The sequence below is a fragment of the Gambusia affinis genome, linkage group LG08 (assembly GCF_019740435.1).
Source record: "Gambusia affinis linkage group LG08, SWU_Gaff_1.0, whole genome shotgun sequence".
NCBI classification, from domain to species: Eukaryota; Metazoa; Chordata; class Actinopteri; order Cyprinodontiformes; family Poeciliidae; genus Gambusia; species Gambusia affinis.
In genome coordinates, this window is record NC_057875.1 from 20,150,157 (window position 1) to 21,265,155 (window position 1,114,999).

Here is a 1,114,999-nt window from a genome sequence, read left to right on the forward strand (position 1 = left end):
CACAAGTCGCTTTGTGTGACTTTTCCACCAAAAGAGGATTTTTGTTTCTTTTCTGGATTCAGAGTCGGCCCGACGTGTTAACCTTCAGATGATTGTAGAGCTGAATATCGTCTTTATATGTTTTAGTCAGTCAATTAGGAATCACTCTGGTGTTTCTGTAATTAATATTCTAGGCAAAAGTGACTCCAATGTCCCTCTAATCCATTTAAATGTGAACACTTAGTTTTTATGACTTTGTCCACTGTGGCAGATCATTAAGTGAGTCTAAATGGGACACGACTGGGTGAATACAAACAAAACAAAAGGACAAAACAGCTGAAGACGTTTCTGCTAGTTTAAGATAAAACAGGCGGTGGACTAACAGGTACTAACATCAGTGAGAAATCGCAATAGTAGGTTGTAATATTGAACTCGTTTATAGTCACTCGTCAATCCAAAATAAATAAATAAATAAATACATTTACAGTGCTGTGCAAAAGTATTCACACCCCTCGAGGTTTTTCTCACACTTTGCCGCGTCACAACCACGAACCCCGACGTGTTTTCAGAGAATTTAAAATAAAATCAAGGGCAGCTAGCTGGCTTTCGGCTTGAGCTCAGCGTAGATCCAAATGTTTGACGACGGCCTCAGGTGGGAGAAGCTGCTCTTTATGTGGCATGAAGGCAGAAAGTGATTATTATTGAAAGGAAGCTACAGGAATTCCTGTTGTTTTTGTTTGCCATATTTTGTGTTTAGGGGGGTTATGCATACATGATCCGATGAGACCAAGATAAATTTTTGGGCTACAGGTAAAACACTACGTTTGGAGGAAATCGCAGTAGATTACTCTGAATGCACCATCCGTTACAGAGAAACACGGTGGCGGCGTCCACAAGTTCGGCCTTGAGCTATTTTTCAAAAGCATGGGCAAAATATCTTTCGTCCGGATCACAGTTATGAACAACTTTCGGGGTCTTCTACATCTTAAAATCCCCAAAAATCTACATCTGAGGGTGTGATGTAAAAAAAACGTTCAAAATGTCAACATGGTCTGAACACTTTTACAAGGCACTGTATTGTGGTTTTAGGCTTTCGTTTTGTAAAACCAAAAAAAAAAAGAGACTTGAACATAATGGAGGGCATTTTGACTCATACTTTCCAGTAAGTAACTTAAGTCTGAAAGCTCTGATTGGATGCAACTCTCCAGTGCAGTTTCCTTCCACAAAGCGGTGATAATTTAGCTCCTACCAAGCTGACACAGAAATCTTTGGAGACCTTCTCACGAGTCCTTTACTCTGAAACTCGAACACGTCCTTTTCTCCTCCTTCTCCTCTAAGCATACGCGGTCTGCGGTGAGGCGTTTGGGTGATTTCCCCAGTCAGAACCTACTGGATTCATGGCACCAGTTCATCTTTCTGATTAGGCTGCTGTACATTATTGCTGCCAGTGTTGACAGGCCTGGATGGATTTCTTTCTTTCTTTTTTTTCTTTTTAAGTCATGGCTAATTTCTTACAATTATCAATTACCAGCACAGGATACAGAGTGCTCCTTACAAAGGAGCTTACGGTTTATCAATTGCATCATATTGCTAATGAAGCTGCCGCCTGCACAGCTTCAGACGAGTTGTAATATTACAAACTAACCTTAAAAGTATCGGCCTGGCTTTGTTGTTGGTCTGAAGGCTTGTCACCAAGGATTGTGGATGTGTTTAACTTGGCATAAAGCTTCCTGCTGCTGCGAAGCCATCCCTGATCCTCAATAATGTTCTGGGTGAAGAGACAGAACCTTTGGAGGACTTCATGTCAGGACCATGAAACCACCAGAGGACAAACTGTGTGATACTGTGTCTTTGTCACGGAGGAGTTAAAACATTTTCTTATAAGATGTTTGTTTTTTTGTTTTTTTTTAGCATCACTGAGAACACGTTCGTCTGGTTTTAACAAAAAAAAAAGAAACTAAACAAAAAAAATTCTAAGTGAGATGCTTAGCATCAACCTAAGCTGTTATATGTTCAGAAAGTTAGCCACTCATAGAAATTATCCTACTAGTTCACATAAATAATTCACCAAATAGATAATCCACGACTGTGTCTAACTGCTACTGAACACAAGGTGACACAGCGGTGAGATAAACATCTTAAATCTACTGTAGAAAGAGGAGCTGTGACTGGAGGCCGGCGGGGGTTTCGGGTTTCCAGTTCATCGCTCCGGGCCGCGCCGGCTGCTTTTAAAGGATCACCAAAAACCCTCTGAGCATTAAAATGAACCCGTCTCTCCTCTGCTGAGGCTGCAGCTGAAAGAGTCCTCTTTGATCATCTCTTCCTAAAAAACAAAACAAAACCTGCTTCTGTCCATCCTCGGGTGTTTGTGCTCTTTTTACGTGTTGGCAGTAGTCACTACAAACTACTACAGTATGGCCAGGCCGAAGGTGGGTGACGTTTCTGCAGTCCACGCCGCAGAAGGGGTTCTGGGACATCTCCTCTGTTCTGTATAAGGAATCCAGGTGTTGCTACTCTTCAGTTTGTCCACTCAGCACGCAGCATTTTTCTGTTCAAAAGGAGAAAACAACAACAACAACAGCAATGAGGTCAAAATGAACCGAATTCATCTCAGATTAAAACATGACGCAGTTGAGGAATCCGTTGTTTGATCGCCTGCTAATTAAAGAGCTAAAAACAAGGAGCGGTTTATAATTTATTTGCCAGTTCCGGTGGTCTTATTGTGATGTGAAAAGATGTCGTATCAAACAGGAATCGACACGACACACAAAAAAGTAATGTTCGTTTCCTTGTCACAATGTGTTCCAGGTTAAATTGTCAATTTGTATCACAATTGTGAGTCTATCTACTGCCATTTTGTCCCACCTTACTTGCCATTTCCTGTCTGTAAGCAAATCAATTCATGCTCATCTAATTTAACTACATGCATTGTTTGTTTGTTTTTTTACCTTAAATTAAGTCGTTTATTATAAACTGAAAAACATCATGGACAACTGTAACCATCCTCTTAATGAGACTGTCAACAATAGAGCGTCTTCAATCAGAGGCTTCTTCTTATTTGGTGTAATACAGACTGCTGCAGGAGAGCCTTCTGCCCACAGCAACCAGCACCTACAACAAATCTTTGAAGAGACTGAGATAATACGAGTCACAACATTTGGTTTCCTTTCCCTTTTTTCCAATTTAATGGAATTGTTATTATGAATCAAGGGGATTAATTATCATAAAAATCTCTTGCATAACGTATTAAAAAGCCTCTTTATTGCCTGAAAACTGTGTTTTCCGTGTAGCTTTGATCAGCGTTTGTGCCTCTTTCATTTTTAAATTACAAAAACCCATCCAACCAAAACATTTATTTGCCCTCTTGTAGGTAGATAAGACTTAGTGGAGCGATAAAACCATATTTCCATGACTGGTTGCTATAGTAAATCTGAGACGTCCCATTGATGGGTATGAACTGAGCCACGGTTCTTAAAGGATGTCCTGCTTTAAAAGGCAATTGTAGAACCAAAAATATTGGGCATAATGAATACCGAAATTGCAAAAATAAAGAAAAAAATGACAAAAGGGTGAAATTACTAGCAACCAACCGAATGACGAAGGTTTTATTTCTTACAAACAAACCAGACGTCTGACTTGTTGTCTGACTCGTTTTCTGACAAGATTCAATCCTCCGGATCCCAACTCTAAATGTATCTTGTGTGTAAGCAGCTGGCAAACGATATCAGATGCAAGTTATCAGACATTTGCAACAGCTTTGTGCAAAGGTGATCACACTTGGTGTAATATTCAGAAATAGTTGAAACGTAAAATGAACATCCGTCACCGTCATCCATCGGTTTCAAGTTACGCGACAGTTCTTGCCTCATGGAGAGATTTATGATGCCTCACTTTTTTTTTGTTGAGCTTTGAGTGATTGTGGAAAAGGCAGAGATAAGCTCACAGCAGCACGGGCAGAGCCTGCTATTGATCTGAAGGCAGCTGTAGTCGCAGTCACTGGGAAAACAGTGATTGTAAAATCAAAAGTTTGACAGTGATTCAGAAAAGACTTGGTGATCAGATGAGACAAAGAATAGGTTCACTCTGCAGCCTGAAGTGACCCACTTCTGATTTTTTGCTCAAATCGAATTTTTTTCTGCTGTGGCCGTTCACACTGCCAAACATATGCGACCTTGTATGTGTTCTGCAGTGTGAACGGCAAACGATCTGAAAGTGTCCCGCATGCGCAGTAGAGGGCGCGATAACGTCAGCGTTCTCAGTGTTTTGCCATCAAAAAGAAGAAGTGCTCTGTGTTGAGCATGGATGATAACAGTGGAGCATAGCTTACACATTTGAAGTTGTTGTCCAACTGGAGCAGCACATTAACAACAGAGTCCTCGTTATAGTTCACCATGGTTGTTGTTTTTCTTCCTGTCGCACAGAATAGTGAGAACTGTTGAGTATCAGTGACGCTCAGAACGCGACCTGGACGCTTGGTCACATTTGAATCGGATACCCAAGTGGCCCGGGTCGCATAAAAAAAATAAAAAAATCCAACCTGCGTTGTTCAGACTGTCATGAGAAGATCGGATGCAGGTTGCATTACGTCAAATAAATAAATCAGAATTGGGCCACTTCAGGCTGCAGTGTGAACGCAGCCTTAGTTCAAGTGCTTAGGCATGAGCTCAACTGGCCAAGTTTTGGAAGAAGTAATGATTATGGGTTTCTGTTTGAGAAGCTGTTTGAAGAGGCTTTTGTTTTACGTTGGTAAAACAAAAAACGAAGTTCAGATTAGTAAAAAACTAATCCGGTGTGCGTCCGGCTTCACGTCGTTGCGGAGTTGGTGGACGGGGCCGTGCTCAGTGTCTGTGAACCTTCTTTCTTCATCATCACGATGGATGCGGTCGTCCAGCATGTAACCGACCCGCATCACATCATCGACAAAGGAAGACCAACATTGTGGCATGCCCGAGCCAGTCTCTAGATCTCAATCCAACAAAAGAAAATAAAAACCAGTAGGAGGGATCTGGATCTGTAAGCTGCCAAGCAGCTGTTAACGAACTCTTACTGCTGCGCTTGCCAACAAACGCTCCTACAATAAGAACCACGCTATGGTTCGAAAGCGGATAAAAATGTTATTACACTCAATGGCGTGGAAGTCATTTTTTTAACTTTTTTCCCCCCAGATTTTTAAAATTAAGTTACCACAAAAAAAAAAGAAAAAAAAGAAAAAAAGAATGCTGATAACTCCTTTGTGAAAAAACCTACAAAATCAGCAGGAGGTGAATTAATTATTTCCCCTCTTTACAACTTTCTCTCCTCTTAGTACACATTCAGACTGCCATCCCAACAAAGGGAGACGAATAAGCAGCACCCCCGCTGCCTTTGACTCTGAGGCCTCCTCAGGTCTGACATGCTGTCCTCACCAGTGAAAGGCGGACAGCCCCGTTTTAAATTTTCTCCACAAAGAAAAACAAAGCATTCGGATGTAGAGATGTAGAGCAGCTGACAAGATGATTACACGTTGCTGCCCTCGCTAGTCTTCCCCAGAATGACTAATCGGTTAAAGTAATCATATGGGATCGCTGATGATAAAACATTTAATTAACATTCTCAAATTAAATTGCTCATTTAAATGCAAATGAATTTTATTGAATAATGTGGTGCAAATCTGCCCAAGTGAGAGATTTTTTTAAATGGTGGCAGCGTTTCCTCAGGTTTTGGGTTGGAGAATTGGCTTCAGCCTTCAGTTCACAGTCACTATGATAACAAATCAGTTCATGTTAGTAGAACCGGACAGTAGGTATTTATGTTTTGTCTTGTGACATCCCAGCACAAATAACTTATCCAATGTTTCTGAATTCTTAAAGATAACTCAGCAATCACTTTGTCAGTCATAAAGTTTTTCTCAACCAACTTTCCTGGTAAAATGAAGGTGAAGCGAAATAAAACAAAACAGAAATTTCAGATCTATGAACAACAGAAACTGGCCGGTGGATTTTTGTAAACAGGTATCCGTTCATGTTTTGCTCAAAAGCAGTGGTCATCATTGAGCGTTTCCAAAATGTAAGTCTCCAGGACCAAGGCTTGATGGAAAATATAAAGAAATGAAGTTAACAAGAGCCCAGAAATGTGATTTTGCCAGTCTCTTAAAGCAGATCAACGTCTGAGATAAATATCGTTGACCTGAAAATGGGACCTATACGACCCATAATGCCTCAGCATTATGAGGATAAACCATAATGCTGAGGAACACAATGGATCAGATGCAGCGCTGTAAAAATAAGTATTGATACCTCTAGTACTTTTTGCATTTAGACAAATTACAAACACAAACTTCTTGAGATTTAATAGAAGACCGCTCAAAGCCCAGCAGCGAAATGCAATTTGGTTGAAGTGTTAGTTCAATAGCCTGAAAGCAAATGTTCACCACACTGTTCAGATCATGTAAAACCCCAGTATAATCGTTTTCTATATAGAACAAATGTCTGGTTAAATTTCAGCAAAATGTGAAAACACTTGGAGAGCTTGCTTATTTTTGAAGGAAATGAAACCGAAGCTAAAAGTGCCGATTTCAAACAGGACAAAGCCAGCAGCTACTGCTTTTGACTTTCAACAAAATATGGCATAAGTCTTAATTAACATTCAATTAAAAGTTTATTTTCTGTTTAAAACATCTAATAAATTTATGTGGAGTGTCTTAGCAAATCCGGAACGGTTTTAGAGGAAACATATTTCATTCAGTAGCTAATATTCAAAGAATAATATTATTATGGGGAAAATGAATCCATGCATGTATCTCAGTTTATGTGCATGGCTAAATGACCATGACAACTCAGCTGCACGTCAGAGAACAAGCAGAGTCCTCACAGTCAGGCAGATAATTTAAAAAACGCAAAGCTGACGAGACGCTTCTGGATATGCAGTGAAGGTAATTTCAAACAGACTGCAGGCAGATAACAAGCAGATAACTAACGGTGCTTTTTACTCTCCTAAAAGCCGTTTTATTGCTCAGAGGGCACAGGTCTGCATCATTAAATCCCTCCGTCGATACGGAGACGGTTTGGTTCCTACCAAACAACACAGAGAGGCTTTCGCTTTACGGTCGACACCGTCTACGCTTACGAGCTGGTGCGCTTTGAGCCTTTCGGTCAACAATGTTCTTCATATGGAGGGGAAAAAAAAAAAAAAAAAAGCTTATTGGTTTTTAAATTCAGCTCACAGTCAGAGAACAGAAGAACCAATAAAACAGGGCTGCTCTGCTTTTCAAAAAGCAATTAAATTTACAGGAATATTTTAGGAGTCTGTGAGTCTCGTCAGGACTCCAATGAGCGGAGCCACGTGTACGCCGCAGTTGGGAACAAAGAGCTGTCCACCTTTCCGAGAACGGGCTATTTTAGTGTTTTAGGGGGATTCAGTTTAAGCAGTTACAAACTGGTGAATGTAGATATATACTGTAAATAAATCAGAAGATCGTCAAAAGGGCAATTTATTTCAGGAATTCAAACATTGGAAACTCGCATACAGGTTCATCTCACAGTGGGATTTAATTCCCAAATATCCATATTTTGTGTAAAGAAGACAGGCGGTTTGACAAAAGGAGGCAAAGAAGCCATCTACATTAAACATGAAGAAACAAACACCAGGTTTCACTTCTCTGATGCCTACACTGCAGCCTTTTGCCATTTCGAACCAACACCTTGGCATTGTTAGGGTACGTGTTTCACTTACTGAAATGAGCTACATTTTTAATGATTTTTAATTTACTGAGCTGCAAACCTGTACAGACCAAAGTAAAATTTGAAATACTGCAGATATACCACGTGTTTTCATTACTGCAGAAGCTAAATGTAGCGTTTTCAAAGACATAATCCTGCTCGCCCGCTCTCTCCCTTCAACAGAGCTCTGTGTCCGTCTGTCTTTGTAGCATCTATGATGTTAATTAACTCACACCACATGGAGAGCTGCATTAATTGGACAAGGTCTTGGCGTGCTGCTCCGTGGACAGACAGGCCAGGGATAATATTATAATGTACCGTTCCATTATTATCACAGAAAACCAACCGGCGGGTTCAAAAATGGACGCCAATGTGCAGCAGGCAGAGCGAGGCTTTGATCACGCTGTGGAAAAGAAAAGAACAGGAGAAAAAAAAAAGAAAAATGAAGGTAAAATGTTGCTTTAGCTTCCAGAGTCTGAGACTGAGGCAGCTGCTCGGCGTCACTTCCTGCAGAGCAGATGTTGAAGTGCAGGTGTTAGGAAAGCTTAAAGTAAGTGATGTAACACCGCGCAAATGATGGCCACGGTGATAAGATTTACTACACACGGATGGTAACGCTGAGTCACCACAGGGAGCTCTGCTCGCGACGCCTGGTGAGTCAGGTGCGCGCGCCGAATGTGGCCACAGATGTCATCTCGCGCGGACCGGTCTCCACACGGTGAAGCTCAGGCGGCCCACTGAGCGCAGAGCCCAGATCGAGTGGGCGGACATACTGCTGCTTGTCAGTGCGGAGTGGCTTATCAGTCACCAAGGGATTCAATATGGAGCTGTGGCTGATTTTTGCAGCGGTGTCATTTAATGTTGCCCAACACCTTATTCCTTCCCGTTTTATCATTTTTTTTTTTTTTCATATGAGAACCTTATCTGAGCGTCCTGGCAGATGCTCAAATTGAATGAACCCAATAATGAGTCATGCTTTTTTTAAAATCTGCTGCAAAACAAATACGAGGAAAGAAACCTTTAATGTGTCTTATCTTAACGCTCGAGATATTTCTGCAGCACAAACCAAATCCAGTCGGACTTGAATGTCAGCAGCTGATCGGATCATTTTTGCAGAATCTTAGAGTGGAGGCTCTACAAAGAGAATACAGGATGAGTTTTGATCAAGTGCAGGCGATTCTCATCGCCAGCTCCCTTACAGTCTACAGACGGAGGTGAGCTTCGCCGGCGCCTGGAACTTGAAGTGGACAGACTGTCCCGCCTTGACCTTTTTCACATTTTGTCAGACTGCAACGACAAACTTCAAAGCATTTTATCTGATAAACCATTAGAAAACAGTGCAACATTATGAAGTGGTGAGGACGAGGAAAGAAAGTTTTAAAAGTTATTGCGGATACCCGTAGCACTCAACCCAGTCCGACACAATACCTTGCAGCAAAGTAGCTGAGAGCTGCATGGAGGAGCTGCAGAGATCCACAGCTCAGGTGGGAGAATATATTGACAGTATGGCTGACAATAAGAGTGACGAGACACTGGTCAGAAAACAAAAAAAACAAAATGTCTTCAGCAGAGGCAGAGATAATAAGATAGCAGCAGGATAACAAGCAAAAACAGCAAGACTACGATTAAATAGTTTGTATTCCTCTGTTAATGCCTACTCGAAGTCAAGACTTACATAATAATGTGTGAAAATCTCTATATAATTAAGTCTGTAAGAGAAACAGCTGTAATAGCAGTAAAAGGCGCCTTAGCAAAGCGCTGACATAGGTGGGCTGAACACAAATGAAGGCAACATTTTAAGTCATTAATCAATTTCCTTCCACTTAACAACAATTTTGCATTACTTTGTATTAGTCAATCACATAAAACCACACCAAACACTGGAGATTTTATGAAAAAAAAAAAAAAAGTGAAAATGTTCAAATCTGACTAGATTTGTAACATCCTGTCCCGGGTTGTCTCTTCTTTAGCTCCTTGTGGCAAAAGAACATGAAGTGAGTCTGTGGAGCAACGATTCCACAATTATTCAACAAATTCTAACTCGAGGTTTGTGTGTTTCTTTAATTTTCTTTCGGTCTTTCCATTCTGAGAGGAACAAACTGCCTTGATTGAGAATCTTTAGTTTCTGAGACACGCCTTGCTTCACAGACCTGAATAGATCAATCAAACTAGCTGCTCTGATTGTAGGAGTTAGTCGTTTCACTGGCCACGCTGTATGCTAATGCAGAAAGAAAAATCAGATACAAGCTTTAGGGGAAAAAAAATAAAAAATCAATCACCATCTCGGATGTCGTTGCCATTAGGCTTCCCATTACCCTGTGAGTAAACTTCCATCTGCAGGCAATTTCCTGTATGCAAAGAACCGCTCCAATAAAACCAAGATAAACCACAACATCGGGTGGACTCAATATTTTCCCCTTGAACGTAATTTGCTGAAGAGCGAGGAATTGAGTTTTCCATATTTGCTCAAGCCGAAGTGAATATGTTGAATAGCGGAGTTTAATAAACGGTATCCATGGAGAGGAAGTGGAAGCGCTTTCTCAGGCCGCCTACACTGAAAACCCCCAGCAGATCTGCAGCAGTGTAAACCAGCCGGCCCTCTGCTGAACGCCAACCTGCACTTTCTCCGTACGCGGATACTTCGACTGGATCGCCGCGCCGCGCTGGCAGCCATACGGTGCAGAATGTCCAGGTTTCTGTGCGACCGGGGTTTGATTTTAGATGCCGCTCAGCCAGTTTTGGGACTTGACCCACACTCTGTGTATTTACATTTGACCCAGCAGCTGTTAAACCAAGTGGACCCAGTTAGTTTCTGAACCATTTCCCTGAAGTCCCCACAGATAAAACAAAGGGGCCGCCTGATGACGCACTGCGTGGGCCTCCTCCATTGCAGCCCGCTGTCACCCATTTTGGTTGCTTAACACTTTTAAGAAGAAGTGTGAGCATTATCAGCATTCAGAGAGCTTAAACGTGTGAATCTGCAAACGCGCGCTTCTAATCTCGTCCCGAGAAACTGCCTGCGACTGAATTTAGCTCCAAGCATCTGTCATGTCGCTTTACTGATTGTTCAAGAACTGTTTGAGGTTTCAGTAAGGGCCGGCCTGCTGCTTTCTTTCCTCTTCTTTTTCTTTTTTTTTTTTTTTTAAGAAAGCAGAAACTCTTTTTATAGCAACACGTCTCAGACAAGATATGACATCAATCTTGACCAAGTTAGTGTTTGACTTATTTTTTTCTTTAGAGCGTTGACGTTGGCCTCCCTTGTTAAACTAAACAGGCACTGCCTTGTGAAAGTGTTTACACAGCATAAAGTTTTCCAGATTTATCACAGTACAACAACAAACTTCAATGTACTTTACTGGCTTTTTACTTGACATCCCAACACAACGTAGCGTACCTGGTTTTCACAAGTTTTTGTGAAATAAAATCTTTAACGTCGTGCTCCTAACAGACTCCTTCACTTATTATGTCCTAAATAGCTAAAATACAGAAGGCTAGACCGTGTGATGTAATGTTTACAGTGGCCAACCGTCTGGCTGGTGGATTTATGGCAAACGCACTGAAAATCAACCTCTCTTCTGTTTTAATGTTAACAATTTCTTGCCATTAACACACACCCAAAGCAAACAGTGTTTACACACAGATCCCTGGGTTTCAGCCAGTGGTAGTTTCTTCATTACCAAAGATGTAGAACAAAACTGAAAATGCAACACATGCCATTGATGTTTTTACGCAGTACACTTGAAATAAGACAAAAAGAACTTAAAAGTAACTTTTCAGCGAGATACATAGGCTTGTTTTGTAATAATTTGTGAATATATATTTTTTTAAAAGTACTGGTTAAACTGGCAGATTTTTTTTCCCCTCCACTTAAAGTAGGAAAAATGTTTTTCATATTTGCAGAAGAAACCAGACAAAAGTACTTGCAGCGTAACACTCTACAATGTCTGACATTCATTTTATATATAACGCTCATTTTCAGTCCAAGTTCACTTCGGTTCTACGTAGCTGGCTTGATTGAAGCCTGACTTTTGATGCATTATCTGCCAAAAACAGGCTCATATTTGTGCGTTAATGAACTTCTGTTATGTGAAAGAGGCTTTAGTGGTGGCAGCATCATACTGTGGGGGAGGGGAGTTTAGAAGATTCAGAGAATATGATCAGAGTTGATAGGAAGATTAGCTAAATGCAGACCAATAAGTAAACTGTTGGGGTTTTTAAAAATTACATAAATAGGACAACAACCCTAAACATAAAGGCATAAAAAATATTTAATTTAAAGCATTTTTCTGTGCTAGAATGATCCAGTCAAAGTCCACACCTAGATCCAGTTGGAACTCTTTACGATTTCCTTAATTAGTGGAACAGTGAAGCGTGATTGTAACCCAAACCTCACAAAGGAGAAAGTCTGGAAATCTCCCTGTAGATCGGAGGAAAATCACAGAGTCTCTAATAAGAAGAACTAAAGCTGGTAGAGATGCACCAAGAGCTCTGCAGCTGCACTTATAATGAAGTATAGTTCCTCAAATTGAGAGCTAAATACAATTACCCACCACACTTTTCAGATTTAATTTGTAAAACATTTTGATCATTTTCCTTCCGTTTTTTAATTACACACTACTTTGTAATTGTAGATGTGTGCTAATTAAACCGTGCTAAAGCTGCTGAGGATGTAAATACTTTTACAAGGTGACGTGGTTAACAATTTTAGGTCCCCCTTTTAACTTGTTGTATTTCAATACTGTAACACAATCCACCCAAAAGCTGACAAAGAGGCATTAGAGAGGAGCCTCAGCCAGCGTAGGATTGATGAGTCCCATCATCCCAAACAGACTTCGTGTCTAATGAGGAGGCTCTACGGATCTGTTGAGTCTAAGTTAACCACGTTTCCACCGGCAGAGAGGTCTCCAGATCCCCTCTCCAGCATCCCCACTCCTCCGTCTCCGGGTCCACGCAGTCCACACCGCTTCTCCTAGCCATTTGTCAAACCGTCGCAACATTAAATTATCACGGCCCAAGAGACACGTCTACCTCGAGGAAGAGACCGAACCCCAGTCAGAGAGATATGGGCGCGCCGCGTCCGAGACGGAGACCTGGATGAAAAATCGCCTGCGCAAAAGTGGATGTTTGTTCGGGCCGCGCTCCCTCGATTCTGCAGCTTTATCATCAAAGTTTGAACAATGTCTGGCAAGAGAGGAGGAGAAGTTCCCCCCCACCACAAGCCACGGCGCTCCGCGGTTCACTCCGGGTGTCGTAAATCATCTTGTTTTGTCTCAACTCCGCTCACTTGTGGGGCTGACGCACCTTGAGTCCTCCTGACTGCTCTCAAAAGCAATAAAAATAAATACAGAAAGCATGAAGGATGGTGTTTCCCAAAGAAAACTCCACAAAAAAAATAAAAAATGCGTTTTTTTATGTGACCCAGAATACTTTCATTTAGCTTAAAGGAGTTTTTTTTCCAGACCATTCTTTTTCTAAAACAGGCACTGGATGAACTCAAACCAACAGGCATTCACAGACATGGAGGCTAAAAGCTCTGCAGGAAGACATTTATTAGGACAGACGGATGGGAATCTGTGTTCCTGGAAGATGTGTTGATTTTATCTGCGGTTGCCTGTAACGGTTTGTGTGCAATCTGCTTATCTCCATGTTTGCTCTTTAAAAGGAATTCAACTAAATGTTGAGCTGGATGCTGGAGCCCCTGTTGACTCCACAGGAGATACTCTGAAAACACTGTTATTTACGCTGTTAGACTCGTGGCTTCCCCGCCATGTTGCTTTTGAAATAATGAACCACAAACTACAAAGAAAACAAAAAAAATAAAGAATATATACATAAAAGTTATTTTGAAAACAGAGATAAACAACATTTCTGAAGCCAGTCACCTCACTGGTATCCAAACATCTGCTTCATTCACTGCTCTCTTCCAAATGGCAACGGTATCCATGTTGGAAATATGCTTATCAGAGCAGAACAAATCACATTGTGCTGTTTACGTAATGCACCTGTGGATATCTTTTTTCTGTCTGTGTGCAGCAGATATTAACAAATATTAACCACATGTTAGCATTGATTGGTTTTTAGCAGACTGTTTGGACCATTAACCGTAACGAAACCTCCGCTGCATTCAGCCTGCTGTTACCGAGACGCCGCAGCCTCTGAAGGAATATCCAAAGATAGCAACTATATTTATTATGTTTATTACGGACGGGCAGCATAGCTTGTTTTATTGGATAAAACATAAGCATGCTTGCTCTAAAGCTCCCAGTGGGGAGGATCTTGTGGCTGTGAACTGCGTGGTGACATTAACCAGAAGCCTTGCAAAGGTAAAAAAAAAAAAAAAACAAGTAACATGAAGATGTTCGGCTCTGACAAACTATTACACTGTAATGTCTTCTTTTGGGGGGGGGGGGGGGGGCAGGGGGCGGTAAAAGCTAGGAGAGAAAAAAGAAATCCCAGTAGTAGGAGATGTGTTGGAAAGATTTTAAAGCCCTAATTATTTCTCAGCAGCCAGAGGTTACAGAAGCGTTTCACGGCGCTCTTGATTAATAGTTTTGTTATGCTATCAGAAGGTGATTAGCTTTCATTTTGGTATGTTTTTTGCATCTGACTAGAAGAACCTATTTGACAATGTTTAGGCAAAATAAAATAAAATAAAATAAATAAATAACTGATCGTCATTGTTCAACTGATCATCTGTCTGCTGTTTACCAAGACTGCCATTTTTAATCCCAGTGTGATTTTATAGATGACAGTAAAAGCACGATGCTTTTGTAGAGCTAGAGCATCCTCTTCATCAGGCTGTTCTTCAGTCAGAGGCTTCTTTGTGTTCACTGCAACACTGATCACTACAGGATAGCCGTCCTTTCCACAGTCATTACCAGTTCTTTGAAAAAAACCCTCCATAGTATGAATTCTGACAGTAATTAGGACTAATTGTGCTAAGTTATAAGATGCTACAGGCAGTTTAACATGTGACCTATGCAGTCATGGTGACTACACACGCCATGAAATCCCACTTAACTCTGAAAACCTGTGTCATAGTGACTCCTCTCACACACTTGCTGTAACGTTGCCTCTGATCCTGGTATTAATAATCAATCGCAGTTCATCACAGAAAGGCTCCTTAAGTGACACATGCAGCTAAAAGATTTAGTGATGGGGAAATAAAGTTCAAATAAATACCCCCTTGTTAAATTTTTCAGAAACAAGGGATGTGCCACACTTCTTAGGGACGGTTGAGTTCACTTTCATTAGCCTATTTAAAGCCAGACCAAAACAAAACAGAACAATCATACAAACCCGTCTCACAAGTTGGCTGAAAGATATCAAAAGGCGACAGATTATGATTATGACGACCTAAACCCATTCAAAAGCACAAGAAATGGACATCAACGTCTGTTCATTTGGAGTGGGTTACAAAGCAAGTTGTAAAACATTTTGAGCCCAAAGACCCATCTCAAACAAAGAAGTCTTGATCATCAACATATTCTGTGGACTAATGAGATACAACGAGAACTTTCTGAAAAGAGAAAAAGCAACAGAGTACTTCACCTTTTGGACACATTTATTTCTATAATTGATCAGGAATTCTGATTTCTACTCATACAACTTGAAGGAGCATCTCTTGACATCAGTTTGCGATCTTAAACACAAGGTCACATGGGTTATGCAAGCAGGATGATGAGATTGGGAATCAGAGCTTTAATAAAAAATCCACCTCTGGATTGGTAAAAGATTCTGAAGTGGACTAGTCAAAACCCGGAGTCGAATCTGGTTCTCATACTTTAAACCATTAATTAATTCATTTATCACTATTCATGTTGTGGTGCAGCTAAATTAAAACATCCTACAAAGAAGAGTGGATCAAAACTCCTCCACGGTCTTCTAAAAGACTCTCAAAAAACAAACCCTGGTTGGTTGGGATAGCTTTTTTTTTATTCTAAGAAATTAAGCAAACTTTGGAAAACATTTTTGCATTTACTCAGGTAGTCTTTGTGCGAAATTTGAATGTGTTTGATGATCTGAAGAAAGAAAGAATCACCGGAATCCGAAAGAGGGCAAACACCCAAACAGATATTTTAAAAAATTTGTACAACTCTGAAGATTGCAAATCAACTAAAATGTTAACTATAGCACCATATGTCACATCATTGAAGTACGCCTACTCCTCTGCATGTGCCGTGTCAAGACTCACCATGCGGTGGACGTGTTGTAGGGCAGGAGCGTCGGGCTGTGGCTCTCTCCTCTGAGGCTGTGTCTGGGTTGGTAGTGGCTGCTGGGGACCATGGGCTGGGCTTGGGCCTGGACCTCGCTCTCCTCGGGCATGGACCGGTGCCACTGGTTCCGGGCCTTCTTCAGCCAGCGGCCGCCCAGACCCCACTTCTCCAGGTAGATCCGGCACAGCTCGTAGTTTATGGCTGAGTAGTAGAGGAAGTCCAGGGCCAGCAGCACCATGACGAAGAAGCCGTAGATCCACACGCCGACCAGGGCTGTGTAATTACTGCCAGGAGAGAGCGAGAGAGAGGAAGAGAGAGAGAGACGGGGAGCAACAGCACGGCTTTATCTGGGAAAAGATGATGATTAACAGTCTTTACACGCCGAGAGCTTCCATTTTGATATTCTAAAAGCTAAGCTCCCAAATCCCGGAGGCTATGGTGGTGCTGCCAGGTGTGAACGTTCGCTATTCACTTGGCAGGACCAAGATGTTCATCCAATTCTCCCTTGGAAAAAAAACTAACAAACAAAAAAAAAACCCAGATAAATGCATATAAACCTCCATCTGTTCCCTTCGCAGTTTCTTAAAATCAGCTGCACAAATTGGACAAAGAATTTAATTAGCACAAGAGACTTTTTAATCCCCCATCATTCTGGCTTCCACAAAAAATAAATAAAAATAAATAAATAAATAAAAACCATCAACCACCAACAAACATCTCTGCTCTTTTGTTTCACCTCTTACAATTTTTTTTTTCTCCACGCATTACATGATCCAGCTGGATTTATGTGGGTCACATTTGAACTACTTTAGTCTACCAGCATCCATAAAGTCTAACAAGGTAAACGAGCAAAAAAAAAAAAAAAGTTTCAGAAAATAAGCTTCCCAGAGAAGTGGGAGACGAGGCCTTTGAGCAAACAGGGGATATTAAATTATCTCTGAGTGTGACATTTCTGCTCGAGTTGGCACTGAGGGCATTTAGTCAGGGGAATATCCCACAAATGGATGAAAAGAAAGAAGGAGCAGAAAAACCCCCAAAAACTACTCTGACTCAGACGAGGAGCTGACACTCAATATTACTTGAAAATAGAGATTCATTTGGAGGGAAGCAAATTTTATTTGCCTCGCTATCCAATTACAGTAACTGCACTGATTAACTGCGTGATAAACCGTGATGTGAAAATGCTTCTAGATTTAGCAAATCAAGTGAATCCTATTACGTTGTGAAATCTCAGAGCCCTGTGGATATGAATCTGAAGAAACCGCTTCAAATGGATGTGCTGAGCTGCCCGGAGGTGCATTAGGGTAGATGACTGCTGCCTCTGCTCTCAGATCTGCAGCAGTGCATGCTCGCCTCACCTGCATTTTCCCACTTCCGAGTTTGAAACAAACACTTATTAAATCCTGTGTGATGCGTCGAGGGGAAATGTTTACAGTACGGTGCTATATGTGTTCAGGAAGAAATTGTGCTCATTGCTAGGAGGAAATTGTCGACTTGTTATTAGATACGTAAATTTAAATCCCTCCAAGGGTAGATGATGCAATTCATCAGCTATCAACAGCTCTACCTTCCCTGCCTGTTTTTCTTCCCCCAGCATTCATTTTAACGTGACTCCACCAGTTTGCCTCGCAGCAGTCTAGAGGAGCTGCAAATATCCAGAACTCAGAAGAGAGAATCTGTTGACAAGAAAACTGGTTGTGCATCCCATCACTTTGATCTTTATGAGTCAAAAAAAAAACAACACACATTGTTGGAATGAAGTTGTAAGAAGCCATAACTGCAGCAGTTTAAGTCGTATTACATTAATCCATTTAAGGACCCAGTAAAGAACAAGCCTGTACTCTGACCAGATGAAATGGGGATTGAGATGTTGGGATGCTGCCTGAGTTCAAGGCAGAGCTTCACATTCCAGCAGGACAGCATCTCCAAACACACACCCGAAGCTAAAACAGAAGGCTTTCCAGCATGTCCTAGTGTTTGAAGGGCCTATTCAAAGTCCGTACTGATATCCAGTTGAGGCGATGCTTGGAAAACGTCGTTCACAGACACTGACTGTCCAGTCTGACTAAACTCGCTCTATCTTGCAAAGACGAACGAGTGAAAACATCCATCTCTACTGATGTGTATGCCACACTATAAAGGTTTTTTTTTTTTTTTCACTGTTTCAACTGCACTATTTTATGTTGGAGGAGCACATAATACTTCAAAAGTTGTATTTGTAACCACTTTCAAAGTTAATAAAGTCGAAGGGGAGTAAACATTTTTTGTGTTTCCTTTCAGCTCCTGTTTTTACCCAGCGTACCCTGACGACTCCTTCAAAGGTCAAACGCCCTTTGGTGTTCAACACCTGCAGCGCTAAACCTCCAACCTGTAATAACATTTCCACCATGTGGTGTGAGGAGAGAGCAGAGTTGGGGCCAGTTTTTCTTCTTTCTTTTTTTATATAGCTCTGCCAGTGGTAAATATCAAACCTGCAGGCCCATCACCTTTTGAGTCAAGATGAAAGAATTGCTCACTGGGCTTCCCAATGCAAAAACTGAAATACCACGGCCTGCTGGGGGAGGAAGAAGGAGCAGCGCAAATCGGCTGCATACTGGGAGGGCATTAGTACAAAAAGCTGCGGCTTTGCCACCTCAACCTCCCACTGAGAGCTCCCACAGAACGAGAGCCACGGGTTTTCTGAGTCCGTCATGCAGCAGAAATCACCTCAGCCTGCTAGCGAAAAGCCCGTCCTCTAGGCACATCGTACCACGGCTCGCCAGTACGGACCTAACTATTAATCCCTGTACTGTATTTTGATAGAAACTAGAGAGATAAAAAAATAACATAACAGAGGACATAGAGTCGGAGCAGCAATGTTGCGGGCAGGTGGGCCGATCGCCACAAGTGCCTTCAGGATCTGCTCTTCACTTTCATGCTCTTGAATGCCTCTCGGTGAGCTGCGGCTCAATGCCGACGAACCTCTTCAGCGAAAGGGGAACCGTGTCAACGAGCCGGACAGCGAAGAGAAAGTCGGTCCTCTTGCAAAAGTTTCAGTTTAAAACCTTTTGGTCCAACGTAGCCGCAGGTGGAGAGTCGCTGAAGAATCACGGCCTCCACCTTTTTCTCACTAGTCGCTTCAATTAACAGCTCTTATTTATGCCTCCATTTTATATCCATGGTGGGACTCCTTCCTACACACTCTTCATATCAATAAACAAACCATTTGCAAGCCCCAACTTACACTATTGTGTATTGTTTACTTAAAAAAAAAACTATATTAAAACTTTAAAAAATCATTTTAGCAGTTTATCATATTTGTACATGTACATTGATTTCTCAAAAGCGCGCACCTTTTCTTGTCATTTTGGAGGAGTCATAAAACCCCACTTCCCTGCAGTAGACCATAGATAATAGAATATTACTCTAATTGTCTAATTGGTCGGTATGAAAAGTCCAGAATGATCCATTCACTTGAACAGGTACAAAATAACAAAGGAATGAACTGAGCAGCACCCATTTCAGTCACCTAACACCAGCATGAATTGTACATTGTAATGTAATTTGGTGAAAAATGATGAATAAAGATCGGGAATTTGGTGTTTTCTTGACTGAAGTTCTGTTGTGTGTGGGCGTGGGTGTGTGTGTGTGTGTGTGTGGGTGTGTGTGTGTCATATTTAGTAACAGCTGGGATTAGCCAAACCCCCCTCCTGTCACCACGAACAAGATGGCGAGGAGAATGAATAAGTAAATGAATGAATGATGTCGCTACACGATTTATCCATTTGTAGTCTAACAGTGTCTGCTTGCTCGGTCTGAGACGAATTTTCCCGAGACATGACCGTGAAACATATTTACTAAAAAGAAAACAAAAAATCCAGCGTGGATAGTTATTTTATTTTTAGCCCGAATGCTCTGTTGATGTCGTTTGGACGCAATTTGGGTCGCTTTAATCAAACACTGGTGACCCAGTTTGTTTTATTAGAGAAGAGACCAGAAAGTTCCTCGTCGTCCTTCATTTTTAACAAGTTGTACAACGACCAGATCAAACTCCACTGAATCTCTTTAACAAGATGAAATAAGAAGTGTAAGACGGTGAAACAATGCAGATGTCACTGGGTTGTCATAGCAATTCCAGTTCACAACGGAAAATGACTTTGTTCTCTGAATATTATTTGCATCTTGCACACAAGAAGCTAGCAGAAGCTAATGCTAGCTAAGTTCTTCTTTGGCATTTTAACACATTTTAGAGCCGAAAACTCAGCTCCACACATGTGCATAGATCCAATCTCATCTTGTTTTGGTAGTAAATTATGAAACTGGGGCTCTTGAATTTGCAACACGCAAACAGTCTTGCTTGAAGAAATTCACAAAGAAATAATTTTCTTTATTTTAATAAAGAAATATTCCGTTCACGCTGACGGGCGTCCACACTGCGGTGGATGCTGATGGGCATATTTGGAAACCGGGGTCCAAAATAGATTTTTCTAAGGACCTGATACAATACCGGCTCAACTCTGCTCAGTATGCTGCTCCAAAGCCACAGGATTTAATCCTGTGGTATTAAATCAACCCAGTCTGTCTTTGATCTAAGACTATGTTCGCAAATACAACCCTCATGTACAACCCTTTCTTTTTCAAAGGTGTGTGACTTTTCAAAAGTGCCGTAGAGTTTTTGCACAATCACCAAAAGTATGTGAAGATCCCTTTATGTTTCCTTCTGTTGAGGATGATTTAAATGATAAGAGACATTTATTATAACATTTCACCCTGATTAAACTTACGAATCTTTTAAAAAGCCTTACAAGGAAACAGGCAACGAGGCAGTTCAATGCGGACTTACTTGTGTGCGTAACCGTCTGAGGTGGTGGTGAGGTTGACCTGCATGACCGTCTGAAACTCGGTGTCGTTGCAGCAGTACTTGAAGGCCGTGTTGTTGTGGTGACAGCAGAACATGTAGGTCTTGTTGTCTGAGAGGCGCGGGCAGTGGAATCCAAAGTGGTACCGCCCTTTATGGTCGAAGTATGGTTCGCACACCCGGTAATGAGCCGAGAGAGCTGCAGCGTCGGAGGAGAACACGACAAGTCATTGTTGCTGTTTTCAGATCCATCCACTCAGAGCAAATGTAACTCGTGACCTTTGAGGCAGAAAATTGTGTTTATCTCCCGGCTCTGAAACCCCTTATTAGATTTATAGATTGGAATACTGCTCTTAAAGGAAAGGTCTTGCAGCCTGCAGCTGCTGCACTGGAAGACCTCAGAATACTTAATGTTGTTCTTTTTGTTTGGCTGTTTGCTCTGGAAGCTGCTGGACACAGAAAGACTCCGTGTGATAATATGAGGAACGCGAAGGTTTAACTTGCAAAAATAACCAAATTTGAACAGATAAACAGACAAATAATTACCAACAAATTCCAGGATTGTGTTCTGGTAGAAACTGGAAGGACAAAACCTTACAAATTGTTTTTTTTTTAAAAAAAACCCCAACAAACAAAAAGTAAACACTCCCTTTGTTTTATATGAAATCTGAAGGGACAAAGTTAGAAAAGGAGAATCATTATAAAGTTAAAGAAAACCAGACTGAGCATATGGTAATTCTTGCTTATTTGCATTCCTATATTCCAAGTTTCTTCGGCGTCAGAGTGAGATAAATATCTGCATTCTTGCTGTTTACTAGTGAAAGAATAAAATAATGTAGCTTCTGTGGTCGAATCGAGCAGGAAATAACCTTTTTGTTGACATTGAAATCTTGGGAATCATCTTCAACGTGAGCTCAGACTCCATCTGATAGCGGAGCAACTCCATAAGAACAAAGAATGCGACATTAAAACACGCCACAATTCTTACACTTTTATCCTCACTAATCAGCGCTAGCTACTTAGCATTGTCTCATTTTTATTACCAATAATAAGTGCGGGAAAACATATTGCAGCTCGCAGTGAGACAGCTGTGCTGTGGCGGTGTAAAAACTGCACAGAGGACATTTATTCACACACTTAATGAACTCAAGCACTAGCTCTCCGTAAGACTTGTGCATATACTCATAAAGAAAACCGCTGAGGCTGCCTTCGTGTGTATCTCTTTAATAATCTTCAACCTTTGCTTGAACAGAAGGAAAGAGCAGAGAGGAGTTGACACAGAACAACACAGGCCGTAAAGTAGCTCTAAAGGCTGACAGGGAAATAAGGATGTAACCTCGCGAACGTATTAATCAATCAATCAATCAATCAATCAAATTTTATTTGTAGGCCTATAGCACATTTCAGCAGCAAGGCATTTCAAAGTGCTTTACATCAAATCAAACACAAAAACATAATGCCCCATTAATGCCCCATTAATGCCCCATCCTGTCATGTTACGACCCCAAAGTCAGCATCTGATATTCCAACACAAAATAGTGTGTAATTGTGAAGCTTTTTTTTATTTTGTAGTTTTTCCAGATTAATCCTCTTTTTGCAGGACCTGTCACTGAATGGCCACTGAATGCTGGGTTTGAGGAGAGACACCTGAAGCCTGGAATACAGTGTTATATAACCCAACTCTGGTTTATCTTCTCCACAACCTCCTCCCTGACCTCTCTCCCTCTCCCCCTCTCTCTCTCTCTCTCTCTCTCTCCGCTGTGCTCCTTCTTCTGCTCAAATTAGCAAAGTAGTAAGTCAATTCTAGGATTTTTCTCAGGGTTATTAGAGTAAAGGGAACTCAGAACAAGTCCATGAAACGTAAAACAAACAAAAAAAAGATAAATAGTGATTATATGTATTGTTGCAACTTGTTTGTGGATATGCTAATACGACTCTGTGTCTCATAATCATCAGACGAAGCGTGAATAAAAGGACGCCAGTCGACGTGACGTGCTCTCGTGTCACTTCGGGTGTAAGTAACTCGTCTTTGTCTCAGGAAAGCCTAAAAAATCTGCCGCTCCCCACGAAGCTACTGGCACCGTGACACACACCCACCTGCTTAATTTCATTAACACCTCCTGAGGTTCAGGACGCCATTAACAGCTGGGCTCTCCCCGACGCGGTTTGTTTACAAGCTGAACACCACCACGGCTCTTTGCAAGCGGAACAAAAAGCCGCTGAACGTCAGAAAGTGTTCACAGGGCGTTCCTGTTGATCTGTCGCTGCTTTTACATTTACAAGTTTCTTGTCTCTTTTGCTCTGAGGCATTAAAGTTAATGATCTATTTTATTCGACTCTCGTTTAAAAGAAAAGGAAATAGAATAAAGCAACTTCTTATTTCTCAGGATGTGAAATAGTGGCTTAATTTGTCTTTCAATTATGAAAACAGAGAAGTTACTAGCAAAGGCGGCAAAGTCATCACCTCTGACCAATCAACTTTATGGCTACACAGCCTTTCTCTCGCTTACAACAAAGACAAAGTCTTCAGTTTGGAAATATTTCCAATTACAGGACACACAGTGGGTTATGGTGTAGCAATAATAGGAAAGTTTATAAAACTAATTTATAAATAGAGCTGGAAAGCTATGAGCAACATGTCTGATTGCAGGTTTAGCTACCTGAGTTAAAACAAACTGATTAATGTTCAGAGTTCACTAGTTAATTACGTACTTTGAATTTCATGTGGATTTATTGTGACGTTTTACAATTTTGACTGTAAATTATACTTGCAGACTCAAAAAGACATTCTCAAGCTGACAGCTTATAAAGTGGACAACTAAGTCAATGTTTTGGCGAGGCCGTCACAAAGCCCTGATCTCCATCCTACAAAGAGTTTATGGGTGAATCTGGAAAGGCCTTGGTGAGCGAGGCGGCCTACAAACCGGACTCAGCTCCACCAGCTCTGTCAGGAAGACGTTTGTGAAAGAAAACCCAAACGGTTTGACACCAATTCAAACCATTTGAAGGCAACGCTGCCAAATACTCAGTAAATGTATGTTAACTTCTGACTTTGGAGATTTGAACAAACACATTTCTGGCATGGTCTTTCTCTCATTAAGAGACATTTAGCGAACAGAAATCATTTTAGTGATTCAAACTGATGAAGCAAAACATGAAGTTTGGTCTGACTTAACTTCAGACAAAAGGAAAGCCGTTTGTCTTTTTATTTGGTGTATAAACGTCTATCAACTTTATATATGGTTGAAAACATTGAAAGAGCAGCAGATGAATGTTTTAAAATCAATTTGATGTATATAGGCATTCTCTGTTGCTTGTTGATTACAGTTGTTCTTTTTTCAACAAACGTAGCCCCTTTTGTTGGGCTCTTCCTACCAAATACAACAACGTTTTGGCTCTGAACGCAGCATTAGTCCTCACATTGACTCTTCTGACCCTCAGAAATCACCTCCCAGCTTTTTCCGACAAAACGTTTGGACATTTTGCTGTTTTCTCTGCATTTATGTCTCGACATTACAAGTTGTTTTTTTTCTTTTTGTTCCCTGAAACGAGGTCTATCTCTTAGAGCACAGGGATGAAGGTCCCCCGAAGGTCTCACACGGTTTGTCTGCAGACCCCTCTAATGAGACAAACTTTTGAAGGGGGCCAGAAAGGCAGACTCGCTGATGGACACAACCCTGACTTCTACATACCTGCAGTGGACAGCAGGAGGAAGATGACCGTCAGGACATTAAAGGACTGCCGGCTGGTGATAGTCATCTTCTTGTCCTCATACGGGAAGGAGGATGGGAGCAGGTGGGGAGGATGGGGGAGGGGGAGGACCGCTCTGTTTTAGCTGGATGTGGGCATCCTCTGCATGCTGACAGCTCCTCTCACATGGCTGCTGCTGGGAGACAGGACTCCTGATGAGAACAAGACAAGCAGGGAGAGAAAAGATTAAGACATCCGATTCTGGGTTCTGGACGTTCTACCTAAACTGGGCCGACAGCTCGCCTGGCAGCGAACGCTGGCGACGGCGGCTCCCTAACTGTGTCCAAAATCTCGGGTAAAGTAATGGCTCGGCGTCCGGCTTAATTGTAACGAAGAAATTCGACGGCAGCTAAACCGGGTTCTGTGTTCGCCGCTCAGTCCAACTTATAAATATCGGCAACTTCAAGCGATCAGCCGGAACAGACACAAAGACGACAATCTGACAGCTGGATTATTTCAGCAGGTTGCCGCAGTGAATCATCTGTATCCTGACGTCCATCCACATGTCATTTTGACACATTCCTCCTACCTCCAAAGTATTATTTGGGAACATCATCAACAACCCCACCTCACAGTGGTAGCTGCCTCCCCACCTGGAACGACAATAGAGCCAGCAGAACCATAAAACTGATGAAGATGAAGAGTTCCTCAGTACTGGATGCACTTCTTGTTGCCATTCTTCAACAATAGCTAAATTAATCACACGAGACACCAAATCATATGCATTACTTCTCAAAGCAGTTAGTTACTTCTGGAAATCAGAGTAGAAATGTGTGCTACAAAGTATTGTTTTTAAAAATATGGGTAAATCGCCCACAAAATAAAACATATTAATGCTCGTCGTTAAAACTGATGAAATGTAGGAAGGTGTTTGTTCAAAATCTCTATTAGGAATTCACTTCAGTAGGTCCTAATTTTTATTTCTTCAGCAGATTTCCATTTCAAACTACTTTGCGCTGACAAATGTTTTGCTCTCCGCAAAACGCTGAAAACAGGGAGGAAGATTAGGTGTCAAATACATTTTTTATTACAAGTGGTTTCGTCGGCAATGTCTTAAAATTAAACTTTAATCTGTTTCCCCCCACCCCCTTTTTTATGTCAAAGGAAGAAGAGATAAATCAAAACCTAATGCGATTCTGTGACGTCGTCTGAACATGGAAATTGTGCAAGTAATGCAATAAAAATGCAGTGTTATGAGGAAAAAAAGTGCATGTTTGAATCAAATATTTAATAAATTGCAGGGAATCCGCTCCTTCAGCACAGCCTCAAGAGTTTGGATCGTGAAGCTGCTGAGGAGCACGTTGCTTATAAATGATGCATTGTGGGAGGTCATGCATCCCCCTCGTTCCGCCGCTTCCCTTCCCAGTTAGCGTTCGGATCTTCGTCACAGTTCTCTGTCCACTGATGGTAAGTAAGATAAATGAGACACTGGTGCAACCTGCTTAGACACACACCTTCCTTTTCCATTGCAAACGCGTTGCATTAAGAGCACAAGAGGAAAGCACACGTCAACAGCTTCAGTTCGATAACGCTAATTTACTAATTACGTCAGCGATCGAGTAAACACGTTCTCTTTTCTCAGACTAAAATACAATGGATCCAATATGTACCTATAAACATTCATGCGGCAGTAATTTCACAGCTTTGCCGAAGTGTGCCTTCAAAAAGCAACTTCTAAACTTTTCAGCGTTTTACAGCTACAAGTTCACGTAGGGCAGGGGTGTCAAACTCCAGTCCTCAAGGGCCGCTGTCCTGCAGCTTTTAGATGTGCCTCTGCTGCATCACACCTGAATAGAATAATTAGGTCATTAGCAAGACTCTGGAGAACTGATCCACACAAGGTAATTAAGCCGTTTCATTCCAGTGTTTTGTATCCGTGGCACATCTAACAACTGCAGGACAGCGGCCCTCGAGGACTGGAGTTTGAGGCCTGTGACGTAGGGGAAAATTTTAAATCCCCCTCCCACCTCCCTTCCAGTGTGGGTTGCAAGGAGAGAGCGTTGCAAAAAAAAAAAAAGAAGTTGACTACTGAATTATTGACAAGAGAAGGGAATGGTGGCTGCCAGGAGAAAAGAAACCACTCATATGAGCGCAGAAGGCCACCAGTGCAAAACAAAATATATATATATATATATAAAAATAATCGAGGCCCATTTTCAGTTCATTGTTGCATCACCATCCTTTAATGTTGTTTTTCTTCTTTTTTTTTTTCTGGCGCTGTTCAAACTCAGAGTGCAGGATATCCATTTGGAGAGAAATTGGTGAATATTTTTATTGAAGGTATGGTCTGAATTTAATGTTCAGAGGAGAAAGACTGCAGTTCCATTCCGGGTCACTTAAAACAAACAAACAACCTAATCAGGGAATCATCCCCTGTGCTTACATGTGAAATATTTAAGAAACAAGAGACTAGCAGATAATAATACAGCGCACACGTTTACAGTGCTGCGATTAGCAGAACGAAGAATGCCGTTACTCTGCTGCATACTTTATAGACGAGGGGACTATTTTCAAAGATGTAAAGATCTTGAATACTTAAAAACCTTAATGATGAAAGGAGCAATCAGAAAGGTGAAAGTTTTTTTGTTTTGTTTTTTAAATCTAGAGACAGAGCAAAGTTATAACAAAGTCAACATCTTGCATTATTTATGGAGCAGCAGTCGTCTTTTGAAGTGCAGTGATGCTGTGATCACTGATCATCGAAATGATGAGGAAACCAAACAGGCTTTGTGCAAAATACGGCAATAAGCAGCGCAATCAATAAGCACTTTGGCTGGATTCATCATCTGCAAATACTTGCAAAAACTTATTAAGAGCAGTGCATGAGGTGGTCAGCAGTGTAATAAAGCACAGATCATATCTGCCTCAGATCAGATCTCTAAGCTGATGAATCTGGCTCATAAATCCGACTGAAGGTGCTTGAGAAACTCTTGCATTTCTTTTACAAATATTCAGGTGCTGGACTGGAAACAAGTAAAAATACCAGCCAAAGTATGCGAAGTATTAATCAAGGTCATTCAAGGACTGCAAAGACAACTGGCTTAGGCAAAGACTTTTACACGACATTTGGAAATAATGAAGATTTTGTCCAGGTGTTATTCAAAGGAACCAGAAAGTAACAACCTCATAATGAAGTCCTGATTTATTTTTTTTAAACAGACACATCTTTCACTTTCTTGATGTCATTTTATTACATTTTTTTTTACAGTCAACTGGAAAACACAGAAAGTACCTAAGATCTTTTTTTTCAGTTATTTTAAAAGAACACTGCAAGCACAGATTTTTGTTTTTTTCTTCCCCAACAACTTGAGTTCAGAAGAGGCTCATGGCAATTTTCACACTATTCACACTTCAGCACAACTTGGCTGCCAAAGCTGAAATCCTCCTAGCTGCAGGATGTTTGGGGAAAGTTGCTTTAGTTGGGTCCAGCAGATCTTCACAGCACAAGTACTTCTGAGATCCTTTAAAAGTACCCTCAACTCAACGGCTATAAATCCAATTAATTGCCGTAATTTGGGGGAAATGACAATTACCTATAAATGCTCATATGTAGGTTAAGAAGCGTTTTGCTTTAAATGTGTGAGGCAAGAGATGCATGGAGGAATCGGCTGTTTTGAACCAGTTTTAAACTTGATAAAAACTGGTTTTCGATCAGATATATGCTCCACAATACTCTGTGGTGTGGATGTTGTTACTGAATGAAGAAGACGCAAAGCAAGCTAGAGGGAGCATTACTGAGATGCTATCAGAGAAGAAGAAGGAAGCAAAGAGATGTAAGACAGTATTTGACAAATTTCTGATCTCGAAAAAGCAGGGTTTTGTTCTTACAGTTGCAGCATGCAACTTTAGAATAATGTTTTTTTTGGGCTTTTTTTTACATTTGTTAAAACTGCCACGGTGACATGACAGTATGACATGAGACAGATAATCTGTGAACAACTCCAGCTCCTATTGCCATCTGCAGAAATATACAGCTTGGTCAGAAACAGCAAATCAGGAGGAGTATCTTTGAGCTGTCCATCATGCTCATCCACCCGCTGCTCACACCCTACCTCTTGCTCTTTGCTACTCTACTATAGGTTTCCCACACCAGCGCCAGCCATGAATGCTAAGGCTAGTCAGCATGGCCATAACGATGGAGGAAAAGCAGTTTTCCTGTCAAAGTAAGTTGTTTCTCATCCATTAGCACAATCAGCAGCACATACATGAGGTTGATTGACAATGCCAAGACCCTCCCCCCTGACTCTGATTGGTTGCTTTTGACCGGAAGGAGTGCATTTCTACTGATGGCCACCGGGAGGACATGGAGGAGCCTGAGTTTTTCACTAAACATCTGTCTCATACCAAACTGTCACGACATGGTGAGAGTTTAAACAAATATACAAAAGGCATAATTTTTTTAAATAAAAGTTAGATGCTGCAACTTTCACCATGTCTTAGTACTTGAATTTATGTCTGGATAAATAAAGGTTTAACGATAATAATAAGTTCTGATCTTCAAAAACAACACCAGCGTGGTGTGCCACCAGTTGGCAAGAAGCGCAGTGGGCCCTGTAAAAATAGCATTGTCTCATGTAATAAAAATATCATCATGTGACCAGAGCTGCTAAACCCGCAGCCACAGCTGTTCGTCAGCATTAGAGCGAGTTCTCTCCTGACCTGATCCGATTAAACGAATGAGCCCAGAGACCTATGAAGACCTCCTTTTCCAGTCTTGCTCAGTCATCCTTGTTCTGTTTTATGCAAAACCATCTGCTGCCTTTTTACTGCGACTCATCACCACCAGAAATCACATTTTATAGAAAACCTAATGGAGCCTGAGTGGGTAAACAAACATGTCAGAGGAACGCTGCACCTGCCAGAGTTCCTGCTGGTTGTTTTGCTTCCTTCGACTGAAGGCTGCACATGATAACCAAACCAATCCGTGGACTTAATGTGGAGAATGTGTTTGTGGAGCACAGCTCCAGGCTTTGTGTGCTGGATTCTTTAAACACATCTTTGATCAGTGACGCTCTCTCCCTGCTGGAGAGACGCAGGCGGCCGGGGTCCCAAGAGCCTTGTTAGAGTGGCATTTCGTATAGATTTCCCCTTTCTTTTTATTTCCGCTCCGGCTTTAGCGCAGCGTCAGACGCCAATACGTCGGCTTAGGCACGGAATCCCGTTTTTTTTATAGACACGCTTACGTCTGCTGTTGTCTTTCACATGACTTGTACGCCAGGATTTATCTGTTTCACATGGAGTCACAAAATTTACACGGCTACCTGCGCTGTTCAGCCATAAAAGGGTGAAGGTTCAGAGTGCCGCGCTTGTTTGCAAAGAAGAAGTGAGTGTTTGATGGGTTTGTGTAAAGAGTCTGATGGTAGGGAAGCAGAACATGGATTGTAAACACGCAGGAAGGCAAAAACAGCATTGGAGAAAAGAGTAGCGCTTTCTGGGAGGGAAAGTAGAGCAGCAACGCTCATGCAACACAAGATGGCAGCTGTCTATTAACCTTTTATTTTTATTTTTCAAAAGTTCCAAACACAAACATGTAAAAATAAAACCTTTGAATTCATAATTAATCCAAAACCCAAGGAGTTAATTTATGTATCTACGTGCTCCTCACTGCAGCCAAGGAGAAGAAATGAATGTGAAGTGAGCAATTACTGCGGCAACCACTGTGAAACTAACACACTTTTCATCACAACACAGCACAAGACCCAGATCTGTCAGTGGTGTAATGAGGGAATGTGCAGTGGAATATTTTGGGCTATTTGGAGATTAGACACACTGATACACTGGCCATATCTCACGAATGTCCTGCTCCAAGTTTTAGTTTTGGTTGGATGAAAACTTTGAAAACTTAAAAGTATGTGACTTGTTAATATGCTTTCTAAGAAAAAAGATAGATGTGTGGTCTTAAATCTTTTTCTTTTTTAAATCTAAGCATCTTTTAAAGTTACAACTCTTTATTAATAGATTAGAGAAAATACTAAAGCCTCTTATTTTAAGCAACAATGTCCACATTCTTCTCCGTGCTGCTGCCTGTGGTCTTAATACATGTTTATGCGGAGAATCAATCACCACTAAACTCGTGAGCGTGAGGGAGCATTAGGAGTCAGATGCAGGTTAGAGATGGGACTTAATTTTCACATGATGAGTGCCTAGGAGTGGCTCTGCTGATGGGCTTGTGTCCAAGGGCTGATCAGCTGCAATAAGCCCTGCGCTTAATTAGTGCTTCTTCCGACTGTCGTCGTTATAAATTGCCTTTCATTCACTCTGTATGCCATTAGAGCCCCTCTCAAAAGCCCTTCTGAGTTTCGCCGTAACATGAGGCTGTTCTGCGATCTAATTATTGTAATGTGTACAGAGAGCGGACGAACTGTATGGAGAGCAGCTAACGAAGATTGTCAGGAATAGGTGCGGATTTGCTGTCGGCGCACGAAACTTTGCACTTGTCTTGTCAGGATGATGTCGGTGACAGAGTGGCTTCCTTTAGATGCAGCAGATCTACGACACTTGAGAGAGGAGAGCGACACATGTCGCATTTCTTGAGGCCGAGGAGTCGGGGTGTGTGGCTGAGAAGACGTCTTTGTCAACAGTGGCTCTTCATTAGCTTGCGTTCGGGATAACTTGCGTTCGGGATAGCTTGCGTTTAGTCTCCATGGAAACCAGCTCGTTCGCGGGGCGCCAGTATTCTCCACTCCTTCGGTTAGTGCTTTAGGTCAGTTTTTCTCAAACTGTGGTCCGCGGGCGTCCCCTACTGCTACGCAAGGTACTACATGTAAACGACCGTTTATTTGCTCTGCGATACGTGAAGTTAGCTTATCAAAGGATTGTAGTTAAAAATAACAGTGGGTAAGTGACGTAAAACCAGGTCACGTCAACATCTATTATCATTTTTATTTAATTAAAAATGATTTATCGGCAAATAAATACAACATGTAAATACAATTTATAGGAATGGGTGAATAATTGTGCAATAATTTTTGTTTCTGCCAAAGCAACTCAAAATTACTTTTCTTTTATTGTGCTTCGAAATTACAATAGACTTAAGATGAGTTTAATGCATACAACACTTATAGTTAAGAACAAATAGTTTTTTATTTCCATGCATTTTATTGGAAAGCTTACAATCTACACTTTCAGAATTTGTAAATATCTCAAAACTCCCTCAACTTGTTTATGATTTTGTCATGGCCAGTCACATTTATAAAACTTCTCCTTAGTTAAGAGACTAATACTTTAATTTCAGGTTGCATATATTTAGATGTTGGGTTGTAATTTCAAGTTAGGTTGTCTGTGAGTGTTTGCTAAATTGGGCTATGTGGTCCTCAGGCTGTTTGAGAAACACTGCTTTAGGTTATAACTTGGATTTAAATCATAGCTTCAAGACAAATGTTTCACAGTTGACCAACTGCTTTGTCATCTGGATAGTTGATATCTGCCCGTCTGCTAGCTAGTACAGCTAGCTGAATTCAAAGACGTGGCTATGATCAAAACATAAACGCAGCAGACTTGTATTCATCCTGTGTGTACTTGGATTTGTAAATGATCCAACCTGTTATCTAAGGAATAACCATTGGGGGAAAACTGTGTTTTAGTTGTTTCCTGAAATTCTGCTCTAGCATTTACTAGCTAGCAGCCCAGATTTCCAAGCACACTGTATCTCGGGCATCTTCATCTGGCTACCGCATTAGAAGTCGGTCAGGAAGGTTTCTCGTCAATACGTAATCGAAGGTTCTCCTAATCTCCATGGAAACCTCTTCATTGGAGTGCATGGAGCTAACAACAACAACAAAAAAAAAAACAAGGTTACTCTTTCTGGAGAAAGCGAGAACACTGTGAAAGTGTGCACAGCCTTTCTCAAACACACTGAAAAAGGACTTCTTGGGAAATATAAAATACCTGCTCTGAAAAAAACCCTCAATTTCTTTACCCCAAATGTTATATTTGTTGCATGTCTCTTTAAAATTTCTATTTCGTTTTTTAAAATGTAACTGATGGTCTATTTTGTACCGTTAGACTGCACCACCTGCCTCCTTTAGCTCGCTGCTCGTCCTGAAGCGGATGGATTATTTAAGTGTTAGAAATTCAGATTTTAGAAGGTGATTCTCCCTCCCCAATTAATTTGTACTATAATCTTTAAAGGAACACTCATAAATGTGAAGCATAGCAATTATCAGAGGCAGAGCTGTGAATTCAAAACAGCAGAGTTTTGCCTGCTGCATTTATGTTTAATATATGCACTCTGTGAATCAATCAGAAACCAAGAGAGAGATCTGATTCACTTACAACAGTAGTAGTAGTTCTTTAGGACAAGATAACAAATAAAATGAACCCGAAGACATGCAGAAATAATAATAATAATAATAATAATAATAATAATAATAATAATAATAATAATAATAATAATAATAATAATAATCTAAAGCACTAATGTCCAAAAGAAATACCTTTTAGCTACAGTATTTAATACAAATCTCAACAGTGTTTAAATACAGATAAACATGCACATAATTAAATTATTCAGTTAACTTAACAAGGCAATGCATTGAGTGAATCATTTAGAGATGCTAGGCAAAAACACCCCCCAAAAAAACCTCAGTTGTTTTTGACATGCCGTCTCTTTGTTATGAACTGACGAAGCTGGGCTGGAGTAATAGCCGACCCCACAGAGTTCCAGCTGCAGGACTCGACATAAATTTAATAGAAAACACAGAATCAAACAGAAGTAGTTTTTTTGGTGTATATGACACTGAATAAATTGTCCAGATCAAATCTGCTAAATTAAGCCCAGAGGCAGCAGCAGCAGCATGTTTTGCTCGAGTGGATTGATGTCGCCTGGGAGACGTCGACGTCACAGAAGACACAGGGAAGCATGTACCACCTTATAATTAGCTACCACAATGTATTATACAGGAAATTAATATAGTCCATCTTTAAGGGGGGGCTGAAGGAGAGAAACAACAGGGTTGCCATAGCGCTTGTTGGGCAGACTTTGACCTGTTTGGCTGCATGACGAGTTCAACTAGGGTGCATCGCTTCTGCAAAGCTGCATGTGTGGTCTTTTTTCTTATTGTTGTTTCTGATGTGGAAGTTAGATTAACAGAAGAGGAAGAAGATGTGCAGTTCATCTCTAAACTGCAGGAGGTCTGCTCTGTCTCTACCTGAAACATGATGGAAACCATCCTGCTTGGTGTTCAACCTTTACCCTCATTTATTTAGCTCTGCATGCCAGAAAGGAAAAGGTGGCTTGTTCTCCCAGGACCCCCCAAAAAAAGCTAGGCAGAATAATAGCTCAGGTTTTTCACAATAAAGATTTTTCTATAAAAGCCATTTTGAACATTTCTGTTAGCATCTATCAGAAGGTAACTGATCTAAAGGAGTTGATCTCTTCGATTTCAAGGTTGGCAGCAATACGATGCATCACAAATATTTATAAAACTCAAAATCCAAAGTGATTTTAAATATTCAATGTGAAACCTTAAACAGTGGAAAGGGTTAAACGTCCAGTCTTACGCACATTAGATACTTACATAGTGTATAATAACTCGCAAATGTCTGTTATTATGATTTTATGTGATAGATCAACAAAAAGTACTGCAATCATGGCTTGATTTGTGCGACCCAAAATCAGGGTCATGCAGAGGGGAGGGGGCTTGAACAAATGTTTCTCCTTCTCAAAAACGATTGCTTGCTGGAGGCGTTTTACCCAGTCACTTACAGTTTTTATTCCTCTATCCAAATTCAACCTGAGAAATCCAGCTCAATAGGAGAAAACCTAGATGTAGTGCAGAAGAGAGATGAGAATCAGGTGGATTTAGAAAGATGTAGAAAGGCAATGGCCAGGCTAATGGAAAACCAGACATGGCACAATTCGGTAAATAAAAATGTCCCAAAATTGAAAAATATGAAAATTATTTTAAAATTGAGATCTATTTGTCAAATAAATTAATCAATCTTTACCTTCATAAAATATTAAAATACCCATTATGAAGCCTAGGCGAAAATTGAAGCTGGAAGACAAAACACAGCCGTCACACATCAGACACTCACCACGCTCCCGCCGCAGCCAATCAGGACAGGTGCGCCGCACCGCTTCAGCCAATCGTCGTTCACGGATCCCTTCAAAGGACAAGCTTCCCCGGATCTTCTCGCTCGTCAGCCGTGCTTCGACCCACCTCCTCCCCATCTCCACCATCATCCCAGGGACATCTTCCTAGCTCCCTCTCTGCTCCTTCGTTCAAGGCTCCGTTCCACCACCAGTATTCGGACCGGGGGGAAGACTACCCTGAGCTAAACCTGGACCGATCACCTGCCTGGTGATCCTCAGCTCACAAGTCTTCCGCCGGGTTCGAGCGCCAAAGTTTCTGTATCATTAAATCTTCTAACTGCTTCTCTTTCTCTGTGTGAGTCTATCCAGATTGAATTTCCTTTGGCTTATTTGGAATTCCATTAAGGTTTTTACTTCATTACTATGTGGTGAATATATTGTGAAATTATTTTGTCTCTCCACATAAATTTGGCAGAGATGCTAACACCCCCATAGATTCGTAAACTTAGCCCCTCTGAGTTATTTTTTGATCTTTAAAGCATTCTGCAGCAGAGTTGCCATGGAGATTAACCACTCAGATATTAAGATTTACTTAGACATATACCGCAGCACTTTAAATGTTTTCATAATTTACTTCAAAACATTTGCTCAGTCATCGACCGTCTCTCCTGTGTTTTCTTAATGTTTACAGTCTCAGATGAACCGCCCTACCAGCAGCAGCAAAACGGCAACATTGTGCCCCATCGGGTAAAACATAGGCTACTTTTGCTTTCCATTGTCTCGACTCCATAAGTAGATTCAGCTACGGCTGCAGATATACCGAGACTAAATTACTCAGAGATAAAATCTGCTGACGAATTACCTCTGCAGGAAACTGGATTCACTGTAGCTTTATTTAGGTGTTTCAGACATGGAGGGGATATTTTCTCAGACCTTTGCTAGTGGAAGACAAAAAGTAATATTAATAACAATAATTTCCCTTCCACTTGAAGCGTATGCACAGCTGTCATATAAAAGAGAGAGTTGAGAATTGAATCCCAATAAAGGACGTAACGTGACAAATCAGGAAACGTCTATCTGGGTCCAGATTACCACTGGGCTGTTCTTTTATCTGTACTTTTTCCAAGGTGATGAATGTTTGCATGTGGACTGAGAGAGGCAGTTTAAGAGACAGCTACTGGAGTTTAATAAGTTGAACTCATTACACAATCAAGGTCTGGAAGTCAGCTGGGGAATGGGAGTGCTTGGAAGCCAAACTGAAATGATGCAAATCTATAAGGATTTACACTTTTCCTGTGGTGCAGAACACTTCAGCACCAAGCACTACCTTTGCAAGTGATTGGATTTTTAACACTACTTTACATGGATGCCTTCTTTTGTGCCAATCCTGTTGATGAAACAATTTTTTGGGGGCATTTTAATGTCACATTTCAAACGTTTTATTTCCGTTTCTCTCAACCTAACAAGGTGAGTCTTGCTGTGCATCGTACCCTGCTTAATGAGATTCACTGGAATGAGAATTTATTGAACTTTGAGTCTACTTGGGTTTGCTCAATCGGCGGTATCGATTCGTGTCCCACGCTGCAGCAGCATCTTTCACGTGAAGACAATAAAAAGTGTGAATGCCAGGATCTTGATATAAAAAAAATGAGACCATGATAAATCATTTCAGACTCTTTTTATGCCTTCAACGTGACGCATCTCCTGCATTAGTCAGCTGAAAAATAAACAGACTTGTTGAAGGGAGAATCTGGGGGGGAAATAGAAGCAGCAGCTGCGTAATCTTGCTGCATAAGCATTCAGATTTTTGAACTCAACTCCAGTATTCACAGTTCTGGCTCAAAAACTTTCATCAGTTGCAGGGAATCTGATTAATTATGAATATCGGGTGCGTACTTTGCCTTCTGTAGGCAAATCCATAGTTTTTCAGGAGGCTATAGAGGATTTAAACGATCTAATTGCGCAAACATGTCAGTTTGGGAAAGATTGAAATGGTACAGAATTTGTCAGCAAGTGGAAAAGTTTTGGAACAACAATGACATTATAAACACTAAATATTTGTTCACAACTCATAAAAGTTCCCCCACAGGGATGAACAAAAGAGTCGCTTTGGAAGACTGAAGCTCAGCTTCAGTTGTCAAAATGAATGAAATTGAGAAATTTGATATTTGACAAATCAGTGACAATAATGTGTGCAGCACAGAAGTCAAATTTCCACTGTTTGAGTGTCACTGTGTTAGAGAGAGCAAATATTGTGAAGAAATTTGACATTAAACACAGTGCAAGTTGAACATCAGCCTCCTGTTTATCATTTGGTAACAGGCTAACTTGACAAAGACTTTAAATAGAAAGCCATATAGTTTCAGTAACGTAGGTATAGGAAAGAAAATATTGTTATTGGTACCTATTATCAATTTTAGAAGTGAGTTTTAGTATATTGTATATTTACCAAAAATTCAACACTGTGGATCTCCGATAGTTAAGTTTGGTCCAAAACCTCCAGATGTTTGATAGAAAGGTGACTATAAAGAGTATTACTTTGAATCCAAGGATGCTTCCAAATAAACAAAATGATGAGTGAATGGAAGACAATCAAAGTCCAGAACTGAGTCTGAAGGCTGTTGATAAAAATATGTCCACGCAATCTGATCGATTTGCAGAAAAAAAAATCTATCAAATCAAGATTGAGGACAGTTATAGAGGCATATCAAAGACTGAATGGGGAAACTGACTGAAAAGTTGCTTCAGTTGTTTGTACTTATGCAGGTACAGGTTTATTTATTTTCTTCTTTACAGATTTATTAGCTGAATAAATAGGTTTTTTTAAGTACATTAGATTAATGCTGGAAAATGACTTGTAGTTTCTTTTCTTCCACCGTCACACAAACCTGGCATCTCAAACAGCATGTGTGTAAAACTTTGTGTATCGCCGGCTTGTTTCCACAGTTCTGCACCATCCAAAGCCACAGAAAACGTTCCACTGTTTGCTCTGAAGCATCTTCTAGCACTTACACTTCCATCACGGCTCTGAGCGTTCTGCAGGCAGCCGAGGCCTCATCTGGGTCTCTGGCAGCTCACGGTCTGTGACTCATGCAGCAAAACAACTGGACCTATTTTAGCCCCGAAGTTAAGGAGACACGGCGGCACGTCCCCGGACCAAAAAAAAGAAGCCGGCATTGTTTGTCTGACTTTGCTTCAACCACACGCGGAGCTCATCTGGTTTCTCTTGGAAATGTTCCCCGTCATCATCGGCTGACCCCGGGATTTAAAATAGCTCCTACCCAAAGACAAGTAGTCCATGGGGAATTTCAAAAATGTCAGAAAAAAAAAAACAACAACAAAAAAAAAACAAAGTGAGACATGGCAACGCAAAAGAAAATCGCTACAATAGTCAGGCCTTTGTTGTACTGTTACTGGCTGCATAAATATTCATGTTTTAACATCTTCCACCAAAGCAAAGAGGAAACATTTGACTAAAAGCTGGCAATTAGAAAAAAAAAAAAAAAAGAAATCTGTGCAGGACCCAGAAGTAGGGAGGGTTTAAAAAAAATTAAGCCCAAACACAGTAATATGGGGTTTGTTTTTCATTCAGAGCAAGAGTTTCTCATTGTCCTTCATAGAATTCAGTAACAAGAGATCGTCTCTTTTGTGATTCAGAAATTAAATTGGCTAGTCAATGGGATCCTGGGGGACAAAATCAAAGCACTGGAGGCGGCTTAAAAGAAAGCTGCAACAGACACATAGTTTTGTGTTTTTTTTGTCTTTAGCTGGAGATTGGGAGAAAAATGTTTTTGTCACATTAAATCCGCGTACTATCTGAGATAAAAGCGAGACGGAGGAAAGTCTTTTTGAAAACGAAGATGGAACAGAGATAAACCCAAACAGAAGCAGGAACAAGAGGACTGGAGCTCTTAGTGTACTTAACGATAGGGTGCGATCGATATATAAAGGATTTTAAAATTGCCTGAGAACACTGCTGAATAATCCATTAGGAACAGAATGTCACTGAAGAGCTGCTTTGAGGATCCGATCCAACGCTGCAGCCAATCGCTGTAAAAAAACCTGAACTTTTAATCCACAGTGACTTTTACGACGCTATTGGATAGAAAACATTATCACGTCAAGAGAAGGCTTACATACTCCTCGGGCCTGAAAACAGCCACAGCAGATTCAGTGTAGGTCACCTCTAGGGGTCAGAGGTCACACACAAGTCCGTACCACGCAGCCAAGAATACCTTGGATGTGAAAGGATAAAGCTCTCCACTCCTCCTCATCCAAATGCTAATGGTGTTTTGGCAGTCGGCTTAAACAGCCAATAAATAAAAAATAAAAATATCCTAGAAGTTGAGGAACTGTTTGCGTTCTGATCCAGCGATTATTACCGGAGGTGTTGGTTGACTGGCCGTCGCAGTGGGGTCGCACCTCATTAACGAGGCTGTTCTGGTTTTGACCCACCTCACTTTGGTGCGCCGTCAATAATGACTTCCTGTTATGTCCTCAAATGGCCCCCAAATGCCTGGAAGTTCAAACTCTTAGCTCACACGTTCCTGCAGCAAGGCTGCCCTAAACCGAACAGACTGTGGAATCGTTTATTGTTGTTCATTATCATAATGAACAATAGAGTCAGCTATTGCTATTCACCAATAACACGCCAATGTGATTTTGGTGCCTGTTTAAATTCTAAGTAATTATAGTAGAAACGGATTAGAGCAAGCTGTAATATTACACGTTGAATGTGAAATTAGAGTCATTTGAGCCCATAATGACTCATGGATTATAGTGAGGTTTTATTTAGCATATCATCCCTGTTTGCGTGGCGTGTGTGTGTGTGTGTGTGTGTGTGTGCGTGTGCGCGTGTGTGCGTGTGTGTGTGTGTGTGACACAACAGGAAAATATAAAAAGCTTTGCAGCTGTGGCGGCAGACATTTGATTTTGCGTTTACGTGTGCCAGTGGTTGACCTCAACAAACAGAAGTACAACCTCCAGCATCCGGAGCGTTTACGCTTTTCTGTTTTTATGCCATTGCTCTAAGTCCAACAGCAGATAGGGAGAAGACACACTACTACAACAACCTCATTGTCAGAGCAATTATAAAGGCATTAGCAGATCTGAGTCGTAAAAACAAATCCAGAGAATAGAAAATAGATTTTTGGTTCGGATCTTACGCCAGAAACACCTCTGTGACTCATAACCCCACAGACTGACTGGTTATAACCTGGGCGTAGGTTTGTAGCTATTAGCACAGGGAATGCTTCACCAGTAGAGAGAGAAACAAGTTCAATAAACTGTGGGGAAAGGTCTGTAAAGCAGCTGAAGATAAGTAGGGATTGGCTTCGAGAGGGACAGGAAGACTCTAAAGCAATACTTATTTAGGAGCAGTCCAATTAGGGTTTTTCAGCCGATGTGGCAGCATTCTGGATCAGCTGCAGCTGATTGTGTTCTCACTAAAACCAGGAAGATAGAGCACATAACACCAGTTTTAAAGTCCCTCCACTGGCTGCCGGTAGCTCAAAGAATAGACTTTAAAATACTGTTGTTAGTTTATAAATCACTGAATGGTTTAGCACCACAATACATTAAAGATCTGCTGCTGTTGTATCAACTTTCCAGAACTCTCAGGTTCTGGTTCTGGTTCTGCTCTGCACCCCCAGAACCAGAACCAAACGAGGAGAAGCGGCATTTAGCATCTATGCACCAAAAATCTGGAACAAACTTCCAGAAAACTGTAAAACAGCTGAAACACTGACTTCCTTTAAATCTCGACTAAAAACCCATCAGTTTAGGATTGTATTTGAAACGTAATCAATTACAAATTTAATGATGAAACTTGACTTGATGTTGTGTTTTTATTGTTGATTCTATGTTGCATTGTGTTTTTGTGTTTGATTTGGTGTAAAGCCCTTTGAAATGCCTTGCTGCTGAAATGTGCTATACAAATAAATTTTATTGATTGACTGATTTAAATATTAACCATTTCCTGGAACAAATCTGCACTGATCTGCTGCATAAAGATGCAGTAAAACAACACCACCATCAGTATTACGAACTCCTCCCGACAAACTCACACAGACAGCAGACGTCATTATTATTTGTATTGTTTGTATTTCACGTCGGCCACACGTTATGCGACATGCCGCGACAAAACCATGACCAAGTGTCCTCTGGAGCGTTTTGAGTTACTTATAGATCCTGTGCATTCTAAGCTTTCTAATGATGTCAAATACATTTAAATAAAAAGATGGAAGAAGATATGGCCAAAGGAAAGTTGGCACTCAGGAAACCAGATTCCTGAGAAAACGACCCTCAAAGGTTTCAAACACTGAAGAACAACCTGTCTGTTATAACAAAAACTGTTCATTTTGCACTAACCCCGCCCTCCAGTGCTCTCTGTCAACAGGTGTGCAGACACAAGCTCTCATACACCAGCTTTTCTCTGACTTATCAAGCTGAAAATGAATATCTTTTTTTACCTCTCTTGCTCCTGCAAAGGACGTTTTCTGCACTGATCAGCTTTCTAAGGTGCTACATTCATTTTGTTAGTTCTCTGTTCTGATATAAACCGTTGATAATTTGACTATTAAGTAATTTTTTTTTTTACAATGTCACGTATTTGTAGGCAGACAAAGCTTACAGCAAAAGTTGCTGCTGTATTTCAGCTCCTTTCTTGCCCCACACGGACCGACACACGACACAGATTAAACAGAAAACACCAGCAGACGACACAGTGAAAAACAGCGACTGGTTATAGAACCATAAAATATTGTTCACCGCCTGCAATATGCGACCCAAGACTGTAGGTTGTGAGTTCCAAAAGTTTTCAAAACGTTTATGAGCAAAATGTGGCTGCATAGCATTCTGGGGGCGGGGGGAATCCCAGACTATAATAAAAATATAAAAAGTCATTAAATAAATAAATAAATAAAACATCCAGACATAAAATCCCAGACTTCAACACTGATCATTTCAAAATGCCTTCAACCCGCAGTTGAAGTGGAATATGTCATCTCTATTTTAAATATTAAATGTGTCATTTTTGAAGGTTGTACAATCTTTTGTTCTTTTCATAAGTCAGATTAGTACAGATTTTATTTCTAACTACATACTTTAACATACATATATTATTCAATGTGTCTACAGTATGAGGTTATGTAATCAGCTGCAACTATGTAACATCAGAGTTTAACCCTTTCTTCTGATTAAGTACGTCACAGCAGAGCTTTGTTGTTTTTTTTTCTTTTTTCAGTGGGAATATCCTCCTACCACTCTGAAAAAGTTTGTTGATGGGATTTTAAGGAGAGACAAATGCAATTTCCCACCAAAAATGAAAGCTGGCATTATAAAATAAAAACAGCAACTTTCATACAGAGTTGAAATCAAAAGCTCTGTGTTTGAAGATGCAGAGAAAACCCTCCTTCTAACAAATCGGCTCATACATCACCATGTTTATGCACAGTTTTGTTTAGTGTGGGTCTAAAGTACATGTCTCCCTGCTGCTCACTCCAAACAGCTGAAGACAAGCCAGTATGAAATCAAATTTCCATGAGCGGTGACATAAAATGTATTTCTCCTGACAGTCTGAAAGTGCATAGCGGGTCTCTTATCCCGCATCTGACATTCGGTGGCTTTAAATCCACTGCTTGCTTCTGGAAGTGAACGTACAACGTCTTAGCACTTTTTTAAAGCTAGATTTTAAAATCTGAACAGTAAAACCTTGGTACACATTTTAATAATTTCCAACAGTAACCAACACAGCTGTGTGATTAAAAAAACCCACGCAGTGCCGTGCAGAAGCATTCACACTCCTGTGTTTATTCTCAGCATAAACACCGCTGTTCTGTGAAGAACTCCGGTTTGTTACAAAGCCTTTGTGAACAAACAGCATCATCATGTCTGCTGTGAACAAAGAACACGGCAGGACAGGTCAGAGAAACTAGGAAAGTTTAACAGAGGGTGAAATTATGAAAGAAATGAAGCGTCACAAGTAACATACTGTTCACACCATCACCTAAAAATGCAAACAGTACGAAGCGGCAGCTGAAAACCTGCGCAGATAAATAAATCTGGAATAGCTGCAGAGATCCTCACCTCAGGTAGGCGAACATGTTGACAGTACAGCTAACATATTGTCCAGTTTGTCACAAGTCATGACAAACGGCAAACACATGGAAAAGGTTGACCTGGCCATTGATGGAGGCATACATCATTTTCCAATGTTGTTTTCCCATCATTGGAAAACATCAAATTGCATGATCACTCCCACGGTGAAACACGGTGGTGGCAGCATGACACTGTGGGGAATTAAATGATCAGATTAAAACATGTCCATCTGCCTCCAGACCCAGTGTTAATGTTTGTAGATGCTCTCCGTTTAGATCCGGCTGAGTTTAAGACAAAGTTTTCAGAAACTGGTAGACGTTCCTTAAAGAACATGTAGCTGTCTGAAGAATTGACCCAAGAGCACAGACACAAATGCACAACCGTTTTCAAATGTCACGTTTTAGCAGCTGGGTGTCATTTTTTAAATCCTCTTTACCTGGCATAACGCAGAAAATCTCAAAAGAAACCCACTGCCATTTGGGGTTGTAACATTAAAGAAATCAATGGGGAAGAATACTTTTACAATCAACAAATAATAAAATCAAGTTGCACTGATATGAAGCTCTCATGCTTTTTGTTTTTTAAAGTATACTTTGGTGAACTTGTTTATGTTTTAAAAACAATCCAAAGTACCAAATTAGGGTACCTAATGTCATAGATTTTCTTCTGCAGAGCTCCATATTTTCATAAATACCCGTCTGTCCTCCTGTGGCAGATCGTTCAAGTATGATTTAACCATTTCGACTGAGTTAATGCTCAGGGGAGCCAGGGCCATTTTTCTCCTGCTCTGCGCTTCACCGGAGACACAGAAGCACTGAAACACAGAGCAAACACTGCATTAATATTCAAAAATGCCACTGGGCAAACCTTCGTCAGAGTTGCTGCAGCTCGTCTGTCACTTGATTATTCATTTCTGGAGCTGCACAAACAGAGGAAATGCCTCTCTGATCCCCCAAACGCCTACGCCCCCTCGATAAGAAAAAATAAATAAATCTACAGTGAGGAAGCTCAAAGCAACCCACAGAAGATGCAGATGAGGATCATGATGTAATGAAATTCACCTTGTGAATTGAGATGTAGGGATTTAAAACTTCTGAGCTGTTTCAATGGAGCCGTGACATTGTAGGCATGTAAAGAGAGGTGTTGGATGATGCTGGATGCCCAACTTGACGAGGATAGCGGATATTAGCTCTGACGTTGTAAATATCACCGCGGCTTTCTGCTGAGAATCCTTAGGATTGACTAGCAGGGAAGGCGAAACGCCCTGAAAGCTCTGCTAGATTACCGTCTGATCACTGGAGTCTGGTATGGAGGGACAGTTCCCATCATAGGCGATGCCATCTGCCACTGTTGGCCTCCATACAGTATCTCACTAATGCACACATGACACTACAGGCATCCCTTTTTCCAACTTTGCTTTGTCTAACAAAGACTCACACATCTATTTGGAGATAATTCAGCTTAAAGGATCCATTCAAACTGCAATTTTCTCTCTCTCTGAGAGTTAGGCTGAGGACAGGGGAACCCGGTGTGAACCCTCTGGAGCGAGACGTCTGGAAGACGGAGCAGATAAACCAAATAAAAGAAGAGTTTTCAGAAAAACAAGACACCTCCGTGCTCTCTGAGCGGCTGCTGTTTATTTCGGGGGTCTGGAGAATGTAATTATTTGACTGCTGCTGGTGTTTATTAATCGGTTATACTCTCAGTTGGAAATGGTTCAGTGGGATTTTTTTTGGTCTGTTTTTCTTGGAGGGACGGGTGATGGATGGATTACAGGACTCTTAGCAGACCTGATAAACGCAGCTGCTTCTATTAAAATGCGCAAGTGAGATTTGATCAGAAATGTGCTTTATGGCTTTTTAATTATTAATTTTTAACCATTCGGATCTACTTTTGGTCTTTTATTTAAAGTTTCAAACTGAATCACAGTGTAAATCTGCTATTGAACAAATTAATGGATGATTAATAGTTACTGATTCGGAACATGAGCGATAAATTGAACTAACAGAAAATATAACAATGAACAAATGGAAAAGCAACCGATCTACTTCTGCTCATGAATAATTAAACTATTTATTGGATTTATCTCTAATGCAGGGCTCTCGGAGTCCAGTCCTGCAGGTCCAGTGTCCCGCAACTTCTGGAGAGTCTCTCGCTCATCAGAGCCGAATCAATAAACTGGATCGTTAGTTTTTCTCTGTACAACCTGACTGCATGCTGAGGAGGTGATTCAGCTATTTGTCTCAGCTGTGCCAAATTAGGACTATTTCAAAACGTTTGCGGGACAGTCATAATGTTCCTGACTTCATTGAAAAACCCTGAGTGGAAAAGATATCTGCTGTAATCTGATTTTATTTGATCTAATCCCAGACAGAGAGAAAAGAAGAGTGCATGCTTTGTTTGTTTGTTTGTTTGCTTTTTTAATGCAGTTCCAGTTCAGCAGAGTAACACACCACTTCCTCCTGATTCTGACTGGAAAAGCTTTGCCTTGATTTCTGGATATTAGACATTCAGCCAGCAGGCAGGCATAAACATCCAGCTCCTTATCTCCAGCTCCGCTAACGACGTTTCTGCCTTTACAGAAAGCCTGGGCTGCTTAGGATGAGTAAAGGGAGGTTTCCCAGTGAATGATAACTCTTCTTAGGAATGTCTGTAAAGAAAAACATCTAACAGGAGTGTGTCAGGCAGACAAATGACAGTATTAATAAAAAACAAAAACAAGCATCTTCAGTCACACCAGGCAGAGCTGATCACACTGGACTGCTTGTAGTTCTTGACTCAAAAGTTGCCACATCTCACTTCTTCTTCTGTGGTATTAAGGTGGAAGTACTCTCCATCTCACTACCAGATGTTGCTGCCAGATCCAATATGGTGGGTCCAAATGGAGACACAGAGAATGGTGTGATGTGAAAGGATTATTTAGAAAATATTCTCTTTCTATAAAGACCTCGGAAAATTCTCCGCTGGCTTTAAGCACATATAAGTAACCGTATCAGTATTCAAAAATGACTCCAAGCATAATATTCATAATCCATTGCAGGTCAGCATGTGCATGTAAGAGTAATCCTAGAAATTGATTTAAGCAATCTGTCTCCATCTCTGTTTGTGTTAGCAGAAACACTCAGTCAGCTGTTTGCGCCATGAAGGGTAGGAAATCTGCCTCTTTCACACCAGGATTACAGATGACAGCACGTGTGACCTGAAAAGAAAATTAAAGCTTAAAAATGTCCCATAACGGCTCGATGCTGCAGAATGAAACGTTCGCTCCTCTCTGATGAGGACGGTGATACACAGAAAAACATAGAATCAAATTTACCTATTTTCTGCATCAGCGGGGTGTTAAGAAATGAGTCTGGAGGAGGCCGATGGATGTGAAACAGGTTTTATGTAGTCCCTAACATAAATGACAGACTAAGAAATATTTGAAATGCTCTTCATGTGTAATCGTATAAAACTCATTGAATCAGCAGGTCAAAACTTTACAAAAGCAGCTGACTGATGATTGGCCACATTTCAATCGAGACATCTCGATGAGCTTGACATAACAATCATAACCTCATAAAACATACAAATAAATTGAAGCAGAACATGATGCCAATTTGCTCCAGCTCTAATAGCAACCATACCTTGGGTTCAAGTGGTTCACCCGCCCTGCAAAAACAGCAAACAAGTTGGTTTGCAGTCGCACAGCTGCAAGTAAAGAGTCAGGCAACCTGACGGATTGAACAAACTAAAAACTGATGACAAAAAAAGAGACACGTAAATATAACGGTTCTGACATGTGGAGATGCACGTCTTCACACTTTTGCAGCAGCCCTGACAATTCACTCCGGCATCGTGGATCTGTCTACGTAACGGCGACTACGTTGTTCCCCCAAACCTGTTCAGTTTTTAATTTTGTGTGCAATTTCAGAACCAATTTCAAGTGTATCTTGGTGTTTCGAAATTCAGAGGAATAAAAATTTGAATGTAGCACCTAATCCTTGACACACTGGTTAATCGTGTAATGCTGTGTACAAGCGATAAAGAAAGTGCCAAGTAGGTTCACGGCTTAGGAAGGCTAAGTACAAAGGTAGTGTCTATTAGTTAATAAGCTTCAGAGCACTGGGGTTATATTTGACTTCCTGTAGGCAGTTATACAGCTGGCATAACGCTCACATCTGCTCACTGTGAGATAAAGTGACAGACTCCTGGCTCGTCTTCACTCATACACACCCTCCTCTGTCTGCCCTCTGATCTGATGTATGACAGGATTCGGTGTGCTGGGATCATCGCGGTACACAGAGTACCTCTCAGGAAATTAAAAAGTTAAGATTTCTTTGCGGAGCCATGATAAGGACCTCCAAGCTGACCGTGACCACATTAGATGTTTCGCTTTTAAACTCCGTCCTCCTGATCGTTCTGGCACGATTCGGGCATCAAAAGGTTTCCTTCAGTCAGAAGATCGTTTGGATCTGATGCCCTCCAGCTGCTCTACTGTTTCAACAGGGGTTTGATCATTTGTTCTGAATTTGAAATTCTCCACACTTTCAAATTTCACCTTGGGGGCTCCTGCCAAACAACCTGTCACGACGGCTCTGTCAGCTCTGCCTCGAACAGTCAGTGTAGATGTACACCGTAAGTCCCTTTCTGGAACCATGGGGCGCAGACTGGAGGTGAATCAGGACATTTCTATTGAGTATGAGAGTAAATATGGGTGCGCATTATTGCTTTTTCAGTTCACTGACTCCTCCGAGTCAGGAAAGGTCAGTGAGCCATGAAGGACTTGCTATAGCCATCTCCGTGAGGCAGCACATCGTCGTCTGCGTATTTAAGGCGAGGTGACGGAAAGTGGCCGTCAACCATTGACTGATGGATGAACTTCACATTCCTGATCTCACATGTCTTCAGTCCCTCAGACGGAGCAGATTGTGACTGTGTGAATACAGACTAAGCACAAAGCGGAGCGCGAGCAATCCTGCAGCGGAACAACGCTGTTTTAAAAGCTCGCTTTTCACTTCAGGGGTCTCTGCATAAACACATCCCACTGAACATACACCAGCACTTCCCTGTCACTAAAACGAATAGGCTGGAGGCTTATGCAATATCTCTCCTTTCGTGTCCAAACACTCGCGACCCAGAATAACTGCCTTACCACCCAACAACGAATATTTAAAGGAGTTCACAGCTCATTGCCACACTCGAGTCGTTATCAAAAGGCCTTCTTTGCCGCCGGCGCCTGGGCCGACTTTTGCGTCTGCTCTTATCTTATCCATGCCGAAAAATGGCTGCAGGAAGGGTTTGTGATAAAAACTGAGCACGGAGGGCCTTTGTTGGTTTCAAGGAGATTTACTCAGTCACAGAAGTAAACAAGGCCTGAACAATGTGAGTTTTTTTTAAGGCATGTGAAGTGAAAAACTTGAACTTCTCTCTGGTTGCTGCGATAGCCACAGAGGGGTCTGGACCTTTTGGTCCTTTGAAGCTTTTGCTGATCATCCATTAATTTGTTCCTACAAGGGGGACATTGTCCTGTGGACCCACAACTGAAGGGGTTCTGTGATTTGTGCGGTACGGGTCGGTTGCTCTCACAATGGAAACATAAAATAGCTTACCAAAGCACATTGTTCCTTGTGCTGCTCAGTGGAAATGAGGCAGAAGTGTGCCCAGAAAATATCCTTAACACCGCGGCACCATGACAACCAGCCTGAACTGCTAATACCAGGAAGGATGAATCCATTTTCAACATCTTAATACTGCAGGTGAAGACAAGACTCATTAGATCATGCAATGTTTTTGTGTTGAGATTTTGTTGACCTCCCATTGTTCTCTTTTTAGCCAATGGGGTTACACCCGGTGTGGGCATCTGCTGCTGTAGCACATCTACTTCATGGTTCGTAATGTTGTGTATTAGCAGATTGTATCCTGGAAACATTGGTTGCAGTAAGTTGCTATATAAACCACTTTTACCTTTTTATTTTTTTTATCACATACAAAAAATACTCTGATTATTCTCCTCTGACTTCTGACAACAAGTCATTTTAGCCCACATTCATAGGACTTAGTAGTTACTTCCTCTTTCTTTAGACCATTTTCTATAAATCTTACATGGTTCCAAATGAAATTCACATTGTAGATCTATTCGGTTTGCAACAATCGGACAACATTCAACGTCAGAAAATGTCCTTCCATCCTGTTTCTGACGTTCAGGATTAACCTCAGCAGTCATCTCCAACATGTCCAGATGCATTGAAACGCTAACATATGATTGGATGTTTTGCTCTTTGTGCCAACAAGCAATAGAGGAGGTGCATCTTCTGAAGGTAATTATGTACAGTTTGCTTGATATGATTACAGAGCAATTCATTTCATATGCTTTCCTTAAAGGTAAGAGCAACAAACACTGCCCGTGCAGCCACTTGCAGTCGGCACACTTAAACAGCGGCTCACCTCCGTGCAAAAATCATAAAAGCTTCACAACTGCTGCCCCAGGGGGCCAGTCTTTGCACAGGCATGGGCAGGATTTTTATTTTGTTTTCACAGAAGGAAGAAAAGCTTTTGTGTTGAATGAACAAAGGGAATTTCCTTCCTCAGCTGCTTCTCTCCCTCTCACCCTGGATCCTATCATATGGCACCGTGCGTCTTCCCACACGCCTGTTTCTAAGCTACCGGCAGCGTTGTCTGCCAATCCAGCTTAATTGCCTCCTGTGTAAAGTGACAGCTGATGAGCGAGCAATGAGAGGGAGCTGTCCTCGCCTCTTCTTGCTGATCCGAGCCTCGGCCGCCTTTCCAGGGGATAGACTCCACCTGAGAAATGAGTCTTTTCCCCTTTGGGGAATAAACAGTATTGCTGCCCTGGGGGGAAACTTCAACAACCAACATGGAAACTGGAGGAATATCACCAAAATTCAAAGAAACAAAACAAACAAATAAACAAACAAAACATGTTCTCGTTTACAAAACTACTACGTGAAGATGAATAAGTGAACGCAGGAGGAAACAATACAAGCTTGGAAGGGAAGAGAAGTTTTTCAGAAGCAGAAGTAAGAAAGATAAAGAGAAGGAAATCACAGTCATCAACGTTTGATGCTTTCGGCTTTACGTACCTTGCTCGATCCTAGAGGGGAAAAAAAAAAAAAAAGATCCTCAGCCACTCGCAGAATTGGCCACCCTGTTGCTTCTTGTTTCCTCTTCTTTTGCTGTGTCTTCCTCACAAATAGATCCTCCTCATCCTCGGGTGTGGGGCTGAAATTAACAGCTCATAAGAGAACGCCAGAAAACACACCAGAGTGGAGAAGAGGAGAAGAAACACACTCTTCTCACCCCTTAGTCCTCTTTGGCAGTGTTTTCCCATCCGTAGGAGCGCAGCAACTGAAAGTGTATGTGTGTGAGTGTGTGTGAGAGAGAGAGGGAGAGAAAGAAAGAGAGGGAGGAGGAAATGATACTCAATGGGTGAGTGAGAGGGTGTGAGAGAGTGGAGGGTGATCCTCTGTACAGTACGCGAAGCGTCTGTGTGTCTCCGGCGCGCGCATTCCTTCCCGACAGAAGCCACAGGGTCGGCTGCTTTTGCAGCAACCAGACTTGGGCTTCCTCCTGAGGGGAAAAGACTTCCTGTTCGCTCTCTCCTCAGCTTTCCTCACGGGGTGAAGGCGGTCTTAGTTTGGTGGTCTTCTCGTTTTTAATAATAATAGTTCCCCTCTCTCATGCAATCATATTCCTGCTCAGTAGCCTCCAGTTGAGACTTGTGAGCATCCCAGCCAGCCTTGATGTAATTTCCTCCTTTCTGAACGCAGCCCATGCAGTGGCTACGCTTCTTACGAGATGTCTGCTGGGATTTTTTAATTTAAATGCCCACTCTGTGACACAAGTTTACATGTTCACTAGTTGTTGTTTTTTTTCATTTACATTTGAGTTCAATATAGAAACCTCACAAATTTATCAAAAATTCTTGTCTTTTAATTGCCAGAGAGAGTACACACTGAGGGTGCTCTCTCTGGCCACTTTATTAGGTACACCTGTCCAGTTGTTTAACACCAATCACTCAAAGCACTTAGTCGTTTAGTAAAGGCGATTTGCTGAAATTAAAACCAATTTCAGCAAATTCCTCATGCCTAAACATTGGCATGAGGAATAGAGGAGGATTTATGTGACTTTTCTGATGAGTCTCAATTTTATCTGCAACGTTCAGTGGTGATTAAATCAGCTAAATTCACACATGAACAAGTTTGTTCAGGCGATAAGTCATTGACAAACATCCTCCTTCTACCACTTGCATGATGCGTTAAAAGTCTGCGGAATGCACTAATTTTGATGGAACTGAAAAACTCCCTCATTCCCGTGCAAAAACATATTTTTAATCAAAAAACGTGGGGGGACAAGAAGGGGGGGGGTTATTGGCCTGTTTCCATTAAGCAAATTTATTTTTGTAATTCCATTTTGCACAATTATGCAGTGAATAGAAAAGCCGCTATTGTTACTGCTTTCACAATAGCAGCTCTCTGCTGAGGAGGCTTGTGAATCTGAACATTGTAGTTTCAATATGCAACTGAGTCCTGGTTCCCCTGACAGCCAGACAACAGGTGGTGCGGATCAGAAATGCCACTTCATTCCTAACGCACCTCAGCACTGGTGCCTCACAGCACGCCTGCCCAACCCCCTCCTGCTCGCCCTTAATCATACCGACAAACATAAATCAAACACCCTCATTAAATTTACAGATGACATCATTTTTAAAGTGCTGCATGACAGGGTGCCACCGTGGAGCAGGGACAACAATCGGACAAAGTGAGGAATTGTTTGAGGAACAACTTCAGGAGATTCAGCATGGCTTTGGGTTTCGCTGCTGAGAACGTTCCAGCAGGTTGCAGTGCAGCCTGGTAGCTGCATTGGCCCGGAGCTCGGAGCTCGAAAGGGGACGATCGGATCGACAAACTGCATCAGCTGGACCAAACTGGCAGCCGTCTTGGACCTCCAAAGACGGCGCTGCAGGCAAAGGTCTGCCCTCCCATTAAGAAAGCAGGGCAGGCACATCCGGCAGAATATAGATCTGCAGATTCAAGAACAAGTTCTGTCCTCTGTCTATCAGAGCTACATGTTAAAAATGGCAACTAAGAACTGATTTCTGTAATTTTACTCTCAGCTACGTTTTCCTACTGGTAACATGATACATTTAAATACTCTTTAGTGTTTGTCTGAAGATTTAATTAAATACCTAAAATATTCTTTCTTTTAATCTTTTAATTGCTAATTATCTATCACTATTTGTTTTTGTGCGATATCAAATATATCCTTAACTGCTGTTAACTGCAGTTAACATTGCATCTTATGTGTAACTGGACGTTATGAATACAAGTTTATTATTGAAGCTGATTTACAACCTCTGGATTCACTTTTGAGAAATGAACCATCAACACAAAACTTGGACAAAATACAAAGATATTAAAAAAAAAAATACAGTAAGCTGCAAATGTAACTTACTGGAATACAATTTAAATCATTTAAATAACAAGAAATACAATTTATGGGACCAGAAGAGAAGCCAACGCTCACATTTCATCTAAAAAAAATAAATAAAAAAGGCCACAAAATGTTTACGGCAGTAGTAATGTTACATTTCTACATATACAGTTAAAACCAGAAGTTTAAATACACCAAATAAAAGAACTTGCTGTCTGGAGTTAAATAAATAATTATAATAATTTATTAATAATTTATGGCAATTCACTTACCAGTTGATTCAGAATAATGTAAAATGAAACGCAGTCATTCGGAGGCGCTGCTTTTTGCACTGTTTATTGATGTCAAGCTGCTAATAATGGCCGTGACGTGTTGTTAGCCCATTGCTAACAACTGCTAAGTCTCGCAATGCTCTGCTGGTTCCCGATGTGTCACTGCAGTTGAAAAGCCTAAGCGAGTCCCCTGAGCGTGGTGAATTCTGGGTCAGCATGCACATAGAGCGACAGATCAATGAGGTCCCACCCATTACCGAAAGGTCATCAAAGGGTCACGCTGGCAGTTTCTTCCATTCGGTTGATAAAGCGTCAAAATGTCTCTCAGAGTCAAACGCGCACGCCAGAGCCAAGGTGACGACGACCCTCCGTCACGCCACGCGGATGAAGAGTGAATTTCTCAGAGGTTGGGAAAACGGAGGGAGGCGGACATATGGCCGCATCGTCTTGAGCGAGTGACGCCCCCGTGGAGCACGGTGGGTGCTGCTCCCGCTCACACAACAACATGCAGGAGGAGGAGGGGGGAGCAGTGTGGAGGGCCGGGTTCTGTCCAAGGGAAGATGAGCCGACAGGGCTGCCTGAAGCCCGTCTGTGTGGCGATCGGCCTGTATGATGTTCAGCCAGGAGGAAATATGCAGGGGAGAGATATAATGCATCCTTTGAGAGTGCATTTGTGTCTCTGCGTGTGCACCTGAACGCCGCGGTCCATTTTTAGAACTTTCATCCGCAAGCCCAGTCCAGTTCCTACAAGATTTAGTGCATCTCCAGCTACTAAATTACTGAGTGGCATGACCGGTGTTGAATCAGATCTTTGTTTACTCTGCAATTTCCTTCTTGTGAGCGAAAAACAAGCAGGAGGCTATTGTGCGACCGCAGAGTATCATTCTATCTGTCTCCAATGATGAAACTCTTGCAGGATTTTATACGGAGCCCTCCACCCACGGCGACATAAAGTAAACACTACACATTTCCTTGAAATCCTCATGAAATATTGAGTAGCTTGAAATGTGCACGGAAAATCCGCTCATGAAGTACGAATGCGAAGCCGGGAAAGCTGCGTGGCTCGTTCATCCGTCTCAAGATAATCCCTGTGATGACTTGTTTCGCATCTTGTGAGGTGAGATGAGTCATTCAGCCCCCGATGTTTCCCCCTGCAGGTAGGAGCGTTCGCTACGGAGAGGAAAAAGCCCAAAGTTGGATGGTGACCACTCTCAGCGGTGGGGTCATGTTTATGACAGGCTCCTTGTTTCAACCATCTTCCGAACAGCTGGGGTCGGTAACGACACGACTGAGTGTGGGCGCTGCGTTTTGAAGCGTGTGCTCCTCTGAGAATAATGCTGCACTGGGATGAAAGGGTGAACTAATTGCAGAAATCAACTAAAAACCCATCCGATCTGGGGAAAACTTTTCAAACAGAGAATATAGCTGCGTATTTAAGTGAATACTGTCATCCTAAAATAATGGCCTAAGTCACTGTTTTCAGCAAAATAAAAACATACAATAAAATAAAACAAAAATACGGTTCACTTTACTGCATTCAGTTTGTTGTTCTTGCTGTTGGTTGAAGTCTAATAGCATCCAATATCGTAGTTATTTGGACAAGATATAGATTTTGTTCGAATCCTTGTTCATTGTTAATGCGGATGCCTGCTTAACATAATTGAAATGTTGAAAAGTAAGTCAGCCTCATGACAATAATTTTCTGCATCCTTTCAAACGCCTGACAGTTTGGGCCAAAATCAGACTGATGTTTGGAGTCTGGCTGCAACGACACATCCAGCTTTGAGGCAAAGTAGAGTTTAATTGTGACAACAAAGAGTCTTTTTTTTAGTTGCTCCTCACTGCTTTTCATTTCCAGTCTTTTTATTGAATCGGTAAATACTTTTCGTATCAGTGTGTGTGCACTTTTACATGAGGAGTAAATTTGAATTTGTCTTCTGTGGTCTGCGTCTCATCTAAGCATCATCTCCTCTAAGCATCATCTCCTCTAAACCACTCAGACAGTTTGAGTTTTTATTTTTGTTCTTTGGGGATGAGAATTAAAAGTGCTGTTTCTAAAAGCAGAGACCATTACACCAACAGCCGTTCTGACACAAATACGATTCGTAGTCTTTCAAAAGGAAGGACTAAATAGCATTTATTTGGAAATATATGTCTATTTTTTCGATCTCTGTAATATTTTTTCCATCAGGCAGAAGACATGGATTATATTCTCCATTCAGAAACCTTAAGACGGCCGGTTTAAGAGACTGATGTAAAATTTAGCAGAGCTATAACTTAGCATCTTGCAGCTGACGCTACAAAGCGCTGCGGTATTTATAAGACAGAATGCTGATAAGTCTTTCTCTGGGGGCCTCCTGGTGGCACAGACAGAGGTCAAAGATGGAACGGGGAATTGTACAAATCCCCATAAGTCATTGTGTGTCCTCTGGTGTTTGGATGAAAACGGCTAATAGGAATGTGTGCTGCAAAGCTACGTTTTTATTAAGAATAAAAGTGAATAAGACATCAAGGTTTTCCCTTTACTTATCAGAGTTAAAGTGTAACTATTCTGGCTGAAAATATTACAGTCTTATATAAAACTCCTCCTCCCCCGGCGTGCAGCAACGCATTTTCGACATGTTAATGTGGACCAAAAACAACAAAAATCTGTGAAATAAACCTCTGTGTTCGAAAATCTTCTGACACACTGGTTGAACTTTTCCTAATTTAGTGGAGTGTGTTTTCCTCATTGCCTGAAAGCTGTGAACCTCATTTTAAAAGCAATGGGGTGTCACCTTTAATGGCCAACTGCTAGATTCAATCACAAGTCGTTTAGTCATTTGAAACGCTCTAAGATTGCCAGACCAGACCAAACAAACCTCAGCGTGTCTCGGAAAGGTTGGCCGGTGCACCACACCAGATGTCTTAGCGTCATTTAAACATTTGGACCTGGTTTGAAACACATACACATTGACGCCTATGCTCACGACTTCATTTATCTGTATTGATTTACAGTTTAAGTTGATGCTAAGTCAAAGTTTTAGCCAACGATGTCCCTGCATATCAGGCTTAAGGGGGAAAGCGTTTTTGCTTTGTGGAGCAAACAGGCAAAAAATCCGTCTTACCCACAAACAATCTGTGAAACTATTCAGGAAAGAAACAGCAAGTCTGTTAATCACAGTCAGAGATTAGAGAGGAAGGTTAGAGCTCAAGAGCTGTTGGTTTCCCCGTCACTAATTTTGAAAACAAAAACCAGCAAGAAGCAGAAAAGAGGCAGAAGACGGCTGAAAATATTGGAGAACATACCAGACGTGTCTGATTGAAGTTTTATTTTAGCAAAGTGACATTTTCTAACCCTGTAGTTAATAAAACTGGCTCATGAAAATGATTCAAACTCTAAAATGAGACTCTTCAAATCCCATTTTAGAGGTTTTTTGTGTTTTGCTTTGTTTTTTGTTCAGGGTGTGCGTCAACATTTGCCTTCATTTCCCTCACTATAAAGATTACACTCAGTATTAGAAAGCTATGAATATCAAATCAGGAGAAGTCGCTATAAGCATTTAATAACCATTCAATTTTCTCTGTCTGCAGATTGAGCCCAGACCGATGTGATTCTCATTTCAGGCAAAAATCCTTCAGGCGTGTCACGTGTTAAAGTTACCCAGGAACTTAATTTCATTTTAGATCCAAAAGCTGAAAACTGAACTGACAAAATGTTGAATTTACAAATACAAAAGAACAAATTATTACTCTAAAGTGAAAAAATAAGGCAGCTTTTTTTTTTCTTCAGTTTTATATATATATTATTTCCAGCTTTCAGTAAACTTGTTTTTTGGTTTGCTTTTGATTTGGTTGGAAAATTACCCATTTGTGTTTGCTGCGCTTCTCAGCTGGTATTAAAACTAAAAGCCAAGTGGATAATGCGTGTTTTCACAAGGCACAGCTCCTAAAAATACATTTCCATAAATAACATTTTGTGTAGAGTTAATGAGATTCTGAATAAATTAAACCTCCAAGTCACATTTTGTTATGCTTTCCTAAATCCACACACAAACGGTGGATGTCCTCTTCAAAACGTTTCTCGTGTGAATCAGCCTCATGTCTCGTTCAAGTCGTCTCCCGCAGCAGGTGAAGTGACAAACTGGTTCTGGCATCGCACTAAAATAGCTTTGCTGTCTCAAAGTTATTCTGTCTGAACACTAAAGTCTCAGAACTGTCATTGTGTTGCAATGTGTCAGGTCAGCTATGTATTTTTTTCTTCTTCTTCTTCTTTCTTTTTTTACAGCTCTCATCATGTCACAACTTATTTTCTGCTGTTTGAACACAAAAAGGGAATAAAATCAACATGGTAAACTCAACTTGTGTCAAGTTTTTAGTCACACAAGCCAAAAAAAAAAAAAAACAACCAAAAAAAAACAGCTCTTAAACTTTTGTGAACAACAGTTATTGGTTATTTCATTGATGTGAAAATAATAAAAAAATAAATAAAATGTGCTGACAAATAACCAACACTCAAAACGTACCACTGTTGTAACTATCAGATTTTGCGGGGTTTTGTGCTTTGTGTGTTTAGTTTTCTGCTTTTACCCCAGTTTTCCACCAGAGGTCGCTGGGGAGTCAGAACTGTTGGCTTCCTGGAGGGCGGTGCCGACCAGGTGCACCTGCACACCTGAGCGCTACTTGCACTGGGTTTACGTCTGTGCGGCAGTGAAGGAGACCTGCTGCTGCGGGGCAGAGCTACTCAGGTGTGTGTTAGAATCATAGCAGCAAACCAGAAAAACGCAAAGAACTTGTCACAGTTTTCAACCCAAACTAACCGACTGAGTTGGGTAAAGCTGTTGGATGCAGGTAATGTCAGCTAAAAGATGACTAGTTAATACCAGTACAGCACCTTAAGCTTGTTAACTAGTAGCCTGTAGGCTACTGATGTTGTTTATGTTCAAAAGTGGGTAGTACTTGTTGCATTCACTTGAGCAACTTTTTTGGAAAAAATGGTATTTATAAGAGTAGTTTTACTGCACCTTACCTTTTTCTTTTACTTGAGTAATATTGTTATTGCTACATAGATTAATTTCCCCCCGTTTAACTCGTCTGGAGCCGGGGCTGTCATGACGACCGGCTGCCAGTCCTCTGATACTTGGTTGGTAACCACGCCCTCGTCAATATTCTGTTTACTCCCTGCTGTGTTTCTAAGCCTCTACAAAAGGCAGCGAAACACCGGAGTTAAAGCTTCCACTTGGGATTTTCTGCCAGAACTTCCTTTCGATTGTCCTAACAGTTCAACCTGTCCGACATCCAAACTCTCCGGTTCATCATCGCATCCTCCAGTAAGAACCACACAGACCACTTCACCTTTTTAAAACTTTGTCCTGGTATCTTGAGAGCATGTGAGTCAGGCACTTAGCTTAAGAAAACCATGACTTAACGTCAACCACGGGTAATTCAGAGACATGGCATTAGTAGGAGGCAGTAAACGATCTGACAAACACTCCTTGAAATCAAGAGGAAAATAACTTGTGGGAAGTGATTACTTGATGGGTAGCAGGTGCACTACCAATCAAGAAACAGCTGCTAGAGTAAGATTAATAATTTTATAAACGTGTATCGACACAGGCTCTGGAACGCCAATGAAAAATGCTGTAATAACTCTTCCACACATGTAGTTGGCAGCACTGACAACCTTTGCAAATGAAGAAGATCCTGAGCATTGCTAAAGCAGTGCCAGGCTAAAAAAGCTAAAAAGATTCTTGAACATGAAATGTTTTTAGCCTTTCTTCTCATAGTTGTTATTTAGTTTACACTTGAAGTTTTACGGAAGCAGTCAGGTTGGACAAGATAGAAGTGAAAAACCAGCACAAACGCAGCACTGTTGCATTTTCTAGAACATAAAGTGGTTGTGCTATTGTTTCAAATTCTCTCCAGATATCCAATCTATGTAGATACATCACAAAACGTCTTGCCAAAAATCCAAGGTCATGTTATTTAGCCAAATAATGTTATATTCATTTGTAATTAATTATTTTTGCAAATATGTATGCCTTGAAATAAATTTTTATTTAATTCTAACTTTTGTTTATTTTTTTTAACATACTCAAAAAAATATAGAGGTGAAAAAGCATGTCAGAAGACAGAGAAACCCTCCATGAAATATTCAGCATCTGTCAATTGCATATTTGCTTCTTCCATTCCCGTCTGCATGGAAAAGGCTCAAAGCACCATCACCTGTCATCATATGTTGCTTTGAAGCCTCAGTGCTGAAAATATCTGTCAGTCAAACTGGTCCACTCAGGGTCCAGCTAAATTTTGCATGAGCTATTTTTCTTGTTGGGGCAAAGCTTTCAGGAGGAATTTATGGGAAAAAATCCACTTTGGGCTAAACCCAAAATAACAAAGCTTCGCTCGCAGCCACCGACACGGATGAGACGTTGTTATTGCCGTCATAAAGCACCAGAATTACTTTTGTCTTTGTGAATGAGGATTAAACGTGATTGCAGCAATCATTCCCCCTCTGGGATGTTAGGCTGATTCTTTGTGCAAAAGTTTTATGCTTCTTCACCTCGAAACGACTCGTGTCATTTGCGGTGATTGACGCCTTCGCTGTCGATTTGCTTCTGGATAATTAGTGAGAAAACAGCGCGGGGATTGCCAGCCATGAGATCAATTCGACTCTGTGTCAGACCCACAGGCTGCTAAAGATTTTTTGTCTTTGTGGCATCAATAATAAATTACCAAAGCCTTTCAGGACATCAGGCTGTAAACATGGAAGCTTGACTGAGGATTGAAACTTGACTGATAAGCACCAAAGGTGAGTTATGATCTGCTTTTCGTTTTAAGGCAAATCTTTCATCAGAGCTATATTTTGAAAATGAGGAGGAAATCATTTTGATGGTACCATGGCAACATGCTAAGCAAAATATTAAGCTTCCAATTAAAACCAAAGCTCATTCTGGCATCATCTCAGGCATGTTTAATGGCAACTTTAACCTGCAAATCTCAGAATCTGACTGCATTTGCCTCAGACTGTTTGTCAAAACTTGTTGTGAACCAGAGAATAGATACAGATCTTACTGTAAGTGACCCGCCCTCACGTTTCAGGTTCTGACCACACAAAACGCTGCATTCCAGACTGACCGGCAGCAACGAGGAGCTTCCAGTCACTGAGCTCCTTACTCATGTCTTATTTTATAAAACGAGTATTACATAACAAACAGCTCTCAGGCTGATTCCTACTTTATGTGAGTTGGGAAGTTATGAGACACAAACTGACCTTCTCACCCCCTTCGCTTTCCAGAAATCCAATTAGCTGTTGCCAAACTTTAAAATGCTCTCTTCCCCTTTTCTACCTGTTACGAGCCTCACTGCCTTTCTTATCAGGAGAGATCTCTACGTCTCATCAAGCTCAGTCCTTAGAGACATTTTGCAGCCACACTTTGAAGTCTTGACACATTTAATTCACCTACTAAGCCATTGAGTCAAATGTGCATGCGTAGACATCGGTTAAAAGGAGGTCCTAAATTTATACATGTGTTTCTTCCATCTAAAAGTAGAACCCAGCATTTTATGGCTTTGTTTAAGAGCAAAGAAGCAGCTGACAATCTGAGACGTCCAGTGAGGCTTTGGGCCGATGTCTGCCATGAGAGGCTTTTAGGATAAATGCGCCCAGCAGCGTTTATATTGTGTTTACATGTGAGGCTTTTAGAGGCGGACGTATCCAGGGGGACTTCAAATTACTTAATAGCTCTGGGACACGGCCACACAATTGTCAATAGCTGTGTGGGGACGATGTCTCTCTCTCTCTGTGTCTCTCTCAGCAGCTACGATCAGAACAAAAGCGTTTGCTAGAAAGATTTGAGACGGGTTTTGAATAGTACCACGTCAAAACCCTGAGTTGTCTGCGCACCTGCTCTCCTGAGGCAGCTGGCAACGTACGCACTTTACAAGACTGCGGAGTTACCGTGAAGGGGCTTTTCACACCTAAACAAAAAATCCAATATGGAAGAAGATTCATATAATGTGTGTATGTCCTCTTTATTTATTTATTTTTCTTGTGAATAAATGCAAATTCAGCCCCAATAACAGGGTGAGGTTGCTAAAATTGTCAGGACTGCAAGCGAAGTCAAGTTTATTTGTTCGGTACTTTTCAGTAACAAGGCAGTTCTAAGTGCTTTGCACCATAAAAACATGATGCAGTAACCAATTATGCATAAGCAGTAAACATTAAAACGGCATCATCATAAAATCAGCCAGCGCTGTTAGCGAAGGATTCATTGCTGGAAGAGCATTTATCAGTCTGCTGCTGCCCATTTTAATGTTCTCCATGTGCAGTCTGTGGCGAGGAAAGAGGGAGAGCATCGCTCCGCTCTTTACTTCATACTCTGTGACGTCACGGGGAATCCGATGGTGGCAGGCGGTCCTCTGAAAACGGGTTGATGCTGTGCATTCTGGGATTCAGAGTCTCCTTTCTCTCCTCTGTGTGTAGTTCAGTCAAATGATGAATTGTCCAATGCTTTGTGAGCCACTCAGAGCTTTGTGCTTATATTTTTCTATGGGCAAAATCTGCTTTTCGAATGTAAATTTGTGCTACTCTTTATTTTTATTTGTGAAATATTTTGAAAACTACGCATTGCTCTCTTTCCAATTTACAATAAAGTCCGACTTTGTGCTTGTTTATCACAAAAGTTGAATAAAGTTGCTTCTTTATCACATCAAATCCTAACAAAATAGTTTTGAAGTTTATGCTTATGTGACAAAATGTGAACAGTTCCTACTTTTGAAAGGAAAAGTGACACAATCTAAATAACTCGATAAATATTTTGGATTTATTTTACGTGTTCGACATGTATAGTAAGCTCCCTATATTCATCAAAATGATATAGTAAAAAAAAAAAAATCAAGAGTAAATGTAACATTTAACATTAAAAACTCTTCCATCTGTTAACTAGAAATATAAATATTGGACCTGTAGCATCTGAAGGTGTTGTCGATGCTTTCGTAAAGATGCAGATTCAGGATGACAACTTCTGTCAGGCTGAAATGAAGGTGAAAATAATTACGTAATAATCTCACTTGGTAATCATCATGAAAAAAAAAAAGGCATAAATTTATGAAGATTGCCAATTTCTCTGGGCCCTGGCTACTCTTGGCAAATTTCTGCGGAGGAGCTGGCTCTTTTCATACAAAAAGATGTCTGCAAGAACATTGCAACCTCACCACAAAATACGCAGGTAATTCGTGCAGCCGTTAAGAGTTGAAGTGCTGTTTCTGCAATCAAAAAGAAAATAGCTCATATTCTAAACTGACGGAAAAGCCAAGAAAAACCCAAATTACTGCAGCTGACAAAACCCTCAGACATCTGCTCTACAGGCGAAGTCTGTTTATCACTTTTGAAATGCTGTCAATTTAAAGTCTGCTTTTCTGTCTTTGTCTCTTGCTACAAACACGCACACGCACACGCACACACAAATCCTCAAATCATCAGAGGAAACCTATTTAGAGGAACAGAGGCCTTTCACATCTGGGACAAAGCCCTCTGTGCCGAAAATTGTTTTTGATTGGAGAGGGAATAATTATTAGCACTTAAGTTGTCAATCAGCTCATGAGACTTTTCATGTGATTGCATAAGGGCCCTTAAAAGCTGCCCGGGCCTCTTGAAGAGCCCGACAGCGCGCGAGAGCTTATCCTGCCGAATGAGATCAGTAGACCTGCAGAGCACGATCGACGGGGGCGAAGACTTCACCTCTGACCTGGTGCTTTTGAGCATCCATGGAAAAATCTTTGACACAAAACAGCTAAATCTGGTGTAGGTAACGGAAATGCATCATGACACAATAGCACAAAGTGGCTGATAATATTTTGCCTTTTTCTTAATCCATGTCTCACTTCCTTCGCTCCAACCAGATGTGAATGAAAAGCTAAACTGAGGCATTTTATAGCAGCTCTGTCAAAAGTTGATAAATTAGCACAAGTCCAAAAGTGGGTTTCTTAAAATGAGCAAAATGTTTTCTTTAAGGAAGTTAGACCAGAGGGTAATAATTTGTGATTTTCTCACAGAATAATCTACTTAAAATAATAAAAAATATTACTTACAATTCAAAGTATTTTTGTTTTGCTGACCACATTTTCTGCTTTCATTTTGCAGTAAATAAAATCCAGTGACCTTCACTAAAAAGCAACAATTTATACAGTTTAATTTAAAATTAAAATTACAGATATTCCATGCCTTGTTACCTAACAAGCACTAACTCTCCTTTCTAGACAAACAAAAAACACAATCTATCCAGAAGAACAGATTGGAAGATTAAAACGATATTCTATACCTTGCAACTGAAAATGCACTAAATTTCATTTACAGACAAAGAAAATCCAAAAAATAATCTACCCAAAAAGAATTAGGAAAATGCATAATCCCTTTTTATGTTTTGAATTTAGAATATTTACAGATTCCTTGAAACAAAAATCTGGTTCTTTTGCTTGGCTGCTCTACAATAAAGGCTCTTTAACCCTTTAAAGTGATAAAAGCTGGACGTGGTGGACAGGAATCCAACCCAGCATGTGGGATTTATGCGCTGAAACACTGCAGGTCATTTCCGATGACATGAATATTTCAGATATTGATTCCCCTAAACTAGAATATTGACATTTCTGTTGTGCACGCTGCACATCTGTCTCATGATATCATGTTTGTGCCTCATCTCTCCGGGTCTGTTTGACCAGGCGTGCGCCGTGTGGACGAGCGATGACCCGTGTTTGCTCCAGCACAGTTGTCGGTGGGGAGCCGGCTGATTAGAGTCACAGGACATTTGCTGAGCGACTCATGGAAGGTCATCTGTGGCTGATGCCGACAAGACCTCTGGCAAATGAAATATAGACTCACAGAGTCATCGTGAAAACCTCCAGAGTATTGAAAACATTTTTACTTCCTGATTAAACCAATCAAAACTGTCCTAAAGCACACACAATAAGTTTCTCACAATGGGATAATTCATCAAATTTAAAACATGCTAAGCATCCTGAGTAGCTCTGTGATGCAGAATTAATTTCAGGGCAGCAACAGAGAAGCAGTAAAGATTTTCGTTTGAACAGGAGACATTTCCTAAAACCAATAAACATCAACACTCAAATCAACAATTTAACCTCGGCTCAAAGTCACGCAGGAAGGATCAACAGGTCTGCTGCTCCATCATTGATTAATATTTGATTACTGCTGGTAAGTGACGCTCACTATTCATCTGCCTACAAAATACCAAACAAACTTAAACAAACTTTACATCCTCAGATCGTAACACACGTGTTAGTTCAAATTTAAGATGCTTATCATAAAGTAGAAATGATGAACTCAAACCACTGCAGAGATATTCTTTGACTTTGCCTCGGTTCACCGGTCAGGATGAAACTTGGACAAAGTTCAGTTTTTCAATACAACAATAAATCCAAACACACATTAAGTTGCATTTGGAAATTAAGAAAAATTGTAAATGAAATGGAAAAAAATGCATTTTTTTCATTTACAACTTTAAAAAGTATAGTTTTTGTGACTTTCTTATTGAGATGATTAAATTAAGTAGGGCTGGTTAATTTAATTATTGCATATACAATCAATGAATATTCAATTATGATGCTAATAAGTGTCATAGTATATAATAGAACAAAACACATATTGCAACCTATATGTTCTGCAAAGATGTAGATAAGTATGTTGATGCTGCAGGCCTTTTAAATTTATACAATTCTTGCTATGTGTCAAATTTACACCAGTGGGCATCCAGGCCAAATGGCCTTTCCAGATCTTAGTTGATAAAGTACACAAATTAAAAACAAAATATCCAGCTAGAATGTTCTTGATAACCAAGAGCTTTCTGTGTGACTTGCTAATGAATGAAATATTTCAGTAGGAAATCTTTATTCTTTACATAGTGGAATGTATTGAGGACAAAATAACATAAAAATGATCACTGTAGATCAGGCTTATCCCACGGAGATCTGGATTTACAATCATACTCAGAATAAAAGTGGAAACATCTAATCACGTTAGAGCTGGGCCGATCTAACGTGAGTGAAAACACGAGTCTCAAAGGGGCTCAGTGTGTGTGGCCTCCATGTTTGACCTTCCTATGACTCCTGCGAATGATCCCGATGCTCTCCTGAACGTTTTCCCTCCCAGATCTGGATTAAAGCATCAGTCATCTCCGGGACGAGTGCGACGTGGCGGCGGTGGATGGAACGAGACGTGATGTTCCAGATATGTGCTCTGTTGGATTCAGGCTTGGGGAACGCGCAGGCCAGCCCAACGCCTTCATCGAACAGGAAAGTTGTGACGCACTTCGGCCGCATGAGGCCCCGGCATCGTCATGCAGCAGAGGAAACAAAGGGCCCCACTGCACCAGCATATGGTCTCACTCTGGGTCTCATCCTGGTACGCCATGGCAGTCAGGAGACCTCTGGGTAGAACTAACTAACATTTACACAAGGAAATCCCTTTGTTGTACAAAAGAGTTGATCCTTAAACTACAGAGCAGGATAACAGCAGTGGGGCTTGATTTAAAAGCTTCTCTTAACCTGGATGAATGAGGAAGGAAACACATAAATCATGCTGGCTCACTTACACCCACTACAGTCATCTTGGCTTTTCAGGATGGACCTGCTTCTGAGTGTGACCACTGTGAATAATGTTTCAATGATCCACAACCACCAGACATCCCTTGGGAGGGAAAAGAAACACCTCAGTCCATCATTTCTGCAGCACAAAAAAAATTATACATCTGTGATCCAGAATCGGTGCATAACATCAGGATTCACCATAAATAAGGCAAGTTTCTGCTCAGATTTACTGAACCCGTCTCGACACTCGCACGTTGATTACAGTAGACGGGTGTCCTTGGAGCTCGGCCAAAAATTGCGCGATGAAAAGACGCGTGCTCCTTTCGACCCTCAGTGATTCTGTGCAGTGCTGAGGTTTGGCTTCATAGGACAAGGCTCTCAAGTCCTCCAAGAACAAATCATCAACTCCAAGATCATTGTGAAACCAACAGTATAATTTTAACAGCTTAAGGGAAAGAACAGGGAACATAGAGTGCAGAAGGAGGCAATTAAATTTTAAAGAGCCTGATGATAACTGTGTATCAAAAGGGAACCTCTCCAAGATCTACAAGAATTTAATTCTATGTACTGGCAAAGATTTCAATTGGAGTTTTTCACAAAATTTCTAATCATTCCCAGTTCGTGTCCAATCAAACGCAGCCCTACGGTAACTTGCTCACTGCGTCAGTCTTAGAAACACGTTTCTCCTGTTCCAGATGCTTCAAGGCTCACATTACCAGAGTCCCAAGTTCGACATTTAAATGTATGGAAATGGGTGGCATAAAAATCCAAAGCAGATGTCCAAATGGACAGATGACGGCTGATGGAAGAATGGCTGAGAGGACAACCCGTCGGATGCGTGTGTTGGTGAATCGTTCAGGTAATGTGACAAGGAAGACAAGTCCATATCAATCCAGACCTGAAAAATATTTATTTTTCTGAGCCAGAATCACTTGACTTGGACAGAACCCAGAATAAAAGGAGGTTTACTTTAAGACCCGTTGTTGTTATTTCTCTCATTTGTTGTCCATCGTGTTGTGTTATGAATTTGTTTTCCACATAATGCGGCACATTTTAACACTGTGAATGGAATGTTTTTCCAGGAGCTTTTCATTTTATTTCTGGCTGTCATTTCCGTGAGTTTCCACTGAACCGTCCAAAACTTGTGCTGTTTATATTATTACATCCTCCCAAGCTGAGAAGGTCACCCTGACTGCAGAATTATTATTATTTTTTTTATATAGCTTTCACCTATTAGAAACTGTGAAATCAGACCAAGAGTAGAGCTGTAATCTCAGATCCTGATAGCTGTTTCTGGGCTGCATCTCTAACCTGGTATTTTGAGGTTGTTTTATTAAATGGACATTAATAAAATTATTTAGATATTTCATAAGTGGAGATGTGATACAAGCCTTCGTCTCTGTCCTGAATCACCAGCAAGGTGTCAAGATTTCTCTCAAAATGCAGAGAAGGTGTTGGGCGAAAACCAGATTTGCAAATCCACTACGCTACTCAGTGTAAATGTAAAAAGTGCATCAAATGATGAAATTTTCCAGCCCAGCAGCTTCCTCTCATGGTTTGAATGCGATTCAGAAACACAGTTGCTTTCACACTGTTTATTAAAATGAAGCAAGAGGAATGAGCTTTACTTTGCTCGTCACGTCCTGTTTGGTCAGTCTGATCGGCGCTTTACATGTTTGAATTAGTATGGCGCTGCTGTAATCTTTCCTCCTACATCCAAAAGGAAACTGAAAAAAAAAAAAAACCCTGCAGTTTTAATCACAGAAAAGTGTTCGGACTCAAACCTCTGCTGAGTGGACCGTGAAACTGTTTTTCAGGATCGCCTTGAGGAAAGGTGAGATTAGCTTTGATCCGACACACACACACACATATATATAAAGACACAGAGAGAGACACGCCACCTGATAGATTGTCTTGTCTTTTATCTGTTTTCTCTCTGTGATTCCATTTGTCAATTCTTCAGACCTAATCTACCTCTGGGCCTGCATTTTGTCTGCCTCAGCGTGAGCATCTCGATGAATAAAACAAATCCTGGCCTCTTGTAACCTTGGAAATAGCAAACAATTTGACTTGTCATAAATCAAAAATATTAAATCCGCACGACACAACACAGAAGTTGCACACGTGCATTGAGCAACATTATGACCAGTTTTTAATCACCTCACATGTACATTTATATGTATATATATATATCAGTAATTTCTACATATAAAGAGAAATATATATTTTTTCTTATCTTTCATTACCATTTATGTGACCATAAACAGGAATATCAACACCAGCAACAGCAGAATGCACCAATAATGATATTTTTACACTTTTATTTATTCTTGCCGTACACAATAGCTCACTGCAAAAATAACTTACAGTTTAAAGTTTAAATAAATAAATTCAAAAGTATCGACAGACACATCATGATCAATTTTGACTCTGTCTAACACAGTCTAAGTGGCAAAGAGGCCTCAGTGTCCAAATGTTGAGAGAGCAAGTAGGTTGTGAAAATGGGTCGGACTTTTCCTCAGTAGCTGTGGGTCAAACGATAGATCAGAGCTCCTGACCTGCTGCTGATCTCCGCAGTGACGACCATTGCTGCTGCTGCGGCTCCTGCCGCCGCTGGGAATGTTTGAGGCAACGTGGATTTAGAAAAAAAAGTAGTAAGTTTACCAGGCAGGCTTTTTAAAAGATAAAAATGTATGACTTTTATTTTAATGGCTTTTAATGCAGCCTCTAAAAATGACCGGGTTCTTCAAAAAGTATTAAACTGGTGAACAAATGGCAATGAAGGAAAACACTGGGATTTGGGTCTCATTCAGTTGCAGAAGGGAAATTGAAAGAGGAGGAAAAACAATAAACTGGTTTCATGCAGCTGACCCAATTACGATTTGTTCAAACTGTGCGAGACAGAAAGCTTTAATATATACGGCAAATCATTGCAAGTCATAAATGTGTTTATTTCTTGTCTGGACGTCTCATTTGTCTCCAGCAAAATAAATAAAGTAGAAATTTCCTCATCCAAACAAACGTCATCACATGTTGACACCATCACTTTGACTTCTGACATTTAATAACAACAAATACGGTAATCTAATTCATTTCTCTCGTTTCCTTCAAATGTGTGGAGTGTTTGGTCTGAATGCCTCTCACTTCCTACGTTCACCAAACCTGACAAACATCAACAGCAGGACATCTACAGATCAGCGAAGGCGGATGAAGATTTGGCAACGTCCTTCCTCCCCGATACATGCACTGATGCACCTGATCGGTGGAAGAGACGCCCGGTGAAGCTTCATTATTCACGGTGGACGGCAGAGCGCTGACAGCGTGCAGGTAAAGAGAAGCTGCCGTCTTCACCTTCAAAGCAAACATGCTGCCTTGTGGAGTGAGAATAACAATGAGATGAGCGTTGAAAGCGGTTAAAACGGTGAGAAACACGTTGCTGTTGCAGGAGAAGATCGTTGAGTCTCAAACGCGCTCGTCAGGCGTGCTAAAGTGGACGATACCTGTAGCGCCACGGGGGGAATCCATCCACACTGAGTTTATTTTCTCTACAAGTCAATTATTTGTTACTTCCCGTATCATGTATAAAAATGATAAAGACAAAAAAGGAGAGATGTAAACATCCGGACGGAGTCAATCAGAAAGCATCAGAAAGATTTCTGTTTACTGAAATCTACGATAAAGATATTTAATAAGCCTAAAATGAACCAATTTTTTTTTTTTTGCAGTAGAAAAGTGTAACAGTGAAACAAATCATTGTCTCCTTTACTTGGTTAATGCCTTAAATTTTAGGTTTTCAAAGTTTCTAGGAACTAACACCCTTGGCTTCTTGTTTCTCAGGGGAATAAATATAAGGTGACACAAAGGAACTTTTCTTTTAGCCGCTATTCAATAGTCTAGACAAGGACTTGAGTTCATCTTGCCATCATGGGAGAGTGATCAGCATGGTGACAGAGGTCAAAGGTCTCCAGAGCTGACCTGAACATTAGGATAATGAAGCAAAAGGATTCACCAGTCTCCATAGCAACCATGAAACGCTGTCTACATGTGCACCAATTGTTTGAGCGGCCAAGAAATAGCTAACAAAAATCACAAACATGAACTTATGGAGTTTATAAAATGCTACTTCCACTTTACCTATAAATGTGTATTTTGTTCAAAAGATTTTAAGGTTACTTTTAGATTATTCCACATTAAACACACAAACCACCAATCAGTTATTGGCTTTGAGCTCAAACATTTAAGGCAAAAAGAATCATCACAAAACAAAAGATAGGTAATCTGAAATCATGCTGTCTGGAAGTAAACGCATCAGATCTGGTAATACTTTAGTAAGTAACCCATGAAAAAAACCCTCAGGCCAATTAATTATGGTGGAGGATCTGTGATCCTGTGGGCCTTCCTGAACTGCATGGCCTCATAAGCTCTGATGAAATGCCAGATATAAAAACCTAAAAACTAGAAATCCTAATTGGGGATTTCATCAAGAATATAATTCAAAAAAATTGGGCCCAAATCAACACAGAAATGGTTCACGGGACAAAATGAACCTTCTCTCAAGGTTTACAGAAAACACTATGTGACGTCCTATTGGTGAACAAAGTATTAACACCAGAGTTGCTAATAATGGTGCTGCAGATAAATTGAGTAAAACTAAAGACTGGATTCATGTCGTTCGGTACATCCTGGTATAATAATCTCTGCCTGCACCTTGAACCGGTAAAGCTGGTTCTGGTAGAACATTAAGTTCTATAAAAGGAAGCTTCACGCTCATCTGAAGTCTGGCAGCAGCTAAAGAAATCTGTCAGTGGGGGCAGCCAGGATTAGTGTCAGCATCTCACTTTCTCCTCCTGAGAGACTTAAAAGATTGGCAAGAAGTGTAATTCATGGGACATTGTGAATCTGACCTCCGTCCTCCTGAATATAAAACACAGTCGTATCTAATCACCGAATCCTGTCAAACTGTTTTATTTCATCATTTTCTCATGTTCTTCGTCACTTTAAAAGGGCTCTAGGTGCTGCAGTGTAATTAGTTCTCGCCGACTCTTGATGAATTTCCATGAACATCCCTGTGGAAATCTGTGATCGCAAACTTTTAATATTTGAGCGGCACCACCGACCAGGCTCATCTGCAACAATGTGCGCTTAACTTTGATGGAAAGCGTAGTTTGTCCAGCGGAGAAAGCATTTACAAAGAGAACAGCCTGAAGCGTTCAGCAGCTACAGAGTGAATTGTTTCCCCTCCATTCGTGGCTCGGCACTCAGGATTTTACATCACTTATTGCCTGGATAAAGTAAAAAAAAACTAAACTTTTTTATTTTTCTAAAATAAAACCAAAACAAGTAATTGTCACATCTAATTCAAGCTCCTAAAAACGTGTTTGCTCCTGGTTGGGATTTACAAAAGGAAGCAGCAAAGAACGAGGATTTCATCAACTCTACGGTCGGCGCAAACAACTCCAGACTCGAGATTTCGTCTGTGACGCACAAATAGTTCTCGGGCTGATGAGGCAGAAATTAATCTGCAGACATCTTAACACTCAACAGAAAATTGACCTGACACACTTCAGCTGCATTCTGTCAGCGTGTCACGGCTTCAAAGTAACGTTTCTCATTATGCTGCCATAAGTGAAAGTCGGATGCCTGACTCTCTCGGCTGGGTCGCATCAACAACCTGATTTAAAGCAGAACTTTGTGTTTCACAGCACATACTCCAAAACAAAAAAAAGAAGATGGAAACAAAATATCTCAAGAACAACCAGGTGTAGCTTGCAAAATGAAGAGATGTTGCACGCCGAACGCATGAACTGACTCAAGCTTGCGTGTGATTCTTCTGCCACTCTCCGCCGTCCCCTGTGTACCGAGTCGGCGCAGGCCCACTCCTTCAAACTGCTTGTTAGGAAGCTTAATAATTATGTAACGCGCCACAAACAGGATGTAATTAGCTGTATTGGTGCGGGCAAAGTCTTTGAAGCATTTGATGAAGGAAGGAGATGGTGAAGCAAAGCAAAGCCCGGTTGCCATGGCAGGGCTGACGCAAAAACCACGAGCGACACGCAGAGAGCTGTTGGCTATTTTGAGGTTTACTACTGGCTTTAATGCGAGTGCTCCATTATGCTGTGGTTCAGATAGAGACAAATGCTCGGCAGCACAGAGGTGAACAGGTGAGAGGAAGGTGGGAACATAACCCCAACAAGTCCCGGCAGCGGGGTGACGAGAGATTCTTGTTATCTAGGCGAGTGAACGGCTTTCTAGAAGAAAACCCTCGTTGCCTTCAGACAGCGGTCAGACTAAACCTCTGACTTTATTTTTTGCAGTTCGGAATGTAGGACAGAGTGTCAGACGCAAGCCAGACTGCATGTTTGTCATGCAGTCATGACGCCGTCCGGTGTCAACAACTGCCAGGTAGTCTGGATTCCTGGCAATGTGAAAAGTCAGATTCCCAATCTATATTTGGACCTGCTCAGGATTTGCTTTTCAGACATCAATTAGTTCTGGGAGCAGCGGCAAGGCGGAGATTATTACCAGCCTGATTCTGAGAGGAGACAGACACCTGTGCCTGGCTATTTATATTGAATAATCTCAGGCAGCTGTCCTGCTCACCTGGGGAAAGTCACAGAGGATTACACGTGAAAGCTCATGAGAGGCGGCGGGTTTCTGCTCCTTTCTTTTCTCTCTCACTGCCAGGCGACTGCTTTTCAAGATTTTCATGGTTGTCTTTATTTTTTTTGTTCTTGTTCTGATAAAAATAAACAGCGTTATAATCAGGCATACAACAGCAAACTTTGTATTGAGAGTTGTTAATGCTGTCAATGACTGTGAAGTAAATTTTGAAAAATATCATTCTCCTGTCTTCAGATGCAAAGTTGCTAAAAATAAAGGCTGATTTCTCCTTTCTCCATGTTTCTATTTTCTGAAAGTCATTGTACCCATAAACATGTAGCGCATATGGAAAGTAGCACGGGTTTTTTTTTTATTATTTTTAATTTTTATTTCTAACACCAGAACAGGAGGTAATAAAGCCACTAAACTATTACATTTAAAATCCAAACTGGGATGATAAATAAAAACAGACTGTAAGAAAAAAAAAAGAAATAATTTCTTATAATACTTAAATAAACCATCAAATAAGTTATAAAATGTTGCACATTTTCAGGTGATGACCTAATTACCCTCATGCTAACGCAGAACACAGCCTACTGAGATGCTAATTCCCCCTGCTGGCCCGCAATCTGTGCAACCGCCCCACTCCCACACCATCCCACCCCACGACTGTTTTGCCTGCCCTCAAAATATGCCACAAACTGTGTAATCTCCAAGTTTATCCCTGCTGCCCCTCACATGACTGCCTGGTGTTAAAACTGAAGCTCAAAAGTTTCAAGTCGAAACTTCAGGAACAGGCAGAAGGGCCCTGTGGCCATCAAAGGTCATTCGCAGAGAGGAAGAAAAATGTTTGCTTTTGCTCCGTAACACACTAATCTGATTCACGCCCACTGTTATTTCTTAACTGAGAATGAAATATGTACAGTGAAGTGTGTTTCTATTTCTGCCTGCAGTGCTGCACAGATATTCAGGATGAAGAAGCATTAAAGTGATGCAGTAACGTGTCTCCAGGGCCGTGAAGAATTACAGCCAAGGTTACATTTCCAGCTCAGTCACAGGCTTTTCTAAACAGGATCTCCTTTTAGTAAGTAATATTTTAAAGTTTTTGAATATTTATTTATTTATTGCTATCTATGAAGTGCAGTATGGGAATATTTTGAGAAAAGCTCATAGTTATGACGTAAGTTTCTTGTTTACTTTCGGAGCTGAAACTCCGTCATGATGACACCCAGTTATTAAAGTTTGTTTTGGATATGATCCGTTCACTTGGTCTCCAAGGTTACGTGACGTCACGGGTTTTGTTGACACGCTACCGGTCCTGCAGCTCCCAGGGTTAGGGGGGGCGCCGAAAAAGCTTTGATAACAAAGAGCCGAGCGGGTAACATCAGACGTCTGTGTGAGTGTCTGATTAAAGATGAGCAGCTCTCAGCAAAACATTCATATGCAAGAAGAGCAGCAAGGACCCGGAGCACACAGCTTATTTACTCAGATGTTACATTTTAATATTAATTCATGAGGTACATTTTGTCTTTGTAGTGTCAAAATTGCCCTCGCTGAGACAAAATATTGTGTGTTTAGGCGTTTCGATTAGATTCAAAACTGGCTTTGTGGGTTAGAGTCCTAATCTATACAGTAAAAACATTAAATTAAATTAAAACGTTGCCATTATTTCAAGTAAAATTTTTATATACGTAAAAAATAGCATCCAGGGGTTGATGTGGTGGTGCAAGGATTAACCACAACCCACTTATGGAGACCTTAGCTCTATGTGCCTGTCACAGGTTCGATTCCCAGCCTGGCGACCTTTGCCGCATGTCTTTCCCCTTCTCTCATTACCCACTTTCCTGTCAATTTACCATCTAATAAAGGCCACTAGAGCCAACAAAAAAATTTGTTTTCTCAGTAGAGTTCCTTACAAACTTCATGAACCTTCCATTGTGCATATAACATAAATTTAAAGTATTTTATAATTTATTTATTTATTTATTTTTTAAATAATCAAAATCCACATGGCAAGAGAAAGAAAGGGAAACAGAAACAGCTTTCATTAGGAATCGGAGGCAGGGTCAGTCAAAACACAGAGTTAAAACTCCACAGTTTGATTTCTGAAACGTCAAATTTAAAGCAACAACAACAACAACAACAACAACAAAAGGTAGAACAGTCTAAACACAAGCCTTAAATAATAATAAAAAAAACTGATTAGCATCTCAACAAAACACTACAGTTTGTCTTGGTGTCGCCCATCAGAGTTTGACCCATCTCACTTTTCTCACAGCTGATTATTTTAAGGTGGAGACGTGATAATCATGCTTGTTTATCCTCACTGCACTGGTTAGTTGACCAGAAGATGGCTATGAATTCATCACAAACAACTAAATAAATAGGCAGCCTTGCTTGTGAGGGAAATTGTGATAAACCAGAATGTTTTCGGATCCATACTCCGGACCCGGTATAAGTGCGGGGGCGCCATGCGCTCGGCAGGTAGGATAGCAGCTCTGCATCTGGACATTTCATTACTTTGTCATCTTCCTTCAGCTTTAACAGGGAAACTCTAACAGTCGACATGATTATTTTCTCCTCGGGTGCGTGTGTGTGTGTGTGTTTGCAGAAATGTGTAATATTTTGAAGGAGAAAACGCACTTTTTTATGAAAATGATCTCGGAGTGCGTCCAACCAGGCAGCCTCGTTCGCGAGCTGAGAACGCACCTCGTTGGCACGGTTGGATTTCCCATCAGCGTCGGCTGCAGCTGAAAAGCTCTGTGTGAGGGTCGGCGGAGTATTTAGACTGTGGTTTTCACTGTCAACGCATTTCGTCATAAATGGAGCTTTAGCAAACGCCAACCAACACCCATTTAAAATGTGAAGCGTTAGCTCGCTAAAGCTAAGCTGTTTGTAGCTAATAGTTAGCATCTGCGTCATCAGACGATTTATTATAACCGCTTTTGAGTGACTTTTTGTTGAGGCATCCCAAGACATATCAATAAAATAGTTTGTTTTGAGTGTGACAAATTATATAAAAGTTAAAAATGAGAGAATTATTTCACAAAAACCTACAAGTAGAAGTATTTGCTTTGCCTGCCGTTGCTTTTCCTCTTTTCTTATGTCACTAATTTCATGGCAACTCAAAGAAATATTTTACTTTTTAGTCTGAAATGATTTTTCAGAGTAGATAAGAGTACTCGCTCCATCTTGTGCATACAGAATACATCAATGTGCCGTGGTTATACATTAGTACTTTACCCACTCTGCAACGTGAGATGGGTTTGAACCTGACAAAGAGTCTGTGAGCGAGTGACTCGGGCTGCAGATTGCCAGTAGTTACCAAAAAGCCACAGTTCAGAAAGAAAGTGAAAATAAATAAGAGATAAGAATCCAGAAAGCCGGTTTAGTTATTGGAGTTCAAAGGCAGCAGAAATTATGCATGAACCAGAACTGCTCACAAGAATATTTTGAATATTCACATTTCCAATAACGTGGCAGCAAGTATGGCGGCTATTCTTAGCAGCAGAGTTCCCAGAGGTCACTGGCACAGGAACAATGCAGTTATTAGTCAATGGTCCCGTGGACAATAGAGCATAAAGCTCTCTCTAAAGTCTAAAATCACCTCTCATTCAGAAACCCTCGGCTCCGCTCCGTCCTCAAGCTCAAGCGGCAGACGTTAGCGTCGTCACAGTGTGCTGCATCTTCATGCGTGCATCAGAGGATCTTCCCGCCTCCTCTATCTCAGAGTTGTTGTATGGAGAAAATGTTCTGTCTTACTTCTTTCTGTTACAAATTGAGCATGTTCCCATGGCAACTACGCCACCGGTAGCCAGCTGTCCAAACTGAAACAGGAAGAAAGCAGAGAGACGTGGGTAAAGTCCCACTATGATCACACAGGTTAGGCAAATCTGTTGTGTATTTGCCCAACCTCACATCACCTTCAGACCGGCTTTTAATATTCAACAGGTTCCAGAATGTGTTGTTTTATTTTCCCAATTTTAGTGATCGTCATCAAAACATTGAAACTTGGATGCACAGTACTTATAGTTCACAACTACTACTGAACGTGATTGTGTTTATTAATCGTAACCCATTTGTAGATCTACTGTAAGCACTACTCATCAATTACATTCTATTGTAATGTGCAAAGTCTGATTCCTGCTTTACACTCAATGCTTCACTTACTTGCTTTACAAATCTTCAGCATTCACCTTCACTGATCAGCCAAACTGAAAAGTATAATAATAATAATCTTTTTTATTTAACCGTGCAACTCAATATTTTTTATTTTTCTTACTTAATGAGACTGAGCTGTTACTCGGATCGGATGGCACTGATGTGAGGAAGCGAGTGTCGTTGATAAACAAAAAACAAAACAAACAAACAATAAACATAAGTAGCGAGGCGCCACGTCATAACGCCCACCAGACGAGTTTTTTCAGAAAATATCTGACGCTTCCTCGGCTATCTTCTGAGTTTTTGTACATGACTGCACTGAAACTGGGCGGTTTTTCCTACAAGAGCTGTTGTATTGTTCTCTTTATCTTACTCTACTACAAATATTACTGCTACTGCTAGTTTAATCCATAAACTGTGTTTTAAGGATCTGGTGGTGTTCTTTTAGTTATACCCAAAGTTTAAAGTCAGATTTATGAACAAAGTGACAATATTAATGCAGCCTGGTAAATGTATTGTAAGTGCAGTTCTGTGCAGTAAGCTGATTAAATCACAGAGCTTATTTTAGAAAATGACTCATTTTAATTAGTTTTGGTTGTTCTTCATTTGATTATTGCTGAAGTTCACTCAATGTAAAGGAGCTGCTTAAGTTATGGTAACATTTTTACTTTATAGAATTTATTGAGTAAAATATGCCCTTTAAGAATCACAAAATAAAAGGATATTTTCACATTTTATGTCATTTTAGCGAAAAAAAATAAAAATAATAATCCTACAATATTGCACTACCACGTTTTATCCTGAGGCAATTTATGAAATATTTGTTCTTTTATGCGCTGCATGGGCTCTCCCAGCATCAATAAAACAGCTTGCCTGAAAATCCACTGCGAGACCCGTCCACATGCAGTTCCCTTGGAGGGAAAGTCCAGCTCAAGTCTCGTAATCCTCTGGACTTTTACTGGCACGTTTCTTTCACACGGTTTCAGAACAGATGACTAGATAAGTGTCTGAGTGCAGAAATAACGAACAAACGTCTGAAAACAAAACAAAAAAATGTTTGAGGCAATTCTTCTTCTTCTTCTTCTTCAAAAAAAAAAGCCATTAAATGTGGAGGGAAAGTATACATCTGCACGTCAGCAGCGCGCTCAGTTTTTCATGAGTTGCCATGACAACCAGAGAGCAGAAAGGATTGCCCATGTTGAGCCTGAGCTGTTCGGTGCTGGAAAGGTTTCCCTGCTTTTCTGGAGTTATCCTGACACAACCTCTAGGTGCTTTTATCTTATTGGTTTCTGAGTGAAAATGACAACACGGCTTCGGACAAAAATGTAAATCTGTTCATCTGCAGTCTATGCTACAAAATTAAATCACATGATTCCTAAATTTACACAAAATACTAAATAATTTTTAAAAAAAGAGCTACATGCCATAAACATTTTCAAAAGTATAACCTTTCATGTAACAAACAATAATGTAAAAATGACTCTTAAATGTATATTAAACTAATAAGAAAACACGATGTAACACCTTTTATTAAAAAATATCAATTTTACCATTACGTAATACATTTTAAAAGATGTCTGGAAATACAAAAATGTTCTATTTGAACAGAAAGGGCTTCCATTTTTTCTTTTGGCGTTTTTTATATTTTCTCACGTCTTCAAATGCAGCCTTTGACTTCAAGTTTATCCTTTTGTCCTGTTCATCCTTATGAAGAAACGGGTGGAAGAAACAGTCACCATACACTCCTCTGGTAATCAACACTAGTGCACCTATTGAAGAGGATTAGCATTTGAGCCCACTTTCACATTCATAATCTCCGTTTAATATGCACATCATGTAATAATGAGCTCCTTGACTTCCCGGCTTGAATCTGATTGGAAGCAACGCTTCGTACCTCTCCTTTTTATTGCCTCCTTTTACTAAACTTTGCTTTTGCAAGCTAACTAAACCATTTTCTATATAGCTGTTTGCAAAGCAGGAACACACATTTGTGTTTATAACCAAATTGCCAAGTTTTCGAAAAACTATCTATCTCTCTTGAGCTTTTCTACATGTCACATTACTAAAGTGGCACAAGAAAGCTAAGAGGATCTGCTGGGGAACACAAAAGGGAGGAAACAGGGAGCTGAAAAATACTTCTGATAGAGACAGTAAGAATAAAAAAAATCTGATGAATTAGGAGAGAAAGACTGGAGGGAAACCATAATAGAAACCAACAATAAGAACTAAGGAACATAGAGCTGGAGAAACTAGAAGATCTGAACAAAGAAGTAGCCTAACTAGAATTACTAAAGAAAGACACTAAACCTAAAGTGATAAAATAAGAACTAGAAACATTATTGGGGGAACTAGAGGGATTTAATAATTTAACTGTAACTACTAAAGAAAGTTATACCTGATCTCAAACAAGTAAGAATAACTGAACCTAAAGTGATGAAATAACTAAGAAACAAACATTATTAGAAACACTACAGGGAGGCTGATATAAGGAATAACTAGAAGGATAAAATAAAACTAAAGTATCACTAAAGAAAGCTCGACATGGACTCAGACATACAAGAATAACAAAACCTCAGGTAACTAAAGAAGAAATATTATGAAGGGCTGAAAATAGGGAAAGCTTCAAGACAATTCTAATCAAACTAAATAATCTCAAATAATAAAACTGAAATGACCATGAAGGGCTAACTAAAAGTGAACTAAAAACATGATACAGATGAAAAAGCAAAAACAAACCCCAAAAACCCAGAGTCCTGACAAATTGCTTCTCTGAACTGCAACTATCAACAAACAAACAAATAAAATGAAAGAAGTAAAAAACTTCATGGAGTCCCCTGATAGTTTAAGTGTTAATTAATATCCTGAAGGCAACAAGGACAAGTTCACGTGAGATGTTGACTTAAATTACCAATATTGGTTTCCTCAGAGCTGCTCACACAGTCTGCAGATACCTCGCCTTAAGGGAAAATGTTGCAGCTCTTTCGCCGTCAAATATTCAGCATTTGTCCGTAAAGACGCTGTAAATTTTTTGCTCAACCTCTAACAGAGAGCTGTTCAATGACATTGAGATGGGTTACATTTGGTTAACGTTTTGAAGAAATTCAAAAGGCGCCTGCCAAAGTGTGCTTGTCAGTCAGATTCGAATCAGGGCATCTGATGCTGAAAATGAGCAACAATGCTACAGTTAGCTAAAATGTATTCAGTACCACTTGGGGTATTTTGACTAACATTGACTTCCTCCATTCAATATGCAAACATTAGTGTGTGAGCTAAGATTAACTAAAATGTTAAATGCTGTCAGTGTTGACGTACATTGACTTACTCCATTCCAGATGATAAACATAGCTGATGCATAAATTAAATAGCTAAAACTGCTATTTTAACTGTAAAGCTACCGTTAGCAGGATGGCTGTCACTAGCATCTTGAGCTAGTGACAGCTAGTGTCATCATGCTAGTCAAGCAACTAGCATGATGACAGTAAAAAAAACTTCATCATTCAGTTCAAAGTTCTCAAAAACCTGAGCTCAGCTCACAAACATATTTGTAGGCCACATGCTAATTTCTTTGTATTGTATACACTGAGGTTTGTGGGAGTAACTTGACAAAATTAAAAAAAGAAAAGCCAAAATTTGTTGGAAATTTCCTTGATCTACAACAACACACAAAAAAAATATGTTTTTGTTTTATTGTCATCATTGTTTAATCATCAACCACAGATGAAAATTTCCACATTTTGTTTTACCTTCACCATGGCACAAAGGTGCATTACAGCTCACACACACACGCACACACACACACACAGAGAGAGAGAGAGACAGGGATACAAAAGCTGACATTTCAATATTGATTTCTAACGTCAGGAAGGAGCCGAAGTATAGTGACTTGCGAGGGAGCGGGAGAACTCATCAAAGTGAGCTCGTGACAAATGAAGGCGACAAATATTGTGACATAAATGTGGAAAGGTCACAAGTGACACTGCGCACACGGTGCACTTCTCTAACTGAGAGAGTGAGCCGTGTCATTGTCTCCTCCTCCAGCTCCCAAAGGAAGGACCAGCAGGGAAACAGTCAGCTAAATGTCACATCTGCCCTGTGAGGGCAAGCCCAAGAACCGTGCTGACAGGCCAGTGGTACCACAGGCTGCTACTGCCCTGCCAGTACATTAGAAAGTACCCATCTCAGGACTGGCACACAATGGCTACTGTCACACTGTCAGCCGAGTGCCTCGCCTCCAGCAGACAATGGGCTCTCGCCACAGTAGCCTGGATGGGAGTGCGTCTCCTATTGTGTTTGGGAAGATAGCAGAGTGCAACCTGGACCTTTTCACAGCCAATCATTATCTTCCTTCTCCAAGCTACCAACTGTGCCACTCTGTCTGTTTGAAATGATGTAAAAAAAACATTTTTTTTCCATTGAGAGTGGCTTTCTTTCTCACTTATTTATTTATTTTCATGCATTATAGGCCAACACAGAAACCTGCAGGTTGCCGTTTTTTTTCCCATCAGCGCTTGATGTCAAGATATTTGTGTGTGGTGAGGCATGAAAACATAAACCAGGGTTGATTGTAAAACCCTTCCATCACTCTTTTCTTTCGGAGCTTTTCGCTCTGATTGCTGCCGATGTCTAAAGACCGTTTGATGCATGATGTGTTATTTATTTTTATTTTTTGTATTCATCTGTGCCTGTTTGATTGGCACCTTATCTATTTTTTATTTTATTTTTTGAATTACAGAGTAGAAAGGGGATAGGGAGAACTGTATGAAAACAGTAAAGAAAAAAGAGAATAAAGAGAAGGAAAAAAGTAAACGTGACAGTTATTGAAGGATTATGCGTCATCGCTGACATTTGCGGAACATTTTTATCGAGCTGTGTTCATTATCTGCTGAATTACTCCCTTTTTAGCACCTAATCAGACCTCTGTGGATTAGCTTCAGCTCATGTAAAATTTATTTCATGCTTGGGCTTCGGCGGAAGCGGGCCATGAAATACCACTCAGACCTGTGAATGTGCTTGAAGCATGTAAATAAAAGGCACTTGAGCGTTATTTGAAGGACATTAAGCAATCACCGCGATACTTGACGACATGCGTGACACGTTACTATTTTTCTGACCGTCAGGAATTTTCCAAAAGGAAGAGCGAAACGAACGCGGTGCAGAATTGCTTCACCTTTTTATCCATTCTTTGTGTTTTGAAACAAGTCCTACAGTGAGTGACCTTTAGCTGGTCGGAGAATTAGGCTTTGCACCCAGACTGTTCATGTGGAGAGGAGTGCATCATTAAAATGGTAATACCAAGTCAAAGCTTCCCTGCTCCACGTTTAGGAAAATGAGTATCTTGAACCTCGGCCGACAAATCCCGACTGACCTGATTTCACAGAGTTGTTAAATGACAATTGCCCTTTGCTCCAGAGAGACAAGTAGAGTGACCCTGTGGTGTGAAAAATCAGCCACAATAAAGTTACCGAACAGAGGACTCTAAAGAGAACTGCTAACATATAAAACAGTATTAAATCATTAATTTGCTGCAGGGGCAGATTTTACAATAATGGAAGAATATTTAGTTTTGATGATGGATGGTGGCTTTGTAGGCCAAAAAACTAGAGCTGTCAGATGCAAAATATTACATCTAATACTCTCAGTGCCTCGTTCAGACATCATTACACTGTAAAACAGGCGTGTCAAACTCATTTCGTTTTGGGCCAAATCAAGATCTTGAACGCTCTTAAAGGGCCCGTTGTGCCAGAATGTATTGACAAATACATTCATTTATATTTTCACAAACTGTTAAAATATAAATGAATTCTTAATATTAAACTTTATTGAACATCTTTTCACTCCCTCCAGGATTTTGATACTTTTTCAGATTTTTTTTTTTTCCCAATAAAAATCCAACTGCTCGTGGTACCAATTTGGAAATATTTGTGCTTATTTATGAAGATAAATGTGAGTTTTTATTACGCGCTATATAGATCATGGACTATAATCTGACATCAATTGCAGCTGACGCAGCTGTTTAGTACAAGTAAGTAAGTTTTTGACAATTTTTAAGGAAAAATCTGCAATAAACTGTCATGAATTATTGTGATGAGGTGGTGAGGCAGACACGATGGAACCAGGTTGCAGTGAATAAATGAAGATTTAATAATGAAAAAACAAGTCAAAAGTCCAAAACTCCTGGCAGCACAGCTGAGCGGAAGCAAACGGCTCAATACTGGTAGCAAACAGGATAAACGAATGGACACAATGACAGCACGAGCAAACATCAGACGTAAACTAGACGTACACTGACGTAGGACCCGACGAAGACAGACACACACAGGTGACACTAAATACACAAGAGGAAATCAGGGAACGAGATACACCTGGGGACTAATCACGGGGAGACAGGACAACACAGAGACTCAGACACACAGGAAACTAGAAATAAATACACAGAAAAACACAGAACACGACAGTACCCCCCCCTTAACGGGCGGCTCCCAGACGCCCAAAAACGGGAAAACCCAACGAGGGTGGGCGGAGGGGAGCTGGATGGGGGGTCCAGAGTCCATAAAACAACGAAAAACTACCCAACATAATTGGGCGGAAAACACAAGGGTCCAGAGTCCAAAACAAACAAAACAAACCCAACTGGGTAGGCGGAAGCACCGGAAGGCGGGAACCACGGAGGCGGTCCGGCGGCCGTCCGCGGCGCAGGAGGCGGGAACCACGGAGGCGGTCCGGCGGCCGTCCGCGGCGCAGGAGGCGGGAACCCCGGGGGCGGTCCGGCGGCCGTCCGCGGCGCAGGAGGCGGGAACCACGGAGGCTGTCCGGCGGCCGTCCGTGGCGACGAGGAGTCTCTGGGGCCGCGAAGCGGCGGCGAGGAGCACAAGAGTCTCTGGGGCGCCGCAGAGGCGGCGGGAGCACAAGGAGTCTCTGGGGCGCCGAAGCGGCGATGGGGAGCACAAGGAGTCTCTGGGGCGCAGGGCGGCGGCAGGGAGCACAAGGAGTCTCTGGGGCCGCCGGGGCGGCGGCAGGGGAGCACAAAGGAGTCTCTGGGGCCGCGCACGGGGCGGCGGATGGGAGCACAAGGAGTCTCTGGGGCCGCAGGCGACAGGGAGCACAGGGAGTCTCGGGGAGAGCACAGGGAGTCTCGGGAAGCACAGGAGTCTCGGGGAAGCTACAGGAGTCTCGGGAAGCACAGGGAGTCTCGGGGGAAGCACAGGGAGTCTCGGGGAAGCACAGGGAGTCTCGGGGAAGCACAGGGAGGCTCGGGAAGCACAGCTGGGCGGACAGGGCTGGGCTGGGCGGCAGAATCGGAGCTGGAGCTGCTGGAGCTGGGCGGCAGAATCGAGCTCAGGCGCCCGGCTGGGCGGCAGAATCGGGCTGGCGCTGCCCGGAGCTGGGCGGCAGAATCAGCTGGTGCGCCCGGCTGGAGCGGGCGGCAGAATCGGCAGCAGCGCCGGCTGGAGCGGCGGCAGAATCGGGCTCGGGTGCGCCGGCTGGAGCGGCGGCAGAATCGGGCTCGGGTGCGCCGGCTGGAGCGGCGGCAGAATCGGGCTCGGGTGCGCCGGCTGGAGCGGCGGCAGAATCGGGCTCGGGTGCGCCGGCAGGAGCGGCGGCAGAAACGGGGGCTGGAGGTACCGGGCTCGGAGACACAGGAGCTGAGGCTGGGCTGGCGGAAAGATTGTCCGGCTTGGGAGGCAGAGGTTCGCCGGCCATGACGGCCAGAGCTGCCTCACGCTCCCACTCTACCTCCCTTTGCAGTTCCACCAGCTGCGGGTGCGGAAAGCGTGGAACCCAGTACTCCAGCAATAATCCCAAGCGAATAGCAAGACCAAGCCGTCTGCAGTCGGCGTTGGGCTTAGCTTTAACCTCGACATATTCCTTAATGGTGTCTGTTAGCTCCTGTAGCTCATCTGGTTCCATGATGGAGGAAAAATAAATAAATGTCTGCCTCACCGTTCAGCTTGGTCGGGTCCTTCTGTCATGAATTATTGTGATGAGGTGGTGAGGCAGACACGATGGAACCAGGTTGCAGTGAATAAATGAAGATTTAATAATGAAAAAACAAGTCAAAAGTCCAAAACTCCTGGCAGCACAGCTGAGCGGAAGCAAACGGCTCAATACTGGTAGCAAACAGGATAAACGAATGGACACAATGACAGCACGAGCAAACATCAGACGTAAACTAGACGTACACTGACGTAGGACCCGACGAAGACAGACACACACAGGTGACACTAAATACACAAGAGGAAATCAGGGAACGAGATACACCTGGGGACTAATCACGGGGAGACAGGACAACACAGAGACTCAGACACACAGGAAACTAGATATAAATACACAGAAAAACACAGAACACGACATAAACTCCCAATTTTTAGCGCAATTTGTTGATTTTGACTGAATTTCCTAGATAATTGTCAAGAAACTGGAGGGACTGATTTACATAATTTGGCAGAAAACAAACTGCATTGATTTGAATGATAACATAATATTTAAGACACTTAGTGTTTAGAAGCTAGAGGGCCACATAAAAAGCTACGGCGGGCCAGATTTGGCCCACGGGCCTTGAGTTTGACACCTGTGTTGTAAAATATTTGAAGGTTGTTTAAATTGAAAATGAAAGTTCATCTGCTGCCTTCAAAATGCAATTTAAATCAACAATAAAATTATTTTTGGCTTAAACTCAGAAATGAAAAGATCATGAAGTTGATTTATAGACACGTTGCCTAAGCAACAAGTTGATCAATCTTGAATTGTGAGTTTTAACTTAATGCTGTAATATAAAGCAAATAATGATTTCACAATATGCAAGAAAAGGAAACTACTGCCCTCCCTCGTTTACCAACAATATCAAGTTAAAATAATTACAATTTTTTTCTTTAGAATAATTTAAATTCTTGCTTCAAATTGCATGAACAAGCTTTAAAATAAACATTTGCCGTGACCAGTGATGGCATAGTTACTTTGAAAAAGTAACTTTAATCGGATTACTGATTACTCCTGGAAAAAGTAACTTTTTAGTTTCTTTCAGCAGCTGCTAACAACAACGCTCCGCCTCCTGTGAAAATCTCAGTGAGCTTTGCTAATACTTAATTGTCAGCTATTTTATAATGGTAACATCAACAATGTGTCTCCACTGATAAGGTTGAACTGAAGAGGAGATTGTACAAAAAAATAAAAAACGTGAGTAATTTGTGTGGTCCACTGTTGTCTGGAAAACTCTTAGAAGGATTTTAGATTACTCGTTACTGAAAAAAGTGGTCCGACGTCAGTAATGCATTACTGACATCACTGCATATATGTATATGTACACATATATATATATGTATATATATGTGTATATATATATATATATACAGTGTTGGGTAGTAACGGATTACATGTAACGACGTTACGTAATTTAATTACAAAAAAAGAGTAACTGTAATTCGTTACAGTTACATTGAGAAAATATGTAATCCAGTTACAGTTACTTCCGAAAATATTAAGAATTACAAATTTAGTTACATTTTTTAAAAAATATAAACAAAAACCTTTGCGAAATATGTAATGATATTTTTATTGCTTTGCGCTCTTTATCGCCGTTTCCCGCTACGGCTCCTTGTCTCTCTCATAGCCGTAATGCCACTCTGATGTTCCATCCTGTGCTGGCGGAGCCTCCTGGAGGAACAGCAAGCAGGCGGACGGTTCCATTTCAGCTCAAGCAGCGCATCAAAAATGACAGCCTTCCAGCACTAGAAATTAAAGGAGCATTTTATTTATGTAACCCAGGCTCTCCCTCTTCAGACCTACAGCTGGTGGAAGACACCCTATGGGCTCTGCGTTGTGTTTCTTTTCGTGAAAGTGGGGTGTGTTCGGTGCAAAACAAGATGCAATCTGCAGCCAACTGGCACACTGAACAAACAGAAAAAAAGATCGGCATACCAACGCAATGTATATTTCACACCGGGCTAGCGGAGCTGCTGCTTACCTTACAAGCAGTAAACACACTGTAAGGAATACAGCAACTCGCGCGCAAAAATCCCCTGCACTACGGTGTCCCCGACAGGACAAACATCTCGGAATTGTGGTAATACCAGCAATTACAGAAAACAATAGTACTCTCTTCTGTAACATTTATGCACTGCTTTACATTTACATCTGTGAAAATGGCTCAAATTTAACCGTGCAGTGCAATAAATGTTTGCCAGCTATCAAGAACTTGTCCACGTCGAAGTAATCTATGTCAAACCTGAAGAAACATTTAGAGGTAATTGCAGCTCACTGATAGATGTATTGTTTTACAAATATTTGACTGTTTGGTGTTGATGCATGACAAACGTTGGAATATATTCTTTCCCATGAGACATTGTATGCAATGTGCTAGTGTTATGGTTTTCATGAACATAAAGTAAACTAGAAAATTCTTGAAGAAATTTAACTGGGGCCCACCAAAGTGTGCCCGTCGGTTTGGACCCAGGGTTCTGATGCTAAAAATTAGCATCAATGCTAAGCTTAGCTGAATAGTAGTCATTAGCTTGTGGAAAGTCACAAGTATGTTAAGTAAGCTGGACGTACACCATTCAGTCTGTTAAAATGAGTCTATAAGCTGAAATTAGCCAAAATGCTAATGTAAGCCTAAATACTTTCAGCAGCATGTGAGGTATTATTAGAATGTTCTCTATAATTTACTTACTCCATTCAGTATACTAAACATGGCTATTAAGTCAGAAAAATAGGTAATAGCTTATTTAAGCTAAAAGGCTAATGCTAATAAGCTGCCTTGCTATGCAGTTCCCTAACCTGAGAGAAACAGATAATGGAGAATCATATTATTGCACTGCCTGTGGCGGTGCACTAACCTGCAGTGCACTAAGAACAATAAAATGTTGAACATGGGTCAATACTCATTAAAACATTAAAGTAATCAAAAAGTAATCAAAAGTAATTAGTTACATTACTTTTTAAAAGTAATCAAAAAAGTTACACTACAATTACATTTTAAACAAGGTAACTTGTAACTGTAACAAATTACATTTTTAAAGTAACTTACCCAACACTGTATATATACATTTAAACACACACATATATATACTGTAGATCAGTCGGTTCACCAACTCATGAAGTCGATCTGGGCCTGCAACTTCTTCATTTGTTGAATGAATAGCATAACAGAGGTGGACTGACGTCCCGCATTATTCTTTCACATGAAATGGCAAAACGTCACTTAATCACAGCGTTTCGTGTGAAGTAAAGGCAAATATGTTGTAAATGTGATTAATCACATTATTATTGTGGTGTTTCACAAGCCAAGCCCAGCACTAATTACCACCAGACTTGTCAAATCAAGAAATTTACTAAAACAAACAAATCTATCTGGTGACATGAAATAAGACTTCAAAGAGCTTCACGCCTCGCAAAGTCTAATGGACAGTGAGGTTCTGTGGTCTTAGATGTGTGCTAAAAAAGTTGCTCCCACTATTTTCTAGCAAACAGTCCTTCCTGATGGAGTCTGATCATTTCCTGATGCTTTACCACAGGAGGTATGGAAAACCACAAATGCAAAAATTAAATCATACACAAATCTATTAATCTCTCTACATTAAATAAATTAAAAAATATTGATTTTTATTTAAGTATTTATGTCAGCTTGAGTCATGGAAAACTGACCTGATCGTTTCCATAGCAACGATCAGAAGCAGACATTGCGCCAGAAGTCCAGTGACATCACTAATGAGGTCATAGATGACATCATGTACATCACAGTAGATCAAAGAAGTTCTGATGCTTGAATGCTTGAATCTCAGAGTATCAGTCAGATTCAGACGGTTCTTGGAGGTTCAGATTTGTGTGTAGCAACAATGTTTGGTGTATCAAAAGCGTTCGTTCCCTTGTTTATCCCACTTGGTTGGGGGCTGGGATATGCTGTGACCACGGGATTGAAGAAAGTTTTTGATCATTGCTTTCCAGGAAAGGATTCGAACGAAGGTTTCCATCAGGAGGAAGAAGACGACTTGTTTTGGAAAGGTCTTCCAACCGACACCCAAGAACAAACCGACCCGGCTGGGGAGGTTTGTTCTGAAAAGGTGACAGAGGTTTGTGGGACCACAGACTCTCACCCAACAAGGACTGGACTAGAAAGTACAGAGGACAACGGTACTGTCTCTGAGCAAACCGACCCGGCTGGGGAGGTTTTCTCTGAACACCCGACCAATGTCTGTGGGATCACAGAGATTGGTGTGACAGAGATGGTGCGAGACGGTACTAAAGACAATCGTACTGTCTTTGAGCAAACTGACCTGGCTGGGGAAGTTGGCTCAAAGACAACTGTACACCAGGAGGGTGAGAGAACGGTCGCAGAGAAATCTGACCCGGCTGGGGAGGATTTGTCTGCGGCTGACCTCGCAGCCAAAGCTCTTGCTGAGGTAACAGCAGAAGCTTTGGTCTCATGGGTTCCAGCTCTGTCCTCTCCAAAGTGCTCTACTCTCAAGAGCACTTTTACAAGCGACGTTCCAATTCCACGTTCCCCGGACGGGGAACGTATCTCAGAAGAAGATGGAATGATGAATTTGTCAAAGAAACCTTCTCTACATGCAAGGATCACCGTTGCCTTGGAGGTTAACATTTCTCCGGATGTCGAAGCAGAACACAGAGTCGGCTTGGATCTCCCAGATACAGGCAGGACAGCAACTGCAGGAAACGGACAGACGGAGGAGAACTTCTTCAGGTTCTCCAACGAGCTCCAGAACAGCTGGGTGAGTGCTGCCTTCCAGAGCATCCTGAACCTGAGCGTCACCAGCAGGTGTCTTGCTCAGGAAAGGGTATTTCTGGAGGCATCGTCCATCCCGGTGTGCGCGAGTCTCATCCTCTCGGCTGTCCGTAACCCCGGCAAACATTTTTGTCAGAAAGACCTCTCCCCAGTTCTGATGGAGCTGAAGGAGAAGGAGCTGCCATCAGACGTCGGAGGGGACTATGACGTAAAATGTTTGTTGGAGTCCATGTTGGTCTGGTTGGATTCCTTTGGTGGAGACACGGATAAAGAGTTATACAACCAAAACTCTTGCTCCAACTGTGGGACCACAGACCTTGAGCTACTGAGCAACGGCCCCCTGGTTGCCCTTCCACCGGCAACTTATCCAACTGACATAGCTGATCTTTTTAACAGTTGGTTGGATTTGGGGGGCAGACGTTGCTGTTTGGGTTGCGGGTCAGCCTTGGAGAAGAAACACTACATAACAGATAACAATGTGCTGGTGTTTTTTCTCCAGAGGCAGACCAGGATTCACCCTGTGGTAGCCAATCGGACCATGGACGTTCCTGCGGATTGTGAAGGTGGAAGTGAGAGGTACCACCTGTCCTCCGTTATCTGTGGAGATTCAAAGCCGGCTCAGTTCCACTCCTATTTGATCAAAGGAGAACAAACCGTTAAGGCTGACGACGAGCATGTCTTCACTGCAGACAGCGACTGCAGTGAAGACATGTCTCAAAATTCACTAATCTGCATCTATGAGAAGGTCAGAAACGATGAGACAACAGATACTACAGTTTCTCCAGCCCCTCCTCTGGAAGGTGATAAAGGAGCCTTTGGAGAGGAGCCAAAATTATTAAATTATGAAGAAGACAAAATTATCGAAGACCTAATTAGTTACTATCTTGAGGCTGGAGAACTGTGATTGGGACCAAAAGATATCTGACTTAAATGTCTGGAACAAAAGGGGTAAAAAGTTTTGACAGGTTTCTCTCCGGGCGCTCCGGCTTCCTGCCACAGTCTGAAATCACGGCTCTGTAGTTTATTGGTCTCTAAATTCTGTTTGTGTGATTAAAACGTTTATTTTTGTGACTAAAACCGTTCCCTGGGTTTGAATCCCTGCCTGGGTCCTTCTGTCTTCGTGGGTTTGCATGTTCTCCAAGTGCATTAGTGGGTTCTCTCCGGGTTCTCCAGCTTCCCCCCGTAGTCCAAAAAGAGGACTAGCTGACCTTTGCCCCATGTCTTCTCTCCTCTCTTTTGTTTAAAGTAGTTTCAGCTACTAGAGCCAAAACTACTTTATTATTTATAATGTCAAGAATACATTTTGTAATTAAATTTCATAAATATCAAAAGGTAGTTTCCAGTTAGCAGGTTTCTCTCCGGGCGCTCCGGCTTCCTGCCACAGTCAGAAATCATGACTGTTTAGTTAATTGGTCTCTAAATTTTCCTTAGGCATAAGTATAAACATTAATTAGTGAATGAAATATAAAAATTACATATATATATATACATATGTATATATGTACATATGTATATATATATATGTATATATATATATATATACATATGTACATATATACATATGTACATATATATATATATACATATGTACATATATACATATGTATATATGTACATATGTATATATATACATATGTACATATATATATATATATATGTACATATACGTATATGTACACATGTTCAAATTGGTCTCGATGTTTGCCGTTTTCTGGAGCGCAACGCGAAGCTCGACGTCATTCAGAGGTAATATATTAACTTGACATTAACAAAGTCACAGCGGGACGGATCATCCAGGAAATGATGGACAGGGAGAGACTGACTAAAACTACCTTAATGACGGACAAATTCTGGGATTTATTATGAGTCTCTGCATATTTCCAAGCCCAAATGAGTAACTTCACGTTCAAAAACGAGCCCAAAAAGGCGCAGCACGTCGCTCATTAAATCTGCAAGCGACTTTAAAAAAATGAAGCCCAAAGCCGCTTATAATAATCGGACTTGGTGACAGAAACTCAAAATAGTTCCAGTTTTTCCACCAACAAAATGTGCATCTCCCTCTATTGTTTATATTAGAGACGTCGGTCACTCGACAAGACGAGTAGAGGAAATACGATTAAATAACAAAAGAAGATAGTAACGCAGTAACGCAAAAATGATTTTGATAAGTAACTGTAGTCTGACTACTGGATTTGAAACAGCAACGCGTTATATTACTCGTTACTGAAAAAAGTGGTCCGACGTCAGTAACGCGTTACAAATTAATGCGTTACTGACATCACTGGCCGTGACACACAAGAGTCAGATCCATGTAAGTCATTTCCATCTCAGGAGACAAAAACATGCCGCTAAGCATTTTGGGAAATAGTTCCCACTCCTGTCTTTTTCTTCTTTCTGTTTGTTTTTGGGTTTTTTTTTTTTATTGCTAACCTAAAAACTCTCACTTATTCAACTCTTGGAGGTTTGACAAAACAAATAAAAAGTTAACACAGCTTATTACTGTAAGCTTATCTTCCACAAACTCACACATTTAGGTTCAAAATCTAGAACTGGCTACATTTATTCGACTTACAGAGTAAAAGACAGCAGGCACAGCTAGTTGTGGGTCAAACGTTTTTGCAGTGCAACACTTTCTCTGTCACTGGGGATTTCCCCGTCTTCAGCTGAGACAACAGATCAATCACAAAAAAATGGAGCCAATCTGCAGAAAAAATTAACTGAACTAAAATAGGGATTAAAAAATGATAATTTAGCATGCAGTTCATTATTACTTTGTGATAGTACAGTAATACGTACCAAACATAACATCAGAAGCATTGATGTAAAGTGAGTAACGATGATTATCTCTTTATCATATAATAACATGCCTAAATATTGGACTTTAACAGAAGTCATTTGTTTACTTTAACACTGTTCAACTCTACACTCTAGGGTTTAATCAATTTCTCAAATTTGAACATTTACATTTTACAGCTGTACTTATTTTGCATATCTCTAAAGACTTTAATATATATAAATTTATCTCAACTGTCTCAATGATAAAATCTGTGCAGTTTTGCAAACTTGAGGTGAGATTCAAATAATTTTAGAACTTGGTAAACACCAGCTTCATTTAGTCAATAAAAACACGCTTTCTGTTATGAACATGTTTCTCCACTACAAGATGAAAACAAAGAGAAAGAATCACTGAGAAACTCATTTCTTTCCATAAAGAAGCAGTTCTCTGAGGTCAACATCAAAGCTCTCCTATTTAACATTTATTCTTTTCGAGCAGACACCAAACATGAATAATCATAGCGGCTCTAAGCACAAGCAGATATGCAAACCAAGGGAGCGAGTGGATGAATGTGAATTACAACGAGCCCGCCTGAGTAGCAGCAGTGTTACCACGAGGGAAGACGAGACGCCGCTCCTCAGCGAAACAACGGCAGGAAGAAGGAAGCTGGACACAACGGGTGCAAAATGTGTCACAGCCCAACCCTGGTTTAGTGTGGTGAAAATCGTCTTGGAAACAGTTAATAATGACAACAGGAAAGGGCTTTTTTTTGTTTTTATGCTTTAAATGTTTACAAAGTAGAGTCTTTGGAGCCACACAGGAAGACGATAGCTCAGATTTGGATCTATGGTTCGTATCGGATGGGTGAATGGAAATAGCTATAATTACCGATTTGACACTCTCTGTAAAGGTCCATCCAGAACAATGAAAGTTTCATGGGTCAAGAGAGGAAACAGAAACACCAGAGGGGAGAGTATTTTAAGGTCAGAAACGTCTAATTGGATCTTGAAAGCTGAGTTGGGATCTGATCCTTCCTTACGAAGCACATATCTAACACCTGCACACCAAGTGCGGCCCACATTCAAGTTCAGATGGATGCACTGCAATGTGGTTGAGTTAGTTACACCCAGCAGCCTTTAGTAGGTTTTCCTCCTTTCTTACTAATTGACTGAAGGCGGGTGAAGGAGGATTTAAAGAAAAACAAACCAAAGTGACATTTGTCTGCACCTACCATGGTTTTCTGGCAGCTGCCTGAGGCGGCATCGAGATGACTCATCGTCCAATCGGTCGTTTCATTGAGCGGGAAATCCTATTTCTGGGAGAGACTTCACTCAGTTATTTTAGATGAACGGTGCGTGAAAAAAAACACCACTATAACAGCACACTTGTCCCTTTGTTAGTGATGCCTCCAAAAGAACCGATCTGAATTTCTTCAGATTAACTAAACGAGTTGAAATAGAATAACTCAATTATAGGAAAATATTTTATTGCCACGATGTCAAACTGAGGACAAAATCTCTCTCATTTCATGGTCACTTGCAAACCCCTAGACACCAGAAGCAGACTCTTAAAAACACTGGCAGCCAATCAAGAGATCAGATATCCATTCCTGATCTGATCCACATGAACGTGGCGGCGCTCTTCTCACAAAACCCCTCACCTGTAACATCTTCGGGGTGTGAGGATGACGAGTTGTTTTCACCTTCAGCGTCTCCTCCCGACTCCTACAGCCTTGGCTCAGCAGTCATGCTTTCTTAATATACCGGTGGGTGTGGATTTAGAGGAGCCATTTGGTAGCACGCATTGGTATTCAGCGGTTGGCGAATTGTTGACGGGTCCCTCATCATTGTGCTGCACTGTGACAACACTGACAAAGCAGAAAGGTGTTTGCATAGCTCAGATCTGTGGGGAAATGTCAGGATTCCTTTTGCTTTGACAGGCTGCCGGAGAGAGAAACAATAGAAAACAGACTTCTTGCCAGACCTTACAGAGCGGGAGATTATTCCAGTTTCATTGGGGGGAGGAGAAATTCACACACTGTTCCTGATGAAAGACTTGAAGATTTTATGGGCAACCATACCAGCACTGCCAACCCCAATTGTCTGTGTTGGTTCCCACAAAACGTTGAAGAGATTTAAGTGATTGAAAAAGCCTCGACGCGGCCGTTGCAGGTTCGATTCCCGGTCCCGACGACCTTTGCTGCATGTCTTCCCCCCTCTCCTTGTGTCTGCCTACTGTTGCAAAAAATACGAGCCACTAGTGCCGCAAAAACTCTTTGGAGAAAAAAATTGAAAAAAAAAAAAAGAAGCCATTTGTACAGAATGGATATAAAATACCACCACCTGTAGACCATGGAGGCTGAGGAAGCTAGATTGTGTTGTTTCCCAATCCTCAAAATCAAAACCAGCATTATCACTTCCAGAGGGCTGCTCAAATCCAGGCGTTCACACTCCACACGTTAATCTTATATTTGGCCGGGTGGAGGGACGTTGACTTAATCTTAGTCTTAGTAGCCAAGATGCTACATTTCACTAAAACAACGGAAATTATCAATTATTTGCAAACGATATGATCGCATCGTTTCATATCGCATCGTCGGGACTTGAATGCAACGTTAAGTCCAACTGATGCTTTAAAGGTACTTTTTCAAGGCTTGTGATTTGAACATTTGCTGCATTAAAAGTTGGTCGCCCTGCAAAGAGTCGGCGTCTGCACAAATGATGTGACTCACTCAACGGTCGGCTTCCACGTACGAAGGAAGTACATTCATTCCAGCAGACGAGTTACGACTTACGCTCATGAAGTCCAGAACAGTTGAACGCGTTCAGCCGGCTGTATTAATGAGGAGTGCGGACGTTTTCCTTGGAAGGTACCGTTACGACTTCATGTCAGCCAAGAAGCATATGAACCAGAAATTTTTAATGATCCCATTTACACATTCTATTCCTGTCTTCTCTTTCAGGGGTCATCTGACATAAAACGGGAGATTTCGAATCAACTTACTTTAATGGGAACAGAAACGTTATTGAAATACCAGCTTATTGGAGTCCATTAAGAGACTGAATAAAACTGGATGGAAGGGCATTTCGCAGCAAACGTACCATAAAGCTGCGGGTCAGCCCGCAATCTAATTGTGCAAAGGCAAATATTGGCTGCAACCCTTATTTAGAAAGAGCAATAAAAAGAGATAGGAGCAAATCCAGCGAACCAACAGGTGACTGAAAAGGTAAATGGGATTTAATCTCTTCCCACTTTTAATAATCTCGCATGTGTACCTTAGCAGATATGGAGTTTGTTCCACAAACTGAAGCCATTTCTTTCCACCGTGTTGTTTACAGTGTGCAGTGGAGTTAATGTTCAGGCAACCCTGTCCATGTCTGAAACAAGTTTAGCTATTTTCGTTTTCTCTCTTGAGTCGGAGTTTTGCTCTAATGAGGCCCGTATCAATATAAACATCCAGTGATTTTTATGGGTAATATGGGTTATTTTTTATTTTTTACTTTTTGCCTTAATTATTTGTCTCTGATCTAACTGTCCAGTGATTTGAGGATGGATGTTTAGGGCTACTTTAGATTAAGATAATGGTGGACAATAAAAACACAGAGTGATCAAAGCTGGAGGGAATTTTTCTGGGTGATATTTTAAATCAGTGTTAGTGATTATATATAAAAGTGGGACATTTGTTTTTGTTTTTTTCCTTTTTCCAAATTGTTGAACACTGGATGAAATAACTATTGAAACTTTTTCTGTTGACACCAGGAGTCAGACGCACACAGACTAGTATTGAGCACGCCGGCTGAAGTTTCCTAAATATTTTCTGGAAAGGATTTTTTTATTAAGTCATGACTACTTCCAAAAATCAAACAACCATCCATCCATCCATTTTCTGTTCACCCTTTGTCCCTAATGGGGTCGGGAGGGTTGCTGGTTCCTCTCCAGCTGCGTTCCGGGCGAGAGGCGGGGTTCACCCTGGACAGGTCGCAGGGCACAAAAATCAAACAAATTTTATCTATTGTTATAATATTTATGTTTAAATGTTTAGAATCTGCTACTACTTCAGCTCAGTTTATACCTACCTCACCACCCCCACTTCCAGTTCATAACCCAACCACTTAGATCAACTGCATATCAATTAGTAATTTCATTAATAATTTCATTAATAATCACAAAAGGTTCAAATCTCCTGTTTAATTTGATTTAATTTAAATTCATGATATCTCCTAGGCTGCACACACAGCAGCTGGTGCCACTGTTGTCTTGCAGAAAGAAGGCCTTGGGTTTGAAGCCCAGCCTGGGCTCTTTCTCCCTGTACATGTGTATTGTGACGTGTGTGTATGTGTGTTTTTTTTGTCCTCTGTGTCCCTGTGATGAACTGGCAACCTGTCCAGGGTGTATACCGCCTCTCGCCCAATGACTGCTGCAGCCTTTCTGCAACCCTGCAACGATGAGGGAGTATAGACAATGGATGGATGCATTTCAAGACTCCTTTAGTGGGCACTAAGTGACACATCCTCCACAACACGTCCCGTGGCCGAAGGATCCAAACCACCAAAGGTACCAAGGTCCAGCAACCCACAGTGCAGATACACGAAGAAGTGATTCTGTGCTCGACAGTTGGCAGGTACTTCTGACAAAAGTTACAGGTCTTATCCCCAAACAAGCACAAGTGCAATACGTTCCCCCGTTCACAGTCAGAAATCTGAGTGAGAGTGATGGAAAACATACTGCTCTTGCTAAAAATCCTTGTGTGTGTCAGCTGCCACTCTGCACCCTGATGTAACAGCTCCTCTGGAGCCGGTCAGAGGAGATTAGTGAGTCCGTCACATGCCTTTGATCAACAAACAGCCTTGGAAGGGACAAGACGCTCTGCTTTCCCTCAGCTCATTATCGTGAGTGAGCCACCAGGACAATGACAAAGCCGTTAAACATCAGCTGGCCACTCCATGCTGACGACCTGCTGTCATATTTAACTTACAGCTACAAGGTCGGAGCGTGGAATCGCTGCTTTGTGCTGGGGTGTAAATGTTAATCTGCTGAAATAAATATAAAAGCACAAAGGTCATGTGTGACTATTAGGATTAGACTGCAATCTTTGATAGTTTATTGTTGGAAGTAAAAGAAAAGAAAATTAACTATTTTGTTTAGGATAGCAGATTTGAAACTGAGAATATTTCAATGAGTAAAAAAAAATTAAAAATCTTCTCATTTGTAAAACATCTCCATCTAAACTCGTTTTGTGTGTAGACTTTAAATGGACGCACCGATTAAATCTGCTTGAAGCTTCTGAAGCTGCAACCATGAAATTACAGGAGTAGTTGGAGGAGCTTCAAGTACCAGAGGACACTGTGAGACTCGCTCTATTAAGCTGCTTTGGGATTTCTTGGAAAATAAAAATAGACTTTTATAAGCTCCGCGTATTGTTGAGCAGCTCGAAATGTTGCTCTGATTTCACCGTCGGAGTAAAATGGCCAGAGGGGAAATTTATAACCCTCCGAAGAATGCGACCCTTACAGATCTTGCTTTCATCTTTCATCTTAAGGGTTGTCTGAACACATTCATATCACCTTTTCTTACGGGAGTGTGCTCTGAACGGGTTGAAAAACAGAGAGAGTGCTCTCTCTGTTTTGGATGTAGCTAATTGCACGTAGCAATTTCCACTGAATTGCATGTAGCAATTAGCTAACATGCAGGCTAATAGCTACATGCAATTAGCCTGCATGTAGCTAATTATTTCTATTGGCTGAAAGAGAAATTGACTTTGTGTTTCCACTGAATATAACTCAGTGTAAAAATCTTTTATTTGTGTTCATTTGTATCATGTTTAACTGAAGACCAAATGAACAGCTCTGACTAAAAGCTAACCTTGCAATAACTTTTTAGTCAATTAAATTTGCAGTCTTCTTTTTTTCCCTTTTTTTCTGATTGAGAAAGTCTTACATACATAGGATCCAAAGAATTACCAACAAATTGGCAAACTCAAGCAGATGTTTGAATCAATGCATAGATAATGGCTATAGATGAGATTAGTAAATATCTACAAACTTTTTGGCTGGTTGCACAACATTCTTCAATACAAAAAGCAGCTCACATACACATGCAATCAGAATAACTTGAATAAATCTGATCCAATGTTTTTTTTAAAAATTATTTTATGGTTTGAAATAGCGATGAAAGAAATTAATTAGGTACATAGCGGCTTTTCCTCAAGTGTCTTAAGCTTGTCTTCAAGAAAGGATGTCAATGGTTTCATTTCTCATCTTTCCTTAAATTTCTTCAGCTCAGCTCTTACTCTGTTAAATTTTGGGATTTATTATCATACAGACAGGTTCTGCTCGAATTCTTGAGTCCACATATTTGGCATAAATCAGACCTGGCTGTGGCTTGCAAAACCAAACTACGTTTTCCAAAAATGAGTTAATTAATGACTTATGGGAGTTAAGGTCAGGTTGGCTTGGATAGATTTTTCTGCTTCATGAATGAACTCAGTAACTTGCTTTATCTGCTATTAAAATGCATTTATCTGAAACATTAAGTGTCACAGAACAGCAAAACCGTCTGCAAGAAAGAAAAATGCTTTTCCACAGAACCTAAAACAGATTACAGACGGGATGTTTTAATTCACATCCCATCTGCCCAAGACCAGCCTAACTTTGGTGTCACTATTTTGTCAAAGTCCAGAACAGAATGCAACAAAATCCTGGCTAAAACAATACAAATGATAAAGCAAAGACAATGCCAAAAAAGATAAGGAATAACTATGTAGTAGAGGTCTGAAAATTACAAACATATTGGTGCGTCTGCTTTTTTTTGCTAGTCGTTGAGCGTGATGAAGATGGGTGAGGAGTGATTCACACCTACGGCATATGCTGGATTTATGCATGAGCTTAGGTGAGTCTGACTCTGACTTTTAAAGTTGTGGCATCAATAAGTCATACGCTCACATCAGTTAATCAGCGCTCCTCCTGCACTGAAAGCAACCCGACGTTGCAGAGGAAGGCATCGACTGTTTCGAAATGATCGACAAGTGGGACCGTCTGGAAAACATTCACATGACTCCCTGGAGCAAAGTGGAGCTGAGAGGATCAGGTGTTGCCCTGTGTTTTTTAAGACCTGAAGACTCTCTCTAAACCTTCACAAATTCTTCATCACACCTCAGTTTCTTCGTTGCCTCAATATTCATTGAATTCAGTGTCACGACTGGCTTGACGAACAGCCTCAGTGGTGTGCTGGCCTTCATCGTTTTGATGCCGCTCCTACCATAAACTTCCAGAAGTAGGCGTCCTGGATTTTCCATCTGATCCCAGAAGACGTTTTTTTCTTCTTCTTCTTTGTTGACAAATTGTTTAAGCTATAATGTCCTGTCGGTCATTGGCCTCACAAAACCTTTACATAAGACATCCATTTTGTCTGGCTGGTTTGCTTCAGATCATCCTACTGCATAGATCAAGTGCTGATCAGATGTTTACCTCCAAGGATCAAAATAAATATAAAAAAAAAAAAAAAAAGACTGCAACGTTTTATGGGTTAAAAATACTTGAATCATAGTCCATTTGCTCCACAAGATTTGCTGAGTTACATATTTTCTATGTCAGAGCACAATGGCATAATTACCTTATATAAGAAAAGGAACTGATCGTAATTTCAAACAAATGTCTCAATGGTTTATTTTATGTTTTTGAACTAAACTCAAATGTACTGCAGTTTCATAAAGTATTCCACGTTCTGAGCTGCCAAGAAACACTTTGTCTAAAGAGCAAGTCCAGGAAAAAAACTCCAGCCTGCTATTGTTACGCTGCCAATTCGTTGGCTCCATTCAGTGCTCTGTTCAAGTTATTTTCTTGATGATATAATGATAATCCTGACTAAGCATGTTTATTGCTGGATTTCTTATGAAAAAAGCAACAATACGAATAAGTGTTCAGAATTACAGAGCAGAGTTTATTGGGGGAAAAAATTGGTTTACATCAGCATCTCCTCAAGCAAATGTAAGGTAGGAAAAAACAAAAACTGATTTCTTTCCCTCCAAGTTGATTTTTTATTAACCTACAAAAAAGAAAATTTTAAAAAAGACAAAAAATTCAAACACCATGTGTTGCTTCAGACTTGCAGATAAAACATTACGCACAGATGTAAGTTCTTCACTGCACTTTTAGCATCCCTGAGTGACAGATTGGTTCTTTTCAGATTTCTTAACGCATTTTCACTTTGTGCCATTTTATAGCACAATCAAGTACTTCCGTTACCTCCAGGTGTTTTAAAATTGATGTATAAATCAAACATGACTTAAAAGAAATTGGAATTTGCCATTTTGACGTTTTGAAATTGACCTCTGTCTATGGAGTGAAAATAGTCTCAAAATGTCTGTGCGTGTAAAAATATCTGTGCGTGTGTAACACTGGATTTGTCACTCGTGTAAGCATCTTTGTGTGTAACTTTGGATAGTTGTGTCCGTGAAACATGATTTGTAAACTGTAAAAAGAAAATAAACCTTCTCCTACGCCTAGAAATGTTGAAAAAGTACACACGAGTCGCCAGATACACACACACACAAAACTGCATTTACACACAGATCCGGTTACAAGTGCACGAGTATTTTTGAGACTCATTTCACGCTTCGGGAGCTCCCAGATCTGTGTAGATGGTGCGTTAACATTCTAGTAGAAAGCTGGGTCATCTGATTTTTGCTCTGAGTCTAGTGTTTTTATCCTGTGAATGTTTCTCACTGTGCTTTTGCTGAAGTGGCAAATATGTTAGTTTGGTGGAAAACGGTAACTCTCAGCTCTTTCTTATAACATCCCAATATTATTTATAGACATATTGTGCTTTTTTTGCGCGGTAAAGGAGACTATGTGGTCTGAAAAACTGACCACTGGGTGGCGGAATGGTTCGCTGGCAGGAAAAACAGGCAGGCAAACCAAGAAGCTAGATGGAGCGTCCCGGTGGTCTGTTCTCCGAAGTAAGTAGAAGTTAAACCTGCAGGCTTTGCTCTCCGATTATAATGAGACATGGAGTAATTCTAAATAATTCACGAGTAAGTTTTTTATGTCTGGTACTCCGTCCTCCTCATATGTTTCTGATAGCAGGCACTAATGTTTATGTGAGCTATGCTACGTTAGCTGTTCGCAGCTAAGTCTGTGTATTTTTAGTGCCAGCTTTCTACTAGCATATAAACGCACCATCTACACAGATCTGGGAGCTCCTGAAGCGTAACTCGTAACCGGATCTGTGCGTAAATGCAGTTTTGTGTGTGTGTATCTGGCAACTTGTGCGTACTTTTTCAACATTTGTAGGCGTAGGAGGAGGTTTATTTTCTTTATACGGTTTACAAATCATGTTTCACAGACACAAATATCCAAATTTACACACAAATATTCTTACACGAGTGACAAATCCAGTGTTACACACACACAGATATTTTTACACACACACAGATATCTTGAGACTATTTTCACTCCATACTGGACTGACCAGTTGATTGTATGATGAGCTCTGCAGACTGGCAGTTCCACCGAGTGTTTGCTAATTGCTGCTGTCGCTAGTCTGGGGGGGATATGTGGGGTCGGGGTTCTCTGTGAAATAGGGAGCACTTTGAAGGACGTTTAGACACCCCAGAATGGCTGCCACAGGAGATTCTTCATCCATACATGGGGAAAAAAAAGAATCATGTTTTTAATGAGGGAATAACATTACAACATGATATTAAGCTAAAAAATGTCAATGTTACATAAGCTTCACTTTTCCTCTTTGAGAAAAAAGAAGCAACAGGCAAGTAAAGATGAGGTTTTGAAGTTATAACACTCAACAGAAGAAGCTCGAGTCGCTCCTTGATCTCCTTCTGATCTGAAGTTTCCATATGACAGTAATTCAAACACTTGCAAAGCCCTTTCCCAAACAGTCCACAAAAACACTCGCCAGACGGACATGCCATGTTCCAAGATTTTTGACGCTGAATATTTGAGTAATCTGACATACAGCTTGGTGACAATTTTTTTGTTATTCTTGAGTTGCGGTGCCTTCCAAAATAATATTTTCCTCCCACTTCCACTTCTCTGTGTCGGCTCATCACTTCAGTTGCCAATAAAATTGAGTAGAGTTTGTAGCTTTAACAAAGCGGAATCTGAAAAAGTTCAAGCGGCGTAGAAATTTGAAACCAATATCTTGTAAGTATTAATTAGTACTTTTTTTTTTAACCAGATGCTAGCTAAAGATTTAAAGTTAAATTCTGGAGAAATGAATGAAGATTCAAAGAAAGTCCATCCTGTTTTCAGTAACATATCTGGATTTCTCAACTTTTGCTCCTATAGTAGCACTTATACAATTCTCTTCAGGATGTAATCTATGCCATTTAATACACTACAAAATATCGAATGCTGTTATTTTAGTCCTCCAGGAAGTGACATCTGCCAGGTCCAGGAGATTTTCATTGCAGTCCTCAGGTACATCCATGAAATTTCTTAGACAGGGTTTCGCAGTTGGAAAGAACAGCCGCAGGTGTACAAATTTTAAATTCAATCCACATTCCTTTAAAAAAAAAAATAAATAAAAAATCATACCGCCCTGACGAGAAGCCGAGGTAGAAAACAAAAACACTGATTCTGCTCTATTCATTATGGAAGATGATTTGGTTTGCTTCTTGTTCATGTCTGAAGAGGCTGCCCCTCTGACACCATCACGTTTGCAAGTAAATCCTATTTGCCCTTTTCTGATTGGCTTAGGAGTCATAGAGGACTTAGGCAGAGATCATAAATCGGCAGCTAGCGGGGAAGCATCAAATTCGTCAAGATGCCGCAGCATGAAATATCCCTCTGCTCGAACTGACAGGAGAGAACAGGTGAGCCTGCACATCTGAAATAAGGTCATGACCTTGTGTTTCCCCTCCCCCCTCATTTCCTCAGTAGTGTAATTAGCCGGCCTCCATCTGAATTCTCTTATAAAGAATACAAACGACCCGTTAAAACATTTCTGAGTTTTGTTCACAGCTGAAGGCAGATGGACGCTGCAGCATTCATTTGGATTCACACTGTAGTGCATTGCTGAGCTCGAGTTCAGAACACCAGAGAACATGCTGTCCAGAAAGATTCATATTTAATAAGCCTCAGTGTTTGAGGGTCTGTTTTTGGAAAGAAATAAATACAATTTTGAGGAGTCAACTCTTTCATATCAAAACACGACCAGTGTGGGAAAAACACTAATTTGCCAGAAGTTTGCTTGTGGATATAATATTTTGCTTCAAGCACTTTTAGTCTGCCGCTGATAATAATTTGCAACTTATAAGTGCCACTTTTCTGCCAGCGATGTTACTTTAATAAGCCAAATGCAGGGACTTCTTTTCATGGCTGGGTGATCTTGCTAAGGACCCAAATGGCAAAAATAAATTGCAGGGAACCTTTTAACTCCCCTGTTCCCTCCAGGGTCCACAGACTGCCTGCAACATAAACCCTGCTGGGAAAATAACCGGTCCAAACGTTGATGTTTCTCTTAATCTGGACTTTGTCTGATGAACCATTCAAAAGGCAATAACTATAGGTTGCTGATTGGTGAGTAAGCTGGTAATTACTAGATTAGACTGTCTCAAATTGCTTGAAATACTGGAAGGAAATTATTGAATTATTTAATTTGCTGCCTCTCGCATGGAGACAATTCTTGCACCATCATGTGTTTCTAATCTGTTTGACATTAAGTCACGCTTTACTCAAAACACTTCAGGGTGATTCTGTCGGGAGTTTATAGATAGACCAAAATGCAGATTGGAGCTAAGAGGATGGATCATGTTACATGTTTTAATGGGGGAAAAAAAAGGAGAAAACAAAAAACACAGGGAGCCACAGCAGAACAAAAACAGGAATCCAGCAGCAAAGTCCATCAGGCAGGAGGAACAGGCAAGGAGTGACTGAGAAAGAGTCAATTTTAGAATTAGTTTAAAAGTTCTTGTGCTGACATACAGAGCATTACATGGCCAGGCTCCTGATTATCTTTGTCACCTTTTAACTAAATATTCTGCTGCTCGTGGTTTTCGTTCTCAGACTCTGAATCTCTTGGTTGTTCCACGAACACAGTTAAAAACTAAAGGGGAGCGGGCCTTTCAGTTGGTGGCCCCAAGGCTGTGGGACAGCTTGCTCCATTTAGCTGAGGTTTTTAAAAAGCAAATAACATTTTTATTTTCTCAAGCTTTTATCTTTTGATTTTATTGCATTTCTTATATTGGTTTTATGTTTTGTATGGTTTTAAGGTTGATTTCTATTGTACAGCGCTTTGTGATTTTAGGTCTGTGAATAGCCCTTTACAAATAAACTTTACTGTCTTAGTGATTACCTGTATATATGTGGTGGGAGGTTGATTACTAAACAAGGAACAGATGGCTGATTAGAAATGGGTTGCAGGTGTGAGGGGAGAGAGAGAGAAAGTGGCACAGTGGGTGAGGCAGGCTACACAGGGGACTAGGAAATAAATCTAACAATAAAGAATTAACTAGACCTAAGAAACATAATTAAACTCGAGCAACAAAGAATAATTAGACACAAGAAGTAAACAAGAATCACTAAGGATGGACTGAACTAAAGTAAAACAAAAACAAGCTTTTTTAACAAAACGGAAAACTAAGACATAAACAAACTTGAAAAGCAACTCAGGATCCTGACACCTTCAGAAAACATCGAACTGCTCCACCATTGGTGAAAAATGTGACCAGAATATTGATTCTAATACAAGTTGAGACATTTTGTTCTTTACTGTTAAACCATATCCACACCATTCAGCACTTGAGCCACTAAAGGTCTAAATCAGGTGGGCTTTATTCACATGCTGAGCTTGACTGCATGACACTTGAAATACTGTGTCCTATCAAAACAATGCAGCTAAGCAGTTCTCACTGATTGCAATGCTGGTTCCATTTCTTTATATTGTGCTATATTTGGAAGTGGTTAAAAACAAAGTAACTCTTCGTCTTGCTTTGTGCTTCTCTGTTGCAGCTATAAAATGTAGACAAAGCTTAAAAAGATGTCGCAGTGACAAGATGTGAACAGACCCTTCCATTAAACAATGCAAATTATTTCTTCTAATTGAATCTAAGTTGACTTTTACGTTAATCGGTGAAATTCTTTTTCTAATTTCTATTCATCTTTTTTGCTCACACCTTCTTAGTAACTGCATCAGCGACGACTCGGGTCTTGCTAACAACTTACAGCATTTTCAATCTATCGACAATATGCATCACCTTTCAGAGACGGCAGATATCAGGGAGAACTTTATTACCCCTTCTGGCCATGATCATTTCCTCCCCCACCAGGCTTCTGCTGTTTTTGATCATTCTGGATCTATTTGCTCTTGTGGTGAGTGAAATAGCCGGGTCTTTGAAAGCCCACTCTGTTCCACCTGGGGGTTATTTCCACTCTCCTCTTGATAGACGCTTTTTGAAAAACTCAGACTCGGTGCTCAAACTGTCAATAGCACCCAATCAGACGGTTCTCATTTATTAAAAATCCAAAGAAAAGAAATTGATTTCACCGCAATTGATTTATGCTGAATGACCATGTTATTTATGAATCTTAAGCCTGAACTGTCTTTTTCTCAAACAAAGCTAACAAACCCAGACAAACATGTCCATTTCGATGGATCTGAACATGGATCTACATCAGATTATTTTACATTTAAACTACAAGACATGACATTTGCTGTGTATTTGTGCTTGTTTATTTGCATTAACAGTTTTTCTTTGCCTTGTCATTCACTCAGTTTGTTTAAAGGCAGCATTTTGTCTGCTCTAATAAACTGACAGGAAGTTATTTCACTGTTTTTGAAAAAAAAAAAAAAAAACTGCTTTGAAAAGAACTGTAATTTTATGATTGAAAAGAGTGTGTTAGGACAGATTTGACAAAAAGCACCAAGAACACTTTGCTTAAAGCTCAGGAATGTGTCACCTAGTGATACAAGCAGGCATGTGCAGGGGGGGATGAAGGGGGCTTGAGCCCCTTTTATCCTTGATATCTTTTTTTTTTTTAAAAGAAAAAAAAAATTCTATTTTAAATTTTTTTCATCTGTATGTCGCGAGTTGCAACGCACCTCAAAGCCCCAGTACCACCTGGCACCACCTGCTTCTCCTTAACGTTTCTACCAGGCGGGTTGAAGTCGCTGCTGACGGGATCTGGGCTGGAGCTTCTGTAAATATTAGTTAATGCAGAACCTCAAGTGTTAAAAGGAAGATTCGGCCCAGAGCATTTAGAGTTCACAAAGTAAACATCAGAGAAAATGTCGTAGCAATAATTAGAACCACAGCAAAAAGCCAAACACGCCACAATGAAATGAATCAAAACGTCTCCAAAGCATCGGCAGACTGATGGGCCACCTTTGCCAGTCATAGATCCTGAAATTCAGGTGGATTCCAGGTCAATTACAGAGATGCTCACTGCAGCGGCTGTTCATGCAGGGCCGGCCCAAGGTAATATGGGGCCTTAGACAGAACCCCCCTTCCCCAGAACCCGTCCTATTAAGAACCTCAGCATCACTAACATGTTTAAATATCGATAAGGTGAATCTGTGAGAGGAAGACCAGGTTTGTTGGCAGAGTTTAAAATCAATCACTGATTATTGGTTATTTGCTGTGATGTATTTGTGAACAAACCTAATTGAAACACAAAGATTACACCATATTGTAGCCATGGTAACACAACAATCAAACTATCAAGATGATTCTTTAAACTTTTACAAAGTAAACGTCCTAATTAAATCCTAAATGTACTATTTATTTTCTCAGCTGAATGCATTAAATAAAATGTAATAACAATGTTATTCTCTATAAATAATGCTACAGGTTTAGATCTATGGTCTGTGTTACAATTAAACCATTTCTAGGGGCCCCTGAGTGTCTGGAGGCCCCTGAATGGCCCCCACCAGCAGCTACTGAGTTTTCTTTGCCTTGATATCCCAGTCTTATAATTCTAGATCTAGAATCATAAAGACATTAAACTATTATATAGAGTTAACCCCTTTGAGCTTTTTGGCTCTATAAATCATTCTGCATCCATGTTGTTCTAGAGGTTAAATATATATTATTAGGGCTTAACTAGTAAAATGGCAGCAAATTAGCTTATTTCATAACCTTTGACCTTCTCTCCTCTGGTCTGTTAAACAGCTACAGTCTCAGATCAATTCAGCCCTCCAGGACTATCAGCAGCAGAAACAGAAACTTTATACTGTTGGGAAAATTTAGACTAGATTTGCTTTGCATTCCCCCACATGACAGCAATAGTATAGTAGGATCCAATTAGATTCTTGATTAATATGGGTTATTGCTATGTTGTTGTACTGTGTTTTTGTTCAATGTGTCCTTTTAAAAAAAAACATTTGAGCCCCTGCCCCAACAGCTGGCTCCTCATCACAGTGTTTACTTTGGTTCTGCCAAATATGAAGGAGGCAACATTCAGTGCACTCTTCGCCTTGTCACAAGCTGAATACATTCTCACCACTGATCACATTGCAGTAGTATAATTACTTCTGTCAAACACCGGTAAGCGTAGCAGTTTCTTAGCAACAGCTACAGTCTCATTTCCAGCTTCCCCGCCGGACGTATTTCTGATCTGATTGAAAGTGGACTCACTGCTCATAGGGCGCAAGTCGACACAGAAAAGATTCTTCTATAAATAAATGCACGTCGTAAACCCTCTGAATAAAAATGATGTCACCTATATAACACAATGGTGGGTTAGTTATTAAATTTTATGTTTTGTTAGTAGGGAATCTGGAGTCAAAAGCAAACCGTAAAATACTAAACAGGAAAAAAAAAAGGAATAGACGCAGTTAGACTTCTGGCAAGAAAAAAACCCTCCAGGTTGTAAAAAAAGCTGCATTCATTTTTAAAGTTCAAATGAGGATCGCATTAGTCAGCATTGGATTGGGTTTCCTTAAGCCTGAAAGGAACAACTGGAAGCAGATAGCACTGCATGAGCAAATAGCATCTGTTGTCAAAATACAAATGTTCAAATACATTTTATCTGATCTGAATCCCTCATTGAGTCCTTTCAGGGTTGATTTGAGACCTCAGTGGGTGAGCCGGAGGGGAAGATCCTGGATTCCTCCTCGGTTGATCCATCCAAGACTTCCTCCAGTCTTCCCCTCTTCTCCGTTCCGATGGTTAAGATGGAGGACAGCTCCGATGCCGGCCTCTTTGCCAGCTGGGCGTCGGGGAGGGGAGCATCATCACTCCTCTCTGACCACATTTCATCACAATCCGAGCTATAGCTTCGCCATCAGTTAGCAGGCCTCGCCCCCCCACCCGTAACTAGATGGTTCAGTGTGGGGGGGCCGCTTCCTTCCCCTCCTCTCCTCCAATCAGAGGACTTGACGGGAAGTTTGAATTTTCCAACCCAGCGGCATCAATTAGCTCATTTACCGGTTCCCCGTGGCCCGCCTCCTTCCTTTGTTCAGTTTCTTTTCTGTTCTTGAAATTGTTGGCAAAAGAGTTTGGGCAATCTTTAAATAAATGGTCTTTTCCCCCTCACAGATTGCATGTGCGACCATTTGTGCATTGTTCCAAAGTGTGTCCCACTTCCCACCAAAAAAAAATAAAAATCTTATCACATCTTTCAGCCAGATGACCTAGTTCTCCACATTTGCGGCGTAACTTGGGCTGGCCCTGGTGATGAATTTAGCCTCTGTTCTGCCCCCCCAGGACTATCATGGATGGGAGACGCTTCAGAAAATCAACATAAATACGCGCTGCTCTACTCCTGTTTCAACTAGCGGTATTGATTTCTCCTACGTTGAGGTGAAGTGGAAGCGTCTCTGAGATTACCCGCTTCCGACTGGAGTCGTAGAAACGACAGCTCTGTGCACACCAGGAGAGAGAAGAGGAAACTTCAGGCTTGCCTTTGGTCATTTTTCACCCACCCTTTCGGAGCTGGCCTGAGCTCCGCGTGTCAGCATGGATGGCAGACGACAACCCCAGGCAGCGAGCTGAGGGAGTCAGCCTCGGTCTTCATCGCTGAGCCGGTGGCTCAGATGGCTGCGTGAGTGGCAGCCAAGCAAACAGAAGGGACTGGAGCACAGATATAGCCATGGCCTCGTTTAGGAACGTTTCGAATCAATGAGCTGGTATTTGGGGAAAAAAACAAAACAAAACAGAAAAACCCTAATCTTCTTTCTTTTCATTTGCTTAAATTAAACTCGTCGGAGCTCAAGCATGAGCCAGAACTTTCCAATTCTGTGAAATCGGGTTGTCGTCTTAGAAAGACTGCTGAGGAAATTGAAATTCGGTTCACAGATAGTTCTTCTCGTTGTAATGCAAAAGTTGAAATATGTGTTTGGCAAAGAATTGCAAAGCAAGAAGCTAAGGAGGATACAATAGATATAAGAGACTGTGAGTGAATCAGGGAATATTGCCTGAAAATTCCCTCCCATTTGGTTCATTTTTGAGCTTATAATAAAAAAATATAATGGAAATCATCTAAAACAAACAACTGCCTACCCATTATGAGAACCTTTACAATAAAGATGACTTGTTAATTCAAAATTAAAAAAGAAAGACAGCGATATCTCTCAGTAATAAAAAGAAAGAGAAAGAAGAGAAGCTCCTCCTGACAACAGACAAGATACACAGTGAAACTCCACACAGCCGGTAACCAGAGCAAAATAATTACCTCTCAGAAACAACAGGAAGCTCTGCAGCAGGACCTACGAAGCACTTACAAGATAAAAGCAAATAACTTCCTGGAAAAACAACAGAGAGCTATTTCAAGAGTCTTCTTGCCGACTTTACCAAGTCAAGCCCCATTTCTGGAAAGACTCCTGAGGATACACAAAGAAAAGGCATAAATCTAACACCATTATCAGAAATTAAATACACTCAGCAACAGAAAGATCCCCAAGATGCACACAATGCTCTCTGACGGCCACCAGATCAGGACTGGATGCTGAGGTGGATCGTTGTGAGTGAAAGAACATGTAATTCGTGCACAGAGCCTGACTTTTTGTTTCATTCCCAGTTGCCGCTCACTATTATTCTCGGTGTTCCCTGTCAAGCCTTACCGCCACCTGTGACAGCCCGGTCCTCGCTAGGCAGCAATAATACCTGGCTGGTGTTTTTTAGACACATGTTTTTGTCCTTTGTTGTTTATTACAAAATCTTCCACTTGAAGTTCCAAAATTATTACCCAGCTGTATTTCCTAATTAAAACTGCAGAGATGTTGAACATGAAATGGGTCTCTGGATATTTGAGCGTAACCAGCTTTTTCGATTAGCTCCCTGCTCCCCATCTGGCTCCGTACTGATAGCGTTGCCGCGGCGATACGTCGCAGTTTGGCTCGGAGTTTACAGTGTTGTCTTAACAAGCCTGCCTTTAAGTACTAGCCATGCCAAACCCTGTCTACTCCCACTTTTTTCTCCCCATGTGCCTCCCGCAGGGTCAAAGTAATCACACATTACAACGTCGCTTCTGGCTGCCCAACAGGGAGACAGTGATTGGACAGCAATGTGTTCTAAAATTATCAGCAATCTGTCCCTGGAGGAGCCCATTTATCTCACCCAGTGACTTCAGCGCAGTTGTCGTAGCCTGGACCCGTGTTAGACCGAAGTACAGATTGTTGGGGGGGGGGGGGAGAAAGCAGTGGGTAAACTCCCTCAGTCTCTTTCTATAATCAGGAAACCGGCTGCTATTTGGAGACACCAGTCAAACCAGAGCTGACAACTCAGCTGAAACATCAGCCAATCTGCTGCTCCTGCTCTTTATTTCCTTTTCACTTCAGTCAGTAAAGCCGACACTCTGGGCTCTTAATTTGGCGTCTTTGACCCTCGCGGCGATCTCTGAAACGCTAGAGTGATTATGAAGCGTTTATCTTCCTTCATTTGCTTTTCTGCGACATTATGCTAAGCTGATGATTGGGTTAGTAGGAAGGATACTGTAAGCCTGTTGCCACCAAAAAAAAAAAAAAAAAAAAACACTTTAGAGGTAAAACTCAGGAGCATTTAGACGTTTCTTACTTGTGCTGCCACAAGGTTAGTTTTTGCTGATTTTCCTTGCGTGTTTGAGGAGGAAAATAAAAACTTCCACTGCACTCTGATGTGAAGGTGCAAAACAAAAATTTATTCCACAGATTTTGCATAATTCCTTTCTTAGCTAACCTCCACAAGCAAACTGCGGTTGAAAAAGCATGTGGCTCTGTCGATCTTAGCATCTTCTCTATTCTCTATCCTTTGTTAACGCATATCTCATTTGCATAAATTGCAAAGTGGCCATTTAAGCTACAAAACATCCATCCATCCACCCATTTTCTAACACCATTGTCCCTCTGGGGTCAGGAGGGCAGCTGCTGTCGACCTCCAGCTACGTTCCAGGTGAGAGGCGGGGGACATCTTGGACAGGTCGCCAGTCTGTCGCAGCTATAAAACATACAAACTTCAAATAAAACAGTTATTCACGATAAAACGTTATGAAATTACCTACATGCAATATAATAATGCTGCCTAAACCTCAACAAATGCGCTTCTTAAATTACTAATTAAACAAATACGTTTTAACAGTAACTGAATATTTTGTGCATTAACTTGGCCTCCAAATTACTGATGCTTGTTGTACTCTGTGACAAAGTTTTAACACTGTTTTAGTTACAAACACTTTCTCTGTGGTTATAAAGAAAGGTCAATTTTTTTTTTTAAATACCCTAATATAATACTTATACAAAATAATACTAATACAAAATATTCTTCAGTAGATAAAACAGACCCAGTAATACCAAGAACTGACTGACACCTTTTTAGTAAATTCATATTAACTCCCGCCAAATAAAAATCTTCACACCTTGTCGTCTTTCACACAGACTGATTTAATGGATTTCATTTTAGATTAGAGTGGAATAAAACACAACTCCAGTTACTGCAAGAATAAACCGAAGACAAAAGCTAGCTGTTTGGAGGGTTGCGCAATGTTGACCAGAAATTATACACCAGCTGCTTTGGAGAAATAGCAGCTATTTCAAATAAATGTGGAAAATCGGATTAAAAATGGCACAAATATGAAAACTGACCAATGAGATTAAATGTCCACACGGCATTGCACCTACGTTATTGAGAAGTTGTCATAGTTCTGGGTACTTGTTTATGTTTGAATGTAATGTTTGTTGCCTTATCTTCTTTTTCCTCAGTTAAACTGAATCACCCTGTTGCTGAAATGCGCTGCACAAATGCAGCACATTATCTATATAGGACCTCATGTGCAACATCCACTGACCTTCTGAGGACCAGCAGGCCTTTTTGGGACCAAACAGAATGAAAGTCAATACAAAGGGCTCAAGACTGATTAAAGAAATCTCAAACTGCTCCAAGTCAAAACACGTTTCTGCATGTGAGCCTCAGAGAGAGAGAAAGAAAAGTTATTTCTCAAAAGATTTCTCAAGGTAATTTTCTTTTTTCACTTTTTACCTTTTGCTTTTGCATCCAAGCACTTTTAAAAGTGCTTGGATGCAAAAGCAAAAGCGTTCCAGGCTGTGAAGCCGGTCTGATTGCTACCACCTTTCCCCTCCTAAACTGTCTTAGCTGGTTTAAACCACCTTGTTTTGGTCATTTTCACAACATGCAAATTTAAAAGCAATTTGATATTTATATCTACCAACAGATGAGACAACTGGCTTATTTAAAACAGCAACATTTTAAGAAAAAAAATCCTCCTATGCAGTTTGAATTTTTTATTTTGCAACGCAGGGGTTCTGCACTCAAAATAATATCATTCATGCATTTGGTCTGCAGGAACAAGACCGAGTCTGGCAGGAGATTTGCTACGGATGCCGATCTTGAACTAATGCTTTTAGACCTCCCGGGTTTTCTGTGTGGGCGAACGTGACCTACCAGACAGACCCGGAGCCAGACACAGATCAGCCCGCTCGCTGGGAAATAATTGACACGTGCACAAGAGCAAGGAAAACGGTTTGCAGTAGAAACCAATACCAGGGCCGGCTAAGACCCCGTTCCTGCATTATGCTTTCGTCGTCGACATTCCCCCACACTCGATAGATCCACCTTTTGATAGAGCCGACTGGCTGATGTCGACACAGAGGAGCTTTGGAAAACAAATGTCAAAGCCAAGTAGTTTCATTGACCGCTCCGCTACCCGCCTCAGATAAAGTTGACGTCAATAAGAGTGACTCTTACTTCAACAAAAGACGGTGGGATGCTGAGTCAGTCAGCAGGGCTTCACTGGCAGATCTATCAGGTGATTTAAACGGATGGTTATTTTGAAATTATTTTATGAGGGCAAGAGACGGTCACTTTTACTTGAAGGGGTTTATATTTTGTTCAAAATTTGACCCTTTTTTTGTCATAAAATTGCTGCTGTTGGATTCTATTGTCTTTTTGTAACATTATATATAGTGTCTACAAAACGTATTCACCCACTTGGATGATTTCCCTTTTTGTTGTTTGTACAAATCTAGCATGATCTACACAGTTTGGCCTTTTTTTTGACAGACGAAAATGACAGAAAACCCTTTCATGTCAAAGTAAAAACTGCTTCCACAAAAATAATTACGATTAAACAAAAGTACGCAACATAAAATAAGCGACTCAATAGATATTCTAGCTGCGTCCAAAACCCAAACTCGCCGTCGGAGCAAAACAGCGCATAAAGGTGGAGCAGCGAAACATTAAAAATTTGCTGTTCACTGTTAACTTCATTGTAAAGTGTGAAAAAAATGGATTTTTATGGAAAACTACATTTTAGATTAACAAATGAAACGCACAGCAGTCGAGACAAGTGCATTTTTGAAAGAAGGTGGAACATTTTCTGCCGTGACGTTGGAGTAACTCGTACGACCCAAAACTGGAGGGAGCATGTAAAGAACGCAGTGTTCTTAAATGAGAATAACTCAGAACGTACATAAAAGGGCAACAAATCAGAGAAAATAACCAGACGAGGAGCGAAGAAGAGGGAGAGTAAAGGAGACGTCATTAGTAGTCATGCAAGGAGCCAAAACCAAAACGTTACATATACACTGAGGAAGACGAGGAGAATGACGGGGGGAACCGGAGAGAGAAGTGAGAACAGCTGAGGGAGAGCGCAGGCAGAGGACAGCGAGGTGATGGGTAACAGCTGCGCTGAGGAGCAGCGGGGCAGGCTGAGGCATAAACAGAGAAGGAACACAGAGAAACCAACTAAAATGTGAGAGAACATAATCCAGATAGATGAACGATTAAAAAATAAATACAAAGAAACAAACTCAAATGTGAATCGACCACAAAAAACAATGATGGAAGCAGAAAGACAAATGAAACCTGCCGTAATGTTTTCAGCCGCCTACATGCTGCTGATTTCAGCACAAACTTTATTGAACAATATCAAATTAGGCATACTTAGGAAACAATTCTGATTAAACATCTTTAAATATGGAGTGAATCCGTCGTTGCTCGGCTCAGTTTTAACGGTCTCGACTCTCTTACGTCTACCATCTTCTTCCGTTTCACATGCCTGCGTCTTTGAAAAACAGCGGTTGTGTTTTGCGGCCGGGTAAACATGCAGCTGGAAGCAAACGCCTGCACACAGATGATGGTGTCAAGCAGAGCCACTGGTCAAGACACGCAGGGAACAGCCAGAAGAAATAAAAACGACAAGCGTGGTGTTCGTTAACCGGGGCTGAACTCTTGTTTTATTTCAGTTCAAGTTGCGTTCTTTAAAAAAGTAATAAACTCCCGACAGAGTTGAGCAGTTTATGAAGAAAACCAGCAGGCCGCGTAATATGTAATGCATATTTAGAAGCATACATAGTGCTTTTCTAGTATTAGCAGCCACTCTAAGCACTTGTATATTACATAACATTCCCATATATTCCCATATTTAAAGCAGCAGCAGTATTCAGCAACTTCCAGCAAGGACAATTCAACGAGGGTTGGGATAACCTCTCTCCCCCCCTTTCATTTCAGCTCATATTAAGAAGTGCAATAACCTAGACTGATATTTAATAACATATTAGTGCTTGTAAGAAACGATTCTCTGTATTTCACTCATTTGTGTGTGAGCTGAGAGCGTACCGACTTCCACAGACTGACTGCTGTGACCAGAGTCGAGCTGTTCTTCTGGAGAAAAAAGAAAAGATAAAGGATTTGAAATCAACCATTTTCTAAGGGATTGTGGGACATAGCTCACTGCTTTCAGTAAATGCTCTTCCTAAATTTCAGTCTAATTTAAGAGGGTCAGAATACCTCCGAAGGTCTAAATCTGTGGAAGAAGTACTTTCAGAGGATTTTGTTTCCTGGCAGAAGAAGTTGTGTGAAATGACTTTGGAAAAGTTCAGACATTCTGAGTCCTTTTTCTCTCTCTCTCTCTCTCTCTGTATAAATCATATCCAAACTGAACTTAATACAATGTAGTGAAAAATTTGCACTACCTTTTTCAGAGGATTACATGGAGTTGCACTATTAGTGAAAAGTGAGGGTGGAGGGTCGTCGTTAAATGTAAATGTAATTCCCCATTTAATAAAACTTCTGTGTACTTGTTATTAAAGTGTCTGTCTAGTAGCACTTCTTACAGACAAAACTCCTGTCAACAAAATCCAATTCAAAGCAGAGGGAACGAGAAAGGCTTGAAGCTTTTAGGTAGATTTGGAAGCGTATTTAAGCAGAGGTGATTCTGTATCTGGAACAATCTGCCTTTTCACATTTGATCTGTTGAGAATTTTTTATATTTTAAGGAACTCTTAAAGATGTTTTTTTTTTTTTACTGTTTTTATGCTTTAATGTTTTTATAGTTTTAAACGGATTCACTGTATTTCTTTAACTGATATATATATACAGACTGGTCAGGTTTTTAACTGCGAATCACCCTCAATGACTCAACACTTATTCCTGTTATGACAACTTGTCTTCATTGAAAAGCAGGAAAACTAAAGTGCATACAGATTGTGTGACTTCTGCCGAAACTTCAGTTAGATAAACTACTTTGACAATAATTTATTAAATTATTCCATTCAAAAATGCTTAATTAATCCCAAAGGGAAATTAAATGTTTGCTGTAAACCAGAATATACAGTTTTCTGCAGAGCGTTGTAGATGCTGGAGGCTGTGGGCAGAAAAAACTTACCGTAATATAGCGGTCAGTATTACAGTACATCTGAAGGAGCCTCTGACTGATGACACTGTTGCATTACAGTTAAATGAGGAGGATGCTCAGGGCGGTCTGTAATGTTTTTCATTTTATGACGAATCTTTCTTTGCATAATTAGTTTCAGCAGCACAGTCTGGGGTAACAGGAACAACAGGGGGGAAAAAAGTCTATCTGCAGTAATTACTAGGTTTATGAGCAGCTTAGTCAAACACAGCAACATGGTTTATTAAAAGTTATTCAGACCTTGGGGTCTGTTCTCTACATATATTAACATTCACCATGTTGAAAGTTGCCAATGTGGGGAAGATCCAATTATTCTGGAGCTTAGAAACGTCAACGGGATTGGTCAGGTGAAACCTCGGCAAAATTTTGCAGAGGAATTGTTGCTCTTAACGTAAACATGCAGAACCTCATGGTGCGTCGTCACCACTGACTAAATTCACGGACCGCAGGTCTGTGTGGTTCCAACGCACGAAGAAAAAAAACAAACGCCTGCTCTAAAACGAGATGCCGTGTATCGTAGCTTCAACGCATCGTTAGTTAACATCCACACATGCAGACGTAGTCTGCTCCTCAGAAAGATGTTAGCACATTTTTCAGAGCTCACGAAACAAAAAGGCTGCAAAATAAAAACCAAAATAAGTCTGCAGGGTTTGTTTTTCAAAAGGATCACACTAAGCTTGTCTTTGATTGCAGCTAGCAGGCGGTCTTTGTTTTCTCAGTTGGTTCTTAGTATGGAGAAATGAAGATTTTTTTAAAAATGGGAAGAAACTGTGGTAGACCAAATTTTGGTTTTCTTTTTGTCATCACTGCCACCGCTTCATTAACTAATTTGTTGCACTGAAAAGCCAGTTCGTGATTTCTTGCTGACAAAAGATGTTTGGCAGAAAATCCTGTTGCTCTTCTGAGAGTAAAACAGAGCTTAGCTTAAGCTTAGAGTTTGTTGTGCAAGTATACTTTTAAGCATCAGTGTAAGGGCCTTCAAAATATGCTGCAGCCTCAGATTGCATTAAACGACATCAAACATTTGTTTGTTCTAAAATGCGTCACATACGCTCAGAGAAGGAGTCCGACGAAAAGAGAAGACAACTCATTCAATTTGACGTTGCAAAACGGAGGACGACGTCTAGTTTCTATTAGAGATCTCTTGACCTTCTGCTCTTGTAGAATAAATAAGATTAAGGAACTGCGTGGATTTGTCCTTCGTTCAGTAACATGATTAAAGATGGCTCCTTCAATCAGACTCACAACATACGTCTTCTGTACTTAAATAAGGGGAGTAATTGTCCCCCTGGGTTTAGCTGACATTAGAAAAAACATAATGTTCATTAAAACAAAGTAGGTTCACAAGATAGATTCACTTAGAAGAAAGAATGACAAGGATTATTTCAAAGCACTTTCACAGAACTTTAATTCCTAAAGGGTTTGAATGATTCAAGATTAGACTGACTGACCTTTATTGCCCAGTAGGGAAAATTTTATTTTCCTCAAGAGTCAGCACAAATACGCAGTCAGTAATCTTCACTTCACCATCTTCTTGATCAAAGAACCACAGCCAACTATAGATCTACTGGTGCTTTATTTTCCTTAACATTTATGCTTCACTGAAGGAGATGACTCTGCACGGATTCTCCCTCGAAGGAGGCGATTCTGTTTGTGTTGCAGGTTCCTTCTAGGAATCGCCGACTCATTTGTAACAATTTGCAGCAGCATAAACAGCAACAGCATCAGGCAAAGCTACCAGACTTTTTATCTAACGCTGGGCTGTTGGTCCACAGCACTGCTTCTGCTTTGATCAGTCACAAGACTCTAGAGGATGGCTCTGCGTGCGAGTTGTTTTTCTCACCGACTTTAGTTTGTTCGCATAAACAATGACTCTTAGCAACAGAGTGTGTCGTCGTCATCATGATGTTGGGTTTTGATATTTCTGAACATAAATATGCAATGTATCGTCTTTTCGAGACGGCGCCCGTCTTCTGCGTGACAGTGATGAGATAATTACTCACTAACTAAGTTACAAAAACGTTTATTTTGAATGCTTCGCATAACCCATTGGAGTGCATGCAGGTCTGTTGCTACGTGGCATGGAGAGAGACGGGATATTAAGGAGAGAATCTGGGAACGATGTCAGTCATTAGGGATAATGTTAAAGACAAGTCGGTAGACTTTACTGCTAAGCCACATTAGCCAGCCGTATGAGCGCAACACAAGGAGTAGATCAATGCATCTCTGATCGAAACAGGATTTTCCCACAGACACGATCGACCTTTACTAGACCAACAAGCTAAATCAGTGCCTTGAATCATGATGCAGTTTGCAAACTTTGTAGACAGACTTTGTACATTTCAGCTACTTTACCCTTAAACTCAACCGTCCAAACAAACACGACACGTCGTAATGGTTTACAGGTTGATGCTGTCGTTCAGAATGTATGCTAGCATTCATTAAGACAACTTGGCCATCCATGCTAAAAGGCTGCTCCTTAATAAAATCCGTTTTTGTTTATTCCAAAGTAATTGTATACCTTTTATTTTCTGAAACCAACGTGTTGCGAAGAAAATTATTTCAACAAAAGAGAATCTAAATTGTCTACTGTCGCTGTAGACCATAGGAACAAATGTAGCTGTAAGGACATAAAAAGAACAGTTTAGTTATTGATCGTTATACCATTGTCTGCTGCACAGACACTGAATCACTGAATGAGTAGGAAACTTGAATTTTTTGGGACCTTAATCCCACAAAAAGAAAAGAAGTGTTCATTTCATTGACAGATGTGTCAAACAACAGTTATCTAGCCTGCAGGACCCCGTCTTAACTTCATGTGTCACCACTCAGCAAAAGAACAATTAAGATACACCCCTTATATAAAAATAAGCCAAAAGTAAAAACACATTGAAGTTCAGTCCAGAATGTTTCCAAGTCATAGTTTTATATTTAGCCATCTGTTTAGTATTGATGCTAAGCCCAGTTAGCTTCTTTTCTTACTGGTCTGGAGGGGTTTTTTTTCCCCCCTCCTAATGCAAACAAATTTTGCTGAAGAGTTTAAAACAAAAGGCTTTGTAGGGAACTGGAAGGTTACACTAGATTGCTTTCACCAATAAGACAGCCAGGCCTTTTGCGCCAAATGTAATACAACTGGAGCACCTGTGCCCCAAAAACCAAACACCACACTTTGTAGATCACTTAAAAAGGAAAACAAATCATTCCAAATGAAAAAAAGTGACAAAGAGTGGAAGAGACCAGTTTTCCTTGGGTTCCCGTTAAGATTTACAGAGTAATTGAGGCTGAAAATACAATCAGGAAAGCTGCTTTCCATGTCACGGTGTCACAGAAGGCAACTAATTGGGGGCAATCCCTTGTACACCATGCAGAGATTAAAAAGGCAGATAACTTTGGAGGACTGCAACAACTTTAATTGGGTTTGTTAAAGAACTTTTGAGATTTCTGCTCTCTCATGTGCTCTCTAAATGTATTAGCCGTCTCCCTAAAACACCCCCCACAAAAGAAACGGCAGAGAGAACAAAAATGAGAAGACCTGCTACAACAGGTGAAGCAACAAGGGTGTCCGCAATTGGCCACAAATCAAAGCGTCCCTTTTTTAGAGTTTGCACCTGCGTTTTAAATAGAATCGGCTGTGATCTTTTTTAGTCTTTGAAGACAAGTGTGGTTTCCTATTTAGAAAATGGAAATGCAACACCCACTGTGACAAAAAAAACAACAACACCAGCTTTAAAAGCAGACTGTAGATTAGCTTACTGAACAGACATCTGAAGTAAAAAAAACAACAAAAAAAACAACAAAAATAGCTGTGTCTCCTGTAATAAGTAGTTTCGGTTTTGTCACGGAGTTCAACGTTATGATAAGTTATTATTCTTTGTAATGAAAAGCAGGTTTTCATTTGTGAATTCCTCAGTGAGTACTGCTGCCTCTAGACTTTGTGGAAATGATTTTACGTCTTAGAAAAATTAACTTTAAGAGTAATCAACAGTGAGACGCTAAGACTGAGATGCAATAAAGGTAATAGCTCATCACGTTTCCAAACAGACATTAGAGAGGGAGAGAGACACAGAGAGTTGGGGTTGGAGGGAAGGACACACTGGTTTCCATAGCAATCCTGAGCACTGTCACATGGTTACCTAGGAACTAGTCCTGTCGTGTTGTGCTGTGTATTTGTTTATGTTTTGGCATTTATTAGGCTCCTGTTTACGCAGAGGAGAGTGGCTGGACGGCTGAGGAGCTCCCAGCAAAAGCTCAGACACTGACCCGATAAAAGGGCCGTCTGTTTTCAGCTCATGTTACTGAAACCGTGATCACATCCTGACGGGGAGCGACCGCCGGGTCATAATCGGGTCAATAGGACCACACACAGAAAACATAACGTTTAAAAGATTCACTGATCACTGCTCTGTGGGTCTACATGACAGAGGACAAGCCAAAGGAAATGCTTCGCAGATTGCCACAAGATTCAATGCGCAAGTCTTTCTGAGTAATTTAGGGAAATATAAATCTCTCTTCTTCAAAGCTTTATTTGACTTGGGATGAAGATGACCAGTTGCTCCGATTTCTTTTTCACATTCTCAGTGCTGAAGTTGGAGAGTAACAACCAACAGATGGCTTTCTATAACCGCACTCCAACATCTGAAACAATGACTCATTATGAATGGTGAACAAACGACAGCACGCTAAATACTCTTAGCAAAAGTAGCACATCAAACGACCACTACTAGGAAACTGGAAGGTAGCAGGTTAGCATAAATATATATATCTATAGATATATCTATGTGTTTAGCAAGGCAAACTGGTGTCATACCATGACATTAAATCCCTCATTTTCACTTTCATAAACAGCAAAGAGTGAAAATAAAGAGGAAATTAAGACTGTTTACAAAAACATCAAAGTTTCGAGAGCCTTTCCGGGTGAGACAAGAGTCTTATGAGTTCAGCTGGTAAGTCTTGATTAAGTCCGCCACACGGCGATTGACTACAACAAAATCGCTTTCTAATTTAATAGCAAAGCAATTACGTCTCTGTAAGATGCTAAAACATGACAACACTAACATTATTTTAGGTTTTAGAACATTTACAAGTGACGATTAACCCTCAGCATAATCAACTCTGTGATCCTCTGCTCGTCTCTTCTCCTTTATCCTGGATCTAGAGCGCCCCCGTGTGTTCTAGAATGCACACTGCATCGCAATATGTGTTTATTCCGGTTTCAAGAATTAAATCTTGCCACAGTGTATCTACTTTTAACTGTAGCAAGGAAAAAACAAACAGTCTATTTACTAATTAACCACTCTTCATTTACAGAACCAGAACCAAACATGGAGAAGCAGCATTCAGCTTCCAAGCACCACAAATCTGAAACAAACGTCCAGAAAACTGTAAAACAGCTGAAACGTTGAGTTCCTTTCAATGTAGACTAAACCTTAAGAGTTGATTTTGTACTATATTTAATGAAACACTAGCCAACATTTTGATGAAAAGGTAAAAAAAAAGTAATGTTTCAATAGTTGATTTTTGTGTTTGTATGATGTAAAGCATGTTGAACTGCCTTGATGTTGAAATGTGCTACACGAATCAAATTTGATTTAACTTGAATTAGTTGTGGGAACATAACATTAAACACAAATATCGACCAAAGACAGTGTTATCGACACTGATACGACATGACTCACTGCTTAGTTTTAGATTTCTCTTTAGTTGTCACACTTTGGAAAGCAAAGTTGGGATGTCTGTTTTCTTTTACACGTAAATCAGCCTCTGTAGAGACTATCAAAAATTGCCATTGCCGACTATATTTCAAGTCGTCAAGGCGGGGTATTGGGTAAAGTTTTCAATTAGCAATAATCGCGCCTCGGATAAACCTCATAGGCTACGATACTGCCACTGCGCAAAGCTGCCAGCCTGACCTCAGCGGATGGGATCTCTATTCACTCCCTACCATGTTAACCCATGGTTGAAAACATGGCTTCATCTTCGTTCAGCAGCTCTGCAGAGTAAACAGTAATAACATCATAATCACATCTAAAAATAACTGGACAATATTCAGCACCAACTGATTAAAACCAACGTTTGCTTCAATGTGAGAACTACGATGTTAGACTTTAATAAAATTAAACTGACAGCAGCCAAACTCATCAAATTCCACATTCACTTTATAAAATACAACAATTCATCAAGGTTTTTTTTTTAGTATTATTATTCTTCTTCTTCTTATTATTATTATTATTATTTTAGATAACTTACATGAAGAAGCAGGAAGCCCAAAGAATTCAACAATTTGCATTCTGTCGATTTTTTTTCACAGTTGCTAAAAAAAAAATGCTAAAGTGACTACACACTTCATCTTCAGTTGGTGAAAATCTTAAATGGCTACTAATATCACTCATCATTGACTATCATTGACTCAGCAGTCAATGTGTTGTGCAGGTAGGTTTTGCACAGCCCATTGCTGTAAATTGACGTGCAATGTCCAAACCTCAGACTAGTTATGACACTGACAAAAATAAGAGCCTATTTCTTCTTGAAGACTTCAGACAGAAATATTTGGCTACTTATGGGTCATCCAAATATTTATATGTTGATGAAAAGAAATTTTCCGCTTTGCTTTCACAAGACAATGCGAACTGGCTCAAAATTGGTTTTCAAATGTGGAAGGGAAGAGAAAAATCACTTCTGAATTCTGTTATGCAGAAACTACAAGACTTCGTTGACTAGACACATCCTGACTGCTTTCAGAAATAGCGACGGACAGATGATGCCTCATTAGGTGTATGGCGTATATCTCAAACTGTGTCGACACAGTGCTGACAATCTGTTGCTGCTGCAGATCATGTCACAGCAAGTGACTGGAAACAGCCTTTGGGCCGAGGCGATTGCGCCGTTTACAAACCATTTCTCTCGCTTTTGAGAACATCCTTTCACAGGTCACTGATAATGATACATAGAAATGTAATTATTGTTTGTATAACGTAGGGTAATCGTAGTCTTTGCATTTCCCAGTATTGTAGTGGATCCTCCGAGATGCATCTTTATACCTTGATGACAGCATTTGAGGAGACATTTACTGATCCCTTCGATTTCCATCTTCAGCTGCTGCCACAGGTTGTCATAGGAGGAAAAAAAGAAGAAGAAAATGCATCTGTGTGGCTAATTTGCAAGAACATTAAAATACATATAAACGCAGTTAACAACCATGACAAACCTGAACTGGGAGCAGGTGGTTGAGTTGAAGGTCCAGTTCAGTCGCCTGCTTTCTGGAAGCACCAGGGTTTATCGCGGAGTGTTGACAGGATCATCCCCGTAATGCATTTTGTGGAAAAGCTCCAGTTGCAGCCTAGAATATAAACAACCGTTAACCCCCTGTAAACTAATTCAAATATCCTATAGGAAGGAATTGGAATAAGCCGAAAGAAACAATTCTAAAAAGTGGAAATGAGAACCGAATAATAACTTACCTTATTCTCCGCGACCAGATCAAGAATGATCCCACACGGGAGGAAAAATCCTCTTCCTCGGTTGATTCATGCCGGTATTCAAATACGAGCCGAAAACCAACGCAAAGCATAGAACACAAAGTTTCTCCATTCAACAAAACCCACAAGCGTGTCGACACTGTTTCCCCTTCACAAATACAATTTGGCGCATGCGCAACCAAACGATACAGGAACTGTTTTGGTCACGTGGTTTTCCTTAAAGTGATACGCGCGCTGACACAGGGTTTTGTCTTGTTTGCCCGGCGCATGTGTTGAGGTTCCTGTGTTATCTGGCCCATCACCATTCGGAAATACGTACCACTGAACACAGATAGCGTTCTTATTACTTCTCAGTTTAAAATGTAATTCCATTTACAACAAAATTAGTCTCCGCAGAGACCGTCAAAAATTGCCATTGCCGACTATATTTCAAGTCGTCAAGGCGGGGTATTGGGTAAAGTTTTCAACTAGCAATAATCGCGCCTCGGATAAACCTCATAGGCTACGATACTGCCACTGCGCAAAGATGCCAGTCTGACCTCAGCGGATGGGATCTCTATTCACTCCCTACCATGTTAACCCATGGTTGAAAACGTGGCTTCATCTTTCACTAAGATTTTGATGATTGAGAAATGAAATTCAAAACATCAGTCATTAACTTGAGGATAAAACAGACATTAAAGGCAAAAACGATCAAACGTTACAAGTCATACAAATGGATCAAATTAGGAGTGACATTACAGAGCTAGATAAATGTTACATTTAGCGCATGCACAATTATAAAACCAACACAATAAACAAGAGGTTATTGGTTTGTCACCTGCCTTGTTTTAGACTTAATTATATTTTCTAAATACATTTAGAATGTAAATGTTTTCCCCAACATCATGGGTATTAATACACTTAAAATTTTTGTTTTAAGAAGTTTAAGCAGAATATGCTGTTTACAGATCACCATCAGCATTGCTTAATATGAACTGATTGGTAAAAGATCATAGTTTCTGAAATGCAGCTTGTAAATTAGACCACCCTAAATTTTATATTCCACATTTTGTGGAAAGCCACGTCATAATTATTTTAACATTAGATTGAGCCTCCGTAGAGACTATCAAAAATTGCCATTGCCGACTATATTTCAAGTCGTCAAGGCGGGGTATTGGGTAAAGTTTTCAATTAGCAATAATCGCGCCTCGGATAAACCTCATAGGCTACGATACTGCCACTGCGCAAAGATGCCAGTCTGACCTCAGCGGATGGGATCTCTATTTACTCCCTGTCATGTTAACCCATGGTTGAAAACGTGGCTTCATCTTTCACTAAGATTTTGATGATTGAGAAATGCAATTCAAAATATCACAGTCATTAACTTGAGGATAAAACAGACATTAAAGGCAAAAACGATCAAACGTTACAAGTCATACAAATGGATCAAATTAGGAGTGACATTACAGAGCTAGATAAATGTTACATTTAGCGCAAGCACAATTATAAAAGAATATATTTTGCAGGTTTGCCAGATTAAAAAATAACAACAAACCAAACAGGATGCTATTTTTTCCAAGCTGATCGTTTTTTTTGTTTTTTTTTTTTCTTTTACATTTTTTGTCTTTTTAACTCACTCTTGCTTCATTTCGAAAAGTTTATGAAATGGGAATGCCTAAATCTGAATTTTAGTAAAACTGTTTGCTTTTACATCAAAACTTGTGTTCCACCTTACATTTCTCATTTTAACATCTTATATTGTCTGTGTTTTGAAACAGTTATTTTGTTTTTGTTTTGTTTTGACCGATACCAGGAATTTTAAAACACCTAGAATTGTCTTGTTTTGAAGAGTTTAAACAAAAAAATATTTTTTTGTCTTTTTTGTCTTTTTAACTCACTCTTGCTTCATTTCGAAAAGTTTATGAAATGGGAATGCCTAAATCTGAATTTTAGTAAAACTGTTTGCTTTTACATCAAAACTTGTGTTCCACCTTACATTTCTCATTTTAACATCTTATATTGTCTGTGTTTTGAAACAGTTATTTTGTTTTTGTTTTGTTTTGACCGATACCAGGAATTTTAAAACACCTAGAATTGTCTTGTTTTGAAGAGTTTAAACAAAAAAATATTTATAGGTCATCCAAATATTTAAGAATGTATGAAAAGACACAATGTGAACTGATTCCAAAAAGATCATTGGTTTTATAATGTGGAAGTCGAGAAATAAATGATTCTGAAGTGCTGTTGGTAGCCATAGACAAATTGTTACACTTCATGTAGCTAACATCTTTGTCCTTCCTGAATGATTGAAAGTTAACCAGATTAAACAAAAATTAAATATAATTACATTTACAAGTAAATCAGTCTCCATAGAGACTATCAAAAATTGCCATTGCCGACTATATTTCAAGTCGTCAAGGCGGGGTATTGGGTAAAGTTTTCAACTAGCAATAATCGCGCCTCGGATAAACCTCATAGGATACGATACTGCCACTGCGCAAAGATGCCAGTCTGACCTCAGCGGATTGGATCTCTATTTACTCCCTGTCATGTTAACCCATGGTTGAAAACGTGGCTTCATCTTTCACTAAGATTTTGATGATTGAGAAATGCAATTCAAAACATCACAGTCATAAACTTGAGGACAAAACAGACATTAAAGGCAAACGTTACAAGTCATACAAATGGATCAAATTAGGAGTGACATTACAGAGCTAGATAAATGTTACATTTAGCGCATGCACAATTATAAAACCAACACAATAAACAAGAGGTTATTGGTTTGTCACCTGCCTTGTTTTAGACTTAATCATATTTTCTAAATACATTTAGAATGTAAATGTTTTCCCCAATATCATGGGTATTAATACACTTACAATTTTTGTTTTAAGAAGTTTAAGCAGAATATGCTGTTTACAGATCACCATCAGCGGAGCTTAATGAGAACTGATTGGTAAAAGATCATAGTTTCTGAAATGCAGCTTGTAAATAAGACCACCCTAAATTTTATAATCTACATTTTGTAGAAAGCCACTTCACAATTATTTTAACATCAGATTAAGCCTCCGTAGAGACCGTCAAAAATTGCCTTTGCCGACTATATTTCAAGTCGTCAAGGCGGGGTATTGGGTAAAGTTTTCAACTAGCAATAATCGCGCCTCGGATAAACCTCATAGGCTACGATACTGCCACTGCGCAAAGCTGACGTCAATAACATCCGCAGAGACTCTTTAGTCTGGGCTCTATCTCTTTCGATCACGGTTTTACAGTGGGCGTGGTTTCAGCAAATACCAGTAGATCAAATTATTATAATTATGTTAGTAATCATATTCTTCTATTTCTACAGCATATGGCAAAGATTAATTTCTGCAGATATTAAGAACAGAGATTAAATTACGTCTATTGTAAAACAGGAAGTGGTCGAAAGTGTCCGATCGATTTGTTAACGTTATGTTAAAACACTTTGGAAGAAGCATGGCGAAGTGTCGGATCAAAGAATAGTATAAGCGTCGAAAAAAAATCTTTTAGTTCTGTCAAAGCCAGTGTAGAAAAGTAAACGAAAAAATGTCCAAACTGCGATGACGTCACATCCGGTGTCACAACATTTAAGGCTCGACAGAAGCGGAATCAATCAAAGCGAGTTCCAATTACTAATACTATAATTCAGATTTGTTCCACGCAAGAGTCAGATTTTAGCTTATAAGAAGCATTGCAGTTAAATTTCATGTATTTTCTTAACAGTAAAATCAGCCTCCGTAGAGACCGTCAAAAATTGCCATTGCCGACTATATTTCAAGTCGTCAAGGCGGGGTATTGGGTAAAGTTTTCAACTAGCAATAATCGCGCCTCGGATAAACCTCATAGGCTACGATACTGCCACTGCGCAAAGCTGACGTTCAGATGTGAGCGGAGGGGTAGTCAAGTTGCTACATACCATTTTAACTCACGGTTTCGTGACCAGTTCAAAGTATTCTCGTATTTTCCTCCCTACTCCAAAACATGGACTATTTTAGAGGCACATGGGATAAAAACTAACCGCACTTGTTTGTTTTACGAATAAACGTATTTTAAAACTGTGGATTTTGGCGCGGTGCATTCTGGGTACAGACGTATTTAACGTAAGTGTTTAACTGATACGATATTTTTTCATCTCACCACCAAAACACAAATTGACTCGCACGTAGCTTGACAAGAGAGTCAGTATCTAAGTGTAAGTGTTGTGTTTATAATCCAAAAGGTTTGAAATCATCCCCGCACACAAATTCCCACATATCAATGTTCTCAAAAAGGCAATGTTATGGCATGACCACCAGATGGCAGCGTAGACAAGAGCAAAGCTGGTCAGGCTCACTTAAAAACGGCTTGCAGAATGCAGTATTGGTGCATCGACACCCCATGGAAAGAGAATAAAGCTGGCCTAAACATTATAAAACAGCTATAAATTAAAAAACAAATAAATAAAATGTTTAAATGACGTAATGTCATTCCGCTAAACTTGGGTCAGAGAAGCGCCCTTCTCACTTTTTTAAAAGATATTTAACTGTCTCTGAATCTATAACATGTAAATTCTGAATGGAAAACCAAATTCTGTTTTTTTTTTAATCCAACAACATTATAAATACGTCCACTTACGGTCTTCATATGATTTTTAATCGCACTTTTACAGGCCATTTGGTGATGCAGATGTAACCTGGTTGTTATAATTACACAAAATGTCTTCTTTTTTTGGTTGTTTGTATTCTCTATCATTGTTCTCTACCTGACCGAAAAGCTGTCATTGTTTTGAACGTGTTACTTTAAGAACGGTAGCCCCTCCTTTTTATTTCTTCTTTTATGGTTTTGTCTTTAAAATGTTTGCGTCCCTTAGGCCCTCCCCTTTTGTCATGTTGTCCTGCGGGAGAGGTGTGTCCTATTTATTTCCTATCTAAATACTTCCAGTTTATTTATAGATTTATTAAGTTAATTTCTGTTATGTATTTTTGTTTGTGTAGGACTTGGAGCGGGCAGCTTGTTAAACGATTGCTTTTCTTTTTAATACTTGTCAGGTATGTTGTGTAAAGAAGGTTTATTTTGTTTAATGTTGTGAGACATGATCCCGCCCTTTTTGTCATGTTGTCCTGCGGGAGAGGACTTGGAGCGGGCAGCTTGTTAAACGATTGCTTTTCTTTTTAATACTTGTCAGAATAAATCGAAGAAAGCCAAACCGAGTCACGGCCTGACTAATTACCAATAACCAGCACAACGCAGAAGGGATCCGGTTACACAGACCTTTTCCCACAAGCTTTTTTTTTTTTTTTTTTTTGATTGCACGCAATCTTTTGCATACCAAAGACTGAGGGAAGATAAAGATCAAGCAGTTTTCCCCAAATTGCTGTGAAAAGGATTCAACGACTTTCAACTCTGAGAAAACTGCAGCAACTGTCAAGCATGGCTGCGACGCCATCATGGTGACGGTCTGATCAGCTCTGCTGCGCTGCACAACCGGTTTGTTCCAACCCGGAACAACCTGGATTTTCCGTGAAAATGCAGTGGGGATGCTGCAAACTGAAGGTTTTTGGTGAAAACCGATCGCAGAATAAATCCAAGTCAATTGCATAAAACTTGCAGAAATGTAAAGAAATAGGCAAACTGCATACAGAAAAACTGTTGAAGACGATTGAAATCCCTGTGTGAATACCTACAGCATTCACACTGATGATAACTTCACCTCAACTAAACATCCAGACAGCAGAAATGTAAACAAAACATTGTTTACATTGTTCACACATACGATAGCACACGTATCGTATGTGTATCGTAACACCAACAGTTCAAATGACCAAAAGATCCAAATCATTATGACATTCATGCGAATGATACGCATTCACATGCTGACTGCGGCCGCAGTTGTCATTCTGCACATGTACTGAAATCTGAGCTTTTCACACGCGTTGTGTTCGACGCAAGCAGCAATTTCTCTCTGCGGATATTAGGAACCTTATTCACTTGTTGTGAAGCTTCAGTGGTATAATGTAGGTGCTTTTGGGTGCTCGGCAGATAAGCGTTGCTGTGCCAGGTGTTAAAGCTGCCGGAGCTGACACATTAGACGGGGATTTGCCCGTGCCAGAATGTCAGGCCAATGAGGCTCATAGAGGTGTAGGCTTGGATCACTGTCAGGGACAGGTAAGTACGCAGATAAGGGGATTACACTATGTTTGCGCCGAGTAATCTCAAATGAATCCCGCCAGTTTCTGTTTCATCCTCAATCTGGAGCGCGCAAATTTCTCTTTTCTCAACACAAGAAGCGCGCCGCATCAGCAAAGTTTAATTCATAAAAACCAGCCTTTTATCCGCGCTTAAAGTGCATTTGAGGGCATTTTCGGGTTATGGTCCTTTAATAACCTTGACGGTAATAATCTCCTCTTATTTTCCTAGAGCCATAATTGCTTTTCAGCCGCATTTGAATTTCTTTTTTTTATCAGCAGCTCTGCCCTCTCTGCGCAGGTTTCGTAATAATCTGGGCCTTGCCATTTGGTGGTGCTGTTATATAAAGCTTAAAATTGACCTGTTGAACAATTAGGACTTTTTAGGAGTGGTTTAAGTTCCTCCAGGCTGCGGCTTTTCCTGATGGCATGCCGGGGAATGAAAATACAGTTGAACAGATGGCTGTTTCCGCCGTTCAGCACAGACTGGTGCTGGTGCCATCCAAAAGACACTCAGTGGAGAGTCTGAAGTCTTTAACTTGCTGAAAACTGTTTTCCCCCCTGAACTATCAAACATAAAGAAAGCTAATGTGTCACACTTTTGTCATTGTCTCTATGTTTAAAAGCTTCGTAAGTAGGGTCTGTTTGGGGACGGGACAAGAAAGACATCTGCTAAATCCAGTGATATGGCCATCATGAGCTACACAGCGCAGCTTTCTCCCGTAATCACACATTGACAGACCTTATCATGGATGCGGTATCTCCGTCTTATCTCGGACGAAATGGATGCCGCGCGCTTGCTGAGAGCGCGTGAGTGAAAGCAGGCGTGTTTGGGCTTTTAGTCGGACCTTAAAGAGGGTCATTTTGTAATCTGGTCTGCTTCGGATCAAGGCCGTGTTAAAGACGGTTAGCTATGTTAAAAGTCTCTTTGTCTCTCTAGACTGGGGGCCACCTGGAGACGATAGAGCTGTGATTAGATTATGTTAAGAGCAGGAGGAGGAAAACAATGACGTTTTGTGTTTTTGTTTTTTTGCTTGGGTGAAATGACAACCGAGCGAGTGTGAGCGAACATCTGATATGAGAGGGACAAACGTGGCTCGCTGCGCCTTCGTGGTTTCTGCCTAAAACCCTAGGGTCAAAAAGATACACTTTATTTATTTTTTTTTTTTTTTGGTGATTTACTGATCCGCGAAATTTACCGCCCTGCTTATACCAGCCCCATATTTATTGCGGTACATCTCCAGACGTCATTCAACTCCTTCAAATGTCACTCGGTCTGTCCAACGCGTGCAGACTGTTCACAACAACCCACACACTGCTGCCGCCCTGCTATTCCCAGCTTGTAGTTTTTTTTCTTTCCCCAGACTGAGTCAAGAGTGACACCATAAGCCTGTCTGCCCGTTTTATGCCAAACCTGATGTCTCCTTGCCGCACGTGGCCTGTGCCAAGTACGTAAGCCTTTCACGCATTCCACAGCTAGATTAAAGTCCCTCTCTCCGTTTCCACGCGTCTCAAATAGCTTCTAAGTCGTCCAGCTGGAGGTGCTCTCCGCTCAGTTAGAAAGCAAGTCATGTAAGGGGTGTTGCCTCCGCTTCCAATAACACTCCTTCACTCCCTCGTCTCCTACACCTTCATCAGCACCCCCACAAGTCCCTGCGAACTGCTCCATCTGTTGACCTCGCATTTCACGATCTGCCTCCATCGCCTATCTGGCAGCCTCCAGTTTGATACGACAAAAATTAGCAAAACTGATAATGCACTCCCGCAGAAGTTGCGTCACTCGCTTGAGCCGTTTCTCATTTTGTCACTTTGCCGCCACAAACCCAAGAGCATCCAGTTGGGATCTTATGTGATGAGGGCGCACATGGTAGCAGAGGACAAGGACACGCACTTTTAAGCCTTGTTTTCCAAATAAAAGTCTGAAACGTGTGTTCACGTTCACCCCCATTTTGTCAACAGTTTGTAAGGATATCCTTTGCTTGTCTTTCAGTGTATGTCAATAGACTTTCGACACCTAGTTATGGTCATTTTTGTGTGTTACTTGCAAAATAGTTCGAGCTGAGTCAGACTGGAAAGAGATCTTATGTGAGCATCGATTTTAAATCCTCTCAATCCAGATTCACAGCTGGATTTATGTCTGGGCTTTGACTTGTCTGTTTATGTCTGGGTCATCAATTTCCACATTCTTGCTGCCTCCGAAATGCCTTTTTTTGTTTTCCTTTTTTAAGCAGGATTTCTTATAGCCAGCTTTTCTTTTTGTCCCTCAACCAGAAAGATTGTATTTGTGGCGATTTGAGTAGCTGACTAAAATTTAGGAAGTTAAACGTTTCTGCCACTTGAGTTTATGATCACTCTTGGCTGCTTCCCTGGTTTTTCAATAGACATATTTGTGTAAAAGACTAAGCCTTGTTAACATGTAACACACTTTGACACACTTTGATCGTCATGTAATCCATTTTATGGTATTGCATAAGTTTCCAAAGAATGCAACAAAAAAAAAATTTAAATTATGTACATTTAAGAGCAATATTTGTAGTTTGTCTTGTACAGTTTATGGAAAGTTCTACCTGAAATTATTTGATTTTATTGACAGGTCTTTGCAAATTGTTATGAATCTGTACTTGTTTGTGTCGAAGAGCAACGTTTGATGTCAAACTTTTTAAATATAGAAATACTGTTCTGAAAGGATATAGTAATTTATCTTTTTACATGCAGAGTGAATAAACAAAACAAACGATCATAAAAAGATGACTTTATTTACTTTTTTTTTTTTTTAAATAGAATGCAATACTGGGTTTGACCAACAGAGGGCAGTCTGTCCTTATGGCAAACATTGTGAACTATGAACCTTGAATGTGTTACGACCACTACATCATTACGGGCATCTGGAAGACTGCATCGTGAATGAGGTCATATAATGTGTTGATAGTCCAATATTTTAGTCCCTGGACCAGCTGAGGGACACTATGTGAATAATGGCCGTGTTTGACACCGGCATAATAGCGGATCATCACTATTCGAGCAAAATAAAGGGACGCTGCAGGTAGGTGTAGGCGCATTGATCAAAGTGTCATCAGGATATCTAATAGAACAAAGTAAAACTCTGTTCCACTCCAGTGAATTTAAAGAGCCTCGACTTGGCCTTTCTTTGCTACCCAGACTCCCCTGGGCTAACATGCTCAGAGATCCAGCAGCCTCATTACTCTTTAGACAAACAGATTTGGACATATTGAACTCAGACCCAAAACAACCCGGCTGTGTGCTGCCACTTTCCACTCTCCAGGCTCTGTGTGTGATAGGAGGGTGTTTGTCTCTCTCGCTCTGTCGCTGGCTGTCTGTTTGCCTGACACTTGTCTAGCTTGGCCTACTTTCGTCTTGATCTCATCAGTCAGTGTGAAGACCTGTGAAGGCCATCTTCCCCATCTTGCTCTGTGAATCCCCGCCAGCTCAGTGCCTGTGTCAGCAGTTAGGGACTGACTCAAAAACCCACGCAGTCTCTAGTGTTTGCTCCAGGGCCCACTAGGCAAAGGCAGCACTTCTCCTTCAATTCAGCAGACATGCTCATTAATCACTCAGAAAATCTGACACTGAGCCACGCACTAAGACTTGTCACAGTTGGAAAACTCAAAGAGCCATTTTTTTTTTTTTTACATTATGAGAAAAATACTCCAATCAAGGAAAATCATTCAGATAATCCTACAGAGCGCGTGCCCTTAAAGACAGTTATTCTCAAACCTTTTCTGCAAGTACTACCTCGCTAAATGCAAAGGTTTCATTGCACTAACATTCAGGCAGGCACGTTAAACTGGAAACACGGCATGACTTGTCATTTTTCCCCATTTCTGGTGTTGCTGGGCATGGATGTAATTTCTGCTTAGAACTTGCATTTTTTTTTGTCTTTCAAGGTAAAACACTGGACAGGAAGTCCTGTTAAGTAAAAATCCCAGGTGTTCTGGTTTCTCATCAATCCCAAAATCAAACTGCAATATCGCTGCTGCACACGTAAACCACAGCAGTAACTGCAGTGGTGAACTGTCAGTAGTTTTGTTGCTAAAGTCCTTTTTAACACACAACCTATGTTAGTGTTTGAACACATACATTAAAAAGAAATAACAGTTTTTAGCTATTACTGATGATAGAAGTTAGCTTGTCAATGAGCCCGGTAATTATCACGTCTCCTCCGTCCTCAAGCTTTTTATTACCCATTTACACGCCAATAAATCACTCAGAAATCTGACACTGAGCCCTGCTCTAAGACACGTCACAGTTTGAAACTCACAGTGCCAGTTTTTACTGTTAAGGAAAAAAAAATACTTTAATTGGGGAAAATCATTCATATAATCCTACAGAGTCTCTGTGCTTTAATCCTGTTGTTGTCAAATCCTTTGCAACATGTTCCACCACAGTGATATACTACATTACCACAGTTTATGATGGTGATGTAGCAAATGGTTGAAATATCTGTACTTTATCACAGCACAACTTAAAAATTTTCAATAAATTTTTTTTAAAGACTTAGCTGTGTTATATTTGCGCTCAGAAATGACAGCTGTCAAGTTCTAAGTTGAAACATTAAGTAGGAATTTCTCCAAATTCAGCTGTCGAAGTGAAATGGACGCCAAAGATAAAATCCAATATGGCCACTGTGGGTTTAAATATAGCGCTAGCTGCAGTTCTTAGCTGTTATTTAAATTTTTTTTTATGGTATGGATAATTAAATTTTTTTCTATAAATAGTACAGTACAAGTTTAGTAATGAAAATTTTGTTTTAGTACATAAAATGTGTAAGAAATTCACTTTTATTACCTATCATTGCTAAGAGCACTTAACTTGTCAGTAATCCAAGATACTGACATCTCACATTGGTTTTCTACTTGCAGGTGGAATATAGTTAAATTCAAGTTTGGCTTCATTCACAAATCCATGTTTGAACACATGAGATAAAGTGATGAGCCACCAGCTCTGGTTCCTTGTTTACCGTTGTCAACATTTTACTGGCACTTGTGTTTTTTCTAGTTCCTGTTTAAAGTAAACATCGGTGTGTTTCAACAACTAATCATTTTTGGTTGCTTTTTAGTTCTGATTTTCCATTAGAAGTAGTTGGTGTCAGAATTTACTCTAAGGTTACCAAGTCCCACCAGTGGTACTTGTACCAAGGAACCTTGTTTTTTTGTTATTTTGAGTAGTAGCAACAATCAAAATGTGGTCATCAGCACACAATTGATAATCCTACTTTTTGTTCTTTGCAGCTTGAGTTTGCCACAAATCTCTGACAAATCAGACCAAAAATGACGTGAACATATGGCTCATTCAAAGCCCGTTAAGTGTTCACAGCTTATAAACACTGAAGAGCTCCAAAATTATAGCTACTCCTTCTGATTAACGATTCAGCAGTCGAGGTACAGAGCACACACAAATAATTTGTGTTATTCAGACTGCTAAACCTTCTCTTGTGAGGACACAGGCACATGGGGCTATGTGAAATGTAAATGAACGAAGAGGGTTGGTTTGGAAAAGTATTTTTAAACCAAACAGTTTCCCCCAGAACTGCATTAATCAGCACTGATTTATTTGGAATAAGAGCGGCGTGTGTGTGTGTATGCTTCCTTGTTTACGCACCAAGAAAAGTGCAATTAACATCATTGCATCCAGTCACCTAAAATACAACATATGTGTATAGTTTATGGTGACAGCTAATTTCCCATTACTGTCAGCTTGTTTTAAAGCGAGCTGACGCCGAGGCTTCTGCTGCTGCCACAACAACAAAATGGAAACTCGCTGGTTGATTCAGACAAGATCACCATGTGACAACCGTTATGTCTTCCCTTGCAAAGCTGAAAGACCTCGCTGTCAGCAGCCTCCGCTGGCAACTGGTTTATGTCCATCCAAAGCAATACACACTAGAAAGCTGTCCAGAGTGATTCCTGTTGATTATCCCAGAGTACCATGAGATTGTTACTGGATAGACACAGGCCGTCTCTGGAGTGTGTTTTTCTACGCTAGTTATTAGAGGCTGTAAGCGCGTGCAGCGAAATATCCGAGGTCATGACCTCAAACTTGCAAGGACCCGACGTGGAACTTTTTCCTCTGTTACTCCACAATCCAATAATAATCTGGACTAATCTTTTGTATTCTAATGGGAACAAAAATGCATAATGGTCACCAGGCTGTCAATAAAATCTTGGCTTATTCAAAAAGCTTTGTCTGCAGGGAAAATATGAGGAATGGAAATAAATATAAGTCAATGGAACAGTATTTTATAAGCACAATCCGATACCTGCGTTAACCTTTTTTTTTTTTTTGCATCCAACATTTTGACATGAGAATAAAAAACATATGTAGGATAATTACAGTTATGAGAGCTCAATTCCAATCAGCCTCTTTAGAGTTATGTTGGAAAGCCTTGTGTTTATGCACACTGCTAATTGTAAAATTTACTGCTATGCTTTAATCTGTGTAGTCTATATATATTTAGCAACATCAACATAACTTTCAAATTTCCCTGTACTTGACAAGACTTCATTGGATACACTTTGACCAGGGGACAAAGTGGAGTAATTTGTAATAAGCAAAGCCCCAATTTATCTAAACCACCTGCAAGGCAGCACTTTTAAACCTTTAATTTTTCCTCACACATTGGGGTTGTTCAGCTCAGAATACAAAATACACACAAAAACTCACCCATATATACATACATATAGTGCATAAATAAAACAATTTCTAATACAGTGTGTACACAACACCGACTTCTTTGTGTAGACTTTTTGTCTTGTGAAATGTTTTGAGATGACGTTAACCTGAACTCAAGTTAATGTTCACACTGACCTCTCAGCAAACTTACGAATATAAAGCCTGCTGCTTGATGTAGCATTCACACTCCCACTGTGACGTAAAGACCGTTTATCCAGCTGGAGCCAATCACTGTTGAGCTGAAGATAGATATGACATAGACGCACAATCATAGTGGACTGAAAAAAGACACGTAACCAAACGCGTTTGAAGTTCCTTAGATTTAAAAATATTTAGGATTATTTGAGGAGATCCAAAAAAAAAAAAAAAAAAAAAAAAAAAAAAGACAGGAAAGGACTCCAGATGTACCCACTATTACTCTAAATAACCTATAAATAATATTTTCCGAACAGACAAGACTTCTGAACGTGTATAAGGGAGCTTCTGGTCAGGAAAGAACCAGAAGGACAACACCCAGTGCAACATAGATTGTAAATTTAGCTTGCTCATCCACTGTACACACGGTAAAAGGTTAAAGTTCACTTTCTATCCGATTCAAACAAGGTTTGTCCAAAACATATAGATTAACGCGATCTCTCAAACAGTTCTAATTTGTCACACCAGATATGTATTTGTCGTGAATATCGTTCGCATTTCATAAAGCTTTTACACTGGATTGAGAAAATAAAATAATATAACAGCGTACCGGACACTGGCAGTAGAATTAAGTAGGAGCTATTACTTTTCATAATGAATACTAGGCTTTATTGCTTGGAGTGACCTGGAAACGCCCCCACAGAAAGCTGAATCCGGTGCAGCACTTTGGGAGCCACAGCGCGGGGCTTGCCTGCCTCCGTACCGCTGCCTTTCCCTATCCGCGGAAGTATTTTCTATGTGCGTGTGTGTCGGCGAGCAGGAGACACAACTTGTAGCCTTCTCCTTGTTTCCTCCGCACACAGCGGCTTCGCCTTCAGCGTGCACTGGAGTAAGGGAGAGGGGGATACTTCTTTCCCGTTGTCGCTGTCGTCTGTTCTTCCCCCTGCGCGCGCTTCTCTCCAACCCTCCCAACCAGCCTGTCCGCTTGGGTTCCTCCTCGTCCTCCCTCCGTTTTGTACGCAAACCTCCGGGGCTCCAGAACGCGATGAGGGTCAGGACGAGTGCGTGAGAGTCACATCCCACAGGTGTGTTGCCGCCACTGCGAACGGTGCCTCTAGGCTCTGGTCAGAGGCAAGCGCGCGCATACCTGGAAATTACCATGTGACTCCGCACCTGGGCGTGGAGAAAGTCCTCTTATTCCAACCGGAGACTCTTTTGTTGAGGAGTTGACCGCGCCGTCTCCAAACAGCAGCGACTGTTCGGTCAAACAGCGTGACCCGGGTTTTGGCTACTCTGTTTTTCCTCCCTTCCAGCGGAATAGTGCCTTTTCCCCAGACCCACTCACAGGACGCGAGACGAGATGTAAAACTTCCTTACGGACATTTCTCTAAATAAAAGTCGCCAGATTTCGTTAGAGGGATTCTTCACTTGGCTCTCTGGACTGTTTGCGTTTGTGGAACTACTCCGCTCTTTCACCTTCAAGGTGAGTTCCGAGAAAGGCTCGTCAGTGCTGTTGTTTTCATCCCCTTTTGACTTTGTATGAATTTCTGTCTCTGTTAGGTGAGAGCGTGAACACACATTTAATGCCAGTTAGCGTTAGGAGACAGCGGACCCCAGGAACGTCGTTACACTTCAATAACCCCTTTTACTCCGTTTTAGTGCTGCCTCAAAAGTGGCTTCGGATCAGTTCGCCCTTTTGCCTTTTCGTACCAGTGTACAAACCATTTCCTTGATCATTGCGTATCAATGACTTCTTATTATTGGTAGTGTTTAAAAAATTTTGTGGAAATAAATATTCACAATTACTCAACTGTCTCCTATAGTGAAATTAATTGCATATTAATTTCTAAAGATGTTAACTATCTCAACATAATTAAAAGAATAAACAGTCCTACCTTTCTCGAGGACCATTATTACTGGCTATAATAACATTAATGCATTCCTACAATTATATTGTATTCCTTGTCATCTTCGCTGTCAGTCCCCAGAGTCTACCCCAAATGCTCTCTTGCAATTGACAGCTTTGGTCAGTGTTGCAAAAGTTTTAAAAGTAAGTTTGTTTATTGCGTCTTGTGGATTCTTTGCCGGCTCTTCTCAGCTGTAAGGTCAGCCAAAATTATTGTTTTGATGAAGACAGGCAGTTGCAGATACAGACACATTCAGAGGATAAATTTCAGACCTCAGATCAGAAACTTCTTGACAAAAAGGTTGAAGTCGCCAATAGCTCTCTGAGGACATATGCTGCACCAAGCGTCTGCAGACAGGACTATATTGTGTAATGTACCCAGGGTTAAATAAGTTCAGTGAATTTGCAGACAAAATAGAATATAGAAAGCCAATAAAACATTTTCAAAGACTGTTTTCCAGTCTACTGCTTACATCAGGGAGGTCTTTGATCAGGTCATTGGTTGTGCTTCTACCACCGTTTCAGACCTTGTGAAATATGACCCTGAGCAAACTAAAATGACCCCCTGCTGATGTATAGTATCCATCATAGTCAAATAACTACAGTCTTGTCCTGTTGATTATAAACAGATTATAGAGATTTGCAAGCAATCACCAGTTGTCAAAGTCCTGGGGTCTTACAAATTAGATATACCCATATACTGTCGAAAACTGAGGTGTGAGAAGACCAAAACTGTAAGTGTGAAGCAACTAAATGGGCAATATGACTATCATCCCTTCAAGGCTCAAGTCCTACAGCCAGTAGTCTGTTTGATGAAGGCAAAAAACCTTGTGAAAACAAGGTTTTTTGTTTTCACAAAAACCTTGTTTTCACAAGGTTTTTGTGAAAACCTTGTGAAAACCAGAATGCCGTCCTTACCATGAAACGCACCGGTTACGCTGTGGTGGATACGTAAATGTTTTTTTTTTTTTTAAAGTCCTTTTGTGCACAAGTAATGAGCTGTGTCATTGTAGTTCTTCACAGTTGCACTCATGACTGTGAGTGAAAACTTGTTCGACTGTTCTCGGACTCAACAGCTGATTGATGGTACAAGGAGAGGGAATAAAGGTCCCAGAAGGCATGTGCTTCCCTAAAACCATTCATCTAACGTCAGATGCACTACAGCCACGGCATCTGCCCAGTCACCTCACAAGGGGCCATCTGTCCCTGCGCGATCGGCAATTTTGGTGAGAAATGGGCACGTGAGCCACGTTCCTCACCTCTCTCACCTCTGGACAGGCGAGCTGTACATCAGCATCCGAGAGCACAGACGTAGTAGAGAGCCATGCCTCATGTTTGCTTTTTCTCCTTACTCTGTATCCGCTCTGTCTTGTCTCTTTTGTGGAGTACAAGGGAACAGAGGCACGATTGATGTCCCTGTTGAATCTCAAATGCTGTTCTTGCCAGTCTGTATCTCTCAGTCCCTGGCGCAGCCCTCAGAAAACCACTGTACTGCCTTGTTGCCCTGTTTAAATAATCTCTTTTTTTTTAATCGTCATCTAGACATGCCTACTGTACTGTGATGATCTACCTCCTGGAGATTATTCCAATTAAATAACTTCATGCAAACAGCCTCATAGTGGGAATGGATTAGCGCAGGAAGGGGTTGTGTGGAAGCCGGAAAGGTGGCTGCTGGTGTCTGGAAGAGGTTCGAGCAGGGGGTCAGCCTCCAGTATCTTCCCCGCGCCGGGAGAGATGCCATCTGGTCACACAGAGATGAACGCAAGCAGTTTTAAAAAGTAACCCCCTCTCCCTCCTCCCCGCCTCTGTTTAGTGTGTCTCTCTCTTTCTCCGTGCCCCACAATGCTTCATTCAGTGTTTATCTCTTCTGCTCTGAATAAATAGAGACACCTTATCTGTGCAGAGGAGAGTGTGATAAATGTTTTCTCCTGCTTCCCCACAAGGGTGAAGAAGACGGGCGTACCACACTGCTTCATCATAGATGCTCTTTTCAGGACAGGGGAATGGGAGACGTTTCTCATTCAGGTCATGCAACGGGTTTCAGGAGTCTGCAAAACAATTCCCAAAGCACAGACTCATACCCTTTTAATGCAAGGGAAACGGGAAAACAAATCGAGCATTTCTGAGTTTTCTTCGCCTTCAATCTCTCTCCCTTTGGGTAAAAGGCGGCTGGATCTGGAATTAAACTTTCAGGTGAAATGTAGCATGGAGTAGCTTACAAAAGCTCTCATGGCAGGTGTACATTTTCATATTTGCTGTATTTTTATGCTTTAGTGGGTTGTAATGTTAAAGATCAAAGGAAAATGTTGCTTTATTTTGATGCGACATTGTGTCTTTTGCCTCTTTTTCCTTGCAAAGCATCTCATTATGGTCCTTATTTAGGACCATAAATAAGCCTCCCTTTATGGTCCTAAAATAAGGTCTGCAAATTGCAATTATCTCTTGACACAGATTCTGTATTGCCTCTCTTTAAAAAAGCCCAGATTTGTGGAAAGCAGAACTAATAGTTGTCATATGAACAGATTGTCCTGCTTTAGCTTTGGATCTCTGCAGCTCCTCCAGAGTTACCAAGGGCCTCCTTGTTTGGCCTATCAGTATGCTAGAGAGAGAGAGAGAGATAGAGAGAGAGGTGAGGTCTAGGAAGGTTTGCATTTTTGCCACACTCCTCTTTTATTTCAGATGATACTGTTAGCAAACCAATATTCTGTTACAAACCTCTTCGGATTCACAGAACAGCTGTCTTTATACTGATTATGTGAGACATTGGACTAGATTTTTAAACTGGACTGTACTTATGACATAGGTGACTTAAAACAAAAAATTAGGGGCAATCAGTTATGTTCAATTTTATTTAGGATGTCTGAGTAAAGAGGGCTCAGTGGAACTCACATCAGACTGTTCAAATTTCATTGTGACTAATTTGGAAGCCATGTATAATATTCCTTGCACTTGATTATTAAACGCTACTCTGCATTGAAGATTGTGGTTGTAATATGAGCAAAATGTAAAATGTTCCAAGGGGTATAACGACTTTTTGTTCCCCCAAGGCACTGTAACTGCCTTTGGACTACTTATGAACGGATGTATTTTATTTTATTTCTTTACATCAAAGGTTGCTCAGATGCTGTCTTTTCTTACGGGATTTGAAGTGGGCTAAAGTTTTAAATTCTTTCGTCTCTGTTTTTTCCACAGAGTGTAAATGCATGTGGCCTATTCTGGGACTTGGTAGCATTTTTTTGAGGTCAGATGAATTCATACTCATCCACTGTCTCTTTTGTTTCCTTTGCCACGGATTACAGACTCCTGTCATTTTCATTTGGATAATAAAGCCTTAATCCTCATAAACAACAAGCAATCCCTTCCCTCCTGTCCATTGCACACAGGCAAGAACAAAGCACTGGACAAGCAGAGACATGACAAGCGTTTCCATCATTGTTGAGGGCCACTGGTTCTTTTTCAACGGCTAAATAAGCCTCCCTTTATGGTCCTTTCTAGTCATTATAATCTAAATTATTACTGCATCGCTTTACCTTTTTAGATCTAATTCACGATATTGTTTGGCAATTCTCCCCTCTGTAGAGTAGACTTTCTACATTTACTGAGCATAAAACAAGTGTGGTGCGAACTGGATGTGCATGTGTGCTACCTTGTTCCTGTTGCTTTCCTTATGTACACATTGCTTTCAGGGGAGTGTGGGCAGATGCTTGAAGGGTGTGTCAGCCTGGCATTAGGCTGCTGAAAGATGGGGGAGGGAATTAAGATTTCCTTTAAATTGGAGATAGACCTGTCTTTTCATGTCTAAGGATTATCCAGTGGTGAAGGAGGTGCCACACTGAGGTGGATTTCTGATCTTATCTCCACTGGGTTTTGCTGCTGCCACCCTTGCCCTTGGAAATGAAGGCCTTGTCCTGAACCGTGTTTTTTTTAAAAATTTTATTTTATTTTTTACAGCTGCCTCTCATTCTGATGTGATGTATACACTTCACACAACTAAACACCCGCTACCCTTTCCACTCAGCACATTTCCTGTCCTCTCATGCACTTGAGATCAGAGTAAACAAAGCAGATGTGCGACAGATCTAGGAGTTGTGATTGTGTTAATTCTCATCTCAAGTCCTCAAGCGCCAGGCTGTGAATTTGGCTTTGTGACAGAGGAGCCTGGCACTTCTTTGCAACGTCAAACATCAGCAGCAGATGAATTTCACTTTAAGGTCCAGTAGCCTTTGCAGCTGAAGGGTCAAACGCAGCTCGATGTGTTTTTACTTTTGCTGCTGAAACGACCTTGGCACTTTCACAATTCAAGCTGTTTTATCCCCATGTCCACCAGCAACCGCAGAGCTCAGTCAACCCATCACAGTTGTGCACTCACGGTGGTTTTCCTTGCTTCCTCTTCCCCCACCTTTGAGCTAAGTTACTCTCCCTTCCTCTACTGGAGCATGAGTAAGAGAAACATAATGAATCTTGAAAATACCTTTCTGAAAAAGCTGAATGAATCACCTGGGGCAAGAGCTGCCTTAATTGCTTAGTTGAAGCGACGTGGGTCATGATGTTTTACAGGAGTTTCTTTTTTGGGGGTGGGGGGGCAAACTTCTTTAAAACGAAAGACTGAACAGGAGCATTTGTTTGGTGTGTTCATGACAAAATGATCTTAGAGACTTTCCAGTTAGGCTGTCCGTGGCTGATGCAGAGTTTTCCCTTTCATGACGTCTGACCTGGCTCGATCACCAATCATTAAAAGGAAAATTGTCCAATTCGGATCTCTGGCCAGTTGTTTGGTGCATCAGTCATTGTCGGGGCTGTGAGAAGGGCTCTTTGTAAACAGCAATATGGACCGTCGCCAGCAGTGAAGACTGAAACCCAATGATGGAAACAGTAAACAAACATTTGCCTCAGTCCGCCTCCTCTGAGCCACTTTCCTTTGGCTGAAACAGACACTGGCTTTTGATGGTGCCTGTTTACTGGAGGCATGTCATCCAGCCCACCAACTCAGGCCATAAGCAACATTTCACACCCAGTAAGCCATTTTGCCTGCTGCCACAGATAGGTTTAAATGAGAGCTCCTCTGCAAATACAACCCTGTTCAGATCACCTCGTTTCCTCTACACGGAGATGGTTTCTTGTTTCGATTCCAGAAAAGACAAGAGCAGAAAGTTAATTCATCTGCTGCTTTTATAATTAAGCCTCGCGTGATTCACTATCAAAACACTACCTGCTTAAACACTTCAGAGGAAAGTCGGTTGCTTCATCTAGTCTAATGTGGCAGGCGATCTTTAGTCACCCTCTCTTTGCTTAGGATGAGAAGACGGTTCAGATCTCTCAAACTGAAACATACAGAAAATGACTCGACGCTTCATTTCTGTGCAAATTGAGGGTGCTTGTGAAGGATTTGGCTGCTTCCTGATACATCTGCCTCAGAAGGCTTTGGGGCTGACATGGTCTTAGGCTTACACTCGCTGCAGAATAATGGAAACTGTGTAGAGCTACTTATTCCACCTGTAATGCTTTATCACCGCACTTTTTAAGTCTTCAACTAAGGGTTTCTCCACACTGAGTGGCATTTAATCCCAGCAATGGCACCAGAGGATGCAATTCATTTTCATTCGTGTGAGTCATTTCACAGTTAATCCTCCAAACTGACCAATTTACTCCCGCCAAGATCATTTTTAATTATCACCTCTGCTTTACAGCTAATACGATGTCCAGCTGGTTGATGTTAATAGGCTAGTGGCTGTCGACTGTTGGCCCTCTGTTGCTTTTTCTCTCTCTCGCTCTCTCTTTTTTTTTCCATGTACACTTGGTGATTAATTATGAACCAGTGAAAATGAGGCTCAGCCAGAAATGGTAAGTGACAGATGCATGAAGGGGTCAGTTCAGTGGCAGCAGCTGGAGACGAAGGTCACAGTGTCAGATAGCATAGAGACACGATAACATGACAAACTGCGGAAGAGAGACGGGGATGTCTTGTGCGAGTGAGATTTTGAGAGGAGGCTTGCGCAATAAAATTAGTGGTGCTGCAAATTAGTGACTGCTGTCGATTTTTAGTTTTCAGATTCTGGTTTCTAAGGATTGGCATATCTTTATATTGAAATTAACCAATGCAGATCAATATTGTCTTACAGAATTGAGACACTTCTTTTGTCCTCTTGTCATGATTGTCTAAGGTTTTAATTTCAAATTAAAAAGATACACCCTAAACAAAATTTTATATTTAGTATCAAGTTATTTATACTCCATGTACAGCTGTAGACGTCGTGTTATTTTTGACAGGCTTGGATGATCAGTTCAGAACTCCACTTTGTAATTGTCCCCATTTGACTGAAATATAATTTTTTTTAGATTGCTAGTATTCAGTTTTATTGACTGATGGTGTTAACGGCATGGATATTACACTGTGCAGTGCAGTCCCCTGTGTGGTCCTTAGCATGAGCGATTCATCTTGTGTGCTTTTCCCTTCCATGCATTTTCTGCATGGGAGAGAGGGAAATTGTAGCTTTTAAATCTAAACCTGTTTCCAATATTTAAACATAAAACTAATATTGGAACCACGTGGCTATTTCTGTTTTTTTTTGGCAAAAATCTGGATTTTTTTGAAAGTATTTTTATTTTTTCAATTTTTAAAACCTCCCCACAATCAAAATTAAATATACAACGGTAGTAATTGATTTGAAATAAAACTGGGTAAAACAGTCATTTTGCTGACCCGAGCTGTAGAAAGGCATCAGCAGCGTTGGGTCATGAGACCATATGCTGCCCTTATTATTTCTGGCATGCATTGAAACCTGCTGGCAGGTGCAAATGGTCATGGGGGAAGGTGGCCAGCTCTGCTGCAGGTTGGATGTCTGTCCCTTGGTCATTTCAGTCAAATTGTGAAGTTTGCTAAGGCTGCAGAAAGATGTTTTGTTCCACTTACTTGCGCTTATTTGTGCAAAACATGAAGTCTCCAGACCTTTCTGCCGTGCGTCTCAATAGGATCTAATAATGAATACTAATATAGACAAGATGACACAGGGTTTCTAAGCATAGCACAGTTAGCAGCACTTTACACAAATCCAGGCTGTTTAGTAAATCTCGTCTGTCCCTGAAATAAATCTGCATCCTTTTATTATCAAGCTGGTATAATAGAGTATATAGACAAGGTTATGCTTTATTACATTTTATAATGAAATAGTATGAGGATTTATTTATTTATTTTTTCCAGTATCATGTCCTTGTCTCTGTTAAATGAGGTGGGTATAGTGGCCTTTCGCTAGCCTATGATCCAAGAGGGACCCATTAAAATCTGTTCATACAGCCATTGTTAAAGTTGCTGAGAATCTAGTTAAATGCCACTGGCTCTGTTGCTTCTCATCTGTAAACTGACAGACCGTTTTACTGTGGCTGCAGTCTCAGCAGCAGTAATAATACTGCCTAAGAAATAGCCTCAACCTCAGAGACTGACATTTTGCCGGTGACCCGTCGGTCGCAAAAAAAAATTAACTAGACTTTGCAATAATTTTTTAAGGGAATCTCTTTTTATTGATCCCCATGGAGAAATTGGCACCTGGGAGCAGCCGGAGAGTGATTCAGCAGAAAAAAGTCGGGGGACAATGCAAGCATAAATAGAAATAAAAATGCACCAAAACAGCGAAAAGTGGCCTGTGCGGAGGCCAGCTTTGTCATATTTCATTGTGCATTTCATTCTGCTGTGCAGATTTATAGCAGGCATTAGAGTGAGTCAGGTATTTTACCTCTGCGTTGACCTTGACGTAATGTCTGTGGGTCAAGAGCCAACGAACCAACTATATACACTCTGTTGGAGTGTATATAGTTGTAGTTTAATGATAATAAAGAGCAGCATTATTTGCAATGGCATGCAAAAGAACTGGTACTCCTGGTCATAATAGAACTGCACATTTCATTGTTTACATCGAGATCTTTTTAAACCAGAACGTGGTAGTGCATCATTCTCAATAGAAGAGGAAGGATACAGGTTTTTAAAAATCAAACATATATATATATATATATATATATATATATATATATATATAAATATATATATATATATATATATATATATATATATATATATATATATATATATATATATATATATATATATATATATATATATATATATATATATATATATATATATATATATATATATATGGCTTGCATCCATGTTCAGTTCTCTGGAATCAAAACTTTTTAAAACCACAACTACAGCTTCACAGTTCAAACTGTAGTGCTTCTTCTTTGCTTCTTTGCAAAGTTACTCCAGAAAGTCAAGCGGACTGGAGTGCCATTTTACATGAATATAGTTTAAAAAATCTATTCTGTTTTAGTTCCGACTGTTTGTTTAAGGTCACTGACTTGAATATCTGCTCCAGTCTGAGGTCCTTTGCAGCCCCTTGCATGACTTCCATGTATTCGGTCTATCGTTCCATTATCTGTTTTATGTCCCTGCTGTAGAAATCATGTCCACTAGATAATGCACTGCTTGTGGCAAACTGCAGATGGGACTTCGTCTTGCTTTCTTTTTGCCACTTTGCCATCACAGACAGATTAGAGGAGCTGATATCAACACATGATTCCCCCAAATTTATCACAAGTCTTCCTGTGAGTTCTACTGAATTTTATTCAGGAGTATCAGAGTAAAAAGGGCTTAGTAGAAATGTCTGCCTGATTTTTATATTTTTTTTTAGATTAAAGAATTTGTAAACATGGGGAAAAATGTTTTCCTTTTCATTCTATTTTTGTCATGCTCTTTTTGTTGTTGGTCTGTTTTAAAAAGCATTGTATTGGTGGTTGTAGCGCACCAAAAATGGAAAAAAATTCAAAGTACTGCTGGTGTTGTCAACCAACCATGAGCCTTGTGCTAAAACAGGGTGGAAGTATCTAAACAAATTTATGTCTAGAACTTCCCTGTAACACCGCCAATGCAGAATTCACCTGGTGTTTCTTTATGAGACTTTCCTCTTTTGCTCCATTATTGTTATTATTTTTTTCTAAACTATTCTTCTTACCCAGTGTGTCTGTGCTCTAGGTGGACATCTTTCCTGGCGTTCTGAACCTGCCTGCAGCGTGAGGCTGTCTACTGAAATGTAGATCTGTGGAGGTGTCATCATTGCTCTATGTCTTAGGTGTCCGCGGTTGCCCCGTAGCCTCACTACTCTATTCATGCAGCCATAACGGCATGCATTATTCCTCACTGACTCATCTGGGCAGCCTTAAAGCTACCAAGTTTTGTTTCCCCCTATCAACTTCTTTTAGCTAGATAAAGGAAGCTCATTTGGTTTTTCTTCTGCTTTTCTTTTCTAAATAGTCTGATTTCCAAAGGTTATTATTCCGACTTATTTAGTGTACATTATTTTTTATCCTGCAGCACATTGTTTCCAACTGTTCCCCTTTTTCTCAGATCTGTTTACAGTTGCACTGCCGTGGCTGTGCAGTCTCCAACTAAAGCAAATGGTAGTCTTGGGAGAAATGACATCAGAGTTGCAGCCACATGCCCTTGTAGGAATGCCTAAATATTTACAAGCTCTCATAACACATGCTAGCCAACCACTCAGTCTTGGATATGTTCCGCCTGTTAGTTTTAAAACTCAGCCTTGTGGTCACTTCAATCTGGTGCGACTACGTCTATCCTGCTTCTCGTCAGAGCCGAACCCACGTCACGTCCTTCTTTGAAGCCCAACTCTTTAATTACACTCATTAGCCATAGTGGATGTGCTGCTGGGGTTACAGAACCTTATTACCAAGACTTTGTCTTGTTCTCTCTCTCTCTCTTTTTTTTGTGCCAAACAGCAAATAGCCTGATGCCTTCTCTCTAGTGGCTCCTTTGAAAACAAGTTGCTCTTACATTGTTTACAGAATACATTCTGCCAATTGCATCCCCAAATCACGCACAAGTCTCACCAGGAGACATCCCCCCCCATCTACCCTCATCCTCTTTCAAATGGATATGGACAAGTGTGCAGTGTGCAGCAGCTTAATAACAGACTGTAGCAAACCCAGGGATGTTGGACAGCATGTTCACTTTAGCTTGTTTACTTGTTGACTGGTGCCAATTGGTGTTCCAACCAGAACCCGATAGCCATTTATCCTGCACTCCGGACCTCCATTAAGGTCTCTTTGTTGTTGTTCTTGTTGAGATCAACAGTACACTTACACTAACGTGTCTGTGCTTCTCCCTTAGCCAGCTTTTTTTTTTTTTTTTTTTTTTTTTTCATGTTTAACCAGGTTCTGCTCTACTTCATCTCGAGTCCCTGTCTTTGTCTGCTGTCAGGAATTCATCACACATTCCTCTGTGTCTGTTGTTTAATTAGTAATACAGAGTCGCTTGACTCTTTTGGGTAATGGGAAAAAAAAAAAACAACTAAGTCACATTTTGTTCCCAATAGGTTCCTATGCGTCTCTCCACCTTCCGACTTGAAAACAAAACATTATCCCCCTTGAGCAGTGTGCTAAAACCACACATCTGTTCTCCACAGAAGATGTAAACAAAGCAAATTTTAATTACTGGAAACCGGTGGGATTATTAAATACAGTCTTATTCCGTGCATAAAGTGTATTTTCTTCCTCTGTAGGAAATCTGATTAGGCTAGATTAAAGCAGTCCACTTTTTGTTAAGACCTGTTCATGCACTGATCAGCACAACATTATGACAGGTGGTGTGAAGCGCAGCATCATGGTACCTGTTAGTGGGTGGAGTTTCGTTTGGCAGCAGCAGGTGAACATTTTTGTAATTAAAATGAATGTGGTTAGAAGGAGGAATGCCTAACCCACAAATATTCTACAGTCTGCAAGTCAACTTTATTTGTTTAGCACATTTCAGCAATAAGGTTGTCCAAAGTGCTTACTTCATAAAAACATCAGACAGCCGAGATTGATCTATTCAAAAGTGTTTGAGGAATACGTAAATGAGTGAAGGCTGGCCCATGTGGTTCTGATCCAATTCATGGGCGACTCTTGGTCTGGTAGGTTCTGAGAGAAAACTGCAGCAACACAGCGCATTTCAGTTTGCTCATCATCTGCCCGATGTGGTTTTGGTCTCTTTGAGTGGGATAATAACTCTGGCATGTGCCAGAAATGGTTCTGGAGTGGCTTGAGGTGTTGACTTGCTATCCAGAATTCCCTGAGATCAATCCAGTGAGCTTCTGTTGGATATCCTAGACAAACATGTGACGCAATAGCACCACCTCAAACTTTACATCACCTTAAGAAGAGGCTCCTTAAAGTGATTGGATTGCTAAATACATGCTTCAGTGGGGCAGGGTGGTTTATTTTTTTCTCTATCCAAGATTTTTATACTGTGGTCAGTAAGCATTGGTCTGTTTAGTTGTTTTCAGAACAATAAGATATAGTGTTTTTTTTTTTTAATGTGAAGAAATGTGTCCGTGTAGCAAAAATGTTTGTTAGCTGAGAAGCACATTGCTCCCCCATCTTCTGCTCTATGAGTTTGTTATACTTGAATACACTTGATGACTACTTTCAGCAGTTATTATATTTGCGCTTTGCTTTATGTATTAAGACTAAAATAAAAACTACAGAGCACCCTATTAATTTGAAATAATCAACATTCTACTAAATTAAAAATGATTATTTTCTTACTTTAAAATAAATTTGATCATCCCATTTATTTTTGTGCTAAAATTTGTGTGAATTTTGTGAAACCAGTGTATGTTTTTGAGCTTATGTGCACAAACTTTTTTTGAGTGCTTGTATTGAGAAGCCAGTATTAGTCACATGTTTGTGTGTTCAAAGGCCCACATGACACGGTTCAGGGAAGAATTGGTCACACTGTCCTGTTTTGTCATCCTGTCCAGGATTTAGTAACTGTTGAAAGGTTAAGAAGGAGTGCCAAGTTTTAGATGCAGCACCCCTGTGAGAAACACTGCCCTACTTCAGTCTGGGGATGCTGTGAACACCAGAGTACTCGCTTAGCGGACTTTTTTTGTGTGTGTGTGTTGTGTTTTTGCATTATCAGCAGCAGCAGACTCAAATGCAGCTCCAAAATCATGCTTCTTCCGTTTCTGTTGGTGGAATTAGAGGCTGAAGGTTGTGCTGTTGCCTGAGTGCTCAGGAAGAAGGAACTATTTGTGAGAAGTTAAAGCTCCTCTGTTACGGTTGACTGAGACTGAGGCCTTCCTTCTGAATGAATCCCCTCGGCCGGCCTGATCAATTCATGGTTTACTCCGAGTCGTCTTAAGTGTGAGCTCATTCTGGCCTCTGGAAATAATTCGGACATTGACCGGGGCAGACTGCTTCCCCTGGCTACAGCCATGTGGACAAACACAGAATATATACATGGATAGAGATTCCAGACACAGCCTCGGAGCCTGGGGGAACTGGGCGGTCAAGACTTGGATCCATGAATTTCTCATAACACAATCTGTTGGCTGATCAATAATTCAATTCTATCTGTGAGGAAGCATGTCTGGATCCATTCTCACCTGCACCTACTCTGGCCTTCTCTTAACAAGGTGGGTGTTGTCTCCTTGAGCTCTGCTCGGCTTATGCCACTGTGGGTTTTCTGTCCTTGTGTGCCAGCTAGTTCGCAGGCAGTTGTTGCCGAGTCCATCGCTGTTGGTACACTTTGTGTGTGCACGCATGAGAGTTCTTGGTCACTCTGGAGTTTGTTGTGTTCATTATTTCGCCTGCATATGTCTCGCTTTTTCTTTTTTTTTTTTTTGACTCCCGACTTTGAAAGCCGTGGATGGATACATGTAGCTTTAAAGTAATTCTGATGTGTGTGTGTGTGTGTGTGTGACGAGGCTTATGCATGAGCTGTCTCCCGCTGCAAGCGCTAAGACAAATCAAAGACAGAGAACTCATTAAAAGGTATAGAGCCTGTGGAGAGGTCACTGGCTAAGTTCTCTGATTTAGCCGGATCCAGCAGGGTCTCAGGCTGCTGTGCCTGCTTCGTTGGGGCTGGGAGGGGTACCCTCATCGACATGCCTGTCATCCCTCTCCAACCCACACCTGGTGAGTGTTGCGGCCAACAATCTTTTTCACTGCATGCCTCGGTCTCTTCTGACGGGGTCAAGGACGGCACACAGGGGTACGGATTTACCCCCAGCTGCCATGCGGCCTCCCCTTCCATCTCTTCTAATTTTTGGTTCAGTCTTAATAGTTCTCTTACTTACAGTTCTGTTTTTATCCCTCTTTGAGTGTTTTATCTGAGGCCACTACGAGTTTCCGTTCTCCTGCTGCATATCAAGCTGCACCCGTCGCCTGATGAGGAGCTTTCTGGGTCATTAGCAGCTTGTTCCAGGGCTCGGACTTCTATCAAAGCCAGTGACCATGAACCAGGGATGACTTTGAGCCAAGGGTAAACTGTGCATGTATGCTGGTGCATGTGTGCTACTGACTTGGTGAGATAGGATACATCTAAAGGCTCTCTGACTTTGGACAGTTTCTCTTTCCTTTCCTCTGAATGGTCTTTTTCTTTACTCTGGCAGTCACGTCCCCTGTGTGCCTCTCGGTTTAATGCCCTGCCAGATAAAACAACGCCAGTAAACTTCCTTTTTGTTTCCCTCCCTCTTTCTCTTACTGATAACCACACTATCTGAGAGAAGGTCCGGGCAACATTCTGTCTATTCACTCCCCCTGCTCCACCTCCCTTTTCTCTCTCTCTCTCTCTCCGTATGGTGGGATGCATTGTATGTAATCAGTAGATGGGATGGGGGTATTTTTTATTTTTTTTCCCTTTTCTTTTCCTGGCTGCCGGAGAAGGCGGTGGGAGCATTTGCGGATTGAGCGGACTGGTGCGTATCTGCTGACTGTCACTTCCATTAAGTGCGCTGTCCCCGACTGCCTCCCTCATATGCCCAGAACCCCGTCTCGGAGTGCTCCTTTTGTTCGCTGTCCAGCCTCGCTAATTCACAAACCCTTCAACCTAAAACTTCGAGATTTAATTTTGTTGTTGCAAAATCTGTTGGTGCCACAAAGTCATAAAACAGTTATTGCCTTTTTGGCTGGAAGAGTAGGAGTCTAAGAAATACTATTTGCTTGTTACCATCTTTTTTTTTTCTGAATTATCTTGTGGTTCTAGCCAGTAGGGTCCAGTGTAACCTTAAAAACCAGATATTTCTTAACATCAGTAAATGCATCTCGCCTGTAACTTGTTAATAATGGATAATCCCATGTAGTGTGTGTGTGTGTGTGTGTGCAAGGTCACCAGCTTGGCCAAAAGTTTCTATAAATGCTTCTTTTTCTTTCAAATAACATTAAAAAATCCTCAGGATTCAGCCCTGTTAATCTGTTGCCCCTAAATAAAATGTAATACTTAGATGAGAGAATATATTGGCAGGACAAAATTCAATTGTGCATGTTGCATATTTTGCCAGCTATGGAAGAAAGCCACAATCAACAGAAAGCAATAACAAGTCCTGACTTGTTCTGTCTGACCTGTACAACTAGCAAAACCAGCACTGAATTTTACCACAACTCAATGTCTGTACAGCCAAACATAGTGGTGGTACCATCATCCTGCAGCTATACTGAACTTGAATAAAGGACAGGGAAGGTGGTCAAAGTTGACAGGAATGTCGGGGGTTGGGAAATACCGGATGATCCTGGAAAAAAATGTGTTAGAGACCTCTGGTTTAGATCAAAACCTATTTTATGTTTTAGAATGACTTGGTTAAAGTTAGACCTAAATCTAATATAGAACAAGTCAACGTTCACAGATGCTCTCAATCTGACTCAATATTTTAAGAATGATGGGTGAAAATGTCTTTGTTTTAAAACAAAACAATATGGGGTATGAATATTTTTGTAGCACACCCTTATATATCTATATATATGTTTGTGAATGGTCAGTGTCACCCTAAAGTGAAGGAAGAGTGAATAGTCTACACTTGTCTACCTTTGTCGAGTCGGTTAATAAAATAGGACAGTTGTTGCACGTACCAAATTGAAGTGCCTATTTTTGGCATTAGATAGTATGAAATCCCCTGCCGTGTTTTTGTTTTCTGTTTACATGTCAGAGAATTCCCCAGACAACAGCTCGCTCCCTAAACAATGTCCATGAAGAAATTTAGTTTGTCGCCGTGCAAAGGATCTTCTCTAAAGGGCAGCGCCGCTCTTCTGGTTGTCAATGTCTGTTAAGCAGAATAATCAGTGCCTTAATTAACAAAAGTCAGTTCAGAATATCAATTATAGCATTACTTTATCTGCAGTCTTGTCACACCAACAAGCAATTATGACTGCTTGCGAGTTTCCATTGTCTCTCGCTGGTGATAATTGGCAATTTTTTTTGCTCGTAAATAACTTTTTTCTCCTCTTCGTTCCAGTCGTGCGGATGAAGAGACATTGGTGTTACTCTAGAAGCCCAAGAGATTTACCAGCGTTCTCTCCGTCTCATCCGGGTCCAGACACGCTCTCTTCCTCTGGTATTACAAAGATTGCCAAGATAAAGCAGAAGTGATCCTCAGTAGAACACATTCACCTCTACTGCCATGCACATTCAAATCTATTTTGCCACCTTTCTCTCTGTTTGTCTTTCTGTCACGTCCCGAAAACACTCTCCTTACTGTCATGTTTTCTGAGCATACTAAGCCCAGGTTGCTCTTTGCCTCTGGCTGAGGTAATGACATGGTTGTGGGTCTCACTGTGGTGGTGTTGAAACAACAGATCTGCTTCACTGTTGCACCTCTGTCCGCTTGTGTGGCTTGATGAAGTGTGTGTTCTTATCGCAAAGCTTTCCATTGGTCCACAGTCAAGCTGTCATCACCTCCAGCCTTCCATAACAGATAAACATTGTTTTGGTTTCACCTCATGTTGTCGGGTTTTTCTTTTTTGTTAGTTTTGTTTCTTACCTTATTCCTGTTGTCTGATTGAAAACAAAGCGTCTGTTTTCATTTCTTTGTTTGGAAATAATTTGCCATGCTTGATTGTCTCTGAGACATGACTGGGATATGGTTCTCCTCCAGTTTCCGTGGAATAGTTTGCATTTGCAGTCTGGGCTGTTCAGAGTCGGTACAGGGTGCAGTGGAACCAATTATAGCAATGGGTTTTGTGAGCAGTAAGCGTAGCCTGGTTGTAGTGGTTGTGATGGGTTTTTAATGGGACTGGGCCAGAGTCACAGATGTAAGGGCTTGTTGTTATTGGTGATTGCAATGGTCAGCGTGCGATAGGTGAGCCAACACAGCGCCACACACTCCACTTGAAACTGTGACTGATTGTTAGGCTCAAACAGCTCTCAAAGCCAGATGGTTTCTCAGCGGTATTTTACTTATTTGTTCCACTAATTTTTAATTAAAATGTGACTCAACTTGCCAAGAAATCTTGCAAAAACTAAAAATGGAACAAAAGTCCTGTGATGCTGGGGTCATGTGGTTGTTCCTGCCATCTGTTCACAATGTTCACTTTTAGCCTGCGCTTGGTTGTTTTTGTTGAGCAGTAGAGGACTAGTATAAAGATTTTCAATTTTGATGAGGTCTCGTAGAACTTCTTGCGATGTTAAAACATCACAATGTTTCTCATTGAGGTGAATAAATTCAGCTGTCAGAGGGGTTCTATTGAAATAGATTTTATTTATATATATACAGGTCAGTTTAATAATGGATTTGTGTCCCAAATCTAAAAAGCTGTTTGCTGTCTAACTCTAATAATAACATTTCTACAAGCTTGCTGTGATATGGCCTCTGCCGACTACAGGTGAAGAGAACTAAAACTGATAACTTCACAGATTCTTCCTTTAACAAACCTAACCTTTCTCTTTAAGTAGAGAAGGAGAATTAAATTGCCTAAATCTTTATTGCTTAAAGTCATAATCGATGTGCCAATTGTGTGCTTATTCAGAAAGGTAGTTTAACGCAAAAACTCATCCCATTTAAGGTATCCCTAGGATGTTATCTTGTGAATAATGAAAGTGTTGCTTCATTCCCGTCGTTGGAGCCGCAGCGCGATCCTGTATCTGCAAAGGCCTGTGTGGTTAATGATATGGCCGAGGCCATTAGCTAGATCTTTGTCTTTTCATCCTGCTGGCTCTTCCTGATAGCCGAAGTGCTTCTCTTATTAACCATACCATCATAAGCTCTTTTGTAAGGATGCACATTAATCTAAATGCAGACTACTACATTGAAATTCTCTCCACACATTGATCCACAAGAGGTTTGATCAGCTAAGAAATGAGCGAGAGTGTGCCAGTTCACCAGTTTTTGCTTAGCTCAGTGTGGACCATCAAAGAAGTGATTTGTATTCGTGCTGCCTTGCATTAGCCAGTCTGGACAGGGGGTTGTTATCAGAAGACCTGAATGAAACAGCTGCCTAGCACTGCTCACCGCTGTACACTCGAGGCTCTTTTATGCTTTTGAAAATGCCATGTTCTGCCTGTTGTGTCGGACACATTGCTTGCTAATGATTTCTGGCTCTTATCCAACCGTATCCCGCATTCTCGCCCACAACACGGTCTTAGCTTTTGCGTCGGGGCCTAGGCTCTGACAGCTAGAAGACTTACCTGGGAAATGTCTTTCCGCAGCGGTGGAGACGTTTTGAGCATAAACTCTAACCCACCGTCTCCTCTCGGAGTGGACGGCCAGCCCCCGACTCTGCTAACGCTTTAACATTTTGCGACAGAAGGATGTTGGCAAAGCCCTTTGGGGGAGCCACTGTGAATTTTTCACTTTACAAACAAGCCCAGTTATACTGAGATGGTTTCACCTGTTGTTTTTGGTCATGCCCTCTTATCGCCCTTGATTCTGTGAGCCGCTATTGAAACCAAGAGCACGTACAAAGTTGTCAGCGCCATGCAACTACTACCTGCAATTTCTGGCACATCACTTTTATCCGTGGTGCCACGTGTTGGCACTTTTTTCCCTCCCCTGTCCATGCTTGTCTGATCCAGGTCATAATCGCCCTTCCATCCCCAACTGTAGACTTGTCTGTTTGGTTGTAATGCAGCCTGAGCCTTTGGTTGAGGAGGGAATTAGCCTACATTTGTAGGCACACAAGCCCCTTTTTTATCCACAGATGGAACTAGCTGCACCAAATTAGTGATTTGTTTTTTTGCACTACTTTTTGCTTATGCATCTTATGAAACCATGAAAGAACCGTGGTTGATGTGACCCTACGTAGGTTTGATTACGGCTGGATGCAACCAGCACCTGAAATGAAGATGGAACATAGAGGTTTGCGTTTTTGTTTTTTTTGTTTTTTTTTTTCTGCTCTGCATCTCTGTACTTGTTTGTGCTCACCACCTAAAAGCACCATCACTTTCCCCCAGCCCACCCTTCCCAAAACGTATCCCCAGTGCAATCTCATCTCCAGCTTTGACTCCGCTAGGGGGGCTTCCATCAGCAATTTTGAGTTCAGCTCTCATGCCTGTAGGCTGGTGTAATGATAGCATTTGCAAAAAAAAAAAAAAAAAAAAAGCACAGATTTTGTTTGCTCACAAAGTATGAGGCTGAAAAGTAGGAAAAGGAAGGAGAGGAGGTTGATGAAAGCATCACGAGTCCTCTATTGTAGGCTGCAGTGCCACTCAGTACATGACACACTCCTCTGACAATAGCAACAACACGTGCATCTTGAAAGATTACTTGGCTGCTGTTAGCTCTACCTCACCACCTGCAGGATGGAAGGTCAGGAATCAAAAATGTCTGCTAGTTTTAGTGGGATAAGTAATTGGGGAGGGGAAAAAAAGCCACTGCGCCAGGTTTCTGAAGTGAAATACTGCAACGTTGGAAACGGAGGCTGAGATCCTGTTGATTTTAGGCTCTCCTCGTCTAGTTACCTGGGTGATGTCTCATCAGGTTGCAGTGATTACTTTGTGGACGGGGTTAACAGCCCATCTGAAGGCTCCTTTTGTGAGAATGTGTGTGCAAGCATGCATAAAAAGGGAACAATTGTGTAACACAGTGAGTGTGCAGTGTACCACTGTCCAGACGCATCTGCTTGGCTTTAATTAGTTTTGGCTGGCACAAGCACCCACCAGTCTCTCTTGTGTTTAATAACAGCCAAGACAGTGGGCATTTATCAAGGTCTGAATCCAGCTGAGGGGTTGCGTGTTCATTTGGTAAAATCGCTTTAAACTAATCGAGCTCTCTTTATTTTCTCGAGTCCGTTGCAAAAGAGGTTCCTGTCTTCTCGCCTCCATGCAAGTTCATCTGTGCTGTGCGTGTTTTGGCCGTCTTTCAATCCCCTCACCCCCATCATCAGTCATTTTTATTAATGCGTTACGCATCTGACCCAATTAAAAAAGGCTCTGGAGTTCTTCCCGCGTCCTCCTTGGCCTTGCTTACGCCTGTGATAGGAGTCATTATTTCTGCAGATACTGGTCACAGTGAGAGCGAAACGAAGGCCTTGTTTTGTTATTTCTCAGACTAAATCAGTAAGCAGCACTCCTTGGCTTCTGTCTACTGAAAACAGTGATTTTTAATGAGGGTTAGGGATGTTTGTTGATGAACCGATGTAAGCTGACACACAGTCTCCCCTCACCTTACCCACCTCCTGCCTCTTCCTCCCCTCCCATCCCTTCACATCTGTGAATCTTACCTGACGGGACTCATTTGTCAGCCCTCCTCCCAGGTCTTCTCTTTCGTCTGCTTGCCTGAGCCACCTGATCCCTCCCTCCTGTTGTTCCGCCAGTGCCAACAGAGCCGAACAGGCTATTGCTTCTGAGAGTCGGAGGAGATGGAAACTAAACTGAGCAGAGATGAAGGGCACACAGGTGCAGCTCCTCTCGCTGCCTAAGGGAAATCTGTCAAAGTCTCTTCATTTCGTCCTTCTCTCTTAGCAGTTTTACCCACTAAGGGCTATGGCTTCTTTTCCCCTGAAATCTAGCTCTGGTCTGGGTTGGTACACTTTGAGGACAGGGTGGTCCCAAGAGCCAGAGTCCCTGCAGGAAACATCCCGACAGGCTGCCTGAAGAAAGAGGAGGAGGAAGAAGAGGTGGCCGGGCCTTGAGTGAGATTCTCACTGAAGGATAACCTGCAGTCAGAACACCACAGTATCACTTTGTCAACACACAAAAAGAAAACCAAAAATATATAACATCATCTGTTGTATTTAAAACAGGAGAACAACATTTCTTTGTTGCTTTTAAAATAAAGCAACAAATAAAGAGCAGTACATAGTTGAGTTTTTTTTATTTTTTTACAATATTTTAAACGGAAGTAAACTTGAAAATATCAATCTACTTTACTTCCACAAATTTCTTGGAAAAGACCACAAATCAGTGTTTTAGAGAATTGATGCTAACTCTAGTAATGCTAATTGTAGCATCAGTAGCTGCTAACGACTGGCATAGTTAGTTTTTCAGAAACGATTTGCATGTTGTCTGTCCCTCCATCGCAGTTTCTTTGTACTACAGAGCAAGACCTTACCTAAGATTTATATGTGATTTAGGATTTTTCAGTACACTTGTACAATCTCAGTAGTTTATAAGGACACATTAGCAAATACATCATGAGCATTTGCAGTTATTTTGAAACTATTAACTATTTAAAACCCTAGCATGCCTCAGTTAACTGGCCCAAACCCATTCTCCAGATCTTGATATTGATCAGACTGAAGCTGTTTTCCTCTGCTACTCATGCATAGCTTGCTTTTCAAATAGTTTGACTTGAAGTGTTTACAAAAAAAGCGTAATGAAAATGTGAATATTTCATAATTGTCAACAGAGGTTGGAGCGTCCATCACATGGGTCCAGTGGCGTCTCTTTAAGAGGAAATATGACCACATTTTTATAGTCGTGTGCCACCAGTGTGCTTTTCATGGAATGACTTTAGATTTCACCAGAAGTAGGTTAGAACATCTAATTTTGCTCTGTGGGTTTTGTAACCAAGAGAAAATTATGTTTTTTTTTTCCTTTCAACAGCTGACCAGCAGAGTTCAGCAATAGGTGAGGGGGGGAACAGGACTCCATTACTAAATGCAAGTAAGAATAAAAGTGGGGGAAAAAATACACTTGTAATGATGTGATAAAAGTTTAAAAGGTCAACCTTTTTTAGCTCCTAGTAACTTTAACAGCAATAACCACCTCATGCTCATATACCGGGTGCTGGTATTGAGTAGCCTCAATTTTTTCCTCTGCATTGCACAAGTCACATATCAAATGTTTTATTTTTTTTTTTCTCATTTTGTACAAAGAACAGTTCTGATGAAACTGGAATGATAAAAATGTCCACCACCACTTTGATATATTGGATACCTGAGGGCACCTAAAAATGTGAAGTTAGAAAGAATCTGAAGTAAGGCTCAGTTTGGCTTCACATTCCTCTAGCCTATTGAGATGAAGTTGTCTCGAGTTTCCCAGCTGTAATACTGTGCACATTTTTTACATAATGCTGTGTAACCCCACATTGTCTCACTCAGCTCACCGGCTAAGTTCCTCTCAGCTTGGAGTTGTCTAATTCCACTCAGTAGGGAGGAGGCTGCTTTCATTTCTTTTTTTCTCTCTTTTCTTTTTTTGTTGGGGGGTGTGCAAACTTGACCAGATTAAATGGCGCCGGTCCAGGCCGGGTGGACGGGTGGCTCCCAGCCATCTTCTCATTTGTGTTTCTCATTGTCGGTCGCAACTCTCCTCCATTTTTGTTCTCTCCCCTTCTCTTTGTTTGCCTCGCGCTTCTGCTCAGGATCTGGCCAACGATTGATAAGACCCAATCCCTGACAATGCCTGGCACACGGCACGGGATCAGTGGCTGCGGCGCTCGAGCATTGTGGAGCCCGCGTGTCTGTTCTGGCTTCAGGAGAGAGGTGGAATGCAGCTCACGTCATTGTTTATCTACCTTTCCACTTCCAGATGGCACTCAGCAGAAAGAATGTGGTTCTTGACAAGCGCCGTCTTTATCTCTCGCTTTCCTCCATCCTCCCATCCCTTTCTCCATCTCTCCTGTGGTTCTCTCTGGTCTGCGGATCTGCTTTCAGGTCCAGAATGTGCAGCATGAGGCGAGGCAAAGGCAGCCAAGAAGGCAGATTGGAACGTGAGAGGGGAGCCCTTGAAAGTCAGGTGGTACTTTCTGATTGTTTGGAAAAAGTTGGTAGGGGGAAAAAAATGTAATCTATCTGATATCCCACTATAAAACTGCAGCATTTGTTTAGTATCTTACGAATGTATTCACACCCCTTGACCTTTTTCACTTTTTGTCCCATCACCACCACAATTTTGTGTATATTTATTTTTGATAAGTTTTATGTGGAAAGAGAGACAAAAAAACAATAAACATTAAAATTTTTATAAATAAAAATCTGAAAATTGTGAGATGTCAGCTTATATGTTTAGACTCTGATTTATTCTTATAAGTTGCAAACACTGACATTGAAATCATACAGTATCAGAAACACCTCTACTTATACTTGTTTTCTTTTGTCTCAGGTCAGTAAATTATAAAAATTGCACCTCAGATAACAATCAAGTCGCCCAGCCCTAGTTGTCTTGGTTGCCTGGATTGATGGACGGTCAATTCCAGCAGCCAGAGATAATCACAGCGTGTCAGCCGCCACCGATCCAAACTCTTATCTGCGTCTGCCCACTGCCAGCATGCCACAAATGACCACAGGAACGTGCATTTTCACGTCATTGTTACAAATCCCCTGGGGAAGGGAAGGGAACATCTTTGTGTGCGCTAAACTTTGTGGAAGTGCATCCTTCACATGGAGTTTACTATTACTGCAAGACTATTTATGTCTAATTCTACTTCCTACATTGGAAAATCATCCCCTCTCCTTTTACATTGTAGGATGTTCTCTTATCTGCATTATCTGGTGATTAGCTGCTTGCAGTGTCAATACCCTCAAACTGGTTTGGAGCAATGTCCCGTGGCACCGTGTGAGGCTTTTTAATCCCTCTGCATTTACCATCAGGAATGTTAACAAATCAGATCATCTCTCTTGAATGTTTGTCTCAACAATAGTCTTTGACAAAAAGTCTTGCTCCTCGCTTCCACTCTGCAGCCCGAGGGGCTTTGGAGGGGCTGCTTTCCCCCCAAATGAGCTGCACTAATTGTGGCCTAATGGCGAGCTGTTATAGCCCAAAGTGGTAAAAAGCAGTCGGTCGTTGAGGCTCGCTGCTTTTCCTGTGCGGGCTGATTACGCTGTCCAGTTAATGCACCCTCCTCAGATACAAATGGAGGGTGGTTATTGCATGAGCAGAGACAGTCAGCCTGTCAAAATCACCCTCTCTGCCAGACAAGAGAGAGATAAAGAGAGAGGGAATATATTCTGGAGAGCCAATTTCACTGAGGGGACATAAGCACGATGGTGCAATTATGAAATACAGCTTTTTGTTCCTATAATAACCTTCTATCCAGAGTCCGTATATATATATAAAACCACTATAAATAGTCTGGTTACTGGTCCGGTGTCCAGCATAAATCTGAACCCATGGAGTCTTACAGAAAGAACTCCACTGTGAAAGTTTGTGTCTTACTGGCTCAGAAAATGTTGTTTCTGGATATCTGAAACAGTAAAACACGTCGTCTTCGAGTTGTTTTTGCTCCTGTTAGCCATTTCCAGTTTGTGTGGGAGTACACGCCTGTGTGCCTCCGCTCCAGTTCTTCAGAAGCAAATGGGGGAACTCTCATACGGGCTGTTTTTGCTCCTGCTATAATTAATCACCAGAGAACCACATGATTGTTTCAGCTTAAGATGCATTTTCTTTAAAAATATGTCCCCCCCCCTTCAGCATAACATTTGCTGCGAGTCACAGACGAATGCCCTGCGAAACATGGCCTCAGCACTGCTGCCAGTTGTGTACAACACCCATAGTCGCTGCTGTACTGCTTACTATGCATCCATCTGGGTAAACACTCTGAGACACGTTGCCAGCCAGCTGTGTTATCAGCTCTGCAGCAAAAGTTTGAGGTGATATAAAAATACAGGGTCAGAAACTGATGAACTCTGTCTTTGCGCTCTTGATTTGGGAAACAGATTTTTGTTGGAAGAAAAACACCTCTAAACTTTGAAACGTCCTGGAGCTAAATGCAAACACAGGCTTCTGAAACACAACTTTTGGCAAAATAATAAATATATATATATATATCCATTCTGCTGGCTAAGTGTTTTTCTGCCTTTTTTTGTTTTGTCTTTTCCACTATCAATGTTTAAAAAGTTTCATTAGGTTTGGTTTCTATCACGGAAAGTAATCTGTAATTATGAAATGATAGTTTGGTAAAAGTGTTTGTTTTTTTTATCAAGTTGATGCCATCTGGTTTTTGTTTACTAATTATAGGAGTTTTGATGATAATGGGCTCCTCTGATTGTATTTAAGGGTATCGGATTTAAGGGAGCAGGGTAGAAATACACTCTAGACGGGTTTTTTTGTAACTTTCATTAATTAAAAAAAAAAAAAAAAGTAAACTTACTGTTTCCACTAGACAAATATGCACATTTTGTAAAATCAGACTAGCACTTTAAGTTTGTAGTTATTGGACAAACTAAAGGACAAAAAGGTTCAAATGTTATGTTGCAAAATGTTGTATTTATGGGGAATCACTTGACATCTATTTCACGTGTGCGTATAAATGACTAGACATCTAAACCACAATTTATTACATGATTTTTGGAAATGCTCTGTATCCAGCAGAAATCCAGTTATAAGCAATCAATCTAAATTTGTGTAAAGTACGGTGGAACTCTTCTTTGCCTCACTGCACATGCAAACTCTGCAAATCTTGCATCATTAAATCTGAATGTAGCTAGCATCAAATTGCCCTGAATAATTTTGTTATAAATCAATGCTTTAATTGCCAACTCATATTTTACTGGCTATCTTTGCGGAAATGAGGCTTTTTCCGAGTCATTTCGCAGAAACCTGCTGTATTAAACTGAAGTACCGGGTCCCATTTTGTCCCACGATAACTTTTCTTAGTTGATTGTTACACAAAGAAAATATGTTGCAATTACAAAGTTACTGAATTGTGTAACTGAAACGGCTGGTCATTTTATACCAAGAGTTGCAAAAGTGTTTCCACAGTGCATTATCAGCCTGGTGGGCCACCAGGCTTTACTAGTAACACCACCAGGCTTAGCATTGCTTATTTAAGTTTTCTAAATGTTTGCATTTTGTAAGACTTTCTGGTTGGTGTTCAGACATTAATATTCCAATCGTCCAATAACACATAATTATCAAGTTATGTTTTCAAATTTTCTGTCAACTTTAAACATTTTTTTAACTCAAAAACACGACAGGCTGCTGGATGAATGACTGCCACCAGGCTCCAAACACAAACTTCAACGTGTTTTTTACTGGGGGTTTGCGTGATGGACAAACACAATGTGGAGCTCAACTCTGAAGGAGAAAAAAGAGGATACATAGATTTAGAGCTATTTTTTTTAAGTATATATATATATATAGCCAGACACCTCTACTCTGATGCCCTTAAAAATGTCTGTAATATAATTAGTGAAGAGGGAGTCTGTGTGAATTGATCTCAGGATAAATACTTTTGCAATGAGTGACAGAGTGACCCAATTGCTTACATCCATCCGAGATTTTCCCATATTTATCATCTGGAGCAAGTGCATCTCCAGGGTAAAACGGCTCTTAATTTAAGTTTGGATGAAGGAAGTCATTGAACCCACTGTGGCATCCAACAGTTGGCGAAGGGAAGCCCTCATCCCTTTGGTACCGGCTCACAGCTATGCCTGAGTCCACTTTCCTATTACCGTGATTGCCTGCAAAAAAATAAAAAATAATAATAATAAAAAAAAAAAAGTGGCGGGACGCTGAGCGCATTCACTCTGCCAGAGACAGCTTCATAAAACGGCTACTGATGATTCCCAGTGGGGCCCTCATCAGCGGCAGAGCGCAGTGAAGCGCCCGAGGACTCTGCTCTCGGAAGTCACTACGGTGCTCCTGCCTACGGAGGTGCGATAGTGAGAGGGGGAGGTTTGGAAAACAAGATGGCTGCTAAGCAATTGCATCTCTTCAATGGCTCGTAGGGAGGTCATCCAGGAAGTAATGAGGTGAAGCGCCGCAGTCGAGCAGGAACTGTCAATCACCTCGGAGATCGTTGGGTTATAATGAGCGCCTGTTGTGAGTAAGCACCTACATAACTTGGCAGCTCAGTTGAATGTAGACCACCTTTTAGCCTCTTTCAGCATCTGCCTCTCTTGCTCTAATCCCTTTCATCCTTCATCCTCACCTCCCTCCCCCCTTGTCTCCCCTGCTCATTGAGAACTAGACAAGTAAAGCTAGCCGTGGACCATTTCCCAAGAATAATCCAACATCTGTCTTCCTCATGTCTCCTACTTTGGCATGAAAACATTCCCTCCCTCCCTGCATCTCATCTCCCTCCTGGCTCCCTCCCCTCTGGCTGGTAGCCGTCACAGCCTCTGAACGATTTCCTCTCACAGGGAGCTTTCTCAGAGTCATTGTGGCAGTGTCAAACCAGCCTCCTATTTAAGCTCATTAAATCTTTCCAAGAGAATGGGAAATCAATGGTCCGTACCGGTGCGCAAGAACTTTTCTCTTAATTTAATTTCTCCTCCCCCACATATCTGTTTGCATATCTTCTCTCGTTCTCCCGTCATTTATGTCTGCTCTCCCCATCTTGTCATTCTCTAAGTGGTGGAGTGGAGAGGGCCAAAAATGGTTGCCTTCAGAAGCTATTTCAGAGCCCTGTTTGAGACGGGCACCATGGTGAGAGGCTGTCCAGACCGTTCACTGTTGTTTAGCGCCCACCAGTCGCAGCAGAATTCACTTGAAAGTTTTCGGCAGGTGGACCAGAGCCTTGGAGTTTGGGCTTTTGTTTCAGCCCGTGGTGTTAGGAAGCAGCTTCAGAGCAGCACAGAATGTACTGGTACAAATGTTTTACACTTGAAAATATTCCCTCCTGCTTCCTTCCTTCCTTCCTTCCTTCCTTCCTTCCTTCCTTCCCATTTTGCATTTTCACCCCGTCTCTGTTGTTCCTACGGCTTCTTACAGCTTTTTTAAAACTTTATGCCCTGTATCATTGCTTAAATGATCTTTCAGTCCATTTAAACACTGGAACTGGAAGACAAATAAAAGTTGAGTTTATTTTCATTTATCATGTTATTGATCAGTGCATCTCTTCCTAAGTTGCACAAAACGACAATCATAAACAAAACCTCCATCCATCCATCCATCCATCCATCCATCCATCCATCCATCCATCCATCCATCCATCCATTTTCTGTTCACCCTTATCCCTACGTGGGGTTGGGAGGGTTAAGCAAAACATAAGGAAATAATTTTGTTTAGAGACTTCATTTGAAATATCCAAAATGAATAAAAAAAACAACAGATAAAATGAATTATGAAGTGTCTGTAAGCAAAATTATCTTTCAAAAAATGGATCGTTGAGACCAGAGCACCAGACTGACAACTTTTATCATGCAGTTTTTTTGGTAAAAAGAGAAAAACGATCAGTCAAGCAAATGAAAATTGTTGCGTTAGTTTTAATCTATCATGTAATTAATTGATTTATTGTTTATTGTGACAGGCCTACCATTTACACATCCAACTATTTGTTTATCCATGTATCCTACCATTAGGCCATCAATTTCAATCGTCAATCAATTCTTGCCTGTCTGTCCGTTTGTCTTTCAAATTGATGTCCATCCATCCACTCATCCATCTAATGGTCTGTGTTTAATACACTTGATCACCATCTATCCATCCTTTCTGTTTTTTTTTCTTTCCTCAATACCCTTATTTAAACTCTGGCCTTTGTAGAGAAGGACTCCTTGGTGTCATAGTAAACTTCTGTATATAAACCATAGGATTTTGACATAAGAACGGTATATAAAGCCAGTGTACATGTGTCTGTGTGTGTTTGGCTGTGAGTACATGTCTGGCAGGGCTTTGTGCTGTTTGAAACCATGCCTTGGGACGAGGCCCACACCTTCTCTGGAGCTCTTGTAATTGCTCTTTTGGGGCCCTGTCTCTGGCTCTGAGCCTGTCGCCATCACTCCTCCTGTCATCTTTTTTTTCCTGCCCTCCCTTTCTGTCTTCTTTCCCTGCATGGCTCATTATGGCTGATCCCCACCTGCCCAGTTGGGGAATTCTCCTTTATGCACATACACACTCACGTTCACCCCTACATATAGTCAGAATCACTCAGCGGTTTTCAGAGCTGCCTGTCGCTCGGACGGTTTGTGTACTATCTGCTACAAAACAGCTTTGCTAATAGTGTTTGGCCGAGGAATGGAAACAATAGGACCATAAAAAAAGTTCCCACCTCCCGCTGGTCCAAACAGAGAGTTTTTTCATTTCGTTTGTGGCTGTTAGGGCACGATTTTTCATCAAACTCCAGCCCTTCAACTGCAGCTTTTGCCTTTGTAGGCATTAGCCTCAGCAACAGGCCCTTAACCACAGGCTTCTTTTCTATTTTGAATCCAGCCTTCCTTCTGCCATGTCACCCAGCAGCCCTTTCCATGCCTATTCCCCGGGTAGTGGGCTTCGTTTGAGCGATAATGGATGTGGCCAGTTGCAGCTGCTCAGCAAGCAGGCACTATCACAGGACTTATCTAAGGACCTGAGAGTGGCCTGTGATGAATGGCTCGGAGCTGTGTGTCTTCTCCGATCAATAAGCCACTAGCACCCAGATGAGCTAGATCCCTCTTCGTTGGCGCTCTCTCCACTCCCCCCCCCCTCATCTACTCATACATCCCCCCGCCTCATAATCTCCCACCATGTTTGCGAACTTTTCCCTCCAATTCTTGTTCCGACTTGGACCATTGATCTTTTGTCCTTGGCTTGTTTTAAATAAAGGCCTGGTATCTCCTCCTCCCGAGCATGAAAACGTTCTGACAGGAGTTATTGCTATTCTGGTAGCCCACCTTATAAACATTTTTCTTTAGCTAGGTCAAAGCCCTGTAATCAGAAGGAACGCTGGTATGAAGCAGCCCACTCCTCTACGGCAGCTCTCAGGTTTCCACAGTCAATGTGATGCAGGCACAAGTCCCATGTGGATTTCTGCTTTTGTAAGGGAGAAAAACATTTGTATATGACTAACTGTTGCCGAGCCTTACGTGTCCCATATAGCCACAAACAGCTCCACCTACTCTGAAATGACATGAGATGTTTTGGCTTTTTATAAATGTCGTGTGAACATGTGTATGACGTCTCCTCAGACCACTAAATTGATTCCTGCTGCAGAAGGCCAAAGTATACAATGCTGGTAAATGGGTGCATGCACTTATTATTATTGATTTAAATGGGATATTAATGTGCTTTTAATGATGCATTCTACCTGTTTTGGCGATGGAGAAATTATATGGTGGAACAGAGCGCTGCCTTCGAGGACGAAGCTCCTCATTGGTGCTGCAGCGTTCAAGGTCCCACCTCACAGAGCAGGATCCCCCCCCTGCTGCTCCCTCACTCAGCTCCTTCAGACTAACCAGAAGCAACTAGCACACAGCTGGTGGAACTGTGCATCAGTAGGGATCAATATATGAGCTACATCTCAGTGCAATGCTGGTTAAAGCGTTGTTAAAGGGTAAATAAGGAGTCGTGTTGTGATGACTCCCTGAAAACTGAGTGTCGGAAAAAGCAGGAGTTTCTTAAAAGGACAGAGGCCCAATTTCAAGGTGTAAAATTATGAAATTGTAAATTCCTATTCGGTAGTACAGAATATTTTATAACTAAAATGGCACTATGTGTCTGGAAAATAAATAATTCTGCTCTTTAATAAATATATGCACAGAGATTACATTTCTGATAAGTATCCCATAGTAAACATAAGAGCTTGCCTGTGGCTTTTTATAGCCATAGGCAAGCTACTGATATAAATCTGGCTGCATATATGACTGCTCTTTTAATCATAGTTGGTGGACCACATTTATATGTGGTTCATGTCCCGGGACTAAGCTTTTAAGCAAAGTCCATAAATTGTCAATACAGTTAAAGACGATGATCCCGAGGCCTGCTGCATGTTGACCTGAAATGTTACTGTTCTGAAAATGCATGACCTACGATTGAAAGCTAAATCTCTGGCAGGAATCCAACCAGTTTGATTGAGCTTTACTGTTTCGAAGAAAAACTATAGGCAGATGTACGAGAATTTAGCCAGAACCCACCTAAAAATCAGTGAGGTTTATTTTATTTTAGTTTTTCATAATCGAGGAAAAAATAATTGAATGTCCTCTAAAGTTGAAAACTAATCACCTTTATGCTGATGTGTGAAGGTGAGCTTGTGATTGGCAGCGTGGGGCTGGCTTTTGATCTGCATTTTCTTCAGTTTCTGAGGACGTGCCGATCAAAAGAGCAGAACAGAAAGTCTTTTTCCTTCCATCCCTTAGGGACTCGTGGTAGTGCATCCTCCCCTCTTCCCTCTCATCTCTGTCTCCTCCCGTCCCGCTCCTCTTCTCTGCCCCTGTAGCTCTAATCTTCCCTCTGATCTGCCGTTGTCTCTGTCAGAAAGAGCAGAATCTCAGCCTGATAATTGCATGTCTGCCGGCCACCACACCTGTTGCTGTCACTGCAGCTGTGTTTTAGGGTGGGGGTGTGGCGTTGCCCTCTGGCCTCCGTAGCTCCAACTCTCACCTCCACCACCTTTGCTGCAGGTATAAACCCTCAGGGACGTGGAGAGTGTGATTGTTGGGAGCGGTGGGTACATGCGGAGTCGAGTCTGTGTCCATACTTGATTGTGTTCATCTGTAACCTTCAGTCCCACCTTAAGCGTAAGGTGCAGACGCGTCTTCTCAAACCGTCGCCAGTAATGACTGTCTCGCCTCTCACCTTCTAATCCTCCCGTCTTTCTTCCCCCTCCAGAGCCCGAGCCCTTAATGAAGCCGGGGGTCAGCGGCAGCGTGTGGCTAATTGGCCAAGTTCGCCCGGGGCTGGGGCTACCTGTGATTGAAGCGTCCAGTGAGCACACACTGTGCAGCCGCCGCTGCACCCTACTCTGTTCCACTCCAGCAGCCAAGACGCACCCAGCAACCCTGTCGGCCTCTTTCTAGTGAGTAGCAACCCAAGGTCGTTTTTATTTTCACTTATCCTCTCATTTACTTCCACCACTTTGCTATGTTCTTTTACTTTTTTTTTTCTGTACAAAGAAAAATTCATCTGATTTTCTTTTTCTTTCTTTCTTTCTTTTTTTTTTTGTTAATAAAAACATGTCACAATTTGTATTCTCTTTCTTGAGCTGTATTTTGGCTGCTAGACTCTGTAGACTCTGTCCCTGCATTTCCTCACTTTCTCTGGCTCACAGTCTGCTCACACCCTTTGTCCTCACTAAACACAGTTGGGTTTAAGTAATTTTTTATGGTCTCCCATTGGGCTGAAGCCAAGGTGGGAGGGGGAAGGAAAAAAAAAAAAAAAAGCATTTCAGCTCCTGTTTTTCTCCTGATGGGTGAGTCAGTTTCAGGCCAGGCCTCGGTGTATCAAACTGCTTTGAGTAAACAGCAGGGTGTGGAGCTAATGGTGTGGAGGTGGTATAATTACTGGGTTCCTATGCTGTCTGAAAAGATATGGAATTTGAAATGGTGTTTTTTCAGGTCTGAATAAGGACGGAGAAACAAAACCGTATTTAAAAAAACAATAGCACTTTCAGTACTTCATTGTATATCCCACAGTTTCAGGGAAAAAAGCTTTAGCAGTTTTAGATATTAAATAATCTATTTCTTTTCATGCAATTCTCAAGGTAAGGCGAATACCTTCCTTCCTTTCTTTGAAAAACTGTTGGGGTTTTCAAAAATAATGTACAGAACTATGGTATTTTCACTTGAAATGTGCATAGGAACCCAGTAATCAGTCGAGCCTCCTCTTTTCATTTGTTAACCTTTTTGCTCCCTGTTTAGCTGCATTAAAGGTTCTGGAGGAAAGAGACTGAACAGCGTCGAGAAGAGGAAGTAGTTCTGTTACCTAGCAGATAGCAGCTCATCTCACCTGGGAGACTTGCTGGCAGTAGCTACCTCCAAAATACCTGCAGGTGTTTCTATTTGTTTGTTTGTTTTTGTTATGGATGTGGAGCATTGCTGGACAATAAATGGCCAGCGCTCTGTTTCAGGAAACTATGCCCCAATTATAAGCCAGGCTTTGTCCTACAAGTTGAGGCAAGTTCTCAAAGTATTAACTCGGTCTGTTCTGGTGAAACTTTACGCGCACTCTATTAAGATCTGTTTGTTTATTAACGGATATGAGTAATTAAATCTGCTCTGATGCTCATTAGCTGAAGATCCCCAGTAATTAACTGCTGCTGTAACGGTTTTTATGGAGAGCGTTGTTAAAACTTTTTCTTCACGCGTTTAATTGAAGAGGAGAAGCGCTGCTCTTCTCATCCAGTCAAAGAGATGAATTAAGGTGAAGAACTTCGCAGCATAATTGTGACTGATATATCGAGGCTTGTCTGATATTTCTCACTTTGTCACAAACGGTTTCTGTGGCGTTTAAGTCCCAAAGCTGTCAGAAAGCTTGAGGAGTTGCTGATTTCTCTGGATGCCTCTTACTCATCTGTGTAGTGCTTAGCGTGACAGATGACTCCTTCTCCGCCCCTCCCCCCCCCTCTCCATGCATCTTCCTCATTATCAGCTGTTTGCTTTGGTCATTACTGTTGTGCTCCACTTTCCATCACATTTCCTGCAGTCCTCTGTGCCCACCAGCCAGCCCTCTGTTGTTACAGATAAATAAAATGTTGGATAATTTGAAATCTTGGCTACCCCAGGTGCCAGAGCGCAGGCATCTCTCCATCCCCGTTCTATTAAGTGAGCACAGCCAGAGTGAAATATTTAAACTACACGTGTGACCCAAAAATGCATCCCAATAAACATTCACAGTCCTTATTTATGGAGTTTTTGCTGTTTATCCCTTTTGTTGTTTACACTCTTCATCTCATCTCCCAGAAGATGGTATAAATGTCATGGTAATGACATGCTTTTTGCTATCCATGAGGATTAAGAAGTGTCAATCATTTTTCCCAGGAGGCTTTGCATCGGCGCTACCCCAGAGCAAAGAGCTACATTGGGGATGAATGAATTAGCATGCACGAAATCAAACAAATGTTTTTTAACCCTGGGGACGGGGTGGGGCCTGTAGCTTTCTATTCTCTTGTGCAACAGAATGTCGTACATTTTAAATTGATTTTTTTTTATTTCTTTCTTTATTTTTTTAAAAATCTAATTTTCCCCGTTACTATGTATAGCAAATGGTAATCAAAGCTGTTCATGGGGCAGTGTTGTTTTGTGAAACTTTACATTGAGCTGCACAGATAAAAAACTTTTTGTCCAATTTTCCAATTGGTGGTTCTTTTTGTTTCTTTGACTTGGCTTGATACTGAGTTTAACTGCTTTTGCTTTCTCTTTAGCCATAGTAACTTTATTAAAGGAAAAAAAAATCTTAATTATTTTAGGAGCAGTGTGTGTTTGAGAGTCCAATCCGTGTAAAATAGGAAGTTACTGTAGTAATGATTTTTGATTTGACCTTTGAAGCTGCTGTTCCAAGTTAGTGTTGCACAAAGTGCTAAAACGACTCTCCGTCTGATCCTCAAAGGAAGAGCCTTACCTTAACACTGAGATTTATCAAAGGCTGCCAGGATGACGGACAGGTTTATAGTTTGAAGAGATGGAACAAAGCGCCTTTTCTGTTCTCCATTCACCTTTTCTGTTATCTGCTTAACAAACTTCAGACGTGTCCCTTGGCCATACGAAATGGTTTGCTTTTAAATATCTCTTTGCGTCTCTTTGTTCACTTTTTGTGTTTCTACTTTGTCATTGATCCTAAAATCACTGAGCTTTGAGTCTTCAGTCAGTAACATCAACCACACTGATAAGATTTTTAATTTTCAGTGGTCAAAACAGGCTAGACTGAAAATATTCCCATAACCAGCAGGTTTCACATTGCATCACTTTTTAAAACTATATTTGGTTGTGAAAACCTCCCGCATTTCTTTAGTTTTAAGAAAACTCCCAAACTCTGACTCTCTGTAAATGATGATGGATGATGATGATACTAACAAGATAAGATGTAATAAATTTGCTATGCTAAAAAAGTAATTGTTTGTTCTTGCAAGGCTACTCGGCATGTCAGTTGACTTTTATTCTTAGTTTTGTTTTTCCTCCCATGAGCTGCATGACCTCAGATCTGTTTATGTTTTTTTGTCTCAATGATAATTACATAAACTAACTCCTGGCTTTAAAGATGCAGCATCACCCTGCAGGTTTTGACCGTTGCAGCGTATACAGACGCCTAATAAATGTCTGGGAATGGTTAAAAATGCTCTAATGTCCTCCAGACATGTGCTGGTGGATAAACTCGGCTGCCTCAGGCCCCCACAGAAATGGCTCCTCCTTCACCCACCGCGGATCGGTCTTGCTCATCAGACTTTGGGAATGTCACGTCCTTGCGGACCTAAAATAATAGAAACCACCTTGTTCCTGACTCATCACTGCCCCTCCGCCCGCGGGCCCACCTCCCCCACCTCCAACACGGTGCCGCAGCGTTCCAGTTTTCCATCGCCCCCTGCAAATATCCAAGCTGTCGAGTCGGACCGGGCCGATCGTTTTCGTGCCAGGGCACAGTTGGAACGGATCTGGCCTCCAGGCCACATATACTGCTCCTCTCCAGGCCTTGCAAACAAGGCCTGCCCTGCGCAGCTGTCGTCTACATGCTAAGAGCTTTGGATTCCTACAGTGCGTTCCTTTTTGGTAATTATGTTTCCACTTTTTATTTTTTATTTTTTTGTGATAGGTTATCTCTGTGGAATGTGTTAGCTCTGCATGCTTTACAGCTTTCTGAGCGCGAGTTTCCGTTTCAGCTCATTCTGTGAATCACTGAATTTGCACTGAATCATAGAGATCAACAAGGTGTGCAATTGCAGATGTCTGAATAGATTGTGCAGATGCTTTTTCTCCCCTTTTTGTTTGCTCTGCCTATTTTGCAGCTCTAAACACACGTGTTTGTGTGTTTTTTTTTTTTGAATCAGCAGGTGTAATAACGGTCGTCTTTCAGTGGATCGTACGAGCCATAAAATACCCCGAGATAATCACCACATCTGCAGCTTTTGTTAGGCTGGGAACTGTGGCCTTCAGGAATTATAGGAACATAACATGAGCAGCGAGAGGAGGGTGAAGGGATGGCTCGTTGAAAGACGGATTCCAGACGAGGCTCTCAAACAGTTTCATGTCAAATCCACAGACATACAAATCTCCACAATGATCTGCCAAGTTTCCGGAGAAATCACTGGAGCAGGAATAGCCGAATTTCACACCCCCGCCCCGAGCCCTCTCCTTGCCTCCCTCCTGTCAGCCATCACTGGACGCCGCTTGGCAGTCGGGGGTGATGGGGAACATCTGTGCACATCAGAGTGGTTGAATACACTTAACCGATAAGAAGCTGGTGTTTATTTCAATATTTTTGGAGACGGCTTTGAAATTGAAGCAGTTTTTGTCGTTTAATTTCTGCACTTATCAAGTTGTGGAATGATTGAAATTTTAACCGCTAGTGGAGGAGTAGATAACACACTTCCTATGCAGCTAAATTACTTCCTGTGGCTGACAAAAACAAAGTCACTGCAGCTCCCTTCGGGAACTGCAGGTTTTTATGCATATATGTGCACCATCAGTTCTCTATTCGCCTGGTTACTAGCTTATCATCAGGAAAAAAAAACAGTGAGAGTGATTCAGCAGGTCTCTGGACGCTCCTCTGCAGCTGCCAGAGATGTGAGCGCTCGGAGTAACTGAAGTCTCTTTTATTTGGTCGCTCCGTGGAATATAAATAATGAAATGAAGCTCGTAATTGGTGGTTCTCGGTAATTAGGACCAAGCTGTCAGCTAGTGAAGTTGCCTCAGTCTGATGGCGCAGCAGCCAGGGCAGTAATTACTATTATCTATGGGGGTTTGTTGACACAACAATAATCCCGTTCTCAACCAGGATCGTGGGGCTTATGTTTACTGTCGCAAGTGTTAAAAGTTTTTTCGCGGAAAACTGTGATAAAGACGCATCTTTTTTTTAATATATATATATATGTACATTTGCTCTAAGAATCTGTCAAGTGGGCAACATCAACTCTCCGCTGCAAATGGAGCAAGAGGCTCCTGTCCTTCAATTTTCCACTTAATAACTGGGAAGAAGGTTGTCCATATTTTCATTAATAAAACATTTTTTATTTATTTTTCTCTTTTGCCAGCGTGACTTCCAACCATGAACAGCATTATCAACCATTTCAGCAGGTTCTTAATGCCTCTGTAATCCTGTCATTTCACTCTTGGATACTGCAGGGGTTATCCTCGGTTTGGGGCGTATCTGCCCACCTGTCTCTGCTCCTCAGTGTGAGAGATTGGATTCCTCCAACTTCTCGTCTGCCTCCATCTCTATACATCTACACACACATTCAGACACACACACACACACACACATCCCATCACCCCTAGGATTTTGCCCGTCTCTTCCGCCTCATAGTGTAAATAGCCTTATCTGACCTTAGGATATATGTGAGTATATATAAATAAAAATATGTGTATGGGGTAATGGTGCTACAGTCCTTGTGTTGTTCAGGATTATTTGTTGTTGATGGTATAAGTTCTTCTCTAAATTGAGATTTTGTTGTATTTTTATTTGACAGATTTTAGGTGATACAAGCTGCTGTTTTCCTGCTTTCTGCATAAATTAGACATGTAAATTAATGACAATAAATATTCAACAGGTTCAAAGTTGTTGATCTTTTTCCGTATCCCAAAAAATCCACAAGTGAAGTAAAATCCTCCTGTGTTCTAGGACATTGGTATTTATAAATAAAACCAGATTTTTCCCCCAACAAGACATTTAAAATTAATATCATTGTTGATGGTTACATCAGATTGTTAAATCGTTACTTTATGGTAACTACACAGGCGTTTTGGGTAGCCTTTTTTTGTTGCACAACTCCATTTTTAAAAGACTGGAGTTTCTCAATATACTTCAATCATAATCTCAGTAATGGTGTCTGCAAAATTGTTATTGTAGAAAGAATGCTTGGATGCAGTTATTGATGGGGTGTTGTATATCGAGCGACACGCATTCAAACTCTGCATACCAATGATATATTTGGCCAGTCGCAGGGACTCTTTGCTGCCCTTTATGCCCTCGTCAGATGCATATCTTACCGGATGAGAAGCTTGCAGAAAATATGAGGACATTGCAACGTTGAAAAATAAAGAGAGGAGTCAGGATAATGTGGATTAGTTGTAATTGTTATCACAAAAATCAGCAATACTACTGCTGCTACAGACCAGGGGAGATGCCACTTCATCTATAGACTTGGATATGATTTCACCAATATGTCAAATATAGACAAAATGATAGTTGACCTTTTAAAAATGCAATATATCTGTTTGCTATATCTATTTTTGCACTATTGGCACTCTTAACATAAATAAAACTGCCTTCTCTTTATATACTTTCTATGGAGTTGGTGGTCCTTTACTTTTATTCAGATTCGCAAAAGGCTGCAAACATTTATTTTTCCAGTGTGCTTCCTAGCAGGTGGAGTCAGACTGTCAAAATGTACACTAACAGAGCAACTCTGCTGTAAGACGTTCGGCTTCCTGTTATCTGCTGATGTCTCATTCCTTGTTGTAACGGCTTGACTGAACATCAGAGAACTGTTTTCTTTCTTGAAGCTGCTAAAGGCTCTTTCTGTTTCTCTAGTTTCAGTTTTCAACAAACCTTTGATAATAAATATAATAGTTTTCACACAGTAACAACATCATCACTGAAGAGTGACATTATTGGTGCGGCCTGTTTGTGCTTATGCTTCCTGCATTTGCAGATTAGAACATTTTTGCCGGACCTCAAGGGGTTTTAGCAGTCGATATTTATTTCTATAGGATGGCAAGGCAATGTTACAACATCTAGGTACCGAATCTTTCGGACTGGAAGCCTCTACTTTTTTCCTACGCTTTGAACCATGCGGCTTATAGTCCTGTGTGGCTTTTCTGTGGATTTTTTTCTTCAACCACCAGGGGGCTCTTTGGCAGGAAGTGAATCATTGGAAGTCAAAATTTGAAATCAAAGAAGAAAGTGCTGATTTTCATTTAGAACAAGCACATGCTAGCAGCAGGCATGGCGGAGAAATGTTTTCAAGCTCTTACCCCCTCATCATGGAGACAACATAAATAAGTTTATATGATGCAGCTTTTAAGTTGAAGGCTATTGATCTGGCAGCACAGGAAGGAAATGGAGTCGATGCACGTAAACTCGGCGTGAACGAATCCTTGGTTCGGTGTTTGAGACGGAGGGCTTAATAAATCCAGCAGATTTGTTAAGGATGCAGCCCTCTGCTATGTACTCGTGGAAAACTGAGAGTGGTGGAGATACCAGCAGCTTATATATGTACGTTTCCAATTTTTTAAAAAACCTTTGTAGATGCGGCTTATAGTAAGGTGCGCTCTATAGTCCGGAAAATACGGTAGTCATTTTAAACATTTATTTTCTGCTACTTTTAAAAGATTTATTTTGGAGTTTCCATCTACACGGACTTTAGTATTCTATATTACTTTATTAAATGTAAACCTCCCTTCTTCTGTATATTGGCTAAAGAAAGTAGATCTTTACTTTAATTCCCAAAAAGCTGCCAACAAATTCCAAATCCAGCAAATGTCCAAGCCAAAGGCTGAAACCTCAAAAGGACTTTGCTGTTTGGTTGTACTCGGTCAAGCTTTCCTGTTGTCTGTAAGTCTTGCTTTCTCTCACTCTCCTGCAGCCGTAACAAACTGCAGACGTATTAAACTAAAATTGCCTGAATTTGCTCACCAGCTGATTTCTCATCTCATGTCTATATCTAACCCAGAAGATGAAGGAAAAAAATGGGCAGAAAACCCAGGCGATAATTCTTTCCTCTGCTTTCAACCGAAGTAATGAGTCTCCGTGACCTCTTGTTAGAAGGTGCACCGTGTTATTATTGGGTGAATAGAACGGAAAGTGAAAGGTGAGCAGAGGTTTGGACGTGTTACTGTTTTCATCTGTACAGTGACACACAAGCCGCAACCAGCTTTGACTCTGAATTAAACATGTAGCGCCCGATAGCCTGAGGCATGATGGACATCCAGACATATTGGGAGGCAGAGAAAATGCCTTTTTAAGTACTCTATTTATGGCAAAGATATTGTATTCATTTTATTATAATAAAACATCCATTACTTTTTGAGTGAACGGCATGGGGAGTGTGAGGCCGGCAGAGTGCATCTCAGAGTAATAACAACAGCGCGTCTGCTCTAAATGAGCCACGGAAAAGAGCAGCTTCCTGTAGATATTAGTTTCCTTTGAAGGGGTGCTCAGGTCTGGTGATATGCTTTGTGAGGAGTAATAAAGAAATATATCTGTTTTTATTGTGCCTTGGCGACACAGTTATGTTTAGATCTGGCATAAGGAGCTGGAACATGGCGTAAAATGATATTATGGCCCATTAGGTGGGGGCCCGGGCTAAGCGTCGCTAGCAGTAAGCGGGTATTGGGGGTAATGGGGCCGCGGCGTATTGTCTGTGATCTGCTCTTTCACTTCTCTCTGATTGAATCGTCTACATCACTGGCACTCCATCTCCTGGGGAACCGCAGTAGACAGGGTGATTTTGGCTGAAGACATCACTCTGTCAAACATGGGAGATAAGAGAATAGGCTGGGGGAATTGGAACAAGCACAACCTGAAATGTAAAGGAAGGATGACGTATGGGGGTTTATAACCAGCTTGGTGTGCAAAAAGAGCTGACCTAAAAGTGTGTAGATCTATTTGTTTTGAAATCGAAAGCAGCTTTCTCTGGGCTCTCACAACAAAATGCAGAACACAACAGGGTTTACTTGCGGTTGAAAAATAAAAAGCACATCTTCCAACTACTACTTTGGGCTTTGTTTTTTATTTCCTGCGACACAGCTAAAAGCAGCAGTGGTGTCCAGTGCCAGTTGTCCCTAATGGCTGTTCTGCCCGTTGGTTTCTTTTCCTAGTTCAACACAACTTCAAAAAATAAATGGTTCATTATGACAGACCTCGGTGAGATGCTGTGAAAATAATTCAGCCATTTCAATGAGCTGTGTTGGACAGATGTAAAACAGGCAGGACTCTGCCCCTTGAGTATTGTTCTGCTCTCCTTCCTGAAAGGGATACTTAATTGTTTTAAGTGAGGTTTTGTGACGCTATCAGTAGCTGCTTTGTTACCTGTATTAAGCAAATCTAGTTAAGTGCAGCTCTGTTATCTCAGCCAAACAACTGTGATGAAATCACGGTGACTAAGGGTGATGCTGTGTAATTTCACTTCATCAGTTGCAGCTCTAGTTAGAATACCTTTTAATATTTGGAAGTAGTTTTTTTTCTTTCTAATAGCCAGTTAGAAATGCAAGAAAAACGTCCTCCAAATTGAAATTTGAGCGGTGAGAGTTGTTGACCAGTGCCAAATTCAGTATTCAATATGGCTCCCATGTCTGTAAAATATGGTGAAAGTTGTAAATATAAATTTATTAGTACCGCTCACAGCTTGTAAGTCATAAAACCAGTTATAAACACTGCAGCGTACAATATCCATCAGCTGTTTCTCTCTATTTTAATGTGTGTCTGTTCACCAAGTCCCAGGTCCGACTTGAGAGACATTTAGAAGGCAGCACAGTCGCCAAAAACTGAGTTTTTCATTTTGAATCAAGTGATCATTTGTGCCGTAGCATCAAAGACGATACATTCTCGTAGTGTTCAAGGTCTTTTATTTTGAAAATATTGTGACAAGAGTCATACAGCCAAAAGACTCGGACAAAGTAATTTTTAAATAGTCAGATGGGCATCCATTGGTTAATAAAATAATCTCTCTTGCCGTAATGTAGATGTTAGTTATCTTCTAACATTCAGTTACATCCCACAGATATGAACACTTTTTGTTTGAGTGTATTTGAATTCCTGGGATCAACTAACTTACTGGCTGTTGGTTCTTTACAGCTCTGATGTTTCTCTTTTTACTTTTCTACAAATCCACTGTGACATAACTTCTTTCTACTGGTAAAAGAACTGCAGAGAACCTCATTTTAAAAACTGAGTGCTCTCTTTTTAGTCACTTGGTGCCTTCCAGGTTCTTTGTCCTTTGACTTGTGTATTTCAATCTTGCTGGTCTCAGTCTTCTCATTGCTGCCTCTCTGCTGGTGGGGATTTCCTTAGTGGAAAGAAGTGTGTGCGTGTGCGTGTGTGTGTGTGTGTGAAGGTTTTTGCCCTGGCAAAATCTCAAACATGGCCTTTCTTTGGGATGTGCTCATTGCAGCAGGTATGAAGGCAGAAATCAGAGCAGCTTCCTGCTTAAGGCTCATCCACACTGAGTGTAAACTCTGTGTAAACCCCTATCACTTGTCAGATTACTCCTCCTCGGTTACACATTGAAAAGCCAAGGCATTGTGTTTGGGGGGCATAGTTTATCTGTTGACCTGCACAGCTAGCATTCGAGCTCAGGAAGTAATATAAACCAAGCAGCAGAAGAATTCCTGGCATTTTGAACAGAACCAGATGTTTCTGTGTTTTTGTTCTCACTGAGCCACACAATCTGAGCCCTGAGATTATTATTTTTTTTTTTTACCAGCATGTAAAGCTAAAAGGAATTTGCATGAATTTGCTTCTAAATGAAAACTCGCACATATGCAATACATGCCATAAAAAAAATCCTGCAGGAAATTTTGACTTTCATAACGGAACGAATGATGTGATAAGAAATGCGATAAGCCAGAAATAATGGCTGCTGCGTAGCATGCTGGCCAAGCCGCCCTCTGTCCTGATATAGATTACCAGTAGATTACCATTCAGACTGCGAAGATGAGATTAGCAACATGCATATCTCCACATTTTGCCACACTTTTCGTTGCCAAATCTTCCAAATCTCTCTCTGCGTTGATTTTGACAGCCTAAGAGAAGTTCTGCCATAAGGACACTGCTTATTTTATGAAAAAATCAGACTTTTTAAACTTCAATTCTTGAGGCTATAGTAAACCCTTCTGAGCCAAGAGTTCTGAAATTAGAATAACTTAATGAAACATGATTAATTATACCTGAGGTTTAGTGCTGCTGTTTTTGTCTGCCAAGAAAATGTCTGAAGTTTGGCAGATGGAATAACAAAAGCTGAGGATGTGTTTGTCTTCTAATGCCTTTTGAGTGGAAACTGTTCTTTGCAGTGTAAAACGTCATACTTGTTTCTGGGATTACACTCACATTGCATAAGTGCTGACCCCAAGGCGACGACTGAAAGACTTGGATGATCCTGCCAGGGCCACACAAAGGCCTTTCAAATTTATTCATTGTCCGAAAGCCTTGTTCCTCCTCCTCCTTTGGCCCAACTGTACCATCAAAGGAAGTGGTGTTCACCGTCTGAGGATTTGCTAACAGGAATGTGTGACTAAGTGTGTGCGTGCACGTTGCCTGAACATGCAGACCCGTATCAGCCATCACCACAGGAAATGACCAGCCGTTTGCTTTGAAGTCCCAGCAGAGAGTTTTTCATTATTCCCGCTATCTCCAGAGACACGAGGCGACAGATTCTTCCTCCTCCTCCTCAACCCACAGATACGCTGTGCGCTCACCCCTCCGCTGTTCCACGCTCCGAGCGGTGCCACCAAATGTCTGTTAAAATGCAGAACAAGTGTCTATTAGCATAGAAAATGGCGATGCAGGTTGCCACCGGGCACAAACCTCACCGCTAACCTCTTACGTCTGCACACCATACTTGCCTGAAAAGCATGAGAGGCCATGTGTAATTGCATTTTCTCCACCTCTTGCAAGAAACGGGGAATTCTAAGATTCCCCAACCTTGGCTCATCCTTTCCTCTTCCTCTTTATTTTGCATTCCCACTTGCCTCACTGCACACCGCCACCTTATTGAAACCTCCACCTCCTCTCCTTAACGCTCCTAGCATGTTGAAATGTGTGGTGTGTGGAGATGAAATTAATTGGATCCAACCGTAAAAATGTTCAGCTTCCCCATGGTGTGCTGCTGCGTGAGGCAGGATTGGCACACTCATACCAGATCCTTCTGCAAAAGCCTGCTCTGCTGCCGCTTTGTGCCAACCCGAAGCCTTGCTTCCTACACACAGTCTTGCATGGAATCAAATGGTTTTGCATGACACCCCTCCAGAAACTCTCTTACTGTTGTTCCTATATAGCAGATGCCTTTTAGCAGTGTCTTATAGAAGTTGTGTGTACAACTTTGAGAGCAGAGAAGCAGATGTTACTTTGCCAGCAGGGTGTATTGCCAAGGCATCATGCCTGTGTTGGGTGTGGTTGAAATCTGGGTCAGGAAATCCCCCGTTGAGATTATTACATGCAGAAATGGTAATTGTTCCACCAACATCCGCGTTAATGAACACGCTAGCCTTTGTCTTCTGAATGTACATCGTAAATTAGAGTGACAGTCATAATGACAAAATAACTAATCTGCTAATATCAGTGTAATCTAGACTGTTTGTATGATAATGGAGGCTTTTTAATTATGAAGCAAAACGGAAACCATGGGCTTAAATCTGTGTGTAGGAGCTTACAAAGCATTCTTTTTTTTTCTTGAAATCTGCTTAATTTGTGTCACAAACATCCATTTAAGGCATACAATTTAATATAGATTTTTATGTAACTAACCAGCCATATTATTTTAGTTTATATTTTAGTAAATCACACAGTCCGTTACCACCAAATAGGGAAGAGCCACAAACCCAATAACATGATCAATATCAATAAAAAATACTTGCGATTTTACTGGACTTCAATCCAGAACAGCATGGCATTCTGGGGGATGTAGGCAAATCAAAAGGCTGCCAGCTCAGTGTGTTAGTGGCATCAACTAACTGTCTCACTCATTGGTTACTTAGCAACAGCATGTTGAGTAACTTGCACAGCAGCAGTTTAGGTGCTAAGATGAACAATGATGTGAAGTGACCAAACCAGTCGCCAAACTGGTGCCAGTTTGGTAGTATTTCACCAATACTACCAAACAAAAATGTTTTGTTTATAAACAAAACACACACACACACACACACACACATATATATATATATATATATATATATATATATATATATATATATATATATATTTCTTTTTAAATAAACAAAAAAATCAATAACGAAGTCTTTGACGGTTTAAAAATAAACAGATTAATGAATTGAAGCAACTTAATTATATTTTAGTAAATAGTCCGTAGACACTCTGTTAAACACAAGGTGTCGCTGTTGAGAAAATGATGCGACTGCACAACATAAATTGCAGGAGAAAAAGAATAAACAAGAAGTACTCTTTGTATACTAAAACAAATGTTACACATTTAAACTTAGATGTGTGTGATCAACACAAACATAAGTGAACATGCTAAAATAAACACCAGCCTCTGACTTGGAGGATGTTTGGTTTGGATGTTTGGTTTGCATAATAAAAACAAACCAAATATAAAGAGTTAAGGCTGTAATGGATTATAGGTTTAATATTCAGCTTTAATGTGTTGAGCTGTCTGAGTTTGCAGATGCTCATTACTACAGTAATGCTTCATCTGTCCAGAGGTTGCTGTTTGTTTCTCCTCCTTGCCACATCAGTGCTGGGCGTCTGCTGCTTTTTTGACTTCTCTGTTTGGCCTTCTCGCTCGTCCTGCCGGCTGGCTGTATCTGATTTATGACAGTCTGGAGCTAATGGCACAGAACCGGGATTTGTGTCCGTGGTGTTGTGACTGGGCTGGTGCCGGCTCATTGGCCTCCTGGCTTTGCTCTGTCCCTCTTCGTCTCTCTTCGTTTTTTCTCTCCTGCTCCCTCTAGGTGTTTGGAGAAACAGAGGGAGATAGGCGATGAGTGACTGTGCTGTTCATCAGCATCCCCATTCGCCAGCCCATTCGTCTTCATTCCCTCCACATCTTTACGCCAGATGAGCCGGGATGAAGGCTGGCAGGGGAGCTGAGCTGACTCACCTTCAGACAAGGCCACCAGACCTTACCTCACCTTTCAACCCTTTTCGTTTCTCTCACTCCCCCAGCGCTTCCCCCTCGCACGACAACACAGCATTGACTCTGTTCCTTCTTGTAGGAGCACAAGGCAGGGGCCAGCCTGTGAGGCCAGCAGGGGGCCTTGTATGTGGAATTGTGTTAATTAGCACAGCAGTCTGGAGACGGAAGCCACGTTATCTACTGCCACCACCCCCCTTCTTCATACCTCCCGTTCCTCACTGCCTCTCTCCCTCTCTCTGAGCGTCTCTCGAGGTTGCTACCATCATGCCGCTTGCGCCTCCAGGTTTGTGAAGGATGTCGCTGCCAGCTGTCTTTTCATGGACGAGTGCCAACTTCTTTTGGTGTCTACTGTTTGCTGTCAGTCGTTCGTTTATTCCCATTTCTCATTCTGTTTTTCCTCACTACCTTCCGTTGTAATAAATTCTTTTGTCTTCAGTTCATTTTTGAATTTTTCTGCATCACCTTGTGGGGAAAGGGTTTTTTTGCAGCTCTCACGGCACATTTGTTTAGCTCTAGAAAGGTCGGGTAGGCCAGAGGTCACTCAGGTCGGCAGACTGTCTGCACACCGGCTATGCAATCTGTGAGCAGTCTGTTGAGAGCAAAATAGACTCCATTTCCTTCACACCCCAGTGCTGTTGGCTTTCTGCAGCATCAATGGTCAAGATGGCTCAAACAGACAACCAGGGCTTTTACACTCACCTGTCACTTTTGTGTACAGATTTGCCTTTATTAATGTTTATACAAATCAACCAATCACATAAAAGTAACTCAACTCTTTGTCATTCTGGGTAAATGCAACCAAAACAAACCCAAGACACTAACTCTAGAGGGAGAAATGGTTCGTGACCTTTCATCAAAGACAAAAGAGAAATTCCTACAATCACAAAAATCTGATGTCCCTCCATTTTTGTTTAAGAAAGAAGTTGTGCATGTCTTCTTCAGAGGTTTTTGTGCTCTGTTTTTTTTTTTTTCCCCCTCCAGGGGGTCTTTTGTGGGCTCTACTGTCCCTTATATGACAGTAGGCTGACAGGAAAGGGGGGAAGATATACGACAAATGTTGGCCGGGTCCGGGAATCGAACCCGTGACGGCTGCGTCGAGGACTCAAGGCTGCCAAATGTGGGTTGTGCTATCCCCTACGCCACCACAGCATGCCCCGTTTTTGTGCTGTTTACTTCAGTGGTTCTTGGTGCAACACCATCACAGACAAGGGATTGAACAGGTTTTCCAGTTGATCTGAAGTGTTTGACGCAGTGCAGTGTGGAAGTGAACCACAGTAGCTGAAAATGTAACGAATGTTGCAATTTTGGTCGCCAGTCGAACCAAGTCTACCAGACGATCAGGTATAAAAACATCCTTAGAGGCTTCCTATCTACCAGGATATTCTAGCACCACCATCTTCCAGGTTTACAGAGAATGTTGCGTGAAACATCCAGGAGGGGCTGATGTGTGGATAGAAGTACCTTATTTATTCATGTCATAGAGCTAAGCTAATACAAAACTAGTGTCCCAAACATGACAAGTTCATTTTACTCCCAATGGCCCTACAGAGTCACCAGACTTTAGTCCAACAGAGCAGCGTTGTGATGTGATGGACCTGGAGATTCCCATTGTGGACATGCAGCTGACAAATCAGCAGCAACTATGAGATGCCATCATGTAAATATGAATCTAAACTCCTAGTTGCATTTGTTACAAAGAATTAAAGCAGTTCTGAAGGTAAAAGAAAATGTAGCTAGTAAACTGCCCCATGAGAGTGTACATCCGATCAGGACAATGAGATTCCCAATAAGCTGGCTGCTTCTCTTCATGACCTTCCTCTCTTCCCAGCAGGTCATTTTCTCCGTGCAAGCGCTTCTTCCACTGCGTCTTCATCCCTGATTGAATTCTCTGCTCCATGGGTGAATTGTAGAAAATTTCATTCCTGAGTTTTAGACGGAGCGAGAGAATCAGAGACAGAAGCAGGAGGTGAGCCGGTCCACTATTATACATGTGACTTATGAAAGTGCGCATTTTGTCGCTCACACAGACCAGATTCGTTCGGTTAAAGGAAAGTAGGGTGTTTGTCTAGAGACTTTGAGCTTGGCTGTCTGTGGGAATTTTGGTGTGTTTGAGGGTGAAAGGGATTCGATTTATTTAAATGTTTGTGCTTTAGTTGTTGAGAATCCCAGTCTGAGCTCTGAAGCCCAGGGCACTTTGTTTGGCCCTGGGCTCCTTATGAAGTGGTGCCGTGAGCCAATTTTAGCATACATCTATTCCAAATAAAGACATAAAACCCACGTCTTCTCCATCCACAAACACACTTCGCTCACACAGGGGTGTCAGCATTTGCTCCCGAGTACTTTAGCTTTGTAAATAAAGCTCTTTTCCTCTGTGACTGTTTCGAATAACCTGTTGGCTGTCATTTTAAAGGACACACTGGACGATGCTAATTATGCCTTTAAATAAGAACTTCTTTGTTTGAAGTAACCTCCTTCCAAATCAGTTTTCTACAAAACCACTTCTATTCATCTCTGTTGTTTTTTCTTTTTATTTTATCTGTCTGTTTCTCCATTATCTGTCCTTCCACGCTCAGAGAGCTTTCCGCTGTATTCCACACACGGTTCGTTTGGGCTTTTGAGATATTACATTTTAAAATTCTCTCACTGATGAAGTACTTTGATACCCTTGCTAAAGTAAACCAATTCCACTGTCGGGGGAATTAGGTTTGCTTTTGTACCCTTAAACTCCCCTGGTGCTGTGCAGTACTGTGATATGCCTTTCTCTCAGAAAAATTGTGGAACAAGGACAGAGCTAGTGGGAGGGAGACCATCTCTGATCTTCTGACTCTTTCGGAACCTTCTGTGTGGTGCTGACCCGACACATTAACACTCACAAACATGTACATTTCTCACATCTAGAGCTTGACAGAAGTTGCACTGCTTGCTGAGAGAGAGGCTTATGAATAGGAAAAGCAGACTGGAGCTGCAAAGAGGTCTGGGGATGATGCCTGTCGTTGCCTCGTTGATAGCAGAGGTGAAAAAGGTCTGTAAATGGTTGGGGATGCAAACGAGAACAGAGGCTAGCTTGTTACAAACCCCAGACTCAATAAAGGGATGCAGAAAATTCGTGACCTTTGAACTTCTTCATATTTGCTATGTTGCAACCATCAACCTCATCCCATAGTGGAAGGTAAATGATACTGATTGGTTTAGATAAAGTCTAACACATTAATGTGCTCCATTTTATGCTGTTCCATTGTAGCTCTGAGTTTATAATTAGGGCCTTAGAGGATGAATCATTAAAGTAGTAATTGGTTCTCTGCCCTATTATTTGTCTATATTAATTTTGTCATGTGTCAGTTTTCTCTCTTGCATAGTATTTTTTGGCTGCTGTAGGTTAGTGAGAAACAAGGTTTTCTGACAAAAAGGGTGCAAGTTTCAAGTTCAATCTGTCTGGCCACATGTTGATGTGCAGTTGGACAAAGCCCTTAATCATAAATTGCTTACTACTCCACGTCTCCATGTTGGTGTAAAAGGTCTTGGCAGGTTCAGCGTGACCTGAATCGCACTAACTTTGGTGACTTTTAACATTTAATTGGGCCTAAACATTCAGTTTTGGTCTCGTAAACCCACAGCACTTTCTTCCATATGTTTGTGGTGTTACATGGCTGGTGACAAATAACAGTGACCTCTGACCTGTCGATGTTCCCCAATGTTCTCTAGTAAACCTCTTTTGAAAAGTTTAAGGGTTTAAGTGCTTTAGAAAGGTACTGTATGTTTCGTTTCCTGTAGCTTATCACATCATGCAACAGTCCATCCTAACACTGCCTGCATGGATATCAGTCTTACGCCTTTGCTGTTGGTCCCCTAAACCAAGGATTAGCAACAGGTTTTATCCTCCACCACTTAAGCTCTCTTGTAAAAACAAAGACTTTATTACCCAGCGTGAGCGTGCATAATAATGGTTTTTATTTTAATTCATCCCTTGTTTGCAAGATTGTTGCACCAAAAATATGGTGTTGCTCTGTTGGTAGCAGATGGAGGTTTAAGAAGGTTTACTTGGGGCACAAGCAAAGTAGTATTCACGAATGCTAATAAGCTACATACAGTGTGAAGCTCTCGGTGTTGCCTGTCAGCTAAGTAAGCCTCAGAGACGTACAGCAGGATGATTCGGTGTTAAGTCTGTCTTCTGCTTTTCTTTTTTTTTCCTTTCTTTTTTTCCTGTTTCTGGAGATATCTTAGGGTGAGCAGCTTTTATCCATGGCTTCTATTTCTCTTTAGAAGCCAGTGACTGACTCCCCCGCCCCTCCTCCTCGGTTCCTCGCTGCTCTGAAATGGAATTGCTTTCTCGTTCGTTAAAGATTTTCTTGTCGCTGCCTCATACTACTTCAGGAGTAAGATCACTTGAAGTGGCTGAAAGTTCTCCAAAAGCCCCTGGAAAATTATGGTGTGGTAGTAGGGGGTGTGTCTGGGTGGGGAGCGTGGGTGTGGAAGCCCACATGAATAGGAAAATTGCCTTCTGTTTGTTTTTTTATTCATTTTTTTAGGATTGAATCTGTTCAGGGGTTCACTCTTTTTTTATTTTATTTTATTGACAATGCACAAATTAATTCGGGCATGTTGTCGCTTTACATTAAAGCATGAAGCGGCCTGCTGGTGTAAGGGGAAAGCAATCCATCTTCTGGTTGCCATGGAAGCAGGTGCGCTGTAGGATTTGGTACCAGGCATGCTGGTTCTGCCAAAAACCGCTGCCCACCTATATCACATAGGCTTTTCCAGGAAGTGAATGGGTTTTCCTTCAGACCATGAAGTGTTCTTTCTGAAAAACCTTTGGAGGCTGCTTGTATTTACTGCTCCCATCCTTTAGTCTTTTCATGTGATCTCTTCCTCTCACTGCAAGAATGAAATGGGAGAGGATAATCTGCATGCGTTTGAAATAATTCCTCTTTTCTTACATGATGTTTCTCTAAACAGTTGTTTGCGGCAAATAGGCTTTGTGATCGTTCTCATAACTCGCCTCCCGCTTTCTCCTCCATTTGCTCCGTCCTCTTTCACTCAAACTCTCATCATCGTTTCCATCTGCCCCTTAACAACGCAACTGTTCCCAGTGCCTCGCAGTCATGCCCCAGCACCCATGGTGTTGCCGTACCAGCGCGGCGTCACTCGGTGGGTGTGTAGCGCCAATCTTAATCACACTGGGCGAGCACACCTGTGAAAACAGATGTCCACCGGGGCTGGCGTGCTGTTCCTCTTTAGGTGGAGCGTCTGTGTGTGGCTCCGAGCCACTCGTCCTCCTCCCCTGCACGCTTCTGTGCTCAGATTTTCTCAGGTTTGCATGGAGCTGGTCTGGGTCCAAAATATCCAGACAGGAAGATGCCACAGCGGCATCAGGCGGGGAACAGGAAACCCCAGTCCTCAGGCTCTTATCACGAGTCCTGCTCAAAGACGATAATGAGGATCTGATCCAAAGCTGCAGACTTTCTCTGTTTACGAACAGGGCAGACGTATTGATGTAATGCAAAATCAAATTTTGAGAATTTTGATGCCGCTGTAATCCAAAATCAATGTTTCAGCCCCGTTTTTTACGAGAAAAATGAACAAACATCAGACATTGACCTTTTAGAAATGAATCTTGCTGATTTATGAAAAGATTTTCCATAAGAGCGTGTTTACACGGACCCTTGGCATATAGAAAGACATTAGCAAGAGCACGCTAATACCTCCTTTCATTTAAGCTGTTTAACTCTCCAGCAGTCAATACAATATTTAGCTTTGTATAATTAAATCCTTATCTGATAGAAGGCATCTTTTAATGCCAGAGCCACACAGCACTACTGTTGCTTAGGGCTGTTTAGAATAATGCATGCTCTTAATTTGGTTTGCCAGATAGCCACTGATGTTAATGAGTTACTGCTGAGTAGTCTATGTTAGTGAATTCTAAAGAGGCAATAAACTCAATGTTAGGCCTTGGTTAAAGAGAAAAAAAAAAGAAAAAAGATTGTGATTTCTATCCACCAAAAGCTGTGGCTGTTTTCCTTTGCTGAAACCTCAATCCATTTTTCTGCTGTCAAATCCTCCTGGCTGAGCTTCATTTTATTCAGGTGCTCATCTCCTGCACTCGACCTACAGAGAAGCTGCCCATGCACATCTGAGCTAATGCTTTACGCGGCCACTTCCTCCATACTGCGTAAATATGGCAGTTTAAGTTTCAATTTAATGGTTTTTTGCCCTGTTGGTAAAAGGTTTGCGTTTTGAAATGCCAACCTTTTTAATGTCAATGCTATGACACCGGACCAAAAGTGAAGAGGATTTCTTTCACTGCTATTTGACGTTGCACCTTCTGAACATAAATCATATCGTGCGATAAATCATTTCATTAGCTTTGCCACATATATTCTGACGTTTATTTTACATTGACCACTATGAAAGAGAGAGCTGTTTAGAGATGTGAACAAAAGAGCTACAATAACTTGGTTGCACATGTGAATCCTTTTAACTAATATGTTGCTAAAACACCTTCTGACTAGTTTTTAGCATTCAGTCTTGTGCAAATTATATCTAATCTGAATTTATGTTCAACTGTCCTTGTTGGATTTCCCTGACTTTTTACTTTTTTAACTTTTATGTAAAAAAAAATAATTGCTTGCATATAGATGAGAAAAGGATCTTATCATATAAAAGTACCAGTCAGGAGAAGGATGAAATTCCACATCATTATTTGTATACCCTGAAGGTCATTAATGCTGGTAGAAAAATTTGGTATAACTATGACATTATAAAAGCGTGACGTTTCTCCAAAATTATATGTATAAAAATAAGATGGATGTTGGTCAGGGAGTGTGCTAAGAGGCCAGAGGTACAACTAAGTGAGCTGAAGGAATTTCCAACAAAGACTGGTTGTGTTCTCCATGTGATAACAAGCTCCAGTATTGTTCATGTGTCTGGAATAAGGAGTAGGCTTACAAGATTGAAGTCGTTTGCCCTGAAGAGCCAGGCCTGGCTTTAAGCTCTCACAAATTTATGGAAGAATGTCTTACAGTTTTGGGAAGGGATTTCAAGGCACTTCCAAAAGGTTTTAGTTTATAGGTTCACACACATTTTCAGGCAGGTTATTCCACCTTTCTTTGCTGCCAGATTTTTCTGTTGAATCGTACAGGACAAATGTTATGTTTTCTTTTTTTCCTTCAGAGATTAATCATTGGGGCACTGGGAGGCTCAGTTGTAAAAACAGGAGCACGTTGTGCAGAGACTGTCCTGGGTTCGATTTCCAATGTCGAGGCATTTGCTTCATGTCTTCCCCTCGTCTCTCCTCTCTTTACTAATCACTTTTCAATAAAGGTCACTAGTGCCCAAAAAAATACCTTCAAGATTTATCACAAGCTTATTTTTCTTTGAAAAATCACAAACCCAGGATTTTAACAGGTCTCTGACTTTTCAAGGATACTGTATCAAATCCACAGATTTCATTTTATACACTTACTGCTTGTACTTTCCATTATAAAAGTGAGTCCTATATTTCAGCGTTCGTGGGGAAGATTTATATCTCAGGCAACAGGTAGCATAATTTCAGAATTGCCAGTGCCGGGTTGTGATTTAATCCAGTCTGGAATCTATATGTCTGTGATATTTCTGTTCTGCCCCCATCTGAGAAAAGATTACAGAACAAGCTATTCTCTCATAATTCAAATTCTTTCCAGAGAAAGAATTTGAATGTGGAGTAAAGTTTCTTTGGGTAGTGCTGCCTTTGCTGTTAATGGGTTTCATCAGGTTTTTGTACTTCAGGTTAGCTGAGGAACCATAACAAATCTCCTGACCTTTTCACTCAGGATGTTGCAATCTTGGCACAAGATTTTGTGATATTTAAATTTGATGATCATCCTCGTCACAAAGTCAAGTTCAACTCCCAAAGCACAATCCAGCTGATGTCAGTGTGACTTTTTGGTTAGCTTGGGGGATCGGCAACCCAAAATATTGAAGGAGCCATATTGGACCAAAAAAACAAAAAATCAATCTGTCTGGAGCCACAAAAAATTAAAAGCCTTATTTAAGGCTTATAATAAACTGGCTATAAGTGTTTATATTAGGCTATTATCAAAACGACTAAGTGTGTACATTCATGATTAAATGTTTATTTTCCCTGCTGTGTGTCCTGGAAGGAATGACGCACCACGTGACTCCTCTGTCGTACACTACGATGTACATTCTTATTCTGGACAGGGAAAGGGTCTTTTTTTTTTTTTTTTTTCCTTTTGGAACTCGGAAAATCTGCTCCCAAATGCAATTTAAATATCAATCGCTCTTTGTAAATAATCACCGTAAAGTGTGTGATCGAAAAAACGCATGCGAGAAAACAACAGAACGGAACGTGCTTAACGTGCCCCTTATCAGGGCAACAAACGGAGTGCGATAAAACGCAAGCTGCAGTTCTGAAAATAAAGCAGTAGCCTGTTGAAAAGGTTAAGTATATAAAATGAAATGAATACACTTTAAGTTTTATTTCTGTGCAAATGCCAAGCAAGTCAGTGCGATGGTAAAACATAGCAGCATCTTATTCTCTTCTGACACGCATCCATCCTCGGGCCTGAGCAACAAAACACAATGTCATTCTTTTCCAGTTTCCAGTTGTTTTTTTTTAATTGTAGGGGCGGCTTATAGTAAGGTGTGTTCTGTGGTCCGGAAAGTACGGTACTGTTTTTGCATGCGGCTCTAGAGCCGCGGGTTGCCGACCCCTGGGTTAGCTGGTTGGCAAAAGAAGCAGTGACAAAGTGACAAAAAACAACTTTGTCAAATTGTAAGCACTGAGAAAATATTGTGGTACCACTTCTGGCTAAAATGGCATTTGAATCTGTGTTTACTGAAGGACCTTAAGTTTTTTTTCTTCAGGAATCTGGACTGCATTGGACCATCTCTTGTTCAAAATCCAAAGTATTTCGACTGTTCAAACCTGAGGTGGTTATCTGTAATATGACCAATGACTACTGGTCATACTGTTATGACAAATATGTTATTTTATATATATATATATATATATCAATATTAAAATCAGATAAAATCCAACTGCACTTCTGGAAAGCAGTCCTGAGCCATGAAGACTCCCTACCCACAATCCACCAGACACATGGTTACTTTAGCAAAATGCTCTGTCAGGCACTCCAAAATAGGCTTAGTGTAAGATTTGTAATACAACCTTGAATAAAAAATGATCTCACAATAGAGATGTGAAAAAAAAAACATCCACAAAAGACATTCATTTGTTCATATTATGAGAAATAATAGACCTCAATACTACTACTCCAATCCTAGTGCATCAAAAATGTCAAACATGGAGTCTGTTAAATCTTAAGATTGTACAGCTTTGCTCAGATATGTCTTTATTGGGCTTCATCCTTTGCTCCACACAAAATGTGGGGAAAGTGGTCACTCTAATGCTTTGTCTGGCATCCAAATAAAACGACTTTAAAGTGAAGAACCTGACACCTCGGTGTACTTTGATCCTGGTAACCAGCTCATTGTTGCGCCACAACAGGAATGTGGGGGAGAGTCAGGAAGGCTGCTTGTTTAATTTCATATTTTCACTTTCACAATGTAATCAAAATATTTAATGACTGAATTGAAACAACGGCTTTTGGTCGCATCATTTCCTGCAGCTTGTCATTACCTACCCTCATTAATTTACCATTTGCTTAAATACTGTCTGGAGCTGTAGCTCTTAGTTGAGGAGAGAGTGGGGACTTTCCTTCATTCTTTCTTTCTTTTTTTTTATCACCCAGGGTTCTACTTAACTGTCCTTACCAAACTGGCCTCATGAAGGCTTTCAACACCACAATTAATTGAAAGTGAATAGTTCATTTTCCCGTTGGGGTTGTGTAAATTATTCCTGGTCAGCTGTAACCTGTAGTAGACCGTGTTTGTACTCTGTTTGGAGAAGCTTTGAGTGTTTTCTTGACACTTGGACTAATTTGCAGGATGTGTACGACGTATCCAACGTGTGAATTTAAATTAAAAAAAAGAATTTAAGTCACATTGTGGTTCGAGCAAACGCTGTAGTGTGGCTTTTTCCACTGTGCAGTTTTGCATCATGCAGTTGCATGGGTCAAGTTTAGAAATCATGGTTCACGTCTTTATGCGATTTTGCACAGAGATTGTATTGCAACACATACATTTTTCTGCGTAATTAACTTTCTGATAAAAGTAATGGGGTGGAAAAAACCCCACGGTTTCGTTCGCTCAAACTGCTCTGAAATTTTCTCTGAAGCTTGGAGTCGTTTTGAATTGCAGCAATTTGCTCCTCGGGTTCTCATGCACTGACCATCATCCAGCATGAGTCAGATGTCTCAAACCTTTGGCCTGCTTCTGCGAGGACACCGTAGATTTACAACTACATCTACTTAAAAGATAAAAAGGTGAATTTCATAATATGTGAAACTTTGTTTAATTTCCTAGATGCTGCTGCGAGTTCACCACGCTCACATGCTCCGTAGCTCCCCATTCTTGTTCCAGCATCGCATCCAAACGGCATCGATCCAACCTCTTATCTCCACTCTGATCCCTGTGTTATTTCAGGAGCATAGGGATAGCTTAATGATCTATTGACCTGATCTATCGATCTGTACAGTCAACCACAATGGACCATCTACTGAAGAGGAGCCTGTAGGGCACGAACTCCTCTCTGGCCCGCCTCCACTCAACTCACACCCTCCCAGCTCCTCTGCTAGCAATCTACACCACCCTGCGTTCACTGCGTAGCTCCATAGAGATTAGGTCTTAATGTGCTTTAAGCACGAGGCTGTAAAGTGGTTTACATATTTCGGCTCTGCAACCAGTGCAGTTTCTCACGTGACTGTGGATCTGTTGGCTCAAACAGCCGCCAGCACTGTACTTTTTTTGTGCTTGGGAGATTTTGTGAGACACAAGGTAACATATTATATTGATGTATAGTATCAATACAGAATGTGATGTATAATACACAAAGCATTTTACAGAATTTCATCACATAGAAATCTGGAAAGTGTGACATTCAATTGCATCCAATACGATTCACCAAAGTGAAATCCTGTGACATCAGTTCTTTGATCGTTTATAGATATGTGGAAGAAGGGACTCTCAGTTTTTGGTGTGGATTGAAAACTGACACCGGCCCTCCAGGACCAGGAGTGCCCAACCCTGAGTTAGAAGATGGAGGTGGCCTTCGAATACAGCCCAGTTTGTCAACGTTTGAAACCAGTTTTACTGGCAGATAGTCAGAAACATACGATAAATATCATCACCTTGACAGGTTGAAGGGATCCTTTTCATAGAGTGCCTGGTGTGTATGCACGTTAACTCGGTGCAAGCTAACAATTGGGAAGAAACTAGTTGCACACCAGCAACACATCTGATTGGCTCCTGCTCCGTGTCTTGTTTGCACTGTGGCACCTTTGAGTGTGACTGCAGTTGTCGAGGTTGTCATGGGTGAGATCCTCTGGGATTTGCAAGACTCCACTAAATGACTCTCCCGTGTTTAATACATTTCTGCCAGTGCTTTTGTGGGTTTATTTTTCCTCGCCGCCGATCCGCTTAAGGACGACGAGCCTTGCTGGTCAGTGTGCCTGCAAGCCCGTGACAGCTTCGGGCAATTTCCATTAAGTTTGATGGGGATTTTTATGCTGTTAAATAAGAATGATTACCAGAAATACCAGTCATGTTGTGCTGCCTGCTGGCGAGGGTATATATACATATATATATATTTTTTTTTAAACCTTGTAAAGTTTATTGTATTGAATGTATTTTGGTATTCCAGTCTGGCTTATTGTTTGTTTGTTTTTTTTTATTTGTTGTTTGAGTGTGTGCTCAGAGATTTGCAGAATTAAAGCTTCCTGGCCTGTCTTTCATTTAAATGTAGAGATGTCCTGATCAGGTCTTCTTTTCCTTATCCTTATCCAAAATAACACATATTCCACCCGTATGACATGGTGTACATTACTGTTATTGTTTTCTGTTGAACAAACTCAGTAGTGACGTTCTGAGTCCTACAGTATTCATTTTTCTTAGCAGATGTTTTGTCCCTGAAAGAGTTTTTGAAGGACATCTTTATGTTTGTGTATCTGGCTCACAGAGCTAAAGGGTTTAATAAACGTACACATTGCTTCTCCATCTGAAGCATGTTTAATTTCAGTTTTGATACAGTTTGTTTTTGAGACTGGCCATGCAGATTGTCTCCACAATGGATACAGCTAATCAATGCCTAATGGCATTACTTCATTCTCAATGTTTTTAACCTTTAATAATGACTCACTTGCTATGGGACTGTAAGTGTTGGTTGTAAAATGACTAGAAATCTTAACAATCTGGCTCAGAGTAAACATACTCCAATCAAATTGGCTATTTTTTTTGCTTTATTGGCTCTGATCAGTGATCGGTTATTGTTTTTCCTAAAAGGTAAATTAAATAAATGTACCTTTTATTCAAGACTACTACCTCCATCAAGCGATATGAAACACCTTTTCTCTTTTAAGTGTTGTGTTGCCGCCCCTGGTTTTATTTATAATAACAAAAACCTGTTACTCAAACCATTAACAGTTCCAAGAGGATATCACACCTCCACATCAGACTTGCTGGGCTAGATTGCTGAAATAAAAAGTTTAACTAATTTACTTGTCAGGTGTGAACAACACATTCTGCTATACTTTGATCTCTGAGGACGCTGCTGCCCTCCCAATTAGCAACTGCGACACACAAAAATCACCAAATAGGTTGCGTGCGACATCAGACGCCCAAACATCACGAGCCAACAGGAAGTCAGTCACACTGATTGCAAGTCATGAGCGGTGGCACAAGCAGTTGCACAGATTCCGTGATGCGATTGTGAACGGTGACCCACTGTATGTGACATTATGAAATTAATGTGGCTGCGATCGATATCGGATGACTTTCAAGCAGCTCAATTTTACACTTGCGGCAGGGAACAGATGGTACTCGCTGATAGTGTTTGCTGGAGGTGGATTTGTGGTGGAGGCGCTGCAGAGGGAGAGATAGAGTGAGGAGAGAATGGATCCTCCGGAGCACAGGGGAGAATTGTGGGTGGGGGAGAGAGGTTATGGTGCTATGTTGAAACCTAAACTTGTAACCTGTGTGGAAGAATGATTCCCTAATCAGTTTTCTGTAATGAATAGTTAATTTTGCATCATCTCCTACTGGTTGTGTACACAACACATGACCCCCTCGTAGATTCATTTACGCTCAAACAGCAGCAGCACAGTTGAACTGATGTCTGTACTTCTCGAATGTTGTCATTAACATCAGCGCTTCATATAGCCGCAGGGTACAAATTTGCATTCCCACTGTCTTTTGCAGGCAAAAACATTCCAGAGGAAGTCAAATATTAATATGCACCCACATGGCACAGTTCTGTACTGTATTTCTGCTTTTTAGGGCTGCAACGTTACCTGCTGGAGATTTTGTAGGTATAGGAGGTTCTGTCTTTGCATAGCTGATAGGACCAGGTATCTATGGCTAAGACCTCTACCTTATTTTTGTAAATCTGTCCTGTCACGTCGAATCTCCTGGAACTGCAGAGACATCCTGTGGGAAAGGGCGACTGAAACAAGCGTCCACTGTTGAAAAGCATGTTATTGAAACCCAGTCCGGCTGCGGCATTCCTTTTAGACCCTTGTGATTACAGGGCTTCGGTGAAAGTATGTTTTTGTGCGTCGTTATGTGTGTGTATGCTTGTGCGTTTCCTCGGCCTACTAAATTTGTTGTGCATCTGTTGTAACTCATGTGGCTCTCTTGCAGCTGAAAACAGGACGGAGCGAGGAGTCAAAATTCTTAAAACCAGTCTGGGCACATCTGGTTGTGATTGGCAGGGGAAAAAAGGGTTCTTGTGTTCTGGGAAACGAGAGCAGAAAAAAAGAAAAAGCCTGACCCAACCCAGCTCAGTACAGTACAGAACCAGCCTACACAGGGGTGGGGGGGGGGGAGAAATGGCACGACTGATCCCCTCCCTCCTTTTCCTGACTCTGGGCCAATTCTCATAATCCCACAGTAAAGCCGCTGGCAGCATTTTTTTTTTTTATAAACAGTGTTCAGGGCTTTCCCATTCCTTCCATTTCAATTTAAGAAAGTAAAAGCTGCCATGAGCCAGGTGGACCCAGAGCTCCATTACTTTTGGCGGCAACTCTTGTGTCTGGTATAATGATACCCTGGGGGGTGAGTGCGTGCTTGAATGTCTGTTTGCTCATCTTGCCACCTTACTCGACGAAGGAGGGAGGAAAATTACTATGGGCGGGTGGTATATTGAAAAGCTTTTCATGATGGAAGCTGAAGTGGGTTTATGGTTCCATTTGTTTGATTCTTCCTCTTGAAGGTCTGTATGTCTCCTTTTTTTAAGGCAAACAGAAAGCACCGCTGCATCCCCATCAACCAAGAGAACAATGGCAATTAGAAATTGATGCCGTAGTTTGCAATCGTTGCCTGAAGCTATTGTTTGCCCTCCTGACTCATCAGGCTTATTATTTCGAGGGGCATTTTACCTGTGGAAAGTCACAATGGTGCTGGTTTGGGAGATGGCCAGACTGGTTCTCCCCAGCGGCTACGTCTGAAAACGACTCACGAATCCAGCTCTGACTCGAGTGAAGCGTTTGCGTTGAGCTGTTTGAAACTGCAGCCCTGCACTTGGACACAGAGACAGTTAAACTCTTGTGTACGGGGAGAATATCATGGCTTGTGTTATTGTGCTGTTGGTGCTGAAGGGACCATTTGCAGTCCTTATTAAGCAGTCTGATTGGTGTCTGGGCAGCGAGCCTGAGTGTGTGGGCTTCCACAATGTTCATGACAATGTTCACTTAGGGATGTGCATGTATTTACTGCAGGCGAAGTAAGTTATCAAAAATGTCAACGTTTTTCTCTGTAAATGTATTTCTAAAGGGGCCATGGCTATGAAATTCACACCGGTAATCCACACATACGAAGACATCAAAGCAATAAAAGCCACAAATATGTTATCTGTCTTGAAGAGGAAGCAAGTATTGGACACATTAAGGAAGTCAGAAGAAGCCCAGAAAGTAGTTTGGAGGATTACTTTCTAAATAATGACAAATTACAGATGATCAGTATAAAATATAACCCACTATTTCAGTCCCACCTCATTACATATCGAAAGGTTTTCTAAAGGCAAAGAGCTGAAAATGACTTTGGACATAGATGCATTTTAAAACTTTTATGATTCCACTGAGAAAGAGTTTGGTCAGATGGGACAAAAGTTTGACTGTTGGATTTGTTTTGCACAATTTTTAGAGGAGAAAAGTCATTGCACGTGACTCTTAAAACACCCAACCAACAGCATATGACAGATTTCATATGATTGGAGAAATCTCTTGAGAATCTTGATCTCAAACACAGACAAAAAAAAAAATATCACTTTTAGTTTTAGAAAAGCAAAATTGTGATAAACATTTTGTCGTATGTCATTCTACTTTATTACACATGATAATTTATGGACTACTTTACGGAGGTTTCATTGTATGTATAATGAAGTTGCATTGCTACCAATATGAATTTGATGTTAATAGCTTGATTATAAAATATATTTACTGACTAGGTTGCTGTGTGTTATGTGGCCTTTTTAGGACCTTCTCTGGTATTTTCACTAACCTTCTAAGGACTGATGGGCCTTATGAGGGAATAAAGCCTGGTCTTAATGTGGTGGACTCCCTTTTTAGGGGCGTATAGTGGGAATTAAGTTTTGGTCAGGAGTGGGGTAAATATGTGTTAGCACAAAGTCCTCATATGGGTTGAAATCTGAACTTGTGCCGGAGTAAAGGTATGCAGACAGGATGCCTGAAGCTGACAACTAAAATCAGAGAACTGCTGGTGTTTCTACACATGCCATAGATTCACTGACCCTTACCAGCATAATGACTGCGGGGTTAATTCCCCAGGAGCGTCTAGCACTCAGGGGGAAGTGATGAGAAGAAATGCAGTGAGGGCTCAGCAGTGGCTCTCAACTATAGAATGTGCAGCAGCTCTGATACGTTATGCAATGCAGAGTAGCATGTCTTAACCCCATCATTCATGATGGGATTTAGCAAATCACCAATAATCCACTGCCATTGCAAAAGACAAATTTCTCTCCCGCCTCTTTGTCTGTCTTTCAGTTCATCATTTAGCATTTTTAAATCTAAAAATAAAAGCAGCACAAATGGGTGAAAAGATGGAATTGGGAAGTGACTGGTGTTTTTGTTTTTGTTTTGTTTTTTTCTAGTCCCTAAATCATGGCGGAGATGTTTTAAGGGAGGGCTGTGCTGGCAGAGAGCAAAACTGGAATTACACCCTGACAATCTTCTACTCCATCACTAAAGAGCCGTTAGACCAGACAAAACCACCCATTTCCCCCACGGCATTAAGTGATTTGCTGGGCAGTGTTTGAGGAGCAATCATCCATTTGCATGGCATTTTGCCTCTCAAAAGGGAGAGTAACGGCTATTTCCCTCAACACAGTGATGTGAAAATGGTGAACGTTGAGTTGATGTTTTGGGATGACACAGCAGTTACCATTTGCCCAAGAATGTTTCAGGAACACACCTACAAGACCCATTTGCCTTGCTGCTATTTTAGTTTATTCACTTATTATTTCTGCTAATGTAGCATGCCTGCGCTAACATTCCCCATTTGTATTCAAAGCGTACGATGATGAGATTGAAGTGGTTGGATTTATGGTTTGCATGAGAGCCGCTTTGAGGATTTGTAGATCCTTTTTATTATACAGTTTCCAAAATACCAACTTCTCAGACGTGGCTTCAGTGTACTTTGACGATGCCCATAACGTAAATTGATGAGGGCTGTCGGTTTTGACTGTAATCTGGCACAGAAATAGTTTTGTTTTTTTTTTGTGCGAGTGTGGAGAGCAGCGGCTGCACTCCCTGTTGTTACATAATGATAAGATATTGACTGTGTGACCCGGTACCGCTTTATCGCGCTCTGCACAGATTGCATTCCATAATCTAATGAGACAGATATTCTTTAATGGAAATCCTCGACAGGGTCATGATTGCAGTGATAAAGCTTAAGGTCACACTTCACATTATGCAAGGCTGCTGTGCATGTATGCACAATAAGTAGGGGCTGATATTGCAATGGAGACCATATTGTAATCTTGTCTTTTCATATTATTTTCTTTGCTTGTTGAAAAGCAAGCTGAGATTGTTTTGTGTTATAGTGCAATGTCACAAACTCTGACACTGAGTTATTACCAATAAATCAGAGATCCGCAAATGCGTCGGACGAGAGTGTATTAAAAATGGTCATGCAAATTTGGTCATCACAATGTCTGGCAGTGTCTGGGTGTTACTTTTTGAAATATGGGCAACAAATAAGTCAGATGATGCACAGTCAACATGCAAGCTGTGTTTGTGCACAAGAAGAGGCAACCATATGGAAAGTCTTGATAAACACAATTTTAAAGAAAAATCATCTTAATTTTAGACTCTTAAAAGTATTAAATACAGATTTTCTACAGTAGATCAGAATTTTTCATTTCAATTGGGGATTTGTTTGTATTTTTATTTATTCATTACCACTTAAATGTTTTGGTTGTATTCATTTATTCTGTATTTTGTAGTTCTGGCTGAGGAATTTGGGTGTCATTACATTCTGACAAAACTACAGACCCCATGATGCATTGCACAATAAGCTTGGTTAAAAAATGCATTCCTGGACATCCCCTTTCCTTGCAAACATGAGATGAAAGTGTCTTAGTGTATGCTTTGCCAATTTAAATTAAAATGATGTTGTTAGGCTACTTCCTGCTGCTTAATCAGGAGAATGTGTGTATTTATTGATGCTTGGCCTGAAACTGGGTTTTTAATTATTTTTCTAAAACCTGATGTCAGCAACTGTTATGTTTACTAAAAGTAGAGCTCAATAAATATGACTATCATCGAAAATATAATGTAGTATTTTGATTTGAACTGTTTATTTTTGTTCATTTTGATTACTACTGTTAGCACTGCATCATTTTCTAACACAGATATGTATTCCTGACTTACACATTTATAGGGAAGATTACCGACTTGACAGTTTCCCAGCAGTCACTCGCATCCTCCACATGAAAGATAAAGACAAAAGATCAATACCAAAGTGCTGGATGTTCGGAAAACAAAGAAGTTTGAAATGGTGGCACAAGCAACAGGGATAGCAGAAGACTTTAGAGAAGTGTAAAGTAAAGCTAATTTAACAGCTTGGGGGACAGTCGGTATTTCATAACTCAGCCTTTTATGCCATGCATCATACTTGTGGATGCAGTAATCCATGCTAATATTAAAAGCATGTCAGAACACTGACGTACTTTTATATTTTTTTTAACTGATCTTATGTAAAAAAAATAATAGCGAATATTATTTTGGGTTTTGGGTTTTTATTTGCCATAATCATCTTGATATAAAAGCTTTAAATGTGTAATTCATGTGCTTAATAATGAAATGTTTCTCTTTGATTTATTGAGCTACACTTGCAGAGATACGATTACTACCACAAGGAAGGACTTGTGAGATGGACTTTAATGGAAATGTCAAAGTCAATAAACAATAAGTCATGCACAACAACTTTTTGTCATATTAAAGGGTTTTTTTTTGTCATGAAATGCTTAGACTGCTTATGTTTATTTGGGATTTGCAGATGCATAAGTGCTCTGTTTTGAAAGAAACGTCTGACGGGTCCAATTTCGGAGCCTCATTGAAAAGAAAAATGCAACGTTAATGCAAATTAACTTAAAATTTGCAAACTTAAATTCACTTTGGCGCAATAATATGAACCACAACTGACAGACGTCATGTTCTACACATGACACTGAACTAGTTTGCAAAGTGAAGCCAAGTTTGAATCCATTTATATAAAATGACTTTTCGTCTGACTTTGTTTAATTCACTTAACATGTTATCCAAACTGATCAATTACGATGCAAAGCGAAAAGCAATTATTCACCAGCATAAAGAGAAACCTGAACCTTTCTTTTATTGCAACTTTTTTGAATAAAGTCTCGTCGCATTGTGCCAAATCTTTAAAGTGTGCTGATTGCTACAGAATGGAAGTGTCGTCGAGAAGCAGATATATATGGAGCAGCAGAGAAGAAAACAGCATCATACGTTAAGTAAATGTCAGCGCAAACTGCTGCGTCAGTGCCGAATAAATTCCTCCAGCCTGAGCTGACACAACAGAGCCATCGAGCAATAAAAAGTCATCTCACCAGACGTTGACTTGTCTCAATTTATGATCGCCATCAAAAAATAGGGGGCTTTAATTACGCCTGAATGAAACTGAATAGAGCACATCCAAGCGCTACAGCTGGAGAAACAAAAGAGCAGGATTACCACAGAGATTTGCCTCGAATTCCTTTGGTGAATTCAGCGTGTTTGGTTTCAGATCACTGTCGTTGACGCTGAGGGCGAGAGAAAGTTTGGGTTTCCAAATATAGAGTCAGAAGCCGCACTTGCCCCCACAAACATTCCTCTGTTTCATCTTTCTCTGACTGGTTCCCTCAGTCATTTTATTTCTCTGAACTTGTCTATCGGCCTCCAAACTTACGATCTCCTCTTCACTGAGGGGTTTCTCCGCATGATGCCACAGAGAGAGCACAGCTGCACAGATGTGTGGCCTGGCTCACAGCTTTTTTTTTAGCATGTGCCTGGAGCGTCCAACCCTTCAGGACCCCCCAGCCCTGATGAAGAAGCTCTATTTGGCAGCTTCTCATTCGAGATGGGGTTTCTGTCCCCAGACGTTCACCCTCCCTCGCACTGTTTCTCATCCTGACTGTTCTTTTGAAAACAAGGGAAGCTACCGGAATAGGGAATCCATCATTGTGTTTGGCCCAGGGCGCTACATTTAACGTTGGCGCCCAAATGGAAAAACGTGTATTGCACGACAAGCGTGCCGTGATGTCGGGACCATCTCTTCCTTTGTCATCCGCTGGAAAATCGGGAGCACCCAGCCCACCTTTTCGTTTTGATTATCCATCACCCCGGAGCTTGTTGAAAAATCATTTACTGTACATGAAGGTGATTGACGACTCAAAAGGTGGCTGTGCCTTAGTTCACCCCCACAGACATAATACTCTCTCTGAGGACAAAGGCACATGCAAACATGTCACAGACACAGTCTCTGATCGTTTCCGGAGATGTGAAACTTAAAGTTCAAAGGAGGCCGGAGGGGTTTTGCTTGCAGAAAGCATCGCACTTCTCAACAGTTAACACCCCCAGTGAAATGTTTCACTCGTCTCTCTTTGCCGGCTTCTCTCTCAAAGTCGCACTAACATGCAGAAGAAAAGTTGACCCGCTCGGTTCACTGTGAGAGTATCCATCACAGGAGAAGCAATGAAAGCGAAGCTAAAGATAAATGGTTTATTTCTGTGTTTTTCAGAAGAGTCGACCATTCTGTCCAGTGCTCAGTGACCTAATGGTGTGGAGTGATTTGGTCTTGGGTAGAAAAGCTTCTGCTTGATGTAGTGAGGGGCCTTAGCTCTGCTGAAGTCTAATCTGACCTTGGCACGGGGCTTCAGTTTGCTGTAACGTTTACTGGTGGGTTTTATAAAAACGTTTTGGGGATTAACTAGAAACTTCTTCAGAATCCTTTCTAATCCACCATTCCTCCTGATCAAAGGAAGCCAGATAGCTCTGACTTAAGCTTAGTTTTCCTTCCCACCTTTTTTTTTTTCCTAGTGTCACAGCTCCAGTGTAGGATCTTTCAAATATGTAGTTCACCCTTCCCTTGTCTGATTGCTTTCTGAGGGAGTCTGAAAATGTGACTGGAAACATATTCTGTGTGGTAGATGCTTGTCTGTACCTTCAGCTGGCTGGTTTAGTAACCTGAAATGCTGTAAGAGCGAGGTGGAAACCGATATTTTTATTTGCGCGAATATCCTTTATACTAACACTATGAGTGTCAAAAATTACTGTCGCTAATTCAAGTCTCACAGCTTCTTGTTTTTCATGGTTATTTTTGCATCTACAGTTGTGTAAAAGCTGTGCCTCGAATAGACAGGCTACCACTGTCTGCTCTGTCTACATGCAAGGCTTGAATAATTATTGACCTATAAGGGTGAGCTCTAATGTTTTACTTCTGATTTGAAGGAGTCAGCCGTCTCTGTTGGTTCCAGAGCTAAGAAGCATAGAAAGTAAATGTTTCCTCCCTTTGTTTAGTTCTCCAACTAAGCAGGTCTCTAATGACCTGCTGGGTCTTGCTGATTCTTAATTCACAAATAAATCTTATGGTATTTAAACCTGAGACCGTTCAGTGTTCTGTCGACCCGAAGCAACCACAACCAAGAGTGATGCGATTTCTATCCATACTTCTATAAGTCTCTGGAAACAACACTGTGGATAAGATCCGGCTTCTTAATTAATTTCCCCTTTAATGATCTCTGAAGATACACCATTACAGCAGCCTGACCAATTAAAAGATTTCTAATCAATCAGTGTTTTGCTCTTCAAAGAAACATGCTATTTTTTCAATCCATCTGAAAAGGTGTTAGGTTAACTTAGTAATAAATGTTTATTTGATCAAATGGTCATAGTCCTGAGTTTCTTGCACACGCTGCTGCCAAGATAGGAGCTGATCTCAAACTTTTTCTGCATTAAGCTACAGGAAGTTCTGATGATTGTGATCAAGTGGTGAGAATCTAAAGTTGCCAACTCAAGTATATATACGCAAGTATAAATTCAGATCGTTTAAACGGCTTTATGAGCTTGTTTCAATTGGGTTGTTAACATATTTCAAGATGACTTGTTATGGGACATTTGTAAATTGCAGTTTTGTTTTAGCACGTCTCCTAAACTTAAAAGTTCTGAGAACTTCTTCCATCGCAGCTGTTAAAAATTAATTACAGAGATTAATTAAGACTAAACACAGAGATCTGTTGGAGTTCTTTCTCCAAATGTGGTAACAAAGCCAAAAAAAACCCAACAACATTACGTCCAAGAAAAATGAAACAAACCCTGCCTTTTTGAAGTGTGATATGTTGTTAGTTGGTCTACCATCTGCTTGTACTGATCAAAACAATTGACATGTTCATTATTTCTGTGATGTTTTAGTCAATGGGTTCAGTCTCTCAGCTTAGCAAACAGAAGGCGCTGTGTTGCAATCGGCATTCTCGAGAAGCCCAGTCTTGCTTATTTCAAAACTGGAATGTGCTTCTCTGTCTGTGCCAGAAAGGGGAAGAGAGAAAAAAAAGATAAACCCACTACAGTAGGATCTGTTGTGGATGAGAGTGGGCCCTAGAAGTGCTCTTATTGTGATACGCTATCTTATGTGTGATAGGAGACGGAGAACTGTTGCTGTGTTGAGCCTGGGCGAATGATTTCCCAAACAAAATAAAAAAATAAAAGATGTCGGTACATTTTTGGACAGATAAAGTGGAGAAACTGAGATGTTCAAATGTTCGATCTGGTTGACCTCGGATATTAAATTATTTTAAGATTTCAAAGGCCATTTTATGAGAGAGGAGGCTTAAATTATTTTTCTAATTTAGTAAAAAAGCCTTTCCTGACAGGATTGGACTTTTTTTCCAAGTCTTCATTTTTAGGAAATTATATCAGAAATTGCCTGCATTACCTGTTAAGATGTCAAATCAAATTTGGATTGTGCCACAAAACCTTTGTGCTGGTCGTTGATAATTTCTATAAAATTTTAATGAGAAAATGACATGAAGACCGAAGCTGAATTCTTTCTTGATTACACATCAAAGTATGATGTGACTTTGAGCAATATATTAGCTACTGTTACTAGACAAAGCTGTTTATTTTAAAGCAAAAACATTACATAAATTACTGCTGTTGCATCACTCATTTTGTCAATATTTGTATGGAAAATAATGGAGTTTTTTTGGGGTTTTTTTTTTAGTTCTGATGGGCTGAAATGCAGCAAAATAACAGAATAAATAAAAAGCTATTCCAGAATCTAAGACAAAACAATTGTTACTGCTGAAAACACATCACTTTTAAATGCACTAATGGCTTTTTCTAGTTGTTTTGCTTGATTAAAAGCTCATAACTGTGCCGAAGAAAAACAAGTTTATTAGCATTTTAGCTTCAAAATTGACTTGTTGGTAAAGAGAGGGTAGAGTCAGCTGGATGGTTCATAAGACCCTTTTCTAACCAATCTAAACTGTGGTAGAACCCACAAGAACCCTGTATCCCTCCATAAACCACCAGCTACTACAAGTGGTTTGAATTCTTCGGGTTTTTTTTATTTTTGCCTTTAAGTTTAGTATATTGAAAAATGTGTTATATCTGTAGCCAGCATCTTGAGTCGTTGATCCAAAGGAGGATTTATTGTTGCCCTCATGTTTCATGATTGGAGCGCCGACCAGAGTGGTCTTCTGCTGCTGTAGCCCATCTGCTTCAACGTTGTGCATGCTGAGGTAGCGTTCATGTGTTGCTCATGACAAATGGTTTATTTAAGCCACTGTTAACGTTTTATCTTGTCAAACCAGTCTGCCCTCTCTTCTGACATCAACAACGTGTTCCTGTTTTTCAACTGTAACGACATTCATTTCCTTTTCGCCACATTTTCTAAACCAGAATGAATGATGGCCGTGAAAAAATCCCAGTAGACGAGCAGTTTTGGGAATACTGACACTGGAACCAACAAGGTGACTCTCGTCTATTCCCCCTCCACCCTGATGCTCGGTTTGAGCTTCAGCAGCTCGTCTTGTCTAGATGCCTAAACGCGTTCAGTTGCTTCCATGTATTTAGCTGTCAATGTTTGTGTTGGCAAACAATTGAAGAGGAAAGAGATGGCACGTTCCTTTCTGCTGTCTTCAGCTTTTGTCATATTATGTTGGAAGGCTAGAAAACTGAGAGCTTATTTCTGTTTTGCCCAGCAATATGTCATAGCAGCTAGCCCGGGGTATTTCTTTAATTTCACTGGTGCTAAACTTGCCAGCCGTCATAATCATTGCCTTTTAGAGAAAAATAAATTATCTTTAAAATGAGCAGTGCATAACAATCCTCAGCAGACCTTGTGTTTTCAAACAGGAACACATTACAGGGGTTTTTCCCTCTTTCACAAGCAGAACTGGCCGCCGGCTTCCAGCAGAAGGTGGAGAGTGCACACCATAAAGCTTTATGACATGCACATCTAAAACCCTGCACTACTGTGTGCAATAAGTCCTAAGATTAGCTCAAACTACCAAACAACTGTACGGCGGAAAACGTTGGTGGTTTTGAAACATGACTTGTTAAAACTGTGGTGTAGACTACAACCGAAAAAAAAAAAAGAACAGTCCTAACTTACACTTCAGCGATTGCCAAAGAGAAATTAAGTGCATTAAAACAGTACCTTGTTTGCACTATTTCTCAAATTAATTTCTCAAGTATTTTTGTGCTGAAATTGCAACGATTGCATGTTGAGGCTCGACCTTTGACATGTTTTCTTTTAATGATTTTTATAGCACAGCTTCGCCCGCCTCTAATTCTCAGTGCACTGCAGCAGCGCTATCTGGTTTATCAACATAACCTCTGGATTGCTAAGCCACGACTAAAATAGCAAAATGATCACAATCTCCTCCTGATTAGAAACCCATACGCCTACAATTTTGCTGATAAAGCCAAGTAAAGCAGCGACAGAGCAAGAAGATAATTGGATGTTGCTTTACAGTTTTACAGCAGCAGCGCCGGTTCACTTTCAGTCTGCTATGATTTGAGCTCTGGCTTTGAAGCAGAAATCCGGTCCAATGTTTGGTGCTGGAGCGAATGTGCAAATCAGAACGCTAACAGAATGAGTCAGAAGAACAAACTTTTAAGGTTCACGCTTTTTTTCAGAATGCCGCTTTTAATGCATTTTAATAGGAGTGGGTTATATTTAAGCAGTTGTGGTTTACTTTTAACGCTCTACTTTTGAAAAGAGGGTAATTCATATGGATTTTATTTTCCCAGTCCTACCTTCTGAACCTGCATTGTAAGTGCTGATGATAAATGGCCCGTGGAAACTGTCATTCCTCCTTTCATACTGCTGAAACTGGATAATTTATTTTCTCACAAGCAAATGTCTCCCACGCTGGCTGCACTGATAGGTCATTGAGAGCCACTAAATTCATTATAAATACCAGGAAAGTACAAAAACATAAAAAAAAAAAAATCAAAGGCAAAAAGCTAAGCATCCTTTAAGGTGCTTCTGACTGCAGTGATTAATTTAAGAGAAATTCAGGCCACTAATATCAGTTCTACTTCAGGCTTATTTGAAACCTTAGTTTTTTTTTTTTCTTTTTCATGTATTTTCCCCTCCAAGAACAATTATTTTTTTTATGACGATGTGATTTTATTTGCTTATTTCTTTTTTTAAGTGTTTCTTTCTTAGTGTTGCTCAGGTTGAAACAAGCAGTTCAATAAAATAGTAATTTTCTATTGTAATCAAGTGACACCAAGAGCAGATGACGCTGATGCCTGTAAAGTTGTTTTCAATGCTTTTAATTTGTGATTAGCACATTTAGCTAAGTTAACAACGTAAACTCAGCTTCAGGTATCTTTGCTAGGGTCAAATTTTTGTTGCAGGCCAGCGATTACAAATCCTTAATACCTTAAATAAAGAAAAAATGTCAATATAACCAAATAAAGAGACTGCATTTCTTTTGTCCTGTCAGACCCTTTTGTACTTTGAGTTTTCTCCCCAGTTGTTTTAATGGCAGCAGTTTGAGATGACTTTCACTGCTCTTTACTTGCTTACAGTATTCTTAAGCCATTTATTTTATACACTTGAGATCAATATGTTGTGGCTGGTGTTTAATTGGATCAACATGTTCTCCTGACAAATGGCTGAGGCAGTTTCTCCACTGAAGAGTGTTCTTGCTCATGAAACCTAAACAAGACGACGAGACTGGAGTCTTGCCATCGTCTGTTTCTCATTGTGTCTGTAAGGTTGGATAAATATCACAACGATGAATAAATTAAACATCTAGAACTCCATTTATCTGATTATTCTTTTTCTTTTTTGCCAATCACTTCCCCCCCACCCCCTCGTTGTTTTCCTGTCTGACTTAAAAATCAAGGAAATGAATTTGTCTGTCTTGTGTTATCTCAGCATTTCTACAGCAGTAGCTCTCCCAGGCAGCCATGACAGGATATTGATGGGTCTCCTCTCTTGCGTCTCTTCAATTTCCCACCCTTTGCTAAACCGCAACCCCCTCCTCCCCCCACCTCTCTCTCTATGCTATATCCCAGCTGACACACCCATCGCTCCCCGCGGGACAAAAAGTTGAAATCTCTGGCAGAGCGGAGTCGTCTGGCTCACTGTCAACTGTCGTCTCCCCCCCCCCCCCCCCCCACGGGAATGCAGAGTTCAGATGTGAGACGGGGTGACTGAGAATGAAACCAAACTCAAGCGGAGGGATGCTGCTCCGCCGTGCGCGCTGGCTGTTAACATAAGTGAGCGGCTGTCATGCATTTTGTTAGCATCAACACTTTTCTTTGGGCAGCCCTGCGGAGAAGGATTGCCTGTCGCAGGGAGGAGATAGTTGTCAGGGCCGTGCGAGCGCGCTCCCAAAATGGAGAGTAGCAGGGGCCCCTTCCGCCTGCCTGCCTCATTTCTAAGAGCAAGATAGCAGGAGCTTAGAGGGTAGATGTTAGAGGAGGAGGATTGGGGGTTAGTGGGAGATACTGCAGCAGACTGGTTCCTGAAGATCTGAGCACTGAAGTGGGGGGCGGAGGGAAAAGAGGGACTCGTTTTATCAAAGCTTGACTTCAAACGCTGCTTGGTGACCTGTCGGTTCTGCAGAAGACCCTGTGGCCCCAGCGAGGGGAAAAAGAGGCGCCATCAGTGTTCAGGGGCAGCAGAGTTAACCACCCCGGTGGGGAAACAGGACAAAGTAGAGTCTATCAGCTCTTCAGAAGACGTCTGTGTGTGCAGATGCATCCGAGCAGGACTCTTGCTCTAATTTGGCCAAAGGAAGCAAGTTTCTTTATTCAATTAATGCAGAGGGCAGTTTTTTTCATCTTAACACTGAATGTATTTTTTGTTTTAGCATATTTGCACTCCCACGTTACAACAGGTTGTTCCCGTCTGTTAACTTTAACAGAAACTATTTCCTACGATCCAGAAAGAAATCCAGCAGCCCCCACCACCCTCTCCTTTCTGCACAGGAAATATCCGCCTTCGGCTCCGACAGAAAACCAACAGTGGGAGTTTGAGGAGAGTTGGGACAGTAGCTGCAGAACCACCACCTGCAAAACGACTGGAGACTTTGCGAATGCCTCTAAGTAGAGTTTATAGTGGACATGAAATGGTTTTGAAAATCAAATTTCACAATCTGCCAGTGGAAGCACGTTTTTGCTAAGGATCGTTTCAGTATTTTTAGGGAAAATTGCCCTTAAATGACTTGACTACACATGTACTCAGAGATTCTTAGGAGAAACATTAAAGGTGTTGAACTGCATCATCATACTGCAGATATTTGCTGCATAAATAGACTAGTTTCATTTAAGTTTAGCAACAGAAGACACTGACATGTTTTATCCAGGGTGAATACAGTCTTCAGGAGATTGTTGGTTTATGTTGTGGATAAGGAGGAGTCTTAAAGGAGCTAACAGTAAAAACAAGCTTCCATTTTTTCAAATTTTATTGTAAATATATATATATACACATATATATACTACTGATTTGTGGTTAATTTTAGGAATTAAAATTAACCTACAGGTGTTTTTTCAAACACGTTTTTCTCCATAAACTGATGGTTGTAGTTCTATCAATCATATTCTTGGCAAAATTGATGAAAAACCAGACAGGATTCAACTTGCTGATCTGCAATAGAGAAAAAAAAAATCTAACTTTGCCAATTTTTTCCTTGCATTAAAACCACAAAGACTAAAATTTCCCACATTTACTTTAAAACGCTTTAAACAGCAATTACTTAGTTGCACTTTTCCTATTGTCATAAATTAGATGAACTTTACGGGATGTACTATTGACCATATGTAAGGCAATATTTAGTAATACTTAAATTTTTTTTTCTATTTTATGTGGTATCATCTTATATTGGCCTGTGTGCAAATTTGACATGCAGCTGAATCTCCAAATGGCTATAAATCAATCCATTTCGTAGTGCCTCTTTTTTTAAATCAAACATAGAAACTTGGAAAACATCATGAATATCTTAAAGTAAATAATTTCATTATAAAAACCTTATTCAGCAATTGCAGTGGCTGCTATCATAATGCATCTTGTGACAGTTTCGGTATCGATTGGGAAATATCCTCTTGGCCTGTAGACTAAGTGTCAGCAAACCAGACTCTACTCAGAGTAAAAAAGTAATCAGATGAACATTCATTTTTTTCAGGTCTGGTAGCTTTCACAACATGAAGTGTGCGATAATATGTTATGTATTACTCTTAACATTATACAGTCTGCTTAGCCATGCTTTAGATGGTTCTTTTCCAATGATTTCTCTCAGAATTACAATTTTATTGACATTTTATATATCTGCACATTTCCTTTTTTTTCACCTATTACCTTTATCTCTTGCATTTTCCAATGTTTCTCTCGTTATTTTCATGTTGCCTCGGTCCCTCAGACCTCATCTGTCTGAACTCTGTCCGTTTCTGCTGCTGACCTCATCCAGATGAAAGTAAGAGGATTTCACTGCTCCGCAATGTCAGGCAAAAAATCACACTGCAGCCTTGTATAGGATAAAGAGCTTATATATTAACCATATTTCTGCTATAAAAAGCACCCTCTGTGGTGTCCACCCTGCAGTCATAAGCTGCCTCCTGATTTATGCTTTCCCGATACGTTGTCAGTGCAACTCTCAGCGAACACAGAAAAGCTCATGCATCTCTGTCATATCAGTCTGTCAGATCATTTGTTTATTCATGAGGAATTACCGTACTTGTATGTGTCCTGTTTACCAAATCTTTAACATCTAAAAGGTGGATGCGAAGGTTTTGGCTATTTGTCTTTTGTTTCGGTTTTCTGATTCGCTTTAATGAGAACCAAAGGACCAGATCTGTAAACCCTTGAATTTTCCTCTCAATCCCCGGTTTGGGATGTTGAGCATGCAAGGCTGTAAAGAGATCTCGAGTGATGCACCACGGTAGCAAAATGTTAAACGATCTCTTGAGTTGTGCAAGGTCATGGCCCTTCACAAAACGCAGTTGTGCGAAGTGTCGAGGTTCTTCACACTTCAGAGATTTTGTCTGTTTTTCCATTTTTAGTAGTAGAAGTCAAAACAGTTTTTGTATTATCTTATATCTCTGATACCAAAACTTACTTCAGATGATTGCATTTAATCTGGGATAAAACAATTGTCCAAACCAGCCTCACCATTTATTTGCTCTCTTAACCTACTGACTGACTGTGCTGATGGCAGCAGCTGCTATCGAGTTTCAGAAATGACTCCCTTCAGTCTTTTAATTGCTGTGGAGTTTTTCATCTGTTTTTGTTGAGCTATTTAAATTCAGGAAGGTATTCAAGCTTGAAGTGTCTGTTTAAGAGAAGTTCTGAAATTTAGACCAATTACAAAACTTTTGTTTAGAAGCGGACTTACTGGTGTGCTTCGGTTTGTTTTTCACCCTGAAATGGACGTTTTCTTTTTATTCAGCTGAGTTTTTCACCTTTTAATTGTGACATAATTACCATTTTTACCCTGTTTCTTGTTGTTGAATAATGAGGTTTTTGAGACTCTTACATGTCCCAGTGATACATTTAGGCCTGTCACGATAACAAATTTTGCTGAGCAACTAATTGTCTCAGAAATTATTGCGATAAACAATAATATTGTTTGAAGACCTTTTTACGTTGATTTAATGGAAATGATGTAATAATGCATGCAATTTCCTTCCAAAGATAGATGCACTTTATTTTGAAAAGAACACTTTACACTGGAACTGATAAAATAAAACAACCAGAAACAAAAATAAAATGGATTCTCAGTCTCCTCTAACAAAAATGTACTTGAATAAAAACAAACAAAGTGTAAATAAATACTGCATTCAACCAAAAGAGTGCAGATTATGAAGTCTGTTTACCATATTGCCCTTCAGAAATCATTAGATTTAAATAGAGAAGATGGGCACATCGACTACCTGATGCAATAGTTCACACTACACCTTAGTTCACACCTACATTTTTGCTTGTGATTTCGTAACCGATCATCCTGTAGTGTGTGGTGTGTTACGGTAGATCGTTGTGGATCCTCCGATCTAAATCAGGGGGTTTTCCCCACTGGGATCGTTAACGCAGCCTGTTGAATCTGACAGGTAGCCAATCAGAAAGCCGGATTCTCCTCCTGCTTTCTGAAGGGAAATTACAGAGCGGAATCCCAAACAGCTGAAACGGCGCAACCTGAAGTCCAGCGGACATTGGAGATGATATGTGGAAACAACATTAATGTTTATAAAACATTTCGTGCAAAGAATATAGAAATGACGAGGGGAGGAGTTGGAGCGAAATTGCTACGCAGTTGATGAACCCGGTAACTTTTCAGCTGTTCTTCGTTAACGTGACATAAATAGATTATAATGATTTTCATTCAGTCAGGATGTTGACACTAGAGCCACATGCGTTGCAGATAGATTGTAGTAAAGCATTGATTAATGCCTGGTTTTAAAATTAGTTAGCTGGACTTGTAGGCATTATTTTGTGCCCATGTTGGACACCACACGGCACATCGAACCCTGTCGGCTAGTTTGTGGTCTCTCAGGTTTTGAAAATGGGCCGACAGCTCTAAGATCGTGTAGTGTGTCCTGGACATTACACTAAGGAAATGAGGAAGGGAGGGTCAGTGCAGAGCAGCGGAGTTGAGCCTTAACAATAAAGCCGATAATTAAAATGAGGTAGATAGTTTTAAATTATTGTGCGATTAATTGATTTATTGTTTATCGGGACAGGCCTATATACACTCTTGTAATAATTTTGGCTGCTGGGCTAATCAAGGCAAGGTTCACCAGCATGTTTTGTGGCTTTCAGTCCCTCACTATGGTTCTCTGGAGTCTCAAAGCCTGAGGAAGAGCGTAGTTACAGTGAGGTGTGATTAGTTGCTTTTGAGATCTTTTATCCTAAATGATTTGATGATTTATTTTTGAAGCTTTCCTCACATGTCTGACAGTAACCAAGCACTGATTTGCCTGATGAAGTTGAATTCATAATTTGACAGAGGGGTAATTGTTTTCTCAGATTGTGCTGTGCAAATTCACATTATCATTTGAAAACTTTATTTCATAGTTAGTGAGGCTACCTTTGTCCGATATCATAATTTGCTTGAGGGGAAGCTGCTACTTCACAGCTCTGTGGTTCTTGCTCCCTCTTGTAAAGGCTAACCTTTCATTTACTTAGCAAGCGATCTAAATGGAAAAGTAATTTGGTTCAGCATGAGAAGCTAAATTTGATAAGAGGGCACTTTTTCCTCCAGTTATCGATTTGAAGCGAAAACAAAATGTCTAATTTGTGCAGAGTGAAAGTGTAAGCCTGGTATTTTCCCTGATGTCGGGGAGTCATTGTAGCTGCGCCGAACTAGATTTAGCAGAAAACAATTCCTCTCTCTGCTAATGTGACCCTCGGGTGAACTGTGTCAGCTTTAAAAAACTGCTTCTTCACAACAAGTGAACAGCGGAGATTATTTTCAGCGGCAGCAAATTTGTCGCAAGTTGGGTTTGATTTTATTTTGTTAATGTTCCCCCTCAGCCCGGGAAACGTGACCTGCTGCCTCGCTTCTCTCTGTAATCTTAAAGGCTCGCTGTGCATCCATCTCCCCAGAGGAGAAGCGCTACGTTGTCTGTTAGCGCTCTGCCACTCTGACTCTGAGAATCTGATACCCTTTAAGGATTGGCCTCAGCTACTCTGTCTACACTCCTGCATCCCTCACACACGTTTACTCAGAGACAATCTCTCTCAGGCTGTCTCTTACATATAAATAAATCCAAGCCAATCTGCAATAACTGATTTTATGCACTCTTGTCACCTGTCGACCCTTTCCTCCCTTTGCACTTTAAGTTCAGCACTCTTCCTTTAGTTCTTGTAATTGTTGGTAGTTATTGTACTGGGGATTAACCGAGCTTAATCGACACAACCCGCCCACCCAGAAAGAAACTCCAAACAAATTGGGGCTGAAGCGATTGAGTTAATTGTGATTAATCTGTTATTAAAATAATCAGCTAATTTAGTCAATGACTAATCATTGACTGCAGCAAATATACTCTAAAAATGGCCATTTGCTGAAAGGACAACACAACTAGTAACTAAGCCAAAACTGTGCAGAAGAAATGTATACATTTTGCATTTAAGATGAAAACGCTTTCTTGAAATCTGCTCCATCAGGACTGTGGCAGATCAAATACTAAAAACAAACAAACAAACTTTTATTAAGCACCTTTTGTTATCCAAAAAAATAATGAACATGTTAGTGAAGATGCAGATGCGTCCTTTGCCACAAATGATGAGGCATACGCTAAAGGAATGCCATTATTGCTTTTTATTTATTTCCGTCTTCTAATTTATTTTTAATATTGTGAAAAAAAGGAATAAGTGGTTAAATAACAAAATCTGTAGAATGTGCCAATTTTTTTTTAATCGATTAATCATCTGCGGTAGAATAAACAATTGCTTAAATAATTGTTAGTTGCGACCTTCAGACACACCTGACTATTAAGTGGCTTTGTATGAGAATTCACTCTGAAACGTTGATGAGGGGAGATGCAAAATGGGCACATCGCAGAGAAACGAGACTTTATTTTAAAGCTGGCTGGCATTGATTTCATCCCAAATGCATGTTTACATAACTCTGAGAGCTACTGCCAGTGTACGTACCGGTTATTGATCGGGAAAGATGAAAACATAAGCGATGTCGGATTAACTGCGTGGCGGATTGTAAAGATTCTCTTGTTAGATTCACACAAGCTGCTTTCTATAAGTTTCTCTCTTCTGTTTTTTTCCTCCTTCTCCTGCTGAAACTAGGAATCCACAGGATGTAGTGAAAGAAGATTGTCACTCATGGCAAAGATGCGGGAAGGATTTTAGGATTTCGCTGCCAGTTGGAAGCTTAGGCCAGATGAGTTTCCGAGACAGATTGGAGAAAATTCTTTTGAGCGCACACTTGCTCACTTATGAATGCTTGCATGTAAATACCCATGTGTGCACAGACCAGTTGAGCTGCTGGTCGACGGTGATTATAAACTGCAGAAAATAGCTCTGATGCACGCCCTCATGTAGCTATCGAGGGCTGCCCGCCACGCAATCTAACCTCCTGATCCTTGGTCTACAATTGCCATGGTAACAATCAGTTTTTCCGCCACCCAGCCACCACCGCTGCCTCCCCATCCCTCGCTCCAATCAGATGTGACTTGTCGGGTGCTATTCAGGATGTGGATTGCCAGGCCACAAGCCCAGCAGGTCCTCTGCAGAGCTAGAATAGAACCAATCAAGGAAATGGACCGGCTCGACCAGGTGCCACTTATGAACATTACCCCCTTTGCGCACTCTCATGTTCATCTGTACAGCTACTTATTTATTTGTACCTGTTGTCATCGGTGCGCAAGTCTCGTTTTTATCAAGTAAGACGCACAACATTGTAGTTCTTCCTATGGGTTTGATGATCGATGATGAGTCTCTTCTTTATGTTCTGTGAAATGTTGTGATGTTCTGTGAGACAGGAAGAGCAGATCATTAAAGTTCTCCTTTTAGATTATCCGGAAGAACTTTTTGTGGATTTGACAAGTCAGCGTCTCTTTCTCTTTTCTTGTTTTTCTTCTTCCTCAGACGTTGCATGTTGCGCCAGCAAAATCTTGCAGGAAGAGGTTATTGTCCTGAACCACCAATGTGGTGACAAAGTTGTGCAAGTTGATTTGACATCCAGCAGGGCTCAGCGTTCTTACCACAACCAGAGAAATCTGTGGCTGGGAAAGAGTACTGTACATGTATTTCTTTAGTTTGCACATATCACAGCAACACCGAACAAGTCCTTCTCGCCTGACGCAGTCATTAAACTATCGGGTTCATTTACATTCCTTTACACGTTCAAATGTTTTATGCTTTTGCTGGGAGAATTTTATATCTTTTCTTACAAATAAACAGATTTGTTCCCAAATCACAATGTATTTCTTAAAGTTACTCTAATCAGTTTACAGTATATAATTTCAAGTGAGACTTGTTCATAAATCTCTTTTTTATTATTATTTACCTACAAATACATTAATTTTTTTTTTCTTTTTTGTGCTTTTACAAACTTAATACTGTTGATTCCAAATCAATCTAATTATAATCTAAATTTACATAAGTGGTAAATTTTGAATTTTTCCTTTCAATTCAATCTCATGTTCACTAAAAAGCCTTGCCTATGCGATCATTATTGTTTTTAAAAGTGAAAATTTTCAATCTGAATGAGTAAATGACAAATTCGGTGTGGTTAATGTATCAGAAGTAACACAAATGGGACTAATTTCAGAGGGGGAGACATAGTTTGGTTTGCATCCTGGCCTGGAGCCAATCACCGCCTGAAGAAATCAGCTGTGACCTGAAGTCCGCTTCGGACCAGACGACAGGAGCATGACTGCTGAGTATTTGGCTCGCACACTACATGCTAAACACACACCATTAAAAGCAATCACTGCAAAGCAATAAAATTGTAGCTGACTTGGTGTGCAGGTGCAAATAGAGGGACCTGCGCTAACATTAATATCAGAGAGTGAAAAGCACTGCAGGACTCCATTTAGTGGCAGCTAATTCAGTGATTCACTCGACTTACTTTCTTTTATTCTGATGGAGCGATTGTGGAGAACAGCAGACCTGCAGTTGTTAACGACTAACAGAGAAAGACGCCGAGATGAAGCAAAAGATTCGTGCGCCTTCTCTCTCACCTGTAGGACCTCCCCGGAGACACTCATTCGCTCACTAAAATGTTCCAAGTTCGCACAGCAGACAGGGATAATCACAGCATCAATGCTTAAGGTTTTTTCATGGGTCATATGCCAAAGTTTTATTTTAATTTTTATCTTTTATCCCACGGCATAAGTACCTTGGGGTTTGAGAAATGGTTTTCATGCTATGGTTTTTGCTTTGGACTTGGTGATTCAGTTTCACCCACTGAGTTTAATGTTCAATCATTTCTTCGAAATAAAATCTCTTGAACTCCTGTCATACGCTTTTTTTTTATTTTTTAAATCTGGTATCTTGACTCCCTTGGGCAACAGTTTATCAGTTTATTAATATAGCTGCAATCAAAAGAGCAAACTCATGGTGTCGTGGAAACTCTTCAGACTCCAGGCTGCTGCTTTCCCCTCGTCTCTTTCTCTTCCTTTAAGAGACAGCTGGCGGATCAGGCTCCATAGGCCATACTTTGCCAGCTTTAATCCACAAACTGTTTCATGAAGGCCACAGTTATTGGCAGTGTTGTTGAGCTGTTGTGATTGCATCAACGTTTTTTTTTTTTTTTTTCAAGCAATCATCATCAGCTAGCGAGCCAGAGAGATGGAGACACTGACAAGTCAAGCAGCCACTCACTCAAGCACTCGCACAAGGAAATATATTTAATTAGTTTAAAGATGGCCGGCTGATCTCAGCACCAGCAGCTTAGGGAAGCTGAGTGCTGTCTTTACTTTCCTCTGTTGTTTGATGAATTCTGGGCAGGAAGAAAGAGGCACAGATTCCTTCGTCTGAAAGTACCGTCCTTTTGATTTGGGTCTAATTGCATGCATGTTAGCCTCTGGTATAACAGATACAACTAATTAGGCTCTTGTGTGTGTAATTAAAAGAGTCTTCCATGGCCAGGCTTCCAGCAGGGTGTGTGCTCTATAAAAACAATTAGGGAATTTATCACCTGGAAAGATCCTTCATCTATTTTTATCTGCATATCGGGCCCATCGCTCTCTCGCTCTCTTTTTTTTTTGGACAACAAAGGGAAGCCTGTCCTTTGTGACAATCCTCTGCTGCTAATCGAGATGCTGCTGTAACAGTGCAGGTGTGGAGAGTTAGGATTGATAGCCGTGAAGGGACAGTTCAGGATTTCTGAAGGGCAGCTTTGTTTAAATGTTGTACAACATGGATCTAAATATTTACCAGAAGTCAAAAAGTGGTGTGAAGGTTAGGCACACTTTATTCTGAAGAATCACAACTTGCATTTATGTTCCCACACTAAAATAAATACATGAAATAAATAAAAATCTTTAGATTTTATTGCAGTGCCTCACATTTTATTGGTCAGTTAATTTGTCTACTACAACCAGAAGTAGATAAAACTCGTTTTGCCGATCGCGTACAACAGTAACAGCTATTTATCTGACCGTGTGGAAAAAATCTTTGCCCACCTGTAGTTTAAAAGTTCACAAATTGGTGTTCTCATTCAACGCAACAGCAATTTAGAGATCGGAGCCGTTTTAAGATGGAAGAAGTTCACTTTAGTCTTGGCCCCTCTCAGGGTAACCATTTATCTGAGCCTCCAGGACTAAATGCTAAATGAACTGAAAGAAGCCAAGAGAATTATCTACTGCAAAAGTTCAGAAATATCCCTTTAATATCTATTGATGTACAGGGAGTTCAGTAACTTCCTCTGAGATTCTTCTTTTTCCTATCGCTCCCCATATTCTCCTCTCCTCCCATCTTCCCTCCCAAACCATTAGGCTCCATATTAAAGATTCATGTGGCACCGACACTGTATTCAGAATACACCACTCCCCTGCTGCTCGCTTCCTCCTTACTCATTCTACTCTCCGCTTTATCCACTCAACCTTTACCCCAGCATCCACCCCAGCTCCCCTCATATCTGTACGTCCCTACTAATAAGGATACTTAGAGCAAATCCTCCCAGCTCTAGTTTCCACAGCGGATTAGCCGTCTCACCCTCTGTGAAGCCAACAATCAGTTGAAAGAAGCAAAAACAAAAGGCCTCCTTGTTGGTGATGTGCTGTTTTGGCTCCTTGAGCTTGTTTTCCCTTTTTCCCCACTCTCTCTCTCTCTCTCTTTTTAATTTTTTTATTCTTCCCATGACTTAGACTGAGGGTTACTCATCCGATCCATTTCCTTTACCTCGTTCCCCTCTGCCTTGAGCTTCCATTTCTCATTAATACTTTCGCCGTCGGCGCACATGTGCCTCGACGACTGTTTATGGATTTGTTTTCCAGTAGTCAATTCTGACTGAAGCCACTGTCCTCCTTTTGGAGGATGAACTCAATCTAGCAATTGATACCCGTAATTTCTGATGGGTTAAACACGAGCTCCTTGGCGACAGGGTATCTTAGCCGAGCTTTTGACACTTGGATTTTCCTCACTGCAAACCAGCGGATGAGACAACAGGGTTCGCATAAATAATCCGGTGGTTTATCCCTCACTGTCTCCAGCCGCTCTGTCACATATAGAGACGCGGCTTCTTACTCCTGCCCCACTGGAGTCTTCCAGCAATTAGGCAAGTGCCAGAAAAACACATTAATCTAGCTGTTATATCTAGCCTCGTTAATTTATGGTAGGGTTGGGGAAGCTTACTCATTAATTGGCTGTGTTGGATGACACACAGAGAAATTACATTTGCATAGATCATTTTTAAATTGCCACACAGCATCCTGCTGGGAGCAATGCTGAGAATAAACCTTTTTGCTTTTAAAGCGTTTGATGGGAGTCTCGCTGATCAGAAGGAACATGCATGGAGAAAAGGTGTCTGAGAAAATTGTGTGGGAGCTGCAGGGGCTTTTTTTTTTTTTCTTTCCTAGACCGGGCTTTGAGGTAGCCATCTCGCCCACGTCTCCACGCAAGCCGAGAAATTGGCTGTACTCAGCAGACCAGGACGGAGATAGCGACTGGCGGGGGGCAGAAGAGCAGGCACCCAAGCAAAAGGAAAAAAAATAAATAAAAAAAACCAGGATGGTGCGGGGGGAGAAGGGAGTTGATTCCAAAAGGCTTCTTGAGTTTCATTCCAAAAATTGAATCGTCAATTTCTATTCAGCCCACCACTCTGCAGGATTGGAAATGAATGAGTGTCAAAGCGGTGGCTGTCCTGGAAATAAGGGGTTAGACCTGGAGTGAAATTCAGTGGTGACAGCGTGGGCAGACTTGGAGAGAGAGGAGTGGATAAGTGGTAGAGGAGAAAGAAAGGTGGACTGGAATCAAAAGTGTAATTGAACAGAGGCCCTGACCTTGAGGTGCTCCGTTTTGCGATGGCCAGAGCTGATAATTTCCCCCCTGACTCAAAAGCATTCACAGGCCAAATGCTTTGTGGTGACAGAGTCCAAAAGAAGAGACAGATTTAATTAATTGAGAGTTTCAGGAGGCGTAGACGGAAATCTTGGCTTTCAGCTGCAGACCTCAGACTTAAATTTCTGTCCCCGCCTCTGTCATTGTGTTTGGCATGTTCACCTGCACTGCCGGTCAGACATTTACGTACAACCATCCTGGGCATATTTCGTGAATCCTTGCTTCTCGGGATGGGCTGATTGAACATAAACATGATGAATTGTACAAATAATAATTGGATTTTGGTGTGAATTTTGTAAATCTATCACTTGCCTTCTAAACACCTGAAAATGTGAAAGTTTTAATAATCTATTTAGTGATTTAATTTTTCTTCATTTTGTTGACAGCAGCTCCGCTGGCCACCAAAACCAACCCTAACTATGATCCCACCACCATTCTTGGCATTTAGTTCTCTGTCTCAACTCTTGCTTATTGTCATGGTGACCAAACTGCTCTCTTTGCTTTGTCTGATATTTGATTTGTCCATGTGAACAGCTGTGAGTTCCAGATGTGCTTTAAGGTGTTGATTTTGAAGCTGGTTCTTCATTCATGCAGCTGGATGCACTGTGGACATTGACACTGGTGTTCCATCATCTTCCAGTTTATACCAGGCTTCATCCTTGCTGGTTCCTGTGTTGGTACTCAACATCCTAAGGAATTTTCTTTCATCTTCCATCACATTTTGGGTCAGAAGCTTTAAATCTGGAGGCAGCTGTGTGGTCCAAATAGACAGTGATCCTAAACACGCTTTGTAATAGATTTTGGGATATGGATAGAAATACTGACAAGAAGAGGTTGAATCATGTGTGTGTGATTTTCAATCTGCCTGTATTAGAGAAAATCCACAACACCTTCTAACTTGTGTTTCAAGCTCTTGATTTTTTTTGTTTTATCCCCCTGAAACTCGACTGGTTCCAGTGAATCATTAAAATCCCCAGATTAATGACAATCTTGCCGGTGATGATTCATCTTCTGGTTGGAGCCGATGCCTGACCTCTGCCATCATCGGCCCTCTTCCTCCCTCCTCACCTGAGGGCCAACGTGACAAAATGTCAAGACGTTCAAATGACATGAAAGGCACAGTGACCCCTTCAGAGATGAGGTACAGATGCTATCGCTGACACTTCTCGGTGTGCCGCACAAACCGGTCCCGACTGCCACAATGCCGCTTATCACTCAGACCATCTGCAACCTGATTAAAGCAGCTTATTTTTAGACGGTGAGACGACCTCTGACCTCTGTGCATCTGCATTTGATTAGAAATGGATTGGGCAATTAATCAGAGGGGTGTACAGAAAATAAAACCTGATCATAGCCATTTATCAGCAGGAGAGTGTTTACATATGCATGGCATTGTGGTTGAACTTCACCTGTGCTTTATGAGGTGTACAGATCACTTACCTCCACCAGCAGCTCACTACCTTTACATATAAATTAAATGGTAAATGGTCCGCTCCTATTAGTGCCTTCTAAAGCTTATCTGTACTCCCCAAAGCATTTTATAATGTGCTACTCAATTACTTTTGCGTTGCTGGTATGTATGCATTGAATTCTTGGATGAAAGTCGGGCTCATGAGCAACAACTCCAACCTTTAGGTGGAAAAACAAATCCTTAATTGATTGGTTGCCTAAATTTGAACCAACACTTTCCCATTCCTTGGTTGTTGTTTTTTTTTCTTCCTCTTCTTCACATATAATAACCTTCTATCTCATTCAAACTTATGCAAACAAACACCCCCTGTACCTGTCAGACTAGCTGAACACCATGGTATTAACAGAGAGGGAGGATGGCAGCCCAAGTGGCAGCACCAGTGATCATCTCCACGATTTCAAACTTAATTAACCTGGGCATCACGCCACACATCCTCCGGCCCGTCAGCGGCGAGTGCCGATCTCCTCTGAGATCTGTTGCGATGGCGGTGGGGAAAGAGAAAAAAAAAAAAGGGAAGGGAGGATAAGGGCGAGATGAGACAGATGGAAACTTGCCGCACCACTACCAACACACGCCATAGCCTGCTATTATCAAGTCATTCCTGTTTGCCTCAGTGTGAATTTAGTTTTTTTTATATACCCTTTAGAAGCCACTTTTTCTGCATTTAGCAACATTGCATTTGCCCAATTAACAACTGAAAAGGGGTGAGGGTTGGAAACATCGACACAAAACTGCTCACATGGAGGTTAAAATGAACGCAAGGAGTGTAATCATGTTATAATCCAGCCCCCTGAACCCTGGGCGTCAGGAAATGTTTGCTATTTTCACTCGCCTGCTTATAAACCTGACCTTACATTTTGAAGAAACGTCTGCAGTTTGGTACTATCGTTTTACAGTTTCTTGTTGTTTTCTGCCCCAGTCTGCTCTGACTAACCTCTGATTATCTGAGTGCTCCTGCTTCACTAAATGTTAATTGATGAAGGGTTGTGGTGATATTTGTGGGTTATGTAAATTGCCCATTTTCCATCCTTGATTAATCCAGCAGTTATTTTCAAAGTTTTTAAACCAGTCATTATGACTGTACCAGAACATCGCGTAGTTAGTCTCCTCTCAAGAGATTGAATTTGCTCAAGACTAACTAACTAAGCAGGACGTTTTTACTAATAACTAATTAATAAAAATAAGTTAAATGGTTACATATGTAAAGTACCTGTGGAAAAAAGTCACCTACTGGTATGTTTTAGCCTTTTTATTGCCTTTACAAATAAATCACAGTTGCTAAAGACACCAGCGTTATGTGAAAACCAAAGAAAGCAGAAGAGATGTGGCTTATGTATCAAAATCATAAGTTTTTTTTTTTTTTTACAAAGTGTTAATTATTGCTATAGTTTAAATATATTTTGATTTTGATATAATTTTTGCATGAAGTCAGTTAGATTATGTAAAATGCCTGTTTAAATACAGTGAAACTCTCAGGCAGTCTCTCTGAGATGGTTGCTTCAGTCTCCTCATGAAGTGCCATCTCTGCTGGATCCTCAGGTGTGTTTGTTTTTTAACCAGGTAAGGTCATTAGCTATCTGTTGTCCAAGGAGTTGGTGATATACAGATATATGTGTGTGTTCAGTTAACAACAAGCCTCGGGCCCGTACAGGAGTCCTCTGGAGGCTATTAATTCTGGAGTATTTTGAATAATTTCAAGGATTTTTACAATGGGGGGAACGTTGCCCTTAACGTTTTTGCGGTTCAGTAAACCTTCAGAGCAAAACTTTGTTGTCCTTTGCTCACCCCCTTTCCCCTGAGTCCTGACTCAGACTGCCTGCCATTCTGTCCGTCTTGAAATCTGGGAATGTGGAAGTGCAGACTCGACTATCTCTGGTGTCAGATGGGGAGGTCGGTGTGCACATGAAGGCTGTGCAAAATTCCCTCAACTCAACAAGGACTTGTAAAAATATCTTTTGCTGTTTCTCATGCAGAGAGGAAGAGAGAGGAGTCTGACAGCAGATTGACTGGTGAAGGGATTCTTTCCTTCCCTCCTCCTTATGCTTGGATGCTGCTGTAAACCCCCTCCCATGCAAAAGAGTATAATAAATCGTGTCGTTCTTACATTTCCTTATTTTACTTATCCTCAATTGTTTCTTTCCCTTCTCTGCCCCTCTCTCTCCTCCATCATCATCCTGTCTGTCTGGGTGTCTCATTTAAGTCTGTGACATTTGATGTGAAGTAGCGCGAGCCCGAGAGCTTACAGTCACTGACTCATAAAAACACATGTGCGTGGAGGACTGGATGTGGAAGGAAAGGTCAGGCCTACTCTCCATGGGCCTAATCAGCCACTCTCATTGAGTGGCTTGCTCGCTCAGTCACACTTGATTGAGTGTGTTTTGGGTGCGCTTGTGTGCGTGTGGGCGTGTGTGTGTGTGTGTGTGTGTGTGTGTGCATGTGAAACATTACGGCGGGTGTGATGGGTTTATGCAGGAAGGCGACGTTGAGTGCGAGTGGGATAGATTGCAAGCCAGAGAGCGCTGGTTTGTGGGTGAAAGCATGTTCATCAGTAAATGTGCATTCCTGAGTTGCAGAACATACAATTAGCAGATGACCGCTTTAGGTCAGGTGGCGTCCCCTCTGGAAATGTGCATTCCAACGTACACACCAGCTCTCCTGTTTCCAGACGCGCGGTGCAATCAGCCGCCCCATCGGGGGAGGTCTGGGGCTGTAACAGGCTCATTAACTTCTCCCTGAATATTTTTTTTTTAATATACAGAGGGGTATTGGCCGAGACGAGTGGGCCACACTCGTCCTTAATACGGCCTTTTCACGCCTTCGTTTTTCAGAGATTGTGCCCGCGAGAGCCTAAATATGCGACCCTTCCTTTTTATTCCCACCTTATCCTTCCTCGCGTTTTCGTGGCTATTTCCTCATTAAGGCCCTTCCGCGCTGCCCACAGCTTTGAACAGCCGTAGCAAAGCAGGGTGGCAGGGATTAAGTATTAAAGAGCCTCAGCTGCTCTGGGGCTCCTGTAGCTCAGCGCTTGGCCACCAAGGCCTGATAATGGTATTTGTTTAGCCATTAGTCAGGCCCTGCTTAGCAGCTCTCTCCCCTCTGGCTACAGCAGCGCTGATAGATGATGGATGAAGATTGCAAGGATCGGCAGACTGAGGGATGAGAGCTGTGCAGGGATTTCACCAACCCACGGAGCATTTTTTATTTATTTATTTACTTTCTTTTTTTACTGCGCTCTCTTAAGAAGCAGGTAGTCTAAGCAAATGTGGTTTTTCATTAATATTTTAGAGTGGGTGAAAGTTCGAAGACGCTCCTGTGTTATGAGTTCTGCATTGAGGCATGCAGACGTTTATCACAGTCCTCCCATCCTGTGATTAGTTTTCTTCGTCCAACTAATTAAAAAGAAGTGCAGTCCATTTCCTTCTGCTGCAGCGGTGGAAGGCACTTCAAGTTTAATTCTGCGAAGTATTTTTGCAGCTACTAGAGATTACCTTCCAAGTCCTGAATGTGACCTTTTCTCCATATGCTGATGAGAGCTGGCTCATTTTGGAGCCATTACTGATAGCTGTTAGTCATTACCAACAGCTGGAGTCTTACTGGGCATCAGTTAATTTACCCATCACGACGATACGCTGTCACCAACCACACTCTGACTCATGTTGACAAGTGACAGGCAGCTGCCAGCTCGCACAATAAACTTATTGAATTTCAGTCAGTAAAGTGTGACGGCCCGCCCTCTGCTTCTGTCCTCCCTCCTTCTCTGCTTCGTCCCACCTGTTCCTTGGATGTTTAGCGAAAGTATTTATACACCTTGAAAATGTGTTTCCTTTTATGATAGACCGATACGGACTGGTGCATAATTGTGAGGTGAAAAGAAAAGGTTATTTAAGTTTTACAAGCAAAAAAAAAAATCTGAAAGATGGTATTTGACTCGCCTGAGTGAATATTTTGCTGAAGCATCTTTTGCTGTGGTTTCAGTCTTGGTGCATGTTGGTGTCCCTTTGCTTTTTCTTCCAATTCTCCTTTGCAAAATAACTCAAGCTATCTCACATTGATGACATCAGACAATCAATTTTCAAAACATGCAAAAGATTCTCAATAATAAAGATTAGATTATGACTGTCATTATCACACATGAATATGTTTCGATCTGTTTGCTCAGTGACATTGTTTGGTATTTCTGTCCCCACTATGATGTGCCCAGTCGGTTTTCCACTGCACATACAGTTACATTTTGCCTATGAACAAAAATGTTCATTGCTGGTGTTTTACCCGCGTGCCTTTTCTCACGTGTTTGCTGTCCCCTATAATTAGCTTGAGGCAACATGTGTGGGATCCGTGTCTGCCGGTCCTCCTGACAGGTTTCCCACCTGAGCTGTTTATCTCCGCAGCTTTCCCAGAGGTACCATGGAAATCTTGGCAGGCTCTCTGATTGGTGCTCTCATTATCTGGCTTGTCTGTTTACAGGGACAGCCATGTCTTGGTGCTTTGGCATACTCTGTACATTTTCAGATAAGAGATTAAAAGTGGCTCAGATAATCACAACCTTACCCAACTTTCCTTTAAACTGATCCACAATTTTATCCTCAATCCGTCTGTGTGTTCCTTGGTCTTTAAGTAATGTTCTGTCGCAAACCTTTGAGGCTTTCTTACAACACCTCGATTCATACACTAGATTTTTATTTTGTTGCAGATGATTAAAGGGGGATTAAGACATCTATGGAAATATATATATATTCTAAAATTGTAAACCTTGCTTTATTTTAGTTCATAACTACGCACTGTGGTTTTTCTATCACATAAATCCAAATACAATACATGAAGTTGGAGGTCATAGAGGGACAAAACTCGAAAAAGTTAACAATTTACAAAACCTGCAGACATTGGTTTGGATATGTGTGAATATTTGGTTTTAATCCTTTTTTTAAGATGACCAGTGTATTACAAACATGGCCAGGGAGGCAACAGAGCACCTGTTAAAGCTCCAGTACTTCTTTGAGTACACAAATATTTGACTACACTACATACACCAAAACCAAGACACGACCAGGAAGGCTTGCCTGATGGAAATATTTCTTGGCAACAGAAAGTGACCATACGCAGCCAACTTTCTCCATTGTTTTGTTGTCATAAGCTGCTTTCCCACATACGACGTCCGCACTATCAGGTTCAGCCATTGTCCGAAGTCGCCTTACGCACACAACAGAAGTTTATCTTTGTTAGACAGCAACTCATTACTGGAAGTTTTCCATGTGCCAGTCTGTCACGAGAAGCTGGACCTGATAGAGGGGGAAAAAAATTAATTAGCTATTAAAATCTTTTTTTATTTATTTTTTTCTTCTAGTAGCATACTGAGAATGATTGACTCATAATGATTTTTCAGTTATGATATCAGTGCTGCCTGTATCTGAACTTGCCTCCATAAAAGTTACAAGCAGCATGGTTGCATGCAGAAGAGAGTTGGAAGTGGTAATTGTTTGGATTATAGCCTCCTGTTGTTGGCAGAGCAAAGTCTCCTTACATACGGTTCAGTCTTAGAACTATATGAATTATTATGTTCAGATTGTAACCTGTGGATGTGTGTGTGTGCGTGTGCGCGTGTGTGCGTGTGTGTGTGTTGGGAACTAGATAACAGTTTTTAGATAATGGCATTTATTAGTTATCGGATTGGGTTTCTCTAGCTGAAATTTACAACAATATGTTAATCAGCCTTTTGCAACAGTCACAAACCTCAGAGAGGGGAAGCAGCAGATCCCTAATAAAACACAGATCAGTTCACAGGGTAATTTTAAATGGCTCCATCTGAAATCTGCCTGAATTTAAAATACCAGCTACCTTCTATAAAACAAAAGCAATCCGTTTTCACGCGACTGTCAAATTCAGGCACATTAAACACCACAGGGCAAAATGGAGACAGCCGACCAGTCAGCATGCGTTCTCTACCAGAAAACGTCTCCAAATGTACATACTAAGGTTTTAAGGCATTAAAGTTTCCAGACTGCTCACGTTTTCAGTGTTATCCTCCCTGTGCTTTAAAGTACTTACAGTAAAATGCCACAAAATGTCAGAGTTGTGGGTTTCCGGTTACTTCCAGTTAAATAAAGCAGTTTAATGCAATGCTGCTCCTTGCCCACCTGTTGTGCCACAGTGGAGGTCAGCAGGCTAAAAGAAAGCAAGGTTTTGTCTCGGTTATAGGAAGACAAGTTCATTGTTTGAAGATATTTCCGTTTTAGACGATGTATGTTTGGAAACTGAAGGAACACCAAAATGTTTGGAGAAGTGCCGTAAGATTACTGTGCAGAGTTGTGGAGCATGAGACAACATCTTTGTTTTGGGGAATGCTGCATAAAGGGTTTGCATCCCCCGGGCCCTCATTGCAGACGCGATTTTGATGGCTCTGAACATCAACCCGTCTCCACCGCCGCCAGATTGCATCATGGCATACAGAGGGAAAGCAAGGAGAAATGCAATACGGGTGACTCAGCACATGTGCTGCGAGTTGGATCACAGTATCTGTAAAAACGGGGAAGGGAGGGGGTAAAAACTTTGCTGATACTACGAAAATGAACATCTATAAAGATTCAGATTTTTTTGCTACACAAAGTTTCTCCCTATTGTTCATGCTACCATGCTTGTGTAGAGAGTAAAATGCATTCAAATGTGTTTGTATTAGAGCTGCACAATTTATCGAATTGCAATGCTCATTGCAATGTCAGTGTGTCCAGTATTTCATTTGCAGCAGACTGCTTGTGTGCAGCATTTGGTGGGGTATTATATTTCAAGTGTCAGGCGTTCACGCTCGGCATATTGATTTGGTCAGATAGATGGACTCTAACGGCCCTCAATCTTTAATGGTTTAGTGCTAAAGGCTCACAGAAAGTGGTGGGAGCATTGCATTATGGTAAAAAAAAAAAAAAAGTGAATTATCAGCATTGCAATTGATTTATAGATATTTTATACACTTTTCATGTACGTCTTTGGATATGCATAGTGATGTTTGAGTGTCATGTGATGATGATGGTTTGTGAGTAACATAGATGTCTGTACATATATGTACTTAAAAGTATTATCGCAATATTCTGTGGTAGTATTGTGGTAACAACAAAAGTGACAATAAGATCTATTTATTGCTACCTTTTATACAAAACTGTCTGGCTATGACTGCATGACGCAGCATTCACAGCCATGCAAGCAAAAAACTGCTCTTGAAAATCACACCGTTTGTAAAATGCTTCTTTATGGCCACCCTCAATGCACGAACATGCTTTCGTGTAAATGTATCACCATCCTCGGCAGCAGTGTGGCTATTGAATATATTCCACATATGATAAAGCCCGAGTTTATATTTAGAGGTTTTTGCATTGTTTTTAATCAAGCTCATCGTCAAAACTTCAAAACACAGCCGATTTACAGATTTGTTTGTTTGACCCATTTGAAAGCATTTGCCAGATTACTGTACATATTCTGTCTCAAATTACACACAGTGACTCCAGCTGTGCGCTGACACACGATTCATTTTGCTCCTCTCATGCCATGCTTGGAAGGAAAGCAAACAGCCGTATTACCGAATCCCCTTCAAGTCAGAGCCACTAAAAAGACAGAGCAGTTGCATCTTAATGCCGAGCGCTGCATAGGTTTCATGTAAATATCTGCTGGAGAGGAGGCGAGCAATCCGTCACCATGAGATCAGTATTCCCCTTGGAACCAAAGGAAAGCTGGCCACTGAGACTAAACCACATTACAAGATACCTTCATGGCTCATTGGCGTTTATGCTCGTGAAGTGAAATCATTATAACCAATAAGGTGTGTAATGGATTCCTTCCCAGCAGTCAGTCTGCCGGCTTGACTTCTTAATTGTCACTGCATAAGTGTTGGGACATGAGTGTGCAGTGTGTAAGAGCAGGGTGATGAGCAGGGCTTCACCTCAGGGTGGTGGATGTATTAAGGGAGCTGCCTTCCGGCCGGTTGAAGCTCACAGTTTCAGTTTCTGTGTGCGAGAGGGAACTTCCAACTTGCTGAAATGCCCTTTAGCAAGACGCTGAGTTATTACCTGTTTTCCTATTTTTTTTTTTTTAAACTCTAACATGAGGAAGTTGAAAACGAAATAGCCTGCAGCCATCAGTCTTGTGTCAAATTGAGCTCAGGTTGAAAGCATTAGTTGACGATTTGATTAGTGGATAGATGGAGAATTAATAGTCACATATTTTGCTAATCAGAGGTTTAAGTCATTCATCAAACAAAACATTGCAAGCTTGACATTTTGTGAACTAGCAAAAAATTAATCCATGCATCAAAGAAAAACAACAAAACAAAAACTAAGGGCTTGATAGTGAAAATATGTCTAACCGGAGACTTGGAATGAGTGACAGTTTTCATATGCTGCTCCAGAGTTGGTTTTTCCACATTCAGATCACTGAGTGAGTCAAGGAAATGAGCTTGTGCATGCATGGCCGCCTCCGACAACTGTTTGTGTGTAACCGTCTGGACGCGGCGGCTATGTCGGGCCGAGGATGTATTGGCTCCTGAAAGTAGCCCTCCTCTGCCAGGCTGGGCCGTTTAATCAGGTTCCCCACGTCGGCCAGCTGTGTCCACACAGCGAACAGCCACTCTACACCACTGGAGAGCTGCAGCATCCAGCTGGGGAGACGCTGTCGGAGGGAGGAGGGGTGCAGGTGGTTTAGCGACGGGAGATTAACCGAATCTGCCCAGACAGACAGAGGTTGCATTTGCGTGTTTGTCTGAAAGACAAACAGAGATTGAAAAGATTACAAGAGACTGCTGTGAAAAGTATGAGGCTGGAAAAATTCGGGCGCCGAAATTTCTGCGTGCGTGCGCAGCGGTGCACACAAAGCGCATTTAAATGCTTGTGCGGCTCGAGTGGTTTGTGTGTCTGAGCCTGTGGTTTTGTGCTTTTGCTGCTCAAGTGTCCAGCTGGCAGAGGGGAGATAGCAGGAGCCTTAAAAAATGGTGACGGAGCAGTAAACAGACACACAAACAGTCTATCAGCCTTAATGAGGAAAAGAGCTGTGCCTAAACGGATGGTGTATGTGTGTGTGTGCACATGTTGGGCTCCCACCTTCCTGACTCGTGGTCATACATCACAGCAGACAAATACACAGCACACATAAGAGGACACAGAGACAAAGTAAATACCCAGTAAATTTGGGACACACAGGCTAAAAAAAGTACCCCGGCCCGATCCACATACTCTTTGGGTCACGGGCCAACTTTAAAGATGTTAGCATATTTAGGCCAGAGCAGCTGGATCCCTCTGAAATGGACCGGGCTCATCAAACCCCCGCCACTGCATGGTGCCCTGAATACAATGGCCTGGCTGCCTGCTTTAGTGAGGGAGCTTCTCCCAGTCAGTCAAATTGAAATAAATGAAGTGCCAGCCCTGACGGCAGGGTAATTGTTCATATGGAAATTGGATTGCCATCGTCACGCCAGCCTCCCCGTTGTAACTTGTGAAACGTCGCTGTAAGGATTGGACAAGAGTGTCTGCATGTCAAAATTTTTCTTTTTCTTTCTTTTTTTTTTTTTTTTTTTTTGAAAAAAAGGGCGAATAGAAGACGTGCAGGAAAAAAAAGTGCTCTCCATAGTCTCCCTTTTCATGTGTCTCATCTTTAACAATGCGTCTTGTTCTGCCCGTCCTACTGGTTTTTTTTGAAAAAAAAAGGAAATAAAAGATGGACACGCCCATTTTCCCAGTTTGTTGTCATAGCTCCAGACCCCTCTTGAGCTCTGTCTACCTTCAGCATAGACTCACACTGTGTAGGAAAAATGGCAAGAGGTCCTTGAGAGAAACTGGTTTGCAAAAACGTGCCGTCATACATTGTTTTGGAAAAAAGTATTTATAATTCTGTCAAATTAAAAAAGAAATAAAAAAAAATTGATGCATCTCTCTTGCTGCCACACAATGCAGCAATTGTTTGCTAATTTCTTCTATATTATTTTTAGCCTCACCATTGCCTTCCTGCACTACCGCTAGGTTCTAATTTCTTTCACAGCTCCGTCTGGACTTTCTCCCATTGAGCCGGATTTCTCCTGTAGAAGTTCAACCGAGTCGATTGGCGAACAGGAGATGTTTTGAATGATGACGTCAATTTCCTGCGCCGTTTTAAAATTTCAGTCTGCCTATAGTTTTAGCAATGGCAGCGAAGGAAGGAAGGGCAAATGTTTGTGAAGTTGAAGTTAAAACCTCAACAGAGTCCTTGAGGAATCAGTCATTTCTCAATGGACGAGGGTCCAATCCCTCTGTACGACGCAAAGTGTAGAACAAGGGGCTGGTTTTTTTTTTTTTTACCAGGCTATATTATTGCAGGCCAATAAGATGCTCTGCTTGTTGGACAGTCTTGCTGCAGTCAGTGCCTATGGATGACATGAATCACACCATTAAGGTCACAGAGATACACACAAAAAAGTCTGTTTACTAATGACATAACTATTGTGTGATTTTCTGATATGATGCAGCCCACATCTCTACTAGCTTGGCACATTTGGACATTGCAAGTTTTACCCATTCTTTGCAAAATATCTTTATCTCAGTCAGGTTGGATGAAGAGTTTCTGAGAACACGTATTGTTAGGTTTTTGCCCAAACTCTCAATTAGATTTAGATCTGAACTTTGACTTGGTTGTTATAGTACCTGACTGTGTGTCTGTGGGTGTATTTTAAGATATGTTGCCCTGCTGGAAGGCTGATCTTCACCCGAGTGTTGCTCCCTTCAGTAGGTTTTCTTTCTGGATAGTTGAATTGTTGCACTATCACATTAAATGCACTGAAGTTTCATAATGCTGCATGCCAACATGTCGAAGTTGAAGGACTATTAATATTTTTCCAAGGCATAAATCCTCGGAGATCCCTCTCTGCACAAAACGGAAACCTCTGGGGACCGGCCAGTAATTTAATTGTAGTCCCAGTTTTCTCTTTTCACATCAGTGAAAGTGCTCTGATTATAAAGACACCCAGCACATCACTGTCGGAACTGGCATCTGTTGAAACCAGCTCATCTTTATAAGGGCTGAATATGAATGATCCCATCATGGAATGATATATCCCATTATGTTTTCAGTGTGGCGCGTCTGTTATTTAGCCACTACGTCCATTTCCTTTCTGTATCTGTTATATTGCGCAAGAGCAGCACTCGTGTCAGGCTAATAGTTGCCAGGTCAGCAGTCTGAAGCGGTTTGTGCGGATGATGGAGCCACAACTGATTCTCCCCCCTTCGAAGCTTTATCCTTTATGATCTTTGGCTCACTCTCCCAGCCAACGTTGGCATGTTTGCTTCATGGCGAGAGGATTGGACGACAGGCATGAGGGCTTCCATGTTGGGCTTTAGTGCCACTGTGTCAAAGAAACGCAGCATGGCAGTTTGAGGAGAGGAGCGTCTCTGTGTGGTCAGAGGGGGATTACTTCGTCAGCACTTCAGCCTGAGCCGGTGCACGGATGGATGTGTGAACATGTGGTTCAAAGCCGGTGTGAGGTTTGTGTGCGTGTTGCGTATACACCTACAATTTTTCAATTATCTGTCATTTCCTCTGCTGAGAGCTGCCTCTCTTGTCTAGACTAGCCTTAACTTGTAGCAAGTAACTAAAAGAAATTGTGCAACGTTTGCCAACAAAAGGTGTGTGTAGAACTTGGCAAGCCAACAAAGCGACATACTTTCATAAGCCTTGTGCGAGTCTGTAAATAGTTTCCTAAGAGTTTTTCTTGCAAGACTTATCTTCCCTGTATCCAAATTAATAAGCTTGAGGTACAACCAAATGACCTCAAGTCTACTGAGGTGATTTGTAAGACTTTGCTAAGTCTTAAAATTTTATTTATACACCACCTTAAGTCATGCATTTTTTGTTGGTTGCTCAGTTGGCCTGGCAAGTGCAGACTTAAAAGCTCTGCTCACGGCTACATGTATTACGAAATCTTCCTGGATCCATCAGAAATCAGTCCAAACGATTTTCATTTCCGTGCAACAGTTACAAGCAGAGGCCTACCGGAGACATTAGTGGTGGATTTTTGATCTTTGGTATTTGGCCATTCAGATTTCCCGTTAACAACCCCATTTCTAAAAGAGCTCTAGCTCGTTTCCCGTGAAAACTAATCATAGTTTTGGAGCAGAGGTGACGTTACATCATGTGCGTGAGAGAGAAGTCGCTGTGTAACTGGGCTTCAGTCGAAATTAAACATTTTACACTACCTCTAGCAGTTCAAGAGTAAAACAGCCCAACTTTTTTTGCCGTATGTTCAGTCTTATTATTTGCTGGAGTCAGTTCGAGAGCAATTTGACTCAGAACTGCCTCACTGTTGGAACAAATTAACTTCCTTTGGCAAAACTGCTAAAGTATAAAATGGCAAGCAAGATTACCAGCATTAGCCTTTCTTTCTGATGCAGCTGCAAAACAGCAGCCAATAATATGCATCAGCAGCAAATGGTTCTTTCTCTAACTTAGCTGTTTAACTCAGTATTAAGAGTGGCAAGCACAGTTTTCTTCCAATTGCAACAGCTCTCGCACTACAGATTTTGTTGCAGCATGATAGCACTTGTGTATGCTGCATTCACTGAAGAGAAAATATTGAACTTTTGAGTTTCCAACACTCTGTTCAGTGTCAGTCAGTCTGAGCCGATTTTTCTGTGCCTTTCTGGTTATTGCACACAGTCTGTTTGTCCAGACGTGATGTGCTGCTTTGTAAATCATCGGCTGTCCTGTTGTGCATGCTACATTAACCCTAAGAAATTGCATATTTTAACACAAACCATCTTTATATCCTTTGCCTAACCAAGGAATTTTGTTGCCTTGGGCAACTGTAGCTCATTGGTAAAGTAGTCGTGTCTGAGTGTCCTTGGGCAACCTCTGCAGCCCCAGGTTGCATCCGAATATGCTTATCGGTGTACGAGTGAACTTAAAGGACTGTATAATATGGTGTAAATACATAATAAAAAACCGTGTGAGCGTGTGGCTGTTTCAAAGAACAAACTATGGAACCCCGTTAAGGTCAAAAAGGCGCTGTGCCTGCAATGATTTACCAGTGAGCAGGAAGTCAACAGGAACTGCTACTTAAGATGCGAGTCTACATGGTGTTGTAGTTGTCCCACTTTCGTAGCGCTCTTTCCATCAAATATTACCACAGCTGGTACGCCACAGCTCACACACAGGAACAGCTGGCGCATTTTGACAAAATGGTGGTATTAACACCCAGACTACGGAGATTATGTGGCAGTACCTACATTGTACATCTAGCCTGCTGTGCAGCAATTAAGCCGGCATTCATGAAAATGTGTTTTTAAATCTTGTTTCAGAGAAGGGAGCTCTGCCATATTCCCTGATGCATTAATGATCTCGAGGAGTTTAAACCTAAAGCATTTCTTCAATAAACTTTCACAATGAGGTTGCATTTAACAACCAAGTAGTTTGAATTAGTTGATTGATTATGTTTTATGTGGCCCATGGCAAATACCGCGACGTATTTACATGAGCGGATCAGTTCACCAAAGTCGAGAAACAGAATTTCACTGAGGCAGAAATCAATGCGAGTGCAGTGGAGTTGGAAAAAATATAATTATTGGTACCAACAGTAGTGGTGTAACAAAAAACAAACACAAGCCCAATGGAATGTGATTGTGAGAAAACTTTGAAATGTTGTGTGGACTTTAATATAGTATTTAATTTGGAAGCTTTTTTTAATATAGTTGTGGCTTTTATTACGGAGTGAAATTAAATACCTCAGGAACCGGGCTGCTTCACTTTTTTCCATCTCCAGTTTTTCTCGTCTCCTAAAGCTAGAATTAATTTTGGCCAGAGTTTCGGTAAGAGACTACGTTTTCTCACATCAAGTTTGTCTTTTTTATAAATTCACAACTTTTCTTGGAAAGTGACATTCTTCACTTTCAGGTCACATTTCTTGTGTGTAGGCCACCTTTCTAAGCGAAACCTCTGACGTGTTCATTTGTTTTAGTTCAACTGCTCTTCATTCGAAGGTCAAGCTGAAGATCGGCTAATTCTGACCAAAACCTGGTTGTTGATGCATCTTCAGTGTTTGTTTAGGCAAGACAAAGAGAACAAGAAAGACATTTAGGAGGTCTAGTAGGAATCTAAATGAAAAAAAAAAACCAAGCCCAATGATATTAGCAACTTATTCTTCAGGTTCTTTAACTACGTTGTGCATCATTAAACTGACCGATTCTCCTTAATCTGGGTTTGCATGTTTTAAGAGAACAGGAGCCATTTACTCATTTAGTCGGAAGATAACTGTCGTTTTAGTTAAAAGTTTTGCCTCTTCAGTATGTTCTTTTGAATGTTGTGTAATACAAAGATAAACCTGGTCAGATGCTTTATTCAGGGTCAGTTGAACACCCCCGTGAGGTTTGCAGGATTCAGCAACAACTTTTTTTTTTTTTAACAAGATGACATTTTTCATATGTGCCACCTTTATTAGCCCCTGATGTGTTTCATTATATTTATTCCAGACCATTTGAAGCCACCATTAGCAGGAGGCTGATGTGGCACAAGGCCCTGCTAAATTTAACAGCTATTTATTTATCTTGAATGGCCACGTGTTGAATGATATGCCCAGTTGCCAGAGCTTTCAAATATGTGGAGAAAAGAGACGTGGGCTAGTCTGAAGAGAAATGGGTCCTAATTCACCTGCACCTCCCCTATTACGCAGCGCTCTGTCCTCGGCTCTTTAAACGCTCTATAAAGCTCATATTCAGAATTAAGCTGATGGAAACACAAGTGGGTTTATGGAAATGTGTGTGTGGTTCTTTTGTGTGTGTGTGCGTGCACGTGCGTGTGTGTGGATGAAATAGTGAGCAGGTTGAGCAACAGGAACGCCTGGGTGGTTTTGTTCATGGACAAAAAAATAATTAGTGGCTTTGAATGACCTAATGTTTTTCTGTTTATAACAGTTTAGTTCAGATTAATTTATAATTTTTTTTTTTTTCTGTAGCTAAAGTTTTATTAGACACAAACATTCTCAGAGTATGGACTTAATTTGTCTCAGTCCTGACATTCTTTCTTATTGTAGTCAATTTTCCTTAATTTGTCGTCTGGATAATTTTTATGTGGCTCTGTGTCTTTGTCCTATAGATTTTCACAACAATTTAAACTCATTGGTACATTGTTGGTGGTTTTGCCTGATGCCTTTTCCTTCTTATTGATTTCCAGTCAAAATTATTTGGCAAACATGGTTAATAATGGTTGATCTCTTCCAAGTCTCAAACTATTTTTCTTTCAGTCTTTGACAATCTCTCCAATAAGTGGTCGAGGTTGATTCAGATTTCGGTACAAGAATGAGCGAGTAAGATGACGTAACCAGCAGCACTTTTTCTGTACTTTCTGCTGTGTACAGTTAATTATTTGTAGTAGAAGAGGAGATATCACACTGCATGTGTGAGGAGTCTGACTCTAAAGCCCTTTTCAAAACGGACAAAATGATTAGAGGTCAGATCTTAAATGTTTTAGCTTCTCTTAGCGTTGAGAGATGCGAGCATTTCCAAAGCAAGAAATTCCTCACTGGAACGTGTTCTTAGCATGAAGTATTTGCCCGTACTTGTGTTGCGCTCACTAATCAGAAAAATCATTAAAAATTTGAGTTTGTAGCCACGTGTACCAATCAATTTTTTAAGAAGCTTAACTTAACTGTCAGGTTTATGTCTGTGCTATTTCGATCGCTAATGAGTGCTTTCCAGTTTTAAACAAAACTTGTTGCACATTGCATGTTGAGGTCTCCTCATTCAGTGCTATTAAATGTCTTATGGCACGGCAGGACACATGCATTGCTCTTATGAAAGCAGCTCAAGTATGAGCTTGTTGCGGAAGACTGGTGCGTTGTAAGAAAATGCTTTAAAATAACCGACAGCATTGCCAAAAGTGTTTTGAATCTGCACTTACTTGCCTTTAAAAGCAAACGTTATTACGCTAAGAGCAGCTCCACGTTTTCATTTAATTCTGCAGTCATTTTAAGGTTATTTTTTAAGATCTCTCTTTGTAATAATTTCCTGTATGACACATCTCCTTGTCGGTACTATGTCGCTACGTTTTGCTTATTTTCTTTCCCCGACAATTTGTGGCAGCGAGGCTGTTTTGCAGCCCTTGCAGTTTTTGTGGTGTTTCCTTGAAAACCTGAACATTAAAGTTTTCTTGGCGTCTCTTCAAACCGAGACAGGCTCATAATTGCTACTAGAAACGTCTTTGAAATTGAATTTTTGTTACTTTGAAATGAAATTATTGTTCACTCGTTTTTGGTTTTTTTGGGGGGGGGGGGGTTTTCTTTCTTTCTCCTCCCACTGCAGCATGCGTGTAACCTCAAGAAAGCTCTTTGACAGAACACCGACTGTCCCCTTTCTTTTTAATTGAAGCTGTAAGAAACAAACAACCACACACTTTTCTGTCCCCGAATAAGCAAAGACGGGGTGGGGGGTTTTACTGCACCATTTCAATTTTAATGGATATATTTTAATCTGCGAAATGAACTGCATTTATGCAGAGCGATTGGCCAAGGTGGGAAGAAAGATTGTGGCAGTAACTCCAAAGCAAAATAAAATCATTGAATCGATTTGTGGGCACTTAAATGCAAATGAGTGTTTCTGGTGAAGTTAACGTGCTTCCCCCCCGCCCCTCTTCAGCCAAGTTTCTAATCAGTGCTCTCCCCACTTAGTGGAGTAAACAACGGCAGGTTAAGGCAATAAAACACAGCTTTGGCAAGTTTCATCAGGGGGCTTTCATTTGACAGAATGCGCCTGTGGATTTGACTGGCAAGGTGAAATAAGAAAGGAGGCTACTACAGAGTGTGAGAGCCCGAAACTGCATTCAGTCGCAGACACACATTTGTTGTGTGGGCAATAGCTGCTGCAAAACCACCTGCAGTTCCATATTTACCACAGCTTGGGCAAACAGCAGTGAGCGAAGGCTCCGCAGGCACCTGCTGTGTCCTGGTACATGATGCTGTCTGTACACCGCGATGATATTCTGTGATCATGTTTTCCTGAGACAAAACGCTGTTCTTCCTCAGCACATTGTTTTCGGAGGTGTTTGTGTGTTGAGGGGGACAAAGTGCAAATGAAACGGGCTGAAAGCCAAGGACTTTAAATAAACCTCGTTCTTGGCCTCAATTTTTATTTACCCCCCCATCTGAGCAGAATAGTGATCGTTTTTTTAAATTTTTTATATTAAATCAGTTAAATCCAAAATAACATGGCCTTTTTATAACTGGAACACAGATCTGAGTCACACACAAACACCTACACGGCACATGGTCTTAGCTGGAGGCAGTTTTAAAAAAAAAATAAAAAAAGGTTTTTCCCCCAATAGCTGAACTCCAGAAATACCTTGATATGTTTGAGATTATGAATCACAGTTCACTGTTAGTGTTGCTGATGCAATAGCCAATTTTGTGCATGACCTGGAGGAGTAGTGATGCATGCAGCTCACAAGATGAAAAGATGGACAGATTCTCAATTTTTTTGTTAAACATTTCACAAATAAAAAGATATGCTTTAAATATATAGAATTTTTTTTACCAGTCATAAATATGGCCAGTAGGATTTGATTAGTGTGTTTATAGATTTTTTTTCCCCTCCTTGAATTCCAGTTTTGTTTTCAGACCCAAATGCAGCAGAGATGCTCAATGCCATTGTATTCATAACTAGATATAAATATAATAAATATAAAACTGTGTCAAACATTCTTCAGCGTTTAATTAGCCAGTTCAGGGTTATTATGTTAGATTTTGACCGGAAAATGGCCAAAAAGTCTAAAATGTAAGAATGTTCTCAGTGGATAAATAAAACAAACTAAATAATTACTTTATTTCCTGCCCCATTGTCTCCATCCATTAAAACCTGGATAAAGTGAACTTGGATAAAATTTGCATCATCACCACAGGTCAGCTCAGGCTTAATAGTTCACACCAAAATAAAGACCCCAAGACGTAGACATGGTTGCCAAGCTTGCAGCACTTTCATATCATGGGGTCATAGTTCAAAAATTGCTTCACCAGACGAAGCGTTGCTAATGTAGCCACTGGGTATGATTGTGTGTGGGCACTTTTAATACCAGAGGATCCCAAACCATTTCCTCTGGTCTAATCATGGATAGTTGATAGTTGATATCGCTGTCAGAACTGAGACGGCAGAGTGGAAAACCTGAAAACCTGTGTACAATCCATCATGGCACTTTTTACGCTACATTATAAATGTCTGCTGGCATCGTCTTGAAATGCTTTAACGGTGTTTAAAGGGTGCTGCTCTTTTTAGTGATTTGTTCAAGTGTATAAATGTTCAAATCTGACATTCATTTTTGAAGAATCTTTCATAATCACTGTAGAAAATCTTGGTGTTTAGACCCCCCATGGGCCCTGAGGCAGCAAACCCAGATGTGGTCAGGGACCACCAAGCTCCCAAAGACATTTTTTTGTCCCCAAAAATAAAAAATTCATGACATAGAGAGTTAAAATGTGATTCTCTCTTTGACGGCAGGCTGTGTATTAGAAACGTTCCTGACCCTGACCTCGACATAAATTCTTGGCTTATATGCATTATTATGTTAACCACTGAAATGCTGTTGAGCTCCAGCGTTTGTTGCTTTTAGAGTGCACTGCTATATGCATTCAACTTCATTAATAATGAAGCATTTTCTCCTTTCCTGTTCCCGACAGAGATGGCAAGCTGGGTCTCCCTTCTTCTCGTCCTCTTATGCCGATCAATATCACAAGCCCAGGAGGAGAGCAGCAACGCCCCCCACCCGGTTTTCAACTCTGAGACCACCATTAATAATGTGGTTCAAGACCCCCAGACGGGCCGTATTTATCTGGGAGCCAACAACTCCATCTACCAGCTCGGCCCTTCCCTCAAGCTGCAGGCTCGTGCCGAGACGGGCCCCAAAGAAGACTCGCCTACCTGCACACCGCCAGCGTCAGCCTGCCAGAACACGAAGCCGATGCCCAATCTCAACAAGCTTCTGCTAATCCATCCATCTAATCAGTCACTTATAGCCTGTGGCAGTCGCTATCGGGGCATCTGCTCCCTCCTCAACCTGTCCAACGTGGAGCAGGAGATTTACTACTGTGACAGTAAAGGAGAGAGGACTTACGTTGCTAACGTAGAGGACAATGTCAATGTGGTGGGAGTCATGTCTTACTACAAAAAAGATGGCAAAACTTTCAACGTGTTCGTCGTGGGGAAGGACTACAGAAACTCTGACAGTTCAAAACTCATCAGCACGCGAATCCTCGATGAATACAAGGAATGGGTCGTGTTTGAGACCATCATTGAGGCGTCTACAATACAGCCGCCGTTTAACATAAAGTACTCTCATGATTTCAGGGACGCCTTCAAAGAGGACGGTCACATATATTTTCTCTTGTCTCGAACTGATGGTGTGGATACCAAAAACCTGACCTTCGTGTCCCGTCTCTGCGAAGACGACCAACATTACTACTCCTACACAGAGCTTCAGCTAAAATGTGGAGCAGACAACCAATACAACAAAGTCCAAGCGGCTTTTGTGGCTTCTCCTGGAAAAGAACTGGCGCGGGCCATGACGGAGTCCACTGTGTACGGGAAGGTAAGCCCGTGGCATAAAGTCCTCTTCATGGTGGCAAGTTCGGACGACCTCGATGGCGAATCAGCTCTGTGCATGTATCCCATGAACTCCATCAATGAGAGGCTGGTGGACATAATCAGCGCTTGTTACAGTGACAACGGGAAGATTTCAGGGGTACCTGCTGTTTACATCCCCTACTCTTCGAAAGCTGGAGAATTTTGCACATCTAACATTGGGGTGAGTTCTCTATAAGCATAACACATTTAATAGATCTCTGTCTTCTATATATAAAATGCATATTTTATCTGTAAAAACAACTATTGAGTACTTTTTTAAAATAAAATACTCCTGACACACATTCCATCAATGGTAGGCATTTGAAAAGGTTTCCTAGTCAGATACTCTACAATAACATGAATAAAACTTGTGTCAGGTAGACGGATATGGCCAGAGATATTTATAGCCCTAACAGGTTTAGATTAGTGTGAATATGTGTGTGAATGACTGAATGTGGTGTGAGGCGCTGTGGGGTCCTCTGGATTTGATAAGGCGCTTCACAAGGACAGGCCATTTCAGTAACTTTCAGTGACCAAAAAGTTTGTTTTTCACAGAAAATGACGCAGGCTCCTGTTATATAGAAAATTAAGATTCTCAGATAGCCTTGGAAAAATGGAAAAGCCTTTATTTTTATTTGAGCAATCAAACCCAGCTGATAATCCCTGGCAACATTTTGCATATCTCCACTGATGTATTCGACTATACGAGTCTTGGCTCCAGGTCTTTGAGGTTCCTCCTCTGTCCTCTGATCTTCAGCTGCGTTAGCATAACTCCATTAGACCCGAGTCATTCCAAAATATGGCCCAGCCTTAAACATCTTAAATTCATGCATCTGGAATTAAGGCCTTAAAATATCTTAAATTTCTTTCTGTAAAAGTAAGTTGCCCTTTCTGTTACTCCCAGGTCTTAAATTTTGTTGAGACAAGACTATTTAACCTCTTGTATTTCTCGTGGAACTTTTCTGAGACAAAAGTTTGAGTCGCACTCACACATCTTCATTACGTTCTGTCACTAGAGACGGTTGAAGCTACCGCTAACTAGCCACTGCTACATCCTGGCTAGCTGGCTAGCTCTTTTGCATCTGTCACGGGCAAGTGCAAATTTATCACATGCTGGCTGGATGAAGTTTGTGCATTTCTGTGGAGTTATAGGTCTTAAGTTAAATTCATAAGGGTCTTAAATTTGAGTTGGCGAAACCTCCGGAAACCATAATAAATAAATTAGTCAGCCGTAAGAAAAGTGCGCAATATTCAACACAAATTGCACATTTAGGCATCCTTACTAATTTAAAATGTCCATCCATAATCTAGAAATGTTTCTCCTTTCAGGCTGCTGGAGGCTGAAAGGATTTTAAACTATAAAACTGAAAACATTCCTTTTTTTTTTTTATTCTTATTTGTCAAAGAGGATCAAAATCACATCAGAAGTTGTTCCCAATCAAATTCAAAGTTTTCCACATTTAAATTAATGATTTAATTTTTTTCTTAAGTGTGTCAGTTCATTTTTTGTGTCATAAAGTCCATACTGAACTCATTCTGCTGTCTTATAAACTACTTGAAATGTCTGGCGTATTGTGCAAAGAATGAATGAGAAAGAATGAGTTTCTCTTTAAAAGTCATAATTTGACATATAAGCAACCCAAGCAGAATAATGTGTCGTTTTGGATGAAGCATATAATGTAACAAGTTACAACTGCATTTCAAATTGAAAAAGTAGGTTGTGACTATAAAAAGTAATTACTATACACATGAGAGCAGAGTAATTAGCATCAACAAGTGGTTTTATTTGCAGTCAATTATATCAATTCATGATGTCGAGGGGGAGAAAAGAAAAAATAAGTCATCTCTGTACAATTGTTTACCTTTCACAGAAAGACTTGTTGGAGACCTTCAAGTGTGGTGCAGACTTTTTGCCATCCCCTCTGGCGAGCCGGCCAAAATTTGCCTTAACGGCCAGTGCAGCGTGGACCTCTACAAGCCTTCTGACCGCTGTGGCTGTTGCCGTGGAGAACGATCACACCATTGCTTTCTTGGGCAACAACAAGGGAGAGGTCTTCAAGGTGCTGTTATTTCATCTGCTTCTTCTCTCGGCTTTTCATTTTCTTTAACCTTTTGCCCAGAGGGAGCTTGGGTCAAGTTAATGACGAAGCTCATGTCTGACAGCGTTGCTCTATTTCTTTTCTCTTTTTTTTTTTTTTTTTTCTTATTTTGTCCAGGTACATCTCACAGCGGCAGCGGATGAGTACGGTAAGGTTCCTGGTGACAACCTCGGGGAGAAGGTCAACAAGAACCTCTTCTTTGACCTCCCTCACAGCCACCTCTACATCACCACAGAGAAAAAGGTACGTTAGGCAGGTAGAGCACAACGTACTCACGCAGGTAAGCAGCAGAGAGGAAGTCTGTTGCTGCAGCGCTTAAAGCCAAAAGCAATTCCATTTTGAATATTGCATAATAAAAAGTACATTTTATTATGCAAGTTTGAAAACTACTATTTATTAAGTGAAATAATCTGCCAGTGGGTCAAGTCTTTTTCCCATATTATAAGTTAAAATGTCTCGTCCCACTGGCAGATTATTTCACTTATCACTAGTACTTTTTATAACAAATACTTTTTCACCAATGTTGAGGAATTATCAACTTAAAACAAGCTCTTATATTCTGCTGAAAAGTCACTCGCAAGTTCGTTTTGTCTTATTCCAAGTGTACTAATATATTTACACTAGAAATTAGACCATAAATACTTGCTAAGGTTCTATTGTTGCACTGCAAATGGAATAATTTGAAGAGACATTGTTCTTTTATTTTGATTGAAAATCTCACCCAGACATTGATTCTTTTTATTTTTATTTTTTGCAGCTTTTTTTGTCTCAACTCCTAGTTGTGCGTTTTAATAAGAATATAACCTGTTCATTTGTAAATCTCACCAATAACATTTTGGTTTTTTTAAGTCAGAATTAACTGTTACCCTATTAGTAACAGCAAAATTTAAAAAAAGAAATCCTGATGCGAGAGCCCCAGGTTGAATACAAACCCACTTTTTAAAGTGAATATTTAGAGATATGTTCTTAGTTGACAAACAGCTGAATTTAAATCTCAAACGCTTTTGTATTTTGACAAAAACAGCTGCACCATATGTAGACAGAAAACTGAAACTTTGATTTTTCCCCTTCGTTCTGTTGAACAGCAGAGAGATGCAGGGTTTAAAGGGCGACTTGTACTTGATCAAAACAGGTTTGAATGACACGATGTTCAGCTGCGTCGGAAGCGGCGAGCGCTTGCATCTCTGCCAAGCTCCGTCAAAAGCAGAGTTGACTGCCAACTTTCTTACAGATAGGCGAGACGTGAATCCTTTTAAAACATGAAAAATATTTTTAGACCGTTTCTCCTGCAAGACGCTCATAGTGCTAAATAATTGTATCAGGGCTGGGATGAAGAAAGAAAAAAATCTGTGCAGCTTTCTCCTAAAAACAGAGAGGCTATTTCGGATACATTTAGGGACTCGTGCAAGCACTTTGTTTGAAGAACACTGACAGCAGAACGTGGCGTCTAATGGAAGTGCATAGGGTAATTACATAGGTAGTTACTTTCTATTAGCCCGATACAGTAAACATTTACTGAATGCTCCGAGTAAATTGTTTCAGTAATTGAACATGACCGTGTGCTGTGACAGGAGCACTCCTCCAGCAAACCAGTTAGGCGCTTCTAGCCGAACGCCCCGTTTCCGCGCGACGTCTCCGAGGTGCGCCGTTTGATCGTACTCTGTTTTGTAATTCTCAAGATCACCAAGGTGCCGGTGCAGACGTGCCTCCAAAAGACAGACTGCAAATCATGCGTGGAGCTGAGGGATCCTTACTGTGGCTGGTGCGTCCTGGAGGGCAGGTGAGAATCTCTGTCACAGAGACATGCACGTATGCACAAAAACACGCGGATGCAAACACACGCGAACGCGATTCCATCTGTATAGCACAGTGGGGTATTTGTTCGGTGTGTTTTATTGCAGACACATTTATTACCCCATAGTGTTTATAGTCAGTCTTGTGTTGTCTGTGGAACCGTAAGAAATTAAAGCTGTTTGTCAGCTTCATGCAGCGAAGCCAGACTGCAATTTACTCTGATGATCAGACTATATTTATCAAGGTCTGAAAAGTAAACAAAAAAATAAAAAAAAACAAAGGTGTGAATGTGACTTGTTTCACAGGGATATGATCAAGAACTTTCGTTAGGAAGTTAGTATTACCTTTATTATAAAATGTGTTTTTTGGTCATTAGTTGAAGAGATAAACAGTTGTTTATTTTAAAAAAAAAAGTCTAGCTAGTTGAGTCAAAAGATAAAATAATTTATTTTGCTTAAAGTTCTTTTCCCTCAAAAAGTACTTCAGTTCATTATCCCTGAAATAATTTACCTTGAAAGTTAAAATGCATTTTTCTGACTGTGTGTTTATGAAAGTCTGTTTTAAGAACACGTTGTTTTCTTTTAGGTCACTTTGGTGTCGAACTATTATTACCAAAGCCCATTGAGATTCTGCTGCAGTCTGTGGCGTTGGGAGTGTTTACGGGATGTGGAGCAGATGCTGATGGCTGCTGTTCATCCTTCATTTGTAGGTGCACCAGGAGGTCTGAATGCCGCCGGGCGGAGGAGAGGAACGGCTGGCTGTGGAGCCCCGGGCAGCAATGTCTCAAGATTTTATCCTTCTACCCGCCGAACCTTTCCAACAAAAAAACCGACAAGGTACACACAGCTCCGCTAATTTGCTCCGGTCTTGTTTTCGTGTTTTTTCCTCTCTTGCTGGCTTCCAGTGCATGTTAAGCTAATGTCTATGATCTGAGTTTACTCTGAGTCAGCGGCCGTAGACTCTGGGTCTTCCTGTTCTGTATTGATCCATCCAGAAAGCTCCAAACTTTCCTATTAATAACCAGGCTGGCTGATTGGGCCTTTCACTGTGAAGATTGAGAGCCCCTCTTATGTGCTTTGCTTCTAAAATGGTTTTTCTCATTCCTTTTGCTTTCTATTTTTCCATCCCTCCCTTTCTGACTCACTGGAATTTCCATCAAAAGCTTGTCTCCTCCTTCCTTGCTCTCAATCAATCTCCTGTCTTTCAAAAGGAAATTGTTTCTTGTTTTCTGACTTCTGTTTCAGAGGTGTTTGTATCATTAACAGAGCAGAGAAATTAACTCAAGTCTTTCCTTTTGTTTTCTTTTTTCTTAATCAAACCGTGTGACGAACAACATTGATTTTAGCAAGAATCAGTTGGTTTTATATTCTCTCTCTGTGTGTGTGTGTGTGTGTTTTTTTTTTCTTTTTCGCCAACCAGATCCAGATCAACATCCCGTCACTCCCTTCTATCGGACCCTCCGACCGTCTGAAGTGTAACGTCGGATCGTTCCGGAGTGAAGGCGTCATGCTGGACTCCAGCCAGGTCTCCTGTGATCTGCCACAGCCTTCGGATATCCCGAAAACTCCCGAGAATCAAGGTCTGGCCCTTCCTTTTCATGAGCAATCTGATTTCCTTAAGGTGCCTCGCAAAAAGGTTTCAAGCTTTTCCTCATTGTTGCTGTAATTTTCAATATATAGTATTGATATCCCAAATGGCTTCTGAAATGTGCATCCAGAAAGTTTGGCATGCATTTAAATGTATCCCTATTTATTATACCAGAGTAAATACTACTGCATTTCATAATAATGAAAACTCTAAGTTTTAAAAGGCAGGTTCATGACTTCATCAGCATTGAACAGAATGACACTTTTGCTCTTTTTTTTTTCTTTTTGTAAAATTGTTTAAGCTTGGTTCAATTTTATATATATGTGGACATTCTTCATGTTGTTTATCATTTATTTTGATAAATTTCTTATCGCTTTTGCGATCAATTCTAAATAATGCTGTTTATCTTCCCTCCCCAAACTGCCTGTTCAATGAGACAATAAATAAATATGAATAAATTCGGTGACTGAGCTTAGTGATAGAAATCACACTTTTCTAGTGAATAGTGTCTTAAAGAAGTCTTTTTCAAATAGAAATGTTTTTCCTATTTCATGTGTGTTTTTTGTGTCTGTTAGACGGTTTATGTTTAGATACAAATGGGGCGTCTTCGGGTTCTTTAATTTCCTCTCGTCTATTATATGGAATAATTAATGAGCTGTTTTGCATTGATCTGTAACATGAAAGTGTAAAGCGAGCGAACACGTGAGCCAAACAATTTACCTCTCCACTTCCGTCGGTGTTTGTTTAATTCTGTAATTTGGCTTTTATGACATAACCATTATCTGTAAAATGTTGACATTATCTTAGTTGTGGTCACTTTCAAAAGAGATAAAACGTTGCCAGCCAAGAAAATCAGCACAAAACGTTATAGTTTGGGTCATGATTTGGAATCATTGAACAGATATTTCTCTGGTCTTGATGAGCACACACAGCATTTGTGCTTTCCCTGCCTTGCTTATCTTTACAAAATACTTAAACAGCTCGCTCTCTCCTCAGATTTTGTAGCCGTCTCAGTGAGGATTTTCGTCAACGAGACCGTGGAGCTGGCTGAGAGGGAGTTCAAGTTCTACAACTGTGCAGCCACTGTGAGGAAATCAGAAAACACGCCGTGAGTGAGATTGTTGCCTATCAGTTCTGCTCTGTCACTCACCAAAATGCACAGTGACACTGAACACAGCATCGCCTTGACAACCTTGATGTAAATTTATCACCACGCATGAATAGATGAGAGATCAAGGCTCTGTTTGTAAATTGTGATGCATGGCGGCGTTGAATGCACCTCTCGCATTTTTCTGTGCCTTTATTACCAAACCGAGGAAATTGCCTGTGTTCCCTTTTCATTAATCAAAAAATGTAAGTCGATCACACCAGTCCCCCCCCCACAGCCTCTCCTCACACCCCCACCCATATCTTTTCTTCATTTCTTTCACACGGAGGCATTTGTGATGAACGAGCTTTGCTTATGTGAAGTTGCAGAAATCCATTTCAATGTCAGCTGCATAGATTTCTTTGCCGGACGGCCTCTGATGAGTTTGCATGTTTTTTTTTTTTTGTTTTTTTTTTATTTGTTCTTTGCAGGCTTTTGTTTGTGCATATGCTAGTCAGAATTCTCTGACATTTGATATCGCCATGTCTTTTAGGTGCATGGCATGCGTGACAAGTCTGTGGGGCTGCCAGTGGAATACGCGTCACCACACATGTAGTGACAAAGACGACAGCATAGTGGGCCCAGACATCATTGGACACCGTAAGGTCAGTCTCAGTAAAGAGATGAGTCGATGTCTTCTATCACTAACAGTATGTTGGTATGTTAAACGAAGAGACCTTGTGTCTCTTTTACATTTTGCCACAATAGAACCACAGACGTCAGTGTATTTTATTAGGATCTTATGCCAAATGCCTACAGTAAAGAGAGGGTTTTTTCTGCATTTTTTCCCCTGAAAAGTGTGGTGTGCATCTGATTTAGGCTGCTTGCATGCATGCAGTTAATAATATTCACCCGACTGTTGCAAACTTAGGGTTTCCGTCACTATATTTAGTGAACTTTCAGACAAAAAAAAAATCGATACTGGCCAAAATTGGAATCAACTGGTCAAGTTTTTTTTTTTTTTTTTTTAAAGATTTGTGATTGGCCAAATTTGTGGGGCAACCCAGGACATACAACCAGATCTGCAGTGGAATGGTTTGGATGAAAACATGTTAATGTGTGCAGACAAAATCAAAATGAGAGTTGAAGTTTGCTGTTGTGCTTTCCCTTTAATCGGACTGAACCTGAACTGTGTTGCAAAGACGAATGGGTAAAACATCAGTCCGTAGACACACAGCAGACAGAGCCACACTCTAATAGACTTGCCATTGTATCAAAAGGATATTCATTCAGAGGGATAAGACAATTTAGAAATTACGTTTTAGAATCAAAAATGTAAAATTATGCATCATTTTCTTTCCACTTTATATTTGTCCCCTATCTTGTATTTCTGTAAAAAGTCGTCCCACTAAAATACATTAAGATTTGTGGTCGAAGTTTGACAAAATGTGAGAAGTGCAGCGGGTATGAGCACTTTTGTATCCATTCATCCATTGTGACGCAGCAGCTGACTGTTCAGAGCCTTCCTGAAAATGAATAAAAAAAACACAAATCCTTCAATCAGCCGCCAACATCGTCCATGACAAACACCGAGTGTGGAAGATATCAATTTACAAGTCGGCAGATGTTCCAGCGATGCACTTATCTGTTGCCGCAGATGAGGGCATCTGTTAAGTGGCTTGCATGTTTGAAAGGCAGATCATTAAAAGTGGGTGTGTCTGACTTGCTTTGATATGTTTTCAGGGATTGGAGTGTCCTCAGTTTGAGAATCCAGATCCAGTTCTGATCCCAGTGGGCTACGAGACCAGCATCAGTTTTGAAGGGATCAACTTGGATAACTACGAGGTAAAGGAGACTGTCTACGCACCCAAAACGTCCAGTGGTTTATTAGCAAACAAACAGAGGCGGTACATAAGTTGTAAAAGAATAAATATACAGCTTTTCTTGATTAAAAGGAAGAAAATAAACCCCCACCTTATAAGAAAGCAAAAAGAGGAAGCTGACGTTGGTCGTGCTAAATTCCATTAATCACCTAAATCACAACAGGAAGTCATTACAGCGAAGCGAAATGGGAAATGCACTGTATTTATGTAGCACTCTGATAGTATTATTGACCACGCAAAGTGCTTTAAAACACAAGCCACATTCATACACATTTATGCCGTGTTTTCTTTTTTTTTTTCTTTCTTCCTGTCTTACATAAAGCACTTCTTCTATCACAGACGCACTTATACATCAGGGGAAACTGGGGAGATTTACCAGTGTTGCTACGAACACGTCGACATGTGGACTAGACTGGCCGGGGATGAAGCACCTACCTTCTGATTAATGGCCGACTCCCTCTGCCTCTTTAGCCATCGCTTCTGATTGAGACTTTGAGTGTTGAAGCAAGTCTTAATCTGAGTTTTGAGACCAAACTTGCCACTTTTGTGTCCCTTCATAAGACACTGTCTGAGGCTGAAGGATCTATAAAGCTACCTGTAATTTACTAACGTATAATCATCTCAGTGTGGGAAGGCTGGAGCAGTCTGCATGCATATTTTTTGCCATGCTAATGGAATAGGCGAACATGGATGAAAATAGCATGTACCTGCGTGTGCGTCTGAAAAGAAATGGTCATTTTATTTTGAAGTTTATTTCCACAATTAAAACTCATTCTGCCGACTAAACACAGCGCTTTTATTTCTGTCAAGTGTTCATACAGAGTTGCTGGTTCTGTGTCCAAGCATATTATTGGATAGTTAAGTGGAAGGAAAAAAGTTATATTAGGAAAAAGACACACAATCAACAGGGATAAGAGCATCCTTGAGAGGATTATGAGTCAAAGTCCATTCAAGAGTTTGCAGGTATCGTCTGTAGCTCTAGTCAGAGTTTAAAGACATATTTGTGGGTTAAAATATTAAAATATGCAATTAAAAAGTTTTTTGAAGGAATTTCAGGTATTTGCGGCTTTTAATTTTCTGGCTTGTGCTTGTGTTGCACAGACGGTTCTGGAATTAAAAGTGCTTTTTGGTCTAATATTCTATTCAAATTTAATGAGAAACTGAATTTTCAGTTTTCATTTGCTGCTTTCATTTGGTGATCAGTTTTAATGTAGCTAAACATTTGAAATATGTCAAGATATCACTTAGTGAGTCTTGTCTTTGTTCTAATCACAGCCATTGCCTTCTGCATCCCTTTCCCTCCTTGTTGTCATGCAGGATCACGTTTTCACCATCGGCACTGAACTGATGAAAAACACGGAGGAAGTGGTCAGGAAAGAGAGCGGTCGTTTCTACAGTTTTAACGGCTTCAGTGTGAGTACACCATAACTGTAAATACCGCACTAGACTTTGGTTTCTTTCCTCAGTGTTGGCAGAAATTATCCTCCACCGACCTGCAGCTTCTAAACTACAGCTAAGGTGTGGGGCTGTTCAGTTTATAGTGCTACACAAGTAACAGCAAGTACCGTGGAACAGCCTCAGTTCTTTTTGCAGCACATCCTTTTTATTGCCAAGCATGTTCTGTATGTTGCGTAATTATAAATGAATTTCCCCTTTAGCAGTTTTTTCATAATCCTTTGATATTCTCTAGCTCCCTCTAATGGACAGGCTCCACTTGTTTGAGTTATTTTGGCTGCGTCTCTCCACATTTTGAATTCTCTGATTGAGAAACTCGAACCGTATCTTGCCCCCAGCTATGTTCTTTCTCCTACATAGATTTCCTCTGCTGAAAATCTGCCAGACTGGTTATAGTTTCTCTTTTTCTTTTTTTTCCCCCGCTGGCACAGGGTGGCAGCAGCAGCCCACACTGTTTGTAGAGAAGAGTTTAAATGTAATAAATCACCGGATTTCACAGTATTTATTCATTCTGTTTTCAATTCCTTAGTTCTCCTACGATAAGTCACCGGAGACCAGCGTCCTGTTTTACATGAAGGACAAGAGGACTGGGAACAAGATGGACAGCACTCTAAACGGTGCATTTCTTAAGCCACCTTTGATTTCCAACCTGAAACAAAATGGGTGGGAATCTGACTAACACTCTAACTGTTCTTCTGACGTCTCCAGTCACCCTGTACAACTGCTCCGTGGGGAGGGAGGACTGTAGCCTCTGCAAGTTCGCCGACTCGAAGTACGACTGTGTGTGGTGCAGCAAGCAGAAGGCGTGTGTGTTCAATAAGCTCTGTAGCGATTCCCAAAACACAGAGTGCCCCAACCCTGAGATCACCAACGTAAGTACTGGCAAACCTCACATTTACGTTTAAAATGTGAAACCGTGTCCGTCTCTGGGACGTTTGAGCGGAGAACACATTGATCTTTGGGATTGGATTATTGATTAGCCCAGTGTATTGGCTGTGTATCGTCTGTCTCATCTGTGTGTTGACAGAAGATTTGGAAGTCTCCTTGTGAGCGTGGTGCAATGTTCCTCCATTATGTCTAGATTGGATCAATATTTTGTTTGCTTACTGGGTTCTTGGTGTCTTTTTGTCATTGACAAAAGAAACGCCGACCTGTGATTGTGTTGATGTAATTCAGACAGAGCTTGTCAGCAGCCACAACACCGACAAACAGATATATCGGCTGATGGAAACATGGATAAATGGCATTGGCAGGATTGTTTATGGTGTCAGTGGATTGATTTTTTTTTTTATTCCCCCCCCCACCAATCATTGAGGTTTCAAGGATCCCAGAGGTTGAATACAGTTTGTCTGCTAAACCCTTATTGTTCACAAAAACAGCCAGACTCCTAAATCTCCTTCTTTTCATAAACTAGAATCAAAAATCTTAATGTACTGAATTTGGATTTTATGCGACTGGTCAACAAAATTTTTTTTTTGACATCTTAACATTTATATTTATATTGATACCCCTGAATAAAGTCCTGCGCAGCACCCTGACTTCACACATCGCCTCGCAGTCAACTTAATCAAAGCATAAATCCAGGTGTTTTTATTGCTTTAGAGCATTAATTTTAATGAATTGATTATGTAGATTATAAAAAAATCAATCAAAAGGTTCCTGCTGGAAACCTGCACGTTTTATTTTTCTTGAGAGAATAACCAATAAGCTCCATGTGTGAAGCTGTGAGTCTTGCAGCTGTAACTGCAAATGAAGGTATATGTACAAAGTATTGATTTCAAAGAGGCACTACACTTTGAAAAAAGAAAAAAAGATTTCAAAGTTATGCACCGTGTGTTGATCTGTCACAGATTCAAAGAGCTTTATGATGCAAAGCACTTTGAACTGCCTTGATGCTGAAATGAGCCTCACAAATGAACTCGATTGATTGATCGCTCCAAACTTTCTCCCTCCAGATCGTCCCTCTTTTTGGGCCCCTGAAAGGAGGCATCTCTATCACCATCCACGGATCCAACCTTGGTATTTACAAGGAGGACATTAAAAACATCACAGTAGCCGGAGAGCCCTGCATACATCAGGCGGAAAAGTATTCTGTCTCCACCAGGTAAAGTATGCTGGGTGTGAGCTGTAGTACAAACACACATTTCATTGTCATTTTCATAATTGTGCTTTTGAAGTGTCTCTGCATTCGGAGGCTTTTCCCTCTCCTCACTGTGTCGTGCCTGCATGTGTTATAAAGCTTATTATACAACCGTATTGATCTGACGGTCTCCAGACACGGGCGGGTTTTGTAAAAAGTCTTTGTAAAGGACACAGACACTGCATATTGTTTTTTGAAGTAAATTTAAAACAACAGATCACATTCAGCTCCTTCGTTAAAATTCCTCTCAGGTGAACTGTTTGACCTGACCAAGGTGTCTGGAGTCCCAGGTTAAATATATTTTTTTATAAAACTATGACTGAAGTGCATATAAAGGAGAATGCAGTCAGAATAGCATATAAGCGCCTCTAAAAACGCATTTCAACTTAAAACTGTAATGAATCACTAACTCTTATTTTGCTTTATCTGCTTTTCTCTTAAACATTTTGTTGGACAAAACTCCATACAACCCAAACCATAAGAGTCTGAAAATGCATTTGATTTAACAGGCAAATGTACGGCTTATATAAACGATTACGAAACTGTTTTGATTGTGTAGGAGGTACGCCGACTCTTCTGTTTTGTTTTTTATTTTTTATTTTGTTCTATGTGTAGATTGTGGACGTTTTTAGCTAATTTACACAATCAATGATGTCAACATTGCTGGTTTTGTGAAAATATAAAGTTTAATAGATTTAACAAATTTTCTGAAACTTCAATATTTTTTCTCAAATTAAACAGGGGAAAATTAATTCAAAGTTATGCAATAATTTCACAGTTGCAGCTGCAGAAGCAACACTCAGTTTCTGCTGATAAGAAGACAGTAAAAACAAAGTTACTGTAATATTATTTTTAATCTGCTGAATGCGCTCAACAAAGTCCGCCATGTTGTCCATCTGCTGTGTTTGTTTTCCTGAATAAGTGTTTGTGGAAGCTCTTAGATGTCCATGAATATTTGTGCAGACGTTTGTTTTCATAAAGTACAACCACACCTGCAAACACAAAAGTCCAACAATATACAGCAAACTGCTATAAGTAAATTGATCACCATGTTTCTTTTTTTTTGTTTACTCTGCATTCCCCTGGTATTATTAATGATACATTTACTGACATAAAGTTTAAAATCTAGTAGAGCATTTTTGATAACATGACTACAAATGAGAAGTTCTGTAGTTTCTGGGTTAATTGATCGTTTAGCTGGATGTTGATTGTTTAGGAAAGGCTTTAACTCCCCGCTGATTGTGAACATGCACATTTGTGTTATTGTAGAGAATAAAAGTTGACTCAATTTTTAAGCCAAAAAGTAGCACAACCTGAAGTAATGTTTCCAACTTAAAAAAAGTCTTAACTGTTGTTTATTATTCTGATACAGAATCTGTTTTTAGAAAGGATTAAACCCTTTGATTTTTCTGCTTTCAATATGTGCAGCATGCCATTAGGTCTCTGACTTCACTTAATTTTTGTTATTTTTAACTTGCACAGTAAAATATTTTCACGTGTAGTGAACCCCAGACTGTTCTTACTAAGAGTGGCAGGAATTTAAGATGCTTAAAAATGAGCAGAAAGAAAGTATTTAGTTTTGTAGTATGGTTAAGTGATCTGGTCAAATTATGACGTGCCATTTTTAGTATAAGTTGTTCCTGTTTATCTGCATGTAAACATGTGGTTGGAAAAGTCTGAGGTAGAAATCATCTTTGTCAAATAATGTAAAGAAATTTAACAAGAAGTGGAAAAAGAATGACTAAAAAACATTTTTAATTCTGACCTTTGTGTTTTATAACCTTCCTCATACGGGGCAAGTGTTCCCAGGCCGGTCCTAATTGTGACATTATTTCAGTCGCGATAAGATCTGACAGATTCTGGACAGATTTTTAATGCTTTATTCCCCTCATCTTGCAGGCATTTTATTTGGCAGGGCACAGTTAGGAAGATAATTGCATTAACCAAGTCTACCAGGTTCACTTCAGTCACAGCTGGGTCGAAAAGTGCTCACTTCATACAAATGGTCTATAAAACAGAAAACAGCCTCTTGCCAGAGCAGTTGACACCTGGCAGGATGGAGCTACATTTACGACAAATCCTCGCCCCACCATCTGCATGATGAGGCATAAACCGGGATTTATGTGACCAGATGGAAGTCTTCTGGTCTTAAATCATTCACTTTGGTTCCGACAACCGCACTCCTCTCCTCTCCTTGCTAGCTGCCACGCGTTTTTTTGTTGCTTATTTGTTTTGTTTTTTCAGGTTGAAGTGTGCTTGCTTTGAGCTCCTCGTTCTGATACTGGGTGCCCACTCGTTTGCTGTGTTAACCTTTTTACTGCAGCACATTTCCCCTAAAATCTGCTGAAGACGTGGACATGGTTTTCCCACTAAAGTCCAGATGCTGACATAATAAGCAGCCACACATAAAATGTTGACTAGTCCAACTAAAGATACTGAAATACTGTTTGTAATTATTCAGCGCTACTGAAATATTAGCTTGTTGTGTTGAAACGGTCGCTTTCCATTTGCTTTTCGTTATTTAATTTACAGTTTTTCTCACAATGTGATGGAATCTTTACGCTTTTTTTTACAAACTGTGCCAGTGGCTGTAAAAGGAGGCTTGTGGCTTGCAAGACTGATAATGAGGATTATTATCAGTAAAAGTACAAAATAAAAAGAAAAAAGTATGTGTGTATATATGTATGTAAATATATATATATATGGTCCCTGCCTGAAATACTTTCTGACATCTGAACCTTTCTTCTTGGATTTGTCCAGTGTGGTGTGTGAGATTGGACGTATAGGTCCTGGTAAAAGCCTCTCGGGTCCAGTGGAGATTTGGGTGAATGGGGGAAAGAGAGGAAAGTCCCGCATCAACTTCACCTACAGGGTAAGTACCAGACTTTACTCTGCAGCCTGACTAGAAATGAGTCTTAAATGTTTTAAGGAAAGGAGGTAAAAACTTACGATTGTTGTCTTGATTAATATTTTGTAGATCATGCTTGTATGTTTAAGTGCTTAAAAGTTCACCTCAAAACAGTGCCGTACAAAAGTTTTAATTCCTATATTTTGCAAAGTTATCCACAAACCTCAGTATAGTTTGTTGGGGATTTTTGTCTGTGAAAGTGGTGCTTAAATGTGGTAATTCAAAAGTGTTTGTTTTTGTTGTTGTTGTTTTTCATTTATTTCAAACTGAACTGGATGCTGAGCACTTGAGAAAAAACAGTTGTGAAGACTTCCTACATATTGTGGTTTTAAGTCTAGACTTTGACTGGGTCATTTTAACACATAAGATGTACATAATGCATAATTGTTCTGTATACAACTAAGGGTTCCCATCAAGTATATGTTTAATTTGCCCACTGAAGGATAAGCACCCATAAAGCATGTCACTACTACAACCCTGTGTCAGGGGTAGGAAAATCAAGGGGATTATTAAACACACTTTCTCTTACGCTTCATAATTTTGCCTTTTTGTGTGTGTTGGTTTTTCCCAAAAAGCAGAGAATTTTTGTGGTTGAAATTTGGTAAATGAGAAAAAGCCGTATGAAAGCTTTTGCAAGCCACTATACTCTCCTTAAGACTTAAAGATCTAGACCATAAATTTCATTTCTAGATACGCATATCTTTCTTAAAATGCTCTAAGTAGGGATTGAGTTTAATTTTCGTCATTGAAGTGCTACACAGCAGTTTAACTTCAGTAGTCACTTTTTAAATGCTTTATAAGATCGCAGCCTATCTTTTTTTAACTGGCCTTTCATTTCGCCGCCTTTTCCCCCCACAAGGGAATTGCTTCCGCCTAACTGTTTACGCGGCATTTTGAGGCAGATGTGGAGCTTGTATGGGTTTGTGGCAGAATGCTTCTGATGGAGCGAGTGGGGGTTGTTCAAGGAGCCCGAGAGAAAGCGTGCATGTTTATGGCACAACACTGTTATCTCTGTGTGTGTAACTCCTCTGGTTGCATGAGCCTGAGGGTTGACGCTTGTGTGTTTGAGTCCTTGCGAGATAGATATGTGCACTTATTCAAGCAGTACTTGGTGACAAACAACCTGACTGTTTTTTTTTTTTCCCCCTTTCCTAGGACCCAGTGCTGCAAGGTGTGAACCCTTCCAGAGGTCCTAAAGCAGGGGGCACGAACATTACATTAAAAGGGCTGTTTCTGGAGACCAGCAGCAAGGAGGATGTCCAGGTTAAAGTTGGAGACGTGAACTGTGCTGTGTAAGGACTGCATTTAGATTTGTATTGATGCCGTTGATCTCTCCGATCTATAAAGTCTGTAGATTTTGCACAAAATGCAAAACTTTAATTGAGCTTATCTGTAGAAATGTATCTTCCCCTCTGTTTCACTCTGGTGGCTGCCAAAGTTCCTTCAAAACCCGGAGCGATGTTTAAAAATAACAACCAAGAGAAGCGGTTGAGCCAGGACTGTCAGGTGGCTGCCATGTTGGCTTGAGCCGCACAGCGACCTTCTGTAGCCCCCCCACCCTCCAGACAGCCTGCTCTGAGCTTTGTCCTTGTCTTGGCAGGAAGGAATTCGGGGAAAAGATTGTCTGCAAGACAGGTGAATATCAACAGGAGAAGTTGCCTCTGGAGAAGCTCCCCGTCACAATTTACTACGGAAAGTCAACCACAACGTCCGTCCAAGGTGCCTTCCAGTATGTGGAAAACCCAACAGTGTCGGACCATCATCCCACAGGAAGCTTTGTCTGGTCAGTATAAGTAAAGCATCCACCTTTGGCCGCAGTGTGACTGTGGGCCAAACATCACAAATAGTTTTCAGTTTTCAAATGTTTCCAATTTACATTAAAATAGGGAAAAAAAAAAAATAAATGTCTCCACCTTTTTTCACATTATAATCACCATCTTCACTGTCTTTTATGGAGATTTTATGCAACTGACTAAGTAGTAGAAAATGTGTGAAATAGGGCAAGAACACATTGCTTTGCTTTTCTTTTTATTAATAAAAAAGCTCCACCCATTTTTCTAAAAGTCTGTCAAGTACATTGAAGTTGTAAATTGGGGGGGGAAAAAGTCCAAAGGCAATGGATTTTGATCCAATGGTTTTGCTTTACAGAACTTGAGGAAAAACCATGAAAAACACATAAACTTGCTATGAATGATGTTTTAAAAAGGCTACAGTTAGCTGCAACAGTTGCACCTCCCTTAGAAACTTATGAAATCAAACATCGAACTGGAGCAAAACCCCGAAAGTCACATGGAAAAAAAACCAACTAAGAGTCAGACTTCTGCATTTCCAGCCCGAGGGCTCGTCTTCGAGCTGAAGGAATATACCCTGGACAACACGTACTAACATTTTAGATAATTAAAGGACACACTGCCATACTCAGACTGGCAAAACACACACAAGTTGCATTCAGCGCTCTGTACCTGTCGGAGAAAGCCTTGAGCACCTTGTAACTATAAACGGGTTATTACAGACATCACCCCTGACACCGGTTTCCTCGAAAGGCACAGAGACATCAGGCTGCTCATATTTTTGTGTGGAAACAAATTGCTCTGGAACTGGTTTTAAGTTATACATTTTACAACTGATTGTGTTTGTCTAAGAGGTAAACGCACCTATTTTGCTTGCACTTTGCTGTTTTGCAAAAAGATAAACGGCTGCTCAACGGCTTTGCGATCCCCAGGTGATGAATCACGAAGACGACCACAAACGATAACAACGTTTGTGCTCACTTAGCCTGTAAAGTACATCTGTGTATGTGCTGGGCGGCAAAAGCACATTTTTATGAATAAATACATGCACTTTAACAAATGGCTGCTTTTGTCAAATGGTGAAGATCATCTACATTATGTTATAAGCAAAATCAATACGTTAGCGCTCCGCTGCCAGAGCTTTTCTGCAACAACTGACAGCTTCTCTGTAAAGTGTTGTCTTGTTTTGAAGGCCTTAGGAGATGCAATTTTCTGGCCCCAGCAGTCATCATCCTGCCAGAGCTGCTGATGTCTAAATCTCTGCAATGGAAGCGGCGTAGAAAACGTCACAAAGAGCGTTAGAAGTGAGGAAAAAGGCTAGAGAACGGGACTCGGACTCGTTGCACCTTCTGAACTCTGAGAAGTAAAACAGAGTTTAAAGTGGAATAAGAAAGACTTGAAAATGGACCGTGAAATAAAGTGTTTGATCGTTTTTTAACCAGTCGTTGTTTTTGTTTTTTTTCTCCAGTATCCGTCTTTCCTCCATTATGTATGGAAACAATTCGCTGTAAAATTGCTTTAGCTTCTCTTTAAAACGCCTGTTTTCTTACAAGTCGCTTTTTTTCTTTAAGTTTAATCTGTGTGTGTCTGGTAATTCACAAGCCTAATCTCTGTTTGATTTGTGTTTTAGTGGTGGGAGGAACATTGTGGTCACAGGCTCCGGTTTTGATCTGATCCAGACCGCTGTGATGAGGGTCCAGGGAGACAACTCATCATCTGTCGAGGTCTCTACCACATTTCTTCATCACTGTTTCTCTTCTTTGATCTGATCGAGGGTTTGTCTTTTCTCAATCACTTGTCTTTGGCAGCGCTGCTCAGCTCTAATCCTTCGTTGACGGTTCATTCAAAATTAGCTTTGCTGTTGTTAAGTTAACTGCAGATTTCCATCCCTTCTTCTTCTCCCCACCAATTAGGAACACTCTTTAAATCTACAAAACCTGTTAAGCTCAAGGTAAAAGACATATTGTTTCAGTATCTAATCCTCGACCGGCTTCATTAGGTTGATCCGAGCCAGAAGGTTTCCACGCAGCTCGCTGCGATTTACCAATCTGTGTCCTGGGCAGCGCTTTTCTGGAGAGATTCAGTTCATTTTATTTAAAGACCTCAATGTGTGAAAGCAGATTTAAAGTTTCACAACGGTGCTAAACTTTACCACTTTGTTCTTGGGCCAAAGTTCTGGGCAGAGATTGGAAAATACTTCTGGCCAGCACAGCCTTGAACGGGATGTAGAGTGTCATCCCAGAGGCTTAAGCTGCTCCATCTGATAAACTCCTCTTGGTTCAACTCCATCCAACTAAGCCCAAATATGCGCACACATTATTGCTGCTGGCATGCGGTAAACCAGTGTTTATATGTAGGTCAGGTTGGTGGTTAGCCGTCAAGTGGTTTTCTGTTTTTGAAAGACACTCTGTACTTTTCATTTTGAAACACAGCCCTCTGAAGTCTGCATATCAGTTATCATACGCAGGCATACTTAAAGAGCCAATTTCCTTAATATAATAGAGAGTTGGATGGTTCTCGTGGTTGGCTATGAGAAGCCTTATTGAAAATGTTTATATTACCATGTTGAAATATGAGGGCAATGTTGTATTTCCAGGTAACCTTATGCTAGATTTAGCTAAACTATAACATGTAAAATTGTTTAGTGTAATGTTTTTATTGGCAAAATCTAAACATTGCATATAGTCCTGTTTATAATAATAGCAGTGTGATAAAAAAAAAAAGGGTAACACTTCATCTGAAAGCGTGTGCATAAGATTGACATAACGCCTGTCATGAAACATGAAGAAGTCTTTATAAATCTGGTCATGAAGTGTCATTCGGTAAATAATGAATGCAAAGTTTCATTGAAAAGTCCATTAAAAGCTTCAACTTTGCATTAAAAGTGCAGTTATTCACCAAATAATGCAAGTTGATAACTTTAATGCAAATTGTAGAGCAACTTTGGATTAAAAGTGTCATTATTTACCGCATGACACGTCATGACAGCAGACATAAACGTTCATGAAGACTCCTTCCTGTTCATGACAGGGGCTACGTCATGTTTACGACAGTGTCATGTCGGTCTTATACACACCCCGTCAAATAAAGCGTTGCCGAGAAATGTAAGTGGAGCTTGAATTTCATGTAAAAGCCTTTATTTCTGTTTTCTAAATCAAGACGATCTTTAAAACTATATTACATTTTCCTTATACACAGAAATAAAACTTACAAAATATTGTATAAACTTTAAAACTTATACTAAAAATGGCACTTTATAAAAACTTTATAAACTAATTTACTATATAAACTGAAAAATGCCTGAAAGACTGAGCTTCCCTGTAAACCAGTGAACTGGCATTTAGTTGGTTAAGAGAACTGCTTTAGGAATTCAACGATTTCTTTGTACTTCTTGGTTTTGGCTGTTGTTACCCCTGCTGTCTGACAAACTGTCTGCAGCCCCTAAAAACCTCTAAAACGAACAACCTCGCTCTCATCGGTCCACAAAATGTTGCACCGTTTCTCTTTAAACAAGGAAATGTGTTTTTTGGTCGACATTAGCATCTTCAGTTTGAATCCTTGGTCTGCTTTTCTGTGGCCCTCGTGTAACTTATAAAGGCAGATTTAAATATTCTTGCATGTCGTCACAGTTTGGCTTTCCGTTTGAAGGTATTTGAGGTTATTTTAGCTAAGCAGCTTTTCTACCACGTTGTTTTCCTCTTTCCAGTTGGCTTCTTAATCAAAACTTTTAAAAAGTATCAGGAACAACGTATTTCGTTCAGGTTATCATATTGGAATGAACTAGAGCCAACATTTTCTGAATTATTTTAAACGAGGCTCCTTTCAAATTGTAAATGAGTGGCACATAATCAGCAGCATGCACCTCCTTTCTGCTGGATCTGTCTTTTTAAAGTTATTTGTCGTGTCTGCTTAGCTACGCAGGACTGCTCTTATTTTAAACAAAAGCTTACGTCATGTCGGCTTTAAAGCAAAAGGACCTAGCTGATTAGCATTCTTGAACTAAACATATTCTCTACATTTTATTTTATAGCAAACTAGACCTGAATATAAAATACACAGACCTATGTGATGAATTAAAACGTGCATGAAAGTTACACGGTGAAAAAAAGATGCTCTGTGGGTTTTTGGTTTTTTTTGTTGTTGTTTTATTTTTTACAAATAAATGCAAAAGTATGAGTTAAAAAAAAAAAAGCTTTAAATTTACTTGTTTTTAGAAAATTAGTTAGATAGATTAATGCTTTAAGCCAAACAACTTATAAGTCATATAAATGAGCCTGAAGAAGAATTTAAGTGTTTGAATGTCTGTGAGTTACGGCACACTTTTACCTTGTAAAGGTGAACTGTGACGGGTTTTTTCAGTCCGCTATCAAAACAATCAGTGAGTGACAGCGTACTAAAAAAATAAAAATAGCAAACTAAAAGAAGTTTAATAAAGCACTGAAATGCCGTTGGAGGAGTGACTGTGATTTGTGACTCATCAGAGGCAGATGCTGCTCTCTGTGGCAGATTGGAGTCTGAATGATTTCAAAGACGTGCATAATTTTATCCTCTTTATGGCACAAAAAAACCGCAAAAAACAAAACAAAACAACAACAACAATAAAACAAAGGCCTTTCAACACCTACTATTTGCTTTTTGATTCTCTAATCCCAGTCGATAGCTTTCTGTGTGTGTTTTCACTTGTGTCTTTTCTTCCTCATTGATTTTGTTCATGTCTTTCTTTCTTTTCTTTTTTTTCCAAAAACTACCACGCTGAAACAACTCAGGAGGCCCACGAGAAGAACGACACGGTCATCCAGTTTCGCTCTCCGACGGTGAGCGGCTCTCAGAGCCAGGACTTCAGAACCTTCATCCAGCTGGACAACTGGGTGAAGGAGCTCAAGTCCTTCAAATACTACGCCAACCCCGTCTTCGAGAACATGACCAAGAAGGTCATCACCGAGTCCAGCATCATCGTCGTCAAGGTGAGCGCTCGCTGCGCCCACTCCCTTCGTGGCAGCGAACTGTTTCGTTTGCTTGAAACAATTAAGAGAAATTGCTTTGTTATCTGACATGGTAATTAAATTGAAAAGGGGGGGAAAAAAATAGCTGAGTTGCACTTCTGACACATTAACATTACTTAGCAGCTCATAGCCTTCTCGGCTCTGTTGCGTATAAAAGCTATGCAAATAACAGGAGCACTTGTTATCTTTAAGTGTTGGTTGGAAATGATGAATGCAAATGAGTGTTGCAGTTAGCAGACCTTATAGAAATGTAAGAGAATAACTTAGGGAAAAAAGGGGGATTTATTTTTTCCTAAAGAAATACTGTTGGGGATTACAATATTTAAGTAAACATGAATGTTTTATGTAGTTTAGATTAAGAACGAGATTCAAGTCATCCTTTAAATAGACACAAAATGTTAATGTCTTCAGATTTTTTTAAAGACACTTTGGACCTCCTGGTTGAATATTTCCACACATCTTATTCCAATTTTAAAATGTTTTATTTTAAACTATTAACTAGGAATTTTAAAACAGGAAAAAAAAACTGAATTGTCAACCTTATATTGATTATGCACATTGTTCAGTTTGCATTTTCTTACTCCAAAAAAGTATGATAAAGCTAACAGTGTTTGAGTTAATGTTTTGAGCTAAGATCAGAATAAACATGAAAGCTTTTCGGTTATTTTGTTGCGGTTTACGTAAACCTCCGTTGTGTTAAAATTATAGGAAGTTTGACTTGTTGACTCCTAAGTGATTTGATTTGACAGAAATGTAATGTGAACAACTGCTTGTGATTGTGCCTGCAGCAACTATAATCTTAAGAATTCGAATGACTTCTTATTACTTTTCGACCCCTGAACAGAAAGGGACTGTTGAGAGTTTCTCTTTTCACCCATTTCTAATTAAAAAGCCTAGAATAATGCTCGCTCTTTACATCATTTATCTAATATTGGTAATTAATATTTTTTTTACCCTCTCCCATCCCGTTCGGTCTCAACTCGGTGAGCGTTTCTGTCGCTCTTCTCTTGCAGGGTCGAGGTTTCTCCAGGGCGATGACCGCCAAGGAAGCCCAAGCGTTTGTGGGGGACGTTCAGTGTCAAGTCAACACGCTTCAGGACGACAAGCTGTTCCTGGACCCACCTTCCAGTAAGCCCCAGGCCCGCTCCAGACGGCAGCGCCGAGACACCCGCCCTGAGCTGCTGGACCTGATGGTAAGAACAAATAAAGACCAGGAGCTGAAGCATGGAGGAAAAGTCCAGCATAGTGTAAAACTGCTGTCCAGCATTTTGATTTGCAAGCAAATATTAAAATAAATAAACAGGACAAATTCAAATTGTTAGAGAGTTAAATATGGTCTGAAATGCTTATTGTTTGGACTTAAATTATTTGAAGGAATTAATGAGTTAATACATGAATATTACTATCCAAAATCTTGTTTGGAGGTCAAATAAGCAAAAATGCCCTCGGCTCTTTGGTGTGATTATACTTATAGTTACTACATAACAAGCATGCAGTGGCTTGCAAAGATTATTCCTACCACTTGAACTTTTCCATGGTTTTTCACACCACAACCACAAACATAAATATATTTGTGCATAAAAGACCGACACACAGTGGTCGTACAATTGTGAAGTAGAAAGAAAATTACACATTTGACAAATAAAAAACTGAGAGTCGAACTGTGTGTACTGTAATCTCAGTGGAAATACAGCTGCTCTGTGACGAGCTCAGAGCTTGAAGAAAACATCATGGAACAACAAACAGCATCATGAAGCAGACAGGTCATGTGCCATTGTGCCATTGTGCCATTTTGTTGTGTCCAAATTCACCCCAACTCGTACAAAATGACACCTTTTCACTCACTGTAGAGGTTTGACAAGTATTTGAAAACAAATTGAACACATTGAAATAAATAAATGTACTCTCTTTGTCTACATCGTATGAAGATATTTCCTGTATGAAATTGACGCAGTCTTTGTAGCTGCAAACTTTAAAACGGAGAATGTTCTTGGCAGTGGAGTGGAAGTGTAGATGAGAGGAAAATCTAAACGTACATGTCCCTCAAATCTGCACTAAGAAACATTATTACTTGAGTAAACGTTCTTTGCAAAACTCCAGACCCTTATGCAGAGGTATAGAAGAGAACAGCTATTCATAATGAGTATCGGCTGTGGTTTTCTAAGCATGTCCTCTATGCTTTTTTCGTTTTTCCTTTTCTCCAGCTGAAGAGTTTCTCTGCAGCTACAGGCCCCTATAATTACATTTAATTATATCCAACACACAATTGTGATGAATAGAGTAATCTCTCCCATGGGTAGTACCTAAAAGTGAGCTATTGTTTCATTTCTGCGGCTGTTCTGTGCTGCAGAGTTAAGGAACATGACTGGACTATCAATGGTATAAGATGTTTGCAGTGAAGAAAGGAGAGTAGAGAGTACACTGGGATCAGGCATAACATTACGATCACTGACAGGTGATGCTGCACCGATGATCACTCGTTCATAGTGGTACCAGTTGCCGAGTGGGACATGTTAGGCTGCGGGTGATCATTTTATCCTCAAAGACATGTTATAAAGAGAAAAGTTGACAAAAGGAAGTATTAGTTTTGTTCTGATAAGAAGGTGTCAGAAGATACTGTGCATCCCAGTTTATAGTGCTGCTGTTTTGGCAGCAAATGGAGAATATAATGTTATCCTGAATAAGTTTACGTGTAAACATTTGTCTGCTTTAAAAGGAAACAGTGGCCACTTCACACACAGCAGAAGTTTTGCAGACGCTTTGTATGTCTGGCGCTGATTGTACAAAGAATGGCCAATATGGACTTAAAATGTTCTCATTTTTTAGTGATTAAAAACTACAATATAATGTTCTTATGGAAATATATTTGTCACTGTTTACAATCATAAGCAACCCCTACTTCTCCAAAAGTAAAAACTTACTTTATTGAATAGGCCATTTACATTAGAACCACCAAACTCCACATAATAAATATGTTTAATCATCTATTCAAATATACTGATATTTGTTGATGACGGTAAAGAAAGTCACTTTAACAATCCCAACTGTACTTGTCAGTTTTTGGGGTTCAATGTAGGGATTTTCATTTTATCAATATTTTTTGTTTGTTCATTGTAATCAGCAAGGCAATAATTGTGTCTTCCCAGTTTGTATCAGGTTTTTTACGGATTGGTCGCAGCAGTTTTGTGTTATTGCAATGAGATTTTAGAAGAGTCACCTTCAGTTATTGAAATAACATGTATTAATTTACTTGATAGATTTAGTTAAATATATTTATGTTGAAGGTCAATATGAAGAACACACTGGCTTTCTGCTGGTGTGAAGCCGATCTTGTTCATTTTCTCGTCACTAAAATGGATTTCAGCTGAAATAGGAGCAGATTCACATTTGTGTAATTGTGTGTTGCTCTGCGCGCTCTCTGCCACTGACTGTTTCTGGGTAAAACGTGCTTCATTCTGTACATTATAAGAGTTTTCCACCGTGTTTATCCACAGATCAAGTTTGGAAAGGGAGAGTGGGTAATCGGCTCGGTGGAGTATGAAAAGAAGAACGATTTGTCTCTCTACATAATCATCCCTGCAGTTATTGTGCCCATGCTGCTCATCATCATCATTTCAGTCTACTGCTACAGGTGAATTATTCTCCCTCCCATGTGGTAAAATGCAGTAGCTGGGATTCAGACCATTGCTGGTTTAATTATAAATCAGAATTTAAAAAATTTTGCCGTATTGTACGGAGCTAAAACAGTCTCAATGTTCACACGTGCACAGAGCGATTCACAAATGCAATGCAAGATTCCCACTTGTACTTTTGATGGAAACGCAAATGTATCTCGAGTTACCTGCTGCTTCTGGTCTGTGAATTTTGCTGCATTCGTGTGCGAGTTAAGAGACTCCACTGACTTGACTCAACCCACAAATGTCATCTTTTTAACAGGGAATCGGATATCTTCCTTATTCAAGCCAATCGTAAGCACACACCTCACATGGAGGGTGTAACTTGTGCATAAGCCAATCATATTACCTCATTTCAGCAGCTCTGTAGCCATGTTGAAGTGCAGACAGTTTACAACTCAACATAGCTTAAGGCAGCAACAGTGAAGCAGCAACATATTTAGCCATTTATCCACATGTAATGAGAAGTTTTTAATTATCAATGCTAATTGATTTAATTGTGCAAATGTAAGAGGGGCTACGCTACCAAGCCATGCTAACCACAAAGTTGAATTTCTTGTAATGAAGACAAACCAAGGTAGCAGCTTGGGATTTTGTAAAATTACTGGCCCTAGAGCTTTCCTCTGCCCCAAGATAATGATTGTGTTGGTTTTAAAGTTCTGGTTTTTATATGATCCGCTATTAGAGCGAGGTAATAATTCATTCAAATCACACTTTTTCTAAACACAAAGCGATTATTTTACTTATCCTACAAGGCTGAACGTGCTGCCTGCCAAAATATGTGCCCCCCTTCTGAAATACAGGAAGATGTGAACACTGATGCGAGCATCGGAGTAGAAATTGTACGCTGGTGGCGGAGCTGCCACGGTCGCCACAAGTTTGGAACAACGCTGAGCTACGAGGGCCGCCAGCGCTGCTTGTGTTTGCATCAGGAATACACATGTGAATCTTGCTCTGTGCATTTGTGAATATTGAGACTGTTTTATCGCCATGGTACAGCGCAGTCGAAATGTTTTATTGGGCCTAATGCTCAAAGCATTTACCTCTTGCTTCTCCTCCTTGTACGCGCTTAGGAGAAAGAGTCAACAGGCCGAAAGAGAATATGAGAAAGTCAAGCATCAGCTGGAGAACCTGGAGGAGAGCGTTAGAGACCGCTGCAAGAAGGAGTTCACAGGTAACACGAAACCAGCCGCTGATTCTCATCAATGTGATTAATGTCTGATGAAGAGTACTGGGCTTCATTGCTGTGATTATACATCTTTCCCACTGCAATTAATTCAGCTCTCCCTCTTAGTATTGTTCTGTCATCAGTATGAGAAGTGGTTTAGCAAAAACGGTTATAAAAAGCGGCCTTTTAATGGGGAATTGATTTTTCCTGGAAGGTTTTCGGGGTTTTTTTCCCCTACGTCTCTAACAACATAATTTAGACAGATCAGCAGTGCACAAAGGAAACCGAAAACAAATCCCACAGCTTGTTAGGTAAAAAAATACAGTAATTTTCATTTTGCTGTTCCATTTTGCAGACCTGATGATTGAAATGGAAGACCACACGAACGAGTTGAGCGAGGGACGAATCCCCTTCCTGGACTATAAGACCTACACCGACAGGGTCTTCTTCCTGCCGTCTAAAGATGGAGCCAATGACGTGATGATCACAGGGAAGCTGGACATCCCACAGGCCCGGAGGGCGACCGTGTCGCAGGCGCTCAACCAGTTCTCCAACCTTTTGAACTCCAAAACGTTTCTGATTAATGTAATTATACCAAAGATTACTTTCCAACAGACTAGAGTGGTTAGTTTACCACTTTAACTCGGATGCTAGAAGTTGGCTCTACTTTTTATTCCAAGTGGTTTGCTATAAACATTGAAAGGAGCTGCTAGGCTTTTTGCGTGATATTTTTATACTTCTATAAACTTGGCGAGGAACCGACATGTTAGATGGATCAAGACTAGGAAAATTAGACTTTTAACTTTGGATTATTACAACATTATAATCTCAAACTAAGTTCTTACTCCTGCGAATGTTTTACTATATTGAATATTAAGTCTTTAAGCATTTGTGAAATTTAGGACCAACTCTTTTTGTTGTTTTTCTGTCGTTCTATCAACACACACTGTCTGCACTGCACACTTTATAATGTTACAGCGCCATTTGACTCGTGTTCATCAACGAGGATAGAAATCAACAGTCCACATTTAAATCTGCATCTCTTGCTCATTTCTATAAATTTAATTTCAAAGGACAGGCAGTGGTTGTGCCACCTCCGTGGCAGCACAAACGTGCAGCAAGCACAGCTGAAGACGTGCATTTATAATGCAGTTGTTTATGCGCAGACAGCTGCAGAAACACTCACCATTTGTTCCTGTGACAGTTTTCATTTGGAAGATCTCTTACCCGCATTTATCTCCGGTGTTATTTTACGGGCGCGCTGGATAGTATCTGCAACTCTTTCTTTTCGATTGTGCTCTCGCTTGAAGCGCCTGAACATTTTCAGTTCCGTGTTGGAATCTGTGAAAAAGAGTGTGAAATTAAAGGAGCTATGAACACTGAACTTTGGGTATCAATGCATACGACGATGACAAAATGATTATCGGCAGTGTCAATAGGGGGATGATGACATCAGAAAGATCAGAGGAAGAAATCAGGATTGTAGTTTCATCACAGTGTTGAACTTTCTCTGGCACCAAAAATGAATTAATAAGGCTTTTTGGTCAATGTTACATATTGCTGTTTATAAGCATAAATCATTTAAATATCACTTTTCACTATATTTATTGTGAAGGAAGTTAATGTTTATATTAAACTTTGATTCAGTTTCTATCGGTATTGGTTTCGAAAATCCAGCTCACCTCCTGTCACTGTGTTGGGAGTGAATATAGAGTCTATTTTAAAGTCAGACTGCTGGCCTTTAAATTGAGGGCTGTCATGTTCTACATGGTGATGCGGCATCAGAATAGCAGAAGACGGAGCTGGGAGATACGTGTGAAGCTTCCTATTAATCCAATATTGCTGGCACAGAAACAACCTCTGAGGTGTTAATGGTGTGTGTGTGTGTGTGTGCGTGTGTGTGTGTGTGTGTGTGTGTGTGTGTGTGTGTGTGTAGGGGGATTCTTCTCCCACTAATTGGGATCATTTCTAAGCCACAATGTTTTTACAGGGCAAAACTAAAATTACCTTGATGATTATAATTTTCGCTGGCATTAGTCATCTGATAATTTAAAAGCAGGATTCGCCTCAGCGTGAGTAAAGCTCGTCGCGATCACTAATTCACTTCATCCTCCGCCTCTTGTCTGCGTGTTGCAGTTTATCCGCACCTTAGAGCGCAGTCACGACTTCAACGCCAGGGCCAAGGTGTACTTTGCCTCCTTGCTCACCGTGGCCCTGCACGGGAAGCTGGAGTACTACACGGACATCATGAGGACGTTGCTGCTGGAGCTGATGGAGGAGTACGTCCACAGTAAGAACCCCAAGCTGATGCTGCGCAGGTGAGTGAGGACCAGCTTCACACGCCGCTTTTACGTCAAATTTCGAAGCGGACTTTTCAACTTGTGCGTCCAGCAGCTCAAATTTTTACATAAGTAAAGGATCTTTTGTTTGACAAGATTTCTTGCCACCACATTTATCTATTCAGTATTTTTTAGTAGTATTCTCCTTTTTTTTTTTTAGCCCCTGCAGGGTCAGGAGAACAGCAAACAGGTGGATATTTGCTGTTCTCCTGCTTAGTCAAACTTTTTCACAAGTCATTAAAGGCCTTCGTGCTGAAGCTCTGTAAGGCGTCTCTCCATTTCTAGACTTTGGCAATGATCTCATCGGAGAGTTGAGGCGGACCGGGAATCGGCTCAAGATGCATCGGACTGTTTCATTCTGGTGCCATATTCTCGCTTGAATTTTGCACTCACTACTGTAGTCCTCTCTGAACGAGCCAGACTGCAGCTCAATCTATTCCAGGCCTCCTCCTTCTGTTCTTCCTTCTGTTTTTCTTTTTCGTCCTTGGAGCCCGCCGCAGTCCCCACAGACGACTGTTGTTCATTTTTAGCATCTTTGGTAACGTCTAAAATGTTATTTCTGACCAGATTACCACTCGCAATAAATCTACAAATAACATTCATCTCTTACCAAGAGTTTTGCTTTAAAATCTTTCATTGGAAAGTGAATTATATGTAATTGAAACAGTTTGAAGGTAAGAATACACACAGTTCTGGCCAGAAACTTAATAGAAATTCCTAGTGTAGATTCTCATTCATTAAGGACAGGACAATCCTAAGCGCTTAATTAGAAGTCAGTGGAATAGCTTCTAATTTTTTATTTTTTGAAGATGTTTCAGCTGTCATCCAAAAGGTTTCTTCAGCTCTCCGACGTGGTTTGAAGGAACGTGGCTTATGAATTTTATTCAGAACAATCACACTAAAGTAGCAATTCGAACATGTAAGTCACTCGCTCACAGTTTATGTTGTTGTTTAACGATCTGAAAAGATTAAGTCAGTTTTCATCTAGGTGGGTTTTTTTTTTTTCTTTAGGAATTTTTTCACCCGTGACCAAAACAACGCGCATATGTTTCGACGGCTGAGCAGTAATGTGAATATTGTGATGAATGAAGGGTTGGACCAGCAATGACTTGCATGTCCTAATTGCCCCATTAGCGATTTAAAATGCCCTATTAATGTTATTGTTCAAACTACAATTTATTATTTTGTCACTTCCAGAATATTCAGAACTGACGAAGCCTTTTGGATGAGAGGCGAAACATCTTAAAGGATAAAAAGATGTGAAGTTGATTTGTACTGGAGCACTTAAGAATGTCAGAGATGACTGAGTATCTACACCAGACATTTAACATAAATGTCATGTCAATTACAATAAGCTTTGAAAACAATAAGAAGCTTCACAAGAGTGAATTTGTGACTTTTTCTCCAACCCAACCCTATAAATACACTTATGTATATGTTGGAGAGAAAATCTACAGTAAATACAAACTGTCATTCTTATTTCTGAATTTCACTTAAATTGCGAGTTGTACAATCATCCCACCTTTGCAAAAGGATCGTATTAAACTGCTCAAATAAAAAGTAATGTGACGCGCACGCCTCTGATGATTTGACATAAACCTGGGACCAGAACTATCTGATTGGCATTAAAACATTCTCAAACACTGCTTTTATTCAATAAGTTTGACTTTTTACATTCTTAATGTTTTTCCCTTCTTTTGACTTTGCTAACTAGATTAGTCTTTTAATATTCTTCTGTGTCAAAAAACAAAAGGTGACTTAGCAGGTTTCTTTGAAATGCATCCTCCTCGGTGCAGTCCAGGCTGTTTGTTTATTTGGTGTAACGATGCCATCAGTGTCAAATCGTCTCCTGATTACACAACAGTCGCTCATCGCCTCTGAGACGGGGTTATGTGATCCGAACTATCCGCTGCACTGAGGCGGGCTGCGACTAGCTGCAAGCAGCAAGCACACATCCTAATTATTCCCCAGTGGAGAAGCTCATTACGTTGATTAGGCCATTGTACAAACACAGGCCCCTCTCATACACGAGACATCTAATTAGGTATGCCACAAGTTAACAGTGGGTGCCACCCGCCCGTCAAGTGACCGCTGACACGAGATTTTGATTAAAATATCTCGACGCTGATTAGCTGTTCAGAAAACTCTGAAGGGTTTCGGCATTTTCAGGAGCACCTAATGGAGATGTTTGCTGTTCCGTTTTATTTATCCTTGATGTTGCTTTCAGTGGTGGTGATCTATTTATGTTTTTGTTTTTTTAAGAGTTAGTTGATCGATCTACAACTCACATAGCATGCAGAAAGACCCTTATGTAAATAAATGAGTCTGTCCATGAAATTTCTACTCTGATCTGCCATCCATCCCAATGTGCACGTTCATTTGTCCGCTCATGCATTTCAAATTAAAACTGATATTATTTGCAACTTTGATGTTTTCGTCTCATCTGTTTTTCAGATCAGAGACGGTGGTGGAAAGGATGCTTTGTAACTGGATGTCCATCTGCCTTTACCAGTTTTTGAAGGTAACAGGATTTATGTCTGGCACCTGAGGATCCACTAAATCTGTTTTGATGACTGAGGAGGTGAAGGCATATTAATTGGTCTTCGCATCATCAGGAAAAGATAAAAAAAAAAACCCCAACAACACAGTATTAAAAATCAACTTTCAGTCACTCCTCTGCAGCGCGACGGGAGCAAAAACAGCAATAAATTAGCATCGCCTGCTGCTATATGAGCAAGAAGGATGGAGGATAAGTTACAACAATTTTTCATATGTGCGCTTATTAAAATCGGCTTAGATCTGAGGTTACATCTTTTTCAAGACATAGTGAAGATATTTTTTTTTATAAATGTTAGCCAACATAAGCAACTGTGATTAACATGGGATCATTCTGGGGATGTAATTAATACGTGAGGAGCAGTAACTTAGTGACTTTGGTTCAAAATGAAATATGTTCCTTTTTGATCAACTTACATGGCGTTTTGCTCTCTTTTAATATAAATAAAAACACATGTTGGTGATGAACTTTTACATTCTTACTAAATATTAGCAACAGAAAAGATTTGCACTTTGACATTTGAAATAAAGCTCTGAACAAGAAAAGGGAAAATATTGTTTTGATAAGAATATTGCAATCATCAGTGATGTTTGACAAACGAAATTAAACCAGTGACAAAAACAGGCTTGTTTGTCTTTGAAAATGAATCTTATAAATACTGTTATATATAGATTTCCATATCTGTCATGTTGTATTGCATTTGTAGGTTCAAAGTTACTAACAGCTTAAAACCAGCAATAAAAATGGGATTACTAGCGTTTCAAAATAAAGCCTAAATAATTCATAAGTTACACTGCAGAAGTGGGTTCTACATTAGTAACTGAATGAAAGTAGTGATGAAAAATGAAATTTAGCCGTTTTAAAATGGATCTCGTACATACTCAGTAAATTTTTAGTATTTCATAGGATAGAAAGTTGCAAATGTTGGTTTTTACTTTACTTATTATTTAAATCGGAGCATGTTATTCTTTCAAGATTGTGCGCTTTGAAAGACAGGCCTCAATGTCATTATACAAGTATATTCTGCGCTATTAATTGAACGAAAGCAGTGATGTAAAACGGGATCCTTTCAAAATAAAACTCGTGCTGAAGCTACAAAATGAAATCCTCAATGTTTTTTAGTGATTGTAGAGCTAGGCTCCACATTACTAATGGATCCAAGCCATTCTTGAAAAAGCGATTATTAACCTTTCAAATTAAAGTTCCCCCGATACTTTTCAAAATAAAAGTCACGCTTTTTCATTCTTGAGTTATTACCAGGGTAAAGTCCAGATTAATAATGAGCTTTTTTAAAGAAGACATTCAGGCACTCTCTGGTTTGATGTTTGTGTGAATGTTGTGAATTTATATTGTGAGTCGTCTGACAACAATTAACTTCCTGATAATAACAGAGAAAACCTCCCCTAAGAGTCATTTTATTCCTGTGTGTGTGTGCGTGTGTGTGTGTGTGTGTGTACTAGGACGCCGCAGGCGAGCCCTTATACAAACTGTTCCGAGCCATCAAGCACCAGATTGAAAAGGGGCCTGTGGACGCCAGAGTTAAGAAAGCCAAGTACACCCTCAACGACACCGGCCTGTTGGGCGACGATGTGGAGTATTCTGTCCTGGTGAGATAAACTCACACACACACGCGCGCCTTTCCGCATACATGTCGGGAAACCCTGTCACAAAGACTGCACACACACACTGCTTTCTGAATACACAGTGTTTCATGCGTGATGGGCTACAGAAACATGCTCGCACACATGCTCTGCGGTGTTGCCATGGTAGCCATACACAGGAACAAATCTTAAGGTGACAAGCCTGCTTTCATGTGACATCCATTTCCAGTTGCCAGTGTTCTCATTCTTAAAAGAGAGAGAGAGGGAAACAAAACATCCCTGGCGACTCATTCCAGTATGGCGGTAAAATGTGTGGTTTAGGTGAGCACTGTACAAGTCAGAACAAGAATGGAGTACAAGCCCCCTTGGCGACCTTTCCTCGACCTTGCCACCTGCGCGTGCTCTGCATCCGTTTGGGCCGCTTTCAGGAGTGTGGGGGGGGAGCCTGCACCTTTCATTTTAGTATTGTGTTTCAATAATGGACACTAATGTGAGCACAGCTGTTTTCTGTTAAAGTCAGCGCAAACAAAAAGACCCATGGGTAATGGCGTCGTCGGGGACAATTATCAAATTAGGCTGAATTACACGTCTCCCGTTGTGATGGATCGCCTTCTGTGATTACATTTCACGGGGAAGGGAGAGGCGGAGGGTGAAAAAAGACGAAACCAGTCGGATTGCGCAGGCAGATGCCCCACTATCTGCCTGTGAAATCTTTACCTCTGCCTTCAGTCCGCAGCGCGTTCACGTCAAATACAGATCAGTTTTATGAGCTTTCAGCTGTGAACTTCTTTGCTCCCTGTCCACTGAGTGGTCCGTTATCTCTAATAGCTGGCAGGGTATAGCAGGTGACGTGGGTCAGGGTTTTCTCCAGCTGAGTCCTGGTCATTAGCCAGCCAAGGTGACAAAGGTCATGTCAGGTGTCAGTGCAGCATGTGTGTGTGTGTGTGTTGAAATGCCCAGTTGCCATAGCGGTAGCATCCCAATTGGCTCCAGATGTGGACATTTGTCTGCATGCTTTTAATTCTCAGTACTCCATGGTGGTACACATGCTGTCTCTGACTCGGTAACGATGTGTATATATATCTGTGTGTTTACCTGTCAGACCCTGCAGGTGCTGGTTCAAGGTGAGGGTCCAGATGTGACACCCGTCAAGGTGCTGAGCTGTGACACCGTCTCGCAGGTGAAGGAGAAGATCATAGAGCAAGTATACAGGAACCTGCCTTACTCCCAGAGACCCAAGGTTGACAGCGTCACTCTGGGTAAGCAGAGAAGAGGCTCTAATGAGTCCTGTAACACGGTGCCCTCCTGAGCTTATGCACATCGGTCGTGTCACAACCACAAACCTTGACCAACACACAGTAGCTCATAGCCATAAAAAAGAAAATGGTTCTGGATTTTTATTTTGTTCCTGTAGAAATAAAAATCTCAAGTGTTTCAGAAATTTGCTTTCAACCCCGGAAAGAAAATTGCAACTACCGTAATGAGTCAAAGAGTCAATAATGTCCACCTGATGTTTATTAGAGAACATCAGTGAACAAAACAGTTGTGGAGAAATTTAAAGCAGGTTTGGTTATAAAGCTTTGAACAACTCGTTAGCACTATTTGGGTAAATGCAAAATAATCCAGGAAAAAAAAATATATATATATATATATATATATATATATATATATATATATATATATATATATATATATATATATATATATATATAAATAATTTAGATTGAGACAAGGGAGGAAGTTCAACAACCTGAAAGCCAGAGCAACAATTTTGTCTTTTTAGATCAAATCAAATTTGGTAGAATTTGGTAAAAGCCCAAAGTTTAATTCGATTGCGAATTGTGACAAGACTTTGATACTGCAGTTCAGGTTGAATGTAGACTAATTCACAAAAATATTATCAAAAACAACAGCCTTTGGAAGTACAAAGTTTGTGAAGAAAAGAACAAAGTGTTGAGTGAAGCCTCATGCCACATTTTAAAGATAATTTAGTAAAAAAAAAAAAAAAAAAAGAATAAAAGAACAAGCTTGAAAAGCTTTTCTATCCATTTCAGTCGCGTGCTGCTTTTTGCTTTCCGCCAGTAAAATCCCAGCTAAGTGTGATCTACTCTGAAACTGCAATGTGACAGCCATTGTAACGGTTTCAAAGTGTGAACACTTTTACCAGGCACTTAAGATAAGTGGTTGTAAAATTATAAAAATCAAAACTATTTTCATCAAGATTAAATGGAGCCTTATTTTGGTGAAGGTGTAAATGTATTCCAGCAACGTGAAGCAATCCTTCATCCATTAACAGAGTTTTTCTCTCCAGTGCAGACAGAAACCGTTGGGATCGACTTGAAAGGCTAAAAGCGCCACAGATGCTCAGTAACATCAAAGCCACTCGCATCGCACTGTAGATCTAATTTCTCGAGACGTTTTAGATAGAGAGCCATCTTTGTTCACGATTAACAAAAAGATGGCTCCCGTATATTTGCTGAACTCGTAAGTGAATCATCCAGAACATCGCGTGTGTTGTCAGGTCTGCAGCGATGCAGAAAATGTTAGCGTGCAAAACACAGATTTTAATTAAATCTAAATTATTCATAAGACTGATGTCTTTTCTTCGCTCCCGACGTCCTCATGTGTGCTCTTAAAACCCCTGCAGAAAGCTGGGTGCCTGCCACGAATAACGCAACTAATTTAAACCTGTGTGCTTAGATTTGTGGACACTTTCCAAAGTTTTTCAGTATACCTTCCATCCTCTTCCCGTTGACAGAGTGGCGTCCCGGCTCAACAGGACAGATTTTATCCGATCTGGACCTGACCTCCCAGAAAGAAGGCAGATGGAAGCGCGTCAACACTCTGGCACACTACAATGTGAGTACCGGCAAAATATTTAATCCTAACTTTAAATGCAGTATCTTAACAATCACTGCTGGAAGAAAAAAAAAAAAGAAAATCTTTGGATTTGATAAGAATGTAGGGAGATGAGTAGATAAGCATGGGGGTGTAGAGCCGAATGGAGCCTGATATTTTCACTTCATCTCAGTCAGTCAGTCTGAGTTGCATATTGGAGCGATTTGCATGAAATCTGTCTGCAGCAGATTTTCTGACCTGAATACTTTAGCACATATTGAGTTATTGTTTGTTCTTATCACAAAACTGCCAAAGGTTTGAATTTTTACACCATTTCTTGCTATTGCGTGTGCAAGTGGAAATAAAGAGAAAAAAAAAAGAAGAATACATCTGTTCTTCAATTCACAATCTGTCATCTCTAATATGAAGTTTTTAGGGCAAAATAAATCTTTGTACCTGTTGGCTAAATAGCTTCAAAATCTCCGTACAAAGTTGACGTACGACACACAACACAGTGGCTGTGACTCTTTGTCATATTTTATGTCTGTCAAGTCACTTATTGGGGGGGAGGAAGAATTACCATAATGAGGGGGAAAGGAGGAATTCGTGACAAGGACATTTCTCTTCACTCCTGCTTATGACCCCCACAGAGCATTGTGTTGTAAATTTAATGTAAAAATTCTGCCGCCATGAATATCCTACACATGTATTCAGACAAATATGCAGGGACTTTTGTGCCATATATAACAAGATAGCAGTCAGTGGATATGATTAATGGTTGAGAAAATGTGTGCATCATCAAGCAGCTTGGAGTTTTTCTCCATGTCTATAGCTACCTTAGCTAGCTAGGATATTATTATCATTCTCAAGTCACCACTTTTCTTTAGACTTGTGTTGGGGTTTTTTTTTCTTAGACCCTCCCTGCTTGCCAGTTTTGGTTCCCAACTGAATGTCACTAAATCTTCCTGCCACTGTATCGATTGCGAGACAATAAAGGTCGCGCGGTAATATCCCCTACTTGCCGTGCTTTTCGGCTACTTAAATCCTGATCTTCCAGAACGGCTCGGCCTCCTTTGAGCCCACCTGCCTCTCCGTTGTTCTTAGACCTCAGCCTAACTGCCATGGATTCATCGCCCGTGTCAGACTGCCGCTAATCACAGTGTACGTGCGGTCAATAACGGGGTGTGCTGCAGAAACCGGCCTCTAAATATCACAGTTAAGACCCACTGTTCATGTCTGCTCAGTCGCATTGATTGGAAATAAATTCTGGGGCAAACAAATGGGATGGAGAAACGCAGTTGAAATACAGCGCAGGGCCTTGTTACAACTCCCAAATGCAATGTATCTTATTGGGATTTTATGTGACAGACCAGCATAAAGTAGTTCATACATTTTCTAAAAGAAATAAAATTGTAATTATTTTTTGAAAAATATGCAGCGACATAGCCGTTTACCTGAACTGCAACTCAGAGAGCTGGCCAAGTGACTCTGGAGCTCAAGTAGACGAATCAGTACAACTATTAGTTTTGAATTCTACAAATTTTCACTTTTTTTTTTCTGGAAATGTGTCAAGAAAAGGAAGCTGTGTTCCTGTTGGCATTTCACAACAAGCCATGTAGGGACACAGTGGGGGGCTTTTTTGTTTGCATGGACATGAACTTAATGGGGCTGAACATAAATATGTGTCATACTTTTTATGCTTGATAAAAAAAAAAAATGTTTTGTCCATGAAATTGAATCACACTAAAGTGCTGCTGTTGGCTGTGTTTGAGTGTTGTTACAGGCCAATGCATTTATCAGAATCAAAGGTTCCATTTTCTGACATCTGTGCGTTGTAGGTACGAGATAACGCCACGTTGGTTTTATCCAGAGCGCTTCACACACAGCAGAACTACGACCAGAACCAGGAAAACCACGAAGAACGTAAGTATCCGTCAGCACACATAATGAACACAAGCAAGTACAATCCAAAAAGATCAAACGTAACATGGCATTCAGATTATAGTACAGTTCTTTGTCTTGTTTTGGGGGTTTTTTGGGAGGAGGGGCTCCTCAAAAATATCCCCACTCTCATTAAGCATGCTAATATATGTTCTGTATGCATTTTTATTTTCTTCTTTTTTTGGGGGACACATTTCATGAGAGCTGTTTATCTACTGTTTGCTTTCTTTCAAATCTGTCTGAAAGTTCCCCCCTCATGTTTACTCATCAGAAATGCACATGGGTAATGAAACGGATCTAAAGTAAAGCCTGGGCTTTTTTGTCTTTCCGCAATAGGAAACGCTCTGTTGGACGACGATAAAGTTTTCCATCTGGTGAGGCCGCAGGACGAGCTGGATGAGATCAAATCCAAACGAGGGAGCATAAAGGACAAGTCGATGACCAAAGCCATTACAGAGATCTACCTGACCCGACTTTTGTCTGTAAAGGTAAAACACAAACACAAAACTGTAGAAACCTCCTGACATTGGAGCATTCTGGGGCATTAGGTGACGCCTCAGATGACCAGGAAAGAACAGAAATGCTCTCAGCTTAAACCCAATGTTTTCTCTCCCAGCTCCGTCTCAGAGCTTTAACATCGATGGCCGTCAGCTGAATAGTTTCACATTCTGTCTGTTCACTTTCAGGGAACGCTGCAGCAGTTTGTGGACGACTTCTTCCGCAGCGTGCTGTGCTCCGGGGCAGTGGTCCCACCAGCTGTCAAATATTTTTTTGACTTCCTGGATGAACAAGCGCTAAAACACAACAACGTTGATGAGGAGACCATCCACATCTGGAAGACTAATAGGTAAAAAAGATGGGAAACGGTAAACATATTGCACTTCGACCAGATTCTATGCTGCTGTTCTTTTCTCATCAGGTAAAATAACATCAACTAAAAAGAAACAATACATAATTTTTCTAGTTTTTAATAAAACTGTTTACCGGCATGCAGTATTGACATTTTTGATGCTTCAAATGTAGCAGATACTCCAGGCTCGTGAGTCTTGATTATTGTGTTAATGGTTAAGAAAACCTTAAAATTGTCAGATTACATCTGATTGCTAAGAGAAAACATGTCAGGCTGGCTTCCCCCCCCCCACAGATATTCTGTATCCAATAAAAGCCTGTGCTTGCTTTATTGCTCCATACTTACCCAGACTAGAGGCAGACTGACTTGCAATATCAAAAATCATATCCCTACATTTCCTGCCACCGAAGATTAAAGCACAAACGAACAATGAGATCCTGTTGCCCACATTTTATGCTTATTTTTGTAGTTTTCCACTCAGTCTTTCACTAACAGCATATCCCCAAAACTGCATCTTCTAAACCAAACGCTTGTTATAATTAGGCTCTTTTTCACAGGAAAGAAGCTGGTGTATAAATCTCAAAGACCTTTCAAGCTTTTTCTTGGCTCATTTATCATCCCTGAAGTTTGCGGAGCGTTCTCCACTTGACAGTGGAAGAGGATCCAGCTCCGTTCTGTGAGATTGCTTCAGAAATGTGGCTTTACCTTGTGAACCACTGTAGCCACTTTCTCCCACTTATCTCGGACCACTGTCCATTTGTACCCGGACCTGCTTGGCCTCATATTGGGACTCCTTGTGAAAAGATTTATTGCAAACTTTTTCACACACGACATTCGGTTTCCCTGGAGTAATAATATGGCGTGACACAGAGTTCTATTTCATTAAGCCACTGACCCCAGGGTGAACCAAGTTTCCATAGCAACCACTAGACAATATCTACATGACGACATGGTGCTTGGAACGTGTGCCTTTCCTCTCCGACCATCACAAACATAAACGTGTGGAGCGGACCTGGATCGTGCTTCTGTCAACAGTCACTCCAGGTGGAGTTGACATCACAGGTGTCAAAAGTTGCACCGCTGCTGATTGCGTTACAAAAAGATGCACGCGGGTTAATGTGCATCTTTTAATGTTTCGTTAGGTGTGCATGTTGTTTCTCAGTAATAAAATATTAACTTGAAGCATCACCTCATAAAACACAGCACAGTACATTTCAGACCTTCATTGACTAACAGAAACGCAGCTTGAAGCTTGCCCAGCAGCGATCTGATTTTTAAAATTTTTTATTCTTTTCTCTGTCTCTGATACAATAACTCTCGAAGAAATACAACTTTCTTGTTCCGGGAAGCGCTGAATGCAAATGCGCCGATTTCCGCGCACTCGGTTTGCATTTGCAATCCCTGTGCTCCCATGTGCCATTTAAGTGCATAAATTAGTGTCGCGTCGGCTGAGGCTCAAGCGCACAAGACGACGTGTTGCATGTAGATGGCCGTGATTGACGCTGCTGCTGGCTGGAGAGCAGCGGCACAAGGACACGAGATGAGCGATTTAATTACTTACTATACTCTACGCCCAATTCTGCATCCGCCCGTTCTGTTTATCAAATCAACCGAGGGCCATGTATTTAATATGAATGTGTGTATGCAGCATAACAAACAAACCGACATGGTAATTATTTCCCAAGCTAAATTAATTCTGCGATTATAGTAACAGCTATTTTTATGCTCCTTTTGTATTCTAACCGAAGCCTTCCCAGAAGATATTACCAAATCAGGATGAATTTTACACGCCGCGCGTCTCCTCTCCCAGATGTCGGGGATGTTCGCGGTGATCTGGGAGGAGAAGGGGGCGGAGGGGCTGAGGAGACTGCTGGTATTTTCGGGCGTTTTTCATGAATTCATAAGCTGAGAGGGAGAGCAGAAAGAAGAGCACCGAGCGTGTGTGTTGTTTTTTTTCCTTTTCAGGAGGGAAATTAGCACACGCGCCGGGGCGTTACATTATGTAGTCTGGTCTTTACATTAAGCTGCTCAGGAGCTGAAAAGGTCAACGTGCTGCAGCTACTTCAGCTTTCTTAATCTCTGTTTGTTAGCGTGGACAGAGTGTGGACTTACAAGGAGGTCAGCATTGAGCAAAAATAACAGACAGTAAAGGCTATTGTTCTGAATAACACTGACACATACAAACCAGGCTTTCCTCCACCCCTGTTATTACCTCCTATTGTAGTCGGTTCAAACCACAGACAAGTGCTCTTTCACACGGCGCGCCTCCTCGACTTACATCAGTTTACCGTTGAGATTTCCCTCCAGTTTTAAAGCCTTAATGGTGATAATCACAGTGATTTTATTTATTTATTTATTTTTTGTCTCCAGCCTGCCGCTGAGATTCTGGGTGAACATCCTCAAGAATCCCCACTTCATCTTCGACGTCCACGTGTCCGAAGTGGTGGATGCGTCTCTGTCAGTCATAGCCCAGACGTTCATGGACGCTTGCACCAAGAGCGAGCACAAACTCAGCCGGGTGAGTGGACCCAAATCAAAGGAGTGGGAATGAGGTGCAAGAGAAGGTGACGGAATATACAGGAGCTTGTCGATGGATTAGAATATCATCGGTCGGTCCAAGCATGTCGGTGGTTGTGAATCAGAATGTGAAAGTCTGATATAGACTCATTACACCAAGAGGAATATTTGAGCTATTTTGTTTTTGATTTAGTTTTTCTAGAGTCAAACTTGGGATATGTGTTGTAGCTCTTCAAACATCGACTCCATCTTGACTTCACGCATTTTTTTCCCAAACTCCTAAATGGGTTTCTGTTCAGTCCTCAGAAGGCTGTGCTTGTCCCAACTTGTGCGCCCTCTTTCACCACACTTTCTCCTTTCACTGAACTTTCCATTAATCCACTTCCACTTTCTTTAGGAGTTGTCGTTTGTAACTTCCCCCGATCTATAGAAAGCGTCAGTGATTCTCATCTGGACAACTGTGAAGTCACCAATCTTCCCTATGATTATTTAGGCCGTAATGTTGCACATTACGGCACTGAAAACCCTTTAAAATTGGTACTTTGTAATATTCTCATTTTCAGGTCACTGCATGCAATAGTCCTAAAAACTGATTCATAGTTAAAACTGATGCTTACTGAAATAAATTATATTTTCAACTATTCTAATTTGAGATGTAGACATATGTCCTTTTACTCATGCTTTCATTTTTTTTTGTTTTCGTCTACAGGACTCTCCAAGTAACAAACTACTCTATGCAAAGGAGATCTCCACCTATAAGAAGATGGTGGATGAGTAAGTGTGGTGCTCTTTACTTTCCCATCTGTTTTTGTGTCAAGTTTAAAATCCTCCAGATTTCCCCGAGACCATTTACAAAAAAAAAAAAAAACATAGCAGTTGCATAACTGAGCGATTACACCCTGTTGTCTGTTCTTCATGTGTGTGCAGCTACTACAAGGGCATCAGGCAGATGGTCCCTGTCAGTGATCAGGACATGAACACTCATTTGGCGGAAGTGTCACGGGTGAGAGACGCAGCTGTCATTATCTTTGGCTTGTAGTCGACCTTGCTTTAAATGTTTTAAGCCCAGAACGAGGCGGCAAGCCCAGTGGGTTTCCACTGCGTATAAAAGAGAAGATGTTATGCGGTGCATAAATGTTAGGAGGGGAGGCATTACATTTCTCTATCAATGTCATCTTCAGAGTTTGTTTTTTTTTTCCAGCAACGGTTGTTGCCTTATTTTAAAGCATGCAATTTTCTTGCAAAATGCACCCTGACAGATTTGTTTAATCCCGTTGTGATGTGTTCACATCCACATCCCTCAAGTTATTTTCAAAATTACTGGTGCAGACAAATTTCTTGGCACCCCTTGAAAGGACGTGTAAAAAAGACTTCCGGCACAGACTTACAGTGATTTACATCGATAAGTTCAACTTTAAATTTGAGCGAGTTTCTTCAGTGACTGGTTGGTGCCACTAACAATAACACATTACTGAAGCGTTTGTTTTTTACTTAAGCTGATTAGTTTCTATGAAGTTTTTAATTTGATTTAACTTTCAAAAATAACACAAACATAGTTACAAAACAACCATATGTTTTTGCTGTTGAGGCCTGAGTTTTAGTTCATGCAGATGTTGCATTTGCTGCAATAATCACAAGCAAGTAGTTTGGGGTAGGTTAGACTGACCATCATAGATTTTATGACATCTTCCAGAGAAAAGTCATGGTGTAATATTGGTCATATTCCATGTTGGTTTAAGAAAAAATCTTAGGGTTTTACGATTGATTTTAAGCAAAAATAAAATTACTTTATGCAGGTCTGGTCTGGAATAAAAGATTATTCTGTATAAAAACATTGTGCCTAATTGTTAGTGTGGCCGCCTGTGTTGCTCTGGGACTGTTCTCTCCTGTCTCATCCTCTCGTCCAATGAGCATAGAGACTTTGCTTTGCATGGTGTTATGATTTCTTTTTTTTTTTTCTTGTAAAGTTTAAATCAAAATCTGGTGGCATTTTAAGCGGGGTCTCGTTAATGTCTCCAGGACTAGAGCTGGTCCACATTTTATCTGAATTCAAATTGTTGGTGTTACAAACTACAACTGGCACAGACCTTTTGTGTTTTTTTTTTGTTTTTTTAAACACGTTTCCTGCTGATTGAAGATAGTTTTGAAGAAAGCAAGAAAAACATATTGGAATCTGAAAACGTGGGGATTTTTTTATGTCGCGTTTATTTTAATATTTTGACTGGAATTGTTCGAGACCTCACTTTAAATAAGAAACTTTTTTTTTTTTTTGAGCAAATATGAGCCAAATTATGTCTGATTGTTAAATTGAACCAATTATTTCAAATTGCAGTGGTTGTAGTGTGTTGGGTCTTGGGTGATTTTTTTTTTTTTGCACAGACCACTTTTCAAGTTGCCTCTACAGGTAGAGTCATCATCTTCACCGGGAGGAGAGGGGGGCAATTTTTGTGCGCAATTTAGTTCTTTCATTTCGTCGAATTTCTTACTTTTAAACTGCCTTTTTATGTTCTGCAGTCTCACACCGACAAACTGAACACCCAAGTGGCTCTCCATCAGCTTTACCAGTACGCCAGCAAATACTACGACGGGGTAAGAAGCTCCCAGCTCTCCTATCGCACCCATGGAGGGCTATTCCACTGCATGCACTGCTGCCCACTGTATTCCTTTTTCTCCTCCTTCACTCTTGATATGCCAGAAAAGAGATTGTGTGAAATTTTAATTGAAAGCATTTCTGTGGGATGTGAATTGGAAAATTGCTTTGGGAATTGATTTTTTTTTGTTGTTGTTGTTTTTTCCTTAAAGTCCACTGTGTGTTGCCACTTGAGGTCACAAACAGGAGGAGATAAACAAAACCTAATGAACAAGTCGGATAAACAAATGGGGCTGTCAGTCTCCCCTAAGAGGGGCTCACAAACAATAACGACTAATACAGTTTGACGTGACTGTTGATGGGGAATAACACTCGTCACCCCTTTCCAATTGTTTTTTTTTTTTTTTTACCATTCCAGCGCCACCCTTCTGCTGTCCTTCATCCAAATCCTCCTCCCCTCCCTCTTCTCTTGATATTTGCGACTGCTCTGTCGATCATTTCAATGACCATCCTTCCGTCGTCCTTTTCAGATCATCGCATCCCTGGATGAGGACCCGGCCGCTCAGAGTAAACAGCTGACCCTGCGGCTGCAGCAGATTGCGGCCGCCCTGGAAAACAAAATGACTGATCTCTAACCCACCGAGAGGAGGGACTAAAGTCAAGACATAGAGGGAGATCGCCAGTGACTACAGGGGCTTAGTTCTTTTTCTCCTTTTTTTTTTTCAGAGCATAAAGTATGGAAATGCAAAAAATGTGAGCGGGATTGGGGGGGGGGACTCATTTTGATGTGTGCTTCCCCAGAGCGTGTATTTTTTATTATTTTTTTTTCTGGTTCTGTGGAGTAAAGCAAGACTAATTAATTGCACACAGACATCCAAAAAATAAAAAATAAAAAAAGAAAGATTGGGGGGAAAATGATGGGTTCTGCTGTCATAGGTACGCCTTAAATCTCACTTGCCAAACCTTAAAGGTCTGAGCCCTTACTCATGCTCCACTGAATATTGCTCCCAGGACGCAGTATGAGAAAAGCCTCTGTGAGAATTAAGCCCCACTGTGGAGCACTGGTACCGCAGATAATCAGATGTTTGAATTTCCCTTTCTCTGTATGTGTGAAAAAAAAAGGGTTAAAGAGTTGTATTATATATTTTTTTTATTGTGCAGTCTTTATGCAGAAAGCTTTATAAGAAACAACAAAAAAAAAAATCTTTCTAATTGGAGTCACTTTGTGGTGCGGACAGTGTTTTTATCAGCCTGTGTGCGTAGATGTGTGAATGGTAGCGTGCCCGTTGTGAGCGAGCGTGGGGGTTGTGTGGGGAACATGCGTGCGCACACAGGATGCCTAGGCGCGAGGGCGAAGCGACGCCTGCGTTCTCTCGTTCTTAAGTCCCCACCCCGCCGGAGCCTGCGCTCTCGCCGAGCTTTACGACAGAGACCAAAGGGTCCGGACAGGGACGCCGGCTTTGTGTGACTGACGGCTTACCAGAGGTTTCGCAAACATTTCCGTTTTTTTTTTTTTTTTTTTTTTTTAAATTATATATATATATACACAGACACAGAGGTTGTTTTTTTCACGTTTTAAGCTTGATTGCCAACTTGTGCTCATGGAAATCAATAACAGCACAGCCTGTCTCCCTTTATTGTACAGTGCCATGAAACATTCCACTTCAACTAAAGCACAGAGGGACATTTCTGAGTTTTCTTTAAGACATTTCAGTTGATTTGTTTTGTTTTCTTCTTCTTTGGTGTATTACTTCTTTTTTCTTTAGCTGTCAGTAAAGAGAAGCAGTTGTATTATGCCATGGAACCATGCCACTCATATTAGCCCTGCAATAACGTCCGTATACTACGAACTACAATACAGTAGATTCCTGATTTTTCTTACTAAATGTATTTGCCATATCGTAGCAGTTGAGCAATATGTTAAAAAACAATTCAAAATTGATTTATGCATATTTTTTTTTTGTTTGTTTGTCTTTTTTATTGTCGTGCCATTTCTATCCATAGTAATGTTCCAAATAATCATTAATAACTCTGCCTCTTTTGCTATAAAATAGCCTAATGCTGATGGTAACGATCTGTCAGAGACGCAGTTGGTACTGCAGCGGCTTGTTGCGAACAAATTGTTGTTCTTTTACATTTTCTTTTTGTTGTTGTTGTTTCTTTATTGATGTCAGGGTGCTTGGGTGCAGTCGTGTATATAATTGCTTATGATAACTGAAATCAGTGTCAGAGTGTGGCCTGAGTCACATCGAGGGTGTGATAATTCTTTGTCCATTAAACACCGTCCCCAAATTGTAGGTCTGACCGTCGGCAGATCTTTTTAATTGTCCTCGCTTCGTATCTGACGGTGGACGCGTTTGGCCGACACGCGGCAACGAGCTCCAGAGACCCCAGAATGTTAACGATTCCTGCCTTGGCTAGAGTGACGTTTGCACAGACCTCAAGCCTGCCCGCCTGCCGTCTCAGCATGGCGCTCCGGCTTCCTGACTAACAGCATTTGGCACTGCCCACTCAGTGCGATGCGGAGTGGCACTCTGTGTAATGAAATCAGCAGGGGAGGCTTTTGATCTTAATTGCATGCCGACTGCAGACTCTCCATCCTCGTCTCCGCTGTTGTTTACTGGTGACTCCGTTCTCGCTGACTAGAGTCGATGCAAGAAGCTTCTTCTTTCAGAGCCTTTCTTTAACCAAAAATGTGCCTTATCGGATAGGATGACACCTATATATTGTTTCTAAATTATTCTGTTGGTAACATAGGAATATGATGATAGTACTATAGACACAGCAATGTACTTGGACTTGTGATCTTATGTGTGCTGTCTAAAAACGCTAGATGCGCCGCTGCAGCCATTGGCGTGCCGTTAGGCTGAGGACATTTCAGTACGATTTCTTTTTCCTGGCTGCAGCTTCGACGTGTGCATTTCATTTGGATGTCTTTGATGTGTGCTTACTAGGATTTTGGTGGCAAAAACAGCTAAAAAAAAAGAAGAAAAAAAAAGAATAAATGTCAAAGACTAAATGTTGAAGAATGACCAGTTGGGTTTCCCTTGAAAATGTCTCACATTCCAAAATTAGACTAAAAGGGTATCCATGTGTACAATTGAACATTGCGCAAAAATTGTTCCAATGGTGTTGATTCTTTTGACCTGTGTTTCTAAGCTATCCTACAGTGTGTACGATAAATGACTATCTATACTCGACAATTGACTTTTCTTACTGCTGTGCAGTTATTTTTATTTCTCGTTTCCTATACATATGAATCTTTGTAAAACAAGTTGAAATACTGTATTCTATCTGTATACCCCTATGCATTGGTTCCTATGACGAAAACAACAAAAGAGCGAAAAAAATTGTTTGTGCTGTTGTCGAGACCTATTTGTTTTTGTTTTTTGTTTTTTTTGTCCCTCACTCCCCATTTTGAAACTTGTGAATGTGCTGTATTGACAAAAGAAACTGGGACACTCCACTTTCGGTACAGGACCAGTAATGGAAGCCAATGTTTTTGTTTTTTTGTTTTGTTTTCCTCCCCGTACGAGGCAGCTTCAAATATTCTCGATCTTGTACCTGATCCGGTCGTGCTGGATGAACATAATTTTAAAAAGCCGTATGTGTGGACGGAGCGGTTACCCACATGTTTCATCATGTACTCCTCCGTGAATAAACTCAGAGACATATATACCCTTCATATTGGCTGTGTTTCTTTCACTTGAACAATATTGATTTGCTTTGACTGAAACCGCTCTCATGCTTTATTCATCAGGAGTAACAATCACCTTGGGTGATAGAGTTGCCACAGGCAGCCGATTTTTCTCATTGGAGTGAATTGTGTGTTCTTCAAAATCTCTGGGACTTACAGCACCTTGCATAAGTATTCAGACACTTTGAACCTTTCCACGTTTTGTCCTGTTACAACCACGGACTTCGGTGCGTTTCAATGGGATTTTATGTGACAAAGTAACACAGTACTGCAAAATCGTAAGGTGTAAAGATAGTACTATATGAATATGCTTTTCCACTTGAATATGAACATATTAGCTGTTTTGTGTTAAACAACAATGAGCTAGGGAGCAAGGGCTAATGGATATTTCTGAAATTACCTTTAACCTCTGACAATAAGTGACATTAAACCCAATATGTTCCTGATATAAGTCTGCAAACCAGTGGTATCTGAGTTGGAGTGCTTTATGACCAAGCAATACGAGCTAATATTTATGTATTTCTTTTCATCATACTGTACGTCACTAATTCAATTAGATATAAATCATAAGTGAACATTTTTCTTCCATTTGAAAATCATTAGGCTTCATTTCAAATCAGTCATATGTAATTTTCAGGCCAGGGTTGTTAAGAAACCTGAAGTTTCCACTCAGAATTTTCACTTTAAAGATCCTTTCAGCTTTAAATATTGAAATTTGGACTTCTAAACTTAATCATGCAGTGCTAGTTCAAGTGCCTTTTAATAAAGACGTAGGTGTCTGGAAACTTTTATTTCTCCATTTCTTTCTTGAGTTGGTACTTGAGCTTAGAAGTTTAAGAATTATGAAAAGTAAATCCGGTTACTTCATAAAAAGAAGTGCTCTAACCCAAGTTGCATTTTTCCAACGCAAATATTCTGTCACGTTATGATTCGAAAAGCTTTTAAAATCAGACTCCATATGGGGCACACCCTATGACGGTCTTTATCTAATTCCCACCTCGGGATCCTATCACACCGCCCTGAATACAAACTCAAAGTTCTGCCATGAAATGACTTGTAAATGACAGTGCAGGATCTCTGTCAGAAGCGCAGGAGTGAATAAAATTGTGCTGAAAATATTCAGTGCTACCGACAGCTATGAAAGAAATTGAGGGAACAAAAATGAGTTGCTGGAGTTGATGCACATGAGACGGATTGCAGGACTGCATTTACTTAGGCTTTGTTGAAAGTGAGCAAATCACTGATTCAGCAAGAGATAAAGTAACTTCCGGGGCTTTCTGAGTAAACTTGATTATTGCAAGTACAGCATCAAGCATAACATCCCCGATCCACTTGCCGTAAATCAAAGATAGAGCTCTTTATACTTCTACCAGGACATGCTGCTTAAATCAACATTATTTGCACTTGTAAGATTAAACTTGGAAAAAGAAAAATAACCCGTGTCCTTCACTCCGTAGAAATCAATACTGCTCGCTGACAATTATTATTTAAAGTCGGCATCTGTGCTGGAAATGCTCAAAGAAAATGGGTTAAAATCTGCATGTTGCTGGCTTCTGTTCTCCTTCCCAGGACGTTTCCCGGCACACAGCTGCCAGCCTCTCCTTCAGCGGGAGATCTTTGTATTTCCCAATAGGTTGCTTTTCACCTCCACGTTTCAAAGTTCCTAATGAGATTTGGCTTTGATTCACACCTCCTTAAGGGAGAAGCAGGAGGGGGAGAACTTGGAAAAATATAAACAATTATTGCGCGGTATCATTTTTTGAACACTGCTCATGAATAATTGAAAACCACTGAGAGTGATTCTACAACTGTGTAAACACATATATCCAACAGTATTATACTAGAAGATGCTATCGTGCCTTTTTCTGAAACGCGAGGCTATTATACAGTCAAGGTGATCTAGAGTGGTCCAGCTACAGGCTGACAAGACTTTTAAGTCAAAACTATTTCGTAAATTGCTTAAAATTCCAAGAATAATCCCTCTTCTAAATGTATGTTAACATATTTGAGAAGTAAATCACAGCAAATAACTTATACTGAAAATGGGGGTGAGGGAACATTTCTGCTTCTGATTTCTTTATAGGGATTTGTTTTATAGAGCTGTAAGTATTCATAAATGTTGAACTTTTTCTCAATTTTGTCGCTCTCCTACCACAGTCTTTGAGGAGATACAGAAAACCACAGCTCAGGTGTGACAGTCTGTCAAGACAAACATTAAGAAAAGGTGCTTTGGTCAGATGCGATCAAAACTGCTAATTCTAGCTGATATGCAAAAGTAATGCAGAGTTTTGTCACTCATGTTGGAGTAGCTTTGTGATATTTCTGATTTTTTCTTTTTATGGATTGGTTTTTTAGTGACATTACATAGAAATGATTCCCTCTGGTTTTGTGCAGGTTTTGCTCCTACTTGTTTTTTCTTACTTTCAAACAGTTATGTGTAATCGAGGCAATGAGGCATCATTTTTACAACTTGATTTAGCTAATTAGCATCTCAGAAGTTCAAATATTACATGGACAACTCCCCCCAAACGCCAGAGGAGTTAAAAAAGGAGACTTCATGGATGCAGAAGAGATTGAAAAAGTTGAAACTAGGTCCTCCAAAAAAAATAAAAAATAATAATAATAATAAATCATAACATACTTCTGATACCAACACCTCTCTGGCTAGCTTTCTAGCCCATCTCAATTGCAGCAAAAGCAAATGAGATGGATTAGAAGTGGACTGATGTCATCCAAGACATACTGTGGAATATTTAGAAATTTAGCTGTTGTTGTAAGACTGTAATTCAGCAAGAGTCTTCATTCAGAGGCCTTTTCAGATTCGCTGCAAGTCTGACTGCTACCAGGGAACCTTCCTACCCGCTGCATCACCAAACATAATGACTCTGAAGATATATGGATGACAAGATATGATGGCTACTTATTTAGTAGGTATGTATTTAGATTCACCCCAGCATGCAGATTAAGGAAATAAACAGCAACTTTTTTGTAAAAAGCTGTAATGAATCCTTTAACCTTATTGGAACTGGAATCCTTGTTTACCTGCCAAAGTAACATCCAATTTCTTTTTTCCCATTGTTCACAAGACAAATCCATTTTTTAAAAAAAATTGGATGATAAAATGCACAAAGATAATTCTTTCTCGACTTCTTTAAAAGACATAGCTTCAATTATTCATTGCGATGCCCTCCTACACTGAAAAAGATTTACAACCCCTGTTCTTTATCACCCATGAATTAAAATCAAATAATTTTTCCGTGAGGATGCATACCCAAAATGAACATCTGTGGGCTGCTTTTACTGGGTTTCTGTTTTCTCTTGTGCAGTCCCACAGTGCCATGGGATTATGTGCTCTCTGTTTTGAGCTACTGCTTGACATTACAATTTCTTTGGCAGAGTTATGAAAAATTGACTACCACAAAAAAAAGCTTAAAAATAACATTAAAAGAATACATTTTGAAAAGAAAATAGATGTGAGCCGGTTACAAAGAAAACAAAATCCACATGGGGACAGAGCTAACCAAAATCCAAAATGCCATCAAAGAGGTGCAGATCAACAATAAAGAGATTTAAACTGCTAAACAGAGACAAAGAGAACTGCAAATGGAGGCAAAACCAGGGCCGAGGCAAAATGAAAATAAACGTAGATATATTCGGAAAATAGAGCAGACTATAAAAAGAAATGCAAATGACTTTAAAGATATACATTACAGCCAACAGGCAAAAACATGCAGCCAACTATAAATTCTTTGTAACTGGAGATTAAATGTCCAGGGAGGGGCAGAAAACCCATTATAAAATAAATGGGGTGGGCTCTTCACAAGTGTGTCCCCAATGCTTTATGATGCTCTGTGCACAGTTGTAGTGTCTTAGTGCTCAGATTTTATCAGGGTAAAAAGACTATTATATTGTAGAATATAATACAATGCGTTGTATTATATTCAGTACAATATTTAATTAATAATAGAATATATTAAACCATATTCTACATTATGTAAAGCCCTATGGGAAAGATTGCTTTGTGATATATCTCATCAGTTGACAGACCATGTAACTGTAACATTATACTTACCTGGACTAGTTTGTAAAAAATATTCATAATCCTTAAACTTTGTCACATTCTGAAACGTTACCAGTGCAATTTCAGATTGGCATTTTAAATGACAAACCAAAACAAAGCATAGTTGTGAGGAGGAAGAAATGATGAGGAAAAAGAGAAAAAAAAAAAATCTGTACCCTTGACCCTGTTTAAGAATTACGCCCCAAAGCACTGTACAGTGAAAAATGCGACTTTCCTTCCCGTTGGAGAAATCTGGGCTACTGGCTACGTAGAGCAATAATTGACAATAAACATTGCCCAAGGATTTTAAGTTCGATTTTCTGTTGGTTGTTTGTTTTTAATAAATGCTAAAATGTATCAAAAGGTGATTAGCTATATATGCTATAGATTTGTATTCCGATTTGAAACTCTGAAATCTATTAGCTTAAATGTGACAGCGGTATAGAGATGCTTATTGACTATTACCGAGCATCACCTGAATGCACCACAGTGATCGTCAGGTAGGTCTGGCCAAACATCGTGGCTGACAATCGAGACTTGGCGAGGAGTTCAGCCAGAATTATCCAATCACGTTGAAGTGGGTGGGTTCTACAGAATTGCTTGTAGCCCGCGTTTGATGGTAGAATATGAATGAGAAAGAGAGCTTGAAATTTCGCTACTTAGTGTAATTTTGCCAAATATGAACTGATTTTTGCTGAGTAAAAACCGGGGAGAACGGCTAATATAGACACTTTGAGCTGGATTAGTTGCCTTTTAGAATTTTCCATATTTACCGCATAAAGGACACTGGGAAAGGAAAATAACGCACCAGCCTATTGCTAATAAACATTAGCAAAGATGGGGAAACAGTTACTTTGCTTGGATGGGAGGTTGAAATTCTCAGGAAAATGATGTAAACGGACCATATGAGGAGGACTAACAACAACCAGACGCGTCATTTTATCTTGGTAGGAAACTGGGGTTTAAAAAATGTATATGTTGTTTGTTGCAGGAAGCGACGGTTGACATTGCTAACACTTAGCTAGCAGCGGCTAGCTGCAGCCTGCGTTACCAAGAAGCATGTATTTACAGTATTATTTGTGAGCAAGTTAAACATGTAAGACTATTTTTGGTTTGCCTTGTGTTTGAACGTGGTAATAACAACACATTATACGCTTGTTATTCCATTTTGACCATCAGAGCAGCATGTTTGAGATGTTGCTATGCTTTAAATCGCCTGATTGATATGAGTCCAGCTCTGCAAAAGCCTGTTAATTAATCAGCAATTGAATTCAGGTGTGCTGAGCCAGGAATAAACATCTGAAACACGGAGGGCAGTGTGCCTTTAGCAATAGGGTAAATAAAAAAAACCTCTGCATTAAACAGTGTTTCTCAGATGTTTACGTCTACTATTTGTGAATATGAATATTATGTAAATGTAATAATTGACTTGGTAGAATGACTATACATCTGGAAACTTCCGGCATATATCGGTTTGTTTTCTGCTATAGGTGCATATTTTAAGCTTAGTTAATATTTTCTAGCCAAAAAAGGAAGTGGATGCTCCAGAAGTGACACCTGCTTGTTAATTAATTTATGTTTTTTTTAATGATTTAAAGCACTTTGAATTGCTTTGTCGCTGAAATGTACTATATGTATAAGCTCGGCTTCACTAAATATTGGACCGAAAATATACAAGTATTCACCTGGACCAGAGAGGAAAGTGTTATGGTCAGAGCTGCTTGGCCACACAAAGAAGAGTTAAGGGAAGGACTTAAGATTAGGCTTTAAGAGCAGTGTTGAGCATAGGGTGGCAGCATTATGCTGTGGGTCTGTTTCGCTCAGTACATTGTACCAAGTGGTTGGAGTACTGAAGACCTACCAATTCTGATAAGAGTAGTCACAGATACATGTTGATGGCTGTGAAAGACAGTTTGTGTCACTCTTATACCAACAATGGCTCAGATACATCATTACAAACTAAATCATTGTGACATGTGACAAGTCTGTAAACTTTCAGTGGCTGACGTTACCTGCTGTAGAGCTTGTATATACAGCGACTTTATGTTAGAAATATTTGGGCCTGTTGCATTTTGTACACGCTACAATTCAATTATGCTTCTGAAAGTGAGCATACTGTTAGCCTAAAGTGCAAACGACTTGTTGAAGTTTCTACAAACATGCTTTGACAAATATAGGTAGCCATCTATTGCGCTTTGCACTTCAGAGATTTATTTCCACAAAATAACAAATATGTTTTGTTTCCCCCTCCCCTCCAAGCGTCTGAGACAGCAGTGCCATCATGTATTCGAGCTCAAACAATCCCACAAAGGCCAACTCCGGCAGCAGCAGCATCACAGAGCTCCTGAGCGCTCTGTGTGACCGCTGCCTCTCTGGGGTCTCTTGGAAGCGTCGAGCCCTTGGAGGAGTTTCCAGAGAGGGCTTCCACCGAGCCCTTAAAAAGCGGGCCTACGGCGCCTTGCTGTCTAAGCTTTTTCAAGATGGCACCAAAGGCTCTGCCTCGAGGCCCAGTGCCGCGGCCAGAACCCCACCCAGGAACAAAGTCCTGATGATGTGCTTTGACTTGCGAGTGGCCGGCTGCCGGGAAGAAGCGGAGGCGCTGGAGGATCAGCTGGGGAGGCTGCGTGAAGGAGCGTCCTCCGGTCTGAAAGAAGTAGACTCTGTTCTGGAGCTCCTAGTGTGCCTCGCCGGCTCCGCGCCGCTGCCTCCCACCTCGTTCAGCAGGGACTACATGAGACGAGAGAGGGCCGTCCTGCGGAGGCCGCAACCCTGGAGCTACCAGAGCGAGGAGCTGCAGAGGCTGGAGGCCAGGGCGTGGGGTCTGGTGTGTGCGGAGGAGTGGGGGACGCTGGAGACTCTGTGTGGAACTCAGAGGCTGTTGGACTCCCTGCCAAGGACAGGGTTGCTGGCTCTGAGGACGAAAGTGGAAGCAGAAGAGAGATTTGAGAAGGAGACGCGGCTGTCGTTGTTTGGGGCGCTGCAGCACACTCGAACATCAGATATGGACATCAGACTGGACCTCCCGCCTATTCCCAGTAATATCGATGTTACTGGACTGGCTATCAGGGTAGGTGACCCACAGCTAAACTCAACTTTTGAGCAGTTTCCATGTAACATACTAGCTTTACACATGTTTTATAATGTCACCAAGCTCAAATTTGAATCTGTGTAGTCACTTCAGTACTGTTTTTCTGTATTGCATTGTTATCTACCGATACTAAACCTCAGATATCTGTATCGGAAGTGAAAATGGTGTTGGTGCATCTCCATTTTTGACTGTTTTTATTCTGACGGTCTGTGTGTCCTGCGCAGGTTCCTCACTACTTGGATCAATCTGAAGACGAAGGCTTCCAGTCAGCCTCCAATCTGACCCCAGACTCTCAGTCAGAGGCCAGCCCTGTTCCAGATGTTGACATCTGGGAGGCTGTCCGCACGTTTGAGCCCAGAAGACGCCGCTGCTGGGAGTCTGTTGGCTGGTAAATGATCCGTTTACTAATTATGCAAGTACATCTCAATAAATTAGATTCTCAATTGAAAGGGTAAGGTATTTCAGTAATTCAGGCAGTGAAACTCCAAAGGAGTGATGGATTTCTCTCATTTCTTTTTCTTTTTCCTTCCTTCACACATTCATTTCTGTCAAGTTTGATGGATGTGGTTTACTGGTAGTGCAAAGCTCAAAATCGAGTTTGTGGAAATATTAGCATATGTTATAAGAACAATATATTTTTTCAGATTTTTAATATGAAAATGTGAACCTACTTATATCTATGTATTGTAGGGGTTCAGGAAGCCCAGGTTGCTTTACCGATAATCGCAACTGAGGCGACAATCGCATGGCCTCCTGCAGCCGAGCGACTCAACTCGCTGCATGTGAAACATTGAGTTTGTATACCTAGACATGCAAACGTCGACTAGCGGCGCAACACAAGAAAGTGGAAAAATGTTCAACTTTTGTCACTGTCGTTGCTATGACAACCCTGGGTGGCGGTGGCTTTGGCCTGTCGTTTGTCGTTCGCTGTGTGTTGAACTCGAGGAGAAGTGAGCTCTCACATCAGTTGCTTGGCAGGTTCGTGGTTTCCTACCACAGAGCGTAGCATGAACGCCTCATGAGGATCAGAGGGCCAGAGAACAGTGGTTTAAAAGCCAAAAGTGACAGCTGCAGTCCGGGAGCAATTTGGATTCAAACCTAATGACCGTTGTGGACCACGTCACCTGCACGTCGCATTTGTTGTTAAACAGTTGCAACAACAACACAAATGCACCTAAAGCCTAATCATCTGATGCAGGTTTCCCAGCTTGGAGGAAGAGAAAAAAAAAATCCACTACCTATGGGTTGTCTCCATCTTACTGACTGTCCACAATAACTGGGCACACAATAAATTGGTGTGCCCCTATAATTAATATATTTTGAAAGGCAAGTTTGTTTACGACTTCAAAAAGACAATAATATCTTTTATCGCAATAATTTCTGGGCCAATTTATCGTCCGGCAAAGTTTATTGTGACAGAACTACTTGTCTAAAGTTATATTCTTATTTTCTGAGAAAATAAAAGTTGGGTTTTAATCCACTGTAAACTGTTTTGTTTTTGTAAAAAAAAAAAAAAAAAGTATGTTATTTAAGAACAAAACCCTTAATTTTTTTAAAAATAACTTGTAATGTTTGTCCCACTAGTCCACCAGGAAAAAGGGAGTCCTTCTATCTGACAGAGGGAGGCAGAGAGACGTTTGACCAGCTCTATCGGCTGTGGGAGGGAGAGATGAGGGTCGTGAGCTCCGGCAACTCCTCTCCTATCCTCATGCTGCCCCTGGACTCCCAGACGCAATTAGTCTCCGACCTTCTGAACGTTCTGATAGGAGTGGCGTCCACTACCTTCCCTCTCAACCAGGTGCAATTCATCATCATTTGTTCGTCTCTCGGAGATGCACTTAAATGCAATCATTTCCTTTTTCATGCGCTGCCACTGCACAGCTCACATACACACACACACACAAAAAAAGAATCAATGTGCAATTAGTCTATGAGATATAAACAAGCACAGTTGCTTTACAAAAATAAATAAAAAAAAGCCCATTACGACAACTTCCGGAGAACCGAGCCAAATCGTATCAAGCCATTAACTTGATTAAATGATGATGAAGAAGTAAATTGCAGTGTTCCTCGTGTTAAAACCTAAACCACAGGAGAGAGCAGCAGTTGCTTTATTGTGTCCCATTAAGTTTTTTTTTTTTTCCTTGTTTTAGGAAGGTTGTAGACTTATCTTACAACATAAATTACATTACGATTCTCCTGATTTCCCCTGGTCCCGTCCTTACCCCGGTACTGCAGGAGATGCTTGACACTGACGTACAGTGATGTGAAAAGACTTAAAGCACTTCATGTTTGGCTTCAGAAGAATCACAGAATCAGACTGTAAAGATGTTTTCAGCAATAGTTCCCAAGGTTTTTAACTCATTTTATTAGATCTTGTTTTATTCATCAGTGAGGTCAAGTACTTTGTGAACTTTAAAAGCAGTAAGAGACGTCAAGAAAAATTATCATAAAACTACAGTTTTTACAGAATTACTGTATTCATGCAGAGATGTATAACATGAAGTTACTTTATTTGGAAACAGTAACAGGTTATCTTTCTTCTGCTAAACTCACACATTTTGATGATCATATTTGTATCAATATTCTGTCATATTCTACATAATCTGTAACATTTCTTTATATATATATATACTTTCTACTGCACCATAAATGATTCATTCCACTCTGTCAATTAGATTTACTGACAAAATATTGAAACTAGCAGAAACTAGCACTTTAAATGGCTCAACACAACTAAAATCATAGGGCTCTGCTGCTGTCTATTATATGTGAGCACATTGAGTTTATATTATTAATTTGTTTAGCTTTTATTTATTTCATATTTTGTGTATTTTTAACATAATGAAAGCCAGTGAGCTATTAAAAACGGATTAATGTCCATCTTTTGGGTTGGGATTCGCTAGTAGAGAGTCAATTTTTTTTTTAATAAGTGATTTTAAACATTAGCAAAGAAAAGTAGCAGTAAAACAGTTTCCTGTGGTGCATCCCTGTTCAAGTTCAGAGATTTTGTAGACCTGGGATGCTAACTCTTAAAGTTAAATGTTTGGAAAAAAAATCAATTGAATTTTATTTGTGTTGCACTTTTCAGCAGCAAGCAAGTCTACATTAAAGTTGGGCTTTTTTAAGACAAAATTTCAAGAAATGAAATGCGACTCAAGAGCGTTGCTCAGAAAACTAACAAAAGCATGGCACAGTGTGGCCAACAGTAATATTAGACCTTACTTTAATATCTGGAGTTAATGTGTGATCTTGAAGCTTTCTTATTTATTTTTTGCTTTGGTGACCACTTGGTTTTTTTTCTTTTATAAGAGCAGTGGCCTTTGTGATTGCAAAATACTGTCCGTGTCGATTTAGTTTTCCCCAGAAGACTGCTGCTTATAGATGCAATTTCTAGTTCTCATAAAACTTCTCCTTATATAATCTAATAAGAGAACTCCACCGATTGTTCCTTCAGAAGTCATGCAGGAGGTGACTCCTCCAGCACCCCTGAGTTTAATTTTCTGTGTGCTACAAGTATGGCTGATTTTTTATTTATTTTTTATTAGACTATCCTCCTCTTTTAAAGGCCTTTTCTAAATATGTTCTTTCTACAGCAGAGCATTCAGTTTGACGTCAGGCCTGGCGTGTGCGTGTCGGGAGCTTCTCCAGAGAGCGTGTCTCGTCTTCTGGGGGAGTTGGCCCAGTATGGCACCCACTACCTGAGGCTGAGTCGCTTTTGTCTCCAGAGTGCTGACAAGAAGGGCCTAGTCTTCCAGGTATGTTTGTATAATCACCATTAATTAATGCCTGTGGGGCCACATGTTTCCCTCCTCGTATTTTGCCGTGTTGCACCCCGTTGTGTTCATCAATTTGGAAAGTTTTAATCGTCCCTTAAGGGACACTTTAGGACAGTCAAGCACAAATAGACACAGTCTATTAATGAGAATAGAAAACTCTCTAAAAATGCAAAGGAGAAAAGCAGGGGAGCAACAGAATTTATTAAAAGCACAAAATACACAAAGTTCCAGTGTTATCATTTATCATTAGTCGAGGTTGGTTTTATCATTTCATCTGCTTTGCGTTAGCAAACAAGAGTGTGCGTAGTGGTAAATAATTTCACATTTCAAGAAGGAAGCCATCGTTGACGGAGGCAAAATAAGTTCTGCTTGCAGTTTGCCATTTTGGGGAGTCGGCAAACAAAATGTCCTCTGGTCAAATTAGAATTACGTCTAGCCAGTTCTCTGGCAGCATCATGCTATGTGGCTGGTTTCCTGTAGAAAGTTTATCTTTGTAGTTGATGGGAAGATGAAAGGAGACAATCCTGGAAGAAAACTTGTTAGTTGCTTTTAAAGCAAAAGGGGGTTCAACAGAGTTTTGACTTAAAATGCTAAATACTAATTCTTGCCAAATTTCTTTATTTGTAAAAAAAACAACAAAAAAAAACTCTAGGGCTGTTTACATTACCAGGTTAATTATTTGTGTTTGTGGTTTTTTTTTTAACTTAAACTCGATAAAATAAATTAACATAATTTGAAAAGCATCCGTCTGTGTTGCTGTACCTCTCTTCCACTTGCTCAGTCAATAGATAAAAAGACAATATTAAATGAACAATTTCACTTCTTCATGTTCTGTAAGAACAAAACAATAAAAGTCCCTATTTTATAATAAAGATGGATTCAGTCTTTAAATAAGTCTTGAATCTCTGTTTCCTTGAAAAGCAACTAATTGCGACTAATTACTTAATTTTTACCAATCAGTCAACGAGCCTAAAAAAAAAGCATTATTTCTGTCCACTTTGCAAACATACTTATTACTTAAAATCCCAGTACAATACTTCAGCATTTCTTGTGATGTGAAGAATGATATCCATGGGTATAATTACTTTTGGAAGTCGCTGCATGTGACTAATAATTTTTCTCGCCCAAGGCGTTCACCGGTGGCCTGAGGAAGTATCTGCATTACTTCAGAGCGTGCGTTCTCAGCACTCCCCCCACTCTCAGCCTATTGACCATCGGCTTCCTTTTCCGCAAAGTGGGCCGCCAGCTCAGGTCGGACCACAACTCCTTTTTTGATGATCTGTTTTCTTCTGCTGGTCTCTTTCTTTTCTTGTTTTTTTTTTATTTTTTTAACTCCTTTTAACCTCAACAGTTCTGGCAGACAGTTCTGACAGAAAGCAGCTCACCACAGACGTCATCACATCACACAAACTCCCATCCCTCTCTCTCTCTTTTTGTCCGAAGGTACCTGTCGGAGCTGTGCTGCGTGGACGGACTGTCGGGCTCAGGCCAGGCTGCCTTCCCTGTGGTGAGGGCTCTTTTATGTACACACTGCAATTTGTCACCCATCAGCGCGGTGTTTAACCTTCCAGATGAAATGTCAGCTCACTTCATGTTGCTCTCCTCAGGGTGTTAAGCTGCTGTCCTACCTCTACAACGAAGCCCAGAGTAACTGCAGCAACGAGAACTATCCCATCCTGCTGTCCCTGTTGAAGAGCTGCTGTGAACCTTACACACGGTTTGTGACTGAGACGCGCTCGCATCCAAAGACGCGCGGGAGGCGTCTGAACTAACGGCGTCTCGGCTCTGCTTCGTTCAGGTTCGTGTACGACTGGGTGTACAGCGGCGTGTTCCGAGACGTTTGTGGAGAATTCATGATCCAGGTCAACGAGGATTACCTCAGTTTCAGGGGTGAGATTTCTCACACGTATGAAAACAGAAGCACACACTGACACACACACACACCCACCCACGCACACACACACACAGCGGAAAGGCAGACTGTCTATAGTAGCAGAAAAACAGAGATTCAATTTGATCCTTTATTGCCTAGTTGGATTTGTCCTTGTGTCTATAAAGGATGCCATGAAGTTATTGGAAAATAATAAGCAGGAAACAGAATCAGTCTGCGGTGGGGACCAGAATCATCTCCGCTCAGAAAACGGCAGGAACAAACACTAATAAATATTATTGCCTTATTCTTTTTATTTAGCACACCATGCTGATTGGAGAGAAAAAAAACAAACCCCGAAACGCTTTGTAAGTGGATTTGTCTCAGATTTACTCTTGAAAGCTGGACTTGAAGTATTTTCATTTGGTCTAATTAATGGGTTCCATGAGGAGAAAAGGGGCAGAGTTAAGACAGGAAGAGTGGAAGGAAGAATAAACCCATCTGTGCTCTGCAGAAACTTCCACTCTTAGCTTTGTGGGTCTCCATTCTGACTAAACTCAAGCTGTTTTTTCAATGCCAGGTCCTCTGTTTTTATTTGTCTTTTACATTTCAGTCACTGAGACTGAATTCTGAAATGGAGCTGAGATTTTCTGTAATTAAGGAAAATGGTGGTAATTTGTTCTTCTTGACAAGGTTAATTTGATAGTCTGAACTGTTTAGTATTTAAATATTGGGACAGGGGGTTCTTGCTCTAATTTATGCTTCAGTTTGTGTAAAATGCATGAAAATAAAAACTTATTGCTTTCGCAAAATCCAACACTGAACAATTAAGAAAAGTCCAATCTTTGCTTTGAGTTCATTTTATTCAGCCGAGTAAAAATTCACAGTTCAGGTAATTGTTTTTTTTTGCACAAATACAGACTCTTCAACTAGAGTCACTTCTAATAATGAATATAATAAAACCTTCTTTTTTTTTTAAGTTCATTGTAGTAATTGGCAGCAACTAATTAGGAGTCTATGTAGTAACTGATGACTATGTTGCACAGAGGCCCATTTTTGATAGCTCTATTTCAAAATAGGAAAGACAAGAGAATGTAAAGTAAGACCGATGTATCTTGATCCTCGTTACTATTACAAATTTTTTTTTGACTCTTTCCATTCCCTGCAGCCAGAGTGCTACTACTTTAGAATAATAATAAAAAAAACTCTGGTATTTCTATGGAGTCTGGAAAAATTTGTAAATTAGCTGAAGTCCTTTCTGGGTCTGATTTAAGTCTGGAAACCGAAAACAAAGAATTGGAAACTATTAATATTTTCAGACTTTATTATCTGTCCAATTAACTAGATGTTGAATCCAACAATCCATCTGTCCAATATTCTTGTGTCTGTTCAGTTGTTTGTCCAATATCCATCCATCTATTTAATATCTGCCTGTCCATCCGTCCATCTGTTCAGTAACCACCCATCTGTTTGTCCAGTAACCCGTCACTCCGTCTGTCATTCTGTCAGTGATTTTTCCTTATTTGAACACCGTATAGAAATCTGACGTTCGTTCAAACAGGAGAATTAAAGAAAATTTCTGCAGTGAACTGAGAAGACTGGAAAGTAGAGTCTGAAATAGTATAGTGTTCTGACATGGAAAATATGGAGGAACCCTGTCTGCTACTGCATTAAAAGGTGTATATGGCGGATTCCTTACCGTGCTTTGAAGTTCTGTTTTTGCCGCAAGCAGAGACACTAAAGGATCTTGATGTCTTGGTTGTGAATGATGGTAGGAAGGAGCAGGAGACGGTTAGGTAGGTTGGAGCTTCACTTGCTCAAAAGTGAGTTTTCTTCATTCAGACTCTCCTTTATGGTCATGAAATATGGTGATCGGTTACCTACTGATTTATTCTGAAAATGAATCGGATAAAACAAATTTTCACATTCTGCAGATTTTTTATTCAACCACCTAAGCTTATTTTAAGGAATCTTAGAAATGCATTAAAAGATGCAAATAATTCAATAACTTATTAAATTAAGAAAATAAACATTTTACTACCTAAGATACAGAACTATTGCATTCCTTTCATAAATCTGAACCAGTTAAAGGTAAAAATGTACCACTTGGCTAAAATATGTTTACATCTGTACGGGTGTTTTGGCTTAATTATTGCTCTGAATATCTTATTTTTTTTTCACCAAATTGACATTTTTGATTCTCTATGCTTCAATTAATGATTAATCGATTCGTAAAGTAGTTAACAATTATAGCTTATAACCTGTTTATAACAGGGTTATAAACGATTAACCCTGTTAATCGTTTCAGCCCTACATCCGTCTTACACTTGCCTAAACCTCCAGTCAGAAGATTGGTAAGAGAGGTTTAAAAAAAAAAAAAAAAAAAGACTTCTCCAAACCAAGAAACTACTGTACTTTGTTCAATGCAAGATTATACTCTTGCAAAAAGGAACATCTATTTTCCACAGATGTTTATTTAACATAATTTTCTTCCATTCAGGCCTAAATGTTTACCTGATCATTTATAGCCAGAAGAGACGTCAGCATGTTTACCTGTCGATGAAAACCAGGCATTAATATTCATAAACTTCCAACTCCAAGCCACAAATATACAAGCTGTTTCTTTTTAATGTTGACACCGACTAATAAACACAGTGAAGTATGAGTGATTACAGCCTGTCCAAACATTGCATGTAAGGCAACATCCCATTCAAGGTCACACCATCGTGCTGGCTTTGTCTGGCTAACCGTTTCATTTGCTCATCGGCTGCACCTCATCAATTCCAGCCGCGAGCCTCCACAGTTCTCGCTCCCGCCGTTTGAAGGACACGCAGATGTCATTGTTCTCTTCGAAACTCTGCCGGTCCAGGAAGCGATCAGCAGCAGCAGCAAAGCTTTCTTGGCAAGCTGCAGGCTTCGTGAAAAGCTCATGCATTCATGTTCTCTGATGCTTTTTGCTTTGGATCGCTGAGCTAAGTGCTAACTATTACAGGTGCTAATCGAAGCGGGCACTTTTGTCGCGCCCTGCGAGTCATAATAAAAAGAAGAAAGTTTAAGGCCAAGCATAACTCCACCACTGGTAGTTTTAGGTATTTCATTCAACAAGGGAAAGCTTTTTTTTTTTTTTAGCACACGCAGACATCAATTGGTATGTTTGATTTTCCGCAGACAAACACTTCTGGGTTCAAGGCTACACTCTGATCTCGAAGGATGTGGAGGACTGTGTGCCAGTCTTCCTGAGACAATTTGCCAACGACGTCTACGTCTGTGGGAAGACCATAAACCTTCTCCGAATCTGCTGTCCACAGGTTTGCTTTGCACATTCATAGCCATCCGTGCAAATGTGGAGGAGGAACAATTTAATGCACTTGAATTCTGTGTAAAAATAGTCTTGGCTTAATTAATATTTATAAATTGTTCCCACAAACAGGAATTTCCTTTTCTTGTTTGGATTGGATTCACTAAGCATTTAAATGAACAGTTATTATTACCGATTGTGTTTATTTTCTTGCTTCCAAGGATTCAGTTTGTTTTTGCTAATAAATGCACAGACTGGCTCTGCTTACTTAAGGCACTTGTCCATCTGTCGCAATTCTGAGTTTATGTTTTATTTTATACTCATAAAATGGCCCATTAAAAAAGTGAAACACATAGTTAATATTTTAACATGGATCAGGAAGGTTCAATCAAAGCAGAAAGTTCTTCCATATATATGAAGAGTTGATATTGGTATTATATTTGCTTAGGGAAAAAATCAGAAATGATTAAACATTTTTAGTTTTTTGAAGTGATACTCAGACAGAAGTGTCGTATGGACACCATATGAATCTGTTGTTGATTATAAAAAATGTTTAAAGAATTAAAAAAATATTCATGCCATGAATTCTTTTCGTCAAACGTATACATTCTGAAAGGTTAACCTTCAGTAAAGTTCAGAATTTCTTAGACATTTTGCTTATTTAGACTTGAATGACAGCAAATTAGTATGAAATGCATCAACGTGACCTCATTGATGCACGCAAGTCACGTTTAAAGTAGAAAGACGAGACATCTGCTTATAAATCTGACTGAGTCACATTATTTCTTTAATTCAAAGGAATCCAACAACACCATATGAAAGTATTCACACCCATTCGACCTTTCCACATCGGTAAACCATAGACCTGCCCCTGCTAAAGAAAGGCATCGTGGCGTAAAGCAGCAAAATGGAAATTCACATTTTAACTTTGTGTTGGCCTGTTGCATAAAAGCAAACAACAAAATGTGGAAAGGTTCAAATGGTGGGAACACTTTGTGCTTCCAAGCAACTGCAGGTTATTCTCTAGTTGTTTGTGTCCAAATCCCTCCCATATGTCATCCCAGATTCTCCGCTAGTTTACTTTTGGATCTGAAGTTGTACTTTCTGACAGCTGGTGCAACATATTCTGTTTATGAAATGAACTTTGAGGTTATAAAACATGATGTCAACATGATGACTCATTAATTTAACACTAGAAGCGACATGTCTCTTTTTTTTTTTTTTTTCTTTTGGTAGCAATAACTTCTCACCAAATCTGTTCCTCCACCAGCACTACATCTGCTGGTCGGAGCTGCCGGTGCCTCGCATCGCCGTCACCTTCTCCCTTCAGGAGGTAGAGGAGATTGAGCGGGAATGCGCGGTGTATCGCGGCCGCATGGAGAGGATCGCGAAACACAGCGCCGTCAGCAGGGAGGAGCAGGTAAGGATACGTTGGAGCTTTATTTTTAGTGTTTCTCCTTGCACAATCTGATGCTCGTGTTTGGCTTTTAAAGGCATTGAACTAGTTTGTATGGCCCTGCAGCTGGCAGCTGTGACAGGCAAAGATGGGGGAGAGGGGAGGAGAGGTGAGCTCTGGAGCAGGGGGATAAATCTTTGTTAATGATGATTTCTTGCCTGTCTATTGTTAGGCCCTGCGAGCAGAGCGATCGCGCCAAGAGCTGATCAATCAGGTCAGGGAGTCGACGGCTAAAACCCTGGAGAGCATCCGAGGTTAGCGTCACGCTTAAACACCCAGAAGCTCTGCTTCTTCTACCGTTCGTGAAGCGGCTGAGTATACCTTCAACATGTGACATTAAATACACTTCAGGTGAAATTATACTAATCACACTTTTCCGCTGTGTGGTGACGCGTCTTCCATTACCGTAAGAGTGTGAAATTTAACTATCAGTCTCAGAGTTCACCAAAGTCCTCACATCCATTTTCACTTTTCCTCCACGAGATGTAAAAGATTGTTGGCAAAGGAGGATGATTGGCTTGGGGAATGCCTGCTCAGGTGCTTTATGCACGTCTCGGCTTATTCGAATGCGAGGCAGATGGCGGTGTTGTTTTGTGCTGCGGCGCATAGTTAGAGGGTTGCGGATGTTGAGTTGCTTTTTCGACCGGGAGGGGTAAACAGCTCACTGTTATCTCCCCCACCTCCTGCAGGGCGCCAGGTGTCGCAGCGTCTAGCTGAGGAGGCCAAGAAAAGGGAACGCTTTGAGGAGCTGAAGCAGCACCTGGAACAGGAGCAGGAGGTAGCTCAAGTGGAAATGCATGTTGTTGTTTTTTTCCTTTTAAAAAGTAGTTTGAGCCGCGTTTCTATATCTGAACGAATGTTCAAGAGAAATTCTAAGAAATATGAAATCTGGATAGTTTTTTTTTTTTTTTTTTGTGAGAATCTCCAAACTAGTAATAGGTCAAACAGGATGTTCCTTGCACTTCTCTGAGCATAATATGTTGTTAGTTTGGCCAGAAAATGATCTCAAAAACAAAAAATATACCTTTGATTGAAACTACCCAAACACAACAGTCTGTTTCCAACCATCTTTATTTGCAGCTTTGCAGTAGCTTGGAATGTTTTCACACCTTCTTCACATTTTATCACTCTACATCCTAAATCTTTTTTCACCAAGGTGCTTTCAGAAGTCAGGTAATGTTACTTGTAGAAAATTTATTCTGAATAATAGTAATTGCAGCTTTTGCTCAAAGATTAATAAACAAATTGCAGAACATTCCTGATGAGTGGAGCAAAGCCGAGACTTGACCATCTTCTTAAGCAGGTGAATGAGGAGACCATGAATCAAAGATCATGCAAATTAGTGTTCATAGACATTGTTCTGCAGGTCTTTCCTGTTTTACTGGGAATATTGGGCAAACATTCAATATCTGGATGTGCAAAGCTGGCTGCAGATTGCTCCCAGTGACTCTCTGCTGTAGTTGCAGTAAAAGGTGGTTGACTCAGAACCCAAATATTTGTAAAAATATTTGAAAACTAGTTATGCTTTCCCATTCACCTCATCACGACATCAATACTTTTGCAGGGCTCTAAAAAAACGTGTTAAATTTGAAATTGGTCTGAGGTTGGAGAGCTAATATTCTTTACACACTTTCTTCAATACAGTTGCTCTGTTGGTCAGGATGAAGATAACACAAATTAAATACACAAGTAGGCTAATTATACCTCCTTTCGAGTCCATCAGTTATCCAGACTCAAGTCCCTGCTGTGATAAATACGGCGCCGGCTTCCCTCCTCCACATTAGCTCGACATTTGCTCTTCTTAAAACATGCTGGAGCATTTTTTTTTCCCTTTTTCAGACCTTATCTTTATTTCTCAAACATCACATAGAATCTAACCCACTGGTTGCCCTCTTTGGTACCATCTGAAAGATTGACACTCCTCTGACCCTCCGGACAATACCATGCATTATTTTTCACTTCTCTCCTGGCTACGCGTCGCTCTGCTAAAATGGAGGGACACGACCCTGTTCACCCACGCTCAGTAGTCCCATTTAAACCTAAAAAAGATCCCTGCCTTGGTTAGGAACTCCAGAGAAAAGTTTCACAAGGTGTGCAGACTTTTATCTGAGGTATTTTTCTTCACGGTTCATACTCAGAACCTAACTTTCAGCACCCTCAAGTACGGTTCTTTATAGAAATAATGAAGCTAGTTTCTAAAGGGGGTTATCTACGATTTTTCTGACACTGTGTGGAGAAAATCCACAGCCGGAGTCTCACCTCAGCTGTCAGCCTGCTGTCAGTTTGGAAAGTATTTGTGACAAGAGATGAGCCAAGTTTACTGATCCCTACACTGGCCCCAAAAGAACAACAACAATGTAAAAAAAAAATAAATAAATCACTGTAGTTTCAGAGAACACTGCAAAGTAGTTTGTGTATTTTTAACAAAGAAAACATCTCTATTGCAAACAAAGCCCGACAGTCTTAAGACCTATTGGAAGTCCTGTCAAAGGTTTTAATAGTTAAATATTCCCCTTAGAAAGTATTATTCAAATTAACTTTTGCTTTTAAAATGAAAAGAATGTGTATTATGTTGCGGTACAAACTGAACAGAATCATTTAATTTTGCTATTCTTCCAAGAACTAAGAACGTCGTCCTACATGTGACAACATCACATTCTCCTTAATCCGACCCCCTAAAGGGAAGCGTAGGAGATTAAAACATGGCCTCAAAAATGTACAAATAAACATTTCCAGCTTAAAGAAACAATGCACGCATGCGTTTGTTTGTGTTTCTGCGACCAGTGGCGAAATGCAGCCAAGAAGAGGCTGGAGGACGACGACTTTGGCTTTGCCAGAGAGCTAAGAGACAGAGAAAAGAGACTGCAAGCCCTGGAGGAGCAGCTGGAGCAGAGAGCCAGGTTTGACAGCTTCCGCTCTGCCTATTCCAGCTAACCGATCCATCCATGTTGGGCATGAACATAAACACTGTATGTTTACCATGCTGAAGCGTCACCTTCACGAGTATTGCATATGCGAGCGGCTAGATTTATGCAGCATTCCCGCACAGTTGGGATAACCGTCTAATGCCACAGCGTGAGCAAATGCTATCAGAGCTGTCATTCAGCTCCACGACATGTTGGAGATCAGAGTGTGCCAAAGCTGAAGGAAGGAAGGAAGCACCTGCCATCTGCAGCCTTTTAAGCAGCCAGTTTGCATCTTTCTACTCCTCTATCCTTCAAGATGGATTTGTAAAATTCAAGATTTTAAACACTGAATATATCTGGGATATGGACAATAAGGAAAAGCTTTTTGGGTTTTATAAAGGCAACGATTTCTATTTCTGTGGATTGTAAATGTTGCTGACTCCAGGTCACAGAGCCATTTCTACCCTCGGTCCTATGAAATATTGCTAACTTCAGTTGACCTTCACAAAAAAAAATCATTTAAAATATAATAAATGTATATGTTTTTATTCTGTAAACTACTACTTACTGCTAGATTTACTGCTAGTTCCACCCTGGGCTGGTGCCCATATCATAAACCACCACTAGGGACGCCTTTCATGCATGTTGGCACCATCTCTACTAGTCTTTCACATTGCTCAACTCTTTTTTTTTTTTCTAATTTTTTCCCAGCATGCCATGAAGCATGATGGGAAACTCTAGGTTAATATGATGCTAAACGCAGTTTCTTGACCCAGCTGTTGCTGCTCTGGATAAACCTTTGTATCTGAAAGCATGTCCCTCTATCGCATGTTACAGAAAGGAGCTGATTGCTCAGTACAGCCGTCTGTCGGAGGAAGCAGCTCGCAGAGAGAGACGGGCCATGTGGAGAGTGCAGCGAATGAGACTCCACGAAGCCAGGGAACAGTTCTTCATGCTCGACAGGCAGAAAATTCAGGTTGCTGACAAATAAATGCACAGAAGAGTGAAAAATATGGATTTCTAAGGAGGCAGATAAAAAAATATGTAATATGTAGTAGTCTCAAGGTTTTCACTGTTTTATTACATTTTTTTAATTCAAAGCTTTTGTGCCCACCTTTCAGGTATTGCTGGATAAATACCCCTTTGGCCATGGGAGCCCTCCCGTGACTGCATTGCCATCTGGTCCTTCATTAACGCCACAACAAACTCACGTAATGGCTCCCTCATTATGGCAATCATTTTTCAGTAGTCTCTGCTTTGTTAGAAACTCACTTAGCTTCTTTGCTTACAGGAATTTTCCACTCAGGAGGAGCAGTTAGCCGACGTTCGAAGATCAGAAGCTGCATCACCGCCACTTAATCCGTCGGCAGCAGACCCTCCTCCCATCTCGGAGGACTCCGACATCAGTGACCTTCTCACTAAATCGCTGAAGCCTGACAGTCAGCAAGTGGATAACGCCTTGGAGGAGATTGGCTCTGACCTACCTGATGCCCGTCCTCCTCTGCAACTCGTTGACTATGACTTTAGTGCCCCCTTTAGCCCGCTCGAGGGTATCGCCGGCCAATCTTCTTCTCAGTCCAGGCCTCGGTGGGGACCTGCAGTCCAGCCTGAGTTGATGCAGCACTCGGAAGCTTCCAGCTCAGGTACAGACCAGGGTCAGAATGAGGCTGTAGCTGAACAAGAGGCACGTGATGAGCAGAAAAAGGATCAAACTAAGACGGAGGGAGTTGAGGCAGACACTAAAGGCCAAGACTTGGAGAGTGGAGATACACCTGGTGGAGGTGTTTCTCTCCCAGACCCTCAGCATTCTCTCTCCATTGCTAACATAAAGGTTCCAGACAGAAGCTCTCACGGCCATTCATCTGATGCTCATATAAAGGTTGGACAGAATGTCTCTGAGGTGACTGCTCACATCCCCTGCCCCAACATTCACGGCCATGCTTCAGACTCGCACATCAAGGTGGGAGAACACGTGTCCGAAGTCGGTGCTCCCGCGCCGTCCTCCGGTGCTCACGGTCACTCCTCTGACGCTCACATCAAAATCGGGGAATATGTTCCTGAGTGTGTCCCTAATCTTCCTGTCCGTAACATCCACGGTCATGTCTCGCATGCCCACATCAAGGTTGGCGAATATGTTTCTGAAATAGAGGCGGCGTTACTGTCGCCGAGCGTTCACGGCCACAGCTCTGACGCTCATATAAAGGTTGGCGAATATGTTTCAGACATCGTGGCGCCGCGGCCTGTGTGTAGCCTTCACGGCCACAGCTCTGACGCTCATATAAAGGTTGGCGAATATGTTTCAGATGTTGAGGCGCCGCGGCCTGAGCCCAGTGTTCACGGACATTCCTCTGACGCAAATATAAGGGTTGGGGAGTTTGTGTCTAATGTAGCGGAAGAAAGACCTCGTTGGAGTAAACACGGGCACGCCTCGGATTGTGTCCTCCAGCAGGGTTGTGTGGTCTCTGGAGAAGAACTCCCATCAGCCCCTCTGCCTGGCAGCTCTTACGGTCACTCCTCGGACTCAGCTTTAGGTATCGGGTGTATGGTCCAGGGAGAGGAGCCCAAACGGGCAGCGTTACCTGGCAGCGCCCACGGACATTCGTCAGACTCTGCTTTGGGCATCGGATGCGTCGTCTCAAAATCCGACCCGCTTCCATCGCCACTACCAGGCAGCGCCTACGGTCACTCCTCTGATTCAACACTGGGCATCGGCTGCATGGTCCAGGGGTCTGAGCCGCCACGCGCTGCTCTTCCAGGCAGCTCATACGGTCACTCATCAGACTCTTCTCTAGGGGTTGGATGTGTAGTGAAAGGAAAAGAAGATCAAAACCTGCAAAAGACAAAGAACGAGGAAGATAAAGGTACTAAAACATGGAGGGAGTATTGGACTCTACGTAGGTATTGGATTGTTACACTTGAGTTTTTATTTCTCTGAATCAATAAGAGAGTAATTAAATATAAAATTAGAGCTATCATACCTTTATTTTTCATTTGTCACTTTTAAATCCAGCACATACTGCTCATGCCTCGGCATTCTCAGATAAAAATAGAGAAAGCATCGATCAATCATTAAATAACCATTGTGCAGCTTTCCACTGAAAACATTTATTTTTTGATTGCAGTAACTACCCATCTATTTTTAAAGATTGCATGTGTGTTAAATGAGACTTCTAACTAGATGGAGAAAAAGAAATAATACTTAAAAGTCTGATCTGCTGTAAGGGTCCATTTTAAAGTAACACAGTTCAGGTGGGCAGTTGAGTTTCTTTTCTTAAACCCAAATTGTTTGGATGTCATAAAACGGGGCTTTTTAGTTGATCACTTCCATACAAAGCTAAATATAATCATAGATTTCAAACTGTAACTGCCTTTTCCTCTGCAGGCCAAATTAAAGCGTTTTTTTTTTGGGAGGGTTTTTGGAGCAAAATGTTTACTTTTGGCAAATGATCTCTAAATTTCTTCTCAGTTTCTCCTTCAGGCAGCTCCACCGATGACAGGATGGTGTGTTGGACGCCTGGTTTGTGGTTATCCCCTGGAGAGAAGACCCAGCAGGAATACCTGACGGCCCTGTCCGCTCAGTACCAGGTGGAGCACTACGAGGACTGCTACAACTTACTAGGTTAGTGCAGAACGCGGCTGAAAATAAAGTTCATATTTCTTTTGGTTGAGGCATTGCGTGCTTGGACAGCTATTCCCTCTGGGTTTGGATGATCTTCAGCTGAAAGGATTTTTCGCTCACTTTCGTTTTGTGATGTGAAACTGTGCCAGCAAGGTGTTGCTTTTACGACGGGGTGCAATTGATTTTAAATTTCTAGGATCAATTGTCGCCTATCGTCTTTGTGTTGAGCATGGATTTGACTTGCTGAAATGACGGTCATTTCTGAAAACGAGGCTTATGTTTAGCTTTGGGGGAGGATCGTGGCATATCTTCGCTTTTTCACTCTGTTTGTTGTTTATTCACGCTGCAAGCATTCGCGCCAAAATCAATCAGCATCTTCTCCAGCGAATTCCTCTTCCACATCGCCGATCGAAGCCAGCAGACATAATTATTAGGGCCGGGTTTCCATAAATGCAGGGATGGAATCGACTGAGCAGGTGAAGCAACTGATTACTGCTGCAATCAGTCTGAAACTCGCTTAACTACAGCCTCGATTAAAAAAAATAAAAAATAAAGAGCAAAAAAATCCAGACATCTAGTTTCAGTTATGTAACCTGCAGCTGTGAGAAAGACGTTCCTTCACCAGCACGCCTGTCTTCTCCCCTTCACAGCTTCGTCCCCTGAGTCCCAGCTGCTGAAGCAGGTAACACGGGGGCCCTGGGGCCTTCCCATGGACCAGACGCTCCGCAGAGCCACAGACACCACAGCTGTCCAGCTCAGTGAGATGGTTTCCCTGCCGGTGCTGATAAAGCACTCTGTCACCGCCCCGCTCATCACGCAGTGAGTTTCCCTTCTGGAAGAGCGCATCATGAGGAGAGGCTCTCTTTGTGCTAGGCAAGAAGTAATGGCTTATTTCATAGCAAATTAATGATTCAGATTAAAGGTTTATCATTATGCATGAAACGTCTGGTGCCATGTTGACATCAGCTTTAACTGAATCCAGTCTTATTTAATTTAAACTTGCCACGTTCCAGTTAAGAGCATAATTGACCCTGCAGGAATGGCAGAGATGCTTGTCGTTCCAGAATAACACAGCTGGATGAATGCAGATTTCTAAACGTGATGAGAAAGAGGACATATTTCCATAAACTACATATAAACACCAATATAGTTCACTGTGGTATCAGCCTACTTCATGCTTGGTCGAATTGTCTGTATTCGTATTCTGCGATGCAAATGCTTCTCTCCATGACATGTCAACTCTGTTCCCAGCGTCTCCTTGGTGAATAAGGCTATAGTGGACTACTTCTTTGTGGAGCTGGGGGTGGAAAGACACTTTGAGGCGCTGCGCCACTTCCTGCTGATGGAGGATGGCGAGTTCGCCCAGTCTCTCAGCGATCTGATCTTTGAAAAGGTGACGCTCTTTGGCCTGTAATTATTTCTGGGTTGCAAGATTTTTATTTTTTTTTTATCTCTCCACCTTTCCTACGGTCAGACTTGAAGGAGCCGTTACTACTGTTAGCCTCTCTGGAGGTGATTTGGGAGCGTAGGTTTGCCATGTTTCAAAAATGTGAACTCCCAGGTTTAAGGACTGTTTTTGTCCAACATGCTCACCCTGGGAGCACTTTAGGTAATGGTTTTAATTTTCTCCCACTAACTATAATTAAATGCTGTTGGACTAGTTTCACAGATTACTATGTAGAAGAAAACGACATTTAGAGCAGCAGCCTGTAACTTTTATAAAGAAAACATGCTTTTTACTTAGTTGTTAAATCTGTCACTGCAATAACATGTTCTGTAGTTTGTGCTGTCAGTGCTGTCTGTCTGACAAGGGTTCCCGCAATTCAGTTTCACTTTTTTCCAAAAAAAATAACAATAACCAAATAAAACGGATGGATTCCTTCCTTGTTTTTACTTTTTTTTTGTTATCTCTTTTTTTCTTTCTTGCCGTCTTTCCTGCTTGCCACCCACTGTTTTTATTGTCCCTTTGTTCCCGGCCTCTTGTTTCTCCACATTTCAAGCCTGACCTCTGTTGAAATCTCTGGCAGAAACTCGTAGTGAACTTTGGATTTTAAAACAACCCGTGAGAAACACTGTTTCCATCCGGAAAAGTGAAGAATTTCTCCATGGAAAAAGGTGCGGGAACCCTGTCTGTCTGATTCCACTGCTGGCTTTTAAGCTTCCTGTCGTGAGATAACAAGCGCAGCCGTCGCTCACACCTCAGGGCTGTTCTACAGGAACATTCATGTACATCTGTCTCCTGGGGCCCGTCAGACAGAAGGTGTTGTTTATTCAGCCAGAGCTCTAATTCTACTGATTGGCACACCTTCAACCACACAGGAAGCGGAGCCTTTAATCAGTTGTGTATTTCTAAAACTAGAACTTGTTCTAAAAGTATGTTTATCTAAAGATTGGGAATATTTAAGTCGTCAAATGTTTGCTTTGTGACCTTCCAGATGGCCAGCGGCCAGACTCCGGGCGAGCTGCTGACCCCGCTGGTCCTGAATTCCATCCTGAGTAAGGCCCTGCAGTACAGCCTCCACGGAGACACTCCCTTAGCTCCTAATTTCACCTTCGCCCTGCGCTTCCTGCCCGAAACCTTCCACCCCCACGCCCCGGACTCCCTCAACTGCTTGGAGCTGCGCTATAAGGTGAGCTGCCTTGACGGAGCGGGTACCGCGGCGACGACCCTGACATGGGCGTGTTCGTCCCGGCGTGAGTGTGACAGCCTGTCGTGTTTTGACAAACAGCTCAGAGGGTAAAAAACGAGCTTTATCTCTCACCGAAATAGGTGAGGCATCATAGAGGAATTAGATTCATGTCATGCTCAGAAACTAATGGCGCACATATGGGCCCCAGCTCTCCTCTCTCATGTTTCCTGAACCTGCTGACTCTCCATCTTGTTCCTCTTCCTGCTTATCTTTACCTCTTTCCTCACATGTTCTGCCTCTTTATGTTGCCGTGTTTCTCTCACCCCCGTCACAATCCTCTCACCTACTTTATCAACGGCTTCATATTCACACCTTTCTCTCCTGTCATCCATCACTCTGCCTTTACCTGTTTTTTTTTCCTTTTTTCCTCAACTCTTATTTCACCTCCTTGTTATTTCCTTCCCCTCTCTCAACCTCTCTTAGCTTTTCCGTCTGACATAGATCTATCTCCTCCAGGTGGACTGGCCGTTGAACATCATCATCACCGACAGCTGCATGAACAAGTACAACCGCTTGTTTTCGTTCCTGCTGCAGCTCAAGCACATGGTGTGGAGCCTCAGGGATGTCTGGTTTCACCTCAAGAGGACAGGTGAGGGAAAGGCAGCTGCTGATGCAGCTCTAGTTCAAACTTCACCTCGCAGAAAGGAGGGATAAGATCCTGCTTTATACCAGGGTCTCCAATGTTTATAGAAAGAGATTTTCACGTTTTCTGTATGACTTATTTATTCGAAGCAGAGGTCGAAGCCTCTGCTTTGAATAAAAGATAAACAAGGAATGTTGTTTTTCTGTTTTCGTCATAGGGTTTGATTATATTGACTTGCAACTCTTTGTGCACAAATCTCAGAAATGGATAAACTAAAAGGAGAAAAACAAAAGTCTTAAGATGGAAACGGATGATATTGAAAATATTTGCCCAGAGCTAAAAAACGTGACCATATGTGGTACCTGTATTGTAAAACCTATAGTACTAATCAATTTAACACTAATTAATTTTTACAAGCTTTGAAGCGTTTCACATTTTGTCCCATTCCAACCACAAACTCTTGTGTATTTTACTAGGATTTTATGACAGAGCGACACAAAGTACCTTATATTTATCGAGTGGAAGGAAAAGGATGCATTCATCCATCTGACTGAATAGAGAACATCTGTGAACATCAATTTCAAGACTTACCACAGATTCTCAACTGGATTTCTAGCATATAAATATGCTGAAAAGTACATGCAGACCAAAAGATATAATTTTTAAAACCTAAGATCACCAAAAATGCTGGGGGTTTTTCTCCTCCACATTCAAAACTATAAGCTAATCATTAACTATTTTAATTAAACAAATTATTTGTGATTGTCCATCCATAACTTTAATTGTTTGTTGCATGCTTCCCTTATAAAAAGAGCTATGTAAAGGTAATGGCAAATCTTCTGAAGCTGGGATATAATTAATTTAATTTCACATAATTATCGCAGTAGAAGCCATTTGTTTGTTAAAATTGTATGAAGTACATTTGTTCTATTTGATGTTTGTTGTGAATGACATATACTCACAAACAAACGAGGTAATTAGTCCAACGTTTAGAAACTACGGCGGCTGTAATGAGCCACAGCAAAGGTAAACAACGGTAAAATAACCCGAACAGGTGATCAACTCAAAACCACTCGTACCTTTTTACTCTCTCTCTCTTTGTAGTTTAAGCACACTTGTTACCGTGGCAACCGCCTGCACCCCGCAAGACGAGCAAAGATTGCGTTAAAAACATAACATTCAGTCAGTTACGATATTAAGTTTACAGGCTTGATATTTATTTCTCGATTATTAATCAGCGCTTCCCTGAACACAGCTATGGTTGATTGACTAGCTGTACTTGGTGCTAGACTGGCTAACACGAGTAACAGTTTTGTCCAAAGCCTTTTCTGCTAAAATAAAATCTTTAGTGTATGTCAGATACAGTACACATCAAATATTGATCTGTTTAGCTAACGTACGATTGTGTAGCAGACAGGCTTCACGGTGTAGAAGTTGTATCAGTACTGCCATTATGCTACTTAGCTAACAGGAAGCGTGAGTTTGTGAGACGGCCACGCACGTGACCACGTTCATCAGCCAATGAAAAGCGGCCCCTGTGGTAAGGTCTTCGCTAGCTAGCTAGGTTGTAGAGATCCATATGCAGTGTGAGAAGCATAAAGCTACTCCCAAGATCCACAAACAGACCCTAGAAATGTCACAGTTGTGATACCGGTGTTAAATTTAATTCACAATGGTCTTAAAAAAGGTCCTAAAAGTTGTTAAATTTGAGTCGGTGAAACCCTGCCATGTCTTGCAGCACTGGTGAAAGGCGCGGGCCGCTCGGTGCAGTTCCGCCAGCTGCAGCTCTACAGGCACGAGATGCAGCATTTTGTCAAAGTCATACAGGGTTACATCGCCAACCAGATCCTACAGGTGTCCTGGACTGAGTTCACGGCGAAGCTGGCCACCGCCGGTGACCTGGACGGCATCCACCGCACACACGCTGACTACCTCAACAGAGCCATCTTCAGGTGACAACTGGAACTGCAAATGTATAATCCACAACATCACAGCACTGCTGGTTGTAATTGTTGTCTCTGCAGAAATGAGGTTATATTTCATATTTGAAGTTTGTTCTAGACGTCCAGAGGCAATAGTTTGTCCTGGGATGTTCAATTATTTATTTTTTCTATTTATTTAGGCACAGCAAGTTAAATCCTTTTTGGTTATCTTGTATTAGCTCATTTTATTCTCCTCATAACACACTCATTCACATTCTAGTTGAATGACGAGGCTAACTTGCGAACCCGATGAATGATTTAATCTGCATATGAATAATTCAGGAGAGGTTGTTACTATCACACCGAAGTGTTTCGTGGTTGTGTCTCGCTTTCGAAGGTCATTAAAAAGTTAACTTTATTCTTTCTGTGACCTTTCTCTCCCTTCGCCCTCTCCAGGGGTCTGCTGACGGAGAAAGCAGCTCCGGTCATGAACATCATCCACAGCATTTTCAGCCTGATCCTCAAATTTCGGGCTCAGCTCATCGCGCAACCCTGGGACAGCCAGCAGGGGGAGGCAGTGCACCCGAGCTTCATTGCTATGCAGCAGTCATACAACACTTTTAAGTATTACTCCCACTTCCTTTTCAAAGGTAAGACCGGAGAATATTGTTTCACGTCTGGCTGAATGTAATTTGGCCTCTGTAGTTACAGTCGAGGCAAGACAGGAAAGATTGGGAAAAAAGGTTTTTCCGTTCAGAGAAAAATGAAAAAAATCATAGTAACAGTTTCTGATCTTCCTGATAGATTTTAAACAGTTTTTTTAACCAGTTTAGTGTATAGCTGAGATTTTATTGTAGCTTAATATGGTTGGTTTCCTTAAGCAAATTTGATGTTAGTAGTTTATCAAAACTGTTTTAGATTTACGCTTTAGATCATTTTACCATTGGAACACCAAGTTGTGCTAAAGTTCCAGTCATCTGACCCAAATTGCTGCGCTTGGATGAAATGAAACTGGAGTGAATGATCCGTATTAATCCAGTCTGGTGTAAACTGGAAAATTGCTTGTACACCAGAGTCACTGTTCAGAGGAAAGCAGAGTGTAAAGTTATTCTGTGCAGCCTCTAAGAATGTTTGGAGAATTAAATTGAGGATTCTTAAACCTCAATTCATAGGTTTAAGAAATGAACATCAATTCAATTCAGTTGAATCGAGTCTCTGTGTAGAATTCTGACCCCATGTGTCTTGAATGTGAACTTGTGCATCCAATTCTCATACTTAGAAATAAATAGCAAACAATGTTTATATTTTTTAGTTGTATAAGTAGTAAATTCTGTTTTATTTTACCTCGTGAAACATTAATATTTCAGGGGAAAAAATATTATCAACATAATATTCATGCAGATTAGTGTATGTAAGCTTCTGGCTTAAGCTGCGAGACTGATGGACTAAAACGCATTTCTTTTCTCCCACTCCCCTTCCAGTGGTGACTAAACTGGTGAACCGAGGCTATCAGCCCCATTTAGAGGATTTCCTGCTTCGCATCAACTTCAACAACTACTACAAGGACTCTTAAGGTGCTCTCTGGTTTCCTGTTGTACATCACTTAATTGGCTGAACCCTCCCTGTGGGCCGCTTTGAGAAGATATGTTGGATTTATGATGGCGTTCAAACGTCCTTGAAATCCCATTTCTGCTGTCCTCCATTTAGGAACCAAACGGTAATTAATGTTGAGCCCTTAATGGTTTCCATGCACTTAAACAATCAAGGCGACATGCGTGAGCTGAAGCTCATGACTGTTGTGATGCATCTCGTATACATGTGGGCGTTCATCGATGTATATCTAAGGCTAATATAAATGAAGTGTTCATGTGTGAATACAAAGTTGACATGTTTTCTGAGTCTGTTTTTATGTCAAATTTTTTAAAGTAATGTGTAAAAAAAAAACTCCAAACAATAACTCTGTTAAGAAATTACATATTTATTAAAGACTGAATGTTAACATTAATGGTTTTAGAAAACCGGGTTTAATTAAGTGCAAAGCATTTCAGGTAATAAATGTAGCCGTTTATAAAAAAAGACAAGAGTGAAGAAACACGTTCCTGCTAATATTATGGTAATGTACCTCCTTCACTGTGAGTACCGAGAATTTTTCTAATGATAAATGACTTGCACAACAAAAAATATATATCAAGGCTGTAGCTCTGCAGCAGGTCGCATACAGATGGAAAGTTTAAGTTTCCGGATGGAATATTAAAAGTTTAAACTAATTTATTCAAGCCAGTAATTTGCTAAAGAGAAAACACAAACAGCAGCTTTGTCTTTACACACACACACACACACACACAAAAACCCTCTTGATGGGAAACAGTAATCACATTAGTTTGCATTACTCAGGACTCTGGAGGAGTGAAAGTTTGCTTTGCAACATCAGACACACTGCAAATAAAGATCCGGCAAAAGAAAAAAGGGAGCGCCTGGTATTTGAGAAGGTTCAGTTAGTGGCTTGTGGTTTCTGGAGTCTGGAGAAGCAGGCCATTTTTAAAGTAGGTGTCTTCATAGAGTTTCATCTGTAGATGTGGATTTTCTCTACCTTTTCACCTTCCACTGATGTTATTTATTTTTTATTTTTTACACAAACTAGTCCCAGATCAGGCATTACCTCCTACTGTTTTTTGTTTGTTTTTTGCAGTCGTACATGTAACTAAATAAATTTCCCCCAACTTCACCAACGTGTACATTCCTCAAAGTCAGAATTTTTTTATTTATTTATTTTTTTTGCAATCCATGTTGGCTGATTTGCTTTAATTTCTCCTTGCCTTGCATTTGTCTGTCCATCACCTGATAAGAGCTAAACTTCAATAGGCCTTGTGAAAGCTGATATGCACATTTTCCAAATTGAACTTCGTCTCAACTATGTACAGCTCCGGTGGAAAAGATGACGTACGCTCACACTGGACATGAAAGTCTGGTTAATTTGGAACCTTTAAAGTTTAAACCTTTAACCTTCATCTCAGGGTTGAAGGATTTACACATTTTATTTGAAAAACAAGAGTGTACCTTCAATTTCTTTACACCCCAAAGGGTTAAAACTATACATAGAGGATGAAATATTAACCCTATTGGATATTTGTATTTGATCATCTTTATTTTGGGAGGAGAAAAGAGCACCTGGTACAGGTATATGCCGCTTCCCACATCAACAAGGTAAATATTTTTTTGAATTAAAGTTTTATGACTAGGCTGGACAAAAAAAAAAAAAAAAAAAAAAATCCCGAATGCTTCTAGTTTTAAAACGAACTGATGAAAAATAACAGCTCAAAATGCATCACTTAAGGCCAAAACTTAGTATTAAATTCGTCCGTGAAGTGAGAGTATGCTAACTTTTCACTTTTACGCTAACTGGTATAGTAGGAAAACCAGTCCTGAATCAATAGTGCCTCTAATCCTCCTACATTGTTGGAACATAAGCTAAACAAAAACCATTTAATGTAACATTCAAGGTCAGGTTCTGTTCTTATCTGTACAAAATCTCCATTGCTTACAGTTTATCTGCTGAAATAAGATCAAACGACAAAAAAATGTCCAACATTCCCACAGACAACTACGCTTTCAGCTCTTGTGCTTTGAAACATGCGAAGCGGCCGTTTCTGGGTCTTCTTTCATGCATTAATGGAGAAACTTTGAGTGGAGATTCCTCTTGTATTACTGTTCGGTACTCAGAGCAGAGGCTTTAATCTTCTACAAGTGGAGACGGTGTCATTTATTCATGAACCGCAACAGTCCCTGCACACACACGCAGATCAAACAGCAAATAGACACTCTGACAAACCATATTTACACACGACTCAGAGGAATGGAGCGTAGAGTTTGTTGTTTTGTTTTTTTTGGGGGGGGGGGGGGGGGGGGTTCAATGAGGATGTTGCGGACAGATTATCCTCAGATTTGTTTTTATGCAGGTAGTGGGGAACTACTTCGAGCTTGATGTTAATATCGCTCACCAGGAATGCTTAAGATGGTGAAGCGTTAAAGTTTGTGGAGAGAGAGCAAAACATTTTCTCTCCTGCCCTGTATTTTATGGCTGATTATTATAAACCGCTATAGTCACTGTGAGCAAAAGCAATCAACATTGTCTAAACTTTCTTCTTTTTTTTTTTTTTTTAGCTTCTTTTGCTGTATTAATTAGTGCTTAACCTTAAAAGTGCATTATTTGTTTCGTTCAGAAAAGAAAAGAAAAAAATTGCCAAAAGAGATTAATTACTTACAGGTTTACGAGTCTTTCCGTACACAAACACCCTTCACACTATGAAACAAATGTAAACCTAAGCTGAAGTGAATAATTCACCACCAGGACCAATCAGGGCGCAGGACCTTAGGACCTGCCTGCTGTGTAAAAATAGTGCACAAGGAAATTAAGAACTTCGAAGATCCATACTGGTGTAAACATGGAACAGATGATACTGAACCCAAAGAGATGGATTTGACTTTTGTTTCTGGTCAAACGCCATGTCTTAATCTGGAGATATGAACCCTGCGCTCTTGGGATGGTGTTACAGTACTAGAGTTAGGGGCGGGGAGGTCGTAATGAAACCTGGTTTTTGTTTTGTTTTGTTGTTTTTTTTTTTCTGGAGGAAAAGGAATGTTCTAATGACGACTAGGCCTCAGACTCCAGGTCTTCTTGGTTCTCTCCGCTGTTCGAGTCGCCCGTCTCGGGTTCCAGGAGAAGGAACTTGCCGTCGTTGGTCAGAGGCATGTTCTTCATCAGCTCGGCCAGGGCCTCTGGATCCTTTAACAGAAACAGACCGTAAATACAATGTGTCAGTGTAAATACATTGACTCACAAAACGCAAGTTTTCACATTTTGTCACGATACAGTCAGACGTCAACGTATTTTATTTATCTATTTATTTTTTGTTTGCTTTTATTTTTCGCCTCCTTTACTCTGATATCCATAAATAAAATCCAATGCAACCAGCTCTGGCATTGGAAGTTGTCTAGGTAGGAAGTTTCTTAGTGAACAAACACAATCATGAAGACCAAGGGACAAGGAGAAAGTATGTGGAGACGTTTAAAGCAGGGTTACGGTTAGGTTATAAAACTATATCTCCGACCTTTGAGCATTTTAAATAGCACTGCTTGTTTCATGAGAAAACTGAGAGTATGGTGCAGTAGTGGACGGAAATCTGAGTCTGTAGGTGTCCAACGCTAGTAGAGACAAATGTTAACGCACGTTTAGAGGGGGCTACATGATATTGGCTCAGAGGAGCTGATTACATTTGTTTACATGTCATGCAAATGAGTTTGACTCTAGTTTACGTTGCAGGTGCTCCCTCTAGTGGAGGCATTTGGTCTCCTCTTTATTCAAATCATCATTAACTTCAAACTAAATTATTTTTAAAGCTGAAAATCTAAACATAATAGAGTCATCTCACTCCTGACATGGATATAAAACTGTCGCCTCCCTTTATGCTTTTACATAAAAATTTTTTTTAAAAACTAGAATTAATCAAAAGAATCAAGCATGACATCCTGGATTTGGATTTGCTGTCTGTGTCCCATAATAACATATTTACCTTCTTTGCTTCTGTAATCTCCTTTGCCAAGTTTATGGTGTAACATATCTGTGAACGAAAGGAGGAGGGCAGAACTAATTACACACTTTCAGCATCAGTGAGCACGAGTCTGAACTCAAGCAGAAAAACAAAAACACGTATTTTGGGGGTTGGGGGGGGCCCAACCTTTTCGCCCTCCGTGTTGCTCTCAAAGACAAAGGCGCTGAACGACGGCTCTCCCTCCTCGTTCCCGTCGCTCCAGTCTCTCCCCTCGACCACAAACCCCATCAGCCTCCCGTTCTCCTGATGGGCTGCGAACTGGCACACCTCTTCTAGCTGGAACTGAGGAAATAAAAGGTATTAACGTGGTGCAGACAGCATGACGGGAGCCTTTAATTAAAAGCAATGACCCGATTTTTAGGGCATGCTTACGCTTATTCTTGTTACTTGAGTTTGTGGGTCAATCAACCTGCGAAGGAGAAAAGAAAATGCTTTTCTTTTAGGAAGTTTTTTTGCCTCTTTTTTTTTTTCCCCCACTTTTAATTGTGACCATGTTTTTACCTGTCATTTGTAAGAATGATACAAATACTTTTGTAGAGGCATCAAGAGAAAAATTGCTTGATAAGTCAAAGTTTTACAAAACCCCGTGTAACAAAAAGAGAGAAAATATGAATGAAGCAGCTTGTGCTACCTTAATGCTGTTCAGCTGTATAGTTTTAGACAAAAACTGTATCCACCTAAGCTTTAATGCTAGAAATGTGATTATTAAGGCAAATGTGTCACATGGATGATTATGGTTCACCACTCAGGGAAGAATTATATTGGGGGTGGCAAATGCGCTTTGGAAAAAAGAAAAAAAAGAAAAGGAAAATGTCATCAGTTGCTTGCGCTCTAGTTTGTACTTTATTTTATGAAATTAAAGAATATTCATATGTGCCCAGTAAGCAGAGGGTACATCTAGGAGCTTCTCTTCCCCCCCCCCCCGCCCCCCCCCCCTTATACCTCCCAATATCTTTTGCCTGTTTCGATATTCTGCATTTCGAATGGTTTTTAAAATGAAAAACTGCCTAATTGATGCTTTTTAATAAAGTATGTCAAAAACAGAGGAGAAAGAGTTTATTTCCTCACTGGATAAAGGAGCTTGTTTGGTTTGTGTGTGGTTTGTTTATGCATTTATCATGTAATTCTTCAGTCAGAACTACAAATTACATTGCAAATGGATGCTAAAAGAGCAGTTCTCAAAAAGACAAAAACAGAAGTACCTGAGGCTGCTGCTGGTGACCATGAGGTGGGCCTCGGTGGTCCTGAAGATGTTGTGGATGGCGCGGGCCGCCAGCACCTGCCTCATGGCCTCGTAGATCACCTCCTGGTTGTTTCCGCACCGAACGGCCATGGAGCCCAGGAAGCGCACGGCGAACACCTGCTGCAGGAGGGAGTCTGCAGAGGTAAACAGACATCATTTACAACAGTTTAACATTAACAGTGTCTTAATGGGGCACGCGGAACAAGACTAAGGTTACCATCACTCGCTCCTGTACTCTCTTCTGTTTCCCCAAAAGGGTTCGTCCGCCTGTAACGATGCAAGCACATGCATCAGCAAAACAAAGAAGCAGTTAACCCCCTGCAGCGGTCATTATGAAGATCTCAGTTTCCTCGAAATGATGTAATCCACTCAGTGAGGCCAGTGTTTGGGGAAAATTAGAAGTGCCTCACCCCCCCTGCCTGCATATGGATAAACAAGCATGGTCATGCGACTCTCCTGCCCTGCCTCACCTCCCCCCGGCTCTGTTCTGGTCCTGGAACTCGGACGCCGGCAGCATGATGTCGAACTGAATGGGCGTCCCAGGAGCGATCAGGTCCTCTGGTTCTGGAGCGGCCCCTGTTTTCTGGGAGTCGCTTCCAGCAGGTTGAGCACCTCCCGGCTTGGCTCTGAAGGGACAGGACAACGGACGACTGAGCTTCAGGGAATGAACTCACCAGAAGTAAGCTCACTTTTATTTCTAGGACTTCCAGCAAGCACATCTTTGTGTGTCGACTGAAATGTTCAACTAAGCATGTCAAAAAGGTCTTTTGGCCAATACTGACTTCGTCCCGTTCAACAGAAAAACCCCTTATAGAAGAACTATGTCAGTTTGCAACAATTTTGCATTAATAACAACAGGCTGTACTAAGCCGTTCTCTACATATAGCAGTGTGTTTGAAAGTGTGATACTGACCTGTCGGGGTTGGGTGAACCTTCTTGTCTCTTCTCAAAGCTGGTGATCGGAGTGACTGCCTGTATGGCGGTTTGGTTCAATCTGATAGCGACGGCCTAAAGAGGAGCAAAGCCTTTCAATAATTAGCATAAATCAGGATTAGGCTGTAGAGAGCAGAATACAGAAGATAAATGAGACAAAACGGGCCGTGTTGAGAGGCTGGAGCTGTGAAGCTTTATTAAATTAGCTCATTCTAAAATTGTTCTCCATCTGCTGCTTAGCTCACCATGTTTAAGCTCCTCCAAACCGCCTCATTTCTATTTATTGCTCTCAATCCGAACAATTTGCTACCAATTTGTGCTGGGAATTGGGCTGGTGAGATGTGATTCTGAGAAATGTAGGACTACTATTATTAGTGGCACACTGATAGTGTCTAAAATCTGTAATACAGGATCTTACCGAAGTATTTTTTTTTAGAAACTTTGATGTATTTTACAGATATTCTTTGTGACAGACTAACACCAAGGAGCACAACTGTAAAGCAGGAAGAAAATTACATGCAGTTTATTGAATTTAAAAAAAAAAGTGTAAAAACTCAGCACGCTACCAGCATTGTGTTCTACAAACAGGGATGGTGGGATAGTTGCTGCTCTGTTTAACACTTTTGAAATTCAAATTGTGCATTTACCTCTGGGTTATCTGTCAGGTAGATCTGCCTGGAGATGTTGTTCACAGTGCAAATCCACTAAGAAACAAACACACACATTAGACCTCCCTCTAGCTGCGTCACGACTTCCCCTAAAAGAACTGGACTAATACCAGCTGTAAGAGACCACTCAGATGTGTCCGAGCGAAAACAATGATGAAAACCACACAAACGACGCCTGACAGCGTCTCCGTTCTCCCGTGACGGACAGCACATCTCTCTGTGATGCAGATCAAACAAACCGACGTTTAAGCTGCCTCCTGTTTCACACTGACCTCCTCGTACTCCTTTTTGCTCTCAGCTTGTAGAATCATCGACCTGTTGGGGGGGGGGGTGAACAATAACGATAATTAAACCAAGTTTGACCATATTTTCGGCTTGCTTGTAATTGTCAGAAGGGAGGGGCGCGCGTACGTCTTTCCTGAAGGGGAGGTTATCTGAAAGCAGTAACGTCTGTCCTCGCACTCCACCGCCATGACGGAGCTGTTGTCCAGGTCCAGCACCATGCCCCCCGCCACGGCCCCTCGAGGCTGGCACATGAGGTTTCCTCCTTGGGTAAAGAAGAAGAGTCGATCCCAGGCCGTGGTCACCAGGCCTGTTTTACTGGGGAACGGGAAGAGCGACCACAGTATGAGTATGTACATCGGCATTTTATTGTTATTGTGATGACCTATACAAACAGGAGGATCTACAGAATGGCTGTGATCACATCATCCATCCATTTCTCTTATTTACATTTAATACTGACTAAAACCTTTTGGATTCTGACAAATATGAAGTACAGTTTGGACATTTGGAGGTGAGAAAGAATGAAATAATAGTTTTTAAAAAATCACATAGAAAATATCTTAATCCGCATTTGCATAAAAACTAACATTAGTGCAAGTTTCCAGCAGTGATTCACCCAGTCTGGTTAGTATTTGTTTTGCGAACACAACTAATGATGTGCTTTGTCATTATAAAGAGCCTTATTGGACATGAATGGAGAGTTAAGCAATAAAGCTTCAACCTTGGCAAACAGGAAGTCATTAAGATTCGCCACGCAGGATAACAACACCTGTTTGGCTTTCTAAAACTAAGTTTGAAACACTTTTGATGCAAAAGTCATTTGTCCTGATCATTTACCTGTCAGCAGTTTCCACGTGGAAACTGAAACATTAATCGCAGTGAATGCCTGATCAGTTTCGGCAATATAAATTATGATTAGCTCAGTGCTAATCTCAGTTCTGATGCACCGCTGACTCAGGAAGGCTTATAGCTTTATGTAAAGAAATTTTCCAGGGTATTAAAAAAATTCTGAGTGCTAAAAGGTATTTAGACCCATTAAGACTCTTAAACTGAGTTTTTCCCACTTTAGTTTTTTCCTGCGGGCCCTTGTTGTTCTTGCAGAGCCTACAGATTTCAAATACTTTATGCTCCTTGAATACTGACTACTTCTCTCTAGTCTCACTTAGAAAAACATCTTAAGCTTACACCAAGCCAAACCACTCTCGGCTGTTAATTAATTGAGCTATTTAATTTATTTTATTTTTTTTACCTTTTTTTTATATATATAGAATTGCAGTATAAGTTTCATGATGTTTTTGATTGAACTTGATTGATTTGTAGCACAATCAAGTAACTGTTACCTTCAGTTCTAAAAATGTTTTTAAACTACAGGTGTGTGATTCACACAAATTAGTCATCGGTGTTCCTTTTTTTCTCCTTCCACGTCCTGTTTCCAAAATAAACAGAAATGCTTCGATAATCTTGGACCAATCCTGAGGTGCGCGGCTCCCGGTGGACTCTGCGACTCAAACACTAAATACTAAGAAACCATTACAAACGGCAGAGCTCATTTGCCCTCAGTTCCATCAAAGAGTTTGAGGTTGCACTTGATGTACAGAGTGACTGGTGTTTGGGGAAACCTTTTTCCTTTGGGGACACAGACGTTTGTCGGAGTGCTTTGATGTATATGAGGGAGCGACGGGGTTTGACAGCGCTGGCATTTCACTAAATCACAACCTGCGCCACACTGCGGTTTTATCCCCTCTGGCCGTTAAGGAAGTTTCCCTTCTCATACATCTGCTCTACAATAAGCTGGCAGAGCACGCTGCCACCATGTTACCTGACCCACCTCGTCTTCTTTGACACTTGTTGTTTCTCTCGTTTATGTTTTCTGCATATTGATGGGGGGAAAAAAACTTCCCAAGAAAGGCTGCCTCTATAGCCGAGCCAACAGAATACCATCAGTCACAAATAACCAGGAAACATCCCTGGAGCTCAGATAGGGTCAAAATTATGGTAATTAATCTTACAGGGTATCTGCAGGTTTCAGCAAGTCACATTTCTAAGACGGCAGAATGTCACCTTGAATTACATTTTTTTTGCACATCACGCACCTGGCCTCATATTGGTTGGTTACAGAAATAAGCTTGTGGCAAAAACAAACGTCCTGCCAACTGGAAATAAATTTGCACTTACCCATAATAAACAGCTAGCTAGACGGGTGTGGAATAAAATAATTATTCATAGTATGCTTACTTTTATTAGAGGTTTATTTAATGTTAATCTTACATGTTTAATCAGTTTATTATATCTTACTCAGACTTACAGAGTCATTGTTTCTCTTCTAGCCTTCACAAGTTTGCTCCAGTGTGATAAGTAAATAACTATTTACTGGATTTTATTTTATTTACTACTAAATAACTCCGGAGTGACAGACCAGACCCAACGGCTGAGTGATTATTATTAGGCACAGAATATTCTGCCTGAAACTGGTTTTTAACTAAAGGTTGCATTTTTCTCACTATGTGTATTAATCTGATAAGTTTTTTTTAGAATATCAGCGATGACCCCCTGTCTGTGTACGAAGGGCATTAAACAGTATATATAGAGAAGTGATTCCTTTGTCTAGTCAGATCTCAGAACTCTCTGGGTTCTCCATCTGGCCAGATGTAATAAAGCTGTGTTTTGTTCTCTCTTTTTAACGAGGTTTGGACTTTGTTAATTTCTCGCACTCGACACGGGGTATATTAGCAGCTAGTTAGCAGTAGCCTCAACCACCTGCAGTCGCAGAGCGCAATGAAGATGTTTACGTGTTCACAATTTGATGCCAGGAAATTGGCCTCTGTGTCTTCCTGAAGACACAGAGGCCTTAAACCGACACTCGGTTTAAGGCCATGATAAAAATTTAAGACCTGCGGTTAATGTATTTAAGACCAACTTGCATTTTTTTATGAGTAAGACATTTTAAGACCTTCATTTTAGATAGATGGATTTAAGACCATTTAAGGATGTGCATACACCCTGTCTTACTTCCTAATGTTGAGGTAGCCAGCCTTCTGGATAAGAGTGCGATTGACGGTTTCAGTTTCCTTATCTGGCATATACACGGTGTCTTCCACAGACAGAAACTCCTTCTGCGCCATGCGCATGGTCTCGGCCTCAGCGTCCAGCTGCTTCTGGATACTGGACAGAAAAATTACATTTTTAACGGGAAGACATCTCAGCTCAATCCTAAATCCAAAATGTTCACACTCCTGAATTTTTCCACATGGTGTCACATTGCAACTATAAGCTTTCCTGGATTTTTTTTTTTTTTTTTGGAGGGGGACTAAAATAGAAGTCTATCATTGTGAGGTAGTGAGACTGATTTACGTGGTTTTCAAAATGTTTTTCAAATGAAAGTCTGAAAAGTGCGGCAGCCGTTTGCGGACATCACTCTCTTAAAATCTAATAAGTACGATAAAGGTTTGTGGTTGTGATGTGACAATAAGTGGAAAAATTCAATGATTTTTCAAACATTTGCAAGATATCAAGAGCCAAAGTTGTGCTTCATCAGTTGCACACATTGAATATTAAAGTTAGTTACTTTTGGGCCATGTTGGACACTGAGGAGAGAAAACTTTCCATCTTCTTTGACACAAGCTCAAGGCCCTTCTTGAAAAAGCTGATCTGTGAGTGAACACATAACAGAGACATAGTTAGCTATTACACCGCACTTCCTGTGTGGGTCTGCAATTAAAACGTCTTCATACTAATTTTTTTCTTCTTGCCAATAAGACACTGTTTCTAGCTGCAAGACCCTTCAAACTTATCAGCACATCCTAGTGAATCAGTGCGAAAACCCTTAAATAAACAATTTATTGCTCTAGTGCTGTAAAAATTGTGAAATCATCATCAATCACTTTAATTTAAGTAGATTACATCTGCTCATTGGGGGTGGCAGAAAAAACTTCAACGTTAATGTTAAAGGTTAAACATTTTAGGTTAGTCAGAGGGGCAAAGAGCTGACATCCTGCTTCCCTCGGGTATGAATGTCATGTGACACAAAGGTAGATTGATCTTGAACACTTCCAAGTGGGAAAGACATAAGAACATGCTGTCTCTACTCTACATCCCCAGAACCAAACATGGAGATGCAGCATTTGGTTTCTATGCTCCACTAATTTGGAACAAACTTCCACAAAACTGACTTCCTTAAAATCAACGCAACAAGCTCGCCTGTTTAGAGCTGCTTTTGATCCATAAAAATGTAAACATAGCGTTCAAATGCTTGCTTCGTAATCTGGACACTGTGTTATGTTTGTTGCGGCGTAAAGCACTTGGCACTCGCCGAAATGTGCGACGCAAATAAAACGCAGGAGCTTAGAAAACGACAGCATTTCTGCCTCTTATTGCGAATGCATGCACGATCACCAAAATGTCCTCGGATGCAGTTCGAAGGTCAGTACCTGCGCCTGAGTGTAGCCCAGCATGGGCTCGAGCATTGCGACTCTCTTGCGGTACTGCAGGGCATTGAGGGCGCAGTAGTACTGCAGCGAGGCCTGGTGCTGCTTCCTCCTGGTGTAGGCCACCTCCTTCACCATGTCTGCCTTCAGCTGTCCAAACAGAATAGGTCAGAGCATGCAAATGCACCCCTTGCACATGTATGGCTATCGAGATTTGCACTCCTCTACGTATTGTATGCAAACACCCGTCACGCTCTTAAAAATGCAAATGAGCGAGCTCCCATTCCCTTGTCCATTCAAAACGACACTCTCATGTTTAACAGCTGCAGCGTCTGTTCTTCAGCGTGAAGTGTTACAGTTTTAGAGCCCATTTTGCTCTGCAGCAGGTCGCTTTTTTGTTCATATCGCACAGTTTCAAATGGTCATTGAACACTTGCGCTGCATTAACAGCAGTGTTGCTGCTCTGGAAGGCTTTTAGCAGCTTGTTAAATCAGCACACTGCGGTTACTCTACCTTTTCGTTCTCCTTCTTCTTCGGCAGTCGGCTGTACTTGACCATAGCCGCCTCATGCTCTGATCAGCAGGAAAGAGAGAGAGAGAGAGAGAGAGAGAAAAAAGGGCGGTGGGGATATTAGATCTGCAAATAAGGCCTGCAATTTGCTTCTGAAAGCACCAAAAGTTGACGCTTACCATCAGTGGCGATGCCGAATATTTCCTTCAGAGTGCTTATTTCTGCAAAGTTTAAAAGTTTAGTTAAATAATCCAAGAAAAATGTGGGAAAACTTCTTTTTTTTTCTTCCGTTTTATATTTGGCTACCTGTGAGGTCTTTCTCTCTGAACTGGATCAGGGGGAACACCATGCTGTCGGCCATCTGGTTGGCCAGCTCAGAGTGGAGCGAGTTTAGCTGGAAAAAAGAAAAAAAAAATTACTACACATTAAAGCTCAGCAGGAGGACAGGAAGCGGCGCCTCAACAGACATCTTGGACGATTCCCATTTATTTTTGTTTTGGTTTTTTCTTTTATTGAAAGTTACATTTTCCAGCTAGGAAAGATCATTTTCAATCACAAAGTGGGTTTTACTACCTTCACTCTGTGGAACAGAGGGTTATGTGAAGGATAACAATAAAAAAACCTTCTGTTCATCCTGAAAAAGGAAACCGAATCTCACAGATGAGCAAATCCTTCTTTTATTCTCTGCGCTCATCAACAAGCTCCATGCCGACGGCTAACAAGTCTGAAGGCTGAAGCTGGTGGGTTTGGTTTGACTTGATGGGAGCGGATCGGCTAGATTAGATTCAGAACGGAGCCTCGTTTCCTCGGTGTGGACGATGGAGTAGAAGGTCAACACCTTGTATCTTTGACGACGCGAGTCCTTGGCAGGTTCCTGACCCCCTACGGCTGACGGGGACAGGTCCATCTGCTCTGCCTGCACACACACTCCTGAGTCAGCCACGCATCCATCCATCGACCCGCTGCTCTGCTTCGCTCTGTTCATCCATCCAGCCTGACACACATCACATCCGCCTCCCCGCTTAGCCACTCAGTTCGGGTCTCACAGGACTGATAGTCTGTCCGTCTTTTTATTAGGCTCTTTTTTTTTTTTTTTTTTCCTTCCCTGCAGGATGCTGTGGGGAGCACAGGTGCAAAATCTCCCATAATGAGATAAAGTTGGAATAAAGAGCCCAACTAATAAGTTTGGAGCAGTTTATCATCGCTCAGTGAGTGCGCGGTTTTACGGAGAACCGCCGCAGAATGACACTAAGAAGGACGGGGCCTTACCTCTCCGACGGTTTTTGCAAAGCTCTGAAGTGTAGTTATGACCTCTTCGTCACCTTTCCCCAGTGCAAAGTTCTAGACAGAAGGAGAAGCGGTTTGAGATGTTTGACTCTGAAAACCTAAAGTGTAGGGAAGTTGGGCGTTAGTTCCTGTCAGAATACCTCAAATTGAAGCTCTAGTTTTTCTCTTTTGAAAACATTTTTCCTGTGTGACTCCGTGTTAAATCTACATAATGAGCTATGAGGAAATTCATGGATACAGGACAGCTTTCTGTTCTGTTTTGTTGTTTTGATGCTAGTATAGGGGTAATTGAAGCATATTTCACTTCTCATATCACACCCACACTAGATGACAGCCTGGTTGCAATACTGGGCTTCTGTCTGGAATATAGAGACACTGTGTACACCATTCCTACAATATTCTGGACCGGACTTTATTAAGGGCTTACAGGGGCAATATCCCAGGGCGCCAATATTTGGGGAGACCCCACAGATTTTTATTCATTTTATTTATTCTAATGAATGCCTGTTTTGCAAATATTGTACTTTAGATGGGCATCTAAGGCCCATATCAGGTGAGTTGTATTAATATTTTGGGACTTTTGTGAATATAAACTAAAGTATTTTTTAGTTTTTGCATCTTCAGTTGGTGTCATCAGTTCATACCTGGTTTATGCAAATGTAAGTTGTATTAGTGAAATAACTTTTCTTTTGTGGAAAGGGCACCAAATCGTTTCCAGCCCCGGGGCCCACATCTTTGTAAATTCGGCCCTGGTGACAGGGGAGTTCCACGATCAGCTAACCAGTGAGAACTTAGTCTGTAACCTTTAACCTTCACAACAGCAATGGACATCATCCAAACTATCACATAACTGATTTCAATCATGCTGTGTTAAAAAAACAACAGATATTATTATTATTTATGTTATTTAAAACAAAAACACAATAAATCATAAAGGGCTTTTTAAAACAAACTGAACAATTCGCATATTAAACTTAGTTTTGACAAATTTGCATTTCTGAATGAAATATTTTCCTCAAACTATTTATCATAAATATTTAGCGTTTATTTGTTAAGAGTTTTCAGTTGTTTGTTCGGAAACAAATAACATTATTTTACATCACAGCCGACATTTAAAGTCACTTCAAACCCAATTTATTCAGATTCACTTGCAGCATATTTCAAATTGCAACTCCTCCCTTTCACAGGGGAGTGTCACAGAAATATAACCCAGTTGAAGCCTGAAGAAGAACATTTTCTATTATCGCCACCTGCTGGTTCCACCCTCACAAGAGTTTCCACCAGACTTTAATGCGCCCAATTGGTCCAAAAGAATCCTGTCTTCTGTGAAGCAGCAGCAGGCCCAGTGGTTTAGCGTGTGAACCTCAGTCTTTCACTCGTCAAAACCAAACCACACCCAGCCTGTCCGCGTGAACGCCTTGTCCTTTTCAAAACCTGTGCTGTCAAAGTCCTGTAGCCTGTCCCCAGTTTTAGAAACTCTTAATTAAACCTAGATTGCTTTTTTCTGTCCAGCTTTGCCTTGGACGACTAATTAGCGTTACTTCGTAGATGAACTTCTTGATGCTTATGCTTGGGCGTCTGCAAACTTACTTTCTTTTCATAGTCGAGAAGCTGCCGTGAAAGCTGCTCTGTGGCCAGTCCCATCTCACTCTGCAAAGACAGGGGGAGGACGAGGCATCGCTTATTATGAAAGGTTAATTACAAGAGATCAGCATGCGGCTTCCCCTCATGCATCAAAAAGGAATTAAAATGGAGAGATAAGGGATGAATCAAAGTTCACACGAGGTTTCATTTGAAGACGCAAAAGGACGACGGGATAAAGCAAGTCCGACTGTGGCAGCGGGACGTCCTTCTAAGCTGTTGAACTGTAAAGTTAATAATCTATACAGAATATATGAGCTTGCCGTGTTGGAGTCATTCAAATACATTCCAAACAACATTGAACTTTTTTTAACACAGTGTGTGGGCTTTGGTACCTGCGCTCCAAACACCCTCTGCATGGCCTGCAGCAGCTGGTTGGTGTACTCCGTCAGATTCCCCGCATCTTCCTCAAACACACTCAGCAAGGAGCGGGTCTGTGGGACAACACAGAGAACGTCAGAGGGCCGACGTGGAACCGTTCCCTTCGTCTCTTGACCACCTGACTCGCAGTAAGGGAGAGATTTAGTTTCGAGATCTGAACTTCATGATGTGACCACCACCGTGTCCGATAATGTGGTCAGTGTGATGTGCACGCTGAGCACAACACTTGACGAAAAAGTTGCTAGTTAGATGTCCTTTGCTGGTCATAATTGTATTTAGCAATATCATACAAAGGAGAGGGGAAAGTAGAAATGGATACCAGACCTTTTAGATTTCATCTGTAAAAATGTGGAAAAAAGTTGTATGATGTTAATATGCTTGCAAGTTTAAGGAGGGGATAAGAGACCGAATTGAGGGTATTTCATTAGGAACTGACAAGCTGAGTAAAGGTGAAAATAAAGACATGAAGATTTTACTACAGGCCGTCTATGCAAACTAAGAAAAATCAAGACAAAGCCAAGTCATTGTAGCAAACAGGTGCAGCAAGGAAGTGCAGACAGAGCAGAGAGGTACACGCCCATAAGGGTTAGGTCTGTTTACATTTCTCAGCAGTTGACTTTTGGCACTCAAAGAAAGATAAGACTTCTTACATTAAAAAGAAATTATTAGCAGCATTGTCAGCCTTGGCTTTTTTTTTTTTAATTAGTATTATTATTTTAGGCCTAATTCCAGTGAAGGAAACCTCCTGAAAAGGGGGGTGGGAATGTACATCTATGTGTCTTCTTGCATGAGTTGCACTTAAAGTAGAACCCATTAGAGATGACAACAGTGTTTGAAGCAAGACTGAGGCAACAAACAAGAGAAAACAGCTCGGGGAGCAAGTCAAGGGTCTCCAGAGCTGATTTAATTTAACTCTTTTGCTATGCACTGAAATCCTGCAGACGTAGCGATATTAGTCAGGGACACAGCCCTGCTGCAGACTATGATGGAAACCTTTCCCACACCCTGAGAATCAGGCCAAAACTGGCTCTGCTGCAGGCTACAACCGAACTCTACATATCGCAGAGGAAAATAAAACCGCACAGAGAGTAATATTCACACTGAGCTACATGTTTGAGACAGAAGCCTTAGGATGTACACTATATACATGAAGACAACCCTATGATGAGAGGTAGCATTGTAAATATAATACACGCCACAAAATGTGTGATATTTACATAGGAGGTTGTGTTTGCGGTGGAGAAGTGTTTCTCCTAATCACCGGGGGATTACATTCTAATAACAATGTACTGGACGCTTTCATCATCGACCAGTGGAAACCGCCTACAGTGGGTACTGGATACTGGCTAGGCTAAAGTAAAGCTAACCGCTGCGCTCGTAACGCACTAAAAGGGATAACTGTGTCTCCGCACACGAGAAAAAAAAAAACACGTAGGCGTACCTGAGGACTGTCTTGCAAGGCGTCCTCAAGGAGCAGTTTGTGATGTACGGCCGGCATCTTGTTAGCTGTACCAGGAGACGGGAATGAGGGGCTGGAAATACAAAGAATGAGAACTCGGTTTCCCAGATGTCTCAGCGTGGCAACGTAAAGTTGGGGGCAGTACTCTGCTCGCGTCTCACCTACTCACAGAGGTTCACTGGAAATAGACAAATAAAAACTGCCGCATTCAATCTTTGAGAGGACAGTTTTTGGGATTTTGATGTTATTTTTGAAGCTTCCAATTTATTGTGATTTAAAGTGTAAGCCTAGCCCAAGCCAAGTGTAAGCTAGCTAAATATGAGCTAGCTTAGAAATGAACAAGGAACAAGTGTTAATAGTGCCCCCTCGTAATACTAACAGGATTTACAGCAGCTTGACATAATACTTAATTTAGAGAAATTTGTGAAGAACGTTTAAATGTTATTTCCTCAGTAATTAATAAAATCAACCCTGTTATTGTGGCAGATTGATAAAAATGTGAGAGAAAAACACATGGAAACTGCAGACAGTGTTTAAACACATTTTATCAAAAAATAGGTCTAATCACTTATAATAGTGACTTTGCAACCACAAACTTCAATATATTGCATTGCTTTTAAGTAAGCCAAGAAGTCCCATCTAAAGTTTGTCACAAGCATAAGAGAGATACTGTAAACATGTGGAAATTCAAGTCAAATAATGCAACAGATTTTTTAGAAAAGCAACTGGTCTCAACAAAATAAAACTAAAAAACAAAACACAAAAACACTATTAAACAGAAATAAACTACTATATAAAATATTAAAAGAGTAAAACATTTTAAAGTCTCTGTATTAAAAGCCAATGAGTGAATATGTTTTTTGATGATGGTAAAAAACATTGAGTTGGAGCCCGTATGATGTATGGGTGACCCTCGAAGTTTTTATAAAATATAAGCCTCAGTTTCATAAAAAAATTTTGGTGTACAAGTTTAAAAATATGTATATATTTTTTTCCTGAATTAAAATTTTAATAATCAACCCTTAAATATTTAATGTCTTATTTTCTAAAGGTAAGAATGTGCTCTGGTCAGATCAGAGCAACACTGAATATGTTGGCATACATACAGAACGGTAACACACAGCAGCACACCAAACACACAGAGTGAAACATGGCGGTGGCAGCACCATGTTGTGGAGAAACTCTTCTCCAGCAGGCACAGATAAATAAAAATAGACTTTGTCCATGCTTTATCTTGAGTCAAGATTGACTGACCCAGTCAAAGTCTAACACAGCAGGTCTCGCTTAGCTTTCAGAATTACCTCATGCAGAAGCTTAGAAGCTTTTCACACGAAGCTAGAGGAAAGTTGACCCTTCAGTGCACCTATCTACATTCCACTGATATCTTAATTGTTTGATCTGATGCTCTGCAGCAGCTGAACCCAAAATAAACAGTCTTCCTTGTGTCTGTTTATTGGAAAACACCTACTCTTGGCTTTTGGCTATCAAGTGAGAAAAAGCCCATTGAATCTTTTTGAAGATCTGAAAAATTAGTCTAACTGATCAAGGCGATTCATTGTGCTGCATATGGATAGACTAAACAAGCAGGTCAAATCGCTCCCAGGCAGAGCAGAAGACTTCCCTTCTTCTTCCTAATGGACTTGTGTTGCTTTATTGTCCAAATTAGTGCATTTCCACTCTCACTGTATTAAGTTGTTCAACTTGAAGGCACCATTGAGTCTGCTTTTAATTATAGGTGCTTTTTCTCAGTACACCCTGCATAGAAGGGCGAGCCAGCTGAACAAGAAAAAAAGAAAACATGGGGCACATTGTAGGAATGACAATAATGCTGATGCAGTTTTCCTCCCTGGGGATCATGAAGACGGTTGAGATTAATCTCAATGAGGTGCTGAACAAGTCACCACATGCTAGAAGCAGAGAGGGAGTCCAGGAATCGCAAAGAAAATCCCAAATCATGTCATTTTTATTTTTATTTTTGTAAGAAAATGATCGTAAATCATTTAAGAAATTCATGAGAATATTTTGGGCACACAGAAGCTATAAATCTTTGTAGCGGTGGCACTTCTCCCCATAATTTGGTTAAACCAGTCCAACTGTGATGTCAGAACTGTATGTGTAAGCCAATCCAGAACCATTTAGCTCTGGTGTGAAGTCCTATCTCACCCAAACGCTTCACATCAAGATTTTTTATCTGCATTGTGAAGGGTTCCCATAGGAACTTTGAGTGACGCTAACATCCACAGATGCTAGCATCCATAGATTCATAGAGCTATCCGGTAAAGCGCTGCTGTCTACGTGATCTGTGGGATGGAGTTGGAGAACTGCAGGTGAAAGCATCGCAAAATGTTTCTGTTTATTCATTTTACACAAATCGACTTACAAAGGAGAATCTAGAAACGCAATTATTGTCAAAAACCAGTTTAGGAGGAAGCCTGCCAATCAGATTCTGTAACAGGTCCGCAAGAGCTGCTGGAGGCACAATAAGTGATCCTTGATGTCTGGAAGAGTTCAAACGTAAGTCCACGTCGCCAAAGAAAATTAATTTGAAGTTCAGGAACAGAGCAAGTTGATCCAAATTTGCTGAGAAGGCTGCGAATTTATTGACTTATAGTGCAAGGATGAAAGAAAGCAAAATATCATCTGGAAACTCAACCATTTTCTCTGTGTGAGTCTTGTTTTTGTGTTCCTCAGTTGTGCTGACAGATTGTTGTAATTAAATTTGTGCATCATTAAGATCCCTGCCAACTCTCGTTTCCTTTTTGTTTGGAGTAATAAAGAGTATTTTTGTCATTTCTTTTGAAAGGGACGGTCTAACGACTGAAAGACAGGGCTAACCTGTTACTCTTCACATGAAACATTTTAGAAAATTCAAACACATTCGACCACAATCAATTAAAAGTAATGCATTTACATCATCGTACAGCTTTCAACATATATTATTATATTGTCACAATCGACTGAAACATTTTCTGTTTTGTCAGTTACCAAAATTTGCAGTATTTGCTAAATGTCAAAAATAATGAGAGAGATAAATTGTTAGAAGTGTACACTGCACTGGACTTTGACAGGGTCTTTGTTCATTTGAAAGATCCATTTTTGCCCCAGTTTGAACTTCCCTCTGAACATCTCCAGAAGCTGCTACAATATTTCTACACAATGTTCCTTCCTCATAACGCCTTTCATATGGTGAGCATCACCAGTGTTTTCTGCAGCATGATGCTTCCAACCCTGTACCTTAGAGTCAGATTATAGTTTGCAAATGCACTCAGTGGAAAACACCATCATGTCTGTACTGTTATCTGACTAAGCCTGACTTTTACTGTAGCTTGTGGAGAACTGACTTCTTTTCTGACTGGCCTTTCAGCCTGTGTCGGTACAGAATCCAACACATGCTGCTAGCTTTAGCCAGCTTCTTCCAGACTCTTTTGTTCAGAGGCTGGACAAAACCTCTGAACAAAAGAGGTTCAGCCCAAGGTTGCTTTAGAGCTCTAGCAGAATTTGATGTAGGTCCCCTGTTACTATTAGCAACTTCAGAACACAACAGTTTCATTCCGGAGGAATCTGAATGGATGGGCCATGTTTGATCGGCTGAAAATCAGTGACGAAGATGCATTTCTGAACAAGTCAAGCTCAAACACAAAGAAACGGTTAAATTTGTGTAGAACAAACAGCACGAAACTATGGTAATAGTATCAGATTATTACTAATAAGGATTATTCTTTGCCTATTTCTCTAATTCTTAAGACAAATTTTAAGCGATTTAAATGGAATAGTACTGTCATTCTCAATAAACAGGGACGGATTTTCTCCAGATGTCAAAGATGCCTTCGGAACTTTAATAAAAGCTCATCAGTTTAATGAAATGTTGGGGGGGGGAAAAAAATCCTGTGTGAGGTTGTCATTATCAATTAATGTAAGGATGACCATAGAACCAAACAACAACAAACTGTGTCTGTCCTGCAAGAGCTCCAAAAAGCATGACTGGAACAAATCAAAATGCCCTGAGAACAGCCGGGGGCCAAGACGTGACCCTTGTGTGGCACTTACAGTTTCCTATGCCGGGTGTTTGGTGTTCGTCTGTAGCTGGATTTTTTATTTTTTTTAAGTCAGAACCCAGAGGAGCTGGCTTTTCGCTGCGAGCCTCGGCCGCAGAGAAACCTCACAAAGGTCCTCTGTTTTCCATCACACAGAAAGCAAATTGGGAATTTCACCGTGAGCGTCTCTCTCCCACAGGCGGCTGTATCGATGCCCTTTAGTACAGTCAATTTTTTACACCTTCATGTAAAACGGAAGCTCCCCATTGGTTAAAGTCACACTCCACCCTCCGCCTTCTTTACCCTGGTTTCCCGGGCAACCATGTCAGGGTGGAGAAAAAGAGCAAATCATGTGAGGGCAAAGCATCTTTCTCTCCATCTCCCCCCCCTCTATCTCTCTCTATTTCTCTCTCTCTTACTGTCCTTCTCTCCGTCTCAGTGTGTGTACGTATAAAAAGCGTCTCAGAGCTTTCACCTCAATCTGAGCTCTCTGTGGCTTTGCGGGGCAGGCGGGCGCAGGACTCGGGCACGCCACCAAAGGGCATCCCTCTGAGCCAATTCTTTGACCTTCCCTCTCTGCTCTCCTCCCCACACCCCCCAGTTCCTTCTCCTCCCTCCGATGTGTCGTGGGTTTCCCCCCTCTCCTCCTCACCCTTCCTCTCACTGAACGTCTTCGCTCTGCCTAGACGGTGGCTGCATCGAAGCGAAATGGGTTGTGGCAATTCCTCAGCCACCAGCACCTCAGGAGGGGGTGAGTGTTTCAGGAATCTGTGTGTGGATGTGTCAGTCAGGGGTGTGATGGCTGGTTGGTGAGCGGGAGGCTGTCACCGTCTCTGTGGGAAGGAGGAGAAGGTGATTTGGGGTTACATGAAGTCTGTCGGCGTGACGCTTGCGCTCAGGAGCACATCTTTGTGGGTGCATGCTGGTAACTTGACTTCATTCATAAAAACATCTTCTGCCCTATCTAAAAATCTTTCTTGCTCCGTATTAATGTCAAGAAATGAAAAGAATCCTTCTTTCCTTTTACAATAATGTTCACATTTAAGGGTTAGTACCCTAAAGATGCAGATGCTGAGTCCAGTTTGGCAAAATCCCTAATCTAAGACTCGACTGCATCTCTGAAAACATCTTGACTTTCACACAGTTCCAACATCTGGGCATTCCTTTTTTAGTTTGTCTGTTTTTATTATTTTCCGTCACCGTCTTGCTTTCCAAGGCAATACTGACATTCACTCATCCTTGTCTCCCCACTTGACGGATACCGAGGGTGTCCTGAACGCGGGCACCTCTGAAATACTAAATCAACTCCTGATTCATAAAACCTGAACGACACATGTGAACGGAGGATATTCTCTTATCAATTGTTTTTCCAACCCTCACCCATCTTTTCTCCCTCTGGCACCTCTCACTCACTTGGCTCAGACTGTTTTAAATTACACCTGAGAAAACCTCCAGGGTCGCATACGCACACGCGTGCACGCCCGCACACACACCAGCAATATTGTCTCGGTAATAATTAGTTTGAAGTACCTGCAGAATTACCTCACCGGCACCACTGCCCATTAAAGCAGCGTAATGGGTGTGTTTGTGCTTGTGCAAACGTGCGTGTGCTTGCAGGTTCCTAATCAGTGCTTGCCAGGCGTGCTGACGTAGCAGCCTGGTCCAAGTGTGATCCACACTGAGGTTCCATGGCCTGTAAACAACTCCTATGGACCTCCCTGTGGGCTGGACCCTGTTTGTCCGTGACAGGCGGACGACTTCGGTCGGCCTCATCCATTTTCTATTGACTTAAGTCTCAGAGGTCAGCGATCAGAAGAGTGTCAGGGACGTGTGTGTCATCCTGTCACTCTGACAAGTTGGGAATCGCAGCGGCTCTCATTTGTCCACGCCAGCTGACGCCAGGCCTGTGTCAAAGGACAAAATTAAAGCAACTAACCAGATATTTCTGTCAGGCCAATCAAACTCACTTTAGATATAGTTATAGATATTGGCCTTATTGTTGTAGATTGTTGGATAATCAAGAAAAAAAAAACCCCACCCACACAAAAACTGAACTTTGGGTTTGGTTTTGGGCGGTACTGAGGCACTTTGTAAACAATCAGAGCTCTTTTGATTACATTTCCTTGCTGTTTATCTCAGTGCAGACTAATGATGAAATTCCTCCTTCAGTTTTGTTTTCGGCACAGCTGCAGCAATACGTCTGAGCTTCATTTAAAAACCCTCCACACATTTCACAAAATGTTAAAACACCGAAGCAGTTTGTGAGGAAGACCAGTGAACGCTGGAATGGCCAGATTTCATTATCAGCAATCACTTTGAGTCAAGTTGTCATAAGAAAACATTCAAAAGCATCTCACAAATTACAATACCAGCAACAACAACAAAAAATACCCCATTATTTCTGGAATTTATTTCAAAAAGTGACGCTTATTCATTTCAAACTATTTTCCTTCAGTCGAGAATTTCACAAAAGATAACAAAGCAACTTAAAAAAATGTCAGTTTTGAAAAAGGTATTTATCTTTACATAGTTAAAAATTGCACGTGGAAAGTTGTTTACTCTCCTAAACTCTAATAATAAGTGGAAAAATATTCATAGGCATGACGGCAAATATGTGCTCCTCACAACTGCTGACCGGCTTTTGGCTCGTTTCCAGGTATTTTTGCAATTGTTGAATCTCTGGGCCTTCCTGGCTTCTCCCTAATCTTTAACCCAGATTATTCAGTCTGAAGATGTTGGAAAATATTACAGGTGACCCTTGTAGTCCATATCCTGTGTTTGGTGGCACTTAAATCCGCGTCACCAGATTCACCTTGTGAATCGACTTTGTATCATAATCCTCCAGTGGCTCACAGGTTATCAGGTTGCTTCTGTGCCTTTTCTCTTCCACATTTTTTTCTTCTACTCACCTTTCCAAAAAATAAGCTTGGATACGCCACATCTTTGGTAATTTTGTTCACTCGTAGTCATCAAAATTGGGAGAAAATAAACTCTGAAATTACACAACTCTGTGTGTAACAAATCCCATAACCATTTCAATTTTTAACTGGATCACTAACGATATTCCTATAACTACAGTAATACTATAGGACCATTTTGTCAAAAGTTTTTGCCTACCATGATGCGTCCTGCTTCTTCTTGTGCCTTTTGTGATGTCATCACCCTTAATACTCACCTGGGAGAATTAGAAGGACTTTCCACATTTAAAAAAAAATTTTTTTAATTTGTGAAATGTTGCTGTGGAAAGCCACGCTTCATGACCTACCTGTGTTTCTTTTATTCCCGGTGTACATTTATCTTCGTCTTTAAAAATTAAAATCAGCAACTTAACTTTTAATATTTATGTGCAACCTAGAAGTAAAATCTCCCATTTTTTGATAATAAAAATCCAAATCCTAACCACGGTTGAGGTCACTGAAGAAGCCGTGAAAGTCAAGACGGACAAGGTCATCGTAAATTCGAGCCTGGCCCTTTTCGAGTTCACTCAAATGACCGCACTATATGTCACATTGTTCAACCCAAGCCTTGTGCGCGCAGATGCGCAGCCTCGGATATGAATGGGCTTTTGTTGAGGCCACTGAAAAGGCTTCTTTGTCACGTTAGCGGACTAGAAACCTTTGCAGATCTCTACATAGATAGAAATATTTCCCCTGTTTTTCTGCTTTGTTTTCTATGATTTCACATTAGTTTGATGCTTCCAGGATTAGTTTCGCACAAGTACAGATAAAAATCGGTTGGAGGACAATCCTATGCATATCTTTCTACACTGTTGTTGGATGCAGCTATGCATACAGTATGAAGGGAAGGGGGTCAAATTATCCTCCAGCTTAACTTCATCACTGTAGAGCCTGTGCATCAGGATTGAAGAATATGCTGATTGGCTCATCTAGGACTTAAACAGCCTTGAGCTTTCCACTGGTGTCACTGGAACTGAGGCTTCTTGTGCTGCTCTCCATATACTGTAGGTTCTTTGACAGTGGAGCTGAAAACCAAAGGCAATTTTAAGCTACATAAGCAACATCAGGACTCTAAACTGTACTGAGTAAAAGTTTCAACAGCTTCAAGGCCAAAGACAAAAAAAAAACTTATGCAATACAGTCATAAAAAGTTAACTATTTAATTGGTAATATTATGAAGACACCTCTAGCAGCGCATCATTGGCTGTTCTCTGTGCTGACCAGAAGACTGGAAGGAGACGCACACGGTAAAAACGAAGCGCAGAAACGCAGAGTCAGGAGTTCTTTCTAGGGAAAAGAGAAAAAAAAACAGAGAGAAGATGTGGTTTATAGTTGCAATATCTGTGGCACTCTCCAGGAAAGAAATGCATCTGAACTAAGAGGCACTCTCACCGAACTATTTCTATAGAAGAAAAACAGACAAAATGAGCAAATATATTCAATTTAATCAACTTTTTTTAAGTTGCTCTCCACTATAAAGTGATGCTGAGAGCACTGAAATACGAGTACTTTTAAAAGCAAAACAAAGTAAGTACAAATGACAGCATTATCTTCTTCACTCGGAAACAAAGAAGAGACAGGTAAAACTAAAATACTGCTTAAACATATTTTCTATGCAGAAGAAAGAAGAGAGTGCACATATTTAATGTTTGCAAGATTTCTTTCAAATACACTGCGTGGGAGAGAGGCACAGCTAAGCTGAAGGACTGAATTGGGAGTACTTTCTACATGGGAGAAAAACACAGAGAAAAACACATTCTTAAAAGAAACAATATGTCTTTCTGTGGCTCCAACCAAAACAGTTCTTTTGCCTGCGTTTCGTCCTGAATGTCATTAGAACGTAATGTACTTGTTTCTGTAAAAAAAATATAAGAACAGCCGCTCTGAGCAGAGTTGCTTTGTTTCTTTGTGTCTGCTGAAATTCTGCGCAAACATTAGTTGCAAAAAAACTCATTAGCTTCTGCAGCCATCTTGAATGTTTTAATAATTGTAGCCTCAAGACGCACCGTCACATTATCTAATCAAAGTCCTAATTCGACAGGACTCGCTTAATTTCGACAGATTTCACATGAAGCCGTCTTAATGATTGAGGTCGTGATGACTTTTGCTCAGTGACGGCGCATCGTCATCATGCTTGATGTAGCCTTTAGATGATGGCGTATAGTGTGGCAGTAAAGAGCTGGGGATGGTCAGTGAAGATGCTCAACTGAGACATTTAATGATTTTTATTGGTTATTTCTTTATTCATGAGAGTGACAAGGATTTCTACGGATTACTACAATCTAGACACCACCTGGAATAAAAGGCTTGTCCAGCTCTGTGTAGTTATTGTCTGTATTTCAATGAACCTTCACAACCCAGAGGTTTTAACAGCAGAAATAAAAAGGTTTACATTCACCCTTAATGAAGTGAGTCTACTGCCAGCATCCTATTATTGTCTGTCCTTGATTCAGTGATTCTAAACACAGAAATTAAAAGTTAGTAAAACATTCTTCCTCCCTTAGATCTGATGGTTGGGTTAAATCTTGTTCATTTGTTTTCTGTTCTCAGGGCCAGCAGAAGCCTCCAAAGATGTGTAAGTACATCAGTCATTTTTAAGAATTTGAGAAATTAGCGAAGCTTTGCAAGACATAAGTCAAAGCTAAAATCAAGTTTCTGGTAAAATAGTTAATTATAATTAATAGTTAAAATAGTTGCCTTCACATTTTTAACATTTCGTCACATTACAAATGTCAACTTTTAGTGTTTTATTGGATGCTAAAAGTTGACATATGATACATCAACACCAAGTAGTGCAATAACTGTGAAAGAGAACATAAATTATGCATGGTTTTCAAAAAGAAGGTTTCTGTTGAAAGACAGGCAAGGCTAGTTTCATTCAAAGCTATATGCAAAATACAGGTGCATTTCAATAAATTAGAATATTATTGAAAAGTTTGCTTCAGTAACTCATTTTACAAAGAGAAACACATTATATAGTCTACTTGCAATCTGCTTGCAGACCTCTATTTCTATTAATTAGGAGAATTTAGTAGTACTTCTCAGAAAACAGCCTTGGTGGGTCCTAAAAAGCTATTTATCGATCAATTTTCTTCTCGGTGTTAAACTGAGAATCAAACATGTCAGACTCAACCATAGGAATATATTACTGCTACTACTGACCTGGTCAGGATTAAGATTTCGAGTAAAAAATAGATCAATAACAGGGATACATTTACAAGTGTGTGTGTGTGTCTATTTTGTACCCTAAATCAGCATGCATGTTTTCTAGTAGCCATCTGAGCAGCCATGTTAAGCCCTTGAGAGCTGACTGAAGAGTGTTAACTACGTGAAACTAACCAGAGCTTCCTAAAACTGAACTACACATCGATATATCACAAAGGGGAGCCATATAGGGAGGGAAAAGTTATGACAATTCTAAGGGCTCCTGACCGACAGGGGACCATACACAATATATATTTATGTATTTTTTGTTCAGAGAAATAAAAAAAAAATTGGAGCCCTGTCAATTACTAGATTAATCATAATGTATTTTTGAACATAGTTTTTAGCAGTAAAAATTAAATGTTACCCCTCCCAGTCCCAGACCAAAAAGCTCACATTTGCCCTGAATTCCCCCCCTGGATCTGCAAGAAATGGTTCGTTCCTGCTTGACGGCGACTGTGTTCAGCAGCAGTCAGTAGGAAACAAGAAAGACTGTGGCGGTTACTATGCTGCCTAGAAAAAATATAAAGCTTGGTTTTCAAAAGATAGAGAGAGAGAGAGAGAAAAACAAGAGTGTCAATTTGTAACCCAGTTTTTCTTCAAGAGAGGTGGGTAGACTGTATGAGATTATCAACAATTTAGCATAGCTTAGCTACAGACTAGGGTTTGCCTCCATTTCACTAGCATTTAATAAATTAAGGAAAATAATTACCAACATATTCATAAATTGAACGTGTACCGTTTACCACTTAACAACAGATGAGTCAGTCAGCAGCAGCTCTAACCCAGGTCCCTCCTGACTCGTCCTCTCCTAAGTGAAATTAAAGCTGCAGTATCAAAGCTTTTATAAAAAAAATAATTTCACATATTTGTTAAAACTGTCATTATGTTGACATAATGACAACATTGTGGTACGAGTGATAATTTGTGAAAAATCTATTTCCTCTGCTTTCTCAAAGTGCTAGTAACAACCAGTCAGTGGTAGGAGAGTTTTATCAATCACAATCTCACGTGGCTGCTCATCCCTATGCTGCAGCTAGCGCAGCCTAGGGAATACCCAGTCTAGTTAGCATAGCTACCAGTGAAGACAGATAAACAATTTCCCTGTAATGATAAGTTGTTTTTCCACCATTGGCACATCTAGCAGCAAATGAGTGATGTTGATTGACAGCGCTAAAACCCTCCTCCTGGTTCTGATTGGTTGTTTTGGTCGGAACGTTGCATTACTTTATCCAGAAATAGTAATTCAGGGAGGTGGTGGAGGAGATTGATTGTTTTCACAGATTATCTGTCTCATAACAAACTGTCACGACATGATGACAGCTTTAACAAATATGGAGAAAACATATTATTTATTGAAGTTCTATACTGCAGCTTGAATAAAATGCAATTACATAGCATTTTTTGAGAAGTCTGGATTGCTTTATGTGTATTTAGCACGTTGCTTTTGACTGTTGCTTGTGGGGTGAGACGTTTCAGTAATCTAAAACTAATAGAAAAAATTTAAGCAACCTACTGGCATGCTGTATGCGGACTGTTGGCTGTAAAATTCGTGAGCAGTAAATATTGTGCTAGTTATCAGTATTGGACCAAAGAAAGCAAGTCAGTTGCAAGCCCTTAAAATTGTGGCGCTGTTGATGGGTCAGATAGACTCAAAAAAAAAAAATTGTAACAGCAGCTGAGTGGGTGGGGGGGTGGGTGGGTCAGTTAAATTTTTTTATTATGGGGCCCAAGATTCCTGGCGGCGCCCCTGTGTAGACCACACTCATTTTGTCACATACATACAAACTCTATCTATTTATTTACTACAGTGCCCTTCAAAAGAATGTCCTTACCTATTTCTCCTTACCTTGATTTCATCCTTTACCAATCAAGCAGAGTAAGCATACTAGGTCAAGTCTTTAGGGACCCACAAGGTGGTCAAATCCCAGCGGTCTACTTAGTTCCTTCCAAGATGAAACAAACAAACAAAACATGCGCGCACACGCTTTTAATGTTCGAAAGAAAAGAATCTGCAAACAGAGCAGCTTTCAAGCGGAGTATTTTTGCCGCTTCCCGTGAGCTCTGCGGCAACAACATGCTGCAAGCAGCTGATTGTTCAATAACCTCAGCTGAAATGATAATTGCCAATTCCAGGTGCTGCATCATCAGCTGCTGCCACCAGGGAATGATCCGTATTCCCTGCAGCTCGCCGCAAATGTTCCGCAGCGCAGCTGAAGCAAAACACACCCTGGAGTCCGGTGGCTGCTTCTTCTCAGAGCGTCAGATGTTTCTGTTCTAGGCTCTGAATGCTGACCTAACCTGTGATTCTTCTCTCAATCAGGACAGAAGACCCCTTGGCAGACGATGAGAAAAGAAGGTATTCTGTTGACGCTTCTGAGGTTTTCGGTTGCCATGTTGCTTTTTGTAAAACAATCAGTATTTTGCAAGAACATTAACCAACAACCTCTGCTAGTAAGGTAGATATTATGACATTAAAGAAAAAGCATTGATATTTCTTGAACTTCCTTTTATTTTGTCTCATTTCAACCTGTTAACTTTGACCGACGCCTTTGTTTTTGCTCATTAAAAGCTTCTGAACAGCATGATACTATCACCGCCATGCTTCACAATGGGTGTGTTCAGCGTGTTCTTCGGCGTTCAAAATAATGCCGACAACATGTAGGCAAGAAAGCTGAATTTCAGTTTTCCATGTGAACAGAGCACATTCTTCCACACGTTTGCCACGTTTCCTTCATGGCTTCTTGCGAACTGCAAACAGGACTTCTTCTTCTGACTCTGATTATAGATCCAGGGATTTTGAAGTCGATCTGTTTCACATAACCTCATTTAAATGAACATAGTAGAGATCTAATGAATGCTCTCCTTGCTACATTTTTCACTTTAAGTGGACAATCATTTCTTGGTAGGTTTGCCTTTATGTTATACTTTCATATGATGGATTGAATAGAGCTCTGTAAAAAGGTTGAAGCTCAGAAAATTGTTTTGTAACCCAACTGTGCTTTGAACGGCTCAATGACGCCTTCTCTGACTATAAAATAAGCTGTAGACGAAAGCTTGGAATATTCACAAGATTGTTGAAATGTAACATTTTTCTTCCGTTTTTTTCAGTCTTTTGATTCTAAAGCAAAATCTGAAAAAGGTCAAGCGAGAATTTTGCAAGGGACTGAAATTTCTTAAGAGTTGAAACTCAAAAAAAAATAAAAAAAAAATTCTACGAATATATTATTAGCCAAATTTAATCTTGTTGTTTCTACTGAAAATCTAACTCTGACAAATTACGTTGGACTAACATAATTTCTCCTCCTGTCCTCTCAGGAATTATGGTGGTGTGTATGTGGGTCTGCCTGCGGACCTGACCGCAGTAGCTGCTAGTCAGTCCAAATCCACACGCAAAGGTGAACATCTGCTGCAGACGTTCTCATGTTAAACAACTTTGACATTGAAGTGTATTTTTGAGGCACAGATGCTTGATAATCTCCATCAGATGAGCTGCAGCAACACGCCCAGCAGCCACTCACCTCATTGTCAGGGTCCAAAATTGGATCCGTTAAAAGAAAAATATGTCAACCTTGAAAATGTTCATGCTCTTTATTAGCTCAGTTTGCATGATCCGGACGGTGAAACTGATTCAATTCAAGAAGCAGCAATGTACTGGTAAATCATGATGCAGGATTTAATGCAGGTATTTTTCTCCTTTCATTTAAATCTTTTGTACCATTTTACTTGTCCCTGCTGAAGTTTAATGAAACCGATTGCATTTTGAGACGGATCATTTGCTATTTTAACTGATCTCTTACCAGTTTTGACAGAGATACAGAAAGATCAAAGACAGTAAAAGATTCAAAATGTCAATGTCCCAACAAATAACTTGTTGCTGTGTATTTTTCTTCTTCTTCTTCTTGCAGACTAGCAGCTACAGAATGGAGTTCAAAACAGGTACCTGAAAAAACAATAAAGCAGCTTATTTGGCTGTTCCTTTTTTTTTTTTTTTTGTCAAAATGACCCAGAACCAAAAATGCTCATTACCTCAACATTTTCTCTGTTTAAATATTTCTAATGGGACCACTGACAATATTTATACCAGATGTTGACAATAAAAAATACAAACAAAACAAAAACTATGGAAACAAGTCTGGTTATGGATTTATTGGAATGAGGAAAAGTTCAAGAAGTGACCATTTAAATTAAGATTAGAAATGCATAAGAAAAATAAAGAAAAATTTTTTTATAATTACTTCAATGTTTGAATAATATGTTTACATAAAAGGATGTCAAGCTGTAAGAGTAATTAATAAAAATGTATATTCATTATCGCAAATTTATTTTATGAAACCACTTCATGGCCACGTGTTGCAGTACAGCTTGAATGTGTTTTGTAGCTCGGCCTTACCCATAAGTCAGTGGGCGGGGCTACAGCATGAAGGGGTTTGTTGGGCCGGTTAACCAATCAGATATCACGATGTCTGACGAGTCACGGTGACAACTGAAACAAGTAAATAATGCTACAACAATTATTTGTCATTTCATGTGACTAACTGAAGTTTTAATCACACGTTTAAATATTTAGTTATTTATTCAATTAATTATCTACCAGGTATTGTATATAATGCAATAGTGATAGTTTAATCACATATATAAAAAATTATTTGGTGACACCTTATTTGACAGACCGACATGACGCTGTCATAAATATGACACAACACCTTTTATGAACACGAAGGAGTCCTTATGAATGTTGTCATGAAGTGTCATTCGGAAAATTATGACGCTTTAATAAATGGAATCAAAAGGGCCAACTTTGCAGTAAAAGTGTCATTATTTACCAAATATTTCAAAATTGGCCATTTTAAAGGACTTTCGGTGCAACTTTGCATCGAAAGTGTCGTTATTTATTGAATGAGTCTTCATGACAACAGTCACAGACATTCATGGAGACTCCTTCATGCTCATGGCAGGTGTTGCGTCATGTTTATCACAGTGCCACGTCAGTCTTATGCACACCCCGTCAAGTAAAGTGTTACCAAATTATTTCAGTGGATTGTGTTAATTTTTGCTCTAAATAAAATAAAAAAATAAAAAACAACTAAAAAGCTGTTGACTTTTATATTGTTTGGTCTCAACAGGACCCTACAGCTGAGTCACCCAGAGACTGTCACGTTACAAGCAGACAACATCTCGCCGCTCTGATTCTGCTTGAAAATGGACTAAATAAGGACTTTCAGAGTCACACTGAGCAAAAGACAGGAACTAGCAGAGCGGCAGAAGGTGGAGCGATGTTTGGATGCGTGCGGCTTCAGTCACCGCCCTTTATCCTTGAGAGCAAAAGACAAAGAAAGAGGAATCCCAGACAGGCGCCCCACGCTACGAGGAGCAGCTGAAGGTGGTATCAATGGACCCCCGTCCCCTCAGGAAATGATGGAGGATACAGCCAACTTCACAACTGAATGTGTGGGAATCACATAATCTCCCCAAACTCCCTTGGCAATAATACTTTCTGCTAATTCTATCACGACAGAGCATAAATGCTTAATTGCAAAGTCGACTGAACCACTGGTGATGAGAATAGAATTTATTGCAATCAAGGACCCGCTGCTGCATCAGGAAAGAGATGTTATTCTCAATAATCGCTCTCAGAGCTGAAATGAAGCTTGTAATTCACGATGCGGAACAATTTTATGTATCTGTTGTGCTTATTCTCCCTTCAGCATCATGATTTGTGTTTTTTTTTGGGGGGGGGGTTTGTAAGCTCAGAATATAGTACCTTTAAAGCCACAAACGGGAGATTTTCTTAAAGTTTTCATAAGCTGAACTGTCAGCTTTTTTTCCCCTCACATCACAGCATAAATGTAGATTTACCAAAACAGCTTAATCTGGGAAGAGATTGAAAGGAAGCAGCTTAAGAGGAAGCATAGAAATGGTTCTTCAATCCTCCCCACCTCCCCACATACTATGTAACTGAACTCCATGTTGTTAAGTCAGTGTGTAATCTTTGGACGAAAATCTGTGTTGAATTGTGCAATTTTCTTTCTGTCAACAACCACCACAAGAAAAGATGAAAAAGCAGTTTTCATTGAAGTACAGCTTATATCGTGATATTTACTGTGCCTTGCGGAGACGTTCCCAACCCCTTAAAGGTCTTCACGTTTTGTCACGTTGCCACAAACACCAGTGGATTTCATTGAGATTTCCTGGGATTATCCAACACAAAGTGTTGCACTGTTACAAAAAAAAAAAAAAAAATCATTCATGGTTTTCAAGTCCTTTTATAGATTAAAACTGGAAAATTATGTTTTCCAGTCCTAATAAAACACATTAAATTTAAAATGTGGAAACGATCGAGACAGGAATGCTTTATCGAAGCTTTTTAAACTCTTTGTACCCTTTATTTTTCCAAATTATTGACTACTGAGTCAAATCATGTTTTGTTCTGTTAAGCAGCATGTCAAAAATGTGCAGAAATGTTTGATCAGTATGGGGGACAAAAAAAAAAAAAAAAAAAAAGAATCTGGAAAAGAACTCCAGAAGAATCTAAAGAAAATCTATTTTGACTTGCTAGCAGCACAAATGAGTAAAGATTTCCAATGAGGAAAGATGGAAATCCATCTCGTTTGGATTTGTGTGATGTATTTACAGTCTGTACAGGTTCTTTGTACCACGCTCTTTGACTGCTGGGACTTTTTCCAACACCTCAGCAAACTCTGGATAGGAAGAAGAGAATATTGAAAAGGAATAAACTGAATGATTGTTGTTTTTTTTAAGAGGTTTTGTTAGCTCTGGGGGCCTTTATTTGAAAGTAGTCTGACAGGAAAGAGGGTAATGAGAGAGGGGGAAGACGTGGCAAATGATACATGGGTTGTGCTTTGCCCCTACGACGCCACAGCAACCCTGAACCGAATGAATTTTTAATGCTTCTCTGTGCCTTTAGGACAGTATCCCTCGCTGAATACCAAGTCAAGAATTAATTTTTTTGCAGACATCTTGTAGCTTTTGAAATAACCGAAAGCTACAAATAAATGAATTTGGTTTTACTGCCAAAGTCAACATAATAATTTTACACTTAAAATGACAGACCAGTTAATAAATACTGATATATTTTTCTGTTTCGATCCCTAAGTCCATACTAGAAAACAGTTATGAACAAAGTAGCACTGGTAAATTATTTACTTTGACATAATCAATCATGATATAACTTTAAAAAGAAGAGGAAACGTAATGTATTTAAAGGGGGGGAAAAAACAAACAAGATGGGGATATATTTACATGATTAACCAAAAACTATAAATTCTATTTCCTAAAAATGAACTAAAGAAAAATACAACAAGCAACCTATCAGTGAAAAGGGTATAAATTGTGATTAAAGTTTAAGAATCTAAGATAGATGTTCTCTTTAGAAATAATGATTTCATGGCATAATTTGAGATTATAACCTCACTGTGAGATATTGTACATAAGTGTCAAGGAAAGTAGTAGGTAGAATGAATTGGCAGACATTTTGAGTTTCGTCTCAAAATGTCAACGCGTGGATTGGTGTTGATTTTTAGTCCATTTTATTAAGAACAAGTAAAACATTCTAGTCTCTCACAACAATCTCAAACTCCCAGTTACTGAAATCTTGGTTGGTTTTAAGCAGACCTGAAAACTCATTCCTCTGAAACATTTGATAGTGGGTTGAAAAAAACAACAACACTCTTACACGATGCGGCTTCAATGGTTCCTTTAGAGAAATATAAAATACTACATAAAACAGAAAATACTAAATTTGCTTGTATCCAAAGATGCAACTGATGCCATCAAAATCTTATAGAAACAGGAAGTGCTGCGTAGTAATGGATGTAAAGTAGTGCTGCTACACACTCATATACAGTAGGTGGCGGTATGCACCTGAAACTCGCTTGCCAGCCGCTTTAGTACAGAAGAAGAAGAAGCGCTACCATGGTCACTCCCATACGCCTCTCCTGAATGGGATCTGAACAAAGAGACGAACACAGGTGAGCTTCGTCAAAGAAACATGAAGTGTGGCAGCACTAAGGTATGAATCTGATACTCTGCCCCTCAAAGCAGCGGAACCAGAGCGTGTCACAACCCCACCTTGGGGATTGCGCCCAAGGAAATAGATCTCCAGTAAAATTCTTAAGGTTCGTAACCAATGAGAACAAAGACTTTCTTCCACCAGAAAAATAGTTACATTTTATTGTTCCACGTTTTAAAAAGACAATTAAAATTTAAAGAACCACAATGGGAAGGGAAAGTGCACAGTACTGAGGCCTAAATAAAAGAAACAAAGCAGCAGGGTCTCCAGCGAGCTGCAGCAGCTTTGTGTCTGAAATTAAATTACAGATTAATAGGTGATTTTAGAAACTGATAGAAGGCAGAGGACGCCATTGTCACCTGGCAGGGCTGGATGACTCCACCCCGACCAGAGAGTCCCTTCTGGTCCAACAGCAGGAGGACCCATTTGCCACTACTGTCTATATATAAATAGCTGTCATTTTTGTGCTATTGAACTGCATGGGTGCAATAAAAGAAAATACAGCCGTTTTATGTTGCCAAGCTAAACTGGGGAGGGTAAATTACAGCCACACCCCAGTACCAAGCAGGAGACTTCAGGCAGTTTCTAAATTTAAACAATTTGAGTTAACCAACTAAAACTGCAGATCTTATAAAGGAGGAGAAACATTACTTAACTGTGATTTAGGAGGAAGCAAGAAATAAAAGTGGATGAAAATAAGGTACCCCAATATTTTAGTTACTCTTTTTTGTAGTCATTCAGCTTTTGGTTTCACACCACCAACAAGTAAAAAGCCTTGTTGTTCTGCTCTCTTGTTTTGGAACTAAGTTGTTTTTCCCAGATAAATGGTCACACTCCCGTTAAGGATGTTTACTTTTTTCTGTAAACAAACAGCTGCTTGTCCAGTCGGGTGGCCAATCAGGACGAAGGAGGGGAATATCTGATACAGGCAGGAAGTAAGAATTAGACACTGCTGCTTTTTTTTTTTTTTTTAAGTCAATTACACTGCTGCAAAACTGTATAAAATATTAGGTTTTACAAACTAGTTTCACACAAATTCTAACAAATAAATGTGCAGAATGTGTAGGAGAAATGGATGATATCATAAGCATTTCTCTGTTTAGCTCTTTCGTATTTCATTCCTGCTTCAGCTGGCCTCCCCCTGTACCGCCCAGAGGCCTGGCTGTGGCGTTTCCAGCAAGTTGTGCTGCCTGTCTGTCCCTCTTTTATCAGTCTCACGATGCCCTTTACAGTTTGCTCCTTCTGCATGTGATGAGTTTCACTTCCTTTGCCCTATCGGTTTAGTTTTACCAGGCTGCAGGCTGTAGAACGTTGAAGACCAAACGGTCTGATGTAATTTAACTGTAGAAATCCCATCCAGATGCTGCGGTACAAGCATGCTGCGTTAATGTGGGAGGCGTAGGCGTAGCTGAGAGGTAGCATGTCGATAAGGTGTAATGTAGGACTGATGCTAATGGTGGGTTCAGATGCTTTCTTTTGGACAGATCTTTTCCTTTTTTTTTCCACAGTTTAGCTTCCAAACCATCTGGATTTGGTAACAGTGGTGACAAAAACCATGAAATATATTAAATATTAAAGATCAGGTGGTTGGGCTGTTTTTTTTTTTTCTTGTTTTGTTTTTTTCTGTCATTTACAGTGCTACCAGCACACAGTGTTTCAAATTTCCCAGTGTCACATTAAGGTAGGAGCAGGTGTTACACTTACTGATAGAAAGGGAATGACAGACATGACTAGGACAGATTAAATTGTTTCTTTAGGGGCGTGCTCCGGTGGCGTAGAGGGTAGCGCGCCCCACGTTTGGAGGCCTTCAGTCCTCGACGCGGCCGTCGCGGGTTTGATTCCCGGACCCGACGACATTTGCCGCATGTCCTTCCCCCTTTCCTGTCAGCCTACTATGAAAAAAGGGACACTAGAGCCCACAAAAAGGACCCCCTAGTGGGGGAAAAAAAAACCCCAAAAAAACCCTGTTTCTTTAGAAAAAACTGATTTATCTTTAGAGACCAAAATTTTCCTTTTACTTTGATTCACTCACCAGACGTACCACAGATGCCAGATTTAACCTTTCATTTACCTGTTCCTACAAGTGTGTTGAAATTGCCCCTGCTAGACGGTTTAGTCAAAAGCCTTTTACTCCAGGCCAACAAAATGCGAGTCTCGTACGAATATATTTTGTGTGTCTGAGGTGCTATGATTGAAATCTGTTGACCTGGATGTCAGTCTGTACCAAGAGTCATTTAATTACAAATAATTTTATGACTTAAAATTTCACCAAAGCTTGAATTTCCCTTTAAATGATGATTAATTTGTTAAATTTTGAAAATGAGACTTTTTACTCCTCAGAAGGGTTGCATTAGTTTGGGAATAATTTTAAATGTTGTACACCTTTGATTTAAAGATTGGGGGAAAAAAATATTCAAAGTGTGTATTTTTTTTTTTCTTGTTAACAAAATAACAAAATCCCCTGGTTGCCTAATCAGCTTGTGATGTTGTTTTTTTCCCTAGAGTTATCATGGTACCATAATTTCTGGACTACAAGTTAAATAGTCTGGGATTTATGGCAGTTGGAAATAATGTCCAAGTCGCTGACAAAAATAAACCAACTGTGAAGGTAGGAAAAGATGCAGCGGGTAAAACGAGATGAACTCGTTTTCGCTTTACTCGTTTTCTTTGAATAAGTCTATTTTTAAAGGAGCTACCGACGTGAAATTCTCAGGAGATGTTGATAACGACCCATCCAGTCCAGATGTGCAAAGAAACCACAGCTGTCCATAAATTACGTGCAATAAAATTTAATGGGGGGAAAAGTATTGCACACATAACAAAGGGAGGTGCTTGGAGGAATGGAAAGTCATGACATCAGCTTAAGTCTATCAGTAACTGGAAAGCAACGCTGCTACTTAATGCAAATTAATACCGGCTGGTTCGGTCCGAACTGATTGCCCATTAAAAAGGTTTCTCATTAAGAAAGTGTCGCACAAAGAACATCTCAAGAACTTCTAAGCCTTATTGTTGCAGAAAGTACTGATTGTCATTTTGATGTTGTAACGGTAATTTTATTTTTCAGCAACAAAGCAATACAAAGGGCTTGAATCGTCTCTGCAGGACCCAACTGCAGAGACGATACAGCTTTTAATTTAAAAATAGTTTACGGGTATCTGCGGTCGGATTTATTTGCTGGTGGGGACAGAAATAGTCACTATTGACATTTGGACATCTTTCATGTCATTTGCACAGTTGGAAGGAAATTTTTCTGAAAGCAGTGTGATGTGATTCACGTACTTGTCTTTATTATTAATTCCTAAAACCCCAAAAGTATTCCTGACAATTTTTGATTCATTGATATTTTCAGTGAACCGAGAAGCTTGCATCTGCAATGACATTTTCTAATTCTAATTCTACCCTCCTCAACGGTCAGTGGAAAATTCATTATTGGCACTACAGCAAAAAACTTTCTTGTAATTGACGAGCAGCTTCTTGAATGCTTTTTTTCCCAGGGATTTTGATGATTAGTCTTTAGAGGTGAGCTCTCAGGAAACCCTCCATGCCATCACCCTAATTTGCAGCTCCCTCACTATCCGATAGAAATCGGGACTGTTGTATCGCGGTGTGCTACAGCTTCTTTATCCCAGAAAGGTTAAAAAATGTTATCTTGTAAATCGTGCGTGTAAAAAAATCCTACTGAAATACTCCTACTGAACCAAACAGTCCACACTGAATCAGATGGAAAAAATAAAAATAAATCTCTTGCTTTCCAAATAAGATTTTTTATTTTTTTTTAAATGGGAAGTGCAACTGTTTCCCTTCTAAAAACTCATCATTATAAGGAGAACAGAATGTTCTTAGATGGGAACCAAATTCCATGAGCCACTATGTTACCTTTCAACAAATTTGATCAGATGCCCCATTTATGAAACCTAGTTATTGGTCATTTAAGTAAAGTACACATTAATAATGAATAATGCACAGTTTGAAAGGATGAGAAGACGGATAACCACTGCAATATTAATAACGACTCTTAAATTATTTATGGTGCAATACTCATTAACTGCTTTATGTGAGCAGATGGGAGGCTGGACTACAATTTCATATTGCTTAGTGGTATCAATATTTAGCCATTATTAATTCACATTTTAAACTTAATATTCTATTTTGAAGTGTGGTCTTTTACTTTATTAATGATATGAATGCCTAAATAAGTAAACGCTATTGAAAAGCATTGATTTAAAAAGAAAAAAGATTCTACTGAAATTGTCTGCATCACTACAACTTAAAAAAAAAAAAAAAGATTTCATTGGAATGAAAGCCAATGAAATCTTTGGATTTCAGTACTTCAAGTGTACTGAGAATCTTAACCACAGGAATACACTTTTCCAACCGAACAGACGAGCTGAGGAGAGCGAGACATTACAAAGCCATCAGTAGTTAAACTATTATTCAGAGCTTCCATTTTTTTTTCCCCCTCCAACTCTTTCAGTTAGCCGGGCTCTTCTCGAGCCAAGAGTACTCCCGCAGATGGTCGAGCAATAATTTACAGTCTGGATTGTACCAGTTCCACAAAAGCTAGTCGTGAATCAGTCACAGCTCCCTTTGAGGCCTTACAGAGGAGGAGAAAAGGAACAGGGATGATGGCGTCGAATCCAGCAGAAAGCTCAAGAAGAAGAGAAGACGGACAGGTCCAGAGGCTGCAGCCGTTGGCACATAGCCTAACTGTACGAAGGGCGTTCTTTGCATAATCTCTTTGTACGGTGTGAAATAATCAGTCATTAGTTTTTTTTTTTATCAAAACATCCAAAAAAAAAAAAAAAGTTTCTCATTTATTTTAAACACCAATAAAAAAAAAATGCATGTAAATGCACTCCCTGAAAAACGACTATTTACCATTAGGATTTGCATCTAATATTGTGTCAATTGTAAGTAAATGCTAATTCTGCAATTAGTCCTTGGTCCGTGTTCCTCGTTAGCTCCTATCTAAACTAACGTTGCTCTCCTAATTACGAAGTATCATTACTGTGTAAACACCGCTGCTCCAAGCACAGCGGGAAAAATAGAAAGGTCAAAAACTTAGATTCATATTCCAAATATATGTGAAATCTATTCTACATAATCATTTTTTTTTGTATTTCACACACAGTAAATTTACTATGATAACTCCAGCTTCATCCCTCAAACCGGTAACACGTAATAGTAGCTGGCTGTTCGTCGAGATGTGAATTTAAGTCATTTAACGCAATGGTTGCAGTCCCGTTCAGTTGATTGATTTATTGACCGACTTGTTCGTACTCACCATTCAGTGAATGATGTAATATAATGAATTTAAATTAAGGCTACCATGGAAGCAGGGCTTTTTTAAAACCCATATTTGATCATCTTTGCCTCACTTTTTGCTTAAACATATATATGTAGAGAGAAAGATAAATTGCATAAGGCTAAGTGCTAAAATCAAACAAAAAGTTACACAGGTTGTGTTATAGAATTGGTACACACTGATTTTTAATTTGCTTTGACAACTTGGAAAAATTGACATTTTCTTAAAAAAAAAACCTTTCAAACGATTAAACTTTAATTCCTACATATCTGAACATGTTAAAATGCAACCAGCTGCTGTTAGATTGTGCCTGTTTTCTCTGAATTTAACCTAAAGTGAACACATTCTATTAATCACTGATGTTCATGTATTCTAAAACACCTATGAGCAATTATTGACAAGGAATAAACATAAGACTGATTAAGTACAGCCGTTCATGATGAAAGACCTTCGAATCCTTCATGCGCGCAGCTGTGGGTATTGATTGTGGTCTTTGCTGAAAAATATCTTGCCTTCTAGTACCGCTAGTACCCGACTCGTGGGACTGAACTCGTTCCTCTGAGTTCCCGTAGACAAGCAGCCTGACAAAACGAAGTGAGGATTGCCGAACAGAGAAAACATTTGTCATTATTGAACCGAAAACCTTTGTGCAGTCCTCGTACAGAGCGATCAATCTCAGCTGCGTCTTTGCAAATCGACTTTGTGGGTTGAGGGAAGTCAGGTCAGCTTTTCATTGCACGGAAACTGCAAGTGTGCTGCAAGAAGTCACTCGAGGTTTTCATATTCGGTGCAGTGTAACAGGTTTACGTTTAGATCAGGTTTATTTCACATTCCCTTTGTATGCATGGAGTGGTAAGTCAGCAACAAATATGTCATCTGGAGGTAAATAAGGTATCTTTGCTTTTAGTGTCATTTTCACAAACAACAAAAATCTCATCCACATCTAATAATGATAATTTTTTTGTTGTTGATGAAAACCAGCACTGGCTCCTCTGGCAGATTATTGTACTTATAAAATGGTAAAAATGTTTTAGGAGTCAAAGGCTACTTTTTAAATCAATATTGACGTAAAACGAGCCCTTAAATCTTGCTGGAAAGTTATTTAAGTTAGTTTAATCTTACTTCAAGTGCACTGAGATATTTGCACTAGAAACTAGACCAAAAATGATTAAGATTTTGTATTTCTGCATTGTTCTCTGATGTTCTTTAACAGCCATATTTCTATACATATTCAGATGACTCTGACTCACTAATTAGGTGAATTTTGAAGGCATTTTGCTCTGAAACGAGGCAAAATCGAAGGTGGACAAGGCATGGACGCTTTTGCACGACATTGTATATTGCGCTATTTAAAAGAAGTGCTGTCAAATAGAAACTTTTAAAAGGCTGATTGTATCTTATTGCACATGTTTTCCACAAAACCCTTACTGAAATCAAGCTGAAACTGGAATTTTATAGACAGTAGAACCATCAAATTAAATCAACACTCTCTACAGCATCAGCCTACACAGGAGGACAGACATGTTTAATAGTCCAGCTCAAGCTTTTACTGTTGTTATCCATGTTTAGAAGCTCCAGGCAGCAATGCTTTGCAGAGTGAGCGCCCAGAGTTTCGATAACATACACCTCCTCTCACACACGTGCTGTGTGTTTTACGTCAGATAGAGATCTCAGAATGTGTGAACTGCTGGCGCTACGTGATGGAGAACACGTCCTTAATCGCATCATCGGTGCATCTGGCCCATTAGGACTGTTCTTTCTCCGGCTGAAATTTGGTAAACACCGGCGTTTCCCCTGACCTGCTCCTCGCTGCTGTTGTCTCTGCTTAATTCACTCCAAACTGCAACTGTACTACCAGATTGTGTTGAGCAAAAATAAAATGCCAACTGTTTTGTGATTAACTATTTTTTAATGAAAGCACTTAATCAGCGATATTATGTATAGAGAAACATAAAACATCACTGTTTATTGGTGCATGTGCAGCAGTCAAACGTGCTGCTTTCATGTAGCTGTATGTGTAAAGCCACTTTCTACCAGCAGGTGTCACTGCAGTAACGGCCAAACTCCAACTCTATTAAGTCCTGCATGGCTTTTTTGCTGCTTTTGAGGACCGTAGGACAATAAACGGATCAAAGTCAGCCAAACAAAACCCAGACAAACGATACACAATACACACACAAGCTTTCTAGTTGTTGTTTGTGAGGCGGGAGAGATGGCCTAATCCAGTGTTTCCCAATTCCAGTCCTCGGGGCCCCCCTGCCTGCATGTTTTAGATGTGCCTCTATACCAGAACAGCTGATTCAAACGATTGCACGACATCTTCTGCAGCCACCAAGTACTGCAGGAGCCTGTTAATCACCCAAAGATTCAACCCAGGTATGTGGCAGAAGGGAAACACCTAAAACATGCAGGCAGGGGGGCCCCTGAGGACTGGAATTGGGAAACACTGCCCTAATCTTCAACACTGCAGATGGTTTTCTGGTTCAGTAGCTGTAACTGTCTGCTCATTAATATTTTGGAGAAGAATGAGTGATTAGCTTTTGCTGATTGGCCAAAAGGCCCTCGTGAGTCGTTTTTGAGAAATGTGCAGCTGCTTGTTAAACACAATCAAGGATAACGCTTAGTGATTTTTAGACTAATGAGTCTGAAGGCTGATAATTGTTTCAAAAGCAAAAAAAAATTCCCAGTGATTATCTCAGCTTTTAGTATTCCGGCAAGGATAAATAAACTGCAGACTGGAATGAAAAAATAAAAACAGTTTTAGAGAAAACAAACACATCTATAAAGAGAGCTTTATCTGCTGGCAAATGTTACCGTGTGAGTTGAGGAGCACATGGTGTAAAATCATTAACTCAGTCTTGTACAAAGTGGAATCCACCATTTTCAGTGAATCTAATTTACACGGCACAATACAGATAAAACACCTCTAAACTGCAATATGCAAATGGACATCTGCCTAAATACAACTTGTGGAAACAGTGGGAACATGAAATTTGCTCTTTATTTTAATATGTGGTTTTGTGTTGCTATAAATTGTTGCATTAATTTTCCGAAGAATTTTGAAAGAGTCAAACATAATTGTCTTACAATTTATTTCTCACACAGACCAGTTTGCAGAATCATTTTTGAAATCCATCAAAGATGATGTAATATCAGGAATTTGTTTTCTTAAAAATGACCCTATGTGTCAAATAGAGTTGTGGTCCTTTATCGGGTTTTTCTTGCCACATGAAGCCACATTTGCAGAACGTCTTCCCACTGCTTTCCTTGTGCTTTCCTTATTGAAGTTCATGGATATTTATCACTGTTCAGCAACTTGTGCTCGACCTATTCTTTCATTCCTGTTTGGACGCACCTCTCGGTCTTGGACATAGAGTGCGACTTATGCGAGCTGCAAGCCTGAACGCAATTTAAAAGGAAAACTGATAGCTGCGCCCTTTACGACACCGAGTTTAAGTTTGAATTGGCTTTGTTTTGGTTTGTTTGGGATTTTGCAATTCAGTTAACTTTACCTGACATCTCTCCCCAGTGAAAAGAGAGACTGAACAATAAATCACTTTTTGCTATTTGCTTATTCCATCTGTTTAAATGTCGCTTCCCTCCTCCTGGCTTATAACACAGATTTCCCTGTGTCCTTAAGAGAAATGGTAAATGACTAATTAGCTTAAGACACAGGTGTCAAACTCCCGTGGCACATCTAAAAACTGCAGGACTGTAGCCCTTGAAGACTGGAGTTTGACATCCCTGGCTTAAGAAATACCATGCATTCCTTCCTCATGTAATTCTGTCTATGTCAAATACTGATTTAGAAGTGTCTGTTTTCTCTGTGTTCAGACACAGACTGCAGATAATTAGGCATACAGTACAGCTTGCATTCTTAAAACATGTCAGGCTCTTTGTCCACACCTTCTTCCTTAGTTGGCTCTAGTCTGTCTCAGGTTTAACTGTGAGGACCTGAAAGATTGACAGCAACACGGCACAGTCGTCCCACCGAACTCCATTTGACACGTTGCGTCAGGTCGATAAACCATGTAAGGTTCTGCATTGTGTCCCCGACCTAAACGTGGCTCCCCGAATCTCAAAAAAAAAAAAAAATAATAAAATGAGCGGGAAGAGGAGAGAATGCCTGTTCGGCTTTACAGTGTCCTGTTTAACATGTGGATCCATTTAGAGCAGGTGAAGCAATGTTGGAAAGTAGATCCATCTTCTGTTGCATTCCAGGGGCCACTGACAAACCTAAAAGTTAATCCAGGGTGAAACGGGTGGGATGAATAACGCCGGTCACAAGCCATCCAACACTGCACAACGCCCCGAACGCTACAAACGAAACATGAAACATGGGAAGAAACACTGAACCGCTTTTCAAGTCTATACGTATGAAAGGGCAGAAGACCAATTTTGACATACTATATATGCAACTCGGAGAAATCCTTTAAATATGTGATTCCTCACCTCAGAACTGTAAGGCAGAAACGTTTGGAAACTTATATTAACATTTCATTCTTTCTACGGTGCGCTAAATCCGAGTACCAAATGGCATTATTTTCTTTCTTACAAAATGACAACAAAAGAAAATCCATGTCAAGCTGGAAAACCTGTTTACATGATTTCTTTCACACACTGCAAAGCCAGTACTTTTGGTCCTTTTTCTTTGCACTTGGATTAAGACAGAACTAATTTACAAGTAACTTTTCAGCAAGACATGGGGGATTGTTTTAAGTCAGTTCTTTAGTAGTGATGAAAAAGCACTAAATCGCTTTCAGATTATTTCACTCATAACATGAGGAAAATGTCTTGTTATAAGTTAAATTATTGGCAGGATTTTCAGCATCAAGTAATTGTATTGATAATCACTCCTATATCTTGCTGAAAAGTCACTCATACGTTTTTTTTCACATGTGCTAACAAATTTTCAACACAAACTGGACCAAAAATGAGTGGCAAGATTTTGTGCTTTTGCAAATCATGGGAAATGATTGCCAGCCCTCGTTGTCAATTTCGTTTTTGTTTAAAACCATCTCGGTTTCCCTCACAGCGTCACGTTATGCAGACGGCACGCAGCTGATCGTCACAAGAAGAAAACATCGACACCAACAGCAACGACGAAAGGACCAGCACTTCCTCCTGAAGCCCAGAGCCGGCCTTGGAACCGCGCAGGTCCAATTCTCTTCTCACCTCACAATTAACCCAGCAATAAATCATTTCACAGCTGCAGCATTACATGCGGCCCATTATCCTCTGCAGGCCCTCACTCCGAGATAGGGGTCGATGAAAGAAGGCATGGGGCTACAGCTGGAGCGTTTGAAGTCTGAGAGGTAATGCTTAGGGACCCTGTTGAGAGGTTGTTTGGGGTTCGGGTTGAGAGACTTGCACATTGTTTTACATTAGGCTTCTAATCCCTCTAATGAAGGCCAACTTCGGGGCTCCACTGTTGTGTAAACTCTCGTGCTTTTATAATGCCCATGCGGCGGTGACCGAACCAGCTCCCTTGCTTTCATCAGCGCAGCAGCTACACACACAAACAGTTGTTAATCAAGTCAAACCGATGGTGGAAAATCGTGCCGCGTGTATAAACACACGCTCTCGAACGCAATTAGCCCCGCAGTGTTCAGAAGTGAGTCGGGAAGCGTGCGTGTCCAGCTGCATGTGTTTAATCTGCTCTTAGCAAACAAACCGTAGCGCACTAAATCTGGAGACGGTCCGATTTTCGTTTCAAGTGGAAAATGATTTTGTCATTCACGGCCGAATTATTGTAAATGTTAATTTCCTGCTTCCTGAACACGGCCTTGATGTGTTTGTAGGTTTAACCACATTCTGATTCTGGGGCTACTAAGTGACCCGGGTGTTTAGCTAAAGCCTGATTTTCAATCAGAGCTGTGGGGAAGTGTTTAGAAAAGGTTTCCTGTATTTAAAAAGTCAGAAAAAGTTATATCGCAGACCTAACTGTATATTCAAAATGTATGTCTTCTCTTTTGGATGAGTCCCCCCCCCCCCTTATATTCTTCTTTTGACTTAGACCTGTGCTTTGACTGGGCCATTCTAACACATGAATGTGCTTTCATCTAAACCATTCCATCATAACTCTGGGGTGTTCAGACTTGCTCTTCTCCTGCTGCAAGGCGAGCCTCCATTCTTGTCTTTTTCAGGAGTGGATGTCCCCTCTGCTGCCCAGCGACTGCAACTTGCCGGCGAATCAGGTGAGTCGCTAATGGTTCAAGCACGTATCCGATCCAAAACTCAAACCACGCCACAGGAAAGGTTAAATGGATGATCTCACTCTGATTGAGTGCACAACAGGGTAAGGGAGGGGCTCTGAGCAGATGAGCAAATTAAGATCTTCCATGAAATCGTCTTAAAATCAATGTGTTAACAAGCTAATGCCACAAGGTGGAGCTGTGGTGAAGAAAGTCAGAATGTACAGAGGATAATATTTAAAGCTAAGGACCCAAGAGATTTCTTTCTGAAATTGAGATGGAATGAAAAACAAAATACAAAATGATGTTTCTTGACAAATGTTCTAAAGTAAAAAAAAAAAAAAGCTGCTTACATACTAGTATTTCTTTCATGCTTGACTTGTGTCTGGCCCAGACAGTGTGAACCACTCATGTTTAGCTTCACCACTGAGATTTTTGCAGTCAAGATATTATATTTCTTTTCTTTCCACTCAGACAGGAAGCTTATTATAGCATATAGTGGAAACAAAAAGGAGATGGATCTTATTCTGGCTGGATTTAATCTCAACATTAAAGTGTGTTTTCTCATAACATTTAATGTGAGAAATGCACATGTTCATGTAATCCTTCTAAAACTGAATGAACATATAACCCACATTTTATGTGTTTGGTCAAAGATGATGAAAAGGTCAGCTTTTTTCAATTGAACATTTCATGGGTCAGATTGCAATAATCTTTACTGTATTTTCACATAAAGCAAAAATACACTAAACACTGTCATGATTTGATATCTTTGCTTGAGTGAATGGATGGACGGACGGACTTGACTGAAATGCAGAGAACAATTATTGCTGGTCACTTTCTTGCTGGTAGAAACCATCCACTTGTTTTATGCTTCGTTTAATACTAAGGGTCTCGACCCTTAGTTATTGAGAAACAATTGCTTCCTGGAGGTCTGGACTGTGTCGAAGTTTGAAATGTTACCCAGTGGCTGAGGTTTAGCCGCTGGGTCACTTCAGCCGGAGTCCACCCCTTCAGCCACTTGGCACTGGGTCAAATCTGGACCAAGATTTGATTGGGATTCTGCGTCAACTGATCTCAATAGGGATAGCAATTCAAATAAATGGCTAAGCTTCCAGTCACTGGGTATCATTGCAAACATGATTCAGTAAATTTGCTTTTGCTGAATCACGTGGTTTGTCTCTGCATCTGAGTTTACGTAATGACGACGAGGGTGAATGTGTCGTGCTTTCTTAAAATAAAGGAATGCACTTCCCTTTTATCTAAACCGGCGGTTTTCAAAGTGTGAGGCGCGCCTCCCCTGGGGGGCGCCAGAGCACTTTAGGGGAGGCGCGGTGCGAGGGAAAAAATAAACCGGAAAAGATATCTGCTTGCTGTCTACTGATGTGAGAGAAACGTCTTTTACGCACACGATCAACTCTGTGGATTTAGGAAAAAGTTGGTACTGTGGGGTGCGCGTGTGGAGCGGGGATCAGTGGAAATGTTTCCCCCCTTAAAGGATGTTTTGGCCAGTGATGTCAGTAACGTTATTGACGTCGGACCACTTTTTTCAGTAACAAGTAATCTAACGTGTTGCTATTTCAAATCCAGTAGTCAGACTACAGTTACTTATCAAAATCATTTTTGCGTATCAGCAAGCGTTACTGTCTTCTTTTGTTATTTAATCGTATTTCTCTACGCTGCCTTGTCGAAAGTGACCGACGTCTCTATGCAACAGAAATGTAAACAATGGAGGGAGATGCGCATTTTGTCGGTGGAAAAACTGGAACTATTTTGAGTTTCTGTCGCCAAGTCCGATTATTATTAACGGCTTTGGGCTTCATTTTTTTAAAGTCGCTTGAAAATTTAATGAGTGGCGGGTTGCGCCTTTTTGGGCTCGTTTTTGAACGTGAAGTTACTCATTTGGGCTTAGAAATAAGCAGAGACTCATAATAAATCCCAGAATTTGTCCGTCATTAAGGTAGTTTTAGTCAGTCTCTCCCTGTTCATCATTTCCCGGATGATCCGTCCCGCTGTGTCTTTGTTAGTGTCAACTTAATTTATTACCTCTCAATGACGTCGAGCTTCGCGTTGCGCTCCAGAAAACTGCAAACATCGAGACCAATATGAACAGCGCAATAAACGTGAAAACAGCCACGAATGAACGTGTCCGGAGTTGGCAATAATTATAATGGCAAGTTAGCACCGTTATAATAATTAATATTACGGTAAGTGTCACAAATCTGTGCAACCATCTGAGCTGTGGAGCTTCAGGAGGAGCTCTGTACGCTGCGCTGACACCAAACGCAGGGCCGTAACAGAATCTGGAGGCTGGGGGGAGGGGGGCTTTAAAATCCTACTTAGAGTTTTCCGACAACAGTGGACCACACAAATTACTCACTTTTTTTGTTTTTTTGTACAATCTCCTCTTCAGTTCAACCTTATAAGTGGAGACACATTGTTGATGTTACCATTATAAAATAGCTGATAATTAAGTATTGGCAGGAGGCCGAGCGTTGTTGTTAGCAGCTGCTGAAAGTAACTAAAAGGTTACTTTTAATGTAACTTAGTTACTTGCAAGTCAAGTAGTCAGTAATCTAACTAAGTTACTTTTTCAAGGAGTAATCAGTAGTCCGATTATAGTTACTTTTTCAAAGGGGGGGGGGGGGGCGCGGCAGGCATTGTGCTCCTTGGAGGGGGGCTCACCCTTTCATACTTTGAAAACCCCTGATCTAAACAATGCAGGTATAATATAATTTGGCTTGTTTCTTAAAAAAAATAGAGCAGCAGTATCTTAATGACACGTATTCAACACAATCATTTCTCCCTTCCATATCTGAGCAACATGGTACGTTAAAATGACCGATGAGTTAAATAATTACCATCCCGCTCTTTTCTCATGCAATACGTGTCTGTGTAACAAAGCAGGGAGGTGAGATTAGGTGATTCCTCTCCTCTCTCCCTGGCCTTGTCTCGGTGCTCAGACATCACAGACGACACAGAATGAAAAGCTCTACTCAGCCTGCGTTCTCAAAGCATGTCAAACTCGTTGTCAAGGCCTCCTTCCACAGCGAACTCCAGACTGTCATTCTCATTTAGCTGTAAGCACTTGAAAGAGTTGCGGGGACACATGATACAGTCATGCTATTGAACTGAATTTGACATGTTGTGCCAGATCAATAAATGATCTCAGGTTCTGCACGGTGGCCTTCGACTTGGCCCGGACCAGAATGTGGCACCCCGAGTCTGGGGCGGTTAGAGGAAAGCGGGGTGGTGGTGGTGGTGGGGGGGAAGGCCTGTCAGTTGTGCCGGCCTCGGCCTGCTTTTGCCTTTGCCGTGCATGCTCTTCCAATTACAGACAAAAGAGAGGCAGTCCCGTCCAACATGTGGTTCCATTTAGAGCAGGTGAAACAATGTAGGAAAGTAGATCCGTCTTCCGTCGCATTCCAGGGGCCAGTGAGAAGCAGCTCTAAATCACAGCAGAGTCAATCCTGAGGAGAACTGGTGGGGTAAAAGGTGGCCGAGGGTCCTGGAGGCTTCCTCAGCAGGGGCCTGAAACCCCGGGGCAAAGTATACAGCATTTCAAAGGATTATGGGAAGCTGATAGGAGTATCACCTTCCCCTTTACCTTTTGTTATACTTTAGACTTCTACTTCCAACGCCATCACTCTTCTCCAATATGTAAGACCTTTAGTATTGATTTGGACGTTGTTTTCAAGCAGGGAGAGACTTTGACCTACATTGAACCGTCCTAACCGCTCAGTTACATGGTTTGCCTGGAAGACAAACTTTTTTATTTTTTGGGGTAGGGAATAATTTATAGCATAACCTTGAATTGTTAGTCAAATATGACCAGATCCCATTTCCCAGGGCTTCCCCGTGCGCTCCCCCGTGTCCTGGCACCAAATTGTTAAAATATTCCACTGGAAAACTATACACTCTTTCAAGAAAGCGATACATCCTCTGGTTCCATGATTTAATACGCCTGTATGCTGATATCAGTTCTGCAGCAGCATTATTTTTCTTTAAGGAAAAAGACATGTAATGCCAAATGCACCTAGCAAAAAGACAGAACTACTTTGATGTATTTATCATGTATATATATATTTTTAATAATGTATTTCCAATATAATACCAACAAACTATCCCACTTGGTTTATACACATTTAATATACTAAATGCATTTACACTAGAGTAATGCCTCAGCAAACATCACATTAGACATTTCAGTATTTATTTTATTTTTTTTGTTGCTTTTGTTCTTGCAGGCAAATATTTTGAACTGAAATGTAAAATAATGGTTTGTTGGTCAAACTACACAGCATGTTTGATAGGGCTTCATAGTCTGTGGGTATTTTTAATAAAAATATACCTCTGTAATTCATCAAAAAACCTAACTACATTTAAAAAGTGGCTCCCCATGGTAAAGTATATTGCTATGGAGTGTTTTGGGTTACAAGTACAAAATTTAAGTGCCAAGGGAATGGCAACATTTTGATTAAACATGGAGGTGCTAAAGGCTCTTATTAACCCAAAGTTTTCACATTGTCTAAAAGGACGTGCAGACAAACAGTTGATCACATAATAATTAACATTTAACAAAACAAATTATGTTAAATTTGGCCAAAGTGTGGAGGATTAACAAAGCACTGACTTGCTATGTGTTGAGAATTTATTTTGGGTTTAACCAGGATTTACTTAAGACTTATTATTTGGGATTTTATAATTTAATATCAGGTAACTATTTTAGTTGCAGTTAGTTCATAAATCTAGTTAGCATTTTTATGACTAGTATCTGGTTCAAAACTGACTAGTCGTAGACGTTTAACAGAATGGACTCAATATCCCATGAGGCTTTGAAGCGGAAGAAGAAGTAAGGAGGGAATAGGTTTTGGTTCCTTTTTCTTCCCGCTTTTCTCTCTTTTTTTTTTTTTTTTGTTCCTGATAGAAGAGAGCTTTGTTAGCCGAACATCTACACTCTGTCTTGTATTGTAATGTATGATTCGTTCATCGCTTTTTATTATTCCCAAAAAAACTAATCTAATAATCCATCCGACTCCTTCTCGTATTTAAATTAGTCAAATATACAATACTATGTTATGTTCTCTGATAGTTGACGGCATTAATGCATCCCATCGACGTTACCACAATGCTGACATTCTTCCCCATACTTATTAAATCTGGCACAGGAGTTTCAGTGACGTCTGATCATGTTGTTTTTTTTTGCTTAAATTGGGCATTTGTGATGACTGAGGAGACGCCATTTTAGGCTCTCCAAACCCAAACGGAGTTGTTTGGCTGAAACCTCCCAAGCTTCGGTTTCTATACAGCATAAAACCCAGCATTTGTGTTAAGCAGATGTCTGTAGTTGGTCATGAACAGGTTCTTGAGATTGAAACTTAAAAAAAACCACAACAACAACAAAAAACTTATGGTCAGGATGACTGGAAATGCAAAAGCATTTAAGTGCAGACGGTACTGTGGGTGCAGTGTGGCGTATGAGAGAAGGCTGCTCTCTGCAGTATGCAGGAGAAGGTCAGCAGCTGATTTTATCAGAGCCTTTCCTTCATTTGGCCTTCACGTGAGTGCTCTGTTGGGGTTTGGCAGGTTTGTCTCTTTTCAGCATGCGGTTATATTGGGTTCATGTAGCCACTTTACTCTACTGGAAAGAATGTAGGTTAATATAGCAAGTGGGATCTGGACATCGTGCTCTCGTTTGGCATTTACAGACCATAGGAGAGGCGAGCAGAGCGTGTGCTTCGAGCTGTAAATCAGAGGATGTTTGGCGTCGCACTATTTTACCAGAGGGGGGAGTTTAGGCCTCGTGTTGGGCCATGGACCAGCAGCACCCAGTAAAGCTCAGACATGCAGAATGAGGGAGGAAAGATGAAAGTAAAGGAGGCATATTTTTACACTGGATAGAAGCCCAGAAAGTTTCAACTAGACACTGAGTTAATAAGGAAGTTTTTTGGGGATGACTTCACAGCGAAAAGTTTCAAAGGGATACCTTTTGCCATTTGCTTCCGCCAGTGCCAATATTATGGGAAATATTAAAGGTATAGAGCGGACCATGGAGTCACAGACGAAATGCCTTGGCAGCAGAGAAATGACTCGACTCAATTTTGAGATTTCATAGGCTGGTCAAGGATTTTGTGTGTTAAAAGCAAATATTAAAGCTGGCATTTATTTCTGTTTCCAATTTCACTGTTGGCTAGTGGTATGAATGCTATTTCTTTTTCTTACCCACAAAGCCAGCATCTTAGTTTGATGGAAATAAACGATTCACAATTTTAAAATAGGAAGCACATAACTGTTTCTGTTCTGAAATGTGTTTTCATAAGGCAACAGATTGCTGTGAAGGTTGATTGCTGATTGCAGCTAATATGAGGAAACCAAAGATTTCAGTCTATTAGCTTTGACCCTCTTGATTGCTATGCCATCATTCATTCAGCTCCCTAAAGCTGACTCCTGTCAGGTATTACTCTTTTTATTCAACTTGATTTTGGTACGACAAAAACTGTCATATTCTGTTCAGCCTGCCCTGTTTGAATGTTGGCAGAAAGAAAATTATACATTTTCTTTTTAAAAATGGAAAATATATTTTCTTTAAATGTCATTTTCCGTGACAGGATCCAACGAATTGGTTTTGAATTCAAAACGGTGGCAAATTAAATTTGCACACTTGGATACGAAACAACTTTTGCAGAATACAGCAGCTTTAAGGCATTTGTTTTTCTTAACATAGAAAAAATTTACATGGAGCTTATGGGATGTTTATCAAGTATCACCATGCTGCTTTAAAGGATAATTATACAGGATAATTAGTAAGCTCCTTTTACGCTACTTTCCAAAATCGATGAGGTACTGATTTGCTTTGTGCTATTTCGGAGCTCTGGGATATTTGTAAGACACCTTTAGTGTCGTTACTTATTATCCTTACTGGGTAAGCATAATGTACTGGCACTTTTTCAGCAACTCAAGGTGTACGTACTGGTTAACTACTGGATAGTTACAAGACACTTAATGGTCACCTATGTTGTACTCACTGGTTATCTATAGTATGATAACGTGGGTAGTCAAAGCACACTTACTGGCTCCCTAAAAGACTTTCAGGGGCACTACAAGCCACTTATTCCTTAACTATGGTGTACTTATTGGTTTTCTACCAAGTTCTTAATGGGTATCTGCACGGTACCTTTTGGACACCAAATGAGTAACTATTGTGTACATTTTTGGAAGTCATTTGACACATATTCATCATTTTCATCATAACTTTGGGGTTCTAACCAGGTACTTACTGAATACCTTTAAAGGTACGTACCAGATACTGATTTTTACAAATGGGGAAGCTAAATAATTACTTAACCCCATACACTGGGTATCTATAAAGTAACTGCCCTGTGTATCATTATTATGACTATCATTTGAAACCTTAACCCTGATCCTATCTTTGTTGTTCCCACTACATACTTATGCAAGGTTGGCTTTGTGATTTTTCCTTGCTCTGATTTTATTGATCACATTTTGTTGATGCAATTTGTGTTTGTAGCTTTTTTTTTTTTGTAGAAAAGAAGTTCACTTTTTTGTTTTGCTGAAATATATTTTTTTACAAAAAACTCAAGTGAGAAAAGTACAAACATTACAGACAGACAAAAACAGGTAAAAGGAAAATAACACTTTGTTTCTTTCTGCTAAATAAGGGCATTTAACAGCCCAATTATTAAGGCACTGAAGAACTTTGGAGACAAATGCACCTTAGTTCTTACTAAACTTTCATCTATAAAGGGCAAAATACGTAATGAGACAAAACTCATAGGTAGCCAGACCGACACATGCGAGGATTTAAAAAGCACAACAGAAACCAATGAAGGGTAAACAGATTTCTGACATAAGGCAGGTGTGAATCCAGGACATGGCGGGCATGAAAGTAAAAGAGAAAACAAATTGAGACAAACCAGAGAGCAGACCAAGGAAATGGACTACAGGCGCAACAAACCAAACTAATGGGATCCAAACCACCACACAAAATCATGGAATAAGAACAAAAATACCAAAGAAACTGGTCATCTCTCACGACTGCCTCCTAATTTAATTAGACCTGCCTCAGACGGAATAAATGGCTTTACCCCATATATTACAAAGACCATTTATTTACTAACTCTGGACGGAAGGCAGGAAAAATGTAGTACACTAATTAAAAACAGTTAAACGTTGCTTGAAAGGGGCAAAAATTAAAAAGTTACTCAAAAACAAAACCTACTTCAGTCACCAAAACTTAAATATCTTCTTATCTCTCTGGATTTCTGAATAGAACTAACAACTGTAAACTCAATACCTGATGTATATGGGAACGTTCCTCCATGCATACGCGTAGAGGCTGATGACGGAGAACCACCGTGCAGCAAGCCAGCACAGGAACAAAACAATAAACCTCTGCTAGTTGGAAAAATGGAACTATGTAGTTAATTTTCTGGAGCCCGAGTGTTTTCTCCGTTGTCTTACTTGTCCTTGAAAAGGGTCAGAAGGAGACGTAGGCCCCATTAACCTGATAATTAACTGCACATAATATTGCATGGCGGGTGAAGCTGTAATCACACCTGGAGCAAACAGCCTGTGGGGACAATTTCCTTCTCCCCCAACAATTAACCCACCAATAAATCCTTCCACAGCTGCTCCATTACATGAGGTTCTTCTCTCTCTACAGACCCCATCGGTACGACGGGGCTGATGGGAGAGAAGATACGTTTGGATTATATGTGGGGTGCTTGAACTCAGGTGTTGCACTGTGTGTGGAAAGAAAAGGACCTTTTTTTTTTTTTTTGAAAAAAAAAAAAAAAAAAAGAAGCTGCTTGGGGTTTGTGATCCACATTGTTTCACCTTAGGCTTTTAATCCTTATAATGAAGGCCAGCTTCAGGGCTCCACTGCTGTAAACCCCTCTGCCTGTAGCCGCCATGCTGCAGTGACTGAAGCAGCTCAGTTTGTTTCACCACTTGTACACATAAACAGTTAATCAAGTCAGACTGATGTTGGAAAATAGTGTTGTGGGTATGAGCACACAGATCCATGGATCCAGTTAGATCACAGTGTATAAAAGTGGATTTGGAAGTGTGTACGTTCAGCTGCTTTTGAGTTAAATTTGCTCCTTGTTAGCAGACGCGAATCTGGAGACAACGATGCTTTTTCTTCTCCCGGAGTGGAAAGTGATTATGTTGTTCACGGCTTAATTATTGTAAATGATCACTTCCTGCTTCCTGAGCACAGCCTGGATGTGTGCGCGTGTTCGTTTAACCACTCGCTGATTTTGAAGAGCTGATGATAGGCTACTGCACAACCCTGCTGTTTAGTTAAAGGATGAGTTTTAATCAGGATGTTTGGGAGTTGTTCATTAAATGCTTCCTGCATTTGGAATAGCAGAAACGGTAACATTGGAGATCTAAATATATTTTTATCAGGCATTCAGACAGAGAGGTGCTCCTCTGTATCCTGTCTTTCCTTAAACTAATAAACATTTTAAACTGGAAGCTCCTCCAAAACCTATAAAAAGCACTTCAAAATCTGGCCAGGCAGGTGAGAAGGAGGCCGACAGTGACACCGAAGGAGCTACGGGGAGTTTTTTTGTGTTTTTCTTTGTAAATCTTACAATGTGTTGGAGAATAAAATCTTCTAAAACCTTCCGGAAGCAAGTGTCATAAAACCACATCTTAACTTGGAGCACAATTCCAAAAGGTACGATTAACACAAAAACAACATTGAACATCACCAAAAGAACGCCACCACAGCGAAGCACGGTGGCGGCAGCATTATTCTCTGGTCAAACTTGGCTTTCTGTCAAGAGAGATGAACATAACGAAAACTTCTAAATAACAGCAGGTTTTGTTTAACGCACATTATTCAGATTTTTACAAGAGAGTTGAAGATGAGGAAAGGGTTGAATCTTTTGCCTCATCACAGTCGGTCCAAACGAAATCACTCAAAACCTGACAGGAAAATTCCAGTCTTAAATTTAAATCTAAATTTAGTTCACACCTTACTCCTAAACCAAAACAAACAACCCCAAAACACCACTTCTTCCTCGTCTGTTCTCACAATGTACCATTTATTGGGAAAACTGTCCTTACAATGCATCAAACTCAAGGCCACACACACACACACACACACACACACACACACACACATACAATTAGCCTTTCTCTCTAATTTTCTTTCTAAATATGCTATTCCAAGAGCTATAATGATCACTTTGTCCTCTCTTCACTTTCACTCTATAAAGACCCTACAGTGTTTTGCTAAATAGCACAAAGTTCTCCATTATCCAGCCAGCAATGATCAACCCTCGCACACAGTTTTTGTGCCAAGCCACTGCTGTCCTCCCCACATCCTCTCAGCTTCCTCCACCTCCTTTTACCACCCAAAACTTCCTTAGAGCAAGTCAGTACAAAGATAACTGCCTGTTGTTACCAAGTTGGCTCAAAATAAGAGAAGAGGCTGTACAGACAAAGCTTAGCTTGCTAAATTAGCTTATTTAACAGAGACATTAAAAATATGCGAAGCGAGTAACGATACTCTCAGGGTTTGTTAAATATGTTGTAAAACACGTGACACACAACGTACGACACAAAAATATGTCCCATTTTGGCAAGCAGCCTTCTAGAGAGAGAGGCGTTTTGCACGAGCCTGCTTTCTAGACTCCTGTCACTCGCACCTCTCAGGTGGAGCTAGCTCTTTAATGACCTGACTCTGGGCTGCAGGAAAGAGAAAAAAAACAAACAAAACAAAACAGTACTAGCAGGCCATCACGCTCCCACCCTTTTAAAAATATGGCTTAGCTAGTCATCTAAAAAGTTGCTTTAAACTTTTGAACTTCCTCTGACTTAACCCCTACTTTTACGTATTAATCATTGGTGCATAAAAGAAAAAGCTTCTAACATTGTGCCAACAAATTATAAGGCTATGTTACCAGCCACTGGTAATGAATATACCTAAATATTGTCTGCACCTTTCAGCTAAATGCCGAACATCCCGATGATGTGACTGAAAACAAACGAGAAAGGTGCAGCTACCATAGAAAAGTTCTTACAGTACTATCTGTAAACAACTGACTGTTCTCCCCGTGTGTTTTACTTCACATAGGCTTCATAAACATCTATATTATAATAGAAATAAAAGGAATTCCTAGTAAATGACTGGTATGTCACCAATGCTGACTTGTTAGTCATGGAAGCTAAAACTAAAGACAAATCCGAGCGGAGCAAAACCAAAGTGGACTTCAACCTTCCTAAACCTTCTCTAGTTTCAAAATCATCATAGTCATTTATGCTACATTGACATATAATCACATTTGCATAGATAGTGTATAAATAGTCATTATTTAAACATTAAAGTTGAGGTAAAATGGAACATGTTTGTCCACAAAGTAACTCGTATATCACTTTAACTTAGGAATTGTACAAATCACAAAGACGTGATTCACTACTTCTTTTTACACCACTTTGGTAGTGAACTGGTACCTGTTTCATACAAGAAGATTGGAAGATTTTTTGATGCGTCATCGTCTCCTGCAAACATGCAATGGCTTAAAGTTTCAGTGGCTCGTGTGAACCTCTTGAGATCAGAGTTGCTTTAACATTGTGGTAAATACGCCACATCTGGAATTATTCGAAACGAAGATGCCGAGATAGTTGAGATGTTAACTGCTTATTCATTTCAATTCTGTCAGGTAATTTTTGGTGTATTTTGTTAGTTACTAACTCGGCAACAACCCCAAGAAAAACACAAGTGCTACCGGAAAGAAGTAAAATGAAACGCGAACGAGCCGAGGAATGCTAATTTGACTGGAATCAGGTGACTTTTTATGATAAAAGTCGCATGGTCTGTCAACTATGATCAAACATTGTTTCAACGCCAACTTTTATGTCATGGTCCTGATGGTCGTCAGGGACTAGAAAGGACAGGTCCTACAGTCGTACCCTCACACAAAGGCCTCTGTAAGTTCGACATCTCAAACCTTCCACTGACACACCGCTAAATAAACTGTGACAGGGTCTACAATCAGGAGCCATTTGTGAAATGTGAGTGAGACCAGGAGCTACACGGTTTGACCCCCTCGGGTGTGCTTGTCCTGACCTGGGGTCACGCAGACATATCACATAGCTGGTTTAAACTTTGCTCCAAATGGGAAATGACAGCGCTTAAGGTAGAATCCAGTGATGAAGGTTTTTTTTTGTTGATGACATCTTGGCCCAGGACTTGTGCATGGATAGTTTCATAGAACTCACAACATCACAATGAGAAATAGTTGATAGGAAAAAAAGAGAAGGTTTTAAAAAGTTCCATGTGTTTGTGTATAAATAGTCTCTCATACCAATATAATTATTGAGATGTTTTATTATTTTAATTTATCCATCCATTATTCATAATCCATCTTTTTTACGAGGGCTTTTAAAGACAAGGTGAAATACAGGGTGCATGCAAGACTTTCTTTTGTCTTAAAGGGACAGTATTATGTAAAATTAACTTTTGAGCTTCACATCATGTCATAATTTTATATCCTCATCATCACTAGCAGCAGCAGCAATTAGCAAACACCTGATGCATCCATTGAACTTATTATATGAACCATTTCTTAGTCCAGTGCTTCGACCAATGTTTGTAAGCGCTTCATAGAGGAATGTTGATGTGATGACGGGCTGAAAGTGAAGTGTGGCAAAGGGCAGAAACTTCTTAAAGAGACAGAGACCCAATTGACATGACGCCGGGGATGATCGTAAAGCCATCGTCCTCCAGTGATTCCAAACCATTTGTCAGCAACTCACCAATTGTCATTGCTAGTACACTCCTCTCCTCTAGAGAAACTGACCTCCGACAATATTGACAGTGTTTGTCATAGCAAACACGCTGCGGTCAAAGAGATTTTGAGGAAAATAATTGATAGTCCAAGTTGCCGGTGGGGAATATGCAATCCCGATAGCCGTTACCCAGAATGTTTAGAGGCCGGAATACAATTTAATACATATCCAAAACCAAGAAGGAGTCTGGAATAACGCAAGAAATGGATCATGGCCTGCAGCTGACCTCATGTCCAGTTGAATGAAACTGATTGATGGGAACTACCTCAGTCAGCACTAAGGTAACTGGTGGTAAACATCACATTTTTTGTCATAGTGTCACAATGATAACCAAATCAAGCCCCGTAGCGGTTAATTAGGCAAATAAATAAACACAAGTGAATAAATAAAACTATACTTGGGTATCCCCTTTGTCTTGAATGCTGCTTTAACCTGAACAATGTAATATAATATCTGGAAGTAATCTGGTTAATGACTAAAGCTCACGGCTCTGTGCTATCGGCTATCGGCTAGTTAGTTATGCTAGATTTTATGCGTAGATTCCAACGGTAGCTCAATGGCAGCAAGAAAACATAAACTGCAGTAACTTTTTATGCTACTGTTTACGTTTAAGCATTTTCTTGAAGGTACATTTTCACAAGCCGGTATTATTTAAGTCATTACTCACCAGTTTTGTATGTGCAAAATGCATCTGACAGAGCGTTCACACTCGCATCCAACCAGACTTTGTGTCCCTCATCATTTTTCCTCCTGGGCTTTATCATTGATTTTTCTGTTGTTTCCTGCTAATGACTTTACAGACCTGACGTAGGACTCCTTACAGAATTTTCTTGCCTGCCGTCTTTGCCTCAGTGCTGGTTTATAAGGCAAAGCTGACTCAAAAATTGACTCTGGTAACGCGTTGATTTCTGTTACATGTGCCATAATAACAGATTGTTTGTCAGAGTTTGCTCTACTTCCACATGGGGCCAGGGCCAGCGTCATGTAAATTACAAGGCTTTAAGTCAATTTTCTTTTAATCCATATGTACAGCATTTTCCTAACAAATGAAGGTAACATAGTTACTTGACTATGATACAAAATGTTTCGATGTGGCTGGGAAACGCATAATACTGCCCATTTAACCTAGTAAGTCTATATGAATAGGGTGGTATTTGTATGTTCTTTTAAACTTACTGTATATGTATTTAACCTGCAGATGACTCCAGAAAAAGAAATTCAGTAAAACTATGATCATATTGGTTAGTTTCTCAACTTAAACAGTAATGCATTGGTTTCTATACTCTCTTCTGAACTCCTGACTGACCTCTAACTTGATCTCCATGTTTACCATGTGCTAGATCTGTAGACAGGTGAAGCACTGCTGTTGTAACAGCTGTTTTTTGAACTTCTTGTGAATGCGCAGACCTGTGAGTCAAAGTGGCTGAAAGATCCAAGCAGAGGTGTGGAAATAGCTTAGGGGTCAACAGTGACAGACACACAGATGGAGGCCGTGCAAAAAGGCTGAAAGACAAAATGCTGTGACTAAGACTTCAGTTTGACTCTTTGCGTGCAAACGTGTGCCTTTGAGTTATGACCGCATATGTTTCTGTGTGAGTGAATGTGCGTAGAGTTTTCTGACAGCAGCACCCTGTCATTACCACTCTTCGTCGCTGATTACTGGAAGTACATGGCCTGTGGAAGTGCACCTGGGAAGCTCACACCTGTCCCAGCCCTCGTCGGGTTAAGAATTGCTGTAAGGGCCTGTTTTCGATGCCCTGTCCAAGTCGCATTCAGCACACTACTCATTTCCATGTTTTTATAATGTTTTTTTCACACTTGTAAATCAACATGTAAGAATGTTCTGGCCTAGTCGGATGGCTCTTATGTAATGCCAGGACAGCTTGTATTACCTCCCACACAAACTACACCTGCTCCAACATGTAGCGTTGAGTGTGTTAGCATGCACAGATGTTTGTCAAAGGTAGCTAGCATTACATCTGATGCATTGTTCAATCTAAGTTGGGTGATAACGTGTCAATGCTTGATAACGGAATGGCATTACTGATGCATTTCACTGCATGTAGAAATGCTTGTATTAGATGACGGCATGTTGACATTAATGCTAACATGGCAATATTAGCCGTTCTAATTAGCGGCCTCGTAGCCAAAAAGGTTTTTTAATGTCTAGCTGGTGAACACACACATTTGCTGGTCTAGCAGTGTTATGCCACAGTTAAAGACTTGGCTGAAAATGTCACCAGATGAATGTCTTCACATTTTCTCAGCACACTTAACCTGCCTGATGGGCTGAGCTTTCCATTTTCTTTAATGGAAAGGCTCTATTCCCTTCTTCTATCAAAATTAATACTTTCAATAAAGTTGTCTTCCTCCTAAGAAACTATATTTTTGACTCTGCTACAATGGAGGCTTCTGCTTCCACTGTTTGACTAAGATGAGGTTGATCTTTGATGTTGTACAGAGGATGATGGATGAGGATGAAGGCCGACTGATGAGGAGTACCCCAGCTGATCAAATTGACCGAGTGAAATTGCATGGCGTTTGCTGAACTTGAAAATTCAGGAACAGAGTCTTTAATCTGATGATGTTTAAAACTGACATGAAGGAAACAACAGTCACTGTTGCTACATTATAATTATTACTTCATTGGATGAGAGGTTGGATCATTTAAAGCGTCAAGTACATCCACAATATACAGGAGTATAAACACAAACCAGGGGGCAAACATTATTGCCGACCGATGTGCCTCCAGAGTAAATCTGGTTTTAAATTACATAAGACTTCATTTCAGATTTGTGTGAAAATCAAATGGCAGTCCTGTTCCGTTGACAGCTGTCATCTGAAACAAGTACACATCTGTTGCTTTTGACATATGATTGAAAAGGTTAAAGGTGAATACCACAAGAGGAAAACCTTCAAGTCTACACCTCAGTGTGACTAAACAGTGGATGATCCCTGAGGCCCTGTTGAATGGTCAACTACATAACTTTTTCTTCCCCCAGATGACCCCTATTTTTGTTTTTTCTTCTGCAGAGCTGATTAGTCCGGCTTATGATATTTTAAATGTTTTCTTAATTTTCCCCGTGGATTCATCAAGGCCTCCATATTCTCTCCGCCTTCCGGTCTCGTGAGCTGAATATTTTATATTTTCAACATACTTCCACTCAAGTGGGAATTCAAACGATAACCAGTTTTTTTCTGGAGTTTTGATTGGCATTGTTTTTGCAGGAAGGCCATATTGATTTTTATCTTCTTTTCCACAAAGACAACATGGAGAAGAGGTGTATGTTCACAGAGGTGTGTGATGTCGGAGACCCCCCGTTCTGCCCCCACCACTGGGTCAGTCCTGAACTCCGAAAATGCTCGCTCCACATATCATCTGTGCAGCACTGCAAAAAGTAGGTCAGCAAAAGAAAGTTTTGACTGCGGTTTTCAGAAAGTAAAACAGGACAAAGTCTCAGCAGTAGCAGAGGATGTAATGTACCGGTGAGAATGATTGGGTTTCCTGCAGTAATCATTTTTCCAGGACAGCCTTTGCATGAACAAATAAGGAAATATAACTTCTTGATTCAAATGTGCACGCTATTAATTTTTATGGCTATATCCACAAATTTATGCACACAAGCATTTCACTTTATTGCCAATTTAGCTGAGGGGTTAAAACAATATCTCTATTTGAATTGGAGATTAAACACTGTGCATATCTTTGTGGATATGATTTCCATATGAGCTTATTTATTTGTTTTCGTAATACACTGGAAAATAGGAGTGGGAACACAAACCTTATACTGCTCCCTTTAAAGCAAACAAAACAAACTTTTGCATAGATGTATTTGTAGTTCTCTTAAACATATATAACTATGTTACAAGCCAATGTCAACTTTTTCTAAAAATATTCACAATAAAGATACTCAAAGGGTGTTTTCACACATGATAGTCCAGTAGACCCAGTTCAGTTGGGGACCAAAGTTGCAACATTTGTGACATTTTCAGCTGGTGCGGTTCTCCTTCACACTGCACTGTGTCAAACAAATCAAACCCTGTTCACCCCCTTCGCCTGTGGTGGCGCTGCACCAAGAACCACTGAAGGAAACATGAAAACCTCTGAAGAAGACATGGGCGCAACTTCCGTCTTCATGAAATGTAAACAAAAGATTTTAGTGGTTGTAGGTCTTCTCTTTTTTCTTTGGTAAAAGATCACAAGTCATTTCCCGCACTAGCAGCAGACTTGTGCGTTTGTTTTGTTTGTATTTTCACCAAAATGCCCTGCGCCGTAGTTTGCTTCCTGCTTTAGGAGCAATCGCCAGTCAGCTTGGCATTCACACAGGATTTAGAAGTTCACTTCAACCAAATCAAGACCTCGGCTTTTCGACGGGGAGGAGATCGGTTTTGCCTTCAAAGCTCCCCAAACCAACTTGGGTTTGAGATAAATAAACTCTTTAATTACCTTGGACTAAAGAAGGTTGGTGTGAAAGATAAAAAAAAGGGCAACTAATATTTCATTGCTGTTTTTCCAGAAGGACATGAACAACAACAACAAAAAAAGACTGGGGAAAACATCTTGTCACAAAATTTATAAGATGCTAGCATCTGATCCTGAAACATAAACATGAAACAAAAAGGTGGCTATTATTTTCCTGAAAAAGATATATATCACTATTACAAATGAATAATTATCAAAGTACTCATTTAAGTATTACTACATTCATTCAAGGCTTATGGTGGGCAGAAATTTTGTTAATGCAGAAAGTGGAGCTGTTGTATAAAAAACATTAGAGCCCATTGGTATGAAAATAGCTGTTTACCGTCATTTACCACCACCTTAACCAGCTAAGTTGCCAGTTGTTGTGGAGATTTATTAGCAAATATCGTGCAGGGGATAGACAATATTCTTGATCAGTTCAGTAAATGTGTACATGCACAAGGTGAGGCCAGTTAGATATTGTCTATCAGTTTATAGACGCCCACCTCACGTCGGTACAGAAATAATTGGCCTAGTCTACACAGGAAATGTAATCATAACAAAGGCTGTTATTCTAGAAAATATTACAGCAACAGTAACAGAGACTAGCTTGATGTAAAGTGATCCGAGCACGGATATAAAGTAGCCTTGGAGGAATAGTTTTATTTAATCTTTTATAGTCATATCATATCCTAGATTTTATAAGTTTGTCTTTTTCATCGTTCTTGTTTCTGTTAACGGCAATGAGTGATAAAAGATCTTCTAATTCTTCTTCCCTTTCTGATTTCCATAACCTGCAGTAACACAGAATTATGAATATGAATTTATATATAAATATACATATAGTAGCTAGGCTAAACTGCCAGATTGCTCCCTCCTTGTTTCAGAGACATTGCTTCTTCAGTTGCCGCCACTTCTTTGGCGTGCACACGCTAAGATGACAACCGAGCCGCACGCTCACACAAAGAAGCTAGTATGTGCACAAGACCACAGCCATTAAGCGATTTAACAGAGTGACAAGGAGGCAGATCCAGTTTCGTTTGCAGTTTCCAGGGGACTACCTTCTGTTTACCCCCCTTATGACTCAAATTGTAAGGTATGCAAAAGGCTGCAGCAGCTTACAAGCTTGGCTTCCCACCTAGTGCTATCTGGTGAGGGGAAGCGGTTTACAAGACATGTAGTGTAAAACTGCATGTCAAAACAGAGAGCATGGAAAAAAACTCTGTCACTGCATCTTTTTGCGCTCAAAAATCGTTGCACATCAGCTGAACATTACTAACCTGCTTACTGTGCTTCTTTACTACCTGGGACTTCAATTAATTATTGCTTTTGAGGCAAGTCATGTTTTGAGGCAAATCATGTTTTGGAGATGCTGGTCTTGCAGCTGGAAATACCAGCAGAGCCAAGAAATAGAAAATTTCCAGGATGCTAAAGAAGAAATACACTCTGGGATTAACTATAATTTTATTTACTTGATGGGGACAATGCCTTAACATTTTTCTAAATATGCCACGATTGACCAAAATCTTATTTTTGATATGTTGCCCTTTGCCAATAAATAGTTTGTCCTTCTTAAACAAGCAAAAGTTAAACAAAAAAGGTTTACGACTTGACTACACCAATTTTGTTAAAAAGTGCAATCAATCCAAACAGTAATACAAAATAAGGAAACAACAATACAATTATTATAAAAAGTAGCAGTACTGACAATATCTTTTAGAACAGAGGACAACTGGTATATGTAGTCTGTGCGCTACTGTAATTTTTAAGAAAAGCCTCTATGAAGATATTACTGTTGACTGGGTAGCAGATTTTTGCTTCGGACTCTTTCAGTCACACCTGCCAACCCTGCAGAGCATATCTGGAAAATTTCAGAGGTCCAGCGGATGTGGGGAACGCAGCAAAAAGAAGATGAAGAACCACCAAGGGGGAACAACGTGAACACAAGTAAACATAAACCATACTATTTCCTTGGACCTGCTGTATGTTCACATAACTCTTTCCTTCAGGTTTGATCAGAAGTTTACAAGTGCTCTAATACAACGTTTGGGTTTTTGGCGATCAGTTCTGCTTTTATTTTTTTTTTGTGAACCTGACGTTTCACACATGTCTGATATAATGGATTTGACTTTGTGTATTATTATTATTATTGTAATCTACACTAACATGTGTGTTCATCACACAATCTTTGTAGCAATTTACATGCTTTTGGCATAATTCCACTTAGATATTTGATTAATTTTCTTATCGGATTTGACAGACTTAACTTAAACGTACTTCTTCTAGCATCTTCTAAAATGTTTTTGGTTTTTCAGTCGTCTGTCTGTTGATTGGTGGTTGTTTAGAGGTAAAGTTGACGGATTTACAGTTACGTTGGTTTTCAGATTCACTTCTTGAAATGCAACATGACTCTTCCAAACATAAATGGCTTCATTTTTTTTCTGCCTTATTGTGAAACCTTTCTTCTTCTTCCAAAAACCTTGTGGCTCCCAGGTGTTGATTTTGAGCCAGCCACTGTGTACAAATTCACAATGACACTGATTTTTTTGATCAGTTTCCAGTTTGTTGCAGTTTCCGAATTCTGTAAATTCAATACATATTTTTCTTAGATCATCACTGAGCCTCAGTTCAACGAAGGCAGCTAAACATTTTTATTTACTTATTTATTTTGCTGATGAGAATCAGGATAGTGCGCCAACAGCAATCATGATGGTCACCAAAAGGAAGCTAATTGACCTTAAGCCATGTTGTGTTCAGGCATCAGACCCTTCAAGTCCACTTATTAAAAGATTTTGATAAATTTATGCATATATGAGTCTGTGTTCAAAATTTAGACTCTTTATGCCTCTGAGAAAATAAAATTGTGATTTCAAGACTAATCAGACTGGCCAAAGTAAAAATCATTTTAACCCTGGATAAAATGTAATTTAAAGAAAAAACTAAATCTGAAAATGAGACTGTACTTTTAGCCAAAATGATCATTTCAATACAAGTTACACCGGGTTTCTGATCCAAATTAACCAATCCAATTAAAACACACTATAGTTTTGTGTTTTTGTTTTCTTTTTTTGAGAAAAGTTTTTAATGTATCTTTAAGAAATTGACCTTTCAGAGTTCAGGGATTCAACTTGTCTGATTTAACCCTTCAAGTCTCCATTTGGCTCTGCTAACTGTGAACTTATTTCAAAGCCTCCCGGCCTCAGAGGAATGCATCATAAGCTCTCACATGTCTAGATGCACAGGGTCAGATGCCTCGGAAGACGGGAATCAAAACAAAAAATTAGGGGATGAAAGGAAGGAAGAACATTAGAAGGTGAGGCTGAGACGCATGTTGACTTCAGACGTGGATCTGCGCTTCCACCCATGAATTCCTGTTAAATGAAGGCCAAGCATGAGAGCTCGGATCACGCTGTCTGTCTGTTGTTCTTTGGCCCAGGTTTAAAAAAGCACAAGTCGATGGATCTGCTTTTACTAGAACAGGAAATATATCAAGTTACTCTGCCACCCCTGTTTGCTCCTGGGTCTGTTTAGTAAGTCAGGCCCGACCGTAATAGCATTTAGTTGAGCTGATCTAATAAAGTCAGAAAGTGAGAAAAATGGACCAAAAAATAAATAAAAATGGATGTTGTTGTTGCTGAACTTCAAAAAATGTCATTTCAGAATGAGGGGTATGTTTAATGGGAAGCACATTTAAAGTTAAAATTTTTTTTTTTTTTAAACGTACGACCAATTAATGGTGACCTTTGTGTAAACAGTGTTCAGTTGAAAATGCATCTGGCATGTTTGAAACGTTTGAAGAACGAAGGCCAAGCTGTCTGTGGCAAACCTTATACATGCTCACTAATGTAGGATATAACAAAAGCAAGAAGAGGTATGGAGGAAAGGAGGATGAAGGAGAAAAGGGCGTCCCAGTGGATTTTATGTTTTAAAAACACCTAGCATCTGGGTCTCATTCAGCTCAAGACCTCGAGTATCATCTCTGTTATGCAACATAGTTAAACCAGTAAGGTCTTTATAAGAATTGATCCCGTTTACGACAGTCGCTGGGAAGGTTTTGAGGATGAGTAAGGTTTAAGAATCCAGGTTTTCTCCTCAACTTTCCTGTGCCTAGCTTTTAAACGTCTACGAAATGAAATGCCTGGAGAAAGATCTCATTTATTTGCTGAAGAAGTGCATGTTTACAAGCCAGAGACGATGCTTAGCGTTCGGAGGCCAACTCCGAGCCAAAAACCAGCTGTGGGATTTCTCTCTGGGCACCAGGAAGCGGAGACGGCAGCGAGGAAGATCTGAAATGAGCTTGTTGTTGCAGCGAAAGCGGAGAGGATTGATGCCTATAGGTAGCGAGGGAGCGGCTTGTGCAGCCAGAGTGTCTGGAATGCATTACATATCCCTCTCCCAGTCGAAAAATACCTCACCTCTCAACATCGCGCTCCCCATGTGGTCCAAGTCGCTACACAGGCTTCACGTTACAGAAGGATCAGGGAATCGCACGCTAACGGACAGTGGGATAAACGCGTTCGGGTTTCACTCTCGCATGAGCTCATGTGAAAGGTTGAACAAATGAACAATTTAAAAGGTCAGATATTTAAACCAAAACAATGCAGTTTTTGGCATCAAATAACTCAATTCACTCGAAAACGAAAGTTGGGTAATGTTAAAAGTTTAGGCAAAATATGATCGAGGTGGTCAGTTGTTGTCAATTCACAAAGGTTTGGATTTATTAGACAAAATAGTTAAATGATGACATCAATACAAGGTTTATTTTCTGATTTTATGTTAGTGACAAATCAACTTGGTGCTGCTATTAAACAGGCCTGACTCGTGATAAGTGATAACGGATTCCAGGCCATTCACAAACAGAGTGGATTGATTACATTGTGTGTGTTCTGTTGAGTGGTGCTTTTTGATATGGGCCAGACACACGGCTTCCCAGGGCTGAGCTAGCAAGGCCCATAAAAACATTTCCGAAAAAGTACATTGTATTTGTTTTGGTGTACCTTGAACAAATTTTCTATTGCTTTGGTGCATTTGCAGTCAAAGGGAAGTTGGCGCCTGCAGCTTGCTGCTGATGATACAGAGACAGTTTTACCTGTTTCACACAGAACTGCAGTGCTTTATGTTCAGCCCCCAAATTTAGAAGATTGTATGCATTTTGATTAGCAGGGGGCAGCAAAAGGAGAGGTTTGACCAAAGTACCATTCATGTAAGACCCATTGCCGTTTCTGTAAGTTTATTTTCTCAAGTACTTGTTGGACTCCAGATGGAGACGAAGACTCTTTTCAGCAGTTTGTACAGTATTGATCAGTGGTCTATTTGTTTTGATAATCATCATACTTCAAAGTGTTACTCCAACTGGACTAGGGCCCTTGGTCTAAATGATCGAATCTCTTAAGACCGTGGGAGGGTTGATGCTAAATTTACTAATCATGCTAATCACTAATAAGATTCTAAATGTGTTTTTTTTATTTGTATACTCTATTAATATCCTCAAATCTTCCTTCTTACTGTGTGACACCTCAGGTTGTTGCTGTAATAAAGTGGTGAAGAGACTTGTTTTGTTTCTCCAGTATGAACCACATGTTTGCAGACCGAGTTGCCTCTTTGGAAAATGTTGCCAAACATTGCGTTAGTTATTTGTGGACAGATGATGAGTTGCATTCCAAACATGATCCTTACATTTATCTCGCAGTGCCCATCCTCACGTCTAGAAAAAAAAGAAGCAGCTGGGTGGAAACTGTACAAACGTTACTGACAAAACCACCTTAATGAGGCCAGTCTTCACCTCCTGTGACATTTCTGGATTCCCTGTTACACAAGCACTTTATCCAAACCCGTTAAAGTCACACGTTTACCAATGCTTGCCTTTCTATATGAATTTCATTGAAGACCCCTGAGGCTTTCTCTCATCAAAGGCCGATGATTACAGTTGAGCACTTGAGCCAATGGCTCCAATTCTACTATTTGCACATGCTGCCTAACACATGGCGTGTGTCCAGTGTTGCTGTACCCTAAGGATCGGACTTTGCTGGATCACATACGCTCAAATCCCATCTGCGTAACGTATAGGCTTGTTCTAATCCAAACACCCTCTTAGCAGCTCAGTCGATGCTCATACTGCATCCCAGTCTATCCGAAAATATGAGGCCCAACATGATCCAAAGACAACCATCTTCTTTTTATTTGATAGTGTGTGAGTAAGCCCAAATACACCCCCCTCACCTCCCTTACAAACACAGACACGCTATGACTAATGTTTTTATGCAATTATACATTTGCCTCGTCGGAGAAGTTCTCAAATGAATTCATCAGTTGTTGGTAATCATGAGATCTACGTTTTCCCTCCAAAGCCCCGACAATCTGGCTTACGTTAGCCTGTCCCGGGGTAATATTTAGAGGGACATACCTTAGAAGTAATATGTCTGCTTCGTCCACATGTTGGCTGGAAGGCTGTCAAACAAAAGACAAAGGCCCTTTTCTGTTGTCTCTTGAAAGGCAGCCCCCTTTTTGGATTGACCATGGGCCATGTTAGGGAGACTATTTGAAGAGCAACCAGATGTCCGCAGGCTCAAGTCGGAGCAAGCTGCCATCAAGTGGGGCATTGCATGTGGAGAGTTATTACGCAGCTTTGGAAATTGCCCCGTTATTAAAGCTGCTGGCTTATTTTGGGCTTCACCAGAGCTCTTTGTCTTTGAAACAACAGAGGAGAGAGTGGAGGGTGGTGTGGGTTAGGGAAAGCCGGGTCATCAAATGAAGGGCAAGGGGTCCTCAGAGTTCACCATATCAATAGGTAAACGTGTGAAGATGCTTAGTGATCACTAAGACATACTGAATATGAACATTTAATAGAAGTTTGGCTTCGTTTCAGTAGCAAAACAGTGTGCTCATTCTCTGTCTTTTGACCCTAAATGTTGCAGACCTATTGTTGATCTGCACCATTTTCTCTCTGTGACTTGTTGCAGGACCTCTATTCGAAAAACGTGCGTTGGTTTCGCTTACAGTTTCTTAAGTGGCTCACTGGTTCAGCGAACCTACGGATTCATTGTTTTGTTTTGTTTTTTAATCTCGACTGTGAAACAGAGAGCTGTGGGACGGAATCCAGCTTATTTATTATTCAAGACACTTTCCTCTAGAGACTGCACAAGTTCAAGGCCTGACGATGGCTTTGCTTTAGTTGTATAGCCAGTTGAGAAGGTTTGGAGTTTAGTCTGATGTAACGTGAAACTCCTCAATCAAGATTATCCTTGCCACTCAAAAAAAGTTTTTGGTGAAATCAGTTTTTGGTACCATGAGCGTATGTTTGTATTTTAGGGTTCAGGTGACCAGGTGATCATTTTAAATTCAAATGTCCAGAGTGTCTTCAGTTTGTTGCGGCGAAAAGGAGCTGAGATGAAAAATAATATATGATAAATATGGATTGTAGAAAGAGGCTTTAGCGAAGAACACTGAACGGCCTCCTCACTGTCACAAGAATCATCAAAGTGTTAAAAAGAATAAAACTGGAATAAACAAAAATATAAGCCGGAAACAGTAAACAGTAAGGAAGAAAAACAAATATAAACTGAAACATGTAACACCCTATGGAAAAAAACATATACCCTACTTTGTACAGTATGAAAACAATGAGCAATTATATCATTTTTTTATATCATACAAAAGGGCTGCACAGTGGCGCAGTTGGTAGAGCTGTTGCCTTGCAGCAAGAAGGTCCTGGGATCGATTCCCGGCCCGGGGTCTTTCTGCATGGAGTTTGCATGTTCTCCCTGTGCATGGTGGGTTCTCTCCGGGTTCTCTGGCTTCCTCCCACAGTCCAAAAATATGACTGTCAGGTTAATTGGTCTCTAAATTCTCCCTAGGTGTGAGTGTGTGTGAATGGTTGTGTGTCCTGTATGTCTCTGTGTTGCCCTGCGACAGACTGGCGACCTGTCCAGGGTGAACCCGCCTCTCACCCGTAACGCAGCTGGAGATTGGAACCAGCAACCCTCCTGACCCCATTTGGGACAAAGGGTGAACAGAAAATAGATGGATGGATATTATACAAAACAAGGTATATACAAAATAAATACAAGGAACAAATGATGCATGTACAGATATATTTTTAAAACTTATTTATTACTTATGATGTGGTATGTTGGGGGGAGTGTTGGTAACTGGGAGAAATGATCCACAGCTTCACGCTCTCAATATCTGATAATTCTCTGATACTTTTATGGTGTGTTTCAACAATAGTTGACCATTCACTCACACTAGCCCCCTGAATGTTATCATTTTCTTCTTACAACTAGCCTATGTTTTGCTCACACATGTGGAAGACAACGAATGATTACAGCAATGGATATTTATTAATGGTAAATATTTAATGGAGGATCTCGAAACCGTTTGTTTTCTTGTACATGCAAATCTTTACAGCTTTAAGCTTTGTGGAAATACGAAAACAATCTATGTAAATCTCTCGTCTGCCTGAGCAGTAAAACTGACAACATGTGAGTCATTATTGTACATAAGAGCTGAAACCACAGTTGGACTCACACACCTTAAACATTTCATCATGACAGCAGGAACATTGTGTTCCATCTGTTTGAAAGATATGTGAACTTCTATCAGCGTTGGGTCTGTAGAACCTGTGTTTAGGTAGTGTGTTAACCAGCACCCTGGAAAAGTTTCTAAACCCAAACACATGAGGAGATATAATACCAATGTGACATCCAGGGTCACCACCATGAACGTACACAATAACAAAGTGACAGCATGTTGGCAGCAACACAGAGCAAGAATAAGACGTATTTGGCAAACATGTGAAACTGACTTTCAGTCAGAGGAACACTGAAACCTACCGCTCACATGTGATTAGAGCAGCTGAGCTGTTTTCGGGACCAAAGTTGCTGCACAAAAATTGACTGGAGACGAAAGAACATTGCACAGTTCCTTCCAAAATTACATTGTTTAGAGAGGGGGCGGTATTATGCAAAGAATTGAAATAAGTAAGTAATTTTTGAAGCTGTGTATTCTGTTTGTTTAACTTGAGTGGTATGTGCTGCTTTATTTTTGCTTTATTACCCAACATAGCAATATAACATATCAAAACTAGGCTATAATGTTGCATAACCTTAAAGGGACAGTTTATGTAAAATCAACTTTTTTCGAGCTTTACATCATATGATGATGTTATTTCCTCATTAAAAACGTCCTTACAGTGCTGCTTTCTTTCTTTCATGCATGTTTGAGAAGTCCTTTACTCTCCCCCGGTAGCCATTCTGTTTAGGAAACGCTTGGTCTCACTATGCGCTGCCTTTTCCATGAAGCTCCTCCACCAAGCTTCCACCTCATATCACAACTCCCCCACTAAGCTCCTACAGACTAGCCAGCAGCAATTAGCAAACACCTGGTGGAACTAACTGCAAGTTTGCTGAGCTCATCATGCAAACTTCTTCTCAGTGAAAACATTGTTAAAGGGTCGGTAGAAGTAGAGGAACGTTGCTGTGATGACACGAGCTCCTGCTCTTTCCGGAGCTTCTCAAACAGACGGCGGCCTAATTTTAAGATGTTAAATCCCAAAGTTATGTTTTATATAGACAGTATTTTATTTTATTTTATTTTTTAAGTGGCCTTTATTTGATAGTGAACTGACAGGAAAGTGGGCAATGAGAGAAGAGGGAAGACATGTGACAAAGGTCACCAGGCCGGGAATCAAACCTGCGACAGTCGCATCGAGGACCAAGGCCTCCTTATGTGGGTTGTGCTTAACCACTGCACCACCACAGCACCCGTATAGACAATATTTTTATAGCAGCTAAAAGTAACAGTTACTTGATTGTGTAATGAAATGTCTAGGAAACCTATAACGCTGCTCCTTTTAAAGGAGTGTGATATAAAGTGTGATAATGTTCTAAAAGTATCAACAATTTTCAGAGGCACTGCATGTCAAAATCTCTCGCTCAGGCTTAATCTTTGACTAGTTTTTACTAAAAGCAGTGCAGTCACATCTTAACCACCTTAAACCTATTTGCCACATTGTGATTCGCAGCTGCCCAGCTTTCCTTCACACGTTCCTTCATCCTGCACCTTCAGTTTGGCTTTATTGTGGACCTGGAATGCCTGGTATGTCCACAGGCACATCCGTCCTCTTCATCCACACACACACACACACACACACACACACACACACACACGCGCACACAAACAAACAATGCAAAGACATGCCTGGGCTTGTACTTATGGTTTTCCACAACAATGCATCCTCTACTGGCAATTCTGGCACGGATAAAAGTCAGACATGGTTAAACCCAAAACCCCGAGATGCATCCCCGACTCCGGGGCCTCATCTGCATGTCCGTCCCGTCGACCAGGTGCTGCCTTCAAGCCATACAGTCCGGTCACCCCACGCCTGAACTCACCCAGGGACTTCTCTTTTGTGTCGGGTGGCACAGAGGAATCATGTTGCCGCTTTGAAATATGCATGCAGCGCCATTCTTGATCAAAAGACACATTTCTTCTGACTCAGGAAATGTTAAAGAGGGCATGAACAAATGGAGGTGCTGTTAAAGTGAGTAAGGAACTTGGAGTCAGATATCCAAAAGAGAGAGAGAATGGATAGGTTCTTAAGATGGAAACAAAGGCACTCATACACTCCTAGTCATGCTTTATTTGCTAGAAAATGATGGATGATGAGCATTAAATTTCGCACCACTTACCTCTCCTACATCCTTTTCTCCCTCAGTGGGAATGCTTGAAGGTCCTCTTACATTTTAGTTGTCCCACGGGAAATGTAAAGGAGGAAGAAGGGGGAAAAAAGGCCCTACATGTGGTGTACATAATGATTCCTTTTGCAAGTTTACTGTCTTAATGACATAACTTCACACATGCCAAGTAAAACAAAAGCCTCTGGTTTGAAAGACAAACAAAAGTCGCACACATGCTGTTTTGTTCTTATTGTTCCGCGAGCAGAGAATAAACAGTGTAAACGACAGAATAGCTGCCGAATGTAGCATGCTAAAGGCTGCACTGCTTCGTAAAGCATTTCACGTGATTTGAACTTTTCCATATTTTTTTTACATTATGACCGCAAACATCGATGTGTTTTAGGGGGAATTTGGTGTGACAGTCAGACAAAAAGTAAAATAATACTTGGGTTTTAAATTTGTTTTTTTTTTTTTTTTACAAATAACAGATATAACAAGTGTGATGCGCATATTTATTCAGCTATATTCAGTAAAACATAGTAACAAAATTTATTTGAAAAAAAAGAAAACAATGCATCATATTTATTCTACTGTACAATAATGCTATATGTATTTTGTGCTGGTCTATCATATCAAACTCCATTAAAATAAGTTAAAGTTTATGCTTTTAATATCAGAGGATGATATAAAAAAAAGTCCAAGCATTATGAATACTTCTGCAACTTCTGCATGTGGACGACTGCGTCTCAAACCACCTGGAATTCACTGAAAATAATGTGAATAATCTAAAGAGAACACAGATTAATGCTTGCACATGTGAAATGGCAAAAATACAAGCACTAATGATAATACATGCTGATGAGGTAAAATGTAATCCAGGCAGGAAGCTGATAGCACTTGAGAGCGTAATCTAAAGGTCCTTTGACAAATGGCTTTAAGGTAACGGCATTAACAGAGCTTTCAGCCCAGACTCATTAGTCACCTTGTAAATCCATGTAAGCAGAAGATGTGTTTGTCTTACAGCTTTATGTGACTGTTTGTTAATACATGTCTGCATTCCTGTGCATGCAGACAGTGTCCTCACAGAACCTCAGTTGTTTTGGGAGGTGCTGGCGGTGCTCTTTGTATGCCGTTGACTCTGAAAAGCGCCACTTCAGTGGAATAAGCCTAGCCTGTCATTAGCGAGCATGGCATGGGCATGCTTTTTAACCATTAGTGAGGAGTGCAGTTCCAGCATCCAGGCTCTTCCAAGAACAGCACTGCTGTGCCACGAAGGCAGAAGGGAGGAAAGAGGATTTCTGCAGACGCTTTTGTATTTGAGCGCGTTCTGCTGTGTGAGTTTGTGTGAGAACTGATTTTACACTCTTTGTTTTTTGATTTTGGGGATTTTTATGGTTGCCTCGCAAAAAAAAACCCCAGTCAAACTGCATTTTTTTGTTTTTTGTTTCCCTTGTAACTATTTCTCACTCTCCCAATCCTCCAGCATTTCAAAACCACACTGTTCACATTGATTGACAGCCTGCAGGACCCCAGTCTCCTCCCGCAGCTTTCCAGCATGTTTCACAGAGCTGCGGGCGATGTGGGGAACTCAGACGGACGTACTAGTGACGCAGGCTGGCCTGGAGAGCCATGGAGTTGATGCCTCTGAATTACAGAGTGCATTGGAAGGCATGCTGCTGCAGCTAAACCGCCTCATTAGATTGCGGCGACTGCATTTAGCCGGCATTTCCCCCATCACACATCCAGAGAGGCCGCATCAGACATGGTGATTAACAGCAGAGTAAACACGTCCATCTCCAAGGTCTCAGGTCTCCGCTGCGCAGCACGGAGGCCATCCCAGCTTCCTTTCACTACCAACCAAGAAGCATTGGAGGCCCCCCATGAGTGACAAACCTGTTACAGCTTTGACACATACAGCTCACCACAAAAACGCTCTAGACATTACGTGGAAATGCCTGACAAATTATGCATTTTACATTTAGACCAGATGCTGCTGGGTCTTGCCGGACCTATACAGTTCTTCAAGTGCATTAGGCCAGTGGGATTTCATTTTGCCACTGTGTGTTTGCAAGTTTCTCCCTCAAGTTCACCGTGTGGTGATAGCAAGGTGTTTTTTTTTTTATATTTTTAATAGTTGGGGGGGGGGAACAAAGCTTAAAGATTTATTTGCTACTAGGTATTTGTAGTCATCATTTTCAGTTTAATCCTTTTGCCATTCTTAATTTCTTCTTGATTGTGGCGTTCAGTCCTAAATTTACAAACAATCCAACTGAATAAGCCAAACATCCAACCGTTGTCTATGGCTACTTGTTCTTTCAGAGTCAGAGGTGAACTGATGCATATCGTCAGTGGCCAGAGGGAGATTGGAGAGGTCACCAAGTCATCACAGGGCAGCATATATGCTTAGAAGACAGACAACCATGCACACACGCACACACACCAAAGGGCAATTTAATCAGTTCACCTAACAATCAAGTTTTTGGACTGTGGGAATAAGCCAAAGTCCGATTTTTCATTTTATGGGTAGAACATGTCAACTGCATGCAGAAAGACACCAGACTGGGATTCAAACCCATGACCTTCTTACTGCAAGGCAACAGTGCTACCAGCTGTGCCACTGTGCAGGACCATTGTTGTATAAGTAGAGTTGTACTGGTTAAATGGACTGAATTTGTATGCTACTTTTCTAGTCATACTGACCACTTGAAAAGCTCTGCAACAGAGCTACATTCACCCAAACATATTGGAGCCAAGTGATTGGTAGCAGCTTAGGTTTAGATGAGTAGGAATCAATATCACAGCTTTCAGATTGCAAGACAACTACTCTTTGCACTGAGCAGTAGTCGCCGCTGCTCATGTGGACTCTGCATTGGAGTTCTTGACACATTTATGTGGTTTCAATAGTTAGTGGGTTTTTAGTATCCATCCATCCATTGTTTATTCCTGCTTATCATTGCAGGATCATGGGAGAACTGGTGCCTAACTCCAGCAGCCACTGGCTGCACCCAGGACAGGTCGCTGGTTTATACACGGAGCAAGCTAAATTTATGTTCATTCCTTTCGAGAAAGCAGTAATAACCAGACATGGCAGGTACAATGCAATGATATTTTTTGTTATTTTTCTGGACAATGCCAAGTTCCTGTGTTTCTGTAAACAGTTGAAACTGGGTCAAAGTGGTCAAAATAAACCTTTTCTAATTTTCTGCAGTGATCATAAACCAGAGTAAGAAATCAGGAATTCTTAGGACAGAATAGATGTAACAATCAAGATTACATAGGAGGTCTGTGTCTGCTCTGTTTGTATCGAGATAGTCTCTTTTACTGTTAAAGTTTCCAGGCCGGTACTTTGGCTAAGCCCATTGATAGTTCTTTTATAGACCTGAAGCTGGCATTCCAAGACTAGTGGATATATTGTGTGTGTATATTTCAAAGGGATAATTGACTGATTTGGATATTATCTTAGCACATGCACATAAAATTGCAAGTAAATCTAGACAGTAAACAGCAATTTAAATGCTTAAGGAAGACTGAGTACATTTGAATTCAAGATGAGCAGTATAACTTTTATCCTGGCTATTAAATAGTTGGCCAGAGGGTTTCTTCTGCAGATCTGCTGAGAGGGTCTTGGGAGTTTGGGTTTTGTGGACGTGGGGTAGCCTGGTTGCTTTTGAGGGCTGTTGGGTCCCTGAATAGCGAAAGCGAGGGCTGTGTCTGCATTCTGAGCAAAAGGTAGAGCTCGTTTCCAGTGTGGGCTATATTCTGCCAGGTATGCTCCTTATCCTGGACCCAGGCTGCAGTGTTCATGGACAGCGTCTCAAAGTGTAGTAGAAGTGGAGTGCTATTTGGTCTGTAGTGGGTCGGAACGAGCTGGGACAAAACCCAATGTTGTCAATTTACAGGTCTATCTCTGTTTCAACCACTTCTTAAATAAGATGCATCGAAGTGATCGAAAGAACGAGATCCTGAACACAAACTGAAGTGAGGTTCCTCTGTTGAGTGAGTGGACTTAGCCGTATAGATAAGGAGGGGAACCCTATCACATATAAAAGCTGCTTCTTGATTTTGATCAGTTATCATCGCAACCTGATCTAAGAAAAGTGGATGGATGGATGGATGGATGGACGGACGGACGGACAAAGGATCTGACGGCACATATTATGCTGTGACTGTTCTGACAATCTTTTGGAAGCACCTGCAGCAAGCAAGAATTGCCTCGTCATTGTTGATTATTTCATAAATCAGTGACATGAATTGCTTTCCACAATTCTGTGTGAAGCATTTCATTCATAACAGATGTAGGATATTTGGTGGAAGGTTTTTTTTTTTTTGTCATTGGCTTAAATGTTTGGGGAACTCACGAGTAACAAAGAAATCTTCATGTCCAACAGAAACGACATGCAAAAATACAACACAAGACTGCATGTTGACCTAGTTTTTTGCCCACTAACCTGAATGTGTGAGGCCAGCAATGATGGACCAAAAAAAATAAAAAAAAGGTTTTGCACGACGTTGCTGCATGAGTTGCTGTTATTCATTCAAACTACTTATATTATTTCTGAGTGGCAGCATCTGCGTAATTATCCTGGAACTCGGGAAAAACACTGCTAAGTAAACCTTTCAGATAATTCTTTCAAAAATAATGACTCAGTTTATAATGCAGTGTAAAATACCATGAACCCATACTCACGATGACCCCATTTTCATGCATATAAAATGGAGCTGAAGGTTGTTCAAGTCTCTTGTTTGGAATCCACGTGGACAAAAAGGCAGAATACAACAGCAGAAAAGTATGTAAGCGGTGGATTAATCTTTGGAATAGCTACAGGAAAGCAGCGCTCAGTTTTTACACACTTCATTTATTTACTACCGCTTTTCTCATGGGCTGTAAATGAAGTTTACCTTACTCTTGCCACATTTTTGTTTTACTGATTTACTTGTGGAGTTACGGAGATGCTGCCAAAGCTGCACTTTTGCTATATGGATGAGGGAAACAAATTGGGTGGGGGGGGCGGGGGGGAAGTGTTTATTTGCCTGTAAACATTACACACTTAAAGCTATTTCTAATTTTATAGCACTCCAAAAGTGTAGAATGCATTTCGTGTGTGTGTGTGTATTGTGTGTTTCTATTCTGCACGTTTTAATGTGCTTGAACCTACCCAGCACAAATGTGGTATGCATGTGGGTGGCTCGACAGAAAACGTGTAGTTATGGTATCGGTGTCACGCTCAGGTCATGATGGATGCTGCGAAGAAAAGGAGACAGAGGTGTTGGGAAAGAGGTCTGTGCTGCAGGCTACATGACCCACCTCTGGAGCTGCAGCCTGGCTTTTGCACCGACAGCTGCAGACACCCTGTCTGGATGAGCAGCTGGCCAAGATGTCTGAGAGAAAAAGGAGGGGCAGGAAGAAAGTCCAAGACTGAGAAAAGGAGAAAGGTGGATGATAAATAGGCACGAAAAGTAGAAGAAGGAATGTGAAACGGGGAAAAATAGGGAGAAGGGAGAGGTAGGCTGAGGTGACAAAAAAAGTAGTGGACTAGATATAATACATCCAGAAGCTCCGGAGAGGAAGGCCTCTCTGTGGGAAAAGACTAGTGGAGGCTCATAAATCTGACCGGGCTTTGCTTGTCCTGGTTGCCTGGTTCCACACTGGGTTTATTCAGGTGGCCCTTTCCATCAGGCTGCTGCTGGATCCTCAGAGTGCTGCAAAACAGAAAAAAAAAAAAAAAAAGCACCGCTTATAGAGAAATTTGTCGGAGGAAAGGAAGAGAAAGCCCTTTATGGTTTTATGGTTTCCTTGTCTCTGCAGGCACTCTTACAGTCTGAGCGAAACAGGCTAAGTGGCATGACCGGTCTGGACGAGAGTTATGAGGTTGAACTTTACTCTGCGGACTTTTTAAATCTTTGACGTTCCAGGGAAAAGTTTGCCATTGGTTCTCTAAAATCTCAGCTGCATTAATTCTTCAGAATCGTCAACGTCTTCTATACGTTACCAAAGAAAAGTTTTGCGTTTGAGTCATGACCTTCCGCTGAAGCAGTATTGGTGAACTGTACCAATCAAAGCAGAGCGTCAATGATGCAGTTTTATTAGGGATGCACCGATTGCAGAGTTTTCCGGCCAAATGCCGATTACCGATCTTTAAAAAGCCTAACCTGCCGATTTAGATTTTCACGGATATTGTTTTTTGTTTTTTTTTTTAATCTGAAATGTTGGTAAATATAGCAAGAAAGTGCCTGCGTTGGTAACAGTGGGGTGACGATTGTTGACTGCAAATGTGTTGAAATGACCCGGCGGGCCGATCTGTCAGTCAAACCTCTCACAGCAGAGAAAAAGAGGACAGTGGTTGATATTTAGTCCTTTGCCATCACTGTCTAAATGTCACTGATGTGATTTAAATTTGACAAGAACAGAAAAAAGTTTATTTATTTATTTTTTATTCCCATAGCTGTGGCTCCCCAAACAACCAATAAGAATCGGCCAAAAATGCTTTGACTGAACATGATCGGCCAAACCTTAAGAAAATCTTGGAAGGACCTTCGGATGGCCTGGAGTGCTTTTGATCAAGACGACTTTAAACGATAACAAAGTCTGGCTCCGTGGGAGCAAAGGCATAAAGAAATGAGGTATGACTGAAGACTGAAAAGACCATATGTGTCTAATATGTGTCTGTGATTAGGGCCAATTTTTAAAAGCCCTCAATCAATCAGTGCAGGGAATCAGTCCTGCAACCACCAGCCAGAAGCTGGATACTTACTGGGTCTCTGGGTCAGCTGAGTTCAAGCGGGGATTTTTCAGCTCACACCACTGGAGCCAGAAAATGGCCTCTCCATGGCTGAAGTCCAGAAACACTGGCCTAGTGGGCAGACTGACAATGGGAGACGATGTGAAGAACCAGTGGAGTCAAGGATGAGGAGGGGGGCTGAATGGAAAATGAGAGAGAGAGAGAGAAAAGACACTCCATGCAACTCAAGCACATAAAACGGCAGTACAAGTTGTTGCTCGGTTTATCTGAGTCACTTCCATCGAAGCATAAAACACGGCATGAATGTTTTAATTATAACTGAATGGACTGAAAAAAATAAAAATAAAAAATGCAGATGAAACCCAAAACATGCCACAAACTTTCCCTCTTCGTCTCACTTCCTGGCACGAGGGAGCGTGAGTGGGATGTGAGGACGGGCCCCATTTTTCTCCTTTTTTGTGTGACTGGGGATTTATTTTCACAACCCTCCAGAGGGAGAACACTGTATTTGCTGAATCTGAAACATTTAAAGTAACTGAGGCCCTCTGTCCCTGTTTCACATTAGAGAAACGCTCCATTCATTTGGACCTGTCAGGCTGCATAATGGCTCTTAGATCATGTCTGCTTACAACTCGTCAAGCCGGGTCACACAAACACTCCAGCCCTTGATCTCATTATGTAATTTACCTCTTGTACTTGCACGGGCTCTGTAAAGGTTAGATCTTCCCTCCGCAGAAAGTGTGAGTGATCCACGGGGAGATTAGGGTAATGAAAAACGGCCATGCTGAGATACAGTATGTGTTTGCGTTTGGAAGAGGTTTCTTATTTCAGATAAACCTTGGTGTTGGGAAGAGGGGGATATTACCTCTAACTGCTCTGTTTGGCACATGGCTGTCTTTACTTCTTTCAGCTCCTACAGGAAGTAATTTCATCTAATGGCCATTGAAAGATCTGACTCGAACTGAAAGGCCGGTTGTCCTAAATCGCCTGTCAAAGCGGGGAAATGTATATGAGTTCAAAGTGAAACACAAGTCCTGCACCCAGGAATTGGGTCATTGACAGTTGATTATTTGCCATATGCAGTGTCTTCTCTCTGGTGAGCTATACGCACTGCTGATGGCTTCTTCTGTCTGCAGAGGCCTTCCTCTCCCGCTCCTCCTGTGCTCACATTACACAGGAGTTTAGCACGGAGGGTCTTTCAAGTTGACAGCGGTCCAACGTGAGACACGCTTTTTCGTTTTTGGATTTGATCCCCTTAAGGTAATTAAATTTAACTCGAGCATTTTTCTCCAGTACCGGCTGCCCGGCTGCAACTTCCGTCATTGCAAAATTGAATTGGGAAGAAGCAAACAATCCATCTAATATCTGTTTCTGAGAACTCCCAGGCTGCACACACACACACACGCACACACACCCACACACACACACACACACACACACACACACACTCTTGAACAAACACAACCAGTAAATATCAAGGTCAGCTGTCCCTCAGTGAAATGTTCCAGTTGAGGAAGGTCTAACTAAGAACTAGGACAGATATTTTCAGCCGTACCAAGGATACTATTTCTCTGATCTTAGTTGTTTTTTTTATGTGAACTTGAATGCCCTCTATGAAGCAAAGACCGCTTGGTTCATTTTAAAATGAATCCGATCCTCCCTAGAGCTCCTTGATAAGGTTTTTGACAGCATGGTTTACCATGTTGACCCAGACACAGTGGACCTTGACAAGACATCTCTTTGATTAATTGGTATACATTTCTATGTCATGCAGAAAGATTTTAGGTTTGCTAGCTACAGCTACTGTTCTGGTCAGAAACGTGTATACACCCACCATCTGAATGCACTTGATTATGTCTGGCATTTTAGTAAACCTTTTTAAGTATTTCTATATCAGTTTTAAATGATGTTGCAATGTATAATTTCAATAAGAATGGGGAGAGCATGTTTGACTCTATATGAACACCCCCACTAAAATTTGGTTTAATTTCTCTCAAACGCTTGCACTTGGTTTTGTTGCCACCATCAGGTTTCTGTCTATGTCAGGGATGTTCACAAGTCATTCTTCACAGAGGAACCGTCAGATAAAGCTTCTACATGATGGTGTTTTTTGGGGTTTTTTTTATGAACCTATGAGGCCTACCTCAATGTATTTTTGGGGGAATTTTTGCGACAGGAAAACTTAAGTGCACCATAAGTGTGAAATGAAACGGTGACGGTATGTTGTTTTTATGTTTTCATGGCGTATGGGTTTAAAAATAAACAGTTTATATGAAAGAAAACTAAAACCGCTTGACGCTGAATACCCACCTTGAAGTGTGACAGTGACATCATGCAGTGTGGATGCTTTTCTTCGGCAGAGAAAGAGGAGCTGTGTTGTGGCATAGGAGACAATGGTGGGAGCTAGGTGTTATCTAGAAACCACCTATTAGAAATAGTAACATCAAAGCATATTCATTAGTTAAAATGCCCTAGTCAAAGTCTCGATCCATTTGAAATACAGTTATTTTGGGCGTTTTTAAATGGACGTCTGATAGACAAGAGCTAATGTGCAAGGATGTTCTTCGATCAATTTTGCAAATAAAAACACAAGCATGCATTTGATGAGCTTTCTATGGAACATTGTTCATTTGCTCGTTCTGCTTCATGTGTGAACGCTCATCTGAACTCAGGGTTTTAGTCTGCTTGTAAGTGAAACCCTGGTGGAGTTTATGGTGGGAACGCTGCTAGACCATCCAGTGAATGAAACTGAGCAAGTGAACAACAGGCAGAAAAAAAAACAACATTTCTTAAAGCTGCTCACACACATAGGCCACGTTAGAGAGAGAGGGGCGAACGAGCATCTGATATGAACGTTTAACTTATCTGTCATTTACACCTTGAACAGGTTTTCTATTGCTTCTATGCATGTGTTGTCAATGGCGACATGCCAGCCTTTGTGTGCTGCTGAGAACAGGGGGACTATTTTATGTGCTTTGTAAAGGATTGCACAGCATTTCATCCTGCCCAGAACTTAGAAGATTTCCTGCTTTAAGATTGGCTGGAGGGCAGGAGGAGGGGCTCCGACGGTCCGTCTTTAATGCTGTCTCGCCTGCTGATACTGATACTTTTTTTTTTTTTTATCATTCCCTATTTCGTCTAACTAGGGCACCTGGACTATCCAGGAGATTGTAAGCCTCTAACCACACTGAGAGTTTTGATTTTTTTTAATGCACTACTCTGTGTTGGTCGATGGCATAAAATTCTCGTGAAATACGCTGCAGCTTACACTTGTCGGGATACACAATGGGAAAGTTTAAGAGCCAAGGAAACTCTGCAGAGGCAGTATGTGTCAGGACCCCGAGTTCTGTGTGAATCACCTGTTTTTCTCCGTAACTGTGCAGAGCTCTGTCACTCACTGCCTGCAACATGTGGTTTGTGTTTGTCTGTGTTTATGTATGACCGTGGTACATATTTGGATTTACGTTTTCATTCACACACACTAAAGGGGCCCACGTAATGACATATAGCCTTTGCATATACGTGGCCACTTCTTGTGGCTTGTTACGGCACATTAAAGTTCCCCTCGTCATTCAGCATGTATGTTTTTCTATTTTTTAATTTTTTTCTTAAACACGGGTAAGCCTTTGCGTAAAAAGAAAGTCACTACGCCCACATGCACACTCTTCAGATCCTCCTCTCCCCGCCCCCTCATCTGTGCTCTCTGTCTTTATTAATTTTCCAAGTCAAGCTGCTTATCTGTGGGAACAAACCATTTCAACACTGGTCTGATCGCAGGGTTTGACCGTCATATTTCAGTGGCGAAAGACAGAGAGCGAAGGTATGTGGACTTGACAGCGTACAGCAGATAGAGTAGTTTAGTGAAAGCTGTGCGAGGTTACTGTTGTGATTTACCTGTCAGAGACGCCAAACGTCAAGTGGCGGCGCTAAGGAGGGAATTTCGAGGGGAGGGCGGGGGAGCCGCTGCCAGTGGTTAACGCGGGGGTGGGGGGCTGGCTGCAGACGGCAACTGCATTAACACCACTCCATCACTTACATCAAGGGTGCGATCAAAGGCTGCAATCGTAGCTCCTACGTTGGAGAGGCAACGCTAAACGGCTTCACATCAAAGCTCGAATGACCTTATGTGGGTTCCTGACTGGTAGCCAAACGAGGGAGGAGAGGACAAGCAAAGGCACCATGGAGACAGAGGAGAGGAGGCAGAGGGTTAAAGTCGGAAAATGAGAGACAGTGCCCAGATCAGATATTACCACTAATTGATTAAGATCCATCCATCCATCCATCCATTTTCTTACACCCTTCTTCTCTAATGGGGTCGGGAGGGTTGCTGGTGTCTATCTCCAGCTGCGTCCCGGGCGAGAGGCGGGGTTCACCCTGGACAGGTCGCCAGTCTGTCGCAGGGCAACACAAAGACTTACAAGACAAACAACCATGCACACACACACTCACACCTAGGTAGAATTTAGAGAGACCAATTAACCTGACAGTCATGTTTTTGGACTGTGGGAGGAAACCGGAGAACCCGGAGAGAACCCACCATGCACAGGGAGAACATGCAAACTCCATGCAGAAAGACCCCGGGCCGGGAATCGAACCCAGGACCTTCTTGCTGCAAGGCAACAGCTCTACCAACTGCGCCACTGTGCAGCTTTTGATTAAGGTCTTTTTATTTAATATTTTTCTGTTATTTTTAGCGTGAGTAAAGCACACTATCAACAAACCAATCAGTGGCTTTTTAAATTCTGTTCAGCATTGACATGGAAATAAAGTATGCCACAGAGTTACGTAATTCTGCACAAAACAACTGAGCAAATACAACAGAGGTATTCCTGACTTGCATTAAATGTGAAACGGAGGAAGGTAGACTCTGTCAGTGTGTTGGGCAGTGCAGCGAGTCAGTGGTGAGATTATGTATTTAAAATATTTTTAAAATTCAGTTACCTTTAACCACAAGCTTAATTATGTTACGCTGTATCCTGAAAAATATTGAGTAAAAAGAGCAACAAATATTTATTTACTTAGGCATACTAGTCATCCTTTTCTGTCTTTTTTCTTTCCTCAAACAGGTTAGGACAACAAGCTGTAAAGTCAATATGTAAATAACGCGAGAACAAAATGACCAGAGAAGAGCGATCCTCTGCTTCATCTACACAGCACCTGTCCTACTGCTGGTTCTGTACTGGAATGGACACCAGCATGGACAGAGTAGATGCAAGTGAGTCAGCAGGAGTCTATTAAATAACATATTTTCACATTTATAAAGTTATGGCAGTGAGTACTTTGGCCAATCAGTTTGACAGAATGAACTCGCAGGGAACGAGCGGCTTTGACATGCTCTCCCTGACTTCCTTAGCTCTTTCTGATTGGGCCTAAAATTGTGTCCGAAACATTCCTCTGAGATCTTCTGCCCATAATAACATGATGGGACTTTCCTTATTTCTGAGCCACATCAAGCATGGCAATTTGAGTGAATCTTCATCAGTGCAGACAGAGTGTCTGCATGGGATTAAGTAATCACTGTCAGGTCATTGCTTTGACATTTCAGTAGTTCTTGGGTGGACTCTGTGACAGTGATGCATAAGTGTGGTATGTCCTCTCTAACGTGCTTAAAAAAGCCTCTCTATATGCATGGGACGCTTGGACCTCTGTGACGAGCATGTGGCTCTAGTCATGCTATTGTTAGCCTAGCTGAGTTATGTCACGCAGACTTTGAAAATTCAAACCTCTGACTCAGTAAAGCTGACTTTGAGGTATGAATTAGGCTAAATTTTCACCATTTATGTCTCTGATTATTTTGAAAAAATAAAAATAAAAATGAATCGCAGCCTCACTTAGATGGAGGTCACCTTTGAAATGTAAATGTCGGAGGCTTGGAAACGGGATGCGGCAGGGTTGATTGCTCAAATCTGCATTAAAATGCAAAACACGGATTCTTAATTTTGTGACGAGTGTTTAAGTTAGTTTTAAAATCACCACTAACCCAGCATTCCTGTTTTTGGTTTGTGGGAGGAAATGGATAATGGACATGATTTAAACTTGTTCTTTGAGAGACTGATGAGAGAGCCCACCCCCTCCTGCATAAATAAGAAAGAACATGTGAGCAACAAAAAAAAAACGCTTTAATGGATTTTTCAGAACCTAAATGGGTTGAAACAGAACTGTACAAGTCTGTATGATTTATATAATACTCTGAAGTGCAGGAAAAACAGAATCTTTTCAGGTTTAAATAGAAATGTGCAGCAAAAACAGTGACAGACTGTCTCTGCCACTGAAGTCAAGGACAAATTTATCTTTGCACTCTTGTTCAGTTGCAAAGTAGTATGATAAAAATACTAGAGAAATTCGGCACTGATCTTAAAAACTCCAGTCTAGAGCAGGTGAGAGTGAAGAAAACAAATTGTTACTTCACGTCTGAGATGGACTTTTTATACGATTGTTGAAATAAAACCCACAATAAATAAACCCTTTAGATATTAATGTTCATGACTGATTCTTTTTGTGTTTCTTTCGTGCTCACAATTCATATGTTAAATAAGTTTTGGGCCAAAACTTCAAGTACATTTTCATCAAAACGCAGCATTCCATGTAATTGGTTTTCTACGTTTTCTTGAACTATTTATTGATAACTAATTTCTTTACGCCATAGTACATAGATAATTAGTGGAATGCCTTGTAACCCTTCTGGTGAAGGATATCTTTGTACGAATAAATCTTTTGGATCATTTGTCACGTCTGTGGAAATTAAAGTTTTACGAAAGTGACAGAAAAGGGGGAAGCTTGGGAAAACTCACCCAGGACATGTAAGCTTGATGTTACGCTAATCAGAGTCAAAATGAAAAGCGAGAGGATTAAAATACATTAAAATATTGTCCTGTTGATTGTGTTAACAGGACAATTATCACAATAACACGCTGCAGTATAATCATTTTTAAGCCTGAATGCTTAAAAGTGATTGAAGCGTTTCTCTGATTTGTTTGCTTTTTAAGTTTAAGTTTCACAAAACAAATATGTGTGGCATGTTTTGAAATTATTTGTCATCTCATTTATTTACTTAACAGAAACCTTGCATTTTTACAGTGTGCACTTTAGGACCCTTTGCATCGCAATAAGAAACAGGAATGTGTGAATTGTGAGTACATTTTCACTTCTTTCTCCTTTCACACTTGTGTTTCTGATTGCGAGAAATCATTTTCACTTCTGCATATCTTTTTTTTATTATTTCTTACTGCTGATTCATCTCTTGTCTCTTTCTTTAGTTTTATTCAGAACAACCTAATCTTTCTCAGCTCTGTTAGGATCACTTGCACACATCCCAGTAAAAGTTAAGAAGATCGACTAATTAAATTTGTCGTCCTGCTTCCAAGAAGACACATTTTGTTTCCTCTTAAGAGTTGGTTTGGCCCGTTTCTTCTCTTGTACTGGCACACTGCATTTGCATTATGGAGACAAGTCTGTTAATGTGAGACCAGTGTGGGTCTGACTTAATGGTGCAGCCACCGCAGAGCACTCTCATTCCGAACTCTTAACTAACTCCACATTAAATTGCTTCGGCATCTGTTTTCTTTTCCCACTCTTACACAGCCTAAACAAGGGAGCGGATTTGTGTGGAAAAAGATATGAGATCACTCTTTCCTTTTGTTCTCCCTGGGGTGTCGCATCATCTTATGTTATTGAACGAGAGACGCGGAATGCTCCCTGGTCCTGCTATACCCATCTGCCACTTATGGGGGGACTTTGGGAGGCATCTGAAAAAAAAAAGAAAAGGCCACACGACACAACGCGCAGATCCGACCGCAGATGAACATGGCTGAGGAACTGGTGCATTTGGAAGAGGATGAAACATGTAGGAAAAGGAAGGCAGTATATCACTATAAAAAAGAAAAATGACAAGGGTCACATATGCTTGTGGAGAGGGAAGAATGCAGCCACGAAGATCACAAGCTGAGAAATAATTTATCACTGCTCCCTCTATCGTTTCTTCTGGCAGAGACAGATGGCCTGGAATCCTGTTGGATCCCTTCTGGTTTGGCTTGAAATTTTTGCCGGTCATGTGTCTTATGCACATGCACAGATTAACTTGCTCGCACACACAGAAGGAGGCTGGAGTTTATCCAGTTGTGACAGAACTCAAGTGTATATTTATCCCCCCACTTTATGAGCTAAAGCAGTGGTTCCCAAAGTGTGGGGAGCGCCCACTAGGGGGGGCGCAGTGTCATTGCAGGCAGGAGTGTGGGATTAGCGGTATGGATGGACAGTTACACAAAAGTGTTTCACTGTAAAGATGGTTTGTAGTTTGTTTTGTTGCAACCTGAAGTGTGAAACGATCTGTGTGCCCGGTTGATTTTCATTTATTTTTTTCATTTTTTGGGGGGAGATTTTATTGTAATCCAATGGTGGGGGGGCCCAGAAGAAAATTTTTGGGAACCACTGAGCTAACGAAACATGTGCATGTCTTAGGCCGAATTTACGCTAATAATTTCTTTTTAACTGCTGATATGAAGGCTGGCCGTAATGGTCATCTGCTATGAGCAAAGATCTAAATTTCTTTTATTTAAAGATGTAACAGTTGGTATGTTACTTTAAACTTAACTAATGTACATAAAAACCACATCTTCATCAGTCTGAAAATCTTTATTATAAAACAATATAATGGAGAGACTTTGTATGTTGGCAATTTTGTGAACAGAAGACACTATAAATATGTAGAAAATAAAAGCATTTATTAAGTAACGCTCAAACACTAATAACTGATAAAATAATAATCCACGGATATCACCTGATGTGAAAATGTACATTTAGGAACTAAGGTTTTATTGATGGGGAACAAGTTAGCTTTAAAAGTTGACAGTTGTGTTCAAACAACCAGCCCACAATGCAAGGCAGAAGGGAAAATTCAACATTATTGTTAAAATAATGTCTCCTAAACATTTTACCAAATTAGGAATGAATCAATTGGTGAATTGATTCTTAACGTTGTGTCAATTAGCCAAGACGATAAGCAGATTAGCTACCAATGTGAAACAGCAGCTGAGATGTTGTTCAGCAACCCCTTTAAAACAAAACAGACCACACCGTAAACACGGCAGAACTAATGGTAGCAATCATGTTAGCATTAGCAGCTGGGATACCAGAAACAACATTTTAAATGTTTATTAGCATTATGAAGACATATTATTTTTGCGGGGTAGTAACATGAGAGGAAGGGAAAGCATATAAAATGGCACCAGCTTAAGTTACTGGAGTAATATGGCTCTTTGCAAATCAACTTTCCAAAACAACCTGCAGCGCTGACAGCTTTGGGTATAATAATGAACAATGAAACGCCTTTAAATTAAAGGCCTGGCTAGAAAAAACAATGAAAGCACAACAAAACAAAGCAAAACAAGATTGTTTTAAGCTAATTGATGAAGTACGCATCTCTGCCCAGACACAACCTCCTACTGTGAACCATTCTAATAAACAGTCTGGGGTCCAGCACGTCCAGCAAACCAGTGGGTTGTGTAGCGGTTTCTTCTGGGAACAGCGGCTGGAGCTGGCTAGCACTACTACACTTGTTCAGAGCTGCAGCTTCACCGCCTCATTCTTCAGGCAGAAGGGAAAACTGCCTTTTCAACATAATCAGAGACGCCATCTCTTCTTGAGGAATCTATAATCGGATTGTTTGTGCAGGAGTTGAGTGAGTTTTAGTCAGCTTGTGCTGCCTGTAAGACATTTCTCTACATAAAGAAGTTCATAGGTTTGAGTATCTAAAAGTATTTCTATGTAATTAAAAATGATTGCAAGTTGTTTAGATGATCAGTTCATGCTGGAAAATATCACCCGGAAATTGTGCTTCCGGTTTTGTTCGCGCTCTTCCGGTTTCTGCTAGGAACCAAGTATGGGAATGTAATCAGATGCCATCCAGGCTGATTTAACAAACAGGAAGGCCGTTAGATGAATTATTTGACAGTTTATACTGACGGCTTTGGATCGTATTGCTTCTTTTTTGTGTTACTGAGCATGAAGGACTTTATTCATGTAAACGTCTCTCCATCTGTTGTGACAGAGTGTATTTTCCATCATTTCATTTTTCACCATATGCTTGTGAAGACAAACTATTCTCCAGGGGCTTCATTTTGGGTCAGCATCCTTCTTTAAGACACTACATGGCTAATCTTTTTGTTTGTTTGTTTGTTTTTCAGTTTTAGTGTCACAGCAGGTTATACTTTACTTTGGATTTCTGCAAAGACGAATGTCTTTTATCTGCCCAGGGATATCGAGATGTTCATGCCCCTGTGCTTGTTTCCTCCTGTGGCTGGACCTGACGGCGTTCAGCAACCAGACACTCATTGTGTCTGGTCAGGATGTAATTACTGTGCTCACATGGGCTGTTATACTTTAGTTTTATTTGATTGGATTGGATTCATTACCGCTTGCCTACGTCTTTCCTTAGTTTGTCCCTGTTCTAGATAACTTTGTCCTGGTTTCTGTAAAGAATACTTTCATTCCGTTTCACATCCTGCCACTGAGTCACACCTGATTTGTGTCTCAGATTCTTGCCCCTGCTTTACATTAAGTCTTTACTTCCATCCATATACAGAATACCGTCCTAGTTTTCTTCTGTTTAGTGTGAGAGCCTCGCCACTGATCGCTTCAGTTGTGCCAAGCTAAGTTTTGTTTTCTCCCCCCCCCCACCTCACCCCACCTCCCTCCTTACCCTCCTTTCTATTCTGGGTTTGTAATTTAGAATAACATGCCGCGGCAGAGCGTTTGGTTAGTTTCAAAACGAGGCTAAATTTGTTCCTTTCTTGTCTTTGCTGCCAAGTCCTGCATTTGGGTACTCATTACATATGTAACATTTTACGTGCATATAAATAACTTTGGTTGTAGAGGTTTCTGATTCAGTTCAGTAAATGGAGGATGTGCCAATAAATGTGCTCCTAGATGGGGTCCAATTGCAAAAGCTCACATCTGGGGACTGTGGATTCTCTTCCACTGACTCACAGCAAAGCCCATCAAAGCTTGTGGACGGTGGGGCTGTGATGCTTTGCCAAGCTAATATTAACTTTTCCAGCCAAAAAATATGCTGCTGCCATATTTTTTTTCCAACACCAAACACAGGTGTAACTAATCCCAGGACTTAGGATTCAATTTAGATATTCCAGTGCCAAGACTTCGTACTGTACTGTTGCCCAAATGCAAACAGTTAAAGGAATAGTTACACCTGCAACGCGTGAAAGGCATGTGTGAAAAATTGTTAATGGTTGAACCTTATTTTATTTCCCGGGCACTCGGCACCAGTGTTTGGAAGAGAAAGGCGAAGCTTTCAGAGGAATGCGGAGCTCGACGCGAGTGTAGTTTCTGTAATGAATGTGCTCCTTTGATTACAGGCAGCGAATTCGATGGTTATGGCCCAAGTCCTGCCGCTTGTCGCACCAACAAAACGGCAACGTGACGGCCGCATGTTTTACATCACTAAATCTTGCACTACAGCTTGTTTTTCTCCTTGGATGTGTGACTGTATGCATGACCCCCACGGCAGCAAGAACGCCATAAAACAGATGTACCGAACGCTTTTAGCTATAATATCCCCACTTTGGCACATTCCCACTGTAGCCTTTATGAGTGTATGTTGCACTGAAAGCAGCCGTTGCATAATATTCGACAGTAAATCATTTTCCATGCTGCAGGGTAGAGCTGTTGTTGGGACTGTTGCCTGGCAACTCAAAGGTTCATCCATTTTCTAACCACCTTGTCCCTAATGGGGTCGGGAGGGTTGCTGGTTCCTCTCCAGCTACGTTCCGGGCGAGAGGCGGGGTTCACCCTGAACAGGTCGCCAGTCTGTCGCAGGGCAACATAGAGACAGACAGGACACACAACCATTCACACACACACTCACACCTAGGGAGAATTTAGAGAGACCAATTAACCTGACAGTCATGTTTTTGGACTGTGGGAGGAAGCCGGAGAACCTGGAGAGAACCCACCATGCACAGGGAGAATATGCAAACTCCATGCTGCAAGGCAACAGTGCCACCAACTGCGCCACTTGTACAGCCCAAATCCAAGGTCCTGGATTCTACTCAGAGATAAGGACTTCCTGTGTTGTCAAGTTTGCGTGTTTTTGTTTTTTTTTTGTTTTTTTTTTCCACAGTCTTGTTTCACATAGCAAGATTTTAAAATTATCGGTAGATTTTCAAAATTTGAGAGACGTGACAATAAAAAAAGAATCATGTGTAAATCAGGTTTGGTCATGCAGTGTGTGGTACATCTACACACCAAGTTTCAGATTTCTACCATGGACGGTTTGGATGATCTCAGATCAGGGAGTGCTGAAGAGCAGGTTTTCCACGGCCACTTTCGATTCCATTAAAATCCGATAATTTCCTGCGGTAGTCGGATTTTGGAGAAATTTGACGAGTTTATGAAAACAATTAAGGCCTCCAATACGCTGCGTAAAGTGGCAGGATAACAATAAGAAATCTTGCAACTACAACAGGCCTTCGCCTCAGTTTTGCCGACCACTGTGAGTCATGTGTGGTCGGACCACACAGGAACAGATTTCGCTCACGAGCATTTAAAAGTCAGATGGCGAATCTCGTAAAACCTGGCGACATCAAAAGTCGCTTCAAAGTAAATAAACACGACAGACGAGGACAAACAGTGATCATTGTGGTCTATTTTTAACGGGTGGGAGGGGTAAAAAAGCATAAAGAAGAGGCGTTGGTTAAATCAATCAAACCTTTTTATCCAGACACATACATAATTTATTCCAAACCAAAACGAGCAGAACAACATCAACAAGAAGAGACAATAAAAATCAAAATGAACATCCACTGCCATATAAACTAAGGCGCCAGCGACTAGAGAGAAGTAGCTAACTGAGCTTTGAATAGAGTTGGTCAAAGTGGTTAAGGAGAGGAGACACGCCAGCTTTTTACTAGTCTTTTGTTTTTGTTTTTTTAGCTCAGGGATTATTGTCTTGGAATCCCCTCTGGCTTCCAGTCACCTCGCGTCCTGATTGGCTACACATCACATCCAACAGGTGCATGTTCTTCGAGGAACACCCACACGCTGAGATATCGGGTCTCGAGTCTCCAAATGTTGGATTTCCACAATTTGAGGTCAGAGGGTCGCAACATCTTGGCACAGTAGATCTCTCTCAACACCAAGCAGCGATTATTTTTACGACAATCCATGAGATTATCAAAGACTAAGTTACAAAAGGGGCATTAAATTATGATCGTTCTAACTTGCTTTTGTTGCTTTGAATTGCTCTACCTCTTTCCTTACAGAACCTACAAAAAGTAAATAGGTGTAGAAAACATGGAAGGATGATACCAGAGTAAAATCTTAAATTTATATTTCCTTGCTTCTATTTTTTGGTGTCACACTGGTGTATCTCTGTAGAGTGTTGCGTTTGTTGTTGGATTTCCTGAATTAGGCTGCTTTACGGAGGACATAACTTATCTAATAACAAATAAAACAGAAAAAAAAATCGCCATGTTCCGAAATTCACGTGGAAGACGAACTGTAAATTTATGTAACAATCATAAAATTTCTTTAAATAATTAAAAAAAAGATCAATGAGCAATTTTTCTCTGAGTTGTTTTGGATGCTGTTTTTTTAGATCTTAAAGTTGCTGCTTTCCATTTCTTACAAGACACATTGCCAGATATATGTTTGCCTTATAAACTTCAAATTCACGTACGTTGGGGACTTATTCAAAGCTACTTTATTAATCTCAATGGGAAATTAAATTACATCTCACTGAGAGCTACTCCAATGTGCTGCCACCTTCAGCACCGCAATTCATGTCGGAGTTCTGGATTATCATCACCGTTTCAGCAACGTTTGGCTGAAAAGTGTTTCTTTCTTTGCATCTTTGTTTGTTTCTTTCAGACAGTAGAAAGATTTTCCACTGTCTTTCTTAACCTTCGACATGTGAATGAATATAGCAATTGGAAGGGTGAAGGTTGTAACAAAAATGATACATGCACTTTAAAGTAACTCTGGCTCAGTCTGTTGTAGATGGAAAACATACTCTGTGTGTGTGTGTGTGTTTGCAGAAAAGGAAAAACTCTCTGCCGTCATGTATTTTTAATCCGATGAGTGATCACAGCCACTATCTTGCAAACACACACTTGTAAACATGTAAACACTGCAGGGCATGAACACTCACAAGGTCAGTTTCACTCACCTTATCATGGCTAAAACATGCAAACAAAGAAGGTCTGCAGCGGTGGGGGGGGGGGGGGGTTGACCGTTACGTAAGTTAAATTAAACCAGGAGGAAGATGATGCCAAAGCAAAGGAATGAGCTAATTGCCGATTTGTGTTACAACAAAAGTTAAAACTGCATTGCACCTGACTTACCTCTTTGATGTTAATGAGATTCTGCTGGGTAACTCGGTTCGTTTCCTCAAAATCCACAGCAGCCTGGTTATAAAATGAAAAGAGGATGTTGTTGTTTTTTTTTTCTTCTTCTTCTTCTTTTAGACGATCAAAGTGAGCAAAGATTTGCAGACATTTCTCTATCCTTGTCCTTTGCCCTCTCCACTTTGCACACACAAACACACACACCTTCATAACTTCATGCTGTTTGGGGAAAAGTGAGAATGTTTGGAATTTTTTCCCCCCTCCTCCACACAACCAACGTGGTGTGAAGATGGTCATGCCTTGCGTTCCTCCCCTCGCAGGTGTTCCCGTCAATATTCCCCGGCCATCTTATCTGTCAGATGAATCGCTGATTAGGTGAGTGACCTTTCATTGGACTTGCCCAGGATGTTCAGGAATGCCACAGGGCCTTGTTTTCGTCCCGCATCCATCTGAGGCCCCTGCATGCGTCTTGGTGACGGATTCGCCGACCGTAACTCAAGCAGAGGGAGTAAAGCATGAGCGGGAACGACGGCCGGGAGCGAAGACAGCGACTGGAGTTGAACCCCCACAGGAGTCAGCCACGCTCATTTGAACTCGAATTGTCATATGCCTCATTTAAAAGCTCAAACTCCCGCATGTTGCGGTGCCCCTGCGAGCGTCATTCCTCGAAATAAAAGACGGGGATAATAAAACACAGATTAAAGAGAATATTTAACTATGAAAATTGCACAGGATTAAACACTTCACCAACTCTCACAACCTCTGACACGCGCATTCATCCTCCAATTGGAGATGGAACGACGTGACCCCACATCTAAGTGATGATAAATGCCGTGCAAGATCCTCCTCCGCCCCCTGAACTTTATAATTACAGTTATCACACGTGGCTGTAATTCTCACTTAGCGCATTAACTTTAACACTTCTCAGTCTCGCCGGCTGGCACGGACACGCCACACCAATAAAAGTGCATTCCTTCTCTTAAGCATGCAAAGATTAAGGCAGAGTTTAATGCATTAATTTCTCTTAGGACGACTTGAAAGAGTCTGCTTCCAGCAGCATTTGCGATTTTTCTACAGTAAAATCTTCAGAGGAGAAGTTTCTGTGTGATATTTGCTGACAAAGTGCCAGATTGGCATGAAGAAGTAGAAAGATAAGATTCAAAATCACCCTGAGCTTTGTTCACAAAACATATGGGTGAACATATCGGAGCAAGAATGCCTAATGCCTCTCATTTATTGTCATCCCCTTAACTTCTTCTTACCGGTTAATGACACTAGATGGTGATTTGTCTGAAACTGTGTAAAAGCTCAGCATCTGCTTTTATGATTTACAAATGCTGAAAATCCATCCATTCATCAAGACCTTTATTTCCAAACTAAGACAGTCATTTTTATTGCTTGCCTTTACAAACACTTGAACTTCAGTGACATCAAATTCTTAATAAAAAGACTTTAAAGTGATATCAGCTGATTAGCGTTAACAGCTTTTTTTTTTCTTTTTTCTTTTTTTTTTACTATGACAGCTTTTCCACAAGGTTTTGGTGTGTTGATACAAATTGCGGATCAGTTGATTCAGACGCACATTCATAAGATCAGACTCTGATGTGGGATGACAAGGCCACCTTATGTTGGGAGGTCTGTAGCTATTCCCCATGTAATGTTGCTGACTTCAGCACACTGCGCCCCTGAGCAAGATTTGTCCAATGCCGCCTTGCTGAGTTAAGATAATAGCCTCAGCATTTGACTGTTTGGAATATTTAGCATGAAGGGAATTAAACACGTGCTCCTGAATTCAATGCTTTGCAAACACCAGGCAACAGCAACCGTCAAGTAGTATTGCGCCTTAGTAGTTCTACTTCCCAAAACTGCATTTCCTTTTGAATATTTTTGTAAAAAAATAAAATAAAATCTGTAAATAACTGAGTCATGTTCCACAAAATAATCTCTGAATATGTGAATCTATGTATTCATAGATTCACATATCGAGGCAAATATCCGAGCCTACGTGGTAAAGTAACATCAAATAAACGTTCAATATTATCAAGCCAGGCTGTAAACGTGACCATACGTTATTATTATGAGCGGTTTTTTTAATCTCTTAACCACACAGTTAACTAAAACTGAAGGTTTTATTTTTTATTTTTTTCTAAAGATTTTAGGAAGGGACTATGAAACCGAAAAACAAGATGAATTTTAGGACTTTTTACAAATTTTTACCAGAAATTTCACTACCTGCCAAGAGGTCTGTTTCTGAACACGGTTAGCATTTATCACTTGAGGATAAGCTGTTTGACTTAATTTAGACTTACGACGTTTTGTACTTAACTTGGTAAGATATTTGGTTTTAAAGGAATGATTGCATTTCCTAAAAGCATTAATTGTTCTTCTATGATTTCTTTTGTTGTTGTTGAAGGAATTACATGTGAATGCATGCTTTTTGAGGTGTGGTGTATTTATTCTCTGATGGCTGAGTAGTCCATCAGGTATTTGTGCACATAATAGCATGAGCTAATGGTCTGCAGAACATACTTTGTAAAGGTCAGTAAAATGTTAGGGAGTAGCTCTAAATATCAGGCCCAGAGACTGAATTAAAACAAGGCAGACGGGAAAACCTGGAATTGAATCACAGTGCTTTCTCATTTTTAATTGGTCAGGACATAAGTGCAAATATCCGAGTAAAGTAACATCAAATAAACATTCAATATTATCAAGCCAGGCTGTAAACGTGACCATACGTTATTATTATGAACGTTTTTTTTAATCTCTTTTGATATTGGATAATTTCTCCACGTCATGGTCTCATTTTCTTTGAAGCAAGAATCTGATGTTTTCATCAGGTGCAAATATCCGTCAGGCACATCTTATCAGATGCACTTCATTAACTGATCGTCAGTGAGTCTGACCATAAAAGCAGAAGCTGCAACAGTTTGCTGGTCTGCAACATTCAGTAAATTAAGCACAAGGTCAAAGAGTTTCACTGCAGTCGTTATGTAGACAGTGCTATGATACAACGCCCAAGTAAAGAGAAATTATCCACAAGTGGAAAACACTCAGGAAAGTTGTCAGAGAGAAACTGTTTGTAGTTGGCAGCTCAACCCTGGCCTTCCCTTAAACCCTGCATTGCTCCTAATTTGTTTATTTGCATAATAGTCTCAATATAAGCATATCTGGCATGTAATGTAAAAGTCTTTTGGATCTTAGGGTTAGGGTTATGCAAAGAAACTTTAATTTCATGAGCACAATAATCAGTGCGCAGTCTAAAACAAAAACAACAACAACAAAAACCATTAGCTCTACCACTGAGCCACGCGGCGGCCCGGGCGACTCCTGTTTGAACTCAGAAAGGTTTGAAACTAAACAACCAAAACACCAAAAGTATAAACTACCCAAAGGGTGAGAGGACCAACATCCACTGTGGCGGGACAGTGAGAAAGGTGGACATAATGAAAACCAAAGAATGAGGAAGCTTCTGAAAGAAATATTAACTTTACATTTCATTCAAGGTGAGAAGGTTAACAACCCGCTCAGAGCTCCTGAAGAAAGCAATGACAAAGGGTAGGAATGACTTTGAGAGGAAGTTCTTTAGTCCTGTGGAAACTCCTGAAAGCATTATGCCTAAGCGGACCCTCTGGGACAACTGCTGGTACTTTAAGTAGTCTTAATTGTTTTTGAACCCCCACCAAACGTGCCCTCCCTCCCTCCGAACTTCTCTGCATTGTTTTGTTATCGTAGACATCCAAGAAGCTTCCCCAAAACAATCCAGCATTCCAGTACATTCCGCTCCATCCACTACCCACAAACCTTATCTGCAAAGTAAATAACGGCTCCCATCCTGTCTGCAGGGGTTATGTCTCTTTCTACACTAGGCCGTGTCTGCCAAAGGTCATTAAAACATGGACAGAGGGAAAGAAAGAGGAGGGCTTAAGAGTGAAGACAAGCCAAACAGGTAGTATCCCCATGGTGCTTAGGAATATTTCCGTCTTTTATTTTGGAAAAGGTTGAATATTGGGAAAAGGTCCTACATAGGTTTCATCTGGAAATATTTATTCCATGTCAAGCAGTAATTATTTTAATCTGTTCTGTTTACTGAAAAGTTATTTGTGCTAGCTTTTTTTTCTGGCACAAAAAAAAAAATCAAGAATGGAAACGGATGATAACAGCTCTCGAGTAAAAATAAACCCTTTTATTGTTGAGACACGCAACAACATTTTATGCCCTATTTCTTCCCCCTTTTCTTCCTTTATTGAGATTGTTAGGACAGTTTCAGTTGCAAGCTGAATAAATCGACTTTAAAATGCCTAAATTCTTCAGAGCAATTTTCTATTTTGAGCATGAAAGAACAGAAAATTGTTCCTTGACAAACTACAGGATAACTGTGAGTTGTACAGGATGAAAACACACACACACACACACACACACACACACACACACACACACACACACACACACAGAGGGACAGGAGAGATAGGTTCAACGATATAAAAAAAGCAGTGGCATTAAAAGCCACTCGTACATACAGACAAGTCCGTCGCACAAATAGCCGTACCAGCATCACCAGCTGTGGGAAACCAGTTGTAAACTGTCATTCAGCAGAAACACATGAAGGATCAACAAGTGGGTCCAGACATGCAGTATTTACTGTACATACAGTGCCTTACAAAAATATTCACAACCTTGAACTTTTTCACATTTTGTGCCACAATCCTTGGCTGTTAGTGATTTGGTTTTCTTGTTCTTGTTTTGATTGTATTCAGTTTATCTATTTCCTCTGATGTCGCTACAAATATGTTACAGTTTTAGCTCATTTCTTTGTGACTAATAGCTCTTAGAGCCATGTAAGAGGTTTCTTCTTGGTTTGTTGTTACTTACTTCAAGCCCTTTTCTCCATTAAGTCTCACTCTACCCGGTCAATCTCTGCTAAGTTGTGTACATCTCCGTTGGGAGACGTCGAAGAATTGATGTTCACAGATGCTTTCTATCCAAATGCTGCTGCTTGGCATATTTTGAAAGGAAAAATGGGCAAAACACTTTATCTGTAAAAGATGCTGCAAAGCATGCTTCACTTCTCCCGCTTCACAGCTGCGCACTACGTTAACTAACAAACACACAAGCGAAAGCTTACAATGTGACAAACTGGGAGCGTAATTTTTAAAATGCGGAGGCTAGGTAGTAATTAAACGAAAAGTTAATCTACAAATAACTGTGCTTACAACACATAAATCTGCACTCTGTCTTTTATGCAAATCTGTAACAATTAGTAAGTGTTGCAGGGATGCTTTGGTGGTTTCTTTTTCTTTTTTTATTCGTGTGGCCTCGCGTATCTTCTTTATTGTTTATTTACAATATCGTAAAATTATTTGATCACCACATCTTAGCAAGCTCGGATCGTAAACCAAAATGAGCAGCAGCTCTCATAACTCGAAATCCTCAGCCCTCCATAAACGTCTTGTAGGTTGCACGGAAAGTGCGGCAGCCATCTATAAACTGATGCCTCAAGAGGCTCCTGTGGTCGAGCTGTTACGTGTTCAAACATAATGTTGTTACTTGGCGCCATGGAAATAAATGGAGGTAAAAATAGCCACGGTAAAAATAACACATTCCTACGCTGTGACAGATTGACATTTGCCTATTCTGCTCGAATGTTGCCGCTGTACTCCTGTGACCGCAAGGAGAAATATTTGAAGGAGGCACATTCCCAGAAAAAGGTCCTTCCTCCCCCCCCACCTCTACCCCACATCTCCAGTGAGCTGAAAAGGATAATTGCTCATCTGAGCTCACAGAAGATGACTCCGTCCGGTTTCCAATGGCAACACACCGGCCCCGTTTTATCATTCTCGAGCGAGGAGTAGGGTTGACCCTCCGCTCCTCAGACCGACTGTGCGCGTGCGCGCGAGTTGAAAGCGCGTCTGTACAGTAGGACTGGTGCGTGAGAAGTGCACGGGGCATGGAGGGTGATTGTAAAAACAGACGGACCTTTTCTGCAGTGGGTGAGTTGTTTCATAGGAGGAAAAGAGTTTGCGGTCACAGCGGCTGAAGGAAAATATTTTGGGGAGGCAAAGAGGATGAGGGGGATGGAGAGGAGGCCTAAACAGAACTGTTTAGATGTTTTGTGAGTCAGACTTTAGCAATGAGGGAGTAACAGAGGCCATGAATGAGAGTGCCTGTTTACGTACTGTTTAACCCTTCAACTTAACTACTTCTGCAGAAGAGTTTGTTCAACTTGAGGTTGAGCCCCGACTGAAAGGATACATTGTGTTAAATCTGGAAACTCTGGTGTGTATTTGCTACAGTTACAACACATTTAGGGTGCTTTCACACCAGCCCCTGCTCAGTCCCATTTAATCAAACTCTAGCTTGTTTGCCCAGATAGAACGTCTGGTTTGCTTGGGGATGTGTGAATGTGCAATCGAACTATGATTGGAGCAAACTCAAACCTGGGCTTCGGTTAGCTGGAAGTGAACCTAACCACCAAATTCGCATAAGCATAAATACTTCTGCGAATGCAAGTGGACCAGAGATCGCTCTGAAAGAAGGAAGCAAACTCTAGTGCGGAGCATTCTGGGTAAATAGCACCAAAACAAACGCAAGAGTCTATCGCTAGAGGGAGAACATAGGTTGTGGTCTTTTACGAAAGACAAAGGAGAAATCTTACAAGCGCTAAAACTTGATGCCTCTGTTTTTTCTTGCATTTTGTGGAGGATGAAGTTGCGCTCGTCTTCTTCGTAGGTTGGCTTTCTTTCAGCAGTTGCCTCTTTGGCAGATTGACAGTTGTGCTATATAGTTCTCCTTTTTCAGTGGATAGACTGGATAGAGATTTGAAAACGTGAAAATTTTAGATGTTGTTTGATAATCTTGCCCAGCTTTGACTTTCCTGTTGTGTTCCTTTGTCTTCATGATAGTGCTTCTTTACTGATGTTCCCTAACAAGTCTACAGAGAATCACTCGATTTATGCCAGTCATCACAAGTATACTCCATTCACTAACATAATTTCTGAAGGCAGCTGCTAGATTTTACTTCAGAGTCTCTGACTAAAGGAGGCAGAATACAAAAATGGGAGAAAGCACAAGTGGTTGAATGCATTTACTTTAAAATCGTTCTGTTATCTTTCATCACAAAAGCCTGTGTGCTACAAACCTCATGGGTTTTCCATCGTTAGCGTGTTTTTCTGTGTTGCCACGCTCACCGGCCAAAAGCTGCAATCTGCATCGACAGACGAATTGGCTTAAGCTTGTCTTTTTATAGAAAGCCTCGAATTAAACAACTCTCCTTTCAGGAAAGGGCAGCTGAGTCAAGAATAGAGCGCTAACCGGTCGCTGACATTTCCCTCAGAGCCAAATGTGTCGAAGGAAGCTGTGGCACTCAGCGTCGCATGCACACAAATTACTTTTCCTGTTTATACAGCTGCTTTATTCGGAGGGGGAAAAAATCCAGATAAATCAGCCTTCTCAGGATGTAAATTAAATGAAGGAAAATACCCCGGCTAAACACTGTACTTGCACCTGGTGGAGCTCAATCAAAGTCCTGTGAGGGCCAAACCTGTGGCACAGATGTCAAGAAGGGATGGGAGGGGTGGCATGTAAAAAAAAAAAAACATAAGAATATGGGACAGAGGAGCTACTTATTAGCTTGGCAGAGTTGCAGTATTGTTTGCTACAGAGAAATAGAAGCTTTTATAACCTGATCGCAAAAGTTTTTTTATTATTATGACACTGCGACAATTCAAGATTAATTTCCGGACAGGGTTAAAAGGTTCAGAAGAAAGTAAGCTAATCTCACTTTAATATTTAGAAGAAGCATCAAGACGTTTAGCGTTCAGTATATTTCAGACTTAATAACTACTAAACATCATCATATTTGATTAAAAAAAATGTAAGTAAAAAATATTTTTTTAAAATGTTAAACATCATTACCAAATACTAATATAATGTCGCAGTAACCTTACTGAGTTATGATGAGGCGGTCTTTGTTTTCACAGCCTCATGTACAGCTGTGAACACACAGCGTGAGTACAACCAGTAAACTGGTGCTGAAACCCGACGTGGATGAGGGTTTCAAATGCGGACTGTGATTTGTTCATGGAGGAACTACATCTGTGTTTGTTGGCGCACTCGGGTCTTTATTTGAATAAAGTACAACGCAGAGCAAACCACTTAAAGAGTCATTTTCTCACAAGGTTCAGTTTGTAGAAAACAGGAATGACTGAGCAGGCGAAGCCCAAGCTGTATGAAGCATATGTCTGTAATTTCAATTCAAAAATGTTTAAAGTTTTAACCAACAACTTCTTCTTCTACTAATGTACTTTATTTTGGAATATCAGGACAATAATTAATCAGAGCATTAATCACCGAATCAGAGCTGCTATGAACACCTGAAAGAGCTGACTGATTGTTCCCTCATCTCCACGCTTGATTACCGACTGTGTGGTGAGGAAGCAGCAGGAGCAAAGTCTGCTGATGAACTGACTGTCACCACCTTAACATTTTACCTGGAGTACAACAGGATTTAGATTTTTGTATTATTATTATTTTACTTTTTGCAGTTTCTTTGTTTACGCAATTCAACAATCATTATGTAATCACGTGTGGCTGTACTGTCATGACCCCTGACAAGACTAATGAGGGTTTTTGTTGAAGCTGTTAACTTCAGTAACATTTCAGCATTACAGAAGCACTTAAAGAGTGCGCAGTTTTACTTCTTAGATGTTTTCATGTGACACAACAGTCACATATTTTGTAATGGTAAAATTTTATAATTGGGCAAATAGTTACACTGTGTTGTCTTATAACCTTCTTAAGAAGATCATTTGTGAGGTCAGACACTGATGTTGGGTGAGAAGGTCCGACTCGCATCTATCAGACAGGACGCCATGCAAGTCAGTCAAATTATTCCACATCAAACTTGGTCCTTAGTTTTGTGTCATGCACAGGAAAGGGGGATCGTTTGTTGTTCCCACAGAGTCAGGAACGTGAACCTGTCCAAATTTTCTTGGTGTGCTGAAGTATTTAGAGTTAAATTCACTTCCATTGCACTGACTTGTAGTTTTGCAGCCGGGGGTCAAAGTATTAACAAGGAAAGGAGAGCAGTGATCACTCTGACTGTGATTGAATCTGATAAGCTGTTTTAAAAGAGAGTAGCACATAAAATCCTCCATTGTTATCCCCAAGAAAACATGCAGTAGTCATCACTTTGCATCGAAATGGGATATTTCCGTTCTAATTACCTCTTTAAAATGCCGTATTGTTTGTCATGTTTATGCTTTAAGCCAGGCAGAGAATCCGAGTCAGGGATTTGATCCTCGCCCATTATGATGAATGGAAGAGATGGTTTGAACTTCCTCCTCCTCTCTCTGATCTGCATCCATGAAGTTTCCTTTCAAACTCCTGTGGGATTTGGGGTCGTAGTTCAGGTACTATTCAAGCTTTTGAGATGCTAATCGGCTGCTCCGAGTTGTAAGAACAGCACCTCGTTGCCACGGCTACGCATCATAACAATCGTCCAAAGGTAGAAAAGCAAGAGCAAAGAGCCTTAAAGCTGCACAGCATCGAAAACCTGGAGGCAATAACTAACCAAACATGCAGCGCCTCCAAAAAAGGATGAACAAAGTTTGCAAACAGAACAAAATCAGAAGTAATGTGAGCTACTTCAACACGTTCCCTCCATGAGTGTCACAGTTCTAGGAATCTGATCAAGATGTTCATTTTCAATAAATTTGGATTAGGCACAATTTGGAATCAACTCCAAAGCCTTAGCAGATACATTTATTATTAGCACTTGAGTTTTAGTTTTTTGTTTATTTTTGTTTATTTTTTTTAAACTTTTTTATTCTATGAAATGTGATGACATTTTGGTTTAATTTCTACAGCGTTAGCAATTCAATTGAACTATTTGTGACTTTTAAGTAAACGCTTACCAATAACTCTGCTGATGATGAAGATCTATCGTCTTATATTTGTAGCTATATTTGAAGAGAAAACTCCCACACCAACATTCAGACTCCACCAATGAGCATAACTGGATTTAAGTTGCTGAACGAAGGCTATTATTTTATTTTTACATATTTTTATTACTTTATGACTTTGAGCTCTGGTCTTTAGTTCAGCCAACTTGAGCTAAAACCCACAAGCAGCAAACCCTGTGAGGGGGAAGAGTTCTTTTCTTTTTTCTTTTTCCTGGTCTTAACACTGGACTCTAAATAAACTTTTGCATTTAGGTGGATGAGCTTCTCAGGGATTCACACTGTGTGACTCACAAGAGTTCAAAACCCAGTAAATCTGGGATAAATTGAAAAGATTAAGAGTTAAAGACTATTGTCTAAGAATGTACTTTGCTCACTCTTCTTTGTTTCTTTACCACACAGGTTGTGTGAGGGACATCTGTCCTCTGTAATCTCAGTAGGACACCCCTGTCTGCGGGAGGAACCGTTGGAATGTGCCCTTGTGGTCAGCAAGTCTGTAAACCAGTTATTTTGGCTAGTTTACTTTTAGAATCAGTGACAAAGGCATCCAAGTGCGCCTCTCACCTCCGCGAGATCCCGGCTTGAGTTGGTCCTGAGAAATTTCCACCTCAGGAGTTATGATTCTGACCCCCGGGGGTCAACCAGTCGGGGACCACCCCTGTCCAAACATATCGTCTCTCACGTTGTCCAAGGACTCCTCATTTTGGTTTTTAACATCTCATTGAGAATGTTTTGTCATTGTGAGGTGACATAAGATGTGAGGAATGTCTATCAGTTCACTGATCTTTCTCGCCGTGGCTCGGTGGACGGCCGATGTTGGAGTGTGTCAGCTGAGTGTAGAAGATGTGTGTTGTGAGAAGAGGGATTTGGGGAGGGTGGATGCCTTACTGCTGTCTTTGATGTTTTAAAGTGCTGAGTTTTTCAGAGGGAAATGGTTTCATTGGTCACTGGAACAATTCTTGGCAGCTCCCTCATAAACACTAAAACACTTTGAAATAGTATTGGCATTAAAGCGCCATGTAAAGTTATCTGCTTAAAAATGCCTCGCTTGCTTTTGTTGCATAGCACGTGAAGGAGTTTTACACGCATAATATAATCTATTAGAGCCGACCGGGCATCATATTTTAAACGATTGCTTTTTCTTTTCTTTTTTTTTTTGTCAATCGGCGCATCAAAGATTTTATTGGCACATTTTTTTGCGACTCAAAATTCTAGCTTCTTTAGTAGCTAGGATGTGCTGATTTATCTTGGTGTGAATGAAACAATGCAAGATGAAGCTTTCTATAAGTGCACAGGAGAATAAGAAACACTGCATAAATTGTTTTTTTTGTTTGTTTTTGTTACTTATCTGAAGCTAAAAAACACTCCCTTATTGCCATGGAGACGAAAAAAGACAGTACAGTATTGCACAAATGAATGAATGTAATTGTTTTCTACAGGGTGGGCCATAAGTTTCCACACATAGGAGAATGTAAAATGTTTATTTCTTTTATATTTCAGATACCCAAAATGATGCGTTTGACAAAAGAGCAAAGAATTGAAATTATACTGATGGCCGGATCGGGAAGCGGTCGCATGGTTACACGAAACTTTAACAGAAAACATGGAACGAGCATCACACACACAAAACTTTTTTGCAAGTTTCAGAAAACGGGAAATGTTGCAGATCAACCAATAAGTGGTCCAAGACGTGCAGCGATTACACAGAGTCCCACAAAAATAAAAATGGTTGTCCAAATTAAAATGTTTATTTTTTCTGTGTATGGAAACTTTTGGCCCATCCTGTACATTCATTAGCTGCACTTTGCTAGTATTTGAACCTCCTTTTGCCTTCAGGATTGCCTTGCTTCTTTGTGGAATAGAATCTCTTATTTCTGAGAGATTTTGCTCCAAACTGAAAATGGCAGCATCCCACAGTTAGAGCAGATTTGTCAGCTGAACGTTGGTGTTAAAGATCTGCTGTTCTGCTACATTTTAAAGGTGACCTGCTGCAGTATCCTGCTGGAAGCAGCCACCAGAAGATGAGATGGAGTTTACACACTTGTGGTTGTGACATTTGAAAAGTTATTGTTTGGAGTTTGCAGTAAAATGATCTGCTGGACAGATTGGTCTTGATTTCAAGACCAGTCAAGGAATCTGCTTGAGAAGCAGCTTAACAGTTCTTTAAAAATAATTTTTATCTTGTCTGTCACTTTGTCATAGCGCTTTGTAGCGCTAAAGTACACCAAAGGCGCTGCCAGGTAAAAAAAAAAAATGTGGAGGTTTTATCCAAAGAAAACAACATTTTTTTTGATGACCAAGATGATCAGAAAAAGTAAAATCACCAAATGTCTTTAGAGCTTTGATGGAAGGAAATGTTTGGCTATTTTTTTTTTCCTGTCTAAAATTTGTGGTCTTGACATAGTTTACATATTTCCCTAAGTTTTAGTTTGTAATTTGTTTCAAGTGTTTTTATATACTCCTTTGCACCCATGTGTTTTTGTTGACTTGCTCTTCAGACAGATTGTTCCGTCCCTGTCATTATTTTACCCTTTCTGACCACTAGACACTTTTTTTTTTCTTTCCATTTAGTGTTGTGGTAAACCACCGCATTGCTCTTCAAAGCCTCCTCCACCCATTTCCCCTTGCATGAAAGTCCGATCTTTTGAACCCCCCACGTTTTAAACCATCTGTCCGAAACAAGAACTCTCGCCCTTTCTCCTTGTTGTTCTTCGCTTCATATAACTTCTGCATTCACTCACTCAGTTCAGTCTCGCTATCTGCTTCCCAGATGTTCTACATTTTCTATCAGCGGGCTCCACAGATAAATGGTTCTTTTAACCACCACTTTCTTCTCCCGTTATTATTTGCTCGTCCTCCCGTTGTTCTCCCCCTTCAGCATTTTCGCAGTCGCACTCTAATCCTCATTGCGTGCAACAAAAAGTGGGACGGTTTCCTTTCTGGTCAAGCCTGCACATGTGGATGGAAGAAGAGGGTCAAAAGTAAAAAAAAAAAAAAAAGGGAGGCGGCAGAACACTGCTGGGACAGATCCATTTTCAAAGCGCTATCTTTTCATTTGTTTTCCTTTTTCATATCATTGCTATTTGGGGTTAGAGGAGTGGGGAGAAAAGAAGAAAGAAGGGAAAGTATACACATAATTTCACATGGAAAGGAATGTCCCAGATGGTCACCACTCATAAAAAGAATCTTTGGGAGACGACTCTTCGGTCTAACTTCAATGAAAGACACCCTCAGCAAACCCCCACCCAACAAAACCGCAGCTGCCAAGGGGAGATTAGTATCTCTGCCTGAGAGAAAAAGCACAGAGCCGTCCAAATGTCACCTTAAGTGAGCATCAAACAGAACTCACCTGTAGCTACAAAACACTTGGTTTTACTTGAAACTCAACTCCTTCCCCAAAGAATTTCCTCGCCGGCATCTTGGCAGGCAGCACAGGCGCTAATATCTGCCTGTGTTGTTCCTCTTGTCCTAAACCGATCCAATTCATTCATTCTCCCCCCGAGGGAGCTTTTAATCCCTTTATCATGAGAAGAGAGCCACAAAATCGCCTCATATAGTTGTCTCCAATCTCGCAAGCACGCCGGGGATGAAAAGGCGCTTTTCGTTTGTCTGCTGGAATCTCTTGTCATTCTTGCAAAAGCAGTCGGGGAGAGCGGAACGACACAAGAAGGAACCGTGGTGTCAGGATGAGAAGGGAAAGGGGAAAGGGTCACTGCTTCAAGAATGATTACGTCAGCGCTTAGCACTTCATTACCTTCTGTCTCATGTTGTTTTATGTGCGCTGCCATGTCTTAGGTGGGCTGTAATGGGATAGCAAATGTCAGGCCACACATACTTCTGGGAAGTTTTTCCTTCCTGTTGCAAAAAGGACAACGGTAGAAAGACCACCCTGATGAAGTTGTTGTAGTAGTGGAAGTTCTTTGGTTTAATTACCAATTTAGGCAAGGTCAGCTCAGAAAAATATCACAAATGGTCTAAGATCAAATGTGAATGTATCTTTCCAAACACGCCGCCGTGTAGATTTACTGTCTAAATAAGCAAGCTTAAAATGACAACATGAAACTCTATAAACTTGTTCACAGCCATGATTGGGAGGTTGGGTTTGTAGACACGATTTATTTGACCACAACTTCTCTTTCAACTGGAAACAGCATAAACAACTAGGAAAAGATGTGTTGAACACGTCAGGTCATATTGATACCTTTTTATTTTTCATGCTAGAGTTTTGATCCAATTGATGACTGACACTGGCACAAAACCATTTCCAAATAAACAAATGGTCTCTTTAAACAAAACTCTTGGTATTGGTGATACATTTTTAGACAAACTGATGGGAGAGAGAAGGCAAATACATCGGCACACCACATAGACAGCCCTGCTCATAAAAGATAATCAGTAAGAAAACGTTAGTCAAATAAATATTTCGCCTTTGCTTTTACCGTTTATTCTGGTCAGAGTACGAAATCAAGTTGTTGCCATAAAATATCCTAACCAGTGTTGCTAACGTACAAATATTCGTGAACGACTTTGATACGCCGCACAAAAGCGGTTCAGTCGCCACTGGTAAACTTGCCATTTCAGGTATTTTTTTTGAGTTAGTTAAAAAGTTAAACATCTGAATACAACAAGTTCACCCTACTAACTTTAAAAGCGTGAAACAAAACGATGGAAAAAAAAATACAAAACACATACAAAGGGCACATTTCACACATTTCACTCCTAAAATAACAGAAAGACGATGAAAGAATGTAAAAGGCTAAAGTCAGGAAACCCATACCAAGCTGCTAACGTCGAGGCATACTCTTCAGCAGACGTTAGTGGTTAATGAATACAATAATCGTCATAATCAACAAAAATAAATGCTTCAAAACAGCATTCTGTATGTATTTAATCCATATATGTCAGTAAATTGAAGAGTTTACTTTACAATAATATACAACGTAGCACAGAAGTACTACAATCTTTTATTATTCTCTTTTTTTTAGGACTTTTATAAAGGTGAACTTATGTATTTGTGCAAATATTTGACTGTGTTAAAGTGCCACTGAAATGAACTGCTGACTTGTATTTCAATTCAGTTTCATAGTTAACTAAGGGTTAAAACAGAAAATAATTAAAGGCTTCCCTGTGCGTTGCAAAAGGTAACCTAAGCAAGTCGAAGAAACTGTTGATCTCTCTGTGGTTGGATTGTTGTGGGCTGGGCTGAGGCTTTCATTTGGCAAATGGAAAACTTTTCAACCCTTTGAACATAATCCACAGTCTTTAACATCCTAGTGTGAATTTACTGCCTGGGTAAACTTTCCAACCAATTAAGGACTTTTGAGTAGTGCCAATGTGCATGCTGTCTGAAGAAAATAAGACGATACGATTAGGATTGCTGGAAGACGATCTGCGGTCTGCAAAATAACTCGGCTCTGTTTAAGATTCACTTTTCTTGAACCTCATGAAGAATCTGTGGAGGGAAACCAAACAAACTGGTGGCAACAGATTCCTTCAGTCTCACGGACCAGTCCACGAGGAACAGCATAAACAACAAAGGATGCATAAAAGAAATTACATAAACTAATTAATAGTTGCGCTGAAAAGTTAAGGTAGTACCATAAGTTACACAGAAAGGCAAAGAGGAACATATTTTTTCTGTTGTGTTTCAGTCCATATTTTTCATCTCTGATTTGACGCTCAGTCAGTAAAGATTACTGAACTCCAGTCTTTCATTTTTCTAGACATACAGACTTTTTGTCTCAGCAGCACAGCTGTAATATTGTTCTGACATAATGTTTGTTAGATTAAGAAAGTTCCTCTACTGCTCGGAAATATTTACAGTCAGCAAAAAGATACGTGTTTTTGCTGTCAAACTAATTTTGAAATAGGTAGCTATCATTCAGATAAATGCAGCACGTGTAATATATAAATGTATGTATTTAGAATGCAAATTAACAATAATAGGGAGAATTGGGCTCAAAAATGGCACTGGACCAGATGGTGGCAAAGAATTAGTTACTTTGTTTCTTGAACATTTAAATGTAATCTTTCGTCATTTCTTCTGTTTTGCAAAGTGCTTCAGACAGAGAAAAAAAAAGTTTGGTAAGCAACTGATTTTAGCAGAATCTTTACACATACAGCTCTTCCGACAATAGTTAGCAGTATGCTAAGCCGGCATGCTAATGCTAGCTTGCTAACACTAGTATTCTGGTAATTTCTGGTTTGAAATGACTTCATCTTGCACCATTTGCCTCTGTCGTTCCAGTTAATTGCGTTCAGACTAAACATAAAGAATATTCTCCTGCTTTGATAACTTATTTTGCTTTGAATATTGATGTAATTGTTAGCATCACAGCTTTCCCCCCCCCCCCCCTACATACCTGAAAATATCCAAGCACAAACCAGTTCACTTACAGAGAGCAGCAGCAACCAATACAGTTTTACTGTCAACATCAAAAACACACAAAAATATTACAGATAAGAAATAACAGATTTTTTTTGTTAGTTCATCGTAATAATATACAATTATTAAGGTTATTTTTTTTTAAGCAAAAAAAAAAAGAGTTTCACAAATTGCAGTCACTGCAATGACTAATACAATTTGATTCAAATCAAATTGTATTAATACTTAAAACCACAGAAAACCACATCATGCATTGATGGCTGAGTTTCACTACCATATAAATTATATATTTACACACATATAGAAATAGGAATAACATTATCTTTTAAATCTTTTTCTAGTTATTATTGACAAAATAAAATTGCAGTCATTTTAATACTTATTATGTTACAAACTGATGTACAGCTCTGTGAAGGACGAACATGAGTCTGATAAATGTTCATCAAAAGCCTAACATGATTTAAAAATCATAAATCCAATTTTTTATTTTTTTTTGCACACCTTTGAAAAGTCAATTTCACGTGGGAATCTCGTGAAGCTCCAACGTCATGTGAAACAGCTACTTCTGGAGTGCATCAAAGCAAGAGGAAGCAGGATAAGGACACACCAACCACGCTCGCATCAATCACCGTTCAGTCACTTTGAGGATGGCCAGTCAGCTGGGATGATGATAAAGCCTTGGGAAGAGTTAAAAGGCAGCAGACTGTGAGAAAGTTTAAAGTCACAACATTGTACTGGTTGGCGCAAGATCGCCACACCCCACACCGCAATATTGTTGAAGACGTGTCAGAGAAAAACTGCAAGACAATACAGCACACTCGCACATGTGACTGTAGGCCAAAACTGGATGGGAGTTTCCCTGGTAAAAATTCTGGGGGCTATTTAAATTCCCATAAAAATCACATAGGCAAAAATGTTTAAGAGGAAACAACTATGAATGGAAAGACGGCTTAACGTCGAAAGGAGGGGCGGGTGGGATTTAATCACAGAAACACTGACCCCACAAAGTAAAAGAAGCAGACACAAGTGGAAACCAGAGGAATGTAGGCCAGCTGGAGGATACATCCATCCATCCATGCGGCCCTTTCTGCTGCGTTTCTACTTAAAGTTTTGGGAGAATTGTATTCGGGTGGGGGAGGGGGAGGAGGAGGGGGTCGGTAAAATAAAATATCTCTCAGACAAAAGCCAAATTGAAGGCTGCATTAAACCAGCAGCAAACTAAACCAGTGAAACTGAGTCCTGGAGCAGCCAGGCCGCACATCTCTGAGCGTCAGCCAAGAATGACTTTGCTCTCCAACTTTGGCCTCAGCCTTTAGCAAAGACAGAGTTCTCATGCAGGCTTTTAATTGCTTGAGTGGCCGACGAACGGGACAGCTCGGCTTTGGCTTCTTATGGGCTTCCTTGTGGTTTCAGGTTTTTTAGGGGGTGGTGGGGGGTTTGCCTCTGCACAGCCTTGACTGTGTCCCCACCAAACTCGACCTAAACCCACATCCCCTTATTTAGAAGTCAGAGCAGTAAGATATGTCGACGATCACACAGATAATACCTCAGTTTTACATGCTTGTGTGCAGCCTGCAGCAAAAAGAAACGAGGTCAAGGAAGTTCTTATGGGTAGCTTAGTGTTTAGCACTGTCCTCACTGATTTACTATAAAATATTTGCATGCATTTAAGTCAGTTCCTCCACCTGGTACCCCAAAGGGCCTAACATTCCTGTCCAAGCACTGATCTCTCAAGGAAGCCCTCGTTGGCATTTGGAACGACGTGGTATTTTGTTTTTTTTTGTTAAGTGTTTAGCTAAAAATCCTTCGGATTAAAATTTTGACCTAAGGGTAAAAAAAAAAACACGCCTAAGCATCTGGGATTTACTGCGCTGACAGGCAGCAGTGGTCTTCTACGTATTTCTGTCATGTTTGGGTGATAAAGAAGGGTGTACATGACTGCTAATTGTTTAACTTCCATTGCTTGACAGGTTAGGCATGCCTGAAATGTGCATATATCAGTGTAGGACATTGTCTCCACTAGCCTTGAGGTATGAATAGACTAGTCTACTTCATTGATGCCTCCAAGTGGCACAGGCCGGCCTGTCACTCGACAAGACCCGGGCTCCGACAGATCTCTGCCTATCATGAACAACCGGTGGGTTTGGACTGGAGGCCCTTCACTGAAAACAATTTTGCTTCGAAACCCCTTTAAGCCTGATTCAAGACAGGAAAAAACTTCCCATTAGTCCTGCTTATTTTCTCTTCTTGGACCACACACACAAGCGCACACACACACGCACGCACACGCACACACACACACACACAAATGTATAAGTAAGGGAGCGTTGCCTAGTTTTCCCTCAATCCCTGGAGATTCAACCAGACTTTAAGCAACTAACCGACTTAACGTTAAAGGAAGAGAGAAAAGCTCAACAATTTGGGAGGACAGTTTTTGTTCCCCCCCCCTCTTGTGGGTATGAGTTTTGTTTCCGTCCATTAAATCTGAGGTTTCTGGAACCAGCCAGCTTTTCTTAGCATGGCAACATAAAAATAAAGGGAGCAAGTCAATCCGGACCAGACCAACTTTACAATAAAGAAGTCAATAAATAATGTCAGACATCACCTGAGGTCTTGAGAACCATGATTCAGTTTTTGTTATGGTAAACACCAACATCCCTAAAGTTGTACACACATTTATAAGGGCGGCTAACAATATTTGATGGTGAGGGATTACAAGATAAGGATGATGATGTGTATATTTTACAAGTATATAAATAATCTAGTTACCAGTCAGAAACTTCATTTTTTGAAGCAGCACTGGGAGGAGTTTGATTTTTTTTAAAAGCAGATTTTCTCATATTACACTGTTGCAACATTGTGACAGTTTTAACAAATATGTAAAAGACATCTAAAAGTTGCATACCCCAACGTGATGTTTAAGATTAATGCTTAGCTGAGAATACGTACGGAGAAACATATTTCAAGGTCCTTAAACTCCAAAACCATGTCATCTTTGATTAAAATTATTACTAAAAACGCGTCAATTTTAACTTTCGTTCTTACTTAAAGCTGCAGCATGTGCACAAGCGTGATTGACAGCGCTAAGACCCCTCTGCCTTTCTCTGGTTGTTTCTAATTAGCTCTGGCAGAACTGGGAGAAGGCAGAGGAGCTCCGTCTTTTCACAGGTTTTCCGTCTCGTACCAAACTGTCACAACAGAGCGACAATTTGAACAAATATGTTTTTGATCAATTTTATTTTTTTAGAAAAGCTACAAATTTCAGCTTCAAAGATCACATACACCCCATTTTTAATGCTCTACTTGTGTAACAAATTTTACAGGGGGGAACTGGCATCAGTGGGTCAAAACTTTCACATAAATCAGTTATTGGAAACCGGCCACGGATCCTTATACCTGCGCGACGCATCTCTGCGTTTCATTGGCATGGAAGTAAAACAATGTCTTCTCCTGTTTCAGCTTTGCGAGGAAGAATGAGCTCCAGCCACAGTGGGCTTAAAGCTGTAATCAGAGCCCTGAGCCATCCTCCGTGCTCTGGGACTCTGGAGTGGTTTTGAGACTCGGCCAGACATTCCTGAAGAGATCGCCGCCCAGACACCCAGCAGCAGCCAGTCAGCAACAAATTCCAGAATAGCAGTGCCGCCGCTAAAAATAGTCATCTGGACAGGAGAGGGCTGGAGAGCCGGGGCGAGCGGAGGCGTCCACAGGATGGAGGTCGAGTGATAGAGGGAGTGGGAAGCTGGGCAGGAAAGGGGGCGGTTTAACTCCATCCCACATCCAGTCACAATGTTATCACAGCGGCACAGAGGAGAGGAGAAGGAGAAGGAGTCCTGCAGGCTTGACAGTTAAATAATAATAATAAAAAAAAGTCTGCGTGAGTCAGAAAGAATAAAAGCACATAAAACCGAGATAAAATAGCGCGTGTGTACGTGAAAGCCGTGTAACGCGCGGAAAGAAAGGGGCCTCTCAGACTGTTTTTCCTAAAGCGATGCGTCAGCTCTAACAGACTGAACGCATGCTTTTACTGTATCAGGACTGCCTTCGTGGCCGCCGTTTGTTTTTCTCTGCAATGGAAGAGCATCTCCGCTTGCAATAGACGCTCTAAAACCTCACCGTGAGACATCCTGCCAGCAGCGGCGCTCAGACACGAAAAGGACAGCGCAGGTCTTGCCAAATCCTTCACAACTTTCTTTTCCAATTTTTTTCCCCTTCGTTTGCATCCATGACGAGAGAAAATGACTTGTAAACTGATTTAGAGTGCATGTAAGTTCCAAATCCCTCTGAGTGTGTTGTCTTTTTTTTTCTTTTCTTTTCATAAAGTAATCGACCAGAGAGAGAGAGAGAGAGAGAGAGAGAGAGATGCCTCTTTTGAAGTCACTCCTTCAGGCCAAAAGCAAAAGAATAGGTTATATCCTTCGACATTACGCGGACTTCCATGTCTGGAGGGCATGGAGAAAGGGTCACACCAAAACAGGGGGACAGACTATTTGGCGGATCGGGGCCGAGTAACTGAGCATGCTCGGCCCTCGCCTCCAGGGACAAACGTGCTCACCTTCTGGAGACGGGAGGAAGGAGAGCGAGGGAGGGAAATAGTTCAGAGGGTCTAGCAGCTGGACTTTATTTAAGGGTCAAAAAGTGTAGCAGAAATTGTTCCGAAGGCATTAAAAATCCCTTTGAAACCAAGATCATATCAGTATCAAGGGTGCAGCAGCTGAAATTTCAAAATAGGCTTCATATATATTCTTCCTTTTCATGGCACTTCATACCATTTACCTTTTGTAATGAAGGTTAATTACTGTAAGCATCAAAGCGTTTGCATAATTGCTTTGCAGTTGTTCATCTCCCGCTCGATGTGCATCATCAACTCTTCTTTGGTAACTTGAATTGTCACCCAAATCAAAAGAAATGATTTGTGAACGATTCTCGAAGAAGTTTGTGTCGTGTCCAGGTCCCAGCAAACCTTTACACAACGTTTCTCTGTGTTTGCTTTGAAGACTCATTGGTTCTTGAGGCAGGTTTGGCTCATGTCTGCTCTGCTCGGGCTGCGGATGCTTTCCCCACTCATCAAAACCAAAGTCTTGAAAAACTCACAGACCTTCCAGACCGCTGCTCCCCTCCCGCCCCTCCCGCACAAATGTGGATCAAATTAACCCGGCAGCGGCAATGTTCTCCCTCGACAATCAGTTGACTCTCCAAACTCCTAAAAACAGACACTCTTGTTTCTTCCCGGAGCCAGACGTTCATGTTGTCTGCTGCTGTTTGTTTGAGTCTGTCCATTTTCTAATTACCACTAAATTGCATTTCTCCGGAGAACAGAAAATACTCATACAGTATGTTTGTTTTGGTTTCAGGTAATTACCAGCAGGTGGGATAAATACAATTTAAAAGAAAAAAAGAAAAATCGACCTACTTTTAGAGACAGTATCACGATTTTCACATTTCTTGCCCATAGAGTCCAGTTTTCCAAATGGGAGTCAAGTCAAGTTTATTTGTGTTGCACATTTCAGCAACAAGGCAGTTCAAGCTGCTTATATATGACGTTTGCGTGATGCACAGAAACATCATATGGTCATCAATTATGAAAGAAGCAATAGACATTACATTTAGTCAAGTGCCAGCATCAAAATAATCGATAAGCTTCATTTTCATCAATGTTCCAGTTACTGCGAATCAAAGCCGACTCTGAAGACGTGAGTTTTAAGTCCTGATTTAAATGAACTCTGTGTTTCAGCTGTTTTGCAGTTTTCTGGAAGTTTGTTCCAGATGTGTGGTGAATATAAGCAGAACGCTGCTTCTCCATGTTTGGTTCTGGGGTTGCAGAACCAGAACCAGTCATGGGGGAGTCATTGTACGAACCAAAGCTTGATAGATTGTTGAATGGGAATTGGTTGAATAAATATAAAATAAAATATCTGCTGTGCAAATAGACACATATAATTGATACACAAACCTAAATTAAACTTATTTTTTATTTGTCATAATCCGCTGCCAAGTGTTCCAAACACGGTAAATGGCTTTAAGTGACATATTACAATTCTGCACGCAACAGTAATGTGCTAAACATGTTTGGAAAGCCTGAGAAACGACTGATCCAAACCCTCTTCATGTAGATTACAGAACGTTCTTCTACTCTAAGTATCAACAAATAAGGGATCGCTTAAGATTTGTACGACTAGAACTGCATGCATCACTCAAATGCAACTAATGTGATTTTCTACACAGCGACCGACTCAGCTGACCTTTATGGAAGCAGTAGCAAAAAATATGGGACCTCAATGAAAGTAATACAACTCTGCATGCACTTTTTGATGCAGTTTGGCAAATAGATAACATTTTGCTAACGCCACATGATCTAAACAGAAAACGTTTGGTCAGATTCACTGCCAGAAAAAAAAAAAATCCTTATACTCTGTAAGCTGGTTTCAGGTTTATGTGTGTTAGACTCTGTTGGATAAATTTATACACCACAGAAACAGTGCAGTTATGAAAGGGCGTGATACATTCTGCACATATGTTTAAAAAATATAAATTTTTCATCCCCCGTTTTCACTTGTTCACAATGTAATTAACTCTTTTTTTTCAATTAGAATTAAATTGCAGTTCCAATAATTAAAAAAACTATATTCTTACTATCTTTATGTCTTAACTGGTGAAAGACCGGGAGAAATGCATTGTAAAATACAAACATTGGATTAATGAGTAAACAGAACATTGTAAGAATGTGGAAAATAATTTCTGTAACATGTTTTTAAGATAAGCAAAAGATACTGTCTTGCTAGCATGTTTTGATCCCCTCGCCTTCCCTGCTTGACTTGTTTTGATTCGTGTTTCCTCTGTATAAATCGGTTACAACTGGAATTCACTGTAAATTGATGCTGACCACAACCACTGAACAATTTCACTTCCACCTTTCAAGGCCACATTGACTGACTTGTAAATACTTAAATAAAGCAGAATGTGGGTGGAGTATCACTTTAACATCCATCAAGTTAATTTCACTTTAACTACGTTGGCTAAAGCTGCGTGGAAAAACTGACTATTTCAGCCCCAAAACCAGACCTGTTTTCATTGGTTGGTCCTTTTTGGACAAGCTGGCAGTCTGCTTTTCAACAAACCCAGACATTCAAATAAATTTTTAAAATGCATCAAACCGACATGCGCTCGCATGGAAACCCTTTTGGCCCTAGAATTCAAATTTTACACTTTGAGTCAAGGATGAAACGAGGACACCACTGTGGACCTCCTCTAAGTTTTAGTGAGCTTCTGGGTCACTTGCTCTTAATATAGAAAGGAAACCAGGGCATCTGTTTAACTAGGACTTACCCGTATGTGGTCAAACGTCTGGGTCTGTTTAACACACATCCACCACTGGATAAAACCAAATATTCATTCCTAAATAACAGGTTTCATAGAACTCGGCCTCGTATCCAGAATAATCAGTTTCGAGATAGCCTTGTAAAAACCAGAACTGCTCTCCGACAATATTTGCGTCGTACTGAGGGTCTGGGCTCTCGGCTGTTGGAAAAGGATTGCTTCTTGAAGGCGTGGACTGTGTTGAGGTTTTAATTTTTACCCAATCGCTGAAGTTTGTCCGTGACGCATGTGATGCGCCACTTTGACGCCAAGAAGCGTTGTTCACTTCCTTCTGCTGCCGTTGCTAAAACTACAGGCAGGCTGCAATTCTAAAATCGAAAACATTGTTCACAACTTCTCTTTCTGTTCGCTGATTGGCCTGGTCAAAAATCAAACAGAGACATTGGAGTGTCCAGAAAAAGTCCAGATTGAGCTTTAAACAAGATTGGTTTTTTTTTACAGCGTTGTACAGGATTGATTAGGCTAGGTGTGAGCTAGAGAGCCGTTTACAGCACCAATAAATGTCCACAGTAGGTTTAAAACATTCTTCATTCCTGTCCCAGTAGGGATGCAATAGTTTCCAGTTGCAAGGTATTAAAATTTACTAATGTTGTGGCGAACTGGTTTGAGGAATAGACGTAGTTTTCTCTAGATGGGTAAAGTACATATTTAATGTCTACTACTACAATCTGTCAGCCAAGTTTAATGACTGTAGGAAGGAAGTGTGAAGATATATCTGCTTTAATTTAACCATAAATTAATTCTTTTCAATGGTATTAATCTATAATCCTAACAAGAAATCATTAGAAACTAAAGTGTGTATTTGGAGGTCAGCGCATCACTAATATCTGAGATTGGAGAGCTCTTCTTTGCATCTATTTTAAAGCTCTGATCATTTTGCTTAATTTCATAATAGCCTTTGTATCATACCTGCTTGTGAGCTGCTGAGTGAATATAAAAAGAACTAAACAGGCGAAATCCCCCCCCACCAAAAAAAACAACAAAAAACACAGAAATGTTGAGATCCTTTTATTTGGATTGATACAGTACTTCAGGGGCATTGTGTCGACCTGAATAATGAATTAAGACGTTTCCAGATTTCCAGAAACAATTTATTCTCCGATTGAGATGAAACTACTCTCTTTGAATGCAGTATGTCTAAATCTTAACACACTGTCTGAAATGGCTTGATCAATAAATATAAGTACAAAAAAAGACAATCATTTTTATTATCAAAAAAAAAAAAAAAGAAAAATCATAAAATAAACCTCGGCAGTCCAGGATTATCCCACAAACAAAATAATTGAAACATAAAAAAGTAAAGAGCAGTAACAAAAATAATACTTAAATAACATAATAATACTAAACTTATTATTATTGTCATAACAATATCCAGTCAAGTTTTCCTATGATTAGATTTTCAAACTAACTAATATGCACCAGTTATTTCCAGTTTGGCAGAGTTAAGCTTTTATTATCAAATCATTTTTAATGCTTTATGTTCTTGCTTTATTTTGGATCTTCCACACTTTGGCAAATTAAAGAAGCTAGATTTTTCTTCCCCTACCTTTTTCCAAATAGTTATATATATATATAAAGTTGATTGCCACTCTGACATTTTGGTGTGCCAAAACAGCGGAAAATGAAATTACAACACGAATTTCACGTCGGATTAGTGCGTCCACCTCAGAGAAATTCTAATACTTCGAGGAAGGAAGTATTTGTTCTTCTGCCGTACATAAAGCAATACAACATTCCTTACATTTTGGAAAATCAAAAACAGAAGCGTAATAAACCAAAATACTAACATAGTATAAGTTTTTCACTGTAAATCCAGTTGACATTAAAATGCAATACAAAAGGCAATAAAGTACAATATAATAAGCAGTGGGTCGTTCATTAAACTCAGTACCCCGGGGTCTTTCCTTCACGCGAGCTGACCACTGAAAACATTCAACATGTGTTCTTTTTTTATTTGGGGTCACCGACTGCGTGTTTTTCCCTCTGCATCATCCGACGCTGTGAATTCTCCAGTCATTTTGTTGCTGTTTTTAAAAAAAGAAAAAAGTATCATATTTTCTAAGGTTATACAGAAGAAATGTGTCATGCAAGGAGCCTCCAGACAAGCTGTATCAACAGCCTCCAGCATCTCGACCAACAATAAATGAGCACAAATAAAACATATGTGAGGTTCAGCCATTGTGGGGTTAGATTTATTCACCAATGGGGGATTCCCCAAGTCAAAGCAACTCATTAAAGCCCATTGAATCCTGTCAAAGCCTCATCAGATCTTTGGTACAAAATAAAATGAAAAAACGTTCCATCTACTCTTTCTACTCACTTTCTTTGTTCCCGCTATTCTACGTTGCAAATCCGTCAAAAAAATACCTCTAAAACTCTGACCCGTTCCTGCTTTCCGCAGGAACGTCCACTCCTATCTTCTGCACCACATCTCTCTCTTTCACACACTTTTCTTCTGCCTGCACCTATAACTCTCTACGCACTGCCTCCCTCTCACGCTCGAATAAAAACAACAGCAGACTAATTTTGCTCAGTGGACACAATGAAGAAGTATACACAGCTGGGAGGCTGAGCACAGACCGCAGATTCCACCTGTGCTGAGTCGGGTTTGGGGGTAGGGGGGTAATAAGGGATCTCTAGACTAGAACCAACACATCTCCAGCATTTTGTCTGAGGAATTTGCTGTGTCATCGGCAAAAAAAACAAGAAAAAAGAACTCGACTTAGCTCTTTGAAAAAGCTGCGGGTGAGATATTAACCAGTCTCCCAATGGAAAACACCTGAAATGTCTTTGGTAAAACATGAAATAAAGTAAAACCACATCGGTCGAACAGCGACCCTAAGACATGCAGGGATGTTTCGGGACTAGAGGACGACTAAGACCAGAATCTGAGAATTTCAGCCGGATCGGACCTGACCAGTGACCAACTGGTCAGAAATCCTGTCTTTTTTCAGTTAGTCAAAGTGCTATGATTCCACTAACCTCAACACTCTTCAGTGCTGTTGGTGTTACTGTGGGAAGAAGATAATATTAGCTATTGTTAATTATTGGATATCATCCCAAGAATTCTGATCAGTGCACCTCTATCCAGGATTTGCCGCCTCCAGTCAAGGAAAAGTCCCACTACATGAGGACCTTTGAATTCTTTGTGCTTCCAGCAAAAAGTGTGTTCAGTAGAGCCTATGCTGCGACTGACGGTGGCCTTATACACTGAAAAAGAACAAGGAGGCGGCTTTTTTTTTTCTTCCCTTTTTGAGTCTGAGCTGCATATGATTTTACAAGTAGAAGGAAAGAAAAGCAGAAAACCAGAAGTATTTGGTCTCTACTACCTAAGAGTTCAACCTTTAAACCCATAGAATAAGAAAAGTCAGTCAGGTATGCTCTGAAGGCCCTGGGTTTCTCCACAATCATAAACACATGAAAAATAAAACTGGCTTCTGGGTGGCCTGGCTTTTCTTTCTCCTTTAAGGAAACAACATACATAATTCTTATTATGAATCAAAAAAGGCACTTCCTACATATTCCTCATATCATACGCATATATAGGACATACACTTTTAAGAAGGTATACTTGCCTGCGTGTTACAGACACAAGCATGGTTATATATGTTGGTTAATAATATGTTTATCACTGAGTAACATAATTATATATGTCAGTTTCACCTAAAGAGTTGGAGACGAGGAGATTCCAGTATCAACCAGCCACCCGCCAGTTTGGCACCTACAACTAAAGCTTAAAAATATTAATAATAAATAATCATTGTGTTTTTTTTTTTGTTTTTTTTTTGTTTTTGTTTTTTTTTATTATTCAGAACAAGACCCTGGTTTGTTTCTTCTTTTAAAAGGAAGTAAAGATCACAAAAGCATGTGCTCTGTGTGAGTTTTAAGGTGCTTTTGTAAACTCAGACTCAGACATGGGTGGTGTACAAGAAGGAGAGCCAACCAGTTTCTGGTTGCTGCGTTTGTGATTCTGACTTGCCTTCTTGCTAAATATGTAAACATGTTCAACGTAGCAGAGTCTACGGCGGGCCAGGACAGCAGACTGGGTGGCTTTCTCTCTCTCATGTGCCATCTTAGAGTCTCTCTCTTGTTCACAAAGCCTGGAACATAATTCCCACCGACCAGAGAAGTACACCTACATGTGTGCATCTGTGTGCGCAAGCGTGTGAGCGCAGGCATATCTTTTGCATCTTTCAGCCCCAGCCTCCTAAAGCTGTATCCCAGTAACACACTGGTCGTTAGTGCTGCACACACCCTTCATTGCGCACACAGAGTCACAATAGAATCCCTCTGCTTCCTCATGCTCTGCCACCCGCTTGTTAGGTGAGATTGTTGCTGATGTCCAGGGCTTGCTGGTACACCTGAGTCATGTCTTCCAGATCCCCAAGCAGGGAGAAGCTGCCGTTGTCCCCCGGGGAACCTTTCATTTTGGAGCCGCGACTGAACTTCGGACCCTGGATGGGCGGCGCGGTCTGCAGACCTTTGAAGTTGGCGAGCTGCAGCAAGTTTTCAGCTGAGACGCAAGCCCTGATGTTGGTGCGGAGGTGTGGGGTGGAGGGATGCCACTCGGCTCCACCGAGGGAACTCGGCGATAGCGACAGAACAGAGCTGTCCTCCCCCACGATGCTGGAGGGCCGACTCTGACTGCGGGACAGGCCTGAGTCAGTCGTGGGAGGAGGCTCGCCTAGGACCCCTGCTACTGCTGCTGAAGAGGGAAGCCCGCTGTAGGTGGAGTACTTGCCGTTTCGCTTCAGAATGCCCTTCCTTCCCATCACTCGCTTAGGAGGGGAGGTAGCTAACAGAGACATGCTGGCACCTCCTAAAAGCTCGGAGGATTCACTGCGCTCGGGGGAAGAGTAGTACCCTGATTCCCGCTGTTGGTTGTTTTTCAAGATGCCTTTCTTTGGTAGAGACGGTACCATCTTGGCTGGTGAGCCACCTCCCAACACTGGCTCATTTTCCTCTCTGTCAGGGCTTGAAGCCTCCTCTCCACCGTCAGCTTGTTGAGGCAGTGCCCCTTGACTCAGCTCCACTTCTTCAGGACTGGCGGACCTTTGCTCCTCAGTGACCCTTGTCTTCAAAATGCCCTTGGGTCTCTTCAAACCTGGCTTATCCTCTGCGCCCTCTTGGGACTGGCCAGCTTCAACATTTTCCTTCTTTGATTTCTTGGGCCTTTGCCGCAGGATCTGGGGCGTGGCAGCAGCTTTGGCTCCGGTACTTCGTGGCTCAGTGCGATTCTGCCAGTCGATGAAACGGGCAAGCATGGGCGAGCCACCGTGGTCGCGCTGGGCCTCACAGTCACAGACGCTGTTCTTCCAGCCCCAGTTTACCCACCAGTGATTGGCTATATCCTCTACTGTCGCTCGCCGCTCGGGGTTCACCATCAGCATCCAGCGGATCAGTCCACGGGCGTCTATGAGCAACGCAATATTGTGTTAGATTGTCTCAAATGTTGATATTACAGGCAAATGTAAAATGTGAAGTGAAGCTTTAAAATTTCAAAACCATGTTGGAATGTCCAGCTTACTGAATGTATTGCAATAAGAGATGCACCAAGATTTTGGCAGATAAGCAGAATCAGCCTGTTTACATTTTCACCGTCCCCAAACAGTGGCAGCATTTTTTCTATCTGAGAATGCACCATAAACTGCACCAGGTAAAAGTAACAACATGATTCGATTCGGATGCAGTTATTGGGGGCAAAGTTAGCTATTTTCAGTATCAGTGAAATGTTTTCAAAAATTCAAGGATGCAACAGATATTCAAGAAGATTTTTGAAAGGTATAAAGATTCAGTGACATGTCCAGACATGTCATTCAGGCTGGGCTAGGGTTAGAGAAAGCAGGAGAGAGTAGCATGTAAAGCAGAAACCAGAAAGGCTGCCCTATGCCCTGTTTTATGTCCTTGATCTTTCAATCTCTCTGTGCCGTGGAACATGGTAAATGTTGACATCCTTTTGGAAATGTCAGTGATAATGTTAGGATTTATATTCTCCAGCAATAGCTGATGTGACTTTTTGAACAGTGAGTTAACATCATAATAACTAGCTCATGTCTATGACCCACACCGACGTCTTGCCTAGAAATATAAAAAACAAACTTCTTAGGTGGAAAGTCATACCTGAAGACTGAGTGGGCTCTTTGTATTCACCATTGCTAATCTGACGAATGAGCTTCTTGTGGTCTCCCCCATCAAAAGGCATGGTTCCATAGACCAGGGTATACAGCAGCACTCCGAGAGCCCAGCTGTCCACCTGGTGAAGACAAAAACCTGGTTACAGACTTATCCATTTAGTTCGAAACAATCTGACATGCTGTATATATGGTGGATGTCAGCAAAAAATACACAAAGAAGTTGAGGTGTGTTATGCAAGCTAGATGCAGTCGTTTAAACCTTGTTTTGATTAGTGATTCATGGCATGGAAATGTGGAATGAGCTCAGCTCGACTCAACGTCAGATTGGAGTGACCCTCCGAGTAACCTTCTAGATGTTTGCAATGAACCAAATAAACAATACGTTCACGTTTTTTTTTTCACACTATCCTACAACAACATTACTGTTTAAAAGCTTTTGACACATTTGTCAGATGAAATGATGGCAAATGATGGTGAAATGGTGGGAAAATAATTACTTCCTCACAGAATAGTCGCCCCCTCTCTCTCCTGTCATGTCAGGCAGGAGCAAAAATGCGCCAGCCTAATGCATTGTGACATTCTAAGATGTTACATAAGAGTTTATGCTTTGTGATGTTAAGAGGTATGGGGGCACGGAGTAAAGTGGTGGGAGCGGAAGAATAATAAGACCAGAGGAGATAGCTGTATTGGGATATTTTGAATTCCTAGCAGCTTACTGGAGAAAAGATTATGACCTGTTTCTAGGTGTCTGTGTCCATGACGGGAACCGACAGATTCTGTGCATTGACGTTAGATTGCAGGAAACTCACACGGTTATTTGCTTTCCTTTGGGGGTGGCTAAGGTTTTAAGAAGTAGACGAGGAAGAGAAAATCAGATAAAACCAGCAAAAGAGCTGGTGTACTTCCTGTTAGGTTTTGGACCTGCGTCAAGAATGCTCCACTCTTCGGTCACCATTGGTCAATTGTGTTGAAGGCGAGACCGGGTGCATACTTTTCTTGTGTTCTATTTTCGATGCTGGTGTTCGTTCTGATTTGCGGCCTCGCCCCGAGTGTGGTTCTGTAATTTCGACAGCAAATGGGTTTTCACATCCCTAAGTAAATTATAGTGACTCACGCTAATCTGGATAGTGAACAGATTTGAACAGATTTTACAACTGAGACACAAGTGGAGTTATAGTTTCAAGAGCTTTTTGGAGTCTTGTTTTTTTTTCTTTTTACAAAAAGCAAGATATACGAGAGATTCAGAATTTCAGCTATTAGCCAAAATCATTTTCCGTGTGGAACTATGCAGTCCCCTTGCAAAGGTTTTCATACCCGAGACCTTTCACATTTTGTCACCTTGCAGCGACAAACTTTGTGTTATTTAGAATCTTTGAGATAAAGTGGAAGTAAAGTATGTGACCTCTTCAGAGGACACGGTGAAGACATTGTCTAACCTGATAAGCTGCACAAGACAAGCATTTATCACAGAAGAAAACTCACAATTGGTATAGCCGCTGGTTTGATTTGATTTCCAAGAGAAACCGAATACAGACGCATAAAATGGACACAAATTTTTAAAACTATCACCGTAATTATGCAATGAAATCTTATGCAATGGAAAGACTCCAATGCAATGCAAAATGGATTGTAAATACTTCTACAAGGCTCCGTTTGTGAAAGCTTCAAACCAAAACCTATAATTAAGTGTGTGACTATTACTGCACATACATCATAACAGTCTGAATCATTGCTTGCTTCACTGAGCCTCACCTCCGGGCCACGGTATGGTCTTCCATTGACAATCTCCGGTGAAGCATAAAGGGGGCTTCCACAGAAAGTTTGCAGCAGCTTGTCCTTATGGTAGAGGTTGGACAATCCAAAATCAGCGATCTGTGGACACATCATTAAGTGATTCTTGTGTGACTGATAAAACTTTACAGATCCTTTGACGTACATACAGGAAAGCAACTCACCTTAATATTACAGTTTTCATCCAGTAGCACGTTTTCCAGTTTCAGATCCCTGTGCACCACTCCATTCTGAAAAATGAAAGAAACAAATCCAAGTGATGCATTAACATATTTATTTATCCATCATCCTCCCATTGTTGTTGCGTAATGATTTACTCTGACTAGCGTAGCTTGTGACTCTCTGGGGAAATCAAGGCGTCCTGTTGGTCTAGCTCAATTTTAATTGCTCCTGTGCCCTCTGGGGTCCTTCTGTTGACATCTGCTGCGATTTCCATTTTAAATCAAGTCACATGTGTCACATAAACATAAGCCTGTAATTACGGGGCCTGTGCAAATGATGTTCTCACACCACTTAGAGAACATGGTATTAAAATAACAATCCTGATAATGGCTGGGTTTAAGCAAACATCTAGGAATTAACATGTGGTACGCAGAGCCCCGCTCAGATGTGGAGGAATGACTTCATTCGTCAACCCCCTGCCAGCTTGTGCTGATGATCTGAGAGGCATCTCGCATTGGTTGTTGTCTAGCACGCCGCTCATGTTCACATTACTCTGATTGGTGGATGTGAGGAAAGAAGTGATGGCTTGCTTGTCGTGTCAGGGACTCGCGCCATCCCACCCAGCAGGAGGCTGCACTCACGGGTGATGAGTCATCATTTATGGTTGTCTGGGACTTTCCTATCTGAGGACAATGACGTCAGCTCCCATCTCGAGCTGGGACAAGCATGACAACTCTGGGGCTGGGGGAGGCGGGATCCAAACAAGCTGTGTGACCTAAGGGGGGTTTTCACAATGGGTTCCTTGCTGCTCGGTGTGGAGCCTGGGTTGAATGGGTGTGGCTGGCACTAAATCTCCTTCGGGGGGGGGGGAGCTCAGGGGAGATCCTGGAGCATCAATCAGAGTGTGAGCACAGAATGAATGTGTGGTCTATGAAAGGAGTGTAAGCCTGAATTAAGCTGGCCTACGTTCTTTCTTCACTTAACTAAAACAGATGACTCTTTAACCCCAATGAGCCAAGAAAAGCACGCAGTGCAGTGCCGGCAGATTATCTGACTACACAGCTAACTTTGTGCAGAATGCTTCCTGTTCCAATTAGCCTGGAAACCAAAGCCTGAACTGGGTGGGAGAGGTAAAGAGTTTCACCTGTATGTGTTTATCTTCATAAAATGCTAGTTAAATAGGCTTTTCTCACCTTGTGGCAGTGGTGCACAGCAGAGACTATTTGTCTGAAGAAGTGTCGAGTCTCCCGCTCACTAAGGCGCCTACGCTCGCTGATGTAGTCGTAAAGCTCCCCCTTACTGGCATACTCCATGACAATCACAATCTTGTCCTTGTTCTCAAACACTGAAAAATAAATCGAGCAGAGACAAACTTTTAGGGTCCGAAGAAGGTTGAATTTAGGCTAAAAACAATTAAATGACAAAAGAAAAAAAAAAAAAAAAAAAAACTGTGACCAATCCTGTGAGGCCCATTTTAGCTTTGGAGCAGAACTCAAAATTACAGAGCTACACATTATCTTGACAGCTTTCCCAAAGTTACATCATCCAAACCCCACCTCACGTGCCTGGTTTCTATACAACATTGCAGAAGGAGGTTGTTAATTCAATCAAGCTCCATATTCACAGAAGAAAACAGGTGGAGAAAAGGGGAAAAAAACTAAAGGAAAACAAATGAATGAGGTAAGAGTCAGCATATGAGTTAGTGCAGTGGTCCCCAACCACCGGGCTGCGGACCGGTACCGGGCCGCGCAAGAAGTAATTAAATATGTCCGTTCTATGTATTGAGTCTGGAGGAGCTCTTATTTTGAAAATCCTACGTCTTGCGCGCTAACATGCAGCAGAATGAGTAAGAAACAACAACAAAAAGAGAGTAAGAAACAACTCTTTTGCTTGGCTCTGACAGGAGGTTATGACTTCAGGCTTATTAGCGGCTAATGTTTAGCCACACTGCATTCTCACAGTGTTGTCAAATTGTTGGTAAGTTGGGTGTCACTTTGTAGCAGTTAGTTTTACTACCAAGCATCTAAAAATGCTGATGCACAAAAGATTCAAAGGTGGTGAAAGTTTCTTTACAGCTAGCCTGAAAAGCAGTTTTTATTTTGAAGATTCAAATACAGACTTTTAGGTTTTGGACTGAGGACGTATGACAACAATCCAGACTTGACAATTGTAACAACCTCTTTAGCACAGTGTGTAGGTAGAAAGCTAAGAAGAATCATTAGCATTGTTAGCAGCTAACGATTAGCCAATTGCAAAGTACCGGTGAAATTTTTATTTTAGTTGACTCCGTTGCCACAATGTGACGATTTAAGAAGTACTCAAACATAACCAGGCATAAGGTTTAAGTTACAAATCTTCATTTTATCAGCTCAAAATATCTGCTTAGTTAGCTTTCACCAGACAAATTCACATGCTTATGTCGCATTTTTAGCTTCATATTCCCAAAGCTACGCTAGCGCTTTTATTTATTGACTGAGTAGCCTGAAGCAATTCACAAAAAGACAACCGATGTAGCTTAAGTTAAGAGTTTAAATTCCAAAACCGTACCGTTTAATTTTACGAAAGTAAAATTGTGACAACGCAGCATATTACTACCCTCCTGCAAGTCATTAAACACATAATTGTGTGTCATATTTTTGGCTTATCAGTGTAAGATTTCATCTTTGGAAATATAGCTGGTCTATGAGGAATGACAGTGGTTAGGTAAAGAGAGAAAGGAGGGGGGAAAAAATGAATACGTGACAACAGCACAGTCAGTCATGTTGCTGTGGATTGTGGGTGTTGATTTTCCCACACAGCAGGGTTACTGAGGGTGAAGACCTCTACTTTCTACACCCTTGAGTGAACACCTTCATAGTTTGTCCACATCGAGGGTTTTTTTTCCTCTCCCAGGGTCTTTTTAAAGATATAATCCTCTACAAAAACACACGGTTGTTGAGTGATGTTAATGCTCTCTGATTGTGACTGTCTGGCTGCTTTCCGCAGGGCAAAGACGATCCAGCCGTCTGATTGGTGGATAGAGTGGGGACCTGGGGTGACATTCACACTGATCCTTGATGGGCTTGTGCTTGGTGAGCCAATTCTCAGCTTGCACTCCCATTTACCTTTAACCTCTGGTGGCGAAGTAATTACCTAGCTTACATAAGTCAGGTTTGTTACGGTCTGCTGGGAATGCCAGCCAACATTACGGCTTCTTCATCACTCACCGAGCTTTGTTCATACGTCAAACCTTCACATCTGACTAATTTGCACCTATTGTTCATTTGCCTGTGTTGATCGAAGGCTTCTGTTGCAAACTTTCAAAGAGATAAATATATTACAATAAAATGACAAACAAGCATTAAAAATGTTTAGGGTTTTGTTGATTGGGATGTGAAAAGAAAACATTTCAGATAAAAAATATTTGGTTTTCATTTAGAAAAAAAGTGCACAGACCTTAGTTCAAGGTTGTTAATATTAACATTTCTGCCACTTTGTTGTTTCTGCCATTACATCATCCATAATGATTTTTTTTGCACTTTGACATATTGGCCTACTTTGGTGCACAACTTTAGAAGTAGTTGAGGCAACATAGGAAGTAACAGAAACAAAATATTTGATGTATGTAAGGTCCATAATTATTTAAGGAAGCTCAATTTGTTGGACGTGGCTGTTCAAACAAAGCTTGATTAAACAGTGTCTCAATCAAAATCTCATTGTTTTGTTAGTCAATTTTTGTGTGTCAAAGACTAAAGTACAAAGGTGCACAGAGAATTTAGCTTGTGACTGCAACTGAGCCGTTCTTATCATGATCATTCCCGCATGCTGTCCAGTTGGAAGTTCATAATTCAGTTAGCAAACTATACTCAGGAAAAAGGAGGTCGGAAAAGCAGAGAGACGTGAGAAGCAGGACATCAAGACCTATCTGGAGTTCATAAAAGAGAGAGCAAGACCTATAGCTAATAACAGGAAGGCTGAACAATTGGCCTGTTTATCCTTTCGGGGTTTCCACTTTGTTTTTTGTTTTTTTTAGAAACGTGGTCAAGATTTTTGGAAATGTCTGCTCTTTTAAAGATCTGCTTAGTGAAGGAGAAAGAAACTGGTGTTTGCATGTAGCAGTGCTAACATTTCTAAAGACAGTTTAAAACGCCATTTTCTTAATCATTTTTTTCTTAATTTTGAATCTGAGACCGAAACTGTTCTCCAGCACATATCCTCTTATGTTCTTATTCTTAAAGAGAAATCAAAATTGGCTGAAACTGGTGCTGTCCAGAAAAATGGAAATTGATCTGAAAAAATAGTGACTGGTGAGTCACAAATTTCACTACTGATTCACACCAAACTTTTATGTTGCATATAAACCCTCATATCTGTGTGCTTGTTGCAAACCAGTAAGCCAAGCCAGCATCACTGCATGTACTCAGCAATAACTTTGCATAACTTAGCCTGAAGTAGGTCATCCCTACACAAAATCGCTCTCTTAAATGTCATATTACTCATAGTTAGAGTAAAAATGACTCACTTTAAACATCATATTCAGCTAGGAAGAAGACGTGTAAGCAAAGATTTTTCTAATCTCGCTTTGTTTCAGACTGTGTTAGTTTGTTCAATTACACCCATCGGTAAAGCTGACACTTTGTGTAAAAAGGAGGGCACAAACGCGCGGCGGAGCAATGTTCGCTTCTAAATGCCCCACTCAGCATGCTGACGAATGCAAAATATAAGGGAGTGGTAAAAATCCATCTTCACGCACACATCTGGTTCAGCTTTGCTTCACACAAGGCAGTTAGCAGGGGTCGTTGTAAAGGGTGTGGCCGGGTACACAAATCTCTGGGCCTCCTATATATGTGCTGCAAGCGAGCGAGGCCTGGGTGGAGGCCAGGCCACAACAGTAAACGCTGGCTTTGGGGAGAAACACCAAAGAGTGAAAGCAATGAGTCTGGTCGAGACTGCTAGCGGAGCTGGTTGCTTATAAATGAGGACGAGACTAACAAAAAGCCTGATATGGGCTCCTCAGAGTTTACAAAGCTGTGTGTTCTTTTAATCATTCCCTCAAAAGACACATAAAACTCAGCTGCTATTTAGCAGCTGATTACAGGCACGTTCCCATGACAAATTGTGTTTGTTTATGAACACATAAGTGATAATGATCTGGGGACTTTGCACTTTGACAACGGGACAGACGGTAAATCTGATTGGGCATTGACTCCTAACCTTTTCGTTCAGGGGCTTCTGTCCCAAAAAGGGTTGATACAGGCAAAAGAAAAGTCACAACAAGTAACTTAAACAGCCCCTGTCTTGTGACTTTAGCTAACTACACATTGACCAGACAAAGCAATGATTAACTGCGAGCAATACTTTTAAGCATTCAATGCAAATTGTTCAGTGGAGTCACCATTAATTCTCATCTCTGTTTTTTCTTCTTTGAGGTGAAGGTAATTCGAAAGGGCTCAAAAATCGGAAGTTCCACAAAAATAAATATCCGTGCTGTCTGGGCCTGATGTGAAAGCTTTGATATTTACAAAGTTGCTTCCTGAAATTCGCTTCTGGTTGCCATTGCTCCAGGGAAGACTTAAGGATTTTCCTCCCACTGCATAGCACTGGACCAGAGTCAAACTGGGAGCCGGCCTAGGTCATACAGGTCAATTCAGTGACACATCATTTACACACAAAGGCACGCACACATAAGTAACAAAACCTCTTAAACTGACACGATTACGGTGGGACATACACACGCACACGCATGCCCGAGTACAGTCTGGCTCCCAGCTGCAGTTGTCTCTAAGTATCAGCAGATGTCTGGCTCTGAGATCAAGACCAGAGAAGACAAGGGATGAGACTGCTTGGATGTGGGAAAGGAGATCCCTAAGAATATCACCCCACACACGCATGTACACGCACGCACACATTAAGAGAAATCCAGACACACACTGCCAAAAACCTTCCTGGCTTTTGCTGGTCCAGGCAGCCAGACAGAGGAAATGAATAACATCCCAGATCTGTAGCCTGGGACTTATTATGACATATGCATGTCAAAATAATGACAGTCCTGCAGCTTGGCCACAAGTGCTACATGTGTTGGAGGAAATATGCATTTTGGATTTGTGTGTTTTTTCTCATGTGTCTTCAGGACGTACAAGTGTCTGATTTTTATATATATTTTCCAGATGCTGGTGCTGCGCTCGCTTCTCACCTTCGTATATAGAGATGATGTGTGGGTGGCGGAGGGATGACATGATTTCGATCTCTCTGCGGATGTGCACCATGTCCTGCTCATCCTTGATCTTTTCCTTCCGAATTGATTTGATCGCCACCTGAAAAGAGACAGAAAAAAAGAAAGAAAGAAACCAAACACTTTCATTAGATAACTCGAAGAAGTTTAAAATAGATATTTTTGGCTACAGCACAGTAAGTCAGATTTCCTGTTTTTCCCCTTCTAAACCTAGTAAATAAGCTTAATTTTAGCAGGAAATTGCTAAATAGGAACAAATTAAAGTCACGCGCATTACCTTATCAGTGACCTTTAACTTGTACGAAGTTATTTCACAACACATGCGGTGCGCTGTGTAAAATCAATCAGTCTCAGTCAGAATATGTGCCCCAGAAAAAGATAGGTCAATAAGCCTATATGTATGAAACACATAATGGAATCTTTTCTTGTATGTTTAAGAAGATATCAATCAACAATACAAATTAAGCTATGATAAAGTACCCCAATTCGTTTTTAATGAAAACATTCACAGGCAAAAATACACTGAGTCCCTTATCAGCAATCTACATGGGAGCCTTGGGTAATAAGCTGCAGAAAAAAAAAAAACTCACTCACTTTTCTTATCTACTGCTCCATTTATACCAATAAACACTGAGCAGTTCACTCACAGCACTGCTGACTGATTCTAGATGCAGTTTTACAGCCGCTCTGGCACAAAGTAATTTATAGTCATAATCCCAGCACCCTCCTTAAATTTAACGTCAGCAGATCATCATTCTTCCAGATCATAATAAGTTGCAATGTTTACAACAGTTAGCTAAAACCTGAAGAGAGCTGATCCTTTCAAGATGCACCTTTGCTATGTTGTACTCTTGGCCGTTTTGTACCCAAGGTAAAAGGAGGCGTCTGATGTTGGGACATCAGAAAATAAAATCAAGGTATTTGTCCTTTTGATGTTTCTGGGTGCTTTTTAATGTTGATAATGCTAACCATGCTAATTACTATTACAAGATGCTGGAGAAAGTTTAAATTATCAGCTGTTTGATCATTTTCTTTAGAACTGCACAACTCTTGCTTTACGGAGATATTTTTTCACATTCTTGTTTCAGCTTCTGAAACGATGGAAAGCCAGCACTTTACAAACAAATATCAGAAATAGGCAACTAACTGGGGGTGCACCGATTTGTCGGCCAGCCGACTTATCGGTGCCGATATCCTAAATTTTGAGAGATCTGCGATTTTTACATGTGAAACCGATGTTATCCACTGATGTTGTCAACCTCGGCAAAGGTCTAAAAATCAACCACTGTGCCTTTCTTTTCTCTTGTGAGAGAAGTTTGACTGACAAACCGGTCGACCAGGTCATGTCTCCACATTTACAGTTAACAATAGTCCCCCCATTGTTGCCAATCAGCAACTTTCAGAATCGATAAGTTAGGCTTTTTAAAATATCGGTAATCGGCGATCGGCCAGAAAGTTGCAATCGGTCCACCCCTACAACAAACTTTTCTAGTGTGACAATAAAGGATGATGTTCAACATCCAACGGTCTTATCAGGTTTTGCATATGCTTGGAGGACCTACAAAATCAAAGGTTATCATAAAGTGAATCCATAAAAGGAGAGGCCATCATGTCAATGTACTAAAAGTAAGGGGACTCCTCCAAAAGACAAAGTGTTGCTATTCTAAAAGTCATTGAGAGGACACTAATCACAACCTGGCAACCTACTTTTCGTGATTCTAATAAAGAACCTTAATTCAAAGCAGCTGCTAAAGCTGTCCTGCTGGGAGTTTCAAGCAGGAATCAGAAGAATGAGCAGACGTTGAGAAAGTGATTCATTTGACTTGGCTTGCTAAATGGGCCTGAAATCGGAAATCCAGCTGCTACAAACAACACTTGATTTGATGATTCTTCAATGCCACTGGCCTGCCAGTAGCCACAACTGTAGGCATCAAAACCACTAACCTGTGCTCTTCATAAATGACAACTTAGCGGCACTCTTCAAATAAACCAATTGAGAGTGTACAGGCTAGCACATCACGCTAATTGCAGCCTAAACATCCTGGATCAAGTCCTGGGTTTTCTTTGATCATGCCTGTATAGAGTCTGTTCACTCTAAATACTGTTAGTTTAAACTTTTGTCCTCTCCTTGCAAAGTGGCTGCCTTCGAAGGAGCCCACGCAGGGGAAACCACAAGCGGTAGCGAGTGCCAAGCTAATTACCATGTACATCAATAAAAATAACCCCAATCCGGAATGACTCCCTCCCAGACCATGCCTTGATTACACAGAATTTAAAGACATTAAACTATAACAAATGTAGCAGCGGATTTGCATGCTGTGTTCCCAATTTGTTGCTTTGAGTTGTTTTGTTTTTGTTGTTAAATTAGGCTTAATTATACCCCACAAGTCACTGAGTTCTAGAATATGAGAAACATTCCTTACATGCAGTGGTGGTAACAATGTTTTCCTTCCATTATTTGATATTACAAAAAGTTCGGCATGCTATGTTGTGACAAATAGGTTTTCGACTCCTTGCAGATTTTGTACTGCTATTGCTTTTTTATTTGCACTAAAATGTTTCAGATCATCAAAAAAATAAAAAATAAAATGAAACAGAGACAACCTGAGAAAAGGGCAAACACAGTCTTAAGTGTGTTATCATTGAATAAATGATTTAAAAAAATATAAATCCAAACTAATTTGCCAAAATGTGAAAAGGTAATTGCCTCTCGCCTGGAACGTTAGCTGGAGATCAGCACCAGCACCCTTCCTGACCCCTCTAAGGGACAATGGTGTACAGAAAATGGATGGATGGATGGAGAAAAGGCAATTTCCTACCTTGTTAAATTATGAATGCTGTCATTGAAAATAAATAACAGGATTTCTTTCATTTAACTTTCACGAGCCATACTGTGGCCTGATTACTACCACAGCTGTAAAATCCCAAAATCTCTTAAACAGAACCTGTCTGACAACTTGAAGTAGACTCAACTATCAAAATAAGCAACACATCTAAAGAGGAAACACAACATCACTGATATCTATTAGTCCAGAAAGGATTACAAACCCATTTCTAAAGCTTTGAGACTTCAGGAAGAGTTTTTCCCACAACAGTAGTGTAGAGCCTCAATCTCAATCAATCAATGAATTTTTAGTGCATCTCTATATATATCTAAAACATTTGACCAATGACCATTTGACCAATACATTTCCCTTAATGCCACATAAATCATATTCTGTAATGGGTGAAAAGGAAAGTGGGGTTATGGTAAAGAAAGAAAATGAATCAGGAAAGGAAGGGTTAATGTCAGTCAATACTGTAATCGCAATTTTGAGTAATAGTATGAGATTCAATATTTTCCTGAAATTGTTCAGCACTACTTTCTAGTAATGGCTGACGTATCAATTTAATCCAAAGGTTAACCAATAATCCAGCAGGCCAGAAGCATGACATACATTACGAAAGCTTCATGGCAATTGTACCAGTTGTTAGGTTTAAAGGGATAACTATTATATACACATTAACCTAGATGTGTTTGCATCATCAGTCCTAAACATATTTTGTATTCACTGTTTTTGTCGGACAGTCTGAAATATTTAAGTGTGGCAAAAAAGAGAAAAAGAAATCGGTAAGCAGGAAACTACATTTTCACAGCACAGTGCCTTTCCCTGCTAGAATGGCAATAATCAATCTTCAACTGCAATTTTATTCTAACTTATTGAATGACCCTGTTCTCCCCCATTGGGCTTGAGACAATGCCAAGTATTACCGTCCTGGAGCTCCTCATGTTCCCATGCCCAGAACTCGACGTGGATCATTTAACGGGATTGTGGATCAACTCCTTGCCAGGCTGGCTGACACAGCTACGCTTGTTCTTAAGTGGATCCCCTATTACCATCAGTCACAGTAAACAGTCCTCAGCACCGCTGCCCATGTTGCCCCATGCCAAGATTTGGGGAGACCTCTTTCCTCCCCTCCAACCCCCAAAACCCGACCTGTGCTCCAAAAGGAGCCTGTTTGAGGTAAAAAAAAAAAATAATCTGTGCCTCGCTTCAGTAGAGCCTGACGTCTTCCAGTGCTTTCTCAGGCTATTAAAACAGACAAAGTATTCATCACAAACTGACCCGTCCGCGTTTTGTCTGAAGGTTTTGATCATCTGCTGTGTTGACTGCACGTCTGAGTCACTGAGCGGAGAAAGCGAGAGTGGGAGGAAGAGGCCCGTCACTTCTCCGGAGAACTTTATCCTCAAACACAGCCAGGAATCATAATACCTCATCAGCGGCACCACATATAGCAGAGGAATGTCAAAGTTTCTTTCCCCTTCTGTGCACCTCCCCATTGAAGCCATTATTGGAGAATGATGTAATCTGGTGCTTTAAGATCACTTTTATATGACTCTGTATTCCCTTCAACTTAGGCAGCCCGTCTCTTGTTATTGTGCTGGGGTTCCCTTTATCCCTTGTGCTAACAGCTCACCTCCTCCTGCCTCTGATGATTCCTCTATGCAGGATATTAACCTTCCCTCCCATCTCATTTCCTGCTGAAGATGGCCTTTCATGTGTCGGTGCTCATTTCAGGTTTGCCTGTCACCACGTCTTTTTTACTACAGATGTCATTTAATACATAGGGGCCCAGCCAATCTTCTCCAGGCATGCTAACTCAAACAAGGTTGTCGCCTTTTCACACGATGAAAGAGTTCGACTTCATACAGTTGCTGGATTCCAAGTCGTCGCCACATATGGCTGTCCTGATTAAAGCAGACGCTCCGTTCTACTTCCACTGACACACTAAATGCCCTGCATCTAATCAATCTTCATCCACAGCCATACGGATAATTCCATCACACAGACACACATAGAGTCACAGCTTCCTCCGTTTATCTCGTCTGTCAGCTCCTGTGATTGAATTTGAGGAATGAGTGGAGTTTGAACTGACTGTTGTTATCTACCATATGGACACGAGGGACTTCCTCTGGGTTAAAGGTCGAGTAAGCTCTAATCGTGTAACGTCAGATGCTCGTGGTGAGGAAGTCATGCTCTGTTAGTGCTGCATGTGCAGACCCTTCATGTTCCATGAGGGGAGAGAATGCCCACGTACAAAGGTGGTAAGGTATATTAAAGTCTTAAGAAGTTAAAACTGTGATAATTTTCTCATAAAAATAAACTTCTACAGTTTATGGTTCACATGCTAGAAAGTGTGTCCGAGTGACTGGGCAATAGAGAAGCAGAACACTCCCCCTTTAGCCCTCTTGTTAAAGGATTTCTCAAAAATGCATGAAAGAGTCAAAGCAACACTCCCGGTATGCTTTTAATGAAGAAATAACATTTTGTTTTGCGGAAAGAAACATTAAAAACCCACTACCCAAGTTTCTCACAGTTGAATGGCCGACCAAAACAAATACATGTCAAAAGATGTTCATCATCCCACCTCCCTCTGCTGGGAGGGAGATGGGATGAAGGTAATGACCTTCTATGCAGGGTTTCATGGAAAGTTCCACATGTCCTGCCAGAGAGGGGATGGGGTCATATTTTGCCACGATGTTTAAGCCTGTAAGGATATATCAGCGATGGGCGGGTTTGATATGATGCATACAGCTTATCAGGCTTAAAAAAGAAACAGAAAGTGGCCTGCTGACTTAAAAATAAACACACACTGGTTTCCAGCATCTTGTATAATCTCCAACACAGACAACGGCATTAGTTTCTGCCATATTTTGGACATTGTCTAAACCTATGGTTGTCAGACTGTGGTGCAAGTAACACTATTAATACCTGGGTAGCAACAATAGGTCTTCAAGTAGATATCTGAAACAAGTACGCTAAGAAGCACCAATAGTCAAAAAGATTAACGACTCAAAATTTCAAACTTGAATCTGGAAATGCCACTAAACTTAAAATAAAGTGTTTCAGGTGAGTTCAAAAACCAGCAGGATTTGCTAATTGGTAAGAGTTGTTATATATGTTAATACCAATGTATTTCACTGCTTGACAGTAGTCACATGTTCACTGAAAGAGGTTGGTTTATAATGGGATAAATCTTCAAAACTGCAAATAAACTCGGTTAACTGAGGTCATCACTAAGCTTGACATCCAAGGCAGCCATGTTGGGTTTGGCGTCAGGGTTCGTCGGAAACCTTCAACTTCCCCATTTGGAATTTGACATCAGCGGAACTTTCTGTTCAATTGACCAACATGAAACTGGGAACATTTTAATTTCCAAGTAGAAATGGAGCGTATAATTTAATTACGCCACCAAAGCAGTGCCATTCAGTTAAAAATGTTCCTGTTCTTGTTTCTTTTTTATGGCCTAACACAACAAGCCCAAGTTCTGTTGTAGTGCTTTGGAACAACAGTGTGGACAAACTTGGGAAACTTGATATTTACAGTGTTGTCTTGAGAACCATCAGGCCGTGGGCGTTACCAGACCCATTTTCCTGGCATAGTGTCCCTTGTACATATCTTCTGTGGCCTAATAAAACTCCCAAATGCAATTTCCACCAAAGGTTGCCACTGTTTAAAGAGCCTATAAAGATCCACTTGAAAAGGTTACAAAGAAGTCTGATTCATGGAGTAAAAATATAAAGGAAAATAAAAAATAAAAAAAAACCTAATGAATTATACATTGCATTGTTAGGTAGCATTGTGAAGTTGGTTAAAAAAAAAAAGACAGAAATGCTGCCCATGTGAATCTTTAAGTAAAGTTTAATAACATATCTCCTTCAGCTTCTGAGTGGGAGTATTTAGATCACAAATGTAGTAGAAAATCAATCCTTTCTTCTATTTTTTAAGTGTTTTCCTCCTTTGGTTTTCTTTAGTCATATTGTTGTTTACTGGCGTGGAGCACACTGACAACAGAACCAGAATGTTTGCATGTAAATTGGATTTCATATTCATCTCTTGTGCCCCAGTACTACTTTGAGTGTAGCAACGCCCCTGTGCTGGACGTAACCACATTGGAACAAAGGAAAATGACCTCTGAGGTATCATTTTGAGGGCAATTTCACAGCAGTCGCATCAGTCTGTCAGTAGCCGGATTTGAACCCTAACATCCGGTCGGGAGGCCGCGCGCAGGACAAGGCGTGTGCTGCACAGCTTCCCGGCCCCACGGGTCTTATTTTTGAGCGTAGGGGGAATTCCCGACGGGGTGGCAAGGGGACAAGCACACGCCTCTGACTGCAACACTGCACTTCCTCCGAGACCGGTGTCGTTTGCAGAGACTTCTGACAGTATGCGTTTAAAACGGGCGTCTGGGGCGCACTAAAACCCACAGCGAGAGGTTATTTACAGCTGGTGAGGGGCGGCTTGTTAAGTGGGCTCACCTCTCTGCCGGAGTGCCGCTCAATAGCCTTCTTGACTTTGCCGTAGGTGCCTCTTCCCAGCGTCTCCAGGAGCTCGTAGCGGTGTTTGAGGTTGTGCTTGTGCCGGGGTATCCTCGGGTGAGGCGCCGGCAGGTGAGGCCGGAGGTGGAGTAGGAGGGGAGGGGACACCCGCCGCCGGTCTGCCCGCTGCGCTTTGACCTCTCAGGGACTCGGGGCGGGCGGCACCCCGGTGGGGTGACATGTAAGCGGTCTCCATTTCACTAGGGAGGCGTTTTAAACAATCTTCTCAACTGTTAAATATATTTAAACTACTAACTTAAACTAATCAATACGATAATACTTAAAAGACCTAATAATAGTAATAATAAATAAATAAATTACAAGTCATAAAGCAAATGATATCATCACATATGGAATCTAATATTTACTGATTGTCTTTGATCGAAGTAAACAAACATATCTTCTCTTAGCTATTTTATGTTATAATCGACTACTAATGAGGCGGGCTAATCTAAAATGGTCACTTTATAATAACTAATAGGTACACAAATTAAATTATAATGCCAACAATGTAGCTAATAAAACATAGACTATTCTGTGTTCAGATATCGACAGCAAGGCTGCATGTCGCAATCTGACCACGCTTTCGTTTTTTCTTTTTGTTGTTTTTTTTGACAAATACTGGCTATATTATCTCTGCATGCTGAAGAAAATACAAAAAAAATAAAACATAAAATAAAACATAAATAAACTGGCACGATCTAACTGTGGTCAATTGTATGTTGTTCACGTCATCTGTCGTCCTACACTTTGCCAGCATCACAAGAAAGGCGAAAAAGCTGCGACGAAACCGGCGTTCTGGGTGAAGATGACCCTCATCGTGTCCACGGCCCAGGTACACAGCTCCTTTCATTCATCAAGAGGCTGTCTATTGTGTGTCTGCATGCTCCGGGCTCTGCTCGGCGGCGGTGGGAGTGCGCTGCGCTCGGACTCTGTCTCACGCTGACGCGCTGTGGATACTGCCATGGTCGTTTCGCTGCGCCCCTTCTTGTTTTTTCCCCCTCTCCTTCTTCGTGTGCCCTTCTTGTGTTTCTCCTTCCCTTTCTCTGTCTATCCACGGCGTGAGGGACCGTGAAGAAGGAATGCGAGATGATCCGAGATCGGAGGCGGAGTTTTTAGGCAGACCTCCTCCTACTCTCTCCTGCCTTTCCTTCCAGCGGTCTTGTCCCACAGACACTGCTCGCTCTCTTCTGACATGACCACGCAGGGGCGTAGCCAGGTATTACAGTGTTGTTGGCTACAGTAATTGCCCATTTCTCTCCCATTGCAGTGGCACAATCTTAATCTGAAAACTTTAGGAGAGAATATTCATTCAAATGAGGTGGACAATGCTGATTTTCTTAAAGCTGCAGTATATAACTATTACAAAAAGTACGTTTTGACATTTGTTGAAACTGTCACTGTGTCATTACAGTATGGTATGAGGCAGAAGGTCTGAAAAATTCAGCTCCTCTGCTTTCTCCCCGGGCTAACTAGAAACAGCCAATCAGAGCCAGGAGGCGGGTCTTAGCGCTTATCAATCACTATCCCCCTGTGATGCTGCTCATCCTCCCTCCCCACCTTGTTCTCTGCTACTGCTACACCTTTTTCCTGTTGTGAATGCTAGGCTAGTTAGCAAATTACGGTTTTCCTGTAATGATTAGTTGTTTCTTTGCTATTAGCACATTTAGCAGCGAGTACTTGACGTTGATTGACAGTGTTAAGGCCCTCCTCCTGGCTCTGGTTGGTTGTTTTTGGCGCATTTCTTCTGACTGCAATAAAAGCTTAGGGAGAAGGTGGAGGAGATCTACCTTTTTATGGATTATTTGTCTCAAGACATACTGTCACAATATGGTGACAGTTTTAATAAATATGTAAAAAACAAAAAACATTTTTAATATATAAAAAAGTTACATACTGCACCTTTAAAAACGCAGACATCACTGTTTAGTTTTTATTTTTCTACCTATAATCTGACTGGCCATGGTAGTCAGATCATATTCACTAAATTCCAATTTAATAAATATTTTCTAGTAATATTTAGTAAATTGGAAAACTATTGAAAACGTCATTTATTTTACTAACTCAAATCACTAAATGAAATGTTATATAGCTACTTTACACACAAGACAATTTCTATTAAATAGACATTTTTCCTCCTTAGTTTTTTTCCTGGAAGATAACATCAGATCAATAAAACAAATATTTTCAATACAGACGTGGACCTAATGAGAATGGTATTTAATACCTGTGTAAAAATTACGAACAAACAAACCTCATTGGACATCTTGTAACAAGGCCCCGCCCACAAGTAAATGTTTTTGTAAACGAGATAAAGTGTGCATCCACTCAACGGGATGGACCAGACCAATCAGTGACCAAGCAACACAGATTTGTGCCGGGTTTGTTATTTATGACATAGAGATGGAGCTCCAATGTCGTTCTCTCAAAAAAGACGTGGCTTGCACGCAGATACCGAAACATGAAACTGCCATTTGGACATTTTCCCACTCTGGTTTTTCAAACACTACCGTTTCTATATCAATGTGGACGTAAAACCTAAACCTAAAATAAAAACAAAAAAACTTTGCTACATAACCAATCTTGTCACTGTGTGGGCGGGGCCTTAATTATTAAACATAATTGTATTGTCCATTTGGTGCCCCCATTTGAATGGGAGTCTTATTGTAGCTGAGTCCATACAGTCTCAAATGCAAGTGTCCTCAGAGAGTCCAAGCAGACCTGCGGGTACATGTACAAATGGTAAAACTTGTTCACAAAGGCTTTGCGGTCGAGTGGACAATACGGCTGTCAGGGAGGTATAAATCAGGCCAAACAAGGTTTCCAGGCCCAACGAAAAGAAAAAGGTCCACGGCGTTACAGGTTTTACACCACACTTTGTATTGAGCTGCTTTTCTCCATGTCCATCTTTTGTTTCATGCCATGCCCATCTAGAGTGTTTTTCCTTCTCTCTTTCTTTCTTTGTCATGAAGCTAAGTTTTAGCACGTGACAGACATCAAACTACCAAGCTGTCAGAAACCCTTACAGAAATGATGTGATAAAATAGCCAAGGTTCAAAGAAAAACATTAAGAGACACAAGAAAGTCTGGAAAACAACAACTCAACGCCGTCGGTGCTGCAGTAATTTAATTTAAATTGTGTTTCATAAAGGCAATAAGAGTTGTCAATTACAGTTGCAGTCCAGAGAGACCCAATTAATCATCTTATCGTCTTCAACATCTGTGTTTAAGTAACTTGATCCGACTTAATGTGAATTTATTTCTGTTTTTGTTTAGAAGGTACTTGAGCTGTGTTACAAATTGCAGCAACAGATCTTCTTCCACACTTCCCACTTGGTCTGAGCTGTTTTTCCACATTCCCATCCTGTTTTTCACACCAAACCTACCAGCAGTGTTTTGTAAGAAACGGCTCAAGCTTAGACTGACCTGCAAAGTCCAGTTAGTTGATCAAACTCCACATGTTTACATATGGGATGGTAGAGCAGAAAAGGCTTTTTTTCTGGCATGCCTCCGAAACAACCAGTTGGCATCTCGGCAGCATCTAACAGTTGTTTTGGCAACATGAGCCCCAGTAGATGCCATTCTTTACTGCTACTTCCTAGAATTTTTAGCCCTCTCATACAGTACCATTCTTCTCACTTTGCTTGCTGCAAAATAAACATGAGCGATAGTGAGCGATCACTCGAGCGATCAGTGGTGAAATGAAAATGGACGTCTGTGTAATGTGATATGTATGCTCCAAGAAAACATGAAATCATGGAGTACTCAACTAAAAATAAAAGTTGTGTGCACATTAAACAAATTCTTAAGTTCCATTTATTTTAAGAGAATTGTTAGAGGTAATGTTGTAAAAAATTACAATTAATTTGTTTTAACTTTGCTTAGACTTTTTTTTTCAAGTGACAGCATGCCTTTGGAGTGTCCTTATAAATTGTGAAATTCAGCTATTACAGGAAAAAAGACCTGTTCAACATCATCTGATCCAACAGCTAAATATATAGTGAGCAATTTCCTCTGGTTATTAAAAAAAATTGCTTTTTTTTTTTTCTTTTTCGGATTTTTTTTTTTACATGTTATATGTCTTTGATAAACAATATGAGCTGAGTTCCTACTTACAGCAACAGAGTGAGATGAGTATCTGATCTATTTCCTTGGCTTGGAAATAGATTTGTTTTCCAGACTTTCTTGTGTCTCTTAATGTTTTTCTTTGAACCTTGGCTATTTTATCACATCATTTCTGTAAGGGTTTCTGACAGCTTGGTAGTTTGATGTCTGTCACGTGCTAAAACTTAGCTTCATTTGCTCTGTGTTGTCGAGACTGGCTCTGTCCTGTGCTCAAAGAGTGCCACCACTGCCCTCTTGTGGTGGAAGTAAATACTTTTTGACATACAATGGAAGCCGATCTATTCAAGGGAGGGGAGCTGTCTGTGCTGTCTATGACTTAAACATTGTACTCAGGATTACTCAGCAAATAAAAATAGATAATTGATGTAGATTAATAATATTATATGTACATTACATTAATGATTGAATTAAATTTGCACAATAGAATGGCAAGTTTTTAGATGTGTTTTTTTTCCCTTTAACATAACTTTCTACAAATAAAATCAGATAGAAGAAAATGTATTCTATCTCTATTATATATATAAAATGGTAGTTCTTTAAAAAATGAGAGCATGCTGCTCCGCTTTTTACCTCAAACGTTCACCGTCACCTTGGTTGCTCTAGCGCCCCCTTGTGGTAACGTGACCGCATGTCTGATGACCTCACCCTCATCAGCGCTCGTCACTCACGCACACCTGCCGCCGAAATCTGCAAAAAAATCTCGATCACAACGCTTGAAGTGTTGTGTAATATCTAATAACTTGTATGAAACGCGGTAAGCCGCTCTCATTTTCACTACTTCCGCTGGAGATTTTTATTTGTTTATTTATTTATTTTTACAATATTTATCTACTGAGGGTTTCAGGCGGTAGCTAATGTCGAGACTGGCTTTGTCTCGACATTAGCTACCGTGTCTTTGGAGTACATTGAAAAGCTTATTTTCTTATTCCAGTAAGGCGTCCTCTTTCATTCGTTGCTTATTTTCACACCAAAATATACTACAAATTGTGCATTCAATAAACTGTATCAATACTGAAGCACATTTAATGTCCAATTTGTTTTCGTAGCTCGGGTAGCTAGCTACGCTGCTCCCATTTCCCGCAGATATGCTCACTTCTGTGCGCTGCGTGCTAACCAAGCTAGTTTCTTCGATTTGGAGAACAGTTGATGCCGGTGGAGACAACATCTTCACGGAAAGCCCCGGTAAGCGCAGTTGGTATTCCTCTAGTTTGCGACACATTCGGACAGTGGCATGTCGTGTTTGTTTTTTCTATTATTTATTTATTTTTGGTGTTTTTTTGTTGTTTTTTTTTTCTGTTCAGGCACAGAGGACATCCGCCATCTGCGGGGTAGTGTGGTGACGCAGCTGTGTTTGGACTACGGGATGATAGACGACGCCATATACTTCACAACCAATGAGGTTTTGGGCGGAATTCCACTGAAAGAGGGAGACCAGGTGAACTGCATCGCAGTCAGAGATGGTGCTGAGAAAGGATGGAAAGCTCTGAGGGTGAGGACCCCGTCATCCATCATATAAAGTAGCCATTACATTCACCTTCTGAGTCTGTCTCTTCTTGTTGGTTGGCCGTCGGCTCCTTTCGGAAACTACAGATCAAGTTTGCAATGAGGTTTTTGGTTTGTCAGGCTTGCAAAATTCAGCGTTCTTTTTCAGGTGGAGAAAAGTGCAGATGCCTGGGAAGACGGAGGGAGGACCTCCTTAGAAGCAGACAGCATGCAGCTGCGCCCTCTCATAGGAACTGTCACTTCGTTTGACGGCGATAGTGGCTACATCAACCAGACCACATACTTCACACGTTACAGCCTTTCAGAAGGTAGCGAGATAAACTTTTAATTTAATAAGACTTTGAACTTCACAGCCCTTGGATAGCTTGCTTACATTACCCAAGTTAAATTGAGTTGCCAAAATTGTTTACTGAGCAAAACTTTTCCTTCTACTTGTACTTTCTCCCATTTTGTTGCTGCACAAAATTGTATTGTATAGTATAGACTATGTTGTGTGAGCTTAAGTTCTCTATTTTTTTTTCTACAATTCATTTTAAATACACCAAATTAAACTACTATGCACTCTATAAGACTCAGAGTACACAACAAATTGTATTCGAGTGCTAAAGAGTGGATTTTGCACAATACAGTCCTTTTCAAGACAAGACGGGGCAAAAAAAGGATTAAAAAAGACAATAAATGAGACTGTATTTTTAAGCCATATCATCCAGCTCAAGTTAGAGGTGATGTCATTGATTTAAAAAAATAGAATATTTCCAAATCTGATAAAATCTTGTTATGCTAACTGTGTTTATCTAGAGGGATTTGCTTCTTTTCTCTCTGACAGGTTATGAACCAATGAAAGGTGACTGGATTCAAGCTAAGTTTTATATCAACCCCACCCAGTGGACCACCCAAGCTCATTCTGTGGCTCCATTACGCTATAGTCGCCTAAACCAGGTGCTTATTTTAATTTTTTTTTCTAGTATATTCACTGATGTTGAAAAATCGAGTTTATATGTGACTAATCAAGCTAAATAAAGCTGTGGTGTTGAACCGGGATCATTTCCTTTAGTTGGGTTTTGTGGCCTCGTCTGAGCGGCTCTCTGTTTCCAGGTGCGAGTGACTAGTGTGTATGGAAACAGCGGAGTGGTGGAGGACAGTGTTTTCTTTAGCTTGGACTCTCTGCTCCTGCCAACCCAATACAAGCCTTCACCAGGGGATCTGGTCAACTTGGTAATGGTGGAGAGCTGTCAGTCCTTCTACTCTTGGAGAGCCCTTTGCATTGCGCCCTGCCGTCAGAGGTACCACTGAAAATATAGATCAGGTTGTTTACACATATGCCACTCAAGTGCTAAAGAGATCAGTGCTATTGATTATTGGGATGTTTGGCTAATCAGAAATTAAAAATGGTCACATTTTGCAGATTTTTCATTTAAGCCTCTTATGTGATATTACAAATACATTAAAATATAAAAAATAGAAATGTAGGGTTTGGGTTTTTTTTTAGAAGTAAGAAATATTTTATTTCCCATAATGCATTGCTTTAGTGAATGCCTGATCATTTGTAGCAAAGGATGCTGCTTGACTTAACATTAATACAGTGTAAAGCTGATCTGTTGATTTACGTTTTTGATTAACCAATCAGTAGTTGGACAGCAAAAGGTGATTAATAGAAGATTTGATACAGAATCTGACCCAGGTGAAACTAAAACTATGTACCTTGAGTTTCGAGTAGAACACTGAAGGTACAAAGGTTTTTTTTTTTTAATTTAATGTTAAATACAGAACGTGTGTGTTTTTTGTATAGTTGTAGTTTAATTGCTGATCTGAGAGCGTTCTCTCAGCAAATGTCAATTTTTTACCTGTACTCCAGTTGATGAGTAATGTATTGGCTGACAATTATTGCAGCAATTGGTTGATCGCGGTTAATCAGATTAATTGTTTTGGCCTTAAAAGACTGATTTACTTTTTTAAATTTGTCTCTTTCTTTCTTGCTCATCTTAATGTGGTTTTATTTTTCTGCTTGCAGCACGAATTTTGCTGCTGAGCCTCTCCTGGAGACTGAGTTGAATCACCTCTTGGAAAATAAAGGCGGGCTCGACGTGTCAGACTATGGACAGTTTGGGGACTTGATGCTGGGGGAGAGATGTGAGCTGGTGCTGTGGATACAGTGAGCTGGTTTTGCCTTTTTGGTGTAAATGACAACAATTTGAAGAAGGAGTGAACGCTTGTTCATCTCTGTCTGTTTTCCGCAACAGAAATAATGGCTCCGAGTCTCAAAGACTGAAGTGCTGCGACTTTGCTGGGTGGGACTCTGGAGAGCAGTTTACCGTGGTTGCCGTCAGCACATCACCCAACCAGAGACAGAAACCTGTTCACAAAGATTTCCCAGAGTCCTCAGAGAAACAAGTTGGAGATGCAAAGGAAGTAGAAAGAGAAAATGGTGCAATGCAGACAGACACAGTCCTACCTGACGACGTAGGAAAGGAGAGAGAGGTGGAAATATCTCCAGGAGAAAGAGTGTCTGTTGTTATAGCCTGCAAAGCAAAGTAAGGTGTCCCTAAAAGTGCGTATAAGTATGCACCATGTCTTGCAAAATGATTCATATTCCTTTAAAATTTCACTCCAGGGTTACAACCACAAACTTTTTGTTGTTGAGATTTTATGTAATTGTCCAGCACTAAGTAGTGCATAGCTGTGACCTGGATGGATGGGGGATACATGGTTTTTAATTATTTTTATGCGAATAAGAATCAGAAGAGTGTGACATGTGCTTGTATCCAGCTGTGGTAAGGCTGGATACTTTCTAGAGTCACGTTGTGTCTGCAGTTACAGATTTTGTGTTGCATCTCCCAGATTTATAGGCTGAAATGTTTTTGCCTTTTTTATTTGTCAGATAAAAAAAAATCTATCAAGGTGACATTGAATTAACGGGTTCCATGAAAAATAATAGTCTTGGCTTAGATTTTCAATTGTCTGGGCTTTGACTAAGCCAATTTAACACATGAATATGCTTTGCTGTAACCTGCCCATCAGGGGAGCACCGATTTATTGGCGCTGATTTACTTAATTTTAGGAGATCAGTGATCGGCTAATCCCCTGATCTTATCTAACTCAGCAAATGTCTTAAATCATGTACCGTCCTCTTCTGGTTTTCTGCGAAAGAGTTTTGACTGATAGACCGGCCCACCAGGTCAAGTCTTCGTATTTGCAGTTAACAATAGTGACAATAGTCACCCGACTGTTTCCAACTCACTAACTTTCTTGAGATATTTAGTGACATTTTAAACAAAACAAAAAAAAATTTGTATCAGCAAAAGTCGGAATCGGCTGATCAGGCTTCTTAAAGATTGGTAATCAGTGATCGACCAGAAAACTGCAATCGCTGCATCCGTGCTACCCATTGTACGTCTGGCTGTATGCCTAATGCAAGGAGACATTGCATTTTTTTTTTCCCCAATAAAATGTGTTGTAGCTTTATTAGCTTTATTTATAGAACACATTTTTACTGCATCAAAATTTAGATTAAAAACAGCATTTTGCATGAATACGTATTTGTGGCATGTTCTATAATTTTGTGTATGTCTGGATTCCCCCAGGAGCCTTGGATGCTGTACTGAGCTGCTGTTGCTGCATTTCTCTTCTTTCACCATCGGGAGGCGTCTTCTGGTCACAGTGGGCAGTGAGGATGAAAACCTGCTGAAGCCCTCTGAGGTTTATTGTCCCAGTAATGCCAAGGTGCTCTCTAAAGCCCCCTGCCATGTTGTCACCGTCTCGGCTCCAAAAGATGTGCCGAGGTAACTAAAGAGCTCATTAAACCTGTTACTAATCAATAAGTAATAAAGGTTTGGGAAATGAACGCAAGTTTCAAGATTGTTATAAGTCTTCTTTAAATGCTAGAGAATATTCAAAGAAAAATGTATAATAATGTGTGTTTTTTTTGTTAAACTGAGTTAGATCTGGAGTTAAACCTGCTCCTATACAGTTTGTAATTTGTTTTCAAGGAGTTATTAGTTAGTTATTAGACTTAGGTTTATTTTCAATTTGCAAGATAAACTAGTTGGATAAAAGTACAAACTATTTCAGGTGTGCTCTTTTTCTTTCTTTCTGCTGCTGTTTCTGGCATCCATATTTAATCCTAGTTTGACTGACCTCAGTGACTGGTGCTATTTTCCATCCCCTGAGAGATTAGGCCATTTACATCAAGAATATCCATGTTGATTCTTGTTCGACTCTCCGACACTCCAGGCTCAGTAAGCGACGGTTGCCGAACTTCCTGCCAACCTTTCCGGTGCCGAAGGCTCTGAGAGACTGTGTGGAGTCACAGAAAGACGTGCTGGCTGTTCAGCCATGCTTAGGAGAGGTGAGCATAGTAATCATTAGGTCTGATGCATAAAATTATTTAGATAAAGATTGCTTAACTAATAACCCTTTGACTGCAATGTGAGAGTAGTAAAAATAAATTTTGCTTGACAACCCCAGCGGTTGATATGGACTCAGGTTTTTTTTTTTTTTTTTTCCTCACAAAAAACTTTTTCAAATGGAAAATATTGGTCAAAGCACAACATATTTCTTTAATCAACAGTTTTTGCTTTAAATTGAATGTTATTGTAGATATGGCCACAAACATCTTGTAACTGTAACTCAAAAACAGACTCGAATGAGAAGCCATTGAATAAACTTTGTCAACACGACATGTTTTTGAAGAGAGTCCGGTCGAACTCCTCCCCATAGTTTTTCAAGACAAATCGCAACGCTTCTGTAACGAGAAGTGTTGTATTATATGTGCCATCCTGGGAAAACTAATTATGCATTTTTTAGTACTTAATTTTAATATTTTATTTTTCTTTGGAATCAATAAAGTATTTCTGAATATGGGATATAACTAGAAATAAAAGTGTGAAACATGTTTAACTTTTTAAACCGAATTACTGGAATATTCACTTTTCATTAATTGAAATGAATCTGCAGCTATGCCTCTCCTGTCCAGATCATTTTTGAGCCAGCCTTTACTTTCCGAGTCATAAATTACAACAACAGGGCTTCAAGCTTGCCAAACGGATTTGGCTTACGAGTTCAGGCTTTTGCAAAATAGCTATTAACGCTAGAGAACACGATGTCTCTCATATCCTTTTTATATATTTATATGTATTTTTGGGATGGTTTGGTGTTTAATTCAAACCTATATTGGTGAGATTTTATGATCGCACATGAAATATGCAAAGAGAAAAAGTAGATTGCAGATCGAGTAAAGTGTCATGCTGTCCTCCTACATTCAGGCGCTCTCACCATCCAACATGTATTCAAGATTCTCGACCCTCCTGTGGCTCGAAGAGCTGAACTCGGAAAGAGAGTTAAGGGAGTTCTCCATCAGTGGAGCGCTCCTCCGCAAAGGAGGCGCCTACCTGCACCTCGATGTGGTTGGGCTGGCTGAAGGCAGACCTTGTCTTAATATAGGTGATGTGCCCTTCAGCATGGCCGTTAAATGTTGCGTAGGTCTCTGTTGACGAGCTTTCTCCACAGGGGACAGAGTTTTACTGAAGAAGCTGCAGAGCGACGGTTTGGAGATGGAGTACATCAGCTACGTCACTGAGGTAACCTGCCTGTTTGGCTCTGGAGCGTCTCTGCACACTCACTTCCTGTTTTGAGTCTAATGCCGTAATGGTCCTGTACAGATCAACGAGGAGACTGTGAGTTTGAGAGTGAATTCAAACTTTCACCACAGTTACCTGGGTGAACCTCTTGATGTCGAGTTCACCTACAACAGGTAAGAAGGAATACACCAGCGATTGTTGGGAATGTTTCTGGGTTCGAGTCTCACCTTGTTGACGTATAAGTGATTGTTAGTGTTTTTGTTTGTTGTTTATTTTTAGGTTAACCACAAGACGATGTCACAATGCTATTGAGCTGACGAAGCATTTTGGGGAGAGTGAGTAGTGTGTTGTTTTAATTTTTCATATTTCTAGACAGGACTCTTATTAATGGTGGAAAAGTGTATATATGTGAGCTCATTAAGTCTGTAGCTTATTTGTAGTTTTATATACATTTAATCATTTACCTTTTTTAGCAACTTTTTCCTGGTAAATTTGCTACCTTGAAAATTTTCATCAGAAATCATCAATTGTGACCATCAACTCTGTAAAAGATTAATTTCACAGCATTTATTGTCTGGGGGAAAATGCTTAACTTTACTTTTTATACATGTTTGAATAATTACAAGCTGTTCTTAACAGAAAATTTCCGTTGCTTAATCAATTTAATTCTTAGGTGTTGTATAAAATATCAGACATGTAGTAATGATGACTCCTTTTTTGTGTCAAAAAGGTCTTTTTCATATTTTTTGGTGTCGGTTTTCTTACTCTTACAGTCTAAAACTTTTATTTGTAAGAAATATTTCTGAAAGATCATCTCTTTTCTTTGGGAATCCAAATTTCACATCCCCTCCATCCCCAAACACTGTAAGGATTAGCAGACGTAGACAATAGGTGTTGCTTTTCATTTTGCCTTTTTTTTTTTTTTTTTTTCCCAACCAAATCACCAAAAATCTTCACGTGTAACAGTCTGGATTCTTTTATTATTTTTTTGTGGGAGGGCATGTTGTAGTAGCACATCACTACATTATCCACCAGGGGGTGCTGGTTGTATCATTTAACCTTTTGTAAAGTGCACAATCAAAGAAAAAGTAATAGCCTTCAAAATGAATGCATCATTCTTCCCTCTCTTTCTTTTACTGGTGCTTTGAATCACTTTGACAGAAAACTTAATGTTTTTAATTTAGTCCACTCCTCTTGGCTAATAAGAGGCCTCCCAGTCTGACTGGTGTGAATTTCTTGTTGTTTAGTTCTCTTCCCTGACAGAGTGAGGCCTCAAACCCACTTGTGGACTGGAGAATGGATGGACGAGGTAAGCTGTAACTAACAGACTTCAAATGAAAACAAATCTAAAAAGAGAATAACTTCAGAAGCCTTTACAATCACCAGAATCCATCAGCGGAAAATGGAGACGCGTCGAGCGGGTGTGTCGATATGAAGTCGAAGGCCACGCAGACTAAAGACAAAGGTGTCCAATTTTTAGACCTACACAGAATCTGCTTGTTTTTTGTTTTTATATCGAGAGTTAACGTAACAACTGCAACATTTCTTCTCAAAGGAAAACAAACCTCCAAACCAATGCCCAGCAGAGGGCAGTTTTTTAACCCAGACCTTAACCCCTGTCAGAAGGAGGCAGTGAAGAGGATCCTGGAGGCAGAATGTCGCCCTCTTCCTTATGTTCTGTTTGGACCTCCAGGAACCGGGAAAACCATCACTCTTATTGAAATCATACTGCAGGTGCATTCACTAATTATCTATCTAGATTCTCCTGCATGTTTAAGTTTGGTCCAAATTATTTTCCTTTACCTGGATAATCCTATGAAGCCTCTCAACCTCCAGGTCTACCACTTTCTGCCCAGCAGTCGGGTGCTCGTCTGTACTCCATCCAACAGCGCCGCCGACCTCATCTGTCTGCGTCTGCATCACAGCGGCTTTCTGCACACCGCCAGCCTGGCCCGCGTTAACGCCTCCTCCAGAGAGACTGAGGTACTGAGCTGCAGCATTGATGGTCTGCTCATCAACTGCTTTCATAATTCATGAGGATGGCGCCATCCAATTACAAACTGCAATGTATTCTGGGGATTTCATTTAGTAGGCGTACACAAAAAGATTTGTAAACCTTATGGGAGGAAATTTATAGATGGTATTCATTTTATTATTTCTTTACAAATTTGTATTCAGCCCGTTCTTCTCTGATTCCTGTAAATGAAATCAAGTGACACTAAACTGTCCAGAGTTTCACTTTCAAACGGGTCATAACCCTGAGCATGCAGCCAAATATTCAGTGTTATGGTTTAGAGTAGATCATAGCCTATTTATGTGCTTTAATTTTTCACTCAAAGTCCCATTCTAAATCCAGTTGAGAATCTGTGACCGGACTTTGAGTTGATGCTGGATCTGAGCTCCAGCTAATTCGCAAAGAGCATTGAGCAAAGATTTTGGTGTGTAAAGGTGCAAAAAGGAGGCTGAATATAAATGCACAACATACCTTTTGGATTTTTCTTTATGAAAAAATTTTAATTCACAACGTGGAAAAAGTTAAAGAGATGTGTGTAACTTTTGTAAGTCTCTGTATCTACTCTGTATGTCTACAGTGTTGCTTAGATGGAGGATTATTTTACCAGTTACTTTTTTTTATTTTTTTAGTCTATTCCCGAAGTGTTGCAGCCGTACTCACGGGCTGGAGAAGACATCCGTCATGCTGCTTTCCATAGGATTGTCGTCAGCACCTGCTCCAGTGCTGGCATGTTCCATAATATTGGAATACAGTAAGATCAATGTTTTAGATATAATCAAAGCGAATATAGAAACGCATCATATACTGTGTGAGTAGAATATTAATTTCCTTGTTTTTCAGAGAGGGACATTTTACTCATGTGTTTCTGGATGAAGCTGGCCAAGCCACAGAGCCCGAGTCTCTGATCCCCATCAGTTTCATCTCAGAGAGAGATGGACAGGTTAGAGCAAATGAGCTTACTTCAACACCGGTCGGAACTGCTCTCATCAGCATAAACCTCGTACTAATCTTGACCTCATTATGATGCGTTTGAACTGGAGTTTTTTCCCAGGATGAAATGCACAAAGGCTTCAGTTTAACCAGTTATTTAGATGTAGCTGAGCCAGGTTTGTAGGCTGCCTTGTCTTACACACTTCCTTCATCAAGCTCTCTCCTTATGATGCCATCTATTTTGTAAAGTGCACCAGTCCCTCTGATGGCAAAACACACCATAACAATAATGTTTTAAGTTGGAAGATTTTTTCTCTAAATGTAACAGCGTGTCTGCACAGCCTTAAGAAGTCTTAAGTTCTTGTATCTAAAATTAAGGCTGTGAAATGTCTTTAATTTTTAAAAGTAGGTTGGCCTTTTATGTGTTAATCACAGATATTAAATTTAGTCTTGACAGAACCATTTAATCTCATATTCTGTGTATTTCTTTTCCCTGCTGGAGTTTTCGGTTTGACAAAAGTTGGAGTCGCACTGAACTTCAATGCCTTTATTTCGTTCTCTGACGTTAGAACAGGGGTGGGCCCTGAATCCAGCAGCTGAATCTCCTCCCAAGTGCAGTCAGGTTCTCCAGAGTCATTGCTAATGACCTCATTATTTGACTCAGGTGTGTTGAAGTAGAGAAACATCTAAAAGTTGCAGGAGACCGGCCCTCGAGGACCAGGAGTTACCCACCCCTGGTTTAAGGTGTTGTCTGAAAATGCATCCAAAAGTGCTTATTCATTTAATCCAATGTGATTAATTTGAAATAACCAAACCAAAGACATTCTCAAATTGTTTGGGAATAGTAACGTATTGGATTGGAGAAACCACTATATATTTATTGGAAAAGAGGAAATGAACTTGGCTTTGTTGTCAAATAAAGATGCTTCCTGTTTTCCTCCTCAGATAGTGCTGGCTGGAGACCCCTGCCAACTGGGTCCCATAGTGAAGTCCAAACTTGCCATGGCCTTTGGGTTGGGCATGTCTTTACTGGAGAGGCTGATGACCAACCCACTATACACCAAACAGGACTGGGGATATAATCCTAAACTGGTTAGTTCTCTGATTGAGAAACATTTATGAAGTCATAAACAATTTTTTCTCTCCTGCCAACCTGCATCACAATAATGTCCAAAAATCTATTTGAAATATTTGTCCAGAGACACAAATGTGAAGAGGAACAATGTCCAACTTTTTCACATAAGAACAATTTATATTTCTTTTTTCTTCACATAAATAATTGTTTGAATGCCCCTTTGTTTATACAAGCATGCTTTTCTCTAACAGGTGACCAAGTTAATCTACAACTACCGTTCCCATGAGGCCCTGCTTATGCTGCCCTCCAAGCTCTTCTACCTGGGGGAGCTGTGCTTTAAGGCTCAGAGGGAGATTGTGGAATCCCTCTGCCAGTGGAAAAACCTGCCCAAAAAAGACTTCCCCCTCTTTTTCCATGGTGTTAGGGTAGCGCACAAATAAACTCACAATGTTTGCTCTTATGCAAAAAAATAAAATAAAAAGCATTAGTGCCTCTGAGACTCGTTAATTTACTCGCTTTCAGCAGTAGTCCAAGTTCCCATGTTTTTGGTTTTTCTGTCGCAGGGCACAGAAATGAGGGAAGGAAACAACCCGTCATGGTTCAACCCAGTTGAGGCTGTGCAGGTGATGCTCTACTGCTGCCAGCTGGCAAAGAAGCTCTACAACCCTGTGCACCCCTCTGACATCGGCATCATCGCCCCCTACAGGAAGCAAGTATGTTTCACTCTTTCTCTGAGGTTATGAAAAGACTTGTTTGAAATCCGTCTCGCAGGCCAACATACTGTAGGTTTTAAGGTGAGCTGTCATATCGCTGTCCAGTGTGAGAAGATTCGAGTGCTGCTGGGTAAAGTGGGCTTGTCTGACATCAAAGTGGGCTCAGTGGAGGAGTTCCAGGGACAAGAGTTTCTGGTCATCATCTTGTCGACGGTAGGCCAAAATAAGTTATTAAATTTAATTACAATCTACATTTCGTCAGATTTACCAAGAATTTTGAAGGGCTAAGGAAACAGTTTGGAAAATTTTAGTAATGTCCTTTTGATTGCATTGAAAAGTGTTCAAATAATTTAGGCTAAAGCAAGTCTTTTCTTTGTAGATTTATTGTTTCATGTTAAATATCGTGTTTGCCTCTTCCCTTGAAGAAAGAGTGCTTAGTTTTCCAGCTAGCGATGAGTCGGTGTACAGATTTTTGCCTCGTTCAAGCAACCTTAAACTCAAAGTAGTTTAACTGAATGCTAATTTTTATAAAGACCTGGATAAGAGGTCAATATTTAGTAGATTTGCACTCAGATGCTATATTTAAGAATAAGTAGTCTTTGTTACAATATGATACAATCCAATTTATAACCTCAGTATTTCTAATCAACGGTATTACTTTGGTTAACTATCATGTCATTGTTTTTCAAAGGTACTTCTGATTGTACAAATTGATTTGATCATCTAATTATCCAGGTGCGCTCTAACGAGTCGGTGGAAAGCGAGGATTTGCAGAGTTCGCTTGGTTTTCTGGCCAATCCAAAACGCTTCAACGTGGCCATCACCCGTCCCAAAGCTCTGCTCATAATTGTTGGAAACCCCCACATTCTCATCAGGGTGAGTGGGGAAAAAGATCTCTGTAAATCTGTATTTGTTTTTTTTTTTTTTGTCTCTCTACCATCTCCTGCAGTATGTCCACCAGTTAAATACACTCCAAATGTTTTGGTTTCCCTGTAGGATCCCTGCTTCAGGGCTCTGCTGCAGTACTGTTTCAGCAACGGGGCGTATCTGGGCTGCGACCCTCCGCAGGCCCTTAGGACATCCCAGATGTGTGTAAACTAACATCACTAGAGTTAACCTTGTGAAGATTTATTTTTATAAAAGGAAACTTGTTGCATAGTTTTGTTTCACATTTCCAATGCAAAGTACTTTTGAATAAATCTCATATTATTTTATGTTAAATTAGGTTTTATCTCTGTAGTTTTCCTGTAAATTGATCATCTTTGTCTCTTTCTTTTAACTTCCACAGCATTTCAGAGAACCAGTGAAGTGCATAAGAAGAACATGGTGTCACTGATTCTGTTACACAGTTTTTTTTCCATTTCCTTTATATACTTTTGGCTTTTTCTGTTTTGACTGTTCTTAAACTTGGGATCACCTCACAACTGATTGAGGGGAAAACATTTAGATTTTGTAAGAGAAAGATGCCTGCAATTAAAAAATTAAAGATTATGTCTGTACTCAACAGTTATTTTTGTGCTTGATTTGATTGTTTGTTTTTTTTATATACTGCAATAAATGAAGACGGAAGCAGGACGGTTTAATCTGACGTGGGATAGTTTTTGGATTTGTCTGCAGATTCTAAGGTTGGGGGAGCAACTAGTCTGCTCATATCAGCCTGACTGTGTCTGCCCATAAGGCTTGGAGACTGGATGTGACAATTGAGTGCTATTGACAGTCTGTGCAGGGACTGTCAGTCCTGCTGGAGCCCAGCAGGATGGTGAAAGGAGGGGGGGCGGTGAGGGACAAATGGGAGTTCAATGTATGAGTCTCCTGTGTACAAGGGGAGGCAACTTTTATCTGAGTTTGCAGAACTGACACCCAGTTCTCCTCCCTGTCTTCCTAAACACACCTTAGTCTTTGATGTGCTGCAAGGACTCATTTTGCTCCAACACGTGGAACAGAAAGCAGCTGCGTAACATGGCATTGTGATAGTCGGCTGACATGAGACGGGCGACTGATAGTTTTTGAAAGAAATGTGTGAAAATGCATTTGCCTCCTTACAGATTTCTTTCTTTTTGCTTTTTTTTTTTTTGTCACACTTCAGTATTTCTTGTCACCAGTAGAATTTAATGTTGGAGAAAGATAGATTGTGGGGAAAAACCAACAAATATCTCAGTGATCCCCAAAACTTCAGTGGTAATATTCTGTGGACTGACGAGACAAATGTGAAACTTTTTGAACCGGGTGTCTGACCTAAAACTGCTTTGAATGACTTGACCTTAATTGATATAATTGTGAATTTTGCTCTAGAAGCGAAAGCTGCATAATATTTAGTACAGGACTTTAAGCCCAATCACATTTTGGTTCAGCACCAAACTGGTGATAAAAATACAATCACATGGCCACCTCTTAAGGACTAATACAAAAGAAAAATACTAAAGGAAATAAAAGACGTGGCCTCACTGAAATCTGGACTTGGATGCAATTTAGATATGCTTTCAAACATGCAAATGCTCAAAAACCCTCTAGTGTTGCTTAACTGTGGGCCAAAATTCCTGAGTGGTGATGTGAATTTCTCATTGCCCAGTTAGTGTGAACACCTGCTGCTAAGTGTGGCCCAACTAGTTATTAGGACAATTTGGCCAGGTTTGGATGGCTTATTTTGTTCCTTTAAAGGTACAAAGGAAATCGCTTAAAAATTGCTATTTATGTTTTCTTTATGCATTAAGTTTCAGATTAAACAAATTGTAAGTATGGGAGAAAAGGGGATAAAAATGCAAAAGAGAGTTGCAAATCTGAAAATATTCTGTTTAATAACAGACTTATGACAATAAGTGTTAAATTAACATTTTAATATATACCTTTGGCAAACAAAAGAAAAAGAGAAAGCTTTCTGATGCTGGAGTGAAGACTGATGGGTCATTACCATTGACCTACCCAATCCTGAAAATTTCTGAAAGGCTACTACTCTATCTGATGAAGTGCTATAGGATCAGACTTTGTTGCATATTAAAATGTACCCAAGCATTAACGACCGAATGGATTCCATCATTTTTCCATCCAAATTATGTTCCTCAAGATGCAATGATGTCAGTCGCAAAGCAAAATAAATTCGAGACTTATTTGAGCAGCATATGTTTTAGGTTTCCAGTTTGATTCCAAACCTCTGGAATCAAAACTCCAGAAGTTTGATTTCCAACCCACAAATGATGAACATTTGTGGGTTGGAAAAATTAGTCGGGTGTTGAACCACTTGGTTGACTCCTGCTTGACCTTCTCATTCACCGAGTTTGGGGCAAGCAGCCCGTTACCAAGACAGACACACTGTCTACACAACGGCCATTAGGCCCGACAACAGACCCCTGTGGAGCTCCTGGCAGGGGGAGCTTGTTAAATGTGTGGACCTATTGTTTGGCCAAATTGGCCTGTGACTCTAATTGCCCAGTTAGTCCCCTCTAATGGGCTGAACTCGTCTACCCAATCTGGAACCAGCCTCCAGTCTTCAGATCATGTCGTAAAACGTGGCTCGGCTGTGGCCAGTTACATATTCATTGTCCCTTTTCCAGACAGACTTGTTGTAAAGTCACATACATGGGAGTAGTCTCCAGAGCTGACTCTGCGTGGGCAACTCCAACAGACTGGGTTCTATAGATGCCTCTGGTTCCTAAACAAAAAAAAAGGCCTGAAGGAACTGGCCACGATTTAGATGCACATCTTAATCTGGAGACAGACGACCTCTAAACAAAAACACTTTAATGTAGTTGAAGCAAGCTGCATTAAGCGGTTTGAATGAAGGTTTTAAAGAGAATGGGGTGTAACTCTTGGCATATTAATCAGGTTGTTTAACAGCATCCAGATGTGGCTGTTTTGAGGACAAATATGGTGTACATGTAGAATCACTAAAACTAAATGTTGAATTATGCAATTTGGGGGCTTCAGAATTGGCTTTTGTGCTCTTGCTCAGTGGTTTATTTTTGGGCTCTTTTAACTGTTTTGTTTTGGGGGTTTTTCCCTCAGACTTTGAGTCACAGCTGCCAGCTTAACAGCTTATTGTATACCTTATTAGACTTCACCACAGGGTAATAAGTACAGCTTTGTTACAAAACAATAATGAAAAACAGCGTCTCATTGACCAAGAAACATAAGAAAGGCCATGGATGGTTATGGAAACTGTTGGAGGTTACTAAACAAGACGCTAGACAATTCACAAAGCCCTGTTCAATCCATTATCAAATATTAGAGTTGAATACTATGCCACAACTCCAAACCTATTCATGACTGTCCCCCAAAGCCAGCAGACCAGTCAAAGAGAGTATCAGTCAGAAAAAAAGTCTTTTTAGTGGCTCTGGAGGGGCTGCAGAGGTGGGGTAATCTCTGTTTGGGCTCAAGCCACCTCAACCATGTATGGTCTGGTAAAATGAGACCAAAATTGAACTATTCTGCACATCACCCTGATCACAACATCCTTATGATAATTAATTTATTTTTTAGCATGGAAGCTGCGTCATTCCTGAGGATCCTGTTGTAGGTTGAAGTGAGAGGCCCCTGTGTTGGTATCATACAAAATAAAATTTAAACACATTAAAGGTTTGTGGTTTTGACATACAAAACTGTGGAAGTTTTAAAGACTTGAGTCTTACTGTATATAGTGAGGCATTCTATGAAAAGATTTATTTCACCGTGCCTAGGCATAACATTTTTACATCCATAATTGCCATTGAGTCGGTAACACAAACATTTTATTTTAGGTTAAATATACAACAAATAGTTGGGCAAATGATTGGGGTTGTAAATGACTACTGGAATCCCTCGTAATGAAACCCTGTAAATTTGAAGCCAAAAAGTAATTAAAGATATAAAGCTTTTTGAAATTCTGAAAATGTCTGATTCATTCTGAAAATGTAAGCCTCTTGGGGACATAAAACACTGTAGCACATGTTGGTTCAGTAGTGCTATGCTCTGTTTTTTGTCATCCTCTTCAAACTTTAGAAACCAGTGAAACGGAGTGTTGTGGCTGCTCTTCACTCAGTGAAAACTGGGATGTGATTGCCCATTGTCACCCTCCTCCTACCTCCACACACACCCACCCACCCCCCCGTCTCTCACACCCTCCATCTGCTCGCTGCCTCCTTTCTGTCTGCAGTCATCACAAAACAAGCCTTTGTCTCCAAACACATCGTCTCTATGTGTTTTGATAGGTAGTTGATAACAGACTCGCTGGCTGATTGAGCTGGCCCACCTTGCTTGTATATAAGAGGAGAAGCTCATGAGAGGGGCAAGCAGGCAAGCGACTCCTCTCTTCCTCCTGTGTGCTCCCGGGACTTTGTCAACTTTTCCTTATGGCTGCTCTCTTGGCTGTAGCTCTTTTTGCGTCTCCTTTACTGGCATTCGACCTGGGCCAGTCCACTCGGTGCGTTGCCATCCCCAACCAGATGAAAGTCTGCAAAGACGTTGGGTACTCTGAGATGAGGCTGCCAAACTTTTTAGGACACAGCAACCTTGAAGGAGAGGTGGTGCCACGCTCTGAGGACTGGAGGCCCCTGCTGCAGACCGGCTGCCATCCTCAAGCCCAAGCCTTCCTCTGCTCTATCATTGCACCCGTCTGTCTCGACACGTACGTTTTGTTTTTTGTTTTTTTTTATATCTTTTCAATAAATTTTTGGTTATATCTTTTTCTGTGATTGCAGTAAATATTTTTTTTTCCTCTCTTCCTCAGCTTCATCCAGCCTTGTCGTAGTCTGTGTGTGGCAGTGAGGGACAGCTGTGCCCCTGTGCTGGCCTGCCAGGGACACCCATGGCCCGAGGCTCTCAACTGTGACCGCTTTCCTGCTGAGGAAGACATGTGTCTAACCCCCCTTGCAAAATTTAGCCACTTTACGAAAGGTGACGAGCATAAAATGGCAATTTTATTCCTTTCGTTTTAATGCTCTTCCTAATGCCTCCTATTCCTGTCAGCAATTAGTAAAAATACTTTTTTTTCTCTCTCTCTGAATTGGCAGACTTGCCAAAAGCTGTTTGCCAGAACTGTCCTTCTGTGGAAGTGGCTCCTGCATTGAAAACAGTAATGAGCGCTTTTTGTCGCCATGACTTTGGTAGGACTCCAGATTCTTTCGAAGAACTCAAAATGCACTTTGTTGTTTTTATATCAGATCCTCAGTTTTTCCCAGATGTTAACATCCCTCTGTCCTCCGCAGCCGTCACCGCTAAACTCCACCGCCTCCGCCACCCCACGGGGGAGCCGGAGTTCCAGGTCGAGGGCCGCGTGGAGTTTATCCGTCAGGGCCCTCTGTTGCCTTATGACACTCAGCATCTCCTCCGGGATTGGCTCCTCATCAACCTGAGCTGCGCCAGCGCCCTGGTTCGTCCGGGCCGCTCGCAGCTCTACGTGCTGACCGGTTCCGTGCAGCCCGACGGCAACGTCGCTCTCGTTCGTCTCTTCCCGTGGCACAAAAGAGATGCAGGCATCGCACTGGCCACTCGCAAATGGAAACATCACAGATGTTGAGGTACATGGAAAATCGGGAGCTGAAGATCAACTTGGAAACGTGTGACCTCTTCAGGACAGGTGGAGAAAGTCGTGAGACTTTACTGCTGGATCCAGGTCAAATTACTATATTACTTTGTTACATTTCAGCTTTTTCTGTCAGTACGCTGTAATATTATGCACTAAGATCTGTAAATAGTATTAAGTGTAAATTCATATATTTTATTTTCTTGGAGGATATTGATGTATTTATCACATTTTTGTGTTTTGTGCAAACATGGCAAATAAAATATTTAATATCTTGCATGATGCGTAATATTTTAAATGGTTTGTGTCCATCAGCAAATACTGTTGTGGTCATAAGTTTGCAGACACTCATCAGCATGAATGTCATTTTTAACTTTTATTCTAAACACAAAAAATTGTCTTTTTATGGCTAGAAAGTTACTTGCAATGTAGAGAGAGTGCAAAGTAAAGAGGTTTAGGCGTTATGATTTATTGTGGCTTACTTTGGTGGACCACAAGGAGGGGTGATTGGCCCAGAATTATTTCTTGCATTATACAAATAACATTTCCAGTGTTACTACAGATATAATTAAATATATGTTTGCAGATGAGTGTAATTTAGTTTGCTATTGTAAAAACTTATAAAAATGACTTTTTGTGCAAGAAAGCAAAATGTCTGGCTTTTAGGGTTTTAATGATATAATCCGGGAAACCACATATTGACTATATAAAAGGGAACATCAAAGTACTGCTATATAAATTTATGGATTTGTTAAAATACAAAATGTTGGGGACAAGGTTCTGCTCCCAAATTCTAAAGGCTCCAGCTGTAAACCAGCCTTTAACACAACTTGTTTACAATTGCTTATTGTAAACAAGTCGCATCATAAAAGATGATTCTCAGACAAAATTCCTAAGTCCTCATGTAATGAAATGTAATGATTTAAAAATAATGCACACATTTAGAGCAACAGCAGTGTCATTTCTAGATAATTTATTTTCTTCATGGAACGTGTGATCTAAGACATTGATATTGGAGATTATTAAAAGCTCTAAGATGACTGACATTAATGCCTATGATGGGTTTATGTAAGTAATGACAAAATATTGGTCTCTTTATCACTCTATATACTTTATAACCACCAGGTGGCACAGTGAGTACAAACCACAGGTCTGTTGTGGTTTGTTCTCACTGTAGTTTGCAAATGCAAAACGCATTTAAACTTCTCATTTGTCACAAAAGTGACTGAAGAAAATATCCATCTGTCGTGGTTGAGTCATGACTAATCACAGAGGACATTCTGTACTGTGTAGCACTAATGAGAAGGTGAATCACCCATTTTGCATCTCAATTGCTTCATTTTCTCTACAAGACTGAGTGGGTCTATCTGGCATTATTGAACAAGGATTTTTTTTAAATTATTTTTAAAGAAGGCCTAATTGGTTTTATGTTGCACACTTCAAAATGGGCTGATAATTTAACGCTACCATGAAAACAGATTGATTTTTGAGTAGATTAAGCTCCCCATTACGCACCAATCGTCTCAAATGTTTGATGTTTTCATTTCAACATAACGTTGAAGAAGTCTATTCTCATTTACTGATTCGCTCTTAGCAGTTTTAAGACTTTGTCAGCTTTTTTCCAAAGTAACATGTGCTTTATAAAGATATTTACTATTGTGGTAGTTTTTAATTCTGAAATATGGTGACATTTGTTATTGGCAGTGAGATCAACACGCTGCCAATAACAGTGTGTTGGTGGATGCCTTTGTGACCTCTTAGCAGTCACAAAGGCAAATGCTGTCTTCCATTCTACTTGTATTTTTAGCCCAATACGACATAAACAACAATTTGTACACTGGAGATTGTTAAACCTAAGATTACATATAATAAATCTCTGTGACTTCAAATTTAAATTATGTAGCACGACACATTTCTCTTCATAGAAGTAGTTGAAAGCAGCACTAACATCCAGGCTGTGCAACAGGTCAGCGACGGAGCATAATTTGTCACTTTTGGTGAGGTTTTAAAATAATATCCCAGGCTTTGCACATCTCACAGAACACTGTTCAGCCCATCATCTGAAAATAGCAGTCGTAAGATAGAGCTGCAAACGCCCCCACCCCCCCCAAGACCAGCCCATCCATCTTAACTGACGAGCGACGAGGAGGAGCTCTGGAGCCTGAGGAGCTGCAGAAACCACCGCTCGGGTAGGAGAGTCTGACGGGACAGGTGGGTTTTAGTTGTGCTCACAACAAACCTGGCCCTTGTGGAAGAGTGGTAAAATGAGGAAGAAAAGACGCAAGAAGTCTGATTTTTTTTGTTTACAAAGTAAAGTGATAGAAAGTTGGACTGAATCGATTAATTGTGATTAATTTCAATAATCGATTAATCATTCAACTATGATTAATCGATTATTGAAATAATTGTCAACTAATTTAGCATGTTATTAACAGGAGTGTACAGACTCTTAAAAAAAGGATATTTGCTGAAAGAACAACAGAGCGGTAATTAACCCAAAACTATAAACGGCAGACGGCACTGAGGATAAAATCTGCCTGCATTCGAGGGAAACGTTTGTCACTTTAAGAGTCTATCAAACATTTTACATTTCCTATTTCAACTTTTTTATATTTTTTTTATTGTGCACGCACGCACACCTACATATGTGTTTTCATTTTCACCTTTTTTTGCCTTTCCAGCTAAAGAAACATGACCAAAGGTATGTTTTCTAAAAGTTCTAAAGTATAATTATGGATTTGTGGAGATTGATGCTTTAGCAGTAGCATAGGTGGAGAAAGTTTCACTCCAAACCTCTTTGAAAGATTAAGTCTTTAAAAAAAAATTAAGTCTTAAAGCAATCTAAAGTAATTTATGGCATTTGCATTCTGAACTTGAGCATTTTGTCAGGCTGGACCTGGTGTCGTCCATCACCACATAAACAGCTTTGTCAGAAATTCCCTCATCATCAATCACCCATGTTGGAGACGCCTTTGGATTTTTCTCTCTGCAGAGGAGCAGTTAGTCTGTCGGTGCGACGGTGCCACACATTGGGGATAATGGCACTAGATACAAGCACACGTAGGCCAAAATGTTCATGCTAAATGTTTAAGCACAGGTTTGTGGCTTTACATGTAGAAAGAAGACATTTGCATGAAAGTGCAAATGTCTTGATAAAAGGAGCACTGGGACAAGGCAGAGGAACTTGAATTTTTTTCAGATTTTCTGTCTTCTCCTGTGATGACATAATGATAATTTTAGCAAACATTTAAGAACATTTATTTTTTTAACACAGCTTTAAGGGTTGGGAATCTTTTCCTTTATTCTCTTAGAAAACATCCACTCAATTGACCTTCATAGTCTAAATATTAGCTGAAGTTAAAATAGCAAATCTCACAATATACCTGTATCTTTATCCATTTATTTATAATTAGTTTGCACTTCACGTTAGTAGCCTAAATCATCTACTTAAATTCAAATGTTGGGGGCACTACCACTCCCGACATTAGAGTTGGGGGTGAGTAGTGCCAGCAGCATTATTGCAAACAGTACAACAAATCGTAATAACATTAACATGGGTGATTTATGAATTATTTGAACCCTGATGGAAGAAATGTCCTGATTTGTAAATATTAAACTGTTTTGTGAAACCTTTTTACTTAAGCGTTTTCTCAAACATTCCCTTAGTTTTCTCACGTATTAATATTTTTGGATTATGATTGAAACATTAGGCTCTTGCGAGCATGCTGTTATCATGACCCAAATGTACATTTTGTGTCTTTTATAAAACACAGCGCACACTTTAACAGCAATTTACTCCAAATTTTTCCATGCATTCATGATTTTTTTTTATGATAAAATACAGAGGAAAGTATTAACATTGTTAAAGAGGTGGACGACTCACCATTACCTGTATACTTCAGTTAACATTACTCCATAATAACATGGTGTAGTAGAAAATATATCGTGTTATTTACAATGTGACGATGTAATAAAACATTTAATTTAAAACTTATCCATCCGTTGAAGACGTTGAGGAAAATATTACCTACATGTAACTGGCTTACAAAAAGAATTAGAAAAATGTTTCTAGAATGGATTTTCATAATTTTATGTAATTGTATCTGTAGCTCATTTGACCTCTAGGTGCATTTTCAGTGTTAGCCTGTACAACTTTGCGTGTTCCGTCAGCATTCAAGTTCTTGTAGAGAATTTTGCAGACATGAGAAAGTCACTTGACCAGCATCAGCTCGTTCATGTGTCTCTGGTGCTCTTCTGTGGCGCTGAGCTGTCTCTTTTCATGTCAGCGTGATTGTGGGACGTTTGGACTTGGTCTTGAGGACGACTTCTGGCCAACAGCTCATCCATCGGTGAGCGAATGCTGTGAACCTCTCTCTCCTTGTGGTTTCTCCATTTCATACGACGGTTCTGGAACCAGATCTTCACCTAAGGGAGTGAGAAAGCGGAAAACATTTCAGTTTGCCTTACGATGGGGTTATTAACGAAGTAACCCCAAGCTAGAAGAAGGTAAGGTTTCATGTCATATTCTCCTTTAACTCTTGCCTTTTTTGGTATTGTAGAATAAAAAAATAAAAAAACTCAGATTACATCAAGTGTATTACCTGTGATTCCTTCAGGCTAAGATCAGCTGCCAGTTTGTTCCTGTCCATTTTGCTGATGTACTTTTGCCTCCGAAAGGTTTTCTCCAGTTCCTTTCTTTGTTCTTCGGAGAAAACAGCCCTCCGGAGGATCCCTCTGCGGGATTTAGGGTTTGAATTCGACGACCACATTTGAACATTTCCTCCTTCTGAAAATTAATAGATGCATGTTGTTTGAAACTTGCGATAGCATTTCTGCCTTGTGCACTTTTCCGTCCTGCCTCACCACACACTTCAGTTTGTGTCAATGGAAAGTTTAGTGACTGAGCAAGACTAACTGAAATAGCACAAACTAAGTAAACATCAATTTTCACATTTTACCTCAAGATTCTCAACTGGATTCCGGTCTGGTCTTTGACTAGGCCTTTCTCACACATGCCTTGTGTTGTGGGTGAATGGGTGAAACTCAAAGGTTTTATGATAAGATTCCTTTCTGTTCGTATCTCTAACAGTCATCCTATTAACTCTAGCCTGTACCCTATCAAGACAAGCAATCCCACAGTATGATTTTGCCACCACCATGTTTCATCATGAGGAGGGAGCTTATGGTCATGTTTTCCACACAAAGAATTTTTAATGTTGGTCTTTAAAAAAGTTAAGTTCTTTTTCACGTTTCCCAGCCCCCAACATGGCTCATGGCGAATTGGAAACAGGACTTCCTGTCATGCTCTTTAAAAGTGTAACAATCTTGCCAGCAATCTGTAAAGGCCATATTTATATAGTGGACAACTAATATTTGTACTATCAACAGATTCTCTAACTAAACTGTGGACCTGATTAACATTAATATTCTCCTTGCTTGACCAGTATGTTTTGGTCTATCCACCGAAACATACTGGTGGATGGACCAGTATATGGATACTGGTTTTGGTTAGGTTTACAGTTTACTCATAGTCTGTAACTGGATAATTAACTGGACTGGACTTCATGAGATATTTAAAGCTCATTATATTATTTAATAACCCTTAATCAATAACTTTATCCCTCACCAGTTTGCAGCCTTGGTTTTTAAACTATTGTTTTGTATGAAAGACAGGCTGTATATTGATACCAAATTGAAATTACACACTACTATTTATCATGGATTGATAAGTGAATACTAGTTATCAATTAGATTGCTTCTAAAGGATTTTGGTTGTTCTGGTTTCTATTTTTAGTTATGAGAGCAAAGCGGGCTCAATACAAATTCATGCCAACCTTCCTTGTTGTGCCTTTGCCTTTAAACCAAGTTAAAAACGGTTTTTGCCATCACTCATTTTGACTCCCCTCTTTCTGACTGTCCGCTTTAACAAACTTGGGTTGAGTAAACCGAGCAGAGCATTGCTTCTACAAAGAAAAAAAGAGATTTGTTGACCTGTAAGAACCAGCCCCACAGTGCCTCGCTCACAGGTTCACGCACAACAAAAGTCAAGTGAAACAATTTATCTGATGCATTCAGCATTGCCTTTTTAATCTGTACGACAAATCTGCACATAGACCACCTCCAGGGAGCACAAAACGCCTTTGGATATGCTTCTCACTTCTCAATTGGACCTCAATAGCTTTTACCTAAATGGCTGATTACAGGGTCATTCCTGGGTAATGTGTGTCTTTTCTAGTAGGCCGACCATTGAGCCCTGTGGGACACCAACAATGCATCCGTACAATGGAAATGCCATTACTCGATGGCTCAGTGGCCCAACACTAAATCTTTTCTCTCGCAGGTTCGAAGCCAGTTTGTATGTGAAGATGAGCTCGAATAAGTCTATAAAAGTCACTTTCATTGAGTGCTTTATGTCCCAGTCAAGTGGTCTCCAATGGGCCGGAATGAGCGTTGAAGGACAGGAGAAAAGAGGGGGGGGTCTGCGAGTCAAGCTCTTTAGCCATACAATGGGCGGGGGATGTTCCTCGTCCGGCCCTCTCCTGCGGAGGAATGGCCGAGTTTTTTCTTCACGCTCAGCGGAGTTCATTGCGGCGGTGAAAAATTGCAGCGAGGTCGCGTGTGGATGGTGGAGTGAAAGTGCCGATTGGTCACGGCCGCCATTGGCATTGTTTTGTTGCCGGGCACTGTGGGAAAGTGTCACCCTACTAAGAAGACTCCAGCGACTTGTGGGATGAAGGCTCCCTGATTTGTGCTTTTCTCCACGACACCTGACAGCCATCATGAATCGCTGCAACTAATAACTTCCAATTGCCGAGGAACAATGCCTAAAAAGGACGAGCGTTTGACTTAATCAGATCTGTGTCAATTTATGGGAGGTACGGGATAGTAGCAGTTGAAGCACACAATTGCATTTTCTACCTCGATGAAATGGCAACATTTGATTTGTATTTGTACCTATCACATTTAATTGATCCTAAAGGTGAAGTCTCATTAGAAGTAAAAGAAAAAAAGACATTGTATGTCCTGTTTAGCAGTAGGAGTTCCTGTCACATTATTGTCTAAACATACAGAGACAATATGTTCGCTACTTCTGCATGTATGCAGTGGAAAAACAAGTGTATTTGTAGCTACAAAACACTGACCCTTTGGGACTCCTAAACCCCACCCCCTCAAGCCCGTTCCAAACAGCCGTGAATGGTTTTGAATAGAGTGGAGCAGAGATGAACGGAGAATTAGCTCTCTGGCATTGCATCAGTCATTAGCTGTGGAAAGTATGGAAGACCTCACTGCTTAATGTTCAGAGAGCAGCTGAGGCATAGAAAACTCACTGGGGAAGACGGGAGCGGGGCCGGACCCACCGCAGCATGCCAGCAGGTACGGCGGGCTCTGCAGGAAAACGCTGCCCAGCACGTCTGCGAAGATAAGATGCAATCATGAGCCATGTGCGATCTATTTAAGTTTTTTTATTAAAGTTTTGTCGTGTTAAATGTCAGTAGGCGCAAATTTCTTGTGTTTGAATTGTTTCAGTGTTACAAATCTAAAATAGTTGTCCTTAAAAGGAAACTGAGAATTGAGAAAGACCCGTGTTGGTGATGTTGGACATTCCACGGCTGCTGCTGCATGGTAGACAACGGCATAAACGTTTACCTTTCCTGGATATTTTACCAGTTATGTAAAATGTTATGTTCAAGTTAAGAAAAATAATCCCTCATCCCTCCAAAAGTGAAAAGGAAAACCCACAAAAGAATAAATTCAAGATTATGTCTTAAGACATAAAGGCCATCCTAGGCATGTTTGCATTTGGTATAAACATAATGTGACAAAGTAACAATTTTTCCTCACACCACTCTTCAAACAGCTGTTCGCTAACATTCAACTAGCTAAGCTCATCGTCTAAACTGTCCCTCATTCAGTCTTAGCAGGATTTAAAAAGTTTTAAAAGGAGTTTATCTGGATGCTGCACACGATGACGAAGATGCGGTAAAGAAAATCTAAACTGAACCTCAGTTTGCTCACAAAACAGCAACATCGTTTCAAGAAGTCCAATAATTTTATGTATTGAAGGAATCTGTACTCCTCTTTATTTATAAAAACGAATTTATTTTTATTTCAATGCGGCCCGTATATATGCTGATTATAGTGTTGCACAAATTCTTGCTGATCATCTTTAAAAAAAACCTGACCCGCCAATTCCGATTTTAGATTTATTTTTAAATAACTGAGATTGTTATAAGGTCGTAACCCACCTTCAGTGTTCGAATCTTATTAAATTGAAAAGCACCGAACAACATCGTTGAAATAAAGCAAGTTTGTTTTAATCCCCCCAAAGGAAGTGCTCTAAAATTTTACTGAAAGGTTTAGGGCATTGCTGTACAGACAACAAAAATTCCAAAAATAAAATAAAATTTAAGAAAATCAGTCCCTTTAATCTTTTGTTTTTTCACATTTTAAAAACAACCAAAATGTGCACAACAGTGGTATTTTTGCCTTAACAAAATCACAAGGTTTGAGATCAGTTGAGGACAAACTGTGAAAATGAAAGTAATTTGTGGAAACGGGAGAATTGCCTGCAGAGAACGGCGATACTCTGACTGTCATGCTGCTGCAGCCAAAATGAAGCTTTGAATTGTTAAATTATAACGATGAAAGCAGAATAATGGTGCATAACGTTTGAACATTATATAAACCTAAACATTAGCAAAACCTAATCTATAGTTTGAGTTTTACAATTTTTAATAAAATATTATTTCTGGACTGCGATGGACTGACGACCTGTCTGTGGTGTAACCTGCCTCTCACCCGTTTACCGCTGGAGATACGCACCAGCATCCCTCGCTACCCCACTGGGGATAAGCATGTAAGATAATGAATGGATGAATTATTTCTGGATGGAAAAACACAGGAAAGGACGTTTACAGTCTCGTTCTGTGGCACCAAATATCAAATTAGTTTGATTTTTTTTAAAAGTCTTAAAAAGATTTGGCAAAGAGTGGCTTCCTGAAAGTCACTTGTCGAACTACAGCGTTATTATTGGTTCCTAATGTTCTCCTTTTTGCAAAGTGTTCCTCCAAAGGATTGCAAGAATGTAAAAGGCCAGTTTTCTTTTGTTTGTTTTTTTGCATAAAGAAAACATTGGTTCTTTGTCATTCCAATCAGCTAATAGTAAAATTTTGTAAAAAAACAAAAAAAAAAAAAAACCTTGCAATGTTGGCAACAAGATGGGATTATTTTTACCCCCATGAACAAATGTGCTCAAGTAATTTTTTTTTTTCAATAAAACATTCACTGTCAAGTTATTCCACTGCAATAGAAGATTTTTAAAGGATTTTCACAAATTTTTACCAGAACTAGAAATAACCGTAAGAGTTCTGTGTTGCAGGTTCCATCACATACATGAAAGCTAACCATGCCCTGACATCTCCGTGCTATCGTTTTGAACAGCAAACTGATATGAAACTGGGAAAAGGCACACATTTACATGAAGGATTTGTTGCCTGAAATCAATCTGTGGTTTGAAATGATGAAAAATTAAACCTCCGATTAGTTTTTCTTTGCCACTCAGTCTGTCGTGAATTAACTTCGGCCCGACGTGGACCAGAATGTGCTTTTCTTTTTAAAGTAGAATATTTATTACATTGATATGCTGCCATTCTTATTAGCAGTTCAGAAAAAAAACAAAACTCTTGAGCCAATGTGGTTCAGGTCCAGCTCAGAGTCATGTCTGTTTCTAATGCACCACTATTCATCCGTCTCTTTTGGAAATCAGTTTAAATGCAAATATTTGAGTTGTCCAACATTCCCTATTTCTAAAAGTAATATTTAGAATAGATAATAATTGCACACCTTTTGCCAACAATCATTTTTTTAAAAAAAGAAAAAAAAAATCTTTATGTAAAAAGACTTGAACCAAACGTATGTTGCTTAAATCAGTCAGAAATAATAATACCTGAGCAAGACAGAAGTGGACCGCCCATGATTTTTCCCTGTGGAGGACTCAGGCTGTGATGGGCTCCACGCTCCTGGCCCCAGGGTCTCCTGGGGCGTTCACATGCTGCTTGTCTGAGGTGTCCGCATGCTGTTCCCTCCGGATGGACAGGAGGACTTTGCGATTTCAAAAGGTTGTCGATCAGAAAGCTCTTTCCGGAGCTTCCAAACCCTGGCAAAACTGCAGCCATGTTCCTTCTGCTGCAGCTCTGAACCAAGACCATCCTTCACTCCGGTTCTCCTCTTCGGCAGTCACAGTTCGGTGACTCTGGGTTCCGTTTTAATCCTTTCCTGGGCCACCTTCATTAAACTCTGAGGAAGACAAAAGTTCTCTGGTCTTCTTCTTTCGGGCCTGTACTTTGCTCCAGGGCTGTGATGTGATTGGCTGAGAGGCTCTAATGTGTTTCTCAATTCAGATAAGGCTGGGGCCTTTCTGGAGTGGCAGAAGGTGGGTCTGCCTCATTCATTATGTCAAATAGCCTATTAAATGATAGACACCGGAGACAATGAGGTGCTGGCCGAAGTTTAACATGAACCAAACAGTCCTCTGCAGTAGTAAATAGTTTTCTCTATTCTCCAGCCGCCCTCAGAGCTCCATTGTGCCTGAAGCTTCTCAGCAGTTCATTGGAAATGCACTTTGTGTCCTTTTTCAACGTAATTTCAGACACTTTGCTCTGTGGGGCTTTTCTTGGTTGAGAAATGTATCTGAAATGGATTAAATGGTTGTGATCACATCGAGCCTGACAAATTCTGTGATTGTTAGTTTTTTTCTCAGTTACGTCATTTGGTTTATGTTCGAGTTTCTGTTTAAGACATAAACATATCTGTGAAATTTAATTTTATTTTCTTGATACAGATTTTTGTTTTCAGTTTAGGCTGTTTTGTTTTTCCCTTTCACAGAAAAATAACCAAAGGTTTATTTCTTTCAATAACAAATGCCCACTGACATTAAAAACATACCTTCTTATTAATGTATCACTTAGAGTCGGTCTGAAATCTGAAGTCAGACACCGACGTTCTTCTCATTAAGCCACTCAATTTAGGTTTTTAGCCAAAATTAAAACGTTTGTTCAAAATTGTCTGGTATTTTTGAACTGGTCATGCTTTACATGTTTTCTTTGGTTGAATCCAGTCTTATGGATATTCTAGACATGTAGAAAACACAGGAGGATATTGTCACATGTAGGACACAAACAGTGCATCACAGATCCATTAGAGATCCTGTCACCCTCGCTTCCTGGTTTCAAATCTTAAATAAGTTTTGGCGAAACGTTTTTAAATGTCCCATGTTTTCTCCAGTTATCAATGATTGCCTTCTTTGTGGTATGATTTATATACAATGCATTGGGTTGTTTTGTACCCTTCTCCTGATTTTTACCTTTATGTTTCAGTCCAATTTTGACTTTTTATCTTTCTCTAAACTGTGGCCTTCTGTGAAGGATACAGGTGAGCAAAAGTTAGAAAAAAAAATCCACAGTGACAGCTGAACCTTGATTGTATTCACTCAGTGAATGGTGTAGTAGACAATGGATGGAAAGGTGGATAGATGGATACTTATTTCTCTAAATGGATGATACAGATGCCACATGTTGATTCGGTGGGCTCTCATTATTGCGCAAGACAATCAACAGGGGTTTGAGGTGTGGACACTTTTTGGACTCACTGTTAATTTCCAGTGCAGGATTCCTCAAAATTCAAAAAGATATTTTTGTGAGTATTTTTGTTGATGACTTCCCAGGAAACACCAAAGCTGTTTAGCTATTAGTAACGATTAGGGTGAACTTTTGATACATTTAGGATTGTTGTATTTGTGAATGCTGTCATAGAGATGGAGAACCAGAAGCAAACACTGATGATGAATGTAATCATCTACAGAACTTGAACTTGTGCTTATGTTAATGTCTATTCAGTGTTTCCACCTGTTTAGCGTGTCACCGCGGTATCCACGGATAGCATAACATTGAGTAAACGTTATGCTATCCTTGCACCTTAAATATCATCATGTTATTTGCAAAGCGATTGGATTTCTAAGAAATATTTTCCATTCATTGTCGGAGTATTTCTCCAACTCAAATGTAAGACTTTACAAAACCACTATGAATGTAGTTTAACGCCTGTATTGCAATAGAAATGTACAAGAAACAAGAAATGAGTTGGCAACAAAAGTGAACCAATGGCTAAGACGAAAAACTTCCAGCCAACTGGCAATAAACTTCATGTACCCATGAAGAAAAAGCTAGCCAGCTTGGATCAAATCAGATTTTATTTGTATAGCACATTTCAGCAGCAAGGCATTTCAAAGTGCTTTACATCAAATCAAACACAGAAACACAATGCAACATAGAATCAACAATCAAAACACAACATTTAATCAGGTTCCGTCATTAAATGTGTAATTTATTACATTTCAAATACAATCCTAAACTGGTGGAGTTTTAGTCGAGATTTTAAGGGAATCAGTGTTTCAGCTATTTTACAGTTTTCTGGAAGTTTGTTCCAGATTTGTGGTGCATAGATGCTAAATGCTGCTTCTCCTCCTTTGGTTCTGGTTCTGGGGATGCAGAGCAGAACCAGAACCAGAAGACCTGAGAGGTCTGGAAGGTTGATACAACAGCAGCAGATCTTTCAGTGATTTATAAACTAGCAACAGTATTTTAAACTCTATTCTTTGAGCTACAGGGAGCCAGTGGAGAGACTTTAAAACTGGTGTTATGTGCTCTATCTTCCTGGTTTTAGTGAGAACTCCAGCAGCAGCATTCTGGATCAGCTACAGCTGTTTGATTGATTTGTTGGACAGACCTGTGAAGACGCCGTTACAATAATCAATACGGCTGAAGATAAACACATGGATGAGTTTCTCTAGATCTGGCTGAGACATTAATCCTTTAATCCTAGAATTGTTCTTCAGGTGACAGAAGGTCGACTTTGAATCTTGCTAAGAAGCTAGCTAGTAAGGGTATGTTAGCAACTGGTTCCCAGTAGCCACAACCACCTTTAGTCACACAGTGACGATGTCTGCATCTGACTCAAACTTTTGACTGACAGAAAAAGTCCCATGAGAAAAAATATAATAGTCTCATCAAAATTTAAGACCTGTGATTAACGTTTTTAAGGCCAGCGTACGTTTTAAGAATGAAATTAAGATATTTTTAGGCCTTAGTTTTAGATACATAAATTTGAGTCTTTTAGGGATGTGCTGACACCTGGAGTGTTCCCAGGAATGGAGGTAATGATACAGGTTGTGTTGCATGTGTAGGTAGGTATCACAGTGGTAGCTGATAGAATTCGCATCTTTACAAGTGTGTCTGCCTGGTTATAACTTTCAGCTGATCTAGCAGGTTGAGGAAGTTTTCCTGCAGAAAAGTTCAATAACCTGTCTTGAAACTGTTGCTGAGCATTTTTTTTTCCATTGAAAGTTTTCCCTGATCCTCTTCTCAAACCATTTTCTTGTGTTTTACTGTTGCCAAATTTTCTGGGAATCTCTGCTTCCGTGGCGTCGTCTCATATGCAAGTCTAACATGGTCCTGCAGCAAAACAAATAAATAAGTAAATACATGTCAGGGAGGTACTTTAATTAAAGCATGCAAATGAGTAGGAAAGAAATAGAAAGGTACCAAAAATTCAGATAATTTGCCTTTTGTGATGGAAGCCTTTTTTCTGTGTTTATACTTTATTTTATTTTTTTTTATTAAATGAGAGTCACAAAAACATAGTATAGTTTGGGAAACTACATCCAAAGTGAGTTTGATTTTATGGACATGGCTGGCTAGTAGCTTTAACCTTTAAATGCACTACAACTGGAAAATAAATTGGTTATTTGTGAACACACACACGCACACACACACACACACACACAGGTTTGTCAGGTTTTGCAATAAACACATCCAATGAGAGGCTTGCTCAACCTTTCACACTGCAACTAATGATCCTTGGTGTGTGTGTGCATGTGTGTGTGTCTGGAGGCGGGTGTGTGATAGATCCAGTCCACGCGTGTAGATGCCTCATGCTGAGCATGGAAATTGGCCCAGACAGCTCGGCCTATTGTATAATGGCCGGGGAGCCAAAGGTTGCTTGTAATCAAATTTGAGGTTTTTATTCCTCAGACTGGTGGAGAAACCACGGCGCTCTGTGCCTCCTTACACCGGGAGTGTTAGGAGACTCCATGCTCCATCCACTTTTGTGTGGAGAGTGTGTGTGTGTGTGTGTGTTAACATGTTCCACAAATAGAGCGGCGGCTGTGATGGCCCTCCATAAGCCTTTTGTGTGAGCGATGAGTCATTTGATCATATGCTGAGAAAAGAGGAAGAGAAAACCAGCCAGTGAAGATATTTTTAAGGCTTCGTCCTCGGATTCAACTTTTTGCTTTGCGAGCGAACTGACAACAGCGACCCTGACAAACGCCCCTGACAAACGCCCCTGTCACGTTTCACAGTAAAATTCTGAATGTTGTACAGATGTTAGTCGTCACAGTATTCATTGTCAATGTTTGACGCGCATACTTCTCTATCCTACCTAACATTTTAGTTAGATTTCAGCTCATAGGACTCCTTGCCTTTGCTAAAAGGCAAAGCTAAGAGCGTATCATTATTAAGATTCACCACTGTGTAATTAACCAGATTCCAATAAAACTCTCCAGAACAGGGGAGGTATAATTAGGCTATTCCCAAACAGTAGGCTTTAGAAACACCCTGAAGCAAGTTCATGTGAATTTATTTGATGCCCACCTCTCGTCCAGAATGGTCGGGGGGGGAAAAAAAAAAAACCCAGGGTCCCTGCATTCAAGCAGCTCACAATGGATCTGTTGAAAGCTAGCACTCTGCAGCCCGGCTAACGTCCCTTTTCTCTCTCTTTTTCACCCCCAGAAAAGCTCTTAAAAAGATACCGGGCCATTGCACACGCAATTGATATTCCACCACTCGAACTTAATATTGTGAATGGAGGGCCAGGTTCTATGAATCAGGCGGACAATGCGCTTAGCATAGCAGCAAACTGGCACTTTGTGTGTGGTGTCTGTGTCCCACAGGAGGAAGTTTCTAATGTGAGGCTCACAATTGTGCGTCTATAGAGTTCTAATGAGCTTCTGTGCGCTGAGTGAATGGGTGCAGGCCATTCATCGTGAGGGCCCAATGAGCCAGCTCACTGCACACATTCACAATGGCATCCAGGGGGGGGATTGGGAGTGACTGTGTGGAGCAACTGCCCTGCCATGCGTAGGCCAGTAGAGCTCACCATACGTCCACTGGGATGGTTACATTCAATCTGATCTCCACGGAAAGACTCAGGGCCTCCAAATCAGTGGTTTTATATATATATATATATATATATATATATATATATATATATATATATATATATATATATGTATATATATATATATATATATATATATATATATATATATATATATATATATAAACCAAAACTAATGTGGACGAGTTGTAGCAAAAATGACAATTTGACGTGACTAGTTGGCATTCATCCGTCCGTCTGTCCATCTGTTTCCCGGCTTTCTGTCCTTTTACTAGTAAGGTTTTGGTCAAAAACTGCAGAGCATCTCCAAACTGTGGCGGTTCCAGCTCAACGCTTCACAGTTGGTACGTCGTTCTTCACCAGGGAACGCTGCACTTTATCGATGACAAACATGTTCCGTGTTCTCATATTCAAATAATTCAACTTTAGATGGTAGAATCTATCCAAAGAACGTTATTCCAGTAGTCATGGTCTTTGTCTCTGTTCTCTCTGAAAAACTTCAGTCTGGACTTTATGTTGTTTGTTTGTTTTTTATAAAGAGAACAAATGTTTTCTCCTTGCACACCCTCCATGGAAGTCTGTCAAGGACCTGCTACATGTGACATTTAAGTGTTTCTGTAGACTTGTAGTAGCGTCTTGCAGTTTGCTGTAAGGATAAACTTGCTCCGATGGCCAGAACTGGATGAATAGTTTGATTGTCTTCCACTTGAAGAGTATTTCGCCTTGAGAGATTACTGCTTTTGTCGTCTCCAACATTCCCGTTGAGACTACAGATTGCAGAATGTTCATGTAGTTTTGCCGTGTTTAGCTGGATTTGAGTCATTTTCTCGTTATTAAACAATGAGGCGTTTGATTATTTACAACTGTTGTTTCTGTGTGATTGTCAGTATTTATGTTTGTCAAAGATTACTCAGATTTTCTTCCCTTGTCTGGGAAGAAAGCAGACAAACAAGAACACATAAATACATTAAAAAGGTTTTGAAACATAAGAATGAGTCATTTTAGCTTCCATATTTGTTTGAAAAGGAGTGAAAAAAAAGTTTACACTTTTTAAAATTCACATCCTTTTATACTATTCTTCAAAATACCCTTCTATGAAAATACATGTGACAGTATATTTTATACCTAAATCTTACATACTGATATATCAATATTGTTATATAATAGTGATATTAATTCTATTTTTATCTGAATCATCTAAGAATATCCCATATTAGTTTACTGTTTATGTATGACTTTTGTATAACTACTTAGAAATATTTTTTTTTACCTTTTTTTTAAAATGTATTTATGCTTTTAGATTGATTCATTATTTAAAATGTAAGGATTGTACTTTCAAATGAACAAAAGCAAGTAACTATAACGCGAAAAGGTTTTTAGTGCCAAATTAAAACCAGAAATATCTGTAACTTACTAGCCCCGAATCTGTTAAATCTCTCTGCAGGCTCAGTTCATCTCTGTCTGTTCTTCTCTAGAAACAGATAAATTTTTTTTTCTACTCATTGCTTTTAAAGAGCCTGCGGTAGTTTCTTATTCTGAAGGAGCTTGCTGTGACTCCCATCAGATCACGTTCAGCCTCAACGTGGCCTGAGGGTGACGCTGTCTGTTTGACCTGGGTACTGCAAGTTGGAGCCTTTTTCCACCAGATGGCGCTGATGGACTAAGAAGCCCAGTTGTTACTAAGTTTGGAAGAAAACACGGACTTAATCATGAGCGCACACATCAGGCCGACTAATGAATCCATCTGTAGTTTTGTTACTAAGTGAAATGTTCTGCCTTGTCAGCTTTACTTGTCAGTCAAATCTTTCCTCTTGATGCGAACTCATTTCGAACACATCAGAGAGCACACTAATGCAACGAGTTGTAACGATTTCCATATGACTTATGGTTCAGAAAAGGCAAGGTCAATGCTACAGAATTCTGCAGTAAAAAGATCTCAGAAGAGATCTGTTTTTTCTTTTTGTTTTTTTTGGGTTCATATGTGAAACCTCTTGGATATCCAGGAAGTTGTTTCATTTCATCAATTCCATTAACATGTCTTCATAGCTGACTTATAGCCACAGTGGAAAAAGCCCCTCAGAGCTTTGTAATGCATCATCTATTTGACTCATGTAAAGAGGAAGTGAAGGACCTCCTCTGTTGCTCTGTCCTTGCCCAAAGAGATTTGCACTGTGTGTGTGTGTGTGTGCGTGTGTGTGTGTGTGTGTGTGTGTGTGTGTGTGCGCCTTGCACCTTTATTACTTTTTTTTTTTTCTTCCTGAGTGCACGTTTTAATGAGTCTTGTTTTCCTGATGGCACTGTAGGAAATGACAACTTGTGGGCAATAGAAAGTAATTACATTCCCTGCGTCTGCACCCAGAAGAAATCTACTTTTATTAATTATGAATAGAGGGGTTGGCGGCCCTTTCTCTCAGCAGATGTGACACCGCATGAAGAGCCCCTGCTCGCCTTTGTTTTACTGACAATAGCTGTCCATTAGCCCCTCACTGTGTGTGCATACTGCGGGCGCTACAAGAGCTCTATATTGAAAGATAACGTATTTGCCAAAGTACATCTGTTTTGCATATATCCTAGTAAAACACGTTAATTAGCTTTGGGCAATTATGTTTTAAAGGAAAGAGTTTGGCGGGAGAATTACTACACATGACCTGAAAATGAATGCCAGAGCACACTACTCCACACTGTAGTGGGGTTGCACTATTCTGCAATAGTGGGAACTGGTGTGCAGAAATACCAATACCACTTTTCACATTTTGACACGTTATTTTTGGACATTGTGCATGATAAACCAACACAAAATGGTGGACAAGAGAAGTGATGGGGAAATTGTATAAAACCTGTTTTTGAAAATGTTTCCCAAAAACCTTTTTAAAAAGTGCAATGCAGCTTTGTATTCAGCCACTTGGAAGTGCTAAGACATAGCAGGTCTTATTTGGTATCCAAACCTTTAAGCACGGTAAAGTTAAAGGCTTCTCTTGCCTACTGCCAGCAATTCAACTTCATCTCCGACTCTCCGACCGCGATAGACCTGGAGTCCACTGTGGTTGGAACCGTGCAGTAATTTAATGGACAATTTAATGAGTGAGACAGCAAGTGAGACACGGTGGCAAAGTAAAACACGTTACTCGCATAAAAAACTAGTGTACTTACCTAAGAAGCACAGAAAAAAAAAAAATAAGAAAGTATAACGGTGTTGTCTTTGAGCAGCTCTGAGTTTAATGCCAGACTGTCTTGTGTTTATGCTGGTAGGATTCCTGGTGCTCTTGCATGAATACTTGATTTCGTAAGTCCAGTCGTCCGTAGAGGGGCTGTTGCGGTGGAGCTCACATGTGAGGTAAAAACTGGATCGGAGCTTGAAGAGTTGGATGCCTCGTCTTTTGGGGAAATGACGTCACTATCGTTGGTCGAATAGAGACTGAACATTTGTACCCATTCTTTTTTGCAAATAGCTCATGTTCAAGACCTTTGGCAGAGAACATCAGTTTTCAAGCTTTTCCACAGAAACTCTATTATATTTAGGTCTGTACTTTGACTGGACCATCCTAACACGTGAACATCCCGGTCTCCAGTACTCTGGGCTTCCTAACCGCTTTTAATTACAGAACTGCCCTGTATTTAGGAAATGATCCCCACAGCATGATACTTCCAAATCTGCGTTTTACAATTTTGATTATGTTTTTCCACAACTTCATCCCTGAGATGTCTGCTGTGATCGTCGATCGTCAATCCTTTTATTAACTAACGTTCCCTAAAAAGAAAAAAACAGAACAGCTTTGTTGGTACTGATATGAAGCTAAACACAGGAGGGCTTTATTTACTTATCTAGGTGACTTTTGAAGACAGTGGATTTCACTGGAATATATTTAGGGATAAGAGAGAACAAAACATGCTAAATATATATTCATACCACGCAATACAGATGCTCATATGTGATTTGTTACAAATTTAATATTCATGCTTTACAAGTCCCGACAAAGTATGTTGAATTTTGAGTTTGTTATGCAACCGAATGGAATAAATTGACTATATATTAACCAAAAAAAGCAAGCAAAAGCCATATAAAGCTTCAGAGAAAGCAGAGTGAGCCAGGAACGTTTTATGTCATGCCGCCTCCCGAACAGCTAAACTTCGACTTTGAAAGATGATTTGAACATTTTGAAGGCATAAAGCTGCGTGTCTGCAGGAGGTCACACAACTCTGCTCAAAGAGCAACCTCAGGAGGGTAAAAAGGTTTAGAGGAGCTGTTAAACTCCACTTCAAAGTCCAACTGAAAAGGAAAAACATTTAGACAAATAAAGGTGGGGGAGCTGCAAGAACCACATCAGGCCGTTTCACCACCGTTTGCCCAGCCATTAATCAAGACTTCTAATGCCGTCAACTTCTCAGGTGCTACGCATCCATCAATTCTTTCATTGCCGCTAATGTTGCTCAGTCACAGTGGTTCAGGCGAAATGTAACATTAACATGGAACCATCAATTTCATGATTTTCCGACATCGATCAGCGGAACGCTTGAAGCCTCAAGGAAGCAAATTCTCAGTCTGAGCAAAGGTAGATCGTCACTTTTAATCTGCAGATTCTGCTGTTTTAGTGGCTGGATTTCAGTCTGTTCAAAAATACTTTATTCACCACAGAGGGAAACCAAAGTCATGTCATCCAAGTATCTTCAAAGAGTGATTGTGGATGGTGATGCTGTGGGCTTGAATGCAGTCAGTGGTGCAGCGAATCTGAAGAATCCCCTGACTGAAGACGTTACTGCATTGTTTTCATTTATGTTATAAACCTCAAATGCGGTTTCTCAACACGTGAAATATATAAGACTAAAAAACAAAAAAATCTATAAATATAGAATATAAATGTGGACCTGCTAGAAATAAGTGTACTGTACTTGGGTGGGTTGGAGTTTTTCCTGTTGCTTTTCTTCCACAGTTTTCCCTTCCACTCTACTTTCTGTGAACACATGTGGATTAAGCGCTCTGTAAACAGCCAGCTAGTTTAGCTGTGACAGCCTTGATGAGGATGTCACTGGCTCTCTGTTGGACCATGATCAAGCAAAGGTGATCCAAAATATCAATATTACCAATATGAAGTCAGTATCAGTATTGGATAGACACTAGGATCGATGCTTTAATTTCAGGGTCCTTCTAGAAAAATGATTTTGTTTTTGAATTGTAATTTCTAACTCTGTTGTAAAAACATTTGTGCTTTGCTTTGCTCTCAATTAACACGTTTTCTTTTGCACTTTGTTAGTTTAGAAAACAATCCACACAAAATTTGTTTTGTCTTTCTATTGTTTCTGCTTATCTTGTAAATATTATTAAAGGTTTTTTTGCTGATACATATAAACTCTATCTAAATTCTATTCTAGGTTTTAAGAAAATAAGTCAAAGGAAAAACCACAGGAACGCCTGAAGGTCAGAAGTCTGATGATACAAGTATCGGCATTGGGTATCCGCGGTTCTGGCCTGTATTTACGGTAAGTGATATGATCGGCTTAATACCAAAATAAAGAGCATAGCACTCCTCCACTGTGTAGGCAGCCATTGTCTGTGTGGGACAAAACATCTCCTTGTCAGTATTTTATATCACAGTGTTATTTAGAAGTTTTTTGAGTTTTCATTTGTTGTCAAACAGCATTTTCTTCCCCCACGTATCGAACGGAGTCGGACCGGTTATAAAGATTTTATTTTGATCTGATTAATATTGAAATCTGTCCAGCAGAGGGCATCATGGTCCCTGTTTCTCCTCCCTCTCCCGCCCTCTCTCTCTCTCTCTCCCGCTCTCTCTCTCTCTCTCTCTCTCTCTCTCTCTGTCTCTCTCTCTCCCCCCCACCCCGTCCAGCTCCCAGCCCGCTGTAGGATCGTCTGTTGAGTTGGTGAGGCAGGGCAGCTCATCCACCTGTGCCGCGGATACTGCAGACGGAGCGGACCTGGCATTACATGGCGTAGTTTCTGCATCGCTTACTTCTTGTCTCTCCTGAGGATTTTTATAATAATAATAATAATTATTTTTTACCTTTTGTCTTTCCTCCTCTGGCATTTTTATCCTCCTCCCCTCCCCGTATGATAGAGGCATCTAAAGTTGTGATGATGCCTCAGCTCGGCGTTTGGGATCTGTAACAGCCTCATGTGCAAGGGTGATATCCTGCCAGCCTGTGATTTAACGACACGGTCCTTTGGACGCGGATAAAAACATGGACTAAACCTTTGCTTCAACACAGTCAATATGGGATTGATACAGCTATTTCTGGTTCTTTGCTTGTTTTGCACCTCCTCAGGTAGGATGCCTCTGCAACCTCTTGCAACATGTACCTTCCAGGATATGTGCAGTAGTAGAAGTGTATCCTGCGTAATCTGCATCCAGAAAATCTTGCAGAAGTTTGTCAAAAACAATTCAATTTATTGCATATTTTTGTGCAAAAAAAAAAAAAAAAAAAAGTGCCACTATGAAGGATGTTCACCATCCAGCTAACACCCTCAGTAACAACCTTCTTTGTTTGGAAATAAGTTGTAGGTTTCGGGGTTGACCCTGCACTGCGCATCAGCGTCTTTGATGAACTAACACTTGGAGACGGAGGCTTTGATGGAGTTACTCAGGTCCAGGGCTTCCACAGCGAGTCTAGAGCGTTCCATTTTCAAGGTACTTGAAACACACTTCCTGCTGCATGTTTCTATCTGGTTATAGAAAAAGAAAAAGAAAAAAAGAAAAAAATAACACATGCACAATCTGGGGCCACAACAGAAGGGCCCCAGTCCTGTGCTCTTTAGGACTGGGCATAGTATAGCCTTGAAATACTTAAGTTGGATTTTTCTGCCAGATAATCTGTGGATATTATACTTCGATATATAGCTACATCGTACTGGATTATTTGCTTTGTGCGCAGCAGGAATGATCTTGTGAGGCAGTCCCATCTGCCTCTTTTCAGGACGTTCAAGACAAACGTAATGCAGCCCTACAAATCCTAAAAATTTGACCCATGTAGATTTTTTTTCTTACAGGTCTGCCAGTGATGCCTCAAATACCATTATATGCCGATATCTATATAGCATCATATACACAGTGCACATATACCAGAGTTGATAGATTTTTTTTTTTTCTGTGACAGGAATGAGCTCAGGGGGTGGGGGGGGGGGGTCCCACCTGCCAGAACAATAGGCAGTACTAGGTCATGAAACAGTGGGGTGTCCAGGGCAAGCAAAAAGGGAGGATTGTGCAAAGAATGTGTTGATCTTGATCATGTTATGTGAAGGTAAAGATACAATATGTAGATCTGAAAAGATATTCCTTGAATTCCCTGCTGATTCTCTGGAAGGCTCTCCGGAAGTAAGTCGTCCATCCTCCGTTTCCACTCGTTGATGCCTTCGTTAGCTGGGCAAAACGGAGTCGCCAGAGCCACATTTTGCGTAGCTATTGAGGTTTTAATTCCATCCACACCCGTGTCACATCTTGACAACCCCACTGCGAGCCAGTATGATTGCTGCTGGCAGCCTAATCACAGGGACAGTGATAACCTGGAAGCAGAGGCAAAACTGAACATCTCCTGACGTTTTAAAGGGATTATTGTTGTCCTGGAGCCAGGGAAGCAGCGCCGATCAGCTGCCAGCGCGTCTCTTCCCTGATATCTTCTCATCTCCCAGCACGCCCGTTGAGGCGGCGTTGCGTTGCCGTGCTGCGGGCGGCTCCGGCATCCTTTGCGAAGGCGTGTTATTTGATGTCTTCTGTGAAGATGACACTCAAAAGGTGCGCTCTACACCCAGGCAGAGAGTCGGAGAGGGCTTAGAAAGAAAGGGAGTTAAACATAGACGCTTATTGAAAGAATCTCCCACTGCTTTTTCTGTAACAAGGTAAAAAAAATAAAATAAAATAAAAATACACAGACTGTACTTCGTCTGGCACCTTTCCGCTTCTTTTTACCTCCACTGAGCACACGCAGTCAGGTAGAGCGGACGGTGTGTGTGTTATTTATGGCAGAGCTCGCCTCCATCCTTCATTCGGGATGTCTGTGTAAAGTCGGCGGTGCTGATGCTGCTGGGTGAGGAAAGAAGAGGAGGAGTAGAGGAGTTTGGGGGGGGGGGGGGGGATGCGAGGCAGAGCAGACCTGGGCCTCTGCTTGTTTGTTATCAGAAGCAGACAGCGAGAGCCTCATTCGGCAGAGATGCAGAGTCGGGGATGATGAGAGGGAAAAAGCGGGGTAGGCTGTCTGCCAGCTGTTTGATAGACTGTGTTGATACCTCGCATATGGACCCGCTTGACTGCCCGGGACCGGCCGAGAGGGCCCCCACAGTGACATTCCGACGCTCATTAGATAGCAGGCAGAACATATCCATGGCTGTCCTCTCCGCCGCCTGCCTGCCTGCTGCCAGAGGGGGGGAAGGCTGTGTCTCTCTGTGTGGCTGGGTGGAGGCAGGAGGATGAGTCTTATTCTCCGTATCGAAATGTATAGCCAATACACACATATTTGTGATATCTCTGGATCTTTTTCTGTCAAAGTAGGGTTTTATTTGTGCGAGAGTAAGAAAGAAGAAGGCTGTGAGGATGGGAAAGGTTTGGGGAGGGAGGAAGTTGGTGCTGAGGTGTTTTTTTGTTGTTTTTTTTTTAAGGGAGCTGTCAGTGCTACATTGCATGGCGTCAGGAGTCCTCAGAGACAGAGGCAGGGGGAGAAAAGCCCCCCAGGCCATGCTTCTCTAATGTCCTGATGCCAGGTGATGCTCAGATACAAATGATCACATCACCCTCCTCCCACACAGTTTTCCGGATCCACGTTATTGCTCTGTAGGAGCAACAATAAGGAAAAGAAAGGAGGCGGTTAGGGGTGGGGGGGGGGGCACACCCAGAAGCACTCCCCTCCCCCCAGCGCACGCCCAACCTGTGTGGATGGATCAAACTCATTTGAAGTGCAAACAGCACAATTTAAAAGCATCCTTTGAGCTGTGGCGCTGGGCTCGCTGTAATTGCAGCAGTGTGGGTGTGTGATGCTGGTTTGTGAATATGAATCCTGTCAGTCTCTGAAGCAACGACTGTTACACCGACTGAACACCGTCAGTAAGATGTTTCTGTGTTTGTTGTGCTTATGATGCCGCTGACTGCAGCGACAGTTAAGTGCAACAGGACGGAAGAGGCTCATTTATTATACAGCCGTGCTGCGCGTGTGTGCGTATATATATGTGTGTGTGTGTGTGTGTGTGAAGAGCCATAGGAGTGTGGCTCATCCTTGCAATGTTGACATTCTGTTGTAGCGAACGGGAAGGATTCATACTTTTTGTTTGAATGTATCTGAGTTGGTTCGGAGCTTTAAAGTGGTAATCCTCTCGGCAAACACTAAACCAAGGCTCTTTTTCACACGCTGCTCTTCTTCAAAGATAAACAACCTGCTGTTTGTGTTACTACCGTTAAATGAACCATACAGCAGTCCAGTGATAAAACTGCAATAAACAGCCATGGTTGTTTGGTATAATGCTGCAACACATTGTGATGCTTGGCTTTGTTGGCACCATCAGGAAAGCACGTCGAGAACCTTTCAGTGAACAGAAATGCTTGCTGGACCTGTGGCATGCTGGGAAATCTGGCTCGTCTGACACCTGAGACAGACAACTATGAACCTCCACACATTTCAGACCTCAATTTTATTCTATTGGGATTTAACTTGACAGAAACTGATACATGGTTTTGAACATTTTAATTTATTTATCTATGCAAACACCAGAGATGACAAAAAACATTAGGGTGTAACGTTTACTCATGTTTAATCAACTGTTGAAATAATCATTAACTAATTTAGTAATCGATGAATCGCCAAGTGAAGTACGCATACAAAAATAAGCCATTCGGTGCAGGGAACAACAGTCAAAGCAGTAGTTAAGCTAAAGCTAAACAAAAGGTGTACATTTTGCATTTAAAGTAATTATTTAAAAAAGTCTTTGTCTGAACATATTCTAAAAAAGTGGCATAAAACTTCAGTGGGCTAAAAAAAAAATTCTATTAACCAGAGCATCTTTTTCCAAGTGTTCGTTGCTTTGCCTCCAAATCCTTTGTGGCAGGATTTCTTATGACCTTCGTTCAGTAAGGACTGTCGTGTTCCCTCTCTCCCTCACAGACAGCAGTTTTGTAGAGTTTTCGATTAATAGTTGCACCATCAGCTGACTCTCCCACCTGAGCTGCGAATCTCTGCAGCCCCTCCAGTGTTGTCACAGGCCAGATTGCTCCTTCTCTGATTAATCTGTCATTTTGGACAGATTGCCACGTCTAGGTTAGGTTATTATATTAAAAGCTGACTAACTAACCTGAGCGCTTCATTATTCTGTTTTTTGTTCTCCACAAAAACAGCTGGACTTATACTGAGATTGTTTCACACACAGCTTGACGATCTAGTTGCTAAATATGTGTTTTATGGCTCCAACTGCTTTGAGCGCATTAGATTTTTAGTACAGTAGAGGAAAAAAAGCAGAATTTTCACTAATTTGTGCATTTCTCAAAGCTCTTCAGCTTTTAATTAACCGTAGTCGAAACTGCCGAGTCTTTTAGTGGCGTCATTAAAATCACTCACAATTATTCCAATTAAAAGCCAAAACGCAAAAAAAAAAAAGAAAAAAAAAGAAAATAACAACCAAAAGTGCTTTGACCTTTGGCGACTAATAATGAAGAGTTAATTGATGTTGACTTTTACAGCACTAGCCTGTTAAAACTAAAGGGCTATTTCTCTTCATCATGCCCTTGTGGTGCTGACTACAGAGAGAGTCAGACTTTTCTAAGCTGGTTTTCAAAGTTAAACTTAAGCTTTTAAGGACGGAGTCGAGTAGATCAGTGGGATTTTTTTTTTTCCTAAGTTTAAGTCGTCTTAGTGGGAAATTCCCTCGTTTTACTTTTACAGAAACATTCCCCGGCTACACCACTGTACAGTGATGAGAAAAGAAAAAAAAAACAGTAATATTAATAATAGTCATAGTAATATTCCATGTATATATATTTTTAAACAACATTTCATTAGGAAATAATGTTAAATGTATTCCTTTCTAAATAAAGCAGGGGGAAAAAATCTGCAATCAGCAATCAAACCATTATCATTTTAATCTTTGGTGGTGAGTTTGAAGTTTTAAAGGTAGTCAATGGCATCACAGTAATCTTTAAAAAGCCTCTATATATTCTACAGCAGGTTCAAGTTGGGATTCTGTCCAGATCGTCGACAGTACTTCCAGTCAGAGGAACATTTTGGCAAAAATGTAATTACCGGTACTCTAAACCTTAATCTGTCAGATGCATGAATTTTAGGCTGAATTGTCAAAGCTGCTAATCAAATTTGTACGAACATTTCCCCTGTCACTATGAAGCGTTTTGCGATGTGTGTTTGAATGTAAAACGTAACTAAAGACAGTTTGTTTTATTTGAACAAAATAAGATAACAATGTGCAAGTTGTAGAGAAACACATTTTATCACTACTATTTTTTGTTGTTGCATGTTTATTTTCCTGATTTCGGAGGCTGAAACATCCACATGTTTACATCCCAAGGCAAATGCGAGAGAGCCGCACGGCCGCGATTACAGCTTTCGAGCTGAATTCGAATAACCTTTGAACACAGTTTTCTCGTCTCTTTGACATAGTGCTTTTTTTTTTTTTTTTGCTCTACTCTGTCGCATTGCACACCCCCCTCAAAAAAAAAAAAAAAAAAAAAGTTTTCCAATCTCTCCAATCTTATGACTGACATTATCCCCAACTCCCTGTGGTCAAAGTCATCTTTGCTTGCTGACTTCTGAGGCAAAGCCGATCCACACAGGAGAGCGAGTGACCATGGAGAGAAAGTGATTTCTTTTCCCTCAGGGCACTTGTACAGTTGGGTGGCTGGAATGCTGTCATTAGCTCTGTGTATGTGTGAATGTCAGATGGGCAGACACTGAAGAGGCGATCTGAGAATTGGGGGAGAAATTGCTGGGCGAAGCAGTCCTAGAGGTGCCCTTCGTTCGGTTTATTTGTTCCAGAAGAGTGAAGCCTTGGGAGGGAGGCGTGGGGGGAGGGGGGGGCTTCAGGAAAATGCAGATTGCCTGTTGGACTGACTTGGACTGAGTTATTGCTACGCTCGAGTCAAAACTCCCAAAGTTTACCGAACTTGGTGAAGTCGTTCTTACCTTGAAGAGTTGCACCGTTCCATCCATCCATCCATCCATTTTCTGCTCACCCTCATCCCTGATGGGATCAGGAGGGTCGCTGGTTCCTCTCCAGCTACGTTCCTGGCGAGAGGCGGGGTTCACCCTGGACAAGTCGCCGGTTTGTCGCAGGGCGAGTTGCACCGTTCCGGTTTTAAATACCCATTTTAGTTTTCCTTTATGTCTGATCACCTGCTTTCGTGATTGTTTTTTGAAGGTTTATAATTAATAAACTGTCCTGTGTAACCTTAATTTTGCTTAGCAATTAAATGCAAGCAGTTTGCAGCAGTAGACTTTCAATGGCCACTGAAAATCTCCTGCTGTATCCTTTGTAAAGACAGTAGCTTGGAATCTAAAAGGAAATGGAGGAATTATAAGGTTATCCCCATTTCTGCATTAATGCTTATATCTAGAACCTTTTACGTTTTGTAATCTAAAACTAAACAAAGTGAATCAAAAGGCATGCTGATTGTTGATGGGTTTGCAGGCAGAAAAACAAGTGTGATTTTTTAATTTTATTATTATTTTTTTTTTAGTATTGGACCTGAAGGTCTTTAGCATGAGCAGGTTAGAGGAAATTGCCTGATTTGTGCATTGCTTATATTTTATTCATCTTTTGATCTAGTTCATTCTGCATTGGAGGCACAAAGTAGCCGGAGTGTTAGCTTATTTCTAAGAATGTTCTGCTGGTCATTATTGTTTTATTTTTTAGTTTTTGCTGGGAGTTTTTTTTTCAGTCATCGTTTCACCTGATAGTCCGGTAGACCCTGTTTGATTGGATGACCAAGATGGCAACATTTGTTACATTTTCAGCTGGGGCAATTCACTTTGTGTTGCACGCATCAAACTCTTTGAAAAACCTGTTCACCTCCTCGCCTGTGGGGGGCGCTGCACCAATTAATTTTTTTGTCATGGGGCCCAAGATTCCTAGCAGCTCACCTGTCAACAAGGCTGGTGTCTGAAGCTTTTAATTAGTAAATATTTTTCCGCATGTGTCCTATCTGTCACCAGAAGAGCCAGTGAAAAAGAGCACAGGTCATTTCATTGCTAATATTTTATTAAACTCAGAACCACTAGCCTGGTTATGCTAAGTTTTGTTCTACTGTAAGGAATCTAGGAAACATTAAATCCTCATTTTCAGCTTTTGCTCTGAAAATCTTAGTTAATTTCAGCCTACTGTTTCCCCCCCCCCCCCTAACTTTTGAGCTCTTCTCTAAACATACTCGACAATCGTTATTGTTTCCCGTTGTCGCTCCTTTCTCTGCGGCGCTGTCCAGGAAGTTGGTCTGAAGCTTGGTTGTTTTTCTTTCTTTCTAACGTGCAGACCAGGCTTCTCCCGTTGAGTTTTTTCTTAACACTGCAGCCTATAAATATCTTGACTATTTTGTCAGAAACCATCTTGCAAGTACTGTCACGCTATGCTCTTATGCACTGCAAATGTCATGCTGCCACAAGAATTCACTGTTAAAAGTTTTCCCGCAGCATCGGTACAAATTGAATTCAGAATGACCCGGTAATTCTGACCAGAACTCCATTCAGGATTTCAATAGCTTTTTGTCTGGACATGTGTCCATGTGAGCTGAAACCCTCCCTGCTGCATTATTCCCTTCCTTTATATTGACTCTGTAGTTGCAGGGCTGTCAAAAAGTTTCCCCCTTTTATTGCACATCTTCCAGTCGGCACCTGTTTATCTCCAGGCGTGCACTTACAGCAGCGTGTGTGAGCTTTGACAGTAATGAAAGCTTTTGTGTTTGCTGCGACTTCGAGTTTTTTTTTTTGTCGCCGTGAATCCTCCTGCAAGATTTTCTTTCTGGCTTTGGCGTGTTCCTGTGCATCCAGCAGATAAAATGTTTCACTCGGAACAAGTTCAGTTCTTCCTTTTAATGGAAAACATTCGTCCTGGGGAAAATAGTGTCGTTTCAGATGCTTTTAGGGCCAGTGATGTCTTCCTTCCACGTCTTATTTCAACTGCATATCTAATGCGGAATAGTCTTGGCTCTGGGTTTTTAATCTCATCTCCTGGCTCACCCGGTCTAAACTGGTGGAGAGATTGCTTATTAGCAAAATGCTGTGGAAAGGCTGTAGGAGGTGTTGCTTTGTTCTGGGAAACCACCTGGTGACTGAGAGCGAAAGTCCTCATTATTTGCCTACAAAAGTAATGGCAAGCTAGAAAGACTGTTTTAAGCTTCCTCTCCTAGTAGAGGAAGAAACATGAGACATAATATACAACCGAGGTGAACGTTTGCCTCTCCAAACAAGCATTGCAGATACCCTTAATCTTGAAGAAGCGTAGATTTTTTACAGTGTAAACCATCTGTACTTAGAAATGAGATGAGAGAAAAAGCCTTTGGTGAAAAAAACTGGGATTTCAGTAAATTGTATAAACCTTTTGACATGAATTATTGCAACCACGTTGGGATGATAATGCGACGGACCAACACAAAGTCACACTTGTTTGCGAAGTGGAAGTAAAATGATGCAATTACACCTTGGGTTTGTCTCTTCCAGCTTTGAATTGTTTGTCAGTTCCTCTTTGCAAAATAGCTCAGGTGGACTGCATTAATAATAAAAATAATAATAATAATAATTATCGGTGAACTAGAATTTCAAAGTGTTGATTTTCTCTTGGATTCATATCCAGCCTTTGACTGGGCCATTTTAACTCATAAACTGAATCTAAACCGTCCGTGGCTTGTTTGCTGTTTTCACTACATGGTTTGATGCAAACCGCAAACAAGGCCTCTTACGTCTCTCTTTCAGAAATGTCTCTTTCCTAAAGAACAGATTCGTGGCGTGTTGACAAGTTGTGGTCATCGACAGATTATCTGCTGCGGCTCCTCCAGATTTTTCCAAGGGCCTCTTGGCTGCTTCCCTGATCAATACGCTGCTTTCTCAGCCTGTCAGTTTAGTTGGACAGCCATTTCTTACTAAGTCTGCAGTTGTGTCTTCCTTTTCCCATTTTTGTGTGACGGTTTAGAACCTGACCCTTATTAAGCTCCTCCATGACCTCCGCGGAGGTCACATCTCTGATGTCTGATGCGTTCATGACGGTGTTTGCCCTCCAAATTTCTCTCACACACCTGTGAGCCCTTTGCAAAAGCACTTTGCGGATATTTTGAGATAAAATTTCACTCAAGGAGAGTATTTGGTGAAACAGATGTAAAAATAAAGGAAGCTACAGGAGACTGACTACTTTTGTTTTCAAAGTATGCGATTGGGATTGACGTAGAACTCCAGTCGACAAACGTATAAAATAAATCATGGGAATTACATTTTAAATCCTCACATCAGAATCCGGTTCACTGAATCATCTTTTTATTGCCGCTTTGGGTCAGGATTTCACATCGGGGTGGTCGTTAGGAGCAGGTGGCTGCCCCATCCAGGCGCCTGCCAATACATAATCGACCAACGGCCTTGTCAGCGGGGCTGCATTGATTTGGCAACAAGGAAACGCTGACTGGCTCATCACAGCTTTAAACGCGCATTTATGTATGTTTTTCAGGAATACAGAGACGTCTGCTGCTTCGCTTGTCTTGATCTTAAGCGCTTTTTCACGGCCAACCGCATGTAGAGGATTTATACCACAGCAACGAACTAACGTGCCACTAACGTGCCATGTGACGCAGCCCCTTGCCCTAAACGTGTAAAAGATGGTGATGAAAGTCAGACACGTATGGGTCAAATGTATCCTGGCTGCCAAATTGTGGATCAGCCCAGTGTAGGCGGTTCCCTGGTCTTCACCATCCCCCCCCCCCGTCTGTATCGGACCCGCCCTGACACCTGCTCCCACTGTGATTATTTTGCTCAAGATTAAGATGTCATGGTACTCCCTGTTCAGTCTGCGGCCTGGCTAAGAAAAAATGTTAAAAAAAAAGTAAAATAAGGAAACCTATTTATAGCTTCGGATAAAATAACGTCCATTAATCTCGGATTATTTCCAACAGTACCATTTGGATTTGGTTGCTAAGCAGGATCTACAGATTGCGGCAGATTAACGCGAGGCAGAACTCTTTTTGCCGCCATTGGACCATCTGTCCCACGTCAGCCAATGGCAGAGAACGCGTCTGTTGATGTAAAATGCATGAAACGTTTCGTGTCGAGAGCCTTTGACGAAGCGCAAACGTAGAGAAAATTGGACGGAATAGTAATTAAGCATAAAAAGGGGGAAAATGCCGAAGCATGCCAGCAGAATCTTAAACTCCAAGTCATACTTTATTCTTCCCGATATCCGTGTTCATTATTCTCTGTTTTTAGACTCCGTAGCTGGCCCGACTTCCAGCCTTGCATTGCGTGGGGTAAATTGGCTACTCCCACCAGCTGGAAGTAATCTAAATACTCTGAAGAAAAGCTGCCACAGCGTCCCGGAGTGCTTGAGTGTGCCAGGGTTCGCTTGCTCGCTTCCCATAGCTGGAAGTGAGCCCTTTGATGTGATTACTTCTGAGAAACGTCATCATTTATGGATGCCTGCATTAAAGTTGCACAAAGTTTTGTTGGAAAGGAGAAAAGAGGGCGCATGGCTGGGAGAAGGGCGTACGAACAGGTGACACACAACTGGCAAACAGTTCTCTCCTGCAGGGTTATTAGCATTTCACTTGTTCTCCTAAAGTCACCTGGCTTCATGTGTCAGGTCTTCCAAATATCCAAGGAGGGAGTCGATAGCTGGCAAGAACGACTTGCACTATTTGAGAGAATATTCTGACAGACCGTCAGCATACTGGTCGTAAGAGAAACTGGTGTGAATAAAAAGGCCTGAGCAACTCAAACCAAGGTCAGCTGGATTGTGGCCGTTGACGTGTCAGAGCATCTCTAAAATGGCAAAGCTTGCAAAAACAATTGCGGTCCAGGAATAGTGAGTGCATTTCTCACTAAGGCTCTCATTTATCACAGGTGAATACAGCAGAAAAATGGGTGCGTGGACATTTTTACTCTCATTTTCGGATGCACCTATTTGGTGTAAGTGTGGGACGCACTCAGATCCCGAAGCGGCTCCTAAATTGTCTGCAAGCTCATGTTGTTGCGGACCTGCGGAGCAAAGAAAATGAAGCTTTGTTGGGTGAATTACCAGCACCATTCTGGTGCTAAATGGCGGCTAGCAGCGCAACGTTTCAGCTGATCTTTTTTCAGTGGGTTATATTTCTTGTATTTCTCCTCCTATCAGTTCACCTTGGATATTACAGAGGCTGATTGCACAACAAATGTGCCACAAGCTCTGCAGAGTTCTCTAGGAGACTTGTATAATCAAAGAGAATTATATGAGCGAGCAAAATTTATTCCCATGTTTTTAGATATACCTTCTGTCATCTGTTGTAGCAGTCCTAGTTCTTGGTGTCGAACACTTCTTTTTTAGGGTTAAGCCAATTGTCACACTTTGTGCAACAAGCAATCACTTAGCGCTTGCAATAATTTAGCTTGACTGGAATATACAAGATGAAAAGTCCAGGAGAATATATTGCAACTTGTCTGACTCCCTTAAATACAGTAAAAAGGTTTAGATATTTCTACAATAGGATATATTTTCTGAAATAGGGAATATTTTAGCTCCGAATCATTAAAAAGTAATACCAAAACTTTGAACAGCATGTTCCATTTTGCATAATTAGCTCAAGAAATAAAAAATTTACAAAAGCATGTCTGCATGTCTCTGCTCAATACTCTGCAGGACAGTAGCATCTATTTTGAAGCTTTGCAGTGTAATGAACTGATATGGGGTTGAAGGCTGTCAGACGGACTTTATAAACCTGTGACTTTTCTTTGAGGCAAACACTTCAAATATCAAATTAACACACAAAATTTGCAGAGACTATGTTTGTGTTTCAGGTTTTTTAGGGTGTTTTTTTTTTTAGTTTATCAGAAATTTTTTGTTGTGATACGATCACTTCCTGAAAAGGAATTTTTACTTTTTTTTATTTATTTATTGTCTTCAGATCAGCTGGATCAGAAAAACCAAGCTAATTGGGACTTAAAATTGGGAGTTTAAGTCCCAATTTCTTCCAGCAGTAAACACGCCGCGTCATGGATCACATGTGGGGCAATCATTTGTTTTCCTGTCTAAAAACAAATGTTCTGATTAATGGAGTCCAGTGTGCGAAAGGATCAGCGTTACAGTTCTACAAGATGTTTGGAATAGATTTGGAGAAAGTTTGGTAAACCTGAAGCCCAAAAGTTAAAGCTGCTATTTACTATTATAAGTTTTATCTTTTCTAAAAATGTGTCGCTAATAAAGGAAAAAAAAAAAAAAAAGTGCCACTCTGAAAGCCTCATGGGAAGAGCTGTGCTGCTTAGTCTTATCAAAACACAGAGCATGCCTCGTTTCTGAGTACATCGAGAAGCTGCTGGGTTAATTCAGCAACTTCCTGATTTAAAAAGGTCAACAGACACTTTGCCTCACTTGCTTGCCATATTTTCTAGTCTTTGTCGTTTTAAAGAGGAATAAGCCAGCACTCATTAAAGATTTATCTCTTTAAATTTGTCACAGTTTCTTTATCTTTCTGTTCTCACTCCAGGGACCTCAAGGGAAGTAAAAGCTCCTGCTGCGGTTTCTAAACGGATGGTCCAGAAGCTTAAAGGCAAGAATGAGTTTACTGTGCTGGTGACCCTCAAGCAGGATCATCTCAACTCAGGAGTCATTCTCTCCATCCATCATTCTGAGCACAGGTAAAACCAATGAACTGTTTATTTCTCACAGTTTTTTTTTTGTTTGATTCCAATGTCTCTTTACTAATTAAAGAATACATAAGAACAGCTTTGTAAATTTCTTCAGATGTGTGTGAGCGTTAATTTATTATATTACATATATTATATTATTATATTTGGAGCTGTAAAGTAGGGTTTTTGCAATTCTAGTTGAAAGCAGATGTGCACATACATGATAAGAAGACATTTAACAGTCACTTATAGCCGTACAGTGACTGATTTCTTTAAATCCCTTACCAGAATCATAAGTTCGCTTCCGCAGTCAGGAACACGCCGCACTAAAAACTTGAGGTTTAAACGGTAAAATAAATTGCAGGAATGAAAGGTCGCTTGGAGAGGAAGAAGCCATTTCTCCAAAACAAGCAACATTAAAAGTCCATCTCCAGCTTTTCAACCTTATTGTTTTATAAAAACGCGTCCTGTGGTCAGAATGACCACTGTTACATGTAGAGGGAAAAAGCTTGCAGGACTGAGAACACACTCCTAACGTGGGTGGTAGCACCATGCTGCTTCAGGAGAGACTGGTGCACTTGAGAAAATGTGCATTACATGTGATCAAAAAGAGTTTGGTGAGGTTGATGATTGAGCAGTAGCCAAAATGTGACATACTATAAACTCAACTAATTGACCATAATTGCAGTTGCATTCAAAATGTAAAACATCTCATTTAGTCATTTCAACAGACTGAATGTCTGCAGTCAGTTAGCATCTGCGTGTTTTACACACTGGCTAAACAAACGCAGCAGCTCCATTTAAATGCTGATGTGTTCGTCATCGTCCACAGGTGCTGCAAGCGCGGAGTTTGTAATTGTGAGCCGCAGACCCTGTCTGCACCCGGTATGCTAATGCTTCTATTAGTTTGTGCTAGCTGAGCCGTTGGACGATCAGAACAGCAATCTGACTTTCCCATAATGCACTGATTGAACAGTTTGTACATTAAAGTCAGTCCTGAGCAAAGAGCTCCCAGGGATGTTAATGACTTTCCCCCACCGCTGATTAGCTTTCCCAGCCGCTCAGATTCTACAAAGCAGCGCTGCGTGGTTTCATTTGGAAATGTGACAAGGACTAATTCAGCATCAGAAGTGTAAGCGAGTGCACTTCCAGAGCCAGGATTAATGTGCATGCATGGCTAGGGGAGAGTAAATCTATTAGATGTGGTGTGCAGATAAATCAGTTCTATTGCTACTCTTTCATGAGCGTCTTTCTTTCTTTTTTTTTTCTTTGCTTTTTGCTTTGAATGATGTTTCCAGGAAGCAACTTTTCTTTAACTAAGTCTGCCTTTAAAAGCAGTGATGATGATGATGTGTGTGTGTGTGTGTGCGTGGGTGTGCGTGTGCGGGTGTGTGTGTGTGTGTGTGTGTGTGTGTGTATGTGTGTGTACTGGCATCTCTTTTCATTAGTCTCTCATGGTTGGTAAATCTCAGTGCTGGGGGAGAAGAGGATTCTCCACGAATACTAATACTCCAATGTAAACAGTCGAACAAGTAGATGCTCTCCATTGTTGGCCGCTGCTGATGTTGCGTCTACCAGCCGTATAGCTGCTGGTGGGATTACATTTCAAATATCGTTGCTGATCTGAGGAATTTGAGTACACATTGTCAAATGATCAAGGCGTTTAACTGATAATGGCATTACTTATCTGGATGGGTTTTTTTCTTTTTTTTTTTAATCGTGATAGGTGACTGGTGCTACTTTAACTTTTTTAGGTTTCTGGAGCTTGAGAGCAGTGGCCAGCGCAGTGAGGTGCGTCTTCATTACCGCACCAAAAGCCACCAGGACCACACCGAGGTGTTCCCCTATAGCCTGGCCGACGACCAGTGGCACAAAGTCTCCGTGGCTGTCAGCGCCTCCCACGTCATTTTGCACGTCGACTGCAACAGGTACGAGTTTTGGGATCCGTCGACCGGCTCTTGCAGAGATATTCGTCCCTGAACTATTTCACTCCTTGTCTTGCTGCAGCCACAAACCTTTGACGTAAAAGTAAAATGAAAAACTGGAAATTGTGAAATAAATGATGCGTGATTTTTTTTCAACCTTAACTGTGATTTCTACGTTTGAAATGTTCCCACAACGAATCGTTTGGAGGAACCATTTTGCATCAGACAGAAACAATTCGCTTTTGTGCTACAATAGGTGAAAGAGTATAACAGAGAATAAACGTAATAAATGCTACAAATGTGACAGAGTGTTAGGGTAGGAGTAAGAAAATAAATGCAGATACAATTACGAGAATAAAGCCATAAAATTACAAGAATAAAGTTAAAATATTACAAGAATAAAGGGACGATGTTGCAAAGATAAACTGGTACGAGAATAAAGTCATAAAAATTTGAGAATAAAGTCGGAATATTATCAAAACAAAGTCGTGGTAATTTGAGAATAAAATCATAATATCACAAGAATAAAGTTGGAATATTATGAAAACTACGACACAAAAAAACCCCAGCTGCGGTGAAATGAGGAATGTAGGGAATACAAAGTAAATAAGTAAAAGTAAGTAAGTATTACAAAGTAATACTTTGGTTTTACAAATAAGGACATATTTAATCTGCTGACACATTTGCATCAGATTATTATCAGCAGCAGGACACATTACACATTATGACTTTATACTTGCATTACTTTGACTTTAGTCTCATGTGACTTCATTCTTGTAATGTTGTGGCCATTCTCATAATTTTATTACATTTCTTTTCATAGCCCTAAAACTCCATCATACACAGACATAGAAGCCGAGCTGCCAACAAAGAAAAGCATCCGAGCTTTTGGCCCAGTTTGCGTCTGCGGTGGTTTTACCCCATTTAAACACGGCTTTCATTACATTTAGGTGAGACGCTTTCGAGGGATTGCAACCTTATTTTTCATTGCTCATCCAAAATAGCAGAACCTGCATTGCTGACCCGTCGTAATGAGTCAAACTGGATCAAAAAAAAAAAAATCCTCTTCTGATTTCCACAAAATTGGGAGTTGCCAAGGTTTCAATTAAGCTGACCTCACTTCCTACGTGTTACAGAGACCTTGGATTCTCCCGCTTTTATATTTGCACCTGTTTGTACGAATTTTATTGCCGTGCTACTGCTCACGTAGGACGATGCTTACCTTGGCACAGCAAAAGGAAGCAGACGGCGTCACCATGCGCGCTGCTGAGAGCCCGTGACTGTTTGTGCTGTCCTTTGGGGAAAAAGTTTCCAGGTCCTACAGCGTAGAGAGAAACTGATGCGATGAAGAGAGTAAAGGCCACCAATTACGTGTTTAAGAATGTCAACTTTAAGTCTGTTGTGCTTTTGTTTTGTTTTTCAGGATCTATGAACGAGTGGTGGATGCGCCCTTTATGGACATTCCTGAGGATACGTCCTTCTGGCTCGGACAGAGAAACTCTGCTCACGGCTTCTTCAAGGTCAGCACTTCTCCCCCAGAATATATTAATGCTGATGCTTGTCTTGATCCGTCATATTAGCTGGCAGCTAATGCTTTGGGCGCCACCTTTCCTCCCCAAGCCCGATTTCTCATTTCTCATTCAGCATTTGTCTCATTTGGGGTTATTTATTGTGGCTCTGGGATTTAATTGCGAGCGTTTCTCAAGGCTTGCCATTTTAATTTGAAGGGTTGTTCGACTCACTCTGTCAGAATAGAGATTCTTTTTATTTTTTTTTGTTATTATTATTTTCATCCTTTTTTTTACTCTCTTTTCCTTGGTCTGCAGCAAAGCCCAGCTCAATTATCTCAGCAACTCCCACGATGCTGATTTGGGAGAGATCATTAAGTAGCTTGTGGACTGTGCTCGTTGAGCCCACAATCTACAGTTCTGCTTTCCAGCCGGAGACAAACAGTATATCATCACTTACATCCAGCGACGTGCTTCAGAACGTCTCACCTGGGGAGACACTTCAGTGCAGAAATATCACTCTACCTCCAGGTGTTACTATTACAGTCGGTGTGCTTTTGACTAGCTCTGTGTGTGGCGGCCTTCTGCCTATACGTACCTGTCAGTACTTCACCCACTGCGTTCTGGCTGTTTGTTTCCACTGTGTTAATGGGTTAAACAAAGACAACCCCGGTGGTCGACCACAAATCTCATCCAGCAGCGTCCCTCTTTGATTTTGGGCATCTTGATTAGTTGCTAGCAAGACGGCTCTCCTCGTTTAAGAACACGTGGAACGTGATGTGACGAGAAAACAACAAGCGAGGCACCAGGAATGTGAGTGCCGACTAGAATGCGGTGACAGTGAAATTATAAAAGTTATTTATCTATTTTTTTTTAAATCAGTGAATGCATCATACTCTTGTCCTGCCAGATTGTGATAACAGCGTAGAGCTTTGATGTAGATGTTGTCAATAAGAGTCTCAAGATTAGATATTTTTGGTCCTGATTGTTTTTTTGTTTTGTTTTGTTTTTTTCAGAATAAAATCAGGTACCGGTAGTTAAAAGGAAGCCTTTTTTTCATATGTTGAGATTTGTCTTTCGTAGGAGAGAGTGAGAACAAGACTTTCAGGAAATAACAGGAAGGCAGAATGGAGCGCAGCAAAGTTCCTCTTTCATCCTCATAACCTTACATCCTGTTTCTGTCAAGATGCTGGATTTGGAAAGGCTTTCTAAGTTCTCAGTCTGAAGGTAGTCATTGACTGTGGAATACAAATGTTGTTTTATTGTTGCCAGCTGTGCTAACTGCTAATTTGAGATGCTAAAAACAGCTTAAAAATGTTATCTCCTTAATAATTTAGAATTTGTTTTAAAACAGTTTACCGCTCTATTATTTTAATCAACATTAAGACGTTCTCCTTTCTCATCTAACACTTTGAAGGATCTGAATTGGCAACATTTAATTTCCCTTCGGGATCAATAAAGTATTTGTGAATTTGAAGTTGAAATAAGAAGTAGTAGAAAGAAGACAGAACTTTTACAGTGTTTCTATGTCATTCAGATCACACAGGGTGCTTTAAGACGAGCGCTTTATTCACTCGGTTGTACTGATGTCTGGATCTTTTCATTTCAACAGTGCAGAATTTCATGGTCTAACTTTTTGGGCTATTAAAAGAGCCTTTGAGATCAATATATCTCCCTACAGATGGCGTCTTTTTACATAACAGTTTAGAAAGTGGTCCAAGTAAAATGAGCAGATGAACAGTTACAAAGAATTACAGCAATCGTAACAGTCAAGGGGTTGGGGATTTTCTTCTTAGGTTTATTGGTCTTTTACATTTTAAATAGCTAAAACAGTTAAATGTTCCTCCTTTCCTCTCCGCATGCTTAATGTAATGTTTCACTTACTGTTAGCGCTCAGCAGAATATCCCAGGCGGTTGATTTTTCATATGTCTGTTCATTTATTAGACACCTGACAGCTCTTTTCCTTTCTGCAGTGCGCCAACTCTCCCAAAAATGATCCAATAAAATGTGACAGATTTCATATAAGTCCACCCGGTTACTAAACCTCACTCACAAATTTGTCACATTAGTTGGTTAAACGCTTCACTGTGACTCTACTGCATATTTGTCGTTCGGGGAAGAATTCATCGGCTGGAGGTTATGACATTATACAAATGTGGCACCGTGGCCACACATATGTACTTTTTTCGCGGTTTCATTACAATTTTGATGCCCTGTCTTCTTCTGTTTATTTATTTATTTATTTGCTTTTTTTTTTTTTTTTTTTTTTTTTTTTTTTCATTTTTAGCGCTCGCTCGTGGAAAAAATCGGCGCGTCATTTCGGCTGGATTTTAAATTTACGGCCAGCAAATTGAAGTGGCAAGACAATTTAAAAAACAATTTCTCCTAAGTTCTGCTGCTCCACTTCTGTAAGGGTAATAAACGCTCCGGAGGACTGCACTGGGCCAGGTCGCCATGGCAACAGAGTATCTGTGTTTAGATGTGTACGTTTAAGGGGCGGCTGGTGTTTGGGCAGAGAACAAAAGGCTATCAGTTTGGGTCTTGTGCATCACGCCGAGTCTGGACCTAATGTTCATGCTTGTGAGAAACCACCATATAAAACTATTAATTTCACACACACACACACTAATTTCCCCATGATGTTTTTTTTAACCCAACTTCCTCCTGATCTCCATATATGAGATGACTCAACAGCCTTGGTAAGGCTCAGACTGATAAATATGATTTTGCTCACTCTCAGATTCACTGCCTTTTCCCTCTCTTAGCTTGTTTAATTCCAGAGATCCGTTCAGTAAACAGGTTCTTATTGGGTCACGGCTGACTTCATGTTCTTTTTTTCTTCTTCTTTTGCACCTTATTTCTTTAGCTGGAGTTATTTTATTTTCATGCACCTATTTAAGATTTCAACAGTGTAGCATTCTGGGGTTTTTTTTGTTTTTTTTTCTCAAGGTTAATGCTTGGATTTTATGAGAAAGAACTACAAAAGACGCATAAATGTGAGGTGAGTAGGGAGGAATGACAGACTTTAAAAAAAAAATAATTCCATCTATGAAATGTACGGTATGCGTTTGACATCAGCTCTGCTGCCTCAATACTAACTGAGAAACGTCTCCCGAAGCAATTACATCTGCAAGTCTTTTAGGTTATGTCTCTTTCAGCTTGGCACACTCAGAGTCTGAAGTTTTTGCCCTTTCCTCTTCAAAGTAACCCAAGCTTAGTCAGACTGGATGAATAGTGTCTGGATATTTTCCTTCAAGGCTACAGATCTTCTGTGGCCTCTTAACTTAACAGGCTTTGTTCCAGAGTTGCACTGAATTATGCACCGAGGTTAGCCACTCAGCTATACGCCCTGCTAGCCAGCCTGCAGTTATTTGTTTTGCTAAAAAAAACAGATGCTAACTTTCATACACTGTCACAAATACTTGTTTTTAAACAGTGTCACCTTAAAAAGAGTAATAACTAGAATTTTTTGGGAAGTTTTGAACAGCTAAGTCGACCTCATTTCTAATAAATCCAGGGAATTTGCCTTTATGTAGCCGTCAAACGCAGCTAGCTAACAGCGCTAACAGAAAAGGAGTGATAGTATGTAAGACTACTCTGTAAACCCAGAAAAAGCTCCCTGGTAGGTCAATAAAGGGGATTTTAACTTCACGAACGGCAGTTCCGAAAGCTTTTGTGGGTGATAATATCGTGAAACCAGAAACTGGCCCATGCCTGCTTAGAAAGCTCTATCGGGTTCTTAAGCCTTAACCTCTGTTATCTAATTTTTACAGTCTCTCTGTTCACTGAAAGCTCGCTAATGAAGACACTGCTTATACGTCTGTATGCAGGGAGTGATGCAGGATGTAGAGATCCTGGTGATGCCGCAGGGATACATCTCACAGTGTCCAGATCTGAACAGAAGTAAGTCTTTCTCAACTTGTTTTAGAAAATGTAATTTATTAGGATAACAACTAATTTAATTTACACTTAGTGAGACTTGATTGTTCTATTATTTTCTGGTTTAAACCTCGGTACCTGTTGTATAAAACATTGATGTTTTTTTTTTTCTTTAATGGTTACAACTGCTATTAAGAGACAAAGAGAAACTCGTCTCTTCAGCTGGTTTACGCTCTGTGAAACTGTGCAAAATGCACCAGAAGATAATACATTTAGGGTATTCTCATTCTGCACCAATATCCACATACGTATAATTTACATATCACGTTGAAATTGCTTTTCGCGGTGGATATGTGTTGCTTGTTATTTTGAATTTGTTTACACTGTTCAGGTTTTTTATACAAATAAACTTCTTTTTCATATTAAGAAGCTTTCAGTCAGAAATAGAAGAAAGTTTTTTTTGTTTCTTTTTATTCCTGCTTTGTGATCATTTAGTGAAAAAAAGCACAGTTAATGTATTCGAATACATGGTCTAAAAATTGTTCTGCGTTGTGTTTTGTGACCCAGCGTGTCCAACCTGCAACGACTTCCATGGACTTGTGCAGAAAATCATGGAGCTGCAGGACATCCTCGCGAAAACATCAAGCAAGGTAATGTGACACGTTTCTGCTTGACAATTAATCCTGCAGAAGATGAGCATATCGACTTTTCACAAAGCAAGTATATTTAAAGGTGTGAATTAAAGTGTTGCAACTGCAAAAAATAAAAAAATATTAACTTGTGAATGGAAAAGACTGTTAAAGGTATAACAGTCTTTTCCAGAGCTTCTTATTGAAGTAGTTTGACTTCTGATGCAAATACTTTTGAGCAGATTTATGAAGGTAATTGCAGATGCTACTTTTTTTGGGGCAAACTTAAGCTTTCAGATATTTTAAATTCTCAATTTAGTTGCAAAAACATCAGCTCTGACGCCGATGCCCACATTTAACTGGCCTGCTCACGGTTGTGTAAAATCACAACCAGAGCTAAAAGCTGTGCATTCTCATAAAAACCGGAGCTTTGCGAATCATGCCAGTTGCACAGACAAATACCATCTGTTTGAAGCCGGTTGATAATTGTGGGGCGGGGAAACAAAAACAAAAGGAAAAAAAAAAATCCCAAACCTACCTGATGCTGTTTTGCCTTCCCAAAAAATCAAAACCATGTCAGAAAATGTAGAATTCCTCTGGTTCTATCGTGAAAAATAACTTGATATTTCTATCAAAATATTTATCTTTAAAATCGCGATCGCTTTTTGAAAGAGAGAGCGAGAAAAGACAACTGTTATTATTGTGGAAACACCAGCAGATGCTTCAGCAGCGACGGTCGATAAGCAGATGTTAAATAAATTAAGGACAGAGACGACCCATCAGACTTACACAACCCTGATAATGAGACCAGGGACTCTGGTGAGAGGGAGGTGAGCAGGCTGCACCCCGCAATAAAAACCAAAGAGCCTTCACTTACATGAAATCAACCGAAAAGTTATTATATGCAATTTTTATGGCATATTTCTAGAATCTACATCACTACATGTTTTTATTTGTCACATTTTTGACTCTTTAAAAAAAAAAAAAAAAAAGTGAATTAATTTATTATTTCCAGATGAGCACATCACCGGAAAGGCTTTAACAATCTGTTTCTTTCACTTTCTGATGTAAAGATACCATTCTGATGTCTTTAGTCAGATAAGTCTTTTTAAAGTACAGAGGAGCTGGATCTCTCTGTTAATTAAAAATGCAAAGAAAGTAAAGAAAAATCTCAATGATCACCTCACTGCACTTGATGCTTTCACATAGCTATATTCATACAGTTCAATCTGCTTAGTAAATCCTGCTCAGAAATAAAGTAAATGTCCGGTGCAAAGCCGTTGCCCCCCCCCAAAAAAAAAACAAAAAACGAGGAGATTGCACCGTCTCCATTTCTGCGTGCGGATATAGAAAAGGACTGAATCTGACTGGAATCCTCCTTTCTTGGCTCGTAACGTTTTGGGATATTTAATTTTTTTGTGTGTGTGTGTGTTTTCCGGGCGGGGCGAGCAGCTGTCCAGGGCCGAGGAGAAGATGAACGGGCTGGACGGCTGCTACTGTGAGAGAACCTGCAGCGTCAAGGGGGTCGTCTACCGGGAGGACGAGGGCTGGACAGATGGCTGCAGGAACTGCACGTGCTCGGTGGGACTTCACACTTTGACGTGTGTGCGTGTGAGTGGAAGAGGGAGAAAGAGAGAGAGAGATGGGCTAAAATGTAATCTCCCTGTGTGTAAAAGAATGAATATAATCAAAAATTGTTTGCTTATTACGGCTGGTTCTTATGTTTACGAATGTCTGAGTGAGTAATCAAATAAGCGCTGTAATTATGAGGTTTGTGTTTGTGGGAACATGCGTTGTTGATCATGTCTGTACTGCTGTTGTCTGAGCACACGGCTCGGTTGTCCATATGTGACGCACACATGTTCACTTCCATAATTGCACGAGTTAGGTTTTTACGTTTATTGTTTGATTGAGTTGGCAGATGTCGAGCTGGATAGACGATTGGAGGTTGAATTGCAGCAAATTGCCGTCATCAACTTGTGTTGCCGTTTTTTATTATTTTTTTTTATTGTTTTATTTTTTTCCTTGTACATTATGAGATTTTCTAACCCCAGAGAAATGAAACTGCTTCCCATGGTGCTCCCACGCTGAACACAAACAAACTCCGCTTTGGGTTATTATACTCCCAGGCATTTACTTTGCCACATAAAAAGTGTAAAGAATTATAAATGACTGGAGATATTGGGCCTGTTCCGCATCAGCGAGCAGATTTCACCGTTTGTCAGCGCGCTCAGTTTTGAAACATGACTCTCACCGAGGAGCTGCTGAACTGCTCGGTCCAGCCAATCGGATACCTTCACGCACCGCTAACCAACATGCAATGAGAGAGAGAAAAAAAAAACACAGAAGAAAGAAATCACATATCTCTTAATGTGCTGCACCTAATTGCTCCTGACAGATGATAATTACCATCAGGGATTTGTTCAGCCCACTCAACCAATGGAACAGCTACATTCGTTATAGGGACGCTGTTTTTGCCGTTACCCCGGCTGCAATTAAGGAATTAGATGGGATGCGCTCCTTACCTTATGTGCCGCAATTAGATGTGACCTTTGAAATTCAAAGGTGAGGCATTAAGATGTTATCAATTACGTGGATCAGGTTCATAGATGTTGCTGTCACAGAGCTCTCAGCCGTGAAAACGATGTTAATTACGGGCACAGCAGCCAGAAAGTAGACGCCCCTGGAATGTGTTGCATGCGCTGAGAAAATATAGCTTTCACAAGCCAGTCATGTATTTATTTATTTATTTATTTTTTTTTTAACTAAAGTGTGCATATCGTGCTGAACTCTGGCGTTCAGAAGAATCAAGGGTTTAAAGTTGTGCAACTGTAAAATGGCTGTCCTACTTTATTCCATGGCTAAACCAACAATAGGAGCCAGTTCGTTACTGGTCCTGTACAGCGACTGGTTTGAGAACCAGCTTGCAGACCCACCGTTAAGTCACTTAAAATGTCTCATCAGGTAAATGTCTGATCCTCTCTCTGTTATGTGCTGATCTTTACGTGGAGGACTCCATCGCCGTGGAACAATTTAACCACCCAATTCACATTATCTCTGTATTCCCGCTAAGAGATGTTCAAATGCCAATTTATTTTGGTCAGTTTAAACAGCAGGCGGCATTTGCGAACGCCACTGCCGACTTGGTTTAAGGATGTGTGGGGTTCATCAAAGCAACCAGGTTGTTTTGAATCATTCACGCTGTTCTTATGAATGGGTTTGGGAATAGCATTGTGCAGCTGTTTGCAAGGCGTTAACCCACATGTACCAAAATAACTCAATAGGAATCTGTGAGCTCTTGCAATTCCAGTGCCAATTTGATATTTTGCTAATGTTGAAGTTGAGCAGTTTTACCTCAAATCTGGTAGATTAAAGTGAGCAACGTGGTTGAAAGCGCAGCAGCTTTTTGACTGGTTAGAACCCTCCTCCAGCTCCTTTATGCAGTCACTTCCTTCCTCACTTCAGAGTTGGTCCTAAGTTGATTGTTTTTTTTTTTTCACTTTTGGTCACATTTCGCCAAAACCTTCACTGTATTTTATCGGGATCTTATGTGGAAAAGGTCAGCACAAAGTAGTTCATAATTGCGAAGTAGGCAAAGCAATTGCTCCCTCGTTCTAAGAGCTTCTCACACTCTGCAAAAGCATTGAATCGTACTAAATAAATTCTAGAGCGATTATCTTAGTACACTTGAAATAAGACAAAACTAACTTATAAGTAATTTTTTTTAGAGAAATACAGGAACTTGTTTTAGGTCAATAAATGCTTAATATTGATTAAAAAGTTCTAGTTATTTCTCTGATAATAACTGGCAGATTATGATTAGTGAAATAATCTGCCAGTTGAACAAGATCAAGTCCAATTTGGAGTCAAAATGTCCTGTTCAACGGGCACTTATTACCAGTACTTTTTCATCATTATTATTAGCTTGAACCAATCTCCTATTTGTTGCTGAAACGTCCTTTGGTTTTGTCCTATTTCAAGTGCACTATGATACTTTCACTAGAACCAAAAAATACTTGGCAAGATTTTATGTTTTTGTGATGTTAAATAAAATAAAATAAAAACCCTGTGCATTGATGTAATTTACTCTGATGCCCTTAAATGAAACCTGTACTAATTTCCCCCTGAAGTCAGTTAGAGTTCACCTTTTTGTAATTTAATAAAAAAAAAAAAAGGCTCCTGTGCTTGGTTTGTTGCTAGCTACAACCCACATATGGAAGAAGGTTCTCTCTTCAAGCAAAGTCAAATCAAAAACCACGAGTTGGAATATTTTTGCTTACATTCAAAATGCTGTGTGTGTGTGTGTGTGCGTGTGTGGGTGTGTGTGTGTGTGTGTTGCACGTCACCCCGTAGCAACCATCCGTACGGTGAAATGTGGTAATGGCAGCATCATTCTGTCAGGATGCTCTTCCACAGCAGGAACAAGGAGGCAGCTTAGAGAGGATGCAACCAGACAGGGCCTGCACACTTGCGCGGAGGAAGTGTGGTGGAGGCTGTGGTCGTTTGGTCACTGTTCAAACAGCCTGATTTTTGTGTCTCCTGCAGAACGGCACGGTGCAATGCGAGGCCATCTCCTGCCCTCCCCCTCAGTGCCCGGCAGGCACGGCTCCTGCCTACGTGAAGGGAGCCTGCTGCAAGGAGTGCCTGTGTAAGTGGAGTACTCTTAACCTCTGCACCTTCCTACACTTGCGAAAACATGGACGCTATAGCTCAGGCACACATGCACACACACACACACGCACACACACTCCAGATCAGAGCGGAGCAACCTCCGCAAGCAGATTCAGAGAGCAAACATAACGCCTCCACCAGGGCTGCCTGACAATTGACCGGGGCTCCGCCGTGTTGCTAAGCTACATCCTAACACATCCCTCGAGGTGAGTCCGTCCTTTCGGCATATACGCGGACCAATCAATTATTCACAAGCTGGCTTCAAAACACAGATGGCCAGCAGTCACACAGACGTGAGCCAGTGAATATGGGATCGCTGCGTGCGATGAAAAGTACTTCCTATTTGTGGTGTGACACGCTGCCGCTCTGAGAGAAGTGAAGAGGAGCGAAGTGTTAAATGTTAAAGGCCCAAAATGAGGCGCACGCTTGGCAGCGTCTCCATAAATGTCCATTTTTTAACTTTTAGCGCTCATGCGTTCTGGCTGGGGGGCATAAATAATTCTGTTTCATCACATTGCTACAAAGAGGGTCGGGGGTTTTATTTTTTTATTTTTTCCAAAAGTCTTTGAGCTGAGCAATGAACTCTTATTAGCCTCTTCACGGCAGCAGTCTGCATCTCATATTCTCTCAATTCCACTCTCATTACAAATGGATTTCAGTGGATATTATCCTTTCACACCATGGAATAGTTTTTCCAAAAAAAAAAAAAAAAAAAATGTTTCTGAAAAATGGTAGAAAAAAAACCAGCCAGTGTCTGGATCAATGTAGAGCTTACATGTTGTTGATACAGTCTACTCACCTTACTCTGAGGTTTGTAATTACTTATAGTCTAATTCTTAGCCCTACATATAAGATCAGACATCATATAAAAATGTAATAATACAGGATGTATGGCTGCGTAGTATTTCTTTGCAGATTTGACTTCACACGTAGTGCCAGCCGACTTCCTTTCAGAGATCGATCCTCATTAACTCCCACGTTCTTCTGCTGTTGCTCTCCGGCTTCGTTTGCATGCGTGACATAAGACGAGGTTCAGCTCTGTCAGAAGAAGAAACCGTGAGTCTCAGGGAAGAATAGGCGATACTATCATAACATTTTTATCTCATTTCCCAACAGATGCAATCCGTCACACTTTAAAATGTTCAAACAGCAAAAATAAGATTTTTGGTAAACTAATTAAAGTTCTTCGTTAATTTTGCTAGATGCGTAATTCTCATCACAAGGTGTCCACATGTCTTTAAAGTCTTAAATTTGTGTGTTGGAAATTAAGGTCTTAAGATGTCTGAAATTCCTTAATGAAAATGCAAGCAGGCCTTAAATTTGTTAATAGTAGGTCTTAAATTCTGCTATAATGGGACTATTTGATGTAGTTTTTTAATGTTTGCTCGACTCGTCTGTCAGGCAAGCATTTGAGTTGCACGCAGACATCTTTGTTGCATTCTGTGTATTTTGTGCATTCAGTTGAGGTAGCCCTTTCTAGCTTCTAACATACCTTTGTCATAGCTAGCTAGCTTTTTGCCTCTGTCATGGGCAAGTATAAATGTGGCTGGACAACATACATTTTTTCCACTGGCTGATTGATGCTGGCAACCCATACAAGACTAGAAGCAAAACATAAACAAAAACTTTTACCCTGACCACTATGAGGCCTTAAGGCTGTAGAGGGCAACATGCAGTGTGAGAAGCATAAAGCTGAGTTCACAGTTATTGATATACCTGATTGTAATCCAGGAAGTTCCATTACCTGTATTTACACTTTTATGGTCTTAAACTTGATTCATGATGGCATTAAAAAGTTCTCTTTTTTGTTTTTCTTAAATTTGACTTGCTCAAACCTTTAGATACTCTGTATGCCAGTGGCAAGCTTAACTCTGCCCGTTTCAGGGTTTGTTAAATAAAAACCCTTGTAGTGCTGAGAAGAGGTATTTTCTCCTTGTCAGATTTGTTCTGTTTGCTTTTTTTATAACCCACCTAAACATTTGAAATCACCTTACAAATTTTAATATACCTAAAAAGTTAACCTGAGGAAAAAAAAAAAAGCAGTTTTCAGACGATGAGCTCATTTATTATGGTGAAACAGCAACCTGAAACTACCTGGCTGTCTGAAAAAGTGATTTTCCCCCTTTGTCTTGGAAAGCTGAGTTCCATCCTTGACTGACGCCAGATCTTTAGAAACAAGATATCGCGTAAACAGAACCTGTCTGATGACACGGATTGGGGTTGAAAGCAACAAATGTCTTGATGTAAAGAAATCTGTGAACAGATGAGAAACAAAGTCATTGACATCTGTCAGTGGGGAAAGGATTACAAAGCCATTTCTAAGTGATTGGAACAAAATTACCCACTTTGACAGCCATTACTCATTGCCAGTATTACTCCAAGACCACACAGACAACTACAAGAGGTCATATAAGAAAATCACTACAAAACACTAGAGGGTCGGTTTTGTGTTGATTATTCAAAAGCACAAAGGAGACGGGCAAAAATGTTATTCATGGAAGGATCCCAGGGTGAAACCCACTGTTGTTGCTGATCTCCAAGAAGTGTTGGAAAATAGGGATCTGAACATTTCGCCGTCTCTCATGGATACTTAAATTTAGATTTTTGTCAGAAAATCTGGGTAGTAGTTCTGAGCATACGCACGTTATAAAGCAGGACAATACATTTTAACGACTAGCATTTCAGCTGCTTTCATTTGTTTGAGCACAGTATTCAGGGCAGGTCATATAATGTAGACTTGCAGGGTGCTGCAACATCCAACACACTCTCTCTTTCAGAATAAACTCCCTTGTGAAATGTGAAAAAAAGAAAAAAAAGAAAACAGATTGCTGAATCCTTAGTTGATCAAGATTTAATGTAAATGGCGTGTGATTAGGATTTCCAGGTTCTGCACACAGAAATATTCTTTCAGGCATAAAGAAGAAAATACCGTTGCAGAATGTGTCTATTCCTTTGTGGATTTGACTTCACTCGTTGTTCTAGTGGACTTCATTTCAGAACTCGCTTATTACCAACTCCCACACACTTATGCTGCTGCTCTCCAGCTTCCTTTGCGAGAGCACTACAAGATCAGACTCGGGTCAGAAAGGAAGCCATTAGACCCGGCTTCTAAGCATCTTGCCTCAGCATCATTTCGAGCGGTTGACTTTAGGGGTTCACTGTAGACTTTAACCCTAAATCTGTCTGCAGCAAAGTTTTTCTGACACAAACACGTTGCTCTTAAATCCCAACACTCCTGAGCTCACTTATCTCAACGAGGCGCACGCAGCTAATGAGGCACGCTGCGGCTTTTGAGAGAACAGCGCCACACATTTCTCCTCAACAAAGACAAGATTCGTCCTCCAAATTAAAGCCTTATCTCATTTTACTCGGCCCAGCAGGGGAGAGAGTTGCACTTTGTTTGTCTTTCTCCTTTTTCGATTGCCTGCCAAGCACAGCGCTTGGGAACCCGTCCGCTTCCATCGTCCACCGCTCCGTGATGGTACCCGATCGGTGGTGTCAATCATCCCTGCCCCTCGCATCAACCGCAACCCGTCTGACCCCCCCCGGCGCGTCATCAAGCCGGGGCTCTTTCTACACACGTCGTTGTTTTGCGGCGCCCCCCGCCCTCATCGGCCTCCTTTGTTATTTAAAACAGATTCTCGTCAAGGCGGCGCCGGGAAGTGCTTTCTCTCTCAACACATTAACTATGTCATCACTGCTTCTGTCGCAACTCTTAATTGGGTTTAACATGCTTGATTCGGTCTGACTCTCATTTACCTGAGGCTTTAAAAAGCGTAAAGGAGCTTCTGATGATAAGAACAGAATGTGTGAGCCATGTTAAACAGCTCTGGCTTCAGTGTTGGAAAATTTGGGGAGAAATGCAAAACGTAAGAAAAAAATAAAGCCTATTTTTTTTCCTAGTTGCTATTTGGAGTTTAGGTCACCAAACCGTTATGTTAGGATTTTACCAAAAATCAGATGAGGGATTTAATCGTGTTAATCCCCAGGAACAAACACAATACTTTCTATCAAATAAAATGTTATTCAACCTCAGGTCTCAGTTTTAAATGCGGGAATTTTGTCCCATCTCAGCTAATTTAACACAAAACAAATTGAATTCAGATATTTCAGTCTTTTGGTGCATAGGCTGTATTAGTTCCAGTGGATGCGTTGGATGTGTTGGAGCATTACCTTAAGCTATTTACAGACAAGGCACACATCTTATTCTTTGAGCTGCTTATTTATCCATTTTGACTGTTCCCGTCCAGGTGTGGGGTTAGCAGGAAACTAGCTTAGCTATTTCTGTTGAACTCAGATTGTCTTAAAGTTTAGTTTTTTCAGAAGTGGTGGGGGGTTTGTTTGCTCTGGTCTATGTAGCAGTGAAAACATACTTGTGTAGAATAATTCAAGCTGTGCTTTACCTAAAAAAAAAACTTAGCTAATGTAACAAAATATTTTGTGCTAGCTCACATCTTCTTGTTGACATACCGTATGTAGGGAAAAAGGCAGATTGTTATCTTAACTATAACATCAAAAAATGTGAAGTTGGGCTCTTTAGTCTTTGTTTACTTGTATAGTGCGCCTTCTTCAGTTTGTGTGTGTGTGTTTCTCCCACCAGCTGTCTGCTTGTTCGGTGGAAGAGAGTTGGTGGAGGGAGATCAGAAGGCTGTGCGCGACTCTTCTGGCAGGTGCCTGCTGTTTGAATGCCGGGTAAGTCAAGTCAGCACATACACTCAGAAACACGCGCTTGCACCCGGTTTAGTGAAAAGAATTGAATCAGAATCCTCCCCTGAAAGAAAATTGGGCCATTACTCAGGTAGTAGCTATTACACTATTGATGTCTGTGTCACAGTGTACAGTATGCTGTCTGATTAAATGCTTATTCCATATCTAAAGTGGTCTAGCGTTACAAAATTCGGGCTTACCGAGCTGCTTTTTCTGCTTGAGCTAATTTTGCTGGCCTTCTTTTGTCCCAAACATCTTTTCTAAGCACTGCAGTGTGCTGCTTCACTTAACCGTGATCTTCTTTCTTTAGCTACAGACATCAGCATTCGCTCTAAAGTGAAGTGGAATCACTCTAAAGCCCTCACTGCGCAGAATCTTTACATTTGAACACACCACGAACATTTACTCAGCCGCATTTAGCTCCTAGAGACACAAAACAGAGAAAGAAGTCCGAACACTGGGTCACTTGTGTAGAACAAAACAAAAGAAAAGAAAAAGCAGAGTACAAATTTAAGATGACTGGTTTGGTTTTTTTATATAGAACACGTTTACACATTCCTCCGTTGCTGTTGGTAGTTTTATTATATCCTTCATTAATCTAGGTAAAAGTCTTAATAAATATTAAAATATTGATTTCAAGGGAGAACTAGTCCCTATTGCACCAAAATATGCTAAAAATCAAATACGATATTGACAATAGTTCCCACATTCTGATAAGATTTTGTCGTCTTAGTTTTGGCCATTTGAATAATTTGAATTTTAGTAACTTTTACCCTTTGGAAATATATTTACTTTTGTCTATGCATTTAGCAAAACGTTAAGTTGGGCTAAGCTGAAGCGAACATCCAAAGTCAACTGGAAAAAATTCTGTGAACCATTGATGTAAGCCAACATCATTGTTTCATTTGAATAAAATTTAAATTTGAAGTTCGATAATTTATCACAAAGGGTATTTGGGTCGAAAATAAAGAACAATTTTAGTTCTCCGTATTAGGAGCCCTCAGGATCTCCTTGGATACTGGCAGAATAGGAACCCAACATGATTGGTCCACTTTATTCAGACTGATAGGTAATGTGAAACCAACATACAGCAATTGCAGAAAACATCATTTCATTTGGTCTGTTTGCAAAAACAGTGCCAAATGAATCAAACAACAACTAAAAATCAAGTGTGTTAGAAAATAATCAGACCAAGGCAATTTAGCCCAACTGCACACATTCCTTGTGTGTGTGTGTGTGTTTTTTAATTGTCTGTCATAGATGTGTTGGAAGCTCCCCTACCTTTACCTCCAAATTCACATATCTACTGCAGCAGCGTTGTGCCTTGCAGTAGACAAGAGGCTCAGCTGAGCTCTGCTGCTCTGCGGTGCATCTGTCATCGACTGTAGCCATTTTTCAAAGCTAGTCCTCAGACACAATGTTGACTCAAATTGGTTCTATTAAGCAATTATTCAAAATGTTTAACTTTTGTCCGCCTGCTGCACCAGATGGGTGCATTGCTCACTTTTGGGAGTACTTCACTTGATGGCATTTCACCAGACAGGCTCAATCAATCACAGAAAAGTGATCTGAAGTTTTAATCACCCGTCTGCGCCATAACAAACCAACTGATTCCTGGGATCCGATGAGCCGCTGGAATGAGCCGTTCCAGACAGCTGTCTGGCTCACTCTCTCGTACCCCACCTGGCCCATCTGTAGTCCCCGCAAAAATGACTGGCAGCCCCCCGGCAGATCAAAGAAGTGGGGAAGGGGAGGGCTGTCAGTCAGCCCACCGCTGCAAACTTCTCCAGGCTCCCCCTGACAGCTGCTTGTCATGCCTCTGATCTTCTGTCTACCTGCTGGCTGAAAAAGATGGTGGAGGTTTTTAGGGTGGCTGGCGAGAAGTACTGCGAGCAAGGAAACTTTTTTGTTTTGTTTGTTTTCTTTTTTTTTTTGTTTGTTTGTCTAGGCTTTTTGAGGAAAAGTTTAGCAGAATTTCACACAGGACCACGATGAGCGGAGTTCATAAGACATCAGCTTTTACCAGGAGGCCATTTTAAGATGAAGCAATTTTATTTGTTTGATTGTTGTCATCCTAGCTGTCTCTGAATTTTTAATGAGTCCAAATTAGCATCAATGGAAGGCGCACAGATTAGATCATTAGGGAAGCTGGCTGCGGGCATGTGGGGAAAAGATAACCTCTAATCAGTTTCACACACCGACTACATGCAGACGTAATCCAAATGTTTGATTCACCATTCGTTTTCCTTTAATAAAGACACGCTATTTCTTTTTTCTCACCTCCAAAGGTAGATTTGGGGGAAGAAAAAAAAAAATTCTCTGAGAGGCCAATCCATAATTGGACTGTAATGAACGTAGGAGGAAGAGGGAGAGCGGAACATTGGAAAAGGAAACACAATAGATGAATAATTACCTACATAATTATCCTCAAGACCTGAGAAAATGAAGGAGGATAGCAGAGTTCACCCAAGACGTAGCTCATGGGAATTTTGATGTGCCCTTCACAGGAGCGAAGCATGCATCGAGTCGTCCCCACCGACCCCTGTCCTGAACTCAACTGCCCGGAGTCGGAGCAAATCACTTTGAGCAGCAGATGCTGCAAAGTCTGCAGAGGTATTGAAGATTTGTGATGCTGTAAATGTTTTAGCCAGCCCATTATTCTGCAACACTCATTGCACATTATAGAGTACGTCCAGGTGTTACAGATGTGTCTGTGATGCTAACCAGATAGACCAGGAGTTTTATTGTCAAGTGTCGTCTACATTTGTAGGCATGCCTGGGAAAGATGTCTGAAACACCTTAAAAAACCGGGTGAAATGAAATATGGTTTCACCACACACACACAAACACACTACACACATGTGGGCACACTTGACACACACAAGCCCACTTTTTCACTATTCTCTTTACTTCACTAGGAAACTGCGAGAAAGCAGGTGTTCATACATTTGACAGGAACCTTTTCTGTTCCCGTGGACAAACTCCACCCACACTGAGTGACACTCAGTAGAAGTGGAGGGAAACATAAATACTCTCTGCATGACTCATTTATCTTGATTTTAATCAGTGGGTCAATTTGACCCTATGTGTGTCTCAAGTTCAATTATAAAGATCACCCATTGGAAAAAAAAAGTGTAATCTAATTTTTTAAATTTTTTTACCAAAGATCAATTTCAAGGAAATTATTGGGTTTTTTTGTGTAGGGTTTTTTCAATGCACATAAAAAAAAATGTAAATTCCATTTTGTAATGCGTAAATGAGTAGGTTGTCGTCATTGATCCTTAATTTATGAGAAATAAATAAAACATAATTGCACAAATATTGATTGAAATTGTTAGTATTGGAGTTAATAATCAGATACAAAAATGCCTTTTGGTTTCCGACACTATTGCATGATTAAACATTCCTCAAAACTTTTCCTCCGCCCCCTTCCTCCTGTCTCCTCTGTGTGTTTCGACCTTTGTGGATGCGCGCCTGCTGCAGGTCATGACTTCTGCTCAGAGGGCCACGGCTGCATGGAACACTCCGACTGCGTGAACCTGGAGGCCGGAGACTGCTGCGTCTGTAAGGACGGCTTCCGCCCACTGCGCGATGATAACGCCTACTGTGAAGGTACGACGGGGCTCTGAATAACAACAGCCCGACTTTAAGCCAGAGTTAGTTTGCCCTACACAAGAGGGCATTCGGGCTTTCTGTCTTCTTGTTTGTGTTAATGTGCGTGAGTCGCATTCGAAAAGGTCGTATGAATTAAAAAAAAAAGAAAAGAGTGCCCTCTGGGGAAGAAGGTGGCATTGTGAAACTAATGTTATTTTTACACCCAGATTTACTGAGCAGTCCTGGCTCAAGATGACCCTGTGCATCATCCATGACAGCAGACAAATGTAACAGCGTGGGTGACATTGAAATAAGAAGGTGGAAAATTGAAGTGAGTTAGTGAGGAGGATGTGTGTATTGTGGCTTACAAAGTGTTCAAGACACTAAAACGTTTCCGTAATTCCTGATATTACAGCCAAAAGCTTAGCTGCGTTTTATTTGGAAGTAGTGCATAATTGCGAGGTGGAAGGAAAACGATTCAAGCTGTTGTAATGTAACGGGTTTGGCGTCTTTACCATTTTACACATTCCAAGTAACACAAATATGAATTTGTGAAGCTTATTTTTCATCTTGCAGAGATCGCATCATTGCCAGCATAAGCAGTAGTGCATGTGTACTGCATTTGTTTGCTGGTTCTATAAAGGACGTACATAAGAAGCAGTTTTGAAGATGAAGTACTTGAAGAATGTAGAAAACTTCAAGTACTTACACGGCCAACGATACAAAGCTACGGAAAGCGTGGAAAAGAGGCGAAGAAGCGTGTGCAAGTAGCTTAGGGTGGGTGGAGAGATGTGTCAAGTGTGATGTGTGAGAAAAGGGGATCAGCAAGAATGAAAGGAAAGGTGTGCAAGACAGTAGTGAGACCATGATGCAGTGCAGTTCAGAGGCAGTACCAAGGAGGAAGCAGAGCTGAAGGTCGCAGAGGTCAAGATGTTGAAGTTCTCCTGGAGTGTGACGAGGATGGATAGGATGAGGAAAGGGTACGTCAGAGGGACAGCTCCCGGTAGATGTTTTGGAGATGAAGTCAGAGAGGCCAGAGTGAGATGACTTGGAGACGTTCAGGAAAGAAACAGTAGATGGATTTCGGCTACAAATGCGCATAGAACTTTTTTTTAAAATCTAAAATCGACAAAACACAGTTTGAAAATTGTGCTGTTTCCATTAAATAAGAAACACAATTAAAATCAAATGTGAAGAAGTCTGCTGACCTGAGTTTTTAATCAGTCATCGGAGGAGACAGCAGCGCCTCGATCAGGCATTTTATAACAACAAGCTCCTTATACTTGGGAGCGGCTACTTGAGCAACTTTTTGGGAAAATCGAAGTTAGCGATTCTACACGGAAACCAGTGCCTACGAATAAGCGCATTGCTGCTGTACACAAACTGACGTGATGCGGAAAAAAGAGAAAGAGTTTCCATTGCGGTTGTGCAAAATACACAAATTTCAATATGGCTGAAAAAAGACCACATCCGTGCGCAAAATCCTTTTTAGACCAGTTTTTTGTCATTCCAATTTGCGCAGTCCTATGGTCAATAAAAACACAGCTACTAACTATATCAGCAGAAGAATGAAGAGGTCGAAACCACCAGGCAGGAGTTCCAGAAAGGAGATTTATGGATTTATGGATGCGGTGAAAGAGGACCTGAAGTTAGTTGGTGTGACAGTATGGAAGGCCTGGACTAGATGATTTGCTGTGACGACTCCTGAACAGAAAAGCCAAAAGAGGAGAAGAAGAAGAAGAAGAAGAAGGTAGGAATATGCAGCCTTGTATTGTAAAAATTAGACTGTTCTCTGATTGCCTTTTTAAATTACCCAGCTGAAAATAATAACAACAAAAAAAAGCACCTCCTCCACCCTTCAATGAACAAGTCACTTGCTGTTGACGGCGGGTTCAAATTCGCGTGCATGAAACCGAATTCCTCCTCTGTCGTCTTTGCTGAGTCTAACCCGCTACATCATTAAAGATAATAACTTTATCGCCACTGTAGAACATGTGCTAGCTGCTATCCTTGTGCGTCTCGAGCATTAATGAGCGAACGAGGCTTGTTCAAAGTAACTCTCATTCTTCCTCTCCTGACCCTGAGAGCTGCCCTGTCGATACACAGCCTGCTTGATCTTCTCTTTTCGTGGTGTGCGCTGTTATGGAGCATCTGCTAGCGGGCGAACGTCTCTGCCCATTTTGTTAGCAGCAGTTCAGACACTCCCTGTCGGATCTGCTCTGTCAGCTCTATCAAGATGAGGCTCGTGCATTAATCAAGCCGTAGAGGGATTTTGCTGCTATCATGCGGATGCTAAACCTCAGATGCAGTGGTTCTGAGGTTCGGCTAATCACATTATTTTACTGATAGGACTGTTTTCCCAGGTGGTTCGCTTTAGGGAATCTGCTTTGGCACAAAACTATCTGATGTAGATGTACGGGAAGAAAACCTGAAGGCGTTGGAGTTTTAATCTGACAGAAAATGAACGCATAATTAATCGGAACAGTTCGTAGCCATGGTCGCACTGAAAACATCGTTTACTCTGAGTCAAGATAATTAACATTACCATTAGGTACGTATTCCTTTGAGATAAATTTGGTATGTTAATCACAAGAGCTAGTCAATACATCATTCTTTATAAGTCATTCAGGTGTTCAGATAAAGACAAATATATTTGTTTTACATGTTCATTAGTCAGCTGGATGTTGTTGACGTCTACGGGTCTGAAATTGTTTCAAAGCCAACAAGCCATGGCGGGCAAAGCTCAGTAAGTCTAACAAAAGACTTACTGAGTCACCGATGCCTCATTCAGGAGGGGAAAGAAGAACCCAGAAAAACGTCTAAATCAACGTAGATCTCACTCATCTGTCACAATAAGCAAATCATGCAGATAGAAATTATTCACTCATTTGATCAATTGATTTATTATCTCTTTTATTAAATTTTTTCTCTTTTGTGGATATTTAAAATATAGTTCACTTCCAGTGTTAAATGTTCATTGTAAGTTAAAGTTTACTGATCTTTGACATAAATAGGTTCTAATGATTTTCATTCAGTCAGGACGTTACGCTGACACTAGAGACACATGCGTTGCAGGTAGATTGTAGTAAAGAATTGATTAATGCCTGGTTTTAAAATTAGTTAACTGGACTTGTAGCCATTATTTTGTGCCCATTGTTGGACATCACACGGCAGGATCAAACCCGATCGAACCGAGGATTTCTGTCGGCTCTCAGGTTTTGACAATTGGCTCTAAGATGGTGTAGTGTGAACTGGGCATTACACTAAGGAAATAAGGAAGGGAGGTTCAGTGGAGAGCAGCGGAGTTGAGCCTTTTTTCATTCAGTATCATCAACAGAAACAGAAAAGGGCTGCAAGAGACGATAAAGCCAATAATTAAAATGAGGTTGATAGTCTTAATTTATTGTGCGATTAATTGATTCATCGTTTAACATGACAGGCCTAATTGTGATGCTAATATGATGGTTTTTAGCTGAATGAGGTTTTAGAGTGAGCTAATCAAAACGATGCTGTTTACAACCGTTTTTAAGATGGTTGTAGTTTGTAGAAGGAGCTCAGCAGATGTGCAGTTCCACCAGGTGTTTGCTAATTGTTGCTACCGCTAGTCTGGAGGAGCTCGGCTGCAGCTCCAATGAGCCGCTTTGGGGAAAGAGGCAGCACATTGTATGAGCAGGTTTTAAGGCATCCCTGAATGGATTCCTCAAGCATGCATGAATGTATCAAAGAGACACTCCAGCGATGTTTTTGATAACGGAATAACATTATAGCATGATATAAAGCTCCAAAAAGTTGATTTTTCACCCCAAATAGGTGAATTCATCTGTTGTACTTATTCAGGGTAAATTTGTCCAATATCAATATTTGTTCAATTATCTATTAATATGTATACGTGTGAAAATAGAAAAATCTGTAAGCAGGCAAATAACTTTTAACAGCATCGTATTTGTTTGAAAATACACCTGATTCAGTGTTTCTGTGTTTGTCTGCTTCTTCTTCATCTATGTGCTGGAGGTTTCTTTCTGCTAAAGGGAACTTGCTCTTCTTCTCTTGTTGCCAAAGGCTTGTTACAGATGAAAGCGAGTAGTAAAGTGAAGACTCAGTAATGTTTTCCTTTCTTTCATACAATCACCTGATTCTGCCTGATTTGAGTTATATTGGAATGAATTGGGTTGAATCAAAAGGATTTTGAGTGAACTGGGTTCGGTGCTGTGTAAATAAACTTAGCTTGAGAACGTTGTATCAGAAAAGGCCGTCTCATTTGCTACATGTCCGGTAGATCTCTCCAAATCCACTGGAAGCCCTCAGGAAATGTGCATGTTTTCTTTTTCTTTTCATTCCCGCCTCTCCTTGAACATTTTTCCGAGGTTCCTTGTTGTTGAAACAAGGACGGAGGAGCCCCTCTCATTACCTGTGGGAAAGTAAGTACGAGCAAGTAGACCTGTGCCTCCGACATCAACACTTCAGATCCGGACTATTCATCTCAAGAGCGGCCTGGCTGCCTCTATAAAATTGGATTGCAGTGTTTGTGGTGAGCTTTTGCATCAGAGACTTCACAGAGAATCCTGAAATTGACTCAATTTGCTGATGGAGTTCTTTCAAAAGCAATTGATTTTTTTTTTTTGTCTCTCTCTGTAACTCACTTGCTCAATGATTGCGTGTGTGTGTGTGTGTGTCCTGTGAGGAGAATAAAAGATGTCTCGTCAACATCATTGAGAATCCTGCAGGTGGAAGAGCAAAATGCTTCTTCTGCTGTAATTGATAAACTGTTTTGTGGCTGCAAGAGATACACAAAAAGATGAGTAATATGGCCTATGCTTTCAATGCTGGAGTTGCAGCCATGGCGATGTCTGTGAGATGAGCCGGAGAGGCAATTATCGGTGTCGCACGGTGCAGTGCAGAGATAATACGGAGCAGTAAGACAAAGAAGGCACCCGGATGATCGTGTTTTATGTACACTCGCAAACAACACCGTCAGACGGGAACACAATCATCACAGAAAGCCGAGACAGATACTACCTCTTTAAAACCTTCCTGGGTCAGAGATGTGCTCAAAATAGCTGATGAGATCACTTCTGTGTAAATTTTTCATAGACACAGCAGTAGGGAACACTCAGGGGGATTCTGGCCCTGCCTTTGTGTAGCTCTGTGTGCGTGTGTGCGTGAGTGTGAGTGTGTGTGTGCGCGTACTGCAAAAAAGATCCCGGTTTTTCCGCTCCATACCATTTCATTTTAAGGATGCAGTTAGACCGAAAGGCCTATTCTGCTCCGCGCTTCTGCGAGCGTTTGGGACGGAATTAGGCAGGGAAGCGAGCAGCAGAGAAGTGACAGACTGTGTGATTGTTTGTAAATTGAACCATCAGCGTGGTTCAACGTGTTGAGATAATACCATTATTCATCTCCGCATTGTTGAGGGCCGCGAGCGGAGACGTCTCCCATTGTTGTTTTGGTTTCGAAATGCCCCACTTTAGAGCGTCCCTGTCAGAAATGCTCATAAGTGCCCGCTTGTTTTTACTGCGCTCATGCAGGAAATATGAAATAATAAAAAGCGATGCTCTGCAAAATGGATAGAGATGAATTATTTTGATGCACAGCATGTTTAGGGCGGGCTATTTTTCGAGGCAAACAGTCATGATATTGGATGTAAGCAGCATAATGTGCCACACATTGAAATTGAATTCGCAAAAATGCATGTATGCATTGTAAAATGTCTGATTTTGTAAGGCACAACAAAGCTAGTTTATCAGAGGGGGGGGGGAAAAAGTCAGAAACTTATGTAAACTGGTTGCAAAACTGCGCTCATCCTGACTGCGATGAAGAACGTTTTGGTACAATTAAATTTTTCTTAAGTTTGCATCTATCTTCCACTATACTGAGTCTGATTAACCTGATTACAGTTGAGCTGTCCTAGTGGAGAAAGGTGATCTACCACTAATCTTCTACTTTCTCTTATCATAACTCTATGCTCTGTCTGTGTAGCCTCAAACATAAAAATACTTTTTTCAAATTATATGAGGATGTAGAGAGTTCAAGTAATTAGGCATTCCGATGGGAAAGGTCATAAATACACCCCCTACGCCCCCAACCCAGATGTCTAGTTCAATAGCAATAACAACTGCGAGGCAGGGAGTCTATGTTATCACCTGAAAGCCTTGACTTCTTTGTGCACAGTGTGCGGGTCTGTTTGTGTGTGTGCACAGACAAGTCTGACTGCTGCTGTTTTCTTTTAAATGTCACAAGGTGGCAGCAGGTTAATTGGCAGCGTCTGAAGCGCTCAGTTCCCCCTGCAAACCTCAATCACTGCCGGGATGAATCTGGAGCCGCTGGGCTTCCCACCTGCTGGAGGCCCGACTGGTTGTGTTTTCACCTCTGTGACCCAACGGAAATGTCACCCAACAAAAACACTCTTTCCTTCCTTCGTCGGCATGGTGTCGTCTGCCGTAAATAACCAGCGTCCCACAAATACCACAAGGCTGCTTCTGTTTGTACGCTGGATCATTTGTTTATGCGTTAGGCCTCTGGCTCAGCTTTATTTAGTTTAAATATAAACACCTGGATCCCATGTGTAGACCTCTACTCTGTTCTTTATTTGAGAACTTGGGGTTAGCTTTGGAAATAAACTTTTACCACAGCGGGACCAAACCTTTCAGATGCACCCGTCTGTTTCTCTCTGAGTCATACTGATTGTTGGTTTTGTTTGAGATCCGACCTGCCAGTTGAGAGGGGAAAAGATGAGAGAGAAACAAGGCTGGCCCAAAGGTTTCACAGCCGCTAGCATAATCCATCAACTTTGGTTTCAGAGATCTGACAAGAGGAAAGTGAAAGACGCCTAACTTTTGGTCGTAGGAGTGTTGTGTTGCACTGCTCTTTTTGAACCTGTTTGGATTTCCAGGCCTATGACAAACACCAAGTGCAGAAGTTTTAGGTCTGAAAATCACTATTGTAAAAATAAATGTAAAGGAAACATTAAGCCACAGTCTGCAAAGGTTGATCGGTCCTATGTTACTCAGTCTGGGCCGGCTTCTTCTCCTGAGCGTTGTTCTGTCTGTGTCGCCTCAAATGTAGCATAGCTTTCCAACAGGTGAGGCTTCTGAGAGAGGAGCCGTCACAGAGGGACGATCAGCCAATCAGAAATGTAATTTGTTCTAACTGTGGAGCTAAAATGGCTAGCAAGGAAATTTTTACTTTACATAACCTGGCCTGCCGATTCACAGTATTCATATCATTGGTGGTTTTTATTTAAACAAAATGGTTAAGGGAAACAGGGTAGAAGTTCACAAATTCTGCTTTGAAAAGTGAGGCATTTATTTTGAGAAAAATGCTTCATTTTCATGCTTCATAAAAACCAGCTTGCCTCCTGAGGGCAGAAGGACGAAGAGTATTAACTCAAAGGTCACAATCGAAAGATTAGTTCTACTTATGATAAGTAAATTTACGAATATATATATATATATTTTTTTTACTCAGCCATAAGTTCTGGCTATGTAATGGTATTTCAATCTAGTCAGGAACATATATTGAGGAATGCATTATCTTAGTGTATTACGAAGGACATTTGACGTTTCCTGAATGCTTCGCCTGTATGTTAACCACAGCAGGTGACAACAAACATCCCATTAAAAGGACAAACAAGCACAGAAGCCCATAACTAACATACAATCAAACACAGCGACGGATGAGAGAAAGCAAACATGTCGTTACACATGCAGCCCCCCCTCAGCGAGATGCCGTCATCAGCCTTCCTAAGAGCTCTGATTGTTGTTTGTGCTCGTCCTCTCCGATTGTTCAGGCCTCCAGCCAGCAGGCTGCGTCAGACAATGACAAGTGATGGATGATGATGCTCCATCGATTGAAACATTTCCCAGATTAATGAGAGGCCTGATGGAAAGCAAAAGCCCGTTCGCGCCTGCTGCTCGTAAACAAGGCAGTCAGGATCCTTTGGATCCTCACACTCCCTCCTCCCCCGGCCGCCTTTTTTTGAGTCGGGTCTAAATTGAAGCCTGCTAAGTGGAGGCTTGATGCGATGTTATGTATCGGCACACGCTTTAAAAAAAGCGGTGGATGTTTGCGATGAAATATTCAGGGGTGTTTTTAAATTGATTGGCATGTGGACAGAGTGTCTTTAAACACTCCGACAAGGACGATAATAGCTCTTTGTTGCAATTTAACCAACAAACGCAACCCCGTTCTCACGTCAACGGTCCCATATTTAATGCTCCTTGTTCTGTATCAGGTGGTGGTCATTTAATTGTTCTCAAAAGTCCCGGTGTTTTACTTTGTTATCTAGAAACTTGCACACTCTGCTCTTGTTTCTGTTTAATGGGATTCCCTTTGTCACAATTGGCTGCTGCTCAGTTCCAACAAACACGATGTTAAGCATCTGTGCACAGTTGCCAAGTTGAAGACATGTCTATTTAAATCTTTAGTGCTGGAATTGTCTGACGTTTAAGTATGGAAAAGGAATAGAATATATTTGGATATCCAGGCTTTGTTCCGCATCCGATTTTCTAAGTTTCCCCTCCATCCGTCCCAGATTCCTGTTGGCTCGTGTTTTGGCGATTGTTCAGAAAAAGACACTATGAGCTACTTTATTTCTTTTACACAGACACCTGTTTGAGTGTTTTTTGAAGGAAAAAAAAAAAAAAAACAGCAGTCAAACACCGTGACCTATAAGATTAAAACAGCTCCACCTCGGGGTCATTTAATTTTCCGTCCAGCACTTTAGTGTTTTTTTTTTTTAAACCCAGCTTAAAAGACACATCCTCCAGTAAAACTTGCAATATTGCACTCTGCAAACCTTTGTGAATTTACACATGCAGAAGGTCAGTCTGACAACTCCGCTTTATACTCTCATAGCTAGTATAAAAAAAAAGTAACATTTTTTTAAGCAGTGGTTTTGGGGATTTACTGCAAGCACTGAAATCAATGGCTCCGCTTGACATCACGCTGTGATTGAAATAAGAAGGGCAAAAAAGATGCCTTGTCTCTCTCTCTAAAGCCAATGAAACTTTTTCAATATATCTGCATATCCCAAAATGGCAGCTACAGTTCTATGTGCGATCTAATTACACCCCGACTAAACAAAAAGAAGCAAAGTTTGGCAATCCTCTGGCACCTTTCAGACACCCAAAGGGAAAGAAGACCAACAGTGGAGATAAATAGTTTGGCCAGTCGGGGCAGCTTTTTGTCTCTCTGCTCTTTTCTCTGACTCCTAAATCTTTGGACATAAGGGAGAATTATTGGAATATTTGGACAAGCTCTGTCCCTCCAGCATTTAGGGGAAAACAATCTGCTTGAGTTAGTGAGCGGGTAAAGGAAGGGATTTACCAGACGAAAAAAGGAAGAAAAAAAAACAGATAAGGAAGGAAAGAGAGAGCGAGAGGGAGGCTGGTGGTAGTGGAAATGGCACAGATTTCGGTGCCATTGTGGGACGTCCAAAGGCAACGGAAGTGTTATCTCCTCACTCCCAGACCTCGGTGTTACTGCAGGCATGGAGAGTGAGGACGGCTGCTACAGAACGCGCATGCCGTGCATGCAAAGAGGGATAAGCTACAAGCTCCTATTTATACAGTTGCAGGATCGCTTGAATGAGCAATAGTGGGGATAATAAAATGTCAACACAGGAACTGTTAGGATGATAGCAGCCGAGCATTAAATGCATGAGCGCCCGGCCGCCGCTCCAGGCATTTAGATCAGTCATCGAGATCTTCATCGGTTTTCAGTTTTGCCTTAAATTCCCACGTGTTTTTATTATGTCAGTGAAGTCAAGAAAGAACCTTTTATGATCTTGATTACTGATGTTTTAGATTTTTTTTTTAAATTTCCACATTTAAGCATAAAGCAAGTAGTTAAATGTTATTTGACTACTTGAAAATGCTCCTGTTGGCATAGCAAGGTACGGTGATGTACAATAGCTCGCGAACATTTCCGAACCGATTGAATTTTTCCAATAGCCTGGCTCTGTACATGTCAAACGTTTTGGAGATTTAAGCATTTAAGTCGCTCTCATAATGATAGTAAGACCAGTTTTCATCATAAGTCGTGTCTTTCCATCTCACTTTCTCAGCCAGATTGTTTCGGTGAAATACCGAGTACTTTGTGGGCCAGAAAACTAACGCAACTTTAATACCCAATCTCGCATTGTGGTGGCAGTAACATGCTTTGGAAGGTTTTTGTTGTTTTTTTGTTTTTTTCAGCAGAAAAAGAGAAGCTGATGATGGTTGACAGACAGACGGATGGAGGAAACTCTGTAAAGGCTAGAAAATCTTGAGAGAGAGAGAGATTCAACTTTTTTCCTTCCATTTCGCAACTACTTGCATTTACTTTTCTCTTTTGTGTAAAGAGATTATGTCTTTCATTGTCTTTTTGTAGGTATTTTTTTTCTACCTGGCTGCAAAGCAAATTTCCCTACAGGGAGAATAACAAAGTGACACCGATACTGAATAATTCAAAATTCGTGGTTGTAAACTTGACAAATCTGAAAACGTTCAAGGGGAATAAGTAATTTCGCGAGGCACTGTATAATGCAAAGCAATTCCTCCTACTCGGATATGACCGTGATTGATTCACTTGTTATTCAGGAAGGTACTGAGGTGAAAAAACAGAAAGAACACAGCCATTATCCCGCCATCCATCGTTGTGTGGCAACAGGGCGACCCGCTAGCGCTCCGTTTAGGGATAAAAGCCGCCGCTGACTCGGCCAACCCTCTTTGCTTGGCACATCACGTGTGTCCGTGTGACAGGCCAATCAAGAAAATGGAGTGCGTTAATAGAGATGGAGATGGTTGCTCTCCCCGATGCGCTGGTGGCGCGCACCCTCATCATCTCACCTCCTAATAAACTGTTTTAATAGACGCAAGTCCTGTCAGCAGGGGCTGGATGGATGGGTGGGCTTAATGGCCTCTAAATCAATGTCGAACAATCTATGACTAAACAGCTCCGTACGGTCTTTCCTTACGGATACTTGTGTGAAGAGCCTGCCCTGTTTTCTATTCACACCAACAATCTAAAGCCGCTTCTTCTTTCTTTTTTGCAATAAATCTTCTTAATAACCCACTCACTTACAGTTTGTTTGTAGTGAACGCGGAGCCTCTTAACATCCCGTCCCCACAGCGAAACAATGTGCTAGCAGCGTTCTGCTATGCTATGCAAATCCTGAGAAGCTGTTTGGCCAAAGCATACCACTGGGAAGCTTTTTGACCAAGCAGTTCTCCTTAAAATCTCCTTCTGAAGAATACCTCCGTAAAGGGCCTGAAGTTGTTTTCCTGGCTTTTCTCTTTGTGAATCCCCTCTCTGAGCCACTCACTCAGCCAAGCAGGTTGTCATTAGTCAATGCAAAATGCCCTGAACACAGTGAAACACTGAGTAACTAAAACTCAAATCAGCTGGTTCTGGAGATGATAAAGTGGTCCCTGAAGGCGCTATTATTTTGTTTTGTTTTTAATATTCAAATTTGTTTAATTCTGCAATATTTGACCTAAATCTGTCCTGATGCTGCCCTGTTTGGGTTGAATGTTGGCTACAGTGTTGCAGCTTGTTTGACGTTTGCATCACAGCCACATGTTCGGGTATTAAACCGTCCCACTCAGACACTCCTCTGTGGCATGTCAGGAGTGACAGTTGTGACCATTAATCGACGGCGCTTCAGCTTTGCACATGTGTGGATGTGGAGTGGAATGGGTTTCCTCTGCTCTGACTGCCGGTGGTTTTCCTACAGGAAGTGGGAGGGGCTTGCTGAGGAGGGCTTGTTGCAGAGCGATCTGCGCTTCAAGTATCGTCACTAAAGACCTCGGTAAAACAGAAAACATTCACTGGATTTGTCGGTTATTGCTTTTAAGAAAAAAGTTTTAAGAATGGCCTGAAAGCTACTTAAATGTACTGAAAAAGTTGCTAAGTTGGCAGCAGTGCTTTCCTTTGTCCTGACCACAGCCCTGCATTCGGCCATCCCCCCTGTCTCTCTTGGCTCCGCCCACTTTGCTGTAGTTTTTAAATGACTGTCTCACAGCGGGGTTATGCTTTCAAAGCGGGGTTAGATACACTTTAGGATCTCTGATACAGGATTTCCCGACCTAAAGATATTCTCCTATTTACCATCCCAAACATTTTTAAGTTGTTTTTAGACACGTTTTCAGAACAACCAATCCACACAGTGAAACACGGCAGTGGCAGAATCATTCTGAGGGGACAGATTTTGACAAAGCAGTTCAATGTCTCAACTGAAGGATGCCTGTAGGGAAAGCCAGAACTCTGATTTGCTTTTTCATACTTTTTTTTCCTCTCAGTTATTTACACTCAGGCACATACTTTTCAACCTCTCCACACTGACTCTGTCCATCACAACCTCAGTCTTTCTTTCTCTCCCCTTTCCGTCTCCCCCCGCGTGTTTTTGCTTCATGGCGAGTCATTCGCTCACCACCTCTTGCTCTCCTTCAGATTTACTTTTTAATCTCTCAACGTCCCTGTTGTATTTTATTTTATTTCTTTTTCAAATCTAGTGACAGTTTTAATTAACCCCCCCCCATTCATGAAGTGAAGGACACATGTACCTCAATGGTTCGCACGGCAATTGTCCGCCTGCGTCACTTATCAATGAGACTGCTGAATAGCTGGAGGCAGCGCGTATTGATGGCGCCGTGAAAGAGGACATGAATGCCACCGTCGTTGGCAGGTGTCGGGCTCTTAGCTCGCGGGGCGGTGGGTGGTTCTCTACCCAAGGACATGGAAGCAGAGTGAATGCCAATGCAAATCAATTGAAATTCAGTTTCAAGAGCTCTTCACGAAAGCATCTGGCACCGAACGTACTCAGGGGTGAACGTCCTCTTGTGCTCTCAGAGACACTGAATACAGGGAATGAATAATAAATTGCTAACGTCAAGGATGGCGGCGCTCGTCTCGCAGAAAAGTCCCTACGTTTAACCCGTGCCATGAATCGGGGCGAGGCCTCAGAGCGTATTAATGCGGTGCTGGGTTTTAGTCAGCCTGACCTGTATTTACATGGGATTGCATTTGATTGCATCACATTATCAAGATTATTTTATATGCCCTGGCAGCGTTATGAGGTTTTTTTTTTTTTGTTGGTTTTTTTTTCTGCCTGTGTGAAGATTTGGCTTGCGGTTTAGGAACCGAGAATAGCTGTTGCTAAGGAAACATGGATTCCAAATATGAAGTCCTGATCGGGAAGAAGTAAATAAAGGACATCTAATAAAAGATATTGTTCAATCTGCTCTAATCAAGTTTTAATAACTACGCTGCAGAGAAGGGTTTACGTAAGTCTGTTATATAAACAACGCTGAGGTTACATGTGAGATCATTTTTGTTTTGTAGAGCGAAGACAAAGCAATACCAACGAATTCCTGTTCTGGACACTTGGATTTGCACTGAATAACCGATTAAAAGAGAGAAGAGATTAATTCAAGGCCGCACAATTTTTGAGACGTACACAGCTGGGTAACAGGAGAATCCTGATGAGAGGTTACTTGAAAGGAATCTGTGCAGATCAGCAGGAATTCATTTATTTTTTTTTTAAAGCTTGAAAGGAGACAAGATGCTGAAAGTTGGAGCAAAACAGGCGTGCGGGACAGGTTGGAGTCTTTTTGGTAAATAAAAGAAGGAGAATGCATGTGACTTTTTAAACAGTTTTTGCTAAATGAGAACATGACTTCTACACATTTCCAAAAAAATGTCCCATTAATCAACATCTCAACACCTGAATTGCCTACTAACCTGCTCATGAGAATGTAAGTCTCGGTTCTCATTCATGGTGTAAAAGCGCCATGAGTGATCTGTGTAACTAGATTAGAGCTTTATAAATCTGCTTCGTAAACATCTCCCTTTATTTTCAATTGACATTTATAGAGTTGCCGGATTCAGCGATTCCAAAATGCACAATTACACTTTTTACTATTTCTAACTGCAACAGTAGAATAATATAGAAGTTCATCCTAAAGTGTTTTTGAGATGAGAATATGACACTGGATCAATAAAAAAAAAATAAAAAAAATCATAAACAGAAGTCTAGCCTTAAATGAAAGTATGTTTATTATCTGCTAAGAGGTCGATCTTTTCAAAAGAGACTTTTAATCTGACAAAAGAGTCTCTTCAGGATGTATATTCTAATTTGTTAAAAATGTCTGTGAGGAAGGTACCGCTCATCATCGGAGGACATTTCCGGATTTGTCTGAACCACATTTCAAAGTTTAGTTTTGCCGCTCCCTGGTGTCTACTTACAGCACAAGAGTCAAACATGTTAAAAGCTGGATGATGATGTGCCTATTGGGCCAGGAGAGGAGCTGCTGTTGGATGTCAAAGGCTTCTCTCGCAGCACATTGACGATGGAATAGTGTAACTTTAAGTGCTCAGCGCCCACCTCACAGCCCATCTACATGTCAGCCTCTGTCTTCCTCTCATGAAGACTAGTGGTCTTTTGTCATTGGTTCTGCAGGAGGCTTTGGGACCCCCAGGTGGCTGGAAACATCTCCTTCTAGCAATGCTCAAAAATAGATCATGTGTAACAGATGTCGTGACAGTAAGGCTGCTTTAACTATATGTCCTTGATGCATTGCTGACAACTGTGGCATTTACAGCAAAACCACGTTTGACAACATGGAAAATCACAGTTTGTCCAGTTTAATCATTGCAGCATTGATTATTATTTTTTTTTAAATCAGACTTAGGATGCAGCACAGTTTACGTCTATACTAATCATAACTCTCTCTCTCTCACTCTCTCTCTCTCTCTTTCTTGTAATTCTTTAGATATTGATGAGTGTGCTGAAGGGAAACATTACTGCAGAGAGAACACCATGTGCGTTAACACCCCTGGTTCCTTCATGTGCATCTGCCACACGGGCTACATCAGGATCGACGACTACTCCTGCACAGGTGAGCGCCTCCTCTGGCCTTCTGACAAACTGCATTCAGGATGAGTTGGCTCTATTTGTCGACTTTAACATTGTAAAACAGATGCACCAACCAATCATCCTGATAAATAGGAGAGAATAAAAGCAACCTATTTGTGCCACAAAGGGAAAATTCAGGTGCAACAGCAGCACAAAGTATAAAGTTTTGTACAAAAAAGTTTTTGAAGTATTGAAAACAACCTGTGAAAATAAGATTAATAACAATGATAGTAGTGAAATAATAATATACTGTACATGACTATAAAAGAATAGACTGTGCATTTATTGCAAATAAAAATATCAACATCCAAGGGACGTGTAGCTGAGTCAGATCAATTATTCACATAAACCCAAATATATTTATTTTTATTCATTAAAATATTCAAAAATAAGGACTCAACAGTTTTCAACAAAAATCCGAGCAATGTTTGGGACATACTTTTTTTAAATGCATGAATACGACGCCCTACCATTCAAATTTACTAACTGTGCAGTTTTTAGTCCTGTCCTTGTGATTATAAGTATGAGGGGAAAAAAATTGGTCAAAATCGGCAGCAGTAGATCAGAACTCAAAGAAAAGCAAAGATCGATATTTACCTTTAAAGACCTGCTTGGTGCATTTCTATATTCGAGTTAAAGCTATCAGATTATACACTTAAAAATATCTTTATTATCGTTATAGAAGGGAAGATCTTTTTTCACACAGCATGGATCACTTTTGTATTGATGTCCTTTTTCAAAGAGAACAACATGAGAGAGTAAGAGAACAAGTAGAGACTGTTACATAGAAATCATTTTTACGGCAGGCTGACATCTACCGTATGATGCAACGTGTGCTAAAACAATGTCGCCTTCTTTTAACGCTGGACATTTTTTTTCCCTTTAGCGTTGTTCTCATGTGTCCAACGTCAAGTTTTTGTTAAAGACTAGACTGATTCTGTTGCCTTGATCAAAAATCCTCTGTCAAGTCCAGGCCACTTTGAACATGACAGACCATCCTCACTTTAAGCCTGGGTCGGTGCATTTTTGTGGACAACGAGTGGAAACGGCAAAACCAGTTTGTTTTTGATCAAACATGAAACCAGAGGCTAGTTCAACAACTTTGTTGATAATTGACACCTATTGTTTTTTTGTCTGGTTAAGTTGTAGATGAGCCTCGCTGTTGAAATGCCTTGTTGGATGTTATGTTATGTCAGCTACGCTTTTAACAAAACCAAAGCCTGACCATGTTTAAAAGGTTAAATATTTGGGAAAATTCCTTCAACTGATGCAGGAGAAAAGGGGGGAAAATATCCTACAATAAATGATGGCAGGTTTTCTGTCTGTTGAACCATTTCTGTATTGATTTGTCCATAATGTTCTTTTCGTGTTGTAAGACACATTTTTGATATCATATGATTTAAATGTTTTCATGATGTCATGCACTCTAACAACATTAGATCCTTTGGAAGAGAAACAGCATCATTGACGTCCCAGCATACTTAAGAGAAGGCATGGAGTGCTTTATGATTGTCACTTCAAATCCACCTCAGGTCTTTCCTGCCAAAAAGCTTAACCTTAACTTCATCTGACCAAAGCACATTAGTGAAAGTCTGAATTGAGTTTGGCAAAGCCCCCACACCTTTATCTTTGTAGGGTGGACAACTGATGACTGTCCGACATTGCTCCTAAACAACCACTTGCATGCAGATAGCATCGTTTGGTTGTTATGGAGACTTGGTGACCTCAAGATGAAATTCATTGCTGCAGCTCTTCTAACAGTGATTGCATTTTTCTTTTTAAACCATCCTCTTCACTCTGTAGGATGGCAGCCTAGTTATCTGTGACTAAAAGAAATGTGTCTTTGTGTAACGTATTTTTATCCAAGGGAAACTGTGAGTGGTGGATTATGTATAGAAGTTCCTAGGAACTCTATCCACCTTATTCCGAGCCCCCATGAGGCTTTTCATGATTTATGGGCGTGACTTCTGCCCTAAACCGGAACCGCCATTTGTTTACATGTTAGAATCTCGCTAACCGGCGTTGGTTTATAAAATATGTGGGAACATCAACTATCACAGCTTAAATGCAGCAATATTGTTTTACAGCTAATACAGGGAGGGATGGTGACTTGCAGAAATGTCAATATTTAGCTACTTCACTGACTCAGTTGCTTCGGATATGGATGCATTACAGAAATGTATTGCTGGGCCAAACATGATGACATAACACACTTGCTACAGCCACTTCATGAACTTTCGTATTTTTTAAGCTCAAATGAAAAATCAAATTCACATCACAACGAGCTAATATTATGTAGTTCTGTTGTTTTATGCTGTCGGCACAAACCTGCAGCTCAGGACTTCCCCGATTTTCTCTTCTTTATTACTGTCAGTTCTCCAGAGAAACGAGCTGCTAGCAGTGCTGCTAATTCACAGTCATTCTGTTACAAAACTTAACGCTGTGTTCCTGTTGCTCCCTGTGATTAAACTCATAATTACGATCCTCTGTACTGAACAGCTCTCTGGTATCAGACGGTGTGTCTGTTAACAAGTTTTACTAAATGTTGTACAAAAACCAAAACGTGAAAATGCATCTGTCCTAGTCTTTAGATCTGTCTGCACAATCTTTCTCAGATTCAGAATAGAATTAACCGCGATGCATTCAGTGCTTTTTATATTCCATTTTTTCTGTATTTATTTTTACAGAAAAAACACCAACATGTGTTTCTTGGACTCTTCCTGCAGTTGTCATGATCACAGTAGATTTGGGGTCACGTTAAGACCAGTACAGTGAATTATCACAGAGTACGGGAGAACATAGCCAGGTCTCCGTGGCCCTGTCAGACGCTGCAGATTTCCATCAACAAGCTTTAGCGGAACTGTCCTATTTTATTGCAGGTAGTCTAAAAAAAACGTCTCCGTTCAACGTTAGCAGATGATTGAAGTTCTGCTCAGAGTTCCCTTTTCAACTGGGCTCTTTCTGGACTGAAATGACTAGAATAGGGTTATTATGTGTTCCCTCAGTATTCTGCTTGGCAAAGCTGCGTAAACTGATCTGAATATTTGCAGAGATTTATTGTGAGTCACTTGGAAGCTGCTGGCAACATGTAAAATCAGCTGTCTGTAAGGGAACACAAATAATGTCAGGGTTAGAAAGCAGTTGGGTTTCTATGTTCTCCCAAATTCAAACTAGAAAAACTGCTTTATTTTTCCCGAAAAATAAATAAATGTTGTAGAAACTCATGTCAACTAAGTATCTTCAAAGTGTCATTGTGGACGGTGATGCTGTAGGCATTAAGGATCTCTGGTAGCAGTCAGTTTTGCGACAAACTTAAAGAGGCCTCTGACTGAAGCCTGAATTACGATCCCAAATATCAGGACTTGGGGTTGTAGTTCAGGTTTTAGTTGCACTTTTGAGATGCTGATCGGCCGCTCCCGTTTGTGAAAACAACACCTTGCTGCCACGGTTCTGCACCATAAACTAACTTGTCCCCAAGTGAAAAAATGTGCAAGCAAAAATCCTTCCAGCTGCACAATGTCCAAAACCAGAGGGGGATAATTCCCCCAAAACAGTAACTCCTCAACCAACACAATTCTGAACAAAAGTGTTCAAAAGGGACAAATAAGAACTAACATGCAAGAAATGCAAAGTTCATGTAAAGTTAAATCTGTAAATAATAATAATAATAATAATAAAAAAAGGTCTGAGTCAGCATTCTTTGCATGATGTAATCTCTCCGTCCTTCATCAAGAACGTCACAATGTCACCCTCCGCCCTCGCACTCGCAGCCCGGGGATGTGCAGCTCCACTTGCTCCTGTGCAGCTGTTTGCAGCTTGTGAAACACGATGCTAAGTAGCTCCCTGTGTGAATCATCTCCGAGGAGGGCGGCGTCATGCTGCGTTTCCTCCGTGCCTGTAATTAAGGAAGCAATTTACACCGATGCAGTCTAACTCAGCGGCGGCGTAGCGAGGGGCCCTGCCGCCGCCTGTGCTCGGCACTGGATGATTTAGGCCCGCAGAACTTCCCGCCGTGCATTTGGAGTTTGAATTACAGCTGCTTAACTAGGCAAAAGCGACAAACAGCAGCACAAAAAAGGGGGGGGAACAACAACAAGCCCTTCTTTGAAGAGTTTCTCTGCCTGGGTTTCAGTGGAAATCAGAAAATAAAGAGCCTAGAAATGCAAACAGAACTTTTGCTCAAATTCTTTGGCTGCAATTTGTCTTTGGGAGTTATTTAATTAGTGAGTCGTCTTCAGGCGGGCACCCTGCCTTATGCCATTTCACTCACCTTGTTTTCTCAGCTCTTTTTTTTGGGGGGGGTGGGAGGGCTCTGGGCAAGGTCTATTGTTCTACTCATTTGTCTTTCTTTCACTGTGTGCTTCCTCTCGAAATCCACAATGAAGATTAATTCTCCCAGAACCCAGGGGATTAAACTGTGCCACTACATTTTATATATTTTCCCATTAACAACGACTTCACGGCGCCGCAGTGAAACACACAGCGACGTGTCTCTTTATAAAAGTCATCTTTTGTGATTAAAGTGAGGTTTTTGTGAAAACTTGACGTAATTACTTTTCTCATCCCTGCCTCGGTGAAATTGTTGTTGTGATGTTCCAGCTGGTTTATTGAACTGAGCTCTCCCACCAGCACAGCACTGCACCTCCCTTCTGAGACATCATTAGAGTGATGCATTATGGGGGAAATTAAAATGAAAACAAAAAATACAAGGGCTTGCGAAAGTATTCATACCCTTTTGAACTATTGATCCATGTCATCGCTTTCCACCGAGCAAACAAGAAATTATATGGCTTTTCTGAAAGGAATTCAGAATATACAGCATAGCAATTCCTGACATGTTGATATGCATCTAAAAACATCTGAGTTTTCACTGCATGAAATGGGCAATGCGGCGTTTTTAAAGCTGCTTTTCCTGACACATGCCTTTATGCAGAGTGTTGCGTCACCGCCATAATCCTGCTGGTAGTAATTGACACCAGAAATAGAAGCGTGCCGTAGCAATAAAACACCTGCTTGTGTTGGAAGAGTCCAGTGGGAACAGTGATTCCTCTAATTTGCCCGCAGATAAAATATTACAACAGGAGGGAAACATTAAACCCCCGGCCCCTCCAGAAGCTATCGACACTGTGCATTCGCGTGATTTACGAAAGCCTTTTATCATCTGCAATGACTTTCACCAATTAACAAACAGCCGACTCAGCAGAAACGGCGCTTCCAGTATTGACTACCGTTTCTCCACGTGTGTTAAGAGTGTTGCATGTGGGCCGGTCGCCCGACATGAGGAGGATTAAGTCGACCCCAGCTCATTTCATGGGTGAATGTTTATGCGTAGAACAGTTGTAAAGGATTGATCTGCACATTTAAGGCATGGAGCCCTGGTTTTGATTTCTGCTCAACCTGTGGGAGACGTTCGAAGCCCCAGATAGAAGTCTATATTTTCGGTCCAGATAACTTGTAGGGAGATATGGACCTGATGCATTTATGTAAGTGTTATAGTTTGATAGATATTTAGCTAGCTATCTACATACATAGCGAGCTAGCTTTGTATCAAGATAGCTAGAAACATAGATAAATTTATAGCTAGCTAGCTCCCTAGCTAGTTATAGAGCCTGGTAGCTCTATAATGTAGCTCTCTAGGTAGGGTGACCAGACGTCCTCTTTTTCCCGGACATGTCCTACTTTTCAGACCTAAAAAAATGTCCGGGGGGAATTTCAAAATCGTCCGGGATTTTGGTCAACTGCCTCAAAACACATTACATAGCTTACAGTGCATTATGATTACATTGCCACTCCGTTCCACTACTCCATTCCAGGTTTCTTTGTATGGCAAATTAGTCACGCCCTTCACCCCAAATCCAATCACGTTGCATTATGTGTAAAGATAGCTGAGTTGACTTGTACACCGGCCGCTAGACTAGTTAAACCTTAAGTGTGACAGGCGATAGCACGTGTCCGCCGATTCTACGGCAAAAATGAAGTACGCCCCCCCCTAACCTAGCTAGACCTAGCTATAGCTAGGTTATAGCTAGGTTATAACTAGCTAGCTATAACTAGGTTATAGCTAGGTTATAACTAGCTAGCTATAACTAGAGATAGCTAGTTATAGCTAGCTCTATAGCTAGGTAGCTCTATAACTAACTGTCTAATAGCTAGCTCTATGAAAGCTAGCTAGAGCTCTATGAATACTCTCATAGAGATAGCTCTATGAAAGGTTGCTATATATCTGTCAGTGCATTTTTCTAGATATCTAGCTATCCATGTATCTATGTAGACACATAAGGTATCTAGAGATAGGTAGATAGATAGAAATGAGCCATTGCGGTGCAGTATTCCTCCTCTTTTCATGCCCTCTGCTTTTCGTCTTCCCCACAAATGCCCCAGATCGTCATCGCAATGTGAGAGTAGCAGCAAATCCATGAAAGGTAGCAGACTGGTGGTGCTCTCTGTCAGAATGTTTTAAAATAAGGCTGTCCTCAGGACTGTGTGTGCGTGCACTTGTCTGCTGTAGCTGCAGTGCATTCTTCTGCTGTGTGCCCATGTTCTAATCCTTCGGTAGCCAGACCTTAGCCTCTGTGGCTAAGTAAGTGATGGATGGATGGAAGACAGAGGATGGAGGAAAGGGCGCAGGCCAAAGGTGAAGCAGGAGGGGGATTGCCAACAGCAGAGCTAAGAAAAGATGATTTTCAGTGTGACACTTTAAAGAGAAACTGTAGACAAAGAGAGTTTCTGCCTATTGCTTGTTTTATCATTTTAGTTTTATTTCCATCGCACCAAATTTCAACAAATGTCCCTTAAGACATTTTGTAAGACTACAATGAGTTTTAGTAATCCATATCCAGTTAAGTAGAATCTATATCCAAATTCAGTTCAGAACCATAACATAATTCAGTATGAAAGATTCACAGTAGGGGTTGGCATTTATTCTATCGTTTACATTGTATCATGAGAAATTTCTTCTCATAGCAATTTTGATTCATAAATTCCAATTAACGATGTTTTAAACCCCCCCAATTGATTTAGTTTTACTATTTTCTCCACTCTTAGTTCATTGAGCCCATCCAATAAATTTGTAAATATGATTAAATGAAGTTACTGTGTGTAGTTTAGTGATAAAAAAATTATAGTTCTCTGTGTGACTAAAGCAGCATTTTTCAAGTGCATTGTTTGTGTTTGTGGGGCTCCGATTGCTCTGCCCTGCAGTTATAAATAATAAATAGTTCTAGTTTTAGGGAAAAAAAGCTGTTCAATTTATCCATTGCTAAATTCCTATGATCAACGGGGATCTCAAACCCACCTCCTGCCCATGTTTAGAAAACTAGGTGGTATGCTGAAGCATTTTGCTACTTCAGTCAAGTGTTATTTAATATAAAAGGCGCTTGGATCCAGTCTCCTTAATGTGAAGCTTTTTCATTGCAAGATAATGATGTCATGATGCTTTCCTCTGGATGTTTCATTTCGAGGGAAAACGACAATGATTAGAGCACATCTGCTCTTGCTTTAGCAAGTCACTGAGCTAATTTGACTAATAGAGTGATTTAGGTGGGCTCTTTTACCGGCGCCTTTCATGTGACGACAGCAGAATCAATCCACCTGGTCATTTTCTGCAAGGGCAAAAACCCAGTGCTAATTGTGTTTGACTACATTTTTAGAGAAAATAAAGGTTTCTGGTGTGAAATATAAATGGATCTGATTGCTGCGTGTAGTAACCTAAACATTTCTCAAGATTTCTTTAACTCTTTAAGATATGATAATGTTTAATTTCCCCTGTTTTGTGAATGATAGGATCATAGTCTCAGGTATTTGTTGGTTTCTCTCCATTATCTAGCCTTTGTCAACGCACTTTTATCGCCAGCCGTGACGCAAAAACACCTCGCCAGCACTGAAACGAACCAAAAGAGTATCTTGACGTTTAGGCCGTGCAGCGATTTTCTGTTTACTGCGTCTGCAAATCTACCACATCTTCACAGATTTTTGTAAGAGGATTACCATACGGTTTTCTATAATGAGGGATCTGTTGGGGCTTATTATTCCTCGGTCCTTGCTCTCCTTCTCTTTTGGCTGGGCAAAGATTGCGAGTTATTTATCAAGTAAAACAATGCTTTTGTTTTCCATAAAATCTATTTCTTTCCACTCAAAATTAAGTCGCTTAGCCTGCCATTTTGTAGCACAGTCATTAAATATACACTGAATGATTCTAAATATGATTCTGCTGATGAACATCTTAAAACTAAATCATCAGTTTGCTGTTTACTCTTTTAACCTCTCTAGTAGACAAACTGTCATTGGCTTTTTTTTTTTTTCTTGACACTAACTTTATGAAATCATCACTCTCCAGTCTGCAGCATGAAAACTGAGGTATCGTCGTCTATCTGAGGTCAGACAGTGCAGAGGTTGGCATTGTTTTGGCAAAAGGTGGCGGAAAAGACAAGCTTCAGGAGAAACAAGCAGCCATAGTAAGAGCTCCCCGATGACAGGCTCTACATAATTGATTGTTTATCTGTCTGCAGCCTGAGCTGCAGCAGCCTGCGAGGTAACACACACATACACACACCCATCCTAGGGATTTAGGAGGCGATTAAGATGGGAGTCGTTTACACCGAATGCAGAGGTGTAATAGGCCTAAATTCCTAAGTAACAAATTGCAGGGTTGTAGTGATGAGACACACACAGTGACACAAGTAGAGTTCCTTTGTGACTCCAATGCCTTCTCTCTGTCTGATAAGACAGACAAATACTCTCCTCTAATTTACTTTCCGTCTCACTCCCGAGCTTTTATTTTTGTTTCTAAATTTCTGCGAGGAGCCTTTATGCCGCCCAGCAGCGAGAGGCGAGCACTGGGCCCCTTTTAAATGTCCTTCAATCCATCTCACACACACGCACACACACATCATGGCCTCGACGGAGGAGCTCATCACAATGTCACTTTCAATTTGGATGGAAACACGGATGCGTCCAGGGGATGTAATGGATTGGATGATGGAAGGCAAATGGATGATGTGACTAAGGTGAAAGCAACAAGCTTTTAGGATTCGGTTTTCTCACTTTTCGGATTCCATCTTTCTGTTCCCGCAGCTGTTTCTTCTTCCTTTTGCAACATTTAAAACGCAACATGTGCTAGCAAAAAAAGTAAAAAGATAAAAGTAAAAAATACCGTATTTTCCGCACTATAAGGCGCACTGCATTATAAGGCACTCCTTCAATGAATGACCTATTTTAAAACTTTTTTCATATATAAGGCGCATAGAATAGACGCTACAGTAGAAGCTGGGGTTACGTTATGCATCCATTAAATGGAGCTGTGCTAAAGGGAATGTCAACAACAGTAAGATAGGTCAGTCAAACTTTATTAATAACTTTAAACTTTATTAATCAGCGTTCTGACAACTCTGTTCACTCCCAAAATGAACGAACATCTGTTTTATTATTTTCCCCGAGGTAAATTCAGAGATGTGGTAACATGTAGTGCAACAGTTATATGATATAGTGGAGGGGAACTTTTCCTCGATTCAATAGACACGTAAAAACAGTCTGATACTGTTACGGTAAATCAAAGGTTAGTCCAATCATAATATAGTTACTCTGAATAGAGCAAAGCAATAACAATATATCAATAACTCAACGTTGTTCAAATGTTAATGTCCATATTAACAATATGACCAATCTTGTTCAGCTGTAAACACACAAAATAAACATGTGAAGCTCACTTTATTAATTTATTCCTCATCCGCGAATCCCTCGAATTCTTCTTCTTCAGTGTCCGAATTAAACTGTTGGGCGAATACGGCGTCCAACATGCCCGGCTCCGTCTCGTCAAAGTCGTCATTAATGGAGTCAGTGTCTGTTGTCTAGCAGTTCAGTGACAATTCCTGCCTTCCTTAAAGCCCGGACCACAGTTGAGAATGACATATCAGCCCAGACTTTTACGATCCATTGGCAGATAGTGGCGCATGTCGTCCGGCGCCGTCTCCCCGTCTTGGTGAACGTGTGTTCGCCTTCTGTCATCCACTGTTTCCACGCAGTTAGCAGTCTAGCTTTGGATGCCCTGTGACACCAATATCTAGCAGCTGGAGGTCTTCTTCTTCTATGGGGTAAAATGAAGTTGGCGGCTGCTTACCGTAGTTGCGAGACCTGCTGTGGCTCTATATTGGTCCATATACAAGGTGCACCGGATTATAAGGCGCACTGTCGTCTTTTGATAAAATTGAAGGTTTTTAGGTGCGCCTTATAGTGCGGAAAATACGGTAAAGTAAATAAGGTGCCGCTTTGTACAAAACAGCGACTGAAGGACAATGTGGGAATCTGCTTGATGTCTGCACAAAACGCAGTTGAAAGCAAAGGACAACGATTTTCTATCAATTAAAACTAGGATCCCAGTCACGTCCAGCTAGCTGCTAAACTCCCAAAGTTTGTGATTTCCACAAGTCTTAACATTTTCCAAAAGATTCAGTTGACCACTTGTTCTTTCAGCAGCTTCTAAAAATAGTTTCTGCACTATATACACATGATGAAATGAGCTGAAATGTTGTAGGTTTAAAAGTTGGAGAACTGCTCTGCTGAAATATGAATATTTCATTACCAGTTTTTTGTTTTTTTTTTTGGGGGGGGGTTGCATCTCTTTAGAAAAGTTATTAATTTTTAACGTTGGATTCCAGGTGAGGAATATACATTTATCTATGTGAATCTATAAAATAAAATACAAAGGTAAACTTTGATTCTCAAAAAAAAAATAACTTATGTTTAGGAAATGAATAAAAGAGAATGCAACAGCAGATGAATGTAATGCTCCACAGACGGTCTGCGTTAAGAACTATCAGAAAACTCTGCTGCTTTCTTTCAAATTCCAGCAAGTGATTTGTTGCCCGCTGAAGTGTAAAAACTTGTTAAATTAGCTAAATAACGATATTGAATTAAACTAAAATGCCTGAGGAACAATTGCAGTTTTACAACCTTCTAAGTTGTCTGCTCCGGACGTTTACTGTACCGGACAAATGCAGAGCTTTTGGTAAATGGGTGACATGATGCTTATTGTACTCCGGAGCTTCATCAGCATGCTGTGCAAATTTGTATTTCAGCACAATTTTAATTAAAATCTATATCTGTGTTGTCCAGAAATGCACTCCCATTATCTGCACAGCATATTTGACATCTTTCCATTGTTTATACTCACTTATCCTTGCTTGTTGGAGTCTATCTCCAGCGGTCAATGGTTGAGAACCGGGGTATGCTCTGGGCATGTTGCCAGTCCATCAAAGGGCAATATGTTTGACATTTAGAGTGGAGCTACTCCGTGTACCACTGTGTTATAGTGGGATACAGCGTCACTATAATTTCAACCTCCTCCCATTGTTTTGTTGCGTTTGCATTGCACACATGTTAATTTTCGGACTGTGAAAAGTAACGTGTGTGTTCTGTGACCCCACCCGCATAGAGCCTTTACTCAAAACGTAATGGAAACCCACCCAAACTAGGCATCAAGTTGAGCAGAGTAGGTACTGATGGAGAAGAGCCAAAAGAATCAGGCAACACTTGGCTCAAACTGTACATCTTGATAACAGAAACCATTTTGTTCCTCCAACCTGAAGCTGTTTTTGAACCTTGCTGGCGCTGACATAAAAAAAAAAATCCTGTCTAATGATTAAGCTTATGTTTTAAGGTGAACATTTCTTGTATAAAACCTTCGGAAAACATCTCCCGCAGGCACTTAACACACCAATTATAAAAAAATGTGCATTGCCTAAACTTTCCTTATTATTTTACCTTCCACCTTCACATTTAGCAAGGGAAAAACTCAGTGAGATTACAAATCTCCTTTCTGAGTTTCCTGGGTAAATTAAGGCTGCTGGATTTTACTGGACGGAAAATAAATCTATAGGAAGTGTGCGACTTACTAATAGATGAGTACTAAATGTTGTTGTTTAGGAAGTGCAGAGCGTCACCACAGCTTTTCCCGTCCCTCATAATGTGCCACATAAACACAACTAATAGCAGCGAAACATCTGAGACCATTTCTATGTCATATCGAGATCGGAGCCAGAGGAATTACTCATTCTGGACTCATATCTTAGACTCACAGCTGCCTAACTGTCAGGGCATTTATTCTTAATGGACTGTAAAAATAAATTGCCAACTTGCTGCAGTCATTCCTCACATTTGCTGCTCTTTAATCAAGGGGCACTTTCCGGCTGGTAAGTTGTTGTTCGCAGCTCTCAGGATGGTTTGTCTTTTTTTTTTTTTTTTTTTTTTTTTTTTTTTATCAGCTAACCGAGACGTAGACGTGCACAAGAACATCTGTTGTTTCCAGAGAACTCGCTGAGACTGACGGCTGCACGTTTGCTTGCTTTTAGAGCATGACGAGTGCCTCAGCGGACTCCACAACTGCGATGAGAACGCCCTGTGCTTCAACATGGTCGGAGGCCACAGCTGCTCCTGCAAGCCGGGATACACGGGCAACGGGACCGTCTGCAAAGGTACCTCGCTGCTTTGCTTGTGTATGTTCACGTTTCTCCGCGCAACGTCCGTCCACGACTCTTCAGCTTCGTCAAAGAAAACGTGTTTATTTTTCTGGTCACGATAAATGTGTAAATGTCCGACATTCTGAAAGGCTTGTGTTTAATTATTAGATTTCATCTGATTTTCAAAGTTTTTTTTTGTTTATTTTATTTTTTTTTACTTGATTTGTTAAAAAATACAGAGAACAACATTTACAACTGTTTCCTGTTTATTTTGAATTTTTAGTCGTTTTCACATATGCTGGTGTAAGTGTCCAATCGCAAATGTGTTCACCAATAATACTCACTGGCCCTTACAACATGCTTTAAGGATAAAAAGAAGGTTCACCCACTTCAATTTCAAGAATTTTTGTGATTATCCATACCCAGGACATAATAATTGTTTGATTTTACCGACATGTTTCATCTGATTGGAAGTAACATTTAGGAGTAGTTAAAAGAGGAAAGAAAATCCTCGTAAAAGCGCACGCCCAGATCGCACAGGGTAAAAAGCTTCAATTGTTCATTTGATCGGTTTGGATCTGACAGATCCAACTGACTGATGAACCAGCGCAGATTTCTCTACAGATGCGACCAGGAGGAATTTGTGAGGCACTCTGCCTTCAGAACCCAGCGGGTGAAGTGTTTGTAATTTAAGTGGAGTTGTTTAGCATAATTTATTATAAGTTACCGGGGCCACAGTCAGTGGTTTGTGTCACTATGGAGAAAAATTAGGGGCATTTATCTGCTTTAGGTGTGATGGGATCTGGATTCAACTAGGTAAATGTTAACTAAACCACATAAAAATGCGGCTGAATAGCCGATGTTAATATGATTATATTTTGATGGGTAAAAATAGTACATGCCCGACTTTTTTAAAATGCTGTTGGTCAAAATGACGGAGAACAAAAAAGTCTAGCGCGACCTCTGGTTCAACCAGAGTCTTGACTTGAATTTGATGAAGAATCTGTGGAACATTAGGGTTATGGCAAGTAGGCCATCCAACCTCATCCACTGATTATTATCGAAGAGACTATAAATAAATTTTCACTTTCTATTTTAAAAATATACAAAAATTAATATTGATAAGTGTTATTTTCAAAATAAAAGTATGTCCAAGTCCAGCTACCTACAAACTTTGCTTTTGACGTGAGGTTTGCTGGGGTAATGACATACCTTGTTCAGTTTTGGTCTCATTGGACCACTAGGTTGTTTTGTACGCTTCTCTTGAAAAAGAAACCTAAATGAACATTTAGGAACATTTTCACCCCCTGTAATCCCTTTTAATTTAGCTATCCGATGCACCTGAGCAAATGTCAGGAAAATCCGGCTGGCAGAGCTAAAGGTAATTTCATGTTCATCAGATTTGAACACAAGAAAAGTAAATTCAGAAAACCGAATCAAAAATGGTCTCTATAAACCATTGGTTTGGGAGCGTGTACACTTAGGCAGCTGAGTTAGTGAAACTTTTTTTTGTGTTACCGTATCATTTTTTAGAGTGTTCCCTAAATAAAAATATAATTTTTTTTCCCACTGGGGTTGTACAGGGAAATCTACAACCCTGGTGATAATGTGTGGGAAGAGTTGTGAAATGAGACATTAAATTATCATCGTAGCATCAATAAAAACCTGGCACTTTAACACCTTCAAGAGTCACTGTACTTCCTTATTTGTCAACATATTTTTCCATTTGCTCCAGGTAATTACATCTATTCTCCTTTCTAGTTTTTTCTAGGAAAAAAAAAAAAGCATAAGACGATTTGTGTATATATTACAACAACCTCCATTTCTTTCTGTGAACATCAGTGACCTCTCTGTGTTTTGGGGACATATTAACAACAGTCTCGCCACGGATAATGAACACTTTGAAATTAACCTCTGCGAGATGCATTAATCACGTGAAGTAATGTTGTGAAAGGCTGTAATGAATCACATCACCGAATTAGCTCATATTCTGTATGCAAATACTTGTGCTGGTGCTGGTCTAATTACACAGTTAATGCTCATTAATCTTTGAGAGTAATGGCTCTTCTCCTCCGGTGCGTCTCCAGCAATGTGTGACGGACTGTGCCAGAACGGAGGATCCTGCGTTTCACCTAACAACTGCATTTGCCAGCAAGGATTTACGGGGGAGAGGTGTGAAACAGGTAGGATTTCATTTCGGCTTAGCTCCTGTGTTTCATTTCATCTCCCTTACAGAGAGGACAAAGATTTATGAATACACAGGGAAGAGTGGAGTAAAAAAAAAAAACCCACAATAGAGACGGGGTTTCAGGTGATTAGGGCTGAGCCTGTGTTTGTCTTGGCATATCTGAGATCTTGTTTAGAATGACATACTACTTTTTGCGTTTGGAGCTGTCTCCTATCAGAGCTCTGTCACAAACAGATGATCTGTAAATGCTGAGTAGTTGTTGGAGTTGTGACTCAAACGCAGTTATTGTCCGCTTGAGTCGGTGTTTGTGGCTGTGAGCGTTGACGACTTTGTGCGTCTGTGCTCTCTGGCGAGTAATGAGTCTGCGCCTCGTCCAAAGGCCTCGTAGAGGATTTGTACGGCTTTGGAGCAGAATGGGAATCGTATCATGTCACAGCCTCCATTAACCAGCGTAGCATTCTCCCTATGGCCTAAATATCATGTTTCCATTGCAACAAATCTTACTCCATGAATGTTCCTTTAAAAAAATAATTGAACCACTTGAACCTTTTCACGTTTAATACCATTATAACCACAATTTTATTGTTTTATGTGGCACACCGACAGAAAGTAATAAGTATTGTGAAGTGAAAGGAAAACGGTTTTACAAATAACCTGACACGTGTGACATACATTTGCATTCAGCCCTCTATTTTTACACCCCTAAATGAAAACAATCTATTGTTTTTAGAAGTAACGTAATTACCAAATCGTCCAACTTTATGTAATTTATCTTTAGGATACATTCCTAAAAATAAGGGAGTTTGATTAGTCTGCTTTAATCAAACTCTAGTTTCTTTGGACTCAGTCCAGAAACAGCCAAACACACCTCTCCAAACAGCCTCGTTGTTTGGAGAGGTGTGAACGTGTAATCGAACTCTGATGTGGACCAAAAAAACAAACTACAGCTGTTCATTTCATTTGAACAGTTGAACTCTGGTGCAGTTCAAAGACATGTCTGATTTCCACGTGGACTAGAGACCCATTTAAAGTTTGAAAAACAAAATATATGCATATATTTGAAAACTATGAAACCTTTTGTCCACCTTACAGTCATGTGCTCCTTTGTGCTAACTTGTTAATTGAACCAAATTCAAGTACACGGATGTTTAACTTAAACCTGGTTCATGAATACATTTCCAACTCTTCGTTCATTGTATCTGTCCTCCGGTAAACATGGTGGTGTAATGAGCTTTTGCTAACATGCTGCATCAACACGCAAACGCTTTTTGTAAAATCCGTTTCAATCTTTAATGGAGTATCTTTCGGGAGGCAAGTGGCCAACCTAATGAAAAGTCATGGCTCTTCAATCAGGGTCCTTCTGCATCCAAATGCAGCAGACTGAGCTTTTCCCATCGGTCCAGCTATTGATTGAGTGCCCTTTTTTTATGAGGCATCCTTTTTTACTGCCCATCTTAAAGTAAATTAATTTCCTCATAGTGCTGATCCGAGATGATGAGCCAGGGAAGAAAAAGGATGTGTGTATGTGCGTCTTAGAGATTTCACCCAGCCTAATGACTATCATCCTTCCCATGTTGGGTTGAGGAAAGTTCTCCTAAACGTGTCCCTTATGAATAACATACTACTTCTGATAATTGCATATCTTTTGCCCTCTGTATGGGTTTACATCTCAGCCTTTTTCTATTTAGGTCTGTTTCGGCTGCACTGCTGCTTTGACAAAATGCCGCAGGGCAGAGAACCTATTAACAGATGTTACATTTCACTGGAAACAGAATTGTAGCTGTTCACCATCAAACCAGCTCAGTTACTTTTTGGTTTTTGGCTGTAACTGTATTTCTACATAAAGCATTAACTAGTAAGTTCAGTGGAAAACCACCAGACTCAACAATCAGGACATGAATGCTGCTGGTTCTGTGTGATTTTAAAGGCTCTGTGTTCAAAGATAAGAACAGCGGTGAGCTCAATTATTGAGTTATTTCTGTGAGTACTGAGTTGTCACCAGTTGGCCTTTGATTAAGGATGCTAGCTAAAGTGAATACCTTTTAGAAAATCACAGCAGCATGGGTATTTACAATATTTCTTTTCAATGATTGGCATGTTTTGATTACAAGTTTATCAATAACTGATAAATCAAGTTTATTTGTGTAGCACATTTCAGCAACAAGGCAGTTCAAAGGGCTTTTTACGTCATTAAAAACAGAAAAATCACGAAAGACAACATATAAGAAAAAAGCTGTGATTACGTAGGCATACCAGAAGATGCCTACGTGAAGTGAAAGACCCCAAGAGTCCGAAATACAAAAAAAAGCAATAGCTGGAGAGGTTACAATCTGCCAGAGAACACAACAACTGGCCCAAATAATAATGGCACAGCATTTTGTGAACTGATGAAAGCAAAATTGCTCAGTTGTATCTGATGGTCCGACGAGACATCCTGAAATACACCAGTCAGCCAGCAGCAACTTGGTTCAAGAGCAATATGCTGAACGATGTGGAGCGGCCAGACCAATACCTGGACCTTAAAAAATATTGAAAAGTTCTTAAAGTCATGCAAAGGATTTGTGGAATGTAGTTCAATGGCTAAAATCGAATGAATTTCTGGGAGCAATTAGAAATCCATTTTAGAAACTTAAAACTTTAATGCCTGACCATAGATTTGCAACCCTTGATGTGAGTTTTGTATTTTCAATTTTTGGATTATTTTGCTGTTGTTTTAAAGTGTTTTAAGGCAGCAATTCTCCAAACTTTTATGTCTAAGAAGGAGTTCCTCGCTCTTCTACAAGGAATGCATGTTGCCCGTCTGCTTTTCTACAAATAGCACTTGTGTATCATTGACGACTGATGAAGTGGGTTTGATTGAAACACTCTACAAAGAAAAATCGACCCAAGTCTACAATTAGCAGGAGCAAGCTCCCAAGTAAAACTACTGATATGTCAAATCACCTTGTTCCCACACTTGCTTCTTAAAGTGCTCTTTTGCTAGTAGATGACTAGCTCTGCCTCTTTTTTAAATTCTACATCTTTTGGTAATAGTCCCAAGCAGATATCTGGTAGTGAAGGTATTATTCTCTTGAAATTTCACCTGTACGATCGTTGCACACAACATACACAGAACTCTCCCATGCATTCTCATGCCTGAAGCGACATGAAGTTTGCCGCCACAGATGCTGGCGAGTGCATCTCTCCTGCTTCTCCGACAGTCACTCTCAAGCACTGTGACAACCACGATCCTGATGTTCCTTCGTTGAGCTTTTAAGCCCCAAGACCATCATCGGGTCCCCAATGCTACTTGGCTAAGGCCTCTGGCACTGTTAGGGGACTCCATCAGTCACTCGTTCTGGAAGAAAGGCTTCTCCTTACTCCTTCCTCTGCATGACAGGAGCTCCCAGCGCGGGCTGTTTCTGCTGCTAGGATGCAGGGCGGCTCCAGTTCTACAGTAGCAGGAGGAGAGAGCAGCAGTTTGGGGAGAAAAGATGGAGATGTAAGGGAAAGACTGACAGATGCAAAATTCAAGGAAGGGTTAGGACAGAGAGGGAGCGATGCGGTAACGGGTAGAAGGAGGTGAAGCGGAATGGATGATACGGAGATTTTCGGGCGGAGGGGAAAAGCTGACAGATGCAGATCTGGAATGGGACATGCGGAGGGAGGGATGGACGGGGTTATTGAGTTTTTTCCCTGAATTTGGACGTGGAATGCGGTTGCTGGAGGAGAAGGAGGAGGAGGAGGAGGAGGAGAAAGAGGAGTAGCGGAGCTCGCAGGATGAACATGGAAAAGCTTTCGCTCGGTTTTCAGGCTCCCCACCCGCAGGACCCTGTGAGCTTTTAGAGGCCTCCCCAGGGACTCCGCCGCTCCTGCTGCCGCGGCATTAGAGTGACGGCCTGTCACAAGCTGCCGAACGATGACGCTGACGCACCCTGTGCGCGCGAGTGTCTGCGGTGCTCATCAACCTGCCACCTGATTTCAGATCGTCACACGTCCATGTGTAATTGGGCGCACGCTCTTAGCGTAATTGAGCATGTTTATGTCTCTGCAGCTGAGAGGGACGGCGCTGTTCAGCTCGGGTCTCCTTGTGTAATCCGGTGACAGCGTGTGTGTGTGGGTGCACTTCCCAACCTTGTCATTGCCATTCAGCGGAAATACGGGAAGGGAGGACAGGGGACACGCAGTGCTGACAGACAGGCAGCAGCTAGTGGAGAACTCTGACTCGCCATGAATTATGCAGGAGACAGCTGCGGCTGGGCACATCCACTTCAGTCATAGATAAAAATGGACGAAGGGCCAGCCATGTAATGTTTGCCCCACACATGTCGCGTAGCCGCCACGGTAGCCCCAGGCTAGCTCTTTGTCCCACATTTCCTCACAGTGCCATGGATAAATGTGGAAGTATTAGGCTCATTTTGCTGTGAAGGGGTTTTAATTTTAGAAGAAAGATGAGACTGCATCCACCAGCAGATTTCACAGTTGGACCCTGTGAGGCCTGCGTTGTTTGGCTGATGCTTTTCTCCCGCAGTCGTTTGGTACAAGATGGCTACCTTTGTTTAATTGTTTGTTTTATTCCTACTTGGGGTTTTTCCTCACTGAACTGGAATGTACGTAATAACGTCTGTAGGTTTGTTTTTAAATTATACATCCAGGTTTGCCGCTTCCGTACTCCTTGATGTTGTGTTTCTTTCCATTTGCTCTCAGCAATTTTGTCTCCCATAACATCAGCTGAACACCAAGCAAGTCAGAGAGAAGCAATTCAGCCTCGACTGCTTCTGGAGCCATTTTGGATTAGTTGGATATGAAATTCCACTGACCTTCCTCTGAACAGCTTTTCAGTTTAATTGTGTGTGATGAAGAAGAGGAGCTACACTTCTTCATATCATGAAAATCTGAATAAACACCAACTCCATGCTGAAGTAAAAGTTTGGTCTCAGCTCACCAGAGAACCATTTAAGTTTAAATGATTTCTCGAGGCGCTATAAATTCAGTTAACATTTAAAATATCTCATAAAAAAGATGCTTTTTATGGAACGATGGAGTAGTAGGGCCACATTAAGACAATTAAAAGATAAAATTACAATAATATAACCAAAATAAGTACTTTTATTTATTAATTTGTTTTTCTTAGTTTGGCCCTAATACTCCGTCGTATAAATCAGTGCAAGGGACTGAACTTTTTCATCTTGTATGCTAAACATTAAAACACCTTCATGTTAGAAAATTGGACTCTAACATCTGTGAATACCTGCTGCTTCCTCAAGTCTCAGTGTGTTTACTGACTGAGTTGCTGGACTTGTTTTGTTAGATAAATACGGCTCGAGCTGTTGTGTTTTTTTTTGTTTTTTTGTTTTCTTATTTTCAGCTCATTATCCTCTCCTTTCAGCTCCCACTACGCTTATTAGGACGTCTGGGCAACAGTTGGAACTCTTCGTCACCGCGCTGTCAGCTCTGTAACTAATGGCCGTCTCAGCTGTCCTTCGTTGGCTTCTTGCTAGTTTCTCGGAGGACAGCGTGGACTGCTGAGGAGAGAGGTTTTTACTTGATTAGATGCTGAGATCGCACACCTCTTCCTTTTCATCTTTCATTTCCTCCGCAGTTCTTGTGGGCACTTTTAATCAGTGGCATTGAATCACGTTGAGTCCCAGTTTAGCATCAACTCTGTTCTTTAAGGACAAGGAGGAAGAGGAAGGAGATTTTTATGTCCAGCATTAATGATCCAATTTAGATTTGTGCCTCCTACCTGCTGCTGTTCAAGAGCATCATCAAGGAGCTGTACGGTTTTTACGCCCGCGCGATAAATTGGTGTTTTATTGGAAGCGAAAACGCAGCTTCCCCAACTCCTGACGTTTTACGGCTGCTCATCTTCTTGCAAAGCGATGTCCACATAAAAAGACGTTTTGATTCTTGTGCCAGAGATATTAATCCCAGTGAAAGCTTTTAAGCGTGTTTTTCTTTTTTTTTTTTTTTGTACTTCTGTATGAAGTCCGTGTATCATGTTAGGGACTGACAAGAAAGTAAAAGAGATGGGGAGCAGAGGAAAACGAGTTTGAAGAAGATCTCTGTGACAGATGAAGTGAAGAAAAAAGGAAGGGGGTATTTAATTATTGGGAGATATCTTGTCACACCAGAAGAGAGGAGAGCAAAAGGCTTCAAATAGGAGGTGATTTATGATAACATGTCTAAATGGAAGCAGAAAAGTGGAAATCAAAGTGAGGATTAGGAAGGGGTGGGGGCAAGAGGATGAACAAGGTTTTTATGAGTAAAACCATGAAGTTTGGTGAAGCAAAAGGATCGGCACCGAGGACAAAGAGCAGCAAAACAAGAAGGGTCTTTTTTATTATTATTATTTTTAATAAAACTGTCTGCTTTTTGTTGACAACAATAGGCAGTTGTAACCTAAAGTTGCTCATAACACAACATTTTCAAGTAGTAGAGGAAGTGCCTTTCAGTTTCAGAGAGGATGCCTTAAAACGTTTGTTTTGTTAGAAAACTGTTTCGTTAATTACTCTCTGTTCCAAAAAATAAAAAAGAAAGGGACAAAAAGAAAGGCAATGGAAGTGCTGTTTGCTACTTTTGATTTATTGATATGCCCTACTTTCCAGAATCTTAGGATATCTGTCTCTATTAATATAAGCCCTTATACATCAGGAATAGTGTCAGAATTTTGGACCAAAATTATAAAAAGCCAACAATAAAAACCCAGCCGCATCACTTTAAGGAGGAGGAAAGCATTGTTGTGTGAAACAAAGCATTCAACAGCTAACGGGTATCAAAGCTGCTCGTGTTGCATAATTTCAAAGAGCAAAGGCCACAGCGTGTCTGCTAATAATAACTCGCGAAAGCACAACATCATAGTTTCGTCGCAGCCTAAATCTCCCCTGGGCTCATCCCACCCAGCACTCGTGCTCAGGTAGTGAATAATTAAAAGCGAATTCATTTTTTCCGCTCCTTGACAGCTCCCACGACGCGTTGCTGCAGCTGTCCCTCCTCTGCGCCGCGGTTTACCCACAAGGCCTGCAGGCCTGCGACTGTTTAAGCTCAAGCGGCTTGTTTAAGCACGATGATTACATATTCATTATTTATTTAGAGACGGCTTTACAAAGCACTCGCTCCATCAGCTATAATTAGTGTGTCTTAATTAGGCCCCGCTAATGGCCGGAGCTGTCGTTTAGCTGGGAGCAACCTGCTGCCTTTGCCTAAATGACACGTCTCCCAGGGACAGGTTGATGCTGTAGCTGCTCGTATGCAGTAAACAACACTGGGCACAGGGAGAGCCACACCACTCTGAAGACTGACAGAATGAAAGAGTGTGCTTTTATTAGTACAGAAGTGAAACGTGCTGAGTAAACAAGCATTCTGTTCGCTTTTATTTCTGTTCTGCTCCCATCAGTCTTCAGGGAAGTGTCAGTTTTTAACTTTGGCTAACCAGCTTTTGAGCTGTTGCTTTTGTTTGGATCTTTTTATTTATGTGAGATGGGAAAATGCGCAGTAATTAAGAGCAGTCAGTATCTTACTGACTTCTTTTAACTTTTGCTACATGCATGGTTACTATAAGGGAATGCTGTGCAGTAAACAACACAGTGAAAGCGATTGTTTACTGTCGCTACACGCTCATCTAGGAGGAGTCCATCCATCCATCCATCCATCCATCCATCTTTCCTTCCTTCCTTTCTTTATTCGTTATCTGAATTTATAATATCTCAACATTACTGGGTTGTAATATTTGAATTTCTCTGATTTTGTCGTTTTGATTTCTGACCTTTAAAGATTTTCCACCTCAGTAACAATCTATTTTATTTATTAGGCACACATAAGTTTAAGCTCGCTAACAACTCTTTGTGTTTGTTGTGTGAAATGCTTTTTTTTTTGTTGACAAAAACAAGTTTTGTCTGAAGCACCATGTTCGTTTAATATGTGGCTTGGACTATAAGAAGAGTCAAAGCTCTGAAAAAATGGTAAATTAAGGAGACTTACCGTGATTCTCAAACAAGGCAGGGAAGTTGAAAACTTTGCAGGTGGAAGGGGGGGGTGGGCGGAGCTTTCCAGTGTAATTGTTTTACACTCAGTTTGGAGAATTTTCATTAGCACTGAATTATTATTAACTCCAAAAGAATGTATTTCTTTAATACTTTACAAGTTACACCAAAAAGAATAAATAAATAATTAAAAAAAACAATTTAAACTAATATTTTCACCAACTTGTGCTTAAGTATTCAAATAGTGTTACAAAGGTGATGTTCATCCATCTACAGGAAATCTGCAAATCTATGAAACTCAACACTGTTTAAATTGTGTCTGGATCACATGTGCAACCATTGTTGGTTCTGTTCGCTCTCTTCCCAGTCGGTTTCAGAGACCCATCCTCCCACTCATAAAACCTGGGAGCTGCTGGAGCAATTTGTTAGCATCTTTAAGTTCGAGAAACAAATGCACAGACCTTTGAAAACACACCTGTGCTTTTATTTTTTACTAATAATTGCCAGTCACGCGCACTGAGTTTTACTGTAAAGATGGAGGGATTACATAAGGGAGTGTTATCAGAGTGTTCCTGCAGAAATTGTTCACAAGTCTTGTTTCCAGTTTCCCTTGATTACTCACCCACTCAAGGGCTTGCAGATACGGATTTGCATTTCAGTGTCTTTTTCATCTCCAGGAACTCTGCGTGAAGCTGGGCTTGACTTGGATTTCCCCATGAATCGCTGCTGTTTAGGCTTTATTTCCTCTTTTAAAAATCAAGTGCGCATCGACAAGGGAATGTCTGTTCTTCGCCCTTTACCATGAACTTGAAGGCTCAGGAGTCTTTTCTTCATCTGACATGAAAGGTTGGCTGATCAGGAAAATCTGTTAGCAGCTACAGGTTAAAGAAGGAGTTACTTTCTCTAAAAGGAAAATCTACCCATGCCATTCAGGAATGCAAGGTCATTTCAGTGATTGATTGAAATGTTAATGTGTATCAGTTATGCTAAAAAAAAGCTGGCTATTGCCAATCATTAATGGGAAGTGGAGTAGAAGGAAAAGAATGTTGGGAAAACTACGTACATTGAGAGGATTTCTCAAGCAAAAGCGAAGTTCGCCACTTAAGAAAGACACACATAGGAAATGGGCTGCAGCCGTCACCATCCTTGTTAAGCTACTTTGATTAAAAGATGACAACAGAAACTTAAAGAGCGAGAAAGAGTGTTTCAAAGTCCTCTTTTAGCATTTTATTTTGAAATCGTTTTATTCACCAACCATGCCTGTGAACTGTTACCTTCTGTCTGAGGGTATAAAATGGGTCATGTACTGGAGCGTACCTGTCCCAGAAGATGTTCCTCACTCGTCTCAAACAACGACTTGCACAGATAGTTCTGATCTCTGGGAGGTGCCAGCTGTTTTTACCACCTGCTATCTGAACACACTTTAGTGAGAATACACTCCCAACAGCACAGTTGTGGAAGTTGATGATATGCTGCTGAAGAGTTTTAGCCAATTTCATTTTCCTCGAGAAGAAAAGACGACGTTGGCTGAAACGATGTTAGTACCTCAGGTCAGGTCCTACGTCATGGTAACGCCAAAGAGCTTGAACTTTGTGTCCCTCTCAACAGCTTTTATTTTCCCCGACATCAATTGGGAGATTGAATGTTCGTACTTTGTTTGAGAAAGTCCACAATTGTTTTGTTGGTTTTTCTAGATGTTGAGAACCAAGGGGTGGTTGTAACACCTTGATGTACTTCAGTGCTGCATGCTGTCTCGTTGTTGCCATTGATGAGACCCAACATTGTGACGTCATCAGCTTATTTAGAAATGAAGGCATACAAACATAAGTGAGGACAGCACAGAGCAATGGGCTAAGGACACAGCCCTGAGGGACTCCTGTGCTGATGGAAAGAGTGGAGGAAGTGTTCCCACTCTCTCTCACACTGTGTGCGATTTGGTACAAAGTCCAAAATCCAGCTACATAACGTGTTGTTAAATCTAACATTACAGTTCCTTTGGCCATATTGTATTGAAAGTTGAGCTAGATTCGACTAAACGGCAGCTTTGATCTGTTCTCCCTAAATGAAAATTGATCGAATGTTGGTGTTTTATCTTTCTTTAAGTCTCTCCAGGCATTTACCTGGTATGGAGTTTAGTGCCACAGATCTCTAATCGTTTAGATATGTGATATTAAAGTCTTTAGGGATGGGACTATTATAGTTCCTTAAAAGCAGAGAACCAGGAAGTGGACAGCAATATATTGTAGACTGAAGTGAAAACATCCGCAACCCGTCCAGCAATTCATCAAAATTAACAGAAGCAAATGCTTGAACTATATCAATCCCGGTACATAATGAGGCATGTAAGATGGATATTGAAATTGGGTGAGAATTAGGTCTCTGTAATGCAGCCGTAACAATTTTGGCACAAAGTTCTGCTTGTAGAAGAAACCTTAAGAAGGCGAACAATGAAACAGGGGGAACACAAAGAAAAGGAAAAAAAAATGAGCTTGCCATCAGCGACAGACAAAAATAGGACAAAGTGAAGAGGTTATTGTGAGCATGGACAATGAAAAAAAAGCCGAACAGAGGTGAGGCTCAATCTACGTCTTTATTCTGCCCTTTTTCTGCTCACAGAGACAGCAGACTGCCAGGGTTTGCCGGAGGTTATAATGAGAGCACCTCTGTTTCTGCCTCGGCTTTGAGCTGTAGACTGAGAAAAAGAAACACCTGGGAAGGTGAAGGCGGCGGATGAACAAAACTGGAGGAGGGCGGTTTCATGGCAAGCAGACGTAAGATGCTCTCAGAGGAAAATCCGGATGCTTTTTTTTTTTTTTTTCTTCCTCCACTTTGTCCTCCGAGAGATGCTTTAATAGAGCTCTTGTTTCTGGACTGCCACTCAGGATAACGAGAAATATAATTGCAGTCTATCTCGTACTCACTTGTTCTCTCTTTCTTTACCTTCTCTTCCTCCTCCTCCTTTCTTTCTCCCTTCTGTCTTCCTTGACCTCCTCGCCTCCTCGCGCTGCTCTGTCCGCACGTACACAGGGTGCGTCAGTCATTTTCATGTCTTTCCCATCACCAGGGTAACGGCGGCGACTTAGCTTCTGACCTTTCCGATGGAAGAGAAACAGGCCAATCTCATTTTTGTTTGTGTAGTCGTTTCACTTTCCCAGGGAGGAGAGCGGCACCATTTAACAAGTGAAACTACCGAGCCGTCCCCATGTATGATTGAACAAAAGGCAAAAGGCTCTTGATTTTATGGTGACGCCGTCTCTCGGCAGCGGCCTTGTCTGACTGTCATTGTTGATGATTTAATTGCTACGATCTTCCCTTCTCATTTAGAAAGAAAAAAGATGAAATTTTTTTTTTTTTTAAACAGAGAAGGCGCTCTATCCCAGCTGTGCCTCCATGTAACCGTGTCAAAAGTGCGACTGAGTTTCTCCATGCTGAAAGCGCGGCGGCACTTGAAAAGTTGATTTGACAACGGCGCGGCGGCATAATTGCAGCTGACAGGTTTGCGAAGATAAAAGGGGAAAGCGACAAATCTTTTGTAGAGAGAGTAAGCCTCTGTTGTTATCGCCAGACAGCGGAGCGTTTTAAATACCTGAATGAAGCCGGCTGAAAATAACCCGTTTTGCATATTTTTAGACATTCGCTTCATCATCGCCGCCTGGTATAAATAGCATCTGACGGGCACAGTTGTACTTTAAACTGCTTCGTGCAGCAGGAAATGCGGAGGCTGAATTTCAGCCTGAAATTTTCCACATACTGGCGATGCACCTCATGCATTTTTTTCCCCTCCCTTTTTCTTTAAAAAAAGGTTTTCTTTCTTTTTTTTTTTTTTTATCATCCCGCCTCTGAACCATTTACAAAGATTCAGAGGCGGAAAAAGTATCTGATAATTCTCTTCAGAGCCGGGGAGAATGCAGTACAATTTTTAATGATTGGGGTGAAATACTGTTTGCTGTGGACTTTTTGATATGAAGCTGTGCGCCTGAATGCTGCTCTAAGAAGAGAAAATGAGCCACTCTGCTGTCTTCGTGGTAATGAAATACAAAAGTCATCTAGCTGAGATGGCGCTTTAAACCTGCCGATGACTTGGACTGTCCAAGTCATTTTTTTAAATAAATACAGAGAGTGGAGAGACCATGTTGTATTTTATTGGCTTTTTCTGTCATGGACAGAAATTCCTCACAAATAAACCTCTGAAAGACAAAAAAAAACAACCTTTCGTCTTTTACAAATTGGAGACGTTAGGTTTGTTTTAATTTATAACTTTTCCCCAAGTAAATACTTTGCAATCGAAGCCGGAAGTCTTAGAATGTGACTTCACCAATCTGAAGTTTAAGATGAGATCGTTTGAGGACATTAGCTTCAATACCTTGCCACAGAATCTCAATAAGATTTAGCTACAGACTTTGACTAGGCCATTATAGCACAAAGATGTAAACTATTCTGTTGCAAATGTGGCTGGATTGTCAGAATCCTAGATAATGATTTTTCATACTATGAGTTACAATATTAAAGGGCTATTTTCACAATTATCTAAGGAATTGTTCTCTCTCTCTCTCTCTCTCTCTCTCTCTCCGTGACGACGCGATATTCTGACGCCACAAATGCTGTCGTAGTCCAACCATCACACCACAAGGTTCAACAACCCTTATTTCTCCCCCAAACCCTCACAAAACGTCGCACAATTCGACGCCATGCTGCTAGCACTTCACAACAACTCATAGGCGGAAGTGAGAGCACAAATAATGATCCGGCCGGATAGGGGGGCCCAGAAAATCTTTGGGAACCAGTGTACTACTCCATTAACATTAAGGAATTGTTGACTTAAAACAAGCTTTTAATATTGTGTTGAAAAGTTGCTTGTAAGTTTGTTCTGTCTTATTTCAAGTGCACTAAGATATCCGAACTAGAAATTAAACCAAAAATGCTTGGTAAGATTTTATGTTTTTGCAGTTTAGCCTTAAAATTTATACAATTACCAAAAAAAGGAAAGAAAAAAAATCTACTTCTGTGTAGTTTAACCCTCACTACTAAATCCGGTGTTCATCTTAAATAGCTGTCTAATCCTGAAACTAGACAAAGATACTTTTGTGTAATTTTGTGTTTTTCCAGCCTATTGTTTGCAATTGATTACATTTAGAGGTATCAGTGTAAAAGGGGAGCAAGAACAACAACAAAAACAAAAAAAGCAAATCACAATTACGAATATTTATTTGCAAAACGTTTCAACAAAGTACAGCAATGTTTGCGGTTGTGACATGACAGGATGCGAACAGGTCGAAGAGGGGCCTTTTCAGGACACTGTAAAACCTTAATCTGCAGGACATTTTGATCAACAGTTAATCTGCTGCAGAATTTCTATTTAAAAGCCGGGGGCTCATTAGCCAATAGATCTTAATCCTATTACGGCTGGATGGTGGGGGACCAGGAGCCCTTCTGTCAGTCGCTCGAGGGTGTGTGTGTGTGTGTGTGTGTGTGTGTGTGTGTGGGTAGAGTCGGGGGGGGGGGATACTTTTGCAGTACAGATGTGAAGAAGGTCATACGCGGCACACTGCCATTTTCATAATGAGAGCAAAGCATCGTGCATCATGCACAATCATAAAAAAGCCATCACCGACCGAGCAGACACATTTAATCACGGCACATGTCGGGAGCTAACATATTTAGCCCCGCCGCATAATAACAGGCTTTATTCCCTCCTTCACGTGGGTCTGGCCCCGGGTTTAATTAAATGTTAGCCGAAATATCAGAGTAATCTCTCTCTCTCTTTCTGTGTGTCTGTCTGTCTCTGTGCGTGTCGGCGTGTGTGTGCATTATGCTCATTGTTAACAGCTGAATAGTTCTTGGATGATGTTTGCGGGGACGCCTGCTATAATAACGGAGAGGCTTAACGTCGGCCCGTTGTAAGCGGGGAGAAGAGCGAGCGCATGAAAAGGAGATACAAAGAACAAGAGCAGAACGGCGGGGAGACAAACGTGGGGAGGAGAAAACCCGGAGCACTTAATCTCAGCGTTGGTATAAAGACGATCTGAAAGAGGAAGCGGAGACGAGGACTTTTTCTGAGTGCAGTTCTGTGAAAACAAACATAAGCTCCATCCACCGACAGCAGCCACCCAACGGCTGAAAGAAACCGCGCCAGAGCCATTTGTTCAGGGTCTTTTTTTCTTCCACATGACAGAGTTTTTCCCCTCAATGAAATAAATCGAGAGTGCACTGACTTTGGAAATGATCTGTTTACCTGCATGTCAATGCATTTTGCTACATCTTTCTACCCGGGCGTTTTTCTTACAGCTCTGTCTCCTAAGAATGCACTTCTTGTTTTCAGTTAGTTTTCTTTCTTTCTCTCTTTTTTTTTTTTATGCCCTGCTATCTTTTATCGATACAGATGTCATTCTCTGGCTGCGAAATTGTCTTTGATCAATAAAGCCTTTTGGTCTGGCTGCTCTCACATGCAAGACAAGTTGTTTTATTAATTATGAATCAGTCAGAGTCTAGGACGCCCAAGAGGCAAGAACGAAAGCGCAATATCTGACTGAGTGTAAAAAGCTGATTCTGAAGCAAACGTATATCGACTGTATGTGTCTTATTGTCTCCTCCTCAGACATTGACGAGTGTGCGGACGGCTTTGTTGAGTGCGACAGTAAATCCACTTGTGTCAACTTGCCCGGCTGGTACCACTGCGAGTGCCGCGACGGCTACCATGACAACGGCTTGTTTTCCGCCAACGGGGAATCGTGCGTAGGTGAGTTGTTCCTTTTCTTTGTTAAATATTCAAAAGTTTGGTCGGAGCATACTCCAGGTGTCCCTTTTTTTTTGGACACCTGAAATGAAAAACTATTAGGCATGGGCTGGTATCCGATTCTCATGGAGTGATAGATCTGAATATTATGTTCTATCAGTCTGCTGTGGAGGGTCAAAGCTCTTCTGCCACCGTCTGTTTGGTTTATCAGAACCAGAGACTTGAAAACCACCTGATGAAGAAGAAGGTCATTGTGCGAAGAATTTTCCATAAAATCCACAAAATTACAGACAACCACAAACAAGCCTCCTCTTCATCAGACTGCTACATACCGACAGAGCGTCTTAGGTCAGAGGCTTCATCCGAACCACTGTCGCACAGACAGCTACAGGAGTTCGTTCTTGCCCACAGCAGTCTGCAATCTGAATTCCAACCTTTCTATTCACTCTGGGATTAATAAAGTATTGTTGGATTGAATTGACTTGAATAGAAATGCTACTTTTTATGGTGTCTTGGTGTTAACAAGCAACATTTTGTATCAAGACAAAAATGGATGATGTTGTGTAATTCAAAGAATCTCCATGGTTTTTAAGAGAGTAGCCATAACTAACGTTTGAGAGGAAACTAATCTAAACTAAATAACAATTATTTAGCGCCAATAAGCTTGAGGTAATTTGTTTTTTTTTATCAGAGCTGATGAGGACAAAATAAATAAGAACACAGTAAAGTGCAAGGTTTTCTGAAAATAGCGTCCAGTTGCAGTCAGTGCTATGAGACAATAATATTATGAGACAATATTGGTATTGCTGTTGTGTTACAGGTATTTATATAAGAAAAGGATTTCATGAGTAATCCTGAAAAAGCTTACCAAACCACCCTGGTCCTATGCATAAATATAATCGCCCCCAAAATCTTAACAGCTGGTTTTGCCGCCTTTGGCACCATTGAGTTTAGTTCAAACTGAATTTCTTCTACTAATTCTACTTTGTACGTTTCGATGCCACCCAAAACCTGCGTTTGCACGAACCACGTGTTAATATGGCAGAAGTTCACTGGCCGACATGTTAAACAATGATGGTCCATAACCTCTGAGGCCGAATCTCATCTCAGAACCTGAGCTGATCCCTCTAACAGGTGCTGTTAAATGGATCAGCTGCTGATCCATTTGTTGAACTTTTCCTTTATCTGAAAAGGAAAAGTTAAATAAACTAAATAAAAAAAAAGAAATTAGATGGAAAGTTTGTTTTCGGGATCGTATCAGAACTGGAAACCGAAGATGAAGCATGGTGCAGGCAGATGGGACCATAAGATCTGAACAGATGAAGAAGAGGAGGTTTTTAGATGGTCGTTATTGCAGCTTGGCAAAGTTGAAAGTCAGTGTTAGAAATTATCCTGGTAAATCAAATATTTGCAGGAATAATTCAGCTTAGTGGACAAGTAGCCGTCTGTTGCTGACCCAAAAAAATAAGTTCAATAAAAACTTTTTTCTTAGAAGTTTAACTTTGTAAAAGCACATTGTGTTAATCACATTTGAATTCAGAAATGATGTGGTTAAATTTAGAAACCTGTGATGTGCTAGTTATCCCAGGATATGAAGTAGAATCACTAATTTGTTAAAAAAACAAAAATTAAAGGAAAGAAAAACCTGCTGACCTGCTGAAGATATGGATGGATGGATCAGTAAATGGCCTCGTGTTTCAACTTATTGACCGAGTCATCAAGTACTGAAATGTGTTTCAAAAGTGACGACTTGCTGTTAAATGCTTCCTCTACTAAAAGCTTAAATCTTTTTAAAATCTTAACACAAAGTAGTATGTGCATGAAATTCAGTGAAATACATTGTTGTTTGCTTGTATTGCTAACAGCAGTTAGCTTGTCTCTTAGCAAAGCAATCGCTGCGACTCACTTGTTTTAAGAGTTGGTTAACTTGGGTTTTGTATATAATTCCCAGATTTTACATTTCCAGTTTCAAGTAAATAAACACAAATATATTTCTGTTCGGAATCTGCTTTCTGCCTAAGAAAATGTTCCCACGTCTCAATTTCAGAAATGTAGTTTCGAAATTTAAGAGGCAAAACAGCTTCTCTGACAAGACGTTCCGTTAGCTTCAATTGAATGCTTTTGATTCAGAATCTTTTTTAAGTTCCCCTTCCCCTTCCCCTAAGAGATATGTCTCTTTTCTTTCTGAAGCCTGTTATATTTCTTTTTTCAAACAATTTTTTTCCCAATTTAGCATATCGACAGACAGGTGGAGGCTGTCGGAAGCGAAACCCTCAATCAACAGAAACACGGAAGAAATGGCCGCGACAATTGAGCTGGTGGTGCTGCTCCAGCTCTTTGACCCCCATCTTAGCCGTCATCTGGATTTGAAAGGGCCGAGAAAGAGCGCACATTAAAAGCACTCTGAAATAAATAAATAAAAAAAAATTAAATAAAAATCCATGAATGATAACAACCTGTCTGCAACCTCTCAAAAGCAGAATTTGGCCAAAGTGGGTTTCTGGGTTACATTGCTGTCTGTGTTGCTCTTCTGCATCAAAAGCCGACTTCATTTCTTTTTGATGTCTTTTTTTTTTAATTATTATTATTATTATTTCAAACAGATCATGCACAGAAACAGCTTCGCCTGCACAGAGCATATGCATGATGTCATCCCTTTGTGCTCCCTGCAGATATTAACGAATGCAAGACGGGGAGGAACACCTGCGCCAACGACACAGTGTGCTTCAACCTGGAGGGAGGCTACGACTGCCGGTGCCCCCACGGGCATAACTGCACCGGCGACTGTATCCATGACAACAAGGTCAAGCACAGCGGGCAGATATGGGTGCTGGACAGCGACAGGTGCTCGGTGTGCTCCTGCCAGGTAATAAACAGGGCAAGATGGAGAACAGAGAGAGCTTAAGGGTAGCGGTGGGTGGAGCTCTGCAGACAGAGGGGCAGATGGAGGAGCGGGACATGTGTTCCCAGCAGGCGCGGGGCGCCGGGCCGCTACAATCCCGAGGTTGGGATAACCTTGTAGACAGGTTGATTTCATTTAAAGCAGCAAATAAAGCTGCCGTGGCTAATAATAGTGCCCCATATTGCAATCATAATGACAAATGTTATGATGGCTGTGGTTGTAATCACTGTAATGTTTAGAGGCCACTTGATTTTCATCCACAGAGGAAACATGAGGCGCATAAGTGGATGCGGGTGAATGAGCTGATCAGGTCACACTGATTATTGAATTTTCTAGAGCATCAAGTAATGAGATCAAATTTAAAGATGTTATAAAATTTAAATACAACAGAAAGATTCTGCCATTTTTTTCATGTTTTTTTTTTTTTTTTTTTTTTTTTATTAATCAGTCACTGTCAGTCAGCAGTTCAACTTAACGGTTCTAAAATACACCAAATTATTTCTGGAAATTATGATATTCTGCAGTTTGGTTCATTTGTAAGGTCACATCAGGAGCCTCTCAAGTCATTTGTTTCCATATGCATCTCAGTATCTTGCTCATGCAAAGCTGTGACATGTTAAATGTCGCTTGTTGCAAAATGTTAATCAACAAACTCTATGACCTTATTGTCTGACCCTGACCTGTGACCTTTCCCCTGCCACTGAACTCACCGCATGTCATCAGTTTGTTCTTTGGGGTGCTGGTCGTCATTGCATGAACGTACCAAAGGTTAGCTATTTAGTTATTTTTAGCATTGAATATGTGTTTAAAAATGGCGTTACTGGAAGAAAAATGTTTACATATTTAATTTTCTAAGGGAATCTTAATTTTCTGTGGCTGCACTCCACAGAAAATGTCTTTCTAAGAGAACCCTGCAGTCAACAGTATCAAACGCTACACTGACTCAAGTCCGTTTTCTGAATGCTAAATACGACTATTACCAAGTATTTCTACAAGAATTTTTGATTGATAAGTAATATTATGTACATATGACTGTAATTTATCAAAACATTATGACTGAGAGCAGCTTTTTTAAGGGCTGATTAAAACAACCTCAAAAGCCAGGGTTATATATCTATTTACTAAGACAAGCTAACCATATCTACGTGCTTTGCCTTTTGCGATGGTTTATACTGTATTTTTTTTTTGTTTTTATATATATATATATATATATATATATATATATATATATATATATATATATATATATATAACTGTGTCCCCTCTCCATTTCCCACATCTCTAAACAAAGAATAAGAAAACTAGTGGGAATCTGCTTTTTTTCTTCCTTGGGACCGAAGCCGTCCCCTACAGGGCCAATCGGCCACAAATGTCTCCTCCGTCCTTCGTGAGGACGATGTTCTCCTCCCCAACAACTGACATTCCACAATAGACTGTAAAACAGACAGGGAGAGTTATGTCTTTCTATTTTAATGGAGAAAAAAAGAGTACTTATTAGCATAGGAGCAATCATGACACTTTTAAGTGAATAATCGTGTGGCTCACGGACAGCAAGGCGTTGCTGTTCGTGAACTCTGTAGTGTAAACACGCCGCTGTTAGATCTTCAAAGGAGACAAAGTGAAGTGGATAATGTAAGTTCTTTGCATCAAATTATACTTCATCTTCTGCCTCTGTGGGGAAGAAAAGATTCACACTGTGGTTTGCACTCATTGGCAGTTAATAATTGAGCAGATAGTGTAACTGCATGTTCATAAAGCGGCACAAATAAATATTTTATATCACCAGTGGGTAAAATGAGTTTTATGTAATGTGTTTGCAGTGACAAACCCACAAAAAATTAACAGCTAACTTTTCCCCGTCCTCCGCTTGTACCTAGAGGAACGTTGAGCAGCGACGGAAAAGAGGGGAAGATGAAGCCCAGAACACGGCGAAGAAACTGCATCAGAAATCATAAATCAGTGTTTGCTAGGACAACAAATGCCTGTTTTAGGCTAGTGAGTCTCCAATCAACAAAGGTGGTAAAAGGAATTTTAAAAAGTCAGACACTATTTAGTTTACAAACCGATAAACTAAACTAAACTAAAAGATAGCAGGAATACAACAAAATGGTTTGGTTTGAAATTTGAAAAATGCCAAGTGTATGAAGAACTACAATGTTTAAACCTGGAGCAATCTGTTCAGATAACATCAGCTAGCTAGTGCCACATTATAATTTACTGTTTCTTCTCATAAGCATCAACAGTCTCTTAACTAATAGATACGTCAATAGAAAGAGCAAATTGTACAATCAGGCACACAGCTGCAGCTTCCTCTTTTCCTCTTTAGCACATTTTACAGTTTGCATTTGTCAGAATGCATTTGAACCAGTTCATTTAACAAACAAGTTGTGTTATTACTAATCCAAATTGTTGCAATTGAGCTCCATGATAGTCATTTAATTGTAGTATGTAACTCCTGTACTGCATGCGTTATTATAAAATGTCCTAACCGCGCGTGGGCCTTGATGACACACAATTGGTTCTGACAAGTTCAAAGTTAAAATTAATACTCATAAATAATCAGAGCACTTCCTCACATGAACTTCACTTCCGATAAACGCCATACAGCAAGTGGAGTGGAAACTCCACTTATTTAGAGGTCATCTCGCAGATTTCATGTTGAGAGATGTTTTCTAGTCCTCCGAGCTACAAAGATGCAGATATGAGTTCTGCAAATTTTCACTGGACATTTTCACTGCACTGCTGCTTCCCTTTTATGCCGTTATTTTTTACTTATTTAGAGGTTTGCATGGGAAACGTTTCCCCGTAATGCTTTTGTGTGCGAAAACTTGGTGAACAACGTGGCTTTCAGGCTCCAGCTAGCCTCCGATGTCGTCACCAAAGCAATCAAAAATAACTTTTTATTTCAACTTATGTTAATTTATCCAGTTACTTTTAATTCTCGGCAAACAGGGGAGATAGATGGGACATGACGGCGACGCTGTTTTGACGGACGAGCGGTGTGTGCTGTCATACTTCTGGACGTTTGATTGACTCAAGTTTCTGACGTTGTTGTTTTGATCGCTTCCTAACATCCAGGCGATGAGACACCTGGGAAGAGAACTGGTCCGGAAAAACTCATTCTGTCACCTCAGAGATGTTTTATTCCGTTGTTATCGGGTTGCGCCGCCGTCACGCTCTGAACTTGCAGCGTTTTACTCAACCTAATGCCGAGTGTCTGGGAGTAGTGGAAGGCGATTATAGTGGATTAGTGTCGGCACTGAATGATCAAGCGGCAAATTATTCATTTGATTACAAAGGAGCAGGACAGAAATGGCTCCCTAATTAAATGAGTTGTTTAATTGATTTGAGAGATTGAGGTGCTGCCTGTCAAAATTAGTTGCGTTGAGCAGATTAAAGGGGCAGGGGAGTAAACATGTTATTGTTTTGGAAGTGGTTGGACCCAGCTGGATATTAGTTGGAGCGCCGTCACTAAGTGATGGGGGGCGGGGGGAAAACCAAGGTCAAAGACCCCAGACAGTGGAAAGATAAGAATGTGTCCAGACTGAGCCTGTTCAGTATGCAGTAGACACTCGTTATTGAAAAGGCACATACAGCTGTAAAATCCATATGCATTTGCATCAAGGTGTGTTGTAACTATATATATATATATTTATATATATATAGCTTCTTGTCATGGAATCAGAGTTGAAACATTGTCCTTCAATTTTCAGGTCCGTACTCAAGACGTTTTTAATATTGGCACTCTTTATCAGACGGGAAACGATGATTTGATGGGTGTTTGTGATTATTGTGCCAGGAGGTTGTGTTTAACACACTGATTTGAATCATTATTTGGATGCAATCCTTGGACTTAAATTATTCCATCCCGTGTAACTTTATGGAAGAATCCCAGAATCAGGCAGTCAGCTTTGTTCTTAAAGGGCCGGTCATACGATGGAAAACATTACGTTGTGTAGGCAGCTTTCTAAAGTAGTAGTTGTTGGTAACTAATCAAATATGTGATTATATATAAATGAATTTCTCTTGCACATTTAGAGTGTGTATTTTTTTTTTTATATGTTCATTCAACATTTTTTTTTTTATTAAACCATCACATAAACGTGTCTGCGAATGCAGAAGAGCATTTGGCACATTTACATGATTATTTGTGGATCATCAAGTTAATTTATATAGAATTGTCTAATTTAAAAAAAAAAATGTAAACAAATATGCAGCCAGAATGGACACTATATACTAATATAATGAATATTTATACTTATAAATCAACATTTGTGCATCCAGTTATTGTTGGTTAGTTGTTGCAGCACCATAAAAAAAAAAGATTTGCGCTTGAAATGCTGAGCTAAAAACTGTGACATGTGACATTTATGCCCGTTACCTATTTGTATGTAAACTTCTTACTGAATCTGTACATTTAAAGAAACTTTATATCTCATGCATTTTTTTTTTCCAGTCAGTCAAGTCAGAGTTGGCATGTGACAAATGTTTGCACGACATTTCAGGTGTGGGCCTTGAATCTCGATGAAAAGAGCCAAAGAGTTTTGTTCTAGCAAACGGCATTGAATCGGTTGACGAGCGCATTCTTTTCATCGTTGTTTGTAGAAGTCTGCCTGGACAAAAGACGACAAAAAAAACAAATTAATAAATGTTCCGTTTTGCTTTAGAGACCTGTTTCTGCGTCTAGAGAGAAGAGGATTATTTGTCCAGAGGAATAAGTTAAAATAATTTAAGCTGTTTAAAGTTCACACTCATAAACACGTCTGCACCAGCTTTCATTAGATGCATCCCAGCCTGGTCTGGCTTTCCCCACACAGTTTTGGACAGAAACGTTGAAAGCGCCGGTTCTCTTTAACCTTCGCCAAATTATTTGTCATGCACACGTATGTTTGATGGCTCGACTGCACAAACGGCTTTGCCTTTTGCGCGTGGAGCAGTTTGACGGCGTCTGCGTGTTAATGTCTAATTGTGCTCCGCTCTCAGGCCGGCCAAGTGATGTGCCGTCGAATGGTGTGCGACTGCGACAACCCCAACGCCGACCTGTTCTGCTGCCCCGAGTGCGACCCCCGCCTGAGCAGCCAGTGCCTGCACCAGAACGGCCTGCTCACCTACGGCAGCGGCGACACGTGGGTGGAGAACTGCCAGCAGTGCCAGTGCCTGGTGGGTTAGAGTTGATGAAGTATCCAACGACGGTTCTCGTCAGAACGGTATTTTTTCTTTTTTTTTTTCTTTTTCGGGGCGACGGTGTGTGAAAATACAAAAGAAAAAAAAGAAGCGTTCCATCGGTGTGCCGCAGCGCCCACACAAGGAATGCGACAAATACCCCGGTCTCCATGGAAATGCTGATCAAGGAGTGATGTGTGCTGAAAAGAAAGTCAAGGAGAAATATTTTGTTGGAGCAGAGTGATTAAGAGGTGAATAGGAAAGTTGCGGGGAGGAGAAAATGAAGATTGGTTTTTGTGTGGTGCAACAAAAAAAAAAGAAAAAGGAAGTGATTGCTTTGATTTGTGTGAATACAATCTTTGCTGTAGTCCACGTTGATGGAATAACACGTTTTACTGAGGCTTCTTCCACAGTTGAGCATGTGAGTTAACAAGATGTATGCTGCTGTTGACTCAAGAGTGTTTGTTGAGAGCGACTTCCTTGTATTCTCCGGTGTGCTTTGCAGTCTGAGAACCCCTATTCCTCATGCCAAACAAAATAACACTGCTCACCTCATGACGCCCTCACAGTAAGGCTTACAATATAGACTATTTATTACTGTGCTCACATCTTCTGCTGTGCTGACCTTTTCCAAGGTTCGGCAGACGGACGTCGTTTGGACAACAGGGAAACAGTTTGCAGGCTTTTTGTCCAATAAAACTAACCAAACCAATGAATCTTTTCAACCTGGGTTGCCCTTCTGACCTTCTGGCCATGTGCTCATTGTGGTTGTATGCAAAAGTATTCATGTTTCTTGAACATTTTCCCATTCTGTCATCTTACAGACAGAAACATGTGCTGATAGAATAACATGAGATAGCACATTGGGCTGAATGATATCTGGTTTTCAACATAAAAAACAAAAACAAACATAAATCTGGAAAGTCTGCCCTGCATTCAGTCCCCCTGTTTACTGTACTGTATGTATTACCAGATTTTGCTGCTGGTCCGATCAAACCCATTACTTTACTTTGTGTACTTTTGCTAAAATATGTTTTTTTTTGTTTTTTTACTTATTTGTTAAAACTGCCACCATGTTGTGACAGTGTAATATGAGGCAGATAATCTCCTCCACCTTTTCCCAGTCTTAGAGCTGTCAATCAATCCTGTGTACTTGCTGCTCAATGTGTCAATGACAGGGAAGCAACTTACCATTACAAGAAAACTGTTCTTACCCGCCTTAGCATCCATGGCGGGATCCTTTGCGGTGAACCAGCTGCATACTGTAGGAGAGGTCAAGGGTCAAGTGAGTACACGAGGATGATTGACAGCAGTAAGACCCTCCTTCTGACTCTGATTGGTTGTTTCTGATGAACCAATGTATTTTTTTTCACGACAGTAGATCTACAGGGAGAAGGAAGAGGAACTCGTTTTTTTTTCACGGGTTATCTGTGTCATGCTGCCCCAACATGGTGTTAGTTTTAACAAGTATGTTAAAAAAACGGAGCTGGGAATCTCTTCTCCCTGAGCCTGGACCCACAAGCTCCTCATCGAGGCTCCAGATTTGCTGTGGAGCCTTGATGAAACCGGCCGTCATTTTCCTTCAGCTTTGTGGCCGTACCGCTACTTTGCCCTGATCTATCGTGTAAAACCCCAATTAAACAAATTGAAGTTTGTGGAATGTGACTGCCGCTGCATAAAGCAATGGCGAATATACGAGTCTTCTTCTGCTGAGTTCATCCCCACTTCGAATCACAGACAGGCACTCTTGCTTTTCTCTCTCTCTCTCTCTCTCTCTCTCTCTCTCTCTCTCTCTCTACTTTCATTCAGTCTCAGCTGCCTTTTAATAACAACCCTACTTGTAGCTTAGAAACTGTGACGTTTTCCCCATTCTGACAGATTTACCCTGTGACCAGCACTTGGCAATAACCCCACCTCACCCCAGCCCAAGTGCTCTCCTGTATTGTGCTGTTGTCCTGCTGCCTGAACCTCGGGGCCGCTCTTTGGATTTCTTACAGCGCACCATTACAGGAGCGCCTGCAAATCACAGCTCTGCTGAGAGGCAGCGGGGAAGCACTCTCGGCTGAAAATGAGATCGCTCTGCTTCACTCTTGCCGCAGCCGTGCTCACCGCAGGCACTTGTACGTGTTGACACAAACACATTTGAGAAGGCCGGACTTGCCTGTCACAACAGCAGCGCGCGCGCACACACACACACATACACATGCACACACGCACACACACACCAGACACCAGAACATACACATGTTTGGAAATGTCACCACGTCCACCAGCAGGTCCGCACACGACCCGCAGATGTCCAGGTGTCGAGACTGCAGACATTAAAGTCGGCCAATTAAAGTTCCTCGCATTTTCAGCACTTGAAGGAGAAGGCAGTCCCCGCTCGCTCCCCCTCGCCCCCACTGGTACGGTGGGGTGCAGTAGCGTGACGGGGACGTGAAATGAACCTTGAATGCTGCTACACTTAGGAGAGCAACGGCTGTCCAAACTCAGCGGGGACCTTAAAATACACAGTGACTCCAGCAGATGGGCAAAACATGTTCGCAAGATCGAGACATGAAACCATCTCGCCTAAGCACATGCAATCATTGCAAAACCAAGAATATGGCCTCTGCTGGCAGATACATCACTGGGTACAAGTTTTTGACCTCTTGCAACATTTTTGATGGCTTTTTTTTATTTTTTTTGTTGCTTTTTTTTAATACATTACCAATTATGATGACATTCTTTTTTTTTTTTTTTTTTTTATCTATGTATCCAAATACAAAACGCTGTTCCTTATTGATGATTTGATTTGTAAAAGTTACAATCCAAACCAGTCAGGCTCTATGTGAAAACAAAACCACCTCATTGCTAGGTTATGTATTACATATGATTAACCACATATTGTTTTATTTAGTTTCACTAGCCACACCCTAACCTGTTCTCTGCCACATGTGTGCCAAGCAAAAAACCTCAAAAGGAACTGTCTGACAGTACGTAAAGTTGTAAGAATATATACAGTAAGTACAGACCAAAAAAGTTGGGACACACTTTCTCATTGTATACAATGAGAAAGTGTGTCCCAACTTTTGGTCTGTACTGTATATATATGAAAACTAATGCATTATTGTCTCAGTCTACAGAAATTAGAGTACAGAAAACAAAGTCATTAGAATCCACTGGCATCTAACGCATTAATTTGCTTTTATCTAAACCAGTGGTGTGATATTATGTCAATAAGTGTGGCCCTCAGAAGATTCTCAAAGTGTCTTTACACCAACACAGCTCGTTTCTAAAGCTTTCGGACCCCGGTGAACAACAATGAAAGCTATTATCCATGAAAGATGGTGGCCAACCTACCAAAATTACTCCATGAGTGCACTGACAACTCATGTAAGAGGGCACAAAGGAACCCAGAACAACATCTGCGTCACCGTAGAACCCACTTGTCTCAGTTAGGGTCAGTGTTCATGTGTCTACAATGAGAAGACCTGGCAAAAAGAAGAAAAAAAAAGGCATCCATGGGAGAGTTTCAAGGCTAACGTGTTGCTTTTCATACAAAAATAGCTTGATGATCCCCAAGGCGTTTGGGAAAATATTCCACAGACTGAAGAGACAAAAGTGGAACGGCATTGTATGGTGTGTGTCCCGATAGATCTGGTGCAGAACTCGCCCAGCACTTCAGAAAAAGAAGAAGAAACGATGGCGGCGGTGAGATGGTGTGGACCTGCTTCGCTGCTTCACAGCCTGGGCAATTTTCATCAGCATTCTGCCCTCTGGTAGAAAATCCTGCTGGAGTGACCTGGAGCTAAATCGCACTATGGTTATGCAGAATGGGTGATCAACAGGCGACCAGCAACTCTTTCTCTGAGTGTTTTAAAAATAAAAAAATTAAAAAGTTTAAATGTTTTGGAGTGGCCATTTGCAATTCTGCAAAGAAGAGTGGCCCAAAAATCCCTCACGATCATGTAAAAGACTCATGGCTAGTTTCTGTAAACACCTACTGTTATTTATTTGTTCTAACTTACAGAGTTTGGGATATTTTGATGACTTTTTCTCTCATAAATAGAATCAGGGACTGCAAACTACATTTTCTATGTACTAAGTTTATCTTGGTGCGATATTAAGACGCGTTTTAAGATCTGAAACTCTTAAACGTGACAAGAGACCGAAAAGCATAAGAAGTCTGTAAGCAGTCTTTGGATTGGGAGGGGAGAGAAGTTACAATTTTCCACCCTGTTAGAATCAAGAGAGCATTAATTTCCATTAACATGCATGTGCGCTGTACTTAAGGTCAAAGCACAGGGAAAAAACAAAAGGAAACATGATTGTTTGAGCCCAATTCCCAGCCGGAGATAAATGTCACCAGTTTTTAATCTCTTGGAGGCATTTATTAGTATTCACTCTTGCAAACCGCTGAATGGTCCCTTGTATTTAGGAGGAGATAAAATCACGACGAGACACAAAGAACGGCGAGTGAAACGGCCTGTAGAAATAACAGAGAGACCGAAGCCCTGTCAGCTTGATCAGATTTCCACGTCGTGACGACTCATTACTCATTGTTCGCCAAATCTCAGTCGAGGGCTGCCAGTCAGGGGGCGGATCTCCCACTTTGGAGTGTTTTCACAGAGCACAGACATGAGGCGTGGGCATCTGCACTGTGGGAGTCTGTGTTCTTTACAGATGAACTATTTCCCTGCAACTTCTTCTAAAATGCTGATCCGGGCGATTTTCAGTGATATTAAAAACCCCCAGTGGGACGCTTGAATCCAGCTTCGAACTACGTGTTCGTGCTAGCATCTCCTGGCTTCTGCTGGGTTTGTTTTTTTTGGGGGGGGGAGTTGTATCATGACTAATAAAAGGCTAGTACGGGACATACCACGGGTTTCAATGTGGGGCAGAAGTAGGTCAGGCCACGGTGATAAAAAAAAAAAAAAAAAAAAGCACAAAGGTGCGGGGCAGAGGCAGAGGTTTGCAAAAGACAGAAAAAATTTTGGGTTCTCTCAGGCCAGTCGCAAAACCGCAGTAGGAAAAATCCAATACGAGGTTCCCGGCTGAAGGTTTGCCATGAGATTAATACGGGAACAACAATGAGACAATTAGAAACCTGCAGCGTTTACTTCCCCAGTCTGCAAAAAAGTGCTGACTTTGTTGGAAGATTGCTTTGCTCATCTATTTTTTTTTTTTTTTTTTTCTCGGTACCCCCCCATCAAGTCATGATGTTCCCTCTGGCATGCTAACGCACAATGTCAGGAGAAATATTCAAATTAATGACTTGTTTAGGTGACTTTTTATTTTTTTTTAAAATGTGGTTGCTGTATTTGCTGACTTTTTTTTTCTTTTCTTTTTTTTTTTTTTTCGGACTCTTTATCTAAATCGTGTGACATTTCCTCCCTCTCGCCCCTCGCAGCAGGGGCAGGTGGACTGCTGGCCTCTGCCGTGCCCGCCCGTGGACTGCGAGTTCACCACGGTGCCGGAGGGCGAGTGCTGCCCCCGCTGTGTCACCGACCCCTGCCAGGCCGACACCATCCGCAACGACATCACCAAGACGTGCACGGACGAGCACAATATCTCACGCTTCAGCGGCTCCTCCTGGATCAAACACGGCACGGAGTGCACCCTGTGCCAGTGCAAGGTGAGGCGCCCTGGAGTCTGTAGTGATTCACTTACTTCTGGCTGAAAAGGTTGGCGTCCTGCCATGCAGATTTCATGCCACGGGGGCAGTTTTGAGCGTTTCTAAGGCCTCGCCGCAGCATTTCATAGACCAACACATACAACTGGGGTATTTTTAAAGTTTTTTTGGATACTTTCCAAAAGATTTACACCTTACCTAATAATATTGTTTTCCAAGGAGCCAGACCTTTCTGTAATGGATAAAGCCTTGCTAGCCTTTTTAGCTTAGCATAAAACGGGGACACAGCTATCGCAGGATTAGGTGACGCTTAATTTGAATAAGACTGACACGACACCTAAATATGACATCGCACCTGTTATGAACACGAAGGAGTCTTTATGAAAGTTTACGACTGCTGCCATAGGGGCTCATTCAGTAAATAGTTACACTTTGTTATTACAGAATAATAAAGTGTGTTGGTAATTGCTCCGATAGTATTTTTCTACCGTAAAATAAAAATAAATACATAGATAAACCCCTTTGCACATCGGAAGCGGACTTGCATCTTTAAAACACCAAGTTGAAGTTGTGTAGTGTAGCCTATGGGCCCTTGAATATGGTTGTCTAAATAATTGACATTTTGTTATAATCTATGAATGCACTCCTTAAATGTACTAATTTAGATCGATTTTAATCTGGTTCACATGGCAAGAGTTTAAAATTGTCCAACATTTTGGTTCCGATTTTTCAGATTTCACCTGAGAACTATCACAAAAACCTCTAGGGCCCAAACGTGAGTTCAGAGTAAACAAACGTAGCCGACTTGGAAGAAGCAATGGCGATATTTTGTGAACTACATTTAAAGTAAAACTCACTTTAAACAATAAACTGTCTACATGGGTTATGTAGGGTTCTGCCTTTATGTTTCTGCGTGACTTTTTGTCCAATTCTTTTAGTTCGGCATTATTTTGGCCTAAAACCATCTTACTACCAGCCTCTTGGTGACCCGGTAACTACGTCCACAGAAAAGTTGTTGCAGCTCTGTCCAGACAGGATGGCGTTGCTAGCAGGTATTTAAATTGGTTCAAAGTCTGCACTTAAAATATGTCCTTCTACTGTCGATACAAGACGACAGAAACGCTCGCAGGCAGACGGCTCCATCTTTTATTAAATGGTCAGGTGGCGAAATGACTGGCGCACTCCTCTGTTCAGTAGTAAAAGAATCATCGTCTGATGTGACTAATAAGAAAATGAGTAAACATGAGTAAATCAGTGAGCTCAAGCTGCCAGGTAGAGTAGAAACTAGCCAGAACCTTCAGCGATCTACCCTGCTGTCTTTACGTAATCATCAAAGAAAATATGATGCTAAATAACTAGAAACATAAATAGGATCTTGCACACGGTGTGACATATTTTCATAAGGAACATTAGCATTTCTGCTGAGTGCTGTCCTATTTACTCCTTTGCTATTTTTCCACATTATTTCTGAATTGACTGTTGGTTCAGCCCTAATTAAAGACGGTGAACGTGTCGTCATATCTGTCTGCTCTCTATTACAAACAACCCTGTGCCTTACAAATGCATCGCAAATATACAGTTTTGTTAAGTTTACCATGATCATATTCTTTCAGTCAGAACTCCTGAAGCCTTAATGAGCCCTTTTCTAAAATACTAAACGGAACCTTTACCTGAAAGGTAATTTTATTTTATTTTATTTTTTTGTAAAAACAGAAACCTATTCTAAAAGAACGGCTGTTGACCTCTCATCTGTAGCCTCTGGCTCAGCCGAGACGCCGGTTCTACTCTGCGCTGCGTTACATGAGCAGACGTCTTTACACAATTCAATACTCCGAGTGGTAGTTGTAACATTTCATGAGAAACTGCAGCAACGCAACATTTGGACAGTAAATCAAGCTTCTCTGTGCTGTTAAGGCTGAACAGGTGATATTGTAACGTGGATGTAAATTGTTTGCCGTAGCTTTAAAGCTAATCCACTCATTCCTACCACTTATCGGAAACAAAAATGAATGTGGCAGTATTTCACAAGAAGAGCTTTACACCCAACTGACAGTCTCCTATTATTTTTTTTTACACGTAGCTTTGAACTGACATGCAGTTTTGTTTCGGCCATGACGATGGTGATCCGTGACCCGGTGGGCTTTTCGCATTTAAACTCCGGCTACGAAATTCCCCGGGATTGGCTGGTGGTAAAACCAAACGACGAGCCGAAGAAGCTCCAAATGTCAGCTTGTGCATCATGGGAAATTAGCAGCTGCCGCGTCTCCGAAAGACTTTGCCTGTAGGGTTCAAGTGTGACTGTTACCCTCCCTTCTCCCTCTTCTTTCTCTCATTTGCAGAACGGACACATCTGTTGCTCAGTGGACCCGATGTGCCTTTAGTCCCTGGCAGATCTGAAGGCACCTGTACAGAGATCTCCATGTACAAAGAAGAGAAGAAAAAAGAAAAAAAAAAAGTAACACGGCCCCCCTGTGTCTCCTCACCGTCCTCTTCACGGGGCCTGGGTCAAATAGTGTTTGCACTGTTCGGCTTGGTTTTGACCTGCTGAGCCAGATGATTGGAGGTTACAATTCAGGTCGCAGATAATTGTACATCTTTGACATTCAGGTTTTTGTCTCCTCTCAGTTTATCTTTTTTTTTTTTTTCTTTCTTTCCAGTTTAAAGCTTTTATTGTACGTTGCATCCATCACCTCCACCCATCTGGTACTTTGTGCACGTTAGGTGTTTAAAAGCAACCTGCGAACAGTCTGTGACCTGCACCTGTATCCTCGGACCCTTTATACCAAATGCCAAACAGACGACGGACTGCAGGTTCCCCCTGACCCGTGTCGCGCCTGCCCAAAGCGAACCCTTTTGAGCGTCGCAGATTACCCTCTCCAAAGCATCGCTACATGAATCTGTAAGATATTACTATTGCTGGCATGACTGTGCTTGATGTCCAGACATTTTTGCTGATTTCTATAATAACGATTATGAAAAACGAAACCTTAGATAGAGTGAAAACCATTAGCATAAGATTCTGTTGCCACTTTTAACAGTTGTCTGTATGATGTGGTGCTCGGTAGCATTTTGTTTGATTTGATCTTTTTTTTTTTGTTGTTTTTTTTTTTTTTTTCCAAGCTTGTTACAGTGTTATGGTGAAATAAAGTATTTCCATTTCCATTTAAGTTCCGGGTTTGACTTCTGTGTGCGTGTGTCATTACTTTTTACTGCGTGTAAAACGGAGCACTTGTTAATATTGTAGTATTTCTGATATTCAGTACGTCCTCAGGTCATTGTCTCTGCTCTAGAGCCACACGTTAACATTCTCCGTTATATTCCATCAATAATCTCCTCCTAATGTAATTAGGTTTAATTATTGATACGAAATGATATAAAAAGACTATTTTGCTCAGAACAGTTTCTCATGCAAACTACTTTCCCTATCTTTACTACTAATTAAAGACTGATCAAATATGCTGGAGAATAGCTGCGCACAAATTTGCATCTGTCAATTTTTCTTCAAGAAAACCATATGATTATTTTTGTTGGTTCCCTGCACTGTGATCCAGATGACCTGCCTGACAGGTTTTTTTTATTTTTTATTTTTGAATAAAAAATACTTTTGCTTTTCCATTATCACCATTTCAGCTAGGGGTAATTCGTTGCATGTTCCTAACAACATATTTTTTTCAAAATCATTCTTAAACTGTCTGGTATTTGGGCTCTGTTTGAGGTCCTCATTTAGACCGTTTCATACACCAGAAATAGATACACAGAAACCTTTCCTGGTTGTTGACATGGATAAGATTTTAAATTTAAATTCCCCTCTTAAATTTTCTGGTAGTTATCTCTTATTTGCCTTGTACATAATAGTTGCTGTCTGGTAAGATACGATATCAGAGGGCCACATAAGAAGCAATGGCAGACCAGATTTGGCCCTCAGGTCTCGAGTTTGACACCGTGCAAAACTGGCCTGGTGAGCTAACTTGATAAACTTTTATGCAGCTACATTTAGACCTTAATAGATACATCTATATGCACGGCACTTTCAACCAAACATAGATTACATTTAGCCTGAGCGTGAGGGACTTCGATGGAACATAAAGTCATTATTATTATTATTTAGCATAGCAAAGAAAGGAGACCAACTTTGACACAGCTTACATTTTCAATTACATTTTAATCAGCATATAAAAGTATCAAGTCACAGTAATGGTGTTTGTGCTTTGCAGTGTTTTTTTATTTTTTTTCTGGTTGCCGGAGTCGTAACGTGGTGTCGATTAAACCTGGACTCCTAAAGCCTTAATACTCCCAAAATACTGAATTAATCCTCCTCACAAAAATGAGGCGCGAATCTGGGAAAAACAGAAACCTGTTCAGAGCGAGCAGCTGTTGACCTCACATCTGGCAGCTTCTGGCACAGCAGCTACAGCGCTGATTCTCTGCACTGTGTTAAATGAGCAGACATGTTTGCACAACGCAGGAGTAGCAACATTTAAAAAGCCTCTCTGAATGGAACTATCCAGGCTGTATTCACTTGTTAGAAAGCGGCGACAATGCTAATGATTCATTAACAGTTTCATCTGGAAAAATGTACTCAGACTAAAACAATGTATAAACTACTTTGACTGAACTGTCTGAGTTAGCCTAGCCTAGCCTCGGTTTAGCCTCAGTTAGCTAACTTATTAGCAGAAAGGAGGCTAGTTTTGCTTTAAGTGACCAAATTCATTCCCCAGTATTTACCAAAGCCAAATAACAAAACCCACTGGCGTTATGTAGCAGAATAATTTTATAATTTTTTACGTCATCCTGAAGCCTGATAAAGCTGTAGATCACATCGATGGTCTGTAAAGAATGATTAGGCTCCTTCTTGTCTCTTTTCTGCAAATTGGGTCAAAGTTTTCAACCTGATGTTCAGCTAAAACTCCTCAACCTTTGTCCTAATATTAATATCTCAGCATTTGGGATGAGGAAATATTTTAGCAGCTTTTTTTTTGTGCAAAATATTCTGACTCTGACCGTCAGAAGCTAACTTTAAGCACAGCCTCATAGCTACAAAGAGCTTTAAACAAAAACTATTTTCGGTTTGGTTGTCGAAGTTAGCAAAGATCTTTGTTCACACACACACCCACCGAGAAAGAGTTCATCCCGGAGTTGGCTTCTTATCTCTGAAATAAACTCTCATAATAAGACCCATTTATATTCCAGCACACTCTCCTATCATGGGATTTTTTATTTTTTCTGATCCTGGCCTAAAAACTGTTTATCTCAGTTGTTACGACTCTGAGCTCATCAGAGTTGGATCTTTGGACAGAGGACACAGGCAGTAGAGAGTGTGTCCACAGAGGCGGCCTGCCTGCTTTGGTCCAGCAGCTTCTAGCTGGTGGTGGCAACAGGCCAGTGGGCACCTGAGTGCTAGTGGAGCAGAATAGCAGACCGCTCCTCCAGCTGGCTCCTAAATGTCCAATTTTCCATGGCAGAGCTGAATGGCCCCCTCCACAACAGATGTAGGGGACCCAACAGGGAGTCCACTGCAGCGCCTGTCCTATATTCACATTTAGTGACCATACATATAAATATGATTTTGGCTGGTGAGGCAGTGGTTTTCAAAAACTCACCGCTTCGTCGAGGGTGGAAGTGTTATATATTTTTTGCAGTCAAAACGAGAACTGCATCGTGCAGTTATTTTTTTAGTGTTCATCTTTTGCGTTTCATCGACGTGGAATGCTTTGAAAAGATTATCAGACGGTCAGAGATGAAAGCGTTGACCATTTATAGGTGGAGTCTGGATTTTGTTTTTCTTTTACAGCATATGGTTGACTGACTGTACAGACATGTAAGTCTGAAAATGGGAAAAACAACAAGTAGGCTATATATCTGTACCACAATGACAGCCATTGGTTTGGCTTGGTTTTGGGAGCTGAAAGTGAACTTATCATGTTTTGTGTGGAAATTTGTGGAAAGTTGTGGAAACACAACGTGCGTTGTGAAGGTCGAACGGGGGGGGGGGGGGGGGGGTGCGCCCGTTGTGAGCTACGATTTTCAAAATAAAAGCTCCTCCATACTCAATACATAGAACGGACATATTTAATTATTTCTTGCGCGGCCCGGTACCAATTGGTCCACGGACCGGTACCGGTCCGCGGCCCGGTGGTTGGGGACCACTGGTCTAGTGAACCTAATTGAACCTACTGAAAACCTAACAAATATATTCCAATATGATCAGATAAATAAAGCAATATTCTCTTATGGCTCTGTCAGTAATCTTTAATTTTCAACAGACACAACTGAAATATTTTTAAAATATAATTGGATTGAAATACAATAAAATAAAGTGCAAAAATCTATTAATCAAAAACAACACTTTTATCAAGGAGAAGTAACATGCAGTGAAAACAAATATTAAACTCAGTGTCCACCTTCCTTTTTGGCATTTTTGATGGGTATCTGAAAGTTAATTTTACAGTTATGCTGATGACTGCTGTGCTAATAACCCTTCTAGACCGGACGTGTCGCCGGCGACACATCTAAATTTGCAGTACCGTAATTCCGCCACACGTAGCGCTAAGTGGAAAAATTCCAACGGTTTCTGAAAGGGGAGACGTTGCACTTTCCAGCAAGTATCGGGTTAATACGGTAACTTCGCAGCTGCAGCTGCAGAGAGTGTAATTAATCCGGGGGGCACTCGTTTAATAGACGGTATATTTCGGCAATAACTTGGTGGATATTGAAAGTTCCGGTTGTTATGGATACATGGGTAAGTACATCATCTCACAGAACATTTAAAGAACTACTTACAGTTCAAATAAGGAAGATATTTTTTTTCAGACGGGGTGCCGGCTTGCTGCGGTCTGCGGGCCGGTTCTAATAATAAATCAAGATCATCCCAGGGGCCGTAAAAAATCTTCTGGCCCGCGGGCCTTGACTCTGACATATGTGGTTTAAACTAAAGGATAGGGATATATCCTTTGCACCTCATTGCCAGACTTTCAACTTTTCTGCGCTTCTGTTAGTGATTCGTAACACGTCGAGATGTTGCTGTCTGTATATTCGGCAGTAGAGTCGTCACTTGACAGGGTTTACATGGCGCCTGGTACCTCCAGGCGTCCCCGGAGGCCTTCCTGTGTTAGCAACCTCAACAATAGCATCCGGTCTCTTAATGTAAACAACAAAAAGCGCTGACTGTGCGGCATGCTGAACTGCTTCATGACCGAGTTTTATTGAGAAAAATTTATTTTAAACGTTTTTTGTTTTTAAAGAAATTAGCAGTAACATTTTCATACCCCACCTGCAACAACCCGTCTCTCCTGCCAACGTTCACTCAACTTTGAGTAAGCAGTGGTATAATTACAACAGTACTAACCACCGGTGTATTGTTTTGTGGTGGTTTTTCTTTCAGTTTTATGAGTTGAAATCTCTTTTTGGATCTAAACCTGGCAAAAAAAAAAAAAAAAAAAAAAAAGAGTTTGGAAATTAGTCAATTATTTCTTCCTTAATTGAAGTCGCAGTTGTAAGGAAAACGCATTTGTGTTTTGGAGAGCAGAGGCGCAGCCATCACAAACTTGCCAAATCATCTCTGCCAATATATAAAAAAAAAAAAACCGTATTCTTCTTGTAACTCCATTGGTGTTGATTAATGGATTTGATAGTTGAGGTTTTGAACACACATGTAAACCTGTTGGGCGAACTCCCATGCACCCTTTGGGGGGCTCTGCTGATAGTGATTAATGGACCAGCTTTACACCAACATATGAGTTTTTTTTTTTTGTTTTTTTTTGCCCTGCATTTCTCCTTGATTTATCTCCAATTTCATTGAAGAAATGCTGGACTCTTGCTGTTTGTGGCAAACTTTTTTTTTTTTTTTAAGCAGTGAACCCGTTACATTAGGCATCTCTACATTTAGTCTCACCGAGGAACAATTAGAGCGTAACCTGCTCTGCTTCTTTCACAGCGAAACGTCATGGCAAACCCGTGGCTGGGGGACTCGGTCCTCAGAGTGACTTTTTGGAAGATTTATCTGAGCCACACGTTCCTCTGTGAGGCATCAGACACCTGCAGAAGGAACCGGTGATGAATTCAGCTTCCCCTGTGACCACCAGGGACAGACGGACGCCATCTCCTGATGGCTAAAGGTGTGTGGGGGGTGGAGGGTTTAGGGGGACCTACAAGCTGGCTGGGACTGACTGCACTGATAAATTTCACGTCGTCTCTGAGAGTCACAGAGCTGTCAGCGCAGAGTGATGGCCCATGCCAGGACATGATGCACTGACCTAATTGGAGAAGAGCTCAGAGACAGCGGAGGAGATTCCAGCTGATCTGTAGCTCAGGAGCATTTCCTTCTGGGATTTTCCCCCGGTTTATATATATAACCGTAGGTGAAACAACAGCACGTTTTGTTTTTTTTGTTAAGCCAAAGTCGTCTCCAGTCGTCTCAACTGTAGGGTAAAAAAAACTAACCCAGAACAGTAGAATAAAAAAAAAACAACAACTTTTAATTAGGCTTGAATTTTGGGATCCAATCTGAAAGGGGGGGATAATATTAACGATTTATGTTACCAACACAATTACAACCTCATTCAGCAGATGGATGAGTCACGGCAAACAATCCTGAATCTCTAACGTCTGATGTGCTTTAAATTACTTTAAATTACTGAACCTGGTCCGCCAAACAAAAAAAAACAAAAAAAACTGAAATCAATATCATAATTCTCAGCCATTTGGCTCACTCGGTGAAGGCCTCGCTCAAACAGCTAATTCGTTCTGGCAGCGAGATTCATTTTCCAAAGCAAACAAAAACCATCGGTAAGACCTCAGGTGTTCATACACCTGCCTGTTTTCACACCACAGTTGTTTTTTTTTTTGTTTCTTGTTTTTTTTTTTTTGTTGTCTCCCCCCTCAGGTTTTGTGAAAACACCATCTGGCTGCGGATCTTATTACAGATCATTCAAAGTGAGGAGTGAGACAGGTTTGAGTCGGCTGCGCAGCTACGCTTCAGAGGAAACGCAGACTGATGACTGAAAGGAACGGAGCTTCAACCTGAGAGTTGGTGTTTGTAGGTTAGTCTGTTTAAATGTTGACGTGTACAACTCTGACTTGTGATTCACCAACAAATAAAACCTCATTTATGCCATGAGGAACTACTATTTGCACTTTAATGTAAGTTGCAACAGATGTTTTTTTTTAATATTAAAAGTCTGTTCTTATTTTCGAGTAGGCTTGAATCAGTCTAAAATTATTCTTGTCATAACCGTTAGGAAAAATTATTTCCGGTATTACAGTGTTTACAATATTTAAACCAAATCCATATAACCGTTTTTTATCATATATGAACTTATTTTTAATTTTGTGAATTCTTGTTTTATGACGATGAGTTTTTAATGTACTCAACGTCAGCGTTCCTTTCGTTTCAACAACATAACTTCCCACGATTCTACAGTAATGTGTATTTCTGGACAAAAATACGTCACATTGCCAAAGGTGTTGGGTTACTCGCCTTTCACCATCATCTTTAATGACGTCCGATTTTAAGGTTTTATATGGTGTTGACCCGCACTACACACCTTACACACACTCCTCTTGGGAAGGGTGTGTAAGGTTTACGAGTGTGTTTATGGGAGTATCTGACCATTCTTCCAGGGGAGCATTTGTGAGGTCAGACGCTGACGTTGGACAAAACGGCCTGCCTCTCAGTCCACTCCAATTCGTTCCAAAGGTGAACTCTGGTGCTGAAGTCAGGGGGCTCTGTGCAGACCAGTAAAGTTGCTCCAAAGCGGGTTATCTCACTAATGCTCTTGTTTTTGCTCTGAGCAGAGTTGGAGCGGGACTGGGCCGACTCCAAACCGGTGCAGATACGGTCGGAAACACAACATGGTTCAAACAGTCTTTGTTAAGAGCCTCTTTCACTAAAACCCGACTTCTGAGGAAAAGCCCCCCTTCACCACAATTCAACACAATGCAATCTTTACACAACGCAGTCACGCAAACCAAACCAAAGACTCGTCGGACTGGGTTTGGTCAGCCGTAAAACTGAACCCACTGCAGTTGTTGCGTTGCTTGGCGACGTAAGGTTTGGATGCGGCTGCTTAACTATGAAAACTCACTTCAAGAAGCTCCCTACATGCTGTTGTTTTCTCAGCCTGAAAGCTACGAAAACACCGCAACTACTAAGAAGGTGCTGGGCTTCATACACCTGAAATCAGTGATGCTTTATCCAGAGAGCCACATTTACATTCCTTGTAAACTGGGGAATACATTAAAGGGACTATAAATCGCTGGAAGAACATGATGAAAGCTTCTTAGCCGTTTTGAAAAAAGGAACCTTTTGAAACTGAAATCGTTGAGTCCATCCGGTGAGAGCGGTAGAAAACCTCCCAAACGTTTTCGGCTTCTTGGCTGGAGATGACATACAAAAATATGTAAAGAAACATTAAGGTGTTAGAATGTCTTTTTTTTTCCTCACTTTTATTCCCTATTCAATAATTACTTTCGTTTAGTGTAAATGCTGCCTCGTACCTTCTGATTGTAGTTCATTTGTTCTGTGGTGGAAAATGCTCTCAGGTAATACGTGTATGATTTTTTTTTTTATCAATTTGATTGATGTCTATGTCATAATATAGTCCCTGATCAATTTTATTTTTCCCCGCGATCGCCTCATGCAATAAGAAAATGAGTTAAAATTTTATTAATCTCAAACCCAGCGGGGTTACTGGACGGTTCCTTCTGTCTTTTTCTTGCTTGCTCATTTCATGCTTGCTACGCTACCTTGAGGAGTAATGCAGCTTGATAAATTCAATTGATAATGTTGAGGCCCCCACTTTCAGAAGCCCTGGAATAAGGCAGAGAGGAACAGGAATCCTAAAACAATCATAGAAATATGAAATTAAAGTGTTATAATGGGTCAAATGAACTAAGTTTTATTTATTTTGACACTGCCTTGCTTTTCTATCAGCTAGATAAATTTGAGACGCTATATTTTGGTGTTGGTTTATTACCATAGTGTATATTAAGAAACAACACATAGCCGTGTAAGGGCACCACTCCTTAAATGTTCCACGTTACATTTTTTATGTTTAAAAAGTTTTAACATGGCTGAAATCCATAAATAAGTCTAACCTGTCCGTTTTAAGCAGACAGGCTGGAAATATGAATATTGCAACTTTTTTCTTTTTTTTAACTTTCAATCCACTAATTGGCTCTTGACTCCATGATCTTCTCGTAGCACCAGCTGGACGCTCCTCATCTTGACGTCGGGAATCAGGAAGTTCTGCAGGGAATTCGGTTTCCATCACTTCTGATCAAGTCGCTAACTCATTTGCACGCAGAGCGCGCTCATAAACAAACCTCACCGGGGAGGGGACGAGGGGGGGAACAAAAGGCGCAACAGACTGAAATTGTTTCCCGCCGGCATAAATCAAACGGGCCTGGAGGAGGACTCGTTTTAATCTGAGGAGGATGTTGTGTATACAGGTTACATATTCAAGTGTCCTTGTAAAGAGATAGCGCCATAATTTCTGGTGTCGCCCACATTAATTGGGTCAGCAGCTGCAAGGAGCTTGACCTGCGCTGTTGCTTGGCAACTATTAGCTGAGTGTATAGAGAAAATGTAAACCAGAACGGTTGTCTCCACCTCTCTCTCCCTCCCCAACCCTCTTACAGGAAATTACTTAACAAGAGTTGAAACCTTCCTGGAATCCCAAATGGGAGAGAAATGAAACCAGTCGGGAAAATAGAGTATATATATATATATATATATATATATATAAAAAGAAAAACAACAGAAAACAGTTGATTTATTGGCAGCACAGGATTGGACAGATATACGACACAGCAGAAGCAAGGGAAGGTCCAGTTATTGGAACAAAACACAAATAAAGCAACAAATTGAGTAAGAACATCTGGAAAGTCCAGGCTTCCCTCCCCCAGCACTTTCCACACAGTTTCACCTCTTTCTAAGTTAAATGCTACAATGTGATTTGTGGCTTCTAATGTAAAAAAAAAAAAAAAAATAATAATAATAATAAATTACAGAATCAAGAGCTGCAAAGAAATTATGCTAAATAAACTGACCTCTTCATAGAACGGCCTCTGTCAAAAACGAACATCCACAGACACACGATGAGCTCAATTAAACATCCCATGTAACGAACTCCAGTATGGAGCGCCTCACCAGTACATAACCTTTCAGTTAAAAAACCCCCCCAAAAAACATCTTATTACAAACAGAAATGAAGCATGTGTAACGTTAAACATCGTCTCACTGCATGTACTAAATGAATACAATCAGTTAACGCAACACTTTTAAACCACTAATAAAACCAAATCATTGGCTGTTCTTTTTTTAAATTATTTTGGGCGTGTTTAGCAAAAACGCAAGTTTTTATTACTTTTTTTTTTTTTTTTATCCGTTTATCTGCTTGATTAAAGACATTTTAAGAAGGGCTTCAAGCCACTATGTATTTGGCCTTTTCTTTCCAAGAGAATCAAGTAGATCTCTCGCAGGGTTAAAACACCGGATTATCTGGAATCTTTGGTCTCAAAGTACTTGCTGAAATGTTTTAACACACATGCAGAAAATAATATATATATATATATATATCTGTAACTCATTAATAATTTAATTCATATTTGCACTTTAAAGCAAAAAAAAAAAATGTCTAAGGGCACATTTTTGGACCAACTCCCACAGATCTACATTACAAAGAAATAACGTAGGACATGGAAAATTCTGAAAAAGACACCTTTAAAGCGACTGTGAAGATAAATACTGCGGCTACAGAATGAGTTCAGAGCAGCAGAGAATGATGTGCTAAATGAATAATATTCAAAAATATATACCTGCAAAAACCCGCTTCCAAAACCTTCAAAAGATTATTTAGACATAAAGAAGCCCTGAGCTTTAAAGAAAGAAAAAGAAGAAGAAGAAGAAGAAAAAAAGAGACATACCCCTCCACTTCAATAGCATGTTTATGCCAAGGGCAAAACCAACCTCCCGACTCGGTTGATATTCAGAGAAAGGAGCAGGAGCCGCATTTGCAATCATCGAGCGGCTTGTTGCTTTTGCTATTTCATCTCTGCTGATTGCATTTATTATCTTCCAGCCTAATATCGAGTGAGGGGATATGAAAAGGTCATCAACGTAGATTGATGCTGATAATCGCGTCATTTTGACAAGAGACGTACGTTAAAAACGGATTAAAAGCAACATAAGAGAAGAAATTAAAAACGGCACAAGCTGAGGACCAAATGAGGTAACAATTGTTGGTTTGATATGAGGAGAGACAGCAGGGATCAGTCAAGCAGACCATAATTAGGACATCTTCCGCAGCAGCAGGCTGTTGGTATATAAACGTATGAAATATCAAGGCACGATTGTAGCTGTAGTGCTGCTCCGGCTCTGAATTACAGAAGCAGAAACACTCCTCAGACATAGGCACCCATTAGTTTAACCACGACTAAAGCAAATTAAATCCAAGCCAGCACCGTGTCAATTAAAAGTTTGCCGTCTGTTTTAAAAAGATCTGCTTCATATTAGGCTAGTTGCATCAGAACCGGTGCCAGTATGGAGGCTTTTTCAGAGGATATCTTAAAAAAAAAAACATATCAAAACCACACAACCTGCTCTCTCAATGTCACTTACCCGAGCACATGTACTCTGCATACTGCCTAGCAGAAGCATTCTTTGACTTATATATGTATATATATTTTTACATTTTTACACAAATTTGTATGTGACTTAATTGGATTTTATATGAAGACCAAAATAAAGTATAACTATTAAGGGAAAAACTTAGGATTTTTTATTTATTTTTGCAAATAAAAGGTTTTGCATTTATGTTCAGCCCCTTTATTCTGATACCAATAATAATAATAAAAAAAATCAGCTAGAGACTACCATCAGTAAGACCAAAATTATACTACAAATTACCTAGAGGTGTCCACCTAAACAGGACTAGGTCTAGTAAGGAGAGAAGCAGCCAGGAGAGGTTCAAAGGTCAAGTGAGAGTGATGATACGATGGCATTAGTCGTGCTCTCTGGAGAGTTTATTTCACAAACTGGATTTTTGGACCACGTACAAAAATGCTACATGTGGCAACAAATAACAACCCAAACCATACAGACTGGTCTATATCTGAATGGTTCGGATCAAAGCATATTCATGTGCCATAGCGACCTAGTCAAAGTCTAAGCTTAAATCCAATTGAGAGTCAGCGGTAAGACGTGAAAGTTGATGTTCACAGACACTCTCCGTATTATCTGATTGAGCTCAAGTTATGATGAAAAGGAAAAAGAATTTTATATAAAATATTGAGTCAGAGGGGCTAAATGCAAATGCAGCCAACAATTCCCAAATGATTATTTAAAAGATTCTTAAAACCTTTACACTGTGCTGTATTGGTCTATCACATAAAACCCCAATGAAAGTCACACAGCTTTGCTTATGTAACGTGTGTGTGTGTGTGTGTGTGATAAAGTTTAGCGGGTAAGAAAACCTGTAACAATCTGAAGTCTTGGTAAAGTCTTTCTGCTTCCGCGCAGTCGGAAAGTTTATATGTTCACAGCGAGAGTCTGCGGACATCAAACGACACAACGGGCTCGTCTTGCACTGCGTTGTCTATCACGATGCTCGGGTGCGTCTCCTGGGTGTCCATCGATATGGTCGAGTTCGTAGAAGGCGTCGCTCCGAAGTGTGGCCCATCCACCGACAGCAGCATCGGCGAGAGTTTGCGGACGTCAAACGACACAACGGGCTCGTCTTGCACCGCGTTGTCTATCACGATGCTCGGGTGCGTCTCCTGGGTGTCCATCGATATGGTCGAGTTCGTAGAAGGCGTCGCTCCGAAGTGTGGCCCGTCCACCGACAGCAGCATCGGCGAGAGTTTGCGGACGTCAAACGACACAACGGGCTCGTCTTGCACCGCGTTGTCTATCACGATGCTCGGGTGCGTCTCCTGGGTGTCCATCGATATGGTCGAGTTCGTAGAAGGCGTCGCTCCGAAGTGCGGCCCGTCCACCGACAGCAGCATCGGCGTTTCCGAGCGCTTCAGGCCATCGCTCATGGTCAGGTGCGTGTCCTCCGGGGTCGCTCCCATCTCCTTGCTGTACTCCGAAGGCGATTTCCTCTTTATCCTCTCGTACGCCTTGTCTTGGTTTTCTGTGAACGTCTCGCTGTCCTGAAAGCGTCCAAACAGCCAGACGAAGAAGCCGAAGAGGACAAACGCCGCCAGGCTCGGGATGAAGGCCAGGCACTTGATGTCCAAGCTGGCCCCGATGTAACGGCTGTGGAGGAACATGTCCCGCTCCACGTACGTCTTGTTGGTGCTCGGGTTGATGTTGGTGGAGCGCCACTCGTAGGTGAGCGTGCTGTGGTTGAAGTCTCTGAGCGTTTCTGGCTCCTCCACCGTGTAGATCTTTTCTCCTGGCCCAACATACTGTCCGTACTCGTAGGGCTTGTAGAAAATCTGGTTCTTCCACATGTTTAAGTCGAATATAAGCACAAGGAAGATGATACCATAGTTGAACCACTTGCCTTAGGAGAGAGAGAGAGAGGTACGTGATTAAGGGCTAGGGTTGAGCTCGGGGTTGTTGTCCAGTAATAAATTAGAAAAGTAATTTTTCAGGGTGAAATTATCCAGATAAGTGCTAATAATTAGAATTAGAGTCAGAAATGTACATGGGGATGTAAAACGAGGTTCTCAATAAACTTGAGCCTCATTGATTCCCAAATTCTTCTCAACCATTCTAACCAGTTTGCTCTGTTCAGTCGAAACTTGGTTAGATTTGGGAAAAGGACCCCGAAAAGGTCAAAAGCGGTTGTGGAATGAATAAACCAGCCTATCATTAAATCTCTGAATCAGCCTCGAGCTCAACACTATCGTAAGTGAGTGTACGGACATCGCTTTAAAGCCGGGTCTCTGGCAGGAAATCGATGAACCTTCCAAACTCTGCCAAGAACATTCAGCCAGATCCCAGCCTGAGTTTATTTGAGCCCATAGGCATCATTTTAACACTGTCTTCATGAAGCTCACATTGAGTTCAATCGCTTGGTTTTTCAGTAACTGAAGTCGGTTGTTGTACGGTGATGCCCTCCCCGAAACAAATTGAATTAAGCTCACGCCAATGACGACCTGGTGTAAAACTTCTGACCACTGCTGCCCGGGAAAACGCCAGCAGAGAGGCGTACTTTCACCGTCACGCATCAGGACTTCCTCTCGCTTTGCATTCGGCTCATGCGCCGAGACAGAGAAATCCATTTACAGGTGCTACTTACAAGATCGCTATATTACCATGAGACAGCCATCTCCTCAGGATGACTGATAGCAGGCGCATGTCTCCCCAGGTAAACATGACACTACTCCCTTCCCCCCCAAAGATGTGATGCTAATAAGCTTTTAGTTAAACCAATCACGTCGTGGCGTAGTCACTTTCATCACGCTTAATGGCTGTCCAATGCAATAGGGTTAACAACCTCTCGCAAAAATTACCGGGCGTTTTGAAAATGTAGCGATTAGCTCGGGAACATTAGCTTTTTTTCCGTCATCTTCTATTTATTTTTTATTTTTTCCTCAGCTCTCGACGCAGAAAAGGATGGGAGGAGAGGACGTAGTTTTAAAGGAAAAAAACCTGTACTCGTTCGCAGAGTGCACCGGCGCACGAGAGCAATGATGAAAACAGAGCAGAAGCGTCTGTGGCACCTGCGTGACACATCAGCTACACATGCATTATAAATGGCTGCTGTGGTTTTAACAAACGAACCCTTCCCAACGGGGAGGGGAACAGGGAAACTGGAGCAGCCGCGCCACGTTTTTACTCCCAATTTGTTACGAGAAAGTGAAAGGCGCTTCCTTCTCGTCGACTGAAATGATATCTTCCAGTTTCCCTGTCAGGATTTTTGCCTGTTTGTACGCCGGAGATCCTCCACGTAGAACAATGACGACAACCTTCTTCCTTTTAACAGCAGCGCTGCCCGAACGTACCTGTGATGTGAATGTGGTACTCCTCCTTAAAGATGCGCTTGCAGACAGGAAGCTTGACCTTCACATGTGTTGTTGACATTCCAGGTAAATTCATATCTAGGTCACCCATGAAGTGAGGAAACTCCCAGTCCTGTCAAAAAAACAAAAACAAAAGTGCACACACACACACAATCGACCATCAATTCAGTTAACTCCAACCAGATGCTCGAGCAGAGAGAAGAAAAAAAAGAAAAGAAAAGGAAAAGAAACGCATTCAAATGACAACTTCAGCAGTGAAAAATGTCAACCGTGTATCATCCGTTATTGGATGCTGCACACTTCACAAAAAGTCTCTCATATTAGCTGATATCAAGTCTCGGTGGAGTCTCTTCACACGCCGACTGAGGGTCAAACAAGGTGTCGGCCGCTGTGGAGCGGAGATCACACCGAGTGTTTACAGGCGGGTGGAGTGAACCGGCGCGCGCTGGGATTTCAACATGTCAAAATACATCAACAGGCAGAACAAAGTGACATTTAGAAGCTTCAGATGCCCTGCGGTGTCACTAAGCTACTTCCCCCACCGCACCCCACCCCACCCCCCACCCCCCATCCCACCCGCAGTACGAAGCTGGAAACTACAAAAGAAGGACTGCCACTGTTCATACCGACACGATTCACAAGTATAAGAAAGAAAATCCCTCCCTGAATGTTTCACATGGCGCAGCAGGCAGGAGTGGCTCAATGTGGCGGAGCAGACTACTGGAAAGGCCTCTGTTTGGAGTGGACACGCAGCACTAGGGCTGGACCGTACGGCTGAACAACGTATCGTGATGAAAACGTTTCATATCAGTCGATGTCAATAATTACTGATTACGTTTTTGTTGTTTTAAATATCTGAAAAACTAATGACATGACCTTTTCTGTCTTGTACACAGTTTTCACTCCATTTATAAGGCACAGTGGCAAAGGCTCGAACTGTTGGTGCTGAGCAGCGGGTTGTTGCTAGGTAACCAAAGAGTGAGCGAATTAGTTGATGCCATCCACCTTGCTTAGCTGGCCAAGTGGTTGACAGGCTAAAGTCTTTCCTGTGTCTACATCCCCCAGAATGCTGTGCAGTTCTACAATCGTAGTTCAGTGACTTTCTGATCAGACGTGTAATCTATTGATGTTAACCACATGTCTATTGCTATTGATTTATTGTACAGTCCCACACAGTACATTGAACTAAAATCCGATATCTAAATATACTGTTTAAAAACAAACTAAGGATGAACTGACAGTCTTCACATCACCAAACAAATACCAATAGCCAAGGCCCTCCACCCCTGAAACACTTACACAAATGACAACAAGATGTGAATAAACATCGGTTGTTAATATCAGCCCAGTTTTACTTAGAAATAATTGCTGAAGTTAATGCAAATATGTGTTGTGCATCCTTAAAAGGGTTCTAAAATCCTTTAAACCACATTCTTGTAGGACAAAGATGAAAACAGAATTTTTTAATGTCAATTTTTTGTTCCCTTCCTCTTTGCATATATATATATATATATATATATATATATATATATATATATATATATATATATATATATATATATATATATATTAATACTTAATCTAAACAAAACAGTCTGCCACAAAATAAGTATGTCATTGTTAATTGTATAAGAAACAAAAAAATAATAAAAAAATGAAAAGTAAAAAACAAGGCAAACAGAAATGACCTTGTTCTGTTACTTGAACAAAGTATCCAAAAAATAATATCATGCATCTGAATCCTTTACGTGCTAATGATCAGAGAAGGGATTTGTCGATATCTATGAAGTATATAGTTGAGCTATAGGATATTAAAAATCATCTTCCTTCAACTAGTGAATTTTTACAAAAAAAAATAAAAAATACCACCATGTCCGCCCCCTGTGTAAATGTGTTTACACACCAGGTTCAGCTGAGGAACCAGCTGGGGAAGCACACAGAAACATACACAAACATTCAATAAAAAAAAAAAGGGGGGGTAAAACCCCGCCTGGAGCAAAATCCAGAGAGGACATTAATTGGCCTGAGAACACCTCCATCCATTTTTCTCATGGAAAGAGATTCGCTTTGGCGACGCAGAGGTGGACAAAGCTCTGCGAACGGACGTGGCAGATGAATTCCTATCGACGGGTACGACGACGGCTGCTGGTGCGAGGGTCCCTTACAACCCCCTCCTCCCCCCAACCGCGTGATGGGGATAGATGCTAGCTCACCTCGTAAATTACAGCAGTAAATGTACCTGCTGTACACTGTGCAGGAAATGAGAAGGGCTGGTTGTAAACAGATCCTTGCGAGTGGAGAGTGATGTACAGCCGAGGGCGGAGGACTAAAAACATCTCTGTGAGGGGCATTGTGTAAACTGAGCTAGTTCGTTGCGTCTGCATGGTCACATTTGTTAAATAAATGTGTGAAAAAAATAAAAAAATAATCAAAGTGGGAAGTAATTAGCAGCCAGAGCAGCCCTTTTTTAATAGAAGTATATATTTTTTCAATAAAAGCAGCCTGAAACTCCCTTTTGGGGCTGTATTACAGATTAACATGGGAAATATACTGGTGACCTTGCCAGCTTTCTGTGGAGTGCTCCATTTGTAACACTCTGACTCGTTCTCCCAAGAAACTGCTTCCTTCTTTAATTAGCACAACAAACAGACCAGGGACATATACTTAAGTAGCAACAAATTTTAGTCAGGCTGCATGTGTGTCTAACGAGTCAACAGCAAATCTCTTCCCTAAGAGTTTGGATGTTCTGTAATGGTTTATACACAGGATCGCGTAATAGTTATGCCTTGTAAAACGATTCACACCTCTTGAACAGTTTTACATTTGGTGCTGTTGGAGCCGCAAACCTTTAATGTATTTTATTGGGATTTAATGTGGCAGACCAACACAAGGTAGCACATTGCTAAGAATCAGAAGGGAAATGAAATAGTTTAAAACTCTAAATGAAAGTTATGTGCTGATAACCATAGATAAAACCCAATGCACTAAATTGGCCACCAACTCGATCCAGTTATGTCAGTTTTGTCCACTTGTGAACTGGAGTCCGCTTGTGCTTCGTATGACCTCATAACCATCTAGATGCTATGAGAAAGCACACCTGATTGTTCGGGAGACTTGGTTCGATTGGGGGCCAAAGTTGCAACATTTGGTAGATTTTCAGCTGGTGCGGTTTTCTTTCACGCTGTACCGTGTCAAGCGAATCAAATCCTTTGAACACCCTTTTTACCCCCTTGGTTGTTGTGACGCTGCAACAAGAACCACTGAAGGAAATGACACAAAAGCGACGCTGAGCTCAACTTCCTTCTTCACAAAATGTAAACAAAAACGGAGTAGTGTCAGCTTTCAGCAGTTGTAGGATTTCTATTTTGTTTTTGACAAAAGTCCATGAGTTATTTCTCTTGCTAGCGGTAGGCACGCACGTTTTGTCTGTTTGTATTTACCCAGAATAGTAAGCGCAATAGCCTGCCTCCTGCTTTGGAGCGGTCTCCAGTTCGCTTGGCATTCGCACTGCATTCGAACCGAACCAGACTTAGGTCTTCAGTTGGACGAGTATTCACTCCTTCCCACTTTCTAGGCAGACAAACTATAGTTTGATTATAGCCAACTAAAAAAATAACCTGGTGTGAATTCACCCTTAGTTGTTACACAGTTTTAGCCATTGCTAAAGTAAGGCATTAAAAAAAAGCATTTTCAACAACAACAACAAAAAAAGTTCCAACAACCATGTTGGGGACAAACGTCTGGAAGATACTCATCCGTTCAGATTACACCAACATTTTGGTCCACATGCAGAAACGCTACGTCAGCTGGAAGACATAACACTGCAGGTCACCCTGGACTATGGTACCATTTAGCAGCCAGCGCTAGGGAATAAATAAAGAGGAAGAATCTTGTTCAAACCAGAAACCTTCATGTTCTGATGAGACATAAAAATGCATTCCTCTAACAGATCGCAACTGCTTAAAGAGAATTAAAGGAGCTCCCTCTGTCTTCTCACCTCATTTCTTCCAGAAGACACTTTTGAGGCGTTGCTGTTTTACTGCGATGACCTTTCTCATTTCAACAAGAACATATTTTTGGTTTATTGAGACATAAAACTCAACGAAAGTCATGAGATTTTAAAAAAAAAAAATTTTTATACTCACGTATTATATGCCATTACAACAAGAAACTTTCTAGTTTTAACAACATACCCGCACGTGCACTTGTTTAGCTCTGGGAGGTAAACATTTAAACCCTGGACACGACGTTCCTGGGGTGAAACACGACAGTCGTAGCATCATGTTCGCAGATGCTTATTTCAGCGGGAAATAGAGAGCTGGCCAGAATGGAGAGAAAGAAGAACGCCACTGAATACAAGGCAGGCAGAACTACCCTGGAATGGGTTATATCTAAGCAGGCTCATGTCTTACAATGGCCCACACATAAACCCGATTGTGAATTGTGTGCAAGACTAAAAAAAAAAAAAAATTTATAAAAAAAAATGCTCTTCAGGTCCTCTTTTACTCTGAGTTTGAGCTGTAATTGCAAAGAGAAGTGGGGAAAAAGTTTGGTCTCTTAAAGTTCAAAGCATTTAGAGACAAAGCTCAAAGGACTTGCAGCTTTCACTGCAAAGTATTGACCCTGAAGAGAAAGAAAGAGAGGGAAAGAGAGAAATTCACAAAAAGAAAGAAGGAAATAAAGAAAGACATGTGTGATTTCATTCAACTTTTTTTTTCTTTTGCTATGGTTTCTCACATAAAAGTCCAATAAATGCCCTGAAGTCCAACACATCGAGGAGGTAAAAACTGAAAAAAAAAAACGTGAAAAACCCTAAAAAGGTACGACTACTTTTGCGAGGCGCTGTGTCTGTTTGCCATGAAAGAGCGCTTCACTCGCCAGGTGTCTTCAGCAACAAAAGCATTCCTGGCTTTGTTTTTTTAGAGGTCCAGTCAAAACCGCATTCATATTTATGAGACGGTGACATAAATGGAGAACACAGGGGGAAAAAAAACAAATTGTGACTCATGAGCATTCAGGTACATAAACTATGCTCAGACATGTTGGATCAGGCGTGGGGAAATCAGAATGGAGGGACTGAAAGGAGAGAAAGGAGAGGAGAAAAAGGAAAGATTTGTGACCATGCCAGCTGAGAGTGATCAAACACTTTCTCTTTTCCAGAGCTTTGTGCCGCAGAGCTCTGTTGATGAATAAGGAAAACTGGGAACTGGCAAGACGGGTAGTGGACTGAGCCAAGAGACGTCCATTCCCCCCCCCAGCCCCACTCTCTCTTCTTTTTTTAATTGGCCACAAGGGAGCGTTCTACCTGCATAACAATGAGAAGGTCAAAGACCAAGATGAAGGAGGCTAGGAAGGCTCTGGAGACCTCGTCGCTGGGCAGGAAGCCGCGGTTGAGGTTGTCCCAGCTGATCCAGTCGGTGCTGATGACCAGGACCACCACCGAGGTCAAAGAGATGAGCACAGTCCTGCAGGGAAGTGAAGAAAAGTTAGTGTGAAGGGAGGGATGGGGGGAAAAAAAAAAAAAAAAAAAACGTGTGGCAAAGAGAGACAGAAGGGAGAGATGTGTGAATGGAACAACGAGAGTCTTGGGGTGCATTCGTACCAGCCTCGTTTCCTCTGCTTTAATTGGACTCTAGTTTGTTTTCCTGGAAAGCCTGTCGCAAGTGTCAACGCAGGATGGAACTCTGCTGCAAAGCAAACTCTTGTCCTCCTATAAACCTGGGTATCGGCTCGAATGAAATGAATTCTGGCGAGAGCCCTCCAAAAGCAGGAAGAGGACTGTAGCGCAGGGCATTCTGGGCAAATACAACCAAATCAAACATGTCTAACGCGATACATGCTACCCCCGCTAATATCTGACACTACTCCATCTCTGTTCATATTTTGTGAAGAAGGCTTATGTCTTTTTTTTTTTTTTTTTGAGGTTTTCGCAGTTCCTGTTGCAGCACCACCACAGGTGAAGGGGGTGAACAGGTTGTCCCAATCAGTTTGTTTCTTTGTTAACAATTTTGGTCTCAAGTCAAACCGAGCCTACCGGACCATCAGGTGTGAAAACACCCTTAGAAGACGATGCGAACAGACAGAAAAGTCTGTTTATGCCAAAATAATGTAAATCCGAACTCAACTGCACACCAATTTCCATGCATTTACATGCCTAACACAAAACCGCTCGCAGCGATTGCTGCGTTTTCTCGCATAAGTCAGCTCCATATCCACCGTTTTGCTGGAAAACATCTTCATTCATGTGAAGAGAGACACACGCTCTCCTTGTATTATTCTCCACTGGATATTTTCCCTCAATGTCACCCGACCATTATTGTGCTGCTGTGTGCATTTTCGCACCGCACGACGGCTGGCTGCCCTGCAGACACAGGCTGCCAGCTCGTATCCCATTTCAGCAGAGAGGCGGAGATGCGTTTTAGGAGGAGGTTTTAATATTCCACAGTGGGACTCTCGCTCTCGGAGTGGCCAACCTTTTGGCAGCCGTCGTCGGCCAGCCGCCGCAGCGCATCGACGAGATCCGTCCCGCGGAGCATTTGTCAATCCCATTTCAAGCTCCGAATCCCAAACGAAGGCCTCGTCAAATCCAGCCATCGATTGTGACGGCGCGAGCCGGGGGGAACGCCCGTCAATAACAACGAGGAAACTCGCAGAAGAATTTGTCCGCTTGGATTTCAAATCGCGAGCGAGTCGATTCGACGGAAGGAAATGCTGCTGAACGCGGCCAAACTCTCTTTGATATGTCTGCGTGTCACAGTTATTCAGTTTCCCCCACTTGTCCTTCAATCACTCTGTGTGACCCGAGAATGAACCGACGGCGAGCACGTCCAGATGTCATATCTGACTGACGGCGATCAGGGCGCGTGAATTAGCACCTCTGGGACTGTGCAGCCAGCGGTTGCATACTTATAAGCAGAAATTGGACCCACAAATCTATCCCATAATGGGTATATCAGACACGGTTTGCTGCATTTGTTTACAGTTTATTTCGGGGTCACAGCTTGTGGCAGGGCTAAGTAAAAGGCAGGTTTGTGGCAGACCCAGCAACCTTGCACTGTCCATCGATTTCCACCCTGTTCCTCTAATTAAAGGTGCTGACACTGAATGAGGGCAGATTAACACGGATATTCACTGCACGCAACCCTGCGACGGGCTGCTGAGACCATAAGACATGCGCGCGCACATCACGCCACATGCAAACACATCTGGTTTCACCAAAGACAAAGAAATGCGTGCCATACAGAGCCTTATCAAAAAAAAAAAAAACAAAAGAAACATACCAGAAGAGGACGATTCGATTGTTGCCTCGTTTCCAGAACCTTCTTGCAGCTTTGCCCCAGTCTGGGTAGTGTTGATCCTGAAGCATCATATCTGTCACCTGAAGTGAATGAACAAAAAATTCAAAAAGGCAACATCATAATGAGGGTAATAAATCATTTATCAACTTTGTAACTAAGACATTTTCTATAGACCAATATTATCCAGGCCTGCTTTTTTATTTTTAAAAACACAACTGACTTTTCTACGAGGAACGATTTTTGCGATTCCCACCAGAGGATTAGACTGAAAAAAGGCAAGCGACTTCAACCATTTTTTTTTTAAAGTTCCTGGAGCCACTGTTTGCTTTTGGATGATATATTTAACAGAATTAGTCAGTGAAATCAGGTCTGAAAATGTTTTTCTTAACCTCACCAGTTTTTTAACCTGACAGCACAAAAGCACATCTAACAAAAGCTGCAGCACAACTAAAAAAACAAATGCACAAAGCAACAACAAAAGACAACAGAAGTCACAACACAGCAACAAAATTCACAACAAAAGGCACAACGCAACAACATCCACAAAACGTCGCAACACAACAAACAAAATTCATTTAGCAACAACGAAAGCCGCAACACAACTACAAAATGCACAAACAGGAAACAACAAAAGTCACAGCGCAACAACAAAATCCACACAGTAACAACAAAATCCACAAACAACAAGTCTCAACATAACAAACGCCATAACACAAGTCACAGCACAACAAAAAACGCCACATAACAGCAAAAAAGCTGCAATGTAACTACTTTTCATTCGACAACATGCAAGAATGAGCATGTTTTTCCACATTTGGAACTCCATACCTGGGAGTCGCACTTTGTGCTCCCACTTTCACACTGTTTTGACGTGTTAACATAACTTCCTACGTCCAGCCGCCTCTCGGCCGTTCACAGCTGGACGTGGGCACCAGCGCCCCTCCCAACCCCAACGGGATAAAGGTGTAAGAAAATGAATGGAACATAACTTTCACTTTAGTAAAAATGTTGCTTTAGCAGAACTTCCCTTGTGGGTTCTGCCGATTTGTTGTGGCTTTGCATTTGCATTTCTTTGACCCTTCTGGGATGCCATATTTAACAGCATAAAAGGATTTATATTACAAACAGCAACATCTGTAATAAATACCGTCGGTCCAGGTTTCAGGTCAAGCAGCTCTATTTGCACAGTGGTTCCTCCATGACGTCTGTACATGAAATTACTTTGCCCAAACTAATTCCATTTTGGACCTTTAAAACTGTGCCGTTTAAACGTTTTGCCAAAATTCTGAAGTTTAAAACATTCTTAAATAGAATGGCAAGAAACTTTTTATTGTGAAATTGCAAACCTTTGCCTGCTTATCAATAAACTATACAAGCAGTGATTTAATGAGTGAGAGAAGTAATTTTTTTTAAAGTAAAAAAAGTCCTAATCCTTCAGGGTTAATTGTTTTCTATGTTCTGGGACTAAAAAATATACTTGTAGTTTATTCTAAGATAGAAGGAAGGGCTTTAACTTGTTTTTTGATTTTTTTGACTCTTTAGGATATGAAAAATTTTGATCAAAAGTCACAAATAACTTTGAACAACCTCCCACAGACAGATATCGTCTACTGGAGTTACTAAATGAGCGACAGCCGACGGCGTCCGTTCGTGAGCAGATGGACGAAAATCCTTTAAATCAGTGGTCTCCAACCTTTTTAGTACAGCGGACCGGGCCAAGCCTTCGTAAATGTCCTGCGGACGGGGTTGTTCGTGCGTGCGTTGTGAAGGTCGAACGGGGGGGGGGTGCGCGCGTTGTGAGCTAGCGCATGACTCAAACCTCGGCATCCGGTGTACGATTTTCAAAATAAAAGCTCCTCCATACTCAATACATAGAACGGACATATTTAATTATTTCTTGCGCGGCCCGGTACCAATTGGTCCACGGACCGGTACCGGTCCGCGGCCCGGTGGTTGGGGACCACTGCTTTAAATCACAAGATATTTTTATGGGGTGGAGAGTTGTCTCAGGATGCTTTTAATGCACAAATCAACATTATTCTTTCCGCGGTGCTGCAGCAGTCAAGGTCAACTCAATAAAGCGCCTCACAGCAGACTGTAAAGCTCGTGCTGGAGGAAAGGATTTCAACCAGGGGAACGGGAGGCGATTCTCGCTCTTCTTTGACTCTAGGAGTGAGCGTACTCTGCTCTGTGGAGGAAACAAAGAGGTCTTGTTCAGAGTGCTTTATTGAGTTAATAATAATAATAATAATAATAATAATAATAATAATAATAATAATAATAATAATAATAATAAATAAATAAAAAAACACTTGGTGAATAATTTCTGGCATCAGCACTCCGTCACGCGGAGAAAATTCCCCTTTCGCCCGTTTCCTCCTTCCTCCTCCAACGCTTTCTCTCCCTCTAAAGTATGTACCTTGGAATACTAATGCGACGGGTGAGGGAGGTTGGCAGGTTGTCTCGGCTGCGAGCCCCACTCCTCCCAGCTGAGGAGGCCCACTCCCGCTGGAGCTCCTCTCCTCTTTCATGTTGAATAATGAACAGAGGTGCGTTCCTGCTACAATGTGCCCCGTCCCTCCACTGTTTTCCCCTCCCTCCCCCTCAGATGTTTGAGATCCTCTAGGGAGTCACAGCCTGGTCTAAATTACTGCAGGATGCTGTTCGGATGTAGCGGGTACATCCAAGCGCGTTTCTGTTTATTAGCAGTTATCGAGGCGTTCCAAGCTCCACCCGACCATTAATAAATAAAAAAAACAATCTTGGATCTGTCATCACGAAGAGAACAGAACATTTTTAAAGATGCTAAAGGCCAAAGGTTAATTTACTGAAATTAGGGTTTGTGGTGTTGCTAACTGTAATGAGTTACAGTTACCTGTGGGAAGGAAATTTCATCAACGTGAGCTCAGAGAAAGTCTGATTCTGGAGCTACGTTGTGTTTTAATTTATACTGGCAAGCAAGAGGCGCCATGCCGTAAAACTCAAAAACGACGCCCGCCGATGTTAAAATTTAAATCGGAAAGACGACGACGTATCTGAACAAAACCTGGGTTTGGATTCAATTCGACTCCTTCGCAGCTGTTTATGTGCTCTGCTAACAGTTCATATTTCAATTAAATAGAACACAAATGGGGCTGAGGACCCACAGCCACCCACAACTTCATTTGTGCTCCATAATCACAAATGCACGGTTTTCACATTTTTCACAATTTCACTCTTCACAGTACTGTCACTGACAAATGACAGGTGCACCTAAATGAGAAGGCGTGCCAGTGAAACCAGGCAAAAAGTTAATCTGGACCCCTGGTAGAGCTGGTGAAAATGTTGATCAGGTCACTCCGGATCACAAAAACCATAACCAACTCAATCCTGCAAGTAATTGGAATGACTGTTTAGGTTTCGAGTCCCGTAAACCTCGTAACTCCGTTCTTACCATCCAGGCTGTCACAAAATCTCCCATCCACGTCCCCACCGCCGCAATCTTCATAAAGCTCTCATTCCTGATGCCCATATAGTCTGTGACCATGTGAGGCCTGCGAGCACAAAAGAAGAGGAGACTTAGACAGGACATAATGACTGCTGTGTATTTCATGGAGCGCAGAAGAAGACGAGGGGAAGATGAAGAAGAAGGTAAGAGCACCGTCACGGAAAATGAGGACAAGAAAAATTGTTCTCTGCCTCTAAGTATCATGATGCCGGTCATGATGGTCAATCAATATAAACCTAATCCTGAAGAAAACAATGAGTGCTGGCTCTGCCTCGCACAAAGCCCCCAGGACTGCAAGCAATTTCCCTCAACGCGGAGGAATTTATGCTATATTTCTACTCTCGTTTGCTTCCGCAGCCTTTGGCAAATTATTCATTTGTTTGCCGTGTTTTTTGTCTCGCCTCTGGTTCGTTTCAGATCGACGACACGTTGGCGTCTGCCGCCGGCGCTGCCGCCGCACGTGCACACAAACCCGCAGTGGGGCCTCGCGGCGCCGTTGGAGAAAACAACCTCCCCTATCGGACGCTTTTCTATCGGCGTCCGATAGGGAAGCGACACGCTTTCTTCGGAGACACAGCTACTCCTTCGGGTCTGTGCGGCGGGAGGCGATGAGGTGCTTTTTGTTCAGTCTCGCAAACCCACCCACCCACCGCACACATCCCACGCTACATCACTCCATTTTCTCCAGGTAATGGCTCAGGAGGGAGGGAAAGTGGGTCAGTCGCCTTTTCTATATGGAACTTGCCAGGGAGAGGAGAAGAAGAGGAGGGATGTGCGGAGGGGTTTGGGGGGGCGACGAGCCCCGTTTGATCTTCTGGCAGCTAGTGTCTTAGGAGCTGAAGGAGAACAGGTGGGCGCCAGCCTAATAAACCCCCGCAACCCGCCCCGCTACCCCCGCCGCCCCAGCAGGTCACACTCGTGGATATAATAGATGACGATGGATGGAAGCTCGGGCTGTGCTTTCAAGAGGTCATATTTGAAGTCAATGGTTCCATTCATCTTTCTTTTTCGAGGTCATTTTGTGGCCGCGAGCGAACGCTGAAATGATTCCTCATTGCACTCAAAGCTTCGGGAAAGTCTTGGCTACAATCAGAGCTTATTTCCAGAACTCATGCTTCCATATGATACCATTTTATTCCTGGTTTGTTGTTTTCTTACTCAGCTGCTGGAACACAGTGGAGACAACATATATTCACTGATGGAGCAGAATGAATTAAGTTTTTATTATTATTATTAGTAATGCCAGTAGTGCATTATGCAAGTGGCACAGGCAGAATAAAGTTATTCTAGCCAAATTCTGGCAAGCTAAAGATGAACGGCTGTTCTCACCTGAAATGTGGAGAAAATCTCCTCAGCAAGTTTAAATCTTGTTTCATGCACCGCACTGACAAATGCATCGTGTTAATGTGATATACTGGGTTTATTTTTTGGGATTTTCACACAAGTTTTTAAAATACAAGAAAGCAAGCAATCAATAGAAGTGCATGTGTATCCATTTCCAAAAAATAATTAGCTTACCACTACTTTCCAATTTGAAAAAGAGTAGGAAAAAGTGAACACATATTGTTTTTTTTTTTTTTTCTTAATTGACAGACCCAAACAAAGAAGTGTGGGGGTTGTGAGGTAGATGGAATTTAGCTGAACAAATCTGACCAAGCTTACCACAGCATGATGCTGTCGCTTCCCACTACAGGAAGTAGTTTTAAATGTGGGTCAGAAAAGGTTCAATGTTGGTCTCATGGCTGAACGTTTTGAGGCTAGTTAGCAAACTGCAAAAGTCGGACAGAATTAAAATTTTCTCTCAACAACAAATGTCACATAAAAGTAAAAAAAAAAAAAAAAAAAAAGATTGAAACTTTAGTTTTGTTTTGTTTCCTTTCTCCTCATGGAACATTTTTTTTCCTGGAAGAGAATAAAAAAAATAAAAAAAATAGCCATGTGCGAAATTTCATCAACCAACAGAGTGGAAAAGGAAAACAAACGCACATTACAAATTGAATGTAAACATTTACAAGGCACTAAAAACCTCAGATCACGACACCGCGTCACGATCTGAACTGTTTTGAGTGTATAATCATCCAATACCCATGAATAATCAGCTCTAAAGTTCACCTCAAACCATGGGGGGGGGGGAATCTTCTCGTCCGAAAACATAAATCCAGTTAAATTTCGCAGCATACGTCCAAGCGTATTTGACAGGATCTTATCGAGCAAAATGTGCAGCCCTGCAGGTGACGCATAGCCTCGGTTAAACCAGCAAATAAAAACGGCCTTGATTGGAATGGCGATTTATATCTGCATTAAGTCGGTTAGACACACACACACACACACACGCACACACAGTGGGTTGGCTCCGCTCCAGTTTCCAAGGAGATCCCGTTGGGAGTCATTTACCCGCAGCACAATTCTAATCGATACTTCTGAAAATGCTGTCTGGCACCACACGCAAGGGCCTTTAAATCTTAAAATAAAGAAAGAAAGAAATACCCCGCTGCCCTTCTCGCATATTTAATTGACCAAATATTATTACTCCAATAGTCAGAGAGGGGGTTTTAATATCGTCCCTCTCCCCACTCTGCTTTTCAGAGCACCTATGATGAGTTTGGGGAAAAGAAGGGAGTGTCGTCGTACCGCATGATCAGAGGCAGAGCACTTCTGAGTTATTCATGTCGACTGAAAATTTAATGGCCTTTAGAGCTGGATGACCTAATGAGAGATTTCAGTGTCGTGAAGCATCAGTACAGTAGCACCATGAATAATCAGCTCTAAATGGTTCCCGTGGCCTAATCTGGGAGTCGGTTGCTATGCGGGGGCCGACTCGGGCGGCTCTGACCCCTCGGAGGAATTTTATCAGGTCTCCCCACACTTGTTCGGACATTATGTCCAAGGACGCGCGACGCCTTTCCGTCTCGTCCCGTTCTGTCATAAAAGTGAGGAAGGACTGACACGATGCAAGAGGACGCGGAGTTACGGAGTTCAGAAAGTGACCCCCGTCGGATTAGAACTGGAGCGCTTTGATTTTGTTAGAATATTTAAAAAAAAGAAAAAAAAAAGATTTACTGCATTTTAGAGCAGCTTGGTTGGAAGCGACGCAGCTTAAACTGCGATGCGATTGATTCCTCCCAGCAAGTTTTAAAAGATGTTCTTCTTGATTTGCTTTGTTTTCATACTCTTATAAAATATAAGCATTTGAATGCAACACAAAATATTTGGAGAAATAATAAAGGTCTTACCCCTTACACGATTTTTTTAAATGAAATTTATTTCACATTACATTGTTAAAATCTGCAAATCCTTTTCCTCAGTCGTATCTACTCAGTTTTGTTGAAGATAAAGGACTTCAAATTTAATGCTAAGAGAGCTTTCAATGCTCTGAGTCATAAAATTGCCTTATTATATAAATATATATTTATAGATTTTTATTTTTTCCCCCCCCCCACCGTCTCTTTGGGCATATGAGGCATCCCAGCTTTTATAAACCTGTTTTCTCTGTCAGAGACTGGCAGTGATTTAGTGACTGTAGCGACTGAGTGACCTCCTCTGCCCTGTAAAAAGCTGAACTCATTCAGAACATTAAATTGCGACCTTGGCTGGCTCCACATTGAAATGCGTTGCCCGTCTCTTTCCTGTGCACTACGGCGCCTAACACAGGAAGAGTTTTACAACGGTGCTTACCAGGAAACATAAAGTCGCCAATAAAGACCTTTTTTAATATCGCTTTGCCATCTCTAAAGATGACTTAAAGGCCGATAGCTCCATCTCCCACCCCAGAATCGGCCAAATAAGTTATTAGAACTACTGCTGATTAAGTACATCACTCCTAAATTTCTCCAGGCGCTTTTACATACAGCATTATATCAAGCCCTTCCTTTTCCATCGTCGTCGTGAGTTTAAAAGCCTCTATGCAGCCTTCACAACATAACACTTTTTGCTATATAGAGATTTTCCACAAAGGACGCAAAGCATTCGGAGGAATTAATTCCACCAAAGAATTTGCTTCCGAGTTGCTGACCAGCTATTTTCCTGACGCTAATGATATTCGGACGTTTTGAGGTTGGAAGGCCTCTCTAGCATCGCTTCAATCCTAAGATCCCTGCTCTGGTGTCTACTATTTCAACTATTTTTGTTGTGTAGTGCTTTGTGATTTTGTGTGTGTGAAAAGTGCTTTATAAATAAACCTTACTTGCTTACTTGCTAGAGTTTAAATGAGAAAATATTAATCGTCCCTTTTGTGCTTGGCCCCTGGTGGCAAGCAGGCGGTGCATCAAGACAGGGCTTGATAGCACAAGTGCAAGTGAAATAGAGTTACTCAGATTAATTTTTAAATCCTTCTGACTAATTGAGAGGACAAACAGTAGCAGTGAGCCACACTGCATATCTCGATATCGATCCGATACCAAGAAGACACACGACCAGTACTGCTCATATTTTGATACTGATATATATATATATATATTTTTTCTTTTTTATTTAAGTTTGATGAAACATCTGATCTCTGACCTTCGAGTGTTTTTGTGGTCTTTTTCCTTTGAATTGCTTTGTTGAAACCCAGGACAGAATTTGGAGAACGTTTACAGCTTTCTACAAAACACATTTATTACGGTACATGCTTTGTGTGCGTTTGTGTTTGTTTAGGTAGAGCTGAAAAGCTACAACACGAAAAAATGGAATAAAATCTCAAAACGGAATCTGAAGCTGAAGCGTCGCTCTCAGTGCACTAGTATCGATACACCAGCGATTGTAATGCAGCACAGGAGATTATGGGGAGCTTGACTGAAGCAGAGAAGCATGTAGTTGTTATATATATATGTATATATATATATATGTGTGTGTGTGTGTGTGTAAATATTGGTTCCATAACAACAATATTATTTTGGATATCAGCTCAAATTTTTACATCTGTGAATCCCTACATCAGACCAGGGATTTTTTGATTATTTTTATTTTAAAATCAAAATCTGTTGTCCGGCTCTAGTGAGCCGGTGTGAGCTGCAGCCTCAGTTCTGGCCAACCCCGGTGTGGTCTTATGGCGCTGAAGCACATCCACTTCAAGGTTTGACACGCTGTGCACCCGGAGAAGGCAGCCTGCAGATTCCCCGGCTATTTGAGGAATCTGGTGGAGAGGGACAGGAAACGTTTCATGAACAAGTTGTTACATTGTCTTGCATAATGTATGCAATACTGTGAAGGTACAAAGGGGGGGGGGGCATGCTGAAAGTATTTTTAAAATCTCTGGAACAGAATACCTGTCCGTCTCGGTCCGAGTCGGACAGGTTCTGGGGCTTCGGCTTTTCCACTTACCCCGAAGGTCACTCTGTGTTCTGGCGTAATGAGTTTTGTTCTCTAGGTTTACAATGTTTCTGTTAGTTCTTCTCTTAGTTATTCAGTGGGTGTCTTGCTTCTCGCCTCCTTACTGTAGCCCTGGTCAGAAACCGCATGTCCTCAGGTATCCTTGTTTTTCCTCTTTCCCATTTCACCACCTGCTCCCCGTTTCCCAGCCAGTCCTCCAGCTTGCACTCAAAATAAATCCTCTCCTTTGGTCTCACGGTTATTTCTCACATCCGCTTGTTTACCTGATTATATCGAACCCGGCAGCATGTGCACGTCATCGGAAGCACGTCGGTCTCTTTATTATCTTCGTTTACATGTGAAATGCATCGACTCCCGACGTCCAGAGTTTAGCTTAGATTTTCAGTTGTGGATTCGAATTGATGCCGGTTTCCGCAAATTACGATTTGAAAACTATAATAACCAGAGTTCAAAGGTTTCAAGAGTTTTTGGGCCTTCGTGACGCAGGCGTTCAATATTTATTGATCCACAGAAAGTACAGCGTCGTCTTGAAAAGCTTTTTACACCTTTTGTGCTTCCTTTGAGTTCATCCTTTAAGCACTTCACTGATATTGAAAAGCTACTTTTGAGTGTTCATGCTTGTTAGCACTTTGATATTTACTGACTGGAAAAACCCCCAGAATGCCTCAGAATGGCCAGTCAGGCTGGAAATTGGTCAAATCTACTTTTGTAGGTGTTTTCAATTGAAAGAGCAAGAAAGCGGCATCTAATCTATCTGTCCAACTACGTACAGTTTGCTTGTACAGATGCTCATATCTGCAGCAAAATCCCACACAGGCAATTAATTCTTGCTTTTATAAAAAAAAAAAAAATACTTAAAGCGTTTAGCATGACGTCACTTGTGTCGTGGACAACAGCGCACGAAAACCGACACCACCAAATGAGACAAAAGAAAACAGTAAAAGGGGAAGACGGACTTTATAAAGTTAGCTTAGAAGAAACAAGATGGTTTAAAAATCCAAGTAGAACAAGTAAAAAGACAAACGAGAAAAGCTGAAATTCTTAATTCCTGTTTTTAATAGCACAGAAGAAATGATAATGAGCTGAATGATAACACTGACAGCCGACGGTTTTCTGTATTAACGTTGCAGTGGAATTTGAAAGCTGTTGCCAAACCTGGGATTTTGGTGACAGAACACTTCAAATACACTTTCAGGGTTTGTGAAGAACCCCAAGCAGTTTTTGGCGTGGTAAGAAAAAAAGGGTTCAGAAATGCTAAGAACATTTTGTGCAGGTGTGTGGTCATTTCCTGTGACTTTAGCAGGTGTGTGGTCAGGCGAGGAGAAACCATAACGCACACTAAAAGGAACAGAAACCAAAGTGATCGCTGCTGATGTACCCACAGGTGAAGAGTTGAGATCATCATGATTTTGTTGTAAGTTACACACTTAAGTAAACCTAAATCAGTTTTTTATATATATCTATATATGTAGATATAGATATATATATCATATCTGTATAGAAAATCTACAGAGTATCTGTATTTTCTTCAGATTTATGTTCTAAAGTTTGTATGGCTGCACCAATATCTAAATCAGGCGTGAATATAAAGAGCAAAAAAAGTCCATTCAGCTGGACAAATACAATATTGCCACCTTAAACACTTCAACTTAACTAATATTGCATTCCAAAGCTCTCCTTTGTGATATTCTATGCAATAATATTGTGATGGCAATTCCTACTCAGCACTGCCTATTGTCCAGCTCTGTTACTCACTCAAACCTATAATTTTTCTGGTGTGATGCTGTGACTTTCAGAAATAGCGTAGCAACTTTATTATTAGACTTCACAAAGCAAGCATCCCTGCTACGGCAACCTTAAAAACCCCAGTGTGCTTTACAAAGTCCTTTCAAACATTTATTCTGAAACGTTACTTGAAATGTTAGTTCTGCAAATGAATAGTATTTCTCCAGTTCTCTTCAGACTTTCCAGGCTTTTGTTACAACAACCAATCTTAGCTTTTCCTCCAGCGGTAATAAAACCGGCTATGCTGTTGGTGGAGTGACTGTTTCATCTCCTAAGATATCATTTCCTCTGAAAAAATAAAACAAAATCTTAAAGGGCGGTTTGCAAGCAGTACATCTTGCATAGGAACACGGGACTTTTGTGAACAAAAGCACAGATTTCCTACAAAAAAATGGCGGACGCAGAAACTCTTGAAAATCCGGTGTGCACCAATAAATCAGCTACATCAGATATATCTGCCTCGGCAAAGCTACTGTCCACTTTTGATCTGCGGAGAAGCGAGAAGTGGCGGACTGACAGGTGACGACTGCACACTGTGACGATAGCAACGGTCAACCCATAGTTGAATTTGTATCGGTCCACATCTTAATCAGCGGCTTCATACAAATCTGTGATGAGACGGAAAACTGCATTCAGTAAAAATTGTAATTTAACCAGCATACGCCTAAACTGGTCTACAGGTCACTTTATTTTGAACAGGAAAAAAAAAATACAGATTGTTTTTTATATTAAGGCGATCGCATCATTAGAAAAGAAATACACAACTCTCCCTGCAGGTTTTGCTCTGACATGACTACATTCAACTGCAGTGTACGGGAATTTGATGTACTTGATCTGCATATGGACAGATGCGTCCCATCCAGCTGGCATGGCTCTGTTCAGGATGGACTGGCAGAGTCCCAATCAGTTTACCAGCTCCCTCCTAAACATCTCTGTTGCCAGGACGTCCAGCATGGTCAGCAGCTGTATGGACACGGGCAGCAGAGGGCTTTTTGAAGTGTCAAGCACCAAGACCGGCTGCTGATCTGAGCGTATATTACTTCCAAAAGATGCCAGTGGCAGATTGTCCGGTCACATAAACAGATAGATAGAAGATCATTTGCAATATTCTCTAACGTATAAAACCATCGTTCATAAAGGTATTCTCTGCACCACTTGTCGCATGGTTTAAAGGCGCAGTATTATATATTTCCTAGGCACATAGTGGCATTTTATAGCACTATCAAGTAAGGATGTTACCTTCAGTTGTTATAAAAGTGCTGAGTCAATCAAATATAACTTAAAAGAAATTAGATTTTGCCATTTAATGCCTTGAAATTGGGATTATATCTCTTTAAAAGCTTTCTCCTTCAGGAAGTCATTAGAACAGCACTCCTCTATTAGCCTTGATTAACTTTTTTTTTTTTTACCAGCATTTCACCGAGACGTAGCTTGTATAACAAATTCACGAGGTGTTTGCTAATTGCTGCTGGCTAGTTTGAAGGAGCAGAGCGGGGCAGTCATGGGAGAGGGCTGCTCTGTGAGGAGTTGAAGCAAATTTCTCAAACATGCACAAAAGAATCGAAGCAACACTGCAGGTATATTTTTTGATGAGGTTAAGCTCGAAACGTCGAATTTTATCGTACATTCATCTCCAAAACATGAATGTAATACTTGTATTTTTTTTCCTCTGCTGCCAAGGTTGTACAGTTAATTGCGTAAAGGCAACTTTCTTTTAGAAATCAAGCTATGGGTGATGCTGTGTTCACTGACGTTGATCATTTCTATCCCAGGACAAAAGCAGGGGAAAAAAAAAAAAAAAAGAGAAAAGCCCGTACCTCCCTGCTTCATATTTCACTCAACTCTCTTCCAGTGAAGAGCAAATGACTCCTTTAAGTGGAAGACTTTCAACTAATGCCTCATCAAACGCGGAGGCCACAGTGATGAGTCATTTTCCCACACCAAACGTAACGTGGATGTGTAGGAGTGTGAAATAAAAAAAAAACACCAGCAGGACGTGAGCGTGGAGAGAACGCGTGGGCGCGAGCCGTGCTAAAGATGTACTGTGGGTTTGCAACCTGCCATCAATTTTCATATCGGTACGAGACGGAAATTAAAAAAAAAAAAAAAAAAACTCAATTGAGGGGCGCAACTAGCGATTTATTTTTATTGACGCGCTATGATCGCCTGTTTATTTTTATTTTTTTTATTAATAGAAGGCCCTGCAAAAGGTCAGGACAGACCATCAATATCGCAGCCAGCGCGAACGATTGCAAAGCCAGAGAGTGGGGGCATTTGCAACGCTCGTAGTGCCGATGATTTATATTTAACACGGACAAGACGTAGAGCACGAGTGTGGATTTTAGAACTGGAGAAAACAGTTTTTATCCTGGGAGGAGATGTGGACGCGGTTGAGGACTGCAGCTCGCAGCCATCTGTCCAGCAGCAGCAGCAGCATCCTAGACAGGGATTTATTAAAAATAAAAAAAAATAAAAAGAAAGGAAGAGAGAAGGAAAGAAAGGAAGAAAAAACAAGCCAGCCAGCTCTGTGTTGGGATTGTTGCTCTGTAGGCCCTTGAGCTTGTTGCATAAACACAAACATTAAAAAACATACTGAATAGACACCATTCATGTTAGTTTCACCATTATGTTTTTTGAACATATGGTGAAACCTAACATAACATAACATTAAAAAAACAACAACATCATACATGTGGACCTTGGAGCTTAAAGTGTTTCAGCGATTGGTGTAAGAAATTACACAAAAACGGATCCAAGCAACGATTTTAACCAATATGACGGCTTGTTTACCATGAGATAAAAGCAGCACAGCAAAAATTACACAAATCTGTCACATGTTTCTAAGCTAACAGCGTGCTATTCACCCATTTCACACACACGCACACACACACACACACACAAAAATAAAAATAAAAATACAACTCACAGGAATCACTGTTCCAAACACGTGCCTTGTGTAGGGAGCAGTGCAACAGGAGGCATGTGAATACCGCAACATGCTATTTATTTAGCCCTTTGTCCACGGCATTAGCCCAGCTTAGCGCCAGACAAGCAAACAGACAGACGAGGAGGGACTAGCACACATGTAGCACAAAGGATCATCCAAACAAAGACAAATACACTTATACAGTGGGGTCTAATCCCGCTCAGGCGAGCACTGCAGTCAAAATGCCACATCCAACACTCTCTGCTCCTCATTAAACGCTTCCACTCTCTGCAGCCCACAATCCATTCAGCTTGCAGCTCTTCCCTCCCGTGCCGACAGATCTGCATTGTGGAAATTAATCGCAAGAATAAGAATCAGACAGCTTTAAGTATAGTTTGTGATGTTTGAAGTAAGGTTCTGCTAAAAGGTTACCTTATTTATTCTAAATCCAGATTAGTTGGACTGAGTACTGCCAACTTCAAAGAAGAGAAAGTAGCTTTTCGGCTGTCCTTCCTAGGGTTTTATTTAATTTTTTTTATTTTTATATTTGGCTTCATAACTTTGTGGTCCACTTAGAAGTCCAGAAGCACAACAACAGTAGCCAGTGGAAAAGTGACTGTCTGCTTGTACTGCAGCTGGGAGGGACTGCTGTGAGAAGACTGGTCTACCTGTGAGTGTTTTGGGATGGGGGAAGAGTCCACTGCCACACCTCCTGCTTGTTGAGAAACAAGGTAAAAAAAATAAAAAAAATAAAATAAAAAGTCTAAATGCTTACAGATCAGTTTTCAATTAAATTTCCCTTTGATAATAATAATGTATTTTTGAAGAAGACGTTACCAAATTTGTTGCTAGGTGCTTTTTGAAAAAATAATAAAAGCTGGTAACACTAATAAGGCCCCTCTCAGGTTGGCAGTGTAAACAACTCTCTCAAACACATTGTGGTGGTTTATCTGATGGACGCTTTAAGGACCTTTCAAATGTTGTCACATTTGTACTGGGTGACTCTTTGCAAAGAAGTTAATTATTATTTAAAGCAGAAATAAAGGCAGGAGGCCGTTAACACCAGTTGTCTTTGTGTGTAAAACGTACAACTACTCTGGTTGTATGGTCCTCGTCCATTTGGAAGACCCATTAACCCCCAAGCTTGAACTTTGACTGTTGTCTCTACATCTTATGGCATCTACTTTATGAAGTGCACCATTTTCTCCTGCAGCATTACAACCCCATGACATGATGCAGCCACCCCCATGCTTCACAGCTGGGACGGTGTCCCCAGGCTTACAATCAACCCAGTTTGTCCTCCAAATGAAACAGTGGGGCTTCACAGTGGTGCAGTTGGTAGAGTTGCTGTCTTGCAGCAAGAAGGTCCTGGGTTCGATTCCCGTCCCGGGGTCTTTCTGCATGGAGTTTGCATGTTCTGCCTGTGCATGGTGGGTTCTCTCTGGGTTCTCCGGCTTCCTCCCACAGTCCAAAAACATGACTGTCAGGTTAATTGGTCTCTCTAAATTCTCCCTAGGTGTGAGTGTGTGTGTGAATGGTTGTGTGTCCTGTATGTCTCTGTGTTGCCCAGCGACAGACTGGCGACCTGTCCAGGGTGAACCCGCCTCTCGGGACAAACGGTGAACAGAAAATGGATGAAACAGTGGTGTTAGTCCTTGTGTGCTTTAGCAAACTGCAGTCTGACTTTTTAAAGTTTCTTTTGGAGAAATGGCTTCATTTTACTTTATTTAAATAGACTTTTACAAATAATTTCAGGTTTGTTTGCCGTTTCTTTAAACAGAGTTCATGATTGGTGAATTATTTATTGGGATTCCTAGTTTGTTCCAAGATATTGAGAAACTCTTGTTTTGTTCCTGATCACCCAATGTCATGTTCCGTCTTGTCACATGAGCTGGATGTATACTTTCAACCTACAACAGACTCATCTCTGCAGACAAGGAATTAATTGTTCATAACATTTCAACAGAACATCACTTCAATCGCCCGTGCCCTACTCCCAAGTCTTAGATCCACTCAAACTTCCCAACTCCCCTCTGTCCTTCTGCGTTCACACACTTTCTGTCCTGTTTTCCTCCAAATTAGCCTTGATTAATATATGCACCACACACAGGGCCATCTTAATTAAATAACACCACCTAATTAGGGGCTGATTTTGGCTGGCAATGGTACCGTAAGGCGGCGGAATGGGATCGAGCGGTGTGACGGAACATTCATGTAGCGCCGGCAAACTCCCTGGGCGGTCACACTCCTGCGGTTTCACACAAACAGCGGCCTACTAATCTGACAGTTGCATTAAAATGCAAATAGTCCAGATGTCAGGATTTGGTAACAAGTGCGGATTACAGTTCCCAGGCCGTCACTGAGATCGGACGTCTTTTCCGCCCCCACAATCCGCTATGACATAAGCCAAGGAGCAGGTAGTTGGTGTTGACCCAGAAGTGGCTATGCAAATATTGGCCCTACATGTGAATAATTACACAGGCTGAAAATCTCTTTGTGCTCAGCGATAACAGACCCTGATGAATCCTTTTTACATCGCTAAGCAGGAATAAATACTTGTCATCCAAAAAGATACACAATCTCTTATCGGTGAATGTTTGCTGCCCCGGTGCCGGCACGGTTGATCTTCTTTTCCCTGTGCATGTATCTCTGGGTTTAATTAAATCACGCTCAAGTCCAAATGAAAGGTCAGAGAAAATGAAAGCATATTAATGAGCGCAGGGCGGCCGCTGGGTAGACAGCATCAGGCCTGGGAGACAGAGGGGTTACAGACACAAACCCAATCCGTCCCGTTCTATCTCGCCACCCACACATAAACATATTCCTGCAACTTGAACAGTATGTGTGTGTTGAGGAGAATGTGTGTACCAATACCAACCACTGGCGGCTAAAATAAATAAATACTCCACAATAGATAGATCAATGAGCTCAAGCAGCACTAATTCCCATAGAGGCACTGCTGCAGCAACAAAGGGATATTCTACTTTTTCTTTGGGCTGTGACAAAAACTACAATGGTTTCGCCTTGGGCTGCGGCGGAAGCCGGCCGGACAAGAGAGGAGAGGGATGCAAATGGGGTTTGGACGCAGATCAAAAGACTTAAGTTTCACCGCATCATCAGAGCTGGAGCCCTTGTTCTCCATCCCTCCCTCCCTCCCTCCCTCCCTCCCTCCATCACCTTTTAGCTCACTCTGCTGCATTAATGCCGCTGCAGCTTAGAGCCAGTCTTTTCCACAGGGCAGCGTCCACCCTCTGCCAGGACGCTGCTCTTACGTGTCGGTCTTGAACAGAGATGTGAGCGCTAATGGCTCTTGGCAGGGTCCGAGTCCTGGGCGGACAATCTGTTGGAGCGGCGCGAGGACGGGCGGAGAGGGGAGAGATGGGAACAGGAGGTGGAGGGAGGTGTGGGTGAGAGCACATTGCAGAGAGGAGCCCGCTGCTCTCGGAGGTGGCGGGTCCTCTTGCTTTACAACAGCGCCATCTGTCTTTGCAAAGAGAGCTACACGGGTGTTGCTGCTCTTAGTGCCTTGTCACTTTACGTTCAGTAGTTTGGTTCTTGCTTCGTTGTGCCTTCTGTGACAGATGATACAATACATGCATATCGGAATATTATAAATGAGACTGTTTCCCTGTGAAAGTGTTCAAGAACAGAAATGTAGAAGTGCTCACATCTTGCCACATTACAATCACAAACCTTAATATTTCGTTGCCATTTTATGTGACAGAAGAATCAGAAAAATAAAAGATAAAAGACCGAGGGACATGTGAGACAAATAAGGGATAAAGTCTTGAAGTTTGAAGGAGCATTCAGTTGGTAAATGGCCTGTACTTGTATAGCGCTTTATCAAGTCCAGAGGACTCTAGGACGCTTTATACTAAATACAGTCATTCACCAATTCACACACACATTCATACGCGATAGATGAATATCCCAAGTTTTGACCAAATCACAGAGTGGCGCTAAATCCATAGACTGAAAGCCTGGACATGTTGAGCAACCAGAACAAATGTGTGTACCTATTGCTACTGGATTTTTACCAAACAAAAGACAATATCCTACAACCGCTAACATCTGGCACCTCTCCATCCTTCTTTTCATTTTATGAAGAAAGGAGTTGTTGCGGTGTCTTCTTCAGAGCTTTTCATCTCGTCTTCAGGAGGGGGGAAATGGGTTGCTGAAAGGGTTTGGTTTGTGAAGTGTGAAAGCAAACCGCATCAGCTGAAGATGTAACAAATATTGCAATTTTGGTCCCCAATCAGACAGAGTCTACTGGACTATCAGGTGTTAAAACACCCTTGGTATCGAGTACAGGTGTGTTAAAGTATCCCAGTCAAAGGCCAGACTTGGTTCTATTGAGAAACTATGGCAAGAGTTGCCAACTGATGTTCAGTGACTCTCTCCATTTAAATGTGCCTCTGCTGGAGCAATTTGACAAAGAAAGGAGTTGCAGCTGTAACTGCAGAGACAGGTGGTTCTGCACTGACTGGCTCAGGTTTTCTGCCATTGCCCAGCGAGATATGTTGAGCTTTGCATTTTTATAGCAACACATTTCAAACTCTGAAAAGGTTCAGGAGCTATGACTATTTCTGCAAGACACTGTAAACCTCCATGGTTAACGGTTTTCTGGGTGTCGCTGAATGAAACCCTCTTAAAAGAAATGCAGCATCAGTTTAAAAGTGGGTCTGTTTCTATTGTTTTTTTTGTCTTTTCCTTGACATTTCACGGCTGAAATAGGAGCATGCATCGAGATAAAAAGGAATCCTCTTTGTGACAGAAGCACTAAGTGCAACTGGCAAATGTAACTTTTCCCCGAGCGAGCAGCATCCATCGTCCCAGCAGACCTGCCCCCCTCGCTTCCCTTTTTCCTGGCCAACTAGAGAGAAAGAATGAGATGGATGCCGGTGTCACGGAGCTGGCCAGAGTGACAGATGGCCTGATTATACAAACTCATCCCTCTGGTCATAGAAAAAAAATAAAATATATATATATATTTGTAACAAAAACACGCCTGTAAGGTAACATCCTTCATTTGTCTGTACCTTATAAATATCCGAGGCTTCCTGTTAGTATGGGGAAAGAAATAATAAAAAAAACAACAAACAAACACAAAGGTACGGATAGATCCCATTACAATCCCGGCCTCTGCTGTTTTTTTGACAGCTTGTACCTGGAGAGACACCTGCCACAATGTTTGGTCCTGGGCTTTTTATGCAACGCAAAGGAGCGAGGCAGTAAATCATCTGGCTTTGACCTTCAGTCTGACTGGCTGACTACAAGGGCATGTTTTCTTTCCTTTGGATGGACACGTTGCAAATGCATAAACGGATTCCTGTCATGAGCCTGATGTGCGGGTGTCAAGCTTCGCTGTGCACATGGCAGTTTCCCAGCAGGTAAAAATCTGGGTTAGCAGGCAACACATTTTATTTTATTTTTTATTTAAAATCTCCCAAAATACTGCTTTGTGCCAGAGAGGTATCAAAGGAACTAAGCATGATCATTTGAAAATACATGCATGCTCTGGAGGTGATTTTTATTTTATTTTTTTCGGGATTAACCAATCTTGTTTCACATATTCCTGCAAGTGATTTAAAGTCTGGGCTGATTAGTGAGACCGATATCGAGTCTCTCTTCAGGCGAGTCGTTAAAAAAAAAAAAAAAAAAAAAATCAATCAAGCAACCTGAACGGAAGCACACTTATCGTCCTAACAGATGAGGTGTGTGGAGGGGGAGGAAATGGGGCCAAATGAAGAAACAAAAAGAGATTAAAGGTCTCACCCCATGCCTCCAGACATCAGCAGGAAGAGGTTGTAGATGTGCGAGAAGATGAAGAGGAAGAGGATGGTGCTGAAGAACATGGTCATCCAGGAGCCATGATCCTCGCGGAACATTTTCAGGCGCAGGTATCGACCTAAAGGGAGGCACGACAAGGACAAGGACGCTGCTGTCAGTGGCAGGTTCAAAGAGCGTGTCAACACGTGACAACGGAGGTCGAGGCAAATAAATTAGTGACGGAAATCAAAGATGTCCCTTTCGATTGGGTGATGGAATTTAGATTAGGAACCTTTTTATATATGGCGGTAATGTGGAAATGCTCAAAAAGATGTCTCCCGATGGCTAATTTTAGTCATCCTTTGTACAGATGGGTTAATGCGTTGGTAGTTAGTGATTTAAGACATTATTTCAGATTCATGGCATGTTTCCCAGAGTTCTGCCCTTGAATTTAAATTGTGGGGAAATATCTTTCTGGCAGAGCATGAGATATTCAGATCTGCAGCCTTCTGCTATGAATATATAATCAAACGAGCAGAGCTCAACATGACAACTGGGTTTGTGGTACCGCTGTTCGCTAGCTGCTGCGATCTCATCCTTGTGACAAACAGAAGAGAAGCGACGTCTTTAAATCAAGCTCTCACATTTTGTTCTCTTCCAAACAGAAAGCATAAATCAGTCAAAGATCTGGTAAATGGCAACTGTGGTGCAATTAGACGTGCATAATGCAATCGCACAACAGCTGTCGTGTCCTTGATCCGCCACCCACACCGCTCACAGCACGCAGGCAGACCGACAGTCTACATTTACCACCAACACCAGTCAGACCTGGGTCAAACTGCTTCCAAAAACAATGAATGAGAAACGACAGAAACTGAAGGACATGAAACTCGAAGGGGACTTTTTTTTTGTTTTTTAGTAGCAATTCAAAACATTTGCAATCAGACCAGCGGTGTCACTTCAAAAGCTTGAAGCCTACATGCTTTAAATAATGGAAAGAAATGTTTGGCCAAGATTTCATCAGACACATGAACTGTAGCTGTGACATATTAAGAAGGTACAAAGACTTCAAAATGTATTTCCAAAGTTTTTAAGTCATAACCGCTTTTTAAATCATCCTTTCACTCCATGATCCAGGTGTTCTTCACGCCACGTAACCAACTGAAAGGACGTAAACAAATAATCAGAAACCTGTAACCACAAATTGCAAGGAGCAATACTTACATTAAGAAATGGGTGTGAACCCGTTGTTCTACTTCCTACAAAGGACCTAGGTAGGCCCTTTGGCCATTGAGGAGCGACTGCTTGCTGGAGGCGTGGACTCTGTTGAAGTTCTGAACTTTAAGTACTTGCTAATATTTGGACGTGACGCATGTAACGCGCCAGTTCGACACTATGAAGTTTACCGGAAACTGCATGCGCTGTAAACAACCATCCCACACAACAAGGAGAGAAGTGGCAAGCTGAAGTAGACAGGTGTCAATGTTAAGTCAATATTTGTACTCATAGCTAGCACCAGCTTCACGGTTTCGTTCCCGTCCTCCACTGCCATTGCTAAAACTACAGGTGGAGTACTATTCTAAAACAGTGCAGAAAGTCACTGAAATCATTCCCAAAATCTTCTTCTGACCCGGTTGAAATTCTAATGAAGGAATCGAGCTTATTGGGAGAAAGCCCAGAGTGAGCTATGAAGGGAGATGAGAATTGAATAAAATTGCACAAGACGGTAATGGCCAGGCTGGGATTTTAGTCAAAGAGATGCAAAAGTATCTTGGACAAGCCGTCCTTACGACAATAAAGAAAAAGGATGAATTGTAACATGGGCTAGTCATCTGTCTACGGTATACCCTGCAATTCAACCAATGACTGGTAGCACCAGCTCATAGACAAGTAGGTTCAGACAATGGATGGATGAATGAATAGATTTTGAGATTATTTTTTTCTGAAATCTTGCAGTACTAATTGCAGGAATCGAGGGTAATAGATTGTTCTCCATTTGCTTTATCAAGTTGGTCAAGAGGACCAGTCATCTAAGTTGATGGGTGCCATGGATTTATGAGAAAAATACTTATGTTAGGGCAAACATAAATTAAACAAAACAAAAAAAAAACATTGCTAGCCTTCCAGGAAGGCTCTTCCAGCTGTTTGGAACTAAAGAAATAACTTGAATACTCAAATTTAAACATAACTCATTAAAGAAATCACACATCATCATGGATGGATGGTCTTTTCCTCAGTTGCTTTCGAAACAATAAAGCGGGTTGATTTTAGCTAGACTCTCTGATGGGGGGAGAAGAAGAAAAGCAAAGAAGAGTTGAGCTTGAAACTTCAAAGCATTTGACAAGCACTTTCGAAAGTTCCGCTTTCATGCAGTGAGCCCCAGTGTTAATTAAAAAACCCTCTATGAGTTTGCTGGCCTATAGTACACGATTCTATTTCTGCCGCTTATTAGCGTATTGCTCACACAGAAACACTGCGCGCCGCATCTCTGCCAGCTGTGATCCGGTGCCAGAAGCGTCCATTTTCCCAGGAAGAACCCTTTGTTTTTCTCTCCTCCAGCTCAGTCAGCATCCCTTTCAGTGAAGGGCTCCTCGGAGGAGCAACTGCGCTCGTGTGTGTTTGTGCGCGCAAACGCCACAGCAGTAGCAGGATGCTCAATTTATTTTCCCATTACAGCCTGGCTGCTTTCCTCTCCAATAGTTTTACATGCTGTTAAGCCTCCACTGGCTCAATGTTAATTGTTTATGTCTCCCTCCTCCTTCGTGCAGGTACCTCAGAACAAGGAAATGTCTGCTGAGGTGAAGTGCTCTAGTAATTAAGAGTATTTTGGACAATTGATCTGATGTCAAAACTGAAAGTTGCGAGTATTTACCTGTACGGCAAACAACTAAAACTGTAATACTTACTTGAACAGCAATATTTAATTTGAGGATCTTGAGGGTCAGAAATCAAAGAGGCTGAGCTTTAAGCCATGCGTACGTCTTGCTCTGTGACTCTCCAGGACTCATCACAGTTGCATAATTGAGTTGACTTGCATGGGTGAACTTAATTGCCTCCACAGCCAATGAGCCATGGCTTAGATGTTAGTGCACACACAATGTGTATCGGCAGATCTGACTTTTAAAGCAGCTACATTCCACAATCGACCTGGCCCACACACACACACACACACACACACACACACAATCCTATATGGGCAAGATGTAAACAGAGGTGATTCAAGACCACTCAGCCAAAGCTCGGTTTGAGTCACTGCGCCTCCCTACAGTAAGGCACCCTGATAAGGAATGATTCATGAGTTCAGTCTCACCGCGAAGCTCAGCCCAGATGGGGACAACAACAACAACAGTCACTAGACAACTGGAGTGGACACTGACCCAAACACAACCAGGACACAAAAGGGAGAGGAGACACTTACTCTCACACAATGCAAACTAAAAAATATAAAGTCTTCTTATCAAAGTAGCTTATCATACTTTTGCAAAGAGAGGGTTTTAGAAATGATTTCCCAGTCTGTCTGAAACGATGCCACCTTTAAGTGGCTGCTAAAATCAGAGGTGCAGCTATGTCTCCCTCTACTGGTGATACTCGGACACCACAGAGATCGGTTCAGACGCCTCGTCATAAGGCACATGCTGGGAATAATGGTGACTGATTTTCATTATGAATTGGGGGAAAAAAACAAAAAAACAAAACCACGGTATCCAGCTGGAGGTATAGCTAATAATTTCGCTTTCCCTGTTTAACAGTTAGACTCATGGATGGGTTTTGATAACAAATATTAGGAAATCTTGAATGTTTCTACCCCACCCTTCAATGTACTTTGCTTGAATCTTACGGGAAACGTCAACACAATCACACGTAATTGTGAAGTAGAAGTGAAATGAAACATTGTGTAAGATATAGTATTTACAGCAGTTAGGTTGTGAGTGCAAATCAATTTTACTTATAAGGAACATTTGAAAAACTATTTGTTTTACCAGCGTGTCGCACGACACTGAAACAGATCAAACCAAGCCATAAAAAATAAAAAAATAAAAAATTAAAACATTTTAATTAAAAACAATAAAAGCAGAACGAAACCAAAGATTGAAATGAATAAAACAAAACCCAAAATGACGACAAAACGGTGAAACATAAGCTGAAGCATGTCAGAGAGGCACCAGGGAGCAAAACCCTTCACACATTAAAAGCCAAGAGACGGATTTTAAAATAAACTTTTTGTCAAACAGAGGCAACTAATGAACAGACAGAACAGGTGGCGTGTGTTCACGTTTGGGTGTGCTGGTTAATTGACGGGTAGGCGCTTTCTGAACGAGCACACGGCGTGAAAGAGAGGCCAGATTGATAGCAAAAAGTGAATAAGAATAATTTAGTCAAGCGTGGATCTCATGTTTTGACAGGACAAACAACCTGATGTAACGGAGAGAAACTTTTCAGCAAAACGCTGCGGACTTGTTTATTGAACTTGAGATCCATTCTTGATGCAATCACACAACTCTTCTTCTATGGTACGTCTCTATCAGCTTTGCATATCTAGAGAGTAATATACATTTTTTCGTCAAGTATAATAAGAATGGACGGAGAGCTCTGGTGAATATCAGGTTTTAAGTCTCGGCTCATATTTTCTGTTGAAGTCTGTACTGAACTTGACAGTGTGAACCAACATAACACATTAATAGGTTTTCCAAAATGATAAAACAATTCCACTGTATCTTTGGCTGTTGTAAACTCAGTACTGTTGACCTGCTGACAGCTGACCTCTGCTCTAACATGACTGACATATAGCAAGTAAGTAAATCTTATTTATATAGCACCGTTCTCAGACAGCAGTCACAAAGTGCTTCACAGTGAAAATAATAAAAACCGTAAAAGCAACAAAAACACAAAAATAATACATCTTCCCATCAACTCTGACAAGATTCCCTGTTCTAGAAACGCAACGGTTTTTAGCACAGCAACAGTAAAAACGGCTGAATATGAAACGCAGGTTGTACTTTTCAGATTTCAATTTAGAAAAGGTTTTGAAAATCATAGTTTTCCTTCCACTTTATAACGCAGCCCTCCTTTTTGTTGGAGTACCACATAAAATACCAACAAGACACTAAAATTTGTTATAATGGTTATAATGTGACAAAGTGTGAAAATAAGTGGAAGCGTTGCGATTGCTCATGATCTGGTTGCACACATGAACAAGCAACTATTGAAGTTTGTTTAACCGGTGGGACGGATTAATCCTCCGTTTACTTTTTTGGACCCACTCAGTCTCTCATGCGCACAGGGAGACTCACACACCTACACACACACACACACACACACACACGCCCACACACACACACACACACACACACACACACAAACACACGAGTCCCTGAGGTAAAGCTTTACACTGTACAGCTCCAGATTAATGTGAAGCACACAGCCGGTAAAGAAGGACTGAAGGCAGTCTGAGATGTGATCACAGTCTGCGTTCATCATGACGGAGCTTCTCAGCTGCAACACGTCTGACGCATCTGAAAAAGGTCAGTTCAGTTCGGTTCAGTTCGTACTTCACTCGATCAGATAGCTGGTTTTAGTCCGTCTTTAATGAACTGTATTGCAGCCTGCTACCGTGTGAAAGCAGTGTTTAGACAGCGACGCGTGTTCACTGGCAAAGCCCGTTTCAAGTGCACGCAATGAGTGCCGTCGCTAATTAAGTGAAAACAGCAGCTGACATAGATCAGAAAGGCGGCCCCTCGAGTTTCAGAGATGCGTGGGGGGGGGGAGGAAACCGAGCAATCGCTTCCTGGACACGCCGCTGACGCTCAGAGGCTATGGAGACAGCTTCTGTAAACACGAGGCGCCCTGAGAGAGATTCCCAAAACGTTCATGAGGGTTAATAAAACGGACTGATCCAGCGCTCATCTCGGAGCAGTTATATCACGTCATAAAATAAACAAGATTAATTACTGTATAGGAGCTTTGTGCACCGACCATTGAGGTTTATGGCTCAGACTGCAGACAATTAATATATTTTTCAGCACATTCTTCTGCTTGATATCTGCCCATCTGATCTAGGCCATTAGTGATGAACAGTTTGATGCTCCAATTAATCTCCTGCTTAATGAAGGGGATGATGCATTGTGCTCTGTCGCAGCATACAATGACTCAGTTCTGTTGGAGCTTCTAAAACGGAACATCTTTACCTGACAGATGGAAAGTAAAGTCTGAATCATCCCCGCAGGATTCGTTGAGCAAAACCCCTTAAATCATGCGCGAGTTAAGGCTACGGACGACTTTTTCCATGAACAAAAATATCCCATTCTCACAGCAGCACAGGAGGCAGTGTGTTGAGGCAAGCAACAACTGTTCCTATTTCAACAGCAGCTGAAGTATACTGCAACATATTGATAATTAGGGTTATGATGTGATCTGTTTAATCAACTCTGTTTTGACACACAACAAATATCTAAAATGTACTATTGAATTGGTTTATGTTGGAAGGTACTGCATTACTCTTAACGCCATATAGGCATGCAGGGAAAACGTTTTTTTGTTTTGCTGACATCCTGGTCAAACTAGAACATAAGTTATCATTGGACTATTGCAAGAATGTTATGATTGACCTTTATTTTACGCTGGATTCTCCATCAATTGTTCCCATAGCTACTGCAGTGCTGAAATCACACTTAACAACACAGGAGTAGGAAGTAGACCGAGAAGCCCATTTTCAACTGACTTTAATCAATGCAGCTTTTTCACTGAGACAGCATGATCTAAATCTTTATTAAACAACTCTTAGTGCATTAACCAAGCAAATAACCCTAACCCATCCGTATGCCTTCCTGATTGGAGGAACGGTCCATCATTATTAGGTACGGCTGAATGTGACGCACTGTAGGGGCAGAATGTGTCAAATTCTTAAAGACAAGCGCCGCCTGGGCAACGCAGTTAACAATGAACATCCAGTGTCTCCAGAAAGGTGGTAGTCGGGGGTTAGCTGCCAGCAAACATTTTTCTCTCTCTGTATGCGACTCCCGCACCCGTTGCTTGTAGTACGAAAGCTGCATCCGCTGGTGTTTGCACATAAATACATATTTAGATTTCAAAGAATTGATAACCGAGATGAGACACAAAAGGAGTGCAAAATGCTTAGTCTTGCAGTCGTTAGTTGGCGTTAAGCGCCAGCCTATCTACCATCTGCTTTGTGCACCAGCCACTGAAATATAAGGAAGGTTGTATATGCAAAACGTGTAAAAAAAAAAAAGAAAAAGTAGCCACAGTGCTATCCTCAGTGTTATCTCTACTGTATAAATGACTAAACTAGTAACACTAATTTCACTTCTTTCAGTTGAGATTCTTCAGATCCTGAATCAATCTACAGAAATCTGCTGGCATTTTAAAAATGACCCGTGGTATCGCTACACCCTGTTGGTGCTGTGCACCTTTACCCTTCCTGTGGGGATGCTGGGAAATGCAGTGGTGCTGCTCAGCTGCACCTGCTTAGAAAAAAACTTTAGACCCAGCCACGTTTTCCTGCTGAACCTGGCTGTATGTGACTCAGCCTGGCTTCTCACTCTGTCTTTGACGGCTTACTTCAGATTCCAAATCCCAAACCTTGACAGTTTGCAGATTTTCGGCAAAATCAAAAGGATCTCCTTCGACGTGAACATCTATGGCAGCATCGTCTTCATCAGTCTGATCAGTTTTGACCGCTACGTAGGGACGGTCCATCCCATCAGCTCTCATCGCTGGTGGAATGTGGGTAAAGCCAAGATCTGCGCGGCGTCGACGTGGTTCGGACTTCTTCTGGGAATCATTCCACACTTATTTGTAACCATTTGTGAAAACCCCAACATGTGCACGAGTCACGTCCGCAACCTTGTCCCTCCATTCAAAATTTTCCCCATTATTAGAACGACACTGTGCTTTCTGCTCCCCTTCTGTGCCATGCTGGCCTTTTCCACGATGACCATTCGTGTTTTGAGGAACCGTTCAAGAGGAAGAAGGAACAAGGAACTCCAGCGAGCGAGCAGGAAGCCGCTGCAACTCATCGCCGCGGCTATCCTCGTCTCTGCAGCCTCTTTTGTGCCTTATCACATCATGGCTGTCGCTCTGACCTTCACGCCGGCTCGTAGCTTGGTGGAACTGCCCGACTCCAGTTGCCTCTGTGCAGCGTTTGAGCTCTGTGAAGCTCTCTGTAGTTTCAGCAGCTGTCTGGACCCTGTGTTGTATATACTGGCCAGTGAGCAGTTCAAGAGAAAGATACACATCTTCAAAAGAGAGCGATTCAAGAGGCTGTGCTGTAAGGAGAGTAGGAGAGTTGGGGTTATTGACGAATGAGTATTAAATGTTTAACTTTTCCGGATATTATCCTGTGAGGCAACACGGTTGTACAATTGTTCCGTCATGTGAAGCCGTAACTGCACACCACAGTTATGTGAAGGAGTATTTGCCCCTTTCTTGCTTTTTTTTGTCACAAGTAAAGCTTTACGATTATAAAATTGGACAAAAGAACAGCTTTCAAATGATTTCATATGCAACCCTTTGCAAATCAAAATATGTCAAAAACCTCGTTAAATCATGAATTAACTGAAATCGCCTGATTCCTGCCAGACTTATAGCAGCGAACAAAGATTTCTGTACCAAATATTTAAAAAAAATATTTTTTTAATTGGCTTGTCATCTTTTCAGTTGACGCTGTTCCAATACACACTGTGCATCATTATGTTTTACAACAATATCCTTTTCTACATTTAAAAACTTACTTAATGCCAGAAGATGTAGCATTGGTCATTGCTTTTAGCGTTTCCGGGTAGCAGGTACGCTACACGCCTAAACGTCGGGTCATCCCTCCAACTTGATTTGTTCAATACACTGCCACTGACACAGCTCTATAAAAAAAATGGTGGTCAGACATCAGGTAACCCAAAAACAAATAAATGTTGAGTTATTAGGCTGCAGCACTGCTGTATGGGAGTAAACACTGCGTCAACTTTAACTTTTCTGGAGTACTGAATATTGAATAAATCTCAACAAGGGGAGATTTAAGGGATGCAAACAAAGCCACTCGCCCCGTTTAGCCGCTGTGGTTAATATACGGGCCACATCAGAACATCTTCTTAGGCTGCAGACTCTGCTGTACCCTCTCTTGATTTAAAAACACAAAATAACAACTCTGCCTCCCTTGCATCCCCAAGGAGGGCCGGATCCTTCTCGTGCTTCATTTCTGTCTTTAACTTGGTGTGAATACAACATCCCTATTCATCATGGCACACATTTACATCACCACAGGCCAGGGTGGGGCACGAGGGCTGCTAGCAGACAAGGCTGATCTCCCCAGAGCTCGACTCCTCTGTTACTAAGTACCTAGACAATAAATCAAAGGTGGAAAGATGACAATGGAGCTCCCTCCACCGGGAGACTGCTGCTGAGCAAAGATACGAAGAGGGGCTACTGGGCCATGGTATCTGTTCCATTAAGAGGTCTGCTGAACTGTTTCATTTTACTTAAGTGTTGACTCCAGGCCAAAAACAGAGACAGGTTCTGGTGAAAAAAAAAAAAAAAAAAATCATTTTCGTTGTGGCTGCTGTCCACTTTTGCTAGTCTTGAAATCTGAGCGCTTTTGTTTGTGGCAACGTTGCTATGGAAGCCCAAAAGCCACAGCTGAGTACATAAACAAATAAATAGATGCTGCTTAGTTTTACTGTTAATTCATTCACACCATAAAACTAATACAATTAGTTTGTAATTACTTAATTTTATAGTTAATTTTTTAAAAACCAACAACAATGCATGTAATAATTTTAATGTTGCTTGTATAGCGATTTACCAGGTCAAAAGACTTGGAGAGATGAACGGTGAGGAAGGGGGTTCGAATCACAACCCACTGATTGTTTCCACCTCTGTTGCCACCAAAAAAACCACTTCAGGGTCCTAAGGTGGCTCAGCTCGCCTCCAGATCTGAACCTGGTGGGAAATCTTTTTAAAAAGGGAGCTGAAATTGAAACGCAAAGCAGAAACTTGAAAGATTTGGTGCACATGTGCATGGATGAATGCGCAAACCAGGTCAAAAACTTCAGGAAACGTCTGGCCTCTGGGATTATAGACAAAGATTTCTGTACCAAATATTAAGTTCTATCTTTCTATGAAAATTTATTTCATGGAATAAAATGGAAATTGTCTGTTTAAAAGTCATACAGTGGGATTCTCTGGATTTGTTTTTTCTAGGATACCATCTCACATTCATCCTACAACATAAATTACAGAATCGTCCATTCTACGCTAGTGGGGGAAACGTACAAAACAAATCTTCAGTGTAGTACACTTATTCTCCCTGCTGTGAGTGTAGAACGTGGCTACCAACAAATTCTTAAATTTTCTCACCCACACAGCCACCCCAACAAATCCACACATATTTTGGTACACAGTGCTATACATAGATAGGCTTTCACAGCCACTGCTTCCTACATAATACCATATGACAGAATCCAGATGGCTTCCTGTAGGCTACAATCGTCAAGACCCCACAGAGGGAAGCAAGAGGAGCAACAACAGGGTCAGCACACTCCAGCACAGCAGAGAACACACACGCGCACTCACACAGAGCACCGCAGAACATCCATTTGATATAGCAGACCTGACCAAACGATGCAGGCTTTCCCCACAACTTTGACCTTTTCTTGTGCTGCACGCAGCACGAAATGACTCATCAAAGAGGAGACAGAGCAGACAGATTGAATGCAAGACTCAGTGAAAGCGAGAATTTAATAGATTTATAAAAAATATCTGACATGGCTAAAAAATTATCATTCACTTCACCTTACAGAATCCCCAAAGCCTTTGGGGAGGCATTAGAGAATATATTATGCTCACGTTTGGAGACGAGGCAGCATGAGAATCTGTGATGAGAAGAGCTTTCACTTTTCGCATTAATAATCATTTACTGCAAAGCCATACGTAGAACGCAAAACTCTCATGATGAGGTGGTGCATCTTGCAAAAAAAATTTATATATATATATATATATATATATATATATATATATATATATATATATATATATATATATATATATATATATATATATATATATATACACATTTATACTAGATTTGATGTACAGAAACCAATGTCGGCCCTTGAGTTTTTATTGGATTAAAAGACAGTATGGAGCCAGAAGGGATTTCTGATATTTTGAATATTTAGAATACCATATCTGCTGTCTAAACATCTCATTCTCTTAAAAAAAATGACTTTGCTAGATTTCGTCAGATGAAATCATCTCCTATCTTGGGGGGACAAGTTATAGGCTGCTTGAGAAGTACAGAGATCTCATGGGTGGTTAACATAACTAACATATTATTAGTTTCTGAATGTTTTCTTCTAACTAGATACATTTGCAATTGGCTGCAGCTAATACTTTCCTTCCTTCCCTTACAAAAAAAATCCAATGAAAATCACATGTTTTCACATGTGATTTTCATGTGATCACATGTGGAAATGTGTGAATCATATGGAAATGTGTGATTCACATGTGAGTCACATGTGATTTTACCACGAAACGTTCCAAAATCACACGTATTCATGTGCTTTCACATGTGATTCACATCATTCACATGTAAAAATTTGTGTGAACCACATGTGATCACATGTGAAAGTCACATGTGATTTTCATGGGATTTTTTTGCAAGGGTTATGTTTGGAATATTACAAATTTTCAGTATGGAGCATGTCTTTACTACACACTGGTAACAGGGAATAGTTTTATTTTTTTATCTACCAGTTCTTGTGTGTGAAATCTCGACAACCTACTGTCGTGTCTTTCACCACTCAAGAAAAGCTTGATCTGAAAACATTGCAAACCTGGACTCAATCTAATGCAGCAAAGACACAAACGGCACGAATAAAAATAAGCTTCTCACGAAACCGGCGAGTATTAAACCTCAAGACAAATGAGTTGTGACAGCCATACTTCCGCATTTGTTTTTTGGGTTTTTTTTTTTTTTACCAGACGTAGTTGGCTGGCGCCCACTCAATAAAGATCACAGATTGCCTTGAGTGGCTGCACGAAAGAGGTTGTCCCTTGAATCTCAAATGTCCTCCCTTTAAATTACAGAATCTGTCACAAGTTATTCATCATCAACAGTTCATTAGATTTTCCTCCGCCAGACGCAGCGGGAAAACAATATGGTGAGCGTCTGCCTGATCTATGGCTTAAAACAACACAGGACTCCTAAATCTGGATATGCTGGAGAAAGAACCTGTATCGTTTCTGGCTAAATATTTTCCGGACAAGTAAAACTCATCATCTTTTTTTTGGGAGGTTGAAAAATGAATGGTTTCACCATTCCAAAGCAAAGTTCACTGATGAACACATATTCAATAAATTGGAATATGTGTTCATATGAGGCTTGTTTGTCTAATTAAACGTAGCGAAACACCTTTTAGAGAAACAAATAAACTAAAAAGTTATTACTTAGCCACAATGACAAGAAATAATAAACAGAGTGATGCTGTCAAATCTAATAATAGTGTATCAACTGTATGGTGGTGGCACCATCATGCTGAGGGTATGCTTCACTAGGAGATGGGAGAAAGATGCAAGACTACCTCCAAGTGATTCAACTTTCCCTCAAATTAGCAGCTGGATATTTGAAACTTTGATCAATTTGAGTGGTGGAGAACAACACGCCAACGTACACATCACAACAGGTTCTACTGATCACCTCAATCCTACTGACAAATTTGCAGAATGTCCCTGAAAGTTTGGATAGTAGCAAGCAAACCGACTGATTTACACGAGAGGGGATCAAATATTCATACAGAATCATATCAGAATCTTGCTCCAATGTTTCTGGTTTCTCTGCAACCAGCAAAAGGACAACACCTTGTCTTTAGAATCTTGACCCGGTCTGGATTAAATATAAATGTTGGAGAGGTTGCATGTTGCTTCATCATTCCACTGTGGAGAAAGGATGGTCCAAGTGCAAAGAGATGGTGAAGCTGTGGTGAAGGAGGTGTCGTCGTCTTAGACGGAGGGAGAAAGAGTTCGGTAAGGAGGTCAAAGACGACCCGTGAGAGCAGTCTGAGTTTACACAGCAGTCACTCAAATGCAAACCCTGGGATTTACTATCTTTAGCAATTTGGTAACTACTTACACTATTTCAAAGACAATATTTTTATCTTGTCACCCAAACAGCACAGCTAATTTTCACTTTTAAACGGTGTGTAAACCACAACAGACTGGTGAAAGCCAAGATGACTAACTGTGAGTCGCCACAGTTGCAGCCAAGATGCACAGTCTTTGGTAAAAAATAAAATAAAATAAAAATACACAGCACGAATGAAAACAGATTTTGAAAAAGGTTTCACAGAAATTTATTTATTTATTTATTTATTTTTTGCATGTTTTAGTTTTTTTTAGATAATTTTAAACATTGCTCTTTCAAAATATGTAAAATGGGAAGTGGTCAGAGCCTTAATTTTTACAAAAGACACCCACACGTGAAAGCACAAGTTGTCTGACACCAAAAAAACTAAAAAGGAAAAGCAGCTGGTGTTTGTTAGGTCTACAACACAGTTTTGTGTAGGTAATGAAATGTTCTTAAAAGTAGCCTCTTTCTTCTTACTGTGGGTTTTAATATTGCTTTAGCTATCATGTCATTATGCATTGTTACCTCTCTACTGCGGTCAGAAAAGATTGAAATCCTTCGCACAATTACCGCTCCCCGTCCTCCAATTATTATCATTAGTAGTTCATCCAAAGCACCCATTGAGCTCAATAATATTACTGTCTAAGTGAAGCGTGATGCGAGAGTGAACCATGTGAAAGAGTTCAATAAGAGCTAAAAAAAAAAAAAAAGACAACAAAAAAAACCTGCTGTTCAGTTTGAATAGGTGAAGCGCTGCAGAGATTGGAGCCACGGCCTATTTGAGAGGAGAGAAGAGAGTCAAACTCGTCAGGACTGAAAGTGGGGATGAGAAAAATGATAAGTGGCTAACAGCAGAGAGGAAATCTGTTATAGAGGTGTGAAAGGTGAAGGGAGGCAGCGGGAGGAAAAACATCTAGCCCACTTCAAACACTTCACTTTCACATAACGACGGAATCTTCAGGTTTCGTTTAAAAAGAATGGTGAATAAGAAAGACAGACAGATTAATCATTTGTCAACTTTGGGCTAGTTTTAGTCAACTTCAATGTAATTACTATAATTTTACTATTTTAAAACAAAGACAAAAGTTATTTGCTGCTGCTGACATTTTTAAACCGTCTCCAGCATCTTTTATTAGCAGTTAGAACAATTAGCATGTTTAGCACTAGCAACTTTAAAACATAACTTTTTGTGTGCAAAAAGTTATGTTTTTATGTTATGTTTTCTCACTCTTAAAATAAGAGTGAGATTTCCAAAAGTCTGTCAACATTTCCAAATATAATGTGTCCCAATATTAGTATGTCTGCTAAGTTTGGTGCTGAATTAAGTCCTTCCGCAATTTCCACAAAAATGACCCTGAGGTGGTTATGAATTCACTTCATCGCTTTTTTATTTCCAAAAGTGTTGAATTTGATACAACCGAAACTGCAAAAGTATCATCTGAATTGTAGCCACCTGAATAGGTTTTTGATTTTCTTTTAAAACTTTTACCAACACTCTGAAACAAGATATCGGTGAGGGTTTTTGTTTTTTCCTTTAGTAAAAACACCAAAGAGTCCAATGGTTAGCACATCCTAGTTGCCCTCAGTTGTGGTACATCTATTGATTGAAAACCCTTGAATTTGTGAGTTTATTTCCTCTTTTTAACCAGGTAAACCCCGTTGAGATCTAGATCTCATTTTCAAGATGGACCTGGGCAAAAGTTGCCGACCAACTCGTCACCAGTCAAGATGAATTATCAGCCAATTCAAGTCACGAGCTAATTTCTTAATGCATCTTTATTATAAGAAAACATTAATCATAAATGTAAATTTGCCAATTGTATTTAGTTCAAAGACATTGGCTTAGTGGAAAATAAATGTTGTGCTTCAAAATAATATTTCAGACCACTTTTTAACTTTTCAAGCACGGCAAATTTGGACTTCAATCTAAGTTTAAAAGCATCTGACGTCAAAGATGAAATTAAAAGGTTTGTCTCAAAATGTTCTACATTCTTTCTTGCTCTAAAACAGCATGCTTAACAAGGATGATGATGGTCCAATCATTGGACCATGTGTAATTTGATTCTAAACATTGATAGGTACTTACCATATGCTGATGACATGAGACTTTTGTTTCCAGTCCGATTCAGATCAAGTAAAGACGACACTGCTAAACATGAGGCTTCAAAATGGTGACTGAAGAATAAACAATGGACTAAATAACTCTTTTGTACTTCCAGGACAGAAAACACTGCTGGCTTATCAAAGCAAGCATTGTCTAAGAGACAATACTGATTCACTGGTGTCAGTGCACTGACTCAAGCCACATTTCTGGCACAGAACAAAGTAGGTTCATTTTTTTTCCTAAAAGGTTATACTGAATGCAAAGGTCGAATGGACACTCAAATTTCTGCAGTACCAGTGTCTCATAGTGTTAATCCGTTTCTCAGTTTGTTTTCATAAAATCATTTATGCTCCGATAAGGCATCAGAAGAGCTTGCTCAAGGCAAAGGTTTTTGTGAACTGAACGTATAGCAAACGACATCAGCCTCAGGAGATATGTGAAGATGGGCAGCAATCACTTTTAGCAGACGAGTACAAACACCGATAGGCGTGAGAAGAAAACCTGACCCGAGATCCGAATATAACTTAAAAACAAATGAAAGTACAAGCTGTTTTTTCTTTACTGATCAATAATCACAACAAGAGTGGCCCAGGAAGGATGGTAAAGCCATTACTCTGCACATTCCAGTGCATTACCGAGCGCATGACTTACCAAAGAGCTGGCGGTGGAAGATAAACTTCCCGGCTAACAGGCCGGTGATAATGGCCAGGATCCAGCACATTACTTTCAGGATGTTCCACCCGAGGCCCGGGTACTTGTTGAACAGGAAGGAGAAGCAGTTGCCCATCACAGTAATGTGAGCTTGCGTCTGGCTGTGGGAGATGGGGTCCTCGGCGAAGATGAGGAAGTTGAAGAAGGTGACGAGGTAGGCCACGATGAGACGCGACCACGGGTGCTGGAAGTAGTAGCGAAAACAGGCATCTATTTCCATCCTGATGAAGCCCCCTCAGCCGCACAAACACCTGGAGGAACAGCAGAGAGTGGGCGCGGGGGAGAGAAGTGTCCCTTTCAGTCGGATTCAATTACAATCACATCAGCGAGAGCAGATTAAGAAGAAAACACCACATCAGCCTCAGGTTTTAGTTTAGAGAGCTGAATATCACTGATGGTACATGTGGATTGGGTTAGCTCTCAGTTCAGATAAATCAGTTTAGCAGCACCACAAATAGTACAGCATCCATGACAAAAAAAAAAACCCCTGCAGTATTCTCCTTATATTAATACGAAAATGTCACAAAGAGATTGGGATCAGACACCTAAGTTACACCATTAACAAATCGTTCAAAAGGAGGACTGTACCTTTCTTGGATAAGACGGAATATGCAGAGCCTTACAAGCTCTCCAAGCTATCAGTCGCAGGCTTTTAAAGGCTTATCCGTTGAGCCTGTCAGATCTGTACATCGCCGAAAAAACTGTAGCAGCTTTATGCAGAGGCTTTGGAGGGAACACCTGCCAAACACACTCTGAGCGGTCGGCCCGCCTGCCCTCCTCCGATTCCAGCTCTTCTCCACTGCCGGAGACCCGCTTCTCTCTGCAGCCGCCTTACTGACCTGAATGTTCCAAAGCGAGTTCCCTGCCTTTGACATCTTTTCCTAAAATACCCCTCGCAGCGGAAATTCGGGATGATATCACAGCTCCGGAAATAGGGCTGCCATGGTTTTGAACACCCATGTGGATATTGAATTTCACCGGCGCCAAAGTTTGACTCGTCACGAAATGCCAACTCTAAGTGATACTAAGCGCCTGGCTCCCACACTGCGGTCACTTGTTCACGACAACATCCACTGTTGTTTTTTCAATAACAAAAGCACAACCGAGTGATAAATATATGTCCAAATGTGGGATTGTACTGAATAATTTTATTTAAAAAGTGAATTAAATTCTGTTTTGCATGCATGACATCATAATGACATCAGCTCCAGGATGGATCTAATCAGTTAGCAAACATTATAGCTAGCAAGGGGGTTTCTTCAGAAGCTTGCATACCATGATGCATATGGTCATGATTGACCAATCTGAAATGATGATAGTGTTCATCTTCAGCACTTTAACTTGTACAAATCTTAATATGTTATTTTGTTTGAACATATCATACAGGTCATATTGTTTTTTTTATTTTGTTTGTTTTGTTTTGTTTTTTTAACAGCTTGAGTGGAAATCACTGCTAAAGATCTTTCAGAATTAAATCTGGCAATTCAGGTCTGCCCTCGTCCTCTGTGCAAAGTACCTTCACCTACGTTTAGGTACGTCAGAAAAATATATGTTTTTCTTTTAAAAAAGTCAAACTATTTCATTTTTAAAAGCAATAAAATACATTTCAACTAATGCCAAGATCATGTTGGGTTAGAGCTTATTTTAAAAGGCAGAATCCTGGCATAATTTATGTCCCTAAATAAACTTCAATACTTGTAAAAAGCTGTGAAATAAAATGCTTGATTTTAACGATAGTGGCATAGGAGGTGAATCAATCTGTTATAGTCCTTTTAATCAGTGAAAAGATTATGCTTGAAGTTGTTACTGTCGAATATGAATGCTTTACAGTGTTTAAGCTGTGGCAGAGAACATCCGGCCTTAAAACAAAGAGGTTACATTATCAATGTAGCAAACACAGTAAACTCCTGATATGAAGTCAAAACTATTTCCAATTACTGTTGGACACCAAACCTTGCACTAGTGGAGGCGGGGTTGGGGGTAATGACGTAGTTGGAGACGTAATCGCCAAAACAACAACGTCAGCAAAATTGGTCAGCCACAAATTCACCAAAAACAAAATATTTAGAGTTGTATTGTTACAGATCACAGATGTGCCTCTTGGTTTACTTAAAACAGGAATAAATAGAAAGGAAAAAATGCACAATATCAAATCAGTTGGCCTGCTTGATGTCATCGGGGGCATTTGCAGGCTTAAAGGTTTGTTTGGGTGAGTAGATTTGCATTTCAACTACATTATAATTTACAGCAAAACGAGGAGAAAAACTGACCATCACTCGTTTGATAAGTGACGGTCAGAAGAACTACGATTTAATGTTCTATTCCAAATCTGAAGCAGTAAGTGAAACAAAGGTATGGCATGACAACATTGGAGAATTGGTAAAGAATAAAAATAATAATAGATAAAGAAAATGAGGATGTCTTTACACAAGTGAGGTATTCGTACAGTAAACTGACTGTAAATTGACTGTGATGCGGCAGCAGTCATTTATCATTTCCCTACTTGTGATCACTGAATATGATCATATTAGTTCCTTTTACTCATGACAGACACTCGGCAGGTGCTGCAGAAAACAGACACTAAATGAGCCATCTTTATTTCGGCTACCTCTGGTAAATTCTAACTATCTCACATCCGCCACATTTCTCGTTGGAAACGCAACATCCCCATCCAAAAAGTACCTGACTGAGTCTGCCTTTACAAAGATGCGGAATGAGCGAAATTCGGCCAGTCTGAGAGCGCAGTTAAGACATCATCTGTTCCCTGAACGCACCTGCACCTCCACGCCGTTGTCCTCTCAGTCGACAGCCAGGACGAGCTGTCCACCTCCCGCTCGGCTCAGCTACCACATCAAGCCGACAGCGGCGCTCTAATCACCCAAAACACGGGATGATACGGTGGGTTTGGTTTGGAGAGGGATTATCCATGTGACCTGTTGTCAGCAGCGTACGGTGGAGTCTCCCCCAAATCCTCAAGCCATAGTGCCCCCTCCCCCGGCCCGTGAATACGCCGGGCGGAGATTCCACAGAACATCCCCCGTCCGATGGAGCTCTTTAGCGGACACTCGGTGGGAAGTTGGCGGTGGCGCCGCCGGAGCGTGGATGGAGGAGGTCGGCTCCATACAGCGGACTTAACATTATTTTCCACGCAATGTTATCCACTAGAGTCGAGCTGGAGCCAGTACGAACACATCACATCCGTTTACCTCTTTCAAAATAAACAAAAACCAGTTTTGTTTTGGTTTTTTCCCCCCTCTCTCAAAACACTTTTGATAAAGCTTTATTTTGACATTTGAAATATCGGGAGGGCAGTACACAAAATTACTTCTTAACAACCGTATACTACGTAACCTATCATCTGTTAAAGTTTCATATTTAAATGTAAGAAATAAGATTTCTTCCGTTTTGTGCCAATCACGGTGCATCACTAAGATCCTGGCCCTAGTTCTGATGAGATTTGTCTGATCTTGAAAAAAAAAAAAACATTGAATGTTTTCAGACATACGTCGGCTAGAAATCAAGCTCAAAAACATGGCATTGACCAGAAGAGAAACTGCATTGGTAGCAAATAAATAAATCAAAACATGGACACAAAGTTGAAGAGATAGGAGGCCAAAACTGACCATTGTAACTGACGTTGCTTTTTTGTCCCTGCTTGCCTTTATGCGCTTCTTTTGGTTTTGTTTTGTATTTTCGCATTGTGCAATGTTTTACATAAGTGAGCAATTCCTACATTAAATTGACAGTATGACAAAATATGTTTTGCTTCAGACATTCAGACATTTTAAATTGTTTATTAGATAAATACTGCTTTGGATAACCCTACCTATTTTAAATGTTTTCACACTCAAGCAGAAAGTTAGCACATTGTCTGTCCAGAAATGTACTAAAGCGCTGCAAGTCCAAAATACATTAGAGTACAGGCGCGTCACTGAAGGGTTGCAGTACACACTGGGAAATGTACTAGACGTTGCATGACATTAAGTTTATTTTTTTTAAAAAAGGAGAAGAATAGAGGATAAAGAAAAATAGTGAAACTGTCCCAAATAAGGATGTTTCCCTCAGAATGTATTATTTTCCCCAGTATGCTGGGATGCCTCTGAGTGGCTGCATAAATCTGATTGCAGCTTTATTCCTCACCAGTTTCTCAACCTCTCGTTTGTCCTGTAACATGCCTGAGGTTATTCTGCAACCATCTCTGGTTCTGGTCTTTCCTTTTCATAGCTGAATGGTCATGCTATTATTAGCCAAATGTACCTCTGTCACAAACTGTGCAAAGAACAAGGAGGTTGGGTCTCTGGCAAAGCGATTATTGACATGAAAAAGCCGTGACTTGAAATATCCACTCGGTGTGACTTTAATGAGTCTCCTTGTGTCTAAAGTGTTCTCTGATGTTGGAAATTGTACTGGAAAACTCGAGTTTTCCAGTACAATTTCAGACAGATGAAAAGATTCCCTCAGATAGAATCTTTTCACCTGTGTATAAGCAGACGTGATCCGTGTACTTATACACATTTATTAGTGTGTATAAGATGTGTATTAGATGTGCTTTGTAACAGAGCGCTTTGGTTCCTCCTATGTCAGGAAGACCAAGTGGAAGCTGCAGGATTTTCAGAACAAACAGGTCATGATGCTGGGCCCACTGATAATCCCTCTGTCTGGACACAGGATCAATATAACCAGTTTAACTGCCATGAGGATGCCAGGGGTCCCCATTGACCCGCATGTGACAGTATTTGGGGTGACAGTTAATTAAAAGCTAAAATGAATAGTTATATGCCAGACATGGAAAACAGGTGTTCTGTCAGATAGCCATACATTGTCAGATCGTCATACACGTATGACAAACTGATGGCTATATCTGTCAGATCAGCATACGTTTGCATACGTTTCAGCATACGTTGTCAGATAGTCATACGCTTAGCTCAGACATGTATACGTTGTCATTACCATATGATTTTATTTAATCAGCAACATAGAATCATGACGTAGATAAGGATTTTTTTCAAAAGTGAAACACTGGTTTTGCCCCAGTTTCAGTGTGGGTAAAAATTGCGTTTTCATACACGACATGCTATCCAAGTTGGCAGACATGTTATCCAACCCAAAAATATTAAGGAAGTGGGGGACGTGAATTTAAACAGGGCGTGTTTTAGGACGTGTTTTGTAGTTTACTGCAGCTGCAGCAGCATTAAATTTAATTTATTTAGTTACTTTTTATTGTGTCTCTTCTCGCGTATGACAAGCTGACGACTCCTCTCAATATGGCGGACCTCCTGCAGAATGCGCATGCGTGCGCATGCGCTCTTACCATATGTATGCTATTCTGACATGTATGGCTATCTGACAGAACACCGGCATGCCATGATGTTCAGAATATAGGTTTTATGGTATCTGGTGGTGTCAATATTGCCAGCCAGTAAAATAAGCTCAGGGAAATATAGCTCCATTTTGTAGCAATTCAAGAGCTATCCAGCTTTTATCGGTTTGGAAGAACACTTTTTATTTATTTATTTATTTATTTATTTATTTATTTATTTATTTATTTATTTATTTATTTATTTATTTATTTATTTATTTATTTATTTATTTACTTTAATGTCACCAGACGGGCTCAGTAAATAAGCTTTTTTTTTTCTTTCCCGTAAATAAGTTAGTGAGTAAATTTCCTCAACCAGACGGATAGGTCACGTGATTCCCGCAGACTCGGGGCGGGTCTCTCCGATATAGTTCACTTCCTGCTTCTTCTCTTCGCTCTCGCCTGGTCAGCTGCTTCATTCCTCTGTCCGACGATAGACACAATGTCACATCAAACGGGCATTCAAGGTAGGGGATATTTCTAATTTCAGTGCCTCACTTTTGCCTGCTCCGCTGTGTGAATTTGAAGCTGAGCTTTAAGCGCCCGGTGCAGTTTGTTGCAATCAGAAGCTAGCGTCAAGTTAGCTGATCTGTCCCTGCTAGTTAGCCTAGCTAGCTCCAGTGATTTGTGCGACCAGCTGTGCCGCTCTGGACTTTAGGAGGACTTATTTCCGAGCGTTTTGCCTCTCTATAGCCGACCCAATGCATTTTCTTCTCAGAGTATTTCTTGACGCCGCTTTAAGGTAATTCTACATACATTTTTTTTTATCATCACACTGAAACCCTGTGAGGTTAGTTTAGGCTCTGAATCAATGGACGACGCCTTCATCTAAAGTCACTGCCGGGCTGGCACCTGTCAAGGTTCCAGTTATTATCTGAATTGCACGGACATTATGCAGTGTTGATGGAAATCTTTCAGATTGGGCGTGACCTCCTGCTACACAAGATGCCTACGCAGGTAATTTGCTTAGTCTGCATTCACAAATTTATCCACATGGAAGGAAAACGTGTTGTAGACAAGGCGAAGGGGAATATTGCACTTTTTACTGTTTTTATGAACAGCAACTGGCTTATAGAAACGCTCTGATTTATCCAAAGCGGAGCTTATCTCCGTCCCAACTATGCTCTGTTAGGGGAAACCGATTATCTAACCCGCAGATCGCAATAATATCTGACTCATTCGATAAAGGCATTGATAAAGTACCTGTTGGTGTGTGTAGCAGGAAACGGACATTTGTCTGCCAAACAGACTTGTATCAACAAAAGAGTTAGTGAACCTCTAGGTGAACCTGTGTTTCTGCATTAGTTATGCTGTTTGAATAATAATAAAAACAATATCGCCTGGATATTTTCAGTTAGTTATTGAGAAGCTAGTTTAAAAGTAACCCGTTGACCTCTGTGCTCGGAAAAAGGTCAAAGGTGTAAGACTTACAGAAGGCATGAACTTCTGGCACAGTACGACCACAATTATACCACAATTTCAGGGGATTGGCACAAAATTAAACTTTGTACGACACGATCTACTTACTTAAACGGAAAAGTAATAATTAAAGCTAGTACCTCTAAGGTTTTTTATGTTGTCTGATAATATTCATTATTTTAATACAGAGGACTTTAGCAAAACTATAGAATCACCTGCTAAGCCTTGTATTTTTCAAGTAAATGGGCTTATTGTGTAAAATATTACTGCTCTTAGGGCAACAGAAGTATAACAAACTGAAAGAAGCAGGAAATATCTCCTTCAGTGAAATTGACCTTTCACTGAAGGAGTGTAGCAGCAACACGGAACTTGAATTACTCCGTCTCGACAGTTGAATTTAGCCTTTAATTTAATTTTATTTTTTTTTTATGCTCAACCATGATCATCACAATTACCTCAGTCACCGTGAAAACTAAAACGTATACAAATATTAGAAAACAAAACATAAACTTATAATACAAACAACAAAACAAAGCGTACCTCGCTGCGTTCACTGGGGAACACCAAGTGTTGATTTCTTTGTGCCAAACACATCTTGACAGTTCAAGTCATTCATTGGCTCAATGTTTCTACTAGCTTTTATAGGGCCTGCCCTCATTGGCTATGGCAGCCTGTGAGGTACATATAACCCCCCAAAACATTACAAGGTGCAAATACCATTAAACAAAACAAAATATAAACCACCACCAACAGTGCTAATCAAAACAAACGTCCATAAACAATCGGAAACATTCTTAATTTAGAAAATTCCCTTTGCATAATTTACTTTTAAATAGTCTACAAATTTAAATAATTTAGACAGTTTATTTTAAAACGCTCACTATCCATTACACAAGGCAAAAATGAACATGAGAAATTTGTGGCAGTTGTTTAATCGAAGTTAAAATCAGTAAAAAGAGTACTATAGAAAGTTTTTGCAAGTTTTTTTTGTGTAGGTTTTAAAACAGTGGTGTGCTTTGCTACTGTTAGCTGAACGATGCCTGGTTTTCATTTATTGAGCTCCAACATAGATTTGTGTATGAGCGCTCATTCATGGTGGCAAACTGGTGAAACACAGAGACGGGCCTTCGTGCCCAATGCACAGACTAAAATGAACAGACATGAGTTTGGTGGCAAACTTTAATGCGCTTTAATTGGACCAATCAGTCATTTGTCTTTTGTTTACCTGATGGCTCGAATCCGACTTTGAAAACCAGAAACCAGACTAGACCGTCCCCTTCAGCACAGTTTAGCTCTTTTCTAGACAATATCTTTTCCATCTTTTTCCAAGCGGGGAACGACGTGAAGGAAATCTTTGCCAGTGCCAGGAGCGGAGACCAGTATCGAGTCTTGAAGATCGTCATCGAGGATGGTAAGATGAGACCTTCGTGTTTGTTTACAACCTTTTTGTGCCAAGGCTGAATTCACCTCTCTGCCCAAAGGTTGTGTGTGCGAAAGAAATCTCTGCAGTGCTTACATTTCGGCCTGCACATGCCTGTCTTCCAGAGCAGCTGACACTGGGCGGCACCAGGAAAGCATCCAAGAAGTGGGATCAGGAATACGATTCCTTAGTGCTGCCGCTTCTGGAGGATGCCGTGCCATGCTATATTTTGTACCGTCTGGACTCCACTAACAACCAAGGCTACGAATGGATCCTCCTCTCCTGGTCACCAGACCACTCTACTGTAAGACAGCCGCGCCTGCTGCCCTTAATGACTAGCTTTCCATTCTGCGCAGCATTTGTTGTGCTCTGCTCTGGGTATAAGATGGGTGGAGTTGACCGCATCAAAGCAGCCAGCCTGCGTGTGATTTCATACCTTCTTCGTCTTAAAATCCAAATCTGGCTTGATCGTGGTGTTTTTCTAAATAACAGGCTACTTTGCCCCTTTTTTTTTTGTTTTTTTTGTTTTTTTTTTAAGTGGCTCTTTCAGTTTTTAGGTTAATGTATACAGTCCAGTGAGTTTTTGGCAACTGACTAAAGCATAATAAACCTGATTTTGTTTCATTTAGACATCACACGGGAACATTATGTTTCCACAGCTGTGGAAAGGAACGTTATGCAGCCTGAAGATGCAAGGTGCAAATGTGTCTGTAGCTCTTTGAGCACAAAGTGAAACGGTTCTGAAACGCCCATCTGGAGTCACAAAGCTGAGCTCTACATTCTTATCCCCGAGCGCAAAGTGTCAGGTTGAGGCTTGCCTAGAAGTTGCTTAATCTTTTCACAACCTGCATGTGCATGAATGCTGCTGATTTGACTGACCTGGAATCATTTGTTTTCACTTTGGGTATATCCATCAGGTCAACCACATGCATAGAGCTTAATCCCATTATTCTGATGACAGAGAAATTTGCCTGTGTAGTTCAAAACTTTTGGCCATTGTTTTTAGTGGCGTCTTCATGAGTGCCTGCCTTTTTATTTATTTTTTTTCACTGCTGGAACTGAAGTAGTAAACCATTTTATAAGGCTTCAAGCAGGACAGGAATGTTGATTAATAAAACTATTCATGAATGACTTTACTGTCTCAAAACAGAAGTGGAAATTTTAGCAATTAGTGCAGTGCCTGTTTGGTTTTTTAAGGGTGTGTCCAGATTCTTGAAGTAAAGCTTACTCAGCTAAACCTGATGTTTGGAATAAATTGCACTGAATGGATCACTGAGTTAATCAGTGTTTAACATTTAAGAATCTTAATTTTAAGAGGTCTTGCTACATTTACCACGGGTCTTCATTTAAATTTTTTTTTCTTGTACTTTTGGCTATGTATTGTATAATGTTTTATTGTAATTATTTGCTTTATTAATATTAAGAAGCTTTCATTTGCTATAGCTCTCTCTGAGTAATTTAGGCATTAGTCTATGCTGTGATAAAAGTACAGACTAAGTGTTCACCTGAGACTGGCTTCTTTGTAGTTTGTGCAAATTAAACTGTAGTTGTTATGCTAATGTTGTTTATTAGTTATTAAGGCAGCAAACCTAAATTGGTAGTAGTTCTTACATTTAAACTTTTACAGTTTTGAAAGGTCTTTAAAAAACTTAGAATGCTCATCATAAAGAAACCGATGGAAATATTTAATCTATTCAAGTTTAGATAAGCTGAGCTGCACTCCTCAGTAATTCTAAAACAAGCTGTTCCAGGGTAATTTTATCCTGCAAAATGAACAGTTACAGAGAAGTGAACATTACACACACACACACACATATGCAGTAATAATGCTGCGGTCCCTTCAGACTTGAAAATGCAAGAAGGTTGCTTTTATTTTCCAGGTGTGGATAAAAGAAAACGCTTTTATGTTTCCAGACATTCTAAGTAATACCATTTTTTTTTTTAAAGGTTGAACATTCAAATAGAAATTAATTGAGTGCTGTGTTTTTTTTTTTATTATTTTGATCTAAAATCCGTCCTTTATTTTTGATCAGTCAGATCGGTTTGTGTTTAACATTTTAGCCGCCAGTATTGTGAATTTTAAGAGATGCGCCAATCGATTGGTCAGAGATCCTAAGCTGCCACGTTTCCCTTGATTGGCAGGTTGATGCTGAATTTGTTTTTGTCTTTTCATAAAATGTGCCATTTCATGTTTGATCTAAACAATGATGGGAGTGGAATCCACAAATGTTGATTTGTGGATTCCCTCCCATCACTGTTTAGATTGTGTGTTCCATGTAGCTTTTAGCAATCAATACACTTTTTCTTTGCTGTTTTATAGCCCTAAGAAAAAACGGTAATTGATCAGATAAAAAAAAACAAAAACAAACTAAAATTAGTTTTGGGTAGAAAAATCCTGATCTGACCCCAACTTTTCATAATAATAAAAACATTTAATGCTTTTATTTTTCCAGGTGCGACACAAAATGTTATATGCTGCTACCAGGGCGACACTGAAGAAAGAGTTTGGAGGAGGGCACATTAAGGATGACATTTTTGGTACCACAAAGGTTTGTCTTTGAGCCACACATGAAGTTGTTGTTATTTTCTTCTTATTATTATTTTTTAAATCTGTAAATGCTGATTTGTTTGCAGGAGGATTTGAACTTCAGTGGTTACAAGAAATATCTGACCTCACAGGCGGCTCCTTTGCCCCTCACTGCTGCAGAAGAGGAACTGAGACAGATCAAACTCAATGAGGTAAACACCAGAATGACAGTTTCACACTGTGAACACACAGAATCTTTCCCAGTATTTTTGTTCTTAATCCTAGTGCACTTAAAATGAGACAAAACTGATTTTTCAGCAAGATACAGGAGCTTTTTTAAAGTCAATTATTCCTTACAGTATTGTGTGTTTTCCTGGGATAAAGTTCCATTTTTTTTTTTTAGGCCTCTGTGTGTTTTTCTAAAACCTTGCATTCAGGAACATGGCTCCTCTTATTAACCTTTTAGCAATGTTTTTATTAATGTTGCACAAAGAAGTAGCTCGTCTAATGAGCTCAGCTGATGTGCAGTTCCACCAGGTATTTGCTAATTTCTGCTGGCTAGTCTGAAGGAGCTGAGTGAGGAAGTCTCAGGGAGGGGTGGTCAGTGAGGTGGAAACTCTGAAACGCAGCTCCGAGGATTTAACAAACTATTGACTTTAAAACAAGCTCTTATATGTAGCTGAAAAGGCACTTATTTCCAGTGTACTAAGATATTTGCACTAGAAACTACACCAAAAACACTTGGTGAGATTTAGTGATTTTTCTTTCTTTTTTTTTTTTGTTTGTTTTTACAAAGCATCTGCTGGACAGCACTTGCATGTAAGGAAATAATGCAGTGCTCTTGTCCAGACTAGTAGGTGTAGTTTAATCTGTTTTTTTTTAAGTCTAAAAGGAAACGCCACTCACTGTATAATCTTCACACTCTAGGCTTCAGCAGTTGAAAACAACTGCGTAGCTCAGCCTGCAGCAGTGCTCCTCTTCCGAATCACGTCTGCTGTGTGATGTGAAACCCCCTTTCACCCCACCCCCCACCCCCCACCCGAGCCAGAATCTGGGTGGGTAAAAGTATCAGTGAAGGCCAGCGATGCAGGCCTTTCGATCACACAAGGTCAGCAGCATTGCAAGTGTGCAGATGCTGGCCTGGCAGTATCAAACATGCTGATGGGCTAGAACAGCAGGATGTTGGCAGAGATCACTCTCATTAAGGCTTTTACAGCTTACACCCTTGTCTATATATATATATATATAAAAAAGTGCAGGTACCCAGTAATGGGGCTTGTTTTGCCGAATCCAACAACAACAACAAAAAAAAGCGGCTGAAGAAGATTTCGTTGAAATCTAAATCTGACCACAAGTATGCAAATGTCCAAGCTTTGCAGTGGAGAGTGGTTTCACTCTGGGGAACAAGTGAGCTCTGTCGTGCTTTGCCTTTTGTTGTGATAAGAAAGATGAATGCGGTAATGTGATACTGCTGATGTATTTAAACCTTCACTGCGTCTACAGGGGGAAGTTTAGGTCAAGTTTTAGACTTCTTTACTGAGTTAACAGCATTTCCTAATTGCTGCTCTCCCAGCCTGGCACATAAACAACAACTCTCTTCGTTACCATATATGGAACTGTTTTTAGTGGCGTAGCGTCTCTTCAGAGCACTGTCAATTAAAAACTGCAACACAAATGGGAAGTGAGGCTTTTCTGCTGGTCCCAGCTCCCAGCTGTTGAAGGAAGATGAGAAGTCATTAGTCTGTGCTATCCAGATGCCAAAGCTTTAAAAATATTTATCGTTTGCCCTGATGTTTCACCAGGCAGATGGGTAAAGAAACGCGCAGTCCTGTTTGGAATGTGAAGTAGCTCCATTTGTGCTCAGTCATGTCTGCGAGGCTTTCCAATTTAGAGGAACAGACCTCTAAAAATAGACGCAATCCATCAGCGTAATCCTTTCTGCATTTTTAAGTTCTCTGTTTGATTTGCTAAAAGCGCCTTGTCACTTCCAATACAGACTCCTCATCTATTATCAGAGTGCCTCAGCTTTTAAGCAGGATGGTTCACTGGTTTACTTTGTGTTTTTTTTTTTTTTTAAACTTGTACACATAACAACCCATCTAATGAAATTTGTTCAATTTTTAAAGTGTTTGTTGTACAATGATTTAGAAGTTGAGGTGAAGCCTAATAATCGGCAGCTCTTCCCGTTTGGCTGCGTTGTGTTCAGGTCCAGACGGACATCAGCGTGGACACCAAGCAGCAGACTCTGCAGGGAGTGGCCTTCCCCATTCACAAAGATGCTGCTGACGCACTGGCACATTTTAAGGAAAAGAGACTCAACTATGTGCAACTGGTGAGTTGCTAACGGAAAACATTGCCCTGCTAAAGTGGTCGTGCCTGGCTGTCACGATAACGAATATTGCAGGACGATAAATTATCCCAGTAATTATTACGATAAACGATAATATTGTTTTGAGACCATTTTCAAGTATTGATAGCGGTATAATAATGCAAGTTTATTTATTTATTTATTTATTTTTCTCTCAGACAAATAAATTTTGCAAACAACACTTTTACCACTGGAACTGGAAGATATTTTAAATATCAAAAAACAACCAAAACTGTAAATAAAATGGACTGTGAGGTCTGTGGGAATAAAGTTACCCTTCAAAAAAAAGTGAATCATAAGAATAAAAATTCTCCTTCTAATTTTAATTTATCTTGTGATTAACTGGTTGCTTATTGCTGCATGCTTAGCAACAGACTCTCTGAGCTTTGACTAGGTTACTCCAACCTTAATCTGAGCCATTTATTATATCATTTAATTCCACAATAGCTTGGGGTTTTGATTATTTTCTTCCCTCATCCTGCTTTAAACTATTCAACAGCTTTATCCCTGACCTGTCTGTTCCTGGAGCTCTGTGAAGCAGTTTCTCTGTTTTTCCCCCACTCACAGTCTCTTACAAACCTCAGAGGTTGTATTTATCATCTTCCTTTCACTTTACAATTATTGCTTTTTTTTTTTTTTTTGGTTCTGGCCTGTCAGGAAAAACCCTCAAAAATACTTAAGATAAGAAGATAAGAGTCCAATGGTGAAGAACATTTCTGCAAGGCACATGAAGTGTATTTCAACAGTGAACTTGCTTCTTAAATACCTCTCACTTTTGTTACATTATAAACAGAATGAAGCGTTGCTGGTCAGGAGTTGTTTTTGCTCTTTTTTATAAACACAATGAGTCAGTCTTTTTTTTTATGTGTGTCTGTGTTTTAAAAAAAAGCCTTTGTTTCATTGCTCATTAAAATTCAGTGTACCCAAGGCTCTGATTAGATCAGTCCAAAGTACAAAGGAATAATTGAAGCCTGTTATTCTGTGATCTTCAGAGGCAAACGGTTAGGTTTTAGATTTTTCTTTTTGATTTTATTCCATTAAAACAATTCTCCTGACCATAACTTAGTTAAGCATTTCACTCCCAAGAAAAGGTTTTATAAGTGGTCTTTAATTGACATTCCTTAGGTTTTAAAATCCAGTTTAATTGGTTCGCTCTGTAGGGAGAACAAACGTAAAGCTACGTGAACAAGCTGTGAGAACTTTCCACCTTGAGTCTGTTTAAAAGTTTTCTTTCATTTTTGACCCACCACAGTTGGTGTGTGAACCTAGCCCAGGGCAAGCACCTTTTTGTGCTCAAACATGTAACCAAACACACACACACACACACACACACACACACACACACACACACTAGGCCCCCCAGATGCTCCTGCAAAACATTTAATTTAACTTAGCATTCAGGAATAAACTGACCGGGCATGTAAATAAGCAGTAGAAAACCAGTATGAATGCAAATTACATCTGGTCATGTTTTGTGTGGGTGTGTGTGTGTGTTCAGACCACCCAGACAGAAAAGCAGGTTACAGATGTTAATTCTCTCAATGTCAAAAGTTGTGTGATGAAAAGAGGAAGAGCACGATGAGGAAATGGACTGTAGACAACAAGAAGATAACGTCCTTTTTTGTTTTTTTACTAGTAACCTTGACAACAGAGCTCCTGTTTAGGAAATTGTGTTTGCTCATATTTGTTTTGCATAGAATCTTTTACCCTTTGAGAAATTATTATTCCCCCTTAACAAGTTGCACATGTGGAAGGAGAATCCACTTAGGAGTTCTGTTCATTAAAAAACACTTTTTGGTGGAGGCAGTAAGATCGCCTGCGATGGGTTAATATTAGAGAGATGTCAAAATGAGATTCTGATGTCGGCGAATCCTTTCGCCATCACAACCAAACTGGTCAACATCCGCTTCAACCAGCTTCACCTCAGTCCTGCTTTTCTTTTGGTTACTGTCGCTTTTTCTTACGCCAACTATAACCCCCTTTACATTCCTCTGTCAACAGAAAATAGATGCTGAAAAGGAAATGATTCGCTTGTGCAGCACTGAGCCAACCGAGTTGAAAGACCTGCCAAAGCGAGTCCCCAAAGATTCTCCACGTTACCACTTCTTCCTGTACAAACATTCCCATGAAGGCGACTACTTGGAGTCTACAGGTGCGCTGCTCTTTACACGTTGTCGTTGTATTTAGGGTAGCGCTTTATTTGACGGGTTGTGAATCAGACTGTCATGACTCCGTCGTAAACATTTCATAACAACCTGTCATGAACATGAGCAAGTCTTCATGAACGTTTCTGACTGTTGTCATAAAGTGTCATTTGGTAAATCATGACACTTTTAACACAAAGTTGACATTATTCAAAATGTCTTTGTTATGACAACTTGACATTAACCAAGAAATTATGATCTGACAAAAATTTGCTCTTGAAGTATTTCTGATTAAACTTTAGCTTTAATAACATAAAGCTACATAATTTTTAAAGTGAAACTCATGTTCATGACAGGGTTGTTATGTCATGTTATTACAGAGTCATGACAGTCTTATTCACAACCCGTCAAATAAAGTGTTACCGTATTTAGTTTAGTATCCTTTTGGCCCTAACGTCCTTTTTCTCTTTCGCAGTCTTCATTTATTCTATGCCAGGGTACAAGTGTAGCATCCGAGAGAGGATGCTGTATTCCAGCTGCAAAAATAACCTGATTGACATGGTGGAAACCAAACTGCAGATTGAGATCGAGAAAAAGGTGAGAGATGAAGACGTCACGATTCACACTTGAGCTAATCTGTGTTTGATTCGGAGGTCCTACACATTATTAAGAGTTTTCTATAAATTAAAATTTCCAGCCGTCTCTTTTCTTTTAGCTTATTTATAAAGAGCAAAAGTATGACTTTATGGCAGACGGCGCTACAGTGGATAAACTAGACGAGATGCCAGATGAATAATAGATGGGATGGATGAATATGCTGAAAGATTTTATTTATTTAGGCAGTAGAGCAGAGAAATGGTTCTGGAAATAAAACTATTTTTCTATGCTTCTATTCTTGCCCAAACTTATCCAGACCTGGAAAATGATTTGACCAAATCCCAGATGTTTTTCAGACTATGTAGAAAACCTGAAAGTGGTTGGATTAGAGTAAGAGACGAAGTCTGTCTCAATAATACATTGGTATCATAAATACAATGTAAATAAATGATTGTTTTCCATTTTAAAAAATTGATCCTTCATTAGTGAAATAAATATGAAAACTATATTAATATAGATTTATATCTATATTTATAAGTTGGATATTTTTAAATTAACCAATGTAATCGGTGTAGCTGATTAAATCATTTGAAACATAAATTTACTTTTAATAATTCAGTTCAACATGTAATACTGGAGTATTACATGTTGATTGATCAGAAGGATCCGACTTATTCAAGCATTCATTTGAATAATTATGGCTTTCAGCTAAAAAAAGAATAAATAAATTCACTGCCTCTGAAAATGAGCCATTTCCATGAAAATTAGTTGAAACAAAAACTTGAAACAAATCAGCATGAGAGCTAAGTTACTCCTTTGTTGGATTCTGAACAGCTTGAAATGGCAACTCCACCTTATTTATAGACCGATACTGACTTGCCAGGTATTTTTAGATAATTTTGAAAATTTTTTTTCCCTTTCACAGTTGGAAATTGAAGACGGGACCGAACTAACAGGCGAGTTCCTGTACGCTGAGGTGCATCCCAAGCAGCATGCCTATAAGGAGCGTTTTGCCAAGCCCAAAGGCCCAGCCGGTAAGAGGGGAGGTCGCCGAATCACCCGGCCACCCGGCGAGGGAGAGGAGGAGGATTAAAACACACCTCAGTATCACCTCCACCCCCCACACACCCTACATCCCCCACCCCATACGTGTTCCACAGTGGAACATCCCTGTGATGGGCGACGAAAAAATTGTATTTGATGTTTTTTGTTGTTGTTGTTGTTAATGTGTTTGTTTTTTTCTTTTCCCAACAACCTCAATTGTTTCCTCACCATGTTACCCAACTATGCACGCCGAGGAGAACTGAGCAATGACGCCCTTCAGACGTTCCGTTTGTAGCTTGCCAAATGGAAACGCGCATCTTAACACACTCACAAGCAGCTTAACTATAACTCAAGGGGGCCCAAATAAAGGTTGTGGTATTTTCTTCATTGTGAGCTCTGACACTTAACGGAAAAAAAAAAAACAACAAAAAAAAAACCTTCCAAGTACGACTAATGTGAACTCACGCCAATATAGAAAGAAATGCTCTTTTTTTTTTTTTTTTTTATTCTTTTGAGTTCATATTCTAATTCCTAAATACCATTCCTCAAGTCTGTGTCAAGATTTGTTTTGTATTTTTGTGTGCGTTCGTCTCCTACCGTTTGCACAATGAGGTGCTCCAAAGCTGAAAAGATCCGAATTATTCCCACGTTGTCGACTCCATTCGTTTCAACAGTGCATTTTTATAAAGACAAAATTTCTTCTTTTTGATATAACTGTGGTTTACATGGGGGGAGGAAAAAAAAAAAAAAAAGGAAATCATCTGCTGAGAAACTTATTTTTCTATGCAAGTGCTGTAAATGTACATATTGTAGCTGTGTGATGCTCTATGATTAAGAAGCGGTCTGTTTTTGGTGATTGTCGGTGTGGATTTCAGTGGAAAGACCGGGCTTCCAGAAATATTCCACCTATCTTATACATCTCGCATTTCACCGAGAGGAAGCGAATAAGAACCTGGTTCCCACAGAGGAAGGAATGCCAAGCTCTGATCGGATAGAAAAGGGAATTCTACCTTGACGGAAACATTGCCTCATCCACTGGTCTACTGATTAATATTTGGCAAACTACTTAGTTCACCTCATGTGAAGGGGGAAAAAAAAAACCCTTTATATTCATTGTCATTAGAGAAAACGAATAATGTTTGTTCTTCTTTGTTTTCTTACAAATCTTTCTTTTAAAGATGAAAAATAAAATATTTAAATCAGACAATTTTGGTTCTTATTTTTTTAATTTCTTCAAAAATAAAACAACTTTAAAAAAAAAAATTATTAAAATATGTGCTCACACTTTTCTTCTAACTCATGTCCTCCAAGTATCTTTAAAAAGTCATGGATGTGACGCTGTGGACGGGAGGGATCTCCAGTAGCAGTCAGTCTTGGAACGAATCTGGCGATGCCTCTGACTGGAGCTGTTGACATGCTAATGGCTAAATATCTGCATAGCAGGACTGATATGTCCCGTTGGTGCTCCTCTTCAAATTTTTGGGACTATAAATACAGAAGGGAAAGATGTTTTAATGCTTAATCTCTTTCTTGCAAGTCAATAAGGAACTTTCTAAAGTCAAAAAGCAGAAAACTTGTCAGTCTTTACTTTGGAACAGAGGTAATGTGAGCCTCTTGTTTCCCTCCGTACCTACGATTCCAGAGAGATGCTTTTGATGACGCTGTGAATCTCTGAAACAACCTGCAGATAAAAAGAAAACAGAATTTTACTTTAAAAAGCTGCGAACGGCTAAAGCAGCAGAAATGTTTTCCATGTTATAGTCCAAGCAAAGCATATTCATAGTTATATTCAAAGCCTTACAAATGTATTCAGACCTCTCTTTCCACATTTTGTCACACTGTAGTCATGACCTTTATTGTAGTTTGATAGGATAAGTGTGATAACACATAAGAATGAAATGATAGTTTTCAAAATTCAAAACAAAAATCTGAAAATTGTGAATTGGATTCGTAGTGATCCCCTTTCACTCTGATATTCCTAAAGAAAATCCAGAGGAGCCAAATGCCTACCAAATTAGTAAACCAAGTCCCACTGCTTAACTTATTCTCTGCCTGTCTTTGGAGGAGATGTAGAGATCCGTTGCTCTTCATCTCATGGAAAGAGTCTGTAAAAGTCTGAGTACTGCAGTCGGGGTTCCTGAAGAATGATACCCCTAAACGTACAGCGAGAGCGACAACGGAATGGTTTCAGGTCAAAAACAACATGACCACAGGGGAACACGGCGTTGGGAGCATCATGCTTCAGGGAAGTGCTTTGTGCAAGGTAGAAACTGAAACGTTCAGAGGAAGGCAGACTCAAGGACAGCACTGTAAACCACCGGACCTTATAAGAAATACATACTTTTAAGCATGCTACTAGTTTGATGGCATCAGCAGGAAAGGAGAGTGGGTGATTTTTAGTCCTTTGCTGAGGTAGATGAGATCGGTGGATAACATCGGCCTCACGTGTAAGTATCGGCCGGTCTCCCAAAAGTAAGGAAACTGGCGCCCATAAATGGGTGCACCCCTACTGACCGTACCTGTTTGATGAATGGCCGCCTGTTTTTTCTGTCGTCCAAGCAGTTGGAAGCCAAGCAGTAGATGCTCTCCACCTGGCTCAGCTCCCAGTCTGTCATCTTCCTGTCCAAAAACTGCTCCAGGGTCAGATCTTCGTCTTCATCGTCGATGTCGTCCCTGATATCCATCTAAGACGGGGCAGAAGGGAAAGGCGGACTGAGGTTTCTATTTTATGAACAAGCTGATAGCAGCTTGTTTCCCGCTGAAGTAAAAGCCTCGTGCGCAGCTTACTAGGAACTGGGGCTCCTTGTTTTCATCAGCTGGCGGGCGCCCAGACAATATTTCCAACAGCACCTGTAGACAGCGGAGCCTTGAGGTTAATTACACGGCTCTGGGCAACAGGTGACCTCTACTTCCTCTCCATCTGCCCCACATCTGCAATCAGAACAGCCCCACTCCCACAGCTGTTCAAATAATAGTAATAAAAAAAGATAGTGAACAATACAGCCACCGGCAGAATGAAAAAGGAGGAACCTCTCCAGCAGGAAACTCCATTTTACTCCTGCTGTACATCCACTTTAAATTGAATTGCATTCACTAACCTGGGAAAGCTGCTCATGCACAGAAACAACCCGCCTTGTAGGCATTTTTTTCATTCCAAACCCGGTCCCTGATGTACCAGTGGACCGGGTTTACTAATTAAGCCCTGCGTATGAACATGTGCAGAGAGAATCTGTAAATGTCATAATAAGAAAGGGGGAAAAGGTAATTTCAGGAAGATGCAAGGAAAAACACAACAAGAGCACCGGCAGAGCACCACCATGAACCGAAATAAGAGTGAGTCGCAACTTTTCTTTGGACTACAAAAGTGTGCACTCTCAGTTCTTTGCTTTCAGGGCATGAAAAGATGACCTAATCTTTACCAGGCTTCGAAATGATTCAGATCTAACAAGAATGTCTGGACACACAACAAACACAGATGTAGTTAATAGTCAATAGTAATCTGTTAGGTTTGTAGATTATTTCTCCCACAATCCATTGGGGCTGAGCTTCAGACTTTGATTGGGAAACTGTAACACCGTGACAGTTTTTGCCTTTTCAGTAACTCTGTTATGGATTTGCTGCTGTGTTCGGTGTCGTTGTCTTGCCGCTGTTGGACTGATGGCCTCAAGTTTGACTCAGGAACTCTGTGCCAGACAGAGGAGTTCATGAAACTCTCAATCAACTGCGCCACCTGACAAATACATCTCAGAAATGTTTTGCATGCCATTTTAATGCACGCCATTAATGTGAGTAAACATCACCACTAAATACTGAGCATGTGGAAAGAATCTGGACTTGATTATTCAAGCTAAACTACAGATCTTTGAAGTTTCCAAAAAAAATAAAATAAATAAAATAGAGCTTAGCTTGCCATCTAAACTAGCCTGTAGTTTGCCAACTCAACAACCTTCGGTCAAGCTTAAAAGTAAAAGGTAAAACGAAGTCGTATTTACTCCGTGCATGTGTGTGTGTCTGTGTGTGTCCGAAGCGTACCACTCCGAAGCTGAACACGTCAGATTTTGGGGTGATCTGTCCCCTCAGGGCCTCAGGGGCCATGTACGCACGGGTCCCCACGACCCTCTCCGTCATCATCGTCGTAGACGTGTGCTTGGCCGACGCTCTGGTCAGCCCGAAGTCGGAGATTTTCGCCACAAAGTTCTCATCCAGCAGGATGTTTGCACTAAGAGGGTAAAACAAATAGGAGTCACAACGAGCAAAAAAAAAAAAAACATCTTTGCTTTTCCTGAAGTTGTAGATAGACAGTCCAGATTTGTGACGTTTATTGTTGTAGAGTTGGGAGAACGATGCAGCGGATTGGTAAAGTACTGATGCTATTGGACGTTTTTTGAACTTTGTCAGAACCATGAGCTATAACGTGATCCACCAGGATTTTATGCGACAGACCACAACAACGTACTGCATAACTGTGGAGCGGGAAGAAGGTAACAGTATTACATTTTACAAATCTTCCATGATAGTATCGTATGCAATCAGAACAAATATCACTGAAGTTTGTGTTTGTCATTTGATGAGATGAGTAAAAGTTCACGGGGCAAATAGTTTAAAGCACTGAAGATCTTCAGTCTCAGAATTCGAAGATTGTTCAACTATTATTATATATATATATATATATGTATATATATATATATATATATATATATATATATATATATATATATATATATATATATATATATATATATATATATATATATATATATATAAAGAAAACAGCCATTAGAAGAGATGAATATTACACAAGGACTCCGGTTGTCACACCTTTTAACATCTCTGTGTACATGACGGTTGCTATGGAGGTACTCCAAACCTCTAGCGGTCCCTTCTGCGATCAAGCACCTCTGTCGCCAGGAAAGAGGAGGACTACTGTCCTATGTGAACAAAAACAGAAACTAAATCCTGTGCATGGAGGCCAGATCAGCTTTTCTGTATGTGTTGAGCGGCAAACGTTTTTTTTTTACCAAGCAAGCGAGTCGATCCAGCAAAGATCCATTGGCCATGAAGGCGTACACTATACACATTTGCTGCTCGTCGCATGAGAATCCAACCATGTCAACCAAGTTCTCGTGTTTCAACCTGTTAGGAAAACATTTTTATCGAAACAGAACTTTCTTACCTTGATTTAGGAGAATAGAAAGCATCACATTTTACGCCGACGGACACAAACTCACACTTTCAGAGTCTGGATCTCTTGGTTAAACTGATCTTGCAGCTTGTCCAGAGGCATGTCATCCATCTAAAAGGGACGTCGTAGGTTCAGCGTGTGAAACAGTGTGTCCTCTTCTACGTAGAGACTCTGACTTACCGGGTTTAGTTTTTTCACCGCCACAGGTCTGTTGCTCAGGAAGCCTTTGTACACAGTGCCGAAGCCGCCCTCTCCGAGTCGGCTGCCACCGTTTGAGACGGACCGGTCGTCAAAGTTGCCCGTGATCTTCCTCAGCTCACTGTACATAAAACTGGAGACGCCTGACAATGGTTGCACAGCAAGCGGGTCAAAGGAGTCACTGCTGCCACCTGCTGGCCAAAAATGTACATTGTACAACGGTTTAAAGTTGAATGGCCAACGTATTGAGTGTTTTGTTTCTTTGTTACATTACATAAACTGCAAAACAAGTTTGGTTATAGTCGTGTTGCATAACCACAGACAAAATATTTAAGTGAGGAAATATTCAAAGTACTTCAATAGAAGCTCCAGATTACATCTTGCAAAAAAAGACCAGTTTAAAAACAAGACAAAATACACAAAATTAAAATTTCCATCAAGATAAGAAATGCTTTGATTTATCTTCACTTTGTGCAAGAAGATGTAAAAATGACAGAATGTTGAAAGTATTTTGTTTCTGTTATTGTATTATTTAATTGTTTTTAATTTCACTGAAATAAGCACAAAGATAACATCAAACTCCTTCAAACTGTAAATAAGTGTGATGTTTAAACCCAACCTTGATGCCACAGTGCCTTGCAAAAGTATTCACACCTATAGAGCTTACATTTTTGTATCACCACAGCAACAAACTTTAATATATTTCATTGTCACCAACACAAAAGTAGGTAGTGATTATGAAATGGAATTAAAGGAACCAGTTAAAAGACGGCGCCCCCACACCACCATACTGCCATCGCCATGTTTTACTCGGTGTTGGCGTCTTGCACGTAGACCAAAATGTTTAACCTTTGGACTCAATCTGACCTGGTCACCTTCTTGCACATGTTTGATGTGTCTCCCACATTAGCCTGTGCTAAACTGCTAATGACATTTCTTATTGTTTTCTTTCAAAAATGTTGTTTTCTTCATCTTGCTTTCCCAAAACAACAGATTTTTGCAGTTGTCAACTGATTCCTTAAATCTCTGCAGATAGTCCAGATTTACCATAGACACGTTGGGGTCTTCTCTGAAAAATACCCTTCTTTTAGGTTCACAGCTACGTGCTTGTTGGGTTGCACATGTTGAACTGAACAGTGAAACGTTCAAAGCTTCGGGTGTTGTGTTTGAAACACTGAACCCTGCTTTAAACTTGCGGATGACTCACTCCCTGCGATGTATTTCTTGGTTTTAATTATGCCTTTTGACCTCTAATATTCTCTAAAACACCTCTGAGGTTTGCACAGAACAGCTGTACAGAAATTCAAATTACTCACAGCTGGACTTTATATACTAATTGGATGATTTGCAAACGTATCTATGTACACCGGATGGAAGGTAAGGTGAAAGCAGATTTAAAAAAAATAATACATACAGTTCTTTTTAGTTTTTTTTTTAAAGTAAAAACATTTGTAAAAGACGTATCCTTCTAGTCCCTCTTTGTGAAGTTTGTCTATACCAAAAGGTAGTATAAAACAAACACACACACACACACAAAAAGAACAGAAGTTCAGAGTGAATGCAATGTGCTGGTCTTATGTGTTTACTAGTAAGTGTCTGGGAATAAAATTGAGCACACACCTGTGTGTCCTGTTTCGCTGTGCTCTCTCAGTACTTGTGTCTCCGGTGCAGGTGGAGGCTGGCTCTGCATCTCATCCAGTGGTCTGGTTGGAGGGTCTCTGTCAGGAGGTAGTTGTAAGGGCAGCAGGTGTGTCTCTGCCGAGGAATATTCTTCCCCTGTGTTCAAGAAGATAAATATGGTGCTGTGTAAATAGTCACTGTTGAATTATTATTATTATTATTATTTTGTAATTACCCAAAAAGAAAATGCTGTATGGTTTGTTACCTAATTCTGCACCAAAAGCTTTGATATAATGCAATTTACAGAAAAAAAAAAACGTAGGGATTAAGGTGAAACTTTCAAATGAATTTAAAAATGATTAAATTTACAATATGTAATAATAGTTCATTACAAGGTAGCAGGAGACTGGCAGCAGCCAACAGATTGCGGCTCTTCAAAATATCCACCAGTTCTCCCACTGTGCAGTTGGTGGTTCCCCAGTCATTCAGCAGCTCCACGGTGGGACTCTTCCCCTGCGTCACAAGACCTTCAAACCTCCTAAAAACACACAGCGACAGTGTTTTATCCTATTTTGAAAATGTAACAAACAGGAAAAGGGAGTTTACGTACCTGACGTGAAGCTGGGAGTACCTCGGCTCCCCGCTCGGCTTCCGTATGGACACAATCACATCCTTCCACCTGTCCTGAGGGTCCAGAAAGTCGGACAACTGGCGGCGTAGACCGTAACTGATGTTGCGAATGTAAGTAGCGGAAGTCACAGAACTGCTCATCCCGACAAAGAGTTTCTGGTGATGTCTGCTAATTTAGTTTTATCTGACCGTCATGTTGACAAAATCATCGACCCATGAAAGGTAAAGAAACTGCGGAGATAAAACCAGATAGGCAGCACATGAGTATTTAGCCTGACAGTGAAGGGAAATGTGCCTTTCCAACATTGAGCAACTTCCCCAAACGTAACACGACAGGGCTGGTCCACTAATAGACCCACCTATAATGCGGAAATACAAAAAAAAACTTAAAATAAATTAAAAAATAAAAACACAAGTAAAAATTAGACATAGTCTGGCTCTTTAAAAGTAATTTATAAAATAACTCCCTCCCTAAATTACTGTTTTTGTTATAGCTTGTAATTAAAGCGGAGAAGAAAGAGAATCGGATAGTGTAACGTCTTAAAGGCATAGCATTACAGTGCCCTCTGGTGGAGATTATTTGTAACATCGTTTTTTTTATGTCAAAATGCATTCAGGCAGGAAAGGGTCTAATATAGAAACTAATACGTCTAATACATCTATTTTACAACAAAAAAAAAAGAGAAAAAAATTGCATATCATCAGAGGCGAGTAAATGAGACATACACAATTGCTTTGTACAAATTTTGGCATTTTAAAGACTAAAATAAAAAATATACAAATGCATAATATGATTCCCCGAGCCACTGCAAGGATTAATGGGTTTAGAAGTTAAATGGATGGATGAAATATTATAATTGCAAAAATAAATTCAGGCAGAGGAAATATTTTCCCAAATGTAATTTCTTTCTACATTAATTGAATCCATTTCTTACTGCATTCAATGAATGGCTGTTAGAACAGAGTAAGAGTTTTACCTTTTATGGACATTTATTTAAAACTAAATTTAAAAAGAGACATTTTTAAACCCAGATTTCTAGTATTTGGAAAAACGTTTATTTCTATAGTGGAGACTTATTTTAACTGTGGCCCTTTGTAGAAAGATTTGAGTGATTTTATAGCATCATTTTCAGACTTTTAACATTTCAAAACATTTTTGCAGTCAATTAAGTTGTTTACCAGGCTCTATGACAAGAATGCTTAGATGAATGCTGAGATTCACAATTCACACCAACTGTCAAAAAGATTTTTTTTAATACCCATACGAGACCACGACACATGCTAAGATAATTAGCCTCATTTTTATATCATAAGTTTTTTATGTTTACTCTCATAACAATGCAGTGTGACGTAGATGGATGATTTGTATAACTGAAGTCCAGGCGAATGACAGTAATCATAAAAGCCTGCTGTATATTATTAAAAAGAAACATTTTTGTCATTAATGGGTTTTCTTTTCCTTTGACAATGTACGCACCTGGTTTGCTATGCAACATGCATCAAAATAGAAACTTCTCCATATTTAAGTCAACACTTACCTCCCCAGAGGTTATAACTGCTGTGAAAAAGAAGTATGGAGGGCAAAGGCAAATTATGAGACAAATCGCATGTACTAATTCAGCTCCGTGTCTCTGTATGGAATTGTATGACACGGGAAATACTCAGACGTGATGGTCTGGGAAGTGAGGGTGGGAGTGAGGACCCCTGCAGTTCAGAAACAAAGACAAAGGTGGGAGAAGTGCCAGAATGACTCAGTTCAGATGAAAGAAGCTCTGCAGGTGGAGGAAGTTAGACTGGTAACTCACATGATGTCCAGGAAAACCCCTAAGGGATTTGTTTGTTGTGTTTGGCCCACTATGTTTTTTTTTTTTTTTTGTCTCAAATTAAATCACTTGTTTTTAAGTTTTGGAATAACAAAAACAGATTTTGTACAGTAAAAATAAAAAATAATGTAATTACAATTTATCCAGCACTACAGTATATGAGACCCAGAGGGGTCTTGCCACATGGCTATAGTGGTATAAATTCAAACAAAAGAGGCTTTAAGCAATTCCATACTTCAAATTGGAGAGCAAAATAATATCGTATTATCACTTTCTTGGACATCTGTCTAGAAATATTGGTTTTATGTTAGTGTGGCCCACCCCCAAAAGGAGAAAACATTTAGCGTATATCATACGAAACAAAGATACAGTTGCTCTGATTAATTAATTAATAGTCTTGTCGTGAAGTGTAACAGTTCACCCAGGCTCGTGGGAGGTCTCCCATAGCAAGAATCCAAATAAGCAAATGAACGGGAGAACTCTGTTAGGGACAGAGAGGAGCTACGGGGGGTAATGGCACCAAATCGGGACTCAACAGAAGACCCTGTATGTCCACTGCTGGACACTGAAAGCTCACAGCGGGGAGTCTCTTCTCACACCAGAACACAGCTCATCCAAACTTTAGGAGATCAGCCGCATGTTAATAGCTTAAGGGTAATGTTTCATTTGCTTGATTGTGTTCATACTACATCTGAAGTCATAATAACTCGGATAAATGTTCACATAAGTAGGCTGTAATTTTCAATCTGACACATAGATGGCAGCCTCTAGCTGTGCATAGCTGGCCAAACCCAGTGCTGCCACATGTTTGAGCGCGCAGATCATGGTAGATGTGGATGCAACGTCTCGAGGCATCGAAGCAAAAATTCTGAACCAACTGTGTTTTTATTCAAAGTTTCAAACTGCGGTTCAGATCTTTTCCAGTAATCCTACAGCCTTTCATGCACACAACACAGGACTCAAAGCAGCCTTTACCTTTTGTTTTCTTTGGAAAGCAGAAAAAGAAAGCTGGCACCAGTCTTTTGTGGCAGTGCTCTTCTTGCGTTCTTTGCCTCTCTTTGCATACAGATGCGCGCACATTTACCAGAGTCCAAGGCAAAGCAAATTTTGCGCCAAAGATTGACTGCAAATAAACTGCAGCTTTTCTGAACGGTTTCTGGATGGGATTAAGCAATCTAAGTATCAAAGTATTGTTTTTTGTTTTTGTTTTTTTATCTGCAGATTAACCTGGCAGCATCTGTGGCATCTCACTGATACTCTGCATTAGATGAATCTGACTGTTGAATGTTTCTCTCTCTCATGCTTCCTCTGAAATCTCTGGACAAAAAAGAAAAATCCGAAAATTATTAGTTCAGCTGCATGAGAAAAAAGAGCACAACCTCTCCTGCCTTTCTCACTTCTTGCAGCCTGGTTAAATAATTGGACTCTGAATAGCTACAATCATGAAAAGCCATAATTTCCCCCAAATACATAAGCAAAACGTATGTAGATATAACCTCAAATCAATTGAACTACATTTTGAGACATGTTACATCTTGTGCAGCAGAACATTAACAAAGTTCCGGTTAGAGTAGATGTTGCATCCACCAAAGAAAAACAAAACTAGAGCACGACTTTACAGATATTAAGTAACGAGGGAGTAAGTACTGATGCTGCGCTCTGCTCAGGTTGGAGGAGAACGGAGTAACAAGGCCCTTTGACGTCTCAGTGGCGCTAAAACACAACTTGATGGACAAGGCAGCAAAAATAACAAACAAACAAACAAACAAACAAACAAACAAACAAACAAACAAACAAACAAACAAACAAACAACCCTCCAACAAAATACAGGCTGTCTAGAAGAAGAAGAATTTTAGCTGTGGTGACACAGAATAAATGATTAGTTTAGCCTTCGAGGAGTCAGGGTTCATGACTCTGACATCTTAGCTACTCTCCTTTCATTCTTACATGTGCCAAGCAAGTTTACACAGAAATGCCAAAACACTTGAGAGATATTTGCTTTGAGTTGTCTAAAGACGTGTGGAAGAATTCAACTCCAGGTGGCCAGGGACGTTAATCTGACCTTGTCTAGACATAAAACAGTTTTATTCCCCCCTCCCCCCCTTTTATGGTTTACAAAATCCTAATTTGTTTAAGATTTGCTGATCTCTCTTTTTCTTTGGGTTTCCCCTCGCATTGTCACCCGGTAAGTCTCTTGAAAACGCAGGCCTTTCGTTGGATAAACAACCCAGAGCAAAAGTGGAGTGGCGGCTCTGATTACTCACCGCGAGCTTCGTGGAAATTTCAAAGCAGGTGTGGAGTCCGGCTGAGAGTCCTTGAAGATTTTCCCCTGCTCAGGAACGAAAAGAAATCCGCCAGAGAATGTTTATTCTTTAAACTACGAAACAAAAGCTCCGTCTTATTTGTTCCTCATTTAGAAGCTGTTGATGGACAAGGTATGAGGGCTACACCCAGAGAGGAGCAAAGACTATTTACTTTTAACGCTTTCTTACGTGTGATGTAACAGTGCAAAACTGTGAGCGTCAGTATAAAGTGATACACTAATGTGAAAATTCCAAAATATGTCAGACCCCCTCTAAGAATGCATATAAATACCTACTTTCATAGTTCAAACACAAAATATAGCTTCACATGCAGGAATAGAAACATTCTTAGCGCTACTCCAGAAGCTAATATCTATTGTCTTCATTTCTGCTCTTGGGCTACAGCCAATCAGCACCCAGGAAAAATAAATTGCTCTTTTGCACTGGCTGCTTTCCGAACCCCAGTCAATAGCATGCGGCATCTCAGCTTCCTAAGCTGCATTGTCTTTCAAATATTTTAGATTCGCTCCAGGGGAAAAATCTAGCTGGATTTTTCGTGAATAATTTGGAGTCGCGTTCCACAGAAAACTCCACAAACAGGCGAATCCGCAAAAACTGAAAGTTTGTATTTTCTGAAATTACAGATCACCGCCAAATTGTGCCTTTGTTGTCAGAAGAGGTTGCTGCTGTATTCTGACCCTTTACTCATGGAAGTGCTATTGGGCAGAACTGTGAGCGTCAGCACGGTCCCTTGAAGGAGAAGTGACTCTCATACAGATGGATTTTATCAGGATACTTGTCTGGTGACTTAACACAAGATTCATGGTGGCACTCGGCTTTGCTTTTATTTGTGAAATATATTTTCAGAACTCCAAATAGTCCGAAAGACAAGTCATCATGAAAAGCAAGTCCTCTCTGTACTATTTCTTTCTGTTCCTGATGTTTTATGAAAAAGAAAAAGAACTGAATACAGGATGGAGGAACAGCTGTTGGGGGCTACAAAAGACTTCAGACTCTTTGTTGAGTCTCATCTTCACCGGGCAACAACACAAACAGTAATTACTCCAATATAATAGTTTAGATCAAAGCATGCAGCTCTGGAATAAAATAAGAGAGCACTTAAAATGTTCAGTTGTTTCTGATTTTTACTTTTTATTGGTATATGTTTGAGTGAAATGAACATCGTTCTTTTATTCTACGATCTCTTGGAAATTCCAAGCAAAAATTTTTTTTGTTTATTTGTAGAAAATGAGAAATGGTCAAAATAACAAAAAAGATGCAGCACTTTAAGACCTCAAATGATGCAAAGAAAACAAGTTCATAGTCATTTAGAAACATGAAAACTAATGTTTTACCTCAGGAAGAGTTCAGAAATCAGTATTTGGTGGAATGACCGTGAGGATTTCAGTGGGGTTCAATGCAGTGGGCTCTTAGTTTTTTCCAGAGCTGTACTGATGAGTTTAAAATGGCCCAGTCAAAGTCTAGACCAAACTCCAAACTCTTAACTGATGCAAGACTGTAAAACTGGTGTTCACTGATGTCCTGCATTCAATCTGGGTTGCAAATAGCACTTTTCATATTTTACTTTACTTGATATAATTCTTTAGAAAACTGTTTTATTTTTATACAATTGTATGATTATTAGTTTTACATGACAAATAAAATGTAAAGCTCTGTTAATAGCTTTACATTAACAGAGCTTTACATTACATTACCTGAGCACACGTAACACAACAAACACATTCTCACTCTCGACTCATCAATACATGACGAGTCGGGACGCCTTCTGACCATGGGTTGGGAGTGAGACTGAGTATTACTCAGGTCACAACATCCCAGAAAGGACCAAAACAATATATTCCAAAGATTAATTGATCCAGTTGTTTAACAACTTAGCTTAAAACATGCTAAACAGCAAGAAAAAATGTTAAATTTTTCAAACATACTACTCTGCTCTATACATATGGAAAAATGAATTCTCCACTATGTGGTTAAAAGGACAAAAAAATGAAATAAAAATTTTAAAAAATCACAACGTAACAAACTTCCTCTCAAAAAGCAACTTTTCTAAGAAGTGGCTGCCTGACATGGCCTAGTGCAAATTATCAGTGGGAATCCTTTTAACTTCAAGCCCTGTCTTTTGGATGTAGAAGATTGCTACATGGTGTAATTGAAGAGTAGATCAAACGCAGAGGCAGAAGTGGTCGCTTTAGGTGGATGTCAGGCCCGACACACACTCCTCCATACACCGAAAGGTTCAGAAAGGAAACAGAATCCTACAGATTACAGGTTGAAGGGCGTTTCCACACACACACACACACACACACACACACCCGCACACACACACGCATATATACCTGCACACGTGCAATGTACTAAGTTGGGATGATGAACTATATGAATTTACAAGTTCAGACAAAAATAAAAAGTGATGACAGAAAGTAAATTCTTCTTACATTGAGAGCCTGTGACTGCATGTCACTGGGGTCAAAGCCCCACAAACACAAAACAAAGCAAGCAAAAAAAATAAATCAACAAAGAATAACTCAACAATTATTATGTAGGCGACTTCAGGAAACCACTTATATTAAGTGGTGCAATGTTGTCGCTAAACAGCGACAACATTTCTGAATTCAATCAGCTTTCCCCTCACATGGAACCAACAGTGGAAAGTATTGTGAAAGTTGCCATCCCAAGACAATTCTAAACGCCTGGTGGATCGCAAATATCGCTACACAATGATAATTTTCAAGCAAAATCCATTCAAGAGTTTCAGGGAGCTTCACAGAGACTTGGCTGGCATCAGCATATGCACAGACAAAAATCTTACACATGGGCTACAAATGTTGCTTTTCTCATGTCAAGTCACTCCTGTACCAGAGGCAACATCACACGTGTCTTATATGGACCAAAGGGGAAAAAAAAAAAAAAAAAAACTGTTGCTCAGTGGTGTAAAGTTCTCTTTTCAGAATGCAGACAGGTTTGCATTTCATTTGAAATCAAGTTCCCAGAGGAAGAGCGGACAGGCAAAAATGCATCACACTCGATATTGAACATTCATAAAGAGAAAGCGTGTATATATACAAGTGCACGCATGCACACACACACCTTCACACACACAACGGTCTTTAGATCCAGGTGTAAAGAGACACAATCCATCCTGGGCTGCTGTTGTCACTAAATACATCTTGCATTAATTAGACCTTGTACCTTTCAGTGATGTTGTGACTAAATGTGCATGATGTTGCTACTTTGGTTTTTCCTGTTGTTTTTTTCTCTTTCTGCAGGTGTACAAGCAGACTTCTAGGATGTTATCTTGTAGTCTCTTTCTTTATCCCTCCTACAATCTCATCTCCTTCTTTCTCTTTCAACTTTTTCCTCCACATTTCTCCCCTTTTTGTGAGCGCGTTACTGTCAGACAGAACGCATAAGAAAAAAAGAAAAAGTGGTAATCAAATCAACTGGAAATGTGACAAGGATCCCACCAAGAAGCAAATGGCGGAGGAGAAACAAAATATCTCAAAAGCGGAGAAAAGCAGTTCATTTATTTTACGGCTTGGGACACGCATGAACTGCAACCAGATGAAAGGCACAAGATCCCTTTTCAAAAATATTGCATAAGTTCTTTGCGGTTTATTCTTTCTGGGGAAGGGAAATCAAAGGTGTGATTCTAAGAATGAAACACATCAGAAACATAATAGTTTCATAAGATTCTACATCAATAAAATCTTCCAAAAATATCCTACATATGACATAAAAAAAAAAAAAGAAGAAGCATGTTTCAAAATGAACATGTCAGAACAAGAACAAGGCTTCTTATGTGCCAACATATATTTTGCAGTTGTTTGTGCAACAGTCTCTACATGTTTGGCCTAAACTGATGTCTCATTCATAAAATCTCACACTGTGGTCAAAAACGGGTTTACGGCGCTCGTTTCAGTTTCGTTCCTGATAGATCGCGTTTGTGTGCTTGTCCTTAAGGTTTACCTTCCTTCATCCCACCACCAACTGCCCCACACCCGTCACGCACATGCACAAACATCCACATTGATCTCCAACCCTTGAATCCACCAGCCACAGCCCCGCACCCTGTCTGTCATTGATAGAGTACAGATGCTATCGGAAAGGCACGCCGTCAGGTCTGGGGGAATGAGGGATAACACTGTTTGCTCTCTCAAACACTCTGGTCACCGTTTCTTATTTGCATTTATTCCTTTTTTGAGAAGAGGTGGGAAAGAGAGGGAGAACCCAATGGATTTAGAGAACCTTTTTTTCTTTTTAGGATTATGAAAAAAGTATGGTTCCTTCAAAGATTAACATAAAGAACTGCTAGATATGGTCAGTTTCTTTCTTTTTTTTTTAAAGATGCTTTCCTTTCACCTGATTGTACACTACAAAAGATGATTATGTCTGATACTCACCAAATATATGTAAACTTCTGAATTAAAAGAAAGTTACAAAGAAGCCTCTCAAAAATGGTAATGCTAGTTTTTTTTTTTTGGCATTTTGCAAATAGAAATAATGTTGGCAATTCTAGCTAACATAAAGCAAGAGAGGTTTGGTCAAATTTAACTTGTAACAGAGAAAAAATTTGTATTTTTATGTGGTATATGTAAAGTGGTTTCTACTGCAACCTGAAAGCCATGAAGGCAGCTTGTAGAAATCTCACGATTAAAAAAAACATTAGTTATCATCCTCATTTTCAAATTATTATTCATTTTTCTAATTTAAATTAAAAAAAAGAAAAAGAAAAATTGGACACATTTGATTTGTTCTGGGTTACACCTGAGGAAAGCCCACATGTTGTGTGAAAAAGAAAAAAAAAAAAGTAAAAGTATGCTAGACCTTTGAAAGCTGCTGTGCTATGCATGGTAAATCAACAAGATTTGTTCAACAAAAGTAAAAAAAAGAAAGAAGAAAAAAAGAAAAGATGCAAGAAATGTATCTTATCTGGATATGTCTCTTTTGCAAAGTGATAGATGTGCAGTGCTAAACCTGGGAATGTGTGATGACAGCTGTAAAACTATATTCTCACCACAAAGAACGGAGGACCTGCAGAACACCGAAGACAAATTGAGGCATTTCTGACAGCTGCCAAACTGAGCTAATGTGAATTACGATGCTTGCCAGGCCTTTACATGGGTCACATATTTCAAGTTTGGTAGAAGTGACAGGTAGCATGGAGGCTTAGCATCAATTTAGCAAAAGTGAAGGATTATGGTGGAAGCAAAATGACTCTTTTTTTTTTTTTTTGGGATCTCTGAGTAGGTGTCATCCATTCAGACAAAAAAAAAAAAAAGCTGGGGTCAAAGGTCTCGGGCTCTGCTTGGTCTCTGTCTGCATCAGATTAAAGACACCAACTTCTGTAAATCAGGAGAACAATGGAGTTTGTTCGAAGCATGATTAATGCACTTAATGCAAACGACTGATGATGTCAGCAATGGGAAAGACGCAGGACATGAAGAGGAGGGGACCAAGCAGGAAGAAGAGCGACTCAGTGTACCCAAAGAAACGATATGGTCTAGGACAGGGGTGGCCAACCCTGGTCTTCGAGAGCCGGTGTCCTGCAACTCTTAGATGTATCTCTACTTCAACACACCTGAGTCAAATAATGAGGTCATTAGAAGGACTCTGGAGAACCTGACTGCACTTGGGAGGAGATTCAGCTGTTGGATTCAGGTGTGTTGGACCAGGGAGACGTCTAAGAGTTGCAGGACACCGGCCCTCCAGGACTAGGGTTGGCCACCCCTGGTCTAGGAGGTGAAGACACTGAGATGGCCGGAATCGGAGGAAAGGAGGAGATCGTTTGAAGAAGAGTTGTCTCAATGCTGTGTTTTGAATCTGGGCTTGAAAAAGACCAGAAGACGTCCTGTTTTTGGTTTTGGACACTAAAAAGGTCACCACAGCTACGATCACTGAGGAAAAGTGATCGGGTGGATCGAACAAATTTGAGTAGACATTGTTTTTTATTTTTGAAACAAAACTAATAGCACATTTTTGGCTCACTTAAAGCTAATGTTGATTGCTTTAGTATTTAAAAATTGAGCTTTTGCTACATGAATGTGGCTGTGATTTCAGTTATGACCTATGACCTAATGGCGTCTAACACCAACAGCTTTATTATAAAGGAAAGTTGGGAGAGTTCGCCTTGTTTGCCCATACAGTCATATTTTCTACCTGTAAAGGTTTGGTGATGCCAGGATACAAATATGTCACCCTTATGTGACATATTTAAATAATTATCTAGAGATTTTAGTGAATTTGTCCTTGTTGCAACTTTCAATAATGTGAAAGCAGTTCAAATATTTTGTGTTTCATTTTCTCAACAACTGAAAAAGCAAGGACAATTTTCTTTGCGTATTACTGAAATACTACTCACTGAAACTAAAACACACTGCTATAAAGGATAAAGTCCAGTTTTTGTTGCAGTTCAATTGGTGTCACAGGAATACCCATTTAGAATCAACACGTTATGAAAAAGTTTTACCTTCACTGCCACAAAACAAACAAAAACAAACAAAAAAAAAAGCTCAATGCCTACATATGTCTGCCCTTTGTTTCTGCAGGAAGATGCTTATAGTATTTCAATTGTTCCTCTTGCGATTTCATAAGTGATGTAATGTGAGTTCGTCACCGGCCTGCATTGGGTTCTCGCCGTTGATAAAATGCCTCACAATCTCTTGCTTTGTTTGTTTTTACCTCACATCGGGTGGAATTCCTGCTTTATCTTAATCCAATAATTACTCATACCGGGATGTTTAAGCACTTTCTTTCCTTCATTATCAGAACCCGTCTTTCCCTATTCTGTTTGATTCCAGTTGTCACTGGAGAGGAACAAAATCCTAGCCTCTCTTTTGGATCCACTGAGTTTTCAGGATATGTAAACATAAGAGTAAAGTCTGTCCCAGGGGACAGAATGACTGCGTCTGATCTCAGGATAAACTGCTGACTTATCAGGATTAGGCCAGCACTAAACACTAGGCAACTTTCTTTTCATCTAGTCTCAAGATGTTGTGCGTTTGTACTGGAAGCATTTGACATTGATCCATGTTCCATTTGACTCTCAGCAACAAAACGAGTTCGGTTTGCCGTACAAATTAGAGAACTAGGCTGTTGGAAAAAATCTATACCTGTCAATAAGTTTCAACAGATCATTAGGCGACATTGGCATTAACAGCATTTCCCGTGTCACCATGGTCAACAAAAGGGAGGAAAATTGTATTAAAAATTATCTAGAGGCACTATACACTATACAACGGTGATTTATAGAAAGTCATTTTGTCTTTGCTAATATCAACAAAATATTACAGTTAGCCACAGTCACACCGTTTCATATTTTATCATGTTTGTAGTGTATCAAAAAAAAAAAAAACATGCTATATGACTGAAACATGTCAATTCAAAAAGTTGAAATTTGTAAGCTGATTCACTTGATTCACTTCTGTTCTGTGCAGAGTGAATGGATATTGGGTTGAAGGCTGGGAAATGTAGTGTGCTACTGCATCACAATGGGTGTGTTGCTTTCGCTGTAATGTCACTGTGAGTTTATGTATTTTTCTTGTTCAAGCAAACTCTCCATCTAGCGCCCCCAAGTGGGGGCAAAAAGTATGTCAAGCTGCCTCAAATTCAGTCTTTCAGCACACCGAGTTCAGTTAAATCTTCATTGGCCCAGACGGAGCATCTGCATAGCGTAGCATGAGATTGAGTAATGTTATTATGGGTTATGGGGTCTTTGCTGTGACATTTGAGTACCTCACATCGGATGGAGAACAGAATACAGAAACACAACAACAAGTTATTCTTTTAGTTTAACACATCCAAATTAGCATGATACAAACTAAACTGCTGAAATGCAGGGTTTTTTTCTCTCCTCTGAGTACCGGAAGGAAAAAAGTAAAATTTTCTAGCAGAGCAGCACAAGTTCACGTGGAGCTTCCTTTTAACTCTACAATGGAGATGAAGGGTCCAGCCGATGGCTTTAAAATAAATTTAATGGCCTGTTAAACCGTCAGAACTAAAACCTTATCTGCCAAAAGTGCAGCTGCTTTGTTGAAGACACTCAGATAGTTTGAGTTTCTGTCTTTTTATCCTCATGTTTGCAGACTTCCCCCTCCTCCCCCCCCGAGAGATCCTTGGGTGCGTTTGCCGTGTTATCTTGTTTCTCTGCTTGCACATTCTTTTCTCACCTCAGTAACCGTGTGGAAGGAGGTGGAAGTAGTGAGTGTTTTGGGTAATTAGCTAAAAGCCCAAATGAAGGCACAAAACATTGGGTCAAAGGTCATCAGTGTGCAGCTCAACAAAGCCCTGCAGATTCCACAGCCGAGGTGGATTTCAGTGGGTGGAAAGGTAATCTGTGGAAAAATTTTTAATTTCTTTTAAATCTTTTTTCGAGTGATATAAAATGGTTTGTGTGCTTTGTTCGATCAGCTTTAATGACAATTTTATGTTTCCATGCACCAACCATTCATACCATAATAAACCCCACTGAGATTAAACATGAAAAATTGGTAACATAATGAGCAAATACAAAAATGTTGACCACACATGAAGACCTGAAGAGCAATTTGGTTTAAACTGATTTCCCAATCTGAAAAGATTTTAAGTTCTTATTTGCAGAGAGAACATATATGGATTTTTGTCTCTGGAGTAACTAATCCTCTAAAATGTTTAGCAACCAATTTCCAGGCCCACTGTTAGTGTTTAAAAAAATCAGTCAATATGTGAGATTTGCAAATATATTATCTACCAGAGAGGAAATGTAGATTTTGAAAGAAAATACCTTCTCTACTGTGAGCTGATCAGCCACGTACGATCTGAGAATAACGAATAATGTAGTCATGTCCTTTTATGATTGAGAATAATTTTTTGAGTACATTATGTGTTGTGTAATCTTTGACCACTTCCTCAACTGAAAACAGAACATTACCACTTAAAAATATTCAAATCTATGAATAACGCACTACTTAAAAGCTCATATAATGTCAAATCAAACCCCTGGTTAATCCCTGTTTTCTGTTTAAACTTCTTGCAGTGGTGAAACAGGAAGTCTTGGTCAAAATGAGAACTCCCTACTTTGATTTCAAATGGTTTCTTACGGTTCAGAAAATACAATGACTTAATGGTTTAAAACTTAAAATTCACCAGGAACTGACATGAACACTTAGTCTTAACTTCAGGACTGCTGCTTTGCTCTTAATGAGAGACTCCAAAGGTGTGAATTTTGTGTGAATCTGAGCCGAGTTTAACGTTCTCTCCAGATTGATTTAAAGTTTAAAATTCCACATACATCTAAGTCTCCTCCTTCTTCTCTTTATTCACTGAACTTTTCCGCCTCACTGTCACGTCCAACGTTTAGCGGCACAGTCTAAATTGTGGGAATGCCCAAATCCATTCACGGTTAATGATGGGTGTGGAAATCGGCCTCCTGTTTCAACACGCAATCTAAAAACGTCCAAGATTTAGGAAGGATGTTTACACACGGCTTTCCAGCTTAGGTTATGAAAATGTATGCGACACATATTTGGTCGTCAATCAACGCAGAGCCATTGGTGCCTGGCTGTGGCAAACCTGGAACGTTAGACAAAAGTCGCGCTTTGTCCTCCATTCATTTGCACTTGCATGCCGACGTGTGCAGTCAGAGAATGTACAGTACTGACATGAAGTTTTTCCACGGCTTTAAAATTGCACCAGATGGGGATGAGGTAAAGAAAAGTGTATGGAGAGAGGTGGGGTTACAACACAGAGAAGACTCCATTAGTTCCTCCTAAAGTCATTATTGTCTTAATTGGACCAGTTCAGCATGATTCCCAAAGTCTTAACCAGGTTTATGATTCAGAGGCATAAACACGAACAACTATTGTTTCCGACACGGCCTCAGGGGGTGACAGGCCTGCGTGCCATGTGTAGAGCGGAGTATACACCTGTTTTCACATTTGCCCAGTTCACAGCGGCGTGTCTGCTCTTAAAATTTGAACGAGCGTTTATTGTTTTTCACGAGGGGCCCCCGGAGCAAAGGCTAAGTGCCTCTGCCATGATCCCCTTTCGGACGTCCCCAAAGACAGCATAATGTTTTGGCTTGATGATGCAGATTATAATTAGGAGGTGCACCAGTGGGACACCATGTTCCCTCAGAAAAGACCTGAAAGAAAGTACATTCCTCCTAGTCGGCTCCTACGGCTTTGACGTAAATTAAAAGTACATGTGAATGAACAGGCTGATCTGCAAACAGCTGGAGCTTTCTGAGCCTCCATTGCCTCAGAGCACGATGTTGCTGTACATTGCGATGCAGGATTTCCCTCGTGCTCAATGGGGTCTGGAGAGATGGAGCTAGAGGTCTCAGCTGGGGTCCTATTCTTTTGATTTAGTTGGTAGGAGAAAATGTTAGCAGAATGAAAAAAAAAAACATTCAGCCCCCCTCACTTGTCTTGACAAAGACGAATGGTTGGCTTTAGCGGACTTTTAATCAAGGCTGGAGAATGCTGAATGCAACACAAGTGTGTGCCAGCAGACCACTTTGGAATATTAACTTGAGGTTTGGATGCTTCTCTCAGATAAAATTGAATGATTCTTCTTGCCAACTTACTGGCTGCTTTCTGCTTTGTGTGATGCTGCGCTCTTAAAAACATTGGTTAAATGATGACAAACAAATGTCCAAATGGGTTCTGGCACTTCCATTGAGCAGATGAGCTCATTTCAATGTGAATGAAGTCAGCTCCTCGAAGCAGAGGTTCAGCAGACTTGGCTTGGCCACCTGTAGAAGACGAAGACGGCAGAGTACATGGGGAACGGTCGATGTGTCTCGATCTTTCTTGCTTTGACAGGACCGGTAGCTCCCGCGCGGGGGCCACCCCCTCTGACATCAGCCAGGCCCGGCAGTCCTGGGAAGTTGAGCATGTGAGCTTCCCCAGGTCATTAGGGGGAGGCTTGAAAAGACTGTCACCAGGAAAGAGATAAGCCGCGAGGGGCGCAGTAATAAGGCTCCGAATAATGGCTCCTCTGTAGAGAACCGCAGAGGACACAGACCCAGGGATTAAAGCGAAGCTGAAAAGGAGAAAGTCAATGGACCTCCACAAAAATATGAACCACAGGGCTTTGGTGAATAGGTTGTGTTGGTGGGGGGAGTTATCAGCATTCGGGAGGCTCCTTCCCTGGGCCCCATCAAGCTCAAGGAGAAGGGAGGTCTTCAGTTTGTGGAGTCTGGGGCGAGATTTAAAAACAGCGAATTTCTGCTGGGGTCAGATTTAGCGTTAAAAATGCCAAAATAGACGCAGTGTCACCCGAACTTGTTGAACTTTCCTCCATTGATAAGGCAAGACCACAAATCTTTCATGTACAGGTGAGGCCAGATGTCTACACATTTTCCAAGAACAAATTCAACCCTGGAACACACAATCCTCCTTCATCCTGAATATGATGTTCATGTTTACTTAAAGCTGTTTGAAAAGATGTGGTACCTATCAACATCTTTTGATGAATAAGACCAGTGAAACTCAACAATTACTTTTCTTTGACTTCCTCAAAGTCAGTCCAGGAATTATGAATTAACCAGTCAAAATTCGCAAAGCTGTGATATTATCAACTGTTCAAAGGCAAAATAGAAAATAACATTTGACTTTAAAGAAAGCAATAAAAACAATCTCTCAGTATTCTAAGATCAGGAAAGGCTTGGTCTTATTCAATGTAAGACGATGAGGAAATGAGGCTTTGTGTGTTTTTCATCCAGATTATGTAAAGATCTGGTTTCAACTGTATGCATACATCTTCTTCCTGTGCGTTTAATCTATTTGCAATTGTTAAGGCTGTGAATGCAGACATGTTCCCTCTTGTTTATACCTGCTGAAGTGCCACTGAATCTTTCTGTAAACATATTGTCCAAGTAATGTGAAAGTAGAGTGTGAACTTTTCATATCAAGACACGGAAAGCAACAAAATCCTTTCTTGAAGTAATAACTTCATTTGCATGTTTATAGCCATTGCATAATCACACCTTTCAGTTGTCATGACACAGTCATTCAATAAGAATGTATGTTGCTACTCCCTTACCTTTGCACTTACTCCTGATGATGTACTGATCATATAAGCTAGGTCAGATTGGTATTGGCCCGATGCAGTCTGTGTTGCATGACTTCCAGTACCAATGGGCTTGGCATGTTGGCTTCATGCCGGGTGTCGAATGGGCAGATGTCTTACACAGCCCCCTGATCTATAAGACGATACCAATTTCTGGAGACGACCAATGATGTTGGGTGAGAGGGCTGCAGGATAGAGTTTGTTTGACAGTCAGTTTTTCAGTAGTGTAGTTGATGCTGCTGTTAAATTGCCACCTATCTGGGTCAATGGCCCTAAACATACTGCCAGAGGTAGAATGGGACCGCTTGGACAATAGCGTGTAAACATTTGCTTTTGTCAAGTGTTTATATGCTTTGATAAAAGCGTGTAAACTTTTGTCAAAGCACATTTGACAAAAGTTATAGTCAAATCAAGTCATAATTTAGACTTAAATCGAGATAAGCATGTAGGAAAACTTGAAAACCAGTCTTTCTAGATGTTCTCCATCCAGTACGACTCAGCTGGACAACAAATAGCAAAAGTATAATTCCACAAATCTTGTTGAAACATACCCCCAAATCATGTATCCATTTTACAATTAACAGTATGTGCTGCTTCCTTTTGGTTTATCACATTGTATCTCAATACGATAATGTCATCTGATGCTGTGAAATGAATAAATGGAAAAACGTTCAGGAGATATAAATGCTCTTGGAAGGCACTGTATCCTTGCATAAATGGAGAAGGAGGTGAAACCTGACAAATGGTCTCACACGCTTTTTTTTTCTTCTACTTGCTCAGACCTTAACTGGGTAAATAAGAACTGCCCCACAAGCAACGTTTGCCCCTTTCACTCAAGTGCTTCAGTCCAACAAGTCTGTTAGCAGAGCCTGTAAAAAGTCAACCTTTCTGTTCACCCCGCTGTCACCTCCCACACCGCTGCCTCCTGCATCATTGTCCCCCCATCAACATCAATGTCACTGTCGTCAACACGAGCCCACCCTACCGCTAGCCTTTACCCTCACCAAACTGAGCCCCTGGGGTTTCGGTCGTCGATTGTCCTGGGATCCTGCTGCGGAGCTGAGTGCTGAATCAAAACCCTGGCTTTCCCGCAGCAGGAGACCCCCCTCGACTCTGACTTGCTCCAAAACCCGGCAACAACTGGACTTTATTTCCCCAACACTCTGGTTGGAGTTTCTCCTCCACCCCCCGACCCCCTTCAATTCCTCTGCCCCACTCTGTGGCCAGGAGCAGGCCAGAGGAGACAGGCAGGTCTGTGAATAGGCGCAGGGGCTGAATGGGCATTTCTTCACACTAATGGGTGGTCCCTTTACCTCGGAACTGGAGGGCATTGAAGCAGCCCAGCCAAAAGAGCTCTCATGCAATGTCACCTCAAACAATAATCTGTAAAATCTCTCTAGATTTGGGACTTCCTGGGGCTACAGTCTTAAACTCACCTCTGTCAGCTTTTGTCTCTGTTGCCCTTTCTGTTTTGGTCTCCAATCCTTTCGCCAACCACAGTTTGCTTCCTTTTAGGTAAATGTGTCTGAATCACACATTGCATCGGAGACATTTTCACTTGTTCAGTAAACCTCAGCAAAGAAAAATCTACAGTATGGTTATTATTCCTATGGAGGCAAAGCTCAGTAAGTTAAAATAGTGAAATAGATGGAATATTTCAGCATTGTCGTGTAAAGGGTAAAACTCACAACACAGAGAATGATATATTTTAAGTGACTATGGGTGTGTATTTTGATTATAAATAAATATGTAAAATTCAAGATTGATTGGTGCTCAGCACAAATGCCCGATGGGAGATGTTGCGGTTTCACATTGGTCAAGTTGGATCTGAATAGTTTGTTTCCCTTGTATGAAATTATCACTCAAAAACTCAATGATAAATCCAAATTAAATGAAAAGAAAAATAGATGCATATTCTAAGGGATGTTGAATTGCTGAGCAACAGTCCAGTTGTTCTGAAGTTGTTTCTGGAGTGGCTTGGCAATCTGAATGTTGTAGCTTTTGCGTGTTGAATATGAGCTTGAATATGTCTCTCGCTGTGTGTGTGTGTGTGGTGGCTTATGACACTAACTCAGTGACTCTCCTCCAAACTTGATTAGCCTTTCCTTCACAATCATCTAAAGTTATCATTGTTGCTTGTGCATCTTTGTCTCCAACAACTTTTGCTCCCACTCTGACATTTATACTCTCATATTTATTTTGTTGGATACATCACTCTGGGAACATTTCTTTAGTAGCCAAGGTAAGCATTCGGTTTTTACTAGCTTTAAAAGCTTAATCATCGAAATGAACAGAGGTAAATGCTTGAAATATATCCCTCTGTGATCAACAAATATGTACAATATATGAGTTTTACTCATAAATTAAAATTGAAAATACTGGAATAAATAACTTTCCGATGATTTTCTAATCTCTTTCTAATCGAGGTGCCCCTATGGATTTGTTTGAAGAGGTCGTTCATTATGCTAGCAGTTATTCAGGTGTTTCCCGCCAAGTGTGAGGAGTTCATTTGGGTTACATGTAAACTCTGGCGAAGTGTGAGCACACATCCTAAGGTCTGTGTTGAGCAAACAAGACGCGATCAAAATGCAGCAGGACCTCAGAAAGCATCACGCCAGACAGATGTGCGCTTGTTATCTAACTGCAGGGACGCTCAAGCAAGGCAGTAGTGCCCTTCACAACACTGACACCGGCTGCACGGAGAGCTGCCTTTGATCAGCGTTTCTCTCAGATCTTTAGCAGCTTCCCCGGCATTTAGGCTTGTTTACACAACTCCAGACTTCAGTAAGCAGAAAAACAAGACCTGAAACGTCTATTTAAAGGGCTGGGGGATGCGGGTATATCGAGGAAAATAGGTGCACTGCGCTTTTCGTGTCGTCTTCCTCAGTGAGTTTTTGTGTACTGTTAAAGTAATCAAAAAAAAATAATAATAAAAATGCTGGTAATTCACAATGAACCGATATGCAGCTCATGGTTCCTGTCATGCTTAATTCAACAAATTTCAGAGTTCAAATGGATTGAGCCAAAATGGTCAAGGAAGCTTTAGGACTTAATGTGGGAGAGATGAGAACCGGATGGAAGCCGTGACCCTGTGCTGAGCTCCATCAACGGCGTAAAGTTCCTCCATGGGGGTAGGTGGATAAATGAAGGCCACCTGGACTGGGGTTAATCCGCCCCAAACACTATCCCTCTCCTGAGTACTGTTTCATGAACTCATGGCACAGGATTTGAAACAGGCATGTGAGGTTTTTTTTTTTCGCCCCCTCTCTGCTCATTGATTGGAGTCTGGATAGAGGAGGAGCAGAACTTTTTCTTTTGTGTTTCTGATGTCAAGAAGCATCAGAAGGGTCATACCTCATGCATACAGGAAGTAGGTTGGAAGTTGTCGGGTTTACATTGATAATATGTTTATATTCTTATATATTCAATTCCCAGAGTCTGTTTCGGAGTAGATTTGGGGACCTGTAAAGTTTCTCATACGTAATGGGTCTAATGGTTTTCTTCACCAATGTGCGGTCGTGTAAGGAACTCACTGACATAGCATGTGCACAGAAAGCTGTGTGGATGAACAAGATAATAGAAAAACAATGCTAACAACAGGATGCAGAAGCATCACACTCACAAAACAATCTGTTAGACTTTATTTAAAGTCATGTTAAGTGGCTACAAGGTTGATTTGGCTGGTTAGCTGAGAGATGAGAGTCATTTTTAAACAACTCTGAGACCTGGAAAACTCTGGGATACACCATCTTCCAACAGTCTAATGCAAAATCACAAAATTTCTTCATTCTTGGCCTGACGAGTTTCACACAGACTCAACCAAATACCAACCTCACGTTTGAACACAGTAGTAGCACGGCTGAAATAACAGAAACAAATCTAACAACGGTTCTTTCGAAATGCTGATATTCCAACTTGTATGAGGATTTTTAGTTTGAGTTGATTTAAATGGTTAAATTCAGCTAAAGCAGACAAACATCTGACTAGCTTGTTAGTCTATCAAGCTGGGAGTTTATTTACTTTTCAACAAGCACACAGTCATTTGAAAATGAATAATAATGTCAGAAAATCTCACTTTAAAAATCTGAATAAACTGCTTAATGTTAAAATCAGAATTTCCTGCTAGTAAATTTTGCATTAGCTTTAGCACTGTCACAAAGAAGTAAAAGTTGGATTAAAAATTTTAATTTATTCTTCGTCGAAGCGTCCTCAATCACAAATCTTATAACAGTCAGTAACTTTTGCTAAATTGATTAAAAATAATATGGCTATAACCCTTAGAATAACAATGAACTGAATGAATCACACAATACGATAACATGTTGAATTGAATTCGAATTAAAATGCTCCGGTAATACTTGTTAAAATGAACTAATGTTTCTGGACACTACACTTAGCCTACAAGCTAAAGTGCTAAGTTAAAATTTTGATAATTTTGTTGGACACAATTAAATATTGTCCAAAATGTTGTGTTTTGTTGTTGTTGATTGTATGTCACTTCAATAACTAATTGTCATAGGTATTGTAGGTATTGCAAAATATTTCCCCCACAAAAACATTACTGGATGGGAAGCATATTTCACAAATTAGTTGAAACACATTGAATATTTTTCAAACACATGACGGATCACAAGAAAAATCATCTGTTTCGAGTCTTTTAGTTTCGTAAGTGATGCTTTAAAGACTCCACACAGTGTACATGAATTACAGTGTGTTCTTTGTCTTGTAAACAGGGCAGTGGGTTTGCAAACTTATCTGATGGTGTTAGAGAGCAATGAATGGATTCTTTCAGTTTTGTAAAGCTGGTGAGGTTATTTTGTGCTGGATAATAACTGTTAAATGTAGGCCTAAGTTGACAATTGTTCATTTAAGACCATGATAGGTGGGTTGGTTAATCTTTTTTTTTCTTTAGCAGTTGTCAGCATCACCCATTCAGCAATTAAGTTCTTCTTGCTTCTTTACCAGAAACATGTTTCTGAGTTTCTTTCAAAGGTGGCAACTCTTCTATAAGTGTCAAAATTAGAACAGAGACTTTTGCCATTGACAACAGAACTAAAAAGTGTAACATGCTAAAATTTGTAGATTGTGCAGCTAATAGCAGGTTCTGTTAACAGATTCTCCCACCTGAGCTGTGGATCTCTGCAACTCCTCCAGAGTAACCACGGGCCTCCGGGTTGTTTCTCGGATTAAAGGTTTGTTTTACCCATCGGTTGGTTTTGGTGTTTGACTATTTGTTGAGCAGATTTTACTTGGGGGCTGACTATAAACACACACAAATGAAATGCATTGAGATTTGTGAAAATGTGAAAACATTTAAGTGGTATTAAGCCTGGTAGCACAATAAAATGCACCGTCGATTTTGTACATAATGTTGTCGAGTTCAGCTTTGTTCCTAATATATCATGCTGTTTCCCTACATAGAAAAACCTTAATTTTCACAAAGATATCCAAAGTTTCATCAAGAAACACAACAGACGTCAGCAAAGCCGTCTTCTGCTTTCACTCACGTAGTTTCAGTTTTGTGTTTGGTCAATCACGCCATTCCACAACAGCCATGAAAACAGAAGTGTGAATGCAATCTCAAACTCACTCTTCACCAGGTGCTTGAGCAACACTAATTTTAGATGTTTCAGTATCTCTGACATGCCACATTATCAGCGGAGACGCCACCCCTGGACCGCACACATCTCTTGTTCTTCACTCTGGGACATTCGGGTCTTTGTCACAAGGACACTTTGGTTACTTAAAAAGATGCTGTCACAGAGCCGAGGCACCGATCAACAGAACTTGTGGCTTGAATGTTTGTGCCTACGAAAAGAACTTTGACTCGGAGCTAGCTAATGAAGCCATGTTATTGTTTGGGACATTTTACACATGCATTTATGAAACAAACTAAACTGAAGAAGGAGCTAGAGAGGCAGTGTTTTGTTTTGTTATTTAACGAGCACAGCATTTTCTGCTTTAAGAGTTTACTGATATTAGATCTCGCTGTAAAATCTATTTTGCTCTCTATGAAAAACGAGAGCGAGAAAGAGTCTTTGTGAATGCATCTGCATGTTGCGGCACGATCCTAATCAATTGGTAAAGGATCGAGATGATGTGAACAGCTGAGTGGGAAGGAAAGAGGATGAGCCATGCTTTCAAAAAGACCCCAAACCACCAACATGCAGCTATTAATCCCAACTTCCTCTCTCTTAAACAGCAGGTGTTTTTCACAGGGAAAGCCTTATTTTTTCCCCTCATAATTATTATTCCGAGAATCGCATCGCTTGAGTTGCTGTACCAAGTTACTTAGTGTAGACAAAAAGCTCATCTGTAAGCAATTTTATTTAGAAGAGAACAACGGAATCACCATATTGAACTTGTAATTCAACTTTTTTTTTTTTTTTTATGTTTCCTGTTTTTGTTATTTTTTATCTGCTATGAGTTGCCAAGCTGTAATTTCACACCGACAAGATTTAATCAATGACAGAACTTTGCGACAGAAGCCTCTTTACCCTGTTGAACTTGTGGAGACGTTCAAGATTTCTTATAAAAAATCTGAAAAGTTGTGAAGAGCTTGAGTCTCACTTTACTCTGAAACTCCAAAAGAAAATCAAGTGCAAGAAATGATCTCCCATTACCAGCTAATTAGTGAACACAGCCCGGTTGGGCTGTGTTAACCTCAGTGTTAATACAGCTCTATTGAAGGTTTGCTAGAGAACATGTCAGTGTTAAAGTGGACGATAAATTTAAAACCCCTGATAATGCAAAACACCCTCAAACACACCATCCTATTGATGACACGTAATGGTGGTAGCATAACGCCGGGGTTAAGCTTGTTTTTTTTTTTTTTGGAAGTTTGTTGAAAACTGAGGCAGAAGTTCCTTTTGCGGCAGGGAGACGAATCCAGACACAAATCCAACTGAGAATCTGTGGCAAAATGGATCAACTGAGATTGATCTGCCAGTCGATTGCATCATGAAACAGCAAAGTCAAAGAAATGTGCTGACACAGCTTTATTCACACCAGATTCACATGGAGTACCCCGCAGATTACGGGACGTCCCGACCACAGAAAAGAGTCTTTAACCAAATTATGGTGCATTGTCCTGAACATCTGATTAATTTTGTCATCTTAAGTCCCATAGCTGTGTCTCATCTCGACAATTAAATTTGGCAATCACAGAGCAAGGAAGCAAGATGGCCAAGAGTTAAAGATCCAGATATGTGACTTAAAAAAAAAAAAACATGTTCTATATATTTCTTGAAACTGTCACTATGTTGTGACAGTATAATATGAGACAAACTGTGAAAAAAAAAATTGAGCTCTTCTGCCTTCTCCTATTGCTCCCAGTGCTAACTAGAAACAACCAATCAGAGCCAGGAGGAGGGTCTTAGTGCTGTCAATCATGTTGCGCACACCGCTGTATTATAATTGAACCTGGAGATATTTGTAACGTAACAGTGAGTTGTTTCTTCACCGTTAACAGATTTAGCAGCGCTTTCACAAGGGTGAATGACAGCGCTAAGACCTTCCTCCTGGCTTTGATTGGTAGCGTCTTTTGTCGGTAGTGCTGCAATTCACAACATGGTGACAGCTTCAACAAATATGCAAAAAACATTTTTTTTTTAAATAAAAAGTTATAAAAGTGAAACTCTATGTGTCTGTGTGTCTTCGTAGGTTTGTGGGTGTCAAAGCACAGTGTGATTCAAGCATCCTAGCAGCTCTTTTCATGGGTCCCATAAAGAGCTTCTCACCTCATATTTAAGGCTATCATAAACATATTTGGCATAATGAGGCATATTGGGCTGTAGGCCACTAAAACGCATAATTTAAACAACATTTTTTTAAATACATGGCATGTATTAAAAAACCCCAAACAAAAACAAAACATGACACATTACTTCCTGTTACTCTCTGGTCTAAAACTGTGACTTGCATACTTCATCTATTTTGTGGGTAAATAGTGCTGTACGCTTCATCCATATCTGCTTTTCTCAAAGTCGCATAGGTTTCTGCTTCTTCACGCGATTCCTTCTGCTGTTTCCTGCTCCTGTAAATACAGAAAAACAAAAAAATAAAAAGTTTTAAAATCTTCATTCTTCACATCCAAAGCTGGCTCTGACAATTCAAGATAGGTAGTCCATTTCTCATTGAAACATATTTCTATTCTCACCGTAGGTAAACACAGATGAAGACAGCGACAAAAACAAGGTTCAGAGCGAAACACACTCCGGTTAGCCAGGGAAGAGCAGAGTGAAACCCTTCGTTTGATTCTGAAAAAGCTAGAAAAAAAAAAAAAAATCAAATTGCAGAAGATTAACTATGAAGGATTTTTTTTTTTTTTTTTTTTTTTTTTTGTACCTACAAACTATAGGGATAAAATGAAGACAAAACGTTTGATTACTCACAGTTCCCCCTGTTGTGCTCTGGGGAGTTTTGAATCAGGATTGCACTTTCCGCCTGACCGAGTTCATTTCTGCTCGTGCACTTAACGGTGGCGTTGTGATATTTAGCTGCAGGCATGGTGAGGGTGCTGCTTACTCTCTGAGCATTGCTAAAACTGGTCACCGAGTAATCTGTGAGGGTTTCCGAAGGCCAAAAGATCGGTGGCAGAGGATTGCCCCAGCTGATGCACACGCAGAACAGCAGCTCCCCTTTAACTGTGCAATGAGAGCTGTTCAGGATTCTGGGTGAGACTGAAGAGAACAGAGAAAGAAGCAGAGAAAGGGGAAAAAATCTACATGTAGTTGCATATCATTAAACTTTGAACAGAACAATTTATAAAGGCTGTAATCTCTTACATTTCACAGTCAAGGTGACAGTCGTCTCAGCAACATTGTGATCGTATGTTGCTACGCATGTGATGTTGGTGTCGTGATGTTCCGCCGTCGGATAAAAACGTAAATAATTTTCACCTCCGTATATCCGACCATATCTGTCTCTATATCTAGATCCAAATCTTACAGGCGGACGCATGTAATGGTAATCGTTGAGGTCATTGTCCATCATTCTAGATTCTCCATCAGCATTTGTCCAATTCCAAAAGAAAAACACTTGACCAGTGCATGGCCTAGGAGCCAAGCAGATCAGTCGTGTCCGGTGTCCTTCCACCATCAAAGAATCCAGAACAGTTGGTTTAGTTGTTAAAGCTGCAAACAACAACAGAAAACAAATTAGCATTTTGCACATTGATTGCATTTTTATTGGAGCAAACTGTAGATAGAGTCAAATGGAAAAAAAAAGAAGGTCAGAGTGAACTAAAGGTCTTAATTGTCCAGGCAACACAACCGGTAAACATTCGATGAGCGGAACAGTAATTACTCACCGGAAACGTGGATCCTTTTAGGGAAAACATACGTCTGATTGCATCCCCATTCAAGTTTGACGCCGTACTTGTATTCTCCAGGTGGAAGCGCAGTTATTGAGAAAGTATCCTTTGTGTCATGATTCACGTCATTCACCACTTTTGTATCAACAACGTTTGAAGGATCTCCTTTAAATAACATCTTCTTGTACGGGACAGTCACTTTGTCTCGTTTAAAAGTCACTTCATGTGGGATCTGAATACAGTCGGTGGACGGCGCTGTAACGTGCTCTGTTACATTGATGTAAAAATCCGAGTCAACCACAGTTTCTAAAGAAGACAGAAAGACAGTATACATTATTAATGTTCTATTAAATGCTTATTATTTATTTAAATAAATTTTATTGAAACTTACCGGGTGTACACTGAAACTGGCAGCTGGTGCTTCTTAGAAGAATCCAGGAAATTACAAAAAAGGTCAAAGCCATTTTCCTGTCTTGGTAAAACTATTTGAAAGTAGTAAAAAAATAAAAATAAAAAACAAAAAAGTAAAATTAATTCTCCAAAAAATTATTCCAGTTTAAAATGTAGACATGCAGCATGTGGATCTAATGCACCGCAATGATCTTGACTATCTCTTAATTTTTGTCTTCTGAAGCTGTATAACTAGGAAGAGAACCAATAGAGCAACAAGTTGCAAAATCCTGGACTGCCGGTTTTTATGAAAAAGGGGAAGGTCTTTCTCTCGAGAAGAAAAAGGCATGTTCTATATAAGTCATTGAAAGGTTTCACTTCCTTTTTAAAAATAAATACCTGCGGAAGAAGGACAATATCTCCAAACATGTAAGAGCTACAATAAAATAGATTTGATCAAAGAAAGTTCATGACATGCTTTAACGGTCCAGTCAAAGTTCAGACCTAAATCAAACTTTGAGCCTGGGGAAAGACTTGAACGTTTTGCTTTGCAGTTATCGCCTCTCCATTCGGCTCGGCTTGAGCCGTTTGTCCAAGGAGGAATGAAGAAATAAAAAAAAATAATAAAAAATCAATCAGCAAAAAAGGCAAAGTAAACAAAGACTTAAACAAAGACCAACATCTCCAAGTTCCAATACATACATGCCACACTTTTCAGATCTTTCCATGTAAAAACAATAAAGGCTGTGAGTCCTTTTTCTTATACTTTGTGTTCACTTATCACATAAACCCTAAAATGAAATTCATTGAGGTTTGTGGTTGCATGTTTAAAGTGGTGTAAATAGCCTGACAGCATCATGGATGAGAAAACTTTAAGAAATGTGCAGACACAGACTTTATTTACAGCAGTAAAATTAACTACAGATTACAGAATAAATATTACACCATGTGTACGTTTCACAATGCCAATGTGAAATGAGATTATGACATGAGGTACTGAGAGGGAAATAAGATCCGATCTGAGAAAAAATAGAACTCAATGTGAACATTTACAGCAGCTCAGCAGTTCTTCACTTATAAAACTATTCATCATAATTAAGGTCTCGATATTTATTCACTTTTGTGTAAAACATGTGAAGTAGCCACCATACTGTTATTTTTAACCATAATTCACTCTATCAATTGACCTGTTGCATTAACTTCATTGTAAGGACACAGTATCTTATTCTCAGGCATATTTTCTTTCACAGTTGAGAGAGAAAAAGTCCATGCATGATATGTTTTATGCAAAATTCATTAGTACATTACTGAATTAAAGCAATAAGCTGAGTCAATATTTATGCGAATGTACAGCAGCAGCGAGCTCACTGGGTGTGAACGAGCTTTAACATCAATCAGTGTCCACTGAGTGTTTCCTTCCAGTTTAAAAGTTGACATTTTTCTAAACAGAGATTGTTATATTTTGACATTTGAATGACGTTTGGGCACTTTTTCTCACTTGACTAAATCTGTCAAAACTAGAGGTGCACACAAAAATGGGTGCTAATATTATTTAGAAGAAAATTAATTACAATGCCCTGCAAAAGCCCTCCTAATGTATGAAGATCGTTGAGAGCCAAAATGGCAACAAGGCACGTGCAGGTGGAGAGTGGGAGGCGGGTAGATTGTGGTGTGTTCAGGGACCTGCGCCGTCCTTTCCACTCGCTCACAGTTTTTATGGTTTTTGAGAGACAAGCTGCCAGCTTATCTGCCAGCACAAATGTATAGCTTTTGATTTATTTAACTGCTCCGCAAACTCACAAATAAAAATTTGACAGCCGGAAAGTGGCTCTGATTCATAATTGCGCTGCTCTGTGAAGTTTTGCTCTTCCACTCACAAACAGGACTTGTTAATATTTCAACAGCAGCTTTCCAGTTGCACGTCTTGATATGTTTGCAGTTGTTCAGTAAGTTTAGACGATGTATTGAACATCCTTCTATGAGGCGATAATATGCATTGTTTTTACTCTTTATTTTCTGAGCAATTTATACATTTATACTTTGTGCGCTTTATGCGCTTGTAACAGAAGTCAAATTTTTACACACAATATTTAACCAATAAATTCTGATCCCGGTAACACAACCCTGCATTTAAACAAACCAGTGCTGCTGCCATGGAGTCAGGCCTGGTGCTACCAAAGAAATTACAAACAGGCTGATTTGAAACATCTCTTGATTTCTTGAAGGCTGTTTGTTTGACAGGATTCCATTTAGGGGCATCAGAGTAACAGGAACTGAATGAAAATGCACATCACACTTTGTAGATTTGAATTAGTTAAACATGTGTCATTTCCTTTTTGTTTCATTTTCTTGGTCTATCGCATACAATCCTTGTAAAACACATAGAAGCCTGGTTGCAACATGTAAATCGAATGAGTGTGGATATTACTGAAAGGCTCTGTAACTGTTGATAGAATATTTATCTGCTGTAAATTTTTGTTCTGCATTTTCTTTTCTCGGCAGCAAAAAGGGCAGCGCTTGCTTCACACTTACGGCTTTGGTTTGGGTTTTGCGGAAATAACGCTGTATTCTTCCTCAACGCCGCCCTTTTTCAGAGACATGTAAATGTCGATCTCTTTGCTCTGTTCCTTCTGCTTGTTATTCCTTCTGCAAATGAGGAAGAATTTGCAAAATGTTAGTTTTAGTTCTGACAAACGGGCGTGGGTTGCTAAAATCAAGCTCTGTTGTCTTACCTTTGACAAATGTGGACAATCAGGGCGGTAATGAAGACCAGGTTGAGAGAGAAACACAGCCCAGCTATCCAGGGAAGAGCTGAATCTATCCCCTTCCTCCTGCCTGGAAGAGCTGGAGGAATCAGTTTGGCCTGGATTTGATCAACGTGTTTAAAGACACAACCACAAATCGCGATTGCAGAGGATACTCACTGTTTGGCTTTGCGCTCTCTTCGGAGTTTCGAATTATAATCGAGGTTTCAGCCAGGCCGCGTTCATTGCTGCTGGTGCATTTTACAGTGGCGCTATGGTATTCCGAAGCAGGCATTGTGAAAGTGCTTCTTACTGTCTGAGCAATCCTCAAGCTGGTCACTGAGAAAGTGGTGAGGTTCTCCAAAGGCCAAGAGATCGGCGGCAGAGGATTGCCCCAACTGACGCACATGCAGACCAGCAGCTCGCCTTTAACCAGGCAGTGGGAGTCATTCGTGATCTTAGGTTTAACTGAGAGAAAGATGCAAAAAACAAAAAGAAAGTTACGTTACTCATGGACAGCAGTGTAATGAGCCATAATGTGTCGGTATGTCAAAACGTCTCACATTTCACGTTCAAAGTGACAGTTGCTTCCGTGAGGTCGTTGTCGTATTCGGCCACACATGTGATGTTGGTGTTGTGATGATGTGCTGTGGGATTAATGCGCAAAGTATCTTTGTATCCATAGAACCACTGATCAAGTATCCCGTAGCGATAGTCGCTGAGTACCGCAGATTGTCCGTCGGCCTTCGTCCATTTCCAGCAAACTCGGAGTCTTTGTGAGCACGGCTTGGCAACGCCGCAGATCAGCTCAGAGCGTTCCTCCTCCGTCAAAAGAGGAACCAAGACAGTCGGCTTAGTTGCTAATGCTGAAAACGTGAGCACATTTAGTGTGATGCAACAAGTGCGATGGTTGTTTTATTCAACAATTTATTCAACAAAAAGTCGTTAAAAAATACATATTTGTAATTGTAAGACTCTAAAGTTTAAAGCATTATCACTATGCGGACAAACCCTCCCCGCCCCCCTGCTGGGTTACATTTATTAAATTTTTTTCAGTTTAAATGTGCAGTTTATAGCTCTGGGAGAAGAGGGGAGCTTCAACAAAAGAGCGGGTCAAAAATGGTGACAATGTCACAATTCTTCAGAAGCTGCCATTTGAATTATACTGACTTCACTGAACATCTTTGACAGTATATAACAAGAAAGAGTAAGTTAATTTGTCATTGCATTAGTTTTGTCTTCAGTTTAGATTAGATCTTTTGCCCAGAGGCAAAATTAACAGCTAGTATAAGCAAAGTCAAGACCAAAATGGTCTTCCACTGTCCTAAACTATCTCCAATCTCAACCGCACCATTGCTCTCAATGAAAGGCTACTTTATGAATCTTTATGTAGTCATCACAGCTCAATTTGGTAGTTTTTTACCCTGAATTCTGTAAAACACGAGACACAGGGACTACCGATGAAAACTATTTTGCTGGCCAGCTTTGGCAAATGTACATTTTGTTCATCTGCTTATAATAAATGATGATTCTTCACACAGGAAGTGGAGGTGGGATGTGGTGCTATGGCAAGCCGTTTTAACATAAATTCGGTTTTGCCGCCCTTACATTCCAGATATCTCAAATTGTATAATGACTAGACGTTTTAGCGATTTAAGATATCTCTAATTATATTTTGACTAGTCAAAATACCTATTTGAGATATCTCTAATTACATTCTGACTAGTCGAAATGACGTCAGATTTACCATTCAGTTGTATGGAGACTTCAATTCGAGATATCTACAATGAATTACTGACTATCTGAAATACACATTTCAGATATCTACAATTAAATTACGACTAGTCATAAAGTAAATTCAAGATATCTCAATTTTAGTTTTGACTAGTCATAATTCTAATTAAAGATATCTCAAATTACACCATAATTCAAGATATCTTAAATGTATTTTTGGATAGGAGAAATGTAGTTTTGACTAGTGAAAACTAAATTATAGATATCTTAAATGCAAATAACGACTAGACAAAATTAAATTTAAGATATCTTGAATTGTAATTTTGACTAGTCAAAATTCCTTTTAAGATATCTCTAAATGAATTTGAGATATCTTGAATTATTCAGCTTTTCCATTTAAGATATCTTAAATTGACATTCTGACTAGTCAAAATGACATTACTGATATCTTGAATTAGCATTCTGTCTAGTCAAAACGTCACAGATTTACGTAACATTTTGGCGGATACTAGCCTTCGGCTACTTGATTATGCTATTCAGTGGTCCACAGTGTCAGATCAGTCCAGCTCAAATGTTCGTGTTTTTAACAATATTCAGCGCTGCAACTCGTGCTTGACATGAATTAAGAAATACATGTTGCAGAGAATAATTTATTCTTTGCAACAAGAAGACTTTTTCGACGTCAAGTGCAGAGAAGTCAAGGTAAGTGGATGTTCAGTTATCGGTTCATATAACTGTAGCTTTCCAAGCCACGTTAACCGTGCTAGTGGAATAATTAAATATTTATTGGGAAAATTTAAGTAGCCTATTTAGTTAGCACTGGAGTTGCCATCCGCCCTATAAAATATGGAATTGTCTACAAGATACGGAATAGTCCGGTATTTTGGCAAATAAATTTTACGTCCCGAAGCGATATGGAAAGCGATTTGTAGTGTATATGATTTGTTCCTATCTCGCACCAGCAGCGGGCGAGAGGCGGGGTACACCTGGACAGGTAGCCAGTCCATCGCAGTCTGTTCATTAGGATAAATGAAATTATTGGCTTTCATATTTTTATTTCACAATTTTCATAATCTACATGAGAAGCCACAATGGGCGTTTCTTCTTGAAACTTATGAAAGGTGGCATCCCCAGTTACACACTCCATGTTATAGAATATTAGTTAGCATCTATGATGGATCAATGGTGTGATTCTGTTGTGTTCATTGCAGCTCGGCTGGGAGGCTGCCAAGCCCTGTATGGAAGACAAATATTTTCTTGCTTTCTGGCCCTAAAATTGATGTCCTCCCTTCTCCCTCAGATGTACAAAGACTGAAGGACCATGGATTAGGTGGGCATATATTTTCAAAAAATACATTATTTCATACACCTGCATAATGTGACAGAAGGAGGTACTTTTGCTTTTAACATGGGTTTAATTCACCACTTCATGATAATTTTACTCTTTCACCAGTCATCTGGCGGGCTGATGAGTTTAAACTTAAATGGCTTTGTGTTCTTTGTTATTGTGTTTAACATTGCTTTGTCACTGTTGATTATTCAGGCCTGTGCATGAGGGGACAGAAACCAGAAGCTCCAAAATTAACCTGAATTGGAGCTTGTCTGAACTGAACAACTTTGTGTGTCAAAGCTACCCACACATCAGCCTAAATCTGGTTGGCTTTGAACTGGCAAGAGCTGGAAAAGGACGAAAGGTAAAAAAAAAAATTACAAGTGAATTCTGTAAGGGAGCTGAAGGAAAAGGTTGGCAAAAGCAGATCCGTCACACGTATGATTGTTTTTTACACAAAAATAATTTTATGTAGTGTGGTACATCCAAAGTAATATCTTCCACTATAATTTGAAATGTCTTGGCCATGTCTAGGAAACCTGTCAACCTCAGCAATGTCCAGGAGTTTGTTTGCAGAACCCTCAACTGCACCAGAAGTACAGGACGTCTCTCCAGAGGTTGAGAGAGTACCAACAGACAACATTTGGAGGAAGAGCAGGTCCTTAATTTCAAAAACAATATATGCATTTTTGTTTTATAACTTATTTCTGATGTTGACTTTAACAATCTCTGTGCTGTACACTTCTAGATTGGCGATCTCTGCGGTCCCAGCAAGACGAAGAGTATGAAGAGTCGTTTTTAGCAGACCAAGAAAATGTGAGTTAACATTTTAGTTATCATCATTTGTTGTCGTTGCTACTCACATTTTAGTTTAGCTTTAGTTCTCATGTTTTAGGCAATTGAAAGAACCATCAAGTGACCGACTTATCACCACTGTCCAAGAACAAGTAATCATAGTTTGAGTGTAAAGGCAGACTTTTTAAATGACTAGTGACACCAAAAACTGTTAAATTACTAGAAAAGTCTCTTTCCTGGAATGTTGCTTTGTTAAGCTGCCATAACAAATTGTCTGTCTTTTACCAGTGAATATACAGTATATTGGGTAATTTGTTGCATAAATGCATACTTTTACATACTATTTACAATGATCATGCTTAGTCATGGTTTGTCTTCAAAATGTTTTGATTTATATTTACTTACAAGAAATGCAATGTCATCACCAATATAACAAGATTGAGGAGGAACAAGGACAGACATTTGACACATTTTCTTCCATGTCTTTAAGAGTACACACTGGATACTTTATTACAAAGGTCATAATTTCAACATTTTGTCTTTCAGAAGGAGAATTGCAGTCCCATTACCCTTGGAATGATACTGGAATTTGCTTCTGGAGCATCCACGGTACCTCCACTGGGCTTTCCCCATCGTCCACAAATTGAATTCCTCCATGAGGTTAACAGAGTCTTCCCAGAAGCAAATACTTGCCTGATAGTACTCTGCCTTCCTGTACACCCAGACTATGAGTCTTTCACAAAGTACATGACAGACGGGGTGCTGCAGGGACCTACCTTTGGTGTTGCATAATCAGCTAATAACTGTAATAAGCATTTCTTTTAAAATAGAGTTGGAATGTTTTGAAAAGTTAAGTATTTTAAAGCAAGTTATAGTAAAGGTAATGTAATGGCCGAAATATTGGAATGTAAATACAATATTGGCTTCTCTTGTTTTTTTGCAAAGAATAGGAGTCTTTTTAACCACTTTTTGGTTTCACAATTTAAAGGTGTACGTTTAAGCCACACTGCAAATCAAAAGGTCTATTCTGGTAATGAACACTGCTCAATTGCTCTCCAGAATGTGTAATTAATTTGTCATATCTTTAAACACCTTAACATTTATAATTAAATCTGAAAGGTTACCTACTCATGTCAATTCCGAGTTTTATTTGTAGTAATTGTATCTTTAGAACAATGCATTTGATCAAATGTTCTGTGACATGTACTTAAATCAATAAAGCATTTGCAGTTTCTGCACAACAGACCTGGTATTTCTCCTTCAGATCTGAAATATGATTGACTGCAAGATTAAATGACTGAGGTCGGTGCCAACTGAGCCTGGTCCGAGGTGGTTCTACAACTACACTAGGAACCTCTTCAGCAACAGTGGTTGGTAGTGGCCAAAGGCCATGCTGTTGCAGAGTCTCTGATTAGCTGGAAGTTTCACCAAACACGTTGTTAGTTGCTGTGCTGTTTGCCAACATCCGTTCAGTGCAGATTTCTGTTGGTGTTTTATTGTTTTCTGTATGCAAGGAATGGTGGTTCCACGCCTTTCTGAATTGTTCCAGTCGGCTTTGACTCTCAGGAAGAAAAACTATGTGAAGAGAAAGTTTGTGCACATCATTGCTGGGATCCAAGAGGGCTGAATCTTTAAGATTATAAAATGTGCTATAAAATGGTTCCAGAACATGTAAAACCACATCCCTCCAAAGACGCTCAACTCTGATTATGGATGGATTCCCCAGTTAGATGACTCCGACGTTCATCACCAGTGCCACATTCTCTCCACTATGGTCTGACCTCACTCTAGAAGGTAAACCATAGAGGCCTGTTGCCTTGAGAAAATGAAATAGCACTGTTGAGGTGTGATTGTCTGTGCTGCAGTTCAAGTAGGTAACTAAGCGAGAACATCCATTGATGCCACCATGTACCACAAAGCCCCACCTTGGGCCAAAAGAAAGTCGATCTGCTCTTTTATAATATGAATAACTGGTCTACCTCGACCACCTAAAATAGAATCATATTTTAGGTGGTCTTAGCATAATGTTTACTTTATACATCTGTTTTTTTCTGTTTGTCTATATCTGTCTATCCTCTGCAGGTGTCCCTGTATCTCCTAAAGGTGACACTATGCATTTCACACTGTGTATAAATTTATTTTGATATACATAATTTCCTGTTACAAATGCATGAACACAAAGCTTAAAACTTTTATAGACGCTGGAAAGCAACTTAAAGTGTGAATCAGACATGAACCGGGGTGCGCTTTTATTTTCAGAGGAGCTAAAGGATGGGTGTAGTGTGTAGTATGTCAAAATCAAGAGCTGGCTGGCTTTACTATAATTTCCGAAAAGGCAGATAGCTTTACCACAGTATAAAAACTACATCTGGTTATTACTTGAACTGGCCCGGGCTGCGGAATATTAATATCAATACAATAAAATCGCGCTCTCCGCATATCCCATACTGAAGAGCTCTTTCTATATTGTGGCATTTTCTTACAATTTTGTCCAAAACTGCCAGCGCCATTGAATTTGTTCAGGCAATTGTTTGGACAGCTCAGTACAGCCAAAGAGGGGCTTACACGCAATCTCTTAATTCAGATATCTAAAATTGTAATTCTGACTAGTCATAATTACGTTCGAGATATCTTAAATTATAATTACGGATGTGTGACCCTTCTAATGACGAATCCGATGACGTCATATGAGATATCTTGAAAGGAATTTTGACTAGTCAAAATGAAATTGAAGATATCTTGAATTATTATTCTTCCTAGTCAGAATGTAAATACAGATATCTTAAATTACCATTCCGGATAGTCAAAATGTAGTTTTGTCTAGTCAAAATGCAATTTTAGATATCTAGAATGTAATTACGGATAGTCAGACGAAACCGAATTTATGTGAAAACGGCTTGCCATAGTGGTGCACCCTTGATGACCTTCCTTTATGAACTTTGTTAGCTTTAACTGATAACTAAATTGCAGGATTAAACAAATGAAAAATTGTAACAAACAAATTTTTATAAGCAAGCCAGTTTATGGTCAGTAAACTCACAGCCAAACTCAAAGTGATAAATCAGCCACAATCTACACCAATACAGACTTTTTTCTTTTCTATTTTTTTTTTTTTTAGAAAAAAACCCACAAATAAACAAACAAACAAAAAAACCCCAAAAAACCGCTACCACCAATAAACATTTAGCAACAATAAAATCTCTTACTTACGTAAAACAGAGACGTGGACTCTCTCTGGGAAAGTGTAAGTTTGATTACACCCCCATTCCAGTTTGAAGCCATAATCATATTCTCCACATGGAAGATTTTTTATACTGAACGAATCTTCTTTGTTAGAATCTGCATCGTAGACAACTTTTTTATCAATGACATTTGACGGATCGCCCTGAAATAACATCTTTTGGTACCGGGCTGCCACTCTGCCTCGTGGAAATGTCACCCTGTGTGGGATTACAACGCAGTCGATAGACTCCACTCTGATGTGCTCCGTTACGTTGACTGTAAACTTTGTCTCATCAACAGCTTCTGGGGAGAACGGAGAAGATAATTGCTGTTTATATGAAATGCAGAAGATTTCTACTTAATGCTGCAGACATTTACAGCACAGGTTCAAACCTGGGATGCAATTAATTTGACAGCCGCTGGGTCCGAAGAAAACACAGAATATCACGAAGTGGAGTGAAGTCATTTTGCTCGTGTTGATTTGCCTGTAGAAAAACGAAAGAAGAAATAGTCTTGTCTCAAAACCAACAGTTTCCTATGAAATTATGTAATTTTTAAAGTCACATTTTTAGGCAGACATTTTATTCATCTAATGCATCTCTTTCACCTCTATAAAAATGACTTCTCATTGCTCGTTGCCGTCCTCTGAAGGAGTCTGGGGTTTCATTTCAGGGAAGGATGGTGAACTTGCTCAACGGTCAACACTTTCTGAACGGGGAAGTTGCATCGGAGCACGCGAGTCCTATAAAAATATTTATGTCAAAAGAGGAAGCAAGCCAGAGCAGTTTTCTTTCAAAATATGCCACAAATGTTGAATATGGTCTAAATGTATTCCATGTACTGCAGCAGAAGCCATCAATATGATGAATTTAGTTATTGTACTAATATTAATAGTAAGCAATATTAACAATGTCCAACAAAACGATGCAGTTTGAACCAGTTGAATTCAGGTTTCAATAGATTTAAGTTGATTTTAGTCTCAATAAGCCTCAATCTTCACAGTTGGGTCTATTCCTGATTTTGGTTGAAATTTTTAGAGCTTTAAGAAATGGTGTTTTTTTTTACTATCTTGTTTGTTCTGACCTGCTGTCATGTAATTAGAGTGTTTTGACAAATCACTTTACTCTAATGCTGTTTTTACCGACCACTGGATCGCTGTTGTCTGCAGGTGATTCTGAGCAAAACTGTCCTGCTATCTTGGAATAGTCACAGTCAGAATGTGACATGATGATGTTTCTTTTCTGCATGAAGTGCTTGCAGTTTGTCCTAAAAATCAGAGTTTGAAGCGGTCGACTCGTTCATTTCTGAACTCGCAGCTCAAACTCCTTGGTAGGAAACAACTTTGTAAAGTCTAAAACTCTCCAAATTGTTACAGTTTGGATGAGGGCGATTCAGAACGCCCCTGTTAAAATGTGAGCATTCACATTTCCAACAAGAATGACCAATATTAAGTATTCAACACTTTAACATTTTTTTCAGTAAATGCATGTCTGAGGAGGCTGTTGACAAAAAAAAAAAAAAAAAAAAAAAAATTCATTTCATATTTTGGTTAGAAAAAAAAGAGAGAAAGAGAGAGAGAGAGAGAGAGAGGGAGAGAGACAGTAATAATATTAATCTACAAATACAAAAGTGTAATGAGTCAGGGAATAAATACTGAACAAATCAGTGAAAAAGCTTCAAAAGTGCATGTTGTTCCCTCTTATTTCTCTTTACGTTGGCATCACACCAGCAGAAACAAAGAGCTGTTTCAAAATTTACACAGTATTGGTGTAATATCCTCATTGTGTCCCAACTCTGGGGAGTTTGGGTTTCAGTTTTTGTTTGTATGTGATCATCCTTCTTGTGGGTTTACTTATGTTTCACAGGTCTTGCCATATTCTGTGTATTCCTCTGTTATTGTTTCTAAGGTGTTGCCATATTACTTAATTTATTTAAGTTTAGTTTCTTTGCTTATTTTTTGTGTTTTGTTTCTATTATATTTTAATTACCTTCTCTTAGACTATTGTCAGTATTTTTTTCTTTGGTTTTCTAGACCCTTTGAGTTTTACTTCAGCTGCTCTGTGGTAATTAGTCTCTGACTGTTTTCTTCTTCCTCCCTGCCCTAGCTGTACCACATTTCCTCTGATTAGTTCCTCTGGTTGCCACTTTCCACTCCTGCCTCAGTATTTAAGCTCCTGAATTTTCGATACTCTTTGTTGGATCACTTTGGTTGACCTCTGGTCAGTCCAGCTGTTGTTTTGTCCAAACATCACATATTGTAAAAAAAAACAAAAAAAACCAAAAACTGCAAGTTTCTATATACGGTAATTTAAACTTTAGAATGTGGCATTTTGCAAGGCTGTTTTTTCAGCTTGTGAAATGACACATTTCATATATTTTGAGGAATGAATAAACAACTCTGCTGCTGAGATGTCCTTGATAACCATCTGAAGATTAACTAGTGGTGGATTTTTAAAATGGACAACCATCCCACAAAAATGCAGCCAAGTTGTTTTCACAGAAAGTGAAGGAAGCTGCTGGTCTGACTTAAATATGACTGAAAATCTAAGAGGAAAAAAAAGTGAACAATAGAGAGCGTATATGAGTCAATAAACTAGTTTAAAAACACTCTTAACAATGTCAAAGCCTTACCAAAAACAACCCCTTTGTTAGGATGTGTAACTTGTTCAATGTCCTTGTATCATTTCACTTTATTAAACACTAAACTAACTGACTTGTCAGTGGTTTTATTGTATTTAAACAAAAAAAAAAAAAAAAAGTGTTGCTCAGTTTTTATTTAAGTATTTATATAAATATTGCTGAGAAAAACAAAAATCTTTAGTCCATGTTCAATATCGTTGTGAACCTAACATTCTGGAAATCTCCTAATCTGTTTTCACAACAACGACCTCGGCGTTATTTTGGTTGTCACTCACAAATAGAGCAGCAGGTTGTCCTTCCTGTTGCTCTTAGCAATATATTACTGAGCAATTTCTGTCGTTTTCTTAAAAAAACCCACACACACACACACACACACAAATCAGTCAGTAAGATAAAATCCATGTGACATGCACCAGGTTGTAGTGCATAGCTTTACCATGAGCCGACGTGGTCGACATCTATGACAAATATTGAAAGTGCTCTGATGAAAACCGATCCTCGCTGATTTCAAACCTCATGTAGGCGATAATCTGCCATAAAGAAGGAATGTGAGTGGGTAAGGGTGTGCTTTGTGTATATAAACAGAACGGATGTCACCTCCAGGCTGGAAGCCATTAAGCGGCGAGCCAACGGAGTTGAAACCCCCTGAGCTGTGGGGATATCTGACCATCACCTGTTGACCCTGACCCGAGTCAACTGCGGGAAATTAGATGTTGTTAGCTTAAGGTAGGGAAATAACAGGTAGGGCCCATAGCTGACAGGAAAAAAAAAAAAGAATAAATTCAGGAAGGGAGACCTCAAATTTCACGAAAAACACTCACAGTCTTGGATGTAGATGAGGGGACTGATACCAAGCCGTGGGTTATGAAGCTAGAAGCTGGAGGCAATTAGTTAACTTATCTTTTGATCAGTAGGAAAGGTTTACCTTCCTGGCCACAGTTTCCAAATCCACCTATAGCTACAAAGCAGCTCACTCACTAACACACTGTCTCATTTGTTTAAACGTAATAAATGAGACCCAGAGATCACTTAGGGGCCTTAAGGTAAAGCTCAGTGCTGTTGGATTATTGTAGAGAAACGCATTTCGGGGGACTGCTGGAAGTTCCTCTTGGACTCCTTGATTTGTTTGGATATTGAGCAAAATCTCTCCACAAATCATCTGGCAAACATCAGTTTCCTAATTCATTTCAAGGTTTGATCTTTAAGTGGTTAGGTTTTAGTGCGTTAGCCCCACCCCCGTTGTCAAGAGACGAAGGTTGTCAAACAGCGAGTGAAAGTGAATGAACGGTGAAGTTTAAAAGAAAATTGAAAGCGACCTGGAACCGACCCCTGTGAAACTAGCCCATCCAGTGTTTGATATTCTGTTCTGAATCAAAATACTTTACTCATCTATGAGGTTACAATTGCTCAAGTGAAATGTATGTCAGGAATTTAAAAAATAATAATAATGAATGAGATAAAAAAATATTAATAAGAGGATCCAATAGAAAAATACTTCAATGAAAAAGCGAATAATTTAGTGGAAAACTCCTGAATCCACCTGATCATCATTATATTTATACTCAGCTGTTTCTCTCACAACTGATTAGCTCCCATACCAGCAGTGTACACACACGTTTATTTACGGCAGAACCTGGATCAAACACACACACACACGCACACACGCCAATAACATTTTGTTAAAATGTATTTTAATAAGTTGCTTGTTGACCATAAGGTTTACAGAGCTATCAACAATAACTCTGAATATTTGACCACTCTTTCTTGGCAAGAATGGTATAATTTATTCAAATTGTTTTGGATCTGGGAAGGTCGTTCCAAAAGTCTTCTTTTGCTTTCAAGGATTTCAGGTGAGGGTATTTCAAAAACAAAAGACCGAATTTATATTAAGTCATAAGTGTTTTGGAATTTTCACATTGATGTGCTTTATGCTCTAAATATTTTCACTCCTTATAGAGTAGCACTGGGAGAAGCTGATTAATTGGCTGGTCTATGGGCTTGAGTTGAGTCTGCAGTCTGATGTCCCTCTGGCCGTTAAAAAACAAAACAAACATTTCCTCAGTAACAATACAGGAAGGTGCTCCTTCAGCCTTTATTTTCCAAAAATTTAGTTGTAAACACAACATCTTAGGGTGTGTCAAACGGGTAAGCGATCGATGCCCTGCTCTATAGAGTCAGAGGAATCTCAGATCTCAATGTCGAGTTGAGAGATAGGACAGGTGTGACAGAAATGTTAGTGGTTTGGAAGCATTAAGTGTGAAGGTGCTAAACCGTGAGCTTGCTAACAATCCACTGGGTGGTGTCCAGCATGCGTTCACATTGGGGTGGATCTCATGTTTGTGGGAAATACAGAGAGCAAAATAAAACATGGAGACAGAAATGGCGTGTAGTTCTGTACCCACATACTGAAGTTTATCCATCAGCATGATTCTCAGAGTATAAGTAGACCAACACCTCCGTACTCCCTCCTGGATTGACATCAAATCCGACTGGCCGGTTAAAAGTTTACAGCTTTTAATAACCCGGCTAGCAGGCAGCTGTCTCTGGCGATTCCTGTGCCAGTTACCACCACAAGAATAATCCACTATGTGTCATGGAGAAGATGGAGAACTCCACAAATGCAAGGATTTGGCACCCTGCCTTCTGGTCATTCTTCAGCTAAGAAAATAAATAAAATATTTTTCCTTGCATCCAATGTACACAAATTGGTAGCAAGAAGTCAACCAATGTGTCAGATGTTGTGTGGTGATTTTATTCATTAGGTTTAGATGTGAAAAATATATATATATATATTTTTGTAATTGGGCCAAAAATGTAGAGCATGATTATTCCAGCTCATCTTTGCTGATTTTTCTTTTTCTTCTTGCTGATGGGGGGGAGGAGGACCAGCAATAGTGAACATAAAGACACTGGCAAACTCCTAAATAAATATAGATTAGGACATACTATTTTTGTGGTGAGGATGGATGCTTGATGGCTGATGTGAAATCCATTTCTGAGAGAAACTTGGATGGAGAAATATCTCCCGGGTGTTTGCATACTGTCTGTCTAGATCCACCGTCCATTCTGCAAAATGTGTGTCACCGTCTGATCTTTTTAAAGTCAATATCCCCATAAAATTTCTCACATTACTTGGTCGCAAGACCTGTCTCCTGCTTTTAGCGTGACCAAAAATTAAATATAGTCCAGAAGTAAACAAGGATCAACCATATTTCCGACAAATTAAAGACCTACACATTTGTAAACAAGAAAAGAAATGATATTGCTGCACACCGTATAAGCAATAAATATATAAAAAGACAAATCTCTCCATTGAAACAGTCTAGAGATCTTTGGATTAAAGTTGTAGTTTAAACGGCTGAGCTTCTTTGGTGTGAAACATTTCACGGATTGCAGTAATATCTGCAGGAACATCAGTGATTGTTACCACACAGATCAACACACCTGATGCTTTTCAGCCATTCGGTTGGAAATAAATGTGGGGGTGAGTTAATTTATTCCTCGCCAGAAATGACTTTCTTATTACGCTTGAAAAAATGTTTAAGAATTTTGTTTTTATTTAGAAACTCCATGACTGTCAAAATTAATATTAACACACATATGAAAAACGGGCCGTCTTTTATACCTTTTGATTTTTCGGTACAAAGCTTTGAAAACCATTTCTCATCGTTGTTCAGTTTCAAACATAAAATCTCAAAGTTCATTTGAAGTAAGTGATTGTAAATATGAAAAATTATTTTGCAAGCCTATATCATTTCTTCGGTTTGTTTTTTCCTGTAGGTAAGTACAATTATTTCACCAGCTCAGTTCTGTGTGGAGTTAGTGAGCATTGCTTAAACTAGCTTATTAAATTAAAGTCTTTTACATGTCATTGTGCTTTACAATTTATTTTGGATTATTTGTCCTCGATTATTTACGGAAGAGGATTAGGGCTACCGAAAAAAAAAAAAAATTATTCTGACTTCAAAGTCAGAATTCTGAGATTAAAGTCAGAATTCTGACTTTATGGTTGATCCTTTAATCTCAGAATTCTGACTTTATTCTCAGAATTCTGAGATTAAAGTCAGAACGTCAGAATTCTGAGTTTAAGGTCAGAATTCAGATTAAAGTAAAGTAAATTCTGACTTTATGGTTGATCCTTTAATCTCAGAATTCTGACTTTATGCTCAGAATTCTGACCGAATAAAGTCAGAATTCACTTTATGGTTGATCCTTTAATCTCAGAATTCTGACTTTAAAGTCAAAATTCTTTTCTTTTTTTTTTCGGTGGCCCTAATCCTCTTCCGTAATTATTCAATGCTAAAGCAATAAAACCTATTCCAAACTGTTTGACTAGTGTTTACCTATTTACGTCTCCAAGGTTTCCTTGGGATCACTCAGCAGTCCTTAGCTTGCGGTGATCTCAGTGCTACAATAATAAACACAGCCATACAACCATGAAAGGAGGAGATTAGGATACAGGATCTTTTCTTAGCATTTTCTGACCCGACTTTTTTCCACCACAGTCCCCATACGGTGAAATCCGAAGCGTCTTTGCTCAATTTCTTTCAGCGAGCCAGAGTTCTTCTGTTTTGCAATGCGTACCCAATACGATGACTCACAGGGAGGACGATGCCCGGTAACGTGACGGCGTAGTCCTGTTTTGGCTTTGCTTTACAGCTGTCTGGGGGACTGAACACAATACCTCACCCAATGAGAGCAGGAAAGAGGATGCTAAACCCCTGGGTTTAAAGGAATTCAGCAGCTTATGAAGCTTCATACTGGCAGCAGGAGGTGGAGGGGGGGAGGCTTAATCTTCCAGTGCAAGCCAACACAAGTTTCAGGTGGTCGAGCTCCTTGATCACTGCACCATGAGAACCACCTGAACGGTCAGTAATGGGGGAGGGTGGGAGCTGAGGATAGGAGGAGTGCAAAGGTCCAGGATGTCATGGTAACCCACCCCCGGGCCCCAACACTCACCCGGCATCCCACGGTCTCTGCACCGTTGACTTTCTAATTTAATGTCACCAAATTATTCTGCGTTGCTTTCTGTACGAGAGTGCCTCAACATAACTCATGTAAAAGCAACATCTGGCACGCAACAGGAGCATGCCGTCATGTGCTGCAGTTGTCGGCACCGCCACGGTCTGTGGTTATAATTCAGTCTTTGCGTTCGTGACCTCTAACGAGCACAAATGTGTGTCCAATAATGTTGCAACCGTAAGACAGAAGGTTGGCAAACATGAAACCCAGATATATCAAAGGTTATGGATCACCGCAAAGACCGGAGAGTTCAAAACCGGTGAACCTGACAGGGTGAGGGACTGTCCAGGTGCTTCAGTGTTCAGGTTTGCTCAAACCATGTCAATGGCAGGGCATCCAATTTATTATTATTTTTCTTTTGTAATGGATCACCTTCTGACATATCTGCAGAGAGAACTACATTGTAAATAGTAGAACACTGTAAGCAGTTTCTTGTTTTGTTTCTGAACATGTTGATTTATCTCCATTTCAACGGGTTAGCTGTGTCACTCTTGAACATTTTCACGTTTTATTTCATGCAACAACCGCGATATTCAAAGTATTTTATTTGGGCCTAATGGAAAAAGCAAAGGAACATTGGTCATGGTTGAGAGGAGGAGATGAATACATGGCAATATTTGAAGAGAACCTGACAGAGGTCTAAAAAGACCTAAGGCGACAATGTAGACTCAAAAAAAAAGAATTCACTGAGTATCACATTAGAAAAGTTTAAATGAAAGACCTAAATATAAGATATATAAAATTCAACAGACAGCAATGAAAACAAAATCTTTTACAGTAGAATGCAATGGGAAAAAAATTTAAGAGTTATGAATATTTTCGCAAGGCACTGTGTTGAGTGAATTACTGAGAAAGGAAAAGATAAATTTTTCCTTTATGTTTTCCTTTCTGTCTTCCAAACTGAAGACAGAATGGAAAAAAATTGCTTTAAAGAAAACTGTCAGACACTAAAACCACTACTGATAAAACAAAGTGTCATCGTTTTCACCTCTTAACATTTTTAATGCTCTTGGATGAGGGTACTGCACCCACTAGGTGCGTCTTGTACTCCTCCAAGAGGCAAAGCGATCAGGCGTTCCTTGTCCCTTGAACCCAGGTCGCGGTGGGCTTCCTGGAGGTGGTGGATGACCCAGGAGCCATCGTAGCCGCAGCCGGAAACCGGGCACCTCATGCCCCTGACGGACACCCTCCTTCTAGCATAGGCTAGCAGTATCCGCCGCTCCTGTGCATTTCTGACGCCATGCACCTCGTAAAGGTGTGTCCTCAGGCGCCAGGACTTGTGGTGACAAACGGGGCAGCGGTTCTTATGCTTGAACGCGGTCATAACTCGTTCGATGATCAGATAGCAAGAGGCCAGAGCACGCGGCCGGAAGTCCGGTGAGCCACCTGACTTCCAGTGTAAACAAACGCAAAATCGGGGCCCGCAAAACGGGGCTCAAAATTGGGTACGAATCGCGGGTAGCGGGTCCCCGATCTCCGGGTGGCATTAACCCAATCTCCGGAACGTTATGTTACGAGTCTAATGCGGGTTAAGTGTATTGTTAAAGGAAGAGACTTTCTCTGCCAGACGCTGACAACCAGGTATCACCATGTTTTTTCATCTTTACATCAACGACCTAGTGTACGAGATTAAATTATCGCTATGTGTTCCACGGTCAGACCAAGCAAAAAGAAATATCCCCCAAAAAAGTACTTCAATCGACAAGGGAACAAAGTCTTTACTTCCATACCAACAGAGTTGCAAAGAGCTCGTTGTCATCTGGTAAATTGTTTTAAATTGGAATTAGCTAAATTAGAAAAAATCTAAACGAGATCTGTTGCTTAAGAGATCTGTTTTGATTCACGTCATTTTTTGGCAGGAAGCACATTCCTTCATCATGTTGGTAAACCCACAGATCATTAATTAATTGAGCCTGTGTTGTCCATAGAAGCTCTTTACTTTGGATAGGACACAGCACCACACATGGGTTTATCAAGACTACATTGCTTGACTGAAGCATGGACAGAAGCAGATTCCTACTGCTGTTCCGGTTACAAGAGCATAGTCCGAAATGCAAACGCACTCACTCGCACCTGCTGCTGTTGAGCAAGCTCTGCACCGGCGGATACACAATGCTGTGGCTTAATCCTCAGGAAGAAGTTGGTTCTGCTGATTCCTGGATAAAAAAAATCCAGAGACACACCGAAACAATGACGAGGAAAACTACACCTGCAAGTGTTTCTTAGCAGGTAACCATCAACACATAACAACACACGTCATTTTACTCAAGCCATCATAGCAATCATTATGCCGATTGAATGGACCATATTTTTAGAGCAGAAGGTCATGGTGGCAGTACATTGTAATGTTTACTTCCTTATTTCACCAATTGGACTGCATGCAGGACAGGCTAAAATCTGAAGGAAAAGAAGAAAAAAGAAATGTGACTGATTACAGAGTTTCATATGGAAGCAATCAATTGTGGTGAACTGCGCATCGGCAGAAGTCATGCTGCACTCTTGTGTTTTGCATTTTAGTTTAAAGATGTCTGTGGGTTTGAGAGCTGAAAATGATGACACTGTTTTATCAGTAGTGGTTTTTGTGTCTGACAGTTTCCTTTAAAGTAATTTTTTTCCATTCTGTCTTCAGTTTTGCTTGTTTATGTTTTCCTTTCTCACTCAGTAATTCACTCAACACAGTGCCTTGTGAAAATATTCATAACCCTTAATTTTATTTCCCCATTGCATTCTACTGTAAAAGATTTTGTTTTCATTGCTGTCTGTTGAATTTTATATATCTTATATTTAGGTCTTTCATTTAAACTCTTCTAATGTGATACTCAGTGAATCCTTTTTTTTTGAGTCTACATTGTCGCCTTAGGTCTTTTTAGACCTCTGTCAGGTTCTCTTCAAGTATTGCCATGTATTCATCTCCTCCTCTCAACCATGACCAATGTTCCTTTGCTTTTTCCATTAAGCCCAAATAAAATACTTTGAATATCGCGGTTGTTGCATGAATAAAACGTGAAAATGTTCAAGAGTGACACAGCTAACCCAAATGAGCTATCCAGTAAAGTCATATGGACGATAAAATCCATAGCTGGTGAATAAGAGGGTAAAGGGATTTAAAGAAGGCAGGCAGAGACTTTGACATCTGTGTGTCATGCGTCATTAGCCCAAATAACATCATGCAGGGGGAGAGCTGCACCTCCTCATTATTTTCTCTCAAACCAACTTAATAACATCGTCGCCATTTTGATCAATTGATATTCTAAAATCTTTTTCAGCACCCTTCACACTTCTTGGCATCCATGGTGCAAATGTGTTCAATAGCCTTACATATGTCTTTTCTTGTACACTGAAAGTAAAGAAGAAAACAACCTTCATTTCACCCTAAGAGGTAACTGGGATAAATGTTTTTTTTTTTTTATATCGGAAGAACCATACTTATTAGCACCTCTGCTGTGAAAGCTTTGCGTAGAATCTCTTTGCCAACAGGACAACCCTTGGTCTTCTCATACAGAGCGACAGAACCTTGGACAATTCTTTTTGAACAAACTCTCTATAGGGTTCAGAGTCCTGGTTGGCAGATTCAAGCGGCCATCAACTCTATATGTTGTTCATATACCTTTTTTTTTCCTTCCACAGTTTTTTTTCTTTTTTCTTCCATCTATGGCGGTTGGTCCTGTAACTGCTGGGTTGCTAGTTCAAACACCCGCGCTGTCTGTCTCAGTCCCTGAGTCCTTGGGCAAGGCAAGACAAGTCCAGAGGGCCTGGTGGTTTCTGTCGCATGGCAGCCTCATTTTTATCTGACTGCTCCTGGACAGTTGTGGCTGCAATGTAGCTTACCACCATCAGCATGTGAATGGGTGTGTGTGAATGGGTTAATGACTCAGTATAGTGCAACTTTGGAGTTTTCTGGACTTGATAAAGCGCCATATATGTATGAGCCATAACGTAAGTTTCCACGTATATACTTGGACACAAGAATCTGTGAACTGCAAGCTTCTTTAACATTAAAATAGTCTAGTTGGTCACCCTTGTGTAGGGGTGCCAGCTTGTGACGACCCACTTCATCCTGCCCATTAATTTCACATACGTTACTGCATTTTAAGTGACTGCGGGTGGAGGCAGAATGAGTGGAATAAGAACCGCCCTGTCAGAGACTGTCTCCTGGACAAATGTCAAAATCATCAGTATTTGATATACGATTGCGCAAAGGCCCAACCATGACCATGACATCTCTGTATTTAAATCTCCCTTTTATTCGTCTAGGGGGAATTAAAAAAAAAAAAAAAAAAAATCGACGTTTTTTTAAAAATTTATTTTCATTTGATTTTTTTTTTCAACATCATCATCAAAATGAATACTGTGTGTGAATCACTTATACCCTATTATGTCATAATAAACTTCACTTCTTGAACTGAGTTACTGGATTGAGAAGCACCTGTATGCAGACCACTGAAACACACATTCCTGGTGATGAGACTGAGTGAGTTTTTTTTTTTTTTTTTTTTTTTTTCCCCCGGCTGCGACTGATTTTCCCCACATAGACCGGTCTTTACTCCGAAGCATTTAAGCCCCCATGTGTGGCGGTGTGCGCACACTCACTATTGGCTCCGGATCTTGTAGGGGCGTTGCTTCACCGTTATTGAGAGCTTTGGATGCACCGAGGGGTGCTGAAGAGGATGGCCAGGGGAAAGCTTACTTGGCACTGATCCCTCCTTTCAGTAAAACACTGCAGTTTACATTTGGCAGCCCTATTTTTATTTATTTATTTATTTTTTTAATGGAGTCTGGGGAGGGGAAGAGACGAGAGGATGAATGTGTCATAAACACGGATAATTTTGCAGAGGCCAGTGGGTGCACGTTTTCAGCAATGCGATGAGGCCAATGCACTTTGCAAGAGTTGCGCTCCAGAGAGCCTCCGCGGATCCCACGACCTGTTGCTGACAAGCCGGGGACTAAGGAGAAGCAGACGGAGAAGTCGGGGTGGAGGGGGAAAGTCGCGCAGCGCCGCTCGGTAGAGACGGAGGGTAGGGTACTGCCTTGGACGGACTCTACGTGGAGGAAATCATGCATCTTGCAATCTGGCTGGTTGGACTAACGTGTCATTTGTCAGCACTCGCCAGGGAAACCCTGCAGTACCGATTGCATCCGAAACAAGGTAGGTCTGACTCGAATCGCCTCGCTTGTCATGGGTCATAACGTATCTTTCATTACAGCGACACCTTGATTGCCGCCGCGTTGCCTCTCAATCCCACGTTTCGTTGCAGAGAGCTTCATCAAGCAGCTGTCATCGTATGAAATCATCACTCCGCTCCGAGTGAACGACTTCGGAGAATCGTTCCCCCACAAGCTGCACTACAGAAGGAGACGGAGGAGTGCAAGTGATGACCTGTCGGGCTCGCGGCTTCTCTACAGGATCGACGCGTTCGGGGAACGCTTCCATCTCGACCTGAGCGCAGACTCCAGCTTCATCGCCCCGTCCTACACCGTGACTCATTTGGGAGCGGAGCGGAGCGGCGACGCGGACTCACACTTCCACGACCCCGGCGATATGCGGCACTGCTTTTTCCGCGGGCACGTCAACGCAAAGAGCGAGCACCCCGCTGTGTTCAGCCTGTGCGCCGGTCTGGTGAGTCCCGCTGACTCTCCGGTTTCTCTTTAATCAAGCGATGCTGACATGCTTTCTCCCATTTCAATGGATCCCATCCATGCATATCCTGCAGAACCCGCAGTCTGAGTGAAGCGTGTAAGAGTGTAACAAGAGCAAGTGTTGCTGGACTAATGACGGAGGGATCCATGAACTCTGTCACCTATGGGGTGATGCGGTCTAAAGGTTGAGATTTTTGACGTTGATCTGATCAGTTTACCCCTCATTTTTGTAGGACGGAGCAAAGACAGGTCCTTGCAAAAGTAATAATACCATATTACCCCCCCCCCCCCCCCCCTCACCCCATCTCCACACACGCACACATAAATCATATAGGGAGTACAGCATGATAAATGAACTATGTTAATCTTTTTTTGTTTATAGGGGGAAATTTTGTGTGGCAGAAAATGTGCCTAAGCACACCGTCACCATCGTGAGATATGATGGCGGTGGTATCATGCTGTGGGTATGTTTTTCTTCAGGAAGGACAGGGAAGCTGGTCAGAGCTGATGGTTAAAGGATCGAGCTAAATACAGAGTAAACTTGGAAGGAAAGTTGTTTGAAGCTGCAAAAAATTTGAGATTAGGGATGGAGATTCACCTTTCGGCAGGAGCCTGATATTGAACATACAGCCAGGGGTACAATACAATGGTGTATGTCAGTCCATATTCTTGTCATACACAAGGGTGTTCCAATCTGATATCAATATCGAAAATCAATCCGATATCAGACAAGAAATGAGCATTATCATTATCTTGACCTGAATCTGAACTCTTAGATAAAAGCACACAGATAGAAGCACTCTATCTAGTACAGCATTTCCATCCAGCAGCGCTTGAATTGTGCTGGCTGACCACTGGTTACTAATACTTATTGTTGCTGCCTTTTGTTCATTCGATCAAGCCTTTTGTAGCATTTCACAGTACAAAATATGTAATAAAGGTAAGCCTGATTCATTCTGATATTGCGCAGGGTCAATATTGATACCGTCCAATGCTCAAAGCTGCAACATCGGTATCATATCGGAAGTGAAAAGGTCGGCCCAGTCAAAGTTCAACTGAAAATCTGTGGGCAGGTTTGAAAGTAGCTACTTTATTTGATTTAACTAAGCTTGAGCTGTGTTAAAAACTGTGTGTGTGCTGGTTACGAGAAGAAATGTGAAACGTTTCAGAGTTATGAGAGATCAAGATCAGTTTTTAATTGAGCTTTCAAGAAGGTCTTTCTAAGTTTTCCTTTGAGTTTATTGCCTACATTTTAACTTATTTTCATTCCAGTACCTGACCAGACTCAGAGTAAGGTGTTTTTGTGAGTCTGTGGGCGTGCGGAGGTGTGTGTGTAGGTGTGTGTGTGCGCGTGTCGGTGTGTGGGCGTGTGCGTGTGTGTGTGTGTGTGTTTGGAGATGCTTTACTCCAATCCATGAATCATTCAGACATGAAAAGACTTTTTAAATTCAAATGATGAGCCAGTGTTTTGTTTACACATAACAGACAACTTAGCAGAGATTCAGAAATTGTATCTTTAGACACTTTGTTCCTGACAGTCTGTTAAAAAAAAAAATGTTCCCATACTTTGTTGAATCTACAAAAAATACCAAAGATAACACAGCTTCACATGGAGGTCTCTGAGAGTGTTGAGAATGCAAACCAGAACTGAAGTTTACAGTGAAACCTCAGGAGTTTTAGAAAACTGTCACTGTACACGGAAGTGACTACCCGCCGGTAGATTTTTATCACCTGAGTCCTACATGACAGTCACTACAAGAGTGGATTACACAAAAACAAAGCAAAACTTTAAATAACTTGTTGTCAAAGCAGACAACAAAATGTCCCCATTGCAGATACAGACTGATGCATCATGGGTATAAAATGTCTGGCACTAGACGACGACATTTTGTGCCAAAAAAAGTCTGGCTCAAAATGACTAAATCTGCAGTGATGCAAAATGGTTAGGTGCCTGAATGACCTGCATCTCTTACTGATTCATCTACTATTGTTTCTTAAGTTCATTCATTTAAACATTATGCATTTAAACGCTGCTTGTGTTTGTGAGTGTGTGTGTGTGTGTTTTAGCATTTCTCATCTGAAAAGCCAATTTCTCCTAACAAATACCACATTGTAAGGACCAACTGCTCCTTCCTGGGCACAAAGTCTGAACCCCTTAAGAAGAAGTGCTCCTTTAGGATAGGGTTCAAAGGTTAGGATCAAGTTGTGAATTGAGTTTAGGCCAGACATAAAATGCATTTGAATATGAAAATATGTCATATGTGTGAATTTGTACTCGAGGACCTCTTTCACAAAATCTACCAACAAAGAGAGGTCATTTGTGGAAAGTGGAAGCCTTTTCCCGGTCCTCCCTTTCTTGCAGTGCTATTGTGATCTTCTTGTTTGGTTTGGAGGTAAAGTGGGAAGTACGTTTTGGTTAAGGTTAGAAATAAGGCAGTAATGGTTAAACTTGTTGGAAATGTTTGGGTTGAGCATGAATGTTGTTACTTAAATGAATGAAACCCAATGCAAAGTCCTCACTTTGTGTGTAGGCGTGCGTGCGCGCGCGCGCGCGTGTGGTGCCACTGCAACAGTGAGACCGTTTTGTGTTACTATTTGGCTTGTTTGTAAGATTCCTTTCACCCATTGTAACATAAGCATGACTCAACATGAGTGACATCATCTGAAGTCCTAAACAACCTCATGAAACGATCACTTTTGATCACACTTGGTTGATAATTCCTAGTAAACAGTTTTGAACCCTATATATATATATATTTATATATATATGTTTTTTTCTGTTTTATTTGCTGAAAACAATAAACCAGCTGACAGACGCTGAAATGTGTCCCTCAAGTCGTCTTTTAAGGGTTTTTTATTTTTCTCTACAGATTAACCAGTGTAAAAAGTTTGTCATGAGCCTGTAATACAGTTCAGGAGAGTGGTGGGTTTCTAAATCCAATATTAATCATGTGGGAATCCTCCATGCTGGACTGATTTAGTTTGCTGACTCCTGTGGGAGAGAATCTGATAAGTGCTGAAGGGGATGACTTCATGGGTCACATGAGGTTACTGGACCAGGAGCAAGGGGGTTGACCTCAGTCGCACCAGCGGGATCCTGTGTGGGGGGTGGGTACAGGGTGACCGTAGACTTAGAGTCTCAGTATTCCCGTTGCGGCATCTATTTCTGTGATGCAATTCTTATTTTTGGACTGTTGTTGCAAGTACAGTTTAGAGAGGGACAGGTGGCTCTAAAAACTAAGTCAAAAGTAAAACAAATTGAGTTTTTTTCATTTGAACGACGCCGCACGATGTCGTGCAATTAGCTGGTTAAGCATTTAGTTACCTCTCTGCGCAGCCGCGACATATTACTCACTTCTCCACACAAGTTTGCTTCCTTTTTGTAAACATATCGCTCACTGAAGATGACAGGACAATAGACGCGGCACCAAAGGCTGCTGGGTCATAAATGTGTCTTCATCTGTTCACTGGGGCTTGCTGGTCTGGGCCGCATTGTGTTGAGATGAGGTCATTAAAGAATAATTAAGCCATAAAACAAAGGGGTCATTCTAGGAAAATGCAGGTTTCCCATTTTCGTCCGGAGTTACTCAAAGCCATCCCCAGGGGGCGATTGATGAGGGGACGGAGGGGGAGGAGAGCGCGGAGTTCAGGGAGCTCTTTGCTCTTTTCAAAGTGAGCTCGCCGTGATGGACAGAAAAGAGGAGAAAGCTCTGCGGCGGAGACAGCCGCCACTGAAGGTTTTTGCGGGGAACTTACGGATGGCTCACACCGTGGGAAATGTTTGTTCCCTGCGGTTTCCTCCTATAATAGAAGTGTGTGATGGGTCACTCTGCCCTGAGAAACGCTTCCATCTTCTAAACGATGTAAAGAGCAGGATCCCGACTCTTCTACGGGCCCTTTCACCTCAGAGGTCGCCACCATTTTTTGGATGACTCAGCACAGAGAAGGGGAATGAAAAAAAAAAAAAAAAGCCATGTCATCTTAGTTCAGATAGAAGCCAGTTGGTTGTGAGGTCCAGTTCAGCCCTCCTTTCTAGCCAAACGTCTGGGAGATTTACTGAGCCAACACTGGGAAACTAAGGCTTTGCCTCTTTCTAGTGATGCAACAGGTCATTTATATGCTCAGACTGCTGCTAGTAGAGAGTTGTAGGATTAAATGTATTCACAATACATGTATTCACAATACATAGCATTGCAATAAAACAGGCACCGGCTGCCTTATATTTAATTATAAAGTGCTTAACTGTGCAAAAACGTGGTCTCACTTAAATGTTCTGTAATGTGCACATCATTTAAAATAATCTCACTAAACACTGAATTGCATTCTTATTCCTACAAAGCTTTAGTAACAAATCATTGAGAGTTGCACGCAATTCCTTATACCTTAACAACGGATTAAGTTGTTTTAAAACGCAACAACAGAACAAAGGTGTAAAAATGTTTATTTTCATTTTGAGTTGAGTAGATTGTGGAGAAAATATCAGTTGACAACACGTCACCTCAGACTTTCAGCTAAAGAAAAACTAAAGTTCTTTTAGCCAAAGAAAGGTTTTTGTTTGTTTTAGAGAATTACCCCTAAATGCATTTTGGGGCCCTTAGTCCAGTGCCGACTTGCCAACTCCAATTAATTTATCCAATTTTATTATTTTCTCGGAAGAACTGTTTTAAAATGTTTAAAAGATAATTTTTAAATTCATCTCATGTAATGTTAACATTTTTCGAGAGACTGAATTTTGAGTTTTTGTTACCTGTAACCCATCATTTAAATTCTAAAAAATAAAGGCTTTCATTCTACTGAATCTGTAAGACATGATACATTTAAACTTCTGAAATGAAAAACAAACCTTTTCACAGCATTCAACATTTCAGATGTTATTGTGGAATGTGCAGAGCTGGTTGAGGAGAGCCTCATGAATGTAATCAGAGCGGTGGCAGAATGCAAATAGCAGATTTGCCCTCAAGATTGTTACATTACTTGGAGTGCTGCCATTGTGGATATGATTAGATTGCAGTTCTGGCCTGTGGCCAGTGTGTCCAGTCCTACTTTATGTTCTCTGATGATCAAATCCTTTAGGTGACTAAGCAATTTCATTTGGCTTCTTAGCTCCTCCAAGAAGCCAGAACTGTGATGTGCTGCCATCATCTTTTTTAACCAGAGCTAGTGTTCTGTGCACGCTGAAGAGAGTTGGGTAACTTTACATACGGGGAACAAAGCGAGCTCACCGTGCACAACAGAAGACATTAATGGAATATGTTAACACTGATTTTTAACCAACAATTAGCTGGTTAACTTCACCCACAGTGAGTTCTTGAAACTGAAAGATGACGGGGTAAGGCACAGGAAGGTGTCAAAGTTTGACGTTCGATGGTCTCGTAGCACTGCACTGGAAGGGCATTGAGAACAAATTGTGCACAAATCCTTCCACTCTTAGTGAACAAACACAGTTTGTACTTGTTGTCCGTATCCGATCCGTATGTTTCCCGCTGTCAAATGCCCATCACCTGTGGGGACGGCTGTGGTGTAACACTCCTGTAAAGATAACATTCCAGGGTCCAATATCCGGCTAAAGTGTGCGCATGAAATTACCATGCAAACACCACCGTGCCTCATGGCTCAAAGCGCTAAGAGGCTTTGAGAGAAGCTGAGCTGCCAAATCAATATTAGCATTCCTCTGTCAGCAGCTCTCTCCTTTTATGATGATGTCACTCCTCCCACTGTCAGCGTGTGAGGAGGGAAACACATTTCCAAAGTTGTGAACACATGACAGATCAGCTTCTGCGCAGACGCGCGAGACTGTTCACACGGTTGCAGTGAATCGCTTGCTTATTGATGAATGTATAAAAAGGTGCAGAATGTTTGACAATGTTTTGTCGTGGGTAAAAGTTCAAGAGTGACTCAAAGTGAGCTTTGACGAGGGATTTCTGATTCGGTATGTTCTTTCCATACATTCCCGTCAGAAGCAGACAAACTCTTTCAAGAGTTTCGCCTGAGGCAATAAGAGCGTTACTTTAGTTTCAATGAAAGTCAGTTGTAAACTGAACCCCGCAGAGCACACACAGTATATGCTCTCACATGCAATCGCACGCTTTGTGCCAAGGCCGTGAATGACTTCTCTTTTCTCTCCGTCAGGTCGGAACATTTACGACGCGGGACGCCGAATACTTCTTGGAGCCACTTTTGAACCTGTCTGGCGCGGAATACGAAGAAGAGCACAACAAACCACATCTCGTCTATCGACACGAGAGGAGACGAAACACCTCGCATCCCGATGAACCCTGTGCTGCCTCGGGTAACAGACAGCCAAACTCATTTGCCTGTAACCACAGACTGTCTGAGTTTCACCGTCAAACACTTACCTCCTTATTACCTGCGCACATTTCTCTAAATCATGGTCTTTAATGTTGCCTTGAAATTTTAATTCTTGTCAGTCACAGTTTTTTTTTGTGTGTGTGCACTCTACAATACCTGAAAGATTTCAGCCTTGATTAAGGGGTTTTAATGAAAGCCTCTCTCAACTTAATTAAGCAAAACTGGCTCCAAAGGCTGTTTGCTGTTTGTTGCTTTTCTTCTGTTGGAGCAATCTTTGCCAAGTTCTCAGGCAGGAGCTCAGACAAGGTTAGAAGTAATTACGATTTAGTTTGGAGTTGCATTTAAAAGAACTCGGGGAAATGTTTTCCGCCCGAGAGCCTGCTTGTGCGTTCCCCCTGTTTCCTTTAGAACTTTTATGGTGAGGGATCTGGGTGGCAGAAAAAGCAACGTGACTGAGTGAAGTTCACCTCGATGGAAGACCCTCCCTGAACTCCTCAAAGGCAGCTCTCAAGGTGGCCTTTTGTTGCATAATGCAATAAATCTTTCATGGGCAGAGCTCTTGAGTTGCTTGCTGTCTGGCGTAGGCCTTTGTGGTGTGATGGTGGCCATTGTCTGTGGACTGACCTGCAGAGCCAGGCCAATGACTCCTTATGATGCTTTGCCCTTTCACTCTTCTGGCCTGTGTGTGTATGGCAAACAGAGGGCCAGAGAGGTTCACTGCACCCCCACTCTGGGACATATTTAAATGTACTCACCCTTTAGAAAAACATCAGGTGCCTCATCATACATTAATTTCATATTACAAATTCTGCTTCCTGGATCTTTCGCCCTTTGCTCTGGGGTCTTCCCTCTTGTCCAGTTGTGATCATCTCAATACTTGTACTCTAAACAACTTCAGCCTCTACTTCGCTGCTCAAAACACATACAAATACAGACATACGCACTTATAAGTCTGCACAATTACTTGCTCTAACTAAGAAGCACGTGGTAAATGAGAGATTCTGAATTTCAGCAGATACCTCCATGGACAATACAGAGAACTGCAAAATCATATTTAACCTGGTTATATTTGATCAATATCAATGACTGGAATAAATACAGAATTCAATTTCAACCGTCTTTTAAGAAGGGGAAAAAATGTGAGCTTTTGTGAAAACACTGTTTGGTTTGTAAACCAACCATCATCTGGTTGTGTCACCCCGTTGGCAGTACAGACTGCTATCAAATCCTGGTGATGCTTCACTGTGGTGGGATTCTGGGCCAATTTTGGACTAGCTTTTTATTTACTTTTTGAAGTGTTTTTCCTCTTCCTGCAGTGTGCTTGTGTCAGAGATCACAATGAGCAACCCAAACCCCCAACAATCTACATCCAAAGGTTTTTTTGTAAGTCTTGGTCCTCCTCAAGATTTTTTGTTTTTTTGGTCAGCAGTGGTTTATACTTTGAAATTCTCCCATGGATGCCATTTCCCCCAATCTCTTCCTTGTATTAAACCTTGAACACTTACCTTTGCCGGACAGTCAACTTGTCCAGGGTGAACTGGACTTACCCAATGACTGCTTGTGAAAAGATGGGGAAGGTCGAACTGTCCTGAGAAAAGTGAGGCCTGGAGCGCTTCTTATGTTGTTTTGGGTTCTTTTGTGACCTTCTAAATTAATCGTGCTTTGGGTCTTAGAGCAATTTTGTTAGGTTTTTTTTGAAACCATTCCAGACGAATATATGTCAATGACTTTGTATTTGCATTTTGAGATATTTTAGCCTAATTTATGTGGTCGAGTATTTTTTCAATTTCCAGGCCTGACTTCAAAGTGTGGCTTGTGAAGTTGAACTTGTTCTTTTTAGGTCAATTTGTCTTCTGTGTTAGAATTATTGTCTTTCTGTTTTCCACACTATTTCCTCTTTTTCTTTACCATTTTTCTTCTTAAAGTCTTTGTAATTTTTACGTCTTCGAGGTCTGACTCAAACCGCAAAGACGTAAGTCGATCGTGCAACAATATCCCTTTCAATATTAAGTCCTGAATCACAATCTTTTACTTTTAATGACAACTTTCTGTAATTGTAGAACTCATAAATAATTAATGTACAACAAATAACACTTTTCTGGTGGTGTAAGAGATGGGAGGTAGGAAGAAATGTAAATTTCCCAGGACACCTGTGGGGCTTCATCAAAGGAAAGCGAGGTAAACATGATGGAGGAGGATTAAAAGAACCGGTGATCCCAACTTAGGATTGTGAGGTGACCCAGGCTGCAGCTCCTCAGTTTTATCAGATTGGAGCCTCTCTCAGATGGAGTGATAAAAGGTGCTCTTTGAACGCCACATTGAGTCAAGACTAACAAGCCTGTCATGTCTTCTTATGGGAAGGAGAGCGAAGCACGCTGCTACTCGCAGATCCGACATAAACCGTGACTTGACGCGTGTCGTTCTGCTTGGAAAACACTTGTTGCTGCTTTTTGAAATGACATATTGTCCTACAAGGTTTGAACTTCATTCATTAATTCATTAATGATCTTTGATTTCAAGTAGCTCAATGCTGTAAGTTGTTCTCTACAACCAGTTAGACAATGTGTCTAATCATAGTTGGAAAAAAAACGATTTTTCCAACTACATCAACATACATCTTGCAACTTGGTTATTTAGTATGGAAATCATAACTCTTTAAAAATCATACATAGCATCTCTTAAGAAACCGGTAATATCACATAATTTTGAATGCTGCAAAATGGAGTTCACGTTGCAATCTGCCTTTAGCAACTTAAGAATAGCAGTCTCTGTTTGTATTCCCTTGATTTACGGTACTTCACTATGACTCTTTAAGATTTCAAAAAAGTTTACCAGCCTTTCCAAATCCCAGATATTCCATGACAAGAGTTTGAAAACCCACATATACAAGTTACAGCAACTTTGTTGTGTTACTTTTAGCCTACCTGTTATCTGCTGTTATCTCTTGCTCTATTTTGTGGCATTAAATAAAACAGACATGTTGCAGAATATTGTTTCCCTTTAAACAGCTACCTATACCTCATGTGTCGTCACTTAAATGCCTCGTTGACAGTGAAATAAATGAACTTTGTGTCTTCACACAGTAACCGTTTCCTCACCAAAGGGTGTTATTGTTACAGTGTGTTCACTGATTGGACAGAGATCACATAGTTTTATTCCTGACAGCATATGATTTCTTGGTGCAATTTCAAACATTTCCATAGTCTTAAATATTGTTTTCTAGCTGTATGTCCAATATATAGCGGACAAACAAACAAAAAAAAAAAGTAATTTCTATTAAAATGTACAGACATTATTGTAATTTTTAGTTCATTTCAGTTGTTGCAGTAACCCAAGATGATCCTTATTCCTAGAATAACAATTAGTTTATATATCCATGAAATTATTGACCCTGAGAGCATGTGATGTTGTTGAGAGGCTGGATTTCAGTATTATTTTTGAAGTTACAATAGCGCCCTTTGTCAGCGTCAGTCATCTTTATGACTCCTTTCTTCTCTTTCTCCCTCTATGTGTCTGTGAAGAGGGCTCTTACTCGAAATCAAACCTGGGAACTGGAGTGCCGGGTGGTTTGGCAGGTATGGGACTTTGAAGAGGTTTGAGGCTTTCAAAGGCCTTTTTAGGTTCAAACACATGGAAATGCAGACTGGCCAAGTGTGCCCCACTTGTCATACAGCTTCTCCCCACTTGTAAAGAAATAGTTTTTTCTTTAAACATTTGCTCACGGGTGGTCATTAATTATCTTCGTTTGGCTTTCGTTTTCCAAGCAATCCTTGAGGAAAACTCATGAAAAGACCCACATTTTTTAAAAAAAAGATGTCAATCATGTCCAACTGGAACAGAACACAAAAACTTAAACAAAATGTTTTTTAGTTTCACTAAATATTTAGAATGCTGAAATGCACTTATTTGAACTTTGTTGCATTTTACCAATCTTTGCTTTTATTCACAGATACCAATTTTGGTAAGAGCTGTAAAAACAAAAAATATAAAAACAGCACCGATAACTTATTTTTCTTAAGCCATAAATGATCAGGAACAGTGTAAAGATTGTGTTGTTGTATGGGATAGAAAAATAAGATTTCTTTTCCATATATGTGCCACATTTTGTACAGACCGTAGCATTTTCTTTTAGCATTTAGTTTAGTTGATGGGGCTGGAATTACAAAAACATCAGTGTTTGTGGGTATATTGTAGAGGACCTAAATCCTTACCCTAACATCTGAAAATTCCAGTCATTGCAGACTCAGCACATTTCATGACAGTGGTTAAACTCTCAAAATTCTAAAATAGTGCCTCTTTCCTGTACTCATCATCCCGGACAAGCCCCCAATTTGTTGGAGGCTGGATTAAAGACCATAATAAATAAAGGGAAGTAATGCATGGGAATAACTCAAAATTTTAATTATTAAAGAAAAAACAAACAGAAACAAAATCACTAAAATGACAGGCAGGAGTGCAGAGAGAGGAGAGTGATAGGGAAACACGTGCAAGTGGGACATCTTAGTCCTCTGTGGCGACACTGGCCAGTTTCATGCAGTCAGCCTCCAATCAGTGTCAATTTACCTGGAGCTCTGAAACACAAACATTAACACAGAAGACCAGGGCAAAGCCCTTGGACTGTAACAAGACCTGTTTGTGGGGGTTAGAGATCAAGAAAAAGAAATCCAGACATCTTTCTCCCCAGTGTTTCTCTACAGCTCATTTTGCAAGTCATTCATTGGCCACAGGGCATATGAATGAGTTGGGTACCATTGCCATTAGCCCTTTCAAAGAGAACAGTAAATGCTTCTTCACCAGATTGGAGCAATGGTTGAATTAAGTGAGATGAAGCTTCGGTCCATCTATTTCCTGCTTCATCCTGCCATCACTGATGAATAAGGAACCAAAATACTTACTACTCTGGTTTCATTTATTTTTACATAGCTTACGTCTAGTCTTCTTCCTTCAATAATAGCCTGCATCTCTCTTAACCCACTGTAGGTTACCATAACAACAAGAATTGGGACAGTTCTACCTTGTGGCAGTGAAAGTTTCCAAAACCTGTATGGTTTTTCTGAACAAATATGGTTAAAAGTGATCCAAAGGAACATCTTTGACATGTAGAAATCCTTTGTCATGCCTGTGCCATCAGTGGCTCATATGTCAGAATAGAAGTGGACTCGTAAGGACTTTTAAAGTGTTACCTCGATGGAATGTGATATTCTGTTGTTTTAGCAGACAGAACATGGCCATATATCTGTCTTCAGCAGCTTTTCTTGCCAGTGAGTATCTTCATGGACTGTTGATAAAAGCATCTATGTCACTGGATGAGCTGGTGAAAAAAATTGAGATTTAAACTTTCTTTGTTTTTGGTTTAATGGCTTAATGCAGTGTTTTGTCAGAAAGAGCTCAGACAGCCGCAAAAGTTCTCATTGACTGATATGTGTAGCAGTTGTATCAGTTTCCTTCCTCGCTCTCCCGGCCTGGGTGATTTCACTGCTGTTGAGAATACCACTGTTGTAGGTAGCTGTTGAGTGGGTGATTAATGTTTAAAGTTACAAAGTGCTTTCTTCAGCCTGGTTCTGGATTCAAAAGCATCTAGGGTAGAAGCTCACCAGGCTCGAATCACAACGCAGCTTTAATGACACACATTCTGCAGGGTATCTGTCTCTGAGCATGCATGCCAATCCGTGTGTTGTCCTTCGAAAAGAGATAACCAAAAAGGATGAGGGTGTCTGCAGATAGGGGTAAATTCTTCACTGGTTGCCTCTCTCTCTGTGTTTTCTAAAATCCAGTTGGAGACGGGCAAGAATTGAATAAAATCGAACTGTGCATTTTTTCTAGTCCCTTGCCAGAAATTTGATTCCAAACTTAAAGAAATTAGTGACTTGATTTGATCTCAATTATGAGGCTTTTTATCCTCTTGAACTCACTTGAACATATGTTGTGTCTAGGATTTTGAATTTTTCATGGCAGCATCTGAGTTATTTTTCTTTTTTTTTTTTACATTTTGTCAACTTTCAATGAATTAGAAGAAGCAGCCAAGAGCCCCGTCGTAAGCCTTGAAAAGCTGCAGAAATCCACACTTCAGGTGGGAGAATCTGTTTTCAGGACAACTATCTGTTGCCTTTTGAGTAGCAAGAAGAAAACCACAGTTGAAAGCCATGAAAAGCCCCTTTTTACTTTTCCCTCAAGCCATTTAGGACCACAGCATGCACGTGGAAGAAGGTGCTCTGGTCAGACGCGACCAAATCGTAACCCTTTGGGCTTGCTGCACAATGCTGGATAATTTACATGACACTAAATCTTGAACACACCACCCCACAGGGGGACTTGTTGGTGACAGCATCATGATGTCGGGACAACAAAGTAAAGAAGACATGAGAACATGCAATACGCTAACTATGAGGCAGTGTAGAAGGATAGTTGTTGAAGGCTGTAAAAGACAGCCAGAGCTAAAATCGAACAGTTTCATCGAATTTTTGGGTGTTACAATAACGTCTTCAGAGTCAAGACCTAAATCCAATTTAAAATGCAAGCAGCCCACTTACTGCTGGAAGCTGTTGAACAGATAGACAGAGGAACGGAAAGGAAACTCCTGTTTTTATGTGTGTGCTTTTCATCCCTGGCCTGCGCTGCATGTGTCTGTCAGGCTTACCCCAGAGTTTGGGAGTGGAGTCTGCCTACTTGCAAGATCCCACTGTCTTTGCTGCTTGCAACTTCTGAAAACCGTAGGGGCTCTTGTCATCAAATATGTCGATACATAGTCTATGTTTGCTACTGTATTTATTTACATCAGTGAAGAAAAAAACATAACATGAGTCCAAATCATGAATCCGATCCACTAAGTCTAAGCGGGCATTCTGACTTCTTTCTGTCTCTGAATTTGCAGCCGAGCATGACATGTAGCTGCTAATAATTGCACTCAGTGTCATCCGATTTAATGATAGCAGAATCTCTGGACAGGGCCCAAACAGAGCTTTGCGCCGTCAGTACCCTTAATAGCTTCCATGTGTCTGCCTGTCCGGAGGCCGTGGCCTTATTGAACCCCAGGTGTTGTGTTGTTTTAGCCATTCCCGAGACAGATTTCAGCTGGAGCTATTTTCTGACGGTGTCTACTGTCTGGGCTGTCGCAGCACATGTGGGCCGAGTGGAATGGTTGGAATAATTGGAGTGACCGTGGCTAACTAATTGGTGACCTGGGTGAAAGTTGGAGATAAGTGGCACTGGCAGGTGAGAAGCAGCTTTCTCTGAGGAAAGCCAGGTCTAAGAGACTAGTTGCTCGGAGAACCATTAGTGTTGTGACCTGGGGCTGCGGCTGCTTAGAGATGAGCTCGGCGGTAATGAAAACTGATGACCTGCTTTGTGCATGTCAAGGCCAAAGGTGCTTCTGCATTTTAAGTAGCTTTTTTTTAGGGGGGGTTAAGGGTCATTCTACCTCTTAATGCTTTGGAAAACAGTTACTTTACCTGAGCTTAGCAACCTTTTCATAAAGATTGCTGGTTTGCATGATTGATTGGCTTGAGTCAAAAACATTAAGGAGTTCAACTTGGAGTCCGTAATAAATTTACCTTTGGGGACAACAAAGCATAAATTATTGTCAAGTTCAATCTGGTAATTGAAATTAGATCAGCTCTTTGTTCTACGCTTCGCTTTGTGCAGAGAGTCTGGACCCCCAGCTGTCGAGAAAGATTGCTTGCTGAAGACGTCGACTCTTTCACTAACATTTGGCCGTGACATATGTAACGGGCCGGTATGAAGGTGACCGGTAATTATCTGCGCTGTGAACAACCACACCTCGCAGCGAAGAGAGAAGTGCCGAGCCGAACAAGATAAACGTTAACCTTAGTCCGATATTTGGAAGCGTGGCCAACACGGACTGAATGGCCATTGCAGCAGAGGATGTGTTAGGCTACAGTTCTTACACAGCTCAGAAAAATTAACATCATTCACAAGCTCTCGTTCTGTTCGCCGACTGGCTCTGCTGAAAAATCTACTGGAGAAATCCACTTCAATGGAGGAAAGTCCTAATGGAGCACTGAAAGGAGATGAGAATCTGGCAGAATTGTGTAGGACGGTAATTAGACCAAACTAATCTGGGTTAAACAGAATCACAAAATCACCACAAAATCATCTTCACTTCTTCGAGATTTGTGTAACACATGTTTTTCAAAATGCCTGCACACATTGCAACGGCAGCTTAGGAATCCTCTATCTATCTATTGAACTAAACACTTTTAGTTCTACCTGGTGTGCTGAAAGCCCACATCTTTCAGTGCGGTTGAAAACGACACCACTTGACTTTTAAAAGCCGTCTTTGGCTGAAACAATTTGTTGTCTTTGCTTCTACCCGTCTAGCCACAGAATTGCACTTAATTGTGCCTCCGTCTGAAGGAGTTTGTAACATTTATCCCTTCTTGAGTTGCGCTGTCAGGTAATTTCAGTAAGCAGACTGTCTGACTTTGGATGGAGGCAAAGCAATACCAATATGTCTGAGGTATACAGCTTTTTTAATTATTACCCTGGGAATACAGCTCAAACTCTCAGCAGGTCACTGTTAAAGAATGTTAATTAGCTCAACAATGAAATTTGAGTTTCCCTTTGTTCTCTCCTATACTGGGATGTTTGGGAGAGTCAAAGCATCTGCATTTAAGTTGAAATCAATCTCTTTTTGGACAGACTGGCGTACTGTATGCACACAGTTCAAAGCGAAGACGCTTCCTGGTTATAAACTAACTGAAATTCAACTCTTCTTTGTAAAATGTGCAGAGATCTGAACTGAAATGCTGACATTGTACACAGCTGATTAGTGATTACATTCTATGTAATACTGTCAGATCTTTTATAGCCAATACAAATGATGTGTGTAGCACAATTGCTTGTTGCATGCTAGTTCAGCATCGTCTGTGTTCTTATGTTGGACAAGTGAGGAAAAAAATAAAAAGTTTATCAAGTTCGCATTTCAGCCATCCAGCATACATCTCACATATACATCCATGCCTTTTTTTCTTCTTATGGACCTCTCTGTTATGATTTGGTGTTTGTGCATTATTTTTTGCTTTAAAAAGTTTTATGGCCTTCAATAAACTCATGCAAAAGAAACAAAGCTGGGCTGTAGGACAACTAATATAAACCTGAAGTACTTTTGGCTTCTTTTGGCCTAAATTTGGCCTCCTCTGTGATTCAATTTGAGTTGTTCATGTAATATCAATCAATCCCAGACAAAACCTGAATATTTCATTTTGAAACTGTCTCACTGTGATCGTCTTGTGGCAGGCTGATGAAATAATTTACGCAGCAAGAGGAGGCTAAAACTGCTGCTCAAGTTGGTTGGTCGGTTTTTTATATAAAGCATTGGAGGCGTCCATCTGTTTCATGGACCTCTGTCACAAGTAACTCTGATTCAAATACTATTATACCTGGGACCATACAATATGCTCATCTTCTCATTTTTCCTATTTTTTTCCTTTCTTTACTGTTACTGTTTACATATAGGCTGGTAGTCCTCTGTGCCTTCGTAATCCCCTTGATGTCTGTATGGATGATTCTGTAAAAGAGGTTTAGTGTCGTAGGTTTGACACTAATGGGTTTCTTCCAGGAAAACACAAAGCTCTGTTCTGAGCCAGCAGGCAGGCCCGTGTGCAGGGGCACAGATGGGCTTGGCCGTAGCTCAGATGTTGAGACTGGCATGGGGCTGAGCCTCTCAGCGGCAAGAGCTGCGCATCGTTGCGCCAGAAGGTCACGCTCTGCCTCATGTACCCACTGAGGGCACTGCTTGAATAATCGTAGAGCACTAAAGGGATCGCCTCCCCACCATTTTCATCTTTTTTTTCTTTTTTTTTGTCCGTCTTTCCAACAGATGGACACAAACTCTCTTTGTGTAAGACTATGGAAAAAGTGAGTTTAGCGAGTACAATCGAAGTCTTCACCGTCTCTGAGGACAAAGTTGAGGAGGTCGTCGCGGATGATGAAGTCCAAACTACGTATGGCTCTCAAGCATTGAAAGGCTTCCTTAGAGTCATTCATGTACTACAGTAAAATAGGTCGGATTTTACTGCATGAAATCAGTCCTATGTATATTTATTGTGTTGCTTAACACTAAATTGTCATCGTTTACCTAAATAAATCTCCACCAGCTTCCACATCCAGAGACTGACATTTTTCACCCTCCTTGTTTGCGAAATATCTCAAGCTTAGTCACAGCTGTGAAAATTAGTTTTCAATTGATTCTCAATTGGATTTAGGTCGGTACTTTGATTGGGCTGTTTTAACACATGACCAATCTAAAGGTGTCAAGCTGTATTCTGTCAGTACAACAACATTAGCAGTTCTACGAGTCCTGCTCATCACCTGATTATTTGAAATGAAGCAGAGAGAGACCTAGAAGTTTCAGGACACCAGTATTGGCTTTAAATGAGATCATATCTTTCTTTAGAACGACCTGTCTGATATGTTCCCGATTCTTCATGAAGTTGTTTGATCAGTTCAGTAATGTTCTCCAGCATCCCTCTGATGTATTCACTGGACTGGTGATCTTATGCTATTTTTTTCTGAGATTAAATAATCACTAATGTACTACTACTGTTTACTAATGAAGTGGCTTAAGGGTGTCAGAGTAAAGGGGGGCTTAAACGTGTGACACTCTTCTGATTCCTGTTTGTAAAATAATGTTTCTGAGGTAAAATGTGAACAAATTCAATGCGTGTGGATACCTTTGGGTGCAACTAAATAACAAATAAATGATTTTTTTCATATTTTCCAGCTCTGAATTATCTTGAAATCTGACAGCCTTTAATTGTACTTTAGTTTGACAGACCATCATGTTCCATTTCCTGTAGGAAAATTAGATTAGTCTCCCTTGAGCTTAGAGACAGCTGGATGTCTTGTAACATCATGCGGTGATTCACTGCAAACATAAACAGCTTTTATGGATCTGTTCTCTTGTTTTACCTCAAAAATGCAGTTTTGAGCTAACTTATATCACCTGCAGTCCTTTGGCTTTTGAAGTAGGCTTATCTGTTTTTTTTTTAATGCTGCTTCTGGCTCTTTAGAAGTATCTTACTAAGCTCTTTCGGTCTCATGAATGTGTAATTAAATCCGCTTGAAACTTTCCAAGTTTTCCTCTTCCTTCCTTCCTTCCTTCCAATGAAAAAAAAAGCCTGCCTACGCTTTTAGTCTACCCCTGTCTCCCTCTTTTAACTTCACCCTGTCACGGTGAAGGAATTTCTTGCTCGCAGCCAGCTCAACACGTGCAGTTCAGCTGAAAGAACTGAGCCTGCTCAATATGCACGGTATTCGGCTGTCATTCTGGTTGGGCGACTGCTGCTGAAGGCATTCGTCTCAGTGCTTGCAAATAAAATTGTTGCAGTCTGGGACTAAATGCATTTGATTTATTCCTTTCAGTGCAATCAGTTTTTGTTCTTTATGCCACCATTGCACAGAAACGACCGACCAGGCTCATGGTAAAGTTAAGCAGTGACTGCAGTCTTCTGGTAAAACTGCTGCACACTCATGTAACACAATAACTACATGTCTATTAACTTTTATTTCACCTCCCATTTTCAGCGTTGAGATGCTTAATGTTTTTTTTTTTTTTTGCATATGCAGTCAGTTTTAAATCAAAACCTGAGCTTTGACTCTGCCCGGGATGTTTTGTGTTGGGCCATTATCATTTTTAAGGGTCTAGTTCAGCTTTAGATGCTTTTTTTTTTTGCAGATGCTCTCAGATTTTTCCCAAACATCCTTGATACATAATTGATGGTGGATTCTGTGATGGTGTCCTGGTTCAGGTCATCATCACACTTCCAGCACTGTGCTTCACAGTCAACATGAACTATTTCTACATTTCTTGCTTTGGTCGACATCCTTCTTGACAAACACTCGCCCTTTTCTTTGATTTCAGTGGTCAGGAGCAGAACAAACTAAATGTCTGAGGCTTAAACAATGCAAACTCTTTCAACAAGCTGAATAATGATCAACTTATTCAATATGACGTTGTTTGATATTGGCCATTTTTAATGGGAATTAATTTGAGGATAACCATTTATTATTATTATTATTATTATTATTATTATTATTATTATTATTATTATTATTATTATTATTTATTTTAGTTTTTAAACAAAAAAATCATTCATTTTAACCTCATCTTTACAGAAAATGTCTTGCACAAATATTCTTCACATGAATGTATCGTACGTTTAGATGCCATACAAGTAAATTTTGAAAAATATGTTTCACTTTGAAACCATTTGTATCAGTCATATTGTACAATAGTTGATTTTCCTGATCGTCTTGATTTCCAAAAATATTTAAATTTTTTTTTTTACTCTCTCTTTCTTCTTTAAAACAGAAACCTCCAAGAGGTCGGCCCCTTTTGAGAGCAGAGGGAATATGGCTGAGGAGCTGGATTCTCTTACAGCCACAATCGACCAGCGTCACATTGATGAAAACGGCACCAGGCGCGACGGCACGGCCACCCCGCGGCGACGCAAGCGCTTCCTCTCCTACCCCCGCTACGTTGAGCTGATGGTGACGGCAGACGCCAAAATGGCCCGTCACCACGGACGCAACCTGGAGCACTACATCTTAACAATCATGTCAGTAGTAAGTAAAATAATGCTTCTAAAACTATCTTTTTATTTTGTTTGGATTGTTTGTTTTTTTCCCATTTGCATAATTTAACATCTTGAAGTGGAATTGTTCACTTTATCCAAGCTAAGGATCCATTGATTGTTACTGTTTTACACTTTTGTTACTCTTAGATACTTTTCTAAGTCAGTTTTGAGCATCTTGATCCTACTTTTGAGAACCAGATTCTGTGCATAGAGCAAGAGTTTTACAGAATGTAATGTAAACATTAAGCACAAACAGCATCTCATTTTCTTTTCTCTTTGCTACAATCTGTTTAGTGATTGCTGATTGCTTATTGATCACACATCTAAAAATATTGTTTTGTAAATATAATAGCAGTTCAAAATTGTGCTGAACTTACATTTCTGCGTTGCGAATCTGTTCAGTTGCTAGAAAACAAAACTTCTTGATTTCCACATCCCCAGATTGCACGGTGAGCAGTGCAACAGCAAACCCATCCGGAAAAATCTAACCACATGGCAAAGTGTGCCAAAGAAAAGATGAAAGCACAGAGACATCCAGAGCAAAAAAAAAAAAAAAAAGCAAAAAAAAAGAGAAAAACTTCTCCATAACTAGATATTATTTGTAAGGGGTAAAAATATGAACAGATTTTTTAAAAAATATTTACACTCTGTTTAAAGGCTCAAAGTTTACAGTTAGAAATCTTGGTTGTAAACCTTGTGGCGGCTTTGACTTAATGCATCCGGAGCCACAGCGGCCCGGTTAACTGGGCCTGCTCCGACTCGGCCGCTGGACCTTTTATGAGTCCCGAGGTCGTCTAACAATTAATCTACTCGCAGAATTATTAAACGTCTCAGTCAAACGGTGTGAAACGGGATCGGTAGATGGACTGGACTGAATGTTCCTTCTGCCACCTCTGTCCGGTTTCATTAACAGTAGATTTAAAGAACTTATTAACCTGTGTGAGAGCAATGATTGTCAATGTTGTGTTGTTGTTAAACAGAGTACGGTCAGTGATAAATGCCGATGTGCTAATTTTTTTGTTGCACAGGTCTAAGTAGTCTGAGAGTCCCAGGATGTGAAAACCTTAAAAACATATACAGAAATTTTCTTTTATTTGAGCAGAAATACTTTTGTTATTTTAAACATAACATGTGTCTATTGCTCTAGATATTGACTTTGTCCAGAGATGAAGCCTGGAGCCACATGTGGGTATTTGGACTTCAAATACTTTTGACCAAAATGCATAGAAAAGAGCATTGTTCATAAATATAGAGGCAAAAAAGGTTATTTCTTTTTAAATTTTAGTGGGTTTTTGTATTGTTCTAGCAATATTTCCTTGTAATTTCTAGAACTGTGTCACCTAGAAATAACAAACTATACTTTTGTTTCTTTTAGTCCTTAGTCTCCAAACTAGCCACTTCCCCCATTAATTACATTTTTATCTACATAATTAACTACATTTACAGGAATTTCTGCTAACCAGATAAATTCATCCTTATTTTATTAAAAATAAGGATGAATTTTTTTAAGGATGAATTGGAAAAAAAGGATTTATTTTTCTGTTCTCTTAATAAGTAAAACAACATCACTGCAACTGCAGAACAAGCTGATTTTACGTCATAGATGCTCATAAAAACCGATAAGCGACTGTTTTTAAAAGTACATTTCAGTTTTTAGGGTTTCAAACGAACTCAATCTTTGTCCTTTCTCCCTCAAACTGTTTCTGAGAGGCCATTTGTCCTGTCAGTATGTGCCCCTCGATATTCACGTCGAAGATAGGTGTAAGCAAACGTCTAACTGAAACTGTAAATGTACTCTGTGACAGAACAACTTTTAGCTTTTGAAACGCTCAGAGAACATTTATCTGCAATTTAATGCTTCTTGAAATGCTTTTTTAATGCTCTTTTTTTTAATGCTACATTTCCATTTGTGTTTAGTTACTGCCTTATCAAAGATCCTGCAGGCTGCAGTGCCTTCACATAACAGCACGCACTGGAGCGAGAGGAAATGGACCAACATCTCATATGTCACTCTTAAAGTAAGAGCTTGCAAAGACAAGCTCCCAGTGTGTAGGCCGAGGCCACGTTTGCCTCCCCTCAGGCTAAGACAAGCTAAATGTTTATGGTGGACTAATGAGTTCCTGTCATGAGGCCGGACACAGCCTCAGGAGACGGCTGGCCAACCGTGACAGGGGTGCTCAAGAACAGCAGGAGAGGGACGAGATATCTTGCCCGTTAATCTTAAGCAAAGAGGCATTTTTGCCATTAACCAAATCAAGCCAAAAGAACAGTTTGCAAGAAACAGAAAAGTTGTTTCCATCCCCCTCATTCTAAACATGACACACTGTGTTCCGGGGGCAGGCTAGTGGAGATTTTGTCCACATCTTTTCTTTTTTTTTTGTCTGTGTGTTTCGTCTCTGTTACAGGTAGCAGCGGTGTACAGGGACCCCAGTGTAGGGAACCTCATTAACATCATGGTAGTCAAGCTAGTCATCATCCACAATGAGCAGGTGAGTACAACTAGCCCTCAATGCTCCCTATATGTGGGTCTTTGGTATATGGCTGACATCATCGCAGGTGTTTGTGGTTTGGAGTGGGTTTTTTTTTCCCCCTTCCCCAAGGAACCTGCTTGAAATGACTCCGCCTTCCTTGTCCTTCTCAAATCTCATGAGAGGTCTCCTTGGAGAACAGGTGATACTGTGGGGAAGCACCTGCATTCTGGACTTTTATCGATTTTGAAAACATGCATGAATGTACAGAGAGGCGGTTAGTAAAATAAGGAAGGTGGAAAGAATAAAACGTTCTCACTAAAACCAGGAAGAAACAGCACATAACTCCAGCTCTAAAGTCCCTCCACTGGCTCCCTGCAGCTCAGAGAATACATTATAAAATATTGGTGTTAGTTTATGAATTACTGAACGGCTCAGCACCACAATACATTAAAGATCTGCTGTTGCTGTATCAACCTTCCAGACCCCTCAGCATTCAGCTTCTAAGCACCACAAATCTGGAAAACTGCAAAACTGCTGAAACACAGAGTTCCTTTAAATCTCGACTAAAAACTCAGCTGTTTGGAGTTGCCTTTGAAACTTAAACAATTACAAATTTAATGATGGCACTGGACTTAATGTCGTGTTTCGATTGTTGATTCTATGTTGCATGACTTTGTGTTTTATGATGTAAAGCACTTTGAAATGCCTTGCTGCTGACATGTGCTGTCTAAATAAAATTCAATTGGTTTGTTTTATTGATTGAACGAAATAAAATCACCTGCGGTGAGTGACGCATTCGTTTAGGAGAACCTATTTTATTCAGCAGGAACTTAAAGGCCCAATTTGGGGTTTTTGAGTTGAGGCACTAATCTTAATTTTAATCTTAACTACGGCAGATCATTCTACTAGGATTTTTATTTAACATAAAGCAGACTTCTACAGTCTTAAAAAGTAAGATAGAAAACACATTGTAGTAGATTATTAAGATTCTAGAGATGTCCACATAAAGATTTTTGACCCTGATTCCAATCAGGGACAAAAGTCTTGCAGCAAGAAGGTTCTGGGTTTGAAACCTGACCTTTTTGGATGAACTTTGCATGTTCATGCGTGGGTTCTCTCTGGGTCCTCTTTTGTGGCTTCTTCCCCCAATATAAAACATAACTCACAGGTCAATTGAATACTCTAAGTTGTTCGTAGATGTGAGTGTGTGCATGGACGCTTGTCATGTGAGTTATATTCTATTGAGTTTTACTCCACTTTACTTTTAATAGCAGACAGTTTCTTTCAGAGATATTTTTCATGCTTGGTGTGTGTTTCACATAGGATGATCTCAGGTGGCGGACTGCCTCCAACAGCTACATACTGTGCAGAAGAAAATCATTTACTTCCTTGTAAAGAACCATCTAATGCAAACAGGAGGGAAGTTTGAGGGTTTATAAATTAATTTGCTGACACTTGAGGTTAGCTGTGGTCTCTCCAGGTTTAGCTGTTAGCTTCAGCACCAGAGGAACCAGAGAGAGCGCTGTCGACTTCCGATGATATAGGAACTACTTCCAGTCTCTTGACAGACATAAAATTAACTGATTCCGTCTCTTTGAGTCAATAAATCTGGCATCATCTTATCGCTGCATGTGTTGGCCCCCCCGCTCCACTAAAACAGGAAGGACCCACAGTGAGCTTCAACGCTGCCACCACTCTCCACAACTTCTGTGTCTGGCAGCAGAGCCAGAACATCCAGGACGACGGCCATCCTTCTCACCACGACACCGCGCTTCTCATCACCAGGTACGTCCTTCAGAAAAACGCCAACTTCTTCAAGCAAGCGCTCGCGTAAGAAGATTATTTCTCCTCTCTCTCCAGGGAAGACATCTGCCGTGCAAAAGATAAATGTGACACTTTAGGTAAACTTCACCATTTATTTATTTTATTTTATTTTATTTTTTACACACATATGTTCATCTTCAGGTTCCTTTCTATGAAATTTCTCTCCTCACTCCCAAACTATTCCGTAGCTCTTGGTCAGCTAATAATAATAATAATAATAATAATAATAATAATAATAAGAGTTGGGTGGGGTTAAACAGGTAAGCATTTTCCTTCAAATAGTTGCAATTTTGTGAGTTTCTCTCTCTGTGTGTGTGTGTGTGTCTTTCTGTATAGGACTCGCAGAGCTCGGCACCATGTGTGATCCGTTCCGCAGCTGCTCCATCAGTGAAGAAAATGGAATTAGTGCCTCTTTCACCATCGCTCATGAGCTGGGCCATGTGTAAGTTGCAGCATAGAGCCCGAAGCAACCTCTTTCACCTCTACCCACACACGCACGCGCACGCACGCACGCCCCGTCCCACCCCTCGCAGACTACCTTGACAACAAAAGCTCCCTTATGAAGAGATGCAGGGTGCAGCAGCCACAGGTGCAAAACATAATAAAGTAGTAAAAAAAAAAAAGAAAAAAAAAAAAAGTCTCCTAATAACACGTGGGCCTGCAATATTCTATAATACAGATCAAGTCAGTCCTGGGGGCTTTACCTTGACAATGGCAAGGTTAGATGGGTTTCAGTGTGGATATGATTGAAAAGCCCCCTGCAGTGCCTTGCAAGAATATTCACATTTTGTCACAATGCGACAAACTTCAGTGTGGTTTAAACAAAAGACTGGCACAAACAATCACACAATTGAAGTGAAAGGACAAAAATTGTGCTGAATAACTTTCTTTTTACAATAAAAACACTAAACTAAGGGGCAGCCATTTATATCCAGCCCCATTTACTTTGATGCCACCTAAATAAAATCCAGTTTCAGCTATATGCCATTACACTCTTATGTTTTTACACATGTGGACTTACTTACTAATGATTTGTAAATGTACTTGGCTACATTCCTTTTTTTTACATTTTCAGTTCACCTTTATGTACTGCAAAAACAAAAAGACAAAAAAAAAAATCTTACAAAGTATTTGTTTGGCTTAGTTTCTTTTCCAAATATTTTAGTGCACTTGAAATAAGCAAAACTAAGTTACAAGTAACTTTTTAGCAACATATAGGAGCTTGCTTTAAGTCAACAATTCTTTAGTATTCATGAAAAATTACAAGCTTTAAGTGAAATTTTGATCTTTTGATTTTGATGGCAGATTATTTCACTTAATACTTGTGCCTTTTTCCCATCAAAATTAAGGAATTATTGACTTAAAACAAGCTGGATGCTTGCAAGTTAGTGTTGCCTTACTTCAAGAGATTTGCACTAAAAACTAGACTTAAAATACCTGGTAAGATTTCATGTTTTTGCGTTGAAATTTTGTCGTTTTGCTATAGCTCTGTAATGAGTGGAAGCGTTAACGCTTGCTACAGACAAAGAGCAAGCACAAGGCTACTTATTGGGTTCTCACTCGTAAGCCGTCCTCTCCTTTACTTATCGCCCCCAAAGATGCACGAAACAACACGTGGACGTCGCAGCGCCATCGTGTGCGAGTCGTCTAACGCGGAGCGACAGCCGCGGTGTCGTGACGTGCGTGTCTGGCAGAGATGCTGTTTCCATAACAAGCACACACTTGACACATGTGTCGCGTTAGAAAACGACCTGTATGAATTATCCGTCTCAAAATGGCCGAGTCAAAACACATGACCTTATCTCCAGTGTGGAGTGCTGTTTATTTCAAGCATTCCTCTAAAAAAAAAAATCACGTTTTACCTCTGTATCTTGCGGTTCTGGTTTCAGGGGATCTTAATAAGGTGCAATTTGAGAAGCATTATTGTCTACTTCTTCCTTAGACGAGGAGCTTAATTCATAGGTGATTTTCCATCACTGCGGAGCTCACCCTTTTGCCAAGTTTTCTCTTTTTTTTCTTCTTCTCCTTTTGTCTCTTCCTGCCCACCTACTTTGCAGAGTGTAATCAGGAAAATAAAGGAGAGATTTCCTTTCTTGTCTGGCTCCGGATAGTGAAAAGGACCAGTGTCAGTGTGTGAGTCGCGGCTCGAGAATGGCAGATATTCTTCTCTACCTCCTCCCTCACGCTCACACATTCTTCCAGTGGAGCGATTGAGCCAGAGTAACTGCAGATGGAAGGGCCTCTCTTTTTTCTTTTTCTTTTTTTTCTTTTCTTTTTCGCTCCCATCTCATGTGGATCTGTTTATACTAAAGTTCAAGCAGCTGGAGGCCCAGTTGGCTCAGACTCTCGCTGAGAGTTGATGGCGGTATGAGCCCTCCGGTGCGTTCAGCGCACTGGGAAAGCCAGTGTGGGGTGGAGGGAGTCGCCCGAGAGCGCTGCAGATTAGAGTAAGATCCCAGCCTAATGGATGGGACCACTAATAGCCATCGTGGGCATTTGACTGGCGTCACTTGATAGGTATTTAAAAAGTGATGTAGGTAATCACTTTAAACACAAAATATGATATTTCTGTTTTGGGGGGGGGGGGGGGGGGGTTGTAGGGGGCGTCACGCTTGGGCAACTCCAACTTCATCTTCGTTGAATAGTTCCATATCAGTCAGACTGGATGGAACAATCACACATTTTCCCAACTGGATTCAGGGTTTGACTTTGACTGGACCATTCTAACATATGAATACGTGTTAAATCAAACCATTCCATCATGGACTGGACAAAGGGGGCCGCATGCTACACTTGATGCAATATGTTTGTTCACTTCACACTTATGCACATCTATATGACCATTTGTCATATAAAACCTAAATATATTACATTTAGTGGTTGTGCTGTGACAAAGCTACTTTTTCAGGGCTCATATCGCCTTCAACAACGCAGACGCCATGTAGCAATGCCTCTCGTTTCACGGAGCCATGCCTCGATTGAGCCGTTGCTCGAAGTCATTTAATTAGTGAAACGTGTTTTCTCTCATGCAGAGCATCCATCTAATAAAACTGCATTATGGGATTTGGAATAATGGGTTTACTTTGTGAAGAGCTCACGAATTAAATTGTGACTTTGTGGATTCCGTGAGCAGAATTTTGTCCTTTGCTGATATTGCCGTAAAACCGTGCGATTTACAATCGAATTATACGAAAAGCCTGCCATGTCACGGTTTCCAGCTAATGTAGCCTTTTTACCAGTGAGACGAATCTCCTAAACCCTCTTAAATCACTTCATCACTTTTTGTGAAGGGGAGGAAATTTGACTGGAGATTAGCAAAACATAGTGAAAAAGTATTGAAACACAAAGTAATGTATGTTTTATTTTATTACGAGAACAAAGTCATATTACAAGAGCTAAAGTTGCACAACAATAAAGTCAAAATAATGCGAAAACAAAGTAATAATATTACCAGAACACAGTCGTAATAATGCAAAAATAAAGCCGCATTACAGTAGAGTCAAAATAATGTGAGAATAAAGTTTTATGAGAACTCCTATAAGGAATATAATTAAAAAAATAAAGTGAGGAATGTAGAGCATCTTGTGAAGTTATACTTTGGTATGAGTTTTATAAATAAGAAAATATGTAATCTTTTAATTAACACATCAACATGAAATTATTATTAATGTCAATAGCAGGACTTTGAAATGATCGTTCAAACGACTGAGTCTGTTTCGAAGACTGTACTTGTCACATCACAACTCTATCAAAGCTTCCTTGTCATTATTACTTTTTCTCATGATTTTAAGATTTTCTTCTGGTAAAATCGCATCGTTCTCCTGCTAATTTTATGACAATATTCTCAAAATAATAAATTTTTTTTCATTTTTATAGCCTGACCCTTATGCTTTGTACCACATCTCACGGAACGAATGATTGAAATAAAAGCCACTTTTTGAAGATATTGTTGCGTACGTTTTAAGAAAAAAAAGAGAGAACAAAAAATGATCAAACCCTGAAATCGGATCCGGTTTGCAAAATTCTGATAAAATTTTTAAGCCATACCGCCCAGCCCTAGAATAGATAAATCAAAATGTATCTATGACCTCAAAAGGCCCAGCTGGTTATAACATGACACAATATGATAAAAGGATTTAAAAACTTGATTCGTTATCCTCTTTTTATTGTTACGATTAAATATTCATCATCTTTAATCGTTGGAGTTTACCTGCTGGTCCCGTTCAGGGCAGGTTTGATTTTGTTAGTGTTATCCAGCAGCAGCAGCCCCGTTTGCGTGCGCAGAGCTGACTGTGCCGGAGGCTTAATAGTTTCTTGGGCGTTTGCCCTCAGGCCTTCGGCCCCTGCAGGGTGGGCCTCATGCCAGTCGAGCTGGATCTTGTTTTTGTGGCCGTGTGGACCGACCCTCAGCAACAGAACCGGAGTCCGTACTGTACGTTCGCTGGCCCACATCCTGTTATAAACATCTGAGACATCATACAGCTGCATGGATTCCTGTGTGTATAAATATAAGTGGGTCGCTCTTTCGGAGCGCTCATGGGTTGCGGGGAAAACTGCAGCATAAAATAGGTCTTCAGTCTGCAGTGTATCTGTGTGTTCCTACCTCTTCCCTGCTTTAAGCCCTTTGAGAATGTGAGGTGGTGAGCCTTGGCCTCCGAGGGGTGAGCTGGAGGTGGTTCTCACCAGCGTAGAGACGTTAATCGAAGCTGATCGATGCAAAGTGGCAGTTTGCATGAAAAGTAGCTCCCCCTACTGGTCAGTTAAAGTTGCATTAAAAGGCAAGAAGTAAAGAAGTTTTAAATGTTTAGGAATGTCTCAAATAAAGAAGATGTATTTGTGGGGGGGGGAAATACCCCAAAACAAAACAAGAGAAAGGTGTTTGAGCTGCATGGTAACAGTATCTCTCCTGATAAATGGATTGCTCTTGTTTCAATAAGACCTTTAAAGACGTGTGTCTAATCCCTCCTTTTACAACTCTCTACTTCAGGTTCAACATGCCTCATGACGACAATCCCAAGTGCAGAGAGGCGGGCATGAAGCACCAGTATCACGTCATGGCTCCCACCCTCAACTACGACACCAACCCGTGGTCGTGGTCCAAGTGCAGTCGCAAATACATCACAGAGTTTCTAGAGTAGGTGCATTTGGCTTCTCTGGTTTTTTTTTTTTTGCTCTCAACAAACCTCATTTACTTTATTGGGATCTTATAGATCACATTTGTCAATCTCACAGTCCGGGGCCACTTTGGCTTTTTTTTTTTTTTTTTGTGTGTGGCCCTTTAGACAATGAATGGACACGTAACAAGGTAATATTATTCTAACAAAACTGTTTTCGTCTGTATACTGCCAAATTACAGCATTGTGCAAACATGTTGAAACTGATTGGATTTTTAAGAAGTACTGATCAAATGCAGACAGCAATTTGTTCACGTTTTAACAGTTTTGTTCATGGGGTTTTATCAATACACTGTGCCACAAGAGTTTCATCTCCCTGTTATATACCAACTCTGAGACTTTAATGATAGGAAACCTCCCACTACAGCCAAGTTCCTTCAGAAATCACCTAATTATTTTAAAAAAAGCCCATCTGTGTTTGATTTAAGCAGCTTAAATGCAGCTGTTCACAGGTTTGTTTGAGATCTGTGGTGAACAAACTGCACAGCGTAGTGAACAACGAGCCGAGCAGATACAGACAGAGATAAAGTGGAGAAGTTTAAAGCGAGGCTCGGTTATGAAACATCAAAAGCCTGGGAATCCTCACAGAGCTCTGTTTAAAGAAAGGCTTAAGACGTTCCATGTAAACTTTCCCACAAGTCACAGGGGCGACACGGAGAAACCTGCAAGCGAAGTTGCTCTAATCAGACCAAAACCGAAGTTGAGCTTGTTGGCCTACATGGTAAAGCATGGCGGTGGCAGCGTCATGCTGCGGGGAGACTTTCTTTGAACACTGGCTGGGAAATGGTTGCATTCACACTTCTGTGGAAAAATGCTATATTAATTAACTAAGGGCTGTTGAGTAAAATCTTAATGAAACACACTGACAATTATGGTGGTAACATGAAAAAACAAAACAAAAAAAACAAAAAAAAACGGACAACGTTCAGGGGTACGAAATCTTTTTCAAAGCGTTGGTTTTCTGAGGAAGCAGAAAGAGCACATTCCTCTCTCTTTTGGCTGCAGCTTCTCTCGTGACGTAGCCCACCACACAAATAGCTCCTATGTCTCCGTCAGAACTTTAAAGGCAGGTCGGCGCAATATAAACCGTGCGGAGTTGTTATTGCCTGGTGTTGAAAGAGTATTTCCTGTTTGAATCTGGGGTGGTGGAGGTGGTGAGGGGCTTTGGGGGAGGAATTCAGCCTCAGCTGACCTGAGACATAAATCTACTCCTTCAGAAATCTCTCCACTCAGACGGGACGTCAGGCTCTCGCCAGCCTCCCGCTCGGTAACTCCTCGCCCGCATCGTGGTCAGCGATCCCGCTAAAAGGACTTCTCTTTCAAAATGGGAAATGCCAGTTGTAAGATCCTCCCTCGACATGACCCTTTCATCCATCCTCCCCTACTTTTCCACTGGTAATTGCGGGGGCCCGTTCTGTCAAAGAGCGGCCTTTTTTTTGGTTGAACAGATGCATCTTCAGTGCGCAGACCAGACGAGTTTGGCGCTGCCTCACTTGGAGTCACGCTTCGCATAGTTTCCAGTCAGCGATGACCTTAGCATTGAGCAGTCAGGCAATAAAACATGAAGGAGAATCCCTTTCGATGTCTTTTTTTCATTACTGGTGCGTTATAAAAGTGTTTCAGGAAAAGAAAAACTCTCCAGGAACATGACATACGCTGCATCAAGAAAGTATTCTCAGCGTTTCACTTTTTCCATATTTTATCATGTTAGAGCCTTATTCCGAAAGGCTCTAACTCTAACAAATCTCATTCTGAAAAATTAGATAATTTTTTGCAAATTTATTGAAAATTGAAAACAAAGAAATCCCATTCACGTGATTACGACTGGAGCACTACAAAATGCGAAAAGCACTGTGAATAGTTTCCAGATGCACTGCATGCAGTCACATTCAATAAACTGGGACATTACTGAGAATTCAAGTATTTCAGTACCACATTTCACTAGGGGAAAGATGGTTTGTAAATTATTAGACACATGTGGGTGTTTCCAAATCTTTATTTCTGTTGTTTACGATGGTTTTGGAACCTCCAGCAATGCTTGAGATTACAATATTACATCAGACCGATAAGAAAAACACCAAAAAGTCTATTTAACACCTGATTAAAGGCTATTTTCAAAAGATACTTTTAATTTTACAACTACGCCTCATGAAGCGCACATTCTAACTATTCATATTTTTTTCTGACATGGCAGTACGGTGTAAAATGTAGGTATAAATAGAGAAAAGCAGCCCCGTACGGTGGGAAAAGTCCACTGGGTTTTTCTCAACCCAACAATAAGGGAACATGGATTCCACCCGCCATTTCTACAGTACCACTTGTGCTCAGTGGGCTGACCTGGTCAAGCACATGAGTGTTTTGGCAATAAAGAGCCAATTCAACTCTGGTCTTCTCTACCAATTCAACATTTTCTCCTCACAGGCCAAAGGATTCCTCTTCTCCCTCTCTTTGTCTCGCTTATGCTGGAATCTTTGTGTGACAGATTCTCGCACCTGGAAGTTGATGAAAAGTCTATCTCAGCTCTACTATGTGGCCACATCAAAAATAACGAAGCTGTTCTTTACTTTTCGGGCTCTGTGTTTGTCGATGTAAGCCAAAAAATCTCAGACTGTTGCTCGCCTAGCTACTGCAGACAGCTAATTTTCAAAACATTTGGTATAAAATGACCAAAACAGCAAATGTTCTAAAATAGCGGCCGAGGAAAATGATCGGTACCCTACAACTTGTATCTCTCTGCTCTGATCTAGAAAATGGTTGCATATTTAACAGCCTCATGCAGCTTTTGTGCTTTTATGTCTTCTTCATTCAGTGGCAGCATCCACAATGAAGAGTGTTACAGTACAAATTGGTAGCGTTCCAGTATGGAACATGCACTGATCAAGAAAAAAAAAAAAAAAATCACATTTTTATTTTCTTTCCTATCCAGCTGGAGTCTGGTCAATTTTAATTATTTATTTTTCACTTGTATGGACGACCTGCTGCTGTTTAGCTTCATGTGACCGTTGCAGTCTCTGTGCAATTTTGGAAATGAAGTAAGACTGAAGACTCAGAAACTGAGATTTCTTAAAAAAAAAAAAAAATAATAAAAAAGTTTATATTTCCCTTGAAAAAAGATCACAATGACCCCTTCTGTCTCTGATGGTCCTGGTTGTAATAATCACATGGGTCAGGACACTTAGATGATTAGCCGCTGAAAGACGCTGCTAAATATGGAAACAAGCTGCCCTTTATTTTCCATTAGCAGTACGTTCCGCTGCTGCTGCACTCTTCGTATGGAGACTCGCTCCTGCTGGCAGGCTTCGTACGCCGCAGTGTCATACCTCGCTTCTGGAAATGAAAGGGCAAAGAAACAAAGTGACTGTAACCCCGGATAATCCCATATAATTATTGGCCTGTCACATCAGCTGGTTGCTTTGTGAAGCAGGTGTTTCAGCCGCTCGATCCATGATGAGATCGTCAGAGCGGTGCAGACATGTTGTGTAATTACACATCTATAGACGTCTCATTGGAGAGTTTCCTCCTTTTTTTCTTCTTCTTTTTTTTCTCCCACCCCAGAGTAAACAAAAAAAGAAGAGGTCCTTTGTGGCTCGGCTCACTTTGCCAACATGTTTGATGGGAGCCTTTTCACGGCCGTGAAGGCTGATGACTTTACATGCAGGCGGCTGGCGCGCATACGTTCGGTCCAGCTGTGCTTTTGTTGCCTCTTTGTTCCTAACCTTGTGGCTCAGGGTGGAGGTGATTTATAGTACAATCCTTTATCATACAGAAATATTCACAAATTGATTTAACTTGTGTCAAGTTGCTATGGGATTCTAAATTACTGTTTCAGCTAAAAAAAAAAAAAAGCCCTGTAGGATCATAATTATTGTCAAAAGATAAACCCTGTTCATTCTGCTGTCTAAGGCTGTTTTGACCCAGTTTTCTAAGTGATGTGATATATTAATAGAGACAATATTTACCAACAGACTCGAAGGAGTTAGTCTCTTTAGGTAACTGTCCAGACCACCCACAGACATGTTTACTTTGCCTTTATGACAGACATAACACTGAGATGTTTAACCTTTTTCGGCTCATGAAATACTGTAGTACCTTAAAACTGCCCAGTGAGTGCACATTTCATGGTAGCTATGGTGAGTCTTAGTGCTTTTCTGTTTCTTTTTCTTTGATACACACTCTTCCCGTCTGTCAGCACCGGATACGGGGAGTGCCTCCTGGATGAGCCCGTCGGCAGAACGTATGAGCTTCCCACACTCCTGCCGGGCCAGATATACAACGCCAACAAACAGTGCGAGCTGATGTTTGGGCCTGGCTCCCAAATTTGCCCCTATATGGTAAGCCGACATATATATATAAAACAAATTAAAAATTCATTAGGACGTCGGAGGGAGTAAAATGAAGCCCAAATTTTACATATCCTGGGCAGGTTTAAATTTAAGAAAACTTCCAATGAACAAGGTTTCTGATGGGAAAAGAGACAAGCATCTCTCAAAAGATAACTGAACAACGTGAAACGAGTGTCAATTTGAAGAGGAAAAAAGATGTTTTATTTACATTTTTGTCAAAAATTCTTTATACGGTTTTCATTTATTAATCGGACTTTCTCCCCCAGACGGGTTTAACTGTGTGCTTGCAGCAATTAATTTCTTCTTTCATGCTAAAGAAATGGTGACTGTGGGAGTTTATGAGGCATTACGAGAAAGAAAGCGGATGTTTCAAAGAGACTGACGTCACAATGAGCACCAGAGAATACAGAGTTATTCGTTGAGAAGCAATAACAGGAAGAACATTACAATGATTTTAACCAGTTTGTGAAACAATCACAAATTCAATAGGAGATTTTCTCACAGGAATGATAGAATAGCGCACTATTAGCTATTTATTATCCACCGTTACTCATTGGGAATATTTATAATTTCTCCTCTGTAGACTGTTTAATTTCGAACACAGATCTCCAAGCATAGTCTGAATGGGACTTAACCATGTTGAAAGTGATTGTACTTAAATTTGTATTTTTCAGAATGAATAAATAATAATAAATCATTCTGAGTAAGCTAAAGTTTGCACTTTTTAAAATTTAAAAAATGAGGATGAAGTTTTTCCTCTTTGCTGTCTCCATATTTGAGCTTCATGGAGACAAAACAATCAATAGTTGCCAAACCACACAGGGTAAAGCAACTGGAAAAAATACACAGAAATCCAGAGAAACACTGAAAAATGTGAAGCAGTAGCACCGCTTAGAGCAAAAATGGACATGAGCACCAAAGTCCAAAACACGCTAAAGTCAAACAAAAACCTAATACTCAAAACCAAAGTGACAACTAAATAAAGTCCTGTAGAGGCCACAATGCTAGCAAAACTCATCAGGTGCTAAAAGCTACAAGGTGAGATCTGTTAGTTTTAGAAAATTGTCACAGTAGTAGAGATTTTCCCCCAGTTGTCAATCCAGGTTCCATTGATAAAGTTAACCTTATTTTTTATTTTCATCACAGAAACAGTGCAAAAGGCTGTGGTGTACGAGTGCAGAGGGGGACCACAAAGGCTGTCGCACACAACACATGCCCCTGGCTGATGGGACCGAGTGCGGTCATGGAATGGTAAGTCATTCCTGTATGTTTGAAGCATGCGTGTTTTAATAAACGATGGCCTACTGCACCACAGTTCTTGCTTAGTTGAAACAGGTAAATTTACAGTGATTAAAAAAAAGGTACTGATGAATTACTTTCAACTTTTTCCTACAACTTCACATCTGTCAATAAAAGCTTGATAGAAGCTGTCAACAAGCTTCTACATTTAACAAGCTTCTACATTCAACAAGCTTCTACATTTAACAAACTTCTACATTCAACAAGCTTCTACATTTAACAAACTTCTACATTCAACAAGCTTCTACATTTAACAAACTTCTACATTCAACAAGCTTCTACATTCAAGCTTGTTTATATGCAGTTTCCCATTTCTGTTCATGCCGACTTGGAAAAGAGGAAACTCCTATTTTTTTTTTATGTCAGCATTACCAAGAAGTTTTATTTGTATATTCACAATTTAATATAGGTTAAATTAATTTTTTTTTTTTAAAAGTTCAAGAGGTTTGAATACTTTTGAAATGGTCTCGCATAGCTGATTTCAAGTTTCTTTCCTTTGGAGCACACTGATTGAAAAACATCTGTATCTCAGAATAAACGAAAACGCAGAACGAGCCGATGCTGGAGAGCAAAATTTCAAATGCTTTTCTTCGTTATTCATTCCGTTACTTTGCCAAAGAGATCCAGATTGCATTTCAAGCAAAATGCAGTGCTCACACCTGCCAGAATTTCCTTGAAAAGATGTTTCAAACCTCTCCGGTTCTGTGTTTCTGCCAACAAAATGGAATAATTCATCATACGTTACTCCATTTTGGTAGCAGAGACTGATGTAAGGGAAGTCTGGTGATGATGAGAGTTAGAAACTTGAAGCTTTCCCATCCTGTGTTGTTAAATGCCCTCCCTCCCCTCACCCGCCCTTTGCCCGCATGTTCTCCTCGCTCTGGGACCGTATGCTAATCAGAGCTGAGTGGGTGGGTCACTCTGAGTGTACATGGATGGGAAACCCAGAAGTAGAAGGGGGCGAAAGAAAGAAAGAGATAGAGAGAGAGAGAAATGAAAGACACACTGACAGAGGGAGGATGGATTGTTTTAAAAGACTATACCGCCCGCTGTTCACAGTTGAGCCACCTTGTTTTGAACCTGTGACCTCTCTAAAAGGCAGGTGATTGGGTCAGCGGTCAGGCCGTAACAGAGACCAGGTGCTGTGGCAACCAGCGGTTTCACGATGGACCTAACATCAGTGATTCTGCACATGGTGGGCTGGTGCTAGCATTTGGTTCATGCATGTAGGTCAGAAGGAAAGGAAGGAAGAGGGACGATGCCTCTCGTCTCTTCTTAACCTTTTGGCCTTTACGAGTCCTGCGCTCTGAGCCCACGTCTCACATCCTTTCATCTCCTTCCTCGCCATGTTAGGGCCTGGATCTGCATAGGCTACCAAGGAGGAGTTAACAGGGGATGGCTGACATCTTAATCCAACTGCAACAACCAGTCTAAACAGTAATGTGCCTGGACTGAATTCTCCGTTCTCATCTCATTCTGTATGTGGGAGAAACTGAGAGTTTAGTCAACCTGAGTGGTTTTCTTTATGAAAAAACAACCTCTCAACCTCTTTGGAGCTTCTTCCTGATGAGTGATCGTCATCTGTTGATTGGTTACAGCTGAAAGGGCAAGCTTGTTTTGTTGAAGGGTAATATACATCACAGAACTGGACTTTTTATTTTTCACATCTCGTTTTTTTTAGCCTTGGGAAACTATCTGTTTGCTTGTCAGGTGAAATTATATTAAAAGCAAAGAGCTTACACTAATGCTTTAAACAAAATGGCTTTGCATTACGTTTATGATCAAATGAAAACCAAACTGTTCATCTTTGCTGGGTAAAGGAACAATGTTATTTTATGAGCAAAGTGATTTACATTTACAAGGGGAGTTAGAAAAAGCCAGAACGTACAACCGGAAAAAATACATTTGATTTGTGGCAATTTTGTAGACTGTATATCAGTTAAAGAAGCATGTAATTGAGATGTATTTCATTTATTTGTTATAAAACATTATGTAACCAATACACGGTGAAACATGTTCCACTTTTTGGGTCCAACACTTTTTATCTAGAATGTTGATGATTTTAAAATTGGAAAATAAATATATTTACATATTACTATAAATTACAAAGTACAGTTTCTTTTTAAGACATATTTGAGATATATATGATAAATTTTTAACAACTGAAGTTAACATAGTTACTGGATAATACTATAAAATGGCACTATGTGCCTGGAAAACAAATAACACTGCCCCTTTAACACTTAGCAGCCTCAAGATTTAATCGCTTTGCTGCAGTTCTCCAACCGTAAATTGTGGGGATTTCCTCGTCCTTCCACAGTTGAACGTTTTGATTTACAAGCGTGTATCTATTTTTTGTAGTCTTTTCATGAGATACTCAAACATGTAAATGACATGTTACCTTACATTTCTTATTTGAAGAAAGTTTCTCGGGGAACCTGTGAGGCATGGATTGTTAATTAATACGTTTCTAGACACTTAAAAAGGGAAAGCATAAATTAAAACTTCACAGTTTGGTTACATTTGTTTCATAGGCGTGACAATAAGTACGGCACACACAAATTACTAAAAAGCAATCTTTTTTCTCTGGTCAAATTACAGGATCTTTCTAACCTCCGTAGTGTGAAATCATGCTGCTCCAATAAAACTATTTTCTTTGTGAGGGATACTGAAAGTTGTTAAAGCTACTTTGTTGTTTCCCTCCATCTTTATTCATTTTTATTTTTCCTTAACATTTTAAGTCGCATAATAAGCACATTTTTTATTTGGTTTTAATGGAAGCTGTACGGAACCGTAAACAGAGCTACAATTATCTTCCCTGTATTTTTATAAGAAAAAAAGAAATAACTCAAAACCTATTTGATCTAAAAGTAAAAAAGGAAGCAACTTTGAAGTAGGAAATGTTTAAAAAGCTTAAAATCTTTCACATCCATTTTTTTTCCTTCTACGTATTTATCTTCTCTTTGTGCGTGCGTCAGCTGCAGCACCACCTTTGTTTGTGGCGCTGAGGCCCCCGGTTTCATCTCCATGCAGGGTGGTGTTTGAAGTAGCGTGGATTGAAAGAGACCCTGCACCAGCACTCACCTGTCCATACATGCACTCTTTAATGTGGTGTTATTGTGCGACGGGCTTGTGTGTCTGTGAGTGCGATTGTGCTCGTCCTGAGGCCTGCACACTCTGATAATCCGACACATTCAAACGGCTCATCCTGGTACTTTTGTGCCACTTTGTTCTGTACATCTGTCTGGACTATTTTTTTTTCTCTTGCATTACTCTGCTGGTATTTTTGTCCTTCTTGACCTTGAAAAAGCATTAAGAATTGTTTACATTTTGACCAGTTACAACCACAAAGCTCAGTGTATTTTATTGATGATCTGTTTGATAGACGGAGACCAAAAGTGGTGCACAGTTGTGAAGTGGAAGGAAAATAATCCAAAGCTGTCAGTCTTCTTTTTTCTTTTTTACAAGTAAAAGCTGGAAACTGTGGTGATATTTTACATGGAGCCCTTTTAAATCTTAACTGCCCCTCTCAAAATGCTTACATGCTCTGCCGTGAAACATCTCTGTCCTCATGGTCAGATTAAGGGGCTTTAATCTGACTGGGGTTTGTTGGAGAACATTGTTCAGCAAACAGCAGCATGAACATCAATGTACACACCAGACAGGTCAGGGAGAAAGTTGAGAAGACATTTGAAGTGCAGTTAGCTTATAAAGCGATATTCCATGCTGTGTGCATCTCATTGAGCACACCTCAGTTCTTCATCTGAAATTAGAGAGAGCGTGGATCATTTCAAAGTTTCCAAGTGTGGGCCTCCATCTAGACATCATTAATTAAAGAAGCAGCAAAGATGCCCTTAGTGTCGCTGGAACCTCTGCAAACACAGAAATTGCAGTTTGGATTTTGACAGGACAGTCTTTTGACAGGACAGCTATTAGTTTTTAGCTCCTTAATTGTGGCCATTATAAAGGAGTTGCAAAGAGGCAAAGAGGCACTGATGAAACAAAGCTGTAAGAAGTGGTGCTTGCATTTTGCCAAAGGATAATGCAGTAGACATTCCCTTCATGTTTTTCTAAAAAAAGAAAAGAAAAAACAAAGACATTTTCAGGTTTGAGACTTTACATGTACGGGTCAGTTTGTTGGCTTCTAGGTGCGATATGCGGAGGATTACAACTTTGGCCTCTATCGGGGGGGAAAAACCACAACAACACCGGAGATTGTCTCCCGACTCTCCAGATCCTCGTCCAAAATCCTCTTTGCGGCCCATATTAGAACAATACAGTGGCGTCATTCAAAGCGATTACACACCATGTTATAAAAAGCAACACGTCTGAATGGACTTCACCTCCTGAGCCCTGGTCGCCTGGGGAGAATGGTTTTGTCCCGACGGGTTATGGAACAAATTTGTGACCGCATTGGGTAATTGAGGTCAAAGCCCAAATAGAAGGACATAGGCACGTCCTCTAAATGACAGAGGGTTTGAAAAAGAAAAATAGTTTGTTTGTACACTGCTTGGTCACAAAGGGGCATCAGGCACAGTCAGAGTTCAGTTGTAGTTTTCGCCCTCTTTCCCCCTCTTTCATCTCCGACGGTCTTTTCTTCTCCAGTCGTGGCTTCCTCCAGAACCTGCTCCCTTTCTGTTGCTTTCACAGGGCGCTGGAGTGTGTAATGCGGTCACATGACCTCTCGGCGGCGTGTCTGTGATCTTACTCAGTGGGCCACGCTCTAATGAGAGCATCCCATCACTTGTTGTCTATAAATACAGCCACCACCCCACCACCACCTCACCCCCGTCCTTTCTCTTTTGTCTATTAACCCACTAGGCCTTTGCTTTTTTTTTTTTTTACATGCTCTCGCTGCTAAGAGTGATTCTTCCTGCTTTTGTGTTTGTGTACAAATACACGCAGAAAAATACAGCCAAACTATAAATTGGTAGGTGGGATGTACTTTTGATCAATTTGGTTTTGACTGGATTCAGCTCTAATACTGTAAATATATTTTTTCACTTTATGTAATAACAGTTTAAGAGCACTTAGTAAACATACCTAAACCCTTTGAATCTTTCAACATTTTGTCATGCTACTATACAGTGTTAGATTAATTATGACTGAATTATATAGCTATCTAGTAATAAGTTAATCTAAAGTTGATTGCTCTTATCGAATGACTAATGGTTAATTGATAATTAATTAGAGTAATAATTTTTCAACTAAATCGATAAATACCAGATTATCAAATTGTTCTCTTGCTCTAAGAGGACTTTCCATAACACGAAGGTCGACATTTTTGATATGCTGAATTTAAAAAAAAGGAGCATTTTTTGACATTTCTGTTAAATACTAACTGGATAAACAGACAATTGTGTTTTTTCCTCACATCATTAAAGTTAAATTAAATCATCTGTGCTTATTGGCATCATGTCTTTTTGTATCATATTACAATTCTGCGGTGTCATGCCACTCCGCTCGTCGGTCATCACATCCTCGCCTTTGTAGCTCATTGATAATTTTTGAATTAGAAGTTCACGCTTGGCTGAATGATTTATTCATGCTATTTAACGTCAAACTTTAAGACCTTTTTACCTCTTTACATTACAATAAAATGCATTCTACGTCCCGCACCGGGCTCCATTTGGACCATTTCTCTTTCCTGTTCTGGGATTCCCAGCCATGTCCAATTCTGTATCAAGTGTTTCTGCTGCAGGATGACCATCGGCGCCCTCTTTAGGATGTTTGTCATTAATTGATTGGAACTAACTATTAATAAACCATTAATTGACAATTAATTGTACTCTGCTGATGAGAAACTGGCCAGAGATTTCTCTGGCACCTCGAAACCCTTATGTGACATGTTCTTTGAGCGCGTGCTCTTGTTAGAGACCTCGGAGTCGTGCGAATGGCATCGGTGTCACTTGCAGCTAATCTCTGGATATTTGCAGGATGTTGCTGCTTTGATTCGCCGTCATCACAGACATATCTGTGGATTTGGCCTAACAAGAAGATTGTTGTTTTAGCCGCCGCTGAGTTTGCTGATGGCATTACTGTGTCCGGTAGTCGCTGAGAGCAGCTTTCACGACCGGCTGTGTGGAAGCGGAGACATGACTTTGTGTGATTACAGTATAATGTGTTGCAGTTATGAATAGCCCTCTATCGGACAGGGGGCACATTCGCCTGCTAACAATTACAGTTTGACAGGAAAATGAGAGCAGGCTGAAAAACATGCGCATACAGTATAATCCCTGTAATATTAAAATAACCTGTGGTATTTTTTATTTTTACATTACTAGAAAATAAATAGTTTATGTTTCTACCATCTATACAATGGATTTGTAAGAATAAAACTGTCACTCTGACAGGTTGTGGTGTCAAGTTTCAATCTATTGAATTTTATATTTCTTTTTTTTTTTGTGCATGGATTTGTATCTAAATTGAGGTTTTGACGATGTTGAGATCTGTGTTTAAAAAGATTGTACAATATCTTTCAAGGGGTTTCCAGTTCACTCTTTGTAAATTGTCTGTAAAAGCATCAGCATCTTTGTAAGAAACAACACAAAATATGCTGTCAAGTGCTGTACCTAAGTACAGTTAAATTTTGAATGGCACTTCTTTAAAAGAATCAGCAGCACTGAGCAACCTTGATTTAAAAAATAACAAAAAGGGTGTCCAGTGTTTCAATGTGTACAGAAAGTATTAAATGTAATCGCCATAATCTATTGGATATTATAGCATTTTGTATTTTTTTTGTTAATTCTGTAATTTGCCTGAAATTCTGTATTTTACGTTTGTGGGTTTTGCTCTCTTCGGTTATTGCTCCTGCCCCGCCTCTGCCACGGTTGCTTCTTTGTACATTCAATGTCATTTAAGCAATTTTCCCCGCAGCTAACCCCAAAGCTGCAACACGCCTAGGTAATGACAATCACCTGTTCCTCGTTGTTACATTATTTCAGCTGGGTTTATAGTGTGCACATTGAACTGGGCACCAAGAGGCGTGCGTCAATTGCACCAGTCCTTCCCCAGGCTGTTGGCCTTGCACTCTGGTCGTGCACCTCCCAGTTTTTGTAACTGAGCGCAGTAAGTGCACCTTTACCTTTCAATCTAAAAACTGCTATGTGGATTGGTCTCGCCCACCCACAATATCAATTTGCAGGTACATAAGACAGTTAAATTTTATGTTTTTAGCATAGAAATCTAATTCTCTTTCTGTCCATTTCGATATACATTTATTCAGGATTCTAGCTTTAAAAAAGTTGCAGGTGTTAGTTTCTTGCTGGTTGTACAGGGATGATTATAAGCAAGCCTCACCAGCAGTAAAAGTAAAGCCCTGAAGTGTACGTGAATGGAACAGCTGATGTAGCCAAACGACTCATCCCCACTAATGACACCCTCTGCATTTCTTTAAAAGATGTGCGGCACGGAGGGATTATAGAGAGGTAGCAACAAACAGGGCAGGAAATGAGGCTACGTGAGAAAAGATGCGCTTGCTTCAGGTCGCAGTCGGTCCTTCCTCTGTACGTCCTCGTTCCTTTTCCTCTTGTCTTTCCACTACAAGAAATGGATCTGACAGGCAAATAAGGAAATCCAGGACTGTCAGCCGGCGTAAATCCACTTTGAAGTAACAGCTGTCATTTGGATTATGTCCAGTCTCCACCCAAGCAGGGTTCCTTAGAGGGTCCCTGCCTATCACCTCCCACCTTCAGGTCAAGTCCTAACATATGTATAAGTGAATGGTGGCTTATTGGAAAGCAGCTGTTATGGTCCATAATCTCCCTCTCTGATAGGTGGCTCCAGTTATTTTTGATTAGTTTTTTTTTATTTTTTAAATTTTGCTTCCATATCAGACCCGAGGGCTTGCCGTCAACACTTAGACACATATACCAAGAGGTCAAGGTTAAAGCGTATTCCCTATTCACAGCCAGGAGAAAAACACAACAACATGAAAGGTGATGTCGTTTGGAAACGGCCGTGTTAAAATGAAAGAGCGGGGTTCGCCGCCTTCTCATTCCTGCAGTGATGTATGGCTTTAGCTTCGAAATAAGGTGCTCTCTACCGTAGCTTCCTGACAATTACAGACCGCTTCTGTTTTACTAGTTGCTCTCTCTGTTGCATGTAGGATATACGTAGCCGCTCTTTTGAGGGTCGAGGTTGGGTTGAGGCTGTACCTTAAGCGCTAAGAATTTCAGCTAAGACACAAGTGACAAAATTGTTTGCATATTTGCTAACAGGACAGGGAAAGATAGACCAGATCTCACTCTGATTATGCACATATTGACATGTGTTGGCGAGCCAGAGTCAAGTTCCTGATTTCAAACACATGCTTGTCAGAGCTGTGTGCGTTTCTCCCACAGGACCTTCAAATGTCTCACAACACATTAAACTTTAAGCAAAGTTTGACGACCTTTCCCGGAACGTACCAGTAACGCCAGTTTGAACTTTGCGCAGTGCTTGCCACCTCGGCGCTTTTAAAGCGTGTTTGCACTCTTTTTAGAAGGAGGCTAATTGGAACTGTGCATGGCCCCCAGATGTCTCAGGACCCCCTTCAGCAGTCACTCTGGCACTCCGTCCAATGCACATTCAATCCTGCGCACACTCTCACTCGTTCACATGCTCACATTCGCATACATCACCTCTCACAGATGTTTTTTTCCCCCCCTTTCTGTTGCCCCCTTTTTCTCTTTTTTTTTTTCTTTTCCCCCTCCTCCCGCATCACCTTTTCAAGCCACACAAAATGGCTGTAAACACAGGCTGTCAGTGGGGATAGAGGAATGCCTCAGTGGCTTAGACAGCCTTTTGGTGCTGCGTGACAGACAGTCCTCCTTATGCTTGACAGGTCCTTGGGTCTCGCTGCCTGGCTGCGCTGTGGTGGTCTCTGCGTGGCTTTGGCAATTTCCCATTACGAGGATAAAGGGGGATGGGTTGAAATGCATGCAAGAGATGCGACGGTCTGGGTTGCGAGTCACTAAGTTGGTTTGGGGGGAAGGGACCTGGGGGAACAAAAAAAAAAAAAAAAGAAAAACTGCTGTGAACTTACTCTAAAATGTGATTTTACTATCCTACAATCTCCACAAACATTTATACACCTTTCCACTATGTAGTTTTTTTTTTTTACAAAAACTGTTTTTGGCATGTTTGTTAACAGTATAGTCGGAGATGGATAATCTGTGAAAAAAATCTATCTCCTCTTCCTTCTCCTGCGATTTGCAGAAACTCCCTGCTCCCAATCAGAAACAACCAATCAGAGCCAAGGAGAAGGTCTTCACGCTGTCAATCATGATGGTGTACTGAACGTGACGTAATAAATTCAAATATTTGGCAAATGTAGGAGAAAATTGCAAAAAATACTTACGCAACTTAAACTACTGACTTTTATTGCATAAAAAGATGTAGACAGACCCATAGCACATTTTTCTTACTAATACTTTTTTTTTTATTAATACTATACATGCTGCATTCTCCATTTCAAAATCACGCAGTACTGTGTGTTGTATATAACTGCATACAGTTACAATCACATTTGTAATGTTAACATGGCATTAATGTGGGGTAGAGTATAGAGCAGTGTTTCCCAATTCCAGTCCTCGGGGCCCCCCCTGCCTGCATGTTTTAGATGTGCCTCTATACCAGAACAGCTGATTCAAATGATTGCATGACATCTTCTGCAGCCACCAAGTACTGCAGGAGCCTGTTAATCACCCAAAGGTTCAATCCAGGTGTGTGGCAGAAGGGAAACACCTAAAACAGGGGTCCCCAAACTCGGTCCTCGAGGGCCGGCCTCCTGCATGTTTTAGTTCTCTCCTTGGTTTAACGCACCTGAATCAGATGATGGCACGTTAGACGGCCTAAGAAGAACACTGACATGCTGAAAAGGTTGTTGGTGCCACCAGGGAGAGAACTAAAACGTGCTGGATGCCGGCCCTCGAGGACCGAGCTTGGTGACCCCTGACCTAAAACATGCAGGCAGGGGACTGGAATTGGGAAACACTGGTATAGAGTATGAAAACCTTTGGCACTTAGCTTTTTGTCATTCCTGTTGTTGCTCAACCTTCAAATAAATGCATCTGTTCACCTTTTTACTGCATGGAAGCCATTTATACCACTTATATGGATAATTCATCACTTTCTTGTCAGCACGTCTTGATAAATTACCCCTCTGGATCCAGATAGATGGCGCTCCAACCAAATTATCAGCGCCTTTGCATTTCCTGTTGGCTCCAGACCCGAGGACTCGAGTCAAGACATTTCCAAGAAAAACAAACGTGGATTTTGTAAACATTTGCAGCTTGTGCAACTCTTAACACCTGTCTGTGAATGTGCGCCGAGTTAACACTTTGCCATTGAAACCTCTGGCTTGAATAACAGATATGAAAACTAAGCCAGGTTTCAACAAAGAGGCATTACTACCATGTTTTGGAAGTGTTTAGTTGTTTAGAGTCTTTAGTTTGTTTATTTTTAAGAAAAACATAATGTGATATGTAATTGCGCTGAGACTTAAACCTGATATTACCTCAGATTAAATGCTTAACAGCAGATGCATCAACTAATTTCTGTTTCTGTTTTCAATTTGCGTTATGGAAATTAGAGCTGCACTAATCAGAGGTTTGTGGCCTATCTCTAATCTCCAGTTTTTCTTTTTTTTTTTTTTAACTGTTCATTTCAATTATGACCAGTTCTGGTCTCTTTTTAAACATTTTTTAATTATTCCTGAAAGTAGAAGTTTTGCCACGGCTTTAAAAACCAGAGACAAAAATGGTGCAGGAATTGACATTTTAGTCGACTTACTTTAGCAATTTGTTTCAAGTGGCTATCATAACTAAAACAACAGTCTCAATATATATATATTTAAATAATACAGGCTCTCATTTTAAGTCTAAAAGTTTCTAAAGACTGCAGAAAAATTTCTGTTTTCCATTCAACTCATTCAGTCGGCTGCTTTAAGTCGAAGTCTCTCTTCTCCTGTTGAACACTTACACCTCATTGATCAGAAATATAGCCAACACACATAGAGCTATCTATACTTGTGGACACTTTGGTAGACAACCGGAGTGAAAATTTCTCCACTGGGCGGGTGTGGACAGTGAAAACAACTCTTTTGTGAAAACTTGCCCAGCCTATAATCCCAGATGCGTCTCTGCCGTTTCGCTGCTTTGTGGGTGAAAACCTTTCTGCAAATGATCCCATGTGGACGCGAGTGTTTATGAAACCGACGGCCTTTTAGAAAAAAAATTTTCCATGTGGATGGTGCCTGAATCTTCTTGACCTAGTCATCTCCCTTACTGTACCGTGTGGTGCGTTTACTGATTTAAAAGATTTTCCTTTGTTTCTTTTTTTTTTTTCCACCTCTATTACTAACCTGAACACTGATAGACATGTTTAGATGCTTTCTTAAGGGGATTGTGTTCATTTCAAATATAATGAAACATTAAAAGGAATAAAACAGAATAATGGTGCATAATCTAGCAAAAAATTAAGATGAACCAACAGATGATAAACGCTGGCAAGAAGGTGCTGTTGTGTTTTCCCACATTGCCCATCAGTTCGCTTGCTTCAACTGAGCAAGAGAAGAGAGCTCCTGATGTTGAGCCAGTAATAAGTTTTGTTCCTCTTGTTATCGCAACTCTAGAGTTTCCCTATCACAGTGACACTGGCCACCACCTGTGTGCGCGGGCGGTGGGCTGCGTACCCAGACAGACGCCGTCTTGTCCTGCATTCTTTCAGCAAACAGGACCCTCTGATATCCGAGTCACTCAGGAGGGGATTTGGTTACACACAAAGTGAAATGCGCCCGCTGTGAATCGCCTGAGGGCACCTCTTTTGGGTACACTGTAAACAATAGCTAAAAGATGATTTGAGGTAAAATACCGGTTTTAGGCGGTTACTTTGATTTGACTTTCCGAGCTGTGCTTATCACAATTTCTGATGATATCGACAAGAGTCGCAGCCATTGCTATTTACCCGTTTGTGTGTTTTTGCACGCAGTATTGCAAACATGGGATGTGCATAAACAAGGAGTTGGACATTCAGCCTGTGAATGGAGAGTGGGGCCCCTGGGGGCCCTACAGCGTTTGCTCCAGGTCGTGTGGTGGAGGAACGAGGAGCACCACCAGAGACTGCAACAAACCTGAGTAAGAAAGAATCCCTTATGCGTATTAAAGAAATCTTACATCATTACATGTCAACAACGATCTGAAAGAAAAACATGAGAAACAGGCTCAGCACTTTTGATTTTTTTATCGTTCAACGTCGTAGGCCCAGAAACGGCGGGAGATTCTGCGTGGGCCGCAGGATGAAGTTCCGCTCCTGCAACACTGAGCCGTGTCCGCGGGAAAGGAAGGACTTCAGAGAAGAGCAGTGCTCTCAGTTTGATGGCAAGCACTTTAATATCAACGGCCTACCTCCTGCCGTCAGATGGGTCCCCAAATACAGTGGCAGTGAGTACACTCACGGAACAAGAGGAGTTGGGAAAAGGTCGCAAATTTGAAATCAAACACTGCAGTCAGTGAATTGAAATACTTCATATTGTCACTTTGAAATCAAATTTTGGTGTGCATGAAAAAGCTGCTGTTGTTTTCTTTTTTCCCACCATCTTCTGTCTGTCATTTACACATCATGATGCATTGAAATTCCTTCAAGGATTTTGCTTCTTTGTAATAACTTTGATTTTTATAATAAGTTGGCAAAGGATGTGATAGAATAGAAGGAAATAGATGTAATTTGACAGTCTCAAACTTTTTAAACAAAATGTAGAAATTAGCGGAGATGCGTTAAATTATTATTACTTTATCTAAGGATACATTCAAACAGCAGATCTTGATGTTGAATTTCAATATTTTGCTGCGACCACAACTAGACATTTGAATGGACGGTTTATGACCCCAAAGCAACCCACATGTGCAGAGGAAGACGATAGACTGTGTAGACGGGCCATGAGCGGTGGGATTGTGACGTGATGCGCTTCAATGACACAAAAGCTGGTTGTCCACAAATGGGAGCCGATCATCTTGACTGCTCTTCTTGTGAGCTTGGGCTGTTTTCCTGCTTGTGAACCTTTAAAAATGCTTAAGGGCACAAAACAATCAGATACTAAAAGTTGACATTTGTCTTTTGAGAATCTCCTACCCATTAAGTGCTTCTCGTCCGCTGTACTCTCCTGACATGGCACCGATTCTTCTATCTGCCCTGTGAGTGATGCAAGTTGGTAACCAGAAGTGCTGTAAAAGCCGCATGTGGCCCTTTCAAACCAGCCTCCCCTCTCCTCCCCTGACAGCTGCAACCCCACGCAGCTGCGCCTCAGACAAGATGGACAACCCGCAAGATTACCATCTGGTAAATTTACTGGAGGTGATTCACTCTTTTAATTGAGACCATACAGGGAAAGAAGACAGCCCCTGGAGACGGCACTGTGTCAAATAAAACTTGACTTTCATCCAAGCGCTAAACAAAGATGTGGCTTAGAGGACTCTGCTGATGTTTGCAGAAAAAGGTGTTATGAATTTGTGATTGCACAACTCACCCCCAGGTCTTTACATTACGGTCTGTGTTTGCAATTAGCTCAATTAGTCGCAGTCTAACGTTTCCCCTTCCTCTTTCTGTTCAGTACTAATGAAGGATCGCTGTAAGCTCTTTTGCCGGGTCGCTGGCACTATGGCTTACTATCAGCTGAAGGACCGCGTGGTGGACGGCACTCCGTGTGGTCCAGACACTTACGACATCTGTGTTCAAGGCCTCTGCAGGGTAGATCTGTATATTTATTTTCTTGCTGTCACAGCACACTGTAAGACATAAATACACAAGCTTAAATCTACGTCAGAAGTATTATGTTGTAGTCGCAGAGAAGCCAGCGCTGGCAAGCTAAAGGTGTGTTTACATCCAGTTGGGGGTAACTTGAGTAACTTTTTAGTTAACCATTTCTCGGTTGCAATCATTAATAAAGCTGCACTGAACAGAGTTTTGTGACAGATTTTCCATCTGCGGTCTTTGCAAACCTTTGACTCACTGTCACTGATTTTAGATAATTCAGATTATTTTCTGCACTCAACAGCGTTTAAATATATTTTTACCTGACACGACAATGTGCGAGGGATACGTTTATAGCAGATGGTTTTGCAGTTATTTTAAAACAATGTCAAAAGATTTATGGCGTTGACATTTCAGCATTTATCATTAGTAATTGTAAACAACAGTCTCTGTTTCTTCCCTAGATTAAATATTCCCAGAATCCCTCAATCTAGCATACTCCCACACTGTGGGGTTGAACTCTCAGAGAGATGAAACAGGGTGGCTTTGCTGTAATATGATTAGCCTTCATGTTATCTGATGGTGCGTGGCTCTCTCTCTCTTTAAATAGCATCCACACAATAAATAAAAAGTTTATTTTTAAATGGATTTGTATGGGTTTTGTGCTTCCTCAAGCTTCATTTTTAAAAACCCTAATGTCACTGAAAAAGTTGTTCCTCTCTCGTTTTAAAGAGAGTTATTGTCACAGCTCATCTATGAGGCATTCACTAAATGGAAAAAGATCAGATTTTTTTTTTAGTTTCGACCAACTTCAATCAGTGCCAATCACAAAAAACGTCAAATTTCATTAAGAAATCTGATTTTATCAAAGCCCGAGTGTCTTTGGTAACATATAAGTAAATCTAACTTAAAAATCTAACAGTGACTAATGCATATATTCAGCTGGCATATTCACTGCATTCTTTTTTCTTTTTGACATCTGATATAAATTGTCCTCTTGTCTTTTTAGCAAGCAGGCTGTGACCATGTTCTCAACTCAAAGGCGAGGAATGACAAATGTGGAGTGTGCGGTGGGGACAACTCCTCATGCAAAACTCTGGCGGGGACCTTCAACGACGCCCAGTATGGTAAGCACCGCTGCTCAGATTCCCATCCTCTCTTAAAGCTGTCTGTGTTGCTCTTGAGCGTACACCATATCGTGTCAGCAGCTTCAGCAAGATAAATGGGGATACAGAGTAAACGCATAAGGGCCAAGGCAGATTTCCAATTCCTCTTTGTCACTGTGTTGACAGGACAGGCCACATGGCTGTGTTTGACTCTGATTTCCTGTCTGGTTATGTTTATCCACATCATATGCACGTACGCATGTTTTTTGACAAATTTGGGAAAATGCCCAATCAAAGCCTATTTCCTCCAAAGCTTTAGAAAGCGATGAACCCACCTCACCTCACCTCATTTTGCTTCAATGGCAACAAGTGTGCAGCGTGAGCCAGCAGCTGACTCCGTCCAATTCTGTCGAGGTTTGGGCAACAGCACAGTTGAAGCATTAGCAAACAACAAACAGCCCTGGGTGGGGTTTTCCTCTTGCTTACTCCTGCAAGTTTGACACTAAGCATTTGCATCTCTAGCTGGTAGCTTTCATCCATCGCTCGCTCTTGGCTGCTTGGAGGCAAAAAGGTAGAAGGCTGAATTCAACCAAACCAGCTGCTGACGTCATGTCCTGGATATCTGGCTTAACTTTAAGAAGGGGGAAACAAGTGGGAGTGCAGCCCAGGCAGGATATCCTTCTGCTTCAAGGATCTGGGCTTGTCTCACTGTCAACTCCTCCTTTTTGTTTCTTTTGTTAGATGCCTCTTAATGTCTTATTTGTGGACTATTGACCTTCCTCTATTTAGTCTTCATAACTCTGTTCCTAGCTCGATAAAAAATAAAATACCATGATTACCCAACATCCTCATGATGCCCCAACAGTGAAGTTTAGACTTTTAGGTGTGACACTTGAAAGAATTGGACAAAAATAAATGTGTTCATTTGGTACCAAAGATTTCTAAAGTAACTTTATTTTACGAGTCTTTTTCGCCAGCTGTATGGAGCATGGAACAGTCCAGAGCTTCCCCTCCCTCACCTGTTTCTGCAAATATTGTCAGATGACTGAAAAAAGGCCTACGACACTCTTTGTCAACAAAAAGTCAAGTTTTACTGCCTAAAAACATTTCTGATTGAGAAAAGCACAGAGTCGTGGAGTGTAAACCTCAAGCTCTCAGATTGTGACGTTCTATGATCTAGACTTGTTTACTGTCTCTCAGTAGACTCTTCTGACGATAATAGCACTACAACTATGATGTGTGAAACACCACAAAAACCAGAATAGCATAAAGGGAAATTATTCTTTGCAATAACCGTCTCAAAGCTACTAAACTGATATTTGTTGAGCTCAGTTAAGGACAACAAGCCTTAAACTTTAAACATTTTAACATTAGAGGGAATATGAGTTATTATAGCCATAAGAAAAAAACAAGAAGAATGCAGTAATGTGAGATTTTTATTTGTGGAAAAATAGGTGTCCTTATAACGGTATACAGAAAACGTTGCTTTTTTTGTTTGTGTTTTTTTTTTTTTGGCACTGACAAATTATTGTGACACAGGTGAATCATAATTTATTTTTCTGGGAACAATATAAAACCGTGATGAGAGGTAGATAAGTAAACTGACTGCTGCCCCCGAGTGGCTCAAGGTGCTAGCTTAAACTTTGACTTAAGATCACTTTATACTGATTTGCTTCCCTGGCTTATTTAGCTTAAATAGCAATGACAGAAATTCAATTAAATCTCTTCAGTCTCCTGAAATTTTGATTCATGCCAATGCCAATTCATGACTAAATCAAAGGTAAAAAAAAAAAAACAACAAAAAAAAAAAGCCACATTGTTGCTAAACGCTTAGCAAAAATCAATGTTTTAAAGACTGAAATGAAAAATAGCACCAAAAATGTAATGGAAAAAAAAATAACCGTTAGGCAGAAGTTTTCTAAATCAGCATTTTTAAGTTTAAAACTTTCTGAATTAAAACTTAAGATAGGTTCATATATATGATAGAACAGGGTAAAGTACTGTTGTTAGTTTACCGCACAGTCATCACCAAATGGCATAATGGACTCTGGTGACAGGAAATTACATTAGAACAAAAACACTTGTGGACCAACAAAAGGTGTCACTTCCACATAAACTGAAGGTCTGGTGCATTTTTGGTTTACACATGTTTCTTATTCTGTGAAGTTATGCTGCTTTTTATTTACATCAGAAGTCGGAACAGCATTCCAATGAACAAGCAACAACGTCGGAGGAGTCAGACTTTAAACATGCCGATGCCCAGGCAGACATTATTCCTCTTTCAAACATTGTTTTACATTTTTACTTTCCATAAGCAAACATAAACATAATTTGTTGCTGGTGCTTCATGCAACATTAATTTTACAAGTGTGTCTTGTAAAATAAACATGTTTCCACTTCAGTGTTACTGCTGCTGGTGGGAGAAGTGGCCCGTATTGAAATGCAAAGTCGACCTTTCGAATCGTAATGGTGTGTGGTTTTAGTTTTTCCGGCTTTCCGAGCGGGACGTCTGCAGTTGTTTTTTTTTCAATTTCTAACTTCTGGCTACTGATGCATCGCACCGATACTCGCAGTGGGTGAGGTTTCCAGAAGTTGTACATAAGAGTTGCAGTACTTCATATTGATAATGCAATGTAACTGTGTGAATGTAACAAGTTACTATTCACCTCTGTATGTTAATCATGTATTTGTCATCCTGTATTATAGTCTTCATACGTACAATTTAGTTGTCACCACTTGGCTTTCAATGAGTTCCTCTCTTTGTCTTTATTTCTCTCTCACACGCACACACACACTGCCTTGTTTTCTGTGTCAGGTCATCACCATACAACAAAACAGGCGCCGTAATTACAGGCCAAAATAGAAAGGCCAGGGAGTAATTACAGATCATTTTGTGAACAGCCTCTAGAACTAAAACCAAGTTCTCATGCAGATTATTGGAGATGACAGTTTTCATATTTCTCCAAGTGTGACATTTAAATCCCCAGTAGAGGGACCTGAGCTTCTCTGAATGGAGTTTATTGTAGCATAGTGAAGCTGTTACGAAAGTCAAGTCTGAATTTTTTTGTTGACGCTCTTGCAGCTACTTCATTCCCTTTTGAGACCTCTTACAATACGTGCAGCTTTCCATGTTTACTGTCTGTCATTTCTCTCTATGCATTTATTTTGTTGTTGTTTTTTTGGTCAGGCTATAACACAGTTGTGCGGATTCCAGCCGGAGCCACCAATATTGACATCAAACAGGTTAGCTACTCTGGAAAACCAGAAGATGACAACTACCTCGGTGAGTTAATAGAAGATAACAGAAAATTCAATCTATAGCTCTAAGGTGACGATTTCATTTATTAATGGAAACAACTATCCAAGATAACCTGGCCCTGTTAGAAAGTTTAGCCCCAGCCTGTTAAAACAGAATTTAGCACATTTGGTTCATTTTTTTTGTGTCAAATTCATATTACAGCCAGATCCGGAAAATCGAGAAAATCACTCTAATAGAACCAGTCTGATGCAATGAAGTAGACAAAAATATGTCAAGAAACATCTCATCATGCCCTGATCTAAAAACAAAAACAAAAAACAAAACATAAAATAAAAACTAAACAGAAATGTTGAGAAGTTTCTGATATGAATCAGTCTTTAAAAGAATTATAAACCCATTCATAAGAGGTGATCCAGTGAATTGGCCATAAACAGTGAAATCCTGTAACGGTGACAAGAAGTTGCCGGCCAACCCAAAATCACTCCGACGCGCATCAATGGCTTGGGTTCAGTAAAAACCCATTCGATACTAAAGCACTGCAGAGCTCACTTGGGTTTGTTAAGGTCAAAGTTAAGAAAAAAATTGATTTAAAGAAATGTTCTTAGAAAAAGACTGGAGCATCTAGCTCAATTTTTTTTCCTCACTTGTCTCATATACTGACAAGTATATGAGACATATACTTGTATGTGTATATGTGATGTATGTGGTAGTAAGTGTCAATTTGAACAAGTTATGTAAAAAATGGTCACCTGTCTAAGCTTTAAGCAGAAATATGTAGGGGAGGCAGCGCTCACAATGGTCAACGCTATTATTCTCAGGTTATAACAGGAAATAATATTAGCTACCATAACTATGCAGATTACACACAGCTCTACATTACGATGTCACCAGGTGATTCAGAACCCACCCAATCACTGAACAGATGCTTATAACAGATAAATGTGTGGATGTGCGAAAAATTCCTTCAGCTGAACAGAAACAAAACTGAAGTTATTATCTTTGGACCTAAAGAGGAACGATCTAGAGTTATAGATCTAGAGTTATAGATCTAGAGTCAGTGCACAGCTTCAGTTATTATAACTAAAAACCAGTGATCAGGCCAGAAACCTGGGAGTAGTGATGGACTCTGACCTGAACATTCTGAGCTACATAAAGACAGTTACAAAGTCGGCCTTCTATCACCTGAAAAACATTTCCAGGATTAAAGGATTACTGTCTCAGCCAGATCTAGAGAAACACATCCATGCGTTTATCTTCAGTCGTATTGATTATTGCAACAGCGTCTTCACAGGTCTGTCCAACAAATCAATCAAACAGCTGCAGCTGATCCAAAATGCTGCTGCTGGAGTTCTCACTAAAACCAGGAAGATAGAGCACATAACACCAGTTTTAAAGTCCCTCCACTGGCTCCCTGTAGCTCAAAGAATAGAGTTTAAAATACTGTTGTTAGTTTATAAATCACTGAATGGTTTAGCACCACAATACATTAAATATCTGCTGCTGTTGTATCAACCTCCCAGACCTCTCAGGTTCTGGTTCTGGTTCTGCTCTGCATCCCCAGAACCAGAACCAAACGAGGAGAAGCAGCATTCAGCATCTATGCACCACAAATCTGGAACAAACTTCCAGAAAACTGTAAAACAGCTGAAACACTGCCTTCCTTTAAATCTCAACTAAAAACCCACCTGTTTAGAGTTGGATTTGAAATGTAATCAATTGCAGATTTATTGACGGAATCTCACTTAATGTTGTGTTTTTATTGTTGATTCTATGTTCCATTGTGTTTTTGTGTTTGATTTGATGCAAAGCACTTTGAAATGCTTTGCTGCTGAAATGTGCTATACAAATAAATTTTGATTTGATTTTGATATGATTCTTTTTAGAACCACATTTTAAAACCATTTATCACTTTTTGACCCTGCTCTGGAAAGGCTGTTATTTGTAGTGAAAGGAAATGGAAACGAGGCCAAACTGGTGTCCAAACACTTCAAACAAATCTACAATTTTCATTGAGCTTGGACAACATGGGATTTCAAGAGGGGTGTTCATCCATCTGGGTTGGTTGAGGTTTTGTTAGGAATGAAGTGTCAGCCATGTGGACGATAAACGAGGCTTTAATAAGTGCTAATTGGAAGCATGTGCAACCCAGGCTGTGTGAAAGCTGATATACGGACATAAGGATAGTTTGACCTTTGTGCGTCTGTGTATGTTTGTTTTTAAGCAAGAGACTGATGGAAAGGAAGGTCAAAACCAAAATTTAGCAAAATATCTTGAAAAGTATATTTATTCATATAATAACCACAAATCTCTTCAAAATTTTCCTCAGTTTTAGTGTCTCTTCTGTTGGATATTACAGAAAAAAAACAAAACAACACCTGTTCAAGAATTCAAACCCAGAATCCAAATATCTATTTATCAATCTATAAAAGTTCAGAATAAGTCAGTATTCCTGATTGAAAAGTTTGCGTTTCTCAACAAAACAAGCTAGGCATGATGTCAATTCAGCATCTACAAAGTTCATAGTGCTGTAAATGACCAGCACTTAGAGAAGTGTTTTAGTTATGCATTAAAACGTAGCTTTTTCCTAATTTGTTCTCAGTCATTCTTGCTCGTGTGTTTAATTGTTCTGTCTCTTCTTCTTTCCTCCACTGGTCTAAATAAAACATGTCTTTATACACTTGAAAATATCTAGGCCAAATTAGTTAAGTGTTCTTTGGAAAACAGTCTTCCACATCTGGTGTCTGTCAGGCATGAAGAAAGGTTGCAGCTGTTTATGTCCTGTGTAGTATGTAGTCCATGTATGTGTTTTTCCGGCACATTCGTGCGATACGTAGAGATCATTGTCAGTCATAATTGGTTTGCTGGAATGCACCAATATGCGAATTAGAGGGTAAACAAAGTTTTATCTGGAGGAATAATCACCTTCATTCAGTTTGGTGAATACCGTTGAATTGGAATTAACTCCAGGTTTCTTGGAAAATATATGTTTCACTGTAGAGGATTTGGCCGTAGAGGAATTTGGTCGGTTGCTTACAAATGAACATTTATGTATCCATTTGCATTTGCAGTTCACGGAAAGACTTTGTTTACATTGCAGTGCCAGTATTTGAGGGGAGTCATGCTGCATACCACCAGCTAACTCAAATTTCCCTGTAGCAATGACTTTGACAAAGCATTCAAATATATATTCTGTTTTTATAGCTGGTGTGGAATTATGAACAGAAACAAAGAAATATATTCCACATCGAGTAAAGCACATTAAATATAGGGTCTTGTTTTCTTTTAACTTACATCACCACACATAAGAGTTTCAGCTGCAACTGCAGTAAAATGGTGGATTTACAAAGTATTGACTCTGGGGGACATTTCTTAAGTTAATTTTATTTCATGTTCATTTTATGTTAATCATTTGAAAGCATTTTACAGCACCCCCTACAATTCAAAATTGTTTACTTTTTTGGGGTTGGTATATCTCATTAAATTCAAATAAAATGCACAAAAGTTTGTTTACGTAGCAAATTTTGGAAAAAGTTACATCTGTAAGAATACTTTTTCACAGCATTATCTTAATTTGAGAAGAATTCTTTTCTCCGTGCAAAAATAACCTCTCCTCATCTATCGGTGTCATTTCTTTCAGCTTTGTCTGACGGACAGTCCAAGTTCCTCCTGAATGGGAACTTTGTGGTGGCAATGTTCAAAAGGGAAATCACCTTCAAGGGAACGGTCATCGAGTACAGCGGCTCGGATACAAAAGTCGAGCGCATCAACTGCACGGACCGCATCGAGGAGGAGCTCATTTTACAGGTACTAAAAACGTTTGCATTTTTGTTTTATTTACCAAGTCAGTTTTGATAGAGCCTTGTTTTTTTTTTTTTTTTACATAAACTTCTGCAGAAGGTTCACTTTGTTGCAGTTGTAATAGAGTTTTGATCCCTCTGTTTAAAGATGTGATGTCTCAGTGTGGACACCGTTGTTTCGGCAGGTCTTGTGCGTGGGAAACCTTTACAACCCAGATGTGCGTTACTCCTTCAACATACCCATCGAGGAGCAAAGGGAGCAGTTTGTGTGGGATCCCTCTGGCTCCTGGCTTGAATGCAGCCGCCTTTGTCAAGGTAAGACCTCAGCTGTGCTGTGCAGACTGCTCTTAGTGGTGTGGGGACGCTGTGGTCAGGGTGATGAACACCTTTACTTCTTCATCACATTTATCACTCGCATGAATGCCGGAAAATCTGTGTTTCCCACATCAGAGGTCACCAGTCTCTTGTTTCCTTGGAATTGGTTTTTATTTCTCTGCCAGGTCACGCGCTTATCTTCCTGGTTGCTTCTCTTCCTGGTTGCTTCTCTTCCTACTTGTCAAGCACATTTACAGAAGCAGGTGAAGGCTGCTGGTATTTCAGAATGAAATTGCTTCAATGGTCTGATTGTGGATACCAAGTAAATGATAATGCGCTGCATGTCAGCACCAAATGACCCAGGGGGCGGTACAGGCTGGCAGCTTGGTGGCTGGGAACCTCTGCGATCGATGCCTTAAGGCAAACTGGACCTGTTATTTATGCATTTCTTCTTGACTCTTTTCCATTCAGGGCAGATTTCTGGAATTCATCTTTTGAAATATTCTCTTACCAGTGATGTTGATCTCTGTATCTCCTCTGGCGTTACTCTGGACATCATGGCTGCTTCTCTGATTACTGCTCTCTTTCTCTGTTGTCGTTTGCTGGTTTACATTGACTGCCAGGTCTTTGTAAGTGTGAAACTGCCATGCACTGTGTAGCCATAGAATCTCCCATTTGATTTAAGTGCAAAGTGAAATAATGTAAGGACATTTGTGCAGAAAACACAGAATACAGTTACAAGGAGACATCTAATGCCAGCCTTCATTCTCGTCCTGAGTTCAGGTGAGAGACGACGGAAGGCAGTGTGCGTTCGGGACAGCGATCACCTTGAAGTATCCGACCAACACTGTGAACATTTACCTCGCCCCGTTGCTTTTACTGAGCCCTGCAACACTGACTGCGAAGTCAGGTGGGAATACACAGCCAAGATACGAGCGTGCACCCCTTCAACGAACCCCCAGCATTCGCAAATGTTTACGCAAACATCTTTTACTCTGTAGATGGCACGTCGCTGGAAAGAGTGAGTGTTCGGCGAAATGCGGCCCCGGCTACCGCAGCCTGGATGTTCAGTGTATGAAGTATAGCCAGATGGAGAGTCGGAGCGAGAGGATGGAGGCCGGCGTCTGCGGCGAAATCGCCAAACCTCAGACGAGGGAGACCTGCCACGGGGATTGTCTGCTTAAGAGCTGGCAGTACAGTGCATGGTCGCAGGTAATGTCTGCAGGAAAATAACTGTTGCAAGCTTGAGCCTTATTGCCGAAACCACACTAAAAAGTCCTGTTGTGCAGTGCTCTAAGACGTGTGAACGTGGGATTCGTAGCAGAGAGTCTTACTGTATGAACAACCTGGGCCGGCGGTTGGTGGACAGAGAGTGCAGCGACTACGAGAGGCTGGTGACCGAGTCCTGCAATGACCAGCCGTGTCCAAAGTGGACAGTCAGTGAGTGGAGCGAGGTGGGCTCTCACAAATACACACTAAAAGCATGAATAATTTGTAAATAGTTCTCCATTTGCATTCAAGTAATCTTTAAACCTTGTGAAATGCTGATTAAAAACTGCAACTACAGTTTTGCGAATTCAAGTTTGGCAAGAGAGTGCAACAAATCTAACCCACGATTTTTTTCAAAATTCCATATTCGGTAAAAATAAGCATGGCTGTCAAAAATAGAATGATGTTTGTAAATTGTACTGTTTCAGGAGTGAAATGTTTGATTTTTATCTCTATACACCAGATAGAAATGACAGTTTCATCCTCTCTTTTCCTAAATGCCCAAACACCGCCAGTGTCTGGTGACTTGTGGGAAAGGAATGAGGCACCGCCAAGTGTCCTGCACTACGGGAGCTGGGGAGGAAAAGCTGAGCGAACATTTCTGTGACCCATCCAGTAAACCTTCCACTGTGGGGAGCTGCAAACTCCCCGAGTGCGCAACGTGGCAGGTCGGCGTCTGGGGAGCGGTGAGTTCAATACACACTCTCGCAGATGTACTGTAAATTATTCTTGAGCAATACTTAATATGCATGCTAGATTGGTTAAAATAACTAAATGTTTCTTAAAAAAATGGTTCAACTTATGTAGGTTAGAAATGAAAAGTACAAGAACCACATAATTTATTGAGTCAATAAATCAGTGTTGGGCAAGCATAGCTTGATTAATTGTGCTTCGGAGGACTTACTTTGGTAAACCTGTTAGTTCCTGCATTTTACTGGTTACTTCCCCAGAAATAGTAAATGATATTCTGACATTTGTATGATCTCTTTAGTTACTTTCCTGGAACTTTCCTTGACATTAACATTTACTCTGCAGACATTTAGAGGTTTCTTTTCAACCTCTGAGCTTTAGATGTTATCTGATATCTAAAGCTCAGCAGTTTTAGATATCAGGTCATTTTACTTTCCACAACTTACCAGGTGTTCTTCTATAACTTTCTGTTTGTTTTCCATGAACTTACTGGGTCTGTCTACCAAGTGGTTTATAAAACATCCCGCATACTTACACTGAACTTTTAATTCACTTTCTAAAACTTACCAGGCTTTTTACTGGATCTTAATGCTTATATCCCTTTTCACACTTTACTCCTAGTCATAAAAGTGACCTTTGCAAGACACAGTCCTGGAACTTCATTTGAACTTAATCAAATGTTATCAGAGACGTTTTTGGAAGATTTTTGAGTCTTACACATCACGTTTCCCCAATTTACTGCACCAGGTTAGGTTACCACAATTTGGATAGTAATTGCAGAATGTCTGAGAGGTTCCTGGAAAATAACCTTTAAATTCTAAATACCAGAAAGTTACTTCAGAGTTTCAGGAAAATATGGTGATATATCTTTTTCTCAGTCTTCATAGTCCATCTGATGAAACAAGTGGTTTTTATTTTAGACTGCTTTTGTTTTTGTGTATATTTCGTCTGATAATCAAGAAGCTCTTTGTAAATCCATCTTTCATTTTCTCCAAGATTCTTTCAGCTTCCTCTCATTTTCTGTCAGTCCTTACTGGATTCCCATGCAATTCCTTTCTTACTGACGATTCCAACTTTGGATTCAGGTATTAGAGCGAATTCAGCAAACAACTCAAGCATCTATGAATGGACGTCATTGTGTAGTTTATACATGCAAGGTTAATTCCTCCCCACATGTTTATATGAAATAAGATATTTGCGAGGCTGGAGGATATCTTCCCTCCTTTGCTTGTGTGATTATAAATTGCTGGTCAAATAAACCCATCTCAGCACTTCCTGTTACTCTCGTGGTGTTTCTAATCATAGTCGGATGGCTGTGTAAGTGAAGGGGCAATTAGATGAAGGGTCAGGTTGACTCTGTGGGTGAATTTACGTTTCTGTATATAGGTGCATGTCAAAGTCTTAATCAGCTTTTCCCTTGACGGACGTTGACTGACCTCAAAAAAGAGAGGGCTTCAGCTGTCTTCCACTTTTTTTCCTTTTCTTTTTTAATTTGTGTCTGAGCATGCGTGGGGTTTTGTGTTACAGTGTGCAGTGACCTGCGGACTTGGGTACCAGATGAGGGCTGTGAGATGCGTCTCAGGGGACTACGGCGACTCAGTTGACGACAGAGAGTGCAACGCTGCAGCGAGGCCCAGAGACAGCCAGGTAGGGCAAAAAAGACGTTTTAAAGAAGCAGCCAATTAAGTATAGACTTTATTTGTATGTATCCCAGTGACAAAATGCAGTTTGTTTTGTAAAACAAGACATTCTATGGTAATTATGCTAACTATCTTGTTACACGTGTAAATATACACTTTTTTCAATGTACATTGGGTCTCTCTTGTTGTGTAAATATATTTTAAAAAATCTTTTCTTACTTATACATATCAAATTTAGATTCCTATTGCTTTTTTGCTCTGGTACCACTTAGAGCATTCTTACCGAGGAACCTTTTTTGTTTGGTTGGTGTAAATTCTAGCAAAAATAATCTGGATTTTTAAAATTTTATTTTTATTTTTTAATTTGGGAGATACTTCCGGACAATATTTTAGTTTCTTATTCTAATCCACTTGTAAACTGTGGTAATTTCTATTCTTGTAGGACTGTGAGATGCCTGCATGTCCCCGGACCTCTGGATCTCAAATTACACCTCGCCCTGACAACACTGTTCAGCTTGAGACTCAGTGGAGATTCGGCTCCTGGACTTCTGTAAGAACTGATGGGTTTGATGTTTTACGTTATGCCGAGCACCATAGAAGTCAATAACCAGTTTATTCTTATTATTTTACATGTGTAGATAAAGGGAACGGCAGTAACATCTGATCCAAGTATCCTGTCTATTTGGTAGAAACAAACCATAGACTTGTCTCCGGTCTGCTATGTATGGTTTTAAGTTTGAGGGTCCTCTCCAAATGATTTGCCATGTTTTTCCATTTTTCCCAGATAAAACTTCTTCTACGTGGCTATTATCTTTTTTTTTTTTTACAGTTTGGTGCTTTTGTAGCTTCACTTTCTTTCTCACACAAATACAAAATGCAGGCACACACATGCTCCGGGGCCTGGGCTTGGGGGCCCCTCCAACTCCCTAATAGTTTGCATTGTTACATAAATGAAAAGCAGATCTCATTTCAACATGATTGTACTATTTCTACAGTTGATCCGTCTCCGTCAGTCTGAACGTTGACCTGAGCTCATATGCCAAGCAGGCCTCTACCAGACACCTTTAGACAGACACACACACACACACACACACACGCACGCACACACACACACGCACACGCACACACACATCCACCCCTGCACACAGATTCTCTCATATCCAAAGGAGAAACACTTTCTTGCTCCTTAATGAATGGTTGTAGGTCACATGTATCACATGTTTATTAATCAGATGTGAGGTAACAATCCTTAAATATTCAATGATGGCAGACTCATACACTGCTAGAGACTTGTAGAAGATGGTTGTGTTGTATGTTACACAGATACACACCGCAATCTTTAGACATGTATTTGTTGGTTTATCTAATAAAACCCCAATAAACACAATGAGTATGAATATTTTTTGCATATTTCTGTATGAGTGATCTTTAAGAATCAAGGCTTTTGACTTCCGTTTGTGTGGCGTTTAACATAATCAGTTATCCAAGTATGATTCTCATACAGTTAAACTCTCTCTTTACAAAACCTTGTAAAAAAAAAAAAAATGTTTTCTTTTTGATTAGAGTTGAAAACACTACATTTTTAATCACACGTTTGACCTTTTTTCCTACTTCTGAGAAGCTTAAAATTTGTGTCTTTTTAATTAATCACTGTCTTTTTTTTTTGCTTCTATCTTTTCTTTTTTTTTGCGCAGTGCTCTGTGTCCTGTGGCAAGGGGAAGCTCGCGCGTTACGTCAGCTGCAGAGACGCAGAAGGCGGAGTGGCTGACGAATCGTACTGCGCTCACCTGCCGCGCCCCCCGGAGTTCTCCACCTGCTTCAGCCCCTGTGGTCAGTGGCATGCCGGAGAATGGTCTGCTGTAAGTAAAACATCAAAGGCACAGATCCACATTAAGAACATTTAATAAATTATTTTAAAATCTCTCCAAGGCAATGCCGTAGTCTTGCACAGTTAATCCTTGATTTGTTGTTTTTTTTTTTCCATTTAAACGCAGTACTGCGGCGAAGCTCGTAGTTCTTTAACATCATTGTTCAATTTTAAACTCTGTGATCGTATGAGAAAAAAAAAAAAAGGCTGTTTAATAGCCCTTTAAAACCAAATGAACTTTTTGATGGAAAAATAAGTCTGTAAAATTTAATCTGCCGCATTAAATTGATTTCTCCTTCATTTTCTCAGTTGAAGCTTTACAAGTGTTCACATCTTGAGGCGTAGCATTGTTAAGCAGTTTGTGGAAACAATTACAAGCAACACTCTGTTAACTTTGGGCCAAATTCTGTACCTGGAAAACGTCCTAGAAAAATCTAACTAGACAAAGAAGTTCAAATAATTCAGGGACAGGAGTCCATGTACGGTAGATTAGGTGGTACGAGCCAGCGATTCAAACTGAACACAATCTGAATGTCAAAATGTTGAGGGGTTTCTCGGTGGTTCATCGAGGGCCTGAAGGGAGTCAACATATGGTGAAAACTGAAAAAAACAAAAAAAAAACAAGGACATTTTGTTTTGTAGACTAGAAATGCAGTGTTTCCCCGACCATTGTTTGCCACATCACAGTGGCACAACTCTAAAAAAAATGTCATTAATTGTATTAGCAAGATAACGCAAGATCAAATCGTGGTATGTTTCTGTACCTGTGTGGGCGCTTTGCTACTCTTTCAAACTAGCTTTAATGTCAAAGCATTGAACGTGACACGCAGCATCTGGTCATGACACCTGGTTGTACAACCCCTCTGAACTTTTCTAGCTCTGCGCCACCTTCCACTTTGGATAACTTGGAAGGTGCTCTTGCAGAACAGGTTCTCCTGTATTGGTGTTTATATGATCCCTTATTCTCGGAGAAAAACTGCAGTGCACCAACGGACACATTGAACACTGCTCGCTCGTATGCAGTAAATGCAAACTTTTAAAGGTCCATCTATAGCTCTCCTGTGCTCTACTGCGAGTTGGAGACGAAGTAAATCTTCTGAGTAAATCTACAGAGTTACTGATACACTTGACGGTGGTACAGGAGAACAAAATGCAGTGCTTCATGCCCTACTCTTGACGCGCAGCAAAAATCTGGTCGTCACCGAATAAAAACGCTTAACCAGGAAACGCTTCCTCTGGCTGCACGAGACTGAGCTTTGTAAGGAAGTACATAAGCGATAAATAGAGAGAAAGATACAATAGCTGCTACATAAAAAAAGAGATATAGAAAAGAAATAAGAAATAAAGAAGATTTCCAATTCTTTTTTTTTTTTTTTCAATTTACGAATGTTTTGTTGAATATGTAAACATTTTCCCGATGCATTCAAGTACTTCTTCAGTAACCGTTAAATATATATTAAGGTTGTTACTTTGATTACAGCATTCAATTGCACAACATAGTGGTTAAAATAAAGTAGGGGTGCACCGATTGCAGTTTTCTGGCCGATCACTGATCTTTAAAAAAGCCGTCCGGCCGACACCAATTGATTCCAGGAAAATAAAGTCCTTATATTAAACACAACAGTCATAGTGAAATTGTAATAAAATTTAACAGCTATAATTCACAAGGCAAGTATTTTACCTTCATTCAATTAATATTAGTAAACTATCCTTAAAATGCAGGTAATTTGAGGAAATGTACAAACAAACAAGAGATCTGGTGGTTTTACAGACTCAAGATGTAATCTGAAACACCACCAAACTCACCACCAGCAATAACCAACATTGCAGATATTTGCTGAATGTTGTGATATTAGGTACTAAATATCAAGAAATTTGTAACACATTGACATTTGCCTCAAATGATTGTATTTTAGCATATTTGTAACTTGTGTAAAACTCTATGAAGTGCCACATTTTTACATTGGAAAAAAACGGAAAAAATTTTTTTTCTCTTTTGTGCTTGCAAACATTTCCTCCTAACTTTCCCAGTGTTCGGTGACATGCGGCGTCGGACGAACCACCAGACACTTGGTCTGCTCCAACTACCACCAGCCAGTGGACCAGTCGTTCTGCGATCCCGACGAGAGGCCCGCAGCCGAGCAAGAGTGCACGGCTGCTCCCTGCCCCTCTGCCTACAACCGTCAGCACATTTACGAACAACCCTACGGATATCCTCAGGATCCAGGACATCATCCGGGACACAGCAGCTGGAACGTCCCGTCCGCAGACAACCAGTGGAGGACAGGACCGTGGGGCGCAGTACGTTCGGCACAAATGGCATGTTTTAGATAATAGCAGCAGGTGAAAAATATTGTTGGCGTGCACTTGAGGTATGGGTGTAGGTGGGGTTTTTTTTGTTGTTTTTTTTTCTTGTACGAGTACAGTCTTTTGAACCAATTAGGTTAGAGCGCAAGGAAGCAGATGGTTTTGTCCCTCGAAGCAGAAAGGCCATACATGGTAACGCACAAGTGGAGACACAGTGAACCTTATGATGTACTTTATGTTCCGACACGGATAAAAACAAACAAAGGTTTCCACGATGAAACTGAGAAAATAAAAAGAGTTGTAAATCCTGAAGGCAGATGAAGCAGCAAACATTTTGTGTATAACTCATTTGCAATTTTTACATTTGTCTTGTTAGTCACGGTGATTTTGTTCTGTGTCAAAATTCCCAGGTTAGAAGAAAAACATCCTCCTTGCAAACCGGTGGTTTTAATTTTAAATCACACTGTTTCCGCTGTGTCTAGATTCAGTCCGTGCTGTCCTCCCCCACATGGAGCCGGTACTCTGTGTTCGGTGACATCCAGAATTCTCAAATTTGACGAGCTTGTAGAATTTAAAATGGCTCAATTTATGTTCAAGGTATCTAAAAAGTTGTTACCTGAGCACATACAGAGCACGTTTTCTGAAAGAGAAGGGGGGTATAACTTAAGGGGTCACTCAAACTTCAAGATCCGCAATTTTAGAACAACAAGAAAAAGCTTCTGTATTTCAATTAAAGGTGTAAAGTTATGGAATAGGTTACATGAAGATTTAAAACAAAGCAATAGTTTAACTCAATTCAAAAGAAAGTACAAAGAGGTAATTTTCAATAGATACACACATGGGGACAGAAAGCAATAAGGTGTGTATTGAAGATAACAACTTGGTGTCAGGGTTTAGAAAGATAAACCAGCATAAAATGGGAAAATGTATAGGTAAATATTAGTAACTGTTACTTCTGACTGCCACTTTGATTTTGATTTTTTTTAATGACAGTAGGACTCTAAAGTCTCAAGTGTTTAGGGGTAGGAGTTTATAAGTTCTCACTTCTTCCTACCCCATTTTGAGCATGATATGTTAACTGAAACTAAAAATCTGTATTTTCTCTTCTTTCTTATGCACTTCTTGTTACTGTGCACTATTTTATTTTTATATTTGTATCATGTTCGAATAAATTTCAAATTTCAAAAATTTCAAATTTCTCCCTCCCATTAACAGAAGAGATGCATCATTTTAATTTGATTCAGAGCCATTCGATTACCTGTGTCGAGGCAGAATTCTCTGACATTTTTTGGAAAATGTTTGATCATGCTCAGATCATCTTGGCACTGATTTAAATCCTGGTGCTGAGTGGTTATTGCTTAGAGATTGAAAAAGATCTTTAAACCACGTCTGATTTCATCAGTAAATGAAAAATCTTTAGCTATTCTGCTGCTTCTTTAAACTTGACTGATGTAGGAACAAAAATATTGACATTAGTTCTCCTTTTTTCTGTAGATTTTTGTGAAAAAATATGTAGTGAACTTTAAAAATCCAAGCATTTAGTACAGCGTGCTTACAAGCCATGTATTGGACACGGAGGACTTTGTGGAAAAAAAGCTGATCACAAGATGGAACGAGTTTAATACAGGGTAATCCAGCAAAAATGGGAAGCTTTAAAAGACCTGAGGCAGAGGATGAGCCTCACCTTCCCCCAGGACAACAGCTCTACATGCACAGCCAAAGCTGCAGTGGAGCGGTGTAGAGCTATGGTCCAGTTAAAGTATAGACCTAAAACTTTCCTCTAGCTTTAAAAAAAAAATAAAATCTTTGTGTTGGTCTTTCACGAAGATTCCCTATAAAATCAAAGTAATTTTGTACAACTAAGGGGTGTGAATACATTTGCAGTCCTTTAATATTTTTTCATACCACGACAAATGCAAACAGTGCTCAGGCGTCGAATAGTTTGAATTGAAATAAATATAAACAAGCATTAAAGCTGAAGTATTTCCGGTAAAAACTGGGCTAAACAATAGAGTTCTATGCAGCGATATGGCAGATCGTAGGGATTGATATATTTAAAGACCCACCAATGGAAATAGATATCGCATCCCGATGAGCTGTGTGTTTTCTTCAGTGCTCCAGCACCTGTGCGGGAGGCTTCCACAGGCGAGTGGTGGTCTGCCAGGACGCCGATGGGCGGAGCAACAGCTACTGCGACGAAAGGGTCAAACCTGCCGAGTCCAAGAGCTGCGACTCCGGGCCCTGCCCTCTGTGGAACTACGGGGTCTGGGGAGAGGTGGGACAATATTCAGGGTCACGGTCTTTCCTTGTACCTGACCTTTTTTTTTTTTAAATTAGGAATGTATGTTTTATTTGCATCGAAAGGCACACAAAGACTTCTGACTCTGTGTTGTGTGCATGCATGACAAGATCAATGAGCACGTTCTAGATTCATGCAACAGGTAGTTTTAGAAGCCAAATGAAGGAGCGTTGGAGGCGGGGTTAGATGCAAAACCTTGATCTGTGATTCTTCAACTCAATGCAATCTGAATTCATATAAAGATTATTGCAGTTTTTATATTTGTCCCCATTAAACATCAAAAGTGCTTGCAAACTGAAAGAAGATGGTCAAATGCAGACTCGTCATAAAACCCCAGGATCTGAGGCAGTAAATTGGATCTTTTCTCACTCTGTTGTTTGGAAGAGATGCAAGCAAAAAACAAAAAACACTCAATCAGTTTCAACCCGTCTAGCTGAGTCTCTTAAAAAATGTTTGATACACATGACAATGTATTTTAACACCAATAAGATGATTGCCAATGAGCTACCCTCTGAAAACTTTTCCAACAGCAAAGAATCAAATGACAGATAAGACATCTACCTGGTATGGTCTGAAACCAAATGTGTCAAACTCAGAGTCTCTGGCCCAAATCCAGCCCGCTATACAGTTTTATAACTTCACTTTATAAAAAAGAACCTTCAAGATTATTGTTGTGTTATTTTATCAATCAGATCAGTTTGATTCTGCCTATTGTCAAATTAAATTGGTGTGAAAAGATGGCCAATATTTAATTTTAAGAAGAACTAATCAAGTGCAGAGTCAAGGTGTTTATTATCAGGTTGTAAATGAGTTTTATCACTATATTCTGCCACATCTGACCTTTTGAGGACATTCGGGACCTTGATGTGGCCCAAAATGAAAATGAGTTTGACACCGCTGGTCTAAGGCGTGTGCCAGATTTTCCTCCGTATTTTAAAGACAGCCATTAATCTAGGCTGTAGAAGGAGAGCCTAGATGAATGGGAGAAAAGTAAAGCTGGCCTACCACGTCTACATTCACAACTAGCCAGAACAGCGTCAGAAGTTTGATACCTTTGCCCCACTGTTTCCCTCAGTGCACCCAGACTTGTGGCGGAGGGAGGAAGACTCGCCTAGTGGTCTGTCAACGGCCCAGCGGGCAGAGACTCAACGACTACAACTGTGACGTCCTGGACAAGCCGCCTGATGTGGAGCAGTGCAACCTCCAGTCCTGCCCAGGCGCCGCGACCTGGCATCGCCGACCGTGGAAGCCGGTACGATAGTACTAATTTCCCTTCAACATTTACTTTCCTCGATAGGGGTGCATCACTGTGAAAAGAGATTGTGTGTTATGATATGGCTCCAGGCGGGACACTGTAGGAGTTCCTGAAGTAAATGCTGGGTATCGAGCTTCACTGTTTACTAGCCAACTTCAGCCCACCCAGATGGGCCCCTCAGTGGCATGGTGCTGATTAGAATGCAAAAAAAAACAAACAAAAAAAACATGCAGCAACAATGCTGCTCCACCTAGAGCGTCATTAAAAACACATGGAAACCATTTGGACTCTAGGCTTCAAATTAAAACCTGTAAATCAGGACAGTGCTGTCCAACAGTGCCTTAGATTTATGGAGGGAAGTATTTATTTCATATATTAGGCGTGTCTTCACCCTGTATCAGCAGTACACAAGTGTATTTTTGTGTATAAGAGTTAATATTGAAACACAATGTGCCTCTCAATGTGTTTTGTGTATGCATCATTGTACAGTTTGATTTTATTTTTCAAGTAGCTGGTTTTTGTAAGAGAATATTTAATATTTTACTGGTGCTCCTGGTCAGACCTCTCCTATCCCGCAATGTTCTCAAATACAGTTTGTACAGAGGAACATAGTTTTCATTCCTGTTTTTGATCGTGTTTGTAATCGATGGTTCATTCATACAAAATTTACTTTCCTCGAAGGCATTCTCAGTCTTCAGACCTAAATCGTTTAGAAAACAAGTTGGGTGAGTTGAAGAGAGCAAAAGAGAGAACTAGGACTCCGGACGATCTGGAGAAATTGTGCAGAGACAAGAGTTCAAAGGTTACACCTTCTCTGTTTGCTTCAACCTTCTGAAATGAGTAGCAGAATACTAAGAGGTGATATAAAAAGAAGAAGGTATTAGTATTAAAATCAAGTACATAAATAAAGTTAAAAAAAAGATACAAAAGTGAATAAATGAGTAACTGAATAAATATGCTAAAATTAAAAGTAATTTTTTTCAGAGTGAAATTATGCTGCTCCAGTAAAAAAAAAAAAACAAAAAAAAAACTTACTTTAAAGCTGCAGTAGAGAACTTTAAAGAAAAAAAAAAACGCATTTACATATTTGTTAAAACTGTCACTATGTCCTGAGAGTAGAATGAGACAGATGATGTGTTCTTTAGCGGTGTCGATCATGATGGTGTACGAGCTGCTGCTCATACCCTCCATCCACACAAAAGCCATTCAAGCCCAAGATCGCCAATTTGTAGCAGTTGTGCTAATAATAGCATAGAAACTACCTAATGCTACAAGAAAGCGATCTATCCCCCACCATCGGTGGTCATGTTCTCAAATTGTTAAGAGTCTCTCAAAACGCTGTACTGCAGCTTTAGGGTTTATTACACATATGGCTCCATATTGTAATTTCTCCATCCCACCAAGTAAAAACCAGGATCTTCCTAAAATAAGTCAACTTTTGCCTTGGATCTCAGTCAATCATGTCGGCTTGGCACTTTAGAACCAACACTTGCATCACTTTTGCAAATGAGTGAAGTTTGACACGTGCAACATTAACAGGTTCTGTGTACTTCTTTAAATAGAATAGTGAAATGTTCTGGGTATTGTTAAGTATTATCAGGTTTCAAGTTTCTAAAACTATTTATTTCATGAGATGGGGTGCACACAAGCATTGGCACACAGATGCTTTTCCGGTCTTCCGTTGTTGTTTTTTTTTTTTTCTGCGTATGGCCAGTTTCTTTGTTTTCTTCTGAAGGATTTTTGTTCTAAAATAAACATTTATAAATATGTACGTATTTATTTCCTTACAACAGATTATTAATTGTTGCAGCTGTAATATTTTTTCCAGTTCAGTCTGAGCACTTGAATAAAGTTACTTTCCACTTTTACAACATCAGTTTGTTGATGCTGGCTCACATCTCCGGTCTTAACTTTTATTTGCTCTTACTCGGGTGACAACGAAGGCGTTACAACTTTATAAACATATGTTGTTCTGATTAACACGTGCATGCATTCGTCATGAATGGCAACAATGAATGGCATAATTCTTAGCTTTTGCTATTTAATTGGAAATTAAATAGTTTTTCGGAGTATAATAACTTGAACAGCATAGAATGTCAAGGTTTTATTTTTTTGTTGTTGTTAAAAACGAGGGCTGGGTATATCTCTGTGTTGTCCTGTGATGGATTAGTCACCTGTCCAGCCTCATGACTGCTTGAATCACCAAGCTTTGTAGCGGTCTTAAAAGGGACTAAGTAGTTCAGGAATAACTCTGTGGCCACAGCGACCCAAACCTGGAACGCTTATATTGTTTGCAGTGGTTCAAATTTTACACCAACGTGGATAGAAGAGAGAAGATAGGAAAAATTGGCACCCTTTTTCCTGAAAAATAAGGCAGCTTCCCCCATGGACAAGCTAAATATTTTTTTATAAGAAACATTTATGGTCAAATACTTAGCAGTTTTGTCAACAAGACACTAAGACGGTACCAACTATCGAGCACAATGGTGGTAAGTAAAACAATTACCTCCAAAGTTTTGAACTTCACCTCAGCTTAAAGGTTATACAAATAGGTGAGAATATAAATAAATTATTATACATATATATATAAAAAAGAAAACACAGATTTTGTATGTTGTTGTGACATGGAACCTTAAAAAAGTACATTGTTAAAAGCTAAAAAAAATAACATCACATTCACATCGATTAACAGTGTATGAAAACTGCCAGTAAGACAGAGCCGATGCTTTTAGTGGGTTGTTAAAAACAAAACAAAACAACAAAAAAATCACGAGGAGCATTCAAATATTCAGATTTGACGCTGAGAAATGATGTGGCGCTGGTTGTCATGGTAACATGAGACTTCGCTGTTAGAACCTCTCCTGACTACTCTCAGTCTGAAACTGTGCAGCTGAGTGGGGATGTTCACTTACGGAGGCGACCTCTGAACTAAGCTCAAACTCAAACAAATGAAGCTGTGATCATGTTTTCCAAATAAATGCTCAAGTTTAATTTACAGTCCTACAAATGAACAACCTTCTGTTGGCAGTCAGTCATTTTATTTTATCTGAGATTATCTCACCAGAGATCTGGGATCATTTCTGTAGAGGATACCTAGGTCGTTCTACTCTGACCGTGTATGCATGCGGATGTGTGTGTGTGTGCGGGCGTGTGTGTGTGCGTGTGTGTGTGCGCGTGTGTGTGCGTGTGTGTGTGTGTGTTAGTGAGTATGTTCATTAAAACCGAGCCATGGTGCTATGGTGGTTTCACTCCCACAGCCTTTTTTTTTTTTTTTTTTTTCTTTTATATTTTGTGGTCCAAAAACAAAATGAATCAAGTCTACGTTATTATTATTATAATAACAATTCTTTTTATTATTTTGTATTGTTTTGGTTCATTGTTGTTGTTTTTTTGTTTGTTTGTTTTTGTTTTGCTATTTATTTAATTCACATGCAAAATACTTAGGTTATGTTGAGCATTTGTATGTAAAAAATATTAGAGACGTAACTGTAACATTTGTGTTGTTCCTTAACATTATCCCTATAAGCGAAATAAAATCTGCTTTGGAAAATACTTTTTTTTTTTTTTTTTAACTAAATTCTCTGATCTCTAAAAGAACCTCAGTGAGCACATAAAACTTGGCAATACAAGACAATGGAAACAAGACACAACACACCACAGAACGTCAAATCCTTAAATATGTAGTTTATTGTTTTGGCAGGATAAACATTTTTATGACATGCAACTGGATTCAGCACTTGGATGAGCTTTTTGATGGGGTGCATACAAAAGATTTTTTTTGTAATTAAGAGACTTTTTTACTGGTCATTTAAAGTACATCTAGTGAATCAGATCCTGCTGTGTAAAAGGAAGCAATTTTATTGTAGTGATGCACCAATCAATCAGTCAGCGATTCAAATCAGCCTTTCTCGGCCCTGATCAGTCATTGGCAGATCACATTGTGAAAATTCAGATTTGGTTTTATGCTATTCATTGAACGCCTCATATTTGGAAATCTGAGGCAAAGTCAATGTATAAACATATTATCCAACATTATGCACTACGATGCACTTTTAAGAGTTTAATAGAAGTCAGACAAAGATTAGGAGCACATGACTTTGGATACATTCAGATAATATTATAATGTCTCCTCTTTTCTGTCATATTTAAACTCAATATAAAGAACAAACTTCTATTGTTTCACATGTTACAGAGTAATCCGTTAAAATCCAAATCATCTGGTCACAGCACAAAGCAAGCCAGGCGTTGGCCTGGAAACTCCTGATTGGCGCATCTCCCTTTGTCTTCATTTAATGGGTTTCACCATTTAGTTTTACAGTTTCCCTAGAGAAAGCAGACCAAGGCAAACATTGGCGCTGGGTGGCACATCTGCTTACCATTGCCGTAATAGAGGTCTCAGTGATGTATTTGGCTCCACACTGCAGAAGTTCACTTTATTTAATGTAGTAATAATCGAGTTTAATTCATTTTGGAAAGGGTTGCACAGCTGATAAAACCCACTAATCACAGAAAGCAGACACTGGGATTGAAGAGGTAACATTGAATAATAATCAAATCATAATCAGCCCCTTTAGTTATCGCAGCAAAATTCAAATTCCCCATAAAACATCAAGGAATGACCAATTATTGCAAGATACTAATACAGATAGCTTTTATTACAACATAAGATACATTTTCAGTAAATAAACTCGTTTTGCTCAATAAATTAATTTTAGTTATTTGTACAGACAAACAAAACAAAAACTAAAGAAGAATGTGGGCTTTGAGTTTTTGAGAAAAAGGCCAAATATGGTAAACTAATATTTCTTATTAAGGTGTGTTGCACCGATCTTGAAATATGAAAATCAGCCAGATCGTTTCATTTTTTTAAAATCATATTGTAATAGTTATTTATCATACATGTTGTTATTGTGAATGTCCTTATTCCTAGTTATCCCTAAATGTCAAATTCTCCCTCTCTCATTCTCTCTCTCTCTCTCTCTTTCTCTAAATTTCCATATATTAGCAAAAATGTGTCAAGAGATCATAACTGTATGGGAATGATGAGAAGACACCAAGGAATAATCAGATTTATTGCAGACTTTTCGCCAAAAAACAAACACATTTTTAATTAATTTGTCAGAGTTTTGGTTATAAAATATATACTAATGCTATTTACCTTAAGAAAAGCCATCTCTACTGAAAATCTGGTTCATTGTACTGATATTGACAGGCACCACTTTAGTTATTTATTCCTTCTTTATAAGCAAAAACACTTCCTGTAATATATTTGCTTTCCATGGGGCGGAGGCGTGGCAGCAGAGCATCTGCAAGCTAATCACAGCACTTCAAATCAAAACCACATGTACGCATTGACATTCCTCGCTCCAGCCTAAGAGCAATGAGCATGAACACTCCTCAAACCTGTCACCTCGGGGTCAGTTGTTTGTGACATCATGGGTCTGGCGTTTCCTGTCAGTCGAGCTTGAGCAACCAAATTAGTAGATGAAAGGTTCTCCCTGGTCCTCACAAGCACAAGGTTCTCGTCACAGCCTTCACTTGAATATGCATTGGGAGATGATATTACGCTGTGGCCCCTTTGGGCGAAAGGAAAGTGGTGGTTTGGCCAAAAGATTACTGCATACCTTGACAAACCTTGGAGGCAGAAAACCAGGTCAGCATTTCCCAATTCTGCATGTTTCCACACAGACAGAGGTTAAAAACTGAAAAACTGAGGACAGCGTTACCAATTGAAGTCTTGCTCTCGCTCATTCTCTTGCAGTCTGAATGAATTACGGGCTTGTCTCGACACATTATATGAAGTAGCGTTTTTTTGGGAACAAAAGAAGAAGCTTCTGACGTCTCTGTATGTAAGCAGAATACCAGATCTAAAGATTCAAGGTATCTGCACATCAGGCTGATTTAGGTCAGGACTGGAAGTAAAAGTTAAGGACACTAGGCAGAAAAAAAACATACATACGCACCTTTTATAAATTCACACAAAATAGAGATTTCAATGCACAGTATTTGTTTAGGTTTCTCTAATTTTTTCCAACAAATAATATCCTAAATACCGTGTTTCATCATTTGTGATGAAACATTGTAGTACCATCATTATGCTTTGGGGTCGTTTTTGATAATTAGGCCAAAGAAAACTGGTCAGACTTGATGGAAAGATTAAAGAAAATACAGGCCAACACTAGTAAGAAACATATTAGAGATGCATAAAAATTCTGTGTAAGGCTGATATGCAACCTCTCATAACAAAGAGAGCGTGCATATCTAAATCAAATACATAAGCTGGAATGACCCAGTCAAAGTCCACATGTAAATCAAAATGGAAAATCTCCAGCGAGACTTGGAATGCAAGCTCTCCATCTGATCTGACTGAGCTTGAGCTATCTTGCAAAAAACTATGGTTAAAAAAACAAAACAAACAAAACCCTCCCAAAACATCTGTCTGTTACCGTGCAGCTGTAAATTCAGCAAAAGATGATTTTTAAAAAGTATTGGTTTAGGATGGCTTACCACTCTTTAATTTTTTTTTATTTGCAAAAGACTTTGAAAGCACTGTGTGAGACACTGCAGATTTTATCAATAGCTCCATGTGTTAACGGTCAATCCCTGAACATACCACTAGGAGAAATAAAGGAGACGAAGAGAGGAGCCTTTATCGTACGGAGGAGTAAATGTTTTTTTTCGAGGGTGATCAGGAACAGATGCAGTGAGACGAAAGGAGAAGAGACGGGGTACCAAAGTCTGGAAGCGTTTAGTTTGGGGTATCCCAGGTCTACTGAATGACAGAGGGCATGGCCTTGCCCTGACACAGGCAGAAAGCATCTGCTTTGCTCCAACCCTATTGGAATGTAATTTTAAGCCAAGTGGAATTATTTGCTTATATCTGCATTGTACTTGTGCAATTGTGCCTAAAATACTGAGTCCCCCCTCTAAATCAATTAAGATTGTCCAGTCCCTTCTATTGCTGCATGTGTATAATCCAGCATCTTGTGTAAGAATGGGTCATTCTCAAGCACCCAACTAATCAAAATGAGCTAGGTAGGATGGTACATGGACAATAACTCCATTTGTAAAAGTTCTACACTACCACTTAGTGATAAGGTCAGTAAAGAAGCGACACCACTGACTAACATTCACATTGTGCAGAAGCCAAGAGCTGTTCAGATTATCTCCAGAATGGTGGGTACTAAACACATGGACTGGGTTTCCATGGTTGAGACTTTCAAATTAAAGCCTTGTAACGCCATGTGCCACTATGAAGTGGTATGAACCATGGAACAACTCTCGAGCAATAGACATTTTCTCTGGACTGACTAGCAAAGTCTGGCTGCCTGATAATCCAGTGAATGAATCTGAATGTGGTGAAGAACAGCACTCGCCCAACTGCACTGTCAAGTGTGAACGATGATGGAAGAATTATTATGGTGAGGGGTTGTTTTTATTTTAAGAATTTTGAGCTTGACCCATATTCTAGAAGAACTTCTAACGATGCAGTATAGCAGATATTTTCGACCATTTAATACTCACTGTTATGTGGGGACAGTTTGGGATGGTCCCTTCCCGTTTCTACGGGACGGCACACTGGTGTGACGCAATCTGGAGTGGATGAGTTGGACTGACAGAACACCTTAGGAACGAATTAGGGCACAGACTGCAAGTAAACTGACTACCGCTGAAGCTGTTATATCTACAAATACTGGATCATCACGTATGTAAGACTACAGGCTTGGTTTTGATGGGGCCTCATGCTCTTTGGACCTTTCAACACCATCAAGCTGATGGAGTAAAATGAGATGCAGCTGATATTCTTCCTAATGGGTTAGACAAAGATAGATTGAGTGTTGAACTTCCTGTCAGCAAACATGGATGTAATAATCCTAAAACTGACAATGTGTAAGATCTTCTGTAGATGTCAGCATGTTTTCCATCAGAGGTTTAACTATATTTGCGCCACACTGTTTGACTTTTATGTGCTGTGTTGTCCATGTCAGTCAGCTACCTCTCAGTTCCTGCTTGTACGTTGTCGACATCATCAGACCACTGGTTCAAGGACGTGTCAAACATTGCGTCATTCAATGTGTTCAGATTCTTTTAATAGACTAAAAATACATTTAATGAGGTACTATTTGTCAAATCACTGACCTATGTGGGTTTTTTTCTCATCTCACAGAGGCTAAAACGAGACAAAGAATACAATTATTAAGCAGACATTGTGGAATAATGAGTGCAGGTTTTAAGGCAGAAACAAAAGCGTAAAGAGCTGGATTATTACAAAAAAAACAAAAAAAAAAAACAAAGGGAAACAATGTGATTTGATGACTGTTAAGATTTGTACTTGAAATTCAAGGTCAAGATCCTTTTCTTGCTAGAGCTCTTCAGACATCCTCATTCAAAGCTGCAGATGGCTGGCTGCCATGTAGATTAGAAATGCAGCCATGCAACATTGAGCTGGAAGAGGGAAATACTTGAAAACACTGTCAGAGATTTACTCGAAAATCTTACACCTGGTCTTCACTGTGGATTTTTTGTTAGCTTCAACATGCAGCATACGTACATTTTGTTATATCCTTGGTTAATCAATATTTTTGCAACTATATTTTACGTTGTGTTTGTTTGCAAAAAGTTAAACATGTCTAGGCATATGAATATATAAGATTGTCTCACGATAACGGTGATATCTTTAAATAAAAAATACCAGATATATCACAGTTTTCACACCAAGATTTGAAACAAACTGGTTTTTTTTAACAAACTTTGTTTTTTCTATTATTGAAAAAAATACAAATACCTCTACTGCTACTAAAAATATTTGCCTTTTTTAAGTAACGTTTTGGTGTAACATATTTTTCAATTTGAAACAAATTGCCGTTTTGAAATGCTCATTGTGGATAATAAATATCTTTATGCTGCTTTGTGTTTTGTACAGTAGAGTGTAAGAGGCACACATGTACAACCAGAGAAAAAACTAGTCATGCACATTTCTTGGGCATCTCATTGAAATCACTTCTGCATTACTTTTGAACTATACCTTTTTTATACGATTGCCTAAACCTGGCTTTTACTTTTCCCTTTACTTACCTCTTTTCAGAGAAGAAGATAGGAAAAAAAAATGTTGTTCTGTCTATTTGTAGCTGGCAGATTTGTACTTACAGGCACCAGAATAGGCTGTTTAGCATCAACCCGTCTGAAGTTTTCTGTACTTATAGTTAGCAGTCTGCTAAAGAGAAGAAACAGAGAGTCATTATTTCATGTCATCATCTGCATTCATAATTAGAAGAACGACTTTGCACATCACAGCTATGTGACAGATAGCATGACGTTACGCCGGGTTGTTTTTCTGCAGAACAGAACTGATCCGCGGCTCTTGAAATTCCTCTGCTCCCACCGCCGTCAGTGACGGCATGTGTCGTTTGGACTCCGGTCCTTCAAAAACCTTCCTGTAAAAACAAAATCATGAACAGCAGGAAGTTGTGTGTCCTGAATTTGTGTTCTCTGCATCTGAGAACACACGTAAAAAGATCGGACGCTACGTTAAAGTACATTCTGTTCCCAGCTACCTCGTTTGTACGCAAACTAGTGTGTCTTAGTTAACTCGTAACATTCCACATACAAAACACTGTATGCAACAACTTTGGCAACATTCAGCCATGGGCAAACCTCCAGACTTCCCCTCTTCCAGTCTGTACTTGCAAGTTTACTCTTGCTCTGAGTTCTCTTTAGCAGCCTGTGTACAGTTACCATATGCTTGGTATTAACATCCTCTTGTATTGAGCTTGGAGCCTGGAGTTTGACCTTAGCCTGTCTTGAAGGCAGGTTTGTGTAATAGTGTAATAAGAAAACCGAGTTTTACTTTTATTCTTAAAACAAACATAAACTGATTGTGGATTTAACATAAAAAAAAAATCTAATTAGTCGAGTTCTTAAACAGCAGTCTCCTTATGTATTATCTTAGTAATGTTGAGGCTTGTTTAACTCTTGAGATTTCCAAAATGCTGCCAACATTTCCTAATTCTGCATAGGTTAAAAACTCGAAAAGGGAGGACGGGGTGACTCTGTTATTCTCTGTTTAGCTGTTCTGTTACGTATCGATGTCTTGCTCTCGCGCACTCTCTTGCAGACTAAATGAATTTCAGGCATGCCTCAATGAAACGGAGCAAATAAAAATCTCTCTGTACTTCCTCTAATTTCCTGTGAAACATCTCACTCTTACTGAAGCTAGCTAACTCATTAGCTTAGTTTTCTTTTCACAATACAAACTTTCACACCTCATTGTTTTGTTGCCATTGTAACTCGGTAGAACTTAATGTGGTGCTTTTAAAAGACTTTAATTTTAAATTTTGGTCAACACAGTCCTTATTCTTTTCTCAATCTGTTAGAATATTTGTGAGGTTCTGCGCAGACGAAGGTACAGCCTAGATGTTTCTCACATAGAATCTGTCAGCTGAGCTTACCTGTTGTGAGTTATGCAGTGGGTGAGGTTCACAAAGACATTTAAAGCACACAAAAAGTCTGAGTGCCTCTAAATCTTGAGTAACATTTCTTATGTTAAATGGTTTCAAACATCTGTTTTCAAAACCTCTTCAGGGCTTTTTTTTTCTATCTTTTAGCACTCAATTATGCCATTGGCCCTAGATTTGCATGAGTGAAACTGCTTTCTAACCGTTAACTGGAATAATTATGAGCTTTAAAATGAAGCCGCATTTACTTTCTTACTGGAACATTTGTTCTAGCTTAAGAAGAAAAAAAGGCCAAAAGTAAAAAAAAAAAAAAGCGGCGGTGGGGGAGAATAAAACATTTTTCACACAAGTTGTTTTGCTTGGCTGGATTCCAATTGTGGCTGAGTCCTTCCACTTTAAAGTAATCCACATTATGCCCAGATGAGACTCGTTAGATTATAGAAGACTTATCCCGCCTGATCATGTGAAATTAATGGCTGTGACGACGTGGGAGGGCAAATCTGCCTCGGGAGAGTTTAATTTCCCGTGTGACTTGTTGAGTTATGTGTTCTGCCCTCCGCTCGGTCTCACTGAACATGACAAATCTTCTAAATCTTTCCTACCCTTGTCGGAGCAACACATTGCAAGAATGCAACACACACACACACACACACACACACACGCACACGCACACACGCAAACATAACTATAGCTTTATTTCTTTACAGGCTTCAGATTCTATGAGAATTGTGCTGGGATCTAACATTATTTTAAGATACAAATATGGATTCTAAAGTCCAGATTTACAGAGTTCAGGGGAACATTATTCTTAAAGTAAAAGTAACAGCATAGCAACTTGTCTTGACCTACCTGTAGAGCCAGCTGCGGATCTTCAGGTCCCAGAGTCCTTGCCCTCGTTGCGCTCTCGGAGATGGAAGCTGTCCTCCAGTCCCAGGGGCCTCACCCGTTCTCCAGTCACCAGCCCTGATTAACTAATGGCTGACAGATGAGGCTGGCAGGTTTGCGGGAGCAGCACGTCTCCTTAAAGTTGCTGGGGTTTTTTTTTTTCCCCCACCGTTCGACTGCAGATACAGCTCAGCTGGGGGAAACGTAGAATGTATGGCTGTGATTTTCTTTCTTGCTCCCTCCTGCTTTCTGCTCTAGTGAGGTGGGGCTAGACCCCCACACCCCCACAACCACCCACAACCCCCACCTCTTCTCAGTCCCAGACGATCCACCCCACCTCCAGCATGTCTCTTCTCCGCCGAGGAAGTTTTGTTATCATTTATGAGTAAACGTGCAGCGGGTATCTGCGGCGCTAAGGGGCCAGCCACCCAGGCTTTGATGTCAGCTGAGAGGACCCCGTGTTTAAAATGCCTCTGTAATTACAGCGTGCAGGATGCATGTTTGTGCAGCGTTTGCCGCCACCCGCACCGACAAGAAAAGGCAGAAGGCGGCTTTGTTCGAAAGGGCACTCTGACCCTCGATCCCTTTTTCAAGATTAGTGAAGTACCAAAGTTTCACAACGAGAGGTCATCATCGTTTGCCACGCATCGTGACAGCCGCTCGTCGTTACGCAATCCTTCTGCGGTCCTAACTAGTGTTACAATGAAACATTATGCTGCTTATCTGGTCTGGAAATTGTGCATCTCGTGTATTTTATTCTGGCTCTCCCTTTTTGTGGTGACTAGACAAGTGGGGGTGGAGGTGGAGGGTGGAGGCTCACTCATCGAGCAGAAATTGGCGCCCTAATTACTGCACAGCCACACGGGAACCGAAATATCTTGAAAAAAAAAAGTCAGCCGTCTTAGTTTTTTTTTTTTTTTTTGCCACAGCTGTCATCAGGGTGTCTAGTTTTCATTCACTGTGTTTTCTCCTTTTGGGGCGCTTATTATTACCAGGTGATTGTCTCAAAGAGTGTGTATGAAGCCTTTCCTCTCATTCGCAGCAGCTCTCTAAGTAACTCCTCTGCTTGCAGGTCAAACAGCTGAATGAAAATTACAAATGAGGTCAGAAATGCTGCAAAAACAGAAGTCAACAAGAAAAAGACAACCACAAAAGACAACCAGACAACCACTTTGGCAAAACAATGTTTGCCAAAGTGTAAAATCAAAACAGGAAATAACGAAAACCAACTAGTCTCGTACATGTCTTGTACATAACCTGGACTGAAAGGCCACTTCTCATAAAAGAAAAAAAAAACAATTTAAGAAGCCAAGTCACTGTTTACAAAAGCACTCGTGGATAAAGTTTTATTTTTGGAGACATTTTCTGTACTTTGATGAAGAAAAACATGGTGAAATGTTTTGCTAATATGACCGTTGTTTTATGTAGAGACAATAAGTAGAAGCTTACAAGCCTGAGAAAATCCCAGTTGCTAGGTTTGGGGGCGGCAGCATCATAACATTTTGGTGTTTTGCGGCAGGAACCCTGGTGAACTTCATAAAATACTTTGCCTCATAAGGAAAGAACAACATGTCAAACTATAAAAGCAACTTCTTAACACAGCAGCCAGGAAGTTAAAAGCTTGGACACGAAGAACAATGACCAAATTAGGTCTCCACGACGACAAAATTAGGCCAGTAATTCAATCTTGAAGTTGTTTTCAAGGGGCCATCAGAAAGCTTTGATCTCAGAAGGAAAGTAGCTTACTCACCTGACGCGACTCCACCAGTTCAGTCAGGACAAACAGACCATAAGCGCAGTGGAAGAAACCCACAAAGTTTCGACCCGAGTCCTAATTTTAAAAAGCAGTCGTGCCAAATACTAGGGAAACACATTCAAACCTCTAAATTTGTGGTCTTATCATTGACATGCTTTGATGAAAAGTGTTGCTTTTTCTCTCCCCCCCCCTCTCCTCAGTGTTCAGTGAGCTGTGGCCGCGGCACCAAGCAGCGGGAGATAGCCTGTGTTGTCCAGAACCAAACCCAAATAAAGGATGCGCACTGCAGCCATCTGCCCCGGCCGCGCGCGCAGAAGGCCTGCCGAGCCCGAGGATGCCCTGCCTGGAAAGCCAACAGGTGGCGGGAGGTATGTTTGCTCTTCTTGCTGCTCCACGACCCGCTGAATGTCCAGTACCGGCCGCCGTGCCGCAGCCACAAACACACAACGGAAACCCTCCTGGAGGCTGCAGATGTGACGCACGCAGAGAGCATCTGTCTAATCCCAGCTCAGTTTATTTCTGTTCAAGACTAATGTGTTCCTTTTTATTTATTTTTTATTTTTTTACCCTCTCCCCTCCCCAAGCGTACCCCAAACACTCCCGGCCTGATTTGTAGAACTGTTTACAAGGCGAATGTGAGGTTTTCATTTCAGGTTCATTACAGTCTGGCAAAACGTTGGAAGTCGTTCTGTAATCAGGCTTCAGGCGAGGCGGGCTCCTCTTTGAATCCGATTTGTTGGAAAACACACAGCTCACTCGCATCCCGTCATACACACTGTCTTAATAAAATCTGATCAACATGGAGGTCTGGGTGCGGCAGACGCAGCCGAGGGTGACCTCTCGAATCTGCTTAGACAAGATGTTAGGAATGGTATACGTTCTGATGGCAAGTGTTTACACCAGCTAGGTTTTTTCACATTTTCTCACAAGATTTTCTGTTTATAGGCCAACGCAGTGTACAACATTATAGTCAGCTGGAAGAAAAACTATACATAGTTTCACTTTTTTTAATGGAATTTTTTTGCAGTTTTTATTGCAGGTTTGTGGGATGTTTCTCCACAACCTTTATACCACTAAACACTAAAATGTAATGCCCTTTATACTTAAAAAAAAACTCAAGTTCAAACCCATCGCATAATAAGTGTCTGTAAACATCAATTCTCAATTGTGTACCATGCTGAATATTGATGCCTTCACCACTTTCCACATTTTGGTTTGTGAAAAGTCTGAAAACCACGTCCTTTTTCCTTTCACCTCTGAATTATGCGTCGGGTTGGACTGTCACACAAAATCCCAATGCGATGAAGTTTGCTCTTGGCAAAATGTCATAAAAGGTCAGAAGTCTGAGTCAATTATTTGAGTCTCTGTATTATTATGTGTCAGAAGAAAATGATTTTCCGAAAGGACTTTTGTTTTTTGCATTTCTTTTTTGAACTAAAGGAAACGTTTCAAGATAGAAAATCGGCGTGGATAAACCTAACCTCTGCCTCCTTCCCAAGAACTCCTGCCTCTCCTCAGGCTTTACGCATATCTTCCTCCCTTCTCACTTTTGTTCCCACTGATGTCTGGAAGCAATCATCCCGGCCTGCCTGCCCCCCCACTACCTCCAACATACCGACAGTTACCATAAAATCCTCATCTGGCCCCAAAAGACATGTTTTATATCTTAATATTCATGCATATGACAACTCTGAAACCCCAGGATGCAGTGGGACTCATTCCATAGCTGCATACCATTTTATGTCATTCTGACAGAGGGCATGTAGTAAAATGCTTAGAAAGAATACACATTAGGATTTTTCATGGTCGTCTTTTATTATTTGTGAAATGTTTAGTGTGAAATATTTTAAGAACGTGATCCCATAACCGGCACACACGAAGCACGTTTTCTGATTCTTCTAAAAGACTTTCCATTTAATTTGGTATTTCTTTTCTTTTCTTTCCTACGATTTTGCAGACATAATTTGTTACACTTGGAGTTAAAGGAACAGTTTGACTGTAAAGGTGTAAAACAACAACAAAAAAAAAAAAGTCCTCAGATGGAACTCCAGTTTTATGGTTTGTGACGTTACCACCGAGGCTTCAGCGCATGAGATCCTGTGTTGAAACTGACATGAAATATATTTTATGTGAAGTAGACGGAGGGTGAAGTTAGTAATAAAAATGGCTTTTTTATTCTACTTAGATGCAAGATTTATCCAATCTTAGCTGCCACACAAAAACTGAGTTAAACTCTGAAAAGGTCGGCATCCCAAATCAGAGACTGTTGACACTCTGATATTGATTAACCTAAACATACGTTGTTGCACTAACAAGCTCCTGTACAACTATGCAGCAAAATAACAGAATTTGTCATTTCTGTTAGCTGACCTTAAATGTTGTGCAGCTCTTTTCTTATTTAAGCGGCAGCATGCTATTCAGTTTTGAGGTTCCCTCCTTTGAAAGGAACCCAGTAACAGCTTTCCCTACCTTAACCTGTCAGCAGAGCATAAAGGCCTTTCAACAGACAGTTCTGTTTTCATGCTTTATATGTTTGGGGGTTTTTTTTCCCAAAAGGCATTTTGCAGAATAAAACGGATGGATCTAAAAGTCCCTGGTAACTTGATCCAGCTGAGTAATTTTCAGATTTCCAGACCGTACGTATCTGATGAGCTCACAAAGGAATCGGCTCGATCAGCTCAGGCTTCACAGAATGCTTCCTCACAGTGTGAAGGTATGCTTGACGAACGACATCAAAGAGATTGTTGAGACAGACGCTCGTCTGATCGCAGATAAGTGCATTCAGCGGGAAGACTGAACAAAGTTTCATGGAAAAGTTCAACTCTGTGAACTTTGTGAAAGACAAGAGAACACGCTTTTACAGCTGCGGCAAATTGTGAGAATGTGTTGTAAATTTTTTCCAATTTTCTGAGTAAAATAAACAATAAATACAAATCCTTGCCTCAGTACTGAGCCCTGTTTGGCCACATTATACATTTATAATGCATTTTAGGAAACTGAAGTGGTCAGTCTGGAGGCTGGTCCACAATGCGGTCATTACATCCCCACATCATTGCCTCCACATGTTGTTCTCTTTTTAGGCTCGCTAATTCAATCTTAAATTCAGCAACCAGCACTTGAAGGTTGTAAACCTTTTTCTGACCACATTGACAAATCTGACTAAGGTCCAGGTGGGAAAACAAAATGATAAATCACGTAGAAGGATCTATCATCATTTTGTTACTTGTTACTAATGCAAGTAACAAGTTGATCTGACTGACTTGAGTTTTCATTGAATGTTTTAGTTGACAGTTCAGAGAATCACAATTGAAGCTTGTTTTGAAAACCGAATGCATTTCTGTTCCGTGTGTGTTTCGTTACAGTGCTCCGTCACCTGTGGGTCAGGAGTTCAGGAGCGAGATGTTTATTGCAGGCTCAAAGGTTCGGGGCAAGTCAGAGAAGACCTCTGTAGTCCTCACTTACGTCCTCCAACAGTCCAAGTGTGCCAAACAGCAGAGTGCACCCGTTACACCTGGGTGACGGGTGAATGGGAGCAGGTAAGTGGAGTTTCTTTTCTTATCCAATTGATCTTTTGATTATTTGCACTGTCTCATAAATGTACAGACAGATTTGCACGTTAAGAGACAATTTTCTGTTAAGGTTTCATGGGATAGACCAATAAGAATTAACAAAGAATTGTAAAATGGAAAAAAAAGAATTATTTTCTTTCTATCCCTTTTTCTTCCAACAAATTAAAGTTAGGACATGTATTCAGACCCTGATGATTAAATACTTTCTGGTACCATCATTTGCAGTAAAGGCTGCAGGTCTCTCACATCTAGAGACTGAAATGTTTTTCTCGTTTTTTCTTTTATTTATGCCTTATGCAGCTCTGCCACACTGGATGGCAAACTGGGTTGACTTTTTCCTGCGTGGTTTTAAATAAAGTCAATTTTGTGTTTAGAATCAATAAAACAACACTTATTTCACCGTCTCGACTTGTAGTGCAACGCAACGTGTGGGGAAGGGATGAAGAGCAGAACGGTGAGATGTGTCGGCCCGGGCCCCACACCTGCCCACGATGACCGCTGTGGACCGTCCACCAGGCCCCCATCTCTCCATCGCTGCAGAGAGGAGCCCTGTCCCTACACGTGGATAACAGGGGAGTGGTCACAGGTGGGAATGAAAACTGACGGCGGTATCCGAAAGCCTGTGTTTAGTTCTTGTTGTCGAGATTTGCTGAGTTAATTTTTTACGTCTGTGTTAAAACTGTCACTACTGCGTGATGGTATGAGACAGACGATCTGTGAAAAATACGGAGCTCTTCCGCCTCCTCTCTGTGGTCCCACTGCCATCTACAGAAACACACTAGAGGAGGAGGGGTATTAGCTGTTAATCATGATTGTGTACGTGCTGCTCACGCCTCCGCCTTGCTCTGTGCTTTGCGTTCCAGATAGTTCCCTACGCCTACTAGCCTGTTTTGAATGCCAAGGCTAATTAGCATGGCCACTGATGATGGCCTTTTTATCGTTACTTTTCCTGTAATGATAAGTTGTTTTTCCGCCATCAGCACATGTAGCAGCATGTACAGGAGCCTGATTTGCAGCGCTAAGACCTTCCTCCTGATTCTGATTATTATTTTTTCTTTATCTGTCTCATCTGAAGCTTTCATGACACGGTGACAGTTTTAACAAATATGTAAAAAAACATATTGTTTATAAAAGTTACTTAGTATAGCTGTTTTTTTGGTATTTGGTACTCAAAACAGTGAGATAACTCCAAAAACATTTGATTTGATCTAAAACTTAATCCAGACTCATAAACGCAGTGTTGGCTCTTTCCTATCGTTATGTTTGTATGTATTTGTGTTTCTCAGTGCTCCGCCAGCTGTGGCGTCGGCTACCAGCAGCGTTTTGTCTCCTGCTCTTTGTTGCCCTCCTCTTTGCACTCCCAGCGTTTCCACACTCAGCCGTCCTCTGCAGGCAAAATCTGCCCTGAACCTCACCCTCCTGCCACTCAGCCATGCTTCCTCAGGGAGTGCCCTCACACCTCCTACTGGAAAGTTGGCCCTTGGACCAAGGTGAAGCACAGAGCATTAAGCAGCCAAAGAAAATCAGTCCCACTTGTTTCAAATTATCCAAAGATGTTGTCCCTTTTCTTCCTGTTTTTGGGTCCCAGTGTTCGCTGACCTGTGGGGCAGGAATGATGGAGCGTAGGGTGGAGTGTGTGACCTCCGAGGGGCAAATGTCTAAACACTGCCGTCCATCAGACAGACCGGAATCACAAGCTGCGTGTCAAGAGAGACAATGTGAGATTCTCACTTTCAATTCGTAATAAAGTGTTGAATTTCTGCAGCTCCTCCAGAGTTACCAGAGTATGATTAAGGCTCTCTTTGCTCAATTTTTTGCTCAGATGGATGACCATGTTTTGTAAGGTTTGCAGCTATGTCACAGATAAACGACAGACTGAACAGTGGTCTGTAAAGTCTCCAAAGCTTGTGATGGTTTTTAACACCCTAACCTGCTTCTAACAACTTTGTCTTCCATTTTTCTTTGACTCCAGGATTCTGTTTGTTCTCTAATATTCTCCAGCAAACCTCTGAGGTTTTATTTAGAGTTAACAAAGTAAGCAAGTGTGAAAATGAATGCCTCAGTTTTCAGATTTTTACTTGTTAAAACTTTGTAAAACTCATATATTGGTTTTGTTTAGTTTCATATTACTACTCTTCAGAGTTTGCAAAACAATACACAAGTCAGTTTGCATTTAGGAAGTTTTTGTTTCATGTATTCTAACCCAACTGCATTGACATGGTTGTGTTAAAAGTCATCTCTTCCGCTTTCCTTTCCTGAGGATTGAATTTGGCTGTTTCTTATTTGACTGAACCGTCTTGTTCTCCTATTTGAACTTCTTCACACACTGCCTATGTAGAACTTTCCGCGGGACGGGATTATATTGCGTGCGCCTTGTGTACCAAGCAAAACCGTATCTGATTGTGTTAACAGAAATCCAACCACGCTTTTCTTCGGTACATTAGGCAGAACAGCGAGCCCCGCTTAAAGCCTCCCAAAGTGATAATTTAGCGAAACAACAAACAGCGAGTCAGCAGTTTTCTATCAAAATGCCTTGCAGGGTGGGGTGGGGCTTTGAGCGCCCACCGGGGCAGCTTTAATTGTGCCGGGCCAAAGTTTGCAGGTTGACTCAATCACGTTTCCCATGTCTCAGCATACTGGCTCACTGGGCCAGTCGTTTCCAACCAGGCTGCCGCCAAGTCCAGCGCTGGCAAAGTTAAAATGATATCCTCGGGTGACAGCCAGTTTTGTGGTCATGTTTTAAGTATAACGAACTAATCAGCTCGATATGGGCTCTCCAGCAGTCTTGGAAAACAGGCAAAAGACTAAAAAAAAGAGCCAAGTCACAATTGTTTTTTTAATAACTCCTCCCTCAGGCCAGGTGTTCACTTCTTGCCGAGACATTCAGCGGACCCAGCGTGTGAGGATGGACGGGGAATACTATCTCAAGGTCAAGTTTCGGACTCTGCAGGTGCGTCTTTGCTGACAGAAATCCTCCTGCGCACGTCACGGCTCCCGTCTCACGATCTGTTTGGCTTTAGATTTACTGCGCTGAGATGCAGACGGATTTCCCGAAGGAGTACGTGACACTGCGCAGCAGTCAGACAGACAACTACTCTGAGGTGTACGGCCACAGGTTTGTAACGTAGCGATCAGTTTTAAGATCCTGTTTTACGAAATTGATCCTAACGCCTCTTGTCCTTCCCAAACAAGGTTGATCAACCCCTTCGAATGTCCGTACAACGGCAGTCGCAGGCAGGACTGTGAGTGCAGAAATGACTATTCGGCAGCAGGGTACACGCTCTTCCACAAAGTTCGCCTGGACCTGAGCTCCCTTCGGATAATGAGTTCGTAATTACTGTGTGACTGGCTTACACCGTCTGCTGTAATGAGACCACACATCGCTGCTGATTTAAACACTTGCACACCTCATCCCAGAGTGCCAATAAGGTCCAAAGGCCTCACACACTCTTGTCTGCTGAAAATGATCAAAAAAATAAATAAATAAATCTTAAACTTTCAGCATCCACATCACAAGGCTTCTACCGTGCAAACATGTGAGCAGGGTGGATCGAGGAATGCATGCGTGCATGTGCTTAGCCAGGCAATATGTGAGCAACTGGACCATCATCAAACACTTTTTCATATTTGCAAGCAGCCAATCGCACTCTCACAGACTGTCCACACATGCACACACACACACACACACGTCTTCCTCCTCTAAATTTTTACTGTCAGTTTCAACTGTTGCATTGTGTTCAAGTACGCCTTTGATTAAAGGATAAGGATTAACACAGGATGTACGTGTTTGCCCATTCGTTTTTTTGCTCACGTACACTAAGAAGGAGACTGGAGCACCTCGAAGCCTTCAGATAGCTTCTTCCCGTTTGCGTCCTTGACACCATGTTCCCACCCTTTTTTTTTTTTTGTGCATGGTACTCATTTGGCTTTAAGGTGGCTCGCATCAGATCTGAGGCAGGAAAATTAGTTCAAGATGAAGGGGGGAAGTTTGAAGAGGCGCTAATTGAGTGTGACTTACATATCAGTGCAGCTTTATGGTGATAAAGAAAGTACGAAAGTATGGCAGGAGGAAAAACAAGCCAAGTGGACTGAAGCAGGATTCATGATTAAAACAAAGTGGTTTAATGAAAACAATCTGCTTCCTGTACAGATTGGAAAACGATGGGAAAGCAGCTTCTTCCGGACTTTCCAGTGCTGTTTTCCATGACCCGTGTACAAATTTGAAAAATCTAATTCTCTATATTATACTTAATTAATGATTAATTTATTTTCATATTATGTTCCCCCCTTCTTGATCATGTGTTGATAAGCTCACAATTTCTACTGAACAGATTCACTATTCAGGCATCAATGTGACTCAGGTGATAAAATAAATACACAAAATCACAAAATAGTTGTGTGCTCACATGGTACGCAGTGAGAATATATCACACATTTGATATTTTGAGACTGGAAATGTCAAATTTTCGAACCGAAATTATAGGGGAATCCTGAAATAATGATTTAAAAGACCGCTTTTCTACTCAGACATTTTAGGCAAAGGTGTTTGTCTTCCTGTGCTGATGAAAATAGAAAAAAGACTAAGAAACATAACGTAAAAAAAAAAAAAAAAAAAAAAAAAAAAAACAGTTCACAGAATTTGATGTATTTTTAATTTCACTGACCTCTCCAGACACAGCCTTCCAGCTTCACTTTACAAACTGCTGAGTGGAAAAAATCTTAGATGAAGCAAACACACATCTGGCAACGTGACATCAGTTATTTATGTGTTTTTTCTTTTCTTTTTTTTCCCCTCCCAGCAGATGCTTGCAGTCTGTTCACTTCGATTGTTGCACAGTTTCACTCAAGATTTCTGTCTTTTCTGTTTTCCAGTCACAGACCTCCAGTTTTCCCAGACTATTCATGGGCGGCCTGTCCCATTTGCTACAGCAGGAGATTGTTATAGTGCAGCCAAGTGCCCACAGGTTGGTCAAGTTATACCTCATGGGAAAAAACCCCCAGTACCTGCCTCCTTACTGATTACATCTGATTTTACATTTTTTGTCACATTTCATTGTCTCAGATCATCAAGCCTATTATAAGGTCAGAAAAAGAAAACCTAAGTTTCAAGTGGTTATTTGAAAAGCAGTCCTAACCAACCAGACCCAGTAAAAATAAATAAATAAGTGCCCTCATTGTTAGATCATTAGATAACTGTGATTGACTGCATTATTGTTTATTTTCCACAACCCAGACTTGGAACTGATTACTTTCAGGCCTACAGAATTAAGACAATGATTCAAATCTATCAATCTGAAATGCTTGCAAAGATATTTCTAAGCCTTTGGGGTTTTAACGATCCACAGCTGTTATCCACAAATGTAGAAAATATGGAACAGGGTGAACCTTCGTTAGGGACGAGCTAATTACTCCGATAGAGCTTCATCAAGAAGGTCACAAAAGAACCCAGAACATCTAAGGCATTGTTTCCCTTATCTGCCTTAGCACAGGTCAGAGGTCATGAAATAAAAAAAGAGACTGGCCAGTAATGGCATCTATGAAAGAAAAGCCACTGTTGACTAAAAAAAAACACACATACTAAAAAAATATCTCTGGACTTTATGAAAATATTCTGATAACTAATAAGGCAGAACTGGACATTTTAGGAGTTTAGGCATCCCGTTATATCTGGTGTAAGACCTACACAGCATGAACACACTGACAGTCAAGCACGGTGGTGGCAGTGTGGGGGCCCGGTGCCGACGACTTGCTGTAATCGATGGAACCACGAATTCTGTTCTCTACCAAAACAAACATTCCAGATCTCAAGTCTGTGCAGCAAAAACAATGATGCAGGCCACACCAGCAAGTCTGCCTATGAAATCTTCAAAAACAGAAAGAAGGTTTTTGGAGTGGCCTAGTAAAAGTTCAGATCTCTGAGAAGAGATCTCTGAGAAGAGACTGAGAAGTTGTTCTGTTCATATTCAAAAACAATCCAATGTGGCTGAATTAACACAATTTGGCAGCGGTGAGTCAAACTGATGAAAGACTCACTGCTGGTTATTGCAAATGCTTGATGGTAGTTGTTGCTGTGAAGGGTGGAAGCATCAGTTCCTGGTTGCTTTGGGTAGATTTTTCACAAAAAACGTCCTCATTTAAAAACTGCCATTGTACTTACTCAGGATAGATTTGTGAGATATGATTTTTTTTTTTTTTTTGATAATCAGAAACATTCACATAGTTTTCATGCATTCCTTTCTACATATTTTATGTGAAACAGCTTCTCTGTGCTTTTTAGGGCCAATTTAGTATCAACCTGATTGGAACGGGCCTTAAAGTGGCTCCAAACACCAAGTGGACATCCCAAGGGAACTACGTTTCCGTTAAAGTCCACAGATCTGAGGTAAGAACTTTCATGTGACATCTGATGTTGATTTTTCAAGAAATTGCCTTGTCGTCATTTTGCTATCCAAGCCACATTTTTGAGTGCGGGAATGAAATTCCGTGGTGCTTTGTTTCTCCTTTAAGCATCGTGTTATTTCAGTCTGCTGGTAAACTCACTGTTATTTATAAACTGTCCATTTTTGCATAGAACGCTGCCCTTTTGCCCACTTTCTGCTCTCTCATTCATTTCCATGCGTAGGACGGAACAAGAATTTACGGTCGCTGCGGCGGTTTCTGTGGGAAGTGCATTCCCCACGCTCATAATGGTCTTCTCCTCCAAGTTCACTGAGAGCCAAGTCGAAAACAAATCTCTAAATTCAGTTTGATGACAGTGGGCCAGGAACACACAATAGGAGTCATTTGTTGGATCCAGTCGTCGGCTGTGAGCACGGAGGAGGGGCGTCAGCTGTGACATCTCCGGTTCCCAGATGGCAGCTAAAGGATACCCAACACAGTCCACTAATGCTGCATGCTGTCACCGTTAAGTGTTTCCTTAAAACTGAAGACGAGCCAGCCTTGTTTGCTTGCCAGCCATTTCGCTGTGGCACGTTTTGTGGTTTGGAAATGTATTTACTGATATAATTATATTACCAAGGGAGTCGGGACCTGTTGCAAGAACTCGAAACAGAAGGAAAACAGCTTCATGTTCTCTCTTATCAAGTTAAATATTTTCATCTTAAAACCGTCTTTTCTGAATTTCAATTCTGTTCCTCCTGGCGACAGTTTTCAGGAAGCGTTATACACTAAAACATTAAGAAATTAATGGTTCTCTTGCTGTGCTACGTAATGAGAGTAAACGAATAGCCACTTTGAGAAAATATATAACTATTGTAATTACAGGGTGGGCCATAAGTTTCCACACATAGGAGAATGTAAAATGTATATTTATTTTATATTTCAGATACCCAAGAAGATGCGTTTGACAAAAGAGCAAAGAATTGAAATTATACTGATGGCCGGATCGGGAAGCGGTCGCATGGTTACACGAAACTTTAACAGAAAACATGGAACGAGCATCACACACACACACGACAGTGTGGCAAAACTTTTTTGCAAGTTTCAGAAAACTGGAAATGTTGCAGATCAACCAAGAAGTGGTCCAAGACGTGCAGCGATTACACAGAGTCCCACAAAAATAAGAAAGGGTTGTCCAATATAACATGTTTATTTTTTCTGTGTATGGAAACTTTTGGCCCACCCTGTGTTATTCATACGTAACTTGAGATTTGAGTAAATCTCTAGACTTTTTTTAAAGTAACCAAGTACTGACGGTGTTCCTGACCTGCCTCACATCAGAGGTCAAAGTTTAGGGAAAAATTGTTTTTGAAGAACTTTACATTTTGATTGCATTGCTACCTATGTGTTTCTTCTACAGTCTGTGATCTTTAGTCGTTATTGGCACTGCTGGTAAAAATATGTAAGAAAAAAAAGCATATTAGGATTTAAGAACAATAATCAGGCAAAACAGAGTCCCAGTCCAGCTAAAATGATTAAAATAAGCACAATGACTATATCCTTGGAAACACTGCAGCTGTAAACAAACTCAATACGTTTAATCAGTGTCACATTTAACTCTCTCACTAATGACATTTCGGACTCTGCAGTCTCTAATATTTGATTTCCTTTTCTTTGCGGGGACACTTACTTGATCACAATCAAAGTTTCTCCAGCACAGCTTAAATATTAGCTTAAATAGGCGAGTATGCTGATCTGACAGAGTCTCCTAAAACACACATACCTTCATCTCTGTCTCTCAAGATGTTCCTGACTTGACAGATACAGCCACAGTCTTCAAGCTTTGCTGATACGGTGAGCTAACATTGGCATATTTATTGTGATATGACTTGTTGATAATTCTACTTTAACTTGAGTGCAGGTCCTTTTTGATATTCGTCCATTTTTAGGTTATCTTTGACTATAACTATGTCTATTTATGTTTATCTTGGGTGTTACAGAGTCACCAGTGATTGGACACCACCTATTTACAAACTACTTGTTTTGGACACTTAACAGGAAAACTATACAATTTTGTCATTTCAGGACAAACTTAGCAACCGTCACATCTTCACAACATGTGGACATTTCTGAAACTTACTGTATTTTTGACTACAACAATATTTTGGTTAGATTCAACCAAATTTAGCTTTATGGTGAAGAACAGAGTGGTTTGTGTGACGCTATGAAGGAATGTTATACCCGTTGTTAAGTAAATCCTGCAGAGGACCCATAAGAGGGAACCCTGGACTCTGATGAGTTTATACAGAAAGGTCAGAGGTCCTTCTCTCCATATGTTCCAACTTCCTAAAGATTATGCCCTGGTAATAAAAGATGATTTATTCACATCTTTACTTTGGTTGCCAATAAATACGCTCAACACCTCACTACTAAATGTCACTGAGAGTCACACTGACATGCTAACTGTGTAGGTAAATGCCTTTGCTTTGAGCAAAAACCCAGATAATTTCTTAGAGTATAAGCTCAGTGTTAAAGAATGTTATTTCATTGCACAAGTTCTCATCTTTTGCTGTACATGACACAGTCAGGTACGGCATCTCAGCCACTCCGTTTGGCCTGCTCCAAGTCCTCACAACCCTACCTCTCACAAGCATCTGTACTCTGAACCGTGTTGTAATATATTTATGTTCAACCATATTTATTCTATACTGACCTCTGAACATGTTGTTTGTAATATGATACAATGACTACTACCAGGGGAGAAGACTTTGACTGCTTTGCCAACAAGGTACTCTAATGACTTATTGCATAACCACTAATCTTAAAGTACTGTGCTTTTTTAACTACTGGAATTACGACTGATCTAAACATGGAAAATACTGATATTTGGAGCAACTCTTTCTGCGGCAGAGCCTCTTTTGTTTTAACCGGCATAGTTAGAAATGCCTTGGAAATGTCTGATGGACGACCTGCTTGCAAAGCAGTTCAGAGTACTGATATCAATGCGGGATTCTTAAGATATACCAGCCAAACTTGTCCCATGGGAAATCTCCCCCTGCGGGCGACGTGAGCTCCTAATCCACAACTGTTTACCATGACAACCATCATGTAGCTTAACACACTGGCATGCAGATGCTGAGCTTTTAACCAAAGTTGGGAAACAGATCCAGACTAGTCTCTCCTCAGACAATGCAGCTTCCTCTGATTTAAAGAACGGCTGACGATGGTAAAAGTCGGCGAGCAGCTAGAAAACCTTTGGCTGGAGTTCTTTTTTTTTTTTTTTATGACAGCCAATTGTGCTATGAGATCTGTATCAGAAGTTCAAGAATACTTTATGCACTATGTGCCATTAACTTTGTAGAAATGTAATCCTGTATGTTTTTTTTTTTTGTAATAATCATTACACTGTAACTTATATGTGTGTGTGTGTGTGTTTTTAATATTCAATACTTGAATTGTAAACATTGTGTGATGTATTCAGAGGGCATTGGTACTGAACAGAGACATGTTGACTTTGCTTGCCCTGCTTTATCCAAAGATGTTTTTAAGAATAATATGTATGTAAGTATATAAACAGTATGTATGAATGTACGTGTGGATGATGCTCAGAAGACGTGCATAATTATGGTGCTATGTATGGTTACTAATCATACATTTACTTTATGTGTCATTATACTAAAAATAAAATTTGCTTCTCAGCAACAAAAGCTTGAGTTAAGGTTTTATTTTTCACAAAAACGTAATCCATCCATTAAATATACTATTAAACAAAAATTAACTACCATTTATGATACATTCTGTTACACTGCTTTTGCTGTGACGTCACTTACTCAGTTTTCAATGCTTAGTAGTCAGTTGACCAGGTGTGGATGAATGTTTAATGCTCTGTAGTGTTCAGGTGCCGCAAAGTTGTAAACAGAAAAGACCAATATTTTGACTGAGATAGTCTTTCAATTGCAGAAACTATCAATAAGTCTGACTGCAATAATCTTGGAGATGCTTTTAGGGATTGGCATGCTGATGTGAGAGAATCTTCATTGGTGAAGACAGAGTGTCTGCATAATGTAGCATAAGAGAATTTAACATCACCATTACATCATTGCTGCTACTTTTGAGTAGGAATTTGTGTAAAAACTGTAGCAGTGGCATGTTTAGTGACTTGTAAATTCAAACTTCTGAATATTTGGTCATGTTATAACTACAGGCCAATGTATTTGTGACTGACCAAAAAAAGTTCATAGTTATAAAAAGTAAATTAAACGATACAAAGCTCTTTAAAAGTGTTGCACTTGTATTGATCCCTCCTAAGTGAATACTTAATAGAAAAGCCTTACAGATTACAGATGTGTGCTTTCTGCCATGTTTGTACCAAATAACTCAGTCAGACCGAGTGGAGAGAATGAGGGAGCAGCCTTTTTTCTATTTAATCTGCTTCACAGGTTCTCAGATTTAGCTCCTGACTTTGACTATACCATTGCAATTTGCAATACATGAATATGTTTTGATCTGAATCATTCCCATTTAGTGCTGGCTGTGACTTTAGAGTGATTGTTCATCCACAATGCAACTGAAAACAAACACATGCCAGACTTTTCACTTTGGCATATAGATCCACTTGCAAAGAAAGGTGACGCTGCAAAGTCATGTGTGGATTTAGCAGAGTAGTTTTATACAGCAGAGAAATGCAAGGCAGATAGAGTGTGAAAAGGGTGTAAGAGACATATTAAGATGTATAACTCAAGAGATGACAGCTTGCCTTCAGCGAAGTGTCACAAAACCATGATGATGCTTAGAAGTCAAATTACAGGGTTAACTCAGAGAATCTGATGTCAAACTGCAGCAACAATATTTTTACTGTCTACACAACATTGCATTAAAAAAATAGGATACATTTTGTGATCCGACAGCAGTGTCTCTTCCGTCCAGGTCAATATTAAAAAGAGTATAGTTGGTCAACACTGGATCCTGCTGCTAACCACATTGTGACTCCATGTGGATCCACTTAGTGCTGTGGACTGAATTTCAACAACTTGACTTTCAAGCACTTATTTCCACTTAGAGTCACATAAAACGCAGCAGCAAATACCCTGCAACGCAGTTTCTCTCTAATCTAGATATGCTCTTGAGTTCTGAATTTGTCCACTACTGGGTGACTCATCCGACTGTAATGTCAAATCAAAGGCCAAGGTAAATTGTCCAGGGAAGAAAAGTCGGCTCTTAATGACTTAATAACAAAGGTGCAGGTACTTTAGGAAAAGATAAACAGTTTACATACCAGGCACTTTTCCACGTCTTATTGCCTCAATATAACTTTGATGGTAAATGAAAACAGATTCTGGGATTCCTGAAGACTTGCTTTGATTTCTGACCAAAAGGCAAGGGTTCCAAAAACTGCCAGCTAAGCTCTTAAAAACAGTTTTTTGTTTTTTTTTCAAAAAGAGATCTTCAGACTCATTGACCCACACACCAATTAGAACCCAAAAAAACAAAAGCAGCTTCCCCTGGCACCTCATGTTGTGAGTATAAACTGAGCATCTTTAATGACTTTACTGAAAAACAAGAACCTGCACTGAGAGTCCTCATAAAAAGACACTAATGATTGATGTTTACCATGAAGCACAGTCTGTTTTAAGGTAACGGCGCAGACATTCCAGTGCGATCTGCAGCTGTGACCTGCTCTCTGGAAAATATATACAGAAGAAGCAAAAACGCTATTTCCACTATATATATATATATATATATATATATATATATATATATATATATATATATATATATATACACACACACACACGTGTGTGCATGCGTGTGCATGTGTGTGTATGTATACTTTTGCTTTCACTTCTTGCAGGCTACTAGGTATTTATTTATGCAACATCTGATAATGGGAGAAAAATATACGAGAGGTAAAATATAAGCAAGTTTAAGATTCACACCCCTCTTAAATTACAGATAACTTGTGGAAATAAAACTCAAAAGTAAAGTGAATAGTGTCATACATTGGGTAAACAGTGACACCTTGTGGTTGTAATATTGCTCTGTCATTCAATAAGTTATTAATGATTTTTTTTGTATTATTTATGCGTTCCTTTATGCGCAAAAAACAAGACGAAACGAGTTAAATCAATATTTGGTGAGAGTAAAAAAAAAAAAAAAAAAGAATCACGTCTGATTTTTGTTAGAAATACGCATCTGATTCTCTGCCGAAAAATCTCAAAAGATTTAACAAGTGGCTGCATTTGTTTACAGTAATTTCTTTTCCATAATAGAATGAATTGACATGTTGATGTATTGCAGTGCCTTGCATAGATCTACTTATGTCATTATTTTGCCATGTTAAGCTCCGTGCTTTAGTGTATTTTGTTGGGGCCGTCTGTGATAGACCGACCAAAAATAGCAAATAAATGCAAAGTGCAAGGAAAAGGGTACATAGTTTCCGAGACCTTTGAAAAGAAAAGTGAGAAAATTATGAACACCTTTTACTCTAATTTGGTGCACCTGTCCAATGTTGAGCTCTTAAAATACTTTTAAGAAAAACTTGCAGGTACTCAGAAGGTACAACAGGGCAAAAACAGACAACACACTGGCATGGAATACAATTGATTGATTGATTGATTGATTGATTGATTGATTATTTGATTGATTGATACAACAAGTTGAGCTCTGATCACCTACCAGTATTTTTTGTTCCCTCTTCTGCTTGACTTGCAGAGTGAAAATTACTGTACTTGTATTCTGTTTCATATTTTAAAATCTTAACATTGTTTTAGTTTCTGTTAAGTCTAGTCTGTAAACATTTTGGAGGCTTTTGGTTGCAAACCATGTTCTCATGTGACCAGCAGGTGGCGGTAGAGTATGCGCTTACCTCAGTAGTCATCTCCTCATCTCCTCACAGTCATGCAGAAAGAGCAATAGTGAAACAGGGTCTGAAATGTTAGACCTACTCTGGATTCAAGTTATTTTCGTGAGTTTCAGAACTCTCCTGGAAACAGTAATTTTATTCCAACGTTTCCAAAATTCTCAACCCTTTCTGGATAATTCACAGGTAAGCAGACGGAGACGTTTGCATGGCACACACAGATGCACAATTACCATCCATCCTTCCTTCAAGCCCAGGCCCTCACGTGCTCCTTCACACACATCCTACACTGAAGCAGCTGGCCTTCAACAGTATCAGCTCCACCTTCTGATGCAGCATGCTAGCATCAAAACCCCTGAAACAACATAATGTAGCAGCTATCCTGCAGCCGGCTGGACCATCAGCAGTTTGACAGTGTAGACCAGGGGTGGGCACTACTGGTCCTCGAGGGCCGGTGTCCTGCAACCTTTAGAAGTATCTTTACTTCAACACATCTGAATCAAATAATGAGATCATTAGCAGAATTCTGGAGAACCTGACTGCACTTGGGAGGTGATTCAGCTATTGGATTCAGGTGTGTTGGACCAGGGAGACATCTAAGAGTTGCAGGACACCGGCCCTCGAGGACCAGGAGTGCCCACCCCTGGTGTAGACGCTGCTGGCGCTTTGCCTGCTCTGTCAAAAGGAAGCAACGTCACCTTTGACTTTAAAGGGCTGACATGGAATGAGGTCATTTTTAGGCGTTAAGTTACACGTCTACACAGCATCCATTTTGGAACAGCTGCTTGCGATGTGTGGGGCACTGCAGGCTCGGCCCGACGCTGACCACCTTTCTGGAGCTGCACTGTCAGCGATTGGCCCGTTGGCGTAAAGGGGATGAGGTTGAAGTTAGGACCCTGGGGTTTGCACTTTACTGGCTTTCATGCACATGTGGTGTGCTAAAAAAAAAAAATCCACAAATGCAAAATTGAATCACGACATAAAAGTCAAAGCGTGTCTGATTGTCTGTTTTATTTTTTTTTAAATGCATCCCAGCTTTTTTAAGGTTACACTTAAATGGTCATTATTGGGGTTGAAGCCCTACATTTGTTTTACATTTTCAAGTTGTCTCACCAAGTAAGCCATAAAAACCTGCCTAGAGTCACTTAGGAAATGTGCAAATAATGACCAGTGGCAGTGTTTTTGTTCGAGAAAATAGTTTCCCATTGTAAAAACGTTGGGGCTGTTAAGCAGCCTGGAAAATGTTGCCCCATGTCAGCATAGTTAGACTGACAGAGGCAAAGGCCAGACGCAGCCACAGCTCCAAGCTCTGGCTGCTCTATTGTGTGCAAACCCAGCAGGCAGGGCTCTCCGTAACACTAAGGGGTGGGGGTAATTATTTCTAACAGCTTAACACTTCAACCGACTGAGCTTTCTGGATATTTTTACACTAGATCTGTTAAACCTACATAAGGTCCCCCTTTGTTTCAGAAAGTTCCACTTAAAAATAGCTTCCGTGTGACCGCGCGTACAGTAAATGTCATATGATGATTTGAACAGGCAGACCATACAAGCAGATTCCAAATACTTTCTTTTTTTCTCCCCTCAGCGCGTTGGGAGGTGTGTAGGGGGGGAGGGGGAGGGGACCGTTGTGACATCCTGGATGTGTTCACTGGAAAATGTTTGCATTAGGAATGAAAAAGATGTTTGTGGTCATGAAAGGATTCTTGTGAGCATGCTAAAAAAAATGTAAAAAAACCCCCCATTATGTCAGTTTTCCCACATAGGCTGTTTTTCTATTTGCAAACTAAAGAATGGAACGAGTCTGAAAAAGCAATCAAAATTTCTTTGTGTAAAAAGAACAAAAAAACAAACAAAATTAAAAACGAAATTAAATTAAGAAAATGCAATGCTTTGCTGGAGAAGTAACAATACATATCACCCCGAACACATCATCCCTGTGGTGATACACGGTGGTGGCAGCATTGTGCTCTTATTCAGCAGGGAAGCTGGTTAGAGTCGGGACAACCTCAGAAGAAAACTTAACACTGGGACAAAATTTACCTTCTGTCACTTAAACATACAGTCAAAGCAACAATGATGTGGATTGAAAAAAAAAAAAGCATTCCCAATTGGGAGCAGCACATAAGAATTGTTCACATTGACTCTCCGTTCTATCTGACTGACTTTGAGCTATTTTGGAAAGAAATCTGGGCAAAGAATTCAGTCTCCAGACACAAAAGACCCGAAGCTGTAACCACTGCAAAAGTGTGGGTTGCTGTTTTACTTTAAATGTTAAGCTTGCAGCTTGATTTGACCTCATTTGCAGATAAAATCATTGCCCCGTGTGTGATATTTGCAGAGAAAGACAAGTGAGGAACAGAGAATCAATCTGGTCTGACAGTAGCAGATGAGACCATTTGGAAGTCATTTGTGTGCTGCTCTGCACTGATCCATAACCCTCTACTGACAGGGTTAGCTCACATCAATCACTCCTCCGCTGCTCTTCTGCTCCCAGCATCAACGTCTCTTCTCCAACTAAATGATAGGTTCTGGTTTCTCGTACGAGTGAGACGTGCAGGCAAGCCCTCGTTTTAACGCGATACGATCTCTGGACAAGGGAGAGAGGTGGGGAATGCCACGGAGATCGAAAATATGTTTTCACGCTTGAGTATTTGGAACGTTTGGCCGTGATTATCAATCATTCTGTCTCGGCCCGAGTGTTCACTCATGTTTTAACACACCGCAAAGCATCATGCTACTCTTAAGTCCCCGCTGATTTCTTCGAACATGTTAAACTCCTGGCGTCTTAATTTTGTCTGGAGCATACACATACATAAATGAGCGGAAGCAAATATATTCAAATTAAGATTATAAATACATATATACACTGCTTTGGGAAAAAGTATGAGGCAACTTAAAATAATCCGTTTTTCTGATTTTACTTTTTATAGGAGTATGTTTGAATAAACTGAACATCGTTCTTTTGGTCTATGAACTACGGACAACTTGTCTCTGAAATTCCAAGCAAAGATTTTGTATTTACTTACAGAAAAAGAGAAATGGTCAAAATAAAAAAATAAAAAAGATGGAGTGCTTCCAGAGCTCAAATAATGCAAAGATAAGTTCATACTCGTTTAGGAACACCAACGTTTTAACGCAGGAAGAGTACAGAAATCAATATTTGGTGGAATAACCATGAGTTTTTCAAACTTTACAGCAGGGTGGAAATTTCAAATTCAAAACCTTCAGGCTGAAGACAAATTATAAGAGTTTGCTTCCCCCCTTTTTTTAACTTCAAAGTTTGGCATGATGATCACTGGAGTCTAAGACTTGCAGGAAATTCATGTAAAATTGCGATTTTTGTGTGCCACCCTTCTGCTATCTGGGTGCATTTGTGCGTAGAAAACAACGAAAACAAACTGAAAGAAATGAATTCAATGTCCAAAGCCTGAAGTATCGCTTTTGCACTTCTGCTCCTAACGTCTTCATAACTTTTCCCTGATCTTTTCGTCTTGATGATGCTGCTGCTTTATCACTAATATTCTCTAAAAAACTTGCGAGAGCAGAGCAGCTGTGTTTATATGCCGTCTAATTTCCTCACAAGTGGACTCTTATAAGCAGTAAAGCGACTTCTGATAGCAGTTTGACGTTATTTTGTAGTATCAGATTAAAATAGGGCTGGCGACTGCGTGCAATAATCTTCATATCAAAATGAAAAAAATAACAACAACGATAGAGGATCTACCATTTTAATTCCGCTCTATCATCACTGATCATTTATATAACATCTCAATAAGATGTGTTGGAATTTGCACCTGGAAGGTGTCAAAAGGTGGAAAAATAAAAATAAAAATAGAAGTCTGTGTATGTTTCTCTTTTTTATCATGTGTGTTTGCTGCAAACACACTCTCACTCACGCACAGCAGATTCACCCACACATTTGCACAATGAGTCTATTAGCATGGCAAGAGGGGCACTCACAGCCGGTCCGTTTCCTGATGGGGGCCACTCAACGACAGACAAAGCCACTTCAGTGGAGCTATAAAACAGCTAATGACAAGCATTTAAACACTCCACTTGCTATTCTGAAGAACTTTATATTTTTACAACAGGGACCCTTACATCCAAATGCATTTATTAGTTTTAAATCATGTCCGAGCTGAAAGAGTTGTGCGCAGCTTCTCTCTTCTATACCCCAAACGTCTAAACACAGGAAGGAGAACTTGCTGAAAGTAATAATTTTGTGCATTTTAAAGTGTTTCTCGGCTGTACCTGGATGTAAAAGCTTTAAGTAGAAAAAAGAAAGATATACACTTGATATGCTCCCCCCGAACGCCACCATAAGGGCATAAGATCCATCAGTTATTGAGCTATAAGTTTTTTCATAGCACTTCTCAGCTCAAAGCCGCGAATCAGCTGCAGATGCATCAACTGAGAAGCGGCAGTTAAACTGATCCAACAGTGTTCGTGTTTACACTATAACAAATGTGTCCTCTTGAGAGATGAAATGGCTCCAAACCCATAATTTCAACCACTGACGTTCTGTATAATTGGAAAAAAAAAAAAAAAAAAAAAAAAAGGACTCATGTCTGGTTGAGAGTTTCAAGTAGAGCAAACACACATAGATTAAATAAAAGTTACACGTGGGCTATGGATCAAGGCCCTCACTAAATAAGCCGTGTGAAGCCAGCATGCTAGCAAATTTCTGGCAAGGAGATTAAATATGTGCAGCAAGTTCTTTTCTTCCTCTTTTTACCAGAGGTGGTCGGTTCTTCAGGCAGAACCTGTTCAGACTCACTGCCTTTTCAGAAAAACATGATGAAAGCCAAACAGTTTTTTGGTATTCAGGGTTGGTCTTGAGACCAAGACCAACCAAGTTCCGTCTTGAGACCATATTTTAGAACTCTGTCTCTTCATACCTGATAGTCCGATAGAGTTGGTTGAATTGGGGACTAACTTGTCAGATGTGCTGGCCACAGTGGCAAGTAGTTAAGATTCTCCTTACACACAAATTTGGTCTCCCTTCAATGTCGCGATGGTGCCCTGAAAACATTTGTGTACAAGTCCACCAGTTAGTCTGGAGGTGGTGAAGAGTTACCACAGGCAGATTTTCTACAAACATTTGCAGAAACAACTACATTATTATGATTACAGCAATGGCTTTGTAAAGGATTTTGCTTTGGTTTGGTCTTGGACTCATGCAGTCTTGATATGTGTCGGTCTTTGGTCTTACCTAGGTGGTCTCCATTACTACATTATCAAACATCTAATCATTAATTTGGTTGTACTGCAGGACAGGCTTTGTGCCACCTTAATACATGAATAACCATCAATAGCACTTAAAAATAATAAAAATAATAATAAAGAAAATGAAGGCACTGTTTAGTGATATTGCACATACAATGTCACCCAATTAGTCAGAGCAGGAACATATCTCGTTTTAGCGCTCCATCTGGTGCTGGAGCACGTACGACATGCTCTGCCCAGCTGCTTGTGACACATTTTTTTGGCACAAAGTGAAGCGTCGGCAGGCTACTTTGACCAGACTGTCTGTCGGTCGCCATAAGGATGCGACTCGCCTCGGATTAATTGGCCCAGAACACTCGTTAGACGCAAAGTTTGTCGTGTCGCTAATTGGAAAGCCGTTTCGCAGCGTTAACCTTTTGTTAGCTCATTGGAAGCCTGCAGCCAAGCAGGACAGTTCGTAATGTTGCCACATCGGCACAACGCGAGTTTAAAATGCTTTGCGTTTTGCTTTGTTCTAGTTTTTTTTCTTTTTGTCACATGGGTTGCCATGGCAGCAACAGCTAACATGTGCAAACACAATTTTATGGTCCAATGTATTGTGATCACAGCCTCTTTTCTTCAGCAGTTTTCCAGTAAGGCGGCCACACAGAGAGGTTGATGCTTTGTTTGATAAGCACGCCATAGTCAAAGCAAGACTTTTGTGTAGTTGGCGCTCTGTCTCACTTTTACACCTCTCTCATCTTGAGCCATTGTTGCTCAGGGATTGACTGACACACTGTTATTCCAGCATGAGTCCACACGCAAAATAAGGCTGGAGGGAATCCTTCACTGTGAGGCCCGCAGGCCGAGAGAATGGCTTCAAACTATCCACAAACACCCTCTTTCGTGTTCCTACCTTATCGTTTGTCCTCAATGAGGTGACACACAGAAGCAGAGAATATTGTCGCCAACCCTGGTAACTGGTAAGGATGTGTTTGTAAATCTAGTGTAATGTTAAGCAATCGCAGTTTGTTGGTTTGAATAGTTGTTGACGCCATTTGTGTAGCCAGGACAGGCCTAAGTAGTCACCTTTTCATAACGCTTAAACCTCTGGATGAACATTAACTTTTATACATTAAACAGGATAACAACCAGCAAACCACATACTCTCTTTTTTTAAGGATTAGTAGAGTGAATAACATGGATATGATGGTGTACATTTAACTATTTTGTCAACTCCGTAGCTATTGATGAGGAAGTTATGATTCAAGTAAAAATATCTCAGACATAGTCATTGTAATAATGTTGGCTGTGCCTTTTTTTTTTTTAAAGAAAAGTTTGGGCATCATCTTACGTAACTCAAATCAGAGTTGTGGCGCTCAATCGGCATGAGTCCCTATTTCCCCTTTTCAGGAGAAATACAGACAAATATTTGCCCCTTTGTTGCAGGACAAGCGGGGATCTTGGAGCCACACAAATGTAATATCATTAAAGTTAAAATGGAATTAAATTTGTTGCAAACTAGTGTGTTTATAAGCTTTTTGCTTCTGCTCAGAGCATATTTTTTCATGTTTCTCACAATTATTAAGGTGCGGTGTTTTCCAAGTGTGGTTGGATGTTTCGACTTTCCCATCGTAAAATGACATAGATGAGTGTTCGGCTTTAATTAGGACGAGTTGTCCAACATTTTCCAATCCCACCATCGCCAACTCTCATGATGTCGGTATTTTAAAAGAACAGCTCCGATATACAAGAGGCAGTGGCATCAAGTAATGAGCCAATTCGCTCCCAGGAGGGAAAAGGAAGATGCCAGGGACGCAACTAAAACAAAATCCACATCATTGCGTGTGTGATGGTAGAAAAGAAATACACCACTCTTATCTTGCATGATGGCAAAATAAATGCAGGTCCTATCCCAGACTAATTTCCAGTGGCTGACAGATGTGGGCCTTTTTGCCGCACTATATTTAAATTTAAGGGGAAACAGCAATTCCAGATTTATGTCAGTTCTTAGACACTCCTTACAATCTTTTTTTTTTTAAAAAAAAGGTAAGACCAAATTTATAAAACTGACTCAGCTACTTTTTAGTGGAGTCTTAAAAGTGCCAACAAGTGTGCCACTGGTAATTTGCTTTTGACAATTATTCTTGACAGAAAAAAAAAATTAAAAAAAAATTCCTCAAATTAAAATGTGGATTCCTTCAAAATGCTTCAGTATGTGATTATGCTGTTAGGAAATTATTTTCAGACTTTTTTACCCGGGGTGTCAACATAACTTTTTTTTTTTCTTTTTTCTGTCTGTAGCTATCTGGGCTGTTCAAATCCAATATTAACGCCCTGTAGTCAGAGCACACAAAAGAAAGCCTTCAAATGTGCATCATAAACAGCAGGGAGCTGAATTTACCTCTTTCAATGCCAAACTGTAATTTTATGTTGGCACACACTCACATCCACACACCCACGCACACGCCGAGACACCCACACACACACGCGCGCGCGCACACACACACACTGTCTTCACAAGAATGTTGGGGAAATGTTTGATCTTCCCATGAACACCGAGCAAGATGCTTATTAAAGCAGGAGGTGGAATTTTTCTCCCATCTGATTTATATCAGGTGCAAGTCAATAGATGGGTAATTTGTCTGATAGGAGCGTTTTTATTACAGAGTTCAGGCTGCAGCAGAAATGATAGGTCTACTTTTAAAGCAGTTGTGGCCTGGAGTTTACCCCTTTCTTTTGTCTTCGGCTGATTATTCTGGAATGCTTTTCTTTAGACTCGACTCCTGTGTAGGGGTTGCATCTCGGAGATACGGCAACCCACGACAAAGGAAAAATGTTGAGATTCACCAGTGAGCCTCTGTCAATACTCTTGTTATTTATTTTATTTTTATTTTTTAAAAACAGCAGAATACGCTTTACCATTCATCTTCTGTGATATGACTAAAACAGGACATGATGATTGTGTTTGCTTCTTATTTGTATTTAAAGTGAAATACGACAACAACTGGTTAATTGAATCTTAAACATGTTCTAATGGAGAAAGCTCTTCATCATTTCTGGCACAAGGCATATGTTTATATATAGTTAAAATACACAAAGGGTTGAAAAATTATTGTCGTTATGTAAGGGAAAAAATGCTGTCAAGAAATGGAAGGACATGAAGCGGAGCAGCTTGTTTGACATACAGATTTAGGTCTGAAGTTTTGTTTTTTTTTAGTTACCAATACGGATGCATTTGTATCGCGTTGTTGCAATTAGAATTATTTTGCTTTGTGCTACATATCTCATGTGAGAATCCCCACAGAATTTAAAATCAGAAAAATGTGAATACCAATTCTTCAGATTACTTTCTTTGGTCAAATTAATTTTGAGCTTAACTTTACCAGTCGTGAGTTTTGCAAATTGCTGTTTTCTTTATTGGCACCATGTCAGTTGCATAAATATTGAAGAAGATCCAAGACAAATCTCAGTGTGTAAACACAAGGATAAAAACACTTCCTGACCTTTAGGTCGACTGTGAAGGTAGATGTCAAGGTCAAAGGCCAAATTCCATCAGTATTTTGTGAGGGTTTTCTGTAAAATAACAGAAATCAGAGGAGAAATTGACTTTGATTGGATAAACGAAAAAAATAAAATAAATAAAATTCTTTCCAAACTAGCTGGAATGTCTGATATGGGTGCCGAGTCTGTTGCATGATTTTGAGAACCAAGTGGGTTCATAAAAAAAACAACAACACTCAAAGTAAAAAACATAAAATATACAAATCTTTAGCAAAATTTTCACATATTGTCTAAATCTGCTCATCTAGGAACCTTCATGTCTTATTCCACCCAGAGTGACTGCTGCAGACACCACTTTAAGTCAATATGCCACCGACCTTCAACAGTAAATGCCCACATTGCTGTCGCAATAAATTGAAAACGATCGGAAGATTGTGGCTTCGACTAATTTAGTGCATTGTGTGCGTTAAGCTTCAGGGCGAAACGACTGAGGTCAAAGAATGCAGAGTCCACCCAAGTTATGCTAATAGGTCATAACAATAAAGTCTGTTTTATCAAATACAAAAAGGCCAGAGTGCTGGCTGATCTCTGATGCTCTGATTCGTACTCGGCCCAAACTTGGCAGTTCCAGACAACAAGAGGACTTTAATAAGAATGATCTGACATGAGTAGAAATACTTTCCCTGGGTAATTGACCCCTTTCCTGGACACACGCAATCCAACTTCAAAAGGGTATATCCTCTAGGCTCCAAGAGCCACTGATTAAACACATTTCAGAAGTATTTCCCTTCCACTTCCTGGATAGATCTGGCATCACCGTGTAAGATGTGTTTCATTAAGTTGTAAAGTGGATTTCTAAGTCCTGCCTACAGTGTGCATGTGTGTCGCCTTATGTTGCTAACTCTGGCCACTAACTCTGGAGGACATAGGAAGAGATGCCACTTCAATCAGCCGTTTTTCTTAAGAAACACTAAGACTTAGACGGAGCAGCAGGGGAAAATAGAGCATCGTCTTACCAGCTTACTGCCTAATCCCCGCTGGCTGCAATTGAAATTTCAGTCGTGTAAAACAGCAGAATCGGAGCAGGACCTGACAAAAGATGACATTGGTTTGTAAGTTTTGGGTGATGACGCTCAGGGGGGGGAACCCCATTATGAAGCTGTCACACAGCATTAGGCCAACCTTCAAACACTTTCATGTCTGAATTACCATTCACCCTTTGGAGATAATACATATTTGCCTTTGCTAATCCTTTTCTCTATTGATTTTTTCCCCCCCTTCTTTTAATAACTTCTTGCAAGCGAGCAGATTTTCCGTACAAGAATGCTGACTCATGGGAGGCTGGAACAACAGGACGGGTTTAAGGCAGATGAGCCGCTTACTGCACGTGCATACGAGATCTCTTTTGACATCTTGACTGATTCCAAAGATGATCTGTGTAAACCACTGTCATCTAAAAGAAAACACGAATGCTCTCCTGAAAGAGTTAAGTATCCAAAAATCACTCCACTCAAGCATAAGTAGGTCGAGTTATTATAGTTTTTGCTGGTGATAGTACGTCTATCCCACTGCCTTTGTCATATTTTCTGGCAACGTATTGTTGTTTCAATACTGTAGGTTATTTTGATGTAAATATAAAAATCAGAAAGAAACTTTATAAATGTTTTTCTATGTGAACCTTTTTTTTTTTTTTTTTTTTTAGCCTACGTATCCAAGCCATCGTCGTCTCATGACCGTCTGGTTTAGCGTTGAAAGTAAGTCTTTAGTATCTTAAACCTAAACGGTTGAGGCTAAGCTACAGCAAATAATAACAAAACACCAGACAGATTCCTTCCAAGATTATTCATATCTCCTAAACTTTTCACGTTGTTTTTGTTACAATAAGATTGGATTCGGTAAGCAAATAGGAGACGTGTCAGTCTTCTGTTCTGCCTCCCGAGTACGCAGCATTACACGACTGCATCCATACGGTTCGACGTCGCACTCGTAAAGATGATAATCTGGTTTTCATAACGTGTGAAGAAACCGTGTATATTTAAAAGATCTTACTACACTGATGTAAAAGCACGCAGTTTTATGTTGTTGCTAAGTAAAGCCAGATGGTTGGAGTTAAGCAACAAAGACTGCCCAGCTGCCCAGCCGGCCAGTGTTCGGTCCTGCTTTATCGCTGCCACATGAACCTGTGGCGGCACGCAAGGTTTGAACAAGGTTGAAAACCTCACTAATGTCTGCTTTTATGTATTAAACTGACATGGCTTGTGTTCACATGCTGTCGTTTCCACTTCTTTTTACAAATAATAATAATAATTTTTTTTAAAAACACTGTCTGATCCCGGAAACTTCTGTTTTTCCATGAGCATTAATAAAAATATTCTACGTTACATTTTTAAATATTCAATAAATACTATTGAAAGGTTCCTTCACAACCATGGATGGATAGTTGTGAAGTTACTGGGATTTGTTAAACACATCACATAAATCAATTACACACAGACTGAAGTGGTAGCTACGATTATTTAACACAATATTTGATTTCTTAGATTAGAACATCATTTTACATCAATTTGTTTTCATACAGACGTGGGTTGCTATGGTGTCAGTTTGATGTGTGGTCTGGTGCACTTGATGTTAAATTTACATCATTTGAGAAGCTGGTGAAGATCAGCCCATTTTATGTTGACATGCTGGGCATTACAGGCTGTTTCTTTCTACTGACTGTTCAGAGCTAGATGGGTAAATATTTACTTTTTCAGCATTTCCCTGCCAACATAGTTAAGTCTTTCTGTGATTCCTACTGTGATTAGTAGGAATCATAGCTATTGCAACTTTGTTTTTTTTGTTTTGTTTGTCTAATTTGGGTATTTGACTCATTTTTCTCCTTATTCAGTGCATTCCTTAGTTTAAATATACCTCGTGTTTTTGTTCTCTGTGTATTTAATTTGAGCTCTGAGTTGCAGCCTTTAGTTGTGGCTACTCTTTGCAGCTCTCAGATCTTGTTTTATTTTGAAATTGGACAATGAACTTTGATTTTAACTCATGTTGTGTTGTTACCCCTGTTTTTGAACTTCTTTGCAAAAGCTTTTGGTTTGAATCTTGATTAGCTTTAATGTTAGGCCATGCTCTGGTTATGCTTTGTGCCATATTCGATTTTCTGTGTCTTTGTTTCCCTGGTTCCTTTTGCTGTTTCTCCCATTTCCTCAATTGCACTTCAGTTATTTGCTTTCTCTCTCTGTCACAGCCTGTTTCTAATCACCCACTATGCAGTGAACACACTCCTCAGTGTCTTTCAGTGTCTGCCATTCTTTGCTAGAATATGCTGTTGCTCCCCGTCTGGTTCCTGTATGATTTTAGTGTGTTCTATAAATCTTTGAGTTCCATAATTTAATATTACCTTCAACACTTGTCTACCTTGTTTCTGCTATAAAAACAAAACAACCCCCCCCCCCCTACCCCCCATAAAACAATGAAAATATGAGGCATATTATCTTGGCAAAACAAAACTTTTATTAAACAAACGAGAATTAAAAGAAAAGATAAGTTACAGAAAAAGTTACAGTCACAGCAGAACCCTTACAAATGTACCTTATTTTTATTTACATGAAACTGATCCAGGAGTTCTCCAACTAATCCAGCCACAATTTTAGTTTCTCACAAAGATCTCCTGCGTTCCAGCTGCTGTGAAGAGTAAAAATATGTAATCCAGAAAGTCAACCACACCAGCAATGTTACAGTGAAACATGGTGGTGGCAGCTTTTCGCCACAAGTAAGCCCTTAGAGGAAAAATTGAACTAGAAGTACAGAAAATGAAACAAGTTCAATTAAGAAAAACGTCTTCACCCCATATTACAACTGAAATCATGTAATGTAAACAGTCCCACGGTCTCTCCAAGAACATTTTATCACTTTCTTTTTTGCACAATACGTACACTTCTGCTTGATTTTCATTTGATTATATCATAATAATAATAATACATTATTATTTCCCAAAGAACATAATCACGCTATTAGCTTTCCTCACATTTATTACCCGCGCTGACTGAGGCCTTTAAACTCAGATGTTTTGTGTCTTGGCATTCTTTGTCCTCGGCTTCGGCACCGGAGACACTCCTTGTCCCTCGGCAGCTGTGGACAGCTGTGGAGAGTTACTGTCAGTCCCAACATCCAGCTTGGAGATATTCTGGTAACAGGCCGTTGGTGAAGGCAGTGGACTTGGGGATGGATAACTCTCCACATTGTGTATGTTCTCATACTCTGTGACGGACTCCGCCTCTCGCTTGCGCACAGAAAGCTTCTTGAACTCCACTCTGTCACTGAGCTGCGTGCTAGATTTGGCGCGTCTGCGTTGGAGGCATAAGACGACGATAATGACGAGCAAAAGAAAAATCAGACCTGCTCCTCCTGCCAGGACTCCCAGAACAGTTTTGGTTTTAAAGCAAAGCATTGGCGCTGTGCACGTCGGCCGAACTGTCTCGCTGCGCTCCGCGCTCACTTGGTTTGCCACGCTGCAGGAAAAGCTGATGTCTCCTGTTACATCACTCAGTGATATGCTGACAGTTTGACCTGTTTCACTGGGTAAGATCTTTTTATCTTGCGTCCAGGAGAAAACCAAACCCTCGGGCTTGGAGACTTCACAGTTAAGCTTAGCGACGTCGGTGCCGCAGCTATAACGGAGTCGAGGTTTTGGTACATTTTCCATCACACAGAGCTGACCAGTCCAGGCTTTCGCCATAGTGCCGTTAGAATGCAGGGCGTCTGCTTGATAAGTTCCTGAACTTTGCAGCTTTACGCTCTTCAGCAGCAGAGATCCAGTTGTAGTGACGTCTTCTGGTTTCCCAGTTTTCACTCTATTTTGTTCTCTTAAGAAAACAATGGTGGAGTTATGAGTCCATCTCAAATAATTTGACTTTGTCAGTCCTTCATAATTAAAAGGCAGAGTCACACTCTCCCCAATAGAAGCGTACATGTCACAAGATTTGCCTTTTGCTGCTGTGAAGCCGATGAATCCAAATAGTAGGATTTGAAAACACGCCATCGTCTGCATAAAACGGTGTCCGTTTTGGTATCCAGAGTCTTTTGAGTTAGTATGGCTTCCAAGATCTGATCAGTTCAAAGTCTGATCCAAATGCCTTGTTGTTTTGGAAAGCTGAAATATATGTGTCACATCTTCACCACTAAAAGGGAAGTATATCTTAAGCAATAAGGAACTGGTTGGTCAAGAATCTGTCATTGTTTCTAAACATGGCCCGTCAAAATCAGGTGACAGCTGAGATTTTCTGCTTAAATGCCAAATGTCTGCTTTATATTCTTTTTTTACCAAACATGACATCACTCACTGAATCACTAAATGCAGGAGAGTTTTGTTTAACCTTTTGTCCAGCCAATTACATATTACATATTCACTTTTAGCAGAAATAAACTATTTTGCTTTCACATTTGAAATGAAGTTGACAAAATGGAAACCTGGGTTTCCCATTAATTACCTCCACTTATGTGGTAGGATTTTTAAAAGTATAAAACAACGTGCTCTACAGCATGGCCAGCTAGATTTAAATGATCTGTTTGTAAATAAATAAAAGAAAAGAAAAAAAACACAGAACAGTTCTGGAAATTAACAGAGAAAGAGAAAGAAGCCAACAAGACATATTTCAGAAAAGTAATATTCATCCAGATCATGAAATTATTGAAATCATACGAATCAATATCTGATGTTTATAAGATGTCACCTATTTCCCGGCTGGAGTTTTGTATTATTTTTCCTGGTTATTCGTTTTGGCTATAAAACCAATAACAGAATCTTCCATTTCTGTTTTATTATTATTATTATTATTATTATTATTATTATTATTATTATTATTATTATTTATTCATGAATGTCTGTTCTGACAAAATAAGTGACTAAAGATTGACTGTGGTCTTTCTTAAGACTGTTACACGTATACGTTTACATTATTGACTTGTGGTAATTTCTAATATGGTCAAATAAACGAAGATAAACAAAATGATTGAAACTGTCTCTTGAGAAATGAGCCCTTTTACAAACATTTGGAAACTTGTATTTTACTGAAGACTTATTCATTGATCAAGGCTCCAGCATTCTAATCTTTTTGTTTCTGAGACTGATTTGCATTTTGTTCAGATTTGATCGTGTTTTATCCCATGGAAATTTACAGATTTCATTTTTACAGCCCCCCGCATCCTTCACAATGTGGAGCATTTCCGTTGAGTCCTTGCAGCGTTTTCCTGTAAAACTGTAGTCACTGTTGAGCGAGCTTCCACAAAGCTCCTCCATAACTCCACAACCCATGCTATCTCCAACCCCTCCAAGTTTCACCCTCTTGGAGTTCATTTTGCACCCCCTCAAACCATAACTTCGCACAATTAGCAGTGATTCACACTCTTTCTGTAACTCTCAGCGCCATCGTCAGAGCATGACGAACACCTGTTTCTTCGAGCTCCGCCATCGTTACACGTTTTCCCTCCCTGAGGGGACGGGTTGATTGAGGTGTCAGCCTTTCGAAGGAGGGAAGGAGGAGGACTGAGCGCTGAATGTAATGAATTCCTGCTTAGCACTGTTGTAAACATTTTATGTAAAAAAAAAAAAAAAAAAAATCCCTTCTCGCCCCAGGTTCAAAAAAACATGAAAAAATGTCAAGCAAAGATACTGAGTAAGAGATTGTAGGGATGAGGCTCGTTTAAAACTATTATTTCTTTTCTGTTTCACTTTCCATATTATTTATACTTGTATTTGTACAATGCACCCAGTAGAGCATCAGTAGGCCTTTAAGTACTTCCCAACTCTACACCCTACATCGCTGTGAACACGCCTAAAACCCAAAGGTCACCATTTTGACCCCGTGGCATGTGTTTTCCTTCAAATTCTTTGTCTCTGGAGCAAAGCCAGGTCCATGAAAACGTATTATTGTCCTAATACGTACAGACTGCTGAGCGCTGAAATAAATCTGGGACATTTTATTTGGAATGTTAATGGAAGCACTCAGTGAAAGCTAAATCATGCTTCCTGCATCCTGTTACACTGGAAATATTTCTCCACGGCTGGACAAATCTGGTGTTTACATCGCAGTGCTCCGACATGAAAGGTGATTTACATAATCAAGAAGAAATACAGTGATCGATAGTTTTTCCCCGACAGAGTCATGAACTATCAAGCTTCCACCAAGCGGTGTAGTTTGTTGGACAAAACTTTTTATCAATCAATTACTCAATAAAATTTTATTTGTATAGCACATTTCAGCAGCAAGGCATTTCAAAGTGCTGGAAGATAAACAACTGTAAAAGAGAGTCTGTCCTACAGACACTGACTTCTGCTTTCCCGGGCGACGTCTTGAGCGCGGCAGTGTAACCTCACAGCGTCACAAGAACGTGGTCGCATGCTGACAGTCCACTGACGACATTGTGGCATAATGTGACCTTCAGTTTTTTCCAAGCTCAGGTTTTATTCATTTTATCTTCTGATTTTGAATGACTTGGAATATAGATTGCTGTTCTGTTCAAATAATTTTAAACAAATACGAGCCAGTGTACTTAAAAGATCAAATCCTTTGGTAAATCTTTAACCTTTACCTCTTTACTGGCTGCACAGAAACATCTAGAAAGGTTAATTGGCTGGCTACCTGTTTGTCCCTCAAGCTCTGAGGCAGGGAGTCCGTCTGGTTAGCTGATGTTTAATTCAGGGGCCCAGATGGGGCCCCACCATCCTGGCTGTGAGATCTTCAACTCTCTCTCGCTTTCTCACCAGAGTGGCTGGGACTCTGGGCGGCCCTAGGGGAAGAGTAGATCTGGACGGTACCCTCCGCACACCAAAGACAATGTAACCCGCTGATAGTTTTGTAGTTGGTAGTAGGTTTCTTTGAGAATCTCGTAAGATCAGTTTCAGATTAGGTGGAAACTATGTTTCCAGTATTTGTGAGGATTAGGGACAACAGCTACCCACAGAAACATAAAAACACCTACAGCTACATATTGAATAGTTAAAACACGAAATATATCTTAATTTGCATTAATACAAAGGTGAAAACCATCTTAGCAGAGTCTAACATCTACAGTCTTCCATCTGCTCTCAGGGAAGAGCCAATCAGTGGAAAGGAAAATAAATGGCACTTGCTGTCATCGCTGACTTGTAGAGTCCAAACATCCACTAAACGGGACAACATGAAGTAGGCAAAAAGAAATCTTCTATAAAGGTAAAAACAGAAGAAATCCTGAAAGGGACAAACACTTTGTCACAGCGCTGTTAATCGAGAAATCATTTGTAATCATTTATAAAACAAGTTGGAAAAACACAACCAAAAAAATTTAATAAAATAAAAAAAAGGCAACCTTTTGAAACTTGTGCAGCGCTGCAGTCTCTTCTGATTATGTGTATGTGTGCTTAACTAAAGGAAATATATTTAAATAAACGTTCAGGTTCAGGCACAGAGCACAGACTTACATAATGAGAGGATCATCATAGTAATCTTATCATGCAACAATGTGTTCACAACATAATCATGTTAGCGCCGTCATTTCCAAAATGCTGCAAAATCCCCACACACAAGTCTAGCCTATTAACCTTGTGAAATTTGTTTAGGTTACTGACATTAATTAATTAATGCAAATGTTTTTGCTTCTCTTTTGCATAAAACAGCAGGATTAAAATACACTTTTTTTCCAGGTTAGTGATACAATCTTTTGAATCCTTGCTTGCCTTAATAACACCAGTATAATGCAAAGCAAGGCTAAGGGTTAACCTTCTGGTAGGTTCTCATTCTGCTCTTCTTTAATCAAAGGTAATTATAGTAGGATATGTTTACAAATGTACCAGTTGGACACACACTAAGAAAAGTCTTCTAGATTTAGAGTTATGTTACCAGCCATAATTTCAAGAAATTATGTCGTCATGGCTTATGCACAAATTCTAGGCTAGATAGGTTAGGTTACACATTATTTATGTTGGTATGGACATGTTTTGCCAAATAATCATTTGAAAAAATGACTTTACATTTGCTTGAACACTTCTGGCTTCTGGTTTTGTTTTCGTCTGTCAGCCCAAGATGGCCATTTACTTGAGGTGCCTGTGATTAAAAAACATGTTCTTAAAGCCGAAACAGAAAAAAAAAAAAAAACACACAAACCCAAACATCACTATACGGAAGAGGATTAGGGCCACCAAAAAAATAAATAAATAAATTGGAGATTAAAGTCAGAATTCTGAGATTAAAGTCAGAATTTGGTCTTTTTGACTTTAATCTCAACAAGTGAGAACCAGAAAAATGACCTACCTTTTTTGGTTAAAAGCATTAGCATGTTTGCAAGTGCACACAATTTCAAAATTTATATCTCTCAGAAGTCTAAACATATAATTTTTTATTATTGCTTTTACCCTTTGCCACTGCTTCATAACTTTCGAGACAACATGAAGAGATCTTGAAAAGCTTTCACAAATCATATTCTTTTATAAGCAACAGTCACTACCCCTACCTCCCCAACACGGTGTGCGGACACAACCCAGGCCTTTCTCGTTTGACTGGGTTCAAGAGATCACAGTTTATATTTCCTCTTGCATTACACCAGGCTCTAAATTGTCTGGTTTTCAGGTTGCTGGCTGGCGGGTGGAAGGAGGGCCGGTTCTGGGCTTCAAACACAATAAAAGCTGCTCCTTATCATCGCTGACCGCTCCGGAGCCGCCACTGAGGAGGAAGCCACTTATATCATCTTTGTTTTGCTAGGGCCCAGCTGTTTTCGCTCACTCGGCCCAAGCGTCTATCTGCCGATTCTGGCGATCTTTGATGTGCGGCGGGAGGCGCTGACCCCAAACCCTACCAATCGGCCTGCCGGAGTTCAAGTTTAAACAGTTGAGGGGGATTGTTTTTGTTTCCCCGGGTATCTGCTCTCTACATGCCCCTCGCTGGCCGTTTATAACTGGGTGGAAGAGGCTTTAAGCGAGATGTTCTGTGGCTGACCACACGCTTCGGACATGAGCACCACTAACTCAACGTAAGTTAATGTACTTACGTTGAGTTAGGTCCAATTGCGGCAAGGTCTAAACCCAAACTCTCCTTTGGCAATTACTGTTAATGCAAACAAGATTTTTAGATCCTTCAAAGCCAAACCGTAAACTAAAGTAAAATAGAAACGTGGAGCAGCTGGAAACAATGAGAAAACACTTGTTTGCCGAGTTATTTGCCTAAAGGATATCCTGTTTGCTTTTCTCTTTCAAGGCTAATGACCATTTAACCCTTCACAGATGGCTTATAGCAGACTATTTTTAACTTAATAATGAAAACCATTAGTGATAGATCACAATTCCTTGTCGTTTACCATTTTTAATACAGAGGACGATCAGCGAAGCAGCAAAGCTGTGGCGACTTAACGGACGCGGGAGGAGACGTAAATCTTCCCGGGCCAGAAGTAAAACATAGCAGGTTGACGAGATGCAATAAAAATTTATAACCAAATCATTCTGAAAAGTCTGGAGAAGTCAGCATCCGCCATATTTATTGTCCAGGCCCATTAACGTTAAGAGCGCAGCATTGCCCTTTTGCTTTTTTGCAGTATTTATCTGTTGTTAGGAAGCCCCTGAAAAATTCTCACACATATAAAACCATGCTGTAATTTGTTCACTGTTCCAGTTTGTATTATTATTAGTAGTATTATTACTACTGCTATTATCACTATTCTAAGCTAGCTGCTGGGGATGACATACAAAACTTTGCTAAACTTTTAAGCAGGACAGCATTGAAATGAAATACTGCCTTTCTTTTCTGGAAACTTAGAGAAAATAAATCTGAACTGAAGGATCTACATGGTTAATATAATGATTTCATCACTGATGTAATGCGATCCATCACCTGGTTTTACTCTAACTCTAACATTCTGGATGAACTACAGCTGTCTTTATTTTTTATTTTACTTACTTATTTTTTTCTTGTAATAACAATCTGACCTGCTGAAAACAAAAGCATGTACCAATTTTTCTTAGTCCTTGTTGGTAGTTCACGCCTCATTCTGCTGATGATGTTAAGGTGACAGGAGTTGACTTATTGTGAAGGTTTTGTTTAATTAAATCATTACATTTTTAAACCAAAAAAAATGCATTTGGTGGAATATGCAAGACTCACAAAACCATAGATTTTGGCAGGAGCCCTGAGCTACATCTGTACATCAAGCCTCTCTCATCAGTCTTCATTCCTCCCTCCGTCTTCCACCTGGCTCGGATTAGCTCACATGAAGTCCGGATGCCATTTTCTCCACCTTCTTTGAGCAGCTTTGAGCCTTCTGATCTGGCTTAGAGTGTGAAAAAAAGAAAAGATAAAGGGAAATGAAACCTACTCACACACCAGCGATAAAGCCGTCGGTCACGTCTGTCAGTCGAATCTGATAAAGCAATAGGAAAGGCCTGCTAATCCGAGAGAGAGAGACGAGACATTTTTGTGTGGGTGTGGACACAAATGATCAAATCTGGACACCTCTATTAGTGTACAAGAGATTCCTCAGAAACAGAGATAAGACACAAGGAAAGCAGCAATTGGGGAATATATTTTTTTCTTATCCTTGTCCTTTGAAGTGCTTGAACAGCAGTGGCTGAATCAGTTTCTTCACTTTGAGGACGAGAATGACCAAATTTCTTCAGAGAGGAGCTTGGATCTGATAAAAAATTAAAATTAAAAAACACTAACTGTGCACTTTTCAGTGTTACTGGAGAGCCTAGAAAAATATCCATCCGTCCGTCCGTTCATCCATCCTTCTTTCTTTCTTAGCTTCCTTCCTTCTGCGAGTGTTTTCATGTTTCTTACTTAAAGTCTGACTGTAGAACACATTCTTAGACATTTTGGTACATATTGCTGTGTTTTTTTAAATATCTGCCATGAATTTATCATAACATTTTAAGCAAGATGGGTTAAACAGATTAACACTCGTCAAGTCCTAAAGAGAAACATTTCATAAACCTGCCTTCTGTCCATCTACATAACCACTACTTTTCCTTTTCTATTGCTTATGAATAGCTACAATCTTACTGTTCTAAACTCAATGCGTCCTCATAATATGTATTCCTTCCAGGTCTTCCTCACACAAAGACAGCAGGCCTTCAATATCTTATCTATACAGACCAGGTAATCATGCTGCAGAGCTTGACATCAAATATTTCTTTTTACAAAACGGAGCTGATTCTCATCAAGAAGAGGTTTGTCTTTGCTTTTTTTTTGCCTGCTGTCAGACACACCAGCTATTTAAGCGGCTTAAAGCCAGCCTGCTGAGGGTATATGCATCTCACAGTGAAGCTGTTTGTGGACACAGACAAGCAGAAATGACAGCAGGAAGAGGTACACAGCAGGTCAGTACAGTGTGTCTAGAGGATGTCGAAGGGCGCGCATGACAACCAACATTCTGCAACAATGTGACCGCGAGCCGACCGTTCGGTGTCAGCCCAGACAAGCTGCACCCTTAGCAAAAAAGTATTCTGAACCCTGAACGTCGTTGTTGTCAACGTCCAACGATATTCAACCCAACAACATGATAGTAACTTTACAGACTTACGTGGAAAGTTGTGAACATTAGTTTTTTACAGTTATTGTAGAGAGCCTGTCCTAGAGGCAGCACTTAAAGACACCAAACATCCCTATGATACTTTGAGAGTCTTGTTATTTTTAATAGCATATAACACTTAACTAATAGTACTTAACGCTAAAGTAGACACTTAGCTAGCTACGTAGCTAGTTAAGCAGTGAGCTGTTTCTCAGCTCCTGGGCAGTTCACAGCTGTTTGAAAATCTAGAATACACTTTATGAAAATCTCATGACTAAAGTGCGTTACGCCAATGGAAAGGAATAAAGCTAGGAGATTTCTCATTTTCATTGAAGAGCTAATGACAGACTACATTTTAAATCTGCATGTCTGTCAATAGAAAAAAAAAAAAAGAATAATCAACAAATGTGACCTTCTTACAGAAAGACTCTTTTGAATAAATGATACCAATCTGTTTTCTGAAATATGTGAGTTTTTTCAGCTGCTACTGAACACATCCTGGGTATGTCAAGAGCAATTTCGATTTGGAACTCACACATACATCAAGCAAACGCTTCCAAGTTCATGACTACCAACAGCAGGTAAAAGAGTTGAAGCATAATCCAGGGAAAGCAGGAGCTGAAGAAGCTTTCAGCTTGCTGGGCCTGTGATAACATTTCCCTAATCCTTAAAATAACCTCTATGGCTTTAAAATTAGCCTACAGGGATTAGAGGTTAACTTTAGTGTTTCTTTAGAAGGTGAAAAGCAACTTAGATCTCGGAGTATTCAAAATGAAGAAGAAAAAGAAATGGCTGTGTGTGCTTGCAACTGCGCTATGAAGTAACCTAATCCTTTGAATTAATTATGGCTGCAGGGGCTTCAAAGTGGTAAAGTGCACCAAAGGGTGACATTTAATTATGTGGTTTTCAACAACAATGTAGATGGAAAAACACATAAACAGTCAACTATTGATTATAAGGTAGAGAGAGGGTTCCCAGAAAAGTTAAAAATGACTCTATTTTTCCCTCACGGAGTGTTAACAGTTACAACCAGAGAATACACACTTGAAAGCTCAGGGTTTGTTTGTTGTTATTTTTGTTTTTTTTTATGATCTGCTGATCCTATTCAGTGTATCAATTCAGGTACACTGAATAGGACTTTACAGCAAAACACAGAAACATAACAAAGCAAATCTCAAATAATTTAAATAACGTTTCTATTGTTTCTTGAGAAGCATTTGTCTGTAAAACTGAGTACAAATATCACTAATAGGGTCATTAAAAAGCAATTTTATATTTATTTTTATGGTCAAGTTATATTTAGTTTATATTTAGTTCTGGGTCAAGTCCAATAAAAATGTAATTTTCAAAAAAAGTGTTGCAACTGGGAGCCTTCACCTCAACATCTTTACATTTCCAAAACATTAATTGTCATATTTGAGAAGAGAAGCTTGATGAATAATTCAAAACGTTTTTTGGGAAATTTTAAACCCATTTTGTCCCCCTTCTCAAGAATCACTGAGCTAACATGTCTCAGTACATTCATGGCCCTCTATATTCCAGTTTGCAGCGGCATCATCCCTGCAGGAACCGGCTGTGACCTTAACTAAATGACCTTTGTCACCTTTGAAGTCAGAAGGCCAAAGAGAAGAGATGAGTCAAAGATCAGCCTCGTGTTTGACATCAAACCCAGGCAGTTCAGTGGAGACAGTCTTTTGTTGTTTCTGATTAAAACAAACAAACAAAAAGAAAACGACTGTGACTCCTGGTAAAATCAAACCACTTTGTAAATTTTCTGTTGAACACAAATAAAAAGGACCTAGATAAGTTTTAAGTTCTTTTGGATATTGTCAGGTCGAGAGAATGTGTGACAAATAAACTTGGTTGACAGCTAAATATAGATCATAACTGGAAGCTCAAGTTTTTAAGGCGAATTTTGACCAATTTATCTGATTTTAATGTCTTATATCATCTTATGGTCATCAGCTTTTGATGGACAATGGAATCTAAATAACTGCGATAGAAACTCCAGCTTTATGTAAATAACTTTACTGGTGTCCTTGTAAATCAGTAAGAGAAAACGAACGCAAGTAACTCCTAAAAAGATAGCATCGTATTTAAACTACATCTTGGCAGTTCTCCACGGACTCAGTGACCTCCTGCCCCCCCAGCTTTGGCCCACCCTGGACACTTCCTGTCGGGCCACTCCTCTCCAGTTTAGCTGTGGGGAACGCTGGATCTCTGCGGAGTCTGGCACAGTTGTACTTAGCGTCATGCCGCCTGGTTCGGTCTAAATGTGGTGGACGAGCAGAGGTGGGTTTGATATTATCAAAGGTCCTGGTTGGTAATGGTTAAAGAACAGAGGAAGGGCCCTGTCTGGAACGTGGGCAGCTGCTCCCTGCCTAATGACTCTCTGTCGGCTGGTAATTGTTGCCTTGGCTTATGCTCAACCCTTTGTACATTCCAGCAGCCAGTAGTCATGATTAAAGTCGTCCTTAATTTAGGGATGCTTTAATCCTCTACATAATAAATGAGGCTTGATGATAAAAGATGCTTGGTTTCACAATGAATTAAAGTCCTCATCCAGAGCCTCCCCTTCTTTAGCAGATTTCTTACCATGTGCTTTTAGCCAGCCAGAAAGCTGAAGATTTCCCACTGAGTGATGGAGTCTCATCTGGATCTAAGCCACGTTGACGCTGCTGGCTGGCCAATCACGCTTTAATATCAATGATGGATACTTAGGTGAGTGGGAAGATTTCTAATCTTTGCAAACAAAATGAGCAGAGGTATCATTTCAACATCAACATGAAGAGACAGTATTGAGATATCTTCACATAAACCTAGGCTGACTTCTTTGTGTGTTGATAAATTGCATTTAATCAGTTAAGAAATCTGGAGAAACAATGCGCATACCTTCAAAACTGCAACACCCGCAGTTTGATCACAAGATTGTGGTGCTAAAACAACACCTCCATCTATTTGCCAATGTTGCTCAAAAGTTGCAGCAACATAACGTAACTTAATCTAATGCTACTTTATACAAACACTCAGTCTGCACTGATGAAAGACGATAGAAGTGGCTCCAATTGACAAAGCAACCTGCTCCCTGACTAATTCAAGTAATTCCTTTTTCAATTACTTGGGGACAGTCACAGATTTACTGTAGTTCAGTAGAGACAGTGATGCTAAGCTAAATCTAACGCGCCCCATCCTGATGCAGAAGAATCCAAAATTTTGACATGATTGACAACAATGGTTCTGGTTCCTCCAAAAACCAATTGTGGCTGTCAGTTGGCTTTTGTAAACGCAGTTTTTTTTATCATTATGAGGATTAAACATTTCAATGTAGAGCTGCCAATCAAATTCAAGAAGGTATACCAAGAGAAAATGCTACAGTAAACATGACTGTAGAGCTGCAGATACATGCAGTCTGTATACACAGATGTTGACAGTATGGCCCTATACTAGTTGAAGCACCTGCTTTCACTCACACAACATGCCAGATACCAGCCTGCACTTACTTGAGCCAATAAAAAGCTAAAGCATACAACCGTATATGATGGCACTCAGCTTGTTTTAAGTACTTGATCTTGTTAATAAAGAAAATGAGTCATTTACCTTTTGTTTTTTTTTAAAGACATGCAGCTGTTTTTGAAATACAGCACGAAACATAAAGCAAATGTCGAACTAAATCTAACAACGAAAAACAACCGCAAAAAACCATAGAGAGCCAAAGCAATTACTGATTTTTTTTTTTAAAAATTGGTCCTGACCCATATCAGTGCAAAATGAGACTGACTGGTTTAGTTCTATTTAAAGGTCTATTGAAAATGTTTCTCCTACCAAAGGTGTGACATACAAAACGCAGTGTGTGACATACATTGAATACTCCAATGTATTCAATTGGAGAGACAAGCATGCTGGTAGCATATGACGGCTTCAGCATTATATGATTTTCTTGCAGGTAGCTAATAAAAAAAATAATAATTTTCTTCAACAGTGAAAACTTGGATAAAATAAAGAAATACTCCTAGAAAATATTCTGGACAAAATTGATTTATTGGGATCTTACTGCATTCAACAGGAGGAGAAGTAGCATCGCCCCAAAGACAACACCCCAAGAGGGAAGTTTAGAGCTGCAAACATGTTGACTTGGGCTTGTTTTTCAGCACAGTTACTGCCAGACGTTGCATAATCGGAGGACAAAAGTACATAAAAATCTACAGAATTAAAACAGAAGGTCGATTATATAGGTAACAATATGATCACGAGCACAAAGTTAAGGAAACTCTTTCAGTTTCATGAAAAGAACATAAAGCTACTGGAATGTCCCAGTTGACGACTGGACATGAATGAAATACAAGGGAAGAACTGGAGATCAGAGTGGACAGAAAGATGTCCTCAGAACAGAATGTGCTCAGAATCAAAACATGATGCCAAGTTTATTTCTCTCTAAATGTTGCCTCTGTTGTCATTTCTCCATGACAAAAGACAATCTTTTTGACATACCAGTGTGTTTAAGAACTAATCACTTATTATCCTGCAGACCTCAGTTATGATCTTTCCCTTGGCAGCGACTTGAATTGACAAACAGCAGCAGCAGTGGTTGACTGGCGACTGAATATTTATGTCGAGCGGAACAGAGCAAACAAATGTCCTTTTGATGCTCTGCAGCGTCAGACGTGACATCGCTTTATTTATAGGTTTGTTTACACAATTCCTGCTAAATTTTCGCAGTGAATTAATGCAAGTTCAGTTCGGTCACGGCCTCGCTCAGGGGTTAAGTGCATGCACAAAGTCCAAATTGACAAGTCAAACAATCTGTCCCTCCGACAATGAGGTCATTAAAATAGATCTGATCGCCATCCAGCGATGTGGTCCTCGTGGAGTCGTTGCAGCCAATAATGACGGTGAAGGTTGTGTTTTGTTTGCAAACTTCTGACCGGCTGTGTGACCGCAGAGCAAGGGCCTCGCTTTGGTTCCTAACCCGAAGGTGTGCACATTAAACTTTGCTTGGCTAATCCCCGCTCCGCAGAGAATAGAGGCGGATTAAGACTTTAACCCCTTTGGAGAGAAAAGAGAAAGGGCCAGCTTCTCTCTGCAGGAGCTCCCTTCGGATTCATTGTCTGGTCACGAAAGCCAGCTGTCAATGTTTCTGGGATGACGAGATGAATGAGCAGCCCTTCAGCAGCACGTCTGCTCCCTCTGTTTACCTCTTGCTGGGTAAAATCACTTTAGGGCCGAGCAGACACACACAATAAAAGAAACACATGAAACGACTCTGGAACTACAAGAACAACTCATTGTTTGTATGTGATTTGGATACACAGCATTATGTTGTTTTCCTGGCTGTAACATTTGGTAGGAACATTGTTATAATAATAGAAACAAATGATACTGGACAAATTATCTCTGTAGAGCGCACAATGACTGCTAGAGAGCAACCATCCCACAGCCCTGCAAGGACAAGTGGGTATAAATGATGGATGGATGGATGGATGGATGAACACCATATTTCGTGTGTTACACAATGTCTTTGTTCACATAGCAAACTAAGTCAAAATGAAGAAGCAATGACTGAATTTTTAAGTAAATGCGTTCTAATGACAACGAGATAAAATATGATGAGCTTGAATTAGAATGTAATCAAATGGGCAGCGGCTATATCCTCTTTTCAAAGCAGAAGTTTTGACAGCTTGCCGGTCTGATGTCTCATGGTGAGAATAACTATTGCTCCTATTTGCAGGCAGTGCAGATTCAACCATAACAAGCTCTTTATGGTGCGTTGAAACTTTTTGTTTCCCAAAGCCCTCAGAGAGCACCTTCAAACTGTCTGGCCTGCAAGCCCCTATTGAAGACAATTGTATGTCTCTCGAGGCGTGGATGTTCCTGCAGATTTACCCCATTGTTAGATCTTGAGGTCTTTAAAGAATTGTAATAATGAAAACTACATAAAAACAAGAGGGGAGCATTTTAGGTTGCTTGTAATGCTTGAGTTAGGATAGTTACATCTGCAGGAATCAAAATACATCCCAGGAATGTGGCACGCTATCTGAGAAAACAAAGATAAATAGCCTTCTTTTCAGACAGGTACAAAGTAATGGTTCCTGTGACTCTTGGTGCCACTGAGGAAATAAGAGAACTAGTGAGGTCAAACAGAAGCTATACTGATGGAAGACTGTCGGTAGTTTTGGCTGAACTTGCCTGAAAAATGTAACTTCGTAAAATAAAAACTTCTGTTCATATGAAATTTATGAGCTTACGATGCATGGTGCATGTAAATTTACAACTTTATTTTAGTGGTAAATTTAAGGACTTGTTAACTACAAATCTTGGATAATTGCTGCAGTTTTCTGGCAGTTGAACAAATTCAAATAATCACAAGGACTTGTCAGGACAAATTCAAGTAAATCTGAAATGAACTTGACTGAGATAATGCAATCCACTTGGACCATTTCTGAAAGACTGAGAATATTTTTCTACTGTAATTGTGCATACTCTCAGCTTGGTACGTAGGTGGTCTGGTCTTCACACCTGCCTCTGGCTACTTAGCTTGTGAGCCACACAGCTGCACCAAAAAAATGTCACTCACTTAACACCGTGTCTTCACAGCATCTCTGTGACCAACATTCTCCCTGTGGGCTTACGTGTTGTTGAATATGATGAGTCTTCACACGCTGACTGCTCATAAGGCGGTCTATCATCAAGCTGAACCCCTTGGTAATCATACCTGTACTTCAGATCAATTGGCAAAAAACAAATGTGATCCTTTAGGTGATCTGCCTCTTCTTAATCTCTGTCTCTTGGTAAAGTCTTCTTACAGCCACAACATTTTCTCTGCCACTTTAGGCCCCACATGGTCACTGGCTTGCCAATGAAATAGTAGAACATAAAAGCTATATAAAGAGACGTCAAATAGAGTTACTGTGCTGTTATCAAACACTGTAAAAGCTTCCACTGATGGAATAACCTAGTAACAATAGTACTCTGTCAAGGCATGTACTTGTCAGGAAGTCTGATGTCTACTTCTAGTTGAGTCAATCTTTGCTAAATGAATGACAGGAATGGATTAAGGGTTGGGGGAAAAGCTTAGTACCAGCTGTTTTCTTGCAGTTGACAACAAATCTCTGAGCTCTTTGGATGACATTTGCTCATGCTGACCTGAACTTCAGATCCGCTGTCAACGGCTCTCAGGAATGAACATGTTCCCCTCGATCGCGTATCATCTCTGGAAGGTCGACATCATCTACTTTTTCCGGACTTCTGTGAGTCAGAAACATGCTGCCTCAAGGCTAAAGGAAGTTAGCTTTGCATTTTGCTCAAGTGAAAGAAGAAGTTGCATCTTTGGTAAAGAATTCACTCTGTATGATGTCAAGACTTTTGCTCCTGCTACAGTTTAATTTTAATGTCCAGGAACATGCCTCAGGGCATGTCACTGATACCTTCAGGATGGTTAACCATACGCTTCCCTTCCCCCAGATTGCTTTTCTGCCCACTGTTTCCAGTGCAAGTGCTCTCCATTTGTCTCGTGGGATCAAATGTCCCACCGACTGCTGTGTTGACTAGTGAGCCTCCTTATAAGGTCTGATCACAGACCACAGCCCTCAGAGAGCCTGACCAGCTCTTTCCTCTTATTTACAAAGACATTCGGTGCACAGAGGCATGGAAAATTCACCCTATCAGCCTTTCTTCAAAAAGCCCTTAGAGTACTTTTATCACTGATCACTTCAAATGTGGCGCGACCCCGACAGCTCGGTCTTTGTTTGATTTCTTTAAATGTCAAAGAAAATGAGTCTTTCTCTCTGTCTCACAATTTAACGCAGTAAAGTTTATCAGCCATCATTGCTTTTTTTACGGTACATCGCTGACACTGTTGTCTTGAGAAAGTGTTCCTCACCTTTGATCTTTTTAAAAAGTGCCATAAAAAAATCCTCAAACTTGAATGGGTTTTATTCAGCTTGTGAGAGACCAATACAAAGTGACATGCTCTTAAGAAGTGGAAAGAAAATGATTATTCTTTAAAAAAAATCCACAAAACATTGATTTCAGCCTGCCTGGGTTCACCTTTACGATGCATAAGACTGGATCATAAAGGACATTGATGTTTAAACACATTAACATTTTTCAATTCAATCCATTCCACCATAGCTCTGGCCTTATGATAAGTCTTATTTATTCTGCTTGAAAGAGAACTTTACTCCAGTCTGGAGTCTTATGTAGTTCCCAATAGGTTTTAACCAGGATTTTCTTGTATTTAACTCCATCCATCTTCCCATCAACAGTACCCTGCTTCACTGCTGATACTGAAGAAAAGCATTCCCTCATCACAGCAGGACACCACAGTGATGTGAGTCTAAAAGTTCAGGTTCAAGTTCAGTCTCATCCGACTCCAAAGCATCTCCTTCCACACGTTTGTTCGTTACCTGGGTTGTGACAAATACAAGTTCCAACTCTTGTCAAAGCCGTGTATATATTTGGTGTTTATGACTAATAGTCACCAAATTGGTTGTATGGTTTGGAAACATAAGTGTTCATAATATAAACTGCTCAACAAAATTGGTACTGAGGCCAGCAGGATAACTGTGAAAGCCCAAACTCCCCTTAACAACATTTCTATTTGTCACACCGCTCAGAAAGCAAGGCTCATCCTGCAACACTCACTTTAAATCTGGAGTTTCAGCTTCTTCCCTCTTGGCAGATATTTAGGCTTCCAAGGATTAAAAGCAACAGATGGAACAACTCATCCATACCCACAGCAATCAGGTCCCTAAATTTGTGAGTCTTTTTATACATTTTTGAAATGGCGCTTGCATGCTTTGTCAGTTTTTAACATTGTCTTACATATTTTATGTTGTTTTGTATGTTTGAAATGCCTGGCTGCAAAAATGTTTTCCCCCTTTGAGGACAATAAAGGCCCTGAACTGAACTAGTCGTTCTGTCAACAAATTTTCCCTCCTGAGCAGTGAGACTCTGCAGGTCTTGCCAGGCCGTCTCTGGATTTAATGCCTTCCTCACCCAGCCTGTCAGCAAAGCCTGTCATATATTTTCAGATGACAGATTGAACAACGGTCAGATTAAAGGGATAACAATAGACAGTGTTCAGGTTTATATTAGTAAGCTAGTTCAAAAGTCACTTTCCTTCCACTTCTCAATAGCTGTACTGGCTTTATAGAAGCCCAATGATATGCATAAAAAAATTGTAGTTGGAACATGAGAAAATGTGAAAAAAACAAACAAAAACAAAACATTGGATTATGATTTTTGGGGTCTTTTTTTCCCAAGTTGCATATGTGTCTCAGTAAATTGATAATAAATTAAATCGTCCTGTGTGTCATTTGCACAAAAACGAGGAGCATTCGAGATGTCCTAAATTTAGAAACTTTAGAAGGATGGTGTCGCAACTCAAGCTAACATTTATTTTGCGAGCTAGCCCTGTTACCATGTGAAACAGAGGCATTTCCTGCACTAGAGGACTGTTAACCTGAATCTAAAGGTTAATCTATATGTGGAAAAAAACTGCAATATGACTTTTTTTTTTTCTTTTCCTGCTTAGATTTGGATATCTGAGCGGTTGAGTCAACATATAGTTAGAGAGGGCCTTTATAAGAACAGTACCTGCTTTCACCCCTGCTGCCTCCCCCAAGCCATTTAAAACACATTTTTTCTAAACTTGGCAACATGGCACTGTAATATCAAATTCACTTAGAGAATTCTGCGAGTTAAATTTTAATAAAAAGGACACAAGTTAAGTTTCCCCTGTTTTCAATTACATGCTCTCTTGCTTTGTTTTCTTTTTCCTAAAACTTTTTTCCCATAACCTCTTGAGGTAGCTAGCATGCTTTACGACTTCTTCAAGCTCTGTTTTATTGGTAAACCGCTTGTGGAACCTGCAGGAACAAGCTTGCGGGACTGTGCCTCCGACACACTTTATTAGACGAGGCTTTGCATTTTCATTAGCACAAGTTTCAGACCAAACCCTGCCAGCCAATTAAAAGTAATGTATGGTTTTGTTAAGACACATGCTCGCTCTCTGAACTAACGCCTTCATTTAATACTTAGGCTGAAACAGACCAACCTGATTGGATGACATTGATGCTATGCCAACAACAGCAACATTATTGGACTCTGGTCTCTCTGTAGCCATAATCTGCATTTGCTTTAATTAGATGTTTATACAATTTTAAAAAACAACAACAACATATACTTATATTTTGTATCAGATAAAACTTTTCAATAAGAATCTTTGAGCAATCTAGTTTTTTTTCTTTTGGTCCCATAAACACCATTCAGGGCAAAGAACATGTAGAAGATCATCCAGAGTGACATTAAATATGAAAAAATAGGAGTTTTTTGTACTTATACTCATACTATTTCACTGCCATGCAAAATCCACAACTTTAAAAAGGATATTTAAGGATTTCTGTTAAAGTTTTAGGCCATAGTTATTTAATTTATTGCCAGAGTTTATACAAGTACTACTTCAATGTTGCAGGAAACACGTAATTTGACGCTTGAACATTGAACTCTTAGCCAAGGATGGTTAAGAAAATTATCAAATATGGAATGAGAAAGAAATAATTTGTATTCCTAACTATGTCTTGATGTAGCAGAATTTGCACCCTTCTTCCCAATACACACTCACTATACATTCACACACATGGACACGCCCACATGCACCCACATTGTAATCTACAAAAAAAATCATTCATATAAATAGTTACAAAATGGAGTTATTATTTTCCAATTTAGAACTTTGGGAAATATAATTTAACATATATAATCCTACGCAGAAAAATAAGACAAAGTGACATAAGACTCACTCCGAATTCCTGTTTTTGGAAGAAGAAATGGTAACAAGCTGACATTTCCTGCTGTGAAATTAAATGAACATCTCAGCAGCATAAACGTTTTAATGAAATCACCTGAACAAACAAGCTAGTGTTGCTAAGTTTGAATGTTCATTGCTGGCTTTGTCTGTGCTGCGGAGACCCGAGTGCCGTGGTAAAGGTCCCAGACATGCAGGGATGCAGATAATAAGGGAGCGGAGCCACACAGTGAATAATCAGATCTGTGTGCATGAGTTCAGATCAACAGTACCATCTGTCAGTCCATCAGTCCTGCATCAGTGATGCCAGACAGTAACAATGTTACGTCCCATACACATTAGGAGTGGCATGAAGAGAGATGCAGCTTTATCGCTAACCAAAACCTGGATACAATGGATGTTTTGTTCTGGTTTCATTTCTTCTGTTTCTAGAATTTTATGCAAAGAATCAAAAATGCATCCATTACAAGACCTATACATGCTGTGTGCCATTAGGCAGGACCCGCCTGCTTTGAGTCTGAGTTTTATGATAGTGAATTTACAAGCCCCTCGTGAACATACCTCTGCAATGTTAATGTGAGGTAGAAAGGTTTTATAAAATTCATACGCGCTCCTTTAAATGTCTGTTTCCAAGTAAAACCAGCCAGTTAGCGGGGCAGGGAGGCAGTAAGCAAGGCCCTGGGGCTGAGTGGGTAATTGCTGGCAAGTCATGAAGGCCAAATGGAATGTTTATTCTCCCCCCGGGTCGGGAGGCGTTACGACGGTGCTGTTCAAAGATACAGGGCAAGATTCTGAGAGGGTGCACTTTCTTGTTGTCATCGCTATTTAAAAGATAATCACTCTAACAGTGTAAAAGCCTCGACTATAAGTTACACACACCTTTTGGAAGAGCCAAGTAGATGGCAAGGCGAGTGACTTAGTGGCCCAGTCATAGGTCACAGAGTCATTGCTAACAACATTCCAGTTTTAAAATAATGCGTTGTCAATTGTGTACCAAGAGATGGATGCAGGTAAACAGTCAGGCTATAAACAGTGTTGTTTGACAATTCCTCCCATTCTTTGTATAAACCTCACAAATCAGGTTGCAGAGTACGATCTTAAAGCATAACCGTCAGCTGTGCAGGCCGTGGTCTGGCCTTGGGCTCTTGACCCCTGACTGTGTGAAGTTCATAGCGTGGTGAACCCTGAGTCTCCGAGGGCAGACCGTCCACAACCGCCTGGGAACCGTCCAGACGCCCCGAAGGCCTAAAAGAGACATCAGGTCCTGTGCCCCCTGTGAGTTAGAGCTGCCAAGTTTTGACCAGAAACCTTTTTCCTTGTTTAACACCTCCAAGATCTTTCAGGACCAAATCCATCATCCCTCTTGGTTCCAGGGGGATTACAGAAACAGCCCAACTCAGAGTGCCATTCCAACCTATTCAATCTGTGATGCCATACGTGAAATGCTGCAGCAGTTTCTTGGTACACCTTGACACCCAAACACAAGGATGACTTGCCTAAGAAGGTACTGTTACTCATTGGCCATCAATATCTGCCTACAAGTCCAAATCCAATCTCCATAGTAACCAGCAGATGTTCAATGCTTTCAACATTGCGCCGAGTTTTAAGTCGGATAGTCATCAGGATGGAGATTTTTCATTTTAATGTCTGTATGGAAGGATGCAGACATTATCCAAATACAGACATACAGACATTTAGCTGCGTGAACGGCTAGAGCGTTCATCTGTATTCAGAGCTGTTTCCTGCAGGTAAATCAGAAATGCTCCAATTCAAGCAACTTGCCCCATCAAGCCATCCAGCTTGGCCATTCAGCTTCTCCGGAATTGAAGTGATACATTTTAAAAGCCAATCCTTATCTCCACTGAAAACTTTAAAAAACAGGATCTCCGTTCATGGAGCCAAGAATAAAAATAGCTTTCTTGTACTGCGAGAGATTGCTGCAAACATGAACAATTTAAAGCACAAAAAATAATTTAAGCAAAGAAGACAAAGGTAATTATGAAGCTTGTCTAATTTTTCTAAATGCTCATTATTGCCATGTATTTTTGTTCTCTATGCATATGTCCAAAAATATCCGTTTCTCCACTTGACCACTGCATGTTTTCCTGGTTTAAACATTTCTTTGTCTTCTTGCCAATAACGCAAGCATCAATTATTGTACCTCCATTTTTCAGGTTATTCAATAAAAAATAATTTAACTCCATTAAGTTATTAAATCTAGCTTTCAAGGAATGTTATAGAAGGTAGCTCTTTCCTGTAAAAGTTACATTTTTATTATCAATATGTGGAGCAAAAGCTCCTGGCATCTTCTTATTTTAAACGCTTTAACCACAATATGTTAGGCGATCATCATCACGGCCAAAATTTATTTTAGCTAGTTTAATCTTTTTCAGTCTTCAGAAAAGATGCTCACTGTGTTTTATAAATAAAGCATTATTCTCCAATCACAAACAAAAGTCATCAGCCGTGGCTTTCGAATGATTTGTGTGTTTGCGTGATGAGAGGTGTGTATCTGTGTATATCTTTAGGTCAGAGGAATGTGCGCCTGTGTGTTTCTCAGTAAGCCTGTTGGCCCCTCTCCACCCCGGTTCACACTGGTGACCTCATGCCAGAAAGATGCGCCGTGCTGACGGGAAGCTGAGATTCTTGCACCACACAGACAGCCCAGAGCCCGGCCAGCCTTTCACAACACCGCCTGTTCCGCTTTCCTCTTGCTGATGGTGTGATTTGTGGATGTGCAGCCTAGTGTCCATTGTACCAGCAGCAGGTCATTCAAAACTCTAGCTAAAGTCTGCCCCTACTGTCAAACAACACAACCTGGCTAATTTTGAGAGTCTTATATTGGAGATCCGACAAGCTCTTATGCAATATCTTGACATAATTGTTAGTGCATGTGTGCTGTTAAAGTTTTGCTGTTCTTCAACAATAAAGCCCTCCATAAACGCTCCATTTCTCTCAATGGCCAGTAAAAACAACCGCTTTATTCCCACAGTAAAAGTAGCAAAAGCTTCCCCTATGCATTAAAAAAAAACTGATCCTATCAGATCTTTTTTGGGATTACCAAAACAATATTTAACTATTTTGGGTGTGTTTGTGTGTGGAGACAACTGTGACTCATAATTACATCAGATGCAGATAGTAAACAGAAACAGATACGGATGCATAACTTATCATCATATAGGCCGAAACTTTTTGAATAATCAGACTATTGAACAAATGTTCTCACTGAGACTGAAATATCATGAGTACAGCATTAAAAGCGTGGAAGGTGCTACACTACCGACTTCATCGTCTGCTTTTTGGATGCTGTTAAGCAAACGCCCCAATCCATTTGTGTCTGTTATAAAGCAGTCATGGAAATCCTTCATATGCACACTGAATCCACATTTACTGATCTCAGAAATGGGCAAGAGAGAAAGGACAAGTTTAACAGTAGATTGTTCTGACAATGTGGAGCGGTTCGCTGAGGGCAGAAGTCAACTCTGATTCAGGCAGCAGGGCAATGAGATGACACAACACGTCCGGCTCAAGTGTCTGCAGCTCTGCTGGCCTGACTCAGAATATCTCCCAGCGTGCAAAATTGTTTCCTGTTGGCTCCTGGGTCCAATCAAATGGCAGTTTGCATCAACACATAATGACAGCTTTTCCCTATTCTTGAGTAAAACCATGATATGTATATGTGCTAGCTTCAAAACCTTGATCGATTATGTATTAAAGTAGGAAAAGAAAAGTGCTATGTCTTTGTGGTATGTCTAAAACAAAATAATACATTAACAAGTTGAGGTAGAAAATGTCTCTGTCTTTCACTTGGGCTTCACTTGGATCAGGAATTTGGGTTCACTTCCTTGCCTTCTGTGTATGACGGTAATTACAGGCCTTTATACTTCCTGAGTTACAGGGCCCGTCTGCAAGAGAAAACTCCTGCTCATTAATTTATATTCAGCCATGCTCTTCTACTAATGGCTGAAAAATGCACTGTAGATTTCCCTGATAAATGAGGGGCTAGGAAATGTGTTTACTAAAGCATCACCTACAGTTTGCCTGCGCCTCCAGAGTGCCAAAACCATTTAGTCCTGAGGGAGTAAAGCTTCGTATCTTCAGGGCTGTGCTGCATGACTGAAAAATGTTGGGTATCAAATGAACAGGCACAACCCAGGTGATGTGTGTAAAAGTAAATCCTAGCACTTTTTTTTTTTTTTCTTTCGCTGGAATGCAGAGTCTTGAGAAAACATTTTTTGCTCACCTAGCAAAGGTGGGGGGAATGAAAACAACATGGAATGAATGCAGGGCCTCAGAGCGGCCTGTCCAGCATGTGCTGACGAGAGCCAGAGACCGAGCCCCTAATCCACAGTCCAGAACACAAGATTCTGCACACATGAGGAATAGTGTGTGCCCGGGAACAAACACCACGGAGAGCTGCTGATGCTGCTGAAAACTCCCCAAATATTCTGTATCCAGCGAAGCAAAGTAACACGGTAAACGATAAAGGCTTCAAATTTCATGGAACAACGGTTTTACCTGAGTCAGTCATTATGGACTGGTGTAGTGTTTATAAAGCTTCATTCTTCATCTCAGCTTTTTGAGCCATTTCCCCGCTGAAATTACCTTCAGTAGAGCTTAAGTGTTACATTTGTTTACATTACTCCTCCCCCCGCCCTTTGTGTTTTACTGAGGCTTCTCGTTACAAGCAAAATTTGATGCATGACGAAGCCTTTTTGACATGATCAAATGAGGACAAAAGTTTTTAAAGGTTGTATGTATTTATTTATTTATTCCAGAAATAACTGTCTTTGGAAAAGGCGTGTTACCTTCTTCAATGACACTGGGTTATTTTGCTAATATTGAGAATAACAAAATTATAAATGTATTAAAAAAATGAATAAATTGGTTCATTTTTGAAAGTACTACCACAAAACCTTGGTTATATGATAGACCAACACGGAGAATCATGAAGTGGAAGAAATACGATACCTGATTTTTTTTTTTTTTTTAAGAAAACACAAACACAATTCTGAGGAGTGCATTTGTGTTTTAATGTTAATCAAAGGGAATGACTTGAAAATCTCATCTGAATCTATCGTTGTACTTGCGTGGAAGAAGCCTATTGCTGTGTAGACGATCTGTTTCTGGATTACCCACGTTGTGATCCATAAGGAGGACACAGAAAACAAATCCCTGTCCCTGATGAGGAAAAAACTCTCACTGGAAAAGGTATTGCTAAGTCTAATGTCAAAATGACAATCAAGTTGTAGTCACGAGTCAAAACAAACATGTTGCGATTGAAAAAATTGACTTGGCAACTTCCAAGTCAGGCATTGTTCTGTCGGCTTGTATGAATAACAGTCAAGCCAGTCACGCCCCAATAATACGTCTTGGAAAAAAACAGTAAAACCTTAATCAACCTATTTGGCAAAAATAGATTTAGGTTGATGCAAGATCACAGTTGTGTAACGTTGAAACATGCAGTAAAACTACGTTTAAGTAATTTACTGATAATGTCTCATCAGTAAAGTGGATAAAAATTATCTTGAGACCCCCCCCCCCAAAGAACCAAACAACTTTATCTTGACCATTCATCCAGGTACCTACATGCCTCAGTGGGCAGGAGAATGTCCTTTGAGATGTCTCACAGGAAACTGAACAGTGGGTTTAAACATTATGAACATCTGCTGACAGTTTAGAGGTTTGCAGAGGGTTCCAGGAAGGTAATGATTGGATGATGACACACAAGGAACTGGAATATCTTTTGTTTCTCTAAAATGAAGTCATGAAGTCACTCCCTTTTCTCCACTACACCCACCTTCCCCCCTACATGTTGCATTTCTCTGGACGCAGACGAGTGCTTATCTGTTGCAAACGTCTGATCAAATGCCCAGTTTCAAAGCACATTGACGAATAGAATGTAACAATCTTAGCCATGTGCCCATTTAATAAACCCGCCAGGTCTTTGTGGACTTTTTTGTCAGTACTTTTTACTTGCTAATAGCAGACTGGCTGTCTGAGGAAAGCTTTATTACTATGGTGTGTGACTGGCCAAAACCCTCCAGGACCACAGGCCATAAAGTATACTCTTTATTCATCAGGAATAGCTGTCCTGTGGTACGAGTGAGAGCAGTGGCCAGACCCCGTCTTCCTTCCTTCAATTCCATGAACACATTTTTGACAGTTATGAAATACTATTTGGTATGCAGGTTTGGAAGAATTGGGGATGTCTGAATCAGAAGTTGGGTGATCCAGCTTTTAAAACAGCCGTCTTAATTTGAACACCCGCTTTTTTTTGTCAACTGTTATAGCAGGCACAATTCTTGACCATACCATTTTATTTTTCCACAAGGGTTCATATATGTTTTATTGGGAATTTTTTTATTTGATTTTATTTTGGTGTTTTGTGATAGACCAACAGTACTGTTGAAGTTGACGAAAAATTATGCATGATCTTCAAAGGTTTGGGGGCAAAAAGAAATGCGTCGACATTTACCCAAATCAATACCTGACATGTCTACATTTTACTAAAATTACGGCTGCAAGCTTTGCACATCGAGAGGTGGAACGTTTTGCTCACTCTATTTACTAAAACAACTCCAGCTCCAGCAGAATGAACGGAAAGCATCTGTAAACATCAATTTTCAACAGATTCTCTGTTAGATTTAGGTCTGAATCTTTATTGGTCCATTCCAACACACACACCCCCACACTATGATCTAAAGCATTCCTATCTGTAGGCGCATGTTTGGGGAGATATTCATGCTTTAAGGTGAAGTGTAAAGTTCTTTTTTTCCCCCCCAGAACTCTGACCAACTTCGTATCTTTATGATACACAGCAGTGCAATACAAGTTAGATGAAGATTTCAACAGATTTTATTTACGGGGGGGAATCATCATGAATGTTAATCAATGCACTTTTCTTCTGCTTCTTAATTACGCACTGCTTAGCATTGGTTTACCACAAAAATCCCAGTTAGATGCATGGACGTTTATGGTTGCGATGTTACATCACGCGAAGAAGTTCAAGAGGCAGCATGAGGGTTTTCGCAGAGCGCTGGGCTCAACCGTGCCTCGTCTTCCCAAAGTGAAGCGGCGGTCGCATGAGTGTGAACGCAAGTGGACTCACTCCATCTCAGTCACCGAGCGGCTCATTAAAGTCCTCTCTCTCTCTCTCTCTCTCTCTCTTTCTCTCGGACGCACAGGGAATTCCTCTCTTCTTAGTTCTGTGGTGACCTACATAAAAGACCACACCTTTGAAAATGGAAACCCGAGCTTCGCAGAGTGCATTTAGGAAAGAATAATCCTCAAAGTGAAACCATATGACTGCCGCGTTTTTTTAGCTGCAAAATGGCCAGGGAGGTGGTGGAGGGGGGGAGGGGGGTGAAGGTGTTGGGCGAACCCAGAACTATTCTCAGCGCACAGTCTTGTGAATGTTTATTATGGTCTTGCACATTCAGTCCGGTGGAGCATGGGTTATTTCTTTTCAGCAGCTCTAAATACTGTACGCCGAAACCTCACTGTGAGGAGAGATTGGATTCGGACGGACTTCTACCCGGCCACAGGTTTCTGTGTTTACATAGTTTACAAATGCATTGAAAGACTCCTGTCAAACAGTGTTGAGGGGTAAAGCCACCATGTAAGTTCAGCTATTGCACAAGCACAGACTGTACCGCATGGTCGTTTGGCAAATCAAAATATCTGCTCATAGTGTGTGAAGGTATGTCAGTGTTTAGCTGTGTGGGGAAAGGCTATGCTGGTAGTGTGACAGGATCATTATTACTAAGCAAGCTACAGCCCGTTCAACTCTAATGTTTTATGAGGTATACCTATCATAAATCCATAGTTGAAAAAGAAAAATCCAAATTTGTAGTCCTCGTCTCCTCCCACACTACGCACTTGCAGGAGAGCACCACGACATTGAAAAACAAATTTATAATTTATTAGACAAAGAACGAGCTGATTACAATTCATTGTTTTGTTTTGTTTTTTGTTTTGTTTTTGTTTTGTCATTGTGTTTTTTTCTGTTCTCTAATTTGAAGATCAGCATACAGCTTGGTCCAACAGTCTGAAATGTGCATACTCCCCAAAGTTTCCCCTCTTAATTTTTTTCAATGCAGTGACGTAAGAGCTGAACGGGTTTGTCGTAGAGAAGAGAGAGCTGAGCCAAAAGGCAAAACTGCCAATTTAACGTTCGATCTACGTTCCTGCCTCATCTATAGTCACGAGCTCTGGTGAGGAGTTCTGGGCACGTCCCACCAGAAGGCGACCCAGTAGAGGACCCAGGATACTGGAGGAACTATGTTTATCAACTGGGAAGACCTTGGGATTCCCCCGGAGCAGCTGGTCCACCTGACTGGGGAGAGGGAAGCCTGGGCCTCCCTACTTAGGCTGCTGACCCCACTAAATATTCCAGAAGAATGAAAGAGAATAACAATGGATGAATAGTCAGTTAGCTTGTAAGGTTCCTGTCAGAGAGAAATTATCTTGGAGTAAGTGGCAGCCATAGTAATGCCTCATCATGTTTTATGAAATGTGAAATAAATAAACTATCACTTCGCTGGAGATAAAGCATTACAATTCAGCTCTCTTTGGCAAAAATAAATAATGGATTATCCTGTGTGAAAGCAAATACGGCTGTCCAGTTCAGATGCTTGTACAGTTTAGCTATTTGGAAGCTCCTTCCAAAACTGTGAGTGTGTGCAGTCTGTGTGATCCAGTTCTATAATCTGACTCAGAGGAATGAAACTTAAGCTAACGCTAACAGAAACCAGCACGACACAAAAAAGAGAAAGAAAGAGAAGGAGAACGAGAAGGTAACCAAAAACATAAAATCCAGAAACTGCAAAAAAAAAAACTAAACTAAACTAAAAAGTCCCATGGCCCACCCACTGAAACTGTCTATCTGGTCAAAGATGTCTCTGTTATTGCATTCATGCATCACTGCATTTGGAGATGCTCATATCTGTACCTTACTGCGACAGCCGCTCCGCTCTTTCACAGTTCTTTTGCCATAACTCATCGGTGACATTCAATTTGTCAGTGTAATATATAGAGTCATTCAATAATGCCTGACTACAAATGTTACACAGTCCCCAGCTGGGAATTGTCTCTTTCTAGCTGCTGCCTAAATTAAAAACAATCCAGAACCAGAGCTGGCTGAACTCATATCTTCTTGGCTGCCTCTGAATAAACTCCCATATACACAGAATATACAGTTATATTCTCTCCGTTTGATTTGAAAGTAAATTTCTTTCATTGAGAAAGAAACCTTCAGTTCAGTTTTGTAAATAAAAGCGTCTTTTTTCAGGTTCAACTTGCTTACATTTTAACTAGTGTGTATAACTTTTCTTCCAATAAATGTTTATTTCATTTTTGTACTAAATTCATATTTTTGTTCTTGCTGAAAAGACAAGGTTTGTGATCCTCTTTTCTGCCCCCCTCGGTCTGTACAGTTATTTAATCGTTCAGTAGACACTTTTCCTCCACCTTCCAATAACACGCATGTGTTTGTCTGAAATATCAATTCTATGATTGTGCAAAGTAATAAGTGGGAACATGTGCAAGCGCCGCAGTGGACTGGTTGTAGAAATATCAGGGCTGTCTGCATTTTCAGAAGGTAATCCAAGAAGTCACACCAAGATATAGAGAGCATTTGTGATTTGAGCTCATATATCAACTTAAAATACTGTAAATCGCGAAAGAGAGCTTTGGATGTGCAACATGTTAATTTGATGTCATAAAATTAACTTGTCAGTCTCTTCTTGGGTACACCTGTTCAACTGCTTGACAGTCCAAAGAAGTGAACGAGCCAATCACATGGCTCGTTCACGACTCTATTTAGTCTGTTTTTATTGAAGAAGTAGTCTGATCTACGTCGCACACCCTCTTCAATAGTATGACCATAAGACAAAGGTAAAGTAAGGTCAGTTTTTATTGTTTGGAGGACATAAAAACGTCATTGCTTGCAACAAGAACAACACATACTAGTGCTTTAGTTTAACCCCAAGTCTTTTTACAGAACAGGTTTGATGATGTTGTCGAATTGATGGATGCTGGCTAAAGCTGCAATCTATTCAGTGTATTACCAAAAACAACAACAAGAAGAAGAAAAAACAGGGAAAGAGGACAGATGGGATCAGTGTCTGTATATGTCAAAAGCAGAATCCACATAACCTGCTACTCGTTCATCCCAATCCAATCTTCAGCTTCAGTCCAACCACAGGCTGCATGTGAATGTTAGTTAGACAGAGCCAAGGGTTCATCCACAGAATCCATCCTTCCGTGAAACAAAGCAAAGATTGCTATTCTATCCGTTGTTCTACACTGCTGAAATATTTAAATTTCCATTTGTTCAGAAACAACACTCCATATTCTGCGTTTCTTAGGAGTTGTGGCCTGATGACGGAGTGAGGGTTTGGACCGCTTTGAATTGTTTCAGCTGTGGTCTGTGTTCAACCAAATGGGTGCAAAACCTCAGAACAGTGAGCCAGCATAAATCTTTACAGAATGTCAGACTGCGTTATGTTTCCGATTTCACTTTATGACACCCTACGCTTGGTATGCTTTGTATTTCTGATACACACAGTGTATCTTGAAGGAGATTGGAGGAACAAAAGTGGTTTTACAGAAACATAACAATAAAAAATACTACACCTCTTTTATGTTTTATTTTTGGTGATACTTTGCTTTTGAGCTACCAAGCAGTCCGTACTTTCTATGATGTGGGTGTTGGTGTAAACGGTATCGTTTTGTTTTTCTCACACTCTGATACTTGTGGCTTCATTTGCAGATGTTTATACAGGAGACTACAGTGCAGTCATCAGAACGCCTGTCCGCTCTACAGACACTGACACACTCGTCTCACGCACAGTCATCTATTGCGTATTTTTACCGCTGTGTGCTTTGTTCTCTCAGGCTCGTCTACACAGAGCCTGTAGTTTTTTCCCCCCCTGCCAGCCAATGATGATATCGCTGACAGCTCCCGGTTTGGTACGGGAACGAGTCAAAAGCAGCATGAGAAAGAACGGTGAACAGACAAAGTCTACAAAGTGACTCACGTCTCTTCAACTTTCATCCATGACACCGCTTTAACCGACTCATCTGTGCTGGTCTCATTCGCAGTGACATCTGTCTGGCACTTTGCTGTGTTGCCAACATAATAACAGACTATAGCAAGGCTTATGTTTTTTTCTCTGATGCCAAACGGTAATGTTATCCAGGGCTTTTCTGCCCAGAGGGTGCTCATTAATCGAAGCTCAAGAGCAGATTTTATGTAAAGTGTTACATTACAAAACCCAATGCCATGTGTTGCAAGTGTCAATTTGGTATATAGTTTAAAGTTTTTTGGGGGTTTTTTCCCCTTATACTACTTGGCCGAGCTTTGCTTTTCCTTCTGCAGGTGTTAGAATGAAGCTTGGAAGCTTGAGAAACCCTTAATGAATTAGTCATTTTTTTAGTGACATTATTGCACAAAACATTGAAAATGATTTGTTGTTTAGAAAACACAGATAAACAACCTGATGAAGCAAAGCATTTATGGACAGTCTGAGGTTCTGGAGCACTCAAAGTGTTTTTAGGCTTATATGACAAAGCTTCTCTACACATACTGTATCCCCCTCCGTTTTAAGAAAGACAGGTCCATAACTCAGTGGTACAGAGAAATCTGTGGAGTTCTCCCAGCAGAGACGCTAAGTGTGAATTTAAGAAGAAGTGGTGAAAGCTCCCTAGATTTATGGCAACCCCTGAAGACCCCGCCGCCCAGCGATTTACACGATGACGTCCTCAAACAAGAGTCCAACAGGAAGACATGTTAACTTTCAATGACTGATCTGAAGGTTTTACCTTCATTATTTGTTTTGCAATTAGATGTTTGATCATTTTTATTTTCTGCTTTGTGGCAGGTACATATGAAATCAAAAGCTTTTGTAACTAGAAATGGTTATTTCCACTCATGTTTATGCCATGGGTGTGTCTGGTCAAAAGCTACTTTTATATAGTAATATAAAAGAGCTGACGCACCCTATTAGTTATTCAGTTCTTTTTATTTCTACATGAAATGCTCACACGTTGATGTCTAATCACATTTTTAGTTATACCTGGAGAGAAAGTTGTTATTGAACAAAATATTTCAAAAAGAAAGTGTTTTTGAGCTGAAGACTAAGTTACGAGGTAGCTTCTGCTATCCACTTTATGTGAAACAACACTGGCAATTTTTTTTTTTTTTCATTTAACAGCTTCTGACATCCGTCTAAGAAAAGTTTCTCCAATATTTTAAATCTCCATCATGAGTTGCAAGGAGTTAAACACTGCTTCGAGAGGGAGTCGTCTGCTGAGAGCACAAAGTCAACCAGAGCTCTTGGGTTGAGCTTCTGAGGTTTTACCCACTGCTACTGAATCCTTTCAGCTGGCTCTTTGTCGTTTAGTCCATTGTTCGTGAACAAATATTGAGTGTTGCAGCTTTAAAGCTCACAGCTTAGGTTTTTGAAACAGATCAGGTAAAGTGCCTCTTTGTTTACTTCACGTGAAGTGCTTCTTTATTTAACTCAAGAGGTTGGGTTTGCTCAGGATTAGAGTGACTAAACACAGCGGTTCCCTGTAATCTAGTTTTTTTTTTTAAAAGGTGATACCTTTACACTTAAAGCTTAAAATGTGGAGTCAGATATTCTTCCACTGCACATATTCAAAGATGATTGATCAAACATTGAAATCAGCTGCAAAATGCTAGCTTGTGTTCCTAAAAGACAGCCTGTAAAACATAACACTTAAGTGTCATCATCGTGTTCTCGTATTTGTCTTCCTTGCCGGATTTATTTTGAATCCTAACCCATCATGTTGGTACATCGCTCCTGCGCCCTGACCGTCACCTCATTGAGCTGAAGCCGTTTAGCCGTGGAGTCCTGCGAGCCCTTGCTGTTCGGCTGAGTGAATGTGTACGTGATCTACAGCCGTGTAGATCCGAATACCAAATGCCTGACTCAAGACCCAAAAAAAAAAAAAAAAAAATCCATGGGCGATGACATTCTCTTTCGCTCCAGGCAGTCGAGCCCCCCCGTTTTCTCGGATCACACAACTCGTCACTGATTGTGCAGGAGACAGTAAACAAGTGAGATGGATAAGCACTCAAACTGGAGAAAGAAAGCCGTTGACAACGATGTATACCTCCAGGTTAAACTGCACAACCTCAGTGGCAGGAGGCTTTAGTTTTCTGGACGGAGCCCTGAACTTCGCTGAAATTTTCTCCACTCAAATTCAATAAACATGCATGTCAGGTAAATTTTCATCCTAAGTTTCGACTAAAATATGATTAATTGATTTAATTATTTATTAGTGTCATGAACAATGACATGGTGGCCAGTCTACATGGGCTTACAATACACAATACATTATATACAGCTATAAGGATGCCACAATGGATACTGAACAAGCTTCCCAAACATTAGAAAACATTTTAAAAATTTAATTCCGTAGCAAAAATATAGTATGGAGGACACAAAACTCCCTATTTTTGTTGCCAAGCATGTTCATTAAATATTGCTGAAACAAAAATCTCTTCATTAATATGTATGCTTCAGACAACCAAAACCAAAACCACTATTTCTCAAATCATAATACAATAAAGCTCAAACTCACCCACATTAAGTTTAGAAAACTCTCATGAGATTTGTCTTCTGCCAAAGGTACTTTTCAGATTTAGCTTTGCAAATGGCTCAACTTGAAACCCATCCTTAATTTGAATGGTAGTTCAATGGTGTAAATTGGGTTTCCTATAAATTTCCTTCCACTGTCATCTTTATACATCTTGAATATAAATAGTTCAACTTTAACTAAAACACAAGATAAGGCATTCCTATAAATACAATTTAAATCACAAAGGGAAAATATTGTAGCAACTTCTTTAGACTAACGGTGATTTCACAAACTAGGGAGGTAATAAGGTTGGGATTATTTGTTAAACAGCAGATTACTAATCTGTTGTGTACCAAAAAAATTGTACATTAAATTGAACAAGTTTGAAATATTATAACACATCCTCATATGCTTTCATAATCTACTGAAATTCCTCATAGGCACTGACTTTCCTCTGTCGTACCCGCAGCGATACAGTGATGAATGCGTTGAGGGTAAGGCAGGGCTTAGGTTTAAACCCAAAGGCAGCTTTGAAACGTAGAGATGGGAAGCCACAATGGAAGCATTGACCTGTCGGCGTGCGTACTCGCACTCCTCTTACCTACCGAGCAACAGCTGCGTGTGAGGTTGGAAATATTCGGTGTCAAAAAGTTAAACCGACGCCTCTCATCAGACAGTCGAGATCCATCACCGTTTCTTGAGCCAGAATCACCCTCAAGCCATTTCTTCAAGAGACACTTACCAAAATCTCACACCAGTGGCGGCTTGTGAAAATGAGTCATAAATATGCTGGCAGTGTTTCTCTGTCAACGTCACAGAAGACTGGCTGTTAATGGGGCAGACTGACCCATGACTCTCCTCTTGACTGCGTGTGTGTAGGGGTGTCGGTGTGTGCGTGCGTGTGCGTGTGTGTGTGTGTGTGTGTGTGTGTATGCAGCCACCTGCAATTCAAAACCCTTCATTGAGCGTTCCACACTTAGCCGGATCAAAGGTAATAATGGCTTCTCTGGATATCAGATCCAAATAAATCCCTGCCTGACACAGGTGTTGAGTTGTTTTCCCAAATCTCTGAAGATTGCATGCGGGCTTTTAAGAGGCTGATCCCGAGAAGGAGAGAGGCTCCTCTTTTTAATTAATTTAGAAAATCCGCTCCTCAAAGGCCAGAAGCGCGCTGGTCTGAGGCTGGAGAAGTTAATTCTGCTCGGTGACACCTTTTAATGAGCACGGACGCACAATGGAAAGCACACACTGCAAGTGGGTAATGGCCTGATGTGACAACCGCTAAATCTCGGCCATTAAGGGGAGCCACAGACGCGCCGCACATGCTCCCGACTTTCACTCACTCTTCCCACCTCATTAAATTGTAACTGAAAGATGCAGATCATTTGGAAAGCAAAACAAAAAAATGAAAAAAAAAAAAAGCCCCAAATGATATTGGCAGATAGGATGGTGTCTAATTAGCAGACTGCTGACTGACAGGCCAGCAGGCTGTTTGAGGAGGAGACGTCCCCATTCAAGGAGTTGATGTCACTGGATTTGCCTGTTTGCAAGTGTGCGTTGATGTTAAACACAAACCAAGCTTATCTGACATGAAATGAGAAGTGGCTAATGGGGATTTTTCCTTTTTTTTCTTTTAAATCTTCTTTGTGGAAGAGCTAAAGCACATCTAAAGTTGAAATTTGTTTATGGGGAGGCTTGGGCAGCATTTCAGAAAAAGTGGAAGTGGAAGGTGACACTGAAATTAGTAAAATTATTGACATAATAGGAAAGGAAACGTCTTTGTATGTTTAGGTCATAAATTACTGAAAGGAACAAAAACATCACTGGAATCAACCTCAAGTCAGTAAAAGAGACTGTAGTTGCATTTGCAAATTGAAAACATTACAAAAATAGGAAGTAAAGGTTTTTTTTGTTTGAAGAATGCAATAGTTGTGTCTGTTGGTACACAAAACACACTACAGCTGATCAAATTTAACAAATTTCATCAAGATCCTTCAAAAAGTATGTTTGATTGGCCTCCATGACCTCATATCCCAAGATGATGGCCTCTTGAATCTTTGACATCGGTGACCTGTACTGTTAGGCTTACAGAGTCTAAAGAATATCTTTCAATTCTAATCTCATTTATATGTTCTTATTTCAAATAGAATAGAAGTAACCGCTATTTTCCCTCAGTGGGAAAATTCAGGTCTTCTGGCTGCAAAGCAAAATAGAAGAATGTAGTTTCAAACAAACGTTAAAATGTAATTAACGTTAACAGATGAGGCAGAAGTTTATAACATACAAAAATATGCTGTTGAGTGTTTCAGCCAGAAATGGTTCCAAACAAAAAGCATCTGGTTTCAAAATTTGAAAAGCAGCTGCTGTTAGTCCTCCAAAGAGGTCTTTACCTCCAAGAAAATATTGAATATTTCTGGATTCTGCTCAAAAAAATCTGATGTGAGCCAGTTTTTATTAATAGTTGAAACAATTAAAATTTTTGTTGTGATAATTTCAAACTTCTGCACTCGGGTCTGTTTGATTAAATCACTGAAGTCGTACCTCGTGTAATTTTTCAATTCTGGAAAACCGAACAGGGTTCAAATGTGCAAACAGTGAATATAAAACGTCTGGCCAGATCTTTGGAGGAATTTAGATTGTTGTTGCAACACCATCAGGGAGATGAAGTTGCCTTTCCCCCCCCTTCTGGTTCGTGTTTTCTTTACTGTTCAATATATTTTCCATTTACCATGACCATATAAATGGGCCACAAAGGAAACAATTCCTTCTCTACAAACATCATCAGCTAAATTCACCTTTTATTAATGCGTGATTCCAACATTTACATATCTTTAAAGTTCGGTAATTGGTTATTTTCCACCCACTTTTCCACTTTGCCTCTCGTTTCAGCTCTTGTCTGCTGCTTGTTTTGACATTCTTGTTCTTTATGTCATTCGTAAGCAAGACAATCTGTGGCCGGCGAAAAACCACAAAGCGCTGTTACTCAGGCACGGGTTCATGTCCTTATCATTCACTGCTACAATTTCAGAATGGAAAAGGATTGTCAGAACCACAGCCACATCAGTTTTACATTAGGACCTCAAAACACACACACACGCACACCCCCACGCACGCACACACACACACACACAGGGAGAGAGAACACTGAAATCCCTCATCCTGGCTCAGCACTTGGTGGGTGAAGTAAAACAAAGTCAAATTGTAAGCCCATGCAGGGATGAGTCTTCTGATAAAGATCTATTGATGGCGCATTTCCACAGGACAGAAGCCTGGAAGGAAAAGGAGATGAATAAGGGTAAAGGAGTTATTTAAGTAATTGTGGAGAGGGATGTGAGGTGCAGGGAGGGAACCCAAAGTTTTCCCCAAAAAAATGGGCAGCAAGAAACAAGCATCTCTGAATGGATCGCTCTCATGTGGAGCAGCTTGCCTCCCGAGGAATTTAAGTAATGGGGCAGACTTTTTGGAGAGGCTACTACCCTTTAGACTACATTTGAAAGCTTCCCTGCACATTCCACCATGAGCCTCTTTTACAGAGGTGCAGACAGAAACGTTCTGGCTCAGCCCCAAGTTGATGATCCTCGGGATACCGATCTACCAGAAGACAAAAGGACCTTGGAAGGAAAAGACCCTTTTTTATCAGTAAAAATTCCATTACCACGGTGCTGCAAGTTGAAGCAAAACACAGAAACATATGCTTGCAAGTGCCGCTGTAACTGTGACGGTTGTAAATCTGGTTATCTGGCTTTTTGGAGCTTCTAACAAGTCATTAAAGAGCCATATATTATTTGTGAAATGTCACCAAGACGTGTGGCTGACCTCATTCTGGTTGCACATTTCTTTGTGGTGGAACAAAGTTGTTGATGGCATTTAAGTCAAGTAATTTGACCCAGAGCTGAATTCCAAAGGCACACATTAAATTGCAGCCTAGTGCTGCTGAGAGCTGCAGGAGATTGCTAAAGGAAAGATACTCTGTTCACTGCACCGACCGACTGAAAACGGTGCCCAGTGCCAAAGGAATACATTATATGGATGAATGCAGATTACTTAAAGATGGGATATGACTTACATCCAGCAATTTTTCAACCGTGAAAAAGATCAGCCTCCTTCATTGTGAGCAGTGGTAGGAAATCTCTACTAATGTCCCTGCTTCCTTTAATAGAAGCAAACCTTCTGGGAGAGTTATTTTTTGTGAGCAGCCTGGTAATATGAAGTGGTGCATTGCAAAAATGCAATGAAAGTCTCTCAGAAAAACCTCCGTTAATGTAACTATTTTTGATTGAACATGATAATGTTGAATGTCAGAAATGTACTTTTTAAGGAGAAGGACATATACTGCCTTGTAAAAGTAGGTTTTTTTCACATCATAACCAGAAATCTGAAATGTTTTGGGGTGCATGACCCTAAAACCACCATGGCATCACAGTGGGATCATCCTGCTGAGCATCTTGTGTACAGGGAAGCTGGTCCTGTTTCATCCGTCACTGAAGGATGGATGGAACAAAATTAGTTCTGTCAATCAAACTGCTTGTGTTTCAGTGGAAAGATAATTCATCATTGCAACATGCTACCTCCATTTAAGCCAAACTTCTTTCACAAGGTGTTTTTTATTTAAGCAAAATTTGCCCCAGAGCACAGCACATTAACTCTTCCCTCATCTTTCCACTTGTGTTTGTGATTCTGCATTGTTGATTCCTCTGTGCAGGTTTGAGAAATCCTGTAATCTCCCATGGCAACCATTCAGCTGTCAAAAACATTTAGGTGGACCTAGCACCGCCTTTGAGGTGCAGCTCCTCTTTAGAGCTGCAGTTTCAAAGTGTCCAAGCTGCTGCCTCAGAGCAGCTCTGCCCCGCGACATGCCCACTCAGCTCCTTCAGACTAGCCAGCAGCAATTAGCAAACACCTGGTGGAACCATGCACCTGCTGAGCTCATTGCACGAGCTACTTCTCAGTGAAATGTAGGTACAAACATTGTTAAATTACAGGACTTCCTGAAGGCGGAGTTTAAGAAAGAGCAGGATTTTTTAAAGACACAGAGGCTCATTTTCAAGGTGTTCAATCAGGAAGTATAATTTCTTGCAAGTCATATCTGATACATATAGCATTTTGATTACAACTGGAGGTAATATAGTTACTTGACTATGCTTTAAAATTGCACTGTGTCTGGAAAACACATACTGCCCCCTGAATAGTAGTTCAAGTTTTGTTTTGTACTATCCCATTGGCAAAAGAGGAGACAGTTTGAGGAACACCTCATGCCTACAAGAGCTCAGGCCCTTGGGACTCAGCCACAGAAGCACTGCAACATCTGGGATGAAAATGAAAGGGTCAGAGAGGATGGAGAAATGCAAAAAGATGCATTGGAAACCAGAAATCATGAGGGTTTGATCCCCTGACAATTCATGTCTGAACTGAAGCACGACATTCAATGGGGGTGTGACAAATTCAGCTCCAAACTCACTCACCCAAGCAAACACTTAAAGCACATTAGTGATGGGAGAAGGCAAGGAAAGGGGAAAAGGGAGACTCAAATCTATTTACCGGCTTGTCTTAGTCAGTTTCCCACCTACCTGTCTCCAGGCAGTTTCCTCCATCCCTCTTCGCAGGATTTCACAAGCTCCATCAGGTTGGATGGAAACATCAGTGGTGCCATTTCTTTCTCCAGAGATATTCAATTCGATTCAGGCTGGACTCTGGCCTGTTCACTCCAGGATATTCACACCGTGATTCTAAAGCCACTCCTTTGAGATTACTGTCATGTGATTTGGGACGCTGTCCTGCTGAAAAATTTACTGTGGCCCCACTCTGAGGTCAGGCTCCATTTACAGATGATGGAGGCTCTTGAGCTCATTGGGATCTTCAGATCAATGGAAATGTTTCTGTGTCCTTTCCCAGATTTGTTCCTCAAGACAATCTTACCTCGGGCAATTCCCTTGATTTCATGCTTGGTGTTTTACCTCTGACCTGCACTGTCAACTGAATTTGCAGCAAGTGATTCCATGTAATGAGTTCATGACAAAGGCTGTGAAGATTTATGTAAGTGCAATTTTTTGGTTTTCAAAAGAAAACTGAAAAGAACGTTTTTTCCGTAATGTCATAACAATATGACATGTGTGACATATGTGTTTAGAATTTTGAGGAAAGAGATTTAATAGAATTAGGAATAAAGCTATCCAATAACAAAATGTGGAAAAAGTGAAACAATATAATCCATCCATCCATCCATCAATCCGATTTCTGAAAAAGTCTGGAAAAGTAATTTTTTGAAATTACAAATCAGTTGAGCCCAGCTGCCACATTTGGCCTCCTTCTCTGTCCATGCTATGGATACACATTGTCATATCATGATGCTGCCACCACCATGCACTGAGATTACAGTACATTCAAATAGACAGGTTTCACTGATTAGGTGACTTCCAAAGTTAACAAAACAAGCATAACTACCTTCACAATGTTACAACTATTTGTTAGTTTGTGTTGGTTTATGTGAATAAGATAAACTACATCACATGGTGGTCATCTAAAAAAAAAAAAAAAAAAAAAAAAAAAAAAAAAAAAAAAGAGTTACAGGGTATCAGTGATTTTGCAAACCGCAGTAGACATTATGGATACAGCCGTGCCAGTCTCTCCTTCCTTCCCAGCTGGGAGATAATTGCTATACAACGTTAATACGGGCAAGCTTTAACACAGACAGCGAATCCCATTGACTGAGTCCAGTGGACGTAATGACACTGCTTCAAGTACTGTGTTTCCACTTCTGCCAGGCAGCAGTTCCATAATTAGCATGCTGTCAGTGAACAAGCCTTGTCTTGTTTTAGTGGCTGTTTGTAGTTATTTTGGAAGCGCTCAAGCAAGCACCAATTAGAGACTACAAAGGCCAAAGTGTGTCCGTGATAATGGTCTGGCATTCGCAGAATGTAATCAACAAGCCAAGAGAGTGTCCATAACCACTGTCTCAGTAACAGTTTAGTGGGACTTGGAGTCTGAAAAGTTTTATGAAGTTCATTCGAAGGCTGGCCTCTAATTGGTTGGGTTTTGTGTGTGTACATGGAGGCCTGGAGTCTGCGATGGCTCTGTGGACCGGTCAAACCTTTGCCTTCCTTCTCAGTCGATTGTTTGTTGTGCTTTCCTGCCTTTGTTTGGGTTGTAGATTTCCTATGTAAGCACAGAAAAATTAAAAACAACAGCCCAGAATCCTAACTAAAAGCAGGCACCTGTTGTGCTAAGTGTGGTTCCATTAAAACCGCCGTGTGGTGATTTGTATTCCCTGGGCCAGGCGCAGCTTTCATGGTATTGGTTTCTGGGTTCATATCTAAAAGGAAGCTGCAGGTTGCATAAAACAAATAAACTCAGCACAATTAGTGAACACAAGCATGTCGGCTTCCTATTCCCTCAACCTCACTCAGCCCAAGGAAACATTCAGTCACACGGAAAAAGGAAAGCAAATGAAAGTCAAACGAAAGCCACTCGATCTGGATACTCTGAAGACAGGGACAGCGTGTCACATCACGTTGCAGGTAGAAGCTCATTTTGTGCTTTTATCTGTTTGATAAACTTAATTAATCATTTTTCACCCATGGATGGATGGATGAATGGATGGATAGATAAGCGGACGGAAAAGCATTATTCCTACAGCTTATCAGCCATTTAGAATATTTTAACTCTTTCTTTTCTTTTTTCATATTCTATATTTCTTCCTGGGTGTGACCTGAAATGCACACCATGAAGTCTAATGGACACACTGACATGGTGGAATTAAAAGCTTCTACCAATGGCTTTTTAAGATTTTTACCTCCTATTTAATTATTTGAAAGTAAAACAACTGACTTTGATTTTACTTTTCTAATTATTTAGCCATTTGTATCAATTCAGTTAAAGTGATACCTAGTGAAAATCATCAAGTCATTTTCATAGTCATTGTATGGTCTTATGTTATGTGAACATTATAAAAACAGTTGTAGAATGTGAGATCCTCTGAAAATCGTTGCTGCTTTCTCTAGCAGAAACTGAAGTTAAAAAACTGAACTGGTGTCTCAGGGCAGGAGGGTGGATAATTAATAAACTGGCATGCTATGGAGGAATTTAAAAGCTCCATGTTGGGAATCCAGTAGCCACTGGTAAAAAAGACTGCAAGTTGTTACACATTTCTAGCAATATTAGCAGAAAATATTGCATTTTCTGCTTTCATTTTGATCAGAATTGTCATCGATACCCTACAGCCATTAGCTGTACCATAAGTATGTACAAGCAGAAAAGAAAATTCTGTCTTCTAAAAATTATTTGAAATTCACTTTCTCCACAATTTTTTTCCGATGTGTTGTCAAATGGTTATTTCCAAACACTGGCTGTCATTGAAACACTGCTAATCTATTAGCAGCTAGCTTTCTCACAACAACAGGTCTCATGGCCCCAAACAAGACGCAACAAACAATTGCTAGAACATGTAGTGGGTGGAAAAACACTGTGATGACAGCTGCAGTGACACAACATTGTATTCCTTCACCTGAGAAACTTTATGCTCACAAATAACCCTTTGCAGTTTACTTAGTGGCTTGACTGCTGACTTCCCTGCTGGAGGTTTCTGTCATTGCTGGGGCATGAAATATGCTGTGTCCTCTCCCCTCAGCAGTGGGTTGTGCCTTCGCTTCAATCCAAGGTTCCATTGTTTTGCAATCATAGGGCAAAAAATATATTTCCAATGAAAAGACCAATTTTATTGGTGGGCGAGGAGAAATATGTTCTCTTCATCCATTTGCTTCCAATGAGCTCACACATTGGAAGCAATGGTCATTCAAACTTTGATGATCTTTGAAGCAGATGTGCTCTCTCTGTCCTTTTTCTGTTGCCATTAAGTGTTCAGACCTCCATTCCACATATTCTTCTTAAAAGAGGATTCCATCTTGCTTCCACTGTCATGGAGAGAGAGCAACATCAACATGGTACCGGCCCAGATGCTCGTTATAATTCATAGCCATCGAATGACTCAGAGTGTTCCTTCCCCCCCCAACCCCCATAAAAATTATATTTTGAAGATTTTCAGTTTTCCACATCTAAAATATCCACCCTTCCAAATGTTTTAAAATGTGTAGCACTGAAAGGAACACTGAATATGCTTACAAACTGAGTCAATGCTAATGAGTGGTCTCATCCATCTGGTTCATATAAGCTGTGTCACAAAACTCTCTCTGCTTGCTTAAAGTCATAACTGTTTGGAGAATGACTGACCCCTTCTAACTTACAGGACCTGTTCTTGCTTTGGACAAGTTCACACGCACAAATTGACGCAATGGTGACTGAGTTGTAACCTGGGTCAGCCAAAGACATAACACTATAAAGGTCAAAGTGCATGGGTTTATTCAGATACATTTCGGTCAATTTTACGTTTTGAGCTGTCTCAAGTGTCACCAAAGGGCCCGGATTTCACAAGCAATTTAAGATCCTAATTTCAAAAACGGACGAGTGATGGAGAATTGGCTCAATTGTTTGTGGGCTTGCTGTCACTCCTAATGTTATGGAGATCCTTTATCTGGGTCGCAGATGGCTGGCTCTCTCTTTTATGGTTTACTAGCAGGAAAACATGTCTTTGTTGGTAAAGGACGTCGGCACATGAATGTTCAGAACAGAGAAAACTGCTCTTTTTTTCTTTTTTTTTTACGGCAGCCTGAACAGCTTAAGTCTCTGTGTGTATTGTGGTCATGCATTATTGATTAATGGGTGGCTGTTGTTCTTTTTAAATCTTTGATCATCCGCTCGCATTTTGTGTAACTCAATGGACATATAGCTTCTTTTCACTTCAATACATAGAGACTTACCTTTCATCCTACGCATCGAAAAGGAGTTATGTTACACAGTCAGTGTGGGAGAACATAGAAAATGTCCAAATGTTGAAATGGTGTCAAAGCAACCATACAGAATATTTTAAAAGATCACATTTCTACGTTTTGCTAATGATGTGCATTAAGTAAAAAACAAAAAAATAAATAAATAAATTGAGCCCTATGACGGCTTGCAAAATAAATCCATACTGTTGGAATCTTTCAAAGTGGTTGGAAAATGGACTTTAAAGTTGTTGTGTTTTTTTTGTTGTTGTTGTTTTTTTACATTTTCAACATTGTGTATTATTAAGAAAGTGAACCAGTAAGAGGCTGTGTGAGAATTAATGCTGGGGTGACATTATCAATCCATCTGGATGAGAGCCTTAAACATACTAGGGCAACAAAATCAACGGTGTATGGTTTCTATCTAATCAGACTAAGCTTAATGTTTTCTTCAAAGAACAACTGTACGATATGTTAGAATGTCCTAGTCAAAGTCCAAACCTACATTCACTTAAGAATGCCTAGGAAGAACGTGCATTGACATATTCTCTTTAACCCATTTCAGCGAGCTTAAGCTGCTTTGCAAAGACATGGCATGTAAGGCTGCTGGAGAAATACCCCAAAACACTAACTGTAAAATTATAAGATTGTTTTACAAATTATTAACTCAAACTAAATGGGAATACAAGTTACACTGTTCAGGGTGACATTTTTCTTCTTTTTTTTCCTTTTTTTTTTTGCACATTGAAGTTTGTGATTGTAATTCGAGATGCACCGATCCGATATTAACATCATATTTAGAATTCATAATAGCACTTCCTGAACCATTTGAAAGATGGTTTGTTGCAGGGTATCTTTTACATGTTTGGTAGCCAACCTATTGTTTTTTTTTTTTTTTAAATCAGTTTCAGTGCTGTTAGACTCTTAATTGACTGAACAAATTAAACCGGAGTCACAAATGGAAAAGTGACGAACCGATGCCCTGTATGATGCAGAACCAGCAATAGTGACTAAGAAGTTTTTAGAGTCTTTCAAACTCCCACTCCCCCCATCAAGAGTTAAAACTCTCGGGAGTGTTTGTCCACTGTGCTGCTGAGACTGGTCCGTCTCTCCATGAGCGGTGGGGGCTTCTAGTTTAAGCCAATAGGCAGTGAGGAACATTAATGTCATTCCACTGTGACAGTGGAGGAGCGGCGCAGATTTCACCGTGACCCGCTGAAGCGACTGCGATGCGGTGACGGTGCGTAAAGTCACATCGCCCCTTTCCAGAGCAGCCAGTTCCTGGGTTTTAAGCGTATCGCTTTGCACAGGCTCTTTGTTCGATTCTGGCGGAGCTGTGGTTCCTTCCACCCTCAACCATTTATATTTTCTTTCTGGACTTTGTTTGCATCTAATCCAGATGACACCCTCTACAATCTTCTTTCGCTTCACCAGGAGTATTGGTTCTGGATACTCGGTTTGCTGCGACTGAACTCTTTTCTTGGTGAGTGGACCGGTTTGATCAAATATCTGCTGTCTGCGTAAATAACCGATCATATTTAAATGGCAAACAGATGAAAAGCGTTTAGTTCTCTTTATTGACGTGGTAAAATAAACACTTTACATCTTCATATCATTCTATGCAAACAATACTCTCTTTTTTTCATATGCTAAAAAACGCCGCATACTGGTTTCTCAGTCCCTCGCCGTGCGCTTTTACGCAGCACGTTTCCAAAGAGACACGTATCACTTTTCCGTGCGTGTGCCGTGAGAGTAACTTCATACCCTGATGGTGAAAAAACTCAACTCTGAGCCGTCGGGTTTGCGGGAGTGTGGACTCTGCCCCCTCTCCAGATGCATGCACTCAGCTGTCGCCTGTCACTTCGGTGACAACTGGTCTGCGCTCCTTGACCGCTGCCCGTCCGCCACGGGTCCATAGCTGTCAGTAGAGCTGTTGAGTGGGAAGAAATGTGGTCCCACAACATCACCACGGCCTACATGTAGTACAGTATGAGAAGTTCCTTTTACGATCTACAAACTCTAACCATGATAGATAGGGTGAGATTGACATGGGAAGTGGAGGGGGAATGTCAAACGGGACATTTTACAAGACCTGTAATCTAAAACGCTGGCTTTTTATTTTTATTACGTCTCTTTGATCTCTGAAATAACATCTCATAAGCAAAAGCATCACTCTTTTCTACTCTTTTAATATGTGTTTTCATATCCTCCGTGCTGTTCCTGAAACTGGGTCAACGCTAATGCAGAAACGTATGCACACAGATTTGGTTTCTTGAAATACAAAGAAAACCGAAACCAGCTGCTACAGCGGATTTGTGGCTCCTTATGGACCTCTTTGAACAGAGGTGAAAATATCATAAAATGTTTCCTCTGTAGGGCTCTGACACACCCTACAGAACACATTTACATGCTAAGCTGCCAGGAAACCTGCAAGACACAGAATAGTTTTGCTGTTTTTGTGTAGCCAAAGATGTCCAAAATAATGTTTTGTTATTGTCGAGCCACAGCAAATATCACTACAAGAAATGTGGACATTTTGCAAAGCGGTGTGGACAGCACAGCAGGCTGGGATTTCAAAACAGTTTTTTTTATTTATTTTTTTTTATTTATTTATTTATTTCTTTTTTTTTTTTTTTTTATTTTACCAGTCACGTTTAAGAGATCTTCAGGACAGCTACATTTGTGACGGACACAAACATGGGCTTGTTTTGCAGCAAAAACAACCATCTTAATAGTGCTGCCTTAAGATGTTTATCCAAAAGTTAGAATTAAGCTACGACTGAACCAGAAGTTGTTTTAAAACTTCTCCGTTCTTATGTGGCACTTTAAAGAATTGTCTCTTTTTTTTAGGCGACAGAAAGGCTGCTAGTACAGGAACACTTCACGTAAAGAGAGAGCTTAAGCGAAACAGGGTGAAACACGACGACGACGACGACGACGACAAAGAACAGGAACAAGGTGGTGGTGTCACCTAGTGGTCGGACTACAGGTTGACAGCTTCACAGTCTTAGAACCCCAGCGTTCATCTTGAAGTGTGGATTAACCTCAAAGCTCTTGTTAAACAAGCTCACATAAACCGAAATGAGTGAATCAATGTATGATTCTACAAGTTCAGCCTGTGGTTGAATAAATGTTATGCGTTTCTACATTAAGTCGTGATCTCACAGCTTAATGCGAGCTCCATGCAGTCCCATGATGTCAAATCCAGGCTTTTATTCTCATCAAATGCACAGCGCAGCATTTGGTCCACACTCCCCAGCTGCCGGCTGCACTGCTGCAATGATGTAGCAGAAAAGGCATGCGCTGGAGATGTGGGCTGAGCTAAGTTCCTCTGCGATCTGCTGCAGGTGAGAATGCCGTCAGAATGTTAATAATAGATCTGCGTGTGATGGTTTTCGCAGCGGCCCGCTGATTCCTTGTGAATGTTTCCTCTCCAGTTTCCTTAGACAAATCAAAAGATGCCAGTAATAGAATTGAAAGGCTTTAAAACAGAGTTGTTTAGTTTTGCAGGGAGACAAAAGAGGGAACTAAGAATAGGTGACCTTGTTTTGTTTCTGGAGACAGAAATGGAAACGGCTCTGTGGCTGCTCAGTCATTTTGATGTTGAGAAGTATTTGCTTATTATATCGGGCCTATATATAGATATATTAGTCGAAGTAATTTATAATACCTTGCTAAAGTATTCATAGCCCTTGAACTTGACGTTTTCTCAACTTTCAGTTCATGCTTTGCTGCAGTAGTTGCTATTGTTTGGAATTATGTCTGTGTCAGTTTTGCAAAACTAAAAATTGATATTTTTGTCAGTCCTTTGCAAAATAACTCATGTTGGATTTTAGGGATTTTTGGAGTCTCACACAGGTTTTCTCCCAGGATAACCCTTGCGTTTATCCCCATCCATCTTCTTCTTCTATTTCTTCTTCTTCTACTTCAGCTAAAACCAAGAAACCCACAGTACTGCGCTGCCATTATGGTGTTTTTTACACCACAACACAGAGTCTCATCTGACCAGAGCACCTTCTTGTCACTTGAGGTAGGCAACCATGTGTTGGTAGCTCTGTGACTGCGATATGCTGTTTGCGTTTTCAGATGACAGATATGTTTATACTCCAATCATTCCTTAAACTTTTGCTACAACTTTATCCCTGACCTTTCTCATGTGGATTTCTTTGAATTTGGTTCAGGGGTATAACAGTAAAGAAGGCTCAACGCAAAATGAAAGCCGTGGTTTTCCGATTAATGTTTGTGGGAAAAAAACAAATATGTATTTGTTTATTTCTCTTAAAATCTCAATAAAAGCACATAAAAATGTGTAATTGTGTAGTAGCTAAATGTAACAAGACAACACGGCATGGTCTACAATGCTGTATGTGTTAGTATCTTTAAATGCTCTGTAACAACTGTACACTTTAGTGGAAAGAGAAAACAAATAATGGAAATGAAGAGTTTTAAGCATAAACAATGAGGCTTGTCTGGGTGCGTGGGCATGTGTGTGTGTGTGTGTGTGTGTGTTTCTCTTCTGACATGGAAAGGGACAAACTTGTCCAGATGTATGTGAGTGCAAGCACTTAAGTCACGACACCAAGCCGGGTTTGAATGGTCAGAGTGTAAGTCCTGGTACCAGTGTATACGTTCGCCACTGTTGATTTAAATAGCCAGCATAGAAGAAATGTTCACAGAGGCCTGTTTGTGCAGGGACAGAATGAATCACCTTGCGCCTCGTGTAAATCGCCTGCAGGCTAAACACTTTGGCAACCTTTCATCCCTCCAGACGTGCTCCGGTTTACCGCAGCGAGGCTAAAAGCAGACCAGGACAGGGCCGAGTGTTGTGAGGAGCTGTCAGAGGAGGCCTAGTCCCTCCGCAGTTCTGGACGGTGAGATGTGGCGCGGAGTCGGGTTGCCACAGACGAACTCCAGAGGGCCGGGCCCGCTGACTGTAAACTGTTTGGGGTAGGCTGGCAGAAGGCTGGATGAAATATGGCTTGTTTAAACGCCGGTGGTCCCTGAATGTGTAGTCACTGTTGCCTTGCGGGACGGATGGTGGCTGGGATGGTAAAAATTTAGGACACTGTTACAGTGTGGTCGTTTAGAGGGGAGGAGGTGTGGTTGTAAGGGGGACGAGAGGTGGAGAGCCAGGGTGGGGGTTGAGGGGGTAACTGTTGTGAACCAATTCTAACTTTGTACATTCATTGTGTATGAGGCTGAGCGGGGATTTGCCTGGAGCAGCAGCACACACTGGATCCACATGCTAAGCATTATTCTGAAGTGATTAAAAGTAGCTATGGTTACTTAGCGCTTCCAGGCACAACTGTGTTTATGAGGAGTTACAGGATGGAGCGAGAGGAAAATGGGTTTGGCTCAGCAGAATCCTTGTAACCGCACAGCATAATTGCGGGACCAACCATCAGACCACCGCGATGATGAAAGTCATGCTCGACGCACATGTTTCATTATCACCACCATGTATAGGCATGATGCTCGGCTCTGGATGTATACTACTTAATAAGCATTGGGGGAGTTTCACAAAAGCCGCTTATTATCACTGTGCCTGTCTTTGATTAAGGGGAATAACAGACATAAGGATGTGTCAGCGACTTTAGCGATACAGATTTGGAAAAGTTTATCTGAACTATGCTGACACTGGGAATGAGACTAAGACCGTCCGATCAAACACAAATGCAGTTCATAAATAGTGTGGAAGGAGGAATTCTGATTCCTTGTTAAATCATAATAGATTAACCACATTGTTATAAAGCCGCTTTACATTTTACCAGACACATCCAGGTGAGTTTAAAGTCGGACCTGAGGAATCAAGGATTAACTTAAATAGAATCTGTCAGACAATATAAAATATGCTAAAATATCTCATGCCCTGATCTACAGAAACTCAAGAAAATTATTAATTTTTAAGTGACACAAGAACCCATAGCAATATCATAAGCTTTGCCGATGATTTAACAATAAGAGGGAAACTGGTGAGAAATGGCATCATGGAAGGTTTTTCTAACAGAAAACCACTGCCGACCAAAACGAACACAAAAGCTCTTCACAGATGTGCCGAAAAACATCTTAGCGATTCAAAACATGTAAATAATACCGGTGTACTAACAAGGCAAAAGTGGAGCTTCTTGAAAGGTGTGCATCCTGTTATATATGTGATCAAATAAAAAACACAGCATTTCTGGAAAATAATTTATCTGCCCTTAAACATGGTGGTGTGACTGTTCTGTGGAGTACCTGCTGTGATTGATGGAACCATGATGTCTGCTCTCTTGTAGTAAATCCTGTCATTTTCTGACCTTAAGGTCAAGTGCACTTGGCTTCTGCAGCAGAACAATGAACCAAAGCACATCAGCAAGTCCATTCCTAAATAAGTAAAATATAGAGCAGAGGAGAGACCCTGTGATTCCCATTGTAAGGTTTTCAGTTGATCAGATGCTCTTGACCTAAAATATATAGTATTTTAGGCATAGTGTACAGAAACACCTGTGCAGAATATGGACTGGAATCCCCGAGATCAAAGTGGGAAACACCCCCAAAGGTGGTGGAGAATGACCGAGTTAAGATCCTGTGGGACTTCCAGATCCAGACAGACAAAATGGTGAGGGCGAACCAACCAGACATAGTCGTAGTGGATAAACAACAGAGGAAAGCCGTTGTGGTGGATGTAGCAATACCAAGTGACTGCAACATCAGGAAAAAGGAGCATGAGAAACTGGAGAAATACCAGGGCCTAAGGGAGGAACTGGAGAGGGCCTGGAAGGTGAAGACCACAGTGGTGCCTGTGGTCATCGGGACCCTCGGGGCAGTCACCCCCAAACTGGAACAGTGGCTACAACAGATCCCAGGAACAACATCAGACATCTCAGTCCAGAAATGTGCAGTCCTAGGCACAGCCAAGATACTGCGCAGAACCCTCAAGCTCCCAGGCCTCTGGTAGAGGACCCGAGCTCAGAGGAAGAAAGAGAGAAGACCACTCGCAGTGGGTGAGAAGGGAATTAATTAATTATATTATATATACATACATATATATATATAAGTTTTGGAATGGCACTGTTAGTCTGGACCTAAAACTGATTTAGATGCTCTGGCAGGACATTAACGAGGTTATGTCTCTTTGGTTAGTGCTAGAAAACCCCCCCAAGCAGCTAAATTAATCAATTCTGTGAAGAGGAGCCTGCCAAAATTCCTCCACTTTGATGTGAGACACTTGCTTGCTTTATTTCCTCTCAATAAATGACATCATCATCTTAAAATTGCTCATTGTGAGTCTTCCAGTTATTTCAGTTTGACAGCAGAATGTATTCATTCAACCACAATGTTTGAGTGTGACAAAATAAGCAAAAAAACTGAGGGGTGGGCGGCTAAACAAGCAAATAAGCACATATTTACATCAATATAACCTTTAAAAAGCAATTCTCATTTCCTTCATCGCACAACAGTGGCCCACAGATGTGCATGATCAACAGATGCTAAAACAAGGAGGCCACAGCGAGATTAAGAAAATAATGCAAACATTAACACGTCACACTAGTTTTTAAAAAAACAAACAAAACCCTGCAGGGGGTTCAAGTCCAATAAAATATCTCGACAATGAAGCAATGTGTGGACGTTATTGACTTTTTTCAGGCAAGATTTATTTCTCACTCCATTTATTCCCCCACTGCTCAGTTACTCCACCCACAGCCGCCGAGAGCAAAATAATCTGTCATCCAGATGATGGCTTCTTTAGAGAATGACTTGCTTCTATCAGCAAGGACATTCCAAACATATTACAACAGGATGGCTTTGTAGTAAAAAAAAAAGAAAAGAGGATTGGTGCCCAACTGGTTGAAAACTAGCAGAGCGTTGAAGTGGCATAATATTGTGAGAAACGTTTTGGCTCCATGATGTAGACCAGCTGTACCTGTATCAACCAAGAAAATGAAAACATTTTTGCTTTAGGAGCTTCGGTACTTGGTTTCATTGTGTTGTAAAGAGAAGCAGTCACGAAGCAAAGAGCTGCTCTTGTCTCAAATACCTTGAGAGAATTTTGAGGCTTTACAAAAATGTGGTTGCATTCAATATCTAAATATTTTAGTTTATAAAGGAAATTTTACAAAGAGATTTTACTTGATGGATTGATATTATCCCACAGAGACAGGAATCTTTCCCCAGTCTTCTTTGCAAAGCAACTCATGTGTAGTGCAGTTGGATGGAGGGAGTCTGTGAACATCAGTTTTCATGCCTTAACAGCGGTGGGCATTTATCGTATCGTTTATCATTTATTGCGATACATTTCGTATTATGAGAAGATTCTTGGTTTATTGCTGTCATTGATGTTTAAAGTCACACGAAACAATCTGTACTGATTGTTGGTCTTCTTATTAGTCTCCACTGTTCAATGAGAGTAGCAATAGATATCAATGAACTTGAAAATGTGATTAATTGCAGTTATTGTGTGCCGTTTAGTGATACAAATCACACTTCTTTATGTGACTGGTGTCCTAAAGAAGCGCATTACAAGTCGGTATGTCTTTCAAGGCCAGTACCTGTGTTTGTGGGGCAATGATTCCTCTGTCATGCAGTCACAGCCTTACAATTACCTGAAGAAGAAAGAATAAGTGCTCATTATCTTCGCTTTTATTGTTATCACAATAGTACCTCAGAATATCATGATAAAACATAAAGTTCATATTGCCCTCCCCTGAGACTTAAGAGAGACTTCTAATCTCATTTAGGTCTGAACTTTAATTGGACCATCCGAACTCGAGAATATACTTTGGACCATTCCATTACTGCTCTGGTTGTTTTTGGTGGTGGCACTGCTAAAAGGTGAATATTCACTCCCATCTCAACTCTTTTACAGCCTTTATCTGTTCTTTTTATTTTAGGTTGAAAGGTTTTTAGCTCCATTAATCTTTGCATGAACCATGACTGCTGAATGAAGGGATCGCTACATCATAACGTTACCACCGACAGGTTTCACTGTGGGGATGGTGTGTTCAGGGTGATGTGCAGTGTTTGTTAATTTTCTGTCATAAAACATTTTACGTGTAAATCAAAGGTCTCTTACATGGCCTAATGAAAGAGTCCTCATGGTTTTCCTTTAATAATGGCTTCGTCTTCTTGCCACTATTCCACTCAGGGCAAATTTGTGCCGTGTTTGACAAAGAGTTTTTATGTCAACAGAATGTCCCAAACTGAGGTTTGGATACTGCAGCTCCCCAAGAACCACAATGGGGCTCCTGGCTGCTTCTCTGGTTATTGACCTCCTTTCCCATAAGCTTACAGTTGTGCTATTTTCTTTCCATTTTCAGATGAATTTGAACAGTGCTCTGTGAGATGTTTACAGAGAAAATGAACTATTATTAATGTAGGGCAGGGGTGCCCACTGCCAACCCTCGAGATCTATCGTCCTTCAAATGTAAGAAGCATTATTCTGTGATACACCTGAATCCAATGAACTGCTTGTTCATTGGATTTTTTTTTTTTTTTTGTAGAGCTAAAGAACTGCAGGTGGAGACATTCAGGTGTGCCGGAGCAGGGATCCACCTAAAAGTTGCAGGGTGGTAGCTCTCGAGGACGGGACTTTGGCACCCCTGGTGTAGGGAGATGTTGTCGGATAGCACACAGATGGGTTAATATTGACAAACACCACCTGAGGATGTGTCTTGCAGAGCGGCAGGTTGATCCACAGTCTGGGCTCTGTGAGTGACACGGAAAGGAATCATCTGGCTACAACAACCTGACGGGAGCTCCTGGGGAGAGGCCAGTTCAGTGATCCAGCTCTTGTTTGCTGTGCTTGCTCTGTCTTCCTGTTACGGGGGCTGGGCTCCCAAAGAAAACAAGAGTAGAGGAACAACAGATGTGTGCATCTGGATCTGTGTGTCCAGGCTGCAGGAAAACAGGCGGTTTTCACAACTCAGGGTTGAACTTTACTTCCTTTGATTTTTCAAAAATAAAAAGAAATACAATTGTTTCACATGAAAGTAGGTGCATTTTAAAACTGAAAGTAATCCCTCCTCGTAGGTTCCGAGGCTAAATGAAGTTTGTTACTATTAGCTCCCTCAAGGTTAGCAGTCCTAAAAATAATTCACTGATACTGACTGAAACAGACACATTACATGAATGGCTTCTAAGAATAAACCCCACTCTGGGAGACTGCTATCCAAGTGATAAGATGGCTAGTTGTACTCCTTTTTCCATTCCACACAGGCATGATGCCAGCAGATGGATGCAAACCCATTTGCAGAGAGAAGCCAATGAGTAATGTCTGGTTTGTATATCTGATAAACTGGCAGAGACTTCCCTGGGTACTTAGATTGGACCCCAGGACACAGTTTTACATGCACATATTGAAAATACTTTGTTTTTCACAAGTGATTTACCGGTACTCTTTTTTTTTTTAGGTACAGATAATTTGCTACGAGAGAAGTACATTTTCGCATTATTGCATTTATTCAAATTCAATTAGGGTATTTGTATAGCACCGGTTCACAACAAATGCAATGCCAAGACATTTTAAAAGACACACCCAGTTCATATTGACGACTGCAGACTAGTCCAAAGTCTATTTAAATCAATCCAAATCATTCCAATAAAATATAGTCATATAGTAAGATTCAGGATTTAATTACATTAAGTTCCATTTTGAAACTTTGTCTGAGATTTCACTCTCTTCAATATAAGATCTTCCCTTTGAAAAACAAGATCTCACATTGCGCTTTTTTCTGGTGATGTCACATCAGCTATCTGGCAGTTGATTCTTTTCTTTGAGTTCATTTGTATTTTTTGTTTTGGTTTGAACACGTGGAATATGTTTCTGGAGAGAAACCATGTAGGTTGGAATGACCAGACTTGAATAATCTAAGAACTCATGTGACGTATGAAAGAAAGACATGATGATTCAAAGTCAACATTGCTCAAAAGTGTCTCGTATACCATAAAGCTTACTGATTAGCTCACTTTGTACTTTATGTGATGTCATTGTTTAGCAAAATTAGCTTCTTTTTTTTCTTTGTTGCATTTGCAAAAACTTTGAATTTTGTAATATTATGCAACTGAAATCTGTTCTTCAAAAACCCAGCTGCGGTTTTTAATAATTAGTTCACATGTAGCTGTAAAAAAAACTGATGCAATATGGTTTCACAAGAACCCATTGCTTGCATGTTAATTAAAAAAAACTCCTACGATGCACTTTGCAATAAAAAGCAAAAAATGCGCATCTAAAAACAATAAAAACAATTAAAAAAAAAAGGTTGTGAAAGAAATATTATATCAACTCATGCAACTTAGGCCAACAAGACCATAGATTAGTGCCAAAGGTGTATGACATAATCCAACAATATTTTCATCTTTGAAAAAAAAAAAAAAAAGAAAAATGTCTGTTCTGAATCAAACATCCATTTGGATTTTGGGATTTTTATTGTGAGTCACCTGTGGAGGTGAAAAGGTCAAGAGCATCGGCTCAACTGAAAAGCTTACAATGGGAATCACAGGGTCTCTCCTCTGCTCTTTATGCTGTTTTACTGCCACCTTAATGACTTAAATTGTGTCCTATTAAGCAGAGCAGGAAAGAAGCATCCCTGCTCGCAGTTGTCAGAGTTCTTCTATGTTCTGGCACTGGAGCATGTGTTTAATTAGAACTCTTTAAAAAGACTGTAACAGAGCGTTCCTTCAGGAATGTTAATGATTAGTGGGATCCTGACTGAGCAGCTCTTAAATGTCTGAGTATTGTCGGATTCCTTGGATTGCTTTTTGAAGTCATCCGGTTCAGGAAAGTGCTTCCACATGTGGAAATTCACAACCTTTTTTCTTTTTCTGCTTTCCTCAAAACTAGATTGTTCCTCTTAACAAATGATTCTCCTGTGCAACTCACACCCTAGTATTCCCTGTTCTGACATGCAGCCATAGGTGGTTTGCAAGTTACGCAAGGCCAGGCCTGGATGCTCACAGGAAATGGTTGCGTTTAAGAATAGACTGTTCAAGCATTTGAATAGTCTATCATAGCAGGATTCAGGGGGGGAAATCCAGATGTGTGTGAATCACTGAAGCTTGAACTTCAGCAAGAAGATATTAAGCCGGAACGATGAAACTTGGTTGCACTGCGACACTCAAGGTAATTGGAGATTTCACAAAAAGAAAAAGAGCTGGTTGAGCATATTGTTTGAGCTCCTAATGTCCCCTTTTGTACATTTATGTCTATATACATCCCAGTTTGCCCATGGAGACCACACATTTTGCCAATCCCATGCTTTTGTCAATGCAACTGTATAATGTTAAGATCAGCCCATTCATCCAGCGACTGCTTTGTGGGTAGACAGCCACAGGCTTTTGTTGAGTTGTAGCATCCTCAAATAAAAGGGCTTCCTCCCTTTAACATCCCCAGGAGCTGTGTTGCTCCACTTCTCATTGTTCCCAATGAGCTCCAGCTTTTACAACTAGGTGAATGGGTGTCAAATCAAGAGTGAAATATGACCCATCGCAATCAATGAAATGTTAGGCAAACTGTTGGACAATAGAGTACAAATAACACGACCAAGAGCCCTTTTTTTTAACACCGTTAAAACTGCTGGGTTATAAAAACAAACAATTTGATTATTTTGCTCATCCACGGTTGGATTAAATATGGATTGAGTCGCGGATTTGACCCACGTATGCTGGGTAAGGTTGATATTCTGGAAGTATTTAGACATTTTAATTGTATAAATATGTAGTAAAAAGTGAAATATGTAACACCACGGGTGAGAAATGAAATCCTTTTTATTTTTAATTGAGATAACTGATAGACAACATACTGTCTTAAAAGAGCTTTGTTGTAATGTACGTTTTGTTGTAATGGACATTTTTCAATAAGACAGCTGCTGTCTTATTGACTTAAATTGTGTCCACTCAGGAACACAGCATATTTACACTGATAAAATATAAATAAATGCCACATTGCTTATTTCTGTTACCTTCATGACTGGTTCTTCTGGTCTTGCAGCGATCAGCAGGTGTGAATGCTGAGCTACCACCTGGTTGCACCAAATATCTGGGAGGTAAACAGTAAATGTTACTCTAAGTGAAAAGGCCGGTTCTCTGTTGTATAGTCATTAACATGGTCCATTGACATTCGTATTTTCATTGTATAGTTCAAAATCGCTGTTTGTGAAAATAAAGAGGCTCCTTCAAGTTTTTGCCTCTAATCCAAACTGGAATCACAATTTTCAACCCAATGTTTGGTTGAAACCACCAAATTTCTGGCCTGTCAGCATTAACCCCCATGTGTATGTTCAAGAAATACATTGGTGTGGTGGAGAGAGGACACAGGTTGCTACCTATTAGTGATCCAATAAATCCTGAGTTCTACATTTAATTTGGACATTTTTCAATGCAGGACTCAGGAGAAGTGCATTAACTTTTGGATCTGCATCAAGTGAGTCAGTATTTGTCTGTGACTCTTATTGCTCTTATTCCTCTTCTAAGAAACTCTAAGATCAGATGTAGGCTTTCCCCCCTCAGCTCCCTTCAGTGTCAGAGTACAACAATTAAAAGGGGTTATATGAGGGTTACAGGGCTAACAAGACCAGTCTGACCTGAGTTTGTCAGCGCCAATCTAGCTAAGTCAACATCAATGCACCGACTGCTCCACCAGTTGACCTTTTCCTCCCTTTTTCAAGGCGTAAAAAGGAATTGTTGTTACAGTAGGGTGATAGGCTTTTATTGGGCTTTATAGCTGAAGCTTTTGTTGGTCCTACTCATACCCGTTGGCAAGTCATTCAAACCTTTTTAATGCCTATGTTTTATAGGCAGCTCACACACCAGTGAGAACTTTTTTGGGAGGCACTCATCAATGACTATAAGTTAGGAGCTGACCTTCTCTTTGCCCTCTTCAGAATCCCAATTTATGACACATCTTTAGAACAAAAAAGTTTACAAACCTAAATTGATTGTAAAGGGTTCCTCTGTCAATGCAACATTAGAATATAGCCATACACTGAGCTTTGGCTTTGACCAGTTCTTGCTGGGGTTTTTTTTTTCTGTATAGGTCAGTGTCTTCCAAGACATGTTGAAACTGGAGAAGAATGCATCTTTATCACTTTGTGTTGGGTTTGATGATCATCATCCTCACCATTTCGTCGTTGGGGCATGCTGGTGTCAGAGCTCCTCGCTTTTAGCAAAGAGCACATTATGCTCTCCTTTTACAGCGGTGAGAAGGTGCAGACCAGGTGTGAGATGAGGTTCAGGTTGTTGTAGCTATGGCTGGGGAATGGGCCATAAAGCCCAGAGGCCACAGATTTATGGGTCATCTGCTGCTCTCTAAGGTCAAAGTTCAGGGATGCAAGACGTGCCCAGTTTTCTGTTGTTCAACTGTCCAAGGTGAACCTTGAACCAGCCCTGTACCTCATAGTTTTGAGTGGTATGATCGCAGAGGGAACTGAAGCTTTGGTATTCCTTTAGAGATTCTTGTAAGGGTCTTTAAATAGATGCCCGAATTTTAGTTCACTGTTAACATCCCAACATTTAACACAAGGTTTGTGGTAGGCACTTTAAAAGCTACTTTGCTTAAAAACTGCTGATCTATAACCACTGGCTTTGAATTTTAAAACATGTTGGCAGGATTTTACTATAAGAAATAACAGCTGTTGTTGTTGCTCTGCAACTCTTGGGTAAATAGGCTGGTCAATTTAGCATTGCATTTTGTAAATGTTGCCTTTGGGGGCATGCATTGTGTCAGCTCTTCTCTCAAAGACTTGCTAATAGAGCAGGGTGCTGGGTCTTTCTGACCAACACAAAAGGCTCAAGTTTGTTTCGAAAGGGTGGCTTTCTTCTCTGGCCTTGGCTGCTGCAATGCCTTTGTCCACATGCTCATACAGCGCAAGAGTACATTCTATTATTCTACACCTGTCATCATGCAGTGTGCTCGGCTGAATTCTTCAATTTGAGATAGAGGTTTTATTGCAAGGAAGATTGGCAAAAGGAAGAATTGTGGTGCTCCATCAGAAGCAGACAGAAAGTGCTGATTCATTCTTTGTAACTCACATTTTTCCGCCTTATTTGGTTCAGCAAATACAGAAAAGTGTGGACATTTCAAAGAACGTTCAATAAATATTTTACTACAAAAAAAACATGTTTTTTATAACAGTTACATTCTGCAATTTAAGTTTGTTGTTGCAATGTGATAAAAGCAAAAAAGTCCAATGCATGATATGAATATTCTTTCACCTCTGCCCTGTTCTTATAATTAGACAACCACATGTTGTCTTCATCTACTGCAGTCTTAGTTGTTCATTTCAAAGTTACATCATCTAGTCCTCATGAACGAATACATTTGGTTCCGCGTCGGTGTTAAAACATTTGCCTTTCAGCTGCTCTCAGGCTTGTTGCTCATTCTTGTTATTACAATTCCCACCTCCAAAACAGTTAGTTAAGTAAAAATAAAGGTGAGGACAAGGCAGGCAAGGACACTTCATTCTCAGAAGTCACAGAAGATGGAGAGAGAAATGGGGTTACATCTGGAATACTAGATCCAGATATCAATCCTTAACAAAAGCGCCCTCAGGGACAGTAGAAGTCATAACAAAGTCTCCAGTCTAAATGTGAGTTCAAAAGTGATGAGTTATTTGGACATTTATCAAGCGAGCCAAAGGAACTCAGAAGAAAGGCTATTCACAGTAGCTTGTAGACTTGACAAACCTGTTCCCTACAGAGGGAGGGAGCGTGGGCCGTCTGCAGGGCCCTACAGAGGGAGGTTTATGGAGTTTCTGATTTTCCTCCAGAGGGGAAAGTGAGGCAGAGGTCAGCCTTCATCCCTTGCGGGAGAGTTTTACTTGACGGGTGGAAGCATACGTTTCATGGACCATGTCTAGTGTTAACAGCTGGAGTTGGTCTAAGATACAGTTGAAAGTGGAAGCTTCGGTAGCAGGATAAATGAAAACATTTAATAATTTTCATCTGGCCTTCACTCATCAGACTGTGAGTCAGCAAACACCATCCTCTTACTTGGTGACATTGCAGCACGAGAGGCAGGAAAGACAAACCGCGGGATTAACCAAAACCTAACTCCAACGTTCAATTGCAATAGTGAGCGAGGAACGAAGAATGTCATGCGAAAGCAGTTGTGGCTTCGAAGCGGTTAGAGTGGTAAAATGAGCTCAGCCATCACTGATGTGCTACTTTCAAGATCTGTTCCTGTGAGCTCTGCCGGTGTTTCTAATTTGCGAGCGTAAGTTTGAGATGCGAGGGGAGGGTTTGCTAAAGGAGAGAGAGGGAGAGAGAGAACTTGTTCTGCCACACTCTGCCTCGACTGGCTGCTGTGAGGATGAGGGGCCGGGCTGGGGTTCAGAAGGTTGGGAAGGAGGTGGAAAAGGCGGAGGAAAAGTGATGGCTCCCAGAGAGAGAGAGCGAGAGAGAGAGAGAGAAGAGTGGGGTGACCATCTGTTTGGGCTTATTATGTACACACACATGCACACACAAACACCACCTCTCCCCAATTTACTCAGACATCTCCCTCACTCCATACAGTCTGAGCTGAGATATGGGCTGCTGTTATACTGACAGCTCTGGCAGATTTGTCCTGGACTCAGAACTCACGGATCTTGCATAGCAATGGACCCTAGAGGCTGGAAGATAATCTAGGACTGGACACTGGTGATAAGATCTGTTTCCTGAGTGCCTAATGAGAGTCGGCATACCCTGAGGTAAGAACAATTGGAAAGTGACAGAAGATGTTAGCTGGTTTTTTTAAAAAACAAAAAAACAAATGTCCTTGTATACATTTGATGAGGTGCAAATGTTAAAATTGTTGCTTTGCTTGAAGTTTGCAATCTATATTCACAAGTTCTACTGTTTGAAGAGGTCATCTCAAGCTGAACCCTGGAATGTAACTGGGTAACTCTGGTCATGGATTTTTTTGTTATAGTTAGTGGTCTAATAATTGTAAATCCTCATGTAAACATCATTCCCACTGATTTGGTTCTGGCAAAATGTACCCTCAGGCAGTAAAGCAGGGTACACTTCCTGTCTGCAAGCTCTCCGTAAAATTTTATCATGTACATTGCAAGTCAAAGCTGCAAATGAATGTGCCTAATGAAGGTTCTTATTTCACGGTTTTATGAGCATCAGTTTGTTTACTCATGTCAGGGATATAAAGATCTTTCAGTAACAAGTTGGAGATTTAACTGGGAATTGCTTAAGTACACAGAAGTGACTGCTGGTTCACACAAGGGTGTAGCTGTTTAACAAACCAGTTCTGGCCTTTAACGTATTATGCTTTATGTTTTTAACAACTACAGCAAAACTGTGTGCCAAAGGTTGACAGACTCGCCTTTGAAAGAATGTGTGTGCAAGGAAACGATTAATGCGCTGCATATTTTTCTATCTTGTCTGACATGAAAAATCAACTCATTTTTCTAAGTTTAAGCTCAAGCAGTCAGGCGCACAGAGGAGAAATTCTTGTTTTCCTCTCCAGTTAGAGTTAGACCTGTATCACTGAGGTAGCAGGGGCCAAGTTAAACATGCTAGGTTAGTCCAAAGTGACAGAGAGAACTGTGTTTGGCTGTGTGCATGTCCATCACCCACTTCCTAAAGGAACATAGAAAGTAATTCAGACAAGAAGCTGCTTCACTCTCTTAAGGGTTGTAAATCTAATAGCTCCAAGGAGTTGGGTTTTAGGTGGCTCTCTAGCTCAAGTACTGTTGAATCCTACAAAAAAAAAATGCCACTTTGTCTGTTTTTATTATTCAGTTTCTCTCTATAGTCCTTTGAGAGTTTGTATCCCACAAAGCGATAAATAACTTGACCGCTGCAGTTAACTTATGCTGTGGAATCAGGCAGCACAGCAAGGCACCAATCCTCTGCAGGGTCCAAAACATGCACAGAGGCCATTTCGTTCCCTGGTAATCATTTTTGCACTCATTCACTTACCAAGCCCACACTAATGTAAAATATCTTAGAATATAAGGTTCATTGTTGTTCATACAAGCCTGTTTTCATACTTTATATGTCTTGTTGGTTACTTACTGCCAGATCTGCGTTGGCTGAATGCAAGAATCTTTCACCTAACCTAAATTCAACTTCCTCCTCTTTTGTTAAGAAACGACATTAACATTTTCATTCATGTTCGTCACCCTGCTTCAGTGTCGGTCTGATCGCACCCCCACCGCCCTCCAGCCCTACGTGGGCAGATCAGTCAGTTATGCAAGGCCTCCGAGCTCCTCAAAGCCATGTTAACAAGCACCTATACAAAAGAGTGAGAGGACTGTTAAACATTTGGGACTGCAGGGGTCTGGAAATGTGGGAGGAGGGCAGGGATGGAAGGACAGGGGCCAATGAGAGGGAATTTAAAAAGTACAATCACAAACCATGGATCCCTTGTTTGGAGCAGAATTCTGAAAGACCTCCGCAAGTGATGAGTCGGCGAAAGCCTCTTAAAGTTTGCTGGCTCAGTGCTTCTCTTATTGATGATGGAAAAGGAAGTGTTCTGGGCAAAGTCAAAGGAAATGAGCTGGAGGACATCTTAAAGAAGAATTAACGTGAGCAGATGTGGCCATTTACGAAGGGAAAAAAAAAAAAAGCTTTGAGGTGCATACATCTGCTTGAGAACTTGGTTAAAGTTAAAGCTTCACATTCCTGTGATTCAGGTCCGACTGTGTGAACCATCCTCGCTGATTCTCAGCCAACGTTTGAAAAGCAGAGTTTATAAAGCCATGAATACGCTCGGCCCCAGGGAGATCCTCCCCTATAGTTACACATGTTCCATGTGAAACCCAAGCTAATCTCAAGCAAGGCCGCATTTTTGCAGGTTATTTTGGTCTCATTTGCAAGTCAATAGTGCTGACTGGAACAAGAGAGTGTCTCATTTCTTGACCTGCTACCTCAGCTGCAGACAGGTTATCTCTAATTTTTCTGTCACATTTTCAATCCAAAAAAAAAAAAAAAGACGTAATTGAAACCAAACAAACTCTTGACTGAGCCAGGAGATTCAGTCACAAAGGTGCTATTGTTGAGAACATCAGAGACGTTTTATTGGGACGTGTTATGGCAAAATCTGCCTGACCTGAAACCCTCGGGCACAGTGCAGTTCCAAACGAATCCGCAGCCACCACCATCCATCACACTCGGAGCTGAAAGGCAATCAGATAGCACAGAGGCCACCGTGGCTGACTTGTTCTTGAGGACGATTAGCTGATCTGATTGGCCGGTTACTGTCTGGACTGTCTCGACACTGTCACAGCTTACAGAGAGGCCTGTTTCCATGTGTCTGCACACCTGCATCCATTTGTGCATTTCCTCTGCAAGAAGCAGCCAGACACATAGATATATCACTCTTAGAAAGAGGTTTTAGGTCCTTTAGCTGTGTTCAAAGGTTGCGCTTGACTGGGTCTGGTTTTCTCAGCTGTCTCTCTGTGGCCCTCTGAGCCCTGGCCAGCCACAGGGGGGGTGCGAGGGAGGTACGCGTTCAAGGGGGATGTGAAGCAAAGACCTGCTTGCTGGAACCTGGTTTGAACTCCCATTTGATCTCAGCTAGAAACCCTCAGCCTGTGAGAAATGACCACAACTGGACACACACTCATTACAGCCATGCTTACTCAGTTCCAAAAAGTTTGACTAACAATGAATCACGTGTGACCTCCAAAAACACACAAGTTGCCCCAGCTCAGGGTTCCATGATGACCTTAAGAGTGAGGGTTGAGTGTGCACAGACATTTGTTGTATGTACCTCGATATTTGCCAAGGAATTTTCAAGTAAGCATTCAACATATGCTGCTTCTTACTCAGCTCTGACTGGTCCTATTGCAATTAGAACAGACTCAGGTTGAACGCGACCCTGAACAGCAGAATTTAGAAAACTGCTGTTTAAGGTATAAATATGCCATCTTACTGTAACATTCATAATAACAATAATAATAGTAATGATAACAATCACAAATTCAAAAGTAAATAATCACAGAAATCAGTTTCTGTAATGAGCCTCGTAGTGTTGGTTGGTGTGTTGCCACATTCAGTGAGTGGCTGCAAACAAGCAATTGAAAATCTGATGTAGACGCATTAAACAGTTGGAGTCCTGAAGCTTCCCCTTGATCAATCTGCACCCTGAGCAGTGAGATATGTCCACCATTTACAGAACTGCCAGTACTAAAATTAACATTTTACGTTAAAGTTGTTATTCTGTGCTGGACTTTGAAGATTAAGTTTTTTCATTGAGCTTATTGTGTAAGTTTCCCCCCAACATTTCTTTTTTACTGTTGATCTAAGGAAAAGTCACTCGCCGAATTTACCACATACGAAATACACCACTGGTCAGTTCTTTGATCTTCTTGCTATATTTCTTTCCCTGGTGGTGTGTGCTGTTAACATAAATCCACTCCAACCTACCCGATCCCAGCAGCTACACCTGTCTGGCACATCTTTGTTCAACTGAAAGATAAGAGGAATGATCAGACACTCACTGCAGCAGGTTGGAAAACAAACGGGTCAAAGAGAAAAGGGAGATGAAGGGACAGAAGCTGGGTTGTGAACATTTCCCATATGGTGGGCCTGTTTTAAGGCAAGGGTGGTGTTTATACAGACCTCAGACTCAACTGATCAGGCCAGCTTCAGATCCCAGGTGGTGGCCCCTTTTGGAAAAAAAGAAAGCTGTAGAATTTCAGCAGTAAAGCCCCATGTGAACCTACACCATGTCAGTGATTAAAATTTCAAAGATGCACAATTTGTTTTTTTTAAATAAATGTTTCACCAAAAGTGTGTAGCTCTTTCTGTATCTTCATTTTGCATAATGAATGGTGATTTGATGTTGTGCTACAGACCGTTAAACTGTTGTCATTTTTGCATTGCACAGTTATTTACTCAGAAGATGGTGATTACAGTACTTGGTTGCTTGTTACTATTATAAGATTGGTGATTGACCCATCAGCATTTTGGAATTTCCTAATTGTCTCTCCATCCGCAAAAGCCACATGAGAACTCCACATGTTAAGCTGCCACCACAATATCTGTGACAGGGTGAAGTCATCTTTATGACCATCTTTATGAAGTAAGACTTGTTGACAGAAGTGAGCCAAGAAAAGATACTATAATGGGCTTTTGAGGGAAAGCTGTGACCCTGATTATAGACTTAATGAGTGTGATTCAGCTGGTTAACATATAACCCAAAGGAACTTAATTAGATGCATGAGGAAAGTGTAGTCTTTATATCTAACCTCTAAATCTCATTTCCCTTTCCATGTCTCTTCAGTGAGCAGAGTCTGATGAGCCTGGCAAGTGCAGCTGGACCAGCTGTCCACCTCCAACGTGGGAAACAGCAGAGGGACTTTATGATGGACCAGAAAGTCAGTAAGCTAACTTCTGGCTTTCAGCGCAGCTCTACATCTGACGATGACTCGGGCTGTGCACTGGAGGAGTATGCCTGGGTGCCACCTGGCCTTCGACCGGAACAGGTAAGAAGAAAATGGCCGATTGGGGATGCTTGTTTTCTTGGCTTAGCAGCAGCTACCTGACTTAGAAGTAAGGCCACTCTCTTAAGAAGTGACGTCCATTTCTATACTTCACAAACCCTGACTTTCTCCAGATACCACAGTGAATGTTCATCTATCCTCCTGATGGAGAATAAAAAGAGCTCTGACCCGATTCTATCTCCCTTTTGACCCATTTAACTGTCCCAGATAAGTGGTATTCAGCACACTTTGTGAACAACACATCAACTCACAAGAGAATGATGCCTATGGGATGAACAGCATTTTTCATGAAGCCCGTTTAGCTCTTTTTATTAGACACAGTTTAACAGGCCATCACGCAGAGGCAGAATACAGATAATTGAAAAAAAAAAGTCCTAACCCCTTAAAACCTTTTTGCATTTTGTCTTGCTATCACCTCAAACGTCAACGGTTTCAAAAAGTTTTTAAAAACATCTTAAATGTTTACTTGCATGTCTGTTTGGTCCCCTTTATCCTAAAACACCTCAAAACAAACAAACAAAAAGTCCATAAACTAAAAATTGAAGCTGAAAAACGTGTATTATTTTCTTTCCACTTGACTATTTGGTTTGTTCACATAGCATCTCAATAAAAAAGATTCCTGTTTGTGATAGTAATGTGACAAAGTGGGAAAAAGTTCAAGCAGTTTAAAAACTTTTGCAAGTGGAAGACTTCTGCTTGAGATCATTAGGCAAACTTGCTGTTCCTGACTGCCAAAGAAGACAGCAGGCTTTCTCTTAACAAGTCCTGTTAGTTGTGTCTGCAAGGTAGAACTTCTCTTACATCCCATACATTGTGATTTTTTTTCCATGTTTCCCTCTTGCTCCTAATATCCCATTGTCATCAGACTTATCAAAACCAACACGTAGAACCAGTGAGTGGCAGGTGATATGCATCAAAACATCAGAATGCCATCAAAGAGAGCTCAAAAGCATTTTTATTGGGAAAATCCAGAGGTCAACTGTAATGCTTTTACTGCATTCAATTGTGTAAATGGGCTATGCATTAGGGGTCATCACTACAGTCTAGAAACAGATAGGTCTTGGGTGATAACTGACTGTTCGTAAGCCTCGGGGGTGCTGGATGAGGGGCAATAGTGGCATAAAGATGTGCATAATTTATGGTGTTTGAGGAGAAATAGGTGGTGAATGTGAATGTAAACTGCCTCATACCCCCAGACGCCCCGAAGCTGCAGGAAGTCCCACAACACACAAAACAGGCACAACCCACCTCTTTATCTGGCTGATTGTAATAGCCCCTCACTCATAAAGTTTAGATTTCATTGGCCAACCCCAAGGGTCAGCATCCCAGCATAACAGGCTGTTTTTGTCCTGCACCTATAGAGACAAGCTTAGTACTGGCAAATACAACTGTTAAACCGATCTGACCTGCTGACCTGCTGTGGTTGGTGTAGTTTACGAGGACTGTGATACCTACAATTGTACCATCATGAGTACCAATGACTATATGAGGTGTCGTATTGTGGTAGAATTTCCCAAGAGTCCTTATTCCAGACATTTTGGATCCATGTACTACTGGGAATCACTACCATGTTAGTTTAAGAATCACTAAATTTGATTGCAAAATAAAAAATACGGTTTTAACAAACTGAAATTCTAAAACCAAAAACTAGAGGAAAAACCGGAACATCGTATTGGATTGATATGTAGTGTATGCATCTGGTCTGTGTCAGAGTTATATTGCTTTGTCCTATGGTTCCCGAGGTCGGGGTCAGACTCTACTGAGGATTGAGAATCAAGTATAGAATCTTGTGATTCTGAAGAGATAAAACTAAATAATAAAAATTGCTACGGTTAAAATTAGATTAATCAATTAATACTACCAAATATGAAAAAAAAAAACACTGTATAGGCTAGTGAAGCTATTTGTCTTACTTGCTATGCTTGTATTCTCAACCGATACTTGGGTCATGAGTCTCTTTTGCTCTTACTTTATAGGTTGGAAACAGGAACATTTCAGAACCATTGATGTGTTCTATGCAATGATTTGTTTTCAGGTGCAACTGTATTTCTCCTGTTTGCCTGAGGACAAGGTCCCCTATGTGAACAGTCCGGGAGAGAAGTTCAGAATCAAGCAGCTCCTCTACCAACTGCCACCACATGATAATGAGGTGAGAGATGTTGTTTGCAGAGTAAGAACAGCTCATTCCAACTGGTCGTTTTACGTTTAGCATTTCCGATACTGTCGAACACTATCCCATCTCACAAGATGCTAAAAACCTCCCGGGGATTTTTGTACCGCAATCTGGAAGACAGGTAGTGTAGGCAAAACGTGACGTTTGACTTGATGCCTTTATGATATTTGCTGGAAGCCCACACCAGCAGGATTCCTGTCATAGCAGTGGTTTTTACGAGGAGCGCTCAGCAGGAGAGAGGGCTGCTGGTTGAAAGAGACTTTATGTGATGCCACCACCGCAGTGGCACCACGGCTCAACTTGGCTGTCTCTCTCCCTTTGTCTTCTACCCTCTTGAATCCACTCTAAACACAGACCGTGTTTGTGTAAACGTCTGCTTTCCCTCTTGTTTGGCCTTTGGGGATCATCAAAAAGACCCATTGTAAAAAATTTGCTTCTCAAACAGGGGCGGTGGGTGGAGATCTGTTGTGGGGTGTAGGAAGGGCAAGCTGGGGTCAACAGTTGCTTTTGTTCACTACACTCTGGTATTCTCTCTTCCCTTTTTCCAAACTTACCTAAGTTCACACATTTTATTAGGCACGCACATTCCCGCAACACAATATTTCAACAGGCATCAAATAAAAGATCAAATCAGTGCAAACTTTTTATGCCCCTTTGCTTCCAGAATGAGAGAACATGGCAAACTCTGGCTTAAGTCTGATGCATCAAATGGTTTTATTAAACACAACTTATCACCTTCTTTTTCAGGTTCGTTACTGCCAGTCACTCAGCGAGGAAGAGAAGAAGGAGCTGCAGATGTTCAGTCTCCAGAGGAAAAAGGAAGCACTGGGAAGGGGAGCTGTGAAACTGATGCCTCGCAATGTTCAAAATGGAATTTGTGAGCATGTGAGTCATATTCTCTTCATGTTTTATTGATAAAGAAGTTGCTTTGTGATCACGAATCCAGCCCATACTCTTCAAAACATGAGTATGGGCTGGATATACAATTTCTTGTAACAAAATATAAACAGCAATTCTCAAGTCTTGACATAGATTCTTAATTGGGTGTAAGTTCAGATTATCAGTGGACTATTTTAACACACAAATATGTTCTGTATGTGCAGAGTTGTCCTGTAAGAGACATATCCGCTCTAGTCTCAATTTCTTTGCAGTTTCCAACACACTTCCAGTAATGGCACTGCATTTAACTAGCTTTTCTGTTATGTGGGGTTATGATGAGTTGACATCAGCACTCAGTACCTTACAAGCAGTAATATCACCCTATGAATAACCTAATTTGGAATACATGGATGTTTCAAACCAAATTTCTACCATTTTAAACATTCTAATGTAAAAAATAAAAATAAAAATAATAATAATAATAAAATATAAATATTTCCATGAACATACAAATGGGATTTAATTGACCCTTTACACTGCATTAATTTAGCCAAAGATAGACTTGGCTTTGCTCTGAAAAAGGAAGTTGAAGTACAACTGATATGTAATTTCATATGTTAAATTCAGCCTTTTATGCCTTTGACTCCAGTGTGGTGAGAATATGAACAGTGGTGAAATGGGAGTGTTTGCCTCAAGGGCGAGTTCTGGGCTGTGCTGGCACCCAGCATGCTTTGCCTGCTCAACATGCAATGAACTGCTGGTGGATTTGATCTACTTTTACCATGATGGAAAGATCCACTGTGGAAGGCACCATGCTGAGTTGCTCAAACCACGCTGCTCGGCCTGTGACGAGGTACACACACAATAGTGATATTTAGTAAAACACAACTTCAAGTCTTTATTCTGTTGGCATCTACTATTTCTCTCTGTCAATGCATTTGTGTTTTTTTTTTCCTCACCATAGATCATCTTTGCTGATGAATGCACAGAGGCAGAGGGCCGCCACTGGCATATGAAGCACTTCTCCTGTTTTGAATGTGAGATCATTCTTGGAGGGCAGCGTTACATCATGAAGGACGGTAGACCCTTCTGTTGTGGCTGCTTTGAATCGCTGTATGCAGAATATTGTGAGGCCTGTGGAGAACACATTGGTGGGATATCTATTTAACATAAATTCACAGATTGACAAAAATCAACACACTCTACCTTGCTTATGTTCGTATTTTATTCTGTCCAGGTGTTGATCATGCTCAGATGACCTACGATGGGCTCCACTGGCACGCCACTGAGAACTGTTTCAGCTGTGGCCAATGCAAGAGCTCTCTTATCGGTTGTCCTTTCCTGCCACACCAGGGTCGCATTTACTGCTCCAAGGCCTGCGCTCTTGGGGAAGACGTCCACGCCTCTGATTCTTCCGACTCCGCCTTCCAGTCAGCGCGTTCACGTGAATCCCGCTGCAGCGTTCGGTTGGGCAAGAGCAGTCGCTCAGCTGACCAATGCAGACAGTCACTCCTCTTCTCTCCCTCTGTCAACTATAAGTTCCCAGGAATTAATGAAAATGCTGAGGACACCTTGACGAAAATGACTCACTTGAACTTGTCAGATGAGCATTTGTGGAGGGAGCGTGGAGAGGATACCGAGGTACCAGAGGACCAGGGGGAGGAGTGGGCTGAACATGAAGACTACATGACCCAGTTATTATTAAAGTTTGGCGATCATGGAATTTTTCAGCAAACTGGTGACTCTAGACCCACAGATTTCTGGATAGCTGAAATGGATGTTAAATCCAAGCAGGAGTCATCAAAAAATAAAGGTTTGGTCAGTAAGAAGTACCAGGCCGACATGTACTGGACACAATCACAAGATGGCTTGGGGGACTCTGCATACGGTAGCCATCCGGGACCAGCGAGCAGCAGAAAAATCCAAGAGCTGGAGCTGGATCAGAGTGCTGGAGGAGGCCTACCTGGAGAGGAACCACAGTGGTACGCCAACTCTTTGGAGTGCATCACAACGGAGTTCAAGAAAACTGATCAGAGCGCTCGGGACTCTGTGGAGTCTCTTGCTCTCTCTAATATTACTGGTGAGTAGATATTAAAGAAAATGTCATGACAGACTTCCTTCTTCATCTTGAAATTGTTTGTAATTGGTTTGTCTCTTCTACAGGGGCTTCAGTATGTGGTGATTATAAAGCAAGGCCTCAAGTGTATTCTCTCCAGGCACTTCATGACTATGAGGCAGAGGACTGTGATAAAACCAGCAACATGGGTACCCTCAACTCGTCCATGCTACATAGAAGTGCAAATTCCCTAAAAAGTCTGGAGGAAGATGTTACAGAAGTAGCAGAAGTCCCATTGCAGGAAAGACCCAAACCTCATGTGCCTGCCCTGAGAAGGGCACGCTCACAGTCTAGACCCCAGCAAGTCAAGTTCTCAGACGATGTGGTGGACAATGGCCATTATGGCGACCTTCCGTTACGTCAGCCCCCTATGAGTGAACGAACTCGCAGGAGAGTGTACCACTTTGATGACCAGGAGCACAGCCTTCAATCTGGTCGCCATAGTCACAACCACAGGAGGCGTCGCAGCCGTAAGTCTCGATCTGACAATGCTCTTAATCTGCTACCCAAGGAAAGAGCACCAGTGTGCTACAAGATGGACCATAGAGGTAGTTCGCTTGGACCAAAGGGACACCAAGTCTTCCATAGTCACCTCAATCCAGCAGCCATGTCGGACTACAGACTACAGGGCCCGGATAGGGGAAGGTTCTTAGGATTGTACGCCGATGATGATGACTGGTGTTCTACATGTTCTTCTTCATCTTCTGATTCAGAGGAGGAAGGCTTTTTTCTGGGACAGCCTATACCTCAGGCAAGACCACACAGACATTATTACAATGACGACTTAGCCAGCCCCATTGCAGGCAAGACGGCTCCTCCTTACGACCAGTGGACCAAGTCCAAAAAGAAAAAAGGACGTAAAGGGAAAAATTGTATAATTTCATAGGCTTTGCTGAGCTTTATGTAATGCTGCCACTCACAGTTGTTTCTTTCATTAATCATTTAAAGTACAATAGCAGTTTGCTTGCTATCTTGTTGCCTCACCGCTCTCACTTTACCCAGGTAGTGGTGTTGGACACTATATGTCTGTGGCATTACAAAACAACCAGTCAAGTATTTTATTGTAATACATATTTATAACACACAATCTACACAGTGCTAGTGCTTATTTAAAATGCTATTGTGATATATAAACTGCTGAATGGAAAATGAGATTACTATTGATGGTCTTTGTAACAAATAGCACAGATCCCAAACTATTGGCAGTTGGTTTGGGACCATAAAATGTGGACTTATGTAGCCTGCAATTGTGTCGCTTCCAGGCTTGCGTGAGTAATTCAAAAGCACTGTGTGTATTACGCTGCTTCACCAAGGAGTGTACCAATGGTTTCACTGTATCGTAACCATTCAACATATACTGTGTCATTGTACAAACTGGAAAATAAGGCCATAATTTATAACGGTAATAAAATATGTCTACATAATGATTTTTGTGCTGTTGCAAGATATATTAAATCTTATAAAGTAAAAGAAGAGGGGGTTCGTTTATTTCAAAAGTTATGAATCTGAAACAAAAAGAAGAAACTCAACTTCAATTCAGAATAAGACAAAAACACATGAACACTAAATGATGCTCATATTGGAAGCAGTAATAAAGGTGTACCCTAGTTATTGAAGTTAATTGCACTTGCAGCGGAAGAAGCAAAAAAAAAAAAAAAAAGAAAGAAAAAAGAAACTCCTAAAATTTATTAAAATACATCATTAAGAAGTTGAGCTAGAACCTGAATGTTATTTCATCTCAAGTACTTTTGGTAACATAATTCACGGTACAAATGCAAGTAAAAATTCAAAGTTGGTATGGATATGATTTGCTAAAAATATTATTTTTTTGGTTGCTTTTTAATTCATTAATACTGTATGTACTTCACTGTAACATCTTTAGTAATTTGCAAAACCTTCCATCTGTAGAATTATGATAAACACATTATGTGAAAAACATATGAATAAAAGATAAAAAATTTTTGTTAGTCCTCAGATTTCCAGCTCATGTCCAAGTGACTTTGCATTGTCACTTTTAGCAGTCTGCCATGACCAAGTCAGGCTGTCGCATCCGGCTGCTCCAAGATCTCGTCCAGCTCCACCACGAAGCTTTTAACGGCATCTAGGCAGTGCTGCCGGATCTCCAACAAGTTCTTGTCCAGCGGAGCTTGCAGCAGACCATCCAAACTGGGCTCCTTGTCTACCAGCATCTTCACTACTGTGCGGAATGTTTCACAGTCCTGCCTGTAATTCTGCACATCAAAGAATCAGATTAAGACACGCAAAGTCAATACAGAACAAAAACTGAAGTCACAGTAAAGTTAAATCACAATCTATTGTTTATGGTCAAACCCAATATTAGGTTATGGTAAAACTTACTTGGTACGTATGATTGCTTTTTCATAAAAATGTCAACAAAAGCTATATTATGATCAATGGAAAATATGATTACAGTTTTGCACTTCCAGGATTTGCAAAATGAGACGTGTAGATGCAACAATTATAGTATTCCAGAATGTTTCTATATCAAAAGTTCATAATTCTCCAGGATGAAGAAGTTTTCTGTTAATTTCTGCCCATTTACAAATTATAAAAAACACAAAAATTGTTATTGATCATTAAAAATGGCTTGATTGATTTGATATGGTTGGTCAATCAGATGGATTAAATAAAATACAGGTTGATGGTTCAATGGCTGGATAGTTCAATAAATGGATGGATAAATGGACAGATGGATAGTCAACAGATGGAAAAACAAATGGACAGATGGATGGATTAGACTTCAGAATGGTGAGTAAAGACTGAATTTTTTTTTTCATAATATCTTTTCCTTGAAATAATTATCCTGACCAGAAAAATGTTTACATAAAATTCCAGACTCCTCTAAAATCCAGAACAAAAAATTGTGGCAAGGCAGAAATAATTTGCAAACCAGTGCCTGCTGGATGACAGCCGCATTAAAAGGATAGGTATCAAGATTTATCACCAACCAAGCAAAAACGTTAACCTCATAAGTGAGTGCCTCTGTCACACAGCTGCTTAAATTCAATGAACCGCCTCATGTCTAACCACAACCCTAATGATCCCAGGTCTGCTTTATCGAAGTGTTCCGTGAAGCAGGTGTGTGAATGAGAGTGTGTGCGCCAATTCAAGGGCATGTCTGCCCAATAAGACAAGGAGCGTAAGGTGTTGGCCTGTTTGTAGCATTCTTTCACACTACTTTGCCAAAAGCTTTCACATCCCCCTTAGAGTTTACTGCTAACTTAAGATGGTTGTTAAGTTCTTTATACGGAGCTCCAGGTGCAATCTTGCAATGTCTTTGTCACCTGGGGATGGAAAGTGAGGTCCTTTTATTGAAGCTGACGAGAGGTTTAGAGCTACCCCATAAGGCCCAAGAGCACTACGGGACCCCAGAGCTTAAATTTCCTCTTCATTTAATATTTATTACTCAAACCTTGCCTTGTAAAATGCACTACTCATAAAGTCCACATTATTTTTCCTTTTTCCTTTTTGTCATCACCTGCTGATAGCAGTTGGTCTGGTCGAAAACAACAAACCTATCTTAGTGTGTCCCGCTCAGAGCGAATCAAATTTTATGAAGTTTATTCAAAATAAAGGTCGAAATCTGAGCGGAAGCTCAAAGAGGGTGGGTCTTTAAATACACAGAGAAGGACAAAGAAACACAAACAACGTGACGTTTAACCTGGAACAATGAGGATGGAAACTGTTCACCACATGACGACCATCTGCTGTGCTTGTAACTAAAGGAAGCAGCCGAAGAAGAAAAAAAAAAGGGACAGAACAAGTCAGGGGATGAAAAAAATAAACAGATAGGCGATAAGAAGAAAAAGCAAGAAACAAATCAAGTCACCGAGAGATCATACAACAGTTTAATTTTAAACTGCTCATAACACGTCTGCAAAGACATGTCCTTCTTCACGGCACCTTTGATTGTTCACACATTAACTTCAATAGGCCGGCTTGGTGAATGGATGACGGCTGTTACAGTGGAGGGTTACCCACACATACCGCGCTCTTCACACATACCGGCCAGGTCAGCTCTGTGACCACCTTGCTTGGTGGTTCAGACGCATAAAGGCCCAGGGTTTAACCTCAACGTGCCACACTGGATGTACTTCACTGCACCCTTAGTAAAACATTATGGGGGAATAATTATCAGGATGTGAATTTCTTTGAGCAGAAATAGGGATTATTACTACTTTTCTGTTCAAAGAAATTATATAACACGATTTTCTTTTGGATCCTGTGTAAACGCCATGATAATGTGTTATCTTTATATTGTCCTATGGAGTTGACATACCAGCCAGGTGTCATTTTCCGTTATTTAATGATCCTTTGCAAGTACGTCACTTAATCACCCGAGACGTCAGAAGAAAGGAATCGGAGTACTGAATGGAGCGGTTGCGATTGTTTTCAGTGGTTGGTTTTGCCGATACAGCCGTGGCGTCAACTTGTTCAAGTCGAGTGAATTTATCTGTGGAAGAAGCACGCCTACTTGTTGCTCATAGAGAGAGGTACTGGAGAGTTGGAAATAGCCACCTTCTGTCATGTTTAATGGTTTGTCAAGTCACAGTGTTTACCTGGATTCATGTCACATGATGTACACCACTATGACAAAAACGACACTGACACTTAAACCGGAGTAGACATAAAAAACTTACAAAAAATGTCTAAAGGCTTACCAGTTTTTTATATAAATGGTAGGCTACATAATGGGGGAGCATTCTATACATTATTACTAATGATTGGACGCATACCTTCTCCATAATGCAATATCTGGTAGCGTCTTACTAATCTTGCCTCTGCAAGCAGAATATAAATGTTAATCTTCTTCCCTTATAAAAAATGTCCCCTGCAAATCTGAGAATAAACCAAGAGATACCAGTCCTTATGACTGACGGTTGCTATTTGTTGCCATGTTCCTTTCTCGTCAAAAGGTATCGCTATGATAAAATGATGGTTTCCATCCTTGTTCGCTTGTGCAGCCGACCACTATTTATTTTTTTTACCCATTTTTACAGTGAAATGCACTGAATAAACACAATATAAGGCTACCAACAGTCTGCTTTTTGAGCAGCTTTACAGTAATTAATCTGCGGTCCATCATGGCAGAGTGGGCCACTTTCCAAAGAGCGCAACGTCACTTGCAAAGGGTCAACATTCTCTGCAACGCTAAAGAATTTACAGGAAAACACCAATTACTCCCGGTAATATTGGCCGTAGGACAGTATTCACAGTACGCGAACAACCACACACACTGGGAAAGGCGAATCCGATCAACTCTGACAGAAATATTCCAGACTGTGGGAGATGTTTGGACTCAAATGCATGCTTCTATGTCTGCAGATCATGTTGAGCGATTTTGAGGCCCAGCGTAATGACAGTGTTTAGCCTGACCACAAGGAAGTGGGGCACTCGCAACACGTGTGGCCGGCTGAGCTCAGGGTCAGCCTCATTCAGCAGCGCAAATCGACTTCTCGCTTCTCTCTCAGCAAGAAAAAAGGAACGGCCATTTCGCCGTTGCTCATCGTCTCGATATCCTCACAGAAATAAAGCACAAGGATGACAAAACCCGTTTCTGGTTTAGAGATGAAAGAGGAAACAGATGCTAAGAGGGACACAAACATTTTGTCCCACAAACCAGTACCCCTTCCAAACCACTTTCTGTTGATTGAATGTTTGCCATCTCTCTAAACAAAGTCTTCTCCTTTTATCTCCCAAGCTACACTGCTGAGAGTAATTAAATGTTCACTTTATTATTCACCATTACACAGAAAAGCAGTCACACAACTCTGGACGTTTTCACAGGCACATTCAAACAACACATAGTTTGAAACTTTATTTTTATTTCAAGAGTAAAACTCTTGAAATGTGCGGCATACAGTGTGCAGAACCACTTTTTTTTTTTTTACTGAATAATTCTAGCTCGGTCAAAGTGGATGCAGAACATCTCAAAAGTTTAGACCCACTCTATTGCAGCACTCTTATTGACACTGCCACTTTTCCTATCAGCTTAGGCGGTCATGTCTCGTTAGGTTTGCAATTGTAACAACGTTTTTTTCATCTTTTATTCTCCACAACGTCAAAGCTAACCTGTCTGCTGTGTGGTGATGGTCTTGATGATGGCAGATTTTTTTTTTTTTTCTTTTACTCAAGTTCTCAAACAAACTTCTGAGTCTCTAACAAACCAGGTTTACAGTGAAATATAATTACACGCAGCTGGTGATGTCTGAAGGCATGTTGCACTGGACTTTTAAGAGATGACAGAGTGAAGGGGTATGAATACAAATAAAGAATAGAATAGAAATAAACCTTTTTGTCAATAGGTAGGGAAATTCAGGTGTAACAGGCAGTAAGCAGAGTATTTGTCAGGCTTATATCGGACAAATCTAAAAAAGTTTGAAAAGCATTTACTATTTATCTTCCACTTCACTTTAATTATGGCACACTTTATGTTGGTCTTCCCCACAGAATCCCAACATGACAAAATATGCACGTTTAAGAGATGTACATACTTTTATGTGCATTTCAAATATTTAACAATCTTTGCTGGACAACACATTGGCCCAGAAATTTCAGCAGTGAAGGTAACATTGTCGCTTTGTGACAATTTTCAGTTAATACTAACGCTGCAATTGGAAGACATTTTAAGTATTCAAACTAAAACAATGAAAAACAATGAACACAAAACCGCAACTACTAATAAAATAGATTATGAGGTCAAAACAAAATTGCCCTTCAAAAAATATAAATCATCAGATTAGAAATGATCAAAATCATTTTTAATTTATCGTGCGATTAATTGATTAATTATTTTAGACCCTCGCACACCCTTTAGGAAGTGAGAAAAATGTTGCACTGTGGTTCTCCTTCATTAATTCCCTCTTGAAACTAGAAGCCACAAGCTGATCTTAGAGCTTGATAGAACGGGGCCACACAGGATGGGCAGCGGGCCCCTGGAGCGACGGCAAATCTGGGGTCCTGCGAGAGGAACCTCGAAAAGCGGGTTTGCACGCAAAGAGGTTGTTTGCCGAGGTCCAAATTGTGAACATGCTGCGAGGAGCGTTGCTGGAATACCGCGTGGGGGTTGGGCAGTTCGAGACGCACACATGGGGTCTCACATGGACTTTTTCGTGAGTTCAAACGAGCAGTGAGGCAGGCAGGGGTCCTGCATAATAAGGGAAGTAGGGTAATGATTTGAGGGCTGGTACGCATTAGGGGATATTAAAAGAGCCGTTTTAATCTCTCAGGCTTCAAACCGGACCTCACAGTGGTCGGCCTAATAGTCCCAATGGACATGTTTCATTTGCACCGGATGAAAGGAGTTCCTGGAATAATATTCCCACACTTTGTTTAGGTCATGATTTCTCTTTCACTTCGCAATGCTGTATTGAAGTTAGAAAAAAGACATTGGTGTAGTGTGACACCTTTAATCATTTAACGTTAGCAGGGCGGCAGCTAGCAATCATTTTAGTCATCGATTAATCGTTATTTTTGACAAGTAATCAAATAAAAATAAATTAGCAAAGTAGAAATTTGATTTTGTCGTTTTTTAATATTACAAATACATTAAAAATGAACAAATAAACAATTCAATCTCTCTTTTAAATGAGAAAATAAACGTTCTTATTGCCTAAAATGCAATTAGCGATCATTTGTAGCAAAGGATGCATCTGCAGAGAAATACAATACTTTGGCAAAAACATCAAAATATTAAAAGTTCTTTCCGATTGATCTGTTGACTTTTTTTTTTTCTTTAATTAACCGATTACTAACCGGATAACAAAAGGTGATTAATAGATTTTCTTTCAGAGAATTTGAACTGGGCAAAGCAAAAGCTATTGCACATGGGTTTTTTTTTTTTTTTTTTTTTCTTATTTCATCTTACAAAATCTATATACTTTTGTACAGATTTGACTTTTTTGTTGTTTTTTTTTTTGCTCTGAATGTGTCATTCTTTCAGTAAGTAGTCTTTTTTGACTACATGCTTCAGCTAATAAATAGATTACTAATGGATTAATCGTATCAGCCCTAAACTTTAGTGAGGATGTTTTGGTCCTGTTCGCCTTGACAGCAACCAATAGGAGCAACTCTTTCAAACCAAAGTGAGGAGCCGATGGTCCGGCTCTGCCCATCACCTGATCCGCCCATCCACAACAGTAACATCTGTGTGTGTGTGTGCGTGTGTGTGTTTCACAACACCTGGGATTGATGTTACAGTAAAGGAGTAGTCAGAGTTTCATTCTCTCACGATGTCTGTGGAGACAGCTGGATAGGGAAGGGTGAGCATGTGTGCACTAATGCCAAGGGATGCACCACAGTGTGGGTGGGCCACCTGCAACCCGCAGGGCAATTCCTGCCCTGCTTTAACGGGAACAGATAAGTGGTACTGTAGCGTAAAGTGATGAATGAGCGGGAAAAACGTGCAGCTCCGTATAGCACGGCCTCAACAGAAGTCCCAATCTGAGGAGCTGAGGACTCTCCTGCTTTTGCGCTAAGCTGAGGTGGCTTTTCCGTTATTGGAATTAGCATTTCACAAAACTACAATAGGAACGCTTTTTCCGTATCACACGAGTCGCGTGATGAACAGCCGGCTGTTTCCACTGGCAGAAAAGACGAAGAAGACGACAGGAAGTGGTAGAGGGATGGTAGCGCAGAGTGTTGTTTGATGACTTGTCACATGAACAAACATCAACAAAATTTTGCTAACATTTGTAAAGTAACACATCTGAAATACACAATGGTTTTAAAACGTGGGGAGAAAACAGTTTGTTTATGGGTAAAAAAAACACCATTAGAAGGGTGAAAATGGCAACATGTGGGTACGGAGTGCAAGCAGGAATTGGGGAAGAGATTAATTGGGGCTGAGTTTACCAAGATAACAGTACCATTGTTCACATTCAAGAAGAAGGCAAATCTGAAGCGTAAAAATGAGCATCAGCATTAACTTACTGGCGGATTTTGTCCAACATTTCTGGAAAATATTTAGGTTAATGTTTGGTTCTATACATTTTCCATTCTAAATTAAAAAAAAAAAAGTTCAGGTCCGAAAACGTCAACGGGAAACACAAAGCGTTTGCCACTTTCCGAGTAAATGTTCTTACCTTCTCAATTTCAGCAACTTTAGCCTTAATGGCCTCCGATCGACGTGCCTTTAAGTCCTCCTCTGGCGTCAGCTTTGGCTCCGTGCTGGCAGCCGCGACCTCCTCCGTCTCTGCTGCAGAAGTTGATGGTTTTTCCTGGCAGGCCAAAGGTGGAGGGTTAGAGCAGAGGTCAACCGGTTTAGAAAGTGGCTCTGATTTCAAAGCCTTTCGAATAGAGACAAGTCTGCTCTGTTACAGGTGCCAGCGTCTTGTTTGCATGTGTCTCTTATTAAGCCGTCTGCACGCCAATAGAATAGTAAAATCTACGAATAGCTTTCTGATAATAGCATCCTGATGGACATTATGCAAATAAGTTATATTCAGCAAAAATAAATATCTTCAAAGTTTGTACATTAAGGAGATTGTTTTGGGTGTTATTTAGGGTGACTTTAGGGTGCACAAAGAGAAAAATATGAAGCAAATATGAAAAGACTTTGCATCTTTGACAAAATCAGTGTTGGCATAGACTTATAAATGGTTCTACGCAATATCTCACCTAATTGAACTGTCAGAATATATATAATAAGAACATTTTAAAACATCAATTTCTGCTGAACTAACTGGTAAAGTGACAAAACAAATTCAATAAATAACAAAATTAAGTCTCTATGCGAGTCATATACAACATTTTAATATCCTCGTAGATAATTATGGTTCAGGCTGAGGAATAGAAACAGTTTAAAAATAATCACAAACTGTTAGGCATAACTGAAATTACCCGGTTCTGTTTGACTCTGTAGCATAGCTTTAGAAAATTAGCGGAAAATTCTGACTTTTTTTTTTTTTGCCATAACTTTATCTGAACGTTAACAAAATATCCACCTGACCCAGAAAAGTAAATCTGCATCCATGCATTTCACATTTTTAAAAACATGGTTAACTTAATATAAATAAAAACAATGTCTTTGTTGAATTTTATAATAATAAGATTCATTACATTTAGTTAATAACAATAAAGAAAATATGTTGGGGATACTTGTCCATAAATAGGTAAATAGGTTGATCTCTTTGCGATAACCATCACTTACTGTATTAACTGGTGATATAATCATAAAAAGTAAATTACGTTTTTCCACAATCGAAAGCAACTTCTCACTGCAAAGTTGTTTGACCCTCTTAACTTTAAACCTACAAATCACTTCAGCATAGAAAGGTTTTAAAACCAACTAAAATAGACCAGCACCTACATGTGACAGTAAACATACAAATTACCCCCCAAAAAACTGTTTTCAAACTTTATTAGTCACAAAGGCAGCATTTTTCATTGTTTTATAGTTGAACCAAAACAGATCCACAATAATAATAATAATAATAATAATAATAAAAAAAGTTTAGATTGGCATTTTTTTCCACAACATATGAAAATGCTTTTATAGTTACATATAACAACAGCAAATGAGTGAAAAAGCAGCAAGAAAACCTACAGAAAAACAGGAGAACTAATAATCATTGTCATGGTAAACGAATCTGACTCTTCAGAAGAATTAAGAGTAGCTTAAAGCTTTTGCACATAGACTTGTACAGAATGCGTGCAGATCAAGTATTTTACCTTAGCAGAGAGTGAGCGGTGAGGAGAGCCCTCTACAGAGCTGCTGGGAGTGTAGCTCTTTGTTGTGCTGGACTTGTCTACGGACACAAAATCATGAAAGGGCTACAGGTCATAATCATTCTCATATTCCAACAGTAAACACAAAGGTCTGACAAAAATTAGGCGACTACAGTCACGGTGGCTACAGCGTTCTCTCAAATACTCTTCTCCCTATTAAAACGAAGCCCGGAAGAACATCTTTGTGGGTCGTCATCTGGAACAAATGTCGCCTCAAAACGCAGCACGTTTCTTCATGTAGGGACTGCAATGCTCATTGTGTCCTTTTTCTTCCCTCCTTGAACTACATTGTTTGACATTAGCCACAAAACCTCCTTTATCCCTACACAATAATAAAGTCTGTTTGTTTCTTGATTATGTTTTTTTTTTTTTTTTTACTCTAATTGTGGGGGCCTCACAAGTCAAAGAAAAAAATTGTCCCCGTTTGTCCTCATTTGGCCACACCGCTTTCACTTGAAAGAGAACGTAGATAAACGTCGGCCGTTTTGTCAATGCTTGAAACCGTGAAAAGTGTTTTATTGTGATTAGAGTGAGGTAATGTTGAGTTTTTTCATGCGTAGTTAGAGGCACAAATACCCGTTCAAAGGTCAAAGTTTTGAGGGCTGAATCAAAATCTACAAATTTAAATGTGTGCGGTTCTCTCACCTGTTTAGAAGTAAACACATCTTTTTGGAGGTGATTTAACTTATTGTATTAGTCCAGCTACCAAAGCCAAAAAGAAATTAAGTAAAATAACTCAGTTAACAGTTAAGGCTGCGCATTTACTGCTCGCGCGGTGAGGAAAAGGTCACGTTGTGCATCCCATGACAAACCACCCCAATAAACCAAAGGTATCCTTTTTCCCAGCCGTTAACAGACCCTCTGTGTGTGTGTTTGTGTGTGTGTGTGTGTCTGTGTCCATGTAATTAACATCCCAACATGTTACAGCCCACCCTGACCCTTCACATTACACACCTCCTCTAAAAACAGATGCCTTACCTGGAATGAGTGAATTCCTTTGTTTTAATTGTTCGTGTGCGTTTCTGAAACATGGGAACATTTTTGTTCTGCTGCTGCAGCTGCAACAGGAGAATTACTTCCACGGGTTACGTGTCATGTAAAGTGTTACGTGCTGCACTCCTGTAATCTGTTTGCGCTTTGAGTCTTAAGTTAAAACTTTTAGGTTGTGGCTTATAACAGTGTCGGATGGTTCAAAGTGGCAGTCTGTTACGAGATGTCATAAAAGCCATTGGTCACCGGGTCAGGCGGTCAAATTCATTAGTGCCGGGGTCCTCGCACAAATTTACAATCGAAGACGAAACACAGCGGATGAGAGTTCACGACGGGTTCAATCGAGATTAACACCAGCCTGACTCGTGTTTTGGTTCACCGGATAGTTTTGCTCTGGCGTAAATTAAATGAGAAAACCAACTCTGTGTGATCCTGAGGACATTTGAGAAATTGCTTAATGAAAACCAAATCAGGGCAACTTGAGGGCGAACCATTTTCAGGAGCGTCACTCATCTGGCCACACTTACGCTTCTGTTGGTATGTGTAGCCTTTGTCCCTGTCGGGAGAGGAGCTCCTGTTGTTGTTGGATCCGGATCGGACGGGCGGATGGCCGTCCCTCCTTCCAGGTGAGCGTTCCCGAGTGATGACCAGGGATTTAGAGGGCCTGTAGTCCTCATAATCCTCCCTAGTGTATAAACATTAAGCAGTGCAGTGAAAATTTGACCTATGTACATCTGAGGTTCAGGAAATTTTTTTTTTTCCATATCAAATATTAAGTGGGAGTAAATTCATGTTACATATCAAAGTTAGTGTGTACTTGAAAAGCACATATCACCTCAAGGCCTTTATGGAAAGAATAAAGTGAACAAAATGGATTTTGGAGCTAAAAAACCCCAAAGATCTAATGAGTCGTAAATATATTTTTTTGCATGTGGGCAGACAAAAAAATGCATTTTTGGTTTCATCCAACCTGACTCTGAAAGCTTTTGCAAGGCATTACATAAACAAAGGAAAGTTGAAAGCTAATTAGTAATTTCCCTTCACAAGTGGAAAAAAAAAACATTTATCAGTCCTGTTAACAAAACCAACTATTTGTGAACTCTGTTGCTCACTACTTGTGAAGTCAGCGACACGTCCGACACCCACCATGGAGGAGGACCACTCCCTCGACCTCTCTTCCGGAGATTATGACCTCTGCTCCTGTTCCTGAAATCAGGGAAATTTAAAAGAAAAAAAATGATATGAAAAAGACAAGCATTCTGTGTACAATCCTTCAGGGTTAAGATAAAAAAATTTAGCCGAAACTTTTTTAAAAAAGTAAAAATAGTACCAACGTTTTGCCACCTACGAGTGGCGTTAGACAACATATTGCTCTTGCTGAATAGCATTAGGAAAAGAGTATTTCATTTCTAGTTGCTCCATCTCTGTAAGTAAGAACAAACCAAATTTACCCATTAACGTTGAAAATTAATGCCGTTTAAATCTGATTAAAATGCCTTTGAGAGCTAAGCAAGCCAAAGTCAACAGATAAATGGTTAAACCTCGAAACCATAACATCAATTTTTATTCAGAAACTCCACAGACGCATGTGTCTGTTTTCCTGGAGAAGAAGCTGTCCAGCTGGTTTTCCTCTCAGAGAGGGGTATAGTGTGGAGTGGGGGGAAGTGAGTGGAGGGGTGTTTGGTTAAGTGAGTAGACACTAGTGGCCTTTGTCCTCTTCTTTGGCCTGGCATGACTCCTATCCTGCTACCAGAAGCTGCTGGTATGCAGAAGCAGCAAGGAAAGAGGTTCGTTGATGGAGTCGTTATAATTACTGAATCGCTCCGATGATCTGAGAGGGATTTAATTTCTATTCCTAATTTCTGCAATTAAGAACACTTTATCTGTACACGTAAACATTTTTATCTGAGTGGTTATTTACAAACCAATTTTTAAAGTAGCAGAACCATATTTTTTTCCGTTTAGCGGGATGCTAAAAGAAAAGTAATGCTTGATGCAACTGTATTTGTTAATATGCTCCAGGCTTATTACATGAAAAGAAAAGATTCATGAATGCTTCTTCTCATGTTCAGCGTCATAGAACAGACGTCTCGCTCCATCTGGTGGTCAAATTGGTGAATTACAACATAAATGCAGCAGAGATTGTGATATACCCAGGAGAGTAAAACAATGTTACCTTGAGCTTAACTGATGCCTCAAGTCATCTCTGCTGTAACTCTGCTGGGGGTATGAGCCTTCCTGTAAAAACAAAATAAAACAAACAAAAAAGAAAACATTTTAATATGACAAAATATAACCACTATAAAAATGCAGCTAATTTAGATTTTTAATCTTGTTTGAAAAAACTTCTGGGTATCTATGAAGAACATAAGAAATTCCACAGGGAGGAATAAATGGACCGACAATCATCGGCCACTTCATTAGGTACATCTGTTCAATTATTTATTAGTCCAAATTGCAAATCAGCTAATGATATGGCAGAAACTACATTAATTTATCTTACTTGTTATTAATTGCCAATTAGATCAAAATTTCTTCCAGTCCATTAGCTAACTTAGACGTCCACTTGGACCTCATTTTAGAGCTGCAATCTGGCCGCCATCCAATAGAGGGCGCTGCTCCTTAAGCGGAGCCGTTGATCCACAAACAAAAATGGCGGAGAGGTAATATAACAGGAAAGAGAAACGGTCCTAACAGAGTTCGGTTTGGGATGGAAAATGCACTTTATCCAGTTCTCTTTTGAAATCTAAACACTCCACAAGCTCATTAAGTTTCACCTTGATAGCACTTATTCAAAAGTATTTTTTGAATGTTTTTGAAAAAACATTTTTTTAAAAATCATTATTTTCTTTTTTTTATTCAGCATATGAAAGATTTACCTTTATTGTGGAAAGACAGACAGCCTTCTTGATAAAAGAGAAAACTCAAGCTTTTAAGAAAATGGATGCTTATCAATTAATCGTCAGTCGATCAATAAACTTTAGATTGACTCATTAATTGATAACTTGCAGCCCTAGTCAATATTATCCCAACCCTGTCAAAACCTAGCAACGCTCAAACAAGTAAACAGAAAAATATATATGCTTTTGGTTCATTCTGATGAACAAGTGAATAAATCGCTAACCATGTATGTACCGTAAGCCAGCTAGTTTTTATTACACCTCAAGCCATAGTCTTATTACATTGCCTGTGGGAGTGTTTTTATGTTTTTTCACAATGTGCTCAAAATGCAGTAAAGGAACAAAAAGTTTGATTCAATCAGTAGTGTGCGTTTTATTAGCATGCCTTAAAAAATAAAATAAAATAAATTAAATCAGAGTACTCCTTTCCAACCACGGTCATGTCCTTTGAGTTGACTTACATTTCGATGTGGTGGAGAATTTCTTCGATAGCTGCCATAGTTTACGTTTTCATCATAGTACTGACTGTCATCAGGTTGATAACCGTCTTCGCTGTGATATCCTCTTCCACTCTGGTAGTTGCGAGGGCCTCCATACCGCTGGTCCTCATATCCTCTGTCAAATTCCATCCCCGTGCGTGGCATAGGGTTCCTCTTGTCAATAATATTGACAACTCGATGAACTATTACCTGAAAGGACCAGTTTTAACATTTTATTGAAATGATTTTAGTATAATGCAGCAATAATGCCAGTGACAATCACAATGCTGCATGCTAACACGCATCACAAAGCAACCGTTTGCCATACCTCTCTCGCATCCGTTGAGGTAAAGCGCTCTTCATATGCCTCTCTGATAGATTTTCGACCATGCTGATAAGCCACTACAAAAAACAGTGACAGAAAACAGAAGATGTACTTGTTATAGTTATCTTTTAGAATCCAAAGATAACTTTTAACAGTGCTTATAAGAAAGAAATTAGTTTTCAGTTTGCCTTTTTTAAAGAAATTACAACCCTATTCTGTGTCCAAGTTGCTGGATATTTTCTGGAAGCTGTTGATGCTTTGAAGATGTATGACCTGTATGAGATTTAGATGCAAAAACAAGTAAAATTATGGTGATTATACTTACTTTCAGGTTAGGTTCTCTGCTCTGTCTGCTGACGATGCCTCAGTTGAGAAAAATGAACCTATGAAGCAAATACATAAAGACAAAATTATAAAAAAGCCAGTTATCACAGTGTGGAACACAGTGTCTCAGTTCAGTTCAACACAGCAGGACAGTATGACTTGTTAATAGTTGATTTCCTTCAGCGAAATAGGTCAGATTTACCCCAGTAGCAACATAAGCATACATTCAGCTAAGTCTTTTATCGCATGGTGTAGAACATGCTAAAGCATATTAACAAGAGAAAAAAAGCGAAGCCCATCAACCTTTTCTTTGCGATCATGATTCAGAGCAACCGGTACTTTCTAATTGTCAGCATAAAAACAATAAGTTTCAAAGCACTAACCATTTCTCTGAACAATTACTAGATCCAAGGAACTCAGTGAAAAGACTTATAGATGTATGTAATTTGGGGAAAGTCTTTTGAATCAATTTCTAAACATATTGAGATCAAACTGTACTTAAATACAAAGATTTTAGTTGAGTCTTCAAATTTTCCCAAGTCTGTACCAAGAGGCAAAATGTCACCACAGGTGAAAGACCTTAGGATAGGATGTTCAGGAACAAGAACTTCAAATGTTCATGCCTGCCATTAACTGGAACAATTGGCTTGTTGTACAGCAGCGTGACTGTAATTTCAGCTGCCAAGAGGAGAGTCCAAATGCTCTGAAGAAATGTTTTATGTTGAGATGTGAAAAAGATTATTAGGTTACAATGACGGGGAGCATGTATGAAGAACAAGGCGGTGCTTTTTAAACAGCTTTTAAGCGCGGTAGCATCATACAAAAGCTAGCTGGTTGAAATTTGGATACAACTGGTTGTTCTAACAGGAATCAAATATGCAATGTGCATCAAAGCTGATTTTACAGCACGTAACACAGGCTAACTTTACCCACATCGAATGGCACTATGTATAACCTCTGAAGTCTTCCAATTATGATTAAAAGAGTGATAAAATATTAAGAATTGTGAGAAGAGGCTATTGACAGCTACAAAAAGCATGGAGTTGCTTGACGACATTTAACCACATCTCTGCAGGAATGTTTAAAGTATAAATGTAAAATTTTAACTTCGATTACATGTTTGTTACACAATTATTCCCAAAGAAAAAATGGCCCAAATGCTTCACTAACTACTATGACGTTAAGATTCATTATAAAATTATACATGACAATGTTCTGTTTTATTTGTAAATAGTTTGAGGTTTAAAACCTCTACGCAAAAAGCGAGACACTGTCTGATGAATACCTGACGAACGTGTTTAGCAAAAACATCCTGCTACAGCAGCAGCACATACGGAAGTCATGTGAAACTCACCGAATAATGAACTCAGTTCGCCCCTTCCGGAGAGATCTGCCTTACATTGTCCTTCTATCGATCTGTGTTGGGATGCAAAATTCGTGTTGCTTTTTGCTGATTCTTTCCTCTCTGTTTACAACAAAAAGTACATTAGGAACACTGCAACAGCATTAGTTTCCGTGTTTTCTTCTTCGGTGACGAAAATGTGTTTTGGAAAAAGATGAGCACCCTCTAGGGGTCTAGGTGTCTCATGTTTCACCAGACAACGTCACGACATGGCATTGTTTCGGAGGAAAAAGGTAAAGTGAATTACTGCAAATAGTTTTTGCGTGCGTCAAGAATCCATCAAGAATTGTCTTGATGCACGCAAAATGTATACTTATATACCTATAAGTATATAAAAGTAATATATAAGGATATAATATATACTTCAATATTAGCTGAAGTATTTCTCTCAAAGACTTTTTTTCATTTTAGTTCATTTAATTTGAAGGTAGTTTTTTTCAACTGTTTAAAAGTAATGTAATTGCCAGTTTTAGTTTATATAATTATTTACCTAATCATTTACTTGTATTTTAATTTTAATTGGACTACAGCTAAACTGTTTTCTTTTATTTCTGTTAATATAATTAAATTATATTACGGAGTAATTTGTGAATTGTTTCCTATATATGTTATAAAACCGAATTTGAAACCCATATGGTAAAATAATACATTTATTATTATTAAATGTATCACTACATTTAATAATGTATTTTTACATTTTTAAATAACGTAAAACCTATTTACATTTAATGTACGTAGATAATACATTTATAAGAGTAAATGTAAATAAGACATTTATAATAGTAAATGTCTTATTTACATATAATAAATGTATATGGTAAAATAATACATTTATTATTTTACCATATACATAAATAAGACATTTATTATTTTACCATATAGTAAACCATATAAATATACCATACATATTTTACATGTTTATATGTAATGCAGTATTTATTTTGCAATTTGATGCATTTCATGCATGAGCCAATACATACATGTGGTTATATAAATATGAATTGCATAACATACATACAATAAGTAAATATTTCTTCTGTAATAGTTGCCATTGGCAAAAATCAGTTTTTATCAAGTACAGAAAATCAGAAAATATTATTAAAAATAAACAATTCAATGCTTAAACAATGATTTAATTATGTAGTTTATTGTAAAATGTATTTCACTCTTTGAAAACTGTTCAATTCAATTCAACTTATTTATATATTGACAATACACAGATCCTTTCTTTATAAGTAATTTCAATCCAATCCAACATAAATTCCAGTTTATTATTCAAATTAGTTTAAAAGGTTTCTATGCAAAGAAACCCAGTAGATCACATCAAGACTTGCAGCATTCACTCCTCGTGGACAAATGTGCAGCTACAGTAGGCAGTTTCTTGCTTTGTGTTGTTGACTTTGCAACTCCTCATACTGAGCATGCATGTTGCAACAGTGGAAAGTAAAAACTCCCCTGTAACATGAAGAAACCTCCAGCAAAACCCAGAAGTGCCAACTGCCATCTACAAAGATCAATTGGGGGTTTGAGACAACAGAGCAAATACCCAAAACAGACACAGACTTTCTATGTAAATGAAAAGTAAGCAGGAAGTCTTTCTGGGCGATTCAGTCCATGCATGCATTTATTTAGATATTAGTATGTATGACAATATTCAAATTAATTTAATTAATACTTTACATTTATCAACAAGTGTATATTAATTTTTATGTGAACATTTTATAAGCATAAATCATGTACTGAACTGTGGCACATTTATCCCTCCAAACAAAATAAATTATATTGATGTTTTGATAGGTGTTCTGTCACAGCATAGGCAATTCTCCTCATAATTGATGTCTCGTCTGCTCAGTTTACAGCGCTGTTAATTTTACAAAAGCCTTTCATCAGTGTCACGTTTATTGCCGTTGTGATTACATCCAACGTGATTGGCTGAACATGGATCACGTGACCAGCCCACCAGACTGGAGTTTCCACGACAGCTGAAAAGCTGTTAATGCGTGTTTTTCCCCCCCACCTGTACCGTTGATCATTTCTAACTCCTCAGGGGCCTAATTTTGTAGAATGGGAGACAAGAAGAGTCCCACAAGGTAAAAGCTTCGCTGGTATGTTTCAATAATGACTTTAACGGGCTTTTAGTGAACAGAAAGCACGGTGAATGGATGGAGCTGTGTGGTACCGAAAGTGTTCATGGCGGCAGACTGCTGCTTGAGTGTGAATGTGTGGCTGCTTTCCGTGCCTCCCTGACCGGTTCAGGCCAGGAAATGGTTTTCCGAACAATTAAGTGCTGTGTTTCTTTTTCATATAGCGGTTAGTGTTTACAAAGCACAGCTGTCATTGTTAACATTTCCGCTGCCTGTGAGCGTTTGTTTTTGTTTGTGTCTGAAGGCCGAAGCGGCAGTCCAAGCCGTTCACCGACGATGGGTACTGGGACTGCAGCGTGTGCACGTTTAAGAACAGCGCCGAGGCGTTCAAGTGCTTAATGTGTGATGTCAGGAAGGGAACGTCAACTCGGTGAGTGCAGTAACTTTAACACTGAGAAATCCGCCTGTACGTGGCTCTGACAAAAGATGCGTGAGATTTAAATTAGATAATGAAGCACACCTTGGTTGTATAGCTTAGCGTAGCTATTAATGGTTGGATTGTTTTATCTTTTGCTAGAAGATTGCTTTTTTTTTTCATGATCATATATACCCTAATCCAGTTTAGCTTTTACTTTGTGAATGTGGATGCTTTATTTGAAATAAAAAACAGTTTTTGTAATCCCAGAGCTCTTTTGGCTTTTGATTAGTAATATCTTATGCACACCTGTGCACTTACAGTTAATAATACATTAAACTTGTTTTTAGATGGATTGTTTATTAGGCAGCAAATCAACAATCCAGACAGTGGGATGATTTGAGGCAGTGTTCTACTACATTATGGCGAATTTCTGCAGGACAATGTGCCATGCCACAAAGCACAATTGATTCAGAAAGCGTTTGAGGAGGCTTTCACTTGGTGTTTAAATTCCCCAAATTTAGTCAAGTGCCTCTGGGCAGGACATCGCTCCAATGCTCACCTTACATCTTGCATGGCTTTAAAGAATCAGCTGTTCACATCCTGGTATGAGATACCACAGTGCACAAACAGAGAAAATGCAGTGTATGCCTCGACGCAAAGCGGGAATCCAAACATTTTTATGCAGGTGATTGTAATGCTACGTCTGAATTGTCAAAGTGTTTAACGAAAGTGTTAAACTAAAATATTCTAGGATAAACATTTTTTATTATTTGAGTTTTTATCTTTAGAGTAAAGCAAAAATGTACTTTTTAAATCTAGTGGAGGTTTTCAAGAAAACATGCTTACCATATCGGCTGTTGTCCCCACCATTATTTTATTCTTCTCAGAGCAACACTGAGTGTGTATTACATTGATAGTAGTTTGTTGTTTATAAGTCAGGCTACCAGTCCGGGCAGCCAGCTGGTTAAATAAATATGCTCATAGCTTGGCAAGCGTAGCATTAAAGCAGGCTTAGCTCTATTAAAAGTGATTGTTGTTCCCTTAGTTTCTGCCATGACTGTTTATGATGATCATGTCTGGAAACATTCCCAAACAGCTGGTTCTTTCTTGTTATTGAGGAAAAAGGAGTCATTGTAAATAGGCTATCATCCTTAAATGTTCAAAAAACAAATGCAACAGTATCTATTTTAATGCAAACATTTCCTTTACCAGCGGTGTCAAACTCCAGTCCTCAAGGGCCGCTGTCCTGTAACTTTTAGATGTGCCTCTGCTGCACCACACCTGAATAGAATAATTAGGTCATTAGCAAGACTCTGGAGAACTGATCTACACAAAGAGGAGGTAATTAAGCCGTTTCATTCCAGTGTTTTGTACCTGTGGCACATCTAAAAACCGCAGGACAGCGACCCTCGAGGACTGGAGTTTGACACCTGTGGTTTAGACCTCTGCTGTTGGTTTAGCAGGGGTGCCCAAAGTCAGTCCTCAAGGGCCGGCATCCTGCATGTTTTAGTTCTCTCCGTGGTTTAACGCACCTGGATCAAATGATGGCTCGTTAGAAGGCCTGAGCCGAACACTGACATGCCGAAAAGGTTGTCACTACTGCCAGGGAGAGAACTAGAACTAAGACCTGCAGGACGCTGGCCCTCGCAGACCGATTTTGGGCACCCCTGGCTTAAAGATTTCACAAAAAGGTAAACTCAAACATAAATTTTTAGCACTGCTTCACTTAATTCCCCCCGTCCCCTGTTAACAGGTAATCTGCTTTGATTGTTGAATTGCAGCTGCTTACTCTTTGAATATGTTCAACTTGACATCTCTCGAACACCTGCACTCCCACGGCTCTCTGCTTGGGTAAAGGATGATGATGTTTGTTATTGTCACAATAACAGACGTTGATTAGCTCCCTCAAAGAGGTTTTGATTTTATTCCCAACAGAAAAGGAATAAATGTACAGCATGATCATAATTTTAAATGTTTTTCATGTTTTCTCATCACCACCTCAACATAAGAATTGACATTATATTTGATTCTCTGCAAGAAGGTGGGATAAAAACTTAAGTGACCCTTTTTAAAGGAATTGTTTTAGCAAGCTAGTGACGCCACACGCAAGCTCTTTTTGCTTTCCTACATTGACCTGATAATAATGGTTCCATTCCTTGTGGCAGTAATAATTTCTGTTGGCCTTCCAATTTTCTTTCATTTATTGTAAATTTAGCCAGAAATTAGCATTTGTTGGAACGAAGCCTTTACTCTTTGTGGCCACAGTGAAAGTAGTGTGTAAACTACATGTTCCCTATAGTTACAGTTTCAGTAACGTGCATAAGAGTTGTTTGTAGAGAAATATAAGTGAGGTCAGAATGCATTTATTTTATTTCCATACATGTAAAAGCATTGGAAACAATTCAGCTTTGAATGTAAATTAAACACCAGGGATAACAATTTAATTTACCACTTAACAGAAGGTGAGAGGAATGTTTTCTGTGTTTGCTTTGTTTACCAAGTCAAACAGTTACGGCATAAACTGAAAAAAATTAAATAAATAAAAATTGCCTCATGATTTGTAATGTTATATTGGTCATTTAAGCACAGTTTCTAAAAACTACACATTTGTGTTTCTGCAGTTCCTCTGCATTCTGTGGTTTTCTCCACCAAAATATGTTTAAGTTCCCCTCACAAGTTTACTACTTGTTTAAGGTCTGCGGATCAGGCTGGCCTCTCCAGAACATTAATCTTTTTGGTCTGGAGCCAAAATGTTGTTTGCCTAATGGTGTTTCAATGGCATTTCCTCCTCAGCATAATGCATTCCCATAACCCATTCAAGTATTTCAATTTATTCAAATCAATCCATGTAATGATGAGGCTTAGCACAGTACCATAAGAAACAACCAGATAGCCTTATAACTGAGCTACCGTGTTTTGAATTGGATGTTGCCTAACAAACTGTCCAACTTCTTGATGTACACACCTGAGTCGGATAACGAGGTCATTAGCTGGACTTTGGAGAACTAGTCTGCACACAATTGATTGAGGTTTGTTCCAGCAGATTTGCGGACAGAAATTCACTATAACCAGCAACATTTGCTGCCATCACTTCAGAGGCAACTGTTTGTATATTTTCCACAGGATATACTGTGCAGATTTAATTTTCATAAGGATCTTATTGTTTCTGTTGCACTGAATCAGCAGCAAGCATGTCATGACTTTTTCATGTTTCCCAATAGTCTTCTACACCTACTGGTAAAGAATTTGATGTGTACACATGTATAATGAAGAAAAAAAAAGTGATTCATCTTGTTTTGTAACAGAGTATTATTTTTTGTTTATAAAAGAAGAAAACTTGGCTGTTCACCGATGAAATGTTATGTGAAAAATATTGCAATTTTTCATAGGAAAAGCCCTACCTTAATTTTCTGACATTGTAACGTCAGAAATCTATAAGGGAAAAAAAAAGTTTTCTAAAATTATAGTCATTTGTAACAATGCTGGAAGTCCTTGAGAAGGCATATTTCATCAGATGTGTATTTTTATTTTCTTTATATTTTTTTTCTGAAGGTTAATGGTTAATTATGTGGCCAATTCAGGCTATTTTCCTGTATCAGAACGATCTCTCCTGGGTGCAGACTTGCTGCAGCCAAATTGCAGATTCTTCCTCACCGTCTCAGGCGTGCATTCTGGATCCCATTCAAATCATTCATGCCAACTCTTCAGCCAGGACATGTCATTCTAAAACGGAAAATAAGGCATTTTGGACACAGCTGTACAACTAAATGGAAAGTTTTGTTTTTTTTTCGTTTTTTTTTTTCCTCTGTCCTTTTCAGAAAGCCACGACCCGTTGCTCAGCTTGTTGCACAGCAAGTAAATCAACAGTTCGCATCGCCGACGCATCCCAAAAAAGAGAAGAAAGAAAAATCAGAGAAGGACAAAAGTGACAAAGATACAACACTGAAAAAGAAAAACCAGAAAAGGATGAGGTAATTATTAAAATCTGAAATATTCACTGTCCTCTCTAAGCAGTTTTCATTGACCTGTTTGTTTTTGCTCTTTCAGCAGGCCCAGGTTAAAGAACGTAGACAGGAGCAGTGCCCAGCATCTGGAGGTCACGGTCGGAGACTTGACTGTAATTATCACAGACTTTAAGGAAAAAGTTAAATCCACATCTTCCTCAGTGAGCGCCGCCTCAGCAGACCAGCACAGCCAAAGTGGCTCAAGCTCCGACAACACGGAGCGAGGAGTCTCCAGGTGCTCCTCGCCCCGCGGGGAGACTTCATCGATTAACGGAGAGACTCACTAGCCCCCCCCACGCTCCCAGTTGGTGTAACACACTGATCTGCACTCTCCACAGTCTCAGTCAGAGAATAAACTTCAACATGCACATTTTTCTTCATATATAACCTTAAATGTCAGTATGATAGCATCCACTTCCATTTGAGGTTGTACATTTCTCTGCCTTCCCCATGTTTAACCCTGTGTGATCGGTTCCAGGCCCTCCTGCAGCTATCATGATGGACTGAAAATGGAGCAGTAGCATTAAAACTCGGATGTCTGTGTGTAGCCGTGCCACATTTCTTGGTGCTTCAACAGTGTTACATCAGCGTCTCAGACTGATGTTGGTCGCTGCACACAATAAATAATTAGGTCATGGTGGAAATGTGAAGAAATCATCTCAGAATAATAGTATTTTTCTTTTTCTCAACATAATTTGCACTTGTTGCCAATCCTGTTAGTAACAATTTTTTTGCATTATTTTTCTGTTGGTGTTATAACACTGTTGGTTACCTGCCTCTTCCGGCACACATTTTAAGCCATTGAATGCAATAACTGTTTTACTGTCTAACATCTAAATACAATTTTACTAAGCAAGCTTTTCCCTCAGTTTGTAGAGACAAGTTTGATTTAATCTATAGAATGGTTTATATTGTAAGAAATTGAATAAAATGAATTGTAGATATATTAATGTTTCTGTTTTGTTTTTTAAATGGAAGATTTACAATTACTTGTGATGTGTCTGTTTGGTACTTGCATAGTTCCTTGTTCAGCAGTCATCTTTAAGCTTTGCAGTTTACATTACATTTCTTAGCATCTGTACTTCACAGTTAAAATTCTGCTCAAGTTTTACAATGGATAAGCCCTGTCAAGTAATGCCCAATCAAAGGTTTTGGGAAGATTTACAAAGTGTGGCATTTAGCTGGGTTCAGTGCTTTAACTTGCACCCTACAGTGGCATATTCAGAATGTGGGTAAGAACTGTTGCATTATATTTTTTGTTATATCAGAGATGGTGTAAAAAGTGTCCTATCTGAACTAAGGTAATAAAAATAAATTTAAAAAAGGCTAAATGGTTGCTTGACATCTTTTCAGAATTTTTTTAATAGTACGAGAATGAGTGGAGAGGTGACTTGAAAAACAGAATGCCAGATTTGGAGTGACTATGTGGGCATTACAACCAGATTAAGACCAGATGACGGATACAGTCAGGTATGGTCTTTAAGTTATGCCAATTGGGTTCTGTGCTGCTACGCCTGTGTATCCATTCAACATCTGTTCCCTGGCAAGCAAAACTGATGAACTTCTGCTACTTAAACTTTAAGAGGCTGCCCTCTGATTCATCAAACTGTGGCTTTGTGGGAACAATCCAGACTGTAGGTCAGTTGCCAATCTTCCAGCTGTTTTATGAATGTTGGTATACTGATGTCAGTTCTAGGAAAGTCATGCAACCTTCACCTGGAGTCTTATATTAAACTGTATAATTGTTTCATTCACAGAAGAAGTTCTTTATTTGTTCTGACCTGATAACAGACGGGAATAAAACGGTCTCCCTAAGCACTGGTCCCAAAACAATATTCAGGCAGAAACTAGAAACGTCTAAGCCCGAGGTTTAGGACTGTGAGGAAGAGGGAAAAGGAGTAAAAACAAAAGTTACAGATCGGCATTAAAAGCAGATATGGGGACACAGAATGAGGCCTTTTAAGTTTTTATGTATATAATAAATGTGTGGAAACCCCGCGTGAAACGGAAGTTAAAATGTATTGTTTACTAGCAGGAAGGTTGGTCCTGATTCTGATATTAGCTCGTCAGTAAAAGTTGGCTAACCTTGTGTACAGTACACACCTTATGGAGGTCTGTGTGTACAAAGGTTGGAGTTGGCAGACAGTCTTCGTTAACAGGCAGGAACACGTGTAACAGCGGTGGGCGGAGCAGAAAACTATAAACACCAACTACCGTCTTCTACTAGCTATGACTTAACTGCTATAGCCGCTAGTACCACACATGGTACCTAGCTAAGATTAGAAAAAAAAATGTTGTTTTTTTTTGCACAAAATAACTGATGCGCAAAATGCGATGCTATCCACACGTTTATCTCCTGTGCACGGTATTTACATTCTTCTCCTTACTGTATATGTACAGTCAGCTTGCCTCCACCTTGGAGGACAGGGACCAGCGGTCAGGAGGAGGCAGGATATCCGGCAGGAGCAGTCATGACGCCGGGCACACTCTCAGGAAAAGACCAGGAGTGTTAGGCCTTCGGGACCGAGAGTGGGGACAGAACAGGTACCTTTTAGCAAGCCGTGACTTTTTTTGTGTGTGACAATTAACATAATTCGTAACAGTGAGCTTTGGATGCTTCCTGGTGTTTAGTTATTGACTTGGCTCATAACTAATAAGATAATGCTTAAAGTTTACAAGTCATACAGGTACATTTTCAGTTATATATCTGTTGCCAGTTTGCGTGTATATTCTGAAAATTTGTGGTTATGCATGTTTTATATTAAATTAACACTAGTGCTAACATTGTAATTGACAGGCTTAATGTGACTTCTAACTACCTCATTAACGTCAGCTTAATGCTGGATTTAGCGGACAACCATCTGTTAGTGAACTTTAGAAGATATTTCAGCAATGATCTGATCTCTACAAGCTATGTTCAAGAAGTTGATTACTAACTAAAGATCAAAAAAGACCATGTTTTTATTCTGTCAGGTGTAAATCACTGTCAGTCTCTTACTGGAATCCATATTGGAGACTACCTGCTGATGATGTTTGTGGAGTGAACTGCTTATTGGAATCACCTCTTGGGTATGATTTGATTTTGTGAACGTCTAAGATTATTAGTGATCAATTTTAGAATGAAGGAAGTCCCCAGGCATGTCCAGCTTTCATACTGTTCCCTGAGATGATTTTTGAATTACCGACATCCAATGTACATGAAATTGCCAGGGTCTGTCGCAATACTGTGTACTTATTGGTTTGGTTCCATGAATCACATTACTAGTCAATGATTGTTAAATATTCTTCAACACAGCAAAATCTTATCCGTATGTGGTTTATTATATGAGCTAACATCCATTACGATGAGATTCATCATAATTTAGTTAGTCACACCCTACCTCCACCCTATTTCAGTGATAAATTGTGGGCTTGATGTTTTTCTGTTACTCATTTCTGAAGGGATCAGTACCGTGCCTTGTGTATTATTAATCGTTGAATGTTTCCACATATTGTCATGCCACAGACAGAAACTTCAATGTGTCCTACGTAACGAGCAATGTAGTAGTGCATAAAATGAGAGATGAAAAGCTGGTTGTTAATGCGGCATCCTGAATCAATAGTTTTCTTGAACCTCCTGTTGCTACTGTTAATTTTTCAGGTTAAGTCTCTACTCTAGACCTTTGCCTAGTCTTCTTTGCAAGAACCAATTAAGCTCACAGATTAGACGGAGAGTATCTTAGAATGTCAGTTTTCAATTTGTTATCCAAATCTTCGGTTTGAGTTAGGTTTGGTCTTTGACGGGATCTTTCTAACACTATATCCTCCAAACCTTTCCATTGTAGCTACGGCTGTGTGTTTAGGGTCGCTCTGCTGCTGACAGGAGGCTCTCCACCTCTCAAGTGCTTTTCTGTTTTGCCTTTATTTCATAACCCTGCTTTAGATTTCTCCTCAACTTTATCACTTGTCCTTTTCCTGTGGTCACTCTTCATGAGGCATTGTGTTCAATAATGTTCTCTCGAAAAACTTCAAAGGCCTTCAGGAAACTAAGTGGGATTGAATTACACACAGATGCACTCTGTTTACTAGCCACTTATTTTTAACATTTTCTTTGACATTTTGAAAACAACAATGCACTTTTTTGTGTTTATCTGTCCAATAAAAATTTGAAGAAGGAACATTGAAGTGTGTGTTTGAAATGTGACAAAATGTGAGCATGACAAATCGGTGTTAATATTTCTCTAAGACACTGTTAATTGCTCCAAGTCTTTAGGTTTCTCTCTATTTAGTCAGTGTTTGTATTATTAAAGGCAAATTTGAGGTTGTGTATGTTAAAGTTTTCACATAAATAGAAAAAAACATAAATTGTCCTTAGATTGCTTGTAAATAAATTACTTAATTTTTTATAAGAAGAACTTTTACAACGCATCTATTAACTCTTATCACCACTCCCATATGGGTCGTGGCATTAATCAAGCTGAGGGTTTTCGTAATCGCGTTGCTGTACATGCCTGCTTAATCTTTTCTGCCGTAAAATGACTAAATGTATGACTGATGTAATCATGTCTTGGCTGTTAGTGAGAAGTTGAGCTCTGCCACAAAAGCACCTAAAAATGACAGAAGTCACCTAGCCGTGGTGGCCTGCGGCGCCAGGCTGGAGGAAACTCTCACCATGCTGAAGTCTGCCATCCTCTTCAGCAGAAAGCCTGTGCACATCCACATCTTTGCCGAGGATGATCTGCATTACGGCTTTAGAAATGCTGTAAGTGTGCGTCCCAACAGCAGGGAAACTTTCAAAGTCCTAGATTTGCCCCAAAAACCTTTATGACCCTGAGGCGGGAGTGCATTTTCAGTGTCTCGGTAGACTTAATTGTTGAAATAAAAACATATCTAGAAGATGGTCATCTATCATTGATTAATTGCACCTTGTAATTCTTCCGTTTGTGTTTCCTGATAATTGCTGATTCCTGATAATTGCTTTAGTGAATTATTGTTCTGTGAATGGGCATTGGTGTTTGCAGCAAAACTCAAACTCAGTTGTCTTATTTTTGGATATTCTTTGCTTCTCCAAGGGTTTTACAAAGGTCTTTTTATGTTTAAACTCTAAAACATTTTAAAATGAGACATTCGAAACACAGTAACGGACAGATTTCTGTGTCCTATTTTCATCCCTCAAGATGGAAATGTGGCCTGTGGCAATCCGGACAAAGTTTACATTCCACATCTATCCAATCATGTTTCCTGAGGAGAATGCAAGCGAGTGGAAAAAGCTTTTCAAGCCTTGTGCCTCTCAGAGGCTGTTTCTGCCGGTAGGTCTAAAGTCGTTTTAATCAGAAGATAATCATCAGAAGTTATTTATCTTTTTAGAAATTCTAATATTGTTTCATGTTTTTTTTTTTTTCCCAGCTAATCTTAAAGCAGGTGGATTCTTTGCTTTATGTAGACACAGATATTCTTTTTCTGCGTCCAGTGGAAGACATCTGGGGCCTACTTTCTCAGTTTAACGTGAGCCAATTGGCTGCCATGGCACCGGAGCACGAGGAGCCTCGTATTGGCTGGTACAACCGTTTCGCTCGTCACCCTTACTACGGCAAGACGGGCGTCAACTCAGGGGTCATGCTCATGAACATGACGCGCATCAGGGAAAAATTCTTCAAGGTAAAGAGTGCGATACCTGCTGTCGTCTGTAGAAATATTGATCGGGCGTGCTTTATTATTGAAGTATTTATTGGAAGCATTGGCAGCAGTCCGTTACGCTATTGATTTGTGTTGATCATTTTTGGCCTCATATGGTTTGGATATGGTTGTGTGCTTGTTCAATCGGGTAATGACTGAAAAAGTGACATGGATGTTTAATGATATTTTAACAAAATACCATTTCCAGTGGTTCTGCTGCAGTACTCGGATCAAACAGTTGAGGTCACTCTTGTACTTTAGCTTAAAATTCCTTCAGCTTGGTTAGGTTTCTCCAAAACAACTTCATTGATGTAAAAATGACTTACGAAAAAGACTGACTTGCCTGAAAAGCAGATTTGTTGGTTTCTTGACGTAAATTGCTATAAATTCTTGGGTTGCTGTTTTTTTTCCCCCCCTTCTCTTTAGAATGACATGACAGCTGTAATGCTTCAGTGGGGGGAAATTCTGAAGCCTCTTCTTCAAAAGTATAAACTCAATATCACCTGGGGGGACCAGGATCTCCTTAACATCATATTTCATCACAACCCTGGTAGGCGCGACCTTATTATTGTATTGTGTATTGTATCGCATACGTTGGGAGTGTCTGTTGTTTGCTTTGTAGTAGACTGTTATTAAAGGAGCAAGTTTATGTCTCATTTATTTATTTTTCGTTCCTCTGCAGAAAGCCTGTACGTGTTTTCCTGCCAGTGGAACTACCGTCCCGACCACTGTATCTATGGCAGCAACTGTCAACAAGCTGAAGAAGAAGGTGTCTTTATTCTCCATGGTAACAGAGGAGTTTATCACAACGACAAGCAGCCTGCTTTCAGAGCCGTCTACGAGGCAATCAAACAGGTAGAAAGACGCCTTTATAGTTAAAAAAATAAAATAAAATCGTAAAGTTGGTTTAAGAATCATCATGGAGCAAAAAATATATATCCTGTATAAGGTGAAATGTGTTGAAATTCTCTGGCTCTGTTTTCTTAGAGAGCAGTTGCATGCAATGGCAATTTTTGATATGTCCTGGAGGGCTGTCAAATGCACAAAAAAAAAAAAAAATGATGTTGGGCTCCAATAAACCCATTGCAGCGTGACATCACAAGCATCTGTTCCACCCTTCAGTCTCCCTCTAGTTGGGAACAGAGTCGCACTTAAAGAAACTCAAAGAGAACTCTGAGAAGGGAATGAAAAACCGAGGGGAACATTTTTCTCTCTTGGGGTCCGTTTGAAGCTTTAGAAAATCTCCTAAGGGCCAGCTGGTTGGAGCTGCTTCTCGCCAGCCCAGGTCCCTGTGGCCTCAACAGTGAGACAGTCTGCTTTAGATTTTAAATGTTGGGCCTTTTTAGTAATAATCATCTGCAAAGTTTACTCTCAAAGGCAGCCTTAGAAGCATTTTTACCGCAGTAATTCAAACACACTAAAGGAGGGGGAGCGCAACCCAGCTCGCTTATTATTATGCATTGCATTTACTTGCAGTTGGATAAGTGATATGTACTAATTTAAACACAAATCGAGATGGTTTATTGGTTCACACACCACAGTGTGATTAAGTGTAGTCGTATTTTTAATGTTCCAACCCTAGTAAATATATAAACACAAATAAGTAGATTTGTCCATCCATTTATCTATGAGGCAAAAATTGTTTTTATGAAGCATGAGACCTGGCATCGAGCAGATCAGTGTTTCACTCAGAGCGCAATGTGTGCAAGAACCGCCACTGATCGTGAGTGTGTGTGTAAGCTATTTGGAGAAACATTTGCTAGTCATTTTCTTATCAACAGGCGCTTCAGGCTGTGCTTTTCTGTTACAGATGCATCCGCCCACCGGAGCAGAATCGATATTCTGCTAAATATTTCCTTTATCATGTTTAAGTTCTCCAGAGAAAGGGGAGAAGCATCTTCCGAGACTCAACCACAGAAGTGGTTACATCTGTCAAGCGACAATATCAGACGTCATTTGCACAGTTTGATTCACCTTTTAAAACAAAAGGTTAAATATACATCATTTTTACACCTTCTGCCGCTGAACGCAGCTTTGTGATGTGTGAACATAGACCGATGTAATTTAACCGGGAAGCACAGCTGCTGTCCCACGGGGTGTGTTGTAATCTTTCCTGTTTCGCTTCGTGTTGCGGGATCTCGGATGGTCACAGCAGCAATATAATCTGGAAGGATCCAGCTGGGATACACAGCAGTGAGAAATGGAAGAAGACAGGAAAAATGAGCTCATTCTCCTCTGCAAAGGAGGATGTAGCTTTTTTTTTTTTTTCTCCTCACTAACTCACTCCATAGGCAGCATCTGCTAGAAGTGACCTTAAGGTACGGCATGCGCTGAGCTGAACTTTGCTGGCAAGAAGGTGGAGCTCAGCTGTTAATTTGCTTGTAGTGGTAGTCAGGAGCAGGTGAGGCTAGACGAGGCGAAACGCGTGTTGTCATCCGTTTCTGCGAGAGACGCGATGGAGCGGCTGCCTCACTCGCACCGAATGTCTTTTGTTTTGATGGAGTTGAAAAGAAGACTCCGTTTCAAGGATGAAACAGAGGACAAGCATTTCTGTAATAGCAGTGGAATAGATAAACAAAAACAAAAGATAAAATCAAACTTAGTTAGTGCACTGATGGTATCTTTTGTTTTTTGTTGTTTTTTTTGTTTTTTTCAGGGCTGACGCTGCATTATGAAATGAAACAGCCACAACAGCATAATGGCTCCACGTGCAATCACAAATGTATTTTATTTTGACTTTGCCAAATAAGACTTGGGTTCCAGTTAGCAGGTTCATACGAGCAGAATGTCCCATTCTTATTCCCTTGGAGATGCTTCAAATCATAATCTGATCAATTTAATCTGATTACTTTGTATGTGCCCCCTGCCACATCAATGTTTGATCAGTCCATAACCTGCATCATATCCATATCCCTCAGAGCACAGAGCCTCACTTTGGTTTCTGCCTCTCCATAAAAGCTTTTTCCACCCACTGCCACCCTGTTCTGCACCGTCAGCTGTGTGCCGAGAGCATCCAGTGTAAAGCAGCAGCGTGTGTTGCAAGGCGTCATAAAAACCGGTGTTAAAGCTCACACATGTCTCCAGAATAGGATTCATATCACATTCCTCACATAGCCCTGTTTTAGTAACAGCAGGGTGAAGGTGCTTTTGCAATTAAGCAAAAGTTCCTGCTTAGTTGCCAATATCAAAACCAACTTCATGTCTTTAAGGTTGACATGTTGGATCAGATGGTTATCAGACGGACACAGTTGGATATTTGAGCCTGTTTATATGCAGGTTTTATATGAAAACCCACACTCATGTGCTCATAGTTTGTGTTTTTGAAATTCATTGGAAGAACAGGTAAATTTACAAAGATAGGTATGGTGACATCATTACCATTTGTAGAAGGTAAGGGACAAAATCTACACAATTCTAAAAAGTGAATTTAAGCTCTACAGACCATAAAAATTTGCATCATTTTCATTCTCCTAGAATATAAGTGATGCTCAACATAACCCTTGTGTTACAGTCATCGGTTCAAACATGTATTTTTGGCTTAGCAAGCATTCATTGCATCGACTGCCCTGCTTTAACCCTATGATCTCTAAGGCTCAGCATATTCCACATCCCGAGTAAGGAGGTAAATTGGCCCGAAGTCTCTCAGTCTCTCTTCATTGTTGCTCTTTTTCGATCCCTCTTTGTTGATTTGAGCTCACTGGTCAACCTGCGGGCAGCAATCCATGGGAAGAGGAGGAGCAGCGTCATTAGATGGGCTCCATCCATTACCAGGACAGGCCTTACCTGGCCACTATCAATGCAGGCAATGTTCTCAGCCATTAAGTAAACGAGCAGGCTTCATTATGAGGCACTCGGCCAGCTCCATCAGTCTCCCCAGGAGCAGAGAGGCACGAACTGCTCATATTAGAGACCTCGGATTTTAGGTTTGTGGAAGGAAAAAAAGAAATGGCTTAATTCATCAAGTAAAAATTGGTCTTTGTTGCAAAATTATCCCATTAGTTCAGTTCAGCTTTCCATCCTTTGTTTCCCTCATTGTGTCTTGAAGTTTATTATCCGCCCTTCTTTCTCCGTTTCCCTCGGCACCCTCCCACTTTGTTCCCACTTGTTCCTTTGAGAACAACATCCCGAAGCCCTGTGCAGACGGTTCTGGGAGGAACTCCTATTTCCATCTCGCCAAGAGCTCCTTAGTCAGCCCTGCTCCCAAGGCAGGCTCTCTCAGTCGGCAGAAGAGCTTGCAATAAAGGCCACTACCATTACCGAGCCAAGCTCACTGAAGAGTTGTAAAATTTTTAGTGCTGATGCTAGTTTGAGACATCATGATGGCTGTGTGGACAACGTAACAGCCACATCCACATAAAAATCGATAGGCGGCTGTTAATGGCACCATATTGCCTGACGCAGTGTATGAAAGATAATAAAGAAACAGTTTTGAGTAATATGATGCTTTGCCAAACTGGAGTCAAATAAGACGCTGTAAAATACTTGTTCCTTTTATTTACTGGAGCTATAAACGATTGGTTCTCCTCAATGTGAAAGGGAAAGGCCAGGATCTTTATCTTGTCACACTAGATGGCAGGAACCTTGGTTTCCCTGCGAGCTGAAAATCTGGAAGTTTTATCTTTGCTCTTGGAGTCAGACGGCGAGGAATATATGAGGAGGCACATTAGAAACGCTGCAGATGTTGCTTTGTCTCATACTGCCATTCTTTACTAACTCCATTTCTGTTCTTGTGATAGATATTCATAATCCACATACAATGTTAGCTGAGATATGCGAATTACTCTTTTGAAATGACAGAGATTTCAAGAGATTTTGTTTGATAAATTGTCTGCCTCATATTTCTTAAGAATCAACTGATCCAATAGTTAAAAGCATGGAATTTGATTGCACTGTTTTCCAAGTCTTGATAAGTATGGGAAAAAATTATATTTTTCTGACTTTATTACCTATCCTGTTGCCTGTATAAATAATCCCATCTACCTACCAACCACAGTTGTTTCGTAAACGGTAACCATGGTAACCGTTTTGTTGTAAGTGGTAAAAACAGGGTGTTGTCAAGTAAATGGTTGCCAAATGGAAGTGGGTTGGGACAAAATGTTGAAATGTGGGTACCAATTGGAGCATGAATTGTTGAATTGACCCAGACCCTCTAGAAACCGAACTGTAAAATAAAACGATATCTGCCTTGTCAGATTTCTGACAGCATAATGATAACCCATCCATGTCTCTTCTGACCCCAGTACTCCTTTGGCGAGGACATGGAGAGCTCCCTGCTTCAGCCACTGGAAGCGGCATTGCAGGCAACTGCGCATTCCTACTGCGGCCGATCCAGCCACTTGTTTACCAAAAGGTTAAGAGAGAGCATCAGGCTTGTTTAACCAGAAGACATGGCTAGGATCGCAAGCTAATATCATTCCAGTGCCTGCTGCTTGTTGACTGATGTTCCTCCCGTGGAGATGACCTACTGGATGATGTAGTTAAGACCAGACGGTAATTTGTTTACATTGCGTATGCTGAGATTGTACGTTGAGATTATGTGAATGGGAAAATAATGGGCAGAATGTGTTTTATTTTTACACATAGATAGTTTTGGTACATATCTGTCTGATGAAGACGCAATAAGGACACAGATACTTTCTCACTTTTCCTGGAAAATACACTATCTTCACTTTGCCCGGCAGTGATTACAGACTTGATGCTGATAAGGACAACAATCTCTGTTTTTAATGACAATCACAATTTTCTTTTACTTTTTTATTTTTATTTTTATATTCAGAGAGCTTGAAAAGAAGTAAAGACATTTATTTGTTTTGAGTTTCATGCAAAAACAATATTTTGACCTAAAGAAAGTTTATTTAGTATTTTAGATTCTTAATATAATTCTGCACAAGTATTTCCTTTCTTGGTTTTGATTAAAGACTTAAAGGTTCTGTTGATTAAACATTTCATTTCAATCTGGAGAGACTCACAAAGAGAAGAAAATAGCAGTTAAAAAGATTTAATGATACAATTCTTTGGCGCTCGGCCCCGGCAGAAGACCGTGAGCCGAGGATCGCCGTGAGCAGGCAGTCTGCTCGGCGAACTCGGGATAGTCTTCCCCCCGGGACCGAAACTGGTGGTGGAGCAGCCTGGAGAGGGAGACGACAGGGGATCCTGGAGGACTTCCCTCATGGTGGAGGTGGCAATGGGGAGGAGGTGGGTCGAAGCACGGCTGACGAGCAGGAAGTCCCCAGGGTAGCTTGAACTCTTGAAGGTGTCCTTGGATGACGATTGGCTGGAGCGGCGTGGAGCTCCGTTCCGGATTGGCTGAGGCCAGGCGTGGTGATTAGATGATGTGGTGAAGCTGGTCGAGTCTCCCAGTTTGAATTTTCGCCTAGGCTCCATATTAATCGGATCAGTATTTATGGGGCATCGATGATGTTAACTTGAAGTATTTGTGGGTGTTATTTCAAACACTCCGCTCTTCTTCATTTGTTGTATATTTTATTGTACATGTCTTGTTTGTGTTTATTGCTGCCTGAACAAAATCCGTTTGTGTAACTGATGTAACTTCAAAGGGACTGTGCTCCGACACCAAAAACCACCAAACATCATGAGGAATGTAATGCCGCATTTGATTATGTTTGTCTTTAAAACTGGAAAATAATATTGAATGTCTAGGAAACATTTTAGAATAAATCCAAAAATATTTCTACTGCTTCTGTTGTTGTTGTTGTTGTTTTAATCTAGAGTATATAGGCTTAACAGGTTTTGGAAAGTCAAAAACTGCATGTAGGAACTGCAGGTTAGAAGACTAAGAAGTTTTTTTCAAACTTGTCCACAACAAAACAAACAGCAACTGTTTGTTTTGTTGTAAAGCTGTTTGACTGGATAATACATTCACCTACCACTTTATTAGATGCATGAGCCTAGCTTAGCAGCTCAGTGTGTTTAAGCTGTGGGATATGATGAAACAGGATTGTTTTTACTTAAAACATGGAATGATTTTTGGTGTTGGGTCCGTGTATCTTCAGGCAGTTTTTTTTTTGTTTGTTTGAAATGAAAAATGAAAAAACAAAAAGACTCGTTTTTTTGTTTTGTTTTTTTTTCCCGTTGTGAAATCGGATAACGGTTCGTTATCCGATTTCCAAATAAACAAAACAAATGAGTTTATTTTCATTTCTAACAAAAAGACTAACTGCCTGAAAATCCACGGACAGTGTTGGTTCACCCACAAAATCCTCTCAGGTTTCCGGAGAAATAGTCTCAAGATGTATCCATTGGCCATCTGCTATATAGATGTAAGTACCCTAGAAAGACACCAGTAGCTCAAAGGCTTCTTGCTACGTCTACGGCTAAGGTGTGCAGAACACTGTCTGGACTGGATATCACACCCTATCATCTCATTGTTGCTTCTTGAGCATAATGAGTTTTGCTGTACTACAATGACCTCTAAAGTTAACCGCATCTCAATCTACAAGCACCCTTGGGATGTGGTGGAGCAGGAAATTCCTATCAGGCATGTGCAGCCAACAAAACAACTCAGCAGAAACGTCTGCATATATATATATATATATATATATATACATATATATATATATATATATATATATATATATATAATGTCCGTTTGGACCAAAATCACTAAAGCAATATTTATTCATCTTGTTGAATGTATGACACATAGAACTAAGGTAATTTCTATAAGACAGGGTAAAAGCAAAGTGGCTGATGAACACAATGAATAACTCGCACAACATAAAAACTCTTGCGGGTTGTAACATTGAATAAATGTTCTTCCTGGTTTTAGACATAACCTCTAAAAGTAATGTAGAATATGGATCATTGAATATGTTTACTTTCACAGATAATCTATGAGTAAAATAGTAATCTGAGGCTGACAGTCTCTTGTTTTCACTTCAATCTATATAATTTTGACTTTTCCACCCTAAACACTGTGCCTACTTGTTGCCCATTCCTGCCACACTGAGACCGAGCATAGACTCAATCCTTGAAGGGTGCAGTGAGCTGAAAATGAGAAATCAATGCAAGAGGAGTTGAGAAACTGTTGTCAGATGGCCAAAAGAGAAGCTGATGTGTCTGGGTCGGCAGCCTGTGGCTCTTCATTTCGCAGACACATCGACGGACGTGCCCCGAATTGGCAGCGTTTCTGTGTGATGAATTTAAAATGGACTCTATGCTAAGAACCAGCTTGATGTATCCATGTTCTTGTCAAGGAGTCGCTTAGTGTGCAGCAAGTGTGGAAAAGGTTTGAAATATTTTTAGAAAAGTGATCATACATCTACCTCTGAATCTGTAAATCAATGGCAAATGAGTGTAGAACAAAATTGCAGCAAGAGCCATGGATTTATCAGGAAATGAATGATTTTATTGTGTTGTATGTTTGCTGTGAATGCCCATTAGCTCTTCTTATCCCGCTGTCCGCGCTTAATAAAATCACACGGTCTGAAAAAGGCTTCCAAAATGAGCTTTTGCTTAACTCCAAAATAGGATTTGTTGGATGCTGTAAAAGCATTGCCAACTTTCTTTCTACTTATCTTCATGAGATTAAGCATTAAGAGTGGCCTATTTATCTCGCGTAACGAGCTCATACATCTACAGGGAAATGCCCGCTGATGGCGAATATTTTCAAGCGCAACCCTTTTAAAGATAAATGTTTCCTTTTTTTTTTCTGCTTAAAAATGCAAAGTGTTTTCTGTTTTTAGGTGGACAGGCTATTGCTGCCTCAGCCTGCTTTTACTCTCCCTGAGTATAATGGTGATTGAGACCTCATCTGCCAATGGATTATTCATGTTACAGCCTGCTCTGCCTGCTCCACATGTGGTATTCAGCAGGGATTTAAACATCTGAAATTGTTTAAAAACAACCAGTGCCAAAGTGAATCAGTACAAAGCAAAAAAATAAAAAATAAAATTAAGGATAATACAATGTTCGGAATTTAAAGAGATCATCATAGGAAAGGAAGCAAGAATAAGATACGTTAGAGTTGCAGCAATTCTCACTTTTAATTTCCTTAAGCAGCTTTTTACTAATTTTACACAGCCTTGAAGTAAAAAAATAAATCAATAAAATTTCCCGTCTGCAACTTAAGCCTGCATGGCTTAAGACTTATGACAGACGAACAAAGTAATCAGTTTGTTCAGGTCAGTTTGTTTGTCCGCTAGATAAAAAGGATTTTCATATTTATTATTCTTTTCTTATTAAATCACACAGTGATGGCTATGCACAGGACAGACTGAATAATGGCAGTGTAGAAGATGACCACAGCTGCTCCTGTGGAAGGTTGTCCTGCTAGAGTTGGCTCAGGAAGTTTAATTTGTGCTGGGTTTTCCTCCAAAAAGTGTCTTACATGTGACAACTATTTCAGGTCCCACGAGAGAATTGTTGTTAGGGACCGGAAGTGGCCCACTGTAGAGGGTGAGTTAGTGTTTTATATATGGAGATGTAGATTTCTGTTTTTAGTTTCATAAAGACAGATCTTGCTTGCCTAAAACTTCGGGAAATCTAATTTTTCTGTGTCAGTGTATTATTGGATAAAATATGAACAAGTAATGCATACGACAATCACGGGTGCGATATGAAATTCAGTGTTATTACCTTGGTTAAGACGAGGCTCCAACATGCCAAGCCATTGACTAGGAATGCAGACAGTATGATAAATATATACCAATGTGCTTCTGTAATTACCCAAAAACTAGTTACATCTTAGAAACATTAACCTTCGATGTCCTGTGAAGCACTTTAGATTGCCTGGTGCTATATAAATAAATTTGCTTTACCTTGACAGTTATTTGCTAATCAAACTAAACAGGCTGGGTTTTTTTTCTTTCCCTAGCATCCACTTCTCCCCTCTCTTCCTTTCCCACAGCCAAAATAATTTAACCAGCGATCATTTTGATCAATAATACATTTTCCAACAGTGCTGAGACAAGTATAATTGCGCTGGTACGTCAGGGCTCAAAACAATTATTGTGATTTACCATGCAGCATAAGTTATGTATGGATCATTTAGTATAATGCTGAGAAGTAAATTTGCCTCTCTTAGCAGAAGAAAATTAGAAATATCCATAAGAAAATAAAATGAAAGGCTGTTACAGGGTCCCCCATCAGAGAGTAGTAATGATAATCTGTTAGAAAGTTCAGCTTAGTGTCTTGCTCTGTCGATTTCTGACTGACTGAAGTTCATTGATGCTTTGCCAGAATAGATACAAAGTCTTATTTGGTGATACATTTAAATAAAAATAGTTTTTGACCAATTGCATACCTTCTTTCATTTCTCACAACACAGTGACTGTTAACTGTGATGCACAACATGATGTTGGAAGTTACTGCTAACTAACCTTTGTTATCTTGCTAGAGCAAGCTTTTATTAGCTTGTTGTAAAAACAAGCTAACAAAAAAACTTGCTACTACAAGCTCTTTGTAACAAGTTTTTTTGTCAACCTGTTAGCTTGTCTTTTACAAAGACTTACTTTTTGTGAATTTGCATGTTAGCCTGATTTGTAAAGCATTCAGAAGTGCTTATTTGGTCTGCTTTTGAAAATATCAAGGGCAGCAGTAAATCAGAGTTCCAAGAATCTGTGTGCTGTTCATTTTTTCTAAAAAAATATTAATTAATAAGGACAAGAAAGACTCTTTTATTTTTCAGGTAAGCTTGGCAAGAGCAGTTGAACCGAGTAGCTCAAATTTAAGCCTGACTTCCTTACTGCTAGTTTAGCTGGTTGTATTTCCTCCCGCAGGAAGTCCTTAGGATTCCATAGGGTGGTACATATCAACAGTTTCTGAAGGTATTCTAAAGTGTTTCTTGACTGAATGTAATCTGAAAAGCTTTGGAGTCCTCTGGACTAAAGCGCTATCAAAGTGCTAGCCATTTGCTATTTACCATTATTCAGGATATATAATTGAACCATATGATTCAGTGCTAAATTAATTGGATATTTTGTCTGTCTAACTTAATGAAACTTAGTGTTTCCGATGAAATACAATATTTTTTGTCCAATAAGGGGAGTTGTGGATTTAGTTAGGTGGTGTGTAGGGTCCATGATGTATTAGTTCCAATACACACTTGACAGAAGGGTCACCGTTATAACGACACACTTCCTTGTGCAACACTTTGGAGATTAAACTTTCAATAAATAATCAATACGCTGAGCCACTGGAGGCAGGTGGCTCCTTTCCTCTCATTCCGCGGCCATAAACAACAACTCATCAAGAGCCTATAGGAAGACCCAGAGGCCTCTCACCTCCCTCAATGAGTGCAAGGCCTGTTTTATAGATGCATGACATTCAAAGGACCACAAATAAGGATGCCATTATTCAGCTTCCTCTCTTATATTAGCTTTTTATGACCCAGTTGGAGCAAATGCTATTGCGATTGAGCATTCGAAACGCACCAGTAATACTGTCTGTACGACCCTTTATAAAACAGGTTATCAATCACGTCAGCTGACCTTTTTTCCTAGTAAAATGTCTCATTGGGAAGCTACATCTGAGCACAGAGACCCTAAAGCAAGCTGAAATCAATGCCTAGCCAAATATTATTGCTCAGTAATATTCTCCTTTATTCAGCAGCCTGCACTTTCCTGATTACTCTGTGTAGACGCGACTGACAAAGAGCATTAACGAACTGAGAATTTGATTCACTGAAACTGATTGAATGTGTACTTCTACGCCCATATGAAGCTAAACATTGCCTGTAAACTGATTGTCAGAATCTGTTTGCATTGTTTGCTTCAGCCTTGAGCTGCCATGGTGACATCAGTTTTTAAGTGTCATTTTCAGTTTGATGCAAGGCTTTGCAATTAGTTAACGTGCACCGCAAATCTGGAGCATTTGGCATTTGGCAAAAATGTAATGTTTGTTTCATAATTGATGAAACTGTATGATGTTTCTGGATGCTGTTGTAAAGTTTGCCTAGCAAACTTCATAGTTTACTCATTGTCATTTTCATTCATCTGTTTAGTCCCTTGAGTCCTCAACCTAATATACTGTGGGTTACTTAATTTTCTTGTGTGTGCATCCCTCCTCCAGTGGCATTTCCTAATGAATGTAACTCTCCAAGGCCTTCACTCAGAGGTTGCAGCGATGACTATTGGAGCAACTCGACCTGTGAGCGGTGGCTTTAATTGTTTTTTCCCAGAGTCTGACAGCAGACAACACATGATGGATTTGCTGGACCACCCACCATATAGGATGCTGAGAACTATAAGTTAATAACTAATCAAAGTTTCAGGAAAATGAGACAGTGAGACTTGATGATTTTTTAGCAGTGGTATTTGTAAAGTTCTCTGTAGGACAAGAAAGTGTCTCATATGAATTTGAGAGTGCAGTGGCTGCCAAAAGTATTCATGTCATTTGAACTTTTAATAGTTGTCACATCGAGACCACATGCTTGATAGACCAAATGTTATGCACCAACAAAAGAACGTGCATATTTATGAAATAGAAGGACAATGTTTATTTATTTTCTTTTTTGTACTTTCTCCAAATCCAAATTTTTGAAAGTGAGGCGAGCGTTCATATTCATTACTCTGATACCACAAATAGAATCAAATGCAACAAAATATCTTCTGATTTCTCGTATTTAAAGAGAAAAAAAAAACGATTATGCTTTTTAAAGCTGCTATAGCCAGCTGTTCACTGCTTTCTTAAAAAATTACTTTTCAGTTTGATGCCCAAAAAATGAGATTACCCAAAAAAAATGAGATTACGGCGCAACATAGCCTACCAGATCATTACTGCCATTAATCTATTTTTGAAAGGAAACCATAAAAGATTTTGTTAGTGGCAAAAGGAGAAACACTGTAAAATAAAGCAATAAAAAGATTTGCTCAGAGTTTGCCACAAGCCTTGTTGAGGACACAGAAGACATGACAGAAGTTGTTCAGATAACACGATGTGTGGTGGAACACCGTGTACATCACGCTGAACACGGCATCCCCTGAAACATGGTGGTGACAGTATCATGCAATCGAGACAATTTTCTTCCTGCATGAGGAAGAAAATCATTCAGATTTTCCTCCTGCTAAAGAAAATCAGCTGGAAGATGCTTCGATTGGACAATCTGCTGTCCAGTCTAACCAAATTGGACAGGAAGACGAGCACAGATCCCCCTTATTATTTTCAAGGACACTTCATCCACCAAAACACAAAGATGGTTCCTTGTCAAAGCTGCGGTATGTCATTATCATTATTTATGCATGCTTGGGAGACTAAATGGCCTCATTTGTCAGGGAGAAGATTAATAGCACAAATAGGAACACGTGATGAAGACAAGAAATTCTAATGGGATATTTTTCAAGAAAACTAAATTCTTACCGGCGCAAAAGTGACTTTGCAGTGACTTTGTAAAGGTTACAAAGAAGTGAAATATTTAGATGGATAAAAAAATATTTTGCTATTAACAGTTTAACGTTTTGTTCGTTTGTCTGTATGCATGCCTTATGTAAAACATTCAGACTTTACAACATTTTTGGAGTTTTGATTCCAAAGTTATTTATTGAACTCGTGGCAGACATTTTTGAAGAGAAAGGAAGGAAGGATTTGGAATAGTCTGGAAAATAATATTTCTCAGTTTCCTTCTGAAAGTCTTCCCTATACTATTCCCAGTCTAGGGAAGACTTATAAATCACGGAAAATACCACACATTTCCATATTGTGTATAAACCGCAGATATATATATATACCATGAGTGTGTTATTTAGTTTCCTTGGATCCTTTCCGTGTCGGTTTCAGTGATGGGGGTCCACTGTTTGCGCCAAGTAACCATTTCAGAAATCCTCTGCAGAAATCATTTGGATAAGCTAGTGACTGTTTACAGAGCTCTTAGCTGATGACTGAATGAATTAACCTTATGTGTATTTGAAGAACAGGAAGGGTTCTGCAGTCGCTCTCCTTATTACCTTTGGGCAAATTGTTGCAGGAAGGGTCAAAAGTATATATTCTTTTAAGAGTTCCTGCCCTATTTTTCTAAAATAGCTGCATTTCAAGGCAACATGGTTTGATTCTTTTTCACCAATTCTATATTTTAGGATTTGCTTGTTTTTGATTGTATTTTTTATTTATTTTTTTGTGATGAAAGCTACCAAAATTGGAAGTATTTAAATACTCTCTAGGTCACATAGCCGGCTGTGGTGAGCTGGTCACCAATACTTACATCAAAAATGGTATAAATGCTATCAGTTCATTTAGGTGAGAAATTTTCAACTCGTTTTTTTTTGTGTGTGTGTCTTCTCTTTTCTATTGGCAGCCATGCACTTAAATCAATTGTATTATTAGGCCGTGGATCGACAGATAAAACAGGGAGTGAGGCGGCACCTCCTTTATTTTCAAAGATGTCGGTCACAACTAGGGAGAAACTGAATTTTAATTAAAGGGGAAAATCTTGATTGTCCAGGGATCCAGACTGAGCCACTGACATGTGCCTGTAGGGTCTCACTTCATTCCACTTCATTATCCTCCTCCTGCATGCATAGATTTTCTTTAACCTTTCACCCAGCAGACATTCAGTGGCTCCGTCACTCGATACTCTACCTATAGAAGACTTCTGCAGATATCAATTAAATCCTGGCAAGTATAAAGAAACATGTATGCTACCAATTTCAATCATTTTCAGTCTTTGTTGTTGTTTTAGTTGCTACAGTATCATCTGATACATTTATGTGTCCTACAATGTGTCCTATACATTGTACGACACATAATGTATAGGACAGATTATATAAGGCTCTTATATAATCTCGTGATTAGATTTGTGCTATGTCTTCCTCTGCATTAATGTAAGAAATTGACACATGCTGAACAAAGGGAAACATCCTGGCACATCCAGTTGACTCCTTAGATATGCGTTATTTTTGCAGAAGCGTAACATTTAACATAATGGCATTGTAATAAGATTAAGCTTTAATCTTTCAGGTTTGTTGCGTCACATGGGAGGATAATCCAAGAAGCTCCTTGGATCGTACCAACACACAAATGCTGGCGTAATAATCCTCTCAGCCGTTAATGCAATAGAAATTGCATGGGCAGGATTTATTATAATTTTCAAATAGGCTAATGAATGTCATTATTGCTAATATAATTACATTAGTTATGGTAGAAAGTGTAAAAATTGGGTTAATTTGTCACTTCACTTCATATATCAACTCTATTAAAAGAAGGAATAAATGATTGAATGTTTCATCCAATAAGACCACAGATAAGCATGGAGATTGTCAATGTGAGACACAGCTTATGCAAAGAAAAGTCAGAACATTCTGACAATTGAATGCATCTTTTGTCCAAACCAAATACAATAACTGCATTTTAAGTTGAATCAGAAATCACTCTGTCCAGACTATCCTCCTACTGGTTTGCCCACATTAATCAGCAGCATAGTTTTTTTTTTCTCTATATTTCTGAGCCAAACGAGAGAGAGAACATTCAGTCTGATTGTCTTTCACTTTTTGAAATCCTCTTCCTTCGGCCACATGAGAAATACGACTTTTTAATGTTCTCCTTTTCAATGAGCCGTTGAGAAATAACCACAAAGATTTTAAGCTAAACTGCGTGGAGAATTATTCAAGCTTTCAGAAAAATCATACAATACATACAGCAGCACATGAAGAAAGTTGCGACAGATTTTGCAGCAATCCAACATGATAACTCTGAGCAATCTCATGAAATCACACCCTGAGTGTGATAGTTCTGTATCTTAGTTAGAACTGAATCTGCAGTGGATACCCAGTGATACCAGACAGGAATACAGCTTTGTAGAAGTGACTAATGAAGTAAAACTGTCAGTAGTAAAACCCCGACTGGTTATGTGGATAAAATGACTTTGACAACAACTGCAGGACTTGCTGATATAAATAATTCTTGTGACACTGTTCACACCTTTCCTGTTAGCTTCTTTCTCCTAGTTGGACTATGTAAATCCTCACTTTATGAACTTCACTTTGTTTCATTTAAACTGCAGACTTTGCTGTCACTACTTGTTTCATGTGTAAACTTTTTGTTCTGAATTCAACTTTCCAAACTTAAGGCCTATTGGCTGTACTTTGCTTGCCTTTTTGCTTTAAAGTTATTATTATTATTATTATTTTTTTGCATATTTCTTGATTTTAAACATGAAATCGAGTAAAAGTATAATGAGCTACGAGCATGAATCAAACTGAACAAGAAAAGTAGCATAAAGGCTTATGCCAAACCTTTCAATGGCCAGCTCTGGAATGAGTTAAGGATTTAAATAAATATTGTTGGTTTTTTTTTGTTTTTTTTTTTTTAAAAAAAGCAGATCAAAAGACAGGAACCTCAGTGCTTCACAAAAATTTTTTAAACAATGTTGGTGAGCACAATGCTGATTTACTTACATGATACTCAAATCTTGTGCATGACACTGTTTCACTGTATGGACAAAGTCCATGCTTACAAAGCACTTTAAAGCTCAGTCTGATTGAGTCTTGCTGCACATCAGCGCCACATTAAAGTACTGTGGAGGGAATGAGGGTGAAAGTTGATCCACTGTTGGACGGCTCTTTGAGATGGAAATGGAGGCAGACACAAACAGGTGTGTGCATGTCAGATTGGAGATGATGAATACAACTCACAGCTCCTACTCCTGTCACTGAGCGAATTCTGCAACGCTAGCCTGTCACGGGTTAGAACAGATTTTTGAACTGCAGAGTTTCATCGATTTAGCTTATTTGGATTAACAAAGGGAAACAGCATGGCTGATTTAACATCCCTTTTCCCTCTGAGAAGGCACATCTGATGTGTAAGGACTTTTTAGAAATGGTTGCCATTGTGTCCTTAAGCTCAAACCGCAAACAGTGTCATGATCACTAAACAGCCGAAAAAAGGAACACAATTTTTGGAGCATCCAAAGAAACTCGCTCCTCAAGATCCCCTTCGCAACTTCATATTTACAGTATTTATGGTTCATTTTATGGCTTGGAAATATTCAAAATGCTTATTGAAAGATGACTTTCCAAAGACTATAAAATAAAATCATTCATTTTAATTTAAAAAAGGAAGTTGTGATAAATAAGTAAAAAAAAAAAAAAAAAAAAAAAACCACTCCTCAGTGTTTTTAAACATAGCATTCTCTATTATGGGCATCATTTGGCTAAGACATTTTATATGATTTAAAAAAATGACAGTAGGTAAAACAAAAATCAGGAAGCTCTAAAGAGTATTTTCAAATCAGACCGAGGTCATCTCTAATAAAACCGCCTTTGGTCATTTGCCATCAGACCAGTAGGATCATACCAGTAAGAGTCACTTTGGATCCGCATTCAGCGGCATATTCTGTGTTCAGTCTGTATTTTCTGTTGTTTAAGTTTCCTTCCCCATGAAGCACAACCATTTGCTAAATCATAAAGTATTTGGCTCCGGATTTGTTTCTCTCACTCCCTCTCAGTCATAACAAACATCTTATATCGACTTTTACTTCCCGTTTCAGAGTTATGGAGGCGCTCCATCTCATAAAGACAAACAAGTAAACAGCTTTCTCCATACTTTAATGTCGGAGTTGTCATTTGCTCCATCTGCTTAGCCATCTCACCACATGGAGAGTTACACTCTCAGCAGGATGAATAAATTTACTCTAATGCCGGAGACGGATAGGAAATATAGGCACGTGGTTTTAGTATAAGCTTTTTGTCAGTAAAGCACACAATCCTCCAACAGAGTCCAAAATTAGCTCCAATTTTCTCATTTTCTTTTTAATTATAAATAGTTTTTTGCCATTTGACATACCATTTGTTATGATTTCACTAACATAATGATTTTTTTAAAGTTTTTTTTTTTTTTTTTTTTTGCATCCTTTCTAATTTGTCACCTTACAATAACAAACATTAGTAGCATATTGGATTAATGTTATTAATGGAATTTTAAGAGACAGACCAAACCAGAGTAGTGCTTAATTCTAAAGCGGGATTGAAAGGAAACAACAATTTTGAGCAATAAAGATTTATATCAGTTTTCAAGTCTTGCTGGAGATTCTCAACTGCATTTGGAGCTGGACTTTGACTGAGCCTTTTCAACACAATCATTTATTTTGATCGTAACCATTCTATTGTCGTCATGGTTGCATGTTCAGAGGTGTGCAGCTGAATGATGAAGTTCTGCCTCAGCCTTATGTCATTTGGGGTGGTGTGTTCGGGGTGATTAATGTTCCCTTGCGTTCAATGTTTTAAATGTAACTCCAAAAGTTTTCTTTTGGTCTCATCTAATCAGACCACCAACGTCTTGTACATGTTGACTGTGCATCTACATGGCTTGCAGCGAACTGTAAGTGGGATTTTCCATGGCCTTCTTTCAAAAAGGCCATTGTCATAGCCACTTTTTTCACAAAGTCCCGATCTGTGGAGTGCACAACTAATGGAAGTCCTGTCGATTGACTCCTTTTCCAGGTGACGGATTGACAGATCTCTGAGAAACATTGATGAAACTGTATGATGTTGAGATGTTATTTATAACCTCACCCTGATTTAAATTCTCCTTCAACATTCTCCTTGAGCCGGCTGGTATGTTTCCTTGGTTTGAACAAATCTATTAGGCCTTTTGCAGAACAGCTGGATTTATATCAAGACTGCACTTCTGATGACAAAAGTTTGCACTGGATTTCATTTTGGTGTATCACACTAAAGTGGTATAAACACGAACGCATTCTGAACTTTTCAAAAACGTTGCATTACTTTATCCAGCAGTAGTAGTTCAGGGAGGATTTGGAGGAGATTGATGGTTTTCTCAGATTATCTGTCTCATAACAAACTGTCACAACATGATAACAGCTTTATCAAAGATGGAGAAAACATTTTTATTAAATAAAATGCAACTATATAGCATTTTTTTGAGACGTCTGGATTGCTTTATGTGTATTTTGCACGTTGCTTTTGACTGTTGCTCATGGGGAGGGACATTTCAGTAATGCAAAACTAATAGAAAAAATTTAAGCAACCTACTTGCATGCTGTATGCGGACTGTTGCATGTAAAATTAATGAGCAGTAAATATTGTGCTAGTTTTCAGTATTGGACAAAAGAAAGCAAGTCAGTTGCAAGCCTTTAAAATTGTGACTCTTTTTATGGGTCAAATATACTCAAAAAATTGCAACAGCAGCCTTGAAGGGGGGCCAAATCAAATTTTTTATCATGGGGCCCAAGATTCCTGGCAGCGCCCCTGCCAATGTTGGTTGGTCTGTCACGCTTGCTTTCAGTCTGATTGCCACTGCTTTTAAACGTCTGCAATCAGAAATTAAACATTTTGGCCTTGTGCAATAAGGTTGAACATCTTTTCAGCTCGCTGCACTCTTCTTTCATTTCAGTAAAAATAAATACACAAATACGGGGAGATGGAAATGGAAGAACTCAGCAGGACGATGTCTTTAACACCTTCAGTCTTTTCATTTTAATTGCTGGGGCCATTTAAAAGCACATGCAGGTTGAAGTCATCTCGAGCTATTCAGGAATCCCGTCCAAGATTCGAATTCAATTACCATTCGGTGGATATGCAGTCTCTCTGTATCATAAATAAATGGCCTGTCATTTATGGCTGATCCACAAAGTGCATTGTTGCATTTAATCTCCTATAGCTCAATGTCCTTTCAGTCCTCTGACTCCCGAGTTACATAAATGGAACTCCATGCAAGTTAGGAGCAATGATTCAGCTTGTTTAATTTGACTGCTCTCCATCTCTAGGAGGCGAAAAGGTGAGAAATGGCAAAAAAATACACCTCTGAAAGGAAGTCTGCTATGTAGAGACAGAGACGCTAATCAAAAGGAGAGCCTTGATTATTATGTTAAACATTGTGTGACATATCATTTTTTTGAATGGCAGTTCAATTTTTTTGTTCCTGAATTATTTACAGGTTGCCTTGAGAACACATTGAAAATGCAGTCATTGTAATTCCAGTTGCATCCATATGTCCACTATATTTCCTGGATTTCGAAGGGAAAAGGGGAATATTTCCAAAAGTAAACCTTGCAGGAATTATTCAGATCTGCCATAACTAGAAGCTTTTTTTTTTTCTTTTTCTTGCTCTTCTTGTGACAGGTATGGTTTGTGGAAAACCCTCTTTTTTCCCCTCAACTGTCAGGTTGTTTTATTGTTATTCAGATGTTGGTGTCCCATGAGAAATCCTATCATCGAAGGATGTGGCTGATGTTGTTTTTTCCCCCCTCTTCAACTTCCCTGTTATACAAGGAGTTTAAATAACCCATGTTGTTTAACTGTTTGTGCCTAGTCACTATCTGCCACTGATATATTTCTTTATGCTTTCCCAACAAAACATGAATGGAAAAATAATTAGTTTTATCTGTACATTCTGACCTACTCAAAATTGTACTCGGGTTGCTATATTTATTTATGAAATAATCGAAGAAGCTTACCGCTTCTTCAATGCAGAAGAAGCTTTCTACATTTTTCAACATTTTTGTCAGCATTTGGGTGTGTAGCATAGCAGCTGTAGCATAGCAGAGACAATCAAGTATCTACATTACTTCAGTTGTTGTAAAAATGCTATATGTTCACTGTGAGTTAAAAAGAAAATTGACAACATAATTTAATGCCTTGAAATTGGGCCTTTGTTTCTTTAAGAAAGTCCTACTTTTTCCGACGCTCGTTCTTCAGGAAGTCATCACAGCTTTGCCCCTCTATTAACCCTTTGACAATATTTTTACCAGCTTTGCACTAATTAGCTCGAGTTTGCTAATTGCTTCTGGCTAGTCTGAAGGAGCTGAGTGGACGAATGGTGAGGGAGGACTGCTGTGTGAGCTGGAAACGTAACAGCTTCCAAGGAGGAGCTTCACTGTTGAAAGCGGTGCTAGGTCCATGCAGGCGGTTTGCATAGCTGAATGGTTGCCGGGGGAGATTAAAGTATTTCTCAAAAATGCCTGAACGAACCAATGCAACACTCCAGGCATGTTGTTGTTGAGGAATTGACGCTATAAGTTGATTTTACACAATAGAGCCCTTTTGAAAGACTTTTTAATTATTCATTGTTAAAAAAAAGTCTTAAATACTCAGACTGAAGTGTTGCTCACCTCCTGTCATGGTGCAGGTGAAATAAATGTGTGGTGCATTATTCATTTTAAACATTTCAAAAGAAGCAAAATACACTTTGATTAACATAATAGCCTTGCGGCATATCTGATAGAAATATTAATAAGCCAATAACTGGAAAATTGCTTATCTGGAAAAGCAAACCGGGCGTCTTCACACCATGTAACTCACATAATGGATCATCTGAACCACAGGCAGTGGATATCCTTGCTTACTGAGACACTCAAAGTCTTACAGACAACAATTTGATGGTGCAAATTCAGAGCTAGTCAGTGGATAACATCTTAATATCAGGGTCTAATTAGATTTAACTGCTGACATAAAATGCATTTTCCTGCACTGTGATTTGTTGGCCACCTTCAACACAACAGCGAACGTGAGCCTTTTTCGGAAACTGTGAATACAAACACAAAATCGCAGAATTAATAAAGTTCATTAGAAACACAATTGAATTCCCCAATATGAATCAGAGGACAACAGAGAGCCTCAAAGCGAGACTCTTGAGTGTAACAAAGCAATTTCCACACACTGTGATTCAGCTGCATCAATTATCTGCAGAGTTATTAAAACTCAGATGAGAACATGTGAGGCTGTTCATGGGAAAATCTCCATAGTTTTAGTGGTCAATGCTGGCAGAATCATTTACTAAATAAATTTGTTGTCTTTTTACACGTAGTGTTGCAAGAACTTCTTCTCTTTTGGTATCTTACATGTCAACTGTAGGTGTAAGAAAGTGAAGCACTTTTGAGTATTTGTGTTACAAGCATGTCTACGACAGTATTTACCAAATGCATGCACAAGAACTCAGAGAGCATCAGATTTCAAACTGAGACCATTTTTAAAATGCTACCATCAACCCATGCAGGAATCTGTGCATGGACCAATAAGTTTCCTCTCCATCCAACCAATCAGAATTCCCAAAGGCGGCCCACAGCATCTGATGACGTGAAAACACCCGTGAACGTCAGGCTGAGTTGAATAAAAACACCTGCTCCTTTTAAACTCTCTCCTCGTGAGTTGTTTCGCTAATTAAGGCTTCCTATTGAAGCACCGACAATTACATGAAACCTTACGTAACTCTTACTTCTAAATTTAGATCATTTCAAAACTGCAGTGCCAGAGAATGTTCTTTTTTTTCTTGTGACTCACAGCAAAAACAAAGGTAAGGGACAGTGAATGGAAAATTCTTGAAAAATTCTTAAAAAAAAGACATCAAAATTTTGCTGCTTTTCAAAACGACTTATTTATGAGACCACATCCAATGTAAACATTGGCAGATTTAAAACAACTACGGCATAGCTTGGAGGGAGGTAAAGATGAACAAGAGGAAAATTTTAAACATTTTGTAAAATCTAGATGAACTCCTCCGTCCTTATTAATGTTGCTGTACAAACCTATTTCTTGTGACTTCTATGCAAGCAACAGACTTTCGTAAATTGAAAAGGGGAAACTAACATTTGAAGATACACTCAATGCACTGATCTATGTTACTTATAGACAATAAGAAATCATTTGATTTTTCTTTCTTTAATCAAGGAAAAACAAACATTTAGCCTCCTAACATGCTTTTTTGACACAATTTCACTCCCAATGTTCTTAGCACCCAGTCAACTCTGTATTTAGTGCTGTTCTGAACTTTATACACCAAAAAAAATTAAAAATACACAAGTTAGAAACACGTTTTTATTGTCCTTATGTGCTTTGCGTACAGTTTAACCTGTTTCTTGTTGCAAATACTCAGACGCCAAACCTATTGAAATGAAATTTTAAATAATTCTCTTCACGTTGGACGATTTCAGTGGACAATTTTACAAGAATCTAAGTGTTTATCGCCATGCTAGTTTTAACAAGTCTAGCTACTAATTAGAGTATGGCATCTGTTCGATCCGGCTTCAAAGTCGTGTCTTCACGAACGAACCCACTGTTTTCATCCGTCACTGGAGATGAGTGATGCTTCCTCTTTCCGGAGCCAAATTGTCAATGATCCAAAGTTGGATTGTTGCCGGAAAGTTTGAAAGTCGGATTAGAGAGATCATATAAGTTAAAGTAATGTAAGTCACTAATGACCCCACTAGAGAATTGTTTTCTAGAAAACATGGTTGTGAAATGAAATTAAGGCTGAACTAGAATCCCCAATTTTTCAAACAATAATCGAAAGAAAAATATACAAATCTGTCATCTACTTATTAGATGACAGATTTAATAAATCTGTTAATAAATAAGTTAATTTCAAATCATTTCAGCTGACGGAGTTCTAAACTAGTAGAATGAGACATTTCAAGAAGTGCTTTGACAATTATTTACTGGCCTTCAGTTTCCTGGTCACAACAATTCAAATAACATATTGATTACACCTTCAAATATGAATTGTGTCAAACTGAGCACCTGCTAAGATGGATGAGTTGGTTGTTTACGCTTCCTCAGATTTACAGGTAAAATTTAATTTGTATGCTTATCACCGTTTCCTTCGTCAGAAAAGAATATCATTTTATTCATAAATATTTAGTCTCGGAGTTATGGTGTGAGTTAATTAAACAAACACTTCTGCTGTAGTGGAAATCAATTTGGTCTATGTTGTGAACAGTAATTACCAGAAGATAAGCTCATAATTCCCTTGAGTTTCGCGCCAATGGGATCATAGCAACACGCGGGTCAAAAAAGGTTAAAGCCTCACATCGATTCGAAAGGTAATTAACTTGGATGAGCAATGACAAGCTCCTAAACAATGAGTTAGGGAAGTTATCTTACAGAGATGTGCTACAACGAAATCTTTCTTTTTGGCAGACATGTAAATGAAGAGACAGCTCTGAGCTAAAGCCCTGAAGCCAGACTCATCTCAGAAGCAGTGAGAGTTTTCTCTTTTTTTTTTAATGCTGGGATCATCTGTGGAGCTCTGTTCAGTTACATGGGGAATGCTGAGCATTTTTGACCTTCTTTTGTACTGGTTCTCTTTCATACTGAAATCATTAAAGCGGCGCAAGCCGCTTGGGCAATGCCACGCGGTTGCAACAGCTGCGTAACAAGAGCAACGTTTGATTCTTATTTATACACAACCACACTTCGGCAGGTAGTGCGACTGGAAATCCATCGCATGTTTCATTCTCTGTCATTGTGAATTGAACATGTGCCACCTCCAACCTCTTTTTCTCTTGTGGTTTATCATTGAATCCTGTGTAAATAACGGCCCAACGCCAACATGACGATGGTTTTAAGGTTTGTAGAGTAGCCTAAGCACAGCCTGCTGTGATGTTGTTCTGGTTGGAGTCTTTCTAAGGTAGTAAAGGTCTAATTAATTTGGTCTTGGCCCCTCTTAGGCTAATGTTAGCTTCAGCTTCTGGGATCAATTAATCTGAATTTAAAATAAATGAAAGTGCCAACAGAGCTACAGTAGCTCTGATATTAAATAGCCGCCCTATCACACGGGGTCAAACTTTACTGAACTATATCCCCATTGAGGTAATTTATTAATTGGATGAGCAAATGAACAGCTTTTTAAAATAGAAGTTTAAAGATGAAATAATGTAAAGGTATTGCATCCTACTTAAGGTTTTCACAAAGTTCCAGTTTCACCAGGAGAGCAACAACACACAAGAGTGATTCAACAACGGTAAAGCCAGCGTGGCTTCAGGGTTAACTCGTTTATGTCCAGAAAGAGTTAATGGAAACCTCTGAAGAAAATGTGAAAATGTTTCAAGGTCCAATTTTGTTTGCTCTACCACATTTCTTCTCTTGGCTAATTAAGGTTGTTTATTTTCAAAAAGTAAAAAGTAAGGTAAAAGGTAAATAATCAACCCTAAACTGATGCTAGAAAACTGACTGAAATAATTCACCAGGCTGATCATCCAAATGCCAGTTCTTTAAAGAAACCCCAAGAGATCTAAGTTTGGAGATAAAAAAAATTACAAGCTAGCAGAGAACTTCATAAATCATTTTGACAAAACCCATTCTGTATCTCAGTGTGTTTGTGTGTCACACTAGCTGTACGTTTCTGTCTCACTTCATTGCATTAAAAAAAAAAAAAAAAAAAAATCACAGACTCCCGGTAATTAAAAAACTCTTTCGCTTTTTCTGTATCATGGGTGAATTACGCCCTGCTATGAGGTGAGACTTCTATCTCACATATATTGATTTAAACAGGTCTGCCAATCAAGTTGAATAGACCTCGCCATTCTTTCTCATTAACTGCAGGCTTCTTTCGACCAGAAAAGAAAGCATCTATTAACCTCAAGACATCTCCAGAAATATCTTTTTAAATTATGGCCACTCGATTTTCTTTCTCATGTGGGGCTTTTCAAACAGGCAGAAGAAAAATGTTTGCAAAAGTTTGCTGTTGCACAAACTTACAGTGCCTATAAAACATACTTATTCCTTGGAGGTTTTACCCTTTTTTATTTATTTTTTTTTTTTTTACTGTTCTCACTCATTAATAATGATCAACAAATTTTGGCTTATTTGACCAAATATTGTACAAAAACTTCAAAAGCTTTAATATCAAGGTCAAAACGTGTTTCTGCCAAGATAATGACATTTAGATAAAAATATGTAATATAAAATATGTGATTGCATAATTCAAGTCAGTATTTAGTAGATGCACCTTCGACTGCACAGTGGATAGGTCTCACAATACAGCATCGAGCTGCCACTACCGTGCTTCACAGTGCGGATGACGTGTTTGTAATGATGTGCGGTATTTGGTGTCCGCCATTGTACTATATATTTTCTTGCACAGTTACTCGTACTTCAAACAATTTCCTTTAAAAAACAGCTGCATTTTTTATTTGATTTCATTTGTTTGTTACAGCTGAGACAGGAGTGTCCAAATCCACTCCATCCAGCCAATTTTCAATGCGTGCTTACTCCAACTATGAGGGGATGGAGTTGGAGCATAAAATTACAAGATTAAAATCATAATATTATGAGGACAAAGCAATAACATTAAAAGAATAAAGTCAAAATAATATGAGAATACAGCCGTAATAATATACGAGAATGAAGTCATAATATTACAGGAATAAGACTGCAATATTTATTTTCATTCTTACTTCATTTTTGCAATACTATGACATTGTTTTTGTATTATTTCATCTTTATTCTCATACAACTTTATTCCCACAATATTATGGCTTCATCTTCATAATTTATTATTATTTTGTTTTTTTGTATTTCTTAACATGACCCTAATACACCATCGTACACCAGCACACCGGAATCAAATGGCTGAATTCCCTCATAGGCCTGTTCTTTTGATTCAGGTTAGCTGGAGAAGGACGTATCTGAAGGCTTTGGGATGCTAGCGCTAAAGGAGTGGACTTACTGGACTTTGTCGCCCAGTGCTTTGTCGTTCTGTTTCCTGGGATATAAACATGATTTTATGGGATGTCATTTATTTAAATCTCTATTCAAAAAGGGAGCGTCAAATGCGTACTGATCTTCAGAATGCAGAAAGTCAGCGTAAGAAGATGGCTTACTCTCCTCAATGTCCCCATGTCTACAGCCAGATTTAATTAAACAGCTGAAAGCCAACAACAACAAAAAAACAGGAAAAAAATGTCTAAGGGTCTAAATTAGAGAACTGAAGCAAATACTAACATCTAGAGGAGACCAGGTTTCTGTATGTCAAAGAACTGTTTGACATATTTCTGTCCTACTATCTATGGATGTATTGGCTACAGTTCACCATGTTCAGCTCACCTCCCAATGACAAAACCTGAAACTTGTTTACAGACCAGAAGACTAAGATAAAGGCTGAGACCAACGAAAAAAATAGCAGTAATCATCTTCAAAACATAAATCCAGGCACAGCGCGTCTCGCTCTTCCTACTGCTGTAATCAATGACAGACCTTGGACTGTGTGTCATGTGCAGTCATGTCGGGGCTAACTAGTGGACCCATCATCAGTGCTGGCCAATCATTTTGACAGATGTGACTGTGACATTTTGTTTTATAGAGGGAAAGATATTTGGTTACATTGGTTGGTACGGGAGCTGCACAGTGGCGCAGTTGGTAGAGGTGTTGCCTTGCAGCAAGAAGGTCCTGGGTTCGATTCCCGGCCGGGGATCTTTCTGCATACAGTTTGCATGTTCTCCCTGTGCATGGTGGGTTCTCTCCGGGTTCTCCGGCTTCCTCCCACAGTCCAAAAACATGACTGTCAGGTTAATTGGTCTCTCTAAATTCTCTCCTTAGGTGTGAGTGTGTTGTTTGTCTTGTATGTCTTTGTGTTGCCCTGTGACAGACTGGCGACCTGTCCAGGGTGAACCCGGGACGCAGCTGGAGATAGGCACCAGCAACCCTCCCGACCCCATTAGGGAAGAAGGGTGTAAAGAAAATGGATGGATGGATGGTTGATACGGTTTTCCATCTTTGCCGACCTGTGATGCTGCTGGCCTGTTTTACTTTTAAAAGTCTTTAAATTTTTAAAGACTTTGTGTGCTTCTTTATCCAGTGTGTCAATAAATACGTCCCAATTTGTACAAACAACCCTGCTTCAATTTTAACAGCTATCAAGAGTTTAGGCCCCTTTACACAGAATAAAAGCAAGAATGAAACAAAGGTATGAAGAAAGTCTTGAAGCTGTCAGGAACAATGAGTCTTTTGTTGAAGACCTGCTCTGTTGTGTGTTGTCAGCTCCAGCTCCAGGACAAAGGCACTGTCTGCAGATATCATCATTTCATTCAACCTATCTATTGAAATTCACAAGCTTCTAGACTCGCGTAGAGATGGGAACATGCTTCTTGAGAATAATATACAGGGCGGTCATTGTTTAACACAATGTCTTTTTTTTTTTTTTTCAAAAATAAATTCTCTGTCGAATTAGACGAACATCTGACTAGTCAGAGACAGATAGGCAGTACATTATAGTACCAGAAGTATCAGAAGAAAATCTGAAAATACAGCACCTATAAAAAGCATTCACTCTCTTATTTTTTATGTATTCATCATCAAAATTTGGCTGTTTAGACAAAAAAAAAATATAAATACAACAAAAAACCTTTAACGTCAAACTGAATACCAATTTCTACAACATAATGTTTAACAGTAATTATTGAGAAGCATATGTCACGAGATGGACTCAAAAAAAAAAAATCTCAGTTCAGTTAAATCCATAATGAAGAAGAAATATAGAAGAAGAAATATATATATATATATATATATATATATATATATATATATATATATATATATATAAATCACTGTAAAAGCATTTAAAATTTTTTTTTTTTTGACAGAATCACATATATGTTTCTAAGCAGGAGTTTGGCAGGCCATATTTTGTTCCCCATCTGGTGTGCAATTGTTTGTGGAGCTGCTTACTCCCGGTGGAGAACTCTGACAGGTGCCTTTCCATATCTGCCAATGAACCCGTCAGCAAACAAAGGTTGAGCTGGCTTGTAGGAGAGAACAGCTGGTGAGTGCCAATATACCGGCTCAGTGAACTGCCGAGACCTCTGTGGCTCAGCCCCTCCAGGACATCCATACAGCTTGAGGTCTTAATCTGAAATCTGGTCTAAATACCGCCAGCACCTGTGTTTCTAAATTGGGCAAAAGGCACAGTTACAGGCCAAAAGATTTGGCTCCAGCTTACACATGATCAAATTTTGGTGGGAAATATGGAGCAATAATTTTGGACAAATTAGAGAACAAGGTAAATTTGTTCATTAGGAGATCTTGGGGGGTTAAATCAAGAAGTTAGTTAAATAAAACTGTCTCTGTGCCAGAACGTGGAGGAAGTATAATGAGAGTTATTTCCACAATTTTTAAGCTGCTTCAGGCAACTTAGCACTGATTATTTCCACTTCAGCTTGACTTGCTGTAATTTTCCAGTGGGTCTCTACAGACTCTTAAGTGTTACTCTGCAAGGCTCCAACACTTTTCAGGCCATTACGTTGACTCAATTAGTTCTAACATAGCAAAATGTTTTGCCTTTGTTTGTTTTTGCTTGGATCTTTTAATATTTCCCTGATATTGTGTTCAATTACTATGTGTTTTGCCTGAAGAATGACATGCCTGTGATGGTGGTCAGTCTTCCAGGTACTTTTTTGATAAATTCACAGAAGGCTTTTTTTCTGGCCTCTCTACAAAGGCATAATTGGATTGGTCACATTCTGAATTGAAGATTGTTCTTTTGCATGGTTCTCTCATCTCCACAAAGGATCATGGTTATAGCGACCGAGGACTTAACTTGGTGATCTTTTTGTCAATTTACATATTTTCTTTACAGCTTAACTCTAGAAAGACGGCTTTGGACTTCTTAAATGGCTCCCTCAACATATTTTATTACATTCATTGCAAAATACCAACTTTTTATTGAACCAAAATTTAATCACTGACACTAAAAAAATAGCTGTTTTAAATACCGATAATATTCACATTTAAAAAATTCACAAAAAAGAAGGAACCCCCCCCCCCAACAAATTAGATAATTTTACGTTGAATACTTTTCGTCTAGCTGTTTATGACGTTACAATTGTTAATAATTGACAATCCGATTTATTTAAAAAAAAGTTGACACTCTTCAAAATGGGAAAGACCATAAACATGTCTTTCAGGTGAGGCACATGGGTGTTGATCTTAAAAAGTAGAAAGATGACCAAAACAGTTGCTGTTCTTTAAAATTATGCACTGTAGGATAATTAAAAAAAATAAAGAACGGGGTCTGTGACAGACAAGGCTGGACAGGAATCCAAGCAATAAAATAAAGTTTAGTTCAGTTTTGCACATCTGTGCAGAAATAAATGCAAAATTGTTGGATGCTAATTTGTTTGTAACTGTGCGGTGAGAAGTTGTTGCGTTGAGTGTCTTGTACCATGCCGAAGGTTTAGACAAGTATGACTCATAGATTAACAGCTATTCCAGCAACATCATTATTTAGGTTTCTTTCCAAGACACACCATCAGCCATTGGAGATTGTGTGGACAAGTGATTGCCATAGTTACCATACAGGATATGTTGTGCACGCATCATAGAGACTATTTAAAGAAATTGGGTGTAAAAGAAGAGAGAGTGAACATTGGCAACAAATTGTCATATTAATTGTCAATTGATGATACTTTTTTCATTAACCGTATATTTTTTAAATAGAGAACTCTCAGAGATGTTGCTTCATATCAAAGTGAAGTTGTGTGTGTTTGACCATCAAGCAGTTTCTTACAAATGACCGAAATTTTTAAAAACTTTAAATGCTGGAAGGGAACATTTTCCTGATGAAAGCAGTTGGTATTAACAAAACACTAAAGATCCCAGCCATTAAACCAAAAACAATTAATTAAATGACGCTGAAACTCTTTAGTTAAACTGTGTGGAACTTTAGCCCTGAGGTAAAGACTGAGATTTTTTTCTACTGTGGATACATTCTCTAACTCTTGTTCATCATTGATACAGTATCTTGATAAAAAATTGACAACTACTTATGCTGAATTTTTCAAACCTGGCATTTGCAGAGGAAACTGCTAAAACTAACACTGCACATCAACCTGAATGCACCAATTCCAACAACAAGCATGCCTATGTCATACGTATTTGTGCGACGCTACTTTTCAGGTAACTGATTTTGATGGGAATATTCTGAGAACCATGCATTCTTTATTTTTTACTCCACAGCTCTGTGTTTGACTTTCACATAACACCCCAATTAAAATATTTTATAGAAATTAAAACATGTGTTTGTAGAGAGAAAACTACTTTTGCAAGTGTATGCCAATATTGATTTTGTTAGATGTATTTTCTAACATGGCATCAACCTAAAATAATGTCTTTTCTTCAACATCCAAACTAAACCACACTAGATTACTATAAAATATAACCTTGTGCAATTTAAATGCGTGCTACAGCCTTTAGTCTTCAACACTTCCTTTTTCTCCTCCCTGAAAGCCTGCACCCACAGCAAGCACTCAAATTATACAAAACCAACAGGCAAACTGCCAAGGTTCATCAGTTCTCAATCCATATGGAGCTTCTAGCCAAGGTATGCAAACCTGTAATGCCACATAAAAGCCGCAGGAGTCTGGGGACCTGGAAAAAGAGATGAGGGAGAAGGAAGTAGGACATGCAACAAAAGGGTAAAATAAGCCTAGAAAATTCCCTGAGGGGGGGAGGACTCTGAAGGTATCGTCGCTCAAACAGTTACCACACACAAACCAGCACACACAATGGCTATTGTGATCCATTAGGGGGACGATAAGAGGGATGTGGATGTGGGAGGACCATAGATCTGGATGCAAATTCTGGTTCCTGACAGAATGAGAGGAGTATTCTTCAGAGGAAAGCCTGCTGCTCGGTCTGCTCCACGGTAAAATAGGAGGGCTGGTAAACAAGAATTTAAATGACTCCGAATTCGCCTGCATGACATTTCTGCTCCGCGAGATTAATATGGAAGGAGATTACAGGCCCCTCGATGGGGCCGCACAAATGAAACAAAACCCAGGAAGATTATTAGGAGGCTGACAGCTGATGTCAAACAAGAGAGAGCTGAAGACGGCTGTAGAGAAATTAATATTTGATAGGTTTCGATCAGAGACAAGTTTGGATCTTGATGTGGTTGACTTTATAGACGACACTGGTACGGTCGTGTTCTGAAAGTATCTGGTGATTATTAGTCTAGTGCAATGCTGAGATGAATTGACACTGTATCCTGAAGGGTTATTCTATTAAGTAATTTATGCAAGACAACCCACAGTGGCTAAATCAATTGTTCTGTAACTTAAATGGCAACGCAAGAGAGAACTAACACGGCAACAAGAATCTACACTGCCTGTTAATACCCCTTAAATTTTCATGCCGTTTCCATTTTCTTGTTACAAATACAAATATATTTGTATTTTAGTGGTATTTTATATGACAGACCAACTCAAAGTACCGTGATGACTGCTGGGAGAGAAAGAATAAATAAAATTACTTATATAGGATGATGACACATTATATGAAATAAATTGCAAAGACCTTGGCTTTGGTCTTATCCAATCCACTGGAGCTCCGGTTGCATGTTTAGAGCCACTGGGCTGCTGCAAGAATAAACGTCTACCAAGCATTAAAAGGCTCCCACATACTCGGGGGTACTTCATTCTGCGGAGGTCCGCACATACACGCAGCGGACTCAAATCAGACGTCTGCCGGACACATACATGCAAAATGTCAATTATTATACATAAATTCCATGTACACACTGTGCTGCTCTGTTGGAAACAGTGTTCAAATCGAACAACTTTGTGCAACACCGAGCTGATAAGGTCAAGACGTGGCACAATCAGTCACAAGCGTAACTGGGACTCTGTGCCACACTGACAGGTGTTGCAGTGGCTTCTCTGGTGGTGAAGAACTACAACAAATGTTCTAGTATCCATTCAGATTGTGGGGAAAAAAAGAAATCCTGCTGCAAGAAATGTCGGCAATCTGTTTACTCGACTATGAAATCTCAATCGTCCGTGTGACTCAGAATATGAAGATTACAGCGGAGGATGTGAGTCTCAACATAAACGCTGACTGGCTTCTCTGTCCCCGTTAAAGAAAAATATTTCAACAGCATGAAATGTTGATTCAGTGTTTGCCTGCGCCACCACTGCAGTGATGGTAAATTTCTAACAAACCTCTGGCTCAGACATTCCCAGAGATTAAACTGAGATTACACAACACCTGAATGGAGTCTAGTTGCCCATTGGGTTAAGTTTGAAGGCAATAAGTTGCAATTTTATTCAATTGTATCAAAGCAAGAGTAAATATACAAAACTTCTTTGTATCATAAAGTGATCAGAAAAAGCTATGAACATTTTTTTTTTCTTTTACTAAACATCAATATCATGAAATAAAACTAAATTCTGTAGTTTTGAAATTATGTTGTATTCCAGCATGTTGATGCAGACTGACAGGCAGGCGGGATCAAACGAATGTGGATTGGCAGGTGAATTTAATTTGCACGTCTTCTCCCCTCATTTAATACCGAGTGCCGATTTTGATCTGACAGACACACCAGATATCACTGGCAGCTCCACCCCCCATCCAAAACCTGCCGAGGGGGGGTGCGGCTTTCATCACTTTCATCATATTGCTGAGGCAGGCCTTGCGTTTCTTTAGATAACCCAAAACAGATGACGTCCCAGAACTGGGTAACCTGTTTGTTTTCTCTTTTTCGGTCCCCTGAGGTTCAGTATGTATGAGGGAACTCGGCATACTTGCTAAATCGTCACCACATGAAAGCAGCAACCTTCTCTGAAGATATGCTCCCAAGTCGGGTCACTGAAATATTCTCATCAGATTCTTGACATTTGATGAGTGTGACTAGATGGTGAGATGTGGTGATGTCAAACTCCGTCTAAATATTGTCGAAGGTCATTGAGCTCTGCAGCAGCATTCCAGTGTCTTTGCATTGTCACTGTCAGAGAGGGAACTCATTGCTTTTTGTTTGCAGAGTGCGAATCATTTCTCCACTTTGTGAAAGCCAGAATACACACTGTAATTCAGTGATTTAAAAAACATTTCCACTAGACAAGATTTTCTGAGAATGAAGTGATAATTCAGCTGCTGTTTCAAACACCTGGGCAAAAGGATTATCAACAACAGGTCGTTAAATAACGAACGACATTCATCCCTAGCAGTTTATTTAACAAGAATAGATGCTCATTCTTCAAGTGCTGATAGCATCTGACTCACTGTCAGACTATCGATTACCTTTATCCAAATTTCATTAAAAGGCCTACATATCAAAAACACGCAAGTTCGGTCAACCAGCCTATAGTGTCCTTAAGTATAAATGTGTGACAAATTAACTATGTATGACACTTATTTGTGTCAGTGTAAATAAAAAAATTTAATTTTAGCTGCTGGGAGCTTAACGCTGCCATTTGATGGAAAGTGTTTGCAGAGTACTTTTCTGGCACATATATTGATTTGAACAAACAAAACCCACAAGTGAGATTATGTTTAAGTTGTTTTTTTTCTTAAAACAAAACAAAACAAAACAAAAAAAAATAATAATCTTCTGGGAAATGAGCTGCTGAATTAGCTTTTCCTCTCACATGCAGCGAAAAAATATTTTTCTTGACATTTTCTTCCATGCCACTCTTACCTTGTTTTGTATAATTGCAGCACCTCACCTGTTTGGATCATAATCACGGCAGGTAAGGGGCCCGTCCAAAGAGGCAGAGTTGTTGTGAGAGTGGTGAGGTTTATAAATATTATATTCTGAGTCGGACTAAAACTGGGAAAACGTCACATTCGGGATGCAAACTTTCAACATGCATTTGAAAATAGACAAAATGTGTGTCAGCTTGATGCACTGTTTAAAATACTATATGCTGATGTGTCACTTGTGTTTGGCAATATTGTTATTAAATGCAAACATCTCCATCCTGACGTTAATGTTGTGTCTGACAATCCTTCAGTGCTTCTGAGGACTGATTATACAGTGTATCGCAAAAGTGAGTACACTCCTCATATTTCCATGAAAAGATATACTTAAATATCTGCAGAAATGTATGTATGTTATTATTACATCTATGTGCTTCTGAACGCTTTTCCAGTGACTGCTACATATACACGGTTCCATTCTTCGTTTATTTCTTCAGCTATTATCTAATCTTACGTGAATATGTTTGTGAGCTGGACTGGGACTGATGGCATCAGACACTCTGGGCAAGCTTGTCAATACTGCTGCACACGGGAGATAAAACACATTGGTCATATTTGTGTGAAATATTAGTTTCTTTGTTATGTTCATTTAATCCATCTAATATTTTATTTCAACAATATGAGCGCACTTGAATGGCCAGCAGGTCGACGTGTCTTTTGAATCGTCCAAAGAAATATTACCTAAGCTATTCAGCGTGCACTCTTCAATGCAATCTAATTTACAATGTGCCCACAAGACCCTTCTTTTGTAATATGAGGTGAGAGTCTGCATATGTGAGGGACAGATGGAGGACCATGCAATAGGAAAGGAAAGGATATTGAACAGGGCTACTATTCATATGCACTTGTGCAAAGAGGCGCGGTGGTTTTATCAAGTAATAAAAGCGGCACAGACAGAAAAGCCACTCGGTCCAAAAAAAAAAAAAAATGTGATAAAACACTCATGTTATAAACACACAGTGACAAAATCCTTTGTGGAAGCCAGGTTAGCGCCCCAATCTTTTTATATATATATATATATATATATATATATATATATATATATATATATATATATATATATATATATATATATATATATATACGAAAGGAAAGCTCAACTTCTTTGCTTCCAAAAATAGCACCAGGACTGAGATTTTCCTTCAGCACTGTGAAAACCATGACACAAGTGTAGGTGAAATGACTCCCAAACTCCATATAAAAGAATAAATTTCCTGCCTGGGAAATAAAAGCTAAACAGCTGTCATAAATCAAAACAATGTATATTTGACCTCCTTGCCAGTTTTCACGAATGGCTGTCAGTCCCCATCATTAAAAACCTGATTGCCCCAGGTAGAAATTAACTGATTGCAGCCCTCTGACTCAACCTGAAATGAGCCGCACGCTGCATTTCCATACACATGCTGCAGTGTTGACTCTGAGTGCACAAAGATAGTCTTAATCTATGTGAAAGAGTATTTTCTTTTCGATATTCTGTGGCACTGTTTATCACTATTCTTTGTTAGCGGACGTTTGTCTCACCTTCACCTCCTATGCTTCTTTGGCAGTTCATTTGTTTGCTCCCACTGTTTGAGATCATTCACTTTTTCTCTATCTTAGAAATGTTCCGACTGCTGCTGTCAGCAGAAATAAATTTGAAACATCGAGTCACCCGACAACAAACATTTGCTCCATTCCCCCCCAATTTATTCATTGTAACAACATACTTTTGTAGCATTTCTTTCTTTTTTTCCTCCCCCAGAAAACAGCTTCCTTTGTTCAATAACCAAACTCTAATGTTAAGTCCTTGGATGCTGCTGAGGACCCTGGGCGTATCTGAGAGAATAAGTCCTAAATGATCCCAGCCCAGCTGATTATGTAATCGGCGAAAATCAATTGTGTTGACACATTGCAAAAACAAACGTCTATAGAAACAACTTCTCTCCACTTATTCTAAAAAAAACGTGCTTACCTATTAAACAACACTCTTAGCTCTCTATCTTGTTTAATTTTACAGCAGCCCACGGTGGAGGCAGCCACTTCTGAGGCTCATGCGATCAAACATGGGGTTTTATAGCATTAAAGCATCAAATGAGCGAAAAAGAACATCTTATATTTGCAGATATATTATTTACACCATTCTTCTCTCAACCTGTAAAATATTCTCTCAGAGGGTGCTTGCAACAGAAGTTCAACCTTGATCCACACTCATAAATAAAGACACTGTACGCAGTCGATACAACGCAACATATTTATAAAAAAAAAATAAAAAAAACTCGTGCAACGCGTGTCTTGTTCGGAGTCTGTAATGTTCGGCAATCTCAGGTGTCTCCAGAAGTCAGATGAAGTCGATGCAGATGTCAGTTATGTAACAATGATGAAATAGAGCCATAATATCCGGCTTTGTAAATAACAAGGGGGTAGTACTGAGTGTTACCTTGACTGCTGATTGGGTTTGTAAGCTCTGATTTTTTTAACATGCTATTCACGGCGTATACGTTTGGCATATGGCAGGACGCATGATTTAGGATAGTCATGAAGGCTAATTGTTGTTTTCCTTCTCCTAAAAGCGCTCACCTGCACAGAAATTGCACGGTTTTAGCACAATTAAAATAAATCTATTCTGTAATCGCTCCTTCACAAATCCACCAAAACATAATGGACACAGAATAAATTTTAATTGATTACAGCAGCAGATGCTCATACATTTTTTACTTCATTAGATGTATTTGCAGTTTGAGCGCTTAACTCTCCAGCTGCTTGTGCAGCAAAGACTACATACACTTAAGAAGGTTTAAGTTTTATGAAAACATAGCAGTCTTCTTCAATCAAAAGGAGCACAAGACGCTAGTTATGTATGGTGAGAATTACGCCAAAAATCCTTTCAAAACAGGCTGCGTTTCAATAGTTTACAATGAGTTAAACATCATCATCACCATCCTAACGAGTAACTTGAATATGAATTTCTGTGCAAGCTGCCATTGCATAAAGATCACGAACCAATCCACAGGAGAGACATTTCTGCTGCCAGTCTGCTGCAGAATGCAGATAGGATATTCAAAAATAACGATCAGGATGACAGTGATGCATGGCATAATCACTATCAGGGAAATCTGTGCATTTTTCCGCTGAATATCTTTTCCCCACTGCTCCATTTCCTGATTTATTTTATTTTATTTATTTATTTATAAGACTACCGCATAGAAATGAAAACTAATAGCAGTATTTAGCAGCGGCCCCTCTGTGGCACGTATGTGGCGTCACATTTAGTCAAAGTGACACTTTCCGGGCCACGGCATTGTCACCCTTTGGGGGAAAAAAAGGAGTCAGTGCAAAGGTGGAGGGAGTTGCACAGCATGCTGTGTTGTAGTAATCTGACCCATTTTTATGTCTCGTTGTGGATGACAGCAACGCCCAAGGACAATTTGTTTTGGGTTATCAGGTTAGTAGCTGATCATTTTTCAACACTGCGACCGCAGCACTGTGTTGAACACAGACTTCCTCGTTATTTTTTTAAAACGCCTTTTAAAAAAAATGTCTGCAGGTTTATGAAGATCTTTTACAGGGCATAAAGTAGATATTTTAGACATAGCTATAAAACTTATAAACACATACTTTTCATTCCTTCAATCCTTTTCAACCACTTCATTGTTGATTGTTGCACAAGTTGTTGGGCTCAGATGTTAAAAGAGTCTCTGGGCATGGCCTTATTAAATCACTGGCAGTCAATAACTTCAGTCACATCAGTTTTACTTTTGATGAAAGACCAAAGCCGTTACTCTGAGAGCGTACAGCCTCTCCTTCGCTGTAGGTTTTCATCATGAGGATCAGTGTCGTCAAACGGTCTACGGAGCACTATGAAATCAGAAAGCCTGCACAGATTATTCTAACCTACTGTCATAAACTACCAGGTTGAGGTTCATCTTCAAGGTCAGTCGCGATATAAAAAAAAAAAAACTGCACTGTGCAGATGGGAGCATTTTCAACTATGCTCTTATATCCCCTCTGTGGATAATTTCTTCGCCAAGCACACCGTCTCTTGTTTTCTGAAAAACAGACCGCCGTTTTTGGCGGATGAAATCCCCATCCTTTTGTAAAGCCACTAATGAAACTTCAAAAGAGCTAGAGTTATAAAACCAAATGCACACCATAATGGTAGCAAAAGGTAAATGCATTAATAGCTAAAAGGGAGGCCGTGTTACATAAGGAGAAGAGCTGATTGAAGCGATGCGTTGTTAAGCTTTGATGTGTGCTCTTCCCCATCGGTTTTCAAGCGCAGCGCAACATAATATTGGCCTTACTGTTTTCACACCAGAAAGGAATTGGGAGCATTCACGGGATCTAAAGGTACAAGAGAGATGGTTGCACGATAACTGCATTTCAGGAGGATGAAACAGGGTAAAATAGGTCACACATACCCTTTGAAGCTTTTTTGTCTCAACAAAACCCTTTAACATCATTGAGCAACGCCTTAAAAAATGGATTTCCCCCTTTATGAGTTTTTCCTGTTTTACTGCCCCTGCCCAAATGTTCATAATGTTCACCAAGAACCCGATAGCATCAAAAATAGACAACCTGAGTAAATGTTAAAATTGGTTTTGAAAAACATGAAATGATCAATTAAGAAAAACAGACCACATCGGATCAGGAATGCCCTATATGAAAAGTAATTGTCCTCTAAACCTTATGACTGGATGTGCCAGCCTTGTTAGCCATAAGGTTTATCCTACGTTGCCGTTTATCCTACTTTAAATAATTGTTTTAACTCAGACACAAAACCCTCTTTTCTTTTTTAGTCATCGATTGATGGACTCAGTGGTGTTTCTCATTTTGCTTCTAAATAACTCAAAGTCAGAAATTTGCCATTTCACTTGAAATTTTCAGTTGGAGAACATCCTTCATGGCTCCATCAATCTGGTCAAATTCTCCAGGTCCTGAAGGAGCAAAACAAGCCCAAACCACCACTACAAAATATTTTATTTATTTAGAAACTCAATGTTAACTTTTTATCCAATGCAACAGTATGCACATTTTCCCAATCGTTACGGTTTTGTCTTTTCACGAGTTTCATGGATCATTAAGATGCCATTAAGTAAATGCGAGATGCGTCTTTGTCCACCACTTTGGTCAACAGTGCCTTTTGCCTTGGAATTTTCCCATAGATGAAGTTTGAGGATCATGATTACTGGCCGTAGTCATCAATTTTGCCCAATGTTAAACTTCGTCAGATGATCCGAAACAAAAAAAAAAAAAGAGATGTACAAGAAAACTTTTTGAAGTAGACAAAGATATGTCTTCTGCACCTTTTTTTATTTTGTAGCAAAAATGAAGAAGCAGAGGCAGAGGGAAAGATCTAAATCTAAGTGAAGTGTGATTTCTAATTTCAAGACCTCCCCATGGATTTATTTGGACATGAAGGTAATCTGAAAGAAGCCCTCATATATTTCTGACATTTGGCAACAAGTGGCAAACACCAGTCAATGCACCGACTGTCAAGTACTTATTAATTCTGAATCTGAAAGCGGAAACGGACCCTGAATAATAATAACAAGTTATTTCAGACACAGACTCTGACCCGTGACTTGTGAGGAAGGAACAGCAAAACTTACCAAGAATTTTAATAGGATTCAAAGAGAGAATAAAATCCACAAAGGTTACAGAAAGAAGACATTTGCATGTGAGGGAGCTTGAATTGTTTGCAAGAGGCAATAGTCTGCTGTAGTTTTTGGTTCAAAAATGATTGGAGAATATAAGCGTCTTAATCAGAGATCTGATGATTGCTATTATTTACACTTTTAAGCAAAGTGTGACTGAATGAAGCATAAAACCAGCCGTACAAACCAATATTTGCATGAGAAATTAATTCTCTTATAGGGCTACCAGGACTGCAGCAAGATTTAAGATTCCTCTAATATTTTAATGTACAAGGACCAATTTGGGTCCTTACTAAGAACCCAGGATTAGTTATTAATCACTGATTTCAGTATTAACATAGATTTTTTTAACATATGTTGCCACCATATTAAGGAAAAGTAAAATCAAAATGGAAAACTTCCAAAAATTCGATATTCATCCAGAAATCTCCACATGTGTTCAAAACCTCAGAATATAAAGACGGTGTACCTTCATTTTCAGCATGCAGTTTCAGCATGCAGTTTTCCCCCCTTTAAATATTGCAGTTTTATAGTTTTTTTTTATTTTTTTTTATTTCTAATTATGTTCTAAAATATTGACATGCATTCCCCCAGTGCTCTTGGCTGAGGTGGAAACAAAACACACTAAACACTTGGCGCGGCGAGAAAATGTGCCAAATGTTTCTTAGAAACAATAAGAGATTTCAGCCAATTATGACACACAAACACACTCTGCAGAGAGTTTGAATACACAGAGCCCTGATGAAACCCAGAGTGAGACAACAGAGGATTAGACTTCTCAACCAAGCTCTGAAAGTATTCGAATGCATGAATAATATATTCACAGCTGGCTGTAAACCAAATTTCTGCATGACGTTTTAGTACTAAATGAATTAAATATGAAATGCCTTTAGTGAATTTTTTTTAATTATTTTATTTTTTTATTGTGTTCTTTCCTCCGAGGCTCATGGGTTTTCTGCCATATCGACGACTGTTTGCATGTGTGAATATTTTTAATCTGTGCGACATAAAAAACCTAAATAATTAACTTACCAACTTTATGTCGAGGCTTCAGGTCTAAATGGCTTAATCGTTTGATAGCTTAACTTTTATTTATTTTCAAATAGTAGTGTGATGCTACTAATATGGCAGAATCATCACTTGAACTCAAGCTTGAAATCAACTGTGAAAGCTTTATAATTGGAAAAAAAAAAAAAAAAAAAAAAAAAAGCCTGAGTGTGACCAGAGAGTTCTTTGCTTTGTTTTTGGGTGTTTGAGATTTGGTAATGTGTCCCTACGCTGCCTCTGCTGGGCACCTTGAAGTTTCATCAATGTCAGGATGTGCACGACTGACACTGAAACCAACACAGGAGAAGAGAGGCAGCCATAATATGCATGCAACCGTTTAATTAAAAGCAAGTATATTTTCTGCCTAAGAGGCCGTAGCATCATGGAGCTGATGCCACTGGCTCTGAGCCAAAAGGATATCAAGGACGTTTGTGAAGCTGTCATATTGCATATTTTATTGGTGCTTTTCATAAATAAAAATCTTTTTAAATATATGACTGTAAAAAAAAATAAAAAAAAGTGTAACTTACAACATTGCCGGAGTTGGAAAAAAAGCCTTCATGAGGATGCTGGCTTACCCTTCTCCCTTTGATTAGGTTTATGCTTTTGAAAATTGAGCGTTATGCATATCTAGAAATTACATACACACACAAATATATCATTAGTTGCAATCTTGTGATCGTAACTGTTCAGGCAAATTCACTAATCATCTGCAAATTTTGGCCCGACTTTTAAATCAACTGTCAGGGTTGAATTTTTTTTTTTTACCTTTCGACTTTACCATAAGTCTGTCCAATCATCTTAATGTTTTCCAGATATGTCTGTCTAGTCTGACCAATCAGTGTACTCAGCTGAATTTGGACAAATCCCCTGAGCCGCCTTGTAATTTTAATTCCTGTTTCATGATGCAAAACTGTAACAAATGTCTTTTTTTTTCTTTCTTTTTTTTTTTTTTTGCAAAAAAGATGTTTTGCAAGATTTCCCGATACTGTGTACCGTTCACGTTACCTTGAATAACCAATATGGAATTCACTTTGGCAACTCCTCGGAACATGATTTTATTTATTTTACAGGTGCTGTTTCAAAAAGGTACTAGAAAATGTTATTTTCACTTTAAATATCAACTATGTTAACATCCTGTTCTTCTTGGGAAGGTTATATGCAGCAATTTCAGCTTTTTTTTGTAAGACCAAGTTATGGAAAAAAAAAAAAAAAAAAAAATCAAGCTGTTTGGAAAAGGTGCAGCAAAATCAGCAATTACAAGCATTTGACTTGTAACTGAGTCCCTCTTCAAATACTGCACAGCACTGTATAACTGCACCTTCACCAGCAGTCACAGCCCAATAAATCCACCACCTGTACAGTCAGCAGTGTGGATGAAAACACTAACACTGTTTAGCAAGTTAAAATAGATGACTAACTACTGTCCAACCCAGTTTCCATCAAACTCAGCCAGCCTCTGATTTGGATAAATTGCATTAGTCTCAGTATACATCTGACTGTAATACAAGAGCGCAGGAGAAAATAAATGAACATTTATTGAATAGTGCAGCAGTTTTTCCTCCCATTGGTGCTGGGGTAAGCATGATTTATTGCTATTCATTGTCACTCATGCACTCATATTCAGACTGTAAGCTTTACGTACTCCTCTGATGGAGAAGTTTGGGTGTATTAAACTGGCTCGTCTCCTGTCGATACACTGCTTGTGTTTAGAATATTAACAACACGTGATATGAGCGTTTTGCTGTAATCTGGGCTATGTAACAGCTGCTTCTTAAATGAATAACAATAAAAAAATCAACATTTGGTTAAAACATTTCAAGCAGAATTTTAATTCCACCATGATATTCATTCTTATTTCAATCTGGAGAGACTCACAAAGAGAAGAAAATAGCAGTTAAAAAGATTTAATGGTAGCCTACAATTCTTTGGCGCTTGGACCCGGCAGAAGACCCCGAGCCGAGGATCGCCGTGAGCAGGCGGTCTGCTCGGCGAGCTCGGATAGTCTTCCCCCCCGGGACCGAACCTGGTGGTGGAGCGGAGCATGGAGATGGGAGAGCACGGAGGATCCTAGAGTATGTCCCTCATGATGAAGGTGGAGATGGGGAGGAGGTGGGTCGTAGCTACCCTTGAACTCTTGAACTACCCAAGAGTTCAAGGGTAGCTTGAACTCTTGAAGGTGTCCTTGGATGACGATTGGCTGGAGCGGCGTGGAGCTCCGTTCCCGATTGGCTGAGGCCAGGCGTGGTGATTAGATGATGTGGTGAAGCTGGTCGAGTCTCCCAGTTTGAATTTTCGCCTAAACTCCATTTCAATGATCAGGAGTGCAACACACTTAACGTGTCAGGAATAAACTAGAGAAACATCCTTCAAGATGTTGAGTAATTAGATTATTTTCATTGTGCGGCTCATGTAATATGTCTGTCTGATTTTATCCACTTTAAACAAGGGGTTGTCCTCAATTTATTTCTCACAAGGAAGTACAGTATATATTTTTTTTCTTTAGGTGCATTTTACAAAAAAACATTTAAGTGTCTGTCTTTCTGTTCTGATTGGTTATATTTGTGGAATTTTTCGTTACTGATCAAATGGACACTTGTAAAGCCAAAAATGTTAAGAACAGACAAGCTTTTAAAGGGCATTCATATTTTTTTTTACTACTGTGCTCTTTTTCTGTCAAATGTCAGAAAAATTGACATTTGTCATTCAAAACTTTTTTCATGGGCTTATTGTGATATTCAGATTTCTAGAATATTATCTAACAAAACTACAGTCATCAGACTTAATGTAAATACATTCTTATGATCTAATTTAGGATGCTATTAAGCAACTTCTCATCTTGTTTCTTCTTTGCATCATTATGCACATTTTTCTGCTCTGGTTTTAATATATGACATGTAAATTGTAACGGTTCTTCATAGATCCACTGGGACAGTTTTTATAATTTGCAATCAAGTTCATGTTTTTTTTTTTCTTCTCTAAAGCAAAGTATTTTAGAGATTAAATAGGTTCCATCCACAGTAATGCTGACCATTCCTCTCTGCCTGGTAAACCAGCTGACTCATCAATAACAGTTAGTCCATAGTGTCTGCATTCATTACGCGCTGCTACATCTAGCTTGGTAAGGCCAATTACCACAACAAGGCTCTCATGATATCAGAGATCAAAGTTTAAGTCAATTTCTAAAGTGACGTCGAGAGACATACTGCACGATGCAAATTACCAGTTTGGTTGCCTCTGAGATTTGCAAAGAGGAGTGCGGAAAAGTACATGCTCCATCATGTGTCAAGTGGACCTAAATGTCAACAAATTCTGCCCACCCTGCATGAATAACAAGAGAGAATTTGTAATTTTTTTTGCTGTTCTAGGAATCCTAAAGGTTATAAGTAAACATTCATAATAGCTGTGTGCTAATGCGTGTGCATGTGTGTTTTTCAGACTAGTGGAGCGCTGAAGAAGAGGCGAGCCGCTGCTATCTGCTTGACATTTCTGTCAGCATCGGTATTTGAACTGCTGGATAGCTTTGATAAATACCATGGCTGTCACAGCCTCGATTTTAATTACACCTGACCAGGTCTTTCAGGAGCTCATGGATGAACTTAATTAGCTCACAAGCACTCAGGGTAGTTCTGGTGTGAGCTGGTACCACATGTGCAGCTTCTTCTGTCCATGCATCCATCCAGGAATCGAACCCAGGACCTTCTTGCTGCAAGGCAACAGCTCTAGCTTCTTTTGTGCCTTTTTAAAAAATTTGTCGGTCTTTTAACTGCAAGAATTAACAAAGACGAGGAAAGAAAATGAAAGTGAAGAACACAAGAAGTGTACTCTCCGATGTAAAATGCAGTGGCCCATGAACAGCAATGCTTTTAAATGCCACACAGTGTTACAGAATGAAACATATTGGCAATTGTGTTCATAAAATAACTGTATATGTTGCTTTGGCATTATAAAACAGTGATGAATCTAATTTAAGTTTAGTCTGAAGAGAAAACAACACCCTAATCACACCACTGCATATCTGTTTTGCATTTGAATGACAGATGGAGCTATGGGAAATAACACTGCTGCGTCACTTTCCTCCACATCTGATACCTGCAGTGTTCAGCCAAGATGAAACACTCCACACTGTGGAGTGTGATTTCACTCCACAGCTGCTTCAAACAGGTCAGAGTTTGTTTTCCTGCAGACTCGACTTGGCCAGGTGAATCTTTAGCTTATAGCAGAAGTAAAAACAGAGAAAACCAAAAAGAGGAAGTGTCATCTCACATGCGTATGATTTGCAGGCGTAGACGTGATCAGAAAACCTTTAAATCGTCACTCTGCATCTGTGTGGCCTCAGCAGCATGTCAAAGCCTGTCCCTCTGCGCTGTCTATTTCTGCATCTGCATTTTGTCTCATATACAGCATGCTGCATAGCACACTGTCTCACTTTGTCTCTTTTAGGACATCTTCTTGTGACGGTGCCACAAATAAGTGGCCATTGTGACTGCATGACACTATTCACCCGATTCGGTCTGATTTCAAAAGTGCAGTGTGAAAGTAAACGGATCCAATTCCATCATGTGGAAGCCCTCTGGACTGTTCTTGTGTGAGAATCCTCCTAGTGACATTATACAGTATATTTTTATATATGATCCACACATTCACCACAACACTCACGCTGTCATGCTGTTCAATGGAAACACTTGGTTTACTCACCGCATGCTAAATAATTTGAGTGACTCCAACTGATGGCAGCCCGACCTACTTTCTGATTTAACTCATCTCAGATTTATTTGGGAGTACTCACCGAACATTGAACTTACACTCTGAGTAGATTCTCAAATATAGTAAAAAAAAAGAAAAATGGTGAAAATATCCTGACAAAAGTAGCTTAATCTGTTATACCTTTCATCCAAATAAACATGCATTACACAAGTCAGGCAGGCGGTAAAGGGATGCACATTGTTTACAGCTGTGACAGAACTTTTCTTGGTTTAGATCCATGTGACATTCACAGCAGAGACACAGCAAAAAGGGAAGGGTACTGACAATTTATTTGTGGGTTTATAAAGGACCATTTTCATCACAGTTGGACTTCCTGAGAAAAGTCTTGGTGTGTCAAGAAAACCCACAGAAAAAAAAGAGAGTGGTTCTGAATTGTCTGGATTTGTTCTGGATATTCTTTTTCATATCGGCAGTAAAAGGTTGGACATTTCTGCCACGTTAAGCCTTAAATGCCCATGCAAGAGATAAAAGGGGGCATATGAGTCGATTGATGTGGCTTATGTAAAAGCAGTGGTGAGTAAAAACACCATTATTACATTAATGAAATATGCTTTCATCTGCTTCCGATTGTTTTCTAAGGACTGCATTTAGGACAGGTTGAATCATTATATTCACTATATTTTCTATATTGTGACTCTCTTCATCAGATAAAAAAAAAAATGTTTGAGGCCCTTTTCGAACTCCTTGAAGGCTTGTGGAGTTTGTCCGTATGGAAAACCAAGCACAGAAACAATAACCCTTAACTATGAAACAGTGACGTGCCGAGTTTTGGTTCAACACATTCTGATCTGAGATTGTACATACGGTAAATCTGAATACGTTACTGGAATTTGCATTCGGAGTGAAAAGACTGTTTTCTCCAAGTAGTTCATTCAGACAGGCCGTTGGGTTTTTGCCCTCATGGTATCTTCTTCTAAGAAAAACTTTCATATGTGATTTCGTTAATATTTTACCAATGTCCTTAAGTGCAAGAAGTTCTCACTTAATTAGGAAAAAAAATAAAGTCTGCAAAACAGTCTCCGGGCTGTGTGGTATTCATGTCAGTTCAATTTCAGTTTAGCACCCTGACGACTAAAGATAATACAGAGACCTGAGTCCCAATAGCTCTCCTCTCTGCACATAACAAGGCCATACTGATGATTAAGTGGCTGGTGTAATTTAATGAACACAAAGCCATCCAAGTGGAAGGACATTTTAATTGAAATCTCCTTCTGTTTAATAACTTAACATATTCTGAGTGAGACACTCTTCAGGAGATATCTGAGGTGAATGTGTTTTCAGCAATAAAAAGGGAACTGTGTTCCATTTATCCACATTGGTCTTCAACTCCTCAGAGGCTTGCCTACTGTTCTTCGCACCGTTTACCTCAGGCGGAGCGACACTGTTTTCCGAGCGAAAATCCCACCTCTCTCTTCTGTATTCGCCCTCCTCCGGTCTTGTCACAGACGTAGATGAGAATAGAAAGCTGCGGTTGCTCACTTTCACCCACTTAACGGCAAACATTTCACAGGAGTCAAGAGCCAAGAAAATATGTGAAATAAAAATAACTTCTTTTCCAACAGTGATGTTCTTGCCAAGTTCTTTGTTTTATAACTGCATTGTTTTTTTTTTGCAGCAGCAGCAGCTCGACAATTTGCACATTAACTGAAAAGCAAGCGATGCACTTTTAATCCTTTATCTGTGCCTAAATAAACAAAAGCATATATTTTAGTGCAATGTCATACCAAAAAACAATAATTTATTGTCATTTCTTTTGCAAAGATCACCATCATCGCACATTTCACCTTGCTACAAATGTGTCACGTATGCATTACTCCATCAGACACTAATCCAAAACGTACAGTTTTAAATTTCAAATTTACAATACGTCAGTTCAAAATGAGGCATTTCAATGAGCACTGCACTTAATACTGAACTATAAAGACGTTTGATAAAAAAAAATAAAATAAAAAAAATAAAAAATGTCTCTTCCACGGTTCTAAAGTGTTCTGAGTCCTGCTCAGTGGCAATCATCCAAACACCAGTTTAAAGGGCAAATATCATAACATTTTAGAGCCAGAAAAGCTAAACATCTTAAAATGTGGAACAAATATATCTTCCAATCAGCCTTTCCATTGTTTTTTCAAACAATTATTATTTAAAGACATAGTTTTCTTGAGGCAAAAAAGAGCCTTTGCTATAACTCGTCTGTAAAATGAAAAGGCACTTCCAAATATGGATGACCATGCATCGTCTGGAATAACAGAGCAAAATCGTTTTAAAGAGAAACTGATGAAATCTGACAAATAAAACAGAATAAGCACACTTCTTTTTCTTCAGAAATGCTTTGCACAAGAAAAGTGGATGACAGGGGAGGATCTTCTCCTCAAGCAGCCCACTTTAGCAACGACATGTGAATCAGTATTTTACTTTCTTTCCCGTCCATCTTACGAGTTATTAGCCTGATTTAATTTTTAGGGATGTGCTGGGGTGAGAAAATTAACTTGCAGCATTTAGGTGATGTCTTGAAAGTGATGTCAAATGTCTTTGAAATGAATGTCGTAGAAGAGCAAGACATTATCTATTTCACCCACTGACACCAGGTTTATGGCGTCCACTGCATGGTCACAGTGCTGATGCTCGTACAGAACACAATGCCGGTCAAAACCAGACATTTCATTGTTTGTCAGGAGTGCTAGACTGCCAAAATCTTTGTTATTTTTTTAGTTATTGTGAAAAGGGGTAATTCGTCACTGTGGCCAAGTACAGGCAGATGAGATTTAGCAAATAAACCTTTTAAATCCTTTGGTAGGGTGCCAGTTCGTGACGTCTCCAAAGCACCAATGCTAAGGCAAAACTCCTCCCGACCATCTCTTCCTAACTTGACTACTAAACTTACAAAATTTAATTACACCTGGAACTTATTCTACCACTACTTTAATTTTCTTTGGGAATCATTGTGTAGTGCATTAATGCCCAATTCAGTGTTCCAGACATAACATCATTACTCTTAAGAAAATTTTGGCTACGTTTCTGGCAGCTTTCTGTTTGGTGTCTCTCTTTCACTTTTTTTCTATTTTCTTTCTCCAGTTTGGACCTAGAAACCATTTACTGTACATATTTCATGAGCTATAAACCTGAGTATGTTTGAAAATTTAAAGTTGGGAAAAAAAATGATATGTGCCCCTTAAACCTAACTGCAAACATAATTCAGAAACACCGTTAGAAAGTCTTTCAACATATCCAGTAACCAAATACTCCAAATGTACATGATATATTGTAAATAAGGCAGAAACCCCCCACCCCCCAAAAAACCTCTCAGATACAGAGATGAACAAACAATTTTGTTTGCATGGAAAATAAGATCAACCAACCAATGCACTATTGAGGTTAGAGTTTTTAAGGCTATGAGTAAAAGAGATTTAAATTGATGTATAAAAAATCCCAGCATGTAAAAGGAACAGTCATGTTCATCTGTTCTTGATTATGTTTATATTATATATATAAAAACAAAATAAACCAAAATATGACCGCTTAAAAACAGATTACTTTTAAAGGTAAAAATTTCAGTTTCATTTTGAAAGTTTAAAGATAAAAAAATAACAAATGTACTTTAACGACTATTTGATCACAGTTTCAGAATTTTAATGAGCTTCTAAAAGATAAACAAGAAACCACACTGAAAACCGAATCTAGTCCGAAGAACGACTTAATGCTGTTTTGAAAACTCCTCTGCTGTTCTGCTCAGGTGGTGTTTGATGTGCTTTCCTGATCAAAGCTGATGTTTTTGTTTTTTTTTCCTAAAGGAGCTGGTATATTTTTGCAAGAACCCATCTGTTTGGCAAAGTAAACAAAAAAATGATGAATCCAGAGACTAAACAATCCCTACAGATTGATATGTAATATGCATGATGAAGAGTGTTTCATCTCTTGGTAACTGCTGTATGCTTTTGTGAAATAGAGTTTCAATCACCTCAGTGCTTTCTGATGCACTTTCTCAGTTGAGGTATGTAAACTAGCGCTCTGAGGAATTTAAATGAGCTGAATTAGTATAAATCTGGAAATAGCGGCTTTGAAGCCTTTTGATTGATTTTTATTCCTATTATTTTGTAAAAACTTTAAAAAGAAAAATAAGAAGTCAAATTTTAGAACTTATTTGTGCGTGTGTGTATGTGTTTTTTTTTTTTTTTTTTTACTATTACACCTACTGCAAACCTAAAAAGCTAAGTCAAAAGCTTAGAAGTGCTTAACTGGATTTTTCTCAGGTTGCTTTGGTTTTCTCTGATAGTTTAATAACAAGAATGTCTGAGTCTGCCTAATATTTTTGTACGTCGTCCTTTGGGTTGTAATGGCCTCCTGTTAAAGGGGGTACAGATTAGACACCAAAATAGTTTGTCTGTAAAATAAGGAATAACATTCTTTTTGTAAACATTAGATTCCAAATGGTCAAACACCCTTCCTAAAGTTGCAAAAACGATGATTGATTAAACTGAAATTTTGTCAGATTAAAGCCGAGTGCCAATCTAGTTTGTTTGAAGATTTGTTGCTTTTCACAGTTACTGGCACCCCACGTAAAGACTTACCAAAATCTTTAACCCGAATTTATGAAGACTGCAGAAAAATAATTATACACACTCACACACACAGTCGTGTTTTCATCACTTGTGGGGACTTCACATTGACTTCCATTAATTTCTACAGCCTAACCACCTAACCATCACATACCTAACCCTTACCTTAACCTTTACCCTAAACCTAGCCATCACAGACCTAACTAACCCAAAAACAACAATTTCCCTTATGGGACCAAGGAAATGTCCCCACAAGGAGCAGTGGTCCTCATAACCCCACATTGTGGACAGAAATAGGTTCCCATAAGGATATAAAAACCTGGTACACACACACACCCCAAATCCCAATATTAGATTTAAATATATTCATTCAGTAGCAACAACCTATCCTATATTGAGAAATTATTGGCACCATCTGAACTCCTGCAAAATAAACACAACTGACTCATTCTTTTAATTTAAACTTTGGTGTTTGTTAATTCATAAGAGCTTCCAAAACGTCTATCCATAACATGTGGTCAGTTTCCAATAACCACTCCTCAAGACAGGGAGGATAAGAGAGCGTGTCCATTCTAGAAAGGCAGGTTGTGTGTGGATTTATAGAAACCAGGAAATAAAAAATGGCTTCTAGCCTTAGCTTAACTACAGTAGCTTTAGAACAACAATTTAAGAAGTTTAAAACTAAAATTGAGACAAACAAAACTTGACGAAAACTCTTCATTACCTTAGGATGTCATCAAAGTAAAACATTTTTAAAATAAGTCACAGTTACAGAACTACGGAAAAGACTGTTAGCTTGAGGCCATTAAAACCTCTACACCCGAATTTATTATAAACATCTATTATTCAGTATAGCTTTACTAGGGGTGCTGGTAATTGTGGAGAGCACTGTGCATATGAAAACATTTGTAGCTATACATATATTAATAATTACAATTTACAGTGTAAATTGTAGTTGGAATTTAACGGTCAAAATATAAAAAATACTAACCTTTTTTCCGTGAAACAGCATCAGAAGACCATTTTTAAGAATCTCTTTAATTAAATGGTTGCTAGTTGCTCACTTCCAGCCATTATAATAATTTAAAAGCACTTTAGTAATCAAACTGTTAATGTAGCTCAGTTAAACCTTTGACCGACTGCACTGTTTTGTACTTGGTGAGGAACATCTGTTCAGCAACCTGCCAGCAGCACAGAGGAATCTGATCGGCTTCAGCTCCAGAAAGACAGCATTGAAAACATAGGTAAAGGAAAAAATTACCTACTGTCAAACAACCATCGTGAGATATATAGTTTAAAATAAATATGAAAATAGAATCGAAAAGATAAACATGTTCAGAGTGAAGTATTAAAATAATTGTCAGAGTTTCTTAGAAAATGCCATGTTTCCCAGGTCATGTGAGAAACTGTTTTGAAAAAACATCACAAAAATGTCATGACGCCACAAATAAACTCTTTAAAAATGCTTTTTGGGATACAAAGAGTGAAAAGTGTTCCTCCGACCTTCCACTTAAAAATGCCGCATTGAACGAGGCAAGTATGTTTTACCACATGGGGTAGAATGTAGGCTGTCTCTGTCCTATACAGTAGTGACTGAGAGGAAGGCATTATGCACCTTTGCTCCCTCGGGGGCCTTAGTGCCGTGTGTCATCAGCTCCTGGATGGTCATCCAATTGTCCAAAATCTTCTTATTGCGTTTCTTCAGCATCTTCTTGTGGCTGAGCTCTATAATGCTGACTTCCTTTCGACCTTCGCTGCTGCTCTGAGGGTTCTCCTTCAAGCTTTCCAGCCGACTACGCTGCATGAATTCTCGTCTTCTCCTCTGTTCTTTCGCCCTGACCAGGTGCTGTTTCCTTTCCTCTTTACTCCAGTACCTCCCCATCTTCATCTCACTCATTGCATCGTCATCCGTCGTCATCCCCCCACTGCGCTCCTCTTTAATCTTCAAGGCCCGCTCTCTCAGGATCTTGTCTCTCACAGGCCTCTTGGTGATGTAGCGGGTGCCATCGCTGCGGATCTTGACTTTCCACTCCATCTTGGGTTCATTAATGGGTCTCTGAGGCTCTTTGCAGACACTAAGCAGGCTGAGCTGGCTCTGAGCATACTCAACAGCTGAACGCTGCTGGATCAGCTGCATGTAGCTCTGGTAGTGGCGGGCATGGGCTGGAATGTTGGCCTGCCTCTGCTGGGAACTGTGGGAAGGAGAGAAGTAAGGAATCTGGGAAGTGCATTGTTTTAACTTTTTTTTACCCTCCTCCTCAGCCTGAGGTGTCTGATCTGACTCTGAAGGGTTACTGTGGTCGGGGCTGCTGCTTTTGCCCAGAACAGGGGTTCTGCAGGTCGGTAAGGGGCTTGGTGAGTGACCGGTAGCAAAGCCGCCATAGAGGTTCCTCTGGTTGGTGAGACTGACCATTCTCTGGAGAGAGTGCTCTGGGGAGCGGTCCATCGCCAAGGGCGTGCTCCGAGAACTCTCGGCAGTGTTGTAGGCACTGGAGCTGTCCTTGTCAGACTTTTCCATCCTCTCATTAATGTCCCCCAGCTTACCCTTAACAGACTCTCCATGTTTGGGGCTTTGACTTTTGATGGAGGGCGCAGAATGTCCCATTAAGGGAGATTGCTGACTCTTGCGCAGCTTATGGGCCTGCATAATGTTCTGACACTCAAGTTCAATACTGCGTAGCTCCTCATTTAGCATACGCAGCTCATGTTGCACATCGCTCTGTTCCGCCATGCTGCACTCAATAGTACTGCGGCGGCTGTAGAAAAGGTCGTACTCGCCGCTGTTGCGTATCTGACATTTTAGCTCCAAAAGTTGCTGGAAACGATCTCCCTCTGACTCATCGTTGTCCTCGTCGTCTTTGTCCTCCAGTCGCTTGCTACCATTGGTACAATGGGAGTCCTGACTGTCCCGTAGGCACCGGGACAGGCGTCTCTGGATTTGGGCTAAGACGTTGTGGTCTGAGTTTTCCTTTTTCTCTTTCAGACTTTGCAGGCTGTCTCTTGAGTAAGAAAATGTTGAACAGGAAGGCTTGTCATCTTCGGATCTCTGAAAAAGGATAAAGAAAAAATACCTTTAGTAAATACAATCTTAGGTCTAGATATCGGTTACATTTGCACTGTCTCTGATTATGTTAGCTGCAAACTTACCTGTAAATAAAAATTCTGACTTTCAGGTCATAGAAACATAAATTAGTTAGCTTGACCTGAAAAGCTGCATTATTGTTCATGCGCACCATTTTGTGGATCAAATCTGGGTTTCTCTCATATAATATGGACTTTTTTTTTACCCTTTTGCGATAAAGTGTGGCGTGAGACAAAGCGCGCAAATCTGTTTCTGTGCACGTTACCTACTCTGCATACTATGGACAGCTCTCAGTGTAGGAGAAAGCTGCAATCAGAACAGCTGAAACACTACTACGTAAATTTTATGACACTCATCAATAACTTTAGTCTGCATCAGAAAAAATGCACATTGGAAGAAAAATCACTGAGCAGTCAAATCAATATAAAGAGGAAGCCTGCTAACACTTGCTTAACTCTAAATGAAAATATTCTTGTGGGGTGTTTTACAAGGATATTGCTTCTGCTGTGATGCTAATGTTTATATTATGTTACTGTTATGTCAACTGTAGCCCATTCCCAGGCTTCCCAGTCTTGATCCAACCTATTGTTAAGATAGCAGATCATAACCTTCACTAACATAACCCGGTGAGACAGACATTGGACACAGCACCATTTACTGTTACAGATCAAACTGTCTTTTTTCTTAGCTCAGAAATGAACCTATAGTTCATATGCACCGGTTCGGTCCATCTAACACCACCAGCCACCAGTTAATCAGCTGATGGAGGAATCTGTTTGGTATATTCCATATACATTATGAATGATTTTACCATTCTTTTCTTTACTCCAGTTTTCTTCTAGCTAGCATCAGTTTATGTATATGTAATAAAAAAAATTAACCTACTAAGACAATGACAAATATCTCTTTTTTTGCTTTTTTATATATAAAAAGTATTTAAATTTTAAAACATGCAGGATGTTTGTTTTCAAAGATTTATTAAAGGAGGGAGATAATAGGGCAGTATAAACTTGCATCGCTTTCTTCACTCTTGTAGTCAGTATAAACTTATTCTACACATTCCCAACAGACAGGTTTTTTTTTGTGTGTGTGCGTGCGTGTGGGCGTGTGCGTGCGTGCGTGTGCGTGCGTGTGTGTGTGTGTGAAAGAGCGCTCATGCTTTTACAGCTCATGCTTTGGGGATCGTCTTGTTTCTGCCACGCCTTTGAAGTTTCATTTGTATGGATTTTCAACGAATGCTCTCGTCCCAAAAAAGAGAATTTTAGATTATGATTATTAATGTTTGGAATTTAAATGGTTCAGTAGTCCCACTTCATAAATATTCATTTAAATTAGCTTTTTTTCCCCTCCATTCAAGGGACAAAGCCTGTTTTTTTTGGGGTTTTTTTACAAAAAAAAAAAAAAAAAAGTCAAGGTAGTTTCATTGTCATTTTAAGCTAACTTTGCATCAATGTCTTCTTCATGAGGTGGTTTATTCCATTGAACCAAGTAAAGCCCCTTGTGTATCAAATTAATTTCAGGAAATTTTGAAAAAAAATGGTTGGACCAACACATGCATTGCCTCTGACCTGCTGCTTTTCCTGTTCTTCTTGTAAGGCAGCTAATTCCATCTCCTCTCTCTGCTGCTCCTCCAACATTTCCATCTTCAGCTGCTCCAGGAACTCACTATGCTCATCATCCAGCCAAGCCTCTTCCAGCTGGGGGTGAAAGCATAAGGAAAGCACATGGTGGAGAAACATCGGTGGGGGGTGGGTAATGGGGATCACAGAAAAAAACAAACAAACAAAAAAAACGGGAAAAACATGAATTTTCACGGCCCAAAGCCCGTAACAATACAGTGCCTTAAAAACAAATAGCTGGATTTTCCAAATGGGTGCACAAATGGGATTTCCTGAAAATAGGAAACTGCAGCTGTGTTTGATATTTAGCTTCTGCTTCTAACAAAAAAAACTGCTGATCTTTCAACTGCACCAATCCAGTCTGACGGGCGGTAAAACCTCCGTTTTTGACCTTTTACCTTTGCGTCATCCATCAGGCTGTTTGATCTGAGCCGAACGGTATCCATATCTGATTACTCCACATTTACTACTGGAGGAGCCACTTAATTACAAAGAGCCTACTAGTGCTTTTCCTGCTCATCTGCACTGCGGCAGAGTCCTTCTACTTACTCGTCCCTGGCCTTGGGCCTGAACTCACTCCACATTAGCATGCCATTAGCTTTTATGGCTTACCATTGGAAGTCAATTACAGTGGCGCTACATAAAAATAAAACATGATGAGGTGTCCCAGCGGTGGCTTCCACCAGGAGAAGTTGTGTGCTTGGTGGGAAGCGGGGGCTGGTTGGCCATCCGGGAATGGTAAAGCTTGCTCTGAGCAAATAATGCTAATGGAAAACCCTCCTAGTTGTATTTCATAAAACGTTTGCCTTGAAGTCAGCTGTCACTTGGGTATAAAAGCGTAGTGATTCCAACCTGCATCTCAGGTCGGGCGACCAGTAGTATGATGTTCTTGAAGTCATCACTGGAGAGAGCAGCCATCGCTTCTTCTCTGTCTTGCACATCATTGCCATTTATCTGCAGATGGAAGAACGACAACAAAAAAAAAAAATATTACCACAAGAGCAAGGTTAACAGACAAGCAAGAATGCACATCCACAGACACACAAACCAATAAAAATAAAAATGAATTGCCCAAAAAGGACGTTATCTTCTTGAGGAGAGAGTAAATGCTGGCTGTTTCGCGAAAATACAAACCAGGAAGCAAGCTGTTATCATGAATTAGATGGCAGAGTTGTAGCGTTCGCCAGGGTTTCCGCAGCGTACACAAATCCAGCCGTACAATTAGCCGACCACAGACATGCGGATTCCATTTCTTTTTTTTCTTGCGCTGAGAATAATGGTCCTGTCAGCAGCGGATAATGGGGCAGGAGTACCGGTCCGTTCACAAACGTGCACATGCCTCATCCTGGCTAAAATCAGCCGCACAACTCATACTAGATTCAACTGGGCAATTGCCTCGGTAATGGTTATGCATCCAGCTCTCGCATACTTTGTGCAACTCGGTTCTCTGTCCATTTGTCATCAAGGTTTTTCGAAACACTGAGGTGCATTTGCATAAAAGAATAAATATCATTTTTCACTGCTGGTGAGCATTTGAGCAGTTCCCTATGTGGAATTACTACTACCCTTGTTAGGGATGCCATTGATTGAGTTATTTTTGAAGAATTGCCATCAGAGTCCAAGTTTAAGTTCAACTCTTGACAGCTGTTAGAGCTTCATTAAGTTTAATGATCAATGGATTGTCAAGGAAATTGTAAGGATGCTAAATTTGCCTATTATTTTACCAAATGGTTCTGGATGAAAGTGTTGTCAATCAGAAAGAGACTTGGGTCGGTTGAAAACAATGGATGTACGAGTCATGTTTGAGATACCCTTAAAAACAAATTGCTGATAATATCACATAATGTTACTTACAAAAATCTGAATTGTCCCCTTAAGTGGAATAAAACCACAGGACTAACATACACTTCTGGAAAAAATTAAGAGATCACTGCAAAATTATCAGTTCCCTGGTTTTACTCTTCATAGGTCCATGACTGAGTAAAATGAACATTGTTCTTTTATTCTATGAACTACTGACAGCAAGTCTCTGACACTCCAAACAAAATTTTGTATTTATTCACAGAAAATGAGAAAAGGTCAAAATAAGGAAAACATGCAGTGCTTTTAGATCTCAAATAATGCAAAGTAAACAAGTTCACATTCATTTAGAAACAACATTGCTCATGTTTTAACCCAGGATGTTCAGAAATCAATATTTGGTGGAACAACCAGAAGGTTTTCAATGGGGTTCAGTGCAGTGGGGCTCTTCATTTTTTCAAGAGCTGTATATTGTGTCATATGTGGTTTTCATAATTATTTACACCTGATCTGATAAAAGGATTCAAATGCATTAATCTTAATGGTGTGTTTGAATTTGACTTCATGCTGGCAAGTTCCTGTTCATCAATTATTCAGATCAGTCCTTACTGTTACTTCCCCACTGCTTTAAAACTTTACATTCCACCAGAATATATGGCTTGTATATTTTGCTATTGATTAATCGTGTGTAGCCTGAATTATTTAAGCAATTTTAAAGAGAGTTTGCATCGTAGTGGGAAACAGAAGTGTATCCTCCTCCCCCGCCCCCCTTCAAATTATTTCCACTGAACACACAGAGGTTGAAAGCGAAGTCATTTCGTGACAACACTGAATGCATCAACAGAACTGAACCACGAGTCACCCTGAAGACGCAGCAGAGCACAAAGCCTGACTAGATTTAAAGTGCTGCCATAAACTAAATGTTGTGTTTAGCAAGTTATGTGGGCAGTCAGAGAGCCTGGATGCATTAATTAAGGAGGACGGATATTTGAGTAGTAGGATGCGAGAATCAGAGAGATGAAAAACAGTAATTAAAGCACAATGTAACCGTATCTGTTCAAAACACAAACATGCAATTATCAGAGCAACAAAAAGGGCTCTAATTGTTTCTGAGTTCCTCTTATGACAGAAGTGAGAAAAGTAAAACGAAAATCCTTAATGAACCCCTAACAATGAGACAGGATGCAATCAGTCCCTTCCTACTGTAATCGTCGCAGAGAGCAGCATTTTCACCATAAGGCCTGACAAATGCTGCTGGTGATGCTCTCTGCTCTCAGCGCTGAAGATGAAGTTAGAGGCTAATGGCAGTCACAGCCTCTGAGCCATCACACAGGAGGCAACGAGCTGCAACACAGCGCCGTCCTGAAGCAGAACCCTTAAAAAAAAAAAAAAAAAAAAAAGCCCCTGTTGCTGCTGAGTCGGTAACTAAAACAGCTCGGGGGGCATTTCTTCCCCCTTAACAGTCACAGCGGGGGCAAGTTCCCACTATAATGTGTTTCCATTAAAAATAAATGTGCTCTCTTGAGGGAAGACACTGGTTCAGTAAAACAAGACAACACAAGAATCTTTTTGTTAAGCCGAAGATGGACTGGTGTGGAGGAGGTTGGTGACAGAGTCGAATGCTGCACCTGTAAGATTCGATCCCCTTCTCGGATCCGCCCGTCTCTGGCGGCAATGCCGTTCGGACTCACCTGCACATCAAACAAAGAATGACTTTAGACAGAATGCTCAGGAGAAACAGGGAGGATATTTTTTGCAAGATTCTAGTTTGCAGCGTTTGTAGCGTTTCATAGCGTTTAGGGGAGGCGTCAGACCTAACCACTGGTCTTGGATCAGATTTCCGATCTTTTTTGAAATCTATTGAAAACACACAATATTTACCACTGGAGTTGTAGTGACTATTTTGATCTTTTTTGTTTTCTCTCTCTCCCTAGGAGCATCTTCAAAGGGCGTCTCTGGTGTTTAGGCTCACTGCAGCACACAATGCGCTTGCTCTTCTCGGAAATAATGGTTGCCAACAAGGGGGCAGGAAACTCTTCTCTCGCCCTATAAACAGCTATTTTGAGGCAATTTGTTTCACTTCTTCCAATCAGACTGCAACTCTGAGGCGGCTGTGGAAGTACGATACTCCATCTTCATGATCGTTCCCTCCCACACGGAGAAACGCTCATTAAACCAGAAGCAACGTTCTGAGAAAGAAATCACTGAAAGACTGGAACCGAAAGGAGGTACGGTGCCTTGCAACGGTTTTCATAGGACTTTGGCTCCTTCAGATATTATTAGATGTTTTGGGGAAAAAAAATTTTAAAATCCAAAAATCTGAAAAGGTCTGGTATGCATTTGTTATTAGCGGATTTTGCTAGCTAGCAGAGGAAGGTGGCACAATTGATAAGATCAACTAATAGCATCAACAATTCAATCCCCCTTAGGGTTGTTACAGAACATTAGTGAACAAACGGCATCATGAGCACAGCTGTCAGCTAGGTCCTGATGACATGATGATGCTGCTGGTGGCAGCATCATGCTGTTGGGAAGCCGGTCAGAGTTGATTGGACGACGTTCACCTTCCAGCTGGGTGACGCTATCCAGAACTTTACTGAAATAGTCTAGGTATTTTAAAAACATAATAATAATAATAATTGAAAGGTTAATTTATTTCAGTAACGTCATTCAATAAGTGAAACACAGTATATAGATGAGACTGTTGTTTTCAACTTTTGCAATAATAACATACATTACATTTTCTGGTCGTTATATATATATAAAAAGAAAAGGTGCAAGGGTTATGAATATATAAGCAAGGCACTGTAACTAGAAGACGGGAGTTAAGAGGCTTTTTTTTCACAAAGAGTTACCACCTTTGGAAAAAAAGAAATAAAATAAAATAATTGATGCTATTACTTTGTAAGTGATCAATAAAAAACCAAAGTTGTAAGTTCTGTTAAGAAGGAAAAGCCTTTTATCACTGGCTCCTTTCACTTATAAAAGATCAGAGTGTGTAATATTCTCCTGTACACATTCAGTCAGTTCATCTGAATGCAGCTCTGTCCTTTTCTTACTTTTTTTTTTTTAACAAAATAAACACATATATTGCTGTCAAAAACCAAAGTGGGCTGAGATTTATATTCAGCTCAGCTCTCAAAGCCAACACCTTGCATGGTTGGGGAAAACTTTAAATGAAGCCAGGGAGAAAGTTGAGGAGAATTGTGAACAGTATTTGAAAAGAAACGTTGTACAAAAACAAAGAACAAGTCTTTTTCTTTTTTTTTTTGTGCGTCAGAGCCGTCTTGTTCTCGGCTTCTTTGAGGTTAGCCGAATAACACACTCCACTACGAAAAACACACTCGGTTTTTTTTATTTTTTTTATGCCTTTCTTTGCTTGGTGGTCATCTCATCTTGGCAGCTGACAGCAGAATCACGCAAGTTAGATCATCTGTTTGGGTAATGTAATTTGTGTCTGATGAGAGTTCAATTTTGAAGTACCGCAAGCAATAAAGAGACCCGCTTTGCTCACATGAATACTAAAGTAAATCATAAATTGGTGGATGAATATGAAATGTCACATCTGATTCAGGCTGAGAAGCGCAACATTGCACCGGGGTCCTCTGATCTGGATAGATGATTGTTGGTTTCTACAACAGAGTTTAATATGTAAATGAGAAACTTCAAAGAAATGAAATATTCCTGGAATATGCATAGGGCTTTTGCCCTGAGAGGTTTAAAAGTTTCATTTTTCAAACAGCTAGCATTCAAAACTTTAGCATTTGGGAGAAAACCAGCAAAAGGGAGTCGGAGGGTTTATGTGTCTACCATGTTTTTATGTGAAGAAAACCTACTTTGGGGAAGACAACGTGTCTATAGTATACCCTCACTTCTCCCCTGTTTATCCCTGAAGATAGGCACTAATCCTTTACAACTCTGCAGGAATTACAATGGATGGATGGATGGATTCGGTTGCTTAGCTCTATCATTTTCTACCACCTTGGGAGGTGATTCCCACTTTGACTCAGAGGTCTCCAGTTCATATTCCACATGCATTGCTTTCCTGACGGTATCTAATGTCCTGCTGTGAGATGCTAAATTGTATCTGGAGTCTCTTTACACAGCCTGCACCAGACGTCTTGCTACCGCAATGCTAAGGTTCTCAACGTCTGCACCTGTGCTGCTAGGATCAGTGTTTCCGTGCCGTCTTTCAGACATGTGCAGGTCGTTTCAGCCACTTCAGCTATTTCTCTGTGGTACTTCCTTCAGAGCCAGGCATCAAAAACGTACAAACTCCAGTTTTTCAGGGCCGGTGTCCTGCAGCCTTTTGGGTGCTTCCCAAATACAACACCCTTCAGTCTCAATTATGGTCTCAATTATCTCCTCGTGCACTCAGGTTTTAGAGAGTCTCGCTAATAATTATGTCCTTCTGCTGTGCGTCGACACAGATGAACATTTCAAGGTTTCAGGACACTGACCTTCATGGACTGGAGTTTGACACCTGTACTATGGAGGGCTTTTCTACCTGTAAAGATTACTTCAATTTCTTCTTTTCCAGTTTTTATTGCCAGAGAGATTCATAAGGTACTTCAACTGTTGGGCCATCTTCCTGACTTACTCTTTGAGCGTGGAAGTTTTATCTTGAATAGCGAGTTTGATGCTCACTGGTCCTCTGCCTTCTTTAATGTAAAGCCTATGATTAAGTAGATTTTGGGTGGAATCCACTATAGATGGTGAGTTTGGTATTTTAATATCTGTGGTTTGACTTTCCTCCTTTGGCCAACTTATCACCACAGCATGGTATCTGAGCTGTGAGGCGACTCCTCAGAACACGACTTCCTCGTTGCAGGTATTCAGCTGTTGCTGCTTTCCTTGTGACGTCTTTGCTTGTGATATTCCAAGGTACTTATGTCACTCCTCAACATCTTAAGAGAGCAATTCCCTCTGTGTGGATTACCTTCCATCTCTTTGACAACATCCAGCTACATTTGTCCAGACCGAATGAAATTTCAATGTCCCTGCTGTAGATCACCTTGTAGAGGAGGTGAGTGACGTTGACCCCATTTCTGAGTTGGTATCCATAGCTGGTCTTGCTGATTACTTGGAGGATGGGGGTTCATTCAGGTTTATGCCAAACAGCAGAGGGACACAGAGCAGCTCTCTGGTATACGTCACGTTTGATTGAGAGTTGCACAATTGGCTTGAGGTTGGCATCGAGGATGGTTTCCACAGTTTTGTGGAGTTTGCAACAAAAGCTCTCAGACTGCTATTAACTTTGAACAGTTTTATTCATTCCAGGATCCGTGTGTGTGGCATTGAGTTGTAGGTTTTCTTATATTCAATCCAGGCGGGGCACGGATTTGTTTTTCTGGTTTTGCAGTCTCAGGCGAGTGTCTTGTTAACCAACAGCTGGGGTTTCGCTCTTCTGGTACTTTTACCAAAGCTTTTTTGTGTCTCTGACATTTATTGATTCAATTCATTCACAATGTTTTCAGCTATTTCACAATAATTCAAATGTAGCTATTAAATAGATGTCCTTCACACTTGCTCTAATGATCGCCTTTGAATGTGTGTAAATCATGTACTAACCTCACTGACATAGATGGCCACATCCTCTTCTTCATCCGTTCGATAGCACAGAGTGAGGCCTAGTTTTTCATGACAGCTGAGACGACAAAGTTCGACTTCCTACAAAGGGAAAGAGAAGAATACAGTATTTTAAAAACGACAAGAAAACTGCTGGGGTGAGTGGTGGATACCTTAAACAAAACTTCAGAATAATCTTGAGGCACAGCAATAATAGAGACAAGCAAAAGCACAAACAAACAGCTTTAGTTTTATACTACCTGCCTCGGATAACTTATGTAACTTGATTATTTAGGGATGTTAATCTTTATCCTTTTTTTCCTTTTTCCTCACGAAAAGGTTCTCTGTCGTTAAGCCACTTTAGTCCAACTCTGCGCTTTCACTTCGACCACAACAGGGGATGAAGCCAAACACCAAACAGCACTAGGCCCTGTCCCATTTCCTAACCCATGAAACATATCAAGGCGGTTTGAGGGAATCAAGTGTGAAATGGCCTTCCCTCCCAAGGTCTTCATTAGAGCAGAAACACAACATCTCTCAGCAGCAGGAGCGAAGTGGTTGAGTGGAGAGGAGGATGGAGCGGGGCAGAGAGAAATGAGGTGGCTGTGAGGACTCTGGCAGGACTCACAGGGGTCTCGTATAAAAAGAAAGAGATCCATTTTGTCTGTGACAAGTGCAGGTTGGCTGGTTATGTGTGGTAGATGTGGCATGGCTTTAGGTATGCGACGGGGGAAGGGATGAGACGAAGGACAGAAAGAGGAAAAGGCCGACACTGGTTTGGACTTTTTTTGTGCTTTAAGACCGTTGGCTTCTGAGAAACAACATTTTTGGCTGGAATATAATTTTTTTGTATCTGCTTATATGTATGTCCAACATAAATATGCTCAATAGGTCAATCTCAGGAAATAGAAGAACAATTTCAGCAACTCAATCAAAAAAAATCACGTTCAATCAATTAGAATGTGTGTTCCAAGAGTTGCTCGTTAGATTACAAGTACTTCTTGAAATCTTTAATCAGGTAGTAAACATAATGTTCATAAAGCTCCTTTGTACAAATATTTTTATTGATCAGGTGTAATATTCAAAATGTTGGTAAGGGTCGGCAAAAAAGTGAGAATTTTAATGACATAAATAAAGGCTTGAATATATGAATATTATTCTATAGAAAGTGTTTCACTAAGTGAACTGATTTGATTTAAATCAACAAATGAACTTTACAATATTGTAACTTATGAATTTTACTGTAAGTAGATTAGACAAACAGTGATTTATTTCATTGATGCAATCCCAAAAAATCTGCTTCTAAGAAAATTTTACCATTGCATAAAACCAAAAATAAAAATAATTTCACCACAGAAAAATGGCCTCACAAGAAAAGTGTGTAAATGAAATCAAATTTAGCACTTGCACAGTACTTTCCACGAATTACTTCATCAATGCATCTTAACATAATGCATCTTAATACAGCAGTTGTGGCCAATATCCTCGTTATGTATCCGCTACAGCTCTTGAAACGCTCTCACCCATCACACTCAATGCCTTGTAAATCTGAAACAAAACTCTTAAGTAGCCTTTGTCTTCACAATCTTTCTGAAGGCTACAATTTTCCCTCTTGCTTCTGTACTTTTTTCTTTTACTGCCACATGTTTTCTTTCCACTCAACTTTCCACTGATACACCCAGCTTCTTTAGCAGTAACCTTTAGTGGCTTCCTGTCGCTGTGGACGGTGTCAGAGCTGCCTGCCAGGACAGCATCTTCCCAATGATCGTGAAGCCCATTAAATTTATGTACTCAAAAAACCCAAATGCTACTTAAAGATAAAAAACAAATATTGTAATAAGAACTGGTAATATACATATGCAAGTTTCTCTTTTTCAAGTTAACTTTTGGATTATATTTCTAAATAGTTTAGATCCACCTGTGTATTGCCACAAAGGCGCCCAACTAGATCTCTCCGGTGGTTTTGGAATTAGGTTCCAGCAGCTGCACACTTCACTGCAGATACTTAACCTCAAAACTAAATCCGAGCGCAAACACAAGCACTTGGTTTAGGCGTGCTCCAAAAAGCACCGCACATTTGGAAACAAACTAAAGATGTCATCTGGTTGTCGTTTGTCATTTCATCATTTCTGAAGTGCCTCTAATCGAAGGGCAACTTTGATAAACATGGACAGAACTTAAAACGTATGAGAGATGGATAAGGACAACAAGATCTAATTCTGGCTGAGCAGATTAGGCCTAAAAAAATTTTTTTAAATTAATTTCATCAAAGAGGTTTCAAATTGATGGGGCTGGCAGGGAGATTATTAACGAATGCTCCAGAATCACTAAGCCAGTCGCGGATGTAACTGGAGGTATGTGCTTGGCACATCATCGTGCATATTAACAAGATGTGTGAAGTTGAGGGGAATCAGAGGGAGATACTGAAATCACTTGCAATCTCCCAGAGAGGTCTCTAAAAAAAATAAACTCACACAAATCCCCAGTTTGTTGTAAGGCAACTAAGAAGTGCGAGCAGGTGCTGCGAGATCGCTGTGTGTAAAACAAGACCAAAGTTACTTATGCCTAATTAATGACTGGATGTGGTGTAGGAGACCAGTGGCAAGAGGGTCGTGGGAAAAAGACTGCTGCTATTCCCACGTAGTCTGCGTGTATTTAACAATGTGATCCCTTCTTCTCCATCAGATGCTTTTGAGCTCTTTTATTTATCTTTTTTACTTTAAGAGCATTTTGTGTGGGAAAAAAAAAGAAAAGAAAACCACCCACTCACTCAGAGTGTCTGCCTCCTGAACCATCAAAAACACCTCCTCCGATCTGTTGCCTCTTTGATTTTATTATTTTTTTTCCTCCCCTCCTTCATTTGTTTCCTAGCCGAGCTTTCTGCCTCCCAGACGGGAGATTGCGGGACGAGGGCCGACAGTAGATTAATGGCTGTGATGGTGTGATTAAGAGGAAGATTGCTGGCCACCATCAAAGCACATCTGATGCTGTCATGATAATCGCGCCTTTGATTACTGGTAATTGAAAAAGCAGTTGCCAAATGCGTTGATGGCTACCACTGGCAGAGAGAGAGAGAGAGATGGAGAGAGAGAGAGAGACGGGGACTGCTGTTTCCAAGCTCAGCGTGCTTCACTTCCTCTGAACTCACCAAAACTAATCAAGAGGAGGGTTACTAACATGGTTCAGCGGCGACACGCATCGAGGAGCTTTCTTGGAAATGTATGATGTTAGGCTGTGAAATTGTAGCAATAAGAGGCGGCCGACGAACTTCCGCGAATCTGAAGGGAGAGCAAAGAGTTTGTATACTCCTGAAAATTAAATTACAGCGACAGTGTCTCTAAAAAGTGTTCAACCCTTTGGATGTTTTGCCCTTATTGTTGCTTTTGCCAAACAGTCATGATCAACAAGATTTGGCTTTTTTTTTTTGACAAAGAAAAATTTTTACAAATACATTGAAGACTGAAAAAACTAAAATATGATTTCTACAAAATAATGGCCATCGAACTAAAATATTGAACATCTAGTAATTTCATAAATGACTGCATAAATATTCACCCCTTTAAAACTGACTGACCTAATTCAACAAAGATCTAGTCAATTCACACTAGTAGTTCCACAGGCTTATTATTTCACTTATAACAAGACATTTTTCCCAAACTACATGTGAAAAATCTGCCAGTGGCACTAGATCTTCTTTTAAAGTCAATATTAAGAAATTACTGGCTTCAAATAAGCTCTTATATCTCATTACAAAATTACTTGTAAGTCAAATTTGTAGTTTTTTGGGCTAGAAACTGGCCAATAAAAAAATACTAGTTTAGATGTTGTGTTTTCGCAGTGGAAGGGCTTTCATCTATCTAATTTGAAACAGGCAATTGCAAAGGCACATGACAGAATTGTGTTCTGGCCAGATTTAGCTGCTCACTAAAGAAACGAATGAGGCCGGGAATCGAATCCTCACGAAAAATAAGTCAGTTATATCAATGTTCAGCTCATGTCTGTCACAACAAGAATTCGAGCATCTGCAGCCATGTTTAATTTCCCCAAACTGTATAATCCACCCTTCAAGTGTTATAAAACAGCACTCCAGCTTTTTAGCGCGCGATAATCCCTTCAGTCAACCAGCCGTCTTGGCTCTCGTTTCACGTCGCCCTCGTATTTCATCCAACTGGCTCACATTAACGCTGCTTTTTACAGTGCCTTAATGCGGGGATGTTTTCTAAATGGGCTCATTACTGAGTGCAACACCGTTCACATGATTTGTAGCCACTTGATGAGACTTTTAAAGGAAAAGTATCGACTGCGGTAGCTGCAAATGTGCGTTAAAAACAGAACATCCATGCAACTCACCCATCTGACATTTGCGCACACGGTGCAGTCTCTACACTCCAAACACAAGCAGGCAGTTTCTCTTCTCCTGAATAGTGTGCACAGCATCCCCAGAGAGCATTGTATGTTACACTGTTACATAAAGTAAGCCCAGGAATACCTCAACATTATTAACTTCCGATTCCATTAGAGAAGTGAATCAGATTTAGATATTTTCTCTCTTATATGTCGGCAAAGTGCTCTCTCCCGCAGCATTTAGACCCAGCAAAGGCAATTTTTCTTGCACCTCTCCTTCAGCAGAAACCCATTCCACTCAGAAAGAGGCTTTTCAGCTTTGCCTCCGTCCCCCTCACAGCATTTTTAGCTCTCATACAGCAAGTGCGGCTGCATTAGGGTGCTATAAACCCCCCCCCCCCCCCCCACCAGATCATGCATGAAACTGTGAAGCCTGCTAAGCATGCACATTGTAAAATGGATTTTTTTTTAATAGCAATGAGGCATAAACAGATGCTTTAATGTTATATATTTTGGATTTGACATTGGGGCCTCAGCGATCCAAGTGGGTGCACAAATCTGTTTAGGATTTGAAGAGACAGCTCAAGCTCGAAGGCTTGAAGCCTTCTGAACAAATTCAAATTAAACGCTTAGAGGGAGGGGACAGCTGAGCAATCATCGTACATCAGAGCAGTCGGAGGCATGGCGCTGTGTCTGCTCGCACGTCAGTAACTCGGGAATAAAGAGTATTGGACTGCAGCGGCAAGCTGCGGCAGTGTGCTGATCTCTTCCTGTCATATGGAAGATATGGATGGAAAATAGGAGTCAGAGACCATAAGTCATGTAATCCTCGGATTTGTTCGATAAACAGCAGCAAATAAACCTGCAACATTCAGTTATAACTACCAAGGACTGATCAAAGTCACAGGCAAATCATAAAGCTATTTGTAAGTATTCAAATGTGTTTCGGTCAGAATGCACACATCTTTATTCAGAAACCACAAGCAACGCAAGACCTGCTGCTAACATAGTTTTACCAAGTAGGTAAAGATTTCCTGACCTTTTGCAGTAAGTTGACATTTTCATGAGATACAGCACAAGCATTTAGTGGTAAGGCCATTCATATTATTGAATGCCTGCATGAATTACAACCAGAGGAAAATTGTGTCACATTCTCAAATTTCCGAGCTGCTCTTGTCATTTAGACTGTATGAAAAGAACACAGTTAGAGATGTCTACTGAAGTTTGGTGATAATTCTAACACAGACGATAATCACAAAGGTTGCTGCTTGGGCTGGTGGACAATACTCATACATAAGGAAGAAGACACAAAAAAAGAAACTGTGATTTGTAAAATGATTTGTAAAAATGGTAAGAGGATATTGGTGTACGCTGCCTGATAATAACAAAGTTTGTATTAGTTATTACTCAAAGTTATAGGACTCCTTGCAATATGAGATCTTTATATCTTAAACTAAAAAAAGTGTAGTTTTAGCTTCTTATGTATAAAATCACAAATATGAGTTCAATAAAAGACAGAATTGTCCTTGATTATGTCGTGTCCAATAACATTAAACTACGCAAGGTTCAAAATTTCCAGGGTCATTATATAAACTCTTTTAGTCTTTGTCAAAAACTTACCGTACATGGTTTAGATGAAAATAGGTTCATTGTCGCAATGGCCCAGTCAAAGTCCAGACCTAAATACAATTGAGTTCCTGTGGCAAGACTTGAAAACTGATGCTTATACACGACCTCCGTCCAATCTGACTGAGATTGGCCTATTTAGCAAAGACACAACTTGGAACAACTTTGATCTCTAGTTGTGCTGAAGTTGCTGAAAGCATTGCGCTAATATGTAGCTCTCTAAACATGTTTCCTTTTCCTTTTGCTCCATTATTTGGAGCTACTTTGTGTTGATCTGTTACTATAAATCCAACAAAAAACAACAACAAAACAAACAAAACACTGAGGTTTCGGATCACTGCAAAGCACAACAAAGTTAACTATTGTTGTGTTGTGTTTCTTAGTACAAACACAACACTCTCTGGCAGTCACGTCAGATTCCAGCTCTTACCTCGTACTCAAACTCCTCCGTTCTGTCTCCGTCAGCTGGGACGGGGGAGAGGTAGTCGGTACCTTCATAGTAATCTTGGTCCATTGTATGAAGGGAATGACAGCTGTCAGAGGAGAAGGAGACAGAGAGAAAGAGGTGGCAAGAAAGAAAGGCAGGGAGAGACAAAAAAGAAAAAAAAAAGAAAAAAGAAAGCGGTAGGTTAAGATTTTAACACTGGTGGGATAATTTTCCTTTATTTTCTTTTGAGACATTACTCAAGCTCAAAGCCTCAAAGTGACAACAGTTTGTCGCTTTTGTCTCAGCCGGAGACGGCAGAATAAAAGATCTGTGGACGGCTTTTCCTGAACGTGACAAAAGCTCAGCCTCTTGTTAATAACAGCATATCCGCACTCTGTAATTTGCTTCATGCTCTTGACAGACAAACCCCCCCCTCAGCCCCCCAGACTGTATGGTGTAATTCTATTATCCCTCCTTCAGTCAATGAACAAAACTCTATTGTAGGGGTTGTAACAGAATGTGTGGCCGCCACACAGCATAACGACTGCAGATAAATAATAACATAAAAAAAAAAAAGATGAATCTCTGAAATACGGCAAGTGATGTTTCCTGTTAAGATGCCAGCCTGTTTATTGAGTTGAAACCTATAAAAGTCTGAATTCTTCCTGCGGCAGTGGGAGAAAGCCTTAAGAAAAAAACAAAAGTACAATTACAATTTTACAATGTAGCCTCAACACATGATGCCAACTATTTATATGTATCTATAAAATCTATAAAGTCAGCTGTTTATTGGATGATGCACCTGAGCTCAGGCGCAGAGGAAGGAAATGTCAGCTTTATGGGAACCATTGATTAAGTTTGGACTCGGCCGGCGGCTGTTGCTTTTAGTTGCCTATTTTTTTTTTTTAATTGGCCATTTACTTTAATCACCCTGTAAACCTTACCTGGGTTCAAACTGAACCTCTAAGCAGCCCCGATTATGGCCGCATGACCCTCTGGGGATTTCCGGCTTTACGATATGTACATAAATCCATAATGTTTTTGAGCGGCTCATCCATACTGGTTTTATAGCGCGCAGCACTGATCATATGGCTGAATTTTATTGATCTTTTCACACAGATGGAGAATCCGTCTGGATTTTTATCTCTAGATATTTGACAAAGTCCCAGATTACAAATGATGACAAAAAGTTTATCGTGCTCGGAATTAATTATCTCCTCGGCCTGATGCAAATTGAACTGTAATTTTCCAGACTTCCTCTGCTATCGTATTGTTGCGTTCCCTGGAGGTGAAACCTAGATATCCCTTCATTCTCAGCGTTCCCTTTTCACGGCGTTCTGCTCCTGTGAGGTGAACCAAAAATAAGCTCCTTTTTCTTTTTTAATTACAAAGCCCGAACATTGAACCAGTTTCTTTGTTGTTCGTGAGGAAAAATCTCCTGTTGATGATACTTGAAGATGCCTTCACAATGTTCGGCTGCTGGTTAACAAATACAAACGGACAAAACTTTGAGTAGACGGACCCAACTTGTTTTGTACCTAAAGGTTTCTTGTATGCTAGAAACATGACAACAACTGTCCTTTCTTAGCTAATTAAACACATTTCTTGTTACTTTTTGTGTTTTGTTGGTGAAGGAAGACGTGAAGGACGCTGACAGACTCATTCATCATCTAAATTTGTATCCATTAAAGTCCCACAGACAGCTCGTTATTACAAATATGTGAATGTCTTCCTATCTGTAACGCTAGTCACACAAACACTGGTGTTTCTCCTTCATGGCTTGCTGATGCCTTTTCCTACTGTTTTCCATTCTTAATTATAGGCAGTCACCGCCAAAGTCAAAACAAGGACACAACAACAATTTGTTGTTTTTTTTCTCCTCAGTCTGGCAGTCAACCAATTTTTTTATTTAATTTTTTCCAATTAAATAAAAATGAAATGAACCGTAAGCCAAAGTTCTAATAAGAAATCGGTGAAGATCTGCGAATGTGAAGAAAAAAAAGAGCTTTTCTTTAGTCGTTGCATAAATGTTAAGGAACAAAAACAAGCAAACAAACCGAAAAAGTTGCGGCGTGCTGCAAAAGTGTTCGCTCTAAAACCTCCTCGCATTTTCTCTTGTCCAACCTGAAAACGTCTGTGTTTCATTGAGGTCTTATTTGATCAAAACAGTGGATAACTGTGAAGTTGAAGAAGTAGAAGAAGAAAGATAAATGGTTTGGATTGTTTTTGTTTTTTTTACTGATAAAAATCAAAAGAATATTCCATATGTTTTTTTATTGGCTTGGTATAGCATGTACCATCTTTCACTGCAAGTCTTATAACATACGTCTCTGAAAGCTTTGCTCACATACAGAGTGGGATGATTGTGCATTGTTCTTTACAGAATAGCTCAGGCTGAATTGTAGATTTTTCTTCATATTTTCAGATCTTCAGTTCACGATCCGAACAAGTACTCCACAACATTTCAAATGGCAGAATTTTTGTTTTATAAGCTAATCATGTTTTCAGCTTTCTCCCTGACCTGTCTGCTGTGCTCCTTGGTCTTTATGAAGCTGTTTGTTCACCAATATTCCCTAACAAAAAACAAACAGACAAAAAAAAAAAAAGCTGGATTCCTACTGAGAACACATCACCCACACTGAGACTTAGATTGCTAAATGGGTCATGTTTAAAAGAACTAGTTGCACTGGACAAATTTACAAAATTACGCTAATAGCCACATTTTCCAAAAACAATCATTTCTTTCCCTTCTATTGTGCAGGTTTGTCCTAAATTACATCAGTAAACCACATAAACGTCTAAACTAATTCAATGGAAATATGTTGTTGTAAATACGTGGAAGTCATTTTTTCTTTCTTTCTTTTTTTTTTTTTTTTTGCATAGACATTGCGAAATAAAAATAAGCAGTGGTATGCTATCCAGGTATGTCCATGGATAGTGCATACCTGTCAGAGAGCAGGAAGGGACAGACGTCAGGCACAGGAGGGGTTGAAGGCCGGAGCTTTGCCAGCGCCATGATGTGTTCAAAGGTGATGTCGGTCTGAGTGCACACATCCACCACATGGATTTCCTGAGGGGGGCCGTGGGGACGGCCGCTCGGGGTACGCCTGATGACCTGCACCACGACGGGGTCCCTGGCAGCTCGGAAGGCCTCCACAGTTTCATCGTGGCTGGATTTGGACAACTCCTTCCCATTTACCTGAAGGCGGAGAAGAAAAGGACAAAAAAAAAGAAAAAGAAGTGAAGCTTTTATTTTGACTCCGATGCCACGCGCGAGGTTGGAATCAAACTCTTTGTCAAATGTGATCGAAGCATCACTTTTAATCGTTTTTTTCCCCCACTAGAACTTTATAGTTGTATAATTAGTCTCGTAAAGTATCATCAAAGGACAACCGAAGGGAATCTTCACCTGTTCAATACACTTATAAAACAGAGTTTGATGCAACGTTGTCAGGGGATTAAATCGAAGACCCAAACGGCGTCTGTTCGCCCTCGCCTCCAGAAAAACGAACGGGGCTTTTCGGTCAGATTGAAAACCGTTTGCGCTGCAGCTGGCTCACATAAAGAAAATCATAGCTTCATTTAGCCCAGTAATTTCTCTGAAGGCGAAACCACGAGTGTGGAATACCTCGGGAGAGTTCGCCTTAGAAGAATCGCTGAAAGCAGAGATTATAATTTAGATAACCAAAAAAAAGTCAGTCATAGGCAGCGTAATTATAGATAGTGCTCGATTTAAATGCGCCTTTGGAGCAGAGCGTTTTCATCACAGGGCAAGGTGAAGAATCTTAAAAAAAAAAAAAAAACAGCTAAAGAAAACGTTTATATTCGCATTCATCAAGTGAAGAAACAGAGGGGCACAGCTGCGGAAAACTCAAAATCAGCAGCGCTGTGAGGCAAGCATCTAAAGACTCTTTAAAACAGATCATCTAAGCAGAAATAAAAGCACATCGCCTCACTCTTCCTAGAACAAAATGACCTAAATTCAGAAGCAGTCGACAGACAGAGAAACCAGAGGGGAACTCTTACAGAGGAGCTTTGTGTATTTTAGAGTTGAGAAATTCCACCATTAATCCTCCGTTTGTGGGCGTCACAAAAAAAAAAAAAAAAATAAAATAAAATAAACACATCTGAGTGATTTAAACCTGGTGAGAAATGGCTCAGTACGTTTTGAAACATCCCAGCATAAATGATCTCTAGATCCCAGCTCAACAAGAGCCGTTTCCACATCAAATCCACTCAATGCAGGTCATTTTCAACCATCACCAGCTCTGGAGCCAGATCTTTATCACTTTGAATCATCATTGATTAGTTAAACTGTCTTCATATCCATCAATGCTAACAAGTTATTATGTTTTGCTAGATAAAAATTTCAAACATGAGATGCAGACTGCCAGATTTCCTCATCTGTATTTTAGACAAAGAGCTTCAGATTAAGAGATCTTATTTTGAAAATCCAAAAATTTGCCAGAAAACAGTTTTTTTTCCCAGTTTATGAGACTAAATACTCCTGTTTCAGTTTAAATAATTTTCATTAGGAAAAGAAAGTTAAGTTGTATTATATTAACAATCTTTTGAGCTTGTTGTTTGATGTAGATTTGTGTGTGCAATTTGTCTACAATAACTTATACTAGCTATATTTTATAGGTAATGAGTGAAAATACTCAAATCACTGACAAAATTTGCCTTTCCAAAACATTATACCAATAGTCCTTCATTTATTAAACTGTAAATGAGAACTACAAATTCAATAGTTATGAAATATTTTATTCACACTTACAATAAAATAAAGGTATGTTATCTATATTCACCTTTTTAAAAAAAGAGATCACTTCACTATAAAACCCGAATGACGAGTTAAAGAAAAATTACAGCTCAAAAATGGCCATACAGTGGAGAGTAAACACTTTAGAAATACAAAGACTAAATATCTAAACAAAGAATACAGTTTTTAAAAAAATGGATTTCCTTGAAAAGAGATGCAATATGATAAACATAAGAGGCCCCAGATCCTTGGGAACCACAAGTAATGGGACTTTGGCAACGTTTGACTTCAGCAGTATAAAGTGAGTCCGAGGAGTTAAAGAAAATAAAGACTAAAATTGTCCGTAAATGTGATAACATACCAGACAAGTTACAGCTGGCCACTGTGGTCCTTGAAATCTCTGACGAGTGAACCAGTTGGAGGGCAGCTACAACCAGAAGCGGAAACAGGTGCAGGACTGATTTATGAGCCGCTGCGTCACACAGACAAAAGCCTGCAATGTGCATTTTCACTCTGCGACTCACATGTAGGACTGGAGATGCAACAGTGACCCACTCGGCATGCAGGAGGCTAGTTGGAGACGATAGCGGTGTCTACAGGACTCAAACCGCCGGGAAATCCAAAAGTTTTGGGTTCAAATCCAACTTCCTCCTGTCACATGTGAATGCTTGTTACCCCATGTATCAGTTTAGTGCTTCATGAAAACAAAGAGCTTTATGAAGTCAGTCAATTTACTATTTAGCAAAACTAAAGTGAAATCATTATAGCATTATCTAATTGTCAGTGGTTTTGTTTGAGTTGGGTATTCTCATTCCTGCTCCACCGCATGTTTTTTTTTTTTTTTTTTTTTTCCTGTTTTTCTTTCAGTACCCTCTCTCGCGTCCCCCAGAGACTCGGTGATGATCCGCTCGGAACGTTTTATTTTCTGAGCTGTGACCGTGCTCGCGTAAACCTCCTTTAGATCTAGTTGTGCTCTGACCTGCGCCCGTGCCTCCCGGAGTGACCTTTGCTAGCGGTGAAGTTGCATTAATCACCTGTGCGGGAGATAAACTGGGTCAACAGCCCTCCAGTGGAACTGCGGGGCAATTTAAAGAAAAGAGAAAAAAAAAAGAAAAAGAAGAAGAAAAGTGCAGTTGCATGCCCTCTCTCCTCCTCCCTCATTTGCTTTCATTCTACCTTATTTTCTGGCAACTCAGCAGGTATTAAAAACTGCTGCATCTATTTTAGATTTAAGTAGTGCATTAAAGAAACATGGAGCACTATAATAATTAGCTTTGACTGTCCCTCTCTTTTCCCTTTTTCTTTTTTCGCGTTTCTCCTGCTCCGCAGCCTAATTCTACGGCGCCCGGCTTGCTGGAAACAAAGGAGTCAGAGGAGACAAATGAGCCAGCCTATGGCTTATGACAGACCCCAAGAAAAATGATCACATTTCCCAGCTCTCCCTCTGGTCCTGACTGTCCGGCTCAGCCTCCTCCTCCTCCTGGCTTCTCCAAGCCTCGCCGCTCAGGAATCATGGAAAGTGACAACCGCAAGAAAACCAGCAAACATGTAAAGGAGAACAGCAGGGAGAAGGAGTGACGGTTTGTTTTGGTTCTTTTTGTTTTTTTAGTATTTATTTATTGGTTTTCAATGAATCCAGATGGAATAATTAATCCCAAATAATAACAGAAATGTTAAGTAGTTTTATGTTCTGCATGAACGTCTTTGCCGTCCTTGTTTTGCCCCGTAAATTGCAATAAATCTTGGCAAGATGTTGGGCTATACAGACATGACGGCTTCAAAATTTGAAGCAAGCTTTCATCCAAGTTTCTGACTTTCCCACCATCAGCAACATCTCTTCGGTTAAAGGGGCAGTTCAGGCTAAAACATTATAAGCTCTTTTAAGTCTTACCTCAGGTCTGATCCTATTGGCATTTTAATTTGGCGTAGTTTCAGATAAACTGGTCCTGGAAGCCGACGCTGCGGGGCAATCAGGGAGGAATCAAGCAAACACTTCAGTCCCTGAAACGCCACAGCCATTATTACATAGTAACAAAAAATTCAAGAGGGAAAATTATAAAACAAAATCTTAAAACATATAGTAAATTACTCAGTAAGTGCTAAGTAATTTAAGAACCCCTGAGAATTTAGATGCTGAGAACAAAAGTGGAAAACACAGGCACTGTTCGGTGAAATGCTTTTGTCTGATATTAAAGGTGGAACAAAGCGTCTCCAGTGAGACGAGCTCAGATACTTTGAATTAAGTCTGCAAAGTATCCCAAGAAACGATGGGCAGCAAAACTGAACCGTCATAAATCAGGGCCAGGCTGTGAAAACCGCTCAGCCGTAGAGTGAACAAATTCCAGTGATAGGTTAAGGTGCAGCCTGTAAAAAGCATTAACTCACGCCGATAGACTGATTTGGTGGAGGTATTCACAGAACATCACCATAATAAAGTCATGGTAAAAAATAAAAAGAAGTTGATACAGAGAGTTTACAGACCCTGCAATAGCAGGAGGATTTGATTTAGAAGAAGATTCTCCCTTCATCTATGGACCAAATTATCAAAGTACGCTCAAAGAAACATCTTCATCCAGCATAACACCCAGATACAACCAGACAGACTTTATCAGATTTTCATTGGTCGATGTAATAAACATTCACGCATTTCAGAAAATGTCATTAATTGTTTTTTTTTCTGTATTAGAGTGAAGAAGGGAAGCAATAAAGAAGGTTATCATCAGCATAGAACCGACCCTCGCTTGTCATATCCCTCGCCAAAATAAAGTTGCAAATACCAAACTACACGCTGTATTCATGGAAACAATTTGGCGAACAGAATCATTCGCAGCAAATTATTGAGCAGCTGCAGCCGTCAGCAGGTCCAAAGCAGCTGCTTCATGTCCCTAACTGCTCCATATGCACAGAGTCAACGTGAATTATCTTATCGGTTTGCAAGCCAACAATGACAGACACTCAGGAGAGATCATTTGTTCAACAATCAGGATGGGAGTCGATCAAGTAAATGTGAAGTTGGGAGGGAAATGGAACGCCGGGACGGGGATGCTGGATCAAGACACATCTGCTGGCTGCTTGTTTGGGGATATGCAGCAGCTGCTGCCAGGAGAGAAATGTGTTTTCATTGAAAGCCCCCCGGGACGAACACCAGCTTCCCAACAACAAACACAATAAAGCAGCTTAGCGGAGTGTAACAGACGAATCAAGCCACTTTTCCTCAGTCAGTCATTTTCCTCAGCTGCCAAAAAACATTTAGAACGGGGTTGTTGGGGCAGATGAGAGAAACGAGTCTTGGTTCTTGCAAATATCTAACAAAAGTTACGAGATGGGCTTTTTTTTCCCTAAACAACAAACTCAAGTTTGGCAAAAGTCGCTGTCTTTTCCAATCAATGCGCCCAATACTTCCAGGCTGCTGTTGCCTGCAGCTCAACGCGGTGCCGGCGATGCTCCTCGCCTCCGTTTCGTCTCATCATTTATCCTGCAGGTAGGAAGACAGGCGCAGTGGAACAAACAAGAAGCAGCTTTGTGCTTTTCTCCAGGTGCCTTCTTTATCACTGCCGCTGTCTCATCAACCGCTGCCATACTATCAATATCGCAGGCGACCCCGGGGGGAGAGAGAGAATGTAGTGACGGCGGCTGGAAAGTGCAGCCCGTTTATCTGTTAACATGACAACTTAAGCCACGTCCGACGTGGCCAGAGTTGCTTCTACGTGGCAGAGGGGACAGACACCGCCGGCAGCATCCGCGGGATCACAGATAGAAGTGACTCATTTACTTCTTCTGCGAGGAGAGCAAGCCAGCCTCAGGCAGTAGACAGTAATAGTCCATTTACCTCCATGCCTCCGAAATAGCTGCATGCTGCACCTTCTGGTTTACATGTAGCCCTTTGAGTCTTAATGAATTTGCTTTTGTCTTTTGAATTTAAAGTTTATGACTCAAGGATAACCTTTGTTTAGCCTTGAGTGCCGCGTAAAGGTGGTAAACCTCTGTTACGGACAGCCCTACAGGATCTGCTGAGCGCTGTCACCTGCTGGTTTGAGTGGCAGCCTGCAGAGATGCAAGTGTGCACAGGCAGATGGAGAAAGTTAAATATGTAGGTCATCCAGGCCCGGGAGTGCTGCGCTTACAGCTGCCAGTTGGCGATTCTGATCCAGAGCCTCATCTTCTGGGAAAAGACAACATGACCTCTTACTTTTGGGGTCTTCTCAGCTGTGCAGAGCACCTCAGATGGACTCGTTGAGAGTTTTAAGAGATGATGTCAGAGTGTTAGGGTTGCATTTTGTTCCCCCCTTCACTTCCATCCCACCAGGGTTTCTTTCTTTCTTTCTCTTGCTTGGTTAGCTCTTTTCTGCTGAACGTCCTCCATTATTGTGTGGGTTTGAATTTGATTTACTTTTAGACATACACACACACAAAAATGGCCACAAATGGTAAAAATTCTGTCTAGAATAGAAGATTTTTAGCTTGATCAGCGAATACGTGACCAGCAGGTCCGGAACACAAAAATCTAATCTTTTTCTGATCAGTGAACACACCATATGTTGAAGGTTGTCGTGCCTCTTTGTTCTTCCTGAAATTCATCGCTGTTGTTCGTTGCTTGAAATCTTTCTCTCAGCAAAATCTTTTGATGCTTGCTGTCTAAGAAAGGATTTTGATCTCTCATCTCTCGTCTTGAATAAGCTTTCATCCATGTTGGTAAAATACCTATAAATAGTGAGGAAATAAATAAAATAACCAGAGTAGAGTTTCAAAATCCACTCTTAAAATGGAACCACATGCTATTAAATACAATAACTATAATCTCCATTATGTCCTAGCAAAAAAAAAGTATAAATTGCTGCCAAGGTGTGAGCTTGGGGATGCTTGGGGTGAAGATGAGAGCTAATGCACACAAACATAATACTTTTGTTGAAAAGAGGAGCGTTTTAGCAGAGGCTACACTGGATGTTTGTGAGGGGATCTTTCATGCACACCACAGTGCAGACAGTAGTGTGTAGGACTTTTACTTTCAGCTTATCTAAGATTCTGCAGAGAGGGAGCTCTGATAAAATTAACCAATCAAGTTCATTTGTATAGCGCATTTCAGCAGCAAGGCAGTTCAAGGTGCTTTACGTAACAAAAACAACAACAAAAAAATAAAAGAAAACAAGAACCGTAAAGAAAAGACCATGCATAAATTGAAAAAGGAGATGTCCAATTTGTATTGGTTCTCTGTTAAATCGAAAGTAGAATTTCTTTTAAAAGTTAAACTCCATCTAACATAAAATATCAGACTGTTCCATAAAGAGCCCTTCACTTGCAGACGTCAGGTTCGCCAGTATAGTTCCTAGAGTTCATAAAAGTAGAAGGGGAGGCTGTTAACAGAGTTCTGTGGTTTAAGGCTAGTCTTAGCTTCTTTATATTTCACAACTTGTAATTAGAGACAATAAAGTAAAACTGAGCTACCTCCATTCTAACGCGGCCTGTCCTGCGAGACGTGCAGCCTGTTATTTTCTCTCCCGCCACTCTCTATTTATGCAGCATTTGCTCTGATCGTCACCATTTGCTCTTGTCCGTTTGTTTTCAATTTGTAGGACGCCTGCATGTGCTGGAGTTTCTATGTTTCAATGTGTCTGTATTCTGTCCAGCTGGTCCCAGCAGATGGTCTGGGTCCGCTGGAGGTCCCCTCCAGTTGAAAGAGAACGCTTCCTCTCTGTTGCTGCCTCGTGCAAACCCAGAACACACGATCATCTTAATTTGACTGTCATTTGTTACACTTTGGTGTTATAATCTGACTGCATGATCAGGAAATGAAAGGGATTGTTGTTATAGGACATTTTGAATTCATTTGCCAAGAGATGACGGCTTTTGTGAAGTGATATTAGAAATGTAATTGTTAATAAGAAAATGTTTGAAAAATACCATGAAAATGGGATAGAAAGCATGAACATTTTTTGTCTTTGAGCTGGATTTCTTCTTCTTCTTTTTTATTTAACACCAAAATACCCCTCCACAGCTATCCTCTGTTTTTATGAACATCCTTTTTAATCAAAATTACATAAAGAGGCCACAGTCATTTGACAAATTTAGGGACATTCAGATAATTTTGCCCGCCAATAACAGACACCATGTTCAAATAAACAAACACAATATGAGTATGTTGCATGCAGTGACTCATAAAACATTTCTGCCACAAAGTGTAATTTATTTTATGGGGATTATCTGTGACAGAACAACAACAACGTGAATGAAGCAGAAGTTATACATTTTATTCGCCCCCCAGGAAGATTTCTAATCTCCGTTTTGCCAACATGTTTCTTCTGCCTATATATTATATTAACATTCAGGATGTTAATATTAACGTTAACATTCTGGATGTAAAGGACTGATGTGGAGGGATGGAATGAATGGAAAGGAGGATAAATCCTTAAAACACTGGAGGAAACAAAAGTTTTTCAGAAGTTGGCCATGAAAGGTTTGACTGCTCTAAAACGTTTTTCCACTGATTATTGCAAAAAAAAAAAAAAAAAAAAAAAAAAAAATATATATATATATATATATATATATATATATACACACAATTTGAAACCTGGTTGTTTTTCTCTAACTAAAAACTGCAAAACTATTTTTCTCAAAATTTTTTTTTCTTTCTTTCTTTGTTGTTTTTACTAATTAACCTTCAATTTAATCTTATTTCTTATTAGAATAAAAATCGTTTTCAGTCTAAATCTGCCAGGAGTATTAATAATTTTGTGCTCAGCTGTATTCGAGCGCAGCGGGACCGACGACACTTGTGTTTAGTTTCAGGGCTGTTGATCGGTGGCTAATCAAGCATCAGGGATGCTTAAATTACAGCAACACAGAAAACACATCTTATTTTGGTGCAGACTTCAACTACAGCAACAAAAACTATGTCAGTGTGAGATTTGGTTTTCTCAGCTGAATCTTTACAACAATAGAGGAGAACTAATGATCTGCCTACAGCAGTTCTGTTTACTGACACCTACCTGGAGTCTGTATGAAGAACAGCATCAGCCTGCTGCAGTTTTGCTCTCCAGGTGTGAAAATGAATTAGCATTTTCCTCTACGACAGCTACATACAGGCAAGAATAAAGTTATTTACACGAGAAGCGGAATTAAACACTCCCCAGGGAGTCTCCCAATGTGAGAGAGAGAGATGGGATTCAATGTGAACATGACTTGTACCTCACACTCAGTAAAAGAATGGATTGAGTTACTCTTTACACCCAAATGTCTCATTTCAATAATAAGTGTCAGGATAAAATACAGGCTGAGGTCTGCCACAGTGCAGCCCTTATGACTGCATAAATCACTCCTCGACAGTCACCGTTACTGTCCCAGTGACTCCGGCGAACGCTCCAGTGACATGAAACAGAAAGAGAGTGCAGGGATGCCACGGGGGAAATCTGAAAATCACCTCAACATCTCTACATAAACCAATGCGCTGGCCTCCTTTAACCCCTCCAACCACATAAAACACACCCCACAGGGCCCCCTGGGTTATCTTTCACATTAAAAGGGCCAACGTGCCGCTGCCGAGGTTTAATGCCCGCAGAACATTTGATGAATTCTGCCAATTTTCCTCTCTGAGCACCAATCTTGTGTGGAGTACTCCCTTTATTGCAAAACTCGCTCAAAGTGTATCACCCCATTCAATATGCTCTGAAATTCATCGGGCGCCTTTTTATGCGTGTTTATTATCCAATCTCTTGCTGTGATCGTTCGGTACAAGGACGGGTATTTTAGAAGGACAAAGGCAGAGGAGATCCAACACACCAGCTATCCTCTCTGTGTTTCGTCGAGCAGCCGAGGCGGTAAAGAAAGAATCGTTGAACTGCTGCCTCATATTTTATGATTAGCATATTTTTTTTCGCTTTTGTATTTAATTGCCATAATCAAACTGCAGATCTGCTTGCTCTACTATCTGTTACCCTGGTACTAAAAATGTCCTCCTCCGTAAAAACAAAGTTATGAACAATCTGTCTGTTCGCAACAAACAGGAACACAGAGAATTTTGATTTGCACAATGGCCAAAGGTTCACTCTGTACACGCCTCTCGTTTTTATTGTTCTAGCTCCTCGTCTCATCGGGAAGCGGGCCACCAATGAGAGCAGAAATGAGCTGCTAATGTCCTCATAACAACCCAAGGAGGAAGCTTCCACCTCATCTAATTGCTGAGTTGTCAGAAGGTGATGGTCAGACTATAAACAAACTCGCACGTGTTAATGGATATGACCTGATGAATGGTTATTAAATCATTCTGGACTATACAGAACTGCCACGTAGAACTGACTATATGAAAATGCCATGGCTGCCAAGATGGTCGGCAGATATTCCCCCTTGATGTCCAGTTGATTAACTACAGACCTGTGATCTAAAGTGGAAAGTATCCACACCATTTTGTGTTTTATCACAAAAGAATCCAGAACTCCGGTCGATTTCATTGGGATTATACTTGTTAAAAATGGCCACATAATCCTCAAACATTTTCACAAAAATAATCTGAAAAGTGTGTTCTGCAAAATCAGCCTCGTTTGCTGCTAAAATTAGAGTTTCATGTCTTCGCTAATCTAGTGTTGCTTATCTAGAACCTAAAGATTCGTGCAAGTAATCCTTTAAGGAGTAACTCCAGTTCAGTCAGAACGGACGTCTGTAAACATCCATAGCTGGGTTTGTACCACATTTTCTCAGTAGGATTTAGGCATGGACTTTGACTGGGCCATCCCAGCACATGGATGTGCTTTGATCTAAGCCATTCAAGTGTAATTCTGACTGTCTGGTCAGGGTCATCATCTGGCTAGACAGATGAAATACAGTCTCCATTAGTTTGCAGCCTCTAGTTTATCCCTCACTGCTCTCTGCTAGGTGTCACTGTCTACAGTTGCAGGTCTGAAAAGATCCAGATGTTTTTGGGTTTTTTTTTTTACATTGTTTGCTAATAATACATACTTTCTTCATCAATTTCAACTGATATGACTGATAGATTTACAATATTAATTCACTTTTTATATGATTTAATTGGTATCTTTTCCATGAAACCGTATTTTAACAAGTAATTATTTGTAATTTTCCTCTTTTTTACTGGCAGCCATCCATGCTCAACTACATTATCCCCAAAGTATTATACTGCCACCACCAAGTTCCACTGCCGTCATCTGACTAGAGCACCTTACAAATACTTTTTCCCACCTATGGTTTGTGATGAACATTATTTCTTATGGCTTTTTTCAATGTTTGTTTATTTTGGTGTTTTTTTTATGCTCTTCTTCCAAAAATTTCCAATTTATGGATTGTCCAATGAATCATGGCCATTATCTGCTACAATGCAGTTGTCCCATTTCCATGATGGACTGAACATGATGCTGTGAGATAGTTAAAGTTTAGGCTATAATTTTATAACCCAGTTTCACTCCTTTTCCAAAAATAACACCACTACAAGCTGCATTAGATAATAACTTATTCAAAGGTGTATTTCAAGATGATACACTGGATTTATTAAGCTGAAAACAAATAGATTTTCCCTCCACTTCACAGTTATTCACTACAACAGAAGGTACTGAAGTTTGTGGTTGTAACGAGAGAACATATAGAGACTCGAGGAGTGTGAACACTATTGTGAACCACTGGAAACAAGTAAATAATCAACTTTAATCGATTCGTTTCTCGCTTAGGGTTGGAAGAAGAGACTTTTTATGTTCTTTTGGGCTCCCATCCAAAGATTCAATCTTTTGATAGAACGCTGCATCTGCAGCAGTCCTCCCCCTCACCCACCTCCAGCTTTAGCTCCTGTTATGCTTATGATCACTTCTGCGTGAAATTACATCAGCAGAGTATTCCTATTTGATCGTAGATAACGCCTGGATGTGAGATGATTGCGTTAAAAGTCCTATTTTATCTGTTTGATGAGGTTCTGCAGCAAAGTTCTGAAGGAGGGAGGCAAGTTAATTAGCCAGTTCAAGGTTAATGATAGATGCAGGTTTTATTATTTAAAAAAAAAAAAAAAAAGAAAGAAAAAAAAGAGAGATTTACACCACGGACAGCTAATCTGAGTGCTTAACTTGAAAGATCTCGCCATCTTAGAGGTAGTTAATGTGTAAAGCGGGGAATCAAATTAGGAGGGAAATTTGCATTTGGTGGGGGTAAGTAACTCATAAATGAGCAGCTTTTTTAGTGATAACTGGTAATTGGTTTTTGGTGGGAGGGGGTGTTTGGAGGATGCAGAGCAGAGCAGCAAAATGGCAAAGCTGGCATGAAAAGACATTGGAGTAACATTGCCATCCATTTGCTAACTGAGCCAAATCACTTGGGTGCTTTGATAAAACACCTCTTATGTGCTGGAGATAAGAAACAAAAGGAGGCCGTTCAACATTTTCAGCACACACAGAAATATAAAATAATAGAATTTATTGCAAATTGGTAAAGCGATCTTTTCACAAACAGATTCAGTTTAATAATATATAACTGCGGATTGTAATTAATATTTCTTTCATTTTATGACAAGTCAACACATTAGCTTGATTGTGGGCAAGGTTTTAGCAAATTACTTTTTTTTTGTTAACCTAGATAAATGTGTTCATATGCAAAGACAAATGTTTTATGCCAAATTGTCTGTAATTTCACAAAAAAAAATGTGTAAGGTAGCTGACACTGTCAGCAGGTAGCAGCAGAGACGGCATGAAGCACCAGGCCTGATCATAGTCTCTGTGCCTTACAGAGACTCATTGGAAAGTGGCAATTTGCTTCCTTCACGTCTGATATTCTCATCCTGGCAGCGGAGGCAATTAACACTTGATAAGCGCTATTTACATAATGCCAAACACACTTAATTACTACAAAGGCTTCCCATCCGTTTCCCAAACACCTCTCTAACAGGATCTTTGTCTCTCTGCGTGTGCGTGCGTGTGTGTGTGTGTGTGCATGTGTGTGTCATAGTGGCAGATTTGGGGAAACAGAGAGCAGGTGAGGTGGTGACGCGCAGGGCTCTGACAGTGGAAACAGTTAACAGCGGAGCTTTGGAAGGTCAATCAGGACCCCTGTAGCTGTCCACCGATCTGCCTGTTGAGCCAATAACAGCAGGTCAGCTCAGGTGGAGGGGTCAGGAACAGAAGAGAGGAAACAAAGTGAGAAGGACAGGAGCTAAACATTAGCCTCCCAAAATATATAATTCCTACACCACAAACTTCCCGGACAGATGCCATTTGGTCCGTGTAGTAAGCAACTTTTCTCGAGTTCCTGAAATTACTCTGGCTGTTCATAAACTCATCACCAGAGACGATAAGGATGCTTGTTAGCACAAGGGCAAGCAGTTCTAATCATTTCTATCTATGTGAGTCACTTTATTAGATCTCCAAGAGATTAGAGATTTTCCTTTTGGCCAAGACAAACTGATTAGAGATGACATCTGAAAATGTCTTGAGCGTTTCCATTAGCAGATAGTATATTTGGTACGCTTGACATGAAGGAGAGCCTTCCTTTAACTCAGAGATTTCTAAATGCATCTATAAATTTCAAAAAGGTTGAAAGTTTGAAAGGATAAAATGCAGCAATTTTCCTGTATGACCAGCTTTCAGCCGGCCTTCTGGGTCAACTCGCCTTCTTGTCAATTCAACAAAAATTCCATAAATATGGCAGGCACAAATTGACATCCAATGAAAGATGGCTCCTTTCCTTACCTTAAATGTCATGTAAAGACAAATGGAAAAGTACTAAATGGTGAAGGGAAGATGTGAGCAGCAGCTGCCAAAGTCTTGCTCAGACTTTTAGAACCACATGCCTCTGTAGAACATCATTTCATTTTTTTAAGGCGGAGACAAGGAGGTGTTACTTACTTTCCAGGCACACAGTGCAATTTTATACCACAATAAAGTAACTGTGTTACCTTCAGTTGCGTTTCAAAAATATAATTTACTATCAAGCCTCAAAAGGGTCATGAAGGCAATAAAAATAAATAAAAAGGAAACTTTCTCTTGAGCACAAGAAAGTATCCAGTGCGCCCCATTGTGCTGGTGGAGGGGAGAAAATTTTCTCTCTACTTTCTGTTTTCTTCAATGTCCCTTTAGGTGCTCCGTAATTCACTGTGTATTCACAATATGCAAATGGCCATAGCTTTTCTATTAGTAAAATCTCTACAGCAGAAAATGCAGTTTTACCTGTATTACATTTCTAGAGCAGGAGTGCATCGGCTGGCCTTTTAATTTTAACTCTTTAGTAAAGCTTCTTCGTTTGGGCAAATTTGAAATGAGATGTATCAAAAAAATAAACACAGTTTTTTTTTTTTTTTCCCCCACAGGCTGTATAGACGTATTCCAGATTGATCTGGCATCAATATGACTTGAATAAACATGACAAACGTGGGACGTTCAATGTGCTTTTCTCATGGAGGAATGTGGAGGAAACGATAGTTGAATTAGCTTCTGATTTTGAGCAGCTTGAAGCAAAACAACCCAAACCGTCACTAATCTGCAGCTGTCTTTCACGCTGGAGGTAATACTTAGAGGGATTTGTGTTTTTCCATCTTTTCAACAACACACAAACAAAAACATATATATATATATATATATATTTTTTTTTTTTTTCCCTAGTCATAAAGAGTTTAGTGTAGATAGTTAAACCTATTATGTTTAATGTTTTGCATTAAACTTGAGTGGATTTCTTATGCCGTGTAAACATTTTGATACAGTAAAGTTTTGTTTAGGGTTAATAGTGCCCAAAGAGAAGAAAGACGCCGCTGATCTCCACTACTGTCTTTGTGATTTGACAAAGAACAACCGGAGTCCGGAAAGGTTTTTGTAGTGCGACTGGAATCACCTCACAAATGACAACAGCAAAGGTTTCTGAAATGCAGGTGTCAGACAATAAAAGACATCATCTGTCCTGCTGAAGTTGAAGGAAGTGCTTAGACCAAAGGCTTTAGACATAAAGAGAGAGAACGGCATAAAAATATAAAAAGGTGTCCAAAAGCAAAGCCATTACGGCTGAAGGACACACAGGAGTGAAAAAAAAAAAAGATCAACGCTCCCCACCCCAAAATAAATAAAAAAAATAATAATAATCTGCCCAATTAAGGTGGCATTTCGGATGAGACGGTGATGAAGCCACTGATGATAATCTCATCCATGTAAAGTGCAATGGCACAATGCATGATTACGAGAAAGGACATTATCTGAGAAGAGGGATCACAAGTGTAATCAATCTACTTCACAGCTCCCCGTTGCGCCGTTCGGAGCACGGCGAAAGTGGCAGCAAGAGAGGAAGGGAGAACAAGGACGTTGGAGTCTGTGGCTTCCTCTCAGCCTCCTTTGGCTTCACTCCTCTGCATGAGCTGCAGTCAATAGACAGCAGAGTGTGAGGAAATTGGATACAAGTCAATGTTTGCTGCTGTGTCCTGATTTCACAGATGAAAGAGAGAAGATGGAAATGATATTAAAGGAAACGTACAATTTACTCAGTAAATATTGTGCCAGTACATTTGATAACAGGCGTATGGTTTGAGAAGACGGGATCTTCACAACTGAGTTTTATTAATCATCATTTACTTTTCAAGGAGCTTACGCTGATGAGCGATTGACGATTGCTTATTAATTTAAGCAAAGTTCAAACACTGCAAGGAGTATGCTGTTTGATTGATTCCAGGATAAAAGTAATTTAAAGATAATAGGTTGCTATGTGGTATTTGTGGATATAGTGGTAATTAACCTGAAATTATCTACCAGTAAAATCTTTGAAGTGTTCAATGACAAACTTCACTTACTGAAGTTTCTCCTCGTTTTTGTTTTGTTATACATAAAGGCTGTTTCTGCTCTATTCTTTCTTGTTGGCTTGTAAATGTAAAAATCTTTGAAAACGTAAAATAAAATAAATAAACTTGTGCAACCCTGCTGTAAAATACTTTCATCGTATCAACTGTTTTCTGTGATAGCGAGAGCATTGAATCAAAAAGTAAAGTTTTGATCATTTCTGTCTACATTTGGACTCTCAACTTTAGACATGAGATGTAAATCATGTTTGTAGATAAAGACCGGGTGCAAGCAGCTAAAGATGCTTATTTCGAAATGTGGCTGTAGTCAGGTTTAAGTGCAAGATAAGGAGATTAATTCTCCGAGGGAGCTTGAAGCACAGCCACTGCTGTTCCGTATCCAGAGTAAACTGTGGAGATGTTCTCAAGCATTTGATCAGGATGTTTCCTGAGTGCCCGACTTTGTCCCTGGACCAGACTCAGAACATGTTTAAAGGACTTTTCAGGCCCAGGGGCCCTGGAAATAACTTTGGATCAAAACAGAATGAATTAGTGCTGCTTTGAAGACGGTTATCTGGATTTCCCTCCTGGGCCTGTCGCCTCTGTAGCCAGATAAGTGGGAAAAAAAATGGCTGGATTAAAAAAAACCAAAAAAACAAACTGATATCTGAGTGTTTGATCACAGCTCTGAGCTAATTATGGAAAACTTGTCGTTTTCAATCTCTGACACACAGCTATGACTGTCGAATTCGTGAAATAGTCAGATGCTACCAAGCAAAATAAAACGCCAGCCAGTCTTTCCTGAATTTGACTTAAACCCAGAATGTGGATGTAATGAAACACCTGTCAAACATGTTTATATGACCTGGAGCTTTGCACGGTAAATGAGCTGTAACATTGCTTCGCTCTAGCTGCAGACTGCATTAATGGGGAAATAAATAAATAAATAAATAAAAATATATAAAATAAGTCCACCTGGCAACTTTAATATATGCAAAAACAACAATCCAGTGTTGATTAAGAACACCTGGTGCTGCTGTTTTCTTGAAGAGCGCTCCCAGGGACGAGCGCGATGATTTACAACCGATACGCGGCGAGATTTCTGATTAATGACACATCCGGCACAGCAGAGAGAATGAAAATGTGCTGATGAACATTACTGGTGCAGGTACTCCAAAACTGCACCTATTAGCTGGCAAATGTTGTGACGTTATAAAGAGTGCGCGAGCAATTGAAGTGAATCCGCTGACTGTGTGAACAGAGAGGGGAATGTGGAAATAATATGCACGTGTGGAGGGTGGGCGGCTGGGAGGTTCACACCGTCATGGGAACCATAAGCAGGGCACATATGTGATGACTGGGCTGTATGTTTGGTTCCTCCTGCTCTCTGAGGCTCTGTGGGTGTAAAAAAAAAAACAACCCAAAAAAAACGATTCTTTGTGCTTCTGATCATTCATTTACTCTCATTTCTGAGATAAGGAGGAGACGGCTGCGGCACCCCGCTGTGTTATGCACTCACCGGCTCAATACGAGGCAGATTTCTTGTCCGACTGTAATGAATGCCGGCGCACACAGATTCCATTTTGCTTTACAAGGCTTTATTACTGCAACTGGAAGGCCGGAATTAAAGTTTTAATCTGCTGTTAAGTGCCATCGCAGTCGTGGAGGGGCTCCAGTAAGGCATTTACCCAAAGCCCACACCTGGACTGCGCCGACAGCTGCGGAGCTGTCATCTGTCCTGATGCACAGGCAGGAGCCCGAGTGTAATGTAGAGGAAGGGTAATGAAGCGGGCAGAATAAAGTGAACACTGAAGGAATATCAGAAGGGACAGCATGAGGTCCCAAAATAAAAAAAATTAAAAAATAAATAAAACAAAACAAAACGGGAGTGATAAACAATTGCCACTTTTCCACAAGAGTCGCTTAATGCAGCATAATTTGCTCTGCTTCTCTGCTTGGGTTTTCATTTCTCCGCGCACGACTTCACCAAGATCCTATTAGGACTACGATGAAAATTTTAAGGCAGTTCACATTATACGCGTGAAATGCATGTTCGCCCATGGAAAAAGCAGCTGTGTTAAGGTACATGTTGAATTATTAATATATTTGGAAAGTGTGTTTTCTAAGCTTTACACCGATTTCTAAAACAATGGAAATCTGAACATACATTCAAGAACTGCATAATCTCAGAGCACAAAGGAGTTCTTTCTTCTGACTGGTTTCTAGTAAATGACTACAAGAACTGTCTCACTGTTTTGATGCCCTGTGGCATTAAGTTTTTTTCTGAATGCCAAAGGTCATTAAGACAAACTATGAGGGGTTAGGGTTGCTCTAAACTTTCTTAAGCTAGAAAATCCTTTTTCATCTTTTGTTCATTATGTAAAAAACGAAAATTGCTTTCCTGCTGCTGGTACAGTTGGCAGTACTGTTGCCTTGCGGCAAGAAGGTCCTGGGTTCAAATCCCACAGGAAGGAGCTTTTTGCGAGTAGATTGCATGTTCTCTGTTATGCATGCATGGCTTTTCTCTGGGTACTCTGGCTTCCTCCTACAGTCAAAAAACATTCCTGTTGGGTTGATTGGTTACCCGTAGGTAGGAGTGTGTGTGTGTGTGTGTGTCTATGCATGTTTGTTCTGCGTAGCCTTCTGATAAACTGGCTCTCCAGCATTTTCCTCTTGCCCAGTGACTGGATAAGTGGCTACAGACAATCCACAGATGCTCCAGGAGCCGCAAACGTTTAACATGTTTCACTTCACCACTCAATCCCAATTTACCTCATGTCAATATGCTTTCATTTAGCTAACAGCAGGAAATAGGGAAATTAAAATTTATGGCAAATGGCAAAATAATAACAAGCTGTAAAACAGCTTAGTTCTGGTGAGAGTCAAGGAAAACAAAGAACAAAATTAATCAGTAAAAATTGAGAAGATGGAAACTGAAGTGAACAGTATTTCAATCAAACTATAAAGCCACCGTCACTTTGCTGCTGCTACACCGGATATTCTCCACTGAGGGACAATAAAGAGTATTTCTATTCCATATTTTTCACGAATATTAGGTAATCTACATAAACGTGGTGAACTTAACTGGAAAAATGTTTGGGTTTTTTTCTTTTGTTTTTGTCAGACTCACTGTCCTGTTTCCAGACAGGACAACTTCACCAAAGGAATGACAGCAGAAATAAAATGTTTGACAGAAATTCACAAAAAAGTAGCTTTTGCCTTTCATGGAACAGATTGGGACTTCCTGATGCAAAGTTAAAACAGAAAAAAAAAAAAATCAACAGTCATAGATTTCATCAAAAAAAAAACTACATCTGGTTTACTTGGATCACATATTACCGACCATGAGTCAGTACAAAACAGTTTATTTTCACACCTTCAAAGTAATACTCACTTTCTTCCATTTCCTAGTTAAACATTGTTTCACAATCGGCATGATGCTTTTACGTTATAAAGCACTTTGAACTGCCTTGTTGCTGAAATGTGCTCTACAAATAAACTTAATTTAACTGAGTTACGGAGACAAATAGACAAGCATGAAAGCATAAACTCTTTCCACACAATATTGCAATCTAAATTAATTTTATATTATTTAATCAAAACTATTACTCTACTTGAACCCTGCTTTTAATGATTGTAGCTCTAATGCACATGTTTGATAATTGGATCTTATGAAATGTGACAGATCGTACTCCCTCATAAAATTAATTCTGGTAGGTACGAGCTAATTGGCAGGTAATGAAATAAGGACTTTAAATCCTCTGTGGTCAAAATGGATAAAGGGTGCCTCCAAATTAATACAAGCTTCGTAAAACTAGTCCCACTTCTCCACAAAACGCCTCTATCATAAATTCTCCTCCTTCAAAATGTGACTTTGCACCATCAAAGGTAACCCTGAGACTACTTTGGGAAAGACGAAGTGCAAGGGCACAACAATCTGCCACAAATTAATTTTTATGAAGGAATGAGCCTTTCACTGACATCCCCCCCTTTAAGTCCCTTTTTCTTGCCTTAAAAAGCAACTCCGACATCAGACATATAGCTATAGCTAAGGGAGTTAAGCACCAGTTAAATTGTACCAAAAGTCCTTTTGTTCCTGTTTTTCGAACAGTATGTGGTGTCGGGCGAGCGACTAGTTTCGTTAATGCAGTGGCTGCAGCTTGGCGAAGAAGCACAGCCCCATGTGGAGCCAATGTAACACTAGAATGAGACCAAATGGCTCTCTCCATTGGAAAGCTGTGAGAAGGAAGCAAGAGGGGTTTGGTGGAGGGCATCTGCTCAACATTTACCTAGCGATTTATAATTAGATAAGAGCAACTGCTCGACAGCAAAGCGTCTGTTCCTCTGAGATCTGTTCTGCGATTTTTTTACAAAAGTTTTAAGTTTCGTAGACGAGAAGGTGACAGTCTGAAGACGCAGACATTTAAAGATGCCAGCAAAATTTGAACCTCGAAGTAAATAAACACAAAACGTGTGTTGAATGTGAAGTCTGCTGGCGGAGAGGAAGTTGGTTATGAAAAATGCTAATTGGTCCCACACAGCAGTGGGGCCAGCCTGTAAAAACCTGCTCACATCTGTCACTGTTGGGTTTCCATTCTAAATCTGCTTTGCACATTAAAACAATCACCCACAAATATCAGCTCAAACCGAGCAAATACAGCAGCGTGCGTTAAAACAGTCGTTCTCACCACGGAAATGTGTCACTATTGTTAATGTGATTATCACACAAAATTGACTTTTAAACTAAAATAGCAATATTGTCGTGCGTCCCAGTCTTCTTTGTGTTAGTTGTTTAAATAATCTACGCCAGTAATTAGGTAATAAAAAAAAACTATCTCTGGTTGACAAAGCACCAAGTTTTAAGTTTATACACATACAAGAGTTTTTATTGGTCAGTTGTAGGTATCAAGGTGTTGAAAGATTTTAAAACTTATGATTTCACATCCACAAAAATTATCCATCGAATTGTTTCTGCTCTCTGACGTTCAAAGTTATCTTTATGATATGTCAGAGAAACTGACTGGAGGTTTCTCCTGTTATATGGAGACTATATATTCATAATTCAGTTACCTTTAATCTAAAACTCTTGTTGTAAATATCCGCTATTTCTTTTCTACAGTGGAAATATGTGGCTCAGTGCCAGAGCAAGTCTGCCTTCGGAAAAGGCTGCAGTTGCAGATGCAGTGGTCCCAATACCCCCACATATTGCTGCACACTGTTGGTCAGCTGGCCGAAAGAAGCAAGCAATTTTTTTTTTTATTGTTGTTGTTGCTTGTTTCTTGTTTTCTCATGTTTAGAGGAAAGCACAAACCTTCAAGTCTGGAATAGCTCTAGTAAAAAAATCAGAAAGAATGATGGTGTGGAAACAGAACGAATGCTAATAATCACTTATTCTACAGCAGCGCTGTTTTAAAACTAAAGTTGGTAAGAAATATTGAAAAATAAATCTGATTATGTTGTACAATGGTTTGTTTTAAATCTTTGTGTTAGCACCATATTCCTATATAACCGTGATATTTTACTCAAAGTGACTTTGTGACATCTCTACTCACCCTGTGTTTACATATCTGAAACAAAATGCGAAAATTTTGTAAGAATATCCAAAGCCCTAGCAAATAAACATGAACGTTCAAAACATGGCTACAGTGTAGGAACTTACAAGGAATTGGAGCAACAAACTTCCAGAAATTATACTGGTTTGTTCTGATTCTAATCGCAAGGAAGTGAGAGAAAAAGAAGGAATAAAAATCGGCACAAATATTCAGCTGCATTGACACAAAGTTCTTGTGTCAATGCAGGCCTTCTCCTAGGAAAGCCATTTTCTGAAATTGGAGTTCTTATAAATCGCAGATCCACCTGGGGCCATCAGAGAGGATATGTGGGAGGGCGGGGGGAGTAAAGGTGGAGACTTGTCAAACATAACACACAGAGAGGAAACCGAACTTCCTCGACTGTGGAGCTGCCAGATTCATTTTCATAGATTTTTTTTCTGAGCAGTCATGATAGCTTCCGACTCTGTCTTGAGATTTCCTCTCTCCCTAGAGCAGGCGAATTCAGTGCTGAGCCAGAAACTCATGTTATAACAATAAAAGGCACTAAAACTGATCACATCACTTAACCAGAAAAACAACACACATAGGTAACTTCCTAATTCATTTCAAGGCCCAAATGAATAACACTCCTCAGGTAAAGAGAAGTTGTCTATCCTCAACTCTGCTATTGATTAATTTACAAACAGCCTCTAATGATCTCAGTGTCTAAAAACAGACAGTCCTTCATTGATTACAAGTGAGCTACTCTCTCGGGCTCCTTCAGCCTTAAGCCCAGCCTTTGAGGAAAACAATGAAAATCAAATGCATCTTGTTAATCAGCTTTTACCCTCAAATGGAGGCAATTTCACATCGATGAAGGTAAAGCAGTTCTCGAATCAAGCTGTGGGATTTCACTGCGGGCTTCCATATACCTGAGCATGTCTGCTCGATGACAGCAGTCACTCCAAGTTTACATTTGACAAGCAGTGCGGAGAAACTGCCATGGACCACTGACACTCTGAGTTAGTGATGTGCCGGTGACACTAATGGACTGGCACTCGGTGGCCTCTCTGACATCATGCTGTCTGAAGCCAATCCGTCCAGAACTGCTTAAGACAGTTCTGGACGGATCTCTGGTACATGTGCATGAACCTCAACCCCAGAGGACGACCAAATGAACGAGTTAAATTGGCAAACCATGCTTATGTTAAAATTGTGAAAATCTGCATGTTTTGATGGATCATAGAACAAATGTTTGTAGATAGATTGATGCAGTTCTTCACAGAGACAGTCATGTTGCAGGAGCAAAAATTTCCCTTTTCATTCAGGTTTCTATTTCTAGGTTAAAAAAAAATTAGATTGAATCGAACTTCATTAAGTGACTCACTTCAAAACTTTAAAAATGTTTAAAGTTTAATGATTAACTGTAACTGTAACTGTAACCACAGCATCTAGACAAAACCCTGCAGGTACAGCAAAAGTCTCAATCGCTAGCGGAAGGTTTGAGCACACATTAAGGAAGTGTTTTTTTATATACGTTTAAGTTAAACTGCACACTTTCATCTTCATTTAACCTACTGAACATAAATGGATATAAAATGAGACAAAATGATGGTAAAGTTGTCTGAACTGTTATTTTATTTAAATTGATATATTGTTTATATGAGAGTAAATTTGTATCTGCAGCTTCATTGATGGATGTGTAAGTATAAAGATGCATGTGTGTGTATACGTGTGTACATGCATGTGTATTTATGTATTTAATGAGTTACTATCGTGAATAAGAATGTGTATGTAAACTTAGGAATGTGACTGGATAAGCCACTGCTTCTTCCTGTTTGTTTTTTGTTTGTTTTTGTTTTTTTCGAATATGTTGTGTTTTGCTTTACAGATTATTTAAGTCACTATTTTTATGGGGGGTTTTTTTCTTCATGTTTCTATTTTGTTGAAATCTCAAATGTTCAGAACAAAAAAAGAAAGAGAAAGGAATAAAGAAGGAAAGTTGGTCCCTCCACATGCCACAAAAGTAGTGATATTACTTTAACTATAAAAAAAGCTTTTTTTTAATTTTGCAATCTCATTATTTGTTGAACCTAAGGAATCAGCTACTATTCAAGTTTTAAAGCTCCTAGCTGCAGGCGGAAAATCTAGAAATTATACTTAAGAAAAGGACGGGGTATTTAATGAAAATGTGTCAAAGCCCAGTATTACTTAATACTTCATTAGTCAGCTGTGCCTTTCAGTGCAAATAAACTGTGATTCCTACATAATCCGCCTTTCTTTCTCTGTGCTTGAAGACGAGGCTCCCTGTCTGGGAAAATCTCCCATCATGCTCCTCTCATCCGAGAGCTCAGATGCCGGAACATGCGTTCATTAATCCGAGATTTGTCTTTCAGTTCTGCTTTTCTTCACCTTGACAGTCCAGAACGTCACCTGATTAACAATTAAGCTAAGTGAGAAATCAAACTAAGCGTCACTCACTCCAAGGAAAACGGTTTTAAGGGGTTTTATGATTTGCTCCTTTCTGATCAGCCGTACAAATCTGCATGCAGTTATCGGAACCCATAACTGCAACACACCACTACCACTCTAAAACAACAGAACGAGTCTCTTCCTGTCAGCTAAAGCATCAGATTAGAAGTCTCCCCTCAATTTCTAAGCATTATGAAATATTTCTTTTCCTTAACCCTCTGAAATGCTTCATTCCTTTTGTGCATCAGGACGTTTTCTCACATTTGAAATGTTAATAAATCTGTCTTTTGTTTCTTTCTCACCATTTCTTGTAATTTGTAATAGTATTAAACACAAGGCCACCACGGCCTGAAAGGAAACCATTTTGGGAGGTAACGAATGTTGTTGGCACACGTGTCCAAATGACCTGCCCATTGCAACCGTTGCAAACATCAGGCACCATTCTTACTTAGAATACATCTGAAAAACCGTGAGCATGTGTTGCCCCCATGGAATCTTAGGATTACAAAGGTGAGGTCAAAACGCCTCCAGCATCGAATGACTCAATCCCCAAGTGCAACGTTATGTTTCTGCACAAGAACGAAACAAAATATAGGGCACTGCGCTCGGCAGCTTTTCCCCCTCTGCCAGTCTGCCTCATGGTGTTGAGACTCTGAGGAAGCAAGGCGGCATGTGAGAAGATCTGGATTGTGTAGGAGGTGCCGGGTTGACTGCAGCCCTGCGAGGGAGAAAACACGGTCACCGTTCCAAGATTCCAAAGATTGCATCTTCTTCTGTCTGTGATCTTCTGTGAGAAGCTGTTTCACAACAATGTGTTGTTCTTGTAAAAAAAAAAAAAAGTTTATTTTTTTATGAAATTATTATATTTATGCATGTGACAGATATGGTAGAGGATTCCTTTGTATCTTTCAGCATTAATAAAGGCTCTTTTTTCATCGATTACGTATCTCAACCTCTCAAAAATAGTTACTTACATTTATAATACGACTGGATTTTTAAATCAATTTAGCAATCTATTTCAGCTCAGTTAAATTACATTTACACCACAGTGTCAGCTAAAGCGCACCCTACATTGATGCTGCATTGATGTTTGAGGTTTTTCTTCTTTTTTTTTTTTTTTTTTAACAAAGCATCTGTGAGGCTTTCCAAATGCAGCTCATTAAAACTATAAGCTTTTTATCTGTGTCAGTGGACAAAATAATAAAGCTTCAGGATGGCTTAACACTGTCGACCCCCAAACATAATTTAAGTCTGGACATGTAAGCCTAGGATAAAAAAAAAAGAAAAAAAAAAGAGAAAAAGAGATTTTAGATTTTATTTACATGTATGAAATAGTAGAGAAAAGGGATTGTTGGGTTTTTATTGTTGACTGCTGAGGTGTTAATACTGTCTGGAACCGAATCCTCATGTTTCGGGTTCTTCAAATGAATTCAAAGAGCTTCTTATCACTTTCCTCCCCAGAGCCTGGTCATGTGAGCCTCGGAGCAGGGAGGTGTGAGAGTTGGGTGCCCTTCCCATCAAATGGCTGTCAGGCTGGGCTTATCATGGGAGCTGCGAGGGGATGCCTGCTGACCTGTGGAGTGACACCCAGCATGGCTGCCTCCTCCTTCTCCAGGCGGGGAAGTGGGCTTTTTGTCACTATGACACTCCTGATGCCCTTCACCCCACTCCTCATCCCCCATCCGCTCCAACACGCGTGCGCTGAATGATTATCCGACGTGTGCCGGCAGACGTCATCCCCTCGCACGGCAGCAGAAGTGTTTGGAGACGTACACACCGGCCTTCCACAGTCATCCCACATCTTCTGACTTTCAGTAAACTGGCAGAGGTATAAAAATAAAAATACATGCATAGGGAGAGGGGGAGTCAAGGACGCAGGCAACCAATGACCAATTCAGGGCTTTGTCACATCTATTTATTTATTTTAAATCACCCTTACGTCATTCTGTTTATTCAAATGTCACCTGAGATGTTGCAGCTGATACTCATGATTGGGGATTATGAAGGGACTGGTCTGGACAGTTTGTATATTACTGTATATTACAGATAAGAGAAATGACCTGTACATTGTCAGGTTACATCTCATTTAGCAGTAAAAATTTTAAAAAAAGGTGTCAGCCTACTGTCATATAAGGCAGCGGTCCCCAACCTTTTTAGTACAGCGGACCGGTCAACCCTCCCTAAATTTTCTGGGACACAAACCCACATCTTGTGTCATGATGTGGGTTTGACACAAGCCACAACAAAACTCAATACATAGAACGGACATATTTAATTATTTCTAGGTCCGCGGACCGGTGGTTGGGGACCACTGATATGAGGGACACGAGAGCCCACAAAAAGACCCCCTGGAGGGGAGGTGAAATTTTTTTTTATTAAATTAAATAAAAAAATAAAAATAAAAAAGGGTGTGGTTCAAATTGCATGAGTGTTTTGATGACATCCTAAAATCACAGCGCCATATAGTGCCCTGGCAGACCAACTACAACAGCTACAGGGTGACTTGGTGGTCTCTCCTAAAACAGTGACACAGTGCCCTTTAAATGTGGAACTTTGCGCTAATCAACATCTGGAAACAAGAGTTACTTTCCAAAGTGAAGAAAATGTTGCATTGAAATGTAAAGCGAAATAAGCAGTGCCTGCTCCAAGATCTACACCTCGGTCAAGACTGAATTTTAAAGCCTGCCACATGGAATATATAAATGGAAACATGAGAATGATATATGATAACATAATTTCTTGTCAAGAAGAACCTTTTACACTGGCATCCTTAAAAAGAGGCAGCCACTCAAATCAAAAGTTATGAATAAGCTTGAGTAAAACGTTACAGAGTTTGGAGTAAGTGGGCAACATCCATCTATCAGTGTGGAATGAATGAGTTAGGGAGAAAGTAAAAGTTGTTGCTAGTTTTCATCAAGATTTGTAAAATAACAGATTGACTACTAAATTAAATCTTGTTTTAGTGATGTCTACATAAAGTCTGTCCATCGGAACATGTGCTGCACTTCAACAATGATCACCTCACCTTCTTTCAGGGTGAAAAAAAAAAAAGTCAACAGGATGACAACAAAAGGTTGTAAGACTGACAAAGGACCAGCTGTGATAAGCCCAGAATGACCGATTTCAGGTTATTTTCTCAGTCACCGCTGCCTGGACCTCAGAGAGTTCAGCTCATTGTCACAATAAAAACAACCCTGCAGCAGCTGCTACATCCTGACATCTGGTCGCTGGACACAGAGCTGAACGATCAAAGTGGCTACTGGATTTTTAGAAGAACAATTCAGTTGTAACCGTTAATGAATAGTAACTAAAGTTTTCCTTTTGGCCTTTTGCATATATACCTCTGTTAGTGACAGCCTCATCATTTACTCAAACACGTATGTGTTCAACTCAAGACTGAAGAGGAAAGTCTTTTTACGACAAACAGATGGTGAGATGGATTTTAATCTCGGGTGAGAATGTCATTACTTTTCGATTACGTAGCAATAGGCTGCTTGTTGCTCTCAGTTTTCAGACCCATGTGTATTCAGCCTTCAGTCACACTGGAGTGAACGCACCGCAGTGAGAAATACAAGTTAGTGCTGTCACCAACACAGCTCCGGAGGATTTCAGAGGCCGACAGCAGCATCTGTGTAGAGGCTTAAAGCCCAATTATCGTAAATGAAAGATCTAAAGTTGGGCTTGTGTCGTGAAACAAACACATGCAGAGACTTGTGCACGCACACAAGCAAATATTTCACTGTGGAATGGTTTTGATATAATAACAGACTCCTAAATTGTGACTTTAGCAAAAGGAAACCGTAGACTTATTTCTCCTTCTTAACTGCTCTTCGTTATTGGACTTTTGCTTCCATCCTACCACACAATGCTCCCTAATTGGGAAGAGGCAGGAAACTGCATAAATGTGAATTTGCTAGAATTAATGAGGACTCTTCTGTCTGCTTAAACACAGATAATCAGCTAAGTGGCACCCTGGATGCAGATGTGGAGCTCCCCGCGTGTAACCCACAGCTCTTTTGTTTTCGCCTCTGTTTGTAGTGAAAGTAGAAACTGTCAGGTCTGTTCACACTCTGCAGATGATAAACAAACCCACACACTAAAGTTGAAACCATCATTTAGCAATCCAAAGTCTTGAGCAGAAACAATTGCACACACACACACACACACACACACCTACGCCTGCCTTTGCATACAACACACACATACATGCTTGCATACTTAATGGGGAGTATATGTAAACCAACACTGTGCACGCAAACACATCCAATCATGTTTGCACATATTTAACCGCACTGTGCAGAAAAGAGGGAAAAAAAGCTACTCTGAAATGCATAATTTCAGGTTCCAAGTTATCAAGTCATGGATGATAATAATAATGACAATAATAATAACGGGGGAGGGAAATTATGCCTCTTTTGTCCTTTTGCTTTCTCCCTCAGAGACATTCACACAAAGACAAACAGGTGGAAAAAATATATTTATTTGATTTCTTCTGAGCCAAAGTTACATCCAGAGTCTTCTTCTTTTGAATTTAATTCATTAAAATGACTTTCTTGGTCCTTTAGGGATTCATAATAAGATACTCAGGCATGCATTTCATTCTGATTTATTTTCTGATGCTCTCACAGTCTGATTGAAGTTGACAGCCTTTGATCTTGGCGAGAATTAAAGAGCAAAACCGCTCTGAAAAGAAGAGTATTTCCCACTGAGGACACACTCACGTCATCTGCATCTACCTAAAACTGAGCCAGGCTCCATTTACACCTGTTCAGTTGCTTGTTAACAAAATGGCATCTCAGGTAATTAACAACTGGGTGGATTTGTGAGAATCAGAATTTGGACCGAAGTGACATCGAGTGTGGCAGGATTGTTGGTGTCAAAGGCAAAAGAACACCATCTCTGAAGACATAATGCATCAAACCTGGTAGCGTATGGGCTACAGGTACGGTGAACGACACCTGGTGCCACTTTGATCGGCTCAGAACAGGACTGTGGCACAAAAACTGGACAATAATGGATTGGAAAAACACTTTCTGGTCTGATGAGTCTCAATTTGAGTCGTGAAATTCACATGCGGAGCCCTGAAAAGCATGCATGGAAGCATCCATGCATCTTGTGTCATGATGTGGGTTTGACACAAGCCACAACACAACTCCTTCAATCTGGATCAGTCTGTATTTGACCCAGACCTGGGTGAGTAATATAGCCCAAATTGTTTTTGTTTTTTTAAGAGTGGATCAGGACCTCATTTCTTGTTTTCGCAGCGTGTAGATTGCAGTCTTGCCGAAACGCCACTGAAAAATAAGCAACCAAAAGCAGCTATCCGACACCTGACAGTGAGGCAGAGTAACGTGTCCCCTGGTAAACAGCTTTGATTCCCTTAAGAAAACTGTGTTTTGGTTTGCTTGTGTGGCTCTGTGTAGGGAACAACTTTAAGGAAACTGAAAGAAGAAGGTCAAAAAAATAAATAAAAAAATGGCACAGACAGAAGGGTAAAACCGATCGTCAAAAACCCCGTTTGGAGAGCAGTACGAAAACAACAAGGAGGTCCAGAGGCTTGATATGAGGCTGAAAAGGGCAGCATGGTTCTTATTGAGATAAGAAACACACGAAGAAGGGAAAGGTCAGTACATCAGCTCCCTCTTAAATCCCTTTTGCTCCTTCATAGTGAGATATTCTAGTCAGCGATAAAAGCCATTGACTTTATGACGGCTTGTGGCACATGTGGCATTGTCTGCATCTGTGGGGCCAAATCACGTGACCTGGATGTTAATTACCTTTTTAATCTCCTCCTCCTCTTCTCCGCATGTACAATGCATTGAAAGAAATAACAATAAAATGAGGCACACAAATCTGATCAACCAAAATGACAACCATGTGACAGAGGAGATGATTCGTGGAAAATTTGACTACAAAATCTCCAATTACCCAGTCAGTGTGAGGCAATAGGCATGCAACAGTGCATGCGAAATAGCATTACATGCTAAGAAAAAAAAAAAAAAAAAAAGCTTTGTTGCTAGGAGGTAAATAACGCTACATTGTGAGCTGCCAAAGCACAAGTAGAACATCTCAGCTTATTCAGACATATATTTTAGCCTCTGGGAAACCTGGCACAGACAATAGCTGCGGCGACCGACAACCACTTGTGCTAAAAATCAAGCAACGGCACAGAAAGAGCAGAATAAGCACAGGGATATGATGGGAACATGGGTGACTTAAAAGTCTAAGTATTCCATTACCAAGACATAAAAATGATTAGTGTGCCTGTATCTGTCCATCTCCTTGGACCCTTTGCATTGTTTTGAAATTGGAAAAGTGGTGCCGAAATTATATCTGAGGCTAATCTGTGCGGGGTGGACAGGAGATCAATCAAACAGCACCTTTTCTCCCTTTCTCTCTCTAACCCCTTCACGCTCTTCGCTGCCATCAATTTTAATGGTTTCAAAAGAAAGAAATAATGGGACAAGAAGATGGATGAGAACATTTGCAACCAACTGTCTGGAGATATTGCTGAAGATGTTGTATGGAGGGGACGCATGAGTGCAAGGTTCAACAGCCTTAATCTACTGTCGAAGCCATCAAAGGAGAATGGCATACGAGTACTCAAAGAGAAGAGAAAGTGGGTCGTAGAAACAACTAGAGATGTAGAGAGAAATGGACTGTAAATGATCAGATTTTCAGATTGATTGGCCTTGACTGATGGCCGGTCAAGGAAAGCTCAAAAATACTTTTTTTTTTTTTTTAACCAATGCTCCTCCTGGTTCATTTAGAGAGAGAAAACTTAAAGTTTGTAACAGGAAGGTGGAACGGAGTAATCCAAAGCAGATCTGTTTCGTCTCTATGAGCTTTGAAACTCTCACTGAGCAGGATGGATGTGGAAATGTTGGCAGCATTTAGAAACCTCAAAGAAATGAATCTGTCAGTAAAGTCGGCCTTTCTAACAGCTAACAGCATGCTAAAGACAATTTAACACGTGGAAATCCTATTTTACGGCAATTGCTCTATCATACATATGAAATAGAAATAATAAAAGTTTTAATAAAGCCAGTTTTAAGGTGCTTTCAGTTTAAATGAGTGAAGTAAGAAAAAAACAACTCTTATTTACAGTGACAACCATTGGCTGCTTGTGTAGCATTCCCAAGAAGCTAACCAGTAGCAAGATTTCAAAGGTTTGAGATTCACATAGACGGACCATAAATAATATGCATAAATGACTTTCTCTCTATGTTTCAGTGAGTTACTTTGGTTCACTGGAGAGGCCAGTTTTACTCCTACTGTAACTGAACTGCATCAGGGTTACTTGAATGTCACCATGTTGTGACAAGATAACATGAGAAAGATAATCTGTGAAGTCAAGCTGCTCTGCCTCCTCCCTGTCGTCCCGCTTCCATCTGCAGAATTAACACTCGGTCAGAAGCATCCAATCAGAGCAACAAGGATTGTCTTGGCGTTGTCAATCATTCTCATGAACACGGTGCTCACACCCTCCCTCTTGCTCTCTGCGAGGCTACACCCACCTACCAAACTGGAGCATGGTGTGAATGTTCAGACTAACATAGCCACAGAAGACACTGGATAAACCGTTTTATTGTAACTGTAAGATGAGCAGCACATACCCGAGGTTGATTGACAGTGCCAAGACATAGGTCGTGGCGGTTTTAACAAATATTGAAAAAAAAAAAACATGTTGTATACAAAGGTTACACAGTATAGCTTCCTATACATTGAGACTGTTTTCTTCTAGAAATGATTAATTTTCCTTTGACTGACGGCTCAAATGCTGCAGCCTCTGTATGTGGCGAACCGAGCTTCTTGCTAAGGCTTGCCCAGCTTTTTTCCTTCGAGAGTCTGGTTGTTCTGATAGTTCTTCAACCTTTCATTTAGTGGACATCCATTACACACATGGTCGGTGGTGTTGCAGAGGCAGCAGCAGCCTCAAGTCAGCTGTGTCCTTCTTAGAACGTCTCCGGTCCACAAGTTTCACATCTGCTGCTAGAGCACAAAACACAGTCTCCTCCCCAATCCTAGGCCACGCTCTGGGGAATTGCCTTTCACCTCAAGGAAGAAAAAAAGAAAAGAACCCAGATCTGCTTTATTTCATGTCCACCTGCCCAGTCCTGCCAAACCTGTCACACGACTCAACGTGGCGTCAATGTACTCCGACACTAAATTACACCTCAGTTGACTCCGAGGACTGTCACAGTTGGAGATTCCTTAACCCTGCTTTCTGGTTTTATATTAAAATATTCACCAAGAATAAGTCTTGGTTTCCAGGAGAGAGATTTGTGCATGGAGTGAGACTGTGTGTGTGTGTGTGTGTGTGTGTGTGCATGTGTGTTGGTGCCTCATTCTCATTCATATGCATCAGCAAGTTATCAGGGACCGCTGTGCCTCATTGAGCCGAGAAGCTGCTTTCCATTTATTTCTCAAATGCAGTGGAAAGTGATTCTTCTTGTGCCTAATAAAACTTACCAAACTGGCCCTGCTGCTTTCACAAACTTCCACTAATAAAAAACCAAAAATATTCAGGGGGAAAACTATGAAACAAGATAATGAAATAAGGCACGTCTGTCCTCTGAAGAGCGAGGTGGGGAAATTCATTGCCCAACAAACATAAAGTGCTGCTGCTCGCTAATGTGACACAGTGGTGGTTCAAATGTTGGGTTTGACAGTCATGGCAGCTCCCCTGTGACCTTTAGTTCTACTGGAAACTGTAGCAAGAAAGACAATGCAGACTATTAATGCATTTGCATATAACAGAAATCTCACTCTCACTCCGATCTATGCTAAACTGCCACTCCTCAACATCTGCCATCCTGCTAATTAGGCTCCAAAGAGCCACACTTCACTGAGTTTTAGTGGTGCGCACAGAATGTGGACTACTCACAGGAGAAAGCCTGTGGACATTGAAGTCATAGAGTCCTATTAGAACAGAGAGGAAGCTGTCTATGGCTTAGTTTTTGGGTCCTGAGCGGCAGAAACTGTATCTGTATGGTTGACTGGAAGGGCAGTGCGATGCAACAATGAGTGTACCATTTTAAAAACCAAGATGGTACACAAAATACACATTTTTTCTCAAACATACTGTCTTTCAAAGATTGTTTTACATAAATGTGGAATTATCCAGTCTGGATTTGACTATATTCTGTTTTTTATGCTTATCTACTTCTTTAATGCTCCTGATAAAAAAAATTAAAAAAACAACTCTCAAAACATATTTTTTTTCTCCAATATTTGGTTTCATAAATAGTCTTTTTACATTTTCTGATAAATCTCTCAGAACTAAATAACTTAAAAGTCAAAAGTTGTTGGGGTGATGTGTAGAATTCATTTTTCCACCAAAATGCAATGTGTTCAGTGAAGTTACTCTGATTTAGTGGTGAGGTAAACTTCTACGTCGGTTGAGATGTCTGTTTTTTTTTATTTCATTTCCATTTTTTCAAACTCTTCTTGACCTTCTTTGTTAAGTGGATGGGTGGCATCCCCCCCAAAGAGATGGTCAAGAAGAGTTTTCTTACAGTAAGAGTTACAAGCAAAGACTGAACAGGTGTCAAGCTTAAGGGACATATAATATTCTAAGGCCATAATGATGATTTTTGCCAACTCTATCAGATGATGACAAATGCAGATAGAAACATTGTGACTACAAGGTCTTGTACCACAGGATCTTGCTGCGCGCCTCTCTGAAACAAGTGAATGAAAAAAGTTTTTCATCTCCCTGGCTATGGATGAGACGGAAACTTTCAGAAGATTACCTGGAGTGGAATCCAGCTGGGAGCAGCTTGAGCAAAGGTTGAATGTAATGCAATCAATCAAGAAGAGCAATCAGAGGAATCAAACAGAGACAGAACGAGGAAGAGTGCACCATCAGAAAGACGGACAAGTGTTAATCAGTCGTAGGTGGCAGTGAGAGAAGGGCTCTCCTAAGGTTTCTCTTTCTTCTTGACCAGGGAAGAAACCAGAGTAAATAAATATATATATATATATATATATATATATTTTTTTTTTTTTTTAAATCAGCTTCTTGAGATAGCTCTGCAAGCCAGACTAGAAACGGTGACCACATCTTTATGCAGAATACCTGCATGAACAGAGGAAACACAAAGATGTTTCCACTCTCTTCCTCAGGCCGAGGAAGAGAGTGTCGAAATAGTTTCAACATGTGGAAGGAAGAAGTACTACTCATACTAAGCTCATACTAAGCTGACACCCTGATTGCCATGAGGCTGGTCAGTCAGGGTGTCGCTGCAGCAAACTGCCTTTAGCTCATTTGCATGCATGCATTCACCAACTTCGCATAATGCCAGTAAAGTATACGTGTGTGTACATGTGGATGAGTGTCACTGTACCTGTTGAAATGAGGGACAATACCAGAAAATACACAGTGAGGGAGAAAGCTAAGCACTCTGGACAGATGATTTGAAAGAAAGAAGCATAAATTGGCAGTGGAGTGAGCAGCAAGAACAGCTTCCAATTGTCAAAACAGACATTTCCAGACGAAACCGATGCGGTGACACACTTGCACAGCTGCGGTGAATGCGCCGCTACACGAGAAATCTCTGCGTTGAATCTGTCTCTGTATCTTTCTCTGGTGTTTTTTACCCATTGTTTATAATGTTTTTCTGAACTTGTTGTGTTGTTGCCAAGAATGCACTGCTTGTTTTCTCGTCTCAGAGGACATCCACTGGCATGCGCACAGATGTACAAGTGCAAGGCTGTAAGACGAGCTGTTTATTTCACAAGATACACCATGTTACATCTTCTGTTTTAATCTCCATCCCTTCCCCATGCGGATGATATTTCACTTGTTCCTTCTGCCATTTTTAATTTCCCTTAGACTCTGCATGTTTAATGGCCTGCTATTCCCATCCTTGTCTTTATCCTCCACACTCTATAACCTTCCTGCCTTGCCTCCCACACTGGTGATCAAAAAGTAGGTGCTGATGTTGCAGCTCGTGCCTGAACAAGCTCAGTAAAATAGTGGGTGGACAGACGAGCCAGAGAGCTCTTGTCAAGAGTCGAGCGTGCCCAAGAGACCGGCCCCGCTATGCAAATACTGATTTGCTCCTCTGAACCGTGAACAAAACACATTGAGACTATCTCTTAACTAGTCAAGCAAAGAAAAGGACAAAAACCCTAAAAAGCATCAAAAAGTCACTATTTTTATGCGTTTTTTGATGGAAGGCAGCAGCTGCAGTCACTACCTACTCACTGCAACGTACTTGACGGGTTTTTTTTTTCCTTTTCTTTTTTTCCCCCAGTCATTAATGCAGAACAGAATCAACTTGACAATGCACATCAACAGAGTTTGAAAGCGTCTCAAGTTGCACATGAGCTAAAAGGTACGGGCGGATGTTAAAGCTAACGGGTTTACCTCCCCCACGTCATCTCACCCCGTCACTTCACAAGGGTAAAGAGAGACGTTTCACGTCTAATTAATGCACAGGATGGCTGCATAAAACGGCTAATGAGGCTGTGATCATAGCGGCGTGAAGGCAGACACTACCAGAGGGGAGGGGACGAGTGCTACTCCACTTGCAAGAGACCCACAGTCTCACAGTTATTAGCCTGTCATAGAAAGAGGGCTTATGGAGACACCGGAGATGGTGGCATGAATACTTGTTTAGCTACTTGAGGTTGCTTCTATCAGTGAGATGACATCCTCTGCATCCTTGGTATTGGATGGTGAACAAGTAAAAAGGGGGAAAAAATTGATTTGTTTTCATACAAGATAAATTTTGTTTGTCAAGATCGGAGGGTTTTGTGTTTGACCAGGTGGTCTTTATGTGACTGTGGACTTTAGGATCAGAGAGAAGACATCAAAGACAATTCCCATCATGGGAAATGGTAGATGAGCACAAATAGATGGACAACAGACTGGAGAAGCAACAGCAAGCAAACAGGGAGAGAGCAGACTGCATTGCTTCTTCTTGACGAAGTCAGGATCCATCTGTGTTTGTAGGGCACTGCCCACAAACATAACCATCCAAGATGAGTTTTTGAAGATGCTTTAAGAACAAAATGTACTACAACATCAAATTCTGATTTGAAGTCTTATTGAATGTAATTTAACTGGTGTACAAAGAAACCAAAACAAAAGTCTGTTTGGATTCTTAAACAGGAGTGAAAAACATCTTTGGGAAAGACATTTTATTTTAATTTATTACAAACAATCTCTAAGACATAAATGGTTACAACCCCATAAACCCAAAATAGTAGCACGCAGGTACCAACACTAATCCGTAAAAGGAAAAAAAAAAGTTGCTCTCTCAGCACAGCACATCTGGCAGGATGAATGGGCTGCACAATAGCTGCTCTCTAAGCAACTACTCATTACTCAAAACATACTCTGCTGTTGAGTAAGAACCACCTCTCCATTTTTCTACATCACTTTCATTTTCTACATTAATCCCTCTTCCCAATCTTTACCTGCATTTTTTATTTATTTTTTATTTTTTACCTGAAACACCAACCCCAGGGCTGCAGAGTAGAAGTGCTCTCGTCTCAGCATGCACCAGGAATTACATAAACCCACATGCAGAATTAATGCCAGGGTCTGCCATGCCAGCACTCACCTGTGCAATCTCATACAGCAGCTTGTAGTGTTCCTCTCGCTTCTGTAAAGTGCACAGATTGCAGCCCATTATAGTCGTCGTGGAAACGCCAGGCGCCCAAATCTCCCCGAGTAGCGGTGGCACGGACACAGTGGGGTCACCATCCACACCGGAGCTCTGGTTCTCATCAGTCACCCCTCAGCAAGCACATCTTCACGGCATCCCATTCACAGACTCACACACTCAGGCGCCAGCGGCAGCTGAGAGCGGCAGAGAGCTCCGGCTGAGTCCCACAGGAGAGCGGCTCAGATGTGGCGAGCGTCACCGCGGCTTCAGCGGACGACACAAGTAGCAGCAGCTACGTCTGCTCGTTCTCCTTGTTTTGCCCTCAGACTCAGACGATCGCACACCAGAGTTGTGACTCCCGTTCACGCAGTCACTTCCCTCCCCACTCCCCTCCACGCCCCCACTGTTTTTCCCCTCTCAGTCTCGGCGCACGTTACCACGCTGATACAAGGTTATGAATATTGAAGGAGACCGCTGGGATATTCATGAGGAAGGCGGGCGCAGGGGAGGAGTCTGAGAGAGAAGGCGGCGTTTGAAGGAGCGATGCTTCATTAATACCGAGGCACAGTGACACAATAAGCTCCTTTGTGTGAGAAGCACAGATACTACTGATTGCACTGAGGCAGCATGCTCTGGCAGAAACGCTCCTACTCCTTACTAAAGTTTGTAATGAAAAAAATTAATTATGTTGAAAAAAGGTTAGCTTGTTCAACATGCATATTTTCCAAAGTTTACATTTGCCGTCTTTAAATATTTAACTTACGACTGGGCGACATGGCTTAACCCAAATCCAATATCTCATTATTTTTTCCCCTCCTTACTTTTTTTTTTCTTAAATAGTTAAAAATGACTGGCTTTTATTTCAATCATTCCTCCTGTGAGTTTACTTGAAGTCAATGGAAATCAATAGAAGCTCTAAAACAGGCTTGCCAATTAAGACGAGAGCTCTTGGGTGGGCTCTGAACTACGGAAACCCAAGGAGTGCCTTGGAGAGAAAAACAAACAAACAAACAAACACAATTTTCTAAAAATTTATTTAAAATCAATCTATCCAAGAATGACATCATACATCTAAATAGGTTTATCATTGCTCACTCCATTGATGTTTCAAAAAGAAGGGACCAATAATGATGTTTTCAACTCAAAGATGAGTTGACATGGTGAGTATTTATAAGGTGATTTTTCAATAGGAAGATAAAAAAAGCTTCAAAGCAGCATTTGGGAAACCTATCAGACCAGGACCATATAAGAATGATAAAGTTCTCTGTGACAAGCCTAGTCTACATGTTACTCAGCATAGTAGCAAAAGACTCATTCTGACTAGAACTAGAATTCAGCAAACTAAAGATTCAGCATTCAATTAACTTGTAAATTTCTACCTAATTGAATTAAGTCGTAATTTTCTGTCACAGTTTTGATCCGCACTGTTTCTATATTGTACACATATGCCAACAGTTTTTTTTAATTTTTGGGGGGGGGGTTTTCTGAATAACTTTCCAGCAGAATGTTTTTGTTTTGGTGAGCAACACAGTGTTTGTGAAATATGACTGTAATGAGAACAGCCAGAGAACAGTTACACTATTTCTCACAGAAAAACTGGATTGCACTTCAGGAATATAGCAGTCAATATTATATATTAAAAAAAGGCATAATTTCTTGCAGTATGTAAACTATCTCTACTTTCATGACAACATGATGTAAAAAAGTAAAAAAAAACAAAAAACAAATAAAAAACTGAAATGCACTAAACACACAATTTTCTCAGACATGCTCAGAAAATATTGTACTGCTGCACTTAACATTTGATAATTGCAGTCTTTTATGCTACTTTAGAGCAATATTTTCAAAAATCATTCAATATTTTAGCACATTTAAAGAGAATAGAAGCATAAATTCTGCAATATTTTTACTTGAGAGACGTTATCTTAAAGAAATAACAACAAATACTGTTGCTTCAATCATTTCTAACAACTCCACTAGTGCTATCTGTTGTGTAAACATACTTGTTCCTCAGCCTTAAACTGTTTCTTTCTATGTTGTATAAAATGTACTGACTATTGTCAATTTTAACATGTTGTTTGGTATAAATTATTAAAACAGGTGTCTCTTGAAAACGGTACTTTGTGTCATAACTAACCTGCATTAATCAAGGTAAATGCCATGCTTCTGCAAATTACTTCAATCTAATGGAGAAACAATAGAATATTCTGGTGTAGATTTTCTCTTTGATGACAAAAATATATAGTCAATATTTAAGAAATATTTCGATATCATGTAGTTTTTACTGCAGTCCACAATTCTCTACCAACGGCAGCGCAAGTTGACGACCTGCAGCAACAAATGAGAAATAATTTGTTGCACATTTAGAACACGAGTACCACAGGTGACGTCGCTAATGGAGGAGATGGGGGTTCTTGGAGTAAATTGGCAATCAGTAAACCCGGAGAATTGAGCGGCAACACATCTACCACCGCCAGCTCTCAAACTGTGATAATTGCAAGACAATAGACCTTGGTTATTGTCTCCGCTCTGGAACCCCCTTTCATGTGCAGGAAGTCGCACTAACGAGCAATAACGGTTAACAAATTGGCCTCCCAGCCAACAGCGGCCCTCGCAGCACCCGGTACGGCTAAGAGTAGATGAGCGTTCATCAGCTGGCTACTGGGCATCCCGCCCCTAGGGAGTTTGTAATCCGATTTTCTGGGCTTTAATTTTACTCCGCTGCCTTCAGGCAAGCCAAACAGAAAGCTGCATCACCATTATTATTAATACCATCACAACCCTTCCCTCTTTACCATCCAGACTGTCGTCCCCTACCAGCCACTCCTCAACCTAACAAAGTCGTAAGAAGTGGGTTTTCTGCAGTTGCCAGGCAATCTCAAATCCATGAAGAGCTGTTCACTAAAGTGTCAATTTGACATCAAAGAGTCTTGTTGGGGGAAACCAGGGAGCTGGGGCATAATACAGCATTGGATGAACAGAGGTGCTGTTTGCTTGTGGTACAATGGACTGGGGAGAAAATGGGAATCAGGAGCAGTCTTCTGAAATTGCATATCAAGGAGTGAAGCTGTGAAGTGCTAGAGAAAAACCGGCCAGCAGAGATAGAAAATGTTAAACCAAAAAGAAAAGGGGGAAGAAGTCCTTCCTGGATAGATGCTGGACTTTTTTTTTTTTCCTCTTTTGCAGAAAACCTGCTGGTGCTGGACATTGTTCTCAAATGTACAGCATGACCTCGAAGGTTAAAATTCACATTGGTCTCCAGGACAATTGTTTTCTTCATCTATTAAGCAAGAGCGACTGAGCAGCGTCTGCCTGAAAGGCAAACTGCACCTCTTGAAGAGACATGCAGATTAAATAGGAGAATTAGGTCGGCGAACAGCTCTTCAGAGGTACTTCATCTCCATGGGATCTAACGCTGGGCAAGGTAACTCAAGACTCAACTCGTAATCTGAGGAAAAGAGTTGCACCCTGTAGCTACGTTCAGTAAAGTTACTGTGAAGGTGAAGCGGAACACAAAATTATTTTTCCCCTTGTGTGTCCCTGGAAAATTGACAAAGATGATTTAGCTCAGCAATAAATGAAACATAATAAAATGTAGAAGAAGTATTTGAATTGAGTCTGTATTTTATATTGATAGACACCAAGCCTGTCTCCTTCTTGTGTCCTTTCAACTTGCAACCCATAATTCTTTCCACCTGTCCAGATGTCATTAATCATCTGGTGTGTCCTTTAGCTGCTTGTATTGAAGCAGCCCCATAGTTTGGTCCATCAGGTCAGTTAATGGGGCTCAAATAAAGAACATTAAAGGCTTATTTGTTCATTTATTTACATACACATTGATGCTCAGAAAGATGCGTTTGAACTTGCTTTATACCTGGAAGTATCTTCAGCTAAAATCTGTGCTCTAATTTTGCAAAGTCCTGTGTTTTAAAAATGTCTAGATTTTTCTCAAATTGACTCTAGCTCCTGCTGTCTTGTCCTCCACACATGCACACATACACTCTCTAAATTAAACAAAAATCCAACTGATCACATTATTGCAAAAACACAAATTACATTTTTATTTGTTAATAATCCCAAAGGGTTAGTGTAATCCCTCAATCAACAAAGAAGTTGGATTTTGTCCAACCACACACAAGATGTGGTTTAAAAGTTAGACGATTTAATTTAGAAGAAATACAATTATTTTCATTTAGCATCGACAGAGAAAAGTTCTAAGAGAAAATAATTGTGAGCCAAGTTAGGTTTTAGTTTAACGTATTAATTATAAAGACAATTAATGTTGGAGGTCATTTTAAACGGGCCCTGCATCTTGGCGACGCTCCAAAGTGCGTTCACAGCCAGGTGCAGCCAGTAGGTGGCGTCTTAGCCTCACATCAACATCCTGTTTTGTGGCAAGAATTAGGAAAGACTATCATCCAAAATGGACGTCTTCCTATAGGGAAGGAGTCATCAACCGTTTTGCAGCTCAATGTGTCTGAGTAATAGAAAGGGCTACCAAATTGAAACACAGCTTGCTTTTACCGGTAATTATTCCACCTAACAATTAATGATCTGTCTAATTTTGGGACAGCTTCACAGGGAAACCTGGTGCCATATTGGTGACCGCACTGCTACAGGGCATGGATGAGCCAACATCAAGTTTCTATTCAAACTGAAGGTATAAAGTTTGAGCCTTAGCCACACCCACATACTTATATGAAAAACAAAACCTTTGATGACTTTTAATCACCAGGCCTCAGGGATATAATGATTGGCTTTCAATTCGATTAGTTTGAACCGCTAGGAGTAATTTGTTCAAATGTAGCACATACATCTTTTGCAAACTGGTTTGTTTAATCGTAAATGGCTGATTTTCTGCGAGTTTTGGAACATGGCTCATGCAAAGAGTCACTGTTGGAGGTCTAGAAAAGTTAGACAGATGTAGGCCAGATTTTGCAGGTCACAAGCTGATTGTTTGAATTCTCCTATGGGGTTGCAGTAGATTTACTTTTCATCCCTCACAAAAAGCTGGCATAGATATACTGTATGAAGAGCAACATTTTCTATCTTAGTGAGATATGGCCATTCACTCCAGTAAAACATCAACATTTTCAACACCACGCGTCGCAAATCTACTTGTTATGTGACATGGTTTTGAAGTTGACACAGTCATTTTGATATGCCCATTTTTACTGTCCTTTCAATATTAACATTTTCACGCGGTGTTAAGTCCCTAAAGCCAAATGTACTGTACCCAATCGCAAGTCCCCATCAAACGTCAAGTAATTCATCAGGAGAAGTTTAATGATTGCTTGAGTCTCAACCGGTCTTTGCGGTGCCTTTCGGTGCTTGGGCCTAATCAATGCCTCTGGCAGAAACGGAACAAACGGGAGCATCGCAAGTTAGTGGACGCTTTAGTATATATTATGTTAATCTTGTAAACAAGTAGGAAATCATGCCAATAAAGTCAGAGATTTAATAAGAGACTGTTACTACCGTGTTTATTTTTCTGCGGGGATGACTCAGAATGATCCCACAGTGTTTAAAACATAAACAAGTTTATTAGACCTGCTCTGACACAACTTGACACACAGGGTGGGTGGAAATCTCTTTGCTCATAGCACTGAAGACTTGAAATCCTATTCAGCCGAACGAGCAGCCGTGACGATATGAGAGGCAGGGATGGTGGTGCGGGTTGGGGGTTTGTTATTTGATGCGGTGGCTCAGATCTGATCTCATCCTGCCACTATAAAGCAAACTCATCTCCCATGTAACAGTGCAACCTGATTTTGGGAGTAATTAAATGGGGTCCTTTTATGAATCAATCACTGGGGGAGCCAGGCTCTCTCATGACAACGCCGACAGGAATCGGTCCAGCATGAAAACACAGGTGCACAGGTGGGCACTTCAAAGCACAGCGCAACCCGAGAGTGGGAAGCCAGCTAAAAGATCTTCCTCAGTGACAGTGAATTATTGAGGAGATGTGAATCTTTAATTCATGTGGGAACATGAACAGGACTAAAAATAGAACGGTGTAGCTTACGCAGCATGATGACACGTGTAACGATGGCTTTAAGTGAATTAGTGAATTGATAAACTATACTCTGAATCTTCAACCCCCTTCCTCAGATTCAGTCTCACAAGCACCGACTGCAAAAACCTATTTTGTTGATGCATTTCTGAAAACAGCAGACACTTTGATCTTTTTTTAAACTTTCGGTTCAGTTAAGATGGCGTAATGTTTGCATCAGAACATTAGAAGCTTTTTTTGTGGTACCAAGAAGCTAAATACTTTAACTGACTGTATAAGAAAATTGAAAAATAACTAAAAACTGACAACATATTGTCCTGTGAGGACAAACTCTTTGCACTTTTAACAACACAGAAGATAGATGAGTGTTTAATTTTTTATTTGGAAAATACATGTTTGACATAAACCAAATATAATATCCCAGGAGCAAAAACTCAAGCAAACTGTGCAGCATGGAGGTGGAAGTGCCGCGGTTTGCAGTGCTTTGCTGGCCAGAACATGGCAACGTTTCACAGCTAATATGATGTTTTTCTTCTTTTTATTTTGTGAAATGCATTGTTACGATTATGCCAACCACTTCCTCTAAGTGTACAAACAGTTACCTTTTAGCCTCTTCTGTCTGAACTATAATGTCACAGAAGTGCTGGTCATTTTGTTTGGCTTCATGTTTTTCTTAAAGAGCAAAGGTCTCCTCTTTGTAAGCATCCCATAAACATGAAACTTGTTTAGTCTCTTTCTGATTGTCATAGCGTTTTATGGTTTTCGGACGTTTAGCATCTTGACATCTCCTTTCGGAGTGAACTTGCATGGATGGTCAGAGCTGGACATTTTGTTTCGTTTTAAATGCTCCCGACTATTAACCATACAGTGGAGTGGCTGATTTCAAATCCTCCTGACATCTCCTTAAGTCTCTTTCCAGACTTATAAGCTTCTACTGGCTTCTTTCTGAAGTCTTCAGACCGCAGCTCTTATATTCTTACCATGGTGTTTACACACTTTTATAGTCAAGAGCACACCCAACTTTATAGCTGAGCTTAAAGGGCAAACCGCCTATAAAATGCATAGTAAAGATGTTATAATCTTGCCCAACTGAGCTGAATTCTCTCTCAACTTTGTAGTTATATTTGTGCTTTTCAGTATAATACCACACATTTGTCCAAATCTGTTACAAAAAAATACACAAATGTTCACCATGTTTTTTTGTTGTGTTATTAAATGAAAGTAATGGTATGTCACAATTTTTGACCCACTGAATTACAAAAATTTTTTTTTTTCCTATGAAAATACTAAAGATATTATCACCCGCTATGTAAAATGCAATTTCCATCAAGTGACACTGTGTGCCACCATCTTCTTTGACAACTCAGCCATTCAATTTTCTCCAAGATATCAGAGGTAATTCATGTGGGAACCAGGCGTTGCATGTAGCTGTTGGGGGGAAAAAAAATTTAAAATGTTTCATCACTTTTAACATGTGTAGAAGCGATGACCTTTTCAAGGTGGGAAACATGCAACTCGATGCATTAGGCTGAAGCAGAGGAGAATGACGGGGGAAGCTCTGGGTGAAAGACAAGCGCTCGCACTACTTTCTCTGCTGGATGCACCTGTCTGTCTTCCAATGCACTCAACCCCAGCAGGCAGCACACTGTGCAGCCCACACCGACAGCTGCCATGAAAACATTCACCAGAACCTAAAGCTGTGACCCTAACAGCACCCGAGAGGCAACACAGCCTCAGGATATCCTGTGCAGCTGTGGCACCTGCCTCCATACAATTCAAGGGGAAAAAGGGGCGAAATGTTGGTAATTGTTACATTTGCCTTTTGCCCTGTGATGGATAGTCTTTTTAGATAGATTAGACGAAAAACAAAAAAATATATATGTATATATACTTGCTAAACTTCTCAGGCATCAGCTGACCTGACTGACATGAATGTGGTGGTTTTGTATAAATAAGATCACTTGTACTTAAAATGAATTAAATAAACAAATGAATAGAGGTTTAATTTGAATGCTTAAATAACGAAATAAAGTCGATTTATGCTGAAATTAAATCACACATAAATGGACCTTATTAATAATAACCTAGTTCAGTTATATCTGAAGGTCACTCAGCTGTGCAGGATTTTATTTGGGAGCTTCAGAGTAAAGAAGGCTGAATTTATTTGCACACCACACTTGTCAGATTTTTATCTTTAGCAAAAAAAAAAAAAAAAAAACGAAGAAGAAGTAATGAAAGTAATTTTCCCTCCCACGTCATAATATTTAATATTTTGTGCTGGACTATCACAAAGAGTCCAAATAAAAAATAAATAAATAAAAATACAGTGATGCTTGGAAAAGTGTATATAAAGTGTATATATATATATATATATATATATATACATATATATATATATATATATATATATATATATATATATATATATATATATATATATATATATATATTTTTTTTTTTTTTTTCTACTTTGTAATCACGCTCTGCTTAACAATTACTGTGTTTTTGAAATGTTGGAGTTTTAATACGATTTTCTCCAGTAAACACTATCTCTTTATAATGTATAAGGATCAAACATTGTTGTTCGGTCATAATGCTTGTTGTGAATTAAAACATTCAGCTATCTCTGAACTGCTTTCAGTCCAGTCAGCTCTGATCTACTTGACTTCATCAAAGACAAAAAGGTTAAGATGTTAATAACCCTAAATTTGTGAATCATTGTATAATCTTAGAGAGCTCAAGCAAAAGGTGTAACAGCTGACATTTCAGTCAAAATGATTTAATTCAATGCCTGTAAGCTAAAGGTAGTTTTGCTTACACTTAAGTTGCTATCGTGACTTTTGTTTTATGTTTAGAAGAAACTTTAGAATTTTTTTTTTGCTTGGATAGGACCAACGTGTGCAACAAATGAGACTGTTTTAAAGAACAATAATCCTGTAATTATTACAAAATTGAGATTCAACATTTGCATAAATTAAAAATTTACCAAAAAAGATTAAGTCTACCTCATCCCTAACTCATGGTGCTTGTTTAAATTGTGGTTTTGACATCGTAGCGTCTCTTGCGTGTGGACAAGTTCTTGCTTACAGAGCTATAATAGTGACTTAAACACGTAGAAAGATCAACTTTTATGCTTTAAACAGAAGATATTGTTATCGCTATACGTTGTTCCAGCTTCACAGGACCATTTTCTTAGATGTGTGATTATTGAAATGGACAAAGGAAAAAAAAATGTTACCAAGCTGCAAATTAGTTATTTTAAGAAGAAATAAATCTTGACTGCAGCATTTACCGTCTGATCAGAGTTAAACCCAGACGAACTCCTACAGCAACACCAACAAAGTATGAGGCAAACATGATCTGAAGCTTCACAAAAAAATTATGTATTTTTAACAAAGAGCTTTAATCCAAGTATAGCAATAAATAACACGGTTAAAGACAGTTCAGACAGAAATTGACTTTAAAAGCATAACAAATAATTTGGGTTTGCTTTAGTGCAGCAGCAGGCCTCTGTCTGGGCCTTTCCTGTACTCTATAATTTGTGCTGTGGTGTGTTCTCATCCCGCCTCCCCAAGAACCTAAGCTCACCTGGTGCGTGCATAAACACACCTTTGTTTCCGATATGATAGTCTTTTCGTCCTTTTCTGTTTTGTTTTTTTTGTGTTTTTTTTTCCCCACTCCGTCCCATCTTTTCCTGTGAGAGGTGGGATAAAGTCATCAGTGTGTCTCGAGGATCAGCTCAAAAACCTTCTCCTACGCTGCAGTGTTCCAGGAACAGCATGGACACGGATCCAGCGGTAATAACAGACCTGCAGATGGATAACGCGCTTATTTTTCGGCGCACAGATTAGTCGGGAATTATGATGATACCCAGGGGGCAGGAATCTTATTTTCTGTGCTCCTGATAAGAAAACAAGAGCAGACTGCAACCAAATGGGAAGAGAGGAAGAGGGAGATGTGTGTGATTTAGCATGCTGTGCAGCATGCTGGTGTGTTGGCACGTCGCTTTAGGGATGCTGCATATGATGGCGCCTGATGGGTAATGTTTTAGCGTTAGCAGCAAACAAATTACATTTCTTGTAGCTCCCGTTCGATATTAAAGAAACATTTTTATATACATCTGGATAAATGAAATGTGTTTATATTCACATCACACAATGATGTGTGGTTGAAACATTCATAACAAACTAAGATTACTCTTTTCCTAAAGAGCTAGAGAAACACAAACGTATAATTTGCTATATTTCTTATATAATCGTTTCTTCTTCATGAGCTGAAAATGCATTCCAAGGCTTAGAAATGATTTCTACTTTATCAAACCTACAGATCAAACATGTGAGGTAAACATCGTTGAATTCCCCTCTCATTTTGTTTGCTAAAGATAATGTGGTTTATATTTGAGGAGTGTTTGATCTAAAGGCTGTCACGCTCTTTGAGTTTTCATTTAGATCAGCGTGATTTGTGCTTACTTCTATTTTGGTGGCAGCGTCGTGTTTTCTTTGTCTGTTCTCTGGTTTGTTCTGAGAATTCAGCAGAAATTCAACCCCGGTTTTCCAGCAGCATTCAGAAACGCTGTAAGAAAAAATAAAAAAAAGGCAGATGGCCTTTTATCTCTGCTTGAAATCAAACAGACATAACAAGGCTGAATTTGTTAGGATTAATAAAGTTATTTCTTTTGATAAAATACCAGACAAACTACAGCCGTTTGGGGAAATATCTTTTAAAAGCGAGTTTATGTTCAGTGCATATGCTTTTCAAGTTAGAGAAAAGAATAAAGAGTATGGAAATTTCCACACATCATAATGTTCAGGAGTGAGTTCTGTTGTGTGCCCCAGAGATTAATGTGTTTTGTCTTGAAATATATGTATCAACATCATATTAAAGGCAAAATACCTCGTTAAGATGCAGGTAGAAGCTGGTAGGAAAGTCTCATTTTTCATAGAAACAGAGGTGTGAGTCCTACACCAGCGTGGCCTAAATGGAGGAAACGGCTTTCACTGCAAAACCAACATTAAAAACCCATATTTTAGTTTGCAAAGGAACTAGGAGAAAACTAGATGATTTTTTTTTTGAGAAATGCCCCTTGGTTTGATGGCTACAACCAAAGTGTAAGGATTGTGATTATATTTTGGAAAAGAGAGAATGTTGAAAGCCACTGTACTTCGCTGCTTCGGCAACTCAACTGTACAAAACAAAACAAAACAAAACAAAACAAAACAAAACAAAACAAAACAAAACAAAACAAAACAAAACAAAACAAAACAAAACAAAACAAAACAAAACAAAACAAAACACATGAGACGAGTCTTTTGCAGATTACCACAAGTCCTGTAAGGTGTTAGTATAACAGTTAGTTAGATGTTTTCAAGCTTTTATGTCTATTACTTATGAATATTTTCTACTTAAATCTAATAGAAACATTTTAGATTAGAACTTTTACAAACAATTTTGAATAGGTATGTGGGCTTATTGAGAAATATATTGATTACCTGTTTAAGGTTATTACTTTCAAAAGTACAATTGTGATAATTATATGCATTGCTTTTAAAAAAAACAGGATGACGTTTTGTTGACGTTCCAAACCACTATATATAGAGAGACTTTTCTTTTGCCTATTATTTCTGACAATCTCAAAACAACTTTTAATCAAAGCTTTGATCTAGATCAAAGAACAAGAGAGAAAGCAATTACTTCACACGATTACTGGAGTTAGACGTGAAAGGGAGTGAAATTCTGATCCGATAGCTTCTTCTCAGATATAATACACAACAAAATCCAAACAATGCTGTAATAGCCCCTTCCATGTGTCTGATTGATGATGTTAGAAAATCTAAACATCTCTCTTGGTTGGCACTCTTGAGCAATGAAAGACTCGAAGCAATAAGCAGAGGTGACCCCCACGCTGCCACTGTCTATTACCACAACATTCTACATCCCAAATGGGAGCTATTGATTTTGTAGTAACAATCAACACCAAGTTATTGAATGTCGGTAGGCAAAGTGCTCGAGTCTGCAGGCCCTTCTCCGCAACAGCTTTTCACCCATTACCTGGTCGCACCACCTCGGTAACCTTGGCTGTTTCATGGAGCTTACGACAGAGAACATTAAGTAATCAGATCCCTGAACACCTGAGGGGATTTCAACTTCAGACCTCAAGGGCTGGGGCACTGCAACCTTCAGATGTGTCCCGGGTCCAACACCTATTGCACAGTTCCATCAAGCAGGAGGGTTCTAGCACTATCAGCTCTTTCTGAAATATCCATAGCTGCATAGCCGCAACCACATGCAATGTCACTTAAATTTTTTTTCTTCCCCATTCTGATACTTTGAAATTAATCTAGTTGTCTTCATCATTTCTAGATGCCTGAATGTATTAAGTTGCTGCCATGTGAATGGCTGATCTGCTATTTGTTTTTATGAACAATTAAAACAGGTCTGCCCAATAAAGTCACTGTGGCAAATGAAACATTTATAAATCACTTGCAAAAACGGTGAAACCGCTGAAATACGCTCGCATGTTTCTAAAAGAAAGTCACAATTAAAGCAAAAAAAAAAAAAAAAAAAATCCCCTAAAAGCTTTTTATTTACTTGTACGCTGTTGGTGGAATTGCTGCTGCATCATCATCACATTTCTCAGACACAGAAGCATTGATTGGGATGAACAAACCATGATAACAAGCAATAAAATAAGAACTCTGAATCTACACAGCGGCCAAAAGTACCATTTAATCATATACGGCCGTATTTTAACTAGCAGCCATCTAATGAGATTATACATCATGGATGTAGTGTTTCATTGATTTGCGTGTTATGCCCGATAATCCTCACATTGCTGCAGGGCATCCTTGCTCATCATGTGAGACAACAAATTTGCTGTATCATAGCATGTAATACCATCATGCAATTGTGTCCGGTGTCCAATAGCACATCCTATAGATGTTTGCCGTCTTTGTAAAGATATTGTAATAGATGGAATCTACACTGGTGACCCCCATTGTGTAGACACACAGGAGCGTAAAAGGCAATAGCTGACCACATATACCTTAAATGCTCATATAAAAGTGGAGGTGGTGCAGGGGTAAGCCATAAAAAAAAAAAAAAAAAAACTCAAAGGTGCCCTCTGACCGCCTTGCTTGTCATTAAATGGAGTCTATTTCAAGGCTTAGGGTCAGCATAGGTCAACATCTCCCCTGTATGCTTTGTTGAAGAAAGGGTCGAGGTTCACTTTCCTGCCAGGACACTGTTAATATACTGGAGATAAATTAACAGCCCCCATCTGCCCTCTGGGAATAGTTTCCACCTCACAGCGCACAGCTGATTAAACCAAAAGTGAAAAATATTCCCAAATCAGCCAATGGTTTATGAGGAAAAAAAGCAACACTTTCTCTCATAGTCTAAGCACAGAAATCTCATAGCACAACCTCTGCTCCTCTAAAATAGCCCCGATTTTTGCCTCCTGGATGTGCTGTAATGACCAAAGTTTCAAAAAATTACATACTAAAAGTGTAGTTAGTAAATAATATTAATGCATAATACAAGTGTTTCTACAAGTACTAATTGAAGTCAATTCAGTGTACAAAAATAGTAATATAAAAGAAGCAAAGGTGAGGTGTAACGAGGTTTCTTGGCATGAGATCCTGCAACGTTAGAATGTCATTATAAAAACTCACTCACATCCACTGCCCATATACATTTTGTTGAACCATCAGGCTCCAAATATTTAAATTAGTGTCTTAAGTTTGATACATTGATGTTTGTGTCTTTCAATTGGAAGTAAAAAATAAACTACTTTTTCCTTTTTTTTTGCCTTGTGCTAAAAATCCTAATCCTTTAAAGACATCTTCAGGCTGGCAGACAACACCAGGGTTGAAAAGCATCGTAGCGCTTTTAAGTTGCTTATCTGGCAACAAACAGGAAGTACTTTGAACAAAGTTTCAGTTGATCATAAAGTATTTTTTAATGATATTTTGTATTCTGCATAGTTTTGGATGTCTTTACCCTCAATAAACAAATAAATATGCTAATAATAAAAGCGCTGTATCTGGCACTTTTCTGCCTTGCATTTATTCACATGGCTCACTGGTTTCTGCCACTTTCATAATGAACCTCACAGTGTGGAACATTTCCCCCATCAACAATCTCGACACCACTGCTCCCTAAGTGACACCCGTCCTGCTTCCTCTCCTCACATCATGAAGCTGCAGTTAGCAGAATATGCGCGTTTAATTCCTCGTTGTGGATCTCACCTTGCTGCGGCCCTGACAAACACTTCCAGCAGGAAATTTACAGCCGGACATTTTGTGGACTAGTTGCCCAATGCTGGAGACGCGCAGAGGTCAGCTGCAGCCAAAACTTGAGGCTGGACGTCAGCAGCAGGACGCAGTGTACCACAAATCTCCTGACATGTCAAGGAAAGACTTTATATGGCTGTTCACACTTTACTCCATTGTTAGGTTATAATCAAGAGTCTGATCATTTTTCTTCTCACTGACTGGATGTTGCTGGAAGATAAATAAAAGTCAGATAAGAGAGAATGTCTGATGGGGAAGATAAATCTGCTGGCTGCCTCACTTGATATGGGTCTAATCGCTTCAGTTTGGATTTTATGTGTGATTCATCTTCTCCTTCCCCTCTGCCCACAACATCGACCTTTTATCTTCCAGCACATTTTTCTCCACTGAGGTCTTTGTGATTGGAGAGATTAGACATAAACACGTGAAAGGGGCCTGCTGATTCAGTGCGTCGTCCAGCTTTGCTACTTAATCGTTACGCCAACATTAACGGTTCAGCAACGGTTGAACAGATCGCACAGATATGACTACATCAAACCGTTCACCTCATTGATCTTAACAGTAGTCAGAATTTACTACAAAGCCAGAAGTAGTTCTGAGGTTTAAATGACAAGTAAGAATAGTTTTGTCTTTGTCTGACCATTTTTAATTGCCGTCTGAAGTTTCCGGTCAATTTTGAGCACTCTCCACTTAATGATTTTAACGGACACTACCAGTACTCAGTGATTCTCTTGACTTTCTCATTGCTGGTAACCCTCCCATTTATCTAATTATCCATAATTTAGTGATCTCAGAGGCTACTTTCACAGACATGAGCGTCCTCCATCACTGAGCAGGAACAAAGGCTCATTAATGGGGTCTCCCCTCTATTAACGCTGAGAAGTGGAATGTAGGGATTCCTAGTATCTGCGTCGATTCAAGAACCAAAGGAAATACAAAGGTGCTGCACTCTGGGCTTGTTTGATGGTACTGAGCCAGATACGACACTACAAATAGAGAAACCTTTTTCTTCAAAATGTAAGATGCAGTTGCATTTTCTAGGACATTTAAAAAACTTTTTGACACCTTTGATAACAAGTTACTTTGAAAAAAAAATGTATTGTTACAGAAGTCCGCTTCACCCATTTAGTATTCTGACTTTATGTGTGAAAATAAATCCCACAAATTCTTTGTAATTAAAAGTCACACGTGGTGTACCACACGGTTTGATATCAGACCTATTACATTTTATTAAACGTGAATGATTTATGAATGAGTTTAAAACATCTGAAGTGTGTTTTATCTACAGATGGAACCAGATTTTCCTGTAATTTTTCACCAAACTGAGGAGTATCGTAATATTTGACATGAAATATGTTGAGTTACGTCTTTACCTTGGTAAAACTAAATGTATACGTAGAATTCAAAACTAAAAATCCACTTAAAAACTGTATGTGTGTCAAGATCTAAATGTGTTGCGATACTTTTCAAAGTAATGGGTTATTATGGCCAAAAAATACTTGCTATTTTGTAAAGTTCACTAATTGTTCCCAATTTCAATGTGTTGAGATCTGGAGAAACAAATATAAGACCAATATAAGACCATTAGTTTTACAGAAAAAAATATTTGCAGGAAATTATGTTAAAAAGCTCACCCAGCTGTACATTTTAATAATAGCATTTTACATAATATAACTTACTTCATAAAATAATATAAATCATTGGCAACATATGTAATAAACAACCTGCCCTTATTTTTCCATAAGCCGTTTAAAATCAGAAATGTTTTTGGAATGGTAGATATAAGATAATAAAAAGAAAGCAGTGACACCGTCAAACTGTCTAAAATTCATGATTCATTGTCAAAACTGTCTTCAATGATTTGTTGCACTGAAAAAACCTGTTCTGCTCGGACACCGCAACAATTCAATCAAATTTATATTAACTGAAGCTTCAGCCTAGACGCTTTCAAGTTTTTGATGTTCCTGCATTTATTTTGTTGTTGACTTTGGTATTTGTTTCCAATTAGTTCTGTGTTTGCTATAATTTGGCATGAAACAAAATTAACAAAAATATATAAATAATATGAATAATATATAACAAAATAGCCTAAGGCTTAATAAGAGAAACATCAAATGAATCACAGGCTGCAAAGTCTATCAGAAAGCACAAACTCTAAAGTGGGAAAAGAAGAAGTGCACAATTTCAGTTTTCATAAGAAGAAGTGGAGAAAAATTGATGGGCCGAACTTTGTCTTATTGCCTACTTGCTGGGGGTAATAAGAAGTTAAAGAAAAGCTTCGGGTTGTGTTTTGTCCTGCAGCACAATCGCAGCATCGTAATTACGTCACAAATACAATAGCGAAGCGCAGTTTAGGAGTATGCCACACACACATAAAGTTCAATGCACAGACACACGCAGCAGAGAAAAACAAAAGCTCAGAAGATGAAATCCACCAAAACCATTTGTACTAGTTGTGGATGATGCTTTCTCTGGTGTTTGGTGCAATTCCTGCTGCAATATCCACTAAATCTCTCCTTGAGGTCTGCAAAACTCCAATATCCAGAGGTGTGTCTAATCGTGTTCATAAAAACAACATTAAAGTCTTTCCATACTCACGTTTTAGGGTGCAGCATGTCTTATTCTTCTGTATTTCAAATAAAACATATACTTCTTTGAATTTTAGTTTGCTGATTTAAACAACCAAAGGACAATTGCAGCTTTACAACTGCAAATTAATCTGCTTTTCATTCTTCAATATGATCAATACCTTTTTTGTGTAGTTGCGTTTATTGTCCTGGAAATGTCACTTTCTTCTGAGTGTGACTATATGATTAAACTATATTTAAATTAACTGGTTTGATTTGAGTTGAAAGTGGATTAAATTCATTTCTATTATTGATGGTTAACACCTGTTTGTCTTGTAAAGTACCCTGAGAAGACATCTCTTGTGAGTTGGTGCTGCAGATATAAACAGAATAAAATTGTAATTACAATTAGAAAAACATTCATACCAATTTGTCCCAACAGAAAATGGATGGATGGATGGATGATTTGAAAGAACTGGTTTTAATGGGATTACAGCTCATCTCACCCGATGTATTTTTTTACTTTTGTGTGTTTGCCATCACTTTGGTTTGTTGTGTCGTTTCTTACTGGAACAAACTGTTTTATAGAGCTTAGTGTGATCAATCTTTCTATGTTACATTGATCAGTTAGAGCATGGCCAATATTTATAAACAATTTAGGCATGTGATCATATTCTTTAGGACTCTTGGATGATATATTTGCATTAGTCTTGGCAGTGTAGCCAAAGTGACCTTCTAATTTTTGCCATTAGCTCATAATGGGGGAAACCCAGATGTCATTTGTGTTCTTAGAATCCAGTAGAGCTCTGACCATGAGCCGGTGTAGGAAATGCATGCAGTAAAATCTGTGTCTCTTTTCCAAAATGGAATCATAGCCACTTAGTCACAAGGACACATGCGTGTTTTCGTAGTTCACCGAGTCTGACACAGTGCAGCTAATATTATGAGTTAGAGCGTAACCCAGAGCAGCTGCTTATGTCAGTAATGGGCATCAATAACCGGCGCCAGGCCTGTGGGTTGTAATTGTGTTGGACGGGTCAGTGTAGGGTCAACAGGGCATTCCCCCAACCTGTCTAATGAAGGGAGCACAACTCACTCTGCACCAATACTCTGCACAGCCATCTCCAATCCCAGGCCCCATTGCCCATGTCAATCACTCCATCAGTGGCTGATGTGTTGGCCAACCTTGCATTGCAAGAAGCCCATTACTATTTGCATTAAGCATACCTTAACTAAGACGCTGAAGTGTCTTTATTTACTTTATCAAAAGGCTAAGTATAAGTCTGCATCAGTAAAAAGTCAATCAAGGCAACAGCAATACTGAATACAATAAGGTGCATTTATTAAATTTTATTTATTTACAGGGTGACTGATGAGGGATTAGGTTGTATTGAGTCATGAACTGTTACAAACACACACACACACACCCGCACACACACCCACACACACACACACACACACAAAAAAAGAAATTCAGTGTATAAGATAATGTTAATGATCCTATTGAAGAACACAACGTAACGTCTCGAGTTTTACCACATCAGTTATCATTTAGAGCGAATCTGTCTCTCTCGTGGGCAAGAAAAACAAAAACTGAGGGTTCATAATTCATAATTCAGCCACCTGGTTATAACATTCAGCAGTGGGTGTCAGAGTCCCAGACAGCAACTATTCACTTTATTTGTAGTCAGAGAAAACATTGATCCCTCAAGACGTTTGGCAGTTTTGACATTGCGTAATTTAATAATTTTGGTTTAACCTCATGCTGGTAACAAGGTAAAGCCTAGTTGCAGGAATCAGACTGATAGTGATCATTTCTAAAAAGCAGATTTTGTCCACTGTCATTCTATGACCCAGAGGAAACACTTTACATTAATTCATCTCCTTTCCTTCAAGCTTTCTATTGTATTTTTATCTAAACTAAATGTTTAGAAGCTAAACTAAATTTTGCTTTTGGTTCAAAATATTAATATTAATATATTATTTACCCAAAATATCATGGGTAAATAAATAGTTCAAGATTATCTGAGACGTAATTCACTTCAGTTCTTAAATACTCCAAGATACTTATGAAACATCATTTGTGCTTGAAAGGAATCTTTTTAAGACTTGCTAAAATGTCCAAAAGTATAAATGATGTTGTCACTTTGACCGTCGAAAGGAGGTGAGGCAAGGCAACAAAATATAGTTGGAGTAGATTTATTTGGTGCTGCAGGTCACCATTACACCAACACCCCTGCCTCCAGTGAAACAAAGAAGCCGGGGTGACAAACAAAACAAGAAATAATTTACACAAACCTAACACAAAACAATGAATGGTACAAATAAATATTTGCATGCATGCAAATTACCAACAAACTAATCTTAAGGTCAATCAAAAGATTAAATTAAACTTAATATAACTTTCAGAGCATTACCCCTCTTAGTCGACATGGTATGCTCTCTTTCTGCTCCACCCTTCTGAGGAGACACAACTGAAAGGTAAGACTCAATTAACCCAACACCAAACAAACTGAAATAAAGAAATGAAACAAAAAGTATTTAGTCTGTAAATAAATATCAATAATCAACAGGGATGGACCCCCTGGTCTACATCACAGATGTGTTACATTTTGTCATAAAATTATGATCTCATGATTATACATGCAATCCAATAAGATAATGTGTCGGGGCCTATATTCAGCAGCAGGGGGCAATAAGTTGGGGAGGGGCAGACCGCTTGATGCTACACAAAGTTGATCAAAAATCGTGTTACATTTTTAATTAGGATAATCATGCAGTGTAAAGGTAAACTGAACTAAGCAGTAATAAGCCAGAAAACAAGTGAGACTTCATTTCAGACTGTGACGGTTCAGGATCGACTTTTACACACCAGCAGTTTAACACAGTTACAGCAGATGATTGACATTTTGCCAGTAAAATATTTGCATGTAAGAATTCATTACATCATCTTTACCCTCTTATCATGGCTGTTCTGTAATTTCAATTATTAATTATTTTTAGAATAACTCTAAAGTGTTAGTCACCACTAATTCATCGGTGTATCGCGCACCGCTTGTGTGAAGCGGCGGGGGACCAAAGCTGTTCATTTGATAGACAGATGCCGAGGGCAAGTGTGTCTTTGAACTTTCAAGTGGATTGAATTAGACTTGAGAAGCCTTCAAGAGTTTTGTGCACATAGGAAATAAAATTACGACGCACGCTTTACTGAGCATTATGTCTGACTGTGTCTTCTGATCTGAGCAGAATACAACAAAACGCTAAAGAAACAAAATGAATGCCACGCTGAGAGATGGATGGCAATTCGTTTATTTTTTGCCACTGTAACTGAATTCCAAGAGCACAGACATAAAAGCTATGAGAAGTAGCTTTGCGTCTATGTCCAGATCTAATTTTTGTTTGCCTCCAGTTGAAGCATCTCCTGTAGATCGGAGTTCTGCTGGATTTAATTTGCAGATACAGAGAGAAAAGCTTTGCCCAGACTCTCTCTTCTATGCTGAGATGCTCCATAACATCAGACAATACTACTTTTGAAAGAGTAGGATGTAGAAGATGGAAAAAGTACAACCTGCCGACGAAAGAAAGAGCCATTTATCTGTGGGAAACCGAGTTGAGAAAACATAAGTACCACATGGAAATTTTCAATCCAACTCTGTTTTGCTTAATTATTTACATAGTAGCAATAACGTCAAACGTCTTCTCAAGGAACTTTACAAGAAAATTACATCCAGTTCATCACAGTATGATTGATAATCAAGTGACTCAAGTGAAGCCTAATCAAATGGTTAGATTGAAATTCAGTAATACATTCTAGTTCTATCCAGCCAACAATACAATGAAGTTACATTTGGTAAAAGAAAAAGTTATGTAACTAAGGAAGCACAGTCCATTACACCCAGACGTTGACTTTGCAGTATCTTTTCATGATGAATAACCAACACCTCACATGAGGCTAAGGGAGCAGAACAGGCACAAAAAAAGCCATTGTTCAGAAGTACTTTCTAAAAAGTCAAAATACACAGAGTTTATGACAACAATAACTTCTTTTGTCGCTTTGTTCATGAGCCAAAATGTAATAAAATCTAGAGCGAAGTACCGGTAGTAACAACTAACAACTGAACAAGCAATTTTTTAATAAAAATGCTTGTTCACCAATAGATTTATCAGGCTTTGTGGATACATGCAAGTGAGTTTCATTCAAACCAAAAAAGAAAATTTATCACATGCTGTCCAAAACTTTTCCCAAATAAATGTATGTATAGAAAAATACATATATTTTTCTATATGTATGTATAGAAATATATACATATAGATATATAAATGCATTTAGCCATGGGGGACTCCATAACTAATGAAATAATAATTAATAAGACATAATTGCCATTAACTTAAACATAATATGAAATAAAATGCAGAAAAACTCACCAAACTGTACAGTAGGAACTACTATAAGTCTCTGTGTAACTTGGAAGATTCACTACGTGAATGTGAACAAATGGCCACATGCTCAACCAGAAGATGTTTAATTCTGTTACTTTATCCCAGCATGACTTTCAGAAGGTAGGAAGTATATTTATTTAAACATGTTTATAGGAATATTCCCTAGGTTAAAGGTCATACAAACTGAACTTCGGGTTATGCAAAATAATTGCAGCCCAATCTTTCCAAAGTAGCTGGATGAATCGACAGGACCATAAAGTACAGGCATGATTATCTGTGACTCTTCCACATTGCCCCCAGCAGGTCAGCCGAGTCTCCGTCTGGCTTGACTTCTAAACAAATTGGCTCCTTGAAGAGAAAAATGCTGTAAACCAGCCTGGTGCTGTTGCACTGATTCCCTACAGCATTTCCAACCCTGGGTAAAATAATGTTCAGATCATTTGTATTAAATGCAGCATTGAGAGCAGGAGAAGTTCAGATAGATGCTCGTTCTATGAGGCCATGAGGATGTCATTAGTGACTTTCACCAGTGCTTTCAGTATGATGAGCTCTGACTCTAAACTCCTCATTTGGAATATTGCAGCTTAAAAGATCACATAATTGATTAGCAACGATGTTTTTCAAGGAGTTTAATTAAGACGGAAGTATTTGATATTGAAAGAGAACTAGGCACAATGTTTATTCAAGATATTGCTGCACATATCAACAAGCTCTCCTAGACATCAGCATGAAGTGAAAATAACCTGTCCACTTATGAAGAGAGACTGCTCACCTTTTTATCTAGCATCTTTTATGTAGAATAACACTCCATTGGATTCCTCCTATCTGTGTCCACTTTTAAGCCTCCTGTATATATTTAGCTGTAGTCGTATATTGCCTCTGATAATGCGGTGCCAGAAAATAGATTGGAATTGTTTGCAGTCTTTTATAAAGATGGATTGTTCTGTCAATATCCTCTGGCTGGCTAGCGTTAGCTCGCCACGCAGCTTATGACTTTTCCTACCCCAGCAAAAATGGCGTTTCATGCTTTCCTGAGAATGTATGCCTGCTGCCGTTTCCATTATCCGTTTAACAGCTTCTAACAGGGGGATTTATTTCGATAAATTAGCTCCTGTATAACATGACCGTATCATGGACCATAAACTTTAAGCATGGGGGACAGCGTAGTTTGAGGAAGAAAATAGCTAGCTGAACCTTGCTTTTCGTGTGTTCGGTAGAAAGCACTACCAGCTGTGGCAAAGGCAGCCGTTTCCAAGAGAGCGCATTCTTCCTCCATTTACAAGGTTCTCCGATGTCCCACAGTAGCCATTTGCTCATCAGCTTATTACTTTCAATAGGCGTCAATGTAATTGGCTATTTCACACATGTAAGGGTTGAGCTGGCAGAGGGTAAAGGCCAGGCAACCAGGCTGTCAGTGTCCTGCACCACAGTCATCCATCAATTATTACCAGGCACGAGGAAAGCCACCACGGCCCTGAGCCGGCACTTTGTCAAACCTCATCCAGGGCACCCTGGTTAATCCATTAACATGTGAGAGCCTGAGCAGAGTACGTTTCAATGTATCTGCTTCAGTGAGTGTGTCGATAAGGTATTTGATATTACAATGTCTTTGGGGGACCTTCACCTACAGAAAGTAATCAGGCCTTTAAAATGTCGCTATCTGTTGATTAGAGAAGCAACAGTAGGCAGAAATTACACTATGTATATATTAACAGTCATGCAACTTACAAGTAATGCATGATTTTTCAGTGCAGGTTTATGAGTTCATAAAGATATTTTTAAAAAACTAAAACTTTTTTTGGTTTCCAAACTAGAGAAACGCTTTCATGCATTTGAACCAGTGCAGAAAATTATTGGATGTTTTTTGTTTTTCTGAATGCCTACTTCTAAGTTGGTTCTAAAATCAAAACATATTATCGTTTCTGTATTTTCAAAAAAAAAAGAGTCTCTATTCAGAGTGGAATAAAGTAGTTCAAGTTTTGTTCTCTCAAAATATTTTAGGCTAAACCAGAGATGATCAAATGCAGTGAGAAAATGTAGACTCAAAGAAACAATTAAACGGCCATATCACTTTGGTCCCGGACCTTCTGCCAGTGTTTTAACCAAAAACTGGAAAAGCAGAGAACATTTGAAAACTGGGATTTAACCCTTAGGTTCGATTAGGGAATTAGAGAAGCTTCTATGCACCACAAATCTCCAACACTGCTGAAACACTGAGTGCCTTTAAATCTAGATTAAAAGCCCACCTGATTAGAGTTGCCTTTCAAGCATAATAGATTAAGAATTTAACAAAGGCATTTGATTAAATGTGATGTTTCGATTGTTGATTGCATGACTTTGTGTTTTTGGTGTTTTTATGATGTAAAGTACTTTGATATGCCTTGTTGCTTAAATGTGCTATTCAATTAAAATTTGATTGATGTATTGATTCTCAACTGAGATATTAAGGAAAAGTGAAGTTAAATGGTGAATTTAGAGGACATTTCATATATTGAACCGGTTCTTATTTACTATCCATTTAGAGACAAACAGCTTCCTTTATTAAAAACATTTAACAGCTATGCTGAGTACCGAACTTTAATAGCATCAACTTTTCTAGTTAAATGAAAAGTAGGCTCAATAACATTTGAAGATCAATTATCTGAAATAATTGCCTCAGCTACAGCATTAAAACAAAACATATAGTGATTTTGTTTTCCCTTTCCATAATTATCACCCTTTATGCGAAGTAGCCTATATGTTGCAAATTATACCACCTTTACAGATCTTGACATTGGGTAAATCAAAGCTCGTCTGCTTTCCTATCAGATCTACTGACTTTGATGAACGACAAATAAATAAAACAAAATCAAATGCTACAACAAATGGCTTCCAATTGTTTTCTCCGCCTGCAGAGTCAGGAAAGAAGATGTTTGGCAGGATTTCTGCTGGTGCTAAACCACAACCCGCTCCTGAACGCCACTGAAACACCTCATCTGGACATAAAACAAATCTCTTCATCATCCTCATTCACTGCGATGCTGATTTACAAACAGCAGCTTAGGAAAGCATACACAGCGCAGGACCCTTCAGGACAAGTGAAATATGAAATTATTACCAGACAAAGTATTTCCTCCTTTGTCATCTCCCACCAAACAAAGTGTTTCAGATTCCTGTGCAACTTTCTGAAAAGTCATTTCAGCAAAGGGGAATTAGTTTCCCAGGAGTTTTAAAGTTTTAAATTGGAGTGAGAGGGGCACAGATTATATTTTCACATTTACAAACAGCAATGCCCTGGCCGTCTCTGTGCTCATCTCTGCAACAAAGATAAAAGACAGCAGGCTTCTGGTTGGCTGGCGAATTGGTTTGCTGAGTCCCTGCTGACAGGTTGTGATAGGTGTCATCTATCACCTATGAAAAGGCCTGAGGGCTCACCACACCAATCACGGCAGTGCCAGATGTTAGGACTGAGCTGCTGCTCACAAACACATGCATATATAGACACACACAAGCATAAATCACACGGACAAACACGTGCACAAGCATGCCACTTGACTTGGACGATTAAATTATACATGTGCACAATGCAGTGGTAGCAGCAATCTCATATTCTTTGTCGTCGCTTAAAAAAAATCTGATGCGTGAATTTCTGAGAAAGTCGATCAACTCGAAATCTAAGCAGATGTGCAAAACAGAGATGCCGGCATGTTTGAACGTAGTTGTGCAGCAAGACATTGCGAAGAGGAGAACAACGACTTCAGCGTCAAGTTGCTGTATGACCACAGACAAAGAAACTAGCATACCCTCACCCCATTGTGTCTGATGGACCTGCACAAACAAAAGGGAAGACAACCTTAATGCATGAGCAATTACAGCAACATCTTCACATGCCTGTGTATCCCCTCAGGGGCCAGACATTATGAGCCCACCTGTCAGATACCTTCATACTTTAGCAGGGAGTCACTAAACGCACACAGGAGTCTCAAGTCTCAATTAGACCAAGAGAAAGGAAGCAGTCTGGACACACACACACACACACACACACACACGCACACACACACACGCACGCACAAGATTTTCTCCTCCAAAAAGCAAGTTTATATGTTTTTTTAATTATTATTCTGGAAGCATGTAGATGAAAAAGGTTCAGGAAACACAATTCATGCAAGATTTTGAAGGGAAACGTTCTAGTCTGCTCTGCATTCTAGTAATGCAAGGCAAATTTATCCAGAGTAATTGATAGTACTAAGCTATTTATTATTTAGACGCCTTGGTCTAAAGAAAACATCTTTCTTATCTGAATTCAGCAGGAAAACATTAGGTTTTAATCCAGGTTTTAATGTATTCAAGAAAACTTGTATTTCAATTAACTGATTGAATTAATTGGAACTCTTGGATAAAAAGTACCTGAGTGTCATCAGCATAACAATGGAAAATGATACTGTGTTCAAGCATTAAACCCTGAGGAACTAATGATAGACTCTATTATTATTATTATTATTATTATTATTATTATTATTATTATTATTATTATTATTATTATTATTATTATTATTATTATTATTATTATTATTATTATTATTATTATTATTATTATTTATTAACCTTTAATTCAGGAAAATACCACTGGCATTTAGAGATCTCTTTCACAAGAGAGTCCTGGCCAGGACTGACCACAGCACACAAAGTTTACAGAACATTCACGTAAAAAGAGAAATAGTCAAAACAGTTATTAACAAATTAGTTAAAAGAATCCTCATTGAAAACAACATTAAGCTAATGATATTTCTTTGATCACTGCAACATTCTCAAGCTAATTTTAGAGAATATTGGACCTGCATACTGTACAACTGGATTAAATGCAGCACTGAGATCTAAGCCACAGTGAATGATATTCTCAGGGTTTCTATTAGCTGAGACCCTGATAATATCATTTAACATACGCTGTTGCTATGATGACCTCTAAAGCCCGACTGAAGACGCTTGTTGCTACCAGGAGTGGCAACAAGACTCTGGGTACCTTCATCTGATTAAAATTTGTGAATTTGTATGATGATCTGAAATCGATAAGGAAGTGAATCCTTTTTTTTTTTTTAAACAGCCCTGTATCTGTGTATGAGGAAGACACAGAGCAGATGAAATTGCATGGGCTTGCTATTGCTAAATTTCAATTACGGCCAATGTAAAATTAATTTTCCATGGAGCATAATGTGTGTTTGTTTGCAGAGCGTCAATGCTGGGTTTACTGGTTGTGTAATGAAATCAGTAAGTCACGTCAGACAGATGTCTCTTTTTTCAGAGAGAAACTCACACAACATGCAGATTATTACAGACTGCAGGTTCTCAGATTTATTTCCCCTCCATCTGGTGACCTTGCATCAGGAATGGAATCTCATGAGATTTATGACACTTTTATCACTGTAACTTTTTCCTGATTAATAATACCCAGAATTTTGTGAAATCAAAATGGTACAGATGTAACTTTTTTTTTTTTTTTTTTTTAAAAAGGACGTTTAGCATTATGATGATTAAGTATGTCCATTTCACACGTTATTTTTTTTTTTTTTCCAAAACAATGACAAAAAGTGGAACTGCTCCTGGTCCTATTTGTCTGTGGCATCAGATTTGCTTTGTTTGTTTGCTTAGATATCCCCAGAGTGGTGCACAGAGCACAGCTGAAAGATTATTCACCACATTTTGAAATGCCTTAAGCAACATACATATTATATAAAGCAAGAGAACTGCTTTTCCTCTAAGTTTATCCCCACATGACTGGGTAGAAAGTCACCGAATAATGCTACTTGAATCATCCTGGCAGAGAACAAACGTTGCTAAATTTAGCTTAGCATAAATGACAAAGCAGCATTTTGAATGTCACTGGTGACAAAATCACAATATAAATGTTGGCAAATGATTATCCGTCACATTCAGTATGTGGAAATATTATCCAAAGACTTGTGGAGGTACAAAAATGATATCCTGCCTGATTACCTTTGATTTTCACATGATGACACACAAGGTAGCAGTGTGTTTGAGAAGTGTAATGTTTTTCATTATAGTTGAAAACAGAAAAATGTTTCTTTATGTGAAAAGTCACAGGTTCTGCGTTTTCCAACTGTGGGATAATGAAGGATTTTCAGTTCACCTGTCTGAGTTACTGATGTCAATGCTGTACTACATTTCACTAATTTCCTTGGGTTTGTTTTAAAAATTCTTAACTTTATTGGTTTTTAAACAGCTACACATTTAGTTTTATTTGTATTTCTTTATTTTCATTTAGTAATGGTCCAGTAAAGGCGGTCCATAATAGTGCAGATCCTACTTTACTGCTTGTATTATCTTAAAGGAGACAACCAAAGGCTAGATGACATAAAGCACTTCATTGTTTTGACACAAAATAATAATAATAATAATAATAATAATAATAATAATAATAATAATAATAATAATAATAATAATAATAATATGAGAAGTTAAAAGAAATAAACAATTTCCTTTAGCTGAAATTAAAATGGAGCTTTTTTTCCTTGTTTGTAGGCCTAGAAGAGTTTGCACTACTTTATTATGATCTGTGGACGGTTAACGGTTAAGTAATGCACTGAAAGACTAGATTTGGGGCATTCCACTTTATCTCAGACTAATTTACTGATTTAGTGACGCATTAACTTGCTGAACAAGTCCTTGAATTACCATGCAGATAGAATGTATCCTCCAGTTTTTATCTGTCTGGTTTTCTTTTCCTTTCCTTGTCTGGAGAGACAATTTCAGCACATTTTAGTTGACATTTTCCTTTAAAATGATCTATTCTTCGCTCTCATACACAGTTTCACTGTTGAATAGTTTCTCTGAAAGAAGCAATGTGCCAGGCTCCAATGAGTCTCATTTCCACAATGGCCAATGACAATAAATCCCTCAGCTACGTTGTGGTCTTATGTACCCTCCGGCTGGAAGACAACGTTGCGGTAAAGCTTTAGTACTTCATTGTTCCTGAAGTATGATGTTAAAAAGCAGACAAGTGAGAACTGATAAGGAAAGAGAGTAACAAAGACATTTGGTTGACTCAAAGTTCACTGTACGGATGAAGAATAACAGAACAAGTTATTTCTCGCTGTGTTTAGAACATGTCGTGTTGGAGCAGGTGCATCATGGGTAAAACATTTCGATACAAAAACGGTTCTGAAAAGACAAACTGAAGCTGTTGGTTATTGGAATAAAAAAAAGGTTCAAAGAGGAGATTAAGTTTTATGAATCTGACATTTGTGCTCAACGACGTCGCTCCATGTCTGGTGACGTAGCTCAACGTTACATCGTCGAAGTAACACGTAAGCAGCCAGAGAGTGGTGATTTGAAAGACAGATATGCTTTGACAAGAAAAAATACTCTTTAATATTGTACTCGTCGTTGCCTAGTTTTTTCAGTTCAGTTTTTCATAGGCTGCTTTAGATTATTAAATAATCTAGCTGTATCTGTGTTCACAGATCAGTGTGACATTAGCCGATCACAGAGATGGCAGCATCCGCTACACCTTCAGAAGGTGGATGAAGGGTGAAAAAACAGATAGAAATTTAACAATTATTTAAATGTTTTATTTTTAAATTATGCCACATTACCTTGTTTTTTCTTAATATGGTCTTAGTGACATGTAATGTCACTAGTTGTCTAGTTTGATTAACGTATAATGAAGATGATTATTTATGTTACTTATAAAATGACTAAATAAAAGTCTTTTTTCTACATATTGAAGAAAGAAATATATTGCAGTGTAGGCATTTATTATGCCTATTTGAGAATCGATGTAGGCCAACATGCCTGATTTTAATGTGACGTTCTAAGGGTTTTTTTGTTTTGTTTTTTTAACCTCATGACTTTTGCAGTATTAGTTCATAATAATAAAATATAAAAATGTCATACATCGATACAGCATTGTTGGCCCAGGAGATTTTTCTGAGGTCATGTTCAGAATCTCATTACAAATTCATATGACCTACACATTACAATAATGTTATATCTACAGGAAAAAAAATTAAATAAAATCTGTGCACTGAATGCAAACAAGGTAATGCTTTGTCTATAGAGTCGCATATTGCTACAGCTGGTTACCGCTCTTAATCCACACGTCTTGCTTACATGTTCACGTACAGCGAGAGTTGCTGGATATCACGGGGTGTGTGTTGCCTGGTTATGAGTCCCTGTCAATTACAGGACTTCATTTCCATTTTGCGCTCTGCTAGCTGCGATTTGAATATCACTGATCCCAGCTCACCGTGTCGTCCTTCAGAAGCAGCATTGGAGGCTCAGAGCTCTCGGCGGGGAACACAAAATGTTGAGATGAAAACTGAATATTTTTACTTGCAGGATATTGGGATATTTTAACTGATGATGTGAAACCCTTTATATTTACTTGTCAGTTTTTGATTAATATTGCATTACATAGTTACCTAAGCATCTCTAAATAACTCCAGTATGGCTCAAAAAAGCATTTCATTGGTTGAGACTTCTATGAGTTTAGTATGTATATTGGGTGTACATAAATATGCAAGAGCAAAAGAAGGATTTGCTGGAAATTAAATCCAAGGGAGGCTCATCAAAGCAAACCAGAGTCAAATTTTCCAGAGGGTTTAGAAACATTATCAAGTGAACCCAGACATTTATATACATGCTTGCTCCAGTTCTTTAAGGCACAGGTGTCAAACTCAAGGCTCGTGGGCCAAATCCGGCCCGCCACAGTATTTTATGTGGCCCTCTAGATTCGAGACTAGACACCAAGTGTGTTTAAATATTATATTATCAATCAAATTAATGCAGTTTTTAACTGGTGACTGCCAAATTATATCCATCAGTCCCTCCAGTTTCTTGAGAATTATTGTGTAAATTCACGATAAATCAACAAAATGCGCCAAAAACTGGGAGTTTATTAGATTTTTCTCAAAAATTGTCAAAAGCTTTCTTAGTTGTAGCTACTAAACAGCTGCCTCAGCCTTAATTGAAGTCAGATTATAGTCCATGATCTGTACGGCGAGGAATAAAAAGTTACATTTACCGTCATAAGTAAGCTCAAAGATCGCAAATATTTCCAAACACTTTGATTTTTATAGAAAAAAGAATCAGAATCATGGAGGGACTGAAAAGATGTTCAGTAATATTATTTAATTTTAAGGATTCATTGATATTTTAACAGTTTGTGAACAGGTTTTATCAATACATTCTGGCACAGTCAGCCCTTTAAGAGCACCCAAATTTGGCCCAAAAGCAAAATGAGTTCGACACCCTGCTTTAAGGTACACAGAATATCCATCAAGGAATGTCAAAAATATAACAATGTCTTTTGATTCCTTCAGATCTTTCCTCCTGGTCTTAACTTTACTCTCTTTTAATAAATCTCAAATGTTTGACACTAAGTCGACTATATGAAGAGCAGTGTATAAAATCTTTTGTTTTGTTTGCACATTTATCTCTCTGGCGAAAGGCATTAAAACAGTTACGCAATGATTCATCTTTACCAAGGTTGACTGACTATTAAGCATGGCAGTTATCCCACAGTTTATCATGTCACACATAGCAACGTTGCCCTGTAATTTATGATAGCAATCCTACCAAATGTTCCCCAGGCTCAACGGTGAATACCCATTCACATATTCGGTGTGCGCCGACAGCAATATTCGTAGTTTATAATAAAATAGCAGCAATTTGGCTATAAATAGGTGACAACTGACATACAATAGTTACAATTAGCACCAGCTGTGACTCTCGCGCTCAGTTAAAGTCGACAGTGTGACAGTGAGCCACCATTAACAATACCAGGAGCATAAAACTGAAGAACCTACTAAAAAGTTAGGTAATGTTTGTCTTCACAAATGTCATATCCCCAACAGTGCAGACAAAACTGTCTGGAATAAAACAGGTGAGAACTAAGTCCACCAGTGTTTTTCCACTGAAGTGGCCTGGAAAAACTTGATGTTACCAAATAGCAGAGGGGACTTCATTCTGCTTTGGTGTCACGTCTTAAAACTGCACTACAGAACATCTCATTGCATACTTAGTTCCACTCATAAACATTCTGCATGCATACAAAACAACAAATCGGTTGTGCCGTATGTTTTCGGTACAAATGTGTACGCTGCTGCTGAAGTTCACAAACTTAAGAGAAACCCTCATACACTGCATCCACTTCATAACTATGTATCTGATTGAAATAACTAAAGGCACCAACCCATGGCAGGCAGACCTATGATCAAGGTTACTTCTTAGCATTTCTTGAGACAATAGTCAAAGCTTCCATGTATGAATGCATCTTCAGAATGCAACCTCACCTCAGCTCAATTGAGAACAAAACCAAAAGATCTTTTTTTCTGAGGAGACAAGGTTACACCACACCAGCTTACCGCCATGTCGGGCTGAGGGGATTTAATCTGAGCCTCATCCTGCACACTTACCTGCCTTTACAGTCTGTGTCACACACGTCTGCAACTCTCTGTTCACACACAGTCAGACTTTTGCTACCCATGTTTAATGCATACCCTCAGTCCTCACAGCTGGCTCTGATAACACCCTGTGATGGCTTCTTCTGCCAAAGGTTGGATAATGGCAGAGTTGCCCTGCCATGATCTTCAGCCTCCATTACCGTTCATACTGCCCCCCCTTAGAGAAGAGGTGAAGAGGGCACCAAACAGATGGAACGGATGAAGAAAAAGCAAAGACGGATTTATGGGTAAAAAAAGGTCTATTCAACCTTAAATAGCTACCGTTAAGTCAGGCATTTCTTTAAAAATGAGCTGATGGAAGTTTTTTTGAAGGGGATAAAAAGTATCAACAACCAAGAGGTGAAAATTGGTGATAAATGAGGAGCATTGACAAATATATTCAAAATCAGCTACTCCACAACAGACCTAGACAAAGACAACCCAATTAAAGTTATTTTATGAACTGGATGTTTAAACTTCACGAGAAATGTGTGAAAAAGCAACAAACATCAGATTCTAGTGTGATTTAGAGTACACTGGCTGTCTAAGGATGTGGGAAGGAAGGTTTTTAAAGCTACAAAGAGGTGACCTTCTCCAAGTCAGCTGTCTATTAAATTATTCACAAACTGTTCTTCAACGTCTGGAAGTTTTTCCAGCCACCAGGGAAATATAAAAAAGTGCCTATTCACTGACAAAGACTTTGAACAAAACACAGGGCTCAGGAGGTCCCCATAGACTTCCTGCAGCAGTAATGCAATATAATAACCTGCCTCACCGGGTGTTTGTTTTCCTTTTATTCTCATCTCCAAACCACATCGCAAACTTTTTTTTCCCCTGAATAATGATCAGGTTTTTAATTCCCAGAGAAGCAAAACAAATCCAAACCAAGTTATCCATAAAGATAAGTGTTGGTCCTCATTCCATCAAGATGTGCGTCACCTTGAGCACTGATTTAATACTGAAATGGCAAATCAGGGGAAAAAAGAAACATTTGTGTGTGTGTGTGTGTTATAGAAAACTGAATGAGAATGCATTATATAAAGTTGTGTTAATCTACTTAATTTGCCCTGCTCTGCTCCTATCGATCACACATCCCAGAAGATTTGCACTTGACTCACCCTGTGGTTGCAACAAGCATCACAATGCAGCTGGAAGATGTTATAAGCTAAAAATAAGAGAAGCGTAAGCCAACAGTGTAACGTTGGAGGTCTGGAACTTACATTGGGCTTGGGATTTTAACTAGAATTACTGAGTTGGCTCCTAGTGAAAAAAAATTCTTTAGTATATTTCAAATATACTTACATTTGTGTAAGTACATTATAAGTATACTAAGTATTAAGTGTACCGTACTACCTATAAATATATACAAAGTAGGCTAAAAGTATGCTTGTACCAATTTTGACATTATAACTTTAAACACACTTAAATATAATTGTACCAAAATACACTTTTAAGAACTATATTAAATAAAAGTATACTTTAAGTTAACAAAATATGTATTTACCCAAGTGTATATTTAAAAGCTATTTAAAATGTCTTAAAAATATCTGTTAGATATTTTGTGTATATTTTAAAATACATGCTCAAAATAGAATTTTAAATGATTAATTTCAATATATTTTTAAATTACATCTCAGTGAAAACTTTAGGCTAAGAAAGTATGTCTTTTTAGGTGCCTTAATAATCTTTTACTAGTTTTTGTGAAAAACGCAAAGAATAAAAAAAAAAAATCCTTATAGTGGAACTTGACGTAATGTTTAACAAACTCATGCCGAAATATCAAACATTGACACTTTAGTGACAGAAGTGCTACAACAAAAACAATACTTGTCCTTAACAATAAATGTAGCAGGTATCTTCAGTTTTACATCTCTCTGAATATGATCAGTTGTTTTCAGTTTTTTAACTAAAACACGAAAGCTGTCTTTACTCAAACCATTTTCAGATGTATGATGTAAGATCTATTATTGAACGGCATTAGCTCCAGTACACACTCTAGACCAGATGGTGGCGGTATTGCACACTTTCAGTTTTTTTGAAAAGCGCCGTAACAAGAAGAAAAGCCAAGAAGCCAGAGAAGATAACAGACGCTGTTCAAATTCGCCATTTTTCCTAGCATAATATTGCCTTAAAATTAGAGAGGGCCTTGATAATAGTTAGTAGTTTTGGTAAATTCAAGCTGGTGAAGTCCTAGTCCGGGTTAGACGACAACACAACTGGACAAGAACGATTGAAATTAAATCTGAGTCACAAAAGGAGCCCGAAGGGAGGAAGGCTGCTAACGTGTTGCTTGCTTCAAAATGCTAATTATCTTTTTTTTATTATTATTATTATAAACAGTGCAGTACACATATAAACAAACTTACGTTGGTTTCAAAAATAGTCATTCTATCAGTTTTATTGTGACTTTTATGATTATTACTATAACAATCATTCAGCTGCATGTTATAACTGCATGGAGGCTCTATTTGTTGCGACTTAATATAGTTTTCTTCATAAGCTTAACCTAGTTTTAATTAAGCTCATTATGCCAAAAGAGAGTTTGATATTGTGAGGCTGCTGTTATAACTTGTTCATCCTTGTTTTTATTGTCAACATATTGTTGCAGTCTAAGCAAATGAAGATGAAAGAGGAAGCCAGGAATTAGAAAACCTAATGACTTTCCTGTCTAAGAAGAGGCTGTGGCTCCACCAGATCACCAACCAGTTCAGAGGATGAACCTCCACATCGTCTTCTTGGTGGAAGGCTTTCTTTTTTTTTCTGAGCAGCTGGCCACAGTTTTAACAGCATAAACTGGTGTGTTACCAACACTAAGTGCTTAATAAATATGATTTAATTTGAAAATAATTGGACAGAACTTATTCCACTTGTTAATCTACCATTTCTCTTTCATACATTTTATTCATTGTCAGCTTTCAGGGCCCTGTGCTGATGCTGACCTGTCCAGGGTGAACCACCAGCCCCCCTCACCACCCTGCAAGCATCAGGAGTTTTTATTTATTTTAAGAACCATCTCCTTTTTTGTCTTACTTTTCATCTGAGGACGTAGAAATTGGCAGATTTTTTTGCAGTTATCCAATGTACACACACGTATATTGCATCTATGTTACCTGAATATCCATTTATTGTCCCGAAAGGCTATCGTGTTGGTGCTGGCTGAGTTAAAGAGTGGACACAAATCAAAGCTAGGACACAGAGTGACGCCCTCTATCTGCTCCCCCCAGCTCCTCCCTAGAATGCACTGATAAAGGGCACAGGCGGCATAAATTTAGTGCTAAATGGGCAACTGTCATGTAGAAGGTGAAGGATCACGTCATACTGCGGGAATGAGCAGATGCCCGTGAAGGTCTAACGACGGTGATTGTGTCACCTCTGTGTCAGTGCATGCATGTACGCTCGTGCATGGTCCATGCATGTAACCACAAAGCTCTAAAACAGACGACCACTGCGGCCCCACCGCCTGTACGCAACAGACCGCCCACAGCACACCTTTACCACAGACATGAATCACGTAGCCCCTTCGCACTTTAAAATGACACATTGCTCTGCGGGCGAGAGGAAAGCGAAGGGAGAAGTGGGCCGACAGTCAAACTGCGCTTGTCATTTCAGAGAAATGTAAAGGCCTGGTGACATGAGCCAGACGTGCTGATGTAATCCATCTGTAGGTTCACTGCAGTTAATTTAATAGAACTTTGGCAGTCATCAAGGTAACATGCACACACACACACGCGCGCGTGCGCACAAAGCCCATTAGCAGTATTAGCGAGGGCAATGTGAAGTAGGAGAAATGCTTGTGTGTGTCTGAGGGAGGTGGAGAGGTTGAGGGGGCGGGCATTTCTTTTTTCTCATTTGTGTAATGCGCAGTGACAGTGGAAAGGGCCTGGCTGCCTTAATGCTGCATACATCATTAGGCTGACTGTTAACAACGTCAGACCTTTGATAGCCCAAAACCTGCTTCTTAATGTGAAGCACATCAAAGCAGTCTTTGTGTCAGCTGGCCGTGACGCAGATTAAAGAAAACAACAACTGTTTACTTTTCAAAGGGTCTGAATAATGTAGTGGAAAATTCAGCTTTAACAAGAATGATTTAAGCTCGAATAGGAGTTTGGCTTAGAGATTTAGAAATCTCCGTCAGGTTGTTCATTAACGGATATATTCCGGAAAGTTATGACAAGATTTTAGCGAGGATAAAAAAACCAGACAGTTTTCTCCTCGATCTTCCAAGATCAAAGCTAAAACGTAGATGTGATCAGGCGTTCGCAGTTGCTGCCTCTAGTTTGTGGAACAGCTGACCTCTACCTGTCTGCAGCACTTAGATTGTTTAAATGTCAGCTAAAAACTCGCCTCTTTTGTTTCTGGCCTATGACTAATTATTTGTGACACAATGAGTTTAGGTTCTGCAGCAGGACATTAGCTGCATCTCCATTGACCATAAAATTGTGCAAATTGGAATTATGAGAAAAAAAAATGCTTAATGGAAACACAGTAAAAAAAAAAATAATGCATTATAGCATCATGTGGTTCTTCATCCATATTGAAATTTGTGTATTTTGCAAAACTGCAATTGAAACACTTTTTCTTTCACACCACAGGAGTCACATCAGTCAATATACAAGAGCAAACACTTATTTGCAGGCTCTATCCTCCTTGGACAAAGCACAGCTGCCTCTCACAGCTCATCAAAAGTTGAGAGTGTTAGTTGAAAGTGCTAAATCAATAACTTTTCTTTAAAATTGCTAACTAGTTTGTACAAAATGACACATAAAAATGCAAGATTTTGGAGAAGTTAAAGTCTGAACTTAAATCTGGTTGAGAGAATGTGGCAATGATGTTGACTGAAATATTTATGCTCAAAAACTGTTTGCAGTTTTTTTGTTGTTGTTGCTAAGCAGAGAGGGTTAAAATTACTGTGAAGCAATTTGAAAGACTTGTTGCCAATTATTGAAAAACACAGGTGGCACTTATGATATCTTCATTTTTCATTATGTCAGGGATGATTTCAATAGCTTTTTTTCCGCCTATTTAAAATGGTGCATCATAATTTCAAGAAGATATTTTGCTGGTTATCTGAGAATGCTGTTTGAAAATTTGACACAAATTAAACAACACCAAGTAGCAATAACGACAAATCTTTAAGGGTACAGGTAGTTTGTCACAGCACTGTAAGCCTTTTCTGTATTGTTAGTATTTTTTTATTTAACAACTGCTGGCATGACAACCAGCCTCGAGTTAAAATGTGCTGAGATCTTTTGTTTTCTCTCATTTGAAAAGTGTCAACCGTTCAGACCTGAAACTTCTATGTAGCACAAAAACATAAGCAACTGTTTTCTCCTGTCAACAAAACTATGTATGATGTATTTTTTTTTCCTATTATAAACATAAAATTACCCAGAAAAAAATAGCGCTACATATGTGACTCTAGTAGCCACCCAGAAAACCCAACCAGCTTTCAAATACACAAACAAGCAGTCTTTATGTTGCTGTCAGAGCTTTGATTTATGTTTCAGGGAGCAAAGAAATGTTTGGCTAAAGATGTTCCCTATCAAGCGAATCACTAAACAGACGGAGCCATCGGAGGACGCTGCACATCATGGGCCTTAAAATAGTATGATGTCATAGAATAAAACTTTGCAGACAATCAGAGAAGCCACATCAGTGAAAAAAAAACAACTATTAAACCTTGCCGCTAATATATTTTCACCCGTTACGATGAGAAACAATACAGTGTGAGGAGGACAAAGAGAGGCAGCTTTCTGTGTTTGTTCCCCAAGTGGAGGTAAGTCCCGTCAGTATCTTCAGGGATAAGCTAATTCATTAACAGCTTCTGGCACCTTGGGAGACAGGATTAACAATCCCTTTATGCTGAAATGTAATTGAAAATATGGTTGGTCTCATTTTTCACACAAATGTGATTGGATATGCTTCCTTTGTGTTAAGGTTAGCCACAGTTAAGCCATAATTCAATTTTGAAGCTACAGCAGGCGTGGAACGTTACAGTTGCCCAGCTGAGATAGAGTCAAGCGGCGTTATTGGAATAAACCGACGAGGAGGAGCTTTGCAGGGGACAATAAATAAATGATTATTCCACAACAGAACTGTTTATATTCAGCAACATCTAATTCTAATCAATACACATTCTAGATATGGCTACTATCTATTAGCTGTGCTGGTTGACAAAAAGGTCTTTGTGAGAATGTGGAATGTGATGTATTACCTGTCAGGTGTATTTTAAAATTTGATAGGGAAAAATCTATAGTTTATTCATAACCACGGTGCCATCAGGCAAGCCCAAAACTAGACCTGGCATTTCAGACATATTACAGATTGCTTGCTCGCTGAGAAAATGCAAGTTCAATGGCATATGACAGTGGAAGACCCAATTTGCAATATTTTTTACTTAGACATAAACACTCTGCTGCCTTTAAATCGGCAAGGCTGTCCCAAATCAAGATCCAGATTTAGTCAAGCTGTATAAATAAATCCTTGCAGGTGCTCAATGATCCATGAATATTGGATGCTACTGTATTGGTTTCTACTAAAATCACTCACTGCAGCTGTGGTGGCGTTTAAATCAAACATCACCATACGAGCACAAACACAGGGAATGGATACTATCCATCTTCATATGTTGTCTTGTCACACAGTGGATCTTTCTGATACCACAACTAAGTCAACACAGATTCCTTAAATGTGGGTTTTGGAGATGAGGACCTCGACTCTGGCGATTGTATTTTAAGCCTGAAAATGATTCATTGTGAGTCTCAGAAGATTTAATAAACAAACATCCTCTCCGACTTCATGCTTCATTTACTTTCCTTTTATTTCAAGGGTTACTTGTTTCATAGGGACAGTCACTACAGTCTCACAATATGATTTTCTTGAATGGCAATAAATTCATTCATGATTTGAAAATAAATGTATTTCTGTCCAGTGAATATCTGGGTATCTGCATGGGATCGTCTGGACTCAAAAAATATTTGTAAACCACATGAATGGACAAAATTATTCAAGTTTCAATTTCAATTGTTATTCGTTTTAACAACTACGCTGTATGAGCGATAAAAACAGATTCCAACCTGATTCTGATGCATTTCTGGTCGACTTTTTCTGTGAGGAAAAACTCAAGACAGATGGAGGGTTGCAGCTGCAAGATATTCAACCTGATGTCTTTGAGCTAGAATTCGACTCCTACGGTTAACACACCAGGATGGACGCCGACATTGACAGAGAGGCTGAAGAAAACGGCAACAACGATAACGATCATCCCCAGAATTCAAATCCCTTTTAGTGAAATGTTTTTATTTGATTAAATTCTGCAGATATTCATCACTCAAAGGTGGTATTCTGCAAAGTTCAACTAATCTGACCTCAGGCTAACACGTCAGAACACCAAAGTAATGTTTACTGAACACACTAGAAAAGGTCTATTCATAGCTGACGACTTTGTTTGTGCTGCATTCTATACATTTGCTCGCTAACTCTACAGCCCCAGCTGGTCTTTATACTATTGATACGAGAAAGAATGTATTCTGCATATTTAATGGATCCCAATTCTGTTATTTACATAAACGGTTTTGTGGTAAAAGTGAAAAAAAAAAATGAATGAAAATGAAAATCCCTTCTCTTGTTGAAATAGAAATCCGTTTCAAAATGCCACAACTTGCTGCCACTGACACACCGTGAAAAATGTTTGTTTTTAGAATAATCAATAAGATTGTTCTATAAGAGAAGGCCTTTAAGGTTTAAACCGTTTCTCTTCTTCTTTTTGACTGATGACACCAATATAAATTTGCCACAAGTGGTCATCTGCGGCATGACGAGGGGAGGCGACTCCTATATAATGACACATGGAGAAAATAACAACTCCATTTTCAAGATTGTTATGATCAATTTTTAATCCATGGAGCCGAGGCAGCCTTGAGGATGGAGGAGGCTGGTTGTCCTGTTATCTCAGAACTGCAAGGAGGAGGCCATTATTTGTGCGGGCGGCCAGGGAGCTGCAGTCCCTGATGAGCCCCGCCGTGATAAGACCCCGGCACTGGTGGCCCACTGACCCCGCTTTGTCTCTCCCATAGAGCCTGGCACAGGCCCCGATCAGTTGATAAGACATAACTTAGCTGCTGTGTTTCACGCCAAGATGATGCAAAGAAAGAAAAAGAAAAAAAAAAAAAGCCAAACCGGGGGGGAGGAGAAACTGAACTAAAACTACTCGTGTGCGCTTTTATTTATTGGTCCATGAATCAATATGGTTTTTCTTGTAGAGAAAGGCCCGGCTGTCACGGAGAGTGAATATCTATCACTTCCACCTGGAGCTGCTGCGCTGTGGCAAGGTCGCAGCTGATAGCCTCGCATCGGTTTCTGAGGGGCGGCTGAATGAAGGGGATGACAGCTAAGCAATATGGGGATATAACTCATATTACTCATCCTATACACCACCAATTGCAATGGCCCTGATTATAAAGGGTGATTTACTGTGTGCCCAGCTCAGGGCTCATAAACATCCAGGCACAGGACACTGCATATGGTCCCTGCTTTATGTTGATTTTTTTTGTGCACCATTAGGTCTATTTGCTGACCTGCAGCTATTACCCACTGTAATAAAACAGAGCATGCATGCTTTATTAAGCATACAATCCACTTTTTAACTCAGGCACTGAACAACCTGAATGTAAATATTAAGAAAGGAAATCTGGCATTTTCGTGCAATATACGACTAATTTAAAGAGTCTTTTTTTCCACATTTGTTTTAAATCAGTCAGTCCTCACGGACTGGTTTCCTGCAGGTTTTAGATCTTTCCCTGGTTCAACACATCTGAATTCACCTGGTTCATCAGCAGGCCTCTGCAGAGCTTGTACATGCTGATGATATAAATGGAGAGATAATCAGACAACATGTATTCCAGTGAAAATTTTGTGGACATTAGCTATTAAGGCACTGTCTAAAAGCACATGTAGGGACAAGTGCTGCAAATTAGCTCTTGCTATTGCTCTGTGACACAAACATGACTGCTGTTTTGCTCAGTTTGTCTATGTCGATGTGTGACAGTCCTTATCAAATAAACTTAATAATAATAATAATGATAATAGTAATTGACTGGAAGCAGTGTTGGAAGGTTAATGATCACCAACAGGGTCTATTTAACGCAGGCTAACCCTCCATACCTTTCATCCAGAATATCGATCACGTTTGATTGGCGCTAACCAGAAACGGCAAACAGTCTCGTCCTGCCGCCGCCAATGAACTTGATTCTATCAGCACACAAACTCTCAAAATCTCCTAAAAATCCTCAAGCTGAGGTAAATAATAATAGTAATAATAAAAAAAAGGCAAATCCAAAACAGGCACACTACAACAACATCCTTGTAATTGTTTTGGAAGTGCATTCTCAGATCGGGTCGACAGCAGCGCCTTAGCATCACCTGGCAGACACCTCCCTACCTGCACCTGTAATTAACTGTCAGCCCTGATCTTCAGAACAGAGCCCACGCTGAGAGCATAGACCGATCCACAACAACTGCGGCAAGCAGAAACACTGCCTCTGATTAACATCACTTCTTTATGCTAATAGCCTCCCTCCTCGGTCTGATTGATAACACGGAGCTCCATTCGTCACTTTTCTTCCAGTCACAGGATTAGATTGTGATAAAGGAGGAGCGAGGGACGCAAACAGATGGCCAATGTTTGTTTCTCTCGCTGCCCATATCAGGGAAATGAAGCCTCAGCATTGATTGCAAAGGTAACATTATTACTGATAATGTTTAATTACACAGCTGGACAAGAGACGATAGAATCTGTGTCTTGTTGTGCCTGCGAGTTGGTTTTGTCTCCCTGAACATCAGGAAGGCAAGGAACTATTCAAAAAACCCAAATATTTCATATTTTCACGCTGCAACACTCTCTTTCATATTTCTTCTTTTTAGATATTCTCTTTCTTCCACTGGCAAATTGTATTTTTTATTTCCCCCCACTAGAATCGCATTCTACTACCCATTCTCTTTGCTCAGCCTTTCAGTTTCTTTCCAGCTCAGTTTTCATGAGTTCAAACGGTAATGAAAGACGCAGTATGTGTATGTGTGTGTGTGTGTGTGTAGGTGTTTCGGTGTATGCATTTGTCAGCCCTGACAAGACGTAAGCAACCACACTGGCTCCTTCTTGTTCTCTTGCCACAGTGAGACAGGATGGCACAGCGCCAGAGAGCCCGACCCCATCGCGTGGACCACCTTCGACACCCTCAATCAGCGCTCACAGAGACAATCGGACTGAACAGCACCATGGGTAAACACGAAGAGGCAGAGACTGCGAGAAACTAGGCATTTGATGGAGAGCTGGGGCAGAGAAGAACTCAGAAACTCAGAAATGGGAGACAAGTGGAGAATCTCATTTAGAGAATAGATTATTGTTCTGTTATCTGTCTAACTGGTGAGGGGAAGGTCGGGGGGGTTAAACTGAAAATCAAGGAAGACCCAAACAAGCAAGAAGCTTGCTTATTAACTTCTATCAAATGCCAACAGATGGATTTGTACTCATGGAAAATGAATCCAATCTAATCTTCGTTTTAAGATCCTCATCACTCTCCTATTCAAGCAGGAGCCAAGGAAAACCAGCTGGATATTGCTGAATTAGTCTTCTCCGTCATAGCAACCCAAAGTAATCAACTCTGTATCCTCTAACCTTCCTGCTCATCCACCCACTCCCCCACCTGGCACCATCGCGCCCTGCTTTCCCCTGCCTTGTAACCCCCACAGACAGATCCTCCTCCATGGCAACCTTCAGCAATCTAATTTATATCTAATGATGCTCACCCTCTAAACCAGCCCACTCAGGAAAATGAGATTCAAAATTAAATGAATCAATGGGCAGGTAGGCCGTTGATACAAATTTTTGCAGTTTCACATGAAGAAGCCAGTGCAGAATACGAGGGGTGGGGGGGCTCAATTAAGACCTTAGGCGATTTCTTATCATCCTAAAAGGTCAGCCATCAATCATCAGATTTTGTTCAGCTATCAGATATGTGGGTGGCTTTGCAGCTTGTGCAGAAATGGAGCACTGAACCCATCACAACCACACTGTTGAATATACCCATGAATGCAAATGCTGAGTTACTTATTGAGAAATTTCTGCTTTGTTGCAACTTTGCAACCTGATGCGTAAGCAACCCTGCAGTACCAAAGCTGTGGGGTTATTGGAACAGGAAAGATGTGATCAGTTTTAATGTACAGCCACATATATTTGAAGTGTAGCTTTGGACTAAATTCAAGGGTTGCAACGCTTTCTTTTACTTAGCACTGTACATGTTGCAGCGCCGATGTAATACGGTTAAACATTTGTCAACTCACTATGACACTCAGTTACTAAAGTGTCATAGTGACACTTTAGTGTCACTATGACACTTTAAGTACGGTGAATATATTTTCATAATTATAGCTATGTCCAAAATTATTCATACCCCTGATAATAATCCATTTATTTTACGAGTATTTCTTAATGTTTTGGAGGGGTTCAGCTAGAGTCCCGACTTGAATCTGATGAAGAATTCGCAGAGGGAAGAGAAATATTAGATTTACTGCTATAATGTGAAAAAAAGAATTTTAAGCAAATTATTGAGAAGAGTAAATCATTATTAACGTGCCTTTTTTATGGATAAACAACAAAAGCCACAATTGCCTTATGTTTTTTCTGTTTTTGTGTTTTTTATTTTCAAACTTGTGCTTCCAATTCTTGTGTGATAGCTAAATCCTTTCCTGTCAGACTTCTTTGTTAGGTGAAACCAACTTTAAATCTAAATCTGGAAGGGGTATGAATAATTTTGGACAAATTACGTTTTACTTCCAATTTCACCGGCGCTCCTACCTTGTACATATTGTTACAAGCCCCTCCTTGAGTCCTTCTCTCCTTTCTTATTTTATTTTTTACTTCCTTTCTCCTTCCCTGCTTGCTTTACTGTGTCTTTTCTTCCCTTGGTTCTTCCTCCTTTCCCGTTCTTACTTTGTTGTGTCCTCCTGCCTTTCCCTTTATGATGCTACCCTTCCTTTTCTCCTTCATGACTTTCTTGGGAAGGCAACAGTGCACCATCGTTTAGTTTCCTGTACAAGGTTACATATATTTTTTTACTTTTATTTCCAAACCAATACAGTAAAAGACAAGTTTTAATTCTGTAGTCCATCTTCGTTTATCATAAAGATGCTTTAACACCGTCTTCTCATTGGCAGCTCGGTCTATGAGATGATGGACAAGCCGTGGCTATTCACTATCTAAGGTTAAGCCCCAGACTCCTGATAAAAGAGCTAATTAAAGGGTAGCTTGTGAAAAAGAGGAGAGATATCATATGGCCAAAAAAATGAAGTGACAGGGTGTGTGAATCTGTAATGAAAACACGGTGAAACGCATTCAGAGAAGATTGGATCATTTTGAAGCGGGCAGAGAAAACCTACGTCAATTTTTTTCCCAACCATGGCAGGAGATGAAGAATGGCCGACAGAACCATTCTTTACATTGATTTCAAAGGACACGGGGAAAGAAATGGCCTCCATCAGTGGTAGTGAGGACGAACAAAGGCTTTTCAGCTGTGGAGCCTACAACAAGAGATAAATGTTTGACTGAAGGCTATTCTCCCGGCTGTATGATCTTAATGATCTGCAGCCGTCACACTGCCATATCTCTTGTGGTACATGAGGCCCTGTGACAGACTGAGTACACTGCTCTTTTGGTCAGAACAATATGCTGTAGAGACATATTTTTTCCTGCAGGTCACAATCTTCAGAAAAAAATTGATATTGTAAAAACCTAACTAGAGGTATAGCTCAATCTTGTTCATGCGATATTGAAAGAAATTAAAATTTGCCTGACGCAGCAAAACCCAACTTCTCAACTTGTTTCCATAGTTGAGATTTTTATTTTGTGATCATATAACAAGGTGTTCTTTGACCTGTAGCCCTGATGCAATGGGTGCGTGTGCTGAAATTCATAATCTTTTGGATGGATTTTTGTGGCAGCATATTGAACACACCACAGAAAACAGAAAAGAGACAGACAAAACCATGACTTAGACCAGCACAATAAATAGAATCACAGTCACCACTGCAATGCCAATTGTACAATCAAAAAAAGATGTACGGGATGCAATAATTACACAATAATAAGATTTAAGAGAAATGTACGCAAGTGCTGTATCCTAACGATATTTTTAGTCTGTTGGATAACACTCACAGCCCAGGTGTTTGTTTTTTTTTTTATGACTGAAATGCTAAAGCTCACACAGTGTGGTAGGGACATTGCAATGAAAGGGGAAAAAAGGAGATGAGCTACCAATTTCAGCAATGGCATCACAGTCACATTGTTTGTTCCAATATTGTGTAGCCCCAGTGTGAAAGGTTTGTGAGACTAATGCACCTGGCTAGTATTTGGATGCTAACACTAAAAGGGATAGACAGAGCAGCACAAGAAAACATATCAGAGAACTTTAGAAACCATGAAATCCATCAGTTATGGAATAAAGACAGAGTGAGCTAAAAAAAGAAAAAAAAAAAAAAGAGTCTAAAACCACTACAGAGAACAGAACATAAGAATAAGCAAAAGCCCACATATAAAAGCATAAACTAATATAACACAGATGTTGTCTTAATAAGCATAAGTATAGTAATATATCACAACATCGCATGAACAATTCAAACTAGTTCAATCTGGACATTAATAGTATACATTGATTCAAATCTTTGAAACAAAGTAGTGAAATGTTTTCTCCTAATTGTGAAAGTTCCCCAGTTTCTAGTCTTTTTCTATTTTGCTTAAATCTTGACCTGTTTTGTATCACAAGCTCAATATATTGTTACAACCCTATGAACACACTTGTCTAATTATGAGAAAACCTACATTTTATACAGCGTTTAGCCCTCTGTCTGCAATTAACGACAATATTCCAGGTGATAAAAATCAAGAGGAATTTATTATGCTCATCCTTCCTCAAATAGAGCTGGGAGCATACTGCTAAATAAGCGACACACACACTCCTGGGCTTCCAGCTCTGTCAGTAATTAGACAGGCTACTCCTCTGTCACACAGTATCCAGTAGCAGTGCATGTAATGTCAAGGCTTTCTTGCTATGAGCACCTTTGCCCTTCCTTCACTCTGGAAATGAGCAGCAAACCGCAGCTGCCAAGCTAACTGGTGGGGAAGTGAACTTTCATTAGAATCGCAATTACTGCCACCTCCATTAAAAAGAAAGAAAAATGTCCAGTGACTCAGCCGCAGAAATGATATGAAATACAAATGCGAGCTTTAGCCGTAACCTTTGGCCACAGTTTTCCTATTAGCACAGCATGTTCCCCGTCTCTCCTCCAGCTCTAATGTCACTTAAGGCAACGACAGAATGGTCCCACTCGTTAAAAACATATCCATCTCAATTAGAAAGTGCAATTATCCAATATGAGGACTTTGCAAACCTACTTTCCTAGTCAGACTTGTAAATAAATGCTGAGCTCTAAGGTAATGATGCTCACACTCCACAGCACAAAATGTTTATTGTTAGAGACTGGCAGTCTTATTAATAATATGAGTTCTAACATAACATCAGAATCTTCCTATGTTCTCCTGTTGTATCTGGATTATAAGTCATTTTTCTTTTTCCTGTGTAATTTGTTATTTGTATTCTTAATCCTCCCCAAAGTGAGTAAACTTTACAGTAACTTTGCCTCATTTAAAATAATAATAAAAAAAAGATCCCTGTCTTTTTATCGCAGTTCTTTTGAATAGTCACTGCTCCTAGATTTGACTACAGAAGCAACCTCGGTAATGACAGCTCCTCAGATGTCTTAATGTCAGCAACAGAGTCATCCATCAGCTTGGAGTGCTGTGTAAAAGTGGCTGACATGCCACCTTTGTGTCTGATGGATGGAGCCTGTCACTGTACTGCCAACCTCTTTTATCTGCTGAGGCAGGCCAATCCCTTCAGATCCCCCTATAATCAGTTGGACCGTCTCTGATCCTCAACAAGAGCCCCAACCCCACATCTATTCATGAGCGATGTCAGACAAAGAATTGTCTGTGCAATTTATGGGTGGTTCTTGTGAAAAATTACAAATCTCCAATCAGGTTCAGTGTGTTTTTCTTTCCTGCTTTTTTTTTTTTTTTTTGATGGGTAGCTTTTTGATTAATTTGATGGCTCATATAACCTTGATAGAGACAGCAGGGAAACACCGAGTTGAAAATGACAACAAAAAACCCCCCCAAAAAATAGCAAGGAATGTGAAATATGGTATTGTGAAGAGGAGGTAGGAAATTTCACGATAATAAAATCATGAAACTTCAGTATAATGATCTCAACCAGCAAAATGAAATCAAAACAGACAGTGCTCAACTGTTTCCTTCCCGTTTTCACAGATTTGGAGTTTCAATCTGTTTGCCCGCAGACATTCATGTGAATAGAAAATAGCAGCACTTTAAAGTAACCCACATTCATCTAGTCATAATCTTGTATTAAATTACGGTAGATTTTGTAACTCCTCTAAATGATATACCAACAGGAGATTTGACTGTAGGTCCTAATGCTTCATATGTCTGAAAGGGAAGCTGGTCAAAGTTGGGATATAAACCAGTAGGTCATTAAAAATATGAGAAAATGAATTAAATCAAATTATAAGTCTCAAAATGTATCTCCATTGTGAATGCTTACCTACCAAGAAAAATAAGCGAGCTGCGTAACATTTACACATTCTGGTGAAGTATAAATTAATATTGTGAGCTCTGAATATAAAGTTGCTTGCTTATTTACAGTAAGAAAACAAAGTATTCTTTTTTGTGTTTTGTTGATTTAACAATTATGGCTTCTTACTGGGCGTCCAGAAAATACCTGGTTACATAAGCAGGCATTGACTGCTTATGTAACCAGCCTTAAGCAGACAATATATATCATCCATCAGTAGTCTGCAAGTTTTATAGCAGACTATAAAACTTGCAGATGGAGATGTTAGCTTCTGTGATGGTATCAAGATGGATTCCATTGCGGGTATCACTGCATATGAAAGTTTTATGATGTTTATGAACTATTAAAAGCAGGCAGTTATGACGGTTTTAGGGGGCGTCTCAACCATTCATTGAATTCAGTTATTCACAATACCCGGAGTTCACTGTTCAAAACCTGTATTACTCTGAAAGGATTACAAGATTATTGATATTATTGAGTCTTTGTTTTTCCAAAAATGTCACTTATTCAATGCTCCTGAATTGAATATTTTATGTAATCTTTTGTCTGAATACATGCCAAGGACATGGGCACAAAATGGAAGAAGGCTGGGATGAAACTAACTAACACGAAAGATTGAAGTAGTCCAGAGTTCATCTAAACACTTAACTTTATTCAAAATCCATCAACTTTGCTGTTGTCCAACGACATTTCTTAAGGACAACAGGAAACAAGAAGCAGGCTGATCTATAATGAAGGACTGATGTTGTGTTAAAGGTGCTTTTGGTCTGGAAAAATGCAATTCAGCAAATTGCTAGAAGTAAAATTGTTGCGAGTACAGTCAATAGCCACAAGGAACATCTGCTTTCTAGTTTTAATAATCCAAAAGAAACCAATATATCGCACAATAAGTCCCCACACAGCAAAGTGGCAGTAGAATTTTAATCATCTTTTGAATAAATTTACACTATCCACCACACAAAAACTGCTCGAAAAAGAGAGAGATAATGTGCTGCAGTCCACACACAAAAATCAATCTCAGTATGTCATCTGCAGACATGTCCTCACCAGCATCAACATCTCTGTCCACAGATACAGTAGCACCACTGCCAAATGAAATGTCAAGGGTACGGTTTGGCACGGCAGTAACTATGACAGTTCTGAATGAATATAAGCACTTTTCAGAGAACAGACTAATTTATCCCCTGGACAGCTCTTGAACTCCTAATGACTTTTTCTCAGCTCCAGTTCACAGCACTTTGAGGCTGTCGGATTCTTTCTGTGGACTAATAAAACCTTAAGTGAGCAAAAATGCCTTTCATAAAATGTCTCGGTTCGATAGTTTTATCATTCTGGCTTTAAGCAAATGTCAAACAGGAGAGTTTCATTGGCACTTTATGAAAGTCTGTCGTAAAATGGCCAATATAATTTTACATGGTCCATGAAATCATCTATTGGTTACCGTTGTAGAAACTGCAGTTACGCTGGTCAAATGTGTTGGGTTTCCAAACTGTTGAAGGATTACGGAGCAACACGTCCTTTGGGGGCTATTGCGAAATTAGCTTATTTATTGAGACTTGACCTGCATCACATGCTCAAAATTGGTACAGTAACTTCAGCCCATAAACACCACCTTTGGTTCTTCCTTCTACCTTTTTTAACATCACCAAAATGACCCGTTTATTGGTTCAACAGTTAAAACAGCTGTTGATCTGGACAGCCTCAAAGTCGACCAGGTGCTATGGTATGAAAGATAAATAACCACGCCGATGCTGCCAAGACAATAGATCATGGCAGGCATCAATAAATAATTACATTTAAATGTCTCTTAATGAACCGACTTTGCTGACTGGGCTGATGTTTATGGCCTCTGATGAAGCTGCACACACAAGGCATCCATAATACAGAATGTCATAAAAGGCTGGCCAGTTAATGGCTCTCAGTGCTCTGACTGCCTTGATAAGAGCATCCTCAATTACACACTGATGATGTGCTACAACTAGATATGCAAACACAGAGATGTTTCTTTTGAAATGTTTGCCATCCTTAGCACAGCAAATCTGCACTGATTAGTGATTGCAAATACGTAAGATATGTTTTATTAAGGTATTAAGTTTAATACCTTAATAAAGCAATCAAAAAAAGCAAAAAGTATGTCAGGTTGTAAGACAAAGGCATCTGATTTTACTCATCTTCATGATTTTGAGCACCACCAAACCAAAGTTTTGTTTTTGTGGTGCCCAGAAGTGTTACATTCCTTCTATTCCCTGTTTACACTTTGGGGTTGGAGCTGTCAAGAATGATCCACTGTCTCCTTTTTCACTCAGCACTTTCAAATCAGACCTATTGACCCTTTGTTGTCCATCTGTGTTATGCCTAAAAGAGAGATATGGTCAAAGATGTTCTCAGTTGAGAATCGAATTGATAGTGTCTGGAAGGAGACATTGTAAGTTTCTGTTTTGTGTGCATGGAAAATAAAATAGAAGTACAATAGGTCTTAACGTGGCCTGTGAATTATTTTCTGTTAGCAGACGGCAGATGATAGGAGTGAGCAAAATGATAATACTACTCTAGAGATAGTAAAGGATAACAATGATTATTACATTTAAGTCTTTTTCTGATAGCATCATTGGATTGCTAATGTCTGGTGAGAACAATAACATAGTTTCAGGTGAAATTTCTAAAACTGCGAAACTGAGACAACTGAGATCAACACCACTATGAAATATCTGGTTAATATCTGCAGTTAAAACATTGAAATTTTTATAAGCAGAATTGCTCGGTGCATGTCATCTCTAAAGTTAGATGTTTTCAGTCATTCCATGGCGTGTTTACGAATGTGTGCTCATGAAATACGTCTCTCCTCCTGAACCGTGACATGAATGACAGACACAAAGTCTGACTGAGGAAACAAAGAACGTTTAATCCAGGCATGTTTCGCATGAAGGTGGCGACACTCCTGGAGGTACAATGGTCTCTTATCAAGATGGCAGCTTCTTAATTATTCATCAAGGTGTGAATGCATGTGTATGTGCTCATGTCTGGGGTGCTGAGGCCTGGGAGGCTTTGTGAAAAGATGAGCATGATATGACACATGAAACAGGTGCAGTGGCAGCGACGCACAGCATGTGGCCAAACACATAGAAAAGCACAAGCACACACGCAGTGGGGTAATTACATGCACGTCACCCGAAGCCAGCTGTGGGTTATAAAACAAAACAATATCACTTTGATTGTGTCGTGAAGCGACTTTGAGAATCTGAGAAGACAATGGGGAGACTGCTGGTGGAGTGGTATGACTCCACTTTCCTAATTTATTTTGCTACTCATGCATACACACAATTACGTCCACACATACCCAAACTTTTTTTTCCCCCTTCCAACATTTGTCATCGTAAATAATTGATATGGATTTGTGCTGCAGCTCAGATACCGCGCTGGTGATAAGAGGAAAGTGCAATGCTGGGTTTCGCTCTGGGCTTTCTAACCCAACAACAAAAAAACAAATTTGTTTAAACTTGTATTGAACCAATTCATCAGGTTAAGTGGACAGAAAACACCAACACCTCACTGTATCTTATCAGAGGAAAGAAATGTCTTCCCTCGGTGGTGACCTTGGGATTGTCAGTTATTTTTCTTCTCAATTGAGAGAACAGAAAGTCTTCTACAAATAATCCAGTGATCGAATAATGCCCTCTTTAAACTATGTTTTGAAACAGCAGAAAAATAGGAGATTAGTTAAAGCCACCGTCAGCATGAGAAATTTTGGTTTTAGCACCTCAGGGATATATATATATATATATATACATACCCAGCCTGTCAGATTGGGCGGACTTATATTGTGGTCATATATTGGTTGGTTGACAGTTGTTCCTTACAATTTCCATTGTTTTGATAATGAACTCAATGAACTCCTCTGAGAGATCACCAAAGCTTGTGATATTATTTTATAAACTAATCATACCTTAAACTTTGTCACAATGTTATCCCCGACTTCTCCGCTGTATGTTCACTAATGTCAAATCTCTATAGCCTCCACAGAACAGATAGATTAGGGGCACTTTGGTTGACTTTTGAAGGTAATTGGTCACACTGGATTGTATTCAGTATTATAAGATCAACAGAAGACAAAGGCAATTGCACGTCACAATTTTTGAGAATCTGTACTTGTAAAGGACAACCAATTCTTAAACATCTCTAGATAAGGAGATGTGATAGTACCACATAGAACAAAGATGGCTAGATTAAAAAGAAGAAGCATGCCTGACTTTGTAGAAGCATCAATCAATATGTGATCATTAGGCATCTTGTCCCTACACAGTGATAAGCTGAAAGTATATCCAGTAGCCAGCCCAGGGGACTCTTACGACAGCAGCATACCCAGATACAAGTACAGACAGAGTAAACAGAGTCATAAAATCCACATAGAAGAGCCAATTATAGCCAGAACCTGACATCTCCTTGTCGTAAAAGCTACAGGAAGCTGTAACTATCGGGCAGAATGTGAAATACAACTGTTTGTTATTGCCACCCATTTGTAGCTATTAAAAGCAACCCCAGAGACCTGCGGTAGGGGTAAGGAGGGCATTCTGCCTGCCTCGCCTCACCTTATGCCAGAGCTCTGGGAGGCCTCCAGCGGGGGCCCCCTGTGCCAAGCAATCCTCTCTGTGATCTGATTTATCATCGTCCTTCCATAGCTAATGTACCATGTTGTTTGGCTCAAAATGATTGGCCCACACTGACAAAAAACGGTTTTATTACTATCTGCACTGGCATCAAACACCAAGCAGCTTGTATTATTCATAAGATCACCCACATTTCCTCATTGAAACATGAGCTACATTATGCGGAGTGCAAATGCGGTGCTGATTTATGGGCTGTTCGTTGTGTACAAACACATGAATGGAGAAGATGTAAAGACCCTTGAAATAATGCGGCTTTGCAAAGCAGAAACAGGCAAACAGGGTGAAAATGGAAGAAAAAAAAAACTCCAGCAGCTACTAAAATGATGAATCACACTGTCTGTTCAAAGGCAAAAACTCTCCAAAAACCATCAATATAATCAAAATCCAACCGTTTTTTCTGATTTTGCCCTTGTTTTTCACATAATTTCCTTACCCGCTTTTGTTGCGCACAGACATTAAGGAAGAACAAAAAATAAATATAAAAAACTTGCTCTGTCTCCCATTCTCACCCACACAGCTCAAACACACTCCCAGCCAAACACTTCAAATCACTCTCATCAGTAATCCACAGGAGTGTTTGAGGCTTTGCTGGTCCAAGGCTATTGATTTTGCAGCGCCGCAGCATTCAGCGGTCATTTGCAGTGATGAGGGAAGACAATCTTGGCCAAATTATCCCTGGCATTCATTAGGAGGCCAACCGGAGGAAACCAACTAGAGTCTATTGAAACTTAATCAAGAAGTGGTGCAGGCTAATGGCGAGTTTGTCTTGGCTCTCCCTGCGGGTCGGTGTAGCCACAGGAAGTTGTCGAGGAAGTAAAAATCAACACTGCAAAGTGTTTCTATCAATTCTCAATACTACACAACATAGCAGCAGCCCCAGCATGGCTTCTTTATGTTTAGCTTTGTCATACAAATGCAAAAACAGAGATGGTGCATGGCAGTATGGTGCTACTGCTGTTTGATTCTAGCTCATACAAATGTATAACAGAACTAATGTGTTGCCGCTTTTCAATGCAGCAGAAAAAAAAAAAGACTAAGCATCACCATTCAAAAGATGAATTCGATATACAAAGGACACAATGTGTCATATTTTTAGAAAGATATACATAAAATCCTTGAAATATACTTTCAAAGATACATTGAAACATATATTTAGTATTTAAGTATTTGATATATTTTCTTTCACATAGTGTTTCTCAGTTAATCCAAATTCTAAAACTAAATTGATTTCATTCCTAAGCGACTTGTCCAGATAATGTACAAGAAAAAAAAAAAAAAGAGGTTGGGAAACTTGCAGCAGTCACAGCCAGAAATAAATTCAACATGAAGCAGCGTCATTCATTACAATTATTATTAAGAATAATAATAATTATTATTATTATTACATTGTCATTCATTACAATTATTATTAATAATAATAATTATTATTATTACATCGTCATTCATTACAATTATTCTTATTAATAATAATAATTATTATTATTATTACATCGTCATTCATTAAAATTATTATCAGCTACTAAAATACCCAGAACCCAACCAGATCTGTACGCAGTAGCATGTAGTAGACACCTGATAAGCATATGTATTCACTGCCATCTGCTGGTCAGAAACCGGCGTTGCATGTCCCTTTTTCAGCCGTACACGTGGAGTTTAAATAGTTTAAAGTTCAAATTAGTGTAGAGATTTACTAATTCTAATGTTTACTAATTATTTTTAGTAAAACATTTATATTTCATTCTTTGTTTTGGGGGGGTTATTCATTTCATTTTATCTGCCCTAAAGAAAGTCCAATGTGAACAATTGCCCCCAGAAGTGAACCTTACTTTAAAATAGTCCATTTAAGTGTACTTTGTGCTTAGCATATTGTTTGAGAATATCAGTGAAAAAACAAAATCAAGAACATCAAGGAACACACCAGACGGGTCAGGGAGAAAGTTATGGAAAATTTGTATAACTTTATCCAAATAGACGTCTCCAAGATATTTTCAATATCAATCAATCAATGTCTTGCAAGATGCTTACAAGTAGTCAGCATGTTAAAGTAGAAAACTGTCAGTGTGGGCTAAATAAATAATAAGCTGTGCGTCTCTCAGAACCATCACTCACTCTGAGGACGGTGTCGAAATAACACAAAATGCAGAGTCAAGTTTTGATAGACAAATGAAATAAGTGTTGATGTTTATAACGTTTAACAAGTGCAAGTCGTTAGGAAGAATAACATAATGTCACGTTTAATTGGATGATGGAAAACACTTAAACAAAATACATAGCTGAAGTTGTGCAACAGTTAAAAAAAAGCTAGTCATAAAGAATGAATCAAGCATGTAACATTAAGAAAATATGCATGACTAAAAAAAAGCAACTATGGTAAATGAATTCAAATGCTTTGAACATTTTTTCCCAATTTTTGAATATCTTCATAATTTACTGTACTTGTGGGGAAGCTACAGCAAATGTAAACCTGAAACGGAGTTAAACCAGATCAATCTTTTGTTGCAGCTCTTTTATAGCACAGGCAGATGAAGGTCTGCTGCCAGCACCCGGTGCCGTGACCTCAGCGTGCTGACTCTACACTTGCACGGTGGGCCAACACATCTGGCTCGTTTTCGGTGATAGCTATCCAAACATACGTGCAGGCTGTTCCGAGCCTCCTGCTGTACATGATGGAGATCAATTAGCAGGAAATGAGGCAGAGAAACACTGACGTATGTGGCGGGTGAAAGACGATGAAACAACATGTTGCACTTTCACATGGTTCTATACCCATTAGTAAGTGTTGTAGATTAAGTATGATGGAAGGCATAACCCTGTGGAGTGAGACACCCGTCTTTAAAAGTTGCTTCTTGACTAAAATACTAGTCAAGAAATTTTCCAGTTTTTTAGCCGTTTCAATTGCTGGCAACTCAGTAAGGTTTTTTTATGTTCAGGTTTTTATTCCACAAGTAGATAATAGGCTATTGCCAAACATCTCAAGTCAAAAACATGGACTTGAGGAACATCCTAATCTTGATGCAGATGACTTTACTTGATATTGCACCAAGCAAAATTGTGTAGTCAGACATTGATGTTAGATGACAAGCCCAGGCTCACAGTCTTTGCTCCAACTCAAGCCAGTGGTGTTTTATTGGGTTAAGATTGGGAATCTGTGCAAGCCAATCAAGTTCTTATGCGCTCATCCATGTCATTGTGGACCTTGTTTTGTGCGCTGATCCATGTTGGAACAAGAAGGAGCTGATGCAATAGAAAACAGCCTCAAACCATAATCCCCCTCTGCAGCAAATTCACACTTAAATAATTTTCTCTCATAGTGTTTCTGAGTTATTCCACTTTCCACAATAATATTTATTTAATTCCCATCATTATATTATGTGCAATATAGCACAGCTGACAATGAAATCATGATGAGGCAGCACCATTCACTGCAATTATCAATTAAAATACAATAGTCCAATAACACGTGTTCACAGTAGGACAAAGCAGACATTTGTCCCAAATGTGTATTTATTGTTGGTCACCATGGTTTAGAGTTGGTTAGCAATCACTGATATGGATTGTAAATAAATGGGTTACAACAATGCAGTCAGATGTAGACATGAAGATGTAGAGCTATGTTCAAGTATTAGTCCAAATAAAAGAGCACTTAAAAAAAAGATGGAAAAAAAAGATGAATTATAGTTTATATCTTATGTATGCCAATGACTTGTGATAATAAAAGCATCATTTTTATTCCACTTTGAAATAGAAATGTTCAATTGCTGCCTGAAATAATAATTCTTCTACCAAGATTTTAAAACCAAAAAGGTTAAATCTCACCTATGTCCATTGAACATCAACCACCAGATGTTTGTCCTTATTTTTTCTCTAAAGCTGTTCAGCTAATGATAAATTAAAAAAAAGCTTTTCTGATTTAAGGACATATTAAAGAGTTGATGGCTGAAGTATTCACTGCCAATGTAGAGGTGTTTGCTTTTTGGCCTCCAAATATCTCAGAAGGCTCAGAAGAACACAAAGCTTATGTAAAAAAAAAAAAAAAAATTAAAAGTTTCATTTTAACGTAGACTGTAGTTGTGTCTGCATTTCATAAAGGTTTGATTAAAATAAGTTTGTTCATTTAGTCAAGCTACCAGACATTTTTCTTAACCCCTTTAATCCCAAATTTTCCTAGACATGAAAATATTAAAATCAGATGTAATTTATAGCCCTTTGATCTAATCAAGGGGAAATAATTAAAAAAACTTTGGAAAAATATATGAAAAAGTGTGTTTTATGATTGATCACAATTGTGACCGGTGGGATAATATTGTGTTCTTAATAAAGTGAGTTAAAAGTGCTTTTTCCAAATAGAAAAGATCACAAAAGGTAAACATTGTTTCATATATATATATATATACACACACATACATATATATCTTTCCACAGCATTACTTTAGTGCAACATTTGCTGGTGGGTTGCCTGCTGGACCCCCACTTTGTCTGTCAGTCGTTGTGGCCTTGATCAAGAGGACAATTCACCTTGAAGGGATTTGGTCATGGAGGTCTACACCTCTCATGTGCTCATTTGACATCAGTCTCTGTAAAGTTTGTTCTCATTCTTTGTTTCTACTATTGTCTTTCTAGTGGCCAAGTAGTTTCTCATCTTGTGTCAGAGCCTCATTTGAGATCTCTTTATTTTTAAAGGGTACATCAAAGAGACAGTTGTCCTTTCATCATAAACTTTGCAGGTGCTAACAGAGTACCACATGACTGGTGAAGGGGGAAATCATCCTCTCGTCCCATGAACTGATCATATGCATTCAAAATCAGGCATGGAAAATGGCCTATCTTCCCTTTATCGCCCATGTCTAAGCCACCAAAATCAGTAAGGATTCCATCTTTCTCATAGCTACATTGTTGTATACTTTGTCTGGCCATCACTAAGTCTAAGAGATCAATAACCACACTCAAAATTAATCTTATAAAGGAAGAAATTTGGAATTGGAAGAATATGGTATGCATTTAGTAAATAAGCAGACCTAGGTCAAATGTATTGTCCCACCGGTCACCATTGTGACCGCCAATATGTTTACACATCCTGCTCACACATCAAACCAATTTTTGTAAATGCAAAGGTATATGTCCTAACTAGACACTTTAAAGATCATGTGCACCAAAACTCGTTGTTGTATGTTTATTTAAACCTACATTGCTAGCCTCTTCTTTGGGAGGTTTGTGGCAGTCTTCCTGTCGCCAAGGTGCAACCAAGCTATAAACAGCTGTGGTCATGTGATAACTTACTCTAAACATGTGATACTGCATCAGTATTATCAAAACACTAAACTTTCTATATTTGCTGAAAATCCACTGAAAATTTAATCAGTAAGCTTTCTGGAGTCCTTGAAAGTTAAATTTATTTCTTTGTCACTCTTGTGACCGGTGGGCTTAAATGGGTTAAGTATAAAAGTGGCGATACTTCAAAAATAATATCCCGAACAATAACAATATCACATCTTTGTCCAAAAAATTACTCAAGTAAATGCAACTAGTTACTACCCACCTCTGGTTGTTTGATCTTATGCCTGTGCTGCCTGCCTTTCCTTCCTCATTTTTACCTATTAAGTGGAATGAGAGCAGGAAACCAAAGAGGCATGTTTGTTTTGATCCTACACCTTCACTATAGACTCTGCCAGCATCTGCTAATACTCTGAGCACACCTGGCATATTACACAGGCTTATATCCTGCTCCTCAACACCTCACAAATGTGCTGATCCAGTCTCCTATTGTATAGTCCTTTCTCAGACTGCTTGGCAGTCTCTGCCCAGGAGTAATTAAATCCTAATCCTCCTGCTGACAAAAGCAGAGGTAGCATTCATTCATTTTGCAGCTGAGAATGCCTGATGGATAGCCAGTAAAAGGTTAGGAGTAACACTGGGGTTTTGTCTGATATATTCCCCCTACTGCTGTGAAGTCTGGACATTTTTCTTTCCTCTATTCTTCAATATTTGTCAGACCGCCCCAGGGCAGCTGTGGCTATCATCCAGTAGCTTGCCATGATCAGCGTGTGAACGTGTGCGTGAATAGAAATGTCTGATTTCATGTTAAGTGTCTTTGAGTGTCCTACTAAAATGTCTGAAGCCATTTTAGTTTCATTAGCTGACGATACATGTTAGTTCAGGAGTGTTCAGCAGACATTTTAACAACAAAGTGATGGCCTACATTGAAGAAATCCTTCAATGAGGGCCATGTGCACTCATTTCTCAAACTGAGTGCACAGTTTGCACTCAGTTTGCAAACAATCAAATCACTTTAACAACATCATCATGGCAACACAATGTAAATGACTCAGTCAAGGGAGACGGTCTCCTACACAACACCCCACACGGTAGGTCCAACCACAATTTGCACATTCGCTTTTGATAAAGTGACCACTGTAGTGTTTATGTCACGCTATGTACACAAACAGCTGGCCATGTTCTCATGTGAACACGCTGACTCAAGCCCTTAACCGTAATTTCTTTGTAACAGCTGCACGTTAGGCCACATGTTTACCCAGCTCTGAGAGATCAGTAGGTGTGCGTGAGCTCCGAAGGCATCAGGTTAGTGACTAACCAAAACTCCTACTGTTAGTAAAGCTGGGAACAGAGGGGGCGAACGAACTTGGATTTTCCACAAACTCAAGCCATGTTCTCCACTGTTTGACGGCATGAGTGCTTGGCTGCACAGGCAGGTTTTACATGACATCGGTGGTTTTGAATCCAGCTGTAAGCAGGTTTTCTGCTGTGCTGGCCACTCAGTAGTGTGTCAGAACATGTATATGCAGGAAGCATGGCAGTTCTGTTTGTTCACATTCCTGACCATAAGGAAGTAACTCAGCGGACCAGCAGGAGGTCACCTGGAAATTTCATCAGTTTCTTTTCACTCCTGATTTAAAGCCTATGGACTTGTGTGTCTTTTCCAGATGTTGGCTGTTGAAAGACGGTAGACGCTAGTGGTAAACTGTCAAAAGGATTTTAACCATTATGTTTTTGTGTAGGTCAACTTTAATTCTTTTCCAACTTTTGGTATGCAAAATGCATCGTGTGCTTCATATTATTGGCACAAGGTTTTATGATAGCATGAGAAATTTATATCTTTGCACAAAAGCATTTCCAGCAATTAAAAAAAATTCTCCAAGTTTCAAAAATAGCAGTGATATTTGTGATGTTGTGGTTCACATATGGCCCAGCAGGAAATATTGGCTTTGCGTGCATAGCTTAAAAGCTTTGTGGATGAAATATCGTTTTCCATTTATCTGACTTTAGGTTGCTTGGTTCAAAAAGAAAACTCAAACATCTCTTTACGCATCAAAACTCTCAACCTCATTCTGAACTGATACATTGTCCCCTTAGTGATTTTTGTGACTGGTCTGGGCCCCTTCTCGCATTGGGACGGCAAATCTCCAAAGATGCCTGAACCAACTTAACCGACACTCTCTGAATCGAGAGACTGATTTTAGCTGTGTGTATCCAGGATATCTTTCTTTTGGTCATGAACCCTGCAATGGACTGGCGCCCTGTCCAGGGTGTACCCCGCCTCTTACCCAAAATGTATCACTTGACATAGGCACAAGCACTCCTCCTGACTGCAGGATGGATGGATGGATGGATGGATGGATGGATGGATGGATGGATGGATGGACGGTCTTGACTCTTACCTCATGCCCTTAAGTGAGGTTTGGAGGTTGGAGCAATACATTTCAGACGTTTTGTTTTTGCTTCAGCTGTGACTTCACTACAACAGACGATGACTGACCATGAAACCCCAAACCAGCTGTCCATCTCCAACTCTACACTATCTTGATTAGTGAACAAAAACAAAGATAATTGAACTTCGCTACTTGCAGCACCATCGTCTCCAACCAAAGGTAGAATTCATCCTTACTACTCACCGATTCAGTCCAGAATATCATGACCAGAAGAACCAGATCATCTGCTAAAAATATGGATGAGACCCTGAGATTCCCAAATCGGACATCCTTCTCTCTAACTCTATGCCTCAAGATCCTGCTCATTATTTTTCATTGTTCGTTTTATGGTTAAACTTCAAATTCCCACACTTTTTTCTGTCTCTTACTAAGGAAAAGATAGAGTATGTATCTTGTCAGCCAACCCCTCAAATATATGAATACATTTTTGGTCATGACTGCAGTTCTGTTTTACAGAAATAAAACAGACCTCTTAACTTCTTTCAACCTAAAATCTACTGTGTGCCTGTCAGTTCTGACTGACAGAGGGCCCGACGGCACAGACTGTATGTCAGCCTCACTTCTGCCAGTAAAAACAAGCAATGTGCAAGACAGGCATGAAAGACAGTAGCAGTCCAGGACCATGAATGAGCCTGAGAACAAGTAAATTAGCAAGCAGCAGCACAAGAATTCACACATTTAGATTATCCAGTCAGTCCAAGGTGCGAGTGTGCCCTAGAGGTGTGTTTATCTGCGGATGTGAAGGCAGCAGGATGTGCATGTTTGTCAGAAGGTTAAAGCCTCTGACAGCCTGAGGAAAGAAGTTGGTAGAGAACCTTGCTGTTCTAGTCTAGAGCCCTTCTAGCCGTTATTAATACACAATAACTCACATTAGTAGGATGGAGCTGATATGTTTGGATCTTCCCATGCAGTCATGCAAAGAAGCAGTATGCTTGATGTGTTCATCCAGATGCATCTTTAAATACAAAGTTTGCATCAGTCTTCAGCATCCTGTGGATGAAACTGAGGTACATTTATAAAGCAGCTTTCCTATGGAGAAAGGCTTACTCTGGGTGCATTTCATTCTTACAAGCAGGGTGGTCTTTAGTGAAACGGTTTCCGTTCCCAAAAATCATGCCTGCAGCGACATATCGAAACACACGTACAGGGCCATAAACAAACTGCCTTTACTGCTCTTTGGTTTGGTCCCATTCCATAGCTGTAGAAGGTGAAACATCCAAATCCTAGCTCTGGAAAAACACCTTGTTCGCCAAACCAACACCTACTAAAACATTACAGACTCCATTATTAAAATAATAATAAAAAATAAAAAAACAATAAGATGAGAATCCGATATTAAACAAAGCTTTTGATAGTCACATGGAATAATCAGAGTGCTTAAGTTTTCCTTAACTGCTAATTCTTAATTATTGCAAGCAGAAGTTTGTTTTTGCAACTCGGTGTGAGCGTTTGAGGCAGTCAAATTGGAGAGGAAAAAGGAAATGGTGAGCAGGGCGGTCTCTCTCTTGCAGGCAAAAGACAAACAGTTTACATGGTGTAAATTCTGGGTAAGTGGCGCTCCAAACAGAGCAGAACAGGTACAGAAAACACCTCCAGGGGCCTGAGGCAAACAGAACACACAGACCCATGTTACCACCTCGACTGTGAGAGCCGCAGCAAAGATTTTTCTTTAATGGTTTGTTTCATACATTTGAAAGCTGAGTTTCAAATGTATGAAACAAACTAAGTTTTAATGCCCTTTATTTAGTGCTGGCATTCTCTTTTAATGTCAACAAAATGCTTTTGGGAAACTGGAGTACAAAGAAATGGCTTGCACATCGAGACAGGCAATTAAAAGATGTGCTAAACTGTCAAATGAAGTTGTTGTTTTGTTTATTGAAAAGGCCTCACTTAGTTTTTTTTGTTTGTTTGTTTGTTTGTTTGCTTGTTTTTTTTCTACGGGCGTCAGGAAGTCCCAGGTACTTCCCTTACCTGACCAATTCACAACTCCTGGCCATGAATGTTTTCATGGGTCTGACAAGTTAAATCTGTTATCTTCTCCTTTATATTGAATTATAAACATGTTTAGAAACACAACAGATGAAAGTACATAACCTGCTCTATTTACAGTCACAACTATGGTCCTACTTCATATACAAGAAGCAGAAAACATTAAAGCAAAGACCAAGGTCTCCTTTTCAGGGCTTTGTGATTTTAGGGATTCACAAGCTTGGAAGAATTGTGCATTCCTGTAGTGAATCAGACCCTTATTCTTTTGTTTTGTTATGGAGGCTAACTGAACTGCTTTCATCTCTGAAAGATTAGAATTTGATCAAACCCAAGATGCGAGTACTCTCACTCTTTTGCTCCTAATCACGCAAGACGTCTCAGTGAGCGCATATTTCTCCTCACTGTCGTCAAACCTTAGAAGTAAAGAATAATAGGAGCCGTCTCTGAATAACATGACCACTTTGTTAGTTTCCAAACCTTTGAGCTCTACGGAAAGAATGTGGTTTTGGCTGCGGACAAGTGGAGCCGTGGAACAGCTCTACCTCATCTGTGGTTTCATTTGTGTATGGGTCTGGTTTTAAACAAGCATATGGGCCGGTTGCATGGCAAGAGAAGGGCGGTGTGTTATTGCAGGGCTGAATAATCTCGTCGCCAACGCAGTGCTGCATCTTACTGCCATTATCCCTTTTCAGCGCGGCAGAACCGTCGACCTGACACAGCTTTTGCAAATGCTGTCACACAATCATTGGCATCTAGGTCAGTGCATCTCTGAGGCACATGGAAAAATACACAACCTCACACTGGGTTGGTCTTGATGTTAGCCCGCTCTCTAGAGTTTACCCACCATGTTTCAGATGGAAACGCTAAGCAACCTCTGATGATGGCATTTATTGCCATCATAGATCAACAATAATAGGCACATTCAAGGAAAATAAATACGAAGAGAGCAATTTACACAGATTTATTGGTTGCTTAAAATTTTTTTCTACAGCCCATTGTCTTGACTGAGCATGGAGGAAAACCACTGGTCAAGAGTAAAAAAAACACAGAAGTGTCAGAGCACAGGCAAAAAATTGTGCTTTCTAATAACTTTACTGAAATCAACTGATTACAGAATGATACCATTTTGTAATATATCTGACAAAGTGATTATGTAAAGACCTTACACCTATGACTTGGCCAACGTTCTTGAAGGTAGGAGGGAGAGGAAGCTCGTAATTCAAAACAAATTGTTCTCCAGTTCAGACTTGTCTTCCACTTACCCAGGTTTGATTCAATTTTACCAGGAAATGGTTGGGGTTTAAAGGACATGTTTATGGGTTTTAATGCATTTTTACCTTTAGATATTAACATTTATGCGTTTACAGACTGGAATAGGTAACGAATAATAAACAGCTGGTATCAGGTAGGACAGATGTTAATTATAGCGTCACTATAAAGGCACATGGAATTAATCATCCCATTCACACACTTAAAATAACTACAAATTTGCCCAATATAGAGGGGGGGGTTTTTAGGGGTGGAAGATGGGAGGAAAACAGAATTCCAAGAAACTATGAAAGAACTTTTAAAAACCTATAATTAGTTTTTACTCAAATAAATTGCTTTCAACAAGCACAAACACTGAAAACAAAACAAAAATACTGTTTCAGGTATGTACCGTTCTGTGGTCAATAACATACAACCATGCATTAACATACAGCCATGTGAAAAAAGGCACCATATGACTGCACATTAGCATGGTGTCTGTGTGCTGCAGTATGGTGGAGCAGGATTTATCTGCCACTCTCTCAGTGGTTTGGCACAACTCTGATAATCCATAGCTGTCTTGGGGATCTTGACAAGTGAATCATTTCTGTTGTCCGGTCTAATAACTTCTCCAGCAACATTGCAACTTTGTTTTATTCTTTCCAAAACAGCTTTTCTAAGAACTGGAAAGTCAATCTGGGAAGCAGAAGAGAGTGACAAAGCCATTAAAGATGCATTAGAGAAGAGCTGTAAACTCAGTTTGCAGTCGAGTAACGGGAATGCTGAAAATAGATAGTGGGTTTTAATGCCCGCGTTTGGCAGGAAAGAGAACGATTTTCCACATTAATCAAAACTGAGTCAGTTGCACTCACAGCACGCTGTAGGTAATTAGTGGAACACTTTAAGTGAGCATTACCACAATTAAACTTATCCACCCTCGACAGCAGCCCAAACATAACACCGATCCTATCCAGAGAATAATAATGGAAACCCTTTGGCTTTCTAACTTAGGAGCTAAGATTAGATTTGGCTACCAGAGTGGGAGGTTTAATACATTTCTAAAACAACCAAAAATCACAGCAATTACATCTGTCCCACCTTTTAATTGCATGGCAAAAGTGGAGAGGTTTTGGGTAATCACAAAAAAAGTTCACAATGCAGTTAGTTTTCAAAACCAAAAGGACAAACAAAATGTCATCATTGGTAACAATGAGCGTGACTATTTTGTTCTCAAACTTAAAACATGAAGATGTCCACAATAACATCTTAGAATATTATATCAACAGTTTTAAATCATTTTTACTTAAAATGTAATATTTTTACTTTGTTTCTTCTGCTCTGCACATATGGATCCTAATGGATTCTGAAGTTGTTTAGAAAGCTTTAATTTAAATTTAAAAGTAATGTTTTCTACATAGTTTGAGGGAAGCCTTAGTATGATAATAGGAACAGCACGGTATGGTAATTAGTAACATCAGTAACCATATAACTGTACAGTACATTTGGTAAGCTGTATCTGTAGAGCACCAAACTACAGGTTAACTCTTAATATAGCCACTCCAAGTAATCAACTAATATGAGTTTTCATACACGTGGACCTGAATAGATACAAATTTCAGTCACAGAACTTAAGACACATTTTTCTTCCACTTGACTTTCCATAAATATGCTCGGAAAACGAATTTTCAAACACATTTGACCTTTTCGTACTTTCTTGCAATGTATCCTGAACACCTTTAAAGTCAGCATACATCCCTATTATAATGAAGACTGTCACATGGATATGAGAAATTTCTGCAATAAGTTTTCTTAGTAATACTTATTTGTTGAGAAACCACATTTTCAGTCTGCTTTGCTTCTGACAGAATGAACAGAGCAAAACTTCTAAAGCACATCGCTCCGCAGTCATTGATTACTTGTGACATTGCGTTCGAATGCCAAAACATACAGTGCCAGACCGTCGGGAGAGTGGCAGAGAACTTGAGTCAAATGGATTAAGCTGAAGTTGTTTAAACAGGGCCAAGAGTTTTAGCAAGACAATATCTTATACTGACTGCTTCTCTGTCAATTAACTGGTTGCACAATGAGAAAACAGTTTGGTATTCACAACTCCCTGTACACTGGAAACACCACTGAAAATAATAAACGACAGGATGTGAGGAGAGATTGCTAAAACCCTCAGACTGGGATATCAGAGTCAGCATACAGAAGAAAACGAGTGAGCTGTATGTGAAACAGAGGAGGAGGAAGCCACATCAAGCTGCATGATGAGTCTGAAAACCTTTTTTTGTCTCAACTCCTCTGTCTGCAGTACCAGCAGTGTCTCAGAAGACATCTAAAAAAAAAAAAAAAAGTTCTAGGTTGCATTCAGCAACTTGATCTAAAGAGTGAGAAAGAACATGGTCATAAAAATAAAAACTTTCCTTACCTGACGTTCCTCAACAGTTTTCTGCAGCTTTCCTGTAGTTGAGTGGTCTGATGTGTGTGTCTGCATGTCAGCGGCTGTACTGGAATCACTCTGATTCAAGCAACGAACAGACGCCTGTTTAGTTTTGCTTTGTATGCAAACAATAATATATATATATATATATATAAAAGTTTTATCACTCAGCCTCCTACCTTACAGTATCCAGCGATCTGTTCTGCGATGCTGCTGATGTGCAGCAAGTACCGCTTCAATCGCTGCTGATACGTAAAGGCAGCGAGCTGAGCTTCGTTCTGCAGCGTCGCCACCTGAGCCACCAGGAGCTGCTCTCTCCTGTTCCACCTGAGCCGCGCCATCCGGGATGCCCGCTCCAAACCTGCGCCCCTCTCCTCCAACGCGCGTTTCACTGACCGGAGCGACTCCACGCAGGAGCGCTCCTCCTCCGTGCTGTTCATGCTGTAACCGGACAGCAGAAGTCGGCGTCCCTTCTGACAAAAACTTGGAGCACAGTGACGCGTTTTTAGTACCCTTTGGGTCACCACCGAGCGTCGGAGTCTAAAGGTTTCACTCGCTGCGTCGGGTTTTGTTTTTGTTTGGTTTTTTTTTTTTTTTTTTTTTTGAGTCCGATCACGCTCACAGTTTGCGAAAGAAACTTTGGCGTTCGAGTTCGGATTTATAAAAGAAAAAAATTTACATTTTAAATAACCAAACTAGTTGGAGCAGTGAGAAAACAAAGTGTTAGTGTTCTGCGCAGTTTAGGTTTCGCCAGTGCGTCCGTGGGAGTGGGGAGGAGGAATGACGTTGACTGTCAGGATGCTCGCTTATTTTATTTATTTATTTATTTATTTATTTTTTCCTTGGGTTTTGTTTGTAGCTATATTTTGTTCTGTATTCCTAAGTCTCTTGTTTTTCATCAGACAATCCTTGTTTCTGCTTTATTTTAGGTCAGTCCTGTCTTAGTTAGAAATGTTTAATTATTCTTTGTACCTGGTTGATTTTCATGCGGTTTGATTAATTTTTTCTCTTCCCCTGTTGGTGAACTTTCCCTCACCCTCTCTCTCTCTCTCTCTTTTTCTCTTCTTCTCTCTCTCTTCTCACACCTGCAACCTGTTAGCCAATCAGTCGAGCTTTTTCTCTTTCTTTTCTGTACCTGACCTCCTCTCTTTCACTCACCCAGTTTTGCTTTGCTCTGACTTCCTGTGTTTTATTAAGGTCTTTTTTCATATTTTGTTTTTCCATTAAAATACCCGATCTAATCACCAAATGAAGAATTTAACTGTATGCTACTCTTAAAAGGGTTTACATCATACCTTTTTCTACTATTTCTGTTCAAATGTACGTCTGGACCTACTTTATGAAGTAGGACAGATTAGAAAACGAGCAAGCAAAATTTCAAATGAACCAACCAAAATCATTTTTTTCAATTTTGTTTGTACATAAACAAAACATGCACAGTAGATGCATTCTTTACATGTAATTTTCACGTGTCTGTGTGAAAATTTGAAATGTCCACATATGTTGTTTGACATTATATTGCTTGTCCTCAAACAACATATGTGTTGTCAAAGTAAAGTCAAATACACTTTACTTTTATACATCTTTGACATCTTTGACATCTTTGACAGTCACAAAGACGGCCTTCTATCACCTGAAGAACATTTCCAGGATTAAAGGACTAATGTCTCAGCCAGATCTAGAGAAACTTATCCATGCGTTTATCTTCAGTCGTATTGATTATTGTAACGGCGTCTTCACAGGTCTGTCCAACAAATCAATCAAACAGCTGCAGCTGATCCAGAATGCTGCTGTTCATGTTCTCACTAAAACCAGGAAGATAGAGCACATAACACCAGTTTTAAAGTCCCTCCACTGGCTCCCTGTAGCTCAAAGAATAGAGTTTAAAATACTGTTGTTAGTTTATAAATCACTGAATGGTTTGGCACCACAATACATTAAAGATTTGCTGTTGTTGTATCAACCTTCCAGACTTCTCAGTTCTTCTGGTTCTGGTCTGCTCTGCATCCCCAGAACCAGAACCAGACGAGGAGAAGCAGCATTTAGCATCTATGCACCACAAATCTGGAACAAACTTCCAGAAAACTGTAAAACAGCTGAAACACTGACTTCCTTTAAATCTAAACTAAAAACCCACTTGTTTAGAGTTGTATTTGAAACGTAATCATTACAAATTTATTGACGGAGTCTGACTTGATGTTGTGTTTTTACTGTTGATTCTATGTTGCATTGTATTTTTGTGTTTGATTTGATGTAAAGCACTTTGAAATGCCTTGCTGCTGAAATGTGCTATACAAATAAAGTTTGATTGATTGATTGATTGATTATATTGCTTGTCCTCAAAGATGTATAAAAGTAAAGTGTATTTGACTCCCTGGCTTTCCATACTCGTATAGGCAATGAAAAGGAGTTCATGGAGTCTTATATAAAAAAAAAAAAAAAAAAAAAGAAAAAAGAAAACTTACTTTCCTCAGATCAACAGATCACTATTTCTGAAATTTATTTTTTAAAACATTTATTTATTTATTTATTTATTTACTTACTTACTTACTTACTTACTTACTTACTTACTCACTTACTTACTTGTCCAACATCCCGACTAGAAATAATTTAAACAAGTTTGTTTTGGGAATTTGATGTTTGTTCCACATCTTCTCCACCAGAGGTCGCCCTCTCTCTGGCAAAATCAAATGTTACAAAAGCAAACTCTTTAACCTTTGTAAGAGTATTTTAAGCCTTCATAAAATGGACATTGTTGCCAGATATTTGACTTGCTTCTCATACAACATTTGTTCTGCACACATGAACCACGTCTCAATGGGGCTCTTCAGTCGCTAAATACCCAATCCCGGTTAATCTGATTGAACAGCATGACGGATTCTCAGATATCAGGTCCCACATCAAACGCTCTGGTTATGGTCTGCTCTGTGCACCAGTTCAGAGTGAGTTTTGTGTCATCTGGGCTGTCAGAGAACAGGTGTGGGGTGTTTTTAAAAAGCATAATACCATCTGCTGAGGCACAGTTCTACAAAATAGGTGCTAGAAGGTGAGAGATCTGAGGCATTTCTTGCAACTCAATCACTCTCGCAAAAAGAAAGTCCCTGTATAACTTCACAGAAACTGATTAGTCAAAGAGCATGCTGACTTTTACTTCTAGGGTTTTGGAGTTGTGCATTGGTTGTTTCAGAGAAGAAGAAAAAAGCCCCATTCCAGCAACCCCCGGGTATCAGACTTATCACACGGGCCATGTGTTTGTTCTGATAAGCTTCAAAATAATAGCACTAAAAAAATTGTCCTGCCCTTGTTTTGTTATCTTTGCGAGCTAACTCACTGAATAACAACAATGGCCTGAATAAACTGTAGATATAAATCAGATGTATGTTTTAACTTAATTTACAAAGAGAAGTGTTAACTATTTGCCATTCATGACACCAAATAAGAGGCAAAACTCTCAGCTGGTTCATAATGAAAAATTGGAGCTATTCTCAAATGGAAAGCACTTTAAAATACTAGACACTCAATACATACAGTGCCTCGTTAAACCTTTGATCACTTACATATGAAACCTTATGAAATTGAAAAAAATACAGTTTGGAACTTTTAGCAAGTATTTGTATTTAACCACTTTTCTTTTCAAACCTTAAATAAATCAAGTGCGTTCAATTTCT

The 1,114,999-nt window shown here is 40.3% G+C and overlaps 23 protein-coding genes, 3 long non-coding RNA genes and 6 other non-coding genes across 59 annotated transcripts; 15 read left to right on the forward strand and 17 right to left on the reverse strand.

The window, feature by feature from the left end:
• Nucleotides 1-1,081: 1,081 nt before the first annotated feature.
• shisal1b (shisa like 1b) lies at nt 1,082-75,290 on the reverse strand. Of its 3 annotated transcripts, none has more exons than XM_044124103.1 (5): nt 49,695-50,498; nt 24,422-24,631; nt 20,715-20,928; nt 15,871-16,176; nt 1,082-2,527 (listed from the first exon to the last, which is right to left on the reverse strand). In XM_044124103.1, coding segments are annotated over exons 2-5 (588 nt in total). In that variant the 5' UTR covers nt 24,489-24,631; nt 49,695-50,498; the 3' UTR covers nt 1,082-2,526. The 3 variants fall into 3 exon arrangements, with proteins under 3 accessions (XP_043980038.1, XP_043980036.1, XP_043980037.1); XM_044124101.1 differs by lacking the exon at nt 1,082-2,527 and having other exon boundaries at nt 15,867-16,176; nt 49,695-49,833; nt 49,912-50,508; XM_044124102.1 differs by lacking the exons at nt 1,082-2,527; nt 49,695-50,498 and adding an exon at nt 75,103-75,290 and having other exon boundaries at nt 15,867-16,176.
• An 11,996-nt stretch (nt 75,291-87,286) lies between these two features.
• On the forward strand, nt 87,287-89,792 carry LOC122835233. The gene is made up of 2 exons (XM_044124104.1): nt 87,287-88,381; nt 88,895-89,792. The coding sequence occupies exons 1-2, from the start codon at nt 87,419-87,421 to the stop codon at nt 89,297-89,299; spliced, it is 1,368 nt and encodes a 455-aa protein (XP_043980039.1). The 5' UTR covers nt 87,287-87,418; the 3' UTR covers nt 89,300-89,792.
• A 31,216-nt stretch (nt 89,793-121,008) lies between these two features.
• LOC122836354 lies at nt 121,009-121,149 on the reverse strand. Its single transcript, XR_006371501.1, has one exon. It is a non-coding gene; the product is annotated as a U4 spliceosomal RNA (small nuclear RNA).
• Nucleotides 121,150-121,331: 182 nt separating this feature from the next.
• On the reverse strand, nt 121,332-122,891 carry LOC122835234. Its single transcript, XR_006371288.1, has 3 exons — nt 122,709-122,891; nt 122,456-122,587; nt 121,332-122,343 (listed from the first exon to the last, which is right to left on the reverse strand). It is a non-coding gene; the product is annotated as an uncharacterized LOC122835234 (long non-coding RNA).
• Nucleotides 122,892-123,113: 222 nt separating this feature from the next.
• On the reverse strand, nt 123,114-123,254 carry LOC122836356. Its single transcript, XR_006371502.1, has one exon. It is a non-coding gene; the product is annotated as a U4 spliceosomal RNA (small nuclear RNA).
• Nucleotides 123,255-123,819: 565 nt separating this feature from the next.
• LOC122836353 lies at nt 123,820-123,960 on the reverse strand. The gene has a single exon (XR_006371500.1). It is a non-coding gene; the product is annotated as a U4 spliceosomal RNA (small nuclear RNA).
• A 1,112-nt stretch (nt 123,961-125,072) lies between these two features.
• Nucleotides 125,073-125,213, reverse strand: LOC122836357. Its single transcript, XR_006371503.1, has one exon. It is a non-coding gene; the product is annotated as a U4 spliceosomal RNA (small nuclear RNA).
• Nucleotides 125,214-125,770: 557 nt separating this feature from the next.
• On the reverse strand, nt 125,771-125,911 carry LOC122836358. Its single transcript, XR_006371504.1, has one exon. It is a non-coding gene; the product is annotated as a U4 spliceosomal RNA (small nuclear RNA).
• Nucleotides 125,912-126,458: 547 nt separating this feature from the next.
• Nucleotides 126,459-126,599, reverse strand: LOC122836360. Its single transcript, XR_006371506.1, has one exon. It is a non-coding gene; the product is annotated as a U4 spliceosomal RNA (small nuclear RNA).
• An 8,466-nt stretch (nt 126,600-135,065) lies between these two features.
• On the forward strand, nt 135,066-289,085 carry plxnb2b (plexin b2b). Of its 2 annotated transcripts, XM_044124107.1 has the most exons (38): nt 135,066-137,198; nt 168,283-168,469; nt 169,311-169,441; nt 240,637-241,760; nt 243,451-243,639; nt 243,796-243,921; nt 245,358-245,458; nt 246,182-246,308; nt 246,892-247,051; nt 248,056-248,167; nt 248,700-248,811; nt 249,890-249,991; nt 251,347-251,442; nt 252,014-252,101; nt 252,193-252,356; nt 253,440-253,588; nt 256,385-256,496; nt 257,688-257,824; nt 258,133-258,315; nt 259,953-260,046; nt 263,089-263,286; nt 264,339-264,518; nt 266,820-266,956; nt 268,073-268,173; nt 268,523-268,752; nt 270,304-270,485; nt 272,961-273,027; nt 274,524-274,670; nt 275,767-275,923; nt 277,423-277,523; nt 279,341-279,425; nt 279,780-279,931; nt 280,130-280,290; nt 282,664-282,811; nt 283,520-283,584; nt 283,738-283,813; nt 285,325-285,399; nt 285,931-289,085. In XM_044124107.1, exons 4-38 carry the CDS (start codon nt 240,639-240,641, stop codon nt 286,033-286,035), a joined length of 5,541 nt encoding a protein of 1,846 aa, XP_043980042.1. In that variant the 5' UTR covers nt 135,066-137,198; nt 168,283-168,469; nt 169,311-169,441; nt 240,637-240,638; the 3' UTR covers nt 286,036-289,085. The 2 variants fall into 2 exon arrangements, with proteins under 2 accessions (XP_043980042.1, XP_043980041.1); XM_044124106.1 differs by lacking the exon at nt 169,311-169,441 and having other exon boundaries at nt 135,067-137,198.
• A 4,566-nt stretch (nt 289,086-293,651) lies between these two features.
• On the forward strand, nt 293,652-320,260 carry tubgcp6 (tubulin, gamma complex associated protein 6). 3 transcript variants are annotated; one of them, XM_044124110.1, is made up of 25 exons: nt 293,652-294,104; nt 295,417-296,224; nt 296,470-296,633; nt 297,830-298,043; nt 299,842-300,003; nt 301,154-301,275; nt 301,468-301,531; nt 301,632-301,741; nt 301,823-301,914; nt 305,063-305,202; nt 306,463-306,612; nt 306,821-306,902; nt 307,338-307,426; nt 309,433-309,548; nt 310,392-310,530; nt 310,676-310,765; nt 310,846-312,415; nt 313,033-313,173; nt 313,824-313,992; nt 314,425-314,566; nt 315,609-315,803; nt 316,320-316,452; nt 318,185-318,398; nt 318,825-319,018; nt 319,850-320,260. In XM_044124110.1, the coding sequence occupies exons 2-25, from the start codon at nt 295,439-295,441 to the stop codon at nt 319,939-319,941; spliced, it is 5,370 nt and encodes a 1,789-aa protein (XP_043980045.1). In that variant the 5' UTR covers nt 293,652-294,104; nt 295,417-295,438; the 3' UTR covers nt 319,942-320,260. The 3 variants fall into 3 exon arrangements, with proteins under 3 accessions (XP_043980045.1, XP_043980044.1, XP_043980043.1); XM_044124109.1 differs by having other exon boundaries at nt 293,653-294,104; nt 299,845-300,003; nt 313,021-313,173; XM_044124108.1 differs by having other exon boundaries at nt 293,654-294,104; nt 313,021-313,173.
• A 2,001-nt stretch (nt 320,261-322,261) lies between these two features.
• Nucleotides 322,262-336,917, reverse strand: appl2 (adaptor protein, phosphotyrosine interaction, PH domain and leucine zipper containing 2). The gene is made up of 21 exons (XM_044124111.1): nt 336,791-336,917; nt 335,304-335,402; nt 334,918-334,977; nt 333,310-333,381; nt 332,347-332,434; nt 332,220-332,261; nt 332,044-332,102; nt 331,534-331,680; nt 330,672-330,754; nt 330,116-330,268; nt 327,233-327,421; nt 327,094-327,136; nt 326,801-326,857; nt 326,134-326,228; nt 325,691-325,846; nt 325,438-325,487; nt 325,180-325,354; nt 324,350-324,386; nt 324,104-324,259; nt 323,939-323,986; nt 322,262-323,151 (listed from the first exon to the last, which is right to left on the reverse strand). The coding sequence occupies exons 1-21, from the start codon at nt 336,845-336,847 to the stop codon at nt 323,020-323,022; spliced, it is 1,998 nt and encodes a 665-aa protein (XP_043980046.1). The 5' UTR covers nt 336,848-336,917; the 3' UTR covers nt 322,262-323,019.
• Nucleotides 336,918-341,234: 4,317 nt separating this feature from the next.
• On the forward strand, nt 341,235-353,753 carry LOC122835238 (overexpressed in colon carcinoma 1 protein homolog). The gene is made up of 6 exons (XM_044124112.1): nt 341,235-341,593; nt 346,350-346,374; nt 349,327-349,362; nt 350,322-350,401; nt 350,912-350,942; nt 352,130-353,753. Exons 1-5 carry the CDS (start codon nt 341,551-341,553, stop codon nt 350,914-350,916), a joined length of 189 nt encoding a protein of 62 aa, XP_043980047.1. The 5' UTR covers nt 341,235-341,550; the 3' UTR covers nt 350,917-350,942; nt 352,130-353,753.
• Nucleotides 353,754-354,926: 1,173 nt separating this feature from the next.
• LOC122835243 lies at nt 354,927-453,680 on the forward strand. 2 transcript variants are annotated; one of them, XR_006371290.1, is made up of 6 exons: nt 354,927-354,994; nt 365,376-365,497; nt 365,585-365,655; nt 366,487-366,537; nt 450,382-450,467; nt 453,543-453,680. It is a non-coding gene; the product is annotated as an uncharacterized LOC122835243 (long non-coding RNA). The 2 variants fall into 2 exon arrangements; XR_006371289.1 differs by lacking the exon at nt 354,927-354,994 and adding an exon at nt 355,016-355,141.
• nuak1b (NUAK family, SNF1-like kinase, 1b) lies at nt 440,305-462,218 on the reverse strand. Its single transcript, XM_044124116.1, is given in 8 exon segments — nt 440,305-444,722; nt 445,430-445,562; nt 447,196-447,315; nt 447,399-447,464; nt 448,590-448,741; nt 453,569-453,689; nt 460,908-461,010; nt 461,012-462,218. Coding segments are annotated over 8 exon segments (1,941 nt in total). The 5' UTR covers nt 461,164-462,218; the 3' UTR covers nt 440,305-443,628.
• A 3,480-nt stretch (nt 462,219-465,698) lies between these two features.
• On the forward strand, nt 465,699-478,407 carry mov10l1 (Mov10 like RISC complex RNA helicase 1). Of its 3 annotated transcripts, none has more exons than XM_044124113.1 (27): nt 465,699-465,846; nt 466,139-466,274; nt 466,394-466,581; nt 466,744-466,903; nt 467,422-467,534; nt 467,691-467,878; nt 468,607-468,747; nt 468,836-469,126; nt 470,177-470,374; nt 470,826-470,940; nt 471,857-472,034; nt 472,101-472,171; nt 472,253-472,344; nt 472,451-472,506; nt 473,419-473,480; nt 473,558-473,636; nt 473,727-473,905; nt 473,993-474,154; nt 474,815-474,936; nt 475,026-475,125; nt 476,061-476,207; nt 476,442-476,615; nt 476,754-476,903; nt 477,009-477,116; nt 477,639-477,779; nt 477,900-477,991; nt 478,192-478,407. In XM_044124113.1, exons 2-27 carry the CDS (start codon nt 466,178-466,180, stop codon nt 478,208-478,210), a joined length of 3,423 nt encoding a protein of 1,140 aa, XP_043980048.1. In that variant the 5' UTR covers nt 465,699-465,846; nt 466,139-466,177; the 3' UTR covers nt 478,211-478,407. The 3 variants fall into 3 exon arrangements, with proteins under 3 accessions (XP_043980048.1, XP_043980050.1, XP_043980049.1); XM_044124115.1 differs by having other exon boundaries at nt 474,008-474,154; XM_044124114.1 differs by lacking the exon at nt 465,699-465,846 and adding an exon at nt 465,867-466,022.
• Nucleotides 478,408-482,078: 3,671 nt separating this feature from the next.
• Nucleotides 482,079-483,671, forward strand: szl (sizzled). Its single transcript, XM_044124118.1, has 4 exons — nt 482,079-482,499; nt 482,602-482,768; nt 482,885-482,977; nt 483,080-483,671. The coding sequence occupies exons 1-4, from the start codon at nt 482,225-482,227 to the stop codon at nt 483,388-483,390; spliced, it is 846 nt and encodes a 281-aa protein (XP_043980053.1). The 5' UTR covers nt 482,079-482,224; the 3' UTR covers nt 483,391-483,671.
• A 3,121-nt stretch (nt 483,672-486,792) lies between these two features.
• Nucleotides 486,793-493,656, reverse strand: dbx2 (developing brain homeobox 2). 2 transcript variants are annotated; one of them, XM_044124119.1, is made up of 4 exons: nt 493,343-493,656; nt 490,725-490,808; nt 487,998-488,182; nt 486,793-487,821 (listed from the first exon to the last, which is right to left on the reverse strand). In XM_044124119.1, the coding sequence occupies exons 1-4, from the start codon at nt 493,602-493,604 to the stop codon at nt 487,630-487,632; spliced, it is 723 nt and encodes a 240-aa protein (XP_043980054.1). In that variant the 5' UTR covers nt 493,605-493,656; the 3' UTR covers nt 486,793-487,629. The 2 variants fall into 2 exon arrangements, with proteins under 2 accessions (XP_043980054.1, XP_043980055.1); XM_044124120.1 differs by lacking the exon at nt 490,725-490,808.
• Nucleotides 493,657-504,494: 10,838 nt separating this feature from the next.
• On the forward strand, nt 504,495-599,392 carry LOC122835245 (protein kinase C-binding protein NELL2-like). Its single transcript, XM_044124121.1, has 20 exons — nt 504,495-504,906; nt 505,137-505,268; nt 517,269-517,419; nt 519,165-519,338; nt 520,759-520,855; nt 524,675-524,747; nt 525,291-525,373; nt 526,805-526,933; nt 529,898-530,000; nt 534,624-534,715; nt 537,238-537,343; nt 538,214-538,342; nt 553,075-553,200; nt 565,562-565,684; nt 567,757-567,852; nt 582,414-582,554; nt 585,224-585,417; nt 590,437-590,613; nt 596,009-596,233; nt 598,570-599,392. Exons 1-20 carry the CDS (start codon nt 504,855-504,857, stop codon nt 598,609-598,611), a joined length of 2,445 nt encoding a protein of 814 aa, XP_043980056.1. The 5' UTR covers nt 504,495-504,854; the 3' UTR covers nt 598,612-599,392.
• An 8,576-nt stretch (nt 599,393-607,968) lies between these two features.
• On the reverse strand, nt 607,969-658,917 carry tmem117 (transmembrane protein 117). Of its 2 annotated transcripts, none has more exons than XM_044124122.1 (8): nt 658,501-658,917; nt 655,667-655,977; nt 639,786-639,918; nt 623,936-624,035; nt 620,485-620,582; nt 618,510-618,669; nt 613,187-613,316; nt 607,969-611,739 (listed from the first exon to the last, which is right to left on the reverse strand). In XM_044124122.1, exons 2-8 carry the CDS (start codon nt 655,944-655,946, stop codon nt 610,766-610,768), a joined length of 1,875 nt encoding a protein of 624 aa, XP_043980057.1. In that variant the 5' UTR covers nt 655,947-655,977; nt 658,501-658,917; the 3' UTR covers nt 607,969-610,765. The 2 variants fall into 2 exon arrangements, with proteins under 2 accessions (XP_043980057.1, XP_043980059.1); XM_044124124.1 differs by lacking the exon at nt 658,501-658,917 and adding an exon at nt 656,315-656,532.
• On the forward strand, nt 645,202-648,272 carry LOC122835247 (P2Y purinoceptor 2-like). Its single transcript, XM_044124125.1, has 2 exons — nt 645,202-645,301; nt 647,110-648,272. Exons 1-2 carry the CDS (start codon nt 645,256-645,258, stop codon nt 648,099-648,101), a joined length of 1,038 nt encoding a protein of 345 aa, XP_043980060.1. The 5' UTR covers nt 645,202-645,255; the 3' UTR covers nt 648,102-648,272.
• A 2,491-nt stretch (nt 658,918-661,408) lies between the features above and the next one.
• On the forward strand, nt 661,409-673,808 carry LOC122835249 (twinfilin-1-like). Its single transcript, XM_044124130.1, has 9 exons — nt 661,409-661,552; nt 663,835-663,915; nt 664,050-664,228; nt 666,378-666,473; nt 666,559-666,663; nt 668,658-668,783; nt 670,821-670,971; nt 671,439-671,560; nt 672,486-673,808. The coding sequence occupies exons 1-9, from the start codon at nt 661,528-661,530 to the stop codon at nt 672,651-672,653; spliced, it is 1,053 nt and encodes a 350-aa protein (XP_043980065.1). The 5' UTR covers nt 661,409-661,527; the 3' UTR covers nt 672,654-673,808.
• A 3-nt stretch (nt 673,809-673,811) lies between these two features.
• On the reverse strand, nt 673,812-684,491 carry irak4 (interleukin-1 receptor-associated kinase 4). Of its 4 annotated transcripts, none has more exons than XM_044124128.1 (13): nt 684,323-684,491; nt 680,215-680,465; nt 679,997-680,142; nt 679,605-679,760; nt 677,967-678,175; nt 677,833-677,897; nt 677,623-677,737; nt 677,423-677,532; nt 676,637-676,823; nt 675,392-675,454; nt 675,124-675,288; nt 674,193-674,285; nt 673,812-674,089 (listed from the first exon to the last, which is right to left on the reverse strand). In XM_044124128.1, the coding sequence occupies exons 2-12, from the start codon at nt 680,373-680,375 to the stop codon at nt 674,235-674,237; spliced, it is 1,428 nt and encodes a 475-aa protein (XP_043980063.1). In that variant the 5' UTR covers nt 680,376-680,465; nt 684,323-684,491; the 3' UTR covers nt 673,812-674,089; nt 674,193-674,234. The 4 variants fall into 4 exon arrangements, with proteins under 4 accessions (XP_043980063.1, XP_043980064.1, XP_043980062.1 ...); XM_044124129.1 differs by lacking the exon at nt 684,323-684,491 and adding an exon at nt 681,773-681,859; XM_044124127.1 differs by lacking the exon at nt 684,323-684,491 and having other exon boundaries at nt 674,235-674,285; nt 680,215-680,566.
• An 18,826-nt stretch (nt 684,492-703,317) lies between these two features.
• On the reverse strand, nt 703,318-716,652 carry LOC122835250. 3 transcript variants are annotated; one of them, XM_044124133.1, is made up of 13 exons: nt 716,566-716,652; nt 716,352-716,443; nt 715,947-716,261; nt 709,441-709,743; nt 709,058-709,345; nt 708,866-708,968; nt 708,666-708,779; nt 706,135-706,225; nt 705,741-706,049; nt 705,217-705,564; nt 704,824-705,111; nt 704,589-704,697; nt 703,318-704,465 (listed from the first exon to the last, which is right to left on the reverse strand). In XM_044124133.1, exons 2-8 carry the CDS (start codon nt 716,422-716,424, stop codon nt 706,198-706,200), a joined length of 1,224 nt encoding a protein of 407 aa, XP_043980068.1. In that variant the 5' UTR covers nt 716,425-716,443; nt 716,566-716,652; the 3' UTR covers nt 703,318-704,465; nt 704,589-704,697; nt 704,824-705,111; nt 705,217-705,564; nt 705,741-706,049; nt 706,135-706,197. The 3 variants fall into 3 exon arrangements, with proteins under 3 accessions (XP_043980068.1, XP_043980066.1, XP_043980069.1); XM_044124131.1 differs by having other exon boundaries at nt 708,866-708,977; XM_044124134.1 differs by lacking the exons at nt 703,318-704,465; nt 704,589-704,697; nt 704,824-705,111; ... (1 more) ...; nt 705,741-706,049; nt 706,135-706,225 and having other exon boundaries at nt 707,014-708,779; nt 708,866-708,977.
• Nucleotides 710,966-712,736, forward strand: LOC122835251. The gene is made up of 5 exons (XR_006371291.1): nt 710,966-711,313; nt 711,912-711,941; nt 712,155-712,305; nt 712,476-712,599; nt 712,690-712,736. It is a non-coding gene; the product is annotated as an uncharacterized LOC122835251 (long non-coding RNA).
• Nucleotides 716,653-728,237: 11,585 nt separating the features above from the next.
• On the forward strand, nt 728,238-820,915 carry LOC122835252 (A disintegrin and metalloproteinase with thrombospondin motifs 20). 3 transcript variants are annotated; one of them, XM_044124135.1, is made up of 40 exons: nt 728,238-728,766; nt 728,876-729,237; nt 735,387-735,546; nt 739,088-739,141; nt 747,898-748,151; nt 750,568-750,651; nt 752,294-752,418; nt 752,494-752,534; nt 752,794-752,899; nt 757,445-757,591; nt 761,821-761,962; nt 763,121-763,225; nt 775,244-775,389; nt 775,514-775,695; nt 776,862-776,998; nt 778,011-778,128; nt 781,295-781,390; nt 785,004-785,170; nt 785,349-785,478; nt 786,262-786,388; nt 786,480-786,690; nt 786,768-786,932; nt 787,263-787,433; nt 788,965-789,084; nt 789,520-789,627; nt 790,772-790,936; nt 792,976-793,245; nt 795,365-795,526; nt 796,626-796,802; nt 810,101-810,268; nt 813,263-813,436; nt 813,885-814,055; nt 814,756-814,959; nt 815,058-815,187; nt 816,325-816,419; nt 816,490-816,584; nt 816,662-816,795; nt 818,342-818,433; nt 819,747-819,851; nt 820,092-820,915. In XM_044124135.1, exons 1-40 carry the CDS (start codon nt 728,676-728,678, stop codon nt 820,179-820,181), a joined length of 5,781 nt encoding a protein of 1,926 aa, XP_043980070.1. In that variant the 5' UTR covers nt 728,238-728,675; the 3' UTR covers nt 820,182-820,915. The 3 variants fall into 3 exon arrangements, with proteins under 3 accessions (XP_043980070.1, XP_043980071.1, XP_043980072.1); XM_044124136.1 differs by lacking the exon at nt 739,088-739,141; XM_044124137.1 differs by lacking the exons at nt 728,238-728,766; nt 728,876-729,237; nt 735,387-735,546; nt 739,088-739,141 and having other exon boundaries at nt 748,028-748,144.
• Nucleotides 820,916-838,909: 17,994 nt separating this feature from the next.
• Nucleotides 838,910-840,795, reverse strand: LOC122835254 (T-cell surface antigen CD2-like). The gene has a single exon (XM_044124138.1). The coding sequence runs from the start codon at nt 840,457-840,459 to the stop codon at nt 839,470-839,472; it is 990 nt and encodes a 329-aa protein (XP_043980073.1). The 5' UTR covers nt 840,460-840,795; the 3' UTR covers nt 838,910-839,469.
• Nucleotides 840,796-883,332: 42,537 nt separating this feature from the next.
• On the forward strand, nt 883,333-910,180 carry prickle1a (prickle homolog 1a). 3 transcript variants are annotated; one of them, XM_044124141.1, is made up of 9 exons: nt 883,333-883,653; nt 886,102-886,200; nt 903,367-903,568; nt 905,622-905,735; nt 906,507-906,644; nt 907,288-907,491; nt 907,603-907,789; nt 907,876-908,718; nt 908,802-909,961. In XM_044124141.1, the coding sequence occupies exons 3-9, from the start codon at nt 903,380-903,382 to the stop codon at nt 909,638-909,640; spliced, it is 2,514 nt and encodes an 837-aa protein (XP_043980076.1). In that variant the 5' UTR covers nt 883,333-883,653; nt 886,102-886,200; nt 903,367-903,379; the 3' UTR covers nt 909,641-909,961. The 3 variants fall into 3 exon arrangements, with proteins under 3 accessions (XP_043980076.1, XP_043980074.1, XP_043980075.1); XM_044124139.1 differs by lacking the exon at nt 886,102-886,200 and having other exon boundaries at nt 908,802-910,180; XM_044124140.1 differs by lacking the exons at nt 883,333-883,653; nt 886,102-886,200 and adding an exon at nt 898,473-898,831.
• A 39-nt stretch (nt 910,181-910,219) lies between these two features.
• Nucleotides 910,220-929,659, reverse strand: LOC122835257 (periphilin-1-like). Of its 2 annotated transcripts, none has more exons than XM_044124143.1 (11): nt 929,272-929,659; nt 925,876-925,986; nt 924,523-924,580; nt 924,201-924,274; nt 923,855-924,082; nt 922,670-922,731; nt 921,640-921,699; nt 921,021-921,178; nt 919,447-919,523; nt 917,859-917,993; nt 910,220-910,985 (listed from the first exon to the last, which is right to left on the reverse strand). In XM_044124143.1, coding segments are annotated over exons 3-11 (990 nt in total). In that variant the 5' UTR covers nt 924,524-924,580; nt 925,876-925,986; nt 929,272-929,659; the 3' UTR covers nt 910,220-910,790. The 2 variants fall into 2 exon arrangements, with proteins under 2 accessions (XP_043980078.1, XP_043980077.1); XM_044124142.1 differs by lacking the exon at nt 929,272-929,659 and adding an exon at nt 928,985-929,234.
• On the forward strand, nt 927,828-933,375 carry LOC122835258 (YY1-associated factor 2-like). 3 transcript variants are annotated; one of them, XM_044124144.1, is made up of 4 exons: nt 927,828-928,013; nt 928,312-928,437; nt 932,244-932,396; nt 932,473-933,375. In XM_044124144.1, exons 1-4 carry the CDS (start codon nt 927,988-927,990, stop codon nt 932,714-932,716), a joined length of 549 nt encoding a protein of 182 aa, XP_043980079.1. In that variant the 5' UTR covers nt 927,828-927,987; the 3' UTR covers nt 932,717-933,375. The 3 variants fall into 3 exon arrangements, with proteins under 3 accessions (XP_043980079.1, XP_043980081.1, XP_043980082.1); XM_044124146.1 differs by lacking the exons at nt 927,828-928,013; nt 928,312-928,437 and adding an exon at nt 929,964-930,116; XM_044124147.1 differs by lacking the exons at nt 927,828-928,013; nt 928,312-928,437 and adding an exon at nt 930,180-930,276.
• A 1,179-nt stretch (nt 933,376-934,554) lies between these two features.
• Nucleotides 934,555-998,771, forward strand: LOC122835260 (glucoside xylosyltransferase 1-like). Of its 4 annotated transcripts, none has more exons than XM_044124151.1 (8): nt 934,555-934,973; nt 935,403-935,498; nt 936,987-937,170; nt 937,586-937,717; nt 937,815-938,066; nt 938,511-938,634; nt 938,767-938,939; nt 996,671-998,771. In XM_044124151.1, exons 1-8 carry the CDS (start codon nt 934,750-934,752, stop codon nt 996,875-996,877), a joined length of 1,392 nt encoding a protein of 463 aa, XP_043980086.1. In that variant the 5' UTR covers nt 934,555-934,749; the 3' UTR covers nt 996,878-998,771. The 4 variants fall into 4 exon arrangements, with proteins under 4 accessions (XP_043980086.1, XP_043980088.1, XP_043980087.1 ...); XM_044124152.1 differs by lacking the exon at nt 996,671-998,771 and adding an exon at nt 943,325-944,080 and having other exon boundaries at nt 934,574-934,973; XM_044124153.1 differs by lacking the exon at nt 935,403-935,498 and having other exon boundaries at nt 934,564-934,973; nt 996,671-998,768.
• On the reverse strand, nt 979,089-1,112,130 carry LOC122835259 (PDZ domain-containing RING finger protein 4-like). Of its 3 annotated transcripts, none has more exons than XM_044124148.1 (9): nt 1,111,511-1,112,130; nt 1,111,320-1,111,409; nt 1,009,647-1,009,900; nt 1,006,705-1,006,807; nt 1,000,308-1,000,406; nt 996,365-996,427; nt 993,789-993,890; nt 992,886-993,014; nt 979,089-991,281 (listed from the first exon to the last, which is right to left on the reverse strand). In XM_044124148.1, exons 1-9 carry the CDS (start codon nt 1,111,769-1,111,771, stop codon nt 989,815-989,817), a joined length of 2,568 nt encoding a protein of 855 aa, XP_043980083.1. In that variant the 5' UTR covers nt 1,111,772-1,112,130; the 3' UTR covers nt 979,089-989,814. The 3 variants fall into 3 exon arrangements, with proteins under 3 accessions (XP_043980083.1, XP_043980084.1, XP_043980085.1); XM_044124149.1 differs by lacking the exons at nt 1,111,320-1,111,409; nt 1,111,511-1,112,130 and adding exons at nt 1,056,301-1,056,403; nt 1,056,725-1,056,864; XM_044124150.1 differs by lacking the exons at nt 1,111,320-1,111,409; nt 1,111,511-1,112,130 and adding an exon at nt 1,045,774-1,046,166.
• Between the last annotated feature and the right edge of the window lie 2,869 nt (nt 1,112,131-1,114,999).

Bases quoted from the DNA above. Each gene is read 5' to 3' on its own strand.
- shisal1b (XM_044124102.1), bottom strand. From the start codon at position 24,488: ATGACTATCACCAGCCGGCAGTCCTTTAATGTCCTGACGGTCATCTTC. The intron at 20,929-24,421 runs GTATGTAGAAGT...CCGACGCTGCAG, and splicing joins CCTCCTGCTGTCCACTGCAG to CTCTCTCGGCTCATTACCGG. The intron at 16,177-20,714 runs GTAAGTCCGCAT...CTCTCCTGGCAG, and splicing joins TCAGACGGTTACGCACACAA to TAATTACACAGCCCTGGTCG.
- LOC122835233 (XM_044124104.1), top strand. From the start codon at position 87,419: ATGCTTGAATCTCAGAGTATCAGTCAGATTCAGACGGTTCTTGGAGGT. The intron at 88,382-88,894 runs GTGAGTGCTGCC...TTTTTTCTCCAG, and splicing joins ACGAGCTCCAGAACAGCTGG to AGGCAGACCAGGATTCACCC.
- plxnb2b (XM_044124107.1), top strand. From the start codon at position 240,639: ATGGCAAGCTGGGTCTCCCTTCTTCTCGTCCTCTTATGCCGATCAATA. The intron at 277,524-279,340 runs GTGAGTACCGGC...TGTGCGTTGTAG, and splicing joins ACACTCTGGCACACTACAAT to GTACGAGATAACGCCACGTT. The intron at 285,400-285,930 runs GTAAGAAGCTCC...CGTCCTTTTCAG, and splicing joins CCAGCAAATACTACGACGGG to ATCATCGCATCCCTGGATGA.
- tubgcp6 (XM_044124108.1), top strand. From the start codon at position 295,439: ATGTATTCGAGCTCAAACAATCCCACAAAGGCCAACTCCGGCAGCAGC. The intron at 310,766-310,845 runs GTAATGGCTCCC...CTTTGCTTACAG, and splicing joins TAACGCCACAACAAACTCAC to GAATTTTCCACTCAGGAGGA. The intron at 313,174-313,823 runs GTTAGTGCAGAA...TCCCCTTCACAG, and splicing joins GGACTGCTACAACTTACTAG to CTTCGTCCCCTGAGTCCCAG.
- appl2 (XM_044124111.1), bottom strand. From the start codon at position 336,847: ATGCCGGCCGTACATCACAAACTGCTCCTTGAGGACGCCTTGCAAGAC. The intron at 325,355-325,437 runs GTAACCTTAGTC...TTACCTCTGCAG, and splicing joins GAGTACAGGAGCGAGTGATG to ACTCCCTCCTGCAGCAGGTG. The intron at 323,987-324,103 runs GTTGGGCCCCCC...TTTCGTTCACAG, and splicing joins GCAACACGGAGGGCGAAAAG to ATATGTTACACCATAAACTT.
- LOC122835238 (XM_044124112.1), top strand. From the start codon at position 341,551: ATGGGTTGTGGCAATTCCTCAGCCACCAGCACCTCAGGAGGGG. The intron at 346,375-349,326 runs GTAAGTACATCA...TCTCTCAATCAG, and splicing joins GCAGAAGCCTCCAAAGATGT to GACAGAAGACCCCTTGGCAG. The intron at 349,363-350,321 runs GTATTCTGTTGA...CTGTCCTCTCAG, and splicing joins GCAGACGATGAGAAAAGAAG to GAATTATGGTGGTGTGTATG.
- mov10l1 (XM_044124113.1), top strand. From the start codon at position 466,178: ATGCTCACTTCTGTGCGCTGCGTGCTAACCAAGCTAGTTTCTTCGATT. The intron at 472,172-472,252 runs GTAACCTGCCTG...GGTCCTGTACAG, and splicing joins ACATCAGCTACGTCACTGAG to ATCAACGAGGAGACTGTGAG. The intron at 476,616-476,753 runs GTAGCGCACAAA...TTTCTGTCGCAG, and splicing joins TCTTTTTCCATGGTGTTAGG to GGCACAGAAATGAGGGAAGG.
- szl (XM_044124118.1), top strand. From the start codon at position 482,225: ATGGCTGCTCTCTTGGCTGTAGCTCTTTTTGCGTCTCCTTTACTGGCA. The intron at 482,769-482,884 runs GTGACGAGCATA...CTGAATTGGCAG, and splicing joins ATTTAGCCACTTTACGAAAG to ACTTGCCAAAAGCTGTTTGC. The intron at 482,978-483,079 runs GTAGGACTCCAG...TGTCCTCCGCAG, and splicing joins TTTTTGTCGCCATGACTTTG to CCGTCACCGCTAAACTCCAC.
- dbx2 (XM_044124119.1), bottom strand. From the start codon at position 493,604: ATGGTCTTGGTTCAGAGCTGCAGCAGAAGGAACATGGCTGCAGTTTTG. The intron at 488,183-490,724 runs GTGAGTTTTCTA...ATTAATTTTCAG, and splicing joins CCCCGCTCCCGTCTTCCCCA to AAGGAGGAAATGTTCAAATG. The intron at 487,822-487,997 runs GTAATACACTTG...TCACTCCCTTAG, and splicing joins TTAGCCTGAAGGAATCACAG to GTGAAGATCTGGTTCCAGAA.
- LOC122835245 (XM_044124121.1), top strand. From the start codon at position 504,855: ATGGGATTGATACAGCTATTTCTGGTTCTTTGCTTGTTTTGCACCTCC. The intron at 565,685-567,756 runs GTACCTCGCTGC...GTGCGTCTCCAG, and splicing joins CAACGGGACCGTCTGCAAAG to CAATGTGTGACGGACTGTGC. The intron at 590,614-596,008 runs GTGGGTTAGAGT...CGCCCCTCGCAG, and splicing joins GCCAGCAGTGCCAGTGCCTG to CAGGGGCAGGTGGACTGCTG.
- LOC122835247 (XM_044124125.1), top strand. From the start codon at position 645,256: ATGACGGAGCTTCTCAGCTGCAACACGTCTGACGCATCTGAAAAAG. The intron at 645,302-647,109 runs GTCAGTTCAGTT...CACTTCTTTCAG, and splicing joins GTCTGACGCATCTGAAAAAG to TTGAGATTCTTCAGATCCTG.
- tmem117 (XM_044124122.1), bottom strand. From the start codon at position 655,946: ATGGAAATAGATGCCTGTTTTCGCTACTACTTCCAGCACCCGTGGTCG. The intron at 624,036-639,785 runs GTGAGACCTTTA...TTGTGCTCGCAG, and splicing joins CTGATGTCTGGAGGCATGGG to GCCTCACATGGTCACAGACT. The intron at 611,740-613,186 runs GTACGTTCGGGC...CTCTCTCCTAAG, and splicing joins GTACCACATTCACATCACAG to GCAAGTGGTTCAACTATGGT.
- LOC122835249 (XM_044124130.1), top strand. From the start codon at position 661,528: ATGTCACATCAAACGGGCATTCAAG. The intron at 666,474-666,558 runs GTTTGTCTTTGA...ATTTGTTTGCAG, and splicing joins ACATTTTTGGTACCACAAAG to GAGGATTTGAACTTCAGTGG. The intron at 668,784-670,820 runs GTGAGTTGCTAA...CTCTGTCAACAG, and splicing joins GACTCAACTATGTGCAACTG to AAAATAGATGCTGAAAAGGA.
- irak4 (XM_044124128.1), bottom strand. From the start codon at position 680,375: ATGAGCAGTTCTGTGACTTCCGCTACTTACATTCGCAACATCAGTTAC. The intron at 676,824-677,422 runs GTGTGACAACCG...TTACCCTCTTAG, and splicing joins GTACACAGAGATGTTAAAAG to TGCAAACATCCTGCTGGATG. The intron at 675,455-676,636 runs GTACGCTTCGGA...CGCTGTCTACAG, and splicing joins ACGTGTTCAGCTTCGGAGTG to GTGCTGTTGGAAATATTGTC.
- LOC122835250 (XM_044124131.1), bottom strand. From the start codon at position 716,424: ATGACTTCACTCCACTTCGTGATATTCTGTGTTTTCTTCGGACCCAGC. The intron at 716,262-716,351 runs GTTTGAACCTGT...CGTTCTCCCCAG, and splicing joins TCAAATTAATTGCATCCCAG to AAGCTGTTGATGAGACAAAG. The intron at 709,346-709,440 runs GTGAGACGTTTT...TCTTTCTCTCAG, and splicing joins TGTCACTTTGAACGTGAAAT to TTAAACCTAAGATCACGAAT.
- LOC122835252 (XM_044124135.1), top strand. From the start codon at position 728,676: ATGCATCTTGCAATCTGGCTGGTTGGACTAACGTGTCATTTGTCAGCA. The intron at 789,628-790,771 runs GTAAGAACTGAT...TTTTTTGCGCAG, and splicing joins GATTCGGCTCCTGGACTTCT to TGCTCTGTGTCCTGTGGCAA. The intron at 795,527-796,625 runs GTGGGACAATAT...TGTTTCCCTCAG, and splicing joins ACTACGGGGTCTGGGGAGAG to TGCACCCAGACTTGTGGCGG.
- LOC122835254 (XM_044124138.1), bottom strand. From the start codon at position 840,459: ATGCAGACGATGGCGTGTTTTCAAATCCTACTATTTGGATTCATCGGC.
- prickle1a (XM_044124139.1), top strand. From the start codon at position 903,380: ATGAGCCTGGCAAGTGCAGCTGGACCAGCTGTCCACCTCCAACGTGGG. The intron at 907,790-907,875 runs GTGGGATATCTA...TATTCTGTCCAG, and splicing joins GGCCTGTGGAGAACACATTG to GTGTTGATCATGCTCAGATG. The intron at 908,719-908,801 runs GTGAGTAGATAT...TCTCTTCTACAG, and splicing joins TGCTCTCTCTAATATTACTG to GGGCTTCAGTATGTGGTGAT.
- LOC122835257 (XM_044124143.1), bottom strand. The intron at 921,700-922,669 runs GTAACATTGTTT...CCCTGATTTCAG, and splicing joins AGGCATCAGTTAAGCTCAAG to GAACAGGAGCAGAGGTCATA. The intron at 919,524-921,020 runs GTAAGTGTGGCC...TTGTGTCCGTAG, and splicing joins CTACACATACCAACAGAAGC to ACAAGTCCAGCACAACAAAG.
- LOC122835258 (XM_044124144.1), top strand. From the start codon at position 927,988: ATGGGAGACAAGAAGAGTCCCACAAG. The intron at 928,014-928,311 runs GTAAAAGCTTCG...TTGTGTCTGAAG, and splicing joins GACAAGAAGAGTCCCACAAG to GCCGAAGCGGCAGTCCAAGC. The intron at 928,438-932,243 runs GTGAGTGCAGTA...TGTCCTTTTCAG, and splicing joins AGGAAGGGAACGTCAACTCG to AAAGCCACGACCCGTTGCTC.
- LOC122835260 (XM_044124151.1), top strand. From the start codon at position 934,750: ATGCGCAAAATGCGATGCTATCCACACGTTTATCTCCTGTGCACGGTA. The intron at 938,067-938,510 runs GTAAAGAGTGCG...CCTTCTCTTTAG, and splicing joins TCAGGGAAAAATTCTTCAAG to AATGACATGACAGCTGTAAT. The intron at 938,940-996,670 runs GTAGAAAGACGC...CTCTCTCCCTAG, and splicing joins TCTACGAGGCAATCAAACAG to GAGCATCTTCAAAGGGCGTC.
- LOC122835259 (XM_044124148.1), bottom strand. From the start codon at position 1,111,771: ATGAACAGCACGGAGGAGGAGCGCTCCTGCGTGGAGTCGCTCCGGTCA. The intron at 1,009,901-1,111,319 runs GTAAGGAAAGTT...CTCCGCCTTCAG, and splicing joins AAACTGTTGAGGAACGTCAG to GTAAATGGGAAGGAGTTGTC. The intron at 991,282-992,885 runs GTCAGAGGCAAT...ATCCTTTTTCAG, and splicing joins AAGAACAGGAAAAGCAGCAG to AGATCCGAAGATGACAAGCC.